The following is a 1,153,433-nucleotide window of genomic DNA, read 5'->3' as shown; positions in this document are numbered from 1 at the left end:
TTGCTTTCTTTTTTCATCTTGTTTGGATTTTTTGCCTTTTCTATTAATATTATTGTATTACTGTTGTGTTTAAAGAAACAACTCTTGGATTTATTGAGAAATTATATTTTGTTTTTAAATTCATTAAATATCTGTCTTTGTAATTATTACAGGTTCTTCTCTGTTTCCTTTGGTTTATTCTGTGGTTGTTTTTGTAACTTATTCCACAGAGTACTAAATTCCTTTATTTTATTGTTATTTTAATAATAAGAGCTTTTAAGATTATTGCCTCTGAGAATAACTTCGGCTGCATGGTACTACAATAATAAGTAATGTTTGTTTTATCTCTATTATTTTTTAAATAGCCTATTATTATAATTTTGATTTTTTTGTCCTAATAGGCTTTTTAAAGAATGTTTTAAATTATCAAATTGCTGGGTTTTATTTCTGTTTGTTTTTTAAACTTTGATTATTAATTTGTGATTTATTATATTTTAACTGGACAATTTTCTGCTCAATTTCTGATTTAATAATTTTATTTATGAGTAGAATATAATCAATTTTTATACTTATGAAATTTGAAAATAATATATATGTTCTGTGTATACAAAGTTCAATATATCCATGATTTCAAATTTGTTATATTAAAGTCATATTATGTATTCATATTAAAGTTGTTTATTTATTTTAATGTTTCCTATAACAGCTATGTTTCTGTCAAGTTCTCATCTATTTAACAAGTGTTACTAAGCACCTGCTCTGTGCTAGGCTTATTTCTAGGTGTTGGGGATGCAGCAGTGAACCACAGGCAAGAGGACCTCTTGGGACAGGTGGCACTGAGAGGGCAAAATAACTGTTCCAAGGTCATCCAGTAAAGCATATGTAAGGCAGACATATGCGTGTACATATGTATACACACACACATACGTGCATGTATATAAATGTCTCCTTTTAACAGAAATGGAAGTGCTTCTATCAATACTGCACTTTCTATACACATTATTTTGTATTTTGCTTTTTATCATTTTTCTTTTCATTTCAGTTTTCAGTGTGTCTTATTTTTATTGTGTCTTTGTAAAAGAAGCTGGGACCACCAGCCAGGCATTTTTCAATGGCTTCAATCCTCCCTCCCTAAATTATGCCCGGCCTATCTTTTTTAGCTTCATGCTTTTTTTCCCTTCATGTAGCAGTTGTGGCTGAGCTGTTTTACTTTCCCACTCTGCTCTCTGTGTACATTACAATATCCTCAAGCAAGTCACTGCCCTTCTTTATCACGCACCTTTTAGACAAAGCTTCAGGTCCTCTAGGTCCCGTCTCTTACTCCAGCCACAGCTGCAGCAAGCAGCTCCAAGAAGGCTTCCACCAACCTGCATCACTGCACCTGTGCTCTATGTCCCCTCTTTCTTGCCTAGTGTCTACTGTGACAACCAGAGTATCCAGTTTGGTTCTCAACTAGCCACAAACCGCTAAGTGCAGGAGAATGAATACCCAGGATGCCATCCTTGACCACTGAAGGATGGGAACAGATGGATAACACATCTAGCTTTTAGATCTAAGTCAGACCGATGTCAGATCCACCCCAAAGGCACTTCAGTAGCCGCCATTTGGGGTCTCTTAACAGTGACCAACTCTATAATGCATCTCTGTATGGCTTTTTCTCCTTCTCTGCTTTACATTCTCTGTGCCTAGTGCCTGTTCCTCGGGATCACTTCCAAAAATATTACCTGCATGCAAGCCTTTGTACCAGGCTCTGCTCTCTGGGAAACCCAGGCTAAGACATCTTCCTTGCTCAATTTCTTGCTCTGCATGAAGCTCTCAAATCTCCTTATGCTTTTTAAAGGATCTTTCTCAAATCTTTGTCTTGTCTTAACATTTTGGCTACTGAACATTATTCCTACAGCGTGGTGCTGTTCTTTTGTGTTTCTACTTTGTGTTTATTCTCCTCCTTCAATATTTAATGTAAGACCTTTTATAATATGTGCTTAAGTTGCAGTTATACCAGTTTGTTTAGATTTAAATCTTTTCACTTTATTATTAGAATAATTTCTGATTATGTGGAATTTTTTTTTCCTGAGTTTTTCTACTTTTCTATCTCTCTTAAGCCATGTTATTGTTCAAGTCTCTTTCCTTGGAATTACACACACACACACACACACACACACATTCTGATTATTTTTAACTTTGCTATTCTGAAGTCAAGTCTAGGACTTCAGTAACATCAAAGGGGTTACTCTCTCCAAGGTCCCTGCTGCTCTCATGACAGCAACCAGTTTTGTCTCAACAATTAGAATTAAATCCATGCAACAATTTCCTCCTTGTGACTTTGTTTTTCATTTAAAATGTAAAATAAGAGCATTTTATATTATGACTATGAGAAGATGCTCCACTTTTAGATGTTTCAGACTCTCAAGAGCTGTCCAGACAAATCAAAATATTCTACCAGGTCAGTGTCTTTCCCTTCAGAAGTTTTGTACTATGTTTAAGATATGCTGAGTCTAGAGTCTGTAGCACCCTCTGCCATTGTTAAACTTCTATTCATTTCTGCTTTTATCTCACATTCAAATACGAGACATCATGTTGACTGACAGATTTCTACAGATATGTGTATCTTAACATGAGACACTACAAAGAGGTTTTATATGTGTATATATATATATGTGTGTGTGTGTGAATATATATATACACATGTATCTGTGTGTACGTGAGTATATGCGTATATACATATACAGATATGTACACATACACACATATATGTATGTTTGTATCAAAATATAAAGCCATATTTTATTTATGGAGAATGTTCAGTGTCTGGCATGTTGATGTCTGAGACCCACTGATATTGTTTCTATTATATTCATGATTTTCTCATCATTCCTTCCCCACTCTAAGGTACACTGTTTGCTTTCTATGGTACTAATTTTGCAGTTTAATCAAAGCCTTCCTCTCTGACTTTTCTTAAAATATGTATTTCGTTTATTCTTATCACATTGATGAGTATGTTTCCACATTGTTCCAGGTTTTGAGCAATGTCCTCCACCATTTGCTCAAAGAACATCTTTCTTTTATAATGAACTGTGATCCAGAAAAAGAATTTTTTCCTTATTCTCAGTCGGCAGATTATTTCTCATATTTTCTGTTTGGTAATAATAAAATAACAAGAATACAGTTATGAATAACTGAATTTCTTCTGTGCTTCCGCCATGTTTTTTATGTACATTACATCTAATCCTAGTAAGAACCATAACAAATGAGGGCTTTTTTGCCCTTTTTTAATTTAAGAAGACTGAGTTCTCATAATTAGTAAGAGGCAGATCCACCATTCATGCTAAATTTGGCTCCAAATCTTTTGCTCTTTTCACTATTGCAATATGTGTACTGATGATACTTCAGAAATTGTTTTAAGGTCCCTTGCTTGTTATTATCACAGGGAAGATAGGAAAGAAATATGTTTTATAAAGCCTATGTGTTCAGTCTCTTATCATGGCTTCAGATTCAATAAAGGCATTTTCTAGTTGTCTTTTAACCATACTTTTTTTCCTTGTAAATCAAATGAAACAAGTAGTGCTCTGAGTATTTGTTGGTACAGGTGCAGCTTGCCCTGTTGTATATGCGTGGCCATTTCTGTGTCACTCACCACTGGCATTGTGCTACTCCTATATCTTGTCCTTTTGGGCCCATAATAGGATTCCCTATACCTGCTATATTGTTCTGGGTACCACAGGATGCTGCTGCTTTTGCAAACATCTTAGCTTAGTCCTCTATTGGAAGATAATCTAGCCCCTTAGGTAGCCATTTTGAGGATATTATATTTACTACCCAGAGACAGAAGTATAGACAGAAAGATGTACCACCAGTGAGTTAACTGATAATGAAAATAGTTGAACATTGTAAAGCGATACCCAAATAGAAAACCTTGGTGTCAAATCTCTCCAGCCCCCTAGCAAAAGTACTTAAGGAGATGAATAATTATGTTCTATCTTCTTCCCTTACATGAATGCCATCGTTACCTAAAATTTCACTGAATTCATTCTCCCAAGTGTCCACAGTCTGAAACTAGATGTCTACACTGTCAAACTGAGTCTCTGCTGAGCCAAATGGATGCCAAAAGTCAAACAACCTTAATTCATTTTGTGAAGCTCATCGTAGATCAAATAACTTTGCATGGGATTCAGGGTTCCACCACTTACTAGTTATGTGTTCTTCACCAAGGTACTAGCTTCTCTATGCCTCCTTTTCCTCATCTTCTACACAGTTGCACCTTAATGTTCATAGCTCCCATGTAACTCCAAAGCCCCCTTAGGATCTCAAATGTCAATGAATTGTGTGGTTTGAAAATTGGTGAGGATTTCTATGGATGGTCTAAAAGTTACCAGAAGCTTCCTATCTATTGATACATTACTATAGTGATAGTGAGACAGCTATTGGCTCATGAGTTTGCTGGACATTGCAATTACTTTTTTGGAGGAGTATCCATTTGACTGCAGACCTCAGTCTCTGCTCTGAAATGAATGCCTATTGTCTTTTGCAGAATCTGCCTTGTCTTTCCTGTGAGAACAACTTTTTCATACCCAATAAACAAGTTATTGGTTTAGTTTTCTTTCCAAAGAAATGTGAAATACTTTTTTATTTTTTTTTTAGTTTCCATAGGTTATTGGGGAAAAGGTGGTGTTTGGTTACATGAGTAAGTTCTTTAGTGGTGATCTGTGAGATTTCCATGCATCCATCACCCAAGCAGTATATACTGCACCCAATTTGTAGTCTTTTATCCTTCACCCCATTCCTACTCTTTCCCTTTGAGTCCCTAAAGTCCACTGTGTCATTCTTATGCCTTTGCATCCTCATAGCTTTGCTTCTACTTATGAGTGAGACCATACGATGTTTGGTTTTCCATTCCTGAGTTACTTCACTTAGAATAATAGTCTCCAATCTCAGCCAAGTTGCTGTGAATGCCATTAATTCATTCCTTTTTATGGCCGAGTAGTTTTGTTTTCTAGGTGAAAGAGGGAAGTAAATATAAAAGGAATTAAGTAACCTTCCCAAAGTCATATGGCCAATAAGTGAGAAAACCAGGATTTAAACCCTAGTCTTCTATACACTAAACCCTCTCTTTTTAATCCTACATTATTATTCCTGTAGAAAACCCCTTTGAAAATATATTTACTAAAAAATAATGCTAGTGCCATACCACAAGGCAAATAAAGTTTAAGAGAAAAGTAGGATTTTGGGAGAATGCTGGAATGAGGTGTGGGAAGTTAGTTCTATGTGGAATTCCACATGTGCAAGTAGGACTATGATTTGTACACTGGGAGCTCTGAGGAAGAAAGTTTCAAGAGGAAAACAGCAGCACCATTAGGTAAAAGCTCTATGAGGACAAAATTAACCAATTTTACACATTTTTCTTAGGGTGATGGCATATACTCTTGAGGTTCTTGTTGGGTCAATACCCAAAACATTATCCAGGAGAGGTTACCCTCTGTTGCTTGTATAATTAAACTCCAGTCTTACTTTGTAGGAAAAACAATATGTGAAGTGCCCAGCAATCACTATTCTTAATATATATTAATGGTTGAGGAGGGGAGAAAGAAATAGAGATAGCAATGGTGTTTGGCCTTAGGACATCATGCAGAACCCACCTCTTTAGTTTCAATATCCCCAATGGACTAGATACTAGTTTTGCTGCATTGATTGCTGTTTCATAATATAAAATTTAATTATCTCTATTATTTTACAATAAGCTTTTCTGCCTTGGGGCCTCTGGCACAGGGTACAGTTAGTAACAAATCTAATAAATAAAGAAATAAAACACTTCATTTCCTTTTCAGAAGGAAGTTGTGTTTTGCTCTATATGCTTGGAGCTTAAGGGAATTCACTTTAGCTTTTCCAAATATATTTGTTCTTTGGCTCAGATAGGGCAAAGACATCTTCTAGAAGATGTATTTCAGAAAAGCTTCCATTCTGGAGCTCTGAGAGTCTAAGTCATGGGAACTATTGTGCTCCTTCCAACAGGGATTGAAGTAAATATGCGTCTCCACACAAGCTCTCAAGGGCTGTTTCTTACTCTTCACATCTTTATTACTGTATTCCCCCTCGTTACATTTACGTAGCCCAGGAAGCATAGAATTAAAAGCCCTGACTCTGATTAATACTTCACCCACTTCTACTTTGTTTACCCAATTGTTTTCTTTTGAGTGAAGATTTCAAGACTTAGACAAATGCAGCTTAGCAAATAAAAAGCACAGCTTTCGAGAGATTTAAAAAAAATGCTATTGAGAATGTAATTGAAGTCAAGCACTAAGCAATGGCCTGAGCAATGAAGAGAAAGAGATGAGATGTATTTATTATTGAACTAGCTGGGCTTTGGGGAATATGTAATAAAGGGTCTGCCATTCAAATATATACTGTAGTTCTCAACATCATGTATTTAATAAGTTATTTTAAAAGAATAAATTATGTATATTCTGTAGGCCTGGTGCTATTGAAGACAAAGAAATCTGAAACAAACACTTTGCCTTCAAAGGACTAATAAAGCAAGAGTAAATACAAGAAAAGATGCAACATTGTATTACAAAGCAGAATATAGGAATTCCTGAAAAATAAAATGTTGTGTCAAAGAGCACACAGGCTGTGACACAGGGATTGGGAAGATTTCATGGAAGAGATGATACTTACAGTTAGCTTAGAGAAAGGAATGATCTACAATTACATGTATCAACAGGAATGAATAGTGAACATAATACTGAACAAAGAAGCAATTCCAAGGAAAATATTCAATACAGATATAGTCTATTTTATAATTTTCAAAAATTAAAATATGTTGTTTAGAATATGTGTTAGTCTGTTTTCATGCCGCTGATAAAGACATACCTGAGACCGGGTAATTTATAAAGAAAAAGAGGTTTAATGGACCCATAGTTTCACGTGGCTGGGGAGGCCTCACAATCATGGCAGAAAGTGAAAGGCACATCTTACATGGCAGCTGGCAAAAGAAAATGAGAGCCAAACAAAAGAGGAAACCCCTTATGAAACTACAAGATTTCATGAGACTTATTCACTACCACAAGAACAGTATGAGGGAACCACCCCCATGATTCAATTATCTCCTACTGGGTCCCTCCCCCAACATACGGGCATTATGGGAGCTACAATTCAAGATGAGATCTTGTAGGGGACATAGCCAAACCATATCATTCTGCCCCTGGCCCATCCAAAATATCATGTCCTCACATTTCAAAACCAATCACACCTTCCCAACAGTCCCCCAAAGTCTTAACTCGTATCAGCATTAACTCAGAAGTCCACAGTCCAAAGTCTTATCTGAGACAAGGCAAGTCCCTTCCAGCTATGAGCCTGTAAAATCAAAAGCAAGTTAGTTATTTCCTAGATACAATGGGGGTACAGGCATTGGATAAAAACGCCCATTCCAAATGGGAGAAATTGGCCAGAACAAAGGGGCTACAGCCTCCGTGCAAGTCCAAAACCCAGCAGGGCAGTCAAATCCTAAAGCTACAAAATGATCTCCTTTGACTCCAGATCTCACATCCAGGTCACACTGATGCAAGAGGTACATTCCCATGGTCTTGCGCAGCTCTACCCTTGTGGCTTTGCAGGGTACAGCCTCTCTCCTAGCTGCTTTCACAGCCTGGTGTTGAGTGTCTGCAGCCTTTCCAGGTGTATGGTACAAGGTGTCAGTGGATCTACAATTCTGGGGTCTGGAAGATGGTGACCCTCTTCTCACAGCTCCACTGGGCAGTGCCCCAGAAGAGACTCTGGGTGGGGGCTTCAACCCCATATTTCCCTTCTGCACTGCCCTAGCAAAAATTCTCCATGAGGGCCCTACCCCTACAGCAAACATCTGCCTGGACATCCAGGCGTTTCCATATATCCTCTGAAATCTAGGCGGAGTTTCCCAAACCTCAATTCTTGACTTCTGTGCACCTGCAGGCTCAACACCATGTGGAAGCTGCCAAGGCTTGGGGCTTGCACCCTCTGAAGCCATGGCCTGAGCTGTATCTTGGCCCCTCTTAGCCACGGCTAGAGTGGCTGGGATGCAGGGCACCAGTTCCCTAGGCTGCACACAGCAGGGGGTTCCTGGGCTTGGCCCAGGAAACCATTTTTCCCTCCTAGGCCTGTGATGGGAGGAGCTGCTGCAAACATCTCTGACATGCCCTGGAGACATTTTTCCCATTGTCTTGGATTAATATTTGGCTCCTTCTTACTTAACGAAAATTTCTGCAGCTAGCTTGAATTTCTCCTCAGAAAATGGGTTTTTCTTTTCTATTGCAGTGTCAGGCTGCACATTTTCCAAACTTTTATGCTCTGTTTCCCTTTTAAAACTGAATGCTTTTAATGGCACCCAAGTCACCTCTTGAATGCTTTGCTGCTTAGAAATTTTTTCTGCCAGATACTCTAAATCATCTCCCTCAAGTTCAAAGTTCCATGAATCTCCAGGGCAGGGGCAAAATGGCACCAGTCTCTTTGCTAAAACATAGCAAGAGCAAGAGTCACCTTTACTCCTATTCCCAACAAATTCCTCATCTCTATCTGAGACCACCTAAGCCTGGATTTCATCGTCCATATCACTTCAGCAGTGTTTTTTGTTTTTTGTTTTTTGTTTTTGTGAGACAGAGTCTTGCTCTGTCCCCCATGCTGGAATGCAGTGGCATGGTCTCTGCTCACTGCAACCTCCACCTCCCAGGCTCAAGCGATTCTCATGTCTCAGCCTCCCAAGTAGCTGGGACTACAGGTGCCCACCACCACACCTGGCTGATATTTTCTATTTTCGTAGAGACAGTGTTTCACCATGTTGACCACAGTTATCTTGAACTCCTGATCTCAGGTAATCCACCCGTCTTGGCCTCCCAAAGTGCTAAGATTACTGGTGTGGGCCACTGTGCCTGGCCCATTATCAGCGTTTTGGTCAAAGCCATTCAACAAGTCTCTAGGAAGTTCCAAACCATCCCACATGTTCCTGTCTTCTTGTTAGCCCTCCAAACTGTTCCAGCCTCTGCTTGTTACCCAGTTTCAAAGTCGCTTCCACATTTTTGGGTATCTTTACAACAGCACCTCACTCTACCAGTACAAATTTACAGTATTAGTCTGTTTTTGGGCTGCTGATAAAGACATACCCGAGACTGGGTAATTTATAAGGAAAAAGAGGTTTGGGCCGCCGTGGTGGCTCATGCCTGTAATCCCAGCACTTTGGGAGGCCGAGGCGGGTGGATCACGAGGTCAGGAGATCGAGACCATCCTGGCTTACACATTGAAACCCCATCTCTACTAAAAATACAAAAAATTAGCCGGGCGTGGTGGTGGGTGCCTGTAGTCCCAGCTACTCTGGAGGCTGAGGCAGGAGAATGGCGTGAACCCGGGAGGCGGAGGTTGCAGTGAGCCGAGATTGCGCCACTGCTCTCCAGCCTGGGCGACAGAGTGAGACTCCGTCTCAAAAAAAGAAAAAAAAAAAAAAAAAAGAAAAAGTGGTTTAATGGACTCATAGTTCCACATGACTCGGGAGGCCTCACAATTATGGCAAAAGGCAAAAGGCGTGTCTTACATGGGAGCAGGCAAGAGAGAATGAGCCAAGCGAAAGGGGAAACTCCTTACTAAACCATCAGATCTCATGAGACTTATTCAATACCAAGAGAACAGTATAGGGAAACTGCCCCCATGATTCAGTTATCCCCCTCCCAGTCCATCCCACAACATGTGGGGATTATGGGAGCTACAATTCAAGATGAGATTTGGGTGTGGACACAGCCAAACCGTATCAGAATGCATATACAGATGAAATTAGAAAGAAGAAGACGAAGAGGATGACGATAAAGAAGAAGAAGGAGAAGAAGGAGAAGAAGGAGGAGAAGAAGGAGAAGAAGGAGAAGAAGAAGAAAATAGATGATTATCACAAAAATCAAAAAGTATTATTTTAACTCTGGGGAGAGGCAACAAGATTGGGTTTGATACCCACAGGAATGACTTCTAGGGAACTGACTATCATGTATTCTTAATTACGCTGATGGTTAGTGGGTTCTGCTTTATAATTACCCCTCAAATTGTATATAATTCTCTATATGTATGTAAACTACATATATATGTGTGTGTGCTTTATTTAGACTCTTCTGTATGTATGATGTGTTCAAAAATAAAAAAGGTTAAAATATACACGTTATAATTAAATTTTTAAAATAATATTATACAATGAAAAATCATTGGCCATTGTAAAGATCAAGCTATTTGGGACAATGAGATTATATCATAATGCTATTAGGTCTATCTAATTAAAATGAAATTGAATTGAAAAATAATAATGTAATCAATTCGTATTTTAGCATGAGGGGGTGAGCATTAACACCTAAACTAATGTCAACAGAGATTTAAAAAATAGAGAGAGTGATTCTGAAGCTTTGAGGATGGACAAAGCATATTAGTTAGAGTTTTTCTTAAGTCACAAAAAATCCACCAACTATCATAATAAAAAGAGATGTTATAAGGTTATAGGGGTACATCATGAAGTCAAGAGATCTAAATACAGTCAGATCCTAAAAAGACGACCTACACAGTCTGTTTTTCTCTATCTCGGAATCTCTGCATCTACAGAATGAGACTTAAACTATATTGGTTTAAGCTCCAAATCTTTGAGTACAGCACCCTGGTATATATGCAGGATATTCACATCTTTATCCAATCAATTATGGCATGAGTATGCTCTTCAAAAGTAGCCTTTATTTTTGAAAACCTTATTTATTTCTCATGTACCCCAATCTCTCAACTATTCAGCCTCATCCCTTTAAATGATCTTCACTTCTACTATGCTTCAACTATCCACAGGATGATCAGCCAACTGTATGTTATAATAGCTAGAAACTCTTGGCCCTCAATAATTTTTGTAAGCAAATCCTGAGACTATGTTATTAGAACATGTTTTTTTCCATTGTTATCTAGTAGTACTAGTTGACATATCCATCCATAAAAGGCAAATGTCAGCATGCTTTCTTCAAGATGTATCATAAACTATTTTCTCTCAGTGAATGGAAGTGTTTGACAGAAAAACACCTTTGTAAGCAAAGCTTCAGAATATGTCATTAGAACATGTTTCTCTCTTCATTGGTAGCTATTAGGACAAGTTGACATATGAGGTTATAAAAAGCAAGTATAATCATGCTTTTTAAGATTTGTAAACGTAAGGGGTACAAATGCAGTTTGTTGACATGGATATACAGGTAGTGGTGAAGTCTGAATTTTTAGTGTTGCCATCACGCAATGTACATTTTACCCATTAAGTAATCTCTCATCCCTCACACCCCTTCTATGCTCTCATTCTTCCAAGTCTCCAATGTCCACTATTCCATACTCTTTGTCCATATGTACACATTATCAAGCTCTCACTTATAATTGAGAACATGTGGTATTCAACTTTCTGTTTCTAAGTTGTTTTACTTAAGATGATAGCCTCCAGTTCCATCCATGTTGCTGCAAAAGACATGATTTCATTCTTTTTACCGCTGAATAGTATTCCATTGTGTACAGACACCACATTTTAAATCCAATCATCCATTGATGGAATCTTAGGTTGATTCCATATCTTTGCTATTGTGAATAGTGCTATAATGAACATACAAGTACAGATATCTTTTTAATAAAATGATTTATTTTTCTTTGGGTAAGATTTCCAGTAGTGAGGTTATTGAATTGAATGGTAGTTCTACTTTTAATTTGAAAACACTCCATACTATTTTCCACAGAATTGTACTAATTTACATTCCCACCAACAGTATAAAAGCATTCTCTTTTCTCCGCATCTTCGCCAACATTTGTTATATTATTTACTTTTTAATAATAGTCATTCTGATTTGTGAAAAAGGATATCTCACTGTGATTTAAATTTGCATTTCTCTGGCAATTAGTCAGGTTGGGCATTTTTTATATAGGCATTGTCCATTTCTCTGTCTTCTATTGGAAAACATCTATTCACATCCTTTGCCCACTTTTTAATTGGGTGATCTTTGAGGTCATTGTTGAGTTATTTGAGTCCTTTGTGTATTTTGGATATCAGTCACCTGTTGGATGCATAATGTGCAAATATTTTATACCATTCTGTCAATTGCCTGTGAACTCTTATTTCTTTTGCCATTGCAGCTTTGTAGTATAAAGTCCCATTTGTCTATTTCTGTTTTTGTTGCTTGTGATTTTGACTCTTAGTCATGAATTATTTCCCTAGACCAATGTCTAGAAGAGTTTTCCCTACTTTTTCTTTAGTATTCTTTATAGCTTCAGGTTGTCCTTTCCCCAGTGTATGCTTTTGTTGACTTTGTTAAGTATCAATTGTCTATAAATATGTGGCTTTATTTCTGGGTTCTCTATTCTGTTCCATAGACCTACGTGTCTATTTTTGTACCAGTACTATGCTGTTGTGGTTACTAGAGCCTTGTAGAGTAATTTGAGGTCAGGTAATGTGATGCCCCCAGCTTTGTTCTTTTTGCTTAGGATTGCTTTGGCAATTTGGGCTCCTTTTTGGTTTCATATGATTTTTAGAATTGTATTTTCTAATTCTGTGAAAAATAACTGATATTTTGATAGGGGTTGTATTGAATCTGTAGATTGCTTTTGGAAGTATGGTCATTTTAACAATGTTAATTCTTCCAATCCATGGGATGTTATCCCATTTGTTTGTGTCATTCACATTTTTTTTTTAAATCAGTGTTCTGTAGTTTTTCTTGTATAGAATATTCACCTCCTTGGTTAAATATATTCCTAGGTATTTTTTTGTAGTTATTGTAAATGTAATGGCCATTTTGATTTGGTTCTCTACTTGATTCTTATTGGCATATAGACCTGTTACAAATTTTTGTGTATTAATTTTGTATCCTGATAATTTACTGAATTCATTTATCAAATCTAAAAGTTAGAGGAGTCTTTAGGGTTTTCTAAGTATAAGATTATATTTTCAGCAAACAAATAATTTTACTTTCTCTTTTCTAATTTGGATGTCTTTCTTTCTTTTTTTAATCTGATTGCTCTGGCTAGAACTTTCAGTGCTATGTTGAATAAGGGTGGGGAAAGTAGGCATCTTTGTCATCTTCTAGTTCTTAGGTGGATTGATTTCAAGTTTTCCACGTTCAATATGATATTGACTGCAGATATGTTGTTTGGCCTTCATTATTTTGAGGTATGTTTCTTCTATCCCTAGTTTGTTGAGGGTTTTTATCATGAAGGGGTACTAAATTTTATCAAATGATTATTCTGCATCTGTCAAGATGATCAGACAGATTTTGACCTTCATTCTATCTATGGGATGAATCACGTTTACTGATTTGTGTATGTTGAATCATCTTTGCATTCCTGAAGCAAAACCTACTTAATTGTATTATCTTTTTGATGTACAACTAGATACAGTTTGCTAGTATTTTGTGGAGGATTTTTGCAACTGTGTTTATTAGGGTAATTATTTTATAGTTTTTCTTGTGTTCTTACATGGCTTTGGTATGATTTTATTTTCAGTGAACAGAGGTAATGTGACTTATTCTTTTACAGTTTGGATGACTTTTATTTCTTTCTCTAGCCTGATTGCTGTGATTAGAACTTTCAGTATTATGTCGAATAGCAGTGGTGCAAGTGGGAAGTTGGGGAGATAATAATTTTATAAAATGAGCTAGGGAGAACTCCCTCCTTCTTGACTTTTTGAAAAAATTTCAGGAGGATTGGTATTAGTTCTTTTTTGTTCATTTGGTAGAATTTGACTGTGAATCTATCTTGTCATGGTTGTTTTTGTTGTTGTTGAGAGATATTTTTAATTACTGACTTGATGTTGCTACCCATTATTGGTATATTCAGAATTTCTAATTCATTCTATATCAATGCTGGGAGGTTGTACGTTTTCAGGAATTTATCCAGTTCCTTTACGTTTTCTCAATTGTGAGCATATAGTTGTTCATAGTAGTCTTTTGTGGTTGTAATATTTCTTTTTTCATTTCTTATTATGTTTATTTGGATCTTCTCTCTTTTTGGTTATTCTAGCTAGCAGTTTATTAATTTTGCTTATCTTTTCAAGGAAACTTTCTATTTTGTTGCTCCTTCGGGTTTTTTTTTTTTTTTTTTTTTGGTCTCAATTTGATTTAGTTCTACTCTGACCTTTGTTATCACTTTTCTGCTATCCTTGGGTTTGGGTTGTTATTGTTTTTCTGCTTCCTTGACATGTGGCATAGGTTGTTAATTGGCTATTTTTCTATATTTTTTTATGTAGGCACTTAACACTATAAATTTCCCTCTTAGCACTACTTTTGCTGTATCCCAGAGGTTTTGATATATTGTGTTTCCCTTTTCATTCATTTCAAAATTTTTAATTTTCCATCTTAATTTTGTCATTGACCCAAAGATCTTTCAGGAGCATATTGTTTAATACATATATTTTTATAATTTTGTAAGTTTTTCTTGATATTGACATCTAGTTTTATTTCACTATAGTCTGAGAAGATACTTGATATAATTTCAATTTTTAAAAATTATGGTCTGTCTTGGAGAAGGTTCTGCATACTGTTGAGAAGAATGTATATTATGTGATTGTTGCATAGAATGTTTGCTGTAAATAAGTCTATTTAGTCTAAAGTATACTTTAAGTCTAGTGTTTCTTTGTTGATTTTCTGTCTTGATGATCTGTCTACTGTTGTGAATGGAGTGCTGAAATCCCCACTATAATTGTATTGCTCTCTATCTCTTTATTTAGGTCTAGTTTTTTTTTTAATTAATCTGGGTGCATCAGTGTTGGGTACATAAATATTTAGGATTGTTATATCCTCTTGTTGAATTAATTCCTTTACCATTATGTAATTAACTTCTTTGTCTTTTTTTTTTTTAACTCCTGTTAGTTTAAAGTCTGTTTTATCAATGTTAGTGTAGCTACTCCTGCTTACTTTTGGTTTTCATTTGCATGGAATATCTTTCCCACCTCTTCACATTCAGTCTATAAGTGTCTTTACCAGAAAGGTGAGTTTCTTGTTAGCAACTCATAGTTGGTTCATTTTTTTAAAAATCCATTCCACCAATCTATATATTTTTAGTATTGTCTTTAATCCGTTACATTTGAGGTTAATATTAATATGTGAGGTTTCATTCCTGTAATAATGTTAATCGTTATCTGTTTTGTAGATTCATTGTTTCTCTTTTTTTCTCTGTGTGTTTTTCTTTGTAGTTTGGTGGAGTTCTGTCATGTTATCACTTGATTTCTCTCTTTCTTCATTCTGTAATTATTTTATAAGACCTGTGAGTTTTACACTTTTCTGTATTTTTATAATGGCAAATTTTGACCTTTTATTTCAATGTTTAGTACTTCTTTGAGCATTTCTTGTAGAGCTAGCCTAGTGGTGATGAATTATCTCAGCTTTGCTTCTTTAGAAAAGACTTTACAATTCTTCTTCATTTATGAAGCTTATTCTGGCAAGAGATAAAATTCATGATCGGCAGTTTTTTGTTTTGTTTTTTTCCTTTAAGCACTTTGAAAATGGGATTCCAATCTCTTCTCCATTGTAAGGTTTCTGCTGAAAAGTCTGTTGTTAGACTAATGAGGTTTTCTTTAGAAGTAGCTAGGTGCTTTTCTTTTGCTGATTTTAAGATTTTTTTCTTTATGTTGACTTTAGACAATGTGATGACTATTTGTCATGGTGAAGTCTGTTTTGCAATGTATTTTCCTGGTGCTTATTGGGTCTCCTGTATCTGGATATAGAAATCTTTTGATAGACTAGTGAAGTTTTCATCAATTATTTCTTTAAATAGGTTTTCTAAATTTTTACTTTTTCTTCTCACTCTGAAATACCCAATGACATATATGTTTGGTCACTTTATGTAGTCCTATATTTCACAAAGAGTTCGTTCACTCTTTTGTGTTCCCTTTATTTTTGTCTGAGTGGATTATTAAAAAAAAAAAAAAAGTCTTCAAACTCCAAAGTCTCTTCTGCTTGGTCTAGTCTATGACTGAAACTTTCAACTGTATTTTGTAATTCCTTTAATGAATTTCTCATTTCCAGAAATTCTGTTTTATTTTTTAAGATATCTATCTCTTTGTAAATTTTTTATTTATATTCTGAATTGATTATTGATTTTCTCATTTCTCTATATTGGTTTTCAGATTTCTCCTGAATATCACTGAGTTTCTTTAATGTCAATATTTTGAATTCTTTATCCAGCATGTCAAAACTTTCTTTTTGGTTGGGATCCATTACTAGAGAATTACTGTGTTCCTTTGCAGGTTACACACACAATGCTTTTTCTTCTTTCTTTTTTTTTTTTTTTTTTTTTTTTAACAGAGTCTCACTCTGTCACCAGGCGGGGCTCACTGCAACTTCCAACTCCCTGGTTCAAGCAATTCTGCTGACTCAGCCTCCTGAGTAGCTGGGATTACAGGCACATGCCACCAGGCCCAGCTAATTTTTGTATTTTTAGTAGAGACGGAGTGTCACCATGTTGGCCAGGATGGTCTCGATCTCCTGACCTCATGATCCACCTGCCTCAGCCTCCCGAAGTGTTGGGATTACAGGTGTGAGCCACTGTGCCCAGCCCTCATTGCTTTTTCATACTTTCAATAATATTATGTCTTCACACATGGAGAAACAGTCACTTCTTATTTTTGAATTGAATTTTTTTTCTTCTTGAAGGTGTGACTATAATATATGTTGAGTAGGGCCATTTAGGCTTTACTTCTGGGTGTGTTCAGTGGTGAAAACTCTACATGATTTCCTTAGTTACCAGTAGCCTTAGTGTTGAGTATGGTGGCTTTCTCAAATGCTGGTTATACTGGCAGTGCAGGCGGGTGAGCAAGATTATGACCTCCTGGGTCGCTGGAGTGGCGTGGAGAATGGTGGGAGCAGAGGTCATGAGAAGCTTGTCTGCTTTCTAAGAGCTGTTCGCTTGTGTCAGCAGATGTTGTAATGGCCTCTGCAGGTTGACCTTCAGGCCAGTAAGCAGTGCTTGCAAGTGAGAGATAGCTACAGTGGTTGATGGCAGTAGGGCTTACGCTTGACCCTTGTTAACCAGGAGAAGAATTTGGGGGTCCCAGGCAATGGGTTGGTTGGTGGAACACTCAGTGGTCTGGGTCCCATGCTCTGCCTATGAGGCTAGAGGCGGCGAATCTGAGCAGGGCTGGGGTGGTGAAGCCTGCATTCAGGTAGTTCAGTGCTGGGCACAAGTGCCAGCCCTTGCGCAAGTCAGGGAGCAGTCCTCTGAGCCCTGGAGAAATGCCCCAGCAAGAAGCAAGGAAACTGCTGCTGTGCCCATCAAAACCACACCTATTCTGCTCTTTTCCCATGAAGAAGGAGAACACCCAACTCCAGATCCCATGACTGGAGCCTATGCCATACTGTACTGTCCGTTCTGGCCACGAGGGCTCCTCCCCTGCTCAAGTCCAAATCACAATCCTTAGCTCAAGATGCTACAAACCATTGGCTGCCACCCCCACTAGCTGGCAGGTTCCTATACAGCTTGCTATGAGCTAGAATCAGGCATGGCTTCCTTCTGTAGGAGCCCACGTCTGGGAGTATACGTGGGACACTTCCCAGTGCTGTTCCTTTTCACAGTCTCCCAGCAGTCCACCCAGTTAAATCGAAGGCTTAGAAGGTTCAAGGTACTCCCCTGTGACTTAAATTGCATGGTTACCCTGTAGAAATGTGTATTGTGGAAATTCTCTCTCTCCCTTTCCCCTCTAGGGATTCACACATGGTTTTCAGCCAGAGCTCACCATGAAGGCTGTGCCCACCTTCTGTTATCCAGTATCTGAAGTTTTCTTTTATTTTTTTGTTGAACTCCCATGTTTCTTCTTGGATAAAAGCTCACAATGTGAGTCTCTACACACTATTTTGCTATTAATATTTCCAAGTGGGTGAGGCATACTGACAAAACCTCTATTCTGCCATCTTGGAAAAAAGTAAAAAATAAAATCTCAATATTTTACGTTCAATAAATCTTTTTTATGCCAATTTCCTATATTTCTATTTCTCCCACAGCCTTTCTCCTAGTTAATGTGCTCTTTGGCTTTATTGAGAATTTCTGTCGCTTTATTCCACTAATCCATTGTATACTTATGGAGCCACTTGCTTCTTCTACATGATTGGACCCCTAGCAAGCCATTTTACTTATCCTTCCTAGTGTCCTAGAGTTCACCTTCTTGAAGTTTTGTTACACTCATTTAGCTATCCCTAAACTTGGAAAAATGCTACTGTTTGTTTAACAATACCCATCTCTGTATTGTGTGTTAATTTTGGGAGCCTACATTTTAGGAATCTGACAGCCCTCATTCATCTTATCCTGTCTCTTTCCTTGTTGGCCCAAGTTGGCAGTGCTTCTGCTAACATGATATTCTCAAAAATCTTGTGGACTTTCCATGTATGCAATGGAGATTCACATCATTAGAAAAGAGGGTTCTTCACAGATCTTTCCTGTAAAATTCCATCTTTATTCCTTGCTTCTACTAAAATGGTTGAGTGAATCTATTTATTATATACCCAAATATCTTCAGAACAAGATTTGTCCCACCACACTCTTGTCCTTCTCTTTAGGGCACACTTTCCTAACAGTGAATCTCCTAATTTTAGCATCTTTTTCAATCTTGTTATATTGAAAAATTTCCAAATCATCAAATGCTGGTTCCTTGTGCTTACCAATTCTTTCCTTGATTCATCTCTTTTCTTTCACATTTTACTATAAGCAACACAGAGAAACCAGGCTACACTTTCAACACTTTCTTTGAAAATGTTTTTAGTTAAAACTCTAAGTGTATCACTTAGAAGTTCTGCTTTTCACATAACAGTAAGATATAATTCAGCCAAGTTTTCTGTCACCATATAACAAGGATTCCTTTCCTCTAGTTTCCAATCACGTTTCTTATTTTCTACTAATCCCTTACCAGAATGTATTGAATGTTCATATTTATAACAACATTAGATAGATAGATAGATAGACAGACAGACAGACAGATAGATAGATAGATAGAGCTATTCTCTAAGACTATAGAAGCTTTCTCTACAGTGCTCCTAACTTTTTTCTGAGCCTTTAACAGATAATTGCCATATTTCTGCCTATTTTCTCTTCAAGGCAATTTAGGCTTTTTCTATCATGCACCTCAAAATTTCTCCAGCCTCTAGCCATTACCCAATTACAAAGCCACTTTCACATTTTTAGATATTTGTTACACCAGCACCGCACTTCCTACTACCAAAATCTGTATTGCAGTCCTAGGACTGGTGTAACAAATTACCACCAACCGGGTTGCTTAAACCAACAGAAATATATTATCTCACACTTCTGGGGGCCAGAAGTCTGAAATAACGTGGTTGGCAGGACCATACCCCTCTAGAGTCTCTGGGGAAGAATCTGTTCCATACCTCTCTCTTAGCTTTTGGTAGCTGCCAGCAATACTTGGCATTTCTTGGTGTGTGGCTGCATTACTTTAATCTTTGCCTCCATCCTCATGTTGCCTTCTCTTCTGTGTATGTGCTTCATTTTGTTGGTTTGTTTTCTGTGTGTTTATCTCAAAATTCAAACTCACTTTGCCTCTCTATTATAAGGATGCATGTGACTGAATTTAGGGTCTACCCGGATAATTCATGACAAGTTCCTCCTTTCAAGATTACTAACTTAATCATATCTTTTGCTGTATAAAGTAATGTTCATCAGTTTTGGGGATGTGGATATGGACATGTCTTTTGGGGGCCACTAATCAGCTCACTACAGATTAGATGGAATATATTTCTGAAGATAAAATTATAATCATGCATATTGGAATCATGATACATTTGCATCTTTTTTAAAGAAAAGCTGACCTTTAGTCTGTTTATCTTTTTATTTCCTTCTGGATGACTTCCTACCTCTTTACTTAGAGCTTGTTCCAAAATCTTTTAAAATAAGGATTCCTCAATTCCTGGGCTGGAGCTTCCATATTTATTATTTCTTCCATATTTCTTCCATATTTCATATCACTTGAATATTACTTTCAGCACATGACCTTGCCTCATATTTTACAAGAAAAATTAAATCTACCCAGTACAAGTTGCTTAGGATTCTCTATTATCCATTAATTCAATTCATTTGATAAGATACCTAAACTCTTCTAAGTGTTTAGGATATATTTGTAAATTAAAATTTTTTGAAAAATTAACAAAGTCACATGCTCATAAGGAGCTTACATTCTGATAAGGGGATAAAAACTAAACATAACAAATTACTAATGTATATGTTAAATGATGGTAAGTACTATGGTAAAGAATAAAGGGCATGGGGGGTTCCTGGGGGCAGGAAAGAATCGGTATTAAAATGGGAGTTTTATGGGTCTATTGAGAAGGAGAAATTTTAGCAGGGAGATGATGGAATTAACTAGGTAGCTATCTAAGGCAAAACCATTCAGTCATTGGAAAGGAATAGAGCAAAGGCCCTGTGATAAAAGGATGCCTGATGTCTTTAATAATCAACAAGGAAGCCAGTGTGACTATAGGAGAATAAGCAAAGTGGAGAGTGGTGGTAGATGAATTCAGAAAGACAAGAGGAATGCAGAGAAGGCAGATCAAGTTGAGTCTTTCAGCAATTGTAAGGACCTGGGCTTTTACCCTGACAGAAATAAGAAGCCATTCCAGAATTTTGAGAAAGGGGTGACATCATCTGACACTAATTTTTAAAGGACCATTCTGGTTGCTGAGTTAGAGTAGACTTTGGAGATGAGAAGGTAAGTGTAAAAGCAGGGAGACTGGGCCAGCATGGTGGCTCGTGCCTGTAATCCCAGCACTTTGGGAGATTGAGGCGGGCGTATCAAGAGGTCAAGAGATTGCGACTATCCTGACCAACATGGTGAAACCCCATCTCTACTAAAAAAAAATACAAAAATTAGCTGGGCGTGGTAGCGCATACCTGTAGTTGCAGCTACTGGGGAGGCTGAGGCAGGAGAATCCCTTGAACCCAGGAGGTGGAGGTTGCAGTGAGCTAAGATGGTGCCACTGCACTCCAGCCTGGTGGCAGAGTGACACAAAACAAAACAAAAAAGCAGGGAGACTGGTTAGGAGGTAATCACAGTAAGTCAGGTGAGAGATGATGGCTTGGACCAGGAGGTAACTATAAAGGAGTAAGAGGTAGCTGGATTCTGGATATGTTTTTATGGCAGAGCCAACAGAATTGCTGATAAGGTGTTGAAAAAAGAAGAGTTAAGGATGGCTTGAGCAACTGGAAGGATGGAGTTATTCCCATCTGAGACTGAGAAGCTGAAGGTGAAGTGGATCTGAAAGTGGATGGAGATTTGTAGTTCAGTTCTGGATGTAATAATTTTGAGTGGTCTTTTACGCAGTCAAGTGGATAGGCTGAGGAGGTAGTTAGATATATGAATCTAGATATACAAGTCCTAAGTGTGGGGGAGAGTCCTGGACTGGAGCTTCCATATTTCTTATTTTCTTCCACATTTCTTCCATATTTCATATCACTTGCATATTTCTCCTATGAGTCCTTTCTCCTCTCAAGACCAGGAGAATTAGTACTTTTCCCAGTTCTAACACATAAGCTATGCCCTTGATCCCATTCTTCAGATCTCTACTCCAATTTGTTTACTTAGCTATTTTCTGTTTTCTTTTGAACCACAAAGCCTCCAGTTCTACTTTGGCTGTTTTCCCTGTGCCTAAAATCAACTCCAGGCTTTTCTATCCAAATCTATCCCCTTCTACCTATGTTACACAGAAAGTTTAAAATCTCTGTTATTCCTGATTTGTCCTCTTCCGTGACTGTGTCTGTCTCCTGTCTTGCAAGGTTCAAAATATGGAGAGTGTTGTTGTCTATGTTTGGTGTCTCTCATTTCCCTGCTTGGATTATAAAACAGTGCACCCCTGAAGGACTTCCTGTAGTCCAAGATCACAGTTTCATACACTATTTTTTTTAAACTGCCACAGAACTAGGAATATGACAAACAGTAGACAATCATCTCCTTTATCCAATGAAAATCTTCCCACATTAGAAGGAAGACATAGGAGTGGTTCCAAGCAGTAGCAAGTTTAAAAAGTGACTTTGATGCTTTAGAATTAACTGGAAGAATCTTACAGCCTCTCCTATTGATTCCCTCTATTCCAGCTACAGTAGCTTCCTTGATAACCTCAAATACTCCAAGCTCAAGCCTCAGTGCCTTTGAATGTTCTGTCCATTCTTTCTGGCACTCTTCTCCCCCAAGGCATCCCCACAGTTCACTCTGTCATTTCACACAGGCCCTTGCTCAAATATGCACACAACAGAGAGGGCTTCTCAACCATTTTGTCTAAACTAGAAACTCTATCACTTCTCACCCTTTTACCTGCCTTTCCTCGCTTCATCAGAATTTTTAATACCTGACATTTCATATAGTTGGGTGTTTGTTTTATCTGACTCTCCGCACTGGAATGTAAACTCCATGAGAGGAGGGACATTGTCTCTTCTGTTTGCTGATGTGTTCTCAGCATTTGAAATGGGGCCTGACGCATAATAGGGCATAATAACTATTTGCAAATGAATGTGCTTGCAGTTGAGGGATCTTGACAGATGTAGCAGGTCTTGTGCCCAATGAGCTGAGAGAAAATCTGACCAATAAATACCCTGAATTTCCTCTTTCCTTGCTTTCCCTGACGGCCATTAGGACACTATATTGGATGACATCTGAAATGAAAAATCAAGGAGAACAGCAGGACTAAAAAGGAAAATTCCTTTTTACTTCAAGTAAGTCTTATAAAGGATCCAGAATTTCTAGTTTATCTGAGAGAGCACCTAAGGTGGGAATATCCATCATTCCTTCAAGGATACCTCAAACAAACAAACAAAAATCAAACAATCAAAAGCGGCTTGCAATGCATATGCAGATTCAGGATAAGTTTCGTTTTATCCACCTTTCCTGCCATGCCTCCCTTCCCACAACAGTTATCCTTCCATTACAAAAATTCAGGAGCCATCACTCTCGAAAAGGTAAGTCAGATACAGTCTGACGTAGTTGAGCATGGGGAAGATGTTTCAAGATTCAGATCTGACAAGAAAGGCAGCTCAAGTGTAGGAGTAGAGAGGTTCTGAGGTTCACTAGAAGAAAAGGAATTGACAAGGGTGGAGTGTAAATGAGACAGATTAGGATAGAGGAGGAGGAAAAATTAAGGGATGTCTAAGAACCAAGATTATGAGAAGTGGAATGGAGAAGTCTCCTACTAATGGATGTTATTTTCAACCTTCAGTTCTACATATAACAAAGACTCTCTAGGAGACTGCCTCTTTGCCCCCATGCCAATCTGCCCCTTCACTTCCTACCAGCATCACAAATAAGCCACTGATGCGTGTGGCTCATTTTCTTTGAGCTTTTATGAGGTTTTGGTTGGTAAGACCATCCCACTGTGTTCACATTCTGTTTACCTACAATACCACTATATGGTATTCAATCGAAGGACATTTGAAAAGTGGAATGAAAGGAAATGAAAGCTTGTCCTCACCTTGAATCACATATCAGGAGCTGAAATTAGATCCCACCCACTGAGAAGGGAGAGCCTGTGTCACCCAGCAAAGCTCAGCCCCCTTGGCGCATCCAAAGTTTCACATCCCTGCCCCCTGGGCTTTGGCACCAGGGGTTCCATGGCTGTGCCCAGGATGAAAGCACTGTCCTCAGCTTGCTCTGAGGCAAAAACAGCCTGCTTTTAATTAGAAGCAGGAAGCGTTGTTAGATTTCTATTTTTCTATCTTTTTTTTTTCTATGCTCGATGGCATGATGTGTGTTACATATTTAATTAAAGAGGATCTAATGAGTACTTCTAACAGCCCTGAGGTCAGAAGAGCCACTGCAGAGATTCATGCAAATGAGCCAGGCTTTATTGCTTCCCTAGTGAGCAGCAGTGATGTTGTCCAAAATGGCAGAGTCGGGGGGAGCCCATCAGCTTTCCAACTTCCATAGGAAAAACCCGAGGGGAGGCAAACAAAGAGGTGGGGAGGAAAATTTGTAGGCTTTGTGTATGGGCCCAGAAATAAGTCTAAATATATAATAGTGATAAGTCTAAACTTTTGAAATAAAGTGTACAGACGAGCCAAATGGGGCAATGGCCTAGGCCAGACAACAACCCAAAAGAACCAAGACTCAATACACAGATACACACTTTTTGACATAGGAAGATAATTAGAAAAGAAGAGTGAAAAAGGAGAGATAAAACAAAATATGCTAGGTCACAAGTCATTTGAATTTTATTTTGTGGGAAGTGAGTCACTAAATGTGCTTGCTTCACCAGGCTCTAGTTGTTTTTTTTTTTTTTTTTTCCTGAGACAGAGTCTCAGTCTGTTGCCAGGCTGGAGTGCAGTGGTGTGATCTCTGCTCACTGCAACCTCCGCCTCCCAGGTTCAAGTGATTCTCCTGCCTCAGCCTCCCGAGTAGCTGGGACTACAGGCATGTGCCACCACGCCCAGCTAATTTTTGTGTTTTTAGTAGAGACGGGTTTTCACCATGTTTGCCAGATGGTCTCGATCTCTTGACCTCGTGATCTGCCTGCCCTGGCCTTCCAAAGTGCTGGGATTCTAGCACGCTTTATTCTTATACCTGTTATAGCACTTGCCTTGTGAGTTACCAACAGACATATCTATATCCCCACTATAATCTGAAATGACTCCTCAGCACTGAGGACCTGGTATCTCTCTGCTCCCATGACTCCTACTAACTCCCTCCACGATATCAGGTATCCCACTATATTACAAATGCCAACTGAGTTTCTGTCTACCCTGCCTGAGTGTAGGTTGACTGAGTGCAAGGATTTTGTTTATTTTTTTTCTCCATTTTATTTTTGTCTTGTTCAGGCCTAGCATCTAGCACAGTGCCTGGAATATAATATGACCTCAATTAGTTATTATTGAATGAATGAATGATCCTAATGTAATCAGTTTGATTTGAGGCTATTCTCAGCATACTTAGGGCATCCAAAACAAAGGCACACTTCAAATTTGTCCCCGTAAGCACTAAAGAGTTGTTTAGACTTTTGCTGAGTTCACAGTTTGGCAAATGGGGAATGACGTCATATTGCATATTATACCAGAAGACTTTTAAGAAACTGCCCTTTACCTAAGAGACAGAATAAGAATTTTAATGCATTGTCCTTTATTGGAATCTGTTTAGAAAATAAAATTTAAATATTAAAGACATTTTTGAGATAATTGGGAGATAATTGATATTAGATGAAATTCAGAAAGTATTTTTGTTAGATGATAATGGAATTGAGTTATATAGAAGACTGTTTTATGGTGATTTTTAAATATAGCTACAAATCCTTTCACAGTCACATTGAAGGGGGGGGTCTTTGTCCCTTCCACTTGAATATGAGTGTGCTTATGCCTACTTCAACTGTCAAGATTTAGTGGAACTGATGATTCATGGCTTCCGAGGTGATACCAGAAAAGTCCATGCAGGTTCCATCTGGTTCTTCTAGAACATCCTTCTCTGAAAGTCCCTTTCTTAAGAGGCTCCCATTCTGAACCCAAACACCATGATGTGAGATGCCTCCCTTCCAGGACTGTGCCCAGGATGAAAGCATAGGGAGGGGAAACATTTGGCTATTCCAGTCCACAGGCCCAACTAAACCCAAAGTGTGAGTCATTCCTGAGCTTATTTGCCCAGAATCTTCCAGATAATTTCAGTCCCCAGACATGTGAATACTCCTGGCTGAAATTTCAGATATTGTGGACCAGAAACAAGCCATTCTTCTGTGCATTCTTGATGCATAGAATGAGTGTAATGAAACAGTAGTTATTTTGTACCATTAAGTTTGGAGGGGTTTGTTAAACAGAAAAAGTAACTCAAACTGTCCCCATGATATCTTTAACTTACTTTTAAATGGTTCCAAATAAATGTGGGTAAAGACAGCCAGATAGGTAAATTGAACTAATTCAGCAAAAGATTGATAATTGTCAAATCTAGATGCAAATATGTTGTTATTCATTGAAATATTTTTCCAACCATTCTGTAAACTTTAAAATTTTCATAACAAAGTTTTTGTTAAAGTGCTTTTAAAAATCTTTCTTCCCCCACCCCCAAGTTCTTTTTGTCACAGAAACCTACATTTATGACTCACGTATCTCTTTGATTTCTCAGAAATCTCTTTCTCCTACTTCCCTCAGAGCAATTTTCTTTCTATGCCTTTCCCGGTGAAAGCAAGAAAAACTTTCTCTCTTCTTTGGTATCTGTTATTTTACAAGGCAGAGGGTTTATTAGGAATGTAAATACTAATACTAATACATACTTTTTTTCAAATTAATAAAATAATTTAAAAAATTTTAGAAACTACTATGATAAGTAAAACAGAAGACTTTCATTAAATGTGATGTTTATTGGTAAACCTATGGCAAAAACTCCCTGCATTCAAAACTTAAAATTTTCTGAAGCAATGCTACAGATCACTATTCTCGTGAAAGATAGCAAAGCATGTTTTTAACTGATTACAAGTCAAATCAAAACCAAAAATCGGGGAAAATTATTGAATTAAAAATGTTTCTTTCTCTGTCCTCTCCACCCTGTATTTCCTTTACTGCATTATTCACTCTTAATAGCCCAGCAGAAATTCTTTCCTCCTTTACCAGCCCCTGATCACCTCCCCAAATGATTGTACCCCTTACCTCTTGAAGAGCCCTGCTCCCCTGAGGGGCAGAACTAGGGTGAACCTTGGAATCCCAATTCTGTTATAGACAAAATCCCTTACATCTTTGATACTTTCTTTAAGTACTCCTCCCCATGTGGCCACATAAATTGAAAACTACTTTTCTCCTTGATAACACCACTTCCTTCCTATATATCCTTTCCAATAACATGAAGAAGAGGAAGAAGGAGAAGGAGAAAAAGAAGAAGAAGAAGAAGAAGAAGAAGAAGAAGAAGAGGAAGAAGAAGAAGAGGAAGAGGAAGAGGAGGAGGAGGAGGAGGAGGAAGAGGAAGAAAAAGGAGAAGGAGGAGGAGGAGGGCGAGGACAGGGAGGAGGGGGAGGAGGGGGAAGAAGAAAAGGAGGAGGGGGGGAAGAGGAGGGGGAGGGGGAAGGAGAAAGAGAAGGAGAAATAGAAGAAGAAGAAATAGAAGAAATAGAAGAAGAAGCAGAAGCAGCAGCAAGCTATTTTTCACTGAGTACATACCATATAGTGGGTTTTATGCTACTCACTTTTAATAATTATTTTTATCAATCATCACAACAATCCCATGAGGTGAGTTCACCATTATTGCTACTTTAGAGATGAGGAGACTGAGGCATAGGGTGACTGAATAGCTTATCCATGTCCACCCATTTGGGAAGTGACAGAAACAGGATAGAAACCAGGTAGTCTGATCAAGAACCCATGCTTGTAACTGTTACACATATTGTCTTCCTCAGAGATCCTCCTAATAAGTTCTATTTCTCCACTCTGCCACCCTGATCCTGGACACCCAGAACCAGAAGGGATCAGTTTGTGTACACCGCAGCATCCAGAACAGTGTCCCTCACCATCCCCAGATATCTGCTACTACTTGAAGCCCATACCATAATGTCCTCACCATCAACCTAGCTCCAGGACACTCACAGCTTCTCCCTTGACATCAGCATGTGAATTCCATTATGCTTCTGCCATCTTTCCCTGGAACTATATGCCAACATTTATTCTTATGATCTCATCACTCTCTAGCACCTTCAGAGACTAGCTAATATATCTACCATCACAGCTGCACATCACCACCCCCTAGGTTCTTGAACTTGCAACCATTTTTAAAAATGATTTCTCTCTTCTTATTCTCTACTTCTCCTTCGCTGTCACTTCTACTGAACGGGGTTTCTTTCCTAGCCACAAGTTCCAGTAACCATGCCTTTCCTTATTCTCTTGTAACTCCATTCCTGGCTCATTCCTCTTCCTACTCACCTTCATGTTATATGGAGTCATTTCACCACCACTTTCCAATGCCTCACTTTCTGTGACATTTTCTCTTTGATCGTTCTCAACTTTAGTAAACTACCCTTTGCTTTTTCTGTTCGCCCTCCAAGGCTGTAAAATGCAACTAGAGAATTGCATGAAAATACATTTAATTTTTGTTAGCCATTTTGCTAAAAGGTTAACAAGTCATTTGAATTGAACTCAGCTGGCCTTTCCATCTCATCTTAATCTCATCACCTCCTTATCTCATATCAGCTCCACATTTCGTTCTCCCTGGTAGTTGCCAATGTTCCTATTTCCTCATCCATCCAACCCACCCATTTTCTCACCCATCTCATCCCACACATCTCACTCCCAGGTGATCCTGAAAATTATGTTCTTGACCTGCCATGAGCCTAGAATGCCTTTCTTTGCTCTCTCTCATTCAAAGCTCCTAAACAGAAGCAGTCCATGATTCCTCTTAAAACAAAACTCACCACCTAGGTTGTTTTCCTACCACTTTCTCCTTTCACAAAGATCTTGCTGTATCAAAAATTCCCCCACCCTTTGTCTCATAGCTTGAGCCATTCTCTCTGCTCTAGCTGTTTTTGCTTTATTTACGAACATATTTCTATCTCTTTACCTATAAAATAAAATTCCCTTCTGCTGTCTTGCTAATCTATCTCTTGTTATTTTTAAACTGCTATCTATCCCCTCAACAAAGTTGTGTGCCCCCTCAGTAAAGAAAACTGCATCCATATCCTAACCATCCATTAACTCTTTGCAAAATAGCTTCCTCTTATCAGTCTCTCAAAATGGTTCTCCCAAGGATGCTGGTGATCTCTACATCACTAAACCAACAATTGTTTCTTAGTCCTTATTCCCTGACTTTTCTAAAGAATTTAAAATCTTTCATTATTCTCTTTCTCATTAAATTTTATCCCACATGGATCTCTTGTTCTCTTTCTTTCTTCTCTTTCTTTGTCATTCCTCTTTCTCAAAATAAGACTCCTGAGGTCTTTTATCATCTGGTTCCATTAGATCCCTTGCTTTTTTTAAGCTCCTGCAAATTGGCACCTCTATGCAAATTTACATGCAAATGCATATTTTCGGCCTCTGCCTACTTTCCCTGGATCTCCATTCTGGAATTGCCAAAGTGCTCCCGGATATCTCCATAAACTGCACACACATTTAAGACCCAACGTCGAAACCTGGACCTCCAAACCAAGTTTTTACCATAACTAGCTGATTGCTGTGTTTGAGACCACACACTCCTCAGTACAATAAATCACCAAGTTCTCAAATTTTGCTTTGGAACTCCCACTCCTACTGAATTCTCTCACTAGCCCTCTACCTGAACATCAATAACACATACAGTGCAGCTGTTATAGCACTCCTCTGCTCAAGAGCCTTCAAAGGCTCTCTACTGCCACCACATCAAGCCCAATGTTTTAAATTGACTGTCCATTTCTTCCGTGTTTTATCCACCCTAATTTTTCAGCATTATCTCATCTTCTATTATGCACTTATTCACTTACCTGATAGACCAGTGTTTGAAAAGTTTAAATTATATTAAAACAGTGTGTCAACATCGTTTATAAAACAATGGTGTCTATCGCAACATACCTCTAAATATTCTACAGGCGAGTGTAGCGATTAAAGTCATGGGTACTATTGTCATAATAAAGCAGTTTAGAGTCCTAGATCAGCCCATTTGGAAGTTGTATGCCCTGAGAAAATTACATAATCTCTCTAAGCCTCAATTTTCTCATCTATAAAATGGGTGCTTTTAAGAATTAAATGAAATAGTGCAAGCAAAGTGCTGCCCACAGTACCTGGCATGTAAGTAATAGTTTAAATGTGTACTGTTTTTGCCATGTCAAATTGTTTTATAATAGTATCTTTGCTACTTTAATCTGGGCCCCACCCAGAGTTGGCCTCATCCCAAGCCAACTGAAAAAGCAAGCAATGCATTTCTATAACAGAGAAATGGGACTGAGTCTCATCAGCCAGTGTCCTATTATCTTTGGTTGGAAGAAACTAACTATGTGATTTATAATCTCTCACTTTTCTGAAGGTCACTTAATTCGATAAGTACAACTGTCCAAAACCAATAAAACCAGAAAATGAGCATCTGAATGTTCTGAGCAGCCAAATAGAAGTACAAGGTAGCTCCCTTACTCGGGGGAGGTTTTTCCATTGGTGTTCTCTGTCCTCTTTAACCCCCAACCAGCTGACCAGGTTCTTTCTGAATGGGAATCAAGTATCTGAGTTCTAGTTCTGAATATACCAGGAGATCTGTGTGTGACCAGGTGAAGGAAATAAATTTTCTGGGCTTCAGTTTTCTTACCTGTAAAATTAAAAAAACAATTAGAAGAATTTTCCCTACTCTCATCTAAAATCCTCAGGAATGGCACATGTTAGGTGCTCAGCAAACAATGTGCTCAGTGAATAAATAGCTGCTGTGAGGCCAGATGAGTTATTAAGAGCAATCACCCTTCAAAATATGAAACAATAATTTAAATCTATATCACATGGTTTTAAATACCAGATGATAAGTACCCCGAACGCCTAGGTTCAAAGGATTTAAGCATTTCAACGACACCTCTCCATCTTCCCAAAGCCCTCTGCCTCTCATAAGAGCCTTTCCTAAACTCTTTATGGCAGCAGTGTGCAGAAAAAAGCAAGGCAGCCATCCGAGTGAGCCAGTCTCTGTGCATTGCCAGCACTTGGGGATCTAACTAAATATCAATAATTTCTCCAGGATGCCCGTTACTCATTCCTTTTAGCATTCAGTGAGGTCATAGAGCGAGGGAGGTCCGTGATGCAGCGCGAGCTTCTAGCTCCTGTCACCTGGTCTGTCTGCTCCTCATGTAACCCCAGCCTGCAAGCAGGCCCAGAGGTGCCTCCTTGCACGCAAGCCCCTGAGCTCACTCCGATTGGCTCCAGGAATCTCGGCCCTCTCTCAGCTGGGAGGCAATGACCGAGGTAAACCTTGGCACCACAAACCCCACAGCCATAAATTTCACTTACATCTAGTAAAACACAGGCATCCAATTAAACCCAGAATCCTATAAACTTGCCAGCAATCCAGCTCACAGTTTAAAATGAAGACAGACAGGTGCACTCAATCAATACCATCGAGGTTACAGCCTGCATTTTGTAGGCTGCTCCTGTGTTGAATCTTCTGTTGTTCTTGTTGCTGTTTGTTTTCTGCCTGGGAGGAAATAACGAATGCTCTTGCTTAGTCCTCTGTTACATTGCCCTGTGCATTGGAGTGCAGCTAAACCCTGAAGCTGACCAGATGTGGAACGTGCAGGAGCAGAGAGGCCCTTCTTGGTGTGGTCCTGCTCTGCACCCAACCCCATGACCCCCAGCCTGGAGGGCCACTCTCTGGCCAGACCAATGACTTAGACTCCAGTTGCCTCTAAGATAGAAAGGTAATTTTCTCAGCCTAGGCTCAGGATCTCTGCCCCAGGGGCATCTGACTTTTCCATGGATTTCCTTGAGCCTCTAGCCGCCATCATGGGCTGCTACCCACCAGGAACAATTTACCCTGTGTTGGGTTGCTATGGCTATCCAATTTACAGGGGAGTTGATATAAAGATTAACATTTGAAAGAGTATTTTTAAAAAGTTCATCGGTTAACATTTCAATAGGCAACAGCCCCCTGAAACTACAAGGGGAGAAGCTGTGCGTGACTCCCAGCAGCTTTCCCCAGATGCATCTACCGTCTCTGTGTGCATCTTCCTCCATCTCCTTTATTGACTCCATGTTTCTCTCATTCTTTCCCTTCTGCATGACTTTCACTCTCTTCCCCTCCCTTTACAGATCTCTTCCGTTTCCTCCCACTCTTTATTGATTTGACCAATGCATAAGCAACATCTACTCTGTGTATGCTTCTATTTGCATCGGCCCTTCTCTTCCTCTACCCTTGCCCAAAATAAACTTACCTCACCTGATTATTAAATGAAAGTGAAGTTATAGCTTTATTTTCACAGTATCACCCTTTTTATAAGAATAAAGAAAGTGTCTACACATGCCTCTCCATAGATTTCCTTGATGATGAATTATCGCTCAAAATTTTTCTTACTTCTCTTATCAATTGAAATAAAGATTCATAATGGAAAATGTAAATGATCAGTAAAGGAAAATAAATCTAAGAAACAGACCAGATCTGCCCTTTGACAGAATCAAAAGAGATTTTGGTAGCTAATGACTTTTTTGTCTGAAAATTCTAAATGGCATTCCTAGTCGGGCCTTCTGACTATTGGCTTCCCTGATGTGGATGTTCTCTGTTGGCTCAGGTGTCAGGGCCCAGTATTTGCCAAGTCTTGTTCATTATCCTGGGGGCATGAGTCATTACAACATACAGAAGAAATGTTCCTGGCAGAATGCAAGTCTGATACCTGCAAGTAACAACATCAAAGAGATAGGAAGGCATTGGAAGAAATCCAAGCCTATTTCTCATGTAAGCATCTATGTTTCTCTTGTCCACAGTTCAGGCAATTCTTGAAGCTGAGGTAAAAAAAAAAGTGGTTAGGTGGTATAAAAATGATTGCTAAGAAAATCCAATCATGTAGCAATATTCTGTCTTAAAAAATCATACAACTCACACTCATTAAAAATTATGTATATGCTCATACCAACATGATGTTGCTGAAACATGATTCTCACTGGTTAGATCCTCACGCTGGAAGATAACACAAGAACAAGTCTGCTTTTACACTCTCTACCTCCTTGCAGGTAAACCAGAAAATAAACCCTACCTGGTCCAAGTCAAAGAAGGTGATTTGAAAAACATAACTACAAAATAGGCTCTCAAACATCAGAGACATCAGACTAACATGAATAACCACCAGAACCAGTGGTCTACTCCCCTAACCTGGTGCTTCAACTCACATAGTTTTGTTTAATTTTTCAGACAACCTCATGTCTTTAATATTATTGCTATTCCCATTTTGTGGGTGAAATGTGAGGGCCAGAAACGAAATATAAACATGGTTCATATACCATGCTGCCCCTCCTGGGCTTGGACCGATTTGACATGGTTGAGAACTAGTCTAAATGCCATTGGCAAGTAGGCAAAAGATGCAATTATCCAGCACACTCGGCGCCGGAAGAGTAACTGAGCAGCTCTTTTCCCCTCCTGCCTCTGCAAACCTGGTGACAGGGATAAATCCTGCAAAGAGAGTAGACTTCAGCTAGTGTGGATAATCTCCTTCAGACACTGGTGGATGGGAAATATATAGATATATATACTCTGTCATTAAAATAACCCCATTTTTCTAAGCTGCTAATAGGATTATTCAAAATGTTTAAAGCAAAATCCCAAAGCCTGTTATTGGTTTGCCAAAGAAACTAAGCCCTTTTTTAAAAAAATTTAATCTTTCTATGAATGTTGATTCTGAGTCAGGAAAACAAATGGGCACCAGTTTCTCAGCCATGCCAGGCACTCAGCATCCAAGGACTTCTCAAGTCTAGTGTGCTTCCCCAGTGTTTTCACTAGGCATTGGTCCTTCTGTTGGGCACCTCCTCTTCCTCTCCATGCCTGGACTGCCTTGCTCCTTCCTTGCACCCCCACAGAAACATGGAATGCATCAAATGCCAGCTCACCAAGCCTTCCTAAGGTACCCGTGCAGATGCAGACAGTAATTTCATTCTTCCACTTCACACTCAGTTGGGATGGTAAGAACAGGCAGCTGCCTGAAGGTTATTTTTTAAGTGCTCTTCAGTCACTTCAAGTTAGCATGTTTTCTCCATTAATGAGATTTTAAGGAATTTGAGGACTAAGACAGATTTCTGTTTCTTTATTCTGGATTATGCTATCCCTCTCTCTTAACTCCAATTCTCCATCACCACCACACCTCATGATATGGTTTGGATCTGTGTCCCTACCCAAATCTCGTATTGAAATGCAACCCTGAATGCTAGAGGTGGGGACTGGTGGGAGGTGATTGGATCATGGGGGCAGTTCCTGATGGTTTTGCAACATTCTTTTGGTGCCATTCTCATGACAGAGTTCTCACAAGATCTGGTTGTTTAAAATTGTGTGACACCTCCCCCATCTCTCTTCCTCTTGCTCTGGCCATGTAAGACAAGCCTGCTTCCCCTTTGCCTTCTGCCATGATTGTAAGTTTCCTGAGGCCTCCCTGCTGAAACTGGAGTGCTTACATCCTTCTACTTGATGGGTCTCATATTTTGCAGTTAATGGTAGGAAACTACAATTCTATAATTACAGTTATAGAAATTATAGTATATAATTATATTTCTTTTTATAATATTACTTCTCCTTTTACCTTATTTTATATAGTTGGCTAGCCACTATGCTTCCTGTGTGGCCTGCAGAACTGTGAGCCAATGAAACCTATTTTCTTTACAAATTACCCAGCTTCAGGTACTTCTTTATAGCAATGTAAGAATGAATTAATACATTTCATGAATATCCCATGTGTTGGCATATGCACAATACACAGTGCTGATTGATTAGCAGAGTGCCGGGGTCAGGAATCAGCCTTGGCAGAAGGAACTGCTTTTTGTCTGAAATCGTGATCATAAGTTCAATCAAACATTATGGAACATCTTTATGAAAGAGAATATCCAAGCAAATAAAGACTAAAGACAGAGTTGCATAGAGATATAATATCTAGAGTGGTCAAACACTTGTAAACATAGGTTTACGAGGTCTTTTAGAGAAGTTATTTATGAAATGCAGAGCAGAGCACCTCTCCAGGTGGATAAATCACTCCAGCATGTTTCTTCTGCCTCATCTCTTATTTCTTTTCAGTCTCCATCCTCTTTCTCACCTATATACCCTATGCCATGGCCACTAATATTACTGAGTATTGCTTAAGTAACACTTCTTCTATGAATACCTTCTCTAACCACTGTCTGCACTCCCCATACCTCCACACACCCCCTGACAGCTGTATAGCTGTCTCTCCTGCATCCAAGTTCCCATGACACTTTGAGTTGAGCTCTACTTGATCTTCCATTATAATCAATTCGTATTCATTTAAAAAATTTCCAATGCCAAGAACATAAAGTAGGACCATAGAGCACATAATAAGAATTTAGTGAACATTCGAGATACGAATTGCTGAATGAAGCTGACTAGTAAGTCTTATTTCTCCTAAGCTGGGTTCTATCACCATGTCATTCTCCTTTATGTTTCTACTCTAAATACAAACTGCTGAAACTGGAGTCCTTCCCTCCTTCTACCTGATGAGCCTCCCATTTTGCGATTAATGGTAAGAAATTACAGTTCTATAATTACAGATACAGAAATTATTGTGTATAATTCTATAATAATAGAATATATTTAATAATAGAATTATATAATAGAATATATAATAGAATTATATTTCTTTTTAGAATATTAGTTCCCCCTTTACCTTATTATATATATACTCGCACACATACAAACTCTAGTATGATATAGTTGCATTCTGCCTAGGTGGATGGGGAAGTCCTCTTGGATTGTGTTTGAAGGGTTAGGTAATTTATCTGAGAGATATGGGCAGAAGAGTTGATATTATGGAGAAAGAGGCAATTAACATCACAAGGTCATTAAAATGGCAATGGAAGAAAGCACTGATTTGCATTCCCCCAAAGCAATCTGGGTGCCTTAAAATAGGAGACAGTCAGTAATGAAAACAAAAAAAAATTGAACATACCCATTTTGTAGACCCTTTGGGTTTGGATTTCAGTAGAATCTGCATCTTGGGAGGACTCTGAGTCAGTCTGCTACACTCCGATGCCTGTGTTTTTAGAGCTAAGTGACACCCAGAGCAGGAAGAGATGGCAGACACGCTAAGAGGTGAAGGGGAAGTTAAAATGCCAAGAAGAGCAAATTGAAAAAGTGGCTACTCAGTGAGAACTACAAGCCAAAAAAAATCTGAGGTTGGGAGACAGCTGGAGAAGAAGATATTGATTTTTAAAATTTTGCAACAAAAATTTTGATCAGGCGGTTCATCTTATATTAAGAAAACAGAAACCATCACATATAAAGCCCCTCATCCTCTGAACATCATATGGGCAAATACATTTTTCCTTTATTTATCTTCTTCTTCCCTCATGTAACAATAAGCATCCTATCCACTCATTTACTCTAGTTAAAAAAACAAAAACAAAAAACAAAACAGTTATCTTTGATTCCTCTTGTCTTTCTTCCCCATCAACCATTGGAACAGTAAATTCTTAATACCCCTTGAATCTGTTTCCAACATGGTCCATCTTCACAGTCATTACCTTTATCTGATTGGCCTTTCTCTCTCACTTTCTAGCCTGGCTGCAATGCTGTTAACCCTTATGCATCCCTAAGCTTTCCCTAACTAGCCTATCTAAAGCAGATCCCTTCCACAACTGTCTATTTTTCATAGACTTCTCACAGATTGCAATTACTAATGTGTGTTTTTTAACCTGTTTTTAGATCATACATTAAAACGTAAGCTTCCTGAGGACAGGTACCATGTGGAACTGTATTGTTCACTGTGTTATCCCCAGGGACCACGATTGTGCCTTGGACATAGCAGGCTTTCGGATAGTTGAGTGAACTCAGGCAATGCAGATAAATTTTAAAATAAAATATGAAAGTGTTGTAATCTTTTTACAATGCACTTTTATGACTTTCAGGACATATAACATATTTCTGATGAGACCTAATGTATTGAATGGATAAGACTCATTTATAGTTGGCAGCATCTATTTGTACCCATCTGCATCCCAGTAATTAATGCCAAGTTCTTAGAAGCAGTCTGCTCCCTTAAGAAGGTAGAATCTATGTTTAAATCTGATGTAAGTGGACTGAGTAATAGGATAACTTGACTATATATTGTTTTGAATTGTTCTCTAGCTGTCTCACACGTGACAGCCTTTTCAAACTGACTGTAAGATCCTCAATAGGGAGGAGTTTGCCCTCTAATTTCTCTTTATTAAAATTCTAGAAACTGCAAACTATCCTTTCCTCTAATTCTAAACAAACAGCATGCATGAGGTAAGGTGTGTGTGTGTGTGTGTGTGTGTATGTGTGTGTTTGATCACAATGCTCCACTGCCAGTGTCCCAATCATGCCTATGAATAATGTGCAAGAATCTCGTATGATCTTTTAATCTAAGTGAAGAACGCATTTCTGCTGTGCTTCCCTGTTATTTTCTATTGCTATTCAGAATAAAATCGAAAAGAAAATGTGGCGTAATTTCATATAAATAGTCTGAAATATTAATTCTATGAGTACAAGAAACAACGTCTGTTTTGTTCATTGTGGATTTACCAGTCAGCACAGAGCTTCATGTCTGGTGCATTGTAGGTGCTCAATAATAGCAGCTGAACTGATATAAAAATTCCTTCTGGTTTGGATGATTTCCATAGAATATTGGGTCTTCTTCCTGGCCCAGTGCTGCTTACTTCACTGGTCTCATAGTAGGCACTTGCAAAATAAACTCCTGTTGATTTCCTTTGACAGTTTGGGTTCCATCAAGTCAATACCTTCTTATGGGTCCTGTCTCTCCAGCTACGCTGTTTTGGGGAAATGATATCTTCCCAGCAGTTTCAGTGGCTATGTAGTTTATCTGTAGGCAGCTTTAAAAACAGGCCAAACAAACAAGGGTCTCAGGGATCTAAAAGGATCTTTAATATAGCCAAGCTCATGGGGGCATCCTACGGGTCTGAGCCCTGCAGGATACTCTGGGAAGGACACTGCCCATCTCAACTCCCTCTGGCACTCCCAGAGTTAACACTTTAAGCCTTTATCCCTGTACCTTTTCTGTTCTCAGATAACTCTGAAATGGCTGGATTAAGAATGTCAAACTTGGCCTTTAGGTAATCCTCAGTGCAGAAGTCAGCAGAGTTAAATTTGAAGGGAAAAATGGTTAAAAGATAAAGAAGTTCTGAAGCAGCATGAGGAGTAGGCACTCCTCATTTTGGAGGGACATGGAGACATTTTCAAAAGGCTTCACATCAATTAGGAGGCTCGGTATTTTCCGTATATTCACCACAGCCCCTGTGGTGTGGGCTGCAAGACTACAAATCAGAAGGAAACCCTGAAGACCTGCCACATTTGGAATCTCACAGCCAGGGGGATCTCTCCATTTTTTCAGCTCTGGCTCTTGGCTCAACAGCCTGGGCTCGGGCCCTGTTGCTGTCACTGGTGAGCTATACAGGATCTTGAACAAATTGCTTTACCACTTGGAACTTGTTTCTCGCCTGGAAATTGGAAGCGTTCATAGTGTTTATATTACAGAGCTGTTGCTGTGAGTTTACCCAAAACAATACCCCTTATGGGGTATGGTGCATATTAAGTGCTTATTCAATGTGATCTATCCCACCACTGTCATCATCTTCTTCACCATCATCTGCAACAGTCCTCATCCCTTTCCTCTCCCTCCACCAGCACAACAGTGTGGCCTATCAGGACCCACCATCCTGTCTGGCAGTAATGGAAGGGGGAATCTCTCTCTCATTGTTGTTCCCTCCTGCTACTTTGATTTCAGCACCTGCCAGCTATAGCCTTGATTAGGACACCAGCTTTGAGCCTGGCTACTCGGTATCCTGAACCTTTTCACCCTAAATTCCTCCTGCTCACCCCTTTCTTTTTCACCTTGACTCCAGCTACCCTTCTAAATGCATCTCTACCACTGTGGTCTATTTTGATATCTCACTGTCCCAATTAATGTGTTTGCCACACAGCCCTTCTGGTGTTTTCTGTGTGTGTATGTGTGTGTGTGCGTGTGTGTGTGTTTTGAGTGCATGTATGTGTGCACACACAGATGAGTGAGTGTTTGGCAATTCATCTAATAGACCATCCCTGTAAATACAATAATTAGATCTCTCTAGGGATCTTAAAACTGACTTCCAATATCGAGGTGCTACAAAGACTAAAATTCTGCCCATAGAAATATTTTCATATGGGTTAAGCATTGGACTCACCCAGCTGTCTTTTTTAAATGCCAAAATCCTGTATCGGGATCACTCATGTTTTAATGTGAATTCAATTTTCAGGTATTTTTTCCTTCATTCAAAGACCCAGTAGGCTAGGCGGGGAGTAGGTTTGTATAAGTCAGGGAATGACAAGCTAGAGCCTCCAGACAAACTTCATCTAAGGCCTACTGAGCACAAATTCTTCCTTGCAATAGTATCGTCGTTGTCCAAATGTGTTGTGCTAATACTATAAATTTGTCAAAGCTGTTCATGCTGCCACCCCCAAAGCTTCAGAGCTGTGGGAGAGGAGGCTGGGTGCGGGCCATTAACGTTCATTTTTATGACCCACAACATCCATTAAGTCCTGGCCCTCCAGCCACTGCCGGGAGATAGACGGCATTTCTCTAGAGCTAAGAGACAGTGCAATTATTTTTATGTAACTATCCCTATCCACAGTGAGACACTGTACAGGGCCAAAGCCATGGTGCCTACTTTCGGCTCAAAACACAGGGCAGAGATCTCTGCAAGATCTCAACTCAAAAGGAAGGAAAACAAACGTTGTTTCCAAAACTCAGTCTGAGAAATCTTCATAGACCATTGCCAGCCCAGAGAGGTTGTGGTGGTGTTGTTCTTTGTTGCTATTTGTTTGCTTTTTAAACACCCTTAAACTAAAATCCTCCTCCTACCTTTATGTTTGTTGTTTTTTATGATAATGATTTTTTGAAGAGTCCCAACCAGTTGTTTTATAGAAGAATGTCTCTTGTATTAGTTTCCTATTGCTGCAAAAGAAATTACCCTAAATTTAGCAGCTTAAAATAACACAAATGTCGACTGGGCGTGGTGGCTCATGCCTGTAATCCCAACACTTTGGGAGGCCGAGGTGGGCAGATCACCTGAGGTCAGGAGTTCAAGACCAGCCTGGTGAAGTTCAAGACCAGCCTGGTGAAACCCCATCTCTACTAAAAAAAAAAAAAAAAAAAAAAAAAAAAAAGCCAGGCATGGTGGCAGGTGCCTGTAATCCCAGCTACTTGGGAGGCTGAAGCAGGAGAATCGCTTGAGCCCAGGAGGCAGAGGTTGCAGTGAGCCAAGATTGTAGCATTGCACTCCATCCTAGGCAACAAGAGTGAAACTCCATCTCAAAATAAATAAATAAATAAGTAAAACACAAATGTGTCACCACAGGCAGTTTCCACGGGTCGGAATTGTGGGCCTGGGTCCTCTGCTCAGGGCTTCACTAGACTGAAATTGAGGTGTTAGCTGGGGCTACCTTCTCATCTAAGGCTAAGTAAGGGTCTTCACCCAAGCTTACTCATTGTTAGAAGTGTTCAGCTCCCTGCAGCTGTAGGTCTGAGACTGTCAGCTTCTAAAGGCCACCCATTGTTCCCTGCCATGTGGTCCTTTCCATGACACAGCAGTTTGCTTCTTCAAGGTCAAAAAGAGACAGTCCTGCTGCTGCTATACCCCCAGGGAAAGGGCTAAACTCTTATTTAAGACCTCCTACTGAATGAGTCAGATCACCCCAGAGATTTTTCCAACTGATTATCTTAAAGTCAACTGTTCAGAGGCTTTAATTACACTTGTAAAACACTTTCACTTTTGCTATGTATATAACATACTCAAGGGACCGATTATCCATCCCATTCTTCACTGGGTCTGCCCACACTCAAGGGAAGGGGACTGCACAGGGCAGGAGGAAGCAGGAATCTTGGGGTCTGTTTTAGGAATCCATCTATCACATCCTCCAGTTTAGAGTTGTCTGATTTGTTTGATCTCTTTCTTCCTGATTAAGCTCAAATTAAACACATTTGACAAGGTTACTGATGAGGTGTTTCAAACAGGTTTTCTTATTCCCAGTGCCTCTGGTTTCTCTCCCCAGCTTCCACTCACAGACACAGTCCACTCATCCTATCAGAGGCTATGGGGTTCCATTCCACTTCTCCTAAGAACATAACAGGAGGGAAAGGTTCCTCACCAAAGCTGGTCCATGTCTGTCTAATTGCTCTAATCCCACCGTGATATTAGCTGACTTGAATGGACACCTCCCCACGGTGTCTCCCATAAGAGGAAGTACCAGATACTGATGGATAGTGTAGACTCTGGAATATGACTGTCTGAATTTGAATTCTGACTTCAGCACTCACGAGCAAGTGATTGAACTCCCTATTTTCCCATATGTAAAATATAGGTATTGATATCTCTACATCAGGTCCACCCTCAATATTTTTAGGGCCTAGAGAACGAGTACAAATGGCAGCCCATGCATCCCATGTGAAAACACTCAAAAGTAGAAATCAAGCCAACAAAGCACTAAATAAAACATGCTCTATCTTCCACCTTGACAAATACACATTAAAAATGACCTGGAAGCATAAGGTTTGAGTTCAGCATTCTTGTACCCCATGGAGTTCCTCTCGATATATGATGGGGTAGGGAAAGCACCCCAGGCTTTTGCCCATAGCTCACTGTCCTACCCTTTTCTCCCCACCCCAGCTCCATCCCATATCACAAGTCATGCAAGCCAGTTGCTGACAGTCCAGCCCATATGAAACTTTCTGTCCATAAGCCACACAGATGGCCAGCCCTTGGCCTAAGGACCTAAGATCATGCTATGGACACAGTCTACCATCAGGATGAACCTAGGTAAGAGGACTGCTCAGAACCTGTATTGGGCTTGGGGATGTTAGAAAATGGAACACCAGGTGCCAGGCACCCGGTGGGTATGTCCTCTTGGCCCCATGAAGCAGCTTCATCCCCTTCATACCCCTTGGAAAAGGACACAGCTGGAGGCAGGCACACAGGCCAGCTGGAGTGGAGAGTACAGGTGGGGTCCTCTGCTGTTGGAATCTAAGGGCAACTCTGACTTATCTCAAAAGGTTGTGGTAAGAAATAAATGAGAAAATATATGTTGCTTGTATAGATCAGGGTCTACACATGTGTTAAAAACTTACATGTACCAGGCCAGGTGTAGTGGCTCACGCCTGTAATCCCAGAACTTTGGGAGGTCAAGGCTGGCGGATCACGAGGTCAGGAGATCGAGACCATCCTGGCTAACACGGTGAAACCCCGTCTCTACTGAAAAAAAAAATACAAAAAAATTAGCTGGACGTGGTGGTGGGCACCTGTAGTCCCAGCTACTTGGGAGGCTGAGGCAGGAGAATGGTGTGCACCTGGGAGGTGGAGCTTGCAGTGAGCCGAGATCACACCACTGCACTCCAGCCTGGGCAACAGAGTGAGACTCCGTCTCAAAAAACAAAACAAACAAACAAACGAAACTTACATGTACTAGACCCTGGTCTACACAGGCAACATGTTAATATTGCAATGTACTAAGAGGCTAACTCTTAGTATGTTCAGGTCATTCATCTAGGGATTGAGAATTGGAGAAATAGGTGGGCATATTGCCAGATTCTCCAGCATCTGGCCCTGAATCCCTCCCTTGCACTTCTGCATTTACTAGCATCTTCTCAAACCTGAAGGCAAACAGAGAAGGAAATGTGCAAGCAAGATGTTGTATTTTCAAATCAATTTCTGCAGGCAGAGATGATGTTCTGTTCTAAACCATGCAAGTCAAATTAAAATCCCTACATACTCCTCTAGCTCAAACAGAGCCTGCCTGATCAAACCAGTGATCACAGACAGGAACAAAACACACACCTCACCGTGTTTGACATCCCAGATCCCTTCTTCATTTGGCCAGTATTCATTCTCTGTCTCTCTGAATCCCTCACTCTGTTTGTGAGTTATCATTAATTACAGAGTAAATCAAGAATACATACTAATCTGGGGGATCTCTTCTTTGAAATGCTTCTTTCTGCCTTCTCAGTTTATAGAGAGTTGTGTTGGGAAAGAAAATGCATCCCTGGCTGGCAGACTTTGTCTTCCTTAGAATTTAGGTGTGATCTATATTCAAATGACAGTTTAATGAGCCTTTTCCTATTTCCAGAAACCTTATCACATCATTAAAGCGTAGAAATGAATAATACATCTAGCAGTTGAATTAAGCTGAACTTGAGACCTGACGCATCTTCAAAGGGGGGAAAATGAAGCACAGGCAAAATTGAGAGATGTTGAGTTAAAGAGAAGGGGTTAAATGAGGAGGTCACGAGGGGCTATTTTTATTCTGATGTATCAACATAAGTAAATGTCACCAGCATTTTTTAAAGTCTTAAAGTGGCATTTCTATTTCTCTGGGCATGGGCTATAAGAGGATTTTGGAAAATGATCTGCTGCAGCCATCATGGCTAAGGATGAAGCATTTACCTGCCCTGATTTCATTGTGAGCAAGCTGCAAGCTGCCTGCATTAGTGTCCATGCTAATTCCACCCACATTCTCAGGGCAGGGGAGCTCACAGAGGCTGGAGGCCTCAGCCCTAGGGTCAGAATCTTGCTCAGTCTTCCGGGAGCTGTGTGTCCTTGGGTTGAGTAGCTTGACCTTTTTAGGCCTCCACTTTTTCATCTCTAAAAAGAAAATATAAGTATACCTGCTTTGATAGGTTGTGGGGGAGATTCAATGAGTAACTCTAGACTGAATTAGCGCAGTGCTTGGAACACAGTAAGAGCAGCACACTTTTCAGCTATTATTTTTCATTCTGTAATATCTACACATGCTGTTTCCTATGCTGGGAATGATCTTCCTCCTTCTGCTCTTTGCCCAGAGCCACTCTCTAGCCTCAATCTTCCAGCCCTTTCTCCTTCTAAGAACTCCTATTCATCTATCAAAACCCAGTTGAGCTGTTCTCCACTATCACCCTCCCTGACACCCACAGTAAGATCAAGTGCTTCCTTTTCTGAACCTTCTAGATTCTCTCAACATGTTTTTGTTAAGGGAATTAACAAAATCTCAGCAAATTAACACTTTGCTGAGATATTGTGTTTTACGGTGGGTTCTTAGTAAATGTTAGTCAAATGAATCTATATTAATTTTTATCTCCTTCCTGATATTTAGGAATACAGAGGTGACAGTACATTTCCACATAGCCTCAGGGTTCTCTATGTAATGCCAACAGATGGACATGTTGGTGGCACAAAGCTCCTTATTGCCCCAGAGGGAAATTGTTTGGTAAATATGGACACAACAGCACATGTTCAAATCCCAACCATGCCACACTCAGCATGTTGGCATAAGAATGACAAGTTGAGTCGTCTTTCAATTTCACTATCCGGAATAAATGTTCTGAAGAGGTTGTAGCTAGGTGTGGTGGCTCATGACTGTAATCCCAGCACTTTGGGAGGCCAAGGCAGGAGGATCACTTGAGTCTAGTAGTTCAAGACCAGCCTGGGCAACATACTGAGCCCCATCTCTCCAAAAAATAAATAAAATAAAAATCCGCCAGGTGCAGCAGCACACGCCTGTAGTCCCAGCTATTTGGGAGGCTGAGGTGAGAAGATAATTTGAGCCCAAGAGGTCGAGGCTGGAGTAAGCCATGACTGTGCCACCGCACTCCAGCCTGGACCACAGAATAAGACCCTGTCTCAAAAAAGGAAAAAAACCCAAAGAGGTGGTAGACCTGAAAGTCACCACTGACTGCTCCTTTTGTCCTACACACCGCACTTGGGGAGCTGCCAGGATCTGTTGGCTCTACTCCCCCACGTTTTCCCATCTTCTTTCTCTGCATCCCTCTTACCACACTCCTGGGATCACGTACTCAACATCTCCGTCAAGGTGTAATTTCTTCTCCTAACTGGCTCCCATCCATCTTATATAGATATGAATAACATCATTCTTATACTTTTAAAAACCATCTTTTTTTTTCCTAACAAAAGGAGCCCACACTTCTAGGCTGAGTTAGAAAACCCTTCACACTCTGACCCCAGCTTTCCTTTATATTTGTATGCTACTACTTTCCTTTGTGAATGTTATGTTGAAGCTGAACCTCTGTGCCATTGTATCTCTGCAGCCAGTGATCTTTTAAATACATAAGTCAGATCATGCTGCTCCTCTGTTTAAAACCTTCCAGTGTTTTATATAATCACATTGGAGCACTGTTTGGCAGTTCCCCCAAAGCTGATCATATGAATACCCTCTGACCTTACAATTTCCCTTTGAATATATACCCAACATAAATCCCCATACAAGCTCACCTAAAAAACGTACAGAGCTCTTCAGAACAGCACTATTTGTAGTAACACCAAACTGAAAACTTCCTAAATGCCCATAACTGCGTAATGGATACATTAGGGATAAATTGTGTTATACTCACACAATACTATACAGCAATGACAATACATTTTCTAGAGCTATACGCAACAATCTAAATGAATCTCACAAATAATAATTTTGAGGAGAGAAAAGACAAATGCAAAATACTACAAACTGTATAATTCCATGTGTATGAAGTAGAGAAACAGGTGAAATGGGGCAGCATTACCCTTGAAGAAGGTCGTAATTAGAAGGGGTCTGTGGTGAGTTATATTTCTCAATATTTGTGAATTTGAGATTATTACGAAATATGGTTTCTAAGCATGCAATTAAGTTAAGGATCTAAAGATGAGATCATTCTGGATTTAGGGTGGGCCCTAAATCCAATGACTGGTCTCCTTAGAAGAGAAAGGAGAGGGCGATCTGGCCATGCAGAAGAAAGACCACGTGAAGATGGAGGCAAAGACTGGAGTGGCGCATCCACAAGTCAAGCAATGCCAAGAATTACTGAAAATCACAGGAAGCCAGGAGAGAGGCACAGAACAGATCCTCGCTCAGCACCTCCAGAAAGAACCAACCTTGACAGCACCTCTGTTTTACCCTTCTGCCCTCCAGAACTGGGAGAGAATAAACTTCTTTTGTTTTAAGCCACCCAGTTTTGATAACTTTTATAGCATTCCCAACAAATATAAGGACACAAGAGGGGCTACTGAGATGCAGGTTAAAATTCTGGTTTTTGTTCTATGTGAGTGGGTATATTAAGTTTATGAAAATTCATTGAGCTGTACACTTTCTTATATGTGCACTTTTCAATATGTATATATATATATACATATTTAACTTTAAAAAAGCAAAAAGTACACTTGAAAGAAGTTTAAAGTCATCATGGTGCAGCGATGAGAATAAGATAGGTTGTAACAAATGATTCCAGAAAGTCCATGGCAACCAAAGTTTACATCTCACCCATGCAATGGGTCTTTGGGTGATGAGCTGCAGCTCTTCTTCATATCATCTTCACCAACCAAATCCGATTTTAACTCTGACATGAAGCCTTTCCAGAATTCTTTAGGCAGACAAGTGATACAACAGAAGTCTCTTTCTCCAATTATATTACTTTTATTTTGGCTACTTGCTTGCACATTGATTCCTGGTAGTAATTGTGAATGCCCGGATTACAAGATCATTGTCTTCATAGAGTGTAGCTTAATGATTAGACATACATATTTTATTTTGTAATTTTTTTTACATTTTTAAAAACTTTTTTTGTTGATTTCTAATTGGAACAGTAATTGTACATATTATGGGGTACAGATTGCTAGTGCAATACATGTATACAAACTGCAATGATCAAATCAGAGTAATGAGCATACACATCACCTCAAACATTTATGATTTCTTTGTGTTGAGAACATTCAGAATTTGTTCTTCTAGCTATTTAAAAATATGTAATAACCTATGGTTAACTGTAGTCACCCTACAGTGCTGCAGAACACTAGAACATATTCCTCCCATCTAACTGTAATTTGCATCCATTAACCAACCTCTTCCTATCCCCAGAAGCACATATTTTTTTTTCTCAGACTTACTATCAGATAAAGTTGAGTATTAATTCCATCTCTAGTGACCTCAAGCAAACTAATTAATTTCGCTTAGCCCCAGTTTCTTCATTTATAAAATAAGGATAGTACTAAGTTTTTAATATTTTTGTGAAGATTAGCAATTATAGCACACATGTAAAGTTCTTATAACCAAAGCATATATAAGGGGTTCAGTAAACACCGCTTATATATTTAATGTTGTTGCATATCTACTACATGCCAGGCTCTGATTTAAAGTTCTGGGTTTAGTGGTGAACAAGACCAAGTCCTGGCCCTTAGTGGACTAGGCTGTCATCATTACTATTATTATTGTTATTATTAATTATTACTGTCATTTGCTTACCCAGTAGCTAGCGCAGTGCTCAACACCTAGTAGGCCCATGGTAAACATTGTTGAACAAATGGTACCGTCCTCTGACTCTGAAATACTTACAACTTCTAGCCTTTATCAAATTTATTCTTAGTATTTTTTCTTCCTTAATCTTGTTCTCATTTTTTTCATGAGTCATCCCTTTAAAAAAATTAGTTTTTTGGGGTGAGTGTCCGAGCCTAATCATGTTAGCATTACATCCATAATAATCCATGTTAACAGATGCCCTATTTAAAGCAATGATGTGGGGAAATTATTCATCTCATGTTTTTGTTGAAAAAGCAAAACACACAGTAAATTAAGTCTGGTCTTCTTGAAATTATGCATTTTAAAAAAATTGTGACGGGAACAGAGGTGTACACTTTGTACAATGTGGCATTAATTATTCAGTCATTCTGAATAGGGTTTCAATTGCATTACATGGAAAAACGTAAGAGCCCTCCAGTGGCCAAATAATCCTTCTCAGATCCCAAGGGTTATTTGCTACAGACAGCATCTCTAACTGAATGAAATGCCTGCTTCATCTTCTGTAGGCAAAGAAAGAGGGCAAGACCTAGTACAGTCCCATTTTCCCATTTTTAAAAAGAGTCTTGTCTGATCTCCAAAACTCAGACAAGTTTGAAGCAAATTGCTTTATCTTGTAAAGAAGAAATACTCCCTCCTCTCTGATAGCTAACCGTTGCAATCAGATAATGCTTTTTTATTGAGCACCTACCATGGGCCCAGTACTGTACTGAGGGACTCTGTGCAAGAACATAGCCTATGGAGACAGGGAGAAGGTGCTAGAACACAGAGGTTCTAGCATCCAGGGACTGTCCAGGAGACAAAACTAACTCATTTGGGCCATAGAATGATCATTTACAGTGCTAACCTTGATCTTTCTTGTCAGAAAGCATGTTTGATTCTCTCTTCAGGAAAGGGGAGAAAAACTGCCTCATATGAATAAATGACATTTTATTTTCTGTTTACTGACGGCATTTACTTTGCTAGGTATTCGGGACCACAGGAATAGCAATATAGACATGGTGCCTGGTCTTGGCCCTTCCAGTCTGTGGGAGAGAATAACAGTGAATAAGCAATTGTAAAGAGGAGTGATAGATGCTGGAACAAGTAAGTACAGCAGCTGTGAGGGCACATGGAGGAAGCATGGAGCTGAAACTGAGGAGGAAACAGTGGTCAGGGAGGGCTTCCTGCAGGAAGTGACATTTAGACTAGTGCCTGAAGTGAAGAATCGATCATTAGCCAAGTGATGAGGTTGGGGTTAGAATGTTCTCGAAAGAGAGAACAGAGAATGTGAAGGAAGAGCAGATGGTGAGAGGCAGGGTGGTTGAGAGGCAGAACAACATTCAGTATGCCTGGAGGAGGGGAAAAAGGTGTGGAGAGAGAAGAGGTGGAAACCACATCACATGAATGGCAGCTACAGCTAAATAATGGATTACTAGGTGCCAAACAAACACATCCTTCCATCACCCTCCACCCAATCACCATGCTCTCTCATCAGACTTATTTTTTGGTTCTAAATCTCAAATAAATATACATTTTTATTTTTGACCATGACTTGTCATCCAAATTCAACCCCATCCTCAGGTCAACCCTTGGTGCCAACCTGTTTCTGGTTCCCGGTCTTCATTTTCACATCCAATCCTCCTTTCAGGTGGGCATCTTTCCATCTCTGTTCTTATCCCCCACCCAGCCCAACCCTCCTTGATGCTCAGTCCACACCCTGGATGAGACCCTCTCCTGGGCACAGCCTGAGTTTCTAAAAAGAGTCATCAGTGGCCAGGTGCGGTGACTCAGGCCTGTAATCCCAGCACTTTTGGAGGCCGATGCGGGCAGATCATGAGGTCAGGAGATCGAGACCATCCTGGTGAATACAGTGAAACCCCGTCTCTACTAAAAATACAAAAAATTAGCCAGGCATGGTGGTGGGTGCCTGTAGTCCCAGCTACTCGGGAGGCTGAGGCAAGAGAATGGCATGAAGCTGGGATGCGGAGCTTGCAGTGAGCCGAGATCGTGCCACCGCACTCCAACCTGGGCGACAGAGCAAGAGACTCTATCTCAAAAAAAAAAAAAAAAAAAAAAGTCATCAGTGAGGCCTGGATCAGGCAGGAAGGACAAGCTGTGAAACACCCAGAAGGCCAGCAGCGTTGACACCTCAGCCACTCCAGGGCGCTCATTGCTGCTTTCAGTATCACCGCCAGAATCACCAAAGCACACCGTTGAAAGGGAGTGGCCCCACATCAGAGTCTTAAGGCTGCACAGAAGAAAATCGGGCTGGTTTGGACGTGTAATTTGTCAATGGGATGAACAGAAAATCTGTTCGTGAAGTAACATTCCTATCTAATGTCACTATGAATAAGTCCTTCAAAGTTTGAATTCAACCATAGAGACAAGACAGGGCAACACCCTCTTCCAGATCTGAAACGGTTCCACGGCAAACCTTTCCTGGTCCCCGGCCAACCTCATCCTGGTGACTATTAAACCTTCCCATGCTTCACTGCCATCCAGAAAATGACCCTCAGCCTTCAATATGGAAAAAAGAATGGTTCTCAAAGGAAAGTAAACACGTTTTCTTCTTTCATCAGAGAAAACACTTTGCAGGGATGATGAGGAAGGTTAAACCTTTGAGCTACGTTAGCGTGAAGGGTCAGGATGACAGGGTCACTCATTCAAACTTGTGCAGAAAGTAATTTGGGCCCAACAGCTTTTCTCAGTGGAAGGCAAACCCAGCAATTTCCATCAGCCAGAAACACACGTTACCTGCTGCCAGGTGACTTAGCCTGCTTGACACAGATCATGGTGATGTGGGATCCAAAGGGAAGACACAAGTGAATTTCGCCATTGAGGAGCATTTTAAAACCATCAACAGCATCCCCAGAACTTACAGATCCTCACATGGTGACTGCCTAAACTTAAATGTAAATTGAGCTGTTATCTAATTTCCTCCACGTACAACTGATTTTTTCCAGGACAAATTTTTGACACAAGGGATGGTTCAGTCTTCAGTAACAAGACTGAGCAGGGTAAGGACCGTGTAGATTCCAGTCCAAACAATTCCAGGTTTTGCTACCTTGTCTGAGGATCCTGGAAAATAAACGTAGTATTAATTTCATCACCCTCTATTGATTTCATCTTCCTCTCCCTTCCTGTTTTCTGAAATTGTGGTAAGAACACTTAACTTGAGATCTACCCTCTTAACAAATTTCTACGTGCACAACTCAGTATTGCTAAGTTTGGGCACAATATCATAGAACAGATCTCTAGAACGTATTCATCTTACATAACTATAACTTTATATCCATTCACAACAACCCCTCATTTTCCCTCCCCTAGCCCTGAAAAACCACTATTCTAGTCTGTTTTAATGATCTTGAAGGAACACCTACAACTCGATAGCAAAAAAACAAACAGCCCAATTAAAAGATGGGCAAAGGAACCAAACAGACATTTCTTCAAAGAAGACAGACAAATGGCTTACAGATGAAACAATATGCGACATTGTTAATTATCAGGGAAAGGCAAATCTTCCCCCTTAGTTTCTGAGTCATCTTGAGGTCAAAGGAGGAGAAAGAGAAAGGTACCAGTGTGGCTCCGGATCTAATGATGCCGTCAGATCATGTGTGTACGCTGTCTGTATAGAAGAGGGTCAGTGGACAGAGAGATTGGGAGACTGGGATGAGGTGAGCAATCGATTCCAGAGAGCCTACAGTTTATGTATACTGAAAAAATAAATGCTTTTTTCATTTGCCAGTCAAAGGCTTGAGTCCTGCCCTCTGAGGCTTAGCAGTTTTGTAACCTCAACCAAATCAAGTATTCTCTGCCAGCCTCAGCTTCTTCAACTGGAAAAGGGGAATAGTAATGCCTGCCCCTAGAGTTATTGTGCAGAATCACAAATATAGTAAAGGGGTCAAACACTTGAAATTAACAATAAGACCCAGGCAATAAGACTAACATTGAACTCAGCTGGGTATAACATAATAATAAACCGGGCACTGGAGCAAACTGCAAAACACATGCCCCACATGAAGCATTTTAAATTCTATTTAAAGCAAACTGATCAGTGTGCATCTGGTTGTCAATCACGGTCTACGGCCCACCAATTTTTAAGCCACAGGACAATGCCTTGCCCTGAAAATCAGGCTGTGGTTGTTTAGCTATTGTTATTTTCTCCAGAGGAAGCCCCAGCTCAGACATTCCAGACCCCTCCAAGGATCCCTGGCCTGCAGCAAAAGCTCGTTCAGAAACCTGGCTGCTTTCTATGTCTCATAGAGCGTGAGGCCTTCCCTCACGGAGCACAGGAAGAATTGCTGATTCACAGGTGAAGCCTGATGATGGCTGGCAATGATCTCTATGTCCACACGCTTCCATAGCTTCCTTCAGCTGCAGCAGCCCTGTGCCTCCCTCCTCCCTCTCACTCCTTCTATGAGGCCCAATCTAGGGACTGAGAGGATCACTGGCAAGGATGCCCGGCCGAGGACGCAGACCTTAGTGGTCTACAAATCAAGCATCTGCTCAGGGACGCCTCTGGTCTCCTCTTGCCTGAATTCCTGCAGATCAGAGCTTGACCACACCATATGATTAGACTTTCAGGAGAGAAGCTTGACTGCTTCAAGCTATCCAGGAGCTGGATTGCAGTCTTGTAACAATAGACTGCTGACCTGTAGACAAAGCCAGGAGCAAATTAGGTGAAATTTGCTTTCTCTGTGGAAGAGCCTTTTATCCTGGAGGTTAGAAACTCAAAATAGCCTTTGACTCATGCTGACCATCCCTGCATGCCCGGGGCTTCCTCCCACTCAGAGAGATCTTCTAATGTTAGGCCCAGAATGAGAAACAGAGAATAGCAGAGGATGCTTTAGGTGTTAACCTTTGGACATTGATCACATCATTATGCCTCATGGTTTTGGAAATACTCAAGCATCTTGTGTCTGGTCTTCAACTGTTATTTCTTCTGGAAGCCCTGAGGTCCAAGAGATTAAACTGGCAGCAAGGGATGATGTTTCATATAAGCTTGGTGGTTCCACATCCTTTCAGACATATTATCTGGGAGATTTTCAAGGTTAGAATAGAAAAGTGAGTATGGTGAGTCTTTCTTCTGCCCTGGGGATTTCCTCCAGACTACAGGAGAAACTCACTCACTCTATCCACCTCCCTGCCTCCACCCAGATGCCATTCCTCCCTACAACATCACTGTCAATCACCAGGGGCTTTAGAACTGTGACCCTTTTATTTATTTATTTATTTATTTATTTGAGACGGAGTCTCCCTCTGTCACCCAGGCTGGAGTGCAGTGGCATGATCTTGGCTCACTGTAACCTCCTCCTCCCCCCAGGTATAAGTGATTCTCATGCCTCAGCCTCCCGAGTAGCTGAGATTAAAGGTGTGTGTCGCCATACCTGACTAATTTTTGTATTTTTAGCAAAAACAGGGTTTTACCATGTTGACCAGGCTGGTCTCAAACTCCTGACCTCAGGTGATCCACCTGCCTCGGCCTCCCAAAGTGCTGGGATTATGGGCATGAGCCACCATGCCTGGCCAGAACTGTGACTCTTAACAATGGGCTTCTTCAAAGTCCCCAGTGGAAGTTGTGCAGAAAGCACATGCTTTTGGACTCCCCATGGAAATTCTTACCCAGAAGCCGAAGGTGGAGGGTGCATTTTTAAAAAAATGTCCTGTGGTGGCTGGAACAGGAGCTCATGACTAAGAATTGCTGCTTTAAAGAGTAGAGGAGAGACAAGGGTATGCCCTGGTGGCCTCTCACATTCTGAGCTTTAGAAGCCAGGGACCATGCCTTCTTAACATGCCATAGTCTTTAGAACCAGTGCAATCTGTTTCACTGGATTGGTCTTTGCACAGCAATTGCTTAATAGATGTATAACCCAAATAATCAAGTAAGCCGATTAAATCCTCCTGTTTCCTGCAGAAATCATGAGTACAAATAGAGAGGAGACAAAAGCCCTCAGCTGAGCTGTGTGAGTCTGGACTTGGTCTTATCATCACCTACCCAGATGACCTTGAGCTAGACAGGCACTTGAATTCCTTTCTAATCTCACTTCTTCACTGGCAATAAGCTGGAGTTGGAATAAATGATTAGGAAGTTCCTTAGTAGCAGCAAAATTGTGTAATTAAGCAATTATGTAATGGACCTTTAATGAATTTAATTTTTCCTTTCCTTTGGAGTATCAGTCCTTGGTTTCATTGTCCAGCAGCAAAATGATGACATGGGAACAGTTTTAACTCTGTCGTCAGGTTCCTATATGACCTTGGCTAAGTTTCTTCTCTTCTCAGTGCTCACACGTCTAAGGGAAGATGTTACAGGAAGTAATAAGTGCTAGAAGAGCACCAAAGTCACCAGAATTAGGAATAAGACAGGTGTCTGTGGAGTTCGTGCTCTGACATCATTGACAATATCCTGGCTCAGTCAAGGTAAAGAAAAACCTTTGCTGAAACTCCTGGCCAAGCAATGTTCCTTTCCCTTGCAAAGATTTTGCAAAATAATAATAATAATAATAATAATAAGGGAGAGGATAGAGGGTAGAAAATGGCTGTATTTGAAGTAGAATTGTGAATCTAAAGAGAATGTTTTCAAAGATTTCTATGATGCATCTGCAGCTCCTTAAAGTAATAGCAAACAGTTTAGATCCATTATTTAGTTTCCGAGGAAAATAAAGAGCAGGTTCGAGTAGAATAGTAATAGTGGATTTAGCTCTTAGTCTCCGTTCATCTTCTGTGTCCGTACATTTTTAAGACAGGAAAGCATTTTCTCAATTATAGCTGATACATGAAGGAGAGAAGGAGGTGAGCCGGCTTGCCAGGTGCCTTGGTTGTGTCCGCAAAATCTGGGACAGGAATGGATGTGTTGGTGGGTGAGATGGCAGCTGAGCATCATTTCTAAGGTACCAGGGGTTACCTGGTCCTCTCTACGCAAGGCCAATCCCTGAACTAGGCCAGGAGGTTGCAGAGGTTTACAGGCCCACTCTGACTATGCTGGTGCAGCAGAGACACCCTGTATCTGAATTTTGGGGATCTCAGAACTGGAGGGAGGGCCTCCACTCTCAGGCTGTGTGCACTCACTCCCCATGTGCACATGGGGCACTGGGGAGGAGGCTTGATGTGTCCAGATATGCCTGTTCACAAACCAATCAAACTGATCGGTGGCCCGCAAAGCCTAGCACAAAAGCCTCCCTGTCCCCTGGGCTACCCTCTATAGACAACAGTTCAGTTGCCTCCTGGAAAGCAAAGTGGGGGATTGGATCTAGCTTTGTGTGCTTCCTTAGCTCGAGGACATGCTGGAGCTCCTGACTGTGGTCTCTCACTGTCTGACCACACTTCCTCACTTAAGAATAGAAATGACTTCACAAACCCAAAATAGCAGTAGCTGTGAAACAACACAGTGAAGTTCAGGCAATAAGAGCCAAATCAAAAAATGGAAAACAAAAGTTAAAATGAAATTATCCACCAAGCATCCAAGGTGGGGTAGGGTCCTCTCGTGAGGCTGCAGCAGGAGAGCTGGGGTTCTGGAACTCGGGCCCCCACAATAGCTCTGTCCTAATGAGGCAGCAGAGAAGTCAGATTTATTCATTCTAATACCTTGCGTCGGTCATTTTGTCAAAAGCTTTGAATATGACAGTTTTAGTATCGGATAGAGTTGCTTGAGATTTTTCTACAATCAGGGGCATAGGACATCAGGAATTTCGAAATTTATCCCCTCCTCTGTGTCCAAAGGGATCCATCATCCCCTGCCCACAGACATTAACCCTGGAAGAGGGAGCCAAGGCAGCTCCAACCACTCTCATCTCACCTTCCAGTCCCAATTCCTGCCTAGTAATTATTGCTTGTGATTCTGAGTGGTAATACATAGTTATCAGCAAGCTCACAAGGAGGTTAGAGAACAGGGCGTCCCCCCGTAGCCTCTTTATTATGTTTTTATGCATTCCTTTGCCCTGTGACTATTTTGAGGCAGTTATCTCCTCTCTGTGGGGCTGATCTGCTACTTCCAGTGCATTATGGACTACTCCACTACCACTGCAAGCAGGGAAGACTTCCGGAGTCTAGGATCTTCCCTGGAAGAGGTAAAACTGAGGCCCCTTGTTGCCTTTTGGAGTAAGATCTCCACTCTTGAGTTTCTCCTCCAAAACTTACCAGCCTGTGCAGCCTGAATCCTTGCTTTGTAGTTAATGAACTGAATGGCTCTAAGACTTGATCATTTTGTGGCTCAATTTCCTCACCTATAAAATGGGAATCAATAATATCTACCTCACAAGGCCTCTGTGAGGATTAAACTGAACATACAGAAAATAAATAAGTCACATAGTAAAGTTTGATTTAGCATCTTGTGTCTTGTCACAGCTCAGCAAATAGTAGATGATATTATTATTATTACCATTATTATTATTTGCTGTGGTAAAATTTAAAATAACTGATATTATGCCTGAAACAAGACTCAACACATGCACCAGCTGCCCTTCTCCCTGCACGGGGCCACTCTCCCCCACGCAGCACAGCTCACCTGGGTGAGGTACCTGAATGTTGCACACTTGCTCCAGCTCAGCCTTCCAGGGCATCTCTTACGTACATGTGACTTTGTGAGTATTAAGGAAAGAACACTCTTTTCTCTCCTCCGCTTCTATCTCTGCTCAGCTCTCACAAACCAGACCTCCAAGGAGAGGAGTTGGCTGGTCAGAACCTGCACATTTACGAGGCACCACTTTAACAGCCAGAGATAGAAATCTCTCATGTTTCCGGGTTTAACCTTTATACCAGCCCCGTAAGAGGATATTATTATACCCATTTCACTATTTTTTTTTTTTTAAGATGGAGTCTCGCTCTGTCGTCAGGCTGGAGTGCAGCGGTGGGATCTCGGCTCACTGCAACCTCCTCCTCCCAGGTTCAAGTGATTCTCCTGCTTCAGTCTCCCGAGTAGCTGGGACTACAGGCATGCGCCACCACACTCAGCTAATTTTTGTATTTTTAGTAGAGACGGGGTTTCACCGTGTTGGCCAGGATGGTCTCAATCTCTTGACCTCGTGATCCACCCGCCTTGGCTTCCCAAAGTGTCGGGATTACAGGCATGAGCTACTGCGCCCAGCCTTCACTATGATTTTTAAAAGGTTATTTTTGTTTAGCAACTTGTCCTAGGCTTCATGCATAACATTTGAGTGGTAGAGAAGGGTCTGAGCCCTGTGCATCTGAGAGGATCAGAAGAGATGAAGTATGAGGAATGCCCTAGCACCATGTGGAACCTAGCAACCTTGGTAACCCTTCTCCTCCTTCCCTTATGAGCTCACATCATGCCTCCTCTCCTGCCTCTTCCTGCCTCACACCCTGTGCCCAGCCACTGAAAGCTTCTCCCCAGCAGCTGCACTTTTCACATGTGTGTTTTGTCAGGGCAATCCTCTTCTTCCTCTAGCGACCTTCCCCACCCTCCATTTCTAAAAACTCCTCTGATAAGAAACTTGCCCACTTTCCCAAAGGACAGTTGGCCATTTTTTTACTTGGCTCCAATAGCAGGTTCCAACTCCATAGCTCTGATGACAAATTCTCTCATTTTTTGATTCTCTCTTCCTGGACTCAGAATCTTGAATGCCAGAATTTATGGCTGATTCATTTTTGTAATCATGGCCTGTGGCAGAAAGGCTGGTGCATAGTAGGCACTTCATACATATTTGTTGAATAAATTGAGGCTATTGAATACAACTCATAGATTCCCATGACTTACTGAGTCTCTGCTGACCCTCTTGAGCACAGATAATGAAGGCTGAATTATTAGAGGAATAGCAATTGAGAATCTGGAAAGAAACCCAGGTAAAATTCAGGCCCTGCTTCAGGAGTTATCAAATTAGTGCATTGCTTCTCCATGAGCAGGAGGGATTTCAGTTCTGTACAGCTCCTTGAAAACTCTAGCCACTTCCTTCATAGCTAAAAAGAATGGTGTGTCACCACTGCCAATAGCACACGGAGCAGGTCCTGGCATCTTCCAGGGACATCCCCATTGGCTGAATCAGCCTGAAGACAGCATTGCAGAGCGCATGCGTCAAAAGGTGAACTCCTCCAGGTCTGACACTATGATAGAATATTATTGCAGACACTTGAGGGAGGCTCTTTAGACAGTAATCCCGGCTGGGTTTGTGTGCAGCTGCAGAGAACTGTGTGAGCTCCACGAGGATGCATTGACATAAATGTACTAAATTCCTATTTTTCTTTTTTTGCTCTCTGTACCTATTCTATGAAAGGTCTAGGATGCTCACAGGTGCCCAGCAGCATTGCTGAAAGGCAGATCATGGAAAGGAGAATTTCAAAGGCCAGAAGATGAAGATAACAGAGACTAAGCCAAATAAACAACACATTGGGAACGTATGGACATGACAAAACCAGGACTGAGTGTAAGGAAAAGAGAGTGGTCCAAACCAGTGGGCTGGGAGATCGCACCCTTGCAGCTATTTCCAGAGCTTGGTTCACCCTCTCCGAATGAACGTGGACTTAGCATGTCTCCTAACCTATTAAATTGTCAGAGTAGCATTTCATTGTCATAGAAGAAGAAGGAATCCTGGTGATCTATTTGTCCAAAATTCATAATTTTAAAGATGAGGAGACAAACGCTCAAAGAAATGAAGTGATTTGCACAAGCTCCCATGGCCAGTTTGCAATAGAGCTGGAATAAGAACCCAAACATCCCTCTCTCTCAACCACCATGTTTCCTCTGAATCGCATTTCAGATTCTTAGAAGACAACTCTCTCTGCCGGATAAACTTATAGTCTTGCTCTCTGTCAAAACTGATGACTGGAAGGAGTTCAGCACCAACTCCAGAAGGCCAAAGACTGCTGAGATCATTTGTCTAAGGTTTGTGCCTCTGAATTTGGGTCTGTGGCCAGATGCTATATTGAACACTGAAGTCAGGTAGTCTCAGGAAGATATACCAATCAGGTATTTCTTTCCTTGTTCATGCTCTCTAACCCCAAACTTGATGAGGTCTCTGGGGATTATTTTCACTGTGGTTTCATTCCTTAAGCCTTTACAATTTGACTTCCCATCAGCTCCGGCCCTGTTTGCCCTGGCTCCACAGATTTGCATGCCCACCCACCCTTACCAAACAGAAATAACTTTTATCAAATGGCCATGCTGCAGATTGCTTCTAAACAGCTGGGCTCAGGGAAAAGCTCTAGGGACAAGTTTGAATCAGGAGTTATCTTCCCTAACATGCTGTTTCTGGATTTGCATACACGTGGGCTGGATGTTTTAATTAGCGCTGTCAGCCTGTCTGGTCACAGCTCCCCACTGACTACTTCACTTCTTAGGTGAGTGGTCAAAGACTATTCTTCAGTGATTAAGTGCTCTGATTTCTACAAAGGGAAAACAATGCCTGGGTGTCTGCATCTTATTTGTTCATTCACGTTCAACAACTGTTTGTCAAGGCCCTATTAAATGTCTGACATTGGACTAGAATACGGGAATTCTGAGGGAAATGAGACATAGCCCCTGCTCAAAAGAGAACACAGATAATGGACATCCTAACGGACATGTTATAAACAGTTAATAGATGATAAATGTGGAATTATGATGAGTTATGGAAGAACAGAAGAGGGACATTTTAGCCTGTCCTGAGTATGTGGGGTTGGGAGAGGAGGGTGATCTTCAGTGCTAAGAATCAGGGCTTCCTGGAGGAGGAGATGTTCAAAATGAGTCCCAAAGGGGAGGGAAGAGGCAGTAAAGCACAGGGTGTGGTTGGCAAGCCTTCTTGGCAGACAGAACAGCACGAATAAGAAATGAAGAAAAGCACCAGCATAGTTGCAGGGTGGGGCATAGGCAATACAGGTTGGCAGCTGAAAATAGTGTTTGGGAGTGTATGAAAGGTGGAGAAGGGGAAAGAAACAATACAGGCAGAAAACTCATCTGTGACGTTGTCTAGCATTTCACAGTCTATTGCCTTTACATGCTTTGTCTCATTGGCCCAAAAGCAGCCTCACAAAGCTTATGTAAGAGGTGTGCATCCTTCCGGAATCCCCCAGGGGGCTCCTAATTGCCGACCAAATGAGTCATTGTCCCTCTTCATCCTGCTCTGCAGCACTGCTGCCTTGTCCACCTCCCATCCTCTCTCAGCCTCCAGGATCTTAGTCATAGCTCTCTGGCTTTTCTCCTCAATCTCCTTACACTTATCTGCCTCAGTGGAACCCCCGAATGTTCCCTTTCCCAGGGATTTATCCTTGGCCCTCCTTTCTCCTCATTTCTATAGCTGCAGTTGCACCCATATCCTTATAATTACAAAGTTCAAACCTCCAGTTTCTCTCTGCTGAGGTCTGGTCATGACTCGCCACCTGACCAAGGGGACGTACACCTGAGTATCCAACAGCACGTCACTGAGAATGTCCAGACGTGAACTCGGGATCTCTCCATCAGACCTTCTCTTTCAGCCGTAGTGCTGATTTTTGGAAAACTACATCCCATACTTAATGTACCCAGTCTTCCAAGATGGGAACCTATCAATTACCCCTGAGTCCTTCTTTCACCCCAACCCTCTTCCATCTGCAAGTTGCCTCTTCTAATTCAGAGCCGTTTCCCAGGGCAGCTCTTCTCCCTCTGCCAGCCCACCTGCTGCTGCCATGGTGATAGCGCCCTGTGTGGATGCCTTCCTTCTGCCACCTTCTCCCCAGACTATCATTTCCAGTTTCGGAGGGATCTTTCTTTCCATCTCTCACTAGCCCCCTTCCCTCCACCAACAAAAGCAAGAAACAAAGTCTCTTATTTAGCCTGTTTCTCTGATTAACGTTCTCCATTTTCTTCAGATTAAAATTCAAACTTTTAACTAAGCCTGTGTGACCCTCTACAGTGTGCCCTTTGCATTGATTTCCAGCCTCCCCATCTGCATGTGTATCCAGAAACACTGTGCTGGGGTCTGCTGAGCCCTTTCAGGATTTATCATCTTGACACAACCTGTTCTCTCTGCTTGAAGTTCTACCCCTCCCCTGGCAGTCCTCCTGTGTGTACTTATTGCAATATTTTGTTGCATATAGTAGTTGCCTCTCTCCCCAGTAAGACTGAGCATTTTAGGAATAGGATTTTCATCTTATTCACAGTTACATACCCCAAGCCCTGCGTAGTAACTGGTACATAGTAGAAACACCACACACACACACACACACACACACACACACACACACACACAGCAGTAAAATTAAGTTCAATCCCCTGTCTGGTTGTAGGTCCTCAAGACCTGATTCAAACATCACCTCTTCTGTGAAGCCTTCCTTGATTTCACCAGGCACCCATAGCAATTTTTCCAGGTCTTTGCTACTCTACGTGTTACATTGTATTATTATTACCTTTTTTATTAATATATCAGTGCACTGAGTTCCTAAAGAGTCAAGAACACCACCCAACAGTGCAGCTAGTTCAAAGCTGGAACTCAAAAAATTAGCTGATGTATGAATGAAACATCAACTTACAGAAAGAGAAAGTGAGAGTTGGAGAAACTGCACAATTTACAAAAAGTCCAACACTGATATATCTGGAACTAAAAACTCCTGGCTCTGGGCTCACAGATACTTCCTTTACAGCAAACACTAGAATATCTCATTCCTCCACATAGCACCATCTCTATGGAAACTATCAGCCATCACTCCTCTTCAGGGAAGCAGAACCCTGTAGTGGGCTCACACTGCACCACACATGGGGCACCCAGCTGTCTACTGGGAGGGACACAAGATACTGACAGCCCCCACAGTGTGCAGCAAGTTATGCTTTTCTACACCCTCTTAGAAACAACTGTGCCTCCTGACAGATACACAGAGCCAGAATCTGCACTTCTAATCTCGACTTGAACTTGCATTTGACTCCGGCTTTGCCACTTACCAGCTTCATGACCCTGAGCAAGTCACACATCACACTGAGCTTGTGTTTTCTCCACAACAGGAATAAAGACAGCCACCCTTCAGGAATCTTGTGAAGAAAACAGACGGCAACAACAGTAGTCATATCTACATTTTTCATATATCTTGTTATTGAGTCTCTGTAAATATACTGGCATAGCAGGAGCCCAATAAAGGATAGCCATGAGTGGCATCAAGCTATTCTTGGTCTGTACAGCAATCTGTTCTCTTTTTAATGATTTCCCTCAGCCCTGAATTCTCCTTGCCTCTCTTTGTTGGCCTCCTAGGCCTTGATGGTGTAAGGAAAGAAGAATTCCAATTCAAGTAATGAGCATATTTAGAGCCACCTCTGATTCCCTGTGGACCCACCATGGACACGTCCTGTTTAGCATGGCTTTTGCAAACCATATCATGGTCACTTTTAACAAAACATTTTGATATTCTCAGGAAAAAAGACATCAAAAGAAATCCAAGAGTAATGAAAGGTAAACTGAAACCTACCGAAGAAGGTTCAAGGCATTTTCCCAGATGGACTCTGTGGATACAGCTTTTATGCTTCTCTACAGAAAGCACAGGTACACCCCTGGCAGTAGAAATTCAGATTCAGCCATTTGGTCCGAGTTAGGTGTACTTCAGGAAATCCTCACAGGCTTAGTCACCCCAAGTATTATATGGTTATATATTATAAACCAAAAGTTTCCAACTCATGCGCCAAGTGCCCTTGAATGATATGGAGTCACTGCAAGCAATTTCAAATTTCAGTGTTCATTAAGTGTTGTCTCTTGCCTGAAAAAATAGTGCTTTGTGAATACGCCACACTTATTTTATTTTCAAGTGTATTACATATTGTTACAAAAGAAGTTTCTATATGAAATCATTACTGAATTTATAATAGCTGTTTGCCATTATGCATTTCCCTACAACATTTGTATTACAAGGATTAATAATAACATAAAATTTTATTGTGGGGGAATTCACAAGGGGTGTGTTCTGCAAAATGTTCGACATAAAAAGCAGTGTCAATACTAGAAAGGTTTGGGGAATCACTCGGATAAGTCAGAACCTAGGGTATTGGTGTCAAACTGAGATCTGAGTGGACCTGGAAGGTGGCTTCCTTGAGCAATTCACAAGTATGTGCACATCACAGGGTGACCTTGAAGAAGATTCTCCTGCTCCAGAAGATGAAGCTACTCAGGTCTCTCTGCCAGCCTAATCCACCACACAGCCCTGGCATCAGATGCAAGGAGAGCTAATCTTTCCTCCGTTCCAGCTGGGGGGCTCAGGGGGTGGGAGGGTGGGGGTGTATCAGCAGCTGTCAACCAAGGGCCAACCAGAGGATGAGCAGGAAAGGGCAATGGCAGCACCACCCAGGCAGACATGAGCATCTCTCTTCTGTTCTTCCCGGATCCCTCTCCATCAGCCCCAGATGACAAGTCACCAGCAGAAAGAAAGTCCGGCCAGGAGAACACACCGGTAAAGAGCAAGGTGACTAACCTCATCAACCATCACAAATTAAATGCTGTCTGTGCAGGAGAGTTCATTCCAGCTTGCTCTGGGAAGAGGAAGACAGGATTTTCCATGCTCCGGCCAGATAAGAAGAGACTACGAGCCAGCCAGTCAGCCTAGACGAGAATAAGAGGCATGGACTGCATGCACAGTGCGCTTTGTGTTAGGTTGGCAACTAATTGCCAGCTGTACACACCGGTCACTCAGGCAGGTCATGGCTGCCACTTCAGTGACACAAATGTGGATGCTGGTAAACTAACGGAAGGCTCCTTTCTTCCCCACTGAGTGGCAATTTCAGAATAACAAGTCACTGCAAGCCACAGAACTTCACCATGCCTTTGTGTCAGCACTAGAAAAAGGGTGCTATTAATACCTGCTTACCTTCCACAAGGGGGGCCGCAGGCTTAATTAAGTGTGGTTTGTGAAGTGCTCTGAGGTTGCCCGATGAAAGCTGAGCTCTCAGTGCAGACTATTATTGTTAATTAATTATTGTCAGCAGAATTATTTACACTGTGTTTTCAGGTCCAGGAGCTAGTGTTTACGGGTAAAAGAATGTTCTCTAACCGTATTTCCCGTCCTTTCCTCCCACCAAAACTATGGCCTGTCATCTCTGTCTGTCTTTCTCCTCCGGCTTTCTTCCTTTTCACCTTTCTCATGTTCCTAATGGTAGGGCAGCGTATTTAGCCTCACCTCCCACCCTGGACATAAACAGGTTTTCACAAAGAGAAGAAGATAAATCCTTATTAATGTAAACGTAAGCTGGAAAATAAGAGAGGGATCTGAAATAAAAGATCTGTAGCGTCGGCTAGAAACAGAAAACACAGGATCCCGCTGGGGAAAATGTGCAATTAATCCTAGGCAGTATACAGAGCTGAAACATGGAGTCTTTCCGCTAAGATGCTTTCTGCCGATGCATGATCATGACCTCTGAAGAGCAATGATACGCACGATCGGAAGGCATTGGAAATTCTCAGCGCTCGTGACCCTATTGACAGAACCCGGCATCCTCCTTTATACTACTCCCTCCAAAAAAAAAGCCAACTCAACTTTAATTTTTATTTTCAATTAGTTAGGATAACAATCTTATAGAATTTCTAGAATAAAGCGTGCCTCCGAGATTAAAAAGAGGGAGACCAGAGGCATTAGAGGAACAAAGCAACCTGGATGGAACAATGCATGTCTTCCCTTCCTGGCTGCCACCTGGCGCTCACCAGGCTGGCATCTGAATCAAGGGCATTGTGGATGCAAGACAAGAGAATCCCCAGTGAACTGTAGCTTTTATGAATAAATTGTACTTGCCAAAATTGGTCGGTTGTTTGTGGACATTGATTTATTTACTCTGATTCTTTCTGTTATATTTTGGATGGTGCTTACTGATGTGAAAAAGCCATCTAGTATTGCTGATAAATCTAGAGATAACGGCAGAGGTCAGAAAAGTGGGAAGGAAGGAAAAGAAGCTGAGCCTGCCATGCAACAGTAAAACTTTTTTATGTAAAGAGAAACTCTCCATGACCATTTCCATGCTATTTTGCCTTATTACACAATCGTAAAACTAGTTGGGTCGTTTGCTTGTTGTACTTTTCCTTCTGGAGTTAAGGAAAGAACAGAGAGCAGAGTGGATGGGCTTTATCTGAGTATTCAGACCTCCTTGCTGGATTCCTTTGTTATTCCTTTTCCTTTCCCTCCCTTGACTCTGTGCAAGCATGTGTGTCCACGTGTTCGCATGCATCTGGCTGTGATGGGGGGTGGTGGGAAAGTGGAGAGAAAAGAGAGGGGAAGCTTTCAGCATGGCAATGGCTAGCACTGCTAGAGAATGGGACATTTTCTTGTACTGCTCTGAGTGTGCACACCTAACATTTTCAAGGTCGTGTAGACGGAAGTATTCAGGGCCTTCAAGGTGAGCCAGAGCCTCTCTGATTCACTCAGTCCCAGTGCTCCCTTCCACTAGAGTCCTAGTGCCAAGCTTGCATCTGGCGGGCTTTCTAAAAAAAGAGTATTGAACTCAGTTTAACTTCCAGGTGGGATAGTCAGGCTATCAAGGAGGAAATTTGGGGAGGGGAAGCCAGGACTGAGAGGGTGGCAAGATGCTGCCGATTGACTCCATTTCCACCTCTGGATCACAACTCCTAAAACATTACACCTAAAATAGGTCAACAGGGATTTGGGATAAAGTGGGATAAGCTTTAGTTAATTATCCCAATGAGCAAAATGCCTGCTTTTAAATCCTGAGTTGGATTTAATCACAGGAGCTGAGATGATCTTCCAACATCCAAATCCATTTGGAAATTGACTTGAGGGGCACTCTATCCAAAGAGATAGCTTGTTCAATAATAAGGTAACAAATGCAGCAATTGCACAGGGGCGAAAACTTACAAGGGCTCATCCACGAGCTGACTCCTGGTGTCATTTTAGGTAGCGACACGCCAGACGGAATTAAAGGAGCAAGCGCTGGCTCTGATCCTTCTCCCACATCCTCCCTGACAGGCTGGGTCTCCTCAGCAGAACAAACCTCAAATTCAATACAACAGAGACACAAGAAGAGACAAGGAACAGCTGAAATCATTGTTGCAGAGACATTAATAATAGACATGCTGAAAATGGGGCAGGAAAGATATTTTAAAACCTCACTTTAAGACACACTTTGTATTTCAAGTTACCTTTACTTTCCATAATCTTACATGAACAAGGGCACAGTATAGCTTGCCCATTTTAAAGAATATGCATTCTCCCCAAGTAAATTGCTGCTAAAATGCTAACATTTGCCATAGATCTAACAACAATTTAGTTTATTTCAAGAACAATTTGAAAACCACCATAGAAAACAGTTTGGTTTCACCTCTATTGAGGGCTTTCTTATAAAGCTTCCAATTACCTTAATGAAGCAGAGATATCCAGGCCAGAGAGCTTCTGGTGGATTCTTTCCTCAACCGTGGTCCACTTGGTGACGCACACATGCCATCTCCCATTCAAACAGGTATTGTCCATGAAAGTCAGGTGTTGAAACTCTACCACTAGGTCTTATATTGGTCTGCTGGCTTTATATTTTAAATATAGGTTTATTTGTCTGCAGCCTTGCTATGCATCCAAAACTGCATGTTTGTGGAGGGCAAGAACCATATCTATTTAGGATTTTTGGTTCAAAATCTCAAAAAGTTGTCCTATTGCTCCGAAGAGTGCTAGGCATGTAGCTGTTGTTCAATAAGTGGTGATAATGAAATGAATTGATCTAACAAGCATTTATTGAGCACTCTATTTACACAAGGTATTGCAATGTCTACAGAAGTTCAAGAGTCCTTTTCCTCAGGAAGCTTTCAAGCTAATAGCAGAGTGGGGCATAGCAGAAGACGTATAAATTAGGATGCTAGGAGATAAAAGCAAATGAGTGCTACACCAGTAATCCAAATACCATGCTATCAGAATACCAACGAAGAAGAAATTCAATGGAGAAGACAAGTCAGGGGTTTCACAGAGAAAGTGGCATATGAATTGGATTAAAGCTTTGGTAGAATATGGCAGGAAAGGGATTCCAGGCTGCAAAATCTGGATGAATGATAGCATTGAGAAATGAAAATGATGGTGAGGCCAGACTGTAGCCCTAGACTACTGTCTACTTCCACACAGTGTACCTAGATGATATGGTGAGAATCATTCTTTCCCTGCAGAATCATTTCACTGACCTGCTTCTAGAATTAATAAAGTCTCTTCAATACCCAGGAATCAGGGTCACTTGCAGAATCACATGGTTACTCCAGAGCAGGGTCCACAAAATGATCGTGGGGTCCCAATTCCCAAATACCATGCCAGTGAGGACCCTAAACATCCTAGACCTCATTCCTATTAAATCCCTAGGCCCCTGACTCCCACCCCCATGGGCCATCAGAAAGGACTTACACAGTCACAGATACAGAGCTTTCTGCCAGACATTCAAAACAAGAATTTCACCTCTGAGGTGAGAACGGATATGAGAAATTTCAGCCCAAAGAGTGATTTTTGCCAAGGCTGTCATGAGCGCCTGAAAATGGGGGTTTATAATGGAAGTGCCATCACAACTACAACTACATTGCCGCGGAAGTGTGACACTGTCCTCAAGTACAGGCACTATAATAAGAAGAAGCATTTAAATGATACTTGGAAGGATAACCAGGATATGTAGTCATCTCTTTCTAGATCATCACCTCTCCCAATCTCTCACATTTCCACCTAAAAAGACACACAAGTTTCATGGGGAAAAGCCTTGTGCAACAACAAAAAGTTTTGTAACTGGAGAAAAATCAGTTATGAAGGACACTGGTCTCTGACTTGAGGCAACTGTCATAAGGAGGCTGTGATAACCTCGGGGCTCTTGGAGAGTTCACCAGGGTTCAATTCCCTCCTGGCCAGCCCCTGAATCTTTGAGCAGGGCCTAGGTATTGTCCCAGAGTCAGTTATCTTAACATTCCACTGGAGTTTAGAACCAAGGGGATGGGATTCATCTCTCCTATTAAACAGCACAAAATAAAATGCAATTTTTTGCAAAAGAGCTGTTGCCAATATTAACATCAAAGGGGATTCTTTCTCCAACAGTCATATAAACTAGACCTTTGATTTACTTCCATATACCAAGATCATATGGATCATATGGAGCTTCATCAAATTAGTAAAAGTATCCCAAATCACAGGAGGGAAAAATGGAAATTTACATGGAATATCAGCTAGAACAAAGTAAGCAGAAAATAAAAATAATCACCTCATAATCTGGAAACTATACATATATATATGTAGTGTATGTAGTGTGTTGTGTGTGTATGTGTGTGTGTATACACATACCATATATATATATATATATATGTTACGTATCCATTAGCTGAGCTCCAGTCCTCTTTGAATGGCTTACTACTTTAGAGAATTAACCCCTCCTCCACAATTAGGTTGAGACAGAATTTATCAAGGTGGGTTTGATGTCCCAGGAGAAAAAAAAAGGCACATATATTTGGCAAAGTCTGAGTGGTGAACAACCTCTTACAGTGTATGTTTATGCATAATATGGTATGTGTATATACATACATGTATATATGGTATGTATATACACGCACACACACATATATATACACACACACAACACACTACACACTAGTGTATGTGTACTCACACCCATATGTGTATGCATATAAATGTATATATCTATATATACACATACATACTTTATACATATGTTTGGTTCAAAAGCTATAAAAAATCTCTGCATTGCATGTGCCTTATACAAATATCCTTGTGATATAACAGAATGCCACACCAAAATGTCAGTCTTGGTCTTTCTCTTATGCTAGATGAGGACAACTTAGCTAATTTTTTCATGACTTCCTTTCCATTAGCAGAGTTCCAGTGTTCTTTGAATGGTTTACTAATTTAAAAAATAACCGCCTCCTCCACAATTAGCTTGAGACAGAATTTGTGAAGGTGTGTTTGATGTCCCAGGAGAAAAGAAAAGCTACATATGTTTGGCAAAGTCTGAGTGGTGAACAACCTCCACTTACAGTATACGTTTATGCACTATTGGCTCAGAGAAATCCTAGGAAAAAAAAAAAAAAAAAAACCCAGGCTTGTTCAAACTTGTTTCATTGTAGTCATTCCTACTTTGGTTTTACAATCATTCACAGGAATGCGCATGGAAAAATACTGATGTATAGTCAGTGTGTACATTATATGCAAGCATCTTGTAGAATTAGGAGCGCAGGTGACCAGAAGTCGGCGGTGTTAAAGAAGCCACATCACTTCTCTGGCTATCTGTTTCTATGCCTTACACTAGAAAAATGCACCTGGCTTCTCTCTCTATCCCTCATTGCATTTGCTCTCTTTCATACCCCTATGGGAGAGCTGGGGGCAATGACAGTGAGTAAAAGGCCCGTAAGTCTGTCAGTTTCTGGGGTGAAGTTAGTGCTCTTGGCAGTAAGTCTAAAGCTACAGTCTCTAAACTATTTTGTCTCCAAATAGATAAAGTTTTAAAATTTCATCTCTGATCTCTGTATCTACCCTCAAATGTTCCCAAACTTGGGAGAATAGAAGGATAATTGTTGGTCCACTAAATTTAACTGACAAAAAAAATACTTATTTTCCCCTAAATTCAGTAACATTGATACCACAATATTCAGCTCACTGCATAGGGGTACCATTGAGCATGGCTTTTTTTCATAACTATAGAATGATCTCAGGACCAATACGGTGAACAGAACACATGGAAAGCTCTCCAAGGCATTATTACTCATGAAATATGTAGTTTACTGGGCTATTAATGCTTAAATTAAATTATTTGACTCAAAATCCTTTTGAAAACTTCAAATGCACCTCAGAAGAGTGCATGGTAAGCTTCCATTGACTTTCCTGCCCTGACATGAATAAGCTGATCACATCTCTTCTTAGAAACAGGTTTGGGGGAAGGAGAGAAAGCAACAAAGCCCTAGCAAGTTATTGAAGGGTTGGAGGCGATGTAATAGATGGTACTACTCAGCAGAAGGATGCAGATAAGGAAGGGGGTTGCAGAGTACTCAGAAAAGATAGCTTGACTCAGGCAAGGTACATGCCAATGGCCTTTCCAGACCACATGCCTGTAGGGAAAATCAATCCCTCAATCCCCTTTTCTTTTCTATTAATAGATAAACTATTCTTCAGGCATAAGAATAATATGTAAAGCCAAGGTCCCTTTTAAAGAGGATGAATGAAGAATGAACACACATACAAATAAGAAGCTACGCTAGAGAAGCAGGTGCCAAGCTCTTGCCGACCTGCTTGATAAGAGGGTAGGCTGTGGGAACCAGGAGCTCACCTTCAAATTCCAGCTTCACTGCTTTGGACATGTATAACCTTGATCAGGAAACTTTTTTCTAAGCCTCAGTTTCCTCATCTGGAAAATTATTATGGGTAATCATCTTGTAAAATTGTTCTGTGGAACTAAGAAAGAACGTAACACATGCAAAAGACTTGGCATATTTTCTAGCAAACAATATGAGCTTAATAAATGTTAGCTGTTATTATTAGTACCTGTACTGACAGTAGTCATAATTTGAGCAGCTATTGCCATTGCATCCCATTTCTTAACTAGACACTTTGGGTGCATATTCTATAACTAGTGACTCATGAGAATCATCTTCATATTCAAAAATATCATTAAGCTTATTCTTCCCAATCTACATATGAGTAGGCCAAAGCTCATGGAGTTTAAGCAACGCATCCAAGGTCAATGTTAATTGAGGGAGATTGACACTAAACTGTGATCCTGTTATGGTATCACCCCAGCTTTCCCCTCTGCTCTCCTCCACTCATTCAAACCTGTTTACACCATCTGGCACAACAATCCAAGACCCTGGGGGACTGTTCACATCATAGAACCCGTCCTCAGTGGTCACTTTTAGGAATGCAGTAGGCTTAATGCCTGCCACATAGATTTGAAAACTTAAGAATCTGCTTTGAGTTTATAATTCTGCATTATTTTTTGTATTGAGCTTTTCTTAATCACCTCATTGCTTAGTCATTAAAAAATATGATAAGGCCTGGTAAGTTCTTAACTTGTTTTGCTTTGTTTTTGCTAAGGCATTCTTTTCTCCCATCTACTCTGGGCTAGATTTTATTTATCACTAGAATTTTACTTGCCAACTCCCCTGGCTTCGATCTGGACAACTGCCTTGTTTCTGAAGGTGAACACCATACCTCCTTCCATTGGCCTTTTTTTTTTTTTTTTTTTTTTGGTCTTTTTTTAAGAGACAGGATCTTCTTGCTTTATAGCCCAGGCTGGAGTGCAGTAGCATGATCATAGCTCACTGCAGCCTTGAACTCCTGGGTTCAAGCAATCCTCCTGCCTCAGCCTCCCAAGCAGTTAGGACTATAGGCACACACCATGCTGCCCAGCTAGTTTTTTTTTTTTCTTTTTATGGAGACAGGGTCCCACTATGTTGCCCAGGCTGGTCTTGAACTCCTGGTCTCAAGTCAGGGGTTATATAATTATAACCATATAACTATAATAATATATAATATATGTATTATATAATCACAAAGGACTGGGATTGCACACCTGAGCCACTGCGCCCAGACTCCCCTGGCATTTCAACATAATGGTGATCACTTTGCATATGGATGAATCCATAGTTGATACTCAACAAATTTTAATTTAAATGAATATCTTCAGCCATGGACTTCTTTCTCTGAATAAAAGCCTTGTCAGGCTGCTCTTAAAAACTCCTGTGGAAAACAGGGACTAAGAATCTGATCTCCTTAAACATCGCTTCTCTTCTTAATAAATTCCAGGATGAGGAAGCTGCATCATAGTGACATAGTGATTCTCAGCTGGGGGTGATTTTGTCCCCTAAGGGGACACCTTGCAATGTCTAGAAATATTTTTGATTGTCACAACTGAGGGTGCTATCAGCATCTAGTTAAGGACAGTTAAGGGTTAAGGATAGAGATGCTGTTCAAAATTCTATAATTCTCAGGACAGCCTTCCTTCCCTGAACAGAATTATCTGGCCCAAAATATCAATAGTGCCAAGGTTGAGAAACCCTGTATTAATATGATATTCTAGAAACCACAGACATTTGTAAAGCACTTTAAAATTTACCAAAGGCTTTTGACCATGCTCCCTCATTTGATCTTACATTTCTCTGAAGTAAGAAGCACCGAGTTCACAATATTCATTTAGCTGATGAAGAACAGCCTGAGATGGTGGCAACTTAGCTGCGGTAATGCAAATGCAGCACCAACACTAGAATGTAGTGCCTAGAGTGTAGACCCACATTGCAGTATGGCCGTGCTGTTTCATATGCTATATATTCTATAACTGCCTCTGTCCAGAAAAGTTTGTTGTTGCAAACTCTTCCAAAAGCCTGTGAATATAACAGGGACCAAATGTTTATTTCATTATCGATAATACAATATAGGGCCTTATACTTTGAAGTTTGTGAGGCACATCTTACATAAATATAAGTTCTACTATTTATGTTTTAAATCAATGAATGCAACCTCACCAGCAAGCAGACACAATTTAATAGTTGCCTCTCCTCCTTTCATAGCACACGTTACTGGCAGGTGGGAGAAATAATGTTAGTTCATCTGTCAGATTCTCAAAAATTCCCACCTGCAAAGAGAGCTTCAGTATTTTTTTGTTTTTTGTTTTTTGTTTTTTTTTTAGAGAGAAAGGATTTCTCCATGTTGGTCAGGCTAGTCTTGAACTCCCAACCTCAGGTGATCCACTCACCTCGGCCTCTCAAAGTGCTGGGATTGCAGGCATGAGCCACCACTCCAGGCCTCCATTCAAATCTTATGTCACTTCAAATGAGATTCAAAATATATACAAGTATGCATAATTTGAAAGAGTGCATATAAAGTGGCATGACACATGTGTCAACATGTGACAGACACCCTGCTCCATAAATATGGTCAGCATGAACTAATACACCCGATCACTGATGTGAGTGACCCCACCCCAGCCACCAGCCCCGGGCATAAAAGGCAGAGCAGGCCAATCTCACTGGAAGAAGAGGTGAGTTCAGAGTGGAACAGCACCAAGCCACAGAGTCCGGTGGAGTGCTCTTTCTTAGGTCATGGTGAGTGAGCTCCTGTTAAGGGGTTCATGGACTCCAGGCTCAAGCCCTGCCCGTCACCTCCATAACTCTGCCTGAACTAACTCTGGGCTAAATAAACTCCCTGGCTCTAACCCTGCAGCATTAGGATATTAATTAGGACACCAAGAAAGCTGTAAAAGGTACAGAGATCAGCTCCAAACTTCCACTCCAAGATCTAGCTAAATGTGGCCTGTGCCCAGCAACCTCCTACCCAGCCCCTCTGCAGGCCAGGCAGGCCTCAGGGGCCTCTCTGCAGACATCCTCTCCTCCCCATCACCACATACACACAGAGTCCTTCCTAGGGGAGGGCAGCAGCAGCCCCGCCCATTGCAGGAAGCAGGGCTCACAGTGTATGTCATTTTAAGTCTGCACCATCTGTTCTGGGCCCTCATTATAAATTCATAATGAACATATGTGACAATTACATCTGTAAAAGGAAAAAAATAAGATTTTTGTGATTTAGGCTCAAGTAGATGCCTTTTGTGCAAACCAGCATATATTTGAGGTGGATTTTTCTTTATTTTTTGTTTTTATTTATGTTTTGTTTTTCTCCTAATACTTGAGAAACTGTTTGCCACAGATAAGTATTACTTCTAAGCTCTGCCATTAAGCTTAGAGGGATCAAAAATGAGATTCTAGAGCTCCTTGCCCTAGGAATAAGAAATATAACAAAATGAAATAAAAAATAGGTTCCTAACAGAGAATGACAATTGAGTCAGGATGCAATAAGTAATTGTACTGGAGAGCACGGGCCATGGAATCAGACACACAGGGTTTGAGCCACTGCTCAGCCACTGCCCAGCTGTGTGAACTCAGGCGAGTTGCTCCAGGCTTTATTGTTCCCCACTACATAGCAAAAATGACACCAGCAGCTCTGTAACAGGCCCATGAGGAGTAGGTGAGAGGAACTAGATGGAGTGATGAGCACAGTACCAGGCACACAGAGAGGGCAGGGCAGACCCAGCAGCTTTCATCATGGTTCTCAATTCCCCCATCTGGGAGGAGGGTTGGCATTCTGTAGATGTGCACTTGGAAGCAGATCTGGCCCACATCTTCCAGAGGCTTAAACTCATGAAAAGATAAACTGGAAACTTTAAAATGTGGACAGGTGTTTGATTGCATATGTGTGGATAGGTGGGTAGATAGAAATAGATAGACAAGCTAATAATGGATGGATGGATGGTTGGAAGGATGGATGGATGGGTGGACAGATGAAACAGAGACGTATCAGTGAGTTTTCACACAGGAAAAATGTGAAATCCAGATTTATCATGCTAAGAATGATTCTCTCTGATAATGTAATTGGAGAGACAGGGGAAGAAGAAAGTTGAGAAAAACAAACAAAAAATCAACCTGAATAGGGGCTGTACGAAGATCTTGGAGACCAGTTCTGGAGATTCAGGGGCTTGACATATGAACGAATGTAACTGAGACAGGGTCTCTGCACCTGGCATACAGCATGGGGGGATATTGAAGAATGCCCTAGATTCATATGCATATATGTAAGTCAGGTTATGTATACAGGAAACTTTAAAAACATGAGACATGGGATTCACTACCTCACTCACATCCCTCAGGATGGTTTGCTAATCGGGAGAAGCACTAGTGAATCCCCTCCTACTAGCTGGCACAGGGTACCATGAATGTGGCTGGGAAACTGACTACACATCCCACATCAGCAGCAGTTGTCAGAATGTGCTGAGTCCAGGGCAATACCTGTGTAGGGCCGCAGAGCTAGTTAATCCCATCTGAGCACTACTGAGGGGCGAGATGTTCGCCTCCTGGAAGCAGGTAGAAAAAGACCCATGACATGTTCATACCACATGGGGTAGTTTTAATGAGCTTAATGCTTCAGTCAGTTGCTTCTGCCCCTAAAAGCAAAGAAAAAGCTTAGAACCACCTGGCGAATGGTAATTGCTAGCTCTCCATTCGGGAGCAGATCAGGCACAGCAATAATAGATTTTTTTTTTTTTCCAAGAAGAGGTAGCAGCAGACAGCTAGCAATGTTCAGCAAATCCAAGCTCTGCAGCACCAATCAGCACAACATCGTGCCAAAGGTCAGGACATGGGGCTGAAACAAATCTTACAGCGGTCTATGCACCCAGGGAACTGCACACTGAGTTTGGAGGTGCACTCAGTTCACTATGGTAGCAACAGTGTTTACAGATGGGGAGTCAGAGGTGGGATTGATTCAGACACTGTTGATGGTGACACATGCTTGGACCTTCCTATCTTTCTCCTCTTTCCCTCCAGAGACCTGATCAATGGAGACACACAGAGATCACCAGCAAACTGAGAACTGAAGAGCCCTCTTGTTTCTCTGGGCAATAACCCTCGCAGCCCAAAATGCAAGGCTTTGAGTAATGGTACAACGCAGCTTTTTTGTTGATGTTGAAGTCAAAATGAAGTATCCTACTTCCTACACTATATCAACACCTTGCCCAGGTGTGCAGGGTGTGCCTGCACAGAGAGAGGAAATGAAAGTCCACTGCACCTAAGCCTCCAAGAAGGCCACAATCAGGGAAAAGGACACTGCTGAACTGACCCCTGCTTTCCAGGTATGCAACTCCATACAATAGCAAATATGGTCTGTTGACCTCAAACTTGGAATATTGGGCTTAACTAGTTCTACTCACGTGGGAGAGAAGGAGTGGACAGAAGGGTGGGAAGTGATTTCTACAAGATTTCTCTGGTGTGGGAAGAGACAGAAAATGTCCTCTCCTTTCTAGAAGAGAAAGCAGGGAAGATTAGTTTCCCTTTCCAACATGGTCACCCCAACCAGTCAGCAATTAAGAAGATGGGGATGCACCTAGAGCTTCCTCTCCTCTCAGGGTCACTTCAGAAAGTGGATGCTGGAAGATTTTGCTGCTCAGAGAGCTATTTCCAGGCTCAGAACATTTTTGACTTCTTCTGCCAGGTTGAGTCACTCCCTACCTTCTAAAGTGCTTTCATCCTGCAGCCAAGTAAATGGGTGCCTGGGGAGAGAAGCCACGACAAAGTCAGGGCCCAGAAGACTCTGAAATCCACAGTGAGCTCTGGTTTGTTTGGGAACCATTTCAAAGGTTAATTTTTAGGGAGAACTTCTTGATATACATGCACACTTGCTCACATGCAAAAACCCACATGACATTTTTTTGTTGCTAGAACTTGGGTTATAGTGCTACAGCTATATCTTAAAGACCATCTAGTTCAATCCTCTTTCCCAGTTTCATAAGTCAGAAAAATGAGTCCTCAAAGGTGAAATGCTTTGCTGAAGTTCACCCAAGAAGTTAACTTCATTAGCAGAGCCAAGCCAGGATGTAGGCTTTCTAAACCTTGTAGGGTGTTCTTGCTGCCTTGCTGATGAATCTCTCTCTTTCTCTCTCTCTCTCTCTGTCTCCCCATATATATTGTTATACAGTTATATATGGTTACATAGTTATACATACATATATATATATATATATATAACCTTTTGGTCTATCATTTTCCATTTTTAAGGGATTAAGTCTTGTCTACTCCATGGTGTTGCTCAATATTCAGCCCCAACTTCCTGCTTCCTTGTCTGAAGTATTCCTCCTCACTCAGGAAGAAAATCAAAAGTGTGACTGGATTAATTTGGGGTAGGATGGTAGGAAAAGAAGATGAAGAATGAAGTCTTACTGTTTTTCCTCCACCACATTTTAAAATTATATCTGAGATGCACTAAAACAAACCTTGGACTGGATGTTTTTCTACTTATCCCCCATCCCCCATCTCCTCTCCCTCCATACCATGTGCAAATCTGATCCTCTTGGTCCCGTGTTTATTGATCTTTTACGGCTTTCCATGTGACCTCAGGTCTCGGCACCTGAAGGTCCTCAGACATAATCCAATCATTTAGAAATATTTTAGATTTATGTTTTTATTTCAGATATAAAAATTAATAAAAGCATATTCTGGGTCATCAGAATGGTCACCTTCATATTATAGAGTACTGTCAGGCAATTAAAATGCTTGGGATTGTGTTTGTGTTTACAACAGTGATAGTGACAAGCTGTACTTCTTTAATATGAAAAGCTAATGAGAAAGAGCAGAGGCTGGCTAAATACATAAATAATGCTTTCTTTCAAAGTGAAAGTCAAATGACCTCAATGTTCACTATAGGAATAAAGATTTCCCAGTAATTTGATCACAGAGATCTGGTGGGAGAATTGAGTCACCACACTGGACATGGCGATAGATTTATGCCAAACACAAGGGAACTCACTCCATGGTTATCAGTAACCCACACATAACCGCAATGCAGTTTAGGCAAACAAGCTAGTACACCATATTTAAGTATGTTTTAAATGTTTATTTCATTTGGCTTTTAGTTTCATGTGTTTTCAGTAATACATTCCTTTTGATTCTCTAGTTTTACTAAAACTACAAGGATGGCATGTTTAATATGTTTGTACATATTATAATACAAACACTTTACTTAACATTGAAGATCAATGGGTAGGTCAGTCAGGGTTCCCACAAGAAATAGATGGCACATGTGAAAGGATTTACCTGAAAGAAATTTAGTGAAAGGGCTATTCACAGAGGTGTGAGTGAAGTTAAAAAACAAAAACAACAACTACAAAAAAAAACCCATAAAGGTTGGTGAGGAATCCAGGAACTAGCATTGAGAATCCATTGTCACCCTGGGCCTGAAGGGGCAAAGGGAGGCCTTCTGGGGAGTAGAGCCAGAGCAGCCACAGAAACAGAAGCCAGCCCAGAGCACACAGGGAGACTGGGAGGAGGCGCTGTGGTGCCTGCATATTTCTAGGGTGGCACTTGAAATAGTGCAGTAATGCTTCTCTATCACTACGTTCCTGAAGGGCAGGATACCTGCCATAATCACCTTTCTGTTCACACCATTTAAGAGAGTCTGTCATACAATAGAACTCAATCCAGGGAAAATGGGGAAAAGGGAAGGAAGGAAAGAAGGAAAGAAGGAAGGAAGGAGGAAGGAAGGAGGGAAGGAAGAAAGGAACGAAGGAAGGAAAGAAGGAGTAAATGAGATCATCTGTGTATCTAAGTTTTGTCATTAGATGAGCTTAGACAATTTGTAGCTTCTCTGGGTCTCATCATTCTTATCAATAAAATGAGAATAACAACAAGGAAGTTCTCATAGATCTTGAGAATACTAAGGGAAGAAAGAAAAGTGCAAGCTTCTAGCACAGTAGCTGACTTATTAGAGGTCAATAAAAATGCCCATGTATCTATCCACCCACTGTCTCCATACACCCACTCTCTTCTAGAAACAAAATATTTGAAAGTCTGATCCAGTCAGTTACCTGGACCTACTTCTGGGCCTCATGAAACCATTGCATGACCACCTTAGACAGATCTGCTTTGGGGTGTTTGTGTTTCCCTCTGGGAACGAGGAATGCTGCTTGCTTCTTGGCTGAGTGGGAAGGGAGAAAGCAAGATGTTAAAGATACATGGGTAGAAACATATGTTCTTCCAACTGAAGAGCAAAAACCCAGCAGAAATTTTTTTCAAATGACTGACTGAATGAATGAATTTTCTTCAGTGAATGAATATACTACTTGCATGACTGGTACCCCTACTACACAGCTAATTTTATCCATGGAGGGAAATTTTAGACCAGCACAGAACCCAAAAGAACGTCCGTATGGGAAGAAACAGAAAGAAGTCAATGCGTGCTGCCTAAAATCAAGTCAAATCAACTCGACCATTAAGCTTTTACCTACAAGGTTATTCACTGCTCTGAGACAGCATCCCAGTAACAGGCCAGAACAAGAATAAAATTAACTTAAAACAAGAAGCACTTGAAGAGGCCCTAAACTCGTTCCTGAATTTTTGCTTTTCATGTGAATTCCCAGATGTCCAATGTACCTCTATTCACTGATGCATTTCAGCCAAAAAGTCCTAAATGAATGTCAAGTGTTAGTCTATGGGCAGAAAAGGATTTGCTCCCAGACTCATTCTGTTGGAGACATTGAGCCAACCTTGTAAGTCTCTGTCGTAATGAGATAACTCTATAAATACCAGTTATTTTTTAGTAGACTTGACACATTACATTTGAAACTGTGTTGGCAAAGTAGGAAACTTACTAGTTTATATGACTCGGATTTCATAGGTGTGTATGCTGCAGGTACACCAGTAAGTTTAACAGCGCCTCCTGTAGAGTAGGGATCTAAGTACAACTCTGTTTTATATAATGTAAATGACAGGAGACAAAGAATAAACCATCTGAGCAAAGAGGGTAGAGTGAAGAATTTTTCAGGAATGGAGGAAATTTCTCTGACCTAAAGATATGTGATGTTGCTACTTTTCAAATCTCTACATCTTCTTTAGAATGTCATACTTGGCCGAGTGCGCTGGCTCCCAGCACTTTGGGAGGGCGAGGTGGGTGGATCACATGAGGCCAGGAGTTCGCGACCAGCCTGGCAAACATAGTGAAACCCCGTCTCTACTAAAAAAATATATATATAAATTATCTGGCGTGGTGGTGCATGTCTGTAATCACAGCTACTTGGAAGGCTGAGGCACAAGACTCGCTTGAGCCCGGGAGAAGGAGGTTGCAGCGAGCTGAGATGGCACCACTGCACTAAAGCCTAGGCAACAGAGTGAAACTTTCTCTCAAAAAATTAATAAAATAAAATAATGTCATATGTAAAATCCTGATAACATAGGGCAAGCTCTCATGGAAAGAATACTTTAAAATTTTACAGTACGGTGACACTTCTATTTCTATCCTACTGGTAGCATCTTATTGCTGATTCATCCGTAGCTTGTAAGTGGGTGTGTACTTCAGTTCTTTCCTTTGATATGTCCCAGGATTATCACACCTTAACATTTATATTTTGGTTTCTGGCCTTGAATGTACTACTTTGTACCTCTTTTCAGTTTTCCTACAATTTTAATTTGTCAAGCTTATTTTTAATCTTCTTTTTTTTTTTCTTTGCAATGAGGTGTATGGTAGAATTATTTTCACATTTTCTCACTCTGTACTTGAGACCTGCAATGATTAGACTATCAAATAGGACCTCTCTCTGAAATGCCACTTGAAATGTTCCTCTGGTCTGCTTGACAATCACTACCTTTCTGGAATGGTCTTGTAAAGGATGATTCAGTCAACAATCAAGATAATAAGTTTTAAACTTATAGTTGATAATATCGTATTCAACACAATAAAAAACCTTATTGAGACTAAGATCTTTGTCTACTTCATCTGAGAGCCATAATAGGAAACCATGTTGGCTTAGATGACTCACTTTTCCAAGTTCATGGACAGAATAAGCATCATCTGGAAACATCTTAGAAATGCAGACTCTCAAGCCTGATCTCAGACTTACTGAATAAAAATCTTCATTTACAAGATCCTGATGATTCATAAGCATATTCAAGTTGAGAATCACTGATCTAGATGACCTTTTTATAAAGTATCTTATGCTGTCCGGAGAGATTGTAAATTGATAGATTAGTGATTTGCCTTATCAATGCCCAGGTATTGATGGAACTGCAATTTTGAAGGTAATTGTTTTTCAAAGATGTCATCACATTTGTCCTCTATGAGGCTTCAGGTAGTTTTCTAGCCCTATATGATTTCCCTATAGAAATATTTAGAAGTTCTGCATCATAAGCTGCATGTATTTCAAACTTTCCTTCCCCACACTAAAGGGGCATTTTGAATAGTTTAACAGATTATTTAAAGGAAAAAAAAGAGTGCAAAATTCTTAACTGATTGAAAATAGCAGTGTTTAGAAAAAAACACTCATAAATACACATATTCACATTTACACACACAGTAACTTGATTCATAAGATCCTGGCTCTTGTAATAGCTTTCCTATGATCTCATGAGCAATCACTCCACTTCTCTGGACTATTGGAACTTCCCTGTATAATGTCAAAAGTGTGGGTTTGGAGTTAGAGCTGGGTTGCCATGCTAACTTGGTTACTAATTACACGATCTTTGGTGTGTTGCTTAATCTCCCTAAGCTTCTGATTTACCATCTGTAAATAGAAATAATAAAACGTACTTCATATATATTTATGAGAATTAAATAAAATAATGCATGAGAAAGCAGCCCTCTGGATCATGTGGCATACACAAAAAATACTTCCTCTTTTTGTTGTTATAAGGATTATAAAATATCATCAAGGTGTGGTAATTAAGAACCCCCAACTCATTTAATATTTTATTCCCAGTACATGGCATTTAGCAGGGGCTTATTAATATAGGTTAAATTAATGAGTAAATAAATGGATGGATGGACGAATGGATGGATCTGAGGTTCCTAATCTGTAAAACTAAATGATTACTAAATTGTTTTCTAATTCTGAAATTTTGATCTAAATTTTACCTAATCTCTGGGTTGGGGTTTACTGCTGATTTTCAGAGATGTCTCAATCTTAGAAATAAGAATACGGGCATATTCAGGAGAAAAATTGTGTTATGGGCCTCTGATAAACTTACTAGGCATTCTGGGGTAAGCCAAGGGACAAAACTGTGATAGTACTAGGAAACACGTTCAGCCAGTCATCCTGATTGTGAATGTCATCCATTGTTGCTTTCAGCAAACCAGGGATCCAGAAAATAGGTAAGTGCTAATGACCCCAAGGAAAAAGCAGCCTATCTATTTTCATACGCACACCTAGAAGAAATTACACCTTCCTGACAACTTGATTTAGATGAAATGTCATGAGAAAAATAATGTGCTCAATTTTTCAACAGGGAGGGAAAAAATCAGTAGGGAACTCTGCAGGTCTTGGGGGTGAAGTTTTCTTGATATTAAGCTGATGATGCCTTGTATATAATAACAGCCCTTTGACTTTTATTTGTATAAAAATAGTTTTCTTCACAGGCTCATTATTTGTGGTCATTGTCCATGCCTTATCATGTGCAAAGCAAGAGCTTAGAAAATATTTATTCAACGAAATTATCTCATTTAACCCTCACACTACAATTCTGCATAGTAGCTACAACAGATTTAGGTGTTTTATTTTACAGAACAGGGTATCAAAGCTCTGGTAGATTTAAAATGTCTCAAGCGCACATGGTCAACAGTAGTAAAGTCAAGTCTTTGGACTCTGGTAAGTCTAAAGTCAATGGACTCACTAGTGTATCACACTACCTCCTGGAGTTACAAAAGCTGGATTGAGACCAGGATTCATTGATTCTATTAATATTTATTAAGAACATGCTAGATACTAAATATATAATGATAAACAAATCAAACATAATTGCTGCCCCCAGGTAAAGTTGTTAAGGAGCTATAAGCTGGAAAAGGACAAAGAAATATTGCCCACCTCTTACCAGGGCTATCCTTTGACAATTAGGCAATTCATTTTAGTTTGAAAAAACTCCATAACTCCTCAAAGGACCCAGTGATAGACTTTCAAGTGGACTAGGCTTATGCTTTGTAACCAGGCAGGTTTACATATGAAACTATCCTCTGTCACTTTTTGGCTACTAGACTTTGGGAAATTCAGGAGGCTCACTTTTCTGAACATCTGTTTCATCATCTGCAAAAAATTGGTACATACTGTATATTGGGGTAACCGTGAAAACCAAGTGAACTTTAATACAAGAAAACCACTAAGGTAACGTTTGTCACATAACAGGAGTTCAATACACTTTATTTTTGTTCCCATTACCACATTCCATCCTAAAAGTCAATGGAAAGCACCCTGATTTTCTTCACAGGCATAAAGTCTTATATAGTTTTATATAAACAAACAAAACAGGAATAGAAAGGAGAAGCAGGGTGATTGGATACGTACTTGGGATATGACTCTACATTTCAGCAAAGGAGACGAGATGACATCTCTTCAGCAGCCCTTGAGACACCTGACCAGGTGCCCAAAAGAGTTCTTGCTCCACCGCCCCTGCAGAGCTTGAGCATGGGGTCAGTCATGATTTCACATCTAAGGGCCACAAAGATAGCTCTTCCCAGAATCCAGAGAGCAGAGTTGACGGTCACCAAGGGTCGCTGGCTCCAATTCTTCTGAGTGCCTACAAAGAATTCTGAGACTCTCTGATGAGAATATGTTTATTAAAAATGATTACAGTGCTTCTGTGATTTGTTCTCAATCTGTCTGTCTATTCTGTCCCCTTTTCTTTTCTCTTTAAACAACCTATGCTCAATCCAAACTGAATTACTCAATTTTCCTTCAATTTGCTCTGAATTTTCATGGCTTGGATGTTGCAGTGTCTTCCCCATGGAATGACTTTTTTCCTTTGCTATGTCAAATCTTATCTATCCAACAAGACCCAGACAAAACGCTCCTCTCTTCCATCAAACTTTCCCTGAATACACACCTCTTACCCTGCTGCCAGCTGAAAATAACCTTATCTTGTTCTGCTCTCTCTTTGCACTTCATACCCACTCCATACTGCACTCTCATTTCCTATCCTGTATTAATGTTATTTCTGTATGTGTTTTATCCTCCCTTTTAGATCTGAACTTCCCCAATGGTGGGAACCACAATTGGATTCATTTTTATACCCTGGTGGAGCCAACCACAGTGACTAACAAAAAAGGCTAATCAGGTGTTCACAAAATGAATGGAATGATGACAGCAGTGACGACGATGATGATGATCATGATGATGATCATGACGATGATGATGATGAGCAACTACCGTTTAGGAAAGGTTTACTGTGTGTCCACAAACCTACAAACCTACTCTTGGGTTCCTTACACTGCTCATTACATTGAATCTACTCAGCAAACCTTTGCAAGAAGCTACAGTTATTACCTTTGTTTAATAGATTACAAAATTGAGGCTCAAAGATGTCCAATTACTTACCCAAAGTTACATAGCTAGGAACAGGAATAATAAGGATTCTAACCAAGTTATATTTCTTCAGAGATAATACTAAGAACTATAATAATTACCTTGCTTACCTTCTTTCTTGTCCTGACATTCCCATAATTTTAGGAAAGCACTCCTATAAGTTTTAGAATTATGAAGCCTCTGCAGAAAACTTTCAGACTCCTTTTTTTCCTTTCTTCTTTATATTCTTTTTTCCTCCTGTGTTTCAAAAATAAGGCTTTTAACAACCACTTAATGAAAGGACATTTGTGGTCAATCCTGACCAGAGCAAGACTAAGAGAACAGTGCCTGCTGTGCAGATACATACCTTTGATGCATACTGAGTTCTGGCTGAGTTAAATGCTTTCAACTTCCCTTTAAAAGGAGTTATTCCCACAGGATTCTATTTAAAGCCCTGTAGATATTCACAAAAGCAGACAGCATGAAGCAGCACTGCATCCCTTGAGGATGGCAGGAGAGGAGGGGAGCCCCAAGTTCCTCTCTTATCCCATAAGTCAAGTTAACACAGTAAGCCTTGTTGCAGAGTGTGGATGCCTGAAAGAAATGGGTCTATGTTCACAGCAGCCGGTGGTCTAATGAGGAGACCCATGGTTACATATGATTAAGGGCCAAAATGGGTGGTTCCAATAAGCTGCAAGCAGAATAACTGGGGAAGGGGAGTTGAAATTATTTTTAAAAAGTTAGTCTGGAGTCTAGCGTAAGTTAGGGATGTGATGGTTAGGGTGTGGGATTACAGGATTCTGGAATCTCTGAGCTCTCTTCAACTCAGCTTCCAAAGATAGAATGGTCTTTAAAGACCACTCAAAGGCAAGCAGAAGCAGTATAATTTGGGGGGTTGTTAAAATGGTATGGGCTTCATTTCTGTTAAAGATCTTAATGAATGGATGGAGAGTTAGGATCTCAGTCATTTCTTGACTTCCCCTAACCTTTCTTGCTCTGCTGTATCCCAGTGTCTCACTTTTCACTGGGTTCACTTTTTAATCCAGGGTGCCATTTTCTTTGTCTTCTGTATGTCCTCAGCTATTTTTCCTCATACTCTCCATACATGAACACAACACATGGACTTACACTTTGTAGGTGCTCAGGAAAAACTTACGGGGGTGATTTGGCAGAGACATATAGTCTCTGTGTCCTTAACACATAGTACATGTTCAATAAAGGCTGATTGGAATGGAATGAGGAGTGTATGTTCAAAGAATATTTGGAAGCTCAATGAGCTCAGTTGCCTGATTTTGGATAGCTGTTTTGCCTTGGAAAGAAGGCATCTATTTCCAAATTTGAAGCATAAATTCCATTTAATCAGTGGCATGAACTAGATGGCCACAGCTGCTGTTTCTTGCAGTGGCCAAGGGCCTTGGGGAAAATGGCACCAGTGAGCAGGGGTGAATCAAATGGGCAGGGAATGCAGTGTGGTGGGCACGGACAGGCTCTGCAGCCCTTGCTCCACTTGGTGAATTTTGCCCCTCATGGAAATGATGTCAGAGATGCAGAGACACATAGCTCCCAGCACTTTGGCCTTTAGATTTTCCCCAGGAGGGTCTTAGAAGCCCAGTAAACTTTCATTTTAAAAAAATTGTCTAAAAGAGGTAAAAATACGCAAAGAGGATCTATGAAGCAGTAGAGTTTAGTGGACTAAACATAGAATTTGGAATCAAAAGCCTGAGATTAACACTTGGCACCATCTTTACACACTAGCCTTGCACCCTTGAGCAACATCCTTAATGGCTGAGAACCTTCGTTTTCTAACATGTTAAATGGGAATAACAATTCTGGTTCTACCTACCTTTACAGTATACTGTGGTTAATACATGAGTTCATAGATAGATAAGTGTTTGGCAAAGAGTAAGATATTATATAAATGCAGATGACTTAACAAATACTCACCAAAAAATAACCCTACTGGGGACTTGCTTATAATGTCATTCATACACATCTCACAATACCTCTGTACAGTTAGCATTACCCCAATTTACATGGGAGGAAACTAAAGATATTTATTATTTGCTAGCAATCACACAGCTCACACATCTGGATTTACAATGCCTTACTATCTTTCAGCCCTTTCCCATCTATTTTTTTGTCTGTACACCAGCATAAATGGAGCCAATGACCCCTCCTCTATCTAATTTGCCACATGGTTAATGTATGAACTTAATGTTTGAAACTGCAATATGATTACCAGCCTCTGAACTCCTAGGCTTGCTTGACGTTCAGGCATGATTCACTCAGCTGTAAGGCATTATTTTAGGCTCTGTGGAAGATTTCAAAATGTATTAGCAGCAGCCTTTTCCCTCAAGGAGCTTACATTTGAAGAAGGAAGACAAACTGAGAAAAATTATTCTTAACACCACACACCACAGAAAACCACCATCACCTGTGGTATTGGATGTTTACTATATTGACTATATGCCAAACTCTCTTCTCAGCATTCTACATAGACCGATTGCAGAAATAAATGAAGACCACTGAAACAATAAGCAATTTATTCAGAGGGAGCAATTTATTAGTGAGGGAGTCAACCACCACCACTGGTGTTTAGCAGAGACAGATATAGGTGGAGGGAAATCTTTGTAAAGAAAACAAGAGAAGGCTTCAGGTGTGTCCTACTTGGAGATTGTTGGTGTGAGCAAGCTGGTGGTAAGCTAACTGAAACAGGGCATCTATGTTACTGGCTAGGGGAGCATAGTTGCCTTTTACTGGTTGGTCCTGGCTGGAGGTCAAAGCAAAAATTAGGGAAACAGTCAAGTACTGATTTGGGGCCAAGATGTAATCGGTACTTGATCACTTCCCTAGTTTTTGCTTCGACTTCCAATCAGGACCAATTGTACAAAGAATGTGTCTTGGCTGCCTGGCCTCGTTATTACAGATTGTGGGTCAGAATTCTATTTTTATTAATGATCTGGCCATTGTCTGTTTGTATATTGCAGTCTCTCATAATTCATTTAAGCATTACAATAACCATATAATATAAATACTAGGCTATCCAGAGGAAACTGAGGCACAGAGGGATTTATTAACCTGCCCAGGGTCATACAGTTAATAAGAGGCAGAAACATTATTCTAGCCAGAGAGTCTCTTCCAGAACCCACATTCTTACCCACTACACAAATAAAGTTAAACAGAAAAAGAGAAACAACATAAAAAGAAATGAGCAAAGGATCTGAGCAGAGAACTTACAAAAAAAAAGGAGTGCAATAACTCTTAATATAAAAAAGGATGCTCAGACGCAATCAAATTAAGAGAAACAGAAAATAAAATTACAATCAGGTATTGTTATTTACCTATCTGGTTAGCAAATATAAAAAAGTTTGATGATACATAGTAGGTGAACATGTAACTTGAAAAATAGTCTATAAAAAGAAATTTAATAACACCTATCAAAATTAGAGATATCACTTCTTGACCCAATAATTTCATTGCTAAATATTTATTACACAGACATGCTCACACATGAGTGAAATGACATACCTACAAGGATATTTCATTGTCACATTTATAAAAGCAAACACTGGGAACAACTGACATGACCATCAACAGTGGGCTGGTTAATTTGTGGTACACTCATAACGGCAGGAGTCTATTGACACCACATATGCCACATGCAGGAGCCTATTAACACCACGTGGGCCACATGGAAGAACCTATTCACACCATTTGTACCACATACATGAGGCTATTCACACCACATGTACCACAGACAGGAGCCTATTCACACCACATGTGCCACATGCAGGAGCCTATTCACACCACATGGGCCACATGCAGGAGCCTATTCACACCACATGTGCCACATGCAGGGGTCTATTCACACCACATGTACCACATACATGAGCCTATTCACACCACATGGGCCACATGCAGGAGCCTATTCACACCACATGGGCCACATGCAGGAGCCTATTCACACCACATGGGCCACATGCAGGAGCCTATTCACACCACATGGGCCACATGCAGGAGCCTATTCACACCACATGTACCACAGACATGAGCCTATTCACACCACATGTACCACATACATGAGGCTATTCACACCACATGTGCCACATGCAGGGGTCTATTCACACCACATGGGCCACATGCAGGAGCCTATTCACAGCACATGGGCCACATGCAGGAGCCTATTCACACCACATGTGCCACATGCAGGAGCCTATTCACACCACATGTGCCACATGCAGGGGTCTATTCACACCACATGTACCACATACATGAGCCTATTCACACCACATGTGCCACATGCAGGGGTCTATTCACACCACATGTGCCACATGCAGGAGCCTATTCACACCACATGGGCCACATGCAGGAGCCTATTCACACCACATGGGCCACATGCAGGAGCCTATTCACACCACATGTACCACAGACATGAGCCTATTCACACCACATGTACCACATACATGAGGCTATTCACACCACATGTGCCACATGCAGGGGTCTATTCACACCACATGTGCCACATGCAGGAGCCTATTCACAGCACATGGGCCACATGCAGGAGCCTATTCACACCACATGTGCCACATGCAGGAGCCTATTCACACCACATGTGCCACATGCAGGAGCCTATTCACACCACATGTGCCACATGCAGGGGTCTATTCACACCACATGGGCCACATGCAGGAGCCTATTCACAGCACATGGGCCACATGCAGGAGCCTATTCACACCACATGTGCCACATGCAGGAGCCTATTCACACCACATGTGCCACATGCAGGGGTCTATTCACACCACATGTGCCACATGCAGGGGTCTATTCACACCACATGTACCACATACATGAGCCTATTCACACCACATGGGCCACATGCAGGAGCCTATTCACACCACATGGGCCACATGCAGGAGCCTATTCACACCACATGGGCCACATGCAGGAGCCTATTCACACCACATGGGCCACATGCAGGAGCCTATTCACACCACATGGGCCACATGCAGGAGCCTATTCACACCACATGTACCACAGACATGAGCCTATTCACACCACATGTACCACATACATGGGTCTATTCACACCACATGTGCCACATGCAGGGGTCTATTCACAGCACATGGGCCACATGCAGGAGCCTATTCACAGCACATGGGCCACATGCAGGAGCCTATTCACACCACATGTGCCACATGCAGGAGCCTATTCACACCACATGTGCCACATGCAGGGGTCTATTCACACCACATGTACCACATACATGAGCCTATTCACACCACATGTGCCACATGCAGGGGTCTATTCACACCACATGTGCCACATGCAGGAGCCTATTCACACCACATGGGCCACATGCAGGAGCCTATTCACACCACATGGGCCACATGCAGGAGCCTATTCACACCACATGTACCACAGACATGAGGCTATTCACACCACATGTGCCACATGCAGGGGTCTATTCACACCACATGTGCCACATGCAGGAGCCTATTCACAGCACATGGGCCACATGCAGGAGCCTATTCACACCACATGGGCCACATGCAGGAGCCTATTCACACCACATGTGCCACATGCAGGAGCCTATTCACACCACATGTGCCACATGCAGGGGTCTATTCACACCACATGTGCCACATGCAGGGGTCTATTCACACCACATGGGCCACATGCAGGAGCCTATTCACACCACATGGGCCACATGCAGGGGTCTATTCACACCACATGGGCCACATGCAGGAGCCTATTCACACCACATGGGCCACATGCAGGAGCCTATTCACACCACATGGGCCACATGCAGGAGCCTATTCACACCACATGGGCCACATGCAGGAGCCTATTCACACCACATGGGCCACATTCAGGAGCCTATTCACACCACATGTACCACAGACATGAGCCTATTCACACCACATGTACCACATACATGAGGCTATTCACACCACATGTGCCACATGCAGGGGTCTATTCACACCACATGGGCCACATGCAGGAGCCTATTCACAGCACATGGGCCACATGCAGGAGCCTATTCACACCACATGTGCCACATGCAGGAGCCTATTCACACCACATGTGCCACATGCAGGGGTCTATTCACACCACATGTACCACATACATGAGCCTATTCACACCACATGTGCCACATGCAGGGGTCTATTCACACCACATGTGCCACATGCAGGAGCCTATTCACACCACATGGGCCACATGCAGGAGCCTATTCACACCACATGGGCCACATGCAGGAGCCTATTCACACCACATGTGCCACATGCAGGGGTCTATTCACACCACATGGGCCACATGCAGGAGCCTATTCACACCACATGGGCCACATGCAGGAGCCTATTCACACCACATGGGCCACATGCAGGAGCCTATTCACACCACATGTACCACATACATGAGGCTATTCACACCACATGTGCCACATGCAGGGGTCTATTCACACCACATGTACCACATACATGAGCCTATTCACACCACATGGGCCACATGCAGGAGCCTATTCACACCACATGGGCCACATGCAGGAGCCTATTCACACCATGTGTGCCACATGCAGAAGCCTATTCACTCCATGTGTGCCACATACTGTTCTAGATGTTTTACATGTATTGACTCATTTAATCCTCATAACAATCCTATGAGGTGGGCGCTTTCATCTTACCATTACTGGATGTGTCAATCAAGGTATGGAGAAGTTGAGTTGCCCGAGGTCATACAAAACAGGATTTGAAATCAGGCAGTCTGCCTCCCGAGCCCATGTTCTTAACCACCATGTTATGCTGACCAATCAACAGCTGTTAAATAAATGGCAAGGTTCTATATGTCCTGATATATAATAATCTCCAAAATATAAAGTGAGAGAAAAAAAGGGTGACAAGCTGTAGAATGGTATGTATGTGTGTTAATTCAATATATCCATATTTAATCCTATATATATATACACACACACATATATATAAACATATGCAATATATATAGAATATGTATATAGAATATATACAAAAGGATATACACCAGCCTGGTAGGGGAGATGGGTGGCTGAAGGCCAGAGATAAGGAAACATCATAAAAACTCATTTTTTAAATTTTGGAACATAGACATGTTTTCCTATTAAAACATAATTGTCAAAATGTAATCAGCATGTATCACTTTCCTTCTGCAAATCCTTACATTGCTTCCTATTGCTCTTAGAACAACCAGCTCCAAACTCTACAGCATGGTCAATGAGACACACCTGAGCTACCCTGCTGTGTCTAGTCTGTGTAACTCTCCCTCTGGTTCACCCTGCCCCAGCTTCTTGGCCCTCCTTTCCTAGCTTAAACATGGCAAGCTCTCTCCCACCTCGGGGACTTTGCCATGGATATTTCTTCTGCCTAGCATTCATTCTCTCATGTTTTGCAACTGCTTGAAAGTGTCTCATCCTACAGACCTGAATTCAGCTTCCTGAGCATTCAATGAAAACATTTTTTTCCCTGCTCTCATTATTATCTATCCCGGTAGCCTGTTTTCTTTCAGTGTTTTTTAAGTAACACTACTCACACATTGTAATTATTTTGATTCTTCTTTAATAGTGCCTTTTTAACTTTGTTATTTCCTTTCCAGAATAGGACTTTATGTGCCTTTTTCACGTGCTTCTTTTGCATCTAGCACAGTGCATGGCAAATAGTAGGTACTCAATAGTATTTGTTTAATTGTTTAATTAACTAATTACCTCTATACTTCACATAGAAAGAACCCCAGCATGTAAGGAGATTTGAAGCAAAGGATTTCCTTTGTCAGCCCACAGCACAAGATGTAGGAGACAGGATGCTATTCATAAGAAATCTTTCATTCACTTACTGAAAGGGGTCCAAAAATCATGAACTGAAGTCATTGCACGGTCTGTGGGGGGAAGATAAGTGCATAAGCTTTGAAGTTAGACTGGCCAGAATCAAATTCCTGTCCAGCTGCAAGTTATGTGGCTTTGGGTAAAAATTACTTAATACCTATGATATTGAATTGCGTCATCTGCAAAATTAGGACTATGGAAATACTATGAGCATTGACTAAAATAAAATTTGTAAATCTTGCTTCATGGTAAGTCCTCAACTAATGGTAATTATAAGCACTTCCTCCCCCATCCCTTCCTAAGTGCACACATGGCTTCAGAGGCCAGACACAGGAGCTACTGATAGCAAAGCCTACACCAAGGCTTGGTGTCCCTTGCAAGGGCCTGAAAAGAGAGTCTGTTCTTAAAGACGGTTGTTATTGCTGTTGCTCTGGGCCTGATGATGATGATGGGGCAATGGAAAACCCTAAATTATGAGAGTCCTTTCCCCACCTCAGGCCCCATTGTATTCTCCTTGCACTGCAGAGCTCCATTTCCATAAATAGCGCATTGTGTTCTAGCAGATTGCTATTTCATTAGTATTTCCCAGGTTCTGTTGTAGTAATAAATTTGGAGCACAATGACTGCATGTCAGGTCCTTTCAAATGCTTTGATTAAAGAGGATTTGGATGTCATTTTTTTTCTTATTCTTATTCGTTTTCTCCTTGGGCTGTGGAACCAAAGTTGTCCAGATCTTATAAGGCAACCAGGTTATCCCTGACCTACCTTTTCCCTCCATCCCAGAAGATCAGGGAACTTGAGTGCACCTCAGAGCAGCAGGCTCAGGGATTTCGGGCAGGTCTGGGCACCAGGGCAAGCTGTGCCTGAGGACAGCTTGAGCCACTCACACACAGGTCATGCTCCCCCTGACAGTCTGTTCGTCATGACTCAGTGCAATAATCAGAACAAGAAGCTCTCTGTGGCAGTGCCCTTGGAGATGGTGCCCTTCCAGCCCATCTGGAAGTATATAATAAAGACAGAACAGAGAAGAGGGATGCCGAGATTTCCCGAATGGATTTGCTCAATGCTAGACGAAGGATGTGAACCCCTGGTGTGCTGTTTCCCTAAATCAAACTTCCAGCCCTTAAGACTTCTTCCCATCATTCTAGCGGGAAGAACTAAGTCAGGGAGCTAGCCAAAGAAAGAAAGAAAGAACTCTGCCAGCCAAACTCATTGGTCTGTCTTCAGACTCTGAGAGCGTGAAATTGGAAATGGATGGTATCCAGTGAGCCTGCTCTGATTTTATTGTTTCAAAATGCTGTGGACACAGATTAACTCTCTTTGCCTGGTATTTGGCTTTTTTATTTTTTTTCTTTCTCTTTCTTTTTCTAGGTAATGGGAACAAGATGCTCAGTGATAAATTCATTGGACAGCACTATGTCTCCACCACAACTCCTTGGCATGCCTCTCTCGTCCCTTCTGGACAGAAATGTTCCATCTCAGAGCCATGTCCCTCATTGAATCAACCCAGACACACTCCTTCAATGCCACCCCAAACAGCCAACTACACTCATCAGGGAGCAGGAAGGTGGCAGCGATAGCAGGGTGGTCATTCCTCTCTGTGCAAGGGCAGATAGCACGCATCAATCTCCCAGCAGTCTGTTTCCCATCCTATCGGGATTTCCATCCACTTCACAGTGAGGCAGACAGGCTTTCTCTGGCAATGTTCAGCTGCTTTGCTTCCAGCACCTTGAGGAACCCTGGCAGGAGGTGAGCCACCTAGAATGAGTGATGACACTGGCTTACTCCAAACTGTAGCTGAGGGGAGTCACACTAACACTCCAGACACCATCTGTGCAGGACACAGATGTCCAGAAAGTAGAGAGTTCATCCTGCAAAGCAAACATCACAATGCCAAGGGTTAATGGGAAGAAAGCTATGCTGGGCATCAAAGCACTTGAGGCCTCCTCCCTCAATAACAAATTCTGTAGAGTTATTGAGAATATGTGCCAGCCTCAGTTTCTCCATCTCTTAAATGGACTGACTCCAAATTGAAAAAAAGAATATTCATTTTTATTTGACATTTATCATACATTCTTTTGAATCTGTTTTTAATATGTGCAATATATTCTCTTCCCAGGTAGCATAGTATAGTAAAAAAGCAGAATAACAGCTGAGAATAACAGCTCAGCCATTTGTCGAATGACCTTGGACAATTTTTTTTTTTTACTTTTTGTGCCTCAGATTTCTGTTATTAAAAGGGGATAAGAATTATCAACCCTGAACTAAATGAGATGATGATTTGAAATAGCCTAAGGTGGATATTCCAAGCAGAAGCTACTTTTGTTACTAATGTGCACTGAGGAACTGATTTTACATGAATTTCCAATCCCCTTTCATGCCTAGCAGAGTGTTGGCATATAGTAGATGCTCAGTAAATATTTGCTAATTGTTACACTTTCAAACTTCAAGGCAGAATAGAACTGTACCCAATAATGGTGTCAGTCTTGCAGAATGATTTTATAACCCTGTCAGTTTGAGAGAGCCAAATGGAGCTAAAAATGTTCACGTCAAGCGTTGTAGTATCCAGGCCACTAAAACATTTGATTTTCTCCTTTTCTCCATCAAGTGCCAGCATGTGAGTAAATTCATCTCTATTCTCCATTTTGATGTCTGTCTTGATGCGAAACCCATTCTGGGAACGAGCTGATGACACCCAAACCGTATCCTATCAACACATCTTCCTTTCAGAAACTGCTGCTATTTTACAAAATGCCTTTGAGTGTGTTGCAGAGAAAATGCCTGCGACAAAGGAATTCAGGCTTTGATCAGAATTGTCTTCCTTAGCACTTCTTTTTAGGCACCACAGGAAGTTTACTCTGACAACAGATTGACACAGTCATTGGTGATTTTCATTAAAAATCTTGTTGAAGTATTGCTTCTGTTACTCCCCAAACCTCTGGTCCCAAATACTGTTCCTGAGGTTAGGAGCCACACAAGCACTCTTGTCCTGGAATGTGCCCTGTCCAGCTCCAATCCCCTTGCTGCCAAGGCTTTGATAGCTTCATAAGGGTTGGTTTATTTCCTGGGCCCTGAATATTCCTGGCCAGTGAAGCTAGGGCCATTTTGCCACCATCTGCAGGTTTAGCCCTCCCCCAGCCTTTAAGACTGATTCCGTTCCTAGGCAAGAGGAATACGAGTTCCCTGATTCAGCACCAAGTCAGTGTTTCTGCAATTTCCATCCTAATACGGACAGTCTGTAAATCAGTGACCAGCATTATCTCAGTTATTCTTCTCAAAAACCCTAAAAATAGGTAGTTGTGTAATTCCTATTTTAATTTTGAGAAAACTGAAGCTTAGACAGGAGAAATATCTTGTCAAGTTCCCATAGCCAGGAAGCCAATCTGTCAGACATGGAGCATTTGATTTTAACTGCACACACACCACAGCCTCCCAGCCCTGCCTCTGGTTGTCCTGTAGCAGTTCTGCATGATACCAGTCCTCAAGATGGAGTTTCACTCTTGTTGCCCAGACTGGAGTGCAGTGGCACTATATCGGCTCACTGCAACCTCCACCTCTCAGATTCAAGTGATTCTCCTGCCTCAGCCTTCAGAGTAGCTGGGATTACAGGTGCCCACCACCACATCAGGCTAATTTTTGCATTTCTAGTAGAGATGGAGTTTCACTATGTTGGCCAGGCTGGTCTCGAACTCCTGACCTCAGGTGATCCGCCTGCCTCGGCCTCCCAAAGTGCTGGGATTATGGACATGAGCCACTGCGCCTGGCCAAGACTGCATTTCTTGATCCTGATATCTATGCAGGGTGTCGCAAACTTTAATAAGCAAAGGAATTGGTGATTTGGGGAATGAAAGAGCTTTATAAAGAAGTTGGCAGGGGTGAGGTGAATTGAAAAGGGAATTCTAGACAGAAAAAAACAGCAGAAATGAAGAATTAGAGAGAAGAGGAGCACAATCATTGGGGGAACCTGAAGTCACCAGGCTTGTCTAGCATCCAGTCTTCCATAGTTCCATCCTAATAACATCCTAATAACATGGCCAGGGCAAGATTTTCAAGAGAGGACGCTAGAGATGGAGACAGAGCCTGACCACTTACAACTGCAGGCCACATAAAAAGGAGCCAGAAGTGGGCTATCTGAGCAAGGAAAAACAGCCATAACTTAATGGCGAGATGCAAAGGCAAGCCTGGAACTTAACTAAGATCTATTATTTCAAGTTTCAAAATGAATCCAAGAGCCAGTGTGTCTTCCCCAGGCAGGGTGGGCCAAGCCATGCGGTAGGTAATACAAAGCTTCTGGCAGGGGAGCAATTTTTGGTTGAGACACTGGCAGTCATTCCTGGTGTCCAGCCCTGCATTCACCAGATTTTTACTGGTCTGTGACACAACCTCACCTCTGTGATATCCCTGCCAATAGTACCTACTAAAATTAATTTAAGAGAAAATATCAGGCAATCTCAAACTCAGGGACATTCTACAAAATAACTGCCCTGTACTATTCAAAATTGTCAAGGTCAAGAAAGACAATAACAGCTCAGCAATTGGTCTAAAATATAAGAGACTCAAGAGAGACAACAACCAAATGCAATGCATGATCTTAGTTTGGATTCTAGATCAAGGAGGAGAAATTGCTATAAAGGACATTATTAGAACACTTGATATGAGACTATGGCCTGTGGATTAAATAATTGTTACTTAATATTGATGTTAAATTTCCTGATTGTGATAAATATAAAAGACTATCCTTGTTCTTAGGAAACATATACTCTAGAATTTAAAGCTAGAGGGGCAAATGTCACCAACTTACTTCTAACCAGTTCAGAAAAAAATGATATATAAATATGTAGAGAAAAAATAATAAATCAAATAGGGCAAAATATAAACCACCGGTGTATTTGAGTTAGGGCAAACGTACTATTTCTTGCAACTTTTATGTAAGTTTGAATTTGCTTTTAACTGTCAGGCTGGATTTTATTTTGTTATTTTTTAAAAAGAGTCAGAATCTTGCTCTGTTGCCCAGGATGGAACACAGTGGCACAATCATAGCTTACTGCAGCCTCAAACTCTTGGACTCAAGGCTCAGCCTCCAAGTAGCTGAAACTATAGGCACACACCACCACGTCCAGCTGTGTGTTTGAAATTAATACCAACATTTTTAGTTATATAAAAAAACCTTGAGACATATAAAATTGTGGTTCTTTAATCAGCAATTTATTGAAAGACAGACTTTCAAGCCCTATCCTAGACCCACAGAATCAGAATCTGCATTTTAACAAGATCCTCAAATGATTTATTTGGATGCACATTCAAGATTGAGAATCTTTGCTGTATCACATCCAAGGCTAGGTACCTCGTTCTAGCTATCAGGCATCTCAACCACAAATCACCTACATGCCATGTCGCAAAGTCCTATTCATTCCCAAAACACAACTCAGAAATCACCTTCTCTGTTAAAATGTTTCTTATCTCTGCCCACAGCTTTTTTTCCAGACTATTGTGCTGTATTCAGTGTTTTCCACAGAAATTTTTATTGTCACACATTATACTAAAATTCAGTTTCATTTCTTTAGTAAACTGAGAGGTATTCTTTGTTATATCTTTAACACTGGATCAGGCAAATACTAGTGCTTGAGAAACTTTTGAGAGTACATGAATAAATAAATAAATATTTAAATGAATAAACTCTGCGTTTTCAACCTGCATGTAATATTCATGGCTCCCGAAAAATACTCCTGGAGTCTCAGAATGGACTACAGGTAATTTAGGTTTGAGCAGATACTAGCAGGGAACAAAGGAGCTGGTGGGAAGAGGAGTCACAGCACATAGACGTTCAGCCTCTCATCCGACATTGTTGCAATGCACAACAACAAAGATAGCTGGTTTCAAATTTCCTCACAATTCTTAGCAGTTGTATAATTTCTCGCTGGCTTTATGACCCAGTAAAGCATTGTTACAGTAACAACGCATTGGTCATGTCCCCTTGTGACAAGATGTGTGAGTGTCGTGAAAACACACTAAATAACAAAAGCTAATCTTAGCCAATATAATGGTCAAATCACAGTTATTAGGGAAAAAAGAAGAAAGGCCAAAGTGGCAGATATGAGGACAGGCTTGTTTGAAAGCACGTGGCATTGTTATCCTCAAGACAGCTCTTTCTCTCAGCTCCAAAAGGCGCTGGTGGAGATACAGGACAGGACATCAGAAAGCTCGAGTGACTGAAAGGAAAGGCGAGGCTTTGGTTTGGGAAGAATGATCTCCTCCTCTTGTCTTCAAATGCACAATAAGGAATGGATTTATAATGAGCTGTTTCTATCCAAGAAGTGAAGCAAATCTAAAAGAACCTACTAGTTACAATCCAGCCTCCCCGGTGCTTTCAGTGAAAGGATAATTTGAGATATCAAACTGAAACGTCCATGGGCTACGTAAGGCTATGTGGACTCCAGGTCTTTCAACACAGACAAGGTCTGCTACCACAGTACTTGCAGAAAAAATATTTTATTTTAACTCAACATGGGACTTTTAAAGAATTCCCCCAGGAACTAGGTTTTGCCAAAAACCAGAGCTTAATTTAATGATGGTGAAAAGTTTAAGAAAGAAATATAAAAGGAAAGTCCTGAAAGGACAGAAGAGATTTGGAGCGGGAACCTGTGCCCAACTAGCTGAAAAATATCACCGGTGGCAGTGGGCAGATTCAGGCCATTATGAGATTCTGGGCATCTCAGGGAGATTATCTTCAGCCTGCTGCATGTGCAGGAAGCTTCTCAAATGAGCAAAGCAGAGCTCATTTGCTTGAGGGTGTGTCTTTTATTTATTTTAACACCTACTATGTGCCGGCTAACTTCACTTGAGTCTGTGAGGTAGGCACCATAGCCACTTTGCAGATATGAAGGCCGACAGAGGCTAGACTTATCTGTCCAAGAATAGACACATAGTTTTCAGAAAGGTCCCAGTTCCCAGCTTGAGGGAGGCCACAGCAGCCCTTGAAAAAGCTATCTCTGGCCGGGCATGGTGGCTCATGCCTGTAATCCCAGCACTTTGGGAGGCCGAGGCGGGCAGATCACGAGGTCAAGAGATCGAGACCGTCCCAGCTAACACGGTGAAACCCCGTCTCTACTAAAAAAAAATACAAAAAATGATCCGGGTGTGGTTGCAGGCGCCTGTAGTCCCAGCTACTCGGGAGGCTGAGGCAGGAGAATGGCCTGAACCCAGGAGGCGGAGCTTGCAGTGAGCCAAGATCATGCCACTACACTCCAGCCTGAGTGACAGAGTGAGACTCCGACTCAAAAAAAAAAAAGCTATCTCTTTGTTTATAGAGTAATCATGTCACATCTCTTGGTACCCCTTCCTGCTTACTCTCTGCACTGCTTTGTCCTGTCTGGCTTGCAGATGCCTGCTGTGAATCTTCACGTTGGACTTGTTTGCCTATCTCTTATAAATTTCTCCTGTTATTCTCCTCCTTTGATTCAGTGCCCACCTTAATTCATGACGTGATTTCAATTCCTTTTCGTTTAAACAGAAAGAGCCAAGAGCCCAGGCACCCAGCTCCTTTGTCCAGTCCTGGTTCCCAGAGCACCAACTGAGAGAGAGCGGGTTCCTAGTCCACAGTAAGCCAGGATTTCAATCCAGATATCTAACTCCAAAGTTCAGGTTCATTTTTGTGCCATTCCTTTTTGGACAAGTGGGATTTTGTTTCCAAAGAAAGAACAAGAAGAAGCTCAGTTATGCTAAGTGTGCCAAACACGAATCAGATTCTGACAATGTTTTGAGAACTTACATTTTGACACCATTGATTAGCAATATGGGATTACTCAAACATTGGCAAGCCTGAAAATTACCTTGGTTCCACTTATGGAGAAAGAAAATCTGGGGCCAGGCACAGTGGCTCATGCTTGTAATCCCAAAATTTTGGGAGGCTGAGGTGGGCAGATCACTTGAAGACAGGAGTTCGAGACCAGCCTGGCCAACATAGTGAAACCCCACCAAGATTGCCTCACTGCACTCCAGCCTGGGTGACAGAGACTCTGTCAAAAAAAAAAAAAAAAAAAAAGAAGAAGAAGGAAAAAAAGAAAGAGAGAGAGAAAGAAAAAAGAGAGAGAGAAAGAAAGAAAGAAAAAGAGAAAGAGAGAAAGAAAAAGAAAGGAAAGAAAGAAAGAAAGAAAGAAAGAAAGAAAAAGAAAATCTATTAAGCAAGTGAATGATAGATATTGCATCAAAAAGGAGGAGAAAAGAAGGGCTTGGGCAAGGCTCAGCCTGCTCTACTGGTCTACCGGGTAGTGGCAATCTAGAACTGGGTAGAATAGAAGTGGATGAATGAAAAGACCATATTGGGGTCTGATAATATCATAGAAAGGGGAAAAAGAAGGGAAGAAATCAGGGGCTTCATTATTTAACTTTTCTTAAGATTTTTTTTATTATTTTAGGTCCAGGGTTACATGTACAGGTTTGTTATATGAGTAAATTGCATGTCTCAGGGGTTTGGCATATAGATTGTTTCATCATCCAAGTAATGAGCATAGCACCTGATAGGAAGTTTTTCAATCCTCACCATCCTCACAACCTCCACCATCAAGTAGACCCCAGTGTGTGTTGTTGGCTTTTGTTTCTTGTTCTGTTTATGCAGTGAATCACAATTTATTGATTTTCATACGTTGAACCAAACTTGCATCCCAGGAATAAAGCCTAGTCTACGTGGTTGTGGTACTGGTTTGGGTTTGCTAGTATTTTGTTGAGGGATTTTTGTATCAATGTTCATCAGGGATATTGGCCTGAAATTTTGTTGTTGTTGTTGTTGTTGTTGTTGTGTCTCTGCCAGGTTTTGGTATCAGGATGATGCTGGCCTCATAGAATGGGTTAGGAGGAGTCTCTCCTCAGTTTTAGCTTTTTTTATACAACTGGTAGAATTCAGCTGTGAATTGGTCTGGTCCTGGGCTTTTTCTGGTTGGTAAGCTTCTTACTACTGATTCAATTTCTGAAGTCATTACTTGTCTGTTCAGGAATTCAATTTCTTCCTGGTTCAATCAGAAAGTTGTATGTTCCAGGAATTTATTAATGTATTCTAGGTTTTCTAGCCTGTGTGCATAAAGGTGTTCATAGTGGTCTATGAGAGTTTTTGTATTTCTGTGGGATCAGTGGTAATGTCCTCTTCGTCATTTCTTAAGGTGTTTATTTGGCTCTTCTCTCCTTTTTTCTTTATTATTCTAGCTAATGGTCTATCTTATTAATTATTTAAAAAAAAAAACTCCTGAATTCAGTGATTTTTGCATGGTTTTTTTGCATCTCAATTGCTTTCATTTTAGCTCTGATTTGGGTTATTTCTTGTCTTTGGCTAACTGGAATTGGTTTGCTCTTGTTTCTTTATGTCCTGTAGTTGTGATGTTAGCTTGTTAAGAGCTTTCTAATATTTTGATGTTGGCTTTTCATGCTATAAACTTCCCTCTTAACACTGCCTTAGCTGTATCCAAGTGATTCTGGTATGTTTTATCTTTGTTCTCATTAGTTTCAAAGAATGTCTTGGTTTCTGCCTGAATTAAATTATTTACCCAAAAGTCATTCAGGAGCAGGTTGTTTAATTTCCATGTAATTATATGGTTTTGAGTGAGTTTCTTAGTATTGATTTCAATTTTTATTGCATTGTGGTCTAAGAGTGTATTTGGTATGATGTCATTTGTTTCTTTTTGTTTGTTTCTTTTTAAATTTGCTGAGGATTGTTTTATGTCCAATTTTGTGGTCAGTTTAACAGTACATATCTTTTGCACATGAGAAGAATGTATATTCTGTTATCTTTGGGTGGAGTGTTCCATAAATATCATTAGGTCCTTCTGGTCAAGTGTCGAGTTCAGGTACTGAATATCTTTGCCAGCTTCCTGCCTTGATGATCTGTCTAGTACTGACAGTGGGGTATTGAAGTCTCCTGCTATTTTTGTGTGATTATCTAAGTCTGTTTGTAGGTCTCTAAGTACTTGCTTTATGAATGTAGGTTCTTCCGTGTTCAGTGCACATATATTTAGGATAGTTAGGTCTTCTTGTTGAATTGAACCCTTTACCATTATGTAATACATTTCTTTGTCTTTTTTTTAATCTTTGTTGGTTTAAAGTTTGTTTCATCTGAAATTAGAATAACAACTTCTGCTTTTTAATGTTTTCCATTTGCTTGGTAGATTTTTCTTCATCCGTTTACTTTGAGCCTATGTGTGTCATTGTATTTGAGATGGGTCTCTTGAAGACAGCACATCGGTGGGTCGTGCTTCTTTATCCATCTTGCCACTCTGTGGCTTTTAATTGGGGCATTTAGCCCGTTTACCTTCAAGGTTAGTATTGATATATGCAGATTTCTTCCTGTCATCATGTAGTTAGCTGGTTACTATGTAAATTTGTTTAAGTAGTTGCTTTATGGTGTCACTGGTCTATGTACTTAAGTGTGTTTTTGTAGTGGCCAGTAGCAGCCTTTCCTTTCCATGTTTAGCACTTCTTTTAGGACCTCTTGTAAGGCAGGTCTGATGGTTAAGAAAAAAAATTCCCTTACCATTTTCTTGTTTGAGAAGGATCTTATTTTTCCTTTGCTTATGAAGCTTAGTTTGGCTGGATATGAAGTTCTCGGTTGAAAATTCTTTTATTTAAGAGTGCTGAATATAGGCCCCCATTCTCTTCCAGCTTGTGTGGTTTCTGCTAAAAGGACCACTGTTAGCCTAATGGGGTTTCCTTTGTGGGTGACCCGCTCCTTCTCTCTAGCTGCCTTTAATGTTATTATTTTTTAAATTTCTCCCTTGAAGAATTAGATGACTGTGTGTCTTGAGAATGGTCTTCTAATGTAGTATTTCACAGGGGTTCTCTGCATTTTCTGAATTTGAATGTTGTCCTCTCTAGCATTGTTGGGGGAATTTTCATGGACAATATCCTGAAATATATTTTCCACATTGCTTGCTTTCAGGGACACCAATGAGTCATAGATTTGGTCTCTTTACATACTCCTGTATTTCTCAAAGGTTTTGTTTATTAGTTTTTATTGATTTTTTCTTTATCTCCATTTGACTAAGTTATTTCAGAGAGCAGGTCTTTGAGCTCTGAGATTCTTTCCTCAGCTTGGTTGCTTCTTGTGTTAATACTTATGATTGTATTTTAAAAATTCTTGAAGTGAATTTTTCAGTTCTATCAGCTAAGTTTGATTCTTTCTTAAAATGGCCATTTCAACATTCATCTCCTGTGTCATTTTATTGTATTTCTTAGTCTTCTTGGATTGGGTTTCAACTATTTCCTGAATCTTGATGATCTTTATTCTTATCCATATTCTGAATTCTGTTTGTTAATTCAGCCATTTCAGTCTTATTAAGAACCATTGCTGGGGAACTAGTGTGGTCATTTGGAGGTAAGAAGACATGCTGGCTGTTTTTGAATTGCTAGAGTTCTTTCACTGGTTCTTTCTCATCTGTGTGGGATAAGATTTATTCAGTCTTTGAAGCTAATGTCCTTTGGATGAGTTTTTTAAAATTTTTTATTTTATCTTCTTTGCTGCCTTTGGGGGTTTGATTATGTTATAAGGTGGGTTTGGTCAACTGGCTTCAATTCCAGTCCACTCTTGGGTCTTGGAGAACCCCTACCAATTAGTGTCTTCATGCCTGCATTGCTCTTTTTGGATGTTCTGGTCCACTGGGCTCCCTCAGGCAGGAGGAACTGCATTTGGCAAACAAGCCATATCCTTGCTGGGTCAGTACTAAGCCATATCCTTGCTGGGTCTGTTGTCTGTGTGCTTCCTGGGGAAACACAGGGTTGTGCCTGCCCACAGAGTTCAGGCAGAGGCAAGACCACTGGACTGAAAGTTCTAGCAGGTATAGCCCATCTAACTACAAGAGGCAGGGTTGGGTGGAGTTGCCTGTTCTGCTGTTTGGGTGTTTCCACGGCAACAGGAGGCTGCACCCCTTGGCAAATTCAGGCAAAAGCAGGACTGCTAGGCCGCAAGCTCTAACATGTACAGCTCACCTGGCTACCAGTAGTGGGGGTGGGTGGGGCCACCCACTCTGAAGTCTGCATGCTTCCTGGGACAACAGGAGGCTGTACCTACCAGCTGAGTTCCCACAGAAGTGGGACTACTGAGCCAGAAGTTCTAGCAGGCATTGCCCACCTAGCTATCAGTGCCAGTGGTGGGTGGAGTCATGTACCCTGCCATCCAGGTCTTTACCAAGACAAGAGGCTGCACTCTCCAGCTGAAGTGGGACTCTTCCCACACAGAAGAGGGACCACTGGACCAGAATTTCTAGCAAGCATTATCCACCTGGCTACCAGTGGTGGTGGCAGGTGGGGTTACCAGATCTGCTGTCTGGGTGTTTCCTGGGACAACAGGAAGCTGTACTCTGCAGGTGAGTTCATACAGAAGCAACACCACTAGGCTGCATGCTCCAGCAAGCATTGCCTACCTGGCTACCAGCTGTAGGAGAAGGTGGGGTCACGCACCCTGCCATTGTCTTTCCTGGGATAACAGGAAGCTGCACCCTCCAGCTGAGTTCATGCAAAAGCCAGACTGCTGGGCTGGAAGCTCTATCTCATGTTGCCTGCCTGTCTTCTAGTGGTGAAGGTGAGTAGAGTCACCCATCCTGCCATGTTGGTGTTTCCCAGGACAACAGGAGACTGTGCCCTTCTGCTGAATTCCCATGACAGTGGGACCCCTGAGCCAGAAGTTGTAGCAAGCATTGCCTCCCTGGCTACCAGTGGTGGGTATGGGTAGAGTGGCCAGTGAGTGCAGTTCAAAGCTGGACTGTTGGGCTGGAAGCCAGCAGCTCCGAGTGGCAAGTGGAGATGGAGCAATCTTATTGCTGCCAGGCACCACAAGTGTGGCCTCTATTGGGTCAATGGCACCAGTGCTGGTCTGCTCCAGCACTGGTCCTCTTGGATTCCAAAGTTGCTCCTGCAATATGTCCAGGTAGCTCTCTGCCTCAGGCTAGAAGTACGGTCAGAGAGTGCAGGAGAACCAAGGGAATTCTCCCATTCCCAGTCTTGCACAGGTCCCTGTGGAGATTGTGAATGCCCCCAGGGGTCTCATTCACTCACCCCTTCCCATGTTGAAGAGTTTCTCTGACTTCCAAATGAGTCCAGAGAGGCCAATGTTCAGCTTTGCTCCTCTTTGCTCTTTGTGACTTCTGCTGCCTTGATAGATCCTGACATGGTTTCTCATATGATTAGGTCAGTGTTCACTAGTCTTTTTGTTTCCTCCCTGTGAGAGCAGCTCATGTGAGCTGCTCTAGTCTGCCATCTTTTCCCCCACTTTAAAAAAATTTTTAATTTCTTTGGTAGAGATGGGGTCTCACTATGTTGCTCAGATTGGTCTCAAACTCTCAAATGATCCTCCTGCTTTGGTCTCCCAAAGTGTTGGGATTATAGGCGTAAGTCACCATACTTGGCCTAGGAGCACCTGCTTAACCTACTTCAGAGAAAAAAAAAAGGAGGTTTTCCAAATATTATACATTACATGTTTTAATTTTTTAAATATTCTTTTATTTATTTTTAGTTCTAAGGAGATAACTGAAAGTTTTGATTTGCACAGTGCTATGTTCTGAATATTTATGATCCCTGAAAATGTATGTTGAAATCCTAACCCTCAGCTAACGGTATTTGGAGGTGGTGCTTTCATACTGCCCAAAGCAATTTGCAAATTCAATGCTATTTCTATTAAACTACCATTGAGATTCTTCACAGAACTAGAAAAACTATTTCAAAATTCATGTAGAACCAAAAGAGAGCCCTAATATCTAAGGCAATCCTAAGGTAAAAGAACAAAGCTCAAGGCATCATGCTACCCAATTTCAAACTACACCACAGGGCTACAGTAATCAAAACAGCATGGTGCTGGCACAAAAACAGACACATAGACCAATGGAACAGAACAAAGAGCCAGAAATAAGGCTGCACACCTATAACTATGTGATCTTTGACAAACCTGACAAAAATCAAGCAATGGGGAAAGTATTCCCTATTCAATAAATGGTGCTGAGATAAGTGGCTAGCCATATGCAGAAGATTGAAACCAGACCCCTTCCTTACACCATATAAAAAAACAAATTCAAGATGGATTAAAGACTTAAACGTGAAACCTTAAACTATAAAAACCCCGAAAGACAACCTAGGCAACACATTCAGGACATAGGAATGAGGGAACATTTCATGACAAAGATGCCAAAACCAAAATCGAGAAATGGGATCTAATTAAACTAAAGAGCTCTGCACAGCAAACTATCAAGTGAACAGGCAGTCTACAGAATGGGAGAAAATATTTGCAAACTATGCATCTGACAAAGGTCTAATATCCAGCACCTATAAGGGACTTAAACAAATTTTCAAGAAAAAAGCATACAACTCCATTAAAAAGTGGGCAAGGGACATGAACAACAGTTTTCAAAAAAAAAAAAAACATACACATGGCCAACAATCATGAAAAAAAAAGCTCAACACCACTTACCACTAGAAAAATGCAAATCAAATCTACAGTGAGGTACCATCTCACACCAGTCAGAATGACCATTATTAAAAAGTAAAAAAATAACAAATGCTAGCAAGCTTGTGGAGAAAAAGGAATGCTTATACACTGTTGATGGGAGTGTAAATTAGTTCAAACACTGTGGAAGACAGTGCAGTGATTCCTCAAAGACCTGAAAACAAAAATACCATTTGACTCAGTAATTTTATTACTATGCATACACCCAGAAGAATGTAAATTATTCTATTACAAAGACACATGCGTGCATATGTTCATTGCAATACTATTTACAATAGCAAAGACATAGAATCAACCTAATGAGGTCATGTCCTTTGCAGGAATACAGATGGAGCTGGAGGCCATTATTCTTGGCAAACTAATGCAGGAACAGGAAACCAAATACTACATATTCTTACATATAAGTGAGAGCAAAATGACAAGAACACATGGACACATAGAGGGGAACAACACACACTGGGGCCTATTGGAAGATGAAGGATGGGAGGAAGGAGAGGATCAGGAGAAATAACTAATAGGTACTAGGCTTAATACCTAGGTGATAAAATAATCTGTAAAACAAACCCCCATGACACAAATTTAGCTATACAGCAAACCTGCATAATGTACACCTGATCTCACTTATATGTGGAATCTAATTAGGCAGCATTTTTCTTTCTATGCAGTTTCCCAGCACCATTTATTGAAGAGACTATTATTTCCCTATTTTGTACTCTTGGTGACCTTACTGAAAATTAGTTGACCATATATGTCTGGGTTTATTTCTATGCTCTCTGTTCTGTTTCATTGGTCCATATATCTATTTTTATGCCAGTAGCACACTATATTGATTGCTGTAGCTTCCCAATATTGTTTGAAATGAGGAAATATGATGCCTCCAACTTTTTTCGTCTTTCTCAAGAGTGTTTTGGCTATTCAGGGTCTTTTGTGTTTTCGTATAAATTTTGGAATTCTTTTTTTTAATTTCCTTGAAAAACGCCATTTGAATTTTGGTAGGCATTTCACTAAATTTGTATATTGCAGCTGGGCATGGTGGCTCATGTCTCTAATCCCAACACTTTGGGAGGCTGAGACAGGTAGATTGCTTGAGCCCAGGAGTTTGAGACCAGCCTGGGCAACATGATGAAACTGTCTCCACGACAAATATGAAGATTAGCCAGGCATGGTGGTGTGTGCCTGTAGTCCTAGCTACTTGGGAGGTTGAGGTGGAAGGATCCCTTGGATCCAGGAGACAGAGGTTGCAGTGAGTTGAGATTGCACCACTATACTCTATCCTGGGTGACAGAGTGAGACCCTGTTTCAAAAAACAAATTGTATATTGCTTTGGGTGGTATGGACATTTAAACAATATTAATTTTCCAATCCATGAACATACCTTTCCATTTATTTATACCTTTTTCAATTTATTTCATCAATCAACAATTTCTAATTTTCTAGTGTGGCAGATCTTTTACTTCTTTGGTTAAATTTATTGCTAAGTATATTATTCATTTTGGTGCTATCATAAATGGAATTGTTTTCTTGATTTCCTTTTTGCATAGTTTGTTATTGCTGTAAAGAAACAAAACCAATTCTTGCATATTGATTTTGTATCCTGCAAATATACTAAATTTGTTTATTAGTTCATGTAGGGATGCTTTTTTATTTTGGAGTCTTTAGTCTTCTACATATAGGATGATGTCATCTAAAATAAAAATAATTTTACTTCTTTCTTTCTTATTTGGGTGTCTTTTATTTCTTTTTCTTGTCTAGTTACTCTTGCTAGTACTTCCAGGGCTAGGTAGAATAGAAGTGAGGAGGGTGGGCCTCCTTGCCTTCTACCAGATCTTTGAGAAAAAGCTTTCAGTTTATCCCCATTGATGATATTATCTGGGAGTCTTTCATACATGGCTTTTATGGTGTTGAAAAAAATTTTACACAAATTTGGTTGAGAATTTTTATTATGAAAGGATGTTGAACTTATTCTGTTAATGTCCTTTATCACATTTACCTATATATTTTAAACCAAACTTGCATTCTAAGAATATACCCCACTTGATCATGGTGTATAACTTTTTGATGTGTTGTCAAATTTAGTTGGCTAGTATTTTTTGAGAATATTCACATCTATGTTTATCAGAGATATTGGCCTGAAACTTTTGTTTTCTTTCTTTCTTCTGTCTTTATCTGGCATTGGTATCGGGGTGATGCTGGCCTCATTAAATTAGTTTGAAAGTATTCCTGGTCCTAATATTTTTTGAAAGAGTATAAGAACAATTGACATTAATTCTTCTTTCAATGTTATGTAAAATTCAGCCATAAATCCATCTGATACTGGACATTTCTTTCTTGGAAAGTTTGCCTAACAATTTGTTCCGGTTGTATATTTGTTTTTTTGTTTTGTTTTTGTTTTTTGTTTTTTGAGACAGAGTCTCACTCTGTCACCAGGCTGGAGTGCAGTGGCACGATCTTGGTTCACTGCAACCTCTGAGACCTGGGTTCAAGTGATCCACCTGCCTCAGCCTCCCGAGTTCGGTTGTATATTTCTTAATTCCTTCTTGGCGGGTTGTACGTTTCTAAGAATTTATTTCTTTCATCCAGGTTATCCAGTATGTTGTCATATAATTTTTCAAAATAACCCCCAATGATTCTTTTCATTTCTGTGGCATCCATGGAAATGCCTCCTCTTTCATTTCTGATATTTATTTGCCTTCTATCCTTTTTTCTTAGTCTAGCTAAAGGTCTTCCAATTTATTTGTTTTTTAAATAACTGGCTTCTCTTTAGCAATCTAAGGCTCTGGTGCAGTGCTCCCACTATTTTTTATAATCTGAACATCATCTCTTTTTGAATTACTGAAATGAGTTCTGTGAAAATGCTCAAAAGTCATCTTCTTTATGACATTTTATCTAATTTTTTCCTTCTTCTGCACTGTTGAGGAAGGCTTGTTTAACTCTATTTATCCCTGATTATTTTGTCTTGAGTTGTAGTTTTTTACATCATGCCTGGGCTTCCACTGGATGGTGAGCAAGTGTGTGCAAGGATCACTTCCCTCCCTCTCCTCCATTTTCCTTCCTATTCATATATTAGAGAAAAATCTTCTCCTGTATGCTGGTGCTGGGCTTGGCCTCAGGAATGAAGACACAATAGGGTCCAGAGTTTAAGGAGTTCAATTGTTGTTGGGAAGAGTCTTGTACATTGAAAATTCTAATGCAAGGTGATGAGGGATATGGTAGATATTGATTTGAGTTTTATTGGCTATTATAGCAAACTGCTTCATCTCTGTATTGGGGTTCACTATAGGAAAGGAAAAAATACACTATTATAAAGCTTATTCTTTATTTTTTTCTTTCATCCTAACCCACAACTCTTGTGAATTAAAAGAAAATATTTTCCTCTTAAGGTATGTTTTTATTTTTGTTCATCTCAAGATACTTTTTAAATTCCCTTTTCATTTCTTTTTTGACCCAGTGTTTCTCTTGTATTTTAACTAGCAAGGCTCTACCCTTCAAATTTCACCTCCATGAGCTCCCCTGAACCAGTATTCTCAACACCTGTGTAGATAACATCTCTTTGCTATGTAGTTTAAGTTGCCTTGCAAATTTCTTCATCTTTTTTAGTGAATGCCTGGTCTTTCCAATAATTTTAGAAAAAATGTGGCAGCAAAACCCACGTTTTGTATTTCATTATATAGGACCCTACATGAAATAGAACTAAGCAAACAGTAATAATTCAACAACTTTGTGAGGTTAGAGATGATAATAATAAAATATTTATGCAATTATAAATTCAAATGTATCACATCTAATACTCAAACTAGGATACCTACGTTATTATAAATTACTTCATGATTCTGAAGAAAAAATGGCAGTTAAACTACAGAAATTGAGTTGAGGGGCTGCTGTATCATAATTTAAACATATATTTTCATTTTTTTTTAAGTTCTGCTCTCTCCTTTTCCCTTCTCCTCAATGTCAACTAAGAATGTCCTGTGCTCTCCTTTCTCTGTTGATTGGTAATCAAATATATTGATGTGTCTGCTTCTCTGCTCTCAGGAACTTATCTTCTAAGCTACAAAGCCTAATTCTCTCATGTTCCACAAACCAAATCCAAGAATGTTCCTGCTCATATTCCATTGTTTTACAAATTATTGAAGAGCCAAATGATGTTCTATCATAGACTCCATAATATGCCATTAAATCCAAGCCTTGATACAATTCAAGTCTTCAAAAAAATAAGATATAAAATACTTATTCCTGTCACATTTTCAATTGAAAAAAAAGTGCATGTCTCTGACACTCAAGGTATGAGGTGGACTCTTGGAAAGTGAGGTACTGGTAGGGCTGGAGTGAAACTGTTGAGTCAGAGCTTGAATAAGTCAAAGTTTTGTGTTTCCCAAGGAATTCAACATAACAAGCTTAGGCAGTATGGGGAAGGTTTTGGCACATGATAAGACCACAGATAGAACGTGCCAAAGACTGAATGCTGACCCAGCTGTTGTCCTCACTAGCTTCTTTGTGAATGTCACCTTCAATTCTTCATGCTGTGTTTCTCCATGAGGCTGAACTCAAGGTGACTGGTAATTACAGGACTTACATCTTCTCATCTTTACAGTCAGAGTGTAAGATAATCTCTTTCCTTTAATTCATTTCAAAAGAAAGGCCCAGAGAAATATTCTAACTGGCTCCACTTAGGTTACATGACAATCCCTGTGATCAGTGGGATCCAATAGCAGCATTGCCCATGGATGGGGTTTCATGGCAGTTCCATAACAGAGGTGAGGCAAACTGCAGAAACGACAATTGACCTCCACTACGTGCCTGTAGGAGAAAGATTTGTTTTTGTTTTTGTTTTCTAATTCACAAAAGTTGTTGGTTAGAAATAAAGAAAAAAAAAAAAAAGAAAAAGCTTTACAATGGTGTAAAGGGTGTGTTCTTTTCTTTCCTATGGTAAGCCCCAATACAGAGCTGAAGCATTTTGCTATCATAGCTGATAAAACTCAAATCAGTATCTACCATTGCCCTCATTACATTGCATTAGAATTTCCAATGTACAAGGCTCTTCCCAACAACAACTGAACTCCTTAAACTCAGGACTCTATTTTATCTTTATTCCTGAGGCCAAGCCCAGCACCAGGAGAAGATTTTTCTCTAACATATGAATAGGAAGGAAAAAGGAGGAGAGGGAGGGAAGGGATCCTTGCACCTAACTTGCTCACCATCCAGTGGAAGACCAGGCATGATGCAAACAACTACAACCCAAGACAGAATAATCAAGGACAAATAGAATTAAACAAGCCTTCCTCAAAAGTGCAAAAGAAGTGATTTATTCTCTGGGAAAAATTAGATAAAACTTCCTAGGGAAGATGACTTTTGAGCATTCCTATTGAACTCATTTCAGTAACTCAAAAAGAGGAAATGATGGTCAGATCATAAACAACAGGTGAGAGCCCTGCACCCAGCCTTACATTGCCAAAAGGCAGTTGCCCTTCATGGCTTATACATAGCAGTGGGTGATTCCAGGAGTCATGGAAGGCCTCCTTTCCTCATACCTTCATAAAAAGATCTCCCTTACCTAAATGTATTGCCTGAGCATTTTTTGTAAGGAATAGAGTTTTTCCATCCAGATTAGAGATGCAACTATGCCTTGGAATAGAAACAGAACAGTTATAATAAGAAGTAAATGACTGATAACAGTCTTGTGTAGAAGCTAATTGTGATAGAAGGAAACTGAGGGAAAAATTGGAGGCATCAGGTACTGCAGATCAAAAAATTACTGCTGCCATGCTCTCGTACTCAGAAAGGCAATGAAAGAGGAGATACGATTGAACTAGGCTGGTGGCTGCTGCATTGTCTACTGGGCTGGGAGCTCAGAGTGACATTCCTCCAGATGCCAGGCCTCTCTGATAGAAAGTAAAATAAGCAAATATTAGCTCCTACCCTGAGTCAGTTTTAGCATGTCTGAATTCCAGCAGATTAAACGCAGGTAGGGGTGCAGCCTGACACTGGACTGTGCGCTTCACTATGTCAGTGGGGATCAGCATTTTATTGAGAATTAAATTAGGTCATAAAAACTAAAGAGGTGTTTTGGCTTAGCATATCTTTTGTCACAATAATGCAATATAATAAATCCAGCACTTAAAAATAAACTTTTGTCACTGTTCACAGGCACATGGAGCGATGGTTAATTTTATGCATTAGCTTGGCTAGGCTACATTGCCCAGTTTTCAGTCAACAACAGTCTAGATGTCACTGTGAAGATATTTTTTAGACACAATTTAAATCTACAATCAGTAGCTTTTAAGTAAAGGCGAAGACCCTCCATAATGCAGGTGGGCCTCATTCAATCAGTTGAAGGCCTTAAGAGCAAAGACTGAGGTTTTCCAAAAAAGAAGGAATTCTGCTTCAAGACTGCAACATGGAAACCCTGCCTGAATTTCCTGCTTGCTGAACCACCCTGCAGATTTCAAATTTGTCAGCTCCTACAACTGTATGAGCCAATTCCTCAAAATCTCTCTCTCTCTCTCCTCCATATCACTTTTGTGTGTGTCTGTGCATATTTTATATATAATATATATATATAAATGATACATACATAAATATAAATATATATATGTTCTATTTCTCTGTAGAACCTAATATACATGATCAAGTGGGCAATTCTTTTAGAGTCTCACCTAAGCTCATTCATGTGATTCTGCTGATCTCCACTGGGCACTCTCATGTGTCTCACATGAGATGCCTGCAGACTCTATCTCATGCTCTAGCAAGGTAGCCCAGGTTTGCTGTCAGGCTCCTGCAGGCATCTTATCACAGTGAAGGTGAAGAAGCTAGAAAGTGAATGGAAGACCTCCTGAGGCATAGACTCAGAGACAGCACACCATTGTTTTCACCACATTCCTCTAGCTGAAGTAAGTCACAAAGGCTAGTTGAGATTCAAGGAATGGAAAATAGATTCCACCCCTTGATGGGAAGAGTGGCAACTCACATTGCAAAAATTGTGGACCCGGAGAGGCCATTAATTGGAGCAATTAATGAAGGCAATATTACTCCAGGTCAGCAAAGTCTCAATAATAATTCAGTTATGATCTGCAACCTAATTTGATGACTATCAACCCCCTCTAGTATTAGGAGCATGTAGCTGTCCTCTGAGTCTTTCTTGAGTAATATTTGCAGCCAGGCTGTGAAAAGAAGAAAGCACTTTCTGGTCAAAGTACCTTGAATATAATAATACATTGATTTTATAATCCTATATATTGATACAGAATTCAGCAGTTTACAAAGCATTTTTACATTTATTATAATCTTTGATATATAAAACCAGGGAAATTCTAAGTGTGTAAATGAAACTAACGAAAAAAGTGAACTAAAGAGAAAGGAAGGCAAGAAGAGAGAATGGAGTACAAGCTTAGAAGTATTTTGGCCTAAAGACAAATGGTAGGAAGAGCATTTCTACGGAGAGTCCTGTGCACATAGGGGATAATTCTGAATTGGACTTGGCGATGCATAGTGAGTACACGGAGATGACGGATAACATAAGGAAAAGTATATGGCACTGACTCTTGGAGCAAAAGAGCAAAACAATATCTTTGGAAGATGAATTTCAGGAAGAAAATTTTAGTAGGTGTAAGCGAAAGTACATTAAGTGTGGATATGTTTTTATTTGTTCAGCATGAACTTATTTATATCTCTCTCCCCTTTCTTAGAAAAAGGGAGCCATGGTGAGAGAACAAAAGATGTACAGAGAGAGTACACGAGAAGAAAGGAGAAGGGAAAGTCACGCAACAGTTCCTCTGCAAAATGCTGCATAAGGCACCTCAGAAAGGCTGGGTTGTGAGGTCAGTGGGGAGGGATGCGAGCCACGAGGGTGCTGAGCTGCCACTTCAGAGCGCCAGTGAACATGTGAGCTTGCTGTAGCATGCGACTAGGAAAACAAAAGCAGCCTGAGATATTCACAGCCAAGGTTCACTCTGAAATGACAAGAGATTTAGGCAGATGTGTTGGCAGTTTGAACATCACTGCCCCAGTTGGCGTGATGACGGAAGTCCCCTAACAGCTGTCCCCAGAGGAAGGTCAAGTGTTAAAAACGTACCCAGGATAGAACTGTCTGATCACAGCACGCAGGCTCTTCCAATTGCTCAGGAATATCAGGGCAGCAGTTTGATATTTATTAAACACCAGCAGGGTGTCTCTTAGAGTACCAATCCCTGTGAAAGCTCAGGTCCCAGCCCAGAGAAATCTTAAAGGCACAGAGCAGAAAGGGAGGCTGGGTCTGGGCAGCCACTATCACCATAAAGTCAGACTGAACTTTTATGAGCTAGTCACTGGGCAAGGAAGGGGTTGGTTTTAGAAGGGAATGTTTTATTAACTTTCTCCTTGGAAACTTTCCTGCACTCAGCCATCAGAGACAACTCGAGATGATCAGGAAAGGATGAAGCATTTTCTACAGTGGAGAGTGTGAAAAGAGATTGGAAATTAATGATGTTAGAAAGCAGCAGCCACCACAACCCACCCATTCCGGCACGCATTAGTGACAGTTGCTGGCCTAGAGGGAGAGGCTCTGATGAGGGCAGATAGACGAAAAAAATTAGGCTAAATGAAACCAGACAAGGAAGTCCATATAAGAAAGCCCAAGGAATGAGAAGTAATTTGCAAAAGTATATCCAATGCTATAGACAAAAATAAATGTGGATACAACATTATACCGGGAAAGCACACAAAACTGGGAATTAGAAGAAATTGGTTCAGATTCTGGCTCTGCCACTTACTAGCTGTTACTTAAGCTCCTTGAGTCTCAGTTTCACCCTAGTAAACGGGATAATAATCCTAACTAACATGATTATTGTGAGCATCAAAGGAGAAAAGACCTATGAATGTGCCTAGTAAGCTATAATGTAGCTATTCAAATGTTAATGTCCATTAATTGGGATTATCATTATGTTTGATAAAAAGGTGATTCTGACACATATATTTGCATATTCATTAAAAGCTGCAAAAATGCTGATGTTATAACTGTTGCCGCTGCTGAGGAACCTGTAGCAGTCTAGATGTGTCAAAAAGAAAATTACAGAAACATGACACAAGTAGACCTGCCCTCCATCTAATGCTGATAAGAAAAATGAAAAACGGACTATATCCTTAGCAAGAACGTCCCTTTTACTGTCGTCAAACTAAATGTTCATTCTTGGCAACTCTCAGAGCTATTCTGAGACAAAGCAGAGATCACAGTTTATCTCTTGGGCTTTTAATATCCCCCATTTGTATGGATTGAAAAATTGAGGCGCGTGGAGATATAAAGCAGCTTGCACCAAATCCGTGTCTGCTAGAAACAGCCAAGGCTTTTTCCACCCCAGAGAATGCCCCTTCCGAAAGCCCAAGCTCCAGGCTAGGAGCAAAGCACAGAAAAGATGTGAAACATTAAACAAATAAAGGGCAAGTAGGGAAAAGAAAAAGACCATATTCTGAGACATATTTTCAAAATAAGAGAGATAAATTCTGAGAGTGAAGGATGTTGGGAGAACAAGACAAATGGTAAAATAAATATGAGAAGAAGACAAATTTCTTCTTATAGAAATACAGAAAGTCAAATTCTAAAATGTTAGACAATGGCTGAAGAAAGGTAAAACTGGGAGAGGAAGATAAAAGCCAAAGGGCAATAAATCATAGAAATAACGCTTCTGAGGATTGTTGTGAATAAAACACACCCCACAAAGCAAGCCTGCAAGAGTAAGACAAATGCAGTGTGACTAACAAATACAAATATCATGACAAGGATGGAAACCACTGTTTGGAAGATAAATACCCAGACTACCACTGACCGCACTGGCCTTCCCTAGGGAATCCAATTTACATGCGTTTCCCTAAACTCTTCCTCTTGAGTTGTTCTCCAGTCTCTTTCTATTCAGTACATGGGTGGAGGTCACCTCTCCCTTTCCTGATAGTGGCTTTCCTTTCCTTTGTTAGTGACAGCTGGGCACCGTCCCTGTAGAGAGACCGATCTCCTGCTGTCACTGATAACTTCTCCCTCAGAAAAAGTCAGACCCTGCTCTCTTATTCCCATATCCAGGCCCTGTGACATGGAGGTGAACCACTTCAAATATGGCACGCATCATCAGGCAGCCAGGCCACCTTGCCCCCAGCACTCTCTCACTGCCCTGCCACAGGGCCATCTGAAGCAAGGCTTCAGGCTAAGGTTCTTCACAAGGACTCCACTGCGAGAATCCTTGGGCAAGAAGAGGGACAGTAGCTTCTCATGATGAAATCAAGGCAGTCTTTGAAGTCAGACATACCAACACTTGAAATTCTGCAGAAGTGTAGATCAACTGTGTGACCTTGAACCAGTTACATAAACTCTCTGAGGCCCCTGCTGCCTCATCTCTGAAATGGGAATCATACTCAATACTTTGAAGTAACTAAAAAAACGCATGTGTAAAACATCCAACTGCGTTTTGGGACTTGAAAATGAGAGCGTGTGAAATATTTGTGATTCAACACAATCACAGTCCTCTCCTTAAATGTAGGATTTGGGTCTTGATGGCCTGGGACATTGCCATCTCAGAAGGGTCAGAAATACAGAGATTAGGATAGGGAGGTAACATGCATCTCCCCCTTCAAAGCAGGAATGAGTCAAATTAAGGAAATATGCAAGCATTCCAGAGCACAGCGATAACCATTATGCGTAACCTCCCTATCACACATTACAGATCTACCAAGCGCTGTCAATCAAAAAAGGGTGTAGACTTTGGATATTGGGCATAAATAACAAGATGATAAGAACACATTTTTACCCTGGGAAGTAGCTTCACATCCATTGTCTCACATCGTCAGTACCACCCTGTGAAGTAAACGGAGCAAGGTGTATGCATCTCATTCTCATCCATGAAGGACCTGAGGCCCAGAGAGGTTGTGACCTGCCCAAGGTCATACTAGGTCATACAACCAGTAGGTGGCAACTAGTAAATGGCTCCACATCCACCGCAGAGGATGCCCCTCCCAGCTATGGCCATTCCTCTAGAAAGAGAAACATTCACTTGTGCTTCATCAAGAGAACCCTTGTAGCTAAAAATACCTCATGCAAATTAATTCTCCTTGAAAGAAGATAATGTAACACCAAACAATCAGTGACTGTGTAAATGCATTTAACACAGAAATGGAGAGCTGAGCAATTGCCTCTATTCTGGCCCCTCAGAGTGTGGTCTCCAAGCCAGCAGTACCGTGTTCACCTGTGTGATTGAACCAAAAGAGAGGGTCACTATAAAAATGCAGACTCTTGGCACCCACTCCAGACCCAGTACATCAGAATCTGCATTTTAACAAAACCCCCAAGTGATTCATATGCAGATTAATATTTGAGGAGCACTGGTCTAGAATAAGTCAGAAAGGAAATTATTTTGCCCTAGATAGTCTTGAATTCACCTTATCAGGGAAGAGTTCTACTTTAAACTACTGGATTTTTAGGATCTACCTAGCTAATTGCCTACATTCACCCCTTCCCTGAGCACATCCATTTAATTATCTATATCAATTTCTCTACTTCAATCCCAGTTGGCTCTTTCTTGCCCTGACAAGGCATATGAAAGGAGTCCATAGCTGGAGGAAACTTTGCCTTAGAAATAGACTTCGAAGAGCTAAAAGAGGAATGAACTAGACCTAACCTAGACCATCTTAAAGGTATCTTGCATACTGAAAATCCTGTGGTCCTATGTTTCTATATTGCATTCTTGGTGTGAGTTCCTTGCTCGATGCTGCTTTCAGAAGAACCTTTACTTGCCTGGATATCTGACACCACCTTACCCTTTTAATCTATTTACCTTGGGAAAAATGTACATGCATAACTGACTGCTCTCCTGGCTACTTTTGCCCTGGATTGTCTGAAGAGTCACCCAACAGTAATTTCCTCCAGATGGTCACTCTTATTTGCACTGCTGCATCAGGGGCCTAGAGCAATGGTTCTTTCAGAATATTCTTGCAAGATGTAAACCCAGTTTCATTTGTTTTGCAAAATAAGGCAGCTATACCTGGCTCTTTCTTCTAACTATATGGGGCCACATTACATCATGCATGGGGAGGTCTCCAAAGGTCTCACACAAAGGTGCACCATTATTGCACAATATTATTATCCTACTGTCCTTCAATTAAAATAAGTGGCGCTTCAAAATACAGTAACAGCTGCTCCCAGCAGCATCTCCTTGCTGCTATGCTGCTTGCTTGCTCCCCCAGCTATGGACTCCTTGCAATGCATTTGTGTTCTCAGTTTTCCTTTTTCCCTACAGCCTTTTACATCTTTGTTTAAGCTGTGCTTCACACTCACCATTGTGAAATCCACAGGAATCCCAGAAATGAAATGCCCAATTCAATCCAGAACCAAAGAAAAGCTCAAGGACCAAGAAAATGCTATAGAGTTCTCATACCTGGACCCTGAAGGGCCTTTGCTCTAGGAGCATTTTGCAGCAGTAGCTTTAGGGGGCCCTCCTGCAATGCAATCAAACTCACAGGCTTCACACTTGGGTCCTATATGAAGCCAGAGGCATGCAGTGAAAGGCAACACAATATGTCAACTACATATGCTTACCACTGGGAAAAAAAATCCCAAATGTATCTGACTCAAAAGAAAAGATCTTCATGCTTATTTTCCATGGTATATTTTATGCCATAAAATAACTAGTGTCTGTGATATCATGTTTTATAATAAGAAATATATATTTTGGTCTTCGTCCCATTTCCTGGCATACAGCTCCTAAAACCCTTGGCATCTCTGAAGTGATAAGTGTCTTTTTGTATGCTAATGATAATGGTTAGCTGGGGGCTCCTGGATAGCCTCAGGATGGGGGCTGGTTGCCATGGGAATGTTCAGCCCTGCCTCCCACCCCACCCCAACTCCTAGAGGGGAGAAGAGCTGAAGGTTGAATTGATCACCAAAGGCCAATGATGTAATCAATCATGCCTACATAATGAAGCCTCCATAAAGACCCAAAAGGATGGGGTTTGGAGAGCTTCCAAGTTGTTGAACATTTGGAGGTGCTGGGATGGTGGTGTGCCCCAAGAGAGGGTACAGAAGCTCCGTGCTCTGTGCGGCTACCCCCATACCCCTATGCGTCTCTTCCATCTGGCTGCTCAATGGTATCCTTTGTAAGATCTTTTAAAATAAGCAGGTAAACATAAGTGAAGTACCTTCCTGAGTTTTGTGAGCCATTCCAACAAATGGCTGAACCAGAAGAGGGGTTTTATAGGAGGCCAGAATTCATCTCCAGTTGGTCAGAAGTTCAGAGGCCCAGACTTGCCATTGGTATCTGAAGTAGAGGGCAGTCTTGTGGGACTGAGCCCTTGATCCGTGAGATCTGACTGTAATTCCAGATAGACAGTGTCAGAGTTGAATTAAATTTAGGACACCGTGCTGGTGTCTGCCAGAGAATTGCTTGGTGTGTCAGGGTGGGGAGGGAGGACCACACATCACAGAAGTAAAGTCTTGAGAGTACTGTAGTGAGAATGCAGCAGGAGAAAACAGTCAGTTTGACATTTTTTCCTATTTTACAACATCAAATTTGGAAAGTAAAAAATAATCAACAGAACTGTTAATAGGTTAACTCTTCATATCTTCTATTCTCTTCTCAAATTTCCAACTACCCCATCCTCTTTTTTACTCTTCACTGATAACCTGGCTTCCCATTGCTCTAAGCGCTCTCAGAGAACTTCCATAAACCTGTATCGACTCACATCTGGGCCCTGATTCTGCCCTCCCTTATGTTAACTATTGATGAACAGGGCATGCTACTAGCCAAAACTAACCCCTCACCCTGGGTACCAGATCTCATCACCTCTCCCTCCTCAAGGGTATCACTGTGGAAGTTCCACTCCCATGCATTGTTCCTTGTTTCCTGGGCCATTCCCATTTCCATTCAAACATACTGGAATTTCCACATTTAAAAAATATCTTTAAATTATACCTGCATCTCCTTAACTTAATGACCCTTTGTTGTGCACTCCTTTACAACAAAAGTCTCTGGAAGTGTTGTCTATATTTACTGTCTCCAATTTCTCTTCTTGTATTCCTCCTTGAACACTTTCCAATCTGGCTTTCACTCTGTCTGCCTCTAGTAAAACTGCTCTTATCAAGGTGAACAATGACCAGAATGTGGCTAGATCCAACTTCTCATTCTTGGTCATTTTTTGGTCTTCATTTTATTTGATCTATTGGCAGCATTTGATACGATGGATCACTTCTTCCCCCGCTTGATAACACCTTCTCCACTTGGCTCCCAGGACTCAAAAGAACACTTTTGGTTTTGATCCTCACTGGTGGATCTTTCCTGGTCATTTCTCTGCTTCCTCCTCAACTCTCCAAACTCTAAATATTTGAGTGTTTGAGCATCCCAAGACTTAAGCCTTAGTTCTATCTATAATAATTCTCTATCTATAATCATTCCCTTGATTATCTCATCCACTAGCATGGCTTTAAATGTTATGTGCATGCAAGTGACTCCCAAATGTATACAGCCAACCCAGACATCTACATTTAACTCCATGCCCTGGATACTCAGAAGACATTACAAACTTAATCATTCCAAAAGTGAAAGCCTGATCTTCCTTCTCACAGATGCTCCTCCCACAATTATTCCCATTTCAGTTCACAGCAGCTCATTCTTTGCTCAAGCCAAAGCCACAGCTTCATTCATGACTTCTTTCTTTCTCTTACACTTCACAACCAATCACTCAGAACTTTTGTTTTATTTGCCATCAAATTGTTGAGAATGTGACTGCTTTTCATCAACTACCCTGTTCTCATCTTGGTCCAAGCTACCATCACTTCCCACCTCCTAAATGACCTCTGGGTTTCTGTCCCTGTCCTCTACAGTGCACACAGCAGCCAAAGTGATCCTTTTTAAAAATATGTTGCATCATGTCATGATTCTGCTCAAAACCTTCTGATGGCTTCCAATCTTGGTTAGTAACCGGGTCAAGTTATCTTCTTTAGAACTCCATTTACACATTTATGAAATGATGATAATGGTACCTACCTCTAGGATAATTGTGCAAAGTAAATGCAATAATATCTGTAACTTACTTCTGACAGTTGCCAAGATATTCAAAATGCTGAAAAGTGTAAACTATCATCATCATCATTATCATGAATACATTGATAATATATTTAACCAATAGGATTAATAATATTGCATGTCTATAAATTATAATAATATCTAAAAGTAAAACAAGGAATTCTGTTCTACTCTTGGTCCGCTTATTTCTAAAGAGCCAGACTTTGATATCAGGCAATGAGCATCGCGAACCCTCTTGGGCATGGGGCATCTTGAGGGATAAATAGGATTACTCGGCTAGCAATGAAGGTTTCCAGCAGTGGAGACAAAAAGGTGATGACAGTAATAATAACAAAGCCTGCAGGGGAGGAGAAGTCAGTGACAGCCACCAAGAATTCAGATGAGAAATTCATCCTGCACAAGTCTAGGGACATACAATCTCCTGAGCTCCATGATGCCAGTTCTAACCTGTGGCCACTCTGCCCCCGCCCCATAGGTCATAGAGAACAGTCAGACATCCTCCACAGTCTATAATTAGACCTCTCCAGTCCCATTTGCTGCTTTACCCCCGTCCTCTCTCAAGCCCCATTTCTGGTCCCTTCCCCAGTCCCCCTGTCCAGCCCCCTCTCCCGCTGCACTGTGCCTACCCTCTGAGAAGAGCTGTGTCAGCTCCTCAGTACCAGCTGGCAGAAAGACCCCTGTGAAAAGGTGAGTGCCTCTTTGTGCTGGCGTCTGGCAGATTTTTCCTCTATGTATATGGTTTCTCTTTTCCCCTTAAATTGACTATTACCATTTTGCTATTTTTTTTTTCTATCCTATCTGAATGGTGTCACTAATGCAGTAAAAGAGAAACAGAAAAAGAGCCAAAGTGCATTAAAACACAACAACAAAATAAACCAAAGCTCAGAATGTGCGGTGGCTTAAAGGAGTCCTCCTCCTCTTTCCCATTATCTCAACCACCTCCCCACCTCACCAGTTTCTTCCTTCTCTTTTCCTCAATTCTTTCATTTTCCTTATTTGGCTAACTTCGTTATTTTCCTTTCCCTCCTTCCCTTGTGCCATCTTCCTTCCTTCCCTCCTTTGAAAGATTTCCCTTCACAGCCTTGGTCTCTGTTCCTTTTAACTATCTCATAGCCTATTTTTTTTTTCCTGAGACTGAGTCTTGCCCTGTCATCCAGACTGGAGTGCAGTGGCACAATCTTGGCTCACTGCAACCTCCGCCTCCCAAGTGCAAGCCATTCTCCGGCCTCAGCCTCCCAAGCAGCTGAGACTACATGTGTGCATCACCACCCCTGGCTAATTTTTTGTATTTGTAGTAGAGACTTGTTTCGCCATGTTGGCCAGGCTGATCTCAAACTCCTAGCCTCAAGTGATCCCCCCGCCTTGACCTCCCAAAGTGCCAAAGGCAGTAGCTCATAGGCTATTCTTTTTTTTTTTTAATTTTATTTATTTATTTATTTATTTATTTATTATTATTATTATTATTATTATACTTTAGGTTTTATGGTACATGTGTGCAATGTGCAGGTAAGTTACATATGTATACATGTGCCATGCTGGTGCGCTGCACCCACTAACTCGTCATCTAGCATTAGGTATATCTCCCAATGCTATCCCTCCCCCCTCCCCCCACCCCACAACAGTCCCCGAAGTGTGATGTTCCCCTTCCTGTGTCCATGTGTTCTCATTGTTCAATTCCCACCTATGAGTGAGAATATGCGGTGTTTGGTTTTTTGTTCTTGCGATAGTTTACTGAGAATGATGATTTCCAATTTCATCCATGTCCCTACAAAGGACATGAACTCATCATTTTTTATGGCTGCATAGTATTCCATGGTGTATATGTGCCACATTTTCTTAATCCAGTCTATCATTGTTGGATATTTGGGTTGGTTCCAAGTCTTTGCTATTGTGAATAATGCCGCAATAAACATACATGTGCATGTGTCTTTATAGCAGCATGATTTATAGTCCTTTGGGTATATACCCAGTAATGGGATGGCTGGGTCAAATGGAATTTCTAGTTCTAGATCCCTGAGGAATTGCCACACTGACTTCCACAAGGGTTGAACTACTTCACAGTCCCACCAACAGTGTAAAAGTGTTCCTGTTTCTCCACATCCTCTCCAGCACCTGTTGTTTCCTGACTTTTTAAGGATTGCCATTCTAACTGGTGTGAGATGGTATCTCATTGTGGTTTTGATTTGCATTTCTCTGATGGCCAGTGATGGAGAGCATTTTTTCATGTGTTTTTTGGCTGCATAAATGTCTTCTTTTGAGAAGTGTCTGTTCATGTCCTTTGCCCACTTTTTGATGGGGTTGTTTGTTTTTTTCTTGTAAATTTGTTTGAGTTCATTGTAGGTTCTGGATATTAGCCCTTTGTCAGATGAGTAGGTTGCGAAAATTTTCTCCCATTTTGTAGGTTGCCTGTTCACTCTGATGGTAGTTTCCTTTGCTGTGCAGAAGCTCTTTAGTTTAATTAGATCCCATTTGTCAATTTTGGCTTTTGTTGCCATTGCTTTTGGTGTTTTAGACATGAAGTCCTTGCCCATGCCTATGTCCTGAATGGTAATGCCTAGGTTTTCTTCTAGGGTTTTTATGGTTTTAGGTCTAACGTTTAAGTCTTTAATCCATCTTGAATTGATTTTTGTATAAGGTGTAAGGAAGGGATCCAGTTTCAGCTTTCTACATATGGCTAGCCAGTTTTCCCAGCACCATTTATTAAATAGGGAATCCTTTCCCCATTTCTTGTTTTTCTCAGGTTTGTCAAAGATCAGATAGTTGTAGATATGTGGCATTATTTCTGACGGCTCTGTTCTGTTCCATTGATCTATATCTCAGTTTTGGTACCAGTACCATGCTGTTTTGGTTACTGTAGCCTTGTAGTATAGTTTGAAGTCAGGTAGTGTGATGCCTCCAGCTTTGTTCTTTTGGCTTAGGATTGACTTGGCGATGTGGGCTCTTTTTTGGTTCCATATGAACTTTAAAGTAGTTTTTTCCAATTCTGTGAAGAAAGTCATTGGTAGCTTGATGGGGATGGCATTGAATCTGTAAATTACCTTGGGAAGGATGGCCATGTTCATGATATTGATTCTTCCTACCCATGAGCATGGAATGTTCTTCCATTTGTTTGTATCCTCTTTTATTTCCTTGAGCAGTGGTTTGTAGTTCTGCTTGAAGAGGTCCTTCACATCCTTTGTAAGTTGGATTCCTAGGTATTTTATTCTCTTTGAAGCAATTGTGAATGGGAGTTCACTCATGATTTGGCTCTCTGTTTGTCTGTTATTGATGTATAAGAATGCTTGTGATTTTTGTACATTGATTTTGTATCCTGAGACTTTGCTGAAGTTGCTTATCAGCTTAAGGAGATTTTGGGCTGAGACAATGGGGTTTTCTAGATATACAATCATGTCATCTGCAAACAGGGACAATTTGACTTCCTCTTTTCCTAATTGAATACCCTTTATTTCCTTCTCCTGCCTAATTGCCCTGGCCAGAACTTCCAACACTATGTTGAATAGGAGTGGTGAGAGAGGGCATCCCTGTCTTGTGCCCATTTTCAAAGGGAATGCTTCCAGTTTTTGCCCATTCAGTATGATATTGGCTTTGGGTTTGTCATAGATAGTTCTTATTATTTTGAGATACGTCCCATCAATACCTAATTTATTGAGAGTTTTTAGCATGAAGGGTTGTTGAATTTTGTCAAAGGCCTTTTCTGCATCTATTGAGATAATCATGTGGTTTTTGTCTTTGGTTCTGTTTATATGCTGGATTACATTTATTGATTTGCGTATATTGAACCAGCCTTGCATCCCAGGGATGAAGCCCACTTGATCATGGTGGATAAGCTTTTTGATGTGCTGCTGGATTCTGTTTGCCAGTATTTTATTGAGGATTTTTGCATCAATGTTCATCAAGGATATTGGTCTAAAATTCTCTTTTTGGTTGTGTCTCTGCCAGGCTTTGGTATCAGGATGATGCTGGCCTCATAAAATGAGTTAGGGAGGATTCCCTCTTTTTCTATTGATTGGAATAGTTTCAGAAGGAATGGTACCAGCTCCTCCTTGTACCTCTGGTAGAATTCGGCTGTGAACCCATCTGGTCCTGGACTTTTTTTGGTTGGTAAGCTATTGATTATTGCCACAATTTCAGCTCCTGTTATTGGTCTATTCAGAGATTCAACTTCTTCCTGGTTTAGTCTTGGGAGGGTGTATGTGTTGAGGAATTTATCCATTTCTTCTAGCTTTTCTAGTTTATTTGCATAGAGGTGTGTGTAATATTCTCTGATGGTAGTTTGTATTTCTGTGGGATCGGTGGTGATATCCCCTTTATCATTGATTGATGTTTCATATATACCTTATACATAGGACTGCACGTAATTTCATGGGATATTTTTAATACTTTTGTGCATGAAACAAAGTTTGTGCATATTGAACCATCAGAAAGGAAAGGTGTCACTATCTCAGCCACCCATGTGGACAATCTGTAGTTGTTTGGCATCACCATAATTTCTTACTTTGAATTTATATGTTCCTCATAAGCAATCCTTTTCTTATACTTATTCACACATAAGTACTTAACAGTAAAAAAAAAATGACATATCATGAATACAGTGAAAAAAATAATATGTTCAAGGTGACAGAACAACATGGTAGCATTGCCAGGTATCTGTGCTGGCTTTAACAGTAGCAATAAACTGCAGCAGGCTTTGGTCTCCACGTTGGTGCTCTAAAAAGTTTTACATTTGGGGGCCTTTCAGGTTTCAGATATTCAGACTAGAGATGCTCAACATGTATTGTTGTCAAATATATCGAACTGAATTCCTCCCATTCTTATGCTCTGGAACCTCTCTAACTGTTTATTTCAACAATAGCCATATTTCCTACCTCTCAAAATTACCAGTATTGAATCAAACATGTGCTGCCCTATCATGAAATACCTTCTACACAGCTCTTAAAAACTGCCTTGTTAATGAGTTTGAATAGGCTAGCAAAATCCTTCTGCTATATTATTGTTTTAAAAGCACGATACAAAACAGTCTCTTTGGTAGGAGTCCAATTATTAGTGCAGTGTATGTATTTAGTATCCAAAATATTAAAACTTCAAAATATAATTATTTTAAAATTTTGATATCCATCACTTCTGCATTGAAAGGTTATGGTTGATTTTAATATTTTTGTCTTTTAAGAGTTTTTGACTGGGCGTGGTAGCTCATGTCTGTAATCCCAACTCTTTAGAAGGCCAAGGCAGGAGGATTGGTTGAAGCCAGGAGTTTAAGATCAGTATAGGCAATATAGTGAGTTTAAAAGTTAGTCAGATGTGGTAGCATGTGCTTGTGGTCCTAACTACTCAGGAGGCTGAGGACAGAGGATTACCTGAGCCCAGGAGTTCAAGGCTGCAGTGAGCTATAATGTGTCACCTCACTCCAGCCTCGGCAACAGAGCAAGAAGACCCTGTCTCAGAAAAAAAAAAAAAAAAAAAAAGTTTTCAATAATGATTAAGTAACACTGTCATAATTAAAAAAAAACACAAAATGCAATTTTAAACAAAGATTACAAGTGCTAGGAACGACTATATGTGCACCTTCTGAATCTTTTCTTACCAATAGCACTGCCTTCTTCTCAGATGATGAGTAAATGTAGAGACAGAAAACCTGTAAGAGACCAATAAGCATGTGAGTTATTCTATTTCTAGATCATGCCTATTTCCTAATGCCTTAATTTTCTCAAATACCGACAACTTCATCTGAAAACCGGGATTTCTTCTTGGTGAATATAAACATGGGGCCCCATAGAGTAGAAGACAGAGGAAGAAGGAGGTGCCCACATTCATAATTCACATGAACTTTCTAATGTCTTTTCTCACTCATTTGACAGTCAAGGTCAATAGGTAATTTATTTCTACTTGTCCTTGAAGGAGACATGCTCAGTGACCATTGAGGGAAGTTTAGCAGTTGTTTTAACAGTGCAGGGTTGGCAGAGCCGACATATCAAGGCCTTGTGCAAAGTCAATGTAACTTGGGTAGAATATGGCACCTGATGGTGGACAAGGATGAGACAAGGTTTATGAAAAACAATTCCTTTCTGTGCAACAGCTGTATTTTGATGTGCTCATTGCTCTTTTAAAAGATATAACTTGTATCCAAACACTGGCTGGTTCACACCAAGCCTCCAATCTTCCCAGAGAGAGTGGGAAAAGCTCTCTCATACTTTTTTATATTTTTAAGTACTTAAAGGTATCAATCCTCGCAATCGAATCATACTGGCCCCACTATTTGCGTGTCTGGGACCATTTCTGTACTAGGTGAAGTATATTGAGAGTTCCTGCTTCGACATAAGCACACAAAAATATCTTTCTAAAAAGAAAGGTTACGTATTTTAAACCTTCCAGACACTGTGGGCTGAATCAGAAGAAACTGCAATGTAAAATTATGGTCACAAAGTAGGTCTCCTATGAAGCTGTGACTTAAAATGTAATTCAATTACTGTATGGGAAGCTAGCTGTTGGTAAAATTGAGTGCTCTGAAGATAAAGAGAAAATTTCTCAGATTCCATAATTTATCCTGTTCCCCAGAGACAGGATCTGTGTGGAGGAAAGCTCATTCTTAGACCTACCTTTTCTGGAACTCTATCCCTGGTAGATATTTTTTAAAGCCTCTGAATGAAAATATGCTTATTTTCTAAGGAACCACTTTAGCCCCAGACTCCTGTTTCTTAACCAGAAGAATGGCTTCAAACAAGAGAATATAATCTCAGGTAATATACTTTGGTGAATATGGGATTTACCAAGCTTTAGTTTTCTGGAAGACCTCTGGAAAGGGAACGCTGGTTTATAGTTCAAACCTAGAAGTTATCCTAGGTCTTCTTTACATCCAGGCCACATTTATTTTGGCATGACTGCATGTTAGGTGTATTCCACTGGGCACCCCACTTCACCTGCCCTTCTTTCTTTGACACTGAATTGATATAAGGAAAGTCAAAGAAAAGTCCTATGATGGAATCCCAACCCTACTGACAATAAAAGGTTCCATGAACATTTTCCCTAAGATCATCTAATATGTAATATTTATCTACCACTCCTGGTGTGTTATTTTTACTTCAAACTTTCACCCAGGCTCACTCAGCTCTCACTAATACCTGAGCCATTTATCTTAGCTTGGACTCCAAAAAGAATTTTTTAAGCTTGTAAGCTTTCAAATTTTGGTTGAATACTGCTCCTTGGACATGTCTCAACTTTCAAAATAAATTTCTTTTTTGTATTGGGTCACTAGGTGCTTTATACCTTCCTACAATGCCATTTATCTTAACCAGTGTGTTTTCTCATTGGCTGTAAATACATATATGTTGTCTTATTTTGTTCATCTTGCAGTTGAGGGCAAAAATGAACTATGACAGTATAACTTGGTTATTCTTCTTCTGCCATAGTCACAGGAAGAAAAAATAACACATAGAATGTCAAAGCCCAGAGAACGCCTGAAGTGTAAAGCTCTTTGTAACTAGATTTTACAACATAAACCACTTTGAGAAGCTTCCAGAATAGCAGGCACAATAGTAAATCGACAGTGCCATCTGCCAAATGGCCTGGAGATGCAGAGAACCATTGGACTCATTAATTATTGATGACAATCAGAGTCAATTTGACTTCATTATGGGCCAAGAAGAGGAAATCACTGAGGAGCTTGTTCTTAATGGACCTGAGTATAATGGGGGATGTTATGGGGGTGGGGGGATTCTGTCTCCTCACCTCCTCTCCTCCATCTCTTTGAGAGCAGCATTGTGACCAGAACTAGATGAAATATCTAAATAATTTAGGCAAAAGTCAATTGGTGGGAGGCCCTGAGTTTCCAAAACCTGATATCTGTCCTTGTGGCTCACAGTTCGTTAGATAATTATACTATTCTCACTTGCAAGGGACGAGATTGTTGAAACAAAAACTGGGTTTCTTCACGAATGTTTGCCTCTGCTTTTATGCCCTCTCTCCAGGAGATAATGCAAGCCACCTATCCGAAGATGAGAATGAGACTTAAGACACGCCATTCAAGTGTGAGGATGGAGAGAGCTGCAGGGAAACATTGAGGCTCTCTGTCACAGTTACTCAGCTTCCTGGGCCTTTCACCCAAACCTTGCGTGCAGCCTCTATTTATCAGAGCACAGACATTAGAAAAGAAATGAAGCTGAGTACCATATCTGATTGGAACCGCAGGGGGCTTTCAAGAGACAGGATGCAATTACTTAACTTGGACTGCAGCCAGAGCCTCCACCCCTGTGATCACTCTGATTCCTTTGTATTTCTCCAGCACCTTCTCTAGCACCGTTCATTGCCATCTTCCCATTGGGGCTTAAGAAAAGCTTTTGCTTTCCTACCAGTTTTCCTTTTAAGCAATTTCTTCTAAGGGAATAGCACCGAGCTTGTGATATTCCCAATGTTGCGCAAGTCATTTGGGGAATTACAAGCAAAATATAAGGCATGATCTATGGTGATCAAGAAACTTGGTCTGTTTGAGAGCAATGGAAAGCACAAGCAAGTACAAAACTAAGGGGCTACAAGCTAATGCTATTGCTATGCCCAGAAAACAAAGGGAAGCATACACTCTCTTCTTGGCTATAGGGGACATAGAAACTGATTTTCTTTTGGTCATAGCAATACATTGAAAAATTAACTTGGATAGTGCAGGTGTGGTTTGATTATCTATACTCTCCCCATTGATTTATCAGTGTGTAGAATTGTTCTTTCTATCTAAACCTACTTCTAAAAAAACAATTTCCCTAGGATCCCTCTTTGGCCAGTGGCTTGGTCAATGTGAAACGCCATACAGCAGCTCTTCACTCAAAATGAATACGTTTTGACCTTCTAAACAATATGCATTCAACTCGGTCCTGAGCATGGTGGCATTTCACTCTTAGAGCCTGATGTCTACTGATGTTCCTCTCTCATTAGGAACTGTAATCAATTAAATCACAAAAATCTCTTCTGCTCATTTTTTAAGTGCCCTGTGCATTTCACTTATATTTATTCTCTGAAGTCATTAGTTCAGATTGTTAAATGAACATAAAGTTAATTGAACATTATTGTTAAATCTAATAAAAAGCAAATAAAATGATCAAGAAATGACTGTACTCATTACTGCCCACTATACAGCTAGTATGGTCCTTCCCAAAATCTACACTAGAAAGATCATGCTCCTTTGGACACTCTTCTTTTGAGATAGGGTCTCACTATGTTGACTAGACTGGAGTGCAGTGGCCTATTCACACACACAATCATTGCACATGACAGCTTTGAGCTTCTTGGCTCAAGGGATCCTCCCACCTCAGCCTCCTGAGTAGCTGGAACTACAGGTACATGTCATCATGCCCATAAAGATCATGCTCCTTTGAAGAGCATGGTAGGAAGACTACCATTTTTTTTTAATATAATGGAGTATCTTCATCACTATTCAAAGTTCTTGCATAGGCATTATTGTATTTGATTATCACAGACACACTCTCAGGCAGGTGTGGCATGTTTTATTATCCCCACATTCATGACAAAGAAACTTAGGTTTAGCAAGGTTATGTGACTTGTCCAAAGTCACACCATTAATATCACAGCCAGCTATACTGACTCCTGATCCACTCCTCTCTCTGCTACTATCTCTCACGACATTCCTAGATGCTGGGTGTCCAGAACTGAGAAGTTAAGTGACACAGTTTGTATCCCATAAGCTAGCCTGCCACAGCCTCATGAATGCTGCCAGAAGACAGAAAACCCCTGGTTCAAAGACGAAAGTTTATTATCCACAGCAATAGCCATAGCTAGAATAACATCATTTTGTCTTCAGCTCCCATAACCACAGTTCCCTAAGGATGACTCCTGAACATACAATAAGTTATATTACAAAATAATAACTCTCATTATAGGGAACCCAAGGCTTCTATAGTGGGCATTGAGCATGCTTGCTTTTTGCTCTGAAGAAAGGAAGAAACCTACCTTTCTTTCCAGAGAGATGTTTGTTCTACAAACATCATTTTAAAAGAACAAAGGCAGTCAATATCTCTGTTTGCAAAATGTGTTAAAAAAAAAAGACTGATGGAGAATTGTCTCACAACACTAAGTGGAGCATGAATTATGGTTTGCTGATTTGCTCAAGTTTAAGTAGCCTATTCTGTGGGACAATAACTAGTAAGTGGTTGGCTTGGGATTTAAACTTATGCCTTTTCACGCTACATTCCATATTCTGCTACTCTATGCTGCCTCTCCAAGACTGAGGCAATGTCTGGAAACAATGAATATTGCTTCATTTATTAAATCATACCCTCTAGTCAACTACATCTCCTTCCGTCCTGGTGTAATGGAAACATCAAACATTAACTTCCTATAGATGTATGTTACTCCCCATAAGTAACAGAAAAGATAAAGAGAGTGGATCATGACAACAGATGGACTGTTTTTTGTTTTTGTTTTGTTTTGTTTTGTTTTTTTTGAGACAAAGTTTCACTCTGTCACCCGGCATGATCTCAGTTCACTGCAACCTTCGCCTCCCAGGTTCAAACAATTCTCCTGCCTCAGCCTCCCTAGTAGCTGGGACTACAGGCGCATGCCACCATGCCCAGTTAATTTTTGTACTTCTAATAGACATGGGGTTCCACCATGTTGGCCAGGAAGGTCTCGATCTCTTGAGTTCGTGATTAACCCACCTTGGCCTCCCAAAGTGCTAGGATTACAGGCATGAGCCACTGCGCCCAGCCACAGATCGACTTTTGATCTGCTGAGCTATTTGTCAGTAATGTGAGTCCAAGTTTTAGAGCCAAAGAAAATTAGATTGCACTAATTTTCTGCTTACACTAGAGTAAGCAGACACTATAGTAAGGGGAGGGGGACGAAGACGGGTGGGGGAACACCTGGGGCCTAGGGATTGAATGAAGTAAAGGCAGATACTTACAAGAACAGACTTATCTAACAGAATATTTGTTTTTATCTTCTACCCTACTGCTTTTGTAGGAGTGGATTCTTTAGGAAAGAAACTGGCAGAAGTACTAAATTTCATTTCTGGGTCTCTATGGTTTAGAGATAGTGGCAAAGCAGTTTAGAGGAAAAAAGAGACAAAAGATCATACCTCTCCAGAAACTCATCCAAGTCTTAGGAAGGCTTGGGATGTTGCCCAAGATGCTTTGTGCTGCCAAAAGTCAGCTTGTATGGCCTGTATCAATGGGGTCTCTTCCTCTTTAGATTCTAGTTGGGTTCAGCCAACAGGAAGAACTGACAAAAGGTCCACAGGGCACGAGGAGACTGCCACCAGAATATTTCCTCTTTCGCCAGCTCCCTCTACCAATTGGCTGCCTCCCTTTACCTAAGTTCGCCATTCTTTTTTTTTTTTTTTTTTTTGAGACAGGGTCTTTCTCTGATGCCCAGCCTGGAGTGCAGTGGTATGAACACAGCTCTCTGCCGCCTTGACCTCCTGGGCTCAAGCAGTCCTCCCATCTCAGCCTCCTGAGTAGCTGGGACTACAGGTAGGTGCCACCATGCCTGGATAATTTTTTTTAAAATTATTGTAGAGACTGGTTCTCACTATAAGTTGCCCAGGCTGGTCTTGAACTCCTAGGCTCAAGGGATCCTTTCGCCTCAGCTTCCCAAAGTGCTAGGATTACAGGCTTGAGTCACCATGCCCAGCCTACTCTCTGGCTTCATACCTTGACCTCAAGGGAAACCTTTGAGGGTATGCTGCCATCAGAGCAGCATGGAGTAAAGTTCCAGCTCTTGGGCTGTTAATTGGCCTTCACTACTTGTTAGCTGTGTGACCTTGGGTGACTAATGAATTTCTCTGTGCCTTGACTTTTTCTTATGTAATATTGCACTAATAATAGTACTTGTATTAGAGGGTTGTGTGAAAATTAAATTAGCAAGCCCTTAGTATAGCGCCTGACATGTAATTAGAAGTCAAGAAGCATTAGTTAATTTTTATCATTGTCATTATTGTTATTACAATTGTTATTTTTCAACATCAGTAGTGTAGATAAAGAGGAAAGTTTTGTTCTCAAAGGCCCATTAACTTCTAAAACTGAAAGACCTAGCTAGGGATCCAGTAAATGTCAGTGAACATATGGCCCTTCTAAACTAGAAAATGTGTAGGAACTATCATACTCAGAGTAGCATATTCAGAGTACAGGTTGCAAGTGTTTCAACTGGCATGTCAAATATTAATAGCCCATGATTAAATATGTTCACTCAGTTCTAGAAAAGATGTCATCTCCATATCAAGGGATTAATATCATTGCGTGAATGTTTCCTCTAAGCTGAGATTTCTTTCACATTATAGGACTCTCTATTATTAATCATTTTCTTTAATATCTTAATAATGTGATAAGAAAATCAAATTAGGCTGCTAGAAATTTCCCATCAAACTGTGTTAACTTTGCCTATCAAAGAGTTCAGTTTTCTTCCTAATGAGAATGCTAACAGCCAGCTGAGTTGGCACACTGCATGCATCAGACAAGCTTCAAGCCCCTCTTTTTTGGAGCATGTATCGGAGTCATCTAGGACGCTTTTCCTTTTGTTGTCCTTTGCAGTCAATTAGTTTCCAATGCTTGTCAATTCTGCCTTTAATTTCCTATTATCTGTTCTCTATAACTTATCATAGGCCCCCACCAATTCTTATCTAGACTACTATCATGGGCTTCAACAATGGCCCCTATCTGGTTTGTTAATACTCTAATCCATCCTCCATGGTGTTGTCATATTAATCTCTCAAGGGCACATCTCACATTATGTCATTTCAAAAGTCATCTATGCCTATTACCTACCAAAAGCAGGAGTAGAGGGTACAAGTTCTTGGCGTTGTTCTGCGTGCTGGGTCCCAAATTGCTTTTCCAACCTTATCTTCCACTACTCTCTTTATCAGCTTTCTTTGCTAGTCAGATGAGATTTTTTGGCTCTAATGAATATTTTCCCTTTGCATATTTGTGCAATATTTTCCAAATGCATGCTTTACCTTCACCACCCTGCTGCACCAGGAAGCTGACCTGTGGAGGCTTTCTTGCTTTCTGGATTCTAGCTGGGTTTGGTCATTGGAAACACAAATAAGAGATCAGAAAGTTGGAAGAAAGTTAATATAAGGTTATATATGTTCCTCTATTAAAAGCCACAGGTGCTGTCAGGATGTCTTTCCTGTAAGCTCTCTCTGTATTCTCTCTATTCATGTTCTAGTAACTAATCCTTCTCCTCGCCCTTCAGGCAACACCTGGAATTCTAGACCATCCCTTGTCAGGTTTCCTAAAGCCTGACCACCCTTTTTGTACACAATTCCTTTATTAAACTCTCTTTAACTACATAGTTTGAGTAGTTTGTACTCATCTAGTCCCTGCTGGGACTCTGGTTGATATGGTAACAGGTACCAGCAGTGGCTCCAAGAAACCAACCCTCAACCATGATTCAGGGGATGGATTTGAGGAGCACAGGCTAATCTTGCAAGAGAGAAACAGACACTGATTATCTGACTTTCAGTGGCATTAGGATAACTCAAACTAATACCTGTGGTGGCATAAAACAGGCAGCAGACAAGGAGCTGTGGGGCTGTAGTGACAATAGTGATTCTAAAGCTGTGGGATTGGATGGCACTGCCTCTGACAGCCATAGAGTCTACAGGGAGAAGGACATATTGAAGTCCTTCCACTTCCAGCTTAGTACCTGGGTGAAAAATCAAAAAGGCTTCATGATACCTTTGAACACACTTCTCATCCCTCTAGTTGCTGGGCAGATATGGCTGAGCAAAGTCACAGTAGCAATTAAACATCAAAACTTGTCAGGTGTCTTCTGTCAAGGTAAAGACATTGGTGGAAAAGGAGTGGAATCCCATGGCATGAGGTAGGGACATTTGGCAGATAAATCAGAAGAGCCTGGGAACTCTGAATCTACAAATCCCTCTGAACCTCTCATTTCCACCCTTATCTCATAAGACCTGCCTTCCCCTGCATAAAATATTTTAGTGACTAAATGAGGCAATTACTTCACAAGGCAATACTGATTTTCCAGAGGAATCTTTCTCTCCAACCTCCACCACCCACATTGCCTCCAGGACCACAGCAGGAGTTAGATCGCAGACAGAGAAGTATGAGGCCTGACCCTGGAAGGCTTAGCCCATACACAGGAGGAATTGAGGACATCACCTGTTTGTACTGCAGAGTATATAAAGAATGCATGAGACTGGCATGGTGGCTCACACCTGTAATCCCAGCACTTTAGGAGGCCAAGGTGGGAGGATCACTTGAGCCCAGGAGTTTAAACCAGCCTGGGCAACACAGGGATACCCTGTCTCTACAAAAAATTAGAAAATTAGCCTGAGGTAGTGGCACATGCCTATGGTCCAGGCTACTTGAGAGACTGAAGATGGAGAATCACCTGAGCCCAGGAGGTCGAGACTGCAGTGAGCCATGTTCACACCACTGCACTCCAGTCTGAACAACAGAGCAAGACCTTGTATCAAAAAGAAAAGAAAAGAACTTATGAGAGCAGATTCTAGGTCAGAGCTGCCATTGATAATTTCATCCATCTATAGAAAGTCACAGTGCCTGTGAGGCAGCCTTCTTGCTACAGCTCCTCTCTGAGTTTCAGTATGGGCCCCCTTCCCATGCCCCTCGGGCTCAGGGGTGCTGACTCCACACTGCTACTGGCTGGCTATTCCTTGTTGACTTCTCTTAATCCTGGCTATCCCTTGCTGGCTTCCCTTCACCCTGACCACAACCCTACAACTTTGAGCTTTCCTTAATTATCCTGGCTGTGACTGTTAATTCCTGCTAGGACCCTGACTGATATACTTTCCAGTTTCATGGTTTCTTGCCATGGTGCTTTCTCTTTGTGCTATTCTGTATAACTGGAAGAAACCTGTTTTTTTCCTTTTACATTCACACTCAACACAGAATATTTCACCTCTGGTCACCAAAACATGTGTGGGTTTTTCCCACACTGATCAACTCTGTGGACACTAATAGTTGTCCTCTAATTCAATTTTGATTCTGACACTATGTACCTGGAGTTAGAGTCAGACCCCACAGATTGAAGACTCAGTTGCCCAAGACAGCCTCCCACTTTAGATGCCAATCACAAGTAGTAGGTGTTCTGTATTCTTTTTTTTTTTTAGAGATAGGGTCTTGCTGTGTTGTCCAGGCTAGTGTCAAACTCCGGGGCTCAAGTGATCCTCTCACCTCAGCCTCCCATATAGCTGGGACTACAGACACATGACCATGTCCAGCTTGTCACCTATGCTTCTGACCAACCAGCTATTGAATCAGCATTCCCATGACCCCCTCCTTGGGTTTTGATTAATTTGCCGGGATAGTTAAGTGAACTCAGGGAAACATGTTGACTGGTTTATTATAAAGATATTACAGAGGATATAGATGAACAGCCAGATAAAGAGGAACATAGGGCAGTGTGTGGGGAAAGGCGCACAAAGCTTCCACACCCTCTCCAGGGGGCACCACCCTCCAGAAACCTCCACATGTCAACTACACAGAAGTTCTTGAATCCTGTCCTTTTGGGTTTTTATGGAGACATCATTGAATTAGCCATAATGAATTATATCATTGGTCATTGGCGGTTAAGTCCATCTCCAGTTCCTCTCCTGTTTTTGGAGGTCTAGGGTGCAGGTAGGACTAAAATTTCCAACCCTCTAATCAATTTCCCTGGCAACTGCCACCCTGCAGCTATCCAGGAGCCCACCACAAGTCTCGTTAGAATGAAAGATTAGATCTCATTAGAACATAAGATGCTTCCTATCACCCAGGAAATTCTAAGAGATTTAGAAGCTCTGTGTCAGATGTTCCTATTACTCAGGAAATTACAAAGTCTTAGGAGCTCTGTGGCAGAAACCAGGGTCAAAGACCAAATATTAGAACAAAAGACACTTCTAGTGCCTCTACCTGCAAGGGTTTTCAGGAGCTCTATGTCAGGAACTGGGAGCAGAGACACATATATATTTCTTATTATTTTACACACTCCCTCTGCTCAGAATCTTTCCCTGCTTTTCCTTCATTAAAAGCTCAAAAGTCAGATTTTAAATGAAGCTTCTGTAGCCCTGAAAGTGGTAATGATTTATCCCTCCCCAAAGTCATATTGCCCTTCCTATATACACCTTATACATTCTTAGCAATTTCTTCTTTGCCTAATGGTATTTCTAAACATGGTGTATTTCCTTTCTCCATCTACCAGCATCCTGAGGGCAGTATTCCTGTTTAATTCTTATTTTATTCTTAATGTTTAATAAATAGTAATAACAACATTGTTTTTTCTTGTGTTTCAGGTTCTATGCTCCTTGCATGTATTAACTTATTCAATCCTCCAACAAACTTTAGAAGTTACTACTATCATAAAATCTATTTTACATAGATTTTATGTAAAAAATAAAGAGATTTTATGTAAAAAAAAAAAAAAAGAGGAGAAATTAAGGCCTGAGTGACTTGCTCAAGGTCACATAGCTAATAAATGGCAGAACAGGCTTCAAGCCCAGCATTTTGGCTGTAAAGCACATGCATTTAACTGCAGTAATATACAGCCTTTGTTATATGAGTGGAAACAAAAGGAAGGATATTCTTACACATGCTGCAACATGGATGTACCTTGAGGACATTATGCTGGAGAAATAAGCCAGTCACCAAAGGACAAATACCGTATGATTCCAATTAGATAAGGTCAAATTCACCGTGGCAGAAAGTAGGATGGCGGCTGTCATGGGACGGGGGGATGGGGAATTAGTGTTTAATGGGCACAGGGTTTCAGTTTGGGAAAATGGAAAAGTTCCAGAGATCAATGGTGATGATGACTACATAACACTGTGAATGTACTTAATGCCACCAAACTGTACACTTACAAATGGTAAATGTTATGTTATGTGTAGTTCACCAAAACTAAATATGAATGAGTGGAAAGAAAGAACAAAAAAAGCAACAGACAAATTAAATAACTAATGATGACAGTAGATTTTCGAGTCAATAGTTACAAAAAAAAACCTGACAAGGTGAGGCAAGAGCATCTCTTGCCTCCAGTTTCATTGTTTCATGGGATAATCCAGGTAATGCCACTGCTGTGGCCATGGCTTAGGTTGCAATGTGGAGGCACTGATCTTCCTCATTTGCAGCTACCACATAGCCTGAAGGAGAACCCCAATCACCTACTCCCGGCCAGTGACGTAAATGGTCAATTGTCCCAAACTATAAAAGAATGAATCCAAGTATTTCCGATATTACTAGGACCATGGACAACGGGGGTAAAATTTTACGACTTTTAATCAGTGGACTCCCTTGAGTAAGAGAAAGGCCCCTAAATCCAAATATGGAAGAGTCAGGATGCCTCTTGCTCTCCATTCTCTCCTATCATCTACCAGCTCTCCCTGGAAACCGTCCTGTTCAATGTTAAATACTCCCTACCTGCCGGTGATTCTCAAACCCACATCTTCCCGCCTGACCCCTCCCTCCAAGTCCACATGTATATTTCAACTTCCTACCTAATATCTCCACATGATGTCTAAGAACCACGTTAAACACAATCTGCCCAAACAGAACTCTATTCAGTCCCTGTCATCCCTCCTTTTACAGAAATCTGCTACTCATCCCAGTCCTCCCCATCAAAATAAATGGCACTGCCTTCCAATGCATTCTTCAAGCCTTAAGACTGCAAATTATCTTTAATTCTTTTATTCACCGAATCCACCCACCCATATTGTGACATGAAAGTTCTGGCTACCCTACTTCTAAATCTCATCTCAAACTCTACTGCCTCTACCTTATCCAATCCGCACTCATGGCTCCCCTGAACCACTACGGTAACTCCGAACTGGTCTTCTTGGTTCCACTCTTGCCTCCTGTAGTCCATTCTCTGCACTTAGAAGCCAGAGATAAAATTTTAATTCTAAAGAATATGATGGCTCTCTCTTGCCTAAAATCATTTAATGGTCTCCCTTTGAATTTAGGTATAACACAAATTCCAAATGCTGCCTTACAAAACTCTGTGTTATTTGGACCTCATCTGCCTCTTACATTTCACCTCTTACTATTAATATTTGTCCCTTTGCCACTACACTGCAGCCTTGCTGGCCTTTTGACTTTCTTTAAGTATGGCAAGCTCATTCTCGCTCTAGGGCCTTTACACTCTTTCCTCTGCCCATACCACTGTGCCCCCTCTTTATTCCATTCTGCCATCTTTATATTATCCAGACTTTAGCACAAATATCTTTCCTCAAAGAGCCCTTCTTGGCCACCAAATCTAAAGTAGTCATCTACTTACTTATTAATTTTAATTAATTTCATTGTCTTCATAACACGTCATTACTCCTTTTCCCCTTTTCTCTTTCTTCTCCTTCCTTCTTTCCTTCCTTCTCTCTCTCTCTCCCTCTCTTACTCTGTCTCCCTCAAATAGAATAGAAGCTCCATTTGAATGGGAACCATCTGTATCTTAACCATATTCTCCACAATATCAAATAGTGTTTAATACATAACAAGTACTCAGTGTATGTGTGTTGACTGTAGAAGGTATTTTCACTTCTGATAAATTACTTGTTCAAATTTAGTATATAATCATACATTTAAATTTATATTTGAGCTCCATTGGGCTTTGAGACTGGGAACCAAACAAGTTACACTCTAGTGTAAGAAATTATTCATAATAGCCAAATATGGAAAAAAACCTAAATATCTATCAACTGGTAAATGGATAAAATGTGGTATGTCTGTAGTATGGAATGTTATTCAGTGATAAAAAGGGAATGAATACTGATACATGCTACAACATGGATGAACCTCAAAAACATAATGCTAAATGAAAGGAACTAGACATAAAGGACCACATACTGTATGATTCCACTTATATTAATTGTCCAGAATAGATGAATCTATAGAGACAGAAAGTAGATCAGTGGTTGCCTGTGGCTAGAGTGAAAATAGGAATTGACTATAAATGGGCATGGGGAATCTTACTAGGGCGACGAAACTGTTCTAAAACTGGACTGTGTTCATGGTTGCACAAATGGGTAAATGTACAAAAAGTAATTGAATTATTCACTTAAATTAGACAAATTTCATGATATATAAATTATTACTCAATAAAATTTTTTAAAATTAAAAGCATTACTTGCCACCCTCCCAAATTAAATTTTTTTAGAAAAAGGAGAAATCCTTGAAAACCACTCTCAAGTAACACTTGTTTTAAGATATGGTCTCTTTTCTATGTTTAAGTAACTAAGTAAGTAAATATAATTTTTCTTCAGTCAGGAATCTACAGTTTTTCCATTTCCAGTAACATCATGCTTAGTTCATCAACTTTTCAGCTTTTCCCTTTCGTGGACACTTAGCACCTCTATTGCTGTAACATAAACACAGAGTAAATGAGTTGTAGCTGCAATTTTTAAGGCCCACAGGAAGAGCAAGAGATTCCCAGAAATAGATTTTGAAGCAATAACATATAAAAATATCTTATTCTAATAACTGGCATTTTCTAATCTTATCTTTACCAAATTAGTAAAGAGCTACATCTTATGACATTCTTACCTTAAACAATAAAGGTAAATTTTTCAGTAGGTGCAGCTACCGTTAACACATGACATCACAAGTCCTGTCCATGATCAAACTCCAAATAACAGGATCTTAAGTGCAGCCTCCTCAACATGAACAGATGAAGTGAGGATGCAGGAAGCATGTGGGGTCAGGTGATCCTGGAAGCACAGAAGACATCTTTATAGCCTTTGGATAAGCCAGTGGAGTGCAAAGGGCATGTAAGATACAAGAAACAAAAAAGCCTGGAGGCTAGGAATTGCTTCAAAATGCCAAGAAACAAGAGTTATCAATGAGAGACAATCCAAGGTTCTCACTGAGTATGACACTCTTGTTATATTGCCTTCTTGTCTTGTAAGTCATGAGAATAAGTATTTCCTTGCCAAAATATTACCCCTGGGCCCAATGTTCATTTATACAATGAATATACACTGTGAGCCTACCATATATATTATAGAAAGCTTAATGGTGAACTATAGGAGAAACAGTATGGCACATTTGTTGAGTACAATTGAGAGTCAGGCTCCTCAAGATCAAGTTTAAGCTGCTCCATTTAATAACTATGCAACCTGAGGCAATTTTCTTAACCTCTGTAAGCCTATGTTCTCATTGGCAAAGTAGGGATGGAATATGACCTCTCTCAGAGGAACATTTGGAGAATAAGATAATGTGTGTGACATTCTTAGCACAGAGAGTAAATAAGTACTCGCAAAAGTTACTTTTTATTTCCTAAAAGAGTTCATGAAGGCTGGTATTATTTTTTCCTTAAAAGTTGAAAAAAATTACCAGTGAAACAATCTGGGTCTGGAGTTCTGTTTGTGGCATAATACATTTAATTTGTGTAATAGATAAAGAACTATTATGATTTTCTATTTCATCTTGCATTAGTATTGGCAACTGCATTTTCCAAAATATTTACTTGTTCACCCAAGTTGTTAAGTGACCTTAAGTTTTTCATAATGTTCCCTTATTTTGAATGTTTGTATGTGTATATTTATATATACTTTGTATATATTTATATGTATATTTATATATTTTATATAGTTATATATTTACACATACATATTTATTTATATATTTATATATATTTACTCATATATGTATACACATACACACAGTTGACCCTTGAGAAACTCATATTTGAACTGTGTAGGTCCTCTTACACCCTCTTACACTGTAGAATGGATTTTCTTCTGCCTGTGTTACTCCTGAAACAACAAGACCAACCCCTCTTCTTCTTCCTTTTCCTCTTCAGCCTACTCAACGTAAAGACGATGAGGACGAAGACCTTTATGATAATCCACTTCCATTTGATAAGTAGTAAATATTGGGTAAAGGATTCCCTATTCAATAAATGGTGTTGGGAAAACTGGCTAGCCATATGCATAAAACAGAAACTGGACTCCTTCCTTACAACGTACACAAAAATTAACTCAAGATGGATTAAAGACTTAAATGTAAAACCCAAAACCATAAAAACTTTAGAAGAAAACCTAGGCAATACCACTCAGGACATAGGCATGAGCAAAGACTTCATGACTAAAACACCAACAACCATTGCAACAAAAGCCAAAATTGACAAATGGGATCTAATCAAACTAAAGAGTTTCTGCACAGCAAAAGAAACTATCATCAGAGTGAACAGGCAACCTACAGAATAGGAGAACATTTTTGCAAGCTACCCATCTGACAAAATGCTAATATCCAGAATATACAAGGATTGGATCACTTTTTGATCCAATCCCATCAAAAAGTGGATGAAGGATATGAACTTCGCAAAAGAAGACATTTATGTGGCCAAGAAACACAATAAAAAGCTCATCACCACTGGTCATTAGAGAAATACAAATCAAAACCACAATGAGATACTGTCTCGTGCCAGTTAGAATGGTGATTATTAAAAAGCCAGAAAACAACAGATGCTGGTAAGGTTGTGGAGAAATAGGAACGCTTTTACACTGTTGGTGGGAGTGTAAATTATTTCAACCATTGTGGAAGACAGTCTGGTGATTCCTTAAGGATCTAGAACCAGAAATACCATTTGACCCAGCAATCCTATTACTGGGTATATACCTAAAGGATTATAAATTATTCTACTATAAAGACACATGCACACATATGTTTGCTGCAGCACTATTTACAATAGCAAAGACTTGGAACCAAGCCAAATGTCCATCAATGATAGACTGGATAAAGAAAATTGGCGCACATACGCCGTGGAATACTATGCAGCCACTAAAATAAATGAGTTCATGTCCATTGCAGGGACATGTATGAAGCTGGAAACCATCATTCTCAGCAAAGTAACACAGGAATAGAAAACCAAAACTGCATGTTCTCACTCATAAGTGGGAGTTGAACAATGAGAACACACAGACACAGGGAGGGAAACATCACACACTGGGGCCCGTTGGGGGGTAGGGTCAAGGGGAGAGAGAGAGTTAGGATAAATACCTAATGAATGAGGGGCTTAAAACCTAGTTTTGACGGGTTGACAGGTTCAGCAAACCACCATGGCACATGTATAACAAACCTGCATGTTTTGAACATGTATCCCAGAACCTAAAGTAAAATAAAAATATAAAAATTAAAAAATAAAACAAAATAAATAAATAGCAAATATATTGTGCCTTCCATATCATTTTCTTAATAACATTTTCTCTAGCTTACATTATTGTAAGAATACAGTGTGTAATACATATAACATACAAAATGTGTGTTAATCAACTCTTTCTTTTTGTTTTTGTTTTTCAAGAGCGCTCTGTTGCCTCGGCTGGAGTGCAGGGGTGGGATCATAGCTCACTGTAACCTGAACTCTTGGGCTCAAGTAATCCTCCCACCCCAGGCTCTCCAGCAACTAGGACTAAAGCAGGCCACCACATCCAGCTCCTTTTCTAGACAGGGTCTCACTACATTGCCCAGGCTAATCTACTGTTTATGTCATGGGTAAGGCTTCTGACCAAAAGTAGGCTATTAGTAGCTATGTTTTGGGGGAGTAAAAACTTCCTTTTGGATTTTCAACTGTACAGGAGGATTGGCAATCCTACTCCTCATGTTGTTTAAGGGTCAACTCTATATAAAAAACTTTTAGTGATATCCACTCCTATTTCTGATGCTGGTTTTTCTTCTTCATAAGTCTAGCTAGAAGTTTATCCATTTTCTTGATTTTCTTCATAGAATGAACTTTGGGCTTTATTAATTTTCTGTTTGTCAGTTTTCTTTTTCATTGATTTCTGCTGTTATCTATTATTTCCTTCCTTCTACTTATTTTGGGTTTACTTTGCTCCCCTTTTTTTAACTTCTTAAGGTGCAATATTAGGTCATTAATATTATACCTTCCTTCTTTTTCTATAGATGCATTTTAATGTCATAAATTACCTTCTAGGTACTGCTTTAGCTGCAAACAAATTTTAATATATTGTATTTTACTATCATCAAGTTATATTTTCCAGTGTCGTCTGTGACTTCTTCTTTGACAATAGATTATTTAGAAATCTGTTTTTTAATTTCCAAATATTTGTTTTCTATATATCTTATTATTTATTTATAATCTAATTCCCTTGTGATCAGAGAGCATGCTCCATATGATTTCAGCTACTTTTAAGCTACTGAGGTTTGATTTATGACCCAACATATGGTCCATCTTTGGGAACACACCATGTGCACTTAAAAAAAGCTATGCATAGTTGTTTGGTATAGTAGTCTATGAATATTAATTTGATCACAAAGATTTATTGTGTTGTTGTGGTAATTCTATATCTTTAGTAGTTTTTTTTTTTTTTGGTCAAGTAATTCTAGCAATAACTCAGAGAAGGATGTTAAAATTGTGATATAAAATTGTGAACTTTTCTATATCTCCTTTTAATTCTATCAATATTATATTCATATATATTAAAGCTCTATTATTAGGTGCATAACCCTTTAATATTGTTATGTATTGTGTTATGTATGAATCCACCCTCTTGTCATTATGAAATGTGCTATTTCATCTCTGGTAATACTCTATCTTAAGATCTTTTTTCATTTGATATTAATATAGCCACTGTAACTTCCTTATGCCTACTCTTTCTATGTTATATCTTTTTCATTCATTTTTCTTCAAATCATCTCTATCTTGACATTTAAAGTGCATTTCTGGTAGATAGTATATAGTGGTATCCTACTTTTTAAATTTATTTTTATAATTTCCACCTTTTAATTGGAGTGTTTAAAGTTCACTTATACTTAATGTAAGTTTTAATAACTTTGATTTAAATCTATGACTTTATTATTATTATTCCTGTTTATACCTCTGTTTCTTGTTTCTCATTTTTTCTTTTCCAGACTTTAAAAAATTATTTTCACTTTAGAATTCAATTTTTACTTGCCTATTAGCTCTTTTGTTTATATCTCTTCATTTTATAGTAGTTGGTAGGGATTATGATATATATCTTTAATTTCTAATAGCATAGTTAGATTTAATATCAGACCATGTTATATAATATGTAAGAACCCAGCAATCATATGAATCTATTTACAACTCTCTGGTCTTTTGGGCTTTGATTGCCGTATGTGTTACATACATATACATTATAAACTCCACAATACAATATTATAATTTTTGCTTAGTGATATGTATTTTTCAAATTTAGATTAAAATCAAACTTCTATATTTCCTCCTATACTTACCATTTCTTGCCCTTTTTATCTTCTTGAAAATCCAAATTTATATCTGAGATAGTTTTCTTTCAGCCTGAAAAACTTCATTTAATATTTCTCATCATGTATATCTGCTCATGATAAAGTCTCTTAGTTTTTGTTTATCTATAAACAATCTTTATTTTGTCTTCATTTTAGAAGGATGCTGTTAGAATAAATGCTGATTGGCAGGTTTTGTCTTCAGCACTTTAAGGAAAATTTGTAGTCATCTTATATAATGTTTCTCCAAGTATTGTGTCATTTTTCTCTCATTGCTTTGAAAATTCTCTTAACCTTTGGTTTTTAACAGTTTGAATTAATGTGCTAGGTGTGATTTTTTTTTTTTTGGTCTTTGTCCTCCTTAGAGTTTTCAGAGCTTCTTAAATCTGTGAATTTATGTTTTTACCAAACTTGAAAATGTTTTAGTCTTAGTTTATTCAAATAGTATTTCTGCTGCGTTCACTTTCTCCTCTCCTTCTGAGATTCCAATTACATGTATGTTAGAATTTTGCTATTGCTCCACAGGTCTCTGGGATTTTTTTCTTTTTAAAACCATTTTTTCTCTATGTTTTTCAACTGGATAATTTTTATTGCTCTATCTTTAAATATACTAGCACTTTCTTCTTTCTCTCATCATAGCCAATATGCTGTCAAGCTTATCTGTAGAATTTATTATTGTAAAATTTTACTTTACTGTGTTTTTTATTCTAAAATTTTCATTTTATTCTCCTTTATAATTTCTCTTTCTTTGCTGAAATTAGTTTTACTCATTCATTTGCTATGAGTTTATTTTCTTTTACATTGCTGAACATAGTCGTAATAGCAGCTTTAACTCTTTATCTACTAAATCCAATATCTGGTCCAGTCCCCATTGATTGTCCTTTCTATTGAATACAGGTTGTCACATTTTCCTTTTTGTCCTATGTCTGTAAGTTTGAATTGTATTCTAAACACTGTGTGTAATGTATTGTTAAGACTGTAGATCAGTTATGTGTCCACAAAGAGTTATAAATTTTTTGTTTTAGTAACCAATTAACTGGACTCAGACTCAAAGCTCAATCAATTTTTTGGTGGGAGGCAACTGAAAACTCTGTTCTTTTCTTTATGCCGTAGCTGGGGTGCTTAAAGTATGCTCTTTGAATGCACATTTCAGAGGTGACTCAGATATTTGGGCAAAGTTTGTTTTTACACAAAATGTGAGGCTCCCCCTCTCTGGCTCTCTCCTTTCAAGAATCCCCCTCCTCTTCAATTCTGGCTGCTGCAAATGCTCTGAATTCTGTTCTCTGGTTCTTCAAGATAGGATAATTGAGGTTTTCTATCCAAGTTTATCCCACCTTACCTGGAATATACTAGGGTCTGAGCTCAGGGAAAAAATTAAAACAAAACATAAAATTAGAAATGTGATAACGGGTTGAGTAACATTGCAGAAATTTTATTGACAAACCTATAAACTAATTAGTAATGTGGGAGAAGTCAAAGATATACACCTAGTGTTGCTTTTATTTAAAAAGACTTTCTCCTCCTTCCACACACATAAAAGCCAATTCATCCCTCCGGGCATAGCTCAAGCTTCCTTGCCCACTCCACTGTTTCTCATTTCTACAAAACATCAGGCTGGCACTGCCTTAGATTGCTTTTGCACAGCATATATCTTGCATTATCCAAGTTGATTTCAGTCTCTCTGAAATTAGGCAACATGCTTTATACATTTTTGTACAGTTACAATGTCTATCACAGAGGAAGTACTCCGTAAACACTTCTTGATAAATTTATTATTTCACTAATCTTACCTCATAGTGTCTCTGATAATAGAGCAAGAGCTCTGAGGCATCGCTAAGCCTCGCCATGATTTGTATATACTTGCTGAACCTCCTCTCAGAAGAAATTGCTACTCCTAATATCAAAGTTTGTTGATCAATTTATAGTATCAGGTTTTGTCAAAGTTGCCCATTTTAAAGGGACAGAAGAAATACAGCACTGAGAAGAGGGAACTATTCTATTTGAGTAGCTAAAGATCTGTAGAAATCTACTGGACTGGTAAATATGTCTCTTTAGAATGGCTCCAGCAATACTATGCTTGTCTCAGATGGGAAGAAGAAACCAAAGAAAAGCATTGTCTGTAGCTGTAGGGCACTCCCCTTGGCCCTTACCTGTTGATATTGGTGCAAAGAAAATTATATGCAACTCTTAAAAATGTTGATTTACTAGATTGAAGATAATGCATGTTAATCTGCAGCTGTTCACACCCAAAGGCTTCTTAGTATAAATAACGAAATGCAAAATTATAATAAATGGAGACTGTGCACCTCTGGAAAGTTTCCAGAAGGCAGCAAATTGAAACAGCACAAACCCCAAAGCAGTAGTAACAGAAGAAAAAAAAAGCCAAGATGTCTTTGATCCCAGGGCCCTGAAGAGCTCCCAGTGAGGCCAATGGAGAAGGCAGCTGGAATTCTTTATGGAAAAGTCCATGACTAGGTTACAATTTGGTGGAGCCTGTTCTAAGGTTACATACACACACATACACTTTGTCCCCTCTTGCAAGGAATAGAAAGTAGCTAGTCTTAAGACACAAAAGTCTACAGCCCTCAGCAACTTCATCTCTTCATAATAGCATGGATGGCCTGATGGAAGGCAAAGAATTGTTTAGAAAGCCTGTAAACTAAGGACAGATTAGGGGAAGAGCAGAGGCAATGGTGGGATAAGAGCAGGAGCACTGCAGGTGAATTGCCCTCCACAGCACTGCCCTAAACAGCTCCCCTAGCTACACAGGTGGCAATGCAGTTGAGTGTCCCTTCCAGCATCTCCTGGATTTTGACTAGTGAGCCCTGTATCCACTGTTTAGGAAATAACACCTGAAGGGAGAACCAGGGAGAACATTCGGGATCCTTCTTACTCTAACCTTACAGAATCCTCCAGGACCCTAGGGTGATTCTTTGTTCAACACAAAGAATCAATTTACTTCCTGTCCTCACTCTCCACTACTTGACAATGGGCTCCATAAGGATGTGGGATCCACCTAAGTCATCCTTGTTACCATCGTGTCTAGCAGAACAGAACTTGGCACAGAGCAGGCACACAGTACATGCCTCTTACTAGCTTCGTGTCTTGGTTTCCTTATCTATCTTTAAGCATGAATAATTAAAATACTTAACACAGAGGATCTCACTGTTATGATGCATTAAGTGAATTTAAACATTTAAAGCATGAAATCAATGCTAGGCCATAGTCAATGTCCAATAAGTGATATTCATTATTATAATAGTTGATATTACTAGTATTATTATTTTGAGATGGAGTCTCACTCTGCTGGCCAGGATGGAGTGCAGTGGTGTGATCTTGGCTCACTGCAACCTCTGACTTCTAGGTTCAAGCTATTCTCCTTCCTCAGCCTCCTGAGTAGTTGGGATTAAAGGCAAGCACCACCATGACCAGCTAATTTTTATATTTTTAGTAGAGACGGGGTTTCACTATGTTGGCCAGACTGGTCTCAAACTCCTGACCTTAGGTGATCAGCCCGCCTCAGCCAATATTACTAATATTATTATATCAAGTCACTGCAACTTGTCCTTTATGAAAAAAAATTGTGATTTTCAAGACACCTAAAAAAACCCTCTTTTTAAACATATCCCCCTTATTGAAATCAACATTTTATGTAAAGATTAAATATCCTTCGTTACGAAATTTTCTCCTTTAATTATTGATCTTTCTGAATACAAAACCTTTGAGTGGAGAAACACCTTAAGTCTCTAAAACTTTGGTAAGTTTGAGGGGGGTTTTCTAATTTAATTATTTATTTTTTATTTTATTTTGGATTCAGGGAGTGGGTCTGCTTGTTTGTTACATGAATATGGAACTCTGATGGGGACTGGGCTTCTAGCATACCTATTACCCAAATATTGAATAATGTAATTTTTCAACCCTCACCTCCCTCCCACCATCCCCACTTTTGGAGTCCTCAGTGTCTATGTTTCCATCTTTATGTCCATGTGGATCCATCGTTCAGTTCCTACTTGTAAGTGAAAACATGCGGTATTTGGTTTTCTGTTTTTTAGTTAATTCTCTTAGAATAGTGGTCTCCAGCTTTGTCCATGTTGCTGCTAAGGACGTGATTTCACTCTTTTTGAGTTTTTAATATGGCTTTTCCCTAGACAGAATTGAAGCACTGAGAACCTGGGGGGTGGGGTATGAGGGTACTAATATAGAAACTATTAGAGAAAGGTAATGGCAAGAAAGATGCAGACAAACTTTTCTGGGGCTCCATTTTTTTATTTATAAAAACGTGGCTTGATAAGCAGTTTCTAATGTGCTTTCATTTCTAACAAGCCATAAGCTCATTTCATAAGAATTTGCTTGAGTTTAAAACTTCATCTAAACTCAGACTTAACCAGTTTTTAGGATAAAATCCAACTAGAAAAGCCAATTCTCCTGGTTTTACTTTGAAACTTAGCCTTCTGATTATCTCAGCTTCCATTTCCTTATCTGTCAAATGGGTTGAGCAGAAAAACTGAAGACCGTCTCATGCAGTGTGGCTCATAGTGAAGAAGAGAACTGTTTCTGGTTTCTGAATCAAAGTCAGAAATTCTAGTTGTAACAACTACTACTACAGTCAGCAACTGTGCAGCCTACAAGCCTCTGCCCAACTGTTCTTTGAGTTCTTTATCTCAGTGTTATATGTAGGCAAGTTCTTCAATGCAAAATTACTTTGTTCCTGAATCAGTTATGTGTATATGTGTGTGTGAGTGGGTGAACACACATGTGTATGTGCACAGGCAGGCACAGCAGTTGCAGAACAATGCTACCCTATTCTTCCAAACATTAGTTTATGAAGACATAATGTATAATGTCCATTTTACAGGTAGAGAAAATTATCTAGAGTCCTACCCAAAGCTTTTCCCATGGGCCAAACCTGAGCACTCTGCCTGCTAGCTACACACTTGTGAATGGGTTCTTATACTTTGTGAGTGGGCGTCCCCCAGGAAGCATGCAGTTACATCTTGAGAATGAAGTCATATATTTTCAAGGAGCAGCAAGTGATTGTAGGACCAACATAAAATTATGCAGATTCTACTTTTCCATCAATCCCACCTCCAGAGAAAACCCACCCCAAACTGTAAAATATTGCACATTCCTCAAAGAGCAATTCAACAATTAGGGCCAGAAATCCTTCAAATAGGAAAGATTACCAAAAAAAAAAGGGCTGGTGTGACATCTAAAAACACAAATGAGACCTCATATATAACATGGCACCTGGCTTCACTGAAGGGGCCCAGATTCTCACTCAGTGTCCCACAGCCTGGCAGGACCCCAACACGGTTCCAGGCTGTGCCCACATTCTGTTTTCTGCCTGCCGGGAAGATGAAGATTCCCTGTGGGTATTTTCAATCATTCAGTCTCCTCACCTCCAGACTTCAGAAAAACAAGAGCAGGTAGGGATAAGGTTAGAATACCAAGCCTTTCCCCCTACCTCTTTTAGCTTTTCAGATAGAAAATTTAAAAAAAAGTAAAAGTGAAATGTTTGGGCTGATATCCAAACCAAAAAAGAAAGAGCTGAGGCCGTGCAAGAAAGAGTATAGAAAAGCGCTTCTTCTATCCAGAGGTGAAGAATGAGGCACTTATGCTTGCCAGTGGAATCGGAAGAAAATATTTATTTGCTGAAGAGCTGTCCAGGCCCCTGGGGTTCTTAGCTCAATGACCTCATATTGGCTGTTCTGGGCAATCTAGCAAATTCAAACACCTAAGTGCTACAAATAGGAACCAACCTCCCCCTGACTGTGCCTTCCAGCCCTGAGTAAGAAATGGCAAGAAGAAAGATGGTTCATAAGTGCTGGGCCAGGGATCCCTGGGCCCCAGTTGTGGAGGATATGCGCAGCCCTGCCAAGGATACAAGTCAGGGAAGCTTTAAATCTCATTGTAGGCCTAGAGGAGTGGAAGAACCTTGGCCATGACAGCAAAGGTGGGTCCACATAGAAGGGGGCTCACTGAACGTAGTCTGAGATGATGCCGAGTTCTCAGAGGGATGTGCAGGGCTGAGCTAAAAGGCACACGTTCATCCAGAAAGGGGATGGCACCAGAAGGGAATGGAAGCTAAGCCATTGCCACTGGAGGATCAGAGAGGAAGGGGAGATGGAGGGAAGCTTCCATTTGTGAAACAACGGCTGGCAGTGGGGCCACCATGGGAAGACATGGGAAGAGCAACCACAGGCTAAAGCTCAAAGCCAGGCTTTTGGATGACAGAGGCAACCAAATACCCACTGAGAGTGAGTGTTTGGTGACTGGCTCTCTGCCTAGCATCTTCCTCTAATCTTCCTAGGGGTCATTTAGCAAAGAATAGAAAGTGCTGGGGCTGAAGAATGACTTTCCTAGGGAATGCTACTGCAGGGAAGTTGTTTAAGTTCCATAAAATCTGACTTTGATCAGTACATTATTTGCAGCAATATGGCAACAAACCACACATTGTTAAATGTAGAGGAACTTAATAGATTTTTAACGATAGAAAATCAGGGAATCTCTAGACACAAAGGTTTGTTAAACAGATAAATTTAGTCGAAGGATTGTAAATTAATAAATGACCCAGCGCTGAAAATGAAACTGGCTCCAGAATTTATTCAAAATATATTTGAGTGTCTTCAGAAGTGGCACGCATTTTTCAGCCTCTCAATTCAACACAGTCCCCACCATTGCCTCTTGTAATGTGTATTACCTACCCAGCATTGTAGGTATTTGTTCTTTTCTTAATTGATGAGGACCCTGCAACCCAGAGAGTTAGGGGCAGATATGCTTTCACTTTAGTTTGCTTGCTGCCATGCCAAGACACGTCGCTTCCTCTCTGGTAAATAAATACCTATATTACTTATTCTAGTCTCCCAAGGTTTTCATTTCTATACTAAGAATTGAATCATTTTTTGCCTCGAAATTCTGGCAGCTCCATTCCCTCCTTTGCATTGACTTTGGGACGGCATTTTTCCCCTGTAGACTGAGGCCACAGCAAATGTTCTGGACCTGAATGAAATTTTCCATCTGGGTCCTTCTGACCTTTCCAGCATTCCTCAAATTCCACCAGATTGTGAACAAGGTAATAGTGCCTTTTCTCTCTTCTGTTCTCACAATTCATTGCCTGGTCCTCAATTCAAGTCTATTACCTTTGAAAGGATCTTGAAGATTTGTTTTCCTTTAATCAAATCTCAGTTGAAGCAAATACTCTTATTCAAGAGTGGGCGTGAGTCTTATTAGCTTCATCTCAGTATCACCTATTATTAGATATTTATCTTGGCAACTTTCGCAACTAAGCAACTATCAATTTGTGGAGAGTTTCATTTTTTGTTACTTAGGCAGTCTCTACTTCAGTACCCTTTACTACCCAAAATTAGCAGGTACTTGGATAAAATGTTATACAGATGGGGCTTCCTTAAAACCTATAAGATGTGTGTCCATTACCTAAGGGCTGCACTCTTAAAGCAGCTTTCAGAGAAAGGCAGGAAATTTGCCTGAGTTTCTGATCTTACAGCAGCCCTTCTATGGGTGCCTCCATTATTTGACCAAAAAACAAATATTTGAAATCTTTGTTCCGCAAATGAATGAAAAATTTAATGAATGAATAAGCACATAAATGAACACATGAATAAACAAAAGAAATAGATAATAAGGTAGGATAGACTATAACTAATAAGTTGAATTGTTCAAACTATCAATTCTATAGTCCTTAGAGTTTAGAGAAGAGAGGTGCTAAGCATCACTTAGGGAGGCCGAAGAGCTTTAGGATGGAAGTGATATAGTTTGGATGTGGATCCCCACCTAAACCTCATATTGAAATGTAATTCCCAATGTTGGAGGTGGGGCCTGGTGGGAGTTGACTGGATCATGAGGGTGGGGTTCTCATAGCAAAACTTGGCTGCATTGTGCTCCTGCCCTAGGAATCTGTGGAGCTTTGAACTTAAAAGGGATGATTTAGGGTATCTAGCAGAATAAATTTCTAAGCAGCAAAGCATTCAAGATGTAGCCTGGCTGCTTCTAACAACCTATACTTACACGTGGGAGCAAATAAATGACTTTAAGCTGGAACTTATATTTAAAAGGGAAGCAGAGCATAAAAGTCTGGAAATTTTGGCAGCCTAGCCATGTAGCAGAAAAGGAAAGCCCATTTTCAGGAGAATTCAAGTGGGCTTCTGAGAAACCACTTGCTAGAGAAAGCTGCATAACTAAAATGAAGGCAAGTGCTGATAGCCAAGACAATGAGAAAAAAGCTTTGAAGGCATTTCAGAGACAGAATGCTTTCATGGACCAGGACCAGGGCCCAGCTGCCCTGAGCAGCCTTGGGACGTGGCTCCCTGCCTCCCAGCCACTCTACCTCCAGCGGTGGCTTAAAACAGCCCAGGTACAGCTTGGGCCACAGCTCCAGAGATTGCAAGCCATAAGCCTTGGTGGCTTCTACATGGTGTTAAGCCTGTGGGTACACAGAGTGCAAGAGTGAATGAAGCTTGAGAGCTTTGCCTAGATTACAGAGGATGTATGGAAAAGCCTGGGTATCCAGGCAGAAGCCTGCTGCAGTGGCAGAGCCCTCACAGAGAATCTCTACTAGGGCAGTGTGGAGGGGAAATGAGGGGTTGGAGCCCCCACATAGAGTCCCCACTGGGGCACTGCCTCATGGAACAATGAGAAGAGGACCACGGTCCTCCACACTCCAGGACAGTAGATTCACCAGCAGCTTGTACTCTCAATATGGAAAAGCCACAGGCACTAAACAGCCTGTGAGAGCAACCTCTGGTTGCCACAGGGGCAGAGCTGCTCAAGGCCTTGGCATCCCAGCCCGTGCATCAGTGAGCCCTGGATGTGGGACATGGAGTCAAAAGATATTATTTTAGAGTTTTAAGATTTAATGACTGCCTTGCTGGGTTCTGGATTTGCATGGGGCCTGTAACCTCTATTTTTGGTTGAATTCTTCCTTTTGGAACAGGAATATTTACCCAATGTTTGTACTCACGTTGTATCTTGAAAGTAACTAACTTGTTTTTGATTTTACAGGCTCATAGATGAAAAGGATTTTCCTTCTCTTAGATGAGACTTCAAACTTTGGACTTTTGAGTTAATGCTAGAATAATTAAGACTGAGGGGTTATTGGGAAGGCATGATTGTATTTTGAAATGTGAGCAAGATAAGAGATTTGAGAGGGACCAGGGGTGGCATCATCTAGTTTAGATGTATGTTGGTGGTGGAGTCTGGTGAGAGATGATTAAATCATGGGGGCAGATTTCTCATAAATGGTTTAGCACCATCTCTCTTGGTACTGTCCTTGTGATAGTGAGTGAGTTCTTCTGAGATCTGGTCCTTTAAAAGTATTTAGCACCTCTCCTTCTCTTCACCATGTGACTTGAAATCTCCCTTCCAAATCTTGACCTTCCACCATGATTGGAAGCTTCCAGAGGATTCCCCAGATGCTGATGCTGCTACGCTACTCATACAGCCTGTGGAACCATGAGCCAATTAAATCCCTTTTCTTATAAATTACCCAGTCTCAGGTATTTTTTACAGTGATGCAAGGATGGTCTAATACAGGAAGAAAACTTAGAATTCAATTAATCATCTTCCTTGTTTCCCCGTAATGTCACGTGTCTTATTCAAGCACTCTAAATCTAAGTCACTCAGTTAAGGGAAGATATGGGGAAAGAACCCAGGTCTCTGACTCCCAGGCCAAGGGGATCTCTAGCTCCCTGGGTGTCTTTCCAGCTGGAAAGATAACAGGGAATTTCTGAGTCTAGTGATGCAAGCATTCTCATTGCCACCTTACAGCACTTTTTAAAAAGTTTTTGTTTTTTTTTGTTTCTTATTGTGGATGTCAATCTGTGAAGGATAATGCATCTCTTAAACAAAAATTTCACCTGCCATTCTCTTCTCAGGGAACAGCCAATAAATACACATTTCTCTAAAACACATATAAATGGCATAAAAATGATTATCTATCAAGTCAGCTTGGCACCAAAAAGAAAGGTTTGCATTACGCCTCATGGTCAATAGCCTGGGGTCATTACAAATATCTGAAGACTTGACCTAAAAACTATTTTCTTTCTCAAAGAAAAAAAGACTTTAAACTTGAGGACATATGGCAAAGTAGCAGCAGATAAACTGCAGAGAAAACTGATGTGTCTGGAGTCACACATGTTTCTGAGACTGAGAGAGAGTTAAACAGGGAAAGGTGATGGGCCATTTGACAGGTCAGGAAGGAAAGTTACAATTATCTTGGTCATCTGTTCCATTGCTTGCTGTGGACACATTTTCTCTCCTTCCCCACAACTCCAGAGAGGCCACCGTGCACACAGAGGCCTTCAATCTGGCCTAGGTGGACCCCACCATTCCTTCACAAGGGCTGACAGTTTGACAGACAGATGGCTTGCACATCGACAGCCCAGATGCCCAGCTCTGCAGCCTCTCTGGTCATCATCAGCACTTTTAGAAAGGATGCCAAATATATAGAGGAAACAAAGAAAGAAAACAAGAAGCAACAGTTTTCCTGGAAAATGGTCACAGAATTTGCTGTGGGTGGAGACCTGCCCTTCCTTGCTTACCTTTAATGGAAGTTGAACTTAGGCTTTCTTGGTGAGATGACCTTGACCTAGGACTGTTTTACATCCTGCAGACCAGTAGGGGCTGCTGATCATCTTGTGGGTCATCCTGAGACTGGCTCAGGCCTTGATCTCCTTCTGCCTTCTCCTAGCTGACCCCAGCACACCCAAGAAGCATGAACTTCACCAGGAACATGTGGCTCACATTGTCGCCATGTGTTCTCCCAGCCTGAGGCTCTTAACCCACCCCTCTGATCAAGGAACCCTCAAGATTCCAAGAAGCAGCCTATGTCTGACTTGTTCAGTCATAACCAGAGGGTAGAAGACTGCAGACACAGACAAGGTATTCAGATGCTTGTTAAATGAATGAATAAAGAGTTATTCCTGTGGAATTCAATGGTGAATCTGGAATTCCCCATCTCACAATCTAATCAGAGCTGCATGGAATATCACCTGTCTGAACCCAGATTTTATCTATGCTTCCTATGGCAGTTGCCACTCTGATTTATTATAGTTATTTTTAACTTAGTAATGAGCCCTTTAGAGCAGAACCTGTGCTCAATTCATCTTTACATCACTCATTGGATACATGTTGATCAGACACTCAGTGTTCTAAGAGTTTTAGAGAATAAAAAGACCAAGCAGGTCCATGCTCTTCCCTCTGGTGTAGACGTCGATTGGGGTGGTGGTGGGAGAGAAAGTGTGCCTGATTGACAAGTGTGGCGAGTGAGTAGAAGTGGATGAGAAGTGAATAATCGTACTAATCGCGTGTTTGTTGAGTGCTTACTGTGTAACAGGTTCCTTATCAAATGCTTAGACTCTCAAGAAATAGACATTAGTATTATGCCCATTTCACAGACGAGGAAACCAACCCAGGCTCAGAATGGTTAAGTTATTAGTAGGGCAAAAAGAGCCAGGAAGACATTTCTGATTCTAGAACCCATTTATTTCTCTCTCTTTCACCCCATACATACATACATGCATGCATGCACACACACACACACACACACACACACACACACACAATTTTGGCTGAATTTGTCTTTTAGTGGCAGTAACCTTTATATTATTTGAAAGACAGTCTCATACGTATAATAAAACATTAATCAACATAGTATTACCTATTTTGTTGAATAAACTGACTTGATAATGTGCGACCAAAAGAGTAAATGTGCTCTTTCTTCCACAGTCCCTAAAATAATCACTGTGGATTAATCTTTTCCATCCCTGGGGTAAAATTTCAAGAAAGTCTATAAGCTGTCTAGGCTCCTTTTAATCACAAGAGCAGTCTCAACGTAGTAATTAAAACACTCAGTCCACTGTAATCATGAAAATGCCATACTTCATTCAACTTAAGAATTCCCCTTACGGCCAAGTCTGGCTTCCTTTTGGGGCAAAGCCTGAAGTGGGCCGTGGGTGCAATTTCCCTACCTTGCTTTCCTCTTCCTATACCCCACTCCCTGCCCAAGGTGAGACGAAATTAGGAGGAAAAGACACAGCGTTTCATGGAAGGTACAGTTGTAATCTGGACATGAACACTGTCTGAGTAGCAGATGTATGATTGCTAGCTTTTTTACTGTTTGTTGTACTTTGTTTAAAAAAAAATTCCTGCTGAGACCCCTGATGCATCTTTCTTGATATGAGCAAAGTCTGTGTTCTTGGGGTCAACCCAGGACTTTCCTTTCCGAAACCCAGCCCAGCCAGTTCCCAGCTCCCATTGTGGGGGTTTTACTGCCTCCAAGCAAAATTTTCTTTAAACACCCCCAGGCCAGCTCCTGCTGTGGTGTTGACATTTGGGCCTTGGGAAGTATCTTGCTTTGAGGGGAGGAAATAAGGGAGCCATTCCTAACAGCCTCTTTGTGCTGGCACCAGGTGACCGGCAACATTAGTCTTCCTCGGGCAGAAACCAAACACCAGTCCTAGATTTCCCAAGTTCTAGAGGGCTCCCGACAGGCTGTCTGAGTAGCCCCTTTGAAGCCTTTCTCATCTGCTAGAATATAAGAAGAAAGAGAGATGCCTCCTCACTCTAAAAACTCCCTCTTAGCTTGTCAACCTCAGCTACTCCTATGGGCTGGATGTGGGTAACCCCTTCCTATGGAAGAAGCAGTTTCACAGTCTTTCTTAGCTGGTCCTGGGCAGGTGGTCTAGCACTCCCTCCTGAGGCAGAGCTGCTGGGGTCTGGCCTATGTTCCTCAGCCTATCAGGCCTCAGGGAAGACTGAGCCAGGAGGAGGCTGTTTTACCATCCAGTTACAGGTTTGTATGTGAGACCCTTCCCACCCAGCACACATATTTAACCACTAGTAGCAGCACTGTCTCACTTCTGCAGGTGCCTACCCCAGAAAGCTATGTGCATTTCCCTTTCAATATTGAGGTCCAGATTCTTAGCCTTTGCTCTCTATCATGTTTCATGTTTCCATTGCTTGCAAGGGCCATTTGGGCAGCAATATCACAGTAAGAGCCATCTCTGAGAGAATGATTGCTCTTGGATATCAGTGTAGTCCATGCTTCTAACTACTTATCAGGTGGGTGAAGTTGAGGTTACCTCTTTATGGCTCTAGAATCCAGAAGGGGGAGAGACGGGAGAAAGAAGGCAAGCAATATGACAAAGGCTCTTGAGTAAGTAAGGCCAATATTCCTGGAAAAGTTTGGTGGAACAGAAGTGCAATATGACTTTACTGGCTAATTTGTATCCAATATTGATCTGCCAGACATTGCTGTGACCACTCTATGTGCAATAACTTGATTCTCACAATACTTCTCGGAGGTCTCTACCATCTGTATTAGCTCCATTTTGCATATTAGAACACTGAGGCACAGAGAGTCTATCTAACCCGTCCAAAGGTAGTAAGTGAAAAACAGGCAGTCTTTCCAGAGCCTGTGCTTAGAAGCACCTCACTCACCTGCCTTTCATAGATACAGTGGTGGGAATTCAGGGGCAGACTGTGGAAGGCCCCTTGTGCCATAAGGAGTTTAGGATCATCCTCTGTCTCAGTAATATCAGGTTAAGAAATGCCTCTGTGGGGCTCTGAAGGTGGGTTCTTAATGGCCTGTTTTTATATAGGCCATGAGCTAACAATGGTTCTTACATTTTTAATGGATTGTTGAACTGTGAGACAGAGCCAGTGTGGGCATGCAGCTTACAAAGCCTAAAATATTTACTATCTGCCCTTTATGGAAAGTCTGCTGACCCACCGCTGAGCAGTGTTTCTCATGCTGTGTCATCTTGAATGATTGGGATCTGTAAGGATTCAGTGACCACTGAGGCACCAGAGGGTAGAAGCTGCTAAGGGGAACTCCTTAGCAGGAATCCCAGATTTCTCTCTCAGAACTCCCTAAATCGAAAAATTCTGTATTTAAAAAATTTATTTGGGTTCTGTATCAATATTTTGTTTACAAGGATTCTACAACAAAAAGATGCTGAAAATCCATAGTATGAGTTATAGAAAACCACTGTACGTCTATCATTGGGGAACTGGGCCACAAAGCAGAAAGAAATAGGGGCTGGTGGTGGTGTTCAGGATGAACTAGAGGACGAGAAACTCAAAGTGAGAAAAAAAAGTTAGGAAACTATCTTGATAATCCTAGCATGAAACGCTGAAGGAGGAGGACAAGAGTAATGATAGAAAAAGAAGGAGAAATGTGGAGAACTGGCAGGCCTTAATAAATTAGCACACATGAAGAAATTGAAACCTCAAGGATAATACCACAATTTCATATGTGGGTACCAGAAAGAAAAGGATTCTCTTGACAGAAGTAGATAATATTAGAAGGAAAACTTAGTTTGGATGAAAAGATGTTGAACCGAATTTCATCTGTGTAGTTCAACCTCAGAAGAGAACTCAATGGCTGTCCCTTCTATTGTGCAACCTGGGGATGAAAGAATACTAACCTCGAAACCCAGTCAGCATGGGGCGGTAGGGAGGACTAATGGACACTGAAGCACCAAGATGGCCAGCCATAACCAATTTTCTCATCATTCTCCTTTTCAGGAGAAAAAGGTAGGGTTGGGGCTTTAAATCTTTCTTTCATGTTTTCTTTTTCTGTTATTATTGGTAGATAAAAATATTTTATTATGTTATCAACCAATAATAACAGCAATGACAAGATCAGAAGTTTAATCAGCATAGCTGAAATTATGTTGGGTGTGTTTTACCAACTCCCCACTCCTTCCTCTACACAATGAACCTTAGAACTTTCTCTTCCCTTGAGAGACAGTAACGACCTGCAACAGGTCCCTGATACTGGATTCAACTTCTGGGAAAGAACGCAAACCTTCTAAAGCCAGAAGACTTTAATTCTCTGCTATTCCTTTTAGATCTGTGCCTGTGTCAGCAGGGTACTATTACAACAAGAGACTTTATTACATCTTATCCAACTGTTGGCAAGTTCTGAATCTTAAAGAGAACTGTTTGTAGTACAAAGATTAGAGTGCTCCATAGAATACTAAAAAGGGAAAGAGAAAAAAAAAACTAAGTCATCAAGAAAACTTTTTAAAAACCCTCTCTGCATATGCTTATTTGAAGAGCCTGTATTATGCACTTGGAATTTACTTTAATTATTAACATTGAAGGAAAATGTTCCTTCTAAGCATAGAAACTTCAAAAGGTAAATAGTCACTAGAGTTCAGGTGCCTTTTTCTTAAAGTGCTGTCATAATAGCAATTGCAGCAATGCAGCTATTTGGAGGTTTCGTTATAGTTATTTGTTTTATTTTGTTTTCACTCAATAATTGCAAAGTGCTTTATAAGGAAAAAACAATCAATAAAGCTTCTACCGGGTTGGGGCAAACTGAGACACGAACTATGATTTGGCCAAAAGTCATTTTGCCAATCCTCAGGGAATGCTCTGCTCACTACAATTGCCGAGGACTGAGGAGCTGGCTTCCAAGGGAAGACTACAAGAAGGGGTGTGTGTGTGGGTGGCAGCTTGTTGAACGATGAGTATCTGAGACATGTCAAGTATACCAATGCCAGGAGGAAAGGGATTGATTAGTGACACCAAAGAGGGGAGGATGCAAAGAGTTGATAGAAACTGCACAGAATCCAGCTGGAAATTTACATATGACCTTAGATGTCCTGTAAATGACATGTGGTTCTCCAAAACAGTCTCCATCATGGATACAATTTAAACCTAAACTGAAGAACACACCAGCCTTCCTTCCCCAGAGACAAGAGAATGACCTGCTAGTTATTTGCCATTTTCACTTCTTTACATCTGCAGCACTGGATGGCTAGAGTTAGACTTCCTGTTGTGAAACAATGGCTCAGACAGAGGTCAGAGAAGCAGTCTCAGGTAATACTGACCTCTTGAAAGAGGTCAGCATCAATTTTTTAGCAATGGGGCAATTATTTTCCCATCTTGCTCATATCTGGCCACATTTCCTTGCACTCCTCAAACATCCATTTTCACCTAGACTGTCTTTAACCTTGTTACTCTAAGCTGAAGGATTTCTTTTCAACTGTAGTCTCATGACCTTGTCTCTGTCCAATACATTCTGCCTGTATCTCCAAGAGTGATTTACATAGGAGAATGTAACATGCATGCTCATATGTCCCCAAAGGTTACCCAGAGATCTGTCACTAGGAAGTCACCTGCTTGGTTCAGTTGGGAGATGTACAAATTTATACACACACAAAGTACACAACATATGTCCGTGTTTTTCTATGATTGAATAATTGATGGGTTATTTTGCAGGTGGCTGAAAAATAGAAAAGAAAAGACAAAACATGGACAACACTGAGCATTTGTTCACTAATTCATTCATTCAACATACATTTGTTGAACTCCTAAACTCAAAATACTCACTTGTACAGCTCATTCCTCAATGAGCTTGGTTCTACACAGAGTTCAGCAGAAGCAATTATCTAATGAACTTGAGCCTCATTGATTGACAGTCTTGGCTAAGCAAACCTTATACCTGCTCTTTTGTTGAATATTTTGCCTTAGTTTTTAGATAAATGCGGCAAAGAATTCTAGTACCAGTTCTCCTTCCAATATCACACACTTGGCCTAACTTCATGCTTCTCATTCTTAATAATGCCATTTAATAGGTGCCATCTTAACTATTGTCATTGTCATCAATAAATATTTATGGAGCCACCACACGATCTCTTGTACTGAACAAGTCCTTAAAGATTTTATAACCCAGAGGATGTGTAGCCCCTGCCGTCTAGAAGCTTAAGGAGGTAGGTGTTAAACAGAGTAGCGAATTAATGGCAGGTGCTGTTAAGAAGCTACAGAGCTAACCAAACCCCAAAAAAAGTGTTCTTATATGTAATTAGTTATTTTGACTTACAGAAAATACACTCTCTTCCTCTCCAATAACAAGCAGGGAAATAGCTATTTTCTGTTTCGCCCATAGGGATATCTGCATACAAATAATTCAAACAAAACTAAACTTTCAAACTTCACGCTTTCCCAAGGGAATCATCTTTTATTAGAAATAGTCACTTCAAAGGTTTGAATAAATGCGAGGGTTTTTTTAAACACTGGAAGCAATTTACATTTTTGTGTGTACATTCTCTAAATGATTCTGATCAGATTCAGAGACTTTATCCTGCCAGAAATGTTATGAAAGTGTGAAACTTCTTAGCACAGGGATATCAACCAATTAGTGACAGAAATTGTCTGAGTATTCAAGCCCCCAAATAAACTTTAGATCAGATGCATTTCTGACCCGAATTCAAGAACTGAAAATAGGAGTGTGTGTTTATTTGGAACTTCTTCTCCAACAATAGCAAGGTCCTTTAAAAGCATAATCATTTCTGTCAAATGTCACTTACAACAATCATTTGACACTATCTTTATCACCTTTACCAAAGTTTACAAAATGCTTTCTCACCCAATATATTTTACTTATGTCCTCTTTAAACAATTCTATGAGTTTGATCCTGTTATTCTTCTCATTTTATGATGAGAAAACTAAAGATCAGGCTCAATAAGAATTGCACAGCTAAAACATGGAAGAACAGAATCTTGAAGCCAGATTTTATTTTAATATATTGGAATCTATCCTAAGCTGTTTGGGCCTGAAATTTTCAGATGGTTCTATATCAAGCAGTGTGGGAGAGTAACGGTGATGGTAAAAGAAACCTAAATAATTCAGAATAACAGTATATGCGTTACAAATATTCTAGATTAATAGTAACCTTTTTGCATGTCTTGATGCTAAGCTGAACTACATCAATAAAATATTTAAATTGCTAACTAGTCTTGTCTTAGCAACCATTGAAACCAAGTAATATGAATAAACTAGCAAAGACCTGAGACTCGGGTGAAATCCAGGGTGGATGATCATGAGTATGCATTGATACAACTATGCTAATTGGTAATGTCTAGCTTCCTTTCTCATTAATGAACACTTGCAATTAGATATTAAATGATGTTTTCTATAAGCCTGACTCTAAGCTAGACAGTTTCTGATACTTGAGCTCCTGAAATCTTTACAACACCACTCTGTGATAAGCATCAGCCTGTTTTTGTTCCTTTTTTTTTTTTGGCACATCTTAAATAAATTGCAAATTTTGTCATGATGATGTTCTGTATCTCACACAGGCTGTAGCTGTAAGGAAACATACTAGAAAAAGCAGAAACCAGCTATATGTAGGTAGAGAAGAGTGGCAGTAGGTATGTCATACTTGGGGCAATTATAATCTATTGTATAGCCATTGCAAGAGAGATTTTTAAAAAAATCTGCTTATCTTCCATTTAGGCTTTACTTGCCTTTGACAAGACCTCTGCCTTAGCATAGTCTCACATAACACACAACAGAATGCCGATGAAGCATGGACAGCTCTCAGTGCTAGAAATCCTTAGGAAATCATCAATTCCCCACAGGGACTGGAGTCATTGATTCCCTCCTGGGAACTGCCTTTAGAAAGAAAGATCTCAGAGGAATTTAGAAGAAGCATTAGCTCTGTCAGTAAGCCCACAGGAAAAAAGCAGAGACAAATTCTACTCTCAATTCAATTTAATTCAGCAAGTATTTATTGAGCCTAACACAGTCTTCAGGATACAAAAGTAGAAGAAGAAGTCCCTGTCCTTGGGAAGCTTGACAGTTTGGAGTCGGGGGAAGAGAGGCTTCTCCCTGAAGGTAGTCTACCTCTCTGAGCCTGTTTCATACAGAGTGAATAAATATCACTTGCCTCTACATGATTGTCTGGATCAAATGACATAATGCATATCAAATACCTAACATATGGTGAGAACACAGCTAAAGCTGGTCATCATCACACAATAATTAAATATCGTTGCTTTATTGACTTGCTGAATTCTTGTGTAAATAAGAATTCTACCACATTTATGAGAAACGAAATGAGTTGCTGATGTGCTGGTTGTAATTTGCTTCCTAGCTTAACTTTTGGTGAGAAGAGAATAAACAAACCTGTATAAAATGGTCACAAGTAGATCTGTGCACCAAGGATGAACAAGACATATTCCTAAGTGTTTGGGATATATCTCAACATGGCCCACTGGTATTTTCCAGCTGTTCTCTGCCTGTTCTTTCCTCTACCTTGTTCATAATGGTTTCTCAGCTCTTCCTTGTTTGCTATGCACACTTGCTTAGCATTGCAAACACAGATAACCAGAGTACAGTGGTTGTTTAATCCTCAATGGTCTCTCTCTCTCTCTCTCTCTCTCTCTCTCTCTCTCCCTAAAAAGAATAGAAGGACCTGGATTTACTCTTCCCTTTGCAGTTGTTTTAACTTGGGTTTGTGTTGTGCCTACACATGAATCAAATTTCCGAATATTAAACAAACAAAGCTAATAAAGAATGAGGTTTAGTAGAACAAAGAAAGTCTGTTATCTTGAGCCAGTGACTCGGATAAGAGTCTTAAAGACCAATTAAGAAGGATAATTTTGAAGAGGGAAAAAATAATATGAGCTTACATTTTAACAACCAATGTGAGATGTGTATGCAGGTTAGAAAATACCCGTTGGATTTACTTTATTTTCTTGAATTGGAAAATACCACTTGGATATATGTCAACTTCACACATACACACACACAAACACACACACACACATACACCAGCCAGAAGTAGACTTACCCTAAGTATTTTGGGGCCCTATGCAAGAAGAGAACCACATATATGTCTCAATATCTAAAAGCTTTAAACAAAAAAATAAACAGTTAAAATCTGTTTCTTTCTGCTACCTTAATAAACATAATTTACAATGACCTGAAATGTCAGATTTCAGCTTAGAATTGTGGGACTTCTCTGAGTCCACTGTTGCAACCTGGCACTAAGGGAGAACTGGCACCTAGCCTATACCCCTTCTCTTCCTACCTCTGGATTTGATCCACATGAAGTACCTCATGCACAAGTCTATGGCTCCCCTAGCCTGCACACCAAAGTTCCATTCACACTCACTGCCTAAAGTCTTCCTTGGTCACCTGCAGGCCTAGTAGTGTGCAGATCAGTGGCATAGTATGTCCTCAAAAGACACACCAAGGAAGAGGCCCTTTCAGGTGCAGTAAGTGGGCTAAAAGACATCTGAGCAGAGACTTTTCGAACACTCGGTCCCCATAGAATAATCTATAAAGAGGGGTACAGGCTCAGGGTGTGCTGAGTCCCTTGCCCCACAGACTCCTTGCTCCACAGAGAGAAGTAGGACTCACTGCCTCCTCAAAAAGTAGTCCATAGATTAGCATCATTCACATCACCCAAGAGATTCAGAACTTACATTTTTAACAAAATCCCCAGGTGAATTCAGTGTACAATGATGGTTAATAAGTGCTGTTCTGCTATTCGCAATTGCAAAGACATGGAACCAACCCAAGTACCCATCAACCAATAAGTAGATAAAGAAAATGTGGTATATATACACCACAGAATACTACTCAGCCATAAAAAGGAATGAAATAATGGCATTCACAGCAACACAGATGGAATTAGAGACTATTATTGCAAGTGAAGTAAGTCAAGAACGGAAAACCAAACATTGTATGTTCTCACTTCTAAGTGGGAGCTAAGCTATGAGGACACAAAGGCATAAGAATGATATAATGGACTTTGGGGACTTGTGGGGGAGAGGTTGGGAGTGGGGTGAGGGATAAAAGACTACATATTGTGTACGGTGTACACTGCTCAGGTGACAGGTGCACTAAAATCTCAGAAATCACCACTAAAGAACTTACCCATGTAACCAAAAACCGCCTGTGCCCCAAAAACGATTGAAAGACAAATTTAAATAAATAAATAAATAAATTCCAGAAAAATATAAAAAGAAGGGCTGCTCTGAAGTGTGGAGCCCCACAGAGGTCTGTCTTACCTGCATCTAGGGACAATACTGGCTGTAAGCAGCCTGTGCCTCTGTCACTGCCCTAAAGATGTACACGGAGTACAAAACCAATGACCCGGGATTCTTCCTGGTGCCTAACCTCCCCCTCCTGATGGTTGGTGGCTAACGATCAATCTGATTTTAGCTGTGAGTCATTCAGCCCCAAATAAGGCTACCCAGTTATTTCAAGTCCATCTTCCTGCCCTTTGAATGGATGTGGGAGAGCACCAGAGATGATCATAAGACACACAACTTCAATATCAAAGAACATGCCCTCTTTGCTATGATTTTTGTGACTCCAATGCAAAGTAGGTCAAGAAACTCAAAAATAATCAATGTATTTTAAACTGAGGATCAGTTCCCAGATATCTAATATTGGTTTGCAAACACAGGTTTATTTCTTTCCTATTTAATTTCTTTTGGTAGGTACAGGTAGAGGGAGTCCTATTTTATTCCAAAATATCCTTGAGTCATAGCCCCTGGACTCCAGTTACTGAAAACATTACAACATTGATCAGAGCTACGATTCTGAGCTAAAGGATGTCTACTATTGGAGGGCCCTGATGCTAGGCAACATTAAGAGTGCTAGAGGGACTTTAAACGGATATTAGGAGGCCCTAAGACATGAAACAGCTCCCCTGACTGTCATGACTCTGATACACAGATCCCTGACTGGGAACAGGTAGAGAGGGCAAACATCATGTAAGATGAGGAAGACCCTGACTTAGAAGACTACATTTTAGAAAGATTTCTTTCAACTTATTAAATGCTTGATGCTAAGGTTTTCTGAAGGATCAAAAGGAACTGACCTCAGGTCTTCGAAAATTATCTTCTTTTCCAGGTATATCCCTTCAGCTCTAGGTAAGGCAGAAAGACTGTTTTTGGCATTTCAGCATTATCATCTTTTATGAGAAATTCATGTACACATTTTCCCAAAAGCACAGGATTTGTCATCTTCATTCTCTAACTCATAATGAAATAGAGACATTTGGAAGATTGAGATTTTGTTTTGATATTTAGAGTGGGAAGACATGTTCCAGAAGGTCCATTTTTAGGAAAATGACTAATTATTTGATTAGCATCATTACTAATAGAACAGGTTGACATAAAGTGGAAAGCAGGGAATTATCAAGTTAATTTATAATTCAGCCCAAATGTGCACCAGAATGTCTGCCTTAAAATCCTAACCCACCACAGCAATGGTTCTCAAAGTATGACTCCTAGACTTGCAGCAGTAGCATCACACAGAAACCTGCCAGAAACACAAATTATCAGACCCCACTGCATATGTACATGGTCAAAATCTCCAGGGGCAAGGTCCAGCCATCTGTGTTTTACCAAACCCTCCAGATAATTCTCGTGCATGATAAATTTGAGAACCACTTTGCTAAATCACTGGTTATCAAGCCTAGATACTCATTAAAATCACTCAAGGAGCACATAACAAACGCCAATGCAAGGCCCACCTTGGACCAATTAAAACACAATCCATGGGGTTGAGGCCCAAGCTTCTCAGTAGTTTATAAAGTTTCCTAGGTGTTTCTAATATGCAGCCAATAATTGAGAACCTCTATGCTGAATAATTTTAGTTTTATAAATCTTGCTCTCATTTACTGGTAAGCAAACTTTCATCCATGAATCAGTAGGCCATTTGCAAACAGGGGCATGCTGTCAAAGGCCTATGCCACTGAGGCTTGGTCACAAAGTCAACCTGCACTTTAGATATAACCTAGCCTAAACTCCTGTGTTCCAGGCTACGGAGCATCATTTGCACAGCTGCAATTATTTCAACCATGGTTAAAAATGAGGGAATTAAATTAGCTTGCAATCTTTTTGCATGTTTCCACAGAACATGTCACCTGTCACTCGGAATGAGATGTGCCTCTCCCTCTCTCAGGATGTGGTATAATGAGGTCTCTCTCTGAGCTCTGAATGCAGAAATGTATTTATGGCACAAAGGGAGATTTGTGTATTTTCTAAAAATCCTGGCAGCCAATAATAGCCTTGACTGACTCTCTGGGGCTCCAAATGCAACTAGATTGTATTTGGATATAAATCTGGATGCATTGTAATCTTAGCCCTGTTTCCCTCCACTAAAGGCCAGATGGGGCACTGGGGCTCGGAGGCGAAAAGAAATAAAATTATTGATAAAATGAGTTTAAAAACACTAAACCAGGAAAGAGCGTTTCGTTATAATCTGTGCAAAAATCTCTAAGATATCATGTGTAAGTCCCATCTTGGTTAGTGTACTAATGAATTCTGGGATAACAAAGATTCTATACAATCATAGCTTGGTGGTAATTTATGTTTTTTAATGTCATAGAAAGTTGTAGGGAAAATATATTCTGTAAAGAATTTGTCCCAGGGTAAGTAAGAGATTCCAAAACTGTTTAAACATTTGCCATCTGATAAGTCCCCTCACCTCCATCATTTCATCACTCAAGGAAGTATGAATAACAGAATGAAAAGTTAGAAATGAAACTGACATGCATCAGGCCCAGGTCTGTAATCCATAGGATGACCTTAGTGCTCGAGAAGACGGAGGGAAGGGCAGGTGACAAGCAGTTTTAGAATCACTCTGGCTCTGGGATGTGGCATAGATTCTGGTAGTTAAAAAGAGTTGACACAAGGCAGTGTATGAAAATGTTCTCAATAAGTAGCATAATCACTTTAGGAATTCAGAAGAGGAAGATGCATTGTGAGTTGGCAGGAGAAAGTGATTTTTTTTTTTTTTGAGACAGGATCTCACTCTATTACAGAGGCTTGAGTGCAGTGGTGCAATCACAGCTCACTGCACACACTCATCATATCTGAGCCTTGACCTTGTGAGTTCAAGGGAACCTCCCACCTCAGCCTCTAGAGTAGCTGGGACCACAAGTGCATGCCACCATGTCCAGCTAATTTCTTTTTTATTTTTTGTAGAGACTGGATCCCACTATGTTGTCCAGGCTGGTCTCCTGGGCTCAAGTGATCCTCCCACCTCAGCCTCCCAAAGTATTGGAATTACAGGCATGAGCCACAGCACCTGACCAGAAAAAAATGGAATTTGAGTGACGTTCTAAGTAGTACCAGGAAGTCCCAGTCCAGTAAAGCATAGCCCCCACTCCTGGCCTTAGCATTCTTGGAAATAATTTGTTTTTAAAAACTAAGCATACTCCTGCAATGTTTGATCTTGACAAATCATATTCATTACTCCTCAGTTGGAACCAGCTATAGATTTGTGATCACATACAGGAGGACACCAGCAGAGGACCAAAGCTGCGGAAGCTGGGTGAGGGAAGCCCAAGGTCTATTGTTCACTGCCCTGGCAGAGACGGCAGATCAGTGCTGCCATGATTCTTATCCTCCTGGACATGGGTAACCTATACTAGTTTTGCCACTGTCATTTGGAGACTTGATAAAAACAAAAAAGTATCTGTCCCGTAGAGCAAAACCAAGAGTAGCACAAATGCCCTGAAGACATTTTTTTCCGAATAAACTACACGCATTTGTTTTTCACCATGGGGGTCAGAATCGAAAAGCTAACAGACTCCAGAGGGATAATGCATGCTAATTCCGCTGATGGTAAAGGTCCTTTAAAACACCACTCACGCCTGAAGCACTGATGAGTTTGCAAGTCGCCAGGCTGGAGGTATGCTGTGCACACTCCCATTGGAACCCATTAGATGGCCTATAGATAGATGGGCGCTGAACAGTCACACATGCATACACGCCATTCAAAAGTTTAAAAAAATTACTAAGCAATTACACAGATTTTCCAGCTCTAAAAACAAGGCTAATGGCAGCCCATTTGCAATCAAGTACAGTAGATTAGTATGGCACAAAGGCAGCTAAACTGTTTAGCATCAGGCTCAAAGCTCCCATAGAAATTACATTCAATCGCAATTCACAGAAAATGATGGGGAGGGGCTGTGTTTTATGTCACCTACAATGGATACTACACATCCACTGTGGATGCAGACCATACCCAACCCTCAACCTTATGCACTAAAAGCTACAGAGATGCTCTCCCAACCAGCCTATGGAATATATAGACTCTTCAGGTACTTGTAAGGAAGCAGAGACATTTATAGCTGGAAGTAAGCTTCGTTTGACCAATTCCCAACATATGCATGAGACTTCGCATTGTATGCATAAACACATACACATGCACACGCACACACATCATGCTAGAGTGACCAACTGTCTCAGTTTTCCGGGGACACATCATGCTAGGGTGACCAACTGTCTGAGTTTTCCAGTTTTAATACTAAAAGTTCTATGTCCTGAGAAACCTCTCAGACCTGGGAAAGCCAGGTCACCCTAATACACCTACCTCTGCAATGAAAACTACCAAATCTAAAAAGCTAACGTTAGAGCCCCTTCCGAGGAAGCGTGATGCCAACAAAGTCCTGTTTGTGGGAAACACAGCCCTATTACCTCAGTTGGGTTCCTTTTGGAGCTAAAAGCACAACATGCAGATTCTATATGAATTTCTACCTGTTCTTGCATAAATCAGATCATCATAGCACTTATTAGAGTTGTAATTAACAATCTGTTTAATCAATTGTTTGCTTAGTATCTGTGACTTGCTGCTGTAAGCTTCATGACGGCAAGGTTGTGATCCCAAGTTTGTTGGCTATTTAATGCCCAATGCCTGAAACAGTGCCTGACTTGCCAGAAGCATTCCACAAGTATTTGTTGAATTGAATGAACAAATTCAGAAGAAAAGTCTGTGAGAGTTGTGGTGTGGTGTGCAGAGAGTTTAAACTGAGCCACCCTGGTAAAGCATACCCTCTCTCTACAAATGACAACAAACCCAGAGAGTCCATAGTTGCTCCTTCACAGGCCCCCATCCCACCCTGCAACCCCAATATCAATCTTTGTTTACTGTGAGTGCTACTATTTCTTCTAACAGTAATAATAATATCTATAACTAGAAAGTTGTTTGTTTTCTACATGGCAATAAAGTATAAGGTAGAATCCTCATCCTGTCTCAGAGCAGAGTCACCATTCTTGTGGCAAAGGATATTTGGGGCAGGCTTGTCACCTCTCCACTGTGCTATAAGTTTTTGGAAGGGACAGGCCAGATTCAATGCAATGGGCTAAAAGCCATCACTACTCTGTTATAAAATGCAGGACATGCAAGCCCAGGCCTGCATCTGACTCTGGAGGCTGAGCTCTTCTCACACGGGGCATTTACTGCTCCAGCAACTCCAAAGCCTAGAGGACTGGTCAGTACTGAGCAGGAGTAAAGTGTTGGAGAAGTGTCTGTTGGTGGTAAGTGGGAAGATGTAACAAAAGGTGCTGATTGGAGGAAGAAATAAATGAATGATAACGAAGAGCACCTCGGGCTTACTTTGTCTCCAGTCCTTGTATAGGAGACAGCACATGGTAAGTGTGCAATGACACAAATGGAATATTGGAATTTTCCATTCAAAACTCCACACCTTCCTGAAGTCAGAGGGGAAGAAAACAAAACCACAAATGCTGTGTTTCCTCACATAAATGAAGAAAATTACCTGGCCCCATCAGTTCAGTGGATCAGCTAAAGTCTCATGCTGTGATACAAGTTTCACATTTGACACAACCTTTTCCTTCTGTGCCCTCTCCAAGAAACCTCAGCATCCAGTGGCAGTCTGTCCACTTTATTTCTCTCCTCATCTATTTAATTTCCTCCTGCAAGACCAGCTGCAGCTCAATTGTGGACTATGTAATTCAATAGATTCGCAGATATGTCTTGAGTCAATTTTAAATCTATTTAAAGGACAGTCGATAGAGTCATCTCTGGGGCTTTTGGAGATGAATTTCATATTCCATACACTGAACAAAGTGGAAGGGAGAAATGTACTTCTCTTTAAGGATATAATGGTTAGGTTTCAAAATGTACCATGTCTGTCCCACTTCTCCAATTCAACAAGATTCAGGCTCAAATTTGGGAAATAATTTAGGAAATGTGAATGGCAAGGGAGATAGGCATCCATGAATAGAAAGCAATAGGCTGACCATTGCCTTTTGAGATCATCAAAATGGAGCTGGCAGTCACTGTCCTTCTCAGGGATTCCCTACCCCTTACAGTTGTTGACTTTCCCTGCGCACAAGCTCTTCCCTCCACCAGGGTGCAGAGATGCTATTCCTTGCCTTTCCTTTTTTTCCCCCTTTCTTTTATGTGTTTTTAAGGACAGGACCTCACTCTGTTACCCATGCTGGAGTGCAGTGGTGCGATCATACATCACTGCAGCCTTGAACTTCTGGGCTCAAGTGATCCTCCCACCTCAGCCTCCAGAGTAGCTGGGAATACAGGCAGGTGCCACAATGCCTAGCTTTTTTTGTCGTTGTTGTTCATTTTTTGTAGAAATGGGGTATCCCTATGTTGTCCAGGCTGGTCTTGAACTCCTGGACTCAGGCCATCCTCCCACCTCAGCCTCTAGAGTAGCTAGAACTGCAGGTGCATGCATTCCTCGCCTTTCACATGTTTTCCTCCCTCCATGAGAGCTTCAAGATCCACAGAGCTTCAAGATCCAGCACAAATACCACACCCACCATGAAGCTGTCTTTCTGTTCCTCCCTCCCACTCATCCCCACACTCACACTGGAAGGAAACTTTTATTAATATTACTTCTCTTGGGGTACTTACCATGTTTTATCTCATATTTTTTTCATTGAATGTATTGGCTGTATTTTCCCAGCTCATGTCCAAGTTCTTTGAGTGCAGCGTTTATATATCTGATTTATTTGGGATCCTCCTGTGTTAGTCAGGTGTTTGGTTGTTGGTTTGTTGTTCTAATGGTGTATAATGAATATGTCCAAAGCTTCATTGGCTCACAAGCACAACAGTGACTTCCCTGACTTGGGTTTGAAAATCAGCTGGGCTGAGTTCAGGTCTCCTCCACAGATCTCTCAACCTGGAACCCAGGATAAAGAAGCAGCAGCTACTTGGAGCAGGCCCTTCCTGTGTGAATAGCAGGAAAGCAAGAGGTCAGGCTACACCATCAAGTATGTTGAAAGCCTGTGAAATGTCACATCCCATGCCACTGGGCAAAGCATGGCACATAACCAAGCCCGAAATCAGTAGAGAAAGAATATATACTTTGCACTGCAAAGTCATGTGGATGCATAACTTTATTCTATTTACAACACCCCTACAGCCTGACAGCTTCCCATGGTGCTTAAATAGGTATCCAGGGAGGTCAGAGGAGGCGGCACCCACTCCCAGGAAGCTTAACCATGGTGCTTACTGCCCGTCCTTGGCCCAGCACAATTCTGGAGTTTGAGAGTTCAACACACAAGCAAACGAGCAGGGCCAGTAAATGACTGTGTGTGTTATACAGCCTAGCTCTTGATGTTCCCCCAGTCTGGTGGGTATACAAAAATGGGGCAAGTAGGTGGAGGAGAAAGCAGAAAGCCATTGCTGAAATCTGGCTGAAAAGTTTTTGGGGAAAGTAATTCATTTCAAGACACTGGTATTAGTGAGAGCATTGCCACTGGCCTTTATTACTGGAGTTCTGGAGATGAAAACAAGATCTTTGCTACTTAAGATTTTCATCCTTTCCTGCTGCTTCTTCCCACGTGAAGTGCTAATCCTCTGCCAGTCGCGTCAGAGCTGCCTCCATGGCAGGACTCACTGCCGAATCCAAATACCCGATTGTGGGTTCAGGTGGTGAATGACCAGCAGAAGTGTCTGAAACAGCCAAACAACTATAATCCTGATTTCCCTGGGACTATAAAAAATAAAAAGAGAGAAAGAAAACCGATGCTCTGAGGATGGGCTTCTGCATATAATCAACTTAGCTAAATTCAAAATGTTCTCCCTACGTTCACCCATGATGACCGTAGAGCAAGTAGAGAGAAAAAAGGGTTTGCACCCACTTGCTCTCCCTCAAAGAATAAAAGAGAAGAGCCCCAAAGAGGTATGTCATTTTTGGAAAGTCAACAGGGATTCAATGCTTGGGCCAAGTCTAGCGTGCAGAGATGCTGACTTTCAAAGGCACTGTGCTTGTCACCAGACTTCACTCTGGAAAGTGTTATTGTGAAAGCACTTATTCCGCTATTGGATTTCATTCCAGGCAGTGTTCAACTAGGTTTTTAATTGTACAATAAAGTCCATTTGTTTGATGCACAATCCCAACTTTCTAAATTGTGTTTGCTCCTATAGCCTCTAATCCAGGCTGCTCACTGCTCAGTAATTAGTCAAGTCGATCCTAGCCCTTACTGCAAATTAACAAGGTTCTACCAGAATAGGCTTCTGAGGTTTTGATGAGATGCGAAAATAGTTCTCTCTCTCCTCCTCCACTCTCATGATATATGATCAATTTATTTAACTCAAATTGCATTTTCAATAGCCCTGTCTTTCCAGAGTCAGCATGTCTGCTGTAACTTATACTTGCGAAAGGGAGTCAGTGACAGGGTGGTATGGCTGGAGATAAACTGGGTGGAAATAGAAGTGTTTTATTTTATGCTACCTTGGATAAGCATAGTGACATTTCGAGCAAAGACAACAAAGTCAGTGGTAGCCACAGTCCTCCTCAGCCAGCAACAATTATCAGGGGACTACAGTGTTGTCTAGGCTTTCTGTCCGCTCTCCTAATGCGATGTTATTGGAATAATTAATGTATCTCAAAGTGGAGCTTAGTCCGAGTGGGCATTTAAACAGTATACCGTGTTCCCTTGTCAGATGGTTTCTTTTTAACTACACAGAAAGCCCAAGTGAACATTTACTTCACTATTATGCCTTAGAAATGAACTTAGATGGCACTAATAATAGCATCACTTTAAAATATAAAGTCGAGAGAACATATTCTCCAGTGTCACCAGTGTGGCATATTTGTCTTCTGCTTAATTTGCCCTCACTGTGTATTATTAGGAGTTAACACTGTAGTTTTGTTTAATAACCAGCTTCACCGCCCATGGCTGACTCCAAACTGATCACTCAGTCCTGCTGATGAAAGTCCTAATTCATCCTTGTTAGAGCAATTAGAGGGAAATTGGATAACCGTGCCACTTCTTGCAAAGGTCTACGTGCAGCTATAGCCTATCCCCCAAGAGGTTAAGCAAACGCTCACTGTAGCTGCAAGTGAAATAGATACTTTCCCTGTAAGTGAGATAGGACCAAATTAATTTAGACTTCAAGAAGTTTTTAAGTGGGAGTTGGAGCTCAGCTTCTTTTCTCCTCCTCGCTCCGTTCCTCTCTCTGCGCACGGCCGGGTTAAATGTTCTCTGCCATTAGAAATCAATTATGATTCCCTGCTATATCACACGTACTGCCGTGGCAAAGCTACACCTCGGCACGCTGACTTCAGATGCCTTTTCTTCTTGCCCTTGACATTCGAGTGGTAATTTGAAAGTGGAAAACTTCTCAGAGGATATGACACATCCTGTCTCAGACCGATCATGTTTGCCTGATGGGAAGGTAGCCATAGCTGGCTTGGCTTCTGACTGGGAAGATGGCGTTTCTTCTGTAGATGGGTTTTCAATCTGATTGGAAAGATTCTGGTTTCGGGGGAGGGCTATAATGGGCTACAGAGATTAGGGATGGGAGGATTAATGCAAAAATCACATAAAATATGTCTGTCAGTGTTATGGCAGAGTTGGTTTGAACCCAGAGAAAGTAAAACAAAACAAAAAAACAACAACAACAAACAAGTGCCATCAAAGAATCACAAATTTCTAATCCCTAGACCAGCATGTCTGCTATTTTTTTCTGGGAGCGTTAGGTATGTCATTTAACTTCTTAGGTCTCAATTTTCTAATCTGCTAAATGAGAGTCTTGTGATCTCCAGTTCTTCCTGCTTCTGTAACAGTTAGGAATACATTTTATGGCAAGTAATAGAACAAATGGGTTTCTTTGTATCACATTACAAGAAATCTAGAGAAAAGTGGCTATTGACCTTGGTTCAGCAGCTTGAAGTTATCAAGGTCAGCATCTCTGCAATTCTTTTAGATTTTTTCTGATCTTGCCTCAGGTTATTACCAAAATGGCCACTGCTTTTCAGGTGTGGCGTCCATGTTTCCTACAAGAACAAATGGACAAGTAAGGACACTTCTTCTCCTGAGCCTTTGTATTTCTTAAGCAAGAGATGCCCACCCATCATACTGCTGTCCACATTTTATTTCCCCAGGACCTGCATTTGTCAACCCGTGATACAAGATATGCTGGCAAGTCAATTGTTTAGTTTTCCAGACTCTGTAGAAAAGGAGCCAAAGTAGAAAAGTAGTTCTAAGACTTGGTGCCATTTCAACATGCAGTATCTGCACCCCAGCTTGCCTACGGCACTACCTGTCTTACACACACAGGATAAGGGGATATTTGCTCTTCTTCTCTCCATTTGCCATAGTGGAGACAGCACTTCCTCACCACATGAGGCCAGGCACAGCAGCCAGTACCACACATGCAGAAGTAACATGTGTCAGCAGCAGATGATGAAAACATTTATGAGCCAGTGCGCACTTCTTGGTGTCTTCTCATCTCTCTACTTCTTCATCTAGAGATGTTCCAGATGGTGGACCCCCCATCAGCCCAGATCTGAGGGTGAGGATGAAACGGAGCAGAGCCCCCTGACAGCACACAGTGGACCTACAGCATTAGTGAGATTTAGGGGGGGTCTTGTTATCACAGAATAACAAAGTACCCTTATGAAACAGGTAGGAAGAGAAGATGTAGTTATTGCTGAAAACTCTACAACTATTGTTAGATCTCAATCTGGAGTTTTGCACCTCCAGCTTTTCCTGAGTATGGCCAATCCCTTTGCCCTTTCCTTCATTTCTGTCCTGCAGCCTTAAGAGCTTTGCAAATGATCAAGAGCTACACTGGCCATGGAGACATGATGACAGTGACAATTTGCTGAGATGACTTCCTTTTAGAGCTCTGCAGTCTGTGTTGTGATGTGGGACCACATGGAGGGGTTGCTTTCAACATCTTTTTGTTAGGCTTCTCTCTGGCTCCTCAAAGTGGGAAGGGAATGAAATTCTTCCTGAGCTGCAGCACTTGAAATCATTTTTTGTGCTGAAGCCAATGTGATAATAATAACAGCAATGGTTTTGTAACAAAGTTCTGTGGGCTCCATTATCACCATCATCATTACCACCACCAGCACCATCGTCATCATTATTATTATTGTTGCCTCTAATAGCATTTGACACCCAAGGAGCCCTACCATAGGGCTGGGGACCTGAAACATATAATCTCTTCCTACTGAACATGTATCTTTGAAAAGCCACTGGGAAAAGCAAGTCATAGAAACCCCAGGAAAGATGGATAATCCTCACCTACAAATGCAAAGAAAGGTGGAGTAGGGGTTTGGAGAAAGAGTGGATTAAGCATTCAGGAAATTTGTTCCTTACTCATTTGCGGACTCCCTCTGTGACCCTAAACAAGGCTCTTGTCTTTAAAGTTCCAATTTCTCCAATGTACTATTAAATATAAATAACATAATGCACTTTCGTATTTTAATAAACTCAGAGAGAAAAACGTTGACCTTAGAAAAATCTAGCTAGTGGTCAACTTGCCGAAGCCAAGTCTGTGGGTGTGGTCAGGAACTTCAGAGGCATGGGTTTCTCTACATGGAAGGAGATTCAAGGCTGTGCATATAGTTTTCCTGCCCTGTAGGAGCTATTTGCTTATTTGCAAAGAGAGAAATGAACAGGCAAACAGGAAGGGCTAAATAACATTAGGCTATTTATTTGCAAATATGTACAGCCCTGTGGTGTCTGTGTATGCAGGAAGATATTGAATAGGAAAGACCCAGCAGGGCTGGACGCAGCAGCTCGTCAGCCCAGAACTCCTCAGTTCCGGATACACACTGTCACACACCGCTCAGATGCATTAAAACTTCACGTCCCTCCCTATGTAGCTCCGTAACAGTCTGAGGTTGGCCTAGGGACTTGTCTTACACCTGTACAAGGCAGACTCAGAGGCCCCCTGAGTATTCTCAGGAGCAGCCTGCTTCTCCCCAATCTCTATTCCAAAAGCTGGCATATTCCGTGGGTAAATAGAACATAAGGGTAGTTCGGTCCCCTAACAACTTGCAAGTATCCTCTGGAGGTCAGTTTCCTTTTGAAAGGAAATATGGTATTATTCATCCTTCCTAAGATGCTTCTCCTTCTTAGTCTTTTGGGGTTTTTTTCTTGATTTTTCCCCCCACTATTAACTAAGCCATAGACTTCATTACTATTTTACTGGTTTTTCCGTTCGTATTCTATTTCTGCTTGAAGATACCACATTGCATTTAGTTAACCTGTTTCCTTAGTCTCTTTCAATCTGGAGCAGTTTCTCAGTCTTTCTTTGTTTCTCATAACCCTGACAGTTCTTAAAAGTACTAATGAGGTATTTTACAGAATGTCCCTCAGTTTGGACTTATCTGATATTTTACACATTATTAGACTGGAGTTATAGGTTTGGGGAATGCATATCACAAGAGAAGTGCCGTCTTATCACCTATCTGCGGACATGTGGCGACATGGTTTGGCTGTGTCCCCACCCAGATCTCATCTTGAATTGTATCTCCCATAATTCCCACGTGTAGTGGGAGGGACCCTGTAGGAAGTAACTGAATGACGGGGGTGGGTCTTTCTCATGCTGTTCTGATGATAAGGAATAAGTCTCATGAAATCTGATGGTTTTATAAAGGGGAGTCCCCCTACACAAGCTCTCTTGCCTGCTGCCATGTAAAACATGACTTTGCTCCTCAATCACCTTCCTCCATGATTGTGAGGCACCCCCAGCCATGTGGAACTGTGAGCCCATTAAATCTCTTTCCTTTATAAATTACCCATTCTCAGGTATGTCTTTATTAGCAGGGCGAGAACAGACGAATACGTGTGGTCTCAGCATGACTTATCACTGGCGATATTAGTGTTGATCACTTACATAGTTAAGGTATTGATTTCCAGCTTTCTCCACTGTAAAGTTACAAGGGTTCCATGTTCATATTCTATTCTTTAGAAGGCAGTCACTGGGTTCAAGCCACTAGAGGAGGGGAGTTAAGCTCCATCTCCTGAAGAGGGTGTCTACATATATTATTTGGAATGCTTCTGTAAGAAAGATTGGCCCCTTCTCCACCTTTTATTTATTTATATCAATATGGATTTCCACATATATATATTTTAGACTTTGGGTTATAATTCAGTACTATGTTATTTCTTTCTTGCTCGGAGTGCTTCAGTTCTGGCCATTGGAAGTTCTTTCAGATTGACCCGTGTCCTTTTAACATGTCTCTAGTTTTCTTCTTTCCTACTGCCCTCCTTCCCTTTCTTCTTTTCTTCCTTTCTTTCTTTTTAAATCTTTTAGCACTTTCAGGCTTTCTTGCACTACATTATATTCCAAACTCATCTTGCCCCAGCCCTATCAGCAGACATGTCTCCAAGGAGCCGTAGTTCCTTTTATTGGAGAATGATATATATTAATAGAAACCAAGATATGGATACTGGCTGTGTTCCTTGCTACTGAGGTGTCATTGCTTCTAGACCACCTCAGCAAACTGAGCTAGATCATATATAAAAAACTAACCCATGTATGCACACATATCTGTATCTATCTGTAGGTATGTGTGCATACACATATGTGTCTATATACAAACATGAGTTAATACTGTCTCTTGTCCCTGGCATGAATCCAGCACCACGGGGTTTATTCTAGCTTTCTTCCCCTTAGAAAAGTTACTTATTGGTAACTTTTTTCTCTGACAGTGAAGAATCTGGCACCCATTACCTAAAATCCATTTACTCATTTGTTAAACTCTTAACTTAATTTGAAATCTCCCTAATCCTTCAGTGTCAACTGGGTTCCTGAGTTCTAACCTCTAAGTGCATCATCCACATCTCACTCACAATATTTGCAAGAGTGTTCAAATGACTATTCATTTAATGCCTGCTCACCCTGCCGTGTTGAAAGTTGCCCCAACAGCTGGACCATACCAACTCTTACACCCTGCAAGTATTTACTGGATAAATTAAAGAAGGAAGTGGGAAGGCTGACTAATGTGATGGCTACTTTTTCACAGATCCTTCTGCCCAGTCCTCATTTGTGGTATTGTCCTCACTATGACATTGCTCCCCGGGCAGAAGGTTTCCATAATGACTCCCCAACACTCGATTGCATTATCCTATTTTGTCATCTTCAAAGTGGTCACCATTATCTGCTGCTATCTTGACTGTCTGTTACCAGTCTCCCCACTTAGACAGTAAATGCTACGCTGACAGAGACCTTGCTCATCTTATTTACCACCACATCCTAAGAACAGTATATGATCCGAAGCAGATGCCTAATAAAAATTCACTGCAGATTAGCAGCAAGTAGGAATGTTATTAAGATTATTGGTTTTCTTGTATCAGTGCAGACATCGACTAGATATATAATTAGTATTATTTCAAATGTTATTTTGAAATGACTCTGACCGTAAATTGTAGACATAACACTATAATAAATGATTCAGGCTTTCTACTGATGTTCTTTGCCTTTTCTCATGGGTGAGTCATTTCTGTAAAATAAGCAGTACCCCTTCTGATGTCACTCATCGCCTCTAGAACCCTACTTAATTTTTAGCCTAACAAACTAAACTCCATCGAAACCAACTACCCTGACCACAAATCTTTTTTCTTTTTTTTTTTTTTTTTTTTGAGACAGAGTCTCCCTCTGTCACCCAGGCTGGACTGCAGTGGCACGATCTCGGCTCACTGCAACCTCTGCCTCTCAGGTGCAAGCAATTCTCCTGCCTCAGCCTCCCAAGTAGCTGGGGTTACAGGCACACATCACCACACCCAGCTAATTTTTTTGTGCTTTTAGTAGAGACAGGGTTTCACCATGTTGGCCAGGTTGATCTCGAACTCCTGACCTCAGGTGATCCACCCATCTCAGCCTCCCAATGTGCTGGGATTATAGGCTTGAGTCACTGCACCCGGCCCACAAATCTTATATGATAAGGTGACCTTATCATAAAGATGGAAACAGAAAAAGAGAGAGAGAGAGAGGAAGGGAGGAAGGCAGGGAGGGAGAAAGGAAGGAAAAGAGGAAGAGAGGAAGGGAGGGAGGGAAGGAAGAAGGGGAGGGAAGGAGGGAGGGATGGAGGGGAGGGAGGGAGGGAGGAAGAAAAAAGAAAACTAAATGAAAGCCCATGATAGCCAATGTTAGGCTTAGTAAGAAAACAACTTTTAACAGATGTAGATTTAGAAATACAGAAAGATCACAGTTTGTCATTTACAGCCTGACTGGGTTTGTTCGGCATTTTTCTACAATGCTTCTCAAATTTGCATGACATTGTCTGCACAAACTGCTGTTTTATACCCTTTCCTGTTTCCATTCCATCATCTATCTTTCTCTCCCATGAAACTTATGAAACAATATAAATCATTCAAAATGCAAACTAACTGGAAATGTGTTGGCTAAAGTAAAACATGAAAAGATTTATCAAGGGGTAGAGATTGTGGGCAGGTTTGCAAAATTCCCTGTTCATAACTAGAGTCCTTGGTCCCAAACCTAAGTCCTTCTCTTTAGGTTTTGTTTCATTTATCTGTAAATGCCATCACTTTCAGAGTTGAAGCTTATTAACTTGGACATTCTCAAATCAACTTTAAAAAAATTTAGAAGGACACCAGGATAATGTTTATTTAGCACCACCCCGTCAACCAAAGAAATTGTTTCCTGCACTAGTGATGTACTACCCAAGCAATACATCAGAGTCACCTGAGGTATTTGTTTTTAAAACTACAGATTCCTGGAAATCACCCCAGACCTACTGAGCTAGGTACAGCCTTAGAATACAGGCTTTGGAAACATTCCCCAGGTGGTTCTTATGCCAGCTGCACAGCATTGGGCTGGGCCAAGTACACATAATAAGAGTGTAAATGAGTTTGTAGTGGCACTGTTTAAACTAAATAATACAATCTATTTTAAGAATTAGAACTGTTTATTCAAACCACTAATAAATCAATATTTAAGTATTCTTTGAATAAAGAAAGTCAAACCTGTTTTTACCATGACCTACAGTAAGAAATATATTTTACATTACATTCTGGTACTCTCACACAATACATAGATGTGTGAAACTGTATATGAGCAAATTGAAAAACTCACAAAATAATGCTTGTATAGTAGATGATGGAGTAAAAATGCACTAAGTATCAAAAATGATGTTGATATGATCAAATAACAAATAAAACATGAAAAATGTCCCAAATAAAGAACACAAAAAATAGTCTAGTCAAACCCATACATATTGATTTCATGACTCACTAACGAGATGTAGTCTGAGGTTTGAAAAATACTAAGTCACTATCTGGAGAGCTTGGCTTCTTCTTCCCAGGTATCTCAAGCACTTAAAAACAACAAAACTGCATTTTAAAAAATCCAAAATTTAGAAACTCTACCCAAATAATGAAGTGCTGGGGAATTTATGAAACAGCTTCAAGCACTTCGGATAAAAAATACACTAGTTATGATGTTTGACTGTTTGGAGCACCATTATGTTTAGAAGCTCACTTACAATTTTCCTGTGTCCCCACCACTATTTCCCTGCTACTTACTACATTTCCTCCTTCAGTTTGGATTCAGAGTTATCAAGTATTATTTTCTCTGTAAAGACCAGAGTCAAACTGACTCTGACCATAAATTGCAGACATAACACTATAATAAACGATTCAGGTTTTCTACTGATGTTCTTTGCCTTTTCTCATGGGTGAGTCATTTCCGTAAAATAGGCAGTACCCCTTCTGATGTCACTCATCTCCTCTAGAACACTACTTAATGTTTAGCCTAACAAACTCCATCCAAACCAACTACCCTCACCTCAAGTCTTTTCTTTTTGCCTCCCATGCAAAGCCTCCCTTGTGCCTTTGTGTGCTGTTAGCTGTGCCCATCTGACCGCTCAGGTTGATTCTTCATCTGCCCCTTCTGTTGTAAAGTTCATGGGGCCAGAATCAATAACCTCACCTTGACAAATAATACCAGAAATGCTGATAATGATGGTGCTATATTGAATTCATGTTGCTCCCTCTTCCAGCACCTTGGGAGGCCCCAAGATGACAAAAATAGAAGATACAAAAATTCTCATTATTTTAGACCAAAGGAAATGGGAGAAGGAATTCTGCATTCTCTAAAATCTGAATTAATGAATTAATGAAACTTTAAAATCTGAACATATATAATAAAGTAGTTCTGTTGGATAAAAATAGTTTCTTTTAAGTATGATTAACAATGAAATTCAGGTTTAAAAATCGTTGTTGAATAGAGCTCCTGAGAGACTTGCTTTCACATAAATAATGCTATATACCTAGCATTTCACTGTTTATTCCAAACCAATTTTAAATGCTTGTTTTTATAAGTAGTAATGGAAATAACTAACTTTTATCAGATCAGACTGTTCCCATTTGAGCCTAACAACAGTTCATTGTAATTATCCCACTTTACAAAGGAGGCAACTGAGATTTCAAGAAGTAATCTGCCCAGAGGTGTACAGCTAATAAATTCTGGGACACAAACTCTAATGTCAGAGGCACTGCTATCCTTAACACCACTTCCTAAAGCCTTATTTATGTTATTAACTTGCTTTGAAACCCCTATAAAAGTAAGCTCAATTTCAAACTCTTATGTAAATCATCGGGAATTTGAAAGGAGATTGGTCAGATTTGGTGAAATGTTACCATAATTGCCTTGGGATATTGGAAATAAAGGAAGAAATTGCTAGGAACAGCTCCATCATTTTAGGCTTTGAGAACAATTCCCCTCTGGACCTTTATTTCCAACTCTTATAAATATTGCTGGACCAATTCTTTGGAGGAGGCCACTTGCTCCCACCTCACTTTGACTCAGAGGAGAGTTATTTGCAAAGTTTCAACCAAAGCGGAAGTGCCCTTTTTGAGTTACAGGCCCGAGAAAAATTAACGCGTTTGGGTTTGCTTGGGCATTTTTTCTTTTGTTTTGTTTTGTTTTTAAAAAGTCAAGCTTTTTTTTTCACTAGCTCCCCCATAAGTCACAAATAGCTTTTCTTTCAAAGTTCAACCTTGTCAGTCTGTTAATCCTCCATGAGGAAAAGCACACGTGATAAGTTTACAAAGGCTTAGCTTTCAAATAAGGAAGTTATTAACTTTTCCATTTCTGTTTGGCCCCTTTCTCAATAGTTCTGGAAGTCTCTTGGACTGAAGAGGCCAAGTGAATCATTTCCTCTGTGACCATTTGCTCATAGCTCTCTACTTTCTCCAGGAGAAACTGTGCCCGGGGTATGAGAAGTCACCACAGACAGCAGAGCCGGACCGGGAAAGGGCAAACCTCAGAAAGGATGCTCTGAGGCTCACTAGACACCTGGGGAGCGGTGGGCTGGACTGGGGGCTCAGGATCTGGTTGGAGACTCTGAGAGGAATGCTACTTATATGGGCTGAAGACATAGTTGAGGCCTCAAATATTCCTTGGGCATATTATCTTTCAGAGTCATCATCCAACAGTTAACTACGGTATTGGAAGAACTAGACTTTCAAGGCAGTTTCAGAAGGGGTATGAAATGAGAATGAGGGCTTAAATTCAGAAGATCTGATTTTGACTCTCAGCTCCACTTTAGAAAGGTCAACATTCCTGAGCAGGTGTTTTCTCACCTTTAAGAATCCCCACTTCTCAAGACTTTCATGAAAATAATAGTAGCATTGATTGGGTGTCTGCTATGTGTCCAGCATTGTGTTGCATGTGAGTTTCTTATTTAATCCTCCCATCAATCCTAGTAGGCACCCACTATGATGATCCTCACTTTACAGACGAGGAAGCTGAAGTTTACAGATTAGATAACTAACTTTCAAGAGAACAGAGTTGGTTTTCCAGTTGATACAGTTTAGAAGAGTCCCATTCACTTAGCCATGTAATTCACTGCCTCAAAAAAGGTAATGGGCATGAAAGCATTTTGTAAATTCTAAGGGACTGAACAATAATGCTTACTTGTATTGTCTTATGAATATGTGACATCCCGAGTGTAATTCCCAGCTCTTAAAGTGACCTCAAAACAAACCCAGTAGAGAAGGGGGAACTATTAAACCACCGACTGGTGCAGTTGTTCTCACTTTAGCATGCCTCCAAATCACCTGGAGAAATTGCGGAAACACAAACTACTGAACCCCAAGCCCAAAGTTTATGATGCCGTCAGTCTGGGGTGGGGCCCCCAAATCTGCATTTCTAACACTTTCTCAGATGAAGTCAATGTTGCTGGCCTGGACCACATTTTGAGAACCACTGGAATAGTGGTGCAAAGCTTCTGAGGGAACTCAGAAGTCAGGCCTGCCCCTTGCTGACTTAATGAGTTTGCTTGCATCTTAATTTTTCTCACCTCCAAAATGTAAATACTATCATTGAGACAGCCAGGTGGGAAGAGCTCCCTCGCAAAACTCCAACCGGCCCGTGCACTGGGGTGCGTACCAGGATGGAGCCACAGAAGTCCGCACCATTTGCAGTGGGGAAGGAGCCTGGACCCTCCTCTTCCTGGGTGGTACCTGGAATTCAATTGGCTAGGTGGGAAGACCACGGGAAGGGAGCACAGTCTCTCGCTCGCTAAGAGTCTCTGTTTCCGTTTTTTTCCTTTTTGCCCAATAAATTCCATTTTTCTTACTCTTCAAATTGTCTGTGAGCCTTAATTTTCGTGGCCGTGTGACAAGGACCCCGCCTTTAGTTGAACTAAGGAAAAGTCCCACAACATTAATATCTACCTTGCAGACTTTCCATGAAGATGAATAGTATGATACATGCCAAGTCCGTAGACTCTCATCTGGAACATGGGGAGCACCGCTGTGGCTGTTTGCATCCTGCTCTCGGCAGGCCCAGCTTTGTTTTCTTAGCAGTTTTCATGCCAGATCGTGCAAGAGTTAAATAGACCATCTTAATTTTGTGTCTTTTAAAACCTGTACTTTCATTTTTCATTGAAAAGGCGATGAAGTAACACTAACATGTTCTATCAGTCAGGGTCCCAACAGAAAACAGATGGTATACTCAAAATAGGAACATTCTAGGAGGGTTTATAACAAAGGGACTGTTTACACTGTGTGGGTGTTGGGGGAACCACAAGGGACAGTACAGTAAGCTGGGACTTAATTGCAGTTAAGCTGATAGCACCCCTAGGCCACACGGAACAAAGAAGGGAAGAAGCCGTTATTAAGCCTGGTGAGAAAGAATTCTTTAGAGTTGGCTGCCTTTAAAGAAGCAGTGATCTTTAATCAGGGGACACAACCAGCTCCAGGGTACTTGCCAGGAAGAGAGCCCAGGGTATTAACTCCCTGACCTCACTCTTCTTCCTCCTTCCATCACCGGCCAGAGCTCCCTATTGACTGACTGCTCAAGTCAGAGACCATGGGAACGAGGGATGAATCCAGTATGGGTGTATTTACTTTCATCGTATTGATTGATTCTGACACCAGCCCTATACTACAGATGAGGAAAGAGTCAGTCTAAGTTTAAGTAACTTGCCTCATGCCATACTGTTTGGGAATGGGTAGGTAGTCAAACCCAGGTAGTCTTATTCCAGAGCCTGTCCACTGAGTGAGCTCAAGAGAGGGAGCCCCAGGAGAAAAAGAAAAGAAAGTGAGATGTGTATATTGGATTAATATAAAAATATTATCCACTGCATATGGTGGATATTACACAGTTGTGTGATCTAGGGCCTCAGTGACCTCATCTGTCTTGTTAAGTTTAAAAACAAAAATAAAAGTGAACAACGCTGTCTCATTGCTACCATTGCAAGTAGGTAAAACATGCATATGGTAACTGATAATACTGGCTATAATAGGACATTAGGATGATGAATGATATTCTTTGGATTTTCTCAATTTTCTGAAGTTCCAAAATATGGCCAGATTGAACTTACATCTTTTTAGCATAAAAGCAATCAAATAAAATTTTTAAAAATAAAGTAAAATGGAAGGTGAACCAGGCAATCTCCAAGTTTTGATGAATGTTTTATGAGCCTACAATCTTGATGTCAATCTCCCTATCTCCCATCTTTTAATATTAAATTAATCCTACAAATATGGATAAAGGTCCACAGAATACATGCCAAGCCTGGGAGACTCACACTTTAAGAAAACTCTGGTGAAGGGAGTGAAACAAGCAAAGTATAGCACAATTGCAGTGATGCCCTCTGGAGTGAGAACAGTTGCTTGTACCCTCCTGTTGCATCTGATCCATCTTCTGTAACATTTCCTTGACCTTTCTGAAGGTCATGGAGATTTAGAAGGAGGCTGGGCAAAACTGAATATGGGCAGATAATCTGCTTTTGAGGCATCCCTGGAGGACATTGCCACTGAAGCATTTGGAAATGAGAGTTGGAATGTCCTATAATGCGTGTCCTGCTTGCTAGATGAGCATAAATGTAAATGGCTTAGAAAGAAAACCCTGAGAGGTCAGAGCATGACATTTCAGAGATGCCCCACAAATAGGCCACAGAGCTCCTACAGGCATGAGGTCATCTTCCACAGGAGTGTACCTGCAGGTGGGTCATGGAAAGCCAGAACCACTGCCTCTGTCCCGAAACAGCAAACTGCTCTCTAAGGACCATGTAAAGTCAAGTCTCTGCATTTCTAATTGTGATACCAGATGTCATAATTACAAATATGAGAAGCTAACATAAGTCTATCAATTCTTAATATAGTTATGGCATCTTTTCCTTACGTTCTAACTTGGACAAGTGACCACCCATGTCTAAAGCAACTTCGCGCTACTCTTAGCAGAGAGATGATTTAATCTGGTAAATTACCCAATTTTCACTCAGCATCTCTTCAGGGCACTAAGTCGATGGCCACTCACTGACCATTTACTTTGTAGCTCTTCTCAAACCATGTTTACAAAAGAATGCTAAATTCACTATGGACAAGGAAAGTGTCTTCTACTTTTTAAAACTTGCAGAGTCCCCGGTGTAGGACTCTATCGTTGGGGCAGACAGGGGGGACTATAATCAGAAGTTACTAAATCTTACACTTCAGTGAACTTCAGTGCCTCTCGCAAGAATCTATTCCTATGCTCCATAACGGATTTCATGTTTGTAATTTTGCATTTTTAAAAAGAGTCCCCCAAACTGTATAAATTTCAGACATCACATCCATTACACACTGGATCTACATGGTGTGTAAATCTAAATATTTCAGACTATTTGGTGGGGGAGGGTTTATATTTCAACTATGTTTAAATAGCAAAAGCCCCGGATATAGGCTCCCTTCATTTATTCAGGCTGATATAACAAAGTAACCTAGAATGGGTGGCTTATAAACAACAGAAATTTAATTCTCACACTTCTGGAGGCTGGAAGGCAAAGATTGAAGGACTGGCAGATTTGGTATCTGGTGAGGTCTCACTTGCTGGTTCACAGCTGGTGCCTTCTCACTGGGTCCTCACATGTAGAATGAGTTCCTTTGAGCCTGTTTTATGAGGGCACTAATCTCATTCATTAGTGCAGAGTTTCCCATATCTTCCCAAAGACCCCACCTCCAAATACCTTTCAACTGAGGGTTAAGTTTCAGCACATGAATATGGGGAAACACAAACATTCAGTGCATTTTGCAGGCTTCCTCTCCAGAGTTTTCCTTTGCCTTCCCCACAACCTCACCAAGTAGTCAAGGAATGGAATGAGAAGAGGAGCTTCAGTTACCTAAACAGTTTAACGCTGAAGGCTGCCTATACCGACAGACTGTCCGTTAGTAATCAGGTGGGAAATATGGTCCAACTGAGCAGAGACAGTGAAGAATGGGAAGAGAGAAGGGATGCCCACCAGGTCCTGAGCTCAGCTCCACGAGTGAGGCTAGCACAACGATGAAGAAAGTGGGCTCTGGGTGTGAAACAGCCTTACTCCTCACCAAGTCTGGGACCCTGTGCCTTGTTACTGAAGTCTCGGTTTCCTTACTGAAAAAATAAGAATGAGAATGCTTACCTCTTGAGGTTTTTACAAAGACAAAATGAGATAATATGTGTAAAATGCGCAATGTGGTATCTGGCACATTATAATTGCTCTGTAAACAATAGCATCTGCAGTTATCACTAAACTAGACAAGACAAAAATAAGATCATCTCAGAGAAATGCAACATACTATGTGATATTTTACTTAGCATCTTATGTTATTACTCCTTTGCCCCCAACCCTTCTCGTGTCTTTTATCAGTACATCATAGTTATTATAACGTCATCACTATCTTATAAATAGAACAATATGCCACAGAATTAAGAAAAGAAATAAAAAATGATTTTACATGTTGACACAAAAAACAAATTATAAAATCAGAATAATAAATTATATTCCTAGGGAGCCCAAATAGTTCATGGTTCCAATAAAACTTATTTCAGCTTATATTTATTGAGCACTTAATACATACAAGGACTTTGCTAAACACTACAGGACAGTCAGAGATAAAAGAGATTCCCCACTTTCAAAGACTGTATAATACACTAGAAAAGATTTCCCAGAATGAGTTCTTTCCATGGAAAACTAGTTAATAGGTGTTACATTAAAAAGGTATATTGTGAACAAATAAATTTTAGAAGCTTCAGATTAAACACAAGTATACAGGTTTTTTCACTATCCAGCTTCTCAGAACCGTTGCCATGCTGATATACCTTGCAAAGCTCTAAGAAGAGAAAAATGACTGCAGCACTTTGCAAATTTGTTTAAGTTTTTTTTGTTTGTTTGTTTGTTTTTGTTTGTTTGAGATGGAGTCTCACTCTGTCACCAGGCTGGAGTGCAGTGGCACGATCTCTGCTCACTGCAACCTCCACCTCCTGGGTTTAAGTGATTCTCCTGCCTCAGCCTCCCAAGTAGCTGGGATTACAGGCGCATGCCGCCACACCCAGTTAATTCTTATATTTTTAGTAGAGATGGGGTTTCACCATGTCGGCCAGGATGGTCTCAATCTCTTGGCCTCGTGATCCGCCCACCTCGGCCTCCCAAAGTGCAGGGATTACAGGCATGAGCCATCATGCCCAGCCTTGTTTAAGTTTTGAACTCTACTAGCATTATATTTCATAGGCCTAGGGTTCCAGGAAAACACTCTGGGAAACACTGGAGTATGTAACTAAAACAAATACACAAATGACTCTAGGACAGATTGAGTGAAGTTCAGTATGTAATAAGAGATGAGTAGAAACAGCAAATATCCTAGTTAGTAAGATTCTGGAAAGGTGTCGAGGAGACATGTTTGAGATGGGCCTTAAAGGATGGATCAAATGTTATGTTATTATACCCAGGCATGAGAATTCCATGTAGCAAGGCTAACACAGACCAGGAGAGGCACAAGGCCAAGAGTGTGGAACAGTGGGTTGGCTCCATCCGATTAGCTCATAAAATATTTGCAGTCGATAAGGGGGAAATAAAGTCAGAGAGAGAGAGTGAGCCATGGTGTGTAATAGCATGAAACCCACAGCAGAGTCATTGGAAGTAACCGGGAGAGCTGATGAGAACTTCAGGAAGAAAATTCTGACAAAATGGAAAGACTAGATTGGAGTGGCGAAAGTTAAGAAGTGAAAAAACTGAGCAAAGCTTATCTTAACCTCAGCAAGAAGTCATCTGTCCTGAACCGAAGAGGTGACAGCTAAGCAATGAGGGCCAAAACATTTCAGAGAGAAATATTATAGAGATAAAATCTTAAGTGATTTGACATCTTCTGTATGTTTTATCATATTGGTGACATCTTCATATACTTGTAAGTGGTCAAGTTGTACTTACCAAGTTTAAGAGGTTGAACCCAAAGTATGTTATTCTCTGCCAGCATGGTGTCGACTAAGGGAATCTGATCAAGTTACTCATGGATAGGTATCTAAATTCTTACAATAGAACATTTCACTGGAGGAGCCAGTGACACTGTCTGGTCAGACAGTGACAGACTCCTCTGATCCCCAAAAGGTGATTTCTAGGTAAAACTGATCAGAAGGTAGAGTTGAAATCCAATATGCATTTCTCTTTCTTAACACCTTAGGCTGTTCAGACCTGTGAGGAGCACTGAAACACCAGTCACTTCGAATTCAAGGTTCTGCAACACTGAAACATATTTAAAACTGCTCCCCACACCATACACAAACAGGCCCTTAGAACAACACAAGCTCCAGGTCTCTGCCTCTTTGCAGACTAATTGGACAAGGTACAGCATGTGGTGTGTGAGTGTAATTGTTCAGAGGGGCAGCAGGCTCTCTCAGGTCTCCTGACCTGGACTGCACAACCCAGAGGTTGTCACCCACTGCTGCCTCTGCTGAGCACACATAAACAGAGAGGCCTCACACTTCATCCACCAGATGGAAACCTTGCTGCCCCATACTGTGGGTGGCAGATGTTTTCCTGCTTAATTGTTGAAGATTAAGATTTGCAAACCAAAAAGTAAAAATACTTCCCCCAGGCAATTATGGCCAATCAAATCACAGACTTTGGGAAGAAAGATGATGACTACTACAGCAATTCCTCACTTAACTTTGTCGATAAGTTCTCAGAAACTACAACTTTAGGCAAAACACCATCTAACAAAACCAATTTTACTGTAGGCCAATTGATATAAACAAGAGCAAAGTTCCTACAGCATATTTCTAGTCACAGAAACATCACCAAACTTCTAAATAAAGACCCAAAACACTTCCAATAGTAAACATTGAAATACATGTGATCTATGCATTTCAGAAAGATTAGTACGAACAAGTAAGATACATATTCACCCACCTTTTGGTGAATCAGTGAGTGTCGGCAGTCATAGCGGTGGTAAGTTAAATCCAGGAATAAACGTTTGCAAAGTGGAAATTGTCAGAGAACCTCCTACAATCATGCAGTTCTAAAACGATCAGAAACATGGTGGGCTCACTGAGCACTTTTATACGGCATCTTTTCATTGTTGAGTATTTGTATTACTATCATCGAATTTATAAATTTTCATTTTATAATCATTGTATTCATTCATTCATTCATTCATTCATTTCCCAACCGGCCTAGTCCAGTCCAAGGCACTAGGCGGGAGCCAGCCCTGGACAGAATGTTCTCCCATGGGGGGGTGCCCACATACACACACACACGCGTGTGCTGAGACCATGTAGACATGCCAATGAGGCTATCAGGCACATCTCTGGGATGTGGGAGGAAGTCGAAGTACCCAGAGAAAACCCTTGCAGACATGGGGAGAATGTGCCAACTCCACATAGGATGGATTCCAACATTACAACAAAATGATGTTGAAAGAAACAACGTTATTCTAGGACCTGCTGTACGTCCTCCCTCTCCTTGTAAGTAAATTGCACTCCCCTTAGTTCATTTGGCCACACGTGGATTTGAGTTTCCTTCAGTGTCCATCTTCTTTCCATGTGTCTATTCCAGGAGCTGTGGTGTCAGTCAGAACAGGGAGACTAGGCACTTCTGTCCTCAGAAAACTCATTTATTCAAAAAAAAATGCATATTGTAGCTGGGTGTGGAGGCTCACGCCTGTAATCCCAGCACTTTAGGAGGCCGAGGCAGGTGCATCACTTGAAGTCAGGATTTCAAGACCATCCTGGCCAACATGGTGAGACTCTGTCTCTACTAAAAATACAAAAATTACCCGGGCATGGCAGGCATGGTGGTGCATGCCTATAGTCCCAGCTACTCGGGAGGCTGAGGCAGGAGAATCGCTTGAACCTGGGAGGCGGAGGTTGCAGTGAGCTACAATCATGCCACTGCACTCCAACCTGGGTGACAGAGCAAGACTCTGTCTCAAACAATAAAAAAGTAAATAAATAAAAAATAATTAAAATATATCGTTTTTATGTCCTAGCACAAAGCACTATGCTAGACGCAATGAGAGATAAAAGTGGAGAAGCAAGTGTTAGAAAGATCCCTTCTAAATGAGAGAAACCAGGGAAGTGATCTTTGAGCTGCGCTTAAAGATTGGGAAGAATTTTAATAGGCAAAGATGAAAAGAGAGGGAGAGAAATAACAGAGGAAAAGAGGAGGCAAACAATTTAAAGTCATATTTGGGGTTCCGTATAGTAAGCCAGATTGAAGTCTTCATGTGAGTAATTATACATAGTTAATGCCTGAATTATGTGAATAGATGGATCTTGGATTATTTGCGTGACTGATAAAACAGCAATAAACCTATTTATATTTTATGGAAAATTTGTACCATTTAAAAAGGCTTCAAAGAATTAACTTGGTTGCAGAACAATGCACAAAATCAAATTAGAATTTAAAACACAATCACGTATACACACAAATTGTAATTGTCCTATAAAAGGAAAGAATTGATTTATCAGCAATTGTTCCTAATTAGACAAGTCCACTTCACTGTCTGGCTACCCAGCTGGCAAACATAATAATCTTTACACATCCACACTTTGCAAAAATGAACTACAGTTCATTTTAAATCTCCCAGTTTGTTTTGGAAGCATATACACACACCCTTTTGGATATAATGAGATACATTCTGAATGGTAGATATCAGTTGATTAATGTATGCAGAGATTCAGTTTAATAACTGTTTCACAAAAAAATATTTGACTATTGTTAAATCTTAATAAATGTTTTAAATAATAAATTGGCCTGTATTAATGGCTAGCTATTAGCTCTCCTACTTGTTATTATCTATTAACATAACTCTTTAGATTTAATACGGTATTTATCATTGTTTATTTCCACAGTTGTTGCTTAGAACTAGTAATGCATTTTCCTTCCTCCAGATTCTCAGAGTTCTTTTCTAATATTAACCATGACTTCTCTCTTTTTCTAAACCTCTGATGACCTCCACCCAAACACAGCTGCACAACTGGGCTTCTTCAAGGAATACTTACTCAAATAAAGAATCTGCTTGCAGAATTCTGTCCAGACTGTCTTTCTAGGCCCTGGCTTTGACTTGGTCTCTATTTCAATGATGCTTCAGAACGGGCTGCAACCAGTGACTCCTCAGGTGTGATGGGCACCTGTCAGAGGGTCTTCTTGCATGGACTCACCATAAATGTGAACTCCTCTCCCCAGTCCTGTTTTAATAACCAGGAGATTGAAGGGTGCATCTAATGAGAAAGCATCTGAGGCATCTGGGCACAGAAGTGGTCAACAGCACACACGTCCCATGGTGCCGGGCTGCAGCCCCCTGATGGCACACCTTTCCCACTTGAACCCTCAGAACAGGTCCTGGCTCCTTTAAGAGCCTCCAGTGAGAATTCAATAATTGTCTCCGTGGAAAGTACGAGTTCCCCCCAGTGCAGCGTGATAAATCATGGATAATAATAGCTCTTTCCAAAATAATCCTTAGGCAGAAGCAAAATCCAACTGAGAAGGTTGTTCAGAGTCAAAACGTGGGACCTAGATCTGCCGTTTATTTAGCTCTATAAATACATTGTGTGTTTCCTTTGTCACCGCTGTTGACATAATGTATTATTATTACTATTCAGCTATTATTCTCTTAATGCCTATATTTTTGTCTCTGTATTTCCTGCTAGGCCTTCATTCAATGGGTTGACCGTCCACTTTTAACCCTCAGTCTTCTACTGACCAGATTTCAGTTCTAAGCCTCTCCACTTTTACCACAAAGAGTCAGTACCATACTTCAGGGAGATTTCTAGAAACAACATCCTAGTGTGAGTGGAAGAGATCCAAGATTCTAAATTTTGCTGATTTTCTCTCCATGGTGGCAGGAATATCTAGAGATAGATTTTTTTTTTCCCCAGGCATAATCCCCATAATATTTGTTCTGTCATTTTCACCTTGTAAGAACAAATGGAACTTTTTATGTCTATACACAGGGACCCTCAGAATGACCCCCAGCACTTTTCGAAGTGGAACTTGTCATCTTGAATTGCCTGGGACTGGTTATAGTGTGATTCAATTGGCAGAGATATGGAAGTTTTTCCAAAAGAGTAAGTAGACAGTGATTCATTATCCTGTTCACATTCATGATCCTTGGTGGATGCCTTTGCACTCGCTGGAAGACCTGGCAGCCCATCCCGGGCCCCTGCGTCCTCTACATTGCTGCACATAAAATCCCGCCTGTTATCTCAAGTATAGCTACCCATTGCTGAGTAGGTCAAGTCCCAGCATTGAGTACTTAAAGCTTTAAACCTAGGTTTCCAAGACCCCAGGTTATTACCTCACCCACAAGTTCATGCCTTTCTTCTTTTCGATTTATGGAGAAAACTCGAATCATAATTCTATTTTAAAAGATCGTAAGGCAGATTGTTTCGTTTTCCTTCTTTAGAGTGTAATTATTCCTAATTCCACAATTACTTAGCAAAGTGACATTGTAATGATTAAGAGCACTCTCTTTTAGCAAATTTTTCTTATCACCAAACTCTATAAAAATTTAACTTCCTCCAAAAATTATGATGTTGTTGGGTAGTTTTTATTAGACAATTTTGGGACTTGAAAATTCTTTGTGACTAGTTCTCCTATACTCCAGCACATATATAATTATAACTAATTGCTTCTCTGGAAGGAAAGAAATAGTTTTGGGAAAAATAAGAACAGTGGGAAAAGCAGGGAGGGGCCCTTTTCTTTGTTAATTGTACGGGGCTGACTGCATGTCTAGTGTACAGTTAGCATTTCAATCAGCACATCTTTTCAAGTTGTGGCTCTGAACAGCTGGAATGTGCTATGAAACATAGGCTAGGATGAAAGGCCATAGCATTGTATAGCTTCAAAACCAGCAATCAATCAATCACATGTGTGCCTGCGCGCGCACACACACACACTGGGAGGTGGAATTGAAATATCTCAGGGGCTGTCATTATGTTGAATGATATGTGCTTTACAAGCATGTGAGTTGGCAAACCTATGCTCTTGACCTTCTTCAAATGCCAAGTGAGTTCTGAAATCCAAGTCAGAAAAATGTGGAAAAACAAGTAGCCTGATTGATCAGTCAGGTATGTGTCTCCCAGTGACCCCATCACTGATCAGACACACTCACGATTTGGAAAATCAAGCTGCGAGGTTTAGGTGCATCACCCAAATGTGAACCTGTGTTTGAAGATGAGAGATAAGGTTCAGGCCTCAAGACATATGTCCAGAGAGCCCATGGCTGTCAGAGGAGTAGACTTGCTTGGCCATTAGCTTCCTCCCATTACCACAACTGAATCAGCCTCTGTTTTGGGGGCAGTTGTTGCAGGTTAAGAACAGAGCTATCCCTGCTTAGCCAATTATAGTAGAAGGCTTACAGAAAAACACATAGCCCGGCATTTGATGGAGACGAGAGAGATGAATAATTCCTTGTACTTGGGTCTCTTAATTATCTGAGATCCAATGAACTCTGGTTAACCTTCTCTTCATTATTTCTGACCCCTACTTTCTGACTTTGGACACTAGAATTGGGAGCTAAAAACTGAAAGAAGGGCAAGGAGCACATTCTCACACAATTTCCAGGAGAAAGTGCCAGGAAGCTTGTGAAACTTCCATTTTAGCAAGCCTGAGAGGTAGGAATAAGCCTCCCGCCACGCATGTGTGCATGTGTGTGTGTGTGTAACTGCACTGAGTTCTTCCTAGACATTAGCTCATGCAGCTAATGTCCCCAGTCCCCAGTGAGGCAGGTAAAAAGCTCTGCCCCAGTGAGGCAGGTAAAAAGCTCTGATGCCTATTTCACATGCATTGAATGTCAACAACGGAAGTGTATCCATGCAAACCTCAGAGAAATTCACAGAATTGAGGGAATCGTTTTCCTTGATACTCTAAGATCTCACTGGCAAATATGGATTAAATCCCAACCATGTGCATCAAATTGTTCTGAGTGAAATTGACATACTGGGAAAATGGGAGATACAGTTTTTTCTTCTTGAGGATCTAACACTCTCAGGTCGGGAAATAAAGCAATATGCATATGTAAGGCAATTAGAGAAGAAAATAGGGCAACACATCTCCATGTGTGAGAGATGGAGTATAGGCAGAAATTGCTGCTGAAATCCCACTGCCACACCTCAGTAGAAGACTGTTGTGGTCTTTTTTTGTTAATGCCACAAATACATTTGATGTGTATGGGCATCTTCAAAGGACTGCTGTCATGACTTCTGTGAGAGCAAGACTTCCGCGGTTTTCTTTTTGAGACTGTGGAACTGCTCTCCACACTTGATCTCTGTTGGAGTCCTCCAGCCCAAATACCACAAGGACAAACATGTGTCCTAGAAATGGCTGGTGACCCCGCAGAGATGCAGTTGGCACCCTGAGATGTTCCCGAGTGGGCAGCTGATGGCCTCCAGTTGGGAGGGCGCATTTCTTCCCGTGAACTTGCTTGCCTCGGTTCTTCCATTAATGAGTCCATGGGTCAAACGAGGGGCGAAGGTGAAGTGCGACTCCCTGCTGCCCTCAGCCTCCCGCCTTAGGGTTGCGGAGGGGAGCCCACAGGGCCCAGCTGGGCGGGGAGAGGCGTTCCCCCCTGTCTCTCTGTCAAAAAATAAAATAATAATAATAATAATAATGTCTATGATGAAAAACCCATTATGGCTTGAGGGTGAAAATAACATTTTCATTCTAAAGTCCATGTGAGGCATCAAGGCATCTTCTGATAGAAAATCATGAACTCACACATCAGGAAGTGCAAAGACTATTTAATCAAAGCCTTAAAGAAGATCAAACCTCATCATAAGATGTTAAATATATATATAATGAAAGCAGATAAGAAGAGTTTTGGGCTGTGTGACCTGAATCTGAAAATCGGAAAAAAGCCTTTTAGGTTCTTCCACTACAAGGGAAATATGTCATTTTTTTTCTCGCTCAGCAATCCAATTTACTCACTGCAGTGGGTACAAGATAGGACTTAAGCAGCATCGCCAGTCGGATAGCCTGGAGAACCAGAGTGCTCTCACATGTCCGTTGTTCTCCACAGTTTGTTATTGACTGTCCCTGTTTTCTTATTTTGATTCATGTTATATATGACTTTTAAATGAGACAGAGACAATGAGGAAATTCCACAACATGTGAATGAGTAGGTGTCATGGAAAGAATAAACAAGGTCTAAGAAGGATATGGGGATCCCTCGTTCTGGCTCCTCAAGTGGCTCCAGGGTTCAGGTCTTTGCTCTTAAGACCAGGCCAGGTTCAGTTTCACAGAAGGTAGCTAGAGGGATGCAGGAGCACATAGAAAGCCTGTAGAGAAATCAGGGGGACAACAACACAATGAGGGCAAGGGCAAGGACTCAGGGTGGACCACGGTTTTAATGCCAGTGATGTTTGCATTTGTTACCATCATTAATATGTTAGCATGATGGTAGGTCATCAATACCATTGCTGGATACTGTGGGTAATGTACAGTGGGGGAATATTAATACCAATAGCTATCATTGAGCATTTACTATGCACCAAGGATGTGCTATACACTTTTGTAGGTTATATATGATTCTCTCAACAACCCCTCAAAATAGGCATTGTTTAAACCCATTTTGCCCGAAGTGTCAGAAAAGTGAAGTAACTTGATTGAAGTCATATGGTTAGAAAGAGCAAGACCTGGAATCCACCTCAGATAAGCATAATTACAGAGGTTTTACTCTTTTTTTTTCTTTTTTCCTTTTTTTTTTTTTTCTTAGATGGAGTCTAGCTCCGTCGCCCAGGCTGGAGTGCAGTGGTGCAATCTCGGCTCACTGCAACTTCCGCCTCCCAGGTTCAAGCAATTCTCCTGACTCAGCCTCCTGAGTAGCTGGGATTACAGGCTCCTGCCACCACACATGACTAATTTTTGTATTTTTAGTAGAGACGGGGGTTTCGCTGTGTTGGCTAAGGTGGTCTTGAATTCCTGACCTCATGATCCGCCAGCCTCAGCCTCCCAAAGTGCTGGGATTACAATCATGAGCCACTGTGCCCGGCTTAATTTTTTACTTACTAAATAATCCCCACAATTATTTTCAAATATAAGCAAAAACAAAAAAATCTAGAAATAGTCAAAGAAATCTACAAATTGTGCAGAAAAGTAGCTGTGTTTTCCTATTTACAGTCTACAGGTAATACTTGGTGTGTGCTTACATTCTCAGGCCCCAGTGGCTGCCATCCCTCATACCAAATAACTTTTTATCAAATCCATCCCAGAAAAGCCAATGTGAGTAATGGGCAGGGCTTGGCACATTCTGGCTCCCACGGCACTTCCTCATAGAGAAGAGGAAGGGTCAACTAGCAGCAAGTAGGCTACAAGCTGTGGCAGCAACCCCGTCCCTCCTGGCGTACCTCAAGCTTGTTATTCTTTTGTAATGTCTTTTTCCTGCAACATGTTGCCAGATGACTGTTTTTCTGCTGTTTGCTCTCCAGGCTCCCTTGATGAAGGCAGCCGCTGTTGTTCAATCAGATTTTACCTGTAAAAAAATCATGAGGTAATTTCCTAGGCCTCTCATATCCTGCTAGGAATGGCTCTATGTATGGTTTAATGGACAGGCAAGCACGTACAATCCAATGAGGTATCAGTACATATAAGGAATACATATATATATATATGTATTCCTTATATATGTGTGTGTGTATATATATATACACACACACACATATAACACACATATATATATAAAATACCCATATATAATACGTATTAATAGAATTCATTATTATAGCATAAAAATTTACATTTACATTTACTTTTAGATGTGCTAAGGAGATGGAACAATATGGACGAATCGTAGCCATTCAAAATTATTTGAGGAAGTTTTACTGGTGGAAGAAAATGAGTTATATGCAGATTTTGAAAGGAGGAGAGAAAAGATAAAACGCACATTCCCAACACGAGAAGTAATCATCAAGTAGTAGTGAATCCGGCTGACTATAGAACATGAGTTTTGATATGTTTACAATTTATCTGAGGACAATAAATAATCCATGCTTTAGAAAAAGAGAACAAAAGTAAAGCAAACAATATAAGACATCCCATAAAATGCACTGCTAAGTTTTGTGTTCTATGCGAACTTTTTCTTTCCTACCACCTCCCGGGGGAAAGGACTCCTCTGCTGTGGAAGGAAAGAGACCCAGGACAAATGCTGGGCTTCTGCCCTTCTTTGGCTTCCTTATCTGGCTTCTTCTGAGCCCAGGTCAGACCCAGGAGATCCCTACAGGAGATACACGCAGGGCACATCTTTCTAACCTAACACTTCTTTGGAAGTTATCAATGTACTGACTCCTACCTGGAAAAGAGTGAAAGATGAAAGTAAGAAATGCTATAATATCTGCCTATGCCTCTCTCTCTCTCCTGCTCCAACCTGTCACCTCTGATGAAGGGAGTGTAAACAGGTAGTGACAGCCTTTGGAAGGGGAGGATGGTTGCTGACTGGGCTCTGCATTCTGTGAGCAGTGGTGTTTGTCCCTGATGCCTGGGCTCCAGGGAGGATAGGGACCACTGCAACTTTGGGATAGTTCTTCTCACTCTCCTGGGAAACAACTTCTTTTTTATGATCAGCAGATATGCCTGAGGGCTCACAGAGCTTTAAAACTTTCATCAAGAAGCCTCCCACTACTTGAGGGAAATTGCCTTTAATCTTCTCATATCACACACACATACTCAGACGCACTCAGAGATTACGGATCCAAATCCTATGGAAAGCCATTAGCACACTGGTGACCAGAATGGGGAGCTCTGGATACCACCATATTTAGACACGTTTCTTATCTTTCTAGGGCTTCTTGCTACTTTCTCATCTCTGTAGCTAGACCTGGCTTGGGGAGAGAAGGCCACCCAGGTTTTCTGAGTACCTCTCTGTATTAAATCCTTCCACATTTGTGATCTCACTTAATCCTTACAACAAGCTTTCAGGGTAGATAATATTATTATCAGCCTTACTTTATCAAGGAAGAAACTATCTTGCCTAAAATCAAACAGCCAGTAGGGGTTTGAGTCAAGGGCACATCGGTCTGATCCATGCCCCAGACCCCTTCCACCACAGCATGCTGTGAAGACAAAAACTGATGCCAGAACAAAGTTAGCCAAAAGAAAGGCATTGCTGATGTCAGGCAAAGCACTTTGGAAAAGGAATGTCTAGCTAAGTGGGAGTTTGATGAATCAAGCATTCAGCACAGGTCAATTCAGGATTGTGGAGGCAGAACTGGCCCCTGAGCTGAGGGTGTGGCACAGAGAAGAGTGCCCAGCTCCAGCAGGGTCCTAGGAACACCCTGGTGCCCTGTTGAATCACACTGATCCTTCTCTAGCCCAGGGCTCAGGTCTTTGTGCCCTCAGCAAGACAGTGAAGCAGGAAAGCTGGACCTTGATACATCCTTCCACCCAACACGGTACCCTCTCTTTCTCTCTCTTTTCCCCTCTCATGATTGTTTTAAAGATGCATCCCCAGAAAACTCTTCACCTGTGTTATTTTTATCAACGTTTTATTTTGTTAGATGTACTTAGTCTTTGTTTCTGCTCTTCTCCTAACCTTGGATCTTTTTTGCATCCTTCTCATCATTGCCCCTTTTGCTCTCTGAAATATCCCCCAACTTCTTGCTCTAATTTCCTATCTATTTTTCTCTTCTGAAATACAAAGGAGAACAAAAGAATAAGAATGGGAGCCATCGTTTGCATCTCCCTGAATGATTCATTATTTGATTTTTTTTCATTACATTCTTTGAATGAGCTTCATAAGATCTATGATAACTAGATACCCCATTTGTGTCAACTGTTCTTTTGATATGTTGGCACTGTCTAAATAAGCATTTCAGAGCATCTTCATTCCCCTATTTTTGTTTCACAAACCTGATGAGTTTGTGAAACACCAGGTGAGTTTGCCGTTGGGTTTCCAGCTAAAGGAAGAAGAAAAGAAAGAAGAGGTTTGCAGAAAGATCAGACAGGCAGAGAGCAAGCCCTTGTCCAGTCCCTAGGTTACTCAGGCCTTTGTTTTGTTTTTGATTTTGTTTTTGTTTTTGTTTGAGGGGAGGGGGGAATTGGACAACAATTCACTGTTTTTGTGTACACAGACACTTGCACACCCACACACATTTCAGACTGAGAATATCAGTGTTGGACAGGTACAAAATCATATAGACCAGACCATTCATTTCATTGATGCAGAAACTAAGACCCAGAGAAGCAAAGTAGCTTCTTAAGATCATAAAACCAACCAATGGGTAAACTGGAACTAGAATCCAAGCATCCTGACCCCTACGTTTCAGAATTTTTTCTACTGACCTGTCTGAAGATGGAGCTCTGAATCTTTCTGACTTCCCTTTTAGTGATCATTTTTGGCTCTATTATCCATGAACTTATCTGAAGTCTTCTGGAAGCTATTTCTGTTTTCAGTGTCATGCTCCCAAGCAAGAGTCTGAAACCACTGAGATGGAGGAAGATAAGAATGTGAAGGGGTTTATTTTTGTGCATTCTCAGATCCCTGACCTCTTTCCTCCTGAGGGAGTCAGGGGCCTTACAACTTAGGAGAGAGATATAAAGGCGAAGGACTTTGTTTTGGGAGGGGCTTCAGGGCAGGCCCTTTCTTAGCGTTTCCCAGGAAACCAACAATCTTCCTCCCATAGGTAGCATTTGGCAGCAGACACAGATATAAAAGGGACTCTAATCTGACTCTTATCTTGGATGCCTGTTCTCACATCGTAACCCTCAGTGAGCTTCGTGTAGAAGAGGCAAGTCAATGGATGTTTCAGCCAGAGCCTGGCTTGCTTCTCCATTCTCATTTCCTCATTACTTCCTGGCAGACTTGGGGCCAAACTGCCCAACTAGCCCCTAAATATTGTAGGAACAGACAGTAGAAACCAGCCAGCTCCTTCTCCAGGACAAGATCATGAAAGAGTCAGGAACAGAGCCCCAAGGGCCCGGATTCTCAGGGCACCAGAACAAGCTCTGGCTTTGTTCTGGGAGAGGTTGTCTTTGCCTTAGTCAGCTGCTCAGAACGGAGAGATTTTCAAATGTCTCTTGAAAATCAAAAGTTGGGAAAGGTCTTCTTTTTAATGATCTAGGCCCCCTCCTGTTAATTTCCCAGCAATGTGGCCTTTCATCTTTCCTCGGGTTCAATATAAAAGGGCCCGGATCTGGTGGAGAAATAATAGGAGGAGGGAGATAACCGCAGGACTTGGGGCTGGATTTTTTCCATTCAAACTAGGAAGATACTAGCGGCTTGGGAGATTTGCATAATTAAAGGAGCCTATCGATGCAAAAACTGGGGTGACTGGGGATGAGAAAGGCCACCTAAGGGGTGTGGGGGAGACAGAAAGAGAGGAGTGCTACAGTAAAGAGAAATGACAGTTGGTGCCATGGGGAAATGAACCAAACTGTTCTCTTTCTTCTTAAGGAAAATTATCATTTCAACTTTGCTCAGTCTTCTCTGTGACCACTTAGAGGAAGGAAGGCTCCCAATCTGCATTTAAATGGAATGATTTCAGGGAGCACAGAACAGCGAGTAGGCTTTTCACCCCTCCCCCTTCAGGAGAAGGCCATGAATGCATTACAATTGACAGCTGTTCTTTGCAAATGCAGAGGGTTACACTCACCCATTTCCAGTGGCCCTCACAGGCCACAGGCATCTGTGATTTGGTTTTAGGGATGGAGAAGGTCCTTTGCTCAAAGGAAAGGATCAAATGCTGTCTGGAACTCTACCATTCAATGTAATTGAACTTCTTCCATGTCGTTTTGAACTGTTTTTAAAATACTGATGTCCCAGGAGAAGAGGCAAAGCTCTCAACTGTTATCAGTCCTCTACATCGAGGTATGATTGGGAGCTTTGAGAAGAGGTTTTCATTCCTTTAATAAATACTGTAAAAGCAGCAGCCGGAAGCAGTCATCGTGCTTGGTTCTGGGGATGCCAGAACGAGGAAAAGTCCTGGCCTAAAGAAGTTCACAGTCGGTGGGTTTTGCTACTCAGGGAAAGGGAAGGGGCGCCAAGTGGAGAAACAAACAATTTGAGCTCTATGGAAGGATGGAAGGAGCAAAAACAGGAAGCAGAAGAGCACCGAAGATACGCTTTTTTTTTTTTTTTTTTTTTTGAGATAAGATCTTGCTATGTTGCCCAGGCTGGTCTCGAAGTTCTGGGTTCAAGCAATCCTCCCACCTTGGCCTCCCGAAGTGCTGGGATTAAAGGCATAAGCCACCGCACCTAGCTGGAAGACACACTTCTATGACATTTCTATGCTTTTCCATTTGTGTCTCATGCTGGTCCCATTTCTGACAAATGGCTCCCTGTTTGACTTCCGAGGATAGAAAGCACCTCTGTCCTTATCCCTGCTGTCACTTGAGACAGAGAAAGGCAGAAGGGGAAAGGAACTGTAAACATACACCAGGATTTTTTTTCCCCTAAATTTCCTCCACTCCCACCCCTCAGGTCTGCTTTGCTGCTAAAAGCAGAGTCCTGTCCTCTTATGAAAATCTCCATTTTGCTTGTTCAGCATTAGAAGGACTGAGGACTGTGCCTTTTCATTAAAATTATTTCTATTTCTGATAGTCCCCTAGGTGGGTCACAGGACAGGTGCCTCCGTCCAGGGCTGACTGATTGTCCTCCCGCTGCCCGTTCTGCCTTGATAATTACTTCTGGAGCTGCCACATGACAGCCTGCACAGCCTAGGAGTCAGGCACCCCGAAAACCCTCCAAGTGTCCACTGGAAATGCATAGAAAGACCTTGAAGGTGAGGATGACTGGGGGTTTATGGGGAGAGGCACACGCCTCTCTTTCACAGAGAGGGTCCGTGTGAAAGAACCCTGAGGAGCCTCCTGTCCTAGGCTTCCAGAAGAGATGAATCAGGGCCCACAGTGTGTGTGTGGGGACGGGGGGCCTCAGGTCCTCAACAGCCTGCAAAACTCACTACCACAGCACATCCTAGCAACACTGGCTTCTCATGTCACTGCATTGGCCCCATAGGAAAGCTCCTTATTCCATGTCTTCTGAGAGATATATTCTGAGTTCTGGCTTTGCTGTACCGGACTTAGAAACTTCCAGAGGTGTTAGAGACTCTTCTATGGGACAAAGTGTTGGCACCATAGTGTGTTGCCGTGACAACCAAAGTGGTTGTGGTGACAACCAAAGTGTTGACAAAGTGTGGCAGAGTGTTGGCACCAAGAGTCCTCTTGAAATGACCCAGGAAGGTTGTTATCCTTTCCCCTAACTGTCTAGTGGGGCATTGCAAGAACTGAGGCGTTTGCAAGAACTGAGGAGTTGCCAGGTAGATCAGTAGAATTTTGGAAGAGTCAGCTTTATTTTAGAGCAGCCAACCTTTTTGGCACCCAGGGACCGGTTTTGTGGAAGACAGTTTTTCTATGGACTGGTGTGGTGGCGATGGTTGGCGGGGAGGGGTCAATGGTTTCAGGATGATTCAAGTGCATTACATTTATTGTGTGCTTTATTTCTATTATTGTTACATTGTAATATATAATGAGATAATTATACAATTCATCATAACGTAGAGTCAGTGTGAGCCCTGAGCTTGTTTTCCTGCAACTAGATGGTCCCATCTGGGGGTGATGGGACACAGTGACAGATCATTGGACATTAGATTCTTATAAGGAGCAGGCAACCTAGATCCCTGGCTTGCATGGTTCACAGTTGGGTTTGAGCTCCTATGAGAATCTAATGTCCCTGTTGATCTGATAGGAGGCAGAGCTCAGGTGGTAATGCAAGTGATAGGGACCTGCTGTAAATTCAGGTGAAGCTTCACTGCTTGCCCACCTGACGCTTACCTCCTGCAGTGCAGCCTGGTTCCTAACAGGCCATGGACCAGTACCAGTTCATGGCCCCAGGGGGTCGGAGATCCCTGTTTTAGAAGCATAATGGAGCTTCTGAAGCAACTTTTCTTGAAGAAAGGCGTTTTTCAGAGGTGCTTCTCCTACAAGTCATCTCTATCTTGATACAGGTGCCAGAAACCCATGGCCATGAGCAGACTGTGTTTATTCACTTATTCATCCATCGGTTTGTGTTGAGCAAGTCTGGACCAACTATGTGGGTCCAGTGGGGGATGCAGAGATAAACAGGATGAAGACCCTGCCCCCTAGTAATTTACTACCTAACAGAAGCCGTGACATCACCGTCTCCCTCCTGGAGCTGATCTTCATAGAACAAGCTCTGGGCACTATCCTTCCTGCTTCACAGATATTATGTCCTGACTCCAGGCAGAACCATGAGGCAGGAACGGAGTGGCCCACGGTTGCAGGGTTTACCAACACTAAAGCTGGAAGCTGGTTCTCTGCCCAAAGAGCTCTTGCTCCTAGCCATCACTGAACACAGACAGTGAGGTAGGAGTGGAATCAGGTGCCCACAGAGGGCTGTGCCCATTCAGAGAAAAGACCTGTCACTCGTCACTTCTGCTGCCACAGTCTCTGTCAGAGGGCTTTGGAGAGCTGTTTCTGGCTGCTCCACCAAAAGCACCTGGCAGCTTTCCTGGGCCAGCTTACAAACAAGGACAAAAAGACACGCCATTTGGATTGGCCCCTGTGTCCAAGAACAGGACATATTTTTCACTCCCTGGCTTCCCAAATACCCAGAGCTCTCTGTCTCCTAGAGGTGAGATAAACATTTTAACTGGGGGAGGCCTTAGAGAGAACCTAGTCAAGTTATTCACTCCCTTCCCCTAGTTCACAGGAAAGGAGACTGAGACTCAGGTGAGCTCACTGTGGGCCATAGTCAGAGGCAAGGCAGGACCTCTAGCCCTGGGTCCTGGGCCCCAACCCTCTGCTAACCCCCCCACCTGGAGCTCACCAGAGAAGTCTTAATGCAAAGTTGGACATCTCAAGAGACGGGAGTGACTGGCTTTTGTGTGTGCTATCTACTAAGTCAAACTGGGCAACAAGCAGTGATTCGAGGGTCTGAGCTCTTGTCAATCTTGCCTCTTCCCAAGCCTGACACTTGCTAAACACCAGATTCTGAAAACTCCCACTTAAAGGAAATCTCCCTCGGCTGATTAGCTCTCTGCTTTATCCTAACCAACAGCCTTTATTGAACACACTCTGCTAAGCTAAAGGTCTCTGGAGAATTGATTGTACAATCCTTGCTCTCCTATTCACAGCCTGGGTCTCTGGGAACAGCTGGACTGGAATTCTCCTAGATGATCTGGTTTCCACTTTCCCTCTTCTCAGCCCCATCAATGAACATGCAGCAATGAGCACCTGGTCATATTTTGAAACTAGCTGGATCTGGCAATCTGGAGAGCGTGTCTGTAACATGAGCTCCCCAGTGCCACCAGTTTCCTGAGTGAGGACTCAGGGCTATGCTAGTTTCAATTTGAAGAGAATGCCTTACCTAGGGTCATCTTCTTAGCAGGAGAGGTTGTGGAAACAGCAGGCGCCATGACATGAGGGGATGGCTGGGGTGGAGATAACATCCCCGACCTGAAGAGCAAGCAGGAGATTTATAGGCCTATGAGTCTGGCGCCTGATTCAGCAGAAGCCCTTTGTTTTATTACACCCTGTGAAATTCAATCATTCCCAGGGAAGGCCTTTGCCTGGGAAGGGGGAGATTCAGGATCTGGTTAAGTTAGGATAAGTTGCTGATTTCAGCAAATGAAAATTAATGACAGCTGCTTGTCTCCTATTTGCGGGGGGCACCTGCCAAGGTAACTCAGCCTCCCCAGTGTCAGGATGAGGGCTTGGATAAGTTCTTGGGGCAGGTAATGCCATTTGGATGCTTTAGGGCACCTCGCCCTTACCTCGTGGACTCTGACATTTCAAAGGGTGAGTTTCCTGCTGGGGCTTATTTTCTTCCTGAGTTGGCACAGAAGGGAGATGAGGGTTGCAGACTTGAGCTCGGGTTTCTCAGGAACTCTCCCCCTAGGGCTATCTTGCAGACTTTTGCACAGGTGGCAAATCACTTACATGCACATAGGCATTACCGTTTTCTCTGTGTAAAGCTTGGAAACATCTCCTGCCACCTACCCCACTGCAAAGGTTTGTGCAGTCTTTGTTTATTCCTGCTCAGGACAGGGAGGAAGATGGCTGCTCTCCTTAGGGGTGGTATAAATTTTGGTCTTCAGGTATCTCCATCTGAAATGCAAATACAACTTAGGCCAATGCCTCATCAGGCAACACATTAGCCTAGCTTAATAACAATCAACTGAGACAAAAAACGAAGCTTAGCATCCACAGTAATGATATTATCTATCATCTATTGAATAATTACTATGTACCAGGCGCTATGCTAAGCTCTCTACAAACAATATCTTTCTTTCCCTTTTTCCTTTCCTTTTAATCCTCACACAGCTCTGAGGAAGGTATTCCATTTTACATTCAGAAAGGTTTAGCAAGACATCCGGAGTTACACACCAGATAAATGCAGAGTCAGGAGTCCAACCCAGGCAGTCGGACCCCCTCACCCTTTGCTATAGGTGCTTAGGGTTGCAGCAAAAATTAGGAGAAAGAAACAGAAGAGGAAAGGAGATTTTGCTTCAAGGGGAGATGGGAAGGAACAAAAAAGAGCTTGATGTGGTTGAACAATTAATGTCCTTAGGGTCACACAGATCCTTGTTGATACCTCAAAGGGAAAAAGTCCTCCCGCTCTGTGGGAGCTTAGGCTGTAATTCACTTGTCTCTGATTGTCACTTTCCTTATCATGGTCCCCTTTTCCCTTAGCACTACAGTGGGTGGCTCAAAAACACTCCTGCTGCTGGTCCCACATCAATGCTGTGAAGCACATATTATATTATTCCATTTTTTTAAACAGGGATCCTGAGATTAAGCTGGGATAATTAACAGGCTGATAGTTACCCAGAAAGTGAGGAATAGATTTATCATAATGATAAAATGAATTCAAGACCGATGTCAAGCAACGGCAGACCTCAATCCACTCTTCCTGGTCTCTCCTTTAGGTTGCTTTCTTTCTTTCTTTCTTTTTTTTTGGTCCAGCTTTATTGAGATATAATTGACACATAAACCTCTGCGTAAGGGTTACTTTCTCTTGGAAGCCTCCCTGACCTTTCACCTCTTTTTACTCTCTTCTAAAAAGCTCATGGTATATTTCGCACTGTATTTTAGTACCCACTCAATTGTACCTTTAGAGTCAGGGAATGAGTCTTCTCTACTGTTATGCATTCTGGACCTCATGAACATTAAATGAATGAATGAACGAATGAATGAATGAATGAAAAAATGAATGAGCTTACAATGAGAACTAAAATAACATGGGACACAGAAGACATTCAAGAGATAAGCACCATTCACTCCCTTGGCAAGAGGTTAGCCTTAATGGAATCACTGCTGAGTGCCTCCAGAAGGTGAAATAACAGCCATCTAGGACAAACAGACTATTAAAAGATATTTCCCAGTGTTGGCGACTCTGGTTTTTGCTCTAGGGCAGAATTGTCCAGTGACAATGGGGTGCTCAAAATGTGGAGCTTCTCAAAGGCAGCCAGCATCTTCTTCAGCCTTGCACTTCCCAGTCATGGGTGAATGTTAAGTTGACCTGAAGAGGTGGCATTCCTCCTTAGTCATTGTACGTGCTCACCAGGATGCTAACCTCATTCTGAACCAGTGCTGAGGCCATGGCAGCAGAGGTGAGTGACCACAGCTCAGCTGTGACAAGAATAACTACAGCCCAGCCAGATGGTAAAGAGCAGGTGAGTTTGTGGGAAGGATCTGATCCATGGAGCCATCAGCCCTAGGACCTGACACTTCCTGAAAAGGAAGGGCCTACAAATAGCACCCCAGGAAGGTATGGGGGAGGCGAGTGGGGATGGAGGGACAGGATAGAGACATGCTCTGTTACCACTGCCCTTATGCAAGAGTCCCTGTTATCTTCACAACAACAGAGTGCAATGGTTAATGTTATGTTTCAGCTTTTTAATTTTGGTGCCAATTATACCAGTTATTATTTATTCAGCCTAACCTTTGCACCTCGCACTATAGAGGGTGGCTCAAAAACTTCCAGTGCTAGGCCCTGCAGCAATGCCATGAAGCAAATATTTATATTATTCTTTTTTACAAATGAAAATACTGGGATTAAGCTGGGATAATTAACAGGCTGATGGTTACCCAGAAAGTCAGGAATGGATGAGTCAGAATGATAAAATGAATTCAGGACCAATGTCAAGCAATGGCAGACCTCTTTTCACTCCTCCTGGTCTCTCCCTTCACTTTCTTTTTTTAAATGTCCAGCTTTATTGAGGTGTATTTGACACATAAAATTTGTATATATTCAAAGTGTACAGTATGATGAGTTGATATACATATACATTGTGTAATTATTACCACAATCAAATTAACATTTTCATCACCACACATAGTTATCGTGTGTGTGTGTGTGTGTGTGTGTGTGTGTGTGTGTGTGTGTGTACGCATATAGGACACTTAGGAGCTACTCTCTTAATAAATTTCAAATAAACAGTATTGTATTGTTAACTATAGTTAACAAGCTATACATTAGATCCTCAGAACTTATTCATCTTATAGCTAAAAGAAGTAGGTTAAAAGGCAATTACTTTCAGCTATAAGATGAATAAGTTCTGAGGATCTAATGTATAGCTTGTTAACTATAGTATAACAAGTATAATGTATAATGTATAACAAGCTATACATTCCCCAAACCCCAGGCCCTAGTGATCACCATTTACTCTCCTTTTGAGGGTTTGACTTTTTTTTTTTTGGATTCCTTATGTATTAACTTGACCAGGCTAAGGAATGCCAAGATAGGTGGAAAAACATTATCTCTGGGTGTACCTGTGACAGTGTTTCCAGAAGAGATTAGCGTTTAAATAAATAAACTAAGCAAAGAAGATCTACCCCCACCAATGTAGGCAAGCATTATCTATTCCTTAAAGGGCCTGAATAGGACAGAAAAGCAAAAGAAGGGTGAGTTTGCTCTCTCTCTCCTTCAGCTGGGATGTCCATCTTATCCTGCCTCCCGACAGTGGCACTCCTGGCCTTCTGGCTTCGACCGAGTTGCACCACTGGCTTTCACGGGCCTCCAGTTTGCAGACAACAGATCATGGGACTTTTCCGCTTCCATAATCATGTGAGCTAACCCCTCATAATAAATCTCCTATGGGTGTCATTTCTCTGGAGAACCCTAACTAATAAACAGAACAACCACTTAAGGACCAATTCCTCCTCTTCAACTTCGTTTCCCTCCCAAATCACTCCTGCCATCCTCCCAGCTAGTTTATCTCCACATCATATGTATTCCCTCAACTACTCCACAAAGAAATATGTGGTGGAAATACCAAGAAAATGAGTAAAGCAGAGATTGCTATGTGTCACCCACTGATCTGGGCTCTCACCGGAACCACGAGAGGTAGGTACTATCATTCTCCCCATTTTACAGGTGAGGAAATCGAGACTCACAGAGGTTAAGTAATTTGCCCAAGGTTTTTCAGGTGAGGAAGCTTGGAATCCAACCTAGGTGGTCTGGCTTGAGAGTCTGTGTCCATGAGGGAGAGAAGGAGAGAGCGGGGAAGGGGTAAGGGGATGTTGTGTAAACAGGAAAATGAGAATGCTGGTGAGCAGGCAGAGTGGGTCCCAGGAAAGACACTCTTTACCCTAAGCCTGTCATTTGTATACATCTGTTTCTCGCACCAGCTAGTGTGTTGCTTCTTAGGGAGCATGATGTCAGATGTGTTCTCTCCACCTGCAAGGCAGCAAATGATGTACTCTGTCCTCCAGGTAAATGTAAAACCTATTCCCTCCCCTGTCAAGACCAGTGGGTAGAGATGCCTGGCTGCCAGTCTACATATGCATTCCACAGAGCATGCTGGAAGTGAGCTCAGGCATTGAGCCTCCCAGTACCTACCTTTCTCCTCTGTACACACACACACACACACACACACCCCTCACCTTAGGGCTCTGCCACAAACATCAGCTGCTTCCCCTCAGCAGGAAATGGCGAGAGTCACCCTGTGTCACGAGGACAACCTTCCTTCCTGCGTCCCTTCCTCACCCACATTGGCTTTTGACAACCAGGCAGATATATTTCAAATCACTTTTGTTTTTTACTGAACAAAGAAAAAAAATGTCCCTGTCATTGTTCACTGTGCTGTTGCTTCCTCCTATTAGCTCTGCTAAGATGCACCCAAAGAAAAGAAAATACAAGTGCATACAATTAGCAATGGAAATTATTAATAGGAGCAAGAGATTCAATCCATTCTACAAGTAATTCTGTAGTGATTTTAGTAATTGATAGTAATTAAACACTAATTAATTCATTTCCTAACTAATGTATTTACTTTATTTATGGGTATTCACTTTAATTACACTTGTTTGCATTCCTTGGGTTAAGTAATACAAATTTACTCTCTTTTCTGAAAATATTTATTTGGGCTTCTTTAAGTCATTCTTTGAGAGTGTGTGAGAACAAAGACTAATTGCTTTGAATTGCAGCTAAGCACATTGATTTCTTACTTTGGAATGTGGAGCTAATGAAAAGTGAAGCTTTTCTGACTTCTCAGTTGGGCCTTATCTTCTTTTCCCTCATTCTGGTCCAGCTGTCTGGCAAACAGTCTCTCTGTTTTTTGTTTTTTGTTTTTTTTTTTTCCAGAAAAGATCTGGGAATAAGTTGCACGTGGACCTGAAACATCAGGGAATAAGAGCCCCACCTTTGGGCCTCACTTGCAATAAACAGGATGAGCCCAGAGAGACATGGCAGACATGTGTCTGTTCTTTGGGTTGAGTGGTCATTAGCTATTTCAGTAAGACTCCCAAGACTGGAAGCAAAGCGCTGAGGGCCACCCAGCCTGCTTATCTCTCCCTATTGGCCATGTGGTCTGTCTTCAGACACTGCTCCTGAAGGGCACTCTTGATATTTCACCTCTGAGCAGCTCCAACTCTTAGAAATCCTTCCTCACACTGAGCCTACATCTATCACTTTAAGATGATCTTCCTCCCTGCCCAGCCCCACCCCGACCCGCTCTACTCATAGGGCCACCGAGAGTAAGTCCAATCTCTAATCCAAAGACCAGCCTGTTTGACACCTCACAATTTACATGGTGGCACCTGGCACTCCAATTTGTTTAAGTATTCTCATGTAGAATATTTTATTCTACAGCATCCTGTTTGCTGAAGGAACTCCAGTCTATTTGCATCCTCCCTAAAAGATGTGACTGGCTATGATCTGACTATCGCAACAAAAAATAGAAATGACCTGTTTCAGTCAAGACTCTGTATTTCCATTACTGACTGCATTAACTTGGGTTGTTCATATAACAATAACTCCTTTGAGTTTTTAGCAATAGGCAGTGTGATGAGTGTTCCTGAGATCTGTTATGAATAATGGGTAAGTCAAAAGTATAAAAGAGACTCTAGGTTACAGAAAAAGTTCAGAAATTCTAGCCTGGACATCAGCTCTACACAAAGCAGTTTCTCCATTTGGCCCATTTTGCCTTCCTTTTTAAAAACATTTTGAAATATTTAATTGATAAATAAAGATGGAATATATCCAAGGTGTAAAATGTGATGATTTGATATATATATACATTGTGTAATGAATGTCACAACCAAATTAATTAACACACCCGTCATCACCCATACTGTACAGTAGAGTGCCAGAACTTGTTCATCTTATAACTTAAAGTTTGTAGCCTTTAACCAACATCTCCTCAATTATCCCAAGCCCCTGACAACTACTATTCTACTCTCTGTTTCTATGAGTTTGACTTTTTTAGATTCCACATGTAAGTGAGATCATATGGTTTTTGTCTTCCTGTATCTAGCTTATTTCACTTAGTATGATGTCCTCTGGGTTCATTAATGTCTTCAGAAATGACAAGATTTCCTTCCTTTTTATGTCTGAATAATATTCCACTGTATATATGTACCATGATTTCTTTATCCATTCGTTTGTTGATGGACACTTCAATTGCTCCCATATCTTGGCTATTACAAAAAATGATGCAATGAATATGGGGTGCAAATATCTGTTTGAGATACTGATTTCATTTCCTTTGGTTATGTGTCCAGAAGAGGGATTGGTGGATCATTTGGCAATTTTATTTTTAATTTTTTGAGAATGCTTCATATTGCCTTTTATAGTGGCTTTACCAACTTACATTCCCACCAACAGTGTGCAAAGATTTTATTTTCTCCTTACCCTCACCAACACTTCTTTCTTGTCTACTTGATAACAGCCATCCTAAACAGCATGAGGTGATATTTTATTGTGGTTTTGACTCACATTTCCCTGATTATAAGTGATGTTGAGCATAATTTGTTTTATACAAATTATGTTCCACCTCGGACTGCCCAGGAGCAAAATTGGTCAGGGGCCAACAACAGGCAGAAAACCTGCAGGATGAGGGTGGAAAATATGCCTACATTCACGATGGATTCTTTTGGCAGCAATGTTGTCCTTTCATTGTGCAAGACTTCTTCATCCTGGGAAGAGAAGGAAGACAAGGTAAGAGAGCAGTGACTGAAACAAGAAGGGACAGGAAAATTTGGGGTGGCTCTGTCTTCTGGGAAGTCCTGAGATGAATGTCTGTGAAAAGTACATGACAATGATAAAAGAGGAAATCTCATATATACTTAATGCCTACACCTCGGGGGCCTCCCCATAATGCCAAGTTCACATGCATCATTTTTTTTTTTCACTGTGGGGCAGTGGAAGGGCAAATTGGTCTGGATGAAGAGACAATGAGAAATGAAGGCTCTGCAGCAGGCTCATTGCTCATTCACTGGCCTCTGTAGCTACTGGGGTCCTTGCATCTGATGCCAGAGCCTTATCAAAGGAAGGGAGTGGAAGGCCAGGGAAGGAGAAGTCAGAGGCTTGGGCCAGGAACTGTCCAGCCAGGAAAGTGCTGAATCAGCCCTCACCTCTGAACACGGAGGGTCCATGGAAGCTGCTGCCAGGACCTAACCTCTGGAAATACACCTTTCCAAGGTGGGTAGGAAGTGGTGGAAATAGCCACACAACCAAATTATTACAGAGTCATAGTTGAAGTTTAAGCTACTAAAAGAGTTATGTTGGAGAATGGAGTGGTGAGCAGGGGGTGGTGGAAAGAGCCACACAACCAAATTATTACAGAATCATAATTGAAGTTTAAGCTGCTAAAAGAGTTATGTTGGAGAACGGAGTGGGCCACAGTGACGGGAGAAAGCCCCATTCTAGGCCTAGGGAAACACACGTTCTTGATAGAGGTTACCCAGATACACAAAGGAGCAGGATGGCAAGAGTGATCATGATTTCCTTCTGTGGTTGATGGAGCTTCTTCTCCATTCGGAAGATAGTCCTTGACTTCCAATTTCCTTATTATTGCTTGGCCCCATAGAAATCACTTCCATTCTATAAAATAACTCCTCCTTGGCTATCTTTTAAAGCTGCAAAAGGAAGGATTTTCAACTATGTAGAAGTGAATGTAGCAGTAATACAGATGTGTGTGCATTTTAATGAAAATCATTGTGTGTGTGCATGTGCACACCATCTACAGATACACAAATGTGTGTGGTTTGGTCTTATCAGCATTCAGTGTAGAATTTGCATCTGCTAATCAGTTCAGGATCCAGAAAAGTAGCTCTTGATAGAAGAATTCCATTCCTAGCCAGCCAGCTGTGAAATACTGTACCTGTTCCATAAAGACAGGCCTGTTTTCATCCCTTACACACACACACACACACACACACACACACTCATGTGACCCAGGCATGCCACAAGGGAAATCAGCTAAGAATTCTCATGACAAAGTCCCTGAAGAGGGAAAAAAAATCAAGGTTCTTTGAATTTAGCTTTTTTATGAACTGGAATGAGGTTTCAGGACCAGAATCTTTAACATGTTGCTTTATAATTAAAGAAGGAAGGCAGGAAGGCAGGCAAGGTGAGGGGAGGGAGAGAAACGGTAGGAGGAACAATGGGAGGAATGCAGTCACAGAGGAGTGTGCCTCATTCAATAACTGTTAAATGAAAAATAATAATTATGGGAATAAAGTGCGCATGACCAACATATAGGCCAAATCATCTCATCCTCTTTGCCTCTCTCATCATCTTTGGAAGAGTGGCATTTAAATATTGACTGGAGTTACATCCCCTGAGCCATCCCTCACTGGGATTGGGTTCTGAGAGTTTAATGTTAACTAAACTTTAAGGAAATGAGAACTTGAAAGAGAAATGAAATCAAATGCAATATAATAGAGAAAAATGATGAGACACTATTAAGAATTAAGTCCATTATCCTATTTGTTGCTAAGGAGGATTCTTTGCCTTGGTTTCTTGTCCCAAATTGGTTCCTCTCCACATTCAATATGAGTTATGTATTTGACTAAATTTAGATAAGGAGATTCCCAATCCAGAAAAATAAGCAGAACACAGTCCATCCTATTTAAAAAGAATAATTCAAATGGGTAATAAAGTGCCATCCTCACCATTCGGTAGAGTATATGCTGCAACAAACTAAATACTCTGACCAGCCTTCTGCTCAAAATGCATTTCATAATCAAGAGGCTAATTACTGAAAGGCCCTCACTGACATGAGGAAGAACTGGAGCAAAGCAAGTCACCTAGTAATTCCACACCTATTGAAAGACTCGAGGCCTAAAATGAAGCAAGATTTGCTGAATACACCACACAGAATCAAATCAAGGTTCAGAAACCAAGTGTAGGGTTTAAGGAATCAAAATAACCATCAAGAAAACATTTTGTTGGATATCCATTTGTTCTGATATATGATGATTCTTCTTATTGCTGTCTCCTGATTGACAACTTCATCCCATTTCTTTTCTAGTCCCTACTTATATAATACCTTCCCCCTCAAAACACTCAGATATACACCCACAGGCATGCACGTGCTTGTGCCCATGTAAACATAACATCTTCATGCACAAAACCAGCTGTTTCTCTTCATGTATTGCTCTTCTATCTATGATTGACACTATCAATCATCCTCCCCTCCTTGGTTACTGAGACACTATCTCTCTTCTGTTTTCTTCCAACTATGTGAAACTGAATATACCAGTAATCTTAATATGTGTGAATTTTAGTCTAAACTGTGTGTGTATGTGTGTGTGTGTGTTTGCATGTGTGTGCTCATGCACAGGCTAGCTAGAGACAATATACAGATGTGTTTCTACCTCTTTGTTTTCCTTCCTCTTTTCTCTCATCCTGAATATAGATATTTAACTCTGCCAGCCCTTTCATCCTTCCTCTGTATCTTTTCTCATAACAAGGCATTCACTTTTCAGGCTTCCATTAGCCCCTCTGTAAATATGATCGTCAAATTTAACTTCAGTTTTGAAATCAGTCCCGAGTGCCACTTCCAAACGTTCAATTATTTGCTGAAGTTTTCCATCTAAATGTTCCCACCGGCATGGTAAACTCAACACATGCCAAACTAAACTCACCTTTCATCCTTTACCCCAATCAAAAAAGAAATAAGCTTTCCAGGCTGTGTTCCTTATGTGTGTTATGACATCTCCATCATCTCAAGCCCCATACCCTCGTCATCATCTTTCCCTTTTTTGAGCTTTTTCAATGTTGGGTCATTCATATTTCCTTTACCAACCTCTGCCACCACCCTAATTCAAACAATCGTTATTCATCATCTGGATTACTGTAATAGCCTCTTAACTACTTTCGATGCCTCTAGTCTTCTACATCTCTAATTTGTTTTACAGATCCCTACAAAGTGATCTTCCTAAAGCACTACTCTGATTATCTTACTCATCTGTCTCAAAAACATCCCATCTCCTGATACACAAGATCCAAAATTTAAGCTTCCTTAATTTGAACCTAGAGTTCCCCACAATCTAACATAGACAGATCACATCTATCACCTTCACTTCACCTGGCCCAGGTGTTTCGGCCAGACTGAACTGCTTGCCGTTCACCATATATCAGCACTTCCAGGTATGTGCCATTGTTCTTCGGGTTCACTCAACCTGGAGAGCAGTGTCCATTTCCACAGGTTCAAATCCTTTGCTCAAATTCCATCTCCTCCTAGGAGTTATCCCTGATATCCAGCTGAAAGCAAGGTTATATCACTCTGCTCTCATTTTATTTATTCCTTTCCTGACCCTAATCATTTTCTTGTTTTTTTTCAACTTTTATTTTAGATTCAGTGGGTACATGTGCAGGTTTTCTACCTGGACATATTAAGTGATGTTGAGGTTTGGGGTACAAATGATCCCATTACCCAGGTACTGCACACAGTACTCGCTAGTTAGTTTTTCAACCTTTTGCCTATCTTGCCCTCCCCCTTCTCATAGTCACCAGTTTCTGTTGTTGCCATATTTGCGTCCATGGGTACCCAATGTTTAGCTCCTTCTTATAAGGGAAAATATGTGTATTTGGTTTCCTGTTCCTGCATTAATTCACTTAGGATAATGGCCTCCAGCTGCAACCATGTTGCTGCAAAGGACATATTTCATTTTTGTGGCTGCATAGTATTCCATGGTGTATATGCACCACATTTTCCTTATTACATCATTGATTGGCATCTAGGTTGATTTAATGACTTTGCTATTGTGAATAGTGTAGTGATGAACATATAAGTGCATGTGTCTTTTTGGTATAAATAATTGTTTTGTTTTGGATATATACTCAGTAATGGGATTGCTAGGTCAAATGGTTGTTCTGTTTTAAGTTATTTGAGAAATCTCCAAACTGCTTTTCACAGTGGCTGAACTAATTTACATTCCCACCAACAATGTATAAGCATTCCCTTTTCTCCACTGCCTCACCAGAATCTATTGTTTTTAGATCATTGTTTGAGATAGATCTTGCTCTGTCACCCAGGCTGAGTGCAGTGGCATGAATGTGGCTCACTGCAGCCTTGACCTCCTGGACTCAAGCAACTTTCCTGTCTCAGCCTCTTGTGTAGCTTGGACTATAGGTATGTGCCACCACACCTGGCTGTTTTTTTGGTCAATTTTTATCTTTTTTGGAAAGATGAAGTCTCATCATGTTACCCAGGTTGGTTTTGAACTTCTGGACTCAAGTGACCCTCCTGCCTCTGCCTCCCAAAGTGCTGGGTTTAAAGGCATGAGCCACTGCACCTGGCCTTGACTTTTCAATAATAACCATTCTGACTGGTATGAAATAATATCTCATTGCGATTTTGATTTGTGTTCCTCTGATGATTAGTGATGTACAGCATTTTTTCATATGTTTGTTAGCCACTTGTATGTCTTCTTTTGAGAAGTGTCTGTTCATGTCATTTGCCCATTTTCTGATGATGTTATTTGTTTTTATGCTTGTTGAATTGTTTTAAGTTCCTTATAGATTCAGGATGTTAGACTTTTGTCAGATGCATAGTTTGCAAGTCTTTTCTCTCATTCTTTAGGTTGTCTATTCTGTTAATAGTTTCTTTTGACATGCAGAAGTTCTTTTGTTTAATTGGGTAAATTGTTTAATTGGCCAAGCATGTGGTCAACCTTGCAGTATGTTCTGTGTGCAGATAAGAGAAATAAGTATTCACTTATTTCTCTTTTCAATTTTTGTTTTCACTGGAATTACTTTTGAGGACTTAGACAAAAATTCCTTCCCAAGGCCAATGTCCAGGATGGTGTTTCCTAGGTTTGCTTCTAGGATTCTCATAGTTTGAGGTCTTACATTTAAATCTTTAATCCATCATATGTTGATTTTTGTAGATGGTGAAAAGTAAGGGTCCAATTTTATTCTTCTGTATATGCCTAGCCAGCTATTCCAGCACCATTTACTGAGAGTGTTTTAAAAAATGGGAGTCCTTTTCTTACTGTCTATTTTTGTCAACAACAGATTGATGTAGGTGTGTGGCTTTATTTCCAGGTTCTCTCTTCTGTTTCATTGGTCTATGTGTCTGTTTTTGTACCAGTATTATGCTGTTTTGATTACTGTAGCTTTATAGCATAGTTTGACGTAGAGTAATGTGATGCCTCTGGCTTTGTTCTTTTTGCTTAGGCTTGCTTTGGCTATTCAGTCTCTTTTCTGGTTGCATATGAATTTTAGGATAGTTTTTTTCTAGTTCCATAAAAAACAACATCAGTAGTTTGATAGGAATAGCACTGCATCTGTATATCACTTTAGGTAGAATGTCCATTTTAATGATACTGATTCTTCCAATTCATGAACATGGAATGTTTTTCCATTTGTTTGTGTCATCTATGATTCATTTCGGCGGTGTTACAGATATTTTATCTCCTTGGTTAGTTACATTTCTCGGTATTTTATTTTTTATGTGGCTATTGTAAATGAGATTGCATTCTTCATTGGGCTTTCATCTTGAATGTTATTGATGTATAGAAATGCTACTGGTTTTTGCACATGGATTTTGTATCCTGAAACTTTATTGATGTCATTTATTAGTTCCTGGAGGCTTTTGGCAGAGTCTATAGGGTTTTCTAGGCATAGGATTATATCATCCATGAGGAGAGATAGTTTGACTTTTTCTTTTTCTTATTTGGATGCCTTTTATTTCTTTCTCTTGCCTGATAGCTCTGGCTAGTACTTCCAGTACTATGTTGAATAGGAGTGGTCAAGTGGGCTTCCTTGTCTTGTTCCAGTTCTCAAGGGGAATGCTTCCAGTTTTTGCCCATTCAGTACGATGTTGGCTGTGGGTTTGTCATTGATGACTCTTATTATTGTGACGTATGTTTCTTCAATGCCTCATTTCTTTGAGGGTTTTTATCATGAAGGGATGCTGGATTTTATTGAGAGTATTTTCCATGTCTATTGAGATGATCATATGGTTTTCGTTTTTAATTCTGTTTATTTAGTGAATCACACTTATTGATTTACGTATATTGAACTGACCTTGCATACCAGGAATAAAGCCTACTTGATCATGGTAAATTAACTTCTTGGTATGCTGTTGAATTCAGTTTGCTAGTATTTTGTTGAGGATATCTGCATCTGTGTTCATCAGGGATATTGTAGTTTTCTTTTTCTGTTATGTCTTTTCCAGGTTTTGGTATCAGGGTGATGTTAGCTTTATAGAATTAGGGTGGAGTACCTCCTCATCGATTTTTTTGGAATAGTTGCAGTAGAATTGGTACCAGCTTTTCTTTCTATGTCTGGTAGAATTAGGCTATGAATCCATCTGGTCCAAGACTTTTCATTGGTACAGGCTTTTAATACTGATTCAATTTTGGAACTCCATATTAATCTGTTCAATGTTTTAATTTATTCCTGATTCAATCTTGGGAGGGTATGTGTTTCCAGGAATGTATTGATTTCTTCTAGATTTTTTAGTCTATGTGCTTAGAGATGTTCATATTACTCTCTGAGAATCTTTAATATGTCCATGGGATCAGTTGTAATAATCACCTTTGTATTTCTAGTTGTGCTTATTTGGATCATCTCTCCCTTTTTCTTTGTTAATCTAGCTATTGGTCTAGTGGTTTTGTTTATTTTTACAAAAAAAAACAACTTTTGTTTTCATTAATTTTCCTTGCTACCTTTGGGGTTAGTTTGTTCTTGTTTTTCTAGTTTCTCTAGGTGTGATGTTAGATTGTTAATTTGAGACTTTTCTAGCTCTTTGAAGTAGGCATTTAGTGCTATAAACTTTCCTCTTAACTGCTTTTGCTGCATCCTAGAGATTTTGGTATGTTATATCTCTGTTTTTATTTATTTCAAATATTTTTTTAAATTTCTATCTTAATTACACTGTTTACACAAAAGCCATTCAGGAGCAAGTTGTTTAATTTCCAGATAATTGTATAGCTTTGAGAGATATTCTTGGTATTGGTTTCCATTTTTATTCCACTGTGGTCCAAGAGTAGAGTTGGTGTGATTTTTTTTTTAAATTTATTGAGAGTGCTTTATGGCCAAGCATGTGGTCAACCTTGCAGTATGTTCTGTGTGCAGATGAGAGAAATAAGTATTCTGTGGTTGATGGGTGGAATATGCTGCAGGTATCTATTAACGTCCAACTGGTCAATGTCAAGGTTAGAATTTCTTTGTTAGTTTTTTGTCTCAATAATCTGTCTAATGCTGTCAGCAGGGTGTTGAAGTCTCCCACTATTATTGTGTGGCTATCTAAGTCTTTTTGTAAGTCTAGAAGTTTTTTATTTTCTATTTTTTATTTCAATAGTTTTGGGGAAACAGGTGGTGTTTGGTTGCATGAATAAGTTCTTTAGTGGTGATTTCTGAGATTTTGATGCACCCATCACCCACACAGTGTATACTGTATCCAGTGTGTAGTCTTTTATCCCTTACCCCCTCCCAACCTTTCCCCAGAGTCCCCAAAGTTCACGGTGTCATTCTTATGCCTTTGCATCCTCAGAGCTTAGCTCCCAATTATGAATGAGAACATATAATGTTTGGTTTTCCATTCCTGAGTTACTTCACTTAAAATAATAGTCTCTAATTCCATCCATCTTGCTGTGAATGCCATTATTTTGTTTCTTTTTTATGGCTGAGTAGTATTCCATGGTGTGTGTGTGTGTGTGTATATACATATCACATTTTCTTTATCCATGCTTTGATTGATGGGCATTAGGGCTGGTTCCATATTTTTGCAATTGTAAATGTGCTGCTATAAACATGCATGTGCAAGTATCTTTTTCATATAATGACTTTTTTCCCTCTGGGTAGATAGATACCTAGTAGTGGGATTGCTGGATCAAATGGTAGATCTTCTTTTAGTTCTTTAAGGAATCTCCACACCGTTTTCCATAGCAGTTATACTAGTTTACTTTGCCACCAACAGTGTAAAAGTGTTTCCTTTTCACCACACCCACACCAACATCTACTATTTTTTTATTTTTTGATTATGGCCATTCTTGCAGGAGTGAGGTGGTATCACATTATAGCTTTGATTTGCATTTCCCTTATAATTAGTGATGTTGAGAATTTTTCCATATGCTTCTTAGCCATTTGTATATCTTCTTTTGAGAATTGTCTATTCATGTTCTTAGCCCACTTTTTGGTAGGATCGTTTTTTTTTTCTTGCTAATTTATTTGATTTCTTTGTAGATTATGGAAATTAGTCCCTTGTTGGACGTATAGATTGTGAAGATTTTTCTCCCACTCTTTGGGTTGTCTGTTAACTCTGCTTTATGGCCAGCTTTTGCTGTGCAGGAGCTTTGGTCCCATCTATTTATCTTTGTTTTTGTTGCATTTGCTATTGTGTTCTTGGTCATGAAGTCTTTACCTAAGCCAATGTCTAGAAGGGTTTTTCTGATGTTATCTTCTAGAATTTTTATGGTTTCAGGTCTTAGACTTAAGTCTTTGATCCAGCTTGAGTTGATTATTGTATAAGGTGAGAGATGAGGACCAGTTTTATTCTTCTATATGTGGCTTGCCAACTATCCAAGCATCATTTGTTGAACAGGTGTCCTTTCCCCACTTTATGTTTTCATTTGCTTTGTCAAAGATTAGTTGGCTGTAAGTGTTTGGCTTTATTTCTGGGTTCTCTATTCTGTTCCATTGGTCTATGTGCCTATTTTTATACCAGTAACATGCTGTTTTGGTGACTATGGCCTTATAGTAAGTAGACTTTGAAGTCTGGTAATGTGATGCCTCCAGATTTTTTTCTTTTTGTTTTGTCTTGCTGTGGCTACGCAGGATCTTTTTTGTTCCATATAAATTTTAGGATCTTTTTTTCTAGTTCCATGAAGAAGGATGGTGGTATTTTGATGGGAATTGTATTTAATTTGTAGATTTCTTTTGGCAGTATGGTCCTTTTCACAATATTAATTCTACCCATCCATGAGCATGAGATGTGTTTCCATTTGTTTGTGTTGTCTATGATTTCTTTCAGCAGTGTTTTGTGATATTCCTTCTAGAGGTCTTTCACTTCCTTGGTTAGGTATATTCCTAAGCTTTTTTGTTTTTGTTTTTTTTTTGGTGGGTTTTTTTTTTTTTTGCAGCTATCATAAAAGGGGTTGAGTTCTTGATTTGATTCTCAGCTTGGTTGTTATTGGGGTATAGCAGAACTACTGTTTTGTGTACATTAATTTTGTATTCTAAAACTTTACTGAATTCATTTACCAGTTCTAGAAGCTTTATGGATGAGTCTTTAGTGTTTTCTAGGTATATAAACATATCATCAGCAAACAGCGACAGTTTGACTTCCTCTTTACTGATTTGGATGCCCTTTATTTCATTCTCTTGTCTGATTGCTCCGGCTAAGACTTCCAGTAATATGTTGAACAGAAGTGGTGAAAGTGAGCATCCTTGTCTTGTTCCAGTTCTCAGGGGGAATGCTTTCAACTTTTCCCTGTTCAGTATAATGTTGGCTGTGGGTTTGTCATAGATAGCTTTTATTACCTTAAGGTATGTCCCTGCTATGGTGATTTTGCTGAGGGTTTTAATAATAAAGGGATGCTGGATTTTGTCAGATTCTTTTTCTGCATCTATTGAGATGATCATGTGATTTTTGTCTTTAATTCTGTTTATGTGGTGTATCATATTTAATGACTTGCAGATGTTAAACTATCCTTGCATCACTGGCATGAAACCCACTTGATCATGGTGGATTGTCTTTCTGATATGCTGTTGGATTCAGTTAGCTAGTATTTTGCTGAGGATTTTTGCATCTCTGTTCTTCAGAGATATTGGTCTGTAGTTTTCTGTTTTGTTATGTCCTTCCTTGGTTTTCTCTATCCTGTGGAATGGTGTCAATAGGATTGGTAGTAATTCTTCTTTGAATGTCTGATAGAATTTAACCGTGAATCCATCTGGTCCTGGACTTCTTTTCTTGGCAATTTTTCAATTATTATTTCAATCTTTCTGCTTGTTATTGGTCTGTTCTGAGTTTCTACATCTTCCTAGTTTAATCTTGGAGGGTTGTATGTTACCAGGAACTTATCCATCTCCTCTAGGTTTTCTAGTTTATGCACGTAAAGATGTTCATAGTACCCTTGAATAATCTTTTGTATTTTGGTGGTATCAGTAGTAATATCTCTTCTTTCATTTTCAATTGCATTTATTCGGATCTTCTTTTCTTTTCTTGGTTCATCTCACTAATTATCTACCAATTTTATTTATCTTTTCAAAGAACCACGTTTTTGTATTTTTGAAAAATAAATCTGAGTGCTCCAATGTTGGGTACATATATGTTTGGAATAGTTACATATTCTCGTTGAACTTAACCATTTATCATTATGGGCCCCTGATCTCACTGTCATTTTTTACTGTAGTTCTTTAAAGTCTGTTTTATCTGATATAAGAATAGACCCTTGGTATTTTTTATTTTCTTTTTGCATGATAGAGCTTTCCTCAACCCTTACTTTGAGCCTGTGGGTGTCAGTAGGTGTCAGTACTTGTGAGATGGCTCTCCTCAAGACAGCAGATGGATGGGTCTTGTTTTTTTAGCCAACTTGCCACTATGTGACTTTTGAGTTGAGTGTTTAGACCATTTACCTCCAAGGTTAATGTTGATATGTGAGGTTTTGATCTTGTCATAAAGTTATTAGCTGATTGCTTTGTTGTTTTGATTGTGTGGTTGCTTTATAGGGTCTGCAAGCTATGCACTAAGTGTGTTTATGTGGTAGCAGATTTCTTTTCTTTTTATGTTTAGAACTCCTTTAGGGATCTCTTGTTAGACTAGTCTAGTGGTAACAAATTCCTTTAGTGCTTGCTTGTCTGAATACGCTTTTATTTCTCCCGTGCTTATGAAGCTTAGTTCGGCAGGGTATAAAATTCTTGATTGGAATTTCTTTTCTTTACAATGCTAAAAATAGGCCTCCCATCTCTCCTGACTTGCAATGTTTCTGTTGAGAAGTCAACTGTTATCCTGCTGGAGTTCCTTTTGTGTGTGATCTGACCTTTATCTCTACATGCCTTTCAGATTTTTTTCTTTAGCATTAACCTGGTGACTATATGCCTTAGTGATGTTCATTTTGTGTTGTATTTCATAAGTCTTCTCTGGATTTCTGCATCTCTATCAAGATTAGGGAAATTTTCTTCAATTATTTTCTCAAATATGTTTTTGAGGTTATTTGCTTTTTTCTCCTTCTCTCTCAAAGATTTTGTTTAAAAATTTTTTCTCTGTATTTTTGTCTGGCTGAGTTAGTTCAAAAGACTGGCCTTCAAGGTCTGAAATTCTTTCTTCTGCATAGTCGTGTCTATTGATAAAGCTTTAAATTGTATTTCAAAATTCCTTGAGTTTTTCTATTCCAGAAGCTCTGATTGATTTTTCACAAGATTGATCTGATTGATGTTTATCTCTTCTTTCTTTCCTGGATTGCTTTGGAAGTTTCTTTGTGTTGATTTTCAACCTTGTCTCGGATCTCATTGAGCTTTCTTGCAATTTATGCTTTGAATCTTTTATCCATCATTTCTGAGTTTCCATTTGGTCTGGGACCATTGCTGGAGACATAGATAGTGTGATTCTTTGGTGGTGTTACTACATTCAGAGTTTTCATGATGCCTGAATTCTTGCACTGGCTTCTTCTCATCTGCAGATGCTGGTACTTCTAATTTTTTAAATTATTTTTATGCAGGTAGGATTTTTTTCTTTTTCTTTCTTTCCCTACTGTATTATTTTTTTTTCCTTCCTTTTCCTTTTCCCCCCTCCTAAAGGGTGTGACTGTAGAGGATGCTAGGTAGTGTCTTTTGGCTTTACTTCTATAGCCCTATGTATTTCTTTTGGTAGGTTTTATATTGGGCTATGCCATTTAACCTATAAGACAATATATGGCACTTATAGACATAAGCCTGCTATGGCCAATATGGCTGGGGATATACTTTATTCTTGTTTTCTGACAGAAGATCTCTGCTGCTTCTGGGCTGATTCATGGAATGTACAGTGGTCTGAGCCCCTGCTCAACCCCAGGGAGGGCAGGAGCCACAAAAGACAGGGTCAGACTGGGAAGGTCCACCTACATCAGGTCTCCTGATGGCAGGCACAAGCACCAGCACTGAGGGAGAATCCAGTGGGTGGCCACCAAGTGCCTAGAAGTGTACCTATGCATGGAGCTGAGAAACCTCCTCAGCACCAAAGTCTCTGCGTGGTGATGAGGGCAACCTAAACTCCATGAGAGTAGGTGATCCAGATGCCTGGAGATCTGCCTGGGCATGGAGCACAGACAGCCCCTGCACAAAGATCTCTGCACTGGAGGGTTGGAGCGACTCAGGCTGCTGATGCAGTCAAGCAGGTGTTTCAAATGCCTGGAGATCTGCCTGGATGTGGAGCACAGAGGGACACCCCACCCCATACCAAGATCTTCACACAGGAAGGGTAGGGTGGGTCAGGCTGCTGATCTAGGTGAGGGGGTGCTTCAAATGCCTGGAGATCTGCCTGGGCATGGGGCAGAGAAAGCCCCGCTGCACCATGATCCACGCCCAGGAAGGGTAGAGTGGCTCAGGCTGCTGGTCCAAGCAAGTGGGTGCTCTAAATGCCTGGAGATCTGCCTGAGGGTGAGGTGGAGAGGGGCCCATGCACCATGATCTTAGGGGAGCAGGCTGGGGCACCTAGCAATGTCACATGCAGACTGGTTCCATGTTGCCAAACTGGCCCTGGCTGCAAGTTGCACCACCCAGGAGAAACTGCAGCTCTAGTAGCTCTCTTCCCACCCCCAGCTTGCTATGGGAGAAGAGGATAACTCCAGCACCTACTGCTGAAGCACCTTCCACAGTTCTGGCTGTGGAGGCTCCTATCCTGCTCAAGAGCAGGTTGTCCAATCTCTGGCCTGAGACTAAAATGCCTGCATGGCCATGATGCTAGGTCACCAAAGAATGACTGACTTGTTATGCTCCTAGATTAAAAACGGCATCCTGCTCTCAGTCCCGGTCTGGAAAAATGCCTGCAGCTTTTCCCAGTGTCTTTCTCTCACAGCATCTCCAAGCCTCTCTCCAAGTTAGTTCCAGAGCTTGGAAGAAACAAAAGTACACCCCGCCCCCGCCACTGCCACCACCCCTTAGCCTGGGTTACTTGGATCCCCAGCAGAAAGGTGAGTCAGCAGAGGCTCTTTTCCTCTACGGAGGCTTCACCCACTTTTATCAGCCAGTCACTTTTGTTTTGGGCGCTGTTTGCCAGTGTTCTCCTTCCTGGGATCTGGGATGTCTTTCATGATCCAGTGGATTCTCATTTTCCGTCTTGAATTAAAGCTCACGTGGTTGATCTTTATGTACTATCTTGCTATTTCCAAGCGGCTAAGGCATGCTAAAAGCCTCTAACCCACCATCTTGGGAGGAAAAATACTCAACTTTGTATGAAAGTTGCATGGAAATATCTCATCCCCTTTAGGAGACTAAAAGCCCTTGAAAGCAAAACCTGTATCTGTTTGTGACACACAACACTTGAGCACATTAGTGCTTAATATGTACTGAATGAGCACATATTAATGCATGCATGGATTCATATACTTGTATGAATATCATGCCTTGCTCACTAAACATATGGTCATTCATGGAGACAAAAACATAAATAAATCATCGTATAAATCAATCACTTAACCATACATTTACAATGTGCTCATGGTAAGAGCTGTGCATTTGTAATTGCATGCCCATGTGTACTCATGCTTGAAAAAAAAGAAAAATGAACCCTTTGAACAAATGGGCAATGACTTTCTCTCTCTGAGTACTTCAAGTCATCCTAACGTAGGCACCTGTATGAAAGAAAATGAAAACCCTGGTGTTGCTCTGAAAATGCCAGGTCAGATGAAAGAGCTGCTGGGACTGGAAGAAATCCATATGCATTGGCTACATATAAGGACTGGGGCCAAGACAGGCTGCCACTGATGGGGTAAAGTAACCCAAGCTAAGGATGTGCTTAGAGGGAAGAGAAGTAAACTACAGACAACCCCAGGGTGGCTCTAAATGGCAAACATCCTCCCAAATATACAGCAAACAACATTGACATGGCTGACGTGTAGAGGTTGTGTGTGTGTGTGTGTGTGTATTCAGGGTGGAGAGGAATACGAGAATGAGTGAATGAATGAATTCAGGGCACCCTGATAAATTCCCCCAGGGATAAAATCCAAAGCATCTGCTTCTAAGAGATAAACAGAAAGCTCTGCTCCTCAGAGGCATGGCCAGTGGCTGAACACAGAGCTAATCTCCTCTGCACTGGGTCCCAGGCACAGCGGCAAATGTGTGTCAAAAAAAAAAAAAAAAAAAAAAAAAAATGGAGGTAGAAAAGAGAATCTCACTAAAGGCAGTAATGTGAATTCAAATACTCTTTGCAGTTTGGATGAAAGCAACCAAAATTGATGTTGTTTCAAAAAGACTAGAGGCACCAGAGCAGAGAAATAGATTAATTTTGGCTGTGGAGATGACGAGGACTACCTGGCTAACAGGGTGGGGCCTGGCCAGCTGCCAATGAGCACGAAAATGCTGTGCGTTTTCCAAGCACTATGTGCTCCTCCGTGGGCTTTCCCATTTGTTGTGTCGTTTGATCTTCCAAGCACCAAGGTGAGCAAGCAATACAGGGGTTGTTACTCCCCTTCCTTGGAATTTAGCTGATGCCCAATATCCCCCCAGCCTGGAATCCATCTCCTTTATGACCAATCCATGACTTCAGGGCAATGCTTCTCAAGCTTTAATGTAAACATCACCTGGAGTATGCACATACTGAAATTCAGATTCCAACTCCACAAGTGTGGGATAGGGCCTGGGATTCTGCCTTCTAACATGTTCCCAAATGAGCCCCTTGCTGTAGGTGTGGAATCATATAGCTTTGGACACCATATCCATGAGCACTGGGTTTCCATGAAAGTCAGGTTATAAGCTTTTCATTTGGCCAGACATTTTTTAAGCTACTAAAATCCTAGGCCAGATGTCACAAGTAGATCCCAGTTAGGACTGAGTTGTCTTTAGCTCCCAGATGCATAATCACCTGCAGGAGACACCTTCTCAATCCCAACTTAGGACCCTGGAAAAGTCCCAGCCATTCTCTAGATTTCCATTTCTCCATTTGTACAAAATCAAAGCACATCATCTCCTAGGCCTCACATGAAGAAGCCCAGAGAGGATTTCTTGTTTGGATTTATTTGGCTATGATAAAGCCCCCCAAAAGGTCCTGGAACACTGAGACTCCATAGAGAGCACATTTCCATCAACACACAAGGAAAACGTGAAGAACCTCAACATACTCCATCACCATCTTCATCCCCCACCCAGGGTGAAAGAACAGGCACGTTATCACCATCCAGTCTTTCCTGGGAATGACAGAACGCCAAAGGAGGATCTTACTCGGCATCCCAGAGCAAGGTCAAGATCAATCCGAATGCCCTGATTTGTGACCCTACACAATAGCATTAAGAGTACAGAGAAAGTCCACTCCAGACCCTGTTTGCCTGGGTGCCACCAGCGGGGGCTGCAGAACAGCAAAGCTTTGCTGCCTGATTCTTCTTCTGGAAGCTTCATCCCAGAGGGGCACCACTAGATGCCAGCCGGAGCTCTCCTGTATGAGGTGTCTGTCAACCCCTGCTGGGAGGTGTCTCCCAGTCAGGAGGCACGGGGATCAGGGGCCTAGTTGAGGAGGCGGTCTGTCCCTTAGCAGAGCTCGAGTGCTGTGCTAGGAGGTCAGCTCAAAACCACAATAAGATATATTCTTATGCCAGTTAGAATGGCGATCATTAAAAAGTCAGGAAACAACAGATGCTGGAGAGGATGTGGAGAAATAGGAATGCTTTTACACTTTTGGTGGGAAAGTAAATTAGTACAACCATTGTGGAAGACAGTGTGGTGATTCCTCAAGGATCTAGAACCAGAAATACCAATTGACCCAGCAATCCCATTACTGGGTATATACTCAAAGGATTATAAATCATTCTACTATAAAGATACATGCACACGTATGTTTACTGCAGCACTATTCACAATAGCAAAGACTTGGAACCAACCCAAATGCCCATCAATGATAGACTGGATAAAGAAAATGTAGTGCATATACACCATGGAATACTATGCAGCCATACAAAATGATGAGTTCATGTCTTTTGCAGGGACATGGGTGAAGATAGAAACCATCATTCTCAGCAAACTAACACAGGAACAGAAAACCAAACACCGCATATTCTCACTCATAAATGGGAGTTGAACAATGAGAACACATGGACACAAGGAGAGGGACATCACACACCAGAGCCTGTCAGCCAATGGGGGACTAGGGGAGGAACAGCATTAGGAGAAATACCTAATGTAGATGATGGGTTGATGGGTGCAGCAAACCACCATGGCACATGTGTACATGTATAACAAACCTGCACGTTCTACACATTTATCCCAGAACTTAAGTGTAGTTTTTAAAGAAAGAAAAGAGTACAGAGGAAAGACCAGTTCCCAAGTAGTCCCCTCACTGACCAAGCACAATGCCTGCGTTCCATATTAAAGCATAGTCCATTAAGTCCTTTTCAGCCTCAGAAATGTATTTCTACAACTATAAACATTCCTGGGAGGACTGTTTAATACCTCTGAACGTTAATCATTTAACAAGATCGAAGGAATTTATTTATTAGATTTCTTGTGACAACTAGCTGACACAAAGGCACTCCTAGAACAGAGTGAGGGAAGGGCACAAGAGGTAAGAGAGGACCCCTAAAAGCACCCACGAGAAGTCACCAAAGACTACAATTGCCTGCTTCTCAGCTTTGCGTAAAGTCAGACCTGTTTCTACGTTTCCACCAATACCACCCTGAGTCTCTGGATGGTCTTCAGAACTCACAAAGATGCCCTGTCCCGACACAGCCTTTCTTCTACCCTGCCCCACCCATGCTAAGGCTGAGCTATGCTTGTTCCAGCTGTGCAGGAGACTCCGTGCTGTTTCACAGGACGTGGCTTGCGGACAAGGAGATGCAGTTCCCTGATGCAGCGGCTCAGCACTGCATAGGCACCCCCTCATGCAGCCTGTTCTCAGTGGGGCCCACTGAGAAGACGACAAAGAATGAGAACTCCAGCATCCTGATTCCCCACTCCAGGGCCCGCCGCCTTGGCCTCAGAGCCAGCACCAGACACCCTTCAGAGACTGCAAACCTCCAGGAAAAATTAAATCCTCACAAAACACCCTTTAATTTTATCCACTTGCCTTAATGAAGGTTCTGGTATTAATGACCTCGGAGGCTTTTTGTCTGACAGTTCTGCTGGTAACTAAACCCTGTGCTATTTCCCCCGCCCAACAGCCTGAAATCTCAAGCGTTGCCTCTAATCTTATTTTCTATTTCTGGGCTATATTGCATTAGCACCTTTTTATTTCTCCTGGCATGTTTGACAGTGAGTTCAGGCTAGTGAGAATCATCTCTTTGTGCTGGCAAATAGGGATTGCATCGGCTGTTTGAGAATAATGACTTATAGTTAAAATTACCCCCAGGATGTCATAATTACGTGGTTGCAGCTTTCTTCTTTGACAAGTTGGAGAGGCGGAGTTCAGGTGGCCTACGGGAAGTTGCTTGGGGTGGAGGAGAAAGATGGATAAACAAATGTGTACCCAGAGCCCCCCAGGAAGCTTGAGGACCTAGAACAGAGCCTGAAGCTACGGCATGCTGTGAGCAGGCAGGAAAGAGCTATTCAGCCCCATCTGCCCACCTCCTGTGCACACACGCACACACACGCACACACACGTTCCTTCTGCCCATCCAGAGTTAAAATGAAAGGGCCACAGCACTAGCTTCACTGATGGTGGCATGATTTTCAGGATCCCCCAGACTCCCCATAACCATGAACATCACACCCTATGGGGTTTACTGCAGTATCTGAAATTTATAAATGAAACATCCCTTTGACCTAACTCATTAAACAAAAGGTCTCTGCTAAAGTCAAGCATTATTTGGGAAGGGTTTCATCATTAACATTAGCAGTAGGTTAGGTTAACTCATGGTATTCTGCGACCGATGTTTTCATCCTGGCTTTTAGGAGTGAAATAAACATTCTTTTCCATGAACCACATGGCAGAAGACAGTGGGCACATGGTGCTGTGGATGAAACTCTGCCCACTCAGCTCCCACCCCACCCCAGGGACTTCCAATGGGGGAGGCTGCTGGGATTCTGGCTTGACAGCCATGCTGTCTAAGCTTGTAGCAGGGCATGTCGGGGAGAGCTATGGAATTGATGAGTTTTGATATCCAGAGACTAGGAAAGGCAAATGTTGAAACGATGATTCCTGTGAAGGTAGGAAGAGGTCAAAGGGGAAGGCCCTGCCACCTGACAGGATGATGAAGGTCGTGGGCCAAGGGGGAAATGGTGAAGGGTCAGGAAACAACTAGACATAGGACCAGAGATGAGAGAAGCACACCCTAGGAAGGGACAAATCACACCAAGGGGCTGGGACAGCCTAGTGGTTGTGAACGTGGCCTTTGGCTCCATCGCCCGAGTGATGGAATGAGGCGGCATCAACCCGAGTGTCCGCGGGCAGATTACTTAACTTCTCTGTGACTCAGTTGCATCATTTCTAAAATGAGAAGGATAACATTACCTAAATGTGTTAGTATAGGTGAAGTGCTGAAAACACTGAGGCCCCTGGCTTGCCCTTAATAAGCATATGATATTAATATTATTTTCATGTAGCTATTATTGTTAAAACTGCTCCCCCAGATTCCTGATTTTTATCTTGCTTTTCTCCCTTGGAAGTCTCCGAAATGCTGCATCAGCCCCTGAGGAAGGGAGACAGGGGAATATTCCAAGGGTGATATGGAAGCTGAATTGGTTGAATACCAAGGAGCCACAGTGAGGCATGAGTGAGGGGATCCCAGGTATTTATCCGTCAGGAAGGTGAACAGGAGCCATGAGGAGCACTAGGAAGTGAGGTGGGGGCACATGGGAAAGAGGATTTTTTAAGCACAATTTCTAATCTGTTTAATTACTGCTGTTGGGCCAAGGCACAAGTGGGGAGGAACCTTATAGCCCATATTTTTGTTGTCGTTGTTTTTGTCTCCATTACAGAGACCTTGAGACTTCCCTCAGGTTTTGAAACAAAATTACATTATTTTCCTGCAGCAGGGCAGACAAAGCATGCAGGAATGAGGGTGCATTACAGCCTCCCAGGATTGCCAATTGAGGGTCCCGCAGACACAAGTGTGCATCAGGCCCTTTTTGCAAATGACACTAATTAATATGGGGATTAATGAACAAGCAAATGCACTTTGGCTCCTTGATTAAAATCCTAAATGCTCTCCCAGATACTCCCATATTTCCACATGGGCTTTGGCAGCCGCTTGCGCTGGGACAGCTGTCTGATAAAAGACACACCTCACATGGTCCACAGTCTCCGTGCCAGTTCTGTCATTCCAGCTAACCTGTCACCTAAGGGCCTGACCCATGTTTCAGCTGGTCTCAGATCATGGAGGGTGCAGCTACAATCAGCACAGAGGAAAGAGGCAAAGAGGTGGTATGATCTCATGCAAGGATCCGGAAAACACAATTGTAAGGCCAGCTTTATCTTCTACTAATCAGTGTACCTAAACTGAATGTCCTCCACTGTTATAATAATAATGACACTGCCCCATGCACCTTACAAGTAATGGGGAAGAACTGTGGCAACGGGTGCTGAAGAGCCTTTAAACCCCAAAGCATTGCACAGATGTGATTATTGGGATGGTACTCGGAGACACAGAAGGAGGGGAAAATCCATCCTGCAGTGCCACGGAGCCCAGTGGAAGCGGAAAGTCTCGGGCTAACGTGGAGGTCAGGTGAACACTAATTTATCTAGTGACAGCTGTACAACTGTGGACTAGAGACAGTCCCAGAACAGGCCAGACCAGCCCTTTTTCCTGACGATGAAGATGTTGTCCCCACAGAGACCTTCCTAAGCTCGCCCTTCCCTGATGCTGCCCTGAGGACCCCAGTCCACAGGGAGCTCTGCCCCCACCTCATTGCAAGTGGTCAGTTTTCTTTCTTCTGTGTAGATATCTTGTTACCTCTCATGTGCAGTAAGATCTCTGAGCCTCTGTCTGCTGTATGCTGTTCATTTCTTCGTGTCAGAATGCCCCTGTGACACCAAGCCCATGGCCCGGTGCATATACTAGGCTAAAACGCAGATATTAGCCAATTGCCTGAGCTGTTCTCCCTCATTCTCGCAGCACCTGGTTATGCAAGGATGCCCTGGCTTCTCCGTTTCCTATGATCTGCTTTGCTATAGCTCCTTGCCTGCAGAACCTCGTTGAAAGCTTGACCCAATCCCCTTACCAAGATGCCTCTGCTCCATCACTACAAAGGCTGGGCTGGGGGCAGGAGGATGGGCAACGGCTCTACACAGGCACAGAGGTGCTCTTCTCTTGAAGAGAAGTGAGCCCTTTCCCCTACCCATCCACACCCTCCGGAGAAACAACTAGGACAAAGCCTTGCAGTATGGACATATGAGGAAGTGGTCATTGAAAGATGCAGCCTCAGGTCAGCAGACCAAGGTCATCATCTCTTTATCATTAGGGATCATTCTCTTCATCTCTCTGAGTCTTAACTTCCTCATCTATAAAATGAAGGGCCTGAGCCAAGTGATCCCTGCAGTTCCTCCCACCTCTAAGATCCCTTGACTCACCAAGGAAGATGGGAGGGCAGCCAGGAATGACATGAACTTGGGTTAAACCGAGTCTGTCCCTACATGTTGGGGCTTTATTTCTGCAGAATTCTCCATCCCAGTCCCTTCCCAAACCATGGGCAAAAACAGCTCAGGTAGTAATGAAGGTGTGGCTATAGCTGAGCAATTGGATTTAAATCCCACAGAGCCTTGGTGCTGGGAAGAGGGGCTGCCCTGGCCAGTCTATCAAAAGACCATTCCAACCAACCGATGTCTTATACATTGGTTTACACACATGCCCTTTATTGTGTCAATTACCCATCAATAACACTCTTGAAATCTGAAAAAGTATGACTTATGAAATTGTGCTAAGAGAACATCTGCTTATTACTTATTTCCCATCCCATTTTTTTTGAGACGGAGTCTCGTTGTCACGCAGGCTTGAGTGAAGTGGTATGATCTCGGTTCACTGCAAACTCCACCACCTGGGTTCAAGCAATTCTCCTCCCTCAACCTCCCAAGTAGCTGGGATTACAGGTGCCCACCACCACTCCTGGCTAATTTTTACATTTTTAATAGAAACTGGTTTCACCATATTGGCCAGGCTGGTCTCGAACTCCTGACCTCAGGTGATCTGCTCTCCTCGGCTTCCCAAAGTGCTAGGATTATAGGCGTGGGCCATCGCACCTGGCCTTCCCCATCATTTTTGCAATATCACTTTGCTATTTGTATACAGGCCAGAGGAAGAAGAGGATTGTGTAGAAGGCGTTATCTACACTCCCATTCTCTTGCTTCGTTATGGCTGTGAAATAAATTACATGATACTCTGAAAAAAGAGGGTCAACCCCTTTTAGGGTTGGCAGCTGGTGTTTAAATAGTGATTTTGCATCTTTCAAGCTGTGTGATTTGGGACAGGTAACAATTGCCCTGATCCTCAGTTTACTCATTTGTTAGTTATTTGTTTATTCATTTGTTAAACTCATTTGTTAGATGACATTTATACCCTATCAGATATGATCGTGGTGAAGATTAAGTGATACACTTGGCCCCCAGCATATTGTAAGTGCTCAGTAAATGGTAGTATAGGTATAAAAGTAGAAGCCAGAATTGCATGTGGAAGTTAGACCGGGGCCAACTTAAGTTTTACCCTCCTTCTGAGTTCTAGCCTGTTATTGTGAAAACTTTTAGGTCACTTTGTTTTAAATGGAATAAATCTTAGAAATTATCCTTCAGGATCAAAATGATCACAGGTGACATATTGGGGTCCAGCATTAGCTAGGCTGGCTCCAAATCTGATATTCCCAGGCTTCTTTGGGTTGCTTTTTTTTTCCCCCATAATACAACCTCTTGCTCCATTTTTTCTAAAGTAGGACCTTACACTCTATGCTCCCTGGCCTTCCACAGCATGCTGCCTCCCAGGCCCCAGCTCCAGGCTGTGACCCCTCTATTCCAGGAAAATACAAACAGTCTGCTCTCTTGGCATCTTAAAGTTGTGTCATAACACTCTTGAGATGGCAATTTCTTTTCTGTTGTTCTGTTGAATACATTTTTAAAGAAGATTCCCTCGGCTGCTGGCTCCTTGCTTTTCTTTCTGGTTAGATGCAATAACTACAATCTTGCACGTACTTACAAGTCAATTTTCCTTTAATGATGATTTTACCTGCTCTGAAGCTTATCAGAAGGAGGGTTCACGCACCTCAGGTCTTGGCTTGAAGATTTCAGTGGGCCGCAGCAGGTGTTCTATAGGCAGTTGCACCTGTTTTGAATGTCATCAATGTAATGCTAATATGCAGAGCGATTTGTGATGCAAGAAGCCAGAACCAACAGTGAAAGAACTGTGTTTAGGATTATAAATCACTTCCCCATCAGCTGCTGAGCTTCCTCTGGGATTCAGCTGAAGAGGTTCTGCAGGCAGTGGGACCCCGTGGCATTCCCGCTACTAACTTCTGTTCTCTGAGAGAGGGGTTGAGAGGGAGCTTGTTAAATCTGGGCAAGAAGGAAATAGAGGTGGTTAACGTGGAATAGAGACCATAGGTGGAAGGAGGGAGGAAGGGAAGGAGAGCACATATGAGGCATAAGGCCCCAAAGAAACTTGCTGAGATCTGCTTTAGCAATGGCTGATAGCATTTGCAGAGGTTTGAATGGAGAGTTACAGAAGGGCTGCTCTACATCTTCCCAGGAAGAAAGGCTCCATTAGGGTTCATTAGAAACCAAAGTCTATAATCCTCATCTCAAGCAAGGCTCCACTTCAAAGTGCTGCTCTTGTGACTTTGTATTAGCCTATTTCCATTAGCAAAACAGGAGGGGTAAAAGTTCAGGATGCAGAATGAATCGGTGATAGTCTGGTTAGTTCAGAAGCTGAACTTCTTGACTTCTGTGGTCCTCCTAAAATGCAATCAGGGCATGGCTGCCTCAGTGAACAAATCTGTAAAATGGATCCAATCAATTTAATGAGGGGCCAGGCCTGGAGAGTTTCTCTCTAATGAGAGCTTTGCTGTTTATTAGGACCAAGCTCACCTCCTCTCTTTTCCTGAGGAAGAATGTGGCTGGATACAGCATAAAACAATACACAAGCACAGGACATAGCTCTCAAACAACCACTCTTTATGTCACTTAAGTTGCATGCTCACCACAAATTCAAAATAAGTTTGGAATTAGGCTGGAATACTTTAGGCCCAAGCATGTAATTCACCCTAGGTTTGGCAGTGCTGGTAACCCAGAATTTTTTGGAAAGTTGTCAGAGAAGATTTGGGTTTGGTGTGACAGAGACAACAAGCTGAAGAGGGCAGGTAGAGAAGCTACCTTATGTCTAAGCTGCTCCTATGCAAGAGTTAAACGATGGTTGCTGTAGTCCGTCAGCTTCCTGGCATAAACAAGGTGGGGCTATCTGCTACATGCAAGATGCCTGTCAACATTCTGCCCCCGCAAGAGCTTCTGTAGCCATTAAGAGCTAAATAAAAGCATGAGGTGGCATATCTCAAATGCAAGACATTGGTGCTTGAGTGCTGCAAGATTTGCAGAGAAGAACTTTTAGTCGGGGAGGGAAAGAGGAACTAAAACCTGATCCAAAATGTGAAGAATTAGAATGGAAGTAGGGGAGGGCATTTCAGGCAGAAAGAGTGGCATGAACACAGTGTGGCGATAAGAATGAGTATCACACCTCAGGGAGGCATGGGGAGGGCAGTACAGCCTAGAATGAGAGAGGCCTTGGTTATGGGGGAGCAATCAGGGCAGGCTACCAAAAGGGTCATGGAGTCACCATGCAACACAAAATTAGAAACCCTAAACCATCGGTCTCAGCACTGTGGACCTGAGACGCAGAGAGTGGGGCATGGGGTGGGGCGCCACTCACAGATTTACCACCTCAACATGCAAGTCTGTTCCCACAGCTGCAAATAGTCTATTCTAATCAACACTAGAGGGGGTTAGCTGCCAGCATGTGAACCCTCAGGTGTCTGCGGTAAGGCAGCTGCACTAGCGCCACACACTCACAGGCTGACTCATACTTGTGTCTGGTGACAGCTGGGTCTCATCTGTCCTGAGAACAACAATGAGAATCACCCAGAGAGTCTGTGCAAGAATGTCTCCTAGTCCAATTTCTGGTATGATTGTTTTCAAAGCTACAATAGAACTCTAGTCTCCCTGGATTTCTTGAGGAGAAAATAACAGTTATTTACTTATTGGGTCTATTAAAAATGCACCCATTATCTGAATGCCTCTAGGCAACCCCACAAAAATACATTTTTAAAAAGATGAGAATCCAATTAAGCAGAGATGCAGATGCTCCTGCAGCAAGTAGGCCAACGAGGCTGTTCCTGAAGGGTGGATGAGAGCCCGGGAGCAGGATACCCTTGCCCGCCAGTCAGTGCACCCAGGTTCCTCTAAGCCAGAAGGGGAGGAGCTGCAGAGATGCAACCGTCCACCCTGTGGTTTCCCATTCTCCTGCTCTGTTTCTTGCCAGGCTTGGACTTCTACAATAGCACTCAGACTGAGCTTAGTGTCTGTGATGAGGTCAGGAAGGAATGCAAGGTAGCTAAGGTAGAAACACCTAGGTGGGAGGTTTGGAAAATGCTGTTAATTAGCTGCCTTGTATGTCATTTTGGCTTCTTGCTCAGCCACAATCTGAAATAGTTTTACAGTAGGCAGTACTGTTCCTACAGAAATCTTGTGAGATAGTTAATGATCTTGCCAAAACTCGCATCTGATTATGTCACTCCCTACTGAGACTCTTCCCAGGTTCCCGATGCTTTAGGATCCAGATCCCTCCCTCACATGGTATGTGTTGCACTTTGTGGTCAGACTCCAGGCTAACTCTCCTCACACACCCACCCCAACCCTACTCTAGTCACACACAACTATCTGTAGGTCTTCAATCTGTTTCAAACTAGTCTACACCTCTAGGTCTTTAAAAGCTATCTTATCTCTATATTATCAGTATCATACCTTCTGCAACTGGACACTTTTTCCTCACCCTTCAGGTCAGCAGAGGTGCCATCTACTCCTGGAAGACTTCCTGGCCTTCATTTCTGGAACAAGTGCTCCAAGTCCCGGAGAATCTGAGCACACTGTATTGTAACCTCTTGCTGACATGTCTGTCTCTCTGGTCAGAACATCAATTAGTCAAACAGAAGGTCTTGTCATTTGGCTCAATATTCTCTGTGCCTAGTGGAGAGCATCAAAGCTAAAACAAAGTCTTCCTCTAAGACCTAGTACTGAACCTTGAGTTCTTGAAACGTCAGACTCTCCTCTCCTGTAAAATAGACATTATAATATTAGCTGCTGCCTCATTTAAAAAACCGTGAAGATGTAGTGAGACATTAAATAGAGACAACAAACCTCAGCATCTTGTGCCTGGTACATGACCATTGTCGACAAGACAGAGGGAGCAGGTACATAGCATATGTCATTCACTTTTTCCAAAGAAGAGACTGAGCTCAGAAAAGCGAACTTACTTGCCTGGAGTTGCACAGTAGATAGGAAAATGGCAGACCTAGAATACAAACCTTGCCTGAGCTGGCTTCAAAACCCTTCTCATTTTCTGTGCCATTCACAAGCTCTGCAGACCAGAGATACAACTCACTAGCTGATCTCTGCTCAAATGGCAAACCTAGGGCAAAGTCACCCCCTCTACAGGAAAACTCAGATTTTTAGGTTCTGCTGGCTGAAGAATTCAGAAAACTTTCTTCGTCTTGTTTCTCTATGGCAGTGATCCCAAAAACATTTGTTTATTTCTGTAGACATAGTTGTTTACATCTGGGAAATAATTTTGTTTACTGGAATAAGCAATGGACTGGGAGTTAGCTACTACTCAATAAAATGCCATTATTTAATCAATTTTTCCCCAACCCTTCCTTTTCCCCACTATAAAATAAAGACTTTGGAATGAATCACCTCTATGGTCCCATCCATCTCTAAACATCTGTGTTACCTATGTGAAATAAGACAGCTAATGCATCCCAAAACCAAATTGGTCTTGAATTGCCCATTCTACCAAATAACACACATTTCTGCTTCCCTCCTTGAGTTTCAATTATCAGCACCTATGAGTTTGTTGCTGCTCTCCACCAAGGTGAGGTCACCGTGGTGAGATCAGCTAGGGAGAAAATATTCATGTCAAATACAGATGGGTCAAACCTCCCTAATCTCCACAGTCTCCTGGAGAGAGAGAAGCAGGTGCAGGACGTGGAAGCTACACTTTTCCCCAGCACCCCTCAGAGGCCAGCTCTTCTCTGCTCCTCAGGTCCAGTGAGGGGATTATCCTGGAAAAGGAAAGACTTAGGAGAACTGACACCTCCCATCAGCTACACTGCACAACATTGATTCGACTGTGGGCCCAGCAATTGCTACTAAGAGACCATTCTCCATGGGGATAGCAGCTGTGTTTGCACTAACTGTCTAGGGTGACCTGCCCTCCCCAGGGGCTCCCGCACACACTCAACCCCACAGTCCTGCTCAGAGAGGGCTTAACTTTCAAGGAAAGCAGCATGTTTACCACCGATGTGATCATGCATAGGGAGCCTGAGACCTGTATCACCAGTGTGATCATTCACAGAGGGACTGGCATTGCTGCAGCTGTGAATATCATTGTCATAAGCTTGTCTCTGTCTGGACTAGACCATGGAGAGTCGTCAGATAACCCTCCTTACTTGTTGTTAGAGTCAGGGAGCTACCACTGAGATCTCACATCTACCCTAGGCTGCCCTTTATTTACTGAAGAGAAAGCCCCTGTTTGCTGGCACCATCATTGTGACTCGGCTCTGATGATGCTCAGATTGCTCTGTCTACCACCACATCATCAGCATTTCTTCTATTCACACTAGTCCCATCCAACTGGATAGGTTTGTAGTGGAGATTAAATAAATTAATACCTGCAAAGCCCCTACAACAGTGTCTGGTACATAGTAAGTGGTATAAAAGTATTAGTTGTTATTTTTTATTTATTCACTGCAATGAATATGTAGGAAGCACTTACAAAGTGTTGGGAAGTGTACCAGGCATTGAAGATATAACAGTGGACAATGGCGGCCTGCTTCCTCCTAGCCCTCAAGGAGCTTAGATTCTATGGGCAGAATCTATGAGCATCCACAGAGACTTTCCCCAGAGGATAAAAACCTGCCCTGTGAAGTGAGAAGAGCAGTCATTCAATTTTCTGCTTCCCGAGGTGAGAGGTGAGCTCAAACTGACGTGCTGCTTGAGAGGCAGGGGAGGGGACCCACCCTCTGAGCCTCCCTTTGAGCTTAGCAAGGCAACCAGACATCAAAGCTGGTCCCTTAGACTAAAAGCCTATCCCATGTTGTTTCAACCTCATGTTTATCTACTGAAAAACCAATTTTCAGAAGACCTCCAGATTTTGTCTCCTAGCAGAGCCTTTCCAGTTAGAATTAATCCCCAAAAACAACCCTTTCAGCAAAATTCTCTGTGAGAGTTAGTATTGTCAACTTTATTGGATTGAAGGATGCAAAGTGTTGTTTCTGGGTGTTTCTGGGTGTTGCCAGAGGAGATTAACATTTGAGTCAGTGGACTGGAAGAGACAGACCCACCCTCAATGTGGGTGGGCACCATCCAATCAGCTGCCAGCGTGGCTAGAAAAAGCAAGCAGAAGAAGGTGGAAGGGGCAGACTTGCAGAGTCTTCCAGCCTTCATCTTTCTCTTGTGCTGGATGTCAAACATCAGACTGCAAGTTCTTTGGCTTTTGGACTCATGGATTTATACCAGTGGCTTGCCAGGTGCTCTCAGAACCCAGCAGGTGGAGGTTGCAGTGAGCTGAGATTGTGCCACTGCACTCCAGCCTGGGCGACAGAGTGAGACTCTGTCTCAAAAAAAAAAAAAAAAAAAAAAGAGTGTACACCTCTCCCCACTCTGGTTTGGCCAGAGACTGAAGGCTACACTGTCAGCGTCCCTGCTTTTGAGGTTTTGGGACTTGGACAGGCTTCTAAACCAATACTGGTTTCCTTGCTCCTCAGCTTGCAGACAGCCTATCGTGGGACTTCACATTGTGATCGTGTGAGTCAATTTTTCTTAATGAATTCTCTTTCATATATACATATATCCTGTTAGTTCTGTCCCTCTGGAGAACCTTAATACATTGTCCTTTGTCTATAAAAAAAAATTGAGAAAATGATCCCATGGCCACTCTCAATCACCCCATTTTTGGTACCCCATAAAATCTTATTATTAGGTGATGACTTGATGTTAAAAGGTCAGTCTCTCCACTGCAGCTAAAGCATTTCACCCTGGTCTTCTTTTCATCAGACATGGAGAATAGCCACTCAACACGCTCCAGTGAGTACCCCTGGGAGGAGTGCCCAGACCTCTGAAATGCCAAGCATATATCGCCTCAAGAAAGTCTGGATTCCTCTTAGGAATTGATTTTAATTGATTCATCATTCAACAAATATTGAGTACATAGTATATGCTAGGCAGTAGGGGGTGAAAAAAAAATAAACATTTCTTCATTCAAGTAGCTCACATTCCTGAAGGGGAGACAATGTAGACAACTTACAATACAGTTGAATGAGTTTGATAATAGAAATATGCATCTAGTGGCTCCTTGTTGCAGGGTAATTTGTTAAAAATGTTATCCCATTGTTGACAGGCTTTTCATCCTCAACTACTGCTGCTGCCCATCTTCTCTGGCAATTCCCTGGATATGCCATGTTGATTAGTTTCTTCACCTGCCATGTCCTTCACCACTGCTCCTTGTCCATATAGCAAACTCCTATTCATCCTTTAAAACCCTTTTCAGACTATTCCAACTTTTTTTTTTGAAATGGATTTTGGCTCTGTTGCCCAAGCTGAACTGCAGTGGCATGATCTTGGCTCTCTGCAACCTCTGCCTCCCAGGTTCAAGTGATTCTCCTGCCTCAGGTTCCCAAATAGCTGGGACTACAGGCGCACACCACCACGCTCAGATAATTTTTTTGTATTTTTTAGTAGAGACAGGGTTTCATCATTTTGGCCAGGATGGTTTTGATCTCTTGACCTTGTGATCTGCCCACCTCGGCCTCCCAAAGTCCTGAGATTACAGGTGTGAGCCACCACGCCCAGCCGACTATTCCAACCATTTTAAGCATTCCCTTTTCTATACTATTGCTTTACTTTTCCATATTTCTATTTTCACACATGATGTCCTATAAGCTAATGAATTATTTGTGTATTCACATTCTTTACCACACCATATGTTTCTTTAGGGCCTAATACAGTACCTAACCTATAACAGATATTCTTAAATGTTCATTTGATGTGTATAAGATACAATAGTAACACTTCTATGACCACCACCAATAACTACTATTTTTGGAATTTTTATTAGCCAGGCATTATGATAAGTGGTTCATGTGTATTTCTTCAGTTTTTCCTCAAAACAACTTTGAAGTATCATAGATGTCATCTCTAGTCAGTTATCTTTCACAAATAATGTATTGTACAAATTATTACTCTCCTCCACTTCTCTCTCTGTCTCTCTCTCGTACACATACATGCAATCTTATAAGCCATCTCAGAACCTCATCTACTATTTTTAGGAGTTCATAATCTGACTTAGCTATCTCACTTCTGTATTCCCACCGTACCCTGCATATGTCCATGTAAGTGCATCTTAGTCTAGTATAACTATTGATTTGGTTGTTTGCTTCCTTCTTTAGAATGTAAGTTCCTTGAAGTCAGGCATGGCCCCTTCCCTTTTTTATCCCAAATGACTATCATGGTGCCTATAATATAAAAAGTGTTGAATAAATATGTATGGTAAAAGGAAAGAAGAAAGGAAGAGAGGAAATAAGGGAGAAAGAGCAATATTTTCCATGGACCAGCTGAGTTGGTTCATGGAAAACAGTCAAGCAAAGGAAAAACAGCAAGATCAGGGGGTGTATTGGTATCTTTAATCTATACGTAGCTTCTAAAAGATCTGGACATTTATAACTAGTGAGTTATCAATCACTTGCTATATGACAATCATCCTCATTTTATAGAGAAAAAACTAGGGAATTTTGGTGAAACAAATAACCTTCATATTCTCAGCTGACTTTAGACAAAGAACTCTTTTACTTCTATCCTATTGCTTTAACTCTTGGATCCAACACTACTCACTGACAGCCCCGTTGGTCTCTTGCGTGCTTTATTTCTCCAAGCAAAAGTGGGCAGGACCAGTGGAAATTGTGTATGTATCTATTTGTTTAATAACATTTCTAACTACCAATTCTGTTCCAGGTCCTCTACCAGGCACTGGGGACACAGGGTGCAATCCTGTAAGAGCTTTTCAGAAAGGCAATTGTACACCATTTTCGTGCAGCCTACGATTGAGACCATCCAAAGTTATCACATCAATGGTGGAAACACCTATGTGCTCAGGTAGACAATACAGCTTTTAAACCTACTTAAGAGCAAGGAAAGAGAAAGAATGAACACCTGACATTGAATTGGCCTGGGATTTTCGCCTATGATTTGGAGTGACTTTGGGGGTAACAAGTTAGGCATAGACAAATAAATGTAACATGTCCACATGATTTTTCCCACATATATTAAGCTATCATTTTATCTATGATAAATGCATTTCCAGAGAAAATCTCCAGATTTATTAGAAGTCACTTACAAAAACCAGGCAACTTGCAGTTCCTGCTACCCATATTTTGTTATCTGACTTGTAGCCAACCTCCTGCACATCCCAAAACTCATCATTTCCCTAAGACACAGAGGGAGGGGTGGGTTGAACTCATAGCTCCCCATGGAGGAGAATACTCAGAGTGGGCCCACAGTCCTCCCTGGATCTCTTTCTCCATCTTTTCCACTAATAGGTACAATGCAATAGGTGCATCACCCTCCTCCCAGTTCCCAACTTCCACGCGAGGCCATTTCTCAAGGTTGGTCTAGTCCCGAAAGAGCCACTCACTAACTCTCAGCTGGTTAGTTTTATAGGATCAGCCATATTCCTACCTAACCTGAGGAGAAGGAAATCCAGCTCCTTTGGGGTTAGAAGCAAGCACTTTCCACCCCTCACCCCGCCGCCCCATCTAGAGGCACTGCTTCTCTTATCCTTCACCCTGCGACCTCTCAGACACCTGTGGGAAGGCCCCAAGCAAGTATCAAGGGGTCACCCAGTACCTGATACCCAAAGCGCTCCCCACCCACCTGGGCTCCTCAGACAGCAGGAAGGGGATTATAACCTGTAATTTCTCATCTCGGTTAGCAGGTGACAGGCTCCCATAACATGGCATCCATATGGCGTCACCCCTTCTGTTGAGCACAATTTTAGGGCAAGATTCATACCGCTTCTCTCTGTGCTCAAAATAGATGCCCAAAATTGGGATAGAATTTACATAAGTTGGCTGAAGAGACTGTGTTCAATTAAAAAGCTTTTGTTGCCAAGGAATTTTTTTAGTTGATACATATGCTCCTTTATTGCAGTCCTTTGGGGGGAAAGATTTCAGCACTCTCTCTTCTCTCTCTCCGTCTTCCTCCTGCTCTGCCTCCCCCACTTAGTAAATAAGGAGGGGGGTGGATATCTCCCCGGAAGCCTGAGTGAGCAGCAAATGAAGAAACCACCCATATGTAAATAACAGGAACCCTGACCCATGAGAAATAGAAGCCAGTGATGCCCTCTTGCCTAGCCTGGGGCAACGCAAGCCAAAAAGCTCTTCTCTGTGTGTATTCTGGCCTCTGCCCCAGAAAGAATGGGTCCTCCCACTTGCAATCACCATAAATCCAATGGGATGTGTTTTCCGCGGCATTAACACTGAAGTATGCGTTTAAAAATATTAGCGTGTTTTTTCAATCATGAAATGATACTGTTCTTGTGCAAAAATTTGGGAAACAGAAAAGTATAAAGGCAGAAAAAATTCACTGGCAATTTTACCATTCAGAGAACTCTTAACACCGCAGAGTATTTCCTTCCAGCCTTTAGTGAAACTGTGTATATTCACACAAATCTGGGATCGTCAAATATAAATACTTTTGCATCTTGGCATTTTTGTGGAACATCGTATCATAATTTCCTGAGCATTTTTCTATATCAAGTACGTTTTAGGAACAGCACTTTTAATAGCAAAAAACTATAAGGTATTTAACCATTTCTCTATTTGGGATATTTATGTTATTTCCAATATTTTGTTGCTATTTTATTTAAATATCGCTGCATTTAACAGCCTGGACTCTGGGTATGCATCTGGGGTTACTTCTTTAAGATAAGTTTGCATGGGTTATGATATTCCATAGAGAAGACGAGGTGCCCTGAGCTTTTTACATACTGCAGGATTGGTTCATCTTATGATTAATGTGTGCATTTTTTACAATGCCTGTTTAGCATCAGAAATGATATCAGTGTTAAAGAAAGTAGTTTGGTTGCGGAATATTTTCCCATGAAAAGCTAAATAACCCTAGGTCAGATATCTGTTGTTCTTGCCTGCTCAGCATCCATTCCCCTCATTTCTGTTTAAGAGTGTACATTTCGTCAGGGCGCGGTGGCTCACACCTGTAATTCCAGCACTTTGGGAGGCCAAGGCGGGTGGATCACGAGGTCAGGAGTTTGAGACCAGCCTGACCAACTTGGTGAAACCCCATCTCTACTAAAAATACAAAATTAGCCAGGCGTGGTGGCACGCACCTGTAATCCCAGCTACTCAGGAAGCTGAGTCAGGAGAATCGCTTGAACTTGGGAGGTGGAAGTTGCAGTGAGCTGAGATTGTGCCACTGCACTCCAGCCTGGGCAACAGAGTGAGACTCTGTGTCAAAAAAAAAAAAAAAAAAAAAAACAGAGTGTACATCTCTCCCCACTCTGCATTCTTGCGGTTCCAGTGGAGCCTAATGAGCCCTCACCTTCAGGTTTGGAAGTAGCTAATCAGGTCACAGCGAAGGGTGGGCATTGGAATTTTGTCAGGAATAGGACAGAGGCTCTCTCTTTCCTCTGAGATTATTAATCAGGTGGAACATAAGCCCAGCAATGCTAGGAACCATCTCTGCCCCCACATGTAAAGAGTCTACTCAAGAACCAAACCAACCTCGACAAAAACAGAGCTAACAAATGGAGATAAACAGATTCCTCACAACATTTATAAACTCTGATCTACCTGTGCCTAAAGCTAGCAAAACTACCCCCAGAGATTTTGCAGTTACGTGAGCCATGAAATCTCTGTGATTACTTGAAATGATTTGAACTTGATTTCCATTTGGTACAATCGAAAATGTCCAGCTAACACAGGCAAGCTTCAAGGATCAGAGGTGTGGGCTCGTCATACCTGTACCATCTGCAAATAGGCTACAGACAAACTATGTGATCATCTAACACCTGCTGTGAGTGGGGTTCTGTGCTAAAATCTGCGGGTGAAACTTCAGTAATTCCAGCTCCAGTCTTCTAGAAGTGTAAAGTCTGGCAAGGTGACAGGGAAAGAACACAGAAAACAAGCTAGTGCAGAACATGGGACCGTGAGGGAGGAACCACTGGATGTTTCTTAGGATAGGCAAGTCCTGTTGTACTGAAAAATCATTTTGTTATGGTGGGATTTAATCTAAGCCTTGATATGTTGGTGGAGTTTTCATGAATGAAGGTAGCGAATGAAGGAATAGCATGCCAACTAAACAAAGCAGGAGCAAAAAGGCAGAAGCTGGAAAGTACTACTGGTAAGGTAACACTGAGTGTGGAACTCAAACGGGACCTTTGTCTCTCCCTTGCAAAATGTCGATAAGCCATTAACTAAAGAGGGAGCTAACCATTACCTGGAGTGTTATTATTATGAGATTATAACTGCCCTGAATTACATCTTTCAATGATATATTTCAATTATTTTCTCACCTACTGAACAGAAGGCTTCTTGAGATTAGGCATAGCCTTTACTCTGTACCCCCAGCTCTTGGCATATTGTCCTGTATTCTGCGGATGTTCCCAAAAGACTCGTTGACCACAAAGTAGCTTAAAGCTCATTGCAATGTTCAACTGAACACAATCAGACGTTGCAAGATAAAAACCTCACCTTGTGTCAGAACCTTCTCTTGGAAGTAGAGCAGGCAAGTGAGCACATTTGTTGTTTTCAACCACTAAATGCTCTTTGGCTCTGATAAGTGTCTTTCACTTTCCGAGATGATACTCCTGACCCACCATGCAAGACCTAATAAGCCACCTTGCTTGTAAATAAGAATGCAATACCAATGTTGCAAATTAAATTAATAACCCATGGACTTTGCTTTGTTTGTTCTTTTAGTTCTTCGAGTTAGCCACACTCTTTTCCCACTTCCTCTCATAACCTTACTAGGTGTTTCTATATAGCTATTCTAATATCTGACCAGGTGCAAAGCTGATTGGTGAGTTTTCTGGGCAGAATTTTCTGGCCCAGGGTTTCCTAGACATTCCTGATCATGAGAATCACCTGGGGAGCTTGGTAAACATGCAGATTCCTGAGTCTCACCTTTGGAAATCCTGCTTCAGTAGGCTTGGATTGGGTCTGAGAAATCAGAGTTCAAAACAAGCACCCGAAGTGACACTTTGGATAAATTTAGACAACCCGGCAACTCAACAGAGCTATGCTGGCTATAACATGCTAATTAACCACAATCATGAGCAAGTAGTTAATGTGTGTAAAAGTAGTCCCATAACATTGAAAGACAACTGTCAAGAGAATTAGATATCGTAGACTCAGATGCTGACTCTAATACTCACCGGCTGGGTGACTTTGAGCAAATTACGTAACCTCTTTGAACTTGTACTTCTGCCTTTGTCAAATGCGGAAGGCATTACTTGCCTCTTTCCCTCCAAGGACTCTAATTAGATGATGCATGTAAAAGTGCATCATCTATGGGAGGAATTGTCAGTGTGCAGTCTTGGCTGCCAGCAGAAGCCATATGATGATGTGTTTGGTGGAAGAGATGAGATAAGCCTCACCACAGTTGCCAGGGATTTGTAAATATTAGCTCCACAGAACCACTCATGGCACACTTGTCCAATTTTGTGCCAACACAACAAAGCTGGAAGGTCATCTCCATAAATAACAATTAGCATTTATTGAGCACTTACTCTACAACAGGCGTGATTCTGGATTAATTATTCAGATTCATCAATTTAATCCTCATATAAGCTCTGTGAAAAAAAGTACTACTTTTACTGCCATTTCACAATTGGAGAAACTAAGTTGTAACTTGGGTGCAGTTAAATAATCTACCTGAGGTAAAACTGAGGCATAGCTAAGTGACCTATGAGAGGTTGCACAGCTGTCAAGGAGCAAAGTGAGGCTTTGAACCCAGTCTGGCACCAGAGCCCCTATTTCAGTCCCACTAAACCAAGGTGATTTCTCAAGATGGATACTCCCCACAAGGATGGGCAGAATGTCCAAGGTCTCCAATCATCTCTTTCACTACTCCTCTAAAAAAATGCCAAAGGTGGTAATTTCCTATAGACTACCAATTCATATCCATTTGCCATCTCTGGAGTTCAGTTTTTCCCCCAAGTGTATCTTAATAGCTATTACAGAATATTGGATCTTGGGCGGGCATGGTGGCTCACACCTGTAATCCCAACACTTTGGGAGGCTGAGGCAGGTGGACGACGAGGTCAGGAGTTCAAGACCAGCCTGGCCAAGATGGTGAAAACTCATCCTACTAAAATTGCAAAAATTATCCAGGCCTGATGGCGGGTGCCTGTAATCCCAGCTACTCAGGAGGCTGAAGGAGAGACTAGCCCGGGTGACAGAGCGAGACTCCATCTCAAAAAAAAAAAACAATATTGAATCTTAATGGAATGTTAGCAAACATTTATTCTTGGTGGGTCTCAAACTACAGCCCCATATACAAGTGTTCCCCTATAAATTGGTACTGCTCTTGTTTTTAGAATAGCACCTGCCTTTCAGAAAAGCACACACTATGTACTGTGGCATTGTCTACACCTGGACATTTCACACCTGTCTGGCTCCTAAACATACTTGAATGTGCTCCTTTAATCAAGTCCCACCCCTCAAAGAGGAAACAAAGAGCCGAGACAAATGAGAAGGATTGCCCAATTTCAAAGCAAATTAACGGCTGAATCTGGAATAGATCCCAGTCTCTCAACTCTTAGATCAGTGTTCTTCCAAACCATGATGGGGGAAATCATGGCAGTTTCCTGGCCATCCCCCTAAAAAACAGGAAGCACAGCAAGAAAGTGTGATGACAGCTGGAGACAGGGGACAAGGAGCATTTCCTGGTCCCCAGTGAGTAGACTTTTGTTCATTCTGATGGACGACAGGACAGGACAGGAGCCCAGAGAGCAGCCACTTGCCCCAGACAGTGCCCAGGAATTGTAATGCTGCAGCTGGGAGTCATTATTGTCTGCCTGGAAAGTGGGAGCACTTAGGAAGGGCCCCCCACCAGCCCAAGGAGGCAGGAGAGTCGAGGCTGCCAATGCAACTGTGGCATTTTAATTGAAGCCAAGGAAGAATACAGGAGACTGGCCGCTTTCTCTTTGGCCTCACAGAGAAAGGAGCAGGGGGGAGGAGAGTGGCACAAAGCCACCTCTCCCTGGGCTGTGTTCAGGTTGCCATCTCAGAGCGGCTTGTAGCTCTGGAGAACTTTTAATAGAATTCTGCCGAATGAAATGGGCTACAGCTGTTTGCCTTGATAAATATATTTTATGCTACATGCCTCAGCCGCCATCTGTTTGCTGATATGAGCATTTCTTTGTGGCAACTAAGGAGAAGTCATCAAAAGGCATAACAGGAGACGGGTTTGGGAGCAGGTAGGGAGGGTGAGGAGGATGGGACAGGGGAATTGTCTTCAGGCCAGAAGGAGCCAGCCTGGGATAAAGAAGATGGGCGCAGGCTCAGAATAGGGAAGTGCACTGGGCAAGACAGAGTGCGATCCACCTCCCACGCACTCTCCAGTGAGCTTTCGGCATACCCTCATTGTCTTCAGTCTTTCCTCCCTCCACCGCCTGCCTTTAGCCTCTAAAAGTTAAACCAAGATGATGAAAGGAAGTATAACAGTGCCACTTCCCAGCCAGCACTGGCCCATGGCAAGCATGCCCAGTGGCCCCTGGTAAAAGCAGCTGCTCACCTAAGCCAGTTCCAGCCAACGAGGGGTCTCGGTTCCCTGCACCTAATTCCACTGTTCACTGAGCAACAGCTTCCAGCTCCTCTGCTCATGGCTGAATGCCCAACAAATATGGATGGGGCAAAAGCTAATGCCCCTTCCTGCAGGTAATGCAACCTAGTCAGGAGCCAAAGCAAATCAAGGAGAAGTTTTGAAGCTCTTCTGCCAAGCCTTGTAGCCACACAGCTACCCACCCCTGCATGGACTGGAGAGATGGTTCACATATGCTTAGAGTGGATTTGAGGTGGGAGGCGGGTGAGGGATGAAAAATTACCTATTGGGTAAAATGTACACTATTTGGGTGAGAGTTACACTAAAAGCCCATGCAATATATCCGTGCAAGGAGACTGCACTTGTAGCCATTAAATCTTTAAAAATAAAAAATAATAAAAATAAATGGAGCAAGGTATAAGACAAATCACATCATATGCTTCTGTCTCCAAAGCTGCCTAATTTTTTAAAAGGCAAATTCTGGTTACTATGAACATTAAGGGTATCCTGAAAGAAAAAACCACAGTGGCCCTTGAACAATATGGGAGTTAGGTGCATTGACTCCCTGCCCAGTCAAAAATTCACTTATAACTTGACTTTCCTAACACTTCACTGCTAATAGGATACCATTGTCTGGAAGCCTTACTAATAACATAAGCACACAACTTTGGCCTCTAAAATTAAAACCAAGATGAAGAAAAGAATTGTAACACTGCTACCTCTCAGCCAGCACTGGCCCACAGCACTGGTATACACATATTTTGTATGTTATATGTGTTATATACTGCATTCTTACAATAAAGTCAGCTAGAGAAAATACAATGTGATTAAGAAAATTTTTTGAAAACAAGAACGGCTATGAAGGAGGAAAGATGTACCCATTATGGGACTCTAAAATATTTTCATGAAAGACAGTAGATTTGCTCACTCTTGAACCATCAAATTAAGAAAACACAGGGATTACCTTAAGAGAAACCAGCATCCTTGGGGAATGGCTAAGATATTTAGATATTTCTGCTTTCTGAGCACAGAGTCTACATGAACTTGCCTTCCCTCCCCTCGCTTAGGAAAAAATGTGAGAGGCCGGTGTGACTCACGGCTGTCCTGAGTGTTTCCTATTTCTGGCATCCCATGGCATCACCTACCCATCTCTGTCTCCCACATGCCAGCCCCTCTGCTGTTCCACTCAGAGAAGCTCAGCCTGCCCGGAAATGGAGTGAGTGTGTGTGGATCCCACATAGCACCACCCAGGAGCAAACTGAACCCCCACTGTGTCTCCCTGTCCCCTTCTCCTTCCTCTGTCCCTAGCTGAGTCATGGGATTGGGGAAGCTACCACTCAGATTCCTCCTGTGAGCAGCACAGAGACAGAGCGTCCCCACAGCTGCATCTCATACCCTCCTTCCATACCCCATTGAGGCTATGAGCCTCTAAAATAGCTGGCTGTGGAGCAGGTTTTTGATGCTTGAGGTTAGAGAGAAGTTATTATTCCTGGCTGTGAAGAACAAACGGACAGCTCAGAGACATGCAAAGCAAAAGGAAAACTGGGTAGCTGAAGAGGGGGTACAAGTTTCCAAAAACACATTAGTCACAAACAAACTGGACCGCGCACCCGCTGCTCAGTGCCACCTCCTCCCGAGGACGTGGGCAGGGTGACTGCTGGTGACATGCTCTGAGAAGCTCTGACAGAAGGCACTAAATCATTGTGTACTGAGCATTGTGATTTTGGGTCCAAGAAACCAAGTGCTTTGGATGAGCTACAGAACTGCTGGCTGTTCATTGGAGCCAGAGCAAGCCTCCGGCTCCATCGAAGCACCAGCCCCTGGTATTAATAAGTGTTTCCATGGCACTTGATATTTTGCAATTATCTTTTCTAACACGTCTGCCTTAGCAGAAATAGCAGGCCAAATGCAAATTCTTCTGCCCTCCCTTCTTCCTGCCAGCTTTTGAGGAAGGCATCCTGGCTCCCCTGCACACTGTGAGAGGGGATGAATAGGGGCCACCACCGGAAGGGGCCCCAAGTCTGCAGCCTACTCCATCCCCACTCACTGGCTGGCTCCACACCCACCTCTTCTTCCACTCTTTCAAGGCCAGCTGAAGCCAAACTCCCTCAATTCATGCATCTATTTATTCATTCAGCAAATACGTGTCGAGCACTTACTGTATGCCAGGCACTGCTTCAGGCAACAAAGATACAGCAGTGAAAAAAAAAAAAATCTCTGTCCTCATGTAACTCACATTCAATTAGGAGGTAGATCATAGGCAGTTAAATATTTAATGCTATAAGTAAAAATAAATCTGGGTAAGGGGTAGAGAGGGATAATATTGTAGATCTAGAAGTCAGAGGGCTTGAGATCTGAGCAGAAATCTGAATAAAATGAGGGAGCAAGATAGGCAGGAGACCAGGGCCTCTTTGCGTAAAGACCCTGAGGTGGGAGCACAGCAGGTGTGGAGAAACAGCAAGGAGGCCAGCTGGGCTGGACTGGAGCCCTTGCGGGGAATGTGTTGTCATGGTAATAGATGTGGCCAAAGAGGGAGCAGGGACTCTGACCAGAAGCCCTTTCTTCTCTAGCCATGATTGGACGCCCTTCTTTGAACTCCCGTATTAGCCCTGCCCCAAGTGGTTCATTTGGACCTTGTCTGACACCTGCTTCATCATTTCATACACTTGTACTTTCTTTATCCAAAGCAGTTGAAGTTTCCCCAGATTTCCTAACAGATCTTTTTCAAGCCCCATGGTCATCCCAACCCTCCCTCCTTTCTAACTTCCCAAGCTTCTTTCCATTGTCCAGATGTTACGGACAAAGCACACCTCCTGAGTTCTATGGTTCCTTGAACCCACCCAAGCGCTTAGCAGCACTCATACTTTCAGCTTTCATTTTAATCAGACAGTAGTTCCACTGTTCAAATTAATCTTAAACAGCAATCTGTCTTTTGAGAAGGCATTTATTTACTCAGCAGTCATTAATTTATGCATTTAATTTTAAATATTTCTAAATTTACTTTGTGATTAAAAAAAGAAGCATCTGGAAACTATGCTATATGCTGAGGATAAAGGGATGAACAAGATAGCAGCAAGTCTAGTGGACAGATAAATGAGAATTAGAGAAGCAAATGCTAAACAAAAAAACAAATGAAGTGCCATGAGGCCACAGAGGACAAGGCGATTCATAATTGATTATTTTTGGAGAAGACAAGGGAAGTTTTACAGTGGAGACTGACATTATAGGTAGGGATTCAAATATGTGTAGGCTCTTTCCCAAAGCCGCCCTCCTACTAAAGCAAAGTATCTCTCCTCTTAGTACTCCTTCCAGACAAGGGAGTGCAAGACATTAGAACAGGAGTCCTCAACAGGTAGTGATTGTGTCCCCAGGGGCATTTGGCAATGTCTGGAGACATTTTTTGGTTGTCATGACTGTGGGCAGGAGAGTGCTACTGGCTTCTAGTGGGTAGAGGTCAGAGATGTTGGTAAACATCCTATAATGCACAGAACAGCTCCCCAACAATGACCTGGGCCCAAAGGTCAGCAGTAGTGCCAAGAATGAAAGACCCCATGTTAGAAGTAAAGGGAGCAACAGGAACAGAGGCATCAGGCTGCAGAACTGGACTGGCAGGCCTAGGGAACAGTAGAAGTTCAGGTGTGAAGCAGAACTATAGAGTAAACGAACAACGTGGTAGGAGATGAGGCTGGAAATATAGGTATGAGCCAGAGAGAGAACAGTCTCATTCACCAAGCTGTGACGTTTTATTCCATAGGCAATAAGGAGCCAACTAAAGAGAAGGCTAAAGTAGGTGAGAACAACAGCTGGCAATTACTGAGCCTCTACTCTGGGTCAAGAGCTTTATTACATTACTTACTCCTAACAAGAGAGGGACATGCACAGGGTAGTTATTATTATTCCTACTTTACAAATCAGGAAATAGAGAAACCAAAGCCCATAAAAGGGGAGTTGCCTGCCCAAGGTCAGCCTCAGGTTTGGTTACAACAAAGAACCCAGATTCTGGCCAAGATCTATCTAGCTCCTGGGCCACTAGCCTTACTGAGCAAAATAGCCTCCACCAGTCTGGCCTCTGCTGGGGCTGTGAATCCACACTGGCTTTCACAGAGAGCCATCCCCTCATCCCCAGCGAACTGTAGCCACAGTGTTTTGTACATGGAGGTGCTGAACAAGACCCTTCTGAAGGAAGGGAACGCTGGATAACACATAAATCCATTTGGAATCAACGACGTTCATTGATTCCGTTCTTCTACCAATTGACATATTCTGGGCCTCAGCAAACATGTTTTAATTACCTCTAGAGACAAATTGAGCATTTGCTGGCCTTTTCTCTTTTTTTTCTTTCCTTTTCTTTCTCTTTCTTTTCTTTTTGTTTCTTTCTTTACTTTTTTTCTTCTTTTCTTCCTTCATTCCTTCCTTCCTCTTTCTTTTTTCTTCCTTTATTTTCCTTTCCTTCTTCCTTTTTTTTTAGGTGTGGTTGGCAAACTGTGATGTATTCACCAAAATTAATTTCCTTTTCCTCCTGAGCACATACCCAAACTACACTTCCCAGCGCCCTCTGTGGCCATGTGACTGAATTCTAGCCAATGAAATCTCAGTGAATGCTGACTGTGCCTCCTCAGGGCATGGCCCATAAAACCACTCATGTACTAGTCCTGCTCACTTTCCCCAGCTGCTGCCACACAGAAGATGTGAAGAGCATATGGTTCAGTAGAGACGCAGACAGAAGGACCATGTGTCGCTGGGTCCCAGGGAGGCTGCCGGCCAACCAGTTATGTATGCATTTGTCTCAACATGAATAACAAACTTTTGTTGGGTTAAGCTACTAAGATTTGGAAGTTGTTTGTTACAGCAGATAAATTTACTTTCCCTACCTAATACAGGCAGCATGGGCGAGAGATATAGCACTTAGAATGGAGTTCCTTGCATGCACAGAAAATTCAAACAAGTGGCTTCTTACACTGAAGTCCAGTCATAGGCAGATACAACAGTCTTCAGGTACCAATGTCCTCCTAAATGTCTGCTTTAATACCTCTAGGATGTGATTCTGTCATCGAATTTGCCTCAAGATCCAAACAGATGTCCACATATTAGGCAGAAAGAAGGAGGAAGAGAAAAATCATCTCCCAGCTGAGTCAGCTTCATTGAAGAGCTTGCCTGAAAGCCCCACCTGATGACTTCTGCTTACCTCTGGTGGATGGGCCAGGCGCACTTGCAAGGGAGGCAAACAAGGTGCATCATTTTCCTTGATATCTTGTTTCCCAGGGGGAAGAAGTCAACATTCAGTTAGGAAGAAAATGGAGACTGGATATTGGGTGGGAAACTAGGAGTCTTTGTTAAAAGAAGGGAGGGAATAATGGTTTAGGCTGAGAAGATACTGCCCAGACTGGTGATGTAATTCTCCGCTCCCCTCTTAAGTGCTGGCCTGTTTCTGGCTTCAGCAGCCTATGGATGGGGAAAAGGCGTGGGTCTCTAAAATGGCTCTGCCCTGGAAGGAGGGGCTAGAGATCTGAAGTGCCTGCCACCCCATCCTCTCTTGCTTGATTGCCTCTAAGACAGGATGCATCCTACTTATCTCTTGCACTCAGCACAAGCTCTCTGCACATTCGCTCTCGCATCTCTTTCCCAAAGCTGCCATCCTACTAAAGCAAAGCATCTCTCCTCTTAGTACTCCTTCCAGCACATCTCCCACAAAGGGGAAGCAGCCGGGAAGGCTCCTGGGAAGGAGCTGCGTTGGCGCTCCTGATCACTGGCTGCTTTCACTCCTTCACACTTAACACCATAAAAACACACATCTCCTGCCACGAGACTGAGCCAATTTCCAAGTCATATGTGGAGTTATTGCTGCTCTCTCTGCCTCTCCTGCTTGATGTTGCTAAATGCTGTTCCCTGTGGCACTCAGCACAGACCTGCAGGGAGAAAATAACACAGAATTAACCTGAACATAGATGTGGGGGTGCAAGAAAACCAGATTTACCAAAATGAAAATAATAAAGGGCCAGTAATCACTCCCTTAATGTTAGCTCTTTGGGGTGCCACATGGGGGAAAAACTGTGCTGTATTTTCCATTTATAATCAAATGCACTCAATTAGTCCCTCTTCTTCCCACCTGCACGCCCAGGCAGTAATGGCAAAGAGGGAAGCTGAAGAAATGGAAATCAGCCTGCCCTGGCATCTGTCCCCCAGGTAAACAAGCATAGAAGGAGAAGGACCATCTAACTGAACAATGCACTGGTCATGAGCCAAGGCTGGATCCAATAGCTTATGCCCTGGGCACTCGTATGCTGAGATTTCAGGCATAGACTTTACATAGTTTGGCATAATTCAAGATTTGACAGCAGGTTGAACTGCCTCTGTTTGTCTTCTCCTATTTCTATTTCATCGTTTCTGATTTCCTTTTATCCCTCTGCTATGAGAACCATCAAGGATACTTTGGTAATCTACGGCAGCACTTCCAAATTTTTAATGTGCTTACACACTACTTGGAGATCTTGTTAAAATGAAATTCTGATTCATTAGGTCTGAGGTGGGTCTGAGATTCTGAATTCTAACAAGCTCCCGGGTAATGCCAATGCTGCTAGTTCATGGAGCATACCTTCACCTTGATGTTCTCGGCAAATAAACTTGTATGGGGTTAAGCAAATGAGATTTGGAGATATGTTTGTTAGAACAGGATCTAGAAGGGAACCAGGACCTTGGATGGAAGACTTGTGCCTTTTAGAATGCTGATTCCTGCACCTCAAAAGTTCATGTGTCTTAAGACTTGGAGGTATATTTAAATCCAGAGCACTCTGACAAATGACTCAGCCATGCAACGTCAAGATGTCTATGAGAATAGACTTGTTTCCAAGAAGCATCATTGATTTTACACAGGCTATAAACAGGTGATCCTTCACTGGATGGTAAACCTGTGGAGAGTTCTGCCTGCAAGTGGCATCCCAAGCAGAGGGGCCAAAAAACCTTATGCTTCATTCCCTCTTTGATATCATCAAATGGCTTTGTCAACAGCATCCCAAAGACTGATGACCCGCTAGGCACAGTGGCGCACGCCTGTAATCCCAGCACTTTGGGTGGGTGGGGTGGGAGGATCTCTTGAAGTCAGGAGTTTGAAGCCAGCCTTAGCAACAAAGTAAGACCCTGTCTCTTGAAAAAAAGAAAAAACAATGAGGACCTTGGGGAAACTAAGGCGGAACACAATGTGCCCAACAAAGCACAAAAATCTGAAGGCCTTTTCCATGTAAGCTAGCCTCACAAGGATCACCCGGTAATGTTAGGAATGATAGAGCCCAGCCCAGTACTACCCTTCTAAGTACCCACAACCACCTTCCAAGCACACGTCAGCCATCATGTGAAACGGCCTGTCGAGTCTGGAGCTTCTTTAAGGACAATATCCAGAGCTGCTCACTCCTCCCAGTTTTTTGCTCCTCACATAACCTTCTCCCCCTTCTCCTAGCCACTGCACTCACACTTTCTCTCCCAGATCTTCCCAGTTGTTCTTTGGTTTGTCTTTGCTTCACTCTTGGGATATGACACAGTCTACTGCCTTCCCAATGACAAAACCCTGTAACTTCAGTTTCTCTTGTCTCTATGTCAGTCTTTGGAGTAAGAATTACATCTTTCAGCCACCTCAGGGAAGACTCTTCCCACACCAGACTCTCTCCAGGTTATATCATCCGCTGCATGGTTTCAGTGATCATCTGTGTGCTGAGATATCCCCAGTCTACATCTCCAGACCAAACTTGTCTTCAGTGTTCCAGACTCAAGTATCCACAGGCACATCAAATTCGACATGTTCTCAGCTGCACCCATCAGCAAGCCTGAAAGAACAAAGAGAAGAGAGGAAAGCAAGAAAGAAAGAAAGAACTCTCTTTTTCATCCCTCACTTTGTGAAATGACTCAGTGGCCCACGCAGCTGCTCTGCCAGACCCCTGGGAACCATTGGCACTAGTCCCTCCCTCATCCTCTGCCAGTCAACCCACTTGTAAGTCCTGTGACTTCCATCTTCTAAATTGCTGAGAATCTGCCATGTTTTTGACTACTTTGGGGTCTTCACACAATGCTTCCGCCATTACCCCTGCTTGAGTACTTTTCCTCCTCTTTTTAAACGGTTTACTATTAACCTGCAGGGCTGTGTTCCAACTTTCCCTGACTCTGCTACAATGCATTATTTATCATTATTATTATTATTATTATTTTATTATTACTGAGTGAGTAACATGACAATGTGATAAATGAATGCTAAGTGAGTTGGAAAAAGCCATTAGGAAGTTAGACATTTTTAACAGGAGATACATTGCCCTTGGCATTCATGTCATTTAAGCAACACTGCAGGGGACATGGATATTTTCCCCAGGAGTATGATTCCCAATTATTCCAAGAAAGAAGAACTGCCCCCATGACTCAGCACAGAAAGCAAACTCTGTCCACTGGTGATGCCTTTTTCTCTCCAGAGATCAGGTCCCTGTAGGTGAAAGTTTACCACACAAATTCCCCTCTGACTTATTTCTGGTCAGCAGGGAGCTAGGAGAGATGAGCGATTGTTTAGAAGAGGTTAATGAGCCCATGTGCTGGCTGTTTCAGACCATTGTTTCTCACCCTTTCTTTGTGCCTCTCATCCTTCTGCCTGGGAACACTTCTCATGTAAATCTTTCTAGTCCATGAAATGCAGCCCAGTTTTCCATGGCGCCTTATACTGTCTGCCTGAAAATGCTTTATAGAAGCTAATAAACAAGGCAGACAGGTTGCATGATGTTGCGTAGATTCTCAAAACTTGATTCCCAAGTGCTGAGTCTAATACTTACTCATGACATGAAGGTGGGCGAGTTCCTTAACATCCTCAAGACTCAGTGCCTTCATTTATAAATCTGATCCCTGTCCATCCCAGTTATGCTAATCATCAGAAGTCATACTGACATTTTTTAAACTCTAAGCCATGCTGCAAAAATAAACGTTACTACTACTGATGATAATTACAAGTTATAAATAAGTTTTTGGGGGGAGCTGGTTACAAATTGCTCCAAAATTATTAAACATGATCAGAGAAAAGAAATGAAGCAGAGGGAAGATGACAATGAGTCATAAGAAGAAGAGAACAAAGGTACCAACATGAGAGAGTTTGGTGGTGGGAAGGGGTGGGGGTGTCAAGAGGTGGGGGTAGAGAAGCAAGCAGTGTCACTTCATGCAGACCCTTGGAGACCATGTGAGGGAGTTTGGATATTTTTCTAAAGATCATGGGAGAAATCAAAGTGTTTTAAGAAAAGGAGCATCTGGATAATTTTTCTTTTTTACTTAAGAAAGTCACTTATGCTGGGCGCGGGTGGCTTACGCCTGTAATCCCAGCACTTTGGGAGGCAGAGGCAGGTGGATCACGAGGTCAGGAGTTTGAGACCAGCTTGACCAACATGATGAAACCCCGTCTCTACTAAAAATACAAAAATTAGCCAGGCGTGGTGGCGCGTGCCTTGAATCCCAGCTACTTGGAGACAGAGGCAGGAGAATTGCTTGAACTGGGGAGGTGGAGGTTGCAGTGAGCTGAGATCGCGCCACTGCACTCCCTCCTGGGCAACAGAGTGAGACTCCGTCTCAAAAAAAAAGAAAGTCATTTACACTGCAATATGAAGATTAGACCCGAGTGAGGTGAGACCAGAAGCAGAGAAACCAGTGTAGGACTCTAGCAGTGACTCAAGTGAGAGATGGCAGTGGCTGGCTCTGGGAGAGTGGCACTGGGGGTGAAGAGAAGTGGATGGATTCTGGAACTAAATGGGCAGTAAACTTCAGACATCACAATCTCCTCTCAGAAATCTCAGCTCAGCAGCTACAAAGTACACCCACTAGGAAGGCAGACTGGATTAGCAGGGAGACAAGGCACCAGACTTGTAATTAGAAAATCTATATTTGATTCTTAGACTTACGGTTGATTAATTAATTCTTATCATTAGCTAAGTGGATTAGGCAAGTCACTTAATCTCTCCAATCCTCAGTTTCTGCATCTGTAACATGGGCATAATAATAATTGCCCTGCCCCACCTGCTAAGGTGGTTGTAAAACTCAAACCAAATATAATGCATGAAGATGTGCTTTGTAAATTGCCATGCACTGCATAATTGTAAAGCAGTCTGAACATTTTTCAGAGACCCAGTCAAACCAAACACAAAAGGAATAGACACAAGAGGAAATGAACAGTCAGCTTCTAATCTGGGCCTCTTACCTGGTACTTCCTTGGCCTATCTTGATTTTGTAGTAGGCCGGGGTTTATTTCCATGGTTCCTTAAATTTTATAAAGCCTTTCGTGGTGAGAAAACTTTGGGAGAATCTTATTAGATACAGCAAAGACCAAAATCAGCACAAAACTCACATATAAAAGCCTTAGCAAAAAAAATAAGGATTTCTCTAGAGGCTCTATATGTGCTTAAATGGCGCAGAGAGCTAAATTGTGAAATTACAAATAAGATGTGGAATGGCATATTTGATTACACAGAGTCATCTTCAATGCCTCATAACATGTAAGAAATTTGAGAGACTGCTTATCCGGCACCGAACGCCGGAGAAATCTGCGGAAGAACTGAGCGAGCTCTAATAGGGCATTGAGAAGACAGAGTGTGGGTTTCCAGAGGAGCCGCATGGGCTCTTCTTCATGCCTGAGGCCCTAATCCCACTTTCTCCCCCATATTTCAAAGGCTCACATGGACATTATTTGGTTTGACTCACTGGAGAATAAACAGAAAGATTAGCTCTGTTTTTCACAGGTAATGAGACTGTGTCATAAAACAATTATAAGGCATGGTCTGTACTCTCAACCAATTTATGACCTAATAGGGTCCAAAGATAGGCCTGTGATATAAAGAGCTGCCCTACTCAGCCCAGTGCTAATGTGGTGTTCTATACCTGGTGGGAGACAGCGTAGCAGAGGCTTTGCAGCCCGGCCACCCTGGAATTAAATCCTGACTCTACTACTTACTGGCCTTGAGGACTTGGATTTCCTCAACTGTAAAGCAAGGATAGCAATGCTTGCCTTAAAATGCTGGTGTAACTAAATGAAATACCATGATACATATAGGGTGCATAGCCTATCACCCCCACACTGGCAGTGTTCAATAGCTATTAACACACCACGTGTGTTATAGATGGCACTTATAACTAAGGGTGTGGTGGAAAGCATCCAGTGACCCAGGGACAGAAAAGAAGGGAGGACTTGGCCTCTTTTGATTCCTAGATGGCACCTGAGTCCTAGCCACAGTATCCCAAGATGCAAATGTTATAGTAACAATGTTGGCAACTGAAGAATTCTGCATTTCTCCAAGTAGAAGCCAAGACAACCAGACAAAAGCAGTTGCCCTCCGCCCAACACCCAACTTCTGCTGGAGCATCCAGAGCCAACCTTCTGTCCCCACCTCTAACCTTCACTTTTCTCTCTCTGCCTCTGGCCACGGGACCTCAGAGGAATCAGAGCTGCTGTGCCAGGTCCATCTGCAGCAGACCAGCCCCTGGAGCCTCTGACGCTGTAGCAGCACCCGGCAGGCAGGTGTGCAAGAGGCACACACAGGAGAGAACAGATTGAGAAGTGCTTTGGGACGTCTCTGGCACAGATGCAAAGGCAGAAGGGGAACTTTTATCTGTGCTCTCTCTTCCCACCCCTCCTAGCAATTCAAGGAGAAGGGTGAGAGATTGGAGATTGGAGCTGTTCTTCCGAATCCAGCAATGTCCTGTGTCCCCTCTTCAAATCCAGGCAAATGATAATGTGACCCTGGAGGTCGACATCAATGCAGATTTATTAAAGCGCATGTGTAAAGGTCCATGCCACTCCCAACCACATACATTTATATTTTGACTATAGAGGGAATATATTAACTCAGCACAGAAGACAAAATAAACAATAAATCTATGTGTGTGGCCAGGCGCTGTGGCTCACACCTGTAATCTCAGCACATTAGGAGGCCGAGGCAGGCGGATAGCCTGAGCTCAGGAGTTTGAGACCACCCTGGGCAACATGGTAAAACCCCATATCTACTAAAATACAAAAAATTAGCCAGGCATTGTGGTGTGTGGCTGAAGTCACAGCTACTCGGGAGGCTGAGGCACGAGAATTGCTTGAGCCCGGGAGACAGAGGTTTCAGTGAGCCAAGATGGCACCACGGCACTCCAGCTTGGGCTACAGAGTGAGACTCCATTTCAAAAAAAAAAAAAAAAATCTGTGTGTGTGTGTGTCTGTGTGTGTGCACAAGCTCATGCATATGTTGAGATAGAAGGGATGGGGAGATAGGACACTTACATATTTTAATTTTATTTTACTTCTTAATCAGTTCTAAATGAATAAGGATGGGACTTACAGATAATGAAGAAACAGGACAAAGACATAAAAAGAAATATTTCTTCTACTAGGCCCTCTTGCTTTTCTTCATGCCATAACTACTTTCCAAGAAGAGTCCACAACAGCATTACAGCATTTCCTAAAATTTGTTGCATTTTATAATTCTTGCACACACGCACACACAGATGCACACACACAATTTAAACGCCATTTCTCAGTCTGAGGAATTTTCAGACTCTGCCTAATGTCTCAGCTAACTCAATCAACAGGTAGATGCTAAACACCCACCATGTGCAGCATACTGTATGAGACATCCCAGAAGACACAACACAAGAAGGCATAAGATTTTCCCTGCGCTTATAATCAGTCACGAAGCCCCACTGATTTGCTCTGCTAAACTTTTCCCTAATCTGCCAGTCCTTCCCTGTGCCTATTGCCCTTATCATCTTTTTTGCAGACCTCCAACCAGTCAGCTCAGATGCCACATCCTCAATCCCCACAGTCCTGACTCAGTCCCCTGCTTTGCTTAATATTCCTGTCTGCATCCTCAGAGACCTTAGGCTTATGTTTTCTGTAGCACTTACCATATGGCATTAAAATCTTGTGTTTTCAGATCTGCTGCTCACTCTACACTGATTGTAACACCTTAAAGGTCCTTTTACCCCTTTCGCACATAGCACAGTATCTACTGCTCTCAGTATCTGCTCCAGTAATGACTGCTCACCGGTGCTCAGCCTCCATCCAACATGTTCTGCCATGTGTTGTATCTGCTCATGTATCCAACAACCTCCCTAACATGTAGGGGCTCCTCAAGGATAGGACCCAATTCATCTTGGAATCTCCCGTGCCCAGGTGGCAGCAGGCTGCAAGATTTCTCTGCAGATTTGTTTGAGGCCTGGGCCCCACTGGGCCATGAGGCCCCAGGCAACTCTTGTTATATCATGCTGAGATGTGGGGAAAGGGATGAGCTGAAAGGAAGGAATTCCAATTTAGATGCTGGATAATGACATAATTTATGGATGAACTAATGTCAGTTCATCGTATTTTCCCCCAAGTTTTTATTTTGAAAATTTTTAAAACTGCGGAAAGTTGAAAATATGGTGAAAACTCATCTTTCGTTACCCTTGATTGCTAATGTTTTGATCTGTTTGTGTTCTCTCTCTCTTTCTCTCTGTGTTTGTGTGTTTATCTCCCTCAGTTGAATATTTTTGCTAAACCATTTGAAAATCAGTTACAGATATCCTAAATTTTCTAAGAACTAGTTACGAACAAATGAAAGAATGAATGAAGCCATACATGAATCCATAAATTTCTGAACTTCGAGTTCTCTATGGCTCTTTCTAACTCTAAGAGTTGCCATGTACCACAAGAGCACACCGACAATAAGCACCCACATTTCACGGGGTAGGGGATGGAGGAGATAATTTTCAGCTAGAACAGTTGGGAAAGGTTTCAGCTAGGCCTGGATGGGGAAGATTTGAATATACTTATGAAGAGGGGAGAACATTCCAGGAGGAAGGGAGTGCAGCAACAATGTACAGTGGGCAGGAGAAGCAAGCCCTCCAGGCACCATGATTGCTCACTATCTGATTTGTATGGAAAATGAAGAAATGAGATTGGCTTTTTTACCCTTCTCATTTCTCTTCATCCACTTCAGAATTCTCAGAGCTAGCATGTTATTCAATTCTTTCGTCACGTGCGATTCTTCATAACATAAAGATTCTGTGGTAAGGTGGGAGGGTCATAGGGTGATCCATGGTCCCAGTTTGGCCGGGACTAAGGGTTTTCTGGGACTCAAGATTTTCAATGCTAAAACCAGGCAAGTCCCAGGCAAATGAGGATGAGATGATCACCCTAGCCCAACTGCAGAGATGGAAAAAAAATGAAAGAAGCCTGATAAAACTTTTAAAACCACTTTTCACCCCTCTCCTACTGTGGGCCCTAGTTCCTGATCTATTTTTAACTTTGGGGACAAAAGGAAATAGTTTTAAAAGTGAAAGAAAATATTCTTTCTCTCCAAGAAGTTTTCTCTCATGCCTTCCCCTCCTAATTTAGGTTAGGTGCACTACCTCAGTGCTACAATATGAAAATTGCTATCATGCATTTACCAATTATTGTGTGGCAATAATCTGTAATCTGTATTCCCCAGATACACAATCCACTCTTTTTTTTTTTTTTTTTTTTTTTTTTTGAGATGGAGTTTCACTCTTGTTGCCCAGGCTGGAATGCAATAGTGAGATCTCGGCTGACTGCAACCTCCACCTCTCGAGTTCAAACGATTCTCCTACCTCAGCCTCCGGAGTAGCTGTGATTACAGGCATGCGCCACCATGCCCTGCTAATTTTGTATTTTTGGTAGAGACGGGGTTTCTCCACGTTTGTCAGGCTGGTCTCAAACTCCCGACCTCAGGTGATCCGCCAGCCCTGGCCTCCCAAAGTGTTGAGATTAGAGGCGTGAGCCACCACGCCCAGCCAATCCATTCTTTAGTAGAATGGACTGTGTCTTATCTTTGCAGCTCCAATATACAGTACAAAGCAAGCAACCCAGCACATATGTGTTGAATGAGTAGGTGCATTTATTGGTTGGTTTATTGGCTGGTTAGATGGTCATGGCTGGTTATGTGAATATTCCACAGTAATAGTGGACCCATCCAAAAGCAGTTGGTGGGCCAGGCTCAGTGGCTCATGCCTGTAATCCCAACACTTTGGGAGGCCAAGGTGAGTGAATTGCTTGAGGTCAGGAGCTTGAGACCAGCCTGACCAACATGGTGAAACCACATCTCTACTAAAAATACAAAAGTTAGCTGGACATGGTGGCACACGCCTGTAATCCCAGCTACTCAGGAGGCTGAGGCAGGAGAATCGCTTGATCCTGGGAGGCGGAGGTTGTAGTGAACTGAGATTGCCCCACTGCACTACAGCCTGAGTGACAAAGCAAGACTTTGTCTCAAAAAAAACAGTGGTTGGTGTACACCTTTCTCCTGGAAACAATGGACTTTATTTGCAGTCTCCATTTTATAAGGAAGGCTGGGGCAGTTTTTGCTGCTGAGCAGAAATCCGTCCTGTTACCCCAGATTTTAGTCTCAGGCATTAACTCTCTAAGCAGAAGGGCTCATGAAGCCTTACGCCACTGAGGCCCTGAAGCTCCCCAGACACTCTTTTAGGTTCAGTGATGAGCCATACAGCTTCCACGAATAGTCCCTGCTTGTGCAGCAGCAGAGCCCAGAGGTGGCAGCAGGCTGCAAAACTTCTCTGAGAATTTGTTCGAGCCTGGGCCCCATTGGGCCATGAGGCCCCAGGCAACTCTTGCTATATCATGCTGAGATGTGGGGAAAGGGATGAACTGAAAGGGAAGGAATTCCAATTTAGATGCAGGATAAAGACATAATTTATAGATAAACTAATGCCAGTTTATTATATTTTCCCCAAGTTTTTATTTTGAAAATTTTAAACCTGCAGAAAGTTGAAAATATGGTGAAAACTCATTTTTCTTTCTCCTTGATTGCTAACGTTTTGATCTGTTTGTTTGTGTGCTCTGTGTGTGTGTGTGTGTGTGTGTGTGTGTGTCTCCCTCAATTGAATATTTTTGCTAAACCATTTGAAAATTAGTTACAGATATCTTAAATTTTCTAAGAACTAGGGTATTATCCTACACAAGCATGATTTTTTTTGCATTACCAAGACAGTTACTTCCCAAGATATTATTACAATAGTATTACCTAAAATACTGTCTATATATACATTTTTCTAATTGTCTTAATAATGTTCTTTATAACTCTTTTTCTGATCCAGAATCCAGTGAAAAAAATCATCTATTGCATGTCATTTTCTTTAGTCTCCTTAGTCTATTTAATCTAGAATGGTCTGTTACTTATTTTTTTATTTCACTTTATCTTTCATGGCTGATAGTTTTGGAGTTCAGGCTAGTTGTCTGGTAGAATGTCCTCTAATCTAAATTTCTATGTTTGTTTCTTCATTATTGAATTCAGATTAGACATGTTTGGCATAAATACTACCTAGCTGATGCTGCATATGTTTCATCCCAGCACATCAGGAAGTTCACAATGCCATTTTGTGTCAATATTGATAATAATCCTACATTGGTGTCAAAAGTTCAGGAGCAGGAACTAGTGAGGCAGTCATTTCCTTCTGTTACTTGGTTAGGGTGATGTTAGCCAGATTTCTCCACCATAAATGCTCCTTTACCCTCTGTAGGTAATGAATAATCCAGGGAGTGAGACGATGGGACTATCCCATTCTCTAATAGCATTCACCCATGCATTAATGGCCTTTGCCTGAATCAGTTACTCCATTGGTTGCTGCAAATGCTACCTCTTCTAATTCTATCATTTCTTCTACAAGTAAAGGCTGAAATTTTTCCGTGAAGAATATCACCACCAACACACATACACATATACCTTTTTTTGTTAACTTTTTATCTTGAAATAATACTAAGCCCACAAGAAGTTGCAAAAATACTACAGAGAGATCCAGCGTACCCCAAACTTATCTTCCCCAGGTGATAATAACACCTTCCATATTATGTTACCAAAACCAGGAAATTGACTCTGGCACAACATGATGAACTAGACTACAGATCTTACTTGTATTTTACCACTTTTTAAAATGCTAACTTTAATTTTAATTTTTTAGTATCACATTGGACTCTATGTTTATTATGTTATACTCCATTACCATCATTATTCTTTTTGATGCTCACATTGTCTCAAGTTTAACTAGTGAGGACTCCATCAAGCCAGCTCATGACTTTTTCTGATACGCCTCCATCCATCTTTCAGCTCTCCTTTGCTTTCTGGGACAAGAAGATGTTCCGGGCTGCAGAACTGTAATTAGCCCTGTCTCTAAGAAGTGTTGGTTTCTTTTAGCAGGAAATGGTATTTAAGAGCTGAGATCTGGGTATTCTAGTAACCATAAGTTTTGATGTCCAGGCATATCTCCTGATCCCAGGTCCCATATGCCCACTGCTTACTGGATATTTCCATGTGTGTAAGCACTACAAACTCAACATGTTAAATACACTTTTTTTTAATCCCCAAACCTGCTGTTCCTTTCATCTGCACAAGTCAAAAACCTCAGAGCCAGCCTTGATTCCTCTCTAATGTGTGATCCATATATCCAAACATTGGGTCATGTATGTTTGTCTCCTAAGTCTCTCAGCACTTGCCCACTTTTCTCACCTCTATTGCCACCGCCGTAGTCCAAGTTGCCCTTTCTTGTCAGGATCATCTCAATAGTCTCCTGGTTTCTTTACTGCCATTCCTGTTCCCCCTCCTTGTTCCTTCAATCTACCCTCCATGTAATAACCAGAGTGATCTTACTAAAATATAAACACTTTGATGCTTTATTGGCTTTATTATAAAAACTAATCTGCTTAACAAAACTTGCAAGAACTGCCACACATCAGGCCTCATCTTTACTCCCTAGTCATATAAACTTATTTCAAAGTTCTGTCCCATGACTTATAAGAAGTGTACTTCTTTCACTCTCTTCACTCAACTAGCTGCTTTACTCAGCCTTTAGCTCTCAGCTTAAATGATCCTTGCTGTCTGCTGTTCATACCCTCATGCAGTCCTGTCTCGCTGAATCATGGCTATTCTGTGTGATCAACAGAATCACTGAATCATGGCTGTTCTGTGTGATCAACAGAATACTGTGAAAGTGACAGTGTGGGACTGCAGAGGCTAGGTCGTAAAAGACATCCCAGTCTCAGCCTTAGCCTCTCTTGGATTGCTCACTCAGTTGGGGGATGCCAGCCGCCATGCTGTGAGGGCACTCAAGCAGCCTGTGGAGAAGGGCATGTGGGCAGACACTGGCCTCTGCACAGCAACCTGCATCATCTTGCCAGCCATGGGATGAGCCATCTTGGAAGTAGATCCAGCCAGCTCCAGGTCAGCCTTCAGATGACATCGCAAGAGGTCCTGGGCCAGAACTGTCCATCTATGCCACTCCCAAATGTCTGATACACAGAGACTATGAGGGTAATACATGTTTATTGTTGTTTTAAGCCAATTAAAAACAAGAAACCAAGTCTAGGTGTTAAGTGAACTGATTGCCACTGGAGTTCGTTGCTTCTAGGCCATTTCAATAGACACATCTGAGTTTAGACTGATTCCTCTCATTGGAATTAAACATCCAGGATTCTTCCTCATCTTTCCCTATCCTGTGTCTGCATACTCCTTCTCCCTGATTCCTAACACCATCAATATGTTTAACTCATTGGCTCAGTCCTACAACATATTCAAAATAGTTTGGGGATTACTGTACCAAAACAACTACCAACAACAAGCTGACTAAATATATTTAAGATGCCGTTACAGATCTTTTTTTTTAGACTATCTCCCACTAAGAATGTACAGTCAGAATGCTGCATTCAAAAGTTTTTGAATTAGTTATTTACTTTCTGTACAGTTAGGTTGTCAATTTCATATATAGTTGGCTTTCTTTGTTTCATTTTATATTTAGCTTTAAGATTTGCTTTGTATTCACCCTTACTGATTTGATTTAATTTCATTTTAACATACGGTATATAAAACATTTATATGATTTATATGTCAAAGTGATATTAAAAGGTATATTCAAAGAAGTCTCAGTACCATCCCTAACCTTGCCACCGTTTTCCCACACACCCGAAATAGGCAACCATTTTCATCAGATTCTGTTTCACGCATCCTACATTTTTTTTTGGAAAAAATAAGCAAATAAGTACATGGGTTTGGAGGGTTTTTTTATTTTTTTCTCATACAAAGGATAACATACTATATGCATTCTTTCACATCTTGCTTCTTGCCCTTAACAACATATCCTGGAAATCATTTCTTATCAGTTGATAGAGAAATGCTTTATTCTTTTTTACATTGTGTGCACTGTGTTGTATGGATGTACCACAGATTATGCAACTTATCTACTTATCTACTACAGAAGGGCAACAACAATTCCAACATTTTGTTACATAAATAACATCTCTAAAAATTACCTTATCACTAGTGGTTCATGTTTGTGGAAATGTATCTCAGAGTAAATCTCAACAAGAAGAAGTGCTAAGTCAAAGGGTAAATGCATAGTTTTCCTAGATATACCACATTCTCCTCCCTGGAAACCGATCATTTTACACTCTCTCCAGAAATTTATGAGTGTATCTCTTTCCTGACAGACTCACTGAAAGTGTGTGTTGTCAACCTTTAGAATTCTGCCAATCTAAGAGGCAAAAAATAGTATCTTAAGTGTAATTTTGTTTTTATATCTCTTATTATAAGTAAGTTTGAGTATTTTTTTGTATGTTTAAAATCCATTTGCATACATTTTTCTGTGAGACAGCTATTTATTTTGCTCATGTTTCTTTCAAGTTTTTGGACTTTCATCTCTTGATTTTCAAATGTTCTATATGTATTAGGGGGATATTAGCCCTTTCTCTGTAATGTCTATTGCATATACTCTTTCCAATTTAGTTACTTGTCTTTTGAATTTGTGATGTTTTTGCCATGCAAAAATTTGGGGTGTTTTTTTTTGTTTTGTTTTGTTTTTTTGTTTTGTTTTTGAGATGGAGTTTTGCTCTTGTTGCCCAGGCTGGAGTGCAGTGGCGCAATCTTGGCTCACCACAACCTCCGCCTCCCGAGTTCAAGCGATTCTCCTGCCTCAGCCTCGTGAGTAGCTGGGATTACAGGCACAAGCCACCAGGCCCAGCTAATTTTTGTATTTTTAGTAGAGATGAGGTTTCACCATGTTGGTCAGGCTGGTCTCAAACTCCCGACCTCAGGTGATCCTCCCACCTCGGCCTCCCAAAGTGCTGGGATTACAGGTGTGAGCCACCGCACCCGGCCAAAAATTTTGGGTTTTAATAGAATGAAATTTGTCAATGTTTTCATATATTAAATCTGGATTTAGAGTCAGGATTAGCAAAGCTTTCTCCATACACATAAAGTAATTCATCCATGTTTTCTTCTAGTTCATAAAGTAATTCACCCATGTTTTCTTTAGTACATTCATGGTTTCATTTTTTTTTTTTTTTTTACATTTAACTCTCTGATCTGTTTGGAGTTTATTTTGAGTGAGGGTGTAGGATATAAATCCATTTTTATCTTTTCCCAAATGGCTATCCAGTTGTCCAACCCTTTATTACTTAAAGTCCATCTATTTCCCAGTACTTCTTGAATTTGCAGGACTTCTACATTACAAGGTAAGTCCTACAGTGAATATGTTGCATGTCAAAACAGAAACCAACACATACAGGATTTTCTTTCTGTGCCTGTTCAATACGAAACATCCAAACTGAAAGGAAGAGAGGATACTGATAAAAAGGGACCAAGAGTTTGGAACTCAGAATTTCTAAATGTACATATATTGCTTAATATTTTTAAGCAATACATGATCATGGCAAAGATTCATATAGTATGAAAGTTGTACAGTGAAAGGTAAAATCATCTTTCTATATCAGATTACAGCCTTTCTAGAAGCAACTACTGTTGTCAATTTCTTATGCATCCATCCAAAGATGATATATGCCTTTGCAGAGAGAGAGAAAATGAGAGAGAGAGAGGGGCTCTAAATGAAAAAGGAAAAGAATGAATGAATTCATACCTAATGAGAGACCCTTGGGTGTTAAGCACACACACATTATCACACTTTATGTCACAATAGTCCTCCTGGTTCTATATTTTTATTCCATGTCACAGATGAAGAATTGAGGTTCAGAGAGGTAAAGTGACTTGTCCAAAGATCTCAGCTAGTAAGTATAGGATGCAGATTTGAATTTCCACTGTCTTCTCTGTACCATGATGTGAACATGCAGGGAGTGGGCGGTCACCACACGGAAATGGCTATTTGGAACTCTTGGAGGCACACTAAGAGCAGCGTTTATAGCCCCCCAAAATGATCTGTCAGTAGGAGGAAAGGGGTATCTGAGCTGCGCCAAGAAATTAACATATTATTTCATATTCTTGTGCTACTTGTCAGGAGCTCTTGATGATGGTAAGGGTGGCCTGAAACCTCCCATCCCCAAACACTTTGAAATTTTTCTAAGCCTTGTTACCAGGAGAGAAAAAAAAAATCAAAAGAAAAACCGGATTGTGTCAAGAAATGTTAGCAGCTATGACTCAAAGATATATAGGGGGGCAGATCTGTTGACTCAGAAGGGTCCATTTCTTAGTCACTTAGCAGCTTTTGCCACACTTTAATATTTTAGAGAAAGAAAGAGATTTACAAAGTGGTAGGGGGAGGTAAAAATAAAAGATTGCAACAGAAGGATTTGCTTCACAACAGCAGTTCGTGGCAGCATGCAAGGAAAATATAGAGGAGAAAGCATTGTTATGCTATTCCAGAGAGAGCGTTTTTGAATAGGAAGTAGACGGGTGTCAATTTCTGTATATTAAAACATTCAAAACACAGTTCCATTCTCACAGAAGTTCTCTCTATTGTAGTGAAAATGTATTTTCTTTCTTATCCTTATGAATTACAGACTCTGTAGAAAAGTATGCATTAAAAGCAGGGGTTATGGGGTGTGGGGGTGCACCTCCCCTGGAAAGTTCACAGGCTGTTTTCAGCTCCTTGGGGATTTTATTGCTGTAGACTATGATCCTTGAACTACTTCATTCCCTAAGATACTGGAATGCTTTACTGGGATGGGACCCTCCAATAAGCACTTTATTGGGCAATGTCAGAGACCAAGTTCATGACCATCCTGTCTATTCCCATCCAATCCCCTATCTACCAATCCCCAATTGTCACCACCACAAAAGGTTTTGGAAGCAATAGAATTCAAGATTCTGTCCCTGAGCTTTACATGTCTTCATTCTGTCTATTCTGTTCCCCAACTCCAACCTGCCTTTCTCTTGCCTTGCATGGATGCCCATCTTTGCATGGATGCCTACATTTGCCTGGATGTCTATCTTTGCCTGGATAGCCATCTTTGCCTGGATACCCATCTTCGCATGGATACCCATCTTTTTGCATGGATGCCCATCTTGTTGCATGGGTGCTCATCTTTGCATGGATACCCATCTTTTTGCATGGATGCCCATATTTTTTGCATGGATGCCCATCTTTGCACAGATCTCCATGCAATCAGCTGTTTTCTCAAGGACAGGCTCTACCCCAGCATCTACCCTCTGATCTCTCAGCCTTCCATTAATTCTCCTTTTCTCCATCCTTTACCTAATTTCCTTCAACTTCTTCTCTACTCAGATTCTAGCCAATGAAATATGCTCTTCTCACTTAGATCTTCTCAACTCTACAGTCAGGAGTATTTCTCTGCTCTTCCTAGCAAGGCTGCACCCCTCCTTCCCATTTAAAAATTCTGTGAAAAAATTCATGATTTATAGCAAATATCCCTCGAATTTTCCAAATGTTTCAAATAACTCCATTCTCACCCCTTAGCATCTGTCTATCAATCCATCAACTAGCATATTTATTAGACACTTGCTGTGTGCTAGACATTGTGCTAATATCAGGGAAAGTGACATTTGTACAGTGCTTTCCAGTTTGGAAGGGATTTTCACATCACTTTTCCTACTTGATCTCCACAGCAACCCCCAAGGTAGGAAGGGCAGAAATAATTGCTAACACCATATTACAGATTAGAAAACTAAAGCCCAGAGAGTCAGATGGCTGCTAGGAAGTGGCAAAGCCAAAATTTCAAACACACATCTTGTTTAAAAGCTTAGGACTGGGTATTAACCATAAAGTATTATGCATGTGCCCATGCATGTACCCCTCTCCAGCCCCTACCTGACACACACCATCTATTTTTATCGTTTTTATTAGTTGTAAGCATGTTTTTCTCTGTTTCTCTAAAGTGTTTGTTCTGTCTTCCCTTTAATCGATAAGGTCCCCATGGACTGGAGCTCAGAGTGGCTCCATAAGCTTGGTGCTAAAAGGGGTAAGGCAAGTCAAATAAATCCACAATTCTTATCGGCAAAGTTGAATAAAGGTTTCAGTGTGCACAGATGCACTCCCATCTGAAACGGGAGTGTGAGGCATCTCGAGCCAGTGCAGGTGGGCTCCCTGGTGTTTTACCCATTTAATAAGTATTAGTGTGTTCTGGAGCAATTTCCATTTTGTCAACACAGCACTGAATGAATCAGCTCTGCAGTCTCCATCCCAGTCACATTCCCTCCCCTTCACACAAAAGCTAGTGTACATGAAAAGCCCCCATAGTGGGCATATAATTATCATCCAGCTGCAAACCCATTTCTCAAGGATCCTTCCCCATTGCTAGAGAGCTGGATTAATCAGCATGGCTCACAGTGGCTTTTGCATCTCTTAATTTACTACCAAACACTCCTTGTCTCCTGAGACGAGATGTTTTGTTACGTGTAATTAGACCGTGCACGCAATCCTACGTGGGACTTGTTATTTTCGCACGGGAGGATTACAGAGCTGTCTCCAGGTGGGGAATGGTGACATGCTGTATGAACAAAGGTATGCTGTGTGTTCATTTGCAAACCTCCACTGGTGTGGCACAGGCTCTGTTGGGGAGATGTTAGGGCTGGAGACACACGCGGGCTCAGCTCTTCGGATTAATTGTCTGGGGCCCAGAGGTTCAGAAGATAATGGCTGAAGCATATGGTTTCTCCCGCTTCTAAGGTTGTCTGTCTCCTGAGACCAAGGCCAGGAACAGCCACCACAGGGCTGAAGGGCCTGGCAGTGACTTCAGCACCAGCCTTCCTGGGACACAGGCAGGGGGCTGGAAAATCTCTGTGTAGAGCTGCCTCTGATTTTAGGGAAAGTGGAGGGGGCTGGGCTTTGAAGGAGTGTCCCTGAGGGCCTTGCTCCCTGATCCTGGGACTTTTCCTTGTGGCAGTTCAGCCCCCTCCTAATACTCAGCATCCCCTGAAATGAAACTCTTAAAGCGCTCTATTACACCAGAAGCAAAATGAAAAGAAAGGACTGAAGCACTCCAGCCTGTTTCAAAAACTCTTCACTGACTTGCTTGAAACCTACACTCATGGCTCAAATTGTACTAGAAAAAGCTGTTTAGCATTAGAGCAAGTCAGTGAAAAATATGCTATGTTTACTTTTTCCCTCCGCTGTTTTGATTTTCCTGTTAATGATCAAGAAGAAACGTCTCCCAGAATCACCTAGGATCCAGTGTTTCACAGAAGCCAGAAGCACGCTGGTGGGACCGGAGGAGAAAGACTTTCAACACCAACCACCAGGCCATCATTAGAGGGCACTAGGGTGTAGAAACACTTCAGATCAGAGGTTCCTGGTTCCTACTTCATCACTCACTAGCTGTGTGACCTTGGGCAAGTCACCTAGCTCTCTGAGCCTCCATCCCTTCGTACATCTGATGATGATAATAGCAGTAGAATCTGACCTACCTCTGGGGCCTTGGTAAAGATTAAATGCGATCATGGAAGTGAAAGAGCTTTGTAAACCATATTCCTCTATACAAAGGACTGTCCTTGTTATTAATAATAATGGCCCTTCCTGCTGATAATAGCTGTCATCTGGGAAGTGGGGTGGGGTTGCTTTTGCAGCAGTGCCCGTCTCCATTACAGCAGAGCCCTTTGTGAAGAAACAGCACCGAGGAGTGACTTGCATGTGCCGTGTCACTCACCAGGTGACATCTCAGGAGACAGCAGTCCAAGGTGCTGAGGAGAAGTGCTACGGCATCCTGTCCCTCAGGATTGACACAGCATAATTGTTTTGACACATGATGGAATTTGTCCTCGCATGGGTCAGGTTAAAAGCACAATACTGATGCTTTTCATCTAATTTCAATTACAGTCATTAAAACCCTTACTCCTGAGTCAAAACTTTCCAAAAAGCCATCAATGACAGCCCATTACAGATGAGTTATTTATAGTGGTGCATGTTAATTTTGCAGTACCACAGACCAATGATTCATGGCTTGGCATTAGTGAGAGATCATTCACTGGGCTGAGTGATCCCTGACATAACAAGCACCGCTCTGTATCTCTGCAGGGACAATTCAAGGCCTCAGACTTAGAGGTCAGCCCCTGTCCGGCACAGAATAGCCAGAGCATCTGGGCCTTGACCCACTATCCAAGGAGACATTCTGCCCTATGGAAGGAAGAATGGGGCCATTTGCTTGGGGATTGGAGTGTAACATCCAGAGGATATCTGGCCGAGATGATATTTGGCTTGAGCCAGACATTTGGCTTTTCTTCTCAATTTATATCTATTCGTATGGGCCTTTAGGAGACCTCATATTATTTGCCACTATTCAATAACTTGGAGGGGATATCTGATACTAACCTGGACTTGATGGAAAAAGATGTCTGTGGGGCCATAGAAAGCCCAGAATCCTTTTATCCAAACTGCTTCAACCTCAGGTTCATAAGTGCCACTTTGAGCGATCAATAGCGGGCCTCTTGATTCTTGGTCTATTTGTAGCTGAAATTCTCCCCCTTGATTAAAAATTCACCAAGAGGCAGCCTGATGTGACATTTATGAGTTCCTGGAAGTCCATAAATGTTGAATGTTAGAAATTAGCACCAAGTCATTCAGATGATAAAAAGCAATAAGCAAGCAAGAGGACTAATACTCGACACTCCTGTATTTTCACTGTCTATCTGTGCAACCTCAAAGCAAAGTGGAACTAAAACTTGATACAAAGCACTTCTGTGTTTGACTTAACCTTCATGTCAATCCCTACCTCTAAATTAAACCCCTTTCTGTATAAAGTGGAAATAGGCCTGGTGAAACTATCTGACTCCCCTATTTCATTCCAACTTTGTAACACTTTGTCAAATAGTAGCTTGTCCAAGGTCCCTGCTCTATTTTAATACCAGCCATGATAACAAACATGGAAATTGATTACTTCTCTTTCTTTGTATAATAGTATCTCTGCAATCATTGGGAAGGTAGGTTGGTAAAAATAAATGTGTGACCTCATTATTTTGGAGTTTTCAAGCACAAGACTGCTTCATACAATATCTATGAATATTTTTTTTCAAGTTACTTCCTACCCACATCCCACCCCTTTCCTGAACCTCTGTTCCCTTCTTTTAGTGGTTTCTTCCAATATTTCTCTAACGTTCCCTCTGTAGACCTTCTTAGGCATTGATCATGTTCTGGGATCTTTCTGCACTGCCTGGGAGGCCTTGTCTAGTCCAGGTTGGAGTCGATGAAGAGAAAGAGAAAGTTAAATACTAAAGCTCTCATCAAGTAGCCCAAATGCCATTCTACTTATTTTACTGCATGTCCATCCAGAGAGTGGTTTGTATGTGGAATTTCAATTCTGATTGGTTGCTGGTATATTTTACAAAATATAATGAAACATTCTTCTTGATTCGCAGATGTGAAAATTTAGAAATATGCTTCATTATGTCCTGATGAAGGAAAGAGCAGTGATAAGAGGACTAGAGCCAAGTATTTGGGATTGACTCTAAGCTCTACCATTTACTAGGTTTATGACCTTGTTCCTTGACCTCTCTATGCACGAATTTTGTCCTCTGTCAAGTTCCTACATTTTCACAGTGCCTATTTTAGGGCTATGATAGCACCTGTCTTATAGGGAGTTGTTATGAGAGAGCAAATGAGCCAATATTTGAGAACATTACCCAGCAAGTACTAAATACTGTATAAATGTTTGTTAAATAAGACATTTTTTAATTTAAAAAATTATTTTACAAAATACCACTGCCCACTGTAAGACATAGTGCTAGGCACTGTGAAAATGTAGGAACTTGACAAAACATTATGTCAGCCATTGAGGACAGTTTCTGGAGAGGGAGAGAAGAACACTCAGATAACTGAAAGAGCCAAGCTGGCATGAGCTCTGTGCAGGTCTACTCACACAAATGCGGTGAAAATACAGAGTAGGGTGGGACTGCTCAGGCTGTGACTGAGAAGATTGCACAGAGGAGATGGCACTCAAGTTGTTTCTTAAAGGATGACAGCATTTCCAAGGGCAGGATAGATAGACAATGGGGGGCTATGGTAGAAGGCTATTCCACGTGTGCCCAGCACGAACAAAAAACCAAAGTGCTACCACCCTCCACATTTATCAATCCCATATCTATCTCCTATACCACCCCCTGCCAGGTCTAGCTGCCTTTCTTCCTTGTTTCTACCTGTTCTTCCACTTGCCCGATCTACCCCGGCCTCTCTTTTCCTCCAGTTATTTTCTCCTTATTTTATCTCTCTTATAATCTCGAAACCAATGCAGGCAATTTTTAAATAAATCAAATAATATAGAAAGGTATAAAATGAAAAGCAAAATCTTCTTTCTCCACCTCCTACTCCCTAGAGGTAAGGACTGTGTCACAGGTATAAAACATGGACACAAATTCTTGACACTTCTCCCTGTGAAAGGCAGAGTTTATTTCCCTCCCCTTGAATCTAAGTAGGCTTACCCTGCTTCAACCCATGGAGTATTGTAGAAGTGATGCTGTGTCTTCCAAATCTAAGTCATAAAAGACCAGGAAGCATCTACCTTGTTCACCCAACACTCTCTCTGGGAGTGTTGAGCTGCCATGTAAAAAACTCAGCCTTGTTGAAGAGGCTACATTCTGGCACCCTGGGCCTTGCCTTTCAACCCCAGTACTTGTATAGCTACTTCTCTTAGTTAACATATTCCGTTACACAAATACACCACAATATATCTAACCACTCTTCTGATGATAAATATTATAGTAGCTTCCAGTTTTGTGCCATTATCAATAATGCAGCAATGAACATTCTTCTCCATACATTTTTGTGCATTATGTAAGTACTTCTGCAGGACAAACTCCCAGAAATAACATTGCTGAACCAAATAGTATGTGATTTAAAAAAAAAAAATTAGATCGATATCATCCAATTGCCCTCCAAATAACCTGTGCCAATTTAGACTTCTGGTGGTACATAAGAATGCCAGTTTCTCTATAACCTTACCAACACTGAGTATTATCAAACTTTTTAGGCTTTATCTTTCTGATGTTGTCTCTGCCTTCATTATGATGTGCCACAACTGGATGCCTTGTAAGCAAACTATCCTAAGTATAACGTGACCTCGCCTGCAAACCAATGGAGCTCAGGTACATATGGGAGGGGGGTTATTCAAGATGGTAAAGGAAAAAGATAATGCAAAACGACAAGCTATCAATGGCTCAGGTGAATGAGCACTAATTTAGCATAAAGATGAGTCACAGAACATCACAGACTTGCCGGGCAAATGTGTCAGGACATAATGAAATTCAGCCCAATGACATTCTGCTAATGGCAAGTGTTATCTGAAGTCCAGAATGACCCAGTTGGTTGGGGATGTAAGAAGTGGGGCAGGGAGGAAAAAAATGAAGTTCTCTCAGTTAATCAAAATGCTCACTGGACAGCTAGCTATAAATGGAACATTTTGCAATGATTGATTTCAACCTGGATGATTCTAAGGGACATTCAAGAATGGTGCTCCTCAAACATAGCTGCCCAGCAATGTGACCTGGAGTGTTTTTTTCAGAAAAATTAGATATTTATTTTCCTCACATTCACCCCCAAACACACATGCACTCAGTCACCATAGATTCTGATTCAGCTGGTCTGCATTTTCAACAAGCCCATCAGGTGGTTCTGAGACAGAAAAAAGATAGGATCTCACTCAGTTGCCCAGGCTGGAGTGCAGTGGCATGATCAGGGCTCACTGCAGCCTTGACTTCCTAGGCTCAGGTGACCCTCCCACCTCAGCCTGCCAAGTAGCTGGAAGTACAGGCGTGCACAAACATGCCTGCCTAATTTTTGTAAGGAAAATTTTTGTAGAGTAAAAAATTGAGCTTGCATCAGAATCACATTGGAGATTTATTAAAACACAGATTGCTCAGCCTCATGGCCAGAGCTTCTGATTCAGTAAATCTGGAGGGGGACCTGAGAATGTGCATTTAAAACAAGCTCCCTGATGATGCCAGTCCTGGGACGCACCTTGAGGACCACTGACACACCAACGGCACCAGCAGCAGCAGCAACACCCGGGAGCTTCCTGAAAATGCAGAATCACAAGCCCCTACCACTACCCATGATGCCTGCCAGTAAAGGCAATCATAATATCCTTTCTACTTCACTCAGTTTCTGGTAAGCCTATAGAGTGGTGCTTCCCAAACTTGTCTGTACATGGGGTCACCTGAAGAGCTTCAAAAATTAATAGTGCCTGTGCCTGCTCCCCCAACTATTGTGATTTAATTGGTCTGGGGTGTGTCCTGGGCTTTAGACTTTCTTTTTAAAGACCCTCAGGTGATTGTAAAGTGCCAGCAAGTTTGGAAATCACTGTTATAGGCTATATTGATTGAGTGCAGGCAATGAGGTGAGAGAGAAACTGTTGTCTTTTGAAGAACTCAAGCGAGCCACCTCACGATTATTTATTTATTTATTCATGTGTGTATGTATACAACAGATAATTACTAACGACAGACTGTGCCAGTGCTATGCTAGGTCAAAGAGGAATAGTACAGCCCCTGCCCTCATAGGGTTTCTAGTCTAGGAGAGGAGATTCAGATGGGTAAACAAACAACCAAGGCACGTGTAATCGTTCTATGGTGGTGCTGTGGGACATACGAGGGACGGGCACAGAGCCGTAAGTCTTGCATGCAATTACATCTCTCAGATTCAGGAAATCGGGTGGCAGTTCTGACATGAAGCGCATATTGTATTCACTCATTCATTTTTTATTCATTCATTCAACAAATATTTAATGAGCATGGGTGTCATGCACCCATCATTGAGCTAACTGCTGAGTAAATTACAAATGAAGTGGCAGACTCAGTAAACATAGAATCTCATGCTCGTCTCAGAATTTTTGAACTTTCTAGTAGAGTAGATATTTCTTGTCTTTACCTGCTTGTCATTCATTTTTCCTTCTGGTACCAGTACTCAGAATTTCTTTTGGGAAAGAACTTGTCCACACTCCATGTTGTCTGGGGAATCTCCTCTATTTTCTCCAGACTGTCAAATCTGCTTGACTCTTGTCTTATCTTGGGAATTAAACCAGGTATGTGACTTTTGGCTGTCTTGTGACCAATGGATGGAGGGTAACAATGAAGCCAGCATGAAAGACAGAGCCGGAAGCAGAGACTGCATCTGATGACACTATTTGCCCAGAGGAAGCCATGCCTCTATCTTTGCTACAAAGGCTAATAAATTCCCTTTGGGGCCTAATCCAGTTCGAGTGAACTATTCTGTTATTTGCAACTCAAAGAGTCCTAACCGCTGGACCTAAAATGGATTTTTCAGGAGTATTTGCTTTTGTGATTGAAATATAAATAAGCCCATTAATATCTGTTCATGAAATGCTCTGTTTCCTGTTTTATAAAAATATGTGTTGTAGAGATTCTAGTCTAATGTCTTTAGGTGTATAAATGGTATTCTGTAAAGTAAATCAGATCATGAGCTCAAGATGTTCTTAAGAAAAATTATTTAAATGATGCTACACCTAGTTAGCAGCTGCCAGCTAAAGCTCAGAGAACATATGGAGAGAAAGATTCCAGGTTGTTCTACTCGCCTTCTAACAAAAGCCTAAGAAACCTTCTAGGTTTGAAGAGAGTGGGCTGGGAGCTTTCACTTTCTGGGTAGCATTGCTGTGTGATTGGGAATCACAGATGAAGAGGAGCCAGCGAAATGCTGCGAAGATTGTGAAGTGAGCTAGAAGACAGATTGTTAAACTAAGGCTATCTCTTCACCAATATTGCTGGTCCTTCTTCTAGGCATCTCTCAAATTGTTCTCTCATTTCCAAACATCCTAACATTTTTGTCCAAATTCTCATCATGGCTAGCTTAAACTAATGTAAAAACCTTTCAATTATTCTTCCTCATCTGAAGGAATAGCATTTCCGCCTCCAGGCACACCCTCAGTCCTTCCTCCACACCGCTGCCAGAGTGAGCCAATCACACGACCAATGTAGAAACCTTCATATTTGTCCCCTCACCGACAGAATAAGGTCATGATTTCTGCCAAGGTATATTTATTTTACCTCTATCTATCAAACCACTACATCCAGTTCCCAGAATGTGCTAGGCTGTTTCAAGTGTTTGTGCCTATGGTCATTGCATCCTTAGTGTCTAGAAGCCCACTAGGAAAATTCCTCTTCACCCTTAAAAAACACATTCAGACATTCCTTCTTTAGGAAGCCTTTCCTTGAATCCCTCTACCCTTAAAGTTAATCCCCCCTCCTCTGTACTTCATTTATAATTTTTACATATATTTTTATTCCCTAACATTCTGTTGTTATATGCCTGTCCTTTTGTCTGAATTTGAGCCCCTTTAAGATAGAAACAGTTTCTTATTCATTTCCCCATCTCTAGTACTAAGCATAGTGCCTGATATATAGGAAGCACTCAGTAAATGTTCAATGAGTGAAGTTGCTTGCCTCTGTCTCTGAGTCAGTATTAAGGACAATTTAGAAAGGAGCATTCTAGCAATCTAAGATCAGATCAGAATCAGGTAAGGATGGAATGGATAATAGCTAAGAATTTGGAATGGATAATAGCTAAGAATTAGTTATAAAAGTTTATCCACATGTTGTCTTCTCTGAAAGATGATCTAATTTAGTATGTAAGGCTTACTATATTTTGCTTTTGCATTGGAAGCAATATATTGTGACTAATATCTAAAAACCATGTATTTTTAAAGTGTGTAGGTTTGAGTTGAAATCTGCATAGAAATTTCAAAAACACACATACATATACCCAAACATCTTCTAGTTCATTCTAGGAGAAAATGAGATTCTAATTACTTACTCTAAATTGAGTAAAAATATCTAAGAAAAAAATAATTTTTTTAAAAAAAAGACATTGCCTAATTCCTGTGTATGCAAAATTAAAATTAACTAGTTGAGATCATCTAGGCTGAATCCAGAAAGGTCAGGATGAGCAAAGGAAGAGAGCAAACCCTTGTCACGATACTGCCATCGGATTCAGGTGACTGGCTTCCTGAGTGGTGATGTTCAAGCAATCCTGCCTAGAGACGGGGGCATAAACCACATGGCCCCTCAATATTTCATCTGCATCTACATTCACTCTCGTTGGATGAGCATTGAATCTGGTTTGTGTTCATTCCTGGTAGAGTTACAGGATCACGTTAAACTAGCTGCCATGAAACAAGGAAAAAAAAGCAAGCAATAGGGAAATGGAGATTGCCTTGTAAAATTGGCAAGGACTTTCACTTGCTTTTTGCTGGCGCGCTTAAATTCAAGGCTTGTTTTAATGTTCCAGGAGGCCTATTTTGCCACTGACTGACACTCAGTGGAAAAGGCAAGGAGTTTAGAGGGCAGTTTTTCCCCATTTTACTTCTTTGTTTAGCATGTGAATTTCCTGGTTAACATAATGAGATTAACTTCGTTCTGCATTGAAAGTGTGGCTTCCCCCATGCCAAGACCACGAATCATGTTCGTAAGTACAATAAATACTTGTCTAAAAATCCAGCAATTAAGAGACAAATATAATGACCTGGAATTTCTGGATTCTCCACCAATCTAATTACAATGGCGGTGAGAGGACATGTATCTAATTAAACTGCCAATCACACCAAAATGATATGCATCCTATTTATGCAAATATTTACTCTCGTGGCTGGAATCAGCCATTTTGGCAGGGGAGGCAGCAATTGGTAATTAAAAAACAAGTGGAATCAGGTGTCTCCACAAACAAAGTAAAGTGACTTTGCTTTACTTAGAGGCTAAAACACATCTGATTTTTTTTTTCTTCAAAGAATTTTATCTTTTTAATAAGGAATGCACGTACCATAAGTATAATATGTGGCTGAATCAATTTTTTCAAATTGAATACACCCATTTATTAGCGCCTCACAAGTCCATCTCTTTCCCTTTCCAGGAACTGGCCCTTCTCTTCCCAAGGGTAACAACTATCCTAACTTCTATTAGAACGATTCAGTTTGGACTGTTTTTGTCCTTTATGTGAATGGAATCAAACAGAATGTGCTCTTTAAATGTGTGTCCTCTCTCACTCAGCATGACATGGTGAGGTCTATGCACACTGTTGTGTGTTACATCATTCACTCCCACTGCTGTGCAGTCTCACTGCATGGCTGTACTACAGTTCATTTATCAGTGCTGCTGTTGGCATTTCACTTGTTTCCTGTGTGCGATTCTTGTAAGTAATGCTGCCATTAACATTCTAGAACATGCCTTTTGGTGAAATATTTTTCACAGGTCTGTTGGGTACCTACATAGGGTGGTAGTTACCGGTTCATAGGTAACTCATATCTTCAGCTTTCACCAATGCTGTCACACAGCTTTCCAAAGCGGCTGTAGCAATTCATGCTTCGACTGGCATGGTGATGCCAGCTACCACTTAAACACTTCCGACATTCATCTTCACAGCAGACCCATTTTCAGATGAGGAAGCTGAGGTTAGAGGATGCATCAAAGATAATACAAGGTAACAGCTGGGGCTACAACCTGGGCCCTTGTCCCTGGAAAGCTGGAGTTCTTAATCCCTGTGTTCACGGCCTCGCAGATGTTTTGATTTGGTGTAAGGTACTGAATATACCTTATTCTTCATCTAACTCCTGAGCTCCTTTCTCTCTTCTTTCTGCTTTATTTCATTCTGTGGGTTTTGATGACTTTACTCACCTCTACCAGTCCTTTTCATTCTCTTAAATTTCTCAATCCAAGTGACAAAAACTTCACTTGACTTGCAGGGAACTAAATTCTCATTTTCCTTCCATCTCAGCCGCCTCCTTCTCACTTCCTCAACCTCTGAATGTGGAAGTGCCCTAAGACTACCCTTTGGCCACCCTGCCTTCTCCCTTGGTGACCGTAGTGACTACTACTGCCAAGTACTCCAAATGTATCTCCCTCTCTGGCTTCCAAGTGCATGGTTGGGTCATGTTTCCTGTATCTCCTGACACCTCCTATACTTGGCTAGGGCCATGTGGCTAGTTTTGTCAATGATTTGTGAGCGAAAGTGACATATGTCTCTCCTGAACTAGAATTTCATTGCCAAAGCAAACCCTCCCAAGTTCTCTTCCCTCTCCTTGTTTTATCCGCCTGAGTCCTGGAGTGAGGAAAGTGGGGCAGAGCTCTAGTCAAACCAGGTGGACATACAGTATAAACAAGGAAGAATGATTTTGAAATTATAGGCCATTAAGATTTGAGGTGGATTCATTGCCATAGCATAAACAAGTTTATTCTGATACAATAAAAACATTTAGTATTGTGAATTTAGTTATAATCTATATTTTCATGGTCCCCAAATTGTATCTCTTGGTTGATCCTGAGCCCTGAACTCCAGACCCATTTATTCTACTGTCTTCTCTGAATCCTCTCTGGGAACACTAACATACAACTCAAACTTGTCATGTCCAAAATGGAATTCTTGATCTCCCCCCATCCCCAAACTTGGACCATCTATAATTGTCCATACCTCAGTTAATCACAGCTAAAATATTCTCTTTGCTGAGGCCCAAAATGCAGGGGTATTCTGGTCTCTTCTCTCTTGCTTATGCCCCACATTGAATTCATCAGTAAATCATGCATGTGGGCTTACTTTCAAAATATATCCCGAATCTGACCCCACCCCCACCTTGGTTGTCTAATTCTGGATACCATGGCTTTTTCAAAATTCATTCTTCTACATAATGGCATTTTTACTACCCTTTCTTTGAAACTTTCTCACAACACTCCATCTTATTCTGCCCCAACCTTTGTGCATGACGTTGTTTCATCCTGGTTCTTGTTTCTTTCTTTCTTTGTAATTCTCAGGCCACTTTTTCTCTCTCACTTTAGCTTCCTAATCTTTTCAGAATTCTATTTCCATGAGAAAATAAGTGCTCTATATGGCTCCAATTTTTATTTTTATTCCTGTCTCACAAAATGTATGTATAACAATGATAGTACTGGGAATGATTTTAGGAGGTATACGAATGAATATTTGTATTTTAACAGTTGTGATTTTATTTTAATGTGTCTGAGACAAAATATAACTAGCATATAAAGCCTGAGATTTCACAGATATTATTGCTTAGATGAAGGCAAACAAATCGGTTTAAATTGAATTAAAGTAAAAATTAAAGCAACAATACTACAGTAGGTATGAGATGGGGAAAATGTAAGTAGTACACAAATGGAGATAAGGAAACTTCAAAAAGTAAATGTAGTCCATTCTCTTTATGGATCAATAATTCTGATGGTCACCTGAAAAGATCTACTGGGGTGGCCCCCCATACCCTCAACATTAAGAAATAAACCTCAGATTAGCTTTTCCTCTGAAACCAGTTCCTCCACTTATTCAATGATGCCCTTATTTTAGTAGGTCAAGTCCAACAACTAGAAGTCATTTTGGGCTCATTTCTCTCTTGTGTCCTCTTTATTCACCAAATGTTTAAACACTGAAATGTCTATCACATTTGCCCTTTCCTTTTATTCTCATTAACATCACTCTAAGGGATGACCAAATTACCTCATACCAAGATCATTGCAATGACCTCCAAACAATTCTCCTGCTTCCCTCTGAATTCAATTGCATTCTGCTAGTGCCCTGGAAACATCCTTTCCATGTTCAAATGTTCTGGTGTTCAGTAGCTCCTTCCGAAAGCCATGTCTGTGATCCCTAACCCCATGCTAGTAATAATGCACATTTATTGAGTGTTGTGTGCTGAAAGACTTAGGAATTTTCTTATTTAATCTTCACGACAACCCTGTGAAGTAGATACCATAGATAAGGAAACTAAAGTTTAGAGGTTAAGTGATTTGCCAAAAGTTGATATATGACAGAGCCAGAATTTCATCCAAGTAGCATAAGGCCAGAATCTTTACTACGCTGCCTTTCAATAAATTTAACATCATTCCTCATATGAGACCCTCTGTGTCCTCTATTCTATTTTCTTTTCCTTCATTCATGAGAGTCTCATTTCTGCAACTATCAGGTCTTTGTCAAGATCCACCTGGGTTTTGATTTGCTACCCCTCTTACACACACACACACACACACACACACACACCACCTTCTGAGACAATCTCCAAATTGTACCTGTTTTTTGAGACCCAGCTCAAGCTCAACCCTTTTAGTCTCACTAAAACCAGAGTTACCACTGGAGTAAATAGACGTCTGTCCTTTCATTTCCAAAGTTTATTTGCCCCCCGTCCTGAATTATCCAGCTCCAGGTACCTGATATGAACTTGACACTATGGACAAATAGGGCAAAAGAAAAACAGTGACACCCCCATGCTATGAATAGCAAGCAGGTCCCTTCATCTCCAAATTAAGAGGATTTCAAAGTAATGCAAGTGGATGCAGTTCAAGGCATTGCTTTTCAAGTTTTTAATGTGCACAGGGTCTCTTTCAGCTTCTAATTCTTTGTGCTTACTAGACACTCAGTAACTGTAATAACACAGGTTGATTGCCAGATGTATCAGTATTTCACAGAACAAAGAGCCGGATATGAGTCCTGCCCAGAGAAATCATGGCTTAATGGAACATTTGGTTGAGCAGGACACTTTTGGCTCACTGATCTTTTTTCAGTTGGTAAACTCATTCCTTGAAGCATTGTCCACAGAGAGCAGGAAAAGAAATATAGATGGTAAAATAAGTGGTCTCTTCTGTCATTTTCGTATAATACAATTGCCACAGAAAATATCATAAAATTAGGAAGAAATCTGGATATCATCTAGTCCTACCCTTTCATTTCAGGAATGAGAAAACTAAAGCTCTGACAGGTAAGTGACCCACACGGTCACATTCATGAGTGGCAGATTCAGAATGAGAACCCAAGACTTTGAGTCCTAGTGTGGCTTTTAAATCCTGACTCCACCTAGTAGAGTTATTAGCTTTGTAAACACAGACAAGTTACTTACTCATTCTGAGAGTCAGTTTTCTTAGTTCTGCAATGAAGGTAATATTAATGATTACACCCATTTTAAAGAATTGTCATAAGAATCCAGTAAAGCCAAATGAAACAAGTAGTGAGCAAGCATCAGCACATAACAGGTGCTCAATAGATGTTCATTTATTTCCTCAATGGTTAAGTCAGCTGATGTCCAAGAAGAATCTAGAAAACACATGTTTTAGGAAGGTGATGCAAATGTTGAACATATCACACAAAGTTTCTGAAAGTCTAGGAGAAGCTTGAATTGGGAGGGGAAAAGGGAGGCAGCAGGGAAAGGGAAGGTGTTGAATGGTGAAGGTGTCTCAATAGCTTGCTTTTAAAAGGAAGAGGTGCATGTCAGCTGGGTGACTCATGAAACACTAATTACATTTTTTATTCTTGTTATCCCTGCAAAACAAACAAACCACTTTTAGCAAAGCTAAGCTTTATGTAGACCCAAGAAAAAAATTGCCTGAGTCTCACATTAATTGCTTTTAAGAAATAGTTTTAAGTTTTTGATTTCTTAAGCTGCTATGTGAGTGTTAGAGCCAAGTCATAAGGCAGGTGGTGACTTCTAATCTAGGGTGAAGACAGGCAGAGCCAAGGGAAGTTGTTCCTGACTCTTCCCCACTATTGTAAGTTAGAGTCTCAGGCCCCATATAGCATCTGTGTTTAGCACAGGGTGGGCATGGTGCCTGATCCTGGCTAGGTTGCCACACTCCAATCTACCTTTGACTTACTGGGGCCCCTTCAGAAGCCATTTTCTCTGAGTGCCTCTTTTGGCCCTCTGGAGAATATAAATACCTGCCCTTGTTTGCTCTGGAGACTATAAATACCTGGACAGGGGCTGTGAGTGCTGACAGCAAATGGTCAGGAGAATACTGATCTTCCAAAATATTTTGAGATTTTAAATTATAAAAAATGTATATGTACATGAAAGTATAGAGAATAATTTGGCATATACCCACATGACACTCAGATTTAACATGTTAATTCTTTGTTCCCATCTGCTTTAGAAAAAAGTCTGAAGTAAAAAGTCACAGATAAGAACTTCCCTCTTATCATTTCTTTTTCTCCCTCCTCAAAGGTAATCATCACCTTGAAGGTGGATTTTCTTTATGTTTATATTTTTACTACTTACGTATTCACAAACAATATATAATATCAATTGGTTCCTAAATGATTTTTTAGAACACATAACTTTTTTGTAACTTGCCCTTTTCACTCAACACATTTTTGAGATGTATCTATATTGATGCAGTTAAATCCGTTAATTTTAAATACTAGAGAATGTTTCTTTATATGACTGGACTATACTTCACCCATTACCTTATTGACAGACATTTAGCTTGCTTCCAATTTTTTTGTGATTACTAAGAAGACTGCAATGAATATCTTTGATCATATCTGTTTGTGTATACAAACAAAGATTTTTCTCTAGGATATACATCTAGAAGTCAACTCCTGGAATGTAGGGTGTGCATATCTACAGCTTTACTAGATATGGACAAACTATTCTCCAAACAGGCTGAATTAATTTACAGTCCTTTCCCTAGTTTATGACACTTCCTCCTCAATGCTTGATATTACAAGATTTTAAATATTTTTCCTAATTAGATAATTGTAAAAATGACCCCTCTTTCTTTTTTACTAAGAAGTTTGCACATTTAAAAATAATTATTAGCTTTGAACTTCCTCATCTGTAGATTTCTTGTTCATGTTTTTTGTCAATTACACAGTTGCATTTAAATATGCATTTGCAAACAAATAATTTTGATATTCTGGAAAAGACCCCTTATTAACTGTGTAATATTGATTTCCATGTTCCTGAACTTTTGATTATTCTATTGAGCGGATTCAAATGTGAGAGCAGCCATGGATTCACTCTCATGTTCAGCGTTGCCCAGGTACAGTCTGTATCAGGCAACCATGGGAGATCTGTAAAACAATTTTGCAGAGTGGTTACAGCACAGGAGTAGGGCTCAGAAGCCCCGATTTCCAATCTCAGTTTGATCACTGATTATCAGAAAGTTCTTAGGAGGCTTTTACCTCATCTGTAAAATCACAACATTAATACCAGCCTCAAGAGCTTTTGTGAGAAGTAAATCAGAGATATAAAATCACCTTGCAAAGTGCTATACAAATGCCAGCCATTATTAGTAGCAGCAACCCAAATGCAAGTTCATTGTATTAGTCTGCTCAGACTGCCATGACAAAATGCCACAAACTGGGTGACTTAAGCAACAGAAATGTATTTTCTCACAGTTCCGGAAGCTAGAAGTCCACTATCAGGTGCCACCATGGGGGGTTCTAGCGAGGGCTCTCTTCCTGCTTGCAGATGGTCCTCCGCCTTCTCACTGTGTGCTCACGTGACCTCCTCCTTAGTGCAAGCCGAGAGAGGGACAGCTCTGGTGTCTTCCTCTTCTAAGAGCACCAGTCCTATTGGGTCAGGGTTCTACCATTATGATGTCATATAACTTTTATGACCTTCTCATTGGCCCTTTCTCCAAATCCAGCCACACTGGGGGTTAGGGCTTTAACATAGGATTGTTTAGGGAGACACAGTTTAGTTTTCATAGCAGTCGTGGTAGATGTTCATTTGTTTCCAAATAGACTTAAGTTTCTTAATCTTAAATTCCTTCATTGGGGCTTGGAGACCTAGATATGAACACCATTAATTTTGTGAAGAAGTTATCTCTGGCTTACTCCCTTCAAAGGCATTATTATTATCAAACCAAGGGTTGACCATTTCTCCAACTATCGTCCTGAAGGAACAAATCCTGATTGTCAGCCATTACCCTAGACAGTGCCAGCTTAAACCTGATTGTGTAAAGAGACACATCAGCACTGTATTGTAGCACTTTCTGTGCTCATATACACGGCCTATAAAATGGTCTATGAAATCTGCACTGTCTAATGCAGTTGCCATTAGCTACATTCAGCTATTAAGCACTTGACACATGACCACTGTGACTGAGGAATTGTATTTTTTATTTTATTTAATTTTCAATTAATTTCAACTTAAATAGCCGCATGTGGGTAGTAACTACAGCATCAGGCGGTGCAGGTCTAGATCATTTGTACTCCCCAGTCATGAAGTGACTCCTTCAGCCACTGATTTCTCCCTTTCATTGTGTGGTCTTAGATCCCAGAGTCTGTGCAAGATGGTGGCTGGTGTCTTCCTATTTTCTAACAGGGACATGTGATGACAAAAAAGAAACAGAATGGAAGTTTGGAGCTGACATCGGTATTGTGAATCAGTGGATGGGTGTGAATGGACTGAGAATTAGGAAGTCAGAGAATGGCATTAATGAGTGATATAAAGTAAGGAAGGAGAAAATTCTGTGGAAATTGTCTGCATAGAAAGTGCAGCACTAGCATATGCTCCAAAGGTCAAGCATTTGGAAAACATCTAGTTTTTACCTTTTCCATTTTTCTTTTACTTTCAGGAAATCTGTGAACTAATCCTTAATGATAGAGGGTTTCCAGATTCATGATGAAGAGGCCCCCATGCAACCACTCTGAACTAAAACTCAGCATGCCTGAAATGAGAAGAGAAAAAAAGCAGTCACTTGTTACTTCAAAACCTTTCAGCTTTTAAAATGATTTTCCCTGGGTCCCAAATAGGAACAGCTCATGGAGGAGGATCACAAAGCCTGGACAATCCAATCACAGTCAGCCAGTGACACCTGCCATCCCAGGCTTCCATTCTGCCCCCAGATTCCATTAGGAACCTGCCAAGGAAGGTTCACAAATGCAAATTCCCAGAGCATCTGAAACTGAAACCAATCTGTTCAAATGACCAAGGTCCCCTAGGCTCACTGATGAGAGAAAACAATATCAAAGCCATTTATGGAAGCCATGATTCTGAATTGTTGGTCAAACCAGAAGACAGGATGGCCCAAATATGCTCTGGAAAAGCAGGTTGTAAAGCACCAGCTTTTTGATCAGGTGAATCTCTTTTTTCCCCACATGGAAGAATATTTAGTGGTATGGGTAAATATTCATGATAGAAAGCAAACTAATTTTTCTTTGACCTCAGCCATGTTGAAAATTTTGCATAGGAAAATATTAGCATACATCAATATTGTAGGTAGTTATCTTATTTTCAGTTATTTTCTTAGAGAATTTTTTGGATTTTAAACTTTTCTAAAGTGTACATTTACATATAAAACAATAAATGTATATATAAGCATAAGATGACTATATTCTGTTTATATTTTTCGGAAAGTCCATTTTCCATTGAGACTTTGTCTTTTCTTTTTCATGATACTTTTATAAAAATGCCAGTTTCTTTAGAACTGATCAAAATATGGAGAATAATTGTACTCTTCTCTTCTTAAATTTTTATTTGTTTTTTTAATTGACAAATAAAAATTGTATCTATTTAAGGTGTTAAACAGGATGTTTTGAAATATGTTTCCATTGTGCAATGACTGAATTAAGCTAATTAACATATGCATTACTTATCTCACATATTATCATTTTTGTGGTGAGAACGCTTAACATCAATTCTCTTGGCAATTTTTAAGTATACAATGCAATGTTATTAACTATAGTCACAAGGTGTTCAGAATCTTGAGAGCTACTTCTCCAAAAGCTCAGCCTACGTTTTCACCCCATCTCCTCTCTCTGGCCCATGCCTGCCACTCATACACTGGCAAATCGTGTTTACTGTATTTGTGATTGAGCAAATGCCTTTGTGTGTCTGACAACACAGGCATTCAAATTATGAAAACTGTTTATTGTGCTCAGATCAATAGGCCAAACCCACAGTTACTTTTTAGCTCAGAAAAAGCTTTCCATGTTCCCCCCAATGGCCTTTAACATCTGTGCCAATAACCATCAAGCCGGGACTAAACGTCTCAGAGCTTGAGCAGGAAGGTGGGACGGGCCACAGGACTGGGTACCCATTCGTCTAACTCGTCAGAGTTTTAAAGATTCAGAAGTCCCAGAGGAAATCTCCCCTTCCAAAATACCCATTCCTCAATGCAGCCACTCATCCACTCCCTCCTTCCTGCGGAAAACACTGCTGGGGGCCACCCGTGCCCTTGTCTTGTGTCTGGCACGTCACCAAGCCTTTCCAAGGCAGTGCCAGGATCCAGATTACCACCGTGACACAATCTGGGCCCACATCATAGAGGAACAAAGGCTATAGGGATCCAGGTGACTTTTCCAAAGTCTTGTTCTAACCCTATTACTCACTCAGTGGGCCCAATTGCCATTGTTATTTCTTACCACCCATCCTGGCTTCTGTTCTGAGAATAACAAGAACGAGCAAAGTTTGCAGAGTGATTTACAATTAACCATGCACTTTCTCGAGAATTCATTCTAGTGGCCACTCCCTACTCCATTACCCTGGGCCCTGGACAAACTACTCCCTCTCCCAGCCTCTGTTTTCCATCCATTTTGTGGGGATTATAATAGTCAGAGACCCCATATGGGTATTGGAATATTTGGAAGAGATAACATATTGTGTCCTTAAAAGGGCCACTGTGGCCAGGTGCTGTGGCTCACATCTGTAATCCTAGCATTTTGGGAGGCCAAGGTGGGTGGATCACTAGAGGTCAGGAGTTCAAGACCAGCCTGGCCAACATAGTGAAACCTTGTCTCTACTAAAAATACAAAAATTAGCCAGGTGTGGTGGCGGGTGCCTATAATCCCAGCTACTTGGGAGGCTTAGAAAGGAGAATGAAGGCTGGGTGACAGAGCGAGACTCCGTCTCACAAAAAAAAAAAAAAAAAAAAAAAAAAAAAGAAAAAGAAAAAAAAAAAACCCACTGCAGGCATGAGTGTGTGCCGAATTTAATTCCCCATCTCTATTAAAACTTACAGCAAGGAATGAGGTAGAACTGTTTTCTCATCACCCCATCTCTCACCTCCTCTCAATAACAACAAATCATAATAGACTTAACACTATCCATGGTGGCATTGGGGCAAGTCTTGCACTTATAGATTTGAAAAGAAAAGAAAGAAGGGAAAGTCTCAGTTGGACTATAAAACAGTCGGGCGGAGAAGAGCTCAAGGCTGTGTGGTGTCTCAGTTCGGCCCAGCCTGGGCACCTTCCACATTTCTCTCTTCCCTCATTCCCTGACTAAATTGCTTTAGGAACTCAACTGCTTGACAGTGTGGCCCCTCTGAAAGTCCAGTCTGGTAGGGTCCAATGCCCCTTGCATCATCCACAACGACTCCTTAGTCTTTCCCCAAAATCCCAGGTGTCCCGTCGTAGCCACAAATTTGCAGACCCACGCATACCTCCAGGTTTTGCCATCTTCTTGCAGGTGTCATCTCAACAAGAAAAGACAGCTGTGGAAGACAGGAGGGACTAGGCTCTACTTTCAAAAATGCATGTCACAGTGGAGGTAAGCAGCTGAAGTATTTTTTTCTTTGAAAGATACAGCACTTGTCCCTCCCCACCTCCTATCTTCACACGCTTTGGGGTGACCGACCGATGACTCACTTGTTCATTCTTCCTGGCAATTCCTAAGACTGTGCAGGGCCTATCAGTAAGAATGTTAGAAATCTTGCAGTGCTGAGCAGGACTGTGTCCACCTACTGGTGAGAAACAGGAAGAGACCCTCGCAGGAGCCAAGCGAGGGAAGGCTCACGCCATGCAGGAAACCGTCAAGAAAACCGGGACATGGACCATCAGAATAAAAGAAAACAAGACAAAAAAAGTTATTCTGAAAGGAAAGACAGTGTGTTTGGGGGTAGAATTTGCTTCGAGTTATCATTGCACATGGAAGATTTAGAAGGAATTTCTTTCCCAAAAGGCCTGAATTTGAAGCATCGGAATCAAATGTATAAAAAACAGGGAAGGTGGAAAAATCAAGTACCACAAAATCGTGGACTTTAGCAAAAAATTGATCGTATTGTCTGCTTAGATTTTTAAAAATTGGACAAACATTGAATGCATCTTTGTTCTTCTGAAAAAGTCTGGCCACCAGGGATAATTTTCAAGACCGTCTAAAGGACCCGAGTTTCAGTCTCTTGTGTATACTTACCCCAGTTGTTACATACCTACAGCATGTAGGCAAGGCCCCTTCCCAATCTCCGAGATGCAAGTAGGAGAGAGAGCTATTTTTCCCTATGCATATGTTGATATGCAGAAAGGAGGACAGCACTACTCCGTGCAAGCTGTCCTATTGAAGCCTCGTTTCCTGTCAATCTTCCCTTTTTTTTTTTCCATGAAGCTTTAATTTTTTGCCACAGCGCTTTCTTCATTTTAGTTTCCTGCAAACCTCAGGAAATAGACTGAAATTAATATCGTCAGATGCTTCCGAAAGTGCTGGCTTGGCGGCATTGCAGAACGCTTTCGGATGCCATTTTGGGATCAAAATATACCAGTTATGCACCATTGTCTGTAAGAGAGATCTGGGAAAGGAATTGTGTCTGAGATTGGACCAAATTGAAATGTAGGTTAAAAAAAAAAAAAATAGGAATAGAGACCTGAAGTCTCAGAATAGGCAAAGTTGTCAGGTAAGCAAACTGAAAGAGCAATCTAAGAAGAAAACACCTTCAGGGGTCACAGTGGCCTCACAACGCCTCATCAGTGTGGGAAACTGAGGCAGGGCACCTTTGCTCTTGTTTTCCATATAAACTCTGATGCTTTGAATAAGACATTCATGCCCTAGCGCCTGCAGATCTGACTCCAGAGAGAAACATAAGGTGTCAAGTGACATAAAAAGAGATAAATATATTCTTTATGAGATCATGCACTCTGGAACTATTAATGTGTTGGGGGATGGAGCTCCCAAATCCTAGGTTTTCTCATGTCTCAAAGGCCTCAAGGAACACCCAGTCAGGGGTGAGGCTGGCTTAATTCCTAGTGCCAGCTCTGCCCCTGGCTCACCTTCACACTTTGAGCAGATCCCTGCTTCTTCAGATGGCAGTTTCTCCATCAGGCTAATGGGGAGAGATGACACACACCTCCCTTCTTCACAGTGCAAGGGCATTGCAATGATAAACTTGCAACAACTATATAAACATGCTTGGAGTTCTTGAGGGGAAAAGTGTTAACAGGAATTGAAGTTATTTTTATTGTCATTGGCTTCTACGTCTATGGCTTCCTAAGAGTGATAAATAAAGCCACGCACAATTTCTACGTCTCCAAAAATCTATTCAATACCTTTGTAATATTGAAGAAGACCCAGTCTTTTTATATTCTTTGTATTTTAATCACTTTTTGGGTCAGTCAGCTACAATTTCTCTACACAGCACAGCCCCCACCCAATCAATCTGGGAGACCCAGTGATTTCACAACCAACACCTTTTTCTGCATTTCTATGCCCCTGATTTGCGATCTCACCACCTTCTACCTATCCAAGCGTAATAACTACATTACTGGCTTTCCTGCTCTGAGCTCTCATCTCTGCAGGCAGCCTCCACATTTCCACCTGCCATCTTCCCAATATGTTGCCCCAGTCAGGAAACCATGGAGCTGGATGATCCTTCAGAGAATTTCTAAGAAAATCTGTATTTTCTAAATGAGGATGCAATTCCCAGAAAAGCTAAGTGAATCACCTTGAGTTACCTGGCTATCCTGGGATAGAGCTGAGCTCAAAGCAGCCAGATCACCTAAAACCAGGTCTTTACTTACTATGTCTAGGGATAGAGCTGGACTACAGGTTAAGGCCCCTGACCCCATGTCTGTGCTATTACTTCTTAGCCTTCAGTGGTTCCACATATCCTATACCATAAACTCAAGCACTCAAGCACTGAGCTAGTATATGCAGCTTCATATAGCAGAAATATGACCACAGAGGTTGGAAAAATCGGACCTTACTTTTCTCACCTAAGAAGTCTGAAGGTAGGCCTTTTGGGATGGATACTGCTGTTACAGGAAGTCATCAGGAACCAGGTTCTTTCTCATTCCTTTCCTGCCCTCCCAGTCGTGAGCCCTTGCTTCAAGGTCACAGGATGTCTGTTCTGCCTCCAGGCCTTGGTTTTGCATTCTGGATAGGAAGATGGAAAGAGGAAAAAAGAACAAAATCCAGGGGCTATCTGAGTCCCTTTTTATCAGTCATACTACAGCTTTCCCAGAAACCTTACCTAGTAGATGCCTGCCTACAGCTTGTAGGTAAGAACTGGGTCACATCATGCTCCTATACCTACCTGCAAGGGTAGCTGGAGAAGTTCATCATTTTAAATGAACATGAGGCCACTCTGAAAAAACATGGATGGTGTTCTGTTAGTAAGGATGAAGCTGGGAATGAATATTGAATGGGCAACTGCAATCTCAGTCCCAAATACCTTAGTGTTGATATTCAGTATTTTATCGTCCAACCCCAGTAGACTTGTCCAGTCCATTTCTCACCCCCAGTCATTCAGTCTGTACCCCAACCATTCCAGGGCCATCCACATCTCCCACACATGAGCTGTGCCTCTTCGCCTTTCTGTTTCTGCCCACCTCCTGATATTTCAGACCCAACTGAAATATCACTCTGCTTTCCTTAATATTCACCATAAAGAGTAACCTCCCACTTTTTATTCTCCCATAATACGCTATATTTATCTGCATTACAACACTAATCACATCTCAGTTTAAATTATCATTTGCTTTGCATGTATCTGTCTCATTCAGCAGAATATAAGCTTCAGAAAAGCAAAGAGCATATCTTGTTTATATCCAGGACAAAATCTAAAATTTTGTGTGTCCCACAGTAAATTTCCAAGTGTTTATAATTTAAATGATTTTTTTCACTTTGCTTTCATGGTGAATAATGAATCAAAACTCACAGCTCATAAAATGGTGTGAATAAAAAGACTGAGACCTCCCATCTCCCTGGAATAGTCTATCAATGCCCTCCTAGAGGCAGGGGGATGAACCCCGCCCGGGATTCTCTCCCAGCCCGTGGAGTCTATGATGGTGTCAACACCCAAAAGAGCAAGACTCTCCAGGTTCAGTGACTGGTACTTTACTCTCCAGCCTTCAAGCCCTAAGGACATGAGGATGACATGGACAACACTTCCTTTGCCCTTTTGATTTAATCCTGAACCTAATGAAACTCTGCCAAGGTTTGCTTTCCTGATCTGTTTTCATCTCTAGTCTGAATCTCTATTAGGCTGAAATGATGGCTATTCTCTGTATCCACCCTCACCATCACACCATCACTACCACCACCGAAATTCATTATCTGACCTTCTCCACTTTGCTGTGTGCCCTGAGGTGCTGTTCCTGTGGAATTCGCTCCAGATTTCTTTTCTGTCTGATTTCCAGATGGGCTCAGCCGTCAGTCACAAAGTGAGATGGGAATGCAGGAGGAGGGGGAGGCAGGAGTATTTCTCCCGCTGCCCCCTTCCTGCTTCAGTGCAGAGTTCTGCCATTGGCTGCATCCTGTCCCTCTAGGACTATAGCTCCTGACAGGTGGCCCTTCCCCAATGGCCACAGTCTCAACAGGCTCCAATAACACTCGTTCCTCCCTCACTACTCCAGGGCTTACGATTGTTCCTCGTCCTTGAGTGTCTCAACACCCACTCTAACCCTGCCCACACCTCTATAAAGAGTCACCTTATGAAATGTTATTCAGAATGTCTTCTGAGCACACCTTATTTTATGCCAGGAATCAGACTGACATGGCCACCAAGGCTTTTGCTCCAGACTTGCGTTAAACCCTTCCACATGATGAGAATCATTCCAAATTTTTAAACTGGCTGCATAAGCACATACCCTATGCTGGTTTCCAGAGAAGCCCTGAGTAGTGATTTTCTTGTGTTCTCCCAGGACTAAGTGAATTGTCACCAAAGACTTGATTGTTCCTACAACTGCATCAAAAAGTCTTGTACATTTAGGAATCTCCTTCTCAGATACAAAAATAACAGTTCTCCTGCATAATTTTATTGCTTATGTTTTGGAAGATGGGGAGGGGGATAGTAGATAAGGACCCAATGGATGACAAGGTATCTGATTCATTGGGTTTGAAACCAAATAAATTAAAGAATGCTTCCTCAAAGACCATCTCACTCCAGAGTAGAATAATTTGAATATAGAGAGTTTACCTAATAAACATCAGATAATCATACCATAAACTCAGAATAAACCCTTTTCTGCCTTGTTTGTGTGCTCCTGGAACCTCCAACCCCTCCACAAGAAGAGCACCTTAAAACTCCTTCCTTCCTTATTTCCTTCCGTCTTCCTTTCCTCCCTCCCTCCTTCCTTCCTCCCTTCCTTCCTTGCTTCCTTTCTTCTTCCTTCCTTCCTCCCTCCATCCCTCCCTCCTTCCTCCCCTCCTTCCTCCCTTTCTTCTGTTATTTTGTCAGTAAAGGGGCAGTAATGGGCAGCATACCATTAAAGCACTTGCACATTTTTGCAGGTAGATAATGATCAACAAATGTGGGCTTGATCATGATTAGTTTGAGGTCAGGATTGCCTTACTCCCTGAGGCCAGCTGATCATTGTTTACCTAAAAGTTTCAAGAATTAATGTTTGGTCTTTTTGCATTCCCTATATTTGGGCGAGGCTGGAGACTCATTGTGGCTCATGTTATTTTCTGCACCCTCACCTTTTCCCTTTTGCCCCCTTTCCCTGACCTGAACAGCAATTACTGCTTTATTGGGAGGCTGGATCAGATGTGGATGGATGAAAGGAGCAAGTCTACCCTGGGAAAGCAGAGCACAAAAGGAAATGAAGACTTCAATTTCTGTTTCCTTCAGGCACATTTAAGCAGGCTATCATTAGAAAAACCTGCGAGATATGCTAAATTCGAAGAAGATGTAATTGCAGAATAATACATACTATTTCTGATTCTATTTATGCATGTGCGTGTAGAAACTCCTTCTTATATATGAATTCAAATACATAACAAAAGACTAGGAAGGTCCACACCAAACTGCTGATAGTGGTTACCCCTGGGAGTAGATTTGGAATGAGGGTGAGTGAAAGAAGGCATTCACATTTTTTTCAGTATTCACATTCAGTATTCTTTTGTAATCATTGATTTTTTTCAAAATGAGATTGTCTTTTTTAGTTTTTGCTTACATAAGTAATATACGGATTCTATCACCAGTAGTGAATTTTTTAACAATTTTTTAAGTATTTTCTTTCCCTTATGTTCTAAAAGGAAGGACCAAATTATTCAAAAAGAAAGTTTTAAAAATTAAGATTTCTTCATTTGAAACACATCCTCTGTCATTTTGGGGTGTCACTGTGCTTCCTGATCATGATTTAAAATAGATAGTAATGAATCATCTTCCATAGCAAGTTTGACTCAGTCAAGTAAAAATGGTTCAAAGGAAATCAAAATTAGGAATTAATCTTCTCCTCTATTACCACAATGATGCTTCTCCCATGGGGTTTTAATGCTTGTGTTTTGGAAGATGGAACATGAAATGGAGAACCATGGGGCAGTGGGTATCGGGGTCTTTAACTGGGACTAATGTCAGATTTGAATCCTGTTTCTTTCTACTCTGAGGCCCTTGGTGAAATTCTTCTGTCCAAACACAGAAAATGCTTCCTTTTCAGAATATCTGTGTCACTGGATCACTTTTAGTTTCCCTTAAAAGCTTATACTGTTGTACTTTATAGCTCACCGGACTGTAACAGATTCCTTGAGGACAGAATGGATATCTTTTTCATCTCTGTGTTGCAAGTGCCTATATGAAGCGCCTTACACAAAGTGGGTGCTCGAGAAATATTTGTAGCATGAACATTTGAGTGAATCAATAAATGGCTGGCTGAATCTAATAATCAGTGCCTCTGTGTTGGGTCTTCAACTGCGTTGGAAGGTACTTGAAGTCAGAGGACTATACGTCTTGAACCTTCCGCATCCCCTACAGTGCCTTGAGAAAGTAAAAATTCAATAAATGTTTGTTGATCAATTTCCCTATTTTAACAGATGATAAAATATGTTCACAGAGATTTATATTTTGATTTGTTTACCAGCCTACTGACAAGCAAGCCAGGGAGAGGAGCATTATTTCCCTCATTTTGTAGATAGTTCAATTTCAAATGAGGCACAGAAAGGTAAGACATTTGACAAATGAAGAGAAGGGAGATTCACCTCCTGAATATTTCAGGTTACTCTCTGGTGACCTTTCTGGCCCCCTCAAGAGCCCAGTGTTTTCTGACTATGTGCCTTTTCCTCTCCCATAGGGAGCAGGCCAAAGCTCAGTAGAGGGTCCATCGCTTGGTGATCTCAGAATTTCAGGTAAAGTGGAAAGTGGCACTTCTTAATTAGGTAGTAATAGCGTAATTATTTGAAAGTGCCTTATAATTACATGCCTCCTCCCCAAGCTCCTTAGCTGCCTTGACTGAGATCTCAAGTTCCTGTCCCCTGCCAGTCCCATGTCAACACAATGCCTGGGCCAGGAGTTTACCAGAGGTGGTTGTATCTTAATGAGGGAGAAACATTCCAATGGATTCTCTCTCAAAAACTCAGAACTCATGGTCTATCATTACTACCACACAGAAAGCTCTAGTTCAAATCATCTTACACACTGGCCAGATCAATGAGATGGGAAGTTGAGAGATCACTGTGGAGCAATTTAATCCAGTTGCCTCTGGAATATTTATTACAAAGGGACTCAATGACCTCATTAAACCATTCCAAGGATTCCCCTTGCTGTCATGTGCAGTTCTTCGTTATTTCTAACTTCCTGTCCCATGAAAAATGGGCTTTCTATTGGTTTAGCCTTAAAAGGAAAGAAAAATCACCATCACTCTCCAGCACAGAAAATCTTTCTACATTTTTCTTTCCTCTTGAGGTGGAATGTAGCTCCAAACTGACAGCCTCTGAGTAAGCAACATACCCAAATATCAGGGTAGATTGCAAAAGCAATCAGCTCAGGGGAAAAGCAAGGGAGCTGTCAGTCAGTAGCATCCATCCCCCATTTTGAAACATGGCTGACTGGATGAACACCTCTTCTCAAGAAAGGAAGGACCGAAGGAGTCATTAATGAAAGCAAGAAACCCAGCTTTACATCTCATTCAAAAGACGGATTCACTGCCCTCCTCCCGATCCAGGTGGGTGAGTTAGTTTAGTGTGGAATTTGTCTGCCCTCACTGAAAACTCCAGTTAGGCAATGAATTATTCCAAGTAAATTAAGTGTATTGATCCCCTCCCCTTTCTGACACTTTGCAGATATTGCTATCAAATCATGCTCCGTGCAAGTGTCAGTTTTTGCCACAGACATCTGAAGAAGAGAACAAATAGTCTCTTGAATTTCTCAGAGTGTAGTAAGTACTTGTGGAGTATAATAGGACATGAGCAGACCAGGGAATGACATAGGCCTGTGATGAGCCTAACTGGCTACCTTGTAATCTCTGCACACTCAGCTTATGAGAAGAGGGCCACGGGTTTACCCCTGGGTTCTTCAGGTAAGATTAGGTCAAGGTCATGGGTTGCATTTTACCTCTAACCACTTTCTATACAAATGCAAATGGATCAGAATGAAGATCAGGCAGAAGAGTATAGATAAAGATTGTGAATCTATCACAGTTCTGGGGAAACAATCAGATCACATACTCTATGCATAGCAGGTAGTGCAATACTTTTATAAATGGTAAGGAGTCAGTCTCGTTCAAGGTGAAGGCATGCATTATTTTGCCAGGGTCTCAATTGAGGACTTGCTTCTTGTGGGTTCATTTCCCTTCCCCATTGTTATGGACTGGATGTTTGTGTTCCCCCCAATTGCATGTGTTGAAATCCTAAACCCCAGTGGGATGGTATTAGGAAGTGGAGCCTTTGGGAGGTAAATAGGTCGTGAGGGCAGAGCCTTACAAATACGATTAGTGCCCTTATGAGAACAGACAGGAGAGCTTCCTCTCTCTTCTCTCTGCAGAGTGAGGATACAGATGGCCACCTGCAAACCAGGAAGCCCTCACCAGACACTGGATCTGCAGGCACTTTGATCTCGGACTTCCAGCCTCCAGCACACTAAGAAATAAATTTCTGTTGTTCAAGCCACCCAGTCCATGATATTCTATTGTAGCAATCTGAACAGACTAAGACTGTCAGATTCATCTTTTAATAATGATCAAACTCACCCTTTTTAAAATAATAAACTCTTAATCCTCCAAAAAAGAGGTCCTTTTTTCACTATTATCCAGTTGAACTGTCTTTTTTGACCCAAAACTACCAAATTAAGGCTGTTGAGTATTCTAAGGATGAATGGTCTAAGGATAAATCAGATATCTGACAACCGTATACTATGAAGTATTACTTCCATCCATATTAAAGCCCTTATCGCATGTGGAAATACTTACGAATGAAAGGATATGATATCTGAGTTTGCTTCAGAACAATCCAGTGAGATAGAAGGAAGCAGGGAAGATAGATAGAACAGTATTTGCCATAGCTTGGTTATTGTTGGGGTCAAGTGATGGCCCATGGTGGTTCTAATAACATTGATTCTCAAATGTAATATGCATCAGAATTATCTAGGAGTTTTGTTAGAAAACAGGTATCTGGGCCCCACCTCAGAGGTTTTGATTCAGGAGGTCCCAGGGTGGTACCTAAAAATTTGCAATTCTCAGGGGATGTGATGCTGCTGGCCCAGGGATCCCTTGTTGGGAACCACTGTATTATTCTATATCATCTATTTTTATACGATTAAAAAAACCAATTTTGTTGTGCCAGTAAGAGTTAGCACAACAAAACAAGATGAAGGAGGAGTCTCTGCCTCTGCCTCCTCCCAATCTCAGGCAGACAGCAGCTGAAGAAGACAAAGAAGAGACTCAGACCTCAGAAAAACACTGAACCATCAACTCACTTCAAATTGGACTGAGTGTGGAAACAATTAATGTTGGCTTTCTTAATTTACTTTGAACCCATGTCTGCATAATTGTTATAGAGTGTGATAGCTTCTCAACTGATTTGGGATTGTGCCATTAAGAAATATGAATAAGCCGGGTTTCTTGTTTGTTTGTTGTTGTTGTTGTTGTTGTTTTAATGCAAGAGCTAGAGTTAGGCTCTTGTATAAATCTTGTGATTTATACACATTGATGGCCCCGCTGCCCACGTTTGCCTGAACGTGGGTCGGGTTCAAAATGTATAGTCAGAAATCTTTCTCTCCAGTCCTTCAGCTGCATATCCAGAAGATGGATATGAATTTTCCTAGATCTAGTTTGATCTAAAGGCATCAGATGACAAAGAAAGAAAAGTTCAAGCTTGGGACTGGATGGTCACAGGAAGGACATCAGGAGTTTTTGCTGAATTTTTCTTTATTTAAACACCATTAGCAAGCAATTACTATATGCCAGGCACTGGGCCATATATACTCTAAAACAGGCAAAAATAAATTCCGAAAGGTGGTCCTTGGCCTTAAAAATCTCATATCTAGTTTGGAAGGTAAACAAGTAAATAAATAGTTAGCATATTGACAGTTCTATAATAAGAGTTTATAAGAATACTGTGGAAACCTAGATGAATAGGCTATTCATTTTTGACTGAGGGGAGGAAGAGGTGAAGTGAACTTCTCATGGATGATATTCCAGATGATTCTTGAGCAATGAGTACCTCTTTATTAGGCAAAAAGACACAGGAAAGGAGAAAGACACACCAGGATGAGGAAACAAGTATAAGAAAGGTATGGAAAAGTAACAGTGTCTGCTGTCTCTAATCAATAAAGAGGAATTTGGCAAGACTGAGGTTCAGGCTGTGAAGGAGGGAACTGGCAATACGACAGGAAAGCTATGTTGCTTTGATACTCCCTATATATCATGATAACAAGTTTATGCTCTATCTTGGTGACTACTATGAACTGAATTGTATCCTCCTAAAAGTCATAGGTTAAAGCCCTAACCTCCAATGTGACTGTATTTGGAGGTAGGGCTTTTAAGAGGTGATTAAGGTTAAATGTGGTCATATGGTGGGGTCCTAATCCAATAGGACTGGTGTCCTTATGAGAAGAGGAGGACAGAGAGATGTCTCACATTTGAGGACAGGCCATGTGAGGACACAGCAAGAAGGCGGCCATCCACAAGCCAGGAAGAGAACCCTCACTAAAACTTGGCCATGCTGGCATCCTGATCTTAGACTCCCAGCCTCCAGAACTGTGAGAAAATGAATTTCTGTTATTTAAGCCATCAGGCTATGATATTTTGTTATGGCAGTATGAGCAGATCAGGGCAGAAACCATCCACATTTTTAAGCAAGAACTGCATTTGAGATGCACTTATGTGGTAGAACAGTAGGTTAGGCAGTGGAGAGGGTCTTTGTTGGTCTGTAGACTAGGCAGTGAGTTGAGGATGCTGTAAGTTCAGATAGAGATGATGAAAATCTGGTCTAGAGCTGAGTAATTTGGAATATTTGGGTAGGAGGCACATTGATTGCTAGCATGGTAATAGAAAAGTTTTTTGGGTGTGTATGTAAAGTTTTGTATATATATGAACTTATATAACTTTGCATGTTACATATATTACTTAAATCTCATATGCTAATATATATAATTTTATTATATAAAGATGGGAAGGAAAAAGGAATACCGTATGTAATAAACGAAAAGAAAAGTAAAACTTGTCATCTAAGAAGAAAGCCTAAAGGAACTTTGAGTGAGATCTTTCACTCTCTTGGCTGCTATAAAAGTTTACTAATTTATAACATAGGTGGGGGGTATGGGGGATGGCTCAGGGGAGGGGCATGAAAAAGAAGAATGGAGGAAAAGAATAAATGCAGTATAATTTCCAAGACTTTGAATATCACAAATGAGTCATGTAACTGGAATTTCACTTTGTCTTCCAATAATTTCCACATAATTAGCCTATTCATATACACAAAAAGAGCACGTGGCATATTCCAAAATGACACACAACCTGTTTCAAACCCTGAAGAGGGAAGCTGAAGCTTGCCTTTGGTGCCATCCCCAGAGCTCGTTAGAAGGCCCTGGCCTACGTACCCAGCCAGCAATGACGCAAGGCATGGAGCACTGCCATCTCCTTTCATAATATTTCTTATATCTTTTCTTCCCTGTAAATTACACACTCTTCAGGTCTTTGCTGAGATAGAGAATGCAGCTCCCATGTGAACTGAGTACCCAGTGCCCTGCATGCATGAGCATGTCAAGGCTAAACAGGTCTATTGTTCTTAAACAGTGCTGCTAGAGAATTGTATCCTTGTGCAGAATGATGCTGAAGAGATAAAAATATCTTTCATTTCTTTAGTGCCATGCCTTTTAAAGTGTGTTCCACATTTTGCAAACTATATATAGGCTCAATTCATTACCCATCCTCATAAAATACAGCCAGAGCAGTGGCAGGCACATGCCAGATGTTTGACAATGGTTTAATAACAGAGGGAAGAATAAGTTAAATTGGATTCAGAAAACAGGAAATAGAATGTGGGGCACTAGGTAAAATTTTACCATTCATTCAACAGTACGTAGTGAGAGCTTACTGCCTACCTGAGTAAGAGCTGTGGACACGGCTGTGAACCAGAGGGGCACTGTCCCCACCTTCATGGGGCTGCCAGGATATCAGAGAAAATACAGGATTAGATAATTTTTACAGTAAAGTGTGATTCACATTAAGACAGAAGAAGTACAAGGCATCCTTGTCCTCGCTCCCTTTAAAGGAAGTCTTTTCCAGTTAGCCACTCTGGCATCACCACGCCCTTACTTTAATAAAATGTTTGCATTTTTCATCCAACATGGTTGTAGATGTGCGTTGAAGGAAGTCTGTTCTGGAACCCAGAACCAAGGCCGGATGTGGGGTCTGGTTCTGGGGAAAACAAGGAGATAAGGGAAAGACATGAGTTCAGTAAGTTGGGGAAAGACTGAGGGCGCTCAGACTGAGTAGAATGAACACAAAGCAGTTTGGGGAAAAGTCAGAACCAGTGACAGTGGAGAGGCCCACGCAGATCTCAGGGTTGTCACTTGCTCCCTTGTTTTCTTGGGGATGGTGACCCACCACTCGAAATAATCTGCCCTAACACTGAGGCATTAAAGAGCATTTCCATTTGTCTCCATGATGAAAGGTGTGGCCTCTGGAACAGACTACAATGGGACTTTAGGATTCTGAAGAATCCTGGAGATCCACTGGCTCAAACCAATCATTTAATAAATGAAGAAAGGTGTGCCCAGGTTCATTAAGGGGCCACATTGGTTAGCAGTGGCCAGGCCAGCGCCACATCAAAAGGCTCACCAGACTCCCTCCATGAGGCCTGATCCTCAATGAATCAGGGGGGCAGACAACCTGCCCTTCAGGGGATGCTTCTGAAAGGTGAATATCTGGTTCTCTGAGCCCTTTCCCTCTACAATGGAAAGACCAACTGCAGGGAACAGAGGTTAAGGTCTGGTAATCCACCTACACAGAAGTAAGCAAGAAATCTGGTTCAGATAAATGAAAAAGAAATAGGCTAGAAGACTGTGACTGCCCAGGTCATAAAGGCTGCCACCCAGCGAGGACCTCTGATAACCATCTGGTCTCTGGAAGTGTACGTAGTTTGGAGTCCTTATTAACTTACCTATGAGTGGAGAGTCAGGTTACCCTGAACTCCCAGTAGGAGGCTGTTCAAAATGTGTTAAATCCCTGGACAAAAGAGGTTTAACCAGTACTGGCAGGATATGTGAAAAACAAAAAGGGAATGTGGTTTCTAATGTATCCCTGCAACAAATACTGTGAAGAGGCATTAAACAGGAATTTCTCTGTACACGATGACTGTCCGTCTCTTAAAAGAGCCGCTCCCTCTCCTTGGTGATAATGGTGTCTCATGAACACAGAAAAGCTGTGACTGGGAGCCCAGCCAGCATGGCAGTGGGGCAGATGGAGAAGGATAGGTCAGTGGGGACTCTGGGCCCAGGTGGGGGCCCTGGACTGTTGCCTCAGCCTGCAGCTTTCCTGCAGGGTCCCAAGCAAGCTAACCTAGAAGGATGCATCTCTAATGGAAAGGAAGGGCCCAGACAGATGCCATCCAGGGCAATCTCTCTTATTAAAATGTCAGTGAGGTGTTTTATAATATTTTCCCACACACAGACCTGTATATACCTCTTTCCAACTAGAGGACAAACTTTCCAGGAACAGGAATTCTCATAGTCATTCCATGTGTCTTTAAGTATCCAAAACAGGCCTTTGGACAAACCGAGGGAATAACACATGTTAGACATTGGGCTGACAGCCACGAGGACGGTCAGGAGAAAGTGGCGGTGAGCTGAGGTCTGCAGTGTGCCCGAACGCCAGCCTGCTCCAAGCACTCGACAACCGTACCCCTCATTCCTGCACCGGGACCCAGAACCTTGCACATCACTCTCTTCGTCCCAGATCTCAGAAAACCCTGGGGGCAACAGGCAGCAAGGCTTGGAAGAGCAGGAGAGCAGGGCTTGGACGCTTTCCGGGGGAGCCTTGCCCTCCTGTCACTTCTTGGCCAGCCAGCGGCAGAACCCGGGGCGGCCGGCATCGTCTGCAGGCTCCCGCCTCCGCGCAGGTCTGGGCCACCCAACTCCGGCTCGCCCCGCTGGCGGAGGTGGGGGGCGAGGCCAGGGGCTCACCGGACCCAGCACATGGCACCGGAGGCTTGGGGAGGGGGCTGGGGACTGAGGGATTTGGCCTCCGGGCTCCACGCCTGGCGAAGAAACGCTGGAGAGGATGCCACCTGCTGGCATCCCACCGGCTTGCACGGTGGGCACAAGAGACCTGGAGCCAGCCTGGATGTGCAGAAAACCAGAATTCGGGCGGTTTTCCAAGTTGCTGGCTTTCGGCTGTCTCTTTAGGGCTGCCGCCTCCACCGACTGTCCAGAGGCCCCTTCCCCCGCGCGCCGCCCCCTAGACGCGAAGGCTTCCAGCAGGAGCGGCGGTCTCTCTCCTCTCCCCTCTTGCAGCGCACTCCGAGGTCTAGGGACTCTCCGCGCTTCTCCATCAGGTGGAGCCGTCGGCTCCTCGCCGCCTCCCTCCTCCTCCCTCCCCGGGAGCGAACCGCGCGCAGGCCTCCTTGCAGCGCCAGGAGGCTAACCGAGCCCCCGGAGGAGGTGAGGCCGCGGGCAGCCGGGCGGAGATGGCGGGGCCGCCGTCGGGGCTGGCGCCAGAGCCCGACCGGCTGTGGGTCCTGCAGGTACTGCTCGCGTTCTCTGCCCCACGTGGTGGCTGCTGAAGATTGCCGTGGGTTTTCCGGCACTCAGGCTTGATACGCCTCCTGGTCCTTTTAGAGGCGGGCAGCTCATCACTTAATCCAAGCTTTTTTTTTTCTTTCTTTCTGCGGGAGACCGGAGGTTACAGGGAGGGAGTAGAGGGGAGTGGAGAGGGGAACAGGCCCAGCTGGCTGGGTGGTGGGGGTGAGGGGGATGCCTGGAGCTAGTAAGGGGTCCATGAGGCCAGCGTTGGGGGCCAATGGGAGAGCGAAACAAGATCCTTCCAACCTGGATCTCCCAGGCCCCCCTCTTCTTTCCAAGAGTCAGTGCGAGTGTGGAGTGCACACACCTGTACGTGTGCCTGATTATTGCGTATTGCACGCTTCACTAGCCTTGTGACCCTGGTTTTGTAATAGTTCCTTCGGGGGCTGAATTAAGAAAATCTGGGCCCTGGGCCATTGAGGAATTAGCACTCAAAATTAAACAACAGCTTAAAGGATAAATCTTTAGTTAAAACATCAAATGTTGCTACCTTTGATAGAGAATCTGCATTCTAGTATTTGTCTTATTCCCTGCAAGAATGGCACGCAGACACCTGAAATTTCTCCCCAACAACCCCATAGGCTTAATGGAAAGCTACTACTAAGGTGACGGCGCTATACATAGAGTTATTTTCAGTCTTTATGTGTTGTTTGGCATATGTTATTTTAAATTATTTTTCATCTCCTGTGTGTGTTTCTGATTTGCCTCTTCCATTTATTTTATGATCTGTTACACCAGGCTAATGGACTCCGGCTCAGCTGACACTGCTTCAGTAACTTGTTTGTTAATTTAGCTAGTGGGCTGCCTCTTTTGTGTCCTTTTAGTTTCTGTTGCTCAACATTTCTGTTTCTCCTCCCAAAGTCTGCTTACAAATTTCCCTTTGATATGTTTAACAGCCTCTAAGGGATGCAGTTAAATAAACTATTAAGTTAAGAATAGAAAAGTCAACAAAGCAGACACCTACTAATTTGTAGATCTTTGGTGTCAACTACCAGGTGTCAGCTCCTACTAGCACACTTCTATATGCCCCTGCTTCTTTCTTTCTTGTTCACAAATACCAAGGGATAATTTTCTAAAGTTAACATCTGCATGGAAACTTGGAGTTGGAATGTGCCTTGTAGTGAGCAGAGTCCTCAAAAGATGTGCTACTGAAGGAGGAAAGGCTAAGAGTTTCCCAAAAGACCTCCCCAAGGTCCAGGGACTGAAGACAGTAATGACTGATTTTAGAATTGAATGCTGAATGGCACATGTCAGGGGAGCGTCTTTCATTTTCCTCTCCTCTCTCTTTACCTCTCCTTCTCACACTGCATAACGTTGAATATTTTTCTGTGTTGCTTTGTTATGTCCTTAGAGTTTGCATCTTGTGTGTATACTCTGCTTGCACACTAGATTATGAGCTTCTGAAGGCATGGACTGTGCCTATTATTTTGCTTCCCTCCGTGGCCTGCTTATACCAAGCATGCCTAAATGTCTATTAAGTAAATAGACCCAGATAAATTCATGTTGATATCCTGGAGGAAATCGAGTTTGATTAGAGTGTGGAGTGTGAATTTCATGACAGGTAAAAGACTTGAAGATCCTCAGGAGGCAGTTGCCTATGACCTTGGCCTCTCCTTCACAACTGGACTCACAGCACCTCTTGGAGAAAAGACAGGCTCAGAGTGATGGAGCGCTCATTAGAGGAGAGGCTCTGAATGCAAAGACAGGCTGCTCCCCTGTCCTCGTTAGGAAATGCACAAACCAGGATAATGATAATAAATGGGTGTGTGTCACAAGCCCACTTGCCTTCCCTTTAGTTCCTGCATTTTGTCTTCCAGGAGCAGTGCAAAGCAAACTAAGATCCAAATGTTCAGGTTTTATTACCTACCCCCCCACCCCCCCACCCACCCACAGGAAACTCTCAGAAATGCAAAGCATGCTTATCTCTCCTCCAACTCCAAGCCTCCCGCTGCACACATTGGCCAAGTCCTTCCGAGGGAAAGATGCACACCCCCCCTTCCTAGTTCCCTTTCAGCCCAGTTTCCAGTTCCTGTGCAAAGGAAGGGCATGCATGTTTTTGTGCACATGCATGTGTATAGTCATCCTTAACTTCACTGTTAAACAGGACATCGTGTGGACAAAAAGTCACAGCTCCACTCCAAGCTCAAGATGCCTTTTGGTCAATAATGGTGACAAAAGCTGAATTTTTCCCTATTTAGGGAAAAGAAAGAACACAGCCATTTCCCCCACTGTCCGTTTTGCATAGATCTCCTTTTTCCGAGTGTTTTCTCTTTAATTATGACCTGTCTCCCCTCCCTCTCCCCTCGCCTCAGCTTCAGTGAAAGGAGTCCTTCTGTCACTCGTCACTAGCTCGCTCGCTCACTGTGGGAGGAGCCCGCCTGAGGAAGCCGTGTGCCTGGGATGCCAAGAGCCAGAGAATGGATCTGCTCCGAGTGGGGACATTGCTGACAATCCCGGCTTCCAGAGGCGGCTAAGAACAGGCAGTTTGTGTCAGCTGGCTGCAGATACCCAGAGGCACAAAGAGACCGAAACCACCCGGAGGGACCCACGGACGGACAGATGGTAGGCGCGAACCCGAGAGGACCGGCGGAGGCTGAGCACCGAGAGCCGCCAAGGAAGAGAAACTAACTGCACACCCAAGTTACCCCGCCGGCTTTCCTTCGCTGCGCTAAGGAATGAAACCTTTCCAGCTCGATCTGCTCTTCGTCTGCTTCTTCCTTTTCAGTCAAGGTAGGACCCCTGCGCCGCTGGAGTTGGAAGAAAGTCGGCTGGGTTGTTAGGGCGCGGGAGGCTGTGGGCAGGAATGTGGGCAGGCTTCGGGAACTGGGACTGATGGATGCGTCTCTCGGTGCCGGGCTGAGATGCCCTGGCATTGCCTGTTTGCCTTTGCGAATGCAACAAAATGGTACCGTTTATTTTCCTTTGGAAAGAAGGGGTATGGGAGGGGAGGAGAATGACTTTGTCCTCTCCCTTGTCAATATCCAGCTCAAACTCTCCAATGCAAATGAGTTCTTTATGCTTCTGGTATGTTAATTAGGTAGTATCTCTGTGGTTATGCCACTCTGAACTTCTGGGAACCTCCTCTCCTTCAGACCCAGGCCAGGGAAGGAGATGGCAGGGAGGGAGAGCTTGGTTTAGGTGGATATTTCAGCTTGAATAGGGTCTGACTTGCACAAGTGTATTCAAAAGCGAATGTGTGTGGTTTGCACCGTTGAAAAGGGGGTTGCAATTACGGAATGTATTGTGGGGGGTAATTTGCAGTGGTTGGGAAAAGCTTGTAAAGAGTTTCATTGAACGTCATTGAGTTCCCTAAATTAGGTTGAATTCTGAATCCTACACAGCACTGAATTCAGGGTATAAAATGAAATTTCGCCTGTGGTGCTGATTGTTTCCTTTCTGCAGCCTAGCAGGGGCAGAGAAGCAGGTGGACTCTCCAGAAAGAAATTTGCCACCTCTAGGCTCCTTGCCATTGGGAGCCCTGGGGCTGGTAGTGGTGCAGGAAGGAGAGGGAAATTCGGGAGAGGGAATGTGAGTGCCTAGTTAGCCAAAGGCATCAAAAGTCACCTGTGGAATTGAGTTTGAAGGGGCAAGTACATGGGCTCCTTCCCACTCTTTTGGAATGCCAATGCACCTCTGCCATCTGAGTCTGCATTTGTGCCAGCCAACACAGCCTTTAGAGGTGCAAGACTCTTAGAAAAAATCCACAACAGAGCATGTCCATCTGTTGATTAAATGAAGGGTAAAAGTTTTCGAGAAAGCAAAGCACTGCCACGGGTGGCTGGCTTTGCAAGCAAACAGCATGTCTTCTCTTTCTCCCCTGTCGGGGAGAAGCCAAATATAAGCAAAAACCTGGCTTCCTTCTTCTGCTCTTCCACCCGTGCTTGTGGTCACTGCAGACTTTCTCCTTATCTGTGCAGTTCAAACTTTGCTTCTGGTCCTCCTGATGAAACCAAAGGGGCTCCTTCTTCATATTTGTATGTGCATACTAATGCCTGTGTATAATGATAATGTATGTACACACACATACACACACACACTCATGTATTCATATGGTTGTGTGCTTCTCACCAGGATTCCCTACAGCAGCAGGAAGATAAATTGCCTTCCCCAGAGTTTCAGGCTGAATGAATAAGAACTATCTCAGAACACTGGTATAGAGACAGGCTCAGTTATATTACCATTTGGTAAGATTACCCTCTTTCTTGGATGTGTATGTGCTTGCTTATGAGCGCACATACACACATACACACACACACACACACACTCCCATTCGTCTTTGCTTCTTACCAGTTCACTCAGGAAGTTTTGATATAGAACCCCTGAGAAGGAGGGAATCTTCCAACCAACCCCCCATAAACACATGAACTCACATTTGCATGGGACCAGTGCATGCTTTAATCAGCCTTTTGTGTATTTAGAAGCTTGATCTGTGATACTTATGTAGATTGGCATAAGAAGGCTATAGGTGTCTAAATACCTCCCTGGCTGTCTGAATCATTACAGTGTACATCTTCTGTTGTGCTTATTTCTTTCTTGGTCTGGAGCTGTTTCTTGACTGCTTGGTGTGAATCTTTAAATATTTACCTATGGAGGTTAAATGCTCTGTTTTATCTACCCCGAGTCCTGAGAGCGCTAGGAAGAAACCATAACATCATATAGTTCTTAATGCCTTGTGCTCCTGGAGTATTCTGAGCTTGGCCGTCACTGTCCACCCTACCAAATGGTAGATACCTGGTCCAGAGGCTGGAAAACAGGTCTAAACAAAGATTAGGAGACCCAAGTGGACATGGCTGGTCAGATACCCTGCATCCCTGTACATGGTGAGCTTCTTGAATAGACAGTGTCTGACTACAGGAATTAAGGGGTCAAGCCATTAAGTGGGAAGGTGTTTTATGGACTTCACCTCAATGTGATATGGTTATCTTTTGCCTTGATCTGTGGAAATTTGTTTATGTGGATGTTGTTTTGAGCATTATGAATTCCCCAGAGGATTCTATTTGACCATCTTCACATATATGCTTAGCTCATGTACTGTGCCCCACCCCTACCCAGTGTCATGCATTCATCAACTTATTGGATAGAACGCATCCATGTCTAACAGGTCCTGGGAGGTCTAGCCCACATGGCTCTAAATGGCTTCCACTGTGATCCCCCGGAATGAGGCCTGAGGTTACATCCCCACCTGGCACCCTCACACAGCCACCTGCTTGACCCCTGCCGCCTGCATGCTGGGATGCCTCTCCCAGGAAATGCAAAGAAACTCAGGGGATGGCCTTTCCCTCAGAGACAACAAATGTTCAGGGTTGTTTTTAGTGCCTTATCTGGCACTCCGATGACATGGCCATCTGCTGTCCAACACATCTCACAGTGGGAATCTGCATGGCACTTAGGAGTTTCTGGGAACAAGATTCCCAAGCTCCATGCTCCCAGTATCTTGGTCCCCGTGCAGAAAGAGTGCTCCAAGCAGTGCTCTCAAGATACAAATAAACTCTTAAAGTCTGTTCCAGCCATCCTTTTCTTCCTAATTTGTCAAATGTTTATTTACCTTTACTTTTCCTTATAACCCTTTAGAGAGACAGAGAACAGAAATCAATGTATAATTAATATCAGTAATATGGTGGGTCCCTATTCTTTGAAAGTTTGGGCTTTTCATGTAGATTGAGATCAAGTATTTCTTTATCTTTCTTAAGGTGGCAGTAGTAAGGCTAAATAACATTCCTCCCGATCCCACCCCTGCCAGCGTCCCCAGGCCTGGCTCCCAGCAAGGGAATGGAGAGCTGCCAGTGTGTACTGCTTGTGGGCTTCTCCCTTGCTGTGGATGCCTCTTCCCTCAGCTGTCAGGACGGTCATGCTTTGTTCAGAGAGGGATAATGTCACAGCACAATTTGCCTCCTGCTGAGAATAGACATGTTCTGCCCCTGGGTGAAAAAATAATCGATTCTCTTGTCATCCATAAACTTAGAACTTGCTATATTTTTTCCTCTTTATCATTTCAGTTCACCCACAACTATTTCCTTCCGTGCCCGCCTTAAGCTTCAAGCCCCATCCCATCCAGCCTGCACATGCACAGCTTAGGTAGCTTGGAGGGAATAAGGTCCTAGAGGACTGATGACTCCCTGCCTCCAGGGAGATCTCCGATCTCCACCTCAGAGACAGGGGAGACAGACAGGGGAGCCACAGTGGCAAGAACTTGGTGCCTTCTACTCCAGACACTCACTCTTAAGAAAGGTGGTCTCTTCCCCACTCTCTGGCATTTTGCTCTGGCATTCCTAGAGTGTCCTGTCCTGCCTTGTGATTCTGCGGTTCTGAAGGTTCTAATTCTGCTGAATCCAGATCTTTTGGCTTTGCATGCGTACTGTACTGTATTGGGGTAAAAGTGAAAACTTGCATTTACCTGTTAATGGCATCCCTGAGCTAAGGATGCATTTGAGGTACCATCTCCCTATTGGGAAGAATCTAAGCAGCCCACTTGCTCTCCTGCCTGGCTGGAAACACCAAAAGGGGCTGTCAGCAGCTGTCAGAGGGCAGAGGGTCATGGTGATCTGAATCTCCTAGGGAATAGAAAGGCGTCTAGTAGACAGAAGGGTAAAACAGAGTGAGCAGAGGGAGCCAGCCAGGGTGAAGGGAGCCATGGAGATGACAAGAAGCATGGAAAAGGAGGAGCCACTTCAAGAGGCTTGAACTAGCAAGGAGTTCCCTTGGGAGGGGCAGGGTTGGGGAGGCATCGGAAGAGAGCCTGAACACATCAGAGGTGGCCCAAAGAATGGAGGGATCATAGGGGGCACAGGCAGAGAAGGAATCAGCAAACAAAGTGGGGAGTGAACAGCAACTTTGGAAACACTTACACTCACTCAGAATGTCATAAAACAAAAGATGAGGGAAGTAATGTGTGTTTCTCCCTCCTACCAGAACCCCAAGTGGGATGACGTCTTGTCTAGAGGAAGAAGAATCAGTTCTTTTGTGCCAGAAGGTCAATGCACAGCTGCCAAGGGTGTGGGACCACTTCTTTAACAAATCTTCGGGTAGGGAAACTGGGGCATGTCTGTTGGAAATGGGGGTGGTTGCGTGTCTGTATCCCAGTAGGGAGTCCTCAGTTGCCAGCCAGACCTATTGAGGATGGAAAAGAAACTCTCTAGGGGGAGGACGAGTGGGGTGGGGTCAAGGCCTTCACATTGCTCTAAGAGGATACCATGGGGTCCCCCTCTTGGGTTTACAGAGGAGGATTTGGCTTGGAACAGGCAGCAGCAAGCTAGGCATGGTACCAAGGAGCAGCCCTGCCTGGTGTGTGCCTGTGTTGGTGGAAGCCAGGGCCCGCAGGAGATGGGGTGGAGCAGGAGATTAGGCCTGAAGATGCAATTTTTCTTTTTTGTTCAGCCCAGTGGGGGTGACTTAGGCAGCATTATATTGCAGACCCAAAAAAGCACATGAATAATCCAGAGCAAATTGAAGAGATTTCAATAGCAAAATAATAACAATACTAATGATACCTTTGATTTGTGGAGTACTTTTCTTCCAAGGAGATAAAAAGATAAACTGTTTTGGAAACATGGATGAGGAAAAGAAAATTGCCCATAATGGAGGAGTGAGGAGGAGGGCCAAAAGCACTGGTTTTATGGTCTTGATATAGACGGGGGATGCTAAGGGTGCTAGAGGGGCATAGGCATTATTTTGCTGCTACAATCCTTATCCTTGTAAGTTGTTGAGATGACCTTAGGTGAAAAAACAGTGCAGGCATTTTTTATTGGGGTCCATCAAGAAACAGAGAGGCACTGAACTCGTCCTGTACCTGGGAAGAGGGGTGTTCTAATTCATCAGTGGAGAAGGTCAGTAAGATCATGAGCATGCTGGAATGCACACTTGAACTCCCCCCACCGCAGCGATCTTGACTTTAATGGTGGTGTTTGCAGCAGAGTGATTGGAGCTCCAGTCTTGCCTCAAGGCCAGCGGACATCCCAGCATTCTCAGAGCAGGGTCGGTGGGAGCAGCTGCTCTGGGGGCTAACTGTTCCCTTGGATTTCATATCCCATCACAGCTATTCATAAGGGAGTGAGCAGCAAAGCCAGCCAGTATACTGCGCCCAGGTTGTAATCGCTTCATCCTGTATTCCAAGTAGAGTGGGATTTTATTTCCAGTTAGAGGAATGATGTGAGAATCGACTGCATCGAGACACAGTACTGTTCCATACGTCATTGCATGTCATTTTCTTTTCCCAAGAGAAAGTCAGAATTTACCCAGTTAGAAGTGCATGTCAGGTAAAAATATGGATACCTTATAGATCATCAGAATACTTCTCTCATGGTCGGGGAAGGGATGCTATGTCCTGCCATCTGCCAAAGCTTTATTATGAAGCACGGAAGGGCTTCAGTCCTCTCAGAAAGCACACTGTGCCATAGAGCCAAGGGTCACAAGAGGGTGGCAGATCTTCTCCCCCATTGAAACTCCCCCTACTGCACGTTAGCTTTCATTCATTCACTCATAGCTTCCAACCCACTGAAGGAGCTAGGACCATTATGCTTTTTAATTCTTTTTCTCCTCTCCCAGTGGTAAAAATGAGTATTCTGGCTGTATACTTCTAGAAGTTGGTAAATGTCAATATTGGATAAGTGTTTCCTTTATATCACTGCAATTTAGCATAAGCTGCTTGGAAACAAATGTCTTCCATAAGCATACAATGTTTCAGTGAGTACACAGTCAACACCACTATGAACATTAAATAAATGTCAGCTATTCCTTGGCATACTTGGTAACAAGTTAAAGCCATGGAAATAGCGGCCAGCATAGGTGAATCTGCTCTGTGCGGAGCTGTTCTGTTGGGGCATGAAGGGTGGAAAGAGGAAGTCATCCTTCTTCTCCTTGGCAATAACTGCAAAGGGAGCAGCGAAACATAGACACCCACCTGCATCCCCTGGACAGGTTTTTCCTGGCATCTGGAAGCCTTCCCAAGCCCTCCTGACCCCCTACTGAACACATACACACACACACACACACACACACGCACACACCACTTAATGTTAAATCAGTGTGATATCTCCAGAACTCATAACAAATCAGCCACTTTCCTCAAATGAGAGCTATGCTCTCACCCTACTCTTTGCCTGTCTTCATAGGCAAAGCAAAGTAGATTTATCTGAGGCTGATTTTTTTTTTTGATAATTGAAACTAAAACTGCAATGGATGGCCTATGTATGTCAGTATCAGAAAGGATGTGTGCGTATCATGCTGAATTATCAAGATGGTCTGCTCACTTGGCCTGTATTCGCTGGATGGTTGTTGCAAGTTCAGATTCTTTTTAACTTATGCCTGGACAACTGGAATTTGAAATCTGAGGCCAAGAGTTGCAGCAATAACAAACAAACATCACTGTCACTATTCCACATTTTCCCCCAGGGGCTCCACACAGTCTCGTGTCTCAGTGGGTGAAATATACTGCTCCTTCCTTTGTGATCAAATACCATTTTATGACACTAAGTCTCAGCCCTTGGCCACTCAGCCAGCACTCACTGTGGACCTCCTATGCAGTAGGCACTGTGCTGGGGCTTTTGATGCAAAGATAATGAAGACCATGTTTCTGCCCCAGAGCTGTTAGTCTGGTTGGGGAGCAGATACTTCGATTAAGGTTACAATATGATGGGTTCAGAGCTGTCAGAGTGTTCTGAAAACAGGTGGATCAGTAAAGGCATCAGAAAAGGTTGCAGAGAAGAGATGACATCATGCTTGATATTATAGGATGCTCAAGAGTTCTCTAAATGAAGCATGAAAAGTGATTTCCAGTCTCTTACATACCTTACAGTGTATGCAAATACAAAAGGCAGAACAGAATGCAATATGTTCAGAAGCCATGGGCAGTATGATGGCTAGAGTGCTACTGTGTTAGGGAAGTGGGAGAGGAAGCTTGGGAAGGAAAGAGTCAACTTGTGAATGGCCATGGGTACCATTATACATCTTTTGAGGATGGATTGAGATAATTAAGTAAACACCTGAGAAACATTGCTAGTAGCCTATGGGCTTATGGTACTCTCTACATCATGGGTTTAGGGATCAACATGTTATTTTTACTTCTTGGTATTTCTTGTGTTTCACATGGGGCTAAAAATGTAAAATTGAATGGAAATATACTTTTTAATCTTTCTTTCTAGCTGATGGATGAAGTGAGCAAGAGAATAAATATGGGGGGAACTGACCTTAATGGTTAGTCCACATTCCAGAGAGGAGGCACAGAAAGATGGTGGGTAGGTGAATGCCAGAGTGATGTGTTAGCTAAAGAATGTGGAAGAGAAGAGAAAAGATCATGGAAACACACAGAGGCAGGACTGCTGGCTGCACACTGGACTTGAGCAGACAGAGTGCATTGAGGAATGGGATTTCCAGTTTGTGGGTCCCCTTGGCTAGTCAGAGACGCAGGCAGCCTAACATTGAAGATGAGTGCTAACCAGAAGGGGAAACAGCACTGGAGCAGGTGAGCACAAAAACCTAGGGACATTTTGCTGATGATGTCTTTCTTGTTCTCAAGAGGAAGCTAAGTTATACTGGCTTTAGGGAAACCAAGGTTACAAGTTAAATGATTCTACTCAGAAGATGTTGGAAATGTTTTACAAGGCTCTGGCACTGAGTACCCTTTCATTTAAGAGTAGAGAATGCCACCAGATCTACCTGTATGTTCCACACTTTGGCCTATTTTCTTCAGGAACTGGTGGAGGCTAGCAGGACAAGCTCAATGGTGAAGCAAAACCCCGATTTTTCAGCAAGAGATAGACAGTGTTATTTCCATGACTGCGGATATGTAAGTCTCAAGTCTAAGGCTAGCCCACTGAACAGTCTCTCATTGCTGAGAGTGTTCTGACTCACAGTGGAATTCAGGCCATCAGGAATGTAGGAGTCAATTCCTAAGAAATGGGTTAGAGAGTAGACTAGATGACGTCCAAAATCTCTCCAACTGTAAGATTCTCTGAATATTATCTCTTAGCAACAATCTATTTATTTTGGATGACACATTTCTAGGGGGTAGGTGATGCATTCTATTTGCTCTTTGCCAGCAAATTTTCTTGTAGGTGCCTGGCAAATTCTTTTGGTTATTGAGGGTGTTGTTAGTCGTGGCAGTAATTACGTTCTTACGATGATGATGGTGATGATAACTAGCATTTGTATAAAGCTTCATAAGTTGTAGAGTGGCTTTCACAAGCACTACCTCATTTCTATCAGCAGAAGTAATGAGAAGTGGGCATTATTGCTGTCATACCCCCAGAGAGGTTACTTTGCTTGACTAAAGTCATTTTCAGTCTGGTTCACTTATTCATGTGCCTTGATGCTCCTCAAGATGCTGGTACATCCAGCTGTTCCACATCAACACTAAAAAATGCAGGAGAGTATCCTAAGCTGTGGTGTCATAAGACAGGTCATTGTCTTATAATTTGTGGCAATCCCCAGTGTCTAGGCCTGGAAAAGGATTTTAGGGAGTTTCCTATGAAAATCATGGAACTGAATCCCAGGTCTGACCTTTGAACAAGGATGCAGCATTGTAGCACGATTTTTTTTTTTATTCCAGACTCTTTCTGAGTCAGTTTCTTTATCTTTCTGGCATTCAGCTTTACCTCGGGGTACAAAGTTTCCAGAGGAAATAACAGGCCAGGCTTTTGGGCTGAAGAGTAATTAAGGACATACTGCTTGAGTGGCTCCTTTTGTGGCTGTTCTGACAAATAATAATAATAATAATAAAAAGGAAGGAAGCAAAGGCAGGGACTTTGCTTTTCTTAATTGGTTGATTAAAATCCAAGTATTTTATCACCCCTAGTGTCTAGCACACTATTGGGCACATAGAAGGCTATGAATAAGTGTGGAAATATTGGAATGGAATGAGGGGTAATGAGAGGAGAAGCCGGCAGTCCTTGTAACATCAGCACATGCAGAGATGCTGAAAGGGCCCCTGGCACGAGGCAGAAGAAGAACTTGACTAAGTGAAGTGTGGATGTGCCCTGCAGGAAGTTGTTCCTTTCTGGAAGGCCTTGAATGCCCTTTGGGTCACCAGAGACAACGCCAAGAGAAACAGCCTCTGCCAAGCCACCCACTGCTCAGCTTCAACAGGAAACCATCGCGTCCTTCTGTTCTTTAATGCATGTCAGTGCCCATTTCTGTCAGTCACCTGCAAATGTCACAGGTGACTCGGCTCTGGTGCAGTGTGACAGTCCACCTGTCACCCTTGGCAATGCTGGGAGCAATGACAGCTTCAGAGTAACACTGGGGCCCGGTTGGTTCATTGCGTAGGAAGCTTAGCACGTTCATCCGGGAGTGGCAGGAGGAGTGATTCCCACCCTTCCCTGCCTCACTGACCTTGTGGCAAAGAAAGCAAAACCACCACTTAATCCCTCAGTGGTTGCGTTCCCTAAATCCTAGGACCTGCACTTTTCTTGCGTCTTGCTAGAGGACGCTGGGGTCCACCCCACATTCACAAGGAGTTCTGTTTCTTCAGGGAGATGCCCTCTGAAGCCTTTTTCTTACATAGGAAGCTGCACCTGAGTGAGGGGCAACTGCGGAGGCAGAGAGGAGCTGTTCTTTTGAAGCCGCACCGAGAGCTGGGGCACTATTTTGGGCCCTGACGCCAGGTGAAGGCTGCAGTGCCTCAGTCAGCCTGATGGTGGCAGCAGCAGCGCTTGCAAAGCCCTGAACCTGCCCAGAGCGAGCGGAGCCTGGGAGGTCCCTTAGGACTGGGAAGGGGAAAGCCTAGTGGCTGCCGGGAGCTGGGAAGGGACGGGAGAGATAGGTGGGCTCTCCTCCTCGCCTCTGGGTGGTGAGGGCAACGTTACAGATGGCGGCGGCTCTCGCAGGAGGCGGGTTCCTCACTCCTGATTCTGCAGGGTGTGAGGGTGTCTGATTCTGCAGAGTGTTTGGGGGGATCCGGATGAAGGGTGGCAGCAGCTAAGGGGGGTACAATTAATTGCAAATGCTCAGAGGGGTTTGAGAGAGCTTCATAGAGAGGGAGTGAGGAAGCTCAGCCCACCGCATGGGTTTCCCTGCCACAGGGATGATGTTTCTCTCCTGTATGTGAAGGTGAGTCCTCCCCAGCAGGGGGACCGCCAGCCCAGAGCCCCTACCTCTCCCTAGAGCCGCCTCCAGGCCTGTGCCCCCTGCCCCGCTCCAGGCATTTTCCCATCCGCAAGGAGTGATTCCACCCTTCCAGGGTCAGGGAGCCGATATTTCTGCTGTCATTCCCAGCAAATGCTGAAAAAACAAAACAAACAGATGCTAAAATGAGGCTTCATTATTCCTGATCTCCTGGGCAGACTGTGGAGGTGCTACTCTGTTTTCACCTCTGGATGGTATTACTAATTTCCAACGACACCATTATAAAAAACTACCACGGGCCATGGCTGTTTGAACATCCTTCCAGGCAAGACAACCGGATCCTGGCCACAGGCCCTGGAAACAATGGCCTTCATGCTGCAGGAGAGACACCAGGGGACCCCTGTTGGCCCTAAGACTTCATCGTGCCTTTCTTTACCTCCAAGGGGATGGCGGCTCGCCTTTTTTGCCACTTGATAATTATGACGAGATGTGTCTGAGATCCCAGAGTTGATCCACAGGCAGCGTGAACTAAGATAGCAGGAATAGAATGAAGGAAAGGTGCGGCCACCGTTGGAACAATCCACTCCCTTGTCTTGTCTGCAGCCTGAGCGGTTGGTAGAGCTGGCAGTTTATGTTACCTTTGGCCTTTCATTCGGTTTTGGTTGCTGGAGGGATTTTCTACAAGGTGTGCTGAGACCCCAGCAGCTTCCCTCACCTGACTCACCATCAGAGTCCCTTGCTGCTCTCTCTGCATCAGGGTGAGCTGCCACTGCCCCCTTCATCCCCACAGTGCCAGCCTTTCTGGGCAGTGGAGTTGGGCTGAAGGCAGGACCGCTGTTTTCATTTTACTGATAGTTCTACTAGCAAATGCCAGGTGGCTTCTTCAGCATCTCTTGTAGAAAAGAAAACTTTGCATAAGTTTTGCAAAACCTTATTTCAAACTGCAGAGTTGATGCTACAAGGGTAGAAGAGGAAACGTAGAGCTGCATAGTTTGAGAATTTACTGAAAATAATAGGGACGGAACTCTTTCTCAAATTAAAAGATGTTATACCAACAAGGTGTTTGACCTTGGCCCTGCTGCCTCCTGACCCCTTGATTTGGCCAGTTTTTCCCTTTCTCCTTTCACCAAGAGCTGCGTTAGTGTTTTGGGATCCCTTAATAGAAAGTTGAACTAGGGAGGGAGGAGAGTGATGAGAAAAAAATCAAAACCTGTAATGGTTTCAGTGTGCTGGCCTCAGCATGTTTCTCTATCCCTGAAGCCTTGTGATTGCTGAATGGGGACCAGCCACAGGGAGATGGTACAGAGGCCTATGGCCAGGTCCTCTGCTGAGTTTTGCATGCATTCCCTTATTACATCTACTAGCAATCTAATAAAGTAGGGATCCTTAGACCCATTTGCTGATGAAAACTACTGAGGCTTAGACAGATTCAGTAACTTGCCTGAAGGTCATTCGACTGGAGAGTCAAAGACCTGCCAATCAAACATCCGTGTGCAGACCCCTTAAAGCCCTTGCTGCCACTCCGCTCAGGAGCCACCTCCAGGCCTGTGCCCAGCTGTGCCCTCAACACGGCTGTCGAGGCACCAGTATTTCTGAAATTCTATTTTCTGAAATTCTTCAGGAAGGATTTCAGAAATACTGGTGCCTCAACAGCTGTGTGACTATCAGCAAGCCACAGAAACCCCTGCCCTGGCCGGTGGGTCCCCTCCTTCATAGCTTGTAGGATTTGGGAAGGAGAGCTGATAAAAATGGAAGAAAACCTCTTCCCCCAAACAAAAGCTGAGTAAGAATTTGAGAAGCTTTCCTCCATGGCTAGCGACTGCTGTCTGCCTCCACAACCCACTTCCAGTGTAGCTTAACATTTTGAAAGCCAAATGCTGTCTTCTTAAAAAGAATTCATCATCACCTAACTTCCCTTCAGTGGATTAAAAAAATAAATAAATAAATCCCATTCTGCTTAGGGAGAGTTTAGCCTTGTGGTAGCTATGTGCTGGAAGAATGGAGCTACTCTACATAAAAAGACATTCCAGGACTTCAAAACCCTCCTTTTCTGTCAAGTCTAGAATAGTAAAAATATCAGGAGATCATGTGTTTCTGAAATGATTAATAATGGTTATTAGGGGGAAATAAAAAGACTCTTACAATGTAGGAGAGCCTGAGTGTCATACAGCCTATGATTCTTTTCACTTTGGTCTCGGCTGACAACTTACCTTGTGTCAGAAATCATTTCACAAGATGGCACGTATCTACCCAGGCCATGCTTAAAATTGTAATATTGGTTTAAGATAGACACTTATGATAAACTAGCAAAACATGAAAGTTCTTTGAAGTTCTCAAAGCTCCTTTAGATTGAATCAGAGCAATACAGAGGAGGAATGCAAGGAAGATAGATCTCTGCATAGAATACTTCAAATGCCTTCTTTTTACTTCAGTGGGACATGCCATCATATCAACAGAGCCTTGGCAGCTGATGTCAGGGTTCCAAATCCATAGCGATGCCCCTTTCTCTGGGCATGAGCTTTGTTTTGGGTGTTCTCTTCATCATATTGGGGCAGCGGTTTTTGCAGAGAGAAATCCATACTTTACAGGTGAAAACAGCTGAATACTGGAACTGGTCAGAATCAAGACATACCAACCAGAAAATCTGAACACTTACCTCTCCTGTTTGTGAAAATAACAGGAAATCTACCTTTCACTCTTATTATCAACAGATATTCTAAGATCCATACCATTGAATTCATGCCAAGGAAAGTTTGAAAATACATAGACGGTTGTATTTTTTAGTTAAATTGTCTTAGTCTTGTTCATTGTTGACTTTATGTGTGCTATAGACTCTGCTAGATTTGCTCACTCACAATTACAATGGAAAAGGAATCTTTGTGGGTCAGTGTATCCCCCTAATTCTAGGTGTAGACTCGCTTTGTGTGTTCCTGACAGGTAATTATCTCACATATCAAGGAAGTATTAGGATCTTTCTATGGTTCCTAGGTTATTTGAGTTCGTAAATTCTCTATCACCGTTGTTCTTCAAGTGTGGTCTGCAGGTCAACTTGGAGATTGTTAGAAATCCCCATTTTTGGACCCCAGCCCAGACCTTCTACATCAGAAGGGTTTTGACCCAGCAGCCTGTGTTATACCGAGCCCACCAGCTGCTCCTGAGGCCTGCTCAGCTTTGAGCACAGGTGCCATCAAGGCTGAGTCTTGCTTGCCTTGTGGTGTCCCCTCATTTTCACCTCCATGTGGACACTGCTGATAGTAAGTCTACAAGGGAGTCGAAAGTCACTTTCTAACCAGAGAATTTAAGGTGACTCATGGGAGCTGCCTCTCATGTTTTCATGTTACATCAGGAATCAGGATCTGTCCTCAGCATAGGAAGCCAAACTTACAATAAGGTCATACCTGTGATGTGGAACACAGCAGCTATGCCAATCCATCACTGACATCATTGCCTTCCTCTCACAACTGGAAAGAAATCAAGAGCGCTTCCTTTCAGCATGGCTTTCATCCCTGTCCCACCCCAGTGGAACCCAGGGAAGCGATGTCATAATCTATGTTGACAGGGAAGAATGCCTCTAAGAGGAGCCATAGATTTTCTTCTACCTGCACTTTAGAAAGTTGATTTTAAAGTCAATGCTGTACACCAGAGATGCTCTTGTCCATAAAGGATAGATTTTCTGTTTTGTACAGTGAAGAGATTCAGAATGTATATAATAATGCACCCCGAGAATTCTTGCTCTGTATTTAAAAAAAAAATTCAAGGTCAATACAACCGTAAGTATTGATATTCACTTCATTGTGAACGGGGATCTGCTAGCTGCTTATTGTCATTTTATTTTTCAATTAATAAAAAAAAAATGCTCCCATCACTAGGCATCTGGGCCTCTTTTTTCAACCCAAATCACCAATGGGAAACCAAATGCATGAACTGATGAACCCAGCAACCGAGAGGGGCTTGGGGGAAGCCAGCCACAGATTTAAAGGCCCCCCATCCCACAGTGGATGCCATGTACACCCTGTGTGCATCCCCAGATGGCTGAGAACTGTAGTGATGGCAGAGGAAGGGGGAGAGGCACAGGTGGTGGATTGTACAGGCCAGAGAGGAGAGACAGAGAAACAGAAAGACTAAGTGAGCTGGTGTGTGTGCAAGACACTCATTTTAGGCTTCAGGAGATCACAAGGCTATATAGGTCCAGAAACAACAGCTTTAACTCTCTCCCATCCAGTAGGGGGTCATGAAGGCACATGCCTTACACTCAAGGTTTTGAAGTTTCCATTCATCATTGAACTATGTCAGTAGCTCCGCCATGACAATAACCAAATCACCAGCTTTGCACAGAGTTCACTATCTTCTCGTGGGTGTATGTATGTTCCTTTGACAGCATCCCAACACCTTCGGGACAAAGATTCTCAGAATGAAAGTCTCCCCACCCTCTCATATGCCCCTTTACTCCAATCACACGGAGCCGCTGACATTGTCCAAATGTGCTCTGCTCCCTCGTGCCTCCTGTCCCTCTGGAGTGGCCATCTCCTCTCCCCCAGGTTAGTCTAGATAACTTCTACCCTAAGGACTCAGCTCCTTTTGCCTCCTGGTGGAAGTTTCCTTGACCTCCCTCCCCACAATCTAATTTAAATGCCCTTCCTTCTTTCTTCCACAGCGCCCCAGGAAGCCTTTTGTGGCTCTTACTATGATGTATCCACATGGAATGTTTCTGGTCCGCCTTCCCTTCCATATTGTGAGCTTCCTGGCGGCCACGGCTGGGTCCTTCTCACCTCCATCTACTGTGCAGTGGCTTTGTTGGACTTGGGCTCAGAGTCAGATACAATCAGTATTTCTTACATGGGAAAAGAGCATAATGTGTCAGGGATTCTGGACAACTCCTACCTTTCTGTGCCCAGCATTTCACTTGCCAACCCATGAAAGTGTTTTATCAGAGAATGTGCCCTATTTATCATTATTATTGCCTTTTACAACTCAAGTACCTATGAGCACCGAGTCCTCCTTGGGGAAAAGGTGATAATAATTTAATCCTTCCTTGCATGTATATAGTACTTTATAGTTCCAGAACACTTTCACGTTAATTATGGTCTTCTTCCCCGAATCAACTGTTATCCTCCCTTTAAAAAGTAAGGAAAATAAGGCCAGGTTATTTTAAGTGGCCTCCCTACAGTCATACAGGTAGTGGGTGGGAAAGTTAAAATGAAAACCCAGGAGTTCAACTCCAAGACCAGGGTTCTTCCATCTCCCTCCTCCAGGTCTCCTCCCTGGGTTCCTGTCCCTGAAGAGCATGTGCTTAGAGGGTTCTTGGCAGAGGAATCTCCTGGGGGTACTTCCTGCATGCTCACATGGAGCTTGGTGGGGTGAGTACCTCATTGAGAGGCAGGAGAGCAATTTGTGCAGGGAGCTTGGACAAAGTTCCTGGTAAGAAGTGATGGTTGATTCCAACTACGGCACAAGAGTCTCTGTGCAGAGGCTAGGGGAAAACTGCTCTTGACTGAGGCCCTCTCTTGTAAATGAGGCATAACAAAGAGAACATAATAACTCCATTATAGTAAGGACTTAGCGCCTGGCAGCAGCCAGTGAGAATGGCCTGGAAGCTTTTCCCAGGGCAACCTTTTACTGGGTCCATTGGCTGTGGCCCCCCTGCACTGTGTCTGCCGTGAAGTGTCCGTCTGCCCCCCTGTCAGTCAAGGAAGACCTGCTTGAAGGCATAGAGCACTCATCACAGCTCCTCATTCTCCAAGCACATGACACAAGCCCTAGACCAGAGGCTAGGCAGGCTACAGGCTCTGTCACTTGCCTGGTGCATGGCCTTGGTATGGAAGAGGGAAGGAGCCTTTTTCTCCTCCTTGATTCATGAAGTTGTTGTGAAACTCCAGAGAGAATACCTTTTTGTGAGGGCTTTGAAACTCTATGAAGGGCACTATTCAGAGGTGAGGTACTTGCCATCCTCTGGGTCAGTGTCTCCAGATATGCTGAGCTGGTGCCCAAGGTCAGAATAGATCTGGTTGGCATCCTCAGTCTCTTTTCAAGACAAGGTGCCATGTGGCTTTCTGGGCGTGCAAGTTTTCTCAGTGGGGCTCATGGGGAGAATTAACCTCTAATGCCATAAAAGGCATCCATTATATGCAATGAATTAAATTATTTCCTATGCATCTAAAATGATACTAGATATGTACTATTCTTGGGAGAAGTAAAAATAGTTAATCATATTATTCTCAGGGTTCTCTAGTTCAGAGGAGGAACCTCAGTTGAGAAAGGTTATGTATGGAGTGTATTTGTTTCCCATTGCTGCTGTTAACATGTTACCACAGACATAGTGGCTTAAAACAACACAAATGTACTATCTTAGCTTCTGGAGGTCAGAGGTCTAGAATGGATCTCATGGGCTGGCATCCAGGTGCTGCAGTGCTGTTTCTTTCTGGATGCTATAGGGAAAATCAATTTCCTGGCCTTTTCTGGCTTCTAGAGGCAGAGCACCTGCACTCCTTGGCTCATGGCCCCTTCCTCCCTTCACTCCAACCTCTTGCTTCCATCTTCACCTCACCTACTACTGACTCTGATCCTCCTGCTTCTCTCTCATAAGGAACCAATTGATTATATCAGACCACAGAGGATAATTTAGGAAAATCTCTCTCTCTCAAGACCTTAACTTAATTACATCTGCAAAATCCCTTTTGTCCTGTAAAGGGATTAGGACATGGGCATCTTTGGTGGCCATTATTCTGTCTACCACAAGAACCAAAGGCAGAAGTTAGATGAGCCCTGCCTTTCAGAAGAAAATATAGGCTTTCCTATCCTACCGCTCTGTGTAAGAAATCTGTGCCTCAACCTCACTACTTGTAAGTTAGAGAAAATGACTTTCCCCCGTGTATATCTATTGGGATTATCAAATAATAGGTGCTTAGTACAAAAAGGTTATTATAATATTGTACTTACAAGTAGCCTCACTACTTGTAAGTTAGAGAAAATGACCTTCCCCATGTATATCTATTGGGATTATCAAATAATAGGTGCTTAGTACAAAATGGTTATTATAATATTATACTATGACTTGGCACAAATTATGCTTACATAATCAATGGAGTTACTACTAGATGCAACTATCATTGGGTCCCATGGGGAAGAGATTAGGGGGTGCATCTATTAGATGCTGTAGTTAAACCTCACTAAATGATTCTTAACGGCAATTTACTTTGGCTTTATTAGTCTAGAGTGTGAGAACTCTCCTTTAAAATACTTTACACCCTGGCCTCCTCCTGTCTTTGGAGTAATTGAGATGAAATAGAGATGAGCAACAACAGTGCGAAAGAAAGGATGAACGGGCCCTGTGCTTGTCCGTGTTTGATTTGCTGCAGGGTGGGAGGCTTACTGCCTGCACTTTGATTTTTTCCTCCTTGTCTGCATACAGCATTGTGTTTCTCCCATTTGGCTGAGAATCTGGCTAGAAAAGAGTCACGCCTGGAGGCCTTGGGCTGGGGGAATAGGTAGAAACAGTACGTGGAAGTAAAGGAGAAGTGGCAGCTCCAGGATCAGCTTAGGTGTCTTGATGCAAAGGAGAGATATGATGATAACATTAGATGCCACTCATTGTTGCCCAGGTGTTGAAGTTCGGTTAATGTACTTTAAAGGCTTTATGAAGTCTCCCTCAGGTTAGAGAAGATTTAAGAAATTAGGGAACTTAGTCCCCTCCCCAGTGTCTTCCCACCAGATGCATCAAGACTCCATAGAAGACTTGAGGCCGTTAGGCCTGAAGGCCAATGTGCCCAGGCTAGAGCCAGCCCCTGAGCCTACAGATGGGTCTCTGAGTCCAACCCCATGCCCACACCCACCCCACAAATCTCTGACAGCTCTACCTTAACAAGCCCAGCGACAGAAGCAACCAGTAGACAATGATAACATCTTTAAATAGTTTTCTCGAATGTTCAGCCCTTGAGGAACGTGTGTCCAGGAAAGGTTTGGTTGCTGTTAAACAGTTCCAGGTGGGAGCATTGAGGCTGGGTCTGGATCTCTGGGCTCTGGGGAATTAAAAGAAAGCGACAAGCCTGAGAATGATTATAATCCCATTATGCAGAGCTTCCCCTATTTATTTCTTCATATGGATGAATTTGTATATATTTGCATTTGTTCTATCTGATAATATGCATAGAATTCAAATTGAAATGACTTGAATAGATTTGAATATTAATGAGGCGTTTAAAGGCTGTCATCCCGGCAGAGCCCCCAAGCAACGGAGTGTGTGGTACAGAAGCTCAGATGGCTCCTCCAGGCACTGTCAACAGAAACCCCAGGCCCAGAGCTGGAAGACACCTTGGAGAGAGGCCCTGTTTGGTAGAAACAGAGGCCTTCCCCCGTTCCCCAGGCACCAAGCTCAGCAGCTACTCCAAGGAGGGGGGTGCATTGATAAAAGCACCCCTGAGCATGTATGGCTGAGACCTCCTCAGACACCCAAATGTGTGATTTTACAGTGCCATAAAAGGCAAGATGTCTTCTCAGATTAAGAAATACCTCCTTGCCTTTGCTTCATAGAGTCTGGTGGTAGAGGCAGATCTCATTTCAGTGAAACAGGGACCGTGTGTTTAGCTCTTCCTTAGTGACTTAGGAAGGTACTGGACTGTCTTCTGCCTGGAATCCTAAGCTAGAGCACATATAACACCTCCTGAGCATTTTCCTACAGAATAATGGCGATTAGGCAATGTGCTCTCAGTGGGCCCAATGGCCATCAGCCCTCCTTCTTCAGGGTCTCATAAGAAATCACTTGATACTGGTCACTGCAGCCATCAGCAGTAACATCCATAGCCTGCCTAGGTCCTAGGCTGAACACTAAGAACAAATAAAATAGAATAGCTTGCAAAAATAAGAAGGTCTTGCTGTGGTCCAACGGGCCATGCTTTCCTTCCTTTGTCTAAAAATCCAGGTGACAGGTTGTCCGGAGAGGTACATTTGTGGTATTAGGCTTCAAATATCTAGAACTCAGCATCAAGGCTTTCAGGCCAATCATGTAAGAATAGTACTTTGTAGCAATTTAAATTGAATAATGATAGTCCACGGTACAGAGATCTAAGTATACCATCTCTCATTGCTAAGTACTGAGGATGAAAATTTCTAAGTGATCTCAAAATTATTTTATTGTGTCCTAACTGAATCTTGGTTCTTTCCACATTTACACTCCTAGCACCCATTCTAGTGGCTAATTCTGAGAGTAACAATGAGAACATATTTGTGAGTTGTTGATTTTCCTGACCGATGATGCTCTCATGTGTAGCCCAGGATCACTTTTAATACAACATTCTGAAAACCAAACTCATTATTTTCTCCCCAATTGGGGTCCTAATCTCTGTAAAGAGCATCCTATATTCCCAACATTAAGTGTGGATGCCAAGTCACCAGCCTCTTTCTCATCTCCCATAACCAATTAGTTCTCTTGTCATGACACATTTTCATCTCTATTGCCTTTCACATGGATCTATACCGCCTTTCCATTTTTCCTTCCATTGCCTTACTCATGTTCTCCAAAACTGTTATAGCACCCAATCAAGTTCCTCGATTTTTTTTCTCACAGTCACCCTTCACCATTGTTATTCATTACCACTTGTATCTTTATAGGGTACACAATTTATTCCTCCCCTTCTCAGCAAGCCCACTGGCTACCCTTTGCCTGTAAAACAAAGCCCCAATAAATTCACTTGGTATCTGACACCTCCATCCTCACCCAGCTTTGAAGGTCCCCTACAATCTGTAGATACTTGCATTTGTTCTATCAATTCATTCTGTCAGGCACCAACTCTCTTTCCAGCACCTATCTTCCTCTCCATCCCTCCTTGCTCTCCAAGCTTCCACCAGAAAAAGAATATTTGATGTTCCCTGGATATGCCATGCCTTTGTATCCTTGCTTATGCTGTTCCCTTAGCCTAAAATATCCTTTTCCTCATTATTTACTGAAATACGCTTCATATTTCAAGGCTTGGCTCAAAGGTTACCTCTCTGTGTAGTTATTTCCTGTTTCTCACTCACAGTCACTCTGCCCTTTCTTCTCTGCTGACATAATGTGTATATTCTATCCTTTCATGTGTTCAGTTCTGTCCAGCTTGTTCTTGACTTGATATTTTCCCAACTCAATGCTAAGTCCTATAAGGAGAGAAACTCTAATGTTTTAAAATTTTTCGTTATCATATCTGACAGTGCTCAACAAATGTTTAATGAATGAGCAAATGAATGAATGGGAAAGATACCATATTATGTTCTCAGTGGCATCCTTCTGGTCCAGCCCTTGCACCCTTTAAGAGCACCTGGTTTTCTTGAAAAGATGCTGATGTTTCTTAAGCACCTGCTACAAAGGCCAGGTACTCTCCTATGATTTCATTTAAATTTTCACAGAAACACTATGAAGGAAACACCCTTATTTCTATTTTGCAGACAAGGAAACTGAGTCTCAGTGAGGTTAAGACATTTTCCCCAGGTCATCTCTCTAGTGGATAATAGAGCCAAAATGAAAGCTCAAGCCGCTATCTCCGCATCTGGTGTCCTTCACTCCCGAAGAGCTGCCTCTCTGTGTTAGCCAAAGAACAACCAGACTCTCACCTTCCCCAGACTTCGAGTCAGGCTTCAGTGCTCTGGGAGAATGAATTTCCGGCAAATCAATCCTGGATGCAGTTATTATTTTATAAGGATGTTGTAAGTTGATAAGGTAGCTGTTATATGTTAATAGCTATTGTAATGTTGTTCTTAAGGCCTATTACTTGTGCCAGTTTGTATTTTAATGTGTGCAAAGGTGATTACAACTTTAATATGGATGTTAAACAGATTAGCTGATTTATATGTAAAATAAATAAATAAAATGAAACTCATACTCTCATTTCTATTCATTTCTCTCTCCCTTTCTCTCTTTCCCCTCTGCCAAAAGGCAGATGTGGTCTGTGGAGCATTGACAATGGAACAAAAAGAGAGTGTTTGCTGAGTGATAAATAATGGTTATAGACGGGTCTTTTGTTCCGGGTGAATTCGGACTCTATGTCCTTAATAGCTGTTTGTCTGAGAGTTTGCACTTTTCACTGTGTTTGGGAGTTCAATTTTGTTGGAGAGTTGTACATTCTCCATTCTCCCCCTTGAAATTATGTTTCCCATTTCTAGCAACCCTTGTTGTTTTCTCAGTACACACTGGGAAACCTGCCAAACTTTCAGAAAGGTAGGTGTACCCAATGTATTCAGGGACACATGGCATAGCAGGGAAGCCAGCTAAGAGAATAAGCACCCCGGGTGCAGAGAGGTAGGGACCCAGGGGACATCCACATATGGTAGCTCCTGTGGGAGCAGACACTAGGGATGCACAGCCCATCTTGGGGGAACAGAGCTCAGAGAAACTTCCACCATGAAGCAAAGCTCCAGGGCAGAGTGGACAGTAGCTAAGAAAATGGGCAGAAAGCGGGATGGGGAGAAGAGGGAGTAGCATGTGCTAAAGCCTGGCAAGCAGGGGAGAATGTAGACCACTCAGGGACCCACATGGAGCTGGGCATGGCCAGAACCAAGGAGCTGGGTATAGCCAGAACCAAGGAGCATCAGTGGCTGAATGCACTGGGCATAGACCCGGAAGCCAAAAAGCTTTCTGGCCAGGGCATGTAAACACAAGAATATATTGGACGATAGAGGGAGCAACCTGTTTGAGGTTACCAGGGGACTTTCCTTTAGGACATAATTGCTGCCAGGGGTTGGGTTAACAAAGAAAAGAATGCAGGTTTGTTCCAGAGGTTACACACATAAGAATGGAGGAAACCTAATTGGCTAAAGTTTGAAGGGAAGGTGAAGAACACGCCCACCATAGGGGAGGACAGATCTGACACAGGAAGAATGTTGGTAGAGGAAGTGGAGCAGGGTCACCTTTCAAAGAAAATGTTGGAGAAGAAGAAGGGCAGAAGCAACACTGAAAGAATTGCATAATTGATTACCTGCATGCCCTGCATCATCATAAATTTAAGTAGCACAAAAATCCAGCGCCACAATGTGCTGACCATTATCCCTGGGGCTTGTGGCCACAGGCTTGGAAGGAGGCACTTTTGGTGGGCTGCCGTGCTGGAGAAGGAGGCTGTCAGTAGACTGGCAGCAGAGTCGTACTACAGAAATCCACTCAATGGAGAGCGGGACATGTCATGCCCAGAAACTGAGTGAGGACACCAAGAAAAAGGAGACAGGGATGCCTCTGACTGTGTGGTACACAGGAAATTGATGCTCTTTCCTGATCCAAAATATCAACCATACATCAGGCACAGGAGCCAGTTCCAGCCGGGGTGGACAACTTCAGCTCTCCAGACACTGGTTGGAAGGCTGGTCCTGCTGAAACAGTGTTCTTGACATGCTTTTTAATTGCCTTACAAGCAGCTTGATCATTCAGAAGGTTGGGGAAAAATCAATAAGGGACTCTGTCACTCTGGGCTCAAGTCTAACTCATTTTCACTTTTTCAACAAATATTTATTGAACACCCACTATGTGCTAGGCATTGTGCCAACAAGGTATAAACCTGATGAAATAGACAGGTGCATAATGGGCATTCAATAAATGCTTGTTGAAAGAATACAGGAATGATTGAATTAATATAATGGGAATCTTGAAAGAAAGTGGATGCTAATCTTAGGAATTCATCATAAAAACAGGACACTGGGCATGGCCAGACCCTGATCCTGGAGGATCAGGAGCATCGCCAGAGGCAGTAGAAAATAAACAACATGAAAAGCTGGGTGATGAAAAAGAAAGGTGGCTCAAGAAAGATGGCAGCTTCAGTGTTTTGACAGCACCAAACGAATGATCCTGATGAAGAAGGAAAGGTCGGCAGCATCCGAAGAAACCAACTTGACTGCACAGACAACTCTCCAAGGAGCTAAGGTTTGAAAAAAAGGTACAAAGGATGGCAGGCGGGGCACCCGGCAGAAGAAGAGGACAAAAGAGGTGCAGGAGCCTGTAACAAAGGTGACAAGTGACACAAAGACCCAGAAGGAGCTGAAGCCTGCAGAAAAAGAAAAAAGGAAAAGAGAGATTTTTTTAGGTTTCAAGAAGGAAGAAGAATAAAAAGGGTAGTCCTCCTTGGAAAATGCAGCATGATATTTATCAGTTACAGAGAACTTCTTCTTAACTCTCTTGGTACTCTCTTTCCTATCGTGCTGTTCATAGTTGAGGGACGATCAGCTGAATTGAGAAAGAATTAAAACTTGAGATAGGGATGTGACAGTAAGAGATCATACAAGGTGGTGATTTAGAGTCACCTAGATCAAGGATTAAGTGCCTAGCTCCACCATGTAGTAATAACCTTATGCCAGTAGTAACCTCCCCTCTCCTTTACCCTTCTATGATGTAGACATATCAAGAGTATGTATGCCATAGATTTGTTGAGTAGATTAAATGATATGCTGCAAGTACAGCATATTATCTGACACATAGAAAAATTCAATAAATATTAGCTATCATTATAATAATGATGATGCTTATGGTATGTTTAAACCAAATCTGATTACTAGATTCAACAAAATTAACTTCCCAGAACACTGAAACCGTTTGAAAATATGATCCTGGTACCATTCTGGGTGAATAATAGTCAAGAAATACTGCAAAATAGGAGAGTCTGGAAAAATGTCACACTTTTTAAAAAAGTAAAATTGTAGATGACAGTAGATTCAGAAACGGTGGACAGGTAAACATCATATAAATCTCCAAAAAAAAATCTGCAGGAGATTAATGTAATGGTTCATAAACACTCAGAAAATAATCTGTGGTCCCTGGAAGCTACCTTGGGCTTGCTAAAAGCAAGTGATGCTAACATCTCATTTAAGAAAAATAATATGTCATTATAATTTCATAATCTGTCTCTCCTTTGTGATGTTGTGTTATTCACAAATTTGATAAACAAATTTTCCTCTGTCAGGTATATTGCAGGGTCTAAATTGGAGGAGTGTTATCTTATTGAAATCTCAATATGAGCTAACAATGTGGCATGGTGACAAATAATGTGCTTCTCAGCGTCCTCTGTAGAAAGCGATGTGTTCATCTGGAAGATGCTAACACCCCCATGGCACCCTCTGCTGATGTGACCCACATCTGGAATGGGTGTGCTCTGTCCTGAGAGCCACACCTTAGCCATTTACAAACTGGGGCATATACTGAAGGCTTGGATATGGGGACGGAGGGAAGGAAGGAAGGGAGGGAGGAAGCGAGGGAGGGAGGGAAAAGAAAAACCTGGGAATTATGTAATATGAGGAAGGTGGGAGTAACTTAGTGAACTTAGCATTATTAAGGCAGAAAAGCAAGACTTAGGAGTTCTTCAGGCTTATTGTGCATGAGAATCAACTGGGGTGCTTTTTTAAAATTGAAGATTCTAGCTGCTCCGGTCCCTAGATTTGTAGAGAGTCTGATTAATTAGTTCCAGGAGGGCCCAGAAAATTGCAATTGAACTAACATCCCAGGTGACTGTCATTCTTAAAGAAAACTGGCTTAGAAGAGAACAGTATAACTGTCCTCAGTTATATAATAAGCCTCTTTCATGTGGAGAGAACAGAATTCTAATCAACAAATCTTCCACTGGACTAGTAGCTACTGGAGGGTAGGAATACTAGTAGTCCCACTTCTGTACCCCGGTTGTGAATATTGTTCTGGCACACAGTAGGTGGTCAGCAAATACCTGTTTAAGGAAATTTCAGGAGGGTAGGAGAAAGAACTTTGCAAGAATGAAAGCTTCGTGAACATGAAGTAAGCGGGCCTGGTGGGCAGCCAGCCCTCTATTCACAGCTGTCTTGATATGGAGGCTGGATAATAGTGCATCAGAGATGACATAAAGGGGTTTGCTGAATTGGAAGAAAGCCTCAACTAAGGTGACCTCCAGGATTTTCACATTCTTACCACTCAGTTGAAGAAGTACAGTACAGTTAGGTGCCACAACTGTTGGTCAAGGACCGACTGCATATATGACGGTGGTCTTATAAGATAATAATAGTGTTTTGAGGCCCAGCACTTTGGAGACAGAGGCAGGCAGGTTGCTTGAGCTCCAGAGTTCGAGACCATCCTGGGCAACATGGTGAAACCCCACCTCTATAAAAAATACAAAAATTAGCCACTGCACTCCAGCCTGGGTGACAGAGCAAGACTCCGTCATAAATAAATACATAAATAAATAAGTAAGTCATATTAAGCCTTTAAAAATATATACAAAAATTAGCCAGGCATGGTGGTGCGCTCCTGTAGTCCCAGCTACTCAGGAGGCTGAGGTGGGAGGAAGACTTGAGCCCGGGAAGCAGAAGTTGTAGTGAACTGAGAACGTGCCACTGCACTCCAGCTTGGGTGATAGAGCCAAACCTTGTACACTGGAGCAACAGGCTATACATGTAACCTAGGTGTGTAACAGGCTATACCATGTAGCCTAGGTGTGTAACAGGCTATACCATGTAGCCTAGGTGTGTAACAGGCTACACCATGTAGCCTAGGTGTGTAATAGGCTACACCATCTAGGTTGGTGTAAGTGTACTCTATGATGCTTACACAGAGACAAAGTCGCCTAACAATGCATTGCTCAGAACATATCTCCGTTAAGTGATGCATGACTGTTATTGAAAAAAGTATTTGACTATAGCACAGAGATAATGAAGTCAGAGAGGTCTAGATAGGAAAGGAAAGATGGTGATGAGCACTATAGAAAAGACGAGCAAACATTTGAAACACAAAGAGATGGACAAGTCTGCAGAAGCACGTTTCATAAAGCGCTTTAAATGTTTTACTTATGGAGATGGCATTTGCAATATTTTGCATCGTATGTAACTGAATTCAACCCCTAATATGCAGTGAGTACCTCCTATGCACAGAAAGCAGAGTTAGTTGTGGCACCTGCCCTCAGGGAGCACACAGGACAACTAAAGAGAACATGAGCCCTAGTCTTGCCCTTGGAACATGAATCTCACTCTTCTGGTAGGGAGAGAAAATGCAAGTTCCACAAGGGAAGGACATTATCTGTCACATAAATTGCTATATTCCCAGCACTTTCAATAGTACCTGGCACAGTGGGAGCAAAAATAAATATTTGATGAGTGGATGAATGAATGCAGCTAACATTTATTGAGTCCCTCCTTGCCAGGCAGTGTAGTGCATACTTTGTGTATATCATTACTCTTAATTCTTCCAAACTCTGTAAAAAGTATTATTATTCTTGTTTTACAGATGCTGAAATAAAAATGCTATTGAGTTGCTTGCCCAAGATCATAAACTTGTAAATAACAAAACTGAATTTCTGAAGTTATCTGTCTCCTAAATTCACGCCATTTCTGCTACACTAGAGTAGTTTTGATAGTTCCTTTTTCAGACAAGTGACTTGAGATTCAGAGAGGTGAAGTGACTTTCTTAGGGTCACCATGATACTCTGTAACAGAAATGGATCTAGACCTAAGCTCTGAACAATGATTTCAGCAGCAGCCAGAACTCTTCATCACTTCCAAGTAGCTGACCTTATCTCCTCATGACTTGATCCCCGACCCCTGCAGACCCTTGGCCTTCACACAGAGAAGGAATGCATGCCTTAGGCAGCTCTCTATGCAACTGAATGGTGGCCCCTGAGGCTAAGTCTACATTGGTTGGGTCAGCTTGAACTTGGCAATATGGAACTGGTAATCTTGGTGATATGGAAACCCTAAGAAGACTCCCTCAGCATAAAAATGAGTGGAATTGTATGCCGGGGGCCATTCAGCCTGTTATTCAGAAACCCGTGACTAACATGCTCATGCAGATTGGCCTTGGGACTCAATTTCTGTCTTTTTTTTTTTTTTTTCAAAACTTAGAGTTGGCAGTGGAATAAGTTGTCTGCTAAATTGTTCTCCAGTCTCTCTGGGTCCAGCAATGCCCTTAGTTATACAAATATAATTCCCATTGACTTTGGCTGGCATCCTCCTTGAGTGAAAGGGTAAGTAGAATTTAAGGCTGTCAACTCAACCAGAGCAGCACATTGTTTGTTCTTTTCTGTCCCTTTTTATGTGCATGATGGAGGAAAATGAAAAAAGGACTTTTTTTCCTCTTTATTCCTCTGCAGTTGTTTTTAGCTAGGTGTACCATAACACTGGTCAAGGTAAGGAAAGAAGAATATGTAGGGAAGGAAGAGAAGGTGTGCGTACATACATGTGGCATACACGCAATCAAATATGGACACGGCGTCAGGCAGGGTCTTTAATGGCAAGCAACAGAAGCCAACTGGCTGATTTAAATGGAAAAAACATTGGGCATGTCACAGAATTGCCAGAAGAGCTGAGGAGCCAGGCTCTGTGGTGGCCTAAATAATATCCCAGACCATGGTCAGAATGCCTGTTCCTCCAGTAACATGACTGTATTGATCTTTCCACAGCTGCCAGCTCTGCTGGAAGGAATACTGGCCTACCCTTTTCTCAGCATCACTAATTCCTGTGGCTGGGCCTGGAAAGTGGGCCAGATTAGCAGTGTTGGAATCATGGTGGCTTGCACTCTAGCTGCAAGGGAGGCTGGAAAAGCCAAGATTGGAATTTGTCAGCTTCTGCATACAGTGGGAAGGAGTTCTTGTTTCCCACAAAGACTCATAGAGGGAATAATTTACCCCCAATCTAGGAAGCCAAAAGGTATAGCAAATATCCACCCTGACACATCTGGAGACTTTTACCCTGATTCCTGGGGGAGATCAGTGTCTGTGGAAATGTGTATGCACAGTCCTCTCTCTCTCTCTCTCTCTCTCTCTCTCTCTCTCTACCAGAACCTCTTGCATAGGCACCAGGTCTAGGGAAAATGTACAAATTCATTTTACCCTGTGATATTTTCCAGTGAAAAAGGCACTGAAGCATCATGCCCTCTAACTCATCTGGAGATTTCAACTTTCCAAACAAGAGAAATCAGATGAGCTTCTGTGTCACTTCTGCAGCAGTGGGTTTATAGTTATGAATTGGATAAAGGGCCGTGTAAATTCACAAACACTAATCTGTCTATCCTGGACTGACTGGATTTTTCTGACATTGCTCTTACCTCCTTGAGTTCAGTTGCTTGTCATCTTTTCTGTACCAAGCACTCAGCCCAAGTCACCCAGAACAGGCTTATTTGGAAAATCAATGCAAGTGAATCAAAATAAGATTTTCCTGCCTCTTCCCTGCAAGCTTTTTGAATGGACTATAGGAAAGATGCAGAGGACCGTCTTCGATGCCCTTTGCTAATTTGGGTTACAGACAATTTGACAAGTTCCTTCCCTAATAACATCTTACATAGGGCCGAAAGTGAAGAATCGGACTGATGATATTTTCATTTCCATGGTTCCTTTCAGTGTTCTCACTACAGGAACTCCCTCTCCTATAGGATTGCTGAGTTAATGTAATGTGATCATATTTTTATGGGTGCCGAACTCAGTAAGAGAGAGACTCAATGATGCCAAAGGTCAAATGACAGCCTGGGAAGACAACACCCCGAACAGAACATAAAAAGCCTGTCCAGCTCCCAGTGGTTTCTACATCTTTCATTTTCACACCTAGCTGTTATCTCTTCAGAATTTCCAAGCAATTTGTAATGATTACAATCTTTTAGATAAAGATCATTATTCTCAGGTTATGGCTGGGAAAACTGGGGCACTGAATGAGTTGCCTCTGTCACCTCTATTCATTCAAGAATCGGAAGCATACCTTGATGATTTTTCACTAATGGTTTAACCTCCCAAATATTACCCTTTTCATAATGTTTTTTCAGTTTTGTTTCTGGAATTCATGTCACCAAAAATGTAGATAATACTTTGTACTTGTAAATAGTCAAAAACCACCGAAATAAGAATCTGCTTCTTAGAGAGAACTGACAATAAAGAGATGGGAAGGAAGGCAAACACTGTTATGTTGAGAGTGGGGAACAATAAATAAAAGGAAAATGGAAAAGTAATGTTTACTAAACATGTTAAATCCTAAAACTACCTGCGCACCTCTCAGCTACCGTAAGGGAGACTGGTGGGTGGGGGAGAAGCCATAGCACCGCCATGTGCTTCAGTTTGCGGTTCCCCTGCTGCGTAGGTACCTGGTAGCAGGTGAGCCTCATCGGATCCTAATTTGCAAGTGTTTCTATGGTTCCTTAGATATCACTTATTTGAAACTAAGAAAACCTTGTTCTCATGGAAGCAATGTTCTACATTAAATGGAGTTCCTTCACTAATTCACAAAATTTTACTTAACTAGGGATGTGGTTGAAATGCTATATGTTTATCGTTTTACATATAATAGAAAAAATCCCATCACAACATGAGTAAATTCATTAGCAATTCAGTAACCGAGTACACAAAAGTAAAAGCAAACGTGTTCTGTGATTTGGTACTTAATAAAAATCAGATTTCCTTAGATGACAATATACTGGTACAATTCATGACTTTTTTCTGGACCCTCTTTGGGGCTGACAGGGCACTGTAGGGGTTTTAAAGGTTGATGGTACTGGTTACTTTATGTCTAATGTCGCTACACACCTAGGGTCTTCTGTTTATTGATACAACTATCACTTAACCTTATGCCTACCTATTTGTGTTTAATGTAGTGTTTAATAAAGAGCAGTATTTAATAAACAAGATAATGTGAGAGAGAAAAGAAAGGGAAGAAAAGAAGGAAAAGAAGAGAACTTCCTGAGAAAGCTCAAATTACGAAAAACAAAAAGGAAACCAAAGGAAATGAGTAGAAATACGGGAAAAAAGAGGGTCTTAACTGGAATTAACTGAGCTGTGAAGAGCGAAAAACTGAAAGAAGAAAGAATTTTTCAATTCTTTCTTCATGATATATCCCTGAGGGGGAAGGGGCAGTGGTAGAGAGGCTGCATTTTCCTGTTCCGTCCCTAGGTGACAACCTAGGGCAGCTTGGCTGTTACTGGTAGAAAAAGGCTAATTTTAGCCAGATTTTCTTCATATTGTGTTGTCTTAACTCAGATAGTCATACACTAATCACATTAACACAAAACTTCCTTTGTTTCCCCTCAATGGCTTTGCTGGAACTAACTACCAGCCCTACAAAATTATTTTATGTATGTGTTTGGACTCCAGCATTTTGCATTTCCATGCAGTCTAGAGTAGAGAGAAAGAAGAGAAGGGAAAGGCTCTCTGCTACCTTTTCCCTTCATTCAGTGGCAGAATCCTGGAAGGCACCAATCTCCAGCTTTGAAGGGATCTACAAAAGTGAGCCAGGTCCCACCACAAAATTGTTCAAATGAGCCTGTGTCATCAAGGGCATGGAAAAGCATCATGGCTACCATCACAGTTCACCCAAGCCTTTTTCACTTCTTACAGGTCTTTCCTGCCTTATTCACTTGGGTAGGCTGTGCCATGGGGATATTTCTTGTGTTCTCCTGTGGGATTGCTTGGCTGGCTCTGAACACATCATGCTCCATTGCTACCCACAGCCTCCTCCCACAGGAGACATTCTTACTCCCTCTTCCCCTGGTTCACACCTGCTCATTCTTCCAGATACCGCTGGGTGTCACCTCCTCAGTGGCTTTTTTCCCTCCTCTGAGTTCCCATAGCACCCCAAACTTACCTCCACCTTCACACCGGCCACACTGCAAGGAATTGCCCAGACGTTTTCCCCAGTGGACAACTCTCTCCTTGGAAGGCCGGCCTTCCCAAAGATAGGACATCTGTCTATCCCTTCATTCCCTGTGTCCATGGGAGGCACTCCATGTTTATTGTGTCAGTAAATGGAGTGAATCGCCCCTTGACTGCACCTATCTACGGACTCTTTTGCCCCAGGCCTGTTTTCGCGGTTTAGAAGTCGCTTGATTGGCCCCTGAGCGCTCTCTTCTGTCTTGAGCAGAAGATGACTGTGCAATGCGCCTGATTGCCTCACGCGCGAACCTCAGACTCTCCCGCCCGAACCTGAAGTGTTACTTCTGACATCTATGCAAGGAGAGGCAGGGTTTTCCCGTATCTGCAGAGATACTCAAAAATGTAACCACTCCTAATCTGTGAGAGTGGAAGGGACCTCAGAGGTTGTCCAGTCACGCCCCGTTTTTCACAGATGAAGGAACTGAGTCTCAGAGAGGTACAATCCTTTTCCTAGAGTCACACAGTAAGCTTGTTGGCAGGTGTGGGACTGGGACTTTCATCTACTGCCCCTGCCCCTTTCTCACTGCAGAGCCCCTATCGTGTACAGTTCCTGATTTGTGGATACCAGAGAGAGCCTGCACCTGGGATTGAGTGACCAAAAGGGGCTGCCGTGTTATAAATGGGCTAAATAAATATAGCAGTTTACCCAGCTTTAAGCAGCTTTCTTCAGGAGGAGCTGAGCACATTTAATAGGGCACTTGTAAACAGGAGCAATTTGAATAGTTTCTCCAGCACGCTGTTAGCATTTATATGTGCCCCATTTCATCTGTAATCTGCTTTTACAAGGCGCTGGTGAGCCTTTGATGGCAGCAATGAATGACCCAGACGGCTTCATCCCAAATGTTCAAACTGAGCTGAAAATTTGGGAGAATCTAAGGTATTCATCTCTGTAAAAAATCCAAACCCATTGACTGAAATTGCTCTTCTCCGTCCTGATACATTAACTTTTCCTTCTTTTCTTCCCCCTTTCTTTCTTTTGCATTTTGCCATTACCATGTTCTGGTTATTGCCTACATCTGGAGCATGACAGCTGTCCTGTAATATGCAAGCTGTGGCATGTAATTTGGAGAACTTGAATACAAATATCTGTTAATTAAAAAAAATACAGAAGCATGTTTGTCAGCTTGTAATTATGTAAAGAAGAACACCAACTCCCAAACTAATTTGAAAAGCCAAATGAAAATAACTTTACCAGCAGCTTTACAAAATCCAACAACTCTACATTTAGCTATTAACTTTTTTCTGAGTATCCCAAAGTCCTTTGCAAATGTCTATGAATTTTCTTTGGGGGAAGCAGGTTGGCCTAGTAGGATAGGCAGGAAAATAGGGCTTGGCTGGTAGTCAGGTGGCTGGATTCCGTTGTTTGTCCTCTTATTATAAATCTGACAAGTTTTCCCAACCTTGGCATTAATGATATTTTGGGCAGGGTGATTCTGTGTTGTGAGGGGTTGTCTTGTGCATTGTAAGAGGTTTAGCTACCCATTATATGCCTGTAGCACCCCCCGCCCCCACCAGCTGCAACAAGCAAAAATGTCTCCAGACATCGCCAAGTATACCCAGGGAGGGAGTGGGACAAAATCCCCCAACTGAGAACCAATGCCGTTTTCATTTGCTGTGTAATGTGAAGAAAAAGAGCCTAGGGCTCACTTTCAGAAGGCTTGGGTTTGAGTGAACATTGCCTCATTCTGAGGACACGATCCTGGCCGTTTCTCTGCAGTTGCTTCTTTGTCTCTGAGATGGATGTAACAAGTCCAGTGGTGGCATTTCTCCGGGTTACTGTGAAGATCAACTGAGATGTGGAGATTTTTCAAATATAGAAAAGGGCACCCTGAAGGTTAGATGTGATCATTATTATTATTGCAAGACAGCTCCTGAAGTGAAAGGCTGCAGTTTGGAGGCCATAGGGCAGATCTTCCCCGTGGGAAGTTATTCCCTGGTAGGAAGCAACCTGTTGACTTTGGTCTCGTTAGCACAGTGCTCTCCTGCTCTCTAAGGTTCCAGGGGCTGTTAGAACTTGCAGTGCTCTTTGGAGGGATGTGCAGGCATGGTGAAGGAGCACCGAGGAAAGTAAAATTGCTGAAGAAAAGCTAATAGAAATAGAATAGTGTTACGCACAAAGAGGAAGAGCTGAGCAAAGGGTTCCAGTCTCTGCTCCAGGTGTCAGAGGTGTTTGAGCTACTCAAGCTATTGTCAGGTTGTACAAACATTGAGCTCCGGGTCAGGGAAAGTTTCAGAATAATTTCTAATGGCTTTTAAAAGTAAAGAGATTGTCAGCTCTCTGGGCTTACAGAGAAGGCAGGTAGATGGATGAGATCACCTCTCACATGCCCTTCTCGCTCAAGAATTCTGGGATTCTGGGTTTAGGGCTAGTTCTTCTGCAATCTAAACATTTCTTATTTAATTTACAGATTTCTGTGGACTGCATTAATAAATAACAGTCATTCTTGTTTACTGAGGACAGCTCTGTGTCAGAAAGTGTGTTGATTGTTTTAGGTTTATTATCTTCTTGACAGTTCTGTAAGGTAAGCATTATTCCCATTTTACAGATGAGAAAACCAAGGCATATACAGGTTAAGTAACTGTCCACGGAGCAAGTCTGTTGGTATCTTGGCCATGCTAGTCAAGAGAAGGGCCAGTGGCATGTCTCTAGACCCAAAGCACCCAGCCACGTCCACAATAAGCCCATTAGTATGCCTTAGAGAAGAGTCACTGAGATGCTCCTCACAGACAGAACTAACACGTCAGGCACACCACCTAGGTCTCCTTTGAGAGTACACCACAGTTCTGCAGCCTAAAGTGTGAAGGCCAGGCAGTATGTGAGAGTTTACGAGGATACCATGATGTAAAATATAAAGCAAGGATAGGAGGGAGAAACTGACAGCTTGAGTGGTGCACACTCAATCAATACGCCCAAGATAACAATTTCTGCAGAACAGCAGCTTGCTTATTCAGGTCCCCAGGAGATGCATGCTGCTCTGACAATCGGCAAAAATTCTGACTCGATACAGATCTTTTCATCTCCAGCCTGCTTTTGCCGACTTTTTCCTTTTACATTATTAAATATTAAACCCTGTAAACACTTTCATTTGTCTGTACCTTATTGTCGGTCAAATTACCGTTTGTAACAGTATCAGATCATATTGGTATCACTTACTTCCCCGGGTAACAGCTGCAATTCCAAAATCCCATTGCAGGATAAAATAATGAGGTATCTAAGCAGCTTGGGGTCAAAATTCCTAAACTCTTTCCTCAGACCCTGGCGTCAGCTAACCATTTACATCTCTTCAAGTCAAATTTTTCCTTTTCAAGTGAACCAAATGGTCACACTCTCAAGATCCCATTTGTTCCTTCCAACAGATTTAAAGTAGATTGAAGTAACTTTGAAAACTCTAAATTCTACAAGTTGAGGCCAGTCCACTCAACTACCTAGCTGTGGATTACATGAGCACAACCTCAAAGCTGCTGACCTGATACCCACACACATCGAGTTCTGTCACTTGTTTGGCTATCACTGCTAGCACTCTGGAAGCACTCACTCTTTTCTGATGTTAACTCTCCAGAGAAAAACAATAAGGCCAACATAAAACACAGGAAAATAATGCACTCCAAAGTCAGAAGGAAATAATATTTATTGATCTTCTTTTGGCTGATGTTTTGATTATCCATGGCTCTGACCTCTCCATCAGCAAAGATAACCAAAATTTTATAATATTCAAAGTTCAGTTTTGAGACAATGCAAAAGCAGGGATCACTGGATCCGTGAATTCAAATGCCAATGACCCATGTGTTAGTCTTTCACAATAGGGGTCCAGGATACTGGTTTCTCAGTTCCAGCATCTTGGTACTGAGAAGAGGTATTGTATGAGAATTAGAATGTGATGATAATGACTATGCAAATGCATGGATAAACCAATCTGTTCCTTCCCGGTGATCACTAACACTCTTCACTTCTTAAGAGTTGAGTACCGATGTCCAAAGGTAGAGTTTATCATGGGTAAATGCCCAAAAGCATCTCTGTAAATAAGCAATACAATTGACCAGCCCAAATAGATTTGTGAACAATGGGATATAAATTAACTAAATGAAAGTAATCGAACCAAGTGGACTTATTAATTTGACCAGGAATGTTAATTAAGGCACTGTTCTGTAGACCTTTGCTCATCCCCAGAGCTTCTAACTCACACTTATCTCCATTTTATCTTTCTGTTCTTGAGCCACTTTTTCTGTGGCCTAGGTAAAATTACTTAACCTTTTCTTGGCTCTAATAACCCATCTGTTGAGTTGGGAGTACAACACTTTTATGCATCTGCTAGAGCGAGGCACACTTTAATGAATGTTTGGAAAGTACTTTGAACATGAAGTGCCTAGTATTAATATTGCTTTCCAATGCCCTAGACAATCTAATGAAATAGTATCTTAATCTATGTCACAGCTAATTCATTTTGGAACTGAGTCTACTCTATACAGATTTCTGTTTGAGGGTCATTGGGGAGATTTATTCGCCTTGGGGCAAATATTGACCTCCTGAGCCTCCATCAATATTTACCTCTTGAGTCAATAAATCTCAGTGTTGACCTTGATAAAAGTCAACATCTGCATAGAACCTCAGGGTCTTCTTCATCTGTGCTGCCTTCGTTCTGAGTCTGTCACTTGATTCTGTTCTAATAAATCTTATTTGCAGGAGTTAGTAGCACAAGCTGTTGGCATGCCTTCAGGGGGTGAGGTTGCTGGGTGTACCGCTGGGCATTTGTGCAGAAATGCTGAGGAGAGATTATTGTAGTGTTTCCAAGAGAATTCCTGATCTTAGATTCTTATTTCTCTTCTTTGGAGGAGAGGTTCTAGGAGGACCTACCCAACATGGAATAAAGTGCAGACTAGGCAAACTCCTACTAGAGTCTGTCACACGGACAATTACATTCACTGAAGAGCTAAAACTATCTCTCTATGGGGGAGAAGGGGGTGTTGCCCACATGCCACCCAGCCTGTGTCTGCAGATGTCAGACAGTGGACACCAATCTGACCATGCTAATCAATAACACTCTTCATGATGGAACAGATGTGTTGCTTTCACCCCAGATTATGAATATGGCTGGAATAATCTATCAGCTGGGCTGGAATCCTCTGCTTTCTATGTACAGATTTAGTCATTCAATAGCTGTTCATTGAATATTTATTAAGAAACTACTGAGCCAGGCCCTGTACACAGATGAAGTTCTTCTCTTTCTCAAACCCTATAGTTGCCCACTAATTGCTAGAGATGGAAAATGAAAAAATTCATGAGACAGGTCCCTTGCACTGAAGGGATTTGAAAGTGTAGTATGGATACAATTGAGTGGCTTTCTCATTTTTTCTGTACCTCCCCTCACTCAAATACACATCCCTCTTCCGTTATGGACAAGTGCAGGTGGGGAGATGGGACATGTGCAAATCTTTGCCATTGGAGTCATATCCTGGCTGGGCTGAGGAAAGTCATTCGCTCCAGGGGTGGCACTTTTAACCACTTTCAGGTTAATCATCTCCAGACATGTTGAAGTAACTCATTGTTTGTAGTCCTCAGGGAGTAGTCAGGGAATTTGCCTTGGCTGAAGACATAAGAAACACATTTCATAAGTGTAAGATGTATAGGAGGCCTTTTGGGGTATAGGGAGATGATATCCAAAAGGAAGAAGGGCAGTTGTGAAATTCCAAATCAATAGCATGCCTGCTGTGTTTACCATGTTTTGTCTTTGGGGTTTGAACTTAATTGCTTTCCATATAGATTCAAGTGGAGAGGATGGTTCATCACAAAGCATTTTGTTCAGAAACGTTGCACAGATAAACAGATATCTAGAATAAATGTATGTAAAACTCAAAACCCTGTCCAACACATCTTATGATAAATGAGACTTTTTTATGCATTTCCAATTGATTTATCTTCTTTTAATGGGCCTATTTGCAAGCATCAGTGCTTCCAAACTTTCAAGACTCTCTGTGTGTGTGTGTGTGCGCGCGTGTATGTGTGTTCCGTTTGGTGAAGCATGGCAAGGAAGAAGGCTAACACTTCCTTTATTTCAGAAAACTAAGTGTTAGAAGGCTAGCTCTCTTCCACAACCATTCCTGTCTTCTCCATTATTTTATCAGTGCTCTCAGCCATTTAGGCTATAAAAGGTTATTTTTTATTTGGCTAGATCTTTCCAAATACAGGAATACCTCAGAGATATTGCAAGTTTGGTTCCAGATTACTGCAAGGAAGTGAGCATTGCAATAAAGGAAAAGGAAATCGCACAGGTTTTTTTGTTTCTCAGTGTGTATAAAAGTTATGTTTATACTATACCATAGTCTATTAAGTGTTTAATAGTATTATGTCTAAAAAGCAATTTATGGACCTTAATTTACAAAATCTTTATTGCTAAAAAATGCTAACAATCATCTGAGCCTTTAACGAGTTATAATCTCTTTGCTGGTGGAGGGTCTTGCCTTAGTGTTGATGACTGCTGACTGATCAGGGTGGTGGTTGCTGAAAGTTGGAGTGGCTCTGGCAATTTCTTAAAATAAGACCACAATGAAGTTGGCCATATCAATTTGAATGTTCCTTTCACGAAAGATATCTCTATATCATGTGATGCTGTTTGATAGCATTTTACCCACAATAGAACTTCTTTCAAAATTTGAGTCCATCCTCTCAAATCCTGCTGCTGCTTTATCACCTGAGCTTATTGGATATTCTAAATCTTTTGCTGTCATTTCAACTTTGTTTATAGCATCTGCACTGAGAGTAGATTACACCTCAAGAAACCACTTTATTTGCTCATCCATAAAAGCAACTCCTCATCCACTAAAGTCTTAAAAGATTGCAGCAAGTCGGTCATATCTTCAGGCTTCACTTCAAATTCTAGTTCTCTTGCTGCTTCCACCACATCTGCAGTTACTTCCTCCACCGAAATCTTGAACCCCTCAAAGTCATCCGTGAGGATTGGAATCAACTTCTTCCAAACTCCTATTAATATTGGTATCTTGACCTCCTCCCACGAATCATGAATGTTCTTAATGGCATCTAGAATGATGAATCCTTTCCAATAGGTTTTCAATTTACTTTGCCCATATCCATCAGAGGAATCACCATCTGAGGCAGCTAGAGCCTCAACAAAATGTGTTTTTAAATAATGAGACTTGAAAGCCAAACTTACTTTTTGATTTGAAATAGAAATCAGAATGGATGTTGTGTTAGCAGGCATGAAAACAACATTAATCTTGCGTATTTCTATCACAGCCCTTGGGTGACTAGGTAAAGTGTCAATGAGCAGTAATATTTTGAAAGGAATCTTCTTTTCTGAGCAGTAGTTTTCAACAGTGGGCTTAAAATATTCAGTAAACTAACCTGTAAGCAGATGTGCTGTCCTTCAGGCTTCATTGTTCCAATCTACTCTGCACAGGCAATAGGATTTTTAAAATGATAAATGAGCATTAGCTTTAACTTAAAGTCACCAGTTATGTTAGTCCATAATGAGAGGGACAGCCTGTCCTTTGAAACTTTGAAGCCAGGCCTTGACTTCTATTCTCTAGCTATGAGAGACCTAGATGGTGCCTTCTTCCAATAAAAAGTTGTTTCATCTACAGTGAAAGTCTGTTGTTGAGTGTAGCCACATTTATCAAACATCTTAGCTAGATCTTCTGCATATCTTGCTACAGCTTCTACATCAGCACTTACTGCTTCACCTTAAACTTTTATGTTATGGAGATGGTTTCTTTACTTAAACCTCATGAGCCAAACTGTGCTAGCTTCTGACATTTCTCCTGCAACTTCCTCATCTCTGTCAGCCTTCATAGAATTTAAGACAGTTAGGGCCTTGCTCTGTATTAGGTGTTGGCTTAAAAGAATGTTGTGGTTGATTTCATCTTCTATACAGACCACCAGAAGTTTCTCTATAGCAGCAATAAGGCTGTTTTGCTTTCTTGTCATTTATGTATTCACTGGAGTAGCACTTTTAATTTCCTTTAAGAGCTTTTGCATTGCATTTACAACTTGGCCGACTGTTCGGCACAAGAGTTCTAGCTTTAGGCCTATCTCAGCTTTTAACAAGATTTCCTCACTAAGCTCAATCATTTCTAGCTTTTGATTTAAAGGGAGAGACATGCGACTCTTTCACTTGAACACTTAGAAGCCGTTGTGGGGTTGCTAATTGGCCTAATTTCAATATAGTTGTGTCTCAGGGAATAGGGAGGCCTGAGGAAAGGGTGAAAGATGAAAAATGGCTGGTTGATGGAGCAGTCAGAACACACACAACGTTTATTGATTAAGCTCACCATCTCATATGGTGTGTTTGTGGCACCCCAAAACAATTACAATATTAACATCAAAGATCACTGATCACAGATCACCATAATAGCTATAATAACAATGAAAATATTTGAAATATTGAGATAATGACCATAATGTGAGACACAAAGTGAGCACATGCTGTTGGAAAAATGGTTCCAATAGATTTGCTGGACAGAGGGTTGCCACAAACCTTCAACTTGTAAAAAATGAAATGTCTGTGAAGAACAATAAAGCAAAGCACAATAAAACAAAATGTGCATGTAAGTGAAAAAAAATACATTGATAAATAGTTAAAAGAAATGAGAGGTGTGGAGTTCTTCAAAAGTAGGATCTACGAAATCTGAACTTTTTGCTTAGTTGTCAGCCTTCTGTCTGGCATTTTGCAGGGTATCTGAGGCTGTGCTGTCTCTACCCGTCAGCCAACTCAGCAGTCTTGTCTCTGGACTACTAGTTGCTGCCTAGAACCACAATTCAAATCAGATCCGTCTTGATGAGTTAGATTAATTGACCTTCAGGAGTTTTGCTCTGTGCTTGTCTTTTGAATCAAAGTCTTAAGATCCCAGGCAGTGAGCATTGGGAGAACTTTAAATATAACCTAGGGCCTCTTTAGGAAAACTATGTTTGGTTCAGTGTCCTCGGCTGGATATCTGAAAATGACAAACAAACCCCAAAACAAAAACTTTCCATAGCAGAGTTTGTCCTATCCCACGGTGGGTAGTTAGGATATTAAACCACCCTGCTCTTAAGATAACTGCTTGTTTCTGTTTTCCTCATTTCAAATTTAATCAAGGAGAATTTGCCTTTTATTTATTTATGGCAAACAAATTGACTTCTATTTCTGTTTCTTGTCTCCTGCGTCAGGCCAAGTTCTCATCATATGCTCTGCCTCCTTCCCTATACCTCATGGACTTCCAAGGGAAGTCATTCATTCATTCAATCATTCATTCAGACATCAGCCATGTGCTAAGTATCTGATATTTGCTAAGTACATTGCTGAGAACTGAGGGATTAAAAAAACAATAAACAGTGGATCAGTGAGGATTCCTACCCAGAAGGAGTACAGAATCCAGGGTAGAAAGGCTTATACGAACATGTGCAGTGAGTACGAGCAATGGTGACACATGGTCTATAGCAGTGCTAATGGCCATCAAGGGAAGGGGTTAGCTGTGAGAGGAGTCACAGAGGCACAGTCCACATCCTGGAGGACTAATGGGATCCAGAAAGTGTAGAAGAGGTGGCCTCCAGGTTGGGTAATGAGTGAAAGGTAGGGCAAGGTGTGAAATCAGGAGCAGCAGAGGCAAGGCAGGCTTGTGTAGAGAGTGCTGCCATCTCCTTTGGACAGGCTGATTCAGGAGAACATTGAGATATCCAAGGAGGAATACTGAGATGATGGCTGAATATATGATATTGTATCTTGGAGTTCAGGAGGGATCTGGAGTGATGAGAAACATTTGGAATTTTCCAACGTAGGTGTGGTCTTGGGAGCCATTGAAGTAAGTGGTATTATTCAAGTATAGCATGCAGAGTGAGGGGAAAACGCTAAGACAGAACCCTGGCCAAAACAACAACAACAACAACAACATTTAGGGGTGTAAGAGTCAGGGGTTTCCAGAAAAAAATAGAACCAATTGTGTGTGTGTGTGTATGTGTGTGTGCACACTCGCATGCACGTGCACATATGTGTCTTTATCCCAGATAGATAATATAGAGATAGACTGGATAGATACATAGATACATAGACAGATGAGAAAGAGAACTACTGTTCAAAAATTGGTCTATGTAAGTATGGAGGCTGAGAAATATCCAGATCTGCAGTTGGAAAGCTAGAGACCCAGGAGAGCTGCTCTAGTCCACAAGCTGGCACAACAGCCAATGTTCCAGTCAGAGTTTGTAGGCAGGGAAAGACTGGTGTTCCAGCTCAAGGCTATCAGATAGGAAGAGTACCCTCTTATTCAGGGGAGAGAGAGAGAGAGAGGTCAGTCTTTTTTTTTATTCAAGCCTTCAACTGATTGAATGGGGCCCATCCACATTGAGGAAGGCAGTCTTCTTCACTTAGTCTACTAACTAAAATGCTAATCTAATCCAAAAACATCTTCACAGACACACCCAGAATAATGTGTGACCAAATATCTGGGAATTTTATAACCCAGTCAAGTTGACACATAAAATTAACCATCACAAGGGACACTTAGAGGAGGAAGAAGGGACAAAGAAGACTAAGAAAGTATTAAAAAGTAGGAGAAATGCTCTAATTTATAGGAAGAATCCCCAAAACCATCCTAACCACCCTTTGCTAGGGAGGTTTTGCATGAGTGTTTGAGTGCATTTATGTGCACATGTTATCATGACTGAGCAGAAAAACTATGTGTGAAAGACACTGCACTAGGCACTGTAGATGAATTCACAAATGAAGACCATTTCATACCATCAAATTTAGTGAAAGAGGCAGGCATACCCCTGGATAGAATGAAAGAGTGAGTGAACACACCCGGGTGGGGATGGGGCTGACCCAAGTGCTGAGTGTGGCTGAATGTCAGGCTGACCAGTCTCAGGATCTTGAATGTGGGTCTCTGTTAGACCTCATCACTCACTGTGGCTGATGAAAAAGTGCCCCTCTGGGCCAGAGGATGGGAGTTGGGCTCAAATGGAGGAACCTCTTATAGAAACTTGGCCAATGTCAGAAAGAGGGTAATTCCACGTAACTCACTTAGGATCTGGGCTCCTCTGGGGACATCTCCATGTTTCCAATGTCCTGTCTTTGTGCTTGACTAATGGTCACAATTACACAATTATTCTTTCATAGTCACACTCCCAGACATCCTTTTATTATTATTTTTTAAACTGCAACTACTAGAAGAAATCAGTTAACATTTGTTGAGTGCCAGGCACTGTGTTGTACATATATTATCTCCTTTAACTCTTTTAGTAATCCTTTGTTATAGTGCAACAAAGCTACAATTTCAATCCATGTGAGCTCATCAGAATCTGTAAGGCTTTCAAAATGATAGATCCCCATTTTTCATTGTGCCTTGAAAACTGCGAAGTAACACACAATTGAACAGTATTATGACTGAATGGCACAGCAGTCCTTGAGATAGATGGCACCCTGACCATTTTACAGAAGAGAAAACAGAAGTTCCTTGAAATGATTTGTTGGTGAATAGTAAAGTTGGCACCAAACCCAGGTCTTCAGACATCTAGTTCTGTTGACACCAGACATCTGGTTCTCTGCCTATGCCTAACTGTCTGTGTACACAGACGTCAAGGTGACCTGACCTTAGAGCTCTCTCCTGTCCAGGCAGAGGTCAGCACTGACTCAACAGGTCACCTGCTCCCTGCAACAGGTCCAACCCTGCCTCCTGCATCTTAGAAACTTCTCCCATCCAAGAACTCACTAGACTGCCATAGTCCAACTCACTAGACTGCTCCTTCTTTGACTCAGAAATTGCAGAGCTGGCAGTGCTAGAGGCTCTATTCTTGAGTATGCTGAATATCAGGTAGGATGGGTCTGAGTTCTCACCTTCCCGTGGCAACTTTTGACAAGCTTTTGCAATAAATATTAAATATTAATACTCAACAATTAATCTCTGACTTGAAAGAGCCATATATACCATATGTGTAACCCCTGGACATTTCAATTTCCAACCTGCCCAAGTAAGATAACATCCTGAAAATGAAATGTAATCATCAATTAGCAATGTTCCTTAGGACAGACTGAACTGCAGTCATGAGCAGTTTTCATGACCTGAGCAATGGCTGATTATAAGGGAGCAGCCAGAGAGTCAGAGGAAGAAGAAAGATGAACATTTGAGCCTTGTGATGTGTAGCAGAGGCTGGAAGTTGGGAGGCCAGCTTTCATGAACCACGAGCTAGCTGTGTCCTCACAGGGCTGAGCTCTGTCGATTCATCAGTCAATAGTAGTCATTGGCTCTGGCACAGTGGGGAGACACCATAGAAGCAGGACATGTGTCTCCTGTATGAAGACTTTGGAACTGTGCTGCAGAATCAGATCATGTGCATGTGAAGCAGATTAAGAACATGACCCAAGAGGCGTGCACACAAGTGCAAATTAAAACAGGGCCTGGTGATCCTGGACCTGTTTTTGCACCTCTGTATCACCAAGGGTGACAACTAGAATTGCCTGGCAGCGGTTGTAAAAAGTGCTTGTAGATCCTTGGCGAGGAGTCAGCAGGCCAGAACAGTGCATTGTGGTTTCTTATTATATTTAATGGAAAACTGAAGCACTCGGATATTTCCAAAGTGTAATTTGTTCTGATGGGTAGGCAGACAGTGGATTGGGCTGCTTCACTAGGGAAGAGGCAAAAATAAATTAAACAAATTAATGACTGTGACGCATTCCAGGGGAAAGAAAATGCGATTGATAATCCACCCCCACTACCACCCCTAACAAAAATCATTTTTATTGTAGTCACATCTCCTTGGGCTGCTGCTTCTTGTGGATATTTCTAAAGAAAACTTTCTCTCCAGTCATTTTCTTTAGCCCAATAAGCACAGTTGCTAATTTTCCCTCATTTGGAGTTTCCCCCTGGAACCATATGCCATTAAAATGCCTAGACATGTGGAAATGGACTGATGAAGACATGAGGAGACAGGGAGTTTCAGACGAGGAGAGACTTTGTCAGATGGAATGACTCTGACATCAGATTCGCTAACCAAAGGAGAAAGATCCCTCCATGGGAAGGAGTGAGAAGGAGAGATGAGCGCAGTCTCTGGGAAAAGTCCAGGAGGCATTGGAAAGGGGAGGAAGCAACGTGTTCCCATGCACGGCTCGATGCCTGGCCTTCAGCAAGTGCTCATTGGATGAGTAAGCAAGTGAATGAATGAATGAATGAATGAACGAACAAGACAGATGAGTGACTGAAGTAGAGAGGCAGCAGAGTCTGGGAAGCTGGTAGGAATGGGATGCAGGACTTGCAAGCAGGTGGGCATACGTGGCACTCAATGACAGAAAACAACCCTGAGGGCCCAGCAATGGCTCCCTGAAGGCAACATGGCCCCATTGTTCCCTGTCCCTTTTTTCATAGAACGTTTAACATTTTGCATTTTGTTGTGTGATTCAATTCATGTTTCCAGGGTAATATTAAAAATACTTAAGAACTGGGGCATCAGTGGTGCTGACCAATCAAAACAGATACAATCAGAATGGAAACTGGCAGTAAGAACTCAGCACTGCCATTCAGAACATCAGCCCTGAATACTTCTCTCTCACTAGAGCTAAGCTTTCTGAGGACGAGCATCATGTTCGTTTTTAGATCCCATTAAAGCACCTAGCTCAAGCCTTTGGTATAAATGTAGTTCTTCAGTTCACACACTGTGCCTGGTCTGTGTACAGTAGCTACTTAATATGTGGTTGAGGGAGCAAATGATGGAAGGAAAGAATGGACTGGGGTGGAGTGGGATAGAATGCAGCAAGGAAATCTCCCTGGCCCACACACACTGGAGGACAAACTGCCTTCGCCCCGGAGTCCACATCAGACAACCTTCATGCCTTGCCAAGCAGGGAAGGAAGGGCTAGGAAGATCCTGGCCCATGGGCGGCCAGGGCATTTCTTCCAAAGCACTTTCCTTGGCTTGGGTGAGTAAATCTGTTAATGCTCTCCAACCTCCTCCCCTTTGTTAGGGAGCCCAGTGTATTAATTAAAAACCGCGGGCAGCTGTAAGTATCTCCAGAACAAGGATTAAGCCAGCTTTCTGTCAATTGCTTTCAAAGCCATCGCTATTTGCTAGAGAAATACTTTCTTTCGGGGTTAAAGCAACTTGCTTTTCACTTTGCCATCTCCTTCATTACCGCGTTACCCTGTTGGCCCCTTCCCCTAATTCATGCTTGAAACCTACTGCAATAGGAAGCCCACAGTGAAAAGCCATACGCCTACAGCAGTACTCCCTCAGGAAGATGTGGCCTTCAGGGCACAAACATCATCAGGGCAAGGCCAGTGTAGAGAGAGGGTCAGTTCTTCCTGCTTCGGCCAGCCTCTCAGCCTCAGCTGAGCTAGGGCACATGTAACACATCTGTATGAACAACTGGTCAGATGTGCCAAGAAGAGGGAATGCAAGAGACAGAGTTGTTGCCTACACAGTATGTTTGAGGTGCGTCTTCTTTCTGCTTTCATTACCTAAGTGCTGCTGCTTACTGTATGATGATAGGTGAACACTCCAGGAAATAAATTTCTGTCTTCTATGAGAAAAAACTTTCTGATAAAGTTGTTCAAGGGTAAGCCAGGCCGTCTACAGAGATGAAGCCTACCATGGTAGGAACTCAATATATGACTACTATTAAAATGAACTGCCTGTGAGATTCTACTAGATGACCTCTAAGGGTGCTTCCTAGGTTGAAATATAGTGTTGTGAATCAAGACATCTTGTAAGGTTTGGGAAGATGCTCTCACCTTCATCACAGACAAGCTGGGTTTGCGCTTTCTGGGCCATCTGCTCTACCCAGCTTGGATAAAGGCCTAGAGGAGGACGAGGGGGTGGGGAGGAGGGAGATAGATAGGAGGAACAAGAAAGGCAGGGCATAATTAAGCATTTCTGAGGCCCCAGATGATTTGTAATTTACAGATCCTTCATGTTATCAGCAATGAATATTAAGTAAATCAATAAATTCTCCATTGAAGTGATAAATAATCAATTGGCTATAATAGCACAAAATAAGTCTGAACTCAACTCTAATGTGACTATAAAATAAAATGTCAACTCTGAGGCAGGGCTTTTTTTTTTTTTTTTAAAAGGCCTGATGAAAGCTTCCCAGAATTCCTCTATAATCCTTGAGTCTAGGCAGCAGCTAACACTACATCCTCCAGTACTTACCTGTAAGTGATGACCTCAATACCTCAATACCACCCCCCACCTCACTCATTTGGAAATCTCGAGAAACCACATAGGGTATTAGAGGTGCTCACAGACCCTGGTGAGAATTAGACCCCGCATGTACACATGCACACACATGTGCACACACACCCCTGTGCACACACACACAGGCTCACACCTCTGGCAGATGTGCATCTTGTCGTTGTGTCACTCAGCAGATTGCCCTGTGAAATCCAGCCTCAGCAAAGAAAGAAAGGGGAAAAGAAAAGATCTAAATCAGAGTAACATAAATAAGCAAGTGGCAGGCAGAGAAAAAACCAAACAACTAATAACACCAGGGAAAAGTCACTGCAGAATTTATATAAAAACAGTATATCAGAAAAGCTGTTTGAGAGACCTCTGAGAGGCAGAAATCATGAAAACTCTTTCCTGCTAGTCTGTGGTTTAAACGTGTAAGAATTACTCTTTTGCAAAAAATTGGAGAACGATTTGATTATTTTCTGTCAGCAATCAGCCTTTTTATCTTGTCATTGTACTTGGTCGTTCTCTCTCTCTCTCTCTGTCTCTCTATCTGTCCCGTGTGTGTGTGTGTGTGTGTGTGTGTGTGTGTGTGTATTTGATCCACATTTGCATCCATGATCTTTTTTGCAAGCCCTTCTCTTTGGAACTATCAGCATGTTTATTATGAATAGATGAACAAAACTCTAGTTATTCTTTTTTATATATACTTTAAGTTCTGGGATACTTGTGCAGAATGTACAGGTTTGTTACATAGGTATACATGTGCCATGATGGTTTGCTGCACCCATCAACTCTTCATCTACGTTAGGTATTTCTCCTAATGCTATCTCTCCCCTAGCCCCCCACCCCTCAACAAGCCCCGGTGTATGATGTTCCCCTCCCTGTGTCCATGTGTTCTCATTGTTCGACACCCACTTATGAGTGAGAACATGTGATATTTGGTTTTCTGTTCCTGTGTTAGTTTGCTGAGAATGATGGTTTCCAGTTTCATCCACATCCCTGCAAAGGACATGAACTCATTCTTTTTTATGGCTGCATAGAATTCCATGGTATATATGTGCCACATTTTCTTTGTTCAGTCTATCACTGATGGGCATTTGGATTGGTGCCAAGTCTTTGCTATTGTGAACAGTGCTGCAATAAACATACGTGTGCATGTGTCTTTATAGTAGAATGATTTATAATCCTTTGGGTATATACCCAGTAATGGGATTGCTGGGTCAAATGGTATTTCTGGTTCTAGATCCTTGAGGAATCGCCACACTGTCTTCCACAATGGTCGAACTAATTTACACTCCCACCAACAGTGTAAAAGCATTCCTATTTCTCCACATCCTCTCCAGCATCTGTTGTTTCCTGACTTTTTGATGAACGCCATTCTAACTGGCATGAGATGGTATCTCATTGTGGTTTTGGACCCCTTCCTTACACCTTATACAAAAATTAACTTAAGATGGATTAAAGACTAAAACGTAAGACCAAAACCATGAAAACCCTAGAAGAAAACCTAGGCAATACTATTCAGGACATAGGCATGGGCAAAGACTTCATGACTAAAAGACCAAAAGCAATGGCAACAAAAGCCAAAATTGACAAATTAAAGTTAAGAGCTTCTGCATAGCAAAAGAAACCATCATCAGAGTGAACAGGCAACCTACAAAATGGAAGAAAATTTTTGCAATCTATTCATCTGACAAAGGGCTAATATCTAGAATCTACAAAGAACTTCAACAAATTTACGAGAAAAAAACAACCCCATCAAAAAGTGGGTGAAGGATATGAATATTCTTTTTTTTTTTTTTTTCAAGAGTCTTGCTCTTTCGCCCAGTCTGGCATGCAGTGGCATGATCTCAGCTCACAGCAACCTCCACCTCCCAGGTTCAAGAGATTCTCCTGCCTCAGCCTCCTAGTAGCTGGGATTACAGGCATGTGCCACCACACCCAGCTGATTTTTGTATTTTTGGTAGAGACAGGGTTTCATCATGTAGGCCAGGCTGCTCTTCAACTCATGACCTCAGGTGATCCACCCGCCTCGGCCTCCCAAAGCGCTGGGATTAGAGGCGTAAGCCACCGTGCCTGGCCAAAACTCTATTTATTCTTAAGCCCTCATCTTTCCTCTATCTCCTCTCTTTTTTTCTGTCCTTTCCAAGACAGATCTATATGATGAATACATATCTATTTCTCCTAAGTAATTTTGAACTCTGGCTCATCATGGATCTTTTTTAAAGCATAATTTCCATTCTTCTTTCCCTTTCCCTTGGTCAATTGCTTCTTTTCTTGAGATAAGTTCATCACTGCAGATTTCAGTAAAGTGGAAAGGTTTTCCAGGGAGCATTTAGCCAATTCATCTGCCTCTTTGCAGGACTAGTTGGACCCAGCGACTGGTGGCTCCTGCCTTTGTTTCTGTCACTCAAAGGCTTGGTTCTCTTTCTGGTTACCTTGGCTCCTGCATCTCATATATTAACAAAATGATTGCCACAGCTGTCTTGGCATAATGCCTGACACTTGAAGTTCAATTACTCATTCCATGAAGAGAAGGAGGAGGTAGGCATGCGTTTCTCATTGGGGCCTCAGCCTTATACCCTGGTGTCCCCCTGACACAATAAATTCTTCCTATTCAGGATTGTCTGCTATTCTGTATCATTCCTAAGCAGAATACAACCATCTCCAGCAGCAAATACCCCCAATAATCTCCTTCTGATACCTCCTTCTCACACTGATCAGTGAGACATTACTGAGCATCTACCGTGTGTCCTTCAGTGAGCCAGATGCTGTGGGCAATAAACTGGAAAATGTAAGACATGGTTTCTACCCCTCTAAAGCATATGTTCTAGTTAGAGAAAATGTAAAAATATGAGAGTCCATTATCAAATGCCCAGAGCATCTCAACAGATGTACTCGCCTTTCTTTTCAGTCTCAGGTCTCTAGGTTGATAGGCCTTTTCTGTTTCTTCTGTTTTGTCTTAAAGCAAAAGGTGCATGAGGCTCCTCTTTTCTGAAGCTATCCTTATTACTATATGTGCCTTACCCCACATGGCAAGTAGAGAGATGATGGCCCCCCAAAAGATATCCACATCCTAACCTCCAGAGCCTGGGATTATCTGACCCTACATTGCAAAAGGGCTTGGAAGATGTGATTGGGTTAAGAACTTGGGAACATTTCTGTCTGCTGTCCACATCCAGAAACTGTTTTTTTTCTTAACAGAACACATGTCTTTGATCTTTGTCCTACCTCTGAGTAAGTTCTTTGCCCTCTTGGGGCAGAAATGATCTCTCTAACTGGGTTGTTCTTAGAAACTCCCCTTTATTTGGGAAGATTAATCTTTGTTCCCTCAAAGGACCTTTCAGTCTAATCTTCTTCATCAGTTTTCTAATGAGGAGCTTTGGTGCTCTATGCAAATGGGACTCTTAAGAAGCTGTTCTAGCATTCCAGAATCCCCAGGCTAAGCATGCAGATAGGTGGCTCTCCACCTCCTCCTTCATCTATGTGATGTACAATGGGAGAAGAAAGGGAGCAGCAGTTGGTGAAGGCATCCACATTAAGGAGGATGTAACTTTCTACGTAGAGAAGAAAAACTCTTTTGTAATGCACCAGGCATGAGTAGGGACCTGAAGTCAAAAATAAGAATGAACAATGGGACACCATTGTTACCAAATGAACTGTAACATTTTCGAGATATGTAATGAGTTAGGTAAATGGGGCCAGATTCTGAAAGATCTTTACTGCCTGCCCATCGAGGTCAGCCTTGGTATTGTAGACATTGGGTGTCCCTGCATGTTTTTTGTTTTTGTTTTTTTGTTTGTTTTTGTTTTCAGATGGAGTCTTGCTCTGTTGCCAGGCTGGAGTGCAGTGGCGCAATCTCTGCTCACTGCAACCTCCATCTCCCAGGTTCAAGTGATTCTCCTGCCTCAGCTTCCCGAGTAGCTGGGACTACAGGTGCACACCACCATGCCTGGCTAAATTTTTGTATTTTTAGTAGAGACAGGGTTTCACCATGTTGGCAGGATGGTCTCTATCTCCTGACCTCATGATCCGCCTGCCTCAGCCTCCCAAATTGCTGGGATTATAGGCGTGAGCCACTGCGCCTGGCCATCCTTGCATATTTTAAGGCTGGAAAGTGATCTAATGCTTAGGTTTCCATTTAAAAAAAAACAAGGAAGAAAAAAATAGTGGTCAAATGTCTTACATTCCTTTTGGGCCTATTGCCTGATTCATCTTGAACCCTAAACACACAGACGTGCAGATTTTCTTGGATTATTTATTTTGGTTTTAATGTACACAGTGGAGAACTCGATGTGAGCTTGGCTGGATGCTTTAGAGGAAAGGGCTGTGTTGTGTATGCATCTGTTGATGCAACTGGTACCCAGACCATCTGTGGGTGGTTCCTGCCATTCTTAGAAGCCCTTCTCTCTTGGAGAATGAAGTCTCCTACACTGAGTCAGTTGGTGGCCACTGAATTTTATTTTGAGAACGTGTCCTAGATACAGCAGGCTTCCCACTCACTATGCAGAAGAGAATGCCTTTCTAGAAGAGGATTCTGATTTGTCTAACAACAGCATGCTGCTCAGGCAATCTCTCCCTTTTGTTGATGGCTGAATGGAGAGATGCTCAGCCTCTGATCTCCAAGGGTGAGAGCATCCAGGCAAAAAGCTTAACAGCCTGTCGTGCTTCCAGGCGGAAATGCATCTTTGTGTCCCTCCATGGGGAGGGGCATGTGCATCAGCATCTCTGTGTTCCAGAAGCGTACGAATCAGAACATTTCAGAACTGGAAAGGATGCGAGGGTCCAAAGCCAACTAATCACATAAAGTCCCTTTAGAGCAGTTCTGATAAAGAGTCATTCTGCTGCTTCTTTCTACCTCTCCCTGACAGAAGACCCACCACCTCACAAAGATTCCTAGGCCATGGTAACCACATGGTTAGATCACCCAACCACAATGATCTCATGCACTGCTTCTGTACAGCACTTCTAGTAAGAGAGTGAGTTCCATGTCTTAAAAGCTCACCAGAAATCATACCTGTAGACCCAGCAAATTCATATTTAGAAATTTGAGGCAATATATGAATGAATAAATAACTGTATAATATTCCTCTCAATGTCCATTAGTCAGGAGATTATTTAAGCAAATTAAAAATCATGTTGTAGAATAATAAACATTAATATAAAAAGCCAAGAATGGCTAACATTTTAAACACTTGCTCTGTGCCTGGTACTTTTCTGGGAGCAATGCATGTTTTCTTTCAGGCATTCTTCTCCTAGCCCGGCATGTTATATGGTATATGTATATGGGATTATGTTTTGGAGGCTGTAGGGTTGGGGATTATGTGGACACTTCAGAAGCTTTGAGGGTGAGCTCACATCTCTTTCCCTGGCTTCTGAACTCCTCCCCGTATCCAGCTGTCTGCCTTGCTGGAGTTGAACTAACCATTGTACTACTTTGTTTACCCTATGGATGGTGTCAGTCACCTTGTATTTCCATCCAGTCAAGGCAGATTCCCTGAGGAGGCCAGATTTTGAAGAAAAGCAGATTTTGAAGAAAGCAAAAAAGAGCATTGGACAAGCTCTGAATAAAGAAACTGAGTCCCATAGATCTTCTAAATGCTTAATTGCTTTTTATGTTTTTTGGGAAGCCTAAAATCCCTCATAGTTTTCTTGAACTCATAACCCTGGGGAAGAGCTATGCTAGTTCTTCGGGCATTGCACTATGAACAAGAGTCCCTGAATGGTATTTCTAGTCTACCCCGCTGTTCTCTTAGCTCTGAGCATAGCACTTGACTCTCTTGGACCTTAGCTAATACCCCATGGTTGGAACAGGACCTAGCCTCCCCTGAGTTCTCCGTTGTACTGAGATCCCTCTATAAAGTTGGACAGGTTCAAGCCAAAGAGGGTTTTTTTTATGCTGTTCTTGAAATTTAACCAACTTTTTCATTAGCAAGTACAATTTCAATAATATAGAATTGGTTTCTTATTAAATCAAAGGAGAAGGACATCAAGCGTGGTAGGTATTATACTTTAAGTTGATTACAAAAAGCATTTATTGAGGGTTAACCACTAGGCAATGGATAGAAAATCAATTACATGGTAGTTTAACATCCAATAATATGTATTTTAATGAACAATTTGTTTTTAACATCTCTTATGAAATAATGAGGTGCGTTGGAGTTTTGGGGTAGCCAAGCAGCAATTGGGATATCTGAGTTAACTCTTAAAGAGCCCAACACCATGTTTTATCAAGTAGCATTTCATGGCTTCACGGTTCCAGTTCACCTCCCATTCCAGCATCGTGGCCCCTGACAGCATGAACAGCCACACAGATTCTGAGAGCTACCTATTTAGACTGAGGTCAAAGATTACACCAGTGTCTAATTAGTCTGAACAGCCAGCCATTGTTTTAGAGAACTCCCTAAAGCGATGCTGTGCATTATGACGTTAACATTTCCAGATTGTTTTAGCTAAGTGAAAAGCCATGGGATCCCTTTTTAATCCCATCTCAGTCTGCAACAGCTATCCCATCCCATATCTCTATTGTTTGCTGCATGGTCTCCCACATGATATGTGAAAATCTGACTCAAAGTTCTTTATCTTGAAGCTGTGTTTATACGTTCCGTGTGCACATAAAACTCAATTCAGTTACTATTCGTCCTTTTCCTTTTAGCTACGCTGTCAAATCAAATGTGGTTTCAAGATAGGAAGGAGCTGTCCAGTTTCTAAATCCGCCAAGACAGGCACACTTCCAGGTTCATTGAAAGTTGGTCTTGAATTCCTGGTCACTACGCCTGCTCTGAGCTCCATAATGTGCAGCAAATGTTTTCAAAAGGGTTCACAGTTTGCTTCTCTGGAATCAGGTTATGGTAGAATCCTTCAGCTTAGCCAATTCACAGATCTTTTGCAGAGTTATAGGAGAGGTGAAGGAGAGAGCAAAGAGTGGAAGACAAGAAGAAAATAGCAGTGTTCAGGTGGCAATTGAAAATGAGACCTAGTGAAGCCTGGAGAATACAAATGACTATTTCATAGTGAAGGGGACTGCCGTGGAGATGGTTGGCTCATAAATGGGAGGAGCTAAGTTGGAAAAGGACACTGGGAGGGAGGGAGTTATTGATTCAGAAAACACTGGCTTTGGCTGACATTATGAGGATCATGAAAACCAAGCTGAGGTAAGCATGAAAGTTAGCAGTTAGGAACTTGGGCTCTAGAGCCTAGCGGATAAGATTTCTGGTTCTTTCTGCCATTTGCAAGAAGTGTGCCTAGGAAGTTATTTAACCACTCAATGCCTGCACATTCAATCTCTGTATGGTGATACCAAATACCTAGTTCAAGGCCCACCACACACTAGTTACACAATAAATATTGGTTGAACAATATACAATGATATCTACTTATATGGTTGTTTCGTGAAGACAAATTGCAACAAAACCTGTGTAGAACATTCACTCTGTTGCCTGGCATATAATAAGTACAAAATGAATAAGAGTAGTGATTATTATTACACCTGTTATTAGGATATCCAAGCATTGAATTTTTTGCAGCCATTTAATCTTATGAAGTAATGTCCTTTCTGTTACGGATATTGGGACATATTTTATGAGCTCTTATCATAGTAACTGACATAAAACATGTTCTCAAGATATGTTAAATAAATGAATCAATTAATTTATAGAGTTTTAGAGTAGAAAGTCACCTCACTGAACATCTAGTCTAGTCTGTAGATTTTATGGGCATTTGTATTAGTCCTTTTTCGACTGTGTGTAAATAAAGTCTAATAGCATTTTATTAATGAGGAAGCTGAGGCCAAGGTGGTTTGAGTAAGGTGATCCAATGCATGAGGGCCAAACCAGATCATAGCCCAGGTCTTGCAACTCCCAGTATGGTGGCATGTTGTAGCAACCAAATCTTCCCTTCCAGATGACAAGGATGACTGGCTAGTAGCAGAGCCTGGAGGACACAGTCTGGGGCATGACCACTCATTTTGCAGTTTTAGGGTCATTTTAAGGGGAAAAGCTGCAACTTGAATTCTGGCATCTAAGCTTAGGGTTCTTGTTCTCACAAGGGGCTTGAGCCTTAGTTCTGGGGTGCTAGGTTCCAGCTCAGAAATCTCAGCCATTCTGGTCAGGATTTGTGACTACCTGAATTTCTAAAACACCCAGCTCAGTCTCTGAGATTTTAAGGGGCTCAGATGGAGTAGCAGTCACCACAGGACTTCCATCCAGGGAACTCTGACCAAAGGCTCTGATATATGGTGGATGCTCAATAAGTGTTTGGTGAATGCATGAATGAGGCAATGAATGAACAGTATTTTAGAACTAAAAGGGACCTTAATAGGCCTCAAGTGATGACTACAACACCAATATCATTGCAATTATTAATTCCAACAGGGCAACTCTTAATACACTAACAGAAGCTTGGAAAACGCAGATTTTATAACCATCAACATGCTTATTGTTGTCAACGTTAGGATGATTGATGGCCTACCTGGGATTCTGTTCCCCTCTTTTCCCACCATCATAAGGAAACTTAGGTGAGAAAGGCTTAAGTTAGGAGCCCTCAAGGAGGAGGGAACATCTGTCTGTTGTGAGTCTAATGAGGCAGGTGATTAGGGTGAAAGTAGTCTTGCAGCTTCCCCTGAAGGCATCAGGGGAAACCTGAGATCTGTTTCCCCACAGCCTGGGGGAACAGATCTAAAGATTTGCTAAATTGCAAGCATAGATTTAAATGGTACTGAAGGGCCCCAGGCCACGTTCTTCCAGTGACCTGCAGAGATAAGGGAGAGAATGATTTCTCTTTAAAGGAGTGAACTGCTGGAAGGAGGATGAGGAAGGAGGCTTAGGAAACCACTCCCCAGTCTCTGGCATTCTCCTGCCTCTGCCCCCCACAACCTGTCAGAGCCACACTTGTGGCTGAATGTTGCTGATATGTAGCTGAAAAGCTATAGACACTGGGATGCCCGAGAAGGATCGCAATGGTTTTGTCATTACAAAAATCACATTGGACAGCAGAAATGTGTAGGTGGGGGCACTGAGAACACGGGCCTGAGAATCCACAAACATGTCAAAGCAGTTTTGTCATTGCCAAAGCAAACCTAAAGCGAAGCATAATGGAGAACTCGAGGCAGATAGAGCCTGTCACTGAGATTTAATTTGTTTCAGAACTGAGAGAGTTGCGAGGGCCCCAGTTCTTGATTGGAGTGGATGGCAAAAAGGTGGAAGCGCAAAGGCTGAAGCTATTCATCCCACATAAGACTCCGGTAAACCAATCAGATAAACCTCTTCATTAGGGTCCTGAATGAAAGGCAAGTGGAAAGAGGGCAGAACACAGCCTGTAGATTAAATCTGGTCAGAGCCAATATCTGACAATCCCCCATGCTGTTACCCAAATGAAAGCTAATGCAGCTATGAATTAGCAGCCCCAGGAGCAATGGAGAAGGGAATTCAATTCTCTCCGAGTCAGCTCCAGCCTAGACTGAGAGAGGAGCTGGGGGAGGCTGGTGTCACTCTCCCCAGGTTTGCAGGTGTGGGTGTAGGTGAAGGTGGCAGAGGTGCAGGGAGCCTCATTTGGGCTTCTTTGCCCAGTGGAAGTCTCAAGGTGTGGACCACAGCTGTGCTTTGTCTCGAGTCAGCCCACTGGGACACGAAGGCATGACGGTTACTGGCACCCCGGGTTGAGCTGTGCCTCTTCTGGAAGTTCTCAGTGGCAACCGAGCCCCATGCCCGAGGATGAAGGCGAGGTTTCATCCTCTCGCCTTCCTCCTGCCAAACTTGAACATTACTCTTTCTTCACAGTGAGCCTTGGACAAAGTGACCTGGCCTGGCACTTGATACTGTGAAGGAGGAGAAATTTCTTTCCTCATCTATCCCCGGGTTCATGGCAGAGGCTCCTATAAAAAAAGACAGATTAACAAGAGAAAAACACACACATATGGAATGTAAGACTTACGTGACACAAGAGCCTTCTTAAGGGAATGAAGACCCAAAGATACAGGGAAATCTGTGCATTTCTGTGCTTAGACTTGATGAGGAATGGACTGTGGTGGACAGATGTAATAGGAGGACCAAAGGGTGTAATCTGATGATGGTAAGCTGGGGAACCTAGCAAAGCCCATTTATTCAGATTCCTCTCTGTGTCCTGGTATCTTCAGAGATAAGGATGTTCCTTTCGTCCGGGTAGGGAGGGCACCTGGAATGAGAATCTTACCACCTGCTTCAGGGGAGAAAGGTGAGGGGAAGGTGAGAGCAAACTTCCTGCCTCTGCTGTTTTGTCAAATGCCAAGGTGACATATTTTGGTATGTCCCGAACTGCATCAATATCTAAATTAAGAAATCTCCATCTAGACCAAACTGAATGATACTATGTCCCCCTCACCTCCCAAACCTTGAGATTGGCCATTTCCTCACTTTGTTTTCTCTTACTCAAATAGGGTATCTCTAAAACTCAGGGAGCATAGGGAAATGTGGCAGCCTTCCTTTCACTATAGGAGGTGGCCCTTTAATGCCTCCCCTGGAGGCAAAGCCTGCCCTTGACCCCTCGCATTAGTCATTCTGGCCCTGGTGACCCTGCAGTCATACCCTTTCCCTGCCTTCTACCCCAGATGGCACTTACACTCTGAGATGTATTCAATATAAATGCATTACTGTTCATTTATCGTTCAGTCTGCTGATTTAATCTTGTTCTCGGCTCATCCTTTACCCATGCTCCGTGGCATTGTGTAAATATGCTTGTACGCTCCTAATGGGCAAAGCCAGCACATCTAGGCAATTCTATTTGTACAACGCAATCTATAAAGGGGACTTCTTTTGATGATGTCAGTGATAATGGTATCAGATTGTTCCGAGGAGGGTAGAGAAATGCTGTGATTAGTTCCAGGAGTAAGGCGTTCCATGGTGGAGATGGAATCTCCCTCCACTCCTCCCTGGAACAGGGCTTTAACTGTAATTGAGTGGGTGAGAAGAGAGAAAGAATGACAGTGAATGTTTTACCATGGGAGCTGCTTAAGGCCCAGAAACACCTCAAAAGCCAATCCTGAGACCCCAAAGAGAAGGCCCCAATGGAACAGGAGCAGCACCCAGGCCTATGGCACTGATGAGAACATTTATCAGAAATCTGTGCAATCAAGAGCACTGAAGCACAGGCTTGTCCCAAGAGACTTTGTCTGCAGTGGGTGGGGATTGGAGGGAATATCTTAGAATAAAATCTTTTAATGTTCCTCTCCACAGTCATATAGCCTCCTTAATATGACAAATCAGAGCTCCTGACATACTTTACTGCCTGCATGTTAATGAGCCGAGCCTTGCAACAGAGCCATTTGGGGGTGTGGAGGAGTTTACAAACAACTTGGCTTTGAGGTTCTCAGAGAGAGAAGGAAAAGGGAGATTGCATGGAAAGCAGAAATCCTGGAGCAGGTGGCTGCCCCCGGCAAGCTCCAGGGCTCAAGGGAGTGCCTCAAGGGAGCGCGTCTACTCTTGGAGTGGCCACACAAAGAGTGCAGGGGAGAAGGCCAGCATGTTCAGACCTCTGAGCTTGCATTACACTGAAGGACTTGATTCATTAAAATGTTATTCAAAACTCCATCCAGCACGTGCCACATGACTCCCAGGACAAATGCAGTTGCTTTCCTGTCTGGCTGTCACTCCATGGTGCTTGAGTGACCCCCTCCAGCTGGGAGAGCCAGGGATGACACGGACCTGGGCAGCCAGGACTTCCACAGAAGGGCCAGCTTCTGTTCCCTGGATCCATGGCTAGGGTTATGCCTTGATCCCTTGTTAGCCAGGTTTCTGAGGTCACTTTGTTACCTTGTGAGAGTAATACAGTGGGAGTATGAATTGGGCCCTTTAGAACATGAGAAAGTATGTTTTTCATGATGATGATGATGATGATGACATCATGTTAAATATACTCAGTGTTTACCATGTGCCAGGCATGATGCTAGGGATTTTAGATGCACTTAATTCTTACTCAACTATACGCTGAGAATACTATTATTCCAATTTTATTAACGAGTAAACTAAGGCTCAGAGAGATTAATACCTTGATTACAGCTATGAAGCTCCCACATGTGCAGGGCTTCATGGGAGTACTCTGTATTCCAGAATACTTGAGCTGGAAAGGTACCACCTGCCCCAACCTTTCTTTGGCCTAGCCAAAGCCTGGAAAACTGAAGTGACTTCTGCAAGGCCACACCACTGGAAAATGACAAAGCTGTTAAAGACCAGTTCTTCTGAACCCTGGTCCTTTGTTCTTTTCAGACTGGCATACTCCTTGTCACATTGTCTTGCACTTTAGAGTGTCACAGTATATTATGTTTAAGGAACTTGTTGATGGCTTGCATTGAATAAAGGGCACAACAGAACACCTAAAAACTAGAAAATAAGAGGGCAAGTTTGAGCCCACTGAGCAGTTAGTTACACTGAGATAGATCCCTGGAGGCCTACCATCCTCCCCAGGGCACGGCCCCTGACTTGGGGATAGCACCCTTCGTCCAGCCCACTCTGGGAAGACTGCGAGAGTTGTAAGTATTTTGTCCTGTTCCGGGGATGCTTATTCATCCAGGCTTGAATCAGAAGACTAAGAAAGGATGAAGAGGTAAGAGTAGAAAAATGACCAGAGAAGAGACCATCACTCTTATTTACCTGAGTATACCCATTGTCTAGGCTGCCAGAATGTCAACGTCAGTTTATGCACCATGCGAGGCTAGCTGCCTGAGAATCACCTAGTGAGTGATTTTAAAATGCAGATTCCTGAGCTCCACTTCTGGAATTTCTGATTGTGAGTCTGGGTTAGGACTCATCTCTATATACTTTTAATTGCTTCCCAAGTGATTCTGATTATTAGCAGACTTGCAGCCACTACAGAGAAGGCTCTAACAGCATCAGACAAATACTGTGAGACTGGAGAGATCAGGTGGCAATTTTGGCCAGTTAAATAAAAGACAATGGAGAGTTTTTTGTTTGTTTGTTTGTTTTTACTATAACTGCTGGGCCACTGCCAAGAATGATGCTGAGGGTGAGTCTAACACTGAGAGACAAGAGGAAATGGACTTGTGGGTAAGATCTAGTATTTTTATGCAGATGAAATTTTCAATAATTACCAGTTCTTGTCACACATGAATGCTCAACTGAAATAAAATCATGAATGGTGTCTGAATTATCTAGATCAATTCTCCCATATGTGTTGTTTTCTGGTAGTCAACAGACTAAGCTTCTATCAAGCTAGGTAATTATCTGGATAAGTGAGACAACTAGTAATAGCAAAACCCGAATCTACAGTAACCCAGACATAAGTGAACTCACTAGGACAATTTAGGCTGATGCAGCTGGAGGAGATGAAGGAACCAGAGTACAGTATCCAAATAGTTTCATGACAATCTTGGCTCATGTGATACTGTTAACACCAAAAGAAAAACAAAAGAAAGAAAAGAAAAAAGAATTACTGCTTACAGAGGAGTAAAGAGGTAGGGACAAGGCTAAGAAGAAGAATTCTGAGGTCATTCCTCAGTTTTCTAGCCGGAGGCTCCTAAAGCATTATGAGCTGTGTGGTCAAGTTCAATACTAAGAACATGGCCTTAGAATGTAAAAATGAATGTCCACTTCTGGGTATGGCTGAGGAGGGCGAAAATGCATGCACCCACAGACACACACACACCCCATGGAAATGAGGAAAAGTTACTTCTCTCTGTTGTAAATTTAAATGCAGTCCAGAGTAGTGAAGGCCATTTGTAAGGTCTGCTGAGCTAATGGATTCGTAATGACTTTTAAAGCTTCACTCGGGTAAGAAATACTGTTCATTTTTTAATTGCATATAATTATACTTTTTCATAATCTAGGGTGGCATAGCATAAGTAAATCTACTGGCTTAATTATAAATCTTTTTATTATCTGGAACCCTGCTGAAATAAAAGAAAAAGACACAACCATTGTTTTTCTAATCTAGAAAAAAAGGATATACTTAAAAAGATATAGGCTCAATGTTAAATGAGTTATAATGCTTTTGATGAGAGAACACTGATTTGTTGCACGTTTGACAATCCTTTGAGAGAAGGCTGTTTGTGTAAGTGCTAGGGCATTCTGACCTGCCTGTAGTCCAAACTGCTTCTTTTCTTGGGGGAGTGGGCATTTGATGATCTGTTCAATGAGCTAAGTGAGTCCATTTTATCCCTAGAGATGGGCTCTGGGAAAGCCTCTACCTAGAAGAGTCTGAAGGTTGGTAGAGTAGGATAGAGGAGGTGGTGAAAAGTCAGAGGAAGTAAAGACTAATCAGATTTTTAATTGTACTGGGTTTCTCCTAATGATTGTCCCAAGGCCCCTGTATGACCCTGTGACTCACTGAAGTTGCCCAGAGTGACCTTGGGAAAGAAGACACACCTCTGAGAGACATAAGATGGTAACTTGGCAGGAAGATTTATTACGTTCATGGTGATAAGATTTGCCATAATATCAGTTTCGTATAAAGTAGAAATGCTGACTTCTCCATCAGTTCTTGATGCCCCATGTTTAAGAGAACCAATTATTCGTCATCAATGGGGGAGGACAGAGAATCCAGAAAGAAAAACTAATTAAGCGCTTGAAGGTGGAGCAACCCATTGGACCTGATGGAGATAGATGATGTTGCTGCCCACCTCGGAAGGGAGAGATTACTTCTGGTGAAGAGACAGCAGTTTGCAATTAACATCTACAAATTTCTCTGAACTGGTTTTTACCACCCTCCTCTAAGTCCAATCCAACATGCACAGACCCCCCACGACAGCTTAAGTCTACTAGAAACTACCAATACTATCCATACATTGATAACAACAGGCATCACTGCGGGTCCATACTATGTGTGCCTGGCGGGGTGGGGCTCGGCTAGGAGCTTCCTTCTCACACTGAAGCCTTTTCCCTGGCAGGCACCTAGGCTGATCTTTACCCTCTACCTAGAGACTCCTGTCTCGTCCTACTTGTTCTGGGTTCCAGGCTGCTGTCCTTAGGCCTGGTGCTGACAAAAAGTGGTGTTTTAATTGTTACCCCCTCTCTGGAAAAAAGCTGATCTCACATCTCCTGTAGAGATTTTCGTAGGCACTGTGCATCTTGTAATCAGTGTGTGTTTTTTCTATTTTATTTCTATAAGATACAAAAGTGGTTGTAAACAGTGAAAAGACAATTGTGTCTAGAAACTTTCTTTATGTTACAGTTTAGAGTATGACAGTTGCAACACACAAGCAAATATTATGAGTTTGGCTAGCTAACCTGACTCCCACTAGCAATCATCCCTGCTAATTTCCTATACATAATGTTTTTAATCAGTGGAGACCTAGAGTAGCTGGTTGCCTAATCCTAGGAAGTATGTTTTATTCCTTTAAGCTTTCTTCATAGCAGGCAAGACACATGCCAGTTTAGAATGGTGGCCCTACCACTTACTACCTATGTGATCTTGAGCAATTTACTTGACCTTTCTTAGCCTTACTGTGCTCATCCATAAAATAGAGATAGTAACACTCAGCCTGCAGAGTTGTAAGAATTAGAGAAAATATGCCAGTCAAGTGCCCAGTGTCATCAGAGCCTTGATACCACTTGGAACCCAATAGGTGGCTTTTGTGGTTGTGGCTGTTATTAACTCTGTTATTAAATTCAGGAAACTGAGTGCAAGTTGCTGGCATTTTGACCTTGGTTTGATGGGTTGCAGAGTTTTTCAAAGACTTACAAGTTTTTGCATCTGTGAAGTGTGACTAATAATTCCTACTTTGCCAGGTAGGTATAGGTTTGGCAACAACAAACAGAAAACTCAACCACAATGGTATAAACAAGTAGGGATTCATTTGTTTCTCTTAACATGGCATCTAGGGAGATGCTGCCGGAGTTGGTCCAGCAGTTGACCCATGTCAGAAGCAACCTCTCTGTGACTCTTTGGGATTCTCTTGGCCCTTTCTACCCACTGCTCCCCTGGCAGTACCAACATGACTGCTGTGGGTTTTTTTGGTTTTTTGTTTTTTGAGACGGAGTCTCGCTCTGTCGCCCAGGCTGGAGTGCAGTGGTGCAATCCCTGCTCACTGCAAGGTCTGCCTCCTGAGTTCACACCACTGCCTCAGCCTCCCAAGCAGCTGGGACTACAGGCACCCGCCACCACGCCCGGCTGATTTTTTGTATTTTTAGTAGAGGTGGGGTTTCACTGTGTTAGCCAGGATGGTCTCGATCTCCTGACCTCGTGATCCACCCGCCTCGGCCTCCCAAAGTGCTGGGATTACAGGCGTGAGCCACCGTGCCCGGCCGACTGCTGTTTTTTTATGGCGTCATCCTTGTTTCAGGCACAGAGGAGGAAAAAGAGGAAGGGACCAAATATCTGTCTCGTTGTATCAGTAAGGCAAAAGCTTTCTCCAAAGCTCCTCCAGGAAATATATGCTCACATGTCCTTGACTGGAGCTGCGATAATGACGGGGCCTGTCAACCAAGAGCGCCTGCCACATCTGCTGATAGAGCTGCTATGAGAATAGATGAGCTAGTGTATGTTAAGGCACTTTGTAAGTGCTTTACAAAAGCAAGTTATTATCCTTATCCAAGCCCTTGTACAAAGGAGAGGCCAGTCAACTGGCAAGTGATAACTATATTGCTTAGGCCTTTTAACCCACACTGAGATAAATGGGAGGCATTTGGAAGGCAGTGGTTGTTTCAGTACTAGTTGACGGGTCATATCCTCTTTCTGGCCAAGCTGGAGGTTATCCTGTTTCATTCTGCCAGTGAGATGATGCTTGGATTGAACTTGGTGGCTTCAATTGTCTCTGCTTGATGTAAGTGTGAGGCTATGTCCTAGATAAATACAGCAACAGCAGGAGGTATTCCTGAAAGACACATTCACCAGTAATGGGGTTATGTTAAATTAATCATAGGTAGTGTTCTTAGTGTGTGCCCTCCCCATTCATGTACCCTCCTGACATCCTTAATAAGCATCTGCTATTCCTTAACAGCTTTATTGAGGTATAATTTACATACCATCATCACATTTACTGTTTTAACTTTGCAATTGAATGAATTTTAGTAAATTTACACAGTTGTTCAGACATCACTACAATCTAGTTTTAGAACAATTCCGTCTCTCCCAAGTGATCCCTCATGCCCATTTGCAGACCATCTGCATTCCCACCCACTGCTGTGGGCAACTACGATTCTATACTCTATTGCTAGAGATTTGTCTTTTCTGGACATTTCGTATCAATGGAATTTTACAATTTGTGGTCTTTTGTATCTGGTTGTTTTCACTTAGTATGTTTTTGAGGTGCATCTGTGTTGTAGCATGCATCAATATGCATTTGCTTTTTTTTTCTTTTTGCTGAATAGTATTTTATTGTATGGATATACCACATTTTGTATATTCTTTTACCAGTCGATGGACATTTAGATTTTTTTCCACTTTGTTGCTATTATGAATAATGCTGCCGTGAACATTTGTGTACATGTCTTTGTGTGGACATATGTTTTCATTTCTCTTGGGCAGACATCTAGGAGTGGAATTGCTGGATCATATGGTAAATTTATGTTTTTAAGAAACTACTAAACTATTTTCCAAAGTGGCTGTAACATTTAACATTTCTACCAGCAATGTATTGAGGGTTCCAGTTTATTTACATCCTTACCAACATCTGTTATTTCTGTCTTTTTTGTTATAGCCATTCTAGTGGGTATGAAGTGGTATCTCATTGTGGTTTTAATTTGTATTTCCCCAATGATTAATGATGTTAAGCAGTTTTTTATGTGTTTATTAGCTATTTGTATATCTTCTTTGGTGAAATGTCTCTTGAAGATTTTTTGCCCATTTTTGAAAACGTAGATTTAATTTTTAGAGCAGCTTTAGGCTCACAAGAGATTGAACAGAAAGTACAGAGGTCCCATATATGACGCCGCTCCTGACAAAGGCACAGCCTCCCCCAGTATTGATATCTCACACCAGCCAGAGTGGCCCATTTGTTACAACTGATGGACCTCCGTTGACACATCATTACCACCTGAAGTTTATAATTAACACTAAGATTCACTCTTAGTGCGGTACATTTTATGGGTCTGAACACACGTATAATGATGTGCATCTACCACGTAGTATCAAATAGAATAGATTCACTGCCCTAAAAACCCTCTGTGCCCTACTTTTCATCTCTTCCTCCCCACAAACCCTGGCAACCACTAATTTTTGTATTATTTCTATAATTTTGTCTTTTCCAGAATATCATCTAGTTGGAATCATATAGTATGTGTAGCCTTTTCAGATTGGCTTCTTTCACTTAGTAATAAGCATTTCAGTTTCCTCTATGTCTTTTATGACTTAATAGCTCGGTTCTTTTTAGCACCAAATAATATTCCAGTTGTCTGGATGTACCACAGGTTATTTTTCCATTCACCTACTGAAGGTCATCTTGGTTGCTTCCAAGTGTTGGCAATTGTGAATGAAAATACTATAAACATCTGTGTGCAGGTTTTTGTGTGGACCTACATTTTTAACTAATTTGGATAAATACCAAGGAGCATAACTGCTGGAACATATGGTAAGAGTATGTTTCGTTGTTTTTTTTTTTTTTTTTTAAACTGCCACACTGTCTTCTAAGTGGCTGTGCCATTTTGCCTTCCCAGCAGCAGTGAATGAGAGGGCCTGTTGCTCCACATCCTTGCCAGCATTTGCTCTTGTCCTGTGTTCTGGATTTTGGTCATTATAATAAGTGTGTAGTGGTATCTTATTGTTGTTTTAATTTGAAATTCTCTCATGACATATAATGTTGAGCATTTTTTCATATGCATATTTGACATGCTTGTATCTCTTTGATGGTGTCTTTTGCTCTTTTTTTTTTTTTTTTTAAGATGGAGTCTCACTCTATGGCCCAAGTTGGAAGCTGCAGTGCAATGGTGTCACCCTGGCTCACTGCAAGCTCCGACTCCGGTGTTCATGCCATTCCTCCAGAGTAGCTGGGACTACAGGCACCCGCCACCACATGCAGCTATTTTTTGTATTTTTAGTAGACACAGGGTTTCACTGTGTTAGCCAGGATGGCCTTGATCTCCTGACCTCGTGATCCGTCCGCCTCGGCTTCCCAAAGTGCTGAGATTACAGGCATGAGTCTCTGCGCCCGGCCGTCTTTTGCTCATTTTTAAAATCAAGTTGCCATTTTCTTATTGCTGAGTTTTAAGAGTTCTTTGTATATTTTGGATATCAGTCCTTTGTCAGATATGACTTTTGCAAACGTTTTCTTCCATTCTGATCTGTCTTTTAATACTCTTGACTTTCATCCATTTTTAATGGCATTACTTACATATGTATTTTAAGAGTTTCTTATACATTCTACAACAAGTTATTTATCAAGTATATGATTTATGGAATTTTCTCTCAGTGTGTGGCTCCTCTTTTCATTTTCTTAATTTGTCTTTTCAAATGCAGAAATTTTTAATTTTGATGAAGTTCACATTCTTCATGTTATTCTACGGATTGTGCTTTTGGTATGTATAGAAAAACCCAAAGTCACAGCGGTTTTCTACTATATTTTCTTTTAAAATTTTTGTAGTTTTAGCTTCTACATTTATGTCAATATCAATTTGGGGTTAATTTGTGCTTGTGGTATAAGGCCAGGGTCTAAATTCATATTTTTGCCTGTGAATGTCTAGTTGTTTCAGAACCATTTGTTGAAAAGACTTCCATTGAATTATCTTGGTACCTTCTTTAAAAAATCCATAAATATAAGAGCTTAATTCTGGGCTCTCAATTCTGCTTCATTGATCTATATGTCCATATGTCTATAGTTTTGTCAGCACCACACTGTGTGGATTACTGTAACTTTGTACTATGTTTTAAAACCAAGAAATTTAAATGCTCCAACTTTGTTCTTTTGCAATTTTTTTTGTCTTTTCCAGATCCTTTGCATTTCCATGTAAATCTTAGAACTTGATTGTCGATTTTAGGAGAGAAAAAAAGCCTGTTGAGATTTTAATAGAAATTGTATTTAACCTAAAGATGACTTGGGAAGAATTGTCATCTTAACATTTTTTAACCATTAAAATGGAATGTCTCTCCATTTATTTAGAACTTCTTTAATTTCTCTCCACGTTTTTGTTTTTGTTTTTTTCCTTTTTGGTGGGAATTGTACAAGTATTTCACTTCTTTTGTTAAACTCCTTTCTAGAATTTGATTATTTTAATGCTATTTATGCTATTGTAAATGGAATTGATCTCTTAATTCCATTTTTGGATGATTTCTTGTGTGTAGAAACCAAATTAATTTTTGTGTATTGATCTTGTGACCTTGCTGACCTCATTTATTAGTTCTAGTGATTTTTTTTATGTTTCTTTTTTTTTCTTTTATTATTATTATTATTATTATTATTATTATTATTATTATACTTTAGGTTTTATGATTCCTTGGGATTTTTTTGTAGATTCCTTGGGATTTTTTTACATGCGAAATAATCTACAAATAAAGACAGTTTTCCTTCTGTTTTCCTTCCAATCTAGTTGCCAAGCGTCTGATATTGAATTTGAAATTCTTTAAAACATGCAAAGAGTATAAAGGAGATTCCCCTAAGGCAGATAACGTGATGACTTGAAGGAGGAAGGGCTTACAAATTGGGACTAGAATGACAGAAGGGACCAGGGAGTCCCTCATTAGGCTGCAATGAACTTAGGCTCACTCACTTATTTTTCAAGGAGTAAGGATAAAGAAACTGCCATGAGAAAAACATGCCCAGGTTTGATGGTAGGGACTTTGATAGTGGGACAGGAGATGGAGTATTGTTGAGCTCCTTTCAGAGAAATTGAACTACACAGCATTTTTCCTTTGTCCTGTGAAGAAATGGTTTGTTCCCTTCCAATTAATTTGAATGTCTTTTTCTGTTAAGCAGGGACTGGCTGATACCCCACCCCTTCCAAATGCAGATGGAGTAACAGGGGCACAAGGTAGCCAGTTGAACAGCCAAGAAGGCCTTGTGTACATGAGCTTATCTGCAACTGCAGCAGTAATTGCAGATTCTAACTACCGTGCCTCCTTCTCTCCAACGAAGTGCCCTTTAAATAATCCCTCATTATTTAACATGCATTGGCTATTATGGCTATGTGAGCTGTTATCTATTTATGTTGACTATTAATATATTATTAGACCATATTCTGTGGGTTTTAATAACTCCATAGGAAGAGAAACGTGGCCAGGAGGTGAAATCTCAAGCAATTACAATTTTGTAGGTTGAGTTTATTTTTTTCTAACACATAGAAGCGGTTCACTTACAAGTAAATTAAATACGTAGGCCTTTTGCCCTTACTTAGGATTCTGGCCATGCGAAGAACTGGGACTCACAGCAGAAGCACAGTTCCTGGCTGGAAGAGCCTGCTGGGGGTGGCTATAGCAGGGACCATCCAAGGCAGGGACCTGCTGCTTACTGGGTTCAATGCATTGAGCCTTGCCCTTTCTGTGTGGGCCGAAAATCTTCATAAGGATACTAATGTTGATGCTCATACCTGTGTGAGGCTAAGCAGATTTATAAAATGTACTATTTGAAATCAGCCTTGAAATAGGGCCCCCCTCTTCCAGAGGAGACCCAGGAAGCCACATTGCTTCTTTCACGTGCATGTCCTTGCTTGTCGGAGACAAACAGGTGAGAGGCTGTTTGAGAATCAGGACTGGAGTGTCAGCAGAGGGTATTCTTGATGAACTCTGCTCTGGGAGGTCAGGCAGAGGCAAAGAATGCACCAGGCTTCAGCCACAAAATGGAAATGGACTCAAATCATTTTGTTGTCAGCCAGGATTTCAAAATCAATACCAAGCCTCCTTGATACATTCTTATTCTTTCTCTTCTTTTCTTGCTGTCTGCTGAGGGTGATGATTAATTTTCTTCTCCAGGTAGCTGTGGAAATAAAATCCTTATGCCTTCCTTGGTATGAGCATGCCTCATCCATCTACTCCCGTTGGGGTGAGAAGGCAACACATGTCGTGGGGCTCCCTGGGTGCTGGCAGGCCTCAGTTACTAGCATCATTTGTCACCATCTTTTCTCTTTGCCATAAGGGGATTGAATCCACCTTCCTGGCCTCATTGCTACTGTCTATAAACTGGTGGTAATCTTCCCCAGAATGCTGTAAGGAAGAATGAATATGGGTATCTGCCACTATTCCATATTTAAATTATTTAGACAACTAGGACTTGGAACCCTCATTCTTATACTTGCTACTAGAAAGTAGATTTGGACATAAAACAGCTTCATTCTCTAGGATGGCTAGCCAAGAGGGCTTACTTAAGGGAGCCTTCAGAAGAACATATTTAAGATTGTCTCAAAGTCTGGATGCCACAATGCTATGGGTTCCTGGAAGACAACAAAGTCCATCTTTATATCCTCCTTCCCTTTCATATAACCAGCAGTGAATGCTTGTGGAGTGATTGACAGGAAAGGAGGGTGGGGTAGGGAGGAAGGAAGGAAAGAAGGAATGTATGGAGGGAGGGAGGAAAGGCAGGTAATAGATTCCAGTCTATCCATTCATTCATTCATTCAATCTTGATTTCAGTACATCCTATGTGTCAGACACTGCGATAGGTTCTGGAGATAACAACAGTGTCCAAGAAACAGGCCTTTCCCTCGAAGAGCTTATTGGGGAAGCCAGCAAGACCAGCAGACAAACACAGGTAGTGCACATAAGTTCCATGCTGAGATGAGCACAGAGGCCTGTGGAAACTCACAGGTGGGGTATCCAACTGCCCAAAGCTTTCTGAGAGAAGGTGCTGTCTACACTTGTCCTGTATGAGAGTGGGAGATGGATAGGGGAATTCTGGCAGAGGGAACCGAATGTGAAAGCATGCAGAAAAATGACTGTGGCATAGCCTAGCAACTCCAGGTCATTCAGGATAGCTAGGAGGAGCGTGTACAGAGGATGCAATGGGCCTTGGGGCAAGTACAGCTCCATGTCTGCAGACCCTGAAGAGCCTGGTCAGCTGTGTGCAGGGGTAGTGACACAATCCTGGGATCACTGAGCAGGACAGTAACACAACCAGATACCTGATTTAGTAAGACCCCTCTAACTGTGCTGGATATGGAGGGGGTTGGGGGAGCAGGCAGAATGCAGGGAGACAATTGGGGAAGAAGCTGGTGGCTTGGACTGAGGTGGTAGCCGGGGGATGAAGCAATCCAGTGACCTATTTCCTATCTCAGCAGACTTTCTTAGCTGAGGGCCCAAACAGACATGGCAGGGAAGGGCAGAAGATTTAAACCAAGAAAGTGCATTTTCTTAGAGAATGAGAACCCTCCTGATGCAGAGCCCTGGAGCATTTAGGAAAGGTAAGGGCAGACTGGCAGCTACCTCCGCAGTAGGGCAGTGAGATGATGGGGATTGAGCATGGATTTGGAGACAGCCTGGAGCAGCCCAATTCCAATGCTTTGAATATAGGCACAACGGGCAAGGGTGAGCTCCAAACATCACAAAGAATGGTGGGAGAGAGGGCTTTCTTGGGAGAACACAATGAGGTTCATTCATGAACTTACCAAGTTGCTCCTGTTACCACAGTAACATGTCAAGGGTTTAGCAGATCTGGAAAGAAAAAAAATACACACACATACAACAACCCTGAGTTACAGTACTCAAAGCAAATTAGGTCACTGTTACGAGTTATTAATTTTAATGCATCAAGAAAGGTGTGCGGGGGGAGTGAAGAGTTTTTTTTTTAAGCACGCAAATGGGAATCAGCAAAAAGTACAACAATAATTATGCTGAAAGCAAAGTGAAGTGTTCCATAAAATATAAGAAATGAACAAATTACACACCCCTCCTTCCTCCTCCCTCAAGTGTACTTAGGAATCGGTGAGGTGGGGGTGGGGTGGCTCCCCCACAGCCCTCTGATGCAATTATGAGCTCTCGTTTCACCTCTTTGTGTTATGTCACATGGTGTTACTTAAGCCAAGCTGAAATTCAGCAGTGGAAAGAAAGCGCGGAGGAGCGTTTTTCTGGGCTGAGTTATGTTTAGCGTGGAATCGCTCTTAGGCAAATGTGCAGCCTGATGAATGGAAATCGGAAGCCATGAATAGATTCTCCAGGAACTTTCATACCCAAGGGGACTCCAGGCAGGCTGGATTTTTGGTTTCTAGGCCTGGGCGACTCACTGCCGCAGCCTGCTTCCTGAATGGAGCTCTGGGTCTTGCTGCTGCGAAACTGGGTCAGGGGCCTCTCTGGCTTGAGGAGGTTCTGTTTGCTTTCACGTGGTCTTATTTGGCTTTTGGTTTTTAGTGTCTTATTTTTATTTGTTTTCTGCTTCTTAGGTTTTGTTTTGATCTTTTTAGGCAAGTCAGAAAATTCTGCATTCCAGACAGCAGCATGTGTGGAACTGACCTCCTTCTTTCTGTACACAAAAGGCCTCTCCCCTTCACTCTGAGTCTCCGCCTCTCTTCCTGTCCACACCCTCAGCACCCACAAGCCTGTACCTTCCCTGCCTTCACTCCCTGTCTAGATTTCATTCGGATCATTAGCTACATTTTGGACCTGGGAGGAGGCTCTGGGACTCATCCCTACGCTGTGACCACATCTTGTCACTTGACTTCCTGGAGACTTTGACCTCTCTGTCCTCCTTAAAATTCTATTCTCCATTAGCTTGCGAGATGATTTGCTCTCTTGTGCCTTTTCTCCTCCCTCTGACCACGCTCAGTCACAGTTGGCATATGTGTCCTCTCCACTCTGTAAACCCAGCTCCCTGCCCACGTCCTTGAAAAGCTCCTAAGGGGTATGTATATCTGAATTTGACCTCTGTCTTTCTATCTCTGATTTTTCTCTCTTTTTTCTTTTACTCTCTCTTTCTGTCCATGTTAACTTATTTCATCCATTCATTCTCATAGTTTGACCAATCATGGGTTTGCTCATGGCTCCCAAGCCCATAGTTTGGCCTTAACCTTTTACCTAAGCTCAGAGAAATAAACTAGATACCACCATCTACATAGCTCATAAGTGCCACAAACTTAACTTAATTCTTCCCTCTCCTTTGTGATCTCTTCTGCCTCCAAACCAATCAACACAACAAACCAACATTAAAAAGAAAAAAAGAAAACTCTACTTCTACTCTATTCCTTATGGCCATTAAAACACATCCTCTTCCACCCAGTCATGCAGGTGAGGGTCTTTTGCATTAACTGAGACCTTGCTCTCCCCCAAGCATGGCTAATACTTCTGAAATAGCCCCAGTCCTGCCTTTTCCCTGATTTTCGCCACCACATAGGGGTCTCAGGCTTCAGCCTCCAGCTCATGACAGTGTCCGCCTGCAGGGCCTCTTTTCTCAAGTTCATTCCCTACACTAATTTCAGAGCTGTCTTTTCAAAACCAGCCCTGATCAGGTCAATCCCAGCCTCTGGACCTATGTCTGGGAATCGCAGCCCATTGCCTAAAGGATGAAATAGGAAGGATTTCAAGGCCCAAGGACATCTGGCCCCAGTCAACCTTTCCACCTCATTTCTGACCACCTCATTTCTTCCCCACCTCTGCTCTAGCCCCACATCCACCATTCCCTAAACACTGGGTGCACATCCAGATATCTGAGCTTTGTTCCTGATCTTCCCACTGGTGGGATCTATCCCATCTCTTCTCTACCTAGCAAACCCCTGCACATCCTCAAGGCCAGTGAAGCTCCTATGCAGAGTGAATTTCTCTTCTCTGGGCTCTTTTTAAAAATACATTGACTGTAGCACTTATGGCAATGACTTGTGTGATTTGAGCACATTAGATTCTGAACTCCTTGTGAGACGCCGTCTTGGAGCCTTCATCCAGCATGGAGAAGCACAGGAGCACTCAGCAAATATTGGTTTTTTATTTGTTTCCTCGTTGAAATTCTCCACTTATAAATGAAAAAGTTATAAGCTTTCATCATAAGCTATTTAAAACTGTAGATCCCCAAAGTGGCAAAGCCTAAGTGAATTGCAAGGTGGATGTGCAGGACCTCCTGCCTGGACAGCCTTGTTTGGATGGTGCTGTCTCTCCACATTCCACATCCACACCTAAGAAGAGCTACTCTTGAGATTTTGAGAATGTGGGAAAGCCCCGGGTGGATATCAAAGCACATTCCTATGCTTGGTTCTTCTGTGAATGCTGCTGAAGATTCAGGAGGAGGAGGACAGAGGGAGGAGGGGAGAAGCACTGGAAATCTTGGCTGCTTTTCTACTCTATTGTTAGATGGCTTAGTAAAAAGCCACATTTCTATAAAGTTTTCTGTAATGTCCACATTTTCTGTAAAAGTAGACCAAAGGCAGAGTGGTCAAAGGAGACCTTTCCTTTTTGTATTTATTAAAATAATGTATTCTTGTTATAATAAAGAGAGAAAGAAAAATGTAAGCCTGGTAGAAACTCATAGAAGCCTGGCAGAGCTAACTCCTAGCATTGCAAAGTTGAAATAATTATAGAATGGTGTATATATAACCGGGTAAGACACATAAGTATGAGTGTGTACACACACAAAATCATAAACTCAACAAATATTCATTGAGTAACCACTGTATACCAAGTGCATAGTGTGTTGTGTGCATGTATGTGTGTGCATGTGTGCACATGTGTATTTGTGTGCTTACTCCTCAGGTGTCGTTTGCTGCAGTTGGGAGCTTTTCATTTCAGTCATTTGGGTAACCCCATCTCAGCGGACCTTAGAACCTTCTGGACAATGAAAAGAAAGGCAGATTCTTTGATTCCAGAAGCTAATTTGGCCAGTGAGTGGAAAGCTTTACTTTAATTGATTCTACCTTTCAAGATCCAAGTAACCTATAATCTCAGCTCGATTGTCAATATTTTGCCTCCATCATGCCTTAGCCGTTAGCATGCAGATAGGGCAGGCAGAGAGCTGCTGTCATGGCTCAGGATAAAAAGGAAGAGCAGCTCGGGGTAATAATCTGCTTTTGATTTTTTTCTCTTCCTTTTCCTACACCCTCTCTCAAATCCACTAAAATGGGGGAAAAATCCATAGTGATTAGAAAAACTTCTGACCAAGACATCTTTCTCCTTTACTTTTATTTTTTCCGCGCCCTCTTTAGTATTCAGAAGCCACCCAACATCAGAGGTTTCCATGCTGCTTGGCCGTGCACTGCATCCCAACCACAGAGCAGGAGGAAAATGCTCATAGGAGATTTGCAGTTCCTTTCAGGCTCATGCCAGGTGGCTTCCGTCACACTTCCAGGCAGAGCTCTGGCAGCAAGTCACCGGGGCAGGAAGGGTGACTGTGAGAGGCTTCTGCAAAGGCAAGGGACACATGTAGAGACAGGAGCCCAGCTGAGTCACCCCTCGTAGTACCAGCTCCTCTGAGAAGCCTTCCTGCAGTCTCTCAGAGCCATGACCTACCTTGGCAGAGCCCAGGGAGGAAGGTGCATGGCTCCAAAGAGAGCTGCTCATTACCACATGATAGGGAAATATTCAAATGAGCATAACTACAGTCAGTGGCAATGTGAGGTACTGTTAGGAATGCTTAATGTTAACTTTCGTTCTCACAACCCACTGGCTAGATTCTCTTTTCCCATCTTACAGAAGAAGGAACTGAATTGCTGCACAGAGGTCACACACCAAGTAGATGGTCTATCCAGAGTTCAAACCCAGCTGTGCCAGGCCCCAAGTTTTCGTCTGCCACCCACCTGTCCTTTGTTGCCAGGCAGTGTGCACCTCCAGCGTTCTGCTTACCAATCATCTCCTCTACTCCTGGAGCGATGGGCTGAGGCCTAAAGTGATTGTGTGGGTGAGGGGCTCAAGGCAGAGGAGCGTGGTGGTTACAGTCATATAAGAACATCGTGGGAAGAGAGCCAAGTGTCTCTGCCTATGACTGAGTCACTGCAGTACATAGGATGGGGTATGTTTCTGGACAGGACACAGATGTCTCAGATCCGGGGGTGTCTGTTGACTGTTGATGTTAACCTGGCAGAAAGCCCTGTTCTCTGACTGTCACAGATAGAGGAGGAAGGAGTACCTGGGGACATGTGATGGCAGGAGAGGATGGAGAAGGCAGGTACCTGGGCTGGTAGGGAGGCTGTTGCAGTGCAGCCATGCTGCCTGGCACCTGTGGCCAGAGAGAAGTGCAGGAGCAGGGAGGGTGGCAGTAGGCAGCAGAGGCGACCACAACGTTCTCACCTTAACCCAGTCCCTGGAAGTGGCTCCGGGATGCTGGCAGTCATAGACCCAGTGGAGAATGAAGCTGGACGGCTGGTGGCCATTGACAACAGGAAGACATACTGCCAAAGAGGAGAGGGCAGGGCTGGCCAAACTCCCAGTCCCTGACATCTGCTTTTCTGCTCAGCCCTCATACTGAGCTCAGCTCGAACCTGACAGCCTCTTCCATTTAGTTCATAAATCCCCCAAGCCGGCCTCAGGCAGCCTCTGTGTCTCCAGGCCTATGTCATCATAGGACAGCCATGAAGCTTTCCTGATCACTGTCCCATCCCTTCTTCATTGCCAGGCTCCCCCCGCCACCACATGCATCCTGGAGAAGAGCAGGGCCTTCTGCCACCAGGCTGCCTCATGCGTGTGCCTGCTCTCTCATCCTGTCAGGACACATGCATGTTAGATCCCACGGCACCAACAGCCTGGGGAAGGGAAGGGAACATTTCTGTTACCAGTGGGTTGCAATGGTGTGTGGCAGGTGGAGACACAGCAGAGCAGGTGCACCAGCCAAACCCTTGCAGGGCTTTGCACAATCCTGTGACCAACACCACCCCCTCCCCCACCTTTTTATGGTGAGGAGGAAGCTGTGCAAAAGTGTGCATCTCTCTCTAGGACAAGTGTGTGAGCACCCCTTTTCCCTTTGCCCTAAGGGCATAACTCCTAGGACTGTTTTTTTTTTAATTTTTTCCCAACCTCCTCCACTGCAACACACACACACACACACACAAGCGTGTACACACACACACATACACAGTGCCACAGTCACACCAAATATTCATGCTGTTGGGGAGTGAATCATGCTAATAACAACTTTCATTCTCAACATCAGAGAGGCTAACCAGGAGGGTTGAGGTGAGGGTGTTAATGGGGCAGGGATGAGCACAAAGCAGGAATCCAGTTAATCACCTTAGCCGAGCAATGGCAGAAGCCAGGGTGAGCTCAGGAGCAGCCATATTTGCTTGGAAAGGCAGGGGTTTTAATAGAGCAAAGCTGCTCCTTTTTCTTTAACACTTCTTCCAAATCCCCCAACAGCCCTGCCTTTAAATCAAGACTACTCTTGGGCTTTCTGGGAGGGAGTCAGCAGCAGCTGAAGTGCAGTCTGTGGGTCGGGTGTGTGAAGCCAAAGATGTTCCTTGTTGCAAATGGGCAAGTACAATAATGGCACAGGATTAATGGGTGTTAGACTTCCCATATGCCTGTAAATCCTCTTTATTTTAGATCCCAATTATTTTTTCATTGAACACATATTTTTTGAGTACTTAATAAAGACCTGGTGTTATGCTAGGTGCTGGGAGACAGCTCTCTGAAGGGTGTAAGCAAGAGAATGAGACAGACCTCATTTGTGCTTTGAAAGATTACTCTCTGTGGTGTGGAGAGTGAGTGAGCTAGAAGAGAAAACTGAAGGCGGGAAAACCAGTTGCATGGATGCATTCAGGTCAGAGGTGATGGTGGCCTGAGCCAGGGAAATGGGGAAGGAACCCAGGGGACAGGATCAAGAGCTGCCTGGGCTACCAGCCGTAAGACCACTGCTTATCAAGTGTCTACAAGGCCCTATGACAAGTACTGGGAATAGAGAGATGAACAATATTTAGAAGCAAGATTTTTAAAAGTAGTTACTGGTCTTAGGGGCTAAGGGAAATGGGGAAGCCTTGGATGATGCTCTAGCCTCCAGCTTGAACAAGTGGTTGAGCCACATCAGGATCATGTGAAGAGAAGAACGTTTGGGGGGAAAGCCAATGAATTCCACTTTGGACACATTTGAGCTGGAATTACTTATGAAGCCTCTAAGTAGAGATGTCCAGTAAATATTCAGGTATGTAGGGCTGGAGCTCAGTAGAGAAACCTGTTCCATGGTTATGGAAAGGATCTGGGCAGAACTCTCAAGATACACCATCACCTAAGAAGTAGGCAGGCCAGGTGCAGTGGCTCATGCCTGTAATCCTAGCACTTTGGGAGGCCGAGGTGGGTGGATTGCCTGAGCTCAGGAGTTCGAGGCCAGCCTGGGCAACACGGTGAAACCCCATCTCTACTGAAAATACAAAAAGTAGCTGGGCGTGGTGGCACATGCCTGTAATCCCAGCTGTTCAGGAGGCTGAGGCAGGAGAATCGCTTGAACTCTGGAGGTGGAGATTGCAGTGAGCTGAGATCATACCACTGCACTCCAGCCTGGGTGACAGTGCGAGACTCTGTCTCAAAAAAAAAAAAAAAAAGAAGAAGAAGAAGAAGTAGGCAAAAGAAGAAGGTCCACAAGGCAAGCTGAGCAGAAACATCCAGAGAAGGAAGAGAAAAACCAGGAGGGCATGCTGCCATGGGAGCCAGGGCATGAATGCTTGGTGCAAAGGCGCCGACTCAAGGGATGCAAAGACTGCCTGATGGCCACAAGGACTCAGAGTCATGAGGCCCTTCACAACCTCGGCAAGAATCATCTGGGAAGAAGGTAGACCTGGACACCAGAACACTGCGGGTTGTAGGAAGAGCGGGTAAGAAATGAGTCCGGGAAATGCAAGGAACTCTTTCAAGGGACTTGGTATTGAATAAGAGAAAATAGGGCAGTTGCTGCAGAGGAAAGTGGAGTGAAGGGAGGTTGTTGTTGTTGTTGTTGCTGCTGCTGCTCCTGCTGCTTTTTGTTTGTTTTTAGGGTGGGAGAGACTTGCACATAATTTAGAGATTTTCCCTACTGAGAAGAAGGGGAGATGGTAAACTTGACAGAACAAGGTCCCTAGAAGTGGGAGGGAAAGGGGTCTGCAGCACCAGTGGAGGATGGAGGGATTCACCTTGTGTGGGAGGGAACGTTACATGCTTCTCATGTAAGGGCAGGGAAAGTGGAAGGGTGGGCACAGATCAGGCACATGATGATGAGTTTGGAGATGGACATGGAGGAAATACTTATCTGTCGGCTTCTGTTTCATTTAAGAAGCAGGAAGAGGCCTTCTACTGAGAGTAGGGGTGAGGAGATGCAGTAGTAAAGTTTATAAAGTGGAGAGGGTTTGATTCAGCCTTCATGGAGAATGGATGATCTGACCACAGAGGCACACAGGGACTGGAGGCAGCATGGAGGGGCCAGTTGAGGAGGGAGAGCATACATGACAAGTGGGTTAGGGTTAGCCAGGGCTCACTGGAGGAACAGAACCAATAGATGATAGAGATAGATAGATAGATAGATAGATAGATAGATAGATAGATAGATAGATATAGACAGATGATAGATAGGAAGACAGGAAGATAGATGGATAGATAGATAGATAGATAGATAGATAGATAGATAGATAGATAGATAGATAGATAGATAGGAAGATAGATAGATAGGAAGATAGAAAAATAGATAGATAGATAGATAGATAGATAGATAGATAGATAGATAGATAGGATGACAGAAAGATAGATAGATGATAGATAGATAATAGGAAGACAGGAAGATAGGTGGATGGATAGATAGGAAGATAGATAGATAGATAGATAGATAGATAGACGATAGATAGATAGAAGATATAGATAGATTGATAAATATAGAAAGAAAGAAAGATGACAGATAGATAATAGATAGGAAGACAGGAAGATGGATGGATAGATAGATGGATAGATAGGAAGATAGATAGAAGATAGATATAGATAGATTGATAGATATAGATAGAAAGATAGATAGACAGATGACAGATAGATAATAGATAGCTAGGAAGACAGGAAGATAGATGGATGGATAGATAGGAAGATAGATAGATAGAAGATAAATAGATAGGAAGATAGATAGAAGATAGATAGATATAGATAGATTGATATATATAGATAGATGATAGATAGATAGATAGATAGATAGATAGATAACAGATAGATAATAGATAGAAAGACAGGAAGATGGATGGATGGATAGATAGGAATATAGATAGATAGATAGATAGATGACAGATAATAGGAAGACAGGAAGATAGATGGATGGATAGATAGATGGATAGATAGCAAAATAGATAGATAGATAGATAGATAGATAGATAGATAGATAGATAGATAGGATGAGGGGATTTATCAGGGGAATTGGCTCACACAATTATGGAGGCTGAGAAGTCCCACGATAAACCGTCTGCAAGGTGGAGACCCAGCATAGCTGGCAATGTGGCTCAGTACATGCCCAAGGGCATCAGAACCAGGGAAGCCAATGGTGTAACTCTCTGAAGGCCTGAGATCTGGGGGAGCCCCTGGTGTGAGTCCCAGGGTCTATAGGTTGGAGAACCTAGAGTGCTGACATCCAAGGGCAGGAGAAGAAGGGTGCCCCACCTCCATGGGAGAGGGAGAGAGAATGTGCCTTTCCCCTGCCTTGTGGTTCTATCCAGGCCTTTAGCTGATTTGATGGTCTGTGCCCACAGAGGGTGAGAGAGATGCAAGTGCCAGTCTCTTCCTGAAACACTCACACAGACACACCCAGAAATAATGCTCTACCAGCTATCTGGGTATCGCATGATTCAGTCAAGTTGACACCTAACATTAACCATCACGGAGGCCAATCTGAGTGTTGAGGTAATTTTGTCTAGCAGCTCTCAGCATCCTGGAATCAGGCAGAGAAGGCCAATTGTAAAGTGACCTAGGCGTGGGGTTTTCTAGGAAGGTACGATGTTGGGACGAGGATGTAACTACAAGGTTGAAGTGATGGACCATGGAGTCTGAGCTGGTTGGGGAAAAAAGTGATCGCACAAGGGTCTGTAAGATGGGGAGAAAGTAGAGAGACCAAAGAGGAAGTTTAAAATGAGATCAAAGAACATATCTGTCTTAAAACATATCCTGAGAAATAGCCAAGTAAGATCAGGAAAAATAGGATGCTATGGGCAGAAAATCAAATGTCTGAATTTATCCTTTAGGCAAACAGAGCACTGACACCGCCTAGCAAGAAAAAGTGAGCAGCAGTAGTATCTCTTCACATGAAGATTTCTTTAACTGGAACCCCAAATCCAGATCAAATAGACTAAATTCCACAGTGCAGTGAGGATCTTCACATTGAGGGAGATTTAACTCCACCTTTCATTCATTGGTTCAATGATTTGATAGCATGATTGTGTTGCTGAGCATTTATCTTCGTCTAATCAATAGATCTCTTGGGATCTACAGATGCATCTTATGGTGATATAAACAAAAGAGGCATTTATAGATAGAGTCAGCCATGGGAGAGCATATCAGATTGTGCAAGGGCAATAAGACATGGCAGTGAGGAGCATGAGTTTTGGGGGCAGATTCTTAACCAAGCCACTCCCTGTCTGTTTGACTTTAGGAAAATTACTTCATCTTTGAAAGCTTTCATCTATACAATAAGAAGAATGACAAGTGACAAGTACTTCGTGGGGTTGATATGAAGATTACATGATATAGTTAAATGATATAATTAAATGCTATCATTATAAACACATTTAGCATCATATCAGGTATGTAGTCATTGTTCAATAAATGACACACAATTAGTAGTAGCATTGTTACTGCTTAGTAGTATCCTACTATTGTTTAGTAACAATATTGTTACTCTCAATACTGTAGTAGTGCAGTTACATTATTGTTACTGGAATATTCTGTATTACCCCAGGCCTGCTCCAGCAAATCCTGTCTGTCCTCTTCGGAACTCTTAACCTCTAAAACTTCTTTGCATGTAATCTGAAAGTCATGCACACCTATTTAGCCATATGCTTATTATGCACATATCAGGGAAAGGGTTTCTCTCCCAGACCACAAAGACCTCAACTGTGTGAGTTCAAGAGCTTCTGCACAACTGGCGTCAGTAAAGTTAAGCATGTCCTTGGCCACTGCAGCTTAAGCAACCAGAATAGCCCAACCCCAGCTCTGTTATCTACTCCAGCCAGAGAATCAGGCTTGCCTCTGATGTGTTGCAGGCCTTGGGTGGTGAATGGACATCAAGGACCTGGTTATCAATTATTCTAATTGTTATTCCTCACCACAGCCAGAACTACCAAGGTTTAAAGTAGTTTCCATCCTCCAGATCCGTAAACTTGCCCTTGGCTTATTGAGCCAACCATGCTAGTTTAACAGAAGTGATTTTAATTACTCAACTGGAACTACAGAAAGGAGGAAGTGAGGAGAGTATGTGGCTGTGATCAGTGTTTAACCAAAGGGCCCAGCATGCTCCTGTCTTAGGGGCAAAGACATTAGTGATGGCTGCACCTACCACAGCGCTCAATCTCATCCCCAACATGGGAGCATCCACACTGAGAAGTCAGGCTTATCGAAACCCACAAAAGCACTAGGCCTCAATTCTACAAATTATACAGTATTTATCACTTGGAAGGTATGAAAACCTAAGTTGATGTTATAAAATCGTATTTCCTTGGGTCTGTAGCAATACATCATATTATATATAATATAGTATTCATACACATAATAATACATATATACATATCATATATAATACAAATAATAATATAATATGATGTAACAATACATATCTTATAACATATGATGTTATAAAATCATATTTCCTTGGGTCTATGCAATATTGTTACATTGTTAAAATACAGGTAACAATACATTCCCCATCTGGTGTCATAAGAATGTCTTGGCAGCTAGCTCCCCATTCTTTATAATATGCAGACATCGGGAAGGCCTTGCACGCCCTACAATTGATTAGCCACGGCTGCTTGGCATCCAATGCAGGAAAAGATTTTGAAAAGGGGCACTACCCTTGATTAGTAATGTCTGCCATGTCACAGAGATGAAGAATGGAATAGCCTTTCTACGTATTTGCAATCCCTTTCTTAGATTATAAACTCCTAGGAGGCAGAGAATGTATCATTTTAGTTCTCTGTGTAAATGTACCTAACCTATGTCACGAGTGGATGATGGTGAAGAATGTTTATGCAAAAACATAATAATTCAGCCAGTTAATTAAAATCCGGTAACTGCCCTCTACTACAAGCTTGCTTATCACCCTGTCAGAGGAACAAGCAGCTTAGTTTACAAAGACTTCACTCCTTACGCTAAAACTACCTGGATGGTCTAAAGCACTGTTGTAAATATTCGGCACCAAATTGCCAAAATAAATGCAGAGGGAGGTACCATGGTGTGGCAAAGTCTTCTCTTCTACTATTAAATCATGTTTATTTGCTTACTTGCAATTCACTGGATCTGCCCAGCATCTGGGGATGTTGCTGAGGCCCAACCGGACACGCACATGGGAGGGAAGCAGCATGATGAGCAAGTAGACAATGAACATTTCTTTTACCTCAGTAACATCCATCTCCCTCAAGTCGTGTGTCCTTCAACTGCCATACCGTGAGTCTCTGTCTTCCCTCTGAGAGGCGTGCATATCATTAAGGGCCAATCTCGTATTTCTGAGAATGCACAAAACCAGTTTCCCAGGCAGCAACAAACATGCAAGAGATCAGTGCGGAGTCTTATGGAAACCCAGCTTGGAGAGATGAGTCAAAGCATCTAAATTCTGCTCCGTCACTGTAAGATGTGTCATCACACACCAAGTGAAATCGAGTTCAACAATTACCAGAGCGTGCAACTGGGGTGGAGGAGGGAGAAGAAATGCCACTGTTTTTACCATCCCATTCTCCAGAAATGCCACCTCAATTCTGAAGTCCATGCCTAGGGTTAGACAATGAGTGGAGTGGCAGAAAAGTATTGGTTGCCAATGGAAATAGTGGCAACCACCTCACTATTGGTTTCTAGTGTGAGTGGTTTCTAGTATATGGTTTCTAGTATGTGGTGTACGTATATGGTTTCTAGTATGAGTGGAAGCAACTCATACTAGAAACCAGATTGCACCAGGTGATCATTACTCACTCCCCACACAGCCTACAACTGAGCAGTGCTCTAAGGGGAGGCAGGATAGGTGTGGAGGTGCTAAGTGGTTTGGAAAGATTTTTGTTGTTTGCACGTTTTTCCTTGTTTTTTTTTTTAATTTTTTTATTGCGGTAAAATATATACAACATGAAATTTGAGATTTTAACCACTTTTAAGTGTATGGTTTAGTGGCATTAACTATATTGACAATGTTGTGCAACCATCACCACTATTTATTTCCAGAACTTTTTCATTACTCTAAACAGAAATTCTGTACCCATTAAGCAATAACTCCCACTTCCTTCCCTCTCAGCCCTGATAACCTCTAATCTATTTTTTATTTTGATGAATTTGCCTATTCTGAATACTTCATATAAGTGGAATCGTACAATATCTGTCCTTTTGTGTCTGGTTGATTTGATTTAGCATAATATTTTCAAGGTGAATCTTTATCATACTGTGTATCAGAATGTTATTCCTTTTTATGGCTGAATGATATTCCATTGTGTGACTATATCATATTTTGTGTTTTCATTCATCTGTCAGACACGTGGGTGACTTCTACTTTTTGGTTATTATGAATACTGCTGCAATGAACATTGGTGTACAAGTTAAAAGAATTTTACATGTACAGGGTGACCAACTGTCCCCGCAGAAACAGCTGCAGGAGAACCAAACTGGGGGACATCCTGCCCCCTTTTGATTGTGCCTTACAGCTGAAGAATCAGGCATGAAGAGAGTCTGAGACACTGAACTAGGCACATCACCCTTCTAACCCCTTTCTTTCTGCAGGTGTGTATATGAGAAGGTTGGACCACGTAACTAATGCTTTATCCAGCTCCAAAATCTCTTTTCCAAACCTAAATTCATACTCAGAAAGACTCCAGCTAACATTCATTCTAAGTTAGAATATCCCCAGGTTGGAACTTCCTGTCCCATGTCTACATTAGTAGGTTTTTTGTTTGTTTACTTTTTAATGGATAGCAAAGGCTTCTGCAGTTAAATCACACAGCCTGGCTTTCTGTACTGATCAGTTGAGTTTGATACTCTAAACATAGTCTCGGAGGATGTTAAGAAGTGTCTTTCTCTTTCTCTCATATTCCTTCATTTTGCAGTTCATAAACTATGGCCTTTCTGAGTTGTCCTCACAGTGTGGTCCCAGGGCCAGCAGTACTGACATCACCTGGGTACATGTTAAAAATGCGGATTCTGGCGGCCCACCCTTGGCCTACAGAAGTGACACTTTGAGGGTGGGTCTCAGCAATTTGTGTTTTAATAAATCCTTTGGGTGACTCTGATGTATGCCTAACTCAACCTTCAGAAGCACTGGTCTATATGAAAACAGCACATTCTGAGACTCAGGTGATCTGAAACCTACTCCAGTTTTACCACTGACCAGCCATAAGATCTTAAGTTATTCCATATCTGGGCTCATCTGCTTTATAAATAATCTAAGGATCACTCTACCTTTGCTACTCATTCAGGATATCATTAGAACGCTATTAATCACTAGGTGTGGAAGCACTGTGAAATGTTGTATATGTTTTACATATGATTAGAATTTTATTCACTCATTCATTCAACAAATATTATGCACCATCTACTATGTGCTGGAGACTGTTCTATGTCTGGGGGAAGTTGCACGAAGAGAGCAGATGAGGCCCTGCTGTCATGAAGCCTATATCCAGACTGGAACCTTTGTGAAGAATTTTTTTTACATTTGCAAATGGTTATGTGACCCATTTCAAGACTAGGTTCAGATCTGTTAAGAGAATAAGAGAATGTGAGATGCTATTACCTAAAGGTAAGATCACTTTATGTCAGAAATAACAAAGAATGGGTTGACTACAATGTGACTAAAACAGTTATCAGCTACCAGGAGAGAACTTACAAAGAGATTTTAAAAATACAAAGCTGAGCCTTGGCCTGATGAGGGCAGGAGAGTTAGATGAGTGGTACTTTAGTGCGCATTCAGCTTCCAACACTACAGTTCCACCCTCTTCATGTGAGTCAACGATACTGTCTCGCTTGGACAAAACTGGATTCTACAGAGAGGCAAAGGAAGCCTATGATGCCTGAATTCATCTCTCAAATCACAGTTGGCCACATCTCTCCTGTCTGAGATCTGGGCCCGATGAGGATACACAAATCTTCATCAGCTTGATGGATCTCAGGACGAATGTTTAGAATTGGGGATTTAATCCTTAGCCACCATTATTTACAAGCAGCGAGCTTTAAAAAAAAATACAGAGCTGAAATTCAATTTCCAAATTTTAATGAAAAGAAATGAAAAATATGCTGGGGGCGGGGGAAGAATGGCTCAGGAGAGTTATTGGACTTCAAAAACCCTCAAAAATCTTTTAATGATTTAAGTGTAAAGGAATCAGAAACATACTGATGAAATTCCCCTTGATATCCACATGGTGCTTACAGATTCTGGAGGGAAGATGCCAGCAATGAAATCTGCTGTTTTTTATCAAACCCAAACCATTTGAGATGCCTGGTGAACTCCAATATGGTGTAATCATGTCTTTTTTCATAACAATCTCTTCTCCCCAAAGGCAGAAGGGGAAGGAAAGGCCTAATTAAAGAGCATTGGTTTTTAAGGTCAGAGTCTTAGGGGGGTGTCCACTTGACATCATCTGCCAAGTTGTTTGTGGTGTTTACACTGACCCACAGATGTGCTGTGAATATACAAAATTAAAATGTTAATTGTCTAATCTTGTGCTACTTTTCAACGTATATTTGGCAAGACTTGTTGCATGTTAAGTTCGAAAACAGTAAATTTCCAAGCTGTCATAATATTGAGGTCTCGTGTATTACTTGCTCTGCATAATTAATTGTAAAGTGATAATTTGTACACTAAGATATTTTCATTCAAACATGAAAGTGAAAGTCTCAGCATCTTTGCCTCCGGCAGACAGAAGAAAAAGTGGCGTGTGCTACCCAGGCACTCTCAATGCCCCTCCTTTCATGAGATCAGCTGACAAGGTAAGCTGCAAATCTTCAGCTCAGACTGTCGCACCTGTCTGCTGTTAATTCTATCCAATGTCATCTAGCACTCACCCATTCTCTCATTCTTGTAGGTCATCCCAGCTAGTATACTCCTTTCCTCTGAATTCTAGTGTCCTCACAATCTGTGTGGGCAAGGTATTCCAGAATTCTGCACTCTCTATAATTCTTTCTGGTGCTTGCTGTGTTTATAAATTCTCTGAGAATGGAAACCATGTCTCATCATTCTTTATCTTCCAAATCACTCTATAGAGTCCTAGAAATAGAGTATTGCTTTGTATATACTTCTATGTTAGAATCCCAGTAACCTAGTCCAGGAAATGTTTCTCCCTCTTTCGTGTCACAAGTGGGCTGTGGGTCAGCTGTGGCCCTACTCCACGTGCCCTTTCCTTTTAGGGCCCTGGCCACAGGTATAGCACCTATCTGAGACATTCCTTCCTCATGACAGAGGGCAGGAATTGGCCAAGCCAAATCAGATACTTGCATTCAAAGCACCTGCTCACATGTGGCATCACATTCGCTCATATTCCATTGGCCAAAGCAAGTCACAAAGCCAAGCAAGAGTCGATGCTGACCTGGCAAATAGTTGGGAACAAAATATAGTCTACCGTAATGCTGCTGACTTGTTGTCCTCGAGGTGGAGAGGGTGACCTATTGTTCATGAGTATGGACGGATGTGCTGCCTAGCAATGAGCTTCCTCTGAAGCACACTGCTGAGGTGTCAGCCACACAGACCCCTCCTCTGCTGTGTGGTCCCCAGACTCCACCTGCACTCTACTCTGCCAGGCCACTTCAAAGCGTCTTCACTCAGCTCTTACATGGTAGTCTCTTTCCAAGCAGACTTGAGAGGACGCACTTTTTCTTATGGAAGGCATTCTTTGGGCTTCTAATAAGAGAAACTGACTCCAATTGACTAAAGCAATAAGCAATTTTGTTGACTAGCATAACCAGAAGGTCAGAGTTAGGTACCGCTTGATGAAGGCAATGGGTCTCTTTTTCTGTCTTTGTCTTAGCTCCTTCCTCTTCATGGACTGCCTTTTTCCCAGGCCAGCCTCCTTCATGGCCATCAGATAGCTGCCAGCTGCAAGCTGGGCAAGACACTCTGTGTTTACAGTCAGTCGGAGAAACTGTGTGGCTTTCCATCCTCTCTCTTGAGAGTGAGATAATTGGTCAGACACCCTTCAGTAATCCTCCCTTGCATTTCATTAGTCTAAAAAAGGTCACTAGCCCAATTCTGAACTGAATAGTGATGAGGAGATTAAATAGCCCTGAGAACAATTGACTCATCCAGTGAGCTGGTCATTTCCCTAAATAATACTGCCACTATTCAATGGAAGAGAAATGAAATGGATTTTGGGGAGTGACCACCTTCCCCAACCATATTTGGAAAACCTTGTGTCACCTACAATCACTGTTGACCCTAACTATCTCATGGAGAAAGGACACTGAAAGATGGATGATGTGTGCTCAGCTGTCCAGCCTCAGCCCCAGGTGTTACAGAACAACAGCATCCTAATCTTTGTGTAGTTAAGGCCAGAGGAACATTCTACATTTCACCTGCCTAACAGCCACTTCTGGTAACTACATGTGCTCAGCTGAGTCTCTTCAAGAGATCTGGTGGTTCCTTAAGGCATTTCCTCTCTTGACTACTTAGACTGATGGGTGCACCCCAGGTGTCACCACTCTGCATGCCCTCCTCTGTCATCACAATAAAGCGTCATTGGTAATTATGATCATGAATGGCCAGTAGTGGCCAAAAAATTTCATCACTAGGTTCCATTATCACGCCAAGTTCCTCTTGGCTACACTTCACCTGCCATGCCAGCAGGAATGGAAGGAGAGGCTGGTAATTAGGCTGATACAGCAGGATGCTCTGTTGTGCCTCACATTTGAAACAAAGACCCCAGAAACATAATGAACAGCAGGGGCAGGAGCCCCATTGCTACCCAGCATGGCCTCTTGAAGGAAGGTGAAGTCCTTGTCCCTTCTCCTGTTCATCAGGATCTTATTCCACATGAATAGATAAGATGAGTTATTCCTATCTCACAGCTCATGGTGGGTTGCTTGTTTTGTAGGTGAGTGCAATGTGTTCTTAGCTGATGCAGACTGTGAGGGGTGCTTAGGACTGGAGCCATCGGAAGTGCTGAACCAGCTGGAGGAATGTGAGATGGAAAGGGGTAATTAGTGTGGAGAGAAGTGAAGAATTACCACAAAAAGTGAGAGACATGGCCCAGGGAGGTGAAGAGAGGAGCAGAAGCTGAGGGAGGACCAGCCCAGGGCACATGTGGGCAGCACCTGCAGGTCCTCAGAGCCACTCTGGGCCAGTTTAGCTGGCTTGAAGGTGGAGGGTATCTGCACATCTTCAGGGAGGTGGCCATGCTATTGGCGGCTTGTGCTTTCATCCCACCTTGTCCTTCTGAAAAGAGGGTTGGTCACTGTGCTGTCCTTGCCAGAGGCTTGATTCACGTCATCTAGGCTTCCAGACTGCCAGGGGTCTGAAGGACGATTTGGGCCTCTCCATGAGTATGTGGGCTGGCAGCTTCTCTGCAGGGCTTCCTTCCCAGTCTCTACTGAGTCGTCCCAGATGCTGTTCTTATGGACACATCCCACCATCCGCTGGGGCCCAGAAGAGGAAAGTCCTTCCTGACTGTCCTCTCCCCCATCACCTCCTGCCACTGACACTTCCTGAGGGATGGTCCGCAGGTCAGATCATTACTGTTGTGGGGAGAGAGGAAGGGCACAGCAGAAATCTGGGCTGAGCTTTCCTGCCTTGTTGGTCCGTGGCCAGTGAGGCCGTAAAGGTAATTTAATGGCTGGGCAGCTTCGATTCTAGAGTGCTGCTCTGTCTCTGCAGCAGAGTACACATTGGATTGGGCCATATGGAGACTTCACCAGCAGATGCACTGGCGGCTTCCCTCTGTCTGCAAAATCTCCATTAGGTTTTTTTAATTAGACAAATGTCAGTGTTTTATTCAGGGTGGGAAACTGTTTTCTAAGTTTGACAACAATGCCATTTTCAAAGAAGAGTCTCAGCATGGTGGCTGCTTTTTGTTTGCTGGCCTCCTTTCTGCCCATGTCTCCTACGTGGAGGGGCCATGTCTAGAAATATGCAGTCATCATTGTCATCGCCAGCACCACCCTCTCTTTCTCTCTGTATCATCCCTTGAAGCTTGGGGGCTGCTTCTTGCTTCCCTCCTGCTCTCTTCTGTGCCAACCCTTTCTGTTCACGGTGACTTTCTCCTCCACAGAAGATAAAATGCAGAAAGAGTCCCTGTGGCCCAGGGCAGGTGCAGAGGGTGTTATAAAGCCCACCTTTCCTTCCCCCGGCAATGAGAACATCTGTCTTTCAGTCTTGCTCACTGCTAAGCTCAGAGGTCTAGTCGAGCATCACTGCTGGGCCTTCCTGCTGCTGACATCATCTGAGAGCAAGGATACCTGGCAGTCCCTGCTATCAAAGATGTTGCCCCTAGCAGGTGAATGGAGCATGACACGTGGGAGTTTACTGCATTCTACCAGAATAAAGAGGGGCATCTTCCAGCTAACACATTCATGTAGGTTAGTTTGTTGGGGTTTGGACCCTAGTCCAGCTGCCTTATTGGTTATGTGATGTGGAGTCTTAAAGGGGTGGAAAAACTTGCCCGATTTCCTCATCCATATGATGAGGATATTATTATTTACCTCGTGGGATTCTTGTAATAATTTAGTGAGTTAGTTTATGAAAATCCCTCAACATGGAGCCTGGACCTTAGTAAGCTCTTAGCAAATAGTAGCCAGACTCTTCACTGGAACTACCCACTAACTCATGAGTCTGACCATAGTCCTCAAATCCTTGTTATGCTCCTCTTGGCTCATACAGACAACTACAAATTCCTAATCAGAAGCTTCAAGATCTTTTCTACCCACTAGGCCCCAACCCCAAAAAGGCCTTAAGACCACCCCCAGTGATCCCTTCTCTCCAGCCAGCCCACTGTACCTTGGCTGCCTCCTCCTGCAGGTGACAGCCTTTTGATAAAGGTCTATGCATCCATCAAAGGCTGCCTCCCTTCCACTGCTTGAGCACTCAAAGTCCACCTCCTCCAGGAAGTCCTGACATTGGTCTTTTCAAAGCCCTGAACCTTCTGCGAGTAGAAGATTGAGCTGTGTGTCTAGTCCAAGAGAATTAAAATGCTGTAAAGAAAAAAATAGCTGGTGATAGACTCAGGGCCAAGTTGGGTTTGTTGCTTTGAGTTCAGATAGACAATTTAGGCTGATTTTAATGACTCTGAAATGTTTTATCTTTTACAACCCTGGAACTGCTGCTCTGCAACCTTAACAAATCGCCCGCTTTCCATCCCTCGCTCCCTGTCATCTTCAGTTAATACAGGGTCCATTAGGAGTTGAGAAACTTATTATTGCAATAAAAAAATATATCCTATCCATATCACAGACCATATATCTGAATCTTGCATAACACCCTCCCAGGGATTAATCCATATTTTAACCAAGTTTTTTATAATGGCGGTGCTTCAGCCTCATGCACAACTGTTTTCATGAAAGCTGAGACAATGACGGCAAAAGGTCATCTCTGAGGTCAAGATCCTGCCTCTCCTAGGGTTATGGAGAGCAAAGAACATTTCTCCCTTCTCTGGTAGGCTTCCCAAGGGACTGCTGGCCTGCTGAAAGGGTGGAGGACACCAGAGACAGGTGCTGTTGCGACTCCATTCAGCAGAGCCTTTTCTCAGTTGTTAATTACCCACGAGGTGTATTGGGGGGGATATATCTCAACTCAGAGCACTCTGTCATCCTCAGAGCCATGCCCTGAGAGTTTGTGCTTAGCATGTGCTGAAGGAATAGGCATGGCTCTCACTCTGTGGGTACGCTGGGAGCTGGGCACCGTGCCTGAGGTGGAGCTACAGATATGCAAGGATGAGTGCAATGCATCCTTGCTCTCTTGCCTTGAGGAACTCTCAGGCTAGTGAAGAAGTCCACACTTGATCCCAGGGCCACACACTTATAATGTAAAGAGTCCCAGGCTGGAGCCTGGGTTTTAGTGCCACACCTCCCATGAACTCCTCCCTCTCCAACCCCATTCCTTCCCTGCCTGAGAAGAGAAATTAGGTCTCCCACACTTCATGGTCATGGTGACCTGTGTCTTCATGGTGGTCATTCAGATTGCAGTTACAGTTGGCCCCCTGTGTCGCCTGGATTCTGTACCTTCAGAGTTGATTCAACCAACTGTGAATAGATAATATTTGAAAAATAAAAATCAACGGTAAAAAATAACACAAATTTAACGTAACAACTTTAAATAATATAACAAATTTAAATAACTATTTACATAGCATATATTTTTATTATGCATTATGAGTAATCTAGATATTTAAAGTGTATGGAAGGATGTGCTTAGGTTATATGCAAATACTACATCACTTTATATCAGAGGCTCGAGCGTCCACAGATTGTGATACCAAAGAGGATCCAGGAACCAGTCCTCCTTGAATAGCGAGGGATGACTGCATATATTTGCCTGAGTCTTTGTTCAACATTTATCTTCCTACCTAGACCATAGGTCCCATAAAAGCAGAAACTATTATATTTAATCTGTTGTGGAATCCCCAGTTTCTGGTGTATAGGAAGCCCTTTAATACTTGTTAAATGAATGAATTTGTGATTTTGAGCAAATCACTTACCTTTTGTGACCTTCAGTTTTTTTGATAATACCAATAGTAATAGTCAGTGTTTCTAGAACGTTTACCCTATGCCCTGCCTTGTTCTAGGTATTTTATATAATAATTACAATTAACCTTTACAACAACCCTGTGAAGAAGTCACTATTATTGTCCCCACATTGCATATGAGAAGACCAGAGCACAGAGAGGTTAAAGTGACTTGCCCAAAGTCACACAGCTGGTAAGAGATAGAGGCCAGTTTTGAACACAAACAGTCCTGCTTCGGAGTCCCTGCTTTGGTTGGACGAAATGATCATAAAGATCTCTTAGTCTTGGCATCCATGAATGTCGAAGCAACCAATTGGAATATCCACCTAGATTTATTTATCTAATAAATATTTATCAAGTGTCTATTATGTGCCTAGGCACTGCAAATACGGCAGTAAACAAAACAGATATTTGCCTTCATAGGACTTGCATTCTGACGGGAAGGGGCAGGATCATAAACAACATACATAACAGATTTATATGTTAGGTACTGATAAGGGCTATGGAGGAGAAGAAAGCAGGGAAGAATTTGGGGGCTGTCTTTTGGGTGGCGGTGTGACATCACAGGAGGTGGTCAAGAAAGCCTTTGTTGAAAAGGTGATGTATGAGTAAAGATCTGAAGAAAGTGAGGAGCAAGCCACGCAGATCCCAGGGGAAGAGCATTCCAGGCAGAGGGTGAGCAGATGCCAAGACCCTCAGGAGGAAAGGGCCTGGACTTGATGGGGGAACTCAAAAGTTCAGTGTGGTTGGGCAAAATGAGCCAGAGGGGAGAATGGGAAGAGATGAGGTTGCAGGGCAGCAGGGGCCCGATCCTGCTGACTTCATGTCCATCTCGTCACTTCAGTCTCATTTCCTGTCCTCAAGGCCTGTCTATCCCATTAGACTAGGGGAAAAGATGCATTGATCTTTATAGCTCTAGACTTTAGCTCCAAGCCTTGCCATAGTTGGTACTCAGAACGCTTTTTGAGCAAATGGTAGAAGAGCTCCAATACTTTAAAAAAAATGTGGTTGCCGAAGTTCTCTTATGCTTTTCAACCTGTCCTTCCAGCAAAAAGTGTCTTTGCCTGGCCTGGCATCTGCAAGACATCTTTTTCTTATAGCTCACTGTGTTGTCTGAGGTCACTGTGTTGTGTGCCATTGGAAATGCCCCTGCCTTTCAATTTCCTCTCTATCGCAGCCATCACAAAGTGTTGGGGAAACTATGATATTCTTTGATGAAAATACTCATAACTATATTTGACACAGATCATGATCTGATAAAATACAGACCCCTCCCTCGCCTAGGTTCCACATCGTGTTCAGGGCATCTTCACAGTGGACTTGGGAGGCACCTGGAGCTCAGGTTCACTCACCTTATTCAATCAGTGGGGGTCTAGGGAAAGAGTTCAAGGGACATTTCCAAATGGAAGGTGGGTAGTTTCATATTTTAACCAAGTCTTTAATTCAAAATTTAGATATTCTGACAATGGTACCAGTGGGATCCTTTATTGCTTGATTCATTTATGGTGTGGTGGGCCCCATGAGGAATGGGTTGACATGCATGAGAGCAGTGTCCTTGTATAACAAAAGGAAACTAAGGATTCCTTCCTAGGTCTGCTTCCCTCCTCTCTTTCAATATCTAAACAATGAACCTTTCTAAATGCTTTTTCTTTATCAAATAGAATTACACAGAAAAAGAAAATGTAGGGCTCAGCCAAGCCACTCTGACTTCCCTTCGTGGACCTCAGAAAGGCAAAGCCATCCATTCAGGAGGCAGAGCAGACGTCCCAGGAAGAAGCCACAGGCAGCCTTGCACTGTGGGCTACAGAGGAGGCGCTGGGGATCCGAGTGCAGTGCAGACTTTCGGGATCTAATTTGCCTTATGATGCGTGTACTTCACATCTTCTGTGTTTAATGCTAGTCCTGATTTTTGGTGAATATAATGTTCCCATACATGCTCAAAAAACAGTGAAAGGAAATGAGATCTGAAGCAAAAACAAAAACAAAAAACAACGCTGTTTTTCATGGCAGGAGGTTCCCTATCCACTCCTCTGCTGGAGGGAGATTAAAGTTACTGGGCAGAGGCAGCAATAAAAAAAGGTTCAAGGTTCTTGCCATCTGGTAGGGGCTGTAACATGTCTCTTTGGGAGTAACCTTGCTGCTAATACTTCTGTGCCCTAAGCCTCAGTTTCCCTCTTTTGATAAGACTGATCATTCCAGTTCTCCCAATACCTCCCTACCTTTTAATGCTTCTTTTTAAGAAAGCAAACAATGAAAAGTGGCTCTGCAGTCACACAAGGCGTGAGGTTTGGATTTCCGAGACTGGGAGCCATGTCTTTGAACATCTTGCTTCTTGAGCAGTCAGCCCGCAGAAAGGGAGCTGTCAGAAAGTCTTCCAGGGAATTGGAGTGTACAGAGAGAAAAGAGAGCCTGTCTCTGAGTGAGGGAATTCAGAGAGGGGCAGGATGGGCTGGAGCCTGCTGCAGTGTGATGGGAGCCTGGGGCTCTGCACACCTCCCGGCCTTGAAGTCGGCCTGGCATTTTGTTCTACAAAGCATCTGCTTCAGCAGATAAAATGATTTTTGACCTGGAGACCTGAACTGACAATTTTGTAGACAAACCCCAAACAGAATGGCTCTGCCTGTCAGCCTGTTTCATCTCCGTGCATCCTCACTTAGCTCTGCTGCACCAGGAATTTTGCATGGCTGGATGTGGACAAAGTAACCCCTGAAGTGCTTTGGGGAGTCATGTCCCCACTGGAGGCTCTCCCCAGTGTGCTCATTAGGCATCCACCCGAACTGGCAGTGGCAGATAGGGTTCTGTGTTGTCAGGCTGTGGCGGTACACAGTTCCATCTCACATAGGTCTCTGGTGTTCTCTTAAGGGTTCATGGCCAGACAGATTGGAGAATGGAGAGATGCCATTTAGCACACCGAATCACACACCAAGCCACTGTGCAGGATGAGCCTTGCAATGCTTTTGCGGGTCACAAGCAGGACAGGTTCAATAAGGCCTAAAAAGAAAGATCCCTCTCCCCACCCTCTGACCCCTGAGCAATGAACAGTAAATGCCACAAATTACCTTATGGGCTTAGATTCTTAATGAGAAAGACGTTATGGAAAGACTTACTTAATGTGTAGCCCTCTGCCAAGTTGATGCATTGCGATTATTTAGGGGTCTTTACCCCATGATAGCATTGTGTAAATGAGAAAAGAAGGCAGTTGAAGGTTAGAAGTTTCCCATCAACTCCCAGGAATCCTGTATACCTGGTGCAGCCCCTCAGCTTGCAGCCCCCTCTGGAAGCATCTCCTTCACTAAAAAATATCACCCACCCTCCCCTTGCCGTGGAAGGTGACTTATTGGAAGTAAGCCAAACCCTGCCTTCAAGTAGGGAAGCCATGGAATCAAGCCCGTTCCTCCTCTACAAGCTGAGCTGTGTGGTATGAGAACCTTCTGTTGATGACACACAGCTGTCTTCATGGACCCCAACCATCATGTTGCCCTTTTTGCCAAACCAGGGAATAACCCAGTCTCTTGAAACTTCTCTCCCCTCTGAAGCATTGCCACAAATACCCATCTGAAGATGAATTTTTGTTACCCACTATTTCTGTATCATCATCATCATCATCATCATCATCATCATCCCCATCATGGATAGTCAATTATTTGTTATAACTTAGCTATACTTGGAGTTGTCCTAGATACCATCAAAGAACATTTTTACAGTTTCTCTTCTCTGGGATCTTAATGTCTCTGAGGAATAGCATTGATGCTTACAGACGCAAAGATAATGCTACAAATATTGAGTGAACATAGGATAAAAATAGGAGAGACAAGATTAAATATGTACATTATGCATACTTCCTCCTTTGACCCCCTACCCCCAAGCTATAGCTGCGCTAAACTGTAGCAGGAGACAGATTGTTCTTGGTATAAGTAAGAACAGCCTTGTAAGACAGATTATTTCTTTTCCTGCTGTCAAAAACATATATTTAAAGTCATTAGTAGGAAGCCATCAGCAGCTGAGCTAAGAAGTGTGGCTAAGAAGTTTTAAGGAAATGTTATTAGGAATGACTTCTAATTCATAAAAGATTTTCTGATCAAATATCTGCTATGTTAACATTGCTTCGGAGCAGCTTCCTTTTATCAGCTGCACTATCCCCACTAGTGATCAGTCTTATTGGAGTCAGAGATGCAGTAAACATCAAGACCCAATTTAACTAGCAATGGCAGAATAGCAAATAATCATGAGTTTGGGGGCTTCAGGCCATAAAATACAGACATTTACCTTGAATGTTGATTTAAACCATCTGTATATTGTGCTAAATGAAACTTGGAATATATTGTCTGAAGTTCAGTGTCCAAATGATAAAAATAGTCCTAAAAACTTTACCTGTATGCTAAAAAGAGGCTTCAAAGGGGATGGTCCTCTTAGAGTGAGGCAGTTTGCTCTAGGCCATCTTCATAAAATCATAGCAATTTAGAGTTGCAAAGGACCTTCAGGGTTTTGTAATCTGGCCTCCTCACAATGCAGAAATCCCTGCTTGAGAATTACCTCCAGGCCAGAGTTGAGATGTGCTGTCTACCAAGGGGAATGCTATTATAGGGTCACCTTGTAAAGAACTGGTTCTGTTCCAGGGTGAACCAAGGGATTACTTTCATTGTTGGGCACCTGAAGCTAATGCAAGCCTACCAAGCAAGGTACCCAAATAATCCAGTCTCCCTAGAGGGGGTAGCAATAGAACGTCTAATATATTAAATTGCCTTTGGTTTAGGACCGTCTTCTTATTTTTTCCACCAGCAACATCCATTGTTATGTTGACCTATTAAGGTGATTACAGAAAGCATTGGTGGCCCAACATATCTCATTTTCACCATTGTCAGCCTCCTGCAATTGCAAGCTTCTGAACATGTCATAAATCCAATAGACCAAATGTCTCCAGGAGCTCAGCAAAAAGGCTACAGCTTTTTTGTTTCCACTTAGGCCAGGGTTATGGGTAGTAATAAACTCAGAAGTCAAGGCCAGAAATGTGATAATAGTAGGAAATGAGAAAAGGGTTAGAGAAAGAAAAGCTAAGTCGGAAAAACGCTCAGCTCTCCTTGCTTTGCTGAGTTTTCAAATTCATTACCAGCCTCAATTATTCCTCAATTTTAATCTCTAATTAAACATTGCCACAGACACTGTATCCATGGAGGGTTGAATTTAAGTGGCCTCTCTTTAATAATTGTGCAACTATGATCCCTGCACTGTTAACCCAGAGAAAAAGAGGAAAAAATTAGTTTAAAAAAAAAAAAGAAAAATGTGAGTGCCTAAACTTCATACCAAATGATAATCACAGAGGGACATTATTTTCCCTCTAAATATAGCAAAGATGACTACAAGGCTTCCAGCATTTTTCTATAATAATTTCTTAAATCAGAAGCATATTTGCCGATGAGAGAGTGCTTTACCACAGCTATTCTTTTTTAAATAATTAGACAAGTAAGAAAACAATAGGCAAAGGTACAATATGCTGCTGAGTAAATGATACTATTTTTTGCTTATTTCACAAGGTCATAGGACCTGGGCTTCCTTTTTTTAAAAAAAAAGTATTATTCAGATGAAGTAATGAAATAAATATGAGCAAAGACATTGGATGGTAGCATTTTGCTATCCGGATCTCTGTTTATTTAAAGAAAAGTCTTTCTGAGAGATGAGGGTGCAACCATGTAGCCTCAGAAGGAAATGTGATTAAAACACAAGCAGGAGGAAAACAGAATACAAAATTGCATCTCTTCCATGACTGTAGCCCTTTAAGAACTAGTTTTTTCCATCCAGAATATTGGAAAAGAGCTGTGTCCCAGTGTTTGCCCAGCATCCTGTCTGCTTCCTAACATACTTTGTAGGTTTTCTCATTCATCTGCCTCAATAGATTGTGGACTCTGGAGGAGAGGGACTTTGCTGCACACTTCTCTGTATCCACAGGGATTAGTGCCTTGCCTGACACATAGCAAGAACCAAACAAATGTTTGTTAAACAAATTCACTGCATTAGGGGGATATACTTATGAGAGCATTCTTTCACATTCCCTTCTATAAAACTTTAACCTAGTTTCATAAGAAATATACATTTTAAAGTCATGAGCAACTATATATCCCATAAATATGTGCATATAGGTGTGTGCATGCACATATTTCAAATAGATTAATTCAATCCAAAGAATTGGGATAAATGTAAGCCAGAAATGTTAAGCAATGGGATCCTCTTCCTCTATAACAAAGACACGAAAGTGTGTGCCACCTCACCAAGAACTGGATTTCTTTTGTAGAATATCTAGAGCCCTCCCCACAGTGGGTATTTCCTTGCCAGCATCAATGACAGCACCTTTTGGTGGAACAGCTATCAGGCCAAGTAGCCCCAAAGCCCATGCTTTGTGCATGCTCCAGGATGATGAGACCACTGGAACAAGCCTCCACAGCTCCTTGCAACTGAAAGTTGATGCCCAGAAGCCAGGATAGTCTTTGCAGAATCCGAGTGCAGAATCCAACTAACACCTGGGGGGTATTAGTCATTCTCCTGCATAAGAGAAGAGTGGAGAGGCAGGGCCCGGCCCTATGACCCTTGAGACATTCCATGCTGCAGTTGGGGTGTGCCTGAAGCCACCTGGCAAACAACTGGTGTCACTTTAGCTGTGAACTCTAGGATGGCATTAGTTCCAGGAAAACTCACTGGTTGTTTCTTTGTTTCAAGGAGGAAAACCAGTTTTTGAAGGAGTTTGCCCTCCAGAGGCATGAATATTATTCAGGCTATCAAGTGAGGAAGGGACGATTTTCAAACTCTGCCCTTAAAACACATACAGTCATGTAGGGGAGATGAATGGGAATTGCAAACCCATGTTCAAGGGGTCATCATCTGTATGTGGACATCATATATAATGGCTTTAGACATCCAAGTTGTGACTTAAATAGGATAATGGTTCAGGTGCTTTCAGCACCACCAAGAGGTTCCCAGCAGGACCACCATAGTCCCAAGCCATCACCCATGCTTTCTGCAGACAGTATCCTCCATCGTTGCTCACTGAATTGTTCCTGTGCTCCCTCTGGCTCTTCACATTCTCTTCCGGAGAGAATGGAGCTGGATTTGCTGAGACTCTGCAGATTTTCCAGACTAGCAACTAACTATCTCCTCTCCAAGAAACCCCCTGCTTCCCAAGGAAGAAGGGACAACTTCTTACCACAAGGGTGAAGATGAGTCATTTGTCAATACTTCAACAGAAAAGAAAACGGTGAGAGCTAAACACCTAAAAGAATCGTTAACTTGAAGCAGGTACTATGTGCTGTGCTGGTTATAGGAATATCCCAGAGTCTTTTTTTTTTTTTTTTTTTTTGAGACGGAGTGTCGCTCTGTCACCCAGGCTGAAATGCAATGGCACGATCTCGGCTCACTGCAACCTCTGCCTCTCAGGTTCAAGCGATTCTTCTGTCTCACCCTCCTGAGTAGCTGGGGCTACAGGTGTGCACCACAATGCCCAGTTAATTTTTGTATTTTTAGTAGAGGTGAAGTTTCACCATGTTCGTCAGGCTGGTCTTGAACTCCTGACCTCGTGATCCACTTACTGTTGGTCTTTGTCATTGATTTCTAACTTGAATATCCTTCAGGTTCCTATCTTTCTATCCTCCCCTTCCAACTTTCCCTTTTTTCCTACAGTTTTACATACAAAAAATCAGTTACTTGAGTTAACTTGCAACTGTTTTGAAAATGTCTTTAAATAAGTGCAATGTATTCCCTCAAACAGAATATTCTGAAAGAGCTCAACAGCCCTGAAGATATACAATCAATACTTTGCCTGAACCATTGATACCCTTGCCCATCACTTAAATATCATTACAGGAAAGATTTCAACAAGATCACGGCACATTATACTTTAAAGTTTGACTTTAAAAGATGCCTGGGCTTTGCTGAAAGGCATTAGTAATGGAATTCTTTATCTTTGAGCTTAATTTATTCTGAGGATAATAGGGCCATTATCTTAAATCTATTTTTTTTCCAACAGAGAAAACAGGCCTCAGAAGTCCAGCACTCACAAAGAAATCATTGTTTAATTACTTTTTTGTTTAACTCTTTGCAGAAGGAAAGGGAATTGGAGAATTAATATGCATTCCTATCAGGTTGTTATCAATAAACATGCAGGCTTTCTTTTTTGTGTTTGTTATTTCTATTTCTAGACTTCTCTGAATTTCTCACAAGCCGGAACTCCTTGCACTCAAGGAAGACTCTGAGTAGTTCTAAACCCCATCCGAATCACTTTTCCTCTGATCATTGGTGGTGAAGGCGTCTTTGATCTGAATAATGCAAGTGATCCAAAACTGAAGGGCTGATGTTCTAGTAATAGGTGACTTGCTATAAATTAGGCACGTGAGAGCCTTATGTTTACACACATGGGAACAGACACACTCACATTTAGTTTCCTGACCCAAGCAGTGTGTCTCCATAGTGCAAAACAAGTGATTTGGAGAGCAGAGAAAGTGACCCACCAGCTAACTATTCCTTTTACAAAACAACCACTGCCATGCAATTAATATGACTATTTGTTACTTCCCCTCATTGCAAATTTGCTGAACTAAAGAGTGGTTTTGGCTTTGTAGAAGATTTGAGCACTAGGAAAGCTCCAAGATGTTCTGTGTCTAGGAGCTCTTCCAGAGTCTCCACTTGCTTACTTTTTCTGTTCTAAAACCTCAACTACTAGGCCTCAACGACAACATTTTTGGCCACGTTTGAGGATTACTTGTAAACTACATGGTGTACCCAGTTGTTACAGAACTTCAGGGGCAGCTGCTTCACTAGCCCTAGTTAATCAACCTTCCTACTCAGCCTGGACTTAATCAATCTTCCTGCTCAGCCCTTTCACTTGATAGCACCTTTTGCTATAGCTGTTTCCAGAACCTCAGTCCTTGATTTGCCCGGTCAGATATGCCAATTGGTGACAATGGAATAGCCTTTCAAAGGTTGAGTGGTGATCCAGATTTAAGGAAGCTTTGCCTTCATTGTCTTTGTCTCAAATTGGTTAGATGGAAGGAGAAAAGTGAGCACCATTTTAATTCTCAGAAGAGGAAGTTAATCAGTGTTCTGCATCTGACTTTCACCTCCCTCCTTCCTTTCCTTTGTCAGTTAGGATAGGTGACACTTCTTTTCTTTTATGGCTATTATCAGAGATTTTGTGTTTAATAGTTGCTGGGTCACATTTTACAAGTGCAAATGACTTTGATGACCTCCATTTACTTTTTCTTAGCTATCTTCATGTCTACAAGGAGTGAAAAGCTATAAAGCATTCAGGCAGGCTCCTGTTTTGATCAGCCTTTCCAGGTGATCATTATACCCAAGTCAAAAAGTCAATGCACTCCCCAAGTGAGAAATATATATATATATATTTCCAGTGCATCTCCCGGGTTTTTTCCCATCCTTGTGAGACACTTAGTTTGTAACTGACTCTCTAACCGGCCTTCCACCTTCTGTTAACCTTTATTACCTACAGTCAAAGGGACCTCAGGCATGCGAGAGACCTCCCCACGCCCCGCAACTCCCCTGTGACTTTTAAGTCTCATCTTAAAGCATCCCCCTCTGATTGTTCAAGAGGATAAAGGAGGTTTGGAGGACAGTTGGGAAAGGGGGCCTGGATTGTAGCCATCAAAATCACCACTTAAGTTGGCATTTATTCCATGTTCTAAGTCATGTGCTATTTTTTAAATTGAACATAAGTTGCAAAGACTTGAGTTAGTCATATTTCTCAGCTTATGGCACATCATAACCCATCTAAGAACTCTCTTTTTTTATATTTTCCATCTTCGTCTCTGGTCCTCACTTCCGTTTCCCTTCCTTTACCCACAGGTAACTATTCTATGTTTGATAAAGGTCTTCAAAAATATATGTAAAGTACAGGGTGTTATCTATATGCATGATTTTAATTTACCTAAAGGACATTGTGCTACAGATATAATTCTGTTTCTGCTTTCACCTAACACTGCTTTTAGGAATTGTTCGTATTGTTAGGTATCTGCCCACTTCATTGTTTCTAATTGCTGCATTCACAAAATTTCATTGTCCATTCTGTTTTGATGCATCTGTAGGTTGCTTCTAATTTCCCACTGTGGGAGAATCCTAGCATTCATACCACTAGACAACACTTACTTATGTGCCTTAAGATATACGCATGCACAATTTCCTTAAGTACTGCCAGGAATATTCTAAAATACCCGACCAGTTTTTATTCTCAACACTGGTTCAGGGGGGTTCCAGTTTCCCCACTTGCTCCCCAGTCCTTGGTATCCTTCAGTTTTCTAATTCTTGCTAACCTAATTGGCATAAAGTAGCCTTTCATTGTCCTCGTTACTAATAACTTTGATCCTAACTCTTTACTTCCACCTGTCCACAAGATAGGTGACTGTGGCATCAGAGACTGGAACCAGGGCAAACACCACCTGGGAATGCCTGAAATAAAATGTTTGATTCTACAAGGCAGTTGTCTAAACTTCCCAACCCATGTGAGCTCCAGGCCACACAGTGACTGCTAAGATTCTGTAGGAATTCAGTGACATAATAGTGCTAGACCAGCGTGGACAGTCCAAACTCCCACCCACTCCCCCTTCCCAAGCAGAGGAAGAATCATGTGTCCTCCACAGTCCCAGCAGCAACTCGAGGTGCCATACATCAGTGGATATGTGCAGACTTACTTAGTTTAACATTTGTGTCAAAGTAACCCACAAGTGCCATCTTATCAGAGGATCAATTTTATATCAGAGGGTGATTAAATTCTTTTTCATGAGAATAAAATGGGCTTTTGCTGCTGCATGTTGTACTGCTGCTCGTCCGAAACTGGAGATGAAATCAAAGTGGAAGAGATTTAACCAAATTATCTATCTTCAGAAAATAAGCTTTGCTGCAAATGTATTTTTGATGTGGTATTGTGCAACATGGAGAGAAGAGAAATAAAAATACCCTAATGGTCTGTTATATACAAACAGGAGGAGGCTATGCCTTTAACCCTCTGTGGGAGTTGATTTCCTGTTCTGCTCCTTTTGGGGGTGGGGTTATGTAGGGTTGACAGGTGAGTGACAAAGGTCCAAGTTCATGATGGACTGTTCTGGGGTACAGTTGAATTGCACATTCATTTTTTTCCCCCAAAATAAGAGAACGCTTGGGGAAGGCTTTCCATTTTCTATAAAGTTAAATACCTTAAAGGGAAGCCTGTCCTAAACTGTGTCATCTTCCCCTCATGACTGTCCCCTCAGTCCTGGACATTCCAGGACCGATCTCCTCCTCATGAGATTCCCCTTCAGCTTGGGAAAACACTCAGCAGGTTCTGCCGCCAACCTGGTGTCCTGAGGCCAAATTGCTGCCCTTCCCCATGGGACCACGTGTGCTCCTCTGACCCAGGGTGACCAGAAGGGTTTGCTTTAGTTGCGGAGTTGTTTGTAGCCCGTATTCATGAGATGAGCTTTCTTATTTTAATAACTTGGATAGGAGGAAGAGCAGGGAAGAGAGAGGAGAAGGCTGCCTACTAGGGATTGTTGGTACTTGGAGGGTCTGTTCTTTCCCTGGCCTCTTCTTAGAATCTTTTGATGCTGCAAAGTCTTAGAGTAACAAAAGAAAGGAGCCAGAAATATCAAGCAAAAGAAATGGCAATGCCTGTTAAGATCCCCACTGCGTGTGGAGCACATGATGATATGTGATTGGGGGTAAGAGTAGAAGCTATGAAAGAAGAGAACATGCGCTTGGGTAATATCTGAGCAGTTACATGGTTCTAGAGTTGGAACACGTGGTGAGAATGAATCCCCACATGTCAGAGGCTGCCAGAGAGCTTGCTGTGGCCATGGAACCCCTCACCTGGGTGTCTGAGCAGAGCAACGGCCCTCAAAAGAGTTAAAGTCCCAGCCATTCCCTCGGTCTCCCATGCACTGCATGGTGGGCATTGAAGCCCATGGACAGGCCCCATGTTCTCTACACAGCTTTCTAGGATATTTGCATCATCATTCCATTCACTAGGATACCCTCAGCTCTCCTGCTTCTCAGATTTTGATGTTTTTCTCATACAGACAGCATGCCTGTCTGTAGCTCTGGAAAGGGCATGGGCATCTCAAGAGGACATACAGGAGAGCCACGAAGAGCATCTCAGAGACCAAGGTCAAATGTGGACAGAGGTCAGAGAAGCCCCTGACCTGCTCAGGTTTGCTGGGAGATGCTGCTATTTCTCATGGACCATGTTCATCCTTGCAGACTAGCAGAGTTCTGTCTTGGATGGTATAGGGTTAGTTTCTTAGGTATCCCAACCGCCTAGCAGTGGATTAGAGAACTCACAGAGTCCTGGAGAACTACTTCTCTCTGACTAATGAAGGACTTGCCTTTAACAGGTCCAGCTTTTTGTTTGCTATAAGCTATACATGTACTCTTTAGGGAAAAACAAGAAAAGAAAAAAACTACTTGCAAGATAAGTAAAGAGAAATGTAATCCCTGAGTGGGATGAAGGTGCTTTGAAATGAATGGGGGATAATCCTTTTGTTGTCTATTACAAATGCACTTTATTTCTGCATTATCTAGCTATGAGAATTTGCCATTCGCTCTAGTGACAACACCGCTGCAGTTTCTTCTCTTTATGTCACATTAAGTGAGTGCTGCAAGGCGTGTTTATTGCCTGAGGTCTGAGGCAGCCACCCACTGGGGGCAGCTGGGTCATGTGGTCACTGAGGTTCCCGACAGAATGAGTTCTGAACCAGGCTCAGGACAGCAGTAAAGGGAAAGTTAGGGAGGTGACCCTGTGAAGCTCCAACCCCCACCAGCTCCAGAGGCTGGGGAATGCAACACTCTGTGCACGGGAGCCTTCAGTAACCAGAACAGTAGTAACCCTGTCCCTTGCTGGGTCTAAGACCTAGAACTAATGTCTCCCTCTCCGGTTCTGGCCTTCACTTCCCTTAAAGGGATGGCAGGAGAATCCCAAAGGCTTGTCCCAGAGCATTGCTTTGGAAGTTCCTTTCTTCCTCTCATCTCTTCCCTCATGCCCTCTCTGCTTTCCTTCTCCCTTTCCTTCTTTCTTTTTTCTTTTTTTTTTTTTTTTTTTTTGAGTGACAGAATCTCACTCTGTTGCTGAGGCTGCCAGTGGTGGAATCTCTGCCTCCCGGGTTCATGTGATTCTCCTGCCTCAGCCTCCCAAGTACCTGGGATTACTGGTGCCCTCCACCATGCCTGGCTAATTTTTGTATTTTTAGTAGAGACGGGGTTTCACCATGTTGCCCAGGCTGGTCTTGAACTCCTGACCTCAAGTGATCCTCCCGTCTCGGCCTCCCAAAGTGCTGGGGTTACAGGCGTGAGGCACTGCACCCGGCCTTCTTCTTCCTTTCACAAGAAGGAAGCTCCGTGTGGGGAAGCAGCCGTCCTGAAGCACTAGGAATCGTCGCAGGCTGCAACATTTGAGAACCGAGAATCTCTGTGCCTGGGAGCTCCTTATTTTAAAGCCCGGTCTTTCCTAGGCTAATCCTGTGACTCTTGCAGAGTGCTCCCCTTGAAAATCCCCAGAGAGGATGGAATACACTGTGAATGATCTTATCTCAGGACCCTTCTACATGCCTCTCTCTGCCTAGAATGGCTTTCCCTCCACTGTGTGTCTAGTCATTTCTGCTCATCCCTCAGAGCTCAGCAGAAGTATCACTTCCTTTAGGAATCTCCTGATCCCCACTGAATAGATCAGACCCACTATTCCTTCATAGCATCTGGAACCTCTTTATTATACTTAACACGATTGATCAATTGATTGATTTTGAGACAGGGTATCTCTCTGTTCCTCAGGCTGGAGTTCAGTGGCATAATCATGGCTCACTGAAGCCTCAACCCCTTGGGCTCCAGGGATTTCACCTCAGCCTACTGAGTAGCTGAGACTACAGGTGTATGTGCCACCACACCTAGCTTCTTTCTTTCTTTCTTTTCCTTTTTTTTTTTTTTTTTTGAGATGAGGTCTCATTATGTTGCCCAGGCTGGTCTCAAACTCCTGGGCTCAAGGGATCTGCCCACCTTGGCCTCCCAAACTGTTAGGGTCATAAGCATGAAGCACCACACCCAGCACTTAACAGGATTTGAAATAAGAATCACTCAAAGCATTTGCTGCCTGCTGTGGACTCCCTACCCTGGGCTGTAAACTCTGGAGGCAGGGATGATACCTGTCTTGCTCACCACGACACCCCTACACCTAACACAATGCCTGGACCATAGCTTCAAGTGAATAGAAACTTACCCAGCAAATAAATGAAATTAAGACAACTCTAGCTTTCTCTACTTTGTGTGTATTCCCCTCAATTCATCACTTCCTTATTTTTCCTTAAGAGGAAGGCAGGAAGTCTGAGCACCAACAGTGTCTCTCAAACCCACACCACCCTGGGGGGCCACCCCAACAGGACGAAGTGGACATGTCAACAGTGGAAATGTATTTTGTCATGTTTTCCAGCTGCACCAGGGGAGAGCCTGCTGAGGCTGCTTGAGTCTCAACACTGTCATACCCGCCATCTCATTATCTACAGCCACATCTAAAACCCACATGAAATACCAAGTCACACACGGCTCTGGGAAAGACATTTTACAGAGACCATCTTATGAGTTTTTAATCTGCCTCCTGAGAACTTACAGTCTAAGAAATAGAAAACTGATTCCAGTAAACATGCCCAGAATATGCTAGCAGCAAGATTAAAACACAAAACTATGAATGTTAAGGTATTTATAACATGCATCGTGTAATAGGATAACATTTTTCTTAGCGGGAAGGAGCACATTTAAGTGCATTCAGATGTGGGAGAGGGAGATTGGCCAGCTAAGGAGATTGGACTGAGTGGATGTGGAGCTTCTAAGTCCAGAGGAAAACAAATGATCAGCTCACGGTGACCCAGGTAGCCAGGCCTTCCACAGGGCTGATTCCACAGTCTAAAACTTCTAGGCCTTCAGGTGGCGGTTCAATGTTTCCGTTTAGGTCATGAGCTCAGCAACAAATTAAGTAAAGTGTCCCCAATAAATGCTAATAAGCCCCAGGAGGAAACAAGGGCATCCCCATGCATGCCAAATGCACTCATTAGCATCCCTGCTATTATGAAGAATAGCAAAATGACCTTGCAATCATTAGAAGCTTAAAATGCTATGACTTAAGTTTAGAAGGACACATATTACATTGTAAAACCTAATTAGTGTTACCTTTGCTAATTGCTGCCTGGCACTGAACTGGATAAAATAAATGCATGACGGATGTTCCGGGGCATCGGACATAACCCCATCACTATTTTTAAAAGAAGTAAAATTATAGAAGAGCCTTTTGAAAAGGTGTTTTTAACTGAGTTGTTTGATGGAAGTGAGGGAAGCGTGGGCAGTCCGTGCATTTATTTGTATGAATCCTAAATGCTGAAATTTTCTCCCGAGAACACTGTTCTTCTCCTGTACTTCTTTAATGTGAATGTGAGGATATCAAACAACGGAGGAAATTACGATATCGTCAAAATCCAACCACAGCATGAAAACAGCTGTGCAGGGATATAGTGAAATCCTATCCCACAGGCAATTAGAATACTCAGCCCTATCCTAGCCCGATTCTGCAGCAGGGATGTCAGGCAGTGCTCTGTGTCTAGGAGCAGGTTCGTCCACTAGATAAGCTCTACCCGAGCCTCTCTTTTGTCCTCTCTTGAGTAGGTCTCGAGGGCTGTATGCACTACCGTGGAAATGTCAATGAAGCCAGACCCCTTCTCCCATCTGGAGGCTGTCATGGCCATAGTGCTGGCGGCATAGAAGTCAGGTCATGTTGTAGTTTCTACTTGGCTACTGGAGATGAAATCAGCCAGAGAAAAGGGGTCATGCCTCCAGCCACACCTGCCCACCGGAAACACACACACGTGCACATGCACACACACGTGCACAGAGCCAGGCCTTACTTCCAACTGTGCTCAGCATTTGTAATAAGGTTGTGAAAAGAAAATCATTTTCTCAGGGTTGCTTTTTTTCCTCCTTAAGGATAAATAATAGCTGATTTTTCAAGAAAAGAAAGCTGCCACTTGTGCCTCTCCCAGGGCCCCTCCTGAGCATACCCTAAATGGTACAGATTAAAATCAAGTCATAAAACTTACAAACCACAAGTGGTGAGAAACACAGTCGGGAGTTCTGCTTCCGTGGTGGGTCCTGAGGAGGGCTGGGGTCCCCTGGAGTCCCTCAGCTTCTGCTGAGCAGGAGGGTACGAAAGGGGTGAAGAAAACAGAGCAGGCAGGGACCACCTTCAGGCATGGCAGCCCCTCTTAGCTATTTTAAATATTATTCCCTGTAAAATTTCAATTAGGAAAGGAAAGCTTCTACTGCTAAAAAGTATTGGAAGATCACCAAGAAGCCATTGAGGCCAAGGGAGGCTATGTCGCCTCTCTCCGGTTGCACAGAGACGCAGATAGAGCCAGGACCAGAATTCAGGCACCCAGAGTCCAGCATTCTGTCTCCAGTTGGGCATGGAAGGAAGAGGAAGGGAGCCAACCATTCCCAATGCTGGCAATGACCTAGAATTCCTAGGCTTCCTGAAGGACATCAAACCCCAACTTTGTTTTTGCAGATATTCATTTGTATTCTTAGGCAAGATTTCTTTCCCTGGGCTAGATGCCCCAAGGACCACACTCCTCTGTCCCTTTCGAAGAAAAGGCAGACCTCACTGGGGGGGTCCTGGATTGTGTCCACTGCTGCTGTCACCTGAGTCTGACCTCAGCCCTGCCCATCTCCAGGGATCACAGAATCTGCCAGCCAACTTCCTTTGAGTCAGCCAGTCAGGGCTGGATCTTAGAAGCCAAATTGCTTTGGTGTGATTTCTGAAGTCTGTGCATTTGCCTTAATTGTCAGGCCACTGGCTTCCCTGAGACTGGCTTCTGCCGTTTGCTCCCTGACAGTGATAGTGATAGCAGGACAGACTGACAGTCAGAGCACCCCGTGCATCTCTTTCCAAGGAATCCATCCTTGGCAGGGACTGTGGAGCCCTGTCACCCTTTCAAAGACAGCCACTTTGCAGGCATTTAGTAGGACATGGGCTCACCTCTTGCCTCCTCTTCTGCCTTTCCTTCCAGCTCCTTGCCCTTTACAATAGCTGAAGGTTTTTTTAAGTGGAGCTTCTGATAATTAAAATTATATCTTTGTTCCACCAATGTCTGAAACTCTGGGAAGTCATTATCAGAGTCAGACAGTGATATTTTGATATCCCAGGATCTTTTTGATATAAGGAATAAAGTTCTAAGGCATGAGAAGATAGAGAGCCATGCTATTTCCTAATCACCCTTTATAATTTGCAGTATCTTGGGACGCTTCTTAGATGTTTCCACTGTGGCTTATGTACACTTCAAACCCATGTGCCGTTAAATGCAGAAGCTAGGTACTGAATTAATAAAGGTAGCTTCAAAAGCCCACCTCTTTGGCAGGCTGAAGATCTAAGGGCAAACTCAAAGAGGGCGATGGGCCTTTGAAAATTACTAAGCACAAACAATAAACCTCGTTAAATAAAGCCAGCAGAGTGGGCTTAGAAATGTAATGAGCCAAGTGGGGGACCAACAGCACTGGAATCATCCTGGGAATTAACATATCAGGGAGCTGAGGCTCAGGTTGAAAGAAGGGATTGTGTTTTGGAAAATCATGTGACTCATATTGAAACAACGCTGAGGACAGTGGTCGGGAGGATGCTGGGGCAGCGCTGGGCACAGGCAGGCGGCTGTGGTGCTGGGACTAGGGGACACTCATGTTTGCAGTCGTCTACTCTCTCACACACCCTAGTGGCTTCAGTAGTCTACAGAAGGCGGAGTATTTGGGCAGGGCCTGTAAAGAAAGAGAAAAGCTGATAGAAGCTGCTTGGCCATCGAAATGAACTCCTTTTGCCAGGATGTGCAGCCACTGGACTCCCACAGCACCCCTCCAGGTGCCTTCTGTCCACAGCCAGGGAGCAGGAAACTGGAGGGATTTGGTCGCCATTAAATGGCAGAGTGCTTGATGAGATCCTGTTGAAAATTGAGCAGCAGATTAGACAATTAGAGTGCCAGACCAGCACGTGGAGTTTTCAGAAATAGATAGGAGTTGCTGGATAATAGGTCACATTAGGCCACCACAGGAGCACGCAGGACTGCTCAGCCCCTGGGCCCCAAGCTCTTCCCTCTAGACTCTGTCATGGCCAGTGCAAGCCCTTTCTCGGCTATTGTTGCTGGTCAGGGCAGACTGTCTTAGGTCTGAGGCACTCTCTGAAGGCTGCTCAGGAAGAAGACCCGTTCTCCTTGATGAACCTGCCGGGAGCCAGAAACCATTCTCCTCCCACATCCACCCCTCAGCTCTATCCCCGCCTCCCCAATAATTTTATCTTCATTTTAACTCAAGAATTTAACTACAGAGATTGCGCTGACCCATCCCCCTAGAATGAAAGGACACAAGATCCTCCACCAGATAGTTATTTGTGATTGTGGCTGGGGGTTTATTTAAACTAATTTTATTATTCATGACACTGACAATTTATGCAGTGAATGCAATTAGAGGCTATGATTGGCTGCCACAGCTAAGGGCTAAAACTGCCACTTCCTTGGATATGCAACGAAGAAAGGCGAAGAATGTTAGAAAAATAATCAGTCACGGAGATATTTTTTATGAAGTGATTCTCACAAACCTTGATTTTTAAAAAAAGCTAATTTAATTTCCCTAACACCCTGCAAAAGATATCTAATTATCCACTCTTAAATTGCTCTCATAATTTTTCCAAAGTTCTCTATTGTTTATGTCTTTGTGAGTTCTCCTTGTCTACAAGCAAAGAAACTGTCGTCTCAATGTGCAGGTTCCAATAAAACCTACTCAAAATGATTCTTCCCGAAGCTGTGCATAGAAGCCCTGATGTGGCCTGTAATATATTTGTCCATTTAATCAGGAAATATTTGAGAAACAAGACTTGAGTGGTAATCATTTAGAGTTGTGGGAGGAGAAGAGGGAATTGACTTTTTTTCTTCTTTTTTTTTTCAAGAAGAACAATTTTTAAAAAATCATTGGACATCAAACCAAAACAAATTATGGGGCCTCCACACAATGGGATATTCCTCAGCAGTAGAAGGGAATGGACTACTGATCACGCAGTAATGATGATGAATCTCAATGTAATTATGCCAAGTGAAAGAAGCCAGACAAAATGTTCATATTATGTGATTTTATTTATATGAAGTATTTTTTTAAAAGGCAAACTAGTCTTTAGAGACAAAAAGCAGATCCCTGGGCACTTGAGGGGCAGGGAGAGAATAATGAGGGGGAGGGAAAAAGGGAGGGATCACCAAGGGGCAAGAGAAAACTTTGGTGGGGGTGATGGACATGTTTGCTGTCCTGATTGCAGTGATGGTTTCATGAGTGTACACATGGCAGAACCCCTCACCTTGATACTACTTTAACGACGTTATTTATTGTGTGCAATCATACTTCAGTAAATCTGTTACAACAGAGGCACACCCCTTGGGTAAGTCTTGGCTCCACCATTTATCTAAGTATGGGATCTTAATCTCTGTGGACTGTCGATTACTCTGTAAAATGGGAATGATAAGGCCTTCCCTGCCCACCCCATAGGAGTGTTAGGAAAATCAATGTGAGAAAACAACAGCACCAGCAATCCAGGTGTATATACATTCATAAACTCACAAATGGGTTTCATCGCCTTTAATCACTGTCGACAATGAAATGGGTCAGTGCTACTGCTCTAGTGCCTGGTCTGTTGTCTTGCCCACGGTCAGTCCGCAATGTTTATTGAATTGAGCTGAAAGACACTTAATAAACTTCGAGCAGCGTCATCTGGTCTAATTACTATCTTTTTAATGAACTTCTGATTGGGAACCATGGAATCCTGAAATGATACATCTTGGAATGGGAGGGCCTCATGAGAGTCTTAGCAGCACATTCTAAGATAAGTGGGACTTGGCAAAGTCTAATGCCTGATTCAGGGCCTCTGGTCTAGCCTTTATAAATAATGATTAATGAAGGAAAGAGCAGTGTGGGGTGGTGATCAAGACAGAAGTCCTAGAACTTTTGTTGCACCCTCCTATGCTCTTCCCTAATTTGTAGGCAGCCTGGTAAGAATCTGGCACGGGCCCTTTAAATTCACAGCGCAGCAAAGTGGGATTAAGGTGGAAGAGCTGAACTGAGCTCCCTTACTTCAAAGACTCCTCTAGGCCCCAGAGAGCTCTGAATTGTAAATTGTCTGATGTCAGCCTTTGTGGCTGCTGTCTAGTGTCCCAAACTCTCAGAATTTTCTCCCAAGCTTCCTGGCAATCAATTCAGCCCACTTGATCACACACCTGCCTTTCTCCAGTATGTGCTGTAGGTTTGTTTATATCACTCTTTGCAGATTCCAAAGTACTCTCACACAGTAGTTTTTACTTTCAGTCCTCCCCTTGGTACTGTGGGTGTATAGCATAGGTCCTATTATGATTCCTGTTTATGGTTAAAGGAACTGATGTCCACATTAATAAATCAGTGAGACCACTCACTGAGCAAAGAGGAGAGTTAGGAATCAAGCTTCTACCTTCTGACCCCTGTTCCCACCCCCTCTCTCCTGTGCTGTGCTGTCTCATTCCATCCCCAGGGAGACAGGTGACCTCACCTATGGTTAACTGATTCTGAAGGTTATGCCTATCTTCATTTTTCTAATGTGATGGAGAAAAGTAATGTGACTTACGTTGATTACTCAGTGGTTGAGTAGAGATGAGATCCTGCCAAAGGCAGCCTTCTTTCCACTGTACCGATTCTATTTCCAACATTTAGTTAAATCTAAACATTATTTCAGCCATGTGTGTCATTCTGTTGTCTTTACATTCTTGGCCACACTGAGGACCCTTGGTTGGTGGGAATGGGAGAGAGGAGAGGCTGGGAAATGAAAACCTACTCAGTAAGCCAGCACAGATCCCTGCAGTGAGGGGTGGGTTACAGAACAACATGCCTCACAACTTGCTGAGGAGAGAGCAGTGACCCTTCTGACTTCATAAATTTGGAAAAAGAATAGCACAGAAGCTAAATTTGGGCAGTGGGGAGAATTCTCCTTGGAAAGCATGCTGACCGTGACCATAATCAGTAATGCTTCTTGCTTCTTAGCCTCCAGTCCCCAAAGCATCTCCCCTCCATTCCACTGACAAGACATGCTTGTCTTTTGGTCTTAAAGTGATGAATGCATGCTTGCTCTAATACTCATGGGCTGCATTCAAAATGGAACCTGGGCAATTATCAGGAGCTTTGGACAGTCAGACTCAGATGTTGCAGATGACATGATACCTCAATTATTCAGAAGCAATCATTTCCAAATTGCCTTCTAGAATTTGGTGTGCAGTGCATCTCATGGGGATCCCTTCATGCATCCTTTTGCTGTCCCCCTGTGCTTTTCCTTAATTCTTCTGGGAGGGTAGTCAAGGTGAAACGATATGAAATAGGGAGACTGAGCACTAACTCACGTGTGCACCTTAGATTTTGATTTTCTGGAGCCTGCTCAGAACCATTATTCTCTTTTCTTGAATGTTGAAAATTTCCTTTTTCCCCTGAGGAGACATTTCTGAAACTGATCACCATTGGAATGTGAATTTTCCTGTCAAGAGTGGGACAGAATAAGGAATGTGACCATTATTCTCAGCTCATAAAAGAGACCTTCCTCCAGCTGTTATTCAAAAGACAATCTAACCCATTCTGGCACTGGGTCACCCTGCAGACTGACATTCCCCAGTCAAGGACCAGCCCAATGCGTAGTTCATGGGACCAAGCTGTCAACTGATTGCAGAGCTTGGCTCTCCAGCCCAACTGTTCAATAATGCTCTAATTAACTACAGAAAACTTCAGAGGACCCAGCTAACTATAATTGAGAGATCAACAGAGGCTGCATGAAGTTAGATGTGCATACTAATTACTGAATTATCCAACACCTGTTTTGGAATGTAGCACAAAACATGGCTGTGTTTTCAGGCAGAAGACCTTCAGTTTAAAAATGAAGTTTATCTTTGGTGAACAAAGTTAACCCAGACAAGAAGTAGTGAGCCCACTTCTTGTCTAATGAGCCATATTTTTTTATTAGCACTGTAGGAGATACAGTGGGGCTGAGGCAGTACAAATGAAGCCAGTCAATGAAATATCCATGCACTTAGGCCCAGGAGAGATTCCGAAGAGGCAGTGTGGGGCTGCTGAAAATAGATACTAGTGAGTCCATTATCATCATGCAGGGAGCTATACTTAGGATTTGTACACTTCAGGGCTATCTCCCAACATTGAGACATTTCTGCACCCTTTGCATCCTCAGAGCTGGGTTTGCAGCACCATCTGTAAGTATTCGTGGGTCAAAACCACTTAGCCTCTTCACTAGGACATGTCATGTGGGAAGGGAGTATCAAAGCACAGCAAAGAGAAAAGAGTGGAAAAGAGTCAAAACGTTGAGCTATAGAAGAGCAGATGAGAAAGCGAAATTAAAGTGAGGAACACATTAAATGTGGGAAGAAAGAAAACTCTTTCTTAGTCATATTCCTCATCTTTACTGATTAGGTTCAATAACCCATAATCAGTTAATGTAGACAGTGGTAAAATCACACTTGTCTGTGAGCCTCACACTTTTTTAGGTGAAACATTTGTTGCCAAATAGAAAAGTGAAACCTCTTTCAAAGCCCAAAGTACCCTAGAATTAGACAGCACAGTGGGGCATGCCTGAGGCATACAACCTGAGGTAGCTCGGGAGCCAGCCTGCTGCCCTCTGCTCTGTCCTTCAGCTAAGTGATACTCTCTTATTCAGAAAAGAAGGGTCTCCCAGTAACCATCAAGGAATTACCTGCAAGAAAAAAATAAGGCAGATTCAGCATTTCTGGCTTTTTCTCAGCTATTTCTCAGAGAATAATTTTGATGATGATAACGATGATGAGGTTGACAATGATGATTAATATGATCATTGTATTTACGAGCAATGCAAACGAAACTTAAATAGATCTTAGGGATACTGGGATTCCAGGATTATCTGTACTTTACCTGTCTTTCCTAAGAAACCAAATGCATTTGATAAGCATATGCCTGAAAATTTCTCCAAGTGTCCATTTTGAGAACATACTCTATGTTTTCATGTTGCTGTCTTTCTTTCTCTGGGGTGTTCATGAAGCCAACGTGGACACTGTAGAAGATGGCACCATGCTGGGATTTTTTATGCTTCCCACTGTGCTCCTATTTTGGGATCCAGTTACCCTTGAAAGATCTTGACTTCACACAGCCGTGCATCTGGGATCTTTCTCAATGCTGAAATGTAAAAAATGAAAAAGTAAGTGGTTGTCCAAGAATGAAGAATATAGTACCCATGGCCATCTATGGGCATCATATTCCTCTCCTATATGCAAGGTCTTTGAAATAATCCTATTTCCTACCACTGTCCAATCTGAATCCAAGGGCCTTCTGTATTAACTTGGATTTGTGGAAGGGTCTTTATGTTTAAAATACAATATACGAATCTCTTAACCTATTGCCTTTTCACTCAACATTAAGTTTTCAACTCCAAATGATGTTTAATTCTGCAGACTCTGTCATGTGTTGACTGTCTAATTGGAAGCCATTCCACTGCCAAGCGACCATTGGTTGCATTTCTGATATCTACTCACCACTGCAGCTCTGTGCTGAAAGATGGTTGCTATGCTTTTCCACTTCATTAGCCTCCACTGAGAGATGACATCATTGCTTTTGAGCACTTCCACAATCTTGGCAAATCTCCTTACCTCGTTTCTCTAGACGATGCCTCAAAACCTGTCATTTGATGAATCGATTAATTAGTTTCCTGGGTCATGCTCCTTGCTTGCTTATGCATTTGTTATTTTACCCCGTGGTGTGCTATGCTGTCTTTGACTTTAGAGAGGTGAGACCTTGCCTCCCCTTGTGGTGTGTCTGTCATGAACCCAGTCGGCCTTCCTCAGACTTCTCCTAGCTATTTTCCCAAGGATAGCCCCTCGTCCTGGCAGTCAGGCTTTGTAGATTTGCAGTTCTCTCTGTGTTTGAACTTTAAGCCCAAATTATAAACTTTTTAATGCACATGTATTGGGACATGCCTGCAGGTTGGGCTGACTTTATGTCAGCATGAGTAAAGATGTGTTAAATAACAGAGGGCTTAGGGAGGCCCATCGATTGGCACACTCTAGAACCATGCTTCTCCAATGATAATCCTAGAGCTGCTTCCAACAGAATCATCTGGAGGGATTGTTTAAAATGCAGATTCTCAGTGACCACCTCCATGTTACTGAACAGAATTTCTGGGGGTGGACCCAGGCTTTTTAACAAGCTCTGCAAGTGCATCTTATACACACTGAGAACCATGATACTAGAGAACTTTTTCTAATTAACAGACTTAAACAATTTTGTTTACTTATCCATGTAGGCCCAATGCCTCACAGAGTGTTAAGATTGAAAAGCATCATAAAGATCATTGCAATCACTTGTCAATCTCCCCGGGTGGCCAGTCATCCTCCACTTCAATACCTGCAGGAACAGGGGGCTCATGACTTTGAGAGGCTTCCATTGTTGAACTGCTCCAGTGATCAGAAAGTTCTTTGTATTGATTCAAAACCTATATCTCCACCTCTCCATTCCAATTTTGATTCTGGGTAATATAGGATGGCCATTTTTTTAATATAACATACTTTCTAACATTGGATCTTTAATTTCAAACAAGCAGTTTTTTAGTACCTTTTAGAAATCTATAATCCAGCCTGTATAAGAGTTCCAAACATAAGCTCTGAGACTAATGCTTGTCCAGGAGATCCTCATGGTGTGAAGTGGGAATGGAGAAAGTGTATGTGTAAGGAAGTAAATGCTAAAATAGAGGTTTTATGGGAGTGCTGACGTAAGAGCAATGCATTCTTCCTGGAGCATTCTCCACTGCAGAAAGTGACTTTACCCAAACTTCATCAAAGGTTTGGATTTTTTCCAGGTGGAGAAGATGAGTTAAGGACATTTCAAGCAGAGGTGCCAGCATGAGTAAGGTCATGGAAATTGTGACAGTGACCATGACCTTTGGAAATAATGCAAAGTCCTGTGTGCATGGAACATAGGTAGAGAGGGATGCAGGAGAGAGGTGACAGGAAGTGCGACGATGAGCATTTGTTGGGAAGAGGCTGTAAAGTTCTTTAACTGCTATGCTGCTTGAAGATCTCTCTCCTACCACCTCTGGTGACCTGCATTGCCTTTCCAAGTTGCCTCAATTTCCTCTTAACTATTCCTGGCTTCTCAAGAACTCTCTATAGCAGATGATGATCCTCCTGTCTCCTGCTCAGCTGCCAATGAGTTAGGCTCCAGATTCAGTATCTGACTCAATTAATTTTCAGAAGAGAAAGGCAAAGTTAATTAAAATAACAAACCCTACCTGCTGTCACTTAAACGAGGAGATGTATTACTTTTTACTACAGTGATATTTGCTACAATGGAAGAATCATGCACATCCATTGAAGTTAGAGTACTGGCAGAGGGGCTCAGCAGGCAGAGCTACTGGGTCTATCTAAACACTCACCCCTGTTGTCTCTACTGCACAGTCATTGAATGTCCAACAAGTCATATTCATGGGGGTGAGGGTCTCTGAACCCATGGTTCTTGAACCCAGAAACTTCAAATGTTTCCAGGTTTGGCTGAGTTTTACAGTTTCTGCAGAAGTGGAAGGCTGCCACTCAAAATGCACCATTAGTCAGTCCAAGCACGGGATCAAAAATTTTCTTCCAGTCATTGCAGGCACAAAGGGGGGATTAAAGCAGCTCTTTGCTGCACTTTAGGCAGTCAAGAATGTGAAAGATTGGCCCTTGCCTTTGCAACATTTGTTGGCATCACCAGAAAGCATGAAAAATAATGGAAATAAGATTACTGCAGACCAGAGTGTTGAGGGACATAATTCCTCCCTGCATTCTGCATTCCACTGGGATGCCTCCAGGGAGCCAGAGCATTTCTCCTGGTTACAATTGCATAGGACGGGGTGGACAAACCATCTCCACGTTTTGTAACAGCAAAATGCAAATAGGTAGGTGTGATTTGTGTTGTGAGTTCAGTTAACCAAGGAGGTGAATTTTGTAACAATAAGGATAGAAAGAGGAGGTTCAGCAATGGATTTAGGCCCATTCTTCTGCCCTGCTGCACACAGCAAGGTAAAATTCTAAAATGTGCCCCATACTGGAAAGAATATCTGCAATCATTAATCTAAAGGAGAAGGAGATGTATGCACCTGCTTACACTTTAACAAGTGGTTGGCAATTTTTAGATACATTTGAAAGGATCCTTCAGTGAAAAGTGTTCTCAGAGAAAGTCAAGAGGGCAGGAGTCAGGGTGAACAAAGTTTCCAGGACCAAAGCGCTCATTTCCTAGATGTTCCAGAGTACAAGGAAATGATCATGGAAAATGACCTGACCAATCAGGGGGCCTATTTAGGGCTTGATCCCCCCTACACACACACCCATATATACACACACCCCTACACACACGCACCCCAGGAAGGCTCTCAAATGGGCCTTGTATCCCTGCAAGCACTAATTAGTTCATCCTGATTCCCTAGCAGTTTTGGCACTTGTCCTTTAAAATCAGACACCTGTTGTTTTGGCTTTTTAAAGTTGCATTGGCCGGGCTCAGTGGCTCACATCTATAATCCCAGCACTTAGGGAGGCTGAGGCAGGCAGATCACTTGAGGCCAAGAGTTCGAGATCAGCCTGGCCAACATGGTGAAACCCCGTCTCTACTAAAAATACAAAAATTAGCCAAGCATGGTGGTGGGTACCTGTAATCACAGCTACTCAGGATGCTGTGGCCTGAGAACTGCTTGAACCTACAAGGCAGAGGTTGCAGTAAGCCAAGATTGCACCACTGCACTCCAGCTTGGGTGACAGAGTGAGACTCTGTCTCAAAAAAAATTTAAATGATTTTTTAATTGCATTAAGAGCTTTAACAAAAACTAGCTCAGCCAGTGGCTGCAACAGATCTAGGCTGGGACTTCCTATGTTGGTGACCATGACCAAGGAAAGTACCGCAGGACTTGACGCTGACTGACTAAACCAGGCCAGTTGGCTGGGAGACCTGCTCTGAATTGAGTTTTCACAATGCCAGCCCGTTTGTGGGCTCTGCAGCCTTTAACAAGGGCACTGATCTGAAGGAACATGAAGAGAGGGAATGGGGTCTGCTGGCCCCAAAAAGAAGCCCCATTAACAGAGAGGGGGAGGGGGAGCCGCATGCAAAGTTCAGCCCATTTATGCCACTTGGTTTCATTCCAGCTAATAAAAGATATATTCCTCCTATTAGGTACATTACAGTGACACTGTGATTGGTGGAGGGGAGCAAAGTACTTGTCAGCAGAGTGAGTATTGGCTGCCACTCCTGTTATCAAGCTGCCTGCTTATTTGCGATTTTATTTTCAGATGTGATTGACAGCTGGATGGCTCTGACATTCTCAGCACAAACATACAGCCTGTTATTATGCTTGCATTAACATTTTGATAAACACACGGTACAGCATTGGAAAAGTAATTACATGTCATCACTTCAGTGCTTCATCAAAGAAAAGTTTACTGTGTAATTGCTCTGTGATTTACCCAGGTAGAATGTGTTACATTCCACAAAGACTCTTTCTATTTAATAGTTTACATTTCCTCTTTAAAATACACAATATCCCTTCCCAGGGGCTTCCTTGGTCTAAAATAAACTTGGCAATATAATTTAGCTTTCCATAAATATACTTAGATTTTACTGTGGAGTACTTTTGCATAATAGTTATTTAATGCTAAGTGTAAATATGCACTGCATTATATTGGCTGAACTATCAAAAAAAAAAAACACAACTTTTGACAACAAGGAAAAATAGGATATTGTTACCTTGGTTTCTGCATTAAGAAAAGGGCCTTTTGCTCTTATATTTATATCCATGCTTTTCACAATGACATCTAATTTTACAATAAAGTGACTTGAGCTGAAATGCCTAGCAATAGAATCTAAAATATTGGTTGTTGTTAGCGTTTAAAGAGCTCTTCTGATGTGGCAGTGAAAGAGGTATTTTGGAGGAAGGCACAAATGATTGCAGGGTACTTTGGAACCAGAGATGAAGGGACGATTTGACTGATGTTCTCTCAGTGGGATCCTTCTGAACAGTTGGATGTCTAAGAAGCAAAAGGTGGGGGTGAGTGGGTCAAAGAAAACACTTGTCGAACAGTCCCCAGCAGAATCTTCAACTAGAAGTTGCTTTTGTGGTTGATATTGGGAAGGTACTTCTAGATGCCAGGCTCTTTGTAATTATTGATGAGCAAACCCTTACAGCTGCACCCAAGGTCAAATAGGCAAAGCCTTTCCAGGATACTTAAGGATAATTCACACATCTGTATTGGCTAATCCATTCATCCAAGAAAGGATAGGCATGGAGAAAGGAAAGAGAGGAGTAGGGCAGCCAAATTGCTTTCACAATACCTCATGCATTTAGCTTTTCTATCTCAAGGAATTTCCATAGGCACAAGACTTCCCAATACATACCATGGCTTCCTACTTGAATAACTGAGATGGCGGCAGGGTGGTGGGGGAATGGTGTGTTCTGAAATGGGAGCACAAAAGCAGGCTAACCACTCAGTGAGCGGCATGATGTTGTTTGGCTCTGGAGATAGAAGGTTCTGGGTCATAAGACCAGTTGAGGTCATTGAGATGTCCTTTACCATTCCTCTAAGTGGTCTCTTGGCCAAAGGATAATTCTCTCAGATGACCCACTCAGAAATGTGCAAAGGTTAAATCACTGAACCAAAAATATCAAGGCTGTCTCTCCATTCTTCTGAAAGCCTCATGGCTACATGGAAAGTGGCTTGGAGGTAAGAGAAATGGGAGAAATGGAAGAGATTACAGCTTGGACTTGAAAATGAAGGTGAGAAACTCACTGTGAGACCAAAATAAAGAGGAGTGGTGAAAGGATCAGAGGGGAGAAAGGACCATGGCCTTGATCAGAAGGACCCATAGTTATCTTAACGGCATGACATCAAATCAGCTGGGGCCCAGGAGCAACTGCAACCTCATCAGCTGCTTCTCCGGTACAGCTGGCTGCCACAAAAAAGAAAGAGTTGAAACATGCATTTCCAGATGTGTGTGACGGTTCAATAATTCCACGATAGTGTATATTAATCCTTTCTGGAAACTGGCATTAACTCAGCTTTAGCACTAGTCTAAATAAACACATCAGCTCTGAGAGCAGGAGCTTCTTTGCATAACAGCTGCATATAGCATCTGCATCCTGGTTATAGGTTCCCTGTACATTACCTCCGTGATGAGCTCCAGTTTCCCTCTTTACATTTAGCTGGACTCAAACTATTTCCTTCTTTTGCTGTCAGTGATGGGAAGAAAGATGCCATTGTAATTGCCAGTTGGCCTGCAGAGTAATGCCCTGTAATTGACAAAGATTGCTTAGCTGCAAGAAAGAAAGATACACCGATTAGGAGAGAGATCGTCTTTAATATTGCATTTAACCTGCACTCTTTTTTCCCCTTTCCCTTTCACCTGAGCCCTGTAAGGGATGTCTCACATTCTTGGCCACGCCATTTCTCTTTGAGGACGAAAAAAGAAGTGCGGCCAGGTCCACAAGGGGACACTCGGTTTCTCGGAGTAATTTCACTGAGTTGGGAGGCTTAAAAGCTTTAATATGGATATATGCTGAACTATCCAAAAACAGAATGTGTTTCTCATGATATTTAATGTACCCCTTTGACCTGCCAATCCCAGAGGTGGCCAGAGCTTACACCATTTTTCATCTGTGCCTCAAATTACTAGGTCAAATCGTTAGATCTTCATTATTCTTGTGTTTTTTTTCTTTTGCTCCTGAATTCAGGGTTGTGTTGCATTTTTTTCCTTGAGAATCACATTGACTTTTATTTTTTTGTAGAGAGCTTTAAAAAATCGCACTGTTAGAAAAAATTTATATATGGGTTAAAATGCATTTTTCATGTCCTTTCTTGCTCTATTGATTTTTTCTCTCATTTTTCTTACAAAAGAAAGTTTTAGTGCAGTTTTGAAAAAAATAGTAGTCAGCAATTGCTCCCTCCCCCAGGAGTAAAAATACTGGACATCTTGCTTAGAAATGCAACAGTATATATATCTAATGGGGGTGGGAGGTGATGAGACCCCATTAGTCACCTGTAATACAACTGTTCTCACTACACACTATTTTAATAGCTGCAGGGGACTTTTAACTCTCCACAGTTTTTAACTCTGCAGTACAGTTTAAATGTCCTACAGGGAGTTTTTGATGTGCCTATGGGATGTTCAACCTGAAGACAGAATAATTTTGTCTAAAAGCTGAGACTACCTAGAGAATAAGTATTTATCTGTCTTGCATCAACATAGCTACCTGCTTATCTCTCTGTGAATGAAAGGCCATGTGGTAGAATTGAAAAACACTGAGTTAGAAGCCTGGGGTATCCAGGTTTTCATCCCACTTCTAAGACCCTGGACAAGTCACCTCCACATCTTTGATTCTAGATCCCATCATTGGTGAAGTAAGAAGCTTGGACTATGTCTCTAGTGGGGAAAGCCAGCCTTAACACGCTGCAACTGTTTTTGCACCTATTATCATAATATTCTGCTTTTCCATGCACAAAAAAAAATGTGGATTATAGGTTCAAGATCCTTCTGTTATTACATACTACTGTATGTCACTTTCTCTGTTACATTGTTCCTGTCATGCCTGTGTTTTTATACACCATCCTGTGCCCAGAGGTATTTTAGTTACAATTCAACTAAGTTCTCTCCCTGTTTAAAGTTATACTTGCACATGCACCAGTTATGCTAGCCGAATAAAGTAGATAAATCAAGATAATTTTTCAAATAAGCCAAGTCAAAAATGCTTTCATCTACATCAATGGATTCCGGAATTATTTTAGCTTTAAATATAATGAATTTCATTTTTGGAGGTAGACCTTGAGTCCATATACGTGTGGATGGGAAGTTGGGGAGGGAAGTGAGTGAATGGAGGAAAGAGATTCTTTCCATTGCAGGGTTGCAGACTTTCACTACAGACTGCTTGGGTTTCAGAGACCAAATGATCTACTTCCTCTGCCCCGTTACTGACCAAACCCTGCCCAACCTGAATTACATTTAACTTGAATGTACAGAAGCCACAATATTTTGAAAATGCATGTATATACAGAGCACTCTTTTGCTATCTGAGCCCAGTTCCAGATGTAATGCAGCTCTTGGCTGGCTGGCTGGCTAGAGAAGAGAATTCTTCTCACCAGTGGATTCATGCCACTGGCTGTCAACTAAGAAGCATAACAGTGCTCCTCAATCAATGGTCTCCTAACAGAGCTGAACGGCTGCTTGGCCTCCTCTTTCTCATTTGGAACATCTGTCAGGTCTCCTTGTCACCCTGCAAGAGGTCCCTAGCCCTGCTTTGGCCAAGTGCCACAACCAATCTTTATTCTTACACAGACCTCAGCAGCTTGCACCCCTTCCTTATCTGTTGTTCCTTTTCCTGGGTGCCCAGTAATATAACTCTTTTTTTATGGGTTCAGTGATAAGTCTGTCTTATAGGTTTCTGCAATCTACTGTAAGGGTTATCAATTGTGAAAATTTCGGCTCCATAAAGAACACATTCTTTTTGTATTCATTAAAAGCATATTTATGGCCGGGCACAGTGGCTCACACCTGTAATCCTAGCACTTCGGGAGGCTGAGGTGGGCAGATCAGGTCAGGAGTTCAAAATCAGCCTGGCCAACATGGTGAAACCCCATCTCTACTAAAAATACAAAAAAATTAGCTGGGCATGGTGGCAGGTGCCTGTAATCCCAGCTACTTGGAAGGCTGAGGCAGGACAATTGCTTGAACCCTGGAGGTGGAGGTTGCAGTGGGCCAAGGTTGCACCACTGCACTCCAGCCTGGGTGACAGAGCAAGACTCCATCTCAAAAAAAAAAAAAAAAAAAAAGCATATTTATGTGTGTGTACTGTGAGCCAAGCACTAGGATAGGTGTATCAGGTGCAACAGTGAGCAGGGATGGCACAGTGCGTCCCCACTTGCCAGCTATGTGGCTTCTTTCTCCCTGGGTGTGCTGTAGGATGAAATTATCCAGATGGGCACCAAGCATCTTTTTACCACATTGCTATTCTCCTTCTCCACATTTTTCCTTTCTCTAGTCAGTGCCTTCAGGCTGAGAAACTGAGTCTAGAGATCGTTGCCTCCAGCAGATCTGTTTCTTCCTGAACAGCACCTCGGCAGGTCAGCCGCAGCAAATCTTGGTCCATGAAAAGAACTTGCCAATGCTTATTCTTGAGAGAAAAGACCTGAGCTTCATTTCAGTTGTCTGTTGAGCTAGTAGTATTGGGGCCAGAAAGTTCTGAAGAGCTAGTAGAAGACGGCTGCCCTTTGAAGTCATTATTTCCAACACTAGGTCACCTCCAATACCCCTCCTGTGCCCGTCCCATCACCAAAGCCAAGCAGTGCCATGCTGCACTCCCTACCTCCAGGGAACCCAAGATTCAGTTTCGGTTTTACCTCCCAGCCTTTGCCTGTTTCTAGCATCTCATGATATAGGGACAAGTTCTCTCAAGGGATGCCATGTTTTCCCTCAATGTATTCATTTCATTAACGATCACACTGTGTTATTATGTTTTCCCTGTACTATTCTATAGATCATTTTTATTATGTAGATACAAACTCTTTGATATCGTAATTGTGAAGTACATATTATGAAGACAAATTCATCGGGCATAATGAGAATGGATTGCCAATAAAAGTTGAAAAACAATGAACCATTTTTAAAAGCAAACCCTTTTCCAGAGCACTGTCACTTTGAAAGCTTGCTAGAAAGCCCACTGGATGGAAGGAGCTTATTTTTAGTCTAATGTTGATAAAGGTTTGACTTTGGTAGCATCTTAATTATCTGATAAAAGCCAGACTCCTCTGCCTTGCTCACCTCTAATGTCTAATGCCTTCTGCTGGCATTAAAATTATTGCCACGACTCCAGAGAGAGAAACGAGAGATAGCCGCATTGCATTTCCAAGATGTGAATTAGAGTTTAAAGAGTCACTCAGTTTTGTTTAAACAAATTACAAAAATAATGGGTTGCCCTTAAAAGGTCTGTTTCATATATTGTTATCCTTCACTTGTGACACCCCTGACAGTGTCATTCCCCACATTATGTCTCTCGTTTGTCACTAGGGGAGAAGAGTGGTTTCTCGGGGGTCTCTTCAGTGTTTTTTTTCATTTTGTCCCTGGTTCTGAAGAACAGAGAAAGGACAAGGAGAAAATGAGCCAATGGCCTACGCTTTGGACACAAGGTCATACATGGAGGGTGTGCTGAAGACTATATTGGTTGATTGGTTGACTGGTTGGTTGATTGATTGATTGATTGATTGATTGATTGACATACACTTGCCACCTCTAAAATCACACAGGGTTGGGAAAATGGATTGGGGCCCAGACATGGAGATGAGGAATCCCCTACAGGACAGCGAGTGTTCTTAGACATAGGGAAGAAAAGAAAGGGGCAGACACAGACCTCTCCCAATTTAGGGCAGTGAGACACAGGGAAGCATGACATGGACTCAGTCCTTGGCTATATGATCTTGCCCAGGTCTCCACCTCTCTAGGCCTGTATGTCTTAGTCAGAAATTGAGGAGGCCAGACCGGGCTGTGTCTGATGCTGCTTCACCTTTGACATTTCGTGAGACTCTGGGGGCTGGAAGCTATGCAGCCACCATTCCGTGCACAGCCAACTGGGATGCTTAATTCTAAAAACCTCCCCTCTCAAAAGGAAAGTGTGCCAGTTTAAGTATTTGAGGAAACATTTTGTAGAGGGTTGACCCAGTTCCCACATTAAGAAAATAATGCCCAGGCCCATATGGCTAATTCCTTCCCAAACTGTTTGTTTGCCATCATGCAGACCTACCCTGAAAATAAAGCGTCTAGTCGAGTTTCAGAATCCAAATGGAGCAGAATGCAAATGAGTGAGATAATGGTGAAAAGTACATTTACTTTGAAAATTCTTCCGGGTGCAGTCATCAGCAGCACAGGCGCCGGCAGTGCTGATTTTTAAACTACACTGCTTCATGATTCGAGCTTCTCATTTTTACCCTGAATAAGAGATGCCTCTTGTTGCAAGGCTTTCCCCACTCCATTCTTTAACTTTTTTGCTTTGGCAAGCACCTACCCTCATAAGCATGGTTGGAGAGCTGAAATATCAGAATTTTCTGCCATATCTCAAGGGAAAGGACTTTTGACCCTACTGTAAACCATGACCAAGGCTGGGGAAGTTTAGGAGAGTTCCTGAGACCAGGTAGCTAGCTAACTCAGAGACCTTTCGATCTAATGCCAATGGGGAAGGAGAAAATGAGAAAGCAATGAAGACTTGGCAAACGCTATCAGGCCAGAGGGTTTCATTTACGTAACGGTTGGGGATAGGTGACTTTGCATCACCTTTGTACATCAGATCTGCACAGGAAGGGGAGGTGCGAAGATGTGGACATTATTGTGTTTGTCTTGATGGTGCAAACCACCAGGCTGGGGAGCTAGAATTCTTAGAAAAAAAAGTTTTTAGCAGGAGAGTTAGAAGTGGAAGGTGGTCTGGGTGCCCCAATATGTGGCCCTGCTGATTGCATTAATCTTATAATTCCATACGTTGGTGTTCTTGTACACGAGGTAAGCAGTTACTGCTTCTTTGCCTGAAAAAGCATTTTTGTCCAAGCACCCAGTCAGCCAAGTGAGGGATACTGTTGCTCAGTGTATGGATGAGGCTGGACAGATGCCTGGACTCCTGTTCACCTGGAGGCAGCTCTTCTTTGTGGACATGAGGCGTTCCAGACACGTGTGTGCAGGGTATGACTCGCCCACTCTTCTCCTCAGCTTTTAATACATTGAAAAATAATTTTTCATGAGCTGGTAATTATATAAAAATTGCTTTTGCTTTAAACAAGAATTATGCTTGACTCTTTTGAGCAAAAAGAAAAATGCACAAAGGGAATCATTAATTTTGAATAAAAACACATACTTTCCTGCAGCCAGCAAAGGAGGGAAATGTGAAATTGGTGTTTTCTACAAACAGCCTGGCATCACTCCCCAATCTGTTTGCTTGATCTATTATCCAGTCACCTGCAAAGTTGAATGTCTTGTTTGGCTTGCATCTGACTTTTATTCTTTTCCCTCTACCTATTTTTTAAGGACTGTGTTATATGCATACCTCAGCCTTCATTTGCATCACATTAAAGTAAAACATTCTAAATTTCTTCACAGCAGAAGTAAATCTGACAGACTTTATGAAGCTATTATACCTGCAGGTATTTTATACTTTTAAAATACATTCTTGTCAAGCTATTTTAATTATATTATTATATGTACTTTTGAACTTGTATTCACTATTCCATGATATATTACACTTTTGACAGAGCTGTCCTAAAAAGCTGCAATTTATATCAAAGTTCTTTGGCTGAACAAAGATGTATCTGTTATGGATTCTGGGGGAATTTGTTAATTTCTGTGCCAGAATGTGTAACCATTGAGGGAGCAGGCTGCTTTAATTTTCCATCCAAGTGATTATGGGAGGAGGACTTGACCTCCAGGCTGTGTAGTAACTCGGCACAGCTGGTGAACAGTGGCCGTCACTTAGATGCCCAAGAGGCCTGCTCCCAGAGCTGGGCTACCTTTCAAACCCCAGTTGTCGTGGGGTATTATTCAATACACTATGGAAATGGAGAGCTGATCAGTATCTAATTTACTTTCTCATTCATATTCAGCACCATTCTGGCAGCACAGAGCAGGAAAGTACCCACACTGACAAAGATGAAAACAAGCCCAGGATGGGGTGGGATAGGAGGGAGACAGAGAAAGAAAAGCTAGACACTCTGGAGCATTTTTTCAAAGATAACAAGGCCTAAGGTCCCTTAGAGGGGCTGTTTGATGTAAATGATGCAGGTGAAGTGAGCCCCCAAATTGGGGCTTAGTCCAGGAGGGTTCTTGGCTTCACCCAGGAAATAATCCAATGGGGAGATGATGGTGAAAGAAATCAGTTTGCAACTTTATTGTAGTGGCAGCATACAGCAGCAGCAGGGGAGCCACTCCTTGCTGAGCAGGGCTACCCCATAAGCCCCGTGCCCATGCCCAGAGTAGCAGCATATGGGCTGCTGACAGATGTATTTCTACTCTCTTTATTTACATGCAAATTAAGGAGCGGGTTATTTAGAACTTTCTAGAAAAGGGGCAGGGAGTTTCTGGAACCATATAAGGTAATTTTCAGGTCATTGCCATGGCATATTGACGTGGCATTTGTAAAGTATCATGACACTACTAGAAGTATCTTTTATGTTAATGAGCAGTGAGGACAACTAGAGGTCACTTTCATCACTGTCTGCTGGTTTTGGCCAGCTTGTTCACTGCACCTTGTTTCTACCAGATCCTGCTCCATTCAGCAAGGTGACAACCCAGGTTGTGACCACTGCTGGGAAAACAAGCTCTGCTGATTTCCTACCTCATAGCCGCTGTCTGCATTAAGTACAAAGTCCAGGGAACTGTGGTGAAACAGGAGGATATCCTGAGTCACTCCAGTCACGCCTCCTCTTCCACTCTCTGATGGCAGGGTCCCCTACAGACATAAGCTCCATGAAGACGGGCACTGGGGATTTCTTTGTTCACTGGTGTCTCCAGTGTTCAGGACCTTGATGAAATGTGTTGGATGAAAGTATAGCTGGCTTCAGTGTCAGACTCAGGTCTCCTCTGATCACTCCTCATCTCCCTGCTCCTGATCCAAGAAAGACAAGCTCCTTTCTGCCCATTATAATGGAGATGCTCAAACAAATGCCGCAAGGGTGATTCCTGCTTCTTCAAGGGAGAGGCTACTGCAAATGACCAAAAAGGCCGTTTTCCCCTCAATAATCCAGGTTTTCTCATAGTAGATCTACAAGGTAACTCAGCTCTCCTGAAAGAGTCCAGGAGAATGACTACTTTCAGCTTTATTCAGAAGCCTCATACCTGCTTTTGGATAAAAGTTTTTCTTCCTTTCTTTCTTGTGGTTTTTCAAACTCTGTGAAGTGTGGAAGAATTTTGTGCAAATATGAAGCCTTTGAAGATTCAGAGAGGGTAAGTGACTTACCCAAAGTCACACAGCATAATGTAGCATGAAACAGGACCTAAACAACCCAGCATGCCTGCCATTTGTGCTGAGGGCCTCCTTCTCGATTTACTCTCAAAGGTGGTCCTGCATGTCCCTCCCCACTCAGACTTAGAAGTTCTTTATGAGCAGTGAGGGGGAGTCACCTATTTTTGCTTATTCTTCCTTCCAAAGGACACACAACTCAAACTCGGGTGTCAGAGCAGATGGCAGTGTCCTCAGCATGCTTTGAGTGGCAGTACACAGCTGTTTGAGGGATGAATTGATTCGGAAGAGTCCATTTGGACTGTATTCGGCATCATCTGCTCCTTTCATCAAAAGAGGCTCCATGGATGCTCTTGATGTCTGCTCCTGGCTCCAGAGCCCAAACTGAGCCAGCTTCCAGGGCCTGGGTAGACCTGCTTGTCTAGAGCAATGAGATCCACGCCTCTTGTGGCCAAGTAGAACAGTTTTGGTCCAGTCTCTCTGTAAGGTAGGCAGAAAATTCCTGTGCAGGGAACCCACTTCCAGGTCTCGCCACATGCACAGGGGCCCACATCTACACTGGAAGCGGGGAGCGGCAGTGCAGGAACTGTGCTCTGGGTAGCTGTCCTCCTCTGTAATGGCAGGAGCTGGGTATGCCTCGTGACCTCTTGGACTCCTGCTCACATTATCACTGCTGCCTTCCCAGATGAGCTGTGCAAATAGGTGGCGGCCATGAGTGGAATTGGAAGAGGTTGGAGGGAGCTTCTGTCTGTCCAGTTTGGGGCCTGCCAAGCCTGGCATGGTGAGGGTATGGTGGAGCCAGGAGAGGCCACTATGGGGGCCGGGCCAGGAAGCTGTATTCTACTGAGCCATTTACCTCTCACAAGGATCTGCCTTTCAGGAGACTTCCATCTCTAAAGGCCAGGGATGGAAGCTTCAAGGAGAGCTCTCCAGCTCCTGTTTAGCTCTTTGGTTCAGACCTAAGTGGCGAGCCACTTGACTGGATGGGGCCTCCAGCCAGCCACAGCATTGGAATCCAGCCTGGCCTCTGCACTGCCTTTCATATTGATGTCCGTGACAATCCCAGCTGTCTTGCAGTACATGGCACAGGCAGCCCTGGCGTCTTGAGGAGGGTATTCAGTGTGGTCCCTGGCAGAATATGAGCCTGGGGCAGACAGGCTGTGGCTTTAGACTGTGAACAGGGAGCCCTGCACCAGGACATACGCCCCTGTACCCCACACTCGCCCACACTCACTCCTGGTCGTTAATCACAGTGCTCATGGGCCGCTGTTTCAAAGGAGGTGCTGGCTGTACATGGACCCAGTGAACTTTACTCAAGATTAGAGGACTGATTAGGGGCATTTGAAATGAATTGTGGAAAGGACATTTGTGAGACCATTTGAAAGGTCACTCAGGGGTGGTACAACAGGATAAATAATGAACCCATTACAAGGTTCTAGTGAACCACTGTGGCCTTGGGAACTGAATTTCATCATTTTGGAAGCCAGAGAAAGGCACTGGAAATAGCTTTGCCTTTGCACAGAGGGGGGTTTTCTTCTGCTTAACGGGATCCAATTAGAAAGTGATTCACCGAACACTTATTCTGTGTGAGGGTCTTACAGTAAAGACTCAGTGTGGCAAGGCCCCTGCTTTCCAGGACTTTACAATCCTAGTTGGGAGTGGGGTGAGGTCGGGGGTGGGTAAGTTGAACACTGTGATGACAGCACCCTGAGGCGGATGCAGCCAGCTCCCTGTGAACATGGACAACATGGCAGGGCTGGGTCTAGACACTGGGAATGGGTCCACCTGGTTTACTAGACTTGAGCTGAACCCATTTGTACAATTAGAGGAATTTATCTATTCACCAAATATGCATATCTCTTCAATTATTAAAGACTACCATGTCCTACTTTCAGTCCCCCAGAAATAGACCCTGCAATGCCAGTGCCAGTAACTCATGTCAGAAGTGATCCCTGGAGGCACTGCAGGAGGGTGAGCAGGAAGACAGGGGACAAAGGTCGGCAGCAACAGTTCCTTATGCAGCGAGTCATGAGTATGGCAGCCAGGTCTCATCCTGTACAGAATAGCCCTCAGAGTCATCCCTACCAAGGGGCAAGGAAGCCAGGTGTTCATCCCCCCCACCTCCCTCTGTCATTGGCTGAGGGCTGCATTTGAGGCATTAACTACCCAGGGATTCTGCCATGTCCTGCTAGGAAAAAAAAAAGCCCTCAGGCAGAGGGTCACCCATGTTCACCACAAACAGCTTTTTCTATGTAGATGCAATGGACTGAATGTTTATGTCCCCTCAAAATTCATATGCTGAAACCTAGTCTCCAGGGTGATGGTATTAGCAGTATTAGGACATGGGGCCTTTGGGAAATGATTAGGTCACAAGGGTGGAGCCTTTATGAATGGGATTAGTGCTTTTATAAAAGAAACCTCAGGGAGCTCTCTTGCCCCTCGGGCAAGTGAGGATACAGCCAGAAGGCAGCTGTCTATGAAGCAGGAAACCAGGCCCTCCCCAGACACCTAATCTGCCAGTGCCTTAGTCTTGGACTTCCCAGCCTCCAGAAGTGTGAGAAGTAAATCTCTGTTGTTTGTTACCCACGCAGTGTATGGCATTCGGTTATAGCAGCCCCAAGCAGACTACCAGTAGACTTGAATGCTGCTAAGAGGATAAGAAAGGGCACTAACAGCATCAAAGACAATAACAAATAATGATCGGCCCCTACATGTGGATGGAATCTGGGCTTATAGTATACAACACTCCTACACTTTACCCTCCTGACCAACCTGTAAGAAAGACTGAGCAAGCATCAGAGCTTAGTGGTCGTCAGGAGTGGGAGAAAAGGCTAAATCTCAGCCCCACCATTACAGTCACCAAAGAGGGAAGGCTGTGAATCAGGGGCAATTTTCTTCTCCCAGCCCTCCTTTGCTCTCCACCTAGGGCGACGTGGCCCTCCCTCAAAGCCCCACCAGCCGCACTTTCTCCTGAGCCCTCTCCAGCCTTGCTGATGACCCACATTGATCTACGGGGTCCTCTAACGCCCTTATCCACACTCTGCCCCACACAGCCAAGCCCTCGTCAAGGGCTGCCCTGCTGGACCACCTGGTGCAGCTTCTTCTAATCTGAGCATTGCCACCTTCATAACAGGAGTGTTTTTCCTTCTCTCTCATCCTCCATGTGTGTGGTATGCCATAGCACATGCTTAATAGACATCTGACTGGTTAATTTGAAGTAGTCCAATACGAGACTCTCCTAAAGACAAACTGGCTCTGCTCTCCCACCCCCACTTCACACCCATCCCCCACCCCCAGTCTTCCTTGAGAGCTTTATTACTCAGACATTTCCATAATGGGAAGAGAGAGAAGTGCTCAAGTCAGGGAGCTGTCTGGCCAATCAATGAATGATCAAGTTTATATTGAATGCCTATTGCATGTCTAGCTCTGAGGTTAGGTGCTGTAGGGGATACAGACATATAAGACATGCATGGCATCCATGGGGAGTCCACAGTTTTATTGCAGTACTAAACTCAAACCTAAAAATCAATTACCTTAGAAGTGATACTGGACTGAGCGGCAGTAAAAATTGTGGTTAAAGGCTCATAAAAAAGGCAGAAAGTCTGGGTTCAGGTTCTGGCCAACTTACATCCTAGCTGAATGTAGCTTTAAATAAGTATCCAAGAGAGGCTGTGCCTTCATTTCTTTCACCTGGAAATATTAACAGCACATCCCGATGGGGCGTGGCACTCGGTAATCATTCGGTGAAATGTATTAGTGTTATTAACTAATACTAGTATTACCTGTTATCTAATCCCAGTCATTGCTGACTTGAAGTGCTATGGAAGTTTGGGGAAGTGACTCATCAGAAAGGGCTGGCTGAGTTACAGAACGAGTAACAGATGGAGTGGGTGTTAGGTTGGTCCTTGAAAGAGTTTTGGAAAGGGGAGAGAGGAGAAACAGCATTCCAAGCTGGAGAACAGCGGATGGGAAGCCTGATGGCTAAGGCAGGCCATCCATGTGTAGAACCTTGAGGCACCTGGACCCATTGGAGTGCAGGTAATGAGAGGAGAGTCCCAGCACAGGTCCTGAAGACCTGCTATTGAAACAGGAGAAGTTCCCTTATCCCCATGGCAGGCTGTGTGACAGGGGTGTGGCTCGCTGCATAGATGCCCCGCTGCTCAAACCCCTGGGGGGAGCAGGCAGACAGGCAGACTGTGGGGAGCGTTTTTTGGGCTCCGACCCCAAGGCAGCATGTAGGGTTGAGTGTTTACAGCTCCTGAAGCCCCAGTGGGCGTGTGTTACAGTGCGCTCTTTCAGTTTAGCTGTCCGCTGGCAGCTCATGTTAACCAGCTCAATTAGACCCTCTGCCTTATCGCAAGGACAGAGGGGCTTTCTGTATCCTGGGTTCTCGCCTTAATGTACTGGAAAAATCAGATCCCATGGGGGCTTGGAGGATGAGTGCAAGGTTTTATTGAGTGGAGGTAGTTCTCAGCAGGGTGGATGCGGAGGCCACAAGGGGAATGGAGTGGGAAGGTGGTCTTCCCTGGAGTCAGGCCACCCAGTGGTCAGACTCTCCTCTGACCAAATAAATTCTCCTCGCGTCTGTGTCATTCTCATTCTGCCGTTGATGGCCTGCCAGCATCTGCCACTATGTTCTTCTGCTGGTGTGTTCCTCCCTGCTAGGGTCTCGGGGTTTTTATAGGCATGGGGGATAGGGGGTGGCAGGAGAGTGGTCTTGGAAAATGCAACATTTGGGTGTGAAAACAGAAGTGCCTTGTCCTCACTTAGGTCCATAGGCACAAACCAGAGGGTGGAGCCCTCCCCAGGGACCCCATCCTTCTTCCTGCCCTTCCCTGCCCCCCTCCTAGATCACTATCACTGGCAAGGAGTGATTCCATTTGCCCTAGGAAAAGGTGTTAGGTCCTTAGTAGCATGGTAACAGCATGGTTTTGAGAAGATAATTCTTATAGGGGTGCAGGATGGATCTAAGCGTGAGGACCTGGGAATGAGGAGACTATACACAGGCTGTAGGGAGGCAGCCCGCCCTGCCTGGCCAGCTCAGGTGGAAAGGGAAGTAGTATCTCCCTGCAAGACATCAATCACTTTCCTATCCTCTTTCTTCCTAACTGTGGGGTAATCTTTGCCTTCTCCATAGTGTTTAGATACGGAAGAAAACCCAGTCAACCTGCCTCCCCCATCACTCTCTAGGATCCAGGTCCAGATACACAATGGAAGCATACATATTTCTCTTTCTTCTCCTTCTGTGCTCCAAAGACAGGCTGACACTGGTAAATCACTGCAGCAGGCTTTAAATGATGTATGAAATGAACAATCCCTTCCCTGTGTATTGGGAGCCTCCTGCCCAGCAATGGGCTGTGTCTACTGGGCTGGCTACTGTATTATTCAGCGCAGAGGAGGCAGCCGGAAACTCAGTGGAGGTGAGAAGCTTGGGATCACAAAGAAAAACAAAGTTAAAATTAAAAAAGAAAGAAAGAAAAAATATGTTCTGAAACATATACAAGTCTTTTTCTCTAGCTCTCACTTAAAAAAAAATTCTGCTGAAGTTTTTTGGAAAGGAAAACTTTTCTGTACTTCTTTGTGCATTTTTCTCCCACCCAAGTCCCTGCTCTCATTCCTTAACTTCATCAATAGACAGAAACAGAGACTTCGTCGATCCCTCAGGGTCCTGTACAATTGGTCACATCTCTTCACGTTTCTCAAAGACCACGTTCAGTTCAACCTCTTCCTTGTGAGCGTCAGGATGTCCACTGCTGAACAAGGTGTGCAGACCTCCATGAGGGACTTGCCCACCTGAGCTCCCCACCCCCATGGGATTCTGCTGTGGTGGCCCTGCAGGGTGTGCAAGCACCGGGGCATTATTGCTTCGATAACCTGAGTCTGCTGACTTATACCACAGTGTCTGCTAATCCCAGACTAAACACATCAATGACCTGCTCAGCAAACTCTATTGGTACAGAAAGCAGCAGGCAGCCTCAACTCAGAGCAGCCGCCTCTTGCACATCAGACTGAGCTACAAATAGACTGAGAGCCTTCTTAGTCTGCAGGGAGGGTGAGCTTGGTCAATTTGCTTTTAGCCGATGAAATAATCATTGACGTGTAGACAGACTTCTAATCTTGGCTCAGAACAGTCAAGAGGCATTTTAGCTACAGATGGTAAATAGGTTCATGCAGGGATATATTTAGCAATGTGGCCCAGGGGCAGAAGAGAAAGAGGCCTTGGGATCCAGGAAACTGGTCCAAGCTGGAGGCACCTTGATGCCTGGAGGCAAGTCACATAATTCCCTGAGCCTTATCACAAGTGCCCCAGGTATGGGTGGGTTCATGCACAGGTGTTTGCAGGGAGAGGTGAGGAGGAGCTCTCTGATCCAGTGGTGGAATCATGAATAGGACATGTACTCTGTTCACACCTAAGGCCAGTAGGAAAACAGGCAGGTGAGTAGATGATGGTGGATGAGCTGCATAAGAAGGATGGTGTGGTATATGCATGATGGAGAGGGAGGATCCAAAGTAGCTCTCGTGGCCTGGATTTGAATCCTAGCTCCATCAGCTTTAGAGGCATGCACTCAAGGCAATTTATTTTCCCTCTATTCCTGTTTTCTCATCTGTAAACAAGGATAATTCTCTACCAAATGGATGGGTTTATGGTGAGAGACAAATACACGTGAAACACATAGTGCAATTCAATGTAGGTTACTATTTCTTACGGAAAAAGATCAAGCAGGTTGATGCTTAATTCAGACTGGAGTCTGTGAAATGGAGACTACTCAAGACCAGTTCAGACACATAGCCCAAATCTTATATTTGCTGCTAAAGGGAGTGGGGCAATGCACCTTCCCAGGGAATAAGAATTCTAGAACTGTGCCACCCTCACCTCTACCGTGTGGCTGTCGCATGTCACCATGGCCAGGCAGGCATACTACAAGCTGTGCAGCCCTCCTGGTCGCACACCTGCCCTTCTACAAGTTTCACGGAGGAAAAAGGAGGGGAGATGCTCCTTTATCAGCACCCTTGGAATTATTTTGGAAGCCACTGTCCCCTCATGTAAGAGACAGAGATCCTGGGATGGAGTGAGTTACTGGGTTTGAACTTTGGCACTCCAAGTTCATTGCTGGGTTCAGTTTCCTTATCCCTAAAATGAGAATAATAACTCCACCTTCTCAACTTCACTTCACATGAAAAATAGATAAGGAAGGGCTTTTATAAGTTGCATCCTGTTCCATACTTTGTAATATAAACTGTCTGCTCAGACCCTCTCTTCAGCCAAGTGCTCAGCTTTAAGGAGGATGCCCAGTCGGGGAGGAGCGGAGGAAACCAGTACCCACTTCACCACCTGTGTCATCTGAACCAACCTGGCCAGCACTGGGTTAACACATGGAGTAGCCAGGAAACAGGGGTCCCCACAGAACTTGTTCCTGGCCCCCTGGCTCTAGGAAAGCTTTGGCAGCCAGGCAAGACCTGCAGCCTACCTTTGTTGTGTGAGCTTTGGCATGGGAGGGAGGCAGGGCAAAGGAATACCACCTACCTGGGGTTCCCCAGAAGCCGGTAAAATCCCCCCTGAAAACCCAACTTAAAGTGACTTTAAGGATCTGAGCTTCACTGATTCCATTCTTCTTTGTACCTCTTTGTTCCTCCACTACTACACTGCTACACACATGACACATGCTCTCAAACACACACTCACACACATGCACCCATGCACACCTCCCCACATATTCATACTTCTGGAACCCCAACTTGGCTTGTGCTGTCTTTTCCTGAGCAGCCAGGAAGAGGAGGCTGGAATCCCAGCACAGAACAGCAACTGAGCAGTTCTCCAGTCTTCCCCCACAGGTAGCACGTTCCAAGCCAGCAGCCCAGGTGCCGCAGAAACACCTTCGTGCTGTGTTCCACACTTTCATGTGGGGGAAGCAGGCAACAAGTCACCAGCAGCCAGCCATCAGCAGGAGGTGCTGACAGCCTTTCAGACAGCAGGCAGAGAACAGGAAAGGGTGGGCCAGTCCCTAACCATCACACTTCCTAAGCCTTGAATTAACACCTTGTCACTCACAGCTCTGGTATCCCAGTGCTGGCTGTCATGACCACAGAGCAGGTGTGATGCTCGGGCTCTCTGTGGTCAGAAAGCCACAGTGAGAAACTGCCAGCAAAGCTCCCATTCTGTCTGCTTCTCAAATGCCTGGCAATGTAGACTGGGCCTTGAGGGTCTACACTGTCAAATGCATCACTCTCTGGCAGGTTGATATCTCTGTGGCTGTTCTGTCTCTCAGCATCATAGAATGCCAGAACTGGAAAGGACCTATTGTGTTATAGATGGAATAATGAGGCCTGATGGAGTTAGGGTGGAGGTGGGAGGAGTCGATAGTGGCTGTGGAAGCCAGGTGCCCTGCCTCCTGGTGCAACACTCATTCTGTTGACGCAGCGTGGAGAGCAGTGAACCTCTTCATTTATCAGGGCTGCTCACTGCCCAGAAGGGACAGGGGCTAGAGTCCCCTTTCCAAACCTGCTGCCCATGTGCCCATGAACGTTAAACTAGCACACCTGGCATCTGCTCAGATGGATTCAGATTTACCCAGCGGAAGAAAAGCAGCTCCCAGGAGGAATGGAGTTTTTGTCAATACCCACAGCAGAGGGCTGGCTTCATTTCCAGTAAGAGTCAGTGAAGCTGGGAAAATTACTCATTACAATTTTATTGATATTCACTTCACTCTGCAAATGACGTGGGAAGGTTCTGACAGGATGTCTTAATGGGACTGGCTGAGAATCCATTTGGGTGGATGTGGGTTAATGGGGCTGAAGAGACTACAGGGTTCAACTGCATCAGCCCTATTAACCTAGCATCTCCTTTATCATCAGGAGCAAAACAACATATGTAGTGTGAACAGCATGATGCTAGGGGAAGAGCTTGGCTCAGGAAACTCTTGAATGTCTTTTCAATTTCCTTCCTCCATCATCTGGACAGCATGAAACTCCTTCACTCAGCTGTGGCTTCATTCCTCAGGGCCGCTGACTGCTGACTGCCAAGAAGGGCAGGGCTGGAGAGGTCCTTTTCCATGCCCAGGTGCCTACGAGCCATGCTCATGTGCACTCAACTGGTCTGATGGTAAAGGTTTAGAGACAGGTGCCTGGAAGCTCATCTTCTGCAGGAAGGTTTTGTATCACGCAGTACAGTCCATGTGCCCCTAGATATCCCTGGCAGCCTTTTGGATGTCCACACCTCATGGACTATCCCTCGAGAAGTAGTCAGTCCACACTCCACTTCAGACCCAGGTCAGCAGAGAATTCAAAACAGCTAAATGCAGATTTTTTTGATTGCCAGATAAAACGTGAATATACCAGTGTACATTTGCATAGCTCTCTGTGATTTACAAAGGGCTTTTACATGTATCATTTCATTTGATTCTAACTGATATCCTGTGAAATAAGTAGTGCCAGAGACTTTCTGTGAATTTTTTATATTGGTCATTTGCCAGTTGGCACACTCAGATCCATTCCCCACTCTTCCCTGTGAACGCCACCTCCCAAACTTCCTGGCCAACTGGCTACCACGTAGGTTCAGCCAACGGAAGGCACTGTCAAGGGGTTAGAGGGTAGAGGATGGGAGAAGTAGGGTACTGCATCTCTCTATCTCTGCCCCGTATTGCTTCTAAGAGAGTAGCTGAGTCTTCTGGGTGGTCCCAGTTCCCACTGGGTGGTCTTGATTCCTGAGTTCAGGAAATACTACCTCCTTCCTTTGTACCTCTAGTCCAGGGTTGGCTGCCTACTGTTACTAACCTCTGGGCTGCCTCACTCTCCCTTGCAGACACCTGCATGGGCGCTGTTTTCCTGCCTGCAGCCTGAATGATACATTCCCAGAAATGATGACACCAAGCCTTCAAAGAGGTAAATGAATTTTCCCAGGGCAATGCAGCAATCGAGAAAAATATCCTTAGTACAAAACAAGTTTTCAAACTTCCAGAGCTTTGCCCTTTTCCCTACCCATGTGAGAAGAAACAAAACCCGTACACAAATTAATATAAATCTAGAGAACCCAGAGAGACAGGCCACACACATAAAGCAGGAGGGCACAAAGGAGGGAGAATTTGTTTGCCTCTGGTAGCACCAGGAAAGGCTTTGTATGGGAGGTGGCACGTACCAAGAGTGGTACAAAGGATGTAGTATTTCTGAAACTGCGAGAAGAATCAAGTGTAGGATCACTAAACTTTCAATGTGTCCACGGGTGCCGTCCTGCATTTGTACCTCTGCCTGCCCTCTCCTTGGAGATTCTAAGAGTCTCAGCCTCTCTCCTTTGGACCAGGGCAGGAGCCTCCTCACTGGCCTGCCACCCATTCTCCACCCTGTGGTTGGGAAGAAGTCTCTCAAACACACAGCGCCCCCAAGCCATTCTTCTGTCTAGAAACCTTCAACAACTATATGTTGTTTACAGGGTAGGTCCCAACCCTTGAGCCCTAATCCAAGGCCTTTGGCTGCCTGGCCCCTCTGCCTCCACGCAGCCTGCTGCCTGGCCACACCCAGAGCAATCACTACGTCTTGAGAAGGTCATGCACTTCTCCTCCTTTGCTCAAACTCTTCCTTCTTCCTGGAATGCTCTTCCTCCCTTCTTCATTCAGCAAATTCCTTCCCAACACCTGAGGCTCTTAAATATCACTTCTATAACTTTCCCAGCTTTTCTGCCTGAAACATAAATAAAGGCAACCTTCTCTGTGCTCCCAGACCCATTGCCCACACCTTTATTAAATTTAATCAGACTGTCATGTCATTACACATTTAAGTGTCAGTTCCTACCCTCTGGGAGCTCACAGTGTGGTGTTGGATAACTTGTTTTTTGTATTCCCAGCACCAAGCACCAGCAACTGGCACATCACAAATGCTCGTTACCTGTTTGTTGTATTGAAATTAATTCCAATATCATCCCCCATCTTTCTCTCCTTATCCTCCTTACTCCCTTCCTGAATTCCTGCTACTTAAGCTGTTGGTCAAAAATGTCTGTCCTCTTTCAGATTACACTTCTCAGACATTAGTAGATTGTCAGAGTTAATTACAGCTCTAAAGGTAAATCAGAGCAGAAAAGAAGTAAGTGATGAAGAAAATTCCAAAAAAGAAAAGATTGGTTTTCAACTGAGATATGTAGAGATAGAAAGGAGGGTGAGGTAGGAAGGAGTGATATGTTGCCATGGCCAAAAACAGAAATAGCAAGACTCAGGTTAAGGTTAGTGCTATAACAAGCAACCCCAGCTGCTTCATGGACTCTTGGTTCATCCTCCTTCCTCTCCTCAAACCTGGTTCATTTGGAGGTCACTTCCTCTTCCAAGAAGAGGAGGAAGAAACCTTGGGAAGAAACTTATTTCCACAACTATGTTTCTTCCCCAATTGAGGTGTAGTTATACCTTTAGTGTCAATTCAATTTATGTATGTTTTTGTCAGAGTTATAAGCCTTTTCCATGAGTGTTTGTGGGTGTGGCTTCTCTCATTAGATTAAGAATGAGCTTTTGCAGCTCAGATATACTTTGGGGGTCCCCTCCTCCTCCTCCTATTGGCCTGGCTTCCTCCTGTCCTTTGAGGCTGCTATCCATTGTCCAGTTCAGTTGCTCTTTTTTTATAGAATGGCTTGTATAGAACCATGATTCAAAGTGTGGCCCCTGGAACCAGATTGCCTTGGTCCAATCCAAGCTCTGCTAAATGTTGCTCAGTGACCTTGAATAAGTTGCCGTGTGTCAGTTTCCTCCTCAGTAAAAATGGGAATAATGACAAGCTCCCTCCTGGGCCCATCATGAGAATTAAAGAAGCTAATATATTCCATATTTGCTTTTATTATCATTACCACTTTTCACCCCCAGATAGCCTGTGTTCCTCTCCTCTTCCCATCCTTGGAACCAAGGACAGGGCTCCTTTCTATTTGGTATATTATAAAGTCTCCTTTATAAGGCTCTACCTGCAAGGTAGCTCAGCAAAGGTCAACAGTTATCTTTGCAGAACTTCTTTAAGAGAGTGTTTGTGCCTCAGCAGCACATGAAGTCAATTTGTGGGAAACCAGGAACCCTGTACGTAGCTGGAGTCCTCATCCCTCAGCAGCTGCCACTTCTCTCCTAAATGCCACAGCCAGGAGTGGAACCTCAGCCTTGTTTAAACCATGCTTCTTTCCTGAATTAATCTTTTTCCTAGGAAAATCCACAGTCCCTTCTAGCAACCTGACATCCAGGCGAAGAGTGTTCTGCCACTCCAGCCATAAATAGCACTATGACTGAGATGGCTTTGAGGACAGTGTTTCCCTTAGCGTCATTTGCAGAAGACACTGCCTATCAGCTGTCTCTGCACAGATCTGTTTACACATCTTTCATCACAAGCATTTCTGCCCCTCTTGTGATCACAGAACCCATACAGAAAACCACACACACACACACACACACACACACCACAGTCACTGCTACTGACCTCTTATGAGATCAAAGCCAAAATATGAGTCTGCCTTGTGAATGACAGATGAGAACTCACACTGGAGATGTGTGCATGTGGAGAGACAGAGAGAGGAGAAAAAGAGAGAGAGAGAAGGATTGCTAATTTCTTGGGAGGTCAGAACTGAGAGATTAATCTCTTTTGCTGAAGACAAACAGCACCCAATGGCAAGCATATGCACCCTGCCACATCATCCCAGCCTTCCCCTCTCACACACCCCCTTCTCAGCATTTATGATGGGTCTTTAGTGTATTCAGAAGAAAAATGCATTTGGCAGCACTAATGTCTGCTGTTTAAGTCCTGTTGCTTCATCGAACCTGGCTTCTCATAGTCACAGGCTCCAGAGCAGCCGTCAACGGGATGTGTGTCGTCCTTCAAGGTTAATGACAGAAAAGCTTCCCTGAACAAGTCTAGTCTATATTTGTGTATTCCGCTGCCATGACATGATGGTTGAAATTGACCAAATTGCTTCCCAGCATGAGCCCACAGTCACATTTCTCTGGCCTTCGTACAGGAGGCTCCTGGCACATTTGGTGAGGTAGTTCACACGGTAAGTGGGGACCTGGCTGGGGGCCAGCATGTTAGAGTGGTAAGCCCATTGCTTCTTTCATCTGCAGCATGTGCTCTGAGCCCTGTGGCTGTCTGGGGCAAGGCTGAGGCACAACACAGTGAATTTCCCCGAGGTGTGTGTATACAGAGGGTAGCGGTAGGTTTCTCGTCCTTCGTGAGCCTCCCACTGCACACAGCCACCTGCAGTCCTCTTTCCATTCACATCCCAGGCAACTAGAGGGTCCAGCCTCACCCCCCACAGCCTGAAGACTTTCCTCCCACACACATCGGCTGCCTCGTTTGGAATCAGGCAAGGAAGGGTCTGTGATAGAAAAACGGTCGACTCTGAGGTCTGGAAGACCTAAGTTCGAGTCCTGGAAATGCTGCTTCTGCTTTAAGACATATGACCATGAAGGAAAAACCAGTCTCAGATCAATCCCCAGAGGCAGACCCTGAGCAAGGATTCCTAGGCAGATGCTCTCAGGAGAAACAGGAAGAAGAAAGGGAAGCAGAATAGAGACAGGGATGACGCCAAACAGAAGTGTGATTTTAAGTAAAGTCCCAGTCTCAGTTGATCCTGCTGGGAAGCTCTAGGATGTAACATACAGCTTAGAGTGTAACAGACTTTCTAAGCAAATACTCATCCTCCCACAGCAATCATTGGCTAAATAAACTGCCAAGCAATTCCTGTTCTCTGCAAGTTGGGGCAGGCAGGAGGGTGAAGCACCTGGGCTGGCCCAAGGGCGGCAGACAGCACACAGTCACAGGTGGGGTCCATTGGAGCAAGGCACACAGGTGGGTGGGCTGGGCACCCAGGACTCTAGAAGAGATGTTGGGGGGTTGGGAGGAGCATTGATCATGTGCTCTCCAACCCCTCACCCCACTGGGCTTCATGTCCTTCAGTGTATGGAGGGGGCAATATGTGTACCATAAAGTTGATGTGAGAATAAAAGGTTGCCTCAAATGCAGATGCTCTCTCACCTCGTAGGTGCACGTAAGTGTGAGTGCCTTCTTTCTCATACATCTTCAGGAGACAGTTCCACTCAGTTGAACTGGATGCTCATGCTATAATGTTAGGTAAGAAAAAAATCAAAATATAAAATGTTATCCCTGGCATGCTCACCATTTCATAAAAATACAAAATATGGGCCTGGCGCAGTGGCTGACACCTGTAATCCCAGCACTTTGGGAGGCCGAGGCGGGTGGATGACGAGGTCAGGAGATTGAGACCATCCTGGCTAACATGGTGAAACCCCGTCTCTACTAAAAATACAAAAAATTAGCTGGGCATGGTGGCAGGCACCTGTAGTCCCAGCTACTCAGGAGGCTGAGGCAGGAGAATGGCGTGAACCCGGGAGGCGGAGCTTGCAGTTAGCCGAGATGGCGCCACTGCACTCCAGCCTGGGCGACACAGCAAGACTCGGTCTCAAAGAAAAAAATATATATATGTCTGTGTATATATACATATATATACTCAGAAAAATATTATCAGAAAATACTCAATATGCTAATAGTGATTATTTCTGGCTGTTGAGATTATGAGTTATTTTTCATTTTAATTTTATACTTGTCTGATTATTCTATCATGAGCAAGTGTTACATTTATGTTAAATCATACTTTAAAACATGAAGACTTAGAAAGATCAAGTAGTTTAATTAAATAATGTGAGAAAAAAAATTAAAGGCCATCTTGTCTTCACTTGTTCCCCATTCCAACATTTCAATGCAGAAGCAAAGTTGCGAGGTAGACAGATTGTTATCTTTGATTAGTTCCCATCCTGGTTATGTGTTTGTATTTTAATGAAGATCTTGGTGGATACTGTGACTTAAATACAGTTAAACAGGTTTCATTACTGTGGAATTTTCCAGAGCCTTTACCATATCAAAGTGCATATGGCTCTGCAGAGACACATAGCCCACAAAGTGTTCCCCAAACTTACTTCGCATTGGAACCCCTTTTGAAAGGTGTGTTTGAGGGACTTTCATCCCAGGAACCAACTTTGGGAAATACTAGGCTTCAGGAAGAGGGAAGATGGGGCTCTCCAGTGTCCTTTTCAAGAAATTTGAGGGCAAGAACACCTTCTGGTGCCTCCAAATCTCCCTATGTAGCCCCTGCTGGGTCCACAGGCTCTGTCCCCTCCTGCCTGCCCACAGCCTAGACCAGGTCCAGGGAAACCCTGATGAAGGAGCCCAGAGGGCATAGAGATGGTGATGGGAGGGAAGAGGGCATGGACCATCTCCTAGAGTCATAGGCTGGTCTTGTCAAGTCTGGCATTAGACCTCACCCAAACTCACAGCCAGGGAAGCAAAGGAGGATAAGCTCTCAGGACTGGAAAGGCTGGTGATGGAGCTGATGGGCAAGCCTGCCCCATCCCAGAGCCTCACCTCTCACTGAGTCTCACACATGATAGGGCATAATGCTACTTTTCATGAAGCAGTTCTGAGTTGAAGAACAGCAAATTTGAAAAATAAGTGTATTAGTTCATTCTCACATTGCTATAAAGAACCACCTGAGACTAGGTAATTTATGAAAGAAAAGAGGTTTTACTGACTCACAATTCTACAGGCTGTCCAGGAAGCATGGCTGGGGAGGCCTCAGGAAAGTTAAAATCATGGTAGAAGGCGAAGGGAAAGTAGGCACGTCTTAGATGGCTGGAGAAGGAGGAAGAGAGAGAAGGCGCAGGAGCCGGAGTTCCCCACTTTTAAACAACCAGATCTCCTGAGAACTCACTTACTATACAAGAACAGAAAGGGCGAATATGCCCACATGATCCAATCACCTCCCAGTAGGACCCTCCTTCAACATAGGGGATTACAATTTGACGTGAGATTTGGGTGGGAATCACAAATCCAAACTACATCAATAAGGTTGCAGGAGGGGCTAAGAGCAGTTTCTCTGACAGCCAATCTAACACCGTGATGATGATGAAGTTTCCAGGCTCCTGAGCCAGACTGCCGCTGGGATGACTCCTGCCTCTGCCCTGCCCTGGGCCCTCGGGCTGGGGCTGAACATCTCTGTGCCTTGGACTCCTCATCTGTACCACAGCCATGACTTAGAGACAAGGGTGAATCTACATCTCTGCAGGACTATAATGAGGGCTGTGGCTAGTTATTCCAAGTAGAGAGAAAGAGATTGAAATGACTGCAGAGGATGAATTGGACCCTTTGTGCACTGTTGGTAAGAATGTAAAAATGGTGCAGCCACTGTTGAAAACAATATGGAGGTTCCTCAAAAAATTAAACATAGAGTTACCATATGAACCAGAAATTCAACTTCCAGGTATATACCCAAAGGAATTGAAAGCAGAGATTGAAACAGATATTCATACATCCCTGTTCATGGCAACATTATTCTATTCACAATAGTCAAAGGTGGAAGCAACCCGATCATCTATCAATGGACGAATGGATAAACAAAATGTGGTCTATATTTACGATAGAATATAATTCAGCTTTAAAAAGGAAGGAAATTCTGGCCCATGCTACAACATGGATGAACCTGGAATACATTCTAAGTGAAATAAGCCAGACAAAGAAGAACATATGTTGTTTGGTTCTACTTACATGATGTCCGTGGAGTAGTTAAATTCATAGAGACAAAGTAGAAGGGTGGTTGTCAGGGGCTGGAGGTAATGGGGATGAGGAGTTGGGGTTTAATGGGTACAGACTTTCTGGAGATGGGTGGTAGTGGCATATTCATATTGCATAACAATATGAATGTACAATGTACTTAATGCCACTGAACTGTACCATTAAAATAGTTTAAATCATAAATTTTATTTTAGTGCATTTTAACACAATTTTTAAAAAGAAGTATCAGCTATTAAAGAGAAAAATAGAAAACCAAAAAACCACACCACACACACACACACACACACACACACACACAGAAGAAACTTATTACCAGAAGAGTTTAGGCCATATGTTAACAAGAGCTTTGTTTTTACTAAAAAAAAAAAAAAAAAAAAAAAAAAAAAGATCCACAATCAAGACTGGACAACCCTTTTCCCTGAATGCTTTAAGAGGAGACTTGTGTGAGATAATTCATGTGCACTATTTGTTGATGCAAAGGGTTGAATAATTAACCTTGAAGATCAGTCACCATGTATTTATTAATATTTTCTGCCCCACTATTAATATCATTAACTAGAGACTGAGAAATATATTCTTAATCTCTGAAATGTAAAGTCCTTGTCACATACTTAGAATGAAACATACAGAAAACTTTTACGCAAAACTGAGCCGGAGATCTTGAAAGGAGGTCAAGGAAGTTTTGTTTTGTTTTTTAATTTTATGTGAAACTTATTTTGAGAATTACTTTTTCAGAATTGTTATAACTCCATAAAAGCATATGCAGGGTGTCAAAAACTTGGCGAGAGCATGGGTGAATATGAAGAGTTGTCTTAGGCTGGGGAAGCTGTGGGTGGATGTTTTTCCTATTTCAATTTCTTTTGTGGCATCAAATATTGTTTCAGTAATAAGTAAAATTGACAAAATGATAAAAATAACATTGGAGAAACTAAACTCATGAAAAGCATATTAAAACTGACATCACTTCTTTTACCCATTTAAAAATGCAGAAATGGAGAGTGAAGTTAGATAAAAGCAGAATGTACCTCTTGTTATAAATGAAAACAGTCTCATATTAGAGATTCAAATTATGGCCACAAGATAACTCCATGGCAGTTCACAGAATCAATAAAACTCCAGTTTGTTTGGAAAGCTAAGTTTCCTATATGCCAAAATACATATTTTGTAAATTGCTTAATTTACATTTGAAAAGATCAAATCTTAATTCTTCAAGAAGCTGAGTAGAAGGATTGAGAGACACTGAAGGAAAAAAACACACACAGCGTTTTAAACAGCCTTTTTGGTTCAGCAGTGTACACAGTTTGATTGAAATTGATAACATTTGGAAAAAGGAAGTATTTTTCCCATTTAAAAAAAAAAGGTAGCAACAACATAAAAAAACTTGCATGACACAAAAAACTTAAGTTACATGAAGTTCCTTTTATGAGCTTTTGGTGACTCTAGGAAGGAATAACAGCTTTCCCTGGAGAAATAACATCCCGTGGAACTTGGCAAATGACACAGAAAGAGCTTCTGATCCCTGGACGTTCTCTGAGGGCGTCTTGGTTCCAGTCCAGCGGAGGATGGCGCAGCCTCTGCTCAGGGAGTACACCTGCCTTCCAGACTGGGCAAGAAGCCAAGATCAAAGAGCCCAGGGTTCAGAGCCTGCCATTGCCTTGCCGGGGGACCTTTAGTACAGTGCTTTGACTCCATGCCTCAGTTTCTCCTTTGAAAATTAGTGTGATAAAAGCACAACAGGTGTTTTCAGCTCAGATGTAATGTCTTAAATTTGTATAGGGATTTGGAGCTTATCAAATGCTTTCTTTGCTCACCTCATCATGATGCTCCCAGCTCTCATCATATTAAAGTGGAGATATCTCAAGCTTTGGAGTCACAATGTTGGTTGACCTTCCCAGAGGACTTACTGTCTCCAGACACTATATATATGGCACATAGTTGGTGCTCAGAAGTAGTCAGTTTCCTCCTTTCCTACCATGCAAACTGGTATGAATAACATTTTGTTATGCAAATGGGCTTAAGAGAGATTAGATGATTGGTCTTAGGCTAGATAAGTAATAAATAGTAGAGCTAAGATTATAGCCATGATCGGCCGGGTGCTAGTGGCTCATGCCTGTAATCCCAGTGCTTTGGGAGGCTGAGGTGGGTGGATTACAAGGTTGAAAGATCGAGACCATCCTGGCCAACATTGTGAAACCCCATCTCTACTAAAAATACAAACATTAGCTGGGTGTGGTGGCGTGCACCTGTGGTCCCAGCTACTTGGGAGGCTGAGGCAGGAAAATCAGTTGAACCTGGGAGCAGAGGTTGCAGTTAGTTGAGATCACACCACTGCACTCCGGCCTGGGAGACAATGCGAGACTCTGTCTCAAAAAAAAAAAAAAAAAACAAAGATTATAGCCACAATCTTCTGAATTCATGTGCTCATGGAAGAATGGCAAATGGAAAGCCAGTAGGGTCAGGCAAGGAGGCCGCAGGTGCAAAGGCCTCTGTGCCTGACTTCCACCCACCCCACTCTCCTCGAGGTAGAGGAGCCACGGTCTGCTTTACAGCAGCTAGTGAGTTGCCTGGCTTGTTTATATGCTCCATCTGCCCATGTAGACTTTGATGGCCCCCAGGGAGCTGAGAGAAATGATCCAGCTTTATGCTGTCCCATCAAAAATGGGCAAATAAAGAGCTTGCCTCCCTGCCAGGATGTCTTAATCGCTTTCACTGGAAGCCTGAGTCCACAATTTGCATCCTGCAGTCTAGGAAAGACAGAAAACCACACTGGGAGATAGAGAAGGTGGCCTGAATAAAGGCACCTTGGTCTTGGTGGGGGTTCAGGATGTGGTTTCCAGGGCCAGGCAGAGAGGACATTCGAGATGTTCTCTCTGTCTGAAACACGCTGTGTGGCGTAAGAGTCGGGGAGTAGATAATTGCTCCAGAGTGCCTCCCATGGCATTCCCCTCAGGAATTTCAACAATAAATCACATCCTTTCATTTACATATAAATATTTGCACATATAGCACCAAGGTGATATCGCTGAGAAAGCAGCAATCAAGAGAGGTACCTTCCCTGCATGGACTCAGACACATATGCACCCCAAATGTCTGACACATATGCACCCCAAATGTCTGAATAGGCTTTTCAGGGCCAGTAGTGTACAAGTGATGCTCTGACCTCTGGTCTCAGACTTTTTCCAGTGAACCACCAGCACATCATCTAGGTGAAGTGACCCACACACTACCAAAACATGGCTCTTTCATTCACTATGTCACCTTAAAGCACAATACACATTCACACAATGGCAGCCGGGTCCTAAGTGTAATTGGACGTTGGCAGAATGATCTGAGATCAAAGCCTTCTTTATACAGAATTCTTTTCCTACCCAACTGCACCAGGGACAGTTCAAGGCCCTATCACCTTCAGAGAGTGCCTAGTGAGACCCAGGTGGGCTGACCATATTAATTGGCTGAACTTTCAACAGCTAGTGCTGCTCTGCCTCTTACTCAATTGGAGTTAAGGTTTCTTTTGCAGTGTATGTGTGGCTTGGGCCTGTCCGGTAACTGTTAGTCTTTTGTTCTGATTGCCGCTTTGGCCTGGTTGTGGATATGGGATCTCCTAGTGAACCAGTTGAAGGTTTCTCCCAGGCAGAGTACTCCAGGATCCTAATCTATTATCCTTAGGTCCCCTGCACAGCTGAGGCCCCTCACAGATGAGGCTCCCAAGTCTGACATTTCAACCAGTTGAGTCCTTCCTTTTATTTTGGGGATAAACAGTGGCTGGAACACTGCCTTTTGAAGTTCCTGGTAAAGTCTTCCTCTGTTGGCAGCAAAGATGGCAACCACTCACTCTTGTCCCTTGACCCTTAGTGGTTTTTATGATTAGCTCATGATCCCTGTGGAAGGCACAGGGAACCCTACCCTGAAGCAAAGAGCTAAAGAAGAGGCAGCAGTTTGGATAGAGGAGGAGTTGGGAGAACCTATGAGGACAGGCCTGGAGGACAGGCCTGGGTTGGCTTTGCCTCTACCCCAACTCAAGGCCTAGAGCTGCCAACAAAGGGAGCCCACCCAGCAGCTCACTCGCAAGCACTGAGAGGGCAGGTGTCTGAGGGCAAGGCTCTCCCGCTGCATAGGGCGGCCCACCACAAGAACTGTGGCATGCATAGAGTGCCAGCTATGCCCTCTCCACCTGCACTTGCCCTTGTGAAAAGGGAAGTTAATAAAATCCATCTGATAGGGTGGTCATGGTGCTCAAAAGAGATCATGTGGGTGAAATATCTTTGGAAATTCCAAAGTGCTCTGCAGATGGGAGCTGTTGTCTCCACGTTGTTTGCTGTTTCACTCTGACTCCTTCACCCCAGGCCCAGGCAGTGCCAGATTACAGGGACCCCCACTTTGGTGGCTAAAGAAAGATGTACTGTTGATACCTGACAAAAATGGATTGTTTGTGATTACGGTTCAACTCTTATTTCAGAAAGTGAAATGAATACAACGTATGCCAGTCATGGACACTAAAGAGCATTTTCATATCATTTTGGGAGGAGTTGTCAGCTTTGATTTATTAAGTAAAGTTCTGAGACAGGCTGCTGGTATTCTGTCAGTCTCCTGAAAATGGATGGACCTCACTGCTGCCTGTGCCATGGTGAATGTGCGTCCAGGCACCTCCATCCTCAACAGGTGCATCCATTGGAAAAGCCGCACCTGTACCTCCGGGGTGCTGCCCATTTCACACCGTCTCCACCTTCGGTCTCTTTCCCTTCTCTGTAGTGCCCGATCATGACCATCAAGTGCCCGTTCTCCCTACCTCCCTTTAGTCAAATGTCTGTAACTAGACATCTCTGGGTTGCCCAAGCCTTTCTCCTTCTGCACCTGATTTCTGGTCAGCAGGGACAGGGGAAATAGGAAGCCTCTACCTGAGCAGGTGGCCATCGGGACCCCATTCCTTTCCCAAACTGTGTAGTCCTGTTACTGGAAAGGGGCCTCGATCCAGAGCGGGTTCTTGGATCTCACATAAGAAAGAATTCAGGGCAAGTCCATAGAGTAAAGTGAAAGCAAGTTTACTAAGAAAGTAAAGAAATAAAAGAATGGCTATTCCACAGGTAGAGCAGCCCCAAGGGCTGCTGGTTGCCCATTTTTATGGTTATCTCTCGATGATATGCTAAACAAGGGGTGGATTATTCATGCCTCCCCTTTTGAGACTGTATAGGGTAACTTTCTAACATTGCCATGGCGTTTGTAATGTCATGGCACTGGTGGGAGTGTAGCAGTGAGGACAACCAGAGGTGACTCTCATCGACATCTTGGTTTGGGTGGGTTTTGGCCAGCTTCTTTACTATAAACTGTTTAATCAGCAAGGTATTTATGACCTGCCTCTTGTGTCGACCTCCTATCTCACTCTGTGATTAAGAATGCCTTCACTTACTGGGAATGCAGCCCCACAGGTCTTAGCCTTATTTTATCCAGCCCCTATTCAAGATGGAGTTGCTCTGGTTTAAACACCTCTGACATTTCCCAACTCCCTTTTATAAGAGAACTCTTAATCCTAAGGGTTGTAGAGGAACGAAGATCCATCTTCTGTAACTTCTTCATGCTGAATAGAGGTGATGATATTTTTGCCGAACTATGAAGTTCTCTTGTATTCAGGGTAGAGAGGAGCTCAGTCAGAAAGCTTTGGTATGTCAAGGGCCATTTATAACTCTTGAGTTCCAACAAAAGGTGATATCCGGAAGAGTGATAAGCGTTCAATTTAAGAAAACATTGAGTAAGCTTATTCTGCATTCCTACACAGAGAGTCCAACAGCAATATAACAAAATAAGCAAAATTATCCCATGTAAACTAAATTAGAAGGCTTTCCATGAACTGGGCAACTGTTGGGAACCAAGCTCATATGGAGTTGCTAGATGATTCCAATATATGTCCAGGATTAGAATATTGATCCAATCCAGATTTTTACATTACCCAGACCTCTTGTTTCTTCTGAGTAGCAGCCAGAGATCACTGGTTGGTTTACAGGAATAAGCGGGGTCAGCCTACATTGCAGGAAAAAAACAAACAACTGACGAGACTGGAATTTAATAACAGGTATACCATAGTTCTTGAAACATAATTTTTCTCTCTCCAATTTTCCATTTTTACTAAAGACAAATCATGGTAAGACTGATTTACTTTATTATACTTGGCCTGATTATTTGTATAAAGTGCAGCAAGAATAATTATTTCACATAGGCTTTTAAAATTGGCTTTGATGAAACTCTGTTCCATAAGTAATCTCAGATAAGGCTTTTTAAAAAGCCAAGCCCTGCTGTGGGTTTGTACCCTCAAATACCTATGAGTTGGATAAATTTCTCTCCTTTTGAGGTCCCAAGATGACTTGGGCTCCTAGACCTGTCAAAAAGTGACATTCTTTACTTACCACAGGTCAGGAACCCTGTACAGGGACTGTGTAGAGAAGGTATGAGGCCAGTTTCCCAAGGGGCTTTAATTGGCTCTATAAGTTTGATTCCTTAAAGAAAGCACACCATTCCAGTCAGAGACGTGGTAAAATAACCAGTTTCTCCAATTGTGTCCTGTTACAGAAGAAAATAGATTCTTATTGCACTTATGCAAGTAACTATATTGCCATAAGTTAAGAACACGACTAACTTCCAAATTCTGAAGCAATCAGGTAGAGGGAAACAAATATGTTCCAAATTCTGTTTACAGGAGTGTACTTTACTCAATTGCTTCAAGCTGTAAATAGCTCAACAGAAGAGTTTTCTTAACTCTGAAAAACAAAGCAAGGGATTAGCAATGTTTTAAACAAAAAGTTAAAAAAGATTACTTCAGACTTCTATTAGTTTACTATTAGTTTAGTCCATGCAGTTAACTCCTATTCTGCTTGATGTTCATGAACATTTCAGCTCTCCATTAGTCCTGGAAGTTTGTTCCTCCATTCTAATGTCACAATCTCCAAAGTTATCAGAAACTTGCATTTAAGAGCACCTGTTAAGGTCCTATATTGATTATAAGCCACCTTTTTTTATAAGCCACCTTTTGAAGAGGATTAAAACAAGACAACAATTGTCTGTGGATGACAAAATGTTTAGGGCAGCCACAGTCAAAAACATGACTAACAAAGAAATGTGGTTACCTCTGTGGCATACAATGATTTTATGTAACAATTATTATTATTACTGATAATCTACACCAAGTCCTATCAGAATTATAGGAGTGTCACATAATTTTGGAACGCATACCAGTAAGATATTTATATAAATACAGCCCAAAGAAAGCCAAATACCATTTCATATTTGACAATGCTTCCTGTATGATTTTTATACCAAAAAAGCCAAATTTCACCCTTTCGTTGGTATACTATTACTGTTAAACCCTATTCTTAATAAAAGCTTGTAGATAAATCTATCCAATTGTAATGCCTGACCGTAAGGTAAGATCTTCATAAACCTTTTATAACCCTTTGTAATTTTGTTAAAGAGCAGATTATAAGCAGGTTTTCACTCTAAGAGAAACTCATTATGCTTTTATTCAAATGTTTAATTTATGGAAAAACTGTATAATACCCCCTTCACTTTAGCCAATATGCTCACACACACAATTTTTTTACAAGATTAATTTTTTTACAAATCTTTCACAATTTGTTCAATTGTTCAGTTTTATCTTATCTAACTTAAAACAATCCTTTAAACCTCCAAACTTATGTAAGAAATCCATATTCTCACACCTTCTTATAATCTTTTACCAAAAATGCATTTTACTTTCTTTATACACCTTGCGTGTGAAATTTTTTTTTGTTTGTCTGTTTTGTTTTGTTTTGTTTTTAGTAGTCTCAAATACATGTCACAATGTTAACTCTTAGCAACTTTTACTTTTGGTGAAAACTGTGGTAAGTAAGGGATTTTCATTATGTACTAGGTGTGGAGCCTAGAACACCGGACAGAAGACCAAATGTCTTTATTTTACCAACAATCTTTAAAGCGATTTTTATTTCCCAAAGATTACTGAAGTCATGTGAACTAAAAGGCATGATAATTTTTTTCTGTTAAAATATTTGATTTAAGCTTGTATTATTTTTTAATGAATTAATTAAAGCTCTTTCATATATAAACATCACACACATAACATATAAATACACAGACAGATGGAAGAAGATCCAGTAGTTGTAAAATTTTTCATTTGCCAGTTTTTAAGTTTCTTTTTAAAGCATGAAGTTTCTAGGGCCTAATTAGCAGGCACAACTGGAAGGCAATACAGATCTCCAGAAATTAAGGGACCCATTTTTATACCATATCCTGAATCCCAAAAAGGGAATCAGCCCATTCCCAAAAGTACGTTTCCTACCTAGTTACGACACACCAAAACTCTCTCATAATGCAAAGTAATTTCTGATATCCCCAAAAGTTAAAACCATCAGATAACACAATGCAAAACAGAACAGAACCTTAGATTGAGAGGAATTGATCCACTTTTAATTCCTGAGGTTCCATGAGGAAAACAGAGGTTTTTTGTGTTTTTGTGTGTGTGTTTTTTCCCCCCAAACAAGGTCTGTGGTGCCTCCTCTGTTTTTCCCAAGGAACTACAGGCTGTTGGAGCCTGAATATCTGCTTTTAATTAAGCTGACTTTTAACTATAGCACTCTTTTAAAAAGTCCTTTAAATCTTTTTTTATCCAACTTTAGCCATGCCAAACAGCCAACATTTCTGTGCTCAGAAAAAGGAAAAGTTAAGGCAGTTCATGGAAGGGAAGAGAATAAACAAATGGTAAAAGTCAAACAGATATTAAGCCAAGAATAACCCATTCTCTAAGCTGGGAATTGAACCATGAACCCAGGCTGCCATTCTGAAAAGAGAAAGCACAGCAACATGGTAACAAAGTCAAGCTTCTAAGGACATGGCTGGCCAGTTTTCTGGGCCATCTTGAATAGCAAGTTTTTGGGGTCCTAGGCCCTCATTCTATCCTAAGGTACCCCTCTTTATGACAGAACAATACAAAAAGACACACAGAGCATACCAGATTCACTGCAGCTTAAGATTAGCCTCACAAATTCTTTTTCTCATTAATAAAAACTTTGTACAGAGGAGATAAATAGTGATTTTTACCATTCATTCAACCAGTTTGCACAAAGAAAGAGAGCCCCGAAGTCTGATTGGTAAGAAGTTCTTACCCTTTTGCCAGCTTGCCAGGCTTCTGGATTCCCTCTCCCTGAGCAGCCCTAGTGACCCAGCTCACTACACCATAGCCCTGGGTGCCAAGCTGCAACATAAGAGAAAATTCTCTTTTTCCATTTTTCCAGAGCAAAATACATGTGACAAAACATAGACACTGGCACTCTGCTTAGTACTCAATATCAAACTGGCAAGGCCCAAACTTGCCCCCAGCTGGGCCCCATCATTGTTAATCCACCCTCTGACCAGGAGTTTCAACTTGTGGTCGCTGGCCAAGATGGTTGCCCTGAGTAACAGAAAAGGTCGAAAAGAGAAAGAGAAAAAAGCATTGTGCGTAGCAGGGTGGGGAAGACAGAGAACTCAGAGAGGCCAGAGTAAGACCCACCATTGCAACAACACTGACAATTTCCGCTGGCTGCTTGTTGGTAGCAAAAGGATCTCTTCCAGCAGAACTGTTGGCTCTCAAGTTTCCCTTTTTAGGGAGGAAAAAGCTCCCCATGTCCCAAGATCCTGTACATGCCTAATTCTGTCACCCATAGCCTCAGCAAAGAGTGCCAAGTAAAATAATCCAAAGAGAATAGCAGTTAACATCGTATAGTGCCAAACCCATTCTTAGCTGAGAGGGACTTTACCAAGAGAGGCCTCTAATTCCCTAAATCTTAGGAAGGACTCTAACCTTCCTAAGCTGGGCCTCAAACTCAAGTTCGGTCAAGTGTCCTTGCCTTTTATTAAGAGGAGCCTTTAACAGTCTCTGTCTTAGGAGAGACTCCAACTGCCCTAAGTTGGGCCCCTAACCCAATCCCATCCTTTATCTGGGTACCCCACTACCTACCCAAAATCCACCAATCAGTGCTGCAGTCTATTTCCTTTGGGTTGGGGGTCTCCTCAGTATCGTCCCTTCCATGGTTTGCCAGAAAGATGTTACCGCACCACACTGCTTACCCAAGGTTAGCCTTTGGGTCTGGGGTTTCCTTAGTATTGTCCCTTCTGTGGTCACCAGAAAGATGTCACCAGACCCCGCCACTTACCCAAAGTTAGCATTTGGGTCCGGGTTTTGTCAGTATTGTCTCTTCTGTGGTCACCAGAAAGATGTTACCGGACCCCCACCACTTACCCAAAGTTAGCCTTTGGATCAGGGGTTTTCTCACTGTTGTCCCACCTGGGTTACCAGGAAGATGTTACTGGAAAGAGGTCCCCATCCAGACTCCAAAAGAGGGTTCTTGGATCTCGTGCAAGAAAGAATTCAGGGCGAGCCCACAGCATAAAGTGAAAGCAAGTTTATTAGGAAAGTAAAGGAATAAAAGTAAAGGAATAAAAGAATGGCTAGACAGAGCAGTTCTGACGGCTGCTAGTTGCCAATTTTTATGATTATTTCCTGACGATATGCTAAACAAGGGGATTATTCATGCCTCCCCTTTTGAGCCCATGTAGGGTAACTTTCTGATGTTGCCATGGCATTTGTCAACTGTCATGGCGCGGGTGGGAGTGTAGCAGTGAGGATGACCAGAGGTCACTCTTGTTGCCATCTTGATTTTGGTGGGTTTTAGCCAGCTATTTTATTGTAAACTGTTTTATCAGCAAAGTCTCCATGACCCGTATCTTGTGCTGACCTCCTATCTCATTCTGTGATTAACTTACTGGGAAAATTATTTTAAGGTTAAATAAAGCTAAATAAGTTAGCCTTATTTTACACAGCCCCTATTCAAGATGGAGTTGCTCTGGTTCAAACACCTCTGACAGTCCCACTCACTAGCCGTCGGGATTCCAGTTATCACTTAGGCACACTTTCGGTTGATTGCATAGCTGACTAGGCTGGAAGTCTCTGTGGGACGAGACTGGGCAGATCACAATTGAAAGCAGGACTTTGGGAATGGAGTTTCTCCCCAGTAGGATATACGGCAGAGTGAGTGAGCTCACCCACTCCAACTTCCCATGAAATCTCACTGACTGGAAGCATTTCTCATGCACCTTTACACTTGGAGATCTTCCAGATTGCCTTTGACTTCGAGACAAGATCAAAGCCTGTCTCCAGCCCTGCAAACTTGCCTTTCATACTGATGGGGACACAGTTTGAACTGCATCAGTGGGTTTTCCATTAGTGTTTTTTTCTTGTTTTTGTCTTGCTCAGAGACCGTATCTTCCTCCCAGAGAGCTGCTCTGTGTCATCACTTGCTGCTCTGATAATGCAGGATATTGTCCTAAAGGGCAGGCGAGAACGAGGACACTGTTGTATAGAAATGTGGGCCAGGCCCTCAGTTTGACTTTGGATTGTGTTCAGTTAGGCAGGGAGTCCAGGGATCAGATGAACTCAGAACTCACAAGTTCCTCACAGCACCAAGTAAAGGCCCTGCATTTACAGAAAGAAAAAAAAAAAATCTGTGATGCTTGGTCCTTCTGAACTTGACCCACATTCTCTCCGATGGAGAGGCCAGCTCTCAGTCTGACTGAAAGGATATGATATTGAGTCAAACTCATGGTCGGCCCAGTGTTCTGTCTATGACAGGGCTCAAAGGGATATTGGCCATTTGGCAGGTAGCAGTCCACTTTCTGTGAATAAATGTATCCTCATTACCGATAACATTAACTGGCCCATTACAGCCCCTAACAGTTGCTCCATCACCTCCACATCACCTGCAGTGGGAATGAGGTCTTCAGTGTCATTTTATAAACCAACACATGTAGGCCAAGCCAGGTCTGACCCTGAAGCTCTGCAGAGGCAAGACCATCTGTCCTACATGAGTGCTGTGTTCCTAGGATGAGTTCCCAAGTGAAGGTGGAGGAAGGATATCGGGGGACTTAGTCTGAAAAAGAAGAGGATGAACCCCAATATGGTCATGGTCTTGCAGTGGATATATGCTTATGGTGAGAAGGAAGGGGCCAGATGTCAGCCTTCTCCACTTAGAGTAGATAGAAGAGGATTTACATTACAGAACCCTGAGAGATTTAGACTTGATACGAAGGGACGTTTTTTCGTGGCAAAGAGAGTTACATTCTAAAATGAGCTCATAGAAATTCCTTAGAAGTTCATACATGGCCGATTGAGCAGGGGCATCCATGTGGAAAGGGACAGACTGGACCTGATATCGATGTGCTGTCTCTGTCTGTTGTCCTGATTGCAGAGTCCAGATAGTGCTCCTGACAGAGCTGGCCCTCCAAACAGCAACCCCACACAGGCAGGCTCAGCAGCTCCCCTTCCCTCCTCATCACCTCCTCTGAAAGTGCTCCCTTCTCTCCTCTGCCATGCCTCTTCTCTGCTGCAGAGCTCAATGGACACGCATCCACTCCTCACCCTACCCCATCCTTACCTGGTGCAGGGCCTGCCCAGTGCTGATCCGGAACTGGAGAAAAAAACGGGAAGCAAGGTTACTCCCTAGGACTGTTATTGTGCTTCCTTATTTCAACCCAGTGGCCCACCTTGATGATGTATGAAGCCTTTGTCTTTTCCTGAAGGATTTAAGTAGAAAAAAAACCAACTATTGGGTAGGTGAGCATGACTAAGACCTTTGGGGCCTATTGATATTCAGAAGACCACTGCCAACAACAACGAAAGAGGATGCCTAGACACTGACTATGATGAAGATGATACTGTAGGGTGCACAGAAGCTAATAAGTCTCAGGTTTGTTGCTGCAATTAATTGCAATGTAATGGATATAACTTTCTTTCTTTCAATAAACAAACATTTGTCAAATACTTATGGCACTTGGTCCTGGGAATACAAGATCAATAAGATGGACCTCTGCCTTTGACGGCACAGCCATCCATTGGGCGAGACTAACCTGTAAACAAATAATGAATTACAGCAATCTTATGGTGCCACAGAGAGATTTATTCAATAAGCTCAGACACCACAGGAGAAACTTTTTTTAGGAGGGATTTATTTTTGAACGCCTTCTACATGCCTGGCATTGTGCTGGCTGCTGAGGATATGTGGAGAAGAAGCAAACATAGGCCTTGCCCTCCTGGGGCTTCCAACTAGGTTAACATGCCTTGCTCTGCCTGGGGAGCTCAGACAAGGCTTCATGAGGGAGAAGACCCAAGTCTTGAAGCAAGAAAGCTGTAGTTGTTCCAGACAAAGGAGATGAGGGCCCTCTAGACAGAAGGAACAGAATATACAAGAGGATAGTAGACCCCTTTATCTGCAGGGGATATGTTTCACAACCCCCAGGGGATGCCTGAAACCACAGATAGTCCCAAACCCTATATACACTATGTTCTTTCCTATCCATACATACCTATGATAAAACTTAATTTATAAACGAGGCACAGTAAGAGATTAACAACAATCATATAATAGAACAATAACAATATACTGTTGACAGTTTCACGAATAGAAGATTCATTCTTACTATAGATGTTAGCAGCCTGAGTGTATAATTTTTTCCTTCCTAATTCGAGAACTTTCACTTTTTCACTTATAGAAAGCACTTTACAGCTTCTCCTTGGCATCTCCAAATTGCCAGCATCACTAATCTTGCTCTTTGGGGCCATTATTAAGTAAAATAAAAGTTACTTGATCACAGTCACAGTGATACTTTGAAATTCAACCTGAAAACCCAGAGGGCTACCGAGTGACTTACAGGCAAATAGCATAGACAGCCTGGAGAAATTGCACAGAGGGATGATTCAGGTTCTGAGCAGGATGGAGCTGTTCTGCACAAGATTTTATCATGCTACCCAGAATGGCATGCGATTTAAAACTTAGGAATTTTTTGTTTCTGGAATTTCCCACATATATTTTCAGTCCACAGTTGTGAGAGAACTGAAATCGGAGCGTGAAACTTTGGATGAAGGGGGACTAATGTGTGTAGATGGGAAAGCGTGGCCTTTTGGAGGAAGTTTATAAAACTTCCCTGTTGATTATTTTCTAACTCCATCCCCAACTGCCCTTTCAACTCAGATTCTCAGATCCTATGAGTAACAGAAAATAAGACTGCAGAGATGTGGCCTGAAAACATTAACTGAGATCCTTAGACTTGACCCTGGGCGCTGAATGTTCTTGAAATCTTAGATTTTCTTTTTTTTTTTTTTTTTTTTGGTTTTTTTTTTTTTTTTTTTTTTTTTTTTCTTCTTTTATTATTATTTATTATTATTAAACTTTAGGTTTTATGGTACATGTGCGCAATGTGCAGGTAAGTTACATATGTATACATGTGCCATGCTGGTGCGCTGCACCCACCAACTCGTCATCTAGCATTAGGTATATCTCCCAGTGCTATCCCTCCCCCCTCCCCCCACCCCACAACAGTCCCCAGAGTGTGATGTTCCCCTTCCTGTGTCCATGTGTTCTCATTGTTCAATTCCCACCTATGAGTGAGAATATGCGGTGTTTGGTTTTTTGTTCTTGCGATAGTTTACTGAGAATGATGATTTCCAATTTCATCCATGTCCCTACAAAGGACGTGAACTCATCATTTTTTATGGCTGCATAAATGAGCCAATCCTTATGCTCATGAGCTTCCTACAGAAATCATATACAAATCAACAAGCAACTAGTCCGGATTTCCTTAGGTTCTAGAGTTGAAATATGCATGAGATGCCTCTTTCCACTAAAAGAAAGATCAAAATAATAATTCTGTGCTCAAACTCTGCATCTCCAATATAGTGTGAAAAGGCAGAGATTACCAGGGTCAGGAGACACCCATATAACTTAATTTCCATAATGAATCTTATTTTTTAATGTATCGCTCTGCCAGGCCAGATTTCTCAACGTTCATGTCCCTAGTGAGGAGTCGATTATGTTTCTCTAGCTGTGTACACTTTCCTTCCCGCAATCAAGAGGATGGAACGCACTCTGTACGAAGTGCAGCAGGAAGAGGATTCATCCTTGTCCACTTAAATATTCATGACAGCTTGCATTTTGGTTCAAAAAGACACTTGTTTATTTAGATAAGATTTAATTTATTCATAATTTACCTAAATTTGCAGGAGCGTGCATGTACATTTTAGCGTATAAGTAGCGTAATACATAAAACATTACCGAAGCATGCAAATCGTACAGTGACAGCAGAGGAACCCGCCTGGATGTTTCAGGGAGATAACACACTTCCACCACAGCAAAGACCTTCACACAATGGCCTCAATTGTTTGCCTGTAATATGCTGACTCATCATTGTCTTTTTACCCAAGGCAAACCTGTCATTAAAAACAAAATGTACATAATATAAAGTGATGTTGAAGAACAGCTTTCTGGAACCAATGCGGCGTTTCCTCCTCTCCTCCCTGATCAGGAGTCATTTCCTTCATTGATACACATCAACCCCTTTTCCTCCAGCCCCCCAAACAAAACAAAACAAAACTTTTCAATGCCCTTTCCATTCCCAGTTAATTAATGACAACCTTACATTTATATTCATTTATTCAACTGATAATCTTCATCCACGTGTTGCATGTAAACACTATTCTAGGCTATTTCAGCGGCCTCATAGGGTGTCTTATCTTCCTCCCCCAAAAGACAATGAGCTCTCTGAAGGCAGGTGACTTCACCCCAGTATTGCTGCACCCAACCTTGACTATGGTCTATTGTACATGATCAATACCTGATCATTATTTTTCAGCAGCATATGGAAATTTCTAGAAATACAGGCACAAAGGCGCTCTCCATGAACACTGTTTCCGTGAAAAACTTTTTCATGGCTCATCGCTGGCTAGAGGCTTGATGTACTCTTCACCCTGACCCGTACAGAAGAAGAAAAGCCAAGTCCTCCCTTGGAGGCAGCCCACACAGTACCTCTTCCTCCTTGGTATGCAGGTCTCTCCAGCCACAGCACTGTTTACAGGCTTGGGAGCAGGAATGTGAGAGACACAATCTGAAGTGAGCATAAGAAGATTTAAAGGAAGGGAATTTGTTTGGAGCCTTTGCTACCTAGAGGCATTAAAACTTTATCATGCCAAACAAGTCCCGTTTTTCTTTATTTATGGATCATATATTTCCCCCCTTTATTACTGCCATACATTTTTCCGACCTGACAGCCAATAACACTGAAAATTCACCGCTAGCAAAAAATTCCATTTACCACTCTCTGAGATAATAATTTCAGAATTAAAGGAAAAAAATACATATACATCTATATGCAAAAATATCCATATTTATTGTTAGCCCTTGAACTCATACTCCATGCTGAATATGGACTCAGGGTTTTGAGAATCACACTTGATCAGAGGGAGGCGCTTTAAAAAACAGAAACCTCAAATGTCCCCTCTTACCCATTAACTATTAAGAGGGAAGAAATATCAAAGCAGGTTATCTTGGTTTCTCCAGAGTTGGCAAAATTTAATTTCAATTTGTCAAATATGCCACTATGGCAGAGATTTCTTTTTCCCCATGATTTATTAGAAATGTTATAGAATGTGCAGTCTGGCCCTAGAGTGATTTGAGCCAGTCTTCTTGTTGAAGTTTCTTTTCCTTTGGCTCACTATCCAAATTCACAGGAAGGGGAAAAATAACCTAAGAGATAAAAACCACAAGGGGGAAAAAGAAAGAGAGAAATCAATGTATTTTAAACATGATGACAGGATGGGTCATTCAAATTGCTTCTGCACATTGATTTAAAGCATGCCCAGTAGAAACCTCTATTATATTAACAATCCTTTCTCTTCATTTCAATCATTGTAGTTGCTGTATCTTATTACCTTTCAGACAGATGATGTCCAAATATAATGTTGAGGGAGTTTTTTTGTTATTATTATTTGTTAGAGGGATGATGGGCAATGACTTACAGGTCTGGGGACAGGATTAGTAACATAAATAACGTGAATTCCAAATAACCCAAGATAATGATAAATCAACTATGCATTTAACTACAGGTTATATCCTAGACCTATTTCTGTAAATGGCAGTTCTTTGGGGCTTTAGGAGTGTAGAGAGATAGGATGTATGGCTGGACATAGACTGCGAGCTGTTAGAAATGGATAGCAAGTTGCTGTCCCATGTGAAATAAACAAAGCTTCCATTGTGAGAGGTAGTGTTATGCTTTGACAAAATCATCTTTAATCACAATAGTTTGTCACTGAGGTACCGTTGCCAGACCACTGACATCTTTTGTAAAATTACTTTTAGTTAGCCTACCTATGCTTCAGTTCAGAGGAGATGGAGTCATTATTCCCTGTGTTGCTGTGACACTTTCACAGCAGAGTAAGTCCCTGGATGTAGCGAGGATTGGAAGAGGTGGGAAAGGGAGTTCTTTCAAATCTGGACCTGTGTCCTAGACAAGATCCAATTCCCTCGTAATTATTGTGGAAGTAATTCCGTGATACAGACTCCTACCCACCAATTCACTAGGTTTCTATTCCACTCTGAGTCTAGACATGTCGTTATCTAACAAGTTCATAGTTTTGAATTCAGAGTTTTGAAATACTATCTCAGCTATATTTGATAGTTTTCTTTTTTGTACTCAAGGAAAAAGAAAAGAGATTAATTTGTATTGAACATTTACTAGCTGTCAGACACAGAGCAAGTGTTCTTACATGTATTATCTCCCTCAGGGCTCTAAGGCTGGTTGTATTAAACCCATTTCACAGTTGAATAAACTGGATTTTAGATGAAGTTATCATTTACCCAAGGCCACACACTTGTTAAAGACCAAGCTTGGATGTGAACCCAATTGGCTTTTTAATCCAAAAGTTCTATTCTTTCCTCTAAACCACACTACTCTGAAGCTGTTTGTTAGTTCATTCATTCAACCCCCCGCCCAAAAAAAAAATACTTAACAAATATCTTCTATGGGTCAGGCTCATAAATGTCTGAGGGACTGAAAATACCAAAGCAAGGACCACACTGACCCAACCATTAGGGGTTTCAGGTTCTGTTAGAAGGCAGCACACAAATAAGTTTGTTGTTCTGTAAGAAGAGCTACAGCAGAGTCAGGCACAGAATGTCATGAGAACATCTGTGAGGCTTCCATGACCACCAGGTTCAGGGAAAGCTTCCTGGAGGATGCAGCCCTATGTCAAATCTCACCATGCAACACTTGCATGCTTCACCCCCTGCATAATGTCCACCTTGTGCACTAGGAGATGATAACTATTTTATTGACTCATTCTGCAATGAGGAGTTAAGGAAAAAATTCTCAACATTTTCTCTTCTCTCCACAAGTCATATACACAACAAAAAGTTGGCTTTCTTGCTACCATATTGTTTCATTTGGTAAATACGAAAAAGAAAAAGAACTTTATCCTCTAGGAGTCTCAGGCAGGCACCTTTAACCAGATTGTCAATACAGTAAAGATGTTTTGAACTGTTTGGTTTAACTTAAGTTCAGGCACTCTGTTCATCTTCCGTATATTGGCTTGGCTCAGATCCTTATCATATACTTTAGAATCCTGGTAAGGGCACAAAGGCTGTTTATCACGGCTTTGTTGGAGTCAGGATTTATATCAGGGAGGAACCTTAAAGGTATCAAATTGAGTAGTTTTCCTGTGGCATCTTTGTGTGAGTTATGCCAACTGAACCATTAGAATGAATAGGTCCCTCAAGAGACCACATTACTTCTGACATCAACTGCAAGGGCAAAAGAGTCCCCAAGCCACTGTCAGGTTTGATAATTTTTGAGAAGTACTCACAGAACTGACTGAAAGCTATTGTTTGCACAGTTAAGGTTCATTGTGGGGAAATGATTAAAATAAGCTACAGGAAGAAGAACACAGGAAAGCATCTGGAGAAGTACAGAATGCAGAGCTTTGTCCATCTTCTTCCCCTGGAGTCAGGACATGTTACTTTCCTGGTATCAATGTGTAACAGTTCATACCAAGTATCACCAAAGACGGGGCAGCTTACCTGAACCTCCATGTTTGGAGTTGTTACTGGGGCCCCACTACAGAGGAAAGCTTGATTGATTGATTGCCCATATGGTTGATCTCAGTCTCTAGTGCACTGGTGCCTTGTGAGCCAAAGCCCCCATCTTAAATCACATTACTAGACTATCCAAGTGTGAACCAAATCCCCTAGGCAAAGAAAGGCACTAGAGACACTAGCAAAGGTACTGGCAGAAGCCAGACCTCTTTAGGCGATTATATTCTTTACAACACCACACTTCAATATCCATCTCCTAGGTACACTCCTTCATGTAGAATCTGTGTCCCCCTCTGAGCCCCCATAGCACTTTTTCCATGCCTCTGTTCACACTGATGATATTATAAATTCCTTGGGGGCTAGGGACCACATCAAAATTCTCATTCTGCCTCCAATACTCAGCACATATAGGATCAAACACATAGTGGGCATTTCGTAAATTTTAGTTGTGTTTGTTTAAAATTTGATAGGGAAGTCCATCTTTGGATTTGCAAGGAGCTTGAATCTTTCTGGCTGCTCTGCTTTTTTTTTCTGGCTGACTTATGGTTTGTTTTAATGTAATTCTTTTCCTACATTCAAGTTCAGGACATCACACGTTGTTAAAGTTTCTACCAGCCTATTTATTCCTTGGCTATACCTTAGCATCCACAAGGGGTCAAAGAACCTTCTTAAACTGAGCAAGTGCCACATATCTTCTTGGGCATGTCAATGATGTTTATAGGAGAAAATTATTCCCAAGCCCTGGGAGGTATAGAGCCTAAAGCAGCTCTTCTTTGTTTTGAATTGTTTTCTGCATGGGGTGTCATTATTAAAGATAAGTCTTCAGGAGAATTCAACTCACTGAGGATTAATCACAGGCCTTTCACTGGAAAACTCCACGATGGTAGAAACAGAAAATTTCAAACAAAACTATGTTCTGGAAAGTAGGGAAGTGGCAGGGAAACCACTGCAAAACACACGACTGGAGGCACCTGGGTTGTTTTCCCCCTGATATCTGTTTGTTGTCCTGTGTTTGTTGGCATGTGGGTGGAGCTGCCACGCTCTGCGCACGGTCAGTAGGGGGAACACTGACAAAAAAGCAATGATTTGTTTGCTGTGAGCTTCTAATTATGTGCCAGCTGTCGTGCATTCCTTGTGTGCCTGGAATGGTGGCACAGGCCAGGGCCGCAGGGCCAGCTACACAGATGAGAGTGCTTTGGCAGTGCCATTCTATGCAGTCCAGCATGGGGTACGCCAGTGAGGAAGGCCTTCAAGGATGTTGCTGAGACTCCTGTCCTGAGAATTCTCTTCTTTACAAATCAGATAGGGCAAGACTCTTAGACATCAGAATTTCAAACCAATCGCATCTCAAAATAATTTTTTGTCATGGCATTCACAGTGCTCTTGAGTGATCTGATTTCTAATTTTTCCTCAATAGTGAGCAGATGAGATGATCTCCAATGTCATCAGTTTTTTCTCTTTCCTGCCGGGAGCCAGAGTCTGATAGAAAGGATTCTTGGGGCTTCTGAAAAGGCAAATAACTTCCACATTGTATCTATGAGTCAGGCTTTTCTCTTAGGCCCAAATTGGATAAGATGTTAACCATGATACCGATTAATAGTTTCAGCCTAGCTCTGACTCATTCTGGTGGCTGCAGTTGTGTGGAAAGTAAACCCTGGAAAGAAATCAAAGGCCCACCCAAATTCTGGGCCAAATGACCTATGACAAACTCACCTCCCAGCTTGCAAAACAGAGATAATGTGCTGGGATCGGAAAGCACTAAAAAGTGCCTCCAGGAATTAGAGGCAAACCTCAAACTGCAACTTAAATTTCCTTATGTATTGCAGTAGGTTACATTTTGGTGATATTTGGGCTATTCCTGGTACATAATTATAAAGCAGAAAAAGAATCTTAGATGAATAGAAGACAAACTTTCTCCCAAGCACTGGTACATTTGGGTCAATGCATTTGGAGACCCGGACGCTGAGAGCAACAGAAGTTGCAAGAAAAGATGTGGTCGACTCCAAGGGCTGAAACAAAACGTACACTTGCAAGGGAATAAAGCTTTTGGAAGCAGCAGGGTGTTAATTCTTCCTCGTAAATCTGGAGTCAGATATAGGCTGAACTTCATTTTCAGGAATATAAGACTTAATCAGACCTGCAAAAACAATGAGCAAAGAGAAATGTGACCCTCAGGAAGATGGGCAATGTGTGATTTGAAATCAGGGTTTGTTGAACAGCAGCAGGGAGCTCTGTGTGTCTGCAGCCTGTCTGCCTACCTGGAGACATGCAGCGCTCGGGGGCTAAAGGTATGAGGCCGTACATTCATTGTACATATTAGCACATCACCAACTGTCTTCATAAAGAAATTCCAATTTGCATGTTTCAGCATGAGGAAACACTTTTGTGACTCCCATTCCCTGGCTGTCCAAAGGGAGGGCTGCTGATGTTCAAGGGGTGCCAATTAAGTGGGAGCCACAGATGAGTGGATAAAGAGACACACACTTGGCTAATACAGCAAAAGGTGTGCAGGTGGAGGTGATCAAATGCATCTCTGTCAACAGGGTTGCATCTGGCTGTGCAGACCTGCAGTGGGCAAACTGGTCTCAGAGCCACCAGTGAATCCAGTCTACTATAAATTATTTTAACTTGCACTTGTGTGTGCCTTTTTGTAATGTGTGGGTGTGCCTATTTCATGCTTCTAAGGGCTCATTAGCTCTGTAAATAAAATACTTAACTGAGGACAGGGAAAACTGGGTCCCCATCAAAGCAAGCTTGCTTCATCCTTGTGCCTCTCGCAGGAAGAAGGGTGGTGCTGGGTAACAAATCACTTCTGTTTGAAATAGTTGGAGACGAGCATCTAGGAGACCAGATAAAAGAACCTGAATGATCCTATTATGAGGATAACAGCCGTGAGAAGAGTCTATGGATAGCCGCACATGGACACATTCCGTTGATTTAAAGGTGGTGTGGCAGCCTGAAACACGGAATTCTCTGCTTCAGATTGCTTCAATGCAGACCTTTAACATTATTTTAACATAGCTTGATCTGTGCACCATAGTGAAGTCTACTCAAACAAATCCATGTTAAAGGGAATATGCCGTCTGCACACCAAACAGAAACACGAAACAAACACTGTTAGATCCTTGAAGAATTGAAGCACAAGAAAGGCGTCCAGACCAAAAAGGAGTAGGTTTTCTATTTCCCCAGTTGCTGCCTCCTGGGCCACACTGACCCTTTCAAAATCTATGTCCGCTCATGAAAACATTCCCAGCGTGCAAGTCCAAGGCCATTTCTGAGAGCAGAGCCCTTCCAAAGAAGACCCTTCAGGACCACACATTTGCAACAGTAATATTGTGGCACCACAAGCTTATCTCGTGATCTGGTTCTGCCATAATGAGATACAGAGCACTAGCTCTGAGTGGTTTTGAACGTGCAAGGAACCTGCTGTCTTCAAATACAGTCCCACTTCAAGCTTTCCTCACGATAATCTCAGCTCTGGGAAAGGGAGGAGGTTGTCTTTATGTACAAGCATTTCCAGGGGTCTCCTTAGAGGAACAGGTTTATTTAAAAGCTATTATAACTTTCACATGTTTGTTTATTTCCTCCATCACATTTATCTCCCTGGCATGTAATCATTGTGAGCGATTCACTTTCAAAGCAAACATACATTGACCCCTTGGCCTTACATTAGTAGATGCTCAGTGTGCACATTTAACACAGCACTGAGCCAAAGGGAGGAATGTCTGTTCACACAGTGTGTGCACCTAGGATCATCCTTATGTGCTGTCAACTGTGAGAATAACTTGACCCTATTGTCCCATTTGGACTCCCTCTTGTTGTGGAATCTGGGACATGTGGCTCATTTTCCTCATCTTAAAAGTGTAAAGGCAGAAATACTTGATAAGGAAATAACATTGAATTTTTCAGTTTCCAATATTTAAGTAGTATAAAGCCAATTAAATATAAAGACTTAAGAAGCACATTATCTGTACAGTTTAGAGGGTTAGATGCATTAATATCTGTGTGTCAACCAGTTCTATGCCAGGAAGGCAATTTCTAAGCAATGTTTTACAAATAATGAGACATTCCAAATGCTCAGCCAAGAGTATGATCTTGTCATTAGTCCCTTGGCCAGCTGTTGTGTCAAACCCTCACCTCAAATTGTTTCTCTAAATTTACAACTTCGGGTTCGTGCTTTAATAGAAAGGTATTAGGATCCCCTCAGGAAATACTATAGGCCAAGTATACTTCAAAAAAAAAAAAACTAGAAAATACATATTTTCTGTTGCAAGTGACCCCTTTCCAACTTCTAAATTTGGGGTAAAAGTCATTCAGGGACGCATTCTGCAATTGCCGAGTCAATTAAGGAGGTTTCCATCTATTGCTTCTAAGGTGTCTTGGTCCTCTTAGAATTAAATGTACCTATTTGCTTGAAGAAAGCAGTTCAAAGAATGCTTTCAGTCAGGGCAAGGTTTACCTGATGTCTGGGATGGCTATTCAAAAGAAAAGTGGTTGGGTAAAGAAAGAGAGAGAGATAGAGAGAGACAGAGAGATTGACTTAAGAGAGAGAAAGAGAGAGAGAGACAGAGAGATTGACAATAAATATTGAGCATAGCCTCCAAGAAAGCTGTGCCCTTGATTGAGTCCAACATTTCTCTGGCCATCATCGTCCTCATGGAACATTACCTTGGTGAAGGTGATCTCACACCAGTGAATAGGTGAGATAATAGTGACCTCAAAATTGAGCCTAAGCCAACAGCTATCAGTGAGCATCATGCTGGGTATTTGATACTTACCCAACATTCTGAAAGTAAACATCACTGTCCCTGTTTTACAGGTGCAGGTAGTGAGGCCCATACAAAATAAACAATTTGCTTGAGAACCAAGAGCTAATAAGTAGCAGTGCCAGGCTTCCACCCCAATCTCCTATGATCCACAGTCCATGCTCCTAACTGCTGTGCTGGGGGGGTTAGCATCTGTGAAATCTAGGTGATAATAATGCCCAGGGTGGTATTATTCACATCAATGAAGGCATATGTGGCCATACTCCTTGCCCATAAAGCAATATCTTGGTAATTATGTGATCTTTTTTCTGATTGCTCTAATAAAGGAACAGGGGTTACAAAATGCATGGAGGCCCAGGATGTAGTCATTAGTGACATAAACAATGATGCCCCTCCTTGGCACAGGGAGTGCACTATTTGAGAAGAAATCATTTCAAGAGCTTTCACATTCAGCTGCTATGCTAAGTTAGTTTTGCATCCAGGCAGTTAGACAATGAATGCATCTGGCACACCTTCCTAAGTGCCTGCCTGTCCAATCCCTGCTTAGCTGGCTCTTAACAGCCGCTCTAAAATCGAAACACTAAGAGATGACTGTCACCGAGCCACCTGTAGAATCCAGGGATGCAAAAGGATAAGTCACTCATTTAATTGTAAATGTGAGCTCCTTGCAGTCCAATTCAGAGGCCTGTCACTTAGAAATGTTAATGCTATTTATTGTAGCGTGCATGGGATAATGGCATTTCTCAACATCTGTTTTCATTAAAATTTCCAAGTTGCCTTTGTGTTCCATTCTGTGGGCGCCACTTGGTAATGATGCTGTTCATACTTATGAAGCAGGAGGATGGAAAGTGGCAAGTGGGAACCCAAACAAAATATTATTAATGAATATTTGCAGCTGCTGGTGGGACTTGGTGAGAAGCTGCCAACACTGGTGACAGAATTCATCTTGTAAAATGTACCTATGATAAATATCGACCAGAGTGATTAGCAAGGGTTGCTCATTCATGAACAAATTCCAGGTAAGCCAGTGATGTGATTTCCAGCAGTAAGGGGATGGTTTTTTTTCTTTTGCAAGGCAACCAAAGGTTTAAGATCATAATATGGCTATTAATGCCATACTCTCGGATTTATTTTTGTACCTTGAAAGGTTTAGTCTGGAAGAAAAAGAAAACAGGCAGAGTGCTTGTGTGGTTAGAGAAATAACTGTGGAAAGACTATGCACATCTTTCCAGGCTCAGGACAAAACTCACTTCCTCCCAACAGCCTTTCTTGACAAATCCAGTCTTCTGAAACCCTCCCTCTATGTTCCCATCACACTTGACTGACTCTGTTACACTGTCTTAGCATTTAATCAGAGTTTGCCTTTTAATCATAAAGGCTTTCACAGGTGTATTTCCTTGTTTCCTATGTATACTGTACGCTCTTCAAACGTACCCATTCTTACCTCTCCTCTTCCTATTTTGACCACAATATAGTCCCTATGCTTGGTCCCTGGTACCCAGTAGGTTCTCACTAACAATTTCTTGATGAATGACAATGTAAATGAACACATGAACATTGGGAAGTAGGTTTCCCAATGCAAAGGGTCAATCTATAAGACAAGGATTTTAAGTAACTCCAGGGCAGGTAAGAAGGTAGTTTGGGGCACAAAACCACCCTGAGGTCCTTGAAATCACAGGGGTAGCTTACTCTACCTCTGAGCTGGATTCTTAATGCCTATGGAATCTAGTGGGTGAATCTTGGTCAAAAAGATCTTTTTAATCAACTAGGATTGATTAGCAAATGTTATTGATTCATGAATGGCATACCCGCAAATTGATTCTTTTTCACATCTATTTCCTTGTCTTGTAACTTTTACCCTTTACCTTTTATGAGATGCAGAAAAACCCTCTTGGCTTTGTCATTAGCACCCGTGACAGATCCTCTTGATCCACCACTGATTTTAGCCTGAACTGGGCTGGACACTCCACAGGAGCTCAGGCTCTCCTCTTCCTGCTTCCACCTTGCTACTTCCCACCTTGGAGCCTTCACCAGCACCATGGAAGTCCCCTCAGCCTTCATACAAATAGTCCCCAGGTGTCCAGAAGTTACTGCTCAGGGAATACTTGCAGAGACAGACAGACAAGCCCTCCAGCCTCCTGTCCTTAAGGGAGAAATTTGGGAGGCATTCTGTAGACTTCCTCAGAGGTCCAGAGGAATCACAGCAGTGGCCTCAATACCGTCTCTCCTGCTAGCTTCTCCTGGTTTCCCCTCTCACTGTCCCCTCTCCTTCAGATCTGCTTCCTGGGATCACCTCCCAATCTACCACCACCACTTTCAGGGGAACCCAACTACTCAGTCTGGCTAAGCTCTGATCTTAAAAACATAAAAATTAAATAAATAAAAACTCTTAGAACTAAGACACCTAGATGGGGATGCATTTCAAAGCTGGCACTTTTAAAGGTTGTGCACTCTTTCCAGAAGCTGCCATTGATCCAGGCATTCTTTTTTTTTTTTTTTTTTCCCGGGGTAACTTTTTTTCTTTTTTTTTTTTTATTATACTTTAAGTTTTAGGGTACAGGTGCACAATGTGCAGGTTAGTTACATACGTATACATGTGCCATGCTGGTGTGCTGCACCCTTTAACTCGTCATTTAGCATTAGGTATATCTCCTAATGCTATCCCTCCCCCCTCCCCCCACCCCACAACAGTCCCCAGAGTGTGATGTTCCCCTTCCTGTGTCCATGTGTTCTCATTGTTCAATTCCCATCTATGAGTGAGAACATGCGGTGTTTGGTTTCTTGTCCTTGTGATAGTTTACTGAGAATGATGATTTCCAATTTCATCCATGTCCCTACAAAGGACGTGAATTTATCATTTTTTATGGCTGCATAGTATTCCATGGTGTATATGTTCCACATTTTCTTAATCCAGTCTATCATTGTTGGACATTTGGGTTGGTTCCAAGTCTTTGCTATTGTAAAAAGTGCCGCAATAAACATACGTGTGTATGTGTCTTTATAGCAGCATGATTTATAGTCCTTTGGGTATATACCCAGTAATGGGATGGCTGGGTCAAATGGTATTTCTAGTTCTAGATCCCTGAGGAATCGCCACACTGACTTCCACAATGGTTGAACTAGTTTACAGTCCCACCAACAGTGTAAAATTGTTCCTATTTCTCCACATCCTCTCCAGCACCTGTTGTTTCCTGACTTTTTAATGATTGCCATTCTAACTGGTGTGAGATGGTATCTCATTGTGGTTTTGATTTGCATTTCTCTGATGGCCAGTGATGATGAGCATTTTTGCATGTGTCTTTTGGCAGCATAAATGTCTTCTTTTGAGAAGTGTCTGTTCATATCCTTTGCCCACTTTTTGATGGGGTTGTTTGTTTTTTTCTTGTAAATTTGTTGAAGTTCATTGTAGATTCTGGATATTAGCCCTTTGTCAGATGATTAGGTTGCAAAAATTTTCTCCCATTTTGTAGGTTGCCTGTTCACTCGGATGGTAGTTTCTTTTGCTGTGCAGAAGCTCTTTAGTTTAATTAGATCCCATTTGTCAATTTTGGCTTTTGTTGCCATTGCTTTTGGTGTTTTAGACATGAAGTCCTTGCCCATGCCTATGTCCTGAATGGTAATGCCTAGGTTTTCTTCTAGGGTTTTTATGGTTTTAGATCCAACGTTTAAGTCTTTAATCCATCTTGAATTAATTTTTGTATAAGGTGTAAGGAAGGGATCCAGTTTCAGCTTTCTACATATGGCTAGCCAGTTTTCCCAGCACCATTTATTAAATAGGGAATCCTTTCCCCATTGCTTGTTTTTGTCAGGTTTGTCAAAGATCAGATAGTTGCACATATGCGGTGTTATTTCTGAGGGCTCTGTTCTGTTCTATTGATCTATGTCTCTGTTTTGGTACCAGTACCATGCTGTTTTGGTTACTGTAGCCTTGTAGTATGGTTTGAAGTCAGGTAGCATGATGCCTCCAGCTTTGTTCTTTTGGCTTAGGATTGACTTGGCAATGCCAGCTCTTTTTTGGTTCCATATGAACTTTAAAGTAGTTTTTTCCAATTCTGTGAAGAAAGTCATTGGTAGCTTGATGGGGATGGCATTGAATCTATAAATTACCTTGGGTAGTATGGCCATTTTCACGATATTGATTCTTCCTACCCATGAGCATGGAATGTTCTTCCATTTGTTTGTATCCTCTTTTATTTCATTGAGAAGTGGTTTGTAGTTCTCCTTGAAGAGGTCCTTCATGTCCCTTGTAAGTTGGATTCCTAAGTATTTTATTCTCTTTGAAGCGATTGTGAATGGGAGTTCACTCATGATTTGGCTCTCTGTTTGTCTGTTATTGGTGTATAAGAATGCTTGTGATTTTTGTATATTGATTTTGTATCCTGAGACTTTGCTGAAGTTGCTTATCAGCTTAAGGAGATTTTGGGCTGAGACAACGGGGTTTTCTAGATATACAATCATGTCGTCTGCAAACAGGGACAATTTGACTTCCTCTTTTCCTAATTGAATACCCATTATTTCCTTCTCCTGCCTAATTGCCCTGGCCAGAACTTCTAACACTATGTTGAATAGGAGTGGTGAGAGAGGGCATCCCTGTCTTGTACCAGTTTTCAAAGGGAATGCTTCCAGTTTTTGCCCATTCAGTATGATATTGGCTGTGGGTTTGTCATAGATAGCTCTTAATATTTTGAGATACTTCCCATCAATACCTAATTTATTGAGAGTTTTTAGCATGAAGGGTTGTTGAATTTTGTCAAAGGCCTTTTCTGCATCTATTGAGATAATCATGTGGTTTTTGTCTTTGGTTCTGTTTATACGCTGGATTACATTTATTGATTTGCGTATATTGAACCAGCCCTGCATCCCAGGGATGAAGCCCACTTGATCATAGTGGATAAGCTTTTTGATGTGCTGCTGGATTCAGTTTGCCAGTATTTTATTGAGGATTTTTGCATCAATGTTCATCAAGGATATTGGTCTAAAATTCTCTTTTTTGGTTGTGTCTCTGCCCAGCTTTGGTATCAGGATGATGCTGGCCTCATAAAACGAGTTAGGGAGGATTCCCTCTTTTTCTATTGATTGGAATAGTTTCAGAAGGAATGGTACCAGTTCCTCCTTGTACCTCTGGTAGAATTCAGCTGTGAATCCATCTGGTCCTGGACTCTTTTTGGTTGGTAAGCTATTGATTATTGCCACAATTTCAGATCCTGTTATTGGTCTATTCAGAGATTCAACTTCTTCCTGTTTAGTCTTGGGAGAGTGTATGTGTCGAGGAATTTATCCATTTCTTCTAGATTTTCTAGTTTATTTGCGTAGAGGTGTTTGTAGTATTCTCTGATGGTAGTTTGCATTTCTGTGGAATCGGTGGTGATATCCCCTTTATCATTTTTTATTGCGTCTATTTGATTCTTCTCTCTTTTTTTCTTTATTAGTCTTGCTAGCGGTCTATCAATTTTGTTGATACTTTCAAAAAACCAGCTCCTGGATTCATTAATTTTTTGAAGGGTTTTTTTGTCTCTATTTCCTTCAGTTCTGCTCTGATTTTAGTTGTTTCTTGCCTTCTGTTAGCTTTTGAATGTGTTTGCTCTTGCTTTTCTAGTTCTTTTAATTGTGATGTTAGGGTGTCAATTTTGGATCTTTCCTGCTTTCTCTTGTGGGCATTTAGTGCTATAAATTTCCCTCTACACACTGCTTTGACTGTGTCCCAGAGATTCTGGTATGTTGTGTCTTTGTTCTCGTTGGTTTCAAAGAACATCTTTATTTCTGCCTTCATTTCATTATGTACCCAGTAGTCATTCAGGAGCAGATTGTTCAGTTTCCATGTAGTTGAGCAGTTTTGAGTGAGTTTCTTAATCCTGAGTTCTAGTTTGATTGCACTGTGGTCTGAGAGACAGTTTGTTATAATTTCTGTTCTTTTACATTTGCTGAGGAGAGCTTTACTTCCAAGTATGTGGTCAATTTTGGAATAGGTGTGGTGTAGTGCTGAAAAAAAATGTATATTCTGTTGATTTGGGGTGGAGAGTTCTGTAGATGTCTATTAGGTCCACTTGGTGCAGAGCTGAGTTCAATTCCTGGGTATCCTTGTTAACTTTCTGTCTCATTGATCTGTCTAATGTTGACAGTGGGGTGTTAAAGTCTCCCATTATTATTGTGTGGGAGTCTAAGTCTCCTTGTAGGTCACTCAGGACTTGCTTTATGAATCTGGGTGCTCCTGTATTGGGTGCATATATATTTAGGATAGTTAGTTCTTCTTGTTGAATTGATCCCTTTACCATTATGTAATGGCCTTCTTTGTCTCTTTTGATCTTTGTTGGTTTAAAGTCTGTTTTATCAGAGACTAGGATTGCAACCCCTGCCTTTTTTTGTTTTCCATTTGCTTGGTAGATCTTCCTCCATCCTTTTATTTTGAGCCTATGTGTGTCTCTGCACATGAGATGGGTTTCCTGAATACAGCACACTGAAGGGTCTTGACTCTTTATCCAATTTGCCAGTCTGTGTCTTTTAATTGGAGCATTTAGTCCATTTACGTTTAAAGTTAATATTCTTATGTCTCCTGTCATTATGATGTTAGCTGGTTATTTCGCTCGTTAGTTGATGCAGTTTCTTCCTAGTCTCGATGGTCTTTACATTTTGGCATGATTTTGCAGCGGCTGGTACCGGTTGTGCCTTTCCATGTTTAGTGCTTCCTTCAGGAGCTCTTTTAGGGCAGGCTTGGTGGTGACAAAATCTCTCAGCATTTGCTTGTCTGTAAAGTATTTTATTTCTCCTTCACTTATGAAGCTTAGTTTGGCTGGATATGAAATTCTGGGTTGAAAATTCTTTTCTTTAAGAATGTTGAATATTGGCCCCCACTCTCTTCTGGCTTGTAGAGTTTCTGCCGAGAGATCAGCTGTTAGTCTGATGGGCTTCCCTTTGTGGGTAACCCGACCTTTCTCTCTGGCTGCCCTTAACATTTTTGCCTTCATTTCAACTTTGGTGAATCTGACAATTATGTGTCTTGGAGTTGCTCTTCTCGAGGAGTATCTTTGTGGTGTTCTCTGTATTTCCTGAATCTGAATGTTGGCCTGCCTTGCTAGATTGGGGAAGTTCTCCTGGATAATATCCTGCAGAGTGTTTTCCAACTTGGTTCCATTCTCCCCGTCACTTTCAGGTACACCAATCAGATGCAGATTTGGTCTTTTCACATAGTCCCATATTTCTTGGAGGCTTTGTTCGTTTCTTTTTATTCTTTTTTCTCTAAACTTCCCTTCTCACTTCATTTCATTCATTTCATCTTCCATCACTGATACCCTTTCTTCCAGTTGATCACATCAGCTCCTGAGGCTTCTGCATTCTTCACGTAGTTCTCGAGTCTTGGCTTTCAGCTCCATCAGCTCCTTTAAGCACTTCTCTGTGTTGCTTATTCTAGTTATACATTCGTCTAAAGTTTTTTCAAAGTTTTCAACTTCTTTGCCTTTGGTTTGAATTTCCTCCTGTAGCTCGGAGTAGTTTGATCGTCTGAAGCCTTCTTCTCTCAACTTGTCAAAGTCATTCTCCATCCACCTTTGTTCCGTTGCTGGTGAGGAACTGCGTTCTTTTGGAGGAGGAGAGGCGCTGTGCTTTTTAGAGTTTCCAGTTTTTCTGCTCTGTTTTTTCCCCATCTTTATGGTTTTATCTACTTTTGGTCTTTGACGATGGTAATGTACAGATGGGTTTTTGGTGTGGATGTCCTTTCTGTTTGTTAGTTTTCCTTCTAACAGACAGGACCCTCAGCTGCAGGTCTGTTGGAGTTTGCTAGAGGTCCACTCCAGACCCTGTTTGCCTGGGTACCAGCAGCGGTGTCTGCAGAAGCACAGAATTTTGTGATCCGCGAATGCTGCTGTCTGATCGTTCCTCTGGAAGTTTTGTCTCAGAGGAGTACCCGGCCGTGTGAGATGTCAGTCTGCCCCTACTGGGGGGTGCCTCCCAGTTAGGCTGCTCGGGGGTCAGGGGTCAGGGACCCACTTGAGGAGGCAGTCTGCCCGTTCTCAGATCTCCAGCTGCGTGCTGGGAGAACCACTGCTCTCCTCAAAGCTGTCAGACAGGGACATTCAAGTCTGCAGAGGTTACTGCTGTCTTTTTGTTTGTCTGTGCCCTACCCCCAGATGTGGAGCCTATAGAGGCAGGCAGGCCTTCTTGAGCTGTGGTGGGCTCCACCCAGTTCGAGCTTCCAGGCTGCTTTGTTTACCTAAGCAAGCCTGGGCAATGGCGGGCGCCCCTCCCCCAGCCTCGCTGCTGCCTTGCAGTTTGATCTCAGACTGCTGTGCTAGCAATCAGCGAGGCTCCGTGGGCACAGAACCCTCTGAGCCAGGTGCGGGCTATCATCTCCTGGTGTGCTGTTTCCTAAGCCCGTCGGACAAGTGCAGTATTCGGGTGGGAGTGGCCCGATTTTCCAGGTGCCGTTTGTCACCCCTTTCCTTGACCAGGAAAGGGAACTCGCTGACCCCTTGCGCTTCCCGAGTGAGGCAATGCCTCACCCTGCTTCGGCTGGCACATGGTGCACTGCACCCACTGTCCTGCGCCCACTGTCTGGCACTCCCTAGTGAGATGAACCCGGTACCTCAGATGGAAATGCAGAAATCACCCGTCTTCTGTGTCGCTCACGCTGGGAGCTGTAGACTGGAGCTGTTCCTATTCGGCCATCTTGGCTCCACCAATCCAGGCATTCTTAAGCGTGATGGCAGAGCCTATGTGCAAGACTAGGACACAGAGGCAGACCTAAGGAGGCACCATTCTCGGGTCCAGTGAGGGCAGATCTGTACCCAGCAGAGTGCACCCTTCATGTTTGCTGCTTGGACACCTGTCTTGCCTCCCGCTCCCCTGGTCCTGCTGTTTACCAATCGCATTGGACAACCACACTCATTTTTAGAATTCCATATTATTTTATACTACCACATTCTAAGAAGTCCAGATCCCCTTATTCAATGACTTCCAAGATGACTTTGTAGGAGAGACCAAGGCTTGATGTAGGGAAAGTCACCCCAGATGAGGCCAGGAGACCTGCCTTTCAGACCTCTCCTCCCTGCCACTACCTGGGCCACCTCAAGCAGGTCACTTCACCTTGCCAGCATGGCTTCTCAGCTCAGAATAGGGAAAAGAATGTGCCCTCTAGGGGGTGGGCATTGGGATTAACTGGGACCCTGCTTGTTAAAGCACTCAGTAAACTGAGTAATAAACAGCATGGGTGATGAAGAATCAGATGAATTACCTCTTTTTAAAAGTACCGCCATTTAACAAATATTTACCATATGTCATGCACTTTACTAAATGCTTCACGTACTTTATTTTACTTAATGGTCATAATAATCTTTGAGGTAAGTCATAGATTTTACAGTCCCCATTTTACAGATGAGAAACTGTGTCAGAAAAGATAAGTCACACTGCTCCCAAGGTCACAAATCAGCTAAGATTGAATCCAAGTCATTCTAATTCCAAAACCCAATGCTCTTACCATTGTGTCATTTATTGGAACATTATCCAGTGGCAATCAGATGACAAGGCACTGCCCTCTCGTCTTTCAGAGCAGTTCAGATAAAGACAGGAAGAAAATTGCCCCTCTCTGCTGCCTGTCATTTGAAGTTCTCCTTCCCACACCTGGAACCCCTTTCACTTACGCAGGTGCAAGTCAAAGTAAATGACACACCTAAACTTACACACCCAAATGATTGTTATCGACTTGAAGGCAGTCACTTTGGGATATGCCCACCTATGTAATGGTGCAGCCATACATTATATGGTTTTAGAAATCCTTTAGAATTATTTTCAAAACTGGTTCAAATGAATATCCTCTAAAGTGCATTACTGTTTTTCTCACCCCTAGAAGAGGCAATATTATCATTCTCTAAGGTAATCTAAATTGCCCCCCAAAAATGTAATAAAATATCTGAATCAGCCAGGTGCAGTGGCTCATGCCTGTAATCCCAGCTCTTTGGGAGGCTGAGGTGGATGAATCACAAGGTCAGGAGTTCCAGACCAGCCTGGCCAATATGATAAAACCCCATCTCTACTAAAAATGTAAAAATTAGTTGGGTATGGTGGCGTGCACCTGTAGCCCCAGCTACTCGGAAGGCTGAAGCAGAAGACTCACTTGAACATGGGAGGCAGAGATTGCAGTGAACCAAGATCGTGCCACTGCACTCCAGCCTGGGCAACAGAGCGAGACTCCATCTCAAAAAAAAAAAAAAAAAAATCTGAATCTGGGAAGACTTCCATATTGATTCTTAACATTTGGGGGCTCTGAGGGGTGGATGTCATTTTGTCCCTCTCTATCGCTTATCTAAATACCAAGCAGTAAAACAGGAAAATACAGACAAAATTAAAGGCAGCTTGGGTGGGGAGCACCCCAAAACAGAACAAGGAAAGCCCTCTGCCCACCATAATCCCAGCAGCCTGAAAAGGGAGGGGGATGACCACTGCTACGCTGCCTCATTTTCAACATTGCAGCAAAGAAGCTGAGGAAGAAAGTCTTCCCTCTGCAGGAAAGACTCTAGAGTCAGAAATTAAATGTCCTAATGACAACACTTGTTTTGGGGGAGAGCACTTTAAGCATGGTGATAGATACTCATTTGTTGCCAGTCTAAACATTTGAATCCTGTCTCACAGCTGCATTCCTAGAGGTGAGTAGAAATGGTGCTATCAGGCTGAAACCCCATAGGCTTCTACCTTGCTGCAGACCCAAACACAGAACTTTGGAGGAGAGCCAGCTTCTGTGTGGAGTCACACCTCCCAAAACTTCCAACACGTATTTCCCAAAACATCTTAGCCGTGAAAGTTCAAAGCAGAAATAACTTCCATGCAGAACATGGAAGTTCAAAGCAGGCCGAGAGGAAGTTGAAAGCAGAAATAACGTTTTAAAAAAGTGGAGAAGGTTCACAGGAGAGAAAGAATGATGCTCTGAAGGCCAGAGAGACAAAAGGACCCATTTAATAAACAGCAGTAAAAGGATAAGCTGATGACTGGCTGTGTGGTCATATGGGGGCAAGGGGAATCAAGGAAGTCAGTAATCATGATGAGGAAATCGGTGTTACGTCTGTGACTAGTAATTCATTTATTCTCCATTCATTCAATCTGCAAGCAGTTACCGAGCATCTAAATTTTTCCAGACAGACAGTTAGGTGTTAGGGATATAAAGATCATCAAAACCAGGCAGAGTTCTGTCCCATGCGTGCACTATCTAGTAAGAAAAGCAGGTGTTAATGACCACACAGAGAGAGGTTTCACAAATACCGTGGGGAAGACATCCAAGAGCTGGGGGCAAGCGTAATGGGGTGGGGAACTATTCAAGGAAGGCTTCCTTGGAAAGGGGGCATCTAATGGGTGACTAGGAGCTAACCAGGCTGAGAGGAGGGACCAGCACTCGAAAAATTCTGCAGGAAGGGGAGTGACTAGAAAAGGCTGAACCCAACTGGGAAAAATCCAAAAGGAAGATTCTCCTTGACATGATATTCCTCAAGAGGGTTGTAGAATCCCCCCTTGGAGAGAAAAGGACAACCTGATTAACCGCATCAACTCAGTGGCCTTGTGTGACCTTGGGCAAGTTACTTAATCTCTCTGTGCCCCATTTTTTTTTTTATATGTGAAACGAGGATAGTGGAAGTACCTACTTCATTGGGTTGCTGTGGGGATTAAATGTGTAAAAATACATAAAGTGCTTGACCCAAAGGAATCAAAGGGACCAATGAACCTGGATGGTGGAAAAAGATCGCATTTTATTTTCAGTAACTTCTAACAGGAATGTAGTATTCCCTTTCCTTGTAAGTATAGACAACAAACCCAGTGGTAACAGCAGTGGCCTGTGATTTTTGTCACCATTTAAAATCTCAGGTATATTCAGATCATGTTAATGTTTTTGCAGAAATCTCAAAATGTTATTTATGCTCATCACTACTTGAAATTACAGTAGTTATTAAACCTTTGCTAGATCTCATTATTCATTGTATTAATAAACAAGAAGGCACATTACCATACCACAAATTTGTTTTTTAATATTTTTATAATTGTATTTCAATGTAATAACTGGCTTTTGTAATCCTAGATATTTTGTTTTATATTCATATTTTAAAACATTATTCTGAGAAGGGGGTCATAGCATCACCAGGCTGTCAAAGTTTAAAATTCCTGCCCTAGGTCAAGTGCACAGACTTGAAGCATAATTCCAAGGGTCATTTTATGCCCAAGCACTTCATTTTGATTGGTCTACATACAGCCACATTACCTGTAGCTACTGGATGGTGGAAAGTGCCCTAGACTGGGTCAGGAGCCCATATTTATAATTAGAAATCACTATGAAAGGAAAATAAATCTCAGGACCCCCAAATCACCAAGCCAAAGGGAAAATTCAAGCTGGGAACTGCATCAGTCAAACTGTCTCCCATTTTATTCCTAAATAAGATAACTACAAAGATTAAAAAAGCTACATACCTCCCTCACAATTTGTCCACTAGGAAAGGAAATTCCTTGTAGGCCTCAAGATCTTTACCCTAAAATGGTTCTGTTGAATTTTACCTCCAACAGTGTAAATCAATAGCTTGTCTTCACAGGTGCGGGACAAAAGACAGAACTCTAAGTCATCCTTCTGCTCACCTGAGACAAACGCATATCTGATTGCCTCCTCTCAGGTAAAAATGCAGATTTACTGAGCTAGACCAAGGCATAAATGGCTATTCTTCTACCCCTTCTCACATATAAATTGTGTATTCAGTGAAAGGCTGATCAAAGACTCAGAAGAATGCAACCATTTGTCTCTGATTTACCCATACCTTTTCAAAATTTCTTCCTCTTTTCCTAACATAGTCCCTTTCCCCATTAAATATTGAAGCCCTCAAAATCATCTTTGGAAAAAGGCACAGATCTACCTCCTGGGCATGCATCCTTAAATAAACTTTCTGGATCGATTGAGACCTGTCTCAGCCACAGCTAGATGTGTGACTTTAGGTGAGTTGTTTACCCTCCCTGAACTTGAGCGTCCTCATAACAAATCTTAGGTAAATAATACCTAGCTGCTTCACAGAGCTGTTGTGAGTATGAAATGAAATCATTTATGTGAATGCACCTGGCACAGGTAGGCGCTCTGTAAACCTTTTCTGAATAGGATTCAAGGCTGAGGGCCTTTCAGTCCATTTGCATATGCAGACATCAGCTTGCAGGATGAGAATGCTTGTTTGTCTCCCTCCTGCTGGGATGCCTGGGGACAGCTCTGACAGCTAGGTGCCAAGAGGAAACCTGTGCTTCCATTTCCAGCCCTGTCCCCATGGGCAAGCCACGCTGAACCAAAGAGTTCACAAGGATCAGCACGAAAAGGGAAAACAATTTGTTCAGGGGCCCTAGAGTCAGACACTCAGCATGCTAGGCTTGTGGGGTTTTTCAGCTTTAATCAGCATCAAGTTGATCTTATTTTGAGAGATGCTAACAAATCCAGAACAATCTACAGGTAGCTCCAGCAAGACACCCCCTGGCTCTTCACCTGGTCCCTGCCCACCTGTCCCGGCCTCCTGGAGTGTGCTTGACACCAGGGTGCCTGGTCTGCTCCTTCAGACCCACCTGCCAGCTTGAGCCCCCTACTTCACCTGGGGCACTGTAGCAGCAGAAAGCTTGTTTTCCTTTCAGCCTCGTCAGATAGGTCATTGTTTCTTTTCCCCTCTCCCTTCTTTTGTTGTTTTCTATCTTTCTGAAGATTAATTTATTGTGGCTGAAAAGATGGCAGATAGAGAAGCCTGGAGACTGATTTCCCCCTATTTATCCAAGGTCCCAGCCTGGTGCTAGCAGTGACAAACCATGTCCCCCACTGCAGGGACCCACCAATGAGACCATCCAGGCTCTGGAGTTAAATGGATTCTGCTCTCTGAGGAGCTCAGAGCACTTTAGAAACATGAGCTCATTTAGGGTCCATTCTGACCAGGATTCAAAGTGCCCCAGGGTCTCCCAGGACACAGATGTCTAACATAGCTGCATTCCTGCTGAGGCCATTCCACCTGACTAGAGTCAGAAAAAATGGAGGCATAAAGACCAGGTTAGATGAGCCTGTAATGAAAAGCTAAGGCCCTGGAGGTTAGATGAGCAACTTTCAATTGCACCCCCACTTGTCCTCCAGGCTTTGGTTTATCCCTTAGCTGAAGTATAATGCTTTCATTTTAAAGCAGCAAAAGATGTCAAGTATATGAAAGTACCTAGCACCAGTCCTTCTAAATGGTAGATAATCAATGTTAGTAGAATCCAGAATGGTTAGTGTGAGGCAGGCCCATGGGCTCTGGATTTGCTGAATTGCGTCAGATGGACCGTTTAGTCTCTCACATCTCATCTGTTTCTCACTCCCTGAGTTCTCTCCAGCGAATATTAAAGATGAGTGGTGGATTGGAGATACTCACAAATTCCTTGACATTCCTCCCTTTAAGAGGTGGGGTCATTGGATCCCATTGAATCCATATGGGATACCTGACTTCTTTGACCTATATTATACAGTGGATATAACACTGTGTGAGTTTCCTGGCACAGGTGTGAGTCTCTGGAAACTTACTAGAAGCCCCGTTCTGAAGAAGTCCAAGCAAGCCACTTGGAGAGGCCATGGAGAGAGAACAACACTGGCCAGACCCTGGCTCTTCTGGCCAGCCCAACCCAGATATCAGCTTCCTCACCCTCCCTCCTGCTCAGACCAGCTGAATAACTCTGAATGACTTTAGTGGATGCCACGTGGAGCAGAAGAGCCACTCAACCAAGCCCTGCCTGAATTTCTAACCCATGAATTATGAGCTATAATAGTGGTTATTTAAAGCCACTAAGTCTTGGGGTAGTTTGTTGTACAACAGTAAAAGGAAAACCTCAATACTATATGAGTTGCAAAAAGTCCCCAGGGTCAGATCACCTTTCTTAAGGAAACATATAAATTCCTATTAAAACAGGAACTGGGCAAAGCCTAAAAGGGCAGGGCCCCTTGAAATTTGTGATATGTGCCTACATTGTAAGCAGAGCTACTGAAATTAGGAGAAGTTCTAGAGCACTCACCAAGGCTCCTTCTCCTTCCCATACAACAAATAATAAGCATAGTTATGTTTGAGAACATACTACATGGCCAGTCTATGTGCTTTATATAATAGTAATTATATAATAGTAATACCATTAGCCAACACTTCCAGGGCCCTTACTATGTCTCAGTGTTCCAACACTTCATGTGTACTAGGCAATTCCATAAGATAGCCATTCTTATCATTCCCATGTTATACTTAAGAAAGCTGAGGGACAGAGACATCAAGGGGCTTGCCCAAGGTTACAGATCAGGAAAGCATTGTAATATGTCATTCTCTCATTAACTCTGCATTTGCTTCCCATTGTTGCTGTAACAACTTACCACAAATGTGGTGACTCACAACAACACTAATTGACTATCTTACAGTTCTGGAGGTCAGAAGTCTAAAATGCATTTCACTGGGATGAAATCAAAGTGTCTGCAGGGCTGTGTTCCTTCTGGAAACTCTAGGGAGAATTTGCTTCCGTGCCTTTTCCAGCTTCCAGAGGCTGCCTGGATTCCTTGGCATATGTCCCCTAACTCCATCTTCCAAGCCAACTAGGGCTGGTGGTATCTTTTGCACCCTGCGTTATTCTGACCTAAAGTCTGCTGTCCCTCTCCTCCACTTATAAGGACTCTTGTGATTACATTGGGCCACCGAGATGGCCCAAGATACTCTCCTCATCTCAATTTCAGCTGATTAGCAACCTCAATTTCATCTGCAACTTAATTCCCATTTGCCATGTAACATAACACATTCACACATTCATGGACGTCTTAGGAGGGGGTGCATTATTCTGCCTCCCTCACCCTATAAGATGGGAATAATGATGTCTCCCCTTTTATAAATGAGGGAGCTGGGGACCCTAATAGTTAAATAATTTTTGCCCAGGTCACACATATCAAATGCCACTTCTCCTGAAAACTGCCAGGTCCCAGGTTAAAAAGCAAGAATATCCAAAAATGACCAGATAAGCCCTTTCCAAAGGCAAGGATGTTGGTTGGAAGTTACATATATATATATATACTGTGTCTATCTATTGACCCATGAAAATCTAATATTCTATCAGCTTTACAGTGGTGAGAAGCACTGCTGGGGGGTGTCCCCCTGCCAGCTTCTTCAGCCCTGACAAAAGGGAGAGAAGCCTTGTCTAGGAAAACCCCTCTGAGATTGCTTGCTTATCTGTCCCTCAGAATTGAAGAAACAACATTTCTCATATCCACTAAAGCCTTCCGATAATGAACTCTGCGATAAGGGGACTCCATTCATAGTGAAGCCACAAATCATTCCAGTGCATCAAACTTTGCAGTCCCAAGAGAGATAAAGAGGGAATGTTTTGGAGTTCTTTAAAAACATTTTGTGTGCCTGTGGTGTCTCAGACCTAGTAAGCTCGAAACACACCCATCCAGCACCTTGGGGGCATGCCAGGTCCTTGAGATATAAAACTTTTAATCCTCACGAAAATTCAAGGTAGCTGTCAACGTCTCTTACCCATAGTTTCCACACCTGGAAAAGGGGGATAAGTATCCTCTCCACAGCTATAACGGCCAGTGAGTGACAAAAGGAGGATTCAAACCCAGGGCTGTTTCGCCTCAAATCCAGCTCTGGCCTCTGTGTCCTGCCTCCAGTCTGCTGCTGTGCCCGCTGAGATTCTGCTTGTGCCTTGTCCTATCTCCCACCACATCTCCCACCTGTCCAGACCCTCCCATCCATCCTTCCAGGCCTGAATCAACACCCTACCACTTGCCTGCTATGAAGCCTGCCCCAGCTGCTTTAAGTTTTTCTGCTCCCTCCTTCAACAAAATTTTATACCTCTTATCATGTGTTTGTATTCTTCTCTGTTCTTGGGTCTTATTCATTTCCCCAGGACAGATTATAAACTCCTCTGGGTCAGAATCCACACCTTATGTAGTTATTCCACTTGGGATCATCATGGAAGCTGCCATTAGCTTTAGCTGCACAGATCTTCTATGCGTGTATCTTTTCCTGCAGGAAAAGTTTGGCTTACTTTATCTTCAGACCTTCTTGGTTACTTTTTCTTTTTAAAGGCTTGCTACAAAGCTTCATTCAGAAAGTTCAGGAGCAGGCCTCACAACTCTGCAACTCCGGGTTAACTCTGAAACTCAGCTATCTGCTTCCCTCTGCAGCATTCTCTCTAAACTATGTGCTAGCTGAAATCATTCTCATCAAGAAAGTATTCACATGAACAAAATGAATGGGGGCAGGGGGTTTTGTCTGCTCTGTTCATTGGTGTACCCCCAGGACTTAGAATAGTGCCTAGCACCTGGTAGGTGCTCTAAAAATCTTACGTGAACGAATGAAAGAACGAATGAAAGTTGTTGAAAGCACTTCAAATTTGAGATGACTATCTTAATGAGCTGTTCATTAAATAAATAACCTAATTAGCCGTAATCAAGTGGAACCCAGGTGTCCTGGACCCTGATCAAGTGTGGAAAGTCCAACTCTGAATGTTCGGGGTGGGTCGGGAGAGTGGTATTCTTAAACACTCTCCCTGGATAATTCTGATGCTCACCAAATTTCAAGAGCCACTGTCTTACAGAGAATTGTTAGTTATTGGTAGTGAGTCTGGCAAAAGGCTGTAAGTACATTGGCAGATTATCTGCAGGTACAATCCTCTTGACAGGCCTAGGGGTTGGCCTCAGTGATGCCTGTGGCCTCTGCTCACCGATGTGTATGTAAGCGTTCCTGCCTCCTCTAGTGTCTTGCAAAGTCTGGCCTGAGCCCTGCCCAAAGCACCTAATGCCATCGAACCTGCGAAGCACATGGCCAACGTGCTCTTAACTGGGGTGGCTGCATCCATCTAATTGGGAAGCTGCCTGGAAGAACCATCTATCACTCCTGCCAGTGACAAATGGCAGGAAGGAGCAGCCTCCCACACAATGGCCCTGCCCACTCCCTCTCCTCCGCACCTTATTATGCCTGAGAAATTAATATTGATGTTGTTTTGTCTTGACAAGCAGGGCAGAGTGATGTCAGGTAGTTGCTTCCCTTGTCCTCCTTCTGCACGTTCCCCTGAGCGGCTCTGGTAGGGCTGGACCTCTGCTGGGAAAGCCTTAGCACCTCTCAGCTGAGGACAGAACAGTACCTCCCAGATGCTCTCAGGGGCTTGGCTGAGCCTTGCTGACCGGACCATCGCCTCAGGCTGCCCAGCATGCTAGGGACCCAGATTATTTGCCACCCTCTGATGTCATATCTACAGGTCTTGCATCTCTACCCTCTTTTCACTGGGCTGGTTGGGGTCCAGATACCTGAAGCTACTCACATATCTCCAACATGAACATGGCTGCCACCTTCCTCCCCAACTGCCTCTACCCCTAGCAGCCTGGCCCACCAACCAGGTTCATTTCAGTGCAAATAAATGTATTGAGTGTTCCCCACAGGTTAGGCATTGGACCAGGACAGGAGTGTAGGGGATATGTCCCCTGCTATTGCCATCTAGTACATGTCTCATGTCTAAGGAAGTCAAACAGCTGTAAAAATTTCTACAGAATTTGAAAACCAGAGACCAAGCTGCAGGTAGAGGCTGACCTGAAATCAACAATTACAATAACTTTTCAGAGTCTACACAATGGGGAGAAGACAGAGTGTTTGCAGGAGAATATCTGTCAATCGATAAGGATGTGTCTTTCTGTAGTATTTTCTAAGCTTTCAGATAAGTCTAATGTTCCCTCTTCCCAACACACACACACACACACACACACACACACACACACACACACTACTACTACACAATTTCTGCTTTAAACAGCATACATAGTAAAGAGGAATGGTTAATATTTTATTGAAACTCTATAGCATTCTAGGTGTAGACATGTTTTTATTTAATATATGCAACAACTCCATAAAAGAGATGTTGTCATAAGTAGTGAGGAAACAGACTCAGAGAGGTTATGGAAGGTGCCTAAAGCCACACAGCTAGTAAATGGCAGAGGCAGGATTCAAGTTCCTTCTGCATTATGTGAAAGCCTATTGAGCCTCTTCTATTCTGCCACACTGCCTCCCTAAAATCACTTACTTTCTTCACTCTTCCCATTCCTAAGTCACTGTTTGCCTTATTGATGGGCCAGAAGCAATTGCAAACAGCTATCCTATAATCGTGCCTTTCCTTCCCCCGGCTGTGAAAACACTTTCTCTGGCACGTAGCTGGCTTCTGCCCTGGCTGTGCAGTGTCCATGGCCCTAGACACTTAGACTCACCTCACAAGCTGATCTTTGACAAATGCTCTTGCCCCCTGAGACAGCCACCATGCCAGTTTTCTGCTAAGTCGAGGCATCCTCAAAAGGTTCCTAATACTCTAATCAAGATTGATCTGTCCTTCTGTGGAGCACGGCCACTTCCTTAATCAGCTTGGGCTTATTTGAGCCTCTCCTCCTGCTGAAGCCTCTGATTCAAGAGCTGAGTGGCTCATCCAGAGCCAAGCAGAAGGGGTGCCAAGATCTAGAGCTTCCCACCCGTGGGTTGTAGTGGGTCCACATAATGACCCCCTCAGCCTTCAGATCAGGGTGGGGCTGGGGCAGCCAGAGTGCCAGAGTCATCTCTAGATATAGGTCCATCACCTGTTTATTCCAGCTGCCCTACAAATGCTATCATTAGCTAGTGTGTCAGGACGTGAACAAGTTAGGGAAGCTCGGTGGAGCTCCCTGACCCCTCTGGGATCTGGCATTGGTCAGATTGCTCTTCTGCATGTCATTTTACAAGGGTCATTTTGCAGCCACATAGGCTAGAAGGGTGAGAAAGCAAGGCATCGCCTTCTGGGCATGGGACAGGGAGTACCAAGCAGGGGTTCCAACCACAGGACACCGGAGGATTGAGGATGCTAATGCCTGATTGGTGGGAGAAATGGGAAGGTAGAGGCCTGAGGATATTGCTAAACCATCCCCGTCTGTCCCCCAAAATGAGGAAGCTGAAGCCCTCAGTCACTCGCATCCCATGGCCAGCAAGCCAGCTAAGTCACCATCAGCTTCTGTTGACTGGCTGTCATCATCACCACCATTGCCTATGGTACACTGCATCCTCTTTCCTTGGAAACTCATTCTGACTCAGGCAAATCCTCGTTTCCTTCCTTTTCAGTTGACAGATGCAAAAGAAAACATCCTCAACAGGATGAGCTGTTTATCCCCTCTGCCTCCGCTGGTCTTAGATGAGCTGTTTTATACACTTGGCTTTTTTGCTGTTTATCCATGGTCCAGCTGCTTAATTTTTTTATCTTTCCTATTAATTTTAATAGTGTTGGCTTTCCTCATTTGTTATTTTTCTCCCTGCAAACCTACAAATACATGCTCTTTACCTTAGCTCTATTTTTAATGCAACAGGTTCTTCCTTCCCTAAAGTAACATGTTTCCTTTAAACACCCATGATATCTACATTTGTTTAACAAGGCTCTGCTCAGCTGTTCCTCTGAGGTGCTGAGTCTATGATTAGAAAGAGTGCTGTGCTAATGCCATTTCCGGGTGCTTTTTCAATAAGCCACTTATTTCTCTTCCCTGTGTTTGTTTCCTGAACGATTATTGATTGTGGTCAGCCTCCTGTGGCTTTCAGAGTGGCTTCGGTCTGTAACAACATGGAGACCAGTCTTTGGCACAAAGAAGAGCCTTAGATTTTGCTTTCATGTAGCCACTGACCTCCCTGCTGGGGTGCAGATGGGGTTGGTGAAAAGGAGATTAAATGGTATCCTTGGAACTTTGTGAGCACATGGTAGATTCCTGGGTTACAGATTTGTACTCAGGTCTGGCCTCAAAATTCAGCCTGAGAGATTATAAAACGGAAACATAGCCAGGACTTTATTTCTCCACAGTGGGTCTCTAACTTTAAAATTCTAAGCAGTTGTAACATAATTCAGAATTGAGGCAGTGAATCCAAACACAGAGAGATCAAACCTGCCATCAGCCCACTCCTAAATAATATTGCCCATTATAATACTGTTGGCTTGTCAAACAATAGACTCTTCACTCAACTTCAGGAAACGTAAACTCAGAAAGAAGTCTTCCCCTAAAAGGAGAAAAACAGTTCACCTATTGTCTATGCAATTGTAGGATAATTGAGCTGACATGCATTTGAATTATAAAGAATAAATACTGTCCTTATTTGTTATTTACCTACTTTCTAATTTTAACGTGTAGCACTAGTGATAATTACTGGCATTCCATATTTATACAAAACTAACTCTTTCTTAAGACTCCAGTAGGGCAATTATCTTTATACGGTATGTGCTGTTTTTCTATAAACGTTGAAAATTCAATAATTATCACTAGAACTAGCAATGGCATTTTGAATACAAACAAATAACAAGGAAAGAGGTTATTTATTCATTAATATTCAGAAGACACACTAATTCCTCTTCATCTGTAGTGGATGAACTCAGCTCTGGATCTGTAAGAACTTTACTTAAGCCAGTTAAAACTCTGTCATCGTGTGGTTTTTGCTTATTAAGAGTCAACAAGAGCTGCCTCAAAGGGAAAAGAGAACAAAGAATATACCTCATAATAAAAATAATAGCTCAGCCAGGCACAGTGGCTCATGTCTGTAATCCCAGTACTTTGGGAGGCTGAGGTGGGTGGATCACGAGGTCAGGAGATCGAGACCGTCCTGGCTAACATGGTGAAACCCCATCTCTACTAAAAAAAATACAAAAAATTAGCCAGGCATGGTGGCAGCTGCCTGTAGTCCCAGCTACTCGGGAGGCTGAGGCAGGAGAATGGCGTGAACGTGGGAGGCGGAGCTTGCAGTGAACCGAGATCGCGCCACTGCACTCCAGTCTGGGCAACAGAGGGAGACTCCGCCTCAAAAAAATAAATAAATGAAATTATAATAGCTCACATTTACAAAATGCTACTACGTGCCAGGTACTGGGTGCTTTCAAAAATTGTCCCATTCATCCCCTCCACAACCTCACAAAATAGCCTCTATCCTTCCCCGTGTTACACAGAGATAAGATGAGGGTTTAGAGAAGTTAGTTGTGTGCCTCAGGTCACACAGTGGGAGAAGTGAGAGCTCAGAACAGAATCAGGGTGTGTCTCGTTCAATAGGCTTGTCCCTTCCTTCCATGTGGAATCTTGAGTAGACCCAGGTCATCTCTTGATACCCCCATCCTTAACTCAATCCAGAAATATCGTGTGCTAAAGTTGTTATGGAAATGAACTTGTAAAAGCTAATTGCTTCTCATGGTCCTGGAGAATAAAGACAAAACTGCAAGCCAGGTGTCTTTCGTCATCTGTTTTTAAATAAGCCAACACCATAAGAGACTTTCTTTTTTTTTAAAGCTTTACACCCAAAAGAATGGATCAACAGGTTTAGGTGTTTTGCGTGTCAGTGATGAATCCTCTAAATTTAGGGTACAACTGCAAGAAGGTGACCTAAAGGAATCCACCTTTTTATTTCTTTTACTTTCTTCTTTTCTCTCAACTTTTAAGTTCCAGGGTACATGGGCAAGATTTGCACGTTTGTTACATACGTATGTGTGCCATGGTGGTTTGTTGCACCAATCAACCCACCACCATCACCCAGGTATTAAGCCCAGCATCCATTAGCTATTCTTCCTAGTGCTCTCCCTCCCCCAACCTCCACCCCCATCAGGCCCCAGTGTGTGTTGTTTCCCCATCAGGCCCCAGTGTGTTGAGAACACTGTGTCCATGTGTTCTCACTGTCCAGCTCCTACTTAGAAGTGAGAACATGCAGTGTTTGGTTTTCTGTTCCTGTGTTAGTTTACTGAGGATAATGGCTTCCAGCTCCATGTCCCTGCAAAGGACATGATCTCATTCCTTTTTATGGCTGCATAGTATTTCATGGTGTATATGTTCCACATTTTCTTTATCCAGTCTATCATTGATGGGCATTTGGGTAGATTCCATGTCTTTGCTATTGTGAATAATGCTGCAATGAACATATGTAGTGCATGTATCTTTATAATACAATGATTTATATTCCTTTGGGTATATACCCAGTAATGGGATTGCTGGGTCAAATGGTGTTTCTGCCTGTAGGTCTTTGAGACACAATGGTTGAGCTAATTTACACAATGGTTGAACTAATTTACACTCCCACCAACAGTGTAAAAGCATTCCTTTTTCTCCATAACCTCGCCAGCATCTGTTGTTTTTTGACTTTTTAATTAAAAAAAAAAAAAGCCATTCTGACTGGCATGAGATGGTATGTCATTGTGGTTTTTATTTGTGTTTATCTAATGATCAGTGATGTTGAGCTTTTTTTCATATATTTGTTGGCCACATGTATGTCTTCTTTTGAGAAGTGTCTGTTCATGTCCTTTGCCAACTTTTTAATGGGGTTTTTTTTTCTTGTAAATTTAAGTTCCTTGTAGACTCTGGATATTAGACCTTTGTCAGTTGAATAGACTGCAAAAATTTTCTCCCATTCTGCAGGTTGTCTGTTTACTCTGATGGTAGTTTCTTTCGCTGTACGGAAGCTCTTGGGTTTAATTAGACCCCATTTGTCAATTTTTGCTTCTGTTGCAATTGCTTTTGGCATTTTCATCATGAAACCCTTGCCTGTGCCTATGTTCTGAATGGTATTGCCTAGATTTTCTTCTAGGGTTTTTAGAGTTTTGGGGATCCCACCTTTTTTTTGCCTTTGTTTCATCACTTTGTAGATTCTGAATACGAAGCTTTAAGGGCACTATTCGCTTACTCATATTTGAGACCACTTTGCTTGAAATTCACCACATATGTGAACCTCAATACCAATTATCTGTGCTCCTGGGTCATAATGACTAAATGGTTAATGTTAGTCAAAATGGTTATGAAGATATCAAACTCTAAATAAACAGGAGTATTCATTCTTCAGTAATTCTTTGGGCAGAATTCCCACTCAATGAAGTGGATGTCAGGTGGACAAAATCTCAAGGTAATATTTTGGTCCAGAATATATATAACTTTTTAACCAAAAATATTATCTTGGCAGTGCAAATGTGTGATAAGGAGCTTAGTGAGGGACTACCCCAGGAGCAGCAAACTACGAGGATCCAAGGTCCCACCAATTCATTTGTTTCATACGCAGGTGGGAGAGGTGCTTTGGACTAATGAACATGTTTTTAATGATTTTGAAGTGAATCCCAAAGCCTTGTTAATGCCCCAGTCACAAAGGAAAACAAGACTGCAAATGCCTTCATCTTCATGCGTCCCAAGTATCTGAAGGCACAGTCCTTGAATCAAGTTATTTTCAGCTCAAACGAGTTGCTGAATTATTTTCACTAAATTTTTTCTACCTCCCTAAAGCCTTGCAGTTATTACAAGGAGACACGAGCCCTATTTCAATGATGGAAGTCAGTTTCTGAGTCTAAACTGGAGAAAACAGGACTTGACACATAGTGAGCTGTGGCTAATGAAATGGAGAAACAGGCATTATTGCCTTGATCTGCACATTATGTTCTGCAGTGTGGTCTCACCTGAGCTGTGAACTGCAGCCCAACACCCTCCAATGAGAGCCCAGCTTCCCGGTCACAGCAGAGATGCGCAGATTCCCATAGGCCACTTCCTTTAGATGGGGCCATGTTCTTGGGCAAGTAAATGGGAAATAGAGAAACAGAGCCGGACCCAGAAATTGGATCATTGTAGAAGCTGATTGAAATGCATTGCTTGATTGCCTGAGCCTTGGTCTCAGTGAAAGAGTGACAGAGCCACTCATCCCAACAAAAGGACCTTGACACCCAGTGTGGTGCTGTATGGACAAAGGCCCAAAGTCAGGGCGGACTAAGAAAATCTAGTTACTAACCATTGCCTTGCATCTGAAATCTACAGCTTGGAATCTAATTGTCAAATTGTTGTTAGCATTTGTGAAGTGTCTACTGTGTGTCAGACACCGTGCGGAGTACTGAAGTGGCAGAACTGACTCGTGTGCATCTGTCTTGCCTTTCTTGGGAAAGATGCTCAGGGTTCACCATTCTGTTCAGTGGACAATATTAATTGCGGAGTGGTGTCAGAGTTCAAGAAGTGCTATCGTCGAATCTGAATAAATCCTGAGAGGAGCTCCGTCAGCCTAAACCACCAATGGTTAGCCTGGAGAGCATACTTCATTTTCCCCCAGTCCTTCCCATTATCATCACCAGCCACATCTACAAAACAATAGTAACGAGTGCCTGCCATATACACAGAGCTATCCTAAGGGCCCCAAAGTTCCAAAGTAAGGAAATCAATGATCCTTTGGCCTTCTTCTTCTTATGATCACAATAGAAAGAATGGGTTAAATAGTAGCAAATGGCAAACAGTTTCCTTAATGAACAGAATCTATTCTATCTGGTCATCAGGATAAATTGTTCTTATGCATATTGAGTTTGAAGATTCTGTCATCCTGAAAAGTGCCTTAACCTGCTCATATTTGCCACCAACAATAGAAGGTCTGCAGTATGTCAATACTAGTGCTGGGGGATGGGGAGAGCTGAATTCAGAGATTGTCTCTTGACTGTAAATTAATGTTTGAGGGCTTGATCTGATTTCTCTTAGAAGTTCATTGCTGGCCAGGCACAGTGGCTCACGCCTGTAATCGCAGCACTTTAGGAGGCCAAGGTGGGTGGATCATCCGCGGTCAGGAGTTTGAGACTAGCCTAGCCAATATAGTGCAACCCCATCTCTACTAAAGGTACAAAAATTAGCTGGGCATTGGAGCAGGCGCCGGTAATCCCTGCTTCTTGGGTGGCTGAAGCAGAATAATCTCTTGAACCTGGGAGGCGGAGGTTGCAGTGAGCTGAGATCATGCCATTCCACACCAGCCTGGGTGACAAGAGCAAAACTCCATGTCAAAAAAAAAAAAAAAAGAAAGAAAAGAAAAAGAAAAAGAAAAAAAAGAAGTTCATTGCTAATGTTGCATGCTGTGAGGGAAGGGTCAGCTGTAGCTGGCACCGTCCCTGTCCAATGCACAGGTTCCTATTCATTACTCATGTATTTGTCCAGTTTGTCAACAGCTATGAGAATACTTTATCTGCTAGACACTTTTCAGGGTTCTAGGGATGCAGCAATTAACCAAAATTCAGACACAGCCCCCTACCCTCTTGGAGCTTACAGGCCAGCAACCACACGGAGAATTCAGACAAGGACCTCGTAGCTCCATAACAGTCACTCGGTTCTGGGTCAAAGTTCTCTCTGCAGAAAGAGGATGAAAGAGGGTGGGAAGGGTACTAGGGACACCTGGAAAACAGAAGAATTCTCAGCAGGAGGAAAGAGGGAATTGTGAACTGTCAAGTGGGGCAACAAAACCTGGAGTTGCTAGCTGGCTGCTTAAGAGCCTGGCTGCTGCAGGAGCTTAGAAGGGGATGTAAACACTCCTATTTGGCCCTCAGCAGGGCCACCAGGTGCCCAGGGGTGTAGCCAGGGAAGGCAGACAGCCTGGGTGGCCAAGAGAATGAAGCAGATGGGGTTTGTCAGACGGGCTGCAAGGCTCATTAACATACTGCCTCCTCCCTGCACACACTCCAATGTGCACACACACACCTACAGCTGTCAGAGAGACAGCCTGGGCTTGAGGGGCTTAAGACAACTTCCAGAACAGCCATCATATTCTCAGGGTTGCAGCCAGAACTGCAACCAAAGCTGGAAACTGCTCTCTGTTGCTCAGCCTCCCTGATTAATTTGGTGTTTCAGACTCAGTAGTCCATGAGGTCTTCATCTCTGCCCATTACTCCTCCAAACAGATGCCCATTTTATAAGCCATTTCTGCATCTTTCCTTGGGAAGCAATTTCCCTCCTCAACATAAACACCCATGGCTGCAAGCAGCCTCTAAAATGCTAGGGATGCTCAGGTGTAGGGCCTGAGCACAGAGATGATCTCTGGCCTTATTGTCTTTCCTTGCGGTTCCATACTCCCGTTTACGGGGTGTTTGCAAGCTACTTAACCTAACGAGAGGAGCATGTTAGAGCTTGGAAACATGTGGAAATCCGAGATTCTGGAAGGATCCAAAGGGACTTGGGGGTTTACATAAAATATTTTTAAAGTGCTGACCAGAAAAAAGGCCTCCCAGCAAGTCCATGCGGGTCTGCAGAAAGCTAATATATGGTAATCAGGGCAGTGTGAAGCTGCTTTAAGTTTCGACAAGATAACAGGGAACTTATCGCTGTTTTCCGCTGTTGCTGCATATTCCTGGGATCCTTGCTTGCTGGAGAGGCGTGAATAGAAGATTTATTTTGTATTGTTAGATTGTCAAGGCACTCTAGAGCAACAACTTTCAAATGATAACTTTCCAAGCTTACGGAAGCTGTGAATTATATGCTCTCAGTCCAGTGTGAGCACGGGGCTGACAGCACTCCCCCTCCCCATCATTCTTCACTTCGCTGCTCCAGTGCCCTGAGTGGTCAGTGACTCAATACGCTGCCTTTCCCAAACCAAACGGGGCCATCATTAAGAATGCGAGACATCTATTTCGAGCCATGAAACAAGCTGAGGCGAATGACATGTCATCACAGAGAGATAACTTTTTCACACCTAGACCCCCAGAGCCCCAGGACAACCTCGTTTGCCAAAATTCAGACCATCTCAAGTTAACTGGATGTGAGAAAAGATTCTGGAGATTGAGTGGGGAAGGGAAGGAAGGAGATGCAAGGAGACAGGAGACAGTAACAGGAGGGTTTTGTCTGTAATCCCACCTTAACTGGCCATGTAGATCTTGGAGAGGGCACATCTCTTCTCTAGAGTCAGGGATGATAGCAAACCCCTGTACAGGGCAGGGCCTTAGGCACTTTGCCCCTAACCTCTAAGCAGCTAGTGACCTCTGTGAGTCCTCTAACCTCTCCAGTTAGCATACAGAGATTGAATTAATTAATTGGTTAAACAAAGCTCTCAAATAAAGTTACTGGTCTAAAGACAAAGGAATGAGGCTATTTAATTTGTTCTTGTTGCCTCTCCCTTCTTTGCATTTGCTATTACTTATAACCTTTATTACTTATAACCCTTATTATTCTACCAGGCACTGCAGTTACTTAAGTACCTGTCTCCCCTCTCTCCCTTTCAGATTCTAAGATCCTTTGGGGGCACGGTCAGTTCCTTGTCTGTCTTCTGTGTCACCCAACATACATTGCACTTAGTATGCACCTAAATAAATGGTCATTGGATTGAATTAGGGTCCCTCTTATTAACAAGACCTATGGCTTTATAACGCGCCTCCTAGAGCACGAGGAGATTCTATCTTCTCTTCAGACTCCTGCCCAATTTCATTTGCTCCTAGGGCATGTGAGTCAGAGCTTGTTTTCATGATTGGGTGACCCTCCTCTGCTCTGCCACCCCTTAATGAAGGTTTTGCTGAAGCCAAAGGCTCCATGTTGTGAGACTCTGTTATTGTAGGGTTGCTCATGACTGCTGAACAACTAGCCATGCTTGCGGGTTTATTATTAGAGGCCTGTACACAAGGGCTGGCTCCTTGCCTGTTTTTTCCTAAGGCAAAGAAAACAGAATAGTTGCATTTGTTTTTTGGGGAAAAGAAAAGAACAAGAGATTTTGCGAACAGTTATGAATAAAGCAGAATCAGTCCATTCTGGAACCTCCCGACCTTGACAGTGGCCTTCTCATGCTATATAAACATTTGTTTTGGGTATTTAATAAGCTGCCAGCTGACAAATTGTAGAACTTTTTACAAGAGCCCCTTATCTTTTCTAGAAGCACTGAGATGGCAAAATATATTCTCCGTCTCAACAATTCACTCTATATTTGCATGTGGAAATTGGAAAGCAAGTTGTTTTTCTTCGTTTGCATGACAAAACTCAGACCCCAAAATACAACTCAGCATTTAATTTGAGATGGTTAAAAAGCGCAGAAAAGGGCCCCAGCCCATTTGGCTCCATTTTGCTGCTGATGTTTCTGTTGTTACAATTAAAATTGATTTATAAGGCTAAGGACATAAAATACCTTTTTGTATAGCCCTGCAGTGAGCCTGTGGAGTCTGCTGCCTCAGGAGGTCACTGGGAAAAAAACGGATCCCATGAAAAACTGCCTTTATCTTAAAGCCTTAATAACTCCCCTACATCTTAGCAGAGCCCTCCCACTGCATTGGGCAGGGGAGGGGGAGTTAGCCGTGGAGCAAGGACTAAATTGCTGAAATGACTCCTTGAAAGCTGCACCCCCCACTGCAGCTTGCCAAAAACAGGTCATGGAGCCTCCTGGAAAAGAAGTGAAGACATTTAATTTTCAAATAAGTATTCTCTTTTGCTAATGACTCCCCTGAAGGGACCTCTTACTCCATGGATCCTTCTTTCCTTTATGCTCCCAGCCTCAAGATGAGGGCCCCATTCTCCAAACTACATACAATTGCTCCTCATCCCCAGATCAGTATCTGCAGTCCTGCAGCTGGCCTTGAGAGCATCTACCATTTGCAGTGCAACATCTTTGCTCATCTTTCTCCTAATCCACACTAGTTCAGACATTCATTCATTCCACATTTATCCCGTGCTGAGCCTCACACAAATGTGCATTTGGGAAAAAAAACACCATGCCAGGCACTGAGGGATACAGATAAAAAGGCTACAGCCCATGGCCTTGGGCATATTACTCATACAACTTGAGCTTCCTTTCATCATCTTCCTATGAGGACTATTATTTGAGACAATATATGTAAAGTGCCTAACAGAGTGCCTGGTAGTGGGTAAACACTACATCAGTGATAGCCATCAGCGATAGCCATCAGCAGCACCCATTAAAGGACTCTCCAACCACATCAGAGTAGACATGTAGAATAATCTCAGAAGCCTCCTAGAAATGGGTTAAAGGACGATTTTGCAAAAATCCAGGTGAATGGTAAGGGGAAAAGCACTCCAGGCAGGAACAGTGACAAGTTTAAAGACATGGAGATGGGAAAGGGCACAGCATAATTGGGTACCCGCACGAGGTTCCATGTGTCTATGAATGCACGAAACCTGTGTTCCCTATTGTGGTGCACATATCACTGGGAGATTTGGGGTGACTTTTCATATTTTTATATTGAAAAACATTTTTAAATTTGAATAGTTAGACATGAATGGTTAAACACATAGCTAATGAGGTCTCAACCACTAGAAGCCAAAGTACAGGTTAGAACATGTGTACATGGCAGAGTTTCATTCCCCAGGTTTGTCCTTTCTCCTATCATCTTTCCCACCACATGGAAATGTGCCCATAATTCACCTTAGTGACCTGGCAGTTTCCTGTGCTCCACTGTAAAATTTCAGATGACATTTCTTTGTCAGAAGTATAGGATTTTATCAGTCGGAGTCAGATAAAATAATATGTTAGCAGGAGGTGGGGCCTGGAGCAGTCAGCCTACCTCCCTTCCCAGACCACATCCTACTCCCAAACATGCTTGGGAACTTGGAAAAAGGTAGTTATCCTTGCAAGGTCTCAGTTTCATCCCCTTTGAAGAGTACTGCGTGGTTATGTGGCACATATGTGCCATGGAATTCTATGCAGTCATAAAAAAGAATGAATTCATGTCCTTTGCAGGGACATGGATGAAACTGGAAACCATTATTCTCAGCAAACTAACACAGGAGCAGAAAACCAAACACCACATGTTCTCACTCATAAGTGGGAATTGAACAATGACAACACACGGACACAGAGAGGTAAACATCACACACTGGAGCCTGTTGGGGGTTGCGGGGCAAGGGGAGGGAGAGCATTAGGACAAATACCTAATGCATGTGGGGCTTAAAACCTAGATGATGGGTTGATGGGTGCAGCAAACCACCATGGCACATGTTTACCTATGTAACAAACCTGAACGTTCTGCACATGTATCCCAGAACTTAAAGTATAATAAATAAATAAATAAATATACAACATGGTTAATATCCGATCCTTACCTAGTAATGCTCATATTATCCCTAACTGATAGGTTAGGAGTTGGAGACACAGCCAACACATGGTCCAACTAGGAGTTCAACTCAGGGAGTATCACTGAAAAACCTGTGATGAGTAACTACTACATGAAACTGCCATATCTAGCTGAAGGAAAGAATTTTATAATTACTCAAACTTTTTGAGCTCCCTGTCATGGAATTATAGAATCTTAGGACTGAAGAGGACTAATTCTCCTGCCAACCCACCTAGTTTACAGATAGAGATCTGTAGGAGTAGATGACTGCTAGCCCAGGGCCCCAAGGCTACTGGGGGCAATGCGAGGCAAAGGATGGCATTTGAAGGCAATATGTCCTTTTTATTAGCATCACTATTAGTAGTCATATTGTTGTTGTGAGCACATGAGGGAGAATGTTATTCATGGTTTTATCACCTCCATGAGGCTCATCAAGGCTGAAAAATCAAGACAATAGCTTTCCCTGAAGATCTTAGCTGGCCTTTCATCTTATTCAGTCCCCAGCCTCTCTTTGTGTCTTTTTGCAGTTTAAACTTAAATTGGGATTCAAGGTCTGGATGTTTGTACAACTGCTGGGCTGGTGACTATTCAGGCATTTAATTTGACAGGTGACAGATTTGGTGTGGATTTTTAAAATTTGTTGATGTCATTGAAGGGAGGATTTGGGGGCACAGGCACATTCAGAGGACTGTCAAGGGACAGGCTGCACGGGGAAGGTGGAGGAGATGGCACAGCACCTGCCCAGGACCACTGGGTTGGGTTTGACTCTCTGGTCTGTTGGGGGCTGAGTGGGAACTTGGATGAAGAAGCTGAGCAGGAAAACCGTAAAGGACAGAGACTATCAAGAATTCCCTCCTCCCTTGGTTTTTCTTCCTTGCTTCTCTTCCTCCCTGTCTCTGTCCTTCCCTTCTCTTTCTTTCATTTACATACATAGTAAATAAAAACGTAATATCTATTACATACTTTGTACCGTGGAGTTTAGCAATCACCCTGAAAATAAATGTTCTTCAGGTGACAAGATGACAGAGTGGGAAAGCCTTGTTTAATTTATTCATTAATTAATGGATGACAACCTATAGACAGTCTGCAATCAGCTCAAGGTTTCTTTTCCTGTGATGGGACAGCGCACCTGACTCAACCTTGGGGTTCAGAACAAAACCAGATGAGATGGGCTGAGGCTGGTGTGGGAAACTGTCTAAAGAGGTGCGCTAGGACCTTTGAGGAGCATAAGAACATCTGAGTAATTAAATCTCCTCCACCCAGTATGACTTGTAATAGGGTAATCTCCTTTCCCTCTCCGTATCAATGCTCACTAATGAATGGCAGCCCTTCTCCCGACCTTCAGTATGAGCCCTAATTTCATAAACAAGTCCTCTGTAGTTTTTAGAACACTAGTCATCACTGCATTGTTTCATGTATTAATTTATGAAGGGATTAATCTGAATACAAAGACACTACCTTAATACGTTAATGTATGAATACATACATGCACACATATATAACTCCTTCATTGCAGGTTACCACACACCTGCTAAAACTCCTCAGACCCTATGAACTATGCTCCTTAAATGATAAGCCAACTTTTCTGAATCTTAATCTCCTCATAACCCTTTCCCATAACCAAAAATGATTGTGGACCCAACCTCATCCACCTTCTGATCTTAACCCCTAATCAAAAATTGTGGAACAAGTCACAAGAATGTGAGTCTTGACCTTTTTTGTATCAGTGGTGCCTTTGAAAACCTAAAGAAATCCTGAAGCCTGCACCCAACATAGTTTATCCACTCTTAGGGATCTGAACATTCTCAGGTTGTGAGCCCCTGCTTGGAAAAAAGGTTGTGATCTATGATTTTCAGTTACTTTCAGCCTACGAACGCTCATGAATTTTTTAAACAAAAAGAAGTGACAAATTAAAGCAGGGAGGTATATTTCATAGCTCCTTTCTCCTTCCACTAAAATGCTTTTGCCAAGAGATATTTACTCATATACTTACTTCCTCCTCCTCCCCAACCAAAAACCAGTTTCAGAAATATTTTTCAAGGTGAAGTTCAGCGGAGGACTCAGACTCACTTCTGCTGACATCTTCCCACAAGGCCCTAAGTGGGTTGCTATCTTTTGCTTTCCACAAACAAGAGGAGATTTACCATAGGAGAGAATCTTTCAGTTTATACACATTTCCCTTCCATCCTTATGTATTTTAGGAAGAAAATTGCCACTTATTTGTACAAAGTAAATTGGCTTATGCTCTGTAATAGGCTTCTCCACTCTGCAAGGAAAAGGTCATCTTCAGACTTTTGCACTCCACAGAACTCAGAGATTCTTGACAGCAAGTTGAGAAATCACACACTCCTAAACTGTAATTTCCTTCACAGATTAAGACCTCAATGGTCACAGGTTTTTGGTTTCATCAGGTTTATTTCCTAGCGTGTTGCTGGCTATTGACTGGGATGTAAACTGTACCGCACATGCCCTTATTGAAATAGAGCCAGAGTGTCTGAAACACACACACGCATATTCCCAAGCAAACATGCATGCCTACATATTTACAAACATGGATGACACATATATGCACACATAGACACACGCATAACCACAAAGGCCACTTGTCCTCCCTCTTTGGTTTGGATAACTCTTCAAGGTACCACTCAGCTATGTCTGACCACAAAGGGCCCGCTTCCAATTTGATGTTATTACCCATTGCCCTGGCAACAGATATAGATGTTGTATGTGTGACAGTAGCATCCCAGGTCCCTATGGAGCTCTTACCCTTGAGTGTATCTAGTTGATAGCTGAAACAAATTGAACATAAAACAAGCAGGTTAGAAAAGAAGTAAAAACCCCATGTACTGAGTTGGGGGGGGTGGTGTGGGGACAGCACAGGTGACAGCCAGCAATTGCCCGAGGGAAGAGTGTGGGGAAAGTTAGCTCAATCATTCGGGGGTGGGAGCCCTCCTTTCATTAAGAGGCCATATCCTCCAGCTAATCTCAATCTGATTCTATAGTAGCCAAATACTATAATTTGTGTATTTTATTAATATCACTAACAGTGGGATTTATTTATGCATGTACAATAATAAATACTTTTTTATGTATAATACATATATATGATTGAGAGAATATATATTTTTTTCTTTGGAAGGTAAGAATTTCCTAACACCAATCCTCTGTTGACACCCAGTCCTCATGGGACTAGGCACCTCTCCAATGCACCTCTCATACCTTGCTGCTTTTGTACACATGGTTTCCTCTACTTCCAATGCCACTTCTCCAATTCTGTGCCTGGTGATCTCTGTTTCTCATTTTCAGGGCCCAACTCAGTTGTGTTCATCCCTGTGTGGACCTTCCACCTTCCTCTAAACAGCATGGATGTCTCACACTTTCTTATGAAGTCCCCTGAGCCATGAGCCTGCCACTGCTGGAGCATATGTTGCGTTTAATCAGTTAGGGCTGGACCCCTCAGACTGGGCACTGAAGAGAGCCAGGTGTGCCCCTTCAGTCTCTTCTCAGTTCCTCAAAGCACCTGGAATCTTATCTGGGCTGGCACTTAATTTTCACGTGAATGGAGGAATCAATTAGCTAACTCTGTGATACCCATGTAGGAAGCTTCCAGGGAATACAGCTCCCTTACACAGTAAGTCCTCACTTAACGTCATTGATAGGTTCTTGGAAACTACAACCTTGAGCAAAACACCATATAACAAAGCCAATTTTCCCACAGGCTAATTGATATAAACAAGAGTTAAGTTCCTATGGCATATTTCTGGTCACAGAAATATCACTGAACTAAACAAAGACCAAAATACTTGTAATGTTAAGCATTTTGAAAAAGATCTATACATACATTTAAGAAAGATTGATTTAAAGAATAGGATAATTATTTATCCAGTTATTCCATTTCAGGGTTGCAGTGGCCAGAGCCTGTCCTGGCAGCTCAGGGTGCCAGGCGGGAGCCAGCCCCGGACAGGACACCCTCCCATCGCAGGGTCACTCACATACACACATGCCCACACTCACTCACACTGAGGCCTTGTAGACATGCCAGGTCACCTCATGTGCACAGCTTTGGGATGTGGGAGGAAGCTGGAGGACACAGAGAAAATCCACACAGACATGGGAAGAACGACACCACACAGACTATGGACCCAGCTGGAAAGTGATGTTATTTTTCTCATCAACGTTATAATTAATGGCATTGAACGATCACCATTATTCACAGACCTTCAGTATAGAGAAAGCTTTTCTCCACGGGCCGCCTAGCACTAACGCCATCTCCCCGGGCTGCTTTTCCTTTGTTTCTGCCCCCACCTGCCTTCATCATGGCCCACTCCACCTGAAGGATCTCTTACTCCTCTTTGGTTAACTTCTCCCGGTGAGGTAGGGCCAAGGCAAAGAAAGGAAGAAAAACTGTAAGCAGATGGTTAAGGCACCTGGTAAACGACAGTCATAACCTGTGACATTAAAACTGAATTTCTGAATGTCTACTTTCCTGGCCATTCTTCCTCACAGCCACAAATGACTGTTTGGCAGCATTATTTGCCTATGGAATAGCAATTAATCAGGTTTTAACCAACTGATTTGGGGGTGTTTGGAGACAGTGAGGTGAAATCTTACTTTTGCTTTCCTTAGATTTTAGGATACTGATTCAATTTTTTTTTTTTTTTTAAGAGACAGCGTCTCACTCTGTGGCCCGGTTGGAGTGCCATGGTACAGTTAGAGTTCACCGCAGCCTTGAACTCCTGGGATCACGCGATCCTCCTGCCTCAGCCTCTAAGTAGTTAGGACTGCAGATGCACCACGACTCCCAGCACAACTTTGTATTTCAAACAAATATTAACTAAGAATTTACTACAGACCAGGAGCTATGCTGGCCACTGGCATGTCTGTCACTTATTCCTTTCCCACTTTCTAGGGTAGGTGTTACAGTTCTATCTCATAGACGAAGAAATGGGCTGGGAGAGAAAGTGCCAGGCCAAGGTCCCACAGCTGGTGAGTGGCAGAGCAAGGATTTGAACCCAGGGCCTCTCGTGCAAACCGTGTGCTCTTTGCACTGCATCCTGGTGCTAATATGGCTCATATTTGGGTAGAATTGTTTTCTCATCTGACTTCCACATATGAGATATTTGGGGATGGTTACCCCACACAGAAATACTCTGAGTTATGGAATTTGTCTTGAGATTTGTATTCAGGGGCTACCTCATCCCCATCGGTGACTGTACCTATGGCAACATCATTCCAGCAGCTCACGTGGTGTTTGACTTAAAGTGGAAACTCAAAACATTTGAGTAAATGAATTGATGAAAAATGATATATCAGGCTGATGTCCCCAAAGACCCAAAAATTGTCAATTAACTGTAATCCTTAGGATAGAAAAGAGAGCTAGTGTATTTAAGAAATATTTTTCACAAAAATTGAAATGTAAAAGGGGTAGAGTTTCTTATTAATTCCCAATTATGCAGAATATATTTAGGTAACCATAAATCTACATCTTTTTCAAGCACTCAAGTTAATCAAGGTTTTTCTAAAAATCAGAAAGCCCAATGGGATTGGATTTTTGCAAATGTCAGGTATGTGGGCACGCATGCACCACAAATATCAACTGCTAAAGCAGTGTTCCCCATGTCCTCACTCCTAAATGTCCCTGTCCCTCACCAGCCTCCAACAGCAAGCAGACATCCTATTAACCAGAGCTTCCCACAGCTGTGGCTCAGAATGCAGCCACTCTGCTCCACCATCCCATTATCCCCCATCACAGCTAAATCCACTGAAAAGTGATACCTGGGCTTCTAGTTTGCTCACTCATTGTCCAGGGGTTGAATGGTTCTGTGCAGCCAGAAAGCCTGGAGTTCACACCTGGCTGTAGGGGTGGCCTGTTTGTGTGCCAGGAACAGAGTGTTGCATTTCCCTCACTAATGCAGCTGAAAGGGTGCCTGGAGCTCATTATTCCTGAGGTAATCCTGAAGGTTGCACTATCAAATGCTGTTTGCAGGCAGAAAAGGGAGGAGAGAAGGATATTTGAGAATCCTAGCACTTTTTTCTGGTACATACAAGAGGTATAAGGTTGCTGATATTTCACTGCAGTTGAATCTTAATTAAGGGAGAAATCCTTCCCTGGAGACCTCCCTACCTGCCTTGTGTACCACTTATGCTAATGCCCTAATAAGACCATTTCTGTAGCCTCCAGTCTTCAAGCTCCTCTGACCCAGGTGATCACAATGCAAACTCCAGCTTTATTGTGAGAACCTATCTTTCCCCAGACTAGAAGGCAGAGCAGGAGCTCAAGCAAGTGCCTGAGTGCTCAGATGAGGACGGGGGCTGCTCCAAGGCCCTGGGATACCAAGTCACAGGCTCTTTGTCTCACGGAGTCAGATTCTAATGGCCCAAGTTAATTAGTCTTCAGCTGGTCTAGATTACTTCCCTGAGATCACCAGGACATTCTTGGTGATGCCAGACCTGAGTCATAACTGATGTGTCCTAGATGCAGCAGGGCCCAGCCCCTGGAGATCTGGTTAGAGGTGGCCTGCGACAGTGTCAGGAATGGTCCTCAACTTTGGTTCACAAAATAACGCCAATGCTCAGAGCCCCACCCACAGAGATCCTGATTGAACTGGGGAGTGTCATTTAACTCCTGAGATGATTCTACAGCAGCTGGAGTTAAGACCACTTACTGATGCCTTCCCTGAGTCCCAGCATCTTGGCATCCCAGCCAGGCTCCTGGGCTTTTAGGTGTATTTGCTCAGTTACTTCCCCAACCCCTGGAAAGCAGACTTAGCTCCTTTTAGTGTCTCCATAAGAAATCACTCAGGGAAAGCTGTCCATTATTCTACTGGAAGTTAATAAAAACTGGAGGCAGAGGGGTTTCCAGGGAGGAAGAAAAGGTTCTGCCATCTCTCTGGTTCTCCCTGCTCCTCCTGCTCCAACCCGTTCCTTCCTCCTGGCTCCCTGCTCTGAGGAATGAAACCAGATTCTTCCCTAGTTTTCTGCAGAATGATGAGTTCCACATGGGCTCAAGTTCCTAGGAGTCTCATCTTTTCCCAAGCTCTTATCACCTTATTTTTCCAACAAAATTCATACTCAGGAGAAATTTGGGGGATAGCTGACACACATGCACACACACAGATACACGCACACACACACAGATACACACATGCACACACAGATACATGCACAACACAGATACACACATGCACATGCACACACAGATACATGCACATACGCAGATACATGCACATACGCAGATACATGTGCACACAGATACATGCACACACACATGCACACACAGATACACACATGCACATGCATACAGATAAACACATGCACACAGAGATACATGCACACACAGATACACACATGCACACACAGATACATGCACGCACAGATACATGCACGCACAGATATGTGCACACAGAGATACACACATGCACACATGGATACACACAGATACACACATGCACACACAGATACACACATGCGCACAGATACATGCACATACACATACACACATGCACATGCACACACAGACACACACATGCACACATAGATACATGCACATATGCAGATACACATGCATACACACAGATACACACATGCACATGCACACATGCACACACACAGATACACACATGCACACACACAGATACACACATGCACACACAGATATCACATGCACATACACACAGATACATGCACATACACAGATACACACATTCACACACAGACACACACATGCACACATAGATACATGCACATATGCAGATACACACATGCACACACATGGATATACACATGCCCATGCACACAGATACACACATGCACACAGAGATATATGCACACACAGATACACACATGCATATGCACAACACATATGCACACACACAGATACACACATGCACACACAGATACACACATGCACACAGAGATACATGCACACACAGAGATACGCACATGCACACAGATACACACATGCACACACAGATACATGCACACACAGAGATACACACATGCACATGCACACAGATACATGCACACACAGATACATGCACATGCACACAGATACACACATGCACATGCACACAGATACACACATGCACAGATACATGCACACACACATGCACATACACAGATACACACATGCACATGCATACAGATACACACATGCATGCAGAGACACATGCACACAGAGATGCATGCACACACAGATACACACATGCATGCAGAGACACATGCACACACACATACACACATGCACACACACAAATACACACATCCACACACAGATACACACAGGTACACACATGCACACACAGATACACATAGGTACACACATGCACACACACACAGATACACACATGCACACACAGGTACACGCACACATGCAGATACATACATGCGCACACACAGATACCACACGCACATGCACACAGATACACACATGCACACACACAGATACACACATGCACACACAGACACACACATGCACACATAGATATATGCACATATGCAGATACACACATGCACACACAGATATACACATGCACATGCACACAGATACACACGTGCACACAGAGATACATGCACACACAGATACATGCACACACACAGATACACACATGCACACAGAGATACACACATGCACACGCACACACATGCACATGCACACAGATATGCACATGCACACAGAGATACATGCACACAGAGATACATGCACATGCACACACAGATACATGCACATACGCAGATACACACATGTGCACACAGATACATGCACACACATGCACACACAGATACACACATGCACATGCATACAGATAAACACATGCACACAGCGATACATGCACACACAGATACACACATGCACATGCACACACAGATACATGCACACAGAGATACACACATGCACACATGGATACACACAGATACACACATGCGCACAGATACATGCACATACACATACACACATGCACATGCACACACAGACACACACATGCACACAAAGACACACACATGCACACATAGATACATGCACATATGCAGATACACATGCATACACACAGATACACACATGCACATGCACACATGCACACAGAGATACATGCACACACACAGATACACACATGCACACACACAGATACACACATGCACACACAGATACACACATGCACATACACACAGATACATGCACGTACACAGATACACACATTCACACACAGACACACACATACACACATAGATACATGCACATATGCAGATACACACATGAATACACACGGATATACACATGCCCATGCACACAGATACACACATGCACACAGAGGTATATGCACACACACATACACACATGCACATGCACACACAAATACACATATGCACACACACAGATACACACATGCACATGCACACACAGATACACACATGCACATGCACACACAGATACACACATGCCCACACAGATACATGCACACAGATACACACATGCACACAGAGATACATGCACACACAGAGATATGCACATGCACACAGATACACACATGCACACACAGATACATGCACACACAGAGATACACACATGCACATGCACACAGATACATGCATACACAGATACGTGCACACACAGATACACGCACACACAGATACATGCACATGCACACAGATACACACATGCACATGCACACAGATACACACATGCACAGATACATGCACACACACATGCACATACACAGATACACACATGCACATGCATACAGATACACACATGCATGCAGAGACACATGCACACAGAGATGCATGCACACACAGATACACACATGCATGCAGAGACACATGCACACACACATACACACATGCACACACACAAATACACACATCCACACACAGATACACACAGGTACACACATGCACACACAGAAACACATAGATACACACATGCACACACACAGATACACACATGCACACACAGGTACACGCACACATGCAGATACATACATGCGCACACACAGATACCACACGCACATGCACACAGATACACACATGCACACATAGATATATGCACATATGCAGATACACACATGCACACACAGATATACACATGCACATGCACACAGATACACACACACACAGATACATGCACACACACAGATACACACATGCACATGCACACACACACATGCACACAGAGATATACACATGCACACGCACACACATGCACATGCACACAGATACGCACATGCACACAGAGATACATGCACACAGAGATACACACATGCACATGCACACACAGTTACATGCACACACAGAGATACACACATGCACACACACAGACACACACATGCACATGTATACAGATACACACATGCACACAGAGATGCATGCACACACAGATACACACATGCACGCAGAGACATGCACACACACAGATACACACGCACACACAGATACACATATGCACACACACAAATACATCCACACACACATACACACAGGCACACACACACAGATACACACATGCATGCAGAGACACATGCACACACATACAGATACACACATGCACACACAGGTACATGCAAACGCACACACAGATACACACATCCACACACAGATATATGCATGCACAAACAGATACATGCACACGCACACAGATACACACAGATGCACACATGCACATGCACAGATACACACATGCACACACAGATGATACACACACTCACAGTTGGTAGTTCATAAGTACTTTCGTGTGTGTCCCTGCATGTGCTCCTCTGTGGTAGGCCCATTGTACTCTTCATTTTGCAGATGCAGAAACTGAGGCACAGCATGATTAAAATCACAGAGCCACTACAAAATTGAACCCAGCTTTAGACCTCAAACCCATGTTCTTTCTTTTTATAGCATTTTGCCTCCTCAGTCAAAAAATGTTTCCCAGGCTAATGCTGCTCCGTATGGTTTCTCTAAATATATCCCTTATGCTAACCCCAAATAAGTGGCCACCCGTCCATTAGAACCTTAGAAATCAAAAGGACCTGGAAGAACCTGGAAAGTCAGGTCACAGTGGGAAATTTAGAGGCTCTACATGTTAAAAATATTATGGGTTCCCCCACACTCCACCCTGAGCTCCAGGCTAAATGTACTTACAAATAATACTAATCCATAAAGCCAGCACAAGGAAACCCTCCAGTGTTTTGCTTTTCCTAATGATAATTATTTCAATGAAATATCAAATGGAAAATTATTTCCAAAATGTGTTTTCCTAATTCTTTGGTTACCTCTGCTTTTCTGGGGTCCAGAGCATTGATTTCTGCCATCCACTGGATACTCAAGCCCTGGACAAGAATCATAGGAGGCACCTGAACATCAGCCAGCAGGTTAGGAACCCCAGCAAGCAATAAGGGAGGGTCCTGGCAAGGTAGAAATCTGGGAAAGAAAAGGAAGAATCAGCGTGTTCTGAGAGAGGAAGGAGCTGTGCACCCAGGATCTCAGAGAGGGAAGGCCACCTGGGGCCTCTCCAGGCCACCCTTGGGGGCTCATGAATCAGGGAAGCAGAAGAGGGTTGCACAGATGCTTCCCGGAGCCCCCAAGCACAGGAACATCTTTCCTCTCCACCTGGCTGCGGTGGGTGCAATGAACCATCACTTCCACAGTCATCAAATTCTCACAGTGGGGAGCAGAAATCCACCTGGCCCCACGATATGAGCCTTCCTCCTCCTCTCCAGGAACACACAGGAGTTAGCAAAAGCACAAACAGCCCATATGTTACTTTGCAGTGTCCATAGGCCCTCAGGATCAGCATGTACATGCAGATGAATCATTTTGAGCAAGTCAGAATGCAATTATTTCATTTTTCTTTGCATTCTGGATTGTTGATGTTTAGAAATAAATTGCTCCCGGTGCTTCTGATTTACAAGGACAAAATACGAATGCAGAAAACAGGTTCAGTGGAGTGATTTGAATTTCCATTACAATTACAGTTCTTTTCAACCATATGATTCTGTGCTTTCCTCATATACATCGACCCAGTGCTGATTGTGCTTGGATGCTGAGACTCCCACTGCCAGGGCCCCATCAGAAGCCCCATCACACAGCCCCAGCTGTCACAGGCTGTGGAGTAGATTGGGACTAAATGCCATGGTAAGCCACTAATAAAACTGGAGTGCCCCCTCAGAGCTTCTTCTGGGGATCACCACGGGAGGAGGGTGTGGACAGTTTAGCTTCCCAGGTAACAGATGAACAGGGCTTCTGCAAGCAGAAGTTGAAGGGCCCCCGACGCTGACCAGCAGATTCTTCCAACCAATAACAGCCGTGCCACCAAAACTATCAGCATCCAGTGCTTCTCTGTGCCAGATGTTACGCTGAGAATCAGACGCATTTGATGCTCACTACAGCTGTGTGAAACAATGTTGTTATTAGCCTATTTCATAGATGAGAAATTGAGTCTCAGAGAGGTCAACAACTGGCAGAGGTGGGATCTAAATTCAAATTGGTCCCATATTCAGAGCCTAGGCTCGTATTCCCTGCACAGTAACACAGCCCCAAATTCAGTGCCACATCCCCAGACCTCTGGTTTGCTAACTCCAGGTGGCCCCGAATGTGGGCTGTGGGGGATCTGAATGATGCTTCTTCTTCCCTCCCGCAACAGACAGCTCCTCCAATAGTGTGCAGAGAATCTTCACAGGATCAGCCTTTCTGTCCCCAGCCCTGATATGAACTCCACCCCAGAAACGTTCTCCCTGGTTTCTTCCCCACTTCCTGCTCTGTGCTAGCTCACAACCCCAATCAGGCAGGCCTTTTTCTAAGTCTGAGGGCTCTGCCGACAATCAGATTTTCATGTACTCTACCTAAGGTGGAACTCTAATTGGAGCACCAACATTTTTAAAAAGCAGGAGTGGGAAAAAATCAGCCGGGTGCGGTGGTGCACGCCTGTAGTCCCAGCTACTCAGGAGGCTGAGGTGGGAGGATAGCTTCAGCCTGGGAAGTTGAGGCTGCAGTGAGCCGAGATCATGCCACTGCACTCCAGCCTGGGCAACAGAGCAAGACCTTGTTGCAAAAATAAAATAAAATAAAAACAAAAGAATAAAAATAAATAAAAAGCAGGGGTGGGGGCAATGCTTAACACAAGAGGGCTCTTGTGCCAACATTTCTAGTGCTCAATTACCCAGTGGATACCTGCTAGGCACTTCACAAGAGGAAGGAGGGGAATTTCAGATGTCAGCAGCAGACACTGGAGGCTTTTCAAATGGCACCATTCAAGCAACTTGCTATATTTAATGTGAAGGCCAGCTACCCACAACTGCGAGTCCCCTCCTTCAGCCTTCCTCCACACCCAATGCTGCAGGACAGGACCAGCAGAATGAGATCCTTCCATCCAAGACAATCACCAGCCCTGATGCCCTGGGTCAGCCCAGTCTGGGATCAGCAAGCCAGGGAACTAACATGGATTGAGCCCCTCTCTTTTCATCTGGTCAAGTCCTTGGTTTTTTGTTCACCATTTTAACATAGAATCAGTCTGATTTTATGTTGTGTCTTGCATTTTTTTTTTTTTTTTACCCCTTCTTCCCTTCATGACTTCTAGAGACCGAAAAGAATGTTCAGGATTCCAACTTTATTGCATTAGCAAAACTAAAATAAAACCCATGGACCCCATGGATAAAAACGTGTCCCAGTGAAAGGTTAGTCTAAGTAACAAATTAAATGAAGACATGACAGTGGAGTGGCTTATTACTGGCTGTATGAATGGCAACATAAGCAGACAAGGTACTAGTTCAACATGAAAAATGTACTCTTATTTCTGATTCATGCTTTTCCCAATGCCTGCATGAGCCTTATCCAGGGTGAGGATGAGCCTGGCAGTACGGGGGCTGGCCTGGCATGGGGTATCTACATGCTCCTCCAAAGAGTTGATGTACGCTCTTGGGGTGCACAGGGGGAAGAAGAACTGGTGGTTGAAGTGGCTCTGTAATTCTTTTTAATTAAAAAACTTCATTTTTTTTTTTGAGGATTTTTAGGTTTACAGAACTACTGAAGAGAAAGTGTAAATAATTTCTACATATTTCTTGCCAGGCACAGTGGCTCACTCCTGTAATCCTGGCACTTTGGGAGGCCGAGATGGGTGGGTCACCTGAGGTCAAGAGTTCAAGACCAGCCTGGCCAACATGGTGAAACCCCATCTCTACTAAAAATATATTAAAAAAAAAAATTAGCCAGGTGTGGTGGCATATGCCTGTAGTCCCAGCTGCTCGGGAGGCTGAGGCAGGAGAATCGCTTGAATTCGGGAAGCGGAGGTTGTGGTGAGCAAAGATCATGCCACTGCACTCCAGCCTGAGTAACAGACCGAGACTCCATCTCAAAAAATAAAATAAAATAAAATAAAATTTATACGTACATCATCTCCCTCCCAACCTCTGCCCTGAGTTTCCCCTATTATTAGCATCTTGCATTAGTGTAGTATATCTGTTACCATTGGTAAACCAATATAGATACATTCTTATGAATTGAAGTCCCTAGTTTACATTAGAGTTCATTCTGTGTGCTGTACACTCTATGGGCTTGGCCAAATGTATGATGACATGTATCCACCATTACACGATCATACAGAGTAGTTTCAGTGCCCTAACAAACACCTGTGCTCCACAATTCATCTCTCTCCTCCTCCTCCTGACCATCCCCTGGCAAACAGTGAACCTTCTTCTGTGTGCCTTTCCAGAATATTATATAGTTGACATCACACAGTATTTAGCCTTTTCAGACTGACTTCTTTTGCTTAGCAATGTGCATTTAAGTTGTCCCTGTATTTTTGTGGTTTGGTGGCTCATTTCTTTTTATCACTGAATAAAATTTCAGTGTGTGGCGGTACCACAGTTTACCCATTCACCCAATGAAGGACATCTAGGTTGCTTTCATTTTTGGCAATTTTTTTTTTAATGAGACAACATATATAATTTTATTGTATAAATTAACTATACTGAAGTGTAGTTTACATAAAATCAACAAATTTAAAATGTATACATTATTCCTTGAGTTTTAACAAATATATATGCCTTTAAAATCACCATCCTAATCAAGATAGAAAATATTTCCATCAACCATTTTTGGCAATTATTAATAAAGCTGTTATAAACATTCATATGCAAGTTTTTAGGTGGACATAAGTTTTAACCTCCTTTGGATAAATACCTAGCAGCACAATTGTTGGATCCCATGGTAAGACTCTGTTTCGTTTTGTAAGAAGGTACCAAAGTGTCTTCCACGTGGCCGTACCACTTTGCATTTGTTCCAGGGATGTTCCTGTTGTTTCTCACCAGCATTTGGTTGTAATTAACTTTCTGAAAACACTCAGGTTAAAATATTTTTGTAACACAAATCAATATTATTGGACATGTTCCCTATATTCTCTCATGTGATCTGTGTTACCACACTGTGAGGGAGCTTTTATTATCCTTATTTTATGAATAAAGAAACTGAGGCTCAGACTGATTATATAAAAAACCCAATGTTATACAAAGTGCCCAGAGCAAGGGCTGGCATCTGGTCTTCTGCCTAAAAAGCCCATGTCCTCTTGAGTCCACCCCACTGAACCAGCCTTCACAGAGAGAAAGCAGAAAATACTGTGCAGGGAACCATGGTCCAGGCTGGCATGACCTATGAGGATTAAATTATCCAGGAGATAGACAAGGTAACTGCTAAAGGCACCTAAACATCTTTTGAATAAAATTTGATACTTAATATTTTATTTTAAAAATTAATCCCAGCCATCATGAGAAATATCTGAATTCTGTTGGACTTCCTTACCATTATTTTATGTCTTAGAACCACTTTTATTTTTAAATAACATAAGAAAGCATACTATAATATTTTCAGTGTTTTAGGCTTTAAATTCTTTAATCCAGCCCTGCTCTCTCCCTTGTCATCTTTCAGTCTATCACCAGCATTGGAAATTCAACCATTAGAAATGCGTTCTTTCAGGCCATTATATAACTTTTCAGATTTTCAATAGGTGCCTATTAAAATCTAGGTACTGGAGGAGAATGAAGAGAAGCAACATGTGTATTTGGATTGCAAATTTATTCACAGTGGAGCTCAGTTATGCAGAGGAACGCGAGTTCTTCACATCTGCCTGTTCCTTATCTGGGTGTCTCATGAGCATGAGCAGGCTTCCGGTCCACTCCAGTAAGCTCGGTCCAGTGCAATCATTTACACATTTTCCTTAGTTAATTCTCAGTCACTTTGGGTGAAATAGTTTAGTCTCTTAAATTCCAACCTCTTCCTTCAACTGCTCCCTCTTAGGAAGGACCTGTGCTCTCCTTGCCTTGGTTCCTCTGTGTGAGTCACTGCCAGTGACCTGAGTTGTCCACCCAGCATCTGCTGTGGCCATGTACCTTCTGCAGGAGCTCCCTGCAAGTGACATCTGGGCTGGTGCACCTGTTATCATCTGTCTCTCCTGCTCTCTTTCTCCTTCACTCTCTGGCTAACTCCTTGGACCTCTGACTAAGCATTCACATCCAAAGGAACTAAGAGTGGTTTGAAAGAACAAAAGTAACCCTTCCTCAGCCTGACTGCTCACTCCACCCAGATTGCCTGCACTGTTCAGGACTACAACCTTATTACATTAGCAAAACTAAAATAAGACCCATGGTCCCCAGTGAATACAACAAGAAAGCCCCGTGCACTGTGGCTTTCTTCCAGAGTCTAAAGGAATTTCCAGTGACTTTTACTTGCCCTGGCCTGTTGTCTCACTAAAAAGGTCATTAGCTTGTCCTCTGCTGTTTTGCAATAAACCTTACAAGACATTATTGGAGGTGGGTGGGGGTGGAGAGCTAAAAAGGTATCAGTTAACAAATGTGAGATAGTGAACACTTTAATTTTATTGTGTAATATTTGAAAGGTCCAAAGGAATACACACAGCAGAGATGTAAGCTTAATAAGGAAATGGCCGTCTGTGAACCCCCCAATAGAAGAACCAGAGCTTGTCCACCCCACTCCTGTGTCATCCTTCTCCATCCCCACAAGTAACCACTGTTTTTCATCTTCTTCTTAGTTTTTTGCTGTTGTTATTGGTAGCTTTATCACACATGTATATCCCTAAACAGTATAGTTTAGTTCTGCTTGCTCTTGAGCTTTATAAAACTGGATTAAGACTTTATATAGCATTTTGCAATTTGCTTTTTCCACTTTGTGTCATGTTCTAAGATTTATCCATGTTGTTACTTGTAACCATTGTTAATCGCATTGTGGGGCATATAACATAATTTATTTATCTATTCTCCTATTAATGGGTAATTGAGTTGTATCCAGTTTGGGCTCTGCTATAAACAATGCTGCTGTGAACTGCCTTGTATATGTTTTCTGACGGAGGCAATAGGATTTATACCTGAAGAATTGCTGGGCCATTAGACAGGTAAAGATTCAACTTAAGAGTCCAGTGGAGTCCAGTGGTTACCTACACAAGTTTTGGCACTAAGCTGCTTGGTTTCAGCCTAGGCTCTATCGCTTGCAAGTTGTGTGACTTGGGGCAAATTACTTAACTTCCCTGCATCACCATTTTCTCAACTGAAAAGTAACAGTAATAATAGTACCTATCTCATAAAGTTGTTTGAAGGGTTAAATGACTACAACGTTGCCAATACTACTCATGATTTCATCTTGTGTTTACAACAACACTGTGAGGTGGCCCTGATGATGTCCATTCTACAGATTGGAAAGCACTGAGGTTAAGTGACTCACAGTGGTCTGCTAGCTAATGAGTGACAGAACAGGGATCTGATTCCTGGCCCACCTAACCTCAGAGCCGGGTTTATTTACATCTCGCTGCCTCCCATCCTTAACATTCTGCCTCCTCGATTCCCTTACTAGCCAGCTAAGAGCAAGTCTCCCCCAAAAGGGAGGCTGGGGTTGGGAAGGTCGGCAGAGGCACCAGGAATTGGGGAAGAGTGGTATAGAGAGAAGAGGAGAACCACACCACCAATGAATTTCACCTGTTTTTCTTTGAAAGCAGTCCCTCCTTCCTCCCCCAGGGCCCCTCCTGTTCCCTCTAAACTGTTTTCACAGCAGACAGCAAGTGTGAATCAATGCTACATCCCCATTCCCATACCTCACACTCTGAGAAACCGCCCCTACAGCCCCACAACTGTCCCTCCACCTGCTAAAAGGTTTCTACAAGCAAAGGAAGTCTTCTAGAAATCAAAGAAGGCAAGGTCTGGTCATCCCTCTCTGTTCCCTCTCCCTCTTTCACTGGGCTCAGACTCATTCACACCTGGCCTGGGCCTGGGAATCTGGGCCCCTGGACCCTGTGGCCTGGATGGCTGACCCCTGGCTATGGGCTTCGAAACTGCACTCAGATCCCTTTGCTTACAAAAGGCTTGGCTCCAGCCTCCTCCCATCAGTCATTTATTTTCATAAGTGCCCAGTGAATTCATTTCTTTTGAAAGAAGGGCAAGAAAAGGAGATGGATCTGCACAATATGTACAATTTTCTGCAAATGCCATCACCATCAGGAGTAGCTGGGCTTTCACTCCGCATAAGGTGAGGCCAAGCTGAAGCTCCTGTGAGCAGAAGCCTGGGAAGCAGGTAGCTGGCTGCATGCAGCGCAGGCCAGGGATGATGAACTGGAATTTTCTATTATGATAACACCTGCCCTCCCTTTATGATCTAATACCTCAACTATTTCTCATCCCATCAGGTCAACTAATACCACTAAATTGCCTGTACATGCCCCCCAAAATGTACTCTTTCCTCAATAAGAGGTTTCCTAAACACAGACTTTTCTTCTGAAGCAGGCAGGCAGCACTCAGGAGGCAATTTCTGATCTTTTGTTACCAAAGATGGTTTTTCCTTCCTGTCCTAATGGTAGAAAAAGACCATTTCAAGGATCACTCATTTTTTCCTCCCAAAGCTAAGAAGTGACATCATGCTCATTTGCATTCTCATCGGCAAATCCTCCACACCACCCAATTTACTCAGTATATTATTTTATTCATATTTTTTAAAAGAACACAGGCCATTTCTAAGCAGAGCACAATAGGCATTGTTCTTGTTTATGATGTTTCCATCCATCATTTGCCCCCTGGGAGCAGGAACAGGAGACAGTGGCAAAGCCCAGCTTGTGGTAGATGCAGGACACAGAAGGGGGAAGAGCGCCCCCACCCACGCAGATGTGGCTGCTCCACAGGGCCGAGCTCCAGTCACTCCCAGCACAGCAAGGCTCTTCCCACGTCTGCGATTAGGGTTGGAAATCACTCCTTCCTCTGACTCACTGGCAATGACTCTGCTCGTGAACTCATTCCTGGTTATATTGTTTACGTTCACCTCAAGCTGGGTGCGACACAGGCCAAAACGATAGGAAAAAAATAATCGATCACATGGTTGGGTGGTTGCCTAACAAGTATTTTTTTAATTAAACATGAATTGAGCACTAACTATATTCTAGGTATTATGCTATTGAATCCTTACAATAACCTCACGAGTTAAGTGTTAACTCATGTCAAGAAACTGAGTGTTAGGAAGGTTAACTTCGATGACCGATGTCACCAGGCTAACCAGGGGAGAGCCTCTTGCCGTGAAGACTGGGAGGCTATGCTTTTGACTGGGAATCCAAAGCTCTGGGCCTTTCCTGTTCTTCTCCAACCAGTCTTTATCTATTCATTCATCCAACAGAGCATGTGGACTGAGTCTGTCTAATCAGTCAGTGAATGCTTAAAGCCCAGTGCAATGTTCAGTGCCTCAGATTGCGGGAAGAGAGGCAAGTGGATAAGAAACAAGTGAAGAAATCTGTAGGTCATGGGAGGACCACTCCAATAGAGTGGGTGAGGGGAGTTAGGGATGACACTCAGGTTTCCTGCTTGAGCAACTAAGTAGACAGAGGTTTTAGTTACTAAGACAGAGAAGACTAGAAGAGGATGTGGTCTGGGGAAAACAATGAGACATCAAGAGGTTCAGGACTGTGTCGTTTTGAGGTCCTATGAGACATGCCAGTTAGCAGTCGGATATAGTGTAAAGGTTTGGGCTGAAGGTATAAATATGGGAATTGTAAGCTATATTTTTTCAGAATTGATGAGATTATGAAAGAGAGTACAGCCTGGAAAGAGAAAGTTCAAGGATGGGATTCCATATTTACGGAGTGGAAAAGAGGAAGAAGCTAACAGGAAGACTGGGAAGGGGCTGGAAGAGAAGTGTGGGCAGAAAACCACAGAGTGCATGGTACCCTGTCTCCATATTGAAGAGAAATGAATTTAGAGAAGTTTGGACTAGACCACTGTGGTGGAACTCAGTGGGAGTCCTACAACTCCAGGGAGATGGAGACAGAGAGACCTCAAGATTTGGCAGTTTGAGAGACTGGCAAGGGTCTTAACAAGCGCAAAACAGTTTTTTGGAACCAGAGAGTAAAAGCCAGAAAGAGTAGGCTCAAGAGTGAATGAGAGAAGGTGAAGTGGAAGCAATGTGTACAGACAACTTTTTCCAGTTTTTCTAGGAGGGGATACAGAGAAGTGGAATGGCAGCCAGAACAGGGTGTGAGGTCTAGGGGAGATTTCAGGAGTGAAGGATAATTGAATATGGGTTTGCTCACTTTCTGCTTTGTGGGAATGGTCCAGGGAAGGAAGAAGGAGTTTCACATGCAAGAAAGAGAGGGACTGAGTGAGGGAGGGAGTCCTTGAGAAGGCGAAGGAGATGGGGCACTGCACGTGGCAAGGGTTGGCTTTGGTCATGAGAAATACTAAATTTAGGAGAAAGGAAGAAGAAAAGATGAACATTTAGCACACCTGTATTAAGTGCCAACTGTATGCCAGGGCTGCTAGGCACTGGGGAAGCAAAGGTGATGAAGAGTAGTCCATGCCCCTAAAGAGCTCATGGTCACATGGGGAAGACAGACACCTGTGTTACAGCATCATCGCATGCAGAGGACCCTTACGGGAGCAGGAAGGAAGGGCACAACCCAGCCCACCATTGGGTCAAAGAAATCTTGACAGGGATTTGTTTGACCAGGTGCCCAGCCTCACACTCCAGTAGATGCTTAATACATGACACTCTTTGATAATAATGATTATTTACAATACTGATTTTCTACACATGGAGGTCACGATTTGGGAACTGAAATCTACAGAAGAGTCTATTATTTCTCTCTCCTTGCCCTATGATGCAGATAATACAACATGCAGCTGCCTGAATGACTCCAGCTTGAACTCTGACGGCCTCCAGATCAAAACAATCAGTTCCTTTGATAGCAATTGTAGGGCCTTTGTGGTCTATAATGTGGGGGACTGGTGATGATGGGTCTGGTGAGGCTAAGCAGACTTTTAACCCAAGACAGAGCAATTGCAGCACAGCCTGGCAGAACATAGGTCCTTCCTCCATTCTTAAAGCAGCCCTCTCAGAGGTGAGCTTAATGCTGCAGGCTTCTCTCCAGGTGGATACCCTGAGAAGTGGCTGCACTGTTCCCTTGGACTTCTTTGACAGGAGTGTTTGCCACTCTGCAGAGCTCCTGTTAGAACATGGACAGAGGAGGCAAGGGAAGGAGCATAGCCGCGTCTCAGTCTCAAAACCAAGGGCCACAGACCCTGCACAAATGTCAAATGCAACTTGCATACCCTGTCTGAGTAGCACAGTGAGAAAAACCATATCTCAGCAAGTGGAAGTGGAAGCCCAAACGTATGCAAAAGAATTGGGGCTTGGAGAGCAGCCCTGGGAGGCAACATCCATAGGAATGAAAAAGAGATAGTTAGAAACTATTTCCTTCCAGATTGAGCATTTGTCCCAAGCGCAACTCCATCACCCACTCCTTTTGCACACAATGTCTAGCAGATTTTAGATGCTATGGGAGGCAGAATATTGTCATGGCTAAGAGTACGGGCTCCAGAGCCAGGCTGCCAAGTTGGTCATGGATCAGCTGGGGCAATTGATTTGACCTCTCTGTGCTTCAGCTTCCCTGCCTGTAAAATGGGGGCGATGATGATAATAGAAGCTACATCATAGAGTTGTGAGGATTCAATAGAAAAGTGCCTGGCTCATAATAGATATTTGATAAATACAAACTTAATGAATGCCAAGAGGAAGCAGGCTGAAGAGCACATATGTCAGAGTAGACCTGCTTCCATTGTTAGAAGACAATGCAGTGAGGCCAATTCATCAGGAGTGTTCCCTTCTAAGGCAACCTGTATCTGCTGGCTGAGGGTATGACAAGCTCAGAAACAAAGGCACAAGCTGAGAGCATTTGTGCTTCACTAGGTAGTGAAAGGGAAAAGAAATAACAAGAAGCAAGTCAATTATATTCCTGAGACTGGCTGTCCAAGCTGTACCATCCCTTCTACCTAACTAAGGAATTGAAAGAACATTTACATTCATTAAAAATTTATCTTTCCAGGAAAAAAGAGCCAGACTTTTTTCCTCTAGTGAAAACCATGAAAAGAAGATGCCAGAAGTTTGCATGAAAAGTTGGGTCTCCCTTCTTCAGCTTTGACAAGAAAAACAATATGGAGAAAGTTCTGCTGTGTATTTGGGATATGTTTATATTGATTTGGGTGGGGTGGACTATATTGTTTTTAGCATTTGGCAATGATTTAAATTATGCAAATAATAAATACCATCAAATTGCTGGCCCTTGCAATATTATATTATTAATTGTGCAAACTCCCCACACTTAAAGCAGGCTGTCTTTTTATGGTCCATGTCTTGCAAATCAGAGTCCTGAAAATTTGTGCCATAGGGGAAGAGAAAACCCATCCATGTGGGGATTGATTGGCTCCATCATTTCATCATTCTGTCATCAGGTGTTCTCTCTTGTGAGTGGCCCTCTGGCAGAACTAACATTATGTTCAGCCCACACTCCTACCGATCACATAACTGGCCCCCTGTGCTGGCCCTTTCCTTGTCATTAATGCAGGCAAAAGACAGAGCCTATTGCTCTATCAGCTAAGATTTCCTCTAACTACAGACGAGGGAGTGTGAAGAGAACCACTGCCTCTCCCTTCCAACCCCTGCTCGCAGGAATTGCAGCTCCTGCTGCTCATTAGGGAAGACTAGCTCTATTCCCTGTCGTCCCTTCCGGCAGACCCTCCATCTCAACTGACAGCCTGGCCAGTAGCCTCAGCCCTATTAGGAAACCAAATGAGGGCTTCATCCAGAGTGCCCTCCAAGCAGACCAACAGAGACGCCCAGACCAGGCCAGCTCATGCTTCACGGTTTCAGCCTAAGGAGCCCGGTGGCAGCACATTTGCTACTGGGCTGCCAGGCTGTGAGCAGGATGCAGGCCTAGAGTTGGCCTGTTTTCCTCAACCAGCCTAAATGACAAAACTTCAGTCGTTTTGATAAGAAAAAGTTTCCCAGACATGATCCTGGAGGAAGTCAGTGTGTCTCTGTTAGGAAACCATTACACTATTTTTTCCAGGCCATGTTTGTTTTAATGCTATTAATTTTTATGAAGGTTATTTTATTATTGATGACCATTATTACGTTTTTCTACAAATAAAATGGAATGCTGGTCTACTATTAATTGCATTAGGAAACAGGACTTAACACATTAAAAAAAGTTTTATTATAATGTAATATTACCACATTCTAGAAAATTTGGAAACTACAGAAAAGAAAAAAGAATCAACTCAAATCCCACCAGTCTAATACAAACACTATTAGCATTTTGGTGAATTTCTTTTGAGTCTTTTTCTTATGCATATTTTAACATGGTAGTAATTATCTTTGCTCATGTTTTTATCTTCCCCTTTTTTCACTTAGCATAGTTATCATATGTAATTTTCACATTACATAATTCTCATAAATGATCATTCTAATGATTCCATAATATTCCATCAAGTCTATGAACCATGATTTATTTAACCGTTTCTCAACTGTTGAATGTTTAGGCTGTTTTTGCTGTTACCCTCACAGATTTTTTTAGTGCTTAGGATTATTTTCTTGGAACAGGTTGACAAAAGTGGTATCACTTACTGCCCCAGAGGGCATGTACATTTTTTAACTGCTGGTAAATGTTGCCAAATTGCTTTCTAATCCACATTTTAGCTTAACTGTATTCTGTAGGCTTTTTTTTTTTTTTTTTGAGACAGAGTCTCACTCTGTCACCAGGCTGGAGTGCAGTGACATGACCTCGGCTCACTGCAATCTCCACCTCCTAGGTTCAAGCAATTCCCCTGCCTCAGCCTCCTGAGTAGCTGGGACTACAGGTGCATACCACCATGCCTGGCTAAATTTTTATATTTTAGTAGAGACAGGGTTTCACCATGTTGGAGGATGGTCTTGATCTCCTGACCTCATGATCCGCCCACCTCAGCCTCCCAGAGTGCTGGGATTATAGGCATGAGCCACCGCACCTGGCCTTCTGTAGGCTTTTTAATCAGCAGTGTTGTTTTATATTTTGGAGGGACACAATAGGACCCTTACATTGCATCAGATGGTAACACCTGGGCTCTCTTGCCCCTTAGAAAGAAGGCTTCTTGAGAAGCCCCTCCCACTCCCCTGGAATGCTTCATACCACAGGGCATGTGATGGACAAGGAAGGGACAAGTGAGGCTCTGACCATGCAGGAGGTGGGGGCAGTCTTGGGAAGAAACATACTGGTGCATTTCTTTGTAAGGCTGAAAAGGAGAAAATTAATGTCAGACTTGGCATGCATAACTCAAAATGCTTGTTTCTGCTGTATTAAGATATTTCCATAAGGAGACACCTGGCTTGCTGTTACCAGGCCACGTGTAAATGACGAAAAACAACTCTCTGAGGACAAAACTCTGGAGGAATCCCTCTCCTTTCCATCACTCTCCCCGCCTGCACCTGCCACATTCCCTTGCCCCCACAAGGATTCAGTAGAGTTTAGTATAAGATTCTCCCCTACTTCATCTTCACAGGCAAAATATGATTTGAGGACACTTTCTCCATAAGAACACTATCCCCCTTAACACACTGGGCTTTTCTACCTCCACACAGGTAGGGAACTAGAGCTGTAACTCTCCGGGCTTGGAAGGAAGTGCTTCTTGACAATGAATTCATTGACCATGGATGGTCATGGGGTTTCTCCTCGACAGTCATAAGTGATCCTCTGTAATCTATGATGCAATTGACTACGCTTTTATTTCTAGCAACAATTAGTACTATGTTCAGATGCAGGACAAGCACTAAGTAAAATGGTGATAGAGGGTAAGTCTGACTGTAGGACTACCAAGGTTGTACAGGTTGTTCACTGCACAAGGGCACCCGATTGAGGACATAAGCAGAGACTGACACCCAGGCTCCTAGCCTCTAACCAAGTCATGTACCCTAACATGAGGCTATATTCATTCCCAGCACCAATTAGTACTATGTTCAGATGCAGGACAAGTGCTAAGTAAAATGGTGATAGAGGGTAAGTCTGACGGTGGGACTACCAAGGTTGTACAGGTTGTTCACTGCACAAGGGCACCTGATTGAGGACGTAAGTGGAGACTGACACCCAGGCTACTAGCCTCTAACTAAGTCATGTACCCTAACATGAGGCTCTGTTCACTTATTATTATTATTATTATTCTAGCAGTGCCCTTTTAAAAGCTAAGCTTTTTACTTGAGAGTAGTTTTAGATTTGACATACATAAAAGTTGCAAAATAGTTCAGAGGGTTCCCATATACCCCACACCCAGTTTTCTCTATTGTTAACATCTTGCATTAGTATGGTACATTTGTTATAATTAATGAACCAGTATTGATACATTATTATGAACTAAAGTCCATACTTCGTTTACATTTCCTTAGTTTTTACATAATATCCTTTTTCTGCCCCAGGAGCTCATCCAGGATACCACATTGCATTTAGCAGTCTTGTCTCCTTAACCTCCACTTGGCTGTGACGGCCTCTCACAGTCTGTTTGTTTTTTATGACCTTCGCAGTTTTGAGGAGTACTGGCCAGGTGTCTTGCAGAGTGTCCTTTGATGGGGATTTGTTTGATGCTGTTTTCAAGATTACACTGATGTCAAGGGGGAAGACCACAAAGACAAGTGCTGTTTCCATCGTATCCTATCAAGGGTGTGTGCTATCAACATGGCACATCACTGTTGCTGCCAACCTTGCTCACCTGGCTGAGATAGTGTTGGTCAGTTTCCTCCACTGCAAAGCTCCTCTTTTTCTCTCCCTTTCACACTGTATTCTTTAGAAGGAAGTCACTATGTGCAGCCCACACTTAAGGAGCGGGAAGCTATACTCTACTTCCTTGAGGGAAAGGCATCTACACGAATTATTTGGAATTCTGCCCTGGAGTCCGTCTATTCTCCTCCATTTATTTACTTCTGTATTTGTTCATTCAGTGATTTATTTACATCAGTATGGACTTGCTTTGGATTATGATCCAGCACTACTTTGTTGCTCAAAGCATGCCATCTTTGGCCAATGGGAGCTCTTCCAGTTGGCTTCTGTGTCCCTTTGACAGACCCTCATTAGTGTGGCTTTTTCGGAAGACAATATGTTATGTGTTGGATTGTGTCCTCCTCCTCAAATACAATATGTTGAAGTCCTAACACCCAATACCACAGAATATGACCTTATTTTGAAATAGAGCTATTGCAGATGTAACTAGTTAGGATGAAGTCATACTGGAAGAAGGTAAGCCCTTAATCCAATGTGACCCGTGTCCTCATAAGAAGAGAAGAGGGACACACAGAGAGAAGAGGGCTATGTCACCGCAGAGCCAGAGATTGTAGGGACACACCTACAAGCCAAGGAATGCCAAGGAATACCAAAAGTCACCAGAAAACAGGACAATGCAAGGAAGGATTCTCTCCTCCAGGTTTCAGGGGAAGCATGGCTCTGCAGAAAGCTTAATTTTTAAATGTGCATTCTCTGGAACTGTGACAGAATAAATTTCTGTTGCTGTTAGCCACCCAGTTGTAGCTATTTGTTATGACATCTCTAGCACAGAGCACTTCCTTATTTTCTGGCACTACAAGATGCTCCAGGTTCATCTTGTATATTTCCTGATCCTGTGCTAGAATTGGCCATTTCTTCAAGGAGCCCTGGTTTCTTTTATTACAGAGTGGTATTAGAAACCAAACTCTGGATTGTTAGGTGTGCTTGTTGCTACTGTAATGTTGTTGCTAGTAGGCTTTCTCAGGAGATATAGCTGGAAAATACCTGTGTGTATATTAGCCCTCACATATACATAGTTATAAATATTTCCATATGCAACATCTATATCTATATTAAGCTAAATATAAGTTCATACTGATGTCTCCAACTCTAATTCATTACCATGTGGATCTGGATCATTCTGGCCCCTCCTTTTGCTAATCTGTAACCTCCCACTCCAACAGTGAAACGCCTGGCTCCCACCATCTGCCATCCATTTACTTAACTGTTCAGTTTCAGTGTACATGTGTAGCACATAGCATTGTAAACCTACGAATTTCTTTTCTGAATTAATACAAAAGTCGCTAAATCAGCTAGTGGCACCCCTGCCTCCTCTCCAAACTGAATTTCCTCCCAGCTGAGTTCAAGAGCCTGTATTTTCTCCCTCATCTTCTCTAATACCCAAACCTAGTCTCACAAAGGGAACTGCTATCAGTTATTTATATCTTTGTATTAGTCTGAATAAGCTAGGCAAAGCTGCAGGAACAAATAAACATCAAAAAATCTCAGCTTAGCACAACAAAGCATTATTCCTTATTCCTATCAGATTCCAAGGCCTGTGGGCAGCCCTCTTCAACTTTTAGCTTTATCATTTTGAACTGGTGGCCTCTAGAGTAGGGACAGGAGGGAAGAGAGGCTGAAAGATCACACAGGACTCTTTTAAGTCTCAGGCCTGAAAGTCACTTTTACTCCCTCCACCCAGATGCCAATGGCCAGAACTCAGTCTCATGGCCTGAACCTAATTCCTAGGAAGGCTGAGCAATGCCTGTCTTCCTGTGAACCCAGGAGGAGGAAATTATATGCTGAGCACATCGCATTGTCTCTGCTTTAATCCTAGTGTGAATTTTAGTCAATGTGTTAACTTTCCCCAAATCTTTTTTATTTAAAATCTTAACTTTGTAACAAAAGGTCTTGTTTTAAAAGGAATTTTAAGCATTCATAGCCAAGGGAAAAGGGAAAAGAAGGTTTAGGGAAATTTTCAGCAACCCCACCTTTGAAAATCTATCATATAAGTGGCCCCTATTTCTACCAATGAATAAGGTCATTTTTGATGATATTCAATTTTTTTAAAAGCATCATCATTCCTTTTATTCTTGAGAGCTAAGATGGTAAATCAAAGTGGGTGAGCCGGGTGGCCTATAGAGCCCTTTGGTGTCCTTGCATGATGCATGGGCCGAAGGGAGTTTAGAGGCACCGTTCAAGGGCACCTTCCACAATGTGATTTCTGCTGCTGTAAGAGAATAAATGTTTTTAATAGCAAAGGAGATGAGCCCCATTCTTCATAGAATTTTAGTGTCAGGAGGAACCTTAAAAATGAGGTCCAGATAATTTTCTAATGACACAGATAAAATGCTTATGATAATTTAACATTAAAGGGAGGGAGCATGAAACAAAATTGTATGCACAGTATGATTTCACTCTCTAATACACCATGCACAGAGAAAGCAGAATACACCAAAACACTAGCAGTGGTTTCCTCTGGGTGGTAGAATAATGGGTGTTTTAAATTATCTTGTTTATATCTTTGTATGTGTTTTCTTAGCTTTCTATAACGAGTATGCGTGACTTTTGTAACCTGAAAAGGAATGTTAAGAAAAAAATTTTAAGGTATTCAATCCAACTCATCTCCCCATTGTACAGACGAGGAAACTGATGCCCAGAGAGATTAAATTATGTGTCCAACATCACACAGATATTAAAGTGAAAGGTCAAGAGCCAAGTTACAGAGTCTCGCAGACATAGACTTAAGAACCCAGAAAACATCATCCCCACTCACACTCACACCACATGCACATCCACACCCACCCTTTTCACCCTCATCCAAAGTTTCCAGAGTTAAAATTGCTTCCTGGTCCCTGCCTCTGTTTCAGCCCAGAGGCCTGGGAGCTCTTGCAGCTGCTAGGTGTATCCAGGGAGAAAATATAAACTTTTATTTAGCATCTATGATAGATTTAAACTCATAACAAACTAAGCCATAAGGCAGCTTCATCTCATTTTATAGATGAAGACACTAGGGCATGCTCATGGTTGCCAGTGGCAAAGCTAAGAAGCCTCCCTGCTGTGTGGTGTTTTTGATGCATATTAAAAGCTCCATATATGTTTGTTGATTTCGTGTAAAGACCACAATTGTATCCTATCCCTGAGATTGCAGGAGGCTTTCACATCCCGCCCTGGATACACCTGCCAGCCTAGCACAAGTGGCCTGGCTTGTGTCTCAAGGAGATGGATCTGTTGCCAGATGTGGGCATCTGGGCACCTCTGGGTACCCGTTTACCTTTGCATGGGACATCCCCCAAGCTTGATGTTCTGTCAAGAGGCTGCTCGGGGAAGATATATACTGATGAGAAATCTCAGCCCCCAAATTCATTTTTCAAAGAAGCCAAGCAAATCTGGTGATTTATTCTCTGTCATTCTGATCCCAGCATATGTTCCACATCAGGTAAGTGAGATAGAAGGGATGGTTCAGCAAACATTAAGTTAAAAGAAACCTTGTCAGGCTTCCCCACGAATAGCTGGTTTTTATTTAAAGCCACAATGTCATTAATTACATTGAGTGAAAAGCTAAGGCTCTCTCCTGCGCCACACTCCTCTAGTGGACTCGGCAGAAGATAGGCTGCTCTTACACAACTGCAGTCCACACATCCACGCTAGTTGGGGTTTCTGTTGCTTCCTTATCTTCTTCCTTCTGCAGTCTTTTCATGTTTTCCTTTCATTGAACCTGAATTTCTCCCAGCCTGTCTCTCCCCTGTGCTTCCATGTCCATCTCCCCTATCCTACTCCCTTTCTGTCTCTTCCTGTACTGTGCCTCCTGCTTCTCCCTCTGAAGTTCAGTCCTCCCTTCCAGATACAGCGTGGGGCTCCCTGTTGATGCCATAGAACCAGACTCAGCCCAGCTTTCCCCACTAGACGCTCCCGTGTGCTCTGCCTCTGGCAACACACCTACACTCTCTCCTTCCCTGCCAGCTCTGTCTCTTCCTAAAGGTCCAATGGTAGCAAAGCACATGGTTCAGTTGATTCTGCTTGATCCTAAGACAGGAGTATTATGTATATCAGTTCATGGAAACCGGAACACCAATTGAAAAAAGAGAAGGCGTCATAATGATGCCTTGGTAGTAAACAATAGTAACTACAGTGGACAGAGCCCTGGGATGGCTAGACAAATGGAAGGAAGAGAGGAAGGACATTATAATTTTGTTCATTCGTGTGAGAAGCATTTATTAAGCACCTACTGTGTCCTAAGATTGATGACAGGTGTTGAGACTATGGACATAAATTTTAAAAGGTTCTGATTCTAAACAGCCTAGCTGGAGATATACACTTAAAAACAATAATTACAGTGCAATGAGAGATGTGTTATAATGATTGGGCAAGATTTTCTGGGAATATAGAAGAAAAGGATTGTGTTGCTTGGGTGAGGCAAGTAGAAAAGGCTGTCAACATACGGAATTGTCTCCCAGGAGGCAATTCTGCAAACAAACAAGGGAGGAAGGGAGACAACAGTTTTCAGGGAGACAGAATGCCCTGTGCTGGGTCACAGAGGAATGAAGGGCTGAATCTTACTGGGTGGCCCACTGGGAGAGCATGGCTGGGACCTGGGTGAGCTGGGAGAGGTGAGATCTGTCGGGGATAAAGCTGTGGGATCCCAAGGAATGTCATGGAGCCTTCCAAACCTTACCAAGGAGTCCAGACTTCCATGTACAGACAACGAGGAGCACCTGAATATGCGTAAGCAAGGGAGCAACATGCTCCATCTTACATTTTTGATCATTCACTCTGGCAGGTATGTAGATTGGCTTATCAGTTTCCAAGACAGGAGACTGGATTTAGCCATCCAGATAAGGGATGATAGGGCTCTAAGCACAGCAGCAATTCTGGGCATGGAAGGCATTTGTTGAGTTTCTGCTGTGTTCCAAGTTCCACACTAGGTGCTCTTACATGTATTACCTTGTGTGTGTGTTCAGAAACAGGTAAACAACTGCATAGCTCATCTTACCAAAACTGAGTACATTTACCTGGTAGACTATAAAATAACAAGAATGACAGCTTTTCCATGCTGGACTTATATAAATGGGTCCTTGAATGGAATGGAAATAGCTTATCATGGTGTTTACACGGGCCCTGCATGATAGCTTTTGTTCATGAAGAGCTAACATAGCACTCTCTGTACATCACTAGTGGGAATGTATGTTGGTACCACCTTTCTGGAGAGCCATGTGATCACACTATTCAAAAGTTGTAACATATGCATTTTTGTTTTCTTCCAGCAGTTTCTATTCTAGAAATTCAAACGAAGGAAAAATCTGGGACGTGTGCAAAGATTTCAGTAAAAGGGTATTTACCGCAGCATTATTGTTATAGCAAAAACATAAAAGTAATACAAATTCCAACAATTGAGGATTGGCTTAATGCATTATAACACAACCTCATGGCTGCATAGCTTGTAGGCATTAAATGCTATGGTGTGGAAGTGTATTTATGGACACAGAAAGATGTTCCTGCTGATTTAGCCCCTTTTCAAAGATGCAGTCTCAATAAAAATGGGTGATTGCTGTGCAAACACAACTTCAAGACAAATCCCCTGGCCTCCTCTTGCACTAGTTTCCAAAATATTTTTAAGTGAAGAAGCAAGATGTAGAACAACATGTATAATATGATTCCATTTTAATTAAAAAGAAAAAATATGTGCATGTGAATCTCATGAATATACAACCCTAGAAAGGGTGCAGGATATCCACTGAAATGTTTAATGTATTTATCTCTGGGTGGGGAGGTCAGGGGGCTGACATAATTTTCATTTTGCTCTTTTGGATTGTCTATAGTTTTTCTTTTTTTTTTTTTTTTTACAATGAGCATGTATTTCTCACATACCAGGAAAAGAGAGTAGGGGGAAGCCTTCCCCAGTCCTTGCAACCATGCAGCAGGCTAGTCTGCTCCTTCCTATCCCTTCATTTTTCCAGCCATCCTGCTCAATGGACTCAGTATTTCTATCACCATGGAAGGTACCAGGTATACAAGGATGATTCAACACGGTTCCTGTCTTCAAGGAGCCCACAATCTAACAAGAAGGCAGATCTAGAGCTAAATAGTTACAGCATGGTGAGGAAGTATATTTATGGACATGGAAAGATGTTCACACTGATTTAGCCCCTCTTCAAAGACGCAGATGGTAAACCAGTGATAGAAATATCTACGTGGTTTTATGTGTTCACAAAGGGGTCTGATTTTATCCTGTAGGTGGTAAAAAGTGACTTGCTTTGGGCTGCTAGTTCTGTTCTCCATGAATCATTCCTGTCTTGTCTAACACATGGTGGGGAAAGAGGCCAAATGATAGGATGGAAAGAGCACTGTGCTGGGAGTCAGCTCTGCTCTGGCCTTTTAACTAACCCCGGAATGCTTTGGGTATTTTTTTTAGTAAAACCTCATCATTTGGTGTCCAAGACCCTTCTCTCTCTGGCTCCAACCTACATTTCCAACCTCATCTCTTGCCATTGCCTTCATTAACTCCATGCTCCTGCTTCATACCTGAATTATCACTGTTCCCTAGACCTGCCAGGTCCAGTGCTTTGCACATGTTGGTTTCTTCACCTCAGCAGTATTGACATTTGGGGTCAGATAATTCCTGATTGTGGGGGACCATGCTGTGCATTGTAGGATGCCTGCAGCCTCCCTGACCTCCACTTGTTGCATTCAATAGCATCCCTCGGTCATGATAATCAAAAAAATCCCCAGGCATTGCAATCCAGCAATTAGCAAGCAATACACTCCACTGTGCAAGACAGGTCCAGTTTGGTGGCCCTGGACATTCCTATACTACAGTCCTACTGGTTATGCTGTTCCAGGACCCTGTGGAAAGGAGACAGTTTCTCTTCTGACATCTGAGGTTTAGCACAGCTCAAAAATGGCAGCCCTGATATCTCTCAAAAAGCCACATGGGGCATATGTGATTGCAAATCCAAACTTTCAAGACTTTTGGAGGCTTCCCATGGGCATTGGTCTCCTGCACTCCATTTGGACTACCCCAGGCAGGGCCATGAAAGCTGGGACACTTCTGGCTGGCTATGAGCCCCCATCTCTCAGGGCTCCTCTGAAAATGCTCCCTTCCTATGGGAAAGAGCAGCAGGGAGAGGCCTTGGTGAAAGAAGAAATGGTGTTGGTGTTCCATAAGCATTCCCTCTGTTCTCTTTGGATTACCACAAGGTTTTAACAGTTGACTTCTGTGACCCCACAATCCTTGGTTTGTCCCAGAGACTTGTTCAACTAAAGTGTTTCTGCAAGCTTTTGCATCATGCTAGGTCCTATTGCTAGAGAAGGACTCAATCTCTCTTAAGGGACCTGCATTAACCCTACCGACAGCTCTGACTCCTAATAGAGACCTGTCTGCAGCCAGTGTCCTACAGCACCATATCTCTGCTAAGATATATTTTCATGGCATTTGTATATCATTTCATTTGATTCTCACAGCCACCCTGAGAAGGAGGCATCAGCACATTTACCAATAGGAAACTGGTTCAGTGAGGTTTCATGACTTGCGTAAGACAGACCTGAAGCCCAGATGTTTTGACTCTCAGGCTAGTGTTCCCTCCATGGCACCTCAGCAAACTCCATCGGAAACACACATTCCCTTCCAAGTACTCCAGCTCCTCCCTGTTCAAAGAGCATGAATGGAGCCTAAGAGAGAGAGTAGGGCTGCCCCTGAAAGCAGCCATAGGAGGGAAGCCACCTGCCAACCAGCCTGGACCAGCTTCTAGAGGTCAGGGCTCCAGGCAGAGCTGGCAGAAACTCAGGGATCTCCTGCAGTGAAGGTCACCTCACAATCCCCAGGCCAGTCCTGACGTCCCTCTGGGGGAGCTTCCCCAGGCTCCCACTCTGCTGTCTGAGGAGTGTGGCCCCCGATCCAGGAGCCCCAGCTTGCAGAAAGGACTGTTGTCCATCAGCCTCAGCCATTGTACCTCCCCAAGCCATAGGAGTCAGAGGTCTCAAGGCAGCCTCTTTCCCAGAGTTCTTCAGGCAAAAAGAGCATGGACACTGCCAGTGTGATGTGTGGAAGAGCCCACGCTTGGATTGAGAAGATAAGAATTCAAACCCCAGCTCCACACCCAGCTCAGTTCCCTCGTCTATAAAATGCACATAACAGCACTTCCACCTCCAAGATTTGTGTTAGGCTAAAAAATAAAAATTGAAAGAGCACATACATAAGATAATTCCCAGTATGTGGTACAGCAAAGGCATTCTTTTCTTGGGGAGTATTTCTTGAGCACCTACTATGCCTGGGAATGCTAATAGGCCCTAAGGACCCAGCAGCGAGTGAGCCAGGCAGGCCCTGAACTGGGCTGTTCAGACTCATTTAGAAAGATGAACCAGGGGAGCTGGAAAGGAGGGTCACAAATAAGGCCAAGCCTGTCGTCACGGGGATGAAAGGAGAGTAACACTGTCCTGGGACTTATATTTGTCTCACAGGGAGTCCAGATGGGCACCCCCTTCAAGGAGTTACCAGCCTGCATCACCTCTGCAAAGTTTGCTTTATTGGAAGTGTCCATCCTGGCAGGAAAAATATGCAGCCTGATGTTTCACTCAGTGGGACTGGGGAGAATTCTTTTTGCTGTCGGAAACCAGCTTCCAACGCATCTACCTGAATTTTTTAAATCGATCAACTCCTTAAGTGAGCACATCTGGCACACAGCTCCTCATGTTGCCTCCCATGGCTGGCATATTCTTTTACAGATAAACTGGGAGGTGAAAGGCAATGAAGTCTAAGAAGGGGAAACTGTTCTGGGACCTGGGGAGTTCGGTATTTGTTGGGTATTTGCCCCAGCTGCTCAGGAAAACTAAAGCCTAGAAGACAACTGGTTACCGGTTGCATATTGGGGAAGGCTGTTATTATTTTATTAAGACAGACTGCATCTAGGAGTTCTCAGGTACAACAGGGGTTCATCCTGGAGTGCTGTGGGGTGGAGCAGCTTATAGGCAATGTCCAAGGCTTGTTACAGAGCAGACAGGAGCCGGAGCAGCAACTTTAAAAGTAGAAGCTTGAGGGAATATGAAGCTGGGCTCAGCAGGAGCCAGGCTGTCAGCTTGGTTGCCATTTAGGATGCAGATCCAATTGGTTCAGAAGATGGGTCAGCGTCTCTGTCTCCGAGAGAGCCCTGCCCTGGAGAAACCAACCCAGCCCATGGGCTTAGTTGTCCAAAGGAGAGTTTTTTTCAGCTGGACCTGAGAGAACTTGATGAGAGCCCCTTTTCTCCTCTGCCCTGGGGAAGGCACAGGTCATGTAAATGCAGCGTTTGGGTGCAGAGCATGCAGCCCAAACCCACTCTCAGCCCCACCGTTTGCATACTGCACACTCATGCTGCTCCAGGCCTGGGTGAAAACATGCATGCTGTCCTGGGTCCAGGTGGCCCAGAGCGTGGATGACCAAAGCAAAATTCCATTGAAGTCAAACCAGATCTCACCCATAGCTCTTTGTTTGTTTATCTGAGAACAAAGTCAAAGGCCAAGGAGGCCCCACTCTCCTGCCATGGGGGAACCAGTGTGCAAGCTCTAGGGACCTACTAGAGGGTACAGAGGTGGCCTCCACAGTGGACTCAGAGTTCTTTCCCCCTTCTTCTGCAGTGAGGGGTTTCTTCTTAGGGCCTATTTTCCTGCAGGGTTAGAGTTAGGTTTTAGAGCCCTTTTCCTTAACCCTCTTCTCTACTTCCTATCTCAATTCATTTTTTTTTTTTTTTTAAAAAAGCTTTACTCCCTACTTCTTTATGTTGACATGAAGATTAAATACAAGCTCCTACATGCAAGTATCCAACAGAGTGGCAGCCACGAAGAGGTATTTCTACTCCCTCCTTTTCTTCAGCCCTTGACATTCACTCACTTTACCCCAGGGACCCCATCACTTTTTTCTCCAGCTGGAGACTCTTACCCTGTCCCTGGCCTTGTTCCTATTTGATAAGATATTCAACAGGAAAAAAGAGTAAACACCTCCCTGGGGTGTGTTCTGCTACTTGCACTTTTAAAAGTCCCAGAAGTATTCAAATAATTTGGAATCACATTCTGTTTTTACATTTCATCTATGCATCAGTCACTAAACACTATCTGCCAGATTCAGTATTTGGGGCTGCGATAATAGAGATAAATAATATATGTGGGCCCCAGCCTCCAAGGAGCTCACAGGAAAACACACACAAACACACACACACATACAGCTTGATGTTCTTCCTACGGCAGAAGCTAGTGTGCTCCCTGTAAGGAGATCATTATTCCCACATCTCTGTGATCTAGGATCTAGACCCAGCTCTAGCACTCTTTGGCTTTGAATTAGTCAGGATTCTTCAGAGAAACAGAACCAACAGGAAGCGATATATAGAGAAAGACAGATTTATTTTAAGGGACTGGCTCACACAACGATTGAGACTGGTAAGTCCAAAATCTGCAGGGTTGGCTGTCAGACCTGAGGCCCAGGAAGGAGTCCACATTGCAATTCAAGTCAAGAGGTCATCTGCTGGAGAGTTTCTTCTTGCTCGGGTGAGGCCAGCCTTTTGTTCCACTCTGGCCCTGAACTGATAGGACAAAGCCCACCCACACTCTATTGACTTCATTCAGTCCCCTGATTCAAGAGTGTTAACCTCATCCTGAAACAACTTCACAGAAACATCCAGAATGTTTGACAAAATATCTGGGCACCATGTCCCAGCCAAGTTGACACAAAAAATTAATCATCACAGACCTATAAAATCAATGGATTAAAGTGCAGTGATTTTGAAGATTCCCTCATTCCCAGTATTTTAGGAGCTAATGGCTCTGGTCAACAACAGTCTTTTCCTTTAGGAACTCTTTGGAGAACCATGATACCTTTAGTGGCTTTCAGAAGATCACTGATGTCACCAAATGTTTCCATAGCTTTCTCACCCCTACCTTAGTCCAGATGACAGAACCCCAGGACCTCAGTCCTGATGTCCATAAGAATCACTGGGGAGCTTGTTGGCCAAGCAGGTTTCTGGCCAAACTGTGAAGATCCAGATGCAGTAGGTATGGTGCTGGCATTAGGGGCAAAGGCTCAAAACCAAGGAATCAGAGGAAGAAACCCCTCAGGGCAGGAGGAAGCAGAAGGCACCAGGACGGCACCCCCAGAGGCTGCAGTGACTTCCCTGGTGGCCTGTGGCCTCTCCAGAGCTTTCAAGGCTGAGGCAGTTAGGGGGTGGACATGAGTACCAGGAGAGGGATGCTTTTTGACAAACATGAGTTAGCAACTTGTCACTTGCCTTTGCTCTTTCCTGCCCACCTTGATTCTGCTCACCTGCCCTTCCCACCCTGTGAGCCACATTGACTGACTCCGGAGGTGAAACACACATGTCACACACATGCCATTTCAGGTCATCAGAATAGCAGAGTTGTCAAAAGCTGTTAGAAGCCGAGCAGCTGAAGCATCCTCCTCCCAAACGTCCCCCTCAAATTATAAGCCATCCCCGTACCACGTGGTGCCGCTGAACCCGGCGTTCCACCTGCATACCTGTCGCTTGCTGTCTCTGTCCCTGAACCGGTCTTAGCTGCCTTGAATTTAACAGTCTGGTCTTACAAACATTAACCCAAAAAATATTGACATTCTTCCTCAACTCCCCTACCCAAATCTTAGCACTGTTCTTTCTGATTTGTAGTGCATCCTCCCTCCCAACTAACACTTGGAGAATTCAGCAAAACCATATGAACCCGCTCAGGTTTAGGAATCTAGAACAGACCAGAGCTAAGACATTACTGAGAGCCTACACTGGTTCTTCTGCCCTGAGAATGAGCTGGCACCTCTTAGTGCTTTAGAGCCCTGACAGGTGGAAAGGTCATGGTTTCCCGACAGTGCCTCCCCTCCTCTACCTCAGACAGAAAGCAGGAGGAGATGAGGCATTTAGGAAAGCTGGACTGCATTCAAGGGCATTAGCATCTAGCCAAGGCAAGAGGACGTCGTCTTCTATTGCTGCATGCTCAGCCTGTCAACAAAGGAATTGCAGAGATGAACTTCAGATCTCTATTTCAGGGTAGATGTCTGCAAGATACCATTCATGCCTACCTGGTTTAGCCAGTGCCAAATCTGTGGCTTCACATGAAAACGTTTTTTTAATAAAGATGTTGGTTGATCATCAGATAATCTTGTATTGGTCACTTCCAGCGATTCATTACCACCAGTAGAAGCCAGTCATTCATTCAGCAAATATTTATTAACTGCCCATGGATAGAGATCAGGAGAAGCATTGGTAATACAGTGCTGAATGTGAAAGACAGTGTCTGCCTGCCCTGGTAAAACTATTTCGGTTGGTGCAAAAGTAATTGCAGGTTTTGCCGTTACTTTTAATGGCAAAAATTGTGATTATTTTTGCACCAATCTATATGGCAAAGCAAAAAAAGATGCAAAGAAATTATCCGATAAATGGATAATTAATAACAGCTTTAAATACCATGAAGGAGATTCCAGGCAGGGCACAGTGCAGGGAGCATTGTAGAGTGGAAAGGAATATGGGCTCTGTAAGCAGGTATTTCAAAGTTCAAACCTCATGTCTGTTAACTGGAACCAAGCAGGTCATTTAACCACTCTAAGCCTCAGTTTCCTCATCTGTTTAAAAAAAAAAACAGTAAAGGAATAAAATTCCCTTCCTTGCCAGGCTATTTAGGGACGCACTGAAACAATGATTGTAAAAGCAGCTAACACAAGGCTTGGTATACTCTTTAATAAATGATCACTCTGGCCAGAGGTGGTAGCTCACGCCTGTAATCCCAGCACTTTGGGATGCCAAGGCGAGCAGATCACCCTGAGGTCAGGAGTTCAAAACCAGCCCGGTCAACATGGCAAAACTCCATCTCTACTAAAAATACAAAAATTAGCCAGGCGTGGTGGCAAGCACCTGTAATCCCAGCTACTCAGGAGGCTGAGGCAGGAAAATCACTTGAACCTGGGAGGCGGAGTTTGCAGTGAGCCGAGATAGCACCACTCCACTCCAGCCTGGGTGACAGAGTGAGATTCTGTCTCAAAAGAAAATAAATAAATAAGTAAATGCTCGTTCCTCTTTCTGCCCCTTCAATCTTCAATGAGTGCTGATTTTCAGTTCCCTTCCCTGCTCTGGGGCTCCATATGAAGCCAAGGAAAGGGCTTGAGGAAGAAGTCAAAGTGAGTCTTCTTCAAATGCCATCTTTGAGGATGAGGTCTGAGGGTCACAGACTGAAGTTGAGGGAGTGTCTCTGTGCAGAGTGTCTGAGTGGAAATATCAGGTCACTCAAAACCTGTGCATAACGGCCACCTCCGTAATTACTTGCAACAAGAGGCACGATGTGCTTCGCCTTCCGTTTTACAACCATCAAGGCGTTTTTAAAAAGATTCTGTTAATTGCCATTTGCAGACAATTATTATCTATTCAGAATCCCCTGGTGCAAATGAATCACACCATACATCCTGTCTGAGCTCTCTCAACCCACTCACTGACCCCCAGTGTTGCTGCGACTGTAGTGACAGGAACAGTGACTGACTGGCAGGAAAGGGGCAGAAGTCTTGGGGGCCAACCAGAAGACTTTTGCGGGTGTCTGTAGGTCAGGGTGAAAATCAATTTATGATCTCTCTGAGGCGTATTTAAGGCAAGACAAGAGAAAGGATGTGAACAGGTTGATTCTGCTTGCAACTGAAGAAGCAAGGGGAGGTGGGCCCTTGACAAGCAGGAAGCAGGGAGGCTCCCCCAAATTCCCCCTCAACTCAGGCTTCCCACTGGACTGTTCGATGCCTGTTCTCAGTTGAACTGCAGTTTAGCTGGACTCAGAAGGCTTGGAATTGGTGGAGAAAAGAGGCTTCACACACCTACCCAGAGCCCAACCAGGATATTTTAATGGGATCTGCACATCCGCCCATACAGGGATCTGGGAAAAGCAACTGTAATCAACAGCTAATATCCACAGAGCTCTAGCTATGTGCCCAACACTCTGCCAAGCCAACCCCCCTGGGTATGTCTTATTACCTTTATCTTATAAATGAGGAAATCAAGACTCAGAGAGGTTGAGCAGGTTGCTCAAGATCCTACACCTCATCAGGGCCAATATTCAGACCCATATCCACATCGTCTGATTCCAGAACCTCAGCTGGAAACCACTGCACCCTCCGCCTTGCCCCTGGAAGCTGTAAGACGTGAGCTCACCGAGGACAAATGTCTGCTTGTTTGTCCTTCACAGGGCCTAGCACTGTGCAGGATATTCAGAAATCATTTAATTAAAAGTTGCTACATGAAGGAAGGAAGGCTTGAAAGAGAGGATTGAGAAATCTGTCCATGCATTCAGTGGTAAATGAAAATATGCAAAAGGCATGAATATCATATGCAAATCAATACCTATCATTCTAATTAACTATTAGACAGAAGACAGGAGTGCATGGTTTTCACGGGGGGTGGGCCCCTCTTCTTGACGGCAATGTCTATCCAATAATGTTTCATGTTGACTTGGACAGATATTGCAGGATTTGTGAGACTCTGGCCTCTCTTTATCACCAAAATTCTATCCATCCTTCAAGATTTGCTTCCACAGAGCCTACCCTGACTACTGGCCCTTATTAAATCTATGAAGCCCCTACCATGTTGCAGGCTACTCGCTAGGGAGGACACATAAGCAGGTAATGGCAACGTATTACACCGTGTGCCATATTAGAGATGTGTTAAAAGCGTAGGAGCAAGGGAAAGCAGTGACTGGCAGAGATGGGACCTGTGGGAAGAGGGGAAGCCTCATAGAGGAAGAGATACCTGACTTAGAGCTCAAAGGCCCCGAGGAGTCTGACAGGTAAACAAGATGCGGAAAGGAGACCCCAGGGGACAGCCTATGCAGAGGCACGGAAATGTGCTGCGGAAATGTGTATTTGGGAAACTACAAGTTGTGATCATGTAAAAAGTGTTGAGACACAAAGCGGATCGTGTTACTTCTCTGCTTACAACACTTCACCGTCTCCCACGCGTGTGGGAAGCAACATCGCCTTCTTGCCATGGCTCTCGTGCTCCATGGAGCTCTATGTCTGGTCTCCGCCGACTGCCCAGACATCCTGCCATACCAACTTCCCCCAGGACCATCAAGCTCAGCCACAGTGACCTTCCTTCTGTTCCTGAAGGCACCTGGCTCATTCTCACCTTAGGGCCTTTGCACTTGCTGTTCCAGCTGCTTGGAACTCTCTTTCTCATTTTGAGGGATGGGCTCTCCTATGCAGGTCTTAGCCCAAAGGTCACATCCTCCAAGAGTCCATCCTGACTACCCCATCCAAAGTAGTCCTCCAACCCACCTCCAGTCCCTGTCTAGCTCATGCCCCTGTCTTTCTTTCTCCCTTGCACTTCTGACTGTTGGAATCTGTCTTGTGTATGTCTAGTCTTTATATTGTCTGTCTCTTCAACACACACTAAACCAAGGATCTCATAAACCAAGTTCATAAGATCCTTGGTCTGCCTGACTGATTCATAGGCATTTCCAGACCTGGGACATGCAGCGCCTGCATGCAATGAGCACTCAGTATTTGTGGGATAAGTGGATGGATGGATGGATGGATTGGATGGATGGATGGATGGATGGATGGATGGATGGATGGATGGATGGATGGATGGATGGATGGATGGATTGGATGGATGGATGGATGGATGGATGGATGGATGGATGGATGGATGGATAGATGGATGAATGGACAGATGGATGAAATAATGAATGACAGTTGCCATAAATGGCTGCTAAGAGGAATCATAAAATTTTGAGGATGAAGAGACATTTCAGAAGCAGAACACAGGGCTTTGGATGTCATGAAGATTGTTTGGACTTTACCCTATGGTAGCTGATGGGGACATTAGAGAAATTATCATTCCTACCAGACAATTTAGCATTTGATTATCTCTTGCCTTGCACTGGCTTCTGACAATTTCTTATGCTTGAACCTTATCTCACCAATCAAACTGTCAGCCACATAGCATTAACAAATTCTTGCAGAGAATTCTATGTAGTGTTTCAATGTCCATTATTTTACTGGGTTCTTATGGCAAGTTTCCTCTTTCAGCCATCTCTAGCACCAGGCTGAACATACATAGATTCTCAATAGATATCCGCTGACTGATTGAATGTCTGAGGGGTTCCTTAAAAGAGCAAAAGGAAGGAAACTAACATGTATCAGCACTACAATGACCTGAACCCTGGGCTAGGTGCTTCACATATTCAGTCCCTACAGTGGCATATACAGCGTATGTCGTTATACACAGTGTATATCATTATACACAGCCAACAAGCAACAGGGCCAGGGTTTAAAACTAACGCTCAGGGCTCTTTCTGCTGTTCCCTGCTGCCCTGGAATCAGTTGTCATCTACATTCCCGGCTTTAGGAGTCCCTGGGAGTGTCTGTCCCAGAAGCTGACTCGGTAGCCACAACTGAGGCAAGAGCTCAGGGTGGGGGTCTCCCTCAGGTTTCTATAGCTTGATCACCACTGAAATGAGTTCTGCCTCTTGTCCCAGCATGCTACCAGCTCCCTCCTGTCAGATTTGGTAGAAAATGCCCTCCGCCTTTCCAAGAGCTCCTCTGACCCTTGGGCCAGATGTCAGGTAGGAAAAGCACTGGGTGGGAGGCTGATTCCCAGGCTTGCTCTCTTCTTGTGTATTAGTGTAAACTACTGGTCCTTTTGTCTCCCAGTCTTTGCACTGATATGCTTTCACACTCAGCAGGAGCTCTGGGGGTCTCTGGGCCAGGCATATCTCTTTGTCACATTAAATCAGCCCTGTACCTCTCATGTTGAAGGCCCTCTTACCCACAAAGAGCCACCAAAAGCCTCAATGCAGAGTCTCTACTCTATGTGCCTAGACCAGGCTCTTGTGGTCAAACATGACTAGCCCTTTGTAATACACCCCAGCCCTCTGTGCCTCACTTTGCCCATATGCAAGACAGAGCAATCTCTTTCTCTTACCTCCACAAGGGAGCCCTAGGAACTAATTACTGTAAGCAAATCACTTTAACTATCACAATTATCAACAGCACTTTATGATCCCCAGTCAGAAAGATGATCATTAAGTTTTGCAACACCCACCTCCCCCAGGCCAAGGCAGAAAAGTTAATTCTGTAAGTGCCTATTGAGATTATCAAAGCCCCAGAAAAGAACTTCCGTGTGTACACTCCCCATTTGGGGAAATGGTAATGGAATGATACTACTGGCGCCACCGTGAGGCACAATAATCTCTTTTGGATGGTTCCCCAAGACACAGAAGATACCACCACATGCCCTGGAAACCTGTTTGCCGAGTTAGCAACACACGGTTGTGTGCTCACTTACCTTTTTAATAGAATAAAAGAGAAAGAAAAGGGACATTGACATATCTAGGGAGGAGAAAAGAGAGAAGAAGCAAAATAGCAGAAGATTCTAACTCTGCCCCTCTCTCCCCAAGTTTTTTCTTCTCCATGTAGGAGTGAGTGTTCTAATTCTGCAAAGCTGTCATTACCGTAATGGGTTTGGCAGGACCGTATTATAGCACCAAGGCTGTCAGGAATGGATGACATGCTGTCTGTTATGGGCTCCTACTGTTCTCAGCCAACCGAGGGCCAGGAAGACGAGGAGAAGAGAGGGGAGGAGAGAGATAGAGACTCCAGTTAGTGTGGGCATCCTAAGAGATGATTGTTTTAGCTCACTCACAACATTAGAGATGAAAAGATACTAGATGCCATCCCAGGAGGGCTGGCAAAAGCAGTGAGTTATGGGAATTTAGAAGTAAACAGCAAAGCAAGGAGGTGAATTTGCTCAGCTAAGATCATTCTCCCAGCATGCCCAAGTTCAGGTAGCTGCTGATGGATTCTGCAACATAAAGTTACAGTGGAAATTGTAGAGCACTTCATTATGGGGCGGGAGGGGAAGGGAGGGGCTTCCTTGCCCAGGTAGCAAATTGGGGTAGGGGGGAAGGATTTAACTAGAAAAAGAAATGGTGAGCTTGAACCTAGTTAGAGTGCCTGGCTGTCATCATTTCTTCACCTTTCAGCTAGGCTACAGGAGCCAGGAACAATTAATCCGCCTGAGGAGTGCGTTATGTTTGACTCTCCTGGCTGAGGTCAGCTTTGTTGCGGGGTTGCTTCTTCGAAAACTGCCTGACTCCCTTTGCCTGGCCTTCGACCTTATTAAAGGGAGACAGTGAAGAAAATTATAGTATTGCCCTCTTACTGGAGCCCGAAGGAAAGGGGCTTTCTTAAATAAAATAACTGTAGCAGTAAATAATGGTGACCCAGCAATTATCAGAACACTGTTTATTCCACAGCTAAATGCAGGAGCCACAGACCTGTTGAGATAAAGCATTATGAACACCTATAATAAGGAAGATTAAAAGCCGTATGCTCTGAGAGGATTGGTCGAGCAGGCATGGCAGTGGGTTGCTGGTTTTGTTTTAGATGTCTCCCCACACACATATCTCGATCCTCAGGAGGACCGGCCAGGTGTGGGCACCGGCAGAGGACTCTTCATTGTTGTCTCATTAACACATGCAGTGCCTGTGGCCGGGAGAGATACTGGTGAGTGGGAAAAGAACACAGAGGCTTAGCCCTGTGGTGTTGGGGTGAGGGTTTGACTCTTATGTGTAGATAAGCTTGAAGACAATTTTGACAAGATTCTTCTTATTTCCACTTAAGAAGGTTGCTCATTGTCATGGTCTCCATTTTAAAGATGAGGAAACTGATATTTAGTCAATGAAAATAACTGGCAGAGCCATGGGGTATAGTTGGGCCAGGGTATTCGGTGACCATCAGGGGCTTCTCAGTTACCATTCTGCAACCACAGATGGCTTGAAGATTCCAGAAACTCTTTGTTACTCCCTGATCTCCAGTAAATGGTCTCCTGTCCAGCTCTAGGAATGTCATGATTGCCTGCTTTGTATTCTCTAAGCTGATACCTTTTACTTTTTCACCTGTATACTATTTGTACCCTCAAAAGTTTCCAAAATATAGCAAATAACCCTTGCACTTGAAAAACCAGAGCTTGAGATATTGACATAAGTGACACATAGGTGGTTCATTGAAGAGGATCCAGGCCGAGAGTAGAGGACTCCTGCCAAAGGCCTAGTCCAAAGGAGAGCTGCCCCTCTGAGTTCTGAAGTTGGACTGTGAAAATAGCCATGTTTATAGGGCCCCGGAGGCTTACGGCACAGGCCCTAAGAAGCTGGACAGTATGTTCCACTCATGTGTGCAATAACATAAAAGCAGCATTCAGAGCCTACACTGAGAGAGTTTGCACGTGCCCACATGTGCATGTGCTAACCAAAGATTAACTAAACTGTAACTCATACAATGAGCAGGGAATTGTTTTGGGGATTGAGATCCAGTTGTTACTGGAGCAGTAAGAGCTGCCAGGAACCTCATGAGGCAGCCGCGGGTGCAGCAAAGAAGGAGGTTGAGCATCAGAGGTGCATATGATAAAAGATCCTCACTGCTTCTGGAAATGGTGTTTCTCTGCGAAGTCAATCTTGAACCACACAGCCCCGAATCCACACTGCCACCTATCTGTAGGACAGAAATGTGTAGCTTCCATTTGATGCAGGAGCCAGCCCAATGCTGTCATTTTTTTTTCCCATCTGTACCTAGCTAAGAAAGAGGTGGCGAGAGGCAGGGCGCCTGACAGAATGGACATTTGCCAAGATAGTGGGTGCTGCCATGGGCCCATTGACCAGAGCAACCTGCTGTCTGATGCCTTTCCAGGAAAAACTGAGTTATGTTTCATTTTGCCCCAGGGTATGTGGGTGAGTGGGTTAGACAGGGGAAAAGTTAGCATTTCATTCATTCTGGTCTGAATGTCTTTTAAAACTCAAATGGCATGCATAATCTTCCCCTTAATTAGAGCTTCTGAAATATCACTGGGCATCTGTATAACCCACCTTTCCTTGCCCTCTACAAAGAAGGAATGATGGGAGAACTTTGCTGTGGATGGGGAGGGGAATGCAGAGTTGTGGGGGAAAAAGATACAGGAAAAGAGAGGAAAAATTCAGGGGGCAGAAGGTAAGAGAGTGGGAATGTCAACTGAAAACTAAGTAGGATACTTAATGAGACAGACTGCTGTTTTCAAAGTAGGAAAGGAGAGGGGACACCAGGGAAGCTAGAATTTACTCAGTGCCTACCATGTGTCAAGTGCTTTGTGGACAAGCTTTCCCTACATTTGAGAGGGGTGTTTCTATTGTCCCCATTTCACAAGTGAGAAAACAAAGGCTCAAAAGTGTGGGAACTCATTGAAGGTCATGCAGCAAGTATGGGGAAGATAGATTTCAAACCCGCGCTGGCCCCACTGGCCATTGCCTACCTCCCACCTACTCTCACTGGGCCTTGGTCCCTCAGCCTGGGCACATTTCTTGGGTAACTTGTTCCCACAGATTCTGTGTGTTCGGGTGTCATGTGGCCCCAGAGAGACTAGAATTCTCAAAAGAAGGACCTCACCATCAGTCCCCTTTTTAACACTTCCCACCCACTGCACCCTCATGCCCTCTCCCTGCTCCTCTCCCCCGCACCAGAGCACTGTTGGGTGCTGAGCAGATGGAGGAAGTGAGGGGCACTGCCCTGCCCAGCCCTTGGCACAGATGTGGACTCTTGTTTTATGTATCAAAAGTGGCACCTCAGCCATGAGGCTGGTCATGGAATTGTCACATCACAGAACGCCGACATTGGGAGATGTTCCAGAAATCGTCTCATCTAGCCCCTCATTTTGCTCAGGGAGAAGAGGAGTTGTTCAAGATCACATAGCTTGTTGACAACACAGCCAGAATCTGCTCTCAAACCCAGTCCTGCACTCTTCTCTCAATGCCAGACTAGGATAGGAATGTGTTTGGAAGTTGGAGCAATACTCCTGGGCATAGCCCCTCTCTACCTACCTAGTTGTGCCCTCAAAGTTGAATCCCAAGAGCTCTGAGGATGGGTAGCCTCTGAGAGTGCAGCCCCACAACTGTCAGCCACAACCAAAGGGAAAAGAAACAAAGGAGAAATTTGGGGTCAAGCATGAGTTGCAGATGCTATTGCAAAAGATGGTCCCAAATTCAATAGAGTTTTGCTCGAGATCCCACTTGGCATTAAGCCACAGATAGCCTGCCAGGCAGGTTGACGAAAGAGACTGTGACATGAGTCTATGCTCTCAGGCATTCCACTGAAGATCTCCAGAGCAAAGGTCTCCATTGAGGGCCATGTGACAAAGGCTCAACTTAACAACGTTGAAACCAGAAAAGACCTTATTGCTCTGTCACTAGCATCAAGAGATACACAGAAGAGAATAATTTCCATCTCTGAGTCCACAAGGGTTGCTCCAGCTCCCACTGTTGTGACCAGATTCTGATCAACGGGGAGGTGAGAAACAGATGGGAAAGGCTTCATCTGGAAGTTTTACACAGCCCTTCTGCTCACCTCCTATTGGCCAAGACTTGATCACATAGCGGCAAGGGAGGCTGAGGAATGAAGTGCCTTTTCTGAGCAGTCTTATTTTCTACTAATATTTAACAATACCTAAAGAAGAGTAGAAGAATGCATTTTAAAGAACAGCTAAGAATTTTCGTCTCAGTTGGCACTAGTTCTAAGAAATGTTTCACATCTGCTTTGGGTACCTAACCTTACCTGGTTTTGTAGTCAACTGGTCTTGCCTCAGAATAGCACTCACCAGGGCATCTGCAAAAGGAAAGATGAGTAAGCCAAGGTGAACAAACAGGAGACCAGATCTTATTTATTTATTTATTTATTTATTTATTTATTTATTTATGACAGTCTCACTCTGTCACCCAAGCTGGAGTGCAATGCTGTGACCTCAGCTCACTGCAACCTCCACCTCCAGGGTTCAATGATTCTCATGCCTCAACATGCAACTGGTGGTAGCCAGTTGCACACCACCATCCCCAGCTAACTTTTGTATTTTTAGTAGAGATAGGGTTTCACCATGTTGGCCAGGCTAGGCTTCAACTCCTGACCTCAGGTGATCTGCCCCGCTCAGTCTCCCAAAGTGTTGAGATTACAGGCGTGAGCCACCTCACCCAGCCTAAACTACATTTAATTATACGAAATTCACAACTAGATATCAGAAAATGAGATTGAAAGCAGGGAGCAGCTTCCTAAGGAGACTTCTTCCCAAGAAGTTCATAGGAATGAAGATAAAACCAAGACAAACTAGTGCAGCTCATAACTCTTCTCTAGCCCCCAGGGGCTGAGTGGGGCCCACTGGTCTACTTCATAAGATCTGGTGATATACATAAACTACACCATAATCACATTTCTACAAGATTCCTTAGAAGAAAGAGTAACTATGTCTCAAAGTAATAACAGTGTAACCATATAATCTGTCCTTTGAGTTAGGCATGCATTTAGCTTCCAAATCCTCTTCCTGTTTACTAATCTTGACACTTCCCAGCATTTACATTGCACTGTCAACTGTTAACCGTGCCTTGAAGGAGAAAGGAGCAGGGCTGGGACTGGGGTTGTCTTGCTCCTCCTCAGTGATGAGGCAGGAAGAATGGACTCTGGACACTGCCCTTTCCTGGGGACAAGCAGGCAAGTTGCCATGCATCACAGGCCCCAACGAGTAGGAAACTCCTGAGAAGCCAACTCATCACAGTCCCCTCTGGTGAGCCCCCAGGGAGGTTTGTGAATACCTTCGCCTGGGCAGAGTGCAGGGGCCTGACAACCTGACCACCATTCCTTTCCCACTGGGTCTTGCAGGGTCCCGAGTCCCTGCCAACACCATATCTTCCCAGTGTTTCCATTCTTCTCAGAATGATCAAGACAGGTATTCCAAGCCCTAGTAGATTCTTCAGAAGAAGCAGGTAGGAGGAAGTGGGCCACCTCCACACCCATTCCATATATCCTCCATGGTCCAGCAGCAAAGAATGCATAGAGCAACTGGGCTTCATCTTCCCTCTTTCATTTATGTTTAACGGTATCTGTCCTGGAGGGTGTCAGTGGATAACAGAATAAAGCCTTCCCTAACCACTCCAGACCAGAGTGATTACCCTCCATTAATGATAATTCCTAAAATATGCATTGCAACTTTCCAGCCTATAAAGTGTGTTTCCACATCCACTGTTTCTCAGAATCCTTAAAACAATCCTATCAATAGGTATTATTTTTCCCATTCTATCGACAAGCAAACTGAGACTGAGAGACAGAAGCGGTTTGCCCAAGGTCACATAGCTGATAAGTGATGGAGCTAAGACTGGAATCATAATGGTCTGACTTCAAGGTCTAGACTGCTTCCAGTATATCACAACAGCCTCTCAACTCCTGCAGATCCTGAATAGAGCTCTCCCACTTACCCGTGTCCTGCTCTGTGATGGTGCTTCGGTAGAGTCTTAGGTGTGTATTTAATTCCTCCAACTCTTGTGCAAGCTCAATGAGAACAGGGACTGACTCTTCTTCGGTATTTCTCTGGATCTCTCCAGCAACAAGCTCGAGATTGACCATGAAGGAGCCTCTCAGAAATGAATGGGGTATTTGTGGATGTTCCCTAGAAATGCAAACTGAAAAGACCAAGCTAGGTGAAACATTCTGAAGTGAGACAGCAGTTAGGCTGAGCATAGAAGGCTCCTCTCTCTATGAGTTCTCAACTCTACTCCCACTGCTAGAGCTCTGTTTGAAATATATTTGATGATCTAGGTATCTCAGTAGGGCAGCAATGAACAATAAATAGGAATCATGAGTTTGCAGTCTCTCGAAATTCCTGCATGGAGACCTATGGGTGACCCCCAGACAGAGAGGAGGGAGGAAAAGAAAATCTCAAGATTGCCAGAACTATGTCTGGCACATCCTAAACACCCAATAAATATTTGTGATTGAATGAATGAGAGACAAGAGGACAGGGCCAGTGGGGATAAGGAGAAAACTATGCTAGATCAAAACCAGTTGCCTGGGCAATCTCAGAGGTCTTTCTGTCTGTGTAGGGAGTCCTGGGGTTGAGCTGGGGTTGGCATGGGATGTCTGTGTTAATATAGGAAGCCTAGGTACTCAGGCTTGTTAAACTAGTTTTATTTCCTGCTACTTCTTCATCTTGGCCCTTCTTCTCTGATGTGTCTCTTATTCTAGATGTATTTTCCTACCCCAAAAAGAATTCAATCTGTGATTCTTCACTTTGAGAGACTATATTTATAACTGTAGGAAAGTAAATTTCATTATTGTCTGAATAGAAAGGGGTGCAAGATGTTAGATATACTTATGTCTAGTGCTTATAAGCAGGCTTCTTTATGTCATGGAAATACCTTCTCTAACAATATAATTGTAGCTACAGCTAATGAGCTTGTCCCTCTAGAAACTTCTCCTTAGAAGCAGGCCATCTTCCTGGCCAGCACCATGCTACGTGTTGTCTAATGATCTCCACAGATTTTTCCTTTATCACTAACATCCATCAGTAAAAACTATGAGCATACCTCCATAATATATGCATTTCTCTGTAAATTATATATACGTGCTGTGGTTCTAATATATGACATGCATTAAAAAACACCTATGGTTGGGTGTGGTGGCTTATGCCTGTAATCCCAGCACTTTGGGAGGCTGAGGCAGGCAGATCACAAGGTCAGGAGTTTGAGACCAGCCTGGCCAATACGGTGAAACCCTATCTCAACTACAAAAATTAGCCAGGCATGGTGGCGGGTGCCTGTAATCCCAGCTACTCGGGAGGCTGAGGCAGGAGAATCATTTGAACCTAGGAGGTGGAGGTTGCAGCGAGCCGAGATCGCACCATGCGCCGCTGCACTCCAGCCTGGGTGACAGAGCAAGACTTCGTCTCAAACAACAACAACAAAAATACCCACAAAGTAGACATATAGAATTAAGAAATAAAATAGTTTCTTCCTGTATGCGGAAGGGTCAAATGACTTCCTGGGATGTACATGACCCACTCTGAAGGCCATTGGCTTACACAAGACAGCAACCAATGCACCCAAAGGAAATATAATCAAAGAAAGCATTTTAAATTGTTTTTCTTGGGTATCTCCTGTTTCCCAAATCAGTGCTCTAACATCTAATTCCAAGAGGTCTCATTCCATTTTGTAAGGGTTAAAAAAATAATGGCACACCACACTTCATATCGGTCAAAGCTTTTTCTGCTACGGAAGCAGTTTTGAGGGAGAAATTGTCATCTAGCGCCACAGCTATGCAAATGCGATAGTTATTTTTGACACTGGTAAATAATAGTTCTGTATGCACCGACACTGTTTTCTTACCTTATCATGCAAAGTCTCAAGTCATAATTTAGATGTTCGTAAGTGATTAGCATTTTGGGGCGATGGCAAGCAATTTGTGCAGTGTTTCCCATCTATCTTCTACCTTGAAAAGGTGATTAGCACTTTGGTGGGGAGAGGGGAGGGAATGTCTCACAAATTGTTTCTTTGATCAAGGCAAATCAAGATGTCTGATGAGATGATTGGCTGACATAGGTATACAAGCCATACCCTGGGCTGTCCCGTGCTCAGACTGGAATTAACGAGGGCCACCTTTATCAGAAATTCATTTGACTTCTCTTCAAATGGTTTGCAAATAACTACCCCTCAAAATAGTACTACTACAAATTATTTGATGCAGAACAAAAATAGAATGAAAAATACACATGTGACACTGGTAATACACAAACATAATACTGTTATAAACATAATACTGTTATAAACATTTCTAAAACACTGCAAGATAGCATTTCCAGCCCACTCTAAAAATAGCTAATTGAGAAAGATTCCTTTATGCTAATGCTCTTAATTGCCTGGGCAGCTTTATCGAAAAGTCAGTTAGTGGCTGGCTAGTACTTTGAGAGTCTTAATAGCCAAATCGAAGAGCTCAACTAAGTAACGTCACAGCAGGAACTCTGGTGTGCTCCTATATGGCGACACTGGAAGTCTTTCTGGCTAAGTAGGGAATCAGTCATTATGCAAATGAGCACCTCCTGATTGGCAACAACTTATGCTTTTCCCCACCACCCTTGCAAATGATACCAATTGAATGGTTGGTTGTCATCCCATACAGAATAAGAGAATGACAAAATTTTAGAGACAGCTCCCTTTGGAAATCACATGGTCTAGTATCTCAGTTTACAGATGGGAAAACTGAGTCTTCAGAGGTGGAGATCCTTGACTAGATTTCCTTAGTTAGGTAATGGTGAATATGAGCTAATTTCCAGGCTTTTAAAAGAACAGTAGACTCTTTTTTTTATTGCCTTTAATTTTTATTTCAATCTATAAATCTTGGTATTCTGCACATAGACACTCATGAGCCCTATTATAACAACAGGGAAATGAAGGTTGATATAATGAAAAATGTCACCAGATCAAAGATTCAAAAGACCTATACTTTGAGGGGACCCTAAAACTGCTGGGCCCCCTGCCTATCCTGTAGGTCTCAAGCCCTTTCCCATAGGAAATTGTCTGTGTCTCCTAACACCATCAAAAAAGGAAATAGATGTGACTTTCCTGGGCCCTTGAAATACCTTTCCCACATTGCTTAGGAAATGCCCAAGGATTTTCTTTTTCTCCCAGAGGTCTGAGCTTAGGCCAGTGGTGTCAGTCATAGCAAATTTGTATTATGAAACCTCTGCACTTCTGAATTGTTGGGGCTGGCTTTTTCTTTTCTTCTCTTTTCTTTTTTTTTTTTTTTATTTTCTTTTTCCAATTCCCTTTGTAATCATCTCAAAGCCAAGTGCTCATTTCCACCAGAACTTTAAACATTGTGCCTTTATGTAGCACAGCTTTTAATTTTCCTCCCTAACAGAAGTGATTGTTTATGTTGTAAATGCCACATTAGTCTCCATGAAATGGAGATGGAATTGATTTTCATTTCAGAGATTTCACAGCTTGCCCCAGAACTTTATGCTTGATTGCCAATGCTCAGAAATGCATGGGCTTCTGAGAGGTTCAGAAATGATGTGTGTAACATGGCATATAAAAATGTGAGAATTGGAGCCGCATTTGTTGGAAGCCAGACCCCTGAGTCTCAGTGGATATGTCTGGCCAGGCACTCAAAGAAACCAATGTCTTGAGCGCAGGTGGCACCTTCGAGAAATGGACTTCAGTCCCAAGTCAGCTTACCCACAATACCACCAATTTTCCCCACCAGTGAATTTGGCAGGAACACAGGGATATATTCCAAACGGAATTCAGAGTATACACTGCTCAAAGCAAAGGAAGGAGAAAGCTGTGCTGGCACATTGGGAGTGGAGGTGGAATGGAGAGCAGATGTCAGCTTGACCCAAAAGAGGGGAGAAGCTTTACTTCTCCCCTGTCTGCCTGCTGACTTCAGATGCGCATGCCTCCTCCTTGGGGAATCTGTTGCATGTAACTACTGAAGCCAAGATGAGCAGATGGCTCCACTCTCTTCCAGGGATGTGAGATAGCACCACTGGCATTCCAGGGGCCTAGACCAACAATACATCTGTCCTGGTCCTGGTCAACTGTTGGCCTGATCATCTGGAAGACACGCCTTCTAAGGGACCTGCCATACTGGCATGGGCCTTGTACTCAAGCCGTCCTGGAAGCCCCTTTCTCTGCAAGAATTCCTCCAACACTGGAGGTTTTAGAATACAGATGACATTCAACACAACACAATGAAGACATTCATTATTATTCTATTTACCATTTGTTAAATTTGACAGCCTATTTTGAAGGGTGGGAAGAACAACATCTCGGCACATACAATTCTCACGGCAGTGTTGGGGGCGGAGTCGTCTGCTGGAAGACATCATGGGAATCTTATTTTGAATGATTATCATCACTGTTAATTTGAACATTTTTACTTAATTATGTCTGGCTTCATCGAGTTATAAATATGTATATATTAATGTTAACAATATGAGCTTTATTGGCCAAATACATAATCGGTGATTAAAACAGAAATCTTCCAATATGTCTAAAGCTGCCACTCTAAATGGATCATAAAGTATAAAAGAGCTCCCATTCACTGCTAGTCAATTAATGATACCTGTTCTTATATCAAGATAACACCTAGATGTGATTGAAATTCCTGAGTGAGTTTCCAAAATTAGGTGCTGGGTGCTCAGCTCAGTCTTCTCTCTCTCTCCCTCTCTCTCTGTTTTTTCTCTCTCCCTCTCTTTCTCTCTCCCTCTCTCTCTCTCTCTCTCTGCCTGAATGGCAGATGGCGAGCACGCATTCAGGGTAGTGGTGAGGGGGTGGAAAAAGTGCAAAGAAGGGGCATGGAAAGAGTTGCTTGAAGCTGGCAGGAAGACACATTCTGACAAGGAGAGCTGGAATTAGATTGCTGCCAGGGGAGGGCTCTCTGGCAACAAGAATTGGGGGTGGGGGTGTACAGGCACTCAGGGAAGTCGAGTGTCAGCATGCAGACCTTTCCTATTGCAGGCCTTTCTCTTATTCTCCATTTTTTCCTTTTTTTTTTTTCTGTTTTTTTGTTATTGTTGTTTTTGTTTTTACTTTCTGCTGTGTGTCTTTTTTAAGGAGAGCAAGGGGAAGAGGTGGCTTTATCCAGTCCAGTTCTCATTTTGCATTAGAGAGTAGTATTGATTTTCTACCCATGACTGCTGAAAATTAGAATTTCTTCATGAAGCTGGGTTCTTTTCCTGTCATGTTCCCTATCTTTTTAAACACGATTACCTGCACTTCAGGACCTCATGGCTAAAATTATAATGAACTTCTCCACCCAGCCTGGTGCAAGGGATCAAGAGGGAACTGCCTGCAGGGCTATGTTTGTGGCTACAGGAGGGCAGGCAAGGGCCTCGGACGGGAATAAATTTTTTTCCCTCTGGTTACTTAATGCCCTACCTTTGGGCCACAGACTTATTGACTTACTACTAATTTTCTTGTCAGGATAATTCTTCCAATCAAGATTTAAAACAAACTAGGAGGTTACTAAAGTGCTGGAGATTAAAGCCTAATGCTTTTTTTATTTGATTAAGATGCTCTTATCTGGGTTCCTCGGGCCCAGTTTAAACTCATACAAACCTTTCTTAAAGGGCCAGCCCTGTTTCTTTCCAGCAAACACCTTTTCTTCACATCCACCTCTCTTGCTGTGTATTTGCTCACCAGGAAGAAGAAATAAATTATTCCCACTGCATCAACTTTCAGGCAGCTGCTCAGTACAATTTTCATCAATGTCTGGCCATGGAAAAAGAGACCAGTCATTTCCTAAGTGGTGATTTGGGGTGAGCTATATTTTAGGAAACTGTTGGATTCACCATCAGCTTCTATCCTTCCAACCTGTAGACCCAAAGCCTTAATCGAGACCTGCACTTAGAGGGGAGATTATTAAGAAGGAGAAGAGAGAAGACAACTCAGAAAGAAGACAACACAGCCACCTGACACCACTGAGTCACTCCCTGGTGACTTTAAAAATGATCCCTTTAATTTATCTCGTATCTCTATTCTTTACTTCACAGACGATCCCCTTCACCGGTATCTAGCAAAGACATGCAGTTTGTAGGCCTTAAACCAAGTAGACTCTGCCCATTTTGTTCTGATATTTTCTGTGCATGTTAATTAGCATTATCAAAAGAAAGCCCTTCAACCAGGCATCCAGCCTAATTACATGGTCTAAATTGAAGACCAAAGACAGACATATAGAGAGTGTAAAGTTAGAGAGGTACGTTCTGAGGAATGCTGTTTTCAGCAGTGAACATCTTTATTTTCCATCAAGTTTTCTGTTAATCTCACTTTCTATTAAAAGTCTTCTCAAAGCTAATGCAATAAATTTAGATCTGTAGCCAGATGCAAAGCAAAACTTTTGGCAGGGACTACTCTATCAAAAGACATTGCAAATGAAATATGCTCTCCCTTGGGGATTATTCTACAGTTTAATTTAATTTGATATTTCAAATTAAATTAATTCAAATGGTTATGCAGTTTCCAGGGAAAACAGACTTCATTTATGATGTTCTGCCACCAAATTGTTTAGCAGCCATCATATATCTTACATTGTTAACTAAGAATGATAAATAGTGACAAAGTAGGCTCTTCCCCTCATTTCCCAGTCCCAGTCTGAAAAGGAAGACACATAAACCCTTCCAACACCATACACTCCCTTCTTGGGCAGCATACATATTTATTAAGACCATTATAGTTAAGACTAATACAATCCGTGGACCTTCTATCTAATCATCTCTAAGCATGTAATGAAGTTGCATGGAGCCTCATGAGGGAACAGATGTGATGATTCCCATTTTCTAGGTAAGGAGACAGGTGGTGATGAGATTTACCCAGCATCATACGGAGAACTGGGGATGGGAGGCAGGAGCTCAGATCCAATGCTTAGGTTCTCAGTCCTCTGCTTTATAGGGTGATACTCCATTTGTCACCCTTCCCTAGATCTTAAAATAATCTGAACTAGATCTCCACTGTCCAAGAAAATAGAACACTTGAGTTGTTATTGAGTCAACGAATCAACACAGACATTCCATCTGGAGAGCTGGAGAGAAAACTCTTGTCCCCCACAATTGTCTTTTATTTCATTTTATTTTTAAAAATCACCATGCAACCCAAAACGCTCTTTTTCAATTGTGATTTTTGCTTGTTGTTTTCTCCTAAGTAATCTAAGGAAGGGGGCCGTCTACATCGCACTAGTGCAGGATGGAACGAAGTGGCTCCCTGGAGTAACTGAAGCACCCTCCTGTCTGGTTCTGGAAGGCCTGGCTGGCTGTGGATTGGAGAGGAAGCCATGGAGCCCCTCTGAGGCAGCCCCAGATGCTCTGTCTGCTCTGAGCCGGGTCGCTTTGAGTGGAGAGGCCTCCTCTGGTGTGAGGAGCAGGCAAACAAACATTACCAAGACTTCATGCCCTGGGGAACTTTTAGCCTATTTGTTTCTCCTGTCTTTCCTAGAGCAGGTTTTATTGGACGAGTGCTGGTCCTCGAGTTCATTCACCCCACGTCCCTAAATGGTGACTTGAGGAAGGTAGAATATTTGTGGAGGGCTCATGTCTCCATCATGACCTTTGTACCCACGGGTCACATAAAACCCCAAGGTTTCTCAGCTAAAACAAAGCAATATTATCATAAGAGATTCTGGAAGAGCTCAGAAAACTGGGTTCATGGCAGCCTGCTACCATTTCCTTCAACAAAGGGCACATGTTTTACACAAAGAAGAGGGCTTTTCTCCATCAACATCTCAGTGCCTCCAACACCACCTTTCCAGCTCCACTTCCTCCTGAAATTCCCAAGGAAACATGCAAAACCAATTGTTTTTTTTCCATGCTCTTCACTTTGGGAACGTTCTCGTTCAAGGGTACAGCTGGGAAAATCCATGAATTTAGATTTCTTTGTCAGGAGGAATTGAATTTGCATTCTTTCACATGTGAATCTTGGGAGGCAGTGGGTGGTGGGGGAATGGTAGTCATTAGAGTGCCAATGAGACACTAAACTATAGATTCTTAGAAATTGTACCCAAACTTGAGAGAGTTAAGTATTCTCTAATTCTGCATCAGTTTTCAAGAACGACACTCAGTGTCTTATTCCGCTGTAAGAATAATGCTATTATGCAATTATTATTATTAGCACTGTAACGATAATGTTAATTCCACAGCTACATAATTAACTCATCATCCAGTTAGCATCTAGGATCCCTTGAACTCATAAATGCCCAACTAATCCTGACATTTTTTAAAGCCATCATTTCAACTCTCAGGAAAGGGATCTGCAAAATCCAAAAGTGAGGAAGTTCCTAATGATAGTTTCAAAACCCAAGACCCGTAGACAACTACTGGTTTAAGAGAATAATGGGAGCTACAATGCTTCAAGAAACACCCCCACCAACCCACGCTGAGCCAGGGAAATCCTTTCAATACATTAGCTTACCCCGTCTTCATAACTCAATGACAGGTATCATCATTGTTCCTATTTTGCAAAGAAAAAGCTGACACACAAGGAGATGAAGCAACTCCGTTGAAGTCACTCACCAAGGCAGAGCTGGAATTTGAAGCCAGTTCTTTCTTACTCTAAACTCTACATTCTAAGCTTGGCATGGTGGCTCATGCCTGTAATCCCAGCACTTTGGGAGGTCAAGATGGGAGGATCGCTTGAAGCCAGGAGTTTGAGACCAGCCTGGTCAACATAGCAAAACCCCATCTCTAAAAAAAATTAACAAAAATAAACTCCACACTCTTATGATAATATTCTACTACCTTGGCTTACAGAGAAATACAAATTTTGGAGCATGGACTATCTTTTTCCCCTATCTAGCCTCTTTCATTTGACTCTTTTTCTCCTCTATGGTTTTCCCTTCCCATATTCAGATAGACACCAGGATCTAGCAATAGTTCTCACTATTTTCTTTTTTTTTCCCCTCAAAAAGAATATTTAGTGAGGATCCACTTGTAGCAGATATTGCGATAATTACTTTGTGCAGCTTTTTAACCAGTGATCACTCTTGCCCACCTAAGATTTCACATCCCAAAATTATCGTAACTCTCTTAACAAATGGCTGGATGTGTAGAAAATCGTCACTCCCTGTGATGAATGCTAAAAGAATCAAGTGTATTTGGCTAGCAGAAGAGAAACTTGAGCAGTGTTTTTTAAAACAGCTTTCAAGTTCATAACAGAGATATTGAAACCTTCCCAGCTGTTCTCCTTAGCCAGCAAGAATGGAACAGAAGGAAAAGTGGTTTGCTCAAAGCAATAGACATTCTGCTTAGGCATAAGAACTTTCTGGCTGTGAAGAATTGTGAGACAAGGAGATGGTGCATCCAGGAAGGTTGTCCTTGAAGACCTTTCAGAATAAGACAGCTTGCTTCCTTTTAGACCTAGAGGAGTGGATTGAATGAGCTGAGGGGGAAGTTCATCCAGCCTGAATCCTATGGCACTACAGGATGCATTCCGACAGTGTGTCTATACTGTTGACATGAAGTTTCATCAATTCTCTGGTAAATTCCACAGCATTGACATAAGATAAAATACATTTGGTCCAAATCATTTAAATTGATTTTCCTGTCCAAATCACTGTGTACACATCCATATGTGGAAATTAGACAAGATCATATTAAGATAATAAACTTAATTGGATTTATAAAAATCTATAAATGTGTTTAGCACCTTAGGGGGAGGTGCTCTGTAAATCAAAGCCATCCCTAGAGTGATAACCATCATGTGTTTTATTAGCACTCATGAAAATGGAAAGAATATATGAGCATCAGTCACTGAGGACCTGAGTTCAAATGTTTGCACTACCATTTGTTAGCTTGGACAATCCATATGATATAGCTAGGTCTCAGCTTCCTTACCTATAAAATAAAAAACATTACACCTACTTCCTGGTGTCAGGGAACCAGGACCCGGGGAACCACTAAATTAGATGGCATTTGTAAATCACACAGCAGAATGATTGGCAACGCAGGTTGATTCTTTCCCAGTAAAAAGTTCTGTAGAAGCTTTTCCATTCCAGCTTAGGCTAGTGACCCTGGCCTAGCCCAGTTGCCCTAAGAAAAGCCTAGCTGCTACATTCACTGATAAGTTCTTACTACATTCTTAAGTCTCTCAGCCAAACCTCGCCAGTCCCTTCTGTTTCTAAAGAGGGTAAGAGTGTTCCTCTCTGGCTAACCTCACTTGAAGTTTCACTGTGGGCTTCCAGCACCTACACGTAGGAGCATCAAACATATTTACAGCCAGATTGCCATAGTTGAGAACGTCCTCATGCCACCTTCAAGGAACAGAAACGTGTTCAATGGGGTGGCTATGGAGGAGGAGGTACCATAGTAGAAGTCCCGAACTGAGAAATAAATGCCCCAAGTTCTAGCCCCAGGTTTGACAAAGTGGCTTTGGGCAGGTGGCTTCACTGCTCTGTGACTCAGTAGCAATGATTGTGTATTCTGTGCCTACTATGTGCAAGGCACTTATTTATTCCATCCATTATTTTCAATATCCACAAAAAGCCCCCAGATAAGTAGCACAGCCTGCGTTTTACAGACGAGGAAACTAAACTGAGGTTCGGTAAAGTCAGGAAACTTCATCAAGAACCCCTCATTTCTAGTAAACAGATGAGCAGACCTGAAAACCCAGAATGAGTGACATCAAAACGCGCACTCGTTTCTCTACACAGCCCTGATTTGGTCTCCACACGTAGAAAATGAGGTTAGACAACAATCTCTAGGGTCTTCCGTGGCCTTGAGAGTTGATGAATCTCATTCTGGACTTCCTAGCTTCAGCAGGCAGCCTGAACATGTTGAGGGTCGGGTTATGAAAATGATCACAGCAGTCACTTTCACCTTCCTCACCTCCACCCCTTAATATTTGTCTCCTTTCCCCTGTAAAGACTGGGTGGACTTTTTTATTTTCTTCTCGGAAGAAGAATTACTGACTTTTTTTTTAAAGAGGGACTTTTTGTTGGGGTGGGGAGAACGAATTGAAACAGAAGACTTTGGTAAAGAAGTCCCTTGAAAAATGATCCTATTTCCTTTAGAGATGCTCTTGTAATATAATTATGAGCCATCTGTTAACCTCCTCTCCCCTTGCACGATCTTTCTGGTTCTCAGCAGCTCATGTCCCCAGCAGCAAACCGGCGAGGATGGGGAGATGAGGCTATTTTTATTGAGCACCGAGGAATGGGGTAACTTGAACCACGCAAGTCGGAGCAATTTAGAAAAGGTGTAGAAAATCCAAGCAAGACATAAATACCAACAAATGTTTTAGGGATTAGCAGATAAGTCGTATCAGGAGAGAGCGAGAGAGTCAAATTTATACAGTTGAGAAAGGATCCGGCTCAGCGGGAACACAATCAGGGTCTATAAATACCTCCACGAAAACAGTCGAAATGAACAGAGGGAATTCATCACCGACTCCAAAGCAGGGAGGACAAGGTGCCATAGCCGTCAACTTGGAGCTGGAGATGGAAAGCACAATAGCAAAAAGTTCATGGCTCAGAGAAGTGACTGGGCAGAGGCCCAGGCTCTCTAGGGAAGGTGGTCGCAACCCCCTGCCACCTGGAGACTGGAGGGAGAGGAGATGAAAAGCTGATAGGAACAGGAGTCTAAGAAGGCCCAGGAAGGCTGGATGGAGGTCACATTAAGAGGACCTAAGCGGCTCTCCCACCTATGAGGCAATGAACTGAGAAGGAATTACTTGGTCTTGCAAATTGCTTGGTAAATACACTGAGTAAATCAAAGAAGCTCGTTTCAACAACACAGTGGCTAGGCACTGGATAGACTGAAGCCTACAGATTACAAAAGGATCCCATGCACAGTTTCGGTGGGCAGAGAGGCTTTTATCACAGCGATGGATGGCACACGTGGCCTGGTTTAATCCTCATTTGTTACCACGAAACGCAGCTTCCCTTGCCAGACCAAGGCCGAATCAGCCTCGGCCTTCCCGCCCCTGCCCCCTGTGAAAGAAGAGGCCTCTTCTTTCCTGCCACAGCACACAGTTCCCTCCCTTCCTGCCCCGCCCTTGCCCTTCAGCAATATTAATGGTCCCTGCCTAAGCACTTGAATGGAGCCAGGCCTCGCCTCCACAGAGCCTGTTTAGAGATGGCCTGAAATGCCTGCTGGGAATAATTCTCGCCGTCGGCAAGCTCAAGAATTATTGATGAAATAACCTTTTGGGGCCTGAGCCTGGGGTTTTGCAGATGCAATGGCAAGATTATTGTTTAAGTGGGGACTTGATCAGGCGGTGACCTAGAAAACATTTAGTTCTTTTATTGCTTTCACAGTCTCCTGGGGCTTACACTGTCTTCTGCCGCTGAAGCCTGGGCAAGGGAGTAAAAGGAAGTGGCTGGTGAAACAGTGAGATTGTCTGCACACCCAGAAGGCCAGAAAGCATCCAGGCAGCTTCTTGCCCCCAAATGATGGGCCCTGGGCCATCTCTGAAGTCACTGGAACGGGAATAACATAAAAACAATTCAGCTTTTCAGTGACTGGCCATTTTCACCTTAAAAGGTCAACGTCCTCAGATTCAAGGAGCAGATAAATCAGTCACTAGGGAGGCAATTATTAATGGAAGAGCCCTTTACAGGGGCCATGATGCTAGGCACAGGTCAGATGGAGACTGAGAAAGAGTAGAGCAGAAAGTCACCTGGGAAGGCTGCATCTAGAACCTGCGGGATAGGAAAAGACCGCAACGCCCATCTGGAGGGGAGTCTTCCAGTTGACCTGAGGTCGCTAAGGGGCAAGGGCCACGGAGAGTCATTTCTACAAAGGACAGCTCTGCAAAGCAGAGGAAGGGGAACAGGGGTTCTCGCATGACTCTCTGCACACAGTCGTTCCCTCACCCCATTCCTTCATTCACGATGCTGAGTGCTTACTCTGTGACAGGCACTTTGCTAGGTTTGAGATTCCAAAATAAATAAAACCGTTTCTAGTCTCAAGGAACTCAAGGGAGATGCACTCTCAGTTATACCAGGTTCCCAATACCACAAAAGAGGGATATACAGTGCCTTTTCTGTGAGCACAGCCACAACCACAGAGAGCACTGCTTTGCAGAGAGGTAACATGTGAGCAGGCCTTCGATGGATGAATAGGAGTTTTCTAATTAAGGAAAGACAGTCAGTCCCAGGTAGTGGCAATAAGGTTGCATGACTTAATCAGGGAATGGTGAATGGTCTGGAATAACTGGAGTGTAGAGGACATAATGGGGAAGAGCATGGGACGACGGTACTAGCTTTCGGTATGGAGGCCTGACTCTATGCTAGATAATGAGCAAAGAGCTCTATTCCCAGTATTTTATTTAATCCTCATACAACAGCCTTTGTAAGTATACACTGATTGTGTTATTTACTGAGGGTTACAACTTGTCAGGGCAGAGTAGAGGTATGAGGCCTGCTGGCCTGGGACAAAGCCAAAAGCCAAGCTCCATGTTATGAGGCCAACTTGCTCATTTGATGGGGAAGGAAAACAAGTTAGCTACACAGCTGAGGCGATTCCAGTCATTTTAGGAAAGGTCTTCAATGCCTTGTGAAGATGTTCAGAAACACTGGAGGTTTTTAAGCCAAGGCATGGCAGAAGCATGTCTATGCTTCAGAATATACCCTGGAAGCAGCCAGCACTAATTAGAACAGAGCACACTAAAAGCAGAGAGACACTGTCTATCCTCAGTGTGGTCCACAAACCACTCCTCTTGGGGCCACGTGAGGCTGTTCCTCCTGAACCAGAATCTCAAGGGGAGGGACTGCAGGATGTGAGTGTGTGAGGATCTCCGCAGGTTATTGCTAAGCACAACGGGGTTTGGGACCAAAGAGTTGTAAAGGAGTTGCAATACTTGTAATACTCCAGGTTAGAGATAACAAGGGCCTGAACTTGAGCAGACCTCGTAGTCGTGTAGAAAGAGGCAGGTCAGAACTTTCATAGAGATACAACTGATCATAGAGATCAGGGTGTGGTTAGGTGAGGGAGGGAGAGGGGGGACCAGGATCAAGCTCAGGTTTCCAGATGGGGTGACTGGGTGGCTGGCAATGTCAATGCAAGGAGGTTGAGGTTTCATTTTGAAAATTGTGAGTCTGATGTATCTGCAGGATATGCTAGTAGAGCTGTCTGGCAAGTCATCTGAAACTCAAGTGTGGAGCTCAGAAGACAGGGGTGGTCATGGCCAGAGAAATGAATTAGGGAGTCTCAATGTATTGCCACCTCCTGCTGAAAGCTGATCCTGAAGTCCCAAGCAGAGTTACCCCCATTCTCCTCTGCACTTCCATGACACCTCGCACAATACATATCACACTTTGTTGTATTTGTTTTACATAGTTTCTCCTTTAATAAACCACAGGCTGATTAAAGGCAAGGGCCCATCATTCATGTTCATATCCCCAAATGCCCAGGACAGTGTCTGGCACATAGAAATTTATTTTAAAAATTGCCGGATAGGTGAAAGAGAATAAGGAATGTAGACAAAATTAAGAAAATCTCTACGGACCCTCAGGGACCACCAACATTTAAAGGGTGGGTAGAAGTCTACAAAGAAACCTAACAAAAAGCAGATGGAGTGGCAGGAGAGAAAGCAAAAGCAAACAGTGACAAGGAGGAAAGAGAGATACAAACCCTTCAGGAATGGCAGGGTGGCCTTCAGGAATGGCAGGGTGGCCAACAGCTTCAGTTGCTACAGAGGCCAAGCAGGCTCCAGCTAGTCACAGTGACCACTAGTGTGCCCCTTTCAGGAGTACGGCAGGGAGGGACTTGTACACTGATAAACGCCCAACACCAAGCCTGGCCTCTGGAACTTTCAGATGTTCTTTTCCTTGGAAATCCATGCAGTCTACATCTTGGAGATGAATTGTGAAGTTATGGAAACCCACATTTCAAGCAATGAATGACCAGAAGAGTCCAGAGAGCCACTGCAGGCTAAGCTCTCACCTAGAGCACCAAGGGGGTGAAGCTCAGTGGTTAGACCACCTGACACTACGTGAATACCTTTTTTCTTATGTCCCCATCTCCTGTTTTGGCTTTCATGCTGGTATCTTTAAATTTACAGGGGAAACAAAGAGCCACTGGAAGTGGCCGTACCAAGTATTCACAGTAATACAACCAGTTATCTGAGGGTTTTGTTTGGGTTTTTTTGTTGTTGTTGTTGTTGTTGTTTTTCCGTCTTGATCTTGCTTCACTAATCTTTCTTAGCTCATGTGACCACATTGTAAAATTCCATTTTGTCTTTTTTTTTCAGATGTTGAAATGTGAACCAAATGCTGTTTTTAATGAGCTAAGCAATTATTCAGACTTCTCCCCCTCCCTCCACCTTTTTGAATTGCTATAGCGGGTACTACAAAGCTTCATTTGAAAGCCTGCAATTTCAGTGTGGTTTTCTTTAGGCAAAAGAGGCTATCCTGTATCACAGAGATACCACCACAGCTCAAATTCAGAGCTTTTCGGGGCAGAAACCACTATGTGTGGCTGGGAGAGTAGGGATGGATTTGGAAGGAGGTCCCATGAGATCCTCTCAAGGGAAGGGCCACAGGGAAGTGATACCTGGCATGGAAGGAGGTGCCCAGTGGAGACCAGGGTCTCCCTCTTGAAACTGGACCTCTAACCAGAATATGCAACTACCCAGGGACACTTCCAGCAAGACAGTTCCCATCACCTCCAACCTAATGTGTCTCAAAGTGAGTCAACTTCTTTCCTCGGTAAACCAGTTCTCAGCTACTTTTCCCACCTTTTTTTTTTTTTAGCACTTACTATGTAGCAGACACAATTTTATGTGTCAGGGACAGAGCAGGCAACAGGGCAGACATAGTACCTGCCTCATGAAGCCTATATTCTAGCAAGGAAGGCAGCATTCAAAACATTGACATTGGCATGAGCATTATAAAGAATAGTAATACGAGTACTGTTCATCAGGTCCTTAGTTTCCACGAGACACTATTGCCAGCACCATGGGGCACACGACAGGGAGCCCTGGCTTAGCCCGGAAAGGTTCTGAGTACTCTTCCTCAGCCCCATTTAGTGGCCCTGTCCGTTCTGTATTGTTCCAGATACACACTTTGAAAATTGAGGTCTCTGCTGCTTCTTTCCACACCTGCTTCCTGATCAGTCTTCACAACTTGGTGCTGCTTCCATCAAGATATATTTCGCACCTGCCCCGCCTCTCCATTTCCTTGTCCCCGTCTAGTCCAGCAGCCTGTTCTGCATGTCTGGGACAGTATGGCAGTCCTGACCTCCCTGCCTCCAGCCTCCCTTTCATCCTCTCTGGTCGGCACACCTCCTGCAGGTGAACCTCCCAGAAAAGGCTGTTCCCTTGCTCAACATCTCAGTCATTAATTCAACAAATGCTTATCAAAGGCCTTCCACCCATAAAAAAAAAAAAAAAAAAGTTGTGTGTTTCAAAAGACAAACCAATGTCCATTTTCTCCCTTGACTGGCACCCAAGGCCCTTCTGCCATTGGCCAGCCTTCCACGAATGGCTTGTCCACCACTTTCCCAAGCACAGCTCCACCTTCCTGGGCCCTCTGCCCCTTGGCTAGTACCCCACTTTCTGGAAGATTTTCTGCTCCTCTTCATTTCTGCTTATCAAAATTATGCCCATTGCTAAGGCCCAAATCTAATGTCACCTCTTCCATGAGGCCATCCTGATGAACCCAAGCAGAAATATAGTAGTCTCCCCATCACTAAATTTCTTCTGAGAAACGCATACACTGTACATGCATGCATGTTGTGGGTCTCACACACACTCATATACATACCACACACACTCCTACAAGCTCCTAAAACCCCAGGAATCTGTGCGTATTTGCCATTGGTAAGCCTTGGCTATGTTCCAGGAACTGTGCTGAGCAACTCAGCCAGATTATCTCATGTAATCATCAACCATCCTATGAAGTAGGCACCATAATCATATCCCCATATTAGAGATGAGATCAAAGAAGTTAAGTAAATTGCATAAATAAGGTCACACAGCTAGTAAGTAGAAAAGTAAAGATTCAAATACAGTTCTGAATAAATCTCACATATGTAATATTACACTGCCATTCGTCCAACAAGAATTCTTCTTTAAAGATTTAAATACCCCATTTGCTACCTTGTATAGTGCTTTGCATTCAATATGCATTCACAGTTATATTCCCAGTACCTAACACAGAGCCCAGAACATCTCCTGGACATGCAGTAAATAACTCTGATAGCATGGATGAAATTTTTGTTGAGTATAATGTCAAACCTCCTAAATCAGAATAGCTGAAATTGGGGCCTCAGAGTCTCTAGGTTAACAAACATTCCAGGTGATTATTATAGCCAGCCAGCACCTGTTGATAGACTAACATGAAGCTAGTCCAGGCTTACCATTCTATAAATAGGGAAACTGAGGCCCATGGTAGTAAATGACTTGCCCCTGTTTAGCAGCACCCACCTCCCATCCCCAAGTCATCTCTTTGTGCTGTTTTTTGTTTGTTTGTTTGTTTGTTTGTGTGCCAACTCCTCTAATTTCAACCTAGCTGTAAGATAAGATACAATACTAACATTAGGCAGAAAACAAGCCCATATCTCCATCTGCCCTGTCTAAGGGAATCTTAAATTGGTTTTCCTGTCTCTTCTCTCTGAGGAGGTCCTTACTGATGGCCTCATCTCAGATAAGCTGAGCAGGGGACAGCCCCTGGGCAGCTGACCTAGAAACTCCAAACCACAGCAAACCAAGTTTTTGACCTGAAAGTGCCTGGTTATTGGGTTTTGCTTAATGCAGATCCATCATCTTCAGAATCTTTTTCTTGCCTCTTCAGAGAGGAGCCACGTTGCCCAGCAACCAATGTGCCAGTGATGTGGCAAAGTTGTTGATCAATAACGTTCTAGCTGCCTAACCTCACCCTGAAGCTGTGTTTGCCTGCCTGGTTCTAAAGTCCACTGTCTGCTGATTTCTTAGCTGCTAGGTGATATATATTCGAGAGAAAATAAAACTTGGGGTTAGACATACCTAGGCTGATGTCCCAGTTCAACCATGTACTGGCTATGTGACCTTGACAAGTCACTTGCCCTCTCTGAACCTTGGTTTCCTCATGCCCATGGTGAGGGGAGCTTTATGGGAAAATCTCTTGTTCTTTCCAGTTCTGAGATCTATATTGTGTGTCTTATGACCTGGGGTGTGAGATGCTTCTGTGAGCCACGTTCAGCCTGATGAAGAGATTGACTTCTGCTTCGTGTTGGCCATTCCATGTTATCAGTCCAGCTCACTGAGGCATGAAAATAAATTAGAACCAGAAGCAGGTTAGGATACACTATCCTAAGAATACCACACTTCTCCCAACCCCCAGTTTTGCTTTGATAATAAACTTCCCTTGCATACAGACAGACAGCAAGACTCTCTGGGAAATCTTCAAGAAATGCCATCCATATGTTTTTGAGTCATTTACACTGAACCCATCATAATATTGTTCTTTGAAGATCCATTTACATTTGTTCTAAAGGCTTATTTTAAAGCTTATGCAAATGAACAAGATTAAGGTTGCATTCTGGAAGCTGAAACTGGGAAATGGGAAGTTCAATTTAAAGCTTGGTGTAAATAGAGTTTCACATGTGTTCTAAATAGTTCTCCCTTCTTAGCACAAGCGTCCTCCATTCAACCTCCTGGTACCCCCAGACCAACAGTGGTTCTCTACTAGTGAAATGCTAAGTGGTAGAATTAAGGTTAATGAAAAGAGCAATGGAATGGTAGTCTCACTCTCCCACTCTCACCTAGCCGTATGGCATTGGATGAGCCATTGAACTTTCCTAGACTTCAGTTTCTTCATTTGGGAGCCATCCAAGACCTCAGTGGTTCCCAAATGTTAGCTGCATTAGAATTGCCTGAGGAGAAGATTCTGGACTTCTAACCCTGACCTACTGAATTACAATCTCCATGAGCAAAGCCCCACATTCTGAATTTTTCACATCCTCTCCACTTAGGGATCTCCCCTTTCTATGCACAAGAGTCTGATTTGTTGCCCAATATCCCTTTTCAACTTATATTCCCCTATCTGCTTTTTAAACTCTCCTATGTACTAAAAGTTCCCATTCATCCTATGGCCCCTCTTGTGGACTCTTGGGTGTCTTCTTTGAAGATCAAGATGCATTTGTTGAACTCTGGTTAGATGAAAGAAATCATTCCTTGTCACCCTCAACACGTGGGCACGGGATCTCTGAAGGGTGGAGTTCAATGTCTGGCTCCATATGAATTACAGAGCCCTGCAAGAGTCATTGTGCTGGCCCCACAGGAGCCAACAGACTATGAACAAACACAAAAATATTAAGTAAGGGAATTGAAAGACCATAAAGACTGTATCATTGAAATTATATGCATATTAATATCCATATCACAGGTAGGTGATGGGTGAGCAGCATTATTGGCATCTGGATTAAAACTTGGATCTGTGCTCCAATGGGGTGGGAAAAGTGGAAATGGAGAACAGAAGGTGAAGCACAAACAAAGAAATTAGCAAAGTGACAAGAGGCCTCTGCATAGGAAAGGAGAGTCTGTCTTTGACCTGAATTGCCTCTTCCTGTAATTAAGAAGAGAGAGTTGGCCTGTGTTATGTAATGCCAGGAGATAGTTTTCCATTCAGGGTCTGCAGGAATGAGCTCCTTGTGGTGGAAGCTTTTCCCTGTTCTGCCACTTTCCTATTCTCACTCAGCCCCAAAGTAAGCACTATCTGATGATATTCCCAAGAACCTTGTCACTCACTCTACCATGGGGGACTCTCATGGAACAATGGATATCTTCTTTCTCAGTGAGTGGCTTTTTCCAAGAAGCATGACCTCATTTTAATGTAAATCTAACAAGGATTACCCTCTCTGCTCCCAACAAGAAAAGGATATATTTTAGCCCAGCAATGCAAAAATACAAATTTATCTTTCAGGCCATTTTTGTGCTCCCTGTCCCTAGCCCCATCCCCTGTGTCCCATCAAGACACCCTACTAGGGCCCCTCTACTAGCCCCTCCTCCGTGGAGCCACTGACAAGCTAAGGGATTATTATCTTATTGGCCTTCCCTCTCAAGATGAAAGGGGATGCTGCGATAGAGCAATGCTTTGCCTATAGGAATACATCACAAATATAAGCAACATGTCTCCTGGGTAGGAGAGCGATCTGTGAGTGGGGGGCTTTTGTGTCACACCCAAGTCAGAGGACCTAGTGACCACCAAAGGCTGGTCTGGTATATCCAGAAAGACTTTTCTCCAGACAAATTCCAGACCACTACTGCAGCACCAAACACAGAATGAATACCATCTCCACTGAGTTTAGCAATGGAGCACTTTAATTTCTTTCTATCCTGTTTATAAAATCGTATTTTACATTGTTGCTTCAATTCAGCCCCATCTGCATTTTCTTCCATTAATCACCATAGAACTCCCCCACTATAGCCTTTATTACCTGCTCAAAATGAATGTGGAGAGAAAACATAATTAGATGCCACCTTTAAAAAATAATATCTTGAAAACAGAGCAATGACTTAAATAAAAAAAAGGAGGGAAGAAAAAAACACAATTTGAACTAATGGGCCAAATTACCTCAGGTTAAACTGCATTTTAAATCAGCTGTTTCTTTCTTTTTTCCTTTCTTTCTCTGCCCCCTCCCTCCATACACCCTACCCTCCAGTGAGTCATGACAAATTCAGAGTGCAGCTGGATGGATGATTAGATTTCCTCTTCTCTGCTGAAACAATGAAATATTTCTATAATACTAAACCCGTCAAACTGATCAAAGTGCAGTGTCAAAATTCTAAGTGCTCCTTCTTGCCCAATCCCCTCAGCTCTGGCAAAACGAGCACATTTTATTTGCTAGCCCAAAACTCCCTGAGGTTTTTAAACTCTGATACATGCTATCTGATTTGCAGTGTTGGCTACGATTCTCCTTTAGGTGTTTGCCATCATCCACACCGGTGACCAGAGCATCCCTTGTGGGCTGGTTTGCCTGCAGAGCACCCCCACACACACCTTAACTGTGGTTTCCTTCTCCTCACTCCTGCCCAAATTACAGGTGTTGCTAACATGCTGTCATACAAAGCCAGGTGAGATACCTTCAGGAAGAGTATGAACAGGCCACTGTCAGCACCAGCTGCCTGGATCTCATCATTCCTTAAGACCCAGGTAGGGCACGTGATGCTACCTGCCCCTGGCACACTGACTGACAGAGCAAATACTACTCAAGAGCTGTTTTGCTTTACTCAGATCCCTCAGTGTCTCAGGGCCTCAGTGTCTCCATCTATAAAGTGAAAGTAATTTAGTAATGTCTACCCAACCTCCTACACAAGGGTGTTATGCAGAGGAAGATGAAGCAATTTGCAGAGAAGCCCAATAACCATGCCAAAAGGCAGTTGAATTAATACTGTAAGTATCACCTAATGCTCTGTGGGCAAGTCATATGCAGAAGGCTAGAAATTAACATCAGTGGAATTCACATCTTCAACAATAGCATGGAATGGGAAGAAGGGTTTGGCTTTGGAGCCAGACCAGTCTGGATTGGAGTTTCCATCCTGCTAATTTCTAGCTGTGTGGCCTTAAGCAAGTTACTTGGTCTCTCTGAAAGCCAGTTTCTTCATTTATACCGTTTATATCATATATACCTGCCTTTCAAGATTGTTGTAGTGTTATGAGAATTAGATAATATATATCTGAGCCACCTGGAACACAGTAGGCAGTCAAAAAATCATAGTTTGATCACCGAAGGTGCTTTGTTTAGCACCCTGTGTGGAAGAATAAGAGACTCCTGCCTGTGAGGATTGTCTGGTGTGACACCACATCAGGCCTCCAAGGTGGGTGGAAGTCCATTTCTTCTCGTCTTCATAAACTTTTCTTTCAGGCAGCTGCCTGCTAATGCAGCAGCAAATCTCTCTGGGTGCTTTCAGCCTTCTTGCCCTGAGCCCTGCTAGGGCTGAGAAAAACACAAAAGGACATTTCTGGGAAGGGAAAAGGAGAGAAGGAGCCAAACATGGGGTGGCTATGGTAACCTCATTTCTCAGCAGATGAGAAACCAGCTCCAGATTTACAGATTAAGTGCTATTAATTACCACCCAGCAAATATTGAACCACAATGTTGCACTCTTAGGGGAAAAAAAAATAGGAAACTCAGTCTGAATACTAACGGACTCCATTAGTGCTCTGTGCAAACCCCGCGTCACATACAGTCCTGCCTTTGACACTGAGGACCCAAGTGAGGTCCACACAGGGCATATCAGGTGAGGCCAGCCTGGGACCTTCTGTGAAACCCACTTCCAGCTGCAGCCCGTGACTGGGAATCTCTGAGTGAGGAAGCAAGAGAGCACTCACCTGCTCAAAGGAAAACGACCAGATAAGGCGAGACAGGGGTGGAGGGGGCGACAGGGGCTGTTGGAGGCTACTCCCCTATGATTAATTCAAAATTAATTAATTAATTTCATTCCCCTATGAATGAAAATGCATTGGATTTTGTTCCTCGGCTTAGATGTTGGTGGCACATGCTTGGCAGCTGGCATATCGGAAGGTCTAGGTATACTCGTGTATTTACATTCTCCTGCCCTGGCAAACATTCTGCAAACAGCAGCCCTCACTAAGGAGAATGATGGTTACCAGAAGCTGGGAAGGGTAGTGGGAAGCGACAGATAAAGTGGGATGGTTAATGAGGACAAAAATACAGTTAAATAGAAGAATAAGATCTAACATTCAGTAGTACCACAGGGTGACTGTAGTTAACAGTATTTTATTGTATATTTTAAAATAACTAGAAGAGTAGAACTGGAATGTTTCTAACACAAACACAAAGAAATAATAAATGCTTGAGTTGATGGATACCAGTTATCCCGATTTGACCATTACATATTGTATACTTGTGTCAAAACATCACAGGTACCACATAAATATATACAACTATTAGGTGCCTATAATAATTAAACATTTAGAATTAAGAAACCGAAAAAAGCCTCCTCTAGCTCACCGTGTCTAAAAATGCCCCCCTCTACTGAAGGATTCCGAGCTGGGGAAGAAGCAGGCATGTACTGTGTATCTCGAGAGTCTCTCACTTTATCCATCATGGGTATTATTGCCATCGTCGTACCAGCAGGGAAAGAAACTGAGACTCAGAGCTGCTGCAGATTTGCCCAGATCCTTCCCCAGAATCCATGGGGCAGTGTGACTCAGGAGACCATCGTCTCTCCCCTCCACTCCTTCCCTAGGCCCCCAGGACTGTGGAGACTGCCCGGGCAGTGATGCAGGCATGACAGAGGAGGGGGGACCGTTCACTCCCTCCCCCTCCCTCTCCCTGTCCACTGTGCCTGGTGCCCTCTCTGTGCTTTGGAGCTGGGATCCACCAGCACCCTCTCTGCCCTGAAGGTGCATCCCTGCTCCTCCCTGCCCCCTTCCTGAGCCCCAGGCCCCATCCCTGCTCCTCCCCACTCCCTTCACGAGGCCAGGCCCCAGCCCAGTGTGCTGACAGTCACAGTTGTCTGGCAAGCCGGCCTCCAATCAGGGGACACATTCATTTTCCCCTTGGCAAGCACATCCCCACTCAGCACCCTCTCACCCAGATTCCACTGAATCTACATTAGAAAATTGCCAACCGGAGCAAATTGGGAAACTTACTATTTGAGAAAACTTTAGCTGTTTTTAATTTTTCCTGAAATCTAAATAAGGGCACTGCCCCTGGGAATAAAGTTTTCTGATGTAACCAATTGCTGGTTCCTTGGAAAACTAAGTAGGACCTTTCCACACCATGCTTGTGACAGCCAGTCTGGGGCACTCCCTTTGAGCTCCTTTTCCTGGGCAGCACAGGGTGGGGGAGGACTGTGGGGGATATATGGTGATTCCCAGCAGCCTCTATCCAAGGACATTAGCATGACCTTTAACCTTACCCACACCCAGGTTTTCTTATCTGTAAAATCAGGAGATTGGTCTAGACCAGGATTTCTCAACCTCAGCACGAATGACGTTTTGGGTAGGATAATCCTTGTCATGGGGGCTGGCCTGTGCATTGCAGAGTGGTTAGCAGCACCCTGGGCTCCCCACTGGAGGCCAGGAGCGGGTACCCCTACTCCCTCACTTAGTTGTAACAACCAAAAATATCTTCAGATGTTCTCAAATGTCCCCTGGGGACAAAATCGCCCCCAGGTGAGAACCACCGGCCCAGATGATCTCTGAGGGTCCTTCCAGCTCTCCAGTTCTGTTCAGAAAGTGATATGAATACCAAAAACATTGGGTTGAAATGTCACGGGGACCTCTCACCAAATCCTGGCTCTGGCATCTACGTTTTAGCTGTGTATGACTTGTCAAATGATTTCACTTCTCTGAGCCTCGGTTTGCTTATCTGCAAAATGGAGATGATAGTGCACATTTCACAGGAGTATTACATGAGGAAATGTGTGTAAAACTTCTAGCGTATAGTGTATGGCCCCATAAATGGTGCTATTATTGCTGTCACTACAATTGAAAGTAAACCAGACCATCTGCTCTCTCTAGACAATCCCTCTTGTGACCAAATCCACAGAAACGCAAGGTAGCCAGCAGCAGTAGCTATGGAAAGAAAGAAACTAATAAATGTATTCAACGTGTACTCTCTGCTAGCCACTACGCTACGCAGTTTTATAAAAACTCTCAAGCTAAGTCAGGACTAATTGAGGATTCATAAATGCAGTAATAACCGGAGAATAAACCCAGACCTCTGCTGAATTGCCAATGCCTGGAAGGTGGGGGTCTAGAAATACTGGGATGTTTATTTTGTACCTTCAGTATCAGGAAGGATCCCCCTTATTTTTGCCACTAAATTAAGATTATCCATTCATCTGTCACCCATGATAAATGCCGTATCTGAGAAAGGAAGCAACGGGAAAGTAATTTTTAGCTGGATTTGTTCACTCAAAATGAGTTTATGTCTCCTCTTTGGTTTGGTTCTGCCTAAAGGGCAATTGACTTCAGTTCCTACAGAAAGAGACAAGGAAATAATATCTGTCCTTAAACCAGAGTTACAGGTTTTGATATCCACTTCTTTCCCATTTTCTGGGGCCTGACAGCTGGCTGTTACCTCCAAAGCCACCTTCTCCAATAAGCCCCAATTCCCCGACGCACATTATTGAGATCATATCCCTGGTCTGGGCTGCCCCATGAGAGGTTTTGTTCTTCAGTGGAAGTATTGATCTGTCGCCAGTTACAGGCCTAGTTTCTATATTAAGTGTCAACAAAGAGTAGGTGGAGGAGGTGGGAAATGGGGCCGGTGGAAGCTCTCTTTCTCTGTCTCCCCAGCTGGTCATGCATCGGTCTCTGTTGTTCTAGGGTCCCAGAGATGCTTACCTGGGCTTATTCTTCTCCTTGTCTTTGCTATTATTCCTTCCCGTACTCGTCAACCTTGGATTCACGTTCAGACCCAGCTAATGTTACTACCGACTGCCAGTTTCTGTCATGGGTTTTATCTCATCTAGCCCTCACAGAGGCACATTTTACAACTTTTTACAGAGACATAAAAGGTGTCATCAAAGGCCCCAACTAGGAATTGGTAGAACTGAGTTTGCACGTAACCTCCTAGCCCCGAGTTCCAGTGCGTGTTCCTCCATCGGGCAGCAGCCAACAATAGTCCCGTAGGAAAGCCCTTGCTTTCTGAGGATGGGTAAACGCCTCATTATGAGCCTCCCTGCCAAACTGCTATGCTTGTTGTAGGCAGTGCACATTGGCCCTGCCCTTGGTCGGAGCCAGGCACAGCTGGACCAGAAGACAGCACCGTTCCAACCACAAACCCCATCCTGCTGAAATTAACACTGTCCTCCCCAACCACCCCTAACTCCCATTCATCCTTCAAGAATCGTTCAGAAAGTACCCCTCCAATGAAAACTTCTCTGACCTGCTCATCAGTCTCCACCACTGATTCCTTAGCACTTTGACACACTCTGTTACTGACCATATCACACAGTCTCCTTTATCACTTTCTGTAATTCCTAGTACATAAAATACTAAATTTCTTTTTTTTTTTTTTTCTTTTGAGCCAGAGTTTCACTCTTGTTGCCCAGGCTGGAGTGCAATGACATCTCAGCTCACTGCAACCTCCACTTCCCAGGTTCAAGTGATTCTCTTGTCTCAGCCTCCCAAGTAGCTGGGATTACAGGCACGCGCTGCCATGCCCGGCTAATTTTGTATTTTTCATAGAGACAGGGTTTCTCCATGTTGGTCAGGCTGGTCTCGAAGTCCTGACCTCAGGTGATCCACCCGTGTCAGCCACGCAAAGTGCTGGGATTACATGCATGAGCCACTGCACCTGGCCAAATATTTCTTAAGTAAACAAATGGATCACTGAAAAACCAGAGGGGGAAATCTTGGGGCAGATCATGAACACAGTATTTAAAGTATAGCACTTATTTATAAATGACCCCAAGAACCTGCCATAGATCCCAAAAGTAGAGCTTTTTTTCTGATGAAAGCATGGGACTTGGGAGAGAACAGCCATGAAATGCCTATTTTCTTTACATCCACTAATTGATTTCCATTAGTGCAGTGCTTCCCAAACTCCAGAGTTCAAACAAACCACCTAGGGATCTTGTTCTTCTGCCTCAGTAGTTCTGGAGTGGGGCTCCCAGGCAATCCTCATGCTGACGGCCCACACCTTGAGAGGCAGATGCTGACCTCTTCTGGGCTGTTTCCCACCTCACCTGAAGTTGCTGGCCTGTCACTCTGTGCCTGCAGCAGGGCCAGAACCCCCTGGCATCCCTGTGCCATCTGGGTAAAGCAGCTGTCTGCTGTTTTATTTATTCCCTCCCATTATCACTGGGGGAAGAGAATCCATAGGCATGACACATCTTGTTTACAGCAAGTCTCAGAAAAGTTAAAACTACAAATTTTTTTCTAAAAAAGCAGCAACCCATTCAAATCACACATATCAGGGAAAAAAGGGCTAAGGGAAATTCATAAAATATTAAATGACACTGTGTCAAGACATAGAAAGGGGCAGGACGGTAATGAAAGTAAACAGCACATCAAAACCCTGGCTAAAACTGTTATTTAAATTGAAAGTAAATGTAGGAACTGATCATGTAGCCTTGTATAAATGTGTTTCAAGAGGCTTTTAAGAATATTAATGATTATGGAAGTATAATGGCTGAATATCAGTGATCATTTTTATAGCAAGTGACAGCTCAGAGAAAGAAGGAAAACAATCCAGATCCTTCCTAAGATGCAAACTGGTTTCATCTCCCCAGCGCATTGCATCCTTTCAAGAGACAGAGAGAGGGCTGGAGAAGAGGATTAAGGTGTCTCAGGTGTCTTGAGCTTACACTGCACCTCTCTTGTGGGTCTGAGGGATGAGAAGCCATTCGGAGAGGGGTCTTGACCATGACTGATGTCCTCATCTTTCTCCTCTGAGACACCTGCTGAGCTCCAGCTGTGTGCATAGCCCCCGGGCCTCGTTACCATCTCTAAAAATACTTACCCACCTTGCCTTAAAGGCTCTGAAAAGTTCAGCCCAAAGCCGAAAGTGAAACTGTAAAGTTTCATAACTGACTTTTCAACAAAGGGACTAGAAATTACACTTTTGAATTGGAGGGTTGCACTCTTACTTCAGAGGTGAAATGCTCAAAATATCTCAAGCTGCCTTCAGAACCCCAGGACTCATTTTTTCCTTATTCACAATGGGAACCAATCTTCCTCCTTCCACAGTGCATTTCACCAGTCTTTTGCTGTATCTGTGAATACAATGGGAGGGCAAGCCCTTCGAGTCCCAAACACAACACTTAAGCATTATTCTTTAACTTCAGTCCAGCCTCTTGCTATCATCTCCTTTGCTTGGTTTTCTGGTAAGATAAGGGGTTCCCACTGGCCTTTTCCACTCTGCAGTCCCCTGGGGTTAGATCCCAAATTCTCCTTGGAGTCTCCTTGAGCACAAGCTTCCTCTCAGCATTACGAGGTTACCTTCCTCAAAGTGTCTTCTCTCCATGTTTTCTCAGATGGCCGCCAACCCAGAGATGGTGTCCTGGTTCAGAGCCAGGCTGCCCAAGTCAACTCCAGAGAGCAGGAATTCGAAGGAAACAGTCACTCTCTCACTGTCTCTCTGCAGCTGACTACACTTTCCCAAGATGAGCAGGTATATTGGATTGGCTGTTGTTATGAGCTGTTTAGTTCTAACTTGCTTAGTAGAAAACGTCATCTAGTCCAGTTGACCACAGAGCGGTAGGGTTTTGATCACAAGTCCAGCTAACAATGAAGCATTGCTTTGCTTTCCTTTCTTTGTGTGCTTATTATATTTTCTCAGGGGTCCTCATGAGAAGGGGTGGCTATTTCAAGGACAGAATCTGGCCATTCCTGCATCCTTAGGCTCAATACAATAATTCATCAAATTATGTATACATTTATATTATAAACTGCGGAATCATTATGAAATCATTGTATTGTTAATAATAGTTTCCTATGAATTACTCTATCGCTCTAGCTGTTACTTATAAACCTCCTTCCTAAATCTCTGGCTCAGATTGCCATTCCTGTAGGAATCCTTAGTCTCCAAATGGAGCAGATTGTAAAGACCCCAGGCAGGGCAGCAAGGAGGTGAGATTAATGAGACACCCCTCCCCCATTCCTGGCACTCGCTGGAAACCAGCAGACAAGCTAGTGAGGTCCCACCCTTCCTGCAGCGATTTCCTCCACCCTCTGGCAGTGACTTCTCTCTCTCTTTGCTGCTGAGGGCACAGTCCTCAGTTGCTTCCTCAAAGAGCTGCCTGCATCAAAGTAGCTACTGTTTCCAGCATCCTTCTTTTGCAATCCTTTTTGTTCCTTGCTTTTGATCCAGCATATGCTGGGGGGCCAAGCTTTTGTCTTTCAGCTTGTGAATAAATGGAAGCACTTACAGAGGCAGCAGCCACCACGTGTGATTAGTTTCTTGTTCTTCTCTAACTGGGAGCCAGATGGATCAAGTAGCTCAGGACCTAAAACTGACCTACTTAGAGCCATCAGGTCTGATGAGGTGAGTGTAGCTTGGAAGTCAGAAGACCTGAATGCCAGTCCTACTCCTTCCAGCACCAAGGTGTGCAAATTTTGGCAAAGCTTTCTTCCTGTGTGCATTCACTCACCAGACGTGGCACTAGGCATTGGGTCTGTAAAGATAAATAAAATCACATCTGTGACCTCAAGAAGACTGCAGAAACAGAAATGTGAAAGGTAGACATGAGAATACATAAAAGTTTGGTAGAAGCATAGCCAAGAGAAAGCTTTGTCCAGGAAATGGTATTCGGGCTGAGTCTTGAAGGACTAAGTAAGCTCTGACCCAATGCAAACAGTGGACACAGCGGGATGGACCCTGGGATAGGGTCATTTGAGACCTAGGCAGAGGCCCAGAGGTATGGAAGAGCATGATTTACTCAGAGAACGGCAGATTATCTAGTACTGCTGGGGCATGCACTAAGAGGAGAAATGGAAGGTGGGTCTGGAGAGTTGGGCAGCGCCAGATCATAGAGAGCTTTGTAAACTATGCTGAGAAGTTGGGAAATGGAGACATGCAGAATGGATTCATTTGTAAGCTAAGCATTCTCACAGGAGGCAGCAAAGAGAGTGGCTTGAAGGGGAACCTGATTGTCAGAGACACCAGTTAGAAAAGTATTGCATGTTGGCCGGGCGCGGTGGCTCACGCCTGTAATCCCAGCACTTTGGGAGGCCAAGACAGTGGATCACGAGGTCAGGAGATGGAGACCATCCTGTCTAACACGGTGAAACCCCATCTCTACTAAAAATACAAAAAAATTAGCCAGGCATGGTGGTGGGTGCCTGTAGTCCCAGCTACTCGGGAGGCTAAGGCAGGAGAATGGCATGAACCCGGGAGGCGGAGGTTGCAGTGAGCCGAGATGGCACCACTGCACTCCAGCCTGGGTGACTGAGCAAGACTCAATCTCAAAAAAAAAAAAAAAAAAGAAAAGAAAAGAAAAGTATTGCGTGTTGTAAGCCAGGTTTTCTTTACCTGGGGACTATCACCATTTTGGTTCTTGGTTGCAGGGGCCACCTGGTGCATTGTATCATGTTCAGCTGCATCCCTGGCCTCTACCCACTTGACGCTAGTAGCAACCACTTTGTTGTTACCACCAGAAATTGTCCCTGGACGTTGCCAAATATCCCCTAGGTGGGGAAGACAAAAATCACCCATGGTCGAGAACCACCAGTCTGAGCAAACTTATGTAGTATGGAATAAGATCAGAGCTGCGAGGATGGCCACAGGTTGAAGATACCTGTAGGAGTCAGGTTGAGAGGAAGGCATGATTGACCGGATGTGTAGGGTGAGGAGAAGGTGGAGGCCAGGATGGCTCCCTGATTTCTGGTGGACAGTTAGGGGATGTTGATGGTGCAGAGATGATGAGAAGAGGGAGGAAAAGGAGAGTAACTCATTTGGACATGTCACACTCAAGGGCCTGTGGGCCCCCATGTGGATGGGCCTAGTCGGCAGCGGGTTCTGCGGGGCTGAGGACCAGGACCAAGGGCTAAGTGGAGACATGATGTAAATGTCTCTGGGAGTGATGAGTCTACTTTGAGGAGGGGAATTGTGAATGAGAAGACGGCTGGGGATAGAACCTAGGGACATCAACATTTAAGTGGCTGGGGACAGGAATGAGAGTCAGGACCGGGACTGAGAAGGAATGGAAACTCTGGAGGAGGGTGTCCCAGAAACAAGACAACAAAAGAGAGTTTCCTGAAGAAGGAAGCCGTCACAGAGCCAAATGTCACAGAAATGTCAAGGAAGGGAAGGGCAGAAAACTGTCTGCCAGATACCTCAAAGGACTGGTTTAGGAGCAGAGGAGCCTATGAACTCGAAGGATTTGGAAACAGTTAAAAGCAGCAAACATGGTGCGCTCTTAGTGATTATGATTAGGGCTCCCTCCATTGTGCTTCTGGACACAGGAACCTCCCAAGCTCATAAAATAGCAGGGGACCCTGAGCTGCGAGCTTTTCTCCTGTCCAGTGGAGTGCCCTGGGCCCCATGAGTATCTACGGAGGGCCCCCAGGTTCACACCCACCTGTGAGCTCCCGGCCAGCACTGCTTCCTTGCTCCAGCAGCAGAATGCCAGGGAGCTCCTCCTGTCTTACCTGCCAGCCTCATTGTTTACAGGGACAGTACCCTGGCATATTGCAGGTAATCACTCCCTGAGGCTGCAAAGGAGAAGCACTTATTGACCCTTTGACTCCCCCCTGTGACTCTGGAGGACTCTGGGCAATCTAGAAGAATGGCACCAATTTCGACTTCCTGTCTCTCCTGTAATATGTCCCTAAAATGACCCTTGTGACACATTTTGTTCCTCACCAGGCTCCACTTCCTGTTTCTGCTTCTGTATCTTTCCACATTTTATCCATGCACTACCTCTTTTCCCTAAAAGAATTAGATTTGTTGTTAAGCCAGCGCTCTTGTTTCTTAGAAGTCTGCTTCCCAAGAAAGGCTGAGCCAGAGTCTACTGGGTCTGTCCTTCTTCACGACCTCTTAGACTCACTCTTCATCTTTTTGCTACAACCACACATTCCACAGGACTCAGTCTGGACTAAGGAGGCAGCCATTCTGCTAGAAATGAGGGAAGATGGCCCAGTTGTGTTTTTTGGCCTAGAGGGTACTGCCCCTCCCCAGGGCCCACTCCAAGCCTGCAACAGGCATGCCTGCCCCAGAAGCCTCCTCCTCAAGGTCTCCTCAGCAACAGGACAGCCCACTGCCCAGCCACTGCCCTCCTCCCTCTGCCCCGAAAGCTTTGGAGCTAGCCTCTGCTTCCTGATTACACATGGCACCTTGAGAATGGGGCAGCGCCTGTGGAGCGCAGGGAATTCAGGGAGGCAAGCTCAGGCCTTCCTCACTTGAATTAATGCAGGAGAGAAGAGAGGCCATGAAGCCAACACAGAAGGGACCTGGGGGCCCTCCCAGGGGACCAAGTTTACTGAACTGAATCCTCCCGCTTAAAGCTTAACAGGCTTCACTCCACTGACAAGTACTCAGGGTTCTCCTGCCTCCTCTCCCCTCCCTATACAAAGAGTCAAGGTGGTCCAGGTTCCTGTGGGCCCTACACTGGCCCCACTTCAGCCTGGAAGCTAATTCCTGTGTGCAACAGGTGGCAAGCAGTCTAACCAACATCATCTCACTCAGGCGATCAGACACCCTGAGCTCCGCAGGGGCCAGGCAGGGTGCTTGGCCCTGGGAATAAAGCAGTGAGTAAGACGCACCCCTTCCTGCTCTGGAAGCCTACATGCCCGTGGGAAAGCACACCCATGGTCAACATGCTTTAACACGGTGGGAGATGGGACATGCACTCTCATGCACAGTGGAAGCATGTGCAGCATGCTACAGGAGAACACTGAGCCCCAGGACACCCCACCAGGTAGGTGATATTTCTCCCTGGTCTGCAGATGGGAAAGCTGAGGCTCGGGGGATTCAAGTGATCCATCCAAGACTACAGAGCTATTTAGATGTCCTCTGACCCTGCCCCTCCTGGTGTCCCAATTATTTCATGGGGCCAGCCACCACAGCTGTGACAGCCACACCTTGTCCATCTGTGACCTTGCAGCCTCTTTACCCCGCTGCACCCAGCCCCTCTGTGGCTCTGATATACCAGTCACATAATGGAGTGCCTTTGTCCCAGTGTCATGCCAGGTGCATCAGGAGGCTCTGGCTTCTCTCAGAGCTGCTGGGTGTGCGGCTGCAGGAGAAATGCTCACCCCTGAGGCAGCCCTACTTCAAGCCAATTCCTTCCCTCCGGGTCTCCTCATCGCCGGACTCCGGGGACCCAGGGCTTCCGATCCGCATCCCGCTGCCTGCAGATGTCTCTCCCAGGTCTGCAAGGGATTCTCACTGAGGCACGGTTGTGTCCATATGCTCATTCCCCCACTGAAAGTCCTTCGTTTAGTTCTTTTGTCCTCACAGAGGCAGTTAGCGTTTCTGTAGCAATTGTGAAAATGGATGGAGCTAAGTCAAATCTGATTTTCTTTGGGAAGAAAATCGAATTCTCCACTTTGTGAGGCAGGCAGAGAGATTAGAAGGAGGAGGACCACAAAAACGCAGCTCACCCAGGGTGGGAGGGCCAGATACCCCGAGGGAGCTGGGAGGAGAGACGTGTAGCAGGGAAATGCCTGCTGGGCAGGGTGCAGGGTACAGACGCGGCAGACAGCTGAGCGCCTCCCACCTTCAGGCCTCCAGACTTACCGTGGACACCAAGTCCTCCAAGTTGAGATTCAGACTAAGCCAGGGGACCACTGTGAATTGTTTATGCATTTAAGTTTAAATCTGTAAGTTCTGTAGCCTTCCTTCTCAGGTTGAGGCCACCAAAAAGACATTTCTGGTGGGGAACACTTTCCGAGGGGTCTGGGAGGTGAGGAAGGAGAGGTAGCTGAGCTTCTGAGAAGCGGCCTGTGATGGCGAAGCCAGCCTGCTGTGTGCAGGGAGAGTGGCCGGCCGGCCTCCACAGGGAACAGCCGCAGAAGCTGCCTCTTCTGGAGCCACACCCAAATGCACAGGAGCCCTTGCTGTTTCTCAGTCATTTCATGAACACGGATGGAGTGGTTTTTATGGATCAGGCTCCATGCTAGGCACTGGGAATTCAAAGCTAAGTCTCTGCCTTTCAGAAGCACTCCATCTGCCAGGGAAGATGAATGTATCTAGATAAGCGAAGGTAGGCTATGCGGAAATCTCTGCTGGAGGCATCTCCCAGAGGGTAAGGCGGCTCAGAGAAAGAAGCAACTGACCTCCCTGTGTGATTGAGTGAGAAGTAGAACCGTTCAAGAGCCGGGACATCACAGCCAGGTCTTAGAGGATGAAGAGGAGTTTTGCAAGAAGAAAGTGGAAAATCAATAGCACAAGGAATGGCAAAATAAAAGACGCAGGGCACAAGAACGCATGGCATGCTCAACACATTGGCATGTGTAAGCCAATACAGAGTTTTGCTAGGAGAAGGGAAATGATAGGAGTGGGAAGAAACAGCTGGAAAGGTAGACTGGATCCTCATAAAGAGGCATCTTGTGGCTGGGCGCAGTGGCTCACACCTGTAATCCTAGCACTTTGGGAGGCCGAGGCAGGCAGATCACTTGAGGTCAGGAGTTTGAAACCAGCCTGGCCAACATGGTGAAACCCCGCCTCTACTAAAAGTACAAAATTTAGCCAGGCGTGGTAGCAGGTGCCTGTAGTCTCAGCTACTCAGGAGGCTGAGGCAGGAGAATCGCTTGAACCCAGGAGGCGTAGGTCGCAGTGAGCCAAGATCGTGCCACTCCACTCCAGCCTGGGCAACAGAGGGGGACTCCATCTAAAAAGAAAAAAAAAAGGAGGCATCTTGTGCAGTTCAGACATTTTCATAAAACCAGCAGGATAGCCCCAGAGAAGTCCAGGGAAATTTCTGAGGAAAAATTCTAGAAAATATGTCAGAGATCTTTCATTAATTTGTAAGGGATTCGAGACTTAACAGTTCTCCTAGAATCACTGAATGTCAGCGCTTTAAGAAACAAGAAAGTCCATATTTGTGGTTGTCAAGCTGGGTTCAGTGGAGCCTTAGGGTTCCACAGAAGGGTCTTAGAGACCCACACCAGGATGCTGGGGGTTAGAATGGAGGGAGGGCACTCAGAAGGGCGTTCTCCAGGGCCCTGTCCATTGCAGTCCACATGTTTCCATGCTTATCTTTATAGATTTGCTTTGATTCATTCAAGAAGTATTTATGGGGCATCTCCTCTATTTGGGTTATTATAATTTGATTGGAAAACTTACATTACCAGAGAAGCTGGGGGTGAAAGTTCCTGACACAGACCAACTGCCTGATTTACAGATAAGGAAACTGAGACTCAGCGAGGGGAAGCAACTCGACCAAAGTCCCTCAGTGAGTTGGTAGCCAATCCTGATGCCTCCCCCCATGCTCTCTGTAGTCCCTGGCCCTGCCATTGTGCAGACTGGACCCAGGGCACACAGCGCCACCAGCCCCGCACATCCACTCCAGCAGCAGCCTTGTGGCGAGGGCAGGGCGGGCTCAGGGTCCAGCCTGCAGCAGTGCACCCTGACAGGCCTCCTCCAGACAAGGACAGCCTCTACCACCATCATCCAAGGAAGGCAGGAAAGCCACTGAGCACACAAACACACTCAGAAGAAAACGGGGACAGCCAGCTTGGGGATGAGCGGGGGCAAACCCATGGGCATGATAACGTTTTTGTTTATGGACAAGCAACAGTGAGATATATGGAGATGTCAAGAAAGAAATGCCCATGCGGGTGTTAGCACCGTTTCCAAACCATGACAGATTCCTTTGTGCCCAGAGTCAACGAGTCAGGCAGCTAATGCACAGGGCACTGAAATGAACCCTTTTGTTTTGCTTTGATCGCTCCTGATAGCGCACCCTGCCAGAGATATCATATCTTTGATCTCTTGGCATGATGCTAAGTCTCTGGAGCTCACTAGCATCTCCTTGAGATTAATTCTTCATGGCATACAAGGCACCACGCTGTCCTCTCCCATACATCACACTGAGTCACATGACTTTCTGGCCTGCTGCCTCAGTGGTTACCCACAGGCTTAAGAAATAACCCCTAATGTCCTGCCTTCTCTTGGCCACCTCTCACCTAATACCCACATTGGTTAAAACCCCATTAAGCAGGCACAGAAGACAGGCTTTTGATTCCTGACTCGGCCACTTTCCACCTAAACCCCTCACCACTCTGAACCTCAGTCTCTTCATCTGAAAAACAGAAATAAGAATATCTACTCCTGCACCTAGCACACTACCTGACACAAAGTCAAGGTACAATAAATACTCATTAAGTGAATGACTAACTGACCAGTTGATCTATGATAAAGAGGAATGCAGGAAAGTTGTTTTTATGGTTATTCAAAATCTATTAGTAAGAACCCGTGGCCCATAGGCAGGTCTCAGTCTTGCTTCCCAATCAGCATTCAAAAGATGCCTCATTGGAATTCAAACAGGGAGAGGGAAGTTTCGAGAAGAAAGGCACCTAAAACTATACCTGAATTCAATCTCAACATGACATATCTACAGAGCAGCTGAAGAAATTTCTTCATCCCTCAGGGACAGAAACGTGTTGCTTCAGCTGGAAATTCATGGAGCCCACCCATCTCAAGGGCAGTCCCTCCCAGATCCTGCCTGGATGTTTGGAGAGGGCTGATAGGGAGTGACATGGCTCCGAACCTCCAGGGTGTCCATCTGCTGGCTCACTCACTCTGCATCTTGTCCATAAGAGATACAAGCTATGACAATAAGTCTGCTTGTGCATGTGTGTGGGTGTGCATGGATCTGTGTGTGTACTAGTTGGGGCCTGTCTTAGGATCAGGTTAGCATATTAACAGCACAGGTGTTTGAAAGAAAATGAACCCACCTGCAGGAGACAGGAATCAGAAATCTTACATAGAAAGCGATCTTCTCCTTGCCACGGCAGAAGCAACCTGCCTCTGAAGGTTGAAATGGGGGTGATGTTCTTCCCCACATTGTCTCTTAAGGCAAGTGGGAACAGTTGGGGTAGGTGGTGATCTGCATCTCTATCTCCAGAAGGAGACTTGGTTTTGACAAAGAGCCAAGCAAGACACAAAGGCTCAAATGGAACAGCCTCAGCATTTCTCTTTTCATTTGTGGCCCTGGAGCTGCCTACACCTCTTTTAATCATCATGGAGCTTATGAAAGCAATCAGATCATCGGTCTAGTTTTCTGCAATTATGATCTTGAATAGAAGAAAATTCCTAAAAACCCTAGGCAGAGAGAAAACAATGATGGTTTTTACCTTCATTTAAAGTATTTTGAGTATTTTGTTGCTCGTTGGACTTTTTCCAAAGTTCTGAGTCACAAAGAGCATCTGTGCAAGTTTCCTTCCATCTTTCCTTCTTCCCTTCTCTTTTCATATTGTATCATTTATGTAACTCAATGACAATTAATTCTGCATCTATTATTATGTCATCATGGTCTAGATACTAGGAATATAAAAGAATGACACAGTCACTACTTTCAAAAATCTTACAGTATAGAAGACTAGAAAATGTTATGTTTGCTGAAGTTGAGATCCACTAAGGCCTTTATTTTAAAAGCATAGAGGAGAAGGGTTTAGGAAATGCTTTCTTGCCTACTAAGGGAGGTGTGAGGTAAATGTTGGCACCAGCTGCTTAATGATGCCACAGAGCATGTGTGTCTGGAGGCTGAGGAGAGTTGATTTTTTTAAATTGTTACCTCTTTATGCTAGAGTGAAATGAAACAGAGCCTGTCCCCTCCCTTCTTTGCCTATTTCTAGCTTCCTCTCCACAGCTCCCACTAATGCTGTGTTCTCTGGCTCAGCACTGTTCCCTTTGCCTTTCATTCTACTCCACAAACATAGCTTAGCCCCTACTAAAAGTGTGTCTGTCTCTGCTAGGAGGGCTGTGGAGGTTTCAGTGGGGGAAATCCAGCTCTGTATGCTAAGTACCTGCAATGTGCCAGGGCTGCAGGCTCTGAGATAGATGCCTGGGACAGAGACGAATAAACCACAATCCCTACCCACTTAATCTCAGTCAAGTGGAGAGTCCAACATGTGTCAAATACCGCAATACCTACCGTACACTATGTGCAGCCACAGAAGACTGTAAGAGGAATAGATGAAGAAAGGCCAATTCCACTGTGGGAGACAAAGGATAGTTTCATGATAGAGGTGACGCTTGAAGCTTACCATCTAGTAAGAGAAATGAGATTTTGTGCAGAAATCACCATGATGCAAAGGAGTGCATCCTGAAAAGTGATATTTGAGCTAGACCCTGACAATGAATAGAATTTTCAACATTCATTCATTCATCCAACAGATATGTACTGTGTAGTTGTTTTCCCAGATAAGGGGGAATGCAGTAATTTAGAAGACAGACAAAAATCCTTGCCCACACAGCTTACATTCTAGTGAAGAAGACATAAAGTACATGACATACATGAGTTAGAGCACAGCTCAGCACATTTTTCCTGGAAAAGGCTAATCACTAGTCAGTAAACATTCCAGTCTTTACAGATCTTGTGGTCTCTTTTGCAACTACTCAGTTTTGCCATTGTGGCGTGAAAGCAGTCATAGACAATACATAAATGAATAAGCATGTCTGTGTTCTAATAAAACTGTATTTACAAAAACAGGGAGTGGACTGAATTTGGCCCCAAGGGCCATCGTTTGCCAACCCCCCATACGGTGTAAGTTAAATAGTCAGAAAAGCTAAACAGAAAACATAAATCAGGAATAAATAAATACATAAAACAAATGTTGGAGAAAGGGCTTCAAATTTCAGTAGGGAAAAAAATCCCCAAAAGGTGAATGAGACTTCCTGTAGGAAGTGAGGGAGTGAACTATGCAGATGGCCAGGAGAAGGGCCTTTTGGGCAGAGGGAACAGCTAGTCCAGACCCCTGGGGGTGGAATGAGTCTGCCATGTTCAAGTGTCAGCTTGATGACTGGAAACAGGATGTTTTCAGGCAGATAGATTGGGATGGAGGACAGAAGTAACAGCAGGTGCTTGAGGAACAGTTTGGCAGGAGCATGAGGTATATACAGTAGAGTTACAGACAGAAGACAAGGCTGGAAGTGGAAATTATGACATATCATTGGGAGCCTTGACTGCCATGCTAAGGGGTCCTGACATTGTTCACAGGGAAAGACTTCCCTGAGAACCCTTCTCTTCTGACCACAGCACTCACAAATGGCTCCGGAACACAAACAGGCTTTTGGACTGTAAGGCACCATCCCAGTATCAGCCACATGGAGCTGTCCTACGTCAGGGACCGTGCTGGTGACCCAGATGGCTCTGCACAGGTGTGAAGCTGCAGCTGTCCCTCCAATGCACCCTGTTATCATCCTTCCTTCAGTATCAAGGCCTCCTTGCCAGACCCTAGGGGAGAGTGCAGTTATGGGGGCTCAAGCTCATCCCCTGACTTCTCTCTGCAAATCCAAAATAAAGCCTTGGCCTTCAATCTCTGTCCTCTTGAGCAGGCTTCTTTGCTATTGCCAGAGAAGCACCTACTCTGTACCATGCACTGTGTTAGATGTCTTGCATGTGTTATCTTCTTTATTCCTCATGATTCTATATATATATATATATTTTTTTTTTTTTTTTTTTGAGATGGAGTTTTACTCTTGTTGCCCAGGCTGGAGTGCAATGGCGCGTCTCGGCTCACCGCAACCTCTGTCTCCTGTGTTCAAGCGATTCTCCTGCCTCAGCCTCCCGAGTAGCTAGGATTATAGGCATGCACCACCATACCCAGCTAATTTTGTATTTTTAGTACAGATGGGGTTTCTCCATGTTGGTCAAGCTGGTCTCGAACTCCCGACCTCAGATGATCCATCCACCTCAGCCTCCCAAAGTGCTGGGACTACAGGCATGAGCCACCAAGCCCGACCTCATGATTCTTTAAGGAAGGTGCTGTCTTGTGGAAACTGAGGCTAAGCACAAGCAGTGTCATCCCCATAGTCAAAGAGAATGAGCACAAGAATTTGAGACTAAGTCAATCTAGTCTCAAAGTTCTTTCCAAATTGCCATGTTGTTTCTCATTCAATCTGTCTCAGAAAGCACTTTGGCGCTCAGCCAAAATTGTTCTCATTTCAGGGCTCCCTCCCTTGCCAGCTCAGCTGGTGCCCAATTAGCTTCTTCCCTAGGAATCCCAGTTTCTCTCTCTCCCCTCTCTCAAGCACATGAAATAGACCGTTCTCCCAGACTGTTCCCTGCCCCTGCCCTTTAACGTATGACTCCAGATCTTCCTGCTCTCCTCTGCCCTTTCCCGGATGCTCCTCTCCTCCAGATCCCCTCACTATCTTCTCCCACCTTCTCCCAGGCATCCTCTTCAACGCCAGCCCTACAGCGTCATTTGCATGTGCCCTGGCCCAGCCACAAGCCAATTCCTTTCTCTCTCATGAGGGTGATCATAACTGGTTTGCCTAGGACAGTCTTGGCTTGTGCCTGCAGCCCTAATATAACTATGATAATTATAACTCTCATTCGCTCTCAAGAGTGTCTGTGTTTGGGTGGTGAATGTCTTCACCTACACTGGGCATGGGAGTGAACACTAATTTAAACTCCTCAGATCTAAGTTGAAAGTAATTTTGTTTTTTGCCATTTTTCACCCACCTAATGCTTTTATTTCCTTAGATGCACCCTGCAATCTAGCATATTTCCTCTAGGCCTGATTTTTAACTAAAGTGGTAAAATCCGTCTTTGAGGGATTTGAGATTTCATTGGCATTTAGAACTTCATATCCCTAGGGAGCCAGGCAGATACAGCCCCACCACACAAACACGGCATCTCCTGCATGCAAACACTGCCGTGAGGGCTGGTGGGACAGGCAGGTGGGACAGGCAAGTCTCGCCAGGTCTAAATTCATCCCCTCAGCAAATATTTATTTGGCACCTACTATTCTGAGCACTGGAGATACAGTAGTGGACAAACACATTAAGCCCCTACCCTCAAAGAGTTTACATTCAAGTGGGAGCTCAGACAATTTACAAATAAATATATGCTGTGTCAGGCAATAAGTTCAATGAAGAAACATAAGACAAAGTCAAGAGGCAGGAAAAATAGTAAGGACCAAGAAGCTGAAGAGGGAGCCTGCAGGTTGGCTTGAGAAGTGGCAAGGAGATTAGTTCAGCTGAAGCAGATGAGTCAAAGGGGGATGGGTAGGAGCTGAAATCAGAGGCAGAGGGACCACACCCTGACCTTAAGCCATCAGAAGTTTGGACAGAGGAGCGATCAGATCCAACTTACATTGCTACATTGCGTAAGGACGGCTCTGGCCACTGGGTTAAGAAGAGGCTGAAGCAGGGAAGAAGCAGGGTATCTCTCAGGAGCCTCAACAGATGCAAGGTGATGCTATCTTGGACCAGGGTGGGGGCAGCAGAGGTTGTAAGAAGTGGTCATTTTCTGGATAAAAGATTGAAAGATAAAGTATTAGAGAAAGGCATCAGGGGATTACGTCTAAGGTTATGGCCTTAGAAGTCGCAAAAGGAAGGATAAGTTGCCATTGGCTGAGATAGGGATGATTTTGACAGGATCTGGTGGGAGGGGCCGTGTGGTGAAGGCAGGAGTTGGCTGTGGATGAGTTACATTTTAGAAACCTAAGAGATGTTCAAATGGAAATGCCCAGCAAGGAAGTAGACTTCAGCATGTGGGTGGAATGAAAGCCATGGGACTAAGTAAGATCACCTAGGCAGTGAATGTAGACAGCTCGGAGAAGCCCTGAGGTCCTCCAACATTTGGGAATAATAGAGATGGGGAGGAACTAGCAAAGGAGATGGAGAAGGAGTAGTTATGATTAAGAGTAGTCCCATAAGAGACTGCTCTCCTAGAGGCTAAGAGAAGACGGTGTTCAAACAGAAGAGCTAGCCATTTGTGTCAATAAGGAGTTGACCACTGGATTTGTCAACATGGAGTCATTGGTAATTTAGGAAGAAGTCGTTTCAGTGGCGTATTTTTAGATTTGAGACAAAACCAGAATAAGTGGGTTACCGAGTGTCGGAATGAAGGGAAATGCGTTCGTCTAGATGAAGGAGACAGTGAGAGACAGCTCTTTTGAGTTCTGTAAAAGAGAACACAGCAAAGGAGGTATAGCAGGAGGAAAACAAACATTGAGAAAGGCTTCTCCATTTTAAAAAAGTTAGAGATATTACAGCATATTTGTAAGAAGATGATTAAATAAAGGGGGAATGATGACTCTGGAGGGAAAGGAGACAAACGTTTGGATCAATGCCCTTGAGTGGGAGAAGGGGGCTGGGATTCAGCATCAGAGAGGAGGGCTTGGCTTCCTGGGGCAGAAAGACTCAGTGAGGCCCCCTGGTATCATATCAATGGGGCTCCTGGCCGGGGTGGTGTGACTCTAATCCCTAGCTGCTCTGCCCATAGCTTCCCTGCCCCTGGTGAACTTGGCAAATCACTTATTGTCTAATTCTTAGGTTCCTCATCTTAAATATTAACTTACCATGCCCATGGCAAATGATTATTATTGACAGTAAATAAAACATGTGTAAAGCACAGCACTTATCCTTAACAAGTTAAGGCTAGATCCTTTCTACCTTCCTTCCCCAGTTTGCCCTCCAGCATTTCTCTGAGGACTTCTGACTCATCCAGAGAAACTTGGATGGCCCTTCACTGCTAATGCTGCTTAAAGGCCAGCAGGGCCAAAAGCAGGCACAGCCAAGCGTTTCCAGTGCCCCCAAACACCCTCGTCCTTATATTTGTCTCAATAGCTTAGTGTCTGTGATTTGGTGAGTCATCTTTCTATGGCAATTTTTCATTTCCGTGCAGCCTCTTGGAGTTGGGTTCCGCAACTTGCACCTGCATGCAGCTAGGATCTTCAAAGAGCTGCTTCCCACTGAGTGAGCCCAGCCAGGGAGCCCCTGCCCCTCCCTCAGAGCCACAGCACAGAAGAGGTCAGTGTCTGGCTGCAGTTCTGGGTGGGCCCTGCCTGCCTGAGCCTGAGGCAGAGGGCAGAAATGTGGCTGCAGGAGATGGAAGGGTGTGAGAGAGCCCAGAGCTGGGATGCAAGCCCTCCTCTCAGCCCAAATTCCGGTGATGCTACCTTGAGCAGGTAGGAGATCATTGAATCTCTTACCCAGAAAGACAAAGCTCTTGTCATGAGGCAAGGGACGTTTTAACTTCTACCCATGAACCTCCCAATGAAAAAATGTAAAGTTCTGTCAAAACAGGTTAGCACATTAGCAATCACGGCTCACTACTATCTGTATTTGTTCCATTTGTGCCATTTATGATGGTTATCCACATTAATTATTTCACTGCTAAAGTCCCTTCTAATTTCTGAACACTGTTATTTCTAAGAAAGATGGATATTAAATATGCCACACATCAGCACAGGGTGGCATTACAGTATGCCATTAAGTTCAGATGCTGAGGCTCGGCAGAAAATAATTTTGCTATTTGTAATTGCAATAAAGTGTTTTATGTTGTGGCTCAACATGAAGAATAGCACTGATGGAAACTGACTACTTAGTTTGGCAATGACCCTGAACTCATTAAACAGACGAGAACCACTAGGTGGGGGTGACCGGCCAGCAGGAGGACAGAGATGAGTGAGGATGGAGGACAAGGTGTGTGGTGACAGCCGTTCCCAAGCCTGGCCACGCCAACCTGCCTGAGCAGAGTCTACAACGAACAGTTCCCCGCGAGAACTTCCAGAGCGTCTAAGTCAATAGATCTAGGGTAATAGGGTAAGGCATAGCCAACAGCTGGAACATTCTATCACTGCTGGCTCACATAGCCACTTGTACAACAGCGGCACCTTCAGAGCAGTGACCACTGTCAAAGTACTTGAGCTTATAAACTATAATCACACTTCCACTATTTCATTAAATAACATGACAGCCTTGGACGGGAGCTATTATTGTTAGCATATCCAAGACACCACAGAATAATTAGCTTCTCTCCTAACTCCCAACCTCAGGCTCCTGAAAGGTTGCCAGTGGGTTCAACAGCTAAAGTCCAGGGAGGACAGCCTTGAAGGTAAGGACCAGCGTGAAGGTCTAAGGAAAGCAAAGAAATCTCCCTTTGTGGCATTCTTTGTTTTAAAGTGATGTTTGAGATGGTGATCTGACCTGGGTGAGGAAGGATCAAATGCTTCTTCCAGATCCCTTCCAGTTCAAGCACGTGTTCATCCTCCCATTGGTCATTCATCTGTCAAAAACGCACCCAATCATCTTTGATGCGCTGAGCTCTATGCCTGCCCTAGGCTCATCCCCGCCTTCCCGGGTAACCAGAGCAAATGAGTCAGCAGCCACAAGCCAGGGAAAGGAAGCAAAACAGGCACCCGCTGCAAATAATGGGTGGATCCCATCTAGATGCGGTCCAGGACAAAATGAAAATCAGCTGGCATGAATCAGCTGTTTCTCTCCCCCACACTTCCCTCCCCAACACACACACACTCACACTCACACTCAGGCTAGTAAATACCTTTTTTGACTGATATGGCCAGTTTTTAGATGTATTTGGCTGTTTCTTCCGGGGTGATAGCTCCCCCTGGTGTTTGGAGGCCCAGGTTTTCACAGGCCATAGTGAGTGTCCCCAGGAATCTTCTGTGCTCCATCAGTATCACTTAGATGGGAGCTAGAGATCCGTAAAAGTCAGTCCCTGCCTGTTTCCCTGCCATGTTGCTGACCTGTGTCATCTGAAACAGGCTTTGTCCCCTGAGCTCCAATCCTAACCTCCCTACAGCCTCAATGCTGTGGTTCTGGGCAAAGTTGTTGAAACTCAGAGCACCCATCCCTCACCTATAAAAATGAGGGAGATAACACCAAGGCAGTGTTAGCATGAGATCAAATAATAACAAAATGACACCTAGCTCAATGCCTGACACCTAGCAGGTGCTCCATACATATTAGCTGCTTTGCTCTTCTTAGTTTAAGAGTTTCAAAATCTTGCTCTCCAGCTCCCTCCCTTCCTCTTTCTTCCTCCCTCTCCCTCTCCTTCCCAAATCTTTATTCTAACCTTACTCTTTCTTTCATAGCTCCCTCCTGTCGGTTCCTCCTTCTCCCCTCCTGTCTCCCTCTCCCTCTCTCCATCTCCTTTCTTCTTTCTCCTTCTTTCTCATCACCTCCCACATTCCCGCTCACCTCCCTGTCTGCCTCTTTTCCCACACCTCTTCCTCCGCCCTTCTCCTGCCCAAACTCTTGCCTAAGAACTAACATTGGGTGTATGGAGGGTACTCTCCGAAGATAAATTGCATCTTGTGCTAAGTCAGAGAGGAGCCATTTTTCCACTAGTCAATAACACTGCAGATTGCTCTCGCATTCTTCAGAGGAGCACCAAGGGCTTTTCTGTGCACTTAACGGTGGAACACTGGCCCCTCTGCCACCGTGTTCATCATGGATGGTGTTTGAACATTCTCTGTCTTCCCTCTTGCTCTTGTGCATTCTCTCTGATGTTTGCTTCCCCCGCGTTCTCTTTCCTCCTTTTGCCTGCCCTTCTTTTATTTCTAATCTTATTTTTGCTCTTCTCTTTTGTATGTTTCACATGCTGTAGTCCCTTTTCCTCTTGTTTTTGATTTGCAAAATGGCCCATGTTCTCCTGTATTCCCAAACTGCATTTTCTCAAGCAGCCTGCAATATTTCTTCCCTGTCACTGTAAAAGCTTTCTCATCTTCATTTGGAACCATTTGCCCTGATCATTTCTTTCCTTAAGATCACAGTGATGAGCCCATGTGGTCTTGAGCTGTCAACAATCCCCAGGAAAGGAGAGCACTGACTTAAAACTTGCATTTTAATTTGGAGACCCCCTCAGAGGCTGGCCAGGGCAGAGCAGAAGCACAGCAACTGTCCCAGACCAGCCCTGGTTGTGCACTGAGATCTTTGGGAAGATCTGAAAGGAAGGAACCTGAAAATGCTGAATAGTTTTCTTCTGGGGCTCCCCTTTACCTTCATGAGGATGTCCAAACTTCTAAGAATGGAATAAAAGGCGCTTCACATCTGGGGCCCTGCCCCTAGCCCTGCCCTCATCCCCTCCCCACCTTGGCCCACCTGCTTTGCTTCAGTGATGCTGCCCTGCCTATTGTCCCCTACTTCCTAAATGCATGAGGCTCTCTCTGGCTTCCAGGCCTTTGCATGGGCTGTGACCTCCCCACAAAATAGATGGAGATAGCCTGAGTAACTCAAGACTGTTTTTCTCAACTGATTTCTTCCTCTACACAGTTCCCTTGAAAGAGGAAATAAACAATTATCAGGTGGCAAAACAGAGACTCTATCGGTTGTCTGGGCATTGTCACAAGGTGAAAGTGTCAGGCTTGCACAAGAACCTGATCATTAGGAGTGTGGAGTCCCCAGCCATGCAGCCACACAGAAAGGTGGGGTGTGAGTTTAGAATCTGAGAAAAAGATGAAGCCCAAGTCTTCACCCTGTGGCTTGAGGCCTGGGGTGCCCAGGGTGGGGAAGCAGGAGGAAAGTTCATGTAAGTAAAACTCTGCTGATCACCCAGAAGGGGCCTCCTTCTCTATGGTGGGATTTGGTACATACGCCCCCACATCAGGCAGCTCAGGGATATCCCACATCTTCCCTCAAAGCAGACACAGAGACAAGGATTCAAATGCAAGTAGTTTGTTTCAGGAGGCGATCCCAGGAAACCCTGGTAGGGGAGGGAGGAAGTGAGTAGGAAAGAAAGGAAAGATGCCAGTAAAGGATTCATCATCATGTAGATACCACTGTGCGCGACTGGCAGTCAGCCCACCGTGCAGCTCTGGGACATGGCATTCTCCCCAAGGAGAAGTGAGGAAATTGGCACATTTATCCCCACCAGCCCCACACCCATCATGTGTAGAGGGCTGCTTCCCAGGGCGGAAACTCTCCAGCATGTGCCATTTGCCCAAGACAGAATGAGCATGTTCCCAAATGCTCCCCATCACATCTCCCCGACTCCATCACACCCGCTGTCCCACAGAGAATCGCAGGCGTTAGCACAGGTTTCTTCTGCATGTCTAGTTGAATGCTAACGGGCTGTGGCCAGAGCTGCAACAGCATCAGGGCTCGGCCTGGGCCACATGCTCCCCTCTTTGTGCTGCTCTAACCCAGGGGTCTACACGCTTCTATAAAGAGCCAGAGAGTAAATACATTAAGCTTTGCAACCAGAAGGTCTCTGTTGCAACTCCTCCATTGATTCTGTCATTGTATTGTGGCAGACGCCAGAACTGTGTAAGGCAGGTAAGGTGCTCTAGGTACAAAATTGAGGGAGGCACTGACTGTCCGGGCTGTGGCTTGTGCACCAGCCTAGGAGTGAGGGTCTCCTTCAGTATTTCACCCTGGGCACCTCCCTTTCCCCTCCCCAGCCCTGGCCCTATGTGACGCAAAAGCTGCTGTACCCAATATGAATGCAGAGGGCGTGGCTGTGTTCCAACAAAACCTCCTTTACAAAAACAGTCAGGGAATCAAATTTGGTCTGCAGTCCTTAGCTGACCTGCCCTATCTAGCCAGACTGGTCTTTTACATCCTCCAAGCACCATGCTCCCCCTGCAACCCATTTTCAGATGCTGTTCCTTGCTCCCCACTCAACACCTCACCTGGATATTTCCTACTTGTCCGTCAGCCTCAGGTCGAACATCACCTCTTCAAGGAGGTCTCACCCACTTCTGGCCAGGTCAGATCCCCCTACGGAACCCCACACCTTCCACTCTCCCTTAGCACACTTATCACCATGGTAATTGCATAGTCAATTGTGTCATTTGTTGTTGAATGTCTGTCGCTGTCTGCAGAATGTACACTCCCATCAGTTACCAGAGCCTATTGTGTCTACTTCCTAATAAGCCTGGAGTCTTTCCCTCCTCACCACCCCAGCCAGCGCAGCCCTGTCCCAGGTCTTCATCGTTTCTTACCTAGGTCTCTGCAATGACATCCTGCCCAATCTTCCTACATACCTTGAGGCATCCTGGGGCTCCCCTTTACCTTCATGAGGATGTGCAAACTTCTAAGAATGGCCTAAAAGGCACTTCACATCTGGGGCCCTGCCCCTAGCCCTGCCCTCATCCCCTCCCCACCTTGGTCCACCTGCTTTGCTTCAGTGATGCTGCCCTGCCTATTGTCCACTACTTCCTAAATGCATGAGGCTCTCTCTGGCTTCCAGGCCTTTGCATGGGCTGTGACCTCTGCACGGAACCTCCTTTCTCCCTTTCTGCACATCCCAGCACAAGTCCGCACCCTAAATGCCCTTCTCAGACCATTCGTCCTCACAGCCCCAACTCCTCCGGTCTTGGTTAGGAATCAGCAATGTGGGCTTCCACAGCCCCCGTGCTTCCTCAGTTTCAGGTGTCTCACACTTTGTTATAGCTGTTTACCTATCTGCCACTCCTATGAGAGAATGAGCTCCCTGAGACGAGGAACCTAGCACCCAGCACCCAGTGCCTAGCACCTAGCACCCAACACCCAACAGCTAGCACCTAGCACCCAACATTCAACACCTAGCACCTAGCACCTAATACCTAGCACCACGCCAGAGCTTCGAAGGCACTCAGTAAATCTCTAGTAAATGACCAAAAAGCCTTGGACAACTAAACTGTAGTTTCTTTTCAGTGACTGGTGCGGGGATCTGAATGGCCTCTGGACCATTTTTCATTTTGTAGGAGGAACGAGGATGACTAAAACCGGTCGTGGCCAAAAGCACTGTCTCCACCTACTTTTCTCTGCTGGTAGCTTTCAGGTTGTCGCCAACCTCAGAAGGCCACAGTACCAAACTTAAAGGCCCTACCCCCTTTCCCTCCTCTTGAGACTCACACCATGAGTGGACAAAAGCCGTGGCGGGTGATCCTCACCTGCCTGCGTCCTGCCTCTGAGGGAAAGTTTCCCGCACCTGGAGAATGAGGTGGCAATATAGACCTCCATTTTCTCTTCTCCTCCCACATCCCTAGGAAAAGGGGGCAAGCCAACATTGACCAGAACCCAAGGACGGGAGAGGTGGAGCAGGCAGCAGGGGTGCCCCAGATTGAAGAGGCGTGGCCTTTCGCCGGCACAGCACCATCCGGGCAGAGGGCTCTGAGGGGCTCGGCCCTCCCAGACACTGCTTCACTCAGAGAGGCCGCCTTGGGAATTGCTTTGATAAGTGAGGACAGCCCCAGCCCCCCAAAATGCATGCGCGCGCGCACACACACACACACACACACACACACACACACACACACACACACACACTCGCCCTTATCTGGAGCACACATTTCCTTCGGGCCCGGCAGCCAGCTGTACTGTCACTTCCGTGATTGCAGATAATTCACATTCAAACAAACTCTGACTCACCAGAGACACAGAAAGAAAATGCTACTAGAGTAGGAAAGTCGCTGCGCGCTGTTTTGCTCTTCCTGTTCGCGGCATCTTTCATGTCGGAAGAGGGCCGCTGGGAGTGGGGCGTGCCTGGCTGACGGCAGAAGGCCCGGACCACCTTGCTAAGAAACAGTAGTTCAGCGCCACTGTGGAGTGGCCTTCCTGGACCCCAGAGGAGGCGTTTCCAATGGAGTGTCGGCTCTTTGGTGTCCCTAAAATATCCTGTTGTTAGGGATGTTCTGCTTTTTATAATGAAGCGGCTCCCACCGCCGCCCATGCATCAGGCTCACTGGAGAGAGGGCAGCTGGAAGGGGAGGCTCTGTGGCTTGAAGAAGCCCTTTGCTGGCACAGCATCCTCGCACAGTGGGAACTGATTAAAAATATGGATTCCTGAGCTTACTAAATTCTCACCTTACTAAATCAGACCTTTTAGCTCATTCCTACTAAATTAGAATTTCTAGGGAACTGGACAGAAGTCTTTTTTGTTTAATTTTACAGCTAACATGATACTACTTATGCTGACTATTTGGGAGCTACTCATATAATAAATTACTTTTTGTTGTTGTTTTTTGGGTTTTTTTGAGACGGAGTCTTGCTCTGTCTCCCAGGCTGGAGTGCAGTGGCACGATCTCAGTTCAATGCAACCTCTGTCTCTTGGGTTCAAGTGATTCTCATGCCTCAGCCTCCCAAGTAGCTGGGATTATAGGCATGAGCCACCACCCGTGGCTAATTTTTGTATTTTTAGTAGAGGCAGGGGGTTCACCATATTGGCCAGGCTGGTCTCAAACTCCTGGCCTCAGGTGATCCACTTGCCTTGGCCTCCCAAAGTGCTGGGATTACAGGCTTATATAATAAATTATATCCAGAATTCTCTTTAAACTTAGGCGGTTATGTGCTCGCGCATCAGGCAGGATGGAGACTGTCATGTTGCAGTAACTCCATTCTTTCTGCCACCCACTGGATCCATAAAAAGATGGAGCAGAGACTTTTCTCTAAGGATGCAAAAGCACTTTAGATTCTCCTGCAGTCACTGTTGGTAACCTGAATTCTCAGAGTGTTTGATGATTCAGTGGTTAGGTTGATCCGTGTAGACCACAGATTTTTCTTGGGGGAAAGTGAACTTAGTTCTCCTTGCCCCAAGGAGGGGACACCTGAAACCTAGCTGCCCTTGGCCGTCCCGGCAGCCACCATCCTCATCACAGCCCGCACATCATGAAGAGGCCTATCAGGTTGAGACTACTGTCAAGCATTAATTAAAGTTTAATTAATTATTAAAATGGTATTTATTGATTTTTAGCAACTCCCAAATAAGATTTGTGTTTGTGGCAGTTGTCAAACTGTAGTAGTTCTGTTCTTAATAATCAATTGTGATCAGTTTGACTTGGTATCACTTTTCTTATTTAGCCTAAAACAAACCTTTATTTGAGACACTTAATTATAAGTGAGGCTGATTTGCTTTCCTTCGGGGCACCAGGGACTCTGAGTCCAAATGGGATGAGAGGGGTCCCCAGCTGAGGACAGAGAAGGGGTGCCTGCCCTGGTAGATATGGGGGGTGATGGTTATTCACAGGGTGCATCATTTAGCAAAATAGTCCTCCAAGCTCCCATCTGCATACATATTAACTGGAGCTTTAAAGACTGCATTCTCATCTCATTAGGACTCTTGGCATGCCATGAAGGGTTACTTGAATGCTATTGAACGGTCGTGGGAAGCTAAAGCTACTTCCCACTCAGGTACTTCCGGAACCACGCTGAACTTAAACAGGAAGAGGAGAGGGCTCAACGGGAATAATGGGGTGCCACACTAAGCTAGCTATCTCCCTTCTCTCCTCAGCTTTGTGAAGTCCTGTGTTCTGACCTCATGAGTTCGGTGAACATGTCCCCCTAAGACAAGGCACTGCTCCGAGAAGCCACCTGGTGGTCAGGGCCCTGCTGCCTGTGGACAGGTCTGGGGTCCACTGGTGCCAGCCCATCTACTGATGGACACAGGACAGAACAGTAGAATGAGCATGGGCTTAGTGAGGAGGAGATTGGGATTCCAATGCCAGACTTGATACTCATTATGTGTGTCTCCTAGGGACATTTCTTTCCACTCTGAACTTTGGATCTTATATCTCTAAAATGGCTGTGACAGTAACTTCCTGGCAGGGCATGTGTAAGGATTAGAGATAATGAATGCAGAATGTTCACAGCGTAGCCTGGTGCTTGCTGTATAGAAGATGCTCAGTAAGGTAGCTCACATCATTAACTACCCTCGTGCCCCATTGCTCAGCCTCTCCGGCTCCCTTGGACAATGCCTGCCCGGCCTCCTGTATTAGTTTCCCTGGGCTGCTGTAACAAAACACCACGATCTTGTGGCTTAAACAACAGAAACTTATGTTCTCACAATTCTGGAGGCAGGAGGTCTGAGATGGAGGTGTCTGCAAGGTTGGTTTCTCCTGAGGCCTCCCCTTGGCTTGTAGATGTCTGCCTTCCCTCATCTTCACATGGACTTCCCTCTGTACTTCTGTGTCCAAATTTTCTCTTTTTATAAGGACACCAGTCATGCGGGATTAGGACCCAGCCTAATGACCTCATTTTAACTTAATCACCTCTTTAAAGACCCTATCTCCAAATATAGACACATTCTGAAGTATTGGGGCATGTGAATGTTGGGGACACAGTTAAACCTACTCCCTACCACTGCCACCACCACTCATTAGCAGGTGTTTGCCTGTACTTTAGCCAGATAGGTGTGAACTCTGTCTTTCCTGTTTGGCTGCATCTTCTGCCCGGGGGTGCTGCCCCTCCACCCCTACTCCCAGGGAAGAGATAGGACTGATTGGAACCCCAAAGGTCATCTTGGGATAGAGGAGATGATGAAGCCAACTAGTCAAGGCAGCCATATTTTGGGGAGAGTTTTGAATGCCAGGAAGAGGACTTGAAATTGATCTAATAATTTCTTGACCTTTTTGCTTAAGGATAATCAAACACACTTTATATGGTCGTTGACAGTATTAAATGAAATAAACACATAGCGTAACACAGTGGCCCAGTGCAGTGTAGGCTCTCCTCTCCTTCTCTGTTGATCAGAAGGGATACGCTGAGCTTGGTGTTCTAGAAAGATCCACCTGGCCATGATAACACAAGCTGTCCTGTGGTGGGGGCAGAAACTGTTGGATTAGCACGGATCAGGACAGTAATAGTGGGATAGAGAAGAAACCAATTCAAGAAACACCCTGAAGGAAGAAACACTGAGTTTAATGACAGTTTGGATATGAGGAGAGGAGAATGAAAAAGGAAGGGAGAGATCACAGCTGATCCCATGGCCTTAGACCTGGCTTAGTGATGATTGGTGCATTTCATAGAAACAGGAGCTGGAGAGCGGAGGGAGGAAGGTTAGTGAACTCCTCAGAGATCATGCTGAATGTGCAGGAGGGTCCTGGAGGCCCTGGAGAAATGGGAGAGGAGGTCCCAGTCCATCAGCAAGGAGTGCCCAGCTGGGAGTGCCGCTCTTGGCTCTCGAGTTCGCCGGTGCCTCTCCTGGACATTGAACCGAACGCCCTACTTCCTTCCCCACCCTGGAGCCCACATGGGAACTGCAACTTGTTAATTAAGCTGTTGTTACTGATGGTGATGACTCCTGGTCTTGTGTGCCCTGGGCCAGGGTTTGAGATCTGAGATAAAGGACTCTATTTCCAGTCTTCCCCTCCAAAGAAAATAGAGTATTCACAGCTGAATTACAGATCTACTTCCCCATTTTCCAAGAGAAAAACAAATAGAATTCCTAAGCAGGAGCACTTTTCTGGCTAAATGCCCTTGGTGAGGAGGACATTGTTATTCCAGTATTGCTTATTCAGACTTTCTGAGCCTTCTCGGATGCTTGACTTCACATCCTCATTTTGCCCACTTTGGTAGCAATATAACATTGTAAACTGCCAGGAAAAAGCAGTGGTACAGGCCGATGAGTTTTCAGGCGGCATGAATATTTCTGACTCCCTGACCAGGGAGTCCTTTCACATGGGAAAAGTCAGTGGAAGAGGAAGATTGGGTGTGTTTCTTTCTGATCAAACGGCGAACGGATACCCTGGGACTTATGGAGATCATCACCTGGTTCAGTGATTGGGGGGGAGTATTGCCAATCGCCTGTTTCACCCTCCACCGACTTGACCCCGCTACCCCATGTAATACTGCAAGCGAGCAAATAGGCAGGAGAATGAATGCATGGGGATGGCCCACAAAAAGATAACTGCTTTCTCAAGGGAGGCAAGAAGGGTGAAGTTTTGGCCCAGAGTGGAAGGATTCCTAAGAAAGCCAAAAAAAAAAGCTCATCACAAGGACCAAGAGGAAGCACTTAAGAGCCATTATGGGAAGGAATTTTTCTAGTCTGGGAGAAATGACCCAGGGAAAGGAGACTTTCTAAAGAAGTGCTGAGAAGAATCCACAGGGGGAAAAGAATGAGTTAGATGAGAATTTAAATGGAAGCATTCTATCCGGGACTGACAGTACAGGCTGAGTACCTTAGCCCCTGGCTCCAAGAGCAAACTGCAGTCTCAGAGGAAATGCAGACTGGAAAGGCTAAGAAGCAGCCTTCAGTATTGGCATATGAACAGTGAGAGCAATGGACTGACATAGAGTATAGACATAGGCCCAAATATATACCTGGGCAGATAGTATATGACCAAGCAGTGTTTTGAAGCAGTGGGGGATAGATCAATGATCGATGAAGGCTATGGGCAACTAGCTAGACATTTGTGGAGAAAAAATTAGACAGGATCCCTTCCTCAGCCCTTGTAGCAAGAAAAATTCCGCCTAGATGAAAGATGAAACCATAAAATCAGACAAAAATAAAATGTGTCAGATGTATACATGTGTGAGTGTATGCACAGTCAAAAGCCAAAAAAAAAAAAAAAGCCATGGGCAAGGTGTCTCATGTCTGCAATCCAAACACTTCAAGAGGCTGAGGCGGGAGGATCACCTGAGGCCAGGAGTTCAAGACCAGCCTGGGCAAAGTCCCCATCTCTACAAAAAATTTAAAAATTAGCCAAGTGTGGTGGCATGCACCTGTAGTCCCAGCTGCTCGAGAGATTGAGCCAAGAGGATTGCTTGAGCCTAGGAGGTTGAGATTACAGTGCACTATGATCACACCATTGCACTCCAGCCTGGGTGACAGAGTGAGACCCCGTCTCTTAAAAAAAAAGTCAAAAAACAATCTGTGGGAAAAAAAATGTATAGCACAAATGACTGATAAAGAGCTAATTTCTTTCATTTGTCATCTGAGAGTTCTTACAATTCAAAAGGGAAAAAGAATTATTAAAATTCAATACAGATAAAAGTTCTTATGAACCAGTAGAAAAATGGGCAAAAGATGTTTACAGAAAAAGAAAACTATAGCTTATAAACATATCAAAAGATGAACCACCTCAATTATTATTGAAGAAAAGCAAAATAAATGATTTTTAAAAATTTATTACACAAGTGAAGATGAAAGGTTTGAGCATATCTCCATGCCCTGTGTACAAGGAAGTGGGGAATCAGGCACATTCATACCACTGGTGGCATGGTACCTTTGGAAGAGAATTTGGCAATGTCTATTAAAATTTTAAATTTACATGTCATTTACTAAGCATTTTGTTCCTAGAAAATTAACCTAGAGACATATATTTATACATGTAAACAAATATCCACACACAGGATGTCTATTGCTGCATTTTTGCAAATAGCTAGATAAAAACCTAAATGTACTTAAAGGATATTTGCAAGTCCCCAGTACACTTTCCATTATACACATACTGTACATTTACCTATTAAGTATGGTATTAATTAAAAAGAAAATGGTATAGCCAATCAGCAAATTACTAGATATTTATTTAAATGAATCAAATAAATCTTCATGTTTCAGTTCTCTATTTCTATGCGACAAACTATCCCAAAATATAGCCACTGAAAATAAAACCCACCATGTACTATCTTTCATGGTTCTGTGGCTTGGCAACGTTCAGTTGAGTGGTTCACCTGCTCCGTATGGTGACATCGGGGGCTGCAGTCATCTGAAGGCTTGACTGGGCTAGAAGGCCCTAGTGGTTCATTCACATGGCTGGCAATCAGCACTGGCTGTTGACTAGGAGCTCGGCTTATGTGTTTGGCCACTGCCTCCATTTTCCTCTGTGTGTATTTCCATGTGGGGTAGGCTTCTCACAGCATAGTGGCCAGATTCTGAAAAGGAGCATTCTAAGTGACTGCAAGCAGAAATAGCAAATCTCTTAAAGTTTTTCCCAGAAGTTACACAGCATCACTTCCTCCACATTTTAGTGGTCAAGGAAAGTCACAGTGCCATGGCAGTTCTAAAATAGGGGAGGTAGCCCCCACCTCTTTCTGGGAAGAGTGGCAAAGTGTTTGTAGCCATCTGTAATTTACCATAGTGCATTTTCCATTTATGCACATACACATGGCTGTACATTACATATGCATATACACTTGCACATACATAGTGTTAGACCATTCTTACATTACTATAAAGAAATACCTGAGGTGGGGTAATTTATAAGCAAAAGAGGTTTAATTGGCTCATGGTTCTGCAGGCTGTACAGGAAGCATGGTGCCAGTATCTTCTCAGCTTCTGGTGAGGCCTCAGGAAGCTTCCAATCATGGCAGAAGATGAAGCGGGAGCAGGTACATCACATGGGGAGAGAAGGTGCAAGAGAGAGGGAAGGAGAGGTCTCAGACTTTTAAACAACAAGATCTCATGTGAACAAACTGATCAACAACTCACTTATCACCAAGAGGTTAGTGCCAAACCATTCCTGAGGGATCCGACCTCCTGACCCAATCACCTCCTACCAGGCCCCACCTTCAATACTGGAGATCCCATTTCAACATGAGATTTGAAGAGGACAAACCTCCAAACCATATCACAAACACATATATAAGATTTGCAGAATGATGCAAATAAACTCTTTATAATTTTGGCACGAGTGGAAAAGGACTGACATCTTTGTGCTGTTTGTATTCTTACTATAAATGTGTACATTTTTTGAATTAAGAAAACCTTTTTTTAAGAAAAACAAACGTATGTATTGAGCCATAAAAAGCTATATTCAGTGGGTAAGATATAAATTTACCACCCACAAATACAGTTCTGACCCGAGAGTCCTCCCACTCCAGTCATACAGCTCTGGAGCTGCCTAGAGCTAGCTGATAGTTTTTAGCAAGGCGGCCAGACATAAAGGGCAGAGGCTTTCATCCCATGGCATGGTCGGAGGAGGAGAATACTGCTTCCCTTGGGTGATGGCCTATTGAGAATCCCAGTATCTTCCTTTAGGAGCCCCCCAGCTTGTTTTGTCACCAATTCTGATGTGGTTCCTGTATCAAGCCTTTGGACTGGTATAGGTAGCTAGCCCAAAAGTGACCTGCTAACGCAGACAGCCAGGAGCCATCCTGGAAGCGTGGGCATCAGGAGAGACTCAGACTTCCTCACTTAGCCACAACTCATGAGAACCAAGACATCCAAAAATAGAGCCCTGTCTGTGTATGGAGAGTCAGCCTGAGCCAGATACGCACGTGTACAGGGACACACAACACAAATAGGACAGCCTTTCAGAGAAAAAGCCTGCAGAACTGTGGCCCCAAATGCTGAAGCTGCACTCCACACCAAGGTCTCTCAGAAGACCTTCTAAGTGACAAGACTGTGAGCCCCTACAGCCAGCTGGGGCTGGTTGCTGCAGTCTTTTGCAAGCCTCTGTTCTGCTAGTACTCACTTCTTCCCAGCCCCACCCCACCTCCTCTCTCCTGCACTCCCCACACCCCGACAAACATGCTTCCTACCAGCTGTTGTTCTGTGCTGCTGTGCTCACTTCATTCTGCAGTTAAGGGGAACAGCTGTGCACATGCATGCACATGAACGGATACGATGCAAATGTGTGTGCTGTGTAAATACATGTTGCTCAGCTGGATGGGCATGTGCAAATGTGTGGGCGTGTGCAGGATTGTGTGACAGCCTTCTGGGCATACATATCAAGAGCAGGTGCTAAGTTCAAGTTGTAATGTGTGTCTATGTGTGAATATAGTTATATCTAATTGTGTGAGTGTATATAAATAAGAGAAGGGGGGAATGATTCTGGTAGCAACATCTCTGAAAAGATGGGCACAGTGATTCCGGAGAGTGAGTTCAAGCAATCTGACAGACAATTCCATTTCTTCTTCCTTTCTGCGAAAGGGGAGGAATGCAAGGTATGTAGATGTCCCCAGCATAACCACTGCCAGCACTGGCCTTTGAGTGAGATTAACGGCCTGTGTTGGGGGGACATCCCAAGACAAGGATGGCAGAGCCAAGAGAGAAGGATCCAGCCACATTCTGCAAGGGCTCCCCATTCTCTTTCCTGCCCTCTGAGACAGGGTTTCTGGCACAGAAACACTGGCCCAGTCAGTCAGAGGGCCCAGGCTTAGGAGTCCTGCCTCCCCTGCCCGTGGGCCTCAGGAAAACAGACATCTCTTTTGTATCATGAATGAAGACTAAGTGTGAACTTAGGAGTCAGCCAGCCCAGCATTCAGATTACAGCCCCATCACTCCCGATCTGACTGACCTCTGACTGATCACTTAATCCCTCTGGCCTCAGTGTTCTCACTTATAAAATGGGGATGAGATATAATAGTACTTACCTGATATAGGGTGGAGGGGAAGATAAAATGTAAAGCACTTAGCAAAGAGCCTGGCACATAACAACTGATCAATCATTGGTAAAGTCGCTGCTCCTGCTGATGGTGATGAAGATGATGATTCTGTTTGCTGCTCACAAGCGCTCCATGAGCAAAGCTGCTGCAGAGAACAGCTCTCAGGATCACCATTCATCCACAGACCGTGCAAACGGCAAGATCATGCAAGTGCACAGCCTGCAGCAGCCGCTCATGGCAGCCCAGCCTGTGAAGTAGGTCAGATGGAGTAAATGGCAGGAAGCAGCACAGCTGGAAGGAATCCAGGCCTACTGGCTCTTTACAGTGTCTCCTGCCCCAGCCCAGCCAACCCCACCTGACCAGGATTCACAGCCCAGCGAATACGCCATCTACTACTCACCGTTCTCATTTAGGTCCACATTCACCATAAACCATCCTCGCTGCCACTCTGAAAATAAAAAGACTCCTCAAGAGGAAAAAGCAACAATTGCCCTCAGGGGCCCAGCCAGAAGAAAGCATGTAGCTGGCTGACCTTGCAATGAATGGAGGCAGAATGGGGGCTTGCTCCCCTCCTACAGGCTTTCTCCTCCTGGGAACAACTTGGGCACAGGATGGCACCCAGTCCTGTTGGTCTTTCTTCAAGGGACCACAGGCCTCAGATCAGACACACACACTCTCTGCAGAGCATCCACCTCCTAGGGTGAACATTTAAAGTGTGATCAGAGATACAGCAGGGTGCACCAGTTAGTGGCTGGGCAGAGAGGGCCCTGTCCGTGCAGCGTGGGACGAGGCAGGGAATCTGCCAGCCTTTCTAGAGTGCAAGTGTTTTCCATTCGGCAGCTGCTGTGTGTTTTGTTTTGCTGTGCTTTGTTCTGAAAAGAAGTCAGCGTGTCTGCTGAGGCCTTAGGGCTCCACGGTGAGAGGAAGCTGGTGAAAGCCAAGGGTTGGGAGGTCTGCCCTCCTCCACCTCTCCCTGATGTCAGCCTCTCAGCAGAGGCTCTGTCATTGGAGCATCCGGGGTTTGACTAATGGGAACAGTGTGACTAATGCCCACCTCGACTTCACATGAAGATGTGACATTTGCAACAATCACCATAATCATCATGATGTCATAGATTTGTGGAGCTCTGTGCGTTTTTCAAGGAAAGATTGCTTTCTTTCATTTGTTTTTCAGTACAACCTTGTAATATACCTGCAACTACCATCAATAGGGTACATTCTATGTGACCGGCCCCTGCTAGGCATTTTACATGCATTGTCATTAAATTCTCACAACAGGTCTACAAAGTAGAGATGATTTGCTCCCGTTTACAGATGAAGGTTTGGACGGGAGACAGAGACCTTAGCAGACTTCCCAAGATGATGGAGCAGAGCTCAGATTTACAGTCAGGTATCTTTGGCTCCAGGACCACTCTCACAGCCATTCTGCTTTACTCATAAGTTAAATAGGGAGGTAGGTTATTACCCTGTTATAAAGAAAGAAAGGAGACCTAACAAATGTTAAGTAATTTGCCCAAGACCACACAGCAAGTTAATGACAAATCAAGACCCCAGGACTTGACTAGCACCTAAAGAACCTTTTAGGCACCCCCTAAAAATCTTTTATGGCACCTCTATAGGATGGTTGTCTTCCCACTTTACAGATGGAAAACCTAAGGTACAGGGCAGAGAAGGATTTGCCCAAACTCTTCTAGCAAACAGTAGGGGCAGGGCTTCTCCCCAGGCTGGGAGTGGCTCCAGGACTCTGCCCAGGTGCTGCCCTGGGAGGTCCCAGCCCATCTCCTCCACCCTCTGACCTCCTCGCTCCCTTCTCTGGTGAAGGGAGTTCTGTGGGCCTCTGCTCCTCTTTTCTCTGTAGCATGCCATGAGAGTTTCTAAGCAGAACAGAAAAGACTCTACTTTTAAAAGTACCCAACCCAGTGACTTTCCAAGGATTCTTCAGTTTCATGATAACTAGACACAGGCTGAGAGATTGCAAGCTCCAAGCCACCAAGAAGAAAGAGCTATTGATTCGGAGCATTTCTGCCCAGCTTCCTCCCTGCTGTTCCTCTTAGATGTCCTTTTGTAACAGCATGAACACAGTCCCCACTCCCTCTCTCACCAAAACTGAGAGAATCCGGGGGGCTCAGTGCTGCTCAACATGTCACGTTGATGCTGGGGATTTATGCTGAGAGATGGATGCAAAGACCAATCACTTGTAACATTGGCATACCCAGGAATTCATCATGAAGGGGTGTCACACACATGCACACACGCATACACACACCAATCACACAATTCATTTATTGTCAAAGAGACTGTTACTGAGAAATGAACCTTGATGTTGCAAAGTGATTGAAATGCATTGAGATAATTTCATTGTAGCTACCTTGTTCAAATGGCCCTTTCATGACAATGCAGTGTGGTTTCTGCAAAGAGACACTGACGTATGTTCAGGCTTTCAGAAGCTATTTTGGGATGAATGGGCTACTGGGCTGACTTTGTGGGTTCTCGTTAAATGAAATAAATCTGGAGGCCTTAATTCTGGCTTTGTCTACATGGCCAGATATAAGTTTCTGAGAAGGGCTGAGGCAGGAGCTGGGTTTAAAGAAACTGAGCTCATTAGCCCAAGACTGCTGAGGAGGGTGTGGGGGGTGAATGCCTGTAAAGAAGATCTCAGAGAGATATTTGCCCATCACAAAGTCAGGCCTGTTGCACATTATGGGGTGGGGAGAGAATGACAGGAAGAGAGGTTTCACCTGCTGAACAGCGGGATGAGTCTCACAGGAAAGACAATGCCTGGGCTCCTCAGAGCCCCGGCTGCTTCCTGAGGCCCACTCCCCAGCCTTCTGAGAATGGGGTCCGCCAGAAAGGCTAGGAGGCAGAGGATCGGCCAAAGGTGGGGCCTTAGCTGATCTGGGGACAGCAGCAGAGATTAGTAAAGGGAGATATTAGGTTAGTGCAAAAGTAATTGCAGTTTTGCCATTAAAAGTAATTGCAAAAACCTCACTTGCTTTTGCACCAATCTAATAATTGTATGTGGAACACGGTGTGGGGACCTCACATCGTTTTCCAGTCCTGTTCTTCAGAGGGTTCTTAAGAAGAAAGCGGCTTTAATGAAGGGGAAAATAAGGTGGTACGCTGTCTCTTCCAATGTGCCATACTGAGTCACGCAGAAAAATGTGTGTGTACCTGTACTTGTTTCAGAAAGTAGGAAATAAGGATGTCAAGTTACTGCTCTGAAGTCACAAGTAACTTCGATTCTCTGGATCTCTCTCTCTCTTTTTTTTTTTTTTTTTTTTGGTGACAAGGTCTTACTCTGTCTCCTAGGCTGGGCTGCAGTGGCACAAACATAGTTCACTGCAGACTCAACCTCCTAGAATCAAGCCATGCTCCTGCCTCAACCTCCCGTGTAGCTGGGACCACAGGCATGAGCCACCACGCTCAATGAATTTTTTATTTTTTTATTTTTTTATTTTTTATTTTTATGAAGTATTTATTGATGATTCTTGGGTGTTTCTCGGAGAGGGGGATGTGGCAGGGTCATAGGATAATAGTGGAGAGAAGGTTAGGAGATAAACACATGAACAAAGGTCTCTAGTTTTCCTAGGCAGAGGTCCCTGCGGCCTTCTGCAGTGTTTGTGCCCCTGGGTACTTGAGATTAGGGAGTGGTGATGACTCTTAAAGAGCATGCTGCCTTCAAGCATCTGTTTAACAAAGCACATCTTGCACCGCCCTTAATCCATTTAACCCTGAGTTGACACAGCACATGTTTCAGAGAGCAGGGGGCTGGGGAAAAGGCCATAGATCAACAGCATCCCAAGGCAGAAGAATTTCTCCTAGTCAGAACAAAATGGAGTCTCCTATGCCCACCCCTTTCTACACAGACACAGCAACAATCTGATCTCTCCTTCCTTTCCCCACACTTCCCCCCCTTCTCTTCAACAAAACCGCCATCGTCCTCATGGCCCGCTCCCGATGGTCGCTGTCTCTTTGGAGCTGTTGGGTACACCTCCCAGACAGGGCGGCCGGGCAGAGGCCCTCCTCACATCCCAGACGATGGGTGGCCGGGTACAGGCGCTCCTCACCTCCCAGACGGGGCGGCCGGGCAGAGGCGCTCCTCACCTCCCAGACGGGGCGGCCGGGCAGAGGCGCTCCTCATCTCCCAGACGGGGCGGCCGGGCAGAGGCGCTCCTCGCTTCCCAGACGGGGCGGCCTGGCAGAGGCGCTCCTCGCTTCCCAGACGGGGCGGCCTGGCAGAGGGGCTCCTCACTTCCCTGACGGGGCGGCCGGGCAGAGGCGCTCCTCACTTCCTCCCAGACGGGGTGGCGGCCGGGCAGAGGCGCTCCTCACATCCCAGACGATGGGTGGCCGGGTACAGGCGCTCCTCACCTCCCAGACGGGGCGGCCGGGCAGAGGCGCTCCTCACCTCCCAGACGGGGCGGCCGGGCAGAGGCGCTCCTCATCTCCCAGACGGGGCGGCCGGGCAGAGGCGCTCCTCGCTTCCCAGACGGGGCGGCCTGGCAGAGGCGCTCCTCGCTTCCCAGACGGGGCGGCCTGGCAGAGGGGCTCCTCACTTCCTCCCAGACGGGGTGGCGGCCGGGCAGAGGCGCTCCTCACTTCCCTGACGGGGCGGCCGGGCAGAGGCGCTCCTCACTTCCCTGACGGGGCGGCCGGGCAGAGGCGCTCCTCACTTCCCAGATGATCGGCGGCCAGGCAGAGACGCTCCTCACTTCCTAGACTGGGTGGCGGCGGGGCAGAGGCTGTAATCTTCGAACTTTAGGAGGCCAAGGCAGGCGGCTGGGAGGTGGAGGTTGTAGTGAGCCGAGATCATGTCACTGCACTCCAGCCTGAGCACCATTGAGCATTGAGTGAGCGAGACTCCGTCTGCAATCCCAGCACCTTGGGAGGCCGAGGTGGGCAGATCACTCCAGGCCAGGAGCTGGAGACCAGCCCGGTCAACACGGCGAAACCTCGTCTCCACCAAAAACACAAAAACCAGTCAGGCGTTCTGGGCGAGCCTGCAATCCCAGGCACTGGGCAGGCCAAGGCAGGAGAATCACAGGAGCCCGAGGCAGGGAGGTTGCAGTGAGCCGAGATCACGGCAGTACAGTCAAACTTCAGCAACAGAGGGAGACCAAAAAAAGAAGGAGAGGGAGACCGAAGAAAGGGGGGAGAGGGAGGAGAGGGATAGGGATAGGGAGGGAGAGGGAGAGGGAGAGGGAGAGGGAGAGGGAGAGGGAGAGGGAGAGGGAGAGGGAGAGGGAGAGGGAGAGGGAGAGGGAGAGGGAGAGGGAGAGGGAGAGGGGAATTTTTTTATTTTTTGTAAAGATGGGGTCTCACTTTATGGCTCAGGCTGGTCTCGAACCCCAGAACTCAATTGATCCTCCCACCTCAGCCTCCCAAAGTGTTGGGATGACACACATGAGCCACCATGTCCAGACTTATTTTTATTTATCTGATAAAAAATATCAATAACTAATCATCTCACAAAATTGCTACGATCAGAGATAATGTATGTGAAAGTGTTCAGCGAATTACTTCCCGGGCTTAAACTATAATAATAATAATGCACATACTAGAATTATAATTATACATACAATTTTTTCTCCTTAATGAGCTCTGGCTCTATACCATCTAATACACTCATCACTAGCCACATATGGCAGTGAGCATTTGAAGCATGGCCAGCTCAAACTGAAGTATGCTGGAAATATAAATATATACGAGATTTTGAAGACATTACCTAAAAAAAGGTAAAATAGATAACAAATAATTTCATAATTTTAATCTATTGAATTAATAATATTTTGAAATATTACTAAAATAAAACATACTATTCAAAGAAATTTCACATTTCTTTGTACTCGCTGAATGTGGCTACTAGAAAATTTAAAATTGCAGCTGCAGCTCGCGTTATATTTCTATTAGATGTTGCTGCCATAGAGAATTGGAAACGTGTTGTATTCAGCCTTTACTGCACCTTATGGGAACACTATCAATATTTGTCGAATGAATTGTGATGTGAGTCAACTCTTCTCCCCATCCATTCAACAATTCTGGGGAAGATGCGGTTATGATATCAGGCTATGTGAGGACAAGCTGGATGGAGAGGCTCTGGCTCTGTCAAAATCGCCTCTGTGTGACATTTCCTTGGCCCAATCCACATCTGGTGAATAGGTCACACCTTGTGGCACCCACTGCCACCACCATACCTCTAGCCTTCAAAATCCCCTTGGGGGCATCGGCCTTCATTCCCCTTTTTGACCTGTCCTGCCTCTCTCCTGGCACCCCTCCCAGTAACTACTTAGGACCCAGTTATTGGAAAGGAAAGGGAGAAGAGCTGGGATGTGATTTTTCACATGAAAAGAAAACTTCGTGATGAAGAACCTGCAGGCAGCTCCCAGCCCCCTAAGATTGCAGCTCCTGCCCGTGGAGCAAGCAAATGGGAAACTCTGTACCTCCTGCACGAAGGGCAGTGACTTGGGCGGGAAACCTGGAGCCTTTCCTACTGGGCTCTGTGCACGAGGCCACCTGTCTTCTCTGGAACTCACTGCCAGAGCAGGGAGAGAAGCCAATGGCAGTTGGAGTCACTCAGAGCCCTGGATGTGGGCGCTGGGCAGCGCTCCTCAGGCCAGCTGAGCTGAGCTAATACATGGCCACAGACACTCCCCCACCACTCCCGGCTGGCTTCTTCTCTTTCATTTGCATTCCTCTTCCTCCTCACACAGCAGAACCCTGGCCTTGACACCTAAGACACTCTAAAGGGATAGCCCTGAGCAGATGCTCTCATGGCCTGCCACCTGCCGGACGCACGGGCCGGTGTCTCTGCCAGCCCCTTTCTCCCTGCAGCCCCAGACCTGTGGTCTCCCCAGAGCTGACCTACTAAGACAAGCCGGCAGATGAGGACACCCAAGGTGGAGGGTCCACGTGGCCCTGCCTCCTTCGGACTTCATAATAGCGTTTGGAGAGATTACACAACTTTTTAAAATAGAGTCTTAGCAGGCCTGGGAGAGGGATTTGTCTCTCCTGAATGTCTTTTCTTCAGGATATGTGTCAGAAGGATTCTTAAATCTTCAAAAACCCCTCATCTCTCCGTGAGCATGAGAACGTGGTAGCAGTAAGACACAGTAAAAAACCTGCTGATAGACAGATGGAATGGTGTAATTATACGCAGGAGGGAGAGAGGGAGCGTTTGCTGAAATTATTAGTGTGGGCAGACAATTAGAGGCTTTTCCAGAAGATTACACTTTTCCCTCCCATCTGCGCTCCATTTAGGAGTTTTTACATTCACAATGCTATTTCCTCCTCAGCTGTGCCATTTGCCATTTTGCCCAAATTATTATTGTGCTTGACTTTGCATTTGTTCAGACTTCACCAGCATTGCCATCTTCCCTTCTTGGCACTTGCTCAGTCTCTGAGCCTCCCTGGCTCTCTCTTCTCATCACTTTCCCTCTCTTCTTCCTTCACTCTCCCTTCCTCCCACTCTCCTCGTCACCAACAAAGATCCTCAGATGACTGTCAAGAGCAGGGCTGCTTGTTTGTGGTCTGAGTAGGACTTGATTAATATCCAATAATAGGGAGGTGATCAGAGCAATCACGTGACCCACCCGGAGGCCCCGGGAGAAGCTGAGTCCCCGGCAAGTGAGGCTGAATGAGCATTTAGGATTTGTGGTTTGGACTGGGAGGAAAGAGCCACTTTTACCTGAGTTCAGGTTATTGGGGTTGGTGTAAATCTTCTGACCTCTTTTGGATCTAAAGCTATAGGTCCTGGGGCCTCATCTCTAATCACTATTCATGTATTCATTCATTAAACAAAGAGCCACTGAGCATCAATTGTGTCACAGTCGCAGGACTTAGCACTGGAAAGGTAGAGTAGAACCAGCATTCATTGAATATCTCCTCTGAGTCTGGGTCTGTGGGAAAAGCTTTGGCAACTGGGAACTATTACCCTCATGTTCTAGATAAGAAAACAGGTTCCTAGGGGTTGAGTGGCTTGTCCAAATCAGGGACTAACTGCCCACCCTGTGCAGTGAGCCGGCAAGGCCAGTGCTGGCTGCAGTTCACCCCAGGGCCTAGGGCAATAGAGGAAGTCCTGCCTTCTTGTAGTCCTGTCATCTCCTGCATAAACAAGCACATAAACAATTACAATTGTAATTAAGGAGGGCTGTGAGCCAGGTGAACACAAGTCTGGGGGACCAGCGGAGGTAGCGACTAAGGCTTCATTTGCAGGAGGCTGAGGGAAACATGCTAAGCCACAGCCCAAAGGAGGCAGAGTCGCAGGGCAGAGCATCCTGAGCAAAAGAACAGTGGGTTTGTGCAGGCAGAGGCTGGAAAGGAAGGAGATGACACTTATTTAGTGCATTTTTTTTTTTGTGGTGTTTAAGTGCATTATACCACTTAATCCTCACGGCAGCTCTTAGGTAATCTCCGTTAATACAGATGAAGAAACTGAGACTCAGAAAGGGAAGATAATCTGCCCAGAAAGCAAGTGTTACAGTAGTGTCTGGATGTAAGCCCTAGTCAATCTCATTCCACAGTTAGCTCCTGCCCTTTGTATGTAGAGAGCCACAGTGTGTTTGGACAAGAGGGGTGTTCGGTGTGTCCACTGGCGGTGCCTGCAGGAAGACGGTGTGGCTTTGGGGGAGAGGGAGCCTGATGTCAATTCGCCAAGGGCCTTATGAGCCATACAATGTGGTTTGAGCCACCCTTTCGGTACTGTGGTGCCTCTGTGGATTCCAGCTGTGGTGTGTTGATCAGCAACATTTGGGGATCATGTGGAGGATGGCAGAGGCGAGGACCTGCCTGGAGGCTGAAAGGTGGGTTGGACGGTGGGGCCAGTAGTTGAGGCAAGAGGCCACGTGCCTGCGTACAGCTGTGGGAGTTTGCAGGCTGCATGTGGTATCTCGTAGGAGGCTGGGGATTGGGGAAAGGCAGGAGTTAAGGGTAACTTGGAAGTTACAGCATAAGAAATTGGATGGATGATGTCACCATCAACCACGCAAGGGAACCAAGGAAGAGAAGGTTCAAAGAGAGGGAGAAGGGTAAATTAAGCAAGAAGGAAGCACTAGGCCATCCAGGCTTTTTTTTTTTTTAATTGAGATAGAGTCTCGCTCAGTGGCCCAGGCTGGAGTGCAGTGGCAGGATATTGGCTCACTGCAACCTCTGCCGCCCAGGTTCAAGCAATTCTCATACCTCAGCCTCCCAAGTAGCTGGGACTACAGGCACGTGCCACCATGTCCGGCTAATTTTTTTGTATTTTAAGTAGAGATGGGGTTTCACCACGTTGGTCAAGCTGGTCTTGAACTCCTGACCTCAGGTAATCCACCGGCCTCAGCCTCCCAAAGTGCTGGGATTACAGGCATAAGACCCATCCAGGCTTTCTTAGCAAAGCATATGAGGAGGCAGCAGTGTCAGGGAACTGGGGAGGTTGCCGTGAATTAGAGCTAACCCAACTCTTTCCCCACCAAAAATAAATTTAAAAATAAAGTTTTCCAGGCTGTGGCTCTACGCTGGCCATCAGCTTGCTTGTCTTCATGGGAAAAGGAAGATTCTTCAGGAATCAAACTCCCTCTCCCTGCCTCCTTCCCCTCTCTCAGAGCTCTGTCCCAGCTCCTTCTTGCAATGCAGCAGAGCCCCCGAGACACGAAAGCTCACAGACAGGCAGTCAGACACAGGCAGATGGCCCTTCATCAGGGAATTGGCCCTCGTCATCCTGGAGCAGGAGTCAATGCAGCTGACTCACAAACGTTTCAGGACAAGGACACACCGGTGTCTCTAGAAGTATTTGCTAAGTCTGGAGAGACAGCGGTGCGGTGAGCAGAGTTATAGAAGGTGGGGCCTTGGGAAATGTGGCAGGGACTAATGCCAGCTTTACCAATCAAATGGAGCTCAGATGCCACGTGACTTAGATACTTTTTTTTTTTGGTAAAGCTAATCCCAGCGGCTTTGGGATCTCTGTGAAATGGTACAGTTAATGGAAAAGCACTGGGCCAGGAATCAGGAAACCTGATTGCAGTTCTAACTCAAACACTAACTTTGTGATCTTCGACAAGTTGCTGCTTCCTTTCTCTGAGGCTCAGACCTTCCGATCACACAGATAGGAGAACCCCAAAATACCGATGAATTAGAGCAGGGATTGGCAAACTTTTTCTGTAAAGAGCCAAAAAGCAAATACTTTGGGCTTTGTGGGCCCCACGGTCTCTTTCACACCTATCCCACTCTGCCGCTGTAGCAGGAAAGCTGTCATAGATGGCTCGCAGACAGAAGGGGATGAGGGATGGGTTCCCATAATGTTTTAGTTACCGGAACAGCAGCCCGATTCAGCCAGTTTGCTGACCCCTGCTATAGAGCATTCTAGGCATTGAGCCTTGCGTCTCATCTCCCAATCAAAGCAAAGGAGTGAGGGAACCTTCATTCTTTTTGAGTCAAAAGGCATGTGTTAAGAAAATGAAGATAGGTTGGGGACTTACCTGTCTCTTCCAGTCCCCATTCCAGCCACCCTTATAAGGGAGTTTTACATTTAGTGAGCATCTACCTGTTACTAAGTAAGCACTCTCATATATATAATGAATTCCATCATCATTATTAACAACAGCCCAGTATTCACCTCTCTGTAGAGAATTTTTTTTTTAAAAAGGTGGCTCATAGAAGTCAGTACCTGCCCTAAGGTCACAATGCTTACAGCAGAGCCAGATTAAAGTTTGATTTGTCACCGCCATTCATTCATCCACAAGAGCAGATTCCTCTTTGTGTGAAGGCCTGGTCAGCACCCCCAAACCTGCCCTAGAACAGCATTCCCTGCACCCGCCTGGAGCTGATGGAGGCCTGAGCAATCATTCTCCACGCTCGCCCTGCTTCCTCTGCAGTATTTTCCTTCACCACTTTTAAATGTCACGGAGTGTGATGCTGACACAATCAGACAGAATCCCCAGTCCAGACAGCCCCACGGCCAGGGGAGACACAACTCCGGCACACGCTCACTAGGATACAATGGAAGAGTGCAATTCACTTTAAATAGATTCCCATAAATAAGCAATAAAACAAGAACAGCCATTTGCAGTGAGCATTTCCAAGGTTTGATGAGCTAGGAGTTCGGACTGGGGGGAAAACAAAGAGCCTTTTTCATTATTTCCCCATCCCTGCAATTTTCTTTTACTGCCTGACGACTTTGAAAGGAAAAAAAAACGAACGTGGCTCCCTTAGGGAGGGAGCCCATGCTCCCATCTCCTGCTGCAACTTGCCAATTCAACTTCCAAGTTGTCCTAGTGTGATTGTGAGCTGTGCTGCTTCCCTCCACCTCTTTGACCTGTGGCTGCCTGGGCCCCGGCTCCTTCCTCTACTGGCCTGCCCAGACTTCCGGCTTAAGTTTCGAGGGCCTGAGAAGACAAGGTGGGCAGACAGGGGTGGGATCTGGGGAAGGAGCAAGGACTAGGAGGCTGAGCCCGAAGGATCCTGGGTTTTATAAAGGTGAATCTAGGTGATCAGTGGAGTGGGGCTGCAGCCCAGGCCAGAGCATGGTTGGAAATGTGTCCGTTTCCACTCACTTTTTCTCTGCTGCCAGATGTGACTTTATCACTAGAAGGTAATCCTGCCTCAATTTACATTAATGTAGAAGGCTATATACGCTGTCACTGGTGGACAAATGAGATTTTCCCTTCGGAAACAGCCTGATTTGAGGCTTCCTCTGACTATGGGTGTGTGTGTGTGTGTGTGTGTGTGTGTGGTCACAGGCACTCACATGCATGCTCATATGGATGTAACACACTTGTGTGTTCCCCTGCCATGACGTGCATGCTTTTATGGCATGCCGGCAGAGTCTCTTTCTCTGCTCGTTGACTTTCAAATGCATTCTTCATCTCCTGATAGCCAGTTTTTTTTGGTGTTTTTTTGTTTGTATGTTTGTATTTGAGACAGAGTCTCACTCTGTCACCCAGGCTGGAGTACAATGGCGCAATCTCAGCTCACTGCAACCTCCACCTCCCGGAAATTCTCCTGCCTCAGCCTCCTGAGTAGCTGGGATTACAGGTGCACGCCACCACGCCCAGCTAATTTTTTTGTATTTTAGTGGAGACGGGGTTGTTGCCCAGGCTGGTCGCGAACTCCTGATCTCAGGCAATCTGCCTGCCTTAGCCTCCTAAAGTACTGGGATTACAGGCATGAGGCACCGTGCCTGGCCCAGCACAGCTGAATTTAACTGCGCTCACTCATCTATCTGCAGTCACCTGGAGGGTCACCTAGAGGGTGTCTGGTCTAGGATGGCCTCACATGTCTGGTTTCCAAGGGCATGAGCAGGAGCACGCAAGCTTCTTGAGGCCTTGGCTCAGCACCAGCACAGCCTCACTTCCACCACAGGCTATGGGCCAAAGCAAGTCACCAGGCCAGCTCAGATCCAAGGGCTGGGAAAACAGTCTCCACCCGTTGGTGGGAATTGCTGCAGAGTCACGTTGCAAAGTGGGTAGATCCAAGGAGGGGTCACCTGTCCCTGGTAATCAACATCCTACTTTCTGTTTTTTGTATGAATCTGACTATGTTAGACCCTCATAGAAGTGAAATCATACAATATTTGTCCTTTTGTGACTGGCTTATTTCACTTAGCATAATGTCTTCAAGGTTCATCTATGTTGTAGCATGTGGAAGGTTTTCCTTCCTTTTTAAAGCTGAAGAATATTCCATTGTATGTGTGTACTATATTTGGTTTATCCATTCATCATTGATGAACACTTGAATTGTTTCCACCTCTTTTTTTTTTTTTTTTTTTTTGAGACAGAGTCTCGGTCTATCACCCAGGCTGGAGTGCAATGGTGCGATCTCAGCTTACTGCAACCTCCGCCTCACGGGTTCAAGTGATCCTCCTGCCTCAGCCTCCTGAGGAGCTGAGACTACAGGTGTGTGCCACCACACCCAGCTAATTTTTGTATTTTTAATATACACAGGGTTTCTCCATGTTGGCCAGACTGGTCTTGAACTCCTGACCTCAAGTGATCCGCCTGCCTCGGCTTCCCAAAGGGCTAGGATTACAGGCGTGAACCACCGTGCCCGGCCTGTTTCCATCTCTTAGCTATTTATTATGAATAGTGTGGCTGTGAACACAGGTGTGCGAATCGACACCCTGCTTTTAATGTTTCTGGATGTCTACTCAGAAGTGGAATTGCTGCATCAGATGGTCGTCCTATTTTTAATTTTTTAAGGAACCTTCATTGTGTTGTCCATAGCAGTTGCACCATTTTACAACACCTCCAACAGTGCACAAGGGTCCCCATTTCTCCACGCTCTTACCGACATTTGCTATTTTCTGGCTTTCCTCTATAATGGCTATCGTAATGGGTGTGAGGTGATACCTCACTATCATTTCGATTTGCATTTCTCTGATGGTTAGTGATGTTTAACATCTTTTCATATGCTTCTTGGCCATTTGTAAATCATCTTTGGAGAAATGTCTATTCAAGTCCTTTTCCCGTTTTTTAAAAATCTGGTTATTTGATTTTTTATTGTTGCATTTATGTATTTCTCTTCAATACTATAATAAATATTCTTTAAATTACCAAACAAACAAGAAAACTAGAGTAGCAACATCAATCTGCAATGCATCCTTTCTCTTCCTCTACCCAAAGTAACTAAGCACTTTCTTGAATCTTATGTTTCATTGACTTGCTTTCCCTTTTTTCAAACAAAGTTTTATTACTGCTACATATATATTTTTTTTTAAAAAGAAGAATTTTCAGTTTGGATTTATTTTAACTGTCTACAAAGAGTATCATGCAATATGCATTCTTCTGAGACTTTTTTTTCACTTGAATTCTGCTGCTAAAACTAATTTATATTGTTGCGTGGGACTATTGTTCATTCATTTTGACTGAGGTTTATTATTCCATTAAATAGGCACACCACAATATATTGATCCAGTCTCCTGTCAGAGAACATTTGTATTGCCCCCAAGTTTTGCTTTGTATAAATAGTGTTGATATGACCATTCTCATACATGTCTGCTAGTATGCGTGAGAAAGAGTTGCCCTTGTCTGACTTCCTAAGAGTGGGATTGATAGATGATGGAGCATTTGAATGATCAACTTTACGAGATCATGACAAAGTGGCTGTACAATTTTGCCTTCCCATCAGCACTGTACAAAACGTTCTGCAGATCCACACTCCCTCCAACACCCAATATTGTCACATTTCCATACTCTTAACAGGCGAGTGGGTGAGGTTGGTATCTCTTGTGCCCTTGATATGCATTTCCCTGATCATTAATGAGGTTGAACATCCCATCATATGTTTATTGACCATATGTGTTTCTTTAATCCAAATAAGAACTTCTGTTCATCAAGACACTGCAAAGAAAGTGAAAAACAAGTTAGAAACCAAGGCAAGTTCTTTGCCACACACATAACTGACTTCGCACAGTGTGAAGAGCATATATAAGAGCACAACTCACTTCCTAGGAAAATGAGTAAAAGAAATGACAAGGATTTCACAGAAAATCCCCCAGTGCTTACTGTCGGCCATAAAGGTGCACTTGTATTCACGACAGCAGCTACTGGTAAAGATTTCTCAACATCAGATAAAAGCTTCTTTAATGTAGACGAAACTTTCTAAGGCCTTGTCCTTAGCTGGTTCAGGGATTAGTCAGCAAAGCCTACACTCCCTCTTTTGCCAACTGGAGAATTCACCTGAGTCCACAGAAGATGTTCACAGTGACAAAAACTCCAAGCCCAAGATGCTCTCACAGATGGTTGCCTAGGGATACCCAGAAAACCCCAAAACATAAGGCACAAAACCATCATCCTTCCCCAAAGAACCAGGTAACATTTTCCCAACCAGAGCCCTTCCAGGGTAATCCCAGGGGAAGAGAGGTGACTTCCCATCATTATCCATTCACTGAGGAAAAGGGGATTATTTTTCTTGCCCTAAAATTCCTCTGAAACTAAAGGGGAAAAAAAAAACCTGCTTAGAACTAATTTCTTTCAAACATTCCCTGGAGCCAAAGAAATGGTTAAGTATTTAGTCTTCAAAGAATTTCCCTGCTGGGGTGTGGGTTTCTGATGGAGAATACAGAGATGGGGTATAAGCTATCAGCAAATACATGAATTAAGGCGCATAAGCACTCGCTGCCAGTGATCTTACACATAGTCCGCACTACAGATAAAGCCAGGAGAGGTCCCATTCTGAGGTAGTGCAGCTGAAACTGGGGAGACTGAGAGACTGATGCTGGGAAAACATCTTAGTCACACAAATGGGGGTCATGGCTTTCTTCTCGGGCCTCCTCCAGTGACTTAGGAGATACTGCAAGAGGGGAACTCTGAGCAAGAGGAAGGCAGTGTGAGGCCGGGAGACAAATAGAGGCTAAAAGAAGCATCAACTCTCACACTCCCATCCCTGTTTCACTAACTAGCTTTCTAAGATGCTGCTTGCCATTTGCAGTTAATAGCAAATGTCTTCCCATATTTATTCACTTACCTGTCAAGGGCACCGATTCTCTGTGCAGCCATGTGAAATCTGACTAGCAGATTATACCTTCTGTGCTAACCTGTCAGTCTTAGGAGGGCCTCTGCTGAGACCCAGGTGGCCAGAGAAAAGTGACAGGAAGACAGGTAGCTAGTTGCACCGACTTGAAGCGAAACTGCATAAAAGCCAGGCCCTTGCAATGCAGGCTACCAGAGCAACTGGCTAACAAGATGTCTCTTCCCATCTCCCGGCTGGGTTTGGATAGAATAATTAGGCATGTCTACACTTGGGAGTGTCAAGGTAAGATAGAGCCAGGTGACAAAAAGGCAGCTGGAAACTCTGAAGACTCATCCTCCTCGGGTGCATAGGAGACCTCCTCTTTGGAGCTTGCAAGGAGCAGAAGTGGCCTAGCCCTGTGATCTCCAGCACGCACTTTGGACAGGGCTGTTAAATGGTAGATCATGAGATGCAAGGCTGTGGACTCTGGGCTCCCAGAGGGTCTGGGCAGCTCCATGGCCTGGTCAGCCTCATCTTCCAAGGTGACTCATTCTTCCAAGTCGAGATGGGACAAATTCCTATACCACATCTTAATCTCACAAGCCACTGGGAGAAGGTAGTGGCCCATTGGAAAATCATCTTTCTTAACTATTTCCAGGATTTTTTCTAGTCCCTGAAACAACAATTCTCAGACTGTTGACATTTCCTGCAAGATCATAGTGGGCCAGTTTATCACCTGGCAAAGATCAGGCAGCTCATCCTCAATACGTTATTACAATACTCTCTCTCTCTCTTTTCTCTCCCCCTTACACACACACACACATAATTCTACATAGTTTCTCTATGGTCAGCCAAACAAAAACAAGATGGAGAGCAGAAAAAAAAATCTTCCTGTCCTACCATTTTCTTGCTTTTATTTCCTCCTCCCTCATCATCTTTCCATTCCTCTTCGGGGCCTAAAGAGCTCTGAGTGTTCATTGTTATTAAGCAGAAATTTCTTGTGACAGCTATCATGTCATCTCTGAGTCTTTCAGCACTGACAGAGACAAGAAGAGAGTTTATAAAATACCCACATTTCCCTTCTTACAGAAAACTGGGACTGCAACAGGGCTTATAAAATACACACTGCCCCCTCTTTACAGAAAACTAACTCTATATATTCAAAGCAAGTAACAATTCCTCCTTTTATTGTTTAATTATGAGCTGACGCAGCTAAGATAAAGGCCCAACCAATCCAGGGCTCAAAAGTGCCAATCATTCTCTGCAGAAAGCTGAGGCTAACTCTCTCCTTTTATTACATTTGTTATGATTTTAGTTTGTTCAGCAATAAATGCAATATCGACGTTTAGCTCCTAGGAAAAAAAAAGAAAAAAGAAATAGGCAACCAAAACATTGTTAGCTTCAAATATTTGAGAAGTTTCCAACTGGGGGCCATAGGTGTTTTCTTACTCTCTTTTTAATTTTATTTCCCCTCCACCCCCCACCCAAACATGTCCACAGAGGCGTGTCTTCCAGTCAACAACTTATTTGCAATCAATATCTCTTATGTACAGCATGCGCACAATCATGTTCCAAATGGAAAAGGAAGGTGATTGAATGCACTCATCAGAGATCATCTGACTTTGCCCAGAGCTGGGTGAAGAGGTAGCCAGAGACCAGAAGTGGGACAGGCAGGAGAAAACTGCTCTTGGTACTGTTAATTTACAGTGTTGGCAATAAGGCCAAGCTCTCCACTTCCATCCATCTTCAAGCCCAAATTATTTTAGGCCTCTCGGAATTGACATACTAGCAGAGGCAGGAGTCATTCCTAAAGAAGTTATGCGTCTTCTTCCCCTTGACATTTTCATAAATAAAATGATTTCTCACTCAAATTTAACTAGCACTGGAATACCTTTGATACACCTACAGCCCTTTATTTCCTTTTTCTAGATGCTTTTTGTTGCTGCTTCGGGCCTAGGAGGGCTTTCTCCCTCGCTGGCAGTGGAGCCTGTGCCTCGCACGGGCGTCTCTTCAAGGCTGTGCTCCCGTGGCCATTTCACCACATCTCTCTTTGCCTGTCATTACCTGCAGACTTTTCTAGTTTCTCATTGGACTGAGCACTCTGAGAATAGGGGCCTCAGAGCATTTATCTTTGTATCCCCAACATCCAAAACAATGCCTGGCATGTAGGAGAGTGCAATGTAAATTTGTTGAATGAAGCAATGGGGAAAAATATCAACGATTTAATCTATCAATGAACTGAGCTTGCAAGAGATGGTAGCAGAAGAACGTCTCAGGAAGTAGATCTCCTTCAAACTAATAGAAAACCCTGCAATTTCCCCCATAGTGTTTCCAGAACTAGCAGCTCCATGGGAATATCTAGAGGTTTTGGTGTGGATTTTTGTGAATTCTTTACAGGAGAGCTTTCAGCTGGGTGAGATTGCCTGCTTTCTTGGGTATCAAGGTTAAAAAATATAAATTTTTTAAAACTCTGGGCTAGGTAAATTTGGGGATGTTATGTTGGGAGGTATGTGTTAATTTTTCCCTGTCTGTGCTAATTTGAAGGCAACTTTGTGATGCAAATGACCAAGTTAGGGCGACTCTGAATTTGCTTAGGCAAGAAAGCCAGGTGTGAAAATAAGGACTAGCTCACTGCCTGGCGCAAGGCAGGGCTCAGCACGTTTGATGACAGTGTGGTAGATATTACTTAGCTTATTTCTGGGGCGTGGTTCTTTGATGCACCCATTCATGAACTTGAGCCTTCTTAGACATGCCTTGAACATGTGTTGTGGTCTTGGTCCCAACCACACTTGCAACCTCACCTCTGGCCTGTCATCCTCATCATCCTGCCTTCCAGCCACACTCCTCTACTGCAGTTCCAGGGATGTCATCTCTGTTAGGCCTTCCGAATGTGACTCTTCTCAATGTGACCTTCCTTCCCCTCTTATCATCTGGATAACTCCTTCTTATGTTTCAAAATTCAGTGTAGGGTCCAGGCATGGTGGCTCACACCTGTAATCCTAGCACTTTGGGGGGCCAAGGTGGGTGAATTACTTGAGGTCAGGAGTTCGAGACCAGCCTGGCCAACATGTAAAGCCCCGTCTCTACTAAAAATACAGAAATTAGCCAGGGGTGGGAACAGGCACTTATAATCCCAGCTACTTGGGAGGCTGAGGCAGGAGAACCGCTTGAACTCAAGAGGCCGAGGTTGCAGTGAGCCAAGATCATGCCACTGCACTCCAGCCTGTGCCACAGAGTGAGACTCTGTCTCAAAATTAAAATAAAATAATTAAAAAATAAAATTCAGTGTAGGGTCACATGCACAGGAACGCACAGTCCCTCCCCACCCTCTGCGCTCACTGGCCAGCACTGACCCTATCAGAACATTCAGCTTGGGACTCCCTTCATTTGTGTATCTTCCATTCTCTTCCACAGACCCACAAGGTTTATACAAATAGGATGATGTCTTCTGTCTCTGCAACTCATCACCAAGCACAGTTCCTAGAATGGTCCATAAATGTTTACTAATGAGTGAAAATATGTGAGTGGACTAATGAAAGAATGCTAACCCCCATAAAAAGGCCACCAATCTGGAGCAGGCCTTGGGAAAGCCGTACAATACATGGAGACCTGCCTCCACGCCCACGTCACACGTGAGAAAGCCCCTGCAGGTGGGTGGGCTGTGGAGGAGAAGCTCAATGCAAAGGCAGAACGCGGAGACCCTGCTAGTAACTCAGACCACAGGGAAGGAGCTGCTGATGGACTTGGGGGCCACCTGAGGCAGGGTTTGCTCACACCTCAGGAACAGTGCCCACAGAGCCAGAGTAGACAATCCTTTCCTCAGGTCTACCTTGGCCTAAGAAGAAGCAGGTGAAGGGAACAGAGGCAGCGCCGAGTGGAACAAAGGAGTAAGCTGTGCACATGGGAAGTAGATTCAGCATTGAGCAGGCACAGGATGCCATGTGAAGAGCCCAACATGAGGGAAAAGTCTCGAGAGGCCCCGATCCAGTGGATCTGCCATCTGCCCCCAAGGGGCATGGAGCCATTCTGGCAAACATCACTGAATACTGTGAGGGCAACAGCTCTGAAAGGCCAAGATGTTGCCGACGGTGGGGAGACATTTGCCGTCATAGGCAAGAGCTCAAAATGAGATGGAAACGACATGTCACAGCACTTTAACTCAGCCATGGTATTTCGGAATGTTTTAATTAAGGTTTACCTGTTACCATTATGACTGTAATCCTGGGAAGTGCCAAGCCTGCCCTGGCAGGGGGAAGAGAGAAGGAAAACATGTCATAATTAAAATAATTATTAATTTAATCTCATTAACTATAGATTATTAATTATCACTGCTATTATTATGCACTGGGGGCAGACTCCTTTTCTGAGCCAGTCTCATCAGCTTGTGTGGAGGTGGGAAGTTAGCGATGTCTGAGAAATCCCGCTCCCTCTGGTAAGGCAGCTACCCCATCTCCTTCCCGAAGAATTTCTGTCTCCAGGTCTCCTTCAAGAAGTTCTCCTGCACAAAACCCGCCCAGTGCTGGGTGTGAGAGAGGCCCTGTGTGAGTATGTTTTTTGTTGCTCAATTGTGTGTTCATGTGACCCCAAGCATCTGCTGCCCTGCCCTTGACTCCCCAGTGCAGAGCTGGGGCTATCCTCTGCTCTCAGCACATCTCAAGCACACCCCTCAATCCTTGTCACACTGGGCTTCTTCGAGGTCCCCTTGCACACTTGGCCATGACCTCCTTGAAGAGATTGACTATGTCCTTCATCTTTGTATTTCCTCCAACCTGTCTTTCCACTCCAGCATCTACAGGAATGTGTGTCTAACGTTCCTTCCATGTTAGAGGAGGAGAAGAAGAAGGAGAAAAAGTGGGAAACCAGAAATGAGGGAGACAGGAAGAGAGAAGAGGACAAAAGGGAGGGGGAGACAAGGACAAAGAAGCCTGTCCTGCTGAGGACCATTAGTGACCAGACCATCAACATCTCCCACTTCCCAGGTCCCATCCGCCATGGTGCAAGCCAACACTACCTCTCCCCTCCCACACACGCAGCCTGCCGCACCTTTCCTTCCTTTAGAGGTGTAAAATGACTAATGAATATCAAAGCAAAGTGATTAGGTGGCCTTTACAAGCTTCAGTACCTACCAGGATAACTATAAGTCACACTGGATCATAAATGCCTTCTCAGAAAGTGCAGACAAAGGAGGAGACTGACCCAAAGAAATGAATTTAATTTAAGTGTCCTCTCTTTTTTGATCATCAGTGAGTCAATTCTGACTGGCCCTGGTAGGGGAAATTCATCAGAATCCTGAAGTGACACATCGGCCAGATGAAATCATAGCATGGCAGGCATCATGGACACCTGTGGTTTCCCTAACACCCTCAGAGCCCTGAGGCTTTGTGGAGGCACCTTGGAACAACTTTGGGGGTGCAGGGAAGCCAGTTCAACCAGGAGGTTTTGCTTCGATGTGTTTTTAATGTATCACTTCTCTGTTTCCAACAAATTTGTGATAAGGATTCTGCTGTTCAAAATATCAGCAATGTTGAAAGCCCCAATCTAGTCTAACTCCCTCTTTCAGAAGGGCAGAAATGGATCCAGCAAGCCCAGGGGCTTTCCCAGAATGGGCACAGAGGCAGTGTCTGCAGCCTCCAGCCCGGCTCCTCCCACCATATTGCACACACCTCCTTCCCGTCGGCCCTGCACAGGGAGAGTCCAGTTCCAGGGCTCTGAGCAGCCCTGCCCAAGGAGCTCCCCCAAGATGCCATCCCACTGAGCAGGTGGCAGGGTCACAGCTGTCAGCAGATGAGACAGTGCCATGCTAAGCTGCCTTCAGAATGAAGGTGGAGCTGCCCAAAAACCCGGAGCCAAACCCTGGGCCCTGGGTCCCACCACCCTGTAAGGGACCTCTGAGGCCACAGCCCACGACGGTCCCTGAAAGGGGACCTGGGCAGGAGTGACTCGGTGACCCCGGTAGATGGATGGTAGATGGACCCACGCGTGTCTGGGGCCTGGCGAGGGTTTCAAGATGGCTTCCTGTTTCTACCACATAAGCAGTTTGCATCCCAAGAGAAAGGAGGCTGCCAGGCCTGCTGAATGGAGCCTAACTGGAGACATTCACTCCTCATAGACAAAAGGGGTGGTATCAGCACACTGATTTTCAGCTTCTATCCTTCAGAGCCATGTTCCCGAGGTCTCTGTGATCCTTATGGTTCTGCCACCAGTACCCTGGCCAATCATGAGCATTGGTTGAACACTTAGTATGTGTCAGGCAATGTGCTGACCGTCACGTGCCAAATCTCCTCCAAGATGGGTGCCCTTACTCTTCCCATTTTGCAGATAAGAAAGAAAGGGTTAAAGAAGTCTAGTGACTTTCCTAAAGTCATGCAGAGACCCTCGGTGAAAGCAGTGGATGCCCAGACCCATTTCTCAGAGTTGGATGGGACAGTGTTTCCCTTTGTGGACCACGGCCCTCTGGGGAGCTGTCCAGAGACCCCACAGTCGATCCCACTTACTTGCAAACCATTAGACTATCCACACATTCTAATACTTCACAACCCCAACTCTACTTTCCAGATTTGGTTCATGCCCTTGGAAGTAGCTCCCAGAACTCCCAAAACTATTCTTGTTCTTCTTAAATCCTAAAAATCAATCTCTCCCTGCTGTATTTTCTTAATATTTCCAATACCCCTAAAGTAACCCAGTGCTGTGGCTCACTCATGCTTGTAATTGCAACACTTTGGGAGGCTGAGGCAGTAAGATCACTTGAGTTCAGAAGGTCAAGACCAGCCTAGGCAACATGGTGAGACCTCATCTCTACTAAATATCAAAAAAATTACCCAGGCACGGTAGTGCATGCCTGAAGTCCTAGCTGCTTGGGAGGCTGAGGTGCGAGGATTGCTTGACCTCAGGAGGTCAGAGTAATTTAATGGCATCTTAGGGTGAATTACCTTACCAGATTTTCTAGCCTTATAGAACAGGGATCTCCAGCCCTGGGGTACCAGTCTGCAGCCTGTTAGGAACCAGGCTACACAGCAGGAGGTGAGTGGCAGGTGAGTGAGTATTTCCGTCCGAACTCTGCCTCCCGTCAGATAGCAGAGGCGTTAGATTCTCATAGGAGCGCCCGCCCTATTGTGAACTGTGCATGTGAGGGATCTAGGCTGTGTGCCTCTTATGAGAATCTAACTAGTGCCTGAAGATCTACGATAGAACAGTTTCATCCAGAAACCACCCCCTACCCAGGTCCATGAAAACATTGCTGTCCATGAAACCTGTCCCTGGTGCCAAAAATACTGGGGACCACTGTCTTTAAAAAATTGACAAAAAAGCTCAGCACTCAGAGGTCATCACTCATTTGAGGGGAAAAAAGGCCTAGTAAAGGAGTGGGAGGAAAAAACAAATATTGATTGCACACCTCACTTCATCCTCCAGCAACCCTGTATCACCAGATTCACGTCACTTCATCCTCCCAGCAACCCGGTATCACCAGATTCACGTCACTTCATCCTCCCAGCAACACTGTATCACCAGATTGACTTCACTTCATCCTCCCAGCAACCCTGGGAGGAGGATATTATCATCCTCATTTTGCAGATGGGGAAACTGTGCTTCAGAGAGGTTAGGTTACATGCTCAGTGTCACCCACTCTAACCTAGAAAGAAGAGAGAGTGACTATGCATAGCAGAATGCATAGGAGGGAACACATTTAAGAAGTGTTTCCGCAATTGATGTTGAGTCCTGCAGAGCCCACAGACCTAGTACACAGAATTTGTGCACACACTCCACAGCAGCTCTGTGATGCCCACTCTTCCTTCACCCGGGTCCTAAATATGACCTTTTCAGTGGTCACAGGAGGGAGGAATATTTTATTGCTTTGCATCAAATAAAATACAACATAGAACTTTAAATCTGGAAATGAATATAAAGATGTAGTCCAGTCTTGACATCTGGTCTCCTGATTCCCAAACTCATCTGTTCTTTCTTCCTTCTGAATTGTGTGTAAAATCTGTTGCTGAAAAATTCTGAAAAATCTTTCTGTTGCATGATTTCATCTTCCTAAATGTACATTTGATTTGTTTGCAAAGCATTTCTTGTCCTTCAGGACCTGGGATTCTGAAAGGCAGATTCCTGAGGAGTACTGATCCAATATTATCAGCCTCATAGAACCCTGAAACAGAAGAGAATGGGAGTGGAGTTAACACTAAGAGAAATTCAATTAAACAAATATTTATTGATCACCTACTATACACGAGGCACCAGGCCAACTCCAGTGACAACAATTTGCATATCTCAAGCACTGATCTCCAGTGTGTGCTTGATCTGGTGTGTATGTGTGTGTGTGTGTGTCTGTCTGTCTGTATATACATTCCCAGGAGCACACACATGGACAAGTTATTACAGCCCCCCCGCCAAGTCCTCCACTTTTCCTATGATGAACTGAAATGGATAAATCCCATAAACTGCCTCCCTCATGAGCAACCTTGGAAATAAGTCCTATTTACAAATATTTCATCAGCCCACCTACCTCAAGCTTCACGCTCCCCTGATGACTGTAGGCAATAACATAAATAAAACTCAGAATGATTTCTGTCTCTTGCACATCAATCATCACTTCTCCTAGACAGGTAGGCCAGTGATTGGATGTAAGGCTACCCTGAAGGTATGAAGGGAAGGTCTACAAATTCTGGACACAAAAACCCATGGCTTTTGGTCTTAGACCCTAGGCAGCCTATCTAGGGAAAGAGAAAGCTGTATCCAGGCGAGTGACAAGGGGGACCTTTGGGAAGCTCCTGGCATTATTTCTCACATTTTGCCACCTGGGAGAGAGCTACAAGTCCTTTTAGTCATTGCTGCAGGAAAACATTTTGACATGAACTCTCATACATCATGACGGAGGTTAGTTACCAAAATGCACACATTTGCCTTAGCCGGTTTCATTTACTACCCTTTAAATTATTTCTCAGCCTTGCAAATCTTGCTGTGACAGACAGAGCAGTGGGGGAAACCACTAAGTGTTCATTTTTCATATAATATATTCCAATCCTGTTAGGTCGTGCTGCTGAAGGTAATATTTCTGGCATTCATTTAATGAAATTGACATTGATGAATGGTTAATTATACAAATTACATTCTTATTAAATCCCCTAGAATCAGTGCCTTAAAATTTCCTAGCTATGGGCTTCTTATGGTTGATACCTTTTTTTTTTTTTGCTCTAAGTATCTCCTCTGTTGGCTGCTTTAAGACTCATTGTGCATATTTTTCTTCCTCTGAAAAACTTTGAAAAGCATTAAAAATCCCCTAGTTAAGGCAATTACTCCAGATAAGTTAATCTTCATGGGATGTTTAAACCCCAGTCCTTGCATATGTTTATTCTGACTTTTTTTCCCTCTCTAAATAGTTCCTGCCCTAGAGGGCGTAAGAGGGAGGGGAAGACCCTACTACCTCCTGCTGAATAATGGTCTGATGGGCTGGGAGGGGAAAGAGAATCAGCATGTGGCCAAGTCCCTCTGTTGGCTGCTGGCTATATATATATATATATATATATATATATATATATATATATATATATATGCAGTAGAAGAGTTGATGAGCATTGGGCTAATGAGTGTGGATCAATACACGGTCCCTTGCATGCTAAGTACCATTAGCTGGCACGTTTCCAAGAAAACAGCCTACTTTTTGCCTTTTCACTGAGGCTAGGAGGATGAATCATATTCATTAAGAGATCTTTTTTTTTCTATTGCCCTCACTGGTCATGAAGGCAACCGATCTTTACTGAGCATCTGTTATATGGCCAACACTGACTAGGCACCTCCAGGAATTAGGATAGTCTCAAGTAGTTCACATGTGTTTTGAGAAATTCATCTCAGAGAACAATTGCACACTTGGAATGTTTTCTTTAATGAGGAGAAGCAACAGAAGTGTTGCTGGGAGAACCAGACCCAGGTTTCAAAGCCATCTTAACCTTGCTCTGAGTCTTCAAATGCCACGGAAGGAGAGGCTTCTTGCTTTGTACTCAAAAGCTATGAGATGGGCTGCACACAGGCTCAGATTGGTGGTCTTTTAACTCAAATTCTCTCTCTGGGACCTTTTCCCTTCATATACATTTCACTATTTGGCCATCCAATTGGCTAGGGCAAGTTAGGTTAACTTAACTAATTTCAACCCGGGCTATTTGTAGTGGGTTGAGGCAGGTAAAAATATGCAATTTTCAATCACCAATAAGACTGAATTTCACCTTGTTTTAGTGGGTCATGTGGAAAAACTTCGTGATTTATACTGAGTACTATTATGCCAAGCAGAATTTAAGTAACACTCATTCCCAGAGTTCAGTGTTGAGATGAACTGTCTACAAAGTCACAATATTATGATTAATAGTAATAACTCTCTAGTCAGAAAGACTTGGATTCAAATCTTAGCTCTGCTATTTCCTGGATAGGTGTGTGACCTTATACACTTAAAACTCATGTCCTCCTTTATAAAACTGAGGTCATAGTAGCTCCTTTAAAGGGAACATGTTTTGAAGCTTCAAAATGAACACAAAGCGCTTAGCAAAGGACATGCATATGCTGCTCAATAAATGGAGCCATTTAGATTATGTAGGCCTGTTTCTCAGCTGCAAGGAACATAATACCCTTCTAACTGTGGCTTAAACCATAAGGCTATATATTGTTTGCTTAACAAAAGGTCCAGAAGTAGATGACCCCAAGGTTGGGCTGCCAGCTGGGTGATGTAATCTTGAACCCAGGCTCTCCCTGGTGATTCTCCACCATCCATGGCGTGTTATGTTTTCATCCTCATGCTCACAAGATGGCAGCCCAAACTCAGTCATCACAACCACATTCAGGAAGAAAGGGCAGAGGGCAGCACCAGCAAGTTTTCATAGCGTGCCTTGCCATTTTGTCAAAAAGCAAAGCATCTTTCACAGAAACCCCTCAGCAGAGTTCTCGTCACATCTCATTGGCCAGAACTTGGCCAAATGCTCAGCTCTTCAGGAGCAGGTGGGCAAGGGAGCAGGAAGTTGGGAGAGGCTTTTGAGTAGCTACATCACTGTAATCGAATTCAACTTCAAACATTCTCATCCAAGCAAATGAGGTAAAGTCCAGCCATCTTTCCTTTTGCTGATTAAAGGCTGTATGGCCACCTCCACTGATATCCTAATCTCTGTGTGGGCTTCACCACTCCCCTGCCAGAAACCATGGCAATGGGTGAGACTGGGGAGTGGACATAGGGTCCTTTTCTCCTCAAGTGTAATTAATTCTGTAAGATCACTCCCTTAGCAGCAGTTCTTATTAAACCTGCAAGGGATCTGACTCCACCATCATGACCCAGGAAGAACATTCCTTCTCCACTTCTTTTTTTTTTTTTTTTTTTTTGAGACAGAGTCTTTCTCTATCACCCAGGCTGGAGTGCAGTGGCGCAATCTCGGCTCACTGCAAGCTCCACCTCCCGGGTTCATGCCATTCTCCTGCCTCAGCCTCCTGAGTAGCTGGGACTACAGGCACCTGCCACCATGCCCGGCTGATTTTTTGTATTTTTAGTAGAGACAGGGTTTCACTGTGTTAGCCAGGATGGTCTTGATCTCCTGACCTCATGATCTGCCCGCCTCGGCCTCCCAAAGTGGTGAGATTACAGGCGTGAGCCACCGTGCCTGACCCCTTCTCCACTTCTTATCTCAGCCTCCAACTCCACACACCCATCTGTGCTGGAGTCAGCATGTGCAATCACATATTACTAGTTTTAATTGTATAGCAAGGGAGAAGATGGGAGATATTAATCAGGTGCTGTAAGCTCAGAGAGTGAATGTAATAAATAGACTATTAAGTAAACCAAGTTTTCAGCTTCACTAGTGAAAGCTGCCATCTATCTTGTGTGGTTTTCTGCATGCTTCATTACCGCATATAACCATACTGAAAAAATATTCCTTATCCTTTATGAGATGATAAGTTCCCTGCAGTGGATGTAACAGGGCCTGATTCTGAAGCTCCATTAAGCTGGATCCTGGGGACGGGGTGTGTCTCTGGGTCCCAGGGCCTGACACTGAGGCCGATGACAAGACAGGGCTTGGTGGTGACAACAGCCATAATCATCTGGTTGGGAACGTTCCCAGGGCACCAGGTATCTGAGGGCTCAAGCCACTACCACTTCCTCTGCCTCGTGGAGATGCAGTAAAAGGGGGAGGCTCACTCCAACCAGTGGGCAAATGTGCAGTTGTTCCTGGAATTAGCTCTGTCCTGCTTTGGTCCAGGGGACTCCCCTGGACTCATTCTGGGAGGACCCACTCATGCATGCTGCTGGTGGATTGTTTGTTTTCACGCCCCCATCCCAGCCCCGCTTCAGCACTTAGCACAGCAACAGCTCAGTGAATGTCTGTAGCCAGACAGAGCTGGGTGCCCCTCCCTGTTCAGCTTGCTTCCACTTACTGTCACTGGGGCTTCTGACAAGTCATTTCACCTCCGAACCTCAGCGCTCTCAGCTGTAAAATGGGGTTGATAAGGCTGGCTTTACAAAAAGGTGGTGAGAATTAGAGGAGATAATAGATAGCAAAGCACCCAGATTATGCCAACATCCTTTCTCCAGAATGGAGATTCGGTTATCAGATGGGAACGTGAAATCCTAAAAAGTTACAGTAGAAAGCACAGTCTATGGTTCCATTTATACAAAATGTCCAGAATAGGGAAATCTGTAGCCTCTCCTCATTAATCCATTAGCCAGAAACTAAATTAGTGGTTGCCTAAAACCCAGGAGGATGGGGAGGGAGAGGCTGAGGCTAAGGGGATAGCTAAAAGGTACAGGGTTTCTTCGGGATGATTAAAAAATGTTTCTAAAATGGACTGTGGTGGTGATTGTGCATATCTGTGAATATATTAAAAATCACTGAATTATATACTTTAAGTGGGCCATATGTGAACTATATTTCAGTACGGCTGTTAAAAAAAAAAAAAAAAAAAAAAACTTTGAGAGGCCAAGGCAGGAGGATTACTGGAGCCCAGGAGTTCAAGATCAGCCCTGGCAACATAGCAAGACCCTGTCTCTACAAAAAATTTTTTAAAAATTAGCATGGTGTGGTGGTGCATGCCTGTAGTCCCAGCTACTCGGAAGTTGAGGCAGGACGATTGCTTGAGCCTGGGAGATCGAGGCTGCGGTGACCTGTGGTTGAGCCACTATATACCAGCCCAGATGACAGAGGGAGACTCTCTCTCAAAAGAAAAAAAAAAAAATCAACTCTAAATAAAAATAAAAAGTTGCAGTAGTAAAAACACCACCACATGCTGCCATGGGAAGCCCTGGGTCACATATGGGGCTCAGATGCATCTTTGGCTTAGGGAGGCCAAGGCAGTTACCTCAAGTCCAGGCAAGGAGAGTCCAGGGCCACGTCTGAGTTTCCTGAACTTGAGAACTCAAAGGCCCCTCAGCATACGTATTCACAAACTGCTATGGGAGGTTCTTTAAAGGACTCGCAGCATCTCCCCCAAACTCAAACAAAACAAAACAATACAACATCTGCAGGTACAAATTTGAGAAACACTGGTCAAAGAGCAGCCTTAGTGTGGCCATCTGCAGAGCCAGTCCAGTGGCCCCGGGGGTCTAGAGAAGCCCCAGGGTAGGAGAGAATTCTAGCCTGAACTGAGATAGGACAAGATGGGACAGACTTCACTCCAGGCTATGAAAGCATCTTCTCAGTCTCTGCCCTCCAGAAGCTTCTCTGCCTCGGCCTGGCCCTGAGTGTTTCCCTCCTGATGGTTCTGTGCTTTCTTTCCTAGCTGATTTCACCTTTGCCCGTGATAGTTACTAACACCGTAATGCCGATGATACCCCTGCTTGTAATCTCTAATGAAGTCTCTCTTCAAAGCTCTAGACCTACATGTCCAAACAATGAAACACCTGAATGTCCCCCAAACCATCCGAAATTCAGTATGTCCCAAACTGGACCTGGCATCCTCTTCCTTTCTCCAACTTCTCTCTCCTACTGGATTTCTTATTCTTGGCGTTAACATCATCATCCATCCAGTTTCTCAAACCAAAAGCATGGAGTCATCAACACCTCCCTCTCCTTCTATCTTTCAGTCAACACGTTCATTCAATTCTGCCTATTAAACAGCTTCCTCTTCTCTGCTTGGATTACTGCTGTGGCCTCTTAAGTGGTCTCCAAGCTTCCAGTCTCTCCTCATTAATCCATTACCCATACAGCTGCTGAAGTGATCACTTCCCTGCTTCAAATGACTTCCCGTTGCCTACAGAATAAAGTTCAAATTCCTATGCTTGGCTTACAAAACCTTTCATGAGCTGACCCTATTAGTTCCTTTTTACTCCCTACTTCCACTACGGTTGGCTCCCAGTCATCCAGGAAGCAGGCTCTTTGTTCTTGGGAGTGGCAAAGACAGTAGGCATTGGGATGGCCCCACATTACATGCTGGTGATTGACCTCTTGGTCTCCACCACCCCCAGATCCCCAGCTAGAGAAAAATTATCTAATACTGCTGCCTGCAAGTTTCAATCCTGTCATAGCAAACTTCACTCCCTACTACCTGACTCCATCTCTCAGCTCCATGTGAAAGCGGAGGTAAGCCAATGCTAAATGTTGTTCATTGTAACCTCAGTCCGAAGTTGTGGGCTTTTAAAATATAGAATTGAGCCATAATTAATTACATGCCTGGTGCATAATCACAGAGGAAAGCAAGAAAGACCCAGCCCATTAGGTCAAACATGCTGAGTGCTGTGGAATGTAGAAAACCATTTCTAAAGACATAAATAGTAGCTGGAAACATAGAAGGTCACATCATTGCCTCTGTTGGACTTGATTATATGAGACTAGCATGTAAAGGCTCCAATGCCAGGATGGTATGTTTAAGAGATAAATGAAACCAGCAGGAATGGGTGGTGCTGACATCATTCTCCCCAGCATCTAAGAGGCCCTAAGAATGGGGCCTGGCAGGCAACAAGCTCCAAGGTGAATGCCTTCCACAAACACTGAACTGGGATATGGCCCAATAGAGCCAAGAGCCCCTTCTTCCTCTTAACATGAGGCAAATCCCATCAGGTGCTTATTGGTTAACACGAGGTGCACCACATCAGCTGGCTCCCCACTTTTCAGGTAAAAATAAAACTCACTACACCATCTCCTCCAGCCATCCAAATGGCACAGACACCAGTAATGTGTTTCTATGGCTGGCCCAAGCTGAGGGACTGGTGGGAGTGTGCAGGGTAAGCACATCGGATTCTTAGAATCTGTTGACTGACCAGCAATTAAGTAGAATTTAAAATTCTTAGCTCCTAACAAAAGATGACAACTCAAAGCCCCTGCCATCCTTCTCCAAAACTCCTCCAAATGCCCTTGCCATGAAATTTGGAAGAGAAATGAAAAGAATCTCCTTTTGTAAGTCCCCAAGCAGTGCAAGGGCTGTTGGTGAATGTCAGTATTGGGGATGATTTCTTGCTTGGAATTAGGAAAGGAGATGGGCACTGGGCCACAGTGTCAGGATTCTGAGAGTAACTGGGCAGGCTGTTGTTGGATGCTGTATCTAACTGGGGACTGAGCAACAGTATTCTTCATCCTGTTTATCATCTTTACTGGCTCAAGCCCTTTGTTTATGCTACCTCTTTGTCTGGATGTCTTAGTATGAAATCAGGACTTATGAGAACAAGGTCTGGCACATAGCAGGTGCTCAGTAAGTGCTTGCAAAAGCTATGAAAATCTGGGTGGAGATCACCTAGTATCGCTTCAAAATCCCATCTCCTTGTGACATAAATTGGAGATGAATCTCACAGAGAAGCAGAAGATATAGTCTTTGAAGTCTCTTCCAAGCAACAGAATTCCCAAAACATTCATCAGAAAAGAAGAATTGCCCTTGTCTTCTTTCTGTAACATTCCAGCAGAGCCAAATGGTTTCCAACGGAGATTCTAGGAGCATTGAAGATGAGAGCTTGAAAGGGTCCTGGCTGTCCTCCAGCTCTCATGCAAATGTCCGGTGAAGACACCATGGCCCAGAGGCAGTTAAGGGGTTACCCATATTACACAGCAACAGAGCTATGACCAGAAGTAGCTTCATTTTCAGAGAAGTATTCACATAGATGGGCCATTCCTGGCCTGTACTGAGCTCGGTACAGAGGGAGAACCCTCCACCCTTCCAGTAGTTTAACTCACGCAAAAACCCAAATGTGGAGGGAGGAAAATCTATCCTGGTGTTTAGAGCTTCTTTCAATGCTTCTATGAGCCAGGCAAGGATTAATATATTTCTTAGTGGAGGAAGATCTTACAGACCCAACCTAGACTTTTTCCTGGATTAGGAGACTATTCCCCACACTCCTCCCTGTTCTGCTCCAGGACATCCCATGGAAGGCGCACGTGTGATGAGTGAGGCCCTGAGCCCTCATTTATTTTTCATTCCCCAGTCCCTGTGCCAGCCCCGACTGTGGTAGTGAGTGAAAACACAGATGAATTTTGGAAACATGGTAAGAAGCAATTATGGATTCCTTGCCTTTAGGAGCTCCCTCCTTCCCCTTGGGTCCTGAAAATAAGCATAAATTCCTTGGTTAGGAGAAGCTATCAAAATACTATCCATCTGGATCCAATTTCCAGAGCTGCTGGGCTCCAAAGTGACCAGAGTTAAAGGTCTATCCATAAATTTTCCTCTTGGTGCCACCTGCCTGAGCCCAAACTCTGCCTGCAAGCCACCTGTCCTGACCAGATAACAGATGGGACTGGTTCAGATTCTGAACAAGCAGCACAGTTCTCTCACTGACCCACCAACCTTTCCGCCCTTCCAAGCCAAGTGTGGCCTCGTTTCTTTGAACTTGGTTTATCTGATCATCTGCGTTCCTGCGTCTTTGCAGGTGTGGCTGTCTGCATTCGCGGAATACAACCAATTTGCCCATCACCCAGCTCTCCTTTTCGTTTGGTTATCCTAGCCCTCAACTGCATTCCTCCTGCCTGGCTCCAGCTCTACACCAGGGACCATTTCTGTCTTTAATATTTTCCCCAGAGATGGAAGAGGGCCAGGAGACGAGGAAACTCAAGCCTATTTGTTATGCTACTTTCTATAATTTGATGAAGGGCAGATTACTGAAAACCGGCTTAAGAAATTTTGAAATTTAAGGTTAATGCAAAGCAATTGAAACACTAATTCAAATACGAGTGAGGGAATTGGTTGGTTAATTAACTAGATTGTTAGTTTAGGTCCTTAACAAGTAAGGGAGGAACTCACTGGACATAGAATAAAAGAGACACTCTAACAGGTACCTGACTAGATAGCAAATTCCCTATGTACTCTTAGAGCTGTGGGTATTATTCTGTGTATCCTCCCAGCTCCATGCTGGGAACCAAGGACAAAGATCCAATATGTATATTTTTATTATACCCTACCACCATTACAGTATTGTACAGAATAGTTTCACGGCCTTAAAAACATCCCCTGTGCTTCATCTATTCAACCCTCTCCTCTGCCCACGCCCCTGGCAACTACTGCTCTTTTTCTATAGTTTTGCCTTTTCAAGTGTCATATAAATGGAATCATTCAATATGTTTTTTTCAGACTGGCTTCTTTCACTTAGCAATATGTATCTAAGATACATCCGTGTTGTGGCCTGATAGCTCATTTCTTTTTATTGCTGAATAGTATCCCACTATATGGATTTATAACAACTTTATTTGTAGTAAAGTGATGTCAGCACCACCCTGTCCTGCTGGTTTCATTTATCTCTTAAACATACCCTCCCAACTTTAGAGCCTTTATATACACGCTAGTCTCATATAATCAAGTCCAACTGAGCCAATGATCTGAACTTTTATGTTTCCAGCTACTGTTCAAGTCGTTAGAAATAGATTTTTGCTATTCCACAGCACTCAGCATGTTTGACCTAATGGGCTGGGCCTTTCTTGTTTTACTCTGTGATTATGCACGGGGCATGCAATTAATCATGGCCTAATTGTATGTTTAAAAAACCCAAGCTTATTAATCCATTCACCTACTGGAGAACATCTTTGTTGCTTCCAGTTTCGATGATTGAAAATAAAGGTACTATAAACCTTTTTGTGGAGGTTTTTGTGTGCACATAAGTTTTCAAATCAGCTGGGTGAATACCTAGGAGTGCAGTTACTTGATCATGTGGTAAAACTATGTTTAGCATTGTAAGAAACTCTCAAACTATTTTCCAAAGTGGCTGTACCACTTTGCATTCCCAGCAGCAATGAATGAGAGCTCCTGTTGCTCCATATCCTTGCCAGTATTGTCAGTTTTCTGGATTTTAGCCATTCTAAGAGGTGTGTAGAGGTATGTTGTCATTTTAATTTGCATTTCCCTAATGACAGATGATATGAATCATCTTTTGATATTGTTTCTTTGCCATCTGCGTATCTTCTTTGGTGAAGTGTCTGTTCAGATCTTTTGCCCATTTTTTAAGTTGGACCATTTGCTTTCTTATTGTTGAGTTTTCAGGATTCTTGGTATATTTTAGATGCAAGTGTTTTATCTGATATGTGATTTACAAATATTTTCTCCTGGTCAATGACTTGTCTTTTTCACATGTTAAGAATGTCTTTAGCAGAGCAAAAGTTTTTAATTTTAATAAAGCCAAAATTTTCAATTTTGTTGTTTTATGGATCATGCACTTGGTGTAATATCTAAAAACTCATCACCAACCAGGCATGGTGGCTCATGCCTATAATCCCAGCTACTCAGGAGGCTGAGGCAGGAGGATCTTTTGAGCTCAGGAGTTCAAGAGCAGCGTGGGCAGTGCAGCAAGACCTCGACTCAAAAAAAAAAAAAAAATGGAGAAAAACTCATCACAAATCTAAAGCCATAGATTTTCTCCAGTGTTTTCTTCTGGAAGTCTTATTGTTTCATGTTTTATATCTAGGTGTATAATTCATTTTAAGCAATTTTTTATGAAGGATGTAAGATCTGTGTCTAGTCTCTGTTTCTAATATAGATGGCCAATTGTTCTTCCACCATTTGTTGAAAACACTGTCCCTTTATTTGTGTGGGTCTATTTCTGGGCTCTCTATCCTGTTCCACTGATCTATTTGTGTATTCTTTCACCAATATTATACTGTCTTGATTACTGTGGCTTTATATTATAGTAAGTCTTGAAATCAGGTAGTTTGAGTCCTCCAACTTCTTATTTAGTATTGTGGTGACTGTTCTAGGTCCTTTGCTACTCTATATAAAATTTACATTAAGTTTGTTGTATCTACAAAATCACTTCCTGAGATTATTTTTGGTATGGAGGAAAGCAGTTAATTTTTTCTTCGTTAAAGACACAAATTTGTATTTATCTTTCTTCATTCCATTCAGTAAAAGCTAAAATGTAGCATCCAAGGGTGGGGCAAGGTAGGCAGCTTACCATGATTCCAACTTTCTATTGAAAAAATTAACTTCTGTTTATTCACCTTGTATCCTACAATCTTGCTATATTGACTTATTAGGTGTTTTCTTACAGATTCTTTGGGTTTTTTACGTAGATAATTATGTTACCTGAGAATAAAGACAGTTTTATTTCTTCCTTCCAAGTCTCTACACTTTTTATTTCTTTTACTTATCTTATTGCACTAAGCTAGGACTTCCAGTACAGTGGTCAATAGGGGTGGTGAGAGCAGATATTCTCACCTTGTTCCAATCTTAGGACAAAAACATTCAGTCTCTTACCATTAAGTATGATGTTAACTCTAGGTTTTTCTTATACTCTTTATATTAAGTTAGTGAAGTTCTCTTCAATTCCTAGTTATTTAATAGTTTTTATTATGAACAGGCATTCAATTCGGTCAAATGCTGATTTTTTAAAATCATTATGCCTGCTATGTGGGGCATAGATTTTAGGGGTCAAGAAGAGAAGCAGGGAGACCAGTTGGGAAGACTAATACAGAAGCTCAGGCGAGAGTTGACGGAGGTTTGGACTGGAATGGTGGCAGTGCAGAGAAGTGAACAGATTCTGGATGTATCTTTAAACAAGAGCTAACAGGACATGCTGGTGTGTGGGATGTGCTGGGAGAAGGAATGGGAAGAGTCAGGGGAGACTGAGGCATGAGCTTGAGCAACAGGGTGGATGATGCTGCAATGCACTGACATGCTGAAGAGTGGGAGAGAGACACATGTGCAGGGTGGGGGCTACAAGTCTGTTTTGGACATGTTACAGTTTTAGGTAATTATTAGACCTCCAAAAAAAGATTTAGGAAGACGGTTGACTCTACAAGTAGCCCAAGGGACAGGTCAAGACTGGATTTATAATTTAAAAAATCATCTGTATCTCAATGGTATTTAAAGCCTTCGAATTTCATGCAGTACCTTGAGAGAAAAATGTAAATGGAGAAGAGAGAAAAGCCCACGAGGAAGTGAGGGAGTCCTCCAACATTTACTGGCTGACTGAGTAATCTGACTCGTGGGAGGGCTTGAATGAGTCAACCACGGAGTTAGCAAATGTTCCATGTGTGCTACTGAGATCTGCACCCATGCACTGGAAAAGATGTATTAGTCCGAACCAGGAGTTAAAAATCTAACCGCCCACAATTAAGCCCTTAAATACATAAATATTACAAGCATTAACTAAAGATATGGAAAGATTGGGGACTATGTTAGTGGGTTAAAAATACATGGGATTAAATAGGGAAAAGTTTTCTAGAGGACATGATCCAAGATCTGAGAACTAAAGGAGAGGCAAGTGTCTCAGGGAAGGAGGAAGATCTTGCACATGTTTGAAATACCCTGAAGGAAAGCTTGACTCAGTGCCAAGATCCCAGATCTAGAGACCCCTTTTACTTTCATCTGTTCAATGGGTCTAACAACTCCCAACAGTAGTCACCAAAGGGAATTCTTGCCATAACAAACAAGATGAAGATCCATATCCCAGAGAAGCAAAAAACCAAAGCAAGAACAAAACAAAGAGCAGACAAGTTGGGAGCCAGAAATCCTTTGATTAGCTCCATATTTGCAAAGCTTTTACCAAGAATTGTCAAAAAGGGATGAAAATTGGGATGGAAAGCCCTAACAGGTGAATAAAACTTCAGGTGTCACTAGAAACATGCATTCCCTCATCCTGGACACTCTTACTCTCAGTACACAGCACCCCAACATGGGCAGGAAAGGAACGGCTCAAATTTTCTTAACCCTCCAATGACCAAATGCCGGTAGGAATAGATTCTTAGCTGCACACTCAGAGCTAGGGGTTTAAAATGGAGCCAAACATTATTAAAAGCCCAGGTGAGCCACCTAGGAGAACTGAATTTTTTGAAAGAAAGGAAAGAAAGAAAGAAAGAAAGAAAGAAAGAAAGAAAGAAAGAAAGAAAGAAAGAAAGAAAGAAAGAAAGAAAGAAAGAAAGAAAGGAAAGAAAGAAAGAAAGAAAGAAGAAAGAGAGAGAGACAGAGAGAGAGAAAGAAAGAAAGAAGAGAGAGAAAGAAGAAAGAAAGAAAGAAAGAAAGAAAGAAAGAAAGAAAGAAAGAAAGAAAGAAAGAAAGAAAGAAAGAGAGAAAGAAAGAAAGATAGAAAGAAAGAAACTTCCCAACAGCTCTTTATAGATTTGAGACAGCAAATGGCATGCTATCTGCTGGCTCCCAGCCACAGTGAAAACCGAGAGCAGGGCCTCTCTGTCATCCTAGAGAAGCGGGGAGAAAGTAACGAGGAAGAACAGGAGGAAAGGCCATCATTCTGGGTGCAGTTGACAGGGCTCCTCTTCCCCAGGGGCAGCTCCCTAAGCTTAGACAGCCAGTTGGACTGTGGGGAAAGGGAAGCCGTCTGGGGAGAGGAAAAGCCACCTCTCTTCTATAGCCAGGGTGTTTCATTCTGAATGGTTATATTCCCCCAAATTCATATGCTGAAATTCTCACCTCCAAGGCGACGGTATTAGGAGGTGGGGCCTTTGGGAGGTGATTAGGTCATGGAAACGGAGTTCATGAATGGGATTAGTGCCTTTATGAAAGATGTCCAAGAAAGGCCCCTTGTCCCTTCCATGATGTGAGGACACAGAGAGAAGGCACTGCCTATGAAGAAGCCAGCCCTCACCAGTCACCAAATCTGCCATCACCTTGATCTTGATCTTTCAGCCTCTAGAACTGTAAGAAATAAATTTCTGTTGTTTATAAACCACCCAGTTTATGGTGTTTTGTTATAGCCGAAACTGACTAAGACACAGGGGCTCAGCTATCAACCCCTTATGAGGGGCTGAAATTGTTCAGACACAGAAGATTCCCAGCTGTGAATCGCTAAACAGTGTGACCAAACAGCCTTGCCCCTTGCCCCAGAGAAAGAAGCTACAGGATTTTTCTCCAAGATGCAAGAGCTCCAGGATTTTAACTGCTTTGTCCCAAGATCAGAAAACACCAGTCTCCTCAGATCAGCCAGATCCATGGCCTTTTGTGCAGTTTTCAGAGGGTCATCCCACTCCTGACCAAAGTGAAGACATTTCCCTAGATGTCACTGGCCTTTTTTGTTCTTAAATTAGTGCCTCTACACACACACTTCTCAAAAATGGAAGCTGTAAATATCGCAAATGAGGCCCCAAGAAGGGTCTCAGAATCCAGGTAGGGTGACCATTCAACTAAGCTGACATGAGTTGAGAGTGTGTCTGGGAAAAGATTTTAGAATAAATTGATTGCTGAGTCCATCATAGCAAAGTAGAAGTTATTATAGCCATAGTACTCCAGAGAAAACAGAAGAGACAGCCCTTCTCTCCCTATTCTCCCCGAATCTTCCCTTCACCTCGCATTGGAAGTCAAAAGTTCATCCTTAAAAACCCACTATTTTCTAGGCAATTCCCTTCTGCAAAACTCCATTAAACTCATAGACTACACCTATGTGCAAACAGCCTGGCTCATTCTAAAACCACATTATTGTTGTTCCAGCAGCCATTTCTAGGCAAGCAGTTTTGATCAGAAATGTTTGTCAAGCAACTCAATATCCAACTGTGTGTGTACAGTACTTCTGAAAGATATTTGCAACTGGAAATAGTGTAGAGTTCAAGGGAATGGAAATGGACTTTTGCTGCGATTGAATTCATTAGTGGCACATTCTCTGATTGTTTTCTTTTTTTATTTCCTGTAACTCTTGACTTTCAAAGTTATTTACTGAGATGCTTTGTCCTCCATCATGGAGTAGTCTGGAGCTTTTTTTCCTTTGTTTTTTTAGCCTAAAGTGATATCTCTCCCTGAAATAAATTGTACAAAATGATGTAGAGTTCTTGGCAAATTAAAGTGCCTTGTTCAAAAAGCTCCCTAGTCACTCAAGCCTTTCCTTGGCTCCACATCAGGGATCTGAATCTTGTAGGACTAGGAAATGCTGAGCCTGGGACTGTTGGCTAAGCCCTCTCATTCCCCAGGGCCCTTTCAGCAAACCTGTATCCATCCCAGACCCAAAATAAATATACCTGTACCAGCAATGGTGATTGATCAACACAGAAACTCAGTGACTGGCTCCTCAAAAGCATGGTCTTTTATTCTTCTGGTGAAAGACCTCCTAGTGAATACAAATAAAAATGGGAAAAGCAAAAACCTCACCAGAGAGAAAAAGAGAGCTGTGTTTAACCCTAAGTGTTCACATCATGCTGTAAGAAAATAAGCCAAGTTGGTAAAGAGACTCAACAACCAGGCAGCACAAATCATTGATATTGTTTTCCTTGTGCCATGTAAGTGAGAAAAAATGTTTCTTCATTGTTTCTACGTGAAGGAAGTGGGTTATTGTTCAATAAACTTGGCTGTAACTTTCTTATCATTAGATTTGTCCCTTCTTGGTAAACCCTTAGAAGGCTCAGCAATCCTCTAAGAGCTCTAATGGTAGTTGGCCCTCTGTTTTTCAGGAACTGGTTAGACAGTTGGTGGATTACCCCCACTTTTTCTTTCTCCCGTTTCCCTGGTGCTTAAGTACTTCCTTGCTCACTCGTATCCCTGCAGGAAGAGGAACTGGTGCCTGGACAGGAGGTAAAACCCAAGGCTGTCCATTATAGATACAGGGAGGAGGATGACAAGAAAACCTGAAATAATTTGCCACATGACAATTGCATTCCAAGAATCCACACTCTTCCTGCTGAACCAAGATCCTGCTGCACTTATTTATTAATGCTTGCTGGTTCCTCAACTTCTGTGATATAAACAATCCAGTAAGCAAGTGGTTCTGAACCATGGATGCAAATCAGAATCTCCGAGCAGCGCCTTCAAAATAAAAAGGTCCAGATCATAGTTCCAGGCATTCTGATTCAGTAATAGCAACAACACTTTAGACTGACACAGTGTAAGTAGAAACTACTCTAAGCTTTGTATATATTTTTACCTTGTGTCATCCTCACAATGGCACAAGGTGATGGATCTGTTATGATTCCCATTTTACAAATGAAAAATGAATGCACATAGAGATTAAGAAACCTTCCTGAGGTCACACAGCTAAGTGTTGCAGGCAGACCTCAAGTCCACATAGCATGTTTCCAAAGTCTATGCTCTTCACCACTGGGGCTGAAGCATGTGCCTCAGTCCATTTGGGCTGCAGTAACAAACGATCTTAGACTGAACAACAGAAATGTATTTCTCACCATTCTGGAGGTGGAGAAGTCCAAGATCAAGGTGCTGGCAGATCTGATGTCTGGTCCGGATCCGCCTCCTCGTTCATAGACGGCACCTTCTTTCTCTGTCCTCACATGGTGGAACAGGGCAGCTCTCTGGGGCCTCTTTCACAAGGGCACTAATTTCATTCATGAGGGCTCCACCCTCATGCCCTAATCACCTCCCAAAGGCCCCACCTCCTAATAGCATCACCTCGGGGGTGAGGATTTCAACACATGAATTTTGGAGAAACACAAACATTCAGACCCTGACAGCATGTTCTCATTGAAATGCCTCCTGAAACACACATCTGGCGAAGAGCCACTGTACTCAATCTTATTTTAAATATTCTTATAGTAGAATTTTTCCCCTCAGAGCTGGCAGTCTCAGTGACAAAACACATGTGTGGCACAAACAGAATGTGTTAACTGCATCATCCTGCAGACACCATTCCCAGACTATTAGCTGTGTTTGGGCTTTCTTTTTAATGGGCTCTGTTTTTCCACACATGGACTGTTTCATCAGTAACAGTGTTGAGCCTCACCTCAGGCAGGTGGAAGGAAATCTACAACAATTTTTTAAAAATGTATAAGGAACTACCATGTGATCTGCTCTGCAGTTAGCATAGAGGATACAAGCTGGATAAAGTAGAGCGTCTGCTCGTTGTGAGAAGCGAAAGAACGCACTCCAAAATAATCATGTTATGAATAATATGTCGAAGGCTGCAGAGTAACAGCACAGTTCATTCTGCCTGGAGGGGACAGGTTTCACTCTGGACACTGTAGAGTGAGCTCCAGCTACCTGTGGGTGAGGCAGGGAATGCACCCCTGTCTAAGGGCACAGGAAGTTCATAGATGAGGAAGTAGTGCCATGAGGCTGCAGCCAGGGATAGAAAGGAAAGTGTCTCTATGAGATGTCATTGAAACAGCCTCCCAGGACCCTGAAACAAGGACATTAGCTTCCTAGATGTCCCACAGCCCAGAGAGCGACAGTGGCCATCTGCAAGAGAGAACTGGCTTTGGCATGCGGGAAGGGCACATCGGAGCTGGTAACAATGGTGATCCTCTGGGCAGCCCTGCTATAGAAATGACCCCCCAAGAGGTGAGGCCTGAACTTCTTCATCCCTTTCAGTATCCCCAGTTCCAACAGAAGATCTATGCCTTCCCTGCGCCTGAGATTGCTCTAGCCCAGTATGACAGAGCTGTTTCATTTAGAGTAAGCAGGTGGGAGGAGAGGTGCTTCTCAACACTGGAAAGTCCATGTCCGTGTGGTCTCACTAGACTTCACTCTCTGCCTCTGCGTGCCTCCTCTCTTACTCTTGCCCTGCCTGTCACATAGGACAAGGATAGGTTCTGAGTGAGTCTCTTTGTACTTTGCCTGCTCTACATAATAGGTGCTGGGATGATGATCATAATGACGTTAAAAAAAAGTGCTAAAAGTGCTAATGGCCCCAGAAAAAGCCTGAAACCTCACTCTGATCCTCAGAATGGTAATAGAGGATAGGAGGTGCATTATGGATATTCCCGCTCAACTTGCTCTAAACAGCTCCAGTATTAATGGAAATTTTAATGAAAAACTAAGCCTCTATTAGGTTGCCATGCAGAATTCCCACAACATGCAGAGTCTGGTTAATTTCCCTTGTGCCAGGGGCACAGGCTCAAAAGCACAGACACACACACTCTCGGGAAAATTCCTTCCAATCTCCAGACCTTGTGCTTTCCCCTGCTAGCCCAACTCTAGGGCTTTACAGGACTGGGGTGGCTCTCCCATGCTTATAGTCAGAGCAGGCCCTGTGGCACTTCAGTGAAAACTAATTCCTCATTCCACATCTTTCTTGCTCAGCAATCATGAATTGCCAGAGAGCTCCAAAGGGAGCCTGCAAGTCTCTCACTCTCCTTTTGTTGCTCAGATGAAATCTGTAACTGGCTCCAGGATGCAATGGGTTCAGAGGCTACAAATCTAAGGGCCTAGGGGCTGTGCCTCCCCATTGCTGGACTCCCCTGACATGTCATGTGCCACTTCCCTGGGAACCTGCCATCCCCAGCTATTAGTACATTTTCCAGGAGAGCACAGAAGCATACGCTTCCATGAGATGTTTTAATTATGACAAGCAGATCCCTCTCCCTGTGTAGTAGAAACCAACACCACCTTAGAGAAAACCAGGAATTGTAGGAGATAAACTATCAAAAGCTTTGTCTTGTTAAAGCCAGACATTGTAATCCCAGCACTTTGGGAGGCCGAGGTGGGCGGATCACGAGGTCAGGACATCGAGACCATCCTGGCTAACATGGTGAAACCCTGTCTCTACTAAAAATACAAAAAATTAACCAGGTGTGGTGGTATGCACCTGTAGTCCCAGCTACTGAGGAGGCTGAGGCAGGAGAATCGCTTGACCCCGGGAGGCAGAGGTTGCAGTGAGCCAAGATCGCGCCACTGCACTCCAGCCTGGGTGAAAGAGCGAGACTCCATCTCAAAAAAAAAAAAAAAAAAAACCAGACATGATATCAAAACTTCCCCCACATCCCTCTGCTGCCTCTCAGACTCCACGCTCCCCATACTCATCAGTCCCATGTGCGGAGATGCCCTGCAGGCTTCTTGCTGGTTCTTCCCTTGCCAAGACTGGGCAGTATCACTGACATCTACTTTTCCACAGTATTTCTGCCAGAAGGGATGGTGAACAGGGAGTATGGATTCCTGGCTCCAGTTCTGAGTAGAAATACATGAGTAAGAAGCAGAGAGATGGAGCAAAAAAATAAATAAATAAATATATAAATAAATCAAAAGAAAGGACTTTGGAAAAAGCAAAATCCTACACTCTAGAAAGCTAATGCTGAGAACCCATTTGAAGTTGGGGTGACCCACTGGGTCTCTTCTTCTTTTTCTGCCTCCATGTGACTTTCTTGTCACACCACACAACGTGCTTTGCTATCTCCAACTGCTAGGATTTGAATGTTTTTGACTCCTCCAAAATTCATATTGAAACCTAATTGCCTCCAAAATTTAGGTGTTACCAATGTGACAGTATTGAGAGGTGGGGCCTCTAAGAGGTGATTAGGCTATGAGACTTCCTTCCTCATTAATGGGATTAATGCCCTCATGCAAGAGGCTTTATGCAGTGTTTGGCTAACTTGTTCTAGCTTGCCTTCTACCTTCTGCATATAAGGATGCAGCAAGAAGGCCCTCACCAGACCAGATGCCAGTGCTTTGATCTTGCACTTCCCAGCCTCTAGAACTGTAAGAAATAAATTTCTGTTTTTTATAAGTTGCCCGCTCTCAGGTACTCTGTGACAGCAGCACGAAGGGACTAAGACACTAACATTACCAGTGCACAGCTTTCATAAGCCTCTAGTGCTCTCCAAGGGGCCTGGCCCCGTTTTCTGGTTTCTTTGATGGGCAGATTCCCCAAAGTCATTTACAATTGTTATGGTAATGGGCTCTTAGTCATAGCAATGCATTTTTCCTTTTATGGGTCCCTAATGCTGCCATTCAGCAGTTGCCCGAAGCCTCTGTGACTAGTGATAGAAACACCAGTGTGCCCTGGGTGACACACTTTTCATGAGGTAGACTGAGCACATTTCAGACCCTGGATGAATAAAAACTACTAGGGGAAAATCAATCTTATTCCCTTCCTCTCAACGGCCATTTTGGCTCTCTCCTTTTTTCTCCCTTCCCTTCTTTCCTCTTTACCCACACCCCATCTCCCACAGTCATTTATTTCCTGGCATACTGTAAAGAAGAAGAACGCTGTTTCAAAGCCTGGGTTTGATCTTCAACTTTGTGAACTGAGCCAGAGCCTCCTGTTTTCCCTCATACCACTAAAGAGGCTTTAGCTCAGGCTGTCTCAACCCTGCTTGCAAGTAAAATCTCCTAGGTGATTTTTAATATTATTCATACTGAGGACCCACCCCCGACCAATTAAATCAGAATCTTTGGGGATGGAACCTGGGTATCCATAGTTTTCTAGCTCCCCCAGGTGACTCTAACATGCAGCCAGTGATGAGCACCACTGTGTCTAGTGCCATATCTGAAGCTATAGACAGCTGTCCTCAGAAATCCATCCTGGAAATCTTCACAGTTTATGTCCTCTGGTTTTGATTAGAGGTGGGCCCAGGGAGTTGACTGGGCACAGATGAAATCAGCAGACCCTCTAGCTATTAGCAACACATAGAAAGGACTCCATGAGCACAGATTAACCCTAGACATAGGCTTTCTGACCTTCTTGAGTAATGTGCCTCCTCCTTCAATGATCCTTCAGCCCAGGTGATTCATCTCTCATCATTATTTGGGACAGAACACAGAATTGTAAAAGTTGTAGGGGACTTCTCTCATTCTTCTTGCAAAACGCAGCTGGTGAGATTGTCTGACAATAGTATCTGTTCTCTTTGTGATAAACAACACACAACCAAACAATACTTATCAGAAACTCACATGAGGCATGACCCTCTGCTAGTTGCTATTTTTTCTGAGAGACAGTGTCTGTGCCATCTGGGAGCTTATGTCATAAGAAAAATGACACCATCCAAAACATGGTTACCCAGAAGGAAGTTACAACATTGTGCTTTCTATTTTCCTTTTTTCTTAGTATGTTTTGGTTTTAAGATCTATTTGGGGTATTTCACCAAGATGTCATATGACAGAAGACACTGGCCAAGACACATAAACATCAGTGGTTTCTTTAGAGACTAGGTTTCTGTAAAGACTTGCTCTTTCCAAGCCTTTCATCTGGCCTCAGATGATCTCCCCATTGGCCTCTATCTCATCCTCACTCTGCAAAAGTCAAAGCAAAACACAATTGTTTGCCAAGCCTCTATCCCCTATAGCTTCCAGGATGGTGTTAATATACAGCCCAGGGAAAACCATATTGCATCTTTTATTGGTCTTGGAATGGCTTCATCCTATACTAACCAAGCCTCATCTTTCTCAGAGTTAGTGCATGTTCTAGCTGTGGGACAGTTTTATGGTTTACTGACTTGGCAATCAATGTGACATGCTGAACAAGATTGCTTCTCTGGCCTGAGAATGGTCAGGTCGTCCTTAAAAGTTTGCTCCTCCAATGGGCATTCAACCTGACATTTCCAGCCATTTACTTGGCTCTCTCAGGGAGCCCGTGTTATACACGCAATGGGTTCCCTTCCTGGAAATGGTCCAAGACACACAGTCAGTTCTCAATTAGCCATGCTAATGGAGGTAAGCAGCGGTGCAGACGATCCAAAATAGCAGATTATCTGAAAATCATTTTTACCGGCTTTGGAACAAATGCAATGATGTAATGCATGTCAGTGTGCACATATGCCTATGTCTCAGCAGTATCATGTTTTCCATGGATTGTCTGTGTCTTATGTGCGTTAGAGTTTGCATTCTCTGAGGTATCATCATTTGGAAGTGAAAGTAAGCATCCCAACTGCACCACAAGTGACAGGGAAGCCAGAATGGAGTAAAAGTGCTCCCCAGGGTATTTACAGAGGCAATGGAGAAGGGCATGGAGCTCTATTTCAGTAGTCCTGTGGCCTCACATTTCTCTTCCCCCAAAGGGCCCCCTTTGCCCTTCACATACTCTGGCATCGGCTGGTGCCCACTGTCTGCCCCAGATCCTAGCAGGGCTATCAGGAGGTCTCCAAGCCACTCTACAAGCTGCACAGTTGTCCCTGCTTAGTAGCAACCCCAAATTTTTATCATGCTTTTCAAGACCAGAATGCCACCTAGAGGGTGGAGCTTGTCAGATGCTCTTATACAGTAAGCACCAGGCCACCTCCAGCCTTCTTTAGATGTTTTCTGCAAGTTTTTGAGTTGCCTTTAAAGGCACCATTTAGTAGTATGCTTCTCAAACTTTATTGAACATAAGAATCACCCATGAGCTTGATTTAATTGCAAATTCCTGGGCCGTACTCATAGAAATTCCAGTTCAGTTGTCTGGGGCATGTTCCTTGAATTTGCATTGTTGTCAATCACATCAGCCCGTGGAAGGCATCCTTTGAGAAGCTGTTTAGAGAGCCATTCTGACTCTGCTTCTGATCTGACTTCGGGCAGCATCTTGAGTGAAGGTGAATGTTCGCCTTTTCATGAACTTTAATCTTCCACAAACCACTCTTTTTTGTCCAAGACCTAGCAGAGACCAAAGGATGTTGGCACACAGGGTGAGACAGTCTTTATCAGGTGGGCTGGACAAAGTAACTAGACACTTGGACCAGTGTGCCTTCCTCCCAGCCTGACTCTATTCACAAATTCATGGGCAACCCACAAGTCGCAGGCTTCTTGGATGATATAACTAATAATAACTAATAGTATAACTCCTATTTTTTGAATGCTTACTCAGTGTCATTATGGTAAGTGTTCAATATGAATTTTCTCATTGAATTCTCTTAATCCTATGAGGTGTCACTCTCATTTTGGGAGGACCCAAGGAGAAGCTATCTCAGCCTTTGTAGATCTAGTTTTAAAATAAGAGAAAAAATAAACTCACCATGTCTGAGATTCTTGAAGAAAAGACAGCATGTAAAGCAGCTAATTATTATTAACATTCATGACTATATCCTTGCAGGCAAGGGGAAAAATGTATGATTTTCTGTAGTTTTCTAAGAAGTGTTTTAGACTAGAGCAATTAACTAACCAATTGGCCAGTCTAAATGGTTTCCTGTAATTTCTCTTGATGGATGCCCACTGGCCTCTTCTCCTTGTGAGATAGAAGGGTTAGGTCCATCCAACAGCTGTGACCAACTGCCTAAAATGGGGTTGTCACTTTGGACAACTTCCCATGCTCCAAAGATCAGGGTGGACAAAGTAATAAGTCTGATTGTTTATGTGGTCATTGGCTTTCTAAAATAAGCAGTAAGATTCATGGTTACATAAAGGACTCTAATTTCAGTAGATTAACCAAATGTCAGTCTTGCAGAATCAAGCAGGGTCTGGTGGAGGAGCAGGAAGTGGAAGAAAAGCCTAGAGGCAACAAGAAGGAGAAGCTGTTGACATGACACCTTAAAGACAAAGAAAAAGTCTTAACAAGATGCAAATCCCATTCAGGAAAGCTCTCCGAGTCAGTAATTAAAGTATATCCAGCAATGTAGGGCTGGCAAAGTATAAAAGATCAATAGGTTAAATACTTTATGTTGTTTAATCAGATACTTAGCACAAATCAAATATTACCTTACTGAGGTTATTAGGCTAAATGAGGGCACTGCAGTGGTGAACATTCATTACTGAGACACCAATGGATCATGAAAATAGCAAGGTACATCTGAGTCACCTCCAGCCCTGAAATGAAGTATAAGGAAGCCAGAAAGCCTTTAGTCACTACATCTGTGCTTTTTCTTTAGGAGTGGCTTAGGAAGTTGGGGTTATGAGTTTCCCTAGATAATTAAGCATACCAAGTCTTGAAAGGTATAAAAATAACCATCTCCTCAAAGCTGGGTATACCCACTGACATGCAAAAATGATGTAGATATCCACATTATTCGAGATCATCAAAAGCTTCCTTATTCTTCTTGTATGACAATAACTACTTGTTATTCCATGCATTACCACTACGAACATGGCAGCATTTGGGTATTGAAGCTGCGAGTCTTAAAGGGAAGAGATTCAAAGGAGAAGGAGAGGGCTAACTCGACTCCTCCAGAAATGGGAGAGCTGTAACAGACACAAAGGGATTGGGTGAGCCCCAGGCTTTGGCAATGCCATCTTCTCTGTGAAACTGATGGGATCCGGGAGGAGAGCTCTGTGGACTGGTCATGAACTGTGCTCTGCTGGCCTGGATGCTCTTGATCTGGTCAAATTACCTTCTTGTCTCTTCCAGTAGATAGCAGTAAAGCCTCATTGGAATTTCTCTGAAAACTAAGGGGAAGCAAAAGGGGAAAAAGCCATAGAACTACAAAAGCATTACAGTGACTGAACACAGCACAGGTTTCTACATGGACACAATCAGAGTTGCACAGGTCCACCCAGCCCATGTGCAGAAATACCAACTGAGTCGCATTCCCTCCCAAGCTAGTGCAGTCCTCTTTGGGCTGGGGACGGACCGTCTCTGTGTCATTGTCTCCATCTCCCTACTCCACCTCACCCCCAACCCATCTACAGGCCCTGGGTTCCCACACGTCCCAGCCCCACACTGGGTGAGAAGAGGACTGACACTGCCCTTCTTTGCTAAAGAGCATGTCCCACTCTGGCCTTGGTTCCTCCAGCACTCACCTCTCAGACCTGTGCCCTGCCACATATGGAGGTTTCTCCTGATCCATGTCTTTCTGGGTTGGTTTGCTTGGTTACTAAAACATGATAACTGGCTGGATGTCATCAGGGCTCTACCTTTTTGGAACTGGCCCACTATTTCTCTAATATTTTAAACCAGCAGTTGTCTAACTAGGCCCCTCAGAGCCTTGAGATTCCATGAAGATTTATTTATTTATTTATTTATCTATTTATTTATTTGGAATTCTCATTTTATTCTCCTGAGAAATTATGCGTGATCCATTATAAAAATATATAGGTAATACAAAGTTCAAAAGCTTGTCATGTTTATGTAATAAACAAATGAAAATTAAACGTAATACAGTATGAGAGAAAATCGTGGTTTCATTTATTTTTTCTGTTTTTTTTTTTTTTTTTTTTTTGAGACACAGTCTCGCTCCATTACCCAGGCTGGATGGAGTGCAGTGGCGTGATCTCAGCTCACCACAACCCTAGCCTCCTGGGTTCAAGCAACTCTCATGCCTCAGCCTCCCGAGCAGCCAGGACCACAGGCACACACCACCATGCCCAGCTAACACCTGTATTCCTAGTAGAGACGGCCAGTCTGGTCTGGAACTCCTGGCCCCAAGCGATGCACACACCTTGGCCTCCCAAAGTGCTGGGACCACAGGCGTGAGCCACCACGCCTAGCCAGTTTCATTTATTTTCATAAGAGATAGGTTATGAGTACATGATGTAAAAGCTTAAAAGTCATCACCAAACTGTGCTAAAGATATGGAGAAATTATGCAGGGAGAAATCTGTGCAAATTCATCTTCTTACTCAGTATAAGGTGGTAAAAGCATGAAGATTTAAACTGCCCCTGTGGGTAAGACAATCAGTGCAGGGGCTGAGCAGGCAGTGCCCAGGAACCCGCAACCACTGTCACCTGCTGCCTTATCCCCCACTTATGCCAATTTTGTATGTTGAGATTCCATGTGAAGTCTCATTTTATAAAAATCTACTTAAGGTGAAAGGTTTGGAAACCTAAGTTTTCCAGAGACTCCAATAATAATATTATTCTATTTTCTTGCCAAAACATACAAAACAATTATAATTTTGAAGGCTTATTGGGTGCTAAGAGTTTTCAATATATTATCTTATTTAAATTATTTTGCAAATGAAGAAACTGAATCATGGAGGTAATGGTTAAGAAACCAGCCTGATATCTCACAGATAGGAATGGCAGAACCAACAGGCATCTTTCTGACTTCAGAGTCCTAATTCTGTAGCCCTCCCTGACCTCACTCACCTGCAAACATTGCTCCTGGGAACATCTGATGTTGCTGTTTCCTGAGAGAGCTCTAGTTTCTTATTCCTTTGCACAGCATAGATAAGGTACAGTCCCAGAATCTAGTGAATCCACAGGACTTTCCTGGCTCAGGTTCCCATTTCCACACACTTCTAGAGGATTCTAATTAGCTTCTAAGGCCTCCTCTCACCCCTTCTTCGGCCCCACCCACCTTGTAGATTCAACAGTGTTTCATCATTATGATATCTTAGTCAGTGCAAACAGTGTCAGGAACAAAAAATAAGAGAAAGCCACATTGTCCTGGAAAGCCAGACAAGAACTGACTGTTGCTGCCCTGCTATCTTGCTATTGCTTCTCCCATTTTGGTAGAGTGAACAGAATTTTTATCATGCTGTTGCCACACAGAAACCTGAGCCAAGATAAGCCTAAGAAGACCAAGCCAAGCCACCAGGACTGTCCCCCTAAATCTGCAGCCCCCTGAAATGCTTGAGACACAGCCTTCATAAGCTTCTCCCAGGGTGGATGGGCACACACTGCTCCCAAGATGACAACTGCGTTGTGAAAACTGCAGATCTGCGCTCTTTGCAAAGTGGTTCCAGTCCCCAGGGTGACACACAGTAGCTGCCTTTCCTGGGCAGGAAGAGAAACAACTTGAGGTGGGAGGGAGAGCTTCCAAGTTGACAAGTGAAGTGATTTTTAACCTTCCAAATTCAGTTGTTTGTGGGGGGAGTGAAGGGGTGAAGGAGAAAAGAGGCAGGCTTTTCAGGGAGACAAAGGAGGCATTTGTCAGAGCAGAGAGCTGTGCAAACCCACGGAGGATTCAGGCAGTTAGCACCTTGGCAAGCCCCTGCCTCTGCTAGCCCTGACCTAATTTTGAGAGATACTGCTCACATTGTTTTCCAGATAAAAGCAGGCAACAGCGAGAGCTCTCCTGGGTGAGGATTTGACATCAGGAAAAATTATCCTGACTCAAGTGACTAATCTTTCTTACCCCTTTCCCCGTACCCCAACCCTGCACTTTCTTCTCCATCTCACAAATCTTCGGCAGAGCTGCCAAATCACAGCCACCAACACGGAGACAGACAGATGTGCTCCACCACCATCTGCCCACAGCGAGGTGAGACCTGTGTTCAGTACAGCCTGTGCCAGCTAGGAAGATCTTTCGGTGTCTTCCTTCCTCCTACGTAAAATCTGGCAGTTTGAGCTATCATGTTGAGGACAGGATAAAAGCAAGGAGAGGCCTCTGGGGTGAATGAATGGTCCTCTGCAGACTCCCAGCCTCTGACCCAATAGGCTAGTCATAATATTCAGGGGGAAGCAAAGCCTTTAAAGAAGCAAATCCTTAAAACACTCAAGGTTGTTAAAAAAAAACAAAAAAACAAATAAACAAAAAAAAAACAAATAAAAAAACGGTTGAAAAGCATTGAAGCAGTGTAGAAAAAAGATATGCAATATCCATTGACCTTCAAGAGTCTGAGGGGCTCAGACCTCTCACAATGTTGGCTGTGTGGTTGCCCATGTGACGAGGGCTCAGGATGTGGGCCAGGCTAGACAACCCCTCCAGACAGATGCAGGACATAGCTTTAGGGTTACTGTGCTCTGGGGTGAGGGAAGGACATCTACCTGAAGCAAAAGCACTTCCTATATTACACGTGCTCTTCCTCTTTAACTGTTACCCGTAGTTTCTTCTCAATGGAAACCCCTTTCTTAGAGGTCTTGCCAGAAAGGCCAGTCCTATCTCCCTCCACCTTCAATATTTCAGATTTCAGAGGCAGATGCCTGGAGGTAGGAGAAAAGGAGAAGTTGCCCATTTAAAATTCCTTTCACTGTTGCATTGCAGTATGCTGTGAAAAAAAAAAAAAAACTTTCAGTTTAGGTATCCTAGATCCATCTTCTCAGGGTTGACTTTACATTCTATCACTGAAGTGGTAAAAGTCCTAGCTGCTAAGTTGCTCATCCTGTAGCAACTTCTAGCAATAAAATCAGTGTCCCCAATAGAGGTCTTCCCCGCCACCTGTCAGGTGTCCCAACCATGAGCCCTCGCTCACCAGCCTTGTGAAGCTGAATGCAGATACCGAAACACAGCCAGACTGATTCTCAAAGTAGAAATTCATGTGTCCAGGCGCCCCTTGAAACTGGAAGCCCGTGATAGGGAGATTCAAGGACATCAGATTCTAGAATCGAGGGCTGTGGCCTCGCTGTGACTGAGGGTGAGATATGTGCTGGGCTCGGGGGTCACCCTCTAGGCAGAAGTGGTATCACCTTCCCCTGAATTGCATGGAGGCAGCTACAAGGTCTATGTTTCAACTCCCCCCGTTGGTGCAACTAAAAATGGCTATAGAGGAACAAAGGTGACATTTTCTGTTTGATAGCACCAGAGATGAAAAAAATGTCAGGGGCATCCCTGCCCTTCTCCACCTTCTCAGGTTCCACCGTGCATTTTTTATGGAATGTCTGTGAACTTCGGGGTTTGGCCTCAGCCTTGCCATGTCTCACACAGCCCCTCCCATTTCTCATTGCCCTGGCATGTCACATTGAATGCTGCCAGGAGAGAGTCGGGCCAAAGTGTCCGTGTGACCTTGAAAAGAGCTCCTCCACATGTGGTCCTGGGTGATTGGAGTTTGCAAAATGCCACTTCCGGTGTTGCTTTTTTCTCATTCCGTATCTGGTGTTTATATTGCTCTTTACATCTTTCAGAACCATTTCATATCCATTTCCTGATTTGAATTTCATGACAACCCCATGAGGTATCAATTATCTCCATCTTACGGCAAAGACGGTGAGGCGCTAGAGAGTGATTCCCCACAAGGTCAAATGCCTACTTACAGACTGAGGTAGCACAGGGGCTTGGCTTCCTGGGCAGGTCCAGCTGGTGCCTCTTCTGCCACCCCAAGCCTGCCCATCCTTCACTGAGCAAGTGAGTAATTCCTCTGCCTCTGCAAAGCCATCATCCTTGGCCACTGCGGGCCCCAGTACCGCCTCCTCCGTTGGATTCTGTAAATAGTGCACTGTCTGCTTCTCTCACTTGCCTAGTTATTGCATCATTCTCTTGTTTACTTAACTTTTCAGGTATGTACATATATTCCTCACAAGACAATTATAAACAAGGTGTCTGGCATAAGCTTTATTATACCTGCTCTCTTTTTCCCCTCCCCCACCCCCACAACCCAACAAAACCCAGTTAAGAGTGTAGGAGACATTTAACAAATACCGGCTGCCGAATACATGAATGAATGACTTTTTTAATCAAATATAAATTAAACTGATGTCTCACCTAAAGCAGAACTTCTTCTTCCATTAATCCTTGTAGGGCTTTTTCTACTGGCAACAGGGGACCAGTGAGGTGGCTGGTCCTTTTGTTGTTGGTTCATGGAAGAAGATCTCAGGGAGGAAAGTTGAAAGGCCTCTGTCCTGGTGAATTGCCTGGAAAGTGAAAATCTGAGATTCAGATTTCAAAACAGAGTAACTCTTTGGTGTGGTAAGGATAAGGGTAGGTGATGGGGTTGTAATGACAGCATTGATGTTTGGGAGACTGTGGGGATTACAGAAGGTCATGGAGCACAGAGATCAAGGACCAGGCTTCAGAATCAGACATCCTTAGGAACCCAGCCCTGCTACCTATGGATTGAGTGGAGGACTTTGACAAATGGCCTGACCTCTTGTCCACAGCCCCCTGACCTGTGAAGTGAAGATAATGATATTCTCTACACCATAGGGCTGTTATGAGGATGAAATGTGTGAGCAAAGTATCTAGCACTTGCCTACCATTTAGAATGGGCTCGTGGCATGGTAGCTCTTGTTCCTACCACCATAGACTCCCTAGGCAGGCTTGGCCCAGGCTTCCTCTCCTGTCTTGGTTCTTCTTTGTGCCCTAAGGAAAGAAGATGGTTTATATCCATCAACCCACAGAGACCCCAGCCCGGGCCAGAGGGTGCTGGTTTCACACAAAGAACAAGGGGTAGGGGGTTAACAGTTGCTGGAACTCAACCCAAAGAAGCCCATCCCTTCACTCTGAGGGGCTGAAATTCCAGCCTGCCAGTGACCTCCAGAACCTTGGTTTTTTTTAAAGGAATCCTCCAGACAGATCAGACATACTAGTGCCTATCTTCCTCCTGGCCCAGAATTGATGAGCCCTAACCATTTCATCTTTTCTTTGATTAACACAAGGATGAACTCCCTTTTTGCCTCATTCTCCCATTGGTATAATGACTTACCCTACCTTCATTTAAATATCTGAATTCAGAAACTTTAATTAGGGACTTCCCATGACTTTATGGAGGTGTCATGATTAGACCTGTTATTACCACCCCAAATGGGAAAATTGAACATCCACTGCTTTATGAACCCTTCATCACAATTAATGCTGTCTCCAAAACTTCTCATTTATTGGGTTCTCTGGTATAATCATTCCTAATATGTGTTTCAAGACCTTGTACAAGTACAAATAATTTAAACTAATTAGCTTATTATAAAAAAGGAATGAAAACAAATGGCACATGAATGAATTGTGAGGTTTCATATGGAATTAATATCTCCATAATACCCACAAATTTGGTAAATTCATTATACATCTATAATCAAACCTGATAAATCCCCTAGATAATTCAGAAGTAATTATGCATGAACTGCTGCCACTTATTTTAAAGTGCTACCAAAATAAGAGATTTATTCCCAAGATCCAGTTAGGCTCTAGGATAACTAAGACTAACCTGACATCTCCTGTCAAAATCAGCCATGAGGACTTATAATCTGCCCCCCTGGATGCTGTCCACTGACATCTGGAAAGAGCATGCATGGTTCTCAAAAATAGTCCCTGTTTGAGACATGGAGTGGAGTTTATCACTGGAATTTGTGAGATTTGGGGAAGATGGAGAGGGATTCCCAGTTGGAATAATTATCAAGACTCAATGAAGCACACAAACTGTGCACCATCCCACCAATTCCCAAAAGACTTCCTTAGTCTAGCTGAGAAATCCTATAGCAAGAAACCCTTTTCTCATTTCGACATGGATTGCAGTTCTTTTCTGATATGGTTTGGCTGTGTCCCCACCCACATAATCATCTTGAATTGTACTCCCATAATTCCTATGTGTTGTGGGAGGGACCCAGTGGGAGATAATTTGAATCATGGGGGTGGTTTCCCCCATACTGTTCTCATGGTAGTGAATGCGTCTCATGAGATCTAATGGTTTTATCAGGGGTTTTCACTTTTGCATCTTCCTCATTCTTCTCTTACCACTGCCATGTAAGAAGTGCTTTTTACCTCCTGCCATGATTCTGAGACCTTCCCAGCCACATGGAAATGTAAGTCCAATTAAACCTCTTTTTCTTCCCAGTCTTGGGTATGTCTTTATCAGCAGCATGAAAACAGACTAATACAGTAAATTGGTACCAGTAGAGTTGCTAAAAAGATACTCAAAGATGTGGAAGTGACTTTGGAACTTCACAACAGGGAGAGGTTGGAGGGCTCAGAGGACGACAGGAAAATATAGGAAAGTTTGGAACTTCCTAGAGACTTGTTGAATGGCTTTGACCAGAAGCCTGATAGTGATATGGGCAATAAGGTCCAGGCTGAGGTTGTCTCAGATGGAGATAAGGAACTTGTTTGGAACTGGAGCAAAGGAGATTCTTGTTATGTTTTAGCAAAGAGACTGGCAGCATTTTGCCCCTGCCCTAGAGAATTGTGGAACTTTGAACTTGACATAGATGATCTAGGGTATCTAGTGGAAGAAATTTCTAAGGAGCAAAGCATTCTAGATGTGACTTGAGTGCCGTTAAAGGCATTCAGTTTTATAAGGGAAGCCAAGCATAAAAGTTCAGAAAATATGCAACCTGACAATGTAATAGAAAAGAGAAGCCCATTTTCTGAGGAAAAATACAAGCTGGCTGCAGAAATTTGCATAAGTAATGAGGAGTCGAATGTTAATCCCCAAGATGATGGAGAAAATTCTCTAGGGCATGTCAGAGGTCTTCGTGGCAGCCCTTCCTATCACAGGCCCATAGGCCTAGGAGAAAATGGTTTCATGGGACGGGCCCAGGATCCCCACACTGTAGGCAGCCTAGGGACTTGGTGACCTGCATCCCAGCCGCTCCAGCCATGGCTGAAAGGGGCCAATGTACAGCTCAGGTCATGGCCTCATGGGGTGCAAGCCCCAAGCCTTGGCAGCTTCCATGTGGTGTTGAGCCTGAGCGTGCACAGAAGTCAAGAACTGGGGTTTGGGAACCTCCACCTAGAGTTCAGAAGATGTATGGAAACTCCTGGATGCCCAGGCAGAAGTTTGCTGCAGGGGTGGGACCCTCATGGAGAACCTCTGCTAAAGCAGTGAAGAAGGGAAATGTGGGGTCAGAGCCCCCACACAGAGTCCCTACTAGGGCACTGCCTAGTGGAGCTGTGAGAAGAGGGCCATAGCCCTCCAGATCCCAGAATGGTAGATCCACCAACAGCTTGCACCGTTCACCTGGAAAAGCTGCAGACACTCAATGCCAGCCTGTGAAAGCAGCTGGGAGGGAGGCTGTACCCTGCAAAGCCACAAGGATAGAGCTACTCAAGAGCATGGGAACCCACCTCTTGCATCAGCATGATCTGGATATGAGACCTGGAGTCAAAGGAGACCATTTTGCAGCTTTAAAATTTGCTCCACTGGATTTCAGACTTGCATGGGCCTTGTAACCGCTTTGTTTTGGTCAATTTCTCCCATTTGGAATGGCTGTATTTACCCAATACCTGTACCCTCATTGTATCTAGGGAGTAACTAGCTTGCTTTTGATTTTACAGGCTCATAGGTAGAAGGGATTTGCCTTGTCTCAGATGAGAATTTGGACTGTGGACTTTTGGGTTAATGGTGAAATGAGTTAAGAATTTGGGGGACTGAGGGGAAGGCCTGATAGGTTTTGAAATATGAGAACATTTGATTTGGAGGGGCCAGGGGCAGAATGATATGGTTTGGCTGTGTCCCCACCCAAATCCCATCTTGAATTATACTCCAATAATTCCCACGTGTTGTGGGAGGGACCCAATAGAAGATAATTTTAATCATGAGGGTGGTTTCCCCCTTACTGTTCTAGGGGTAGTGAATACATCTCAAAAGATCTGATGGTTTTATCAGGGGTTTTCACTTTTGCATCTTCCTCATTTTTCTGTTGCCATACCATTTAAGAAGTGCCTTTCACCTCCCTCCATGATTCTGAGGCCTCCACACCCATGTGGAACTGTAAGTCCAATTAAACCTGTTTTTCTTCCCAGTCTCGGGTATGTCTTTATCAGCAGTGTGAAAACTAATACATTTTCCAACATGACACACCTGAAATTGTAGGACTCTGATTTTAGCCACTCATTCAACCAGGCAAAATGAATTTTCTACCCTTTGGGCTACCATATTTATTTCTAGCTTTTTTAAAACATAACTCATTGTTTATTTTTAGATATAGCTCCTATTTTATCATGTGCTTCTTGAAGATTATGACAGTACTATTTATTACATGCACTCATTACATACATATATATGTTCAACAAATATTAAATATCTGTGCACTAGGCATTGATACATCAGTCAATAAAACAAATAGCTAAGACTTCATGGGGCTGATATTCTAGTGGAGGAGACATGAAATGAACAAATAAAATGAATCATGTCAGATGGAGATAAGCACTCTACAGACAGGCAAAACAGGGAGAGGGATATAAAGTACTCCTATAGGGGTGGGGTGCACATTTTAAATAAGATGGTCAGTCCCCAAGAAGATGGCCACCGAGCAATGTCTTGAAGCAGGGGAGGGACCGAGGACAGGACATCCCAGGCAGAGGGAACTGCATAAGTGCAAAGACCCTGAGGCAGGAGCATGCCTGGTGAGTTTCAGGGACAGCAAAGAGGCCAGGGTAAGAGCACTCATCCATTCTCTCATTGCTATAAAGAACTACGTGAGACAGGGTAAAAAGGAAAGAAGTTTAATTGACTCACGGTTCTGTAGGCAGGCACAGCTGGGGAGGCTTCAGAAAACTTACAATCATGGTGGAAGGCGAAGGCGAAGGGGAAGTAGGCCCATATTAGATGGCCAGAGCAGCAGGAAGAGAGTGAAGGAGGAGGTGATACACACTTTCAAACAACCAAATCTCGTGAGAACTCACCAACACAAGAAGAGCAAGGGGGAAATCCACCCCTATGATCCAATCACCTCCCACCAGGCCCCTCCTCCAACACTGGAGATTACAATGCGACATGAGATTTGGGTGGGGACACAAATCTAAACTGTATAAGCAAGCAAAAGGAAGAGTGAAGATTAAGTCAAAGTGTAACAATGAGGCCAGACCCCGGAGGGCACCATGAGTCACGGAGAGGGTGTTGGCTTTCATTCTCAGCGAGATGGGATGCTCTGCACCGTTCTGAACAAAGGAATGGCTCCCTCTGACTTAGGTTTTTAAAAGCACTACTGAGACTACTCTGTTGAAACTAGACAGCAGAAGACAAGGATGGAAGCTGCGAGACCAATTAGGAGGCTCTGGCCGCCATCCAGGCACAGGGTCCAAGTGACTTGGACCAGGGGGTAGCCTTGGAGGGGCAAGAAGACCAGATTCCAAATTTACTTTGAAGGAAGAACAAAAGGGATTTGCTGACAGATTTGATCTTCTCTGTAAACTTTTGGGCTCCCAGCAGAGTACCTCACACTGAAAGGTGCCTGATAAACGTTTGCTGAATGAAAGGAGTAAACATATGCATAAATGAAGTATTCAAATAACTTGGACCTTGGTGAGAGGGGTGGGGTTGAATTTGATTAGAGGGAAAGGGGTATACCTCACATATCTCAGTCTCCCTCCTGGGGCTGGGTTTCCTTACCTAGCAGAAACTCATTAAATATTTGTTGGATGCGTGAATAGACAAGTTAATTAAAATGGGCGTGCAAGGCTTGGGAGCTTATTCTGACTTCCAGCTAGAAACCCCAGCAGAGAAGCACTGGGGCTTGGAGATTTTTCTTTCTATAGCTCCTAGCAGAGTAGCAGGGGTGAGCCTGGGCTCCCTAAATATTGTGAAATGCTGTCCATTCTGAGGTCCCCATCAGACCTGCCTAGAAAAGTGCCTAAATGAAAAGTGCCGAGCCTCCTGTTTGTCAGTGTTTGGAAGATGAGTAATACTTTCTAAATGCTTAAGCGTCATCATCATTACTAAATTGCTGTAGGAATAAAAATTCAGTTTATACCATTGAGGATCATTAAAGTCTCTTCTGAATCTGATGCCAAAATTGAAATAATTGGCTCATCGGTGGTGCAACATGGGATATGACCACATCGGCTTGTGGGGAAAAACGTTGTCTCAACATGAAGAAAAGAACAGGAGCTTGGGTAGGTAGATTGGTTTTGTTGGCAAAGAATTGCTACATTGCAATTACAATTGACAGCACAGATCGTGATTAAAAATACTTGGGGTGGCCGGGCGCAGTGGCTCACACCTGTAATCCCAGCACTTTGGGAGCCCAAGGCAGGTGAATCACTCAAGGTCAGGAGTTCGAGACCAGTCTGGCCAACATGGTGAAACCCCGTCTCTACTAAAAATACAAAAGTTAGCTGGGTGTGATGGTGCATGCCTGTTATCCCACCTACTCAGGAGGCTGAAGCAGGAGAATCACCTGAACCCAGGAGTTGAAGGTTGCAGTGAGCCGAGGTCATGCCACTGCACTTCAGCCTGAGCAACAGAACGAGACTCTGTCTCAAAAAAAAAAAAAAAAATACTTGGGACACAAATTTAGAGTTGCAGAAAAATAAATGGATTTTGCAATTAGACACGAGTTTTAAATCAATTGGATTTTCCAAGGCATGGTTAAATTCTGTTTCAAGAGGTCAACTGCAGATCAGAAATACTGATACCCAGTGCAGGGAAAGCACTAAACAAGAACAAACTAAATAACGATAATAATAGACTGAGCTACAGTCTAAGAACAAAGATGTGTTCTAAATGAAAATCATTATTCATACTGGAGCACAAACCCAGACCAATTCAGTGCTGATTCGAAGGTACAAGGGGGACCCACTGGGCGATCATATCGCGAACCTGCAGATGCTAATGCTGACCTGTTTGGGGGTTGGGGTGGGTTAATTAGCTGCCGGTTGTAAAGCATTATTGCCTTGCTGAATATTATTATTTTAATAAAAGAGGCTCATGAAAACGTCTCTGGTGGTAACTCATGAAGAATCATTTTGAGGACAAGAGTACTCGTACATCATTCCGAGTGCCGCCTATGTATTTGAGTATCAACAAAAAATTTACTGTTTAAACATAAATCTCTGGGAGAAGTTGAAGTTAATTAAAAAGGTTTAACAGCATATGCATTAGTATTAGCCCTGGCCTCTTTAGCATGGAAGGAAGGAAAGGAAATAAAACAAGGTGTGTGAGGAAGCAGTAATGTAGGCATTTAATTAAATGTGGTCCAAAGCATAGGTGAAGACAACACCTTATCTGCCATTCGGTGCAATGAGGGAGAATGGGAGGCAGGGAAATGTTCCCTGAAGAGCTGTGTGTGTTTTTAATTAACAAAGGCTTTGAGAGTCCTTCTTACCTTTTCTTCTTCAGAAACCTAGAATTTCACCTTGTGCCATGATGCTTCCATTTAGATGTGGAAGGCCTCTGGTGGAACACTGTAGCCCGGTTCAAGTGCATATTCTGATTTATGCCCAGCTATTACTCATGAATTCTTTCATTCATGCCACAAATATTTCTAGAGCTCTCAGTCTGCATAATGCAGGGTACCCTGTAGCCTGAGAGGCTGCGGAGATGGTCTGGTCTGTGCCCTCAAATGGCTCACAGTGGAGGAAGAAACGCTGTCATACCAGCAGCACCGTGTGGTAAATGCTCTGGGAGAGAAGTATTCAGGATCTGAGGACCACACATGAAGACGCTGGAGGTCCACATAAAAACTGAATACCGCAATTGGCCCACGACCACAACTGCAGGGAACTCAAGTTGAGAGTATTTCATTGGCTTTTGAATTGTTAGGACGTCAGTCTGCATCCCTTCACCTTCTGGTCCCACTCTATCTTCCTCCAGCTTTTTCCTTCATAATGCCCAGCCTGCACCCCTCCTGCAATATCTTCAGAATATGCTGTGTTCACTTCACCTCTGCTCATTTATTCACTCTCCCATTGACTGAAATGCTCCTCCCGCTTCAATCCCAGCCCCTCCCTCAAGGTTCATCCCAAGACCTCACCTCTTCCAGGGCATAGATCTTAGCTCTCCTGGGCTACAATGGTGCCTTATAGGACTTGGCACATTCGCTGTTTGTCAGGAGGGCTGGTCAAAGGCACCAGGCTCAAGCTATTTGTGACCAGCATCACACATTTTAGCACTTAAAATGTTTGCTAGCTTTATACATCTATAGATTATTATTTGTTCCATAGATGTTCTTTGACCCTCCAACTTAAAAACTTTAACTCTTTGAGGCATTTAATAGGAAATGGATAAATTCATCCTGCATATTGTTTTCCCCAGACCCACTTCAATTTCAGCAATTTGCCCCAATATTTCCATCCACTGTACCATCTCTTTATTCTTCTCACCTCATCTGCAGGTTTTCTGGACATGACTCCATCTTCCTCTAGGATTTTAGTACCAGGCTCTCAGCCCCCACCCCCAACCCATGTCTTCACCAGCTTCATCCTTGGTGACTTCAGTCCCTCCCAAGCCTCTGACCTCCTCAGGTCCCAGCAGTCTTCCCCCAAGTGACCTGCATCTACCCCGTTTGCATCTTGAAATGCACGACTCAATACTACTGAACATTCAGCTCCAATTGTCAAAGTTCTTCTCTGTCCTCACTCATTTTCTCACTCCCTCTTGACCTACATTTTGGCCTTCCCTTGGTCTTCAGTCTTTTCATCCTTTCCTATTTTCCCACTTCCCTTGGTGGCTCCAGTCCATCTGAACCCTATAAGCCTCACGTTTTACCTCTACTATTAGTAACACTCAGCTTTTCGTCCTTCTGCCTACTTGATTTTCCAGTCCCCAGTTCTCATAGCCCACTATTCACTGGATCTACTTCAATCTACCATGCTAGTCCCATAAATCAAGAGTTATTTTAGCCCCTTTTCAATGACATCCTTCCCCACACTTTCAGCCATTACCCCTATGAGGCTGATGCCACTTCCTTATATCTAGTTCTGGACCATGGCCTGGACTGTAGGCACATAGCTCCAGCTAGACTGAGCATCTGCACATGGTTTCTTACAAGGTCCCTAACTCTCCGTCTAGCACATAGCTTACCTTCCCGCAAAAACTCTTGCCTTTTCTCTGTGTTATCGAGCTAGAGTTGACATCATGATCTTCTCAATTCTCTCTCCCTAAATGCTCAGGGTCAGCTTTGCTCTCCCTCCTCTCATTCTCTTCATCTTTTTGGTCACCAGTTCCTAATAACTCTTTTCTATTTCCTCCATTTCTACTGTCACGAGCTTTGTTAAAATCCTCATGTAATCTCACTGAGATTACTGCTGCCTCCAAACTCCTCTCCCTATCTCCAATTCATCTTCAGTACAATCCTACTCATTGTGTTGCCACATTCATCTTCCTAAACCACAGTTATGCCTTGCTCCAGAATCCCTACCAATGCACTTTTGCCCAAGGATCAAGTCTATATCATCAGTGTAGCGATAAAGATTTGCCATGATATCGCCTCAGCCTGCATCTTCAGTCCTATTTCCCACTACTCACCTTTCCCTGAACCATGACCTCCTCTTTTCCACTTCAATACTCATGTTTTTTCCCTCTGTCTGAAATAGCTTCCATCTGTATGTGTTAAAATCCTCTTCAAGACCATCTCAAATTCCATCCTTCCTGTAAATTTTAGCCCAATCTCTTCAACTGTTAATGAGCTCCCCTCTGTGTTTCCCTAACATTTTCTTTATTTGTAATTCATTAGTTTAATAAATATTAATTTATTGAGCATCTGCTATGTACCAAGAACTTTAATATGCATTATCTTCTTTAATTCCCATGTTAACCCTATTAAATAGATACCATTAATATTCTTGTTATAGAAATAGGAAAATTGAAGCTATGCTTGTTTACATTTTCTGCTCAATATTACAGAATTAGTAAGTGGCAGAGTCAGTTTTCCTATCTGATTCCAGTGCTCATGACATCTGCCTAGAGTTGTGTCTCCTTTATTACAATATGCCTTGCATTGGGTGGATGGATGGATGGATGGATGAGAGGGAAGAAGGGAGGCCAAAGTGCCTTTTTTTACCCTTTTACTTTGTAGGATCCTTGCACTCTGGAACCATGCTTGGTTCACCTTTGAATTTCTCACTTCAAGCCTGACATAGAGGAGATGCTTGATAAATGTTTACTTTGTTCAACTGGATGTACAGTTCAGAATTTTGCACATACAAAATCATAACCCTTGAAGGGACATAAAGACATTCTTTCATCCATCCCCCTGCCTCCAGAAGACTGTTCCTATGTGACTCTGGTTCTAGCCTACCCCTTTTGTGTCATTCCTCCTACATCTCCAATCTGCCATAACCACTTTCCTTTCCTGTAAGATGCTCTTGACCTTTCTGGGGCTTCTTCTTTGCTCCTTGGCCTACTTCTAAGAGGTTCTCTTGGAGATGGTGGTCACCCAAGAAAATCAAACATGTATTTCCTAGAGTAAGAGTTTGCTTGGAAAAGGCAGAGGAAAGGGGATGGGGAATGGAAAGTGCAGGGCAGAGTTAACACTTCTGGTGAGTCTAGTTTGGGCTAGGCCACGTTGTAATGTGCTTTCACAGAGAGGCAATTTTCTTCCCCTCTTTTTCCCTGTAGGAGTCCTGGAGTAAATGCAATGTTATCTCCCAGGAAGGCATTGCCTAGTGTGGGCATAACCACAGTGTTTACAGGGAGACTTGGTGCAAACAGAGCCTCTTGCTGGTCTCAGAAAAGGGGAAAGTGAGAACTAACCACCAACCCCAGTAAGACCGGTGCAGGAAGGATTTTGAAGTTGGGACTAGAAGGCTGGAAAGGATCTGTCAAAAATCTATTACTTGATGCACTAACAAGATTGTTGGAGCTCCCTCTCCTCCCATGGGTTATGGAGATCCACCCTTTCCAAAGGGGCCTCTGGCTCTCTGTGAACAGCCCAGCAGTGGCTTACTGGAATCTGGGCTCCATCTGCAACATCTAAGGACATCGGTACATTTCTGAGCATTTCAGAAGGAAGCTCCTCCCCACTAGACACCTACTTTTCATATAATGGAGAGAGGATCCTTCCCTAACTGCCACTTGAAGTTGCAGAATTGACACGTTCCTGACCTGAGAAAGAGTGGAAGCTGAGGATGTGCACATGTAAGCAAGGGGACTGTGATGGGAACCTCAGTGAGTATTACGTGGTTTTAGATGGAATTGGATTTACTCTGAGTTCTCACATATACTATAAATTCATATATAATGGTGTATTTACATAGCATAATAAATGCTATGTAAATATGCTGGAGCCCCTGGGTACAAAGAGAGAGGGAGAAAGACTTGTGTTATGTAATAGGGGAATGGAGTCAGCTGCAAGGGTACAGTGGGACATGATGCAGCCACTATCCCCATAAGAAGCCAGGAGGCTGGTGTCGTAAATATCTGCAACCTGTAAATGTATTGGTGAGACATATCCCACTAGCCAGAATGTTATTTGCTCAGTCTAGGTGGTAATAGCAATTTTCTCCCTTCCTGTTGTTGCTAATGTCAAAGGTATCCTTTTACTTCAGGTATTTGTAGCCAGAATCTGTAAAACTCATGACACCCTGCACCCTGATCTGATGAGAGTGGCAAGTAGTTTTGTGACCACCAAGAGGCTCTTCAGAGACGAGGCCTGGAGTAGAGACCCTGCTAAACCCAGAACCGTGACTGTAACAACCATCTGAGCAACAAGTGATGAGGCTCAGGCCAAGAAAGTAGCAGAGGAAGTGGTGAGAGGTGGTTGGTTTATAATATATTTTGAGACAACAGGCTACATTGACAGATTGGATGTGGGTGTGAAAGGAAGAGAAGAGTCTAGGATCACTCACTTCAAGTTTCCTGGCCTGAGTAACTGGAAGGATAAAATTGCCACTGACAAGTTTATCATCTTCTTCAAAGATGAAGAAGACCGTGAGAGGGGCAGGCCTGTGGGAGAAGACCAGGAGTTCTTTTCGGAGCATGTGAAATTTGAGATGCCTCTTACACATGCAAGTGGAGGGGAGGACTAGGCAATTGGATAGATGAGTCCAGAGTTTAGGAGGTGGTCTAGGCTGTGGATACAAAATTGAGAGACATCAGAGTAGAGTCAGTGTTTAAAGCCATAAGATTGAGAAGAGATCCAAGGACTCCGATATGAAGGTCAAGGAGAGGAGATGCCAGCAATAAGTCAGGGACGTAGGAGGGAAATGACTAGAATGGAGAACCCTGGAATTTTCTTTCATGCATGCCTCCATTCTGAGCGACCCCTCATACAGAGTTAGGCATAGTCTTCAACCCAAGGGTCCCACGGTTCATCCCGGATTCAGAAAGAACCCATGTGAAATAGCAGCAAGTAATATGAGAGGGTGTCTCTTTAAGACCACGCTGTAAGGTTCAGACTAAGTGCTATGGGGTATATTAATCTGACTGCTGGACCCTCTTCACCACATACTTCAGGTACAAGCAGCCCAGAAGGAAAAAGCTGACTTAATTCAGATGCCAAATTCTTCTCTCAGATCTATGCATGTAATGTATGCAGGAAACAGATTGGAATGCTTTTGATATTGCTAATCTGAACTGACAGTCTGTTTGCTAGTTCCGGATGAAGACGCCTTTTAATTCTGTGTGTGCGCGTGTGCATGTGTATGTGCGCACACGCGCGTCTGTGTGTGTGTTGTGTTCAGTTAGTCTTGACAGCCTCCTTTCCTAAACCAAAGTGGGTCCCCAGGAGCCCCACATACCCACTGCCCATGGCTATTCCTCAGTGTGGGTCAGTCTCCACACTACAAATGACAGGAGCTCTTGGGGACCACTCACCAGCTGAAGGGTGAGTGAGATAGAGAGAAAATCATAGAGATTCTATGCCTTATTTTTTTAAGTACAATGCAGGGTAAAATAAAACAGTACTGGCTTGGGAAGGTGGGAGATTAATTGTCTTCTCTGGGCACGTTCATTTCATATTCATTGTCACAGTACTGATCGTAATGAAGTTATTTAGTATTCATGCAGATGTCACATCAAGTTCCTCCATAGATGTTTTACTGTAATTTAGCATAAGTTAATGGATATCTATATTAAAGTGTTCCCAGTTAAGCAAGTGGCCTTTCTATTCTACAAGCCAGATTGGATTGGATGGCCATGAAGTGTAAGCAAACTAAGCCTTCTCAGATCCCAGCCACAGAGGTCAAACCTGAAATGAGTTTAGCTCCTTCTTGTGTCTATTTCACAAGAATCCTAGTGGCTCAAAAATAACTTTGTAATTGACTGATCCAGACAGATGAGTTGGAAAGTGGGTGATTGATGGGCCCAATATATTTGAACAAAATCAACACCAGGGAGAATATTAATTGCACAAGTAGGGCCAGCTAGCAGAGCAGACGAAAGAATAGATTTAGGATTAGCCGATCTCATCTCCAGCTTGCAGAGCCCTGAGACTTTCAGCAACTGTCCTGGGATGCAATTGGTGGTTGGTTAGCATCTGCCTTCTTAACTCTCCTGGATTAGAAGCTGCCACATTGGAAATGGTTTATTGAGCTCAGTAGAGGTTACTTTTAAAGGCTTAAGGGATTGGGTTCCATTAAAAAATATATACAAACAACTTCTAAATGAGGTTTGGTAAAGCAAAGGAATGTCTTTCCTTTTGCTTACCCAGAAGTACAAAAAGAAAAGGACCCAAAAATCCAAACAGAAATACAAATAGCTGCCTAGATCTTCACTGGAGACAGGCCTGATTCAGTCAATATGTAAGGTTTCTTTTTTTAAAATGTTATCAAAAGGTCAGAGCCAGTGGCCTTTGAAGGCAAATCTCATCTGACAGGTGGCCCTCCAGAGCTTAAGTTTCCAGATCTATTAGCACTGAAGTGTTTCTCTTAACTGGGCTTTGGGATGATTGGGGGCTGGCCAAGTCATTAAGAAACTGGAAACTTTGGCAATGCAGCCCAGGACTGAGAAACACTAGCAGGATAAATAGAGATTCCTTTCAAATTACTTGTGAATCTTAATTCATTCAATTAAAAGAAATCTTTAAACTGTACTGTCCAGCCCCCGGGAATGCAGTGGTAAGCAAAACAGAGCTTACATCGTCTAGAAAAGGAAATAGGTAATTAATCAATATCCAGACATTGTGCCTGCTGTCACTGGGGCCATGGGGAGACAGGGTGATGCCTGGGGTCATTAGCTGGCTCTTGAAGACTAAAGTCCTTTCACATAGCGGTCTGTCCACAGCAGCAACCTTCTCACCCAGGTTCCTACACTAAATGAATTTCAAGCCCTCAAGCTGGGCTCCCGTTCACTAAAGCTCATCTAAGACTACAACTGCCCACCAAATAACTGCAGTGATATGAACATATAGGATAAGTGAGGGAAAGATACGGAGGGAGAATTATCCATGGACTATGGGGCTACCCACCCCAGCCCGCCTAAGGCAAAACAGCTGCCTCTTCATATGAATGCTTCAGCTTTTTGTTAATATTGCTCCACATTTATGCAGTAATGATTTCTATGTCTCATGCAGATTCTGTGAGACTAGGCCGGACTCATTATAGAATATAGAACAACCCTTGGGTTTAGCTCAGCAAGAGGGCTGGCGAAACATCAAGAGTTCCTGGGTGCCCTAAGGAGAGGACTGACTTTAGTTGCAGCCAGAGGACAGACAAGTACATTTTTCCAACAACAGGAGATGATGGAATGAAACAGGAACATTGTGGAGATTTAGATTCTTTAAGAACGAGCAAGGTGTTTCTATTCCTATCTCTCTGGCATGTTTTAGGAAAATTCTGTCAAGAGGAAATGGGATTACTTAAATGTTCCAAATTCTCAAACTCTGAGAAGTCAGTGCTAAACCCCAAAGCAAAGCCCATTATTATTCCTCTTCTGAGCTTCCCATTCCCAGCACATTACAATGCTCTACAAAAATTTGAGTAAGTATAGATTTTACAGGTTTCCGTTTGTTGATCCTTAGTTCCACACACATACCAATGAAAGCAAACTCTGCAAAGCTAAATTCTCTCCATTCCTCAATCTGTAAGCATTTTCCTCTCAGAGGAGCTGCCCCTGCTGCTCACTGGCTCATGTTCCCACTGTGCTCTTGGCATGTTTTCCACTGTACAATGGTCATCGGTTTACTTGCTAGTCTTCTCAGCTATCATGTGTATGTCCTTAAAGCCCAGTGCTAGGCTTGGCACATTGTAGACATGGTGTAAATGTTTCCTAGACGGATAGATGGATAAATGGAAGGAGCCACTGATTATTAGTTTTTGCTAAGGAAAACCCTCCTCTGCATTATCTTTTTTTAAGTGACCATCCACAGAGATATCCAGACTTAGAGAGAGAAGGTTCTCTTAGGTTCTCCATTCTCCAAGTAGATTTCATCAGCCCAGACAGCACTAGCCATATTTTTATCAGGATTTAGATGAGTCATTTTTTTCTTTGAATTGAAATAAACCTGTAGGTTGAATTTGCAAGAGGAGAAACTAGCTAAATGTACCCACCAGGGTTCTGGACAAATAGGCAGAGGCTTGGGCGGGAGGCTGGAGCCTGGGAGGGAGGAGAGTACCCAGAGGCTGACCCATAGTGCTAAGCAGGAAGCACAACGTCTGCAGTGGGAACATGAGGCCAAGGGCCAGTGGAGGGCAAGACAGTGTTGGTAATAGCATTTGGAACATGCAGAAGAGGGAAGAAGCGAGAAGAGGATGATTACATGATTCACTAATGCTGCTACTGCTAATTACTGAATTTTCCCAGTTACTCTGAAATCAGCCCATATGGAAATCAAAACTCAGCATACCAGTGAGGAAGTTCCATTCTCCACCTCCAAAAATAGGTCCAGCTAAAAAACCTACTTTAGTCTAGGTTTTCCAGAGTATGATGAGGCAATGGCAGTAACTGAGTACGGGAGTAGGGGCTGAGTCATCCTGCAGAGGAGGCAACTCACCACTCTGATCTCTACCCCTCCCCTAACCAGGTATTGAGACCAGAGAAGTGAGGAGGAAGGGAGGTAGCCTGGTATTATTAAGTGCCTACCCTCCTAGGGATCTTCATGTCTCCTTTTTATCCCTCAGTCATCTCTTTTTATCCTCCAGTAATGCCGTGATGTAGGTGTTACTTTCATTGTATTGATGTGACAATGACAGGCAATGGCATTAAGTGCCTTGCCTAAGGCTACAGAGTAAATGGTTAAACCGGGATACAAATTCCAGTCCAGATCATCCGGACTCCTAGTTGGCATTATTGCTGCATCCCCTGCTGTTCTGAGGTGGTACAAAGGGCCTAGCTTACCCCATCAGGCCGCAACCGTAACCAGCAAAACAAAGGTCTCAGGCAGATACCAAGATACAGGAAAGGGTGCTGGCAGCAGAGCAGGCAGTAAGCTGGGTCCAGGAAGGCAGAAGAAAAGACAGGAGGCTAAGGTAAGAGTCAGAGAGCAGTAAGATCTGGGGCCAGGATGAGGGGCAGACACTCAAATCTCTGTAATGTGAGCCCAACACGAAGGCAGAGCTGCCACATATCCAGTGGTTTTATGCCTTTTTTCCATCATGGTTAATTCCAAGGTTTGGGCATCACAGACTCTCAACAGAACAAGTGCCAGAAGGGAGAAAGAGGAAGGCACTCACTTACAGGGCATCTGTTAAACGGCAGGTGCTGGTTACAAGTCTCTTAATTTTATCCTCCCAATTCTTTGAAATGGGTATTTCCTCCATAGTAAGCAAAGACAACTAGCTCAAGAAGAAAATAACAGTAATGGTCCACATTTATTGAATGCTTAGCACATGTCATGCCCTGGGTATGCCATAAGTATCCATTATTTTATAATTCTAAGGATAGTGCTATTACCCTTCCCATTTTTACAAATGAGGGAACTAAAATTCAAAATTCTATATGACTTCCCCAAGGTCCTAAAAATAGTAAGTGGCAGAGTTGCGATGTAGCCCCATGTCTGTCACTCTAAGGGGGCTGGTCTTCAGAGCAGACTTTGACTCAGGGGCATTCAAGTCGTACAGGAATCACATCGCTTCCTCCACTGATCCCTCCCGCTACCTGTAGGCCTGCTGGCCCTGCCCATGACCCAAAAATAACCAAGTTGTTCCCTAGAATGGTTTGTTATTTTCATATTGGGAATGAGAAACAAAGAGGATGTCTTGAGGGAGAAGGACAGGGTGTCTCATTCATGGGACACACTCTGCCTTTTACCTGGTATTTTTATACCCATTGCCTCTTCAGATTACCACAACAATTCTTCAGATAGGTAGAACAGGTATTCCCAGCCACCTTTTACAGATGAGGAAGCTGAGGCCTCAAGAGCTTTGATGACCAGATGTCCAGTCAAGAGCAGATGTCCAGCCGGGGTCAAAGCCACATCTTAGTCTAGGTCTGTCTGACTTGTGGCCCGAGATCTCTGGTTACTCTGGGCTGGCAGGGGGGATTGTTGCTGGGGGTGTACAATGGGAACCCAGCATCCAGCCTTCTCTTCCCTCCATATCTCCTCCTCCAGGCCATCAGCCACTGTTCAGCCTTCTGCCCAACTCTCCCATGGCGCAGAAGCCCAGAGGTGCTGAGGGCCTTGGAGCCAGCCAACCAGCCCAGCCCTTTTAATGAGGAAGCTTCTCTGCTCCCTCCAATTCCTAACATAACCCTGAGGTCTAACCTCTGTATATATCACTCACCTATGTGGGACCAGGGAGGAAAAACATGGAGCCCGTGATTTGCTCTGGACTGGGAGGGGCTACCTTCTGCCTTGGAGGGAGGCACCTGGCACCCCCCATGAGTGGATTTAGAAGGGAAGCCTCTCTGCAGTAAGCAATGCCCACACTTGCTGTGCCTGCCTAGAGATGGAGCTGTCCAGCCCTGCCTCACTGCAGACCCTTTTGTTGGGTTCAAGGTTCAATCCTGCTCATTGAGCAAAAGGTCATTCCTTAAAAGAAAAAGTGTTCTTTGTGCTCATTCTCAGACTAGATTACTCCTGATCGAGGAGAAGTTTAGGGGCAAGAAGAACCCAGAAGCTGGAACTATCCCCACTTGCTGAGTGGAGCAACTGTAGACCAGAGCTGTGAGAAGTGCTGTGCTGCTTTCTTCCCTGGGTGCATATACCCTCCCCCCATACTTCCCTAGTGCAATCAGTCCCCTTGGAGACAGGAGAGGCAGCGAGGCTTAGTGGAAAGAGCACCAAAAAGGGCCGCCGAGAGGGTGCAGACCTGTAGCCTAGGACCAAGGATGGATATTTGCAGGAATTTGATTCTTTACTGAGCAGAGAGCAAGTATTCTAGGCTAAGGGGCAGTGGAGTGCAACGGCTTGGTGAGAGAGGACTGCATTCCACCAATGCACTCTTTGCCAGGTGCACACAGCAGGTACAAGGGACCTGGTTCCCTTTAAGACTTTTTTGAGAAAAAAGGCAAACTTTAAACCCTAAGGACCCAAAAGTCAAGCTTCACTTCCCCTGCAAAGCCCCTTCCAGCCTCTCCAGCCCAAGTGGCATCTCCACTCAATTCTACAGAGACTTGTTCCAAGCCCATTAGCTGCTACACCTTGATCAGGTCCAGAAGGGTCCCAGGCACCAGGAGAGAGGGTAGATGTTAGCCTGGGGGGCTGAAAACTATGGTATTGTGATGAGCACAGGCTCCTGGCTCTCACTGGCCAGCGGTATGATACAGGAAACAATGGCACCTTCCACATTCAATTATTGTGAAGACTGCATGAATGCATGGAAAGTGCATGTCATAGGGTCTGGCACAAAGTAGATGCTCAGCTGTTAGCTCTTGCTGCTCTCACTGTTCAGGGAAAGTAGAGTAGGGTCTGATTCCACCTTACTCAGAGCCTTCAGTACCGGTTAACAGAGCAACACAGACAACACACCCAGTCTGCATGTAAATTGGCCTTCGACACTGGATCACCCCAGAAAAAGAGAACATGTTCCCTTCCAACTGGAGCTTTGGAGGAAGCTAAGCCAAATTACCAAACCTGACCCCCAGAGCAGGAGGGAAGGATGCTCCAGCGCACTCAGGTCTCATTCATGTGAAGTACGCTGTACTTTCTGAAGAGGTGGAAGGAGGTAAGTAATGGTGTATGAAGAGGGACATTGCAGGGGGAACATGACTAAACCATGTGAACAAAATCTCTCTTATGCTCTTCCTGTTCTTTTCATGTCTACACTGTAGATATGTTGCCAGTACCTGTGGTTCTGCCTAAATAAACATACTTGCTGGTACAAAAACATACACTGATGGATGATGGAAAAGGAAGACAAGACAGTGTTTTTCTCAGGCCCTTTGCATTGCTGTAAAGGAATACTGGAGGCTAGGTAATTTGTGAAGAAAAGAGATCTATTTGGCTCATGGTTATGTAGGGTGTGCAAGAAGCATTGTGCCAGCATCTTATTTTGATGAGGGCTTCAGGAATCTTCCGCTCATGGCAGAAGGGGAAATGGAGCTGGCACATGCAGATCACAGAGCAAGAGAGGAAGCAAGGAGAGGGGGAGGTGCCAGGCTCTTTTCAACAACCAATTCTTGTGGGAACTAAGAATGAGAACTCACTCACTCCCAGGAGAATGAGAATGACACCAAGCCATTCATGACAGATCCACCCCCACAACCCAAACACCTCCCACCAGCCCCCACCTCTAACACTAGGAATCAATTTTTTTGTTTGTTTGTTTCTCTTTATTTCTTCTAAAAACAAGATACATGTGCAGATGTGCAGGTTTGTTCCATAGGGATAGGTGTGCCATGGTGGTTTGCTGCACTTATTGACCCATCCTCTACGTTCCCTCCCCTCACCCCCACCCCACAACAAGACCTGGTGTGTGTTGGGAAATCAGATTCTAACATGAGACTTGGGACTCAGCATGGCCAAACATACCATATCCAAATCATGGCAGTGCTTAAACTGGATTTTAATAGAGAATTATTTTTTAAGTTTATTTATTTTTTTTAGACAGGGTCTCACTCTATTGCCCAGGCTGAAGTGCAGTGGTGATAGAGCAACCTCCGCCTCCCGGGTTCAAGCAATTCTCCTGCCTCAGCCTCCCGAGTAGCTGGGACTACAGGCGTGCACCACCACACCAGGCTAATTTTTGTATTTTTAGTAAAGAAGGGGTTTCACCATATTGGCCAGGCTGGTCTCGAACTCCTGACCTCAAGTGATCCTCCCACCTCGGCCTGCCAAAGTGCTGGGATTACAAGTGTGAGCTACCGTGCCTAGTCTTTTTTTTTTTTTTAAGTTTAGACTCCAGGTGCCTGGGCATTGGGAGATAAAAATTGATGAGGAGACATTAGTATACTTGTTACAGCGGTGGCTAATATGCAGTGGAGGAGGCTTGTGGGGAGAGAGAGAGAGAGAAAAGAAGAAAAGAAAAGAAAGGAAAGGAAAGGAAAGGAAAGGAGGAGGGAAGGAGGGAAGGAAGGAAGGAAGGAAGGAAGGAAGGAAGGAAGGAAGGAAAGAAGGAAGGAAAGAAGGAAGGAAGGAAGGAAGGAAGCAAGGAAGGAAGGAAGGAAGGAAGCAAGGAAGCATAGGGGCTATCCAAGGTGTGGACAACAGCCCTTATAGCCCTCTGTAGCCTCAGCGCCTAGACCACCTGGGGGTAGAAATGAGGGGTTCCACTGAGTAGCAGGCTTGTCCAGAACTGGACAGCTGGAGACAGAGGCTGGATTCAGAAGGCTTGAAAGGATTACAAAATAAGGAAACGCAGAGACGCCTACCTTCAGCAGGATGTATCGACCCTGTCACACACGGCAACAGTAATTGTCTCCCTGCAGAGAATGCAGGCCCAGGTCAGCTCATACCTGTCATGGAGTGGACATCTGAGCTGCAGCTGGCCTGCCTGAGCAGACATGTCAGGACTTGGAAGAAATGGAGGGCGAGGGAGAGTATGCAGCAACGATGTGAACAAGAGTTCAGTCAGGCTTTACAGGATTCCCACCAGGTTGGGTGGGAGGTGTAGACATGCTGCTCACCCATGTTTTCTGGCATTCGCAGTCCCTCACTCAATTGCCCCCTCCCCAGGGCTGCTCTTGGGCAGGACAGAAAAGCAGCTGCACAGGGAAGGAGGCTTGTGGCAGGGAGGAGGGTGAGCAAGAAAAGAATAGAGACAAGAAAGTAAATGCTCCACACTGGGAGTAGGGAGAGGGGAGGGTAAGAAGGCAATCTGTGTTATTGCCAATGTGTCAGTCACAATTACTTACGAGTGGGAAAAGTAATAAAGTTACATTATTCACACATTACGTGTAACAAGCTATTCAGTGCTGCCTTCCTCCGAGCCAAATATTGTGATAATTTTAGAGATCATAACTTAATTGAACAATGAATTAATAATCTCATGTGTGGACATTTTCCTTTTGTGTGTGTGTATAAACCAAAAAGCCTGAGGTTTTCTTCCCATTCTCTGGGTCACATCACAGTCAGTGAAGCAAGACATACACAAATTTCTCGCCACAGGGAGAGACCCACAGGGGCAATTCTTTCTGTATCTTAGGTTTCTGCAGCCCAGAAGAAGAGCCCTGGTTAGAGAAACTCAGCTAAAGACTCATAGGCATTGCCTTATATCTGTGGTCCTCAAAGTGTGAGACCACACCAGCAGCATCAACCTTACCTGGGAACTTACTGGAAATTCAGATTCTTGGGCCCCTCCCAGACCTCCTGAATCAGCAGCTCTGGTGGTGGGGCCCAGTAGTCTATGTGATAGCCTTCCAAGTGATCCCGGTGTCAAATAAAATTTAAGAACCACTGCTTTAAATAGTCTAGGTGGCCTGGAACCCAAGAGCGAGGGGTTTCTGAGAGTCTAGGAAGCCATCCTTTTCCCCTAAATGGCTCAAAATCAGAAAGTAACAATGAGAAAAGTGAGGCAAGGTGCATAAGCCATAAGACCAGGAGTCAGGGATCTGGGCCTGCATCCAGGCTTCCTGACTCTGGAGAAGTTATATAGCCTCACAGAGCTTGTTCATCTGCAAAATAAGGATAATAATTTCTGCCTTTTGCAAGATTGTTGTAGGAATAAAATGAGCTAATGGATTTGAAACTGCTTTGAAAGCTACAAAGTGCTAACAAAAGTAAGGGATTGTTATTATGTCAATACAGGAAAAGGCTGTGACAGCGTGACATGTACTCCTGCTAAAGATGCAAATCACCTTAGGGTGAATTGGTCCTGCCTGCACCACCCCCACACACTTCTCCCTCAAGGTGTTCTCTCCTCACCTCTCTCCATCTCAATTTCCCACACACAGGGGCCCACCTGCCCTAAGCAGAGCTAATGGAAGTGTGGCTTATGGGGAGGAGGGATGGAATCTGCTCAGAATCTTCCGATTCTGCATATGAACAAATTCAAACTGTCTGTGAATAGGCGCCTTGTGCTGGGGTTTGAGAATTCCAGTGCGAATACCATACTTTCTGCTTCAAAGTCTGGCTCCAACATTTGCCAGCTGGGTGGCCCTCATCAAGCCACTTAGTTACTCTTTGACCCGGTTTCCTCATGTGTAAAATGGCAGTAACAGTGAACACTAGACATCTGCTAGAGATCTGCGAGAATGAATTCAGATGCTATTTGCAAGCTGTGGCACCTAGAGGTTGCTGAATACATAGCAGAATGAATGAATGAATGAATGAATACATATGGACTGATTGCACAGACAACTGAACGAAGAGGGAACATGAAGTAGCTACTGTGTCACTGTGTATGAGAAGAAAGGTTGGTTTCATATTTTGGTGTGGGGAACACCAGGCAGGGTTGGAAGCTGACACTTTAGGCAGGATGTGTCAAGGAGAAAGGGCCTCTGTCTCCTAGTTGGTCAGGAGCCTTGACTCGGGTGGAGTTGGGAAGGAAGGGAGAAGTCTGTGAAAGAGTGATCAGGCACATAGTGTCGGGTCCAAAGGGCAGGCTCACCCTGTGGAGTCACCATGGGTGGCAGTTCTAACTGGAGTTCAGCGCCCTGTGGGGTCGAGAACACCAACCCACACATCAGGAAAAAGGGCCAATCAGGAGTCAAAGACAAGCTCTTAGGCTGGGAGTGCGGCATGCTTCTAAAACCTTAGGGTCCTGAGGCACAAGCAGGAGGCAGTCTGCTAAGCCAAGATCAGAAACCCTACTCAGGGGCCAGCTCCAGGCAGAGGTAAGAGGTAAGTCATCGCTGGATAAGGAAAAGCCGGAGAGCTTGACTGACAGATAGTGTATCTGAGTGGAGTTTTTCCCAGTCCAAGACCAAAGCCCTACTCACTTCCCCACAAGATCCTTGAAGCCAGGTCTGCATAGTGAACAAATAGCAAAAGGGGCAAGGAACAAAAGGAGGAGAGATTTCCATCGATTGGTAGAATACCTGCTTTAATTCTTTGCTAAATATTAGTTGAAGACAGCATGCCTCTTAGATTCTGGGTAAGTCACTCAACCACAGTGGCCTTATCTATAAAATGAGAATGGCATCATAGCCCAGATGAAAACATGTTGGGGAGGAATAAATCCCCACTCCCACCTCATTCCACACAGAGAGGGGCTTATATTCCATTCGACACAGACCTTTGGAGAAGTCCAAAGACTATCATCGGTTCCTGGGAAACAAATTCACAAGCACTTTTCCAAACCCAGTCTGTCTATGTGGAAGTAGGGACCTTTATCACCCACCAGACTACATTGCATTCCACATCAGAGCTAGGATCCCGGGAATAACCCGAATAATCCCCTCTGACCATGTGTCTGGTTCGAAGGAGCCAGTCTGGAAAAGAATAGGGGATTCTATCAGGATCTTGGCAGAAAACAGACAATACACAGAAATTGGGGAATCTGGAGAGTTTAATAAAGGGACTGTTTACAAGGTTGTGCTCCGGGAGTAATACAAGGAAGAGTATAGTACCTTGGGGTTAGAAAGAGTGGCAGCAGTGAAGGGAGAGAGTGACTCATAGAACCAGGAAGGAGAGCATCTTTTAGAGAAGCCACCTTTACAAGGCACTGTGAACTTCAATCAAAAGACACAACCAGCCCCGAGATGATCCTGCAAAGAAAGCACCAGAAAATACAGTCCAAACTCATTTTCCTATTTCCGCCCATGTCCTGCCAAGGCCTCCTCATCGGCCAGACCCAATCTGAAGCCTATGGCAAGGAAGTCTGCTGCTGGAATCCACACAGCTCAGATTCCCAGGGCACAGGGCAGGGTGGGCATGGATCTGGAGGAGCACGTGGAAGGCATCCAGCCAACAACAGTCCCTCCACCCCTAGAGAGAGCAGTGCAAAGCCCCTCACAGCTGCTCTGCCTCCACACTCCATTTAGCCATTTGGAGAGAAAAGTATCGTGAGAGGCCCCAGAAAACACCCCTTTGGCCCAGAAGTCTCCCAGCTGGCCCCCCAGAGCTCCCCCCAGAGCTTCACTACAGGAAGCTCACAAGGCTGGCAGCTGCCACTCATTCATGAGCCCTCTTAGAGCCCCACTGTGCTTCCTGGGGTAAGGACATCTGCTTGGCTGCAGGCAGCACAGTCCTGGTCCGCCTCTACCCACATGTGCACAGCCCCTGTCAAACCCACACAGCGCGCCCAGCTGAAGAAGAGCACCCAGTCCCCCAGAGAGCAACTCGATCAAGGGAAATATGAGACGCACACTTTTTGCACAGGCCTGGTCCAGAAGCAAGACATGTGCATCATTGGCAGGGGTTGGGGAGGTGGTGTTTGGAAGAGACAAGGGAAGAGGAAAACTAAAAAGACAAGCATTTTAATTAAAATCTTCTGCCTGCATTCCATGGCCAGTCATTCCTGGCTCCCTTCATTAGGACATGCTCTTTAAATGCTCATTATCAAAGATTTACAAATTACGTGGTTTTGGTGCCTCTGCTGGGCTGGGGAAGCCCTGCCTCCCTGTGCTGTCAGATGCTTTCACAACATCCTCAGTTGCTCAGACTCTCCTCAGGATGGACCCTGCACAGGCGGAGCGTGCGGAGGGGGCAGTAGAGGCAAGGCCCTGGCTCCATGTAGCAGGCTGGGCTCCAGGAAATCTGATGAATAGGAAAGATGGGAAGGGGTGAGATAAGAGTGCTTAGTATCAGTCTTACAGGAGAGGCAGAGAGAATGGCAGTCGGTTTCTATTCTCTGCTGGGGACAAAGAGGAAACAGATACACAGTGCCCAAGGAGACTGGGCTGGACCTCGGAAGAAGGCCTATAGAAAGGTTGGCAATAGAACAAGTTGCTGAAAGAAACTATGAAGTCACCCACCATTGTTTTGAGAGCTAGGAGAACGGGATATACTGTTCTTCCTGCTCAGCAAACATTCATTAACCACCTACTATGTGCTCTCATGGGTACAAAGTTTAGGCATGTGCTCAAAATCCAGTGGGGGTGGGCTAAGGTATGTCTCCTCAGTCACTGTGAAGTCAGCTCCCTGTCCCCACAGCCTGGGAGGTACTCCAGCAACCAGAGAAAGGAGAGTGCTTCCTTCTGGAATGTTCTCATTTTCCTTCTCATGGAGAAGGCGAGGCCAGGCTGGAGAGAAACTGTCTGGGAGGATTGGTGGGTGGTGAGCAGGTCTTGATGAGTGCTCAGACAGTGCAGTGGGATGCAGGCCAGAAGCCTTGGAGGGGTGGGAGAAGTGTGTTCAGAGAAACCAGTCTTGTCTGAGCAAAGACTTCTCTCTGATAGCCCCAAATTACAACCATGCCCTGGCTTGATTTCTGCAATATTTAGCATTTTTTATCCTTCAGAATGGTATAGGTCATTTGCTCATTAGAACCACTCAACAAACTTCAGGATAAGTAGAGCTGGGATCATTCCTGTTTCTCAAACCAGGAGACCGAGCCCTGCTCGGTGGTGGGAGAGATAGAACGAGGATGTGGGTCTCCCGACTCCTGAGCTGTTTTCCTGCCCACGCTGCTACCCACCTACCCTGTCACTACACATGGGAGAGAGAGAGGCTCATGGCGCTCAGATCCAAGCCCTCCACTGGGGCCTGTGAGTTCTCTCTGAGCATCTGACATCCTTCTAATCCTGCCAACACCCCCCATAAAGAACATTCTTCTCCCTCCCTCCTGCCGCCAATGCCATCTCCCTTCTCTGGAGCTAATGAGGCAGCAGGCCCCACACAGGGTCCCAGTGACAGCTGCTTGAGGCATATTTACTGAAGCCAACCGCTGGACCTGACAAGACATGTTAATTAGGAGATGATGTACCATGGTAGGACACATCGGCCACATGGCAGCCGGACTGGCAGTGTCAGTCACCATGGAGCCAGGGAGGCTGCTGTGACATTCTTAATTAAGGAGAAACTTGTTCCCATCACCAGGTGACAACCCTAGACTTGGTGAAGACGACGCCACTGGTTGTCCCAGCAAGGACCACCCAAAAGCCGGCCTAAGCAATAAGGTTTGCCTAAAGGGCTGCCTGTAGGAACACAGACCAGGTCACCATACTTCGACATGGCTTTCAAGGCCCTTGGCAACCTGCTCCAGCCTCTGTCTCCTTCCTCATCTCCCCCAGGAATCCTCAGCATCCTACAGCCACGTTTCCCAAATAGGTCCCTTTCACACTCTGTGCCCTGGCTCTTTCAGTTCCTCCGTCTCAAATTCTCTCACCTCCACCTCCTTATGCTTATATTGAAATACAAGTAAAAATGAAAGATTCCACTCCAATACTGCCTTTATAGAGCTCTGCCTCATTCCTTCACACACACATACACACACATGCATGCACACATATCTTCCTTTGAGGCTTCAAAACTGTGGTTATTCCTTTGTTTTTGTTTTTTTTTTTTTTTTTTTTTGAGACAGTATTTCGCTCTTGTGGCCCAGGCTGGAGTGCAATGCTGCAAACTGCAACCTCCGCCCCACAGGGTTCAAGCGATTCTCCTGCCTCAGCCTCCTGAGTAGCTGGGATTATAGGCATGTGCCACCACGCCTAGCTAATTTTTGTATTTTTAGTAGAAACATGGGGTGAAACATGGGGTTTCACCATGTTGGCCAAGGCTGGTCTCAAATTCCTGACCTCAGGCGATCTGCCCGCCTCAGCCTTCCAAAGTGCTGGGATTACAGGCATGAGCCACCGCACCCAGACAAAATTGTGGTTATTGTTTAACAAGACTTATCAACAGGCTGATAGGCACCAGTCGAGTAGTACCAGGGCCGGTTGTTAAAATAATGAAATATTTTTATACTGGCTGGTCAGTAGTCACCACTGCAAGCCCCCTTATTCATGTTTCTCCTGCTATTCTCAGACCCTCCTCCAAGACACCCCCTACTGTCCAGCTACTAACGAGTTAATGGTTGGCACAATGGAGCCCTCCAGGCCTCTGCTTCAGCCCTGTGGCCTGTGTGCATTCTGACTGACCCATGCACATGCCATGCTGGTTACTGAATGTTTCAATATCCATGCTGCTTCTAAGGCTGATATTGATCAAAGTCAAGTGTGCTGGTTCCTCATTAGAATGTCAGACTCTGTTTCCCAAGGGAATACATGTTTGCATATGTTCTCAGGGCTACCATTTTCAAGGGACATGGTAGTTAAAGGGCACACCCAGCCCCAGAGACTCTCTCTAAGACCCCAACATGCTGCTGAGTTGAAGACTGTTTTTCTGCCTCCAGTTCTCAAGCCCCCAAGGGTCCCTCCTAGACCCAGGACTATAGAAACATGTATCTCACAGGGCCAATTTATTTGCCCTATACCCTACTGATAGTCCCTACCCCAGCAGGGTTCTGACTCCAGAATCCATTCATCCATTCAGTGAATAAACATATGTAGTACACTTACTGTATGCCAACAAGAGGACAAAAATGACAAAGACACAGCCCCCAACCACAGAAATCCAAATTCCAACGCAAGAAGATACACAAGAAAATAAATCAGTAAGTTCAACAGGAAGGCTGTCATTATATAGGGGTAATAAAGGGATAAGCAGTGTTCTGTGGGGTCTTGGAGAAAGGACCACTCATAACTCTACCCTGGAGACATGGGGATGGTTTCCTGGGATGGGATAGTAGAACTGGCTCTTGAAGAATGGGCTGAGGTTTTCTGGGCAGCAGGTGGGGGAAAGATGTTCTAGACACCAGGAATCACTTGTATAAAATATTCAGAGGGCAAAGAGCATAAAGTGGTCTGCTATGTTCCAAGTGCTGGGGACAGGAGGGGCAGGACATCACACTGCAGGCTTGGGGGAGAGATTGTGAATATCATGCAAGGAGTTTATCCTGTCAGCAGAGAGGGGCTGATGGAGGTCTTCATGCTAGGGAGTGACAAGATTGGATTTGTCTTGTTTCAAGATAATGTAAGTAGCAGTATGGAGAATGAATTGGAGTGTAGGAAAGATTGGGCAGTCTGCAGAATTTGACTGAAATGAGATTCATTTGGGAATAATTGATTCCTTACAATGACCAACCTGAGATTTTTACAGAGCCTTTTTGAAAGAAAATATCGCTTGTTTCAGGCCATATACTCAAATGATTTCCAGAGACCCTACCTAAAGGTGACTGAGAATAGACCAGGCGAAGCAATCCTGAGACCTGGATTGTAGCCTAGTCCATGACCTTGAGGAAGCTGAGTCACCTTGAGGAAGGCATGTAACCTCTCTGAAAGCAGTCACTTGGAATCGTGCACTGAAGTGGTCACATGCTCAGATCAAGTAGGGCACAGGGTAGACGCTGTTAAGATTAGATAGTAGTTTTGCTGCATTATCATCAGGCATATGTAGTGTTTCCAACTGAAGAGGGGAGAAAACCCACCCTATTCCCTGAAACAGGGTACGGTATGAGCTCCTAAGGCCCAGCAAGCTTCCATAATGGGAAGTGTGCCCATGCCATCCAACAATCAGTGACCTTGTGATGAGTGACTAGGAAATGCCATCAGCAGTCCCTGCCCCACCCCAATTTCCACCATCCTTACTGATGGTAGGTCTGGAGAAAGTGCAGGCTATCTCCCCAAGCCCTGGGTCAGTATCTAAGGGCCCCTTCCATCAGCCCTGCCCTCCATAGTTGGCCTCAAGTCAAGCATCTGGAGGTCGCCCTGCATTACATCATGACACACGTTATTGATGCTCGGGAATTACTCAGCCCTTTGAAAAATCACAGCCACAATATTTGTCTCCATTAACATCCATGGCAGCACTTCAGTGAATCAATAGGATACTTAATGCTGAATTACACGACATGCCTAGGCAGCTTGCCTCTGCTGAGCTTAATCCGTCAGGTGAATAACACAGTAGAGTGTTCCAAGCGCACTGGGAAGGCACCCGGAATGAGAAGGGAAAACCAGGGTTTTTACACCATTATAAACACACATTTGTTTACCTGCTAGAAATGAACCACAAATTCTTGGTCTTTCCAATTATAATTGTGTTTTAAGCACCTGATGGTGCTTTTCTCATCTCTGGTGTGAGTGATTCATGCTTCGTGTTCTAAGAAATACCTCAGGTATTGTTTTGTTTTGTTTTGTTTTTTCCTAGTGGAAATCAAAGGAGAAGAAAAGGGTGATCTGTTTGGGGAGAATAGCTGATGATCCCAGCTGCACAAACTTCTCACCATTCTGTGATCCTCCTATCTTTCATTCTGGCCTCCTCCCCGCCACATCGCCGCCCCCGGCTCCCTGTGTTCTAGTTCTTCATTCCTAGTGACTTGACCCAAAATGCCATTTTCCTTGTTAGTTGCCTGACCTGTCTTCCAGGGATCTCAAAGCACTAAATCAACATCCATCACCAGCAAGGATGGTCCTTCCCAAGCCACAGGTGGAAAAACAGTCATCACAGGTGAAGAGGAGATTAGCTCTTCCCTTCTCCTTGTCTGAGCTGCTGGATCTTTCTGACCAGTTCAAGGGTAATTCACAGAATTCACAAAACTGCTCACTGTTACTTTCTCAATGAGTAAAAAGAGGTACCTGCCAGCCCCTTCTGGACTGGGGTTGGGGAGAGGCATAACTTTTATTGCCAGGTTCAACAGAGAGCCTCAACACAGGGAAAGGGATTTTCTGTAGGTTGGTTTGTTCATTTTCTTGAGAACCTAGAATTTCAATGTATATCTTTGTTTTCTAGCTTAGTATTTATTCAATGGCTTTCTCCTCGCCTGCTTTGGCTGGTCTTGTGCTTTCTGCTAAGAAAGCAAGCAGGGCTGCCCTGCACACAGCCTGGTCCTGACCACAGGTATCCTCCCCGCATCCTTGTTGGCCCATCAGCTGTTACCCCTTTTACCTTCCTGCTTGCTCACTCTTACCTGGTTTCCTCTTCCATCATGCAAGATTCACATAGAAGTTTTTCTGATCATTCCAGTGGCTACAAAATCTCACCAGCACACAGAGCCGCGTACATTACAGAATACCAACATAGTTCCTTCCTTCAAATAACTTGGACTTACAGTGAAGGAGCAACAAGCTGAGAAGAGCACATTAGAGGGGTGCCCAGAGATGTGGGAGAATTCAGAGGGCTCCCTTCACCCATGTGTCGATCCCAGGGGCCTGCTCATACACCACCAAGGACAGGCCTGGTTTCCAGGGAGGCATTCTGTTTATGTGCAGAGACACTTTGGCTTCCCATCCTCATAGCATGTGGGTAGGTTTTTCCACCCAACGAGATGAGTTGAAGACGAAGAAAACTGTCCTGTTAGTGGGTTTGGGCTCTGTCACCTTAGACAAATGATGACCTATTTCTGTTTTCTTATGTCTAAAGTGGAGCCAAAGTCTCTTGGGAAGATCAGTGAGATAACTAGTGGATAACGCTTTGTAAATTGTAAATATCATATTCGTGTAATTAAGAGTCTAGGTTCTGAGCCTCAGATTGCCTGGGTTTGAATTCTCGGTCTACCACTCTCTAGTTGTGTGACCTTGGGCAAAATACTTAACATCTAGGTACTTCCATTTCCTCATTGTGAAATGGAGCTAATGATAGTATCTGCTTTTCATAAGAATGAAAAGAATTAATATAGATAAAGCAAATAAAACTGTGCATATAATTAACTCTACAAAAAGTATAGTTAGCACTGTAAAAAGTGTAGCTGGTGTGATTATTTTTCTCCTTTTAGAATTTGAGTTCCTAGTAGTCAAAAATCTAGTCTCCACTGAAGTTTTGTGGAGTTTTATTTGTTTTTTTGTTTTTTGAGACAGAGTTTCACTCTTGTCGCCCAGGCTGGAGTGCACTGGCATGATCTCAGCTCACTGCAACCTCCGCCATCCGGGTTCAAGTGATTCTTCTGCCTCTGCCTCCCGAGTAGCTGGGATTACAGGCACGTGCCACCATACCTGGCTAACTTTTGTAATGAAGGTGCTGAGTTATTTGCTGGGGACCTGATAAGAGTGTGTCAGATCTTGGGACACAATTGCTGCAGGGAAGGCTCATCAGTAGCTGCCCTTCCTCCAGAGGGACCAGTAGCACCATGGCTCACAAGCCAGAACAGACTCCTCTCCTCCCTCCAGACTCCAAGGCAAGAGAATGACCCCAAATCCAGAGAATGGGGATGCAAAGTTCAACTTGAGATAAAATGTGACACCATTTTTAACATTTAGCAGGCACCTTGAAAAAGTAATTAGAACAGCACCCAAAGGTGCAATAACTTTCTCTAAGAACACCAAGTTCTCTACTGGCTGATTTAGCAAGTGAACAATTACTGTATGCAAAACACCTTGTAAAGGCAGTGTGAGCCACAAATCCCAAGAGAGATTAGCAAGGATAGCAAAATAATGACAAAAATGAGATTCCTAATCTGTGGCAATGCCCCATTACCACACCCACCACCATTCACCCAGCCCATGCGCAGCACCTCAACTGTCCAGAAATACAACCAACAGTCCCAGAGACTACAATGTACCTTCCCCACCCCCAGACTCCCACCACTGTCAGCAGCCAGCAATGAGCATTTTTTTCATCCATGTTAGGTAAGATAATTACCTTCAGAAGGTTTGAGAAACATGATGATATATCTCATTTTATATAGCACATTAAGGCTAAAATTTAATGCAAGGCATTAAAAGAAATCTAAAAATATAAGGTAATATAATAAAATCAATAGGGATTATTAGGGGTAAAGTGTTATATCTGAGGCAATAAAGCCTTGGAATTCCAAGAAAACAATGTTCTAGTAAAACTATAATAGATGACTGTGATTTAATCACTTGGTAAATAATGTGGTGTTTCAATGGGTTTTATAGTTTCGTGGTATTAAAAAAATGCACATTAGGGATTCAACCAAGATGGTTCTTATAAAGAGCGTATCTAAGAGTAGTATCATTTTGACAATTTGTGCTTTTAAATAATAGTTTATTATTTTATACATGGATCTACTTTTTAAGCCTCTCACATGCTTTTAAGATATCACTTACCATTAGGCTATCACTCTGCAGATTCTCAAGCCTTTGAGCACATGAAATTATATTATTCAGAACATTCTTCCACTTCACAGAACAAGCAAAAACTTGGGAATTCCTGGAGGAACCTGATTTTCCTATTTTTCCTTTAGCTGGGTACTAATTGCAAGACATCCAAATACTGAAATTAGGAAGCCATTTTGCTTGAAGTTCTCATCACCTATTTAAGTAACCCAAATCAAAAGGGGTTCTCCCCATCCCCCACTCAGAGCTGCTCTGAATAGTCAAATGAAGATTAAACTCTTGATTTAAGTAGCTACATCTTAGCAGTAATTAACACGTACATCAAATACTTTTTTCCTTTGATATGATATGGTACTAGAATATAAACCCTGATGAAGGTGCCAAAATTAACTGCAATGGGAAATGAATAATAATTCTTTTAAGATGACTTTGCCCTTTGCATTCCTCACACTCAAGCCCTCTCCGGTCTCTCTGTGCCCTGCTCTTAAGAAGTCTGCAAGTCAGGCACACAGGTCAGTTCCAAAGACCTATGAGTCCAGAGAAGAGAAGAAAAAACAAAAAGCCTCTGGTCTTAGGCCTATTTGTCAGTATGTTCTCATCCAGCAAGTTAGGTACAGCCTTCCTCACTAGTTGCTGCTCCAAGAAGAAAGCAGAAGTTATCTTCTCTGGGTTTGGATGATTTATTAGAAGCTAAAGAAGGAATTTAAAGTGGGGTATGAGGCAGGAGGAAGAGATCAAGAGACCTATAAAAGCATTTGAAGAAGGCAGCAAGGGAATGAATGTGGAACCAGGAAGGAACTAATTGTAACATCTGCTTAGTAGAGAAATCCTTTGATTTAACTTCCTAGGGCAGTGGTTCTCAAGGAGGAGGCTCTGCTTGAGACTTTAATGAGAGCTATGGACTCTCCTCCTAGAAATGCATACACAACACACATGCACACGCACCCCATAGACAACGGTGTGTGGTGTATGTGGGCCTTTCCATGGACCCAGAGCCTCACATTAAGAACTCCTACTCAACAAAGACTTAGTCTAATACTCTTCATTAATGGATGTCCTTGGAATTCACAGCCCCTCAGAATCCTGGGCTGGTGAAAGAGTGTTTGGTACTGGATGCCACATTTTAATAAGGACATGCACAAGCAAGAGATTTGCTGATAAAGAATGATCAAGATAATGGGTCTAGAATCCACCTTGGGTCTAGAATCCAAGGATCAATTCAAAGAACAAAGGAAGTTTAGAAAGAACTAAAGGGAACTATAATAGCTGATTGGAAAAATTTTAAGAAGGAAGAAAGTAGCCTTGTTTTTGTTGTTTGGTTTTTGGTCAAGTGTTATAAGACCACCAGATTCGATTGCCCACTATGTGGGCAAACAGCAAGACAGTGGAAGTTGCAGCAGAGAGAGAGTTTAATAATCACACAGCAGCCAAACGAGAGGAAACCTTAAATCCACCTCCTCAAGAATCTTAGGATGGGATTTTTAAAGAGTTTGATTTTGTAAGGGAAAATTTGGTAGGCAAAAGTGTGGGGATCACTAATTGGTCAAGAAGTGAGGAATGAAGCCATGGGACAGGGAGATAAAGAAACTGCATGACTGTGCTGGGTCTGTTCCTTGATTGGGGGTCTTAAGACTGGTGGGCATGAGCCATTCCACTGGATTTCAGGATCTGAAAAATAAGTAATTCTTGGGTAAAAAGGTCCAGTGTCAGAGATTCTATCTATAGGAACAATGGGGAAGCAGGTGGTCAGCATGCTGTGTGACTCTTGGTCAGTCAGCAGCTGCTAGGAAGCGGGTCGAAGTGCACCAGTGCACCCTGGCCAGTGCCTAACTACAAATCCGCCTGAAGTCTGGTTTGTAATTCTCATTAATGTTGTGAGGACAGTTTCACAAGGGTCATTACTTGAAGAACCAACTTTGATCAGTAGAAGAGAGAACAGTCCTTCCAACAATTAGAAGTGCCTCCTGCAATCCAATCTCCACATAGGATCTTTTTTTAAAATGTGAATCAGATTATGTCATTTTCCCATTCAAACCCATCCGATGGCATCCCACCACACTTAGGATAAAATCCAAAGCCCTCGCTATGGCAGGTGGGCCCTACACCATCTGGCTTCCGCCTTCCTCTCTGGGCTCATCTCCTCCCATTCTCCCCCTAGTTGATTGTTCTCTCCAGGCCATTGGGCTTACTTAATGTGCCAAACTCAGTCTGGCCTCAAAGCTTTGGCATCTCCTGTTTCCTCTGCCTTAAATCCCCTATCTCCCAGATCTTTGGAAGTCATATCGTTGTCATTCAGGTCTCAACTCAGTTGCTATCTCTTTAGCAAAATCTTCCCTGACTGTTCCATCTAAAGGAGTCCCTATGGCCAGACACTCTCTAGACCGCTGTCTCATTATCTCCAATGCATTTGTCAGCACCTGAAACTCTTTGTTATTTACTTTGTTTTCAAGGGCTTGCTTCTCCAACTAGAAGTCAAGATCCACGAGAACCAGGCCCTTGTCTGGCCTGCCAGGTTCTAGAATAGTACCTGACACACAGTGGACACATGTTAGATATTCCTTGGGTGAACAAATGCAGGATCAAACAGTGGACCTGACGCCTCGTGGAGTCATTAACGAGTCTTCCATTAGTAGAGGAGGGTGAGTCAAGTCACAGCCCTTACCAGGGATGCTCTGGAAAGACTCTTTGTGTTGAGGAGGTAAGGGTGAGTGTATTAGGTTGTTCTCACATTGCTATAATGAAATATCTGAAACTAGGTGGCTCATGCTTGTAATCCCAGCACTTTGGGTGGCCAAGGCAGGTGGATCACCTGAGGTCAAGAGTTTGAGACCAGCCTGGCCAACATGGTGCAACCCTGACTCTACTAAAGACATAAAATTTAGCCAGGTATGGTGGTGCATGCCTGTAATCCCAGCTACTCAGGAGGCTGAGGCAGGAGAATCACTTCAACCCAGGAGGCAGAGGTTGCAGTGAGCCAAGATTGTGCCACTGCACTCCAACCTGGGTGACAGAATGAGACTCTGTCTAAAAAAAAAAGAAAGAAAGAAAAAAGAGACTGGGTAATTTATAAAGAAAAGAAGTTTAATTGGCTCCTGGTTCTATAGGCTGTACAAGAAGCATGGCAATTTCTGTACACGTGAATCTCAGAGCTAAAAAGTAGAGTTTGGCTCACTAATATCGTTTGGATCATGTGGGTGGAGTTCTCATGAATGGGTTAGCACCACCCTGGCCAATCCTAACTATAAATCTAGCCTCTGCTGAGGCCTTAGGAAACTTACAATCAAGGCAGAAGGTGTAGGAGGAGCGAGATGTCTCACATGGCCAGAGCAGGAGGAGAGGGGAGCGGGGAGGTGCTACAAACTTTTAAACAACCAGATCTCACAATAACTCACATACTCACTATCGTGAGAACAGCACTGAAGGGATGGTGCTAATCCATTCATGAGAACACCAACCACATGATCCAATCACATCCCACCAGGCCCCACCTCCAACATTGAGGATCACAACTGAACTTAAGACTTGGGTGCGGACACAGATCCAAACAATATTAGTGAGCCAAACTCTACTTTTTACCTCTGAGATTCACATGTTCATAGCCTCATGTCACAGAGTAGGAAGAGCACCTGATTTTGAAGTCAGACAGATCTCAGTTCAAATCTTAGTTTTGCTACTTACATACAGTGGGATTTTGGGCAAGTCAGTTAACCTCCATGAACCTCAGTTTCCTCGTCTGAAAAATGGGGATAAAAATGCCTATCTTGCTGGGTTGTGGGGAATGTTTATAAAGCTAATATGTGCAATGTACCTAACACAGAGTCAAATGCCTAGTAGGAGCTCAACAAATGGCAGCTCTAGTTAAGCATTCATGATTTGCTGTACAACCATCAATATTCAATGAGATGGCTGATTTGCTGGCAATATTCAAGCAAGAAAACTATTTAAAGGGCATATTTTTCTTTTCCTGAGAAAATAGTATGTCTCTTAAAATTATTTTTGAAAGTAGATAAGTATAAATTTTGAAAACCAAAAATCAAAATGAATGTCCAACCTTGAATTTCTCTTCCAATTATCAGTTTACCAATGACTTAGATACAGCCCCAAACTTCTCTGCAGTGAATCTAGTGATTCCCAGCTCTCTCCTCCTGCCCCTCAGAGTTATAAGAGGGAAGAGGCCATGTTTCTTCACGGCCTGCCATCTAACTGCGTGGGCAAACCCACCAACCAAATCCATCTTGTTTCATGATGACAGCACCTTTCCAACTTGCAAGTAACTCAGCTTCTCCTGTTCTGTGGGTCATGTCTGCAACCTCAGCCTCGTCAGGCTAACAGGCCCACTAGAATCTGTGGCCACCCCCCAAAATGTATTTAGTGACTCAACAAAGCTGTTTGGCTGTGAAAGCAAACTCCTAAGTCCCCAACCTCCAACCTGCCTGCTCTGATGGAAAACTGGAAGGATCACATGATGTGGTAAAATAAACCATTTTTAAGTCATGTTTAAGTAAGACTTTCTCACTTTCATTTATGATTTAATCTTTAAAACATCTATGAGGCCAGGCCAAGTGGCTCACACCTGTAATCCCAACACTCTGGGAGGCCAAGGCAGGAGGATCACTTGAGCCCAGGAGTTCAAGACCAGCCTGGGCAGATAGTGAGACCCTCCCTCTACAAAAAAAATTAAAAATAGCCAATCACAGTGGTGTGCACCTGTAGTCTCAGCTACTTGGGAGGCTAAGGCCCGAGGATCACTGGAGCCAAGGAATTCAATGCTGGAGTGAGCCATGATCATACCATGAAACTTCAACCCGGGTGACAGAGCAAGACTTTATCTCTAAAACAACAACAACAAAAGCCCTGTGAGCCTCAGTCTTCTCATCTGTAAAAGGAAAATCCTATCACCCACTCTGTGTGTTCATTATCAGAAACAAATGGGATGATGTATTTTAAGCACTTGATTCTCAAATGCTGGCTCCCTTTTTTGTGCTTACCACTGCAACAACCACCACCCAACCCCTCCAGAGAGGGAGTTTTCTGGAAAGCCTCTATGCTCAACCAGGCTAACAAGAGGGTCATGACTGCATCTGACTTAATTTTCTTTCAAGTTAAGACTTGATTTGGGCTGTGTTTAAGAAGAACGCACAGCTTGTCAGGCTGTGCACCCCATTTTAAAGGAATCACCATTCCCACCAACTTGTTTCTCCCCCTCTTTCCTTTTCCTGTCTTTCCAGCCAATTCCAGCCCCTCTCCCATTCATTCTCTCAAGCCACCATTTCAACCTTCCTTGCAGCCGCCCATGAATGGGCAAGGCCATCTCAGTAATGCATTTCTGTGCCTTTAGCTATGCCATCACTTTGATGAAAGATTTCCTTGGAGCACCTGCTCCTTCCTCAGCTGCTTCCACCCTCTGCCATGTACGCTCGGCCGAGTGGTAATGCAATCACTGTGTCTGTGTGAAATGAACAGACACACTAACACAATGTTTCATAACCAAAGCAGTCATGCATCTCCCCACCCACGCACCCCACACACACACCCAGGGCTCCTCCCTCCATCCTGTCCTGTCCCCAGGGGCATACAAAGAAGTCTGCTCCCCAGACATGTGACCAAAAGGCTTAACTCAGGCAAGTGGCAGAGGAGGCCACAATACCTAGTACCTGGAAATGACCGTAACTGCTGAGAGAGCAGTGCCATCCCAGAGCCTATGTAGCCAAAGGTAGTAAGGCTCTGCCTCTGGACCGGGCCAACGTCTCACTGGTGGAATGTGGGATAGGAGGCTAATAGAGCAGTAACTGGGTGACCTCAGACTCTAAAAATCTACTCAGCTTCTGGCTCCATCATCATCTGTGACTGTCCTAACTCAATCCATACTTATTGCCATGGCATAACTAGGTCCCCCAAGTGGTTGTCTATCTTCAGCTTGAATACCTCCAGGATCCTGGTGGGCAGGGTTGCATGATGGTTAGGAACACAGGTTTTTGAGTCAGACAGACCTAAGTTCACATCCAGCCTCTGCTACCTACTGGCTGTGATTTTGCCCATTCCTTAACCTCCCAAAGCTCTGGTTTCCTTAACTGTAGAGTGGGGTAATAAATATACTTACTTCCTAAAGCATTAGGAGAGTTAAACAAGATAAAGCAAGAAAACTGCTCTGCATAGTGGGCATTCATGACGGTAATTAACATAGGAATGACAATAAACATTTATTGAGGACTGTGTCAGGAACTGGATTAGGTGCTGAGAATACAGAGATGAGAAAGATGTCGTCTCATTGCAGAGAAGACTGTCATAAAAGCAGGTGCTAAGGCAGAGATATGCACGGGGAATATGAAGCACAGCTCTACATTACAATTCTTCCTCATGATGCACCAGAATGTCTTTCCCCGACTCTCTACCCACAGACCTGAGTTCAGCCCCCCAGAGCATCTCAAATCATTCCAATCCCTCTTCCACATGACAGCCTTTCAGCCTCTTGAAGACCGCAAATCATGCCTCTCCCCAAGTCCCCCCTTTTCTAGGCTAAACAGTCCCAGTTCCACTCTAAAAATAATAAGCCTACCTTATCTCTCTACATGCCTTTCTCCAAGGAACAAACCTATTTTACCTGCCCCAGCTCATCCATCTTCTCAGCACCATGAGCCCACAAAGAAAGGAAGATTTACCTGCCCCAACCCAGACCTGATACTGAGAGAAATTCAATTCCATTCAGGATCTCCCCAGAGTCTCCCAGCAGAGACACCTCAAACCCCAGCATAGAATCACAATCCTGTGATTGTGGCCCACAATGTCTGCAAATACATCTCACCAACCTTGGCTAGACTGACATCACTGCCCAGCTCATAACATTGAGGAACCAGAAATCTGGAGGAACATCTGAGATCACCTGCACCAGGGGTTCTCATCTCTGGCTTGATGATAGAACCACCTGGGGAGTGTTTAGCAGAGACACCAATGCCCAGGTCCATGCACCCTCATGAGAAAGTCTGATTTAATTGATCTAGGGCCTGAGTATCACTGTAGTTTTCAAAGCTCTCTAGGGCATTCTAATACACAGCTAAGATTAAAACCCATCCATCTTAGTTCAACCTTTCCTTTTGCACTTGAGAAAACAGCCCAAAGAGTGGAAGTGAATTGTCCAAGGTCACAATGCTACTTAGAGGGAAAAACAGGATTAGAACCCCTGGCTTCGGACTTCCAATCTCGTATCTCTTTTACTAGGCTACCTGGAAATTAACATTCTGACTTAGGAACTGGAATCTAAGGGGTATGCCATTGATGCCATAGAGAAATCGACAATAGATTGAACTCTTCCAACCCTTAAAGCCCACATGTTAATCCGCCTTCTCTTTTATAAATCTTCCCTACTCCCCACTTACATCTGTACCCTGTCTTAAAATGTGATGTCAAAATGCCACCCACAAAGGGAGAACTCTATTCAGTTTTCAGCCAAAAGAATTACACAGAAAAGAACCTCATCGTAAATCAAGAGCCAAAAGCAATTCTTAAAACCAAATTAAGGTCCTCTGCATTCAGCAAGGCCTATTTAGAAATCAGACCTTCAGGTTCACTCCCCTGCTAGATAAAGGCTATGGGGAAAAAAGCCAAAAAAAAAAAAAAAAAAAAAAAGCAACAGTATTAACATTCCAGAAATGCAATCTGAAATAAACAAGTGATATTTTCTGGCCAAGGTAATGCAAGGGTTTTCGTTCCCAATGTGATGGAGCTACTTTACATTTTAATAAATGCACATTGAGAAAATAATATTATTGCTCTGATATTGGGAGATTTGTGAACATAAAATATTAGAACTTGTCAGGAAGGCATTTATTTTCTTTTTCCTTCTTTCTCTACTGCAATATTCTTTCACCTAATAGAAGATGATTACAAAAATAATTATATCAAACAGTGGCCAACACACACAAAATAAACGGGAAAAAATGAAGGTTATCAGGCACTGGATGACACACATGAGCAGGGGAAAGCACGTGTCCAAGCAGGGGGAGGTAATTGCACATCAATCAAATGATTGCAGAGTGGGTGGAAAAAATTAAGGCAACTAAATGGCTGCTGAATGTTCTGATCCCAGATGCAAATCAGAACATGGATTAAAACTCATTAGCCAAATTATCCATCTCCAATATCCGTGTGAAAAAGCCAAAACTGTAGCTGGAGTTCCGTGTTGGAGAAAATCATCTAACCTTAAAACACTGCTGTGTGTGAGCCTGTAATCATGAACATTGGGATCCACAGCCAGTTCCTGATGGTTCTGGGACCCCTGAAATGATGTATATTCACACATATGCATTTATCTGGAGATTCCATGGTTTTTAATATGTTTCTAAAGGAATTCTTTATCAAATAAAAATTAAAATGTAAGGGGGTGGACACTAAATTGGCCTTTCATTTAAAAAAATCAAATAAAAACTCCTCAGAAAGCAGTTTGGTGGTTCTGCAAAAATTAAACATAGAGTTACCATATGACCCAGTGATCCCACTTCTGAGTATATACCCAAGAGTACTGAAAACATACGTTCACACAAAAACTTTACACAGATGTCCATAGCAGCAGTATTCACAATAGCCAAAAAGTGGAAACAGCCCAAATGTCTAGCAGATGATGAATGGACAAAATGGGCTTATAGCTATGCCATGGAATGTTACTCACCCATACAAAGGAATAAAGTACTGATGCATGCAGCAACTGGGATGGAACCTTGAAAGCATTTTGTTAAGTGAAAGGAGACGGACACAAAAGGCCACATGTTGTATGGCTCCATTTATTTAGAGTGTCCAGTATAGGCAAATCCATAGAGGCAGAAAGTGGATTAATGGTTACCGACAGGGGGACAGAAATGGGGAGTGATGGGTGTGGGGTTTATTTTGGGGGTGATGAAAGTGTTCCAAAATGAGGTCATGGCCATGGTTGCAAAATGTTGTAAATATACTTAAAACTACTGAACTATTTTAAAGGGGAAAATGTTATGTTATATGAACAATAGCTCTTTTTTAACGAATGTACTTAAAAAAGACTATCCCCTGAAGCTTCCAAGTTCATGAGAGAGTTAGTAGCAGAGCCAGATGATAGGATGCATAGTGAACACAAGTATGAGATCAAGAAAATTAATCCAAATTGACACCACATTTATTTATTCAAATACTGAGGGAGCATTTATTCTATGCCAGGGGTGTCCATATAATACTCAAATACTGAGGGAGCACTTATTATATGCCAGGGGTGTCCATATAATACTCAAATACTGAGGGAGCACTTATTATATGCCAGGGGTGTTCATATAATACTGTAGTGAACAAATAGACACACTCCTTGCCCTCTTGGAGCTGATATTTCAGCAAGAGGAAGACAGGTTACCAAATACACACCCAACTGTGTAAGTCCATCAGTGACGTGAGTTGTGAAGGAGACGCACAGGCAACATGAGAGTGCACAGGGGCTGACTGGGCTGGGAGGCTTGCTTGAGGAGGTGGCCTCCAAGGGACAACAAGCACACATGTTGAAGGAACTGAAGATCCACGTGGACAAAGACACCAGAGAAGGACAGAGGGCATCCGCAGGTCCTAGAGCGAGAGTAGCGCCTACGGTTGATTAAGAATCCGGTGTTCCAGCCTGATGGGTCCAGCTGAGGTGTGATCCATTCCTGAAGAAACAGCCTGGTGGGGCTGTGGATCACAGAGGCAGCATCCACATGCCAACAGCCTCTGGGAGGCTCCCGTTGTCTTGGGAGCCAGAAAAAGGCTCTGCGATCAGTGAACCCAACATGCGTGCAGCCCAGAGAGCAGCCATCTGTGGGGAGAGCACAGGAATGCAAACATGGACAAATGACATGACAGCCGCCTTTGGACTCTGCAGGCCATTCCCCTCACGACACCTCAAGATAAAGGGAAGAGTAGGAAACTAAGCAAGTGGAAAACAAAGGAGATGAAGTGGGAAACGTGAAACATGAAAACGTTGTCCTCAAAGTCCAGTATGAAGGAGGAATATAGCTTCCATGTATGTGTGTGCCTACCAAGGACGGCAAGGAGAATGCAGACTGATGGATCAATCAGAAAGACCACCCTGGAAGAGTGAAAGCAGCCTAGTTCTACAAAAGTCATGATCCCTCAAAAGGAGTTAGACACAGAAAATGTCAATAGAATTGAGAAGGAAAGGAATGGGAGAGGTTGTGGTGGTAGGAACAACAGTAATAGCAGCTAATATTCACCAGGAGCTGTGAGCCAAGAACGTTACATGTATTCTCTCATTTCATTTCCCCATGATCCTTTCCTATGACTATTCCCACCTCCCAGATTAGGTCTTTGTGACTTCAGTTGAGGAACTTTCCCAAAGTCACACAGCTCAGGAGTAGAGCCAGATTTTAACGTGGTCGGTCTGTCTCTTGCATCTGTACTCTTAGCCCCTAAGGCAAATGGTCTCTTTTTTCAAGAATCTTCATCACAAGTTGTTCAGAGGCTTTCAGATGTGTCTAGCTTCCTCCTGAAGCTTGGAGATATATGTTGAAAAGTTCCAGCTTCCAAACCCCCGCCCAAGTCAAACTGCTAAGGCCAAGAACATCTTGGTCTAAGTTCCACCTTAGGCTTCTGTGAAAAAGGATATTCTCAGTTCTCTGAGTGAGAAGCTTCTGCCCTGACCTGCATGATCTGGGGAGATCACTGAGGCAACTTCAACTGTCTAAGAAAGAAACTGCTCTAAGAGAGATGGAGAGCCCTCCAAGAGATCCCAGGGAAGGATGGATTTCTCCAGCAAGGCCCTGCTCTCCCTTGCCCTGTCTGTAGTCCTCGCACCTCCAGGGAAGAGAATACCTGCTTCAGATATGCATGGTTGGCTCCTTCTCCCCATGTGATTATAGCACCAGTGCCTGGCATTTGTTGAGTGCTTTACGCCCACAGACCTCCAATGCAAACATTCTCTCTCATTATCCCACATTCCCATGAGGTCGCAGGCTGGGCCAGGTTAGTCTATCATCCTAAGTATGTCCCTTCTGTCCTTGAGCCTAATGTGTTCATTTGTGAATATGAAGCATTGCTTGGGAAACTGTTAAAATCCTCTTACAGTTCAGACAAGCAGACTCATGCCTGTAATTCCAGCACTTTGGGAGGCCAAGGCAGACAGATCGTTTGAGGCCAGGAGTTCAAGACCAGCCTGACAAACATGCCGAAAGCCCCTTCTCTACTAAAAATACAAAAATTAGCCAGGCATGGTGGTGCATGCCTGTAATCCCAGCCACTCGGCAGGCTGAGGCAGGAGAATCGCTTCAACCTGGGAGGCGAAGGTTGCAGTGAGCCGAGATCTTGCCGCTGCACTCCAGTCTGGATGAAAGGGCAAAATTCCGTTTCAAAAAAAAAAGTTAACAGCACAGATTTTGGAGTCAGGTCAGGCCTAACTTTGTAACTGAAACAATGTGTGACTTTGGCCTCATTTACTTAACCTCCCTGGGCCTCAGTTTCTTCATCTGTAAAAGGAAGACCATCATCGCACCTTTCAACAACATTGCATTGTTCTGAGGATTCGTTGAAGTCATCTACATAAAATTCTTATCTCTGTGCCTATCACATCATCAGGATTCTATTAATGTTAGCTGCTGTTGTTCATAATCAACAGAAAAAAACTGACACAGTAAGAATGTGCTGGAGCTGTGAGTGGCTCTCAACTTTTGCTGTATATTAGAATACTGGGGAGCTCTAAAACCTTGTAGTCACACCCCCATACCGATTAAGCTGGAATCTCTGGTTGTCAGGTTTTTCAAACCTCTCAGATAATTCCAATATGCAGCCAAAGTTCAGAACCCCCAGAACGGGATCCCAGTTCTAGCTGGATTTTATACAAGTGAGCATGCATCGGAGGTCCCCCCAGAAAGGAGCTGAGCTTAGTGCAAGGCTGTCTGGTCTCAGGCACATTCCCCTGCCCCTGTCTCCCAGCAGGCCCCCCACACACTTAACCTTTCACGAAGCCTCTCGGCCTCACATTCACTTCAGGTAGGGTGCAAAGGAGACCGTCCTCATACATGTCCCAAGGCAGGAATAACTCTGGTTGCTTAACCACAGTTGTCACACTCAGGAGAGACAAGAGGAAATCATAAATAATAGATGCTACATAAACAAGGTCCAATTAACCCAGCCACCAGCCCGGGGGGAAGACATGCATTAGCCCTCTCTGCAAGAGGCTAAGGAGAGACATTAGGGAAGCTGCCTGGAGCATCACAGGTGTGGCTGGAGAGCCTCTCCTTCTGAACCCAACCTTCCCCGCACCCCTTTCCTGAGGTCCAGTCTCAGAGCGGGGGACACAAACCCAACCTGGGCTGGGCGGTGGTCAGCCCTCGCTGCAGTGCTCCTCAATTCAGCACAATTCCATGCACAGTTGAGTTGGCAGTAACTTTAGCCCTGTCTCCAGGTTAGAGTTTTCCATTCTCCTAGCATACTAATTGCAACTCATTTCTCTTCGGCAACAAATACCCCTCTGGCCTGATTGTTTCTGCTATCCACCCTGTACTCTGACCCACAGGAAGTCATTTGTTTCTCAGGGCTAACAGCAAGCTGGGCTCCAGAGCTGCTTCTCCATCCCCTCACCTCCTGTCCTGGACATTGGTCTCACCAGGCATCCCCATTGCCCATCTCCACTCCAGAAGTGCACTCCCAGCAGTTAGGCCCCAGGAAATGCAAGTCACATGTGCCAGTTACCAGTTTGCCAGCAGGCCCAACGTTCTGCCTCCGGACAGCCCCCTGCCTGCCTCCAGAAGGAGTCCTCAGCGCCTCTGGGACCACCATCCCTTAGCCAGGGAGGGCTGGGAAGGGGGCTCCTACTGCAGCCACAGGATTTTGTGTATGGATTAGTCCAGGGTGATTATTGAGCTCAGAAGAAGGCAGCTCGTGATTAAGGGAGTCGTTTGGGGAGGGGAGAGGAGGGAAGAGGAGGGGAGTTTCTCAAAACACCTGCCTGGGAACGCACTGGAGGAATGCCAGACGCGCACCTCCCACAGACAGAGGAAGGGCACCAGGGGCTAAACGTGGTGGAAAAGCAAGGTTAGTGAATTTAATGAGGTGATCTTAGGCAGCTTAATTCAGCTCGATAGCCTGGGGCTAGAGGAGGAGCCCCCGCACAGGAAGTCAGAAGTTGGGCCTGCACTAATTAGATTTCACAAATGCTGCTGTTATTCAGCACGTTGTTCCAAACGCCTGCCAGGTGGATAGGAGGCTCCCAGTGGGGGCTTCTGAGACCACCCCCTTCAGCTGCCTCCTTCTTTTCTCTCCCACCTGTCCTGGCCCACCCCCACCTCCAGCTGCATTCCTGGAATTGGCACCCAGCTCAGACTCCTGTCCCACCCTGTCCCACCCTGTGGGGTGGTCTAAAGGATGAGGATGGAGCAGCAGCCACCAGCCCTCCCTCCTGGGTTGGTAAGAGACAGCACGGCAGGCATGTGAGATGGTGAGAAAGGCTCTGGAGACAGTTGACGTGCTCGTTCCTCGGGACCCTGCTGCGATGGGGCTGAGCAGTTGCCCTAGTGCCTGAGTGGGTCCCTTTTCCCCAGACTTGCAGCTGCAGAGCTGACCCAGTAGTGATGTTCGTCCTTGCAGTGGGTGGCAACTCTGTCTTGACTGCAAGTGCTCAGCAACGCTCCCTATTCATCTGTGTACCCTGCAGGGCTAAGCAACTCGGCCCTTCAGCAAATCATTGAGGACTAAGTGTCTCCATCTGTAAAATGGCTAATTGCAGAAGGCCTCACAGCAGCAGGGACCCAGATCAAGCTCTTGCAGTAGGGAAGCTTTGTTTTGTCCTCACTAGCAGCTGCCCTAAGTGTTACAACTCAAAGGGCAGAGGAAGCCACTTAATGCCTACATGATAATAACGGCGATCAATTAATAATGGCAATAATGGTCTTTGAACGTGGAGCGCTGCTTCTCTCCAGCGGGAGCCCAGTTCCTGCTCCTGAGGGACAGCCCCACCTGCGGAGAGGCTGCTCCCTCCAGTGGAAGGAGGTGGCCATGGTCACCGAGAGTCAGCTCGGAGCCAGATGTGGATCTCTCCTTCCTAATCTCTCCTGTAGCCCTTCCTCTCCCAGCCAAGAGTTCTCACATTCACATCAGAAAGCAGCCCCAGCCATAAGAAACCCGTTCTCTCTGCCCAAAACCACACCAAATGTGTTACGGCGACTGCCTCACCTTGCCCCTCTGGCCGCAGTTTTTCTTCCTGTACAAGGAGGAGGTGAGCCAATCTCGGCTCAGCTACTCCATCATTTCCCTGGGTTTAGGGAGTGGAAAGCCCCCAGGTATTTTCCTGGCTTTGCCACCCCCATCCACTCTGATGACCTCCTGGGAGGCCCTAGCTACTCATGAGCCCCACAACAAGCCCTGTGGTTGGTTCTTGGCTGCCAGAGAGAGCCCCTTGGAAGAGAACAACTGCTTAATAAGCATAAACATGTGGCATGCAATTTAAAAACCCTGGAATACCAGGCCGTGTGATAGGCAGGTTCCAAAGCTGCTTACTTCAGCTAGAAAGCACTGCCTGGCCACCCCCGCCCCTTCCCATCATCTGAGCTTCTGCCTTTTCCCATCCAGGGTCCTCCCTTGACCCCCCAAATCCCTTCCCATCTTAAATCAGTCTAAGCTTTTAAAGAAAGAAAAAAAGAGTGCAGAAGAAGGCCAGCATGTAGATGTATGGCACTTAGGGGCGTTTTAAGGCCCCTGCAGAGTTCAAGGAGAATGTCCCCAGAATGTTAAACGTGCTCCCTCCCCTGGGTCTCTCCCCTCACTGCCAACCTTGAAGCAAGTTATGCAGCTTGGAAACTGACTGGAGTCCTCCGGTTCCCTCCCTGAAATGTCGAGGGTCTCAGCCTGGCATCCACCCCTGGGGTGTGTAAGGTCATCTGGGATGTGGTCTGGAGACCAACCTAAGGTGGGGAAATGTGGAAGGCAGTTCCCAGAGAGCCCGGACTTCCCTCCTGCCATGGCCTTGTGAAATCAACAACAGACCCAATAAATTCTTAACATTTATTGGGTCTGTGTTCCAAAGGATGTACATGTCATCATTTGCTCACTCCTCACAACTCCATGAGATAGGTATTATTTCCCCGTATTTTACAGACTTGGAAACTGAAACACAGAAAGATTAAATAAATTGTCCAAAGTGACACAGCTAGTAAGTGATACACCCGAAATCCAAACCCACACTCCAGATCCACTCTCATAAACACCATACTAAACTGTGTCTTCATAAAAATAATATTTTAACGTTAATAATACTACTGACTCTGATTTGAGTGCTTTAGATTCTGGGTGCATGCTAAGAGCTTCCCATGGCTTACGTTGGAATGCTCGAAACAGGCTCTGTGAAGCAAATATGATTATTAGCTCCATTTTACTGAAGAAATGGAGGCTCAGGGAAATTGAATAATTGACTTAGTGACAGAGATAATGAGTGGTCAACTGGGATTCCTTCCCAAGATGGCATCCCTCTGGACCACACTATGGCTCACTGCTCCCTGCCAAAGGGGCCATTCTGTGTGTCCCCTCCCTGAGCCAGAGAATGAACAGGAGGAGCCTCCAAGGTTCCCTTCTGCCCTTTGTGCCTCTGATTTGATCCCAGAGGAAAGGTGCAATGAGAGGACTCCCTCTGCTTAACTCCCAAGAGGGACCATGTCCCCTGCCCTCCAGACCTCACTCTCTACCCATATGCCCCATGTTTTCCCCACCCCATTCCCACTCCCAGCATCCCTACTCAACTCAGGCGGGACGCACAGCTCCAGGCCCAGCATGACGGATATGTGTGGCCAAGAATGGCGATGTATTTATTAAGTGAAACCGACAACTTTCATTAACCCAAGTAGACATTATTAAAACGCTCCGGTTGTCTCTGGGAAATGAAGTGCCCAGCACAGGCTGTGAGCAGAGCTCCTACTTGCATGCGCCAAGCTGCTGAGTGTGGGCTGCGCTTCCCTCCTGGCACCCTGAGTCTCATCCATCATGTCCCATGAAGTAGGTCCCATCCTGAGCCCCCACACCACTTCACAGCAGTCACCACAGGACTCCTCCCCCTGAGCCTCAAATCCCAGACCCGAGTGGCCTGAGACCTGGAGACCATGGGTGCTCCATTGCTCCCACTCCCTGCGCCTGAAGATGAAGCTGCTCACTGGGACCCTGATCCTCTACATTAAGTGTAGCACATTATACCTGCCTGGAATCCTGGCAGTGACTAAGGAGGCACCAACTGCAAATGTAACTTGGTAACATCCCAGGAGTCAGTCCCTAGATATAGTTATCCATGGGGCCCCAACCTGCTGCAGATGGGAGAGCAGGGAATCCAGGAGAAAAGCCAAGAGTGTGGGAGGAGCCAAGGAGAAAGGGCAGGGCCAAGAAAGGCCACCCCCTCGCCAGGCTCGATGCATTGTCTGTGATTATGGGTCTTTGCTGAGGTGCAGGAAGCAGTAACAATAATCTCATCTGCCACTTTGCAATTTACAATGCACTTTTACATATGCCATTTCATTTGCTCCTCCTAAGTGTGCTGTGAGGGAGACAGCATCAGGCTGATTTCTCTTTTGTCCCCATGAGGAGAGGGGGCTCGGGGTGCGGGGGAGGGAGGCTGTTAAATAATTCTTCTGTGAGGGTCTGTAAAGTTAGCAGGTTGCAGCTCTGGGGTGAGTCTAGTGTTGCTTCTCTGAGTCACCTCCTTTCAAAGACCTCCTCTTTTATTATGTTCCAAACGTGGACACCTGGCAAAGCTCAGACACGCTTGTTTAGAAGTGGCCATTCTGCGCAGCCTCAGAACCCCTGCTGTGTGCACCATGGCTCCAGGCAGTGTGCCGTGGACACCCACCCACCCCACGAGGCCCACAGGACACACCTGTAAGCCAACGGATCAGAACCCTCCAGCTGTAGAGGCAGCAGAGGATTTAGAATGGCCAAGAAGGACTGTACTAACACTGACTGCGAACGGCCTGGTCTTCAGTTTCCCTGTCTGGACAGTGAATTTCTCTGTAGGGCTGTGGTGAAGACTAAATGAGATATGGTATACACATTCTCTTGTACAAACCTGGCACATGGTACGTGTTCAACAAATGGCAGCTCTTACTGTTCTTATTAAAGGATGTAGACAAAAATGCAATGCAGCCAGTATGTATGGAATACTGGGTTTCATCCTAGCTTAGGAACAGAATGCCTCAGACCTTCAGGGTGCTCTTCCTGCCCGTTCCCACGTGTACGCTCACCCCGTCAGCTCTGTGTCCTTGTTTTCGGTTCAGAAATACAGTGGTCATAATACTGGACACCCGGAGGAGATGGCACAAGGACAGAAGCTATTGCTTATTCATCTTTGATTTCCACAGTCTAGCATCTGGCCTTATGTGAAGGATTATCAGTAAATATTACTGAATGGGTAGAAGGGAGGGAGGAAGGAAAAAAGAGAGGGAGAAAGGAAAGCAGGAAGGAAGGAAGGAAGTCAACTGAAAAGTGAATGGATAATGCAAATTATGGCATTCTTTGGCTGATCGGCCATCTCAAAACAGATCTTGATTCCTCTTCAAGATGGGACCGTGAAGTTGATCTCCAGTCTTGGGGCTAGTGGGAGGAGGGGGCGCTATTTGGGAAGACATGGGTAGAAGCCTTGTATCAGGGAACATGAGTTCTCTCTCCACTCCCTGGCTTCTCCCGTACATCCCTTCCCATCAGAAACCCTGGTCAATCCGGAGCTACCAGCATCCCAGGGCCAGGTGAGGCAACAGCCCCAGCACACCTGCCCAGGATATGGCTGCTGCGCACCAGGCAGGGCCCAGAGAAACATGCAGCCGTGTGCTTCCAGAGAGCAGATGCAGCAGCGCTGGGCACCGAGGCGTGGCTCCAGCACAGCTGCTCAGGGGGCCAAGACCCAAGCATGTTCCTCCCAGTTCAGCATGTCTGCAGAGACAGGGTCAAGAGGTGAGGACAAGACAGGGGCCAGCCACTGAGGTTTCTGTGTGTCCCCTCTCTCCCCTTCTGTGGCCCTCCCTGCTTAGTCAAGGCCCCCATATCCTTGGTGCCATCTGCAGCTGCCCCAGTCCCACCCTGTCCTGCCCATGATGCCCTCATTCCTGAGGCTCCCGGGCAGCTTCTGCCCCCTCATTCATTAGGAATGAGGGCTCTCATCACAGCGGAGGGAGGTATTTCTCCCCAAACCAGTTGCTGTGAGATGATGCCAGGAGGAAGCTGCGGCTGGCATGAGCCCCCACTTGCCTGCCCATTGGTATTCAATGGGAATTTATTGTTTTAATCAAAGTACTATGCTAAACAGGGAGTCCTGGGATCCTCGCCCTGGCATGGGGCCCAGCAGCTCCAGGAATCTGTAGGGGGATCTCTAAATAACAGTCCACACAACACACAGTGGATTGATTCTTTTTTGGAGTGTGGCAGACCCCTCCCCTGCAGGGTGACGGTGGGTGAACTTGGAGGAGCATGTTCTAGGGTTCCTTGGTCTGAGCTAGGAGAGAGAGTATCTCCTATTGGTCTCTATGCCTCAGTCAGGGCTCCAATCATTACTTCTTGAGACCTCCGTAGCCATAGCTGAGCTGGACAGGCCTACCTGCCCCTTGCCCTGCTGTGCTTTCCTGAGCTGACCTTACCATGGCCTTAAACTTTTCCAGAGCAGCTCATGAAAAGCTCCTCCCTTCTGACCTGTCCTCCCAGCCCCGCGAACTGCCCCCGACAGAACAGCAAGCTCAAGCTCCGGGCAGAGGGGTTTATCAAGGCCGTGGTGCCAAGGTCTCAGTAAGGATCATAAATTGGAAGCCTGGCGCAGGTGATGCGGATCCACAGCTGGGGCAGGGCTCCAACCACGGGGCCACATGCCTGCCTTTCTGTGATGGGACTGTGACAGACGGGAGAGATCAGAGGCGTTCAAGCCAAAGGGAGGCAGGTCCCAGTTATGTCACTTCCTAGCTGTGTGACCTCAGGCAGAGCACTTGACCTCTCTGGGCCTCTCCCTCATCTGTCAGGGGAGGATGACAGCACAGGATGGTTGTGAGGATCAAGTGAGATAAAGTATACAGACTCGCACAAACGACGAGGCACCGGACAAAGGCAGACTGCTATTACTATGGCTTCTGGGGCCCAGGTGGAAAGGGCAGAGGACCAGAGGCCAGACTTCTGGGAGAAGAGCTGGAAAGCTCAGTCCCTGTAGATAACCCCACATACCACGGGCTCCATAACCCCAAGACCCAAAAAGCCCCAAGGGCTGCGGCCTCCCTGCTGGAGCCACCTCTGACAGTGAGCACACAATGAGCTCCCTTCTTCAGAGCAGCCAGAATAGGCATTCATCAAAAGGCAAACAGAAACGCTGTCAGGGCTGACCTCTTTGCCACCGCTCCTGGGGAAAGACTTTGTTTTGCGAGAAAGGAGGGGGCTACACCTCCTCTCAGTAAACAAACTCAGCCATTCAATTAGTTCCTGCGAGGTGTTGATCATGCCACGGGAAAAGGCCGCAGCCCCTGCCTCGCAGCGGTCCGCTTCTGTGACTCTGCCAGGCAAATCAAAGAGGCAGCCTCAGGTGACCTTGTTTCATTTCAAACACACACAGGACCCCTTGTCTCCTAAAACTCATGCTGTCCCATATGCACGGTTCTCAGGCCAAGACCTCTACCTTTAGTCCAGTCCTTAAAAAGGGGAGATGGCACGAGGGAATGGAGCTCCTAGAAATGGGCGCGGCAGGGGATGGAATTCAGAGGGATGAAACTCCAAATAGGTGTCCAGGAATGTAGGTGGGGAGGGCGAATGGCATCGCAGGATGCATGAGAAGAATGGAGGGGGGTGGCAAGAGGGCAGAGGGGGCCAGGACACTACGAGGCCTCCTTTCTCTGGTTCTCTCAGGTGCCATAAGGAGAAAACCTGGCTGAGTGCTGAGGTAGAAGGCTTCTGTTTACAGCCATCTATCTCCCATAATTAGCCATTTAGGAAAAAAATAGCCTTCAAATTCAAAGGTAAATTGACTTACATTGGGATAATAACGTTTGATTGAGCACGGGAAGTTCATCTTTAGAGTATGAGAGCAAACAAATTGCTTTTCTTCCCCGGTGCTTGGAAAGAAACAAGATGAGATTGCAGGTGCTCCTGGAGCTGTGTTCCCATCGCCTCAGGGCATTAGCAGGCCCAGGGCTGAGCTGCAAAACCCAAGATGCCCACGGCTGCCGCTCAGTCTCTCTGCCAGTTGTTTTCTGATCCTTGTTCTGGAGGGTTTTAAAATTATATTGCATCACATTGATGCAGCAATCAGTTATTATTGTCAACAAGAGCATGAAGAGACATAAATTCTCTCCCTTAGATAGAGGCTGGTTCATAAATACATCTCTTTATTGCTTCCTAGATTGGAAAGATTGCTCTGTGCTTTGGCTTCCTGGAACATCGGGGGGGCTGGGAGGAGGGGGGACAAAGGGCTTTAAATTTCGCTTCTGACTAAGGTTGTGAAATCCCAGGTGATTTCCTGAAGAGGTCACTGGATGCTGACCTTCCTGGGGTAGGAGATCCGTGGAGGGGTGAGAGAGAGAAGGGAATGTGCAAATAATTAAAATAGAATGCTCTGATATAGACAAAACTGATGGGTAAGTGGGAGAGGGAACAGTAACCCTAACTGAAGAAGTCAGGGTCTTTTTCCCAGAGGAGGAAAGTTTAAGCCAAGCTTTGAAAGATGAGACATGGAAGTGAATGATCAGAGGTGTATAAGGAGCCCTTCCTTGAATACCTTGGATTCTGGCAAAAATTCACATTTTACTTATATTCCTAGTAGAAACCAGGAATCATCTCGTTGGAGCTCTATTTCAGCTATGTCTTTCTTCCATTTTTTCTGATCATGTATGTTTGGAGTAAGAGTAAAGGGATTTGCACCACGCATAGATTTGAGTGTTGGAGTGGGGTGGTTGGTGGAGTTGGGTGGTACATGGTGCATGAGCTAGCAAGTGGCTAGCTCGTGGGTATGAAAGGTTTAAGGACCTAGAGTTTAAATACAGAGGAACAAGGCAAGAAACACATTTCTTAGCTAATAAGGACCTATATTAGTTATCTCTTGCTGTATTAAAATTAGCAGTTTAAGACAATAGACATTTATTACCTCTAAATATATGTGGGTCAAGAATCTGGGCACAGCTTAGATGGGCCCTCTGCTTCAAGGTCTCTCCCAAGGCTGCAATCAAGATGTAAGTCAGGGCTTTACCATCTCAAGGCTTACCTGGGGCAGGGTTGGCTTCCAAGCTCACTCACCTGCTTGTCAGTTGGATTCAGTTCCTTGTAGGCTGTTGGATTGAGAGCCTCATTTGCCCACTGGATACTGGCTACAGGCCACACTCAGTTCTTGCCACATGGGCCTCTCCAATATAGCAGCTTTCTTCATCAAAGCAAGCATGTGAGAAGGAGAGACAGAGAGAAAAAGAGAGAGCCAACAGGACAGAACACGCAAACCAGTCTTTTATAACTTAACTAGAGAGGTGATAGCCCGTCACTCTTGCTGTGTTCTGTTGGTTAGAAGCAAGTCACCAGGTCTAGCCCATACTCAGGGAAGGGAGCACACAGGGGTCTGAAAACCAGGAGGCAGGAGTAACTGGCAAGCTGCCCACCATGGGACCTTGGCTGTCAACTTAAGTCCCCTGATGCTAGTCTAAGAAAATAGAAACCAGCTGGGGTCAAGCCAGGAACAGAGCCCTGGTCTTCTGGCTCTTTCTCCAGGGCCCTTCAACCACAGTGAATGTTACACATCAGAGGGTCATTACTGTATGGACCAGAGACGGGGGAGTTCTTGGAGAAGCCTGATTAGAGCTTCTATATGTAAGAGCTGTAAGCAGGTCCCCTTCAGAGGCTTGTGGGGATACCAGGTATCTTGGCTAGGTGTGAGGAATGACAGACCCCTAGAGGCTTCCATTTGATGGAAAAGACAAATGGGCCCCTACTTTCTATGTGGGCCTCTATGTCTCTGACTCAGATCCAGCCACATGCCAGAAGAGAAAGGAGGTGAAGCAGAGACCTGCACAGGGGAGCTAGAGGAATAAACAGCCCAGGAAGAGCTGGTCACCTTTTCATTTTAAGAGTTAAAAAGAACAGAGAAGAAGAAGAAAAGAGTCAGGCAATGGAATAGCAGGTGCAGCCGAAAGCGTGCCTGCCTCAGAGAGAGTCCATTAGGGGCCAAGACACCGAGCGGGGACAATGCGGCTGAGACAATGGAAGCAGCTGAAAAGCCCTGGAAATTGGGTGTGCAGACTCCCGCTTCTGGGATGTCTTAACAGATTAATAAGGCTTTTGAGGATTTCCAGAAACATTTATATGAGTCAGAGCCCTAAGAGGGGCCAATGTGGGGCTCTTTGAAGCTTCTTTTTTAGCAGCTTGAAACAGCAGATGTCTCTGCACCCAGCAAGGAGGGTGAGGCCTGGGCAAGCTGGGAAAAGCTATTGTGTCTCTAGAAAATGGGAGCCCACAAGGGGACTTTATAACAGCCATTGAAGTCGGAAGGCAGGCACATTTCTTAGTTTGGGAACAATGATCTGGCCAAACAATGGGAGGGAGGCAGCCACTGCTCAGGCACAAAAACCACGTGATCTTCAGACTGGGGCTGAGAACATTCTAGGAAGCCTAAGAGTGAGCCCTACAGATCAGAAGTAACGCTTGCAAGGCAAAGCCAGAATTATTATCCCCACTGCAGAGGTAAGGAAACCAAAGCTCAGAAAAATTAAGTGACTTGTCCAAAGTCCCTCAGCAGTGAATGACAGAGTAGGCAATCAATGTGTATCAGTTTGGCATTCAACTGGGTGTAGCAGAGATCCAAAGTAAGAGTGGCATAAGCAAATTAGGGATTTGCTTTTCTCTCACATAAAATGCAGACTAAGGGTAGGTGGGCAGCCCATCCTTAGCACTGGCTTCATTCTTGGGTCATACCTCATGGTCATAAAATGGCTGCTGAAGCTCCAGTCATCAGCCCCACATTTCAGTCAGGAAGAAGAAAGAAGAGGAAAGGACAAAAGAGGTGCACCACCCAGGTGAATCAACCATCTTTAAAGAAGCCTACCAGTGATCTCTGAATATTCGCATTAATCACCTCTAGCTTCTTAAGGAAGGCTAGGAAATCCATATTTGGTTAACTTGGGTAACTTGCCACACCAACAATGAAAGTATTGTAATGGTAAATAAATGGGAGAATGCAAATTAGGTAGGCAAATAGCACTCTTTGCCCCAAGACCCAAATTTCCTGAATCTAAATCCAAAATTATTTCCACTTCCTATATGGCCTATTGCAACCATGAACAAAATGTGACACAGACTACTGAGCACTTCCGACTCCTCTGACCCTGGTAAAGTCACTGAACCTTCACCACTCAGAAAGTCCCACTACCCAGACATTGGCGTGAGCCAAGAACTCCAGGAAAATATTCTTGCACCTGCTCATTAGCTATTGGCTGGTCCAAATCTCTTCTCTAGGAGGTGTGGTCTACTCTGCTCAAATTACCTCAAGTCTCTACTTCTCTTAGGGGTATAAGCCAGGCACAGGTCTTTGCTCTCACTGTACAATCCTCATAGGATGCTATGGGTGATTTAAGTGGCTGCTGTGCTCTACTTTAGACAGAACTGTATTTCCAAATGATACAGTATTGATCAAGGTTGGTAGAAAAGTGAAGACAGGAATGGGTGCAGAGGATGGTGACCAATTGCATACATTTTTCTTAATTCCCCAGCCATCAGGGGTAAGTTGCAACATTCTGCCCCATTGCTATCAACTTTTATTCCATGTCAGGGACCACAAGGGCTCCGTTTTTCACTGGCACAGCAAACAAGGGGCTCTACAATCCTCTGTCGGGGAAGGCACTCGAGAGAACCTTGGGACCACTTGCCCTTTGAGACCGAAATAGTTTGGAGCTCCAAGTGGGAACTGTGAAGCTGACAGCAAAAGAATGTGACAGGGTTGTCCTTCCCACCAGCTTCCTCTTTCCCTGTTTCCAAATTTCTTCCTGTGACATTTCAAGTTACAAGGCTCCCATCTCAGAACTTTGACTTTGAATGTCTTTTCATATTGGCCTTAAAGAAGATGGTGTCGTCAGTGACCTTTTTAAAAGACCACGGGGACTTAATTAAAAACTAAACTTGGCCACTTAATTCAGATGGTCCTGTCGACTCCTCGGCACTGATGTGAACTCAGCCTTGTCAGCTTGCAGCGGGCTACTGGCACTGCCCTTTGGTGTCCCGACATTGCGGAGCTGCAGAGTGACAGGCAGGCTCTGGCCCAGGCTCCAGGACCAGCGAGGCTGCTCTTGGCCAGAGAGGGCCCCCTGCCACGGAGAGCCAAGGGCTCTGATTGGGCGGGTAGTGCTGGGTAACTCGTGCTGGGAACGGCCCTCCAAAGGGAGAAAATGGAGGCACAGGGATTTTGGTGATGGCTGGTGTAGATCAAGGGAATTTCTCAGAGGTCTGTCTGGCTACCAACTCCAAAATTCTCCTGGGTCCCTGCTTTCCTCTGAGTGACTTTGTAAAGAGACTAGAGCCCGTATAATGCCCCATCCTGCATCCTCCTGCTGCTTTAAAGATTCTAGAAAATGGTAGTTGGATCTGCAGACACTCATCCTTTAGGCCAGGAAACTGCAGCCCGGGCTCTGTCTCTCTTGCCCAAGACTAGAGGCCATCAAACTCTTCTGGAAGACCGGGCTGGATGGTTGATTCAGTTCTTATTACCTTATTAATAGTTGCTTTCATTCCCCCTTCCTGGAAGAAGAAAGCTGGGCTCAAGATGCATAGGTGAGCTGTGAAGAGCTTTGTGCTCCTAAGACAGAATGTGGAGCTCCACGCAGAGATACCTCCTCCCCACTCCTGCATGCCTGCCAGAAGTCAGGGAGCGGAGTCACTTCCCAGAGAAAAACCATCTCTTCTTTACCCAGCCACATCAGATCACTGTCAACTCAATGCAGCTAAAAAACATGGCAAGAACAAATCTTGGCCTTGGGGCCAAGGTCATCACATTCCTACCTTCCCCTCTTCAGAAGGGACAGAGTATAGTGAAAGGAGACCTAGAGTCTGGCACTTCCCTCACTAACTGGCTGTGTGACATTGGGCATGTTACTTTACCTCTCTGGGCCTCACTACCACCTCTAAAAATAGGGCTAATAATTTGTGACTTATCTGCAGATGATGATCTTGTAGGTTTCCTTTCACTTATGTTTGTTTGACAATGTACTCAGCATCTACCATATGCCAGGTGCTGCATTAGATCTAAGGACAAGGCAGTGAACAGAGCATTCTTGTTGGTTGCTCCATGGGCATGAACACTGGATGTCAGAGCTCCTGGGACTTCATGGCAGGTGACTCTCGAGATTGGTGAAGAGCCTGTGGAGAAGGCAGCTCAGCCACCAGCCAGGCTCATAGGGCTTTCCATTGGGTTCACCAAAGCCTAGAACAGAGAGATTCATCCTGGGAGACTTTCCTGCCTTCCTAGGGTCCAAGGGCTCCCCACCTGCTTGGAGACCTCAACCACTTTCCTCTGCTCCTAAGGGAGGAAACACAGCACCAGCCTATATTCTGACCCTTAATCATCATTTATTAAATTCTTTATGACCATAGACACACACCAAAGAAAGCCTTTGAAAACCAGATGCTGCTTATGCCAGCAGAGCTAGAGAAGGTTCTGGAAAGGATGTCTTGGCTGGCTTCTGTCACTGCTGGTTACCTGGAGGCTTTGTATGCCATCAGGGCTTGTCAGTTCTTGGTGTCCCCTATCACTCCTAAGGGGGTGGTGTGGCCTGGCTGCAGGTGCCTGGTGGCCACTGGGTCTCCCTGGGAGAAAAAGAACTCATTCTAGTCCTATCTCTGCCACTGACTAGCTGTGTGGCCTTAGGCAAAGGACACAGTCCTGAGTCATAGCAGCTGAGTCCTCAGTAAGATGATGCTTACAATACATCCCTTACCGGTTGTTGTGAAATTAAATGAGATAATTCAGGTAAGCACTTGGTAAACTAAAGAGGCTCAAATCAAGGCCAAGTTTAGGATGAGGAAGACCTTGATAAGGGAGAAATAGTCCAAGACCTGAGTCATCAGCTAAGACAGGAGCCACACAGAGCCCCCCCAGTCCTGGGCGATAAACCTGGGACAACTAATCTGCTGGGCTCCACTTTGCCAAGGGCCCTGCCAGCTCCTACACTGCCCCCAGCTCCGGATCTCTGGAGCCAGGCTGGAGAGGAGGCTGACTGCAGATCTCCAGAGCCAGGCAGGAGAGGAGGCTGACTGCAGCTCCTTTGTCTGCCCAAAGTGGACATCCACCCTCTTCAGCCCCTCACCCGCCACCCCCTCCACAAGTGGGTTAAGAGCCTTGGAAAGAGAAGAGAAGGTCGGTGAAGTGGCTGTCGAGTGCTCTCAGCCGGGCTGACAGCCCACAGGCCTCGTCACCATCCCCACAGCTGCATGGAAACAGTGCCACGGCAGCTGGGGGAGCACTGTGCCCATCTTCAGGGCACGCTCAGGATAGGGTGCCCCACGCCTCACAACCCAGAAGGCCCCTGAGGGTCCGAGGGCCCAGGGCAGCAGCAAAGTGACTTTCACCAGAAGACATTGTTCCCCCTCCCAGGGGCCGAAGGCCAACTGGGGCAAAACACTGAGAAGCATGTGGCGGAAATGCTAACAGAAAAGATCGAGCAGCTCCCAAACGCAGGTTCCGTTGCTGAGGCTTCAGAATTTTATATGAGCTTTAGGACAACGACCCCTTCTATGTTCTATTCAGAGTCTCTGCCTTTCTATGAGGACCTGTGCCTGGACAGAGGAGAGTTGGCCAGGAGCATGGGTTAGAGAATTTAAGAGCTGGCCTTAGAGATAGTTTGTGCTGCGGCCTCACTGCACTCTTAAAGGCACCACTCATGAGGCCTCTGAGGCCCAACAAGGATAAATGACCGCCAAGACCCTCCAGCAATTGAAGGCCCCATGCTATGTGGAAAGAAAGAAGGAAAAACGAGGCTAAAGGAATTCTAAAGTTACACAGCGAAAAAGGTGGAAGGAGCTGAGATTTGACAGTTTCCAGCGATTCCAAACTCATGCTCTTTCTCCTACACCCTGTAGCTTCTCCAAGAAGATTGGAGTCTAAAGGGGACAGAGTTTCCTCGAGGAGCTTCTGTTCCAATGGAGGAGATGGAATTCATCCAGGTGGAAAGGACCATAACAAAAAAAAAAAAAAAAAAAATCACAGTACGCCATAAATCCTGTGGCTCCGACCCAGCCCCCAACCCTACCCTTCACCTTACTGTTAGTTTTCACCAGCTCCTCCATCCTTCCCTCTCTTCCTCTTCTGCCCACCTTCTTCTCCAGGTAGATGAGTCCCACAGCTTACTTCAGATCTCAGGGCAGAACCTGTGACCAGGAAGGAGGGATGGAGGAAGGGAGGAGGATACACTGTGCCAATGGACAGAGGGAAGGGCGCCTGGGGATGTGATTTCTTTTCCCCAATAAAGCAGAAAGTGAAAGGCAGGAGTTTCTGCAAATGTCATCTCTTTGTTCTCTCTTTATGATTTGTCAGTCTGGAAGCATTCATCTGCATCCATCACTGAGCAGAGTACAGACCTGGCCTTGCCCTCTGGGTGGAGGGGGACAGTTGTATTGCACCACTGGATCCCCTGAGTCTCGCAGTGATGGCAACGGTGCAGTGGGCTAACCTGAGCAGCTTCCTGGAGGGGTGATCTGAGAACCATGACTCAGAACCTGGCTTCCCAGCTTCCTAGGGCTCACAAATCCTCTTGAGAATCTACTAAAAGCTATGAATGTTCTCTCTCCCTAAGGCTTACATGCACATTCACTCAGAATTAAGGAATTGCACAAGTTCTGCAAATAATTCCACTCCGTGCAGGCCCAGACCCCCATGGATGACCCCCATTCTAGATTGTCTCATGCATACAGGGCAACATGGCTATGGAGAAATGACCAGCAGGCAAGCAAATCAGAGGAGAACAGACAGCAGGCCACAGGTCCAGCCGGGTGTTCACTGTCCACCTGTACCCAGAGGGGGTTACAGCAGGTTGGGAAGTACTGGCCTGCCTACTGCATCCACTTAGCATGAGGGCCCTTCCCTGGTCCCCACAGTGGGCAGGGAGCAGCTGTGGCTTGGAGCTGGGGACAGTGTGATGAGGCTGCTTGCTGCCATCCGCCAGAGAGAGCTGGTGGCGTGGATATGCTGGCTCCCCTACAGCCTCCCGATAACGGTGCTAAATAAAGGTAATTTTCAAGTCACCAGTTAACAATGGCTGAGCGCGCAAGCAGTGACCGATGAGTCAGTCAATTACCGGATGAGCTGTGGGGGAACTGCTCTGAAGAGCCTCCTGGCCCATGGTCTGCGTCCACACAGGGGTGACCTGCAGACAACAGCATCCTGGTTCCGTGGTAAGCATTTGTTTCTCCAAAGCCCTGGCATTTTTCCTATTGGAGACCCATTCAGACAAGCTGCAAGTCGGCTGAAGGGGTAGGAGCTGCAGGCTTCAGGCCTAGAAGCCGTTTGTGCAAGCCTCCTAACGTGGCTGGACCACGTGCCTGCTCCCCTCAGCCCTCCCGCCGCAGCCAGCTCCTAGCCCCCTCACAAGAAAGAGAGGCGTGCCACGCCCAGCCCTCTGCTCTGAGCGGCAGCCTGCGTATCGGTATCTCAACAACAGGCCTTTTCTGCCTCAGCTGAGAGTGTGTTGCTCCCAGCCCTTCCCTGCTCTGACCACACCCAGCTCAATACCGCAGCTTTCTCTTCCCAGAGCACACAGAAAAAGGCCTTACCTGGGACTGGTGCCAAACTTACGTCTTCCTCAAGGCCTCCCCTGATGTGCCTCCTGGGCTCCCCACCCTGGCTCCCTCCTCCCTTCCCTCTGGCCCCAGGTGCACTGCTTCCTGCACAGCAGGCATGCAGAGCGTACTGTGTGGGTTTTTTGCCATGGTCCTTTCCATCCTGATGTGTTCCATCTCCCTCAATGGACCAGAAGCTCCTGGAGAAAGCTCTGCCCCTTTAGACCCCAATCTTCTTGGAGAAGCTACAGGGTGTAGGAGAAAGAGCGTGAGTTTGGAATCGCTGGAAACTGTCAGATCTCAGCTCCTTCCACTTTCTTAGCTATGTAACTTTAGACTTCCCTTGGCCTTGTTTTTCTCATCCATATAAAGGGAACAATGGTACCTTTATAGTATTGTGTTGTTATAAGGATTCAGACATAGCATTGTATAATAAGACATAGTATTATAAGGATTAAGACATAGTATTTCTCATCCATATAAAGGGAACAATGATACCTTTATAGTATTGTGTTGTTATAAGGATTAAGTTACGGTGTTGTTATAAGAATTACGACAATAACTGTTTGGAAAATACCCAGAACAAGGCCTGAGGCATCATAGGCACCCAGTACATGCAAGTCCCCATCCCAGGGGCTCGACAAAAGGTCCTGGAGTGTTATTTCATGCTCCACCTAGGGCTGTGAGCAAGCCCTCAGCTGTCCCAGGGACTCCTCTCAGGAGAGTCCAAAGGCAAGCGGCCCCCAGCCCTGGCACTGCACCCTGAAGGATGTGATAGGGGTAGGAGCTGTTGGCCCTATGAGAGGCCTGTGTTGCTTGGGCTCCAGGGGTGGTGAGGGGGCCCAGCTGCTGACTCAGGCCTGCCTTTCCCCCTGCCAGGACTTCCTACTTAGTGGCCAAGTGTAAGTTACTTAAACTTTCTGAACTTCAGTTTCGTTACTGGTAAAACAGAGTGTGGTCATATATATGACAACATGATATGAGCTGTAAAGAGCCTGACTTAGTATCTAGGACATGGCAGGTGATGAAGAAATTGTAGCGATATTTATAGTTCTCTTGTTCCTCACCCACTTCAGGCCTTCAGGACAGAGAGCTTTCCCTGAACAGCCAGATCCTTCTAGAAGCACAACCACCCTGATGGGGCCCCCAGAGCTGACCTCAGGTCCAGGTGCAAGGCAGAGCGTGGCTGAGACACATGAGGCTGGATAGGAAGAGCACATCTGAGATCTTGGGCAAGATGTAGAAGCCCTCTGAGCTGCCATTTCCTCATCACTGGGAAGTGCGGGTTACGTGTGCTGTAATGCCCTGGCTGTTATAACCAGCTGGGGCCAATCTTGCACAAACCTCCCACCAGAACACACAGGATTTCACCCTAAGGGATGTATGACTTTAGGTTAAGGGATTCTCCTGGTGAAGGATTGTTACCTGTGGAATACGGCTGGTTACAGGCGTCCAGCCAATTATTAGATGTTAACACCTTAATATAGCATTTGAATCAGATCACTTTTGGGGTGCAGGTGTGGGGGAGACAGGATCTCCCTCTGTCATCCAGGCTGGAGTACACCGGTGCAATAACGGCTCACTGCAACCTCCGCCTCCCGGGCTCAAGCGATCCTCCTGCCTCAGACTCCCAAGGAGCTGGGACTACAGGCACACACCACCGTGCCCAGCTAATTTTTGTATTTTTACTAGAGACGTAATTTTACCATGTAGCCCAGGCTGGTCTCGAACTCCTGGGCTCAAGTGATCGGCCCGCCTCAGCAGCATCCCAAAGTGCTGGGATTATAGGTGTGAGCCACCGCACCCAGCCAGATCACTTTCTAATAAGGCAAATCCTCAAGAGAATGGGTGAAATGAGACATACAGGACAAATTTTGAGGAGAGAAGGAGTGGGGAGAACAGGGATGGAAGACCTGGCTAGGATGGCCAGCGAGGGAGTGGTCCCAAGAAGGGCGGCTCCGGCTACCAAGGTGTCTAGGAGGACGGAGACTACCAGCTGTGTCCCCAGCCTCCTTGAGCCTGGTGCAGCAGCCCCCACAGGCACAGCTCAAGCCCTAATTATATCCTCCATCACTTTCCCACTGAGGCTGAAATGGGGACAGATCACTCACCATGCAGTGGCAGTGACCTTCACAGACCATTTCTTCTCCTTCCAGCCCCCCACTTACCTGAGACCATGTTCTCTTTTGTCTGCTGTGTCCACGGTGAGCCACAGCAGGGCCGCATGCAGTCATGGCAGACACAGTCCTTGAGGTGGGGACCACTGGGGTGTTGCAGACCTCAGCCACACAAAAGGTCTGCCACAGCAGCTAGTTTCTAGAAGACTTAGGGATTTAAGGCAGAGCCCTGCAGACAGGGCTGGCTGAAGAGCCCCATAGGAGTCGACTCTGGGAGCTGGGGGCCCAGGAAAGTGGGTGTAATCTTAGACTGCATTAATTGCAAAGCAATTTTTAAAACAGAGGGAGGTAATGTTCTTCTGGGCTTTGCTTGATTGGGCTACATCTGGAATTTGGGGTTCAGTTCTAGAAATCAATTTGAAAGGGGGTATTAACAAAACAGAATAACCAAGGTAGTTAAGGTCAAAAGACCATGTCAAATGAGGAAGAGGCAGGCCTGTATAATGGTTAGGTATGCAGACCTCAGAGTCTGGTTCCTGGGTTTACATTTGAGCTCAACAAATGCTCAACAATGAAAGCCAGAGTTAGTATCCATACTGGTGTTGAGATCAGCTTTCAAAGGACTGTGGCATGTTCTGCTGCAGTGGCCCTGGCTGATATTCAGAGGGAGCCCCTCCTCCTAAGGATGGGGCACAGTAGAAAGAGGAGCGTCCAGGAGTAACTGAGCAGAGCCCCAGCCAGCAGCTGGGACACTGGGCAAGGTCCAGCCCCAGCCCCAGGAGGCAGGGATGAAATGCCAGCAAGGTCAGGTGAGGTGGCAGGATAAAGTGGGTTGAGTCGCTGGCACACCTCCCAAGCTTCAGTGACTGGTGCACTAGTAGAGAAACTGAGGCTGGGAGGTAAGGGGCTGCACTCACGCCCTATAGGGACGTCTGTGTCATGGATGACTCAGTGCCAGAGAGACGAGATGTGCTTTGGGTTCAGAAACATGGGAGCGCTTATCGCAGCACTGCTGTGTGATGAGCTGTGTTACTATGCACCAGTGACTCAGCCTCTCTGAGATTCCATTTCCTCCTTTGAACACAAGAGTACCTACAGGGTTAAGACCAAGGGGAAAAAACTTAACAAGACAACTGACACGCATAGCTCTCTTTCAGTTTCCCAAGCCCATGGGGCCCTGAGTCCCTGCCTGCTGGGTGGGCGGGCGGAGGGCGGCTGCCACAGCCCTGCCTGCCTTGACCAGGAGCAGCACTGTTCCCGGACAAAGTTGGCCAAGTGCCTCCATCCAGGAAGAGTCAGTCATCCCCACACCCCACGCAGGCTGTAGCTTCTGTTCCCCTGCATGCAGACACTGCCAACAGCCCAGACTCCTTCAGCTCTGGAGGGCTTGGAGGGCCCTTCATCTGCCATTGTGTTATTTGTTGTCCCTGTTCTCGTGATGAACAGAGGAGAAATATTGTCTCCAGCCAGAGCCGCAGGAGGCAGACACCTTGAGAGGCAGCGGCTCCGAGGCAGCAGTAATTGCTCTGATTGGAAGGCATTTCCTCAGGTTGCTGGAAGGGACCGGGAGAGGTAGCTAGTGTGTGGGTGCCCTGGGTTCCAGGAAAATCCTGGGGACTTGCAGCCCCCTTGAAGAATGAGTGCCAGGCTCCGTGGCCCAAATTGCTGTTCTCTCTTTCTCCCTGCAGCAAGCTCCCTGCTGGAGTGACTGATGCCCTCGGTCTCCCCTGGTCCCCCCACCACCGCCACCTTCTTCCCACCTCAGCTCACTTGTTCTCAGGAGACAGAATTCCAGCCCCACTCATCAATCCATTCATTTGACGTATATTTCCTGAGCATACCTCCTAATTGCCAAGCTGTGCTCTAGGTGCTTGGGATTTATCAGGAGATTAAACAGCTCCCTGCCCTTGTAGGCCTTACCTTTGAACCAGGGAGACAGATTCTAAACAAAAGCATAATAAATTGGTAAATTATATAGAATGTTACAGCATGTTCAATGCTATGGGGAAAATAGAGCAGGGGAGTGAGGAGGATTGGAGTGCCCAGGGCACGTGCAAGGCTTAGGATTCCAAAGGGAAATTTCGGCAAGGACTCCCCGTCTCCTTCCCCTCCCTGCCTCAGGGCCCCCAGAAAGGCTCCATCCAAACCCCTCCAGGTTGCTATCCCAGGGAAGGGGAGTCCCCAATTCCTATTCCCACCCCTATCAGCCACATAGCCCTCCCAGGTAACTTGCATTTTGCAAAGCACTTTTAACATGCAAAAAAAATCCTATTTAAGCCCCTCTTCAAGGATACCTGTGGCTGAGTACACTTATTCCCATTTTGTGGATTAGGAACTGGGGCTCAGAGAAGCTGAGTATCAAAGGGCAAGGCCACACAGCTCTAATAAGTGATAGAGCCAGACCTTGATCAGGCCCTTGACTCCCCATCTGAGCTCTCAGCCAGTGTTACTCTCATGTCCCTGGTCTCATTGTGTCCCACAATGATTCCATGAGCCGGGAACAATAAAGCCCATTTTGCTGATGGGAAACTAAGACTAGAGAGTTTAAGTAACTTCCCTGAAGTCACACAGCTAGCAAACAGCAGATATAGGACTTGTCCCTAATCTACCTCATGGCCCAATGCTTTCCCCCGAGCCCTAGATCTGAGTCTTCAGTCCACCTCTCCCTTCTTCCTAAAGCCCTCCAAAGACAGACTTCTGCCCCTCCCTGTACCAGGACCCAGCTCTCCTTAGAGTCATTCATTCCTTGCATTCACTCACTCCCACGAAAACTAAAAAGAAGTGAAAAGATAGATGGCAATAAGAATTGTGTTCAACTATTTTACTTAAGTCATAATCATTCCTAATCTAAATTTGCTGGAATGTATTACACAACCTCATCATTCACATATATTGTACTGCGGTTTCAATTTAGTGAAAAGTAAAAGCCATTCAGAGGCAGAAATATGTTAAATGAACATCTCCCAGATTACAGTCCTTCAGAGAGATAAAGTGCAGCCGGATTTTTTTTTGATTCAGGGATTGGTGCTGCCTGCTCCTCTTTCAGTTTGGGTGCATTTCTGGCTCCTCTTCCACACACAATGAAAGGCTGGGGGAGTCGAGAGCACAGTGAAAACTGCAGGCTATAGGGTTGGTGAGAGGGAAGGGCTGTGGGTTTGGGAATGTGATGACTCCATGACCCACTGCTCCGGATTGGAAAGCTGCCCAGCCAGGATCTGCAAAATACTCCTGGCTTACCTCTCTGCCTCATGCCTCACAGCTTCCCCTGCAGCTCTGCTCCAGGCCAGACCAAACATGCCATCACCGGAGCAGAGTGTGTTCTTTCTGATCTCCTAGCCTTTGCACATGCTGCCTCCACAGCCTGGAACGCTCTGCAGCCCCCGTCTTCATCTCCCTGTCTCCTATTTGTCCTTCAGGTTTCAGCTTGGATGTCATGTCCCCAGTGGACATTTTCCAAGAACTGCCATGTCTGGTGAGTGGCTCTCCCTACACATCATCACAGTGCTCTGGACTCTTCCATTGGAGCATCCGTCACACTGCATTGTCGTTGCCTGTTGATTCATCTCTCCCACTGACTCCCAGCAGCCTGAGGCAGGGACTCTGTCTGGTTTACAGTTGTGCTCCCATGCTTAGCCATAGTAGGTGTTCAAAGGACGTTTATTGGCTGAATTCGCCATCCCAAGCCTTTGAACAGTGACTTGCCCTTCTCCCAGTACTTTTAGGGCCCTTGCCGCATGCCTGCCTCAAGATCTCCCTACAAGTTGGGTCAGGTTTTATCTTCATCTGGATGGTTGGTTACCAAGGAGCCCCCAGCAGAACAGTGCCCAAGTGATGCGAAGCTGTGTTCCAGCTCCTGACCCAGTGCCTTCACGGTGCCACCTTGTATCTGCTACTTCAAAAGGGACAAGTGGCAGCACCCAAGTCCTCACAGGCCAGAGAAAGTGATGAGGCTTGATGTGGCGTTGTAAACATTGAATCTGAAGCCAAAAGACCCGAGTTCAACTCTGACTTCTGCTACGTATAATTTATGGTCCTGAACGAGTTACCTAATTAATCTCACTGAGCCTCAGGTTTATAAAATGGAAAGTAACAATACCGATGCCTCTAACTGTTGTTAGGAAGAACTAATGACAAGCAGAAACAGGGCGAGGTTATGTGCTTAGAGGCAGCAGTGCTCCTGTGAGTCGGAAGGCCACGAGACCCTTCTGCCAGCTCGCGTTCAGTGAGAGGGTCTCAGCAAGACAGCTTCGTACTTGATGGTAACTATCCAGTCCGAGCTGGATTACCTAGTTACTTACTTACTCCTTCATGATTTAAACCAGGGAAAGGGCAGTGCTAAACAATGTGATTTTTACTGATTTTAGCTCTATGTTCCTGATGAACAAGGACACATGAGGAGTGGCTGCTCTAATTCAAGGTCCTCAGGTGCCTTTTCTGGGCCAAATGTCTTGCTGTGTTTTCCCTAATGTGCGCTGTAATCTGAGCTCATTCCTCACCTCCCATCATCTGAACACTGCCACGTCCGGGGAGGGATCCTGTGGCTGAGTAATGCGCTCCAATAGAGAGTTTGTTTTTAAAGAGAGGAAGTAAAGAATAATGTTCCTGTTCCAAGCTGCTGAGGGAATTAGGAAGGCAGACGGCCATTACTCAGGCTGGAATCCTGCCAGGGCTTATGATATCATATTTATTTGCCAAGAAAAACATCTCCCTCCTCTGTCTCAGGCAGCAGAGGGAAGCTGAAGTCCAACTCCAATCACGTTCCGTGCGGGAGGTTTAAGACACACAGACGGAACTTAACGAGAGCGACGGTCGTTTACATTGATGGACCTTTTAGCTAGATGGCCCCCCAGAGTGTGACAAGCCTTCTGGATAGACGAACAGACCGGCGTAGAGTGCTAGGCCCCGCATCCCTTTGTTCCCACGTTCCGCAGGGGGCCTCTCCCGGGGGCCTCTGCCACTTGGCATGAGGGTGGAACTCTAAGCAGTTTTCCTATCCGGTCCGCTGCTTCCAAACTATTAAGAAAGCAGGAGATGGGAGCGAAGCTTCTTGAAAAAATTCCACAAACTATCCTGGTAAAGGTTAATTCCTGGCCGGGCATGGTGGCTCATGCCCGTGATTCCAACACTTTGGGAGGCTGAGGCGGGCGGATCACCTGAGGTCAGGAATTCCAGAGTAGCCTGGCCGGCAGGTTGAAAACCCATCTCTACTGAAAATACAAAATGTAGCCGGGCGTGGTGGTGAGTGCCTGTAATCCCAGCTACTGGGGAGGCTGCGGCACAAGAATCACTTGAATCCGGGAGGCAGAGGTTGCAGTAAGCCGAGATCTCGCCATTGCGCCATTGCACCCCAGCCTGGCTAACAGAGAGAGACTCTATCTCAAAAAAAAAAAAAAAAAAAAAATGCCGGGCACGGTGGCTCACGCCTGTAATCCCAGCACTTTGGGAGGCCGAGGCTGACGGATCACTAGGTCAGGAAATCGAGACCATCCTGGCTAACAAGATGAAACCCCGTCCCTACTAAAAATACGAAAAATTAGCCAGATGTGGTGGCGGGCGCCTGTAGTCCCAGCTGCTCCGGAGGCTGAGGCAGGAGAATGGCGTGAACCCGGGAGGCGGAGCTTGCAGTGAGCCGAGACTGCGCCACTTCACTCCAGCCTGGGCGACAGAGTGAGACTCTGTCTCAAAATAAAAAAAAAAGGAAAAGAAAAGAAAAAAGAAAAAGGTTACTTCCTTTATGATGCACTCCAGAGAGCTCTACAGATGAAGCCACAGTTGTCTGATATCTGGTATTATTGAGTTAAGTGCCCATCATTGGGGTTGTGGCCTGTTGACAGAGACCCATGTGTGGTAGTGGCATCTGGCCTGCAACTTCAAGGGTGTCACAGTGGGGAAGCTCTGCCCCAGATCTAAACGACACCCTACCTGCTTCACCTTCAGTCCAGTCACCAGAGAGAAGCTGGTAGTGTCGTTGGTGGTGTTATTCTGAGTGCCCTGGTACAAGAGGAGAAGAGTTAAGCCCACATGGGACATTGAGAAAGGCCACCTTTGCTCCCCTCTGCTTGCCTTTGCAGCCAGGCTCAGTCATACCCACAGGCCTGGGCTGAGCTGAGGAGCATGGACAAAAATGAGTTTTCAGACTACTAGGGGCTTTGTATGGGGAAGAAGGGGGCCCATCCTAGAGTCCAGGAGAATAAGGAGCTACAGTCAGAGAGGGCAAACCTTGACAAGTTCCAGGGGCAAGCAGAAGAGTGCATCCACAGGCGCTGGCCAGACCATGGAGAGGTGTTGGAATAAGTTGTATAAGATCTAGATATGGCAGCAAAGAGATGGGAACGCCAACGCCCTAATTCCAGGGCACCAACTGTCCACACTGCCTGCAGACTGTGCTCCCAGGCTATGTTGATGTCTGTTTTCCTTGCTCAAGCACGCAGCCCACGCCTGCAGAATTTGTCGGGTGCCCTGGCTGCTGCCACTGCTCAAATTTTACTCACGAGGATGGCTTTGTGACGGATACATCGTCTCATTTTCCTGGAAGTCCTGAGGGGCAGCCACCAGATTGTGCACGCTGAATGTCAGCTACATTAAGCTAACACAGTCACATTATTGAAAAACCCTATTTACACATAATAAACACGGGGATAGTTGCCGCGGAGGAAATAATATAGTATTGATTAAAACAATGGCGTGTAATGCCTTCTGAAAGCCTGCAGCCACCAGCAGCCTCCACAGCGGGTTGCACACAAGCAGCCTCCCTACCTGGCTGCCTCGGGCCTGCCGTCAGCTGTCACTTTCTAAATGGAGAAGACAGGCATTTCCCCGGGCAAGGGTCATGACAGCAGGAGCCTCCATTTAGGGAGTCCTCGCTGTGTGCCAGGCACCATACTGAGGGCTTGCTCTCCTTTATCCCCATAGCAGCTCCTTGAGGTAGATGGGATCATTCTTTGCATTTTACAAAGAAGGAAGCAGGCTCACAGAGGAGTTAAATGTCTTGCCCGGGGTCCCATAATTAATAAGTGATGATGCTGGGATTTGAACCTAAGTGTCTAACTCCACAGCACATCCCGTCCTCCTCATGCTAGACTCCTTCGTATATTCATTTTCTATCTTGATATGTAAATATGTGAACAGAGAAGTTCCTGGTGCTCGTGCTGAGGCCCTTGGCAGGGTGTTATCATTGGTTCAGTGGGGGAAGGTCTGTGACCAGCTCAACCTCAGCCATGATCCCAGCTATCCTAAGCTGAGGAGAAGACCTGCGGTTTGGCAGAACTGGAGATTTCAGAGTCCCTGAAATAGGAAATCTCATTTTAGAAAGATGGCTTATTGCCCTAGAGCTGCTGGCAGGCCTAGAGCGGGGGCGTATTTTCCCTGGTAACCACACAATACCCTTGGCTCAGAAAGAGTCCACAGTGAGCTGAGGACAGCAGGAAGGTCCAGGACCACATCTGACATGGTATGTCAGATGGAGGAGGCTCCAGGAGCACACAGGAGGTATGGGGCCAGGGGAGCCAGCTGTCCACATCCGGAACCACATGTTTCCATGATGGTGGGTAACTGGTGTGGATGGGAGAGATGGGAGGGTCTGAGTATCAAGAACAGATAGCAGTGTCCCTCTGTTAGCAATGAGCATTTCTGCTGTGCTCTGCCATTTACTGACTGTGTAGCTTTGGGCAAGTCACTTAGGCTATCTAAGCCCTCATACCAAAATTAAGGATAACACTTCTTCAGTACGTCAGATAATTAAGGATAATACTTCTTCAGTACCTCAGATAATTAAGGATAATACTTCTTTAGTACTTCTTCAATACATCAGTGTTGCAAGGGCTTAAAAGGAAAATATGTTGCTACATGAAGCACTGTCCTTTAACAGTCAGCACTCAATTAAGGTCAATCCTGATCTTACAACATGTTTGCAAATACTTGGTGACCTTCCCCTCCCATCCTCATGGGGCTTTAGACCTGCAGAAGCCCCAATCTTCTGAACTCAGTTCTCACCCCTTCCCCACCTGACCTGCAGCTAAGGTCATCCATCCGCCTGCTTCTCAGCTGTCCCTGCCGTGCAGTTCAGATTGGGGAGGTAAATGAGCAGATGTTTGCGTCTGCCAAAATCCTTGCTTCACTGGGTTTCATTTTCTTCCGCTATAGCGGAGGATTTCCACTAAACCCCCGAACCGTGTCTGGATTATTGCTTCCGGCAGCATCAGGGAAATGCGTTCTGATACCAAACACCAGAGGCAGAAACACAAACCAGAGCTTAGCAAGGCTGGTGAAGGCACCTCTGTGTTGCCGCTGGTGAAATCTCAGGCCCACTAGCAAGCAGTGCATCCTTGCAATGCACAATGGCAGGAGCTGGTCCTGGTCTGGCCTGAGTGGGAGGACAGGCTGTGCAAAGGACGCTCAGTTGAGAGTATGCCCCTCGCTTAAGAGATGAGAAGACAGAAGCCCAGAGAGGCTCCACAATTGGCTCAATATCACCCAGTAAGGCCAGAGGAATCACACAGGCAAAATCAGGGCCAGATCACAGGGAGAAGCCTGGCTTTGGGGTGGGAGGATCTAGGTTCCAGCCCTTCGGTCACATAGCCGTGTGACCTTGGGCAGGCTGCTTAAGCCCCAGGAGTCTCTGTTTTCCCATCTGTGGAATGGAACAATGAACACATGCCCTTGTGTAACTAGGGATCCAGGAGGCCAGGTGTGGTCTGTTACCTGTGCTCAGTTCATAGCTGCCCCTTTCCAGCACCTTCCCCTTGTCCCTTCCATTCCCTTCCGTGCCACGTCAGGACACCAGAGCCTCTCGTGTGTGAGGTGCTTCACCTCCTACTCTGGTTCTGAGACATAACCCTGGTTCATGAGGAGACTCCTGTCTATTACAGGACATGGTGATTAGAGTTAATAACAATGTATCCTATAATTGGAAATTGCTCAGAGAATAGGTTTTAAATGTTCTCACCATACACAAAAAAAAATGATACATATGTGAGGTAATGGATATGTTAATTCATTGATGTATTCATTCCACAATGTATGCTTTTATCAAAACGTCTTGTATACCATAAATAGATCTACAACTTTTAGTTTCAAATTTAAAAATAAATGAAAGTTTTAGAATTGAATATAGGCCAGGCGCGGTGGCTCAGGCCTGTAATCCCAGCACTTTGGGAGGCTGAGGAGGGCAGATCACTGCTGGTCAGGAGTTCAAGAGCAGCCTCGTCAACAAGGTGAAACCCTGTCTCTACAAAAATACAAAAATTAGCCAGGCATGATGGCGGGTGCCTGTAACCCCAGCTACTCGGGAGGCTGAAGTGGGAAAATCGCTTGAACCCAGGAGGTAGAGGTTGCAGTGAGCTGAGATTGCACCACTGCACTCCAGCCTGGGCAACAGAGTGAGACTCTGTCTCAAAAAAAAAAAAAAAAATTCAATATAATGTGACCAGCTCTAAACCCCCAAACTATAGCAAAATTATATTTGAAAATCTAATCAATGAGGGGAGGCCCCAGAGCTTCTGGGGCGCTGATTTTATCTGCAACCCTTCATTCCCATGGCTGCTGTCCTGCCTCCATGTTCTTTAAACTGGCATTGCAGGCATGGTTTGAGAAGGGCTGTCTAACCCTTTCCAGAGCTAGGACCTGGTATTTACATGAGCACTTGCTTCACCATAGGCAGTGGATCTGCACAAAAGAGTCATTTATTTATGAAGCACATGCAAAGACTGAAAGGGGATGCCATTGCGGTTCAAGTGCAGCCTGGAGACTGTAATGTCAAGGAAGACAAAAAGAAAACAGGAAACTCCGGGCACAGGTAGGGCCAGGTGGGGGTGGGGAGGGGAGGTTATTTTAGACGGACAGAGTCCAGGGCAAGTTCTTCCTTCCTGAATCAGAGGGGAAGACAGGGCAGAGCAGTCCTGGACCAGACGTGGCCCTGCTTGTCCAGGGTGCACATAAACTGTGCCAGGCCCCCTCCTGCAGGAGGGCAGTGCACAAATGTGCCAGACAGCACACGGGGCTGGGCCAGGGTGAACTAGAGGCTCCATCACAGGAGAAGAAATTCCAGGCTCCACCCTCTGTGCTCAAAGCCCTCCATGGTATGCTTCCACTGACCTTTCTAGACTTCCCTGTACAGGTCCTGCCTTCCACTCAGGGTCCCCCTTGCCCATCGCTGCCTGAACCCTTGGCTCAAGCCATTCCTCCTCCTAGAATGCTCTCCTCCTCTCTGGTTGACCAGTTCCCAGCATTCTAGGTGGCCCAGTCTAGTCCAGCCTCCTCCACAAAGACCTCCCTGGCCAGCCCAGCCATAGTGTCTTTGGCTGTCCTCTGTGTACACACCCTGTCTCCCCAACTGCAAGTCCTCTAGGGGCTGAAATGTCATCCAGTGCATGTTTATGCTTTCAGCTGTGCCCCGTATCTGGCCCCACCAGCAAGTATGTGTTAAATTCCTACTGTGGACCAGACACAGTGACAAGTGCCAGGTGTTAAAAGATGACCTGGGGCCAGGCACGGTGGCTCACACCTGTAATCGCAGCACTTTGGGAGGCAGAGATGGGCGGATCAAGAGGTCAGGAGATCGAGACCATCCTGGCTAACGCAGTGAAAACCCATCTCTACTAAAAATACAAAAAAATTAGCTGGGCGTGGTGGTGGGCACCTGTAGTCTCAGCTACTTGGGAGGCTGAGGCAGGAGAATGGCGTGAACCTGGGAGGCGGAGCTTGCAGTGAGCCAAGATAGCGCCACTGTACTCCAGCCTGGGTGACAGAGCAAGACTGCCTCAAAAAAAAAAATATGACTTGTCTCCCTCTTGTAAGGACCTTACAATTCAAGGAGACAGACAAGTGAACAGAAAAACATCACACAGAGGTGGAGAGAGGCAGGGGGTCATGACGGTAGAGAGGGTGTCACCAGCAGTGGTAACCTGGAAGCACTGCCCAGATCCAGGTGCAACTCCAGATACAAATGCCATCCCCTTCAATGCTCCCCACTCTAGGGCCACAGGTGCATTTGCCTCCTTTGTACCCTGCCCTGTTTTTTCTGCTCCTCTTCTCACTCTCTGTCTCCCCAGTTTTCCTCTTCCACTGGCTTCTTGCATGATCCTGGGCCCCCATTTGTTCATGAGAGAAGTTATTCCTTAAATTAGAGAGTGGTTCCTGGGGACACTGAGCACTCTGCCGAGAAAAGGTGCAGTAGAAATCTAATAAGTAAATCAGAGGGCTAAAATCTCAGACAACAAGCAGGAGGATTTAGGAAATGAGGAGCTGCAGTCTCAGGTACCTGAGGAAGTCATAACTGACAGAGCAGTTTGCACGCCCTGGCCCTGGATGCAATTTAAGAAATTGGATTTTATACTCACCTGCGTTTGAGAGCTAACTACCCTCCCACATGATAAATCCTAAGGCTCTTGGTGGAACTCCCTGGGGCCCGCACCACCGTCATCTGTTTTAGATGACCCATTCATCCTCCAGGATCATCGATGGCTGGCAGGAAGGGAGGACCTCTCCGAGACATTGGTGAGCTCTGGTGCAAAGACCTTTCTTGGCCATGGCTTCTTGGAGGCAGCACACAGACAGAGCATGGGCTTTGGGTTTGATCCAGGTCTGGTTCTGTTGCTGTGTGGCCTCAGACAGTTGTCTCGCCTTGCTGGTCCTCGGTGTCTTCATAAGTCACATGGAGACAAAGTCCTGTCTCTAGGCATGGTGAGGATAAGTGAGAGAGTGTGTGAAAAGTATTTTGCAGGGTAGATACTTGCTCACAGATGGCCAATACGTGATGGCTCATTTTCACCTTGGAATCAGTAAGTCCAGCCTAGGTGTGATAGGAGAGCCTGGAACTCTTACATCTCCAGGGACAGGGGACAGTCATTGAGATAGAAGGAGCAGGATTGGTGCTGAGTCAGAAGTCCAGAAGCCTGTTGGTCAGGAATAGTTTGCCATACCCATTGCGAGAACTCTCCATGGGTGTGAGGCGGATTCTGAGTCCCTCCCCCAGGACCTGAGCAGGCAGCATGTGTACATGCATACATGCTCACCCACGTGCCCCACATGCTGTCACACATTCATGATACTTACTGTTCACAATGTGTCCACCCACAGGGACACGCCACACCCCAAGTTCTCACCCCTTCCCCACCTATGTGCACAATCCACACTCTGGCTCTTATTAGCAGGTAGGCACGGAGTCACGCTCATGTGGAAGTTCATGCCAAGACCAGGATCATCCCTTTTCTTTCCTAGCGTGTGAACCAAGGATCTCTTCCAATGAATTCCCATTTTGCCCTCCTCTTTCTTTGTGAGATACTGAGGAAGGACCAGGGAATGAAGCCAGAGTCTTGCATTTGCAGAGAAGCTGGAGGGGAGAGGGAGGGAGCATTTCCTGGGCTGCAAGCATCCCAGGTCCCAAACATCCTAAGGGTTGTTTATTTTGGAAAAGAAAAGATTGTCTGTTAAACTTCTCAGTAGTTGGGTGGAAGAGGGATTAGTCTCATTCTGTGTTGCCTCACAGTGCAAATTTGGGACTAATGAGGCAAACTTGCAAGGCTGTAGGGAATATTTAAGCTCAACATAGAAGAACTCTAAAATTATTTAAACTCTCCAAAAATGAAAAGCACAGCTTCCAAAGTAATGAGCTCCCTGTCTTTAGAACGACCCAAGGGAAACCGATGTGACTACTTCTCCAAGGTGCTAAAGAGGGAATCCTTTAGCACTGGGTGTGAGAATGGCACTGATTAACCTCAAAGACCCTTTTTGTTCGAAGAATCTAGAACTGGGTGGTCTCACACAGCTTCTCACTCAGCTATTCTCTCTGAAGATAAGGATGACGTCTAAACCAGAGAAAGGATGGTTAGTGTCTTTTTTTTTTTTTTATTGAGACAGATCCTTGATCTGTTGCCTAGGCTGGAGTGCAGTGGCACAATCTCAGTTCACTGCAACCTCCGCTTCCCGGGTTGAAGCCATTCTTCTGCCTCAGCCTCCCGAATAGCTGGGGTTACAGGCACCTGCCACCATGCCCGGCTAATTTTTTTTTTTTTTTTTTTGTATTTTTAGTAGAGACAGGGTTTTACCACATTGGCCAGGCTGGTCTCAATCTCCTGACCTCAGGTGATCCACCTGCCTCGGCCTCCCAAAGTGCTGGGATTACAAGCATAAGCCACTGTGCCAGGCCAGTGGTTAGTTTCTAGGATTCTGGTTGCCATCTAGGACCCCCTCCCCACTCTGAGTTGTCAGACCCAAATTTGTCCAACAGGTGCCCTGGACCTTTTTCCCAGAGACCTGGTATTCCCTGGGTTTTGTCTCTGCCCCCACCCATCGACCTGACCTGAGTGCAGAAGTCCTGATACTAAATTTGTTTCAGGTGACATTTTGATGAATTGAGACCCAAACTCACTCCGCTTATTGATCCTAGAGAAAATGTTCATCCTTTAAAGACCACCAAACTGCATACTTAATCCATGTGCCACACACCGGGTCGATATGAAATGCTGCTAAGACAAACATTTTGCTGAACCCTTTATTGAAAGAGAGCTCTGTGACATTCTATTTCTCTCTTCCTTCCACGTGGACTGAGCCCCCCACCCCCCACCCAGAGGTTGAGTGGCCATCAGCAGCAAACTCACGGGTCTTCAGTTATGGGAGCCCTTGAGCCTCTCTCAGCCTCAGTCTTCTCATATGAGAAGTACAGGAAGCAACAACTCCCTCCCCAGTTACCATGTGAACTAAATGGCATAACTGTGTGTGTGTAAAGTGCACAGCAGATAGCAGCATCTCAGTAAAGGCTCATCTCTTGTCCTTCCTTTTGCATTCCAGTAGGGAGAGCTTCACTTGTGGCTCAGGAATCCCTTGCACCTCAGCTGATTAAAAAGGACCCTCTCAGTGTGCATCAAAAATCTAAGTGCCCGAGAAGAAAGGAAGCAAATTAATGAACTCGTACATGCATGTGCACCCACATTCAAACCAACTGGTGGTACCGAGCACCAGCCACGCAAGGCCAAGCTGTGGTGGGTGGCACACTGCCAGCTTCAGAAAGGGTTTGGTGACAGCATTTTGAGGATGGAGATGCTGAGGTCCAGGGATGTTTAATAATTTGCCCAAGCCCACAGGAAACTTCCTACCTCTAAATTACGTGTAAGGGAAAGGAACTAAATAGAAGCTGTCTAAAACGGAAGCTCAGGAAGGCAAAAATTCTTCTCTATCTTGTTCATCACAATATTCATAACAGCCAGAACTGACACAGAGTGAGCTCTCCTTGAATGAATGAATGAGAATGAACGAATGAAATTAGAATAAACTCAAAGATAAAAACCTGAATGACTGGAAGGTTAACTACATAAAGCTCACCCATACCTGAGGCTGACTTTTAGTTCTGTAAAAGGAAGCACAAATGAAGGTAGGAGGAAGTCCCATTCTCAAACCAGCAGAGAAGATCTCAGACCTCAGCCCTCACCTTGGCCCCCAGAATTTTGAAGGGACAGACAGTGCTAAATCAAATATTAATCTGTTGAATATTAGAGTAGATCATCCCTGTCTGTGGAGTCACTGGTCACATATACATGTGCACTGAGTGCCTACTATGTGCCTGGCTCTGAGCCAGGTTCTAGAGATTAATAGAGATGGTTCCCACCTCACAGTCTGGGAGGGGCAGAGCAAAAATTTAAAACCATGGTCGCATCTGTAAGAGAGTCTCATAGCAAAGGTATGAATGAATGAAGAGGTATGAATAAGGCAGTTGGCAGGGGGGTGTCCAGAGGAGGGGATGCCCATCTGCAAGGGTAGGGGTAGAGAAGGCCATACACAGAGGAGTTTCTCGGGGGCTCTTGAACTAGAATGAAATGTGATGCTTGAGAGGGGTGTGAGAATCCCTGATAGAAGGAACAGCGGCCCCAGAAGGACAGCCACCAGGCAGCCCCTTTCTCTGAGAGCTGAACAAAGCTGTTCCCTGAGCTGCTGTGGGTATTAACTCCAACAACATAGCAGTCTCTATTCAAGCTACAGAACTGGAATCCTCAGGCTAATCTTAGTATCTTATTATTTTCCTGACTTTTAGCATACCGTGTACTTTCTAATAATATATTATATTTATAACTAAGTACCATTTATAGGGGCTTACAATGTGTCCAGCCTTGGTTCCATACATTTAGACAGGGTTTAGGAACACACCTCTCTTTACCCTTCCTTACCTTACCTCCCAGTATTGTACATACATTATCTCCAGTCCTCATTGCAGCCCAAGACCTCTCCATTGCACACATTGAGGAGACTGAAGGTGGATATCTCTGATCAAGAGCTAAGAGGTGGTTGTGACACTCACACTACTGTGTGAGAAGGCCCCAGGGCTGTGGGATCAATGGTCCAACCTTCCTAGGCTGGCTTCTCTTGGCCTCAGGAGCCAAGAGAGAACCTGCCCCAACTGTCCAAAGCTTTAAGCCAGGGTAGCATAGAACTTCCTACTCCCTGGGCTTCTTAGCTTAAGCCTCTTTTTTTTAAACCAGGCTCCCTCACTGTGTCCTCTGGCCAGAGAATTTTCTCCAGATGAACAAGAAGTATAAATTCTCCTGCAGTTCAGGCCCTGGGCCACTGGCCTCCTCCACACTGCCATGACCACCCTCTGTGGACTGACAGAACCTGAGTCAAGAACCCCAGTGATTCATAGGGGTAAATAGGTCCCAGAGATACACTCATTCCCACCTCCCATGTGCACCGAAAACCTTGTAAGCATGATTGTTCCAGAATAGACCCAGGAATTGCCAGTATGGATCCAGGTATTTTCTGGTACTATTCATTCCTATTCCGAGAAGTATTAAGCAGCTCATGAATAACCAAATGAATGGGGCAGGAGTAGGTAGGCAAGGGTGGAAGTGGTTCATAAACAGCATTTTCTCTTCAAGGGAGATTTAAGTCTAAGGAGCCATCTCAAGTCTGGAATTCCTTCCCATTCTCCAAATGCATGCACACATGTAAGCACACACTATCCCAGCCACCCTCATCCTTTGCTCTGGTGGGGCTGCTAGGTTGGATAACCCCAAAAGGGGTCACCTCTCTGGGGCTCAGCTATTGACATGCAGGGTCTGTGCAGTCCTTGGCACGCCTATTAGCAATCTGCGTCCCACTGGGCTGGCCTCATGGTAAATAAACTTTCATGTTCTTATTGAGTGATGGCTGGTGGCTCAGAATCGCTGCCCTGGACCTGTTTGAGGTTGATTCCGTACTCAAAGCCATCATGCTCCCCTTTGCCCCCTCACTGCTGAAAGGTTATCATTAAAGAGAAGAAAGGAGCTTTGATTTTTGTTGCTGGGCCACCAACTTGGATCTGGGGCTCTGAGGGAGGTGGGGGAGTTTGGTTTTGCCCCAAGCGTTGTGGTCAAATCCCAGCCCTGCCATTAGCAGCAGGGTGATTTTGAGCAAGGGAGGTTGTGGAACCTCTCTGATCCTCAGTGTCCTCCTTAAATGTTTAGGGTTAAAGAAGAACATGTATTTACTTCTTCAACTGCAAAGCCCTGCAGGTGTGTTAGTTGCCAATAATACTCAGTTAACCTGGTTTCCACATTCTGCAACCCATATTCTAGTCCCTCAGAATGAGGCCCCTTGTCTGGGGCCTGTAAGGGGCTTCCATGGAGCTTTCTGGAATGTGTGGACTTTCCATAAAGTATCTTTAACAAGAACAGAATGGGTAGAATCAGGAGCAGGATCCAGGCCATGCCTGGCAGGCAGACAAAACTTCCCCTGCAATCTTGACCTTAACCCTGTCCCAGTGATAGCCCCCCCAGCAAGAGGTCCCCCTGCGGATCTGCTGCCACCCTGTGGTCTCTGTTATTCCTTTCGGCTCTTGACCTGAAGTGGGAGAGACTGCATTTGAGCCTTCTTGTTTCTGAAGACAAAAGAAACACTGGGCTAGGGCCTCCATCTAGCTCTCTGGATAGCTAGATAAATAATTACTAAATAAATAAATAAATGAAAATAAACAAAGAAAGCCTCCAATGAGCTTGAATTGCTGCCGTGCTGAGAGGTAACTGGCAGATTCAATTTAATTATAGGATACAGCGTCGTAATGGGGTGTGTAAGGCTCAAGGAGGATTTCAGTAATGGGAGGACAGCGGGGTTCCCTGCCTTTTCCTCTGGGTCCTCTCCTAACCCCACCGCTACTTTCCCTCCTTGCTGTGTGGGCTGGGGTAGGTGGGGGAAGCAGGTAGCTGCCTGGGTTTGGCTCTGCTGTTGGGGAGATCTCACCAGTTCCTCGTCCTCTGCTCCTCACCGGCCTCAGCTCCCAAGGTGGCCCAAGTTACAATGCCCTAGAGGACAGTCCTGTCTGCGGAAACGTGTGAGGGAGGAGAGCTGGAGAGCCCTCCCTCCTTCCGCCCCAGTGAGGGTGCGCAGCATTCCTGGATGAACAGGACCCACCCCGCGAGGCAAGGCCTGCCCACTGGACTGTGAACCAGGCAGCTGTGACTGTGTCTTGGCTGGGGGCAAGGACGTGCTGTCCCCTGGCCTCCCTCCTGTGCTGCTTTTCCACCCAGAATGTGGAGAGGGCATTCCCAGCCCACTGGACCTTAGCCCTCCCGTCTCCACCCCTAAAAACCCTGCACTCCCCACTCACAGGACATTTTGTTCTTCTCTCTGCCCTCTTCCCTTGTGCCAAGCGAGAGCAGACATCTCCCCCCACCCCTACTCATTCAGCAGCATGTGAGGCGCTTGAGGGAAAGGACTGGACATTCCTGCCTGACTCCAGTGATCAATTCTTTAAAGTCAGCGTGTGGCCCTTCTAGGACCCTCTTCAGTTAATCCTCAGTGATCAGAGTTTTATGTGGGCCATAAATAGGTGACAAGAAGGTTTGTAAGCCCATCACTAAATAGCAGCCCCGCCCCTGCTGCCCGCACACCCTGAGTAGGCAGGCATTATCCATGCTTCCCCACCTCACCCCACCTCCTTGCCTCTCCAGTCCCTGAGAAAGGGGCTCTCCAGGAGCCTCACTCCCACAAGGCCTTCTCAGTGCTCCTGACCACCTGACAGTGATGCCCGTGACTCCATCAGCAGCACCTGCATGGGGGGTCCCCTCTTCCCACTGGGGTCTCTGCTGGTCAGCTGGGCTGTGTGCATGACATTGGGACCACATCCTGGAAGAAGGCACAGCAGGCCTGTGCTCTGGCACCAAATGGGCCTGGGTTCTAATCCTGGGTCCTCCATTTCCCAGTTGTGTGACTTTAGGAAAATTGCCTGGCTTCCCTGAGCCTCACCTGTACAGCAAAGCTAATAATCCACACATTCACTAATCTGTGCAAAGACTAATTTCACAAATCAGTCTTGTATGTATAACCTGTTATTGGGCCTCTGGCTTTGTAAAGATCTTGGCCTCAAGAGAACTGTAGGGGCTGGGGAAGGGAATACTTGGAGGCAAGCTGAGACTTTGCCTACCTCCTTATTGCCTTCAGTCTTAGTCTTTTGGGAACTCTTGCTCCTTCTAGAAAATAAGGAAAACAGAAATGCCTTTTCCTGCCTGGCCTCCCAGCCATGACGGACTGAATGGACAAGGCTGAGCCTCCCCAGGGGTAGGACACACAGCTGTCAAGCATCTGGCCCCATTCAAACACAAGTCACGACTTCCAACTTTCTCTGAGGAAAAGTCTAACAGCCCTCAGGCATATGGCTTTCGGCAGCCCCTGTTCCTCACAGGGTGAGTGGAAGACAGACTGGAGGACAGGAATTGGCTTCGTGATCCTGTTTCTCTGTTCCTCCACCTAGCAAGTAACTCACTGGGATTAGACACCTTAAATCAGAGATGGGCTGAGGCATCCTTGTACATGGGATAAAACTGTTTCCCATAAAATTCTTTAACCAACATTATTTAACATCCCCCCAAACCCCTCTCACAAAGGGATTATACTGGAAGTCCAAAGAATCTCATTCATGATTAGCTTTACTAACCTCAGCACTTACTAGCAATGTGACCTTGGGGAAGTTTTGCAACCTTTTGGATCCTCGGTTTCCCTTCTGTCAAATAGGAATAATAACAGCACTTACCTTACAGAGTTTTGATGAGGAATAAAGAAGGTAAGGCATGCAAAGTGCTTAGCCCAGAGACTAATGAAGCATAAGCAATCAGCACATGGCAGCTTTCATTGTGATGGTGAACTACATGAGCCTGGTCCCAGGTGGGCAGACCCTTGGTGATGCTGGCCAAGGGAGAGGGGCAAGGCTGGGCTGCACCCAGCCTCCAAAGGTAGTAACCAGTGTCCCACTTTCAGTGTACATAGGAGTGGGGTGAGCTGTGCCAACCTTGGGTCCCATGTTGATGGCCAAGTGCTCCAGAGAAGGCTGATGGCTGTGTCGGAATTCCAGGTAATTCATCAGTTGGGAGAAAGATCCCAGGCAGTGTCTGAGGGTAGGGGAGGAACCCAGCCCTCCAAGGAGAGAAAGATGATAAGAGCCAGGCAAGGTGTCGAAAAGCCAGCCCAAAGGGCTGAGACTCCGAATTGGTTAGGAGTCGAATCTCACAGAGAATGGAGACAGAGCATGGCACGATGCACCAACAAGCCCCAACAAGGAGACAGGTGTACGGCAAGCCTCACTATTTGCCAGCTGTGGGACTCAGGACAAACTCCTCACTCCTCTAAAATGTCAGTCTCTCACTAAGTAACAACAAGGAGAATAACACCTGTGATCATAAAGGTGTTGTGAGGGTGAAACGAGATGAGAAAAGTTAAATGCCCATTGCAGCTCAGCAAATGTCTGCCATCTTTTTTCCCCCCTGAGATGTAGAGACTTAAGCCAGTGAGCAGAGATTTGGAGAAGCCGAAGGATAGATGACCACATGGGCATGCAGAATTCCTGCAGGCACACAGGATCTGAGACATAGCAGTACAGATAATTCTAGACTCCACAGCTGGTGGTGAGGAGTTGCTGATAATGCCTGCCTTGGCCGCATGGGGGATAGAGCTATGCCAGCCAAATAATGGCATGGCTGGAGCAGGCTGGAGAAGGCAGGGCTGGCAAAGGGTTACCCCAGTGTTAGGCACTGCCACTGCTTACCAAGCTGTAAGGTGCTGATCGGCACGTGATCAGCAGGTGTGTGAGGGAGGCTTGCTGCCTGCTGGAGCTAGTGAGATGGGCTGGTGGGTCACAACAAGTTTTTGGAATTATCACAAATGATTGTCAACTCTTCCTAACTGACAATAACTTGACATGAAATGTTATAGAACTCATTATTTCAAAAACTTAATTTAAGACCACAGCTATTTCAGATTCCTCTTATATGAATTTAATTGGTATGTAATAGCATAGTTAATTAAATACAAATCAATAGTTTAAAACAACTAATTGATACTTAATATGAATGGGGAAAAACTTAGTTCTAGTATAATTAACTCATATGAAATAAGCAACGAAGTAGCAATTATGTCTTTACAACAACGTAAAGTTTATAGTTATTTAATAAACTTAGAATTAGCAAGCAATGAGATCCAAAAATTATAAAACAGGTATTATTGGGCTATTAAACATTTATCACTTGTCCTGGAGGTCCAGGGCCAGGCACTAGTCAGGATTAATATACCTTTGCTACTCCACTCTTCAGTCCTCTTTATGATAGAGGTTGATCAGAAAATTATGATCTTTGCATGATGTATGGGCATCATTATTGCCTGGGATATGAGTAATTATGCTGAAAATAGGAGTAGGCAGAACCGATGCAGGAAGCAGTTTAGCAGAATCAAAGTGAAAACTTTTCAAACAGGATACCCCAGCATTCTGCAATCAGCATGGCAGATTGCATGCAATCAGCTGGGCAGAATGGCTACTGATGGCTATTGATAGACAATAACCAATGAGAGAGGCCGTTGGTGGACACCCAAAACAAAGACAAAACTAAGGACAATCTCCAGCCTTCAAGGCCTTTTGCAAGGGCCTCCCTCACCATCCCACAGCCTGAAGTTCTCTTTTCCTCCTGGGGACTCCTGCAGTAAGAATTGCCATTCATGCAGAAATAACTTGCGTGCTGCCTCAAAACTTTCTTTACTGAACTATTACCTGTCTCTGACTTTTAGTTACCTTTTCATAAGTATATGTCTTGTATAGCCAACTGGATTATAGTATCTTTGGGCTAGGAAGTTTCCCTACTATTTTTTTCTCTTGCACATAGTGCCTAGCACTTAGTGTTCTCTTTGTGAGTGTCTGTGCATTGGACTTTATACCAGTCACATTTATTAATATGTCCTGGTTCCAGAGGGGTAGGACTAATGCTTGTAGCAGAGTCTACCCATAGGATCCAACTGCTGTTTTCCCCAACAAAATGTTTACCCTCTGAGGTCAATGCAGCTGGTTAAAAATATTTCTTCAGCCTGAAACTCCTTCTCACATGATCATCCAAGTTCTCTTCACTTTAGAACCTTGTCACCTCGAACACAGAAGTCCAGAAATGTACCATTATCACCTGTGACTTAATAGGCTTCGTTTGTCATCACTCTACTCTGATACAGACATCGCTCTTTGTCCATTATGTCTAACAAGACACTGGGGTCATCCTTGCCCTCTTCCTCTGCTTGACCCACTCTGTCACTTAGCACCACTGTCTCTTCCTGGAATGTCTCTGATTCATCATTTCCTCTCCATTCCCAAGCCCTCTGGTCCCTTGGCCTCTCCCACGACAGCCACCTGGCTGGTCTTCCTGACTGGCCTCACATTTCCAGTCCATGTCACTGGTGGCTACATGCTAACCTGGGAAGTATGTCACCTAATAGTTCATTATATCACCCTGGAGAACTCACTCCACCTCTCTGCATCTCCACTTTCAAATCCGAAAAAGAAAAGAAGGAGGCGGGTAGAATTTGGAGCACTTTTGCCCATGTGTCGGCTCATTTGCTTTTCATATGAATCATGTGAGGAGGGTCTTACCGTTAGAATCAACGTTTTATAAATGAGGAAACTAAAGCTCAGAGAAGCCTAAGAGTTGCTCACTGGTAAGTGCTGGAGCGCGGCTCCAGCCAGCTCTGTTAGTTCTGAAGCCTCCCCTGCCCCATGTGCCCTCCCTGTGAGTCCAACTAAGCACAGCTGGTGTCTCCTCCAGATGATCTCAGGCACTGTCTGGGGAATGGGAGCTATTTTTTCAGCCCCTCCCCTACTCTCTATGTCAACATGGCAGGGATGAATGTCAGGATAAAACTGAATGTCCTTCCCTTGCTTTCTGATCTCTGGCCCTCTTCAGAGAGCAGGAAGAAGCAGCAGATGCAAGCCCACCATCTCCCACCTGGAGTATGGCAGCAGTCTCCCAGCCGGCCTCCCTTCTCTGAGCTCATCTCCTCCCATCCATCATCTGCACCAGTGCTGAAGGGATCCTTTATGAAATGCAAGTCTCACCTGTCTTTCCCCTGCCTAGCATTCTGCGTGGCTCCCACCTCCTTTAAGAGAGAGCCCAGACTCCTGGGTGAGGCTCATTGGCTGCTCCAGGATCTGGTCCCTGGCTAGATCTCCTGTCTCATCTTTTTTCTTCTGCTACAGCCACACCAAACTGCCTGCCATTAATTTCTGTTTCTTGTTTGATAGGCTTCCAGGGACGTGCTCGAGTCTACTAGCCTCAGGTGGGAAGGGGTTAGTCTTCAGCAAGCACACCTGAACTATTGTGACTGGGCAACTTGGGGACAGGCTAGGAAGGCCTTCTACAAGCAGCCATCCAGATGCACTTGATGACCTCAGAAACGGTGAGGTAGCAGAGGCTGGTGCCTGTCCGTTGTTGCCAGCTCCATCTGCAGTTACTTGAGGGCACATTAATGTCTGAACAGGGCAACCAGTCAACCAGCAAGTGCTATCCTGGCCAATAGGGTCCTCACCCTGGAAGCAGGAATGCTAATGGCATTCCAGCTTGCCGCTGGGTACCGGGCATGCAGACACATAACCAGCCTTCTCTCCCCACCTTCCCTTTTTTCCTGGCTCTTGTGGCCGCCACTCCCATCAGATCTTAGCCACCCTGGTAGCTGCTCCCCCGTCACCTGGGGTCTCCTTAGCAGGGTGTGATGCTGCTCCCTGCAGGCAGCTTTGTGCCCTGGGGGTTGGGTTCCAGAGAACCATGGCCAGTGGAAATTGCCAGGCCTCAGAGAAGACCCACTCCTCCCTGTCCTGTCTGTATTCATTTGCTAGGGCTGCTGTTACAAAGTACCACCAGCTGTGGGGCTTAAACAACAGAAATGTATTATCCCACAGTTCTGGAGGCTGGAGGTCCAAAGTCAGTAGAGTTGGTTCCTTCTGAGGGCTGGGAGGGAAGGATCTGTCCCAGGCACCCTCTTTGGCTTGCAGATGGCTGTCTTCAAGTTTCTATGGCATCTCCCTGTATATGTGTCTATCCCTAGATTTTCCTCTCCATAAGGACACCAGTCACAGGATAAAGGTCCATCCTAATGACTTCATTATAACATGATCACCTCTACAAATTTCCTATCTCCAAATAAGGTCACACTCTGAGGGACTGGGATTAGGACTTCAATGTATGAATTTGGTGCGGGAGGGGAACACAGAATTGGTGAGGAATTTGATCCATAGCACCGTCCCAGCCCACACCACTGATCTGTGCTCTAGTCTCTGGTCTGTCTTGATTTGCAGCATCTGCAGCCCTGTGACCCCATACTTTACCCTAAGAACCAAGCCAAAAATCAGCCGTGGGTTCCAGCATGGGCACTATCGCCAGCTGGTGCATTGGCCTTAAATTGTCACGTTACTTCTGAGCCTCAGTTTGTGAAACCAAAATGAAAGAAATAATTTCTGACTTGCCTATGTCACAGAGCTACTTACTGTGAGCATCTAAAGAGAAAGGGCATATGACAGCATCATTAAAAAATAAGTATCCCACAAATATGAAATAATACCACTGTATCACTACATTACTAGTAAGAATGAAGGAATTCTAAGGCTAGAAAACATCCCATCTGCACCCTCTGAAATGGAAGAAAACCTATCCCATTTAAAAAGCCATCCCCTTTTATTTCTCCCAGGAGGAAATCCCACTATGTTCTCTAGGCTTCTCTTCCAACGAGCTACAAGTTTCATTCACTCTACAACCAACCTCTGCTAACCTAAACTCATTGTGCTACAGTGACGCCCACTTATTTTCATTCTGACCTGAGTCAGAGGGAACCCTTCACTGCCCCATGTTTTGTAGCCAGCCCTTTCATTAAGTCAGCAGACTGTTCCTGAGCACTTGCCATGTGTCAGGCACTGTGCTTGGTCCTACGGGCTCAGAGCAGAAGAAGGCACAGTCCTGACACTTCTGTTGCTCAGAGTCCAGAGGCCAGGAGTTCCCAAGGGTGCAATCTTCTCTTCTCCCTAAGAAACATGCCCTGCTCCAATCCATTTTTCCTTGCACAGGTGTTATTCCTAAACCTTCCTTGTTGCTGGGACAGTGCCCTCCACTGCCCCATCTGCAGGTGACCCTGGACTTCTTTGCTATGAACTTTCCTTTTAAGCCAGGACTGACTTCTTTCATGGTAATTATTTTTCCATAGCCACCTTTAGAGTATCCGGGTGTTTCTGCTACTGATAAAGCCAAAGACAGCACCCCCAAAGCCTACTTGGAGAAGATCCCATCATCTTACTGTTCCAAAATGTGCATCTGTGATCTGACTCTCCCATTCATCTCTGTGCTATGGGACAAGGAAGGTGACAGTCTGGTGGTGGCTGGTCTACCTCACAAAGAGAGAGATTCCTGTTCTTTCTGTCATGTTCTATCATCTATCTCCTAATAACCTAGTTAGTTTGGCTTGGTAGAGTCTCCCCAAGCCAAAGCAATTGCCTCCTGCTTCCTCCTGGTTCTCTCTGTGGTTAGTACCTTGGACAATATTCACCTCCCCACTTGGGTTTCCAGCCTCCCCTCCCTTCCCCTCCTTCACTCCCTGCTGGCACACTCATGTGAACCCAATGACCTTTAATTTAGCTTTGCAAATCTCTCCAAAGGACATCCCAAATTTTCATATATGGACGACTAACTAATTCTCACTTCACTCATCCTCCAACCTGCTCGTTCTTGCAAAGATCCCAGTAGCTTCTCCCCACTTCTCTACAAAGGCTCAGTCAGAGAGCCCTCACACTTAATAAATTTCTGCAGTGTGCTTATTAGCGCCTTGTAATGTAGCCGCCTAAATAATTAAGACTAACCCACACGTGTCAAATTAAATGAGCCAAATACATTGAGAAATTGCCTCCTTCTCAATTTCTTTTATTAATCAGGTTTTTTAAAACTTCTTTTCCTGCTCATTTGCAAAAATCAAACATAGTCAGTGAGACTCTTAGTTATTATATCATAACCACTTGTCCACACAGCCTCTCCTCAAGCAGTTGCCCTGGGGGGTGTCCTAGTATGTGGCATAGGAGAGGTTGAGTTCTCTACCCAACTAAGATAATCCAGATTCAACAGATTGCTCACACTCTCTAAATCTGTAAGAGAATTGTTCGCCCTTCTATTTGCCTGAGCTTCAGTGACAGTCCAGAAGACCAGCTGGAACATTGGCCTAAATCCATCCAGTATCTTCTGCCCTCCCTACTCAGTGCTCCCCTGCCTCCCTCCCAAGCTCCTGGATTGAGTTTGGGCTTAGTCCAGGAGCCCAAACTCCCTTTCTCATTAGGAACCATTGCTGATGTGCTTTAGATGGGCATACGAAGTCAATGGCAAAAATATAATAGGAATTGTCAGCAATTGTATCATTCTAATGATGAACAATGCGTGTGCAATTACAATGGGCTGGTTAACTCTGCCTGTCGTCAGCGTGTTGAGGTTTCAATGCAGTCTCCCTCAAGAGGCTATTGTTCCAGGGAGCTCAGCACCTCCTCGCAGCTTGTACTTCCGCTGGCCCCCTCCTGGAAGGCTGCATTCCTGCCTCTTGAAGGTGGTTGTTAGAAAGAATCCACAAATATAGTAAGTAAACATCAAAGAGGCTTTGATCCATGAGGCCCGCGACAGAGCAGGAGCCCCTGAAGAAAGGGCCAAGGCCTTGAATGAGGGAACTTAACATCATCAATTTGGGTGCCTGAGATGTAAGGCCGTTTGAAGTGAGGGCGGTTTGGCTGAGCCTTCAGACGCCAGTGTGGAGGGGAAGGAAGAGAAGTGAGTGCCTTTGGAAACGGTGCCCTCAGATCTGCTTCTCTGCTCTTTACTGATAGTCAATAAACCCCTTTAAAGAATCAAGAGATCAAAGCCAGGGACCTCCCTGGGCCATGGCGTTCTGCCACCTCCTGCCATGCTTTGTTTTTCTCTAGGGCAAGAGCCCCTGAGCTTGACTTATCTATGTCTCGTGGGACCTGTACTCTCTTTCATCCCGCTATGCTTGGTGGGTGGACCTGGGCTGCAGATGGTGGATGGAAAAGGAGAAAGAGGAATGACCCGTTCTGTCTATCCTCTTGAGCCTGGACACTGACTGGCTGGGTTCAGGGAGACACTCAGTGTCGTGGGAGAAGGTGCTGTGATGCATCACTCATTGGGACCCTCTTTCTCTGAGAAATGAAGGGAAGGAGCAGAGAGGAGCCCAGAAATCCTGGCAAGGGCCAGGAAGAGCTGCAGTCATATTCCCTCTTCCAGAAATCAGATTCCTTATCTATTTGCCAAGTTTGCGGCAGCTGACACATTTGTAAGACTTCTACGCTACAAGGTGGGGTGGGGGTCTAAAACAATCATGGGAAGTCATTTAACGTGGTTGAACCTCAATTTTCCCATCTGCATAATGTCAGTTGCAGTGGCCCACATGCCCACCTCAGCAGGTTGTTTGGGGGTAGAGGGGGTCAAAAAAATTAGTGTGCTATTGCTTCAGAATCCATAAAGTGCTTAAGATGAATCAGGATAAAAGCACAAATACCAGAGAGGAAAGCTTGCCTTCTTGTGAGGCAAATGGACTCCAATTTAATGCTCACGCACACAATGGACACTGATTTACAAAATGCTGTGCAAATAAAAAAGTTATCTCTTGCATTTGCTACCTGGAATTGTTATTCCATCTTGTTTTTCCAATTGAGTCAAAGCCCTGTGGAGTCTGTGTCTCTCAGCTATCTCGACCCCTGTGCTCTAAGTCTACATTTCATAAGTGCTTGATGATGGTGCTAAATTGGGCCTTGATATAGGAAGGCACAGGAATCTCTAGCACCAGAAATGCACCTTCTCCAAAAGGTAGAGAGAGCTCTTCTGCCTATATCTTTACCTCTGTGTCACCCCGCTGCCCTAAACTCACACAACCACTTCTTTATCCTCCTGAGTCACCCACCGTGTCTGGTTGCACTGTTCCATCCTAGACACCACTGGATAGATTCTGCATCATCCCTGGCAGGTCTGACCACAGTCCCAAGTTGATCTGAGCATAGTCCCCAAGCCTGAGATACAAAGGGCCTCAATAACCCAGAGTTATGTTTATGAGCATGGACTCAGAGCCAGACTGCCTAGGTTCAAAGCTCTGGCTTTACCACCTGCTAACTCTTTCATCCAACGCCACTAACTTCATATATCTATAAATGGGGATGATAGAAAATGGGGAAACATCCTTCACAGGGTTGTTATGAGAATCAAAATGAAGAATTGCTGGCTTAAACTTATGACTGGAACATAATAAGTTCCATATAAATGTTGGCTAAACAAAAGCACCTCTGTTTGTAAGAACAACAAGCTCCACAGCCCCCTGCAAAGGGCCCCCCTCCGCCCAGTGCCTGACCTGTTCCCATTCCCAACTCACCCACCTATGCTTCTCTTCCAGAGCTGGGCCTCCAGAAGAGAGGATGCTGTCTGGTGCTGGGCTACATGGCCAAGGACAAGTTTCGGAGAATGAATGAAGGTCAGTGAGAACCTCCCCATCGCCTCGGGGGTAATCTGGAGGGAGGAAGCGCTCTCCTACAGCCACAGGACAGAGGAACCAGGAATAAGAACCTGGGACCTCTCAGAAGGGGACAGTGGGAAGACCAGTTTGTTTTCCACGAAGCCATTTGTACAGTCACATGGGGAAGCATAGTGAATGCCTGAAACACAGGATGCTGATTCAGGAGCATTTTCTTTATGCAATCTTCCCTTCTCCCTTTGTGTCTCCTACTTCTCTTCCTCTCTCTTCCCTACCATTTCTTCCCCACCCCACCCCACAGCCAGCCCAATTAAATCTACTCCTATTTTCATCTCTAATCCAGACCTCTCTGCCTGCCTCCTCCATCACTCATGTTTCTTGAATGCCTGTTGAATAAACAGCACTATACAGGCACTTAGGAAAATACTAAAGAAGAATATGACAATGTCTTTATTCCCAAAGAACTTACCCTTGGAAACCTGCTCCCTTTCCCAACTCCACTGACCCTACCTCTCCCTCTTACTCACAGGCCATTCTGCCTTCCTCTTGCACTGGCTTCCTTGGGTCACTGAAGGCTTGAGAAACGTATTGACATTGGCATGGAGGCTGGGAGGAGGAGTGCTGTCACTTACAGGTCTGCTGTAATAAAGAACCAATCCTCTCCATCCCTAGCCATCTGTCTCCATGCAGCTAATAACCCTCTCCATCAGATGCCACAGACTATTTGTCAGGATTCAAAAGTAGAGAAACAATGGCTGGGGATGTCATTTATTCATTAAAGTCAGACAAATGAAGCCTTGGCTCCCACCAGCCATGCTTGCCATGAGCTGGACCCCTCCCCTTCCAGGGCCCAGGGCCCATGTCTCCTCATTCCCATTCCAGCAAGAAGGAGGCAGCTTCTTTCTACCATCCCTATCCCCAGAGTGTGACCTAGCATGGTCTCAGTGCCCTCTTTCCAAGCTCCTCAGCTGTCTCTCCTCCCAACCCTGACCACGACAACCACATCCCCATGCGCTCCCCATGCGTGAGACTTTGCCAGCTGTGGACCTGTTTCCAGCACCCATCATGGTGACAATCTGACAAGAGTTAGGCCAGCACAGTTAAGCACAGGAAGTGATCACCTCCCCCATTTGCTGCCTGCCTGAAAGAAGCCAACAGCATCAAAAAGCTACTTCCCATTTGTAGGAACCCCATGGCTGAGTACAGCCAGAGTTGGGGGCCGCATTTTCTGTGTCCTGCCAGTCAGTTGCCTTTACTGACTTTTCTCTTTCTCAGCCTCCCCTTCCCTCCCCAACACCACTGCCTTGACAAGACTGCTAGGCAGTAACTTCTAATTTGTGGGAACTGACAGCGTGCCTCTGTCCGTGGTGCTGAATAGACATGTTCTCTTGCTGGCGATGCTCATTAGAGAAGCTCGAAAGAGGTTTGTAGAGATTGGGGAAGCCAAAAAGACGGGAGCTGGGCTGGAATTGAAACCCAAAGCTCCAGGTATCTGACCTCAGCTTCTGGGTGGCTGAGGAGATGAGGGGATGGGATGCAAGTTGAGCCAACATGTGTGATGAGTTAAAAATCTCAACTAACAACTCAGAGACAGGGTAGGAGGAGGGTGAGGCAGTGGGGCAGAGGAGAGACACAAGTGGGTCAGCTTTGGCTCTGGAGGGCTGGAAGGCAGAGATGAAGGAGAGGGAGGGCTCTGGAGGGAGAAGGCTCCTCTTCTTCCACTCCAGACAGCCTTGCTGCCCTAAGTACCACATTATACATTTCTCTCTCTCTAAAGCTCATACGCCCAAACTCCAACACATCTGCAGATAAGAAAGGGCATCAGAAAGCATGTGGAGCTGTTTTATATTTGTAATTATCTCATACCAATACTCAAACTAATTATAATTTCCACATATTAATAATTAAAATGGAATAGCAGCCATGACACACATCAAGAAATAGAAATCTCTGTCCATGCTACACAACACACCTTGGTATAAATTGAACAACTGGTAAAATAGGGAAAAACAATTATTTTTCTCCCAGTTGCTAGGATTAGTGAGATATTAGAACAATTAGCTTCTTCTTCCCTTAAAGATAAGTTGATGATCATTATATTTCCCATTTAGAATAAATATAAAAGACCTACTTGTGCTGTATTAAAGCATATTTGTTCTGTTTAACAGTATCTAATAGGGTGCCTGTCACCCAGGGAGAAGTGCTTCCCTATTTTATTTGTTTTCCTGTTAATTTGGCGTCCTTTTATTTTCTTCTCTCTCCACTCCTCCCTCCTCACTACATTCCAAAAAATAACAGCTTGAGAAGGAGCAAGAGGAAAATAATGAATGAACAGGAGCTTTATAGATCTGGGGTTTATCATAAGTTAGAGTAATCGCAATTGGTGCCGTTAAACTACACAAAGCAATAAAAAGAAAATGCTATTCAAAGATCATTTAAGGAGGCATGTGATAGTCAATGAGAGGTTTGCTCTATTCAGGAGTGCTTAATAGCTTCGTGGATAGCATCTGCAGTCTTTGCAGAATGGAGGTGGTTGGTAATATATGGAGAGTGTATGTGTGTGTGTGTGTGTGTGTGTGTGTGTGTCCTCTACCGTGTGGACTCAACACAACTGAGCCATCAAAAGGAGATACAAGCAGAAATCAACAAAGGGCAGGCAAGAAAGGAGGAAGTAAAGACAGACTAGCCATAACAATATCACATTTGTTTGAGATCATTGTCTTCATGTGATTAAGCACATGTGCTTTATATAGGAACTGCTGATGAGTGATCATTCAGTTATTCATCAAACATTCATTGAATACCATAAAAATAATACCAATTTCTCACAAGTGCCAGAATTGTTCTAAACACTGGAGCTATGAAAATAAGACACAAGCCAGGCACAATGGCTCATGCCTGTAATCCCAGCACTCTGAGAGGCCAAGGCAGGCAGGTCAGTTGAGGTCAGGAGTTCAAGACCAGCCTGGCCAACATGGTGAAACCCTATCTCTACTAAAAATACAAAAAAAAAATAATCAGCCAGGCTTGGTGGCACGCACCTGTAGCCCCAGCTGCTCAGGAAGCTGAGGCAGGAGAATCGCTTGAACACAGGAGGCAGAGGCTGCAGTGAGCCAAGATCCTGCCACTGCACCCCAGCCTGGGTGACAGAGTGAGACTCCATCTAAAAAAAATAAAAAATAAAAATAAAAGTACAGTAAGACACATTTCCTGCCCTCAAGGAGCTCACAGTAAAAACACATCTCAGTGTATGTGTCACCTCCACAAAGAGATCCTGCCTTCCATCTACCTAAATTACACAGACACCCCTCTCCCTGCACCCTGTGCTCATCATGGCAGCTGGTGCGTGTATCGAGTGGCACCTATCATGATGTGTGATTATTTATTGGTCTGCTTCCTCATGTGCTGTCAGTCCCACCTAGAGAATCAGCTGGAGGAGGGCAAAGACTCCTGTTCCTTCCTCTCCTCTCCCTGGGCCTTTGCCCAATGTCTTGCACATAGGGAGTAGTCACTCAACTTTCATTTAGGTAATTAACTAGGGCCCTGAGTGACAATGGAGGAATGTACAAAGTCCCCTGCAGGTGTCAGGTAGGTCTTGAAAAGGAGCGCCTCAGATAGAGCAGACAGATGTGGAACAGTCCACAAAACGGTCTCCCTGTTTTGGGTGATTCCTAGTGTCTACCTTGGTGCTCACTCTCAGGCTTTCTTCCAGTTCCAGTGCTACAGCCCCTTCCTGGGAGTAGGGTCCAGACAAGCTGTGGAAGGAGGGCTGGATGAGAAGGCCTTCCCCAGGGGTAGTTTCCCTTCTTTCTGTACCAGCTCTCCTTCCTCACCCTACCTACCGCCAGCCCATGCTCTCAGGACATCTTTAAGTAGATCTAGTTTGCTCTCACTGGTTCCTCAGCCACATCTCCAACACACACATGAGCATGCACACACACATGCACACACCTGCATGCACATGCATACATGCACACATGCATGCACACCTGCATGCACATGCATACATGCACACATGCATGCACACATGCATGCACACACCTGCACACATGTATACACACGCACACATACACCCACGTGTGTGCACACATGCACACACCCTTCACCTCCCCTTCCTGGCCCTCCCCCTTCATGACCTCTCTCTCCTGGAGATCCAGACCACTCACCTTCTCAAACCACGTGGCTTCCCCAGACCTGATCCTATTCCCAAGAAGAGTAGAAGGCTGTCACATGTATCAGGGGAGGGGCTGTGCCTGCCTCAGGGAGCTCAGGCCTCCTCTATGTTAGACCTGTCAACAACTCTAGAGATTACAGTGCAACCCAATAACCCATCATGGCCCAAGAGCATGCAGCAACTTGCCCAGGGCCCATGGGAAGTGGCTGGAAGAGCCAGGACCGCAGCCCAGGGCTCCAGACACAAAGGGCTCTTAGACTTCTGGAAGAGGAGGCTGAGACCATGAGCAGAGGGGAAGCCTCTAACACTTCAGCTTGGTTTCATTTTTCAGGGTGGGTGGAAAGAGAGGAAGTGGCAAGGCAGGCAGAAGAGAGGGCAGAACACAGGGAAAACTTGAGTTGATATGCAGAAAATCAGGGAAGACCTGGAGTGAGGAACACAGACCAGAGAAGACAATTCCTAGGGGATCAGAAAAGCTGGCAGGCCACAGGACTCTTGAGAAGGGGAAAGGAGGAAGAGGATAGTTAAAGGAGGGAAGAAGCAGAGGCACCCAAGTTTTGACCTCCCCTTCAGCCATCCCCTTGGGGCAGAGGGGGGCCTGCACAGGAGGGTGCTCCTCCCTCACACTGGTGCCTTCTCGGGCTGCCCATCAGGGTGGGTGTTGGTTTCTGTGGACTTTCAGCATTGCAATGATGGCTGCTTCAAGAGACCAAGGGAGAGCAGAAATGCCTCTGGGTGCTGTCCCTTTCATCTTTCAGGAAGAAACACTTGTAAGTGATTAGCAAAGGCAGCTTCTGCTGGCTGGAGACCTCTAGCCCTGTGTGGGAAGAGCTGGAGCACCCAGGAAGGGGAAAGCTGGTTCCATAAATAACTAGCAGCCTCTTGCATGGCCCACAGCTCCCGAACAGCACCGTGGTCCCAGTCCGGGATCTGTGTGCAAATGCCCCTCCCCCACAGCACCTGTCTTCACCTCCCAGCCTTACAGGGGAGTCAGAGCCCTGGGAGGTTGAGAATCTCGTTTCTTCGACAGCTGTAAAGTTCTTTATGATGGTGCAAGAGCCTGTTCTTTATGCACCCTTGTACACTAATAAAAAAAATGAGTCTAAAGCATCTACTGGTTCCTCCTATAGAAAGAGAGGTGCCCCACAGCTGGGATGTGTAGTGGGAGGAGCATTAAGAGTGAGGAGCCAGCTGTGTGAGCTTGGGCAAGTCCCTAGACACTCAGATCTCAACCTTCTCATGTGCAAAATGGAATCATGTTTCATAAGATGACCTGTATGTCTCTAAAATGTGATGATTCAAAAATCTATCTTGGATCTCAACACCCAGCCCACACCCTGTTCTCATAGCCCATCCCATAATTTTAAATGTCTTGGTCACCAAAGGAACCCGTACAAAAAAGTCAATAGACTGGCTTTCCTTGGCAGCCTCTGAAGGTGGATCCGCGTTTCTTCCTCCCATCTGTCATTAAGGGTGAACTCAGGCCATATCAGCTATATGCTGGGTGGCAGGGAAAGAGTCGGGCAGGCCTGCGGGATGAGCTGTGCTTTTCTCAGGGCAGAGGAGGAGCAGGAGGCCAGGGTCCTTGGCCTGGGGACCTGACCCAGGGATGAGTGGGTGTCCCTGCTACCGGCAGCTCTTCTCACTCTGTTGCAGCCGTACAGTCTGACTCACACTAAGGGCCACAGTCATTTTCCTGAGCCCATTCCTCCACTGCCTGCCGAGCCCCCGGGATGTTGGCTAATACCGTCATTTTGTTACTTGGGGCTTTGGGGTGCATTTTTTCTAACTTCATTTTTCTTACTGATGTGTTTTCCTCCACTGGGGCTGCAAAGCCCGTTATTTGTATAACGTCCCTGTTTATTATTTATGGCAAGACTCAGATTTACAGGGCACTTTATGATTGTTATTTAATTCACTCAGTGTCTTGGAACAAGAAACCTGCCGTTTCCACTCTCCAGCCAGGATCTGAGGGAACATTCCAAAGCTTTTTCTCAGCCCATTCCTCCAGCCACCTTTCCTATCTCCTACCAGGAGTCCTGCCTCTCTTAGACTGTGGAACCCTAGGCTGCAGACCCTGCCAAGTTCCTTTTTTCTTTTTTTCACCAAAACAAGGTTTCATTTTGCTAGAGTGCAGTGGTACCATCGTGGCTCACTATAGCTTCCAATTCCTAAGCTCGAGCAATCCTCCCACCCCAGCCTCCCAAATAGCCAGAAGAACAAGCATGCACCAGCATGCCCAGCTAATTTTTTAAATTTTTGTAGAGACAGTGCCTCACTATGTGCCCAGACTGGTCTCAAACCCCTGGCCTCAAGCAATCCTCCTACCTGGGCCTCCCAAAGTGCTAGGATTACAGACAGGAGCCTCTGCACCCAGCCAAAGTTCTTTTTAAACTTCCCTTTCCCTCACACTCATATCCAATCCTCAGCAAGTCCTAGGGATGTTATCTCCTGAGTGCCTCCTGTACCCACCCTCCTCTCTCTATCTCATGCCACCACCCTAGACCCTGTCCCCAGCCTCTCTCCCCTGGACTGCATCAGGGCTCTCCTAACTGGCTCCTTGCATCTATCATGCCCAATCCCCCTGCCCAGGTCGTTTTCCACACTTTAGCCAGAGCAGTGTTTCAAAATGCAAATTTGACCATGTCATGTTCCTTTTGAAAATATTTCAATGGCTTTTAAAAAAAATACTCAAGGCCGGGCACGGTGGCTCATGCCTATAATCCCAGCACTTTGAAAGGCCGAGGCAGATGGATCACCTGAGGTCAGGAGTTCGAGACCAGCCTGGCCAAAATAGTGAAACCCCACCTCTACCAAAAACACAAAAAAATTAGCCAGGCATTGTGGCACGCACCTGTAATCCCAACTATTTGGGAGGCTGAGGCAGGAGAATCTCTTGAACCTGGGAGGCGGAGGTTGCAGTGAGCCGAGATCATGCCGCTGCACTCCAGCCTGAGTGATAGAGAGAGACTCCGTCTCAAAAAAAAAAAAACTCACATTGTTAGCATGTTCTACAAGGTGCCACGTGATCTGGTTCCTACCTACCTCTGACCTCATCCTACCCCCTTAAACACCCTGCACTCCAGTCACATGGGCCTTCCTGCTGCTCCTCAAGCAGGGCCGCTGTCATAGGGCCTGTGTCTACCCTGCTCCCTCTTCTTGGGGTGCTTGCCACGCTCACCCCATCCCCAAACCCTTCACGTGGTAATTCCCGCTGATCCTTCAAATCACAGCTCAAGTCTCTGCTCCAGTGATGCCTCCTCTGACCCATCCCTCCTCAGTCAAGATCCAGTTCCTGTGTTACATGCTCCTGTAGAACCAGATCCTTCCTTTCAGAGCTCTGAGCTCAGTTTGTACATATACATTCATATTGCAATTATTTACTAATGAGATGGGACAATTCCCTTGACCTTGACCCTCTTTGTGGGTGGGAACTGGAGTGGCTCCTTTCACTCACTCAGCCTACCTCTGGCCACTCCTTGAGAGAGGGAGTGTGTGAGCAAGCAAGTGCAGGAACCAGAGGGAATGAACGCTGGAACCAGCCAGTCACTCCTCTCTGGCAGGAGCAGGCTCTGTGTGGCCCCACAGCAGTGTCCAAGCTCCTGCCCTCTCAGCACCCAGCTTCTTGTCCAGCATCAGGAAAAATCAGGTCACATGAACAGATTGAAGGGTAGTGTATGCAGAGGATTTTACTGGGCGATGGAAGGGGCTCTTGGTGGAATGGGGAGTTGGAAAGGGGATGGTGCAGGAAGAAGGTGATCATTCCCTGAAGCTGCACTGTCTGAAGTTAGCCTCGTCTATCCATAGTCTCCGATGCCCAGTTGCTGCCCTGCTTGCCACTCAGCCACTTGTATCCCTGACACTCAGCCGCTTGTGTTACTCTGCCAGCTGAAGTCTTTTCATGGGCACAGGATAGGGATGTGGCAGGCCAAAAAACAACAATTGGGAGAAAAATTGAGTCACCTGTTTTCACTAAGGACTGCAGTTCCAGGCTTAAGGGTGGGGTTTAGCTGGGAGCCCAGTTGTTTTGTGTTAGTAACACCTGTCTTGCCTACCAGTCAGTTGGCTCTGTTTGGTCTCCATTGGATCCCAGGAGCCCAACACAGTGTTTGCGTAGAGTAGACATTGACAGCAAAGTGAGGACAGTGACCTTCTCTGCCCCTAGTCAGTAGCTCGAAGATGCTGGGACTGGATAATTTGACAATCATAGACTTTTAAAGGAAACATTGGCAGTCACCTGGAGAGGAGGAAACCAAGACTCAGGAAAGGGATGTGATTCATCCAGAGTAACACAGGCAGCGGGCAATTGTCTTGGTCCCCAGAAAGTTTACCTCCTCTTAGGGAGATTCAATATACTTCTGTGGAGCATTTCCTGGGGCTTATGGCAAACGCCTCTGAGCACCTCCCAGCAACAACTGCTAGGACTTCGGACTAGAGAATTTCCACTTGAGGGCATTTACTGCCTTGCTATGAAACGTTAGCTGTCTTGGAAGGTGGTTGCACAGGACCCACCTGAAATACTCATCCTGTCTTCGGTGATGTCAGAGAAACATTCTAATGGGGACAGCAGTGCCCAGAAGAGTACATAAAATGGAAATGGTTTCTAGAGGATCATGCTGCCTGTGGAATTCAAGGACAAGACACTCTCAGGCAGGGAGCTTCTTCTCCCCTGGAACAGACTCTGGAACGGTGTGAGGTGCTGCTGGATTCGATCAACACATGGACAGTGCATTATGAACAGCTCTCGATTGACTCAGGAGCTGTTTGGTTGACAGACAGCAGTTCTAATGTGAATGGACACCAACCTGTTTCGAAGGTTACTACTTTGATCAGACAAGGTAAATACAGGTCTGCATATGAGCTGAATTGCATGCTGTTTTCCTAATAGTGATGGGAAAAAATGAACAATGATAGAAGCCTCTGTGTTTAGGTTTTATTGAATCATAGGCAGTGACCAATGGCCTGGCCATGTGGCCAGACAGAAGGGCAATGGAAACCTGGCCTATTAATGGGATGCCCATGTGGAGCACAGCCCTATGGAAATTTGAGGGGTGCATTAAAGCAGAACAAGTCAGTTCCCATCAGAAGAACTCCCTTCAAGGTTCAGAAGGTGATGGGAATCGACACGCAGATAGCCCCAGCTGCTCCCTTGAGGTGGCCACCTGGGCTCATGATATGGGTAGATATGGAGGCACTGCAGCAGTGTAGAGATGGGCTGAATCTAGACATGTTCCCTTTGCACCCTCTCAGGCACATAATGCCAGTAAGAGCTATTCTGTCTGCCAGCAAGAGAGACAGAGACTGCCAGTGGCTATGTGGAAGATTCCCTGGTGGGAAGGCTCTAAATACAGTGGCAAGTGAGACTGATGCTGGGGTTCTGCAAATGGGTCTTGTCTAGAATAGACACTGACTCTGGAGTGGGCTTCCCTTACTCAGTAGAAGATAGAAGTGCTCAGAGTGTCATTTAAAAAAAAATGGAACAGAAGATATTGTATGCATTTGGACAGGTGACCATCATTTCTTCAGACCAAGGGACACACTGTAAGCCTATAATGTCCAGCAATGGTCAGAGAGATCTCCTTAGAGTAAGAATTTGATAGAGAAATAGAACAGGCAATTGAAACATTGGTTGTCTAAAATGGGGACATAAAAGCATGAAGGGCTGGCTTGCACGCCTTCACAAGTGTGCTCACACACACCATGAGTGGTACTAGTGTCCCCACTAGGTTTTTTCCTCTGTTTTTCTGGCTGATCTGGGAAAGAGGATGTGGGAAGGATGCTAGATAACTATGCAATTCTTGCCAAGGAAGGAGTACACTGGTATAATGACTATTTTTTCTTTCTTTCCCAACTCAGCTAAAAAAAAAAAAAAAAAAAAAAAAAAAAAGCTTTTCTTGGCCGGGCACAGTGGCTCACGCCTGTAATCCCAGCACTTTGGGAGGCTGAGGCGGATGGATCACCTGAGGTCAGGAGTTTGAGACCAACCTGGCCAACATGGTGAAACCCCGTCTCTACTAAAAATACAAAAAAATTAGCTGGGCATGGTGGCAGGTGCCTGGAATCCCAGCTACTCAGGAGGCTGAGGCAGGAGAATCACTTGAACCCGGGAGGCAGAGGTTCAGTGAGCCAAGATCGTGCCATTGCACTCCAGCCCGAGCAACAGCAAAACTCCGTCTCAAAAAAAAAAAAAAACTTTTCTTTCTCCCCTATGTGATGCAGTGGTACCGGGACCAGGGCTGCAACTACAAGTGCTGGAAGCAGAGATAATTTCTAAGCAAAAAACTGTTACTGTGTTTTTAAACCTTATGTCAGAATTCCTAGGACCCTGATGGAGGTGGGAGGTGCCTTCACCCTGTCTAGCAAAATTAGGGCTAAGAATAAATACAACTAGGGGGCCTGGTGGTAAAAATAGTCCACTAGTTTGGAACTTACATAACCTTCCCGGATATGAATGGGAATGGACTGAGAGGAGGCACTGGCTGGACTAGTGCTGCCAGCAGCCATCTGGACCACACAGTGGCTGAACCCAATGTCCCTTCCAAAGGTGGAAAAGTGCAGGTAAAAAATAAATGACTAGTGGAGAAAATGAGGAATCATACCTGAGAGTAAAGAAATGAAAAATGGGTTATAAAATGAAGGAAATCCAATATTACATTCACAACTGGAAAGAGTCTCAAACCAAAAGAGGACATTGTCTCTTTGCTTGGTATCCCCAGATGCCTGGAAGGGGGAAGCTGTGTTTGCTGGGACCACTCCTGGTTTTGGAACCTTTTCTTCAAATCTAAAGAAAGCCTGCAGGCTGGGCACAGTGGCTCACACCTGTAATCCCAGCACTTTGGGAGGCCGAGGAGGGTGGATCACCTGAGGTCAGGAGTTCAAGACCAGCCTGACCAACATGGTGAAACCCCATCTCTACTAAAAATACAAAAATTAGTCAAGCATGGTGGCGCACGCCTGTAATCCCAGCTACTCGGGAGGCTGAGACAGGAGAATCACTTGAACCCAGGAGAGGTTGCAGTGAGCTGAGGTCACGCCATTGCACTCAGCCTGAGAGACAGAGCAAGACTCTGTCTCAAAAAAAAAAAAAAGGCCCGCAAACCTGAGTGGCCTCACCCTGGGAGATGTTCGTGCAATACGGTGCACTGGACTAATTGTTAAATGATCATGTATATTCCTTTGCTGTAAGGGATCAGTGGTTGAAAGCCAGGGCATGGCCTGAGGTGTTATGATGTATCTAGACATGTTTCTATATAGAGGCACACGGGGTGGGGGGATTTCATCCACGGTTCCCGGCTCATAACTCCCATAGCCCGTGCTACAGTCTTTTGCCATATGTTGGGTGTGTTAGGCCTCAGGGGCAGGCTTCGGGAAACAGGATCTCTCTCCGGCCCTCCTTTCCCCTGCCCCATCGCAGGACTCTAATCTTTCACCACCTTTCTGATTGTGGGTCTTAAGACCCTCCCCTGAGACAGTCCCGCCTCACACCCTGGGGGAAGGAATGCTTCCAAAAAAAACCCAAGAAGACTGAGTTTCAGGAGCTTCTGGGCAGCTGAGCATATAAAGCTTCCTGGAGGGTGGCGCACTCAGGGGGAGCGTGGAAGCTCCGTGCCCCTTCCCCCCAGTCTCTTCATCTGTATTCTTCGTAATATCCTTAGAATAAACTGTAAATCTAGGTAAGTGTTTCCCTGAGCTCTCCATGCCACTCTAGCAAATTAAACCCAAACAGGAGGTCTTGGGAACCCCCAACTTGCAGCGGGTCTGCCAGAAGTTCTGGAAGCCTGAACTTGTGACAGGTGCCAGGGTGTGGGGGAAGTCTTGGGGACTGAGCCCCCAGCCTGTGGGATCTGACACTATCTCCAGGTAGACAGTGTCACGATTGAATTGGAGGACACCCAGCTGGTGTCTGCTGCTCCCACCTGTTTGGCCACAGAGGTTTCCTGTGTGGACTGTTGTGGTGAGTGTAGAGGAAAGATGCAGTTAGAGAGATTAGAGAGAGTTTTCTCCAACATTTCACACCCAGCTGTTTCTGTGGCTGTTTTGGTTCTGGTTTTCCTTTTAGCATTGCGACTAATATTCTTTTTTTTTTTTTTTTTTTTTTTTTTTTTGAGACGGAGACAGAGTTTTGCTCTTGTTGCCCAGGCTGGAATGCAATGGCGTGATCTCGGCTCACTGCAAGCCCCGCCTCCCAGGTTCAAGCGATTCTCCTGCCTCAGCCTCCTGAGTAGCTGGGACTACAGGCACCCACCACCTCATTCGGCTGATTTTTTGTATGTTTAGTAGAGACGGGGTTTCGCCATGTCGGGCAGGCTGGTCTCGAACTCCTGACCTCAGGTGATCCACCTGCCTCAGCCTCTCAAAGTGCTGGGATTACAGGCATGCGACTAATATTCTTAATGTAACCCTGTGGCTTAGGAGTAGGAGAAATCTAGATTCAAATCCCAGGTGTAGTCAGGGCAGGCTTAGACCCCTATCATTACAGATTCTCCAGGCCAGAAGGGACCAAAGGTCATCTGGTTCCATATCCCTGCCAAGCACCAACGTGTGTAAAGACTGTGAACACAGCCGTATGCTCATTTATTCACCAACCATGTGTCCAGTGCCCGCTCTGTGTCTGGCGCTGTGCATGTAAAAACACAGTCCCTGCCCCCAAGGATACCACTGTCTTGAGGGGAAAGACAAACACGTCAGCAACTACAATACAATGTCGCAGTTGCGGTAACCGGGTATGAATAAGTAGCTATGGAAACAGAGAAGGAGAATCCAATCACACTGTAGGCCAGGAGAGGAGTGTCCAGCATGGCTTCTGGAGAAATGAGCCCTGTGAGATGTTTTATTATAAGAGGCTGTTGCAACCTATGCTTGAATCCCTCCAAAGACAAGAAACTAGCAGCCTGCCGAGGCGGTGGGCAGCTCCTCAGCCAGGCTCTCCAAACACCACACCCCTTCCACCCCAGGAGGCTGCAGTTTTCACATTCTAGCTTTATTGATGACAAGGGGACCCAGTGACTTGGACAGCAGCCACTGGCAAGATCCTGGGGTCTCCACTATGTCAACTGCACCAAGGATGCCTCCTTTCTTCTCTCTGCTTCTTTCTTCCATCCCTAGCCAGCCTCAAAGGCTTCATCACAGAATTCTTTGAGTGCTGAGACCCTCCCCCAGCCCTCTCCCCAGGGTCTGAAGAAAGCCCCAGAGAAGTTGCAATAAATGAAGGTGCTTAATGGCTTGCGGTGCCATAAAGTTTTTAGAGCTCTGCGCTGGAATGAGCAGGTTCAGGCTGAGATGAATTATCCAGGGCTTTTATCAAAGGGAGTCAATAAAAACCTGAAGGATCTTGCCCCACCTCCACAGAGTGCTCATGTCACAGTGCTGGGCCCTGCGCTCTGGAAGTAGCAACCAGGGGGCTGCATTTTCCCCCCAAGTCCATCTGCTTTCTTCCCCTTGCCTTCCTTTCTGAAATGTATTCGTTTCTATGGAAACTGTGTTGTTACTGGTATGGGAGGAGTTTAATGACATTCAGAAGTGCCAAATCAAGTCCATTTATATAATGGTTTGAAATACACATAATGGCCTATGGAATATAGGACATGGTGACAGTTTCAGTAACTGTGTACCGAGTGTGGGATAAATAGAGCAATGGAATAGTCCCCACCTCCGAGTCAAATGCACTAGGAATAACCACCGTTCTTAGTACTAAAGAGCAGCACTTCTCAACCATTATTCATGAAAGGATCTCAAAACACTACACTAACCTGCTCTCAGCTCATAGAGAAAGGACCCTGGACCTCAGCTCCTCTGTGCCTGCCAAGGTTTGACCAAACGTTAGGTGGGGAAGGTACAGGGGTGTGAGTGTGGCTGTGGATGCTTCCAGGTGTGGAAGGGAGCAGGTGTTCTATCTCATTGCTCCCGGGACCCACCCACGTGGTGAGCCCACTGACGTCATTGCCTTGATTGACAGTCACCCCTGCGCTGTTCCTATGGCTCATTTCTGCTGGATTCAGAGATTCATCAGCACCCACTGTGTACACAGAGATGAATGACACATGGAGGATGCCCTTATCTTAGCTCAGGTTCCCCTGGAAGCAGACCCTAAGCAAGAGCTCGGGTGTAGTCATTCCTCATGAAGGTGCTGAGGTGCCAGCAGGAGCGTTGGAAATTGACATGGGAAAGGAGGCATCGGCATGGGGGGACCCCAAGCCTGCTACCACTGTGGGCAGCCAGAGCCCAGTCCCAGTGAGAAACTCTGAGAAGTGCTATTGAACACCACCTCACAGCTAGGGCACCCAAGGGCTGGGGTATTTCTGCACCAGCTCCTGTGGGGCATGGGTGGAGGGCTGCTGGGTGAGGGTGTTGTCTCCCAGCAGGTCTGGCCTGCTCTGTGTGAGGGCACAGTGGCCTCCTCAGCTAAAGAGAAAGCCCTCAAGAGAAAGGGTCCAGACACCGGCAATGGGAGGTTGGCCTAAAGACTTGAGATGGTCAGGCCTGCAGATACAAGTGGGCGCTGACAGAGTCGGCGGCAGCCTGCAGAGAACTTCAGGTCCATTGGGGAGATGGGCATATAATAAAATGGCAGAAGGCAGGGCGATGGGAGAACTAAACAGAGGTAAAGATGACAGGCTCAAGGAGGACTGGAGGTGGAAAGCTATTTGTTCTGACTGAGGGGCTCCAAAAAAGCAGGGGAAGAGAGATGGAGCCGACACACAAAGACGAGGGCCAAGGAGGGCACTTTTGCACACTTGCACCATCTAATCCTCACCACGTCACAAAGTGAGTAGTGTTATCCACATTCTGAGGAGGAAGAAACAGAGGCTCAGACAGATTAGATCAACACCTGAAGGCACACAGATGTTAGAGTAAGCCAGCTGAACGCCAAAGCCTGGCCTTCTTACTTCCACTCGCCTTGGGAGCTTTGTGTCTGGGCGACGAGGATAGGGTGACTTCCCCATCATCGTCCAGGGCAGACATGACTGAGCCCCTATTGTGGGTCCCTGTTGATTTTTCCCCATGGCCAAGAACTGCCGTCCCCAAATCTCCCACCATGCACTGACCACAGACCTCCCACTCGGCCACTCAGGCGGCGCCTCTGATCCTGCCCCAGATATGGGCTGGGCTGACTGTGCCTAATATTGAGTGAATTTTCTGCACTGCCCAGAGGGAAAGAGAGGACACAGCCTGAGGAGGGGAGCTTCAGCTCTAGTACTCCCCAGCAGTGAGTCCCCTACAACGTCCTTACCCCTGCACGCTCCTCTCCCAGCCACGCTCTAATCCTCACTGCCTCCAAACACACGGGGGAGGAGGGATCACGCGTACACACAGGCAGCATTTCTGTAGCATGTTAATAGGTTTTCCATCAGATGCAGCCTTCGTGATTAGACACGGTGGGGAGAAGCTACAGGAGACCTAACAAAATGAGAGTCTTTCCTGCAGAACTTCTCAGAGACACTAATACACCAAAGGCCATGGTGAGCCGCCCAAAGGGGATACGACTCACAGAGTTCCCAAACTCATTTGACCACAAAACATTTTTCCTGTAGCATGTGTCAGGACTAATGGTCCCTGAAATCCACTTTGGGAAATAATATTTTAGAGCCCAGATCTGCCACTAACTGGTTGTGTGAGCTTTGTCAAACAAGAGTAAATCATACCTGCCTTGTGAGGACCCACCAAGTAACATGGATGAACCCTCTTTATAAACTTGTAAAATACTATACAGATTATTTATTTGTGTGAAGCAAACACACTTAGTGTCCCAGAGACCTTTCCTTGGAGGTCAAACAAACAATAATAATAATGTTTTTTAAAAATTAGTTCTGTTCCTGTCTGAGTATATGACTTTGACCTTAATCTCTCTTGACCTATATGTTCTCATCTGTGAAATGGCTATACTCATGAGGCTAGCCGTCTTTCCTCCATGCATTTGTTGTAAGGAGAAAATATGCATCACGATTGTGTGACGCTTTGAAAAAAAGTATAAAGTACCACAGGATACAAGGCATTATTATCAGAGATCCGGGTTTATACCCCCAATGCAGTCCCATTTGTGCTGAGATCAAGACAAAAGGTGTGTTGCGGAGGGGAGGGGCTAGTGAGATAAATAAAAATGACTAATAATCTTCATCCATATTTATGATGTTAGGAGACTTGCATGAGCATGTCACCGAGGAGAGAAAATGAATATTTTATGAGTGAACACTGAATGTTGTATTAAGATGAAATGGACAGAAAGCGGCCCGCTTGCCTCTGCCCCCAGGCTGTGCTGGGGAGGTCAGCACAGGCTCTGTGCCTGGTCTCCAAGGAAAAGGGGCAGCTCATCAGGAAGCATGAGGTCAGCCTCCCAGCACAGATTGGGAGCTGTCCAGGGTGGACTGGTGGCAGCAACCTTGCCCTGGGAGGTAGGATAACTAAGACCCTACTCCATCTACCAGCTGGGAAGCCTGGGGCAAGTTACCATAACCTCACTGGGCCTCCATTTCCCATTGTAAAATGAGAAGATGAACCCTGAACAATTGTGAGGTCTAAATCCAAGCTCAGCTGTTTGGAGGAGGTCTTTGTAATGCACACAAGTGGGAAGTGTTATTATTCATGTATACATTCAACATTTATTGAACATCTACTATGTGCCAATCACCGCCACAGCCCCTTATTTATCATATATCCTGTGTGCCAAACACCAGGGTCGTTACTTTACACACATCATTTCATTTAACCATCACCAGAATCTTGAGAGGTATCTATTATCACTCCCATTTTCCACATAAAGAAAATGAAACTTAGGAAAGACAAATAACTTGCCCAAAGCCACACAGCTAGGAAATGGCAGAGCCCAGGACTGTATGAAGCCAAAACCCTGAGATCTACATTAAATGGCCCATCCTTGCCCCAGGTACTTCTGCAGTGCCAGTGGGGGCCCTGCCCTGCAACCGTGTTCTGCTCATGCTCCGTGCTTCCTACCACCAATGCCCCTCCAGAACCAGAAGAGAAAGCCCTGCCACCTTCTGTCTGGGCCATGAGGATACCCTCCTTTATTCTCCAACCCTACTCCCTTCCTTCTCCCTGAAGGCCTGTTCTCCATAATGCAGTCATCCAGCGGTTCTTTATTTTATTTTATTTTATTTTATTTTATTTTATTTTATTTTATTTTATTTTTAAAAATTGAGATGGGGTCTCACATGTTGTCCAGGCTGGTCTTGAACTCCTGGGCTCAAGCAATCCTCCCTCAATGGCCTCCCAAAGTGCTGGGATTACAGGCGTGAGCCACCATGCCTGGCCCAGGGACTCTAATTTCCATCCCTATTCATCTCTTATCCCAGGCAGGTATTAGGTGGTGTAAAGACTGAACACCTCCCACCCCTGAAAGCAGCAAGGACAGAGGGGGCAGTGCAGGGTGAAGCTCAGCCATGTCTCCCCACTCCAGATAGATGTCTCTGGAGGCAAAGACGGCTCCCCTTGGTGCCAGCTCGAAGCTCCTGGCTCACTCCCGTCCACCACACAGCACGAGGACACCACCATCTCTGCAAATCTCTTCCCTACAGGGCAGTTTCGTGTTATCTTGGCTCATTCCTTCTCCCGAGATGAAGAGATTGTTTTAAACCTGCCGCCCCACCAGCTCTGCTCTTGGCTTCCAATGCCATTAAGTTTCATTATAACAAATAAACACCACAATGACATTTATAAGTTACCACTGAGCACAGAAGCACAAATATGAAGCAGATAAACTGCATTTGATCCAAATAATTACTGCAGGCAATATTGGGCTTAGTCTGAGCTGGCAGCCGGGTACCGAGTAATTTATTAGATTGCGTAAGGCAATGTTGCACGTTGAGTTTTTCATTATTGTGTCTTTTCCTCTCTCCGTGGCCTAAATAGGTTAGAGGAGTTTAGACAGTGCACAGCCAAACAAAGACAGACTTTGCTCAAGCAGATTAAGGCCAGGAATGTCGGCCAAGTGTCCAGGAATGGCTGCTTCCCAGGCAGCAAACAACTTGCAAGAGAAGAAAGGGCTTAGGCGATTATCTTGATGCCAACAACCAAGGACAGCTCCCTGCACTCCCCACCCACCGGCCCAGATACAAAAAGCAGCCCCGTGGAGGGAGTAAATAAATGACAGGGCCCATTTACTGTCCTGGATGGAGCCCCCAGGACACCGACTCTGGGTTCCTGCTGCAGACTCTCAGCCAAAGACCCTCTATGGAAAGTCCCTTCCATAGCTCCAGGTAGCCCCGGGCAGTCCCACCCCCAGTCCCAGACCTATCATCCTGCAATAAATCAAGGGAAGGAAGCAGTCTACCAGCCAACTCTGCAAAACAAAGCAAAGAGAACTGGCTGCAAGCAGCTGCCTCCCTGCCAAACCCAAACTCATAAAGTTTGATTCAAGGGGTTACAATACCTCCCATTCAGAATCCCTCCTGCCCCATTCTTCCAGCCTTAGTAAATTACCCAATAAGCAGCAAGGACCTGTAGTTATTGTGCAGTTAAATGGTATTTGCCCCGTAAATTCTGAGCAGAGTACTAACCGTGATATACAGTAACTAATTACAGACATGAATTCTCTCCCCAAGATGCCGAGTGTTACCAAATATTGTTGCGTTTAGGAGAGGGGGGTTGCAAGCTGCTGTCTTCTCTCCAGTGAAGCCATGAGTAACTCTCTTATCAGAGGAGCTGTCACCATCTCCAGGGGCACTCCAGGCTGGAAAATAGAGCTGTCCTGGGGAGCAGACAGGAGTGGGGCCACATGCCCATGTGCTGCCCCCTCAGACCCTGTGCCCCAGCAGAAGGGGCTAGCAGGTACCGGCTGGTCCTGCTTGGGTCATCTCACAACAAATAAGTGGCTCAGCACCATGGTGGCTGTGGCAAAGGCCCAAGGCTCCAGCAGGGCACGGAATGGCAGTCATTATTCACCCAGCCCAAGGCCGAGAAGAGAGAGCTATGGCCAGGGATCGGCCTTTGCAAAGGGCTTCTGAATAGGGCCACAGAGGATTAGGGTTAAAAGTGGTGCAGACGACTTTTGCCCTGAAGTATTGGTGACAGAGCTGATCTCAGCCCCAAGGGCACCATGGGAGAGGTTTCCGTGGTCTTCAGGTAGGGCAGGGGCTGTCCTATCGGCTTCCTGTCAGCTTTATAGCTGTTTTTGGAGCTCAGCTGGGGGCAGGTAGGGGGCACAGTTGTGAGTCTTCGCTTTCTGAAGAGGAAACCACACAGATCAAACACCCTCTGCTGACCTGCTACTGTTGGGGGAAGAAACGCCCGGCCTGGAGTCAAATGGCTCAAACCCTACCTCTACCACACCCTGTGACCCTGGGTGGGTTACTTAACCTCTCTGAGTCTCCTTGTCCATAAAATGGGAAAGATTCTCTATCTCTCAGGATGGTGGATGTGAGCCGGGGCTACACCTGCTTCTAAGGAGTTCTGTGCTGCTGGAAAAGCAGAAAACTTCCCCTCCCAGGCTGGGCGTCTCTGGCAGCCCTCACACTCCCTCTCCATCTTTTCAAGGGGCTTCCAGCACAAAACCTGTCCTTGACAAACATCTCTGCTTCCAACAATCAGAGAGACTGGGGCAGTAATGGCAAGTTAGTTTTGCTTTGTTCTCTTTGATTGATGCAGACCAGCTGAGGCCTTGCAGGGCCCCTGTTTAGGGGGTGACAGGAGAGGCAGGGTGGAGTAGAAGAGGGCAGAATCGGGAGGGTACATTCACAGGGGACATCTGGCTTGGAGCTGTGATATTCAAGCCTCTACATGGGGGCTGATGATGGGACCTGCTCCACGGGGTGCTATGAGGGTGGATCAGGTAAGCTAATGTATGTGAAGTGCTTTGTACAGGAGTTAGTTGTGGTTAATATCCCAAACCCACCAGAAGACGGCCCACAATCCCAAGGTAGTGAGAAGAAGAATCACTTTTTTAATTAGGACACATATATAGTCAGCACTCAATTATCTGTTGGCAAATTGTCCCCATTCCTGGCAAATGCTATCACCAAGTTTGCTTAATGAAGTCCTCTGTTAACATTTCACAGCTTCTTATTTTGCTCTTATTTGCATGAGGTCCAAAGGGAATAGAAGTTCTTTAAAGGCAAAATCTGTTCATATCTCCTCCCCTCCTAGATAAGGTGTGAGTCACAAAGACAGGAGATGGTGAAGGTGGGGTGCACCTGACTCCAGCTTTGGGCCAGTCCCAGAGGTGATATTCTCCCCTCAGCTCAGTAGGAGGCAGAGAGGGAGCCCCACCCTTGGGTTGAGTGTTTTTTTAAGTATTAAACATTCCTAGAACAGCAAACATATCCATATTCAAATGTGAATATCAAAATGCATTCCAAAGTGAAAATGAATGTTACTTAGGATTATTCATTGTTTTGGATTGTCCGTCATTTTAGATTATTCACACACACCCTTGCTCTTCTCCATTAACAAAGATAATTAAGAGTTGATTGTATTTGGTCTCCAAGAGGGGAGAAACCCAGGACATTGCCCCAAGATGGTCTGTGTCCAGTTGGGAACAAATCCAGGAGCCATGAGAAGACTCCTCTACAAGCACCAGGTCTGAGTTGTGATTCTCCATGCAGGCTCAGAGAGCAAGACCAAGGCGCCTCGTGCTTCAGACCGGCCTGCCTGAGCCACTCAGTGCACACCGGGTGGGCCTGCTTTCACACTGTCAGTGGGACGTAGCCACGTCGCCCTTCACAGGACACCTGAAGAGCATCAAAACTGCACAGGGCCTTTGGAATCTTTGAGCATTGCACAGAGGGTCCTCAGGGCCCGCTGCAGGGCTGCCAAGAGCAGGACTCGGTCCTTCCAGCGCTGCCTCAGCTCTGCCTCCACCATTTTATACACTACGGTTCCCTGCGAGACTTCACTGACAAAAAGGGTTGCATGAACTTTCGAAAGGTGTGAAAATGCCTTCACTGTGCAGTGGGAACATCAATGCGCACCCCGAGAGAGAGACAGCCGCTTGATCAAGGCCACCCAGTGACAGAGTCTGAACTAGAAATAACCCAGGCCCACAAGCCTGTGCTGTGGGCACACAACAGTGCCCTTCAGATGTGGCCCAGAAACCGCCTGCAGAAGGATGACCCAGAAGCTATTAAAATGCAGATTCCTTGACCCAGCTCATACCCACTATCCCAGAATCTCTGAGTAGGAGCCCAGGAAACTGTTATTTTTAGCCAGTCCCCCAGGTGATCCTCATGCACATGGAAGTTTTAGAACCATGTCTGACTGACAAGGCTACAGCAGCATAAATGATTATTTTGTTTACTTTTTTTAATGTTTAGGATATAGATCTGACCCCCAAAAGACCAAGTATCCTTGAGAGACTTGCTTTCACTTCCTTGCACCTTGATTTTATTATTTTCAACCTTAGGACCACCCCTCCCCCAACCCCCAACCCCCCTCCCCCCTCCGAAATAGGACTTTGGATAAGTTAGAACATCAAGCATTAGGGTTGGGAGGAAGGGACTTAAACCCTGCATTTTACAGATGAAGCATCTGAGCCTTAGTTAAGGGAAGAGTCAAGCCCAAGGGCACACAGCTAAGAGGTGGCAGAGGCAGCATCAACTGGTACCTTCTGGGCCCAGGTGCTCAGGGCAAGGACAAAGCTTCATGTGTCCATACGGTTCCCCTTAGACATGGGAGCAAGAGGTGCTGGGCATCTTGGAGTCAGCCAATCCATGGCCTAGCCTCCAGCCTCTCCTGGTGGTGCCCACGCCGATGCCCTCTGAGAGGGGTTGATGGGCACTTTCTCTGCCTGTAGCCAAGCCCGCCCGTAGCTGAGCCTGCAGCTCCCTCTTGGGCTAATGGCATAGTTCCATCCCTGCCCCTTAGTGCCACTCTCTTCCTTCCATGCTGCTCCAACACATCCCAAGGTGTCGGCTCAGTGAGGGCATATTCCAGTCGGAAGACACAAGAGCCTGAGACTCAGAGAAGAAAGGGGGCTTAGCCAGGGTCCCATGGCTGGCCAGCAATAGGCCTGAGACCACAGCCAGGGTCTCTGCTTCATGCGCTATCGAGCGTCTCCCATCTCCACTCCCCCACCATAATCCCACTCTGCTATGCCCATCCTGTCTCATTTAGACCTCCAGGTGACCTCAGGCAGGGAATGGATGGGCTCCGTCATGGGCACTGAAGAGCCCATATTTCCAGCAGCACTTATCAGTGTCTTCGTGGCATCCAGGCCTTGGCTGGATCGATGGAAGAATCCCTCTCCCTGCCACTAATGAGCACAGTGCAGGCTCTGGCAGGGGCCGTGAGCCTGATCATCAGTAGGCAAAGGATTTATAGTGACTTTGGACTCACCCTGCCTCGGCCAGCCCGATTGCTCTTCGTTAAAGATCCACACTGTCCAGGACAACCTTGGTGGATTTTGTGTCCTGGGAGAGAAGTGTGAGGCCGGGAGAATTGCAGGCTGCCCACACTGGCTCAGCCCGGGTGAGGAACAAGCATAGGGGAATGTGCCCTCAGACTTTCCACCCCCTCATCCAGTCCTGGGAAGAGCAGTCAGCCTCTTTCTTGTAAGTCCAAGTAAAATTCTAGTGCAATTTCTGGAATGTTCATGAGACTGGCAAGCGTCTCCTTACGTGAGTATCAGAATCAAGCTACCAATGACTGCAAGCGGCGATGCTGGGATGGAAAGTGTTTCTTTGTCTCTCTCCCAGTAGAAACAGGAGAAACAGACAATAGAGAAAAGGCCCTGTCTTCCACCCATGCCTGGTTCTTCTGGCTTCTCTGTTTATATTTCCAATCCCAGTCTAAAGGGAGAAGATTAGGCTAGATGATCTCTTGCCATCCCGATAGGGTTCAAAACCTGTGTAAACCTCAACAAGAGTTAGATGTTTCACCCAAGGCAGCTACTCCCAGCACTCCCAGACTGGAGTAACCTTGTCCCTCTTAGATAGTCACATCAACATCTATAACTTTCCATATCTGGAGTTGAATTATCAGGTCAACACCAAGTGAGAGGACACCTGAAAATACTTCTCCTACTGCCTGACCCATAGGGAGTGCTCAGTCAGTATGAGTTCTTCACACCTCCTTCCCAGCTCCAGAACTATTGACCCAACTACATCTGGGACAGCATCACCTGAGGGATTCTGGACCCCTCTCCATCAACACATTTAAAACTGAACTCACTGCCTCACCTCAAACCCGCTTCTCCTCCTGAGCAGCAAATGGCTCCTCCGTCATCCATTCACCCTGTCCTGCAAGCCAGGGACTGGGGCCTTTATGCCTTCATCTTCCTCATCCCCGGTCAAGTACTATCACTTCTACCCCAAATGGCTCCTAAATCCATTTCTTCTTTCCATGGATGCAGCGTTAGCCTGAGCCCTCATGACAGCAAAAACTTGCTGATCAGTCTCCCTGTCTTCAGATTATCCTCCTTCATTCATCCTCCTCGCTGTCATCACCCTGATCTTTCTAAAACTCAGATCTGAGCATGTGGGTCAAAAACCTTTGATGACTTCTCATGAAGTGCAAACTTCTTGGCACGCGTTCAAGGGCCCACACAGTCCGACCCACCAGGACTTTCTAGATTTGCACTCTACTAAGAGCATCTGCACACACATGCTCTGTGCACCCAGCCTGCTAGGCTTGTAATGATACTGCCAGCTGCCATTATGGAAGGCAGGCAGGGCCCTGTGCACATCACAGAGAATGACCTATTTCATTCTCACAAACAACTCAACAAGTATTGATTGCAAACCAATGGGGAAACTGAGGCTCAGAGGGACTAAGCAATTTGCCCAGGGACCCACAGCCATAATGGCAGGGTCAGAGATCAAGCCTAGACCATGTGGCGCTGCTGCTTTTATTCCATGAACACATCTGTTCTCCATACTTGACGTAAGCTGTTCCCCATTCCAGGGAACATTCCCACCTTGTCTTCATCCTGGCCATTTCAGAAGCCAACCCTTCTGTGACTCCTTCTTTGGGACTTTGTGCCTTACTCTGATGCTTATGGTGTAGAGCTTTTTATTCTAGTTTCTTCTGCACATATTTGCCTCCCCGCAGCTCCAGAGCCTACTCAGCAGAAGACATATCAGCCCCTCCTGCACACCCCACACCCAACCTGGGGACTGGAGACTGCTGAGGTGGCTCCTGCTCATGCCTGAGGCACCATGGCATCCTGAGAGCTGGCACAGTGACTGACACCCCCTAGACCCTCCATAAAAATCCATTTTTATCAGTCAATCCGTGGGCCAGAACATATTCTATCACCCCCAATCCTGTTCCCCTGAGCAGGTCACCAACTGGGCATTCTGGAAATTTCTCAAAGCTGATCCTCCTGTGTTAGATGCTGGCCCTGTGCTGAGCAGCAGGAACACAGCAGAATTCAAGACTTGGGTTTTGAGGTATGATCTGAGTCATGCTACCCTTGTCTTTCCCACCCTACCTGATATTGTTCTGATGTCACCAGGAGCCACTGAGCTGACTTCTTCTCTCCTTCCCTTCTTCCTATTTGCTTGCTTCTCTGGAGGGGAAGCTTCCCTTAATCTCATAAGAGGCAATTTGCAAGCTCCAGGCTGGGAGAAAGCCGGCAATAAATATCCCCAGTATAAGTATTCTTAAGCCTTCTCCAGTTGGTCACTAATAAAAGGCAGATGGTGACATTTGAGCCCTTTCTGCATGGCTGACCCAACACTCCAGGAGACTGTGAAGCCAACTCGGATGAGCAGAAGAGGCAAAGCCAATGGGAGGGCTCACCCACTGTCTCCTGCACCACCCACACAGGTTTCTAATGGGTGCAACTTCAAATTTGCAAAGCCTCCATTCTCAGCCTTGGGACTCTGCAAGACAGGTGCTGCTCTGGCCCCTGTTTTAACAGTCCCAAGCTCAAGAAAGAGGCAGAGCCAATGGGAGGGCTCACCCACTGTCTCCTGCACCACCCATGCAGCTTTCTAATGGGTGCAACTTCAGATTTGCAAAGCCTCCGTTCTCAGCTCTGGGACTCTGCAAGACAGGTGCTCCTCTGGCTCCTGTTTTAACAGTCCCAAGCTCAGGAAAGACTTGTGGATAGTGATGAAAGTAAGAATGACCCTTTGTGAAACACCTGTCTACCAAGATCATTTACATATAAAACCTCTCATGCTTACAGCAGCTTTGCCAGGAAGGCATGTCATCCCCATTTTTCAGATAAGGAAACTGAAGCTCAGAAAGGGTGAGGCACTGGCCTCAGATCACACTGCTAGGGACAGGGCCAGAGTTCCTTCCTAGGCCTGACTGACCCTGTGTTCTTCCTACTGTCCAGGACCCAGGCTCCAACAGGTGACCCATCAGTTAGGTACTCCGGGCAGGTGACGGAGTGTGACCCATCACTCATATTTTTGCTTATATTTTTTTTCCTACCCCAGAATGACTTTTCTCCTCCATCACTTTCCCCATATTATGATTCCTCCTCCAGGATGCCTTCTCTGCTTCCTCCCCACAACTCCCTTGCTTGAAGCAAGACTCTCTTAAACCCCTGAAAAGCTTTATATGACTTCTCTATGAGACCACTTTATCCCTTGTAATCCAGTGACCTGTGGTCAAATGTGACCATCCAAGACTCTCAGCGAGTTTCACAGAATGTCCTGAGAGTTGAGGGGTGCAGGCAGGGTTTCAGCTGGGCTGCCCACACTCACAGACCTGCAGGAGGGTGTGTGCATGTGTTAGCACCAGGCTCCTTAGAAGCAAGGGCAAGCATTTCCGACCTTATATTAGTGACCCTCACTTCCTGTCCAGGTCTGACTGGGTTTAATCCTAAGAGGAGTGGTCATATCCCCTCAATCTGCTGCTGGAACAAAGGCCAGGCCAAATAACCAGTGGAGAAAGGGACGGCAGGGATTGAGCACACCCTTGAGCCACCTCCTGCTTGCCTCTGAGCTGCCTCCAAGCATGGATGGAAAGAGAACTGCACAGGGGTTGGGTGTAATGGCTCACACCTGTAATCCCAACATTTTGGGAGGCTGAGAGTGGGAAGATCACTTGAGGACAGGAGTTCAAGACTGGCCTGGTCAACATAGTGAAACCCTGTCTCTACTAAAAATACAAAAATTAGCCAGGCATAGTGGTGCATGCCTGTAGTCTCAGCTACTTTGGAGGCTAAAGCAGGAAAATCACTTGAATCCAAGAGGCGGAGGTTGCAGTGAAGCCGAGATCGCACCACTGCACTTTAGCCTGGGCGATAGAATGAGACTCAAAAAAAAAAAAGGATTGCCCAGGGCCATGAGGCGATACTCAGCACCCCCGATCCCACATCAGGCTCCAGGGCAGAGTCTGCATCAAAGCTTTATCTCCCGTGTTACGCAACCATCCCAAATCCCACACTCTTTGGACTAGTCCATGCTGCCCTGTAGATCTGTGCCTCTCACCACCACTGTGGAACCACAGTGCAGAGACATGGCCTATGGGGTAGCAATAGACTTGGGACAGTGGAGTTCCAGAATGTGTCCCCAGAAGATTTAGGGTTGGCAGTAGTGGGTGGCAGGGAGGAGTAAGCAACGGCTCCTCTGAGTCAGATCCCAGCCTCTATGGGCACCAGGATACTGGGCCACCTTCCTATCCGATACACACACACACACACACACACACACACACACACACCATAGTACCAAGGCCTTTGGACCCCAGAGACGAACAAGATCACTGTTCCTTCCAAAGTTCCCCAAGATGGCCCTGCCAGGGCCTATGCTTTCCAACATTCTGTAAGACTAAGAAAAATTCATTCAACCAAAATCTGTTTTTTTGAGATGGAGTCTCACTCTGTCCCCTAGGCTGGAGTGCAATGGTGCGATCTCGGCTCACTGCAACCTCTGCCTCCCAGGTTCTATGGATTCTCCTGGCTCAGCCTCCAGAGTAGCTGGGATTACAGGTGCGCACCACCATGTCCCGCTAATTTTTGTATTTTTAGTAGAGACAGGGTTTCACCATGTTGGTCAGGCTGGTCTCAAACTCCTGACCTCAGGTGATCCACCCCCTCAGCTTCCCAAAGTGCTGAGATTACAGGCGTGACCCACCACGCCCGGCCCTCAACCAAAATCTTAAGTGCTTGATAAGGAATAGAAGCAGAAAATGTCTGGCTGGGGAAGAGGTGGGGCTGAGGCCAATTAAGTTAATCCCACAAACACACCCACGTGCACACACACACACACACACACCCGACCCAGCACCCTGCAGTGCTGCCCTAAGACCATCACACCGAGTGATGTGGCCCTTGTAACCTGCTCCTTCCAAGGCAAAATGACTCTTTCCCTCTCAGGAAATAATTAGGGATTGAGGGGCAACCTCAGAATGGGGCCACAGGTGTGCAAGTCATAGAGAAACATGGGGTCTTCTGCATTTCAATGTTTTACTGGAAGTTGGTGGGGACTTCGGGAGCCAGATGGTGATGGTTCATTCCGTGCTAATGTGTGCTGCGGGTCCCAGAAAAGAGATTAAGATGAAGGCGCTTCATCCAGGTTGGAAGCCGGGTGGGCTGACAGGAGGCAGGAGTAAGCGCAGGAGGGAAATCTAGAGGGGGCTTTTGGGAACAGCAGTCAGCAGGAGTCCCGATGGAGGAGGGTGGGGAAACAACTGGGGGAAGACATCCAGCCCCACCACTGATCTGAGGATGCCATCTGCCTGCTCCCAGCTCTGCCCCATAACCAGAGCCCCCAAAAGGCCACCAAATGCTCCACCTCCTGCCCACCTCCCTAGGCCAGGCCACACCAGTCACTGCTGCCACCACCTCCACACTTCCTCCCACCAGCCACTCACCAGCACTGGCAACAGCGCCAGCTGTCCTGACTCAGGGATGCCAGTGGCCCATGAGGACAGGGTTCATCCAAGCCCCCCTCCCCTTTATTGTTCCCAGCCAGAAACAGCCACTGCTTCCTGCAGTTTGGAGACAAGGCTGCAAAAGGCCCTGCCTGCTCAGCACCTCGACCTCCCACTCCCACTCCTGATGCTTCTACCTTCTCAGGTAGGGCAGAGAACTTGGCACGAGGGGGCGGCAGACCCAGCATCTCCTCTGATTCTGCCACTCTCCTCAAAGGGAAAAGCAGCTGCCTTACCCAGTGGCCTAAAGGGCCCCCGGGACAGATGGCACAGTGCTCTCTTGGCCCCTGCAGGCCACAACAGCCTGAGTATGCAGGGGAGACGCACAGGCTGGGGGCAAGCATCCCAGACAGGGACTCTCACTCAGAGACAAAGGGCTTTGTCTCAGAACCCTGGGACCCAGGACTGCAGAGCCTCTCCCTTTCAGGAGCGTGACCTACCTTCCAGGTGGAGAGCAGGAAGCTGCTTCGGCAGCCACCTAACCAAGCAAATGTGGGAGTGAGACCGCTGTGTTTCCCAGGCCTGCTCCTCTGCCCTGCCCAGGCAGGTTCACGCACACGCAGCCTTTTTCTACTAACGGAAGCTAGTTCAGCACCAGTCAGATGTGGAGCCAAGCCAGCCCTCGTTGGCCCGGGAGACCCCCGCTACCCCTTCCACCCCAGTAGCCCCCTTGCAGCCCTGGGGGAACATTCTCCCACCTCTTCTCCCCCACAGAGCATGGCTCACAGCAGCTGGCCAAGGCTTCCAACACCTGAGCTCACCTACCACAAACACCAGCCTTGAGACCCACCTGAGAACCCATGGATGCTACACTGGGGTCCTCCTGCAAAGAGAATACATCCTTGTCTTTAGTCAAAAACTGTCTCTTCAATAAGTCATTGGATAGTAATTAAAAGTCCACCCTTGCCTCCCCCTTTCACACCAATAGAGAGCCACCTGCCATTCCAGGTCACGCTTCCCGTCGCCCAGCCCTATGGAGCTCAGCCTGTGGCCTGGTGTTCAGGACAGAGGGTGGCTTTGAGAGAAGAAGGTCGGTTTCCCCGAGCATTTGTTGTGAGCCAGCCCCTGAGTCAAGTGCCCCAGATGCATCCTCTGTATCTCCACAAGGTGGTGGTGTTATTGTCCCCATTTCACAGATAGGAAAATGGAGGCTCAGCAAGTTCATGGAGGTGCCAGGATTCAAACCCAGGTCAGTCTGATTCCTGAGACCCACTCATTACCACTGCACTATCTGCCTTCATCCCAAGGGGCTTGTCCAGTCCAAATGGTGAAGGGAGAGAGGGGTTCCTTGGAGTGAGTGATGTGGTTGTGAGGGTCAAGGGTGACGACCTGCAGGTCTGCGCTCACCTTCTCAGGGAGCTAAAGAAGGTGAACACAGGCTTCAGTCACTCTTGGATAGCTGGTCAACTCTGATCCACCCAGAGAACCGTGTTCACGAGGACGTTATACACAGAACTGATGAAGTGAGCTAGTGTACATTATTCTTCCTGAGTTTCCTTGAGACTTTTCAGTACTGGCCAAGGGCAGTGGGAAAGGGAGGTCTAAGGTGGGTTCTATGAGTTCCTGGGGGCAAGGACTAGAGGCAAAGTGGGCAAAGTCCAAATAAGGACACAAAGAGGCTGCTCTGGAACTAGACTGCTGGGCTCATATCCCTTCTCACTGCCAGTGCTGTGGGCACCAGACAACCTCATCTTCACGTGGGTGTGATACAGTACCTATCTCATAGGACTCTTTAGCGAGTCAATAAATTCATCCAGGTAAAGCTTTCATTACATGCTTGACATTCTGTAAAAGTTACCTATTACTAGCTGGGCATGGTAGCTCACACCTGTAATCTCAGCACTTTGGAAGTCTGAGGCACAAGGATTGCTTCAGGCCAGGAGTTTGAGACCAGCCTGGGCAACACAGCAAGACTCTGTCTCTACAAAAAGTTAAAAAGTAAAAAAGTTAGCAATTACTAATTTTATAGCAATAAAAATATTTATGATACATAATTATAAGCTATAATATAATTATATTAAATAACCATTTTAAGTAATAATTATAAGTAATGGTAACTAGTACACCTTCTTTCTTTTAGTCTTCCTATGGTGGCCAGTACTAAACTTTACCCTCAACCGTTTCAGTGTTATTGACCAATAGGTGAAGAGGAGCCTACACACAGAAACTGAGGGAACAACCAAGAAATCACTTTTCATTCTAAAGATCTTCTGCCTCCCTTTAGATCATCTGGGCCAGGAGTAGTGGCTCACGCTTATAATCCTAGCACTTTGGGAAGCCAAGGTGGGCAGATCATTTGAGGTCAGGAGTTCGAGACCAGCCTGGCCAACATGGTAAAACCCCGTCTCTACTAAAAATACAAAAATTAGCCAGGCATGGTGGCAGGTGCCTGTAATCTCAGCTACTCAGGAGGCAGAGGCAGGAGAATCCCTTGAACCCAGGAGGCGGAGGTTGCAGTGAGCCGAGAACGTACCATTGCACTCCATCCTGGGCGACAAGAGCAAGACTCCGTCTCAAAATAAATAAATAAATAAATAAAAATAAAAATAGATCATCTGAGTAGGCTGCCTTGTTGGTGGAGTGAGTACTTGTTTAAGAATCAAAATCTGGGTTTGCGACCCTTGATTCAACAACCTACATCAGATAGTGGTGAGAAAATAGGGCTGTACCCAGACTATTGGGGTTTGAGTAACACCTGAGCTAATCAAGTGAACTTGTGCAAGTCCCTGCATTTCTGTGAGCCTTGGTTCATCTATAAAATGTGGGTAATTACGGCTAACATGCATGCCAGAAACAACGCATACAGTCAAAGATGTGCCATCAAGTAAATCTTCCATGAACAGCAGTTATTTTTTCCTCCTGTCAAGGCTGATTCCTTGAGACTCCAGCCCACCCTGTGATTTCTCACCTTTCTCCTGTGTGTTGTGCTCTGCACTGTATCTGCTGGGTTAGTAGTTTATAATGCAAAAGCAATTTTCCTGTAGTGACCACCAATCTCAGCAGACCAACCAGAGCAGGCAAACTCTAAGTACAAAGGCACATGTGACAGACGTGTAACCGGTGCTCACCCACAGCTGGGAACACAAGACAGAAAAGATAGCTGTGGCCCCTGCCCTCAAGAAGTGTACACTGTTTCTTCCTTATTTCTGTTTCATCAGCATCTGACATATAGTAGGTGCTCAATAAAGGTTAGGAGAAATTGATGAAAAAGAGGCAAAATGAGAAAGTAGAGAGAAGATGAGAAAAAAGAAGATTGCCTCTGGGTCACAGGAGCTGCCTGGGAAGACAACTGGGCCTTCAATGATAGGTGGGGTTGCTTGGGTCGGGGGGCCTTGGGTGGTGGGGCGCAGTGCATCCCAGGACAATGAAATAGCGAGGAGAACTCAGGGCAGGTGACCTTAGTGACTAGCCAGCATGGGGGTGCTGTGGAGCTCCCAGGAAGAAAAGGAGCTGGATTTTGGAGATTAGAATCCAGCATGGGAGGTTGGGCGTTGTCCCACAGAGAGTGGAGAGCCATGAGAGGTCCCACCCCTTAAGAGAGGGGAACCCTGAAGCAAGTGGTGAATTAAGAAGGAAAATCCAGGTGCAGCACATTAATGGATCAGGCAAAGAGAACATTCAGAGTCTGTGGCAAGAGCCCAGGTTGGGGCAACGAGAGCTTGAACTTGGGTGGTAGCAGTGGGAATAGAGAGGAAAGGGGAAGTCTGAGAAGTGTACAGACAGGCTGCTGAGCTAGGCTCAGTGATGGTGACATACTCAAGACAAAGCATGGGGCTGGGCGTGGTGGCTCACGCTCGTAATCCCAGCACTTTGGGAGGACGAGACAGGTGGATCACGAGGTCAGGAGTTCGAGACCAGCCTGGCCAATATGCTGAAACCCCGTCTCTACTAAAAATACAAAAATTACCAGGCGTGGTGGCAAGTGCCTGTAATCCCAGCTACCCAAGAGGCTGAGGCAGAAGAATTGCTTGAACCTGGGAGGCAAAGGTTGCAGTGAGCGGAGATCACATGACTGCACTCCAGCCTGGGCAACAAAGTGAGACTCTGTCTCAAAAAAAAATAAAAATAAAGTACGGGAAGGGGAGGTTGCACCGGCCACCAAGGCTTCACACCAGGGGAACGTCATCAGGGAAAACGGGAAGCGGAGAAGATGGAAACCCTGGGCCAGAGGAAGGTGCTGGGTGTGTCGCATCTCCACTGAGAGCAGGACCCGAACCTGTGAGGCACCTACTCTGTGCTCCATCTGAGATGCCCAGGTGTGATGGGGAGGGGGCACAGCTGCGAGCTCCTGGAGGGGTGGCCAGGCCTGTTCCCCTGCTCCTCACCAGACAGCACAGTGCCTGCCTCACAGCAGGGTTCGGTCAGTGTGTGTGGAAGAAACAGTTCTCAGGAGCTCACCGCCTACTTAAGGCACTATCCAGGAGGCTGCAGAAAATGACCTTGAGCTCACTTGCATTTCATTTCTTTGGAGTAGAAAAGAAAATGGGGAAAATAAAGCAAGTAGAGGCCAGGCACGGTGGCTCATGCCTGTAATCCCAGCACTTCAGGAGGCTGAGGTGGGAGGATCACTTGAGGTCAGGAGTTCAAGACCAGCCTGGCCAACATGGTGAAACCCTGTCTCTATTAAAAATATGAAAATTAGCCGGGCATGGTAGTGCATACCTGTAATCCCAGCTACTCAGGAGGCTGAGGCAGGAGAATCGCTTGAACCTGGAGGCGGAGGTTGCAGTCAGCCAAGATTGCCCCACTGAACTCCAGCCTGGGCGACAGAGTGAGACTCAGTCTCAAAAGAAAAGAAAGAGTGGGTGAGTAAGGAGCATTCTTCTGGCAATAACTTACATCCATGGCTCAAAAGCTGTGCTCTGAGGGGCTCTTGAGCCCAAAGGAGAGGCCCCAAGATCTGTCAGATGGATGGAAAAAAAAGTGGGTTCCATCCCTCCATCTCCACCTTCATCCAAAGCACCTCAACTTTTATCTACTCTAGATACTCAGTAACAGTTTAAGATTCATTTGAAAAAAAAAAAAACTCATTGGTTTAAAAGAGAAAAGTAATTATAGTGACTTAAATGTAATGTGCAAAAATTAAAATTGGACTGAAAAGGGACATTGTCAATTAGAGTACTATCTCCCATCCCCAAAAATAATAATTTGTAAATCATGTTCTTTGGGTGGATTTTTCCTGTGTACTCATCTTCCCCAGAAAAAGTCTTTCCATAGAAAAGCCAAGTGGATCCAAGCAGACAAAATGTGAGAGGCTCTAGGAAGGTCTTTTTTTTTTTTTTGAGACCGAGTCTCACTCTGTCACCTAGTCTGTAGTGCAGTGGGGCAATCTTGGCTCACTGCAACCTGTGGGATCCTATACCTCCAAGCCTGCTCAGATGGCATCGGGAGATGCTCCTCCTCGAAAGCCTCTCTCCTGCTCAGCCCCATCCTGTCAGGCTCCTTTCCTGCAGACCCCAGGTCTTATTCCAGGCATCTTGTGCCTGCTGCCACCCCTGGCTCTGAGACACCCACCAAAAGGGTCTGTGGCCACTCAGAGTCCACCTCCATGGCCTGCTTCAACTGATCCCCCCTCCCAGCGTTGCCTTCCTCCAGAGCCTGGTTTCCATGGTGATAGCCCCCTCCTCTCCCTGGGGGCTCCAGCCAGTCCACAACTTACCCTTGGCCCTTGGATGCTTCCTGCACCCCACCTCCCCGGAGGCCCTCACCCAGTACCTCCTGCACCTTCCTCCAAGAGGACACAGGATGGGGAGAGACTGGGACGGTTACCCACTGTGGGTGCTTCCTAATAATGGACATCTCAGAGGGCTCGGGCACTGCTTCATTTAAGGGGCTCTCATTGTAACCCCCTCCACGTCCACCTGACAACCTGATAATTCTCTCTGATAGCACAATCTTCGGCAGTTACTGCGGCTGCCTTGACTCTGTCCTTCTTGCAAGAAAGATTTTGAGATAAAAGGATGAGCTGTGAAATCATCATTAGAGTAAAAGGAGCCTAGAGAAGGAGTCCTTTCTGCCCACCGCTCCCTCTCCATGCTTCCCCCCACCCTCCTCCCCTGCTTCCCCTTCTTCCTCTCCCTCTCCTTTTCTCTCCCATGTCCTCACTTCACTCCTTTGCTCTCTCTCCAGTCCCTCCCTCCTCTCCCCTTCTCCTCTCTCATCTCTTCCCTCCTTTTCTACCCTGTTTTAGTGCCAGAAACAGTCTAATTACAACAGAGAACTTGGAGAGACAGAGAGGAAAAAAAAACCTACCATACATAGCTGATTAAAATGTCCTATGAAATCTAATTTGTAAAGCTCAAATCAGAATAAAAAGTGTTACTCCCACAATTCAAGGCCAATTTGATTTTTAATGAGACTCCTCAGAGACCCTGCCAAGATCTTGTCAGGTTGTGAACTCGGCCACCTTCCTGCCTGTCCCCAGCTCTCCGCTGTGAATCTGCACCCCTCCTTCTGGGGCGCCTCCACCCCAAGCTCTGCTGCCATCCAAGCTCCCCTGGGTTGATACACACCAAGTGCCCCCCTCTTGGGCTCATCTGTTGCTGAGAGCTCAGTCCTAGGTGTGGCCCAAGCCTGGGGCTTTTTGTCCCCAAGATGAGCAGCAGCCAGTGTCCAGGACATTTGTGACTGCCCCTGACTCTCCTGGGTCGGGGAGGAGAGGCCACCGCATCAGCAGCTGGCGCACCAGGTCCAGTTGTGCCTCGGTTAGGTCCGGGTCTGTAGAGCAGGGGGTAGGAAAAAGGGAGGGCTTGGAATGCAGATGGGCCGCTGCTCAAACCCCCGCTCTACCATTCATTAGCTGCGTGACCTTGAGCAGGTTACTGTGCCTCTCTGATCCTGGTTTCTTTGTTGTAAAATGGGGCTATTTCTGCCCTGAAGTATAATTAAGTGGATTACAGAAGGGGTTGTATGAAGCGCTGGTTGTACTGTGGGCCAGATGCTCAGTGAATGTCAGTGTCCCATTGTCCACTTAACTGTGGACTCCCAGGAGGCACAGATCACATCACACCTCTTCATCAGCAACTCCCTCCAAGGCCAGGCTTGGGGATCTGCACATAGCATAGCTCAGTAGGGGAGAGCATGGTCTTCGGAGCCAGAAATACTTGGATTCACCGCACCCCCCACCCCAACTCCCACTAGACAGTTCCCTGGGCAATTCAGTTAACCCTGAGCCTCCGTTTCCCAAAGTCCTGTAAAATGGGGTTGACAATGCCTCATACGAGTGTTGCCACGGTGATAACTAGAGTCAGGGCACACGCTGTACTTGGTGAGCAATTCACAAGCACAGCTCCCACTACTATTTTTCGCCTCCCTGTGCCTCATTTTCCCATCTGGAAAATGGGGATAAAAATAGTACCTACTATTTTTAGGTTGTTATGAGGATGAAAATATTAATGAACTAATATTTTAAAGCCTCAAAACAGAGCATGGCATCTTGTAAGCATTGTGGGTGGGTTTGTTTAATAAAATACTGTCAACTGACTCTCTTCGATGGTTCTGGCCATCTCGTTTTGAGGAGGCATGGTGTCCATAATGATTTTTTCCCAAGTGATTGTGAGGCTGGAGTAAGGTCTGCTGCAGAAAAGACAGTGATTGTGAGGCCGGAGTAAGGTCTGCTGCAGAAAAGACAGTGATTGTGAGGCCGGAGTAAGGTCTGCTGCAGAAAAGACAGTGATTGTGAGGCCGGAGTAAGGTCTGCTGCAGAAAAGACAGTGATTGTGAGGCCGGAGTAAGGTCTGCTGCAGAAAAGACAGTGATTGTGAGGCCGGAGTAAGGTCTGCTGCAGAAAAGACAGTGATTGTGAGGCCGGAGTAAGGTCTGCTGCAGAAAAGACAGTGATTGTGAGGCCGGAGTAAGGTCTGCTGCAGAAAAGACAGTGATTGTGAGGCCGGAGTAAGGTCTGCTGCAGAAAAGACAGTGATTGTGAGGCCGGAGTAAGGTCTGCTGCAGAAAAGAAAGGGACAGGGAGGACACGGTAAGATGGCACACCCCCTCAGCACACCTCCTGCCACACTGCACCACCACCCACCCCTCTGAACTTGGCCCTCAGCCCACCCCAGGAGCCACTGAAACAACAAAATGATTTCCTGAATTCTCAGGTTTAACCAAAGCCACACCACTCTCCATCGACCCCCTTCTTAACACACAGCCACCACAGACTGCTTCTAGCTAGAGGTCTCTCTTTCTCCTGTTTCTGCCCTGGTGTGGAACTGCGTGCCCAGCACATGGCATTAAGTAGGTGCTCACCAATGCATGGGAAGTGGCACGTCCCAGCGGTGGAGGGAGATGGCCCGTAGGGAGCTGGGGTGTGGCTAGAGCAGTCCATGTGTTAGGGACTGATGGGCAGGGGGGCTGGAGCTGGGAGCCAGGCCCTCACAGGAGGGAATAGAGCTGGGGCTGAGACCAGTTAGGAAGCTCTACCAGACCCTCAGCAGGAAAGCCAGGTGCTTCAGGAGGCTCAGTCTCCTGCGCCAGCCCTGCTCTGCTTCCATAGCTGGAGGGGAATCTTCTCGTCCCTGCAGCTGGCAGGTAACTGACCGTTGTGTTTGTCTCCTTCCCAGGCCAAGTCTATTCCTTCAGCCAGCAGCCCCAGGACCAGGTGGTGGTGTCGGGACAGCCAGTGACGCTACTTTGCGCCATCCCCGAATACGATGGCTTCGTTCTGTGGATCAAGGACGGCTTGGCTCTGGGTGTGGGCAGGGACCTCTCAAGTGAGTACCTCCAGACCTCCTGGGGCGGGCCTGGGGCCATCATTTCCTTACTCACCCATCCACCTTCCTAGGGAGCACCCATCTTCACAGGTGTCTGAGTATCGAATCTCCAGCTTTCACTGCAACTGCTCAGGCAGAGTCAGGCTAGGCAAGCACTGCACCCAGCATCCCTAGACTCTCAGGGCCCCTGATGTGCATAACGAACCACAAGCAAACCCTCCTTCTAGCGGTGGGTCCTAAGCTAACTCGACATTGCCCTCGAGCATCTACTCCAAAGTCAAACATGATTCATGTAAATTCCAGTTTCCAGAAATCAAGTGTTCCTGTGTCTTGGCCCAAGATGTATCCCCCATTTATTAAGGCAAGATTATTAAGGAAATACAAGTCACAACCTGGTTCTTCCAGGCTTCTTACCCATTAAAGGGAACCAAGTAAACTGAAAACTCACAAAGACACCTGGTTGATCTTAGCAGCCATCCTGAGATGGAAAGAAAAGACAGGAAGTATTAAAAATAAATGTCCAACTATGTTCGGCTTGGGCAGGCTGGTGTTCAGCAAAGCTACCCTGAGGCAGGCAGTGAGGGATCCCATGGTTGTTGATGGCTGACACGTGAACCCACTGGCCAGTGCTGACAACAGATCATTTGTTAACTATCGTGAATAGCGATCCCATAAGACCATACAGATGCTTTTCCAATCCATCCTCTTCCCTGGAGAAAAAAGAAGAACGGCTCATACCCCTGGTCACGCACCCTTCAGCTATCATTATTCTGTCCTACAGGTAGACAGTGGTTGTTTGCTAGGCTTGGCGCACACAGTAAAATTCAGAAGGAGGGACCCCTGGGTGTCATTCCCCTGTGATTTGGGAATAGCTACAGGTGGAGGAGGAGAGAAAAATATTATTCAGCTGAGAAGTAACTTTGCCTCTCGCATGGTGTACAGCTGCAGGAAAATAAAAATCGAAGGCACTCGGGAACATGATGTCTGGGAAATTAATATTTTAAAATGTGAGTTATGTCTTGCCAAAAATGTATATTGAAACGTTATAGCAACGGTCAATAGCAGGAACAAGGTTTGAACCCTGCAGCCCAGCTGAGCATGGATAAAATACACAAAAAATCTCCAAAATATACTGTGCTGCCATAAAGTTTAACTGTTACGGGAACCAGCCAATTTCAGAGACTCCGAACGCCTTTACCCTAGAGAAACTCGGGGAATGATACAACCTTCCCAGACTAGAATAGTTCATGCACTGGATGGCTCTGAGCTGAGATGAGCACCGCCGCTAGTTAAGGAGGCTGTCTGGGGTCCCAGTCAGTGGGTTTCCAACTTCCGTCAGGGACTGGGGTCTTGTTGGGTCAGCGGCCAAAAGGAGGCTCAGGTCAGCAGGGATAGTGCATAGGGTGGTCATCCCAGCATGGATAACTGACCCTCTAGCATCCAGTGCCATGAATGGCTTTCTGGGATCCAGGACTGGTACCTGCTTAGGGCTGCAGGACAATGGCCTCTGACAAACTGGGGCCTGTGTCCTCTCCAGCTTGACTCGGTTTGCCTCTCCATACAGAGCCAATGACCTCAAACTCCTGATAAAATACTTGCCCTGTATTTTATCACCTGTCCCAAAAATAGCATAATGGCAATCATGATAGACACTTACATGCTCAATTAACTCTGCTCGCTTGCCTGATGTGGAAACAGGCAGGACAGCCCTCAACTCAATTCAGCAAGTACTTGTAGAGCCCTTAACACAGCGAAAGCTCTCCTACAGGGAAACTGAGGCCCAGGGTTGTGGGATTTCAGCCTGCTACATCTCTGTCCTCTCCCACTGTAACCGTGTGGCCCCACCTGAATCTCCCAGAAATGATACCCTCCCCGAAGATCTAAATGTTTTTCTAGTCACCAAAGCTGGAAAAACCAGTCAAAGAAAATGATTTATAAATGCACTTCCTCATATTGATAGAACATTTTTCTTCTAAGAAGCTCAAGTACTTCACAGACATTATCTCATAAATCTACAGTGATCCGGAGGGAGAAAAGAAGGATTTTCCCCTTTGTTTGACAGGTAAACAAAGTCACAACTGAGAAAGAAATTGACTCAACTATATAACCAATCCCAGCACATGAGACCTGCCTGTTAACCCCAAAGGGTCCAGATACTCTGTCTGCTCTCCCTTCTAAAGATGAAGACCTTTTTGGCCACTTGACCTTATGACTTACCTTTCTCTTCATTTAAATTGACATTTATAGACTACTTACAATGTGGCAGGCACTTTACATAGATTATCCTATTTAACCTTCACCATAACCTTATGAGGTACTGGTATTGTCCCCATAAAATGGGGACTGGCACCTAGTAAGTAGTCTATGAGGCACAAAGAAGTTAAAGTAACTCACCCAAGACAGCAGAGCTAGGAAGTGATCCAGCTGGAGTTGGAACCCAGGCAAGTCGACTATAGAACCCAGACTCTAAGTAATTTTGCTTCCTTTGGGAGTAGCAAGAGAGAGTAATGATAATGTGGAAGGAGCTAGAACTTTCTCAGAATCCATGCTTCTGAGTCTGTTTTTCAAAGACGCTGCCAGTCCTTGGGATAACATCACAGCTCGCTGCCTAATTAGGCAAATACAAACAAACCCATCACTGATGTTTTCAGCAGCTCGTGAGAGCAAAATCCTGCTGCTGATAGCTTGCAAGACAACAAAAACAGAAGCTCCAGCCAAGATGCCTGCAGGAGACCAGGGACTAATCACAGGATAGTGGGATCCAGAGGCTGGGCTGAAGGGGCTGAGGGTAGCCAGCCAGCTACAAGGAAGGCAGCGGCAGCAGGGAGAGGATCGGGCTAGAACCCATTTCCAGCCCCTCTCCTGGCCCTGGGGGGAGACAGCTTAACTTACCTGGGCTCCTTCCCAAAGCCCAGCAGAAGGCGGGAAGTGTGGGCAGGAGGAGAGGCAGTGCTCTCAGGGGTGCAGCTGATGGCCTTGTGAGCTTTTCTGGCCAGGCCTGCACAGCTGGGGAGGACAGGGCCATTTTATTGCATGATGAGGATGGTAGCCATAAAGACCTGAGTCCGAAGGGCCCGGCTGCACAGGAAGCACTCCAGAGCATGCCAGGAAAGCTGGCAGAGGATCATCACGGCTACCTCGCCTGACCAGGAACAAGTGCTGGTGGCCCGTTGTACAGCCCACCCCCAGGGAGGCCTGCCCCACCTCCAGAAGACCCTTCACTTATGGTGGTGAGAGGGGCCTTCAAGCTCCTCTAGTCTGATCTTTCACCCGGTGTAGAAATCACCTCTGCAACATCCCTGAGAGGTGATCATCCAACCTCTGCTTGAATACAGCCAGTGATGGGGACCTCACTACCATCTCTGGCAGCCCAGATCCTTGTTGGATACCTCAAACAGCTGAGAATATTCTAAAGAACCTCCCCATGTGAATTCTGCCTGTTGGTGCTGGTGCTGCCCTTGGGAGCTCAGGAACATGCCCAACCCACACCGAGAGACTGTTCGAAATACTTGAGGCGAGCTCTTGCAGGTCTCCCTCCCTGTCTTTGTTTCCGTCTCTCTCACTTGCTTAAGCCCTCATCTTCTCTTTAAAAGGCTGAATGTGTCCCATCACATCCTCCTACAGCACCCGTCTGAGAACACTCCCTGTGTGGTGAGAGTCCTTCAAAAGGAGGAGCAGCCTGGGGCTGCCAGAGGGGAGTGGAAGCCGAGGGCAGCCTCTGAGGAGAGAAGGGAATAAGGACAGAGATGAAAGACGGTGGGGATTGGAGTCCGGTTGTAAATCCACACAGTGAGGGACTCGGGGGAGGGCAGACCTCAGTGAGGAGATGGATGGAAAGAGAAATAGGGAGGTTTAGGGCCCGAGACCCAGGAAAGAGAGGATCTGCCCAACATGGCCAGCCACAATTTCAGTCGGCATTTATATTCAACCCCACACAGCAGCAGGAATGCTGATTAATGATTTATATTCTCAAACTTTTATTTATCTATTATTCTTTGCCCATGGTACAAGGGGCCCCCAGTTCTTAAGTGTCCTGAGCACTTCATAAGTGCATCACCAGGCCCTGGGGTTTCTGGCGGGACAGGAGGAATGACTAGACAGGGGCCACTGTGGCTCAAAGTGACCCGAGGTTCCTAGACACTGGAAGGGTGGGCCTAGATTTCTACTTCCTGTCCATCCTGAAACAAAACTTTTTGCAAAGTCACTCTTGATCCTTTTCCAAACATTTCTCTTTTTCCTTCCTTCTCTCTCTGACTGTCTTCTCTCTGTACTTCTCAGCCTGGGTCTCTCTGTCTGTCTGTCTCTCTCTCTCTCCTCTCTATTTTATCAAAATGCTTGTCGGCTTGGTAGACCACAGAGCTGAGCACACCACTTTCCAGAATAATAAGCCAGCGGTGTCTGTCCACACTTAGCATTTACATCTCTTCTCCCTCTTTCCTTTCTAACAGTGGCCCCTCCAATTTTCCTAAACTTGAAACCAACAAGACCCTTACATGGCCAGGCATGGTGGCTCATGCCTATAATCCCAGAAATTTGGGAGGTTGAGGAGGGAGAACCGCCTAAGTCCAGGAGTTCAAGACCAGTCAGGGTGACATAGTGAGATCCCATCTCTACAATAGATAAAAAAATTAGCCGACGTGGTGGTGCATGCCTGTAGTCCCAGCTACTTGGGAGGCTGAGGTGGGAGGATCGCTTGAGTCTGAGAGGTGGAGGCTGCAGTGAGCTATGATCCTGCCACTACACTCCAACCTGAGTGACAGAGCAAGACCCTGTCTCAAAAACTAACAAACAAACAAAATGCCCTTATACGCACACACACACACACACACACACACACACACACACACACACAGAGCCAACACCTTCAACGCCTTGGGAAAGCTCTTGCATTTGTGCTCCTTGCACTGAGATCAGAGGTCTGAGCAATCACCTGCTCTGCCAGCCTTGTAGAACGGCCTCTGCTTGGGTCCCCTACTCTGTGCCTCTTTGTCATGGGTGTCCCCTCCACCCCGCCCCAGCTCCCTGACCTGCCTGTTGTCTCCACAGGTTACCCACAGTACCTGGTGGTAGGGAACCACCTGTCGGGGGAGCACCACCTGAAGATCCTGCGGGCAGAGCTGCAAGACGATGCAGTGTATGAGTGCCAGGCCATCCAGGCCGCCATCCGCTCCCGTCCCGCACGCCTCACAGTCCTGGGTAAGAACCATCTGCACACGGGGCAGGGACACTGCATGAAGCACCAAGGGCTCAGCTCCAAGAGAGTATTTTTTTGGTCAGACGTGGGGAGACTCCCCTCTGGGGATCATCCCACAGGGCTCCAGACACTGCTGCTTCCACAATATCCATGCCTACCTTCCCACCTAAACGGGACAAGCGAAGGCTCTTTCCCTAGGAAACCAGACAGCCAATGCCAGCAGACTCAGTCCAACCCCGGTGTGTTTGATGGTGCCTTAGGCAGCTAATGAGGGCTCCTACGTGCTTATTTATTCCATCAGAAAGCACGCTCTGCACGTGTTATCTAGGCCAGGCTCCGTGCCAGGAAGAATGTGGCACAGGCTGTGGGTCCCTTCTTTCTGAACTGACCCCCACTCCAGTGCTAACAAAGCCCTATCTTTCCACCTTCTCTGTAGAATCAGCCCGATTCTCCCCATGATTCTAGTATCCATGTGGACACCAGTGACCCCCGTGACTTCTCCACCCCTCACAGCTCCCTGGGAATCCTGGCTGACAGGTCCTTCCTAGGAAAATTCATTTCAGGTCCTTATTCCAAATCATACTTTTCCCCTTGGTCTTTCTTCATCCTGTGTTCCCAGGAGCCCAGCGTTCCTGGATCTTCCTGCCTGAAGACAGGGGAATGGGCTCGGTGACCTCTTAAACTGCCTAGTTCTGATTTAGAGTTCAGTCCCAGGAGTCTCCCTCCTCTGGCCAAATGTTACCAAGGATCAAGGCTGCTGAGAACTAGGCCTTGCACATAAGTCATGAGAGCTCACATTTGCCAAGCAGCTCACCGTGGCTCTCCAGGCTCTTTCAGGCACATGCCTCCACTGTTCCTGACGCTGCTCGGTGGGACAGGGACTGTTATCCCAGATGAGATACTAAGGCCCACACATGCAAAGAGCTTGGCCCATGGGCTCCTGGCCAGGGCTCCAGGGCTCCCTGCCTCACCTCGCTGCCCCCTTACACGTGAGTCTGTGCCAGGCAGGCGTGTAGCAGGGAAGTGGGAAAGTCCGGGCCCACCCCTTAGCAGCTGCTGTGAAGGTTCGACAACAGGGTCAGCAGCTGGGGTGCAGCCTCCTCTCCTGGCAGCTAAAGCACACGGCTGCTCAGAGATGAAATATTTAAAAGCGTGTCAGGTTATCTTCAGATCTACATGGCCAAAGACACCAGGGCAGATTATTCCAAGCAGTGCAGCAGACAGGCCCCGGAGGACCACTTACCAAGCGCGGAGCTTGACTTCTTGAGATGCAGGGGAGGGTCTTGGGGCCAGCCTCAGAAACCTCCTGCAACCTTTGAGTCTCCCCAGGCCCGCGATGAAAGGAATGAGAAAATAAACCTGTTCCGGTGGGGGTAAATAAGTTGGGATTCCATGGCCGGGAAGCGGCCTTCCGAGGAGTAATCGGGGTATTAAAGGCAGCAGCACCGTTCTCATTTCTCCCAAGATGGTGACTAAAATGAGAATGAGTCTGCCATGCGGTGTGGGGGTTGTGGGAGGAGAGGAGGAGGAATTAGGGCCTCATATTGTTTCTGATTTTGAGGATTGCAAAATGCCAGAACAGATTTGCTAAGTTGTAGGCTCCTCATCTTCAGAGATGGCTCAGCCCCTCCATCCTCAGAAGAATCTGCCTCTACCGGCTCATACACCTTCTAGAACGGCCAGACGATGCTGGAACCACAGGAACCTGAGCATTGTCCACTCCTCTGACTTCACAGGGACCAAAAATAGATGGAGCCACATCTCATCCTTAAGGCTGTATTGACTTCCCCAGTCTTGACATGATCATTACACTTCCTTTCCTCTCAACTCTATGTTAGGTAACAAAGTCCAACGTATTAAAAGTCCAGATTGTTTCAAATGTTTTACAGATGAGAGAATGGAAACTCAGAGAGGCAAAGGCACTCACAGGAGGTGACACAGCTTAATTAACCTTCAAAATCAACTCCAGATTTTTCAGCTCCAAGCTCTTTGCCTAGTCTCCTGTTCCCAGATGCCAGCAGCATCTCATCTGTCTGGCTGGTGAGGGGCCAGGCTTCTCAGAGCAGGGCCTCAGGATCCAAACTGAACAGACGCAATTTTGTCTTAGGTCATGTCTAAAAAGCATTCGCTCCCCCTTCCTCTCCGGTGGCATGGCCTGACACCGCCCTCTGGGCACAGAGCTGGGTTTGTGTTGGGGAGATGTTTTATTCAAGTCTGGAGATCAGCGGAAGGAGGGCAGAGGAAGTTTCCATGATGCCCCAGCAGGGTCCCCTCTGTGAAATTCCTGAGAGCCAGAAAGAGAGCCTGAGCCAGCATCTTGTCCATCAGCCTTTCAGGCAGCTCCACAAAAACCATTCATCCTGAGCAAACTAAAACCCCAGGCAAGACAGTGCTTCCCAGCACTCTGCCTGCAGTCCTCGCTGACTCCCTGGGACACTCCCAGGTCCCCAACCCAGCTAGTCTTGTAGGGCTCCACCTGGCTGAGTGTCCTGGGGTATAGCGCCCCAACTACTGCTCTGCAAGGAGGCCCCCAGTGCAGCAGCTGACCCAGCCAGGTGGAAAGGGACCCCTGGTCTGGGGAAGGGGGAGGGAGAGAGTGGCTGTTCCCACATATGGGGGAGACGTGTTTCTGCCCCTTGGCTCAGCCGCCTTCCCTACCAAGACCCCATCTGCTTTGCTGTGACATCTCAGCTCGGGAAAATGTCCCAGCCAGTTCCCCAAGGGGGGCTGCCTTCCCTGTGTTCCAGGAATGAGAGAGCTTCCTAATTTAGTCTGTATTTGCCTGAGATAGATTTTTAATTAAATAAAGTAAGAGCCTGATTAGAACCTGCAGAAGATGCGAAAGCAGAATCAGATGGTATTCCAGCAAAATTGCAAAGCAAACACTTTGGCTAGAACAGAGGGAGGCCCCCGGGGGTCTTCCATCAAAGTACCAAGTGAGGAGGGCAAATACAAGAGATTATATAGCCAACAGATGTGCATTGTTAAAATATGCATCTGCCGGCAGCGTGCTCAGATGAAGCCAGAGGGCCAGCTCGCAGAGCCGCTGGGCCCTAGGGAGGGCACGGGGACTCGGCCTGGCAGCCAAGCCTAGAGTCACAGACACATTAATTAGCATTGTGTTTCCAGCTCTCAGATGCAATCAGGCAAGGAGCAACTTCGGAGCTGAGCATTTGTACCTCGGGAGGCAGAAGGAGGGAACCAGGAAATGAGGAGGGAAAGACGGGGGAAGGCCTTGAGTTTGCAAAGCTGAGAGAGGCAAAGACTGGGGATTTTAGGTCAGGTCAATCAGTGGTCAGGCTGCGTGCCCTCTGTGGCCCAGCCAGCTGCCAAGGACTATGTCTTGACTCAGCCCAGGGTCAAGACGGGCGTCTTTTCACCTGCAGAACATCTGGAGAAACACAGCATCATGGAAACAGCATTAGACTTAGAGGTAGTGGTCTTGGTTTTACCAGTATCCAGCTGTGTGACAGTGGCCCTGTTTCTCAACCTGGGTCTCAGTGTCCTCAGCTGTAAAATGAGAGGTGGTGATAAATAAGATGATCGCTGAGAACTGTCTCGCTCCCAAAAGGCCATGACTTCCACTGTAAGGAGTCCAACATGCTGTACCAACTATTTTAGGAAATTGGGCCATCCCTCCCTGGAACCAAGATTGGCGCCGTGACTGAGGCATAGAAGGAAACTGATTAGGGTGGTTTAAACAGCCTCCCACTTCGAGGCTGGGAGATAGGACCTCTCCAAGTCCTGTTCAGCCCTGAGGTCCTGGCTCTTGGCTGTGGACCTCAACCCTGGTCCTCCCTGCAAAGGATCCCCCCCAACCACCCCTCTGTAGCCAGCTTCCACGTAGACCTAGCCCTCTCCAAAGACTCAGCTTGGTTGGGCATCAGAGGACCCCCATGCACATGTGCAGAGAGAGCTGCCATGGGGTAGGAAGAGCCCTGGACCGGGAAGTAGAATGTGCTCTTGCTGCTCACTAACTGTGTGACCCTGGGCAAGGTCCTTAAGGCTGGAACTGGGCCTCTTTGGCTCAAGCCTCTATAACCAGCATGAATGAATGAATGAATGAAGTTTCTGGTTCTTCATCTATAAAATAGAGGGTTAAAAATATCAATGTCATGGAATTGTTGTAAACATTAAACACTCTGTCTCTCTCTCTCTCTCTCTCAATCTCTAACAGTGAAGTGTCATACACTTTTTTGGTTTGTTTTTTGTTTTTGGAGATGGAGCCTGGCTCTGTCACCCAAGCTGGAGTGCAGTGGCATGATCTCAGCTCACCGCAACCTCCGCCTTCTGGGTCCTCCTGCTCCAGCCTCCCAAGTAGCTGGGATTACAGGCACATGCCACCACACGTGGCTAATTTTTGTATTTTTAGCCATGTTGTCCAGGCTGGTCTCGAACACCTGACCTCAAGTGATCCACCCGTCTTGGCCTCCCAAAGTGCTGGGATTATAGGCATGAGCCACCGCGCCTGTATTTTAAAGTTGTGCACACATATACATGCAGACTGCTCCTTCTTCCACCTACAGGAATCCCAGGGTTGAAAAATATTGAAACTGTCCCAGAGTCAGAGTTGTAATGGTGGCATTACACTTGATCTCTTCAGCTTCCTGGAAGCTTGGGAAGCAAGGTGTTGGGACATCCAGGGCAGGGAGGAAATGGATACCAAGGATTTGATCAACAAATGTTTACTAAGCACCTGTTATATGCCAAGCCCTAGTCTAGACCCGTGGGATTCATCAGGAAACGAAAGAGAAAACCATCCTTGCCCTGGTGGAGCTTGCATTCTGGCAGAGAGCAGGCGGTCGATAAGTGATGTACAGATTAAACCGTAAATTGCATTGCTGTGCAGGATGTGAGGTGGTAATAAATGCTACAGAAAGGAAAAAGTAAAGCAGGATGGGGGCATCAGAAGTGGGAGGAGGAGGTGTTGGCATCAGATTAATTATTAAGAGGGGCATTTTTCCCAGTCTGCTTCCCCATTTCCCTCTTCTTCCTGGCCCGTTCTAATATTAACTCTGCAGTCTCGTGGTTCCCGTTAGAAATAAAGCTTCCTACATCAACATGAATTATTTAAGAGGGAGACTAAGTCAATTCAAATAAAGAGGGCATCTTTTTAAATGATGTCAAGCCCAAATACTGAGAGAGGAAAACAGATAAGGTCCAATCTGTGACGTGTCCTTAACTAGTTTGTTTTTCAAAACCACAAGCTCCCTTTGCCACAGCTCTACCAGCGGAGCTGCAGGGCCTCTTCAGCCCGCCGCATTGGCAGCCTCCCCCAATCTCCCATCCGTGAATCTTCTGGGAAGATGGGTCCAGAGAACAGTGGTGAATAACTCAGAGTCTGCCAGCAAGGGAAGGCAGAGCTGGAACAGACCCCAAGGGTGCTGGCTTCTAAACCATTCTTCCAGAAACTGGTTGCAAGAAACCCATCCGTAGTCACCCTGACATAAAAAGGCAAATCAGTAGGTGACAGTCTGAAGGGTTCTTCAGGGGCGAGAAAGTGTCTCCACAGAACAAAACCCAAGCTCCCTGCAAGGCCACACAAGGCCCCCCGAGGCCAGCCCCCAGCTGTGTCCCCAGCCTCAGACCCACCACCAACCTGCTCCCGCACTAACAAGCAGCTGGCATTTCTTTCCACTCACCAAGCCTCCGGGCCCTCGTTCACACTGTGTTTCTTCCTGGAGTGCCCTTTCTACCTTTCTTCCCTGGGCTAACTTGTGTTCAGCTGTCAAGATTCACCGTAGACAACTCCTCCTCCAGGAAGCCTTCTCTGGAGCCCACATGGCCTGACTGTCCCCCCTGTGGTCCTTCTCACTTCCTTAGGCATCTTTTTTTTGAGTCAGGGTCTTGCTCTGTCATCCAGACTGAAGTGCAGTGGCACTACTATAGCTCACTGCAGCCTCGACCTCCCTGGCTCAAGCGATCCTCCCACCTCAGCCTCCCGAGTAGCTGAGACCACAGGCATGCACCACCTCACCCAGCTAATTTTTGTTTGTTTGTTTTTTTGTTTCGTTCTGTTTTGTTTTTGTAGAGACAGGGTTTCGCCATGTTGCTCAGGCTGGTCTTGAACTCCTGGGCTCAAGGGATCCACCCACCTCGGCCTCCTAAAGTGCTGAGATTACAGGTGTGAGCCATCGCGCCCAGCCTCCTTATGCACCTTGATCACAGGTCTCAACACGCTATGCTGAGAGTAACTGTTTTCATGTCTGTTTCCCCCACCGGGTCTCCTGGGAGCATCTTTCATCCTTCATGCCTAGCACAGCCTAGAATCACATACTGGGTGTTCAGCAAAGGTTCCTCATGGCAATTGAAACAACAAGGCTTAGGGGAAATTTAGGGGGAGTATACACTGAATCTCACCAGAGAACAGAGCCTGGCAGATAGTAAGCCCCAAACACGGATGACAATTTGTTGTGTTGTGTTGTGTTGTGTTGTGTTGTGTTGTGTTGTGTTGTGTTGTGTTGGAGAGGCAATGTGGCTTTGTGGCTAAGCGCCCGGCCTCTGGAAGCCAGATTGCCTGCACTTGAAACCTAGCTGTATCATTTTGCCAGTGGTGTGACCTTGAGCAAGTTATTTAACCACTCTGTGCCTATTTCTTTCTGTGTAAAATGAAGGAAATAATCATAACTGCCTTCATGGGGTTGAAGAGAGGATTTAATGAAATAATATATGTAAAGCAAGTCTCAGAATAGCGCCTGTTATGCAGCAAGGCATAGGAGCATTGGCTGCTAGTATTATAACTGTTTTCATCATTGCTATTATTGCACAATGTTATGAGACACCAACAAGCAACCCCTGCATCCCGGGGGATCAGACTTTGCATCCTAGAGAAGCTTTTCCATGCATCAAGCAAGGCAGGAAGACGTGATTCCTGCAGGCCCCTCCCGGCAGGCAGCACACCTGGGAAGAAAGGCAGAATTGATTTCCTTATCTGCTTATTAAGCATGGTTTGCCTGGGCCCTGGCCTGGTCTTAGGTGCCGTATCTCATTTGTGCTGTGTGGCTGTTTCCTGCAACATTCATTACCCTGCAATCACCCCCAAATACGGGTAGCAAACGAGCCAGAGACGGAAGACAGGAGCAGAAAACATCCTTATCTCCTGAGGTTCCACATGGGAGCTGTGTCGGAGCTATTGTACATCTCGTTTCCCCTACACACACCCTACCCCTGCCACCAGCTCGCTCCCAGCTCCTTTCCTGGTAGCCCAGACCACCCCCATGTCCCCTGGGCCAGAAGCAGATTCCCCTCCTCCTTTTCCCTGTGGCCACTGACACCACCTTAGACTCCCATCTAACTCGGAGCTCACCTGCTGGGCGGGTGATAAAGTGAGCAGAGCTCGGGGCCATGAAGGGTATCTGAGGCTGACATATAGTCTCTCACCTCTAAGTTATATTACAGCTCCCTGAGGTCCACCCTGTGGGTTCAATGCCATAATGCCACGCTGAGTAGTTGCTGTTGGGGGCCAGATGAGATAGAAGGTCTCCCTGGAGGTCTTGCAGCCATTGAGTTGAGGTGTGTGGGTCACCCCAGGCCTGCCCTCCTGCTGCACTCCAAGGTCGCCCCCCACAATCTCCCTGCCCCCATAATCTGCATGTTGCCATGGGCAGGCATGGCCTCTGCCTCTTTACCCACTCCATCCCCCATCCTCATCACAGCCTGGCTGGATGTAAAAACTCTCCCCCAGCCTGGGGTCGTCCCTCATGTTGGGAAATGAGGTGGGGGCAGTAGACTCAGGCATTAAACGACTTCCAAGGCCCAGAGAAAGAGAGGATCCCTCAGGGACGGAGGCAAACTCAGCGCATCTTTTCCCTTCCCTGCCTGAGTGTGGAGAAGGACAGGCAGGAGCCTCTCCAAGAAGGAGAAGACCTGATGCAAGGAACGCACAGCCCCACCCTACCCCAGCCAGTGCCACCATGGGCGATTTCTGGAGGGGCCCAGAAGCTCGACACTGCCTATCCAAGTGCTCACTCGCCACTGAAATCTGGGGGTAGCATCCCAAATGACCATCCCCAGGGCCAGCCCCCATACCCCCCAGCATCTTTTGCTCCCAACACCAGGACAAGAGAAGCCAGGGAGGTTCTTAGGAGCCTACTCGTGGTCTGCTGCTCATGGAAGGGGTTCAGCCTCCTGCTGTTGCCTGGCCCCAGTGCCTGCACCCCCATCACCAAGAGATAGGCTCTTCAGGGCAGCCCTGGGCAGTCCTGGAGTATGTCACCACCATCCCCAGGGCATTGGAAACTCTCCAGACCCAAGCAGGACAAAGGACCCTCACTGGGGAGCTGGGACACATTCACTCCTGCCCCAGTCCTGCCACCGTCCAGCCATGAGACACGGGCTGATGATGCTTAATCTCTCAGGGCCCGCCCTCTCCACGGTGGAGCCAGTAGCAGGAGAGATGAAGTATAAACCCACTTCACAGGTTGACCATGATTCTCTCTCATTTGCTCATAGTTTGGGGTTGGGGCATGAGGGGCATTGTTCCGTGAGTTCCTCTTCCCTTCCTCTTGAGAGCAAGGATAATATACCCTTCAGCTGCTGGAACCAAGCGTGACCCTGGGAGATGCTGAGCAGGCTCAACTGCTCAGCAAAGAGTGAGCTCAGACTGTGGAGATTTGCAAAAGTCAGGACCTCGATCCTCGGGTGTCTGCCATTCGACATGGAACCATCAGCTCCAGGGCTGCAAATGAAATCTAAGCCACCTTCCTATAACATGCAGGGGGCAGCTGCCTGGATGAGGCCCCTCACCCACTTACCCCTCATACGGCTGCTCCTCCCGCCTGGGTATCTCTTTCAGCATCCCCACAAGCCTGCAAAAGCACAGACAAGAGCCCACCTCTGTCCTGGTGCCCTACTGGGGTCCTCAGTCAGGAAGCCCCGCTGGCCACTGGCCATTGACAGGATTCCCCGTTTATGCGCCAATCATATGGATACACACACAGACAGCTTCGCCTCAAGGACAAATGCGCTGGTGCACGTGGGTACTTACACACACGCTTCAGAGCCAAATCATCAGTGTCATCCCGATAGAAAGACACAAGAGCATTCGGCCAGGGGAATCAGTCACTGTTAGGAAATGGACATATTCTTCGAGGCCTGAAGTACTGACCCTCACTCCTTGTCAGGCCCAGGAAAGAGGGGGGTAATGGAAGCACAGACTTATCTGCATGAGGCCCTGTTTCTCTACTGATTCCCCCTCATCTCATGAAATGGAGAAGGAAGAGAGCCAGAGCCAACTGAGGGAGGGGCAGGCCAGCCAGTCCCACGTGAGTGTTCACCCCTGTCCTGGCTCCAGCTTCCCGGGCATCCTGGGTGTCAAATCCAGGACGCTGTCTGAGGCCCGCGCTGAGGGAAGCCCAGGGGAGCTGCAGCTGCACAGGGAACCCTCTGAGGGCTAAAAATAACCTGCCACTTCTCCGTTCCGACCTCAGCCCAGGCCCAAAACAAGGGTTTCATGGCAAATTATGGATTTAAAACTGGCAATGAATCTCCATTACAGCATGAAATGAGAAAGGAAAATGCCACTAAATGGAAGCCTTCCCCTGGCAGCCAGTGGGGTGAGGGAGGGGTGTCATCCTCAGAGGGAGTTTAGAGACGAAGTCACACAACCCAAGGCAGACTCACGGAGGCCAAGCCTGGAGAGAAAGAGAGGTCCTGGAAGATGGGCAGAGGCCAGAGCCTAAGGGAGCCCCCACTGTTTTGGGGCAGGATAGGACACCACAGAAGCAGAAGACTCAAAGCCCATGAGCCAGGAGCCAAGACTGACAGCTGTGGTCAGTATCCTCCAGAGGAAAGATGCATTGCTGCCTTCAGAGTGGGAATGGCCACAGCTTTGTTATCTTGCTGCTGTGATGGGACCTGTGTTGTAGGTCCAGTGGAGAGAGGTGTTTGGGGACCTATGACCAACTGCCTCTCCAGGCAGCCTGGGGGGGTCCACTCTTCGTGTAGCTCTTTTTTTTTTCTTTGAGATAGAGTCTCCCTCTGTCGCCCAGCCTGGAGTGCAGTGATGTGATCTCAGCTCACTGCAACCTCCGCCTCCCAGGTTCAAGCAATTCTCCAGCCTCAGCCTCCCGAGTAGCTGGGACTACAGGCATGAGCCACTGTGCCTGGCCTGTTTAGCTCTTGAAACCACTCTTCTCATCATGGCATACCTGGTGACATCCCTGCAGACTCTAGAGATGGAGGCACAACCAACAACTCTCTGTTCTGCTCCAACACACACACACACACACACACACACACACACACACATAGAGCACTGCAGATCTCCAGGGAGCCCAGCCACTGGCCCTTGTGTGTTCCTCTCCTCCCAACTTCAGTCATTTACTTCCCTATGTGCACTAGCCCTGGAGGCACCAGGAGAACTGTCATGATTTAGCTCAGGCCATGGGAGATGGGAGTAGATGAAGAGGAGCAACACCAGAGAGAGAGTTGAGCAGTCAATATCTCCAGCAGCACCAGACCCAATCTTGGCTCGGGCAGCCTGTGATCAGTCAGCACCATGGCCAGTGCAAAGTCCCTGAAGTCTAACAGGGACGCAGCACCTGTAAAAGACTGTGTACACAATTTTTAAAAATGAGGAGGTTCAGCTCACTAAAGAGAAGATGTAGGGGAATAGGGTCCCTCCCAAATATCTAAAGAAGCACAATAGATTTACTCTGGAGCTCCAGAAGATGGAAACGGAGCCAGGGTAGCTGGGCACAGTGGCTCACACCTGTAATCCCAGCACTTTGAGAGGCTGAGGCGGGTGGATTGCCTGAACCCAAGAGGCAAAGGGTGCAGTGTCTGGTCAACAGTGAGACCCCCATCTCAAAAAAGAAGGAAGGAAGGGAAGAAGGAAGGAAGCAAAGAAGGAAGGAAGGAAGCAAGGAAGGAAGGGAGGGAGGGAGGGAGGAAACAACACCAGGGAGGACATTTCTTATCTCAACAATTAAAACTAACAAAGTTCAGTTAAGTAGTAAGCTTCCTGTCTCTGGGAGTATTCAAGCAGAGGCTGAGTTTTCTTACATGCCTGTTTCTATAGGTAGGAAATAGATTCATCTCCAGATATGAGATGATGGCAGCAAGTCTGCCAGTTCTGGAGCTGAGTGAGGTCATGGGCTGGCCCAAGAGAGGGGAAGATTCAGAGAGAAGAGAGCCAGAACCATTTAAGGATGTTCCTTTCCTATCCAGCTGTCCCCAGAGCAGTTTGTTGCAGGCTCTGCAAAGACAATTTCAGCCCCAGGTGAAATATTAGCCCAGATCCAAAGTTCTCAATTTGAGCAGTGTGTGTTTTCTTTTCATTTTCTTTTTTGTGTGTGTGTGTGTGTTTTTGTTTTTTGAGACGGAGTGTTGCTCTGTTGTCCAGTCCAGGCTGGAGTGCAGTGGCACAATCTCAGCTTACTGCAACCTCCGCCTCCCGGGTTCAAGTGATTCTCCTGCGAATCTCCTGGGATTACAGGATTACAGACGTGCACCACCACGCCCAGCTAATTTTTTGTATTTTTAGTAGAGACAGGGTTTCATCATGCTGGCCAGGCTGGTCTTGAACTCTTGACCTCAGGTGATTCCCTCACCTTGGCCTCCCAAAGTGCTGGGATTACAGGTGTGAGCTACCACGCCAGGCCAAATTTGAGTGCTGAGATATCCTGCCTCTGTGGCAGGAAAGTGACAGATAGTTGGAGCTGTTGACTTTAATTCAAAACTTTACCATTCTGCAAACTGCTGGCAAAATATGGGTCCATCACGGGAATGTCACATTTAGGAACACACACAGAATGGCTGGGGAAAAAAACAAAAAAAGAGGATGGAGAACCTGGTACGTTCTTTCTAATGTCAACCTCATGACCTACATACCAGCTAAAATAATGTCTCAGAGCTTGGACAGAACGTGAAAAGGTCAGGCAGTGAGTGTTCAACACAGCTACCTTCCTGGAGGAACTCCACCTGAAGCCAAGCTTGGAGGGTGGCAGAGACATGATTGAGTATGAAGGAGGGGTGACGGCATTCCAAGCCTGAGAGTTCACCTGGTTGAAAGAGCAAGGTGAGAACCAGTCCAGGCAGAACAGGGCTTGTGAGTGAGGGTCCCCAGCAGGAGCAGAAGGTATATCCCATGAAATGATGAGAAATGGTGGCATGATGTCAGAGCAAAAAGCTGGGGGCTTCATCAGAGATGAGATGCTCAGGCCTAGGAGACTGGCTTTCACTCACGAGAAGTTCTGATACGTACTAGGAAAGACAGGGACTGGACACAGCTTCAAAGCCCCCATTCAGAGATCCTGATGGTCCCAAACTCCGGCAGCTGCACCCTGCATGTGCCCCACTAGGCAGGGATGAGGAGATCTAAGTTCTGCCACACCTTCTATGCACAGAAAGTGCAGCATGTGAGTTGCTTGAGTGGAGAGAAGAGAGAAGGGTGAGGGTGACGCTGGTGAGCTGCCACTCTATGGCAGGCACTGTGCTGGGGAACCCACTCGCATGCCTTCATCTGCCCTCTGACCAACTCTGCCAGGCAGGTCCCATGTCCCCTTTTACGGACGGGGAAGCTGAGACATAGAGGCTCATTAACTTGCCCAAGGTCACACGTAAGAAAGGTAAAGAACCAGAATCTGAATGCAGGCACTTCTGGCTCTGAAACCCTTGCGCTTTACACTCAATTATGCCCCTCCTCTTTTCCAAACTCCACTCTCTCTGCTGCCTGACTCCCCCTAAAATCATGACTGTGATACAGGTTTCTTTCTAGCCCCTGGGAACTCCAGGAGCCCTGCTTGAACCCTGCCATCATCCCAGGGCTCATGGAATCGGGGAGTCGGCTCGAAGAGCAAACCCAAGACTTCCAAAAACCCTTCCTGGCAGCCCCTCCTCCTCAGATGAACCTGGGAGCCCCGAGACCCACAGAATTCATTTGCCATCCCATTCAGTATCATCCTCTGGGCGGCCACCTGCCGCGTCTTTCTCCATCACTCCGAGCCTCTAAATTGTTCTGTCTGTGTGAAGGAGGTTTTTCCAAGGGGGAGGTTCATAGGCACCCAGAAGCCTCCATCTCACAAAAATAAATAGCTGAGTCCCACAACCCAAAAAAAACTGGCTTCCAAAAAAAGTGTCTCACTTTCACAAGTCAATCCAGGTGTTTATAAATGTTTATATAAAGGAAGAGGTTTTTATGTGAAAATATGTCAGAAACAATGTTAGCAGCTGAGAGATCACCCAGCAGCTTCAGTGGTGCAGGCAAGAAAGGGAGGAGAAGGCTGATGGCCACACAGCCACCCCCCAGGAAGGACTATCTCTGCCCTACCTCCAATCCCACTGCTCCTTTCCACTCTGTTGCACACAAACGAAGTCACTAGGCTGCTGGAGAGAACTCATTTTAAAGATGGGTCAACTGAGGTCAACAAAGAAAGGAAATAGCTAGAGGCTGCACGAGGCATGGGCAAGGGAGAGCTGGTCCTCTTACTCTTCCAGACAATGCTGAGCCCTAGCCAGGGTCCCCTAGGACTTCCCCGTCTCATGTCCAGGTTCAGTCCAAAATGCCAACTTCTGCTAAAATGTTCTAACTGTTGCTAAAATGCAACAGTTCTGCTAAGAAGCACAAGAAGATGCCAGAAAGACCCTCAAAAACCTTTGATTAGATAATTTAAGAGACGAAGGAGCCCTTTAATCCAGAATTCTTCATTCATTTCATCTTTCAGCATCTATATATGTACCTTCCACATGCCAGGTACTGTTCTTGACCCTGAGAATATACATTAGCGATGAAAACAGACTTAAAACTCCTACCTCTGCAAAACATATTGTAGCAGAGGGAGTTAGACGAAAAACATAACAAGAAAACTTTATAGTGTATTAGAAGGGTGATCAATGCTATTCAAAAAAAGTAGAGCACAGTATGAGGGGTTGGGTTTCCTAGGGAAAGGAGGTGTTGAGAGGTTGGAATAGACCTCATGGGGAAGTGTCCTTTTTCTTTCCCCTTATTTTTTAACAGCTTTATTTGGGTAAACTCTACATATCATTAAATTCATCCATTTTAAGTGTACAACTCAATTATTTTTAATAAATTTATAGAGTTGTGCAACCACCCCCACAATCCAGTATTAGAACATTTCCATCACCCTAAAATGATCCCTTGTCAATCCTCACTCCCACCCAGTCTCAGGCAACCAATGCAGTGCTTCCTGGATTTGTCTTTTCTGGATATATGGTATGAGTAGAATCATATCATATGTGGCCTTGTGTGTCTAGCCCCTTTCTCTTGGAAGAATGTCTTTGAGATTTGTCTATATTGTAGCATGTATCTGTAGTTCACTTCTTTTTATTGCTGAATAGTATTCCATTATATGGCTATACCACATTCTGTTTATCCATTCACCAGTTGGCAGACAGCCGGATTGTTTCCAGTTTGGGGCTATTATAAAGAATGCTGCTGGCCAGGTGTGGTGGTTTACACCTGTAATCCCAGCACTCTGGGAGGCCGAGACAGGTGGATCACTTGAGGCCAGGAGTTCGAGACCAGTTTGGTAAACATGGCAAAATCCCATCTCTACTAAAAATACCAAAAACAAAAAAAAAATCGTTGCTATGAACATTCACAAACAAGTCTGTGTGTGGCTATATGTTTTCACTTTTCATGAGTAGATTCCTAGTAGTGGAATGGCTACATAATATGGAAAGTTTATGCTCAACTTGTTAAGAAACTGCCATGCTGTTTTCCAAAGTGGCTGTATCCATTCCCACCAGCAATAAATGAGCATTCCAGTTTCTCTACATCCTTGCCAACACTGTTACAGGTTTCAAGTGGTATCCATTATGGTTTTAATTTGCATTCCCCTAATGAATAAGGATGTTGAGCATGTTTTGATGTGATAATTATCCATTTGTGTATCTTCTTTGGTGAAATGTCTATTCAAATATTTTGCCTATTTTTAAATTGAATCATTTGTCTTACTATCTTATAGGAGTTCTTTATAGCCTGGATACAAGCCCTTTACCAGATATACGACTTGCAAATATTTTCTCTCAGTTTGGAGCTTGCCTTTTCCTTTACTTAATGGTGTCTTATGAAGCACAAAAACTTTTAATTTTAATCAAGTTCAGTTTGATAATTTTTTCCTTATAGATTGTGTTTTTGATATTGTCTCTAAGAACTCTGCCTAATCAAAGGTCACAAAGATTTACTACTGTATTTTCTCCTATAAGTTTTACAAGTTTAGTTTTTATATTTAATCTTGATGCATTTTAAGTTTTAGTGATTTGTGAAGGCCCTAAGTTCATTTTTGCATACAGATATCCAATTGTTCCAACATCATTTGTTTAAAAAGACTATCCTTTCCCACAGTGAATTTTGAAATGGTTCCAGCTATTTTAGGTCCTTTGCATTTTCGTATGAATTTTAGGATTAGTCTGTCAACATCTGCAAAAAAATGGTTGCTGGAATTTTGATAGGAATTGTGTGAAAGCTATAGATCAATTTAGGATTAATTGCCACCTTAACAATATTGAGTATTCCCATCCATGAACATGGAATGCCTATTTATTTTTTTACGTCTTCAATTTTTCTCAGCAGTGTTTTCTAGTTCTCAGTGTACATCTTGTACTTCCTTTGATAAATTTATCCCTAAGCATTTTATTATTTTTGATGCTACTGTGAATGAAATTTTCTTAATTTCATTTTCGGATTGTTCATTGCTAAGATTATATATAGATGGTGTATCTATATACATACACAATTAATTTTTGTGTATGACTATTGGATCTTGCTAAACTCATTTTTTTTTTAAAGAGATGGAGTTTCACTCTTGTTGCCCAGGCTGAAGTGCAATGGCGCAATCTCAGCTCACTGCAACCTCTGCCTCCTGGGTTCAAGCAATTCTTCTGCCTCAGCCTCCTGAGTAGCTGGGATTACAGGCATCCACTACCACGCCTGGCTAATTTTTTGTATTTTTAGTAGAAATGGGGTTTCACCATGTTGGCCAGGCTGGTCTCAAACTCCTGGCCTCAAGTGATCCACCCACCTCGGCCTCCCAGAGTGCTGGGATTACAAGCGTTAGCCACTGTGCCTGGCTGATAAACTCATTTCATAAACCTAATAGTTATTTGTAAATTTAAGATTTTCTGCATACAGGAGCATTTTGTCTGTGAAGAAAGATAGTTTTACTTTGTCTTTTCCAACATAATGCATTTTTGTCTTATTGCACTGTCTAGAACTTACAGTACAATGCTGAATAGAAATGGTGAGAGCAGACATTCTGGCTTTGTTTCCAATCTTAGGGGAAAGCATCCAATCTTTCACTATAAAGTATAATGTTAGCAGAAAATGTTTCACTGGTGACCTATATCAGGTTGAGGAAGTTTTCATCTGTTCCTACTTTGTTGAGAGTTTTTATTACACATGGTGTTGAGTTTTGTGAAATGTTTTTTCTACATCTATTGAGATGATAATATAGTTTTATTTATTACTCTATTAATATAGTGTATTACAGTAATTGATTTTCAGATGTTAAGCCAACCTTGAATTCCTGGGATAAAAATCCCATTTGGTCATGGCATATAATCTTTTTTATATGTTGCTGGATTCAGTTTGCTAATATCTTAAAGGGTTTTTATCTAAATTCATGATGGACAATAGTCTACCGTTCTCTTTTCTTATAATGTCTGTCTGGCTTTAGTATCAGGTAACACTGGCTTTGTAGGATGAGTAGGGAAGTGTTTATTCCTCTTCTATTTTCTAGCAGATTTCATAAAGGATTGATATTATTTGATAGAATTCACCAATGATGCCATCTGGGCCTAGGGTTTTCTTTATGGGAAGATTTTTATTAGTCCAATCTCTTTACTTGATATAGGTCAATTCATATTTTTCCTCTAGAAGCTGACTTCCTGTAAACAAAGACTCATAGAAGTGAAGAAGTCAGCTGTGGATCTTAGAGCCAAATTTCTATTTGAAGAGAAAATCACTCATGGAAGGGTTCTCAATAGAGGAGTGATGGGATCTGAGTGATATATTAAAAGACTCACCCTGGCTGCTAGGTTGAGAAGAGACTGTAAGAGGACAAGGGAAGACAAGAGCCTCTGTTAAGAGGTTCTTGCAGTAATACAGAGAAGAGATGAGGGACTCAGGCTGGAATAGCAGCAGCAGAGATAGTGGACAGCTAGTGTGAGAGAAAGAGAGGGGTCACAGATGATGCCAAGGTTTTTGGTGTGGGGCCTTTTATCCCTACAAAGTTGGATGCAATATTCACAATAATGTGCACATTTCTGGGGAGAGGTTTCACATTCTCAAAGGAGTCATTCAGTAAGGCCCCAAAAGTTTTAAGTTTAAAATTTAAGATAATTCAGACCAATGTCTTAGCTCAGGCTGCTATAACAGATACTATAGACTGGGTGGCTTAAACAACAAGCATTTATTTCTCCAGACTGTGTCTGGAGCCTGGAAGTTTGAGTTCAGGGTTCCAGCATGAGAAAAAGAGGGAGAGGGAGAAAGAGGAAGAGGGAGATAAAGGGAGAGAGAGAGAGAGGGAGAAAGAGAGAGAGAGAGAGGGAGAGGGAAGGAGAGGGAGGGAAAGAGGGAGAAGGAGATCCTCTCTCTTCCTCTTTTAAGGGCACTAATTCCATCAGGAAGGTTCCACCCTGATGAGCTTAATTACCTCCCACTATCTAACCCTAATTACTTCCCACATTATCACAATGGAGGTTAGAGTTGCAACATATTAACTGCAGCCGGAGGCCATCACAAACATTCAGTCCACAGCAACCTACCTCTTTTTTAGGAAACTATGGCTCAGAAGGGTTGGGTTCCTTCCCCATGGCCACCCAGCTAACTAGTTGTAAAGTTGTGCTACCCAAATGTTTTTTATACCACACTGGAGACTTGCCTAGTGCTGCATAATCAGAACCCCTCCCCCTCAACAAATGAAACCCATTCATCCCTGCCTGGGTCCCCTAGGGGCATCTAGGGGAGAGAGCAGATGTTTAGAGACGGTCCCTCCTCTGCTCCGAGGCCAGGGTACCTACCCGAGTGCCCACATCCACCTTAACAGCCGCCTGCCCCCTACTCCATCGCTGCATTTGGTCCGCCCACGATCCACAGGCTCTGACGCCCCCCACCAGAAAAATCTGAGAGAGAGCCTTTCTGCCAGCAACACTCCCTTTTCACACCAAACCATAGAAAAACAGCAGCTTATCTAAGAGAATGAGAGCCCTTAGTTTCTATCTGTGTGGCAATCTTATCTAAACAGGTTCAGGTGGCAAGAATGAGGGAGAAAAATAATTAAGGGAAGGCAGGTGAAATGCTGACATTATTATTACTTAAGCACTGCAAAGCTTTTAGTTCATGTTTTTATATTGGTGACACCCAATGAGGGAGAAATCAGCTTGGCCGATTATCTGAGCCGCACACCAGCTCACCCCACCTCCTTGCCACCTATAAATCTTATTAAATGGATTCCATCAGCAAGACAGAAAAATAATTAAGGCGAAGGCAGGTGAAATGTTGATGTTGTTACTGTAATGCAACAGCCTGCTTAGTTTCTACACCAATGAAATGCAACTGAAGGAAATCAGTTTTAAAGATCATCTTTTGGAGATGCAAATCGGAGAGCCAGAAGCTGGGCTTAGAGAAGCAAGAAGCTTCAAACCAGGAAACATTTCCAAGTCTGTGCCAGTCTCCTAGGGGCTTTTAAGCCCACAATTTACCTTTTGACTGCATTCTATTTTCTTGCAAATCCTTTATTTCCCACTTATTTATTGACTAGAGAGACACAGCACCAAAAGAGAAATAGGAAGAGTGATTCTCCAGCTGCTGGTCTTAAAAATCTATAGCAGAAAATGGTTCTCCAGAGGGAGGTTTTTAGCACTCGCTGTGAACCAGGGCTTAATTGAATTGCTTTCCCTCTGAAGTGTGCCCGCCCAGAAGGGACAGCTTCTTCTGACTGTGCCTGGGCAGGAGGAGCTGCCCCATATCCTCTTGCCAGGAGGAGTGGAGGAGGGGCTGTGGGCAGCATAGCCAGGACAGGTCCCAGGAGCTCTCAAACTGTGCTTCCCTAGCTGGTGTGCTGATCCAGTGCGGTGGGTGGATGCATCCCCTGTGCTAGGCAGCATGAGGTCTGCCCAAGGTGAGACCCTTTTCAAGTGGGCAGAGAACTTTTGAAAGGCTGAACCTGGATTCATATGCAGCAGCTGACAATTAGCAGGCCAGGGCAGGCACACGGATGGATCCGGTTAGCTTCTGGAGCATCTGTAGAGATTTTTACATTCATTATCCACGTTTAAGATTCTGGGGGTTTTTATATAAAAAATTCTGATTTCTGGCTTCTCTTACAAAGACGTGGTCAGCTTATGCCTGTTTGCCTGCTTGCAAACAATTATGTTATGGCTGCTCCCTTGGGCGGGATGTGGCCCACCAGTCCCCACTCACCAGTGCTTACCTTGGCACCTGGCTGCATGTATGTCACTGGCATTGATGTTTTCCACCCCTCACCTGGCCCATCCCAGACACAGACCTGCCTTCAGGGAGGTCACAATGCGGGTAGGGGTTGAATAGGAACAGAAGGGGGAAAAGGAGGCAAAGGCAGGCAGAGGCAAGCAGTGCCCAGGGCCAGGCGAGTTGGCAAGCGTAGGCTTTAAGGAGGGTTTAAGTGAGTTTGAAAGCATGAGTGGAATTTGGACAAATTAATTGATTTGTCATAGATGAGTGGGCAGTGTGTTCCTTCCCTGCTAATAGTTGTCCTATTTTAAAGAGCCCAGAACTTGGAGTTGAACAGCCTGGGTTCAAATCCTAGCTCTGTCACGCACCGCCTGGGATGAAAATGCTCCCTACAATGTGTAGCACATCAACACGACCCAGGACCGGCTGCGGTAGAATCTGCTCCACCTGCGCTCTGCCTTCCTCTCCTGGGCACCCTCGCTCCCCAGAAGAGCCTCCTTAGCCTCTAGGACTGCACCCCAGGCCCCAAGCTGGCTCCTCTCCCTCTGCAGCCCTATCTTCCCCTCTTAAAGATGTGAACATGGAGGAAATGAATAGGCTTTAGAACTACAACCGAGGCGTTCAAGCTGGGGCCAGAGCCAGGCTGACTCCCGGGTTTGCCTGGGTTCACCCAACTGAGCTTCCTGCCTGCAGCCTCAGCCAGTCCTCCTGGACTCCTCAGACCTGCAGAGAAAAGTGTGGGACGGCCCAGCTGTCCACCAGTAGTGTCCTTGCACTGTAGATATCCTGCCTCGCACAAGGCTCGCAGCAAGGAAATGAAACCCAGAGGAGGAGGCTGGGAGAGGCAGAGCCAGGAAAGCTACGCGGAGATGTCTCGGCAGCGGGTGGCGGGTGTCAGAAGGGGAAAGGCTGACATTTGGGATCCGCATGCAGATGCAAACAGGTGTGCAAATGCAAGACCAGCAGCAGCCATTCGAGAGGCTGTGAATGAAGTAAATTACACTTGAACTCCTCACATGGTCAGGGAGTGGCATTTCCCCACTTAGTCTCCCATTCTGGTTAACAGAGAGTTATGAGTATGCTGATCTGATATCAGCACTGAAAAAAAATAAGAATGCAGTGAAAATATATCCTGTTTTTCGTTTTTTTTTTTTTTTTTTTTTTTGAGCTGGAGTCTCACTCTGTTGCCCAGGCTGGGTGCAGTGGCGCGATCTCAGCTCACTGCAACCTCTGCCTCCCGGGTTCAAGCAATTCTCTTGCCTCAGCCTCCCAAGTAGCTGGGATTACAGGTGCCCACCACCACGCCCAGCTAATTTTTGTAATTTTTGTAGAGACGGGGTTTCACCATGTTGGTCAGGCTGGTCTCAAATTCCTGATCTGAAGTGATCCGCTCGCCTCGGCCTCCCGAAGTGCTGGGATTACAGGCATGAGTCATTGCGCCCAGCCATATCCTGTTTTTCAACTAAATTAATGGGAGTTGCTTGTGGCCAGGCTCACCTGACACCAAGCAGGCTTTGAGTCTAGACTCTCCAGGCTGCCCTACATAGTGGTGTCTCCAAGGACTCTCAGCTGAGATGCACCAAGCCGCTAGCCACAATGGCTATTTAAATTTAAATTAATTCAAATTAAATAAGACTAAAAATACAGCTCCTCAGTCAGTCACACTAGCCTCACATCAGGTGGCTTTGGGGAGGCTGAGATTCCTGGAACTTCCGGTCAAATTCCACCTAATCATACTCCGACAACCCAACAGCATCTAATAATAAAGACAGGTTCAAGGATCTGGACCTGGGGATAGGAGGTTGGCTTCCCAGAAGCATTTACATTGAAATCATAGTGCAGTCAATGGGTAGAAGCGTCCCATTAATACATTCACGGGTTTATCCTTCACATCTTTATTAAATGTTTATGATGTGCAAAAGCATTGTATCAGACCCAATGGGAAGATGCAGAAATAGCAAAATGCCCTCTGTGCCCTCAAGGAGTTTACGGCCAAAGGAAGGAGAAGACATATAAACAACTCACTACCATCCGAGGCAGGATAAAAGAAGCCCTCGAATATATAAGCACAATACTGAGAAAGTGTTCATTTCAACTCAGAAAATCTGGGATGACTTCACAAGACTTCAGTAACAAGACTTCAGTAACTACCGAACTCTCCCTTGGAAGAATGGGTAGGATTTTAGCAGCTGGAAAATGAAAACGTAATCATAGCAACAAAATCAAAGGCACAGAAAGATAGACGCCCACCCTGCCCCCACTTCCTAACATGAGTGTTTGGGATGTTTGGCATGCAATGCTTGAGCAAGTATAGTCGGGTGTCAGCCCAGTCAACAGGTTGGGGCTCAGTGGAAAGGGCTTTGAGCCACGCTGGAGGATCTGAATTTGGCTGTGGGCAGTGGGAAGCCGTCCTAGGTGTTTAAGAGAGCTCATCGCCTGATCCGAGGGTCCCAGAAACAGAACCATGCAGGGTATGGGGCATGAATCTGAAGGCAGGGAAGTGTTGGGTAGTTAGGTCCTGTTAACAGAAAGTAATAGGGCAACCGGGAGTTTGCAGTTGCTTACTAGAGATGAAAAAGAAAGGGGAAGTCCCGGGGCAGGAGGCGCTAAAGCGGGGCGGAGAGTCACCCGATTGATTTTTGTTAGCCAGGGGACTCCTAGGTAAAGCCTTTAATCCCATTCAATTCAATGACGATTCCAGCAGAAATATCCCATGCTGTCTGAGCAACGCACAGCATTTTTTTTTTCTTTGAAATGGAGTCTTGCTCTGTTGTCCAGGCTGGGGTGCAGTGGCACAATCTCGGCTCACTGCAACCTCCGTCTCCCAGGTTCAGGTGATTCTCATGCCTCTACCTCCGAGTAGCTGGGATTACAGGCATGTGTCACCACACCTGGCTAATTTTTGTATTAAAATGCTGGCCATGTTGCCCAAGCTGGTCTCAAACTCATGACCTCAGGTGATCCACCCGCCTCCGCCTCCCAAAGTGCTGGGATTACAGGTGGAGCCACCGCACCCAGCCCACACAGCTTCTTTAATGATCCAGAAGTTTCCATGCGTCGAGGTCCTGAGCCTGTGAAGAACTGGCATTTACTGAGGGCCCATGCAGGTGGCCCTGTTGGAGGGGGACTCAACCTTAGGTGCACAAGGAAAGGTGCTCCTCCCAGGAAGCAGGATACTGGGACTTCAGGCCAGCTCTGTTCCCATGGACACACCATTCCTCCCATCACTGAGTCTCCTCTGCCTGTCGTCACAGGGTGCCAGGTCACGGGCCCCTTCCCCTCCTGGCTGTGACACTTGGCATGCCCCGGAGACCATTAGCACCTCTCTGGGAATATTTAACTGAAAACAATTTCTAGTCGGGATCTGTTATAATTACTAATTAGATCTGATTATAACTCTCTCTCGCTGCCATCCCTTACCTGACACACAGGATAGTGTGATGCCTCGCGACAATTAGCAGCAGGTCTTTCCTGATACACTGGCTGATTAGGAACACAATTGCAGGGTCGGGGGGAGGAGCCTGGCTTATTAAAGAGAGGCTGCTGTTTACTGAGGAATGTTGTGAGCAAATTAGATTAAAATTAATGAGGGGGAAACTTGGAGTGAGAAAATGGGCATTTTTTTTTCTTTTTATCTTAGCTGATGACATCATTTTGGGGGAAGAAGGTAAATCCTCTTTTGTGCTACCCCTCTCTTCCCGTCCTCAGGTTTTAGGGGTTTGATGGCCACCCCAATTCTGCCCCCTTTCACTCAGTCAGCTTGGTCTAGACCAGTGTGATGCAGTAGACCTACTAAGCAGGCTTACTGGCTGTGTGATTTGGGGCAAGTCATTTACCCTCTCTGAGCCTCTGCTTCCTTGTCCATAAAACGGAGAAGACACTTTTTACTGAGCCAGATGCCTGACTCACTTATCTGCAGGGCCTCTAGGAAGGTTAGGAAGGGGTTGTGTGTATTCTACAGGGGCCCACAAACTCTCTGGGGATCAGAGACCATGGCTTAATCATCTTGGAATCTCCAGGTTCAGGCCCAGGCTTGGCAGAGAAAGTGCTTGGTAACTGAAGGAGGAACTACACTAAACTCCCACCCAGGACCAATATGGGGCCCCTCCCTCCCCAAGAGAGCACCTGGAAGTGGGGCTAAACATCAGTAGGCAGGCGTCCATGTGCACTGGCGTGGCTTCTTCATCTGGTGAGAAAAATCAGTGACTTCTCAGTTCAAGCAGCTTACCAGAAGTGGGAAGGCTGACAGCCCACTGTGCAACCAGAAGAGAGTTTGCTCACTTCTCTGAGCTTGAGCGTCTCCATCCAGAGAGAGTTCCCTGTGATAACAGATCCCAACAAGAATCTGAGCTGAAGAACAGAGGTGAGCTCTAGCAGCTCTGGGAAGAGTGCGTTGTGGCCCTTATGTGGCCCTGGGGTCACTGTGGGATGGTGCACTGGGAGACCAGAGTTATTTGTTGGAAATGCTCAAATTACTGGAAAGGCCTCCCTTTGACTTGCAATATGCCAGTGATTGGGAACAGAGATGCCAGGCACACAGAAAATGACCCCCCTTGGTGACATTTTGGGGAAAAGGGAGTCTCTCTCTCTCTTACTCTCTCTTGCTCTCTCTCTCACACATACCCTCACACACACACACACTGTCTCACACACACTTTCTCACACACTCACACGTACACACACTCACACACTCTCTCACACTCTCTCTTATACATGCACACTCTCACACTCTCTCGCTCTCTCTCTCTCTCACACACACACACACACACACACAGCCAAGCAGGCTTTAAGCCCAGGCACATGCAGAGCCTCGTATGCCTCTGTGTCACGTGTGGTCCTGTATACAGCTGCTCTGGCTAACGGCAGAGTGGGGTATACAGGGACCCCACTCCCTGACAGGATTCCCGGGCTGGAGTGCATTTCCTTGGCCATTTCCCTACAGCAAGGGTGGGCCTCCTCCTCCATTGCTCGGTTCCGCCCACTCTCACTGGCCTCCAAGAAGCAATTCCGGGACATTGAGGCACTGGAGAACTGGCCCCAGCTTCCAGAGGCCCCAGAGAGAAGTCTCCTAGATTTGTGACCTGTGTCTCAGTCCCCTGGCTGAGCCCGGCTTCCCCAGCCCTGACTCCCTGCCTACAGCCTCAGGCCTTGAGTTCGCACGCAGGCCCTCCAACTTTTCTGAGCGCTTCAGTTTGGGTTTTGGCAGATACAAGAAGCCAAGAGTAGCCGTCAGTCTCTTGACACCTACCCCAGACTTAGCCTCCTTCTCCAGGAATGCCCCTCCACCCCACCTCCCAAGACCCTGTGGATGTGGTCTTCCTTCTCTTTGCCTACATCACACCCACCCCTCCCTCCAAACTTGGCTGACACCATGGGTTCTCATGTGTGAAGGGAGTGAGAAGAAATGGCAGCCATGGGGTGGCAGGGAAGGCACTGAACTTATCATCGGAATTCCTAGGCCCTAAGACTGGCCCTTTTGTTTTTCAGCTGTGTACCCTTGTCCAAATCACTTAGCCTCTCTGACCCTCAGTTTCTTCATCTATAAAGTGAGGACTAAGAATGCCTGCCTTACCAGTGTTCAGGGTTATGGTAAAGAGAAAGATGAACGTGTATAGAAAGCATTTTGCAAACAGCACAGTGCCTCTCAATGTTCCAAGTACAAAGTACCTTTGAAAGTTGACTGGCTAGTTCTGCAAAATCTGTCTGGTTGTCAATTTCTGCATAACAAATCACCTCCAAGCTCAGTGGCTTAAAACTACAGGAATCATTTCTTAGCTCTCACAGTTTCTGCAGGTCAAGAAGCTGAGCCTGGCTTAGCTGGATGGTTCTGGATCTCTGCAATCAGACATAGGAGGGGCTGGGGTCACATGTCTGAATACTTGGCTGCACAGTGCAAACAGCTAGGGGCTGGAGTGCTGGGGTAGTAGCAGTGCAAATATTGAGAAAGGATGAGCTCTGTGCATGTTTCAAAGGTGGAGCCCACAGCAATTAGGATATGAGAGAAAGGGCAAGTCAAGGACAACCCCAAGGTGTTTGGCCTGAGCTCCTGGTAGCATGCAGTCGCCATTTGCTGAGTGTCAGGACTACAGCCCCAGTGTCCTGTGCCTCAGGCTGGTGCACAGCACTGCCTTTTACAAGGAGAGTGGTGAGAAGGGCAGGGAGTGCCCACATGGGCTCAGAGAGGGCAGGTGAATCTCTGAGTGCCCCTCTCCTGCATGCTCCTGACTGTGACCATAAGTTTCTGCTTATACCTGGTGTCACAGCAGGGAGGACACGACAGGGTCGCTTCCTTCCTGAGGCATCTGCTGCTGGGGTGGCGCTAGACCCGGAGGAGGAAGGCCAGGTATAAACAACAACTCAGGCCCTCATTCCTAGCAACACGTCCACACACCCAACAGCCACAACCAGAAACCCGGCCAGCAAGGATGAGCGGAGATGAGGAACACAGACAGTCGAGGGAGGCTTTGGGGAGAAAGCAGAACCACCTGGGGTCAGGCAGGGAAGTCAGAGGGCGCTGGAGGTAAGGTGCAGAGAGGGGGGTTCAGAGGGCAAAAGAGGCTTGGGCCAGGGGACGGAGGGCCCGGAAGTCAAGCTGATGAGTCGCACTGCACTCTGCAAACAAGGGAAAGCCACTGGGAGTTCCTGAAAGGCAAGGAAGAGCCAGTTTGCGGGCCCTGCCCTAAGTGTCCTCCTCCATCTGTCTCCTCCCTTCCTGCTGGGCCCTCCCCACCCACAGCACAGCCCAGGGTCCGAGCAACAGGCCTTGGGACTTGCCTGGAGGTCAGGGCCTAAGAGGGGCCAGCTACGTGGAATTGGCCAGTGCACAGCCTAGCCACCCTGGTTGAACCTCTCGCTCCTCTCCAGACACCAACTTAGAGCCTGCGGGAGCATCTGCTCACCCAGCTTCTCCCTGTCCCACGCCACCCACATCCCTCAGGCCCGGGGCCCTTGTGGCCTGATTAAGGTGAGTGTCACCCCACAGGGGTCTTGATGGATGAGCTCGGTAGTGGCTGCCCGTCTCTGTCTGTGGGCCTCGGGAGCCCATCCATCTTTCCTTGGCAGCCTGCGCCTGTCCTAGCGCTCACCTCCCCAAAACAGTTCCAGGCCTGAACACGCCCCAGGTGGGTCCCAGGGCCCGAAGAGGGATTCTTCTCCATTTTATCCCCACCAAGGACAGGAAAGAGAGACAGCTTCCCTCTCTGGGAACAGAATAAAACTAAGTTCAGAGTGAGGCATCATCCTCAGGCACAAAATGTAAAGGGTACCAAAAAAATCAATAATCTAGACAAATAACATTTTAAAGCAATATTTTTAAAAATCCAAATGAATGTGAAAAAATCCATGATAAGCAAAATAGCAAAATATTAGACAAAGATAGGATCAGCAACAGCGCCGAGCCAAGTCACAATAGACCCTGCAGCAAGAGGAAAAACGTGCACCTCATTTATAATTTTCAAGTATTCTTTAAGTGGTAAATTTTTTCCAGAACATTGAAGTAGTTGGAAAAATATTGAAACATTTAAAAGCAGGTGTATTAAAACCCACAACATTATGTTACACTTAAATATTTTATTTACAGCAAAAACAGAATGTATTTCATTTTACTTTCCTGGCTTTAATGGAAGCTAACTCACGAGTAATAGCAATCATCTACTTCTTTGCTTATCTCATTTTCGATTGAGAGAATTAGCATTTTGACCATTTCTCTTGACCAAGTGACCATCTTAAATAATTCTTAATTAACTGCAGCTCCCTGATCCTGTCTTTACTTAAAATTGTGATATTTTGCTCATTGTGGATATTTTTACATTCGTTCTGATTTTTTTAATTTGCATTAAGATATTATTTATTTCCATTACTGGGGTTCTGAGTATATCCTTAAAGTTTGTGCCTGAGACAAGAGCCTCACTCACCTCCCTACTAATCCCAGCCTTGAGTCAGAGAGGTGGTGCTGCACGGCCTGCACCCAGCCTAAACCAGGAAAGGATGGTCCCGGGACCCAGAACCATCCTTTTTTTTTTTTTTTTTTTTTCTTTGAGACAGAGTCTCGCTCTGTCCCCCACGCTGGAGTGCAGTGGTGCGATCTCGGCTCACTGCAAGCTCCGTCCCCCGGGTTCATGCCATTCTCCTGCCTCAGCCTCCCGAGTAGCTGGGACTACAGGCGCCCGCCACCACGCCCGGCTAATTTTTTTGTATTTTTAGTAGAGACGGGGTTTCACCACGTTAGCCAGGATGGTCTCGATCTCCTGACCTCGTGATTTGCCCGCCTCGGCCTCCCAAAGTGCTGGGATTACAGGCGTGAGCCACCGCGCCCGGCCCAGAACCATCCTTGAAGGAAGGGAAAAGTAGCAATGAACCAGCTCTGGGCCAGCGACTGCCCTGTCACCATGCGTTTGTCCAGGCGGGGCCAGCTGGGGACTGAGTAGAAGATGCAGGCTGCTGTGGGTGAGGGGGAGCTGTAGGGAAACCTCTCTGGACTTGAAGTTCAGGTTCAGCTCCAGTTCTCATTGCATGATGCCTGAGAGGCATTGGGCTCAATGCCTGTGGTCCCCAGTGAGCCCTCTCCTCCTGAGTCCAGGAGGGCTGCTGCCTGCCCTGAGAGGCCATGAGATAGAGGCAGGTTGCTACTCTGCCTACTTCACTGCCCAGCTCACTGTCTTTGTGAGGCTCCAGGTCAATCCCTGCAGGGAAACTGCTCTGCAACAAGCAGTGCCAATTCCTGCCCCCTGTCGGTTAGCCGCAGCACTGAGGCTGTTCTACGGCCTCTTGGGTCACTCCGCCCATGGCCAGGAAGTTCTGCTGCGTATCTAACTTAATTCCTTCACCCTCATCCCCTGGTCTGTCTTTTCTGGAGACCAGCCTTGCCATCTGCCTGGAGGTCTCTATCTAGTCCTGCCCACTCCCTCTCCAGAGCATCTGAGAGGAGGAAAGAGCGAGGTCTCAGGGCAGGTAAGAAGCCAGTCCTCCCTGCACGGTCCAGCTCAGAGCCCCCTCAGCATCTTGATATTTCACCATTAACAGCCACTGAGGCATGAACTGCTTGGAAGAAAAGGCCCGTTCAGAGTCTATTTATCAAAGTTTGATAGGAAGTCATAAAAATGGCCTGGTGGCTGTTCCCCTCCAGCAGCTGAGCCGAGGCTTGCTGTCTGACAGTGGCAATTAGCAGCCTCATCCCCTCGTTCTCCTCCTCCCCACTCCAGCCCCATGCTCCCCTAGCCCCTTGGCCCCTACAAATAGAAACACCTCTCAGAGAACTGGACGGACAGAGGCTAACTGGGAGCAGGGAAGTAACTTCAGCAAAACTAATGAGGAAGTACTTGAGTGGACAGGGGCTGAGAGGGGCTTTGCGGAGCCACCAGGTCCATCCCTCTGCCTTAGAGTCATGTCACCTTGTCACATCCACCTCATCCCTGATGGGGGGTAGGGGAACAGGCTTGGGAAAAAGAGGCCTGACCTCTCTTCCCCAGCTGTGTCTCCAACAACAGTTCTTCCAGATGTCTAACCTCACTCCCTCACGCTGCAGCCTGAGCCCATCTTCCCCTTTCAGTGAAGATGAGACTATCTATAGATCATCCTCTCAGTTCCTCGGTGGCCCTCTGCAACTTATCCTTTTGTCCATTTTATAAGCCCGAAGGAAACTGAGGTAAGCAAGGATGGGGCCCTTTGGCTCACTGAAGGGAAGCGAGAAAATAAAAGTCCAGATTCTGAAACCCTCTATCAGTACTCCAAATCTGCCAGGCGTGGTGGCTCACATCTGTAATCCTAGCACTTTGGGAGGCTGATGCGGGAGGATCACTTGGGGTCTGGAGTTCGAGACCAGCCTGGCCAACATGGTGAAACCCCATCTCTACTAAAAATACAAAAATTAGCCAGGCATGGTGGTGCGCGCCTGTAGTCCCAGCTACTCAGACAGCTGAGGCAGGAGAATGGCTTGAACCTGGGAGGTGGAGGTTGCAGTGAGCCGAGATCACGCCACTGCACTCCAGCCTGGGCGACAAAAAAAAACAAAAAGAAAAAGAAAAACATTCAAATCTGTGTGTGGGGAACACAAAGAAATGGTAATCTTGGCTGCTTTGGGCATGTTGCTCAACTTCTCTGCACCATGCTGAACTCCTGGGTCTTCTCTCTGGGGACAGACATGGGCAGGTGTTCCTGATATGGCCTCCTTACCTGCCCCAGACCTCGGCTCGGGAGACAGACAACACTGGAGTCCAACAGTCTGGCCCAGTGGGGAGCAGAGAACCAGGATGCAGGCTTTAGCCAGAGTCACATGACTTTGAATTAGTTCTCAGCCAGCCCTGCAGGAAGAGAGGGCGCTTTCTTTCCCCCTGAGAGCAAGTGTCCCGCACCCATCACACAATAAAGCACCCGCTCAGAGCCAGCGCTCGCCCGCCCTTCTTGGGCTCACATTACGTTCTGACACCTGAGCAGAGTTCCAGGCTCACAGGCTTCTGGCCTTCGCTCAGCCTTCCTGATCCTCAGGTGGTCTCACTGCCGTGCCCACTTTCAGATGCAGACGCTGACGCCCGGGAAGGTGCCACTCACCAGAGTCCACACAGCTAGAAAGTGGTGGCCTGGAGACTCAGGGCTTGTCTTTGGGATTCCGGTTTCAGGATTATCTGAAGCCCTCCCTTCTGTTCACACAGGACCCTTTTCCACTACGGGATGGACCCAAAATCCAGACAGAGCCCTGCCCCATTCTCCAAAGAGACAACAGGCTCTCCTCCACCCTCCAAACGCCCCCTCCCCGGGCAGGTGGGCTGTGGATCCTCCAGCATTTGTGGACCTCCTGCACCCTTAAGAGCAAATGAGCATCCCTGCCTGACTTTGCACTCTGGGAGGAAGCAGAGGCGTCTTCCTATTTGACCTCAAATGCTACTGCCGGCTCTGCTCGGCCCTTGGAGTCCCAGACTCACAAGAGATGAAGGAGGCAGATCCATTCTTTGGGGGAGGAAAGACAAGAAAAGGAGTGGGCATTCACTGAGCCCTGTTCTGGGGACTTCACAAATGCCATCCCATGGAACATCCCCTAACCTTCACAGATTATTATCCCTCTTATTTTATGATAAAGACACAGGCTCAAACAACTAATTAACATATCCAAGTCCACACAGCCCAGAATCGGGAGGCCAGGAGTCAATCCCAGGTCTCACTGCAAACACAGCTCTGTATCCCTGGCCCAGTGGCTTGATCATTGAGGTTGTATCTCAGCCCCCAGGATTTCTGAGCACCCATGGAACACAGGCCTACATGGTCTATTTCCAATAACCTGGGTCATGGACAGGGCCAGGCTGAAGAATACTTCATGGGGAGAAAGCTCTGCTCACCTCTCCCTAGTGGCTGTGTCCAGTGAATGCAAATTAATGCTAATGGAAGTCTAAAATAAACATACTCAGAAAGTAAAACTGCCTTGCCTCCCCCGCCCCCACCGCGCGCGCACACACACACACACACACACACACACAATGCATTCCAAAGCCAAATGCAAATAATATTCTCAATTATAGACCAGATTTGGATTATCTATGCCTCTGGCCACAAACACGAGTGCCCATGATGGGAGCTAACTGTGACTTTAAGACACGCCCAATACATTTCACTTCAAAGCAACACTGGACACCTCACCCCATTCACTCCTCAGAGCAGCTCATGGACTGCTCCCAAGCAACACGTCTCATTTTCCCCAACGTATGCAGCACTAACATGCCCAGATTCCTGTGCAGTGCCAGGGATGGAGATCTGAGCTGAGACCCACGTATTTTAACCCGGACTGATCCCAGCGCACCCACTACAACTCGATACCATCCTGTTTTTTGATAAAGGATCCACCATGAACAACACACTTTCCATAGCAAGTGAGTTGCTCATCAAAGCTGAAAGGGAAGCCTGAGAGAGAGCCAGCAAAAGAACAGAGGTGATTAAGGATCCAAGGGCTGCTTGGCCTAGCTGATGGGCCCCTGAGAAAGGGATGGTGGAAGGTGGAGAGTGGGCAATGCAGAGGGGAAGGGGCATGTCCAAGGTCTTAGGAAAGCCAGGGGACACCAGCTGTCCTGGGTCCAAACTCATGGTGATTCACACATCTGCATCCAGCAATGCCCTTATGGACTACAAATCTCAGCATCTCCCAAAATTGACCCAGGAATCCAAGATGGAGTAACAATAGGGCCAACAGGAAGCTTTTGGAACATAGTTGACACTCAATGCATATCAATGTGTCCTAGATCTGCCCCTCCCAAAGTATCCCCTTTGGAAGCTTTGTTTTCTCCACCTAACTCCCACTTCACGCAGGCATCTCTTTTTATCCTTCCATCATTGATGGGGTGCTCATCTGTTGAGCACCTGCTCTGTGCAGGCTGAGCTGGGGCAGGAGAGACAAACAGGAACATGACAGGGCTGCTTCCCTTGGGAAGCTCCCATCGAGCTAGGCACCCGGGTCCAACCAGCAGTGATTCCCATGCAGCTGGCTCTCCACGGCAAATGCAGCGCATCCATCTACAGCTTCTGTCCAGCTCAGCCCCATGCCAAGGTCCCAGGCTGAGCCCTGGGATGCACCCCAGGATGAGACTGATTGCTGTGCTCCAGATGCTTAAGCACAATCTAGTGGAGGTCAGAGGGCACATTTGAGCAAAGACTGAACATCGTGTAGGTGTCCACAAGTCAGGAAAGGGAAGGAAGCGCAGTCTCGGAGGAGAGAGCCGCAGAGCCAGGGTCCGAGGCCCATGGCTGTGTGGCTGTGCCCTGCGGCGAGGAGCCCTGTGGCTGGAGATGGGCATGGGGTAAGGCTGCAAAGGTGGCCAGGCCTGGGTGCTGTGGGGCTTTGGACACCATAAGCAGAGGGACAACTTGATTAGATTGTCATTTGGGGGGGATCCCCTGGGGGGAACAGGTGGGAGCAGGGAGAGGCCAGAGGAGAGAAGTCACCTAGCAGGCTTTCCCTGTGTGGCTCATGGGTGGTGGGAGGGTGTGGGCTTCAGCTCACGGAGCCTTCATCTGCAGCTCCCTGGGCAACAGGCCAGGTCACTGGGAGCCGCAGCTCCTTCCATGTTGCTTCTCTTCCACTGCACATATGCATTTGGTCTGACTTGGTCTGAGCTTCCTTGACACTCTGCCTTAACCAGGGGAGCGGCTCATCTTAACACAAGAGAAGGCAGTGGGTCTTCAGCAGCAGCCTTTGTCTTCATGCTGAGCAGCTGGCTGCCTCCACGACTGAGGACCTAGTACACTTTCTCCTTTAATCCTGCATTATTGGAGGCACGTATTAGCTCCACTTTATGGATGAGGAAACTGAGGCTCAGGAAGGTTGATAAACTTGTTCAGGGTCACCCTGGGGGTCATTCCCAGCTCTGTCTGAGAGCAAAGGCTGTGCCCTTTCCTCACCTGCCTGACATCACCCACCAAGGCCTGGAGATGCAAGGGCCTGGGTGGCCCCAAAGCCATCCCCGCCAACACCAGCAAACTTAATTGTAGGGATGATCAGAGCCAGATGAGGAGTCCCTCCCTTCCCCAGTGAATAGGACTCAGACGAACATAGGAGGCCCACAGTCCCCTCCTTACCCAGTAACCAAGCTCTTCTTATTCTGAATAAGGGGCTTATTCTGATAGTAAGCACTCTAGTTCCAAAACCAGCCCCATCCCACCTCAACAGTGATAGAGCAAAAGAAGACACCCTGGGGGAAGAGGCCATTCCCTCCCTCCACCTCTGCCTCCTGTGAGCCGCACCCCGAGGTGGAAGCTGCGGTGCTACCAAGTTTCTCTTTACCCCTTTCGGGACAGGACAGGACTCATGCTGGAGTGCGAGGCGGCCAACTCCCTGCTGAGTTCCACTCTGGAGTTGTCTGTGGCTAAAGACAGGAAGCTCACTTCCAGTAACTGTCCCCACAGGGTATAAAGGCCAGGCCTCCCTCCCCAGAATGGGGCAAATGTGAAAAATGAGGAACAGAGGAGATTTCAAAAAATAACTATAAGGCCAGACTGTAGATGAGAATTAAAACACTTTCATCTAATAAGTTCTAAAAATATTGCCCTTTTTCAAATGTAGAAGCTTGTACTTTTTGAGAAAAAAAAAAAGAAGAAGGCTCAGGTCGGAAAAAGATTTTGACTTTTTCCTCTTAGGATTCTGGCAAACAGTGGATCTGGTAAATTTGCATAAAGTTGAAAGGTACATTTTAGTGATTTCTGGGATTCCCTGAAATGAGTGTTTGTAGCAAGAGGCCTAGAGAAAGTGTTTTGCTTGTTTCCTTCCTTGGAACGCTGCCATTTGGTTTTATGGTCCTCCATCCCAAAGGATTGTGTGTCTCTCCCCACATCCATCTTCTTCCTGAGCAGGTGACTTGCACCCCACGCCCCCTGTGTCTTTGCCTCTTTGCCTGTCTTTTTTAATTTTTGCCCTTCTGTCTCATGGTCACCTCTCTATTCCCTCCTCCTGTCTGCCCTGCTGGCCTGTACCCAACCAAGATGTGGAACAAACGCATGCTTTTATCTTGCAAAAGGCAGTGTTCCTAATCTGTCATCTCAAAAGAAAGCTACTGGAATGTCTTATGCTTATTTTTTAAACCCCTTAATGTAATGACTGTCTTCCCGTGCCCCTCCGTTTCTGTTAAGACTTCTGAGGCTCCCGGGTGTCGGTAGGCAGGATTTCTACCTGGCCTCATTTTCGTCCTTACTGAAACCATGAGGCTCCTTGAGGAGGTGGATTTACCGGATGTGGAACCCATAGCAAAACCAACCATATCAGTTCTGCTTCTATTTATGGGACCAGCGGGGACACTCGGAGTCCCCGCCTGGCCCTTTGCTGGGTCAGGATGGCCGCCTTGATGCTATTAAAGCTACTGAAGTGAACCAACGCCGATCCTCGTGCTAGCGCAGCCTATGGCACCGCAGTTAGGACTGAGTGCTTGGGGCGGCAGGATCTGAGCCAGAGTCCTTGCCAGTTGTGTGACTTGCCCCAAATGTTTTGGCCAGTCTATGCCTCAGTTTACCCACCTATGAAATAAGGCTACTGCAAGGGCCCACCATACCATGAAGCATGGATTTATACAAGTCCACGGCAGCCACCATGATGGGCTTTTCCCACCAACCCAGCTGTGTTCAGCAAAAGAGCCCCCAAATCAGGTAAAGGTCGAAACCAGCTGGAGAGCTTTGTGAGCGGCTGCAAGGGGGCATGTGCCGGTTATTCCTGCAAACACACCTAAGAAGCACTCTCACCCGTCCTGCAACCATCAGCATAGGAGCTGGGCTGGATAAAGGAGAAAGTCTCTCGCTCCGCAGTACTGGGAGGGTGAGTGAAAGCCACCCAGCACCACACACTGGCCTCCCTGCCCCGGCCCTACTCACCCCTTCGTCTCTCCAGTTTGATGCACTCGCCCACTCCACTGTCCCTTCTCTGCTGGCCTCTCCCAAGCCCTCTCACCCTTGCTGTGCACATGGCAGCCACATAGCGCCCTCTGTCACCTGCATCCGGCACAGACACACTGGTCTGCTCGCGTGCAAATCACTGCGGCTCCCTTCTCTACCCACCTCCCTTCCTCCACTCTGCATACAGCCTGAGACTTACATGCCTGCTCATTATTAATGAAACGTCTGTCTCCTCACAAGTAGCTCTGCCCTGAGATGCTCAGACCCTCTTTCAGGGTTTAACCAAAGATCAACGATCACTCACCCTCCCTAATTTAAGGAGCGAACCAAGCCACTGCTGACTTTGACCCTGATGGCACCTGGCTCCCTTGCCCTGGCCCATTGGCCCAGCCGTCCCTCCCTTGGGGTCTCCTGCCTAAAAGCAGCGGGGTTGCCTGTCACACCTGTACAGCTGTGGGATCTTTGGGTCTGTGACCTCCTTATCATCGCTCTGGTGGTTTAAAGGTGCTTTGAGGCAAGGTACTGACCGTTCCATCTCAGGAGTCCAGGGCTGGGCATGGAACAAGGTAATAGCAGAACAAGAGGTGGAAACAAGCCCATTTCACACGCAATATGCTACTCTCTGGCCCCATGTGGAGTTACTTATTGAATAAACAATAATAATACTAAGAGCTAAAATTTAGTGGGTTCTTACTACAGTGCCAAGTTCTGGGACAAGACACTGCATAACTCTTACATGAACTCATTTAAACAGTACACCAGCCCTGTGCAATAGCTACTATAATATCTATGACATTAATATCATCCAGCACAGAGAATTTGCACATGGTCACATGGCCAGTGAGTGACGGAGCCAGAAGCCCAGCCAGGCACTCTGACTTCAGGGCCTCCCTTCTTATCCCCTAAACAATATGAGCTCCAGCTGAGAAGTGGGCTTCCCAGTGTCCCAAACCTTTGCAGGGGACCTCTGAAGTCAGCTAGTTCAGGGTTCCCCCCACCCCCAGGTTAGGAGCAGAACTGAAACAGCCTCCAGCACACCTTCCTCTGAGCTACATGCCATCATCCTAAACCTGCGTCTTGCTCCTTGTTCCTCTTTTCTGCCTGTCCCCACCCTCCTTGGAGACATGTCTGTGCTATTGTGCTGACAAATATATTGGATGCCATATCCTTTAAAGCTCCCATTTGTGGCTGGGCGTGGTGGCTCACGGCTGTAATCCCAGCACTTTGGGAGGCTGAGGTGGGCAGATCACCTGAGGTCAGGAGTTTGAGACCAGCCTGGCCAACATGACGAAACCCCATCTCCACCAAAAGTACCTAAAAACATTAGCCGGGCGTGGTGGCAGGCGCCTGTAATCCCAGCTATTTAAGAGGCTGAGGCAGGAGAATCGCTTGAACCCGGCAGGCGGAGGCTGCAGTGAGCCGAGATTGTGCCATTGCACTCCAGCCTGGGTGACAAGAGCAAGACTCCGTCTCAAAAAAAAAAAAAAAAAAAAAAAATTCCATTTGCATGTTGCCCCACATCTTCTTAATATAGACCTAAGTGGAGGTGGGGAGGGTCTGAAGAGGGGGAAAGCACACCTACATTAATTAAATCACATATATGTAATTAACACATCTACAGGATTGCCAGATAAAATACAGGATGCCCTGTTAAATGTGAATTTCAGATAAACATACTTACACTACCATTTTTTAATTTATCTGAAATTTACATTTAACAGGGCATACTGTTCTTTGATTTGCTAAGTCTAGAAACCCTATCCATATCCCAGCTCTGCTGCTTACTAGCTATGTGATGTTGGGCAAGTAACTTAACTACTTTTTGGCTGGTTCCTCACCTCCAAAATATGCATCATCACTGTATCTACCTTACATAGAGTTGTGAGGATTAAAGGATATTTGTAAAGTACACAGAAGAGTTCTTGCTGTGTGGTAAGCCCTATATCAATGTTAGCTATTATTCATATTATTGGTGCTGTTTTTTTATGACTGCATCCAAGGTAATATACTAGGCAATGGGAGACGGAAAGAGGCATCAAGACTCCTACCCTGCAACTGTGGGGAACCTGAAACAGGTCCACAAGTCAATGCAATATAGATGTGGTGAGAACCAGTGTAAGAGGTGCTCAGGTGGGGAGGGGGGCTTCTAATTCAGTGGGATCAAGCAAGGCACCAGGCAACAAGTATTTATTAAGTGCTCACTATGGGCCAGACACTGTACTAAGTACTAGAGAGAGAATTTGGCAAGGACCAGTCCTCAAGGAGCTCACAGCCTCAGGGGAACAGCAGGCGGTAATGGCGCCAGGCACCACATGTACCTGCTGAGGTGGGCACATGGTCTTATGGCAGTGCAGAGGCTGCAGATGGGAGAGTCAGGGGCTGAGATTGAGAGAAGACTTTCTGGAGGAGGCGACAATAGCCTGAGTCTTAAAGAATAACCAAGAGTTAACAAGGCATGATAGGCCTTTGAGCTGATTGAAAAGAGGCTGGGATTCCAGCCAGTTAAGACTCAGGCAAGGAGATTCCCAGCAAAGGGAACTTCACAAGCCAAAGCGTGTAGTTGGAAAAGGGCAGGCTATCCTCATAGAAGAGTGAACGGTCACACAGGAGAAAGCTGCAGAGATGAGGCCTCACTGGAGAGAAACGGGGAAGGCCCCCATGATGAGGAATTGATTTTTGTGCTGGAGCAGTGGGAACCGCTGAACATTGTGAGCAGCAGACTGAGCTTCCAGAATAGTCACCTGGCCATAGTGGATGGAGAATGAATCGGAGGGAAGTGGAGAGACAGTTGATGCCGTGGGCCCAGTTCTGAATCAAACAGCAGGGGACTACTGGGTTACATCAGTTAGCTTTTGCTGCTGCAGGGGAGAAAAAGTAATATATTTTCCTCATTCATTACAAGGTTTGCAGCTGACACTCGTGTAACAAAAGATAGATTAACAAGAGAAAAGTGCAACAAATGTATTTAACCAAAGTTTTATGTGAGCTTTCAGAAATGAAGGCCCAAATGCCATGGGAAAATTGTGTATTTGTAGGCTTATGTTCAACAAAGAATGGGCAGTTGTGCAGAAATGTGATTGGACAAAAAAGGGGGTATGACCTCATGGTAACAAACCGGAAGAACTTAGCAAGGCCTTGCCTGCATTCCTCTTGGAGTTCCTGTGCGCCATTTCTCTCCTTTGAGTATAGGGCAGGATCCCTCTGGAATGAGGATCTCATGACCTAGTTTCAGGGGAGATGGGTCAAAGAATTTTTTACAGCTAGCTCTCGCCCAGGAAGGCAGGGGATTGGAGAGTAACCTTTTTGCTTCTGCTGTTTTCTCAACTTCTAAGATGCGATATCTTGGAGTATTGTGTTCTGAGTGCAGATACTGCGTAATAAACCACCCCAAAACTGTGAGTCAGCAATCTGGGCTGAGCTCAGCTGAGACGGCTTATCTCTACTCCACATGGGGCTCACATGTGCCTTTGCAGCCCATAAGCAATGTGTGCCTCAGCTGGCACAGAATGTAGGGGGCCCGGAGGGAGGGGATGCCAAGCCAGGCAGGGCAGCGTGCAATCACCCATGGGAGCAGCAGGGTCTTCACCCAGCTCCCAGCAGGGCAAAGCAGGGAAAAGGACATAGACCTCTGCTTTACCAAGGGGACAATCCGGGACTTCTAAGTCCCAGCTCCCCTGCCCATCTATTGCCTTTCAAAGGAATGAGCCCAGTCTGCTTAGAGAACTAATAACATGCCGCATCATACATCAGACCCTTTACAAAGCATTTTCTCATGTTACATCTTCCTTGACCCTGGCAACTATACAGTGAATCTGGTTTTGTTATTTTATTTCATATTTTACAAATAAGGACACTGAGGCACAGAGAGGCTAAGCAGTTTTCCCATGGCCACAAGCCAGTAAACATAGCACCCAGGATTCGAACCCAAGCTACCCGACCTTCAAGTTAGCAAAGCAAAAGGAAAGGGGCAGGCCCGGCACGGTGGTTCATGCCTGTAATCCCAGCATTTTGGGAGACCAAGGCAGGTGGATCACCTGAGGTCAGGAGTTCGAGACCAGCCTAGCCAACATGGTGAAACCCCATCTCTACTAAAAATACAAAAATTAGCCGGGCATGATGGCGGGCACCTGTAATCCCAGCTACTCAGGAGGCTGAGGCAGGAGAATCGCTTGAACCCAGGAGGCGGAGGTTTCAGTGAGCCGAGATCGTGCCATTGCACTCCAGCCTGGGCAACAAGAGCGAAACTCTGTCTCAAAAAAAATAAATAAGTAAAAAATGGAAAGGGGCAATTGGGGAAGAGCGATTTACTCCAACAGCTGCAGGTGGCTCTTATCCACAAGGAGGAATTGAGGTAAGAAGTGAGGAAAAGCCAGGCCAAAGGGTCAGCAGTGGCCAAGAAGTTCAGACTATTTAGATGGCAACGAGGGACTTTCAGAGGATTTGAAACAGAAGAATGCTAGATATTCAGCACATGGTGGGTGAATTACTGGTTGACTGGATGGGTGAATATTCAGACTTTTGTAACAGTCACTCTGGAAAAGCACAGAGGACTAGGAGGTGGAGGGGAGAAGCAGTATTATAATCCAAGCACAAAATGATGATGGCTGAGCCAGGAAGCCTGTGGGAATGGAAAGAGACAAATCTGAGCGATACTTCAGAGGGTTAACCAGGCTGGTTGGCAAGGCAGGGTGACTGAGAGTGGAATCCAGAAAGACCCCGCAGATTTCTGACTTGGTCCCCGAACAGTGGGGCCATTCTCCAAAATACAGAATATGGGGAGGAATGGGTGTCTGGGAGAGGTGGTGAGTGTGGTGTCACACCTGCTGAGCTTCGAAGGCCCGTGGACAGTTGGGTCATGACTCTGGAGCTCAAGAGAGAGGTCTGGCCTGAGATGCTTCTTTGGAATTTATCAGCATAAAGATGTGAGTTGAGTTCACAGAAAAGTGAAGGTTTTCCATTAGATAGTGTGTCAAATGAGATATGGCCAGCAAGAGCTAACTAGGGAAGACCAGCATTTAAGGGGTGGGAAGAAAACAAAAAGTAATAACCAGAGAGGAAGCAGAAAAGCCAGGAGGGAATCCCGGAGGCCAATTTAGGATGTATCTATTCCCGGCCAAGTGTTATTTTCCTTCTAGTACTTATCAACACCTAACCTTATATTATGTATGTATTTGTTTATTCATTTATTGTCTGTCTCTCTCACTAGAAGGTAAACTCCACTAGGGCAGAAGCCTCTTGTCCCTAGTGCTTAGAAAGGGCCTGGCGTATAGGTGCTCAATACGAATTTCTCCAAAGATTGTTCAGCTACCCCTGGGAAGCTGACTCTTAACCAGGTCACCTCCCTCTTGTCTCTACATCCTGCAGTTCTGAATTGTGACCATTAGGTGGCGCATCTGTGTAAGTGAGGAAACCGGAGGCTGGTGACTACACGCGGCCCAGAACCTGAGAACCGGGCAAAACCACAAAAGGGAGCAAGGAGTTGGACGGACTACAAACATCATTCGTCCGTTCCCTTAGCAGACACCGCCAAAGCACCAACTGCGAGCCAGGCTCATGCTTCCTGGGGCCCTCTGAAATTCAGATTGCGGGGAGGGAAGGGAGGAGAGTACCTGCCAGGTCTGAATGCCCCCTGGGACGGGCAGAGAGCCTGCTTCGCAGAACTGTAGGGCCAGGACAAAGGCAGGGGTTAATGGAAGGGCTGCTGCAGCTGCAGGCATAGTCTGGGAGCTGCTCTAACTCCAACAGAACATGTTGTAGGGTCATAAAACTCGAGTCTAAATTCCAACTTCACCATTTATGGCTGTGTGATCTTTGCCAAGTAATTTGCCCTCTCTGAGTCTCAGCTTCTTAACCTATAAAATGAAGACCCTAATAGTCCCTGCTTCAAAAGATATTGAGAATAAAATGAGAGGGCCTTGGCACAGCACTTTTCACACAGCCACAAAGCTAAATATTATTCCTAAAAATTAGACATAATAACCAACATTTGTATAGCCCTTTACAATGTTCTCTGTGTATCTTTCATATTGTAAGGTAATCCTCATGATAACCCTGCAAGATAGGTATCTTTATTATCTCACTTCCCAGATAAGAGGATTAAGGTTGTCAGATTATATAACTTGTCCACAATCATATGGCTCATAAAGTGATGGACTCAAGTCAAGTTCAGCTCAGCAAACACATATGCCACCCTGTGCCCTGTGCAGCAGGCAGGCACTCTGCTGGGAGATGGGGATCTAGATGGAGATCATGGTTCAGGGAAGAGACACACACAGAGAGATTTCCATGGGATGTGGTAGCTAGTGAGTCAGGGGATGCCCAGGATGCTGTGGGATCATAGACAGAAGCCCTATATACTTGGCCCAACTGGGAGATTCTAGAAAGGTCTCTCAGAGAGGGTGCCCTCTCAACTAAGTCTCAAAGGGTGTGTAAGAGTGACCCAGGAGAAGACTAGTGGTCCAGGAGAATGCCAGCATTCCAAGCTAAAGAAACAGCATACACAAAGGAAGCTGTTCTGAAACAAGATCGTGTAACTCCAAAGCCAGTAAGCAGGGAGCAGTCTGCCCCTTTCTCTGGCCAGCCCCGGGGGAGCGAAGGGAGCAGGCAGCCTGTGAAGGGATCAAGGGTCCCCCACACGTGCTCTTTGTCCAGCGAGCCTTCCCTTCGTAGCACTTGTCAGTTTGTCATGATTTCTACCTAGGAACCCTTAGAGCAGCGCTCCTCCAGCTTGAAAATGTATGTGAATTGTCTGGGGTCTTTTCAAAGGCGGATTCTGACTTAGGGGGTCTGAGGTGGAGCACAAGAGTCTGCTTTTGTAACAAGCTCCCAGGAGGTGCCAAGGCTGCACACATGTCTGTCTTGGGCACTGGCCTGGAGTGGCAAGGGCCTCCCCATCAGCTCTAAGACGGCAGGCCATGTATGGCTTCACTCAGCTATCATAGCTTCAGCTTGTGACATGGAGGAGGTGGTGAGAGAAATATTGGGAGGGAGGGAGGCAGGAGGGCAGGGCACATGGCAGGCTGACTGCAGGGCTGCAGCAGGGAACCTGGGAATGGAGAAGATGCTGAAGGTGTGGGAGATGCGCCCCGAGGCTTCAGCATCCTCCCTCCACTGTAGTCAGTGCTGGAGCTCCTAGCACCAACCCTCCCAGAGCCCCTGGGGCTGCGGCAGAACAAAATCAAAGAACCCACAAATGTCCTTCTCCCCACTCAGCCAAGTGTCTCTGATATGTCACCACGCTCGGCCTGCCGCCCTTTCCCATCCTATGTTCCAGACAAATCAGAGGACAGCAGCCACGGAGAAACAGGCTGAGAACCAACTCCCAGCACCAAGCCCTCCTCAGCCAGGCTTCCCTCTCTCCAGAAGAGACAGGGAGCAGCGACCCTGATGCCACAGCAGCACAGAGTTCCTACACTGCTGTCCCAGCTGGCCTCAGAAGGGCCACCGCTTTGCCCTCCTCCCTCCCACTACTCACCCAGCCCGCTCCCAACTATACCCAATGCACACACACATGCACGCACACACACATACACACATATATACACACACACTTACATACACATGTATACACACGCACGCACATACATACACATATATACACGTGTATATACATGTATACACACGTACATCTACATACACATATATACACATATATACACATACATACACACATACACACATATACATGCATATACATATACACATACATACACATGCACACGTGTACACACATATATACATGTACACACATATACACACATGTACACACATATATACACACACACACACACACACACACAAGATTTAAAACGCTGACCTCAGAAGCCAAAGCCCATGATAACCACCCTCCTGGCCCCATCCCCACTCCCCTTCTGAGAGTCTTTTATTTAACAAATAATATTCAACAAATATTTCTTTAGCGTCTACTATGTGGTACAGCAATATCACAATGACCAAGATAGATAAGGTCTTTGTTGTCCTTTCTAGAATGGTGACAGATAATAAATGAACCCAGTGATCCAGAAAGTGCAGGGGTGGGTAGTGGAGAGTCACTGAGGGGCTCTTGAAGCTGCACCTTCATTGATAGGAAGAGCCAGTAGAGTGAGGAACAGAAAAGAGCATTACAGACAGAGAGGAGCAGGGCAAGCCCCGCCCCAGAAGGAGCTGGGTTTGCTGAGCAGCAGAGAGGCAGTGGGGCCAGGGCCTGCTGCGTAAGGAGTGGCTGGAACAGACTGAGGCCCCATGGGCAGCGAGGACCGTAAGTGCTGGTGCTTGCAGGCAACACCTACTCTCCTTCAGCAGGAAGCCCCTGGAGGGTTTGGTGTTCGTGATAGACCCACTCTGCCAGCATTGTGGGGAACTCGCTGCTCATTGAGCTAAATGAGAACCAGTCTTGCTCTCCAAAGCCCTGGGCGTCTATGAGGTTCTCTACCACGCAGTATGGGGGCAGGAGGGTGGCACTGCTGGTCCCCCACTCCTCCAGCTGCCACTGATCAGCCATGCTCAGAGACCAACCATCCCAGGCTGATGGAGCATCGAGGAATTCCTGGAAGCCCAGCCAGGTCCCACTTGGGTGACCAAGTGGACACTGGAGGAAATTCCCTCAGTGCTGTCCTTGTCCTGGCACCAAGAGAGTTTTTCCAGCCTGCTCAGATGAGGCTGGCCAACCTGGCAAACTGTCTGTAAAAAAAGAGGAGTATAGAGGTTAGAGAGAACCTTAGTGCGTGAAACAGATGAAAGCTTTACCTCTCCAGTTAGAGCCAGGATGTGCGTCCCAAGCCCACCCTCACCCTTCTTTGCTCTCGTCACTGGTAACTTTGGGTCAGCCTCTTGTGCTCTCTGGCCTGTTTCCCTCTCCCCATGCCACCTCTCCACCCGAGACCCCATTGTCTTTGGCAGCAGAACTTGGGGAAAGCTTTTGGGGGCTCCCTCCCACACACAGGGAAAGGGACGGGTGCCCCCACTGCCCACCCACACAAGGCAAAGTCCGCAGAGCTGGGCAGGGAGGGGCAGAGCAGGGAGGGAGACTGAAGCTGCCTGCTCCAGTCCTGGCCAGCGGGGAGAGTAAACTGTAAAGAGCTCAGCATCCCGTGATGATGTGTTTCTTTCATAATCAATGCCCCAGGAGCCAGCTGGGCGCAGGAGTGTCGCTCAGCCGCCCCCGGCTAAGGCCGCGCTGTGGCCTTTCAGGCTGGCTTCCAGCTCTGGGGACCCACTCTGCCTGGGATCCGCTCAGTCCTCCCCAGGCCTCAGTGCCCCAACAGTTAATGCCATTTTTTTCCTGAATGACAACAAGCACAACACCAAAACAGTCAACTATTTTTATCTCCGGATTAATCACGAAAAGGCTAGTGCTCCCACCTTCCTTGTGATTAAAAATTAGAAGCCCAAACTCTATAGTGGTAGAGGATAATAACCAGTCCTGCGAGGGTGATGAATAATACATCTCCAGGCAGGGACCGCTCCGAAACTTCCTCCCCTAGCCACTGCCTGGCCCAGCCTGGCCGAGTCTGAATGGGGAGGTAATGAGGAGCCCCCTTCCACGCCAGACACAGCTGCCAAGAGCGACTGCTGATTTCTCTTCAGCCTGCTGGCCCCCAAACATCCTCCCTCCTCACCAACCCCCACCCCATCCCAGCCCCCACCCCCATCTGGTGTGCAGTGAAGCGAAGACCAATCAATAATGCATGGCTACATGAATACCCAGCGTGATAACCACTTATTTGGGAAGATGTAATCAGGCCCCATTCTGAGGGTGGATGTATGTGCGTGGCTGTGTGTGCGCCTGAGCACTCCCACAACACGCCCCACTCCCTCCTCCCTCGTCCGCGCTGCCTCTAATCCGATATTCCAGTAACACAACACTCCAGCCACAAGGAGGAAGGGTCCGTCCTCTGGGTCTTGGATTCTTGGGAAGACCTTGGTGGCTGCACTGTGCTCAGAGCAAGCAGAGGCTCCTGCAACTCAGCCCAGAGCCCACAGCCCAGAAAGCTGGGTCCTGCCATAGGACCCCCTGGGGAGCTCCCCGAAGTCCTGATGCCTGGGGTCGCCTCCAGAGACTGGGACTTGGCTGCTCAGGGTGTGGCCCGCAGTGAGGTTTTAAAACCTCTGCAGAGGAGCATGCAGTCAAGGCTTCAAACCCCTGTCCAAGGCCCAGTAAATGTCCGTGCTGGAGAGCGGTCAGCTCCCAGATCCTCCGAGCTCTCACGTTTGCGCCTGAAGCCACCCTGAGAAAAGGGGCTTCCTGCTCCACCCTCTGCTCTCAGGCACTTTCCACAGTCACTGGGAAGGCTGAGGCCCCAGGTATCCAGGCGGTCCCCAGGGCTCCACATGGCTCTTTTTCCAGGCCCTCAGCTAGCTCATGGAGCCTGAGCTCCTCCATCCTGGTCGGGGAGGCTGCCTTGAAGAAAGAAGGGTGAAGGCTGGCCACCTCTGAGCCCGGCTCTTCCTGCTGGAAGCCCCCCACCCACCGCATGGAGATGCAATTCCCCTCCTCCGGAAGCGGTTGCACCCACCCCCACTTGGTGGAAAGCCCTAATCTGCCTCCCTTTTGCCCTGTGGCCAGGACCACCCCAAGGAAGCCCGTGGGCACTAATGAAAGGGTGTGGGGTGGGCGGCTGGGGGGTCGTCTTCTCCATCCAACCCATTCCCACCTGCTTCCTCCGGGCCTCCTGGGGAGGCATGGCTCGAGAGCCTAGGGCCAGGCAGGGTTGCATGAGGCAGACTCTGTTCCTGAGCCAGGATCTCGGTGGAGTCCGGGGCTCGCTGCCCCTGGGGTCAGTGATGGCTTCTCGGAAGCCCTGGGAGGTTGTTTATTCCTCAGGAAATGGCGCTGCTGTGCTGTTAGTGTGGGAGCAGGCCTCCAAGGCCAGGCAGGGAGGGCAAGGCAGCTGGTCTGAAGGTTTGCTTCTTGGCTTCTTACCAGCCCCCGTGGGGGCTTCCTGTCCCTCCTGGAGCTTTCGGAGAAGCCGGAGTGGACTAGGAGAGGGGCTGATGGGGCGATCCCCTGGGAAGGGGAGGGAAGCTCCCATGCAGGCTGAGGCTGGAAGGCTGAGCCAGCGGAGTCAGGACGGGCCCGGAGCTGTGACTGTTCAGCTCTGAACTTCTCCAGCCCAGAGCCCCGAGCAGAGAGCCTGCATAGAAAGGCAGGCTTTCTCTGGCCACCAGGCAGAGAGGACCCTTTGTGCCAGGTCCCCAGGCCCCCGTTATCCAACTACCCCTTTTGTGTTTGCTGTGTACACAGACAGCTCACATCTTGATGTGTCCGGAGGCCCTGGGCCTCTCTCAGCCTTCAGAGCTGCTGGGGGCCCAGCCCCTCCTGGGGGGAGGGAAACAGGGATTCCTCAGAGGACAGTTGCCTCATCTCTTATCCCTTCTGTGGCTTGTCCAGGGAGCAGCAGGGGCCTGAGACCCTCAACGTGTCCCCAAGCACAAGCATGGGAAGAGGTTCTGTGTCCTAAGGCAAGGCACTTCGCATCTCTGGGCCTCTCCTCCAAACCATGATCATCCACCATCCTTCGGCCCATGGTCCTCATGGGAACCAAAGTGGTGACCCCAGTGCGGCCAGCAAACGTCAGTGGACTTTCCCCGAGGCACAGGGCTCTGTGCTGGGCACTGCGGAGACCGTGCTCCGACGCAGATGCCCCCTCCTCCTGGCACTCAGGATCCCTTGACAGGAGCCACCCGTCTCTGACCCTGCTACAAAATGCAGTGGGAAGGCTGGGACAGGAGAGAATCCGGCTGCCTCTGGGGACGAAGGGGCTGGAGCCGCTCTGGAGGAGTGAGGAGCTCAGGAGATGCCAGCGCTTACACAGCCCTCCGAAGCGCTGGCTCCACCGTGAAGGGCTGCCCTGTACCCTGCTCCCTGCCAGGGAAGGGGCCGGCCTGGTGCTCCCAGGTTCCCTGGGCCTGGCCTCCAGCCCTGGCTCTGCCACCATGTGACCCTGAGCCCGTCACTAATCTTGCTGGAACTCGGCTTCCGGACCTGTGTCATTGGGGTGATAACGTTGACCTCACCAGACTGTTGTGAGGACTAACTCAGACAGCAGGTGTGACAGTGCTTCATTTAAAGAAAAAAGAAAAGCCGGGCGCCATGGCTCACACCTGTAATCCCAGCACTTTGGGAGGCTGAGGCGGGTGGATTACCTGAAGTCAGGAGTTCGAGACCAGCCTGGACAACATGGTGAAACCCCATCTCTACTAAAAATACAATTAACCAGGTGTTGGCCGGGCATGGTAGCTCAGGCCTGTAATCCCAGCACTTTGGGAGGCAAGGCAAGCAGATCACCTGAGGTCAGGAGTTCAAGACCAGCCTGGCCAACATGTTGAAACCCCATCTCTACTTAAAATACAAAAAAAAAAAAAATTAGCTGGGCGTGGTGCCACATGCCTGTAGTCCCAGCTACTTGGGAGGCTGAGGCAGGAGAATTGCTTGAACCTGGGAGGCAGAGGTTGCAGTGAGCCGAGATCATGCAACTGCACTCCAGCCTGGGTGACAGAGAGAGACTTCATCTTGAAAAAATAAAAAAGAAAAAAGAAGAAGTTAAAAAGAAGCCACAGACATCGCCTGGGCCACAGAGCTCTGCTTCTGGGTCTGGGAGTGCAGGCTGAGGCTGCTGGCCCTGTCCCCTCTCGGCAGGCCCTGAGCAGGGATGCGATGACTGACGGGAATATCCTCCATTGTAAGCACGCAGTGCACGTCAGGGATCACTGCGGGTGCTGCTCTCATCGTTATGGTACAAGCAGATGATGCGTTTCATTAATGTATGATAATCATCTCCACAAAGTCCTCCCAGCCTGCCTGCCGTCCTGCCCGAGGGGGCAGCCTCGGCCTGACCTCGCTGCTTCTCTCCCCACAGTGCCGCCTGATGACCCCGTCATCCTGGGGGGCCCTGTGATCAGCCTGCGTGCAGGGGACCCCCTCAACCTCACCTGCCATGCAGACAATGCCAAGCCTGCAGCCTCCATCATCTGGTTGCGAAAGGGAGAGGTCATCAATGGGGCCACCTACTCCAAGGTGAGGCCTGGAGGGGAGGGTGTGGGTGTGGATGGGCTTCAAGGGGAGTGGGTGGGGAGGGGGCTAGGTGGACAGGGAGTTGATGGGGAGGAGGCTAGGTAAGGAGGGGGCTAAAAGGAGTGGAGACTGGATGAGGAGGGGACTAGGAGGGGTGGAGGTTAAGTAGAGAGGGGGCTAGATGGAGGGCTAGATGGGGGGGCTAAGAGGAGAGGGGCTGGGGGTTAGGTAGAGAGGGAGATGGTGGGGGGCTGGATGGGGAGGGGCTGGGGGAGTTAAGTAGAGAGGGGGATGGTGGGGGGCTGGTGGGGAGGGGCCTGGGGGGTTAGGTAGAGAGGGGGATGGTGGGGGGCTGGTTGGGAAGGGCTGGGGGGGTAGGTAGAGAGGGAGATAGTGGGGGGGCTGGTTGGGAGGGGCTGAGGGGGTTAGGTAGAGAGGGGGATGGTGGGGGGCTGGGGAGAGGGGCTGGGGGGTTAGGTAGAGAGGAGGATGGTGGGGGCTGGGGAGAGGGGCTGCAAGGGTTAGGTAGAGAGGAGGATAGTGGGGGGCTGGTTGGCAGGGGCTGGGGGATTAGGTAGAGAGGAGGATGGTGGGTGGCTGCTGGGGAGGGACTGGGGTTAGGTAGAGGGGGGATATTGGGGGCTGGATGGGGAGGGAACCAGCTCCCCTGTCTCTCTGCAGCTGTCCCTCTCTCCTGTCCCTTTTGGTTTCTCTCACTCTTTGTCTCCCCGTATCTTTTTTTGCGCTCTCACTGTGTCACTTTTTCTCCCTCATGCTGTGGTTCTCCTACTCATTTGTATGTGTGTCCATCCTTTTATCTGACTTGTGCTCTCTCTCTCTCTCTCTCTTTCTATCTTTCTATCTGTCTTGTCCTAGGGTAACTGCTGGGGAAGACCCTGACAATAGGCCATGGTCAGACAAGGAGACTCAGGGACAGTAGTGGCCAGGGTCTAGGGGTGCAGATAAAATGCAGGATGCCATCACAGTCTGAATGTTTGTGGCTCCCAACATTTCTATGTCAAGATCCTAACCCCCAAGTATGAGGAGGTGGGGCCTTTAGGAGATGATCAGGTCATGGGGGTGGAGCCTCATAAGTGGGATCAGTGCCCTTACGAAAAAGAGGCCTGAGGGAGACCACTTGTCCCTTCCACATTGTGAGGACACGGTGAGAAGAAGGCATCTGTGAACCAGGTGTCTGTCCCTCAATAGACAACAAATCTGCCTTGATCTTGGACTTCCCGGCCTCCAGAACAGTGAGAAATAAATTTCTGTGGTTTATAAGCCACCCAGTTTATGGTATCTTGTTATAGCAGCCCAACTGGGCTAAGACAGATGCCCGGTTAAATTTGAGTTTCAGAAAAATAATAACTTTTTAATATAAATATCCTCCAATTTATATGCATGGGGCATACTCACCAGCTATACTTATACTAAAGAAAATAGTCATTATATATCTTAAATTCACATTTAACTGAGTATCCTGTATTTTATTTGCTAAATCTGGCCACTTTCCAGGGCTGCCAGGTGAAGCTGTTTAGGCTCCACCATCTCCAAGGTGCCTGGCTCAGGGGCCAGGGAGGGCTGAAATCCAGCCCATAATCCCTTACCCAACAGCCCTTGCCCTGCTGTGTCTACCAGCAGGGGTTCTTGTCTCTAATTCACACACGATACCAAGGGCTGGAAGCACCTTGAACTGGCCCCCGTATTAATTGTGTCTTTAAAATGTTGTGTATTTTATGATGCTTTGACATCTGGGGTCTTGCACACCCAGGGAAGGACCAGGGTAAGCTAATTCCTGGAGATAGCAAGCAGGCTTTGTATCAAAGCAGACCAACCAATCCGGAGCCCCAGGCCCCCACAGCGTTTTTTCATCAGGCTCCATAGTCCAGGACATTAGGCCCCTACCCTAAATCTCCCCAGGGCCACACATCAGACCACCCCTGCAGCTCAGGGCCCAGGGTAATTATTCAAGCTATCCAATCCTAAACCTGCTGAGCCACCAACCCTACCTCACCATTCCTTCCTATGAAAGCAAGCCACAACAGAGGCTCTGCCCACACTCTTCCCACACCTCCCTCCCCAGCCCCCACTGACCCTGGGTCCTCCCCTTCCTCTGGGAACTATGAGTAGCAAACTGTCTTTTCTTTTTTTCTTTTATTTTTTATTTTTATTTATTTATTTATTTTTCTTTTTTTTTTGAGACAGAGTTTCGCTCTTGTTGCCCAGGCTGGAGTGCGATGGTGTGATCTCGGCTCACCACAACCTCCACCTCCTGGGCTCAAGCGATTCTCCTGCCTCAGCCTCCAGAATAGCTGGAATTACAGGCGTGCGCCATCATGTCCAGCTAATTTTTTTTTCTTTTTTTGTATTTTTAAAAGAGACGGGGTTACTCCATGTTGGTCAGGCTGGTCTCAAACTCCCGACCTCAGGTGATCCACCTGCCTCGGCCTCCCAAAGTGCTGGGATTACAGGACTGAGCCACCACGCCTGGTCGCAAACTGTCTTTTCAACAGCAGTTGTCTTCTGATCTGTTGGCCTCCCTCTACCTGAATAAAAACAAAATTCCGGGTACATTTTTAAACAGCCCCCACCAAAGTCCACTCAACAAAACTGTGCATAGAGTCCCAGATGGGGTTCATGTACCACAGCCTCTAAGATGAACGGGGCCTTACAGGATAGCTGGGCCAAACTCTTTTGTCTGCAGCTAGAAAATTGAGGCCTGGTGGAGAAATGACTGTCCTTCTCAGTGGTGGAGTAGGCAGTGCCAGGCCTGGAACCACAACCTCCTGACGCCCTGGCCTCTGCTCTTGCCCATGCTCCTCCTAGGGCAAGCCGGCTCCCCAAGCTCCGCAGGTGGGGGCCCAGCCTCCAGAACGCCCGCTCACCTCAGATCTGAGGGTTTTCCTTGGCCTCAGAGACTGGGGAAATACACGGCCTGGTTCCCCCCACCCACCAGTCCTCTAAGCGGTCCTGGAAAGATAAGCAGGGCCTTGGCCGTCCAAGGAGGATGTGAGGCAGGCCTGTCCCCACTCTGAGGGTGTGTCTTTCCTGTCCCAAACTGACCACCTGCCAAGAAGTCACTCCAGGGCTGCTGATCAAAGCACCCAGCACCTGGTGCCAGAACACAGGGCAAACTCCTTCCCTCAGACACAAGTCCAGGGGGAGGGAGGGGTGGCTGCCTCTTAGAAGACAAGCCTCTCCCTTATGTCCTGGGCTGAAGCCACCCTGTCATGTTATATAATACAAGGATATGACACAGAGAGAGAGTTGTCCAGAGGAGAATGAAAAGGAAGGATAGGGGCTTTCCTTCCAGTCTGAGCACCTATCCTGTCCCTCCCTGAAGTTGGGCCAGCCTGGCCCCTGGCAGGGTCAATGTCCTGCAGAGGACACGTGCCATCAGGTGGAGAGAGAGGTCAGGGTCACTCTGCTGGACCTGTCCCAGGATCACCTTGAGCTCAACATGTCGTCCTTGTCTACATCGTGAAGGCCCCGCGGAGAGCCTGGTACCATACTACTGCACAGCAGGGCGGGGGACCACATCCATGCTTCTGGGCCTGTGACGGGAACGGCAGCGCTAGGCAGCCCCAGGCCTGGGTTCCAGGTTCCACTGCATAACCTCAGGCAACTCACTCCCTGGGCATCTGTTTCCTCGTCTGCAAAATGAAGGTGTTGGATCAGACGCTCCGGAAGGGAAACAGATTCCTCAGGGGACAGTCTCCTCAGATGGTCTCCTGCCCCTCTGTGGCTTGTCCAGGGAGCAGCAGAAGCCTGAGACCCTCAATGTGTCCCCTGGACATGAGCATGGGAAGAGGCCCTGTGTCCCAAGGCAAGGCACTTCATTTCTCTGGGCCTCTCCTCCAAACCATGGTCATCCACCATCCTAACTGTCTACCCCACTGCCAGTGGTTCTCATGGAGACCAAAGGGGTGACCAACAGAGCCAGCACACGTCAGTGGAGCTTCCCCAGGCACAGGGCTGTGTGCTGGGCAGGGAGAAGCTACAAGCCTGTGATGTGGAGTATACCCAGTAGGGTGCACAATCCTGGGCTCCTATGGAGCAGGCTCTAGGGACTGTCCAAGCCAACCCCTCTGCTTCCCCTCCCAGAGGCCCAGCCCACCCCCTCCTTCCCCAGGGCTGCAAGGAGCCCTGCCATAGGCCAGCAGCACTCCTGACTTCCCCAGAGAGGCTACATATGAGGAGGGGCCAGAGCATCAGCCGCAGAGAGAGAGAGAAGCTGGGAGCACACACAAAATCAGGCAGCCTCCAAGGACCCCAGAAAAGACCCCTCAGGGCAGCCCTGGCTGCTGTTGGGTTTGATGCCCTCAGTGGCTGTCGCATGGTAGATGATTATCCCCGTGGGCTCAGGAGCTGGCAGCCTGAATTTGGATCCGGGCTCTGCCACCTTCCAGCTGTGTAACCTCACCTTGCCGTGTCTCCCTGTCCTTGCCATACAATGGGAACGACAGCAGCAGCCACTTCAAGGGGTGCTTGTGAGGAGTTGAATGAGGAACATGCCTGGAACAGAGCTAGCTTGCAACAAGCACGGCTGTTGGGATCGTCACCCCCTCACTGGATCCACTTGGCTGCAAGGTCCACCCAGCTGTGGACCTTGCGTTTCCCATATGCAAATGTCGGTGTCACAGTTAGGCTGGCCACATGGTTCTGAAGGCCTGGCTCAAACCTGGGATCCATAACATAACATGGTGACATCACCCTCTGCCTCAGTTTCCCCAGCTGCAAAATGCAATGATAATGATCACGGATGTCTGTTAGGGTTGCAGAGTGACTTACAAGAAATTATGCATCAGAAGCACCCTGTCAAGGGCAGGAGTAAGGACTGGATAAATGTGAGCTACTATTATTGGCTCCTGTCCCACAGGGGGAACCCGAGTTCCCTGCCCCAGGGGTCATACAGCTATTTCATAAAACACCAGGCCTGTTCTCAAAGTTTCTGGGTTGCTCACCGATCATTCTCTCTGTGACTCCACCATGGGACCAGTAGGAGAGGGATGAGCCTCAGCCCTGGAGGGCACCAGGCCCCTTCCCCAGGAGAAAGGGCAAGAGAGGAAGCACCCAGCCCCTCCCCCAGCACAGGCTGGCCATGCTTCCGCTTAACAGGCCACTGTCACAGCCTCCAGGGTGCAGGGCGAGCCACACTGCCGGATGGGGCCTTGGGCAGTGCCCACTGCAGGCTCCCAGGGGGTGTCGGCTGCAGAGGCATGGAGCAGGGAAAGGCCCCTCCAAGCTTCTTCCTGGAGACTCAACCCTGGGCCGTCTGGGGACCGTGGGTTCCTCCCCTGTTCCTCGTACTTCTGAGGGCCCGGCGCCAGAGTGGAGACCACATTCTTTCTTCTGGAAAGCCCCCAAGTCCACACAGCAGGGGAGGACGGGAAGGATGGGTTACGGAAGAGGAGGGGCGAGAGGACAGGCTGAGCCCAGAAAGAACCCCTCCTAAGAGCAGCTTCCTGCCAGGCAGGTGGGTTGCAAGGTCTTAGCACGCACAGTCGTGTCTGTGTCTGCTTGGAGGCCCTTCCCCTCTACCCTACCAGCAGGACCACTGGCCTCGCCTTTTACCACCTTTGCTAAGAGGAGCGCTGGAGACCCCACTCGGGAAAGGGATAAGTGCCCACCTGCACAGGGCCCTCACCCTCCACTGGGCACCCCCTCCCTGGTCACTCACCCATCACCCTGCACCTATCTGCCCAGCTTAGGGGCCTAGAGTCTCTACTGGGTGTGGCCGAGGCTCATCCTGGCCTTCTCTGTGAAGGGCACCCCTCTGGCCTCTGGCCTCAAGGCTGGATGCAGGGACTGGGGCAAACAGCACTGTGCATCCTCCACCTGGCCCGCACACCCTTATTCAATCCAGGTGGCAACCAGCCCACGTGGAGCCCCAAGCAGCTATCAAAAGGGGAAGCAGAGCCATGATTTTTTTTTTTTTTTTAAAGGGACCCAGCAGGTGGAGAAGGTGAGTAGGGGGGAGAAGCGAGGCGGCCTTGTTGCCAGGCAATCAGGCCTACTCTTGGCCTTTCCAGACTGTTTGCATATCAATGAGCATCCCATATTTAGCACCAGTGCTTGGGCCCCCACCCCCTGCCTGCCCTCCAGCCCACCCATCTCTGAGAGCTCAACCTGGCTCTCCACTGCCCAGCGGAGGCCCTGGGGGCTTTGGAAAGAGCAGAGTAGCCAGCCACTGCCACCCAAGCAGGAAAACCACGGGGTGGGGTACACTGTGTACAACCGTGCCTGGGAAGACCAGCCTCCCAGGCCAGTGCTGGGAAACTAGAGAGGTGAGTGCCAAATCCCTGCCCTTAGGGAGGGGCAGTGGGGATGGGTGCGCAGCCCTGAGGCAGCAGCTCAGTAGGCAGCGTCCAGAGAGAACCTGGGGCCCTGCACAGTCACAGCAGTCAGTGGACAGAGGCCCATGAACACCCACAGACAAAAACAGGTACGCGCACATACCCATGGGGGTGTATGCCCCAGCACGCTCGTTCCTGAACACATGCTGCACACATGCCATCTACATGCCTGCCCCTGGCCCATATCTGCGCATACAGGGGCTGGGTCCTTGGGGACCCTCGGGAGCCACCATGGCAGTCACATGGGCAACCTAGGCGACCCGGGGGCCTGGCAGCACATTGGTGCTCACCACACTGGAGGGAGGCCTTGGAGACGGTGGCACCCGAAGCAAGTGGCCCACCATGAATAACTCACTTCCTTCTGGAGCTCACCTGCAATGCGTGAAGCTTTCTGAAGCAGGAGGTGGGAGGTTCAGTGCCCATGGTGTGTCCCCAGAGCCAAGCTCTGTGAAGGGAAGCAGGGAAGGGAGCGGTGGAGCGGAGCTGCGACTAGAACCTGCAGATGATAGAATGTTCGCCTGGACAGTACCTTCAAGGCTGCAAAGTCCAGAGGCTCCATTTGCATATGAGAAAAGTGACAACTAGGGGAGATTCACTTCTGAAAAGGAATGAAGCAAAAAAAAAACAAGAGAGGTGAGGTCAGAAAGGAATGGGGGAAGAGAAACTCGGGGGTGCAGATCCCCCACGCCCCTCTGCATCCCGCCTTGCCCTGCAGGTACAGGGTTCCCTCCAGTCTTCCCCCTTGGCCCGCCCAGCTCTGTCCCACCCTCCTCCCCTCAGTCGTCTTGTAGCAGAGCTGGCAGACCCAGCCTTCCTCCCTGGGACACCTGCCGCACAGGGTCTGGGGTCCCCCGCGAGCTGGGGGCCCAGGAGATGCTGGGACCTTCCACGGGGACAGAGAGGGTGGTGGTGCTGGGGCACGCGCCTTCCCCTCACCCTCCTTTTGTTTAATGAACACATCTTCCTTTTTCTCTAATTAGGTGGAACAAACAACTTGAACCAGAATTTTTATTTCCCAGAAAAGCACATGCCCGGACCCAGCAAATATGTCGTTAATCATCATTCCGAGGCAGAGGAGCATGCTGGGTGCAGGGAGGAGGCGGAGCAGTCAGAGGGCCTAATTAGAGCTGGGGCCCCTCCCTCCCCTCCCGCTGGCACCCACCGCCCAGAGCCCATCCACTGGAAGGGCTCCTGGCAGAGTCAAGCTTATGTAAATGTCCCTTGTTAGCACAACGGAAAAGTAAAGGAGAAGAGAAGAACAATACCGACCCGCTCCTCACCACTTCCCCGCCCCTGCGCACCCTACCCGAAGTCTTAGTTTCATCCAGGAAATTGTTCTTATTATCACTTGGCTATTTATAGACTCGGTGAGGTCTGCTGAAGAGCCCAAGGCAGGGTGCTAAAGCGGTGCCAGCTGCTGCTCCCTCCCCGCCCGGGCTTTGGCTTGGGGTTCAACTTCATTCCTCTGCCCGATTTTGCTGGCCCCGGGGCCAGTGGTCTTGTCCCCGGCTTGCTGCATCTGGCCACGTCACTCTCCGCCAGCCCCTCTGCCCAGGGCCGTGGCCAGCACCCTGAGTCCCAGGCCTGCAGCTGCACCGCGTGGCTCTCTAGAATGTCATAGTCCGGCTTTGCCTCCAGCAAGATTTGCTGTTCTATTTAGAGGCTCTGGCCCTGTTCTCCTGAGGCCATGAGGTTTGCCCCAAGTTGAGAAAAGCCTCACTGAATTAAGGACCCAGAATGTGGGGTTCCAGGAGCTTGCAGGTTTCTCCCTGTGGCCCTAACTCTTCCCATCTGTCCTGCCAAGAGCACGGTACTCACCCTCCAGCACCCCCGGGGCTGCAGCAGAGGCTGTGGCTCAGGGTTCACCCATTCTTAAGTGCAAATCCTAGCTCCACCCAGCAGGTTCCTGGCTCACTTGGAATTCAGGTTTCTCTTTGGCTAATCAAAGATAATGCTGCTCTCTTCCGGGGCCCTCATAAGAATTAGAGACATTGCCATTGTCACTTTATGGGAGGTTTTGAGGGAGGAGTGGTCTGTTCATCTACTCCCTGGCTCCAGTCAGGGGGAAACAGGACTGCACCCATAGTGAGGTCCCTTCCTAGTACCTCTAGTAGCAGAAGCCTTCGCATACTGACCAGACTCCAATCCCAACCTGGAAGTGCACCCCCACACACACTCAGCACACCCTCCCCGGGGTGCACCTGACCTAGTGGACCCAAAGTGATGGGGAAGTAGCTGCAAAGGGGAACAGGAGAGGGAAGGAGGTAGCAGCCACAATGGGGAACTAGCTTCGGAATGACATTGTGGCCCAGTAGAGAAAAGCAATGACCTGGGAAGATGGGAGACCAGCAGTTAAGATGGGTTTGCTTCCTAAGGCTGCCATTACAACGCACCGCAATTCGGTGCTTAACACAACAGAAATCAATTATCTCACAGTTGTAGAAGCCAACAAGTCTGGAATCAAGGTGTCAGCAGGGCTGTGCCCCTCCAAAGGCTCCAGGGGAAAATCCTTCCTTGCCTCTTCCAGCTCCTGGCAGCTCCTGGCATTCCTTGGCTTGTGGCAGCATCCTTCCAATCTCTGCCTCCGCCTTCACCTGGCCTTCTCTGTGTCTCTCTGTCTCCTACTCCTCTTCCTCCTCCTCCTCCTCCTCTTCCTCCTCCTCCTCCTCCTCTTCCTCCTCCTCCTCTCCTCTTCCTCCTCCTCCTCCTCTTCCTCCTCCTCCTCCTCTCCTCTTCTTCCTCCTCCTCCTCCTCTCCCCCTCCTCCTCCTCTCCCCCTCCTCCTCCTCCTCCTCCTCTTCCTCCTCCTCCTCTCCTCCTCCTCCTCCTCCTCTTCCTCCTCCTCCTCCTCCTCTCCTCCTGTCCTCCTCTTCCTCCTCCTCCTCTCCTCCTCTCCTCCTCCTCCTCCTCCTCCTCTTCCTCCTCCTCCTCCTCTCCTCCTGTCCTCCTCCTCCTCCTCTCCTCCTCTCCTCCTCTCCTCTCCTCCTCCTCCTCCTCCTCTCCTCCTCCTCTTCCTCCTCCTCCTCCTCTTCCTCCTCCTCCTCTCCTCCTCCTCCTCTTCCTCCTCCTCCTCCTCCTCTTCCTCCTCCTCCTCCTCTTCCTCCTCCTCCTCCCCTCCTCCTCCTCTTCCTCCTCCTCCTCCTCTTCCTCCTCCTCCTCCTCTTCCTCCTCCTCCTCCCCTCCTCCTCCTCTTCCTCCTCCTCCTCCTCCTCTTCCTCCTCCTCCTCCCCTCCTCCTCCTCTTCCTCCTCCTCCTCCTCCTCTTCCTCCTCCTCCTCCTCTTCCTCCTCCTCCTCCCCTCCTCCTCCTCTTCCTCCTCCTCCTCCTCCTCCTCTTCCTCCTCCTCCTCCTCCTCCTCCTCCTCCCCTCCTCCTCCTCCTCCTCCTCCTCTCCTCCTCTCCTCCTCCTCCTCTCCTCCTCCTCTCCTCTCCTCCTCCTCCCCTCCTCCTCTCCTCCTCCTCCTCCTCTCCTCCTCCTCTCCTCCTCTCCTCCTCCTCTCCTCCTCCTCCTCTCCTCCTCCTCTCCTCCTCCTCCTCCTCTCCTCCTCCTCCTCCTCTCCTCCTCCTCTCCTCCTCCTCCTCCCCTCCTCCTCTCCTCCTCCTCCTCTCCTCCTCCTCTCCTCCTCCTCCTCTCCTCCTCCTCCTCTCCTCCTCCTCCTCCTCTCCTCCTCTCCTCCTCTCCTCCTCCTCCTCTCCTCTTCCTCCTCCTCTCCTCCTCTTCCTCCTCTTCTCCTCCTCCTCCTCCTCTTCTCCTCCTCCTCCTCTTCCTCCTCCTCATCCTCCTCCCCTCCTCCTCCCCTCCTCCTCCTCCTCCCCTCCCCCTCCTCTCCTCCCCCTCCTCTCCTCCTCCTCCTCTCCTCCTCCTCCTCTTCTCCTCCTCCTCCTCCTCTCCTCCTCCTCTTCTCCTCCTCCTCTTCTCCTCCTCCTCTCCTCCTCCTCTTCTTCTCCTCCTCTCCTCCTCCTCTCCTCCTCCTCCTCCTCTCCTCCTCCTCCTCTCCTCCTCTTCTCCTCCTCTTCTCCTCCTCCTCCTCTTCTCCTCCTCCTCCTCTTCTCCTCCTCCTCTTCTCCTCCTCCTCTTCTCCTCCTCCTCCTCTTCTCCTCCTCCTCCTCTTCTCCTCCTCCTCCTCTTCTCCTCCTCCTCCTCTTCTCCTCCTCCTCCTCTTCTCCTCCTCCTCCTCTTCTCCTCCTCCTCCTCTTCTCCTCCTCCTCCTCTTCTCCTCCTCCTCCTCTTTTTCTCTTTTCTCTTTCTCCTTCTCCTTCTTTTTCTTCTTCTTCTGAGGCAGGGCCTCACTCTATGGTCCTGGCTGGAGTACAGTGGCACAGCCTCGGCCCACTGCAGCCTCAACCTGCCGCGATCAAGTGATCCTCTCACCTTAGCCTCCCAAGTAGCTGGGACTACAGGCACAAGCCACCATGCCTGGCTAATTTTTTTTTTTTTTTTGGTAGAGACAGGATCTTCCTATGTTGCCCAGGCTGTTCTCCAAGTCCTAGGCTCAAGGAATCCTCCCATCTCGGCCTCCCAAAGTGCTGGGATTACAGGCATGAGCCTCCACACCCAGCAGACTGTCTTCTTTTCTTCCAAGGACACCAGTCATTGGGTTAAGGCTCACTCTGAATCCAGTATGACCTCATCTCAAGAGCCTCAACTAATTACTAATTGCTTAACTAAACTGCAAAGACCCTATTCCCAAATAAGGTCATATTCTGAGGTTCCTGGTAGACAAGAATTTGGAGATGACACAATTCAACCTGCTGTAGGAGCCTAGTACTTATTTCAGGACCAACTTGAAGTGTGAGTTTGGTCAAGCTCCGTAGCCTCTGTCTATCTCACCTATTTCCTCCCCTATCCAATGGGAGATGACGGTATCTGTCCCACCTATGGTTTGATTCAGACTCTAATGAGATCAGGGAGTGAAACGCTTTGGAAAGTTGAAAGGATTTATATAGGCAAATAATCAAAAGGATGTGCACTGATTCCGCCCATATCCCCACCCACTCTGACTCCCATTCCCCAAACTGTGCCCCCTCTGCAGACTGTACCCACTCAGGGGCCACAGTCCCTGCTAGTTGCTTCCTACAGAGCCTGAGACTGTCACTCAAGCACCAGAGCCAAACAGATGTGAGTTCATTTCAACATGGGAACTCCCTGAAGCCTGGTTTCCATGAAGTCTACCCTGGTTTCTTTTGTGCTTTTAGCATGTGAATCCAGACTAATTTTTACATGATTGAAAACTGTCTAGTTCCTTTTTCCTTCCACAGCCCAGCACTTAGCCAGGCCAGGGAGCCAAGGGCAACCCCCGAGCTCTGCGTAGACATTGGCAGCCCAGGTCTCCTAAGCTGAACCCCTCCATCCACAGCTCCTCCTTCTGTCTAAGCTGGTACTCGTTCACCCCCAACCCAGGCTGGCCACCCCAGCCAAGCGACATGGAGCTTTCTCTCCCCTCTCTCCTTCTCCCAAGACCCTGCTTCGGGACGGCAAGAGGGAGAGCATCATCAGCACCCTCTTCATCTCCCCTGGTGACGTGGAGAATGGCCAGAGCATTGTGTGTCGTGCCACCAACAAAGCCATCCCCGGAGGAAAGGAGACGTCGGTCACCATTGACATCCAGCGTGAGTACCCACCCCTCCCCCAACCCAGCCCTGCCAGGCCCAGGGAGAAACACCCAGCAACTCTGCCCATATCCTGGCCCATCTGATGGCAGGAAATGGGTGAGGCAGCTCTGTGGATCTGCCAGCTTGTAGATACGGACAGGAAGGACCATCTTGTCCTCCTTACTGTCATGAGATGCAACCTCACAGATGAGGGTTTTTTGCAAAGGACGTCTTCAGGCCACATTTCAACACCTGTACAAGGTGGGACTTTCATACCAACAAATATGGTCAGCTGCTGCCTCTGCTGGCCTAGCCGGTGGCCCCCCTGTTGGAGAGGAAGTCTGAGTGGAGATGCTGGTATTTGAAGGGTCCTCAGGCTCCAGAATCGGCAAACAGCGCTGTGCTCTGGAGAGGGTGCACCAGTCACTCTCATGGAAGGGTCAATCGAGGGGATAAGAAGAAGGAAATCTATATGTATTATCTCATTTAATCTTTTTTTTGTTCTTTTGAGACAGAGTCTCGCTCTGTTGCCCAGGCACCAGATTGTGTAGTGACGCAATCTCAGCTCACTGCAACCTCTGCTACCCAGGTTCAAGCGATTCTCCTGCCTCAACCTCCTGAGCAGCTGGGATTACAGGCATCCATCACTACACCCAGCTAATTTGTGTATCTTTAGTAGACATGGGGTTTCACCATATTGGCCTAGCTGGTCTCAAACTCCTGACCTCAAGTGATCCGCCCGCCTTGGCCTCCTAAAGTGCTGGGATTACAGATGTGAGCCACCTCGCCTGGCCTTATTTAATCTTTACAACAACTGTTTGGAGAAGGTGCGACTGTGGTCCCTACCGTGGGAAACTGAGGCACCAAAAGGGTGATTAACTTGCCCAAGGCCACTTAGGTTTCAAATGCAGGCAGCATAGCTTTCCAGAGCCCACCCTGGTAACATCCTCTCCACACTCCTGCACAGCCAGCCCTCGGAGGACCGTGTAGGATTAATATTGACAATTATGATGCCTTAGGGCTCCACCAGCATCGCATTCCAAAACCACCTAACAGAGACCCCTGAAGGTCTCCTAAAAGTCTCCCTAAGGTGCCTGTCAGCCCCAGAACCAAGAAGAGCTCAGCAAGGTGTTCCAGGGGCCTTCCTCTCAGGACTGGATTAGTTCAGTTTAAAGGGTCGAGACTCAAAAGTGGACTTCTCTCCTCTGAGATCCCCTCCCTGCCGCCAAGCGTAACGCTACCACAAGCTGGTGGCTGCTTCTGCCCTGGGTTCTGAATTTCAAGGCTGGAGCTGCAGGCTGGCATTCATGTCCTCCTTAGCCTTTTATTCATTTTAAAGCAAGTGCATTTAAAAACACTTCCTAACAGCCCTGATTCCTCTAAGCCTTCTGGATTCTGGGCTCCAAGTGGCTCTCCAGGGACCTGGAGTCCAGAGATGGGGTCCAGGCCTTAGGGTTCTGAGAGCTCATCTTGGCAGCTGAGAGCAGAGGTTCCCAGCCAGTGTCTAGAATCCTAACAGACACCATTTAGATCCCAGAGGGCAGAAGAAATGGTTGAAAACCTCAGGTAGGCTCAAGACACCCACCCACAAAGGCTGAGTTCTTGGGGCAGTGGGGGGACTTCATCTTCACTGTCTTGCCACCAACTATTAGCAAATATCTCTGTCCCCCCTACAACACCTGACACACCCCTGTACCAAGGAGCCTTCTTGCATCCTCATTCACAAGGAGCCAGGGCCGCGGAGCTCTGGCCAAGCCTAGAGCTAGGGTGATGGAAGGAGGCCCCGGGGCACACAACTCAAGGAGGGTGGGCCCTGAAAGTGAGGCAAGGCCTCCTTAATCTCTGACCCTCGGCTCTTTCCCCTCACTGGCCCTGGCACTGGCCTGGGTCCTGGGTCTGAGCACCGCCTCCTCCTGTGTGGTGAGCAGCTGCGTGGAGCAGTAAGCCCCACTGCTGGGAAAGGTGAGATGCTGCGAAGCCAGGCAGTCCAGCGTCCAGGACGGCTCCACCACCCATGGGTGGTCTGGGCCTACGCCTGTCACATCACCCTAGGGGACTCTGGTTCCTTGTCTGATTTGGCCAAATGACATCCAAGGCCCCTTCTTGCCCTAGGACTGGCCACGGATCAGAGCTCTCTGTCCAGATGCAATCCAAATCAGGAGGGGGAGAGGGCAGGAGACACAGAGCATCCAAGCTTCCTACTTCCAGGCTGCCATTCGATTCACTGCCGCCACCACCACCCTCCCTTCTTCCCCAGCCTGTCCCCAACCTGATCAGGAGGCCTGTACAAAATGTTACAGACTCCTGGACAAAAGCGACAATCTAGCTGGCCCCCTGCGACAGCAGCGTAGGTCCTGGCAGGGAGAGGTGGGAAGAAGCAGTTTCCTGCTCCAGGCATTACCCCAGGAGAACCTCTCCAGGCAACAGGAAACTCTCCCTCCTGACCACAGCCCACCCAGCCTTCTGCACTCATGCCCACAGAAGATCATTCATCAGGGTGCAGGTGACAGTCTGCATCCAGAGGACACTGGGTATTGCCAGGCCTCTGGGCCCTTTCTGGCTTCCTTTCCAAGGACATCTCAGCCACCTTAGGAGGCGTCGGAATGAGGTCAGAGTGACACTTGGGGCCCAGCAGCCCAGTTTCCCAGACCAGCCTCGTCCAAGGCAGTACTGGGTAGTGGTGAAGCCCACAGCATTCTTCCTGCTTTGAACTCTCTGCCACTTACTGAGTGGCACTGACCCGGTTAGTTAACCTCCTTGTGCCCCGGTTTCCTCCTTTGTACATGGAAGTCATCATACTTACCTCCTAAGGTTGCAGTGAGGATTAAATGAAATCCTTCCTGTCAAGCCCCTAGTGCAGTGTCTGACACATTGTGAGTGCCCCACACCTATCAGCTGCTGTCAGGACACAGAGCTACAGGTGAGTGGTGCCCCTCATCAGTTGTCCCCACAGCCCTAACAGACAAGGGATCTTCATCCATTTGTCCCCGCGCTCACCGCCCCTAGCCTGAAGGTGCTTGTATGTGCTTGCCAAGCAAAGCACACATTCTCCACCCACTCCCTCCCTCCTTCCCCCTCCTCCTGCTCCAGCTCCTCCTGCATTTATTCGTTTGTTCATTCGGTCAGCATCCAACTGTTTACTAAGGACACCATGGGCTGCATCAGAGCTGCCTTTGTGAACCTGCTCATTTTCTCAGTCAACCAAGAAGCATCCAAACTCAGCAAAAGCACATTTGTTGTTTGTTTCTCTTGGTCTTCATATGTTACCCAACGGAAGACAAATCCCTCAGATTGAGTAATGGGAGAGAAAGCTTAACACCCCCAAAGCCTCACCACATCTGGACTCTGTATCCAGCTGCCAAGTTTCAAATGAATGTGCTACAAAATCACTGAGTCATGAAGATTCTCTCTTTTCCCACCCTCTCCTCCATGTAATACTTCCCCTGAAAACACACGCACGTGGACACACGCACACACGGGCGGATGGAAACACTAACAGACTCTCAGCTGTAACATCTGTTCAATGTGATCTCAGTTCCACCAGCTACATCAAAGCTGCCCTCCTGCAAGTTATGCTGCTGACATCACAAGTGAGATTAAAATCATGTTTAATAGTTGGATGTGACATAAACTATTTATACCTCTGGAGCTTGGCAGACTTCTGAAAATTTATATTCTGTACACCAGCAGAAGTGGAGAGAGAAGCTGGGGCACCTCTGGTCTTGGGGTGGAGGTGAAGATAAGGCCAGTGAGTGTGGAACCCTTGTGAAACGCTTAGGGGCAGGTGATCACCAAAGACGATGCTAAGAGGAAGGGAAAGTGCAGGAGAGCAGCCTCACGAGTAAGCTGATCATGGCAGGGTGTGATGAGGCATCGGGCAGCAGGAAGGTCCTACAGCAGTTGTGTGCCCCACCTCCCTCCCTCTCAGACCTCATCACTTTAGAAAGGACCCCCAGGTGAGGGAAGGGCCTCCTGGAACAGCCCCCCAAGTTCTGTGGCGGGTCCCTTGAGTCTATGGGACTGGCACGCACCTCTTCAAGCCAGACTTAGGGTAAGTACTCATATCCCAGAGTTGGCCTTCATAATGTGAGGGCACGGGCCGGCAATGCGTTTGGATCCATGTGGCAATTCCCAAGCTCCTCTGCCCCACCGCCTCTTCTCCAGCCCACAGCGAGATGCAGGCTCCTCCCTGGGTGTCCATGTTCTCTAGGTAGGGTCACACAGACGCCCAGATCAGCCAGCCAGCCCTGCATGGAAAGAGGGCTGGGACTCCTGATTCAGCCTTGCCCTGGAAACTAGGGTGCAGCTTTGAGGAGAGGCCGCGGGGTTCTGGGGGTGGGAGGAGAGTTCTCATGGCTATTCCTTGTCACCTCATCTTTCTGACCACTTGAATTATGCCTTACAGCCGGGATTGAGATCACAAGTGAGGGCACTTCCCTTGTAATTCCCCACGAAAGGCAGGCAGGCTGACCGCACCAGAGCAGATGTTTCCTGGATTTGTGGTCCCCCGCCCGGAACTAGGGAAAATGTGGGAGAACAGGCTCCCCGGCACAGTCGGCCACCTGCTTCTCAGAAAACAGAGTTCTCTCCCCAGTGCCTGCAGATAACAGCACAGCCCCTGGGGTCATCTCCCAGGCCAGCTTCTGTGCCTGGCACTAGGCGGGGAGGCAGGGTCCTCTTGGGCACCAGCAGGAAGAGGGCAGCTGAGCAGTTATGTGATCCCAACTCCAGGGTAAGGCCGGCTTGGTCTGCAGCTGAGAGGCTGAGTGTATGACTCTCTGAGGGTCTCAGGACCCCACCATAGTCCCAACCAGAGCCCAGACCAACTGGGCCAGCTGGGGCCTTGCTCCCTTTGTGGTGCCCCCATGGGGACCGAGAGAGACCAGCATTTTTCCTCATTGCCTCTGAGAAACTGGCTTCTTCTTTTTCTGGAAATAGGCTGGACCCCTAGAAGTCCTCGTGACTTTCCAGCAATTTGCTCTGCTTGTTAGTGGGGACTGACCCAGAAGATGCAGCCCAGGGCCCAGCCTGTCCATAGGGACGAGGTCCCGGGCTGCCCACTCAACTCAGCCAGACCTCTGGACCATGACAGGGAAAAAGGATGGGAACTGGCTCATTATCCCCTATCCCTCAGCGTGTGGATACCCCGGGGGTGCCAAGGCCTGGGGGCCACCGGGAGCCCAGCAGCAGGGGTGACACCAGCCTCTGGAGAGGATCCAGAGCCAGCTGCCCCTGAGCTGGGCAGGGCCAGGCTGACGGAAGCCCTTCCCACCTGTCTGTCTCTCTGCTGCAGCCCCCTCGAGCTGTTTCCATCTTTCCATCCTGCAGTGTCTGCTCCTCCTTCATATCTCTTTTTCTCGTTTGACTTGGTCTTTCTCTCTAACACCCTGTCATTGTCGGGCCCTGTGTGCTGGGTCTCCGTGGCCTTTTCTGCTTTTGGTCTGAAATCCTTGTCTGATTCACAGTCTCTGCAAACAGGTCAGTCTCTCCGTCTCTCCATCACTCTGCCCTCTGCTTCTCTAGATTTCTCTTTTTCTCACCCTTTCTCTGCACTTCTCAATTTCTATGTGTGTGTCTTTCTGTAACTCTGCCCATGTCTCTCCCTGTCCTTGTCACCTCCTCATCTTTGTCTCTCTCTCTCTCGCTCTACACACACACACACATACACACACACACATACACACAAGCATACACACACATACACACACGCATAGACACATACACACACAGACACACACAGACACACATACACATGCATACACACATACATGCATACACACATACACATACACGCATTAGACACACATACACGCATGCATACACACACATACACGCATACACACATACACACATACATATACACACATTAGACACACATACACACATGCATACACACACATACACGCATACACACATACACACATACATATACACACATTAGACACGCATACACACACATACATGCATACACACATACACACATACATATACACACGCATACACACACATACACACACACACACATCTCTCTTCCTCTATGGTCTCCATGTCTGTCGTCTGTGTACGTGTCTCGCTGTCGGCCTCCAGTCCCTTCCGTGTGTCTCTGTGTGTCTCTGTGTCTCTGGTTCTTGTATCCCCGACTCTTTCTCTCCCTGACTTTCTGTCTCCTCCCCTTCCCACCATTTAGCACTTCAGAGCCTGGCTTCTTATCATGTCAAATGAGAAAGCGAGCCCCAGCCTGGGGAGCTGAGGCCGTGCGCCACCAGCCAGGACTGAGTGGAGATGATTAGGCTGATGAAAGGGTGTAAATGCCACTTTCAAGTTAACAAATGCCCCAGAACCTTTACGGAAAAGAGATAATAAACAGACATTTCAAAGACAGTCTGCGCTGAAGTGAGGCTGAGTGTCCACACGCCCCTCTCTGCCCTGCACCCCTCTTCCCACCTCTCCTTCCTGGAGTATTTTGTTCCGCCCAAAAGTTGGAGGATGGGAAACCCCTGGGCCCAAGCCTGAGGCTTCCTGGCTCAGGGTTCATGTCCACGCCAGGCCCCAAGTCCACGGGGAGGCCCTGTTCCCACCTCCAGGACTGTCTGCAGCAGGCACCTCCCATGGAGCCCCCAACTTCCTGGAGACCACCAGGGCGGTGGCTGCTCTGAGGATCCCTGGGTGGTGGAGTCTCTGGCTCTACCCTCCATGTCACCCAGGATCTCCCTGCCCCCATTCTTTCTCCGGTCTACAAGTGACTCTCCTCTCCCTGCAGACCCCCCACTGGTCAACCTCTCGGTGGAGCCACAGCCAGTGCTGGAGGACAACATCGTCACTTTCCACTGTTCTGCAAAGGCCAACCCAGCTGTCACCCAGTACAGGTGAGAGTCACTGCTGAGGGGGCCCGGCCTGGCCACTGGCCCCCACCCCCATGCCTCTCACATGGGATGTCACTTAGGGTCCTCAGCATGGCTGCAGTGTGTGCGTGGTCCACATCGTGTGTCCAGTAACCTTCTTCCCTTCCCCTTGCACCCGCCTGCCTGCTGGCCATGTGGACCCTTCTTCTCCTTTGTGAGTGCACGTGCCCTCTTCCACTGGAGGAAGCAGGACTCACACCTTCTGCTTGAATAGCCTGTTTATTCCACACTCCGAACATAGGGAAGAGGCTCAGGAAAAAAAAAAAAAAAAAAAAAAAAAAACAGAACAACCAGGAGAAGCAGCAAGATCAGAACCTCCATTCTAGTCTTGTGCCCATCAAACTGGTGGTTCACCTGGGTAGGTCAGGATGTCTGGGCCCCAGCCCAGTCCAGTGAGCATCCGGGATCACACATACTCATGGCCCCTGTGTGTCTCTTGCTCACAACACGGATAAAAGCACCACTGTTTGATTTGTTTGTTTGTTTGTTTGTTTGGAGACAGAGTCTCGCTCTGTTGCCCAGGCTGGAGTGCAGTGGTGCGATCTCAGCTCACTGGCAAGCTCTGCCTCCCTGGTTCACGCCATTCTCCCGCCTCAGCCTCCCAAGTAGCTGGGACTACAGGCACCCGCCACCACGCCCAGCTAATTTTTTTTTTTTGTATTTTTTGTAGAGACAGGGTTTCACCGTGTTAGCCAGGATGGTCTCGATCTCCTGACCTCGTGATCCACCTGCCTCAACCTCCCAAAGTGCTGGGATTACAGGCATGAGCCACCGCACCCGGCCAAAGCATCACTGTTTTTGTTTTACTTGTTTCTGCCTTGTGACAGAGCTTCTTGAAGGCAGGAACTGCAATTTAGTCACTGATGGCTCTCAGCATGTAGCACAGCACATGGCATAAACCAGATGCTCCTTAGATGTGTCTGACTGATCCAATAAACACACAGGGCTGCTCCTCTGGGCGCCTTTCTTCCTGGGCACTGTCACTGCACAAGACTCTAGGAGACTAAGTGACTTTGGAGGCACTCAAGGGCAGACTCACCTCCTTTTGGGTGCCATGTGGAACTTGCCATAGCCCTGACTCAGCCTGGTCTCTTTCCACCAGACCAGGCTTGGTGGTGGATCCCAGGTGTCACCTCTGCCATTGATCTCGGTCATTAAGCTGCAGCATCTGCAAAGGCCAAGGATGCTAATGGTCCCAGCCTAGGAAATAAGCCGGCCTGGGGGAGTGGAGAACAGGGAAGACAAGAGCCAGTTTGGCCCCGGCAGGCAGAATGGAAGGAAATCAGCCACAAGGACAGCCAGGGATTCAGGTTGGACATGAGGAGGTGCTCCCTGCAGAGTGCATAATTAAGCAGCACTGGAGTCAGAAACCCAGGCAGAGCCCAGAGTCCCTATCCCCAAGGATATTTTTAAATAGGATGAAACCCATCTGTCCTGTCCAATTTAACCATTTGCTTGACTGGAGTCAGAAGAAAGATCAGATGACCTCCAGGGTCCCTTCTGAGCCAAGGACTCCAGGCTCCCCAGAATCATGTGGGTCCAGCCAGGTCCAGGGGGCAAGTCTGGTTTGGCTGTGGTCTGGCATCTATTCAGAAGCCACTGAAGACGCAGGAGAGGTGCCCAATGAGACTTCCTGGCCCTGGGCTTCCACGCTGCACCTGCCAGGCCTGGGTTTCTCCATCCTAGTTCAGCTTCTCTCCTCTATCTGCTCCCAGGTCTCTGCTCCTGGTCCCTAAACACCAGGTACAACATGCCCAGAAAATACCTGTCATGCTAGCTTCCCAGGGCAGCCCTTCACACCCACAGACCACCCCACAAGCACCCCTATTCACCCTCACAGCCGCCCTTAGAATGCCTGTTGGGCGCCCCAGAGACCAGGACACACAACTTTCGACTTTCATTTCTCCTCGCTGCCAGGCTCCGGTCACCTGGGGTCCTAGTGATGGGTATGCTGGGCAGACAGCAGGGCTGCACGCCCTGGGACCTGACCCCTCCACCCCCAAACCTGCCTCCCCCACCCACACCTGCCTACTGACCCGGACAGCAAACACCCAGGAAACCAAGTGCTGGGACTGATTCCCAGGGTCGCCAACCTCAAAAAAGCAGAACAGCAATGATAGGAAGGAGAAGAAGGTGGGAGGAGAGGAGAGGTCACCGCAAAGCACGTATGAGAAAATGTTAACAACTGGTGAATCCGGGCGATGGGAGGGTGGCAGTTAATGGGACTATTCTTGCAACTTTTCTGTAATTCCGAAGTTTGTTTTTTGCAAGCTGAAAATTGAATGAACAAGCAGAGAACATGTGGGCTTCCCTAGGCTACAGGTGGCCTGTGGGTCCTCCCTGTCGTACTCCCCTGGAGCTCACAGTACCACAGCCAGCCTCTCCTATACCAAGCAGGAGCTGGGAGGGGCAGGGAGGGGCAGGGTGCCCTGCAGAGACTCACTAGTTCTTCCTGGTCACCTTCCCTTGTGGCCTTTTGGTTAGTGAAGGGCCCTGAAAACACCTCACTGAGGGGTCATCTCCCTCTAGGACTCCAGAGGCTTCAGGGAGCCCCCTCCGGCCCCCAGGTTAATGCCAGAGAGCCAGAGTGGCCTGGGAAGGGAGGAGGCGGAGGGGCCCCCAAGAGCGGAGGTGGTGGGCGCCTGCACCCACCCACATTCGCTCAGCCCCTTCACTCCAGCAAGGTCTCACCAAGCAGCCAGGTGTTCAGATGCAATGTCTGGATCCAAGAAGAAAAGCCGTAAGCAAATCTCATCACAGAAGTACATTGATTTTTCCTAACTGACAAGATTACAGGAAACTTTGTTTCTTTACTTTCACTCATCTTGATAGCTTCCTCCCTGCTCTCACTAAGAGGCTGTCATCTCTGAAACTAGAGATAACACCCTCCTCCATCCCAGTGCCTGGAAAGGAGGCCTGGGTGGCATGTGGGTGTCATTGCAGATGCTCCTAGGGACCGGGAGCCCAAAGTGCTTTGGGGAGCTTTCCTCTGAGTCTCTCAGTGATCCCCAGCAGATAGCAGGATGTGGCCCCCCACCCGAGATGAAACCTTGGTCTATTTGAGGACAACCTGGCGGCTGTGACACGCCAGGCCCCCTGATTCTGTGATATAAATAATTAATCCTCCTACCTTTGTTCAGACCAAATTAGACATTGACTGGGAGAGGCTTAAGCTGACTCCACTTTCAGAGGGGCTGGGAGAGGTGGGGAAGCAACAGTGAGTCGGGGGAGGTGGGTGGAGAGAGGGGAGGAGACAAAGAGGAAAGACAGGGAAGAAGAAACTGCACCAAAATCAGAAGAGGCGCGAAGAGGGTGGGGCGGGACTCGCTCTTTAGCTCTTGGCCTGGATCCTTGGCCAGCTGCGTGGATGCAGTGGTTTGAGTGTCTGTGCTTTTGGCAGGGACCTCTCAGAGGATTTTTCAGTGCAGCAGGGGAAGAAAGACTGGCTGGGCGAGATGTGAGCTGGGGGCTCTGTCGGGTCCAGAGACACCTCCCCAAAAGACCTGGCTTGGGCTCCTGCGGACCCAGCCCCAACAGCGGCTCCCGTCCTCTTCCTTCTCCGGCTCCCTCACCATGAGAGGAGAGGACAGGGAGGGCAGGGAACCTTGGCGCCCGGAGCCAGCAGCAGTTCTGCTGATTACTTGGGGCCAAGCAGGTGGGGCTTCCACCCTCCGTGATGCTCCTGGTGAGGGGCCCTGGAAGGAGAGGAGAGGCGAGAGCTTCTCCAGGAAGCCCTGAGGAAGACGCATGCTTGGCCCAATCACCTGGGCCCAAACCCTCCAGCCCCAGCCGGGCACCCACAGCTGTGAGCAGCCAGGGCTCCCTGCCCTCCCAGCCCAGCCAGCTGCCCGCCTGGCCTCCCGCTGCGTCCACCACCTGGCCCCCTCGCCTAGCAGGGTAAAAGGAACTGCGGGGCTGGACACACTTCCCCAGCTGTGCCTGGAACTGAATTCATTTGCCGCAGGCGGGGGCCGGCCTGACTCTTAAGTCTGGTCATTAAATCAAAGTTAGAGATTGAAACGACACATGAATAACTCATAATGGTTTGTTGGGAAGCTTCTTAAGCTCTAAGGGAGCTATGGTTTGCTCTGTTGTTAAACTACAGTTGTTATTATTAATTGTGTTCTTAATAATTACCCAATATTAATTTGCAATAACAACTGCGTGGTGCTAGCCTAGGTGCTCTGTCTGATGCCAAGAAACAGTCGTCTCTCGGGGCTGGATGGGTCAGACGGAGGCAAGAAGCTAATGGAGGGAAGGGCAGGAGACGGCGTCTGTGGTGCCAGGAAAAGCTCCAGGAATAAGATAAAGGGGAGGCAAAGCAGGGGAGCAGAGACACTGCAGTTCCAGGGAGCAGTGGCTGCGGGGTGACGCTTCTGGAGGCAACGAGCCTCTGCAGCTCTGGAAAGACAAACTCCCCATAGACACTTCAACTGTAACAGCCTGAAGAGAAGTTCTGTGGTTTCAAAAAAAAGAATGTTGATCAGAGTAGGATTAAACCAGGGGAAACGGAGAACTCTCTCTCCCTGGAGATCCGTAAGGAAGCCCCCAACTTCACATGCATATGCACATGCACACGCCCACACATGCACACACTCACACATGCACACACATGCACATATGCACACGCTCACACATGCACACGCCCACACATGCACACATGCACATGGACACACATGCACACGCTCACACATGCACACATGCACATTATCACACTCACGCATGCACACATGCACACGCTCACACATGCATACACACATGGTCACACACGTGCGCACATGCACACACTCACACATGCACATACAAATGGGCACACTCACATATGCACACACATGCATGCATGCACACACACATGCACATATGCACAGTTCACACATGCGCATGCTTACATGTCACACTCATATGCACACACAAATGCACACGCTCACACATGCACACACTCACAAATGGACACACTCACTAATGCACACACTCACACATTTACACATGCACACACACATGCACACATGCACATGAACACACACATGCACATGCACACATGCTCGCACATGCACACATGCATACACACACCCACACATGCACACATGCACACCCTTACATGTGCACGCACTCACGATGCACACACCCAGCCACATTCACACATGCACACATTTACACATGCACACACTCGCACATGCACACACACGCACACATGCACATGCACACGCTCACACATGCACACACGTACACATGGACACACATGCACGCATATGCACACACACATCTACACATGCACACACACGCACACGTGCACATGGACACACATGCCCACACTCACACATGCACAGATGCACATGGATGCACATGCATGCACATGCACACATGCACACACACGCACACATGCACATGGAGACATGCCCACACTCACACATGCACACACACGCACATGTGCCCATGAACACACATGCACACATGCCCATGGACACACACATGCACACATGCCCATGGACACACATGCACACATGCGCATGCTCACACATGCACACACTCACACGGGCACACATGCACACAGACATACACATGCACATGCTTACACATGCACACACACGCACACATGCACACACAAGCATGCACACACACTCAGACATGAACATGCACACACATGTGCACGTGCACACGGACACACGCACATGCACACATGCACATGGACACACACATACACACGCACATGCACACATGCACACACAAGTGCACATGCTCACACATCTATACGTGCATAAACATATGCCCACACTTTCACATGCAGACTCACACACGCACACCCTCACACATGCACACAGTCACACATGCCCACACTCACACATGCCCACATTCACACATGCACAAACTCGCACATGCACACACCACACACACAGCATGCACATGGACACACACACATGCACACACACATGCACACATGCACACATGCACATGCACATATGCACACATGCACATTGACACATGCACACACACGCACATGCACACGCTCACACATGCACACTCACACCCACACACATGCACACATGCACACACACCCACACTCATACATGCACACATGCACACACACATGCACACATACACGTGGACACACACATGCCCACACTCACGCATACCCACACTCACACACGCACACATGCACATGCACACACATGCCCACACTCACATATGCACACGTGCACATGGACACACTCACACATGCACACACACGCACATGCTCACACACACACAGGCACACTCACACATGCACATTCATATGCACATGTGCACACATTCATGCACACATTCACATGAACACACACATGCACACACATACATGTGTATACACATACACCCCTGTGAGGCTCCGTTGCTTTCTGCACACAGCAGGCTGCTGGGTCACTGGTCCAACACAGGGGTCACTGCCCCAGAGCCAGATCCAAAGCAAGCCAGAGGCCTCCTGTCCTCCCCTATTGTGTGGTACCGATTGGCCGACAAAAGAGCCTTCCGACTCACATCCCCTCACCAAGCCAGTGCTGGTGGAGCCATTGCCTCAGAGGAGCAAAGCCAGGCTGTAAGGGCAGAGGCCGGGCAGGAAGAAGAGCAAGTGCCATCTGGGGAAACTAGGAGGACTTTCTGGGGCAAGGAGACACCATGCAGAACCCCATGGAAGCAGGAGGTAGAACAAGACAGGAGAGCGGAGAGCTGGTCGAGAGGAAAGAGAGGGGCAGCCAGGGCTACTTGCTCACGCCACTCCTCCTGATGGGTATTAGTATTCCACTGTTTGGACGGGAGATGGAGCCCCTACAGCATACCTCTCCTACAGCTTCTCGCCTTGTCAGTGTGTGTGTGTGTGTGTGTGTGTGTGTGTGTGTGTGCTCGTGCACACGTATGAGCATGCATGTATGGGCATGCTCCGTTTGACCCTGGCCTCTGAGGTCATGGACTTGGCCTCCTTCTTTTCCAAAGGGGCCTATGATCCAGCTCAGAGCAGGACAATGAGCTGTCTGCCCACTGACAGTTGGATTTTCCATCGTCTAGCCAGCAGATGGGCTGACCAGCCGAGTAATCAACTCACCCCCTCCAGAATAACCCACTTGTTGAGTGCCACTGACTGCCTGGTGACCACAAACCAAAGCCCACTGCCTTCACAACCACCTGGATGGGAGCAAAACCAACTCTTTCTGAGCCCTTGAAGTAGCCCCTCTGTGAAGATTCCCCTTGACGGACCCCAGAGGACTCCCCACTTGCCACCCAACCCAGGCCTCATTTTTCCATGGGATGGATGCGTCCAGCTCCTGGAGGGTTGGCCTTGCCCCTCAAGGCCCACATCAGCCCCTGGCCTTTGTTGTAGGTGGGCCAAGCGGGGCCAGATCATCAAGGAGGCATCTGGAGAGGTGTACAGGACCACAGTGGACTACACGTACTTCTCAGAGCCCGTCTCCTGCGAGGTGACCAACGCCCTCGGCAGCACCAACCTCAGCCGCACGGTTGACGTCTACTGTGAGTGCAGTGGTGCATGCTTCCCCAGGCGAGCAGGCATCCACTGGCTTCTGCTTAGAGCTGGAGAAACCAGGGCTAGATTCATTGCACAGAACACAAGCTTCATGCGTCATGAGCGTAGGATGCTTTGCACTCGACAAAAAGCTGCTTTGTGCAGTGTTTCATGTTTATTTCAATCCCCATCATGACCCCATGAGTCAGGGTCTTGGCTGGGGCTGCTATGACACGTTACCATAGACTCGGTGGCTTAAATGGCTGAAATCAGGATGCCATCATGGCGGGTTCTGGTGGGGACTCTCTTCCTGGCTTGCAGGCAGCTGCCTTCTTGCTGTGGCATCCCATGGCAGAGAGAAAGAGAGAAGCAAGCTCTTGGGGCCTTTATTCCAAGGGCACTAATCTCATCATGAGGGCTCCACTCTCATGATCTAACCCCCCCAACCCGCGCCCCCGCAAAGCTCCTCCTCCTCCTACCATCCCACAGGGCGAGGATTTCAACTTACGAATTGCGGGGTTGTCGGGGGACACAAGCATGCAGGCCGTCATGGGTAGATATTATTATTCTCATCATCTGAATGAGGAGATGGAGGTCTGAGGTCACACAATAGGTGGCCGAATGAGAACTGAACACGGGCAATGACCAAATCCATTGCCCAGCCACACATTCCACTGCCTTCCACTGAGGGGACTCACGGACGTACCTTCTTTTTCTTTTTCTTTTTCTTTCTTTCTTTTCTTTTTTTTTTTTTTTTTTTTTTTTTGAGACAGTCTCACTCTGCTGCCAGGCTGGAGTGCAGTGGCGAGATCTCTGCTCACTGCAACCTCCGACTCCCTGGTTCAAGAGATTCTCCTGCCTCAACCTCCCGAGTAGCTGGGACTACAGGCACTTGCCACCATGCCCAGATAATTTTTTTATTTTTAGTAGAGACAGTTTCACCATGTTGGCCAGGATGATCTCGATCTCCTGACCTCGTGATCTACCCGCCTCGGCCTCCCAAAGTGCTGGGATTACAGGCATGAGCCACCGCACCCGGCCCATCCCCTCTTTTTCACTGGAAGTCCGGCAGGGACCCACAGCAAGGCAGCCCACTGCCATGGACTAGCTGGCTGGATGTGTTCAAAACAAGCATCCTTAGCTCATACACTGCCCCTTACAGTTTTAAACTTGCTTTTACAAACTTTAAAAAACCTGACCCTCCCCCTCTCCCTTGAAGCCTCCAAAGAAAGTGCTGTTACTCCCTTTTTACATCAGGGGACTAATCCCAGTCTCCTGGCACCAGGCTTCAGGCTCTGTCTGCTCCCTGGAAGGAGCACTCTGAGGCCTGCCTGCCACGGTCGGACCCTGGGCCTGGAATCCCCGCACGGCCCCCACTGTGTGGACCGAGCTTGGTCTACAGGAGGCTCCAGACATACTGGGGAAGGTGGAGAGGGGCCTGCATTCAGCTTTTTAATGCTTAGGAGAGGGGTCGGAAGTGGAACCCAGGGCTGCTTTACTGAAATGGGGGTGACACGGAGGCTGGAAGGGCTGGAATAGGAGGGTGGCCTGAGAGCACCGGGTGGGAAACCCTGGGGGAGGAGGCATGGGTCACGAGAGCCCTGCCTCCATCACCCTGCATCTCAGAGCCCCCATCCACCCCAGAGGTGCACCAGTCACTCGATTCCAGGTCATGAAGGCTGAGGCTGGAGGAGATGGCAGCTAGCTTGAAGGCAGAAGCATGAAGATCTCAAGGGCCCAGATTTCCAGGGCAGGAGGAGGGCCCCTGCCCGCCACTGGGATGGTGGGGCTTCCACAGCTTTCTGGCACCGGGTGTGATCCAGACAGAGGGAAAGAGATGAGAGCCCTGGGGGTAAATCCAGGCAGAACCTGGTCCCCAGCACCTTCTTCCCAGGCCCCATGCTGCCGACCACCTCCGTGGGCCCAACAGAGGTGAAGCCTCGGGGAGAGGGGTCTCCTCCTTGCTTCCTGAGTCCCACTCCCAGACCCCAGACCCCGCCCGGACATAGGACTAAAATGGAAGCGACTGAGATGGCACAAGTACCCTGCTGCCTCCCTTCCCCCAGTCAAGGTCTGGGGGGAAAAGGAGGCAGCAGCAAGGAGGATCCCAGAGCTCACCACCCACCTGAACCTGTCTCCTTCTTCCTCCCGTCGCAGTTGGGCCCCGGATGACCACAGAACCCCAGTCCTTGCTCGTGGATCTGGGCTCTGATGCCATCTTCAGCTGCGCCTGGACCGGCAACCCATCCCTGACCATCGTCTGGATGAAGCGGGGCTCTGGAGTGGTGAGTCTGCAACGGGGGTGGGGGACAGTGGAGCAAGAAGGAACTGCTGTCCAGGCCCCTCCCACTATTAGATTGGGGGAGTCAGCCTCCAGAGTAAGCCACAGGGAGAAAGATCCCAGAAAGAGGAGGGGGAACCCAGGCACCTTCATGTGCCTGTCCCACCCTGAGCACATTCAGCCATTGCAGTCTTGCCCTGTCCTAAACCTTATAAGAAAAGTAGGTGGTCACCAATGTGCTGGGAGGGAAGGCACTAGAAAGGCTTTTCAAGCGGGCACAGTGGTACACACCTGTAGTCTCAGCTACTCAGGAGGCTGAGGTGGGAGGATCACATGAGCTCAAAAGTTTAAGTCCAGCCTGGGCAACATAGCAAGACCTTGGAAAAAAAAAAAGAAGAAAGGAAAGAAAGGAAAGAAAGGAAGGAAAGAAGGAAGGAAGGAAGGAAGGAAAGAAAGAAGAAAGAAAGAAAAGAAAAGAGAAAAGAAAAAGAAAGAAAGAAAGAAAGAAAGAAAGAAAAGAAAAGAAAGAAAAGAAAGAAAAGAAAGAAAGAAAGAGCCTTTTAAACTTCCCCCAAATAAAGCCACCTTTTAGCCTTGGACTTGGGCTTCACTTTCTTGTCTTCCTTTTTTTTTTTTTTTTTTTTTTTTGAGATGGAGTTTTGCTCTTGTTGCCCAGGCTGGAGTGCAATGGCGTGATCTTGGCTCACCACAACCTCTGCCTCCCAGGTTCAAAAGATTCTCCTGCCTCAGCCTCCCGAGTATTTGGGACTATGGGCACGGGCCACCACATCCAGCTAATTTTGTATTTTTAGTAGAGACAGGGTTTCTCCATGTTGGTCACACTGGTCTCAAACTCCCAAACTCAGATGATCTGCCCACCTCGGCCTCCCAAAGTGCTGGGATTACAGGCGTGAGCCACTGTGTCCAGCCTTTGTGTTCCTCTTTTAAGACGTATGTATTCTTCAGTGCATGAGATTGTCAGATGTCCTCACATAGGAAGGAACAGGGAGAGCCTCGGGCAGGGAAGCAGGGGGACCAGAAGGAAACCGACCTTTGTGTGGCCTGTTATGTAGCAGACACTACATTATCCTACCAGGCTCCATACATAGAAAGGGAGCATCTGAGAAGATAAGTAACTGACCAAAGAGACACAGGTGTTCACTGCTGGAGCTGGGATTCGAACGCAGACCAAGCTCATGCCAGAGCCTGTTTCCATCACTCCAAGCTATATCCCAAAGGGATCCTGAAAATGACTCTGAAAACAGGTCCAGGAGCTCCCAGAGAAGTTCAGCTGTAGGATCATGTCACCCATGGCTAGCCTGGGAGAGAAGAAGCCACCGCAGGTACAGGGAGGTTCTGTAGGAGGAAACCTGGACGTCCCCAGTCAGGCATCCTCCTCCGGCACATGTGCCCCCACATGCCCCCAGCCCACAGGGCTGCGCTTGGGATGCAACATCCTCAGTCACATGGGGTGGCCTCCCTGCTGGTGGAGTCTCCTCTGTACAGCCCACAGGCATTGTCTGGGCCAGGAAACTTTTGGCCTCTTTCCTCCCCACCTTGCTTCTTACTGAGATGCGGGAGACTGCGTCAGTTACCCCAGGCCAGCCTCTCAGCTGCCTTATTCCCAGAGACGGAGCGCACCCCTCCGCTTGCTCTTGGCATCTGAGCCTGCCAATTCTCCTAGGTCCTGAGCAATGAGAAGACCCTGATCCTCAAATCCGTGCGCCAGGAGGACGCGGGCAAGTACATGTGCCGGGCTGTGGTGCCCCGTGTGGGAGCTGGGGAGAGAGAGGTGACCCTGACGGTCAACGGTAAGACCCTCGCTGGGGTGAGCCAGGCCTGAGGGAGGGGAGAAGGACCTCAGGCATCTTGGCACCAGGCATCGCCCCAAAGGAGCTGTCACTGGCACTGGCCTTGCTGTCACCTCCAACTATGGGTAGACAGCAATTAAGTCCACTTCTGGATTCCCTGTCAGACCCCAGGCCGAGAGAGGAAGGACCCGGGTAGTTTTCTAGTCACCTCTCTTTTTGTTTGTTACCTTCAAAGGGGTCTCAGCCCTAAGAGTGGTGGGTGATGAATTGTATCCTGGCCAAGAAAAAAAGCATCAGAGGTCGCTAGGCGACCAACACATCTACCCTTTCATCCACCCACCGTGGACTAGGCCCAGGAGAATTTTATTTTATTTTATTTTATTTTTTTGAGATGGAGTCTCGCTCTGTTGTCCAGACTGGAATGTGGTGGCAGGATCTCAGCTCACTGCAACCTCACCCTCCTGAGTAGCTGGGACTACAGGCACGAGCCACTATGCCCAGCTAATTTTTGTATTTTTAGTAGTGACAGGGTTTCACCATTGTTGGCCAGGCTGGTCTCCAACTCCTAACCTCAAGTGAGCCGCCTGCCTCCGCCTCCCAAAGTGCTGGGATTATAGGCGTGAGCCACCTCTCCTGGCCCCATGAGAATTTAAGAGAGCATCTCTGCAGCTCCTGATCAGCCTCTTCCCTTTGCGTGTGAGTCACCCAGCCAGGGAGCCCTGTCACCATCTCCACGAGGCCACGTGTTCAGGGCCCCCCTTGAGGGCAGGGAGCATGTCTTATTATATATAATAAAAATAATTGCAGCAGGGGAGTATTTTCACGGTGGGAGTTAGTAGATGAATGACTATTACATGAAATATGTAGGGACAAGGGCATCACACCAGGCCTGAATGATGGGGTGTAGACAGTCATGGAGAAGCTGGGACCTGGCTCAGGCCAGACCCAAGAAGGCTGTGGCACCAGGACGCAAATGCGGACATCCCTGCCCTATCTGGTGCTTTGGCCACAGGCAAAAAGCAAAGCTGCCAGTTTGACTCCTCTGCCATTTCCGAATGCTCCCCCCTCACCTCTGTCACGCCCACCGCCTTTTGGGAGGCCCCTGTTCCCACCATAGCCTGACTCAGATCAAAACCCCAAAGCTCTGGGCCCCTGCAGGAACAGAACCACCAACATTTGCAGGGCATCTGGGTCCTGGCCCCAGAGCAGGGCCCTCCTGAGGTCTCCAAATTAGCTCAGTGGGCTTCAGCTTCCTCTTTACCCAGAAAGCCACCTGCTGATGGCCTCATCTATTCTCCCCTTCGCTAGAAAACCAAAACCAGCTTGGTGTCTCCTCAGCCATACCTCTCTGCTGTCTCCATTCACCAGCTCCCCCCACACCGCCCCACATTTCCATTCCTCTCCCCCCCACCCAGCCCCACATTTCCATTCCTCTCCCCCCACCCCAGAGTCGTGGCAGCCCCCAAGGGAGGCTGAGTCTACCCAGACCCCAGCACGTTCACAGCCACCTGTCCTGGCAGAGCCCTGACTCGGAGCCCTCCTGCCTTTCCTGAGTGTCCCCAGGATGCCACCAATAAATTGGCACTGCAGGGCTAAAAATAACAGCATCTGATCACACCTCCGTATATCCATGGCAACACAGGCTGCAGCCTTTTCCTTTCGGCACAGGTGTCTGACACTTGGCTCAGAGCTCCAGGCCCCAGTGAAATCAGCGGCCCTCCACACAGCCTGCGCCGGCCAGGGCACTCGGAAGTCAGGCTGTCTGTGCCTGCAGCCGGCTCTGCTCTGCTGGCCCTATGACCAGCCAGCCCAGGACCCTCACACTCACTCACGCACTCCAGGGCCCCCAAGCCTGGAGCATCAAATGAGCATTGGCGTTTCTGGGGAAAAGCAGGTGGATAAAAGAGGAGCTGACATCTGCTGTCACTTTAGACTTTCAGACATTTCCAAGGGAGATTTAAAGAGATTTCTTGAGGAGAGAATGCCACCTGGGGAACACAGGCCTGGAGGGACATTTCTCTTGGACAAGGAGGGCACTGAAACCCGGACCCTGGCGCTGACCAAGGTTGAATCTGCACTCTCCACGTCTCTTTGTCTCCCCTCCTCTACCTCCACCCCTGCCAGCACAAGCTCCCCGAGGCTTCCAGGCAGAGAAAAGCTGGAGGGATTGGAGGGAAGCAAAGAAGCTGCTTGTTTATTTCTGAACTAGGGTGGCCTCACACACCTGGAGGCAGGTGGATGAGTTCAGTGGCCCCGGAGGGGAGCGAACCAGACCCTCCAGGGGGCGAACTGTCTGCCCCTGCTTCTGCAGAGCAGGCAGAGGGAGGGTGAAGCCCAGTGGATGGGACCTGGGCATGGGCTGGAGGGAGCTGGTGATATGAAAGCATTCAAATGAGATCAGGTTTTTATCGCGACAAATCCCAGCCTTGGACAACTGCTGGCCAGCGCAGCAGTCCTTTGGGAAAGAAATTGGCACAGACCTCAACCGATTTGGCTCAAATCAGGTATCTGCAGGAAGGGGAGAGAAATCTTACTAACCCTCACCCCATTTCCCTTTACCCTGGTTTTCACTTTCTTTTAAGAAGCAGATGCATTTGATGATGGCTTTTAGAATCCTGAAAACCCCTCAGGGAATTCGTAGCTCCTGGGAAGCACAAGGAAAAGGTTTTGTGTGTGTGCGTGTGTGTGTGTCTGTGCGTGTTAGGGTTTTGTTTTGTTTTTTTTTTTTTGAGACGGAGTCTCGCTCTGTCACCCAGGCTGGAGTGCAGTGGTGCGATCTCGGCTCACTGCAACCTCCGCCTCCCAGGTTCAAGCAATTCTCCTGCCTGCCTCGGCCTCTCAAGTAGCTGGGACTACAGGCGCCCACCACCACGCCCAGCTAATTTTTGTATTTTTAGTACAGACGGGGTTTCACCATATTGGCCAGGCTGGTCTCGAACTCCTGACCTTGTGATCCGCCCACCTCAGCCTCCCAAAGTGCTAGGTTTCTAGGTGTGAGCCACCGCACCTGACCAGAAAAGGTTTTATAGTATCATCACCTTTTAGTCCAGCAATAAAACAAAGCACCATCCGGTTCCTAAAACATCAATCTCCTCATCTCTTTGGGTCCTAGACCTGTTGGAGCTGAAGGATTTTTAGGAAGGAGGGCAGCGCTCAGCCCATTCTTAAAGCCATGGAGGGTCCCCCACGCCCACCTCACGCTGCCCCAAGCCCTTTTGCCTTCTCAAACTCAACAGAAGTCTCTGGAGTGTCTACAGTACCTTTTCTCCCTTGGCTGAGAGCTACTCATAGAAATGCAAATCTGCTTTAATTAAAGTGGCTAATAAACAGCAATTATGTTTGCAGCAATTTTTGTTTTGTTCTCTGCATAATTCTGCGTGTTCTCCAGATGCGTTGCTCCCAGCTCTCTTTCCTCTGGTATCTGCCGTCTAAGTCCCAACTGTGACCCCCAGGGATTGGAAAGGGAGCATGACAATTTCCATCCCTACACCCATCCTTCAACCACCCAGCCCAGCCAGGAAGCCAGCAGAGCCAAGGCTAAACTAGCTGCTCCTTCTTTTGTCTTTCACGGCCAGGCAGGCGTCACACGGGAAAGACTTGGGTTAGGTAACAGGCGGAACTGGACAGGAGGCGCTGGGGAACAGGCTCCCCTCCACCAGGTGGACTCTCTTGACTGTGCAATGTGGTGAATGAGACAGGCGCTCTCAGAACCTGACACCCATAAACATGTGCCACACTCTGTGATATGATAATATTGGGGTCAGTTTGGGAGCCACGGCCTCACTTGGGCAGTCTGGGTATAGACGTGGAGGCAGACAAGATGATGAACTGCAGGACCTCCTGAGACACAGGTGGGAGGAGGGCTGTGAACACGGCCAGCGCTTGCATTCCACCTGTCCGGGGTGATTCCCGCCCTAAGGAGAGGGACATCAACCATTTCTTCCCGTTGGTCCGGCTGGCCGAGCACCTCTCGTTTGTTAGGCAAGGGCGCCCTCTACTGGATGTCTGAGGAATGGCTTGCAGGGGTGCCTCTGGCTGAGGCGGGGGAGTCCTTTATCCAGACACCTCCCCACCCCCTCTCCAGGCTTACCACCTCCTCCCTAAAGCTTTCCTCGTGCGCCAGATAGAATTATTCTCTCTCCTCTGAAGTCGGTTAGCACTTTATCTGCACCGCTCCTGTGGTACTAACACTCACCTTTTATTACAGTTATTTATATCTTCTGGGGGTTCTGACTTAGAAGCGTTCGCTCATGATCCCTTGAGAGGTTTATGACTGAATGCCTAATTTATCTCTGAGTCCTCTACCTTGCACTTTACCTTGCACATACAGGCCCTCGGCAAATGTTTGCTGAATGCTTGGATTAATGAATACACTTCCGAACCCACCCAAGAGGGCGCCAGCAGGGACGTGCCCTTCCCGGGTGCCTAATGGGACGCTGTTTCTCAACAGGACCCCCCATCATCTCCAGCACCCAGACCCAGCACGCCCTCCACGGCGAGAAGGGCCAGATCAAGTGCTTCATCCGGAGCACACCGCCGCCGGACCGCATCGTGAGTGCTGCAGGGAGGGAGGGAGGGAGGGCGGGCGGGCGGGGGCCGGGCCAGCAGCCCGACGGTCACTTTTGCCAGTAGCTGGGTGACCAGCCAGGCGGTGCACACCTCCGAGGCTCCTTTTCCTTGCTGAGGAAAATTATACCTGCCTTGGCTGTCTTGGAAAAGCATCGTGAAGACACAATTGCAGGCCTTTCTCAGAATAGGCAGTGCTCTCCCAGGGTTCAGCTGCCATTCTGCTGAGCTCTGACATGAATGGCTCTGACCAAATTCCGCATCCTAAGGGCAGAGGGGCACACGAGGGTAGTGGAGAGAAAAGACAATGACTTCTTCCCTTTCCTGGGCTCCAGGCCAGTCTTTAGCAAAATCTTAGAGTGCAGTTAATAGTTAGCAACCCCTTTCTGTGCCTCCTGGAGCCCTTCTTGCCAGGTCTCCATGGCCTTTACTGTCCATGGCAGCCTGCCCTGCTACCTATCAATCGTCCCCTCTAAAGTGACCATTCCATTCTCCCTCCCTTCCTCAAAGAACTTACCCCTGCAGTGCAGCTAAGGCAACTGAGCAGTCCACCCTCAGCGCCTCCTATCAGGTATTTGCTTTTTTGTTTGTTTTTTGGTTTTTTTGGTTTTTGGGGGTTTTTTTTTGGTTTTTTTTTTGTTTTTTTTTGAGATGGAGTCTCACTCTATCACCCAGGCTGGAGTGCAGTGACGCAATCTCGGCTCACTGCAACCTCCACCTCCCGGGTTCAAGCAATTCTCATGCCTCAGCCCCTTGAGTAGCTGGGATTACAGGCATCTGCCACCACACCTGGCTAATTTTTGTATTTTCAGTAGAGATGGGGTCTCACCATGTTGGTCAGGCTGGTCTCGAACTCCTGGGCTCAATCGATCCTCCTACCCCAGCCTCCCAAAGTGCTGGGATTACAGGCGTGAGCCACCATGCCCAGCCAGTATTTGCATTTTTTTGAAGGGAGGGTCTTGCTGAGCACGGAGCCTCATGTTTGTAATCCCAGCACTTTGGAAGGCTGAGGTGGGAAGATCGACTGAGCCCAGGAGTTTGAGACCAGCCTGGGCAACATAGTGAGACACTGTCTCTACAACAAAAAAAAAATTAAGGTGAGGGCAGAGTCTTTCTTTCTTTCTTTCTTTTTTGAGACAGAGTCTCTCTCTATCACCCAGGCTGGGTGCAATGGTGCAATCTTGGCTCACTGCAACCTCCGCTTCCTGGGTTCCAGCAATTCTCCTGCCTCAACCTCCCAAGTAACTGGGATTACAGGCACCTGCCACCACACCTGGCTAATTTTTTTGTATTTTTAGTAGATAAGGTTTCACCATGTTGGCCAAGCTGGTCTCAAACTCCTGACCTCAGGTGATCCAGGGGCAGAGTCTTGTACCCAAATCCATCTGAAACTGGAGGGATCTCAGGCATGAAAACAAAGAAAAGTGAGCATTTTATAGCACTACTCAGGGAAAACTATTATTTGTAGTAATTCCCAATGTCTGGCAAACTGCTAGAAGACTGTCCAGGGGTGGAGTGGGCAGGGCAGTTGTGCAGGGAGGGTGGGGCTGGCCGTGGAGCTGAGGTCACCCCTAACCCGTGCGTGCGGGGGCTGAGACACCCAGGCTGCACCAACTGAAACTGTCATCCTGTAAACTAAGATATTATTAGAGTATTATTGCTGCTACACACTTTCTCAAGCATTCAGTTCATTCACTGTCTGAAAGATTCACAAAAAAATTGCAAGAACTCACGAATAAAACGAATACCTACGCCTCCCCATTCACTTTGCTCTTTAATGTTTTTAATTATAAATGTAACACATGCTCATTGTCAAATATTCCATTCACTCTTGGACATTTTCACACCTTCTCTCCAGAAATATCTGATTCTAGGCCAGCGGTTCTCACTGGCCCCAGGGGACATTTGGCAGTGCCTGGAGACATTTTGGTTGTCATCACTTGGAGAATACTCCTGGCACCGGGTGTGTAGAGGCCAGGGTGCTACTGACGTCCTGCAGTACCTGGGACAGCCCCACAGCCAGCAATGGGTCAGTCCAGCGTGACAATAGCGCCAAGCTTGAGAAACTCAGTCCCTCTCATCAGCCCTGAACCAGGGTATATGAGGCGCTTACACGATGAGGTGCAGACGGTGTATGTGGCTGGGTCTGAAAACTGTTAACTGGGAGCCCTGTAAACTAAGGTAGACGAAGGTGATTGCAAACAGAGCTCTGCAGACACATTTCTCACACAGACATACAACGTCACACAGGTAGACACGTTCATGGGGCTGCTGTCCTAACTCACACCCACCCAGGCAGCTGCAGTCCCAGGGGGCACTTGTGTGGAGGTGCAGTGCGCAGGCCAACAGGGCACCCACTTTGCCCAGAAAGATGCTCCCCAGGCCCCTTTCTGGGATGGAAAGACCCTCTGAGGATGCCCCGGAGTATGTGTGTGTACATGTGTTTGTGGATTGTGTACATGTATGGTGTGGGTGTGTTGCCATGTACATGTGTCATTGCATATGTGAACATGTATATCTGTCGGTGGTGTGTGTACTTGTGTGTGTGAGCACATGGTGTGTGTGTATGTCATAATGTGTGTACCTGTATGTACACATGATGGTGTGTATGGCGAATGTGTGTATGTGTTGCAGTGTGTGTTGTGGTATGTACATGTGTGTAAGCATGCTTGTATTGTGTGTTGTATTGTGGCATATGGTGCGTGCATCTTGGTGTGTGTGTGCATGTGTACATGTATTTGGGGGAGTGGCTGTGTCTTGCGTGTAGATGTGGTGTCATGTCTGCCATGTGTATGTACATGTCTGTATCATGTTTTTAGTGTGAAGTGTGATGCGCATGTATTGTGATGTGTGTATGCATGTTGTGGTGTGTGCACGTGTGTGCAGGCATGTGTGCGATGTGATGTGTTGTGTGTGATTTGGTGTGTGCATGTGTTGTGATGCATGTTTATGTGTGTTGTGGTACATGTACTTGCGTATGCATGTTTGTGGTGTGGTGTGTGTGCACAAACCTGTGTGTATACACATTGGTGGTATGTGTATGTGGTGATGTGTGTGTTATAGTAGGTGCACATTTGTGGTGTCTGTGCAGAGCTGTGTGTACACATTTGTGGTGTGTGTGGTATGTATATAAACGTGTTGGCCATGTGTGGGGAGCTGTGCATAGACGTGTGATGTGTTTGTATGTTGTGTGTGCACACGTGTACATGCATGTTAATGCCGTCTGGGGAGCTGTGCATGCCCATGTGTGGTGATGAATGTTGTGTGTGCACCTGCATGTGTGCATACTTGTGGTGTGTGGCGTGTGTGCCTGCATACATACCCGTGTGCACACGTGTTAGTGTGTGGCAGTGAGCATGAACACGAGCAGGACAGTGGCACTGTGACTCTGGTGTGGGCGTATCCTGAGCCCCTCTGGTGGGGTCTCCTCCTGATTCTGCACCCCCGGGCAGGCCTGGTCCTGGAAGGAGAATGTTCTGGAGTCGGGGACATCGGGGCGCTATACGGTGGAGACCATCAGCACCGAGGAGGGCGTCATCTCCACCCTGAGCATCAGCAACATCGTGCGGGCCGACTTCCAGACCATCTACAACTGCACGGCCTGGAACAGCTTCGGCTCCGACACCGAGATCATCCGGCTCAAGGAGCAAGGTGAGAGCTGCCAGGGCCGTGAGGGAACGAAGAACGATGGAACCAGAGGGGCCCTCTCCTCGCCTAGGGCAGGGCGCGGGTGGCTGCAAGGTGGGCCACGGCCCAAGGACAAGCCACAGTGCTCTTCCTGGCCGGCCACACAGCCTAGCCAGCCAGCAGCCTCCTCAGCCAGGCTCTCGCTGAAGCAAGGGGCACGAGCCTCCACCAGAAACCAAGAAAGGGAAGAACACAGCTCAGAGTGGCAGCCCTTGAGGGCGATGCTTCAGTGGGAGGTGACCACAACAGTGAGCAGGCTGGTGGCAGTGACAAGCTGCCCAGCAGCCTCCAGAGGCCCTGGCTTCTGTGCCCTGCCCTCCGCCGTGGGCCCTGGTCTGACACCAAAGTGTCATGCCTGGGTGGAGTGTGGGATATACTGGCATGGGTGTGCTGGGAACCTGGCCCAGCCACAGTTAAGATAACAAGCCCATCCAGTTACTCAGACAGAAATCCCACAGAGGGCACCCAGGCTAAACCCAAGGGGTTGGGCTTGCTTGTCCAGATCCCTAGGGTCAGGGGCTGGGCTCAGATGACCTGCAGACCCAGGAGGCACATGGACCCCTGGACCTCAAAGGCAGTGCTGGACAGAGCAGCCAGGTGGTGGGAGGGAGGAGAAAGAAGCCTCACCCCACTGTGCCCCCGTGTGCTGACGTCCCAGCTCCTGGTCAAAGATGCTCAGATCTCCAGCGTCTGCTCAGAACTGTCAGGCACAGACAACACGATGGGGAGCCTTGGAGGGGCACGGAGGGGTGGCTCCAGAAGCCCCACCACAGCCAGCAGCAAGCCGGGTTCTGAAAGGGGCAGTCCATCTTGCCCTTTTGCCAGCAGGGGCTAAGCCATGGTGGACCAGGGATTCATGCTCAGCTGGGCCTGGGCCTCTGGATGGGCCTCGGGAGCCCAGGAGACCTCAGTCCTGGCAGTCTCTGACACCCTCATAGGTAAAGGTCCATTCGCAGGCTGTCAGGCCCAGCAAGAGATTCTAGGCCAAGTGGGTGGTCTCAGCCGCCCCCCAGGCCTCAGTAGGCCACAGCAGGATCACACCTATGGGTCAAATCACACAGCATCTCCCAACACCGCTTCCCTAATAGGTGCTGCTTTGCATAATGCTTTGCACATAATTTGCATAATATCATCCACACATCATCCCAAACCTTCCTGGTCCCCTGTTGCCTACCCTCCGTGTCTTCTCCTCGGTGCCCCCACCCCCATGCCCTCCCCCGAGTGTTTTCACCCCAACCTTCCCAGACCCCTCCGAGACGTGATTTCTCTCTCTGGTCCCTAGCCCCTCCAGAGTCTCTAAGTCAGTCTGAATGAACTCCAAGTTCAGCTGGGCTAGCCTGGATCTGTTGGGGGTCCCAGAGATATGACTGGGAAAGGAGCCCCTCACCCAGCCCCCCTCAAGCAGCTAATCCCCAGTCCCACCCCACCCTGGCCAGCCAGGCCCTGGCTGTAGACGCTTGCTTTATTTCCAAACAGGTTCGGAAATGAAGTCGGGAGCCGGGCTGGAAGCAGGTAATACGAAGGAGATGATGAGAATGGCCCTGGGAAGGGGGGAAGGGACTTCTTGGCTAGCTGGGGAGGGAACCCAGCAGGGGGTAGGGAGGCCTGTGCTGGCCGCTAATGTCTCTGCCCTCCCCCGTCCTGAGGGTTTAGTGTAGTCAGAGCAGTGGGGAGAGGAGGTCCCAGCCAGCTTGGGCCTAGGGACCCCAGAAACCTGTCTCCTGCCTGCCACTGGAACCCACAACTCCTTCCTCTCTGGGACACTGGCTCTCGCTCCTCCCTGCTCCATTCCTTCCATCCTTTCTCTTCGGGAGCCCTGACTCCTGGCCTCTGGGGTCAGCTGGCCCCTGTCCTGACTGCCTTCTGCTTCCAGGCTCTCTCCGACCCTTCCCGCTTCTCCACATCATCACCAGCTTGGCCACTGCTTCCCAGGACGCTGGGGGGCCCCAGCCCCTGCTGTGGCTTGTGCAATCCATGCTTGCTGTTTGCCACCCCTCCCTACTCCTGCAGTCCCCGTGGAAGTGTCATCTCACCCCAGGCTGAGGCTGCAGGGCAGCGCCTCCCTCCCCAGGCACACGCAGCAAAGCAGTCATCAAGCCCCCTGGGTGGAGTTGCTCTCAACCCCACCCCAAGCAGAAAACCAGAAAAGAGAATCAGGAAAAGCAAGCCAGGCTCTATGGCCATGCTGAAGACTTGAGTGGTCCTCCATCCCAGGCCTCCTGCCACACTGGCCCCTGGCCTGTGTTAACTTCCTCAGCAAGCTCCACGTGGGATCCTCATGCCCCTGTCTCTGCCCCTTCTGGCAGACATGCCCCTATCAGAGCACCAACCCAGGGCACAGGTCACTCACAGAGGCCCCTGCAGCCCACGCTGGGGCAACCCAGAAAGCTGCCAGCCTCCCGCTGCCTTCTCCCCGGGTCCATGCTAGTGCTGAGGGTGGTGTCTCCTGTCTCCGTGTCTCCTGTGTCTGCTGACACTCATCCAGAGCTCCCCGACACCATCCCCCCTCGGTGGCTGACTCCTGGTGCCTGGCACACTTCCTTGGATGGAGGGGAGGCTGAGTGGGGACAGCCCCTCCCTCCAGTCCCTCTCCAGGGGCCTTGCAGGGGAGGCTCTGTGCAGAGAGGAGGGGCCTGCGCAGCGCCCTAGACCAAACCTCAGGAAGCCAGGCAAGGTGGAAACACACACAGGCAGGCTGGGGACTGGGAAGAGATGCCACCCCGGGGCACTCGCCCCCACAGGACCCCCTGCTTTCGCCCTGCCCACCTCCCTGGGGACCCTTGTCCAGCTAAGAGGGCACCCCTCCCCCAGCCGTCAGCAGCGTATGGAAACGTGGGCTGGGGATCCCAGGATCAGAAGGCACCTTCAATGCCGCTGCCCAGCTCTCCAGGGTGCAGAGAAGGCACTGAGGCCCAGAGGTGTTAAGGAGGCTTCCATGGACATGCTTTGGCTCTGAGTTCCACTGAGACAAGCCCGGTGTTTTTCCAAGGAGACTTACTAGGAATCTGAGGAGAAACCAACCCAAATCAATCCAATTCAAAAGCAGAGAGCCAATGAGCTGCCGCAGCAGTTTCCCTTTCCTCATGGAACTGAAACCTAGAGACATTGTCATCTATTGGTCAAGGCAAGCTCAGCTGAGGCCCAGCCTGTTTTCTCAGTCTGACTGTTGAACCAACGCGGGCACCTCGCGTTTCAATCCCTAAGTGTCCACCACTCCACCTCCTCTTGGTCCCCTCCCCGTCACCCCCGCAGTTGTCCTGGCCACTAATTGGTAGGTAACCAATGGCTTCGTGTGTAAGTCCTGGGGTGGCAAAGGGAGGCGCCAGCTTAACCAGCAACACTGCCAGCCAGGGGCGCCAGCTCCCTCTGGCCAGAGGGCAAATGGCTGCCCCCCTACCCCCACCCCTCGATACCTCCTCCCAGCAGCATCTTCAGAGGCCAGGGTTTGAGGTCTTTCTCCTCTCTTTAAGAAAAAGACAAGAGGCTTACAACCCAGAACTGATACCTAGCTGTCCCCAGTCGCCCACACTGACGAATGCAGGGTAGGCCGGGGAGGGGCTCAGTCTTTAAAAGGAACTTTCCTGGCCTTTAAGACTATGAACTGCTGATCGGGTGTGGTGGCTCACGCCTGTAATCTCAGCGCTTTTGGAGGCTGAGGTGGGTGGATCACCTGAGGTCAGGAGTTTGAGACCAGCCTGGCCAACATGGTGAAACCCTATCTCTACTAAAAATACAAAAATTAGCCAGGCATGGTGGCATGTGTCTGTAATCCCAGCTATTCGGGAGGCTGAGGCAGGAGAATCACTTGAACCCAGGAGGCAGAGGTTGCAGTGAGCTGAGATCAAGCCACTGCACTCCAGCCTGGGTGTCACAGCCAGACTCCGTCCCAAAAATAAAAGACCGTGAACTGCTGGTGACCTCTTCCCAGGTAACAACAGCAAACACCAAACAGGGCTGGGTGCCAGGCTCTGCTCCAAGGCCTCTGCCCACATTCACCCAGCTCAAGCCCATAACAACCCTCAGAGGGGCCGGTACCATTATCCCCATCCTACAGATGTAAGAGAGGCAAAGTCAGTTGCTCAGAAGAAGGGATGGAGCCAAGACTCAGAGCAGCAGCAGTCTGGGCGGTACCGAGCACATGAGATGTGGAGGATCTCACATGTCACTCTGTGGGTGGAGCTGGACAGGGTGGGAGTGGGGTGAGTGGAGGGGTGGGGGCAGTGAGAGGAGACCTGGATTGACCCTGGCTGGGCAGCTCCTGTCTGTCCTTGGCCAAATCACTTGACTTCTCTGGACCTCAGTGAGAGCCCCAAGCTCTCCCTGCCCCAGCATTCTCTAGTTCTATTCCCGATGGACTCCTCAAGGCCCTAAATCATGTGCTCAGGCCCCACTTGCAGCCATAGAAGGGCCAGGGCTATCTGGAAGATCACCCCCGACTCCATCCTTACCCTCCCTGTCCCTACCCCCACTCGGCTTGGGCAGGAGACAGGCTGCAGAGACTCAGCAGGGGTGAGGGCTTGCCTGCCTGGTCTGTGGGCCTCTCTTGCCAGGAGGGATGCAAGGATGCTCAGAGGGGGGACCTCGAGGGAGAAGCTGTAGACCTGGAGATGGAGGGAAAGGGGCCTCTCTCCTTAGAGAGGTGGCAGTGGAGAAGCTGTAACCCTGCTCCCTGGCCCCTCAGACTTGGACACCTGAGGGCCACAACTGATGCCCAGCAGACCTGCGGGGAAGCTGCTTAGACCTGGAAACACTAAGAGCCGGATGTCCTCTATATTCACCCGAGAAAGGGAAGGGAAGGAGAGAACATACTGAACAAACAAGGGCAGTGAACATAGTCATTTTTCAAAAAAAACCAGGGCCTATGACTCACTGGCCACTGTGTGATAGAGCATTCCTGATTAATGCCAGAGAGAGCTCCATCATGCCAGCCTCACCCCTCATCTCCGGTCTTCCTGTCCCCTGGCCCTCCCTTCTCCATGTCCGCCTGCCTCGCTCTCCTTCCTCTGCCCTTTACCCCAGTTCCCCCGCCCTCTCCTCCACCCACCAAGCCCCCATGTCCTCCACCCTGGTCTTTGCAGTCCCAGCTAGAGCTGACCCCAGTTGGACTCGGCCTGTGCCGGCCCAGGCCCCACTGAGGCATTTCCCAGGAGGGCCCCATGTGGCAGGGGCTGCCTCCGCAGGAACGGAACGGGAAGAGATCTTGGGGGGATAGTAGGCCACTCCCCACCCCTCGTCAGCTGTGCCTGCTTCTCTCCCACAGAGTCTGTGCCGATGGCCGTCATCATTGGGGTGGCCGTAGGAGCTGGCGTGGCCTTCCTCGTCCTTATGGCAACCATCGTGGCCTTCTGCTGTGCCCGTTCCCAGAGAAGTACGGGAGGGAGATCCGGGATCTCAGGGAGGGGGACAGAGAAAAAGGCCAGGCTTAGGCTGCCCCGGAGAGCAAGTAAGCAGGAGTGCAATGAACAGGGGTCCTAACAGTGCTGTGAGCTCCTGGGGCAGGGAGTGGGTCTGATGCATCGGTGTACGTGAGCCTGGGCAACATGGCTTCTGGCAGAGTGGGCACTAGGCTGAGGTTGACCTGGACTAGACTGAACTTCATCTGCCGGGCAGCCAGCATTTTGGATTGAACACATAGCTCTTTCAATCAGGAACTGTACGGAAAGATAGGGGGAAAAGCGGTTTGTGATTTGATCCTTGCTCTACAAGAGCTGTTAGTCTAGAGAGACCCCATCTCTACAACAAAATAAAAATAAATTAAAGAGCTGCTAGTCTCACCAGAAAAGCAGGTCAGTCACACAGCTGTGGGGGAGTGGGTGGGGAAGCAATAAAGGAATTGCTTTGAGCAAACTTTTAAAGGTCTTCAGTGATTACCAATAAAATTCTAGTGTTTGTGCATGCTTGAAGAATTGCATGCATGCAGGAGATAACGTGTGAGAGATTGGATGGCAGAGAACAGGTGAAGACAATGGAGACACAGTGTTCCAGTCCCACCTCTTCTGCCGCATGACCCTGGGCCAGCCACAGTTATTCCAGGCCTGTCTCCTCATTTATAACGAGGATATGACTCTGATGGCCCCATCTGGCACTAACATTATATAAGTGTAATGCGAAAAATGAATCACCAGAATGGGTCTGCTCCTCTGCCACTCGGCAGCCTGCACATGTTTGAAGAAAGCTGTTCCCCTTGCATTTTCTGCACTCCAGCTAAGCAGCCTTGGCACTCATGACCACCCCAGCAATGATGTGGTCTCAGGACCTCCATCACCACCCTCTCAGTGGAAATGATAGGGAAGCATATAAATATATACACATAAGCATATATATACGCATATATATACGATTTTTTTAATATAGGGTCTCTGTCTTTTGGCCAGGCTGAAGTGCAGTGACGCGATCTCAGCTCACTGCAACCTCCGCCTCCCAGGTTCAAGTGATTCTCGTGTCTCAGCCTCCTGAGTGGCTGGGATTACAGGCATGTGCCACCATGCCTTGCTATTTTTTTACTTTTTTGCAGAGACAGGGCTTCACCATGTTGCCCAGGCTGGTCTCGAACTCCTGGCCTCAAGTGGTCCACCTGCCTTGGCCTCCCAAAGTGCTGGGATTGCAGGCATGAGCCACTGCACCAGCTCCTCAAGAATTTCCTTTTTTTTTTTTTTTTTTTTTTGAGACAGAGTCTCATCCTGTTGCCCAGGCTGGAGTGCAGTGGCACAATCTTGGCTTACTGCAACCCCCACCTCCTGGGTTCATTCAAGCGAGTCTCATGCTCCGCCTCCTGAGTAGCTGGCATTACAGGCGCCCACCACCAAGCCCAGCTAATTTTTGGATTTTTAACAGAGACGGGGTTTCACCATGTTGGCCAGGCTGGTGTCAAACTCCTGACCTCGTGATCTGCCCACCTCGGCCTCCCAAAGTGCTGGGATTACAGGCGTGAGCCACCGCACCCAGCCAAGAATTTTCTAACAGAGCTCTCCAACTAGAAACAGGCTGCCTCCTGCAGAAGTAGCAGTAAAGCTTCCATCATGGAGGAGTCGACAGAGAAGCTGCCCACCGCCTCGGGGGTGTTTCTCTTTGGATGGGGGTTGGCCATGGGCAATTTAAGGTCCTTTCCAACACTGAGATTTGTGGTTCTACGAATGGAGGGATTGGAGCCCGCCTGGTAGAGTAGGTCAGAGAAGACTTCTAGAAGGAAGTGAGAATTCAGTAGGATGAAAAGGACCTAGCTCAGTAAGGTGGACAAGTGGCTAAAGACGATCTTTCAAGCCAAGGGTGCATGGCTGAGGGGCATGTGACAGGAGCCAGGCCGCCCATGGGGTCAGCCCCCTCTGAGGCCCAAACGCCCACAGCATCTCCATATGGAGGTTCTATTGGTGGGGGGCCGGTGAAGCTGCTGAGTTCAGGGGCTGGAGGGGAAATGCAGAGGGTGGCAGGGCAGGGGCAGGGGACTGCAAGGGAGATTGACATCTCAAAGGTAAGAACTAAATCTATCATCTACACTTTACTATTTTATCTCCAGATCTCAAAGGTGTCGTGTCAGCCAAAAATGATATCCGAGTGGAAATTGTCCACAAGGAACCGGCCTCTGGTCGGGAGGCTGAGGAGCACTCCACCATCAAGCAGCTGATGGTAAGAATGCAATTACGCCCCATCCCATCCCGTGACCCCATTCCCAGAAGGTCCTGGGACTAGAGGCTTCTCAATGAACTAGATGCTTCCAAAAAGCAGAGCAGCGTTCAAGATGCCCCCCCCCCCGCCCACCCCACAATAGGTGAGGCACACACTCTTAGCCAACAAATGTGATTGTGTGCCTGCCATACTGTGCTTGTGTTCTGCAGACTCAAAGACATCTAAGATGCAGTCCAGGCCAGGTGCAGTGGCTCACGCCTGTAATCCCAACATTTTGGGAGACCGAGTTGGGCGGATCACTTGAGATTAGGGGTTCGAGACCAGCCTGGCCAACATGGTGAAACCGCATCTCTACTAAAAATACAAAAATTAGCCGGGCATGGTGGCGGGCGCCTGTAATCCCAGCTACTCAGGAAGCTGAGGCAGGAGAATTGCTTGAACCCAGGAGGTGGAGGTTGCAGTGAGCTGACATCAGGCCACTGCACCCCAGCCTGGGTGAGAGCGAGACTCCATCTCAAAACAACAACAACAACAAAAGATGCAGTCCACCCTTCAGAGAGCCTGGCTCTTCAGTAAGGAGAAAAGACATATGCATAAATTGCCACAATATGTTGCTATATAACATATAATCCCCTCCCCCGCACACACACACACAGCTATTGTAGATATTCAATACATGTCCCTCTCCCTCATCCCCCGCACCCCACCAAAACAGTCTGCAAGAAACACAGGTTCCTCCTTGGGGACTGGATTGCCAGTCAACTCATCAGTTCTCCAGCCACATCAAGCCTGCTCCTCCTCATCCGAATCCCCATTTATGGGCCATCATCTACCCAGTTGTCCAAGCAGAAACCTAGACAACCATGCTAGAAGTTTCTGGTTGCCTTAGTTGTAACATGTTGGAGTGGAGGCAGCAGAGCAAGGGATAAAGTAGATGGGCTTTTTGGTGCCTCCGTGTCCTCATCCATGAAATGGGTCTGAAAGCTGCAGTATGCAGGGCTGTGGTGAGGGTGAAGTGGACAAAACTCAGAAGGGCTTGAAGCCCATGGAACACAATAAGTGCTCAACAAATATTAGCAGTTTATGTTGCTAGAGGGTGAGCAGCTGCTGCTGTGTTAATCCCGGGGTTTTCGGAGCCTTCACAGGCCCTGGTGGAGACTCACAGACGTTTACTGAATCAAACTGACTTTTCCCTTGGCTACGCTTTCTCTCTCCAATTGATTTTCATGTCCTGTCAATTCCACTTCAAAAAGTGTCTCAAATGTGTGCCCCACCTGTCCTCCACCATCCCTTCTTTACTTCCGGCCTCATCATTGCTCCCCTGGGTGATTACAGCAGCCTCCCAGTTGGTCTCAGCCTTGTAGTCTTTTGTCTCTTTTCTCGATCCACCCTCGAGAGCCTTGAGAAAGGAGTCTTTCTAAAATGCAAATCTGGTCCTGTTACCTGCCCACTGAAAATCCCTCACCGGCTCCCCACATCTGCTGGACAAAGTCCAAATTCCTGGTGTGTCATCAGGGCTCCTCAATGCCAGGCAACCACCGACTTCTCCAGCTCCATTTTCCGGCCAAGTACACCTGGCCTTCCGGACATGCCAAAGAGCTGGATTCCTGGCCTTCGAGTCTTTTAGACTTCAAAGGCCTGTGCACCGGCTGTTCCCTCTGCCTGCTAATTTTGTCTGTTGAATCTCACATTCTCCTATAACAATCAACTCCAAGATGTTCCGGGCTTGTCCTCCCCACCCCTGGCGGAGCTGTGCACCTTCTGCTCTCCCAAAACACTTCATGTGTGCCTCCTTCGTGGTGCATTCCCCCAATTCCATGTCAGCTTCCCCAGTTATCCCAGAGCTCCTCAAGGGCAAAGGTCATGTTTCTGAGTCTACGCTCATCTATTTCCCCTGGGGCCTAACACAGGGCCTGACAGTGTTAAAATTAACACAGTGGAGTGTTTAGTTTTACGAGGGAGGAAACCACAGCCTAGATGTGAGAAGGGATGATGTCTCTATACTTAAGCTTAATCAGGTGTGTCCTTCATCCCAAATGGGACCTTGAATTCTCTCCCATTGGGACATTCTGTTTGCCTCAGACTGTCTCCACATCCCTTAGTCCAAATGCACAGGCAAGAGTGGGGCCAGCTCAGTGTCAGCTGGGAGCAGAAGGGACTTGCTGAGGGCTCTGGGCTAAGCCACCCCTTGAGGATATCGTCCTTCTTGCATTCCCTTCTTCACCTCCTGGCCCCAAGACAGGCAAGAAGGGGCAGACTTAGAAGTTGAATCTGATGGGAAAGAAGGTCTCCAGTCCAGACAGCGCCAGAGCATTTACTGGAAAAATGAACCACGCGGTCTCCTTAGTGAGGACGCAGCCGGGTGGCAGCACTTTGGCTGATTCTACGGGGCTCCAAAAAGAAACGAGGAAAGCAGGTTGCAAGGGAGAAGAAACATCCCAGCCCAGAGAGTAGGAGGGAACCTACTACCTGTACCGTGCAACCAGCAGAGACACATGGCGAGCCTCTCGTGTGTCACAGGTTAAGCATCACTGTGGTTATTCAGATTAATTCATATGCCCACTGTGTGTGGAGTATGCTTTTTCATCTTATGTCTAATAGTTTTGTTAATTTTCAGTAATTTAGAGCTAAGCCACTTTGCCTATTCATTCAACATATACATACCATTTGAAGCAGCTCTATTGTGTATCAGGCACAGTGCTAGGCATTGGCAAATAATTAAGAGATTCCATCCCAAAAGCATGCAAGGTCAGTGACCACAACATGCAAAGCACTGAACCAGGTGTGGGAGGACCCAGAGACAAGCAGGAAGTGATCCTTGCCCTCAGGCTGTTTGGCATCTCTAAGGAAGATAACTTTTCATGAGAATAACAGGTGTGGCCCATGTCGCCAGCATCTCACAGATGGTTATTCCTTGTGACTCCCTAAGGCCTGCACTAGGCCTGCACACTGGAAAAGAAACTGCCCTAAGGAGCCTTGCCGTGCCCAGTGATTGACATTCTGAAATTATTTATCTACAAGTCCATCTCCCTGATGAGCAGAGTTGTATCTTAATGTACGTTAATCTGTGGATCCCTGGTCCTTAGCAGGGCACCTGGCCAGCATTTTACAATAAACGTTCAGTCAATGGAATTGAATCAGCCATGTGAGATCTCTGGTGATGCCCTCGCCCAAGCGAGGAAAGTATGGCCTCGGATACCCGCCCCTTGCCTCCCCTACTCACCCACCCCCGTCAACTGCTTCCCTGTCTCCTAGGATGGGGCTCCAGGAACTCATCTTGACTCTTTCACATGGTCCAGGCAGTAAGGGGTGGTGGGGGTTATATAGGGCAATCTTTTGAGTTTCTGATCTCATCTTTCCCTTGGGGGAAGTGGAGGTTTAGCCACCTCCTATCCACTGAGCAGCCTTTTTGGGTTGCAGATGGACCGAGGTGAATTCCAGCAAGACTCAGTCCTGAAACAGCTGGAGGTCCTCAAAGAAGAGGAGAAAGAGTTTCAGAACCTGAAGGTAAGAAGGGCCCCGGGTTATAAGACACAGCCATGGAATCTGGTCTTTAGCTCTGATGGCCCAAACCCCAAATCTATACAACAAATGACAGCAAGTCGGAGAAGAAAAGGCCAGAGGCCAGCTTGGTGGCAGGTGCCCGTCCCTGCCTAAGGCACCTGCTCTCCCTACCCCAACGCTGAGGAGGCTGAGAGAGCTAAGGCTGAGACTCCCCAGTTCTCTTCCACAGCCTCCTCACATGTAGATTCAAAATGAAGCATCCACGTTCTGGACAAAAACAATTAAAAAGCCCGACTTTCAAATGACCTTGCATTGCCCTGACATAAACCCAGTCAAGAGCCTCTGCTTCCCTCCTTCGGCCCTCAGCCCTCACCCTTGCCGGCCCTCCCCTCCTGGGGTCCGCAGTCCCCCTTCTGCCATCTCCTGTTCAGTGTCCTTCTTCCCCTGCACCTTCCCTGCAGCTGTTCACCCCTGAGTTTGCTCCATACCAGGTTGCTCCCTTCCTCCTGTTTTCCCTCTTCCCTCCCCGCATAAGGGGACGGGCTCAGCCTGGAAACCCCAGCCACGCTCAGTGGAGGCTCCACCAGGTGACGCTCCTCTTCCTTTCGCCCATCCAGGACCCCACCAATGGCTACTACAGCGTCAACACCTTCAAAGAGCACCACTCAACCCCGACCATCTCCCTCTCCAGCTGCCAGCCCGACCTGCGTCCTGCGGGCAAGCAGCGTGTGCCCACAGGCATGTCCTTCACCAACATCTACAGCACCCTGAGCGGCCAGGGCCGCCTCTACGACTACGGGCAGCGGTTTGTGCTGGGCATGGGTAGCTCATCCATCGAGCTTTGTGAGCGGGAGTTCCAGAGAGGCTCCCTCAGCGACAGCAGCTCCTTCCTGGACACGCAGTGTGACAGCAGCGTCAGCAGCAGCGGCAAGCAGGATGGCTACGTGCAGTTCGACAAGGCCAGCAAGGCTTCTGCCTCCTCTTCCCACCACTCCCAGTCCTCGTCCCAGAACTCTGACCCCAGTCGACCCCTGCAGCGGCGGATGCAGACTCACGTCTAAGGATCACACACCGCGGGTGGGGACGGGCCAGGGAAGAGGTCGGGGCACGTTCCGGTTGTCCAGGGAGGAGGGGTACTTTGCAGAGGACCCCAGAATTGGCCACCTCCAGGACAGCCTCCCAGCGCCTCTGCCACCGCCTTCCTTCGAAGCTCTGATCAAGCACAAATCTGGGTCCCCAGGTGCTGTGTGCCGGAGGCGGGCGGGTGGGGAGACGGACAGAGGCTGTGGCTGAGTGCGCTGTGCTTCGTGCTGGACACCCATGTCCCCGGCCCTTTCCTGGAGGCCCCTCTACCACCTGCTCTGCCCACAGGCACAAGTGGCAGCTATAACTCTGCTTTCATGAAACTGCGGTCCACTCTCCGGCTCTCCGTGGGCTCTACCCCTCGCTGACCACAAGCTCTACCTACCCCTGTGCCTGTGCTCCCATACAGCCCTGGGGAGAAGGGGATGATGTCTTCCCAGCACTGAGCTGCCCCAGAAACCCCGGCTCTCCACTGCTGCTCATAGCCCATACCCTCGAGGCTGACAAGCCAGAAATAGCCTTGGCTAAAGGAGCCTCTCTCTCACCAGGCTGGCCGGGAGCCCACCCCCAATTTGTTTGGTGTTTTGTGTCCATACTCTTGCAGTTCCGTCCTTGGACTTGATGCCTCTGAACTCTGCGGTGGGACCGGCCCCGTCAGAGCCTGGTGTACTGGGGGGAGGGAGGGAGGAGGGAGCCTGTGCTGACGGAGCACCTCGCAGGGTGTGCCCCTCCTGGGCTGTGTGACCCCAGCCTCCCCACCCACCTCCTGCTTTGTGTACTCCTCCCCTCCCCCTCAGCACAATCGGAGTTAATATAAGAAGTGCGGGAGCTTCTCTGGTCAGGGTTCTCTGAACACTTATGGAGAGAGTGCTTCCTGGGAAGTGTGGCGTTTGAAGGGGCTGGAGGGAAGGTCTTTAAGATGGCGAGACTGCCCTTCTCAGCTGATAAACACAAGAACGGCGATCCTGTCTTCAGTAAGGCTCCATGAGAAGAGAGGAAGTATATCTACACCTCACCCCTCCTAGTCACCACCTGAAATAAATGTTAGGGACACTACTCCAACATGTCTGTTCTGTTCTTTTGTTCCTACAAAGTCACAGGAAGAACCCAAGAGCTCATAGAATGCGTTGGGAACCCAAGGTTCTCTGTCCTCCTTTGATTCAATCTTCCTAGACAATGAAGGCAGTTGATAGCTCTGGTTGTGGTGGCAATAAAACCTACAGGCTGACTCCTCTCCTCTGTGGGTGGACCCAACCCAGAGGATGTGTGGGACTCACCAGCCACCTGACTCAGCCAAATATAGCTCAGAGGCAGAGTGGTCACACTAGATACTGGCCAGGCCATTCTGGACCCTTCCTCTCAGCAATATTCTGAAGGCAAAGTTCCCTCCTCTAGAGGTTCAGAGAACAAGACCTGCTAGAAACAGTCTAGACCACCAGGCACCCTAACACTTTAATATACAACTCAAATAGTGTTCTAAGAAGGGCCTCGCTTGTGGGGAAGCTTGATGTGGTCATGGCAGATGGGGTGGATAAACAGCGGCAAGTTAGAGTGCTCGTTGAGGGAGTGGGATTCAAATGGAACTTTAAAGAACCCAAATTGTCCCTAAGGTGGGTTGGAGCTTCCTTGTCAGTTTTAAACCTTTCTTCTCCAACCTTCCCTGGTAGTTGTTACCCATCATGGGAACCTTCATCACACCAGTTTGTGCTTCTTTCCAGACACTGATTCCTTGGATGGTCCCAATCCACAGATTCTATACACAGCCTACACAGCTCCTCCGCTCAGAGGAATTTTCTGCTTCGATCATATTTCCAAGTGCTTCAAAATTTCCCAGAAACCTGGCTATCTTCCTTTGCAGCCCCCAAGCCTGAGGGAGTAAAAACTGATCAGAAATGTTAAGTACATGTCCACAGCCCACATTCTGCTGCTGGTGCCATGCTGGCCTGGCATAGACATCAGGATGCTGGCCCCTGCCCTCTCTAGGTTAATCTCAGCAAGCTTGCTTTCTTTCTTTCCGTATATGTTTTCCATTGGCTAACAGAGAATAAGGATCCAAGACCATATGCACAATGCCTTGGTGTGCTGGAATAAGGAAAAGATGACTTTAGAGGATCTGTCCATTTACTTCTCTTATTTCTCCTGGTCTTCCCACCTTGGATATGGGTAGACCATCTACCTCCTAGTCCTCAACACAGCTCACCCTGCCCCTTGCTCCTGCTACACACACACACACACACACACACACACGAGTGTGCACTAATAGGGTGGAGGTGCCCATTCTTCCATTCTTTCTTTCCTGGAAGCCAAAATTATAAACGAGAAGAATGGGGAAGAAACATGTTCTATAAAATGAGCCCTTCGTCCTCTCCCTCGGCACACCCAGGGTAAGAATGTGGACTGAGCGGAGCGCACCGGGGCAGCTGCAAACACTAGGCTGCACGGTGCCCAACCCTCTTAGCGCTGTCCAATGCCCAGTGCAGCAAAGAATAGCTCAAGGGATAGGAGGTCACAAGGATGATCTTTGTGAGAGACAAGAGCATGGAGGGAAAAAATGAGGGATCTGGAGGACTCCGGGCATTGAGAAGCCTGAACTGAGCTGGGTACATCCCTCAGCTGTCTCCAGCACTATATACTTCTCACAAAGGAGTGGGGGTGCAGAAAAGCTGGTGAAGGGAGGTGCTAAAAAACAAAGGCAGTGGGAAGCCCCGAATTACCCCGTAGATGATTTCACATTAAATAAAATGAGTGCTCTACATTTGTAATCTTATTTAATGCTCACAATTCTACAAAGTATCACCATTTTACAGATGTGGGTTGAGGCTTAAAGAAGCCAGAAAACTTGCCCAGCATCAAGCGCTAATGAGTGACAAACGTGAGATTTATACACACATGATTTCTGTCACGAGATGTTTGCACCCTACAGTGAAAACTCCGGGCCACATTCATCCTAGAATGTGGCTGGAAGTGGCTGATGGTAAAGGCCATCTGCTAGCATGCGCTCTGGGGCAGGCCGGGCGAGGACAAGCACGGCTCCATTAGGAAGGCAAGACTGGCGTCCTCCACCCTAAGTCCCCAAATGACCCAGAAAGACCACAAAGCCCTGGGAAACAAAGCTCTTCTGTGTATCAAATCACCCCCACCTCTACCAAGGACAGCATCCAGTCTTCCGATAGCTTTAAACTTCATTACTGGCTCAGAGTCACTGGACGGAGGCCCAGTCTCTAATTCTCAGGTTCAAGATCAGTCGGCCAAGGCCGGGGTTATTTCCACCACCTCTTCCACTTTCAGGGAATAGGAAGCACTTTCACGTGAAGAGCAAAAATGTCACATCAAATCCGTTTCTGACAAAGCCTTTTTGAACAAATTCTATAAAGCAAGAGGCCATGAAGCCGATTTTAAGTTTCCAGAATGGAAAGGAGCCAGGGAAATGAAAACAAACATGGTACAGTCCTTGGGAGATTTCTTAGAACAGGAGAAAGGAGCTGACCAAAATTCCGTTTCTCACTTCCTGGTTGGAGAGGAGTACATGCTGCTTGGGGTATTTGCTATTATGGAATCAGAACCGAAGGCACAAGGTACACACACACACACACACACACACACACACATTTGATTAGTTCTTCCCAGGTATTATGTGTGTGGTTTGTCCTGGCACCAGAAAAAAAAAAAAAAAAAAAAAAGACAAAAGGGAGTCTTGAGATTAGTTTCTTCTCTGGGAGCTTTCTCTATAAAACACACTTTTTATTGAAATAAAAATATAAAAATTTAAATAAAGACTATCTTAATTTGCAAACAGATTTTTATTTTAAATGCTCCTTGGTGTGCATATCTAAAGAAACAAACATTTAGATGTAGACCAATGACAACTAAATCTTAAATTTCACTTCCCCTTTCAAAACGTCTTTTGAAAACCTCTTATCTAAGTTGTTCTTAGGAACTGTAACCACATACCAGCAATTTGCAGCTTTCAAATCAAAATTAGCAGCAGTCTCTGGGAGTCACTGATAAAGAGCTCATTCACTGATAGCCGCCTCTCATTTCCAGCGAGCCTCCAACCATCCTTTCCCCAACTCCTTATGTTTCAGTGTTCCTAACCAGGTCATAAACTGAGAAAAATTTTAAAAAATTTAAAAGCTCCTCTTCTTTCTAGAAATAAGGAATTGTTTTCCTGGCCAAGTCCATGTTTGCTGCAAAACCATTAATTCTTTCCCTCTCTAACCGCCATTCTTCCTTAGCACTCCTCCCATCCTCGCTAACAGCAAGTTCTTTGACATACACTGAAAGCTTTCATTACTACAAGCCCTATAAGTCTTCCTACTCCCACAGCTTCCATCTTTAAAAGGCCTTCTGTGAATATACACCATTCACAAGATACGTCATCAAATTGTCATCTACCATCTACATCCCTGGTTATATTTACGCCTCTGCCAATATCTGCCTGCCACTCCATGTTCCCAGTGCTTTTCTCGGAAACAGTCCACTCAGCCCACCCACGGGGCTGAGACAGCCTCCACCCCTGAGTAGAGAGCTTCCTTGAGTTCCCTGACTGGAGAATACCAGACAAGAAATAGCATTTCTTTCCGCTGTTCCTTAACCTTACGGCCCTTGGCAATATCTTGGAATGCTGAAAACATTCAAAAAATGGTTCTTTGTAACTGTCTTCTTTATGGTGAATCTAAACTATTAATGCTCAAAAAGAAGGTTAGTGAGGTCTCAGGGAGTCCAGATGTTCCTGGAAATAACTGGAGTTTAATTAAATGGAGCTTATCTGAAATCTATTCCCAATTATGCAGGAGAAAAAGTACTATTCTGGATAGAAGCTGAATATAGGAAGGGATTCATCCCTCTGAAGATCATTTTCTTTTTTTTTTTTTTTAAGACAGAGTCTCACCCTATTGCTCAGGCTGGAGTGCAATGGCACAATCTCGTCTCACTGCAACCTCCACCTCCCGGGTTCAAACGATTCTCCTGTCTCAGCCTCCTGAGTAGCTGGGATTACAGGTGCTCACCACCATGGCCAGTTAATCTTTTTGTATTTTTAGTAGAGACGGGGGTTTCACCATGCTGGCCGGGCTGGTCTCGAACTCCTGACCTCAGGTGATCCACTCACCTTGGCCTCCCAAAGTGCTGGGATTACAGACGTGAGCCACTGCCCCCAGCCTGAAGATCACTTTCTATGAGACAAAGTCCAGGTGGACTAAGTTCAAGTTACCACTTTCACCACCTTTGCAAGGAAATTAAAGGGCCAGGCTCTGCTGCCCAAGGACTAGGAAGTACATTTGTGACATTAATGGGCATTGCACTTCAGAGAAATACTGAAAGAAGAAGGCAAGTAGAGATAAAGTGATATAGACAAGGATTTAAGCAGAATTTTCAGATAAGAGCTTCCTATTTGACTTTTAATAGAAATTAAAAGTTTCTCTAGCTCTCCCGCCATGCAAGGGCTCCATCAGTGCAACATAAATTCACTGAGAAAAAAAGCACAGACCTAAAGGGTATCTCCAACCAGACTCCACCAGCTTCATGCTTAGTAAGAAGAGAAACAGGGGGAGACACTCCTTAAGTGTGAAAGTTGGTGATGTGTGTAAATAGTGTTTTGGGAAGACTCAGAATGATAGATGGCTCTGGACTAGCTCAGTTCAGCAATTCCAACTCCGATCCCCTAGGGTTGTTTCAACATCTGAGCCTGCTCTCATTCTCTCCACCCAACACCACCCTCCCAGCCTTCCAAAGCTCTTGAGAGGAAGCTATGTCTCTGTTCAGGGGGTGGGTGTTTAAATTGTTACCTTTCCCTGGGAACCCAAAATGGGGCAAAAAACAGCACCTGCCTCCCAAAGTTCATTTTTCCCTAAAAAATTCTTGCCAAGCCCTGTTATAATAATAACCCTCTTAGCACTGGGGTCTCTCCCACCTGCTTCACACCATCTGCAGTCCTTTTACGTGAAGAAGTGGAGCCTTCCTGTACATTTGAGCTTCTCAAAAATCTGTCATGTAATGAGACTCAAGGTTCATCTCTTCTTATTTATTGGGTGCAGGATCCCAAAAATCTCTAACAAGAGAGATAAACTCAATGAGATTGAACTGGACAGGAAAACCAGCTATAACTACAGACAGACACACACCCACACGCACACCACGCGCATACCCCTCCTTAAACTTTTAAGTCAGAAAGGTCTGATTTCTTGGAACCACGTCTGGTACAGAATCATGGGAATGTTGGAAACTAACAAATAGTTTTCCGAAGCTATAATGAAGACTTCAAAAAGGTTGGAGAGATTAGAATAGAGCTGACAAACTCAGGTTATACTTCTCAACCTTTGTTTAGGAATCTACTGTGGCATGCTAGGTACCATTGAAATGGATAATGTCTCCCAAGAAATCTCTTTCCCCAAGAATCCCTACAGGTGTCCGACTTCAACATGAAAACCGCCTATAGCCGAGCGTGGCAGCTCACGCCCGTAATCCCAACACTTTGGGAGGCCGAGGCACGTGGATCACCTGAAGTCAGGAGTTTTGAGACCGGCCTGGTCAACATGATGAAACCCTGTCTCTACTAAAAATACAAAAATTAGCTGGGCGTGGTGGCAGGCGCCTGTAATCCCAGCTACTCGGGAGGCGGAGGCAGGAGAATCCATTGAACCTGGGGGGCGGAGGTTGCAATGAGCTGAGATCATGCCATTGTACTCTTGCCTGGGTGACAAGAGTGAAACTCTGTCTCAAAAAAAAAAAAAAAAAAGAAAGAAAGAAAGAAAAAGAAAACCACCAATAGAAAGCAGTTTAAACACTATTCATGGTTTGATTATGCAAAGCCTGTGTTGCAGTCATTTCGTTGATGTCTTACCTTCCCCTGCCTAGCTTGTGGGTGATTTGAAGACAAAGACTTTTCTGTAACCAGCCGTGTTACTCACTACCTGGCCAAGTATTTGGCCCTACAAATGTACCTAACCTGTTTCATACCCTCTGGCATTTTCCATGATGCAAGGCAGCTTTCCAATTAATATTGATATCATACTTTACAGTCTACAAAATGTTTTTATGATCATATTCCCATTAGGTCCTTAAAACATTGTGAGAGACACATGCATAATCACTGTTTTGCAGATGGAGAAGCAGAGGTTTACTCGGCTAAACGACAAAGCAGGGAGTTGAACTCACGGTCCAACCGTCCCTATTTGGTGTGCATCGCACCTTACTGTCTCCCACAAAAACCTGCTTCCGAGCTCAAACTCCTCGTAGGCTAGGCAGCCTCTGGAGGAAAGCAACGGAATGCATTTATGTCCTTGGAAAATGTAAATAAAATCTTTAGCGTCCAAAATTAAGGCACACCATGTGATGTGAACATAGAGTAACATTTAAATGTGTTCCTGCGCTAGAGACCTGGACTCTTATCCTGCCCAGCAAGGTGATGAAGCGGGGAGTCCCTTCTCCCCTCCGGGCCTCAGTTTCCCCTCTGTGGACTTCCAGAATCTAAATTCGATGGGGCAAAGCTCTTCCACTCCCTCGCAGCCTAAGGCGGTTTCACCCCGGCCTCTGCGATGAACCCAAAGCAGGTGGCATGACGCAGGCCCAGCGAGAGTTCGGAGGGGCGCGGCCCCCTAGTCCGCCCAGCCTCCCCTGAGCCGCCGCCAAGCCTTGAGCCGCTTGCCAGGGAGGGGCCGGCCTCGCCTGAGGCGGGGCGCCGGGGCCAGCATCCCGAAAAGCGCGGGGAGGAGGCCGGCAACCTGGACGAAGCGCGGCAGGCCCTGCGAGATTCCAGGCGGGTTCCCACGGCCGCGAGGGTCGGCGCGGCGCCCGTGCGGACAACGCTTGCACGGCCCTGCCGCCAGGGCGGGGCGATCTACATCGGTAGCTCCTCCCTCCCCTGCCCTGCCCTCCGGGGAGGAAACTACGCTTGCGCCTAATTAACGCCGCTCAAGGACACCGGGGCTTAGCGCAGGCTTTGCACGCAGACCGTAGAGTCAAGAGGCCCGTGCGATGATCCTGCTGTCCCCAGTAGCCTGGGTGAGACCCAGGAATCTCTATTCCCAAGTCTCCCTAGGTAATTCTGAGATAACTGGTTCTCCTTAGCTGGACCCACCCTTTTGTTGCAGAGAAATGACTGGCCCACGTTCTTACAGAATAAGGCGACAGAGGCTGGTGGAGAACCCGGATCTCCTGACTTGCCCTCAAGCACGTGCTCTACTGTGCTCTTTCCCTTCCTCATTTCCAGGGCATGGTTTAATCAGTCCCAGGCAGGCTGGCAGGCAGTTCATTCTCGTTGGTTGGGCTAATTGAAGACTGAAAGTCCCTTTCCCAGAAAACCAAAGAGCCCCATCCAACAGCCCCACATCAAAGCTCCATTCTCAGCTCCGACCCTTGGCCAGTATTGCCTCAATCTGCGTAGGATGTTGGGCACCCTGGAGAAAGCTATCCCCACCCCCCAAGCAAACAATGGCCTATTTGGGTATACACACACCCCACATTCACAGTCTTCTCAGTATGTGAGCAGGAAGGACTGTCTGCACACAGAATCACAAACAACCCACCAAGAATGTAAAATGCTCCCATGTCTACATGTGTGCGTGTGTGGAGTTTAGAGGGGTCTGACCCACCCCTGTGTGCTGGATTCTGGCTTGAGTTTAGGCACGTTCAGTAACAGGCAGTGGCCTCAGCCCAGACCAGCTGGATCATGTATGCAGACAGCCATTCTCAATGGCTCCGGATGGGAAAACGGACACTCCCTTGCATCTCCGCATGAGCGGCAGCTGGGGACGCATGGGGTGAGCAGAGTTGAGATCCCCAAACACTCACAACCCCTGCTGTCTGCAAGCTCCCTCCCCAGGACATAGCCTTCAAGACAAAGTTTGCCCCTGTGGAGGGAAGCGGGCTTGGGGCTGCAGATGCGGGGGCTCTACTCGCTCTCAGAACCCCCCTCTCCCCTAGCAAAGCAGCCAGGCTGCTGAGAGAGCAGGCCTTCTGTTCCCTGGGAGGGTCCTTGGGGCCATTCTGGGGGATGAGGTGGGTGTCTGCAAGGCCATTCCAACACTCTGTGGAGAACCATGTCATCTTCCTCTGTTCCTCCCAAACTGCTGCCCCTCTTTATCTGTCCTATCCCAGCCTGGCTTGTCTCAAAACCTCAAGGCTGCAACTCTTTCCGAGAAAGCCAGGAATACAGCTGCCAGTTCCATTCCCCAAGCGGGGAGTTCCAACTCTCCCTACTGGCTCCAGATGTAAAGGAACAGCTGTGGGGTGGCAGGAAGCCCAGTTGGCAGCTAAGCAGGATCTGGGAAGATGGAGAACGAAGGCGGGAGAGACAGGCAAACAGCAGGATTGTTATGATTCTAAAGACCTAGGAAAGAAACTGTTTCATCCCCTGGCCCGGCAACTGGCTGATAGGCCTTGCCAAATCCCTTCAACGCTGCCCTCCAGGCCTGCCCACCCCATCCTGGCAGCCTGGGCTGCTGGAAGACCTTCCATAAACTCCATTTTCTGGTTCCCACTTAATCTGAGAAGGGAAACTTGGCTTTCTTTGTCTGACCCCACCCCTGTCCTTAAAACACATACCTCCGAAGCATGAGATTTGGGTAACTGAAGAATGGTGGGGGAGAGAGGAAGGAAGGTGGGAGAGGACTCTGGCACTCTCATCTGGCATCCTCCAGCCCCTCCCTCCTCTGGGCAGTAACCCAGGATGCCGGGTGCCAGGCTGGGTGTCTGCAGACAGGGCTGCTGTGAGCACCACTCACTCTCCTGCTGTGCCAGGGCAATAATGCATGACCGGGCACCCAACACTGGACTCAATAAGTAATTATTTCCTGAGTGATCATGCCCCGCTCTGGTCTAACAAGCCTGCCCACTGCCACACCCCGTCCCATGCCTTCCCCCACCTGAAAGGACACAGGACATCACAACTGCTTCCGTTTTAGGAAAAATAGTTTAATGGTAGGTTTGTAACCTCTTTTCTAGATGAGGTCCCCTTCTCGGTGGAACCCCCACACCAGTGCTCTTCCCATGCCTGCTGGGAGGTAGCAGCCCCTCTCTGGAGGGCACCCACCCATTCCCAATGCCCCTGCCCTCCTGGGAGGCCAGTGCCGTGTCTAGGCCTTGGTGGGGCCATCACTGTAGGTTTTTCTAAAAAGTGGGCAGAATACTCTACTGGCCTCTTTCCTGGATGTGTGGGACCAGCCCACAGCACCTTCCTACCCCTTAATTAAATAGCCCATTAAATAATCTCTTGGTGCTGGCAGAGAGGGGGTGCCACAGCAACGAGCCCCCTGCCCTGGCCGGGCTCCCACAGCTCCGGCGCCCCCACCCTGACTGGATCTTGGCTCCATAAGGGCAGCCAGGGACATGGCCTCATCTCAGACCTGGCCAGGCCCAGAACTCCCTCCCCAACAGGGGGTGAGTCCAGGTGGGTCATACTGGCACCAGGCACCCCCACAGCCACGGACGGGGGTCACCCAGACAGCAGAGTAGGCAACCGACAGGCTACAGCTCTTGCCCAGGTCAGAAGGACGTGAGGTTCTTGACAGCTCCCATCTCCAGCATCCGCTTAATGGCCAGGGCCTCTTGGGAGACGTTATGGCCTGACCCCTGTGGAGACAGCCAAGGAAATAAACTGAGGGACTCCCAGGGACCTCTCTGTCCCCAGGAAAGTCTCCCTGCCCCTCCCCATGGCCCCACACTTCTTGGGATTTCCCTTCCCCAGGCTGGCTCTTGGAAGGAAGACAAAGCCCACGTGGCTGAACATGGAGGATGCTGGCCAGGGAGTCCAGATGCCTCGGTTCCAGTTCTGACTCCAGGAGCCACCTCTGGGTCTCAGCACTGCTCCCACTCACCCAGTGCCCCTCTGACTGTCTGCCCGTCCACCCCCTGCCCCACCGTGCTCACCAGCCAGGCACTTACCGCCATGGACTTGAGTGTGATCTGCTCATAGTAGTGAATGGTCTGCTTCTTGTTGTAGGCATCTGGGTAGCCAAAGCCGGCAATGTGCACCAAGTCACAGAGGTGGAGGGCCAGTGTGATGGCCAACAGGCCTGTGGTGGGCTTCTGAGGAACAGAGGCAGGAGGGTGTTAGTGGGAGCCCTGCTCCTCCCACCATCATCTCTGCCAGCGCTCTGCAGTGGAACTTTCTGCAGTCACAGAAACGTTCTCCATCTGCGCTGTCCAACAAGACAAGCCACGAGCTAACGAGCACGCAAATGGGGCCAGTGCAGCTGAGGAACTGAATTTATTTTATTACATTTTAATTAATTAAATTGTAAATTTAAATCGCCACATATGCTGGGTGCAGTAGTGCATATGCCTATAGTTCCAGCAACTCAGGAGGCTGAGGTCGGAGGACTGCTTGAGCCCAGGACTCCTGGGCTGTCGTGCACTAAGAATGCACCTGTGAAGAGCCGCTGCACTCCAGCCTGGACAACACAGTGAGACCCCCCCATCTCTAAAAATAAACAAATATAAATAAATAAATAGCCACATGTGCCTAGTGGCTACCATTCTGGATGGTACAGCTCCATACATCTGGTGGAGGCCTGGGGCCTCTAGAGATGAGACTAACAATCAGAATGACAATCATCATCATATCAGTTACTTTTTAAACACTATGTGCCACACACTATGTTTAAGTATTTCACCTACCTACTATAAAACATTACCTCATCTAGTCTCACAAAAACACCTGGAGGTAGCTATTATTATTAGCCCCATTTTACAGATGAGAAAACCAAGGCTTACAAAAGCGTTAAGCAACTCATTCAAAGGAAAGGAAGTGTTCTGCCCTCCTCCTTGGAGAACCTGACCTCATTCAGAAGACCTGGGTGCTCTGACATGCACTAACTGTGCGACCCTTTATGGGGGTGGCACTCTATTTTTTTATAGAGATGGGGTTTCACCACATTGCCCAGGCTGATCTCGAACTCCTGGGCTCAAGCGATCCACCCACCTCTGCCTCCCAAAGCGCTGGGATTACAGGCATGAGCCACGGTGCCTGGCCTCTCCTTCTTTAAAGCACGACAGCAGTACCTTTTCCATTCACCTTACTGGCTGCTCTGAGGACCTCACTTGCTCATGCCTAATTCATCCGCAGTGATGGGCAGCCTGATATTCTCACTTCTCCAGCCTTGCCTTCCTCAGCTTCAGCGACCTGCTTTGCACACAATTTCAGCTGTCCATACCCATTTGAGAGCCATTCTTGGACCTCATCAGGCCTGTCGACGTGCCAGCTTTCTCCCTCTCTGAGCTCTCCTGTCTTCTCATCTTCCACTCCCTGGCTGGGCCTTCTTTTTCCACCCTTGTTGCTTTCACCACCAGTGTGTTATCTCATCCAGTTGGGCTGAGCCACACTTCTATGGCCTTCTAGCCAGCTCTGCCTGGACACAGTCTCCTTACACTCACCAAATTTCTCCTCTTCCTTGCGCTCTCTCTACTAGTTAAATATGTTACCGCCGCCCCCCCCCCCCCCGCCACTGGCTGTCCAAGCTAGAAACCCAGAATTGGTCAGAAATCTCTCAATTCCACCTGTAAAATATGTAAGGCAGAATCTTAAGAGAACCCCAGTGACCCTAACCCTCACGTAATCTCCTCCCTTGCGCGTGTGGGGAGCCCGTGAATATGATGCGATTACGTGACGTTACTTTATATGGCACAGTTGAACACAAAAGGAGAGGCTTGTCCTGCTGAGCCTGACCTAATTACCTGAACCTTTAAATCCGGGTGTCAAGATCAGAAACGGAGGTCAGAGATTTGAAGCACAGAAAGGATCTATTGTGCCGTCACTGGCTTGAAGATGGAGGCTGTATGGCAAGAACTATGTGGGCCACCTCCAAGAGCTGAGCGTGGCCCCCAGCCTCCAGCTGACAGCCAGCAAGGAAATGGGGACCTCGGTTCTACAATCGCAGGAACCGAATTATTTCAACCACAAGAATGAGCCTGGAAGCAAAATTTTCCCCCAAGGTTCCAGATGAGAACTGTCTGGTTGACACACCGAGCCCAGCCTTGTGACACCCTAAACAGAGAACCAGCCACACCCTGCTGTTCTGATCTACAGGACCATGAGCCAGTACATAGGTATTGTTGTAGCCTGCTAAACTTGTGGTATTAGTTAGGGAGCAACAGAAAGCTAATACAGGCCAGGCGCAGTGGCTCACACCTGTAATCCCAGCACTTTGGGAGGCCGAGGCGGGTAGATCACCTAAGGTCAGGAGTTTGAGACCAACACTCCTGTGTTTTGTATTTTTGTAAAAATACAAAAATTAGCCAGGTGTGGTGGTACATGCCTGTAATCCCAGCTACTTGGGAGGCTGAGGCAGGAGAATCGCTTGAACCTGGGAGGCAGAGGTTGCAGTGAGCCAAGATCACCCCACTGCACTCCAGCCTGGGAGACAAAGCGAGACTCCATCTCAAAAAAAAACAACCAATACAATGTTGAGCCCATCTCCTCCTTTTCCCTTCCCACCACCAGGAACTGGGTTCAGGTCCTCGCCCTCTCTCATCTACCTCTCCAGCCTCCTCTCCATCTGTAATCCTATGAATGGCATGAAACTCCTTGTTGCCCTTCAACGCCACTTGTACTGGAAATAGTTCAGTGCTGGAGGAGCCGCCTGCTCTGGCCAAATGGAATGCCTTTCCCCAGCTCTCTGCCTGATCCTTCCAGGCCCGGCTCCAGCACCACCTCCTCTGGGGAGCCTCCCAGACATCTCTCAGCACATGTCTGCCCCTCCTCTGAGATTCCACGGCATTGGGAACAACTCTCCATTGTGGAATTTTATCACCCCACAGTGTAACCTGCATTCTTACTCTGCTAGACTGAGGTCCCTTAGAGCAAAGAGCACAATTTCCTCGCCAAGCAAGAAGACTCGGGGCCTGGCATTGAGCAGTCACAAAAGCAGCCATTCAACACAGAACATGGAATAACAGGAAATGTTCAGTAAACAATAAAATCATTTCTTCAAAATCTGGCAAATATTTAAAGAGCAGGCCCTGTGTACCGGTCTCCAGAATAGGTATTTTACATCATTATTATTTTTCGAAATCCTACAACGGCCTTAAAAGGTCATTATGGATATTATCCCACCATACAGGCAAGAAAAACAAGGATCTGAGCAGTTGACCTGCCAAGCCCCAGACAGTACACAGCACAGCCAAGCGCCATACCTGTGTCTGCTGGTGCCTCTCTCTCACCATCCCACACGGCCTCCCCGAGGGGCTCCAAGATATGGGTGGAAGTACTTGGGAAGCTACAAAGTGGGTTAAAGCCCACCAGGTGAAGACTACCAGGGCACTGCACTCAAAACCATAACTTGCTATGGCTCAAGGACATCAGGTTAAAAAGAAGAAACACATAACACATAACTTGTGGTCAGACACAGTGCCTTACACCTGTAATCCCAGCATTTTGGGAGGCTGAGACACGAGGATCACTTGAGGCCAGGAGTTCAGGACCAGCCTGGGCAACACAGTGAGACCCCCATCTCTACAAAAAAATTTAAAAATTAGCCAGGCGTGATGGTGCATACCTGTAGTCTCACAGCTACTCAGGAGGCTGAGGTAGAAGGATCACCTGAGCCTGGAAGTTTGAGGTTACAGTGGGCTATGATTGCACCACTGCACCCCATCCTGGGTGACAGAGTGAGACCCTATCTTTAAAACAAAACAAAAACCCATAACTTGCAAAACTACATTGACTCCCTGAATTGACACACCATACCAAATCATGACACGCAAGACAAACTGTTTAGCTCCAACTCTTATAACTCGTTCAGACCAGTGTTTCAAGATAAGATCACAGATGAAGTATCTAACAGTAACTCTGCATGGCTCAAGTTGTTCCACAGATCAGACCACTGACTGTTCCAGCAGCTCCCCAGTTGACAAATTCTGACCAGCGCCTGCCAAAACCATCCTCTCACACCAGCCCCTAAACCTGATCCAGGCCGTCCCCATCCCTCCCCACTTAGTAAATGCCCCTTGGTTCTCTAAAGTGTGCACTTCCCTTTGCAGCAGCAACTTTAATGACAGGTGTGTTCCTGGAGGGAAAATGCAAACCGCTGCCTCTGTTATGGGATCCTTCTACGGCTTCCTAAGCCCATAGGAAGATCCCTCCTACTTCCCACCCAGGATCCTAGCCCTCAGGCCTGACTTCCCACCATCACCTGCTTAATCTTCCGTGGCTGTTGCATTGGCAGGCTCAGCAGTTTGTCAGCCGCAATCTCCATGAAGAAGGGGTTGAGAATCCGAATCTGTTTAGGGTTGACATCCCAGATGAGGGGAGGCTGTTTCCAGAAACCCTTTCGCACCTAGGAGGATGGGGTCAGAAGAGAGAGACAGAAGCAGGTGAAGCCCTGTTTCTCAAATCCAACCCAGTGGTCCTCAGCCAGGCGAGGGGGTCCAAGTGATGGCAGAGGCCTTCAGGAGCACAAGGTGAGAGGAAAGGGAGGTGAAGTCTGTGCCAGAGATGGGAGACCAGGAGAGGACCAGGGAAAGAGAGGAGGAAAGGCACCCCCCTCGGGAGGCCAGACGACCAGGTGTATAGAGCGGAGGGTCTAAACCATGGACCACTTCCAAGAACATCCACACAGGTAGAAGGGACGAAAGTTTTAGGCTGTCTAAACACTTGACAAAAATGCCAGATGGGACAGTTCAGCCTGTGACCGGATGGCAAAGTGATGCAGTGAACTCTTTCTGGGGACCATCTGTTAGGACACAGGCCTCATTGCTCTAACCTGCCCTCAGCCTGGAGATGGCTGCTGGAGGGTTCCTTAGCTCCTGAGTTCCTCACAGGCAAACACCTACTGGGAAAGCTTTCCTGTCGCAGACACGCCTGGAGCGTGGGTGCCTGTGGCTGCTGCCACCTGAAACCTGCAGGCTTTTATACCCAGTTGCTGGGGCAGCTTATCGGAGCACCACCCTTGGAGGGCAGCCTAAGGCGCTGACTGCCAGGAGCCCAGTTCATGCTGTCCCCACACAGGCTCTTTAGGACTGCCAGGCAGACATCAAGGAGCGTGAGGTCCTGACTCGGGCAGCGTCCCCACCACCAGGCCTCAGCCCCTAGTCTGTCCCCCAACTTACCCGCTTCTTATCACTCAGGATGGTCTCAATCCAGTGGAAGTCCATTGCCTTGAAAGCTACCAGGACGAGGAGTGTGTCTGGGTTGTTTTCTACTTTGGGGTCGAAGTGGGCAGATTCAGGGTAGAAGAGACGCATGGTGGTCTTGGAGCCCACGTCACCCTCATAGCCAGCCACTGGGGCATTGTTCAATCTGGGGGATGGGAGGAGGATTCCCATCACTAGAGGCCTCCTGGGCCTGTCTACGGTCCCTGGCTCAGACATCCAGTTCCCAAACAACAGTAGGAAGAGACAGTCACACACACCTGATGACCACATCGTACTTGTTGATGGCATCTCCCAGCGAGCTGTTCCGCAGCCGGTGCCCGTTCCCCACGACCACACAGCGGCGGCACCTGAGGCTGCCATAGAAAGAGGAGTGGTCTTTCTATGTCACCCCACACTCTACCCCACGCTCGCTGCCCTGGATCTGCCTGGGCCCGTCTCAGGACCACTTCCTAGGCCCTCTCAGCCCCTGGTCCCCGTGAAGCAGGCATCACCCCGTGGTCCTGCTTAGGGTCATGCTGACTTTACAGCCCTAGGCTTTAAAAGAGGAGGAGACTGCGCAGAGCACAGAAGAGGGCAGAGGAGTGGAGGGAAGGCGGGGGGGTGTATCAATGAGAAACCCCTGCCCCACTGTTGCAATACCCTCGAGCAGCCTCTGCCCACTCTGCACCCAGATGCCCAGGCTAGGCTACCATGGGAATTGGCTGGGATGGTGCCAGGCCATGACTGTTTCATGCTGGGGGAGGTGGGCAGGGGGCAGGAAATAGGAGAAGGTGCCCAGACTGCAGTCGGAGTGCCGCCTTACCTCTGGATGTTCTTGGGGATGGAGGAGCTGGTGATGGCTAGCACCCGGAGGAGCAGATCCTCTACAAAAAGAACCAGGCGGAGGGACTGATGCCATAGCTAGCATTCTGAAGGCTGCCTGCCCTCCCTCCAACTGCTCCTCAGAGCACAGGCTGCCTTCTTCTTCCCCCGACCCTGGTACCCGAGCCAGGCTCAGAACTTGGGCACTGGGGCCGTGGACGGCAGAGAATAGGAAGCAACGTGGTCAGGGTGAGCCCGTGGTTCCCACAGAGCCGGGTAGGAACTTACCACTCCCCTTGGTCCCATAGGGCAGCTCGTAAGCAGATGGCGTCTTGACCCAGAAATAATCCTCAAGCCGCAGGAAGATGGGCTGATCCCGGGAGTAGCTGCACAGAGGTGACAGCCGGGTGGGGATGAGAACAGAACTAATCTTGATGCCAGAAGCAGGGTCAGGCCCGTGACTAATATCATAAGGCCTTTGCTTCGCTCCCTGGCTTCACCTAACCCATGTCCACCAACACAGCTGCTCTTTCCATCTACTCCCCACACTGTGAACCCCTCAATCCCAGCTCGCTCCATGCCCTGCTCTACCCTCCTCATCCTTGAGTACTTACTTGCCAAAGAGTTTAGAGGCCTTGCTCTCTGCCTCACCCTGGAGGCACGGCTCCTTCTTCTCCGGGATGGGAAAATAAAAACTGGAGAGAAAAAAGGACAGGAGACAGGAGCCCCAGTCAGACCCAGGGGCCCATGTTCCAGGCAGCCTAAGCCTTCTCCCATGGCAGGAAGGTCCCAAGGTGCCAGGGAGGAATCATCTCAAGTTAAGTTCCACTTGGAACCCAAGTCCTTGAGGATCCAGGTCTTCCTGCCTCTGCACTCCCTGGGTGAGGGCCCAGTGAGACATCCCAGGCCCTACCCCCATCCACCCTCATGGAAACACTCCATACCAGCAGCTGAAGGGATGAGGTCATATGCTGGCTCTTGGACCCTTCCTGCCCTACTAGGTCCCCTGCTCCATGATGCTCCATCCCTAAGCCCTGTCCCTGACAAGAACCACTGGAAGAACATGGAAGGTGAACTCACAGCTCGATGTACCTGTCTTCCCGGGAGATGGAATACCACACCATGACGACCAGCACCAGAGCCAACATGGCCAGGAGCTTCCAGCCTGCAGGACACATGCACAGAGGAGCTAGAGGCAGAAACAGGCAGGTACAGCCCCCGTCCACCTTCCCACCTGCCCCCTTCTGAGTCCCTCCGACCCCTAACTCAACAGAAGCAGTCTTTGGCCTTCTCCTGGCCCTGGCTGAGGGCTTGATCCTGATTGTACCCACTGTCCTTCAAGATGAAGAGAAGGGCCCCTGGCTCCCTGTCTGTCCCTCCACAGCCCCCGGAGGTCCCAGGATCCTGCTGAAGACGGCTTCTGGAGGCCTGTCCTCCAGGGTGGGGGAGCCCTCGGACGACACTCACGGGACTTGCTGACCATGTTTCTCAGCAGGCAGCAGGATTCCTGGGGAGAGCTGTCATCCCGGCTGCCTCGGGCCACCTAGGAAATAGGAGTCACAGGTGTCTGGTCGGCTTCACAAACTCTCCTGCCTAGACACCGGAGCAGGACACACCCACTGTCTGTCCCTCCCTTCCTCCAGAAAGCAGGAAGCTGCTCCCTGGGGCAATCATCCTGAGGGTGAGCTTTCTCATCCAGGATCCTCCTAACTCCTCCAAGGGCGGCGTCAGGGATCCAGGTGAGCCCTGCCACGGAAGGGAAAACCGAGGGTCCAGCCCTCACAGACTCGGTCCCAAGCCAGGCTGGCCTACTCCAGCCTCTCTGGTGTGGTTCTTCTCACCGTCCCCTTCTGCATTTTGACCCAGGAAGGGCCAGCTCCAGAAGGCAGACAGCTACCCCCGCCCACTTTTGACACGAAAGTTAAGCCAACTCACTGTGTGAGGGCTTGAGTCCTATTTTACCCAACAGAGGGTCACCTATTCTCCACCATCCAAGGCGTCCCTTGGTCTGGTCACTGCCTGCCTCTCCATCATCAATCCTGCCAAACAGGTCTGCTCAGGCCAGGGGTCGGGAGTGAGGATGGGGCTATGACATGGTCCTCATGAGGCCTCCTTGATCCCTTCTAGACCCTGACCAAATGCAAACAGTGCTCACGCCTCCCCACCCAGCCATGGGGTAAGCTCAGGGAGGGAAGGTGTTTGAATGGGGAACACAGGGAGCTGGGAGGGTCTGGCTGGCCAAAGAGGAGTCAAGAGACACTTTCAGTAAGGGGGAAGGCAGTAAGGTGAGGACTGTGCACGGGAAGGGGTGAGCTGCTGTTCACCCCTGCACACAAGCAGAGGCTTCCTCACAAGCACCAGCTCAGCCAGGGCCACGCTGCAGAGTCACTGCGGAAGACATTTCTGTGGCTTCCACAGCCACACAGAGGCACCAGATGCCAAGTGCCAGTTTCTTCCATCCACGCCATGCTTCCTGATGATCTGGATCGGAAGAGTCCCTTGGACCACTTCCTACAAATACATTTCAGGGCCCTCCCCTGGAGACCAGACCACCTGGGTCAGCCTGAGTATGGCCTGGGACGGGCATTTTCACAAACAGCCCATGTGAGTCCGACGGTCGATCAGGAAAGGGAGGCAAGCACTAGCGTTTGTGCACCAGTGGAAACCTTCCATGTTTTCATAGGGGCTGGGGACAGCATCTGGATGACGCCTGGCCCATTTTACAAACCATTAACCAATGATCCTGAGCCCTGTCCTATGGTGGAATCAGTGTCCTGCTCCCCAGCGGGCTCATTGCCAGGCTCTGCTCTGAACCCACAAACACTGAAGGATCAGAGTCTTGAGTCAGAGGAGACAGCCAGGCAGGGACCAGGGTCAGACTCCCTCAGGAGAGTCAGAAGCACCATCCCCAAACCTCAGAAGGGATGAAACCTAGTCCTGTCCAGGAAAGAAAAGTGATCAGTTTGTAATCAGCAGGAGTCCCCAGTTAAAGGTGTTGTCCTAGGAACTCCCCCGACAGCTCTTCTGAAAGGGGCGTGCCTTACCTACCCCTCACCCCACAGCAATCTCTGAGTCATTTCCTACACATGGCCCTCCTCGCCTTCATAGCTTTTCCCATCTGTCATCAGCTTAGTTACTTGTTTGCTTTCTGTCTCCCCAATTGGGATATAAGCTCTGTGAGGGTTGGAATTGGGTCTGTCCTGTTCGCAGCTCTAGTCCCACATGTAGCACGCTGCTTGGCACACAGTAGAGTACATCAGAAAGTACTGAATGCGTATCAGATTGGTTACCGTGGACGATCACACCTCCCTCTCTGACCTGCAGTTTCCTCGCTGTCAAACTGAGAAGTCAGCCTATTCCCACTGCTCAAAAAAGGCCAGATCAGTCCCATGGGCATCCCAGAGCCCAGACAAGTGGATTCTTTGGCCCCCTTCCAGACCTATAAAATCAGAATCTGCATTTAAACACGATACCCTGGCGATTCATATATCCGTCCGAGTTTGAGAAGCAGTGGTCAAGCCTGATGTTCTTGATTATGGCTGAAGAAGAGACTCACCTGAAGTACTTTAACAAAAAAATTTTTTAAATGAGTATCTGGGTTCCAACACCTAGAAATTCTGGGTTAATTCATCTAGCCCAGCACTGGAATTCGCTGAAGCCCGCTGGGTGATTCTAAAGTGTAGCCAAGGTTGAGAACCACTGGTCTGGATGATCTGTGGGTGATCTGAAAGCACACTTCTCAAACCTTGATGTGCACACTGTGATAACTCAGAGGGTGCCAGATGGGGGTGCAGGGCAGGCGGGGATTTGCATTCTAACCAGCTCCCTAATGGGGCCTGCTGCGTGGCGAGAACTACTCTTTTGAGTTGCAGTGCTCCGAACCAGGATCCCTCCAGCTCTAACACTTCAGGACCTTACGAACTGCAGCCTCTCTCACCCTCCCTGCTCCCTCTCTCCATCTTCCTTGCATGACCAGGGTGCGTTTCATCTTCCTTTCTATTCATAGGTCACAGCATTGGCTGCACAATGCAATGACCTGAGGAGCTTCAACATATAAAGTCTAGGCCCCACTCTCCAAGATGTTTATTTAGTTGGTTAGGGGTGGGGTCCAGGCATGAATAGTGAATAGTAAAACAAACTAGCGCCGCACCTCCTCTGTGATTCTAAAATGCAGCCCGGGTGGGAAACACTACAAAGAGCTCATTTCACCTTTTGTGAAAGACAAATACACACGTATCCTCCAGGGCTGCCTTCCAGGGAAAAACCTTTGGCGTCAGAGGTGAGCAGCGTCAGAGGTGAGCAGCGCTAACCAGTTTTGAACAACAAGACAATTAGCCCTTCTTCGACCTCTTCCCCAGTAAAGTTCTACATTGTCTTGTCTTCATTCCAAAACAGTGTCAGCGTTGCGCTAAGCAAACTGGGCGAGTCTTAGGGCTTGCTCTGCTATACCCAATCAGGAATTTCACAAGCCCACACCCTCCCCTTGTGGGGCTGAGGGTGAGGATTGCTCAGTGGCCCCAGGCATTCCAGGGCTTCCAGGGCTGGCTGCGCCTTCTCCCAGCAGCTACCCCACATTGCTGGTCTAGCTCTGAGCATAAAGGGCAGGAGAAAAACCACAGTAGAGTACCTGGGTGGGAAAGCAGGCATCAAATCCACTCATGTCCAAGGGGACCAGCCTCTCACCAAGAGGCCAGCTCACCCAACCTGCTGGGCAAAGGTGCCCCCGGATAGGAGACAATCTGCTCTTCTTGGTGCTCTGCCAGGAACCAAGATGTCCCTGGCTGAAGGGAGCTGGTCAGTTCTGCCACAGAACTTGCCCAAGGGCAGAACTGGGGGACAAGGTGAAGAAATAAGGCCCAGTGGAGGCAGAAACCATGCCTCCTGCTGCCCCAGCATTCGCAGCCTAACGCACAGTGAGTACTCAGCACATACCCACCAAACCAAGTGAGGCAGAACTAGATATGCCCCCGGGGGCACAGTATGATGCCCAGCCCCTCAGAGCCCCTGGACCCATAAAAGCAATATGGCTTAATGTTCTGGGGAAGGGGTCTGGAAAGACCAGAGGGGCAGAAGCTCGCAGTTTACTTGCTGGTTCTGTGATCATAAGTGACCACTTACTCTTACTGTCCTCAGTTTCTTCTTCTTTTTTTTTTTTTTTTTTTTTTTTTTCCCCCCCCAGACAGAGTCTTGCTCTGTCGCCCAGGCTAAAGTGCAGTGATACAATCAGCTTATGGCAACCTCCGCCTCCTAGGTTCAAGTGATTCTCATGCCTCAGCCTCCTGAGTAGCTGGGACTACAGGCATGTGTCACCACGCCCGGCTAATTTTTGTATTTTTAGTAGAGATGGGGTTTCTCCATGTTGCCCAGGCTGGTCTCAAACTCCTAGCCTCAAGCGATCGACCCCCTTGGCATCCCAAAGTGCTGGGATTGCAGGCATGAGCCACCGTGCCCGGCCATCACTGTCCTCAGTTCTGTAGGGAAAACCTGGAGCCCCTGTCTGCCTGCTGTCTACCTCTAGACTCTCCTACCTCCCCTCTTCCCTGCAAGTCCTTCCACCTAGACACCAGATCCACCTCACCTTCCCAGAATAGTTCCCAATCAATGACTCCTCTTTGCCCTGTGTCTCCCACCTCTCCTTCTCTATTCTGACTTATAAACATGCTCAAGTCTCCTCTTCCTTAAAAAAACAGCAAACCTCTCTCTGCTCTATCTCCTCCTCAAGCTACCCCTGCATCTCCCTCGTTCCCTCAGTGATCAAACTTCTTCATCTGTACTACACCCTCACTTCCTCCTCTATCCCCCGACCCCTACGCCAATCCCTCCACCCTTGTTTTTATTCTGAAATTGCTCTTGCTGAGGCCAGTGACCTTCTAATTGCCAAACCTAAGAAAGGTCTATTGTCAGTCTTCACTGCGCTGCTCAGAGGCCTTTGATGCTGTTGGCCATGCCTCCTCCTCGGCTTCTAGGTCAAGGTCAAGATTCCCTTCAGGTTTTCCTCCTGCCTCCGGGACAGTAGGCTCTGCTACCGGGGCCCACCTTTTTTTTTTTCTGGGTGGGAGTCTCCTTCTGTCACCCAGGCTGGAGTGAAGTGGCACGAACCCACTGGAACCTCCGCCTTGTAGGTTCAAGTGATTCTTGTGCCTCCCTAGTAGCTGGGATACAGGCACCCACCACCATGCCTGGCTAATTTTTGTATGTTTAGTAGAGACGGGGTTTCACCATGTTGGCCAAGCTGGTCTCAAATTCCTGACCTCAAGCGATCCGTCCACCTCAGCCTGCCAAAGTGCTGGGATTACAGGCGTGAGCCACCGAGGGTCCACCCTTTAAATGCTGGCATTCTCAGGGGCACTGTCCTTGAACCTCGCTTCTCCCCTGCCACACATTTTCACGGGACAAGTTCACTCATTTTCAGAGGTTTAACTACTATTCATACACTGATGATTCGAGCTCTTTATTTTCAGCACTAATTTCTCTTCCACACTCCATACTAGTATTTCTAATTTTCTAGCTGGATGATCTTAAATTCCTCAAATGGAAGAAGATGCTCAAAGCTGGACTCTCTCCTCACTCCCAACCCCCATATTATCAACCCAGTCTCCCAACACCTCCCTCTTTCATCCCCCCATGGTTACTAAATATTATCAGTTCTACCCCCATTTGCTCATATTCTAGCAAATGCTTGCAAGCTCCTTACCACAGGCCTGGCATCATAGGTGAAACAGGGGATGTCAGATTTTACAAAACTCAGCCCCAATGTGAAGGTCACATCGTCTAGACCCTCAGAAATACTTCAGAGTGCAGCCCTCCAGCTCCTCTTCCGGAGCCACAGCCTGGTTCCAGATCCCACCCCAAGTTACAGGCTTCCTAACTGGTCTCTTCACCACAAGTGTTTCCTCACTCACGCCGCTTCTTCGAAACTGCCAACATGGTATCCTCCTAAGAAATGATACGGATCAAACCACCCTCTTGCTTCAATCACTCCGCATTCCTTACATGAAGCCAAGGTTCCTTAGCAGGTAACCAGGCCCCTTTCAGTCTGCGGCCACGAGAACTGCAAACGCCATCTCTTACCCTCCTCCCAAGCACACTAAGGGAGCCACCTTTTCCCTCCCACTGTAGCTGCCACATCCCTTTTCCACCTTTATTAAGGTGCCTGCTATGGTTTGAATGTGTCCGCTGAAGTCCAAGTGCTGCAACTTGATCCCCAGTGCAACAGCATAAGCAGGGCCTAATAAAAGGTGTTTAGATCATGGGGCTCTGCTCTCATGGATGGGTTAATGCCATTATTGTGGAACTGGATTCTTTATAAAAGGCCAGTTAGGTCCCCTCTTGATCTGTCTTGCCATTCCACTTTCCACCATGGGATGACACAGCAAGAAGGCCCTTGTCAGAGCAGCCCCTTGATCTTGGGCTTCCCAGCCTCCAGAACCACGAGCCAAATAAAATTCTATTCATTATAATATACTCAATATGTGGTATTCTGTTACAGCAGCACAAAATGGACTAAGACAGAAAATTGGTGCCAAGAAGTGGAGAGGGGAGGGGAAAGCAGGGGAGGCGAGGGAAAGGAAGAAAAGAGAGACAGGGGAGGGAGGGAGGGAGGGAGGGAGGCAGGCAGGCAGGCAATAAAGAGGGATTAGAAGATCTGTAGGGAAAGTCTGAAACTTCTTAGACTAAGTGGTTGTGGATCAGAATGGTGGTAGAAATATGGATGGTAAAGGCCATTCTGATGAGGTCTCAGATATATCTGAAGATTAAGGTACTGGAAACTGGCATAACAGTCATCCTTGTTACAAAGCAGCAAAGAATGAGGCTACATTATGTCCAGGTCCTCAAACTGTATAGCAGGCAGAACTTAAGAGTGATAAACTAGGCTATCTGGTGGAAGAAATATCTAAGCAGCAAAGCATTTTGGTTGCTATATGACTTATTTTAACTGTATACTGTAAAACTTGAGAAGAAATAAATAATTTAAAGATGAAACTTATAAAGAAAAGCAGGGTTAGGCACAGTAGCTCATGTCTGTAATCCCAGCACTTTGGGAGGCTGAGGTGGGCGGATCATTTGAGGTCAGGAGTTCGAGACCAGCCTGGCTGACATGATGAAACCCCATCTCTACTAAAAATACAAAAAAATTAGCTGGGCATGGTGGCACACACCTGAAATCCCAGCTATTAGGGAGGCTAAGGCAGGAGAATGGCTTGAACCCAGGAGACAGAAGTTGCAGTAAGCTGAGATTGTGCCACTGAACTCCAGCCTGGGCAACAGAGCGAGACTCCATCTCAAAAAAAGAAAGAAAGAAAGAAATGTATAATGAAAAGCAAAACAGAACTTAGAGACTGGAAGGATTCTGAGACTGGCCCTGTAGTAGAGAAAGAACTTTCAGGAGAGGAAAGCAAGGGTGCAGGCATGTTACCGTTTGATAGTTTAATAAGAATATTAGTATGGACCACTTGATAAGGAGATTAGTATTGGCCAGAGCCACTGTTTGATAAGGAGATTAGTACGCTAAGAATGAAGCCAGAGGCTATTCATCAAGAAAATGAGAACGATCCCAAAGGCACTGCAGAGATGACCTGTGATCACAGCTCTGGGAGTGCCAAAATCTGAGGGAAGGAACTACGTCAAAAGCCAGGTCTTGGGAGCCCTCAGGACCTATGGCTCACTGTCCAGGGCCACCTCAAGTCTCTGCTCCCACATTTAAGCACAGTGCTTCTCCGCCTCCCCAGCCATGGCTCAAATATGCCCAGGTACAGCTTGACCTACCACTCTAGAAGGTGCAAGTGGTGAGTCTTGGTGGCGTCCCACATGGTCCTAATGCCACCAGAGTACAGAATGCAGGGGCTATGGGCCTGGCTCCCTCCAACTAGATTTCAACGGATATTGCGGACAGCCTCGGGACCCAGGCAGAGACTGGGTGCAGGGGCAGAGCCACCACCAGGGAGCCCCCCTGTAGGGCAATGCCCAGCAGAACTGTGGAGTCAGAGCTGCTCAGAGTCCCCAGGAAGCCTAGTGGAGCCGTGGGAGTAAGGCCGTTCTGACACCCCAGAACTGCAGAGCTACCAGTGTGCAACAGCAACCTGGGGGAGCCGCAGGCACGAGACTCCAACTGGTGAGAGCTGCTGCATGGAATGAGCCCAGCAAAGCCAGGAAAGCAGGGCTGCCGGAGGCCTTGGGGGCCCAGGTCCCTACCCGAGTGTGTCTGGAAGGCAGGACATGGAGTCAAAGAAGATTATTGTCAAGTTGGGATTTAGTATTGTTCCCTCTGCTGGGTTTTGGAGTTGTTTGGACCAGTTGCCCCTTTCTTCTTGCCTATCTCTCCCTTTTGGAATGGAATATCTGTCCTATGCCTGTCCCATCACTGTACTTTGGAAGTAGACAACTTGCTTGATTTCACAGCTCATGACTGGAGGGGAATTTCATTCAGGATGAACCATGCCTTGAGTTTTACCCACAGCTGACTTAGATGAGACTGTGGACTTTGGACTTTTAATGTGGTGCTGAAACAAATAAGAATTTGGGATTATAGGTAAGAAGCAAATGTATTCTACATGTGACAAGGACATACATTTTAGGGACTGAAGCAGAATGCTATGGTTTGAATGTGTCCCTCAAAGTTCATGTGCTAGAAACTTGATCCTAAATGTTAATGTTGTGAGGTGGGGTCTCATAAGAGTAGGCCATGAGGGCTCTGTTCTCATGAATGGGTTTAATGCCATTATTACAGGAGTGGGTTCCTTATAAAAGGAAAATTAGGCCCCTTCCTGCTCTCCCTCTCCACCTTGCCTTCTTCCATCCACCATGAGATGATGCAGCAAGAAGACTCTCACCAGATGTGGCCTCCAGAACTGTGAGCCAAATAAACTTCTGCTCCTTATAAATTACCTACTTGGTGGTAATGGCAGCACAAAACAGACTAAGATAACATCCTAACCCTCCACATCCCGCTCGCTGGGACCATGCCACTCTGGTAATATCTGGCTGAAATGGTTCCTCTCCTATGAAGTCTTGACTTATACTTCCAAATGACTGATGTTTTGGTTCCCATGAAACATTGTTTATACCTTAATTTCAGCACTTAGAGGTAACAAAATTTTATATTATACGAGGTTTTCATGTCTTGCCCACTAGCCCATGACCTCTGAGATTGGAGACATTTTTATACCAAGAGCCCACCAGAGTTAAGTGTACTATAGAATATGCTTTATGGTACAATGTAATTTTGTGTTATATCATTCTGTCTTTTCCTAGCTTGCCTAAATGACCTCTGTGGTCAGGAACTTCTTTGTATCTCCAGATTCTATTAAACTGCCAAGAATGTAGCAGATGTTTTATAAACATCTGACAAACACGTAATAACATGTGAATAAAGATGTATTGCATGTTCCATTAACAACTGAAATGTACTGCACGCTCAAAACGCAAAACCAGGATCTCTCAATCTCTGCACCACTGACTTTGAGGGCCAGAGAGTTCATTGTTGCGGGGTCTGTCTTGTGTATTATGGGATGTTTAGCAGCCATCTCTGGCCTCTACCTACTAGACACCAGTAGGAAATCCCTCTTCTCAGGTGTGACAAAATGTTTCCAGACATTTCCAAATGCTGAGGACCACTGTGCTAGACACTTCTAAGGGCTGTGTGTTAAATATGATCTCGACCCTGTGAGTTCAACATGATAATTACCTCCATTGTAGAATCAGGGAACTAAGGTGGGAAAGAGGTCAGTAATGGGCCCAGGTTGTACAGCTCGTGAAGAGTGGAGCTGGCGCTGGAATTCTGGCTCCTTCAGCCAGAACCCCCACATCCTACGGCTTCTAAAACCATCCTGTGCAGACTGGCTCCCTAGACTCCATGATCCCTGGGATGTCCACCTCTGCCCTATACAGCAATTAGGGGAAGGGGTCTCAAGCACGTCCAAGTCCTTCGAAGGCGCCGCACAGTGACGAAGAGCCTGTCGAGCCCCTTCTCAGCCACGCTTCTGCACGAGACACAGTCTCTAGCCCCCACAGCCCTGGTGCTCTCTGGAAGCTCTGGAGTACGTGTTCAAGGCACACAGCTGTATTTGTGGGACCACTAACGCCTGCCAGCTGGACACCAGACTTCCATGAATCTGACCATTTTTTGCAGCCACATCCCACCACTGGCACGGACTGACTCTCTCCGCCGTAGGCCAGGTCTCCCCAGCTGCGGACTCCTCTGGCTTCCCTGCTGAACCTCAGCGCAGGCCTGGGCTGTACCTGCTTCCACACATTCCACAGCCTGTCCAGGAGTCAGTCTCCACACTGTCTGCCAACCCACAGCGATTCCTCTCGGCTTAGGGTCCGCTGCCCATGTTCTAGAAGGGACTCGAGCTGGACTGTGCATTTGACGTCATTAATACAACTGCCAGGTATAGCGAGAGCAGGCTACGGGCTGGGAAGTTCTCCCATAGGGTTAGAATCCACCCGATCAACACTCGGATACAGATGGTCCGCTAATTGCAAGTCTCCAGAACAGACCGGCCATCTGTAAAACTCCTCCTCAGCCCCAAAACTCCATGGACTCTTCTCACTCACGGGGAGAGCCCAGGTCCTTGCTCTGACCCACAGAGACACACGTGCTCTACTGGCCAGCACCTCCTCCCTCCTTGCCCAGCTCCTCTCCATGGAGGCTGCCCCACGCACCAGCCTCACCGGGTCTGGGGGGCTACCTAGGCATGCTCCCTCCTCTGAGGCTTTGTACTTTCGTTCACTCAGTCAAGAATGCTTTTCCCTAGACATGGGCTTGGCTATCTCTCTTCACCCAGCTTTCCTTTTCTCTATTTTTTTTTTTGGAGACAAAGTCTTGCTTTGTCGTTCAGGCTGGGGTACAGTGGTGTGATCTTGGCTCACTGTAACCTCCACCTCCCGGGTTCAAGCAATTCTCGTGCCTCAGCCTCCCAAGTAGCTGGGATTTCAGGCATGCACCACCATACCCAGCTAATTTTTGTATTTTTAGTAGGGACGGGGTTTCCCCATGTTGTCCAGGCTGGTCTCGAACTCCTGACCTCAAGTGATCTGCCAAACTCGGCCTCCCAAAGTGCTGGGATTACAGGGGTGAGCCACTGTGCCTGGCCTCTTTGTCCAGCTCTTACTCAGCTTCTCTACTTCCCAGCAACAACTCCAAACACCCAACACTGCAGGTCCCCTCCCCTGCTGGCAAAGATGTTTCTCTTGTTTTGCTTGCTGCTGTATCACCCATGTCCACAATAGTGCCCGGCACCCAGCAGGCTCTCAATACAATCGTGTTGAATTAATAAATGGATCTGTTCATCGGATGGCATCGCCCCAGTGCAGGTGGAACAGCGTGGAAGAGGCAGTGACAGTAGGTCAGATGTCTTCTGGCCCCTGTGGCACAGCCCCTGGCTGGACGCTGCAGCCTCCCCCCATCATTGAACACTGTGATCACTGCACGCCTGGGCACGGGGAGGCTGCCTGCTCATTAGAGTTGGCAGAGAGCACAGTGAGTAACTGACCAGCTAACTGCCTCAGAGCCATGCATGAGAGGATGGAAACATCTTTCAAGCTGTCTGACCTTAGAGGGAAAGCAGCCAGACAGGCTTCTACCTACAGCAAAGGAAGGCTCTCTGTTCCCACCCTCGGGCTCCACAGGCTACCCACCCGCCCCTCACATCCGCCGCTGCAGCCTGGCACTGCAGACTCCTGTACAGAAACATTGTATCACCCATTTATCAGCTGCCAGTCACAAGACACCAACCACTTGAAAATCATACCCAGGGCAGGGCCCTGTGGCTCATGCCCATAATCCCAGCACTTTGAGAGGCCGAGGAGGGCAGATTGCTTGAGCTCAGGAGTTCAAGAACAGCCTGGGCATCATGGTGAAACCCCATCTCTACAAAAAATACAAAAATTAGCTGGGCATGGTGGCATGTGCTTGTAATACCAATTACTTCAGAGGCTGAGGTGGGAGGATCACTTGAGCCCGGGAGGTGGAGGCTGCAGTGAGCTGAGATCAGGCTACTACACTCCAGACCGAGTCAGATCCTGTCTCAAACAAAAAGAAAAGAAAAAAGGAAATCATATCCTGGTGCCTGCCTGGGAGGGGCAGAGGCTTTGAATTCCCTTCTCAGGGTGAGAAAGCTGAAGCCAGTGTGATGTGGTGGGAGTCAAGAGAGCAGGGCCAGGCCCAGGATACAGGAGAAATCCAGGGCCTGTGTGGACCTGCCCCAGGTCCTGGTCAGGGGCTCCCAGGCGCTTCTCCCTCCCAGGAGAAGCGATGCACCCACCCCAAGGATCTAAAGCCAAAGGTACCAGTGTCTGGGGCTGGAATCTGGCTTCCCACCAGCACAGCCAGTCCCCTGCTTCCAGCACAGCCAGTGCCCTGCCTCCCCTGACCCCAGATGCCTGCTGTGAGAATGGTGGACTGCACCAGCCCCACCACATCCCACTTGGTCACCCCAGTCCCAGGCCACTGAGTATTTGCAATGGGGTCAGTCCACACTGACATGTGCTTTAAGTGGAAAATACACACCGGATTTCAAAGATTTAGTACCCCAAAAAAAGAATAAAATATCACCTTCATTATTTTATACTCATCCCATGTTGAAATGCCAAGATTTTGGCTATATTGGGTTAAAATATTAAAATGAATTTCACCTATTGATTTTTACTTTTTAAAACCGTGGCTAAATTTAAATGTTTTAAAAGTAATTTAAAATTACATGTGGCTTGTATTTCTGGCTCCCATTCTATTTTGACTGGACACTGTTGGGCTAGAAAATCTCCAGGATTCCTGCTAGCTCACACTTCCTATGACCCGAAGACAGTGGTGTCCACCCTCAGGTGCCTGCTGGAAGCACCAGGAGAGTTTATTAAGCTTCATCAGCTCCCAAGGCTCCACTTCAGAAAGGCTAAATTAGGAGGGCTGAGATGCCTGTGGAGGGGTCCCGCTTATTCTGACTCGTTTGACTCTGATGTGCAGTCAAAGCACATCAAAGTCAAAAAGACCTCACTCTCCCCCTGTCTCCATCCCCCTCCTCCTGAGCCGTCTGGGCCCTGGGTATGGAAACACATTCAAGGTGACATTGCCCCCCCAGCCCACACAATCACCTCTACTCTGCCTAAACCCAACCTCTTCTGGACCCCCTGATATCCTGCCCCAGTGCCTGCAAGGGGCGGGCCACCCAACTACCCACCTCACACACCTTGCCAGAGCCCACGCAGTTGGGCAGCCACGTTTGAGTTAGCAAGCAGGTCAGATGAAACTGGTTCGCCTGAGCCTTCTCTCCTCTGGCCAAGACCTGTGCCCTAGGCACTGGCTACTGAGACTAAACCCTGTTTCTGCTACTTGCAAGGCATGTGACTGCAGACTCTGCCCCGTCTCTACAAAAATAAAAATAAAATTAGCTGGGTGTGGTGGCACACACCTGTAGTCCTAGATACTTGGGAGGCTGAGACAGGAGGACCCCCTGAGTCCAGGAGATCGAGGCTGCAGTGAGCTATGATCGCCCCCCTGCACTCCAGCCTGGGTGATGACGGAGGGAAACCCTGTCTCAAAAAAAAAAAAAAAAAAAAAGAACAGGAGTTGGTCGTGTTATAAATGTTGAGACATCTGGAATCAGTGGTTGGGACCCAAGCCCAGACCTCTCTTCCGGCCTCCTCTCCTCCAGGCCACAGTTTCCTCCCTGCATGGGGTTCAGACCACCCAGTCCAGAGAAGCCTCCTCACTCCCCCACATCCAGCTCTGTCACATCATGCTGCTTTATTAACTTTGTGGCAGTTAAACCATTCTGTCTCAAGTACCAATTAGACCGCACACTCCGAGCAAGCAGGGACTTCTTATGTCCCATAGTATCTCCAGCACTAAATTTAATGCCTGACACATGGTAGATAACTGACAAATATCTAAATGAATGGAGGTCTGAATTCATCAGCAAACAATAAGATGACTGTGAACAGAAAGTTTCATCAAGTTAAAACACGCCAGGCTTATTTTGAAAAGACCTGGGCATCTAAGGCACAAGGGGCTTGCTAGAAGCTCATACTGGAAGCTGGCAGAGCCAGCACACTTTCTGCCAAATGCATGTCGATGAGCTCACAAGGACCTGCTTTATCCCCAGGCAAATGATGTGGTTTCTGCAGAACTGGAGGTTGTCATGTCCGACCGATCTTAACCACTTACCAGCTCCATGTCTGCTGCACCACATCAGGAACTGATGTCAGACAATAAACTCTGTGCAGTCCCAGGAGAGCTGCAGGCTTGAGGACACCCTGATACCCAGGAAATCTCCTTCCTTCCTACTTACTTCCTCCTAAAGGGGGTCAACCTGAGATGAAACCCCAGGACCAAGCCCCAGGAAACGCAAGGTATGTGTGGCCTCCAGGAACCAGTGAAAAGGGGTATGGACTCAGACCCACGGGCCAATCCAGCCCCTGCAGTCACTGGCCAGGTGACCTTGACAATCTCAAAGCCTCAGATTCCTCATTTGTAAATTACGTGTAACTGCCTTCAGGTCAGTGGTGTTAAGGAAAATAATTTTATACACACACACACACGACCAAGTTATCACAGGTGTTCTGAGCCTCAAAACACACCCCAGTATTTCCACTTCACAACAGTAGGTATGGGCCAAACACAGAGCAAGAACTCTGTAGCTGGAAGGTGTCAGTGACGCTGGATTCTGCCCTCCCCAGACACATGGCAGCCCCTCTCAATTCAAGCGTTGGCCCAGACCAACAAAGAGAGAGACCCACTGCCACTGGCCCCACCACGACCCCAATCGCACTCAGCTCTCCTCCTGGCTGCTGGGTCCACACCAGATGCTACACAGGACCTTGTAGCAGCCAGGGAGGCAAGGAGAGGCACTGCCACCCAGGCTCTGCCCTGCACTGAATGCAGATCCACCTACTGGGCTAGACTCAAGGACTCATTGCTGGGTTTAGGTGGGAGAAGGGGTGAGGAAAAGGAAGGAGACCACATTGGGGAAGTCACACTCTGTCCTTCCAAGTGCCGCACCTCCTAAAGTCAGCACCCAAGCCCCTGATTAATCGCTCTCCGAAGCAGTACCCCCACTCCAGAACAGACCTTTTCAGAGCTGTTCCACCACTCCACAGGCACGGGGTTGCTAAGTGCTCAAGACATCATGCTTTGAGCAAGTCAGGCATAATGCATGCAATCAACAAATACTTGAATATATCAGCACTCCCATAAAACAAAAAGAAAAAAAAAACAAGGAAGCAAAGAGAAAAGCAAGGGACAGGACAGGATCAAGAAACTGCACTTTTGAGTATGTCCCCAAAATATTTGAGACCAGGATGTCAAAGAGATATCTGTACACCCGTGTTCATAGCAGCATTATTGACTTCGCAATAGCTAATGTGGAAGCAACCTCCCAAGCGTCCATCAGTGGACGAACGGATCAACAAAATGTGGTCTACGCATACAATGGAATATGATTCAGCCTGAAAAAGAAAGGAAATTCTGCTACCAGTATGGATCAACCTTGAAGGTACTATGCGAAGTGAAATAAGCCAGTCCCATAAAGACAAGTCCTGTATCATTCCACTTAGAAGAGATACTCAAAGTAGTCAAACTCAGACACAGAAAGCAGAATGGTGGCTGCCAAGGGCTGGGGGGAGACGGAAATGAGGAGTTCTTGACTAGTGGGTAGGATGTTTCAGTTTGGCAAGATGAAGAGAGTTCTGGAGATGGATGGTGGGATAGTAGCACATTCTGAAAGTGCTTAATACCACTGAACTATACACACAAAAAGAGTTAAGATGGTAAATATAACCTTGTGCATTTTACCATAACCACCACCAAAACAATCAAAAAAATAAAAAAAAAGCAAAGAACACAAAAAGGCAATTCACAGATTAAACCCAAACACTTGGTGGACATATGAAAAGATGCTGAGGCTCACTCGTGACCAGGGAATACAGATTAAAACCAAATATCATTTCCACATTGCTGGTAGAAGTCCAAATTGACACAAAGGCTTAGAAGAGCACCTCACAGTATCTAGTTAGGCTGAATATATGCATATTTTACAATCTGGTAATTCCATTTTGAAGTATATAAGTACAACCCACTCCAGGATATTTATCAGGCAGTGCTACAATAGCAAAAAAAAAAAAAAAAAAAAAAAAAAAAAACTGGAAACACTATCATCAGTAGAGCCATGGCTATATACACTGTGCTACATTCATGCAACTGAATACTACATAGCCATGTAAACTGAAGAAATCAATCCATATGGGTCAATTGGGATAAACTTGAAGACATAATGTTACCTTTTTTTTTTTTTCTGAGACGGAGTCTCGCTCTGTCACCCAGGCTGGAGTGCAGTGGCGCAATCTCAGCTCACTGCAAGCTCTGCCTCCCGGGTTCACGCTATTCTCTTGCCTCACCCTCCCAAGTAGCTGGGACTACAGGCGCCCGCCACCACGCCCAGCTATTTTTTTTTTTTTTTTTTTTGTATTTTTAGCAGAGACGGGGTTTCACTGCATTAGCCAGGATGGTCTTGATCTCCTGACCTCGTGATTCACCCACCTTGGCCTCCCAATGTGCTGGGATTACAGGCGTGAGCCACAGCGCCTCGCCCATAATGTTAACTTTTTAAAGTCATGCCTGTAATCCCAGCACTTTGGGAGGCCAAGGCAGGAGGATTGCTTGAGCCCAAGAGTTTGAGACCAGCCTGGATAACATTGCAAGATTTCATCTTTATTTAAAAAATAAAAAAATAAAATAAACAACTTAGCTGAGCTTGGTGGCTTATGACTGTCATCATCCCAGTTCCTCAGGAGGCTGAGGTGGGAGGATCACTTGAGCCCAGGAGATGAGAGGTTGCAGTGAGCTATGATCGTGCCACTGTACTCCAGCCTGGGTGACAGAGCAAGACCCTGTCTTAAATAAAATAATAAAAGTAAAAACTTATGTTAAAAGGTGCTGCAAAAACAAAGTATGAGTCCAAAAACAACACTATTTATGTGTATAAAGAATGTGTGCTTGTGTGTATGATGAAAGAATAAAATACAGGTTTACACCCAACTTTAAGTGATAATTATGTTCTGGAGAGATAGGGAAGAACAAAAGAGGTCACAGGGGCATGTCTTTGGTTCCATACTTGCAATATTTTATTTCTTAAAGGAAAAATATCTAACATCATATGAGAGATAATATTCCCATTTGTTCAACCTGGCAGATTATCACATGCAAGTCTGTCACATTAATATTTATATAGATGAGATATTTTCATATTAATAGAGATAGTGAAGAAATACAAATTGAGAAGCTAAACAAAGAAAGATGAATATATTCACCTACATAAGATTTAAGTGAGACACAGCAAGTGCAAGAGAGAGAAGGAGGAGTAGAGAGAAGACAAATGAAACACTTAAAAGACAACTGAGCCCGGGTGTGGTGGCTCATGCTGTAATCCCAGCACTGTGGGAGGCTGAGGTGGGTGGATCACCTGAGGTCAGGAGTTCGAGACCAACCTGGCCCACATGGTGAAACCCCGTCTCTACCAAAAATACAAAAATTAGCCAGGCATGGTGGCGGGCGCCTGTGATCCCAGGTACTCAAGAGGCTGAGGCTGGAGAATTGCCTGAACCCAAGGAGGTGGAGGTTGCAGTGAGTCCAGATCGTGTCATTGCACCGCACTCCAGCCTGGGCAGCAAGAGCAAAATTCCATCTCAAAAAAAAAAAAAAAAAAAAAAAAAAAAAAGACAACTGAAAAACTAAAGTATATTTGCAACCTATACCTAACATATCAGTAAATTTACTGAGCCTATAATGTGCTCACGTAAATAAGAAAAAAAAAAAAAAAAAAAAAAAACAAGAAACCTAATTTAAAAAGAGGCAAAGGGCCAGGCGCAGTGGCTCACACCTGTTATCCCAGCATTCTGGAAGGCCAAGGTGGGTGGATCATTTGAGGTCACGAGTTCGAGACCAGCCTGGCCAACATGGTAAAACCCCCGCCTCTACTAAAAATACAAAAATTAGCCAGGCATGGTGGCGGGTGCCTGTAATCCCAGCTACTTAGGAGGCTGAGGCAGGAGAATCACTTGAACCCAGGAGGTGGAGGTTGCAGTGAGCCAGGATTAAGCCACTTCACTCCAGCCTGGGAGACAGAGCGAGACACTGTCTTAAAAAAAGAAAAGAACCCAGCTAACATCATAGTGACAGGATCAAATTCACACATAACAATATTAACTTTAAATGTAAATGGACTAAATGCTCCAATTAAAAGACACAGACTGGCAAATTGGATAAAGACTCAAGACCCATCAGTGTGCTGTATTCAGGAAACCCATCTCACGTGCAGAGACACACATAGGCTCAAAATAAAAGGATGGAGGAAGATCTACCAAGCAAATGGAAAACAAAAAAAGGCAGGGGTTGCAATCCTAGTCTCTGATAAAACAGACTTTAAACCAACAAAGATCAAAAGAGACAAAGAAGGCCATTACATAATGGTAAAGGGATCAATTCAACGAGAAGAACTAACTATCCTAAATATATATGCACCCAATACAGGAGCACCCAGATTCATAAAGCAAGTCCTGAGTGACCTACAAAGAGACTTAGACTCCCACACAATAATAACGGGAGATTTTAACACCCCACTGTCAACATTAGACAGATCAACGAGACAGGAAGTTAACAAGGATACCCAGGAATTGAACTCAGCTCTGCACCAAGCGGACCTAATAGACATCTACAGAACTCTCCACCCCCAAATCAACAGAATATACATTTTTTTCAGCACCACACCACACCTATTCCAAAATTGACCACATAGTTGGAAGTAAAGCACTCCTCAGCAAATGTAAAAGAACAGAAATTATAACAAACTGTCTCTCAGACCACAGTGCAATCAAACTAGAACTCAGGATTAAGAAACTCACTCAAAACTGCTCAACTACATGGAAACTGAACAACCTGCTCCTGAATGACTACTGGGTACGTAATGAAATGAAGACAGAAATAAAGATGTTCTTTGAAACCAACGAAAACAAAGACACAACATACCAGAATCTCTGGGATGCATTCAAAGCAGTGTGTAGAGGGAAATTTATAGCACTAAATGCCCACAAGAGAAAGCAGGAAAGATCCAAAATTGACACCCTAACATCACAATTAAAAGAACTAGAGAAGCAAGAGCAAACACATTCAAAAGCTAGCAGTAGGCAAGAAATAACTAAAATCAGAGCAGAACTGAAGGAAATAGAGACAAAAAAAAACCCTTCAAAAAATTAATGAATCCAGGAGCTGGTTTTTTGAAAGGATCAACAAAATTGACAGACCGCTAGCAAGACTAATAAAGAAAAGAAGAGAGAAGAATCAAATAGATGCAATAAAAAATGATAAAGGGGATATCACCACCAATCCCACAGAAATACAAACTACTATCAGAGAATACTACAAACACCTCTATGCAAATAAACTAGAAAATCTAGAAGAAATGGATAAATTCCTCGACACATACACTCTACCAAGACTAAACCAGGAAGAAGCTGAATCTCTGAATAGACCAATAACAGGATCTGAAATTGTGGCAATAATCAATAGCTTACCAACCAAAAAGAGTCCAGGACCAGATGAATTCACAGCCGAATTCTACCAGAGGTACAAGGAAGAACTGGTACCATTCCTTCTGAAACTATTCCAATCAATAGAAAAACAGGGAATCCTTTTATGAGGATAACTCATTTTATGAGGCCAGCATCATCCTGATACCAAAGCCGGGCAGAGACACAACCAAAAAAGAGAATTTTAGACCAATATCCTTGATGAACATTGATGCAAAAATCCTCAATAAAATACTGGCAAACCGAATCCAGCAGCACATCAAAAAGCTTATCCACCATGATCAAGTGGGCTTCATCCCTGGGATGCAAGGCTGGTTCAATATATGCAAATCAATAAATGTAATCCAGCATATAAACAGAACCAAAGACAAAAACCACATGATTATCTCAACAGATGCAGAAAAGGCCTTTGACAAAATTCAACAACCCTTCATGCTAAAAACTCTCAATAAATTAGGTATTGATGGGATGTATCTCAAAATAATAAGAGCTTCTATGACAAACCCACAGCCAATATCATACTGAATGGGCAAAAACTGGAAGCATTCCCTTTGAAAACTGGCACAAGACAGGGATGCCCTCTCTCACCACTCCTATTCAACATAGTGTTGGAAGTTCTGGCCAGGGCAATCAGGCAGGAGAAGGAAATAAAGGGTATTCAATTAGGAAAAGAGGAAGTCAAATTGTCCCTGTTTGCAGACGACATGATTGTATATCTAGAAAACCCCATTGTCTCAGCCCCAAATCTCCTTAAGCTGATAAGCAACTTCAGCAAAGTCTCAGGATACAAAATCAATGTACAAAAATCACAAGCATTCTTATACACCAATAACAGACAAACAGAGAGCCAAATCATGAGTGAACTCCCATTCACAATTGCTTCAAAGAGAATAAAATACTTAGGAATCCAACTTACAAGGGATGTGAAGGACCTCTTCAAGGAGAACTACAAACCACTGCTCAAGGAAATAAAAGAGGATACAAACAAATGGAAGAACATTCCATGCTCATGGATAGGAAGAATCAATACTGTGAAAATGGCCATACTGCCCAAGGTAATTTATAGATTCAATGCCATCCCCATCAAGCTACCAATGACTTTCTTCACAGAATTGGAAAAAACTAAAGTTCATATGGAACCAAAAAAGAGCCTGCATCGCCAAGTCAATCCTAAGCCAAAAGAACAAAGCTGGAGGCATCATGCTACCTGACTTCAAACTATACTACAAGGCTACAGTAACCAAAACAGCATGGTACTGGTACCAAAACAGAGATATAGATCAATGGAACAGAACAGAGCCCTCAGAAATAACGCTGCATATCTACAACTATCTGATCTTTGACAAACCTGAGAAAAACAAGCAATGGGGAAAGGATTCCCTATTTAATAAATGGTGCTGGGAAAACTGGCTAGCCATATGTAGAAAGCTGAAACTGGATCCCTTCCTTACACCTTATACAAAAATTAATTCAAGATGGATTAAAGACTTAAACATTAGACCTAAAACCATAAAAACCCTAGAAGAAAACCTAGGGATTACCATTCAGGACATAGGCATGGGCAAGGACTTCATGTCTAAAACACCAAAAGCAATGGTAACAAAAGCCAAAATTGACAAATGGGATCTAATTAAACTCAAGAGCTTCTGCACAGCAAAAGAAACTACCATCAGAGTGAACAGGCAACCTACAAAATGGGAGAAAATTTTCGCAACCTACTCATCTGACAAAGGGCTAATATCCAGAATCTACAATGAACTCCAACAAATTTACAAGAAAAAAACAAACAACCCCATCAAAAAGTGGGCAAAGGATATGAACAGACACTTCTCAAAAGAAGACATTTATGCAGCCAAAAGACACATGAAAAAATGCTCATCATCACTGGCCATCAGAGAAATGCAAATCAAAACCACAATGAGATACCATCTCACACCAGTTAGAATGGCAATCATTAAAAAGTCAGGAAACAACAGGTGCTGGAGAGGATGTGGAGAAATAGGAACACTTTTACACTGTTGGTGGGACTGTAAACTAGTTCAATCATTGTGGAAGTCAGTGTGGGGATTCCTCAGGGATCTAGAACTAGAAATACCATTTGACCCAGCCATCCCATTACTGGGTATACACCCAAAGGACTATAAATCATGCTGCTATAAAGACACATGCACACATATGTTTATTGCGGCACTATTCACAATAGCAAAGACTTGGAACCAACCCAAATGTCCAACAATGATAGACTGGATTAAGAAAATGTGGCATATATACACCATGGAATACTATGCAGCCATAAAAAATGATGAGTTCACATGTCCTTTGTAGGGACATGGATGAAATTGGAAATCATCATTCTCAGTAAACTATCACAAGGACAAAAAACCAAACACCGCATGTTCTCACTCATAGATGGGAATTGAACAATGAGAACACATGGACACAGGAAGGGGAACATCACACTCTGGGGACTGTTGTGGGGTGGGGGAAGGGGGGAGGGATAGCATTAGGAGATATACCTAATGCTAAATGACGAGTTAATGGGTGCAGCACACCAGCATGGTACATGTATACATATGTAACAAACCTGCACGTTGTGCACATGTACCCTAAAACTTAAAGTATAATAATAGTAATAATAAATATTTCTTTTAAAAAAAAGAAAAAAATAGAAGAAAAATAGGCAAAGGACATGAATATTTACCTTAATGTAAAGAAATGAATGGCAAATAAGAAACTATGGTCATCTACAAATTCCAGCATGATGGAGACAGCATATTTCATTCATCATAACAGCAAAACACAAGGGACCTGAGCTCTCACAGATGTACTAGGAAGAAAAACTAGGGCCACCTCTCAGAGGGAATTTGGCCCATGGCCAGAACTTTATTCTACAGTTTCCTACGTTTCCACAGACTTGTCTATCAGGATCTTCAACAGCACTTTTTCTAAGAGCTTAAGATGGAAACAACTTGAAATCTACTTACAGACAAGGAAACACTATGGAGCTGTGAAAAAGAGGGTGCAAACCTATGCGTGCTGGTATCGTGTAATCTCCAAAACAGTATCCATAGTATCAAAACTTAGGATGGGTGAAAACAATGATATCCATATCTCCAAATGCACTTTCACAAAACAGTTACATGCATACCCAGGTATGTCTGTACACGAATAGGTTTACTCAGAAGGATGCAAAACAAAGGCTATGGCCTCTCAAGAGAAAAGTCCTGGGGGTCAGAGGTCTGGAATGAGAGTGACTTATGCTCCTTCCCATTTGTACTGCTTACCTTTATAATTTTTTTTTTTTTTTTTTTTTTGAGACAGAGTCTTGCTCTGTAGCCCAGACTGAAGAGTAGAGGCCCCATCTCAGCTCACTGCAGCCACCCACCAGGCTGAAGCAACCCCTCCTATCTCAGCCTCCCCAGTGGCTGGGACTACACGCACATATCACCGTGACCAGCTAGTTTTGTAAATTTTGGAGAGATGGGGTCTCACCACGTTGAACAGGCTGGTCTCAAACTCCTGGGCCCAACTGACATGCCTGCCTCTGCCTCCCAAAATGCAGAGATTAAAGGTGTGAGCCACCACACCTGGCCTGCTTACCTTTTTCAAACTGGTGACTGTGATACCCTTTCAAATAAAATTTGATTTAAAAAAAGGAGGAAGAAAAAAAATATTGAAATCTCACACTTGGATGTGAATTCTGGACCAACCACCACTTCTGTGAGTGCAAACGACCTTTCCAGGTGTCAGGTTTTCTTTTGGGTAAATGGGATTTAAAAAATGGCACTATCTGGAAGAGAGGTTGTATGAGCAGACAATGTAGCTCCAAAGACAATTACTGAAATGGAAGCAGCAGATCTCAGACCCTAGAACACGCATCACCTGCGCCTCTCGCTGACTGGCCCTGCTTGCCCTCCTTGTGTCCTACCCTGAGGACAGAAACAGCAGGTGGCAGAGCACCAGCCACAGTATGCACCCTGGGCGATCACGGCCTGGCCAGGGCGGCAAGTGAGGCTGGGCTCCAGCCCTCCCCCTACTTGCCAAACTGTATGCTCTGGTGCAGGGCTTCTCCAATGGGGCGGGGGAGGGGGGTGTGTTACCGTTCCTAATTTACAGGAAAGTGCTGTAGAGATTAGCAGCAACACCATTCAGAGCAGCTAACTTCCTCCTCTCCTCTCCAAGTTAAAACAGCGCGGTGCAAAGATCTGGATGTGCACAGGCCTGGGCATCGCCAGAAGCACCCCAGGAGAAGCTGGCAGAGCCACCCACTGGTGTTTGTCTTTCTCCATGCCATTTCCCCTGTACTCACAAGGATACCCTTCTCATAAGCAGGCGTGTTTTCTGCAGAGCTGGCTCCAGCCACTTTTTGTCCAGCTGTACCCACTTCCTAATTCCGGCACAGCTGGCCAGCCCTCTCTCAAGTGAGGTCACCCACAGGACTAACCTGTGTCCCAGGAGAGCCACGGAGGTCACATCACTCCTTCCCTACTTGCTCCACAGAAGGGCTAATGGAATAATACCCCTGTCCCAGCACAGGCTGGGGACCCCAAGGCCTCCCCAGACAGTGAGGCTGGACAAGTCAGCAGAAACAGGAGCCACAAGGCCTGTGGGCCGACTGCAAGCAGGGAGGGCACTGACTCGAGCACTGTGGCAGGACAGAAACAGGGTGACACGATGGACTCATGGCGTTCATCCTTGGGGGGCACAGACACACAGCAAACAGGAAATGGTGGAGATGACAGGACAATGACAACCACAGGACTACTAACACGGGGCACGGGGGCAGACAGTGAGGGCCACCAGCCCTTGGCCACTGCGGGGACAGAACCATGTCTCCGAGGAGCTGGCTATAAACCGGAGGCCTACATGAAGGGCAGCCATGGGAAGACGGGGCAGGCAACAGAAGGTTCCAGACTGAGAGAAGTGCCCAAGACTCTGAGCTTGTTGGGTGCAAGGCACAGAAAGTTCCATATGGTGGCAGCCAGCCAGGAAAGAATGGGGGTGCCAGGGAGGCTACGGGGACACGTAGTATAGATGTTACAGGCCACCCTAAAAGCTCAGATTCTAAGTTTGGGTGTCATGAATGTCACTGGAGGGCATTAATAACAAAGAGTGACACCACTGGATTTACTTTTTTTTTTGAGATGAGATCTCACTATGTTGTCCAGGGTGGCCTCAAACTCTGGGCTCAAGGGATCCTCCCGCCTCAGCCTCCCAAAGTGCTGAAATTACAGGCGTGAGCCACCACACCCTGTCCTGAATTCACTTTTAAATCATCCCTGGGGCTGTGCTGCAGCTGCTGTGCATAATCTTACTGAAGTTTTCAACCAATTGATGGGGGAGTACTCTTTCATTCTCATTTACAGAGAAGAAAACTGAGGAACACAGGGAATACATTAAGTGTCCCAAGATCAGACAGGTCGAAAATAGTGGAACCAGGATTTAAAATTCAGCCAGAACTACTTTTAATCTCTATACTTTATGCACCCATGAAATTTGGGATGAGTTGTCTGGAGCTCAGAAACTGACCAGGTGGGTCAGGCGCAGTGGCTCACGCCTGTAATCCCAGCACTTTAGGAGGCCGAGGTGGGAGGATCATGAGGTCAGGAGATCGAGACCATCCTGGCTAACACAGTGAAACCCTGTCTCTACTAAAAATAAAAAAAATTAGCTGGGCGTGGTGGCAGGCGCCTGTAGTCCCAGCTACTCAGGAGGCTGAGGCAGGAGAATGGTGTGAACCCAGGAGGCAGAGCTTGCAGTGAGCCAAGATCGCCACTGCACTCCAGCCTGGGCAACAGAGCAAGACTCCATCTCAAAAAAAAAAAAAAAAAGAAAGAAACTGACCAGGTGACCTAACCTCCCATAGCCTGAGTCCTCGTCTTTTAAATGTGGATAACAGCAGCAAGTCCTCAGAGGTGACCTGAGTCTCAAAACATATCCTGGTATTTAACGTCCGCAGCCTCAGCAGGGGCTGGGCACAGAACAAGCACTCAGCACCTGGAAGGTGCCAGCGACACCTGGTCCTCCCCTCCCAGGCACAAGGCAGCCCCTCTCCATTCAAGCTCTGCCCCAGCCCAGCAAAGAGAGGGGTCCTCAGCCACTGCCCCCACCACTACCACAATCGTACTCACCTCTCTTGGCCCATATGTGACAAAGGACCTGCCACGGCCAGGCAGACAGGCAGAGGCACTGCCACTCCCACTCTGCCCTGCCCTCGACTCAGATCCACCCATGGCCCAGCCTCAGGGGACGCTGCTGGGAGTGATGGCATGCAGAAGGGGAGGGGGAGGGGGTCCCTAGGGAGGTGGCTCTCCATCTGTCTCTCTGGGTGTAGCACATCCTGGAATTGGCGCCAAGTCCTGACCAGTTCCGCCCCATTCAGCCTTCCCAGAAGGGCTGGCACACGGATCCCTCAGCCTGACCGGACATCAGCCTCCTGTCCACGGTGCCCCCCACAGGCAGGCCCCCCACACCTGAGCAGAGTCCACTTCCAGAACAGTGCTCCCTCTGCAGATGACATACTCTATCCAAACCCGGTACCCCAAAATCCCCGAGCAGGGACAGCAAAGGCAACGTTCAGCCCTGGAGTCCCTACACAGGTGCCACAAATTCCAACCCTGCCCCACAGTCCAGCCTCTGAATTCAGGCTCTCGGCTCTGGTTTTGAGTGTCTTGGAGCATCGGAGATCTGGGCTCAGAAACCCCTTTCCTCTGCCTCCTCCCGGAAGGAATCCTCACTCGGCAGACCTTGTACTCCCACTTCCCATCACCAGAACATCTGCTGGGCACTGAGACGGACACCATGGTCAGCCTGGTGCTTGATGAACAAGCTTCTGGAACTGTGCAGCGGAGGGTCCGAGGGTCCACACCTCAAGTCCCATTAGTCCCATTAGGAGCCAGCAGGGTTAAAGGGGTTGAGCTGGGGAGTATCGAGGCAGGCTCGCCAGAGGAGAGGGCCCTGCATTGGGAGGGAGAGTGGGGCAGGGCCCCCAGACGAGGACTCGGTGAAGATGAGGGTAGGCAGGAAAAGCAAGCCCTCCGCCCTGCAGCAGCCTGTCCCCAGGAACAGAGAAGGCGGCAAGAGAGTCCCTCTCCAGTTTGTCCCCTGCAGGGAGCCCACCCCCCTCAGAGTGAAGGTGGGCCACGAGGGAAGGAAAACGAGGGGAGGAGGGGCCCTTCTAGGTGTCCAGGGCCCAGGCTCTTTGCAGTAGCCCTTCTGGTGAATCTGCCTGAACAGGCACAGCTGCATCCACACTCAGAGCCTGAAGGCATAGATAGCCCCTTCCAGCAGCTCACACCGGCCCTCCCATGTCAGTAACCTACACAGGCTCCTCCAGCACAAACACACTAGTCCGTACTCAGGCGCCGGCAAGCTTGGTCACACACACACACCTGCCCACACACACACACACACACACACACACATACACCCAGCTCTCAGTCCTCCTCCTCTCTGCCCCCGCCCCCCATGCCCACATACAGCTTCCGGGGCTTGAGGGCCACCCCAAGCCGGGGCACTCTGTTCACCCATTCCTCAGGGCTGGCCGGGGGCTGGGCTCAGCTGCTGCTGCTGCTGCTGCTCTACCTCCCTCAGGCCCACTGGGTTCCTCCCATCCCAGCTCTGGCTCCTGGAGACTCTGTCAGCTTGCAGGTCCCCGGAGCTGTCACCAGGCAGCCCAGAGCCTCCATCCCAGCTCTGGCTCCTGAAGACTGTCAGCTTGCAGGTCCCCGGAGCTATCACCAGGCAGCCCAGAGCCTCCATCCCAGCTCTGGCTCCTGAAGACTCTGTCAGCTTGCAGGTCCCCGGAGCTATCACCAGGCAGCCCTGAGCCTCCATCCCAGCTCTGGCTCCTGAAGACTCTGTCAGCTTGCAGGTCCCTGGAGCTGTCACCAGGCATCCTGAAGCCTCTAAGGGGCAGGGAGTCGCTGTGCCAGCCCTCAGGAACCTCATTCCTCCAAAGTCAGGGAAAGGGGAATCCCAGGCTCCTCGCCCTCTGCCCAGCCAGGCTCAGCTCGCAGAAAGATTCTGGCACCTGAGAGGAGACCCAGTCACACCTATGAGCCCCGCAGGTGTGTCCCCAGCAGGCCTGGAGAGTGTCCCTGGGCAGCCTGTGGCCATTTGGCCGAGGGTACTGCAGACCCTGCTGCTCCATGGAGGGCACTCCCTGGCCCGGCGCCCACACAACACACACTCACTGTCCTCTGGGCCCATCTCAGCCTCTCTGCACCTGTGCCCAGTCCCAGTGACAGGAACTGTCCTCTCAGCCCACCCGGCACCCAAATCCAGGAACCTGCAAGGCCTTCCTCCAGCTGCCCCGCCAGCCTGCTCACACTTTCTGGGCTCAAGCCCTGAGGCTTTAGCAATTTCAGGGTCATCTGCACCCATAACTGGGGGAGTGACAGGAGGAACAGATTCTGGCCTGTCAGGGCCTGGTCACTACCTGGGGACAGAGGATTCCAGAGCCTACAACTGGTTCAACAGGTCTGGGCTATGGCCCATACCCACCTCTGCACACAGAAGCCAGCCCAGGGTCCCATGGAATACCCCAGGGCAGAGACACTAAATCAACTGAAGGCGATGCCAGGGGTCATGCCAAGTGCCTGAACCCTGGCTTCTCCATCATCTGTGAGGCCCCAACCCCATGCCCTGGGTAATCTAAGGTCCTGGCCAGCGCCTCCTCCTCCTCCTGCCAGCCCTGAGGAACCATCCTTGTTCTCAAGGTGGAAGAGCTCGCCCTCAGTCCCCTGCAGTCTGGGATGAGCCCCACCCTCAGGGCTGGTGCACAACCAGAGGCTCTTCCCAAGGAAGCCTGGTGCCAGAAAACTCAGACACTGAGGCACAGGCCAGACACAGAGCCTGGGAACACCCAGGAGAGCATGTCCCCCAGGGTCCCAGCCCCAACTGAAGCTGGGAGAGCCCAGAACCACCCGCCGCCCCACAATCCTCGTGGCCGCCCGTGTGGCCGTTTCCTCCTGCCCAGGAGGAGCTGAAGGGATCGCGGCCCAGGATGTGGTCCTCCCACCCCCACCCCCAAGAACACACCCAGGACTGGCAGCTCACCTGACCCTGCAGGGCTGCCAATCCAGCTGTGCCCCAAAGAGAACATTCGCTTCTTGCTCTATTTGGACAGCTGCAGGGTCAGTGATGCTCAGGAGAGAACGTCTGATCACAGAGTGGGGAATGCGGTGATCAGGGCCACAGGCCCTCTGATGGGGGTGGGCCAAGGCCAGAGCTGCATCCCGGGATGAGTGGGCTGGGAGGGGGCCCGGGACCAGCCTGGCAGGGCACAGGGAAAGGCTGCAGTTATTCTGCCCTCCTGAGCACTGCAAGAGGAGTGGTCAGAGGGATTCTGGAACCAGGGCTGGGGCCTGGGGGAAGGCAATGGAAGCCAGGAACTGATTCCCCTTTTAATGGCATTTATTCAGTTACAGACTGCGGCCAAGGACCAGCCTCCCAAGTCCAGCCCAATACCTGACCTCACCTCACCCCAGACAGGTCCCACGGCCCCTCCTCAGCCCATCCAGGACTGGTGGGAAAGGTCCAAGGAGAACAAGACAAAGCATCCACAAGCAGAGGTCGGTGGCTGGATTCCACCCTCCCCTCCCAAGGAAGCAGGAGGCAGAACTGGGAGGTCAAGACCAGCACTTCCCCCTCCTGCTCCCACCCTCTCCTCCTCTCTGGTCCTCGTCTCCTGACCTCTCCTCCCGGTCCCTGTGTCCTTTCCAGCCATCCCATCCTGGTGTCTCCTGGTCCCCATCTCCACCTCCTCCTCCTTTCCTCCTCTGCCCACAGCCCCTGGTTATGTAAGGGGCTTGGGAACACACAGAGGGAGCTTTGTTGTCAAACCAAATCCATATGGAGCCGGAATGGGTCACAGTAACTGGTGCCCATTTTCTCCATCCTGGCAGGGCTGGGACTCCAGGCAGGGAACCCCTACACACCTCTGTTTTGGGAGGTGGGGGATGACCACTGGTCCCAGGGCCCTCAGGCAGCTGAATGGGTGGCCAGGGATCAGTCTCCACTATGAGAGACCACAGCAGGGGAGCAGCTGGTCTCTAAGGCCGAGCAAAGCCACAGTGCAAAGCCAGGGTCTCAAAGCCAACAGAGGCCAGCTCTGGGCTAGGGGCAGGACAGCACCACAGGCCCGGGTTGGGGAGCGGCTGTGCACATGCACAAGTGTATCCCATGTTCTTGTCTACACAAGGATGCATGGCCATATACCCTCTCTCACACACTCATCTGCACACTTCCAGGCACGCATGTACAGACAGAAATGCACGCATCAGCCCAAGCACAAAAGGCTGTTGTGTGCTCACCTGGATATGGTCTGAGTAAAAATCTCCCTGCTTTGGCCAACTCCCTCCATTCCTGCAGATTCCTCTGGGGCAAAGAGCTCTGGAGAGAAGAGGGTGGAGGTCACCAGTCAGGGAAGCTCCATGTGGCAGCTCTTCTTTGGAGACACTCAGGCTCCAGAAAGACGAAATCCCACCTACCTGCCGAGGAGGTCTCTAGTGCTAGGGCAATTTGCTTTATTTGACAGGTTATCCACCAAATAAGAGTTTACAGACCTGACGGCACTATCATTGCCCTTATCACTCTCTCTTCTGGAAAGGCTGAATGCAGAAATGGTATCACGAAACCAAAATTAGCTGAATTAACAGAGTCAACTCAATTACCTTGGCCAAAAGAATTATCACCGACCTTTATGGCAAGAACATCAGCCCCTAGGGGAACACATAAAGTGGCCCTTCACGAAATAAATACTGAACGACTTGTGCCTTTCATAATAGAACTTCATTTATCCACTCTACTGTTGGCTCTGATATGACTCAATACTGCAAGGTCTTGATGTATGATGCCAAAGTACATTCCACCAGGTGAAAGAGGCTTTCTGTGACCTGCCTACCGATGATCCCACCTTACGTGACCTGGAATCTGGAAACTGGACTTTTTTTTTTTTTTTTTTTTTTGAGACAGTCTCGCTGTGTCACCCAGGCTGGAGTGCAGTGGCACAATCTCGGCACACTGCAACCTCTACCTCATGGGTTCAAGCGATTCTCCTGCCTCAGCCTTCCAAGTAGCTGGGATTACAGGCATGCGTCGCCACGCCCAGCTAATTTTTGTATTTTTAGTAGAGATGGGGTTTCACCATGTTGGCCAGGCTGGTCTCAAACTCCTGACCTCAGGTGATCCGCCCGCCTCAGCTTCCCAAAGTGCTACGATTACAGGCGCGAGTCACTGTGCCCAGCCGAGACTAGCTCTTTCGTAAAAGAAGGCAGAGAACAACTGCCCTTGAGCCCTGTTGAAAGAGACTACACCAGTTTCAGTTACTATTCTCACCGTAGCAAAACGTCAGGATCTTGAACCTTGGGTACATGTTTCACAGCTAATGAGAGCTCTCTTAGAGTTTTGGACTTGTTAACCCACATGTGATTTAAAATTAAGGATACCAGGCCGGGCGTGGTAGCTCATGCCTGTAATCCCAGCACTTAAGGAGGCCAAGGCGGGTCGATCACCTGAGGTCAGGAGTTTGAGACCAGCCTGGCCAACATGGTTCACCCCATCTCTACTAAAAATACAAAAATTAGCCGAGTGTGGTGGCAGATTCCTGTAATCTCAGTTACTCAGGAGGATGAGGCAGGAGAATCACTTGAACCCGGGAAGCGGAGGTTGCAGTGAGCTGAGATCGTGCCACTGCACTGCAGCCTGGGCAACAAGAGAGAAACTCCGTCTCAATAATAATAATAATAATAATAATAAAATTAAAATTAAGGATACCCAAGAGAAATCCTTCCATAAAAGTATATGATATCATGAAATAGACACAGCTTTCCCAAGACAATGAAACAAGACTCCATGCGGCCCCCTTCCATTGACTCAGACTTGTTTTTGTTTTGTTTTAGCACAAAATATTCACACTTTTATTTTTGTTAGGGAATTTCATTATTCACACTGAATATCCTCTAAGATCTACTGCTCAACATGAAGCCATTCTCGCTACTAAGCAAAGCAATTGGTGGCTACGTAATCCTCTAGATAAATGGAAAGAATCACAACTAATATTAGAACCTGCTCCCATACACACTTGAGTGAGCAATTCAGGAAAATGGCATTATGAAAAGGGTTGGTATCCTTCCCTTGGCAGTTGGCTGATATTTATGATCAACCAGTGTAGCTCTGGGAAGAAGCAACAGAGGCAAAGGGATGGCCTACAACTACGATTGATGTCATTAATGGTAACTTATCTCTATGCACAGAAAACATGAATGGAACTGGGCCGAATCTAGGCAGTGTTCCAGTATCCCTCTGTAATCAATTTCTTAGGTTTGACACAGATTATGAAGACTAGATTCCTACATGAGACACATATATAAAATCCGAACATGACCATGAAAGCCTCAATCATATCATCAGAGAACTTACTAGAACTAGACATTGGTTCAATGGAAACGCTACAGGAAAACTGTATGCCTCAATAGATCCACTATATAATGTAAATAATAGTCTTGCTTATTGGATAGATCAGGTCAGGTCATATTTGGAAAGAAAACCAATCATCCCTTTGGGAGGCCGAGGCGGGTGGATCACAAGGTCAGGGGATCCAGACCATCCTGGCTAACATGGTGAAACCCTGTCTCTACTAAAAATACAAAAAATTAGCCGGGTGTGGTGGCCGGCGCCTGTAGTCCCAGCTACTTGGGAGACTGAGGCAGGAGAATGGTATGAGCCCGGGAGGCGGAGCTTGCAGTGAGTTGAGATCGCGCCACCCCACTCCAGCCTGGGCGACAGAGCGAGACTCTGTCTCAAAAAAAAAAAAAAAAAAAAAAATTAGCTGGGCATGATGGCACGTGCCTGTAGTCCCAGCTACTTGGGAGGCTGAGGCAGGAGAATTGCATGAACCCGGGAAGCGGAGGTTGCAGTAAACCAAGATTGCACACTGCACTCCAGCCTGGGCAACACAGCAAGACTCCGTCTCAAATAAAAAGAAAACAAATCATCCCTAATTGATGATGGCATACAGTCATTTTCTCAAATTCATGGAAATGTTTTTTGTTCCTACTCCAGTTGAAACCATAACCATTCAACGTGGCACTGTGCAGACGCAGATGTGACCAATAACCATGACATTCATATTACCCCCAATTGGTGGGTAATAGGATGCACTTTGACCCTTTCTATCGATAACACCGAATTATTCATTTTATGCAACAAAATATATAAAGATCCATATATATATAAAGATCCAAAATATATAAAGATCCACCTAGCCAGTCTGGATCTGTGGTTTGGGCTATCTTCTACCTAAAATGACTAGATATGACTCTTCAATTGCCATACAAATCCTTAGAGTCATTTGTACATAAAGTAACCCCTCACAAGAGAATCATAATATCCCAGACACAGTCTTATGAAGGGGTTCTGGATTTCATACTTCTGTAAGAGCCCGTTTCTCTCAGTTGAGTGAATTGAAAAAAATCAATTAATATTTTAGCAACTTCTGAAAAAGTTTAAATGACACTTCGAATTATCTTAAGCAGTACAATCTGGGATGAATAAATTGGCCTCAGTAGTACTGTACAATAGAAGACTTCTTGCTACTTTAACTGCTCAAAAAGGGAGACCTTGTTCCCTAATTGGTAGAAAGGTGTTGCCGGCCGAGCGCATGGCTCACGTCTATAATCCCAGCACTTTGGGAGGCTGAGAGAGGTGGATCACCTGAGGTCAAGAGTCTGAGAGCAGCCTGGGTGAAACCCTGTCTCTACTAAAAATACAAAATTAGCCCGGTGTGATGGCACACACCTGTATTCCCAGCTACTCAGGAGGCTGAGACAGGAGAATCACTTGAACCCAGGAGGTAGAGGCTGCAGTGAGCCAAGATCACACCACTGCACTCCAGCCTGGGCAAGACAGAGTGAGACTCCATCTCAAAAAAAAAAAAAAAAAAAAAAAAAGAAGGTGTTGGCCAGGCATGGTGGCTCACACCTGTAATCCCAGCCCCAGCACTTTGGGAGGCTGAGGCAGGTGGATCACCTGAGGTCAGGAGTTCAAGACCAGCATGGCCAACACGGTGAAATCCCATCCCTACTAAAAACACAAAAATTAGTGAGGTGTGGTGGTACACACCTGTAGTCCCAGCTACTCAGGAGGTTGAGGCAGGAGAATCACTTGAACCTGGGAGGTGGAGGTTACAGTGAGCTGAGATTGCACCACTACACTCCAGCCTGGGCGACAGAGTAAGACTCGATCTCAGAAAAAAAAAAAAAAAAAAAAAGTGTCATTTTTATGTTAACAAATCAGGTATTACTGAAAACTTAAAAAACCTTAAAGAACACACATGGGTTTTTCATTAGATGGGCACTGCCTTCTCCATTGATTCACTCAGTTGGTTAAGTCTTGGCTCCTGGGAATCTTTGCTCAGAGGAATTTTTCAATCCTTGGCTATTATTCTCCTTATAATTATTATGTTTACCCCTCTGGTGCCTTGTATTCTCTCAAGGGTGCTAAATGATTTCCAACAGCTGCTCAAATATCAAACAGTTACCATGAGGATCATTCAACTTGAGGAAAGCAACACTGACTATGTAACTGCTAACTGTGGCCATGAATTCTCATCCCCAACCTACCTACTGATGATGACAACAACATCCACCTGACTCTTTGTCCCAGTGACTACACTGGTGGTGGTAACAGAGAGTAATGCTGTGTCATCTACTCACACTATCAGCTTGCTGAGAGAATAACCAAAAGCAAGGAATTGTTAAAGCAAAATTTGGAGACCAGGCCTGAAAAATTCCTTACCAAACAAAACCAATGAGGCCTTAACAACAGCCTTAACCTTGCTTGAAAGACAGCATAATCAAATCTTAACTGGGGTTATTTATGGGAAACGCTTCTGTTTGACACAAATAAAACTTCAGCCAATCATAAGTAGCCAACTAACATATGGTTATGTGACTAGGAAACTTCCAACAAAGTAAACCAAACAAAGCAATTTTGTAATTGCAACCAATTAAATCAAATAAATTCTTCATTTTGCTTTTACATTCACCCTCAAAACACCTGCCTCTGAAACTGTCATTGGGCCACTAAACCTCTTTTGGTTTTCTGTTTCCCAATTCACTTCTTACACAAACTCTTTAAAATATTATTGTGCCTGAAAAATTCTCTTTCACACAGGTAATATATTTTATATTTACTGGCTTTCAAATATTGCCTGCTATCCTGTGACCTCTGAAACTGAAGACATTTTAATACCAAGAGCCAATCGGAGTAACTTACTATAGAATATACTCTATGATATAATGTAATTTCGTATTATATAATTCTGTGTTTTCCTATCTTGCCTGTGAGGCTATGACCTCTGTGGTCAGGAACTTCTTTATATCTCTAGATTCTATTAAACTGCCAAGAATGTGGCAGATGTTTTATACACATTTGACAAACAATAATACGTGACTAACGATGTATTGCATGGCGAATTAACAACTGAAACAACGTACCGCACGTTCACTTTGTGCGAAACCAGGATCTCTTACTCATGGCCAGGGGCAAAAAAAAAAAAAAAAAAAAAGGAAGAAAAGAAGAGGAATCAGGATCCTGCAATCTCTGCCCCACTAACTTTGGGGGCCAGACAGTTTATTGTTGTGTGGTCTGTCTTGTGTATTGTGGGACGCTTAGCAGCATCTCTGGCCTTTACCCACTAGACACCAGAAGGAAATCCCACTCCCCAGGTGTGACAGAATGTTTCCAGACATTTCCAAATGCTGAGGACCACTGTGCTAGATGCTTCTAAGGGCTGTGCAAGTATTAAATATGATCTCGACCTGGTGAGTTCAACATGATAATTACCTCCATTGTAGAGTCAGGGAACTAAAGTGGGAAATGGGTCAGTAACGGGCCCAGGTTGTACAGCTCGTGAGGAGTGGAGCTGGGGCTGGAATTCTGGCTCCTTTGCCCAGAACACACCCCGAACCCCCACACCATATGGCTTCTTGGGTTTTTTTTGTTTTGTTTTGTTTTGAGACAGAGTCTTGCTCTGTCGCCGAGGCTAGAGTGCAATGGCATGATCTCGGCTCACTGCAACCTCCGCCTCCTGGGTTCAAGCAATTCTCCTGCCTCAGCCTCCCGAGTAGTGGGGACTACAGGCACCTGCCACCACACCCGGCTAATTTTTGTATTTTTTAAATAGAGACGGAGTTTCACCATGTTGGCCAGGCTGGTCTCGAACTCCTGACCTCAAGTGATCTGCCCATCTTGGCCTCCCAAAGTGCTGAGATTACAGGCATGTGCCACCGTGCCCGACCCCTACGGCTTCTTCTAAAACCATCCTGTGCAGACTGGCTCCCTAGACTCCACGATCCCTAGGATGTCCACCTCGGCCCTATACAGCAATTAGGGGAAGGGGTCTCAAGCACGTCCAAGTCCTTCGAAGGCGCCGCACAGTGACGAAGAGCCTGTCGAGCCCCTTCTCAGCCACGCTTCCGCACGAGACACAGTCTCTAGCCCCCACAGCCCTGGTGCTCTCTGGAAGCTCTGGAGTACGTGTTCAAGGCACACAGCTGTATTTGTGGGACCACTAACGCCTGCCAGCTGGACACCAGACTTCCATGAATCTGACCATTTTTTGCAGCCACATCCCACCACTGGCACGGACTGACTCTCTCCGCCGTAGGCCAGGTCTCCCCAGCTGCGGACTCCTCTGGCTTCCCTGCCGAACCTCAGCGCAGGCCTGGGCTGTACCTGCTTCCACACATTCCACAGCCTGTCCAGGAGTCAGTCTCCACACTGTCTGCCAACCCACAGCGATTCCTCTCGGCTTAGTGTCCGCTGCCCATGTTCTAGAGGGGACTCGAGCTGGACTGTGCATTTGACGTCATTAATACAACTGCCAGGTACAGCGAGAGCAGGCTACGGGCTGGGAAGTTCTCCCACAGGGTTAGAATCCACCCGATCAACACTCGGATACAGATGGTCCGCTAATTGCAAGTCCCCAGAACAGACCGGCCATCTGTAAAACTCCTCCTCAGCCCCAAAACTCCATGGACTCTTCTCACTCACGGGGAGAGCCCGGGTCCTTGCTCTGACCCACAGAGACACACGTGCTCTACTGGCCAGCACCTCCTCCCTCCTTGCCGAACTCCTCTCCATGGAGGCTGCCCCACGCGCCAGCCTCACCAGGTCTGGGGGGCTACCTAGGCATGCTCCCTCCTCTGAGGCTTTGTACTTTCGTTCACTCAGTCAAGAATGCTTTTCCCTAGACATGGGCTTGGCTATCTCTCTTCATCCAGCTTTCCTTTTCTCTATTTTTTTTTGGGGGGGACAAAGTCTTGCTTTGTCGTTCAGGCTGGGGTACAGTGGTGTGATCTTGGCTCACTGTAACCTCCACCTCCCGGGTTCAAGCAATTCTCGTGCCTCAGCCTCCCAAGTAGCTGGGATTTCAGGCATGCACCACCATACCCAGCTAATTTTTGTATTTTTAGTAGGGACGGGGTTTCCCCATGTTGTCCAGGCTGGTCTCGAACTCCTGACCTCAAGTGATCTGCCAAACTCGGCCTCCCAAAGTGCTGGGATTACAGGGGTGAGCCACTGTGCCTGGCCTCTTTGTCCAGCTCTTACTCAGCTTCTCTACTTCCCAGCAACAACTCCAAACACCCAACACTGCAGGTCCCCTCCCCTGCTGGCAAAGATGTTTCTCTTGTTTTGCTTGCTGCTGTATCACCCATGTCCACAATAGTGCCCGGCACCCAGCAGGCTCTCAATACAATCGTGTTGAATTAATAAATGGATCTGTTCATCGGATGGCATCGCCCCAGTGCAGGTGGAACAGCGTGGAAGAGGCAGTGACAGTAGGTCAGATGTCTTCTGGCCCCTGTGGCACAGCCCCTGGCTGGACGCTGCAGCCTCCCCCCATCATTGAACACTGTGATCACTGCACGCCTGGGCATGGGGAGGCTTCCTGGCTCATTAGAGTTGGCAGAGAGCACAGTGAGTAACTGACCAGCTAACTGCCTCAGAGCCATGCATGAGAGGATGGAAACATCTCTCAAGCTGCCTGACCTTTGAGGGAAAGGAGCCAGACAGGCTTCCACCTACAGCAAAAGAAGTCTCTCTGTTCCCACCCTCAGGCTCCACAGGCTACCCCCACCCCCATCCGCCCCTGCAGCCTGGCACTGCAGACTCCTGTATAGAAACATTGTATCACCCGTGTATCAGCTGCCAGTCACAAGACACCAACCACTTGAAAATCATACCTTGGTGTCTGCCTGGGAGGGGCAGAGGCTTTGAATTCCATTCTCAGGGTGAGAAAGCTGAAGCCAGTGTGAGGAGGTGGAAGTCAAGAGTGCAGCCTGGGCCCAAAGTAAAGGACAAATCCAGTGCCTGTGTGGACCTGCTGCAGTTCCTGGTCAGGGGCTCCCCGGCACCCCTCCATCCCAGGAGAAGCAATGCACCCACCCCAACGATCTGAAGTTAAAGGCAAAATTGGGGAAGTTGCACTCCTCACCTCCCATCTTTCTAGATGCAGTACCTTCTAGAATCAGTACCCAAGTTCCTGATTAATCCATCTCCAAAGCAGCACCCCCTCTCCAGAGCAGCACCCCCTCTCCAGAACAGACCCTTTCAAACCTCCTCCACTACTCAGCAGGCACGGGTGCACAGTACTCAAGATGTCAGGCTTTGAACAAGTCAGGTACAGTGCATGTAATCAACAAATACTTGAATATATAATATCAGTATTCCCATGAAACAATGAGAAAAAACATGGAATCAAAGAGAAAACAAGAGACAAGATAGGCTCCCGCAACTGTGCTTCTGGGTATATACCCCAAAGAACTGAAACCAGAATATCAAAGCGAAATTTGTACACCCATGTTCATAGCAGCATTATTCACAATAGCTAATGGGGAAGCAACCCAAGTGTCCATCAATGGATGAATGAACAAAATGTGATCTATGCATACAATGGAATATTATTCAGCCTGAAAAAGAAAGGAAATTCATGTAAAGGAAATATTATGGAGTTTTGCTGTATAAAATCCAAAGTGGGCCAGGTGCAGTGGCTCACACCTTTAATCCCAGCACTTTGGGAGGTCGAGGCACGCAGATCACCTGAGGTCGGGAGTTCGAGACCAGCCTGACCAACATGGAGACACCCTGTCTCTACTAAAAATACAAAATTAGCCGGGTGTGGTGGTGCATGCGTGTAATCCCAGCTACTCGGGAAGCTGAGACAGGAGAATCGCTTGAACCCAGGAGGCAGAGGTTGTGGTGAGCTGAGATCATGCCATTACACTCCAGCCTGGGCAGCAAGAGCGAAACTCTGTCTCAAAAAAAAAAAAAAAAAAAAAAAGAAAAGAAAGAAAAAAGAAAAAAAGAAATTCTGGCATACACTGCAACATGGATCAACCTTGAAGACACTATGCAAAGTGAAATAAGCCAGTTACAAAAGGACAAATACTGTATCATTCCACTTACAGGAGGTACTCAAAAGCAGTCAAACTCATAGACACAGAAAGCAGAATGGTGGCTGCCAAGGACTAAGGGGAAAAGGAAATGAGCTATTGACTAGCAGGTAGGATGTTTCAGTTTGACGAGATGAAAAGATTTCTGGAGATGGATGGCGGGATGGTAGCACATTCTAAATGTACTTAATGCCACTGAACTATACACATAAAAAGGGTTAAGATGGTCAATAGAACCTTGTGCTTGTGCATTTTACCATAACCACCAAAACAATCAAAGGAATAAAAAAGAACACAAAAAGGCAATTCACAGATCAAATTCAAACACCTAAGATGCTCAGGCTCACTAGTAACCAGGGAATACAGATTAAAACCAAATATAGTTTCTCACACATTGCTGGTGGGAGTACCAGTTGATACAAAGGCTTAGAAGAGCACTTCACAATATGTAGTCAGGCTGAAGATGTGCATACCTTACAATCTGGTGATTGCATTTCCAGGCATAGCCCCGAGTAACCCTCCCTTGTACAGGACACCCCATTCAAGCATGTTTATTAGCAGTGTTACAATAGCAAAAAATGGAAACAACTTAACTATCGTCAGGAGACGGATGGCTACATAAGCTGTGCTGCATTCATGCAACTGAATACTATCTAGCCATGTCAACTGAAGAAATCAATCCATGTGGGTCAACTGGGATCAACGTGAAAACATAACATTAACTTTTTAAAGTGTTGCAAATAGATAAAGGATGAATCAGAAAACAGCACTAAGTTTGTGTATATTTGTAAATAGTGTTTGCTTATGTGTATGATGAAAGAATAGGCCAGGCGCAGTGGCTCACGCCTATAATCCCAGCACTTTGGGAGGCCACGGCGGGCGGATCATGAGGTCAGGAGTTTGAGACCAGCCTGGCCAACATGGTGAAACCCCGTCTCTACTAAAAATACAAAAATTAGACAGGCGTGATGGCGCGCGTCTGTAATCCCAGCTATTCAGGAGGCTGAGGCAAGAAAATCGCTTGAACCTGGGAGGCAGAGATTGCAGTGAGCCGAGATCGTGCCACTGCACTCCAGCCTGGGCGACAGAGCGAGACTCCATCAAAAAAAAAAAAAAAAAAAAAAAAAAGGGAATGTGGGGAAGAATAGAATAGATCATAGTGGCACATCTTTAGTTCTATACTTGTGATATTTTATTTCTTAAAGGAAAAAATATCTAATAGGGGATAAGGTTCACACTTGATAAATCTGGCTGATTATCACATGGAGGTCTGTTATATTAATTTTTACATATTTGAAATATTTTCACATAAAAAAAAAAGAATGAGGGCCAGGCACAGTGGTTCACACCAGTAATCCTAGCACTTTGGGAGGCCAAGGCAGGTGGATTGATTGAGTTCAGGAGTTCGAGACCTGCCTGGCCAAAATGGTCTCTACTAAAAAATACAAAAATTAGCCGAGCGTGGTGGTGCATGTCTGTAGTCTCAGCAAATCGGGAGGCTGAGGCAGGAGAATTGCTTGAACCCGGGAGGCAGAGGTTGCAGTGAGCCGAGATCGTGCCACCGCACTCCAGCCTGGGTGACACAGCGAGTCTCCATTTCAAGAAAAAAAAAAAAAAAAAAAGGAATGGAGATTGAAGAAATATAAATTCAGAAGCTAAATAATGAAAGATGAATACACTCACATAAAGTTTAAGTGAGATACAGAGAGCAAGCAAACAAGCTCATACTTAAAAGAGAGAAAAACTAAGAAGTGCGTTTGCAAGATGTACATATATTAACATATCAGTTAATTCCCTTAGCCTATAACATACTCACGCAAGTCTACCCCCCACTCCCCAAACAACGAAGGAACATAATTTAAAAATAAGCTAAGGCTATGAATATATACTTTACTGTAGAGAAATATAAATGGCACATAAGACATTTATCTACATTTAAAATTTCCGGTGTGGTTGAGATACCATTTTTCATAAATAGTAACAGCAAAAAACAAGGGTCCTGAGCTACACAGTGCTGGGGGAGTGTGGGAAGCAGGACCTCTCACAGATGTATGCTGGAAGTGAAAACCAGGCCACCTTCTGGGAAGACATTTCACAATATTTATCAAAATACCCTTTACCCCGGGGATTCCGTGCCAGAAGCTTATTCCACAGAAAAGTTTCCTATATTTGCAAAGAGACTTGTCTGTTAGGATCTTTACTGCAGCACTTTTTCTAACGGCATAAGATGGAAACATGAAATCTATGCATAGGCACCTGTTTTAAAAAATTAGGCACACACAACGAAACACTATGCAGCTGTGAAAAATAGGATGCAAATCGATGCATGCTGATGTCAACTGATCTCCAAAGCATAATATTCAGATGTAAAAGGCAGGTGTAAAACAGTGATCTTATTTCCAAATGCACTTTCACAAAAGAATTACATGCATATTCAGATACATCTTATGTGAATAGAGTACTCAGAAGGATGCAAAACAAGGCTATTGCCTCTCAAGAGGGCGGGCTGGAGAGTGACTTTCTCTCATATTCCCGTTTGTACTGCTTAACTGTTTCAAACTGATAAGTGTGCTACATTTTCAACTAATAATTTGATTAAAAGAAAAAAAAGGAAGAAGAAAAAATAAGGAATGTAAATGTTGAAGTCTCACACTTGGACCTGAATTCTGGACCCACCATCACTTTTGGAAGTGTGAATGACCTTTCCGGGTCTCAGGTTTTCCATCGGGTAAATAGGGATTTAAAAAAATGGCACTATCAGCCAGCACGGTGGCTCATGCCTATAATCCCAGCACTTTGGGAGGCCAGGCAAGTGGATCACCCGAGGTCAGGAGATCGAGACCAGCCTGGCCAACATGGGGAAACCCTATCTTTACTAAAAATACAAAAATTAGCAGAGCATGGTGGCACACACCTGTAATCCCAGCTACTCGGGAGGCTGAGGCATGAGAATCACTTGAATCCAGGAGGCGGAGGTTGCAGTGAGCCAAGATCGCACCACTGTGCTCCAGCCTGGGCGACAAGAGTAAAACTGTCTCCCCCGCCCGCCCCCCCCCCAAAAAAAAGAGAGAAAGAAAAAGGCACTATCTTGAAGGGAGGTTGCATGAGCAAACAACGTAGCTCCAAAGACAATTACTGAAATGGAAGCAGCAGATCTCAAGCCCTAAAACACGCATCACCTGCGCCTCTCGCTGACTGGCCCTGCTTGCCCTCCTTGTGTCCTAACCTGAGGACAGAAACAGCAGGTGGCAGAGCACCAGCCACAGTATGCACCCTGGGCGATCACGGCCTGGCCAGGGCGGCAAGTGAGGCTGGGCTCCAGCCCTCCCCCTACTTGCCAAACTGTATGCTCTGGTGCAGGGCTTCTCCAATGGGGCGGGGGAGGGGGGTGTGTTACCGTTCCTAATTTACAGGAAAGTGCTGTAGAGATTAGCAGCAACACCATTCAGAGCAGCTAACTTCCTCCTCTCCTCTCCAAGTTAAAACAGTGCAGTGCAAAGATCTGGATGTGCACAGGCCTGGGCGTCGCCAGAAGCACCCCAGGGGAAGCTGGCAGAGCCACCCACCAGTGTTTGTCTTTCTCCATGCCATTTCCCCTGTACTCACAAGGATACCCTTCTCATAAGCAGGTGTGTTTTCTGCAGAGCTGGCTCCAGCCACTTTTTGTCCAGCTGTACCCACTTCCTAATTCCGGCACAGCTGGCCAGCCCTCTCTAAAGTGAGGTCACCCACAGGACTAACCTGTGTCCCAGGAGAGCCACGGGGGTCACATCACTCCTTCCCTACTTGCTCCACAGAAGGGCTAATGGAATAATACCCCTGTCCCAGCACAGGCTGGGGACCCCAAGGCCTCCCCAGACAGTGAGGCTGGACAAGTCAGCAGAAACAGAAGCCACAGGGCCTCAGGGCCGACTGCGAGCAGGTCACTGACTTGGACACTGTGGCATGGCAGAAACTGGGGTTTCTTTTTAGTAGAGATGGGGTTTCACCATATTGGCCAGGCTGGTCACAAACTCCTGACCTCAGGTAATCCTGTCTCAGCCTCCTCAAGTGCTGGGATTATAGGAATGAGCCACCACGCCTGGCCCTGGATTCGTTTTTAAATCATCCCTGGGGCTGTGCTGCAGTTGCTGTGCATAATCTTTTTTTATTTTTATTTTTGTGAGACAGAGTCTCAGTCTGTGGTCCAGACTGGAGTACAGTGGCGTGATCTTGGCTCACTGCAACCTCCACCTCCTGAGTTCAAAGGATTCTCCTGCTCAGCCTCCCAAGTAGCTGGGATTACAGGCACGTGCCATTACATCCAGCTAATTTTTGTATTTTTAGTAGAGATGGGGTTTCACCATGTTGACCAGGCTGGTCTCAAAATCCTGACCTCAAGTGATCCACCTGCCTTGGCCTCCCAAAGTGCTGGGATTACAGGTGTGAGCCACCACACCCGGCCTGCTATGCATAATCTTATTGAAGTTTTCAACCAATGGATGTGGGATTACTCTTTCATTCTCATTTACAGATGGGGAAACTGAGGCACAGAGCAAATACATTAAGGGTCCCAAGATCAGAGAGCTCGAAAATGGTGGAACCAGGATTTAAAATTCAGCCAGAACTACTTTTAATCCCTACACTCTATGCACCTCAGAGCTTCAGAGTCCTCGTCTTTTAAATGTGGGTAACAGCAGCAAGTCCTCAGAGGTGTCCCGAGTCTCAAAACACATCCTGGCTTTTAACGTTCGCAGCCTCAGCAGGGGCTGGGCACAGAACAAGCACTCAGCACCTGGAAGGTGCCAGCGACACCTGGTCCTTCCCTCCCAGGCACAAGGCAGCCCCTCTCCATTCAAGCTCTGCCCCAGCCCAGCAAAGAGAGGGGTCCTCAGCCACTGCCCCCACCACTAGCACAATCATACTCACCTCTCCTAGCCCATATGTGACAAAGGACCTGCCACGGCCAGGGAGACAGGCAGAGGCACTGCCACTCCCACTCTGCCCTGCCCTCGACTCAGATCCACCCATGACCCAGCCTCAGGGGACGCTGCTGGGAGTGATGGCATGCAGAAGGGGAGGGGGAGGGGTAGGAGGAGGAAGAGGCCCCTGGGGAGGTGGCTCTCCAGCTCTCTCTTTTTCTGGGTGTAGCACCTCCTGGAGTTGGCGCCAGGCCCTGACCAGTTCCGCCCCATTCAGCCTTCCCAGAAGGGTTGGCACACAGATCCCTCAGCCTGACCAGACACCAGCCTCCTGTCATGAGCGGTGCTCCATCTCCACCACAGTGCCCCCTACAGGCAGGCCCCCCACACCTGAGCAGAGTCCACTTCCAGAACAGTGCTCCCTCTGCAGATGACACACTCTCCCTCTGCAGATGACCCAGTACCCCAAAATCTCCGAGCAGGGACAGCAAAGGCAACGTTCAGCCCTGCAGGTGCCACAAATTCCAGCCCTGCCCCACAGCACAGCCTCTGAATTCAGGCTCTGCTTTTAAGTGTTTTGGAGCAGTGGTTTCTGCGCTCACCCTGCTTCCTCCCGGAAGGAACCCTCACTCGGCAGACCTTGCACTCCCGCCTCCCCTCACCAGAACAACTGCTGGGCACTGAGACGGACACCATGGTCAGCCTGGTGCTTGATGAATAAGGATGTTTCCAGACCTGTGCAGCTGAGGGTTTGAGGGCCCACACCTGAAGTCTCATTAGGAGCCAGCAGGGTTAAAGGGGCTGAGCGAGTGACAGGCAGACTCGCCAGAGGGGAGGGCCCTGCACACGGGAAGGAGAGTGGAGCAGGGCCCCCAGATGAGCACTCAATGAAGACGCGGGAAGGGGGGTAAGGAAAGCAAGCCCCACCCCTCCCCATTTCAGTAACCTACCCAGGCTTCTCCAGCACAAACACATTGGTCCCTACTCAGACACCCGGGAACCAGATCACACAGACACAGGCATGCGCACACACACACCCAGCTCTCAGTCCTCCTCCTCTCTGCACGCCCCCACCACCCCATGCACACATACAGCTTCCAGGGCTTGAGGGGCTTCCCCAGCCAGGGCACTCTCTTCCTCCATTCCTCAGGGCTGGCCGTGGGCCGGACTCAGCTACAGCAGCTGCTGCTTTACCTCCCCCAGGCCCACTGGGTTCCTCCCACCCCCAGCTCTGGCTCCTATAGACTTTGTCTGTCAGCTTGCAGGTCCCTGGAGCCGTCACCAGGCAGCCCGGAGCCTCTAAGGGGCAGGGAGTCGCTGTGCCAGCCCTCAGGAACCTCTTCCCCCAAAGCCAAGGAAAGGGGAGCCCTGGGCTCCTCACCTCCTGTCCAGCAAACTCAGCTTCCAGGAAGAGTGGCTCCTGACCGGAGACCCAGCCACACCTATGAGCCCCACAGGTGTGTCCCCAGCAGGCCTGGAGAGTGTCCCTGGGCAGCCTGTGGCCATTTGGCCGAGGGTACTGCAGAGCCCGCTGCCCCATGGAGGGCACTCCCTGGCCCGGCGCCCACACAACACACACTCACTGTCCTCTGGGCCTGTCTCAGCCTCTCTGCACCTGTGCCCAGTCCCAGTGACAGGGACTGTCCTCTCAACCCACCTGGCACCCAAATCCAGGAACCTGCAAGGCCTTCCTCCAGCTGCCCCGCCAGCCTGCTCACACTTTCTGGGCTCAAGCCCTGAGGCTTTAGCAATTTCAGGGTCATCTGCACCCATAACTGGGGGAGTGATGGGAGGGACAGATTCTGGCCTGTCAGGGCCTGGTCACTACCTGGGGACAGAGGATTCCAGAGCCTACAACTGGTTCAACAGGTCTGGGCTATGGCCCATACCCACCTTTGCACACAGCAGCCAGCCCAGGGTCCCATGGAATACCCCAGGGCAGAGACACTAAATCAACTGAAGGTGGTGCCAAGGGTCATGCCAAGTGCCTGAACCCTGGCTTCTCCATCATCTGTGAGGCCCCAACCCCATGCCCTGGGTAATCTAAGGTCCTGGCCAGCGCCTCCTCCTCCCTCCTCCTCCCAGCCCTGAGGAACCATCCTTGTTCTCAAGGTGGAAGAGCTCGGCCCTCAGTCCCCTGCAGCCTGGGATGAGCCCCACCCTCAGGGCTGGTGCACAACCAGAGGCTCTTCCCAAGGAAGCCTGGTGCCAGAAAACTCAGACACTGAGGCACAGGCCAGACACAGAGCCTGGGAATACCCAGGAGAGCATGTCCCCCAGGGTCACGTCCCCCAGGGTCCCAGCCCCAATTGAAGCTGGGAGAGCCCAGAACCACCCGCAGCCCAGTCCTCCTGACCGCCCCTGCATGGCTGTTTCCTCCTGCCCAGGAGGAGCTGAAGGGATCGCGGCCCAGGATGTGGTCCTCCCACCCCCACCCCCAAGAACACACCCAGGACTGGCAGCTCACCTGGCCCTGCAGGGCTGCTAGTCCAGCTGTGCCCCAAAGAGAACATTCGCTTCTTGCTCTATTTGGACAGCTGCAGGGTCAGTGATGCTCAGGAGAGAACATCTGATTACAAAGTGGGGAATGCGGTGATCAGGGCCACAGGCCCTCTGATGGGGGTGGGCCAAGGCCAGAGCTGCATCCCGGGATGAGTGGGCTGGGAGGGGGCCCAGGACCAGCCTGGCAGGGCACAGGGAAAGGCTGCAGTTATTCTGCCCTCCTGAGCACTGCAAGAGGAGTGGTCAGAGGGATTCTGGAACCAGGGCTGGGGCCTGGGGGAAGGCAATGGAAGCCAGGAACTGATTCCCCTTTTACGGCATTTATACAGTTACAGGCTGCGGCCAAGGACCAGCCTCCCAAGTCCAGCCCAATACCTGACCTCACCTCACCCCAGACAGGTCCCACGGCCCCTCCTCAGCCCATCCAGGACTGGTGGGAAAGGTCCAAAGAAAAGAAGACAAAGCATCCACAAGCAGAGGTCAGTGGCTGGACTCCACCCTCCCCTCCCGAGGAAGCAGGAGGCAGAACTGGGAGGTCAAGACCAGCACTTCCCCCTCCTGCTCCCACCCTCTCCTCCCCTCTGGTCCTCGTCTCCTGCCCTCTCCTCCCGGTCCCTGTGTCCTTTCCAGCCATCCCATCCTGGTGTCTCCTGGTCCCCATCTCCACCTCCTCCTCCTTTCCTCCTCTGCCCACAGCCCCTGGTTATGTAAGGGGCTTGGGAACACACAGAGGGAGCTTTGTTGTCAAACCAAATCCATATGGAGCCGGAATGGGCCAACGCAGCTGTTCCCCATTCCCTCTGCCTTGGCAGGGTTGGGACTCCGGGCAGGGAGCCCCTACACCCCGCCATTTTGGGAGATGGGGGACAAACACTTGCCCCCGGGCCGCCAGGCAGCTGAATGGGTGGTCAGGGATCAGTCTCCACTGTGTGGAACCACAGCAGGGGACCAGCTGGTCCCTAAGGCCGAACAAAGCTACAGTACAAAGTGAGGGTCACAAAGCCAATAGAGGCAAGCTCTGGGCTGGGGCAGGGCGACACGGTGCTGGGCTTGGGAGGGTGGGGAGTGTATCCAGACCCTCACACAGAACACTGTTGTGTGCTCACCTCAATGGGGTCTGAGAGTAGAAAACTGTGTCGGCCAACCCCCCTCATTCGAGCAGGTTCCCCTGGGAGAAACAGCTCAAGAGAGAGGAGGGTGAAGGGTTCAGGTCCCAAGCTAGGGAAGCTTAGTCAGCCCATCTTTGGAGACCCTGAGGCCCCAGAAAGACAAGATCCCACTGTCCTTTGCAGGAAGATGTCCAAAGAATTGCATGAGGGCTCGGGAGCTAAGCTAAAGATAAAAGCATTGCATACTTTGGGCAGGCACTGTCTCTTCGCCAAACTCAACCCCTGGAAGAGCCATTTTCGTTCGAAAATGCTGGAGCTGCCAACAGAAGGAACTGATTCCTGCTCCCATGGGCTCCCAATGAAGGCTCTCCTGAACATCCCCGGCCTCCGGGCAACCCAACCCAGCCACCCCCAAAGTCCCGGTTCCACTATGAGGACAACCTGAATGCTGAGGCTGGAGAAAAAAGGCGGATCAGAGAAGCAAGGGCAAGGAGAGAACGCAGAGGAGGCAAAAAGGAAGGAAGAGGGATCACTGAAGATGGTGAGAAATCTAGGGGTGGAAAGAGAAGGCAGGCAGAAAGGGATTGAAGAAGAGCACGGCTCAAACAGGGACAGGAAGGAGATGGGGGCAGGAGGTCTAGAGAAACGGCCCACACTGCCTGTGAGGACAATCTCCCATGCTCCATCAACACCCGCTCCTCGGCCAGCCCCTCATTCAGTCCAGCCCTGCTGGGGAGGGATTTCTAGACCACTCATCTTAGCCCACCCAGTCCTAGGGGCCTGGAGAACAGACCAGCTGAATGGGCCAGGCATGAGGTAGGGGCTGGAGAGACAGAGAGAGAAGGGTTACTCCTGAGGCTCAGCCCAATTACCTGCTCCCTGCCTGTGGGGAGAGAGGTGCTCTGTGACCTTAAACAACTAAGTTACTTTTCTGAGTCTCTGCTCCCTCATTTGTAATATGACAGCCAACCTCTGAGGCCTCTCCCAGCCTAAAAAATGTTTGTTTGCCCATCACCAGGCTGTGCGACGTGGCAGATACTCTTACCCCAATTAACACAGATGCTAATTGAGTGCCAGAGTGCAAGACCTGCCTGAGGTCACATAACTGGTAAATGGACAGGGACAAAGGATGCCAGGACAGCTCCTAGTGAGCCACCTGCCCCTCTTCCCCTGGGCCAGAAAGTAGACCCTCTTCAGTCTTTGGACCCCACCCTGGAATCCCAGAAAAGCACACCAGCCAGCATTTATAGAGTGCTGGAGTCCGGGCACTGGATGTTATCTGAAATGTTATCCCATTAAGAAGTGTTGGTCAAGCAGAGCACAGTAGTTCACGCCTATAATCCCAGCACTTTGGGAGGCCGAGGCAGGTGGATCATTTGAGGTCAGGAGTTTGAGACCAGCTTGGCCAACATGGTGAGACCCCCCCCCCTCCCTCCCGGCTTTCTCTACTAAAAATACAAAAATTAGCCGGGTGTGGTGGTGGGCACCTGTAATCCCAGCTACTCGGGAGGCTGAGGTAGGAGAATCTTGCTTGAACCTGGGAGGCAGAGGTTGCAGTGAGCTGAGATTGCGCCACTGCACTCCAGCCTGGGCAACAGAGTGAGACTCCATCTTAAAAAAAAAAAAAAAAAAAAAAAGGAAGCAATGTTGGCCGGACAGAGTGTCTCACTCCTGTAATCCTGGCACTCTGGGAGGCTCAGGCGGGCAGATCACCTGAGGTCAGGAGTTTGAGACCAGCCTGGCCAACACGGTGAAACCCCATTTCTACTAAAAGTACAAAAATTAGCCAGGCGTGGTGGCACACACCTGTGATCCCAGCTACTTGGGAGGCTGAGGCAGGAGAATCACTTGAACCCAGGAGGCAAAGGTTGCAGTAAGCCGAGATCGCACCACTGCACTCCAGCCTGGGCGATAGAGCCAGACTCCATCTCAAAAAAAAAAAAAAAAAAAAAAAAAAAGAAGTGTTAATTTCTCGGAGAAGGAAATGGAGGCTACAGTGGCAGGCTGCAAGCTGTATTCAAGGCTATGCGTGGAAGGAAGGGCTGAGAGCCTCCAACCTACTTCTAGGAATACAAATCTCACAGCTCCATACCACCACCTCAGGCACTAACCCCAGAACCACCTACCTTTGGTTCAGCCTGAGCCCCACTGAGGTCCATGCTGGGGTCACCCCAGCACAGGGTTCCCTCCCTGTCACAGGCATAGGACCTGCAGGGAGTGGAGAATGCAGGGGGAGGAAGTGCCGGTGCTGGGTGGCCAGGGAGGCTTCCCAGGACTGGGGCTTCAGTTGATACTGAAGGACATTTGCAGTCTAGCAAGGTCGTTACCAACAATGCCCAAGCCATGCGAGGGGGCAGCAGAAGCAAAGGCGAGGAGGTGAGACCACACACGGCATGCTACCAGAACATGAGAACCACAGGGGTCACAACTGGAACTCAATGGGGGTTTTCAAAAAAAAAAAATTAAAGCCAAGAAACCCTCTGTCACAGTTTCAAAAAAAAAATTTAAGTGGAAACGCAATATGTACAAGGAATAAAAGTGGAGCTGTTCAGGAGGAGGCAAATGTGGGTGAACCCCTCGCTCTTCCAAAACCGTCACTCCTTCTCAGGACCCAAGTGAGGGTTCCACCGTAGGTGTACCTTTCTTGGGTCTCAAATAAGGAGAGGACTGACATAGGGATTGGAGCTGAGGTCAGGACCTGTCTGCAGGAACCTGAAGGTTACTAGGGAGGCGTGATGGGTAGAGAAATGTGGCCAGCTGACCCTGTGGTGGGTGGAATGGGGCATGCACTCCTCAGGGGACAAGCTCCTGCCCATTCTCACCTGGGTTCCTGCCTGCCTCTCTGGTGTCTGAACAGAGACCCCCAAGGTGGCAGCACACAGCTGGAGCCAGACCTTTCTCTGGCAAACAGCTCAACTGGCAAAAGGGAAACTTCTTCCCTTTGCCCTGGGAGGAGGAAGCAAAGTAAAGATGCAGCAAAGACAAATCAGCATACCTGAGCTGCATTTCCATCACTCATCACACAAGAATCTATTGAGTGCTTATTGTTTGCTAGACATCATTCCAGGCATTAAGAAAAGATACCAGTGAACAAGACAGACATGCTCGGCTGGGCGCGGTGGCTCACGCCTGTAATCCCAGCACTTTGGGAGGCTGAGGCGGGCGGATCACGAGGTCAGGAGTTCGAGACCAGCCTGGCCAACATGATGAAGCCCTGTCTCTACTAAAAATACGAAAATTAGCCAGGCGTGGTGGCGGGCGCCTGTAATCTCAGCTACTCAGGAGGCTGAGGCAGGAGAATAACTTGAAACCAGAAGATGGAGGTTGCAGTTAGCCGAGATGGTGCCACTGCACTCCAGCCTAGGCAACAAGAGCAAAACTCTGTCTCAAAACCAAACCAAAACAAACAAACAAAAACCAGCCTGGGCAACATGGCAAAACCCTGTCTCTACAAAAAAAAGAAAAATTAGCCTAGTGTGGTGGCGCATACCTACAGTCATGAGCAAGTCAGCTGCCTCCTCGCCTGCCCAGAACTCCGCGGATCCCTCAGCCTCTGCCCTCGTCAGTCCCTTGCATGACTTCCCTCCGAATGATCAGAACCCAGTGGGAACCCAGGGTATACCCCAGCTGGCCCCTAATTCTCTCCTGCCAGGAATCCCTCCTCCCAACCTGAGCAACCTCTAAGAGACAGGGAGGGCTGCTGGTGCAGAGCTTGTCTGTGGGCAAAACAGCTCACCATGTCGGAAGGAGAATTGGGTCTTTGGGAGCTTCTCTGGCCTTGAGCCAGCCCAGGACGGGCATCAAGGAGGGCCAGGCAGCCAAGGTGCTTCTGCCTGGCAGGAATCAGGATGCCAGACGCCAGGAACAGCCACCTTGGCTGGGTTCCCTGTTCTTAGACCCCATAGGGCCCCTCCCCTTCCCCACGTGTGGCCGTGGTTGCCTTGCAGCCCCGTGGGCGGCAGCCACGTTTCCAAAGGAATAGGAGCTGCAGGCAGGCCAGATGGAAGCAATTGCCAAGGGAAAGCAGCAGAGATGGGGGCTGGGGAGGCTGGGAGGGCCCGCTGGGAAGGAGGGAAGGAGCGAAGGAGGAAGGAGGGAGGGAGGAGAACCTTGTCCTGCCCCGCCCCTCCCTACTGAGAAAGCGGACAAGCGTGTGCTCAGGGTACGGGCCTCACCGGGATGTGGGGTTCGGGAGAGCACTCAGAGGTCAGGGTTTGTGTTCCACATTTGACACTAATACACTGTGGCCCTGAGCAAACCCCTTCACGCCTTTGAGCTGGGATCTGTTTCTTCATGGGGCAAAATGAGCAAACTCCAGGGGGCAGTTGAGAACTGGGCTGAAAAGTGAAGGTTTTGGAAGCAGGCCTGGATTTGAGTCCTAGCTCAGCTGCTTACGAGCTGTGTGACCTTGGCCAAGTAACTTAATACTTCAATCCTCCATTTCTTCATTTATAAATGGGCTTAATTACAGGGTTGTGTGAGGCTCACATGAAGGGATGTAAAGTGTCTAGCACATCTTTTTTTTTTTTTAAGTTTATTGGCCCAGGCTTTTAATAAGTGCCTGATTGCTAAATGGTAATATTTTTGTTATTTGCTGAGGCCATTTTCATTATGGGGACAGATGTACAGATGTTCACCCATGCTGCAGTTGGCAGAGGACGCACAGCACAAGTAGGGTCACTGCAGACCAGCATTCCCTAGCACTCTCCAAACTGGTCCCAGCACTCTTTGGGGCTGCCTCCCCTAAACAGGAAAGCAAGATCCTGAGGACCCCAACCCCCATGCACAGGCTTGAATGAGCTGCAGGTGGGACAAAGGAACTCTCCTACTCAGGTGCTTCTGGGCTTCTGCAGCCAGGCCTTCCTCACAATCAAGGCCCAGGTGGGAAACTGGAGGCCCAGCCAGACCCACACCTCACTTCAGCCCAAGCAGCTGCAGCCTCCTCCCTACTGGGCCAGCAGTGGAACCCAGGGCTTCAGTCCAGGCAACCCTACCATCTTATCACATCCTATCACAGGGCAGTGTGGGGTGCAGGGGAACAGAGATGGGGTTGTGGCCTGGCTGTAGGTCCCAGGTAAAGGGCTCAGCCAACACTAAAAACCCACAGCTCTGGACACTCACACCCTCTAACCCCGAAAAGCAACAACCCAAGCAACCCTTTGGGGGAATTCAGCCCCTGCAGGGCTCAGGGGCTCCGGTCGGAAGCTGACCAGCACTTGGCTAGGCCCTGGGCATCGCATGCTGCTGCTCTCACGTGAAGCTACACTGACCACTTCCTCAGTCTGTAGAATAAAGGACATCATTCACACACCTCCCTCCCCCAAATGTGGCAGGTGTTAGGGGTGATTCTGAGGCCAGGGACAGCCAGTAGTCCATCCAGGGCCACTCAGGACACTCATACAGAAGCCTCTGAGAAGGGGGCAACAAAGAAGAGGGGGTTAATGACAACAGTCACCCAAATCTGCCTGCACTCAGCATTTCCTCCCAGCAACCAAAAGCTTCAGGTCAAGGTCGTGGGTCTTGAGTAGGAAGGAGGATCCCAGCGTGAGGGGAACACAGAGCGGGAGCTAAGCCGCCAGCCCAGTGCGACTGAACTGAGGGGGCAGGAAGCAGGGGCTGTTTGGGGTGTCTCACCCTGCGATGCTGGACTGCCCCGCTCTCCAGCATCCAAAGTCCATCTCCGAGGGGCCAGGAGCTGGGCTAGGCTCTAGCGGCTGCCTTGATGGCAATCTGTAGGCTTGGACTTCAGACCCTACTTGGGGTCCAAGCTCCCTCTTCATCCCCTGCGGGCCCCTCAGCCAGCTCCTTTCCCTATCGGCCCAGGGTCTGGAACTTGGCAGGCATGGAAACATTTGTATTAGTCCGAGATAGAGGGGTCCCTTTCCTCCAACAGATGGTGCAAACCTTTGAGCCATTCTGAGAAGAATTCCCAATTCCATTGGGACAACCCCTGGAGCAGCCTCTCTGAGGAGAGACCCAGAGAACGTGCCCAAGTCAGACCTGGGGTAGCCCCCAAGGCAAGGGCAGATGGCGGCCAGTGGGGAGTTAGGACAGAATGACAGCTCAAGATGGAGCACAGAAAGGGGGTCTGGCCTCTCTGCTCCTGCTGGGGAAGGGAGCCCTTTCCAGGATTAAAAGTCCAGAAAGGAGCAGATTCTTAGTTCTATCCAGAAAACTGGATTCTAGGAGTCTAACGAGGTTGGGAGGCTGGCGGGGGCACGGCACTCTCTTCCTGAGAAGCAGAGGGCCAGTCACTGCTTCCCACAGGCAAGGCAGCCCAGAGGCACCTCAGCCTGGGCCGCCAGCTCACAGAGAAGGCGGCCCTGTTGTCTCTGAACAACAACCCATCCCCAAGCTAAAGACACCCACTCTGCCCAAAGTCCAAGCTGGCAATTTCCAATTCACTTTTCTAACTCCTCCTTCCATGTGCACCCTCACAACCTCGGTTGCCATCTTGGGGTCTGGGGGATCTGGCCCCAACTCCTGGCAAGCTCCCCATGTCTCGACAGAGCCCAGGGCCCATGGCGCAGCTTAGGATCACCCACCCAGCGCAATGGGGCCGGGCACAGGAGCAGCCTGGGAGTGGGCCAGGAGCAGGGCAGGGAACGGTCAAGGGGCATTCCCAGACCAGCTCTCAGCAAGCAGAACAGCCTCCCCAGTTCATTTCTAGGCCCCAAACAGCAGGCACGTCCCCGGAACCCGCTCTAGAATTATCGGGCAGCTTTGGAGAGTAACAGCATGGGAGAAATATTACCAATAGTGAACATTTATACAGCCCTTCCTCCGTGCAGGCGCCTTTCAAAGCACTTAGCACATATCAACTCATTTAAAATCCCCCTGGCAGATGCCAGGGCCAGGACCTAGAGGAGGTGGAGTCTGTAGGACGGGTCCGGCACAGCTCAGGAGAGAGTGATACGAGTGTGTGTCTCTTGTGAGAACTCAGCCTGTACCAGGCCTGTTCCCAAAGTTCACAAAGAATGAGTCCGCCTGAGCCTGGCTTCCACGCGGTACCCCCCTCCGGCGGTGGAAAGTACAGGCTTCCCCAAGAGGCCTGTTGGGGGTGCCAGCCTGTGGGTGGCCATGAGGTCAGACAGGGCACAGCTGGGCACCCGAACACTGCCTACACTCCCAGTCTTCTGGCAGCAGTTCCCTTAAGCCAGGCCCTCGGGACCCAGGCTGGGGAGCAGAAGCAGCAGCCACAGTAGGTCAGGCCTCACGCTGCCCAGACAGAGCCTCCCCTCCAGGACTGGGAATGGAGGGGCAGTGCTGGCAGACATGTTGGCAGTTCTGGGCTGGCCGGGAGGTCCCTGCCAGCGAGGCCCCCGAGGAAACACCCACAGCAGACAGCTGAGCCCACTCCCCCCATCGCATCCCTCCCACTGCTCACCACCCATGCAGCTCTGAGGCACAGTGGCCTAGGCCTGACGACCCCCATAACGTGGCCCTAGGACGCTGGGCACAGCCGGCCTCCCACTGACAACTCCACCTTTGGGTCCTGCTCAGCGACCTTGCGAATCCTGCACACAGGCGGACCCCGCAAAGCCTGTCACCTCCAGCACAGTCAGCTCCCAAGTGCTGGACCTGACCGGGGTAGTTGTGGGAGAAACCATCGCTCGAGGATGCTGGAGGTGGGGGCCGCCGCTTCAGTCCGGGCGCAGGGCTGGGGGAGTGGGGGCGGAAACTTTCCGCAGGACTGTCCCGCTTGCTCACTCCAAGGGAGCGGAGAGGATCCGGCTTCCCGCGAAAATCTGGTCCAGGGAAAGGGACCCCGGAAAGCAGCTCCGCAGGGCTGTGGCCGCCCCACCCCGACCCGCGCTGCGCCCACGTGCAGGGCCCGACCCCCTCCTGGAGGCGCTGCGCCGGCTGGGGTCAGGCGGCCGAGGACCCCGCGGCTCCCCGCCCCGCCCCGCGGGCCCCCGCGCACTGCCGCCGCGTACTCACCCTCACGGGTGGAGCGGGGCGGGGCAGCACAGTTCCGCGCGCAGCTCCGATCCGCTAGGCGCACCGACCGGCGGCGCAGCGCTGGCGCGATGGCTCGGCTCGGCCCGGTCCCTGTCCCGGGCGCGGGGCCGGCCTGGGAGCGGGCGAGTCCGCCTGCAGGGGAGGCGGGGACCCAGGCCCGGGTTGGGGGCGGGGAAGGGGCTGGACACGCTTGCGCACACGGCGGCCCGACTCCCAGGAGCTCCCGGGAGGGGTAGAAAGGGCGGGGTGGAGGAGGGGGAAGGGTGGGGGCGATGCCGCGCGGTCGCCGGCTTGGGATAGTGTGCGCGCCTCCGAGACCCGGACGGAGGCAGGCAGGGGCGCCGTGGGTGCCAGAGGGGCGGAGAGGCGGAAGAGGAGGCCTGATGGGGTGAGCACAGGGCCAGGGCAGGCACTGCCTGTGAATGGCGCCAGGGTGGGTATGCCCAGGGCAGCCAACGCGCACCCTCCCGGGAACAATGAGAATCAAGAAAGGGTTCAGTGCTCTGTCGCACGGGGAACCGTGTCCTTCCCTTACTGGGGAAACTGAGGCAGGGTCCTGTTCCGGGAGCCTATGCTTCCCATGCCCCATGCACGCAAGGCAGCCAGTCAGTCCCCTGGGCCCAGACGTGGGCCCTTCCTCTGCTTCGGTTGGGGCCTGCCGCCCCTAAACTGCTCTCTCTGCACCAATCACTTGCATACTGTTTATCTTGGCCTCAGAAAGTTTCTCAGTTTCCTTTCCGTTATTGAAGGCGCCAGGCATCCTGTCTCCAGGAAGAAACCCCGGGGCCCCTGACCCTGGTTCCTTGGACCCAGGCATCCCCCCAAATAAACCTGGGAAATGCCCAGGCTGAAGAACAGTTCAGAAGTCACCCTACAGGACAATCCACAGCCCCTTAGGCCAGTCCCTTTCATAGGTCAGCACAGTGTTTCCGGAGCCCCACGTATGAACGACCCTGTGCCGGGAGCGCCAGGGGCTCCAAGGAAAGTATCAGACCCATTCCCTGTCCCCAGGAAGCTTACCATCCAGCGGCACAGAGAAGGCTCACCATGGACTCCATTCAAGAACGAGGCAGGATAGGATGTGACTAAGTGCAAGGTGTGAGTAACTGACAGTAAGTGCAAGGGGGTTCAGAGAAGTGGCAGCTCCAAGCCTGCTTCTGCTGAAGCTGGAGGGCTTATCTGTCAAGAACCCCCAACTCAGGAAGCTCTGCTCCAAATGAGCTGAGTAAGGAGAGTCTGCCTCCAAGTTGTTCCTCTGCAGGTGACTGTGCTCCATCCTAAATCATTCCTTGCAGGGGCAGAAGCTGTTTGGCATTTCACCAGTGTCTGATTTTGTTTGAATGTGGTGCCTTTGGCTTAATCAGTCAGACATGCATTCAACAACTATTTATTTATTTATTTATTATTTTGAGACAGTCTCGCTCTGTCGCCAGGCTGGAGTGCACTGGCGTGATCTCGGCTCACTGCAACCTCCGCCTCCCAGTTTCAAGTGATTTTCCTGCAGCCCCTCTCTGGCAGGAGTGGGTGTGAGCAGCAGCGTGGAACAGCTCCTGCCTCTCCGAGTAGCTGGGACTACAGGCGCGCACCACCATGCCCAGCTAATTTTTGTATTTTTAGTAGACACGAGGTTTCACCATGCTGGCCAGGATGGTCTCGATCTCTTGACCTTATGATCTGCCCGCCTCGGCCTCCCAAAGTGTTGGGATTACAGGTGTGAGTCATTCAACAACTATTTATTGCATGCCGTCTCCAGGCCTGGAATTAAGGTGGGTATAAAGAACACAATGACTTAAGTCCCTGCCTTGGGCAAGTCGAGGAAGAGGGAAGAGCCTCCTTGTTCTACAGATGGGAAAACTGGCCCAAAGGGAGTAAGCAGCTGCCCTTAATAACTAAGTGAATCTGACAGAACTGATCCAAGCATCAGCCCAGCCTCTAAACTTGGCCATTTGATGAACTAGATCTAAGCACAGTTTGCAGTTCTTGCCGTGAATCACGCAAATGTCACTCTACCAGAAAATGGAACTTAAGAACCAGCATTTGTTCCTGGAGACCTGAGTTCCAACTCTGTCTCTGCCACTAAATAGCTTTAGTTTTCTTACTGGGGCGGGGGGAGGGGAAAGGAAATAACTGCTTATTCAAAGGGCTATTGTTGGCATTAAATCAGGCAATGGATGCGAATTTGCTCTGAAGGCATAACCTGCTGTATATAAGTGTGTGCTGTTACTATGCAGGTGGCATGCCTTTTCTAACCTATAAGCTGTGTTCAGGCCTCTCCCCCAGCTTATCCCAAGCCTGGTTACTAGGTGCCCAGAAGCTAACTGTAATTCTGCTCCCCTCAGGTTAGGCCACAGTGTGCTTACTCATGATGATCTTCTCCCTCCAGGTTCTTAACAGCATGGCCACAAGCTTAGCTCACTGCCTAGAAGCCATGTCATCTTTGGGGCAGGAGGTAGGCAATTCTGGTGTCTTTCTCCTCTTCTCTTCTCTTTCTTTTTCTTCCTTCTTTCCTTCCTTCCTCTCTCTCTCTTTTCTTTCCATCTTTCCTTCTCCTCTCCTCTTCTCTCCTCTCTCCTCTCCTTGTGCTTTTTTGACCCCAGGCACCCCTTTGGTGCAACTACAACACATTATGAGCGGCTCAGCAAGAGGCAGTAGGATGGGGTAAGCAGGGCTTTGGCCCATGGGGACTGTTTCTTTTGGATGTTAACTGTGCCAAAGTGGGACCAAGGCAACCTGAGGAATAACAGGTCTGAGTCCCCTTCCAAGCCATCAGTGCTGCCTCCATTCCCATTTCCTTTGCCTCCCAAACTCTCCTGTGTTTCTCCTTGGTGGAAGTGGCAGGACACCTCTGTGCTGGGGCAACCAGAGGGGCCTCAGGAGCAGAGGGAGGAGCAGGTGCATCTAGATCTGGGAAGCCCTGGCCCTGCGGCCCCTCTCTGGCAGGAGTGGGTGTGAGCAGCAGCGTGGAACAGCTCCTGTCTCATATGCCACGTTAGCATCCTGCCCACCAAGAGGAGGAAACAGCAAGATGTGTTTGAGGAAGAAATACACCCCATCCAGCATCTCAGATGCTTTTAAAAATAGCAACTCCAGGATGGTATTTCAGCTCCTATTTTTATCAGATTTATATGGCTGGACCATGGAGCTGAGCTGTTCCCAGGGTTCTCAGTAGCAAGAGACATCACTCTTGTAGTGTTAGCTGAAATGCATTCCAGGAACCTGTAGGCTGAAAGAGATCCTGAGAAGTCATTGCACACAGCCCCTGCCTCTGTTTAGGGCCACAGTCAGTTAACCACCAAAAGTTTATGGCTTTTTTCCTTAAAACCTCTTGGTTGGCCAGGAGTGGTGGCTCATGCCTGTAATCTCAGCACTTTGGGAGGCTGAGGTGGGTAGATCACCAGAGGTTGGGATTTCGAGACCAGCCTGGCCAACATGGTGAAACCCCATCTCTACTAAAAACACAAAAATTAACTGGGCATGGTAGTGGGTGCCTGTAATCCCAGCTATTCAGGAGGCTGAGGCAGGAGAATCACTTGAACCCGGGAGGCGGAGGTTGCAGTGAGCCGAGATTGAGCCACTGCACTCCAGCCTGGGCAACAGAGTGAGACTGTCTCAAAAAGTAAATAAATAAAACCTCTTGGTTCCATGCGTAGTCTAGCATTTCGTAGCGCTTCTAATCATGAAGTTATTTTTAATATTGTCTTTGTTTGGTCTGTTATACAAAATGTAGACTGGATGGCTTATAAACTACAGAAATCTCTCACAGTTCTGTAGGCTAGAAAGTCTAAGATGAAGATGCCAGCAGCCTGCTTCCTGGTTCATAGAAGGTCATCTTCTCACTGTAACCTCACAGTAAGAGGAAGGGCCTTAGGGGTGACTCTGGGATCTCTTTTATGAGACACTAATCCCATTAATGGGGGCCCCCCACCCTCATGGCCTAATCACCTCCCAAAGGCCCCACAATTGCCTTGGGTGTTAGGATTTCCACATATGAATTTTAGGGGAACACAGACGTTCAGGCCATAGCAAATATCTTGCCCAAATATCTCTAGTTCCATCCTTTTGGTCACTCTCAGACCAGAACATTTACTGAGTGATTACTATGTCCCACAAAATTCTTATTTAACCCTCAGAAAAACCCTCTGGGGGAAGCATTGTTATCACTCCTATTTCATGAGCAGTTATGTAACTTGCCCCAGATGAGACTTGGTTATGGCACAGATTCTGTGTTGGAGCCTTCAGACCACTCTGCTTCCCAAGCAGGGGAGGAACAGAACATTAAAGATTTTCTTGGCCTTGGCTTTCATTTCTTCATCATGGTTCTGAAGGGAAAATTGGCTACAGTCCTAAATGTATGTGTGGGCCCACACTAGAAGCTCAGCTCTCAGTGCCAGCTACACTGAGCCCTGGTCTCCCTAACTTCTGGGCCTTTATTCTGCTTGTCATTGGGCTGATGACCAAGATCCAGCCTAGAGCACAAGAAGATAAACACTGCGTGATCTTGTGTGTAGAACCTAACCAAGTGGAACTCACAGAAGCAGAGAGTAGAATGGTGGTTGCCTATCGGAATGGGGAGATGGTCAAAGAATGCAAACTTTCAGTTGGATGGGAGGAAGTTCCAGAGATCTATTGTGTCACATGGTGACAATAGTTATAACAATGTACTGGGCGGGGCGCGGTGGCTTACGCCTGTAATCCCAGCACTTTGGGAGGCTGAGGCAGACAGATCACTTGAGGTCAGGAGTTCTAGGCCAGCTTGGCCAACATGGTGAAACCCCGTCTCTACTAAAACTACAAAATTAGCCAGGTGTGGTGGTGTGCGCCTGTAATCTCAGCTACTTGGGAGGCTGAGTTGCTTGAACCCAGGAGGCGGAGGTTGCAGTGAGTTGAGATTGCGCCACTGCCCTCCAGCCTGGGTGACACAGCAAGACTCTGTTTCAAAAACAAAACAAAACAAAAGCAATGTACTGTATACTTGAAAATTGCTCACAGAGATTTTAAGTGTTCTCATCATTACAAAATGGTAAGTATGTGACATAATGCATATGTTAATTAGCCCGATTTAGTGATTCCACAATGTATACATATAACAAAACATCATGTTGTACACCATAAATGTATACTATTTTTATTTGCCAATTAAATATTTTTTTTTAAAGTTTTAGCCTGCAGGTTTAGCTTTTTGGGGCTGAAGCCCCGTAGCCCCCTCCACTTCAACACACTCATCAGCATTGTAATTACCTTGTAATTAATGCCTGTGTTCCTACTAAATTGTAAGCTCCACATGAGCTCTGCCTCCAGGTGCTTGCAAAAAAACCAAAGTGGGGTGGGGGTAGATGCGCAAAACCTGTTTATTAAATTGTATTGAAATCGAAACACTTGAAACAGATTTCATTCCTGCTTATTTTCTAACAGTGGTTAAAACTTGGTAACTTCAAGTTGACATGGATTTCAGAATTCAATGTAATTTCAATAATATTATAATAGAACAAACTTAGGGTTGCCAACATTTATTTTGCTAAGCAAGGCTATTTTAAAAACAACTATCAATAATTATCTTATTTTAAAAAGTACATTTTAACCATATATATACATGTTTGGAATAAAAACAGTCCTTCCTGAGAAGGAAGAGTTGGCAGACCTACATCAACAAAATAAGTATATTCAAATACTTTGGATATGGGAGTATTACAAGAGAAACATTTTCAAGTATTACTTCGTATGTAGTTGTTTCTTATTTCTCAGTTCGGGGATCTGTATTCAACAGGGACATGGAATGTGGAGCCTGAGATGGTATTTTTCTGTTTCATGTTGATAAATAGAGACCACTCAGCAATTTTGCTGTATTAGGAAAGTTTGAGGCAAATGGAGAGAAGCCAAGGAACAATAGCAGTCATGCCTCCAACTGCTTCTTTCCTTCTCCAACCAAGCCAGAAAGAATGTAGGCCAAGTGTTGGGGCTAAAAGCCAGTCGTGGAGCCGTCCAGGATTTATCTAGGAAGGGTGACATCTGCCACTGCTCCAGCAGAGCGGGGGCATGGCATGCTTCCGAGGGCACACAGTTCAACACATGAGGCACTCTCTGCAGCACACAGGACCAAGGTGTCACGCTGCCAGAGGGGCTGGCATTTGCCATTTTGTCAAGGCAGGGCTGCAGCTTGTGGCTTGCTCAGGACAGAAGGATGTTGGGCTCTTAAGTGATAGCAGGAGGAAAGCATGAGGTAGAGGGGCTGGTCCTTACTCTCCATCCCCTGCATGAGATCCAGGAGGCCTCATTCAGAGCCTAGCTCTGGTCCTCCATTCGCCACATGTTTATGGAGCACTTATAGGTGAGTCACCACCCTAGGTTCTGGGGAAATGGTGAACAAAGGGCCAGAAGTGTCTGATTCCTGGAGCTGACGTTCACTCCATAACGCTGGACAAGACATCCTGAGCCCATTTCTTCGTAAAAAGGAACGAGAATGTGTCATGAAATGATCTGCTGTATGAATGTAGTGTTATAATGGCGCTTTGTCTCACAGGTTGGTTTGCTAAGCCAGGTAGTGTCTTAGGGGCCAGGGATACAGAGATAACTAAAACAAAGCTCCCACCCTCAAGACCCTTTCAGTCTAGTGGGGAAAGCGGACAAACTCACAAATAGGAATAAAAGGAGGCACTATATGCAAAGCTATCGTCTTGAGTTACCCAGGAGTCTGATATGAAGGTCACCCTATAAAGACAGACTATGCTTTTCGAGTCTCAATAGGACTTGGCAGAGCAGCCAGCCCTGGTGCACTCTAGACCTTGAGGGTGATAAGCCCAAAGAGGGTTGGATTGAGGGAGGGAGCTGCATGGGGGCCACGGCTGCCAGGGTCCCTGGCGATTACAGCAGCAGAGCACTGGCTGGTTCTGAAGGGGAACCCTTGCCAGGCCTCTAGCAGAGGCTTGTCTTTCCATGTACAAGAAAAGTTAAGTGGTGAGGCCTGGAGAGGGGCCCCCTTCTGTACTGTGGTGAAGATAAATGAGGCTGGGAGAGGAGTGAGGGGATGCTATCCCAGAGAGGCCCCTCCCCACAGAGTGGGCAGAAGGAAAACAGAACTGGCCAGCCCCTCGGGGGGAGTCGAGAAGCCTTCCAGAGTGTGGGTCCCTGTCTCCATGCCCTGCCTCTCTAGACCCAAGTGCCTGCCCTCTGCTGTGACTCCCAGCCTCGTCTGTCCCATTGGGTGAACTCTGTCCCATCTCTCTTGCCCCTCAAACATTTATTCATCCAGTGTCAAATCCCTACCCACCTTCCTCCAGGGGTCAGGCGCTACGAGATGAGGGGAAGGAACGGCAAGGTCAGCGGGAGCCCGTGGAGCCAGACCCTCCAGCAGCACCGTTGGGGGCTGCGCAGGAGGGCAGAGGCTGAGGCCACAGGGAAGGGCTGCTCCACAGGGAGGCCTCCCTCTGCTCCGTGGCAGTTGTACTGCTGGAGATGGAGCCCGTGTTTGCTTGATGGGACCACATCTGCTTTCAGAGGTGAAGCGGGTCACTTCTTTCCCCTGGACCTGGAATGGGTACAACTGAGACCCAGGGAGCATTCTTGCAAGCTGGACACTGCTCTGGGAGAAGATCTCCATCCAACCTCCTGCCCCCAAGACCCCAGCAGCTGCCAGTGTCACTACCCACAAAAGTATTTGCTTAGCCCAAGAAAGAGTCAGATGTGTGGTGGCCATGAAATGGATCCTGCTGGTTCTCTGTCAGACCTCCCCGCATCGGTCACTACCTCAAAGTTCCTTGGCTGCAACTCCATGTTGCCTGAATCTAGGGACTGTTGAAGTACTGCAGGGGGCTGGGCGCGGTGGCTCATGCCTGGAATCCCAGCACTTTGGGAGGCCGAGACGGGTGGATCACCTAAGGGTAGGAGTTGGAGACCAGCCTGGCCAACATGGTGAATCCCCGTCTCTACTAAAAATACAAAAATCAGCTGGGTGTGGGGGCGCACCCCTGTAGTCCCAGCTACTCAGGAGGCTGAGGCAGGAGAATCACTTGAACCCGGGAGGCGGAGGTTGCAGTGAGTCAAGATTGCGCCACTGCACTCCAGCCAGGGCGATGGAGCGAGATTGTCTCAAAAAAAAAAAAAGAGCTGCATGGAAGAATGGCCGAGTGGAGGCCAGTAGCTTCGTTGTGCCTCATCTGAACTCCCTGAAGGCTGAAGCAGGTCCCTGAGGCTTTCTCTGACTACACCCTCCACTCCCCGGCTGTTTCTTTTTTATTTTTTTAATTTTTTTTTTTTTGAGAGGGAGTCTTGCTCTGTCACCCAGGCTGAAGTGCAGTGGCTCGCCGCAACCTCCACCTCCCAGGTTCAAGGGATTCTCCTGCTTCAGCCTCCCAAGTAGCTGAGATTACAGGAGCCTACCACCACACCTGGCTAATTTTTCTATTTTTTAGTAGAGACGGGTTTCACCATGTTGGTGATTCTGCTGTTTCTAAGGAGTCTCTCCCAGGGCCACAGCAGGCCCTGAGACCCTGAAGCAGGTTGGCTGCACCTGGGCTACCACCTGCAAGTAAAGGGGCTAGTCTCTGAATGAGGCTTCCTGGTTCTCAGGCAGGGGATGGAGGGTAAGGACCACCCACTGTGCCTCAAGCTTCCCCCCTGCTATCACTTAAGAGCCTGCCATCCTACCATCCCTGAGAGCTTCCCAAGCAAGGCACAAAATCCACAGCCCTACTCTGACAAAGTGGTAAGCACCAGCCCCTCTGGCAGCATGATGCCTTGGTCCTGTGTGCTGGAGAGAGCCTTGTGTGTTTACTTGTGTGCCCCCCCGTACAAGCCATGTCCCTGCCCTGCTTGAGCCCTGATGGCTCCCTAACTGCTCATCAGCCTCTGACGCTTTGAGGTCCCTTCCTGGTCTCAAGATCCTCTGAACGTCTGCCTCTGATAGGCCTTGAACCCGAGCCGCCTCCGGGCTTTTGTATTCAACTGCAACCATATCATTTGCCCTTGCTGATTCACTGTTTTGCACTTCATCTTCTGGCTGCTTCACGTGAGTCTGTTTTGTCTTCCTGCCGAGATAAAAACTCAAGGCTGAGGACTGGCTGACCAAATAACAGCAAGGCAGGCTTTTCGGGCTTGCATAATCTGATTCTTATTAAAACCCGCCCATTTCCAGGCACCAAGCCCCTATCTTCGTCAACAAGAAGTTTATCAACAGGGTTGAGTGACTCACAGGGAGGTGTGACCTCACTGCTGGAAGGAGGAAGTGCCATCAGAAACCTGTATAGATAATTTCCTGAAAGGTTCCAAGTTTGGTTTTTTGGGGAACTCCTCAAGGAGAGGTGGATGGCAGGGGAAGGAGGAGGGGAGAAGGGGAGGAGCAGAATAAGGAGTACCAACAGGAGAGGCACAGAGTGGGGACAAGGAAGCCACCACAGACGGTGAGCCCTGGGGCTTGGAGAAGGCCCTCGGCACCCTTCCAGGGCAGCTCCCACCCGTCAGTTGAAACCACCACCTGGAGACTTTCCACCATTCTCAAGGCCTTCCCATAGGTTCTACCCACCCACTCTCCCCCACCATCTGCCTGCCTCCCAGGCCACGCTGTCCACACTGAGTGAGCCCGCTAGTTTATTCACTACTAGGAATAAGCCGGTACAAAATACATTTTTAGAAAATTCACTTGGAGATAAAAAATCTTGTCCCCACTCCTCCCCCAATCCTACACATCTGTGCTCTTCTGCCTGAGTTAATTCAGCTTTGCTGAGCCTCCTGCAAGAGCTTGAGCAGGGGGTCGTCAGCCCTGAGGGCGAAGGTGAGCGTGCGCTGCTGGTAGTGCCTGGGGTCACACTCCAGGTTCTCGATCACCTCAGCCAGCAGGTGGGCCCGCTCCACGCCCGAGCCGGGGGCCTCGAAGCCCAGGGCGGTGAAGTGCACGTGCAGGTGGTAATAGGAGGGCAGGTAGTGCAGGTAGACGCGCAGATGGTCTCCCTTCACCCGGTAGCGCTGCAGGATGGCCTCCTGATGAGACAGGGACAGGCAGGTCAGGAGTCACCGTGCTGCCTGAGGCCCGGCGCCATGTCCCCACCTAGACCCTCCTCCCATATGAATCCCGGGTTGGCCTGGGACAGCTCATAAAAACCCTCCAAACAGCTCTCTGCCTGCTGTCTACTTCAGCTTCCTCTGTCTTCTAGTCTAGGAAATCCACAAGTGCAGGTAACAGCAGCAAAGCTGAGGCTCTTTCTCCCAAAAGAAGGGGGGAGCGGCCTCAATCAGCATTCCCCACCCCAACGTGGAAAAAACACTGGCTTCCTCAAACAGTTGCTGCTGGGAATCTTGGAAGGCCCAGTGTCTACAGACAGGGCCCAGATTCCGAAGGCTATGGGGACTTTCATCATTTAGAAGCATTTAATCAGTCAGGAAGTGGATGGGAGGAAGCCTCATTCTCTCTTTTAGCATAGGATAGGGTGGAGCTTGGAAACAATGAAGCTGGGGATGGGGCTATGCTGGGAACTTGGTGAAAGAGCAGGGACTGTGGAAGGGGTGTGGGAGGGGCTGCTCCCACACAGACCTGGCGAAGTCTCAGTGGGCTCCTTGCAGAAGAGGAAAGCATTGACTTTGGCCCTGGCTCCCTTTGCCCACCTCCACCTTGCTCAGGGGTGGGTCTTTTTCTACCAACCTCCACCTTCAGGAGCCTGCAAGGCATGGAATTAAGCGGAGACGCTCATCTCCATTGTGGGCAAATCCCTGAGGTGGTCAGAGGTGAAGAGAAAAATACTAGGGCCTCAGTGGGCTCAGTATATACCCTGGAACTGTGTTCTGCATTTGGAGCTCACCCCAGGAATCCCTGCAGCACGGCGAGACCAGGGCCAAGGCACCCGAGGGGCTTCCTGGAGTAAGTGAGGTCTGTCTGCCAGGGTGGAGCTGTCTGAGCTGCTAGGAAAGGTCAAAGTGTTGGCCTGGCATCTCCCTAAGAGAAAAACACCATTCTCTGCCATTTGTAATATCCAGAGACTGCTTCAGGATCTGAACAAGTCACCCCACAAAGATAAAGGCAGCCGAGGGGTGGTGCCATGTGTCAGCAGGAGGGAAGACAGATTGGGGCCCAGCAGCAGGGGGAAGCTGGGTGTGGAGGGAGGAAAGAGACTTTCCTCCAGGTCTGCATTAACACCTCGAAACATCACTGGTCAAAAAGGGGCAAACCTCTCTCCTGGCTGGGCATCGTTGTGACTGCTAGCTCTGGCGTGTTAGGCAGATCATCACACTTCAGAGTGGAAAAAAGACTGAGACGCAGCCCCTTAGGATGGTGGATTTAGAAGGGATCCAACTAGATAATGTGGTTCAGGGAGGTGAAGTGACCTGCCCCCGGCCACTCAGCTGGTTAGGGTCCAAATGTCAGGCCAGGACCACACCCAAGATTCTAGACACTCTTCCCCCATCTCCCCCTGCTCTTGGGCTCTGTTTAGAGCCCCGATAATTTCATTCAATTCAACAAATATCCCAGAGAGAAAGTATCCCAGAACACCAGGTGCTACAGAATTCAGCCTGTCTTCAATCTAGACAAGGAGACACACGTGTACACACATATCGAAGTCACGTGCCCATACTCCCAAGAAACTCTGGCATGATGTGGTTGTCATGGTTGTCATGAGAGAGACAGGTGATCCTGGAGTAGGAGGGGCCAGGACTTAAGGACCAGAGTCTATGGGGTGAGGGGTGGAAGTGCATCCCAGATGGAGAAAGGCCGGGGAAGGCGTGTGAGGGTGAGGAAAGGTGGCAGGACCAGGGACAAAGAGCCCTGCTCTTCAACCTCAAGAGCCTAATGGGGTCCCCAAGACTGGCATCCAGAGAGAAGTCTCTCCAAGATGGACTCTGGGAAGGGTGAGGAAAGGGGCCCAGGAACACACTGGAATCTGAGTCTAATTTCTCTGAGCTTCCACGTGGTTTGGTGAAGCCACTCACCTGCCCCTGGTGGAGGATGTTCCTGAGCAGCGGCAGGTGCTCCGGGGTAAGGTCGCGTAGGGATCTGATGCCCCGGCGATGGCAGATGGCGATCAAGTATAGGTCATCGAGCTGCATAGAGAGCAAGGGGAGACCAGGCTCAGCAGGGAACAGACCTGGGGAGACTGCCAACCCTGGAGTTCTCATGTAAGCCAGGAAGCACCCACCCCTGAGGCCTACAGCGCCAGGAGAAACCCCGCAGGGCATCCACATACCCCGGGCGTGTGGGATGGTCTTAAGTAGCAGGCCTACTGTGTACGCTTCTTGCTAGAGAATACCATGTAAGAGTTCTTTTTTTTTTTTTTTTTTTGGACAGAGTCTCGCTCTGTCGCCCAGGCTGGAGTGCAGTGGCGCAATCTTGGCTCACTGCAACCTCCGCCTCCCGGGTTCAAGCGATTCTTCTGCCTCAGCCTCCCAAGTAGCTGGGACTACAGGTGCGTGCCACCATGCTCGGCTCTTTTTTTTTTTTTTTTTGTATTTTTAGTAGAGATGGGGTTTCACCATATTGGCCATGCTGATCTCAAACTCCTGACCTCATGATCCGCCTGCCTCGGCCTCCCAAAGTGCTGGGATTACAGGCGTGAGCCACTGCGCCCAGCAGAGAGTTCTATATACTCACTCCCCAGAGCTGTCACGGGCAGGGAGCCAGGAGGTTCAAGAAAGAGCAAGGGCAACTCTCTCCCTCCAAGAGTTTAGTCTCATCGCATGTATGCAAGTAGCTCTACTGTAAGACACAAAATAATCCCAGCGCAGGAGGAAGGAAAGACTCTAGCTACCTGGATGAACCCAGGAAGGCCTCCTGGAAGAGAAGGCAGAGGATCAGGTCTAGAAAAAAAGGAAGAATTTGGAGAAAGGATATTCAGGTAGAGGAAACAGAGCAAAGGCTCAGAGGCAAGAATGTATAGGGTACGAATGTATAGGGCATAGAATGTATATGTAAGGGGAGAGGAAGCAACTTGATTTGTCTGGAGTCAAGGCCCATGAAGGGTGGAGTGGGGTTTGAAGGCTAAGAAGGGAGCCAAGGGCCAGCTCAGCAGCACACACAACACCAGGGCAGTTAGCTTGTTTCTCTCTTCCCCTATTGCACAGGACACCTTCCTGATGACCTTCCTGCTGTGCTTCCTGAGCACAGCCTGGCTGAAAACCTGGAGGTCACAACAGTACAAAGAATCAAAGTCAAGATCTTGTGACAGAGAGCAAATGAACTCTTCCTCTTGCCGAGAAAAGCCACCCGGCACCTAAACCCCGGCCTTGCCTGGTAATTCCATGCACGCGCCTGGCAGGCCCCAGACACCAAGGCTCTGAGGGGCCAGGCATGGGGAGAACCCAGCAGTGCCCTGCCCTGCAGTCTGAGCTACCAGATTCCTTGTGGAGATAATTTGAGGACATGACTCACCCAACCACATTTCCTGGGGCCTCAAATCGAAAATTCAGGATGGGCTTTTCTATATGACTGGCTGATATCCAACTATGCCATGGTCTTTACATGCCATGAACATTCTTTCCTGCCAGAGTTCTAAGAATCTGTGTTCTCTGTCTTAGACCTTCTGCAGATGAGCCCACAGGAAGCTCCGCGTGTAGCTGAGCTGCATGCACCAGGCCTCAGTTTGCCCCAAGTCCCCTGTGTACTCTCTCACTTTGGACCTAGGAGTCCAAAGAGAAGCCCAGAAACAAAATTGCTTGAACTTGAATTTTGTGTGTGTGTGCACGCACGTGTGCACGTGGTGGTGAATGTGTATGTTTTCAGCTGTTCTGTGTGTCACTGTCACCGAACTCCCAAATAATAGTAACATTTGTTTTAGATGATGTCTGCTGACAAATCACAAACATGACGCTAACTCGCAACTCTCTGCTCCACTGGCACAGAACAGGGCATGGAGCCTGGTGCTGGGTGTCAGCCCATGGTGTTGGGTGTCAGTTCACAGGCTGGGTAAGGGAGGGAAAATAATCCATTCTTTGATATTAGACATGACCCAAAATTTCCTGCTGGCAGCCAAAGGGCCTCCTCGCTCAGAGAAGTGATCTGAAAAAAGCTAGGCCGGGGCAGGAGAGGGCCTCAGGCTGGCGCCCCAGAAGGTGGCCCATCAGTCACTCTGGGAAGACAGATAGACATCGTCAGTCTCTTTTTACAAGTCAAGACAGTAAAATCAAACTAATAGTTTCCTGGCAGGAGGAAAGAGAATTGCTGGAGCTTTGGAGAGCCATCTCTTAACCTCTGGGGTGACTCAAAGGAAGAGTTGCCTGGTCTGAGAACTTTAGACCAAAGAACTTCAATCATGTGAACTGAAAATGCATGTGTATTCATATACACATGTACATATATGTTTATATACCCAATATAGAAAGGTTACCAGAGACAAAGAAATAGCGACAATAGTTGTTTCGGGGAAGGGAGAGGAAGGGCTGCGGCGTGAGGGAGCACACTCTCACTGGATAGCCTCTGTACTGTGTGCATTTTTACCACATGCGTGAACTAAACCTACAAGAAAATAAACAAATAAAAAAAAGAACACACAGGTGATCCTTTAAGAGAGCAGAAGAAGGGATGTTATAACTTCTAAGGAGGCACAGTCTCTAGCAAACAGGCACCTGATAAATATATGTTGAATGGATGAAAAAATGGATTATCTCTTTAATTCAGGGCCATCGGTTTGGAGACAGTAACTTCCAGGACCAGTGGCAGGAGGAGATTCAAGGTGGCTAGGAAAGCTCCTCAAAGCAAACACCAGGGTGCCTCCCTATCCCCAGCCCTTCCCTGTCCCAAAGACAAAGGATAGAAGCCCGGGTATGGCCTATCTTCCTGCTGGATACATTGCCTAATTCAAAGAGAGCTACCAATTCAGTGCTGTCACAAGTCAAAGATTTGAGACGCTAAAATACAGCATCATCAAAAGTCAAGTAAGAATTAAGGCCGGGCGCGGTGGCTCACGCCTGTAGTCCCAGCTACTTGGGTTGCTGAGGCATGAGAATTGCTTGAACCCAGGAGGCGGAGGTTGCAGTGAGCTGAGATCACACGACTACACTCCAGCCTGGGCAACAGAGTGAGACTCTGTCTCAAAACAAAAAAAAAGAATTAAGCAAAGGTTAAGAAGGACCACACCTGCATCGCTATGAAGCAAAGTGTGACATTTAAGCTGGCCCTTTCATGACCCTTGAGGACAAGTAATTCTAGCCCTGTGGCTGGCAGCCAGAGTGCAGCTCCTAAAGGCTTTCCTGTCTTAAAGGGGACAGAGAAAGGGAGGTTCCACTGGCAGGTGAAGCAGAACCCGGAGACACTGGGGTCAGAAGGATGGCAGATTTCTCTTCTCTGCCGTGGGCTCTAATGCATTCAGGGCTTCTGGAATACAGACGGACAAGTCTGTTTTGTTGTCCCTCCATGGCCTTAAGACTGCCATCCCCTGGCAAGCTCTTCAGTCTTCAAGAGTCTGGTGCAGCAGAAGGTCCTCCTGCCCCACACCTCCATGGCCCTGCTGGGATTCTCATTAATGGTGGGCCCCACCTCCTGTGACCTAGGCTCTGACCCCGGATCTCTAGGTGCAGGGCAGCCCCACGAGACAGATGGGGGTTTGAAGAGCCACCACTCAGTTTGAGACAAGGGACCTTCAGGTCCTACCTCTTCAAATGCCTACAGAGCCAGTCCTGGCTCCCTCCTTCAAGGCCTGAAGGTGGCACAGGCAGAGAGAAGCTGCAGGGAAGGGCAGAGTGGATGCAGGCGTTCCCTTAGCCTCTCGCTGCAGCGCCCCACACAAAGAGAGCCCTCTTCTTTGAACTTACTTGGCTCTAGAAAATCATCGATCAATGCTGCAACTTTGGAAAATCCCTTCAAATTCTTTCCCACCCCTTGGGTCACATTTGGGAATTCCCACAAGCCTCTTGTCAAGAGACGAATTATGCTCACTTGCCTGTGTAACCCTGAGCCAAAATCCCACCCCTTTATCCCACGTCAAAACTGAAGGCGTCGTGGGCAGCCACAACTGGGAAAGCAGAGGGAACGAGCCCATAAAGGGGCAGACGAGGCTCACTCCAAGGCACCTTCTCTACCAGAGTCTCTCCAGCCTGTGACGGGTGCAGAAACTAGACGGGCCCACCGAAAGCAGAACGGCACATCTGAGCCTGGATTACTCCACAGGGGAAAGTGCAGGAGAGAAGATGTCTGTCCGCTCCCAGTGCCCATGCCTGCCTGCCTACCTCAGCCTTATCCAGGCCCTTCTTCTGTTGCAGGCTGAGCACAGCCAGGTTCCAGTCTGTGGTAAGAACAGCACTCTCTGCAACACAGTGACTCTGCCTGTTTCTGACCCTGTCAGGGTATAAAAGTTTCTGATACTCTCAGGTATAAAAGAGGTGGTGGTAAGTGATAACTGTGGTGGTGGGCTGGTCTGGGAGAGACAGAAGACCATAGGGAACTGGAAAGGGATACCTGTGAGGGAGGACGGCTCCTCCCAAACCTGCTCCTCAGGAAAGTAGGAGAAGCAGAGGTGCTTGGAGGCAGGGCATAGGGCAGAGGGGCCCGAGTGGAAGTCTGGACTAAGCTACTCCACAGCTTGGGCTGAGGAGGCGATGCCTTGGGTTGGTCACCATGGTTCCTGCCTGCCAGTGCTTCAGAACACGGGCCTGCCTGGATCTGCTGGTGTCAAGGGGAACGGAGAAAATGGAAACACCCCACCCGAGGGCTCCAGATGCGGGTGGAAGCACAGGTGGCTGCCCAGACCACTTGGCTGGTAAGGAATGGCCTGTATAGTCATGGCCACAAACATCACCCCATTTTACCTCTTGTGTGGGAGGACAGCCAGAAAGGGCTTTAAGCTGACCCATTAAAGCAAAAGCACTTATGTATGACAGGTATCCACCCAGTCCCCACAGAGAGCTCAGGCCAACCCTCGTTGGTTAATTATAATCTGCTTAGAGACAGGCCAGCGTGAGAAAGAGGGCAGTCAGAAGGACCAGCACTTACAGCAGGGTGGCCAGAGACCAGGGCATTCCAGCCAGAAACCTTTACCTGCTGTTGGTTCCACTTGAGGTCAGGGATGAGGACAAAACCATCAGAGGGATCTGGGTTCTCGAAAATAATCCGGTCTGCTTCAGCCTTCTTGTCGAGAATGTTATACACCCACTGAAAGGAGGGGGAGAGAGATGGTTCACAAATCCACTCATCACCCCTTGACAGATACCCCAGACTGAGCTCGGTGCATTCCCCGGCCTCTCCAGGAGACAGGACCAAGCCACAAAAGGCCGCCACGCTCAGAGGATCTACATCCGGGCTGCCCTGTCCCCAAGCATCTGTTCTTAGGGGTCCAGAAGGGACCTCCCCCTTCCCACTCCAGCTGGCACTCAGCCATGAGTCATCACAAGGGTCTCTGCAGCTTGGATGGGGCCAGGCTGTTCCTGGTCAGCACAGCGCACATGCTCTGCGGAGGCCTCAGAGACCCAGGCTGTGTCTGCCTTCTATAGCAGTGACCCCTCCACCGCTCACAGGACTCAGGGGAAGAGCTGCCTCCATGGATCCTATTTCACTCTATTCAGGACTATGGGGCAAAGAGAGGTAGGAGGCGGAGGGCACCGCGGTTTCCTTCTGTGGAGGGGCCAGCTACCCACCAGTGCAGTGAGAGCCTCTGCCTCTAGCAGCTCATGTGTGCAGGTTTCCTGCCGCGCTGGGATTCTCATCAGCAGTGGGCTCAGCACCTCTGCCCGCCTGGAGCCGCTGCAGATGCCGGTTTATCAGCAGTCTCTGCTGACACAGGCCCCGCATGGCAAAGCAGAAATGAAAGCTATGTAGAGACACAGAGACAGCGACCTCACCAAGACCTTTCAGGGCTACCCAGGGCTCCCGGCCCCTGTGTCACCCTTGGATCAGCTGCTGTCAACAGTCTGCAGAGGACCTTTCCCAGGCCTGTGTTGACCCAAGGACATCACTTTACAGAGATGGTCCTGGAGGCCTGTCTGAGGTTAGGAGGCTGCAGGAGGTTGGGCTGAGAAGGCCCCTGGGCTCACAGGCCTGAAACCCCAGTACCCCCAGCTCTTCTCTACTTCCCCCAGCTCTCAGGGCCCTTTGCAAACATGAACTCATGCAGGACAGTGAACTCTGCCCTACATCTGGGGGAGAGACCTGCTAGGAAACCAGAGAGGGGAGTGGCTGAGGACACACTACTGCCCCTTCCTCCTCACGGTCAGAACGGTCTCCGAGCTCACTGATGTAGGAGAAGAAGCCACGGACACGAGGTGGGATGGGGAGGCCAGGGAACCGACATCACCAGGCAGGCATCCATGGTCCTCCTTCCACTCCCAGAAGTGCTGGACAGGCAGCATCACCGAAGGCTAGAGGCACAGGGACTGCCTTAGGGTCCGCACAACCTCACACCTTGAGCCTGGAGGGCTGAACACACTGCATTGAATCCTCACCTCTCAGCTGGGACGGACTTGGGGAGAGGGCAGCTGGGCCTCGAGGTCTCCTGCAACTCTCTACCCACAGGAAGCATTTCAGCTCAGAGGGCCCCAAACCCCTCACAAGGCCCCAAACCCCTGACAAGACCCACAGGCCGGTCACAATGTGGTCCATTCACAACAGAAGACAGTCAGTTCCCAAGAAACCGAATGACGCCCCTTCCTGGGAGGGATCTGGAGGACACCCAGCAGCCGCTTCCTCATGCAGTGCTGGGGCCAGAGCAATGCATGGCCAGCACATCCACAGAGGCATTTCCTCTCTGACCTGAAATCTCCTGGGAATGTGATGCCAGAGGAAGAAGCCAGCGGAAATACAAGGGAGGGAGGGAGACGGCATTCCCTACAGACAGCCTCAACGCACCCCATAAGCAGGCCTCCCCACGGCCCGTCCCTGATTCACAGAAAAGGGGCATCTGCCTCTGACTGGTATAAGAGCGAGAGTGAGCAGGTTCTGAGCCAAGGAGACCTGGTTTCATCTCCCAGCTGTCACTGGGTGAGTGACTAATGCCTCCTTTGTAAAATGGGGCTGATGATATCTACGTAAAGGTGGTGAAGGTTTTCAGAGAGAACATGCACATGAAGGCACCTAGCACAGGCAGTATAAGGGAGGCCCCCCTACGAGTAGCAAAGGTGGTGGGATGGTATGCCAGAGGCTACAAAACTGACTGGGGACAGGAAAAGAGGGAAAGGCGGTGAGAGCAAACGAGGTGGTGAGAGAGGAAATAAGAGCAGGGCTGGAGGACGAGTGACTGCAGGAAGGAGGAAATAAGAGCAGGGCTGGAGGACGAGTGACTGCAGGAAGGAGTGATGACCGTGAGAGCAGCTGCACTCTGCCTGGCACTGCTCTCAGTGTCACAGCAACCCTGAGAAGTGGCTGCTATCATCGTTGCCATTTTTTTTTTTAAGATGGAGTCTTGCTCTTTCGCCCAGACTAGAGTGCAGTGGCGTGATCTCGGCTCACTGCAACCTCCACCTCCCAGGTTCAAGCGATTCTCTTGCCTCAGTAGCTGGGATTATAGGTGCCCACCACCACACCCGGATAATTTTTATATTTTTAGTAGAGACGGGTTTTTTTGTTTGTTTTTGTTTTTTTTTTCTGAGACGGAGTTTCAGAAAACTCTTGGCTGGAGTGCAATGGCGTGATCTCAGCTCACTGCAACCTCCGCCTCCCAGGTTCAAGTGATTCTCCTGCCTCAGCCTCCCAAGAAGCTGGGATTACAGGCGTGTGCCACCACACCCAGCTAATTTTTGTATTTTTAGTAGAGATGGGGTTTCGCCATGTTGGCCAGGCTGGTCTCAAACTACTGACCTCAAGTGATCTGCCCGCCTTGGCCCAAAGTGCTGGGATTACAGGCATAAGCCACCGCGCCTGGACAATGTCCCCATTTTACAGGTAAGGAGAATGCAAGTGCAAGGAAGTTCACGCTGGGTCAGCCAATTCCAACCATGAGTATCTGGCTCCTGAGCCTGCACCCTGGGCCAAGGTACATCCTGTCTCCTTGGAGAGGCCTCTGGGAGAGTGGCAGGGAGCTGCATCCACACGAAGCCTCAAGGCCAGAGGCCCAGATAAGAAAGAGGAGAATGAAAGAACAAAATTCACACAAACACAGAGGGCTACGTGATGGGGAGTGCCACCATCTGAAACCACGCCCAAGAACTTGGCCAGCCCCGCCGATAAACGGGGCAGAGGGTGATGCCATCAGCTTTCTGCAACTCACCTGGCTGGACTTCTTTGCAGTAGGCGACACTGGCAGCTCCCTCGGTACCCTCTCTCCCACCTTGACGTCCCATGAAACATCTTGCTCCTTCCTCATCACCTTCTGCTCTCTGCTTCTGCCTGCTGCCTTGCACTTCCCCTCCAGCCATGTGTGGCCTGGCCATGTCTCCCAGGTGTCTTAGCTCAGCACATTGCTGTGCCTGTCCCTCTGAACAGTTACCTGGAGTAGAGAATGGTGGCTGCCATCCTGGCATCATTCTGTGCTGGAAACAATAGCAGGCACATGATATATGGCACCTCTCTCAATTTCCACAACACCCAGGAGGGAGGAGCCGTTAGTTACATTTTTCAGACAAGGAAACCAGGGCTCCGAAATTAAGGACAATGTCACGCTGCTCTTAGATGACAGACTGAGAATCCAAACACCAGGCTGAGGTTGAAGTCTAGCTGGATGACTCACAAACAGACATTTGTAACTAGATGATCTCAAAGGCTGCAGATCCAGACATCCCACTGCAGTTTTTACTGGCAAGTTATAAGTACCTCAAATCTAAGGAGCCAAATAGTATCTCTGGCTTAGGGCACAGATACTGGGACCAGACTGCCTGGTTTTGAGACCTGTCTCCAAAAGGGCTGCTGTGAAGAATAAATGAGGTGTGAGGCTGGTCGCGGTGGCTCACACCTGTAATCCCAGCACTTTGGGAGGTCAAGGTGGGCAGGTCACTTGAGGTCAGGAGTTTGAGACCAGCCTGGCCAACATGGTGAAACTCCATCTCTACTAAAAATACAAAAATTAGCCCAGCGTAGTGGCGGGTGCCTGTAATCTCAGCTACTTGGGAGGGTGAGGCAGGAGAATCACTTGAACCTGGCAGGAGAAGGTTGCAATGAGCCGAGATCACACCATTGCACTCCAGCTTGGGCAACAAGAGTGAAACTCCGTCTCAAAAATAAATAAATAAGTAAATAAATAAATAAATGAGGTGTGATGCACATAAATGCTTAGAGCAGTTCTTGGCACTATGCATAGTAAGTGCTCAATAAATTCCAAACTGAACTCACTGTCTTCCATGCAAACCCACTCTTCTGTTTCTGTCCCCTATACTGGGTCATGAATTATCCTTCTATCCACTCATCACCCAACCTCTTCCCTCCTCTCTCCACGTCAACCATTTGCTAAGCCCCATCCAGCCCTGTGAAGACCTACCTCTTAAATTGCTCCAGAATCCTTCCCCACTGCCCCTACCATGGTTGAGACCCATACTGGTTTTTCCCAGTCTTCCTGTTCTATGCTCACCCCCACTCCACCAATTAATTCTGCAAATCGGACCATATTATCCACATGCTTAAAACTGTTTAGGGCACCCTCACTGCCTATGGCAACTGTTCTCACATCTGATGGTTGTCAGAAACATCAGAGAGAGAGAGAGAGAGAGAGACAGAGACAGAGAGAGAGAGATTTTTTTAATGCACAATTCCCAGCTCCACTCCCTGAAGGGTGAGATTCAGCAGATATGGAATAGTGCTCTGTGCTTGGTATTTATGAAAATCCCCAGGCAATCCTGATGGTAAGCAAGGTTCAGGAACCCTTGGCCCCCTGGACAAAGTCCACGTGCCTCCGCCTGGCCCCTGCCTACCATCTCAGTGCTGTCTCCTCTGACCCTCCAGCAGCCCAAGCCCCAGCCACACCAAACTCCTTGCAGCTCCCCCAAAGCATCGGATGATTCCAGCTCTGTGTGCCTCTGGACTTGCTCCTCCCTCCCCTTGTGCACCTGGTAAACTTCTATTTGTCCTGTAAGACCCAAAGGGAGGATCCTCTCCCTGTTAAGTCCCGACTGTCTGCACTGGTCACTGTCCCTCTGCATCACCACGGTAGCTCGTCTAGGCATCAGAGTGCTTATCCCATTGTCACAATTGCCCATTTACAAGTCTATCTTCTCTGTTAGACTGTGAAGATCCTGTCTAGGTTTCATCATCTTGGTGACTCTTCAAAGCCTGGCATAGGACCAGGTCCACAGTAGGTACTCAGTAAACATAATGACTGTTGCCAGTTAAGCTGAGTGCTTGTAAACTAGAAATAGCCAAGAAGGAATACATGAACGGCTCCCGTCAGTCAGGAGTTGGAAGAGTAGTGGAGTTTTCATTGTGCTCTTCTCCGAGTGGAACTGCATAATGGTGTATAATAAGGAATATACATGGTCAGGCACGGTGGCTCACACCTGTAATCCTAGCACTTTGGGAGGCCAAGACAGGCGGACTGCCTGAGCTCAGGAGTTCGAGGCCAGCCTGGGCAACATGGCAAAACCCCATCGCTACTAAAAATACAAAAAATTAGCCAGGCATGGTGGCAAGCACCTGTAATCCTAGCTACTCACACCAACCACATCAGGGCTTCCTTACTTGAATCTCAGGTCTGCACAACCAGCACAACAGAACAACTGTTCCAGGAGATTCCCTAGGACCCTGAACAGCAGAAACTCTAAGAAGGTGGAGACACAGTTCCTTTCTACTTGGAAAACAGAACAAGTGCTGGGACTTTAAAAACAAACAAACAAACAACAACAACAACAAAAAACAAGTCAGCTTGAGCCAGATGCACCCCACGCAAACTGCTGCCCAGGGAGACCAGGGCTGAACCAGGCTGGAGAAGGGGGCTGGCGGCACATAGGCCTCCCAAGGAAACGTCATTCCTGCAGGCCCTGTCAGCCTCCCTTTCCTTACTCCTGTCAAGTACAATTCACCTTGCAGTGGCCACACACACAGCACACCCTCCCTTCTTCTGGGCCAGGGAGGAGTGGCTGTGAGTTCCTCACATCACAACACCCTCCACCACAGTGACCTGAATCTTGGGGAGAAAAGCGAGAAATGCTCAAAGAGAACAAGGGTGAGCGATAAAGACAAGGCACAGTGTCAAGAGTCAGTGAGTGGGCAAGAAACTGACTCATCAATAAGCATCCATCATATTTAACTCTGAGTACTCACATGGGGCCAGTTCCAGGCAGAGGCTCCAGTTGGCGCTGGGCCTAGGCCCAGGGAGGAGTCAGGATCTTGGAGCTAAATGGCCTTGCATCTGGCCTGGCCAGACGACTGCCAGCTTGTGAATGGAGTCCCTGCACCAAATGCCCGGGGCCAATGGGGTCCTGCCTTCTTTTGGACGAATGCAAGGGGGAGTGGGTGAGGGAAGAGTTTTTTACTGAGACTGAGATCCTGCAGGCCGGTTTGCCGCAGTTGAAACCAGGAATAAGAGTCTGGACAGGGTGGGACTAACTCAACATCAGCCTTTTACCCATTCATGGACCCGAAGCAATGGCACAGTCATCCTGAGGCTCGATCGGGGCTACTGCAGAGCAGACACACATTCTTCCAAAGGACTGGATTGCTTTGAGGTCCCCAGAGAGCCTCCACGGCATGCCCAAGTACATCGGGTGGGACCAAGACCAGCATCAGTTCCCCCACCCCCAAAGCCTTCTCTCACCATGCTATATAAAATGGCAACTGCCCACCCCAGGCCTTTTGGTCCCACTTATCCTGTCTATTTCTCTCTGCAGCCCTCATTATCTCACAGAGCATATAGATCCTGAGATATCTGTGTATAGTCACATACTGTGTGACTGTGCATGGGATGTAAGCTGCACGAGGCGGGGATCTGTCCGGCATGCTCTCTACTGTACCCCCATCCCCTCGCCCAGCACAGCGCCTGGCCCCTAATATGACCCCAATAGACACTCGTAAGAGGAGGCACCAGCCACGGGAGCAGTGCTCTGCGTCTGAGACATGCAGCCAGTCACCTGGATGCTGAGGCTCTGGGACTCCAGGTGGGGTAAAGTAATGTTCCTGTAGTCATCTCCTGTCTCTCGGATCAGGCGGAGGTCCTGGCGCAGGTACTTCTGCAGGTGTTTCTCTGTGGCAGGGTAAACCACGGTCGTCTTTACATCTGCAACGACACAGCACAGCCCGTGACAGGGAAGCAGTGCCCACTCTCTATGCCACAGGCACCATGGTGAGGAGAGAACTCCCACCCCGGCTTTGATTCCCTGAGGGAAGCCAAAATCCAAGAGGATCATGCACCCAAGATCCACTCCCACAGAGTGCCTTGTGCCACTGCATTCACGAGCTGAGCCACACTCAGAATCTGGAAAACACAAGGTTCTTACCTGTGGGTCACTGGGCCCCTCATCAGGTAAACCCCAGCCCTTCCTGCTCCATCTTCCAGGCACAGGAATGAGAAGTCTCTAACTCTTCTCACATATCAAATTTCTAGGTATGTGGCTTTCTGGACCCAAAGCTGAAAATGTGGTTTAAAGGCCGGGCGCAGTGGCTCACCCTGTAATCCTAGCACCTTGGGAGGCCGAGGCAGGCGGATCCTCTGAGGTCGGGAGTTCGAGACCAGCCTGACCAACGTGGAGAAACCCCCTCTCTACTAAAAATACAAAATTAACCGGGCATGGTGGCACATGCCTGTAATCCCAGCTACTCAGGAGGCTGAGGCAGGAGAACCACTTGAACCTGGGAGGCAGAGGTTACGGTGAGCCCAGATTGTGCCACTGCACTCCTGCCTGGGCAACAAGAGCGAAACTCCATCTCAAAACACACACACACACACACACACACACACACACACACACACACACACACACACACACACACACACACACACACACACACACACACACACACACACACACACACACACACACACACACACACACACACACACACACACACACACACACACACACACACGTATATATATGGTTTAAAGCCCAGTAGTCTCCTTAATGACGGGCAGTGCAGCACAGCGCAGTGGTTCCAGGCACAGACTCTGGAGCCAGACTGAGTTCAATTCCTGGCTCTGCCTGCTCCTTATTCTGAATGGGACCTTGGCCCCACCCAGGAGCACGGTTTAGCTGTTTAACCTCTTGGTGCCCTTACTTCCTCATCTGCCAAATGAGGATAGTAAAAGCTCCTGTGTCATAAGGCTGGGAGGATTAAACAAGTCAATTACCTGTGAAGTTCTTAGAACAATGTCTGGCACACAGTAAATACCACGTAAGTGCTGTGATGTTTAATCCAGGGTTTCTCAATCTCAGCACCACTGACATTTTGGCCTGGACAATTCTCTGTTGCAGGGGCTGTCCTGTGCATTGAGGGATGTTCAGCTGCATCCCTGGCCTCTATTGGGATGTTAGTAGCACCCTCCCCAAGTTGTGACAATCCAAAATGTCTCCAGACATTGCCAAATGTGTCTCCTGAAAGGAAAAACTGTCCCCAGGTGAGAAGCACAGTTTGAAACTAGAAGGATGTCTTGCAGTTTTCCTAAACAGACTCTAGGCTAGCTTCCTGGTCCAAAACCACCTGGTTTTGGTTAAGTCCTTTCCCTTATTTTTAATAACATCTGGTACAATTGTTATCATTACTCTAACATGTATACATAGTGTTTTAACATAGATTTTACGGGTATTTCCAAATCAGCTTGGATCTTTCTCAAAAGACCCATGGTTCCCCTCTGACTTTCTTAATCTGGGTTCAGATAGGCTCTCCCAGGGAAACCCGAGAGAGCTGAAAACCCAGCGGGCACATTTCACCACCACGAAGTCCTCATACTCAGTCACACACCGCAAAACCCGGCTAAGAACTATCAACCTATACTTTCATATTTGGTCTGAGGTCATAGGTGGTTTTAACCCCGCTTTCATACGTCAGTGAAGAGGGTGGGCTGGGACTCAAAAGAGTCATCCAGTATCACACTGTGAAATGTGGCAGAGGCGAACCTGGAACTGAGGCCTTCTTACCCTAAAGCCAGCACTCCTGCAACACCACAGGCTACTTCCAATTTCTACTTCCAAGTCCCAGTGGGGATGTACAGAGATGACATACCAGGCACATGGCTTCTGTCCCGTCAAACATCCCAGTCCATCAGCTCTGGGAGGCACAGCAGCACAGTGGGAAGACATGGATGCTGGCCCCGGGCTGGCCACATGACTCTCCATACTGGCTGTGTACCCCTGGGCATGGGGCTTAACGTCTTAGAGCCTTGGCCTCCTCACCTATTAAAGGGTGGTCATCAAATCTGCCTCACAGAGTTGTTTACATTAAATAAAAATGTCACCTGGATCACTGGAGTTGCTAAATAAATGTCACCCAATCCTGGGAATCCCTGGATTTGACCCTGAAAAGGGGGCATGAAGGCCTCCTCACAACTCTCTGAGGAGCAGCAAAAAACTGTTTCTTGCTTCTCACTCTGTTCTCTAACAGCTCAGCGTCATGGGTCATAGGCCAGAGGTCAGAGGTCAGGCACACCAAGATCTCAAGAGGCGGGAGACTGCTTGAAGTAGATTGAACGGCACCACCTTGGCCCTTGCAGTGGACCTGAGGGAAATCCATACATCTGCAGTGGAGCTTGGTGGATGAGAACAGAGATTTTGAAGCCAGTCAGCCTGGGTGCAAGTCCTGGCTCTGCACTTATTAGCTGCGTAACCTCATGCAAGTGACTAACCCTCTCTGTGGCTTCATCTCCTGACTTCTACAATCTGGGGTAACAATAACAGCACATACCTTCCAGGGCTGTTGGGAGAATTAAACCAGTCAGTAGAAGGAAAGATTCAGGAAGTGCCTCACATGGAGAAAAGCGCTCCCCCCAGGCTAGCTTGGATTCTCTCCACTGTTGCCTCAGTTGCTTGGGTTGGGCAGTGGAGCTCCCTGAGAGTGGGGGTGAGATGGGCAGGGCACAGAGGCAGAGCAGGCACTGGAGAGCAGCCAGGTTCTGCGGGCAGGGTCACCCAGCCGGGCTCCCAGCCTGGGGCTCCTGGCTGCTCCAGATCAGAAAGCCACCCGGCCTGTGAGCATGCCCTGGTCTGCCGAGGCCTGTGCGAGACCTGCCCCAGCCACCCAGGGTGCAGGGAAACTGGCGTCTCACCCAGCCAGCCCCTCCCGCCTCCCCTCAGCAGCAAGAGCATCCACAGGCGCTTATTTTCCAACTGCTCACTTCCTGCCATCCTCCTGCCTTTCCTGAGGTGCGCCTGCAGGGATGGGAACCTGACTGCAGTACTCTCAGAGCTCCCCACGTCCCTCTAGAGCACTCACTCCTAAGGGGCCTGGCTTCTCTCAGATCTCCACCAAAAGCCTCAGTCAGGGCCACACTGAGGTGGGGGCTGCCACCCTCAAACTGTCCCCTGCTCCACAGCTCCCGTGCTTCCTGCCGTGGACTACGAGGCTGTTGGTCACCTCGCTCTGGCCCTCTTTCCACCTTCATGCACTGCCTCTCTCCCGCTTGGGGCCTCTGCTCCAGCCTCGCCGGCTCCCCACTGACCCACTAACTCACGTCAGCCATGGGCTCCTCTCTGGGCAGTGCACTGGCCACTCCCACGGCCGAGCTGACCCTCCTACCCAACGAGCCACGCTGCTCCTTGCTTCGTCCAGGCCTCTGCTCTGAGGCCAGTTCCTCAGGCTCGGTCAGCTCTGGTAAAACAGCAGCCCTAACCTCGGGGTCCTCTGTCTCCTCCACCAGCCTGCTTCCTCTTCACTTCTCACTCCCTCACAGCAGCATGTGGATTGACTGTCTGACTCCCCAACTACTATGCAGCTTCCAGAAGAAAAAAAAAATTGTCCCCAGCACCTGGAATAGTGCCTGGCATACAGTAAGCACTCAGTAAATACTTAGTGAACAAATGAATCAATGAATCTGGCCTTTTCGACTTAAACCCAGGAAGAGCATTTTTGTCCCAAATGGAATAAAACCTCTTTGATACAAATCAATATATTTCCTAATGCTAAGGTTTACATTGGCGGCCAAAAAAACAATGAACACTGGTGTTTACCTCAATGCCTGTCAAGATGTTGACCTGCAGCTGAACTTCGGGAGGAGTCTGGTCAGGAGTCAATGCTCAATAAACAATCAAACCATCAGGTGAAAACACGTTGGGAAACAGGATACACAGGCACAGTCTCAAAAATATCTCCCATAGATTACTTATTAATTACAAAGGGAACACGAGTCGCTTTACAGCAGCAAAAGGCTACCACCTCGGCCAGGCCATGGGTGTCACCGTCACCCCTGCTGGGCACGCCGACATCATGTGCCTCCTGATCATGTGGAATTCTGGCCAAAAATGCATAACCTGAGTCCAGTCATGAGGAAATATCAGCAAACCGAAATCCAGGGGCATTCAACAAAACTAGTGGCTTTGTAACACTACAAAAATGTCAAAGTTAGGATAGACAAAGAAGGCTGAGGAATTGCTCCAGATGAAGGGAGACTAAAGAGACGGGACTAAAGGGATTGGATTAGATCCGGGGTTGGGATCCGGGGAGGGGCGCCCTGCACTGAAGCAACTGGCACAACTTAACTATGGACTGCATGTCACAGAAGTCTCATACGAATGGGAAATCTCCTGAAATTGATAATTTTACCCTTTTTTATATCCATCGTTATCATTATTCTATGTATATGTGGAGACAGAAAAAGCTAATGTGGCAAATGTTAACAGGTGAAGTCCTTTTATTTATTTATTTATTTTTTGAGACAGAGTCTCGCTCTGTCGCCCAGGCTGGAGTGCAGTGGCGCAATCTCGGCTCACTGCAAGCTCCGCCTCCCAGGCTCACACCATTCTCCTGCCTCAGCCTCCTGAGTAGCTGGGACTACGGGCGCCCGCCACCATGCCTGGCTAATTTTTTGTATTTTTAGTAGAGACAGGGTTTCACCGTGTTAGCCAGGATGGTCTTGATCTCCTGACCTTGTGATCCACCTGCCTCGGCCTCCCAAAGTGCTGGGATTACAGGCGTGAGCCACCGCGCCCAGCCATGAAGTCCTTTTATAAGGGAGTTCTTTGTACTATTCTTACAACTTTTCTGCAGGAATGGAATTTTTTTTAGTAGGAAAATTTTTTTTAAGGTGTCAATACTTTTCGGAACCTCAGCCCTATAACACTATTCTAAGCCTGACACGCAAATGAACTCATTTACTCCTCATGACCAACATGAACGGGTATTATTATGATTGCATTTTACATATGAGGAAACTGAGGCCCAGGGCCTGGAGCGGCCCCCAAGGGCCCACAGCCCCGTGTGGTGCTCAGGGCCGGGCCCCACACCGGCAGCCCCATCTGCCCACGGCAGGTCAGCAGATGAGGCCCGGTGGCCTTGCCAGGCTCTCCCTGCCACAGGCTGTCTGGCAAGTGGACTGAGGGCACCGCCTGCTCAGGATGAGTGATACCGTGCAACGCCCCTGCCCAGCGCTCTTCCTGGTAGCCAGAGAACTGACCAACTCCCCAGTCCCACCCTCCTGCTGGGATTCTCATTATTTATCTATTTATGTATTTTTTGAGATGGAGTCTTGCTCTGTCACCAGGCTGGAGTGCAGTGGTGCGATCTTGGCTCACTAAGACCTCCACCTCCTGGGTTTAAGCGATTCTCCTGCCTCAGCGTCCCCAGTAGCTAGGATTACAGGCCCATGCCACCACGCCCGGCTAATACTTGTATTTTTAGTAGAGACGGGGTTTCACCAAGTTGGCCAGGATGGCCTCGATTTCGTGATCTCGTAATCCGCCCACCTCGGCCTCCCAAAGTGCTGGGATTACAGGTGTGAGCCACCGCGCCTGGCCTTCCTGCTGGCATTCTCCAAACACAGCCTGTGATAACCATAAACCCTCAAAAATCCATCCCTGGAAAATGTTCACAATATATTAAGAGCACCTCCGACACTCCTTACAGAGTTCCCCTGTCATGCTTTTTAACATTGTGTTTGTCTTTTTAATTCAAATTGTACTTGCATATATGTCAAAGAGTCAAATGAAGCTTGTTTTCAAAAACACTTTTCTTCTCCTCCCTGCTCCCAATTTCCAGCTCCTTCAAAGGCACCACTTTCAACACTTCTGGCCACTTCTTTGGTTATATACTTCCAGAATTCTAACTTATATTTTTATATCTTGTTCCTACTTGACTTTTAACTTCTACTATTACTTACTGACTTCTCATTAAGGAAGATGAGAATTTACCTATTTTTACCATCCCTTCACCAAATGCACACACATGCACAAACACACACATATACACAGATACTTCCTAACCCTCAACCTCACAGTACAACTTTACCACAATTTTTGATAAAGCAGTATTCAACATTGATGCTATGACGATGATGTAAATGCTGTTCACTGCCAGATTTACTGTGATTATTTTCTTCTCTTCAGCATAATTTTTGGTGTATGGAATAAGTCATTACATTTTTACTTGTTTAATTTTTTTTCTTTTCTTTTTTTTTTTTTTTTGAAACTTGAGTCTCACTGTGTCTCCCAGGCTGGAGTGCAATGGCACGATCTTGGCTCACTGCAACCTCTACCTCCCGGGTTCAAGCGATTCTCGTGCCTCAGCAACCCGAGTGAGTAGCTGGGATTACAGGTGCCCACCACCATGACCCGCTAATTTTTGTATTTTTAGTAGAGATAGGGTTTCACCATGTTAGTCAGGCTGGTCTCAAACTCCTGACCTCAGGTGATCCACCCGCTTCAGCCTCCCAAAATTCTGGGATATAGGTGTGAGCCACTGTGCCCAGCCAGAGAAGGCATCTCCACCCAAATTCTGGCCACTTGTTTAATTTTCTATAAACATGTCACTAATTCATCCCCAAATCCACTTCCCTGTTTACATAAATCTCCTCTTATGTGTTAAACTCATCAGGCAAGCCAGGCACAGTGGCTCATGCCTATAGTCCCAGCAATTTGGGAGGCCAAGGCAGGGAGATTACTTGAGACCATGAGTTTGTGACTAGCCTGAGCAATATAGTGAGATCCCGTCTTTACCAAAAAAAAAAAAAAAAAAAAAAGCAGAAAAATTAGCTAGGCATGGTGGTGCATGCCTGTAGCCCAGCTACTCAGAAGGCTGAAGTGGGAGGATCCCCTGAGCTGGGAAACGGAGGTTGTGATGAGTGGAGATCTCGCCACTGCACTCCAGCCTGGGGGACAGAGTGAGACCCTGTCTTAAAAAAAAAACTCAACAGGCACATGAACAATGTGTCTTCCCAGAACTTCCGGTTGCCACCCCCAGAAGTAATTCTCAAACTTTAGTGTGGCATTATTATTATTATAAATTCAATTCTTGGAATTTTCATTAGGAAAACTGGGAAAATATTTTCAATTCTCTGAAATAATTTACCAAGTAGATCAGCAGATAAGTATTCAAAGTTCCACCAGAGCATAAAACAGAAATCATTATGCACAATTATTTGTCAGTTAAAAATAAAATTTAAAAATTATACTAAAAAAAATTTTGCTACTGCAATGTTATGTGAATACAATAACTGTAGAAATACAACTTTAGGGCTGGGTGCAGTGGCTCACACCTGTAATCCCAGTACTTCGGGAGGCCAAGGCGGACGGATCACCTGAGGTCAGAAGTTCAAGACCAGCCTGGCCAATATGGTGAAACCCCATCTCTACAAAAACAAAAAAAAATTAGCCAGGCATGGTGGCTCACTTCTGTAATCCCAGATACTCGGGAGGCTGAGTCAGAAGAGTTGCTTGAACCTGGGAGGTAGAGGCTGCGGTGAGCCGAGATGGCGCCACTGCACTCTAGTCTGGGCAACACAGCAAGACACCATCTCAAAAAACAAACAAACAAAAAACAAAAAAAAACAACTTTAGGGTCAGGTTTGGTGGCTCATGCCTATAATCGTAGCACTTTGGATCACCTGAACCCAGGAGTTTGAGACCAGCCTGGGCAACATGGCAAAACCCTATCTCTACAAAAAATACAAAAATTAGCTGGGTGTGATAGCACGTGCCTGTAGTCCCAGCTACTCTGGCGGCTGAGGTGGTGGGAGAATCGCTTGAGCCTGGAAGGTCAAGGCTGCAGTGAGCTGTGATCGTGCCACTGCGCTCCAGCCTGGGTGACTGAGCAAGACCCTGTCTCAAAAAAAAAAGAAAAGAAAGAAATGCAACTTTAATACATTTAGAATTATTTGAATGCATTACTTGTTCAAAGAACTTTTTGCATCATGTGTATTTTTTTAACCATTTAAGTATACCTGCTTTGAAAAATACATGCATCAGCTTGCATATATAATATGACAATGGAAATAAACACAATGTTTCTAAAGCTGAACTTTCTACCACTCAAGGTAAAACAATAATTGTATTTTGAAAATTGTTTCCCAGATAAGAGGATTAAAAAGGTCTCTTGTAACTATTGGTAACAGTACAGAATCATCAAATTTGTAAACTGTGAATCACAAACTCAAGTTGTGTCCAGAGATATGGTGCAAGCAAGATATATTTTGAGACTTGAAACATCTGAAAATATATTTATTCTACTGTCACACTTAGGAATTTGGTGGCTGGGTGTGGTGGCTCATGCCTGTAATCCCAACACTTTGGGAGGCTGAAACGGGGGGAAATCTATTGAGCCCAGGAGTTCGAGACCAGCCTGTGCTACATGGCAAGACCCCATACCCCATCTCTACAAAAAATAATAAATTAGCCACGTGTGGTGGTACCTGCCTCTGATCGCCACCACTCGGGAAGCTGAAGTGGGAGAATCACTTGAACTCGGGAGTTTGAGGCTGCCATGAGCTATGACTGTACCACTGGACTCCAACCTGGCAACAAAGTGAGACACTGTCTCAAAAAAAATTTTTTTCTTCTTGCTAAAGAATTTTAGGATAGACTGGCCAACATGGTGAAACCCCGTCTCTATTAAAAATACAAAAAATTAGCTGGGTGTGGTGGCACGCGCCTATAGTCCCAGCTACTCAGGAAGCTGAGGCAGGAGAATCACTTGAACCTCGGAGGGGGAGGTTGCAGTGAGCCGAGATTGTGCCACTGCACTCCAGCCTGGCAACACAGCGAGACTTTGTCTCAAAAAAAAAAAAAAAAATGGAATTTTAGGATAGAAAGAAAATCTGAATGCTGGCTGGGCATAGTGGCTAACACCTGTAATCCCAGCCCTTTCGGAGGTTCAGGCAGGCGGATCACCTGAGGTCAGGAGTTCAAGACCAACTTGGCCAACATGGCGAAACCTCGTCTCTACTAAAAATACAAAAATGAGCCTGGCGTGGTGTTGTGCGCCTGTAATCCCAGCTACTAGAGAGAATGAGGCAGGAGAATTGCTTGAACCCAGGAGATGGAGGTTGCAGTGAGCCAAGATGGCACCACTGCACTCCAGCCTGGGTGACAAATTGAGACTCTGTCTCAAAAAAATAAAAATAAGAAGATCTGAATGCTGCTGTTGTGGAGTCTGAGATCATTATGATGCCCAGTTCTTTGTGACCTGTTTTCTTCTGTCTCCAATGCCCTGATGGTGTGGATGGATCTCAAAGTGGTTTTATTTTCATCCATTGTGCTAGGTAATTGCTGAGCCCTTTCAATCTCAAAAATCATGTTCTTCAGACCTGGGAAACTGTCTTGTATTATTTCTTTAAAGACCTTTCTTCTTCATTTTCTCTGCCTTTTCTTTCTGTAACACCTATTTGGATATTTAACTTCTTGGATTCAGCATCTGACTTTCTTTTTTCCATCTTCCATCTCTTTTGTCTTTGTGTTCGACTTTTAAGGAAGTTTTCTTCACAACTTCATCTTCTACTCTTCTATTTTTTTAAATTTCCATTTCTGCTGTATTTTTAATTTCCAAGAGCTTTAATAAAATTCCTTATTGATAATATTCTTATACATTCAATATAGCAGCATAATTTCTCTGAGATTAATTATAGTTCTTGAAATGTCTTCTCCCCACACAGTTTCTGTCTCCTCCAAGTTTCTTTTCCTTCCCTTCTTTTTCTTGTCTTCTCTTTTTCAGCTGAGGCTTTATTTAGTCTGCTCACCCTTGCCTGTCCACTCACTCCTGAAGGGCAGCTCTGTGGGTGTCGCTGTGGTCACCTGGAGCTTCATGTTAAGGTGGTCAGGCTGTTCTTTTGCATTAGGGAACCTCAAGAGTTTAGGTTTTCTCTTGGGCTGGGCAGATTCTCCACAGATGACTTCCAATTGCACATGTGGAGCTATAAGCCTGGCTGACAGTATTCTGGGGATGAGAAAGGGCAGCAACTGGATGGGGGCTGGGGGATCACAGCAACACTGAAAATGCTCAAGGTGTAAACATCCACTCATCTCTCCACACCTCAGTGCCCTGACCCCACTCTCAGCTGTACCTTGAATCTCTTCCAGACCTGGTGTGTCACCCTTTGTGTGATTTTTTTTTTTTTTTGAGACAAGGTCCCACTATCACCCAGGATGGAGTGCAGTGGCGTGATCTTGGCTCACTGCAACCTCTGCCAAATGGACTCAAGTGATCCCCCTGCCTGAGCCTACTGAGTAGCTGGGATGACAGGCATGCACCACCATGCCTGGCTAATTTTTGTATTTTTTGTAGAGACAGGGTTTCCCCATGTTGCCCAGGCTAATCTCCAATTCCTGGACTCAAGGGATCTGCCCACCTCAGCCTCCCAAAGTGCTGGGATTACAGGAGTGAGCCACCTTCCCTGGCCACCTGGTATGTCACCCTCTCCAGACATTTCTGCTTTACTCTCCTGCTGGGGCAAGGAAGGAGCAAGTTCCATATGAAAGGGGAAAGGAGACTTGAGGGACTGCTGGCCAAGGTGTCCTCTCTCAGATCCAGTTACCGCTCCTCCCTATGTATCCTAGGTTTGGAAATTTTGTTGTCTCCTCTCCTTTTTTTTTTTTTTGGAGACAGGGTCTGGCTCTGTCTCCCAGGCTGGAGTGCAGGCTCTATGTCCTGGACTGAAGTGATCTTCCCGCCTCAACCTCCCAGGTAGCTGGGACTACAGGCGCACACCACTACACCTGGCTAATTTTTGTATTTTTTGTAGATATGGGGTTTTGCCACGTTGCCCAGGATGGTCTCAAACTCTTGGGCTCAAGCAATCCACCCACCTTGGCCTCCCAATGTGTTGGGATTAGGGGCATGAGCCACTGCACCCGGCCCTTGTAGTCTAGATGGGTTAATTTTTTTTAAAGAATATTCCTTTAATATCACTGCCAGAGCAGGCTATAAAGGAAGTAGGTGGGCATTCAAACTGTCCCCTTTGCACTAGAAGCCCATGTCCCTGTCTCCTGTCTCCCTTACAATGCTTTACTTTCAATCTTTGCTGTTTGTTGCCACGTGACATACTTGCTTGTTCTTTAAGATCATTTCCAGTGGAACATCAGGTCCATGAGAGCAGGGACTCTGTTTCGTACACTGTGTGTGCAGTGCCTAAGATAACACCCGACACTGATTAGACCTCACAGTACAGTCTGTAGAACAGAATATATTACGGCCAGGCACCGTAGCTCACGCCTGTAATCCCAGCACTTTGAGAGGCCGAGGTGGGTGGATCACTTGAGGTCCGGAGTTTGAGACCAGCCTGGCCAGGATGGTGAAACCTCATCTTTACTAAAAATACAAAAATTAGCCAGGCGTGGCTGAACGCACCTGTAATCCCAGCTACTCCGGGGGCTGAGGCAGAATTGCTTGAACCCAGGAGGTGGAGGTTGCAGTGAGTGGAGATCATGCCACCTGAGTGACAGAGGGAGACTCCGTCTCAAAAAAAAAAAAAAAAAGAATGGCTGGGCGCGGTGGCTCACGCCTGTAATCCCAGCACTTTGGGAGGCTGAGGTGGGCAGATCACGAGGTCAGGAGATCGAGACCATCCTGGCTAACACAGTGAAACCCCGTCTCTACTAAAAATACAAAAAATTATCCGGGTGGCGGGTGCCTGGAGTCCCAGCTACTTGGGAGGCTGGGGCAGGAGAATGGTGTGAACCCAGGAGGTGGAGCTTGCAGTGAGCCAAGATCGCGCCACTGCACTTCTGCCTAGGCGACAGAGCGAGACACCATCTCAAAAAAAAAAAGAATACATTATAATCCCATTTTATTTTTAAGAGAGTGTGTACACGTGCAACTGCATACCATATGCACACACAGAAAAGTCTGAAAGGACAGACTGGGCACCGTGGCTCACACCTGTAATCCCAGCACTTTGGGAGGCCAAGGTGGGTGGATCACTAGAGGTCAGCAGTTAGAGACCAGCCTGGCCAACATGGTAAAACCCTGTCTCTACTAAAAATACAAAAATTAGCTGGGTATCATGGGGGTGCCTGTAGTCCCAGCTACTCGGGAGGCTAAGGTAGGAGAGTCGTTTGAACCTGGGAGGCAGAGGTTGTAGTGAGTCAAGACTGCCTCACTACACTCCAGCCTGGGTGACAGAGCAAGATTCCATCTCAAAAAAAAAAAAAAAAAAAAAAAAAATCTGAAAGGACATCCTCTGAGATATTGAGAGATCAATCCTGGATGATGGAGTTATATATATTTACATATCACTTGTGTAACAAATATGTTAAAAGGAAGCTACCCCTTAAAACTGAGCCCCAGAGATGTTAAGTAATTTGCCCAAGGACACACAGCTATTAATAGTGGCAGAGCTGAGATCTGAACCCAGGCAGTCTGGTTCCTCTATGCAATACTCCCGTGTGCCAAAGGCCCAACCTCTTTTGGGCCGTTCCTAAGATACCTGTGCTGGGGCCATGTTTTCCAAAAGCAGCCTTATCAGATAGGAGAAACATGACTAGTTCCAGTTCTTCCTAGAGACACGTAAACAGCTGTCAGCGAAACCAGAGGGCAAAATGAGGTGCCAGAGCAAGTGAGGTACAGACAGAGGGGTGTGGTCAGAGCATGCAGAGATGACGCTGCTCATGCTCTGCTTGTGCTCTCCACGATGCTTCCTGGGGAGCTCAGGGAAGGAGAGTCCACTCCCCTGAGCTCTGGAGAGCCGTGTGAGGACAGCCTTACCAGGGGATACTGTGGCCAAATGCTGTGGGAAAGCAGGTTCTGGGGGGAACACAAAGGGACGGAAAAGGACCTTGCTTCCAGACTGGCTCACAACTGGAAACAATAGCTGTTTTGGCCTACATTTGTGGTACCATCCTGTCCCCTCCCACCTCCCCTACCAAGTATAGCAGTGTTAGATTATGGGGTGGGAGGCATGACGGGAGAAGTCCCAGAAGAGGGGCCTGGTGGAGTTCAGGGCAGCAGCTCTTCATTTACAGGATGTTCTAGCGGCGAGAATGATGACAGTGATGCCTCCAGCTGAAAAGCACCCCTCTAGGCATATGTTCCTTCTCTCTGCAGCTCAGATGAGCAGGCTGATGTGCCCCGGACTAACACAGCTCTGACTTGTCCATCAAGACCCTGAGGATCTGCTGCAAGCCCTTCTCTAATAAATAAAGCCACCCTTTGTCCCCCATCTAGACACAAAAGCCCAACTGCTCTCAGAGGTGGGAGGCAGGGCTATCTAGAGGAAAGTTAAGAGCAGCTGCCTCTCTGCTCCCTGCCAAAGCTAGCTTAGCCAAATCCCCAGGAAAATGCTGCTGCACATGAAACATGAAAACACAAACCACAGACAGTCTGCTCTCCTTCCCATACACATGTTCAAACAAGACTGCTTTCCAGCCGTTGCTGATGGCTTCTACACGATGAGCTCATCTCTATGGCTCGGTCTGTGGCTTTTGCTTCCCCTTTGCTCGGAGGAGCCAGCTTAACTTATTTAACCCAGATGTGCAGGCCCAGGAGCACTGAGAAGAAGCAACAGCAATGCATGATCTGAGTTGAAGCCCACCCGCCATGTCCTCTCCACAAGAGCCAGGCAGAGCCAGCCAGGAATGGGGCAGATAACCGGACTTCGCGAGGCATGCCAGAGAAAGCCTGAAAGAACGAGAGGTTGGTGGGAGGCTCTCCTGGATCTGCCTTCTCTTTCCTCCTCTGTGGGATGTCCCCTGGCTAGGCGACATTCTCCTCAGCCCTGGCTGCATGGTAACGGAGACCAGGCCAGAGGGTGGAGGGAAGGCTGGCTGCCGTGGATCTTAAGTCATCCTCTGGTCCCAGGCCAAGCAAGGCAGGGTGTTCTCTGTCCTACATTACAGAAATACTGGAAGTGCTCAAGTGAAGCCCGAAGAGACCTCCACGTCAAGGATAAACACGGCTGAAGGGTGTGGTCAGGATCCTACTGGAAACTTCAACCACTCCACAGCAAGCCTCTAACCACTAATTACCTGTCTCTAGGAAAGCACAGAGCTGCTATTAGAGACAGAGGAGAGGCAGACGCTGACTTTAGCAAGACCCTGGATCTGACAGGCTTTTTGTACAAACCCTCAGCTCCTTCCCTCCCTCTCGCTAGTCCTCTGAAGTCCAGAAAGCAGAGGGGGTAGGGAGGCAACAGGACCTGATGGCAAAACTCCAGGGTCTCCTGGCCCACAAGCAAATTTGGTAACTCCAAATGCAGCCATGGGGTGGCAGGAGAGGTCCTCAGTTACAATGGGTGGGAAACACGACTTCAGGATGGCTGTGGGGCTAATGGCACTCTGCAAAGCTCCGAGTGAACAGGAAGAGCAAGAGCTGATATGCAATGCGTCAGGGAGCTATGAAATGACAGGCTTGGCCTTAGAGCTGCGAGCCCCCCCACTTCTCCACACACAGAAAGAAACTACGCTAGGGTTGAGCAGACCAGACCACAATAAGAGCTGTAGGCTGAACACTCCAAAATATGGCCTCTCTCAACTTCCTGCCTGAAGGCATGTCTTTAATTCACTCTGAAAGGGGCACGGGTACCAAGTCTCAATGAATGTCACTGGACATGCCACACTGTGCTGCACTGTAAAATATGAGTGAGCTCATGTGAATCACCAGCCATTGAAAGAAACCAGCAGCCTGAATAAGGATGACCAAGATAAACAACCAGATCCCAGAGGAAATAAAATAATTTGAGGGTCAGGAGATAATTTTAAAAATAATTCCAATTAGTGTGCCAGAGAGATTCAACACAATTTGGCCTCAATAAAAAAAAAAAAAAAAAAGAGCAAAATGCTATGAGAATGAAATAATCAGAGATCCAGAGAGAGGAGAATTTAAAATATGACTGTCAAATTAACACCTTCACTAGAAGGTCTAGAAGACAAAATGCAGACAATCTACCAGACTATAAGAAAGAGGCTGGGCGGCCGGGCGCAGTGGCTCATGCCTGTAATCCCAGCACTTTGGGAGGCCGAGGCGGGTGGATCATGAGGTCAGGAGATCGAGACCATCCTGGCTAACATGGTGAAACCCCGTCTCTACTAAAAAATACAAAAAATTAGCTAGGTGTGGTGGCGGGCGCCTGTAGTCCCAGCTACTTGGGAGGCTGAGGCAGGAGAACGGCGTGAACCCGGGAAGCAGAGCTTGCAGTGAGCTGAGATCGCGCCACTGCACTCCAGCCTGGGCGACAGAGCGAGACTCCGTCTCAACAACAACAACAAAAAAAAAAAAAAAAAAAAAAGAGGCCGGCCATGGTGGGTCACACCTGTAATCCCAGCACTTTGGGAGGCTGAGGTGGGCAGATCACCTGAGGTCAGGAGTTCAAGACCAGCCTGGCCAACAAGGTGAGCCGTACTTCAGCTAATCAAGAGAGTAAAACAAGAAAGTAAAACAAGAAAGAAACTGACGTAAAATACAGAAAACAACTAACTCACAAAAGTTGCAAAAGGAAGTCTCAGATTGAGACCTGAACAACTTGCTTAAAGAATCACCTGTCCAGATTGGAGAAGCAGGAAAGAGCTTTCTGGAAACAATGTTACCAGCAAGGAAGGAAATATGATGTAATGCAAGGGTGTCCAATCTTTTGGCTTCCCTGGGCCACACTGGAAGAAGAACTGTCTTGGGCCTTACATGAAATATACTAACACTAACAATAACTGATGAGCTGAAAAAAAAAAAAAAAAAAAAAGGAAATCACAGAAAAAATCTCATGTTTTAAGAAAGTTTATACATTTGTGTTGGGCCGCATTCAAAGCTGTCCTGGGCTGCGGGTTGGACAAGCTTGATGTACTGGATTATCAAACTGGATAATTTCAAGAGCAGAGTAAAGGTACGTTATTCCTTTAACCACAATGAAAAAAGAGGCAACTAAAAACTCCATGAAAAAGTAAAAGCTAATAAAACAGTGGTTCAAATATGAAACAAACTAAAAAGCAGCATGATTTGAAGGACTGTTGGAATGCAAGAAAAGAGAATCCACTCGACCTGGACATCAAAAGCACTCTCCAGCCAGGCGTGGTGACTCACATCTGTAATCCCAGCACTCTGAAAGGGCGAGGTGGATGGATCACTTGAGGTCAGGAGTTCGAGACTAGCCTGGCCAACATGATGAAACCCTGTCTCTACTAAAAATACAAAAATTGGCCTGGTGTGGTGGCGGGCGCCTGTAATCCCAGCTACTCGGGAGGCTGAGGCAGGAGAATCGCTTGAACCCGGGAGGTGGAGGTTGCAATGAGCCGAGATGTACCACTGTACTCCAGTCTGGACAACAGACTGAGACTGTCTAAAAGAGAAAAAAAAGCACTCTCCTTTGAGTGGCATGGAGATGATACACTGGGCAGACGGAGGAAAAACTAGAAACTTAGCACTCTGGTTGAGCATGCATATTAATATGGCCTCAATCATGTAAATACTCCTTACTGGTTTTACTGGTTTTCTTTTCTTTTTTTTTTTTTTTAAGAGACAGGGTTTTGCTCTGCCACCCAGGTTGGAGTGCAGTGGCATAATCACGGTTCACTGCAGCCTTGACCTCCTGAGCTCAAGCAATCCTCCAACTTCAGCCTCCTGAGTAGCTGGAACTACAGGCACATGCCACCACACCCATCTCATTTTTGTATTTTTAGTAGAGAAAGGGTTTCACCATGTTGGCCAGGCTGGTCTCGAACTCCTGACCTCAAGTGATCCACCTGCCTCGGCCTCCCAAAGTGCTGGAATTACAGGCATGAGCTACTGCACCCGGCCCAGAAATATTCTTTTTATTTTTTTTAACTCTTATTTTAGGTTAAAGGGTACATGTACAGCTTTGTTTACAGGTAAATTGTCTCGCAGGGGTTTGGCATAGAGACTATTTCATCACCCAGGTAATAAGCATAATACCTGATAGGGAGTTTTTTGATCCTCTTACTCCTCCAACCCTCTACCCTCAAGTGAGCATTTAGGTTGATTCCATGTCTTTGCTATCATGAATAAGTTCTACAACGAACATATGTGTGCATGTGTCTTTATGGTAGAGCAATTTAAAAAATTTTTTTATTTTTTTATTTCAATAGGTTTTTGGGGAACAGGTAGGAACTTACATGAATAAGTTCTTTAGTGGTGATTTCTGAGATTTTGATGCACGCATCACCTGAGCAGTGTACATTGTACCTAATGTATAACCTTTTATCCCTACCACTCCCCACCCTTTCCTCTAAGTCCCATGTATCATTCTTATGCCTTTTCATCCTGATAGCTTAGCTCCCACATATGAATGAGAACATACAATGTTTGGTTTTCCATTCCTGAGTTATTTCACTTAGAATAATATTCTCCAATTCCATCCAGGTTGCTGCAAATGCCATTATTTCATTCCTTTTTATGGCTGAGTAGTATTCCATGGTATGATATATACCACATTTTCTCTATCCACTTGTTGACTGATGGACATTTGGGCTGGTTCCATATTTTTGCAATCACAAGTTGTGCTGCTATAAACATGTATGTGCAAGTATCTTTTTCATACAATGACTTATTTTCCTCTGGGTAGATACCTAGTAGTGGGATTGCCGGATCAAATGGTAGATCTACTTTTAGTTCTTTAAGGAATCTCCACACTGTTTCCCATAATGGTTGTACTAGTTTCCATTCTCACCAACAGTGTAGAAGTGTTCCCTTTTCACTGCATCCACACCAACATCTAGACTGAATAAAGAAATGTGGTACATTTACACCATGGAATACTATACAGCCATAAGAAAGAGTGAGATCATGTCGTTTGCTGCAACATGGATGGAGCTGGAGGCCATTATCCTAAGCCAACTAAGGCAGGAACAGAAAACCAAATATGTGTGTTCTTACTTATACGTGGGAGCTAAACGTTGAGGACATATGGACACAAAGAAGAGAACAACAATCATTGGGAAGAAAAGGGGCTGGCCCAGCCATCCCCACACCCCAAAACAGGGGAAGCATGCAGAAATGAAAGTCCATGAATGCCCAAAACCCAGAAGCAGGAGGCTGAAACCAAATACCTTCACTTTGAGAACTGTGACTGAAAACCACACTTCAGAATGAGGATGGAGCCCTTGAAATTCATGGGACGATCTTTCTAGTCCATCTAAGGACCTGCCAATTTGTCTTAACTTTCAACTGGGAAATACATTGTACATATAAAACACGGGTGTGTGTGTATATAAAATATGTACCACTTAAAGACCTAAGTAAAATAAAAAGAATACATATGCTCAGAACACACAATCCAAGAAACAGAATATAACCAGAAATTTTAACATTCTCTCTGTCCTGCCCCACCCCAACCAAGGATAATCACCTCCCTGATTTGGGGGTTAATCATTTCCTTTTTGTCCTCATAGTCTTATTACACATGTATGCATCCCTAGGCAGTATATTGTTCAGTTCTGCTTTTCAACTTTGTACCATTTTAATCACACCATGTGTATTCTGTGTCATGCTTTTCTTGCCCTACATGGTGAGATTTATCCTTCATTGATACAGGCAGCTGTAGTTCATTTTCACTGCTGTAGCGAGGCACTGTAGGACTATACCTCGGTTTATCTACCTACTCTACTGTTATTTGATTGTTTCTAGTTTGTTCTATTATTAACAATGCTACCAAGCAAACTCTTCTGAGAATGACTTGTCTTTTAAAATGCTCCTTCCAAACAAGTCCTCACCCCTCCCTCAGGAGGTCTGGGTTTTGCCTCTGCAAATAGCACAGGGCAGAAAACCCTGGCCTGTGGCTACAGTACCGGGAGTTCCCTGCAACCAGAGAAATGATTCCCAGGATCCCATCCCTCTGCTCCCCGCCCTGGCCTCACTCACAAATGCCTGTCTCCTCTTCTGAACTTGAGATTTCACCTCCTGGTTTACATGGGGAAACAATTGGCCTTATAAGAGGCAGCCTGGATTTCTGAGTCACACCCCTCTCCCTGCTATCTCCTCCCCCTTCTTCCCCAGGTAAAAGAGAACAGACCACAATAAAGGGCTCCATTGACAGGCCGCAGGGTGACAGCTATGGCAGAAAGGAGATGCAGGCCTTGCCCGGCCTGGAGGGTCAGAGGAAGCTCTCGGATGCCAGCCTTCGGGCCATTAGCTCCTCACATGTGCCACACAGCAACAGGAAGAAGGAAACCTACCCATGGGCAGAGCCAGTCACTTTTCCATGTTATATATATTATTCCATTTAAAGCTCACATAAATTGAAAGGTGGAAAAAAATAACAGGCAACACCATAATTACACTTATTGGATACAGACCATATGACAGCTACTGTGCCACGTGCTCTATACACCTTCTCTTAACGGGTCCTAATCCAGGACAGTGGCCATGAAGTCAATTTAGGGGATTAAGACCAGCATTTTAAAAAAAGAAACCAGCTGGGTGTGGTGGCTCACTCCTGTAATCCCAGCACTCTGAGCGGCCAAAGCGGGCGGATCACCCGAGATCAGGAGTTTAAGACCAGCCTGGCCAACGTGGTGAAAACCCTTCTCTATTAAAAATACAAAAAATTAGCTGGGTGTGATGACAGGTGCCTGTAGTCCCAGCTGCTCAGGAGGCTGAAGCAAGAGAATGGCTTGAACCCGGGAGGCAGAGGTTGCAGTGAGCCGAGATCGCACCACTGCACTCCAGCCTGGGTGACAGAGAGAGATTCTGCCTCAAAAATAAATAAATAATTTTAAAAATTAAAAAATAAAAAAGGAAACCAATAAGACTGAAACTAGATAGAAAATACTACCGAGTATGCCATAGCGGATGGGTAAGTATTGTTTAAAGTTTCACTTCTGGCCAGATGCAGTGGCTCACGCCTGTAATCCCAGCAATTTGGGAGGCCGAGGCAGGTGGATCACCTGAGGTCGGGAGTCCGAGACTAGCCTGGCCAATGTGGTGAAACCCCATCTCCACTAAAAATACAAAAATTAGCCAGGCGTGGTGGCGGATGCCTGTAATCCCAGCTACTTGGGAGGCTGAGGCTGGAGAATCACTCGAACCCGGGAGGCGGAGGTTGCAGTAAGCCAATATCGCGCCATTGCACTCTAGCCTGGACTACAAGAGCAAAACTCCGTCTCAAAAACAAACTAACTAACTAACTAAATAAATAAAGTTTCACTTCTATTCACGTCTATTAGTCCATGTGTAATAGACCATAATGTGAAACGTATCTCTCACTGCAGGCAGTGGCTAAAGTTGTGAAAACTTCCTTATCTGTTTCATAACCGTCCCACTGAGGTAAGTTCAGTTTCTAACCTAATTTAACAGAAAATAACTGAAGCTACTTCCCCAACTTCATCTGTAGTACACACCCCTGCCACCATCCCACCCCATCACTCTTGACATAACAGCCTAATTTCTGTTCTTCTTTCCATGCCCAGAACACGTGCTATTCCTCAGCCCAGAGTGTTCTCCCCTCTTTGCACAGCTGGCTTCTTCCCATCCTTCAGGCCTCAGCCAGGGTGTCATCTCCACTGCAGAGAGCCCTCCTAGAGCCCTGGTCTGAGTAGGCTCTCTCCTGCTCATGGCTACTCAGACATCTGCTTCCTTGTTTGCTGTCTGCCTTCCCCACTAGAACTGCAAAGACAGGGAGACATCGGTTATGTTCACCAACACAGACCTTGCTTCTACTAGAGTAGCTGGCACATAGCAGACACTTCACATTTGTTAAGTGAATAAAGAAATGTCCCAGGTCCTCATGGTTAGCAAATGGCAAAGCCAGGATTCGCACCCAGGTCTGTCTGACGTGAGGCTTGTTCTCAGCACTGGCGCTGTGCTAAAACTCAGAAATAGCACGTTGCTGCCCCAGTGCACACCATGAGAAAGCATGAGTGCCCCAGCATGACTAACTCCTAAAGCCCATGCTCTCTCCATTATGTCATTGGGATGGACACTGCAGCTGGAAGGATGAGTGGCTCACAGAAGCAGCCTCTTGTAGTCAGCTGAGAGCGTGGAGAGGATAAATGAATGAGGAGATTGCAAAACCTCCAGACTTGAAGAGAAAAAGAAAGTTGCCAGTGACCAGAGAAATACCAGAAAAAAATCCGCTGAGCCCATGATTTCTACTGTGGCCAGCTCAGAAATGAGGGGTGGGGGCTCCCCTAGGCAAACAGTATTCTAGGAAGGAGGTCTAGAGAAGCCGCCAGAGACAGCAGAAAAACTCAAAGGCACAACCATGCAGGGGGACAGAGGGCTGAGGCTGCAGGAACTGCACATTCAGGGCCCTCGGGGTGGGCAGCATTGAGTTGACTCCAAGGCTGGGACTGGAGAGGGAGGTCCCAGGCTCTGACTCAGCTGGCCGTCCCACAGAGGGGACAGCTGGAGTGGGCCACAGGACTATTTGGCAATGCTGCCACCTTGTGGCTGTGGAATGCCCAGCCCACAGGAAAACAAATCTACACATAGGTCAGTTTGTGGGTTCATTCTTCACTTATTGAAAGCACCTAATATGGGCCACATGGCTCCAGCCTTCGAGGACCTCACCCCTTATATCCAGGCAGTGACCAAACTCTCCTCTTTTCACCACTATGTCCCCACCCCTGACCCCAAACAAGACTGTGAGGACAAGGATGGTATCTTACTCATCTCTGAAGCTACGGTACGCGGCATAGGGTCTGGCACATGAGACTAATAATAGCAGCTACTACTTAATATGTGCTCAGTGCTTTTAAGTACATTAGCGCATCGGATTCTTGAATTGCACCTATGAGACCTCCAAATGGAGATGTCAAGGAGGGCTTTATTTCAATATGAGCCCGGAGTTCTTGGAGAGGTCAAGGATGGAGAAATAAAGGTGGGCGTCGCCGGCATACAGATGGTGTTTTTTTAAAGACCAGCGCCTCTCAAAGTTTTAGGTGCATATGGCTCACCAGGGAGTTGTGCTAAAATGCAGACTCCGATGATTCCGTAGTCTGAAATGGGGAGGAGATTCTGTTTCTACCAGACTCCCAGGTGGTGCCAATACTGCTGGTTCACAAACCACACTTTGAGGGGTAAAAATCTGGAATAGAGGTTAACAAACAATGGCCAGCTGGGCCTCTATTTGTACAATCAGCAAACCAAGAGTGGTATTTTCATTTTCACAGGGGTTGAGAAAAAGAAGAAGGAAGGAGAAGGCAGAAAAGGCAGAAGAAGAAGGGGTTGGGGAGGAAGATGGGAAGAAAAGAAGAAGAGGAGACAGAGACCATTTGTGCCTCACAAGGCCTAGAATGTTTACTCTTTGGTTTTTGACAGAAAAAGTTTGATAATCCTGACCTCGAATATCACCCAGGGAAAAGGTATGCAGCTAAACAAGGGAGCAACCGGGCCCTGAAGCAAACCACTGAGACTTCCAAATCCCCATCCCTAGTTTTGGCAGGAAAAGCAGGAGTGAAACGCACCGCATATACAGTCGGCCCTCCGTATTGTGGGTTCCATATCTGTGGATTCAACCAAATGAAGAATAAAAATACTTAAAAAAAAGGACATTGCGTCTGTACTGAATACGTACAGACTTTTCTTGTCATTATTACCTAAAAAACATGGTATAATAACTATTTACATAGCATTTACATTGTAGCAGGTAGGAGATGTGCTTAGGATACATGCAAATACTACACCATTTTATATCAGGGACTTGAGCATCCATAGATTTTAGTATCCAAGAAGAGTCCTGGAACCAATCCCCAGTGGATACTGAGGGATGACTTATATGCCAAGAAGGCAGGAAGGCCAGGGGCAGTGGCTCATGCCTGTAACTGTAATCCCAGCACTTTGGATCACCTGAGGTCAGGAGTTCAAGACCAGCCTGGCCAACATGGTGAAACCCCCTCTCTATTAAAAATACAAAAATTAGCTGGGCGTGGTGGTGTGTGCCTGTAAATCCCAGCTACTCGGGAGGCTGAGGCAGGAGAACCACTTGAACCTGGGAGGCGGAGGTTGCAGTGAGCCGAGAACGTGCCATTGCACTCCAGCCTGGGCGACAAGAGCAAAACTCCATCTCAAAAAAAAAAAAAAAAGGCAGGAAAAGAAAAGATGAACTAACATCTGGGGCTCCTAGGTGGGTGGGGGTGGCCCTGGAGACACCTGGGGTTCTGAGTGGGAACAAGGACTTGTGGTGGGCCAATAACCCACTGCCTCTTTCAGTGTTCATCTTGGGAAAAACAATAGCAACAGAAAGAGCGGGCAGGGACTACCTCCACTTGTGTGCAATGCCACAGAAGGACTGGGAAAATAAAAAGGAGAGCCTGTGAATTCCACAGGGTTCATCTGTCGGGCAGAACATTCTGAATTTTGGCCAAGGGTGGGGAGGGTGAGTAGAGGGATTTCAGAAGGTGAGGGAAAGGGTGTGGCAGTAAAATAGTAGCTCCCAGAGCCTGTAATGTGGGGGCCACCCCAAGTTGTGTTTGGCCACGGTGCCTTCTGTCATTCTTCTGCCGCCCTGTGCTGAGGAATACATTTGCTTAAACGTCAATGCCTGAGAAAGTAAATACAGCTGTCCATTTCCATCAACTTGCACCAATTAATCTGGCTTTTGCTCAATGGAAGACAAGGCTGTTTTGCATTAAGTCATGAAAGGTTTGCTTGTCTCACCATCAAGTGTTCACATATTTCCAAAGGACAACAATAGCACCCTTTCATGGAGGGCAGAAAAGAATATCTATCAAAAGACTGTGGGGCAGGATATCTGCAAAGCCAGACTGCTCTTAAATGCTGGAGGGCAAACAAGAAGACAGAAGGATATGACAAAGTCACCATGTGCTGTAAAACAGATTCCAGAATTTGCTGGTTGGAAGGAATCTCTAAGGTCAACCAGTCTCCCTCATGTTTCCAACAAAGCTGCCTACAAAATCTAACCATCTTGAGAAAAAATGTACATGTCACACCTGGCTTTTTAATAAATTAAGAAATGCTTGCAATGAAAAACAAATCTCTGCCTTTTAACCCACGAGTTCTTGCCCTTCTCTCCCATCCCCCTTGATCTCACTAGTTGTCTTTCCCACCAGAAAGTAGGTTCCTTCAGGGAAGTGACTGATTTTTGCAGCACCAAGCACACTGGCCGGCCCACAGAATGAGTATGGTGAGGAAGACCCCAGTCTACTGAAAAACCTTAGCTTTCCTGCCACCTACTGGCTGCGTGATTTTGGACAAGTTATTTAACCTTTCAAAAACCGGTTTCCTCATTCGTAAAGTCCTCCTTATGAGAGGGCTGTTTTGAGGATTAACTGTGTTAATACATGTAGATTACTTGGAATGCTGACTGGCACAATAGTAAGGATTTCCTAAGTGTTGTTGACAATTTTTATCATTCAATTAGTAGATTAATCTATTATTCTGGCCGGGCACGGTGGCTCACACCTGTAATCCCAGCACTTTAGGAGGCCAAGACTGGTGGATCACGAGGTCAGGAGTTCAAGACCAGCCTGGCCATGATGGAAACCCTGTCTCTACTAAAAATACAAAAATTAGCCGGGCGTGGTGGCGGGCACCTGTAATTCCAGCTACTCGGGAGGCTGAGGCAAGAGAATTGCTTAAACCTGTGAGGCGGAGGTTGCAGTGAGCCGAGATCGCGCCACTGCACTCTAGCCTGGGCAACAGAGCAAGACTCCATCTCAAAAAAAAAAAAATCTATTATTCTAGCCCATGAATCACACTCTCTCCCTAAAACATACTACACTACAACAAGGTTTCTCTCTTTTTTTTTTTTTTTGAGATAGGGTTTTGCTCCGTCACCCAGGCTAGAGTACAGTGGCACAATCTCGGCTCATTGCAACCTCTGCCTCCTGGGTTCAAGCGAGTCTCCCACCTCAGCCTCCCAAGTAGCCGGGATTACAGGTGAACGTTACCATGCCCAGCTAAATTTTGTATTTTTAGTAGAGATGAGGTTTCACCATGTTGGCCAAGAGTCTGGTCTCGAACTCCCGACCTCAGGTGATCTGCCCGCCTTGGCCTCCCAAAGTGCTGGGATTACAGGTGTGGGCCATCGCACCTGGCCGGCTTTCTGAGTTTCAGCACTATTGACATTACTTTGCTGTGGGAGCCTGTCCTGTACATTGTAAGGTGTTTAGCAGCATTCTTGATCTCCACCCACTAGATGCCAGAAGCAACACCCCACCACCACCCCCGATTCTGACAATCAAAAATGTCTTCACCAATGGCCAAATGTCCCCTAGGGAAGTAATCTCCCTATTGGACTAGAATATGCAAATCGGGTATAGAGAGTCTGGTCACCATACCACCTAATTTCCCACCATCCCATTCTCCCTCCATACAGCCACCCTGGCCACCTCTTGCTCACCATTCAGTTGTCTTGGAGGGAACAAGTGATAGGTGCTGTAGATATCATTGGAGAATTGCAACTGGAGCTCAGGGCTGCCCGTCAGGAGCTGAGCCACCTGTTCCACCTGAAATGGTGTCTTCTCCAGGATCACAACGGCATCCTCTCCATCCCCATCCCCAGAGGCCTCATTCACCTGTGGGCAGAGGCATCATCAGTGGGCTCAAGGGCAGAACCACGATGAGACTCTGGAGAGCAAGACAGAAGCTCCCAGGGCCTTTGAAATCCCAATACTTGGGATTTCCTTCCCTGAAGTCTTCCCTCTGGGGAAGTCTAGCCAATGGCACTCACATTTCACATTTCTTTTCTCAGAAAAGGCATCTCTTTTTTTTTTTTTTTTTTTTTTTTTTGAGATGGAGTGTTGCTCTGTTGCCCAGGCTGGAGTGCAATGGCATGATCTCGGCTCACTGCAACCTCCACCTCCTGGGTTCAAGCAATTCTCCTGCCACAGCCTCCTGAGTAGCTGGGATTACAGGCGCACGCCACCACACCTGGCTAATTTTTGTATTTTTAGTAGAGATGGGGTTTCGCCATGTTGGCCAGGCTGGTCTTGAACTCCCGACCTCAAATGATATGCCTGCCTCAGCCTCCCAAAGTGCTGGGATTACAGGTGTGAGCCACCATGCCCAGCCAGAGAAGGCATCTCCACCCAAATCCTTGTGGCAGTTCTCACACCTTTCTTCCCCAGCATACAAGGCTTCTCAGTTGTCTTCCATTTTAGGCTTAGAAGACCTCTGTCAAGTTCTCCCCATTTCAGAAGATGAAAAACAGACCCTGAGTGACTTGCCCAAGGTCACATGAACAGTCAGCGTTGAAACAGAAACTAGAACCTAGGTCTCCCAAGTGACTCCTAGCTCAAAGGCTCTCATGACTAACACCTTCAACAGGTGCTGCACACTGAAGACAGCTGGGCTGAGAGAACCAGACAGAACCTCATACAAAAAACAGAAAACAAGAAACAAAAACAAACAACCAACCAAAAAAACAACAAAAAACAAGGCCCAGCGCAGTGGCTCACGCCTGTAATCCCAGCACTTTGGGAGTCAGAGGTGGGTGGATCACCTGAGGTCTGGAGTTCAAGACCAGCCTGGCCAACATGGTGAAACCCCATCTCTACTAAAAATACGAAAATTAGCTGGGCATGGTGGCAGATGCCTGTAATCCCAGCTACTTGGGAGGCTGAGGCAGGAGAATCACTTGAATCCAGGAAGTGGAGGTTGCAGTGAGCCAAGATAGTGCCATTGCACTCCAGCCTGGACAAGAAGAGTGAAACTCCATCTCAAAAAAAAAAAAAAAAAAACAAGCCGGGTGCGGTGGTTCACGCCTGTAATCCCAGCACTTTGGGAGGCAGAGGCAAGAGGATCACCTGAGGTCAGGAGTTCGAGACCAGCCTGGCCAACATGGTGAAACCCCCATCTCTACTAAAAATACAAAAATTAGCTGGGCATGGTGGCGGAGGCCTGTAATCCCAGCTATTCGGCAGGCTGAGGCAGGTAGAATCGCTTGAACTCGGGAGGCAGAGGTTGCAGTGAGCCGAGATCACATCACTGCGCTCTAGCCTGGGTGACAGAGAGGACAGACTCCGTCTCAAAAATAAATAAATAAATAAATAAATAAAAATTTAAAAACCAGATACACACAGAGGCCAAGGTTCCCTGATCCTTCCAAAGGTGAGAGTTTCTGCTAGTAGTTCTGGGGAGCCCCCTTATCTGCCCTGGCTAGGCCTCCTCACTAGTTTTTGGGGTACCCCCATATCTGCCCTGGCTAGGCCTCCTCACTAGTTCCTGGAATGGTCTCCATCTCTCCTCAGCCCCTGCCAGACTGCTGAGCACATTGGTATTGGAGCAAGCTGTGTGTATCTGTCTCGCCAGAAATATTCCGTAGTCCTGAAGATCAGGGATGGTAACTTTCATCTCCACATCCCCAGTACCTAGTTTAGTGTCTGACATGCATGAAAGTGCGTGCGTAGAACTGAATTAACAATTATAATATATTGTTCTCCTGTTAGGGCTGAAGTCGTGTAAGGCAGGGATCACATCTCCTACAGTCTCATGTCGTTTCCAGGGACAGGGATGAGCGAGACATCTAACATTTACTGGGTTCCTAGTCCCTGTATACATAAATGGATGATGAATGGCTGGGGAATGTAACATGTGATCTTTAATCTGCAATGCACTCTCCTAGTAGATATTTCTAGTGAAGGAGACATTAGAAAAATTAGAGCTAGATGTGTTCATTGCCTTAATTTCAAAGACAATCTTGCCGCCTTTCACCGCCCCTCTATGCATTCTAGTGGCGCACTCCCGCCTTCTCCGAGTGATAATGATTGGTATTTTCCAGCCGAGATCCGGAAAAAATCTGCCTCCGAGGCGATGATTGGTTCACTGCTTCCCGCATCCCACCTCAGGGTTGCCTCCTGGTACCTTCCCGTGTAGGAAAATGATTTTGTCCCGCGCAGACTCCCTCAGCACTTTCTGCAGTCTGAAGCCGGAGAACGGCAAGCGGACAGAAGCACAGGTACCATTTCCAACTCCTGACTCCTTTTCCTCTGTGCTGGCGGCGTGGGCCTCCTCCACGTCCAATTCGCGCTTTCTCTTGCCGAGTTGAGGAGCTGCGTCCGCCATGCTGCCCGGGAGGCGGTGTGCGCCTGCGCCCCCTGCGCCGGCCCCGCCCCTAGCCCGAATCCAGCGGCCTGGCTGGGCTGCTAACTCCCGGCGTGCCCTGCTCTGGCAGCCGCTCCTGCGGGCTGCGGGCCGCGCATGGCGGAGCCCGCTGACCTGTCCCAGGGCGCGCCTTTCAACCAGGTTACTGCCTTTGGCCCCGTTGTGGTGCCGGCCGGCCCTCAGGGAAGGGAAAAGAAGGCTGAGAGTCCCGAAAGCGGCGGGCTAGAGGTGACTGCGCAGTGAAGAGGGACCCCCAGGCCCACGCCCCGGGGTGGGAGCCGAAGACCCCCTTGGGCCACGGGAGTGGTGGAGGCCTTGTTTGAGTACCGACATTTTAATCATAGTTACACCGACGTTGACCAATTATCGGGGAAGCAACGTTTCTGACGCAAATCCGTGAGCCCATTTGATTCCTTGGTCGATTTTTTATACCGAGTATTTAAGCCATTTCCATTTTTCTCCCATTTTAATTACTTTGCAGAAATTTTCTTCGTGGTCAGTTTTTTACTTTGTAGACTCAGTACTTTTCTGTTGACAAGAAAGGTAAACGAATACGGCCAGAAGAACCATCTCCACCACCCACTTATTTCCGGGCTAGAGGCATCCCCCTCCTATCTTGTTTGCCTGTATTTCTGCCCTGCTACCCGGGGATATGATTTGCTGTATGATTCGTCTCCCAGGGTTTCGTTTCCCTTTTTTTTTTTTTGCCATATAAAATTATTACTTGTAACTTATGCTGTTGAGGGTTTCTTTGGTGACCATTGTTTCTGGTTAGCCCGTTTTTCGCTGGTGTTATTTAACAGATCTAAATTTTGTGAAGAGTTGGTACTTACGGACGGGCGCGGTGGCTCACGCCTGTAATCCCAGCACTTCGAGAGGTCGAGGTGGATGGATCACGAAGTTAAGATACCGAGACCATCCTGGCCAACATGGTGAAACCCCGTCTCTACTAAAAATACAAAAATTACTCGGGCGTGGTGGCCCGCGCCTGTAGTCCCAGCTACTCGGGAGGCTGAGGCAGGAAAATCGCTTGAACGCGGGGGGCGGAGTATTGTAGTGAGCCGAGATTGCACTACTGCACTCCACCCTGGCGACAGAGCGAGACTACATCTCAAAAAAAAAGAGTTGGTACTTAACATCGCTTCAGTCAGCCACACATTTATTTTGCCAGTGATTTGAGTTTAGGTTTTCAGACAGATCTCATGGGTGTGGGACAGTTTTTGCCATTCTCAACATTAGCAACAAGATGCAATTTACAGTCAGTTTTTGGTCAATAACGAAGTGTACCATGTGTTAGTTTGATTTTTGGATTACTTCTACCAGAAATATAGATTAGGAGTTGGATAAAAGACTACTTTGGGCCGGGCGCGGTGGCTCACGCCTGTAATCCCAGCACTTTGGGAGGCCGAGGCGGGCGGATCACGAGGTCAGGAGATCGAGACCATCCTGGCTAACATGGTGAAACTCCGTCTCTACTAAAAATACAAAAAAAATAGCCAGGCGTGGTGGCGGGCGCCTGTAGTCCCAGCTACTCGGGAGGCTGAGGCAGGAGAATGGCGTGAACCCGGGAGGCGGAGCTTGCAGTGAGCCGAGATCGGGCCACTGCACTCCAGGCTGGGTAACACAGCGAGACTCCATCTCAAAAAAAAAAAAAAAAAAGGACTACTTTGTGTGTGTGTGTGATGCAGAAAGCATTATTAGGAGAGACTTAGGATCTGTCACCCAGGCTGGAGTGCAATGGCGCGATCTCGGCTTACTGCAACCTCTGCCTCCCAGGTTCAAGCGATTCTCCTGCCTCAGCTTCCTGAGTAGCTGGTATTACAGGCGCCTGCCACCACTCCCGGCTAATTTTTTCTATTTTTAGTAGAGTCAGGGTTTCACCATGTTGGCCAGGCTGGTCTGGAACTCCTGACCTCGTGATCTGCCCGACTGGGCCTCCCAAAGAGCTGGCATTACAGGCGTGAGCCACCGCACCCTGCCAAAGTAGCTGTGTTTTAACAAAAAGAGCCCATAATTGAGAGCCATGAAGTCGGGCCCCAACACTGACTAGCTGTGCAACTTTGGAAAAGTCTCTTAACCTTTCCAGATCTCCATTTTCCATGTGCCAGCAGCTATTAGTTCTAAGCAAGACAGAGAGGCCTCTTCTTTCATAAAGTGTATATTCAGATGGGGTACATGAGGTAAACAAGATAATGATTAAGTACTGTTTTTTTTGTTTTGTTTTGTTTTTTTGAGACGGAGTCTCCCTCTGTCGCCCAGGCTGGAGTGCAGTGGTGCGATCTCGGCTCACTGCAAGCTCCACCTCCCGGGTTCACACCATTCTCCTGCCTCAGCCTCCCAAGTAGCTGGGACTACAGGGGCCCGCCACCACGCCTGGCTAATTTTTTTGTATTTTTAGTAGAGACGGGGTTTCACCGTGTTAGCCAGGATGGCCTCAATTTCCTGACCTCGTGATCCGCCCGCCTCAGCCTCCCAAAGTGCTGGGATTACAGGTGTGAGCCACCGTGACTGGCCAAGTACTGTTAATAGGACAAAACTGGATACTGTGAAAGATCCTGGGAATAGGAGCTACCCGCCCTCTTTTTTTTCTTTGTGACAGAGTCTCACTCTGTCACCCAGGCTGGAGTACAGTGGCGCAATCTTGGCTCACTGCAACCTTCACCTCCCAGGTTCAAGCGACTCTTCTGCCTCAGCCTCCTAAAGTAGCCGGGATTACAGGCGTACACTAGCACACCTGGCTAATTTTTGTATTTTTAGTAGAGATGGGGTTTTGCCATGTTGGCCAGGCTGGTCTCAAACTCCTGACCTCAGGTGACCTGCCCATCTCCCAAAGTGCTGGGATTACAGGCATGAGCCACCATGCCCAGCCAAGCCCTTTAGATAAGATGATCATGGACAGCCTCTCAAAAGGTGACATTTGAGCTGAGACTTGAATAATGAGAAGGAACCAGCCATACCAGCCATATGAAGAGCCCAGGCAGAGTAAATATTAGCTATCAAAGACCCTAGAGCAGTAATGTGCTTGATATTTTTAAAAAATAGGAATGACTGTGGGGCATGGTGGCTTACACTTGTAACCGCAGCACTTTGGGAGGCTGAGGCGGGCGGATCACTTCAGATCAGGAGTTCGAGAGCAGCCTGGCCAACATAGTGAAACATAGTCTGTACTAAAAATACAAAAATTAGCCAGGTGTGGTGGTGTGCGCCTGTAATCCCAGCTACCTGGGAGGCTGAGGCAGGAGAATCACTTGAACTCAGGAGGTGCAGGTTGCAGTGAGCCAAGATCGCACCACTGCACTTCAACCTGGGTGACAGAGCAAGACTCTGTCTCAAAAGGAATGACCTGTGTAGCTAAAATATAATGAGCAAAAGAGAAACATTTGAACTGAAAGAGTAGAGAAATGTATTCATTAGCAGCAAAATTCATCAATATGGGTATAATTTTGATTAAAATATAAAACCAGAATTCTGCTCTTCAAAAAGCCTGGGTCATGCAGCACGTGGTGGCTCACACCTGTAGTCCCAGCTACTCAGGAGGCTGAGGTGGGAGGATCACTTGAGCCCAGAAGTTTGAGGCTGCAGTGAGCTATAATCACATCACTGCACTCCAGCCTGGGCAAGAGAGCGAGGCTTTGTCTCTAAAAAGAGAGAATGCCAAGGAAAGGATGAGCTCATAGGAAGCCTCAGCTACCAGAGGTTCTATTAAATACCAGACCTCAGAGTGAAAGGAATCTTTATGGTAGCACAGTTAAAATTCATTTCCTCAGTTACACTAGCCACTTTGCAAGTGCTTGATAGCCACTTGTGGCTATCATGTGAGCACAGATGGAGAACATTTTCATTATCAAAGGAAGTTCTACTAGACAATGCTATATTAGCTTACTCATTTATTATAAAGCCCTGTTCAATTGTTTTTTAGAAATCTTAAAATTTCTCCCACGCAAGGTGCGGTGACTCGCGCCTGTAATCCCAGCACTTTGGGAGGCCAAGGCGGGTGGATCACTTGAGGTCAGGAGTTTGAGACTAGCCTGGCTAACATGGTGAAACCCCATCTCTATTAAAAATACAAAAATTAGCTGAGTGTGGCAGCAGGCGCCTATAATTCCAGCTACTCGGGAGGCTGAGGCAGGAGAATGGCTTGAACCTGGAGGCGGAGATTGTAATGAGCCAAGATTGCGCCACTGTGCTCCAGCCTGAGTGACAGAGCGAGACTGTCTCAAAAAAAAAAAAAAAAAAAAAAACCTCCCAAATCTTTTCTTTTTTAGTCTAAAGAAGGATTGGATACTTCCCAGTTCCATTTCAGGGATTATGACAGACTAAACTGAAAACAAGTCAGCTACAAAACACCCGAACATTCTGGATGTAAAATTTAAAACATTCTTTTAGTTACGTTGCTGAGCTCTCAAAAAAGTAAAATTTGCAGGAACCAGAAATGATGTGGGAGTTTGAATCTATAGAGTGGTAAGGGGATTTTTAAGATGGAAGCTATTTTAAGGGCCATTGCTGATCTCTAGACATCTAGGACCGGATTCAAGGGACAAGAGACAAGACCTGAGCTTATGTAAAGAGGAATTAAGATACAGAACTTTCTATAGAGCTAAGATCCCTGAAGGTCCACTAGCTCAATGAAGGGGCCAACAATTTTATTTTTTTTATTTTTTAATTTTTTTGGATATGGAGTCTTGGTCTGTCGCCCAGGCTGGGGTACAGTGGCGCGATCTCGGCTCACTGCAACCTCCGCTGCCCAGGTTCAAGCGATTCTCGTGCATCAGCCTCCTGAGTAGCTGGGATTACAGGCACCCACCACCACGCGTAGCTAATTTTTTTGTATTTTTAGTAGAGACGGAGTTTCGCCATGTTGGTCAGGCTGGTCTCGAACTCCTGACCTCGGGTGATCTGCTCGCCTTGGCCTCCGAAAGTGCTAGGATTATAGGCGTGAGCCACTGCACATGGCCAGGCCAACTATTTTTAAAAAAGAAAAATGCTGCCCTACTAAAGGAGAGAAGGTGGTTAGGAAACTTGCCTGCTTCAACCATTGTTCCAGAGGGAAGAAGAAAAAAACCTCCTAAGAATTTATAACCACAGATGATTCTTCATGCAGACAGACTTCACATTCATGATTGTGTACATGATCCAGGACACTCAAACTGAAAAATCTACTTAAACTGGTCTTGTAGTCTTTATTGACTGTTTATACCAAATTGACTCCAGGAGAAATGGAAAATCTAAATAGATCTATAACTCTTCAAGACATTGAAATTATAGCTTTAAATTTTACAGTAAAGAATATTCTGGCCGGGCATGGTGGCTCAGGCGTGTAATCCCACTGCACTCCGGCCTGGGCAATAGAGCAAGACTCCGTCTCAAAAAAAAACCAGAATATTCTAGGCCCAAATGATATTACAGATGAGTCTACCAAACATTCGAGGAGCAATTAATTTCAATCTTAAATTCTTCAAATAAAAAAAAAAAAAGGCTGGGCGCAGTGGCTCATGCCTGTAATTCCAGCACTTTGGGAGGCAGAGGCGGGTGGATCGTCAGGTCAGGAGATCGAGACCCTCCTGGCTAACACGGTGAAACCCTGTCTCTACTAAAAATACAAAAAATTATCTGGGTGTGGTGACAAGCACCTGTAGTCCCAGCTACTTGGGAGGCTGAGGCAGGAGAATCACTTGAACCTGGGAGGCAAAGGTTGCAGGTGAGCCAAGGTCGCACCACTGCACTCCAGCCTGGGCGACAGAGCAAGACTCTGTCTCAAAAAAAAGAAAGAAAAAATTATGTATCAGAAAACCTACAACGCACACATTTAGTGGAGAAATGTGTGAAGCATTCCTTTTAAGGAAGGAATGAGACAAGGATGGCTGCTATTATCACTTTGTTTTATTGGAGGCCTTAGGAACCACAAAAGGAACTAAAGTTTTTGTTTTCTTTTGCAAATTGCATGACTGTTTATAGAAAATCCAACAGGACAGGTGTGGTGGCTCACACCTGTCATCCCAGCACTTTGGGAAGCCCAGGCAGGCAGATGGCTTGAACCCAGGAGTTCAAGACCAGCCTGGGCAACATGGCAAAACCCCATGTCTATAAAAAGTACAAAAAAATTAGTCAGGAGTGGTGGCACAGGCCTGTGGTCCCAGCTACTCAGAGGGCTGAGATAGGAGAATCATTGCTTGGGCCCAGGAGGTCGAGGCAGTGGTGAGCCATGATCACGCCACTGCACTCCAGCCTGGACAACAGCAAGACCCTGCAAAGTTTATAGTCATATAGAATTAATAGAATTAAGTAATTCAGCATGCTGCTTAATACTAGATCAATATGTGAAATAAATTACAATTCTTTATATCAGTAATAGATAAAAATGTAAAATTACCCTTTACAACAGCAACAGCAAATATGAAATGCTAAGGAATAATTCTAATAAAAAGAGGAGCTGACCAATGTGGAAAAGATAGAAAGCTTTATTGAAATACACTTAAAGACATAAGTAAATGGAGACATACTATTTTTATGAATAGGAAGACTCATAAAAATATCTGTTTCTTCAAAATCTATAAATTCCATGTAAGTCCAATGAAAATACTAACAGGCTTTTTCCTGGAACCTGATGGTTGAATAAACAATTTATATGGAAGAGTAAAGGAACAAGAAAAGTTAAAGTGATTTTTGATGGATAAAAAGAGCAGGAAGAATTGACCTACAAATGGTCCAGGCTTATTAAAAACATCAGTGAACAAGCCAGTGTGGCACCAGCACACGGATACACAAACAGATAAAGGGAGGAGACTGGAGAACCCAGTAACAGCCCCCCACATATGACAATATGTGACAGCAGTGACATAATCAGTAGGGGTGGGGTAAGGATGGACTAGTCAGTCAATGATGATTATTCAAATAGAAAAAAGAATTAGATCTTTGACTAAAGAACAACAAAAACCCAAACAAAAAATCCAGGTGGATTAAAGACCTAAATATGAAAAGAAATACAGAAGAAAATACAGATGTAGGGGAGGACTTCCTGAGTAAAACACAAAAAGCACAAAGTAAAAGGTAAAATATTGTTTTAGGCTGGGCGTGGTGGTTCATACCTGTAATCCCAGCACTTTGGGAGGCTGAGGCAGGTGGATCACCTGAGGTCAGAAGTTCAAGACCAGCCTGGCCAATATGGTGAAACCCCATCTCTACTAAAAATACAAAAATTAGCCAGGTGTGGTGGCGCATGCGTGTAATCCCAGGCTTAGGCAAGAGAATCACTTGAACCTGGGAGACAGAGGTTGCAGTGAGCCAAGATTGCGCCATTGCACTCCAGCCTGGGCAACAAGAGTGAAATTCCGTCTCAGAAAAACAAAAAACAAAACCAAAAAAATTTTAATAATTTAGAGATGCATACTTAAATATTTAGGAATAAAGTGATCTCTGAGATTTGCTTCAAATGATCTTGTGGGGAGTGAGAGAGATGAGTGGGGTATTATTGATAAAAGAGTAGCTCAGAGTTGGTAATTGTTGAAGCTAGCTGACGGGCACATAGGGATTCATCAAACTTTTTCCTTTCAGTATATGCTTGATTTTTTTTTTCCATAAAAATGATGAAAAGGAAAAAAAATGACAATAGGTTACCAGTTTTCACCCGCCAGATTAGCAAACATTTAAAAATCTGATAACTCTAAGTGTTAGCAAGAACATGAAAAAGTGGGAACTCTTAAACACAAATTGTAGGAACTTAAATTGGTACAGCCAATTTGGAAGAAACTGTGGCATCTTCTAGAAAAACAGTATGTATATTCTTTTTTTTTTTTTTGAGATGGAGTCTCGCTCTGTCACCCAGGCTGGAGTGCAGTGGTGTGATAGCTCACTGCAACCTCTGCCTCCCAGGCTCAAGCAATTCTCCTGCCTCAGCCTCCCAAGTAGCTGGGATTACAGGCATGCACCACCACACCTGGCTAATTTTTGTATTTTTAGTAAAGACAGGGTTTCACCATGTTGGCCAGGCTGGTCTCAAACTCCTGACCTCAAGTGATGCGCCTGCCTCGGCCTCCCGAAGTGCCAGGATTACAGGCATGAGCCACCACGCCCAGCCCCAGCAGGATTTTCTAGGCTAAATCCTAGAAAATCTTGCTTGTGAAAATGTACAAAAAAGTTCAGCGGCTCATTGTTTTTAATAGCAAAAACCTAGGAACACCAAATATCCATTTGGAGAAGAATGTGTAACTAAATGGTGGCATATTTACATCGTGGGATGAAAGTGTATTATTAATAAGTGGCATGTCATCCATCCGCATGGATAAATCTCACATATGGTGAACAAGGAAAGGAATCTGCAGAATACAAACACTGTAACGCTGTTTACATAAAATACAAAACCATGTAAAACTACACAGTATGCTGGTGGAGGTGCATACATATATAGTAAATGTATAGAGAAAAGCTAAAAGCAAGAAGTTCAAAATTCAAAATACTGGTTATTTCTGGTGGGGGAAGGGGAGACTGCAATTCAGGGCACAAAGGGACCACTATAAGGGATGATAAGGTTTTGCTTCTTAAACTGGGTGGCAGGCACATGAGTGGACATATTATTTGTTAATCCTTTTGTGCATAATAAAATAATTTTTTTTTCTTTTTTTTTGAGATGGAGTCTTACTCTGTCGCCCAGGCTGGAGTGCGGTGGTGTGATATCGGCTCACTGCAACCTCCACCTCCCAGGTTCAAGCAATTCTACTGCCTCAGCCTCCCGAGTAGCTGGGACTACAGGCCCACGCCACCACGCCCAGCTAATTTTTGTATTTTTAGTAGAGATGGGGTTTCACCATGTTGGCCAGGATGGTCTCGATCTCTTGACCTTGTGTTCTGCCCACCTCGGCCTCCCAAAGTACTGGGATTACAGGCATGAGCCACTATGCCCGGACTTTTTTTTTGAGACAGAGTCTCGCTCAGTTGCCCAGGCTGGAGTGCAGTGGCGTGATTTCGGCTCACTGCAATCTCCACCTCCCAGGTTCAAGCAATTCTCCTGCCTCAACCTCCTGAGTAGTTGAGATTACAGGCACCTGCCACCATACCCAGCTGATTTTTTTTTTTAGTGGAGACGGGGTTTCACCATATTGGCCAGGCTGGTCTTGAACTCCTGACCTCAGGTGATCCACCCGCCTCAGCCTCCCAAAGTGCTGAGATTACAGGTGTGAGCCATGGCGCCCGGCAAAATAATTTATAATTTAAAAAATAAATTTTCTCTTTCTAGAACTAGAGATAGAAAAAATAATAAAACTTTTTTTCAGCAAAAGAGGGGTCATGATAGGGAGAAGTGAGAGGGGGGCACAAAAGTACACACTGGAGGAAATAATGAAATTCATTTCAGTTCAACAACAAACTTACTGAGAACAGATGAATGAAACCTTGCCTGTCCTATAAGGAATACAGTCGTCTGCCAGAAGAAAAATGCTGATTCTTCCCAGTCCAAAGGTGATGATGGTGACTGTGAAAGTATCAGCTTTAGCCAGACCACTGATGAAGCTCCCAGATGTCACAGCATCCATAGGCTTGTGATCTCAGGTGAAGGCGTTGAACCCTGAGCCCTGGCTTCCCATCTCTTCACTTGTTCCGTCCACCACCCCACCCCCATATTCAGATGGCTTCTAGGCTTCTAGGTTTGTGTCTTTAATGGCACTTAGGCAATAAATAAAAAATACAGTGCAGTGCTGACTGCATCTTCCCTACAGCTTTCTGAAGTGAATCGATGTCTCCGGGAAGAGGAACAGAGTAGTGTGAGTGTGAAGGACTGGATTCTTGTTGCTTTCTCCTGACTCCCATTCCGGGGTTTCCCCAGGCAACTGGGAAGACCATCCATGGTGAGGCCTGCAATCTAGGCTTCTTGCTGATCAGTCAGGTGAGTCACCTCTTTAGGAGGGATACCAGTGTACGCCAGTGCCCAGTTCCAGGGGAAGACAGAAGTGGGTGCCAGGCTTCCTGTCCAGTTAGGCAGGAGATGAGCCCTGCTGGCCATCACTGATCAGTACCACCTCCTACTACCTCCAATTTCTGGCTTCCTCATGGCCTTCTTGGGGAGTCCCCAGCTTCCTCATGGCTTTCCTCGGGGGAATCCCCAGCTTCACGGCCTTCCTGGGGGAGTCCCCAACCTCTCCATGGTCTCCTTAGGGAGCCCACAGTAATGGAAGCCTGATGGGTGCTCTGATCCCAGGGTCACGAGCAAAGCGCTGCAACTCACTCCCTATATCTCTTGTCACATCTGTGGGAATCCAAGGCCCTGCATGGGTTTTCTGTTTCCAGCTTTACTCCAACTTCCAGGGTCCCATGATATAACACGTGTCAGCTGAGTGTCTGCAGATCTGAAAGAGACCAATCACAGCGTTGTCACACCTCCCAAACCCAGCATCTCTGTTTTCCCCAACAGGTCCTGCCTCTTCTATCTTTTTATCTATTACCACACTTCCAAACCTACTGCAATAGCATGGCCCTCCCCAGATACATTATATGCACTTCTTTCTTCTTATTTTGCATCATTTTGCCTTACTAAACCAATGTCCCTCCTGGCACCTTCCCAGCTCTTGATGGACATCTCCAGCCTGATCTCAGAGAAACCTAATGTTATTACTGTTACTACTACTAGCTATTACCTTATTGAGGACCTGATTTGTGCTAGGCTCTGCCTCTTATGAATACATGTGCTAGGCCATGTTCTGAGCCCTTAGTGTATATACTGTTCTCATTTCATAGCAATAGAAACCTGGTGGTCAGTGAGGAAACACAGAGGGGGTGAGTAACTTGACCAAGTTACTTTTTATGGGTTAATAAGTGCAGGAGCCAGGATACAAACCCCAACAGCCTTTTCCAGAAGCTGCACTTTGAACTACCAGGCTACAGGGCTGTCTCCTAAAAGTCAAAGTAGATCAGATACTGTAGCTGAATCCCGTTCCCCTTCTCCCTCCTGTAGTAGCTTACAACGCATGACAGCTTCTTTGACTTGACGAAAGCCACCATCAGGGCCCCTGCCATCAACGTAGTACATGAATCGGAGCTCAGGTGGGTAGGCAGCTCTGCTGAGGCCCGACAGCAGGGGGATGGTGCAGCCCTCGGCCCCTGGGGCCTCGGTCAGGGCCTGCAGCATCTGGTACTTGCACCAGGGGTCCTGAAGGAAGCCTGGCGTGATGAGCAGCACCCGGCAGTGACTACTGCTCAGTGCCTGGCACAGCTCAGACACGATAGCGCCACCTGGGGTCGCATCCCGGAGTTGCAGGAAGCAGCGCAGGCTGGCAGTACTGTCTTCCAAGTAGGAGACCAGGTCCTGGGCGGCCACCAGGTCTTCCTCACTGTGGCACACGCAGACGTCATAGTCTTTGCTCCAGCGACTACTGCTGCTGTCACTCGCGTGTGTGGGTGGCAGGCTGGGAGACGTGACTGAGCTGAGGCTTGGGGGTAGCGGGCTGTCCTGTGAGGTAGGCTGTGAAGCATCACTGGAGGCGCTTTCTGGGGAGTTGGGCCTCTTCTTGGGCTTCTTCAGCAGGGTCTGCCTGAACCAGTCTGTGGGGGAGAAACACTGCTCAGGCCTGTATGTTACCAGGTGCCCTCTCACTGCCCACACAGGAAGGAGCCCCACCTCGTAGGGAGGACAGACAGACTGCAGCCCACCTCCTTGCACTGGGAAACATCTTATTCTCATTGACCTGTTGCTCCACTATTTTTTTTTTTTTTTTTTTTTTTTGAGACAGAGTCTCACTCTCACCCAGGCTGGAGTACAGTGGCGCAATCTTGGTTCATTGCAACCTCTGCCTCCCAGGTTCAAGCGATTCTCCTGCCTCAGCCTCCTGAGTAGCTGGGGTTACAGGCACGCACCACCACACCTGGCTAATTTTTGTATTTTTAGTAGAGACGGGGTTTCACCATGTTGGTCAGGCTGGTCTTGAACTTCTGACCTCGTGATCTGCCCGCCTCAGCCTCCCAAAGTGCTGGGATTACAGGCGTGAGCCACTGCGCCCAGCACTCTGCTATTTTTATATATCTTTTGGGACTTGCCTAAAAGTGCCCTCTAAAGGTAAAGGTTTCGGACACGTGTCAGAACTCTGGAATCCTTATGTGAGAGTGTTCCACCAGCCTGGTTAAGAGAAATGGCCTTGCACTACTCCCAGGCCCTTTGATATCTGGTACCCCCAGCCCACCTTAAGCACAACTTCCCACTAGAGCTGACTAGTCAACCACCCGGGAGTCTGCAGGCAGAGCTACATTATGCTAGCAAGGATCCATCAGTCCCGAAGCCCACTTCCAGCACTGAGGGAAGGTGGACTTAGATTAGGAAGGGCTACCTATACAGGAAGGAAGGGGTACGGAGGACTGGCATGTGTTTGGCCCCAAGAAATCCTAGATTGTCGCTAAATGGGGAAGAGGCTACTGCTCAGAGTTGCTGAGGAGCGGAGAGCTTCGTGATTCAGAACCCACACTCAAGTCAGGGACACGGCTTTGACTGTGGACCTGTGGCTCACTTTCTGTATGACCTTCAGCAAGTTAGTCTGTGTCTCCATTCCCTCATCTGTAAAATGGGTTTGTCTTAGTTGCTGAAAGTTAACTGAGATAATGCAGTGTCAGGTGTGTTGTAGGGACTCCATAAGGAGATGAAAATTCAGCTTCCCCAGCCCTTGATAAGGACAGATAGTTGTGGTGGGGATTGATTCATTTTCTCTCTCTGCTTGGCTTCTCCTCTAAATGGTTCTGGAACAAAGATTTGGACGACAAGAGACAGTGTTAAGCACTCAGCACAGTGGTTTCCAGGCTAGGAAAGCTAGCTGAGCAGGCCTGGAAAACCTTTGAGCCAAAAGGATAAAGATCCGGCTGAGCTGACACAGGCCTCCCCTCCTCACTCTCCACAAAGCATGCAGGCCCTGAAGTCAGGTCAGGAGTTCCCCACGTCAGCCTTCCTGCGTCTCTCTGAGTTTGGACCAGGCAGGCCTCTCACCGCGCCCTATGGAGGCTGAGCACTACACTCAGGAACACAGCAGAGTCACGAGTCCGGTTCCACTCACCAGCCATCTTGCCTAGAGGCTTCTTAGGCCGAGAGCCAGGAGCTGGGAGGGAGGTCGATGATGCCATAGCGTGGGGGTCAAAACTAGCCCCGTGAGACCAGGCATTGGTGAAGGGGGAGGAGGGAGGAGACCCAGTCTTGACCTCATGGAGCAGCCATCCTACAGAGGGCAGAGAGAGAGAATCACAAAGGCTGCACTTACCCTGCTCTCATTCCCCGTGGATGAGCTCTGGGAAGTTCTGTTTCTCTCCTAATGCCTGACAGAGGCTTGCTCTCTAAATGGGTCCTTCATTCTTCATGAGATTAGGGCCAGACACGACTGTGATTGGAGCTGGATTCTAGATAAAGCCAGAGCTGTGTAGTGTGGTCAGACTTACAGGGTATGAGCTCAGCATGACCAGCTGAGGGACTGTTCTCTGCTCCACCTGGTCAGGAGGATATTCGGGATCTGGGGAAGGGCAGCTGGCAGGCAGCTCTTTAGAAGGACTTCCTATGTAAGGCCTGAAATGGCAGAAGAAGGACAGTTGCTATTTGGACAAATAATTATGTATCCAGATAGACAGAAGCTGAACGGTAGAAAGATAGCACACGCAGGAACTCTTGGGAGACTTTTCCTCCAAGTCTGCCTCCTCCTGAATAACTCCAACCATAGACCCATCGCTTCTGCAGCCGTCAGCTCAGGAAGGTCATGTCAAAAAGTGGTAAAGACTGCAGATTGCAGGTAGAGTGCCTGATTCTCATCTCTGGTTAACCGTGGCCTTTGGTCACCTTGCTAAACTCCAGTTTCTCCATCCGTGAGATGGAAATACTAGAGCCTCCTTCTCAGCATTATTGTGAAGATTAAATGAAATAATTTATGTAAAGTCTTAGTGGTGTGTGGCATGTAATAAATGCTTAGAAAATGTGGGCTATGTATATAAAATAATCTAGCTATTGGAGGGATATATTATGTTCATGGTTTATAAAACTTGTAATGTTAATGTTTCCCAAACGGATTGTTAATTCAGTGCTGTTCCAAAGTCTAGAAGATTTTTGGTTTTTAGGTTTTTTGGTGGGGAGGTTGTCAGACTGCTTCTAAATTTATATGGAAATACAAAGGCCCAAGAATGCCTTGGAAAGGCAACCTGCCATGTTGTCTTCCCACCGTAGTGACAGAGGATGTCCCTGATGGTGGACACTCTTTCAGCCTTAAGTTTCTGTGGAGCAGAGCCTGCGGGGGCTGTAGTATTCTAGTGACACTTCTCCTGTGAAAGGCTGGCAGAGCAACTGGCACAGGGCTGCTTTCTCTTTGGTGGATCTGTGAGATCAAAACAAACCTGAGAACTCATGGAAGCAAGTATTATTAGACACACTAAAATAAAAGGTTGCAAAATTTACAGAATGTGGCCAGGCACAATGGCTCACGCCTGTAATCCTAGCTTTGGGAGGCCAAGGTGGCGGATCACCTGAGGTCAGGAGTTCAAGCCTAGCCTGGCCAACATGGTAAAACCCCTCTCTCTCCTGAAAATACAAAAATTAGCTGGGCATGGTGGCGGGCGCCTATAATCCCAGCTACTTGGGAGGCTGAGGCAGAAGAATCTCTTGAACCTGGAGGCAGAGGTTGCAGTGAGCTGAGATTATACCACTGCACTCCAGCCTGGGCAACAAGAGCGAAACTTCGTCTCAAAAAAAGAAAAAAAAAAAAAATTAAAGAATGTCATTCTATGCTGCACATTAATGCTTTGTTCACTGATGCGTAGAAGACAAGGGATGCTGAGGATTTGTGATCATATATCAAAGTTCAAAAAAGAAGTAGAACTTAAACCATAGCAGCAAAGGAGGCAGAGCAAAGAGTTGGAATGGGTACAGGAACCAGAGAAGACATCTGAAAAAGCAACACAGCTAAATGTGAAGCCACCAAAAAGGCACTGGAAGTTGACTATGAGTATGTATATGAGTTTCTTTTCTTTCCTAATATGCTTGGGATTTCAGACAGCCTAAGTGGCAGGCTGCAGCTAGGGCCGTTCAGGATGCCTTTTTGCCCCCAGTAGTAAACATGATGTCACTTGGTTTTTGCATTATTTAAATATTTTTTCAATTCTGTTTTAATTTTAATATTAATTATTTGGCCTTGGTGCACTTGTAAACTAGAGCATCATTTGATTTTTAAATATTCTAAAGGTTAAAAATTAACATAATATGTTAATCTACTTAATATATGTAGATTTAAAAGTTTTAGTTTCTCATTTTATGAAATGACTTGCCGTTTTGGCAACACATGCTGATTGGGGGAAACTGCTTGTCCGTTGCTTGGTTAAGAAGAAATCCAGTTGTCCAGCAGTATATGCCACTAGAAGTGGGGTGGTATAAGCCCTCATGAGAAACATGGAAACGTTTTAAAGAGAAAAATAACAGCACCTTTGACAGGATAATTGAGCAACATGGCAGGTAAATTCCAGTAACCATACACACTGCCTACTTCCTGGAATCCAAGACGCCACACACCTTCCCTGTTCCTTTTCAGTTCTTTTGTAGCTGGAGCTGTGGAACTGTCAGACATTCAAACACGTGTTAATCTTTCCAAGACCTGGTAACTGTCATCATATCTTGAGATGTGGTTGACAAGTAGGTAAGGTAATGAACCCAAATCTCCAACTGGAAGCTGTACTCACTAGCTCTGCCTATTCTCTGATTTGCTGTGTGGTCTAATACACAGTCGCTTTCTTTGTGCTTTGAAAAAATTCATAAAGTAGAATCATACCAAAAATACCCACTTTGTAAGAACTATGACTTGATAGAAAATTAGTAAAGGGGATGGGCTCAGTGGCTCATGCCTGTAATCCCAGCACTTTGGGAGGCTGAGGTGGGCAGATCATGTAAGCTCAGGAGTTCCAGACCAGCCTGTCGAAACCCCTTCTCTACTAAAAATACAAAATTTAGCCGGGTGTGCTGGTGCTCCCCTGTAATCCCAGCACTTTGGGAGGCCGAGGTGGGCAGATCATGTGAGCTCAGGAGTTCAGACCAGCCTGGCCGACACGTCAAAACCCTGTCTCTACTAAAAATACAAAAATTAGCCAGGCATGATGTCGCACACCTGTAATCCTAGCTACTTGGGTGGCTGAGGCTGGAGAATCCCTTGAACCTGGGAGGCAGAGGCTGCAGTGAGCCAAGATCGCACCACTGCGCTCCAGCCTGGGTGACAGAGCGAGACTCGATCTCAAAAAAATAAAGAAAAGAAAATTAGTAAAGGATTTCTTCAGAAAAGAAGTAGCACAATACCTTTAGCGCTTTCTAGAATGCTTTTCCAATATTATGTGCAGAAATTGATGTAAAGAAAACATTATGTAGTTTTGCTGTATAAAATCCAAAGTGGGCCGGGCACAGTGGCTCATGCCTGTAATCCCAGCACTTTGGGAGGCCAAGGTGGGTGGATCATGAGGTCAGGAATTTGAGATCAGCCTGGCCAACATGGTGAAACCCCGTCTCTACTAAAAATACAAAAATTAGCTAAGCGTGGTGGTGCGTGCCTGTAATCCCAGCTACTAAGGAGGCTGAGGCAGGAGAATCGCTTGAACCCGGGAGGTGGGGTTGCAGTGAGCCGAGATCATGTCACTACACTCCAGCCTGGGCAACAGAGCAAGACTCAAGTCTCAAAAAAAAAAAAAAATCCAAAGTGTATTTAGTATCCAATATCAAACTGGTCTCCAATTTCTATTATATAGGGAATGTACTGGAGCCTGCGAAGGCATATAATTAGAATATGTATCTCCTAGAGTTCATATTTGATTTCTGTTAAGCAGGAATCACTATCTGGGGTAGACAGAATAGTGGCCCACAAAGAGGCCCACATCCTAATCCCTGGAACTGAGAATATGTTACCTTCAATGGCAAAAGGGGATTTGGCAGCTGTGATTAAGAACCTTGTGATGGGGAGGGATTCCTGGATTACTCAGGTGAGCCTAATGTAACCACAAAGATCCTTTCAAGAGGGAGGTAGGAAGGTCTGAGGCAGACAAAAGAGCTGTGCCAAGGGAAGCAGGTGCCAGTGGGATGCAGGTGGCCTCTAGAAGCTGGAAAAGACAAGTCCATGGGTTCTTTCCTGGAGCCTTCAGAAGGAGCACGACCTCGCTGATCCATCTTAGAACGGTAGGATAATCAATGTGTGTTGCTTGAGGCCACTAAGTTTGTGGCAATTTGTTACAGCAGCAATAGGAAACTACTACACTATGTCTGATTAGATCAGGCCAATGAATGGAGAAAGTATTGGATTTCAGTTGAGTGCTAAAAACTGGTCTGTTTAAAGGTTCAAATTGTTTGAAATAGTTTTTACATCTTTAAATAAATAAATTACCATCTACACTTTACCTGACTTTGACTTTACATTTAAAATAATTTTGGTTTCAAAGGCTGTTTTGTTCTCAAACACTTGCTAAAACATTTAGGTAGGATTAATTATGGTTTGCAGGACAATGTCACTTAAAGTCCTGAATATAATTCATTTATAGCTTGATAGACACAATACAGTGTTCTCAAAGAGGTTTGTAGACTATGGTGCAGACCTAGGGTGGGCCCCTGTGTTCACACCTGGGACTGTGGGAAGGACCCATGACTTTCTTTTTTTTTTCAGACAGACTCACTCCATTCCCCAGGCTGGAGTGCAGTGGCACAATCTCAGCTCACTGCAACCTCTGCCTCCTGGGTTCAAGTGATTCTTGTGCCTCAGCCTCCTGAGTAGCTAGGACTACAGGCGCTCGCCACCACGTCCAGCTAATTTTTGTATTTTTAGTAGACACGGGGTTTTACCATGTTGGCCAGGCTGGTCTGGAACTCATGACCTCAAGTGATTGGCCCGCCTCAACGTCCCAAAGTGCTGGGATTACATACAGGCATGAGCCACCACGCCCCACCTTTTTTTTTTTTTCCAGAGAGGGTCTTGCTCTGTCACCCAGGCTGGAGTGCAGTGTTGTGATTACAGCTCACTGCAGCCTCAACCTCCAAGGCTCAAGTAGTCTTCCATCTCAACCTCTAGAGTAGCTGGAATTACAGATGTGAGCCACCACACCTACCTAGTTTATTTTTTTCATTTTTTAATTTTTCTTGGTACAGACAGGATCTTGCTTTGTTGGCCAAGCTGGTCTCTAACTCCTGGCCTCAAGTGATCTGCCCACCTCAGCCTCCCAAAGTGCTGGGATTACAGGCGTGAGCCACCATGCCCAGCTTTAATTTTACTTTTATCTGAGTCTTCTTGCTAGGGAAGATTTTTTAAAAACAAGACTCAAATAATACAACTATAAGGGGAAAAAAATGATAAAATAAAAATCATTAGAATGAAGAACTTCTGTTCATCAAAAGACATAAATAGGAGAATGAAAAGGCAATCTCCCAAGGGATAAAATGTTTAAAAATATATATCCAGGGCTGGGCACAGTGGCTCACACCTGTAATCCCGGCACTTTGGGAGGCCGAGGCAGGCGGATTACTAGGTCAGGAGTTCGAGACCAGCCTGGCCAACATGATGAAACCCCATCTCTACTAAAAATACAAAAATTAGCTGGGTTTGGTGGCTGGTGCCTGTAATCCCAGCTACTCAGGAGGCTAAAGCAGGAGAATCGCTTGAACCCGGGAGACGGAGGTTGCAGTGAGCTGAGACTGCACCATTGCACTGCAGCCTGGGTGACAGAGACTCTGTCTCAAAAATAAAATAAAATAATATATGTATATATATATACACACATACATATATCCAATAAATGTCTTATATCACAAATATTTCAAGGACTCAATGGAACTAGTAAGATGACAGAAAAATGAGCAGAAGAATTGAGCAGGCACTTCACAAAAAGAATATTCAAATGAGCAATAGACATAAAAACAGTTCATTAGTCATCAGAGAAATGCAAACTAAAACCTCAGTGTATCACTGCTGGGCACTCAGCCAAATGGCTACAGAGAAAAAGACTACCAAGTAGTGGTAAGAGTGTGCAGGAATGGAAACTCGAACACTGCCGGTGGGCATGTAAACCGTACAACTACTTTGGAGAAGTGTTTGGCCATAGACTAAGATGAGCATACACACATCAGCAATTTCAGTCCTAGGAATATACTCAAACAGCAGTGCTTACAGGTTTGTTTTTTTTTGTTTGTTTGTTTTTCAGACGGAGTCTCCCTCTGTCGCCCAGGCTGGAGTGCAGTGGCATAATCTCGGCTCACTGCAACCTCTGCCTCCCGGGTTCAAGCGATTCTCCTGCCTCAGCCTCCCAAATAGCTGTGACTACCAGCACCCGCCATCAAGCCTGGCTAATTTTTGTATTTTTAGTAGAGACGGGGTTTCACCATATTGGCCAGGCTGGTCTCGAACTCCTGACCTCGTAATCCGCCTGCCTCGGCCTCCCAAAGTGCTGGGATTACAGGTGTGAGCCAGTGTTCCCCGCCTGCTTACAGATGTTTACCAAAAGACATTCACAAGAATGTCTGTAGCAGCAAGATACAAAATAACCCCACAGTGGAAATGACTGTCCATCAACCCGTGTCCAGTAGAATGGATAAACTGTGGTCTAGCCATACAATGGAATATTATACACGAACAAGAATAAACTGCTAACTAAACATGGGTGAATATCACAAAACATACTGAATGTCAGATGTCACACACCTAAGAGTACATGAAGGGCTGGCCGCGGTGGTTCACGCCTGTAATCTCAGCACTCTGGAAGGCTGAGGCAGGTGGATCACCTGAGTTCACGAGTTCGAGACCACCCTGGCCAATATGGCGAAACCCCGTCGCTACTGAAAATGCAACAATTAGCCGGGGGTGGTGGCAGGCGCCTGTAATCCCAGCTACTCGGGAGGCTGAGGCAGGAGAATCGCTTGAACCCACGAGGCGGAGGTTGCAGTGAACGGAGATTGTGCCACTGCACTCCAGCCTGGAGGACAAAAGCGAAACTCCCTCTCAAAAAATAAAAAAAAAAAGAAGTACATGATGTATGATTCCATGGATGGAAAATTCAAAACAGGCAAACCTATTTTATGGCGTTAGAAGCCAGGGATGTAGTCATGTTTTATTTATTGCTCTGAATCAGGAAAAGTGCGTGTTATGGAAAATGGTTGAGCTGTACACTTACGATTTGTGTGCCTACATATCAACTCTTTTAAATCTAAAAAATAACTAGATGTGGTTCCCTCTGAGTCATTCCTGACCCTGGTGTCCCCTAGGTTTGGTGTTTCAACGGGAGTTCTCCACACTTCCCCCTCTGTGTTGCACTTCTAGGGTGTGCTGTGGTTCTAACGTACCTCTCTGTCCCCTGGGGACCAGAGGACCGGATCTGTCTGGTCCACCGCGGTCACCCTAGTCGTTGGCACAGTGGCTGCCCAGCCCGTGTGTAGCTGCTCATGACTGGTGTAATGCCTCGATAGGTCCCTAACCCTAACTAATATTATGCACTTGCTGAATCACTGCCACAATGACAACCCAAAGAGCAGAAGAAGAGGCTGTGACCGGAGCAGAGAAGAATGTGAGGAGAAACGATATCCACAACGCACTGACCGCCAGGCTCTTCCAGCGAGGCAAGCGAAAGGGGAGCCGCCCCGCGCAAGCTTCTTTGCGACAGAAAAGGTGACAGCCTCCTCGGAGGGCCCTTTCATGCCGCTTGCGTGTTGCGGGTGCCAGAAAGGTGAAGGAGAAGGGAAGCGGATGTGCCGCCGGCAGGGCAAGGCCGGACTGGAGGCGGCGCGGACCCCTGCGGCTCTCGGTGGGGCCGGGACTCCCGGGCCCAGGCCGGCCGCGCTCCGCCCTGCCCACCCCACGGAGCCCCGCTGCGCCTCCCGGTCCCCCGCGACCCCGCCCCGGGCTCACCTGCGCGCGGGCCCAGTCGCGATGCGGGCTGCGCGGACTGCCCGGGCTCCGCGGGGAAGAGCAGCGCGCAGGCCCCGCTCTCCGGAAGCGCCGCCCGCCGCACCGCCCCTCCCACTCCGCCCGGCCCAGTCCAGACCCGGGAGACTCTCGGGCACGATCCGGCTGCGGGAGACGCGGGACGGGGCAGCCCGTGTGTCCACTGCAGCCGGAGCCCCGGCCAGCCTGGCTTCTGCATGACTCCAGGCGCCCGTCCTCTCCGCTAGCTGCGTCGGGGCGGTCCGCAGCAACTCGGAGAGGAGCCTGTGGCCAGGGTCCCCCGGCGCCCACCGTGACAACCTGAAACCTGGGTTTTGTTCTAGGCGGGGGAGAAGGGAAAACAACACCCTATTCCACCCATTTAATCCTCCTGACACCTTGCAAGGAGGGTGTTCATACCTTTTTCCTTTTATACAAATGAGAAACATGAAGCTTGGAGAGATGGAACAACTTTTCCAAAGTACACACACAGCGAGGGGTGTACAGGGCTGCAGTGTAGGAGGAGCAGACCCGGGCGGCAGCTGGGAAGCCAGGCCGCAGCGGCCGCCAGTTCCTGTCCCAGACACTGGTTGATGCCGATGAGGATGGAAACCCGGTCTTATGCCAAAGTGCTTTCTTTGCTCCTCTAAGCGGTGATCCCACATGGGCGTTATGAACAGCGCTGCAGTATACTGCAGAGCCGCTGCAAACAGCGTGGTGTGGGCAAGATGCTGGGAAGTCCTGGGTGAAAGAGATGCCTTTGCCTCCCACTTCTTAGAGCTCTTCAGATGTTGGTGAGCGCTGTGAAGCACCTTGGGGAGAAGGGAACGGAGCATTCCCCACACTTGTTTCACTCTACAAGAAATGTGAATGTCTTCCTGAGCGTCTTGCTCCAGGGCATGCCAGTATGGGAAACACTATCCTAAAACTATGTGCGCGAAATGCCGGAGGGTGGAGGTAGTTTAATTAGGCCATGTAAGATTCATGATCTCCTCCTCCAATCTGATTTCCTCCTTTTCTCACCAGCCCGCCAAAGCGGATGAGCTGCCCATCCCGGGAGGGCTCTGGAGTAACCGCCTGGGTTCACAACCAGCGCTCATCACTTACTAGTTGTGTGGCCTTGGTGAAGTCACGCAACTTTTCTAGGCTTGCTTCCTTCATCAAATGATGGTATCTGGTTGCTGCTGTTCTTGCAAGGATTAGATGAGTCTACATAAAGTAGATCAGGCACTTGGCACTGCACCCAAATGCCCAGTTTGCTTTGACTCTACCAAGTACACCTCCACGCAGGGCCCTCCTTTTCCCCAACTCTGCTCTGCAAAACGCCCTTCTTCTAGCAAGGCCTATTTTTTGGGGTTTTTTTGTTTGTTTGTTTCCTTTTTCTTTTTTTTCACATCACACGGGTAACAACCCTTAACAAGGTTTAAGGGAGGCACATCTCACACATGTGCGTGAACACCCAGTCATCGTGCTTATGAGCTACAAAGGGATCAAGGCCCATTTTTGCAGCTTATTCAGGAAAGCTTTGCTTCACCCAGCCCTTCCCACCTCCATCCCTCAAAGGCCATAGTGCTTTTCCTTGTAAAGAGCCTGTGCTCTGGCTGCTTATCTCCCACTTTAGAGTAAAAATTCCCCGAGGCCAGGGATGGTTCTTCAGGCTCCAGCCAGAGCGGAAGGACACTCGAGGAACACTCAGATAAACAGGCCTTGACTGCGCCAAGTATGGGCCAAGTGTTGGGACAGCTGTGTCGGGGCAAGGATGAAGAAGGCTTGGTCCCAGCTCTGCACAGCTCAGTGGGGAAGACAGATGCACGGAGGCGATGGTAAGGGCTTGCCCACAGCTTGAAGTACAGCCCCGTGGGAGGACAGGAGAGTTGCTCAGTGTTTTTTTTTGTTTTTGTTTTTGTTTTTTTGAGACGGAGTTTCACTCTTGTTGCCCAGGCTAGAGTGCAATGGCACAATCTCAGCTCACTGCAACCTCTGCCTCCAGGGTTCAAGCAGTTCTCCTGCCTCTGCCTCCTGAGTAGCTGGAATTACAGGCACATGCCACCATGCCCGGCTAATTTTGTATTTTTACTAGAGACGGGGGTTCTCCGTGTTGGTCAGGCTGGTCTCGAACTCCCGACCTGAGGTGTTCTGCCCACCTCCACCTCCCACAGTGCTGGGATTACAGGCCTCAGTGCTGCTTAATAAACATAGTACTCACTGTGTGGAAGGGAGCAGCTTCTGGATGAGAAACACTTGAAGGCCTTTTCCCTTTTGCCCTGAGATTGGAATGTCTATGCTGAAGGGAGCAACTGGCTGGCACCTAGGGGAACCTCACAGGGTCAACCCGGATGTCGGCTTGTCCCTCCTGTGTGTCCCTGGCAAGTTCCTTCCTGTCTTTCAGCACCGCCTTCTTCCTCTTCTGGCTTCTGCCTTAGGCCTGGCCCACTCACCCCAACCTCAGGGGCTTCTGTTGTTACCTCACTGGTAGCACATCTCCTCCCCTGCCATTAGTAAGGCCCACCTCCATCATTTCTTCCCTCCCTTTCATCCTTCTCCACAAAGGCCACTTTTTCTGTTGTTGTTTTTTGTTTTTGAGACAGGGTCTTACTCTGTCACCCAGGCTGGAGAGCAGTGGTGCCTCACACAGCTCACTGCAGCCTCAACCTCCAAGGCTCAAGTGATCCTCCTGCCTCAGCCTCCCACATATTAATAGCTGGGACTACAGGTGCATGCCACCACGCTTGGCTAATTTTTGTATTTTTTGTAGAGACAGGATTTTGCCATGTTGCCCAGGCTGGTCTCGAACTTGTAGGCTCAAGCGATCTTCCCACCTCGGCCTCCCAAAGTCCTGGGATTACAACTGTGAGCCACAGTGCCCGATCCCAAAGGCCACTTTCAAGGCAGAGTGGGCAGTTTACCAGCTGTTTCTATTCCCATTCACTTCTCCTTCTCTGCAAGTGTCTACACCTCAAATTCCACTGAAACTGCTCTTCATGAGTGAGGCCACCACTGACCCACTTGGGACTGAATCCAGCAGACACTGTGATCACTTCCTCCTTAGCTTCATGACACCACACTCTCCTGGCTTTTCTCCTGTCTCTGTGGGCACCTCTTCAGTGTCCCCTTCTCTGGTTTGTCCCTTAAATGTTGGTGGGGTCCCTCCAGCTTCCCTCCTTGGCCCCCTACTCTACCCTCTGGGGTGATGCCATCCTGTTCCATGATGTCCACATCACTATCTACAGCCCAGATCATCCCCCGAGGACCATGCCAGTCAGCCCAACCCCCTGTTTGAGGGATGCCCTACAGGTACCCTGATTCATCACATCCCAGACTGCACCACTCACTCTGTCCCTCACTCCGCTCCTCCCTGGTGCTCCTCATCTCTGGGAGGGGTAGAACTTCCATCCAGAAACCCGGCCATCACCCTGGGATCCATCTGATTCTTGCCACGATGGTTCAGGCACTCCCTGTCCCTGCCACACGGACTGCAGCCACAGCCTCCATCTGGCCTCCTTGCTGCCTGCCTTGACATCCTCATCTGCTCTCCACAAGGTCACCCAGGTGATTCTTCTAAAAGGAAAATCTGAGCATGTTGCTCCCGTTTAAAACCCCTCAGCGGCTCTAGTTTCTCTTCTTGCACTCCACGATCTAGGCAGAAACAGTCACACTGAATCCTGCTATGGTCTGAATGTTGGTGTCCTCCCTAAAGTCCTATGTTGGAACCTGATACCCAATGTGATGGTGTGAAGAGGTGGGGCTTTTGGGGACGTGATTAAGTCGTGTGGACTCTACCCTCATGAAAGGGATGAGTGTTCTTGGAAGAGGTTGAAAGAAGCTGCCTTACCCCTTCTGCCATGTGAGGATGCAGTGAGAAAGCACCATCTTTGAAGCAGAAAGCAGGCCTTTACTAGACATTGAATCTGCTGGTGCCTTGATCTTGGACTTCCCAGCATCTAGAATTGTGAGCAATACATTTCTATTATTTATAAATTACCCAGTCTAGGATATGTTGTGATAGCTGCCCAAGTGGACTAGGACAAATCCCTGAATCCTATTAATTCTTGTCTCTGGGCCTTTACATATGGTTTGCCCTCAGCCTGGATCCTTCCTTGGCCACCTTGCATTCACTTCACTAGATGCCCATCCTTCAGGGTCAGCTCAGAGGTCAAGTTCCCTCGAGGAGCTGCATGGAGAAACCCCTTTGCCACCCTCCTACTCCCCCCCCGGGTGAGGTGTCTGTTGTGTGCTCATGCCAGCACTGGGGGGTCACACTGTATCTGATCTAGGGGTGAGGGGCCAGGAGGGGCAGGGCTATGAAAGTTCCAGCAAAGACATGACTATGTTTTGCTTGCTGGTGTATCTCAACATGTGACCCTGACTCTGGCCAACAGCTGGGCTGAATAAATGTTGGTAGAATAGATGGACAAACCCATCCCTCTTTCTTTACAGCCAAACTCCCTGCAGGAACTCAGGAAGGGGAGGCACTCGCTCACAAGGAAGATGCCTGCCGCCTAGGATCTAAGAAGGACTCTGTCTGCCATCTTGGAGCCTGTGGAGGCTTGCTGGGAACAGGAAGGCTGTGGTCCAAGGCCATTTTTGCGGGCTGTGAGGTTTCCAGAACCAAAGGGGGCACACAGCTCTTCTTAAAATTTGAGCATTTATGCCTGGGATGAAACTGAATTCTATTTGGGCAAGAGATATGCTCACGTAGACAAAGCAAAGAACCACACAGCAACTCCTGTTGGCACACCAAACAAAACCAGAGTAATCTGGGAAAAAGTCACTTGGGTTCATGGAAACAGTGGCATGGTTTATGCCAAATTCCCAATCTTCCTGCTAAGACTACGGACACAGAATCTGTGTGATACTGCACCACTCAAGGATTTAACTAATGAAAGGTGGGTTTGTGCTCGTGTTTTGTTTTGTTTGTTTAAAAAAACTCCCTGTCCTGGTATAAGGCTAATGGGGTGCTTCAAAAGCTCCTGCTGTACAATGAAAAGAAGAGACAGAAGACTGGAGGGAAGGAGTTAATTACATGTATTGATTAATGGATAGGGTAAACAGACAAAAATCAATAAACCTGAGCCAGGCTGCCCCAGAGTGCTCCCATGCCTGGGCTCTGTCTGCTAAGAGGGTCAGAGGCAGTCTTTCCTGGTCAGTGCCAGGATGGAGCCAGTCCTGGGCCAGGGTGCTCAGGCCTCCAGATGGATTGCCCTGGTGGGTGACATCAGTATGGGCTACAGATCAGTCCTAGGATCCCGCTCATCACTCGCTATTGGCCTGGGCCTCAGTGCCTGCACCTGCCCAGCCATGTGGGTGCAATGGCCTGCCTGAGAGGAGAGGACACTGGGGAGGGGGAGAAGGCCTGGCACAGTGCTGGGGAAGATGGAAGCAGCAAAGAAGGCTGTGAACACAGCCAGGATGCAAGCCAGTGGAGCCAGTGCAGAGCACACATGCTCAGATGATGTTGTTCTCTTGGATCTTCTCTCCCAAGTAAAAGCGGGTAAAGAGGAAGGGGCTCAGGTCGATGGTCTGGAACCTGCCCTTCAGTATCATCTCTGCTACAGCTCGCCCAACGCCAGGGGCCTGCTGGAGCCCGTGACCACTGAAGCCAGTAGCAAAGTACATGTTGGCAACTAGCGGGTGGGGGCCCACCACGCCATTCTGGTCAAAGGTGTTGTAGTCGTAATAGCCGGCCCAGGCGCTCTGAACCTGCGGGTACACAAACACTAGGGTTCTCAGGAAGGCTGTAGCCACACTCCATCCTCACTCCTCGTCAGGGGTCAGCACAAAGTACCCTCTACCTGCTGCTGAGGGGTCTATGGGATGGGATGTGTCCAAGAAATTCCTTAGCAGTTGTGACATGAAGGGACTACGGCAGTCACAGGTCTGAGGGGACCAACGTGCTCCACTGTCATCTGTCCCATCCAATGTCCAAAAATAAAAAGGAAAACCAGCCCTTGCCAGTTACCTTCAGAGTCTCAAAAGCTGGGATCCTCAGGGCCAAATGGGGCCACACGTTGTCCTGGAAGAAATCATGGTCCACTTCCAGGTTCGCTGGGTCCGGTTCTTCCTGCTGGAGTGACAGGTGGGGACAAGGCTTACATTGCCTGGGACACAAGGACAGACACAGACTTGTTTAACAATCCCTGTGCAGGTAGGGGATGGGGAGAAATGGTCCCAGTTCAAATCTGGAGGGGGCTCTAATATCAATTAACACAGCACGCAGCCCCCCAGAAAAGCCTGATTCTTTTTCTTTCTTTTTTTTTTTGAGACAGAGTTTTGCTCTTGTTGCCCAGGCTGGAGTGCAATGGCGCAATCTTGGCTCACTGCAATCTCCGCCTCCCGGGTTCAAGCGATTCTCCTGCCTCAGCCTCCCAAGTAGCTGGGATTACAGGCGCCCAGCACCACGCCCAACTAAGTTTTTTATTTTTAGTAGAGATGGGGTTTCGCCATGTTGGTCAGGCTGGTCTCAAACTCCTGACCTCAGGTGATCCACCTGCCTTGGCCTCCCAAAATGCTGAGATTACAGGCATGAGCTACTGTGCCTGGCCAAAAGCCTGATTGTTTCATGACAATTATTCTATGTCTCCTTGCCGGCATGTCCCACCCCACTCAGCTTACCTCAGTGGGGCTACGACCACCTAGGTAGTTGCTACCTAATCCTTCCCGGCGAAAATAGGCTCCACTGGTGTCTGCAACAAGCGGAGTCTCTAGGCCTGGTCCCTGGGGGCAGTGCCATACATACACATACCTGCCACAACCAGTGTGGTTACGAACTGCAGAAACAGCATGGCCGGCAACCCTCCCCAACCCCGTCCACCCCGCACCCCCACACACCCTCCCCAACCCTGTCTACCCCGCACCCCCACACACCCTCCCCAACCCCGTCTACCTCGCACCCCCACACACCCTCCCCAACCCCGTCTACCCCCCACCCCCACACACACCCTCCCCAACCCCGTCCACCCCCCACCCCCACACACCCTCCCCAACCGTGTCCACCCCCACCCCCACACACCCTCCCCAACCCTGTCCCCACACACACACCCTCCCCGACCCCATACACACACACACACACCCTCCCCAACCCCATACACACACAAACACACACCCTCTCTGACCCCATACACACACACTCCCTCCCCGACTCCATACACACACACACACACACACACACACCCTCCCCAACCCCATACACACACACACCCTCCCCAATCCCATACGCACACACATACACACTCTCCTCAACCCCATACACACACACACCACACACCACACACACACACACACACACACACACACACGCTATCCAACTTTGATGTCATTTCTTTCTTTCTCTCACCAACCTCCTCAGCTGCCCGGAGCGCAGTTACCTTTTCCTCGGCTCCACAGGTAGCTTGGTGCCCTGCAGGGTGCCAGGTGGCCCCTCTCCAATACCAGCCAGCGCTGCGATTTGCGCAGACCAGGCTCCGGCTGCGTTGACCACAATGGCGCATTCCACAGGCTGGTACTCCAGGCTGCAGTCCATCTTCACCTGCAGACACCAGAGGGTGAGGGGTGGAAGGCCTGGACCACATACCAGGCACCCTGAGAGATGCACTGCTTCCTGAGCCTTAGTTTACCCATACTGGAAAGTGGGTCAAAGAAAACCAAAACAAGGAGAGTCACTACCTTCCCTGTCCCTCCATTTTGGTAAAGGACATCACAGACTAGAAACTTACATGGACTTTATGGATCCTTTTCAAGACCACCGCTTTGTCATCTGTGGTCAACATGCGTTGAGATGAAGAGACAAAACCTGCAGAGAAGAAAATGAATAGGCTGTGGAGGCGCTGAAGAGGAATGAAATGGGGATTTCACTGGTTTCTTAAGGAAAGAAAGCTGGAAGGATGGGAGCTTTCCTACAGACACTGAAGCAAACGGAGATGAGGGAGCTGGCATTAGCTTGGCCACACTCTGACAGGACAGTGCTGAGGTGCAATCATCAAGCAGATCACAAGTCACAACGCAGCTCAGTGAGGAGCCCGGGTCAAGATGCCTAGGACCTGCTCTCGGGGAGACCCCTTTCCCCCTCCAGCCCTTGCTTAGCTTGTGAGTGAGAAGATAAGACCTAGTCTAGGCCTATGCCCCAGTTGCTAGAGGAAACAAGCTCAGACTCACGTGTCACCTCTCCCTGGCAGAAAAGGACTCCCAAGGACTGGACCTTTCGCCGAAGGCCCTGGAGCAGACACCAGGGGTCAAACCAACCTTCGTCCTCCATCCCTGTGATAAGAAAAAGAGAACTCACAAAGAGGGATGAGGACTTCTGCTCTTGGATTGTATTTCCTGTGTCCCCCAAGCCCTCTCTAGGGCTTGTAAGCTGGGGAAGGTCATCTTGACCAACTCAACCACACAGACAAAGCCTGCTGAAGGCCAGAGAACTAGCATGGCCCAGGGCCGTTCCTGTGACACAGGAGGGAAGTGTTCCTCCTTCAGCTTGGCTGTGGGGTACCGAGACTCCCAACGTGTAGCACCCCTTAGTCTCCATCTTCAGGAAAAAAGCTGTCCCCTCTGCAAGCAAGCCTCACCGTAAGATGCCAAAGCCACTCCCTCTGTGTTTATCCAGGGAAACTTGTTCCGAAGCTGATCAGGAGACATCAGAGAAATTTTGGCTCCCACCTGCCTGAGATAAAACGTGTGGGTCGGTGTATGTGTCAGAGAGGGGAGTGTGCAGAGGGATGAAGTATGGACCCTAACTCCACAAGTGGGGAGTCCAGCTCAGTCATGTCACTTCTCTGCCCCAAATGCCCCTATTTTTCCTCATTGCTGAGTGGCTGAAGACCAAGCCTCCTAGTCAGGCTCTTCAGCCTTGACTGCCTTTCCTTCCCTACTCCCTTGTCTCCCTTCAGCACACATAGCTCCCTGCTATCCCGGTCTATTCCATGACTTTTTTTTTTTCAGTGAGTCTGGCTCTGTCACCCAGGCTGGAGTGCAGTGGTGCCATCTCGGCTCACTGCAACCTCCTCCTCCTGGGTTCAAGCAATTCTCCTGCTTCAGCCTCTGGAGTAGCTGGAATTACAGGCGCACACCACCACACCCAGCTAATTTTTGTATTTTTAGTAGAGACGAGGTTCCACCACGTTGGCCAGGCTGGTCTCGAACTCCTGACCTCAGGTGTTCCATCTGCCGTGGCCTCCCAAAGTGCTGGGATTAAAGGCATGAGCCACTGCACCCAGCCTATTCCATGAACTTTCACAACAAGGTGGTGACCTTGCTCCCTCCGCTCCTGCCCGGACCCACCTCCTCTCCACTCCTTGTACAATCCTGCTCCTGAGCACAGGTATCTCCTCTGGGACACTGTCCCTCAAAGGCAGCATAGCGGACGCACCAACAGAACACTCACAAGCCAGACTGCTGGCTTCAAATAAAATCCCACCGCCACCACTTACTAGCGCCTTATGCCTCAGTTTCCTCATATGTAAAATGGGGATGTTCTGATGATTGAATGAGTTAATATCTGTACAGCATTTAGGATATTAATTGATGTCACTGTGAGACTTGGGTGTTTGTTAAATAAACATAAAAATAAAGCCTCTGGCCATATTGCATCACAAAGATGCCCACCCTCACCTGAGCATGAGAATCACTTAGAGCAGGGGTTGCCAAATCCGACCTGCTGCCTGTTTTCATAAATGAGCCACACTCCTTCATTTGCACTTTTGTCTATGGCTGCTTTCATGCTGTGATAGCAGAGCGGTTGGATTAGAGACTGTACGGCCAGCAAAACCTAAAATATATACTATCTGGCCCTTTACAGAAAAAGTTTGCTAACTCCTGACTTAGGTTCTTGTTAAAAACCCAGATTTGTGGGCTCCTTCCCTAGAGATTCTGCTTTATTAGGTCTCGGATGTGTTCCAGGTGGTTTTCATGATCTGACAAATTAGGAAGCACCTTGCAGTGTTTTGTCCATATCCGTCGTACAGCACTCACAGGGCACTGCAGGTCTGTGTATTTCCTTCCTGACACACTGAGGTCCTAGACCGCAGGGATCTGTCTTATCAGCTCCACTTTCTCACTTCCTAACCTGGTGCAGGAGTCACCCAACATCTTTGGCTGCCAAGCAGCTGAGAGGCTGTGCCAGGCACCCACCTCTGCACTTTCACGTTGCTCTCCATGGCTGCAGCATCCTTTTCTGAAGCCAGCAAGAGGTAGCCTGAGGGGCTGAACCGGAGGTCCAAGGGAGGGGCATCGACTACGGCCAGGTACTCCTGTATGCAGAGAGAAGCTCCTGAAAGAGACTGACTTAAGGATGCCAGGAAGAGTTCTCCTGCCTTCTTCCCCCACAGCTCCCCAGGCTCCGTGCCCCAGACCTTGAGGCACCACCACTAGGAAGAAAGGCCAGGGCCCCCCTCTCCTAGTTGGCTGACCCATTCTTGCTCTCTGGCTACCTTGCTAGCTGGGCTGCTCCCCACTCTGGGCTAAAGGAGGGGTAACCACCCCAACATCCCAGATACCATTGCACCTACATTGATATTCCGTAGAAAGCTGGCTGAAAAGAGGGAGAGCTGGATGTTCTCAGGCAATGAGAACTGCTGACAAATCCCACCTACTGAGAGCCCAGTGGAGGCCTGTGAATACTGTGGAAAGACAAGAAAAGTTGAGGTAGACAGTATCCTATCACATGTGACTAGAGTACTGCAATGAAAGCTTCGAGCTATACACCTAAAGTTGAAGGGGAGTCCTATTTGCAAGTCTATAATCTAAGACCCATGTGTAAGTCAACTTGAAGGCAACGGTGTTTAAAATCATCAGCAGCGGATGTGCAGAGCAGAGAGGGTCAGTCATCTGGCAAGAGCTGACACAGTGGTACAAAATGGTAATGGCCTGGAAGTCCAAGGGCAGGCGATTAACATTTGATCTACCATTTGGAAAACGAAAGGTTATGATTGAAGTAAAGTAGCAAGACTCGTGGCTAGCTGGCAATGCAAACGGGAACATCTAAAGTGTAAAAACCAGCCGGGTGGGTGGCTCATGCCTGTAATCCCAGCACTTTGGGAGGCCGAGGAGAGCTGATTGCTTGAGTTCAGGAATCCGAGACCAGCCTGGGCAACATGGCAAAACCCCATTTCTACAAAAAATACAGAAATTAGCCAGGTGTGGTGATGCATGCCTGTGGTCCCAGCTACTCTGGAGGCTAAGGTGGGAGGACCACTTGAGCCTGGGAGGTGGAGGTTGTACTGTATTCCAGCCTGGGCAACAGAGCAAGACCCTGTCTCGAAATAAATAAATACAATAAAATGCAAAAAACCTCAGAAGTAATGGGACCCAAAAGAAGAAAGTTGAGGGCTGGGAATGGTGGCTCATGCCTGTAATCCCAGCACTTTGAGAAGCCAAGGTGGGCGGATCACTTGAGGTTCGGAGTTCAAGACCAGCCTAGGCAACATGGTGAGACCTCATCTCTACTAAAAATACAAAAAATAGCTAGGCATCAGGGTGTGTCCCTGTAATCTCAGCTACTCAGGGGGCTGAGGTAGGATAATCACTTGAACCTGGGAGGTGGAGGTTGCAGTGAGCTGAGATCGTGCCATTGCACTCCAGCCTGGGTGACAGAGCAAGACTCTGTCTCAAAAAAAAAAAAAAAAGAGAAAGTTCAGACACTTAATTATAGCTTGAATGCAGGCTCTCATGACCAGAGCTATGAGATCTCGAAAAATCCAATATTGTGATATCTGCTTTCAAAAGAACAAACCTTATTGCCAAGCTTCCCGGTTCGACTGAGGAAGATCCTAGGAAAATTTCTCAACAAGGTCCAAAGCACAATCTCTGTCCGTTGGATCCCCTGAGATTGAGGTCTTCCCCTCCTCTCCTTCCCTTGTCGCTAGAGTCCTTAATAAAATGTGAGTCATCTTTCTTGCCCCACTCATGACTCTGCCCTACCCCAGACCTCACCGTGTGGTCCCGTTCCACCACTAGCACTCGAATAGCACCTCGTCTGCTCTCCAGCTTCTTCAGCCAATAGGCCACAGACAAGCCAAGCACCCCACCTCCCACGATCACCACATCCGAGTGCTCGGGGGGCAGGTGGCTGGTGTCTTGCAGTAGATCACAGGACCTTCCAGGCAGGATCGACTTGATCTTCTTCTTAATCTCAGACACCTTTCCATCCCAGTCTGTGGGATGTAGTGAGGGTCAGAGGGCCAAACATTTCCTTCCCACATGGCTGGGGGGACGGAGGATGGGTACAGGAAAAGCTGAGCTAAACAGACACATGAGTTGGCAGTCCCCACTGTCAGCCCATCTCAAAAGGTCACCTTGCACCCAACAGTGTTGCCACAGTTTTCTGAATAGTCCACATGCCATCAGTCTCCCTTTTCATGCATTGTGCCAAGCACTGCAAGATTCAATTTCCTAAAATTAATTTTCTACATTACCTCCTGCATAGACTTCTCCTGATCCCAACTCACATATTCAACTGCACTGTCATCCCCACTTGGGTCTTCCAGGCGTCTGGACCAAGAGGCCCTGGCACACCCCAAGTCACGGCACCCTCTGAAGCATGGCACCTCTAAGCGGTGCCATGCTTATCCTGGATATCCATCACCACCACCAAACCTACATTTATATCCTATCTATAATCAAGTCCTGAGGGCTCTGGCTTCCAAGTAACTCCTCAATCTGTCCCCTTTCTTCCTCTGCCACCATCATCCTAGGCAAAGCCACTATCATCTCTCAACTGGACAAATGCAAAAGCATCCTAACTGTTCCCACTGATTCCCCACTTCCATCCCACCCCCTGCTGCGAACATTTTTACAATATAGCTAGAAATATCTTTTCAAAACACATATTTAATCACAAACCCTCTTGCTTAAGACCCTCCAATGAGTTTCCATTACTCTAAGAACCAAAGTCCAAAGCCTTAAACAGAGCCCGTAAGATACTGCACAATCTGGCTTCTGTTCATCTTATCCTCCCCTACACTCCAGGCCCTTTAGTTCCTTGATGGCACCTTATTTCCTCCCACCACAGGGAACCTGCACGTGCTCTCTGCTTTTAAACTGTGTCCACTTCCTTGCCTAGTTAATTCCTTGCTTGGGAAAGCCCTTCCTGACCCCCAGACCAGGTCAAACTCTACATGATCTCTTGGACACAATTGCAGTTTGTATTGTTACATACTCTAAAATCCATGAGGGAGGAGGCTGTGTTTACCTTCACCACTGAATCTCCAGCCTATCGCAACACCCGGCATATTCTAAGTGCTCAGTAAGTATCTTAAATAAATGAATCCTTTTGCCATTTCATACCTCACTCAAACTCTTCTCAGCAGCACTGAAATCTTTCTTTGGTCTGGCCTTAGCTTACCTGTCCACACTACATTTCATGCTACTACTCACACCGTCTATCTAGATGGCTTTTGCTAGTTCCTTGCATAAAAACAGTATTTTTCTACTAATCTGCACTCAGTTATTTAGAGACTGGAACACACACCTTTCTTAAGCCAGTAAACATCCTTCAAAGCTGATCGCGGTTCCCACCTGCTCCATGTACTTCTACCGTTATACTAGCTAGCAGTGCAAAGCCTTAAGTTGAGTTCTATCGAATCTTTTTTTTTTTGAGACGGAGTTTCGTTAAATCGCCCAGGCTGGAGTGCAATGGCATGATCTCGGCTCATTGCAACCTTCGCCTTCCGGGTTCAAGCGATTCTCCTGCCTTAGGCTCCGGAGTAGCTGGGATTACAGGAGCCCACCACCACACCTAGCTAATTTTTGTATTTTTAGTAGAGACGGTGTTTCACCATGTTGGTCAGGCTGGTCTCGAACTCTTGAGCTCAGGTGATCCACCCGCCTCGACCTCCCAAAGTGCTAGGATTACAGGCACCGCGCCTGGCCTCTATCCAGTCTTGAACTGGCCTACTGTCTATTGAAATTTTCCCTCTAGGTACACTCTAGCCATTATCCAGAACATTCACTGAATCCCGTCTTCTCTTCACTCCTTTACCGCAACAGCACTAAGTACAGCATCCTGAACACGGGCAGGACTTAATGCACATCTGTGCCACCGATTATCAATCAGTCTGACTGTAAGCTTAAATGGAGAATAATGTGAGACCTGCCACCTAAGAAGGGCCGCCTTGGGAGCCATACACCTGCACAGCCCCTACAAGCTCTGGTAGGCAAGCTTACCCCCTTCCCCAAGCCGACCCACTGTCCTGCCAGTGTGGGCCATGGTTTCGGGTCCTGAAGGACACACAGTCGGAGGTTGGGGACAACCCAGAACCACAATGCCCTCTGTCGTCCTCAACTTTACCCAGAGAAAAGCCTCCTCTGCGCGTGCCTGGCCTCCGGGTCAAGAGGCCCCGGCCCAAGTCGTGCGGCAGAACCCTCCGAATCATGGCCCCTCTGAGCCCGGACCCTCTAAGAGCGGCACTGCTGCCTCGCTATTATCCCAGCCGTCACTGCTCCGCGCCAAACGCCATTCAGACGAGCGCGCCAATTGGCCAGCGGCCCTCAGGGCTCTGCCCCGCCCAATGCTATAGGTGGCCGTCTCCCCGTGACCTCTCCTGGAGCCCCACCCAGGCCCGCTCCCACCCGCCATTGGCTGGCCTTGCGATACGCCAGTCCTGCGCGCCCCCGAGCGGAGATGGGGAGGGCACCCGGCGTTCTGAGCGGAAGTACGGTTGAGCTGGTTTCCGGGGCCACTGGTGTGACGTGTCCCGCGCTTGGCGCAGCAGGAAGCGGCGACGATCGCGGCCTGAATTCCCGGCGCCGGCCCCAGCTCCAGTGCCGCTGCCGCCATGCTCGACTTCTTCACCATTTTCTCCAAGGGCGGGCTTGTACTCTGGTGCTTCCAGGGCGTTAGCGACTCATGCACCGGGCCCGTTAACGCGTTGATTCGTTCCGTGCTGCTGCAGGTACCGTCCCCGTGGGATCAGAACTCCAGGCTCTTCTTTCCTGACCCGATCCATGGTCCCCTTCGACTCTATTCCGCGCCTCCTCCCACCCTCCCCGCCCACCTCAAACTGACCACTCAAGCGTAACCCGGACTCCGCTTCGTTTTCTCGTCCCCTTCAGACTACCCCGCAATTTAGTGACGGCCCCCACCTCTGGTGTCTGGACTCTAGCCGAATTCCGGCGCCTTTGGGATTCCCCTCCGCTCCCTCTATTTATCCCCAGCAGCTTGGTTTTGTTGTTTCGAGCCTAGGTGAAATAACAGATGGGAAAACACCTTTACAAAACTAAATGGTGTATAGCTGCTAGTAATCTGATTGTTTATATGGCTACTTCCCTTTTGGCTCCCGTGTGTCTTGCTCTCTCTCTCACCCCTTTCCCCCAACTTGGTTATCTTATTTCTGGTGGAATGCCAGAGAGAAGTGCCCCAGCATCCTCTTGTCCTGGGGACAGATTTGAGTTTGGGGGAAATGTTTGGCTCTTTCCCAAAGGTAATCCAAACCCGGGGCCCAAACCTGGGTTTTCTGGGGATGGTCTGAACACTGAGACATACTCTTTCTCCAGGAACGGGGAGGTAACAACTCCTTCACCCATGAGGCACTCACACTCAAGTATAAACTGGACAACCAGTTTGAGCTGGTGTTTGTGGTAAGTGGGGTGTTGTAGAGGGACGATTGCATTGTTAACATAGTCCTGATTATTAAGAGAACTCTGATTAATTGCAGCCAGTGTATATGATGACGTAACTGAAAAAACTAGAAAGGTAGATGGGGGAAAACAGCAGCTACTGGGCCCAGGCAGGGAGCTTGGCTGCCTCTCAGGACAGGGAAACCGGCCAGGTAGCTGAACCTGTCTCTGAAAGCCAGGGTTGAGTTGGCGTCCCTCCATTCTAGGCTGGCATGTAAGCAGATCTGTTGGCTCTGTTTCTTCCCCTAAACAGGTTGGTTTTCAGAAGATCCTGACACTGACGTATGTAGACAAATTGATAGATGACGTGCACCGGCTGTTTCGGGACAAGTACCGCACGGAGATCCAACAGCAAAGTGCTTTAAGTTTATTAAATGGCACTTTTGATTTCCAAAATGACTTCCTGCGGCTCCTTCGGTGAGGGACCTGCCTTCTCTAAAATCAATTTATTTCCATGATTTGATGACCTCTCTGAAGGTGGTTCAAAGGTGGTAAATTGGTGTGTTCAAAGACATTCCTAATTTGCTACCCAGTTCTCATTGTCCTCTTGGGTGTGAGAGTCCTTTCTCTGGACTGTTATTTTTCCTCCTGCACGGGGTAGAAAGATAAACCATTCTCTTTTTTGTTTAGTGAAGCAGAGGAGAGCAGTAAGATCCGTGCTCCCACTACTATGAAGAAATTTGAAGATTCTGAAAAGGCCAAGAAACCTGTGAGGTCCATGATTGAGACACGGGGGGAAAAGCCCAAGGAAAAAGCAAAGAATAGCAAAAAAAAGGGGGCCAAGAAGGAAGGCAAGTTTGAGTTCTTTGGATATACTGGGACACAAAAGGTGTTAACACGGTGCTAAGGACTGAGGTGGTCCCTCCTTTTGTCATTGCTTACCTGCTTCTCACTCAAATGGTCACCATCCTATAATCCCCAGGCCTTGTGAACTCCAAGATGTTTGGTCCAAATTTCCTTTGAACAATTTGAAAGACTTTTAGCCATTGTCTAGTGGTTGGGATTGGTCTTCTTTTTTCTTCAGTGAGTTTTTTCCCCAACAGGTTCTGATGGTCCTTTGGCTACCAGCAAACCAGTCCCTGCAGAAAAGTCAGGTCTTCCAGTGGGTCCTGAGAATGGAGTAGAACTTTCCAAAGAGGAGCTGATCCGCAGGAAGCGCGAGGAGTTCATTCAGAAGCATGGGAGGGGTATGGAGAAGTCCAAGTGAGCACTCTTTCTCCAGTACTCTCAAAATACTGTTACCTAGACACAATGGGTGCAAGGGAGTTCTGGTCTCTGGCTCATGTTTCCTTTCCTACTTCACCATAACTCTTTGTATCATAACCTGTTGCAGCAAGTCCACGAAGTCAGATGCTCCAAAGGAGAAGGGCAAAAAAGCACCCCGGGTGTGGGAACTGGGTGGCTGTGCTAACAAAGAAGTGTTGGATTACAGTACTCCCACCACCAATGGAACCCCTGAGGCTGCCTTGTCTGAGGACATCAACTTGGTAAGAGGTAACGGGTCAAAGTGAAGGTTATATTTAATAACAAATTGGGAGGAAGTAGAGTGTGGGAACATGATACTTGGATTTGAATGAGGGGGAAGTTATACTTGGAGCTTCCCCAAATGAAAGAGATAGAGCAATGTGGACTTTTTCCTCAGAGACCTTAATGTTCCTGACCCCATCTCCTTTCCCCATATCTTCCAGATTCGAGGGACTGGGCCTGGGGGGCAGCTTCAGGATCTGGACTGCAGCAGCTCCGATGACGAAGGGGCTGCTCAAAACTCCACCAAACCTAGGTAGGGGAATTTCAGGTGGGGGGTGGCATATGCATCTGCAAAACTGGTAAGATACAACTCCTACCTACTGGGTTTATGTGTATTTGTAATCTCCTGTCCCTGCAGTGCGACCAAGGGAACACTGGGTGGCATGTTTGGTATGCTGAAGGGCCTTGTGGGTTCAAAGAGCTTGAGTCGTGAAGACATGGAATCTGTGCTGGACAAGATGCGTGATCATCTCATTGGTAAGTCTGAGGACCGGGCTGACTCATGTTCGCGGGATAGGGGTAGTTGAGAGCAGAATCACCTAGCGTTTCTCACCTGTACCATAAAGATTGGTCATTGCTGACATGGAACTGACATACCTGTCCCCCTCTCCTCAGCTAAGAACGTGGCTGCAGACATTGCTGTCCAGCTCTGTGAATCTGTTGCCAACAAGTTGGAAGGGAAGGTGATGGGGACGTTCAGCAGTAAGTACTCCCCTAAGTGAGAAAGTGCTTATGTGTAGCTTAAGTGCATAGACCTCAATTCTTACTAGGTATGTGACTTTAGGCAAATTCCTTAATCTCTAAACCTCTGTAACCTGGATTTTAAGGGTTATTGAGAGGATTCAATGAGTTAGTCCTTGTAATGTGCGTCTGTTCTGGATTTCTGGGACAAGAGTCTAATTAACTGTCTTAGTCCCCTTAGCTCAGAAAGGTGTTAGGCATTTTTGAGAGCATTCCCCGAGTTTCACAGCTGCAGCCTCCTCCACCTCCCCTTTCAGCGGTGACTTCCACAGTAAAGCAAGCCCTACAGGAGTCCCTGGTGCAGATTCTGCAGCCACAGCGTCGTGTAGACATGCTCCGGGACATCATGGATGCCCAGCGTCGCCAGCGCCCTTATGTTGTCACCTTCTGCGGCGTTAATGGAGTGGGGAAATCTACCAATCTTGCCAAGGTCAGTGCAGTTCCCCAGCCTGTCGCTGATATTTCTGTACTTCTTGTGTCTCAAAATCCTGACTTTAGGTGACTTTTGTCACTTCTTTTTCACAGATTTCCTTCTGGTTGTTAGAGAATGGCTTCAGTGTCCTCATTGCTGCCTGTGATACATTTCGTGCCGGGGCTGTGGAGCAGCTGCGTACACACACCCGGCGTCTGAGTGCCCTACACCCTCCAGAGAAGCATGGTGGCCGTACCATGGTGCAGTTGTTTGAAAAGGGCTATGGCAAGGATGCTGCTGGCATTGCCATGGAAGCCATTGCTTTTGGTACAGTGCACGGGGAGTGTGGGGGCTTATTTGGGGTCCCTTTTCCTCCTTGGGTTCTCTTGCAATTTGCAGAAGATCAGGCTTGTGCTACTACAGACTCGTTTCTCAATTACAGTAAAAAGTCAGATCAGTTACTTGCCATGCTTTGCTTTTGGGTAATAGATGTAGTTGCAGGCAAAGCTAATATACCTTAACCAAAGAAACCTGAATTTGGTCACCTTTATCCTGTTGTCCTCCTTTTCCTGAATATGTTTGGTGATGGCCAAGCATATAATCAAGTTTTTCTCACATTACCTTGGAACCAAATCCAGAGCCCAAGACAGTGAACAGGTAGCCAAACTAGGACTTTTTGAGAGGAAGCTGGGAATGAGCATGAGTGGTAGTCCAGGTGTTCAGAGTTGACTACTTTCTTTCTCTAGCACGTAACCAAGGCTTTGATGTGGTGCTGGTGGACACGGCAGGCCGCATGCAAGACAATGCCCCTCTGATGACTGCCCTGGCCAAACTCATTACTGTCAATACACCTGACTTGGTGCTGTTTGTAGGAGAAGCCTTAGTAGGCAATGAAGCCGTGGACCAGCTGGTGAGAGCGTGGGCCCAGTTCCCTTTACAACTTAAGCTTTGGTCAATTTAGATGGTTCTTATACTTCTATCGCTTTTTCTTTCCAGGTCAAGTTCAACAGAGCCTTGGCTGACCATTCTATGGCTCAGACACCTCGGCTCATTGATGGCATTGTTCTAACCAAATTTGATACCATTGATGACAAGGTAAACATGAGACTGGAGGGTGGAATGGGCATCCCGCACAAAGGAACTGAGGCTGCAAGGAAACCTTGGCTCCAGCGCTTCCTGTTCCTGAGAGGGTGAGTGAAAAGTGGGCTCGTGTTGATGGGCTGTCCTCTTTCTCCACTTAGGTGGGAGCTGCTATTTCTATGACGTACATCACAAGCAAACCCATCGTCTTTGTAGGCACCGGCCAGACCTACTGTGACCTACGCAGCCTCAATGCCAAGGCTGTGGTGGCTGCCCTCATGAAGGCTTAACGTGGCTCTTGCCCAATACCAAATCGCCGCTTTCCCCACAAGCCCTTCTTCCTGTATCAAGAATGTGCTTTAGAGTATGTGAGCAACTTGTCTTCAGTGTAGTACAAAAGCAGAGTGAGGGGGCTTGTGGCTCCTTCCAACCCCACTCCCCGTTCAGCACAGCCGCCATCTGCAAGGAGGGCCTGATCATGTTACAATCACTGCCCCAGACCCTCTCCCAGCGGGCCTCCCCCTTCCTACTCAGGCACCCCCTTCACTCTGCCTACAGACTCAGTCTTATTACAGCTTTGACCAATGGTTGGAACCCAACACCAGAGCTTTGCTAATCATTAGTGTGGTCAAGAGCCGTCTGAGCCTAATGAGTCCCAGCTGCATTAGGTTAAGAGACTCTTCCAGAGCCAGCACCAGGTCTTCAATGACACCTCTCCCTAGGACACACAGCCTGCAGGTCCCCGGGACCTGGATGACACCCGCCTCACTGTGGCAGTGTATTGCCTGTTAATTGCTGCTAATTCTAATTCTGATGATGACTCCTACTCCATTGTTTACCCCAAAGCATCAGCTAGGCTGGAGTGATTTGTTACAAATGAGCAAAAGATGAGTCCTTGCTTCCCTCAGAAATAAAGGGAGCTCAGCTGCAGCGTTGCATTGGGCTTCTTGGCCTCCCAACTCTTCCCACTCCCAGAATCCAGAAGTAAGCTCTGCATGTTCCCCTTCCTGGGAGGAAACCAATTGTCAGGAGGATATATGTTGACCCCCTCCCCTCCCATCCTTCACCTCCTAAGCAGTCCTGGCTTTTCCTCATCACTCCCCTCTACAGTGCCTGGTAGACAAGTGCTACATTGAAGAATACAAACCTCTTGTTAAGACTTGTCCTGTAGCTTGATATTAACAGATGTGCTATTAGTGCAATAAGGTGAAGGCTGTCTGCCCAGAGAAATAAGTAATTTATATAAGAAAATAAATTTCATAAATAAATTACCTTTTAGGTCTTGGAGTTCTTTTATACAGGATTCAAAACTAAAATTCCACAACACACTAACTGTAGTTCTAGGGCATATGTATGGTCAGGACAACAGAGCAGAAGTTGATAATGCTCCAAGGAATCAGGTAAGTAAACGGTTGTCCTGAGAATGAGATCACTCGACCCCAAGGGGAAAGATCGGAACCTTTAAACTTTGGGTTATTAAAATTAAGCTTACCTAGTACCTTGATGCAAGTTAGAGTTTCCTACAATGACTCTAAAAGTAGAGCCAGGGTCCTGGCAAGTAAATGAACAAGCTTTTAATACAGCTCAGTTATGTAAAATACTGTACACTGTAAAAGATCTAGAAAACTAGAGCTTCAAGTCATGTTTTAAAAAAGCCATTAAGCTTAATTGAAAAACCAAGTATAGAGTACAAAACTGCAACAAGAGCCACAGTGATTCCATGGCATCTAGACCCCAAGTCCTTCATGCAGAGCTGCAGCCAGTCAGTGGAGGTATCACATTGGTGTGCTGTGTGGACACAAGCATGTCCAGCCTGGGGAGTGGGTTGGGAGCTGCATTTGGGTCCTGCTGTCACTTTTATTCTTGAACTTGAACAGGCAGCAGAATATCAAGAACCAGGTGGTATGAAGGATTACGCTGGAACATTCCCCCCTCTTCTACCCTGCCCTTCAACCTCTGGCTATTGTTACTTTCTGGGAGTTGTGTTGAGTTCTTGTAAGTTTACTTGTTAAACACTGTCCGTAGTAGGGCCTTACAGCTTGGTCTAAACAGTGGTGATTTCTCTAGCTCGCTCATGTACTACAGCCTGTAAGGAGAAAGAAAAGAGAACAAAATGAAGTTTCACAAAACAGGTTTATGCATCAGAAGCTGCAGATACTTAAGTCAATCCTAACCCTTCAGAAGGCAAGACAGCAGATTCTAGGAATCTTGCAATTTATTTAAAATTTTATTTACTTTTTAGAGACAAGGTCTTTGTCACCCAGGCTCAAATGCAGTGGCACAATCAGCTCACTGGGCTCAAGCAATCCTCCCACCTCAGGCAGCAGCCAGGACTATAGGCGCACAGCACCACACCTGGCAATTTAAAAAAATTTTTTTTTGTAGAAACGGCATCTTGCTATGTTGCTAGGCTGGTCTCAAACTCCTGGGCTCAAGCAATCCCCCCGCCTTGGCCTCCCAAAGTGCTGGGATTACAGGCCTGAGCCACCACACCCAGCAGTACTTTTTTTAAAAAAATTAACTGATCATTTCACTAGATTGTAATAGACTTGATAGGAAAAGATAGAATCCTTAATGGGTTAGGAGAGGAAAATCATTCTCTACAGTGTTTTTTAAAATTTGGCAATGTGAGGTCCAAAGTAACATTCTCTAGTCTTAACCAAGGACCTAGAAAGACTTTCTGCTACAGAGTGATAAATAGTAGAATAGGAAACAGTATACCTCTTATTTCACTGTGTGCTGCAGATGAGCCATTTAGCTGACCTTCTCTCACCATCCCTGCTAAATAGAGGACATCAGCATCAGACATTAGACTGAAAAGCTAAAACTTAGTAGCAAAAAGAAAACTAAAGGGAGATGAGGACATATGGTACGATTGAAAAGGAATGGGCATTTAGAAATGAAACAATCATTGAGAAGATAAGGAGGCAGAGAGGATAAACTGGAGTAGTCTTTAGACTTGCATTACCTAACAGGGAAGCAGTGAGTTTCCAAAGTGCACTATGATTGCTTGTAGACAAAACATTTTACATTTTACATACAGGCAACATGTGTCTGCTGCCCCTAAACAGTCTAGAGGGCCAAGTTTAGGTAAAAATTCAATCTCATCAGGGATGGGCAAATGGCATGTGAGTGAGCAACTTCAAATAGAAGAGTGAAAAGTAGCAGAATACTCCCACAATATAAAATACCGTAGCACTAGCCATATGCAGCTACTTAGTTTCAAATTAAAAATTCCATTCCTCAGTCACACTAGCCACATTTCAACGGTGCAACTGCCACATGTGGCTCCTAACTATGATACTGGACAGTGAAGATTATACAGTATTTTTATGACTGCAGAAAATTCTACTGGATAACACTTGGCATAGATAATAGTTCAGAAAAAGTAAAAAACTGAACACATGGAAGAAAATAGTAATTAGAAATATGGTCAATTACAGTATAAACAGGCATGGTACTCAAATACACAAATTGATATTACCCTCGTAGAAAACAATTTAGCAATATTTATAAATTACTGAAATGTTCCTGATCTTTGACCTGATTACAGTGAGAACTCATCAAGGAAATTACTGGAAAAACTGAAGAGATACAGATGTTATTTTCACAACATGACTTACAAAAAACTGGCAAAAAAAAGATCAGACATTGCCTAACAGGAATAATTAGGTAAACTGTAACACCCCTACTGGAATATAAAAGTCAATTAAAATAGTGGTTACAAAGATAGGGATGTGGGAAAGTGTACGATCCACTACTGAATTTTCAAAGGACCAAACAAAAAAACTATATTTTGTTTACAACTATGAAAAAATGCACAGGGAAAACTTCATCAGCAATGTACCAAGGCCAGGTGCTGTGGCTCACACCTGTAATCCCAGAACTTTGGGAGGCTGAGGTGGGAGGATTGCTTGAGCTTAGGAGACTGAGAATAGCCTGGGCAACATGGTGAAACCCCATCTCTACAAAAAATACAAAAATTAGCTGGGCATTGTGGTATGTGCCTTTAGTCTCAGCTACTCGGGAGGCTGAGGTGGGAGGATCGCCTGAGCCCGGGGAGGTCAAGGCTGTGGTGAGCCATGACTGTGCCATTGCACTGCAGCCTGGGTGAAAAAGCAAGACCCTGTATCAAAAATAGTAATAATAATAAAATAAAAATAAAGCCGGCACAGTGGCTCACGCCTGTAATCCCAGCACTTTGGGAGGCTGAGGTGGGTGGATCACGAGGTCAGGAGATTGAGAGCATCCTGGCTAACACAGCGAAACGCCGTATCTACTAAAAATACAAAAAATTAGCCGGGCGTGGTGGCGGGTGCCTTTAGTCCCAGCTACTCGGGAGGCTGAGACAGGAGAATGGCGTGAACCCAGGAGGTGGAGCTTGCAGTGAGCCGAGATTGCGCCACTGCACTCTAGCCTGGGTGACAGAGAGAAACTGTCTCAAATAAATAAATAAATAAATAGGCCCGGGCATGGTGGCTCACGCCTGTAATCCCAGCACTTTAGGGGAGGCCAAGGCGGGTGGATCATGAGGTCAGAAGACCAAGACCACCCTGGCCAACATGGTGAAACCCCATCTCTACTAAAAATACAAAAAATTAGCCGGGCATGGTGGTGGGCGCCTGTAGTTCCAGCCACTCAGGAGGCTGAGGCAGGAGAATCACTTGAACCCAGGAGGCGGAGGCAGGAGAATCACTTGAACCCAGGAGGCGGAGGTTGCAGTGAGTCGAGATTGCGCCACTGCACTCCAGCCTGGCGTCAGAGCGAGACTCCATCTCAAAAAAAGAAAAAAAAAAAAAAAGAAAAGTACCAAAACGACTGCTTGTATGGTAATGGATTATAAGAATTATTTTTCTTTTTCCCATTGCTTGATTTTTCCAAAATATGCGTAACTACATACTACAGAATCCTTTGAAGACAATTAATTTCCACTATGCAAAAGTGAGTATACAGCACGATGCCAGGCACATAGCAAACGCTCAGTGTTAAAAAACAAAATAACAGCAAAAGACCTGTAACCTCTTATTAGTCTATATCTACAGAGACTCAAAACATTATGCAAGGGTGAAAGATAAGGTTACCTCATTTCAAAATGAAATGATGTTTTAACCTGAAACTGCTCTACTACATTTCACGTGACAAACTCAGCTGACCATTCCCATAAAGCACTCTGGCCATACTGAAAATCCTTGATTTTGTTTAAAGATACAGAACACCTTAATGATGGGTAACTTTGGGGAAAGCTACTCTGGTAGGAAGCCTACACAGCTAATAAAAGAATTTGTGCCATTCCACAATAGCAGTTAAGGTTCCTTAGAGCAATCTTAGTGGACTAAGGAACCTTACTGCTTCTTTGTTATGTAATGCAACAGTCTAAAGACATATTTATTTTTTGCTAAGATTTAGTGCAATAGAAACAGTTATGCAGATGGATTTTGCTGTTTTCAACTTTAGCATCTTTCCCCAGCATATAGATCAAAAGAAATATGTAGAACTTGGATATGTATGTCTTGTTAATGAAAACAACATGTGCAACAGAAAAGCCTTCTCAAAGTCTCAAGTGTGGGCAAACAACAGCAGAAGAGTCTAGAACACTGCAGGATGCCAGAAAAACTCATTTCCAACAAAGAATAGTAAATAGTTTTCACAAATGAGACTTGTTCATGTGGTGATGGTTTTTAAAAGTCTGGTTCCATCAAAGCATAGCCATGGAAGAAGCTGTGTAATTTTTCATTACAGGAGAATTCTACTTGAAGCCATCTGATTCAGTTAAGAAATCTGGGGATGATTTGATTTAGGAAAACTGCTTTATGTTTATTAAATTACCTGTATGTTATTTATTTTAGAAACAGCGTCTTGCTTTATTGCTCAGACTGTAAGGCAGTGATGCAATCATAGCTCACTGCAGACTCCAACACCTGGGCTCAAGTGATCCTCCTGCCTTAGCCTCCCAAGCAACTGGACTACAGGTGTGTGCCACCACACCTGGCTAATTTTTTGCAGAGACAGGGTCTCACTATGTTGCTCACACTCATCTTGAACTCCTGGCCTCAACTGATCCTCCCACCTGGGCCTTCCACAGCGTTGGGATTACAGGACAAATTACCTGTACTTTTGCCCTCCTAAGATGCATTCAGGTTGACAATGAAAATACTTAACGTAAGTTTTCAGGAAATATTCTGTGCACAACAGCAAAGTTTTTTTGCAATTAGATGGATGAGTCACACTAGCCATACTCTGGAACCTGGCAATGTGAGGTTTTGAAAAAGCATTCTTCAGTTTAGCTGATACCAAAAATGTTTGTGTTTTGTGCGGTTACTGGGAATTTGCCTGCAGCCACTAATCAGCTGAATCTTTAATCACCATTTTGCTCTTTATTGTTAGAATGTGGAGGTAAAATATCAAGTGAATGATACCTCATCCTCTGACTTGAATACCACCGTTATCCGTTTCCAAATAGCATTTCTAAAAGTTAGTTTTCTGTTTGTAAATATAATACATAATCATCATAGAAAATGCCAATACAGAAACCAAAAAATCAACACTTTAAATCCTACTAAAGACGGCCATTTAATTTGGTAAACATTCCAGATATATTTCTACACGCACCAAAAAAAAAAAAAAGTACAATTCTATATGAATATAGCTGACCATGGTATTTACAATCTGCTTTTTCTTCCTTTACTCATATGTCTCTAACTTTTTTTTTATGGCAATGAAAACATTTTCCCTTCTATGGTTTCATTGTATTTCATCAATTAAATAAATATTGGCATATCTGTAGAATCTCTCTACTAATTTTAGGTTCCTTCCAATTTCTTGCCACCACATTCAATGGCGATTACATTCCCACACATGCATCTTTGTACAATTGTGTGATTGTGCAATCATCCAATTATCTCCTTATGAGAAACTTCTTCTAGGATAAATTGTTTTGATGGGATTTCTAGGTCAAAGATTTGAAAATTTTTGTTACATCCTCTAATTTACGGTCATAAAAGTTGTACTAACTTTATGTACTAACCTTTCCACAAATACTCCATGAATAAATTTATTTTCTCACAGCCTTAGCCAAAACTGAGTGATCTTTCTTCTCTATTTTGTAATCTAAATTCAAACTGCATTTCACTGATAACTAGTGAGGCTGAACATCTGTTTTCTTCATTCTTCCTATGTCTATATTGAACTGCTCGAGTATTCCTTTTTGTCTGTCTTCCCATAATCCAAGTGGCACTTTAACCCGAACACTGCGGCCTCCTTTACAATGTGGTCAGTCATGACATTCCTCATCTTGGCAACTATTTTGCCCATGACATCACAAATACACAAAGGGCTGAAGAGCTGTTGTTCTCTGATTCCCCTCAGCTTCAAAATGCATCTTACCTGGTCTACCCCTTGTGGAGATCTCACATGTCAGTCGCCTGAAATACTCTGGAAGATCGGCATAGTCATCTCCATAGGAGATGACTTTAATCCCCTTGTCCAGCATGTTTTCTCGAAGCTTTTTGAACTCATCTACGTCTCCTCTCCGGACCAGCATGAAATGTTCTAGGTCAGATTTATGCTTGACAGCCTCCAAGAAAAGGGCCTGGAAAGTGGTGTCATCCACAGTCCAGCCACAGCCCAGGAAAAGAAATGACTTGTTTTCATAGAGTTTCTGAATCTCTCTCTGGAAGGAAAAGATACAACATATTGACATTGTGAAGATACACTCAAGGCAAGTCTGAAACAAGAAGCTCATGCTACGTTGAGCAGACTGTGATGACCAATTAAGCAAGACTTAAGTGGGCTGGTGTGTCCCATCAAGGAGTGTGAGCTGTTGCTTATTGCTGTAACTTGATGATTGGTCTAAAATTTTATCTTTACCTGGCATTCTTCTGTAGGCTCTCTAATCAGGGTTTCATAGAGCTGGTGTCAGTGTACTGGTCCAGTAGTTTACTTATTTACTTTTTGTTTTATATATTTTTTGAGATGGAGTCTCACTCTGTCACCTAGGCTGGAGTGCAGTGGTGTGACCTCGGCATACTGCAACCTCCACCTCCCTGGTTCAAGTGATTCTCATGCCTCAGCCTCCCGAGTATATTACAGGTGTGCACCACCACACCCAGCTAATTTTGGTATGTTTAGTAGAGACGGGGTTTCATCATGTTGGCCAGGCTGGTCTGGAACTCCTGATCTCAAGTGATCCACCCACCTCGGCCTCCCAAAGTGCTGGGATTACAGGTGTGAGCCACTGCACCCAGCCAGTAGTTTACTTTTTTATTTTTATTTTATTTTTGAGACAGAGTCTTGCTCTGCCACCTAGGCTGGAGTGCAGTGGCATGGTCTTGGCTCGCTGCAACCTCCTCTGCCTCCCAGGTTCAAGCAATTCTCCTGCCTCAGACTCCCAAGTAGCTGGCATTATAGGCACCTGCCACCACCCCCAGCTAATTTTTCTATTTTTAGCAGAGACAGGGTTTCACCATGTTGGCCAGGCTGGTCTTGAACTCCTGACCTCATGTGATCTGCCCACCTCGGCCTCCCAAAGTGCTGGGATTACAGGAGTACTTTTTTAGATTTATGTGCCCAGAGGTCATTGGGCAAAGAGTAGGTCTTCATATATCTTAATCCTTCCATTTCTGGACCATATTTGCCTTTTTTTGTCTCACAAACTGAACTGTGAATCACCAGAGAAGACAATTCCATCATCAGATTTGCTCAAGGAAAGGCGTTTGATACTTAGAACATCAGTATGTGTGTGTGTGTATATATACACACACAAAAAAACACAGAAATGACTCTGCCTAAGGGATCACTCAGTGTCAGAGATGGATGCAGTTATGGCAGATGTTGGGAAAGAATGGGTAAAAAAAAAAAAAAAAAAAAGTCCCTTGTGCTTTAGACAATACATTTTCTCGGTCTTTTGCCTCATTATTTGAAGATGCTATAATCTATATGACCCAGTCCTGAAAATAGCAAACAAGATTCTTAGAGCTGGGGGGCAGCGAATACTTCTGGTTTGAACATGTTTATCTGAACAAATCGAAAATGTGCATCCCAAAAGATCAACAGGCTTTTCACAAAGAGTAAGTGTGAATAAATGTGGTTAATTCAATATAAGCCCATTGCCATTTATACAGTCTCTTTAGAATGTATTCTCTAGTAGTGGTTGGTTTGTAAGAAGCTGCCTCAATTATTTCTGACACAGAGAGGGCTATTAATAAACCAAATGATGATAAAGGGTACTAATGTGTCCTTTGTATGTGAAGATGATGCCAATGATGGCATGCCATCTGCTGGTTGTCAGTTAAGTACAAACAAAGATCATAGGGTTCGACACCTTAAGAGAAGTTCTACATTTCCTAGGACAGCATGCACACCCACAAGTTAAGAAGCACAGGAAGAACGTCTGACTTTCCAGTTTCTTTCTTTTTTTTAGAGATAGGGTCTTGCTCTGTCACCCAAGCTGGAGTGCAGTGGCTCTAGACACAGCTCACTACAGCCTTATATTCCTAGTCTCAACTAGTCTTCCTGCCTCAGCCTCCCAAGTAGCTGGAACAGCATGCAACATGATGCCTAGCTAATTTTACTTTTGTAAAGACAAGAGTCTCGCTATGTTGCCCAGGCTGGTCTCGAACTCCTGGCCTCAGGCGATCCTCTCCCCTTGGCCTCCCAAAGTGTTGGGATTATAGGCATGAGCCACTGCTCCTAGCCCCTGACCTTCCGTTTTCACTTAATGAAAAGAAGATGTTCCCCTGTAAGATCTATGGCATATTTAGAGAGATTTCCCAGGAAGGAGTTCCTGAGACCAGCAACATCAGCCCCACTCACCATGACTTCAGTGTTCCTGAGCACGTTCTGATATCCAGCTGGATGAAGGACAATTCCACTAGGGTTGGTGTAGACTCCATGAATATGTAACACGCTCAGCTTACGCTTCTCCTGAGCCCACTCTAGGACCTGCACGACACACATATAGCCCAACCAGCTTGGCAGGGCTGAGCACCTGTTTAAAGGTCACAACGGGCAAGAGGCTGTGTTGAGGACTAGACTTCTGACATGAACTCTCTAGCTTATGATATAGGACAAGAATGCAAAACCTGATGTGGTCTAAGTTTCCACTTCAGGAACGACTGTCAAGAATGATAGCAGCAAATTTGGTGATTTCTCTTTGAAAATAACCATCAAAAATTACAATTTGTCATAATTTGCAGAAACAACAGGGACCCTTTGCACTGGTGACATGCATGAGAGCTATGGACAACTGCTTCAGTGATCGCCCCAAGAAATCAAGCCTCTGCATCCAGGCCCTTGTGTGGCCCCTCTTCGGAGTGACTCCAGGCTAACCACATGGCTTGCTCTTAGCCAATGGGATACTAGCACACACACACAAGCAGAAGCTTGAAAAGTGTTGGCACAAGAAGTCTTACTTCTCTGGTGTTACTTTTGGAATCCAGCTGTCACGCGAAGAAAGTGAAGAAGCCTGGGCCAGCCTGCTAGGACATATATGGCCTGGCCAACTGCTTGCAGGGAAGTACGGTCCCCTTATATCACTCAGCCCTGGTGCGGCCATCAGATGTCTGCAGGTATGTGAAGAGGGTGCAAAAATCGGCAGAAAAAATGCCTGGCTGAGTCACTGAGCCCAGTTCAAATTGTTAATGTACTTTATCATGGGCAGATATTTGTTGTTATAAGCCACAAAGTTTCAGGGCCATTACTTGTACAGCAATAGATAAGTGATAGAAAAATCACTTCAGTCACCTCTGAAAAACCTAAAAGGCTGCCAGCAAAGAACAATCATTTAGACAACAGTGAAAGCAATAGCCACCTGATTCCATGGCTCCATTTTCCCAAGGACTGGAGACAGCATACATTTATTCTTATCACATTTTGGAGAAATAGGCTATGAATCAGGAAAGTAGTCAAGAGGCACAGAGATTTAGAATTTGAATGTTACTAGGCCCCATTCTGACTACCAGTAAATGTCTTTAACCATTAGACTGCAACATTGCCCCTAATGTGAGCTGAAAATACAACGCAAATCTTGAGGCCCAAGGATGAAATGAGAAGGAAAACATCAAATGTGATAGATATCCTAAGCTTTTAAAAGGTCCTTATGCTTCTGATATCCATGAACACACTGGGTCATAATCTTTGGAAATTTTATCACAAATAGCATAGAAGCTACTTGAGCTGCTAGTTTTAAAATTTCAATCATTTGTTTGTTTGTTTTTAGACAGTCTTGGTCTGTTGCCCAGGTTGGAGCACAGTGGCACAATCTTGGCTCACTGCAACCTCTGCCTCCTGGGTTTAAACGATTCTCCTGCCTCAGCCTCCCAAGTAACTGGGATTACAGGCGTGCACCACCACTCCCAGCTAGTTTTTGTATTTTTAGTAAAGACAGGGTTTCACCACGTTGGACAGGCTGGTCTCAAACTCCTGACCTCAAGTGATCCACCCACCTCAGCCGCCCAAAATGCTGGGATTACAGACGTGAACCTCTGTGCCCAGCCTATTTATTTATTTTTGAGACATGATCTTATGCTGTCACCTAGGCTGGAGTGCAACAGTGCAATCACAACTCACTGTAGCCTCGACTGCCTCAGCTCAATCGATCCTCCTGCTTCAGCCTCCCAAGTAGCTGGGACCACAGGCAAACACCACCATGCCCAGCTAATTTTTAAACTTTTTGTAGACATGGAGTCTTGCTATGTTGCCCAGGTTGGTCTTGAACTAGGCTCAAGTGATCCTCCCACCTCAGCTTCCCAAAGTGCTGGGGTTAGAGGCCTGAGCTGCTATGCCCAGCCCAATCATTTATTAATCAAAAAAAATATTAACCAAGCACCTAACTGTCATATTTGAGACATGAGGGTTGTATTTGAGCTATGAGGGTAAGAAAGACTAACATGATACCTATCCAAGTGAAGTTACTATTCCTATGGGGTAAACAGTCAGAAAACAGATAAACAGCCAAGATAAAAACTGTGCTGGGTGTGGTGGCTCACGCCTGTAATCCCAGCACTTTGGGAGGCTAAGATGGGCAGATCACCTGAGGTCAGGAGTTTGAGACCAGCCTGGCCAACATGGTGAAACCCTGTCTCTACTGAAAATACAAAAATTAGCCAGACGTGGTGGTGGGTGCCTGTAATCCCAGCTATTCGGGAGGCTGAGACAGGAGAATTGCTTGAACCCAGGAGGAGGAGGTTGCAGTGAGCTGAGATCATGCCATTGCACTCCAGCCTGGGCGACAAGAGCAAAACTCCATCTCAAAAAAAAAAAAAAATGGCCAGGCACATGCCTGTAATTCCTGTACTTTGCGAGGCTGAGGTTAGCAGATCACCTGAGGCCAGGCGTGGTGGCACATGCCTGTAATCCCAGCTACTCAGGAGGGTGAGGCAGGAGAATCACTTGAACCCGGGGCAACAAGAGCGAAACTGTCTCTCAAAAAAAAAAAAAAAAAAAACAAAACAAAACCAAAAGCTGCAAGTGATACTAAGTGCTACAAAAGAAATGGACAAGAGACTGGATCAAAAAATAAGTATCCAATTTAAATAGGATAGCCAGAGACGGTCTCTCAGGAGGGGATCCTGAGGTTAAGAGTTATAAATGAAGAAGGAGCTGACCACACAGAATATGAGGGCATAGGCGGAAGACACTTGGGCTGGAGAAAACTAGTCTTCATGGGGCAACTTTTCTCTAAATTCAATTCCCTTTAAATCCTGCCATCAAGGTCAGCAAAACCGCAAGAGCTGTATTTCAGCTACCACTCTGGCAGGGGCAATACTGTAGTATTGAATGCCAGCGGGCGAATCACTTGTCTATTCAACTCTACTTAGTCAGGCTCTAAATTGGACATAAAGGCAGATTCCTGAGGAAAACAAACTGTAGAAAAAAAATTACAAAAATCACAGAGTAGGACAAATGAAACTTTAAGAACTCATCTCACTAGCTGACACAGATCAACATCTATAATTCAATAATTCTGGTAGGTACAGTATAGACTATGCTAAAACAAAGTCAGCTGAGGTTTCCACTAAACATTAACCTCAATTCAGCCATCGCTTGGCCTGGAAGTTGTTCTTCCAATCAGTATAAAGTAGTTTTCATACATTTCCAATAGATGCCATAAAAAAAAGTATCCTGAAATAGAACCAGTATGATCAATATTACACCACTCAGTACTGTCGAGTGCTGAAGAGATCTTACAGTTCAAATGACTTCCTCTAATCTTGCTTTACAACTGGGTGAAATTGTCAAAAGTCACAGAACTGAACACTTTTAAGTTCTATGCCTTTTACTGTATATTGGTTTGATCTTTAAAAAGAAAAAAAAGAAACAAAAAAGAAAAACCAAAACTCCAACCAGGGAAAATATCTCTCCTTTCTAGCGCTACATAAATACCAATATACCAACTAGAAAAGAGCTTTTCTGATGAAGACACAATCCACTAGCCTGAAGAAGGGACCAGTGCTTTACTTTTTACCTTTTTCTCATCAGTAAGGTCAAGGGATTCAAGCTGTTTCCCCTGATCTGCTGCATACAGTTCCAGGAGATTATCAAAATTTGTAGTTAATACGAGGGCTCCATTTTCCATCAGGTGGAGAACTGACTGAAGTAGCTGTTTTCCAGAATCTTCCATCTTTGACTCCAAGTCATCAAATACTTCATATAAACAGTCCTTGAAAAATGTGGATCGAACATTACTGGTACGCTGAGGAGGGATTTGAAAAAACAAAATTAGTCCAAGGTGCTTTGGTAGGTCAGTTGTTTTAGTTACAGCAGTTAACAAATTTTTGAAGAATATTTTGAATTCAAACCAGAGATAAAATATTATCTATCTCATAAGAACGTAATAAGGAAGATGAGATGATACATGCCAAGTGCTTAGCACAATGCTTAGCACATAGCAAGTGCTACTATACTTATGCAAACAAGTGTAAGCTTCCTAAAATAGCCATTTTTATAGAATGAAGAAAATAAACCTGGCCAAGGGATATGAACTTACTGTGGGTATTAAAGGGAAGCTAGGGTACAAAGCAGAGCAACAGCTACCCTCTCATGAGGTGCCAGGTAAGAAGGCAACACTTTCTGTTCATCTTGCCTTATTTAGGGAAGCGCCACTGAGACACAGCCTTAATTGTGGTTTGGCATCTCCTCTCCTTTTGTGTTTTTTTTTCTGAGACGGAGTCTTGTTCTGTCGCCCAGGCTGGAGTGCAGTGGTGTGATCTCGGCTCACTGCAACCTCCGCCCCCCAGGTCAAGCAATTCTCCTGCCTCAGCTTCCCAAGTAGCTGGGATTACAGGCGCCTGCCACTGTGCCCGGCTAATTTTTGTATTTTTAGTAGAGACGGGGTTTTACCATCTTGGCCAGGCTGGTCTTGAACTCCTGATCTTGTGATCCACCCACCTCAGCCTCCCAAAGTGCTGGGATTACAGGTGTGAGCCACCGCGCCCAGCCTCAGCATCTCCTTTTCTAATCCTAGGTGTTTGTACAGCTGTTTATGAATTTAGGAAAAACCGCTTAACTTCTACATGCCATAATTCAGCAGTTCATAGGTTTATTCTGAAGAATATCCAGTATACAAAAGGTTAACATAAACAATTTCATACATTTTTTAAACTAAAAATTTGCATTTTGCAACTGTTAAAAACATCAAACACCAATCAGTTCTAAACAGAATCCCCATGTCTTGTTTTGCAGATGTGAGGTCTGGCTATGTTGTCCAGGTAGGTCTTGAATTCCTGGGGTCTCAAGTGATCCTCCCACCTCAGCCTCCCAGTGTTGGGATTATGGGTTTGAGCCACTTTTCCAGACCTCCTATTTCTTAACATACGGTTTACTTAAATAACTGCTTTTCAGATTCATTTTGAATACATGTAAATATCCCTGAGTACCAATGAGGAACTACAATATCAACTTCAGGTGGGAAGCTGGCTTTACAACTGAAAAGACAAAGTCGCCCTTGGGAAGAAGGGAATTCGAAATGGGAAAGTAACTATGTAATGTGATGTAATAAATATCTGATCCCTAGCCTGTCTGTGAAATGCCATTTGCTAAGGTTTGGACTGGTCCCCTAATGTTCATGTGTTGGAAACTTAACCCCAATGGAACTGTGTTGGGAGGCGAGACCTAGTAAGACGTGATTAAGTCACGACGGCCGTGCCTCCATGAATTGATTAATGTCATTATTGCAGGAGTAGATTTGTTATCCTAAGTGTGTCAGTTATAAAAGTGAGTCTGGGCCGGGCGTGGTGGCTCATGCCTGTAATCCCAGCACTTTGGGAGGCCAAGGTGGGCGGATCACGAGGTCAAGAGATCGAGACCATCCTGGCCAACATGGTGAAACCCCATCTCTACTAAAAATAGAAAAAGTAGCTGCGCTTGGTGGTGGGTGCCTGTAGTCCCAGCTACTCGGGAGGCTGAGGCAGGAGAATCGCTTGCATCCGGGAGGCAGAGGTTGTGGTGAGCTAAGACCGCACCATTGCACTCCAGCCTGGGCAACAAGAGGGAAACTCCATCTCAAAAACAAAAAAAAAGAGTCAACTACTATTGAAGATCAGAACTTTTTTATATTTGTTTATTTGTTATAAAAAATACGGTGCTCTTTTCATGTCTACCCAAATCACAAATCTATTTGCCCTATGATCTAGCAGTTGCATGTATCCTACAAATACAATTTCAAACAAATGAAATGACACATACAAGGTTATCACTGCATCATTATTTTATTTATTTATTTTTATTTTTCTTGAGACAAAGTCTCGCTCTGTCGCCCAGCCTGGAGTGCAAGGGCGCGATTTTGGCTCACTGCAACCTCTGCCTCTCCGGTTCAAGTGATTCTCCTGATTCATCCTCCTGAGTAGCTGGGACTACAGGTGCGTGCCACCACGCCTTGTGTATATATACAATATATTTAATGTATTGATAGTGTGTAAGTCAGAGTACAAAAGTGTGTGTGTGTGTGTGTGTGTGTGTGTGTATATATATATATTTTTTTTTTTTTTTTTTTTTTGAGTGGAGTCTCGTTCTTGTCACCCAGGCTGGAGTGCAGTGGCGCGGTCTCGGCTCACTGCAACCTCCGCCTCCTGGGTTCAAGCAATTCCCCTGCCTCAGCCTCCCGAGTAGCTGGGATTACAGGTGCCTGCCACCACGCCAGGCTAATTTTTTGTGTTTTTAGTAGAGACGGGTTTCACCATGTTGGCTAGGCTGGTCTTGAACTTCTGACCTTGTGATCTGCCCACCTCGGCCTCCCAAAGTGTTGGGATTACAGGCGTGAGCCACCGTGCCGACAAACACGTACTATATTTTAACACCAGTTTTCTTATTACACACACAGATAAAAAGGCCTGGGTATACAATCACATAATCATGGGTGTGGAACATATTTTCTTGCTTCTAAGAAAAAGAATACAAAAGGTTAAAACCGGGGGGGAAAAAGTCCAGGTCACTTATTTTAATTAAGTATCTTTTAGACCTATTTAAGCTACTAAATCCTACATATCAACATAGGAAGGAAATATGCTTCTGCAACTGCATTGATTTCCTCAAATTCAAAATGGAAGTTCGTCTCTTTTTTTGAGAGAAGGTCTGGCTCTGTCACCAAGCTGGAGTACAGTGGCATGAACGTGGCTCATTGCAGCCTTGACCCGCTGGGCTCAAGCAATCTTCCTGCCTCAGTCTCCCAAGTGGCTAGGACTACAGGCGCACACCACCACGCCGACTACTTTTTAAATTTTTCGTACAGACAGGGTCTCACTATGTTGCCCAAGCTGTTCTCAAACTTCTGGCCTCAAGTGATCCTCTTGCCTCAGCCTCCTGTGTAGGTGGGACCACAGGCGTGTACCACCACACTAGGCTAATTTAAAAATTTGTGTAGAGGTAGGGGGGTCCCACTTTGTTTCCCAGGCTGGAAAGTTTTTTTCTCTTAAAGCAGATGACTCTAGAACTAAATTTGCCACCAGTGGCCTTTATAAGCAAAGACAAAGGAATGAAAACATAAACAGGGAGGCACAGTAGTCAGAAGGAAATGCCAAACTCCCACACAACTTCTAAGGGCCTTTTCCCATTCATCTAAAACAGTGACCTTCATTTCCTTCTACCCTGAAACTTAGTAAAAACAAGAAACAAAAAATTGGCATGGTAGCTCAAGCCTGGAATCTCAGTTTTTGGGAAGCTGAAACAGGAAGATCACTTGAGCCCAGGAGTTCAACACCAGCCTGGGCAACACAGGGAGACCCCATTTCTATTTAAAAAGAGAAAGAAAAAAACCCTGTTCCCCCCCCACCCCAGGGTTATTAACATTTCTAGTGCATCAACTATGTGCCAGACATTTTATATACATTATCTCACCTATTCTTCACAAAGCGACACAAGGAAGTAATATCCCAGTTTCACAGGTGCAAAAACAGATGTTGACAAGGGATTTATGCAGGGTTCCAGTGCATTTAAGTGACAGAGTCTTATTCTAAAACCCAAGCTCTTTGCAGTGAATCTGTAATGTCACTTCCCCGGTATACGTTAAACTGGCTCAGTAGATAGGCCTGTTAACCCTGCCATAGTACTGCTGAGTTGATACTGTTAGATTTGATTCTTTTCTAATATGGACATTTCCAAACACACACAAAAGTTAGAAGAGTACATACAAAAGAAAACATAATTGCAATACTTCTGTCTCACCTAAAAAATATTAATTCCTTAATATTAGTGTTTAAATTTCCCCTAAATATATCATTTTTATTATTAAGTTGTAATAGTTCTTTATATATTCTGGATACTAGCTTTTTGTCAAATATGATCAACAAATATTTTCCTCCATTCTGTGGGTTCTCTTTTCTTTTCTTTTTTTTTTGAGATGAAGTCTCGCACCTGTTGCCCAGGCTGGAGTGCAATGGCGCTATCTCGGCTCACCGCAACCTCTGCCTCCCAGGTTCAAGAGATTCTCCTGCCTCAGCCTCCCCAGTAGCTGTGACTACAGGCATGCGCTACCACACCCGGCTAATTTTGTATTTTTATTAGAGATGGGGTTTCACCATGTTGGCCAGGCTGGTCTCGAACTCCCGACCTCAGGTGATCCGCCCGCCTCGACCACCCAAAGTGCTGGGATTACAGGCGTGAGCCACTGCGCTCAGCCTCATTTTTTTTTCTTTTTTAGAGACGGGGGTCTCACTATGTTGCCCAGGCTGAGGTACAATGACATGATCATAGCTGATTGCAGCCTCGAACTTCTGGGATCAGATGATCCGCCTACCTTAGCCTCCCAAGTAGTTGGGATTACAGGTGCAAGCCACTGTGCCTGGCTCTCTTTTCACTTTCTTGATGACAACCATCACAGCACTTAACGTTTCAAATTCTCATCACGTCCAATTTATCTAGTTTTCTTCTGTTGCTTGTGCTTTCAGTGTCTGATCTAAGAATCCTTTGCCATGCTGCCTTAGTTACTGTGGCTTTGTAGTAAGCTTTGAAATAAAAAAAAAATTTGAGTCTCCCTACTTTGTTCTTTTTCAAGACGGTCTTGGCTACTCTAGGTCCCTTGTAATTTCATATGAAGTTTTAATTTGTTTTTTTTACAGACAGGGTCTCACTATGCTGCCCAAGCTAGAGTGCAGTGGCTATTCCAAGATGCAATCCCACTACTGATCAGCATGAGAGTTTTGACCTGCTCCATTTCCAATCTGTGTTGGTTCACCCCTCTTTAGGCAACCTGGTGGTCCCCTGCTCCTGGGAGCCCAGAACTCCTGGGCTCAAGCCCTCCAGCAATCCTCCTGCCTCAGCCTCCCAAGTAGCTGGGACTATAGGTGCATGCCATGGTGCCTGGCTCCATATGAATTTTAAATCAGTTTGTCAATTTCTACAAAATCAGCAGCTGGGATCCTAATAGGGACCGTGCTAATCTGTAGACCAATTTGCAGAGTATTCCATCTTAATAATATTAAGTCTTCTCATTCATGAACATGGCATGTCTTTCCATTTATTTAGATCTTCTTTCATTTTTTTCAATGTTTTGTAGTTTTCAAAGCGTAAGTTCTCCACTTATTTATTTATTTTTTGAGACGGAGTTTTGCTCTTGTTGCCCAGGCTGGAGTGCAGTGATGAGATCTCAGCTCGCTGCAACCTCCGCCTCCCAGGTTCAAGTGATTCTCCTGCCTCCACCTCCCGAGTAGCTGGGATTATAGGCACTTGCCACCATGCTCAGCCAATTTTTGTATCTTTAGTAGAGACGGGGATTCATCATGTTGGCCAGGCTGGTCTCAAACTCCCGACCTCAGGTGATCCGCCCGCCTCGGCCTCCCAAAGTGCTGAGACAACAGGCGTGAGCCACTGCGCCCAGCTTTCTGCACTTCTTTCATTAAATTTATTCCTAGTTATTTTACTATTTTTGATGCTAAGTGGAAGAATTTTTAATATTTCATTTTAGTATTGTTCACTGCAAGTGTTTAAAAATACTATTTTTATATATTGATCCTGGATTCTCCAACCTTGCTAAACTTGTTAGTTCTAATAGAGGATAACCTAGGATCTTCTATAGACTAGATCGTCTCGTCTGCAAACAGAGGCAGTTTACTTCTTCCTTTCCAATATGGATTCCTTTATTTTTCTTGCTTAATTGCCCGGTCTAGAACATCCAGCACCATGGTGGACAGGAGTGGAGTGGGAAAACAGCCTTGTCTTGTTGCTGATCTTAGTGGAAAAAATCCAGTCTTTCACCATTAAATATGTTATCTGTGAGTTTTTCATATACGGTCTTTATCGTGTTGAGGTAGTTTCCTTCTATTGTTTGCTATTATTCCTTCATTTGTAGAGTGTGGCTTTTTTAAAAAAAATCATGAAAGTGTTGAATTTTGCTAACATGTTTTTTCTGCACCTACTGAGAAAATCATGTGGTTTTGTCTTTTATCCTATTGATATGACGTATTATATTGATATGCAGACTTTTTTTTTTTTTTTGAGACGGAGTCTTGCTCTGTCGTCCAGGCTGTAGCACAGTGGTGCGATCTCGGCTCACTGCAGCCCCTGCCTCCCGGGTTCCAGCAATTCTCCTGCCTCAGCCTCCTGGGTAGCTGGGATTACAGGCATGCACCACCATGCCCAGCTAATTTTTGTATTTTTAGTAGAGACACGGTTTTGCCATGTTGGTCCGGCTGATCTCGAACTCCTGACCTCAAGTGATCTGCCCACCTCGGCCTCCCAAAGTGCTAGGATTACAGGTGTGAGCCACCGCGCCTGGCCTGATATGCAGATGTTAAACCATCCTTTCAATCCCCAGAAGACTCTGACTTCCTCATGGGTACTGCATTCAGTCTGGTTGTATTTTGCTGAGGATTTTTGTGTCCATGTTCCTAAGAGATCCTGGCCGGTTTGTAGTTTTCTTTCTTTTTTTTTTTTTTTTTTTTAGAGGCAGACAGGGTCTTGCTCTGTCACCGAGACTGCAGTGCAGTAGCACCATCACAGCTCAGTGGAGTCTTGAACTCCAGGGCTCAAGTGATGCTTGTGCCTCATCCTTCCAAAGTGTTGGGCTTACAGGCGTGAACCACTGCGTTTAGTCATTTTCATTTCTTCTGATGTCTTTTGTTTGGTTTTGTTATCAGGATAATATGGGCCTCATATAATGAGTTGGAAGTACTCCCTCCTACTCTATTTTTTTAGAGTAGTTTGGGAAGAATTTCCTCTAGCCCTGTCAAGCAATAATCTACTTTCTGTTCTGGAGATTTGCCTGTTCTGGACATTTTATATGAATGGAATCATACAATATATGTCCTTTTGTGTCTGGCTTCTTTTACTTAATGTTTTCAAGGTTCATCCATGTTGTATGGACGACCACTTCATTCCTTTTTATGGCCAATTAACATTGTATGGACAGACATTTTGTTTATCCATTCATGAGCTAGACATTTGAGTTGTTTCCACTATTTTGGCTATTATGAATAATGTTGCTATGAACATGAGTGTACAGTTGTTGCATGAATATGCTTTCCATTCGCTTAGGTATATACTTATGAGTACAATTGCTGGGTCATAGAATCACTGTTCAATTTTTTGAGGAACTGCCAATCTGTTTTCCAAAGCAACTGCATCACTTTACATTCCCACAAGGGTTCGAATTTCTCCACATCCTTAATAACACTTATTATTGTCTTCTTGATTCTAGTCATCCCAGCGGGTGTGAAATGGCACCTTGTTGTGGTTTTGATTTGTATTTTCCTAATGACTAATGATGCTGAACATCTTTTCGTATGCACTTACTGGCTGTTTGTGTATCTTCTTTGGAGAAATGTCTATTCAACTACATTGTTATTTTAAAATTATTAGCCTTTATTAAGTTACAGTAGTTCTTTATAGATTCTGGATATTATACCCCTATCAGATATGTGATTTGCTAACATTTTCTCATTTTCGAAGCTGTCTTTTCACATTTTTTTTTCTTTTGGTAGAGACAGGGTCTCACTATGTTGTCCAGGCTGGTCTTGAACTCATGGCCTCAAGCAGTTCTCCTGCCTTGGCCTCCTAAAGTTCTGGGATTATACGCATTAGCCACCATCCTTGGCTCACTTTCTTGACAGTGTCCTTTCAGCCTAACAGTTTTTAACTTTGGAGAAGTCCAGTTTATCTATATTTTTTTTTACTTTAGTTTTTTGCATTTTTGGTGTCATGTCTAAAAAACCACTGCCAGATCCAGTCATGAAATTTTAAATCTGTACTTTCTTCTAAGAGTTTTACAGTTTTAGGTATCATATTTAGGTCTTTGATCCATTTTTAATTTTTGTAAAGTGTATGAAGTGGAGATTCCATGAACTCTTTAAAACCCCATTAATTCCTTTTTTTTTTTTTTTTTTTGAAATGGAGTCTTCCTCTATCGCCCAGGCTGGACTGCAGTGGCGCAATCGCAACTCAGCGCAACCTCCACCTCCTGGGTTCAAGCCATTCTCCTGCCTCAGCCTCCTGAGCAGCTGGGATTACAGGCACCCACCACCACACCACGCCCGACCCTAGAAGCCTGATTTTTAAGATTTTAAAACAGGCTGGGCGCAGTGGCTCATGCCTATAATCCCAGCACTTTGCGAGGCTGAGGCGGGCAGATCACTTGAGGTCAGAAGTTCGAGACCAGCTTGACCAACATGGCAAAACCCTGTCTCTACTAAAAATACAAAAATTAGCTGGGCGTGGTGGCACATGCCTGTAATTCCAGCTACTCAGGAGGCTGAGACAGGAGAATCGCTTGAACCCAGGAGGCAGAGGCTGCAGTGAGCCGAGATCGAGCCACTGAACTTCAGCTTGAGTGACAAGAGGGAGACTCCATCAGAAAAATAAATACATTTTCAGACCAAGACAGGGAGTCCTTTTATCCAACTCAGTTTGGTAAAATAAGGTGCAATTTCTTTTAAATATTTTGACTTATTACCTCTAAAAAGAACATTAAAAACTGGTTTTGTTTCATCTATAAAATGATAATTATCTCTAGTCTTTGTGGGATTCCATACAAGGCATGGATGCCACAGAACACAGCTTTTATAGTAGTGATGCAGAAAAAAAATAAATTCAAAACACAGTGGTAATTTGTACATATAAAGTCTTCAACATCATTTCTGTCTCATAGACACACAGTGAAATGGGGTTAAGATAACTGTCCTGAATAAGGTCCATAAATAGACATTGTGCAGAAGAGTCAAACGTTATGGAAACCTACAAGCTGTAAATGAATATCCCTGTTACATTTGGCATGCTAGTTGTGACAGCTAAATCATGCTAGTTATGATAGTTAAATTTTAGGAAATTCTAAATACTGTGGCACATATGAGGGTACTCACAGGAGAGAGTTTCTGGATAAGGTCATGGGCAACATGGACCAGGTTCTTGTCTTCATGGAGACATTTCTGAAACTTTTTGCTCTCCTCATCTTCTAAAAGATCAAAATCAATGGCAGCATCCAGTAAGGCCTGAATTAACCCCTTCCAGGATTTGAGGGCTGGAACTTGAGGCGCAACTGCAGCACTAATGCCTGTTCCAATCACTAGCACAAGTTCTCGAGGCTTCTTAGTTTTTAAGCTTGGAAGCAGCTTCCTATAAAAGCAAAACAAATGAGAGGATTGGAATATCCAATAGATATGAGGCACACAGAAAGACTGTCTGACTAAGGTTACAGTTTTTAGCTAACTTTTAAAGTTGCAAAGAAGATGAACAGCAGTTTTTGACACTTTTCCAAAGCAGTTTAAAGAAAACAACCAGAATATTGTGTCAGTGCTTGCTGAAAAACAAGTCATAAACCTATTTCAGGAATCCCAAAACCAATCTTAAAATCAGTTTTCCCTTCCTAGTCCTCTCAGCCTAAGAAATTCCACTAATATTAGGAAAAGATCCAAATAGATTACAGTCAGCTGACTTCTGCCAACTAAATTATATTTTAAACCAGTATTAAATTTCAAAAGAAGATGTTTGATTTGTACTCTAGAAAAAGAGAAAAGAACCCCAGGACAAATTAAGTTCCTATTATTGAGAAATGTAAAACACGAGTGGAAAGAAAGGCAATACAAAATTTAACTCTGAATTTTGTAAACATTAACCTCAGGCAAAAAAAAAAAGTGGCCAATAGAATTCTGAAAACACAGGAGCCCTACATATCTAAATAAAGACATTAACTATTCAAGGGACATGACAAAAAGTGAAAAACATTCCTTTCTTACCATAATAAGCAGAGACAGACTTCTCTGTTCTGAGGCCCATATGTAAGACAGCATGGCTGCTAATTTTTGTTTTTGTTCCCCTCTCTTTCATTCTGGAGACTATCCCCGCTTGAAATATGTTCCTTCACTTTAATTTTTCCTGATGGCATGTTCCCCTCCCCTGAAAATGGCTTCTCCCCAACCTTTTTGTCTAAATAATAAAATGGAGAGGATCAGCATTTTGGCATAACTCAAGAAAGGAATAGCACTTTCAAGCCTTGGGAAACCTGGTTTTGGGGACACAGCCTCTAAAACTGCTTTCTCTAACCCAAGCTTCTGCATTCAGTCATTCAACAAATATAAAAAACCGAGGCCAGGAGCAGTGGCTCACGCCTGTAATCCCAGCAATTTGGGGGGCTGAGGCGGGTGGATTACTTGAGGTCAGGAGTTCAAGACCAGCCTGGCCAACATGGTGAAACTCCGTGTCTACTAAAAATACAAAAATTAGCTGGGTCTGGTGGCGCACACCTGTAGTCCCAGCTACTCGGGAGGCTGAGGCAGGAAAGAAAAACCTGTATGTACCAGACACTACAGGAGTCATGTATCCAGGAACAAAATGGAGTCCCTGATCTTGAAAGATCAGTCTACTAGAAAAGACATTAATAATAGATGTTAGAAGCAAATGATGAAAAATGAGTTTCAGTTCAGAGCAATCAAGATAGTGAAGCATACACAAATCCACATAAACAAATATACACACACACAGAAAATTTCTAGGATTCACAAGATCTATAAATAGTGGTTAAATGGGGATGGGGAGAATAAGGACTTTTTACTTTTCATTTTATACTGTTGTACTGTATTTTTTTTAATATAACATATAGATTTGAACTATAATTCTTCCTAATTATGACTTCCAATTTGGCTAAGTGCAGTGGTTCACGCCTGTAATCTCAGCACTTTAGAAGGTGAGCTTGAGCCCAGCAGTTCGAGACCAGCCTAGGCAACTTAGTGAGACCCCATCTCTACCAAAAAGAAGAAAGAAAGAAAAAGAAAATTAGGCACGTCTGTAGTCCCAGCTACCTGGGAGGCTAAGTTCTCGGGAGGATCACGTGAGCCCAGGAGGCTGAGGTTGCAGTGAGCTGTGTTTGTGCCACTGCACTCCAGCCTGGGTGACAGAACAAGACCTTGTCTCAAAAAAAAAGAAAAAGACTTCCAGTTAAAAACAAAAAATTTAACAACTGTGTTTTATTACTGGTTCTTTGTAAACCATCAAATAACAGTTACTTTTTTTTTTTAGCAGGTATACATACCTAAAAAGTATGCTAGGTAAAGATGACAGCAGACAACAGAGGTCAAAGGGCAACAACATTTTACCAATTGTAATGCAAAGGCCGATTCCCTTGGTAGAATTTTGGGAATGTTCATGTACATCTGAAGGCAGAGGGGCTGGTGGGGCTAAAATAGGAGAATCGATTACAAGCCTTTAAGAGTTACAACTTTAAGCAGACTAGAGGTTTCCCTTCTGCAGAGGTTGACCAGAGGACTATATCTGAGAACACTACACACAGCTGAAGGTGGGGATTAAATAAAAGTCTGTATATAAAATATAAGATTTCCCCCAACTCTCTTTCCCCAGAGGAAGCTTTTCAGACTCTAGGAATCAACTCTGTACCTGCACCCCTATCCCCCATACAGTTAGGAAATGAGGAGGATTCCTCTTTCAGGAAAATGGCCAGTATGAGATGAAAAATCTGCAGATTCTGATAGATGGGAATTCCTTAACTCTACATAGAGTCTGGGACCAAGCCCCTTATGTACACGCAGATTCTCCAATTGGCTTTTTTTTTGAGATGGAATCTCGTAATCTCGGCTCACTGCAACCTCTGCCTCCCGGGTTCAAGATTCTCTTGCTTCAGCCTCCCGAGTAGCTGGGATTACAGGCACGTGCCACCACACCCAGCTAATTTTTGTATTTTTAGTAGAGACGGGGTTTCACCAGGTTGGCCAGGCTGGTCTCAAACTCCTGACTTCAAGTGATCCGCCCGCCTTGGCCTCCCAAAGTGCTGGGATTACAGGCATGAGCCACCACACCTGGCCTCTTCCATTGGCTTTTTAGTGTTTTCTCTTAAAAATGGGCAGACAAACAAGGGTCACCTCACATCTGAGGAAAGCCCCCAACATAACAGTTATACCAAACAAACTAGCAGGTAGAAAGAAATCTGAAGGAAATAAGAGATAGTATGGGAAGGAGAAAAAAAAATTAAAAGGAAACAATGATATCCTCACATAGATTTTTTCTTTTTTCTTTTTTTTTTTTTTGAGACGGAGTCTAGCTTTGTCGCCAGGCTGGAGTGCAGTGACACAATCTCAGCTCACTGCAACCTCTGCCTCCCAGGTTCAAGTGATTCTCCTGCCTCAGCCTCCCGAGTAGCTGGGATTACAGGCACGTGTCACCATGCCCCACTAATTTTTGTTTTTTTTTTTTTTTTTTTTTTTTAGTAGAGACAGGGTTTTACTATGTTACCCAGGATGGTCTTGATCTCCTGACCTCATGATCCGCCCACCTCGGCCTCCCAAAGTGCTGGGATGACAGGCGTGAGCCACCGAGCCTGGCCTAGATTTTTTTAAAATTGGCCAGGTGGGGTGGCTCATGCCTGTCATCCCAGCACTTTGGGAGGCCGAGGCAGGTGGATCACTTGAGGTCAGGAGTTCGAGATCAGCCTGGTCAGCATGGTGAAACCCTGTCTTTATTTAAAAAAATAAATAAATAAATAAAATAAAAATTAGCCAGGTGTGGTAGAGCACGTTTGTAATCCCAGCTACTCAGGAGGCTGAGGCAGGAGAATTGCTTGAACCCGGGAGGCAGAGGTTGCAGTGAGGTGAGATTGCACCATTGCACTACAGCCTGGGCAACAGAGCGAGACTCCATCTCAAAAAAAAAAAAAAAAGGCCAGGAGCGGTGGCTCACATCTGTAATCCCTGCGCTTTGGGAGGCCGAGGCAAGTGGATCATGAGGTCAGGAGATTGAGGCCATCCTGGCTAACACGGTGAAATCCTGTCTCTATTAAAAATACAAAAAATTAGCCGGGCATGGTGGCAGGCGCCTGTAGTCCCAGCTACTTGGGAGGCTGAGGCAGGAGAATGGTGTGAACCCGGGAGGCAGAGCTTGCAGTGAGCCGAGATCGTGTCACTGCACTCCAGCCTGGGAGACAGCGAGACTCTGTCTAAAAAAAAAAAAAAAAAAAAGCATCTGTGAAACATAAACAGAGTGCTATGAAAAATGAACAAACAAAAAGACTTCATAAATCAAAAATAACGCAACAGAAATTTTTAAATCCGCAAGATAAAACAGAGAACCCCGGAGAAAGCAAAATTTAAAAAAACAAAATGGGGGAAAAAAAATAAAGAAGCACATAAGAAAATTAGAGACTTAATACAAGAAGTCCAATATCTGAATAATAAGAGTTTAAAAAAATGTGGAATAGAAAAAACATTGTAATGGAAAGTATCAAAAAAGTAATACAAGTCAACTTCTCCAAAGTGAAGGTACTAGTTGCCAGCTTTAAAGAGCTGCCCGGTGTCTAGATTCATATGGGAAGATAACGTCACTGTGAAATTTCAGGTTACTGAGAATAAAATAATGAACCTTATAAGCTTCTAATGAACAACAACAACAAAAATGAAACAAAACAAAACAAAACAAAACAAAAACAGGGAAAGAGGTCATACAATACAAAGGATTGGGAATCAGAACAGAGTGGCTATTTTGGCTGGAATACTTAGATGTTAGCAGAGTATGAATGAGAGATACTAAAAATTCTATACTCAGTCAAACCATCAAATGAATGTAAGTGTATGATAAAGACATTTTCAAATATGTCCAAAGAATTTTCTCCTATAGGTCCTTACTTAGGAGGCTATGCAAGGATATGCTTCAGGAAAATGAAGGAGTGCACCAAAAAAGAGGACATGAGATCCAGCAAACAGAGACTCGATACAGGAGAGATGTAAAGGAAATTATCAGGATGATGGGAATGGGAAACAGCAAATATCAGGAACGCAACAGGACTGGAGAACAAGTGTCCAGAGTGGACTAGTGTCCAGGAGGAAGAATCCATGACACAAACCAGCAAGTTATCGGTGTGTTTCAGTATAGCTAGGAGATTTATTCTTCTGTCAGAGCATGTGAGAATATATTGAAAGCAAGCAAACAAACAAAAAAGACAGTCTTTAATTACATAAGCAAGAAAGGAAACAATCGTTACGCATTAGGCTCAGCTACGAATACTATGTATACAGTCTTAATAATGTAAATATTAAAAGTGGATTGAAACAAACACTGTGATACAAACATACAAGAACATGGGGAGAGTGTGTAGAATGGCAATACAGGGGGAGGAGTCATGAGAGCAAAGCAGTCCTTATATTCCATACTCAGAAACCAATAAAACCAAAAAACTAAAAAGCAGCAATATATATAGTATTTTAAAACATGGATGTCAACATTAGAAGAAACAGATAAAGTTGAAAGTGATTATCTCTGAGGAAGGGTGGACTTTGAAATACTGATTTTAAAAACTATGTACCTGTATTGCCTTGATAAAAAATAAAAATTAAATCCAAAATAAAAATAATTCAATTTTTAGTATGAAAGTCAATACTGATTAGTGAAAACAACTGATATAGAAGGTATAAGTTGGCTATTTTTCTTTCTCTCCCACTAATGGTAATTTACTCTGCTGATTCCCTTCTCTTGTTTACCTGGGCTTTTTGGTGGGAGGTTCGCCATCATTGAAGAATCCAAAAATCTCGTCTATATCAGAGGCCTGGCTCCCTGTAGAAGCCATCCAGTTTCTAAAATAGATTAAACACCACGGACCACAATTAGATCTGTAAAGTATACCATTCAAAATAGCACATATATTAAACAGTTTTAAAAAGCTATATACCCTTAAAGGTGTTTTGGAGGTGCCCCCTACTTAACAGAAATTTGTTAATTAATGAACATTCTAAACAAGGAACTAAATTAAATTAGTCTATAAGAAGTAATCCGGAAATTATAGGACTTTGGTGCTCCATACTATCATCTTGCTTCTGTTTCTGAAGGCCTGCCCCCAAGTTCCCACCAAAAACAGTGTCAACTCATGTCAATTACTGGCCATCACTTTGCAGAACTTAAGAAAAACCAGTTATTCTCCCACAAGATGGGTTTGCGGAAGACTCAGGGGATAAAAACCACCCATAGATAAGTGTATTAATAGCCCCCAATTATCCATTTACTCTCAGCTGAAGAAATTACTGAGTCAAGAACAGAACATCAATACTAATTTGCTGAATGACAAACATTCTCTGCTGTTGGACAATGGTGACCTTGTAGCCAGTGGGGCATGTCTCTCTACCTGAACATGAAGTGGAGTTTAAATCAAGCCACTGTGATGACGGGTAAAGGTATTATCAAGCAAAGATGTATGAAAAATGGCCAAGTATGTTCGGGTGCTGGAATAACTGGCAAAAGTAAATAATTACCACGGATTAGAATGAATACTATAAAGTTCTAACTGCTCAAACTTTAGCAAACTTGTTAAATCTAAAGACTGTGAATTTAAAAATAGTAATAGTATTTTAAACACACACACAATATAGAATACAATACATACTACCACCGTTTGGGGTGTTTTAGTACATTCCACTGCCAACATATATAACTGAATTACTAATAATTACTGGAAGTTTACTGTTTTATTAGAAAGCCCTTTTCTTTTCTTTTTTTGAGACTGGGTCTTGCTCTGTTGTCCAGGCTAGAGTACAGTGGCGCCATCTTGGCTCACTGCAGTCTCAGTCTCCTGGGCTCAAGCGATCAACCCCCCTCAGCCTCTCCAGTACCTGGGACTACAAGCACGTGCTACCACATCTGGTGGAATTTTGTACTGTTTGTAGAGAGGGGGTTTTGCCATGTTGCCCAGCTGGTCTCTAACTTCTGAGCTCAAGTAATCGTCCAGCCTTGGCCTCCCAAAATGTTGGGATTACAGGCATGAGCCACTGCATCTGGCCCCAAAAAGCCTTTTTCTTTATTAAAACATTAAGTTTCTGGATTAATTTTTTCTGGTAAACAGAAGGCTCACATCCTCACCCCATAGTCCATCACACATACTGTAATTCTTCTTTATATCATAATCATAAGGAAAATAGAAATAATACAATCACAGTAGTGAGTTAGGAAGTAGATCGTGTTTCCAGTCAAATCTTTGATTCTGTTGGTGAGAAAGCTGGGGCTCAGGAAAAGACAGATGAGTCACTTATCTCAGTAAATCCTGCCTTAACACAACCATGTAGGTTTTTTTGGGTTTTTTTGTTTGTTTTGTTTTGTTTTTGAGATGGAGTTTCGCTCTTGTTGCCCAGCCTGGAGTGCAATGGCGCAATCTCGGCTCACTGCAACCTCCGCCTCCCGGCAGTTGCTCCCTTCAAGCGATTCTCCTGCCTCAGCCTCCTGAGTAGCTGGGATTACAGGCATGCGCCACTACACCCGGCTAATTTTGTATTTTTAGTAGAGACAGAGTTTCTCCATGTTGATCAGGCTGGTCTCCAACTCCTGACCTCAGGTGATCCGCCCGCCTCAGCCTCCCAAAGTGCTGGGATTACAGGTGTGAGCCACCGTGCCTAGCCGGGATGTTTGTTAAAAGTATATATATTCTTGTAAATAAAGTTAATTCATTAAATTAAAAAAGTTTGTTTCTAGGCTCTACTCCAAAATTACAGAATCAGATTCTCCAGAATCTTCCTTCAAATAGGAAACACCTAAATAAGATGCAAACTTAATTTTTCTACAATGCAACGATTTTGTTAAATATAGGATGCACATGAAGTATACCATTAAGCCATCTTCCCTTAAGTGTAATAACTTATTACAGTCTAATGACTTCTCAGTTTGCTTATAACAATAGCCAGGTTTTAACTGTCCTTAAAATATTTTTATGAAGTTTTAACTTATGTGAATCACTTCCGATTCTAAAAGTCAACGCTCTAGAGTGGTGAAGTAGGGATAGAATGTGTTTACTTCTTCCACACACAGGACAATCCATTAGTTTGGGGATATATATATTTTTAAGTACATAAGGAAAAAACTTAGGTGCTTAAGTTCTTTTCTTAGATATGGTTCTATAAACCCATCATCTAAACAGATTACATCCAAGTAAAAACACTATATTGAGACAGATGAAAGTAAAATGTAGAGGGAAGTTAATGCTTATTAAGTTTTGAAGATGGACATCTTCAGAATTCAATGCTCAGTTCAGCTACTAAGCCAGTTTACAAGCTCTTAACTACGTGCCATAGACTATTATAAACATTAACTCATTAATCCGCATAACCTGACAAGGCATTGTTGTTACCTTATTTTACAGATGAGAAAACCGAGGCACAGAAAGATTGTGTACTTGGTAGTACCAGTATTCAAACCATGGCAACTCTGCCTCTCAAGTGCAAGTTCTTAACTACACTATTGCTAAACAGGAAATGCTCAATGGAACATTTCAGATTTCAGATTTTTTGGATTAGGGATGCTCAACCGTTAAGTATAATGCAAATATTAAAAACAAAACAAAACAAAAAAAACCCCCAGAAATCCAAAACACTTCTTTCTGGTCACAAGCATTTTAGATGAGGAATAATAAACCTGTATTAACTTTTCAGCCTAAAAAAAAAAAAACAAAAAACTTAAAAGTCCAAAACTATCAACAAAGGAAGTGCCTGCATTCCAGAAAGGAGATTTACCTGAAATAATCCCAAGTAATCCTTAACAGCTGCTTCTTAACTAGGCACTCCATTGATGCAATCTTGGCAGTCAACTACATTCAGAAGCTGGGAAAACTACTTTCTCCAGTGACAAGCACTATTTGTTATATACTTCTCACCACCACTTATCCACCAGAGCCTAGATCTGTCCTACCATTTTCTCCTGGAAATTATGTAAGATCGTTTTTGCTGGATTCTATTTCTGCCAGATGGCCAATTCATGATGTCTAGACCTGAATACTAAGCTTTCTGACTTATTTCTTTACACAGTCAACTTTTCTGAAGGTCCATTCCATCTACTATTACTTTAAAAAATTAAATATAGCCAATTGCTTCTGACTGAGAAGGTTTAGGGTCTTCTTATTTAGGTACTGAATGAGAGGTAACTCAGTATGCCTACATTATATCCAATCATATACTCATCCTGTTTTCTAACAGAGAAACATCTTTTCTTTAGCCTAAAGGATGCCTCACATGATACAATCTCACATGTATACCCCAGTGGCATATAAGCACAAACCATATTTTATTCCTTCTAGAGTATTGTTTTCAGGAAAAAAAAATCAATTTTAGCATGTACCCTAAACAAAATGCAGTTATTGCTAAAGAGCTTCAAAGCTAGTTCACACTTTAATTTTTTTTATGTGATCACAGTTTGAGTTTTCATTTTTGTGGGACTTGCTATGTATAGCTAAAGTGGAAAATGTTTTTCTGCCACAAGAAAACAAAGTCAATTACCTGTGGCAGTGTCTTCATTACCTCAATTACTGCTAAGCCACTGAGAAATCCTTCAAGGCCAATAGAGTACAGCAAAATAAAAGTCAGATACTTGGTAAAAGATGAGCAAAGTAACAGCAACCTCATTAACAGAAAAGTCTTCATATGAGACAGAACACTTGTACTTTGAAACCTGTCATCTTGGCAGGAAATGTAATGCTTCTATCTCTGGTGGATGAAAAAGGAAAAAGGGCGAGTGTTCTAGAAAAAATCCAGAAGAAACATGGTAAAGGGACAAGAGAAAAGGAACTGGTTATCCAAATGAAATTAAGTTTGCACACAGCAGAGGACTTGTGGACTTGAAAACATCAAAGAATCCCAGCAGCTCTTGTTTTGATAGCATCTTGGTGCTAAAAAGATAGCAAGCTCTGGGCTTCCCTTCACTTAAGAATCAGAGTGAGGTCTCCCAGCCCGCCTTCTTCATTCTGAGCTATGTTTCTCCTGTATGTCCAGTGCATACACCTCTACTCAAACAAGTGACATGCCAGAAGGAGCTCAGAGTAATACACTTGGGTATATTAGCAGACGAAATAAATCAAATGGAGAGAAAAATTCTAATGTTTTAAAAAGTATTTTTGCCTGGAAATAAAAGATCTACAATTACCAGCTTGAGAAAGTGGTACGTTTCTTGCTGTAAAAGGATCAGCAAGCTTCCTCCACCCCCTTTTAAAAAATAAAAGTGACTGGAATAAAGAATGGTTTATTTCTCTAGCATAAATATAGAAAAGGGTTAACTTCATTTCTTAAGGGAAAAGGGTCACTCTCTGACTTGAGAAGAAACCCTTTCTAACTGTGGCTCTTGGACTAATTCCAACACATCTGGGTTTTTAGCAACTATCGGATTTGGGAGGAAGGGAAAGATACCCAGAGTGAAGTACTACTAAAGAGTTCTCAACAAGCTTGTCAGTAGTGAACAAATTAAATAAAATCCTAAAGACTTTGCTTGGGTAGTTGATGAATTCAGTTCCACATGTAGACTGCAGCCTTTCCCATCAGTGGATAAAGCAAACTCACTGTTTCCTCCATCTCAGCACACAGAGAGACAGGAATCATGTCTAGCTGTGCCAAGATCTGACTCCTCTGTGGATCCCAGTCTTGAAATATTTCATCTATGGTGAACTCGACTGGCTCCTAATTTTATCCCTTAGCATGCCTGAGACCCTCTACCTTCTGTCAGATAAGATCTGTATCACACTCATTTCCTGAACATGTGCTTTAACAGAGTCACTGAGGAAATGCCAGACTGATGCCACTTATTCTTGCCATTTTACCAGCAAACAATGACCCCTATCTGAACAAGGTAAGGAGAAAGACCTCAATAGAGGTAAGGTTTCTGAAAGACATTAAGGATTGAGAAGAATAACCCCAAATTCTGGAATGCCCTTTAACTTAAGCACCCCAAATAAACCATACTGGTATTCCAGGCTCAAGAGCTCAGATGTGACTGGACACGGTGGCTCACGCCTGCAATCCCAGCATTTTGGGAGACCGAGGTGGGTGGATCATGAGGTCAGGAGTTCGAAACCAGCCTGGCCAAGATGGTGAAACCCCGTCTCTACTAAAAATACAAAAATTAGCCAGGTGTGGTGGCGGGTGCCTGTAATCCCAGCTACTTGGGAGGCTGAGGCAGGAGAGTCACTTGAACCTGGGAGGCAGAGGTTGCAGGTAGCCAAGATCGCGCCATTGCACTCCAGCCTGGGTGACAGAGCGAGACTCTGTCTCAAAAAACAAAAAACAAACAAAAGAGCTCAGATGTTGCTTGTTATTTTCTATTATAAAGCCAAAGTAACGCATATGTATAGGGAACAGAAGTGTTTCAGGAAGAAATAATGAACAAATTGAAACCTAATTTGAATTAGAAGTTGGTGACTGGAGGTGATGATTTTACCGTGCAAAGAATGACAACTTCTTTGTCACTGCTTTCCTCCTGTGCAGCTTCTGAGAAGGTATATCCTGAAAATAATGACACATGTTGCTAAGGAAGGAGATTTTTAAAATATCAGATATTTCCCATAGATCAAGTAGTATGATCATACAAACAATTCCATCATAAATGGCATAGGTTATTCATTAAAAATGAAATTGAATAACTCTTTAAGGGCAAGAAACTCTTTAAGGACTCTAGTGAGTCCTTAACAATTGGATTTCTACTACAAAAATAGTGTGGGCTACATATGGGAAATAACCTTCAGTAGCTTACTTTTATGTCAACAGAGTAAACACAATATACTGCGTACAAATGCAGATTCTTCCAAGTCTGGGGCATTCCAGAAGATGCCATCATTATAAAGGATATTCTCTATGAGTTAAAATTTGAGGCCAGGCGCGGGTGGCTCACGCCTGTAATCCCAGCACTTTGGGAGGCCAAGGCGGGTGGATCAAGAGGTCATGAGTTCAAGGCCAGCCTGGCCAAGATGGTGAAACCCTATCTCTACTAAAAATACAAAAAATTAGCTAGGTGTGGTGGTGGGCACCTGTAATTCCAGCTACTCGGGAGGCTGAGGCAGAGAACTGCTTGAACCTGGGAGGCAGAGGTTGCAGTGAGCCAAGATCATGCCACTGCACTCCAGCCTGGGCAACAGAATGAGACTCTATCTCAAAACAAAAACAAACAAACAAACGAATGAAAAACTGACAAGTCTTAATGCAGGGAAGACTTTTCTGCCATAAAAATTAAAATGGGCCAGGCCGGGTGGCTCACTCCTGTAATCCCAGCACTTTGGGAGGCCAAGGCAGGAGGATCACTTGAGCTCAGGAGTTTGAGACCAGCCTGGCCAACATGGCAAAACCCCGTCTCTACCAAAAATACAAAAATTAGCCAGGTGTGGTGGCACACACCTGTAATCCCAGCTACTCGGGAGGGAGGCTGAGGCAGGAGAACTGCTTGAACCCAGGAGGCTAAGGTTGCAGTGATCTGAGATTATGCCACTGCACTCCAGCTTGGGTGACAAAGCAAGATCCTGTCTCAAAAAATAAAAAATAAAAAACAAAAAAAATTGTTTAGTAAATATATTCCACTTAATTTTCACCCCTTTTCACTTCCTTGAGGATTTCCAACTTAAATAGAGCTGAAAATTAACAAGTTTTTTGGCTGGGCGCAGTGGCTCATGCCTATAATCCCAGCACTTTGGGAGGCTCAGGCAGGTAGAATGCTTGAGCTGAGGAGTTCAAGACCACCCTGAGCAACATGGAGAAACCCCATCTGTACTAAAAATACAAAAATTAGCCAGGTGTGGTAGTGCATGCCTATAGTTCCAGCTACTCGGGAGGCTGAGTTGGGAGGATCACTGGAGCCTGGGAAGTCAAGGCTGCAGTGAACCATGATCATGCCGCTGCACTCCAGCCTGGTGATAGAGTGCGAACCCATCTCAAAAATAAATAAATAACAAATTTTGAAAATTAAAAAATTTTACCATTAAAAACCCTCAAGTGTAACTGACTGTCTGTAGTGATTAAGTGAATTCACTTGGCTGCCCCAGGTGAAATATCTTGGAGGTCCCCACATTGTGAGCATGGAATCCAAAACCCATTGATAGCAAAACCAAGAACAGAAGGATAAGAAAGATATGAAGTAGATCTGTGTTACAATTATTCTTAGAATTAAAAGGAAAATAAATGTTTTACAACATGAAGAGGTACAAAAAAGTCACTCAAGTTCACTTTATTCATTCATTCATCATTACACAATTACTTTCGAGTTCACATTCAAGTGTACAATATTTTAGACAGATATAATGGATTAAAAATAATTGAATAAAAACCCATCATAGGTTTAGTTATATATAAAATCCAGTTATCAGAGTACGAACTAAAGAGGGATTTATGAATAAGCTTGTGGCTGGGCACGGTGGCTCATGCCTGTAATCCCAGCACTTTGGGAGGCCAAAGCAGGTGGATCATCAGAGGCCAGGAGTTCAAGACCAGCCTGGCCAACATGGCGAAACCCCATCTCTACTAACACTACAAAAATTAGCTGGGCATGGTGGTGGGTGCCTGTAGTCCCAGCTATATGGGAAGCTGAGGCAGGACAATCGCTTGAACCCAGGAGGTGGAGGTTGCAGTGAGACAAGATCATGCCACTGCCCTCCAGCCTGGGTGACAGAGCCAGACTCAGTCTCAAAAAAAAAAAAAAAAAGAAGAACAAGAAGTTTGTTTTGTTTGAGAGCATTCAATTTCTCTCTTTTATCATTCAACAGTTAATAAATTTAAGTCTACAAAATGCTAGGTGGTTTTTTTTTTTTGGACAGGGTCTCACTGTTGCCTAGGTACGATCATAGCTCACTGCAGCCTCGACCACCAGGCTTGGTGATCCTCCCACCTCAGCCTCTCACGTAGCTGGGACTACAGGCACATACCACCATGGCTGGCTAATTTTTGTAGACACGGGGTTTCACCACATTGTCCAGGTTGGTCTTGAACTCCCAGGCTCAAGTGATCCGCCTGCCTCAGCCCTCCCAAAGTGCTACAGTTACAGGTGTGAGCCACTGCACCTGGCCAATGCTGGGTTCTTGACCTTCCTATTTAAAATGGCAACAGAACTGGAGGCCAAAAGAGGTAGTTGCATTTCCTTTTAAAGAAAAAGAGAGTAGACTAGTAGATTTGGGGGTGATCTATATGCAGTCCTGCCTGGGGGAAGGAGAGAAAAGGCCTGTTAAACTTCTGAAGGGCCTTTCTAACTCACAGTGATAGGAACTTGTAACCATGTTCTTTTTTGGCTGTGAGAAGAATGTGGACTATTTTTTGCCTCAGAAAGTAAAAGATCCATGCTTCTGAACATTTTATTTAGTAATCTTCTTCTTTTTCTTTTTTTTGAGACAGAGTCTCACTCTGTCACCCAGGCTGGAGTGCAGTGGTGCAATCTCAGCTCACTGCAACCTCCATCTCCTGGGTTCAAGCAATTCTCCTGCTTCAGCCTCCCAAATAGCTAGGATTATAAGCACCCACCACCACGCCCAACTGATTTTTGTATTTTTAGTAGAGACAGGGTTCCACCATGTTGGCCAGGCTGGTCTCGAACTCCTGACCTCAAATGATCTGCCTGCCTTGGCCTCCCAAAATGCTGGGATTACAGGTCTTTAGTAATCCTACTTCACTCCAACCTCATGGAAAACTAAGCTGGAAACAATGAACAGCAACTCACAGAAGAGGATTCAAACTGACCAACCATGACAAATTGGGAAAGGAATCAATCTGAAGCTTAAGAAACTACAAAAGGACACTCTACTTACAAAAAATAAAATTCAGAAACAACACGGGAAAGGATTAGCTGTGGGCAAGTATGACTGGAACAGCTCTAGTGATCTCACTGGAGAAACTGGGTGTGGCTCTTTATAAAAAGTATTGTGCATCTGAAACAAAGACAATGCTGATGCTCTGCACCCACAGAATACACGTGATGTACACACAACTTGGGCAATATTCTACTATAGTGGGTATTGATTATGACCTTATGAAAGTAGTGTGCCAAATTTAAGACTGGAAACTTAGGGAACAAATGGAAAATTTCACTGCGTCAAAGAACAGAAAATGTGGATTGCCAAATAAAAAATTGAAAAGGATTTGGTGCTACTGAGCTCGAAAGAAACAAGGGACCTGAGAAAAGCTGCTCTTAAAGGGCAGTTCTCCCTAAGCCCGCAATCGCTGCCTCTCTTAAGATGCCAAGTGCACCTGGCATCTTTGTGCCATCCTCTGCTGCAAAGTAGAGCCTTTTGGCTTCTAATCTGGAGATCTAGAAATTGAAATGGCAAAAGTCTTCAGTTTCTTATTCACATAAAAGAGATCTTGTTTGCTCAGCTGCCCTACGAACTGAATTTAAGGAACATTTGCATTATTTTGGAATTACCTAATTTGAGTTAAGACATGAGTCTCGGTGTTTACAGGTTACCATCTGCAGAACATTCATGGGATGGGAGATCTCTGCCTAATTATTCATCTGTTTTGGCTTATTTTGAAATTGACTGAGGAGAAACACATTCCTAGAAAGCCAAGATATTCTCACATTCCCTCCCTCCAGCTATACCGGCCTCTTCACTGTTCCTCAGACAGGCCTGGTACACCCCGACCTTGGGGTTTTCCTTTGTATAGATCATTCCTTCTGCCTGGAATGTTCTTTCTCTATGTATCTGCACAGGTTTCCATGCCTTTACTCAGACTGTACCTTCTCAATGACGCTACTCTAACCATTCTATTTAAAATTATACCCCCTACCATGTCAGCTGTTCTACTTTTTATTTCATAGCACACAGCACCCTCTAACATACCAATTATATTTATTAGTAGTATGACTCTACTAATTTTTTTTTTTTTTTTTTGAGACAGGGTCTCGCTCTGTCACCCAGGCTGGAACATGGTGGCATGATCATGGCTCACTGTAGCCCTGACCTCCAAGGGGCTCAAGCAATCCTCCCATCTTAGCCTCCCAGTGCTACAGGTGCTACAGGTGCATGCCACCATACCCGGCTAATTTCTTTGTATTTTGTAGAGACAGGGTTTTGTCATGTTGCTCAGGCTGGTCTCAAACACCTGGACTCAAGCAATCCGCCTGCCTCACTCTCCCAAAGTGCTGGGATTAGAGGCGAGAGTCACTGGACCTGGCCCTAATTATATTTATTGTTATCTGCCTCCTCCACTAGAATGTAAGTCCCTCAAAGACAGGGGTCCTTTGCCTGTTTAGTTTATGGATGTAGTCCAAAAGTGCAGAACAGTGCCTGCCACACAGTAGGCATTCAGATATTTATTTCACAAACTAACTCAAACAAAAGAACACCCTGTAACTGCTTTTAATAAGGACCATAAAAAGTCATGTTAGTTTTTAAATGGAACAAATGGGAAACTATGTACACAAATAAATCAATATTCAGACTACCATTCTTTGGATATGCCAATGGTCCTAACAGTGAATGTAATCTTATTCTAGCAGGCAGAAGAAAACTTCAACTTAAGGTTCCAAGACCACTGTTTGGCACCAAAACATTTTATATATAAATCACTTTATAACTCAAGTCTCTGATGTCTATGCTGTAAACTGATTTTTAAGGGTTGATTCTTAGGAGAAGAACTATTTCTGGCAAATGATTCAAGGGCATCAGTATTTTGAGCTAAGAAATCAGTTTCTCTTATTTTACATATTAAATCTATCTAAAATACAATTAGAGAAAAAAGAAAAGCTTATGTAGCAGCAAAAGACATATACATATTTTTTGAGACGGCATCTCACTCTTTCGCCCAGGCTGGAGTGCAGTGGCGATCTTGGCTCACTGCAAGCTCCGCCTCCCGGGTTAAGGCCATTCTCCTACCTCAGCATCCCAATTAGCTGGGACAGGTGCCCACCACCACGCCCAGCTAATTTTTTGTATTTTTAGTAGAGATGGGGTTTCACTGTGTTAACCAGGATGGTTTTGATCTCCTGACCTCGTGATCTGCCCATCTCAGCTCCCAAAGTGCTGGGATTACAGGTGTGAGCCACCGCACCCGGCCCCAGCAAAAGAGATTTCAAAACACAAATTGGGTTAAGTCACGTTTGAATCATTCCATGGCTTCTCACTGTGTTTAATAACATTATACTCCTCATCGTGGCTACAAGACCTGGCATGATCCAGTGTCTACCATCCACACAACATATATCCAGCCCCCTCCCTCACTCGCTGGGCTCTTGAGGTGCACAGGCCTCTTTCAGTTGCTTGAACACCCCCCCTCCCCCACCCCACCTCAAGTTCCCAGCTGCAGCCTTTCCTCAGAGTTGATATTCTGCAAGGGCCTCCCCACACCCTCCTCCTTGGCATCTCAATTTAAATGTTACCATCTGTAGCCTGGTTTTCCACTCCCTTTACCCCAAGTTCTTCATTTATACTTCAGTTCCTAGTTTGTATCTCACAGTACTTGCAATTATTGCAATTCTCACCCACAAGAATAAAAGCCCTTCTAGGGCAAGTACAGTGTCTAATTTATTTATCATCCTATCCTCATCCCATAGCATAGTTCCTGTTATAAAGTGTGTATACGGTGCCGAAAATGTTCAAACATTTGCTGATCGAATGAGTGTGTATCTACCATTAAAGTCTAAGGGATCAATTGATATTTCTAATTTTCTGAGCTGCAAAAATTAGGATGAATTTGGGAAGGTTGTAGTATTTTCTCTCATCCAAACAAATACCTTCCATGCTGATATCCACCACTCACCTGTTTAAAGCTGTTCATCCCTAAACATAAAGATTCTCACCTGCTTTGGAGGAGTCTTCATCTTTTAGTTTTTTCCTTCCTAACAACAAGAAATTAGGATCACATAGTACTTTTGTTGAAAGTCTATAGATTTGTTTCATAAAACAAAGCTGCATGCACTTTCCTCTCAGTCCACTTCCATTTGTAGTTCTCCTATGGCCTGGCCATGATTATATTCTGTATATGCTTGTAGAATTTTAAAATGCTAGGAACTGAATTAGTCACAGGTTACTACATTTTCACGTTCAAATATCTGTTAAACATCAAGCACTGTGCTAAGAATATTAGTATTGCTGCATCCAGTTCTCCTCCAACAAACACTACATAGCATTGACAGTAAGCCAGGCACTGTTTTCTACACTTCACAAATATTTGCTCTTCTGTGAGGAGGTAGATGCTATTATCATCTCATATCATACATGGTATAGACAACGAAACAGAAGCACATAGATGTTAAGCAGCTTGTTAAAGGTCACACGACTATTACACATTAGACATGGAGTCAGTGTTCATGTTGTTAAGACACAAAACAATACCATCTCACAAAAATGAACAAGCCGTGGGCCACTCTCTTAACAAGTCTACACCTTTGGAGAAACAGAACTATAAACAAATCTTTACAACATGTTTGTGCCAAGTTTAATACGCCTGGATGAGGTACCAAGGAGATGAGCACTTCTGCTTGAGGAAAATCAAGGAAAGCTTTATGGGAGATAAATACCCTTATGGCAAAATTCAATGAAATTGTTGGTGTTTACCCTCCTCTGCCTCCTGAAACACCCAACACTGAAGTCCATCTCGCCTTTTCCTGGTCTTCCTCCCCCCCCCCTCTAGTGGGAGGTCTTCCCTGTTTCCTAAACGTTGAGGATCCACAGGGCTCTCTAGTCTATTCCCTTTACATACTCCCTTCCCTTCCCACCCCATTCACCCCTAGACCTTAAAATACCAACTAAACGCTAAGGACTCCCAAAACGCTACCTTCAGTTCAGATCTCGGTGGTGCTTCAGGCCCAGGAGATACCCATGTAAGTTTCAGTCAGGCAGCCCTTCAATACTGAAAGGTACTTTCAGACTGTACTTCAAACTTAAAAGCCAGAAAACCGTTCAACAACCTGCTCCTTATCCTAAGTTATACAGATCTCTGAATAGTAGAAATAAGCTATGTGATAATATTTATAGGCCATTGTTTCTTTCTTTCTGTTTTAAGCACCAACATATGTATTTACTGATTTTGGAAAAACTGTCACATACTTCAGAATAATGTATTTGGATCATTCCTAAACAAGAGAATATGAACCAAAGGGAACCCAGGGAAGAAAGTAAATCTGTAACCTTAAACCAGCGTGATATTATTTTCAGGATATTCTTTTTTTCCTAATAAAAATTAGCCAAAAATTAATATTCTTTTTTTTTGAGACGGAGTCTTACTCTGTCACCCAGGCTGGAGTGCAGTGGCTCGATTTCAGCTCACTGCAGCCTCTGCCTCCCGGGTTCAAGCTATTCGCCTGCCTCAGGCTCCCAAGTAGCTGGGATTATAGGCCCACGCCACCATGTTTGGCTAATTTTTGTATTTTTAGTAGAGACGGGGTTTCACTATGTTGGCCAGGCTGGTTTCAAACTCCTGGCCTCAAGTGATCCACCTGCCTTGGCCTCTCAAAGTGGTGGGATTACAGGCATAAACCACTGCGCCCGGCCTACTATTTTCTTTTATCTGAAGATGAACTGAGAGCTGAAAAGCACTGTTTAGATCTGAAATAAGAATCTGAAAGCTCTTAAAAAAAAAAAAAAAGGCATTATTTGTCACAGAAGCCATCAGAACAACTAGAGACCAGGCTACCTAAGAGAAATAGCTCTAAAAACATTGTTTTGCCAAGCAGGTAGCATCAGTCTTTTTTGTTTGAGACAGTCTTGCTCTGTTCCCCAGGACGGCAAGATCATGGTTCACTGCAGCATCAAACTCTGGGGCTCAAGGGATCCTCTTATCTCAGCCTCCTAAGTAGCTGGGACTACAGGTGCGCACCACCACAGCTGGCTGATTTTTAAATTTTGGTGTAGAGACGGGCTCTTGCTATGTTGTCCAGGCTGATCTTGAACTCCTGGCCTCAACCAGTCCTCTTGCCCTGGCCTCCCAAAGTGTTGGGATTACAGGCATGGGCCACCAAGCCCAGCCAAGCATCAGTCTTAAAAAAAAAGTGGCCAGTGAAAACAATTGAGGGTATTAAAAAAAAGAGAGTGAAAACAGAAAGCAGGTTAGGGAGACTAAAACGTACTTTCGTAAGGAAGTGAAGGAGGTCAGTGGAAGACCAAGGAGGACTCTCAGGGAGCAGCCAGAAAGCTGGGCAGCCTGGGCCCACAGGAGGCAGGTGGAGACTTCATTCAGGAAAAAGAGAGCACCTTTCCCCCAGATTTGAAAGTAACAGATCACTGCAGGAAATACGCAGAAAGAGCAAAATGAAACCCTCTTTCCTCCAACGTGGAACTAACCACTGCTGACGGGTTTATGTGGAGAAAAGCAGTTTTTAAGAGGAACTCTCGGAATAAATGTGAGTATCCTGGGTTCATGTTCATATCAATTCTAAAAACTTCATTCATTAGAGTTTGTCCCTGCTTTCACACCATAAATCTTCATACATATAAGCTCCCCCTTTAAAAAAAAAATTCTTCCTTCAAAAAAAAAAAAAAAAAAACTCAAGCAGCTTGAGCACTACTCAAGCTGCTTGAGTTTTTTTTTTTTTTTTTTAGTTAATTTTAATAAGTATAGTAGTGCATGTTTTCTGCAGTAGAATAAAGAAAGCAGCAGTCTACTTCTAGTGGCTGGGGGTAGGGAGGCGCTGGGGAAGAGCAGGAACCTAGGAAGAGTCAGCAGAGGGTAGCCACTCCCCATCCCCATGGACGAGACTCCTGAGGAATCCGTAAAACTGCGAAGTACTAAGTTCTGGCAACAGATCTCAAACCTGCTCCTTAGCAAGAGAGCTAAAAAGAGAGTGTTTCTTATGTACTCTGTCAATGTGACTCTTAAGGCATATAAACAATAGGGAGACCCTGTCTCTACAAAAATAAAAAAATTAGCCAGGTGTGGTGGCATACGCCTATGGTCCCAGCTACTTGGGAGGCTGAGGTGGGAGGATTGCTTGAACCCAGAAGTCGAGGCTGCAGTGAGTCATGATCATGCCCACTCCAGTCTGGGCAACAGAGAAAGACCCTTTCTCAAAAATAAATAAATAAATAAATAAACAAGAGCTGAAGGATAAGCTTCCAAAATAAACGAGGAAAACAAGAAATCTGTGCTTCTCCTTACGTGATACTCCTGTGCCGCATTCCATGACACTAAGAATAGAAAACACGACAACTTCTGTCCTTACGGTTTACTTCTTCATCTTTTCCCAAGTACCCATTAAAATGGCAACAGAGGAGTTTTTCTTTTTTCAAGGTATAAAACCAAGAATGTGAGGTGCAGGAGAGAAGCATTCAATTTTTCAATGAATTTTTGGAGATGGAAAGCAAGCTTTAAATGCAGACCTGAAAATGTGGATTGGCATAAAGTCTATTTAACTAATGCGCAAATTCTCTTCCTCACCTCCTATTTTCATCTATTTTCTCCACCTCCAAATCCAGAGGTTTAGAGAAAAATGAACTGAAATCTGAAATGGGTCTGGAGTAAAATACATCAGCAGGAGCAATGAAGAACTGAAAATACTGATTATGTCAAAAGATGCATACTAAAAGGTTCTCCAAGCCCCCATCCTTGTCCCAGCAACCAATGCACTGTCAGCTAAAGAAATATTAGCAAACATATACATTTGTACAAACATATACACAAAACCCATATATACCAGCCACCCTATAGTAATGCCCACCACCCAACAAGACCCACGCTGGGAACTTAAAATGACAAAAAAAAAAAACAAAAATGAACAGTCAGAATCATGACACATTCAAAGAAATCCCACAATAAAATAATTCATTTATTCCTTAAATTATTAATCATCTATTTATCGCCAGGCACTGTTTCAGAGGCTGGAATTATAGAGGTAAACAAAAAAAAAAAAAAAAAAAAAATCCCTGCCCTCACAGTATGTTTATTTTAGTGGTGAGGGAAACAAGTAAATAAATATGTGGGATGCTAGATGGTGGGAAATGCTTCCGGAGAGAAACAAAGCAAGGAAGTGAGATGGAGGTCTGCACTTCTCAATCCAGCGCTCTCCTCACTGAGGTGACATTTAAGGAAAGACTTGTGGATTCATCCAAAGTGAGGTGTGGGAGCAAGTCACTGGATATCTGAGTGAAGATATATCCAGACAGAGGCACAGGTGCAAAGGCCCACATCACCTGGAGGAAGTGGAGCCCGTGCAGAGAGGAAGAAAACTAAAACACTCCAGCGGGCCCTCTGAGCCCACCATATCCACATAACAAGAATGAAGATTACAAAAAGGTATCAAAGAAAAATTAAAGATTGAGCGAAAAATCACAGAAATAGTACAAGAAAACATCCCGGAACTAGAGGACGTGAATTTCCAGAATCAAAACCGTCTGTGAGAAGCCAGCACAACAGCTGAGTAAAAGACCCATACCCTGGTGGTAATACACATCATGAAACTGCAGGACACCAGAGATAGAGAATATCCTCAAAGCTTCCAGAAGGGGAGAAAACAAACAAAATACGGTCACGTAAGAAGGATTTGAATCACCATGTCTCTAGAGCAATTACAGATGCCTTCAACATTCTGAGAGAACCTTACTTCCAATCTAGAATTATATAACTGCCAAACTATCAAATAAGTGTGTGGGCAAAACCAAGTCATTCAAATACTTCTTAGAAATAACTGAAGTATGTGCTTTTAAAAAATAAAGACATAAGCCCAGAAAGAGGAAGATATGGTTCCTGCACAGGAAAGGGCAGGTCCAGGAGGACCCCAGGGCAGCAGTTCTTGAGAGCAACAGTAAAGGCAGGAGGAGGAGGGGGCAGGGCTCCAATAAACGGACAGGTGATACATTTGAGCTCACAGAAAATGTTACTGATAAGAATGTGACAAATATATTGGAGCATTTGGGAAAAAAAATTAACAGTAAGTACATGAGAAACACAGGTGAAGGCCAACCTACACACCAGGAGGAACACACTGTAATAGATCATCCAGCTCAACAGTGAACAGTATTTGACAGAGGTGTAAGTACATAAAAGCTACCTGTTTTAGCAAAAAATTACAATAGAACTATATTAGGGGATAGAGGGCATGGAAAAATAGGAAAGTGGTGGGAGGCAAGAGCTAAATATGAATCTATCTATCGCAACAAGAAATCAACAGGCCAAACATGAGGGGAAAACCAAGAAAGAATAACAAACCAACTATTTAGCAACAAGAAGATACAGCAGACTCTCAAAAAGTCTTTTTGTTCAACATCGTTTTTTCATAACATTGATGAGAGAATAAGTGATTCCTGGCTGAGGTCACCCGTCTGGGTGGAGTTGGCATGCTCTCCCCATGTCTGTGTAGGTTTTCTCCAGGTATTCTGCTTTCCTTCCACGTCTCAAAGATGTGCCTACTAGGTTAGCTGGTGTGTCTAGATGGTCCCTGTGTTTGTGTGTGTGTGCATGGGCACCCTATGGCATAGATGGCGTCCTGTCCAGGGCTGGCGTCTGCCTTGTGCCCTGAGCTGCCAGCATAGGCTCCAGCCACCTGTGAGCCTGAGCTGGAAAATGCATGAATGAATACAAATTACTGGCAAATAAAAATCTGCAAAGTCTATGGTAATCATCCAAATGCACAACAATAAATGATGTGGCACAAAAGCTCTCAGCGAGCCTGCCCTATTGGTGATTGATTGCTTTGGAACTGAGTATAGTGGTAGGAAATGCTTCTGACAATTTTCACTTTGCACACATTTATTCCTTGATTTAACCCACCACCACTATGACTGCAGTAACTCACTGACTCACCAAAAAGTGGGTGAAAATCTTACTTGTTTCAGTGTTTCATGTTAGAAATGTTTGGGTCTTTATTTAGAAGTTGGGTATGTTTTTGTGACCAGAAAAACGCCATAGAAACCATATGGTAAAACTGGTTTTGTTATATGGTGTTTCAAGAATACTGATGTTGACAACTTACTGTAAAGACAGAGAAAAGGAGGAAAACAACTGAGTGGTTGCCTCTAAAGAATGGCAGAGAAACGGTTTTTGTTTTGTTGGGTTTTTTTTGGTGATGGAGTCTCGCTCTGTCGCCCAGGCTGGAGTGCAATGGTGCAACCTTGGCTCACTGCAACCTCCATCTCTCCAGTTCAAGCGATTCTCCTATCTCAGCCTCCCAAGTAGCTGGGATTACAGGCAGACGCCACCATGCTCAGCTAATTTTAGTATTTTTAGTAGAGATTGGGTTTCACCATGTTGGCCAGGCTGGTCTTGAACTCCTGACCTCAGGCAATCCACCTGCCTCAACCTCCCAAACTGCTGGGATTACAGGTATGAGCCACCGCACCTGGCCTGAGAAACTGTTTTTTAATTACAAATCTTTTATTACTATGTGACTTTTAAACCGTATTACACAAATTACTTTTTCTTTTTTGAGATGGGTCTGTCTCTGTCACCCAGGCTGGAGTGCAGTACTGCGATCACGGTTCACTGCAGCTGCAGCCTTGACTTCCTGGGCTCAAACGATCCTCCCACCTCAGCCTCAAGGGTAGTTAGGACCACAGGTGCGTCAGCATGCCCAGCTAATTCTGTGATTTTCTGTAGAGACGAGGTCTTGCTATGTTGCCCAGGCGATCTCAAACTCCTAGGCTCAAAAGATCCTCCCCGCTAGGCCTCCCAAAGTGCTGGGATTAAGGTGTGAGCCACACACCCCGCCCCCATTTAGGAAATCTTTTTTTTTTGAGACGGAGTCTCATACTTTCACCCAGGCTGGAATGCAATGGCGCCATCTTGGCTCACCGCAAGCTCTGCCTCCTGGGTTCACACCATTCTCCTGCCTCAGCCTCCCGAGTAGCTGGGACTACAGGTGCCTGCCACCACACCCGGCTAATTTTTTGTATTTTTAGTACAGACAGCGTTTCACTGTATTAGCCAGGATGGTCTCGATCTCCTGACCTCATGATCCGCCCACCTCGACCTCCCAAAGTGCTAGGATTACAGGCGTTAAGCCACTGCGCACGGCCAGAAATCTTAAAGTATATTCCAACACCACTCAATGAAGTAACCTCCAAATATAAACATTAGCTCAGTGGCAAAAAGTTAAATTCTGGGGACAAGAGCAGAATCCGGTTTCTTAGTATCAATGCTAAATGTAGTCAAGATAAATCTGAAATAAATCCCACTAATTCGGGCTGAAAGATAAGTATGTAAGTATCAGTGGAAAATCTTCATAGACTAGAAACGGAGTTGCAAAAATCTTTTAAATGACAAAAACTGAAGCCCAAATTATTTGTTCAAGTTCACAGCGGCTGAACTGGGACTAGTCCCACATCTCCTGGCTCCCAATGACTGCACTTTCCAGGGCACCTCCCGAGAGTTCCTGCTAATTGCCTCCTTTAATCTCTCTAAAACCATAAAACAATGTCCAAGTACTTCCTGCTCTTCAAGGAAATGGAATCCCTAGTTAATCTGCAACTAGCAAATCACAGTTTGAGGAGGTGTAACTTAACTTTATGCCACTAACTAACCTTAAATTTGTGATAAACGCAAGTTCCTTTATTAGTTAGTACTTGTCTATACTTGCGAAATACTAATGCAGCCCTTTTGTTCCTGAATAGACTAGGAAATATCTTTAAAAAGAAACTATCAAGTTCTTCTTTATATGGTTATTTTGGTGGCACATATTATGATATATCAAAATCAATGTAAATAAGTCATGTTTGAACAGAGCCGTACTCTGCAAGAATGAAGAAATCACTAATAGAATTTCCTTCCTTGTCCTAAGAAAACATTTAGACAAGAGGAGTTCCCAACAAATGGACTGTGACATTGGCGCAGAAGTGGAAAAGTGAACTGCCTAAAAAAGGACCAGTTGAATGAGGAACAGGGAGGAGGCAATATAGAGGTTAAAAAAAAAAAAAAAAAAGAAACAAAAGTTTTTTGCAGTGGCAGTATTGCAGCCAATGAGGTTTATCTGAGAGGTGATTATTGCTCCTTGAAAATTGAAAAAAAAAAAAAAAAAAGACATGACATTTGCATAAATTCTTTTTTTTTTTTTTTTTGAGATGGAGTCTCACTTGTTGCCCAGACTGGAGTGCAGTGATGCGATCTCGGCTCCCTCAGCCTCCCGAGTAGCTGGGATTACAGGCGCCTGCCACCACGCCCGGCTAATTTTTTTTTTTGTATTTTTAGTAGAGACGGGGGTTTCACCATGTTAGCCAGGATGGTCTCAATCTCCTGACCTCGTGATCCGCCCGCCTCAGCCTCCCAAAGTGCTGGGATTACAAGCGTGAGCCACCGCGCCCGGCCACATAAATTCTTTATATTGAGAACAACTCTACTTTAAATCACCAAGTGCCTAGATTCACAGGAGAAACATTAAGGATGTCGTAACTTATGTACCCACACTGGCTAAAGCTGTACTGTCATACCAAACAAAAACTTTGAATTCTTTAAATTTCTCTACAAAGTTTCAACAAGACAAACCTAAAAGTTCCTTCTCCAGAAAAAAGGGACCAATATTTTTATTCTTAGTCACTAAGTGTGTGCTTTGAGTTAACCTGAAACCCCAGAGCATAAGCTCTGTGTCACTAGCAATGACATTTGAGTTGGTTCTTCATTTTGTTTCCTGCCACAGAAGGCCAATTCTGCAAGAACAGGTGTAGTTTCTTGAATGCCATAAGGTTAGGGTAGAAACAGGCTCTCCCATCCCCAACACAAAACCATAAAAGTCCTGTACCCAAAACAAGTTTTTAATTAATGTAATGATATGAATTTAAGTCCCAATGTCAAAACTTCAGGGTCCTTGGAAAAGGGAGCTTCAAGTATCTAGGTAATATGTGATGTTCAAGTGAAATTAGAACCTAGGTCTGGAGCACGGAAGGTAATAATTCTTTTAGGGTGGAATTTCTCAACTTTTATAGACCTCTGTCCTACTGGTAAATTTGCAGGGGGTGGGTGGGGAACAGGAGAAACAGATGTTTCCCAATCTCCCTTGGAAATCTTTGCATTTGTATCTGGATCTGCGTTTACACCTGCCTTATAAGAGAAACGTAAACAAGCCTTGCTTCTTTCCCACTTTACAAATACACCTGCCTCTACCTTCATTCTTCAGGCCAAACATTGACAGAAATAAGACAATTCAAAATGTTCAGACACACCTAGCATACATTTATGATGCACTTCAGCCATCTAACAGATATTGTGAGTTTACTATGTGCCAGGTGAGTGGATTAAAAAAAAAAATTCTTCCAGGGACTCACAGATCAACAGCAGCTGCCAAGAGTACGCCTTGACCTGCATAACTCAATTAATTCAAACTCAAAGGAGTTACAGTGTAGGGTAAAAAGACCAGACCTCATCACTGACCACCTAGATTGTAACTAGTTTTCCTACTACCAAACCCTTTCCTTCCCCATTTGTCCTGCATTCAACTGCCAGATTCATTTCCAGAATGCCACTTTCAAGGACTCTCTCTCTGCCCTACTCGAGAAGCTTCAAAGACTCCCCACTACGCATCACCTCTAGTTCAAACTCTTCAACTTGAGTCTTCCATGAGTAGTTCCACCTGATCAACTTTGTTTCTTGATGGTACGGCTCCCTTCTGCCAAACCCTTTAGGAGGTGTAGAACCCAAATCTAATTCAACTACCTATTCTCTAGTAACTCCTCAGGCAGCCTTCATTCCAAGCAGTCTTAAAAAATTGTTCCCTCTATCTTCACAGATCCATTAGTTTTCAGGACATTCTTTCTGAACTCAGCATAAGCTTTCCTCTTAACAAATGGCAGGTATATCCCAAGTTATTTTTAACACTACCATCCCAAACAGATGTTTATCTTCCCAGCCACCCCTGAGTGAAATCAGAGGGAGTCGCTTGCAGTTCGGGCAAGGGAATCCCAACATCGCATCTCGTGAGAGGAGGTATGGTGTGGTTGCAAACTATGGAGAGGAAAAATAAAGGAAACAGGAAAAGTGAAGGTCTGTGCTCCGTACTTTCATCTTTTTCTTTAGGAGGAGTAGGGAAGGTAGGAAGGAGACCCCAAGAAATGAATTCTTGAGGAAGGACAGAAAAAACACTCACAGTGCTTCCTAAGTAGGAAATAGGGGTTGGGGGCCCTTGATAAGGGAAGGAGCCGTCATCCTTAGGAGAAGGGTACAGGTTACAACGTGAAACAAAGAGGCTGGGAGTTGGAAGATGAAGGGTGGAGAGACTACAGAGATCCGGGCATCCGATCAAGAGGGTCCCTGACGCGTCCCGCAGGGGACCGGCGGATCACCGGAGATTCAGTGGCTAAGAGGGACGGCGTCGGTGCCTAGGAGGGCTCTGGGGCGAGCGTTTATGGGACATCGCGCCTAAGGGGGCGCGGGGGCGGGGAGGAGTTTTTGAGTGGGATCGTGTACCAAAAGGAGAAACGTTTCTCAGACCAGTGCTCTTCTTGAACGGAAATCCCGGGGACGCGGAAAACGTTAAACCGTTGAGGCACCGGCATTTCCCAGCCCCAGCCCGGCTTCCCTACACACTCACCGAGTCTCCACCAAACGCCACCGCTCCAGTTGCAGCTACCGGCCAGCGCAGCCGCACTGAGCGCCCACCGTCCCCACGTGACTCGCCCAGGCCCCACCCCGCACCACGTGACCTGCAGGGCCCACCCACTCCCGCCTCACTCTAGTCGCCCTTCTCCACGTGGTCTTGGCTCGCCCTGCCCTTCCTGGTAAGATGGCGGCGCCCAGGTGGAGCGCGTCGGGCCCCTGGATCCGGGGAAACGGCCAGGGTTTCGGGAGTCTCTTCACTCTCGTCTCAAAGCCATTTTGTTCTGCTGCCGCTGCCTCTACGGGCATAAATGCCCAGAGATTAGCGGAGAGGCTCCGAGCCCAGAAACGGGAACAAGACACAAAGAAGGAGCCGGTGAGTCCGAAGGGACCAGAACTCCCAAGAGGCAGTGCGCTCATTGGTTTCCCAGACTGGGAGTAGGTAGGAGGGTCCTCTGAGTGAAAGCATGTGAGTCAATAGCGCGGACGCAAGGTGGGAGAATGGGGAGAAGGCGGAGGGGAGGGGTCAGTAAGGGTACGGTGTTTTCCCGTGAGTTGGATCTTTGGCTACTGTCAGGCTCAGTCCTAACCACGGCGTCGGTACGCAGGTTAGACAGACGGGTATCTCTGCTTTTAAATTACTCGAAGAAGGCGCGGGTCTGATGCAAAGATAGTCATTCCCTACTCAGATTCTCACCCAGACCTTTATGGAAGGTCTTCACCGCTTCCGCACCAGGCATTCTCCACGGCTGCTTCTTTCTCCCTAGGTGTCCACAAACGCTGTTCAGCGGAGAGTGCAAGAAATAGTGCGGTTCACACGGCAGCTGCAGCGAGTCCACCCCAACGTGCTTGCTAAGGCACTGACCCGAGGAATTCTCCACCAGGACAAGAACCTTGTGGTCATCAATAAGCCCTACGGTCTCCCTGTGCATGGTGAGGACCACGCGGGAAAGGTGGAGGGACCTGCAGCTCCTTTCTGCTACAACCGAGGAAAACTGAGACGTTAATTGTGGTGCACTCTAAAGCCTTGCATTCAAATTAATTAAACTTTTGTAAACTACCGTCCAATATAAGGAACCACCGAGAACACAGAAATAAATAAATAAGACAGTCCTCCCCTTCTAAACATCGGACAGTAAGCAATTCGTAGAATATGCTGCGTGCAGACTACAGGGATCGCTGTAGAGATATACAAAGGCTGTGTGATTCTAGACTAAAGGTTATCTTCCATCAAAACTGGGAATGAGAAAATGATACATAAGAAAAAAGGGTGTGTGCGTCTGTGTGTGTGTGTGTTGGAGTATATGTAACATACAACCCCAGAGTGACTGGAATTTAGTGGACCTTCAAATGTCTTTCAACAAATGTTGCATGTAGTTGTCAGGGACAGCTGAAGTGAATCAGGAAAGATTGATTTAAAAAATACATTTGTGAAAGAGGGAAAAGGCCCATTTTAGCCAGAAGAAGGTAATGCTTTTTGGAGAGATACAAAGATAGTTCATAAAGACAAGGAATTAAATCACATCGCCAAGTGTTTGTATAATTTTTTTCTCTCTTTATTTTCACAACAGTTTTTTGCGTCCCCATTCCCCAATGAAGTTGTTTTCCAGATATTTACATTTTATAAGGAGAAAGCAAAGTTGGAAAGAGAAGTAATGTGTCCAAGGTCAAAAAAATGGCTAGTAAGAAGAGTAGAGTAGAACCCCAGGAATGTCTAACCCCGAAGCCTATCCTCCTAATCACTCTTATTTAATGCTTCTCGAAGGCCTCATGGTTTTGCAAAGTATGTCTAAGAGGAAAGCCACATGCTCTAGAATGGTGCTTCTCAAACTTTAATATGCTTCTGAATCACTTGGGCAGCTTGTAAAATGCAGATTCTGACTGAATAGTCTAGGTTGGGAGCCTGAGATTCATTTCTAATAAGCTCCCTAGACATGCCATTGTTGCTAGTCTCTGGACCACACTTCAGTAGTAAGGCTCTAGAAAATATTGACAGTTTATCCATTAAGGGCTTTTCTCCCAAGAAGAGTTCTTTGGCGAGATCTTTTCCTGGCCACTCAAACCTTTGGCTTTTTCCTTCTTAGGTGGTCCTGGGGTCCAGCTCTGCATCACTGATGTACTACCTATCCTGGCAAAGATGCTTCATGGCCACAAGGCAGAGCCCTTGCATCTGTGCCACCGGCTGGACAAGGAAACCACAGGCGTAATGGTGTTGGCTTGGGACAAGGACATGGCACATCAAGTCCAAGAGTTGTTTAGAACCCGTCAGGTGGTAAAGAAGTACTGGTATGAGGCCTGCTGATGGCAGTAGAGGTGGTATAAGTGGAGGCATTTCTTTCATCTATTTATCCATTAAAAGCAGAAACTCCCATTAATAGAAGGCACTGCACTAGGACCTGCGAGATTATAAAAAGTATGTGAAACAGCTTTGGTGCTTAGAATATTAAGTCTGATAGAACAGTGGTTCTTAATTCTGGTATACATCAAAATTATCAAAAATTAATTATACAAGCATGGGGTGGACATGGCGGCTCACGCCTGTAATCACAGCACTTTGAGAGGCAGAGGTGGGAGGATTGCTTTAGGCCAAGAGTTGGAGAACAGCCTGGGCAACATAGTGACACCTTTTCTCTATAAAAAGTAAAAAGTTAGTCCGGTATAGTGGCACATACCTGTAGTCCCAGCTACTTGGGAGGCCAAGGTGGGAGGATCACTTGAGCCCAGGAGTTTGAGGTTACAGTGAGCTATGATCACACCACTGCACTCCAGCCTGGATGACAGAGTGAGATCCTGTCTCTAAAGAAAAAATAATTAATTAATTATACAAGTAATGTATGATTTTATTCCTGTGCTAAAAATAGTCAAACAACAAAGATAATGTGAAAAACTCCTGGAGAATCCACCCAGTCTGCCATTGTAGTCTTTTCCCTTGAGATAACAACCCATGTAATCAGTTTGGTTTTTATTCCTCTGGTTCTTACTCAACACATTTACATATATGTCTAGTGTATACAGTATGTGTGTGTGTAGATATGTATGTACGTATATATCTATATATATCACATTGTACAATTTACGTTATACTTTCTTCCTCTGTTCAACTCTATGTCTTGGGGATCATTCTGTGTTAGCACATAGAGGTTTACCTCAATGTTTTTCATAGAAAAAAGATACATGAGCAAAAAAAAAACCCTCTATTCCCCATCTGTGCAGTACCCTTCTCCGGGGCAATCGCTGTGACTGGTGTTTTGTGTAAACTTCCAGAGTTATCAAGCATATATAAGCATATTACTGTATGGTAGTGTATTTCACACACAGTTTTGTACCCTGCAGTTTTCACTTGGATCATATATCTTAGAACATTTTGTGTTGTACGTTTAGAGCTGTCTCCTTTTTAATTGCTCTGTGAAATACCACTGTATGGATGGATATTTAGGTAATATCTCATTTTTTAGAGCATATTGCAAAGAATATGTGAATGTATTTTTAGGATAAATTTCTAAAAATTGAATCACTGGGCTGAATGGTGTGTATATTTAAATTTTAATAGTACTCACATTGCTCTCCACAAAGGTTTTTTATCAGTTTACATTCCCACCAGCAGTGGTGAGTACCCACCTCCCCTTATCAGCCAAAGCATTTTTAAAGTGTTTGCCACTGTGATAAGTTAAAAAAAAAAAAGATATTTTGTATTTCCTTGTATAACAGTGATGTTGGCTATCAGTTTACATGTTTTTTACATGTTTATTAGCTATTTGAGTTTCCCTTTTGGGAACAGACTGATTATTTCTTTTGGCTATTTTTCTATTGGGTTGTTTATTATTATTTTTTATTTATTTATTTTAAGACCGTGCCTGGCTTTTTTTTTTTTTGAGTTGGAGACTTGCTCTGTCACCCAGGCTGGAGGGCAGTGGCACAATCTTGGCTCACTGCAACCTCCTCCCTGGTTCAAGCGGTTCTCATGTTTCAGCCTCCCAGGTAGCTGGAATTACAGGCACCCTGGTTCAAGCGGTTCTCATGTTTCAGCCTCCCAGGTAGCTGGAATTACAGGCACATGCCACCATGCCCAGCTAATTTTTGTATTTTTAGTAGAGATGGGGTTTCAGCATGTTGGCCGGGCTGGTCTTGAACCGCTGACCTAAAATGATCCGTCCACCAAAGTGCTGGGATTACAGCACTTACAGCTCACAGGCGTGAGCCACTGTGTCTGGCCCAGGTTGTTTATTCTTTTCTATTTGATTTGTAAGTATTCATTTTATATTTTGAATGTTAGTCCTTTTTAGATTACAGATTTTGCAGATACTTTGTGATCTGAGGAGACCTTTAAAAATCTGTATGATTGAGACTTACCCACAGAAGTTCTCATTCGTAAGTGTGGTGGTTGTGGGGATTGGCATCTGTATTTTAAAATTTGATGTACAATCAAATTTAAGAAGAACTATAATAAGATGATGGAGAAGGGAGGAATTTAGGATAGTAGCTAAGACCTCAAAAAGGTGTGTGTTCAACTCTCAACTGTGTCATTTAACAGCTGTGGGGCCTTGGGCAAGTTATTAAACTTCCATAAGCTTTGTTTTCTTCATATGAAAAATGGAAATAATAGGGTTTATGAGATAGTTAAATAAGATTGATTCTTGTGAAATATTTAACACAGTACCTAGTTCATAGGAAAAGTTAAAAAATAAAAAATAGAGACTTATTTTTCTATTTAAGCAATCAAAATGTTAAGATTATAAAATACATGTTATGTTATTTGTGAAAAATGTCCATTAAGGTTCACAATTGGTCACCATTCCCGGTATCAGGTTCAAGGAGGAATTGAAATCAATCAATTGGGTCTTGGTGATTGAACATTCTTGAGTTGTAGTGTCATATCATTAGGATAAAATGTACCAGATAGTAGCTGAAACTGAAGTGGAGTGTCTACGTTGTGAAATAGTGTGTGTGAGTGGGATTTTGACCCCTTGGTTAGTGATTATACAAGTGACCACCAGGTACCCAGATGGACTTTTCCATCATTGACCTGAAAGAGGCATAAATTTACAGACAGATGAAACAGTCTTCTACCTGTCTGTGAGGTCGTGAGGTCATGGGAGGGAGTGCACCAACAGACGTGATTTGGAAAGAGTTATTGAGTTGTGGTTGTGGTTCCTATGACTTCTTTTCTTTTCTTTTTTTTTTTTTTTTTTTTTTGAGACAGAGTCTTGCTCTGTCGCCCAGGCTGGAGTGCAGTGGCATGATCTCGGCTCACTGCAACCTGCACCTCCTGGATTCAAGTGATTCTCGTGCCTCAGCCTCCCAAGTAGCTGGGATTACAGGCGCACGCCACCGTGCCTGGCTGATTTTTTTTTTTTTTTTTGTATTTTTAGTAGAGATGGAGTTTCACCATGTTGGCCAGGCTGGTCTCGAACTCCTGACCTCAAGTGATCCACCCGCCTCAGCCTCCCAAAGTTTCGGGATTACATGTGTGAGCCACCACACCCGGCCCCTGTGACTTCTTTGGGTACAGTTCCCTCCTGTTTTACCTATGTGGCAAATGAGCCAGGAACGGTTCTCTGAAGGTTTTATTAGGTTCATTCATCCAGTTATTCATTTGTTCATTTAGCATGCAGTCAGAATCTACGATCTTTTATTATTTGAAAAAGAAAAACAATACAAAACTATATTATCGTAATTTTATTTTAACTGTACGTATCCATTTTTAAAGACTGGAAAGACCATGTTATTAATGTAATTTTTTTTCTTTTTTTACCCCAAATATTCTACAATTAACATGTACGACTTTAGTAGTAAAAAAGATAAGCTTGTGAAATCTATCAGCTCTCAGGCTAAGCATTACACCAAGAGAATCTTGCACGATCCTTCAATCATAAGAAATCACGTTAGTGCAGAATGTCCAGCGTGAAATCCTCTAAGTGGCCAAATCTGGGAGGTCTTCTCTGGCTTGGTTGGCTAAAGCAGTGATCTGTGTCATCCCCAGGGCCATCACTGTGCGTGTCCCCATGCCCTCAGCAGGAGTCGTGGACATCCCCATTGTGGAGAAGGAGGCGCAAGGCCAGCAGCAACACCACAAGGTGGGTGAGCAGCCTCCCTGAGGCATGGGTTGCTGCTCTTCCTTGGGAATCATATCTTGATTTCTTTGGCTTCAGATGACATTGTCCCCAAGCTACCGCATGGACGATGGGAAAATGGTGAAAGTGCGGCGCAGCCGGAACGCACAAGTTGCTGTAACTCAGTACCAGGTGCTCAGCAGCACTCTCTCCTCCGCCCTCCTGGAGCTCCAGCCCATCACTGGTGAGAGTGTCACTTTTCTGCAGTGGGATCACAAAACCCTGTGCCACCAGGTTTTGTCCAGGGCCTCGTTCTGAGCAGCTAGTACTGTGGCTGACTTGTGCGAGAATGTGCTTCTGGTGCTGATCTGAGGCTGGGGACTCCCATAGAGATGGTTGTGGCTAGCAAAAGAATACAAACAGTTTGAATGCCTCTATTTAAAACTGTGCAGAGTGGTTCCTCAAAACGATTAAACAGAATCATTGTAAGATCCAGCAGTTCCACTTCTGGGTATATACCCCCAAAATCAAATATTTGCACACATATTCATAGCAGCGTTATTCACAGTTAACAAAATGTGAAGAGAATCCCAGTGACCATTGGGGGATGAATGGAGAAACAAAATGTAGCGTATACCTAAAATAGAATGTTATTTTCAGCTTTAAAAGAATTAAGGGAAATTCTGACACGTGCTATAACATGGATGCACCTTGAAAACATCAGGCTAAGTAAAATAAGCCAGGCACAAAAGGGCAAATACTATATGATTCCACTCATGTGAGGTACCTAGAAGAGTCAAATGTATAGAGGCAGAAAGTAGATGGTGGTTGCCAAAATCTTAGGGTAGGGTAAAGGAGGGGAGATAAATGGGGAATTGTTGTTTAATGGGTCCAGAGTTTCAGTTTGGGAAGATGAGAAAGTTCTAGACATGGATGGTGGTGGTGGTTGCAGAAACAGTGTGAATACACCTAATGCCACTGACTTGGCATTTAGTATAACGCCAGTGGTTAAACCAGAAAATTTTATGTATATTTTACTACAATTCAAATAATGTGCAAATCAATACTACTTATGTAGTAAAATTACTGAAAAGTTAGGGTAATGGTAGACGGCAAGTTCATGATCGTGGTTATCTATGGTGGAAAGAGGGAATTGTGGTGGGGAGGGGTACTTAGAGTATTTACAGCGTTTACTTCCTAAGCTGGCTGGTGCTACATAGCTTATAGTTTGCTATATTATTCATTATACTTTATCATAGTTGGGACTTGGCCAGTTTACTGCACTTTGATGTAATACGATTTGAAGCAGATGCCAATACTGGTATTGTTTCTGTAGCTCCTCATGAGTTTTCTCTCTTTCTCTCTCTCTTTTAAGGAATAAAACATCAGCTTCGAGTTCACTTGTCTTTTGGATTGGATTGTCCAATCCTTGGTGATCACAAGTACTCAGACTGGAATAGGTTGGCCCCCCAGGTAATACTAATTTGACCCAATGTGCAGCAGATACGGGAGAGAACTTAGGCGTTCCTTTTCTTAAAACTCTGAAATGAGTTACAACAAAGCCTACTGATTGTCTTCAGACATGATACCAAGCTCGTTATCTTGATTTTAGAGAAATTTAGAAGCAGTTGGTTACTGTCCTCGTGGAACTGCAGGATCTGTTAGTGAAAAGCTTACTGTTATATATTTGTTTAGTCAGATTTTTTGGGAGGCTGTGGACAAGGGGAGGGGTGTTTCTGAAGGCTGGGAGCAGCTTTTCATGCTGCTACTAAAGAACCGCAGGGAAAGCCTTTTCATCCTTCTACCACAGCCCATTCTCTTGTTAGGCCAAAAAACATTGGCCAAAAAGAATGTCTTTGGTGTGGTCATTTTTCCCTTACCTGAGTTCTGAGCCCTTCTTAGACGTGCCGCTGAAGCAGGCTCTCCATTACTGTGTCTTCCAGGGGGTTAGTTTTGGTTCCCTGTAAGTGGAGGTTCCCTGACCTTGCATGTTCATCAAGGGTGGACTGTTGGCCTTGCTCTCAAGGGTCTGTCCTTTCTTTGTATAGAAGCTGTCCGTGGGCACCCTGAAGAAGCTGGGGCTAGAACAGTCGAAGGCCCGCTACATCCCCCTTCACCTGCACGCCCGGCAGCTGATCCTGCCTGCCCTGGGGTCCGGGAAGGAGGAACTCAACTTGGTCTGCAAACTTCCTCGCTTCTTTGTACATTCCCTGCACCGCCTGCATTTAGAGATGCCAAATCAGGATCAAAATGAGAACAATGAAGCCAAGTGTCTGGGAGCACAGTGAAGACCCTGAGAGCACCCTGGCACCTGGGAGCACAGTGAAGACCCTGAGAGCACCCTGGCACCTGGGAGCACAGGTTGGCCCCTGAACTGTTCTTTGTTTACAGGACTCTGCTAACTTCTCACTTGGAACAGACTCCATAAGAGCCAGGTGGGATAAGGTGAAGCAACTCAGCTGCTACAGGGCTTTTAATGGAGAACAAAGTCTATTTACTGGTAATTTGGCTACACTGTGGAAAAGCCTGCTGGAAGTCTCCCTGCCGTGGGCTCTCATTGCCAATATGGAACAGAGCCCAGGGCCAGGCAGACTGGGGCAGTGACTGGAAAAGGAAAACTAAAGGACAGAATCCAGGATCAGGAACTGTTTTTATCCAGCAGTGAAGCTCTTGAGCTCTTAGGAAGGTTCCTGTGGTTGGAAAGAACATAATGGTTAACAAATATCACAGCATCCAGGGATTGCCCAGCTATAGTATGGGTGCCCTACTGCACTCTGATTATGGAACCTGTAAAAGGGTGTTGAATGTGAGGTTGAGGTGGGACATTTGCTGAGCAAGGAGAGTCGATGTGAATGGCAGGCAGATAACATGCACACATGAAGCTGGCTGGGTGTAAGGCAGTAGCGGGGAGCGGCGTGCTATCTAACAGTTGTTAGCTCCAGCTGGTTGTTGCCATGTGGGAATGGATTTTCTCATTTCTTCAGAGAAGCTGGAAACCTAGATATTTATGTGAAACCTCCTAGTGTATTGCCAACTAAATCAAATTTTTAAAGATGCTTAGGCAGCTAAGCAAATAATACTTGCAGGTTGAATTTGGTCTACAGGCTAGCAGTTTGCAGTCTATGTTTAATGAATAGTATAGAAGTTTGGGGAAAGGTGCCGTGTTGAAAATTCTGGATCGGTGGTTGGCATTTTCGCTGCGTGTAGTATGTATCCTTTCTAGACTTGGAGATGGCTTTGGTTGGTCCGTGAATGTAGTTATGAGAGTGCTGCCATTAAAAAAACAAAAATCCCTACTGTGGAAGCATATCTTCTGTTCTTAGATCTCAGGAAGGGGAGGGCCATACTGAACACCATTAGGGATAGATGGAAATGACTTTGGCCTCCCTGCTCAGCTGCTCCATCTAGTTTCCACCTTGTTTCTTGCAAACGAATACACCTCACACTATTTTTCCTTTCTGACAGAGTTGGAGTGACAGCACAGTTAGGGGGGTACACCCTGGGACAGTCTTTATATGTTCCCTCTGTATAGATGATGCCACTTTCTAGCCCTTTCCCTGTCTCCATGGTACCCATTACTGTGCATAATAAATTTAACTTTGGAAGCACAGACGAGATGAGTATATTTGTTTATATAAGACCTAAATATTTTTGCTGTTATTTCTGTTTCTAGTAAACCATGCTAGTCAAGAAAAAGGAACAAGAATGTGACACTTAGGAAATATTGATAATTGACATTAATTCAGGGAAACAGATGAACGGGAATACCCACAAGAATGGAGAACAGGCTGGGTGCGGTGGCTCATGCCTATAATCCCAGCACTCTGAGAGGCCGAAGGGGCCGAGGTGGGCGGAACACCTTAGCCCAGGAATTCGAGACCAGCCTGGGCAACGTGGTGAAACCCTGTTGCTACAAAAAATACAAAAATTAGCTGGGTGTGTTGGCACACGCACACCTGTGGTCCCAGCTACTCAGGAGGCTGAGCTAGGAGGATCACCTGAGCCCAGGAGGTTGAGACTGTAGTGAGCCATGATTGTGCCACTGCACTCCAGCCTCGTGACAGAGTGAGACCCTGTCTCAAAAAAAGGAGAATAATCTTAGAGGAACAGATGATGGAAATAAAAGAATTGGAAAATGTAGAAAAGTAGGAGCTAGTCAGGATACATTTTGGAGAAGTAACAGATGATTTATATTCTCATATTCTCATATATAAATATGATCTCCTCCAAGATGTAAATCTAGTCTTTAATTTGGCAAACTGAATATTTACTAGGCTGAAGGTATCTGGGGATATTCACTCATCTTAGGGAGCTCTCTTTAGCTGGGAAAATTCAGTTAGCTGTGTGGTTTACTGACAAGTAAGTGTGAGGTGGGACTGTTGTTCCCCAGGCGGGCACGTTGGAGCTGGACTGAGAACCAGCTGTGACGTTCTGTCTGCCCGGCTTTGTCACAAATGCTGCCCTACTGTTCTTCGTGACTCTTTAGCGCTTCAGTGCTGGGTTTTGTGTTGGTTGCTGAACTGGGAGCTACCAAGCTAGTGACAGTTGACTTTTTGAGAATTCCTAAGCTTCCCTGGGATACGGGATCACCACATTGGAGACTGGGGCAGATGTCTGCCCTGCTGCACCTTCCCAGACCTCTCTGAAGCCTAGGTCAGCGGCTCTGTGCCCCACAAAAGGACTGTCTTCTTTAGTGTCGACTGACTCATGGGGGTGCTTAAGGACCAGGACAACAACCTCATATAACCTAGTTGATCTGCAGCTTTTAAGGGTGCAGGGAATGTGATTATAGCTAGGCAGAGTAAGCTGAAATGCTCTTGTATGTTGATTCGTTAGCCATAAAAGTATGATTTTTTTAAAATGTGTTTGCATTTTAAATAACTTTTATTTGTAAATATGGAATGGCCTTTTAAAAATTAATAGAACATTTAAGCACACCATAAGAAACATCAAATATTAGGTCATGTCATCTGCTTACTAGTTACCATCTGAGCTTGAGAGGGACCTGTGTTAAGAAGCGTGGTAGGCTGGACATGGTGGCTCATGCCTGTAATCCCAGCACTTTGGGAGGCCAAGGCGGGAGGATCTCTTGAGCCCAGGAGTTCTGAGATCAGCCTAGGCAACTTGGCAAAACTCTGTCTCTACAAAAAAGTACAAAAATTAGCCAGGCATGATGGCACCCCTGTAGTCCCAGCTACTTGGGAGGCTGAGGCAGGAGAATCACTTGAGCCCAGGAGGTCGAGGCTGCAGTGAGCCATGCTGGCGCCACCGCACTTCAGCCTGGGTGTCATAGAGAGACTCTGTCTCAATACAAATTAAAAAAAAAAAAAAAAACAGTGTGACAGATTTGTCTGGAGTCAGATCCAATGTTGGGGGTCCCAGGGTGCTATGGTCTGGGAACAGATGCTGCTTTGGATGTGCAGGGGGAACAAGGTGTGGGAATCTGCTCATCAGGTCGAGCCGTTTAGTGCAGGACACTGGCCACAGAGGTGGAACCCAGCCTCTCTGAAATGGGAGTCGGGCAGGGGTGGGGCACCCGCTGGTTTCTAAACCTTGTTAAATGCAGATCCATTGGGGGTTAGGGCTTCAATATATGAATTTTGAGTGGGGAAGGGAAGTGGACACAATTCAGTCCCTAACACTAATTGTTATTTTTATATTTTCCCCCAACTATTTAACAATGTAAAGCCCATTCTTAACTCACAGGTCATACAAAAACATATGGCAGGCCACATTCAGCCCACAGGCTATCATGTAGCTGCTTATATTTCTAGTAAACGATGCTTCTTGAGATAAAGGGATGGGAATGTGACACTTAGGAAATGCTGATCTTTGACTTTAATTCAGGGAGACAGATGAAGAGGACCCCTGGTCTTGTGGGTGTTTGACGAAATCCCAGGTACCCAGGAAGGCACCACAAAGGGACCAGGCACTAGCCCGCATGCCACAGTCTGGACACAGAGCAGGGCTGCAGGTGTCGGCTGGGAAGACAGGGAGCGGCTTGAAGAAACCGCATAGCATCCCACACTGCTGCCGTAGTTGGGCAGGCAAGGGTGAAGGATGATGAAGTTCTTCCTTTTCTGTGTTTTCTTAGGCCTGAAGAAAGGATTAACATTTCTCTGATTCTTAGTGAGATCTGGACTGCCTGAGCAGCGGGTCTTGCTAGGTACAGTGGCTATCTTTTTTTTTGAGACAGTTTCACTCTTGTTGCCCAGGCTGGAGTGCAATGGCGTGGTCTCCACTCCCCGCAACCTCCGCCTCCTGAGTTCAAGCGATTCTCCTGCCTCAGCCTCCCGAGTAGCTGGGATTACGGGCGCGTGCCACCATGCCCAGCTAATTTTGTATTTTTAATAGAGACAGGGTTTCTCCATGTTGGTAAGGCTGGTCTCAAACTCCCAACCTCAGGTCATCCACCTGCCTCGGCCTCCTAAAGTGCTGGGATTACAGGCATGAGCCACCATGCCTGGCCCAGTGGCTATCTTTAATCACTGACAATAATATAAGAGGAATTTTACCCCGGGTTAGTGTGGCCTGAGAAATGGGTTACACAGCAAAGGAGGTTGGAATGTGCCTAAAATGAACTTCATCTATTATGAAATACTGATTAGAGCCAGCTAAAAGATATGATTTAGCATTAAGTCATATACAGTAATTAGTATAAGAAAATGGGCTTTTTAAATTTCTATTTTTATCAAAGTTCTATATGCACGTGATTTAAAAAATCAAGAACTATTCTGCTCAAATGATTCTGGTTAAAAAAAGAATAAGAAAAAATCAAAATGAAAAATCAAGAACTAAAGGCTTGCCATGAAAAGTAGCAGCTCCTTGCCCACGTGGGGATTTTGTTTGCTGTGAGCTCTGGGAGGTGCTTGTGCTCAGCAGAGGGGGGAGGCCGGCTCTCCCAGTGCCCCTTCTGGTGGCAGCACTGGCTCTTCTGCTCCAGGAGGCAGCTCTTGGGTAGTTGGTTTTTTTCCGTGCTAGGCACGCCCAACCTAAGCCCACAGAGCACTTTCTCCTCATGTCACACGTCTTTGCATTTGATAACCGAATTGCCCACTCTGAGCTCCTCACTCGCTTTGATTCCATGAACTCCTCCTGCATCTCCTTGTCTGACCTCCTTCCAGGCTCCTTGAAGGGCCCCAGCATGGTGCCCCCGAGAGCTCCATCTTGGCATCCTGCCCCTCTCCCAGAGGGAGAGCTGGGCCAACTTGGGAAGCCTCTACCTGTGTGCTGATGACTCGCAAGTCTGTCTCTGACCTTGATCTCCCCCTTGAGCTCCTTATCTTCACATCCATCTGCCTGTGGTCGTCTCCCCTTGGGAGCTCCCTCTCCGGGCCTGTTGCGCCTGTCCTCTTACCTGCCTTAGTTTAGATGGCATCACCAGAGACCTGGGAATCACCCTTAACTCCTCCCTCGCACCAGTCCCCAAATCCAATTAGCCACTAATTCTTTGCCAGTTCCATCTAAAACCCTTCTCTTAAAATGCACTTCCCTCTTTAATTCTAATGTCTCCTGAGCACCAATTTCACCGTCCCCACCCTTCAGCTGTGATGCGATAGGTCTGGAAGGTGGAGGGCATAGTGGGTTAGAAATAGGATCATAGGCAACCTGCTTGTTCCCACCAGAAACCAAACTCACAACGGGGTGTTGAGACCGTCCCCAGGTTCCTGGGGATAGAGCAGTGTGGGAGGGGGTACCTATTTTAAACAGGACAGGCAAATAGAGCAGCCTCCCACCATGTTTTCTAAGTCTGCTGTCCTTGGCTCTCTGGACTGCTTTTAGCCAGAGTGCCTGGTAGGATATACAAAAACATGGCCTCCTGCTTGTGCTTGTGCAAAGCATGCCATGTGGATGCAGACAGCTTTCTCCCAGTGGGGTGCAAAATCTGCTGGCTCAGGGCAATGTAATTCGAACACCAGCTACCCAGTGTTAGGCCAGATGTCACAAGTTAATGGCACATTCCGCAGGACCTGCCTCACTTCAGACACCAGCTGCAAGCTCTGGGGTTTCCCAGCCACCTGTACTTCTGACCAACTAGCTACGAATTCAAGAGTGTTCATAAACCCCTCAGGTTTGATCATGCACTAGAATGACTCCCAGAACTCAGCAAAGCGCTGGCTATGCTTACTATTATGGTTTTGCTGTAGCAATAAAATGATACAAATCAGGACCAACTAAAAGAAGAGATGCACGGGCAAGGTCTGGGAGAGTCTTCAACGTGAAGCTACCATGTCCTCTTCCCACCACGTCACCCTCCCAACACATGGATGTGCATCACCAACCAGGAATGTCACCCAAGCCCTGGTGTCCAGAGTTTTTGTTGGAGTTTCATTATGTTGCCATAGTTGAACTATTGGCTACATTGTTGAACTCAGTTCTGCTGGGTTCAAAGTGCCAACCCTCTAATCACATGGTCAGTCTTTTTGCATGGCCAGCCCCCGTCCTGAATCTAAGGCCCCACCATGAGTCCTCACATTATCATAAACTATTAGGGCCCATCATGAATAGCAAAGATGTTACCATCACTTGGGAAATTCCAAGGATTTGGGTTCTCTCTCCCAGGAACCAAGGACAAAAGCAAGGCAAATTATTATAGAACTCTGAGTTTTCCTCTCCATCCCCCGCTTCCTTAGTCATCTCTTGATGTCCTCTCTTAGGGATCCCTTCACCTTGCTGTCCCCCAGCGAGTGACCAGCCTTGGTGGCTGTCTGCATAGATGCCCCTGTTGGTTGTGGCCTTAGGGTCCTTTCAGGCAAGAAGCCTTGAGATACTTCTGTTCACTTCCCTCCTGGTGCCTGCTGTGCCACACTGTCATCTGCTGCCATCCTTGCAGTGGGAAAGGGATTTTAATCAGGGGTGATTATACAGATGGGTGAAGTTCTTCTTTCCCAGGTATGTTCTTTTTTTTTGTTTGTTTTTGAGACGAAGTTTTGCTGTTGTCCCCAGGCTGGAGTGTGATGGTGTGATCTCGGCTCACTGCAACCTGCGCTCCCCGGGTTCAAGTGATTCTCCTGCTTCAGCCTCCCGAGTAGCTGGGATTACACGTGCCTGCCACCACACCTGGCTAATTTTTTGTATTTTTAGTAGAGACGAGGTTTCACCATGTTGGCCAGGCTGGTCTCAAACTCCTGACCTCAGGTGATCCGCCCACCCCGGCCTTCCAAAGTGCTGGGATTACAGACGTGAGCCACTGCGCCCGGCCTTTCCCAGGTATTTTCACATGCTGTGAGGGCACGGCCATGGTGACTTGTACTCAGTCAGATACACCCTAAAGGCTCAGCTGGCCCCTGCCTGCTCACCACCGTCAGTCTGTCCACACACATGCCCCTACCTCCTAGATGTATCTGTGCATCCCGAACCCCTGCACTGTTCATATGATTTCTCGAGGACTAGCCACCCTCCACACCTATTGGGCTGTTTGCCTACTCCCAGCTCACTCCATGGGACCTTTGGCAGAGGACTGCAGAATGCTTTGTCAGGAAACATAGGAGTGTGGAGACCAGTGAGGAGGCCGACATGGTCCTCTATGCAACACGTGACAGTGGCTTGCACTAAGCTGTCACTCCCCATTCCCACTCCCAGCCGTAGACAACTGCTAATCTATTTTCTGGAAATAGATTCTTATTTCCCTATAGATTTGCCTATTTTAGATGTTTCATATAAACAGAATGGTAGAGTATGTGCTCCTTTGCCACTGGCTTCGAGTTAGTGTCATGTGTCCAAGGTTCCTTCACGATGTAACATATGTCACTCTTTCACTTCTTTTTTTGTTGTTTTTGTTTTGAGACAGAGTCTCACTCTGTGGCCCAGGCTGGATGGAGTGCGGTGGCGTAATCTTGGCTCATTGCAACCTCCGCCTCCCGGGTTCAAGCGATTCTCGTGTCTCAGCTTCAAAAGTAGCTTCGATTACAGGCATGTGCCACTATGCCCAGGTAATTTTTGTATTTTTAGTATAGACAGGGTTTTGCCATGTTGACCAGGCTGCTCTTGAATTCCTGGCCTCAAGTGATCCACCCGCCTCGGCCTCCCAAAGTGCTGGGATTATCGGTGTGAGCCACAGCACCTGGCCAATATTTTACTTCTTTATATTGCTGAATAATATTTCATTGTATTGATATACCAAATTTTGTTTAACGATTCATCAGTTGGTGGCTGTTTCCACTTTTTGACAATTGTGAATCACGCTGCTTTGAACATTCATGTATAAGCTTTTATGTGGATGTGTATTTTAACTTCTCTTGGGTACCTACCTAGGAGTGGAATTGCTGGGTGGTATGGCAACTCTGTTTCTAGAGCTAGAATGTTTACATTCCCAGCAACAATGTATGAGGGGTCCAGTTTCTCACCAGCACTTGTTATTATTATCTATCTTTCTGATTACAGCCATCCTAGTGGATGTGAAGTGGTTTCTCACTGTGGTTTTGATTTGCATTTCACTAGTGGCTAATGATACTGAGCATCTTTTCATGTGTTTATTGACTATACATCCTAAAGAAATACCTATGCAAATCTTTTGCCCATTTTTAAATTCAGTTATTTGCTTTTTATTATTAATTTGTAGGAGTTCTTTATATATCCTGGATTCCACTTTTTTTGTTGTTTGTTTGAGATGGAGTTTTGCTCTTGTTGCCTGGGCTAGAGTGCAGTGGCGTGATCTCGGCTCACTGCAACCACTGCCTCCTGGGTTCAAGTGATTCTCCTGCCTCAGCCTCCCCAGTAGCTGGGTTTACAGGCATGCACCACCATGTTCAGCCAATTTTTGTATTTTTAGTAGAGATGGGGTTTCACCATGCAGGCTGGTCTCAAACTCCTGACCTCAAGTGATCCGCCTGCTTTGGCCTCCCAAAGTGCTGAGATTACAGGCGTGAGCCACCGCGCCCGGCCTGGATACCACTGTCTTCTTAGAGGTATTGTCTGCAAATATTTTTTCCCTTTGTGTTGTCTTTTCACTTTCTTGATTATATCATTTGTAATAGGAAAGTTTTCGATTTTGATGTCGTCCAATTTTTCCTTTTGTTGCTTGTGCTTTTGGTGTCATATCTAAGAAACCATCACCTAATACAAAGTCTTGGAGATTTCCTTCTGTATTTTTGTCTAAGAGTTTTCTAGATTTAGGTCTATAATCCTAAATCATTACTGTGTGTGGTATAAGGATGGTGTCCAATTTTGACTGGGTAGCCAGCCGTCCTAGCACCATTTGTTGAAGTCTTTTCTTTCCCAAGTGGAATTTTTTTGTAAGTTGTGATTTTTAATGGTTATACTGGGTCAAATATAGACAATTTCATAGGGTAAAATGTAGTTGTTTTACTGTATTAATATGAATGAAGTAAAATGCATTTTTTGATATTGCCACCAGATGGCAGCAGTACTCCAGCTTTTATCCCTCTCCAGGCTAAGCTACTCCAAAAAAAATGGGAACATGATTTAATCAAGTATGAAGTATCCCGCACAAGAGCCTTACTGTCTTTTTCTAACCCCCGATAACCCTCACCGTGGCTACTCCAGCGTTGTAAATCTCGGCCCCCTACTTTTTTAGCTAGCCTGACGCTGGGTTTTCTGTTCTCTCGTGTAGGGTGGAGTAGTAGGAGGTCACGTTTTGGGCTCTTTGAGTGAAGTTTAAATAGAAGTTGATTCCTACACACTCAGTGAGAAGAGTGTTACATGTTCATTATAAAAATGTAGAAAATACAGTCAAGCTGTCCTCAACTACCCAAAAGCCTAATAGGAACAGGCATTTACCCACCATGTGAGTTCAGTGTAGCTAAACGTCAAGCATTCTTAGCTCTTTGCTGATTTAATTTTGGTTTAAGGTAGTAAAAAGTTGCTATCTCTGCTGATCAGATGCACTAATTAATAGTTATGTACAATTTTCACTAAGCAAAATCAGGTAAATGGATTATTTCCCTGCATTATTTACTAAATAGTGGAGAGAAATTAAGAAAGTGACAGCTTGGATGCCTCTGCTACAATGATGTGTCTTCAACACGTAAGCGTGTGAGTGCCAGCCCCGGCTGTTCCCTTCATCCTCTGCTGTTCTTGGGTGACGAACTTCCCCAGGGCAGGCCTGACTCCTGCCATTCCTGCAGGAACCTCTGCCGCTCCCACGGCCTGTCTGACGTGGACTGAGGGGTCCTCAGACCCCTTAGGTCTCTGCATATCTCACCTGCTGCGCCTGTGGGCCTCTGAACCCCAGCATCAGAGCTACCCGAGCACCCTCTTTCCCCAAGGCAAGCTAACCAGACTGTCCCAGGGAGCTGTGAGGGGGACCGAGAAGCCTCCCATGCAGGGAGCCCACCAAGGCCCAGCCCCGACCTGGAGCCGCGTCCTCTTTCAGCAGGCTGGGAGTGATTACCATCTGTCCGTCAGCAGCTTCAAGGAGCCAGTGATGACCTGGGCCATTCAGGGAGCCAGCCTGGGGGAAGGGGTTCCTGCTTTGATGTGCTCAGCGAGGTCAGGGAGCGAGCAATGGGGAGGCCCACGGGGAGAGCGGCTGGCACTGTCCCCTCTCCCATCCAGGTTTCCGGGAAGCCGCCAGCTTGTCCTCATCACCTCTTTCATCTCTGCGTTCTCTGGGGCCGGTTCTTGTCCTCTCGGGCCTCTCTGCCGCCTGGGTGGACAGCCTTGGGCCCCTCATCCCGAACCTCCAGCCTGTGTTCCGAGGAGCTTATGGTGGCCAGACCCATCCTCCCACTTTCTCTGTAGTTGGCTTTAAGGGGCATGTGGTCGTCACTTCATGCATGCAGCACCCGCTCCGAGGGTCAAGCAAGAATCTCCCTCTTGGAATCGGGCTCCCCATGCTGGGAAGGGGCCTAGGCTGTGGGCATCACCCCCATGCTGGGATGCTCCAACTCCATTGCTAACAGACAGCTGCCAAGCCTGGTCTCACTCACTCACAGCTGCCAGGGACTTACCGGCCACTGAAGGTGCCACCTTCGTGGGAAAGAAGACAGAGGAAAAGAGAGGGCGGGAGCTGGAAGGCGGCAGGAGGACAGGGAGGGAGCGAGCCACTGTGCCCTGGGCTCTGTGTGGCCCTCCGAGCCTCTGTCTCACACCAGGGCCTCCTTCAAGCCATGTGTGAAAGGCTGCCAGCCCGTCCTGGCCCTGCCGGGGAGTCTGGCCTTTTTCCTGCCTAAAGTTACAGAATTTTCCAGAAGTATCCTTGGGTTTATTTTCTGGAGTTATAAGCCAGATTTCCCTTGTCACCCTACTTCTCCAGCCTAGGAAAGAAAATTCCACGAGAGAAAGCAAGCAAGAGGCTTAGAGGGCCTGTAATCACAGCTGAGACTCGCTCTTCCTTTCCCTACTCCCACACGGACCCCCGAAAGCCAGCACTCGTGGTAATTTCTGTATTCGACCTTTGTTGCCTGTGTGGAGCCTGTTACATTTAAAAGCTTCCGATAATAGCCTTGTGAGGGATATACTCTTCCTTGTTTTTATTTCCATTTTACAGACGATGAACATGAAGCCCAGAGTGGTCCATTGATTTCCCGAGGTCACATCTGTACACAGCAGAACTAGGTTCTGACCCGTCCGTCTAACTTGGGAGCTCCACTCTTAACCTGTGTTTCTCCAGTGAACCAGGTGCTGAGAAACCAAAAGAGAAGTCCCGATTCTCCTCTCTCCAGCCTTCCCAGATCCCAGCCAGGGATGAGCGAGTGTGCACTTGGAGCAGGAAGGCAGTAAGGTCTCCTAATGGAAAGACAAGGCAACTGGGTTCTTTTTAAATTGTGCCACTAGCTAGCTGTGTCACCATCTTTCCAGACCTCAGTTTCCTCACCTGTAAAATGGGCAGATGAGACAAAGTTGATGATCTCGGTCTCTAGATAAGACAATCTCTGAGATCCTTTCTAGTTTCAGGGCCCTGAGTCTGGTTATGCCGAGATTACTTATTCGGGAGAAGACACAACATCCCTAATCCCTTACTGGAACCCACAAATTCAGCATCTCAGAGAAGGGCAGTGTAGAAACTCAGTGTTTGGATCCAGTTTAGGAATCCAGACTGTACTTGGAAGTGAAGCCTCCCAGAAGGGACCTGGACATTGGGGCCTTCCCGTCCTTTCTGGGGCCTGGCGTCCTGCACGGTGCCTGGGCTGGGAGGGACGGGCCTGGCATCCCAGGCAGTGACTGGTCACACTGCAGCTTGCCATAATGAAATATCACAGTTTGCTGCCATAGGGGCTGCCATAGCGAAATATCACAGCCTGGGTGGCTTAAACAACAGAAATTCATTTGCTCATGGTTCTGGAGGCTGGAAGTCCAGGATCCAGGTGTTGGCAGGCTTGGTATCTCTGGAGGCCTCTCTGCTGCTGATGGCCGCCTTCTCCGTGTGCCCTCACACAGCTTCTCCTCGGTGTGGGCCTGCGATCTGATTGCCTCTTCTTACATGGACACTGGTCAGAGTGGGTGAGGGCACATCCTCGAGGCCCCATTTCAGTGGACTCGCCCCCTTAAAGGCTTGTCTCCAAGCGTCGTCACATTCTGAGGTAGTGGGGTTGAGTCTTCAACACAGGAGTTTGGGAGAGACAATCAGCCCGTAGCACACACCAGCCGCTGCTGGGGAAGGTGGTCACAGCAGCAGAGGCTGGCTTCTATCGGACACTTGCAGCGAGCCAGGCACGGGGCTGGGGCTGTGCCGTGTGAGCTCATTGAATCCCTCAGCGCTTCCACGAAGGAGACATTTCAGAGAAGAGGAAATCAGCTTGGGCACACTGCCCGAGGGCACGCACCTAGAAAGCCAGGAAACAGGCCTGGACTCACGGACTTACCCACGGTGCTATGTTGCTGCCCGTTTAGATTTCTAGCACTTTCTCTAGAGAGGAGGAGGGTCATGCGGTTACGCTCTTTGGGGCCATTAGTCTGTTTTTCTAGAGTCCTAATGGAAATGAAGAACAGCCCTAACTCTGCTATTCTGACTGTAGTTTGGGGGAGAACGAGGAAAGGAAAAGCAGAAAAAGGGGGTCAGTTCCTCCCCACTGCATGTGGAGACGGGCATTCTAAGCTGAATTCGTGGCTTTGACTCAGGAGAGGGCAGGCCATGCCCAAGTGGTTGTTAAAACCTCAGGAGCACATATGAGGAGCCCCCAGGCTAGCTTAGGAGATGGCCTCGGAAGTGGGAGGGGCCACAGTTGTTTTCCAAACTGGGTGGGACTTGGGGAACCCCCATCTGGGATTGTCCACCATGGATGTGAAAACCAAGGGCTCAGGGGGTGAAGGTCATGGCAGATACCCCCAGCCAAGGTGGCTGGCCTGGGAGTGGGAAGATGCCAGGAGGACACAGCATGGCCAGCAGCTCCCTGGGGCTGTCCGACAGCTCCTGAAGGGCCTTGGGTTCCACACGGAGTATGGGGTGGTTTGAAGGTGTTGGCATGAAGCCAGTGCTCCTTGGTTCCTGGTTTGGGGGCCAGAAGCTCAGAATACTGGGGCTAAGGGAACCCCCTACATCTGACATCAATTCCTTTCCCTGTCCCCAAATGGGGGCTGGAGTCGGGAAGGGTTGAGGTTCTCTTGTCCAAAGCTCTTTCCTTCTCATCCTCCTAAGCACCCAGCATCACTCATCCCTGGACAATTTAGCTGCCATCAGCACCTGCTGTTTGGTGCAGAAAGAGGGGAAGGGGAGGTCAGAGGAGGGAGGAGAGCAGAGGGGACACCAGGGGCTTTGTTCCCAGGTGCCCACCTCCTAGGGCAGGGAGGGGTGGTGGTCATTGGCAGCCCCGTGCCCTATCTGGCAGGCACTCCTGTGTCTGAGTTTGGGAATTAAGCTGTCCTCACCTCTCCAGCATGAGTGAGGCCTGGGGGGCTGTGACAAGAGCTGTCAGTGCTGGTGTCCTGTCCCAGTAATTGCTGAAAAGGCCAGGCAGCTCAGGACGCCTGGGAAAGATGGGATGGAGAGGGCAGGGTCCAGGGCCCGCTGGGGAGGAGCCAGACAGGAACACAGACACCTTTGTGTGCACCTGATCAGTGCCAGCCACTGGCTGCTTCCTGTCGGAGGGGCTTTGTCCCTGTCCTGTCTCCCGTGCCTGGACTTTAGGCAACTCTGGGCCTAGGGCCACATCCAACCACACTGTGTTCTGTCCCCAGCGCTTGCTCGGGGCCAGGCTCTGAGCTTCCCCTGAAAGCTTGTCCTGGAGGGGATTGAACTTCAAGGCGAGGCAGGTGACGGTGAATGTCTTGACAGCCCTCAGCAGATGGGGCTTTTACTGAGGTTGAGTTTCTTTCTGGCAAGAAGTTTTGGGGACCAAGATTCTAGGCCATGGGCCCCAGCCCAGCTCATTCCAAAATCATTAGGCCAGGTAACCACAGCAGCGCAGTGGGGCCAGGTGACAGCTGCAGCAGCTGCAGACAGCCTCAGTCCCCAGCATGCTGACATGTTAGAAGTATACATCACTATCTCAGCAGTCAGCCGCCACATCTGGAACTGCTCTCGGCCTCCTCTAATTGCCTCATTATTTTCCAAGGAAAAGCACCCCCATCCCCAGCTCTCCGATGCTGTCCCTTCCCTCTGGCCTATCCCGAAATCCACCTGAATGAGCCCCAGACCAGGGTTTGGGATTCTATAGGGAGGGGAGGGCATCTCTCCAACTTGCAGCCCCTAGAAAAGAGAGAAGCCGCACATGGACCTGGCTTTGTCCCTGGTGCCTGGAACGCAGGGTCCTTGAAGAATTCAGGTGGATCCCTTGGGACACGCAAGACTCTGACCCCTCTTCCTGTCAGCAAGTGTCTGTCATGCACAACATTGTGTGAAACTAGGGAGAAGGCAAGGAAGCAGGAGATACAGTTTCTGCACACAGTACGCCTGCCATCTAGGTGGAAAGACAAAAAGGAAGTGGAGAACCAGTCAGGCGAGGTGTGGCTTATAATCCTGACCACATCTCATTTGTCCGCCCATCACCTAGGGACCCGGGCTGTGTGTTGGCCGTAGTGGGTGTCGTGATGCAGCTGTAGCCCTGTCCTGGAGCACCTGACGTGTTGCAGAGAGATTGCAGGAGAGGCACCCAGGCATCAGGAGATCACTAGCAAAATGCCGATGCAGCCTGGGTGGGAGGGGGCCTTCATGGGGACCTGAGAGCTTTCAGGTGGAGAGAAGGGAGGGGCATTCCAGAGGAAGGAGTGATGTGGTTTCTAGATGTGTCTGCAAGTAGTTTGGTGTGTTAACTACAGTGTAGAGCTTGGGGCAGGGAGCGACATGGCTGGAGAAGTAGCAAACCTGGGGAGCTTGGATCCTGACCCATAGGGAAGGGGAGCACGAGAGGGCAGAGGTCAGAAAGCCCAGGGAGGGGGAGGTAGGTAGCACAGAGCTGTTGAGGAGTCAGGGCTGTGGCACACCTGGAGGCCTGATAACCCTCTCAGCCGGTGACTAAAGGACCAGTCTCCAAGCAGCAGACAAGCTACCCCTCAACATCAAGACACCCAGAAACTCCCCGGCTTCAGCTCTCCCTGGGTCTCAGGTCACCACTTAGCCCAGCTGTGTCTGGTGCAGACCTGGAAGGGGTGTGGGAGGATCTGTTTGGCTGGTGGGTCTTAGGGTCCTTCTTTTTTTTTTTTTTCATGAGATGGAGTCTTGCTCTGTCAGCAGACTGGAGTGCAGTGACGCGATCTCGGCTCACTGCAGTCTCCACCTCCCGGGTTCACGCGCTTCTCCTGCCTCAGCCTCCCGAGTAGCTGGGACTACAGGTGCGTGCCACCACGCCTGACTAATTTTTGTATTTTTAGTGGAGATGGGGTTTCACCATGTTGGCCAGGATGGTCTCAATCTCCTGACCTCGTGATCTGCCCACCTCAGCCTCCCAAAGTGCTGGGATTACAAGTGTGAGCCACCCTGCCACCCTGCCCAGCCCTTAGGGTCCTTCTTGTACTTGTTGGGGGCTCCTTGTTCCTGGAAGCCCACGGTCTCCCCCACCTGCCCAAGGTGGGCCCTGGGTGGGCCACTCTCAGGCCTAGCGACCTGGCTGGCCTGTCCTGGGAGTCTTTGCAGCCGGAACCTCAGAAAGGATGGGGAAAGCTTGGAGCTGCATGTAGGGTTCCAGTTGGAAAAATTGGAGGGGAAGGCACACTCCATCCTGCCCCCAGCATCAACTGAGGCCAAGAATTCTAACAGGGCCTGGCTCCAAAAGATAACAGGCCGCCCATCATCTGCCGGACTCTGTTATGGTCTCTGCCACAGTCTGTCTCTGTCCCTGTCTGACTCTCAGCGTTTATACGTATTCATCCCTCTGTGCCCCAGCATGTGTTCCCTGGTTAGTGCCTTCCCCTTCTGTTAAGATTGCACTCTCCTCCCCTCGCACCTGCCTCGCGCCCTGCCTCTCATTTTCTGTCTCTTATTTTCTCTCTCCAGTCTCTCCTTCTGTGTTAATTTCCCTTCTCTCCTCTGGGTGGCAGCTTCGGCCCCATCCTCTCTTCAGCCTCCTTTTCACTGGGGAGAGCCCCTCTTAGGGGAGGCCCAGCAGCGGCCCCATGATGCAGGGTTGCTGATGAGGGTGCCTGAGCCCCCACAAGACCTGTGTGGGAGGGCAAGGAGGGATGGGCAGAGGCGAGGAGAGGGTGGTCAGAGCTACGGGCAGGGCCTTGGTCAGGGAAGTGAGGAACCTCCTTCACCTCACCCATTCCCAGCCCGGGACGCCCTTCACAGAGACGGAGGCAGGAATGGCCCTCTTTTCTCTGGCATCCTGCAGCTGGGGCTCTGTGGGGCCGTAGTGGACTTTAGCCTCTGATCGTCTCCACAGCTCCTCTCTCAAACAAACAAACTGAGCCTGCTCTGCAAATGTTTGATGACTGGTCCCCTATACCTCCCTTCCAGCCTCCCCAGGCCCCTGCTGTATAGAAATGCTGAAGCCTCCACCACTCAGAGATGGGCACCAGCGCTGTGCTGAGTCCAAGAGGAGTGAGGCAGGGCTCTCCTGTTGCAGGGGAGTGGGGTATACGTGGGACCCTGGGGAATGATACTAAGGTAACACTTTAAAGTTGGGACCTTTCAGTAGCTCATAAACTGGCGTGAAGACTAAAAAGAAATGGTAGGGGCAACTCCAGTCATGGGCCCCTGGGCTTAAGACACCTCAGCGTGAAGACTAAAAACAAATGGTAGGGGCGACTCCAGTCATGGGCCCCTGGGCTTAAGGCACCTCAGCACTTCCTGATCCCTCAGCCGGAGCCCGGAAGCCTTCCTTGGGGGAGGTCCAGCAGGCGTCCAGCTGTCCACTCCCTGGCCTCGCCCAGCTCCCTTCCCTTGCTGGACACACACTGAGTCACCAGGCCTTCTTCTCCCCAGGCCTCAGATGCGCCGGCGCCCCTTCCACTCGAGGCCTGGTGTGCAGCTTCTCTCTGCTCCATCACAGCCCCTGGGCCTGGCTAAAGCCCCTGCTTCAGGTCCAGGCTTACAGGTTCCCATCTCCCCAGGAGCCACCTGCAAACCCTGCTGAGGACCTCAGGTCCTTCTGTGTGGTCTAACAGCCCCCATCCCTGCCATTCTCCATGCTGTCATCATAATTGAAGTTAACTCTGTTTAATTTTTTTTTTAAGACAGGGTCACCTCATGTCACCCAGGCTGGAATGCAGTGGCACAATCATGGTCCACTGCAGCCTCGACCTCCTGGGCTCAAGCTGCCCTGCCTTCTCAGCCTTCGAAGTAGCTGGGACTACAGGCGTGAGCCACTGTGCCTGGGCAGAGTTAACTCTGTGTGACGTTCTGTCTCCATTGCCCTCTGTGGATTCAGGAACACCGACTGCACAGCTGCAATGTTCCAGTCGTTAGCTAGGCTCTTTCGTGTGGCCTGCTCCATCTAATCACCTCGGTAACCCCTTCATAGAGGAGGAGACAGAGGCTAGGAGAGGTGAAAAGTCAGCCTGGGGCGCACAGCTATCGCTGCCTTTTCTCCTCCCCAGGACTCTGAAGGGATCAGCACTGCTTTCCAAGTTCAAGTTGTGCTGCAGCAGCTTCACAAAATGCCAGTTTTATGCGTTTATAAACACCAAGTTTAACAAACGTGTTGAGTGCATTCCATACATTAGGCACTAGGCAAGTCTGGGGTATGGGTGGTGGGCGTGTCCAGCAGGTCACCTGCCCATCTCTGGACCACTCGATCTCTAACCCAGCCTCTGTGTGCCGGCCATGGCTGAGCGGGAGGGACCATGTGTGGGTATGCATGTGGTGGGTTGGGGGTGAGGGTGGGGTAGGGGTGGAGGGGGACCAGGTTTAATGAGGTGACTGCCACTTGTAAATCAAACAGAAGGCGGAGCTGCTTGTGTGAACCTTGACCTCTCCTGTCCAGCGTGCCTTTCATCGGGAGCTTTATGAGCAGCTGCTGTGCTCCGACGACGGGGACCCACCGCAGCCTGGGGGAAGGCAGGGCTGGTCCCAGAGTGGAGAGGAGGCCGCCTGGGGGAGGGGTGCAGGCCCGGCTTCCACAGAGCCCTGCGTCTCTGTTGTCCCTCCCAGGAGTTTTGGAAAATAAATGGGTGGGCTGGATTTGAGAAGCGCTGCTTAGCACTGTGGATCGCACACTTGGAGACCTCTGAGAATGCACATGTCCAGGCCCATCCCTGCCGCTTCCAGTTGTCGGTTTGGTTTCGGTCTCGAAAATTTGTAATTCTAAAAAGTTCTCACAATGATTCTTGAAACGAGTCAATTTTAGGAGCCACAGTCTTGCAACACAAGGTCATGCCAACTCCAACAGAATCTTCAGCTGGGATTTGAAACCCCAGTGCTCAGGGGTAATCGTGACCCCATTTACTGAGTGTCCCCATGTACTGGACACTGTTGTCTTGCAGCCGTTACCCATCGGACCCCCCAAATAATTCTGCAAGGTGGATGGGATTGTCTACAATTCACACATGAGCCGGAGATTAAATAACCAAGGGGATCACTTCTCCGCCTTTTGGCTAAGATCAAGTGTAACTCACCCAAGAAGAAACAGAACTGAGATTTGAAAATGGTTCATCTCACTCCAAAAGTTCTCTTGTCAAGCAGATACTCTCCCATCGGCTTTATGAAGCTTACGTAAAGGTGGCCGTTCACATGGAGATATCCAGAAACCCAGAAATTGCAGGAACCCAGAAATCACTGTCTTATTTTCTTCTAAGTGTAGCCCTGGAGCCAGCTTTGGACATCATGATTAAAGACAGCCCTGCAGGGCAGAGGCACCTGGATGGCTTGTTCTCAATTTCATCCCCAGTGTCCAGCACTGGCCTGGTACATAGGAAATGCTTGGGACATGCTTGTCAAATGGGTAGTCAATACTGACCAAAAGAACAAAATAAAAGGGCCCTGGATACGAAGCCTAAGGCGGCCCCTTCTTCATTGTACACCTCTGCATCCAGCAAGAGTTTTCCTTTCTCTTGTGAGCAGAGGAAGTGGGCTTGGCTGGAAGGAGTACAGTTCTGGGGAAGGGCCCTGGGTGTGACCTACGAGAAGAGCAGCTCCGGGAATGGAAGGGGATGTCCTTTCCCCCTGCCCGGCCGACCTCTTGCTGCATCCATGGGTGTGCATTTCAGTGGGGCTGGCCCTCTCAGTCCTACTCTTCTGGAGAGGGTGCTCTCAGGAGCTGCCCACACCTGGGGGCCCAGGCTCTGCGGTGTCCTCGGCCCCATGCAATGTGATAGCAGCCTCAGCTTCATTTTGCCAGTGCCTCATTCATCCAAAAATTGTCTATCAAGGCTGGCAAGGTAACCATTGAATTGCATGCTTTAAATGTGTGAATTGTATGGTACTGTGAATTCTCAAGAAAGTTATTAAAAAGAGAAAGGAAGAACCTTATTTTCTAGGCTAGAGATTCTTAGGGCCCTTGAACCCACTGAAGCTCTCACCTGTAAGGCTCACACCTGTAATTCCAGGTGTGAAGCTGAGGCAGATGGATTGCTTGACCCCAAGAGTTTGATACCAGCCTGGGCCACGTAGTGAGACCTCATCTTTCCTATTAAAAAAAAAATTAGCTGGGTGTGATGACATGCACCTGTAGTTCCAGCTACTTGGGAGGCGGAGGTGGGAGGATCACTTGAACCTACGAGTTTAAGACTTCAGTGAGCCCAGATTGTGCTGCTGCACTCCAGCCTGGGCAACAGAGTGAGGCCCTGTCACAAAAAAAAAAAAAAAAAAAAAAAAGAAAAAATTATTGAAAAGAATGAACTAGGCTGGATGCGGTGGCTCATACCTGTAATCCTAGTACTTGGGGAGGCCGAGGCAGGCAGATTATCTGAGGTCAGGAGTTCGAGACCAGCCTGACTAACATGGTGAAACCCCATCTCTACTAAAAATACAAAAATTAGCCAGGCGTGGTGGCAGGCACTTGTTATCCCAGCTACCTGGGAGACTGAGGCAGGAGAACCACTGGAACCCAGGAGGCGGAGGCTGCAGTAAGTCAAGATTGCATCACTGCACTCTAACCTGGGTGACAGAGCAAGACTCCATCTCACAAAAAAAAAAAAAAAAAAAAAAAAAATTTAGTGAGCACCTCCTCTGCCAGGCACTAGCTATGTAAAGAAGAAAAGACGCGGTTTGTGATCTTAAGGAGCAGAGCGGCTTGGGCACTGAAGGAGGTGGGAGGGAACGAAACGTTAAGGGGTTGGGATTTTTCACCCCGGGAGGAAAAGGCTGAGGGTGGCAAGGGCTACAGAGGAATGTCACCTTTGCCTTACATCGAATTGTAGAGGGGAGAGGCCCAGACCCCCTGCACTGAGGATGGGTGAGATGGAAGCGGAGGCATCTTATCCATCCTCAACGGAGGGCCACCAGACCCGTGAGAGGTGGCAATGCCCTTTCCTGCTGAGGTATGAACAGAACAGAATGAAACCTGTCTGCTGAGGAAGGTGGATGTGAAGCCTTCCTGCAGGCTGGACCATGGCTTCAGAGACCGCTGGAGTGCTGCTCACCCCAGGAAGCATGACAATTCCATCTTTAGGTAAGGGGTTAATGAAATTTACAGTATCTTACAAACAGGATACTTTTGAGAATGGAATTTGGCACTCAATAATCACACTAAGGCTGAGCGCGGTGGCTCACGCCTGTAATCCCAGCACTTTAGGAAGCCGAGGTGGGAGGATCACTGGCATCCAAGAATTAGAGATCATTCTGGGCAACACAGTGAGACTCTATCTCTACAAAAAACAAAAAAACTAGCCAGTTTTGGTGACATGCACCTGTAGTCCCTGCTACTCAGGAGGCTAAGGTGGGAGGATTGCTTGAGCCCAGGAGGCCAAGGCTGCAGTGAGCCATGATCACTACTGTGCTCAGCCTGGGCAACAGAATGAGACCCTGTCTCAAAAACAAAACAAAACAAAAAGCACACTGGAACATCGGGTTTAAACCAAGTCTGTCCCCGCAGGTAGGCAGCAGTATGGTCACTCTACCTTTGAGTTACTCCAGCATTGGAGTTGAGGGCAGTAGGAGCCAGGGATCTGTGTCCCAGTTAATGCCTGGAGCAAGTGGCAAAAGCAGCAAGTGGAGCCACTGCTGGCCTCTCGGGAGGCCTGGAGGGCAGCCTAGGAGGGGGCAATCGGGGAGCCACTGCTGGCCTCTCGGGAGGCCTGGAGGGCAGCCTGGGAGGGGGCAATCGGGGAGCCGCTGCTGGCCTCTCGGGAGGCCTGGAGGGCAGCCTGGGAGGGGGCAATTGGGGAGCCGCTGCTGGCCTCTCGGGAGGCCTGGAGGGCAGCCTGGGAGGGGGCAATCGGGGAGCCGCTGCTGGCCTCTCGGGAGGCCTGGAGGGCAGCCTGGGAGGGGCAATCGGGGAAGGAAGACGGTCACAGAGGGGAAGGGTCGAGAATAGATTGAGCCAGTGGCTCCGGGCTGTGGTCAGAGTGGCTGCCCCCCAGGTGAGCTGCGGCTAACCCGACTCCACACCAATGAGTGAATATTAAACAAGCACACAGGAAATGGACTCTGGGTGCCCCTCCCCTCCATACCCTGACTGTCCCAGGGGAGGTGCAAAAGGGAAGCCGTGAGGAGGCTCTCCCAAACTTGAAGCCCCAACTCCAGCTCATTGTGAGGACAGGGATTCTTGTTTTGTGGCTTGGAGCCTTTGGAGACTCTCGGGAAAGCCGCAGGCTTTCTTAGAAAATGCACAAGTGCTCTCACAATACTAGTTTGTAATTCAGTGGGTTCATGGGTCCCGAGTTAAGAATCTCTAGCTTAGAAAATGAGGTTCTCCCTTTCTGTCTTTTTAAAATAACTTTATTGGGAATTCACTAATTTACACATTTAAAGTATGCAATTCCGTGGTTTTTAGTATATTCAACCATCACCACTATAAATTTTAGAATATTTTCACCACCCCCGGAAGAAACCCTGCACCCCTTAGCCAATGCCTCTAATCCCTGCTCCCCAATTCTCTCCAGCCCTAGGAGACCATTAATCTACTTTTTAAAGACTGGCCAATTCTGGACATTTCATCTGAATGGAACCATACAGTATGTTGTCCTTTGTGTCTGGCTTCTTTCACTTAGCATAATGTCTTTAAGGTTAATGTTGTAGCATGGATTAGTACTTCACTTTTTTCTTTTTCTTTTCTTTCTTTCTGTTTTTTTAAAGAGACTGGGTCTTGCTCTATCACCGAGGCTGGAGTGCAGTGGCACGATCATAGCTCACTACAGCCTCGAACTCCCGGGCTCAAGCCTCAGCCTCTCCAGTAGCTGGACTTACAGGAGTGTGCCGCTATGCCTAATTGTTTGGGTTTAAAAGTTTTTTTTTGTAGAGGCAGAGTCTCGCTGTGTTCCCCAAGCTGGAGTTGAACTTCTGGCCTCAAGCGATCCTCCTGCCTCCCAAAGTAAGCATTCCTCAAGTGATCCTCCCAAGGTGCAGGCAGGAGTGAGCCACCATGCCCAGCTCTTCATTTCTAATACTGAATAATATTCCATGGAATGAATATGCCAAATTTTGTTTGTTCATTCGTTAGTTGATGGATGCTTGAGTTGTTTCTACTTTTTGCTTTTATGAATAATGCTGCTTTGAACATTGATGTACAAGTTTTGTGTGGACATATGTTTTCATTTCTCTTAGGTGTATGTCTAGGAGTGGAATTGCTGGGTCATATGGAAACTTCGTGTCTTGTCTTTGAGAAACTGCCAGATTGTTTTCCATACAGGCTGTACAATTTTATATTGCTGCCAGCAGTGTCTGAGGTTCCAGTTTCTCCATGTCCTCACCAACACTTGTTAGTGTTATTATTTTTTCATTCTAGACATCCTAGTGGGTGCAAAGTCATATCTCACTATGGGTTTTGTTTGTTTGTTTGTTTGTTTGAGACAGGGTGTCGCTCTGTCACCAGACTGGAGTGCAGTGGCGTGGTCTTGGCTCACCACAACCTCCACCTCCCAGGCTCAAGCAATTCTCCTGCCTCAGCCTCTCAAGTAGCTGGGACTACAGGTGTGCGCCAGCTAATTTTTGTATTTTTAGTAGAGATGGGATTTCACCATGTTGGCCAGGATGGTCTTATCGCTTGACCTGGTGATCTGCCTGCCTCAGCCTCCCAAAGTGCTGGGATTACAGGCGTGAGCCACTGCACCCGGCCCTCACTGTGGTTTTGATTTGACTTTTCATGATTGCCAGTGATGTTGAGCATCTTTTCATGTGCTTATTGGCCACTTGTATATCCTCTTTGGAGAAATGTCTATTCAGATCCTTTGCTCATTTTTAAATTGGATTATTTGTCTTTTAATTATTGAATTAAGTGTTCTTTATATACAAGTCCTTTATCAGATATATGATTTGCAAAAGTGTCATCCCAGTCTGTGGACAAGTTGTGTTGTCACTTTCTTGATGGTGTTCTTGGAAGCACAGAGGTTTTAAATTTTGATGATGTTCAGTTTATGTATTTTTCCTTTTGTTGCTTGTGCTTTCAATGTCATAGATAAGGAAATGTTGTTTAACCAAGATCACAAAGATGTATGTGACTATGAAGCCTTAGCTGAACTTGGCCTCCATGGTAGCTTCTGGGTCATGATGGGACTGGCGGCAGCTAGCCAATATGGTGTCTTCAGGTGAATTCCCAAAGGGCCCCCTCCCTCCAGTGTAGCCCTGAGCTGCATTCACCCCTCAACTGATGCCTTTGTGCAGGCACAACCTGTACATTAGGGGTTGCCTAGAGGACAGAGGGACACAGGCTTTCAAACTTCCCAAGGTGTTGGGCTCCTGAATCTGTGAATTTCATTTGCAACATGCTGTAGGAGCCACTTAAAAGAGGAGAGAGATGATGTGTGAATACATGATTAGCTTCATCCACAAGCCGTAACACTTACCAGGGAAATATATGATGAACAGTGATTTGGAAAACTTCACAATTTTATTGATGGTAACAAACAGGGATATACAAGAAACTCTCCTCTGCATGGCCTGTGTATCTGAAGTTTCAAATAGTGAATTTGGAGCACAACATCATATTTACAGGCTTTCAAGGGGCTGAACGTGGCTATTTATATAGAGAGATATCTGTACATATATACACAATATGTACACGTACATACACACACTCTCTCTCCGTTATCGAATGTCATTCTCACCACACTGGTGGTGCCTTGGCCTGAGGTCACTCTGATTTTTCTAAATCTTATGTGAGTGATGTCTTTTTTTTTTTTTTTTTTTTTTTGAGACAAGGTCTCACTCTATCGCCCAGGCTGGAGTGTAGTGGTGCAATCTCGGCTCACTGCAGCCTTGACCTCCCAGACTCAGGTGATCCTCCCACCTCAGTTTCCCAAGTAGCTGAGACTACAGGTATGTGCCACCACATCTAGCTAATTTTCTGTATTTTTGTAGAGAGAGGGTTTTACCATGTTGCCCAGGCTGGTCTCGAACTCATGGGTTCAAGTGATCTGCCCGCCTTGGCCTACCAAAGTGCTAGGATTACAGGCATGAGCCACCGCACCCAGCCTGGTGAAGTCATTTTTTCATGTATTTATACTATCATTGCAGCTGCGATGCTCTGCAGTTGTAAAAAGAGAAATCGAGTTGTTGCTATGTGTTCTTCAGATCTGCAGCCTACAACTCCTTAGGAAAGGTGAATCTTAACGACCCAAGTCTCTCTCTGCAGAATCCTGTTTATAAATGTGGAAGAAAATATTGAGACAGAACATTTGCCATGGGACATTTACAGCCTTTATACAAATGTATTTAGTTCTCTTTTTCCAACATAACATTCTTGTTTTAAGATACAAGTAAAATTAATCTTTAAATATAAATGTAAATTAGTAGACAAAAATGGCTGGACATGGTAGCTCACACCTGTAATCCCAGCACTTTGAGAGGCCAAAGGAGGAGGATCACTTGAGCTCAGGAGTTTGAGATTAGCCTGTACAACATAGGGAGACCCCATTTCTGCAAAAAATTAGGCATGGTGGCGTGTGCCAGTAGTCCCAGCTACTTGGGAGGCTGAGGTGGGAGGATTGCTTGAATCCAGGAGGTTGAGGCTGCAGTGAGCCATGACTGCACCACCATCCTTTAACCTGGGCAACAGAGTGCAACCCTGACTCAAAAAAGAAAAATGTTAGTACACAAAACTAAGAATCTTTAGAATTATCTTTGTAACTAATTAGGGTGGAAGTTATGAAAGAATGTAATTCAGTAAGTTATTTTTTAAATGAAAGCTTCCTTTCTTTTTGAAACCAAATGTTAAACTATAGCCTTCAGAAATGCTTAGTAGGCCAGGCACGGTGGCTCGCACCTGTCATCCCAGCACTTAGGGAAGCCGAGGCAGGAGGATCGCTTGAGCCCAGAAGTTCAAGACCTGCCTGGGCAACAAAAGGAGACCCCATCTCTACAAAAAATTAAAAAATTATCTGGGTGTGCTGGCATGTGCCTGTAGTCTCAGCTACTCAGGAGGCTGAGGTGGGAGGATCACTTGAGCACAAGAGCTAGATGCTTTCTCACAGTTAAAACCAATCTCCTAACCCATTAAACTCCTAAACAGGTATTACAAAGACAGAAAACTTTGCCCCTTATCCTTAACAGATATAGTATATTTAAAAATAAAAATTGTGTTTTAAAAAGAGGAGGAGAGGGAGAGTGCTTTACAGCTTTGTCATGGAAGCTGCCTGAGGAGGGGGAACTCAGAGGAGGCAAAGAACGAGGACGTCTCCAAAGGACACATTGAATTCTGGGGAGAAGGCTGATTGTGCCTGGAGTTCCCCACCTCTACCCCACTGGACAATTCCATATCTCAACACTACAGTGGATATAGGTGGGGCTGATTCCTGGCTAGGGGATGGCAGGGTGGGTTTTTCCTGGAAAAGGCATATAATGACTTGGCAGGGCAGTGAAGGGTGGGCTGATCATCCCTTCCCCAGTTTATATCATAACCCTCAAATGGTGACCAGGTCCTTTCCCTGCTTTTGAGAACACACACGGCCAGCACACAATCACCACTACACACCCTGCCACTGGCTCCCTCTTCTGACACTATTCTCCCAGGCTGTCAGTGTGCGCAGTGTGGCATCATCTCATCCTGAGATGCCGCTCCTCTGGTTCTCACCTCCAGGACACATAACCTTTTGGATGTAAGCTGGTCTGGCTGGGACACTTGTCCCTGCGTTGCTTGCCAGGGCTGATTCTGCTCAAGGCTCAGTGGGTGGCCTCTTTCTGCCTCCTCTCTGGCAGGCAGCCTCTAAGATGACTCCCAATGGTCCCCATCTCCTTGTATCCACAGCCTGTGTAGTCCCTGCCCCTCAAGTGTGGGTGGGACTTGTGACCTAACTTCTAACAAATGCAATACGACAAAGATGATGGGCTGTCACATTTCTGCTTGTGTGACATAAGATTGTGACTTCCCTCTTGCTGGCAGGCCCTCTCTGTTGCCCTTGAGCTTTGCACACTTTCACAAAGCAGGTGGTCATATCGGAGAGGCCCACATGGCAAGGAACAGAGAGCTGCTGCCGTCTGACCGACCTCAAGGAACTGAGTCCCACCATCAGTTCTCTGTGGAAGTGAATCCTTCTCCATTTGAACCTCAGATGAGACTCCAGTCCTGGCCAGCAACTTGATCACAGCCTTGTGAGAAATCCTGAACCAGAGGACCCTAACAAAGCTGTATCTAAATTCCTGACTCAGAGAACCCATGAGATTATAAGCGCATGCTGCTTTAAACTTCTGTGTTTTCCGGGCACGGTGTCTCATGCGTGTAATCCCTGCACTTTGGGAGGCCGAGGGGGGCTGATCACCTGAGGTCAGGAGTTCAAGACCAGCCTGGCCAACATGGCAAAACCACGTCTCTACTAAAAATACAAAATTAGCCAGGCTTGGTGGCGCACGCCTGTAATTCCAGCTACTGAGGAGGCTGAGATGGGAGAATCACGTGAACCTGGGAGGTGGAGATTGTAGTGAGCCAAGATCACGCCATTGCACTCCAGCCTGGGCAACAAGAGTGAAACTCTGTCTCAAAAACAAAACAACAACAAAAAACTTCTGTGTTTGTAGTTAAGTGGTTACATGATGGATAACCGATAGGTCTCTCATGTTAATCCTGTGTCAAAAAGGATGTCCTTCCCAGGTAATAGTGCATCCTCCCAGATGCTAGTAGCTATCGTGGCTGTCAGTTATCTTCTGCAGAATTATGCTTTGCAGAGTTATCCTGTGTCCACCTTGGCCTAAGATTGGGGCTGATGAAGGAGTGCCAGGCGCCATCAAGGGCACCTGTTATCCACACTTTAGGACAGGTTCTCTGGCAGTAGGGCTGGAGGAGATGCTGTACTGCCTTCTCAGTCTGAACTTTCCATCAGTTTTCACCTCGACCTGGAGCCTGAGGGAAACTCCAGAATGGTTTTGAAGAGAGTTCTCACTGATGTCTGTGGGCCCTTTACTCTCTTCGGAAGAAGCGGTCCTGTTGGATTCGAGATCTCAGTTGTTGGGCTATAAGATTCTCATCATATTGGTAAACTTTTCCATTTCCTTCCCCAGAAATTAGAATTAGATGGAAGACACCCGGACAGTCCAGAAGCCCAACAATCTCATTGCATAGGCAACAAAACCAAG

At 45.5% G+C, this 1,153,433-nt stretch overlaps 9 protein-coding genes, 7 long non-coding RNA genes and 2 pseudogenes across 56 annotated transcripts; 6 read left to right on the top strand and 12 right to left on the bottom strand.

Moving 5' to 3' along the window:
- Positions 1-196,330: 196,330 nt before the first annotated feature.
- Positions 196,331-239,343, bottom strand: LOC129048829 (uncharacterized). 2 transcript variants are annotated; one of them, XR_008511510.1, is made up of 9 exons: positions 238,738-239,343; positions 238,345-238,651; positions 235,562-235,887; positions 212,775-212,974; positions 206,329-206,662; positions 205,923-206,011; positions 200,882-201,023; positions 197,953-198,077; positions 196,331-196,884 (listed from the first exon to the last, which is right to left on the bottom strand). It is a non-coding gene; the product is annotated as an uncharacterized LOC129048829 (long non-coding RNA). The 2 variants fall into 2 exon arrangements; XR_008511512.1 differs by having other exon boundaries at positions 196,332-196,884; positions 206,555-206,662; positions 212,915-212,974.
- An 849-nt stretch (positions 239,344-240,192) lies between these two features.
- LOC129048828 (uncharacterized) lies at positions 240,193-258,159 on the top strand. Of its 3 annotated transcripts, XR_008511508.1 has the most exons (6): positions 240,193-240,569; positions 241,365-241,404; positions 243,607-243,747; positions 255,467-255,660; positions 256,550-256,614; positions 258,023-258,159. It is a non-coding gene; the product is annotated as an uncharacterized LOC129048828 (long non-coding RNA). The 3 variants fall into 3 exon arrangements; XR_008511507.1 differs by lacking the exon at positions 241,365-241,404 and having other exon boundaries at positions 240,193-240,562; XR_008511506.1 differs by lacking the exon at positions 241,365-241,404 and having other exon boundaries at positions 240,211-240,569.
- Positions 254,257-289,934, bottom strand: LOC129048827 (uncharacterized). Its single transcript, XR_008511505.1, has 4 exons — positions 289,763-289,934; positions 275,971-276,172; positions 257,895-258,245; positions 254,257-256,337 (listed from the first exon to the last, which is right to left on the bottom strand). It is a non-coding gene; the product is annotated as an uncharacterized LOC129048827 (long non-coding RNA).
- Positions 289,935-290,464: 530 nt separating this feature from the next.
- LOC129048825 (uncharacterized) lies at positions 290,465-292,623 on the bottom strand. Its single transcript, XR_008511503.1, has 3 exons — positions 292,479-292,623; positions 290,923-291,041; positions 290,465-290,688 (listed from the first exon to the last, which is right to left on the bottom strand). It is a non-coding gene; the product is annotated as an uncharacterized LOC129048825 (long non-coding RNA).
- LOC129048826 (uncharacterized) lies at positions 290,954-299,245 on the top strand. Its single transcript, XR_008511504.1, has 3 exons — positions 290,954-291,450; positions 293,780-293,860; positions 299,036-299,245. It is a non-coding gene; the product is annotated as an uncharacterized LOC129048826 (long non-coding RNA).
- Positions 299,246-307,193: 7,948 nt separating this feature from the next.
- LOC112135543 (putative uncharacterized protein KIRREL3-AS3) lies at positions 307,194-308,789 on the bottom strand. Its single transcript, XM_024255935.3, is given in 3 exon segments — positions 307,194-307,815; positions 307,818-308,190; positions 308,192-308,789. Coding segments are annotated over 3 exon segments (723 nt in total). The 5' UTR covers positions 308,285-308,789; the 3' UTR covers positions 307,194-307,558.
- KIRREL3 (kirre like nephrin family adhesion molecule 3) lies at positions 307,526-901,694 on the top strand. 6 transcript variants are annotated; one of them, XM_063728266.1, is made up of 18 exons: positions 307,526-308,393; positions 310,847-311,264; positions 760,048-760,125; positions 796,639-796,788; positions 801,835-801,984; positions 849,587-849,744; positions 861,554-861,704; positions 868,447-868,552; positions 875,937-876,085; positions 878,235-878,362; positions 880,043-880,169; positions 884,620-884,720; positions 888,188-888,386; positions 889,899-889,934; positions 893,683-893,790; positions 895,936-896,045; positions 899,466-899,552; positions 900,167-901,694. In XM_063728266.1, the coding sequence occupies exons 2-18, from the start codon at positions 311,210-311,212 to the stop codon at positions 900,608-900,610; spliced, it is 2,337 nt and encodes a 778-aa protein (XP_063584336.1). In that variant the 5' UTR covers positions 307,526-308,393; positions 310,847-311,209; the 3' UTR covers positions 900,611-901,694. The 6 variants fall into 6 exon arrangements, with proteins under 6 accessions (XP_063584336.1, XP_054381388.1, XP_063584334.1 ...); XM_054525413.2 differs by having other exon boundaries at positions 307,526-308,476; XM_063728264.1 differs by having other exon boundaries at positions 307,526-308,476; positions 893,683-893,865.
- LOC134762110 (uncharacterized) lies at positions 384,243-396,334 on the bottom strand. Its single transcript, XR_010141766.1, has 3 exons — positions 396,239-396,334; positions 385,364-385,464; positions 384,243-384,478 (listed from the first exon to the last, which is right to left on the bottom strand). It is a non-coding gene; the product is annotated as an uncharacterized LOC134762110 (long non-coding RNA).
- LOC129048824 (uncharacterized) lies at positions 613,435-617,681 on the bottom strand. Of its 2 annotated transcripts, none has more exons than XR_008511501.1 (3): positions 616,716-617,681; positions 614,584-614,695; positions 613,435-614,273 (listed from the first exon to the last, which is right to left on the bottom strand). It is a non-coding gene; the product is annotated as an uncharacterized LOC129048824 (long non-coding RNA). The 2 variants fall into 2 exon arrangements; XR_008511502.2 differs by having other exon boundaries at positions 613,436-614,273; positions 617,128-617,674.
- An 8,829-nt stretch (positions 901,695-910,523) lies between the features above and the next one.
- ST3GAL4 (ST3 beta-galactoside alpha-2,3-sialyltransferase 4) lies at positions 910,524-974,172 on the bottom strand. 9 transcript variants are annotated; one of them, XM_063727861.1, is made up of 12 exons: positions 974,010-974,170; positions 948,413-948,491; positions 918,990-919,065; positions 918,603-918,687; positions 918,137-918,217; positions 917,811-917,908; positions 917,524-917,584; positions 916,979-917,074; positions 916,677-916,866; positions 915,761-915,904; positions 911,514-911,657; positions 910,524-911,201 (listed from the first exon to the last, which is right to left on the bottom strand). In XM_063727861.1, the coding sequence occupies exons 3-12, from the start codon at positions 919,003-919,005 to the stop codon at positions 911,115-911,117; spliced, it is 1,002 nt and encodes a 333-aa protein (XP_063583931.1). In that variant the 5' UTR covers positions 919,006-919,065; positions 948,413-948,491; positions 974,010-974,170; the 3' UTR covers positions 910,524-911,114.
- Positions 974,173-979,360: 5,188 nt separating this feature from the next.
- Positions 979,361-1,026,137, bottom strand: DCPS (decapping enzyme, scavenger). Its single transcript, XM_002822685.5, has 6 exons — positions 1,025,905-1,026,137; positions 1,023,443-1,023,617; positions 997,920-998,065; positions 990,976-991,089; positions 985,941-986,051; positions 979,361-983,999 (listed from the first exon to the last, which is right to left on the bottom strand). Exons 1-6 carry the CDS (start codon positions 1,026,103-1,026,105, stop codon positions 983,733-983,735), a joined length of 1,014 nt encoding a protein of 337 aa, XP_002822731.3. The 5' UTR covers positions 1,026,106-1,026,137; the 3' UTR covers positions 979,361-983,732.
- A 6,447-nt stretch (positions 1,026,138-1,032,584) lies between these two features.
- Positions 1,032,585-1,051,460, bottom strand: TIRAP (TIR domain containing adaptor protein). 5 transcript variants are annotated; one of them, XM_003777918.5, is made up of 4 exons: positions 1,039,540-1,042,632; positions 1,039,164-1,039,322; positions 1,037,092-1,037,670; positions 1,032,585-1,036,478 (listed from the first exon to the last, which is right to left on the bottom strand). In XM_003777918.5, the coding sequence occupies exons 2-4, from the start codon at positions 1,039,228-1,039,230 to the stop codon at positions 1,036,459-1,036,461; spliced, it is 666 nt and encodes a 221-aa protein (XP_003777966.3). In that variant the 5' UTR covers positions 1,039,231-1,039,322; positions 1,039,540-1,042,632; the 3' UTR covers positions 1,032,585-1,036,458. The 5 variants fall into 5 exon arrangements, with proteins under 5 accessions (XP_003777966.3, XP_063584351.1, XP_063584353.1 ...); XM_063728283.1 differs by lacking the exon at positions 1,032,585-1,036,478 and adding an exon at positions 1,046,994-1,047,011 and having other exon boundaries at positions 1,036,967-1,037,670; positions 1,039,540-1,039,663; XM_063728282.1 differs by lacking the exon at positions 1,032,585-1,036,478 and having other exon boundaries at positions 1,036,967-1,037,670; positions 1,039,540-1,039,663; positions 1,041,560-1,042,632.
- Positions 1,048,402-1,048,499, bottom strand: LOC112135667 (small nucleolar RNA U13; annotated as a pseudogene).
- Positions 1,051,461-1,052,016: 556 nt separating the features above from the next.
- Positions 1,052,017-1,061,480, bottom strand: FOXRED1 (FAD dependent oxidoreductase domain containing 1). Of its 13 annotated transcripts, none has more exons than XM_024255514.3 (11): positions 1,061,284-1,061,480; positions 1,058,928-1,059,148; positions 1,057,505-1,057,615; positions 1,057,128-1,057,246; positions 1,055,567-1,055,661; positions 1,055,160-1,055,261; positions 1,054,721-1,054,797; positions 1,054,373-1,054,533; positions 1,053,621-1,053,750; positions 1,052,968-1,053,072; positions 1,052,017-1,052,708 (listed from the first exon to the last, which is right to left on the bottom strand). In XM_024255514.3, exons 1-11 carry the CDS (start codon positions 1,061,366-1,061,368, stop codon positions 1,052,454-1,052,456), a joined length of 1,461 nt encoding a protein of 486 aa, XP_024111282.2. In that variant the 5' UTR covers positions 1,061,369-1,061,480; the 3' UTR covers positions 1,052,017-1,052,453. The 13 variants fall into 13 exon arrangements, with proteins under 13 accessions (XP_024111282.2, XP_054381380.1, XP_063584340.1 ...); XM_054525405.2 differs by having other exon boundaries at positions 1,052,968-1,053,069; positions 1,061,182-1,061,460; XM_063728270.1 differs by having other exon boundaries at positions 1,052,968-1,053,069; positions 1,061,284-1,061,456.
- A 217-nt stretch (positions 1,061,481-1,061,697) lies between these two features.
- On the top strand, positions 1,061,698-1,067,301 carry SRPRA (SRP receptor subunit alpha). The gene is given in 14 exon segments (NM_001132287.2): positions 1,061,698-1,061,887; positions 1,062,489-1,062,572; positions 1,062,865-1,063,028; positions 1,063,242-1,063,402; positions 1,063,655-1,063,814; positions 1,063,945-1,064,098; positions 1,064,300-1,064,391; positions 1,064,497-1,064,615; positions 1,064,754-1,064,840; positions 1,065,137-1,065,309; positions 1,065,405-1,065,618; positions 1,066,038-1,066,201; positions 1,066,288-1,066,386; positions 1,066,533-1,067,301. Coding segments are annotated over 14 exon segments (1,917 nt in total). The 5' UTR covers positions 1,061,698-1,061,770; the 3' UTR covers positions 1,066,662-1,067,301.
- A 629-nt stretch (positions 1,067,302-1,067,930) lies between these two features.
- FAM118B (family with sequence similarity 118 member B) lies at positions 1,067,931-1,117,551 on the bottom strand. 8 transcript variants are annotated; one of them, XM_024255517.2, is made up of 9 exons: positions 1,117,441-1,117,548; positions 1,100,464-1,100,528; positions 1,094,769-1,094,861; positions 1,089,153-1,089,405; positions 1,079,834-1,080,061; positions 1,076,182-1,076,310; positions 1,073,755-1,074,040; positions 1,069,093-1,069,149; positions 1,067,931-1,068,457 (listed from the first exon to the last, which is right to left on the bottom strand). In XM_024255517.2, exons 3-9 carry the CDS (start codon positions 1,094,852-1,094,854, stop codon positions 1,068,444-1,068,446), a joined length of 1,053 nt encoding a protein of 350 aa, XP_024111285.1. In that variant the 5' UTR covers positions 1,094,855-1,094,861; positions 1,100,464-1,100,528; positions 1,117,441-1,117,548; the 3' UTR covers positions 1,067,931-1,068,443. The 8 variants fall into 8 exon arrangements, with proteins under 8 accessions (XP_024111285.1, XP_002822727.1, XP_063584345.1 ...); XM_002822681.6 differs by having other exon boundaries at positions 1,069,093-1,069,152; positions 1,117,441-1,117,542; XM_063728275.1 differs by lacking the exon at positions 1,117,441-1,117,548 and adding an exon at positions 1,106,794-1,106,827 and having other exon boundaries at positions 1,069,093-1,069,152.
- On the top strand, positions 1,114,851-1,115,029 carry LOC112135696 (U4 spliceosomal RNA; annotated as a pseudogene).
- Positions 1,117,552-1,117,584: 33 nt separating the features above from the next.
- Positions 1,117,585-1,127,105, top strand: RPUSD4 (RNA pseudouridine synthase D4). Its single transcript, XM_002822679.5, has 7 exons — positions 1,117,585-1,117,821; positions 1,118,213-1,118,378; positions 1,119,530-1,119,731; positions 1,123,426-1,123,519; positions 1,123,595-1,123,739; positions 1,124,871-1,124,968; positions 1,125,544-1,127,105. The coding sequence occupies exons 1-7, from the start codon at positions 1,117,633-1,117,635 to the stop codon at positions 1,125,781-1,125,783; spliced, it is 1,134 nt and encodes a 377-aa protein (XP_002822725.1). The 5' UTR covers positions 1,117,585-1,117,632; the 3' UTR covers positions 1,125,784-1,127,105.
- Positions 1,127,106-1,153,433: the final 26,328 nt, after the last annotated feature.

The sequence above is a fragment of the Pongo abelii genome, chromosome 9 (assembly GCF_028885655.2).
Source record: "Pongo abelii isolate AG06213 chromosome 9, NHGRI_mPonAbe1-v2.0_pri, whole genome shotgun sequence".
Lineage (NCBI taxonomy): Eukaryota > Metazoa > Chordata > Mammalia > Primates > Hominidae > Pongo > Pongo abelii.
This window is presented reverse-complemented; position numbering and strand designations above follow the sequence as displayed.

Bases quoted from the DNA above. Each gene is read 5' to 3' on its own strand.
- KIRREL3 (XM_063728264.1), top strand. From the start codon at position 311,210: ATGAAACCTTTCCAGCTCGATCTGCTCTTCGTCTGCTTCTTCCTTTTC. The intron at 849,745-861,553 runs GTGAGGCCTGGA...CCTTCTCCCAAG, and splicing joins ATGGGGCCACCTACTCCAAG to ACCCTGCTTCGGGACGGCAA. The intron at 878,363-880,042 runs GTGAGTCTGCAA...CAATTCTCCTAG, and splicing joins TGAAGCGGGGCTCTGGAGTG to GTCCTGAGCAATGAGAAGAC.
- FOXRED1 (XM_054525404.2), bottom strand. From the start codon at position 1,061,368: ATGATTCGGAGGGTTCTGCCGCACGACTTGGGCCGGGGCCTCTTGACC. The intron at 1,059,149-1,061,181 runs GTGGGTCGGCTT...TACATCCCACAG, and splicing joins TGGCCCACACTGGCAGGACA to ACTGGGATGGAAAGGTGTCT. The intron at 1,053,073-1,053,620 runs GTAAGCTGAGTG...CTGTCACTCCAG, and splicing joins GTGGTCGTAGCCCCACTGAG to CAGGAAGAACCGGACCCAGC.
- TIRAP (XM_063728280.1), bottom strand. From the start codon at position 1,047,228: ATGCAGAAGCCAGGCTGGCCGGGGCTCCGGCTGCAGTGGACACACGGG. The intron at 1,037,671-1,046,993 runs GTGAGCCCGGGG...TCTCCCCCACAG, and splicing joins GCGACTGGGCCCGCGCGCAG to ACTGGTTCAGGCAGACCCTG.
- DCPS (XM_002822685.5), bottom strand. From the start codon at position 1,026,105: ATGGCGGACGCAGCTCCTCAACTCGGCAAGAGAAAGCGCGAATTGGAC. The intron at 991,090-997,919 runs GTGACTGGCTGC...CCCTCCTTTCAG, and splicing joins CCCAGAGCCTCAGCATCCAG to TGGGTGTATAACATTCTCGA. The intron at 984,000-985,940 runs GTGAGTGGCTTC...CTGTCTCATCAG, and splicing joins ACATCCTCCACCAGGGGCAG to GAGGCCATCCTGCAGCGCTA.
- FAM118B (XM_063728275.1), bottom strand. From the start codon at position 1,106,814: ATGAAGACTCCTCCAAAGCAG. The intron at 1,094,862-1,100,463 runs GTAAAATCATCA...AATCTATTTTAG, and splicing joins AAGTTGTCATTCTTTGCACG to AAACTGGATGGCTTCTACAG. The intron at 1,080,062-1,089,152 runs GTGAGTACCCTC...ATCCCTCCTCAG, and splicing joins TTATCCAGAAACTCTCTCCT to CGTACCAGTAATGTTCGATC.
- RPUSD4 (XM_002822679.5), top strand. From the start codon at position 1,117,633: ATGGCGGCGCCCAGGTGGAGCGCGTCGGGCCCCTGGATCCGGGGAAAC. The intron at 1,118,379-1,119,529 runs GTGAGGACCACG...TTTCCTTCTTAG, and splicing joins CTACGGTCTCCCTGTGCATG to GTGGTCCTGGGGTCCAGCTC. The intron at 1,124,969-1,125,543 runs GTAATACTAATT...TTCTTTGTATAG, and splicing joins GGAATAGGTTGGCCCCCCAG to AAGCTGTCCGTGGGCACCCT.
- ST3GAL4 (XM_054523639.2), bottom strand. The intron at 917,075-917,523 runs GTAAGGCGGCAC...TTTCTATGGCAG, and splicing joins ATCCCCAAGAACATCCAGAG to CCTCAGGTGCCGCCGCTGTG. The intron at 911,202-911,513 runs GTAAGTGCCTGG...CTGTCTCCACAG, and splicing joins TCACACTCAAGTCCATGGCG to GGGTCAGGCCATAACGTCTC.